The sequence below is a fragment of the Camelus dromedarius genome, chromosome 12 (genome assembly GCF_036321535.1).
Source record: "Camelus dromedarius isolate mCamDro1 chromosome 12, mCamDro1.pat, whole genome shotgun sequence".
Lineage (NCBI taxonomy): Eukaryota > Metazoa > Chordata > Mammalia > Artiodactyla > Camelidae > Camelus > Camelus dromedarius.
The window spans coordinates 32,716,699-33,870,131 of NC_087447.1; the positions used below are offsets into that span (position 1 = coordinate 32,716,699).

At 40.6% G+C, this 1,153,433-nt stretch overlaps 4 protein-coding genes, 1 long non-coding RNA gene, 1 other non-coding gene and 1 pseudogene across 12 annotated transcripts; 2 read left to right on the forward strand and 5 right to left on the reverse strand.

The window, feature by feature from the left end:
- The first annotated feature begins 69,246 nt into the window (after positions 1 to 69,246).
- Positions 69,247 to 166,573, forward strand: LOC116155349 (uncharacterized). The gene is made up of 3 exons (XR_004139233.2): positions 69,247 to 69,307; positions 92,843 to 92,916; positions 166,450 to 166,573. It is a non-coding gene; the product is annotated as an uncharacterized LOC116155349 (long non-coding RNA).
- On the reverse strand, positions 113,402 to 860,258 carry NELL1 (neural EGFL like 1). 2 transcript variants are annotated; one of them, XM_031459872.2, is made up of 20 exons: positions 860,063 to 860,258; positions 852,171 to 852,299; positions 787,390 to 787,540; positions 747,535 to 747,705; positions 709,490 to 709,586; positions 687,528 to 687,600; positions 686,800 to 686,882; positions 678,861 to 678,995; positions 677,893 to 677,995; positions 669,496 to 669,569; positions 662,641 to 662,740; positions 648,840 to 648,968; positions 493,493 to 493,618; positions 428,201 to 428,323; positions 314,171 to 314,266; positions 177,140 to 177,280; positions 151,675 to 151,868; positions 117,518 to 117,694; positions 115,024 to 115,248; positions 113,402 to 113,543 (listed from the first exon to the last, which is right to left on the reverse strand). In XM_031459872.2, exons 1-20 carry the CDS (start codon positions 860,115 to 860,117, stop codon positions 113,493 to 113,495), a joined length of 2,433 nt encoding a protein of 810 aa, XP_031315732.2. In that variant the 5' UTR covers positions 860,118 to 860,258; the 3' UTR covers positions 113,402 to 113,492. The 2 variants fall into 2 exon arrangements, with proteins under 2 accessions (XP_031315732.2, XP_031315733.2); XM_031459873.2 differs by lacking the exon at positions 177,140 to 177,280 and having other exon boundaries at positions 860,063 to 860,257.
- Positions 382,259 to 383,529, reverse strand: LOC116155267 (isocitrate dehydrogenase [NAD] subunit gamma, mitochondrial-like; annotated as a pseudogene).
- A 15,307-nt stretch (positions 860,259 to 875,565) lies between the features above and the next one.
- On the reverse strand, positions 875,566 to 924,210 carry SLC6A5 (solute carrier family 6 member 5). Its single transcript, XM_010987480.3, has 15 exons — positions 923,681 to 924,210; positions 920,889 to 921,027; positions 918,090 to 918,221; positions 917,572 to 917,745; positions 910,822 to 910,963; positions 907,983 to 908,115; positions 900,354 to 900,488; positions 898,423 to 898,526; positions 895,572 to 895,696; positions 890,215 to 890,327; positions 889,336 to 889,467; positions 888,257 to 888,356; positions 884,241 to 884,341; positions 879,122 to 879,289; positions 875,566 to 876,830 (listed from the first exon to the last, which is right to left on the reverse strand). The coding sequence occupies exons 1-15, from the start codon at positions 924,194 to 924,196 to the stop codon at positions 876,675 to 876,677; spliced, it is 2,370 nt and encodes a 789-aa protein (XP_010985782.3). The 5' UTR covers positions 924,197 to 924,210; the 3' UTR covers positions 875,566 to 876,674.
- An 18,945-nt stretch (positions 924,211 to 943,155) lies between these two features.
- Positions 943,156 to 1,089,983, reverse strand: PRMT3 (protein arginine methyltransferase 3). 5 transcript variants are annotated; one of them, XR_010383378.1, is made up of 18 exons: positions 1,089,763 to 1,089,943; positions 1,089,380 to 1,089,521; positions 1,087,696 to 1,087,778; positions 1,086,195 to 1,086,244; positions 1,085,473 to 1,085,575; positions 1,080,865 to 1,081,024; positions 1,078,795 to 1,078,939; positions 1,073,311 to 1,073,376; positions 1,065,451 to 1,065,572; positions 1,047,444 to 1,047,543; positions 1,030,240 to 1,030,318; positions 1,021,211 to 1,021,398; positions 1,019,002 to 1,019,088; positions 991,721 to 991,771; positions 991,437 to 991,524; positions 970,541 to 970,674; positions 952,798 to 953,028; positions 943,156 to 945,622 (listed from the first exon to the last, which is right to left on the reverse strand). XR_010383378.1 is itself a non-coding variant. In XM_031459877.2 (16 exons), the coding sequence occupies exons 1-16, from the start codon at positions 1,089,788 to 1,089,790 to the stop codon at positions 970,667 to 970,669; spliced, it is 1,500 nt and encodes a 499-aa protein (XP_031315737.2). In that variant the 5' UTR covers positions 1,089,791 to 1,089,943; the 3' UTR covers positions 970,011 to 970,666. The 5 variants fall into 5 exon arrangements, 4 of the variants coding, with proteins under 4 accessions (XP_031315737.2, XP_031315738.2, XP_031315735.2 ...); XM_031459877.2 differs by lacking the exons at positions 943,156 to 945,622; positions 952,798 to 953,028 and having other exon boundaries at positions 970,011 to 970,674; XM_031459878.2 differs by lacking the exons at positions 943,156 to 945,622; positions 952,798 to 953,028; positions 970,541 to 970,674 and adding an exon at positions 972,348 to 980,354 and having other exon boundaries at positions 1,089,763 to 1,089,983.
- Positions 1,089,984 to 1,092,602: 2,619 nt separating this feature from the next.
- Positions 1,092,603 to 1,107,115, reverse strand: HTATIP2 (HIV-1 Tat interactive protein 2). Of its 2 annotated transcripts, none has more exons than XM_031459879.2 (6): positions 1,107,072 to 1,107,115; positions 1,106,343 to 1,106,538; positions 1,104,398 to 1,104,505; positions 1,096,230 to 1,096,367; positions 1,094,104 to 1,094,165; positions 1,092,603 to 1,093,399 (listed from the first exon to the last, which is right to left on the reverse strand). In XM_031459879.2, the coding sequence occupies exons 2-6, from the start codon at positions 1,106,535 to 1,106,537 to the stop codon at positions 1,093,174 to 1,093,176; spliced, it is 729 nt and encodes a 242-aa protein (XP_031315739.1). In that variant the 5' UTR covers position 1,106,538; positions 1,107,072 to 1,107,115; the 3' UTR covers positions 1,092,603 to 1,093,173. The 2 variants fall into 2 exon arrangements, with proteins under 2 accessions (XP_031315739.1, XP_010985779.1); XM_010987477.3 differs by lacking the exon at positions 1,107,072 to 1,107,115 and adding an exon at positions 1,106,888 to 1,107,062.
- Positions 1,107,116 to 1,116,748: 9,633 nt separating this feature from the next.
- On the forward strand, positions 1,116,749 to 1,116,874 carry LOC116155516 (U6atac minor spliceosomal RNA). The gene has a single exon (XR_004139405.1). It is a non-coding gene; the product is annotated as a U6atac minor spliceosomal RNA (small nuclear RNA).
- The last annotated feature ends 36,559 nt before the right edge of the window (positions 1,116,875 to 1,153,433 follow it).

A 1,153,433-nucleotide genomic window follows, 5' to 3' on the forward strand; every position in this document is an offset into this window, starting at 1 on the left:
TCATGATAGTTTATTTGTTCTGTGTGCTCCTTCAGCCTTAACTTACTCTGAGTAAAACACTCTTCATCATCGGTTGTAGGGTTAAACAGTTAACTTAGGTAAAGCACTTAGAACACTGGCAAATAGCAAGATTCCCTTAACAATTCAGTTTAACAACCCAATAAATGCCACCTATGGTATTAAGTGTGGGGCATATCAGGTAAAGCGAGTATCTGAAATGATAGGAAGGTTCATATTCCACCTAAAAGGGGAAGCTAGAATTCAGTCAAGCTTGAACTGATTTTTGCCATGCCAGATCTTCTGATCTTTTTCAGAAAAAGATTTTTATCTGAAATCTTTGGATTCATAATATTGACCACTAGAGAAATCATTTTAAAATAATCACATTGAACAGGTCTGATATCGCCAGTTTGCAACTTCTGCTCTAAATTTTGGGGGGACCCTTTAGCTGGAGGAACATGTGGCTGCAGTGCTCAAATCCTCCCCAAGTGGTGTAGTAACACAGTGGTTCTCCAAATGTGGTCCGTGGACCAGCAGCATCAGCATTACCTGAGAATTTGTTCCATATGGAAGATCCTGCAGGCCCACTGAGCCAGAAACTCTGGGAGTGGGGCCCAGCAATCTGTGTTTACCAAGCCCTCCAGGGAATTCTGATGCTTGCTCAGTCACTGAACCTACTGGTGTAGTAGAAAGAGCATGATCTTTGAAACGGATTCAAATCCCAGCTCCCTAACGCAGATGCGATGCAGCCTAGGCGAAGGTCAGTGAGGTCTCGAAGCTGGGATCTAGCACAGAGAGGCTGGGAAGACTAAACACAAATTGGCCCTTTCAATTTGGCCTTTTTTTCCTGTTTCCATGAGAAAAGTCACAATCTTCCTGCTTATTATTCCGTTACTTTTAGGATAATAATCCTGGTATCAAAAATGCTCAACCACTACATTCTAGGAGTCCAATTCAATTTTAGCCTACACATGCATGAAAAGAATGTCTCCCCCTAAAAACATTAATCTCTTATGGCTTCTGGAAAGCTCTCAAAACTCCAGAGCAGTTAAGTCCTGGTGCCTTGGCTTGTGTCATTTCAGACTCTTATTTACAGTGAATTTTCCTTCGAGATTATTAAACTTCTTATCTGTGAACCCATAGTTCTCTTTTCTATTCTTACTTTTAGGACATGTCTGATTTTATTTTCTTGTATTTTGTTGCAAAACACCAAAATAGTGAACTTATTCATCTAGTGATTTAGACCATTCTAGTAAAGAATATAAAGAAAATAAAAAACAACTCTGCTATCCTAGGCCACATGGAAGATACAAAAAAAGTGCAAGCGCCTTAATCTACCTTGGCCTCCTGCCTTTAGGAGAGAAGACACACAGTGAGTAGAGAGAAAGGAGAGGCATAGAATGCACACACTCAGGGCTGCAAAAGATTGCAAAAGGCATCCAGTCCTATCATTCCCAAATGTGAATATTCTATGAGAATTAGCTGGAAAGAGGTCTATTTTTTTTTAAAAAATACAAATTATTGGGCAATACTACAAATTTACTAAGTCGTGGACTGTTAAAGTGGAAGCTCAGAATTTGATTTTTAAGCTCTGGTACAATAGGCTGGTATTTGGAAATCTTAATTTAGCCATTCCTGCTTGTATAATCCTTGAGCCCCAACAAGCAGTCTTCCAGTCTCCAACTGGAAAACAGAGAGAAGGGAACTCAGTACCAGGAGAGTAACACAGTGCTGTGTGCATGAACGTGGGTTCTGGGACAGACTGCCTCCTCCCTAATCATGGCTCTGCCACTGTCGCTGCATAACCGTGAACAAGCCTCTATCTTTCACGCCCCTCGGCGCTTTAGGGGCAAAGTGGGGCTGATGCATGTTTTAGTACCTGCGTCAGTTTCCCACGGCTGCCATAACAAATTACCACAAATTTAGTGGCTTAAAATAATAGACGTGTAACCTCTCACATTTCTAGAGGCCAGAAGTCAGGGCAGCAGCAGGGCTGCCTCCCCTCTGGAAACTCTAAAGGCGGCTCCTATGCCTCTTCCAGCTCTGTCGCTGTCAGTGTTCTAGGCTGCCTTCGCTTATGGTCACATCTCCCCAGTGTTGATCCCCTCTTCATGTAGCCTTCTCTATTCTCTGTCTCTCAAAAGGACACTTGTCGCTGGTTTTAGAGACCAGCCTGATAATCACTATGATCTCTTCATCTCAGTATCCTGAACTAAAAGAAGACTTTTCCACAATAAAGAGCCTCTCATAGGTTTTGAGCACTAGGATAAGGATATGTCTTTTGGGAGCCCATCATTCAATCCATTAAAATACCCAAAAGGATAAAGCTTACAGTAAAAGTGCTTAGTATGTGCTTGGTACATAGTAGGTACTCTAGAAATATTATTCCCAGTTCCCGATGCAGTCTCTTCCACATTTGGGGAGCTTCGCTCTAGAAATCTCTGCTTTATCTTGAATTAAAATGACCCTCTATCACATTCGCTTATTGGCCCTGGTCCTGCTCTCCGGGTCAGTTAGGACAGCCAGACTGAATCTTCCACGTGCCAGTCCTTACATAGTTTGAAAGTACAGTTCACGTTTTCACACGGCAAGCACAGTCCACAGTCTTTTCTCTTTACTCACCGTAAGGAAGTAACTCCAACCTCACCTCTCCTTATTCCTTTCTTCTCCATATCTGCCTCCAACACTGGGAACTAGTTTTGTTTCATATAATTGAGTTTGGAATGGCATTCCAAAGACCTCTGTCATAAGTAAATAGTCTGTTCATCTGTGAAGTTTTCCATCCTAAAGATAAGAAGGCTGCATCCAGGACAAAGTGTGGACAGTTAATAATTGGAGCTATAATAATATGAAATTCTAGGTCTGAAATAGTGAATTTACTTGAAGAAATTAAGATAAGATGAAATGGTCAGAAGAGAGGGTAAAGATCTAATCCAACATTATCTGAAACTTTAAGATTAATATGACTTGTCTTGAGAAATAATATAAAGAGACAACTTTGATAAAAAGTAACTTTTTGGATACTAGACTAGATATGTGAAGACCCAAATAAAAAAAGTAAGATCAAAATATTAATAATAAATAAAAGTTTTTTGTTTTTTTTTTTTCATTCTTGAGTTTCCCATCACACAGCGTAAGTATTGGACCACACAAGGGACCAGACCTGTTGGGTGTGGGAAAAAGTAAGAGTTGAATTTCTAGACTAGTTCCCATGCCTTAATATTCCCACCTCGGGACAATCCTCCTCTACCCTCCAGATGATCACCTTGACCAATGATTTTACCAAAAGTGACACTATCAGACCATAGCCTCTGCTAAGACACACTGTCCTCTCTCAAACCGGTTGATTTTTCTTGCACTCACTCCATGTATCTTTCCATCTATTTAATTCCCCTGGTGATCATTTCCCACCAGTTGTACTTAGCAGCCAATGTGCACAGTGAAATCGAGCAAAAGCTCTAGGCCAACATTCGTGGAGCGAAAGAGACAGGGAAAGAGTCAAGGTGAGAGAGGAGCAGGGTTGGAGAGAGGAGGAAAGGGGAGAGAGAAGAGAAAGAAAGGAGAATGGGAAATCAAGGTAAAGACTGGCTGGGAGGGAAAAGATAAGGGTGAGAGAAGGTGGAAGGAGTGACAGAGACAGAGAGGAGGGAGAGGAATAGAGATGGGGTAGAAAGAGGGAGAAAGGGAGGGTTTTGTGGAGGAAGATTTAGGAAGAGAGACTAGAGAGGAGACATAGGAGAAGGGAAAGGAGAGACAGAGAGAAAGAGAAACTCGAATAGCACCCTAACTCCTGTCACTTTTATTGGGGTTTACACTGGATAAATGATGTTTTAACAGCCCTTTATTCTCCTACCAAGTTTGAAACCAATTGAGAGATAGTCACTGGAGTTAGGCAGACAGAAATCAAAATGTCAACTTGATACTGGCTAAAACCAAGTGACAAATCTGGCTTTTCATCTGCATCCCACCCAGTGTTGGGCTTCCCCCATCCTTCCACAGACTGGGCTGGATACCTGTAGCAACAGCCGCTCCCACTCCTAGGGGCAGACTTTGTCCGACACTCACCACACAAGCTTGCTGAAGGTAGGAAGCTGCACAGGAGAGCCTAAAAGACTCTTCCTTTTCACAGATAAGCCACCCTTCCTCCTCTGGGTGGAATGCCCACTGGGCAGGGTGGCGGGGGAGATAGGAGGGTTACCCTAAAGGAACTTAAGAAAAGTTATCCTTTTAACAACTTTGTATTGAAATATCCTGTTGTTTTATTTGGCTCCAGATCTCAGGGACCCTAAAGTGCTGGGCCTGTACTTTGTTCATCACTTTTCTCCCCAGCATGTAGCATTGGCTCTAGCATATGGGAGAGACTTGGTAAGTAAGTTCTTGTTGAAAAATGACTGATCCCAGTCTGTCCAAGGTTTGAAAGGGAAGAGAGTGAGCAACAAGGTAGTGGACTAACGCAAAAAGCTGAGACTTCAGGACTGGAACAAACTGGGGTAAAGTTTTAGTTCTAACAGTTAGGAGCTGTGTTCCTTAAAAATAACACCCATTGTAATGAAAAAAAATGTGATTGAAAACAACAAGAGAAATTTGGCAGAGAGTGGTCACCTGTAATGGACATTTGGTTCCCTCTCATTCTTTTTTTTCAATTTTGGGGCGTTTAATATTCAGATATCTTTTATTTTCAGGATAAATTCCAAGAGAGGTAGAATCCAGGGCTTCTTCCCACTGTGAAAATTGGTGGAAGGTCAGATGGACCTGCATTCACCTCCATAGCCACCAGGGCAAGGGCATGTAGCCTAAGCCGGGGTGATCAGTTAGATGCCTCTGCCTGAGTCTGTCAATGAAAGCAGGTGGAGGGAAGGTTAGACATTGTTCATGATGGCAGCGGCAAAGTCCACCACCCCATGGCATGACAGTGAGATCAGAGGTGATCTAGCAGTGAGATCTTCTCATGAATTCTAACCACTCTTTCAGTGGCATGACTTTAGCTGTGTTTTTTAGCTGCTGCCCATTTCCTAACTTCATTTCTCTACCTTCCCATGTGGTCTTTGTGTTACTCAATGTCTTTTAATAAAGTCCTTTTCAGCTTAAGTTGTCTAGAGTTATGAAGTAAGTATGTCATTCGAAAATAGTAAATAAAAATTCTTAAGGAGGACAAAAGGATAGCTGGTCTAATTCTTTCTGTTACAATTCAGGAAGCATTAACAGATAGCAGATATTCCATCAGCAACTGTCTTCCCATTGGGAACCTGCACACCTGGAGAGCGTTAGGCAACTTTGTCCAAAATCCTACCAGGAATAAGAGACTCAGTTAACATGACTCTCCATCGATCTCCTTGATCAGTTCCAAGAAGGACAGGAGCCCTGACAGTTCCCACCAAAGTTTCTCTGTGTTGAATTTATAATTCCTTATACTTTGAAACACAGATTTGAGATTGCACTGCTTTGAGCAGTGTAATGAAGTCAAAGCTATCACGTGGAAGCATCTCAGTAAATATTACCGTCGTATCTACCATCCTGTAGCAAGTCAGGGACAGAATAAGTAGGCCTGCAACACAGCAAAGCTTCAACTCACAGATGCACGTGTAGGACGTGATGGTGTAGGTAGAAGAAAGTGGTGACAGAGGAAATATATGTAGTTTTTCTAAAATTAAGCCACCTGTATTCTAGGACAGTAGTGTTTATGTGAAGAAGTTTTTGTATGTACAGTCACAGAATAAATTCATTAAAATGTATTCATGGAGATAAAGGTGAGGAGAGAATATTTGTTCCCTAAAAAGAATAAATAGCACCTTGCAACCATCCTTCATGTGATCTATAATTTGTCTCTGGTGGTCAGTGAAAATGTGGCCAAGTTGACTGAGTTTTAGTTTACTTCCTTAGTAAATTCAAGGTCATTGCTTAGGTTATGGGAAATATTTATCTTTTTACTGACAACAAGGCAAAGAATAAGATCTTCACCGGATGCTGCTTGAACTCCTTAGAAAAAGCTCCACTTTGACATCAGGGCTGGGGTGCTGAGTCTCATTAAGACAGTCAAGAATTGTTCCGGCAGTTCAGGATAACTGAGATTTGAAGCATCATGAGGATGGACCCTGCTGTGCTAACAGCAAGTGGGACCAACTCAGCTCTTCCAATAAAGCCTGTTGTAGAAGTGAAACTGCTAGAGAAGAGCAATCTGGCCTTTTAGAGCAGAAGTTCAAACAAGGTTGGAAGTCAAAGAAAGTCAAAGAAAGAAGCTCATTATAAAAATCTATACCCCTTGGGTGATGCTTTTGTGTACATTCATCAGCTGCATGCAATATTTAATTAAATGTGTTCTCTCACCTCTAGCTATTTTTTATGCTGAATTAAAACTGCAATAGGACAGTAAAAACAGTGGAATTAATTCAGGGCCTCTATTCCAGAAACTGTGTGTTGTATAAAGTCAAGTGCTAATCATAAATGCTGGCTCAGAAAGTCCTTCTTGTCAGGTGGGGGAACTTGTAGGTCGTCCAGCCTTCAGAAAGCTGTAGGGCAGCTTGGGCTAGTAGAGTTGATGGCCTAGAAAATAATAAAGTGATCCATCCCCGGGGTGAGGAGGGGCCTCAGGGACACAGGCAGCTTCACATAATGATGAAAACAGTGTCAATGAATCTAATTCTTGCTGCAGGTAACAAACTAGGGTCATTGCCTCTAGGACACTTCTCCTCCCCATCCTGGGTTAAGTAATGTGCCTTTGCTATATACCACTTTAGCAAGCTATAATTCTACTAAATTCATATTCGTTTTTCTTCTCATAGCTCTCTATTGAAGGCAAGGAATGCATATATTCTGTTCTTGTATTCCTAGTGCTTATAACATCTTGCCCAGAATAGATACTCAGATAATTACTGAAGAAAGGAAAAGCAGAAGGAAGGAAAGATGAAAAGAGGGAAGGGGAGGGTGGGGAGGGGGAAAGGAAGAACCCAAAATGTATCTAGGTCTGGAGTCTGCATCAGAAAGGTCCAGGAATCAGTGAGTTTTCAAGAGGCAAGATGGATAGTTGCATGTAGAGATAAACGGAAAGGTATCATCTGCATGGTTTGCAGATTATCTGATTTGGTTGCAGATACATGGCCACTGACTAAGATTAAGGAAGAATCTTTCCAGGTCCTGTTAAGAATAATGAGAAAGCAATTCAATCCCCCCAAAGGAGGAAAAGGTGGTTGAGACAATGCCCATGTGGTTGACATCAGGAATAAGGTGGAGGTTCAAGTAGTTTAATAAGGATGTTGGAGCAGAATCCAGAATTGGACAAGAATCAAGAATAACTTTTTTTATTTTTGCAGTGTTTTGCTTCTTTATATACTTTATCTTTTTCTTTCTTTTCTTTTTTTGTGGCGGGGGGAGTAATTAGTTTTATATATTTTTAGAGGAGGTACGGGGGATTGAACCCAGGACCTTGTGCATGCTAGGCACGTGCTTTACCACTTGAGCCATACCCTCCCCCTTTTTATATCCTTCAAATCAACTTACTTTCCAACTGCTCTTTTGTTTATTAATGCATTAGTTGTACACAATAAAATCCACTGATTTAGAACTTCTTCTCTTCAAACTCTTAGGAAAAAAAGTCTCAAGCCAAGTCTTGAGGAAGATACTCGAAAATCACCTATGTGATAGAAGTCTGGCGTTCCAAATATATAAAGAACCCCCAAAATGCAGTAATAAAAATAAATGACCCAAGTAAAAACAGTCAAAAATTTGAACAGACACTTCTTCAAAGAAGATATATAGATAGCAAATATGAACCTGAAAAGATATTCATAATTATTTAGAAATTATGGAGATGCCACAAAACAAAGCAAACAAACAACAACCCATTTCAAAGATGGGCAAAGAACTTAAAATAGATGTCTCTACCTATGCCCTGTATCTGCTCCCCTCCCATCTCTAACTCCTGGCAACCACTAGTCATTCTTCATTTCTATCATATTGTCATTTCAAAATATAATACATGTGGAATCATATAGCATGTAGCTTGTAGGGACTGGCCTTTCTCAATGAGCATCATTTTTTGAAGATTCATCCAAGGTGTTGCTTATATAAATAGTGCATACTTTTTTCCCTGCTGTGTACCTTTTTACTGTACTGCTCCATGATACAGATTGACCATAGTTCGTTTAACCATTCACTCGTGAGGGACACCTGGGTTGCTTCCTGTTTAGGGCCACGATGAATGTCTGCTATGAATATCCGTGCACATTTTTGTGTGAACATAAGATTACATGTCCCTGGAATTAATGCCTAGAAGTACAATTACTAGGTTGTGTGGTAGTTTTATATATATATATATATATATATATATATATATTTTTTTTTTTTTTTTTTTTTTTTACAGAAACTGCCAGACGATTTTTCAAAAAGGTTGTTCTATTTTACATTCCCAGCAGAAATGTATGAATCTATGAACCTGTAGAATCCTGGACTTGGAAATTGCTTTTGGGGACTTTAAAAAAATTATGAATACAATTTCTTTAATAGTTATAGGGTATAATTAGATGATTAGAAGTCCAATCACTGTCTGGGAGATTGATCAATACAATTAAAAATTTATAGATGGTGAGAGAAGTAGAAGGCAATAATAGGGAGGAAAAGAGGTTTGCCTTTCATGTAGGAGAAAATAAATGTTTCCGCATCAGAACACTACATATAACTAGGATTATATTGTTTATGTAATACTGTATTATCTTTGTTTGCATACCATTGTAATATATGTATTTTTACATATTTGACAAAAATTATTTACAGCATAGGTTTAATAGGTATAGAATATTTTACTGAGTAAGTATATTAATTTTATGTCTTCCATTATTAATATACTTTGTTATGAGATTTGTGTATTACATATAATTCTATAATAAGCATATTTATATAAACATATATATTTTCCCTGGTTTAAAAACATTTGATGATACTGTTACCGGAGAATGGGTTCTTGTCTCACGCAGGAAAGAATTCAAGAGTGAGACATAGTAAAATGAAAGTAGATTTATTCAGGGAGATACACACTCCATAGACAGAGTGAGGGCTGTCTCAGAAGGCAAGAGGTGGCCCCAGAGCATGGGGTAATCTGGGAAAGTGAGATCAGCCATGATGTGTGGGTATGGTTAGTTTCTATGGGCCAGGTAATTTCATATGCTGACAAGTAGGAGGGTTATTCCAACTGTTTTGAGAAAGGGGTGGGGACTCCCAGGATTTAGGCCACTGCCCACTTTTTGGCCTTTTGTGGCCAGCCTTGGAACTGTCATGGTGCCTGTGGGTCTGTCATTTAGCATTATAATACTTTACAATCAGCATATCTTGAGGCTTGAAGTCTACTGGAAGTCAAATCTTCCACCATCTTGGGCCAAGTTGCTTCTAACCAGTTTATATCCTATCCCTAATTGCTGTGTCATCCTTTTTGATGATTGTGCCCTGTCCCGTTGCTTCCTGTCTTAGTACTGTAATTATTTGAAGTAGAATTACTGGATCAAAGAGTATGAACCTTGTTATGGTTTTTCATGAATTTGCCAAATCACCTTTCATAAACTTCACACCATTCTATCACCTCACAAATAGTATCTGAGAGCATGCTTTGCACTAAACTTTTTATCAAGAGTGAGTGCTGTCTTTGTAAAAATAGCTAATTTGTTAGCAAAAAGCAAATATGTCTTGTCTATATGCATTTATTTGATTATAAGCAAGAGTGTAAAAATGTGATAATACTATGGCGTGTGTGTGTGTAGTCATTATATCTTATTCTACTTCTCTGTCTTGTCCTTATTTTCATACTGTGATATTTTTCCTTTGTTTAATTAATTTATATAAGATCTTTATCTGTTAAATATTAATCTTAACTAAACTTTTGGAGAAGAGTGTACCTTTGTTTTTTAGTGTGACTCTTAAAACCTTTAAAGATAGGTTCTTAGGCACAGGCATTTCACATTTTCATGTTATAAGACTTACTGAATTTTTTCTTTGATAGTTCTCCTGTTGCTTTTCTGCATCAGAATTCTCCGTACAGGGAGAAGATGAATAATTATTGGGGTTTTTTCCAAGTGTTTTATGATTTTATTTTTTTAAATGAATATTTTGAATCAGTCATTCTCAAATATTTTGTTTATAGTACCCCTTTACACTCTTAAAAGTTACGGTTGACTTCAGAAGGCTTTGGTTGTGTGATTTATACTTTGCCATATATACTGTGTTAGAAATTAAAGCTGAGATATTTTACAAATACTTATTATTAATTTATTTTAATTACTGAAAACAATAATAACTCATTACATATTAACATAATTGATATACTTTAGGACTAATAACTATATTTTATAAAATAAAACATTACTGAGAAGAGTGACATTGCTCTAAATTTTTGAAAATCTCTTCAATGTCTGACAGTAGAAAACAATTAGATTTTCATACTCTGCTTATGCATTCGATCTGAATTTAATTAAATTATGATAAGCTGCTTTGATCAAAGTGTGAAAAATAGCTGGTCTCACAAAGATGTGTGGTGGGGAAGGGGTGGAGTTTTTTCATAGACTATTCAGATGATGGTGATTTTTTTTTTCTGATGTTACAGCAAAACTCAGTAAGTCAGTTTCTTAAATGTCAATTGCAAAGTAGAATCTAAAACCATATCAGTTAATTTTTACACTCTGTTATGTCAACATCTATTGGCCTTTCTTGCACTTTGAATGGATCTTTTATTCATACATGATTTTGGAACATAATACATTACTTGTTTAGAAAACATTGGTTCCCTGACTTAGGCAGATTTTTCAAAGTTGGCATATTAATTTTACCATATCAAAACAATCACATGTATTATTATTATAACCGATCTTATCAGACAAGTCTTTTGGTATCTGGACACAGGGATTGTCAAGCTCATGATGATAGACACAACTCTTCCAAAATTCTAGTTTTTGCTTGAAATCTCAGATGTTATCATTGGCAAAATATGTGGCCAATTGTTTTCCTTGATGTGACAGGCTCATTTTGTTTATTAACCAGTTTGTCATTTGTTCTTTAGAAGTAAAGATGGTGTCCCATGAAAAAAGCAGTTAGTTCAGTTCTCAACTCAAACAATCACAGATACAATTTTCTTCAATACCACCATTAATTATGCTTTCACGTGGAGCAGACTGTTTTATGCATATTTTCCATTTGTCACACAAGATATTAAAATGTCTCATTATAAGGTCAGAATTAAATAATATTTTTTAGTGCTTCATCAAGGACATTCTTAGGTGAAACTGGCTTTTTCCCCCCTGCTGGTGTGTGGGTGTGAAGAATGCAATGATTTCTGGTACACTTGGCGCCACTGCCCTGATTTGTGCCGAGCACCAGCATTTTACCTACTATCACTCTTGCAGCTCAGTGCAAATGTCAACACAGTGGGGGGAAAAGTTAATCAACAAACTTTGTCATTATATTTTATTTTTTTTTAGCTTTGTTTGTTTGTTTGTTTTCATCTCACAGATCCCTGAAAAAGTGTCAGAAACCTCCCCGTTTCAAGAAGTGAGAATCTGAGAACTGCTACTTTAAACTATATGGAATTTTTACTGCATTATTTTACAGAAAGGCTGTATTTTTTTTCCAGAATACTTAACAAATTTTCCTAGTTTTCCAAGGTGATTTAAATAAATTATAAGTAACTTATTGTATATATTGTTAGAGAGGGAGGGAGGGAATCTTTTTTGGTGCTATCAACTGATGTGTTTACTGTGTTTACTCCACCAGCATCATAGTTTTAATTATTTACCTTCTAATATAATTTAAAATCCAGTGGGAGCAAGAATCCAATTAATACTCTTTAAAAAAAAAAAAAAAGCCAAAAGTGATTCTGTGTGATTAATCACCCAAGAAAAATAATTTTTATGCCAATAAAACAAAACCAAATAATTCTAATTATAGTTGAGTGAAATTGATCTTTGTGTAAGGAAATATTTAACCCACACAGGAGCATATCAGAGGCATAGTTTTTATTAATTAAGTATAAAAATTTTTTAAATTAACTTAAAAAGAATTTAAAGTTGTGTAGTATTTTGTTCTTTTCTGAGATGACTGCTTCTCTTTTATATGAGTCTATCTTTATATCTCTTAATAAATTTTCATAGTGTCAACTGAAAATATGCAAAACCTAGAAGTTGAGAATTATGTTTTACTTGGCAGATTTTCTGAGGACTTCAAGCCCAGAAGACAGCCTCTCAGAATAGCTCTAAGGGACTTCTCCAAAGAGGTAAGGGGGTTTTGCAACACAGACCTAGTAGCTGGGTACAGCGTTGGTGGTACGGTGGTGAGCATAGCTGCCTTCCAGACCTAGTAGTTGGAGCATCAAAATATTACTGTTAATTAAAGAAAACCAGGTATCTCAAGTTAATGAATTTAGCACTTTTCTATATACGGGAGGTGCAAGAGTCTGAGCCCACTGAAATCATCCCTTTGATATGCACCTTAGCTCTCTAGGGCCAATATCTCAGTCCTTTCCCATCCTGAGTTCCCTTACTCAGGGTGCACCGTTGAGGGTAGCCGCAGTGGCTGACAGCTAATAGTTTCATATAACTAATTATTTACATTCCTCTGCCCTGTTGCTAAGATTATTATTTTTACTATTTCATCTGTCTGTTGCTAGTTCCTAGTGTAAAGTATTTAGTTTTTGTTTTTAGGCATAGATTTTATTTCAGTAATGGTGTTGACCAGTCTAACAATTGTTATCCTGTTGGTTTTAATAAGAAGACAGTTAAAGCTCCTAAAAGTAATGATAATTCTTTATGTTGTTTTAGAAAAGTTAGAAGAAAAGAAAAGATAGTTACATTGCTTGTTACTTGTTTCATATCTGACTTTACTTTTTAAAACCTCTAACAGTGTTAAGTAAAATGGTTATTCTTTGTAATTTTAATAGAAGTACCTGTAGTGTTTCATCGTTAACAAGAGAGAGAGAGTTTGAGAAAAAACAAAAAACCAACTCTGCTTCACCACGGAAGTATCTTCAGTCTAAAAATGGAGATACACATTATGTTTTTTTTTAAAGCATGTTTCTGGATACAACCTTATTAAATCTTTATACCTGGAAGATAAAGTTCCCCTAAATATTAAAAATGATTAGGTTAATGTTACATGGAGCTTAATTTTTTGATGCAAACACAATCAGGAAACAAAGGAGCTCCACTTACAAAGCTGTGAAGGGAAGTGTTTGTGACTCCACAAGTCTCTCTGCCTAGCTAAATGGCTGTTTACGCAGTTATCAGTGCCCTCTCACATGCGTCAGGTATTGTCTCAGTATCTTCTTTTTAATTTTTTCTGAACTTTTTAATTTCATGAAATGCCTATTTCAGTGTACCATTAATTCTTTGAAACTTCAGGGAAGATTCCTTGACCTGCAGTTTCTTTTCATGTCTCTGGAATTTTTCCCTGTTTATTCATCCTTGCAGATCTCTATTTGCCTGTTAGTGGCTTATAGTGAACTAGAAGCTGAATTTACTTCTGACGCAGGAGTCTGCTAAAATTATCCACCTGCTAGATCCAGATCAAAAGCGGGTATTTAGTGAATTACTAACATGGAGAACCAGCAGCTGCAGGAGCAGAGTAGTATCAGCAGTTCCTAAAAAGAGCCCTAATGCTGGTCCCTACTGTCTGCTTAGTGTGGCTGTTTGTACTCAAAGCACAACCCAGGTGTTCTCCCATGCAGCTGGCAGCATCCCAGTGCTGCGGGTCGACCCAAACATGGTGAAGTAAGTTAAATATGGGCTTTGGGTGATAACGAAGTGTCAATGTAGTTTCATCAGTTTAACAAATGTACCACTCTGGTGTAGGGTTTTGAAAGTGGGGGAGGCTGTACCTATGTGTGGGCAGGGGGCATATGGGAAGTCTGTGTGCTTTCCACTCTATATTGTTATGAACCTAAAACTTCTCTAAAAATACTCTATTAATTTTTTTTTTTTAAAAGCAATGCTCCGGCCACAACTGCCATCTTGCCTCCTACTAGACTACCTACTTTTGAGTATACACACTTTTGACTTTGCTCTTTTACTTGTTTGGAGACTACAGGCGAATTATTTTGCTGTTCTACTGTAAGTGGAAAAAAGTGTTTACCACATAGAGCTTTTGAGAGAATTATATGACTCTATGCATCTACAGCATTTGGGTCAATCCTGGTAACTGGTAAACAATCAATAATGCATCAGCAGCAGCAGCATGATCTTTCTGGGTTTCTAGTACATAACAAGTACTTTAGATACACCAGCGCATCAGTATTCAGAGAATTCTGTAAGATTTTAGATTGGGTTAATTGCCTATGATTATAGATCTTATCGGTAAGTGAGAATAAATTGAAATCATATCTTTCTGACATCAAGTTTAAGATTTTCCTTTATACCAGGAATTGGAAAGCTTTTTCTGAAAAAGGCCAGATAGTAAACATTTTAGACTTTGCGGGCCAGAAGATTCATGTTACAATTACTCAACTCAGCTGTTGGAGCGAAAAAAGCAGTGATAGATGATGCATAAATGAACAAGCATGGCAGAGTTCCCCACTAAACTGCATTTACACAAACAGGCAGCAGAGCAGACCAGCTTTAAATCCTGATTCCTTTAGTGGTACCTATTTACCATGCTGGAAATTTGAGAATTTCTGCAGAGTGATGAAACAGTTTATCCATCATAAGAGAGTCTGTGATTTGTTAGAGAAGAAATAATATGGCACAATAAAAAAATACCATAGTGCCCATTAATGGTTGCTGATTCTAAATGTTGTAGAAGTTTTCTAAAATCATTGATCTATTATCAATTATTCATGGAGGGGATGGATTAGCTGAGTCTCTAAAAGAGTTGTGTGAGTTAGGGAGACAATATAATACAGAGCAAGCGTTTGTGTATGAGATTCAGAGAGACACAGATTGAATCCTTACTCTTTTACTTTCCAGTTCTTTGTCATTGGGCAAGTGTTATGGATGAATGTTTGTGTCCCTCCAAAATTTGTATATTGAAATCTAAACCCCCAATATGATGGTATTAGGAAATGGAGACTTTGGGACATGATTAGGTTGTAAGGATGGAACTCTCATGAGTGGGATTAGTGGCCTTATAAAAGAGACCTTAGAGAGTTCTCTGAACCCTTTCACCACGTGAGGACGCTGGGAGATGTCTATGAACCAGGAAGTGATTCAGACACTGAATCTGCTGTTGCCTTGATCTTGGACTTCCCAATCTCCGGAACTGTGAGAAAGTGTTTATTGTCTAAGGCACCATATCTATGGCATTTTTGTCCTAAGAGAGCAAGTCATATAATCTCTTCAATTATCTCATCCTTGAAGTTTAAATATAAACATTTAGTTCATAAGAGAGAGAAAACATATTTAAGTAACTAGTTAATAGCAGTTTCCATGATAAATTCAACATATTCATTGAATGCCTACAACATGTCATACATTGTTTGTACATATTGCTAATATAACAAAGAATAAAATAGAGGAAATTTTGAGGCGATGAATGTGTTGGTTAACCAAGTGAGGAGAATCCTTTCCCAATGTGGGCATATATTAGATCATCACATTGCACACGTTAACTATCTTACCAGAAAAATCTTTATGGAGTTTACATTGTAGGTCCTAACAAACAAAATCACAATGTTTATGGTCACTCCATCATCCCCATCGTCTTTAATCTTTAAAATATGGGTGCAAGAGGAGAAATCCAGGATTAGCAAACAATGTTGAACCAGAAAACAAACATGGAAATGAGTGATTTTATATGGAAAGTATACAAAATGGATTGGCGTTGGCACCTTAGCTAAGGTTACCATATACAGCCATGTGAGCTATACAACTTACAGGGAGCTATTTAGCACAACAGCCCTGAGAATTTGCGGAAGACAGTTGAGAGATAACGTTGCATTTTGTGAGAGATGTTAACATAGAAGACTTGAACATCATTCAGTCTAAGAAGTTTGAGTGAAAATCATCAAGGAAGCTTAGAGATTGTTGAGTAGGAGAATGGAATGCTGACAGTGGGCTTGCAGCTTCGGTATAGATCACACTGTAAATGGGGAGACTTGGAGCAGAGCAATCCAACACTTCATTCCAAGTACTCTCACCCTGCTTTCAGATGTTGCTGGTGTTTAGCATCAAGTTGCAGCTACATTCAACCATGAAGAGCAGTCATTGCCAGGGACAAGCCGATTTCTGCTTTTATCTCACACTCCATATGATGGCCATTATTATTCAAACTAGTGAGCACAACCAGAATTAGAATAGTTTTGTCTGTCCTGAGATGATGCATACAACCAAACCTATTCTTTCACTTGCTTTTAATAAGTGGGAGGAAAAATCAAAGTTTCAATTATTGACAAACAAATTAAAAATTACTCCATAAGGTATTTTCAGCAGTGATTTCATTCCCCATCAATTGTATTCCCATCAATACTTGATACTTCCCAATACTTGATCTTGAAAGCATCAACTATTCATGCCTAATTCATTATTCATTCATTTTCTTATTCATATACTTATTAAGCAACTGCTTATTAAGTAATTACTATATGCCAGGAGAGTTCTAGGGGCTAGGATAAAGCCATGAAAAAAACGGACAAAAATCCCTGCCTTCATGGCAGGCACATGCCATTTCTTCTTTCTACCGCCCTCTCTTTCTTTTTTTCTTCCTCCCTTCCTTTCTTCATTTTTTCCTTTCTTTCTTCTTTCATCACTTTATTGTCTCCTTTATTAAAACACAAAAATTAATGCAATTATTAAAATAAATGCAATTAAAATATATACAATTAAATAGGAATATGAACAGAAATGTCTCTTTCAGTTAGAGTACAGGAGGACACTCATGACCTCCATTCCTGTGGCAACAACAAGAAAAGCACAGCAAAATAAAAACTGTATTTTTCTATAGGGCTAGTTAAGCATGGTAGACACAAAGAAGCTTGTTGAACTAAATACCCATGAGAAATAAGCCTTTCATAGGTGTGCAGAAAGTCATTCAGCATTCACACTGGTGGCAGTGAATGCCTGGGCTGGCTACAGTTTGACAGATGAGTAGACATGCTGTAGAGAGACTGAGCATTAGATTATAGTGTGAGGGGAAGGGTATAGCTCAGTGGTAGAGCACATGCTTAGCATTCACAGGGTCCTGGGTTCAATCCCCAGTACCTCCAAAAAAAAAAAAAAACAAAAAAAAAACTAATGATTGATTATAGCATGGGCTAGTGGAATGAACTAGTCCCTTGAAGAAGCCCAAACAGAAAATTAATCACTCAGCAGAACACCTCTTCCTTCTATTATACCCCCTGCAAAATTTTGTTAAGAAATTGCCAGTGGAAAAGGAACTGGAAACTAGAAAGAAATCAGGTACTTCAGTGTATTCTTCTAGTGCTCAGATTCAGTCTCCCTGCTAGAATTGAATTCAAAAGCAACCAAAATTATCTGAAACCAAAAGGCAAACTTCATCCTCAAGGTTAAAAGATTAACAAGGTCATTGTTGGCAACATAGTAAGGGTTGAACTAATCACAGATGGACTCAAAGTAATTAAAACTCTGGCCGAGCCCGGTTTAACTCATCTCTAGGAGAAATCAGAATGAATAGCCTCTCATCCTAACTGCCGGAGAACAAAGCCTTATGGTCTCTTAGAAACAAAACAAAACAAAATGTTATACTTCTCTTTACACTGTTTTTTCAATAAGTCCAGAATACAATAAAATTATTAAATGTGCAAAGAAACACATTTTCAATATGTCCAGAATAGAATAAAATTATTAAATGTGCAAAGAATCAAATAAGGACAGTAAATAGAAATTGAAAATCCAAATGGCTATCAACAGAACAATAAATAAACAAATTGTGGTATATTCTTAAATAGAAAAATACTAGCACTAAAAGGAAGTAAAAGAAATTATGATATGTATAACAACACTAATATATATCAACAATACTATAATGAACAAAAAATTCAAGCACAGAAGAATATGTTTAATGATTCCATCTACATAAAGTTTTCAAATAGGCAAGTCTATTTTCTGGTGCTGGAAATCAGAACAGTGACTACCTCTTAGGATAGAAGGAGGGTGGATTGACTGGAAAGTGACATGGAAAACTTTTTGAGGGTGATGGAAATGTATCTCATTTAGGATATGGATGATGGGTGTGTATGCATTTGTAAAAGTCACTGAAGTATGTATCTAACAGAAGTCTATTTCACTGGTTTTAAATGTCACTTCAATTTAAAAATTGAAAAATAAATAATGTAGATAAAAATAAAACTTAAAAATCAGTACCAGTAACAATAGCATAGATTTATAAGACCAGAAGGATAACATTGGGAGAAAAAAATAGAATTCAGATAGATAAGCTTTATCCTACAAAATTACTGGAATTAGGTCACAAATTATTATGAAAGTCATGTTTTTTACCTGTCAATTTCTGCTTAGAATACTCTGTTGGGACTTGCAGACAGAGAAGGCAGCACACTCCTGTTTGTCCTTGTTGGTCTTCTCAGGGGTCTGCTCTGATTCTGAGGAATCTCTTTTCCATTCCCATCACACCCTAAGTCTACAGGTGGCCTCCCATCTGTATCTTTGTCCTGTGTCCTAATGAACCCTATCATCATTTTTCCAACGATCTCTCTATTGTCTTATATGTGACTCACTTTCCTTTTCCAAAGCTTTAGTTATTTTCAGGAACCTACAGCAATAAAAATAATTTAACATTTTTTAAAAAACAAGCTAATTATTTGAATACATCAGTAGACTTTCCTCAGTCTAGTTTTTAATAGAGGCTGAAGATGAGCACAGTATGCAGGATCACTGAAAGACAAAAAGAAATAATTTGAATGAATGCAGGTGGAGAGCAGATTTTTGCCAACTCAATTTTCCTCCAATGTGAGACACAAGCAAAGTGACATTGATTGAGCATTTTGGGGTATTCATAACTCTGCTAATTAAAGTTTTAACACTGAAATTGTAATGGTTCTTAGAAGCAAATAATAGAACCCATTCTTACCAGGTTAAAGAGAAATGAATTTATTAAGAGGCATTAGTAGTTCATAAAATTACTGGAAGGGTTGGGGGAAACTCAAGTCTAATCTTTCAAGAACCACATCCCTGGATAGAGACACTTCTGCCTTTTTCAAATCAATTCAGAAACACACTTCCTCTGCTACTTTTCATGTTGACCTGAGCTCAGCTGGTTTCCTCCTGTAGTTCGCCTCTGTATAAAAATCTGGGATGGGAGTCCCTTATTGGCAGAAATTAAGTCACATGTTTACATCCTAGCTCTGAGGTAGCCTGGGAAATAGAGTCTTTCTCTTCTTTCAATTTAAGCTTGGGATGTGAGGATGCATAACATGGCAAAGTACTAAAATGTAGAGAGGGTGTTCAAAAGTCTCTGAGAAGACAGGTGTCTACTTCAAACACATCTTGTTTCATGCTTGCAAGACCCTATTTTCATCTCCATTTTTCTAAAGATAAAGAAATGAAGACTCTGCGAAATGAAGTAATATGCCCAAGAGAACACAGCTGGAAATAGATTGAACAAGATGTGAACTCAGTCACAAAACTTTTTGTCCTTCTTGTGTGGTCTTCCAGTCCATGGGTGATGGAAACACTCCACTAGGACACAATTCTAGGAGAAGAGTCTGAACATCTCATTCTGGTCTTAGTTAAACTATAACATTTCTTCCAGGTTTTCATTTACTGGTTGTTTTTTATTTGTGTTGTTGTTTTTTTAAAGCTGATTTCTTAGTTAAAGGAAGGAACTGGATGATGAATGCTGGAGACATTTCTTATATTCTAAAAGCAAGAGCCCTAACAACACAACAGAGCCTAGGTGTACAGATTTTCAAGTCCAAATTGAGGCTAAATTTGAGCCATTTCATTAATCTTCACTTTTTAGGGTTGAACAGACTTTATTTCTGTAATGGAAGAAGTAGTTTTAATTTTCTAAACACACAACTGAACTGATGTAATTCACCATAGTAGTATATTTTAATCAAAAATCACCTTGCTACATGATTAGTCTTTCTGATTTTTAAACCAGTTTTTACTTCAGTGTTGCAAAAATAACCTTTGGTATTTTTTGTAGTAATTAGTGTGTCTTTGTTCAGACTTAGAACAAGGATCCAATTACTCATGACTCCATTTTCCTTTAATACTAGTGTTTAGTATCTTTTGTTACCTAGGCTACTTCTGTTTTCTGTAAGACAAAAAAGTCTATTCAAAATCTTAAGTCAAAAACTCCTCGCATGGTTGTTGGATAATATTTATGCATTAAAGACTTCATGATTTTCCTTAAAAACAAAACCTCTTACTTTTTGGCAGAGGGTTTGGCATCAGTTAACTCCATATTGACTTTGTATTAGATAAAGTAGAATGTAGAAAAGATCTTAGCCATCACTCAGGATAGAGCAGGCCTTTTAATTTGGAGATAATCTTTGCATTTTCTATATTTTATGCTTTATATGATGTCTAGAAAGAAAAAAGGAACTGGACTTAAGTCAGAAGACTTAACTGAGTTCATAAGTATGCCACTTCTGCGCCTTTGACTAACTTGCTTAAAGTCTCCAGGTGTAGATTTCCTCATTTGATAAATGTACAGGATAAAACTAGTATCACTGTGAAGTTGGACCAAAAAGTGACTGTTTGTGAAAGTACTTACATGTGTTTCTGCAATTTTCTTCTCTGCATCTACTGTTATTTTTGCTCTACTAGATTTGAGAGAGAGAGAGAAGGAAGAGAAGGAAGGGGAGGAGGGGGAGAAGGGGAAGAAGGAGAAGGGAGGAAGGGAGGAAGGGAGGAAGGAGAGACCCATCCCACACTGACTCCGCATTTCTCATTCAGCTACAACTCATCACTGAGGTCCAGCACCCTGACCTATTTGCTGTTTTGAATACATTGAACATGGTCCCATTCTCAATGTGATGTCCTTGATATTCCATCTTCCTGGAAGGCTTTTTCTCTTTATGATCTCCAGCTGACTTTCTTACTTCATTTAGGTCTCAGTTCAAAGAATGTCTCTTCATGGAGATTGTTTCTGAGAATCAACTTCCATTTTATTTTATCCTCACCCATTTATCATCACCAGATATTGTCTTATATATTATTTATCTATTTCCCCCATTCCACACTAATCTCCAGTAGGCATGAGCATTTTAAGTTTTGGTCCTTACCGTATCCCCCTAGGAGTTCAGACAACACTTGGCACTTTGTTGGTGCTTAATAAGCATATATGGAATAAATGACTGTATTTAATTGATCAAATTAACAGATACAAAACACGGTGAGTTTTCAACTGCATATTAGTTAATGCCTTGATAAATTCTGGATCTGGGCCAGTGGTAATTTCTTTACTCATCTCTTTACCAACTTAAGAATGAGTACACTAATTTTACTTAAAATACAAAAATGCCAATCTGACTCCTGGAATGGAGCTTCATCTAAAGCCACATGGTAGGATTTTTTTTTCTATGATTTTCAAAGGTTTATCATAGCCCGTTCACAATTAAAGCTTGACTGTCTAGTGTCCCATTCCTAAACATTTGCTAAACAAATCAATTAACTAATGCGTGCCTAGGTGTTATGGGGTATTAATGTTATTTCGCTGAGGTAACTAGCTTGTTTATTAAAATAGCTGTACTTTAATTTGCTTCTTTAACCAGTGATTCCCAACTTTCCTACAAAGAGGAAGCACCTAGGGAACTTAAATCTCCATGCCTAGCTTGTACTGCACACCAGTTAAATCAGAATGTCTGAGGTGGTAGCCAGGTATCAGCATTTTTAAAAAATTCCCAGGCAATCCTAATGTACAGCAAAGATTGGGAACCAGTTCCTTAACCTAAATAGTAGGAATTTCTAACAGCAGAAAGAAATGAATGATCTGTGTTTCTGTTTTCTCCTGGAAAGGGCCAGACTTCAGTGTGTTCATGGCTCTCAGGTAGGAGCTAGCCTTCCTCTTCTTCCTGGAAAATATAGCAAATACACAGAATATACCTTGTGTATAAGACCTTATGGGCAAACTCAGTGGGGTCCTACTTTTTGACCTCAATTCCCATTGGTCCCTCTGAATGGAATGCCCTTCTTACAGGCTCTACCTGTTGATATGCATCTTTTAAAGCCTTGTACAAATGGTACCTCCCATCTTATATCTTCTTGCCCTGTTGGAATTTTTCTTAGACCATAGACCACCCATTAATTTTTATCTTGTTTCTCATTGATCATAGTTTGGTATCCATCACTAATTTGGGTAAGTCATCTTGCTTGGGCTGTGATTTAATCATTTGTTAAATGAGGGAGTTGGGACTTGAACTTACAAAACTCTCAGCTCTCTTCTGGTTTAAAATTGCTATGAGTTCTTGTATCTTGCATGCTCTCCTAGGAAAAGCACCTTTTGTCATTACCAGATATCTTGAGTGTCACAACACACCAGTTTTTAGCTGATAATTCCCTTTTGGTTGCTAAGCTGTCAGAAGTAGAACAACTTCACATACAGATACGTCTTTTCCCGAAAAATGACAATAGTAATTGTGGTGATATTTTATATACGTGTATATATGTCCCAAATATATGCTATATGTATATACACACATCATGTATATATAGCATACTTATGCAACATATATATACTAAATATGTATTATATGTGTTATATATATATATATATATATATATATATATATATATGCATATTCTGTATACCACTTGGCAATTCACATGATATTTTACATGTTTTTTTTTCATTTTACTTATCTTAACAACATGCAAAATAAGTAGACAGGTAAGTGTTATACTATCTTTGAAATAAACTAAGACTATAAAAGATTAAGTGATTTATCCAAGGCTTCATGTAAGTAACATGACAAGGCTCTGTCTAAAAGGGATGTCTTCTACTTCCTTAGTTCAGGGTTTATTTTATTCCACCAGAGAGATTTCTGTATTTATAATATTACAGGAGAATAAATAAGACCTCCTCATGTTGTAGTCCAGTGTACTCCATATTGTCTGTTGTTTTTCCACAGAATTGGGAACTTAACTCCCCCAACAAATGCTAAGGTTTTGGGGCTCTGCTTATGTGTAACCAGCTAACAGAAACTAAAGTCATCACACCATCTGCGTGACCTCCATTTATTGATAAATATCTAAGCCAGGGGAAAGTGTCCTTCAGTTTTCTACAACAAATCAAGCATATCTGACAATAACTATTCTTCTCTGTCAGGCATTTCACAGCCTAACGCCTCAAAATCCAAATTCCTGTCATTCCTCAACAATCTCCCAGCAGGGCACTTTGTTTTCAAGTTAGCAGTAATGTAGATGTTTCCTAAAAGGATGGTGGGTGGTTACTGCTAGGTGGAGTAGGTAGACGAGAAAGAGATGACCCTTTGTACAACTTCTATTATACTAGTGTTGGATTTTAACTTTTATAAACTGATCTCATATCTATTCTCCACATTCAATAAAGGAGGAAACAGACCTCAGGAGTTAAATGAATAATCATAAGATCAGAAATGGTAGAACCAGGGCACATACACATGTTTTCTGGTAGCTACTCCAACAGAGAAAAGAATGATAAATTGCCCATCCCACTCTATTCCAATGATGAAGAGGAATTTTTTTCTCTGAGTTTGCTCTCTTCAAGACTTAGAATTAAACCTTTCCATGCAAAGACTTGGGTTGCCAAATGCAACCCCCCAAAATGTACCTAAACCAAGAAGCTTCAGGGTCGGTTAGTCCTTTTGCCTAGTCTTAACTGCCATTTATTGTACTTGCCTTATTTTTCTTTTTAAGCCTTTATTTGGGCAACCTAAGTGTAGGTGCATAGGCTTTTTTCCAATGTGATTGTTAAATATAGATGAGGAGGAGGAGAGGGGCAGGTATGAGTATAAAGGGGTAGGTAAGGGAGCCTTGTGGTGATAGAACAGTTCTACATCTTGACTGCAGTGATGGTTATGTGTATATAAGATCCGTGGATTATACCAATGCCCATTTTCTGTACTACATTATACAAAGTGGTACCACTGGGAGAAACTGGGTGAAGCGTACACAGCAACTTCTTACGAATCTGTAATTATTCAAGACTAAAAAAAAAATAAACATGGATGATGAATAAGAGTTTCCAGTGTAAATAATGATGATGATGATGATAATAATAATAACAACAAATTAGATTATTCCATAGAAATAATATTTTGGCAGTGCAAACTTCTAAGAGATCCATGAGGATACTGAGATGTCTTCCTGTTATTAGAAGGATGGAGTTGATTTGTAGGGGATGAAATTCCCTGCTTGAAACCAAATCTGAGTGTTTTTCTGGTTCTACTGAATAGTATAGAGCTGTAGAACTAAATCCAGGCTCTGCTGCTAAAAGATATCCAACTTCAGGGAACTTCCTGTTTCTCTGCACATTGTATACTTTAAACTTACACAATGTTATATGTCAATTATATCTCAAAAAATAAGTTACTGCATATACTTAAAAGAATTATATATGTATGTATGTGTGTATATATATATGCACATAATACATAGATAATATTTCAGTGAAAGATAGCGGCGATTATCATTGTTTTAACTGTTTTCCCATGAGGAAAATGAATGTTGCAGTATTTTTGTGTTGAACAGGAGAGTTAGGGAATTATCCTGTGTGTTCAGGAGTTTTCCTCTAGTTTCACTGAAACAACAGGTCCTTGCTCCTACACAATCCTTCTCAGGCCCTCTGGAGATAAGACACACCTGGAAGTGGAGCATGCATCAGTGTCTGGAGTTCCCCAATGACAGCTCGACCAGCCATTCCTGTGTCTGAGAAGAGTCATTTTGTTTGTTCTTTTTCTACATTAAAGCACCCAAATTGGGGGACATATTAATACTTCATCAGGAAATATTTGGTCCTGTATTAGCTAATGCCACTAATTGATATCTCTTTGGAAAGTGATGATGAGCGATAAATGAAATAATTAGAGTTTGAAAAATATTCTTGGAGGGTAGGCCTGGTAGAGAAGAGAGGTAGTGATACATTGAAGTGCCCTGGGATGTTGCTAGGCATCCAGCTTTGTTAAGGGAAGAATGTTGATGTGAGAATGAATGGGCCTTAAATGGTAGAAGTAGCATTGTTGGTGGAAAGGCTCTTGTCTGGGACTCAAGAAATCTGTTTTCAAATCCTCCCTGTGCTACCTACCTATAAGTACAGCAATCTTTTGACAAGTTACATTACATCTTCATGATTTACTATCATCTGTATAGTGAGGACAGTACGATCTACCTACCACACATGTGGAATTCAAACGTTTCATCTTGTGAAACAATGAATGGGAATATGTTTTGTGGACTATTGAATGTTTCTTTATTCTAGGGTTTCCTTAATCACTTTCGCTCAAACAAATTTTCCTTAATATAACAACACAGATACCCACATTACTCCGTATAGAGGCCCTCTAAACTTGTTTTCATTAGAAGTGACTTTAAAGATCGGCTCCAATGATAAATGTCTTACATTGGTAATTGACCAGCTCAACTTAGGAGCTAGTCAATATTATCCTCTTGTGTCTCCTAATTAATTCTGTAGGAGTACAATTTTATTTTGTAAACCCTTTTAATATTCACTACAAATAAGTCAGATAATGCTTATTTTCATTTTACACATGGGAAAAATGACGTTCAGATAAGGTAAGCTGTTCATAATCACACAGCCGATAAATGGCTGATTTATGTTCTCATCAATCTGGCTGCAAATCCCATCATCTCCCCACTGTTCTATCAAGTAGACGTAGCATAGCTTCCACCAGCGTCACTCAAATTATCTCAAGTCAAACAAAAATACCTGCGACAGAATGGTACCTGCAAAAACTGCAAATATTAAAATTAAGGCACTGATTATAAAATAAATATTTACATGTTTAAAGTATAGAATAAAGGACTAAAATGAAATTACAGCACAGATTCTTAAAAGAACCCTGTAGGCAGGTACTACTATAACCGAATGACAAAATTAACATTACCACTCATAAGATGTCATGTCATGTCTCCCCTGATAAAAACCGAGATCACAGCATCACTTCTGAGTATTCCCGCCAAAAATATGCAACTCTATCTAATGTACAAAAGGATTCAGTTTTATCTAATCATGAGAAAACATCAGCGAAACATCAGAGAAATCCAAATTGAGGACAGTCTCAAAATAACTGGCCAGTATTCTTCAGAAGTATTGGGTCATGAAAGACAAAGAAGAGGGTAAGGCAATAGCTAAGTGCTAGAGAGAGTGCTTACAATGCGCAGGGTCCTGGATTCAATCCCCAGTACCTCTGTTTAAAAGAAAAAGACAAAGAAAAACTGGCAAATAGTGACAGATTGGAAGACACTAAGAATATGTTCAAACTAAATGCTATGTGGAGTCCTGGACTGGATCCTAGAATATAAAAGGGACATTAGCAGAAACACTGTTTAAATAAAATTTGGATAAGGCATGTAGGTCTGTTAAGAGTTGTGTATCAATGTGAATTTCCTAGTTTTAATAATTGTACTGTTGATATGTAAGGTAGTAACGTTAGGGGAATCTGGGTAAAAGGTACCTCTGAGAACTCTGTGTTACCTTTGTAACTTTAACACTAAAATTATTACAATATAAAATTTTAGAAAAAACTTTCTAAATAAGTTAAAAAATTATCAAATAGAATTTTTGGCAATGAAAAACATTACATATGAAATTAAAAACTCATTGACCCCACAATCATTGCTTAGTACACTTATGGTATGTTCATTCATTATTTGTAAATTTTACCTCAGAACAAATATCAAAACTTATAAATAAATATTAAATTGTAATTAGTGATATGCAGGACAAAGTATTTAGGTAGAAGTGTATTTTTGTCTGTAACTTCATAGTAATATACACAGATAATAAGATGATGGTAAAATGAGTAGACTAATAGAAATACAACAATAAAAGTATAGCAAATTTTGACATTTTCTGATTCTGGGTTTGTGGATCTTCACTATAAAATTCTCCCAACATGTGAAAGTTTGAGAATTTTTATAATAAAATGTTGGGGGAAAAAATCACAGGAAAGTTTAAATAAGAAATTAGTTTAAAAGTTTAAATAAGATTTTAATAAGTAAGAAAAAAGTTTAATAAGTAAGAAAGTAGACATATCTGAAGAGATAAGTATATAAAAATTATGAAAGATAGATTAATAGACATGGAAGGAAGACTGAGTCTAATATACATCTAACTAGAATTCTGAAAGAAAAGAGAATTAGGTAAAAGCAATATTTAAGGAGATTATGGACAAGTATTTCCCAGAACTGATGAGGGAAACCAATCCAGATTCCATCCTATGTAGGATGAAAACCAGTAAATCCCCAGTAGGATTAAACAAAGAATGAAAGAAAAAAGACCCAATTGCTCACCTTAATGAAGTTTTGGAAAACCACAGGGAGAGAGTGGATGTTAACAAACTGCCAGAGATTTAAAACAACAAAAATGTGGATGAAACAAAACAGAACAAAAAGCAGATCATCTTCAAAGGACTGACATAGACTGACAGCTGATTTCTCAACAGCAAGAGTAATGCCAAAATAATACTTTCGATGTGTTGAAAGAAAATAAATCCCAACACATTTCTTGGCAAAAATGTATTTCAAGAGTAAGAGCAAAATAAATACTTCCCAGGTAAGGAAAATCTGAAGGCATTTGATCTGGTTAGCTATCGCTGAATGGTAAATTATCCCACAATATGGTGACTTAAAACAAGTCATTTGATTATATCACATAGTTTTTGTGTGTCAGGAATAAGATGGAGCTAGAGGTATTCTTCTGCTATTCATGACATCAAATAGGGCAAGGTAGTGATACATACCTTGTGAGCGGGCAGGTCTGAAGGGTCCAGAAGACTTCTCTTACGTTCCTGGTGCTTTTAGGGTAAGAGTGGTGCTGGAAAACTAAGCTTAGCTAAATTGCTTCTCTCTCCATGTAGTCCTCCAGCCCTCTCCACGTGGTCTCTCTGGCAGGGTAGGCATACCTCCCTCATATCAGCTTAGGGCTCTCAGAGACCATGGCAGAAGGAAGATTCCAGTTCTCGAAAATGCCCAGAACTGGCGTGGTATCACTTCCGTACTTTACTGAGCAAAGCTGTGAGAGGCCAGCTCAGATTCAAGGGAGGAAAATTAACTCTACTTCTCCATAAAAGGAATATGAAAGAATTTGCAGCCATCTTCCCTCCACCAGACTTCATTCTACCACAGACTTCAGGCAGAAACAACTTGATTACAGATGTAAAGTCAGAGCTATAGAAAGGAATAAAAACCCATTAGAGTAGGAATTTTAATCTAATTTGTTTCCTCTGGATCCCTAACCCCTGTAATGGTGCCAGGAACATATTAACCACTCGGTAACTATGAGCCAAACAAATGAATGGTAGAGGTGTCATTGAAGACAAGGACAGTATGGGTTTACAATAAATGATGCTAGAACAAGTGATTGTGTATAACAAACAAAAAATGAAACTGGGCCAAAACCCTATGCCACATACAAAATCAGTTCCAGACAGATAAACAAAATTAAATATGAAAGGCAAAAGTATTCAATTTTAAAAATCTAAAAGAGGCATTTCATGGGCCAGGAAAAAATGTCAATAAATAATAAGCAAAAGAACAGAGCATAAAGAACTTATTTTAAAATTTACCTACCACAAAGTTAAGAACTTCTGTTCAGCAAATATCATAGAACAAAATGATACATGAAAAATAGCAAGAAGTATTTTCATAAAAACTAATAAAAGGCAATCCAGTAGAAAAATAGCGAATGGCAGGCCCTTCACTGAAGAAAAAACACAAATGGTCAATATACATGCAAATATGTCCTCTTCTTCATAAGTAATCAGGCAAATGCAAGTTAAAGCCATAGTATTATTCCATTTTGTATCCTCCTGGGGCACAAAAATGTCAGTGTCTGACAACACCAAGCATTGGTGAAAGTGTGGAAGACCAGACACAGTTGTACAAACACGTTAAAAAACAATTTAACAGCATATGGTAAAGTTGCAGATCTAAATGCCCTATGACCCCGCAACTCCATATGTTCTACATAATATATGAATGTTACACACATCCGTGAGAATATCATGAATTTTATATGCATATAATTCTTCCTCATATACACCAAGTAATGTATGTGGGAATGTTCGTATATGAGAATATTCATAACAGAACTGCAAAATAATAGAACAATCTAAATGTCCATTGACTGTGAATAAATGGTGGCATGTTCATATAATAAAATCACATACAGTAATGAAAATAAATAAATTATAGCTGCAAATATCAACAATAAATATTGCAAATATGCTGTAGAAGAAAATGAGCCACAAAAGTCCACACAGTATAATTCCATTTATTCATGATTCAATAACATTTAAAATTTAAAAAAGCACTGTGTTTAAATCGAAAATTAAATGCAGTGGTTATTGGTTATTTGTGATAAGGGAATCTGGGAAGTGCAGACAAGAAATTTCAAAGAAAAAAATTTTCCTTGAAATGGATGGTTAGAATATAGGTTTTCCGTTGTTTTTATCTCTTTTAATTTATGTATATTTTATAAATATCCTTTCATATCTATTCAACATACAATAAAAAACATTTTAAGTGTCTTTGTACTTAAATGTCCTTGCATTTGAAAAAGAAGCTTTTAGAGAATCCTATATTTATTTGCCATGATAACAAACAGAAAGCCTTTTGATTATCCAATTATTTCATATCTCTTAGGGCAGCTTGAAACTGTGACACTCAGCACTATAAACCACAAGTAAAGGCCTTTGAGAAAGGCAACAAATCAGAAATGCAAAACGCTATCATTGATTAATTTATGACAATGAAGTTTTCAGCCTGCAAGAACCAGGGGCAAAACAAAACAATAACTCACCAGGGGCCCGTGAGCCCTGAAGTGTGGCGCTTGGCCATGTGTAACTATTTATCACTCCAGGTCTCAAATCTGAATGCTATCAATCATGCTGCTTACCAGGGCGCCAACTGAATATAAATTGGCCTTTCTGGGCATCCATAGGCCTCGTTCTGCCAAGTGATTTGATAGTTCTTTTATTTTGAAACACTTAGGATGGATTATAGAATGAAAGCACGCACTTTGGGGCCATTTAGAAAAATCAATTCAAGCCATGCTTAGGGACAAAGAAAAATCCTTCCGTTCTGTCTAGCAACATATCTGACTCCATAGAATAGTCCCAGGGAGATGCAAATACTTGTACAAGGTAAATTTCAACAGCAATGTGATCATTAGCACGTGTATCATGACAACATTGGCACACTATGAACCTCTACATTTACGCCAGTGATGGTAAGAGTGCTCAAAACGTTTTTGGAACACCTACTGGAGAATAGGTCCTTAAAGCCTTGAGTAAATTTTTGCATTTAGGAGTGAATTTCATTGTTTTTTGAAAAATGCCAAAGTCTTTTGGAACCAAAGACAGAGAATAAAGGGAGATTTCAAGGGCAGGGAATTCTTGATTTGGCTCAGACACAAGAAAGGAGTCTTGTTTCTGTCGATAGTTCATAAAGTGTCACTGGTGCCAATTCCCCGTGACGAGGTAGACGTGAACAGGCCTCATTGGGAATCCTGTGTCTGCCACTTTCTGGCTCTGGAACAAATAAGTTACTGAGCTCTTCAAATGTCAGCTAACTCCCGTGAAATGAAGATAATTACAACTATCTTGAAGGGTTGCTACAATTAAAAAAAAAAAAAAACATACACAATACAAGTAACACATAAAGTTATTCAAAAAATGGCAAATAAAAACAAAATAAAAGCATTAGTAATAAATCCAATTCTGAGATCTTGAATTGAGGCAGTATTGAATAGCAACTAAATACATGGGCTTTGGAGTCAGATTCACCTGAATTTAGATCACAGATTCTCTGTTTCCTAGATAGGCAATTTATCTAATTTTCAGAAAATTATTTAGCACCAGAAAGACTTTGAAAAATGGGATTATAGTAGTATTTGTTGATTTATCATAATCATCATCATATAGGTATTTAGCATTAAAATGGAATTGGTGGTAAATTCAATTTCATTTAAGGCTTGTCACATTCATAAATAAGATAAATGACTTACAGAAAAATGAGTTGGAAGGGCTGGGCATGGACATATAGGCTTTCTTTCTCTTTAGCTTTCCCAGACCATGCAGAATCAGAGTAAAACAGAGTGTGTAGTCTAGCTCTGGGCAATCTGAGATTAGATCTGGCTCTGCCATCTTTACTAGCTGTATGAACTTGGGCAAGATGCTTAAACTTTCTGTGCGTCTCCTTAACATCAAGGGTTCATCTAGCACTGGGGGCCAAAGGCTAATACAATTTTGGAAGTATCATTTAAAAAAAGGAATACAAAAATTATAAATATGAAATCACATATCTCATTCTGAAATTTAAGCTTTACTCCGGAGTAAATCTGCCTTTGATATTTCATAGGGTTATTGGGTTGGAGGATCGGATATATATATGTAAAATGTTTGTAACAGTGTCTGGCTCAGTGATCACCAGATAAAGTATTTGCCCTAATTCCTATCTCAGTCCCACAAAGATATCTCTAGACCTTCCATTACCTAAAAATCATTTAAGTAGAAAAGAGGAAACAGGTCAGTTATTCTGTTCCCACATTAGATTGTCCTGAAGTGCTAAAATGCCTAGTTATGCCCAGGACAATACTAGTTATGGGTGGGTGTTGAAGACACAAAAAATACAAAAGCTCACAAGTATAAAAAAAAAAATCAAGAACACCACCACCACCCCTGCCACTGGAGCAAGTGTCATTGCTGAAGGCTCTCCCTTTTCCTACTTGTGGTTATGGTGTTTGGTAAGAAGACCAGGGAGAGTATTGTGTCTCACTCAGACTTGTCTGACCTAAGCTCTTGGGAAATTATTAGTTCATATTTTGGTCTTACGTCAATGTCACCCTTCACTTCCCACCTTACTCCCACCTCACTCCCACCTCCCATAGTTGACCTCCACACCTCAGGAGTAGATTTGACCAAATAAGCTTGTTGAACAAACATTCTGATTGTCATTTATTTCATGTTGTCCTTCTGTTTGATGTATTTTATTTACACAGAGGCAACAAGAGGTGATGGTTACTATATAAACAACCCCTTGTTGCATATTTACCAGAACCAAATAAGAGAGCAAACGTCTGTCTAGGGGCTTGGTAATGTTAGGGTCAGATGTTTGATCCCTTTTTTTTTTTTCTTCTAGAAATGTAATTTTTTTCCCCTCATCTGATTATCTATTTTGAGGCTGAAAAGCAAGAACTATCCAATATGCCTCCACCAGTCTTCAACCACAGAATATATAACTAAATGGATACATATTTTTGAGGTTCTCCAAGTTTATTAAAATTTCTAGTCTAGCAAGAAATGATATTCTTTACTACATCTAACTCCAAAGCATAAAACAGGTACTGGACCAATTTCCTCCGTGAATTTCATACACATCTTTTCCGCATAACAAGTGAAGTTCTTATTTCTGAATAGCAGGCTTGTCCTGTCTAATTAAATATAACTTACTCTCAAATGTGGTGTTTCTGGCATGGTTATTATTATAAATTTGTTTTATGCAATTAGATCTTGGTGGAAATGAAGACAAATTCTTATTGAACCTTTGTAAACAACTACATTATCATGGAAAATAAAAGGATTTAATAAAGGCCCAGATAGTTTTGCAGACAAAGCCAATTAAAATGTAACTTTATTTTCTACAGAATCATCATCCTTAAGTTCTCCTGATGGTTTATGAGGTTATAATATACATTAAGATTTCTAAATGGATATTTTTCCTAAATTCTGAGGATTAGTTGAAATAAGTTTCAGGGAATTTCATTTTAGTTTACACAAATATATCCAGCTATACTGAGGCTTACAGATAAGTCAAGATGAATGTAAATGAGCTTTTCCTAATGCCCACCAAAAAATAGAACCTTCTAAAAATGCCTACAACATGCAAAAAAATTATACAATTAGATTTTTCATTAGTTTAATTCAGTTCTACAAAACTAATGCCTACTTGAGAAGTAATACTAAAATGCTAAATTGAGTACTGAAATACCAATGACAAACAGTGTAAGGATGGAATGAGATAATCAGAGTAAAAGGACTCTTAAATCCTTTTATTGTTTAGAAGTATACAAAAGACACTGATACATTTTAGACTTTGTAAAATTAAGTGTAAGTGATAAAATTTCATAAGATAACTGCTTTAAAAAGAGAGTTGTAAAAGAAATAAAAGTAAAAAAGAAATGAGGGGAGAAATCCAAAAGAAGGCAATAAAGAGGGGGAAAAAATAACCATCGAAAAGACAAGGCAAAAAAATCCAAGCTTATGATGGAAAATTACAGATTAAGACACATAGAAGTGAGAATGAGAAAGCTTAGCATAAATCCATTTGTAGTTCCATAAGAAAAAAAAAATCCATATGTGCAACATTACCATATACTTAGTGTGTGTATGTGTGTGTGTGTGTATATATATATATATATATAGCATATAGTATACTTAATTGCCCTAACTTGTCTTATACATTACAAATGTATAGAATATTTCAATGCATCAGAAAATTGTGTTGAACAGTACCTCTCTGGTCAGACATACTTGACATTGTGTACCAAGAGATTGACACAGGATGTTGGTAGCAAAGCAATCAAGCAAACATACAAGCAAATAACCTAAGTGTCCATTATAGAAGAAGGGAATATACATTGTGGCTGATTCAAACACTGTAATAGTAAACAGTAGTGAAAACAAAGATAATCAGCTATAACTATTAGCAGGAGAGACTCACATGATGATATTAGGCTATAACATACATTGCGAATAGTATATACAATTTATATATAAAACCAGAACATACGCAAAACTAGCCAGTACGTTATATAGTCAAATACCAATGGAATAATAAATACAAAATTCAGGATACCTTCTATCTCTGATGAGAAGAAGATAATCAAAAAGGGAAATTAAATCAGAGTGAAATCATCTTAATACAGCTATCTTCTTTTTCTTTTTGTGGTATTGTATGTACAAGTTACCTTATATTATATTACATTATTAGCTATAAATAGTTTGAAGTGTATTAAATATTTCATTATAAAATAATGGTGCATGAGTTATCCTTGTTTTTTAGTGATTAGTCCTTGAATGTTTCTCCTTTAACTTTGATGTGATTATTTTCAGATAGATAATTAAAATATTTTAGAGTAATGTGTGTATTTCTATGTTTTTATCAGAATAAGAGTTGGAACTTAATCAAATGATTTTTCATAATTAATTGGGGTTTTTATTTTCGACCTATTTATATGATTTAGATTCCAAGTTAATACATCATATTTGCAGTACTGTGGGGGATACATTATTCTCTTGACGCACTGTTGGATTTATCCAGTAGCATTTTATTTTGAATACTCGTAAGTCCCTTTGATCCACAGTTCCCTTTTATGTGTCATCTTTGTAATGTTTTGAAATCAGTTGTGTACTTGCTTCATGAAGTGAATGGAATGACTTTACATCTTTTATAATTCTGGAAAAAATAGATTTGTATAGCATAGGAATTAGAATCACAAGTTGGAAGCATTCTACAATAAAAAATCTGACCTCAAAAGACGTAGAAATAATTCTTAGGTAACCTTTAAAATACTTTTCATGTGTTCATATATTTGGTTTTTCAACTTTATCCTATTTTGCTAATTTGTATTAATAGATTGACAGAACCACCCCCCTCATTTTGTTAAGGTTTCCACATCTGTAAGTGCCCACAGTGTATAATTTTATATCCTTTTTGCATGATTATTACCATTCCAGCAATTTCTCCTTTTATTTCTTTCTCTTTTTCTTTTTTAGACTTGCCCGAAGTATACATGTTTTAATAATTTTTTCCAAAGATCCAGATCTTCCATATGTATTTAAGAGGTGAACTATTATCTTTGTGGTTTGCTTTTTAAGTTGTTTTTTCTGCTTTTGTCTTTATTATTTACTTCCTCATGTCGACAATCTAGATGAAGACTGTGTGGAGGATGGGTCCAAGGACACTTGCACTGAACAGTATTTGTGAAAAAAAATAGCCTGGTTCCTGGGTGCTGTGTCCGCTGTGCCTAACGGCTGTGTCCGCTGTGCCTAATGGCTGTGTCAACCCTGGCCTCTTTGTTTTCTACAACTGATTGCATCTTCCTCATGCTCATCCTCCCCCTCCTCACACACAAGCATGCACACGCTGCTGAGGAGCGATTAAAATACTTTAACCTTAAACTTACCAATGACCTTCTCAAACGGGTTCCTTCTTTTTTCATAAATATTCCACTAAGGAGAAAAATTTCCTTCTCATATGGACTCCTTCCCACCTTTTCTCCTTCCCAGCATCTTCACAGAAGTCCTTAGAAATTCAATCATTTTTTTCTTTTTCCAGCTTTATTGAGGAATACATGGCGAATATAATTGTATATATTTAAGGTGTACAACATGATGATTTACTGCACATATACACTGTAAAATGATTACCAAGATCAAGATAATTAACATATCTTTCACATCACCTCACATAATTAACTCTTTCTTTTCTTTTCTTTTTTTAGTGTGATGAGAATGCTTATATCTTGGGGCTTTTTTCCCCACAAAAATGTTTTAATTTCCTTTAAAATAGAAGAAAAAAATTAACCTTTAATGTCAAAGATTATATTTGTCTGTATACCAGTGTGGTCATAAAATATAATTTGTAATATGTTTTTATGACAGAAGGGGATCATAAAAGCAAACTTGCTTAGGGGCCAAAAACATCATCAAGTGACCCTAAAAGAAGTTACATCTTCTTTGCATAGATTGTATTGTCACCAAGGAGAGAGAGAGAGAAATGTGCATGTCATTCTCACAATTCTCAAATGTAGGGTTTTTTTTTTCTTTTTTTATTACCCCATTTTATAGATCATGTCTTGGAGAAAATTATTCATCCAGTAAGTGGTGAAGCTAAGGCTTGGTTCTGATTCTCACCATCTCTAAAGCCCAAGCACAGGAGTCGAGTGAAAATGGCCCTGTTCCTCATCGCACAAGGCTGTGTCGGGCTGGGGGTAAGGTAACTGGCATTCACTGTGTGCATCACTCTGGATCTGGACATCCACTTGCAGCCGTGCCAGACCCTCGTAAAATGTTCTTAAGGAAGACTTACGTAAGTAGCTTTTGTAGTTCCTTCCACTGAATCTTCAGCCTGAATCTCTGCTATCAGTTCTCTAATGGCTGCATTTTGCATTTTAATGCCTCAAGTTCCGCTACCGGTTTGATATTCCTAATGTGCCATTTATCTCTATATTATCAAGTAGCCTTTGTCCAATCATTATTATTTACTGTACTATAGCAGAGAATTTCTCTCAAAATTTCTTGGGGGAAACAAAATGAAAATTTCAGACATTCAGCTTATTCATTGGAGAAAACCAAAGCTGAGAATGAGAAAGTTGTTATAGTTAACCAAACAGATGCATCTGCTCCAAACTCTCAGGCATTACCACCTCCCCCCAGCCTGCCCACAGCCTTCACCACTGACACATTCACAACAAAATCTTCAAAGGCTCAGGGGTAACACAGATTAAGAGAGGAATCTTGACAGATCTTATTGGCTTCTCTACTTCCTTGCAGAAGTCAGGAAATACAACAGACTAAACCTGTATCAAAGAAGTTTCTCTAAGTATTTTTAGAAGCATTAAAATTACAATAAATTTTGATATCAAATCTCCACAGCCATATAATCAGTCAGCCCAAAACATAAAACCTCAGCCCTTCATTTGGCTTCCAGTTCTGCTAGGCAGTCTGGTATGCCTGGAGTTTTCATCTGGCCTTACTCATGCACCTGTGATCACGGATGGAATGGCTGAGTGTTAGCTGGTTCCAAATGTCCTCACTTACACATCTGACAGCTGACTTGTTCTCAGCTGGGGTGATGAGTGTAACTGGGTCATATGTCACATATCTCTTATCATCTAGCCAGCCAGCCCATGCTTGTTTACGTGGTGACTTGGGGCTCTAAGATCAGCAAGAGAGGACAAGCTTAAATGTTAAAACTTCAAGTCTCTGCTTGCATCATATTTGCTATTGTTCTGTTGTCCAAAGCTAGTCACGTGGCCAAACCAGAGCAAGAGTATTTGTGGATTCCGTAAGGGCACTGGTACCAGCAGGAATAAACAAATTAGAGGCTGCTAAAGCAACAAAGAATCATATTTTCCAAGCAATCTTCCTATTGTTCCTCCTACCAACATAATAACCATCTCTGGGACTTGGAATAATGAGAACATTATCAAAGAAGCTTGCAATTTTAGGCTTTCATATGGTCAGTGATTCTTCTCCTAGGCACCGCATATAAAACCAGAAAAATATAAAAAATCCAGCATCTAAATAGGTGAGACATACGTTCTTCATATTTTCAACTCACTTACTTCTCAGAACCTCTAATCAGGTTTTACGTTTGGACTCATGTTTGTTTAAGAAATTTTAAATCAGTGCTGGATAAGTATGTGTGAGTGATCAAGAAGTGAATGCCCTCTACCTGGAATAGGGGAATTGGTAGAAATTCACTGAGACAGGAGCAATAGTGGATAAAAGGGTTTTCTGCTGTCCATTGCATTGAGGTGGGGCAGCACATATGTCTGTAGCAAACCTTGAAGAAATATCAGTCCCTTCTCTGGCATGAGCAAGGCTGTGGCTCAGTTTTTTCCTATGTACAATGATCACATGTACTGAGCATGCTTGAGAAAGGTTAGTTTTTTCCTATTCCTAAAAATATCATACTATCATACTTGAATGTCCAAGTTTGTTTCTAAAATAAATTCTTGCCTATGAATGAATAAAGGCAAGCACTACCAGAAAAGCAAAAACATGAACTGCATATGTTCAATACACAAATTCTCTTTAGAACTAGAAGGGATTCAGAGAGAAAAAAAAGAAAAAGAAAAAAAAACCTATTTCTCAGCCAAACAAGTTAGGATTTGTTTATAAAACAAAAATTTCTGATGGCTTACCAGAGGACGGAAGATAGATGTTCAGCCTATGTGACAGACAAAAATATTGTGAATTTCCTACAAAGTAGGGGGCCTAAATTCCCATGAGGTCAGAAGAGTCCCATCTGCTCACTCTCCATTTTAACCTATGCTTACAGGTCAAGCATAGTTTACACATTTTTTTTAATACTTGTACATTGCAGATGATCGAAAGAGCTGAAAAAGATTACTGGGAAAAAAAGTAGAAACAGGCAATAGTGAAGAGAACAGAACTAATGTTCTAGAACACCTGCCGTCTACTAGGCACTTGAAAATGAAAGCTATTCAACAAATTTCATTAAGAATTCTACAAGGTAGATTTTATTGTTCTCATTTCACAGATGTGAAGGTGAAACTCAGAGATGCTAAGTAATTTGCCCAAAGCCCATAGTCTGTCTATCTGGATCATATTCCATTTCACCTCCTTGCTTCTGGGCATGATAGATACTTGCAAATCAATAAAGGGTAGTCATGATGAAAAGAGAAATTTGACTGATCTTTTGGCTCTAAGGGATAAAAACTGAAGCATTTAAGTTTCAAATTATTGAGAAAGAGATTTCTGCTAAGTATGAGGACAAACCATTCCACAGAATAGTCAAAAAGACAGTGAGACACCTTGGGAGGTAAGCGTAAACCACTACATTGTCAGTTGGTGTCAGGGATGTAAATTGATATCTTCTGACAATGAGTCAATAGAAAATGGGACCTATGAAATTATTTTTGAAATTCTACCTAGTTGAGTGATTTTATTTCTAAAAAGGGCAACTTTTTCCATGAAAGATTTGTTAACTCCTCCTACATGTAATATCCAGACTTTCTGAGTTCTTTGAGCAAAGACAGGAATTACATTTAAGAAATGGAAATAGAGATCTAGTTCTGAACAAAAAAGAATTGAGGAGGAGAGATCAAAATGGCAGAATAGAAGAACGTAGAGCTCACCTCCTCCCACAAATGCATGAAAAATACATCTACATGTAGAACAATTCTCCAAGAATAACTGTTGAACTCTGATGGAAGATCTCATTCAATCAAAGCTGCAAGAAAGATCACCATATAACCAGGTAGGACAAAAAAGAGAAAATATAGAATCCAGACAGGACCTCTGCCCCTGGGAGGAAGCTGTGAAAGGGGAAACGTTCCTTCACCCTGGGAACCCTCGTCAATAGCTGGGAGATCAGCCTAGACAGAGAGGGAGCTTCAGAGATGCAGAAGTGAGTTCAGCAGCCAGCTTCCAGCAGGCAGAACAGAGAGAGGAGACACACGTGGCCCTGGTCACTGACCTGCACCTCTCAGCCCAAGATCTCTGTCTGCTGTTGTGTGCAAGGCTGGGTGCTGACACACAGGCTTCAGTAGAGAGACTGGGGAAAGGACCGAGGCTGGCTGCACAGAGATAGCCCAAAGGGGAAGGATGGTGGCCCAGGCCAAAGCTAGGAGAGTGTGCAAGACAGAACCAGGGTCTGCCAGAAAGCCCCAGTGTCAACAGTGCACAACAGAGGGGGAGGGCCCCTGGCATAGCAGCCTTATCGTCAGCGTTCGCACAGCGGCATGGCTCCACCTGTGGGGGCTCTCGGAGTGTGCAAGCCCCAGTGCGTGGCCCATAAGCCGCGGCAGGGTTGAAACCTGAGCAGATCCTCAGGGGCCACAGGACACTGGAAACAGGGCTGAAGTCTGAGCCCTCTCTTAGTGGCTTTGGTAGAGTTATACCACCTGTACCTTTGTAAACTCAGTGCCAGCGCCGGTGGGGCATCAACAGAGTGCTTTAGAGGAGGAATACTCAGTAGCTCCTCTCCCAGCGGGAGCACTCCAGTACTGTCTACCTCACACCACAGCTCAGAAACAGAGCTGGGAACAACTACTTCAACAGCTGGGGAGCACACCCTGCCCCAGACAGGGCTACAACTACAGAGCAAAGAGGAGGCCCTGCCTAACATCTGGTCACCACAACACCAATCACACCCTCTGTTGAAGGCTAACAGCCAGCACATACTAAGGAAAGCACATGTAGCAGGCATTTGTACCAACAGCAGCCCTCACACCAAAAATGTTAGACTCACGCAGACAACACAGGGATGCTCCCACTTAGAAACAGCCCTTCAAGACCCCAGTAGATAACTGTTTCTCCTAAACTCACAAAGTCAGAGAAATACAAATAAAATGAAGAAGCAGAGAAATCATTCCCAGTTAAAAGATCAAGAGAAGTCTCTGAAAGAACAAACAAGGTAACAGACTGCTCCACTCGACCAGATCCTGCATTCAAAAAGGACATAATAAAAATACTGAAGAAATTAAGAAAGGCTGTTGTTAGAAATGCAGGTCACTACAATAGGGAACTAGAAAATACAAAAAGGAACCAAGTAAAGTTAGAAAACGCATTGCTAAGACAAAAGCAGCGCTAAAGGCAGTAAACAGCAGACTAAGTGTAGAAGAACAAATAAGTGATCAGAAAGACAGAAAAATGGAAGTCACTCAATCAGCACAGACAGAGCAGACAGAAAGAGAAACAGCAACAGAAAAAGAAAGGAATTTATACGGCCTATGGGATAATATAAAGTGAGCCAATCTATGCACAGTAGGGATCCCAGAAGGAGAAGAGAAAGGGGACCCAAAATGTATTTGAAGAAATTGTGGCTGCATTTCTGTTCCTATAAATAAGTTCCTATAAAGAAGTCATCAGGGATTTCGAAAGGGATGGTACTGCATCTCTAGATCAATTTGGGAAGTACTGCCACCTTGACAACAGCAAGGCTTCTGCTACATGAACATACAGAGGTCTTTTCATTCCTTTAGGTCCTTTTTTTCGTTTCTTCAAACAACATTTTGCAGTTTTCAAACTGAAGCTTTATACTTCCTTTGTTAATCTTATTCCAAAGTATTTTATTCTTTTTGATACTCTAGTGAAAATTTTTTCTGAGATTCATTTTGATTTCATTTTCATTACTAATGTATAGAAACATAATTGATTTTATTGTATGCTTATCTTTTATCTTACGCTTTTGCTCCCGTCTTGCTGCAGTCTTCAAACTCATTTTTTAGTTCTGATCTTTTGCAGTAGATTCCTTAGGATTTTCCATGCAGCAGATCATGTCATCTGAAAATAGAGGTAGTGTTTTAATCTGCTCACTGCTATAACAAAATACCACATACTAGGGAGCTTATAGACAGGATGGTGGGGTGAAGGTCTTCTTCTGGGTGGCAGACTGCTCACTGCATCCTCACATGGGATAAAAAGCAAGGGAAGCTCTCTCAGGCTTCTATTGTAAGTGCATTAACCTTAGTTATGAGGGTGGAGCTGTCATGACCTAATCACTCCCCAAAGGTTCTACCTCCTCACACTGAATGTTAGGATTTCAACATATGAATTTTGGGGGTTCACATACATTTATATCAAGCAGATAATTTTACTAATTCCTTTACAATGTGAATGCATCGTACTCCATTTTGTCATCTAATTGCCCTGGTTAGAACCTCAGTACCATGTTGAATAGAAATAGCAAGAGCAGACAGACATATTTTTCTTGATGTTATGGAAAAATCATTTAATCTTTCACTATTAAGCATGCTGTTAGCCCTGGTTTTATTTTGGATGCCTTTTTGTCAGGTTGAGAAATTCCCTTTCTGTTTCCAATTTGTTGAATAATTATCATGAGCGAGTGTTGAATTTCTCCATGTCTATTGAGATGATCATGTTGTTTTTGTCCTTTATTCTGTTGGTGTGTTGTGTTACAGTAACTTATTTTGAGATAATTTACCTACCTTGAATTATTAAAATAGATTCCATATGTCATTCCACATGTAATCCTTTTCACATATTGCTAGATTCAATTCCCTAGTATTCTGTTCAGGGTTTATGTCTATATTTATTAAGATTAGAGTTACAAATGAACATTTTACCACTGAATAAAATTCTAGGTCAGAAATCACCATATTAATACCTTTGGCATATGGTTTAAGCTGATTCAGACTATACAAATAGAATTCACATAACTATTTAAATCAGTCATCGAAAATGTTTCAGGAGTACCTTTTTCTAAGGAGATCACCTAAATAGCACCGCAGCCCCATTGGCTGTGTCTCAGATCTCATTAGGATGTGTAAGCACCTGGCGGAGATACAGGCTACAGTCATCTCGTGATGACAGAGGTAGAGAAGGATAATAATTAAAAACACAAACTCTTGAACTAAAATATCTAGATTTGAATCCTGGAGTTTACAGTCGTTACTATATGACACTGGGAAATTTATTCAGTATTTGACTGTTCAGTATTCTTACCTGTTATAAGGGAGTAATGATAGAACTCAACTCATATAGTTTTTTTTGGTTTTTTTCCAGCTCATATAGTTTTGTTGAGAGGATTAAATAAAGTATTTAAAGCAATGTCATAGATATAAGTTAATAAATGTTAGTATATATTATGACAAACCAAGCCACTTAGACTACTCACAATTATTTTAACCCCCAGTGATCTGGGAAACATGGCATAGAAGTGCACATAGCAGAATCATAGAATATATATTCATAAAGTGTCCTTAGAGACAAACAAACTCACTTCCATCATAACAAACATGGAGAAACAGAGAACTAGAAAGGGAAAATGACATTCCTTAAACTCACACACTTTTGTCATAGATCTGGGATAAAAATGAGCAGTTTTTTTTTTAACCTTTGAGATGCCCCATGTGTTAACATCTTTATGTTTGTAGACTCTAACCATGTATCTTTAAACCAAAATAACCCACCCAATCTTGGTATACACATTCACAAATTAAGACATATCAAATCACCTAAATAGTGTTCCCAGAAACTATTCAGGACTCTCCCAGATTGCCTTATAGTTTAAAATGCTGAAGGAAAACATGTGTTTTTGTGTGAAATAAATCTGAGGAGGAATCCCATTTTGGGTACTGCAGAGCGGCATGACCTTTAGGCAAGTTATTTAGCATCTCTAATTCCTAACTCCTCAGCTATAACTTGGTCAATCCTAATATGTGTGGCTGATAAATTTCCTCAGAGGATTAACATATGTTAATGCAGTCATCCCATGGTATCCTCCAGGAACTGGTTCCAGGACCCCTGCAGATACCCAGATCCATGGGTGCTCAAGTCCCTTATGTAAAATGGCACAGTGCGCTGGCCCTTGCTATCTCCAGGTTCTGCATCCACAGGTACAGAGAGGTTACTCTAAATGTGAATATTTAACATAATAAGGGGCATTAAAAAATTGCTTTGTGTTTTTGTTGCATTAACTACTTTTAATCTATCCCTACCTATGTGTCTGGGGTTTTTGCTTGTTTGTTTCATAGTCCTTTTTTACAATCCCAATGTGACTTTTAGGCTCAGTGCTTGCTGTTGGTATCCCCTCTCAACTTTCCTTAAAACCTCTGAGGCAGTTTTAATTCTTCTGCTGTCTTCACTCCGGCTCATCTTCCAGCCTCTCTGAGATAATCCAGTCCCTGAGATGACCCACTGACTAGTGCTTCAACTAAGCACTCCCAGCCACTTGCAGAAAAATGACAAGTTCATGGAGAAAATAAGCCACAAATTATATAATCAAGCCCCTTTTGTTTTTCTCCACTAAGTCTATGAAAACACAGAAACTTGTAAAGCTGGGTTGCCTTACTCATGTTATGAATGAGGTGCTTCTTCACAATGTTATTGCTTCCGTGGTCATCTCGTAAAAGTAAATTGAATTTTACTCCTTTTCTCTAATCAGGGATAGTGCAGATGGCCTGTTTAATTCTGATTTTTTTTTCCAGGGAGATGCTCTAGTTATATCTGAGCTATTTCCTATGCAATTAGGAGTACCTTTCCCTTTTTGCATGTCTCTCTTCTGCATAACTGCCTTGATCATGATCAAGAGTCCCTCTGCCTAAATACATCTCTACATGCATTGCATTAAGAGGTGATGTGATGTAATCTTCAGGCACATAACTGGATTTCTCAAGGCTTCCTTTCTTAGCTGTGACTGTTCGAGCTGGAAAAGGTGTGCTGGAAAAGGAGTTTAACTTTTATATCTCATTCAAAAGCAAAACCCAAGTAAAGCAATTTCTAATTCAGAACCAGTGACTTTTCCATTCCTGACCAGGTGAACTGAGACAGAAAACTTCAAAGATCAGTTGGGATTAAAAAATAAATAAAGACCTTCATTTTGCCAGGTCAGTTCTCCCGCAGAGTAACTGCCAGGCACAAACTTGTAGAAAGCAAAGAGAAACATTAATGAGCAAGCTTGCAGCCCACAAGCTGCTGATTGGGGTGTTCCTTGTGGTACCCAGCCTAATTGCACACATCTGGCTTGCTACCGGATCCCACGAGCCTTTGCAAATTAAATAAAGATGATGATTTCATTTAATCATAAATAACTAAATATGCAAATAATTGAGGAAGGATCTTTGATGGTGGTGGAGGTAAAATCACCGGAAAAGCAGGAAAGACTGGGCTGTAAGTGAGTGATTTAAGAGAATTGAACATTTATCTAGTGAAATTTAAATTGGGGCTTAACACACAATCGACTCCCTTCAGTAGAGAGGAAAAAAACCCACAAAGGGGAAGAAATGATCAGTCTAAACATTAAGGCAAAGTGAAGGCTAGTTTATCCTTGGGGACATTTTGTTCAAATCAAGCGTTAGGCTTGCAGTAAGCATCAGGTCACACAGACACCATGTGACAGACTGGATGTTCGAGAGCATTGCCTCTCCAGCTGTGAGACTGTAGACAGGCTACCAGAACCCTCTGGCATGGAGGTGTCTCATCTCTTACCTGGGCATTCACTGCTTTCTATCCCAAGTGGTTATTTTGAAAATGTATGCAGATTAGGTAGCAAGTCTTCAACAAATGTTTGTTTCCTCCCTCTTCTGTCACCCACCTCCTTTGGAACCTGTCTTCAAACAACACGTTTCTGTGTAACAAGTGCTAAAAGTTAACTCAGTGTTCTCTCCTTCATTCATGTCCGAAATATTATTAAGACCTCACAAAGAGCCAAGTTGTGTGCTCTGGGCTAATGATTAAAATAGAATATTTCATGGTTTTAGAAGCTCACATGATAGTAGACAGACATGTGAAAGTAACCAAATTTTATTTAATTCATTGTTCATTTGGTAAGTTTTTTTTTTTACTGAAGTATAGTGAGTTTACAGTGTTGTGTCAATTTCTGATGTACAGCATAATTGTTCAGTCATTCATATACATACATATACTTGTTTTCATATTCTTTTTTTCATTATAGGTTACTACAAGATATTGAATATAGTTCCCTGTGCTGTACATTATAAATTTGTTGTTCATCTATTTTATATATAGTAGTGTGTATCTGCAAATCTTGAACTCCCAATTTATCCCTTCCCACCCCTTTCCCCACTGGTAACCATAATTCTGTTTTCTATGTCTATGAGTCTGTTTCTGTTTTCTAAATAAATTCATTTGCCTTTTTTTTAAGATTCCACATATAAGTGATATCATATGGTATTTTTCTTTCTTTTTCTGGCTTACTTCACTTAGAATGACAATCTCCAGTTCCATCCATGTTGCTGCAAATGGCATTATTTTATTATTTTTTATGGCTGAGTAGTATTCCATTGTATAAATATTCCACAACTTCTTTATCCAGTCATCTGTCAATGGACATTTAAGTTGTTTCTATGTCTTGGCTATTGTAAATAGTGCTGCTATAAACACTGGGGTGCATGTTTCTTTTCAAATTAAAGTTCCCTCTGGATATATGCCCAGGAGTAGGATTTCTGGATCATATGGTAAGTCTGTTTTTAGTTTTTTGAGGAATCTCAATACTGTTTTTTCATAACAGCTGCACCGAACTACATTCCCACCAACAGTGTGGAAGGGTTCCCTTTTCTCCACACCTTTCTAGCATTTATTGTCTGTGGACTTTTGAATGATGGCCATTCTGACTGGTGTGAGGTGATACCTCATTGTATTTTTGAACTGCATTTCTCTGATAATTAACGATTGTGAGCATTTTTTCCAGTGCCTATTGGCCATTTATATGTCTTCATTGGAGAACTGCTTGTTTAGGTCTTCTGTGCATTTTTGGATTGGGTTGTTTATTTTTTTATTAAGTTGTATGAGCTGTTTATATATTCTGGAAAATATACCCTTATCAGTTTCATCTTTTGAAAATATTTTCTCCCATTCCATAGGCTGTCTTTTTGTTTTGCTTATAGTTTCCTTTGCTGTGCAAAAGCTTATAAGTTTAATTAGATTCCATTTATTTATTTTCATTTTTATTTCTATTGCCTGGGTTGATTGCCCTAGGAGAACATTGCTAAGATTTATGTCAGAAAATGTTTTGCCTATTGTTAGAGTGTCTGTGATAGATCAGCTACCTTTGTAAACACTGAGTATAAAGCAGTGGGCAAGCAGCCCCAAAACCCTGCCTTCATGGAGTTTACATTCTGGCAAGGAGGCAGGAAAAAATCATATGTGCCGAAGGTGATAAATGCTTGGGAGGAGAGAAAGCAGGGAAGGAGAATAAAGATACTGGAGTTAAAGGGCTGTAATTTTAAAATCAAGGGAAGTTCTCCTTGACGTGTTGCCATAAACAAACAAAGAAGGCAAAGGGGGGCATGACATGTAAATACCTGGGGAGAAGCACTGCAGGCAGAGGGGTTGGCCTATGGAAGGACCTTGAGCAAAAACACGCCTGAAGTGTCAGGAATGGCCCTGTGTGGTTTGGCACAGAATGAACAGGGGTGAAGGGGAGGGATAATAGGAGAAGGCAGCAAGAAGCAAGCAGGAGCCAGATCACGTCCAGCTAAAGACCATTGCTGGGAGCTGGGCTCTTACTCTAAGTAACAGAGGGAACTATTTAAGAGTTTTCAGCAGAAAAGTGGCTGACATAGATTTTAACAAGCTCACTCTGGTCATTGGGTGACCAACAGACTGTGAATACACCCGACTGAAAGCAGGAAGACCAGTTAGGAGGCTGGTGCAATCATTCTGGTGGCTTAAAAAGTCTCCATGCTGAGACTGGGAGGTGGTATCCGATTCTGGACACCTTTTACGGGTCAAGCCAGGAGGACCTCTGGATGGAATGAATGTGGAGAATGAGAGAGCAGACAGAGGAGAGGAGACAAAGGTTTTGGTCTCAGCAGCTTGAACAGGAGGTGCTATCCGATTCTGGACACCTTTTACGGGTCAAGCCAGGAGGACCTCTGGATGGAATGAATGTGGAGAATGAGAGAGCAGACAGAGGAGAGGAGACAAAGGTTTTGGTCTCAGCAGCTTGAACAGGAGGTGCTATCCGATTCTGGACACCTTTTACGGGTCAAGCCAGGAGGACCTCTGGATGGAATGAATGTGGAGAATGAGAGAGCAGACAGAGGAGAGGAGACAAAGGTTTTGGTCTCAGCAGCTTGAACAGGAGGTGCTATCCGATTCTGGACACCTTTTACGGGTCAAGCCAGGAGGACCTCTGGATGGAATGAATGTAGAGAATGAGACAGCAGACAGAGGAGAGGAGACAAAGGTTTTGGTCTCAGCAGCTTGAACAGAGGGTCCTCACTAACGTAAATGGAGAAAACTGCAGGAAAAACAGGCATAGGAAAAGGGAGCAATCAGAGAGTTCACTTCTGGACATGTTAACTAATTTAAGTTTTAAAAATTACGGTGGTATGTACAGGATGCATGAAGGTGCAAAGGAGAAATGCTTATTTCTGGGTTAGAAAAAGCCACCTTAAAGCTGGGCAGTTGTCTTAATGAAAGGCTTCCCAAACAAAACTCACTCTCGGTTTTGGATTCCATCGAATGTCCTCTTCTTTTACGTACCTCACTTCTTAGCCAGTCTGACTTCCGCATCTCATTCCTGGCCTTTTACACAAAGCACTCCTACGTCTTCTCTTTCTCTGGCTTCCTACAGAACCACCCTTCCCTTTGCACTCTGAGAACACACGATCTAGACCTCGCCTTGAACTTGTTTCACCTGTGTTTGTTTTCTTAGGCTCTTCACTGGTAGTTTCTTGTGCCCCTTGTACCTTCTCACCCAAGACTCCTTGGGAGCAAGAGCATGTGTCTAACACTTTCTACCTTCTTGAGGTCCCTGTGTAGTCTTCTCGTTACTGGCTTTGCTTTACACCAGGCTTCTTGCACGTGTCACAAATGGGGAGAGAGTCCAATAAGACAGCACTTTCCCAGAGTCTCTCACCCGACCTCATGCGTCTCCCACCCAGGCCTCGGCTGTTCCGTGGCTGCCTCTGTGCCTCAGCAGCGGGGGCTGCATGCCAGCCATGCAGTTCACTCCCCCGGGCCTAGAGCTTTAGCTCAGAGTCTCCAGTGGCCCCATCCTGCTGCTGCACAGTGTGTGTGTGGGGGGGGGCTCTGGCTTCCCCTCACCATCTCCTCGGGTGATGCAACCCTGAAATGCCGGGGAAATAACTCCCCAAAAGGAGGATGCTAACCAGAGGGAGACAGGAGATGGCAGGAGTCCAGGCAGAGAAATTCTCTATCCCTTCCGCCCTCTAATGCACTATTGAGGTTTCTCAGCTCACCCTCCAGAAATCATTACAAGTCATCTGGTGGAGGTACTGGCCAAGAGACCAGCTGATTTTCTTAGAATACTCACTACAGGTTCTGAGGAAGTTTGCCATTGCAAAACCTATTTAACTTCGTATAACCTAGAATTTTCCCAAGTTACAAGACCACCGGACTGTGGAAGGCATTCTTTGTCACACAGCATCTAACACCATTGTGGAGCACACCTTTTGGAAAAGCGCACTTTAAGTTTCTCTGAAGAGTCACAGTCTGGACAAGTGAGAGGAGCAGCTGGGAGCCTCCACCACACTCCCTGTTCTTTAACTCTCACTCCCCTTCTGCTCATCTGCCCAACAGCCAGGACAGTGAGGCGGGGGCCACAGAAGGACGGGCCAGGCCTAGCCACTGGTGGTCACTCATGAGCCTTGCAGAGTCTCTGCTGAAGCAAAGTGCTGAGAGGCGGCATTGCCTGGGAGAACAAGGATGGATATTTAGACCTGATTTGCATGCTTCCGACAGGCGGTTGCTATGTTTATGGGCATCATTTGAGGAGTAGTTGTAAAATTTCTGGGAAAGAACAAGATTCTGTGTGTTTATTGGAAGAGTTCTGTACTTTTATTCCAACCCCTGTGAGCAGATGGAAGAGGAAGGATGTGGTGTTCACAGGAGTGCCAAAAGAAGAGTTTTCTGGCACTTTTGACCTTGTTCTGTGCCACGTCCAGTGTGGCTACTTTCTCACTTTGCTGCCGACCCTGGTTGACACTAGAGCTCCCACCTATAATAAAGACGCATGAACACAGGGGAGTCAGCCACAAAGAATACAGGAAACCTGTTTGTACTGGACCTTGGATTAGCCCACTGACCATTAGTGGGTCATGACTTGTAGAAGAACCATTCATCTTTGCAAAAGCATGTCTGAATAATTTTATTGCAACCATTTTTTTCTCACGTTTATGGGATTCCATTTCCAAACGTTTGGTTGCTGATTAGAGGTAGATATTTAATTTTACGTATCTCAGGATTTGAATGAAATATCAAATTTTCTTCCTCAGTTCCCCATCAAGCATGTATGTTAAATCAGGAATGGCTTTTAAGAACATTGTAATTCTTCTGACCACAGCATGATAAAATGTGCATGGTTTGTAGCACAGTACAGAGAATATTATAACAGGTTCAAGCGTAGAATGTTTTCAAGTAATTACATAAATAAAGCATTAATTGAGGAAAACAAACATCCTTAAGGTACTGCTCACCAGAAGCACAGATCTGAGGATGTCATCCTGGATGCCTAACCTGTCTCTTACCATTGTTGGAACAGTCACAGCAGCCGGGCTGATAACTTCCGCTGAGCTCTCTTTCTGTGCGGGGCAGCAGCTTAAAAGCTACACTAGCATGTTCCTACTCATTTTTGTAAAGCAGTAATGATCCACGTTGATTTGGTGCTTGCTTACCACCGCGGCTCTGTGCACTATACATAGGAAACTCATTTAATTTGCACAGCAGTCTTGTGAGATGCCATAGTAATCCCTATTTTGCAAATTAGGAAACTAAGCTATTGAGAGGTTAATGCTATGCTAGGAAGTTGCAAAACTAGGATTCAAACCCACATGATGTGACCTACAGTCTGTGTTGTTACCTGCTATGCCAAAGAGGCGCTTTGGTATCTGTGAGTGGCTTTATACAACATACAAAGCATTTAATGTTCAGCAATCCTGACAATCCATGAAGTTGGGTAAAGGTGCTTTTCTCTTTGTTTTACACAGGAGGGAGGAACCAAGTCTCAGTGTTATTAAATGACTAGCCCCAAACTGCCTAAGCAGCAAATGATTAAAGCCAGACTCGAGTTCTGATCTTGTGTGAAATTCAGTTCACTTCTTGGCATGCCATTCTCCCTAATTTTTCTTCATTCTTTTTTCCCAGTCTTCTGTGTTCTTAAATTCTTGTCAAATAGAGGTTCAGTGTTACCATGGACTTGATACCTCTAGACCTTTTCCAGGATCACGGAAATTCTTTAATGCATGGCCAGGAAAGATGATTGGAAACCTGCCCCAACCTGGGGAAAAATTATGAGGGTAGAGACCACATCTAATACATCCTAGGATGAAATAGGAAAAATTAGTGCCAGTAGCAAAACTAGGACTCCATACTACCAAATGCTGGGATGTGACAGGGCAAATACACCGCAGAAATTTTGAGAAGAGAGGTCTTTGTGAGCAGAGGTAACCAAGGATGTGTTCATATGGGAGACAGAGAATGGTACTTAAAGCTTCCACTAGATGATGAGAAGAGATAGAAAGGAGAAGCCTTCCACCTGGGACTTGCCAGGTTTCCAGCCTGAGCTGGCATGTCCATGCTGTGTCCCGAAATTCTGTTGGGCCATTTACTGTGGTTCAGGTTACCCTCAGACTCCCTGGTACTTAAGACTTGGGGCAGGTCTAAATGTAGCTCTAAATATGACAACTGCCGATGAAACAAACCAACTTCTTTTGACAGGTAAAGGCTGCCGATCTGGGTCACGGACCATCGCCCTCACGGAAGTACATTAGCTCCTCGATGTTTCACTTAAATAGGCCCTTTCCCTTTGTGTGTTAAGCATTATTTCATATTCTATTAGCGGTGTCTGTTTGCATTTGGTGCAGTTGTTTCATTATTAATGTAAAGGAGCAATTCAGAATTTCATGATTCATTTTAATGTAGATCTTCCTTGTGTAAATAATTGATGAGAGCCATGATCAGAGCAGTACCAAAGCAGAAGCTGATATTCTTTCTGTCAAGTCTTATCTTCTCAGTTGCTCTCATTTTCAAATCCCCCCTGAGAACCTTCATTTGGTTGCAGATGTTTTGTATTCCCTGACTCGTTGTCACTTAGTTCTTTGGTTACACAGCTACAAATCCTGTGATAGCTTCATAAAGAAAATAAAACACTGTTTTCCCATTTTTCTCCAACTATTTATAGGAAGAAAACCTGAGGCAGCGGAAATAAAGTTAATTCTATCCTCCTGGGGTGCTGAGACCAGTGGCAAATGAGTTAGGAGAAATCCAAGACAGGAAAGCAACTCACATCTATACAGCACATTACGCAGTGCTTTTAAAATTAAAAACCGAGGTGCCAGGGCTCATCTCTCAGTAGATTGTAAGATGTCTCTTCCACTCTTCCTCTGTTGCTGGGCCACCCTCCCTTCTCTGTTAAATTTGTAATTGCTGGCGTGTGTTATTTGCTGGAATGTCTGGTATGGGCTCCAGGCGTTGCTGTGAGAAGAGAAAGAGATTGCTAGCCTCTCAATGCTACTGGGCACAAGGTTCTTCAAATGCATGTTTTACTTTCTCTGATAGAAGATTGAAGGGGGTTAGAAGTAAGGAACTGTGTTCCTTAGGAGCCAACGATAGGCATGAACTGAGATGTACATGAAAGACAACTTCAGTACCCTCATCTGAGCTTCCCAGTACTCCTGTCTGCCTCACTTGACTTTGGATCTGGTCTTGACCTCCTTGGGGCTTCCTGGTTCTCATTCTTGGATATGAGCTCTACTGAGCTATCCATCTCTCCTTGTCCAACTTACAGCAGAGCGGGAATAGAAAAAGAAAAGAAAATAGATTTATGGGAATGATGCATTGAAATTGGTGTTGAATGGGGGAAATGAGCTCTGGAGCTGGGGCGGGGCTTCATGTGTCTAGCTTTGGATCTGTTTGCAATATTACTTCTCCCTCCCACTTCCACCCCTGTCTCTTTATCCATCTGGACCTACTTAGATTATTTGTCAGGAGCCCAGCGCCATGCAGACATCCTGCCTGACCTCAGGCAATGAGGCTCTGTCTGGCGGGCCTCATGGGGGAAGCTGCCCTCCCCTACACCAGGCCCAGTGCAGAGCCAGGACACTGAAGTTTGCTGGGAAGAGCTGCGGTCAAGGACTCAGCCCCCAGGCCCCCAGGCCCCCAGGCCCCCAGGCCAGCTGTGCTCGCAGGAGTAGACTGTCTGCATTCCTAACCCAGATGCCTCCATTAAGGGGGCTCTTCGCTGGGGGCCTTGGTTGAGGCACCTCCACTAGCACCTCCATGTCAAGGGGCCTTGACTGAGGCACTTTTCTCCCCACTGACTCAGTGCTTTTCCTCTTGTAGCCCTTTCCTGTCTTCCTGCACCCCTGGGCTCTTAAAAATTCAGAGGTGCTCCTTGGCAGCGAGGTAATCTCCCACCTGCACTGCCTGTCAGCTGCCCCGCACTCAGCGCCTTTCTGTGGGGGGAAAAAATGGAATTCTCAGGAGCCAGTGCCTTTTTCTTTGTCTCTGGCCTGGGTTGTCACACCCAGGCAATAAAGGCTGGATTATTACTTTCATTTGGCTCATTGCCCTAAGTGACCACCTCCACACCTTGACAAATTGGCACAGTAAGCAGGGTGGTTAACAGAGCACCATGCTGTTTGGGAAGAGCAAAACCCAGATGGTTCCTCAGAGTGATGCAGGAAAAACGGATGTGGGGCGTGAGGAGGGCCGTGTCCCCAGCTTTGGTTGAGCCCCTGGGATGTGCCTTGCCAAGTGTGGGTCCTCGGCTTCATGCAGGAAAGAATTCAAGAGGGAGCCACAGTTGAGTAAAGGCAGATTTATTCAGAGAGATACGTACTGCATAGAGCATAGGCTGTTTCAAACGATAGGAAGAAAGGCCACGAGATGTGGGGATTGGGTGCTCAGATTAGAGTAAAAGTAGGTACACACTCCGTAGACAGAGTGCGGGCCGTCTCCAAAGAGGGAGAGAAGGGGCAGCTGGGAGGTGCTGTGTTGCCAGTTTTCTTGAGGTCAGTGCCTGCATATGCTAATAAGTGGAAGGACCAGTCTAACTACCTTGGGGAAGGGGCGAGGATTCCCAGGAAGTTGGCCACTTCCCACTCTTTGACCTTTTGTGGCTAGCCTTGGGACTGCCATGGTGCCTGGGGGCATGTTGTTCACCATGTTAACATATAACAATGGGCGTATAATGAAGCTCAAGGTCTGCTGGAGGTCAGATTTCCCAAGGCCTACAGGAGGTTGAATCTCTCGCCATCCTGGTGTTAACGACTGTGTTACTCCTTGAATGGCTGTGCCCTGCCTCCTTCCTCTCTCAAGAGCACTTCCCTAGTGCTAGCAGATTGTTTATAGCCTCTCTACAGTTAATTACTGCTCCTTCTCTTTACCCTCCGACACCCTGGCTGAGCCCCCCAAGTGGGTCAAATAAGAAATCCAACACAGGGGCCCCAAGAAAACTGCCCCAAGCACTGCGCACGGTCCTCTGACAAGCGGGCCAGAGACTTTGGGAGGCCCAGCTGAGCTGTGTCTAGTAACATTAATTTTAAGCAGCTCCCTGACGCTGACCATGCCTGGTAGCCCTGGTAGCAAAGGAAGTTGTTGAGACTCATGCCTCCTGTGAAAGAGAAGGTAGGGTTGCTTCACTCAGTGGCCCCAGGAGACCTTAGAAATTTGGTTCGTCTACATCACATCTTGCCTGTATGACAAAAGAGATAATCTTGTTCATTTTAGTGAGGGAAAGTGGTGCCTTGTGGGCAGTGTCACTCCAGGTTCCCTCCTTCAGAGTGCCCTGGAGAGTGGCCGCCACCACCAAGATCCCAACTCCAGCAGCAGCGGTGACCAGAGCAGCACAGTCTCCACTCTGTCCAGCAGCTGGACGGGCCCCTGCTGGCCTCCCTCGGGCTCCATGATGCCATGCAGGGGAAGCTCACTGCAATCACCTCAAAGACTCATGGACACAGAGAAGGCAATGTAAGGGTGGCAACGGGGCTTTCCCCACCCGAAGCCATGCAGTGCCAGTTTGGGTAGAGAGTATATGCCATCCAGCCATAGGTTTTTCGATGCCAACATCCCCGTCCCCAGTGGAAGCTAGTACTGCACCGAAACTGGCCCACCCTGCACCACCTCCAGGAGTCCCAGCCAGGGAGCCACTGCCCGGCTGTCTGCCCCGAGCCTGGTGAGGCAGGCTTCCCACTGCCAGGTAATTCATGGCCAGAAGCCAGGCCAGCGGGACCCAGGGGCAGCTACTCTAGGGTATTCACAGGAAGGCCTCTGTGACTGACATAAATACTGTTCCCTCTGCCCCACCCGGTGAGCCTGGAGATGAGTCAGACAGCCCTGCCAACCTTTCCCTGGACCTCTCATCCTTCACAAGTAAACAAGACTCGGAGTTAGGCTGAAGACCCCCTGTCTCCTGGTGGGGTCAGAGGCCCCGTGCCAGGGGCAGACTTCAATGCAGTGGTGGAGGAGAACTGAGCTTCTTGGGCCTTGGGGATACTGGTGCACAGGTGACTGTAATCCCCGCGTCTCTGGGCACTGGGGTGACAGAGAGGACGATCACACTCTCCAGTTTTGGGACTGAGGCCATTACCACTGGGACCCTTGGCCAGGGCCAGCTATGGGTAGTGGGTTCCTTCAGGGCCCTACATTCTCCATTGTTACAGCTCCCACTACTGAATACTTCTTTGTTGTAGAATATTATCCATGTGTCATTTCGCTTGCCTTTGTCACTAAAGCCTGATGGAAAAATGCTGTAGCTGGGGGTCCTCTTGGTGGACTACATAGAGACCACGGTCCTGACTCTGCTCTGTGCCTAATGGGCTGGTCATTTGGTTGGGCATACAAACCAAGCCCCACTTGTGGGGATGAGGCATTTGGATAAAAATTGGCTCTGCGTCTTCCAGGCTTTTTGTTACCCATGTGGATGCTTATCCCAAAAATCCCTACGCTGACCCAGCCGATTGTTTAGGTCAGCTAAACCTGGGGACCAAATTATGTTCCACTCCAGAGCCAGCAGATGTGCAGCCGGTTGCTTCCCGGATCCTCGAGAGATCGGCCCAGGGAAATGTAGACATCGTCCTGGGACGGTACTTACGTGCTGGACGACCGCTGTCGTTAGAAGCTGCCCAAACAGCCTGGAAAGCTGTCCCATCTGCCAGGCCCTGGCCTAGGCTAAGAATTCTGGCTCAGGGACAGATCCTTTGAGCCAACTGATCAATACCTTCAATGGTCAACGCATTTGAGTCCGTGATGAGGTAGTCTCTGCATCTCACTTGGGCTGTCCCCAAAGTGTGTGGAGTTGAGCTCTTCAGCAGTAAGACAAACCGCTCCCACCCATCCCCCACCCGGCTGTGCAGCGTGTCGTCAAACCCCCCGTGTGCGGTGCTACGTTGTGGGGGGAATGGAACACTGAGTAGTCCGTGCCTTTTTCCTTTGGCATCTTGCCTGCACTGTTGTTACAATAGTGGCTTGTTACTTTCAGTTTGGCTTACCGTCTTAATTTGCCGTCTTCACACCTGATTGCCCAAGAATTTGTTCTGGTTTACAGCCCCCATCAGTCAAGGTATGATCATAATTTATTTGATGAGATGATGATTTTTAAATCAATATTTGCATTTATTGAGCAACTATTGTTTCAGATGCTGAAAAATACTGAGAATTTGTCAGTGACAAATTAGACATTATGAGACTAGTACAGACAAGGAAAAAGTCAATTGTAAACAGAAACAAATACAATACAAAGGAGCAAGGGAAATACAGGGGCTGTGAGATAGGATACATAAATGGACTTGGGAGAGAAAAATGCTGCCGAGATAAGGGAATATCTGATTGCAGCGCCATAATGAGAAGGTGGGAAAATGTTCTGGGCAGATAGAAAATGAGTGTGAAGATGAGACAAAAAAGAGACTATGACATCTTATAAAATTAAAAAGTGTTTTATGTATTTGTTGATATACATGTTTTATAAAATGCCCTGCTCCCTTTCATATACAGGTATATAGCTGGAACACAGAGTTCAAGGGAGAAAGAGTGAGAGATGACTGTGTAAAGATAGGTGAGTTCATATCAGGAAACATACTGTGATCAAGATTTCGGCGTGACATGTCAATCCACAGTGTTACAGAAAACGCCTCAAAATTGTGGATCTTAAATATTTTAAAAGACGCTACCTCATTCGGTCCTTACGTCCTCCCTTTAAGGATGAGAGTAGAGGGAATGGTATAACACATTTTATAGAAATGAAAATTAGATATTATATATCCAAAAAATGTGTGAAAATGTATGACCTGCGTGGCCCACTCACAGCCACACAGCTAGTAAACGGTAAAACTGGGAATCCAGCCCTGGTCTCCAGATTTCAAAGCCAGTGTTTATCCACTGTCCCACATTATGTTGCTTTCCCTAAGTCTAATACAGGTTTGGGGAGATGGCTGGGACTTCTAGAGCATGAGAATGGGCAGTTTTTCTAGACTCCTTATATGTCACTAAAAAAGCAACTGTATAACTTTGCTTCAAGTTTTCAAATTTCTGATGAGCATAGGGAAAACAGACTTAAATTCAAAGATTCTATTGTCCAATCTCATTCCCATTGCCATTTTTGGTTACATTCTCTGTGGATCTTCTTTTATTCTGATAGTTCCCACTGGACTATTAGAAATGATAACCAATTATTCCTGATTACCCAAGTACCACCTCCACCTCTTCTTCTCCAATAGCTGGATTGCCAGAGTACAAATGTCTAATCTCTCCGTGTTCACAGGAGTAGAGCCAAATTCAGTAATATATTATCAGAGGGTTATTTGAAAATTCCATAGGACCTGCTTAAAAGGGAGACAAAATAGTTGAGGGCAATGGCCTTCAAATTTTTTGGCCATGATCTCTACTAAGAAAAGTACCTTTTACCTCATGATCCAGTGCACACACACATCATAATACTAGTAGCAGTAACTGTAGATTAGATTTTTAAATGGGAGAGAGTACTTACCATGTGCCAGGTGTCATGCTAAGTGCCTTATATACATTAACTTCTTGAATTTTCTCAATAACCGTATGAGGCAGTCACCATTCTTAACTCTAGTTTACAGGTAAGGAACCTGAGGCGTGACACAAAGTCTTGCAGTCGGCAAAGGGCAGATCCAGGATGGAAACTCAAGTTACCTGGCTCCAGAATCTGTGCTCTCAGCCATTGTATGTTGTTGCTACACGCACACACATGCACACACACGCACATACACGCACGCACACACACACACGCACGCACATGCACGCACACACATTTTATAGAACACTACTATGTATGATGCGCTTGTATATTTTCTATCGTGCATTTTCTAATGCAGTTTGAGACTCACTAAATTTCATAACCACTCAGTATGCTGCATGGAAGTGGATAGTGCCCCCTGGAATTGCACAGTGCAGTGCAGTGGCCCTGACACTAATGCGTTGGCATCCAGAATTTATAAAACTGGGGCCAAGAGTTTGAACGTTGGCTTCAGAATCTGACCAATCTCACCTACACTACCAATCTGACTATGTCTTAATTTATGACCTTAAGAAAGTCACTGTTAAGCTGCAACTTTTATGCGTATCTATCACATACTTATTAAGAGAATTAAACAGAGTAATGAAGTTTAAACACCTAGCAGAAGACCCCAGCTGTATTCATTGTGTTTACTATTTTGGGGCATGGTCTTGATTAGATTAAATTCAACAGGAAATTCTGAGATTAGACCAGGCTGAAGATTGTAGGGGCTACCTCAGGACCCACACCAACAGGTTTGAAACAGAGATTGTGGCCACATGGTAAGGCTGTTTTACTAGGAATTCAAGCATTAGGTGAGGTTGGATTTGGACTAGACACTCTGAAAGAAGCCTTAAGTCAGTGATGCACCATGACTAGCCCCCATATCCACCAGCATCCCAGCCATTAGTGAGACTCCATGCAAACCCTGTAGTATCTTGAGCTGTTTGCCCCACTGAACGCTGGACATCTCCAGTGGCAGGTGAATGAACCTGACTCATGAAACAATGCTGAGATGTGAGCTATTCTCACACTCGATCTTGTATTCTGAGTGCAAGCTCAGCCACTATGTAGTTAATGAACTTGGACAAGTCTCTCAGCAAATCTCAGACTCAGTTTTCTCACAGGTAAGATAAGATTTGTTAAACTTCACAGGGCTTTTGTAGGAATCTACAGATAATAATTATTACAGATAAGGAGACTGAGATGGTGAAGGTTAGTTTTCCAAGAACAGAGAACTAGTAAGACTACATAGTTCTTTATTCGGGAAATATTTACTGAATACCTGTTATGTGTCTGGCACTGTGTTTTTAAAGGATTTAACATAACGCTTCCAAATAGTAGTTACTTAAACTTTCTTCCTTATCTCCTCTTGGCCACAGCTCTCTCAATTGCAACAAGGATGTGAGGTCTTGCTAGTCCTTTGGTTCAAAGGACTGCACTGTGGGTGGTAAATCAAGTGGCAGATCTCTCACCTCCATGCTCTGGACCAAATTATATTGCACAGTAGTACCTGGGGTTCCACTTGGAGAAGCCATTTCTTGCGCCATCATTATTTTTAGTGAAGATGCACAGGGAACTGTGGTTCAATGTGAATTTTATATAAACTAATCCTGAAGTATTTTCCTAAAGCAACTGTCAGAATTGTTATTTTGAGGGGATGGCAATATCTCATAATTTATGAACGCACTCAAAATTTTCATTTCCCTTTTTGAAAACTGTGTATCTTTACACATAGAGTGATGGAGCTATTGAAAATTAAACCCTTCCCAACATTTTATGCAAAAGAATGTTCACCACATCAGCATATATAGAGCAAAGCACTGGAATAACTTATATTTTCAACAATAAGGGATTAATTAAATAATGGGATGCATTACGATATTCCTGATGCATTCAAGATGATCAGTAAATATTTATTGAATAAATAGGTAAATATTTAAAGACAGAAAGTTGCTCCTCATGTCTGAAATTTTAAAAGAAAACAATGATCTAAAATCAGAATGTATTATGTGTTTATATATTACACAATGTATAATGTAATGTAATGTTCAGGCATGTACAGGTCTAGATGGTAGGATTACAGGTGGTAGGATTATTATTGTATGTTTCTTTGTACTCCTCAGATTTTCAAATTTTTCTATAATAAAATTTTATAATCAATACAAAGAAAATGGCAGTTTAAAAAAGTATGCACTTAAGAAAACCCCCACATGCTCACCAAAAAGTCTTGCCAGTTTGGTTGGCCTACATTGTATTTTAGAAAGCATTAAAAACAGATTAACTTCACCTTATGTAAATCATACTTACGGACTTTTTTCGAAACAAAGGGTATGGTGTTCTTGGATCCAGTTTTCCATGTTACATATCACTCTTTACTGCCTTAAACCAACCACGTGTCCTCCTTTGTCTTACTCATTTGCCACCTATAGGTCATGACCCCTATTGGCCATGGATAACTACTCATGTCTAAGAAACCTGAATTTATGCTTCTCAGATCTGCAGGATTCACCTACAGGCATGCTAAAGGAACTTACTATTCTAGCTTACGTAAATGTTGTTCAGCTGAGATCATCACTGAGTGAATGTCTACTATGAGGTAGGAAGTGAACTGGAGGATGTTGCTACAGTGGTGATACATGAGGACCTCTGCCTTTGAGAGACTTAAGAAACCATGAAAGAAATATAAAGATATATAGAGAGAATTTCAATTGAATGTGGTAAGTGAATGCAGTCTGGATACATAGGATGCTACGCTATGCAAACACGGCAGAAGCTGAGGGTAGGAATTCAAACTAGGCTTCCTGGAGGAAAACATGCTGGAGTTGAATCCTGAATAATCATGATTAACCAAGTGAAAACAAGTGAGAAAACATTTTGCAACAAAGAGGCATTTGGAATGTATTATTAGCCATGTACAGCCATGCCAAGACAGGAGTGTGGTTCAGGAGAAAACAAACTAAACTTTGTGAGACTCTGACCCATGAATGTTTTATTCCAATTGATTACAAAGTATCAGGATCAGCCACAGAAGCTCAGGAGGAAACGAGGTACAGATGACGACAAGGTGCCCAGATGGGCTATGTGGGAAGGAGGATGGGGTACTGAAACCAAATAGCTTTAAAGAGATTTGTTGATTTACAGTTTCTGAGGTCAGGAATCTGAGAGTGGTTCAGCTTGGTGGTTCTGACTCAGAGTATCTCATGAGGCTGCAGTTTTAATATTGCCTGGGGCTGTCAACATCTGAAGGTTCCCTGAGGAATATCTGATGTCCTGCCCACTCACATGGTCATTGGCTGATTTAGTTCCTTGCCACCTCTTGGCTGGAATCTTTAGTTCTTCACCATGTGGGATGTTTCCATATAGGCTGCCTGAGTGTTCTTACAATGTGACAGCTCACTTCTCCCAGAGTGAGTGATCCAAGAGAGAAAGAGAGAACACACATGCCCAACATGAAAGCCGTAGTCTTGAGGGAGGGGTAGAGCTCAGTGGTAGACTGCATGCCTAGCATACATGAGGTCCTGGGTTCAATCCTCAGTGCCTCCACTAAAAACAATAAATAAGTAAACCTAATTACCCACTCCCCCCCTCTAAAAGAAAGCTGTAGCCTTCATAGCCAGTCTCAGAAGTGATATACCATAACTTCCACTGTGTGTTACCAGTAACACAGACCAACCTGGCACGTCGCAGAAGGGGACACAGAGACTAAGTAGCAGGACTTGGGGATTGAAGGGGGACTGTTGGAGGCTGGCTACTACAGTGAGTTTTCCAAACCTATTCAGTGTAGTGTTGGGGACTAAGGCCTAACTAGGTTACAATGGAATAGAGAATGAGCGATGAAGAATTAAGAGACAGGTAACATGGATAAATCTCTTACGATGTTCTACAGAGGGGAGCAGAATAACGGGACAGAGGCTGAAGGAAGACATAGAATTAAAAGAGATTCATCTCAGTTTCCTCGTTCTTTAGCATCCTCATTGGGACTGTCCCAGCAGATTAAGGTTTGGAGGTTTGAAGCTGGAGGGATGAAATACATGGTTTAAGAGTACTGAATTTGTTGTCAGCAGAGTTGGCTTCTAGTTCTTGGTCTGTCACTAGCAAATCACTTGACTTCTTGGAACTTAGTTTAAATAACTGATAAAATGCAAATGATAATGTGCCTACTTCAAATGCTTTTATATGGCTCAATTGATATTATGTATATGAAAATGCCTTAGAAACAGGAAAGGGCTTCCCCAATGTGAAGGAAAGCAGCAGCTATTCGTCCATTTGTTTTTACCAGCACTCACTTCCCTAAGAGAAACTTAGCTTTGTCCGTAGGTGCTCCCTTCTGCACAGAAAATCTGTGTTTTGATCATCCAGTTTTAGATAAAAACAGTAGTAGCACATGGCTCTTTGCTCATCTTGTAATATAACTAGACATGCTTCTGGTACTTTTCATAGAGTGAAATGTCATACCCACCATGGTGCAATTTCCAAAATGTGGCTAAAAAGTACTACTTATGGGCACTGACCAAAGGCTTTACAGTTCATTCCTTCTTGATCATGTCTGGGAACACACGAGACTCATCTGAGAAACTTTAAAAAAAAATACCTTTGGGTGGGATTCGCCTGCAGAAGTTATGATTTAATTAATCTGGGATGGCCCATGTCCATTAGCATTTGTTTACATCACCTCACATTTTTCATGTGCAGTCAGGGCAAGAACCACTGCTCTAAATTATGTACCATCTGCCTCTTTTCTGAGCTGGATCCTTAGATTCTCATTCTCTTGCTGCATCACATCACTCAACCTCAGATTCTGTCTGGCAAATTATAAATGGTTTCATGTGCTTGTACTTGGACTGATGGCTGCTAGCCTACGTTGAGGGGCATTATGTGAAATGGTTCTTTGAAACTTGTTCTATATTTAGAATAAAGACTTCTCTCACTATGTTACAGGGTATCCTTTCTTTAAAAAAAAAAATATGGGAGAAATGTGTTCTTTTGACACCAAGTAAAAGTTGCTTTCCTGAAGTCACTGGTTCTTTTTCCATCCTCTGACCACTCTGAACCACATAGACAGTAATGTTCCTCTATACCCATTGGTTGCTAGAAAGATTGAAGACAATTTTGCTCTCCACCTGATGAAAGTTAAGAAGCAAACTATTACTGTATTAAACTCAGTTTGGGTCCCCTGTTAATTTTTTAAGTTCTTGAATCTACTAAGATGTATTCATTAACTATCTTAAATCCATTTGAGAACAAAGTGGGCTATGTTCAAACTAAGTGATAAACAAACTAAAAATAACCTAAGTAGAAGGTTTTATTGTTTGGGTTTTCAGGTGAAATATCTGATCAGACACTCTGCTTTTCATATAAATAAGGCGACCTACCCTCCAATTACAGAAGGAAATTTTGATGATTTAAGTGTTTCTAAATTCTCAAGTCTCTATTCACTTTAAAAACACAAGTACACTGGCTTTGCAGAATAAAGAGAAATTATGCAACTGAAGATAGGTTACGAGAAACGATGGACCTCTTCCTTACCCTTCTCTTTCTTCGCCCTTCCTTTTCTCGTGGAATCTCTCTCTTTTGAAAGTGTCTTCCATGTTGAATAGGACAGAATATGTTAAGCAAGATCTAAGCCTTATAGAGATATAAATGTCTCCTATTTTATGACTACTTAATGTATCTGCTGTCTTTTTCTGCTCAGGGGAATTTTTTTTCTCAGAAGTGCATTTTTAAATCTAATCCTAATCCAATTCAGTCAGACTATCTGGAAGGAAGACCTTGGGCTAAATTGTTCCACATTAATTGGAAGAAATAAGTGACTCATCTCCAGGTTATGAAGTAAAGGGGCCAATATGGGTTCTTTTTAGATAATTTAATTATAGTGCATAGCAAGTGTGTATGTGTGTGGTGGTGGAGAGTGGCTGGTGGAGGGTTAAGTGAGCATTTTCAGTATCTTATCAGCATTCTAATACATGGCATTGAAATGACCTACACTCCCAACGTAACAAAATGACATTGTAATCCAGGAAGTTTTAACAGCTGTGTTCATGTAACATCTCTCTGAGGCACCCTGAGTTGAATCTAGGATTTGTGGGATAAGCAAATTGCAGCCTTATGTCCTAGAAATCTTCCAGAATTAAGAAAAAAAAATATCTACCTGAATGCCATTCTGGCTTTTTGGTAGACTAGAAGGCTGAGCAGTTGGGCTTTGTGAATGAACAGGGAATCCCTCACTATGTATCATCTAACTAGTAGCTGTTGAGAAATCCATGCTTTCCTTTGCTAATTGCCAACCTTTCCTTGTTTATCTCGGCTTTTGTTGCTCCCAGCTTTCCCTGGCTGTGTCAGTTGCAGGATTCCAAGTGCTCTCCCTCACTGTGATATCTGGTGTGTGAGGAACATCTAGAAAGGCTGCCAGGGACTTCTGGGGAGTGTTGGGGGCTTCCTGAGGGTGTCAGGAGCTGCAGAACCAAGAGGCAAGGAGATACTCTAAAAATTTCATCCCCTCTTGTGTTAATACTAATCCGGCTGTGGACACATTTCTGTTCATATTCATACTAAATTCACAACTTCATCTATTTTTAGCATCCACAAATTCATCTATTTTTTCATGCATATCTGTCCTGTTATGAAAACGAATAGTTAACCCCAAGTATTTTTTGGGTAACCATTCACCATTTTAAAAGATCTCTTTCAGATTTGCCTATTCAAATACCTAACTTTTCCACACTTTCTTATGTGTTGTTTATTACTTGTGACATTTTAGTTTACTTTTAAAATTGCACAATTCTTATAGAATTCTAACCAACACTAATCCTTCATACTTACATATATATCCACAGGCATTCCCAATGGGCACAATTCTATTTTGGAAGAATGGCCAGAGCAAACATCTGTAGACATGTTACGATAATAAAGGTCTGATAGGCATTGTTGATTTCATGATGCTAATTATTGGTTCTCTACCAACCAAAAAAAAAAAAAAAAAAAGGATAATTCTATTTACAAGAAAAAGGAAACATGTAAAGCAAAAGAACATTTACCTGAAACTGAGTTTAGATTATTTAAATGATATACAATTGTATGTTCTTGTCTGTAATCAGTTTGAAACGTGATGGATATTTTTCTGTTTTTCTCAGTTGAGTGATATTGAGGTACCAAGGTGCTGGCCACCTTTTCCAGATAGACATGGTGGTTGTCTGGTTTGGGAAGGACTTTCCAATAAAGTGACATTAGAGCTACATCCTGAATTATGAAAAGAAGACAGTCATATGAAGATCTGGGTAAAGGGCATCACAGGTGGAGGGAACCACTATGGCACAGGCCCTTAGGTGGGGTGAAGTTTCCTCCCCTTAGGGTAAGAGCGAGAATTATCAGGAAAAGGACCTGATACTGTGAAGAAGTAAAAGCCATGGGAGGGAATTTGGGCTTTATCCTAAGAGCCAAGGAAAGGCATAGACTGGTAAAATTTTCTATCCAAGAGACCTGGAAAATGAACTCCATCATTTAGGGTCCCAGCAGGAGGCAGAAGCAGTCAGCAGGCCTGTCATCACCGCTTAGTGCAGGTGACCATTTGATGAACTGCGGTGCCGCTGCATGCCGTGCATCACTAGCATCCCAGTCCCCGTTGGCAAGGTGCTTGCCTCTGCTTTCAAGCTCAAGGACACTTCCCAACCAACCTACCACCTTGTCTTGGGTGCTGTTTTTTTTGGTACCAATTTCTGTAACTGTGAAAAGAGATAGAAATCATACTAGCGATTTTAATGGAGAGAATTTACTATAAGGGATGGTTAACTATAATTCAGCTAATTAGATGGATAAAAGGTGAAAAAGAGAATTCTAAGGTGATAACAGCAGGAAGCAGTTACTGTGATTGGACTGGGCAACAGAAGCAAGAGGTCGCACTTGTTAAGGCCTGAAGCAGGGGCTACGTGGAGCTGAAACTCAGAGCTATTGCTTGGCGTGTGCTGCTGGCTCTGGACACAGGAGGGACTCTGTGGGGCTGGAATCTGGGCCTTTGAGGATGGAAGCCCAGGTAGCTGCTGTGGATGTCTTTGAGAGGACTCGGTGAGGCTATTTCTGTGAGTGTTAGCAAGACTGAAAACCACATCCAGCTGCTCCTGTGGAAGCAGCTGCTGCCTCGAGGGCGAAGAAGCAGCGATGGGGTGATGATCACAGGAATAGAAATGGAAAGGAAGGAGCACGTCTGTCCTCCTTCCTGCAAACTTGTGGTTTGTACACTTCAAGTCCCACCATCGTAAAGCAGAGCCTGGAAGGATAGAAACTTACTAGCTGCCCAGGCACAGCGGTGCAAGTCAGGCAGCACATGAGTGCTTTTCAGAATAGTCCCCAGCTCTCTAAGCTGAGCAGCTAGACATCTCACCCCAAACTAATTAACTGCTCTCCTTCTGAAGCTTCCCAACGAGATTTCAGAGTCCCAGATTAACTGACCCCTGCAGTTCAGGTGAGTCTCAAAGGCAAATGTGCTTAGCCTTTTTCCAGTGCTACAGAACCCAGACAAAGAAGGCCTGGGTGGCGGCAGGCTTCAGAATGGCTCTCGGATGGAGAAGAAGGACCTTTCCCCCCTCACACCTCTTATTCTCTGTCGTCCGTGTATGAGATTAGAGCTGTTGCACTGACTGCTAATCAGAAAACGCTTGATTTGGCCTCAGGTGGTCTTTTTAGATTATTAGCTCAGGCACCCAACACCTGATTCCTCTTTATCTTTGGAGAAGATTTGATAAAATCCTCTTCTTCCAGGAGGCCTGGGGGCTACTGAGAATTTCAGTTATGACCAGAGCTAACTTTTTTGCTTCTAGGTGCATGTGTTACAACCAGCACAACCTGCTCTGGCTTCGGTCTGCCTTCATTGTCATCACACATGGATGCAGCCACAGGGTCCTTGCTGTTCTGTGCCTAGATCGACTTTGTGTTGAAGCGTCTAGAGACTCAGGTGCAAAAGTGTCCTCAAGGAGAGGTTCCTAAGTGTTACTGAACGCAGGCTACAGAGCTGGTCTCCCGGGTACAGCTTTCTAGAAGGACAGCAGGAAAAGGAGGAGGCAAGGAGATATCCAGCCCTTACTCATTATCAGAATTTTTTTTTTTAAAGAAACTCTGAAGTAGGCAATGTTTTCTAAAAGAAAAGCAAAAGTAAGATTATGCCTAAAATGATCGGGAAAGAAGAGTGGATCCAGGAATTCAAGTCAAACTGGCCAAAAAATTCCATACCCTTTCCAAAACGAACACCTGCTACTACCTTGCAGGGTGTGGTGAGTGTGGAAGCACGGGTTGTTAAGAGGCATCATGCACACTGTGCATACTTGTCCGGGCGCTATTTTTCTACAGAGCTCATCAGCTCCTTAGGGGAGAAACAGCCCAGATAAAGGTACTTGGCTGCATGTGATGAGGCCAAGCATTCCCATGCATTCCCGCCCCCTTCCTTTTTAAAATTTTATTTATTTTTTTATTGAAGTATGGTCAGTTATAGTGTGTCAATTTCTGGCATACAGCATAATGTCCCAGTGATGCATATATATATATATTTTTTTTCATTTTCATATTCTTTTTCATTGAAGTTTATTACAAGATATTGAATATAGTTCCCTCTGCCATACAGAAGAAATTTGTTTTTATCTATTTTTATATATAGTGTTTATCATTCCATCCCCTTTTTTGAACCACAACAAAGATTGCAGTGTACATGACTTTCTTCTGTAAGATCTTAAAGCTGAAATGTTGCTAAATACTTAATTTGGAGGAGACATAATTGCATTCCAAATGCTGGCATGAGCTGTGGTCAGAGAAACACCAGACCAGCAATGAGTGTATCTTGCAAAGATGCACTCGTTTAAGTTGATTTTTGATGCTGCTCACAGGTAAAGTCTGTATTCAATTTGCAAGCCTTCTCTCAGCTCTGCACTTATAAGGGGGCCTGTGATTTAATCTAACAGGGTAAGCAAAAGGTCATCATGCCACAGATTGAAATACAGTTTCCTTAAAGGAACGGGGAACTCAGAGATAACAACCCTGAAATCTCCCTCTGTACAGGTGCTAAGGCACAGCTGGGGACAGCGGCATGCGCTCAGAGGATTTGCAGAGAGAGCCCAGCCCAAGGCTCTCGTCAGGATGGCGGTGGGGGTAGACTGAGTGGTGGTAGGTGAGCATAACAACCAGCTCACCTTGTCAATGTTTTCAAAAGGAAACCACCCAAAATGAGGCGATCGGGTAATAATAAGGCTTCATTTTGGTTTGTAGATTATATTTTGCACATTCCTTGTGTCTTCTTCAAAACCTCCCTGGTTAATAGAGATTATGGGAGTTAAAGGTTTAACTCTAGAAAAGAAGGGCCCAGACTCTTCCCTAAGGCAGTGTGGGGTAGTGGGGTAACTGGAAGAGAGAAGGCCCAGGAGACACAGTTTCAACAACATATATATTTATATGCATATATGTATGTTCTTCACAAAAATCCTGAGATGTGATCAGAGAAGAGAGTATTATCCTCATTTAGAGGTTTAAAAAACTGAAATTTACTGGCTATGACTAGAGCAGAGATGAAATAGCAAAGCTAAACTTTTATCCAGAACCCCTGGCTCATGCTTCTCACTCTATTAAGTGGCCTGAAGGTAAAGACCATTCATCGTCATCAAAGACATCATCACACCAGTAGCCACAGGCAACGTATTATTAAGCACGCTGTCTATGCAGCCTCATTTAATCTTCACTACAGCCATACATAAGGTTGCTTGCTTACAAAGGTACGTAAACCCCTCAGGAAAACAGGCTGAGTGTGACGATGTGGAGCTGGAACCAGAAAGCCGTTGAAGTAAATAACCTTACCCGTGAGGATGGCCAAAGAAAGGTGCTAAGGAAAAGAGTTTGGCATCAGACACACCTGGGTTTGGGTCACAGCTCAGGCACTTGCTAATAACCTGAGCAAACTGTTTCACCAGCTTGAGCTTTCTTTTCCTTATCTGTAAATTGGGACATTACATTGGGTTCCTTTGTTTTATATGCACTTGGCTAAAGCTAAGATCTGTGTTTCCTGGGACCCTCTTCACAATATGGTGCTTGGTTAGAGTTGCCTAACAAAAGGAGAATTTGCTTGAGATTAGGAAGGTGAAGTGTAGCAGAAGTCATTTGTTTCAGGAGATTATCATGATCTGAAGTGGTGATGGATGACTGGAAATGCCTGACAGTTTCAGCTTGCCTTCTCAATCCTCCATTCCACAGCTAATTCATTTTACTAGTTGGGGGACCTGGTGACCAACAACAGCAGCAGGCCTACAGTCAGGGGCTTGGCTATTGACAACAAAAGCAACAGCCACACACAGGCAACAGTTTCCCCGAGAGTGACCTCTTTGCAGCTCCACTTTGTGGCCAGATGTGCTTGACTTCTTGCAGTTATCTGCAAGCTCTGATTTGCCCATCTGTACCAGTGCATGGGTTAGCAATGGTTCCTCTGATCCGCTTCCATCCTCCTAGACTTTCACTTTCCCACCTTCTCCCATATTTGTGTAAGGTCTAATTTATATAACAAATGCCTTACTCCTTAATACTTACAATGATTCTGTTTTCTTTATTCTTGACTAACCGAAATATCTCTAATGTTTGTAATCTTGTAACAATTGAATAAAGTTATGTATAAAAAATTCGATATAAAGTAATGGTACAATAGATGGTACCTGTGATTATTATCATCTAAATGTTGTATGAACTTCAACTTCATGGTGTTTCTCTTCCTCTTTGTGCTTCTGCTCTATATGTTCACTCTGTCAGTGGTTTTCTTTGTAATTTCAGCTTGCACATGGTCTTTAGCGGGTGCCTTGAGCAAATCTACTTCAGGAAAAATTCAGCTGCAGCAAACAAATGGTGCTTTGTTCCCTGAGTGTAGCAGTCCGAATTCCTGAGAGTCATCTGATTGCTCATGTGATTAGATTCTATCAACAAGAATCGTGGATTACCTACTTGTCCTGGTCCTCTGAACTAGCATGAAGGTAGGCATATCCTGGTATTTGGACATAATGCACTTGGATACAAAGTCTATTGTATAATAACTGTTCTATTTTCTTGGAGAGCAGACAAGCAATATAAAGTAACTATGCTCCAGGACATTCTATGCGGAACAATGCAAAAAGAGAAGCTAAATTGAAAGTATGGCTTGTTGAAAAAATTGTGCTTAGCTCAACTATCTTGTAGAGCTGATAAGTTCTTATTTTCTCATATTTAAAATTTTTTATTAAGGTATAATTTGCATGCAGTGAAATGTACAGATCTTCAGGGTGTAGTCTGATGAACTTTGACAATTGCACACAGCAGTATTTAGCAGTATGCTAGAACTAGCTTATAAAAAGGACTAATTATTAAATATCCCAGATTTTTGCAAGTCAGCTATTAAACTATTTGTATTTTAAATGTAGCCATGGTAGGAGTATTAATACCAAAAAAAAAAAAATCTAAAAATGCTACAAACTGGGGCTTTTGGTTCCTGAGATTCAGTTTGTCAGCACACCACTGCAAAATCTAGATCTCATCAAGATATCAAATACTACCTTCATGCCAGAAGGATTCTCTTGTTCCTCCCCTCTCTATTCCAACCCCTAAGATTCAACAAGTGTAATGATATCCTTCCCTTACATTAGTTGTGCCTCTTCTAGAACGTCACATAAAAATAATAATATAGTAAGTACCTTTTTGTGTCTGGCATATTTAGCTCAATATAAGGGTTTTGAGATTCATCCATGCTGTGCCAAGTAACAGTAGTGCATTTCTTTCTATTGCTATGTAGCATTTAATTTTTATAAATACATCAACATTTTAGTCTATGTCTTGTTGCAAGACGCTTGGGCTTCTTCCATCTTCGGGCTATTGCAAGTAAAACCGCTATTAACATTCTTGGACAACTCATTTTGTGGACATAATGTTTTTGTTTCTCTTGGGAATCTATCTAGAAGATGAACTACTGGCTCGTAGGGCAGGAATATGCTTATCTTTATGAAAAATTACCAGGCTGATTACCAAAGACGTTGGATAATTTCACACTCCTGTCATTAACACATAAAAGTTCTGGTTACTCCCAGCCTTGTCGGTGTCTGTTGTTGTCCGTCCTTTTCCTTTGGCCATTCTGCCTGATGTGTAATGGTATTTCATTGCGGTTCTAATTTTCATTCCCCTGATGACTAACAATGCTGAGCACTTTTTCATTTTCTCAATGGCCATTCATATATCTTCCTTTGTAAAGTAACTGTGTAAGTATTCTGCCTACTTTTTACTGGATTGTTTGTCTTCTTACTGTTGAATTACAGGAGTTTATGTATTCTGAATCCATGTAATTTTTCAGACATAATCATTATAAATACTTTCTCCCAGTCCAGGTCTCACTTACCTATTTTCTTAATGTATTTTAGTGAACATACATTTTTGATTTTGATAAAATAAATTTTTATCAATTTTTCTAATAAAAAGTTCTGTCTCTATAACTGGGTCCTGTTTATTAAATCTTTGTCCCCAAAGTTAACAATGATTTTCTCCTGTGTTTTCTTCTTGCAGCTTAATAATTTTAACTTTTACGTCTATGTCTATACTATTTTTCAATTAATTTTTGTATATGGTGTCAGGCATGAGTCAAGTTTCTCTTTTTGAAAACATAGGCAGTTGTTCTAACACCATTTTGGGAAAAAATCCTTCTTGTCCCCATTGATATACTTTGTGGCCTTGATCAAAAATCAGTTGACCGTATAAGTGTGGGTCTACTTGTGGGCTGTCTATACTGTTTCATTGCTCTGTTTGTCAATTTATATGCAACTACCACACTATCTTAATTACCATATATTTATATAAATTCTAGAAATAATATAGTCCTTCAACTTTGATCATTTTATTTAAGATTATTTTGGCTATACCAGGATATTTGCATTTCCATATTAACATTAGAGTAAACTTGCCAACTTTTATAATAAGTAAAATCTGCAGAGATTTTGATTGGGATTATGCTGAATCTATAGGTCATTTGGGAGAATCTGACATCTTAAAAATACTGAGATTCACAATCCATAAAAATTATATATTACTCCATTTGTTTAGGTCCTATTTAATTATGTCTTTCAGTGCCTCACATATATTTTGTAAAGCTTATTCCTAATTCATTTATATGTTTTGAATGTCTTGAATTTTTTTTTAATTTTCTGTTGTTCTCGTTAGCTAGAAATACAACAGATTGGTTTTATTGACCTTGTATCCTATCAGGACTTGCTACATAATTTGCAAGGCTCAGTGCAAAATAAAATTGTGGGACCCTTTGTTCAAATTTCAAGATAATGATAGCAGAGTATTAAACCAAGTACAGGGTATTTCTGAGCATGGGACCCAGTGCAACTGCATAGATTACATGGCTATGAAGCCCACACTGCCTCCTGCAATACTGTTAAATTCATTCATTAACTGAAGTAGAGGTCTTTTTCTTTTTGTAGATAACTGAGATTTTCTACACAAATGATATTTTGCTTGTAAAAAAATTATAGCTTTATTTCTTCCATTCCAATCTACATTATTGTGCTGGCTAGAATCTCCAGTTAACTTCTATTCAGCATAATGTTGAATAGAAATCATGGGAATGGGCAAATTTGCCTTGTTCCAATCTGAGAAGGAATGCATTGTCTCTCACTGTTGAGCATAGTGTTACCTAAGATATTTCATACATGCTCCAAATCAGTTTGAGGATCTTCCTGAGGTTTTTTTTTTTAATTTTATTTTATTCTTGTTTGTTTGTTTTATCACGAGTAAGTGACAAGTTTTGTCAGATTGGGTTATGCTGGCTAAATAAAACAAGTTGAGGGGGCAGGGGGTGGGAAAGGATAGACTGGGATTTCAAAATGTAGAACAGATAAACAAGATTATACTGTATAGCACAGGGAAATATATACAAGATCTTATGGTAGCTCACAGAGAAAAAAATGTCATAATTAATATATATGTTCATGTATAACTGAAAAATTGTGCTCTACACTGGAATTTGACACAACATTGTAAAATGATTATAAATTAATAAAAAATGTTAAAAAAAAAAAAAGAATGGTCCAAAACTAAAAAAAAAAAAGTTGAGAAATGTTCCCTCAACTTTAATTTTCTGAAAAAGTTTGTAAAGGTTGATATTATTTAATCCTTAAATTTACTCCTTAAATGTTCAATGAATTCACAATGAAGACACCTGAGGCTGGAGTTGTAAATGTTATTTTTAAGAAAATTTGAAATTATGAACTCAATTTATTTTTTATTTCTTTTTATTGATTTTAGTAATTTATCTCTCTCAAGAAATTTCATTTTTTGTCAAAATAATTGACATAAATATCTCAAGATATTTTCTTATCTCTTTAATATACAATATCCATTTAATATATAATCTTTTGGATTTGTAATAGTGTCACTTTATTTCTGGCTTGTATTGTTAACTTGTGTTCTCTTTCTTACTATATAAAGATAGGGATTTTGCTATTTGTATTAATCATTTCAAAAAACAAAGTCTTTATTTTAAAAAAAGAAAAACAGTTTTTCTACTTTATAGTTTAGTAATTTCTGCTCCTATCTTTATTATTTCCTGTGTTACTTTGCTTTGGATTTACGTTGCTCTTCCGTTGCTAACTTTTCATTGTGGAATGACTTATTTTCCATCTTTTTTCTTTTCTGTTATAAGCCTTTTTTCGAGCTATGGATTTCCATTTAAACACTGCTTTAGCTTCATCTTACAAAACTTTGTATCATGTTTGCATTAAAATTCAGGTCAAAATATATTCTAATTTCTTTGTTAACTTCTTGGAACTAAGGATTATTTAGAAGTATTACTTAATTTTCTAGTATTTGGATAAATTTCCATGCATCCTTCTGGTACTAGTTTTTCATTTGATTCTCTGTTTCAACCTCTATTTAAATTTGCTGAGGCTCGCTTTATACCCTCGTATCTCTTCTGTGTGGCCAGTATTCTACAGACACATAAAAAGAATGGGTGTTTTGCCATTGGAAGGTAGAGTGTTTCATAAATATAGAGGGAGAATTGGTTGAGATTTTTCAAGTCTTCTTTAATCTTAACAATTTGTTTCTACTTTATCAACTGTTGGAAGAAAAGTTTTGAAATACCAATGATAACTATGCATTTGTCTATTTCTCGCACTAGTTCATTTAGCTTTTGCTTCATATATTTTGAAGTTCTGTTACTTGGTCTTTACACATTTTAGATTTCTGTGTCTTTTTTGATGACTAGGCTCTTTTATCATTATAAAATATCACTTTCTGGGTTTAGGAATACTTTTTTTTCCTGCATTCTAATTTGTCTAGTATTCATGAGACTGCTCCAGTTTTCTTATGCTTTAGTTTCCCATTATTAATTAATTTCCCTGATTCATCTTTTTTTATCCTTTTATTTTTACCCTGTATTTTGAAATTTGAAGTGCATTTCTCATTTTTCTTAAAGCACATGACCATCTCTCTTTTGAATTTTTTTCATTAAACCATATTTTAGTATTCTTTGTTATCTTCTCTATTTGGTTATTAGCCACATTCGCCTTTTTTTAAAGTTGCTCTTAAAATATACATCTTTAATTAACCACAATCTACTTTCAAAAAATATTATACCACTTTGCATGTAATATGGGATACTTATTGCAGCATCCTTCCATTTTCCCCTCTAGTTTTTTGTGCTTTTATTGTCATACCTCTACTTAAGCTATTAACCCTACAACATATTATTACTCTTTTTATTTTAAATAGTCAATTACTTTTAGTGACATGAAAAATTTATATTTACCTGTTCATATATTTTACATATTTATATAAACATACATTATATAAACTTATACATTTATATAAACTTATATAAAACTTATACATATTTATATAAACTTGTACATTATATAATATTTTATATATAACTTTATGTGCATGCCTATGTGTAGATAAGTTCTCATATAGTTTCATTTACCTTTAAAGAAAACACTCACATATGACACACTCATATAATTCCAACCTACAAAATAGTTGCAAAGATTGTGCAAATGCTTTTTTTTTTATTTCTCTGAGCAATTTGGAGTATAAGTTGCTGAATATAAAATTCCAAGTTTACAGTTTTTTGTTTGTTAGCACTTTAAGGTTGTCAGTTCATAGTTTTTTGTTTGTTTGTTTGTTTGTTTGTTTTTTGCTCTTTTGCATTGTTTCCGATGAATAGTTAGCTCTCATTCTTATCATTTTGCCAATGGATATAATATGGTTTTTTTTTCCCCTAATGAGAGTTTAATTCCACTACTATCGACTCCCATAGTAGTAACATCTCATATCTAATTCAGAATTCTGGATTATTCAGATGAAAAATCCACCTCAGTTTCTGTGTATCTCATTACCATGTCCCGGGACTTACCCCTAGTGAGCTGAGAAGCAGACTTGGTTAGTGGCAATGGCAGTGAAGACCATCTCCATTTTCACATGCTTGAGATGTTGCCTGTGTAGTGTTCATACACACAATCCAGAACAGACCTACAAGTGAATATAAATATGTATCTGTCTGTTGGGCAGTGATGTACCAAAGGGAGGCATTGGAGCATTTGCCCCAAGGAAAGGAGTAGTTTTTCACTGACTTTCACTTTTCTTTAAGATGGATGGTACATTGAGATAATAAAAGGTACTTTTAGTCAACTTCACTATCATGTGTAAATGATGTACAAGCAAAGAATCCTCTTACTGCCAGTTTTCCCTCCCTTGGCTTGCCACCACTGTCAGGTGCCCTCTAGTGCCTTCTTCAGACATTTGCTTTTGGAAATGATTCTCATACAATTATCTCAGCTCTGACCATGATCACAGAATACTAATACACATATTTAGAACAGAGAAAGTATTTCTGAGTCTTTAGAAAGAAGTGTAACTAGGACAACAATGGTTAGCATCTCTACAAAACTTTCTGGTGAAGAAAAGGAAATTGGCTCAGATAGGTTAACAGCTATTCCTCATCAGTCAAAGTTTTGAAAATGGATTTAAGCCCAGATATGGATAGTTTCCAAAGTTTGTATTCCTAAAGCAGAGTCTGTGTGACATTTCTCAAACCCCAGTTCCTGTGAAATCCCAACCATGTCTTTAATCTTTAAGGCTCTTGGTTTCCACTCCTGTGAGACAATATTATTATCAAGTGTCTCATAGATCCCACAGAAATCAGATGAAATAAGGTAAAAACCTTAATATAGGGCATGAATTTTTCAGTGGTTCTCAACCAAGATTGGTTTTTCTTTAGTTTGTGCATTCCAGGATCAATGTCTGGATTGATGGGAACAAATGGGACAAGCTTGCTGTCTGATCACTGCCAAGGTCTTTTGCTTTTTCTCCTAAATGCATTTGCAAAGTATTTCTTCAATCTGTCTCTATTTTCTAAGCAGGCACATAGTATCAAGCATCTTTAATTGTTTCAAATAAGGAGGCTTCTTCGGAATTTATTTATGCAGTATTAGAAATCTCAAATAACTTCCCCCCCCCCCAGTTTTAATGAAATTTAATTGACATATAATACTGTGTAAGTATAAAGTGTACAATGTGTTGATTTAATACTCATATATTAAGAAATAATTACCCCATAGGAGGGCTAGTTAACACTTCCATCACCTCATGTGATTATCATTTATTTCTTGTGGTGAAAACATTTACAATCAACTCTCTTAGCAACTTCAAGTATTTAATGCAATATGGTTAACTATAATCACCATACTGAATATTTGAACTTTTCATCTTATACTGTCAAGTTTATACCCTTTGTCCAGTGTCTCCTCATTTCCCCCACCTTCCAGCCCCTGGCAACCACCATTCTACTCACTGCTTTTGTGAAGTTGGACCTTTTCAAATTCCTCATATAGGTGAGATCATACACTATTTGTCTTCCTATGCCTCACTTATTTCACTTAGCATGATAACCTCAAGGTTCATCTGTGTTGTCACAAAATACAGGATTTCCTTCTTTCTCATGACTGAATAATATTCCATTGTGTGTAGATATGTACAGTTGACCCCTCAACAATTCAAAGGTTAGGGATGCCAATCCCCCAGCACTCAAAAAATCTCAGTATAACTTTATAGCCAGCCCTCCTTATCTGTGGTTCTGTTCACGCAGATTCAACCAAGTGTGGATTGTGCAGTACTATAGTACATATTTATTGAGAAAAATCTGCTATAAGTAGATCCATGTAGTTCAAACCCGTGTTATTCAAGGACCAACTCTATACATAGATCTATGGATATATGTCTCACATCTTCTTTATCCACTCATCTGTAAGTAGACACTTGGGTTGTTTCCATATCTTGACTACTGTGAATAAGCTGCAATAAACTTGAGAGTGTGAATACCTCTTGGAGGTCCTGACTTTATTTCCTTTAGATATATAGCCAGAAGTGGGACTGCTGAATCATACGGTAGTATAGTTTGAATTTCTTGAGAAACCTCCATGCTGTTTTCCATAGTGGCTGTACCAGTTTATGCTCCCACCAACAATGTACAGGGTACCCTTTTCTCTACATTCTTGCCACCCTTTTTATCTCTTGTCTTTTTAATGATAGCTATTCTAACTAACAGGCATGAGGTGATATCTCACTGTGGTTTTGATTTGCAGTTCCCTGATGATTAGTAATGTCAAGCATCTTTTCATGTACCTGTTGTCCATGTGTATGTCTTCCTCTTAAAAGTGTCTATTCAGATCCTCTGGCCTTTTATCAGTTAGATTATGATGATGATGATGATGATGATGATGATGATGATGATGATGATGATTTTTGTTACTGAGTTATATGAATTTCTTATACATTTTGGATATTAACCCCTTCTCAAGTATATGATTTGAAAATATTTTTTCTCATTTCATAGATTGCTTTTTCATTCTACTGATTATTTCCTTCACTATGAAGAGCTTTTTAGTTTGGTGTAGTAGTAGTCCCAGTAATTTTTTTTTTTTTTTTTGCTTTTGTTGCTTGTGCTTTGAGTGTCATATCAAAAGCAGTCATTACCAGGATCAATATCAAGGAGATTTGTCCCTGTGCTTTCTTCTAGGAGTTTCAGGCTTTCACTTCTCATTTCAAGTCTTTAATCCATTTCAAATTCATCTTTAACTTGAAACTGGTATAAAATAGGGGTACAATTTATTATTCTGCATGTGACTTAGTTTTGCCAGCACCACTTAATGAAGAGAATATGCTTTCACCATTGAGTAGTCTTTGCTCCCCTGTCAAATATTGGTTGATTGTATACGTGAAGATTTATTTCTGGGCTCTTGTTGTGTTCCATGGGTCTATGTGTCTATTTTCATGCCAGTTCCATACTGTTTTGATTACTACATCTTTGTAACATAGTTTGAAATCAGGAAGTGCGATGCCTCAAGTATTGTTCTTTCACTGGGTTGTGTTGGCCATTCAGAGTCTTTTGTGGTTCCATACAAATTTTAGAATATTTTTTCTGTGAAAAATGCCATTGGAATTTTGATAGGGATTTCTTTGGTTCTATAAATGACTTCCAATAGTATGCAGATTTTAACAATTAATTCTTCTGATTTATGAACATGGACTTTTTTCCATTAACTTGTGTCTTCAGTTTCTTTCATCATTGTCTTCCAGTTTTCAGTGTTTATTATCCTGTTTGACCAATAGCTAAAAAGCATTTGAAAAAAGAGAAGAGAGAAAGACATCATGACTCCAAAAAACAAAGAAACAAAATAACAAGCAAGGTCCCAAGAACTCCAGTACAATGTTGATTAAATGTTATAACAATGAACATTGTTGATTTGTTCCCAAATTCAAGTGGAAAATATACACTATTTTTTTATTGTAAGATATTAGCTGTAGGTTTTTTGATAGATATTCTCTATCAGATTAAAGAACTTCCCATCGAGTCAATTTTACTGAGAATTTTTTTTAATTCATAAGCAGGTATTAAATTTTATTTTCAAAGCATCTTCTGCATATATTGAGATGACCATATTTTTTTTGCCCCTATTTTTTTCCCTTTAAAGTAGTGAATTGCACTGAGTGATTTTTCAAATGTTAAACTAATCTTGCATTCTCAGAATAAATCCCACTTAGTCATAATGTATTTGCCTTTTTATAAATGCTGGAATTTCATATGTAATATTTTAAGGATTTTTGTGTGTATGTTTTAGCTTTTTGAGATAAATGCTTATTGATATTTCATCTGTTCTTTTCTAATAGGCATTTAAAGCTATAAATTTCCCACTGGGAACTGATTTATACCACTATGTCACATTTTCATTATTTTATAATAATTTTATAATATCATATAATTTTCCTTTTGATTTCCTCTTTCATCCATGGGTAATTTAGAAGTATTTTGCTTTAATTTTAAACATTTGAATATTTTCTTTTTATCTTTCTGTTACTGAAGTTCAGTTTAATTTCACTGTGGTCAGAGAATATATTCTATGATTTATCTTTAAAATATTTAAGCCTTCGTTTATATCACAGCATTTAATCTTTTTTGATAAATATTAGTGATAAAGATTATTGATATTTTAAGTTTAGAAAGATAAATTTCAGTAGTGATTTCTGACTGATTTCAGAATATCGTACTCTTCAATTAGGTTAAGTAGAAGACCAGTAAAAATGTTTACAAGTATAACATACAAGTTGAGTGTTTTATACGATGAGCTAGAGCAGGTCTCTCAATCCCACATAATTCTTTGTTTGGATGGCTGTCCTGTACACTTTGCAGTATCTTTGCCTCTACTCATTAGATGAAGTAGCAGTTTTCTGTTCCCCAATGTGACAAGCAAATGTGTCTCTAGACATTGCCCAATGTCCCCTGAGGGGCAAAATCATCTCCAGTTGAAAACCACTGAGCTATACAAAGAAACATGAGCATGCTTTTATAAAATCAGTGTACCTATGTAGATAGATATATTTTTATTATAAAATAATCTGTGTTTTACTGAAAGAGCATGGCTGCATGTCCAACAATAGGTGTTATTTCTGGTTGAAGATGTGTTCAATAATACATGCATGCCAGGGCAGAGAAATAAGCAAATTGAAAATATTTTTAAATAAAAACCATTTTTTTCTGTCATAACAAGATCTAGAATTCAAGATAACATAAAAATTAAGAGGAATGACTGTTGATCTCCAAATAAAAATAAATGCTATAAAAGAAAGAGAGCATGGAAACCAAACATTAGAAAAAAATCTGATCATACAGAGTATTTCTCTATATCAGTTTTGCATGAAAGATTTGGTCCTCTCAAAACAAACCATTCATAGTGAGTTTATGAACAAATTAAAAGCATGATTGTACTAGCATATACTTAATCACAAAGACTGTATAGCAATTTCTTTTTGTTAATTGAAATATAATTGATATACAACATTATATTTGTTTCAGCTGTACAGCAATGATTTGACATATGTATACTTTGTGAAATGATCACCACAATAAATCTAGTTACCATCTGTCACCATACAAAGTTGCAGAATGCTTTTTTTTTCTTGTGACAAAAACTTCCAAGATTTGCTTTCTGAGCAACTTTTAAGTCTGCAATACAATATTATTGATATAGTCATCCTGCTGCACATTACATCCTCATGACTTATTTATTATATAACTGGAAGTTTGCAACTCTTAATTCCTTTCACCCATTTCACCCCCTCCCCAACACCCCTCCGCTCTGGCAACCACCAATCTGTTCTCTGTATCCGTGAGTTTTTGTTTTGTTGTTTTTGTTTGTCTGTTTGGTTTTTTAGATTTCACATATGAGTGAAATCATATGATACTTGTCTTTCTCTGTTTGTCTTATTTCACTTAGCATTTCAAGTTCCATCCTTGTTGCAAATGACAAAATTTAATTCTTTCTATGTCTGAATAGTATTCCATTGTATATATACACCACATCTTTATCCATCTGTCCACTGATGAACACTTAGGTTGTTTCCATATCTTGGCTAGTGTAAATAATGCTGCAAAGAACATAGGTGTACATATTTTTTTAAATTAGTTTTTTTTTCCAATAAATTTCCAGAAGTAGGATTGAGGAACCTTCATACTGTTTTCCAATTTACATTCCTGATTAACATTCCTCTGACAGGTTCAAGCAATTTCTTAATTACTAAACAATATCTGTATAATCTTGGTAATATGTCCTAAGCTCTCCTTCTTGAAGTCCTACATTCGAAAAGAGAGCATTTGATTTCTATTCAATATGCAACATATGAAAATGCTCCAACAGCTGTAAAACGTCAAACATAGGCCAGGGTTCTTATGTGTCATGGGTGGGATCCATGTGATGCACTGTGTTCTACATCCTGTGCCTAGGCAGGTACCACAATTCAATGTGCCTCTGTTTCCCACTGAGCCTAGATGTTTCCTCTGAATCCTTTTCAACAGAAGAATCAAGGAAGCTATCATGAACAGACTGGAATGAAAATACTCTGTCTTCCCTGATTCCTTGCATATGGCCTTTAGATTCTTCTCTTCACATTCCACTTCCACTCATTTATTCAGTGATCTTCAAGAGGAATTAAGGGGAACGGGCATCCACTGACACTTTCCAACAACAGAGTTCGCTGTTTGAGAATACAAGGCGGCCTGCCATGTTGGTGTGTCAGGGCTTGGGAACCCTGTTCTGAACAGTGACTTAGCTACTGCATCTGGGAGACAAACTGATTTCTGAATATGAATCCACTCTTCTGGTCAGAGGCTAAAATATTTGCCCAAATTCAAAAATAACTTTCCTAGGTATGTGAACTATGGATGCCAACTGTGGAAACACCTGTTTGTCTTGGCACAAGTAGATTGTGTAGTCCAGTATCACACAAAATCATCCAGTTTACAAACAGGATCAACAGCAATGTGTATGCAGACTCAGAGCACCTCCAACAGGAAGAAAAGAAATGTTGGAAAAGTGACTCAGAGATGAGTATATCTAGGTAGCTTCCCCTGACAGAAAGCCAGTTGCATGTGAGGAAGCGGTGGGAAGAAAGCTAAGATTAAAGAGAGACAAAGCAAAAAACCCAAGTTTTGCTTCAAATCAGTGCAAAGTCTTTATTTAAGAATCATCGTAAACCTGCATTCCTGTATCTTGATACTCCTTTTTCTCATTTTGCTATGGATGTATCTCCTTCTTCAAGAAATACAAGCTCAGAAAATAGCTTATAGTTTGTCATGGAAATGACAAATTGATAAGAGCCCCAGAGCACTTTCATGTTGTGAGGTAAAAGGCAATTATGCATTATTCCAAAATAACTACAGCTGCTAAGAATTGAGGAAGTAATACCTAAATGACTGTGGAAAATAAACGGGGAGAATTGTGAACTTTTTAATGTGGCGTTTTCAGCGAGCTCAAGTTATAAATATCAGCAAACGTTCTACCCTGCTTGGCTGCATTCCTCTAGTGCAATTTGTTTAGTGCTTTGAGATATGAGACAGCCATATATTTTACTCTCACTGCTAGTAGCCAATTTGCAAGAAAGCAAGTAATATAAAAATGGCTATTTACTCTGTTACACGTGGTACAGTCCATTATCACTCTCCACCGATGTCGTTACAAGGATAGCAAATCAATAATCAGTTTTCATTCCCTGACTCAGTAAACCATCTGCTTCCACGATTGGAAACCTCGTTCAGTTTGGACGCAACCTTTACTGCTGTGCTGGAAGCTGATTCATTTGATAAGACCACAAACATCACCACAGGAAAATTTTTTTTTAATTACCTTTCTCTAAAACCTAAATGGTAAAGTGCTAGGGAGTTCCTTTGCCATAGGGGAAACCAACATTACAAGGCATTGTAAGTGTATCAGCAAAGAGGAGGACCTTGTCTAAACTGTCAAATGACGGAGTCCATCTCACACTTTTCTTCTTTTCAGCTGTTTCTGAAATAAGATTGTCGAAGTAGACATGGGCTCGCTGTGGGAAGCCTCCGGTTAGATATTTTATCACAGCCTCCAGGACTAATTCTGGAGCAGCGACTTAGGTTGAAGCTGAGGGTCATCATCAGTTAGATCCATTACACCTGTCACCTGCCTTCACCGATCACGCCCCCTTTAATTGTTTTTTTTTTTTTTACAAAACCCTGCATGTCCTCTAAGCGTCATGGAACCTAAACAATAAGGTGTTTGCCCATTTTTTTTTCAAAGAAGTTAGAGTCAACTGTATCCAGTTCGAGTTCAAGCTGGTTAAGACCGGTTAAGACCACCAAGCCTCCAAATGAGCAGGCAGGGGTCCAGTTGGTGATAAGTTGATGTCAGAGGGCCAAAACCCCGCCCTCAGAGCAGGTGAACGCTATTTTCCGAGCATGTGTCCCGTGAAGAAACTGTAGCGTGGTTGCATCTGTGCAGAACAAGGATTACCTCACCTTGTTCTTACCGCCAATCACCTTTCCCGACGTCCCCCACGCCTCAGCTTCAGCCCATACATATCTCAAGCCCCGCCTCCCAGGAAGCGGATCTGAGATTTGTTCTCCTGGCTCGGCTGCCTTGCGAATACACCTTTTCTCTGCTGCAAACCTCAGCGTCTCAGCGTTTGGCTTGCTGAACACTGGGCAAGCGTACCTGGTTTGGAAACAAGATTATGCACGCAGTCCCGAAAACTGAGCTGGAAATTGTTGGATACATTGCAGGTAAAAATTTTAATGGCCCCAAGCCCAAGTGTCTAAAATAATTTATTTGTTTTGTGTAACTCAGCTTTGGTGATTCTAAGCTTCCATTCTGCTAGATACAGGAAACGTCAACTCGTAACTTCCAAGGAGGTTTACTAAAATTCTGTGTTTTCTTAGTTCATGTTTTAAATTCTGTCACTCTCACTGCCCACCCCTCCCTCCACACCCAATCTTCCCCTTCCTCTTGCTGGGACTCACTACTAAGTTCTGAAGACGCTAACACCGACATTGGAGGAAGGCATCTGTTTGAAACTTGCTATTCTGTTCTGTGTTAGACTCTTTTGTAGACCACCTGCCCCATCTTGTCTCAAGCGTGTCTCCTCAGGCAGGCAATACACAAACATGGGGATACAGGGGCACAGAGATGGGCTGACCTTTGTGGTTTTCTGTCAAGTTCCCCGCTCCTTTTCAGGCTCTCGTGGTCTGCAGGCCCCCTCTTCCAACTATCTTCTGCGTCCCTCTCCATAGATGGCGAGAAGACTCCATTGCTACTTTGTGTCTTTGGGCCTCTGGCGTAGGTGAAGTGTGAGCCCTGACTGTTGCGTTTGTTTTCATAATGCAAGCGCCTGACCTAAGCTTTGATTGCAGAGGCATTCCCTTCAAAGATGGCCGTCTCCAGTAAACCTATTTCAAGCCACCCAACTAGATAAGGAGCCAGGGCACTTCCCCCACTGAGGATCCTTTTAGAGATCTTGGTTGATTTCAATAACTGACCATTTAGGCTAATTTTTTTTTCTCTTCTTGCATTTTAAATTCCCACTCTTACATTGTGTTTTAACCAGTAAAGAGTGAGCCTACAAAACCCTAATCCCCCACCCTCAACCCTAGTAAAAGAACCCAGTCCTGTGCACACACTCTTTCTACCCACAACCTTGCTGTGTGGCCCCAGGTGTGCAGTGTGATTTCCAGGTCTTATAAGTAATCAACTCCCCCCCCCCCCCCCCAGTTCCCTGATGGCTATTGCTTTATTGCTGAGGGGCATATTGAAATTGTAAGAATCACAGGGGCCGGTCACGCAGCAACGTTGATTATTGATAGTCTGAGACTGGCAGAAAACAGAACTGCAGGTGGATCCAGAGCAAAGCAGACACACTGCCCCTTCCATCCATAGCAGCCGTCTCTGTTCTATTGTTTTCCCATTAGTGTAACACAAAGGGCATTGGTACAGCTTCTGACTCGAGTTCCAGACAGGACCAGGGAGGCACGGGTCCTCTTTACACTGCCTCCTTGCATTGATCATAAGCTGTATTTGGAAGATAAAGACAGACCAGCAACTAGCCAGCACTCATCTCTCACCCAACTGCTTCTCTGCTCCCAGATCATGGAATCTCTCTGGTTAAGTGGTACGGAGCAGAAAAGATGGCAAAAACTAAGTCTTTATGCTCATGTATCTTTTCTAATACTTCCTGATTTATAACTGCTCAAGGATTTTGATTGTGGAAGTCAATAATTTCGAATGCTTATTCTGTTTCCCTCACTAACAATTCTTATGCATTAAGTGCCCTTCTTTTTAGATGCATGAAAGAGTTTCACCTGGAATTTAGGGAGTGTGAGAAAGAATAAGCTATTTAATACTTAGACCCCTGCTTCAGACAGAGTTAAGTTTTAATCTGTCACTTCTCTGTGACATCTCAGAACAAAGGATAGTCTTATCTTACTGTGGGTATTAAACTCAACTAGAACCAAGCAATTGTCCTTTCAACTGTGTCCTTTAGCAGATTATTTCCAGGGAAAGTCTGCATCTTTTCCTTCATTTTCTGGAGGGATCAGAAGCAATCTTTATTTAAAATAAAACATATACTGAAAATATCTTAACATATAAATGTGTAGTTTAAAGAATGATTATAAAATTAACATCTATAAAACCACTATCAGAAGTCCTTATGTTCCCTCATGTCTCCTTCCTGATTACAAACACCTTCCTCACTTACAGAACCATCACCTTGATTTTTAATCGTATTTAATTAAATATATATGTGTATACACACAGTAATTCTAGTTTTGAACTTTATGTAGATGGAATCAAGTTATGTTCTTAAGATGGACTATGTTGCGTCTGGCTATGTTCATTCATGTTGTGTATAGAGTTTTACTTTGTACGAACACACCACATTTTTAAATTCATATCAGTGTTAGAGCCGTGGTACATGCCTGGCTTGGGAGTACTTTGAGCAGTGCTGCTATGAACATTCTTACAGGTACAGGTGTCCTGGTTCACACAAGCACAAGTTTCTCTAGGGTAAATGTCTGAAAATCCTTGGTCATGGAATATACAGATGGTTAACAATAGAAGGTAATGCCAAATTTTTACAAAGTTGTAAATATTTAGCCTTCCAACAGTAGTGGGTGATTATTTCCATATCCCTGCACATCTCTTGCTATTTGTCTAAATGTTTGTCAGTTTTGTAGGGGTATAGTAATCATTCCTTGTGACTTTAATTTGCAATTTACTGCCTGCAGATGAAGCTGAGCTGCCCTTTGCATGCTGCTGACCTTGGCTTTAACCTTTGGTAAAATCCCATTCGAGTTTATTGCTAATTTTGGGTTTGTCTATTTCTTAGTGGATTGTAAAAATGGCTTCACACATTTTGAATTCAGACCCTTTTGATTCCACATGTTGCAAATATTTCCTCTCTTGTCTTTTCAAATTGTTCCAGTGTTCTATGATGAGGAAAACTTTTACTTTTAATATGACTGAGTGTGTCTTCTACTTGAAATTTTCTGCTCTATGCTTAGTGCGTTTTGTAGCTTGTCTCCCACGATTATGAAGATAGTCTCGCACACTCACATTTGAATCTTTGATCTGGAATTTGTTTTTGTGTAAGATGCAGTGAATTGGCATATTTTTTCCATATGAATATCCAATCCCTTCAGCACTACTTACTGAAAACCTCATCTCTTTCCCACTGCTCTGCAGTGTCACCTTGGTGAAAATTTGAATCCATATACATGTGGATCTATTTCTGGACTTACTATTTTTGTCTGTTGGTTTATTTGTCAATATCACACTATTAATTGCTTTTACTTGATAATAAATTATAATATCTGACAAAACAACTCTTTTACCTTGTTATTTTCTTCAGGTATATCTTGAGTATTGTCGCTATTAAATATTCATAAAAATTGTAGAATCACTTTGTGAATATACTAAAATCTTTGGAATTTTGATTGGGATAATATTGACTCCTTATACCAATTTAGGCAAAAATGGTAACTTTAAAATATTGACTCTTCATGTTCCTGAACAGAATATTTCCCTCACTTTGTGTTTATTTTTCAGTAAAATTTATTCTCCTTTAGAGGAATTTTGCAATTTTGTTAGCCTTAGATATTTTATAGGTTTTGATGGTGCCTTCAGTTGTACTGAATATTTTTTAAATCTATTTGTGACTGGAATGTGGTATTAAAATTTCTTTCTATCTTGATTTCATGAACAACTTTGCATACATAACTCATACTAATTTAAACTATGCTAGTAATTTATAATTTGTCACAATGTCTTTAATAATTTGCCTCTTCTAACAGTTCATTTATAGATTCTTAGATTTTCCAGTAATACATTTGTATGAATTAAAATTATAGTCATTTGATATATGTTCTTTTCTAATTCCTACATTTTTAGTATCATTTTCTTCCTTAGTTTAAAGCTAAGACTTCAAATAAAAGCTAAGCAGAAGTGGTAATGGTTGACATCATTGCTGTGATCTTGGTCCCAAAGGAAAAATTTTTAATGTTTTGCTATACAATATTGTTTGCTGTACTTTGTTTGTACATATGCTTTGTCAGAGCAATGAAATTCCCTTTTATTCTTAGCTGAATACTTTCTTTTAATATAAATGGATCTTTAATACTATCCAGCAATTTTTCTACCTCTGATGAGATATTGAGATGATTTTTCTCCTTTAACCTGCAAATAAGATAAATTATACCAATTTATGTCCTCTAGTTAAGTCAGTTTTCATTCTTGAGATATTAATCCTGGATATGATATATTTTCACACTTTTAAATTTAATTTTCTAATATTATGTTTAGGATTTGTTATGAGTGACTGTAAAGGAAAAACTCAATTTTTACTCCTGTGAGTCTTTCCCCTCTGAGTTGCCTTTATTATTTACACAGAACACTTTACTTCTGACACTTCTGGTTACCAAATGTGGGGAAGTTTCCCCACAGCAAGTGATTCTCCATGACACCCAGTTGTAGCTGGGTGTCCTACAATTTAATTCAATTCTGACACTATCTTTTTGGAGAGAGCGTTGGATCACACATGTTAAGGGCTCAGTCCCACAAGACTGCTCCCACCGAATTCAGATGCCAATCACAAGTAGGTTCCCAGGTTACCTACAACATCTGTCGAATTTGGCTGCAAACTGAGTGTCCGCATGACCCCCACCTCAGTTCAATTAGTGGCTCACAGAGCTCAGGGAAACACTTAACTTATATTCACCACTTTATTAAAGGATATCATAAAGGATACAGATGAAGAGCTACATAGGGTGAGGTCTGGAGGGTCCTGAGTGCAGGAACTTCTGTCCCCGTGGAGTTGGGGTGTGTCACTCTCCCAGTATAGATATGTTCACTAGCCCTGAAAAACAATTCAAACCCTGTACTATTGGGTTTGTAATGGATGCTTCCTCAAATACACATGATCATTGACAACATTTCCAGCCCCCCCCCCCCCCCCGGAGAATGGGGGAAGTGGGGCTAAAAATTCTAAGCTTCTAATCACGGCTTGGACTTTCTGGTGACCTGGAGCTATCCTGGAGCCCATCCAGGGTCACTTCATTAGGGGAAAAAAATGCTTCTAGTGCTCTTACCACTTAGGAATTTACAAGGGTTTTAAGAGTCCTATGTCAGTGCAGGTTTGCAAACTTGGGAGTTTCCCAGATGAAAGCTGAAGCTGGCTCCTTACAAGGAAGGCAAGGAGAGACCAAAGGAGGCATAACCCTTCAGATTGGTAGGGGGCAGGTTTAATAAGCAAGAGAATTTATATGGGGAGGTTGCCTCAGACAGTCACAAGACAAATAGCTCTGTGCGCCCACCTGCCAGAATCTTTTTTTTTTTGTATGTATGTTTTTTTATTGTAGTATAGTCAGTTTACAGTGTGTCAATTTCTTGTGTATAGCATAATGCTTCAGTCAGACATGAACATACAGAATCTTTAAACTTTATATAGAGGCCTTAACTGGATTCAGTCACATACACAGTCCAGATGGTCTAGACAACACCTTGTTCTCTCAATGCTGCCTGCTTGAAACAGCTTACTCAGACCTTGGGAATGATGGGCATGGAGTGGGTGGGGAGCCTCTGCCCAGGTCTAGCTTGAAGATCAGTTCCCAGTCACGTCCCACTGTTGATCTCCAACAGTCGGGGACAGAGATGCGATCAAAGACCAAATACTAGAACAAGAGATGGTCCCACTACTCCTGTCTGTTACTTAGTAAATCACAAGGGCTTCAGGAGCTCTGTGCTAGGATTGGAGGTGGAGACCAATACGTTTTCTCTTATCTCACAGTGATCTTGTATTTTTAGGTTTTTTTTTATGGTAATGTTGTTGGTTTTAGTATCAAAGATACACTAGTCTCATACATTTTCTATATTTCTTAAAGAGTTTATGTAAGATTAAATTTATTTCTTCCTTGAATACTTGGGAGAATTCCCAGATGAAACGAAAAAGACCTAGAGTTAATTTTTGAGAAATACTTGAGCATGAATTTACATGTTTAAAGTCATATAAAATATACAGGTTATCTACATTGTCAGTTTTGATGAGCCATATTTATTAGTTTGTAAGTGTTCATAATATATTTTTTTTCTTTTTGGACTGCAGCCTTTCTTGTGATGTAACTTTTTCTCTTCTGATAATTATATATACCTCTCCTTTTCTCCCTCCCACCTTGGTAAATCTCATCAGAGATTTGGCTGTTTCACTAGTCTGCAAAGAACTATTGGCTTTGTTAATCCTTAATCCAAATAATATTCAATTTACTTAAACCTATTAAATATTCAATTTATTTAAATTTTTTTTTAAATTAAAAATCTGGTTAATTTTAGTTACACTGAGTATCAGTCTTAAGAACTAAAAATTATTCTCTCAATTCTCCTTATGTTTCAGATCATCTTGTAAACAATGTTTTATGTTAACCCAAGCTCATATTCCTCTTTGGTAACTTGGTGTCATTCCTTAAGTAACTTAACTTTCCTACTGAAACCTACTGCCTGATGAGGTCTTTAGAGAATCAAGAAGATGGTATTTCCCTTGAGCACCTAACCACTACTTTGCCATAACAAATGACCCTACTTTAAAGTAGATAAATGTAAAAGCATTACCGAGGAAAAAGGACAAAGCTGGAGGCATAATCCTCCCAGGCCTCAGACAATACTACAGAGCTATAGTAATCAAAACAGTATGGTGTTGGCACAAAACCAGACATATGGGTCAATGGAACAGAATAAAGAACCCAGAAATAAAGCCACAGATCTATGTTTAATTACTCTTCAACAAAGGAGGCAAAAATATACAATGGAGAAAAGACAGTCTCTTCAGCAAGTGTTGTTGAGAAAGCTGGACAGCCTCATGTAAATCAATGAAGTTAGAACACTCTCTCACACCATACACAGAAATAAACTCAGAATGGCTTAAAGACTTAAAAATAACATAGGCAAAACAGTATCTAACATAAATTATAGCAATGTTCTCTTAGGTCAGTCTCTGAAGGCAATTAAAAAAAAGCAAAAATAAACAAGTGGGACCTAATCCAACTTAAGCTTTTGCACAGCAAAAGAAACCATAAACAAAATGAAAATACAACCTACTGACAGGAATAAAAGATTTGCAAATGATGAGACTGACAAAGGCTTAGTTTCCAGAATATACAAACACACACACAACTCAATAACAACAAAAACAACCCAAACAAAAAATAGGCAGAAGACCTAAATAGACATTTCTCCAAAGAAGACTGACAGATGCCAATAGGCACATGAAAAGCTGCTCAACATCGCTAATAATCAGAGAAATGCAATCAAAACTATAGTGAGGTATCATCTCACACTAGTCAGAATGGCCATCATTAAAAAGTCCACAAACAATAAATGCTAGAGAGGGTGTGAGGAAAGGGGAACCCTCTTACACTGTTGGTGGGAATGTAATTTGGTGTAGCCACTGTGGAAAACAGTATGAAGACTCCTTAATCTAAAAATAGAATTACCATATGATCCAGCATTCTAACTCCTGGGCATATATCCAGAGAAAACTAATTCAAAAAGATAATATGCACCCTAATATTTATAGGAGCTATTTGCAATAGCCAAGATATGGAAGCAACTTAAATGTCTATCCACAGATGATTGGATAAAGAAGTGGTGTGTGTGTGTGTGTGTGTGTGTGTGTGTGTGTGTGTGTGTGTGTGTGTGTACACAATGGAATACTACTCAGCCATAAAAAATGAAATCATGCTATTTGCACCAACATGGATGGACCTACAGATTATCATACTAGGTGAAGTAAGTCAGAGAAAGACAAATATATGATACCACTTATATGGGGAATCTGAATATGCAAATGAACTTATTTGCAAAACAAAGACTGACAGACATAGAAAACAAACTTATGGTTACCAAAGGGTAAAGGGTGGGAGGAGGGATAAATTAGGAGTTTGGGGTTAGCAGATACAAACTACTATATATGAAACGGATAAACAACAAGGTCTTACTGTATAGCACAGGGAACTATATATTCAATATCTTGTAATAACCTATAGTGAAAAAGAATAGATATAACTGAATTACTAGGCTGTGCACCAGAAACTAACAACATTGTAAATCAACTGTACTTCAGTAAAAAATCCTTTCTATAAAGGGATTTTTGCTTTATTTTTGAGTTTTTAAAAATTTCTTTTAATGTTCACAATCTTAATTTGATATATTTTTTTAACTTCATGAGATGGATTCTTGTTAAATTTAATCTTTCTTCTTTCTAATACATACATATGCGGTTATAATTCTAACTGGTACAGCCCACAAATCTTAACATGCAGTATTTTTATTAAGTTCAAAATATTCATCATAATGGATATCAATGCATATTAGAATAAGATACTCTTATTTTGACCCATGTGCTATTAAGAAACAGTCCTTAACTTATAAACACATGGTAATGTTTCCTAAATTGATTTTTAATCTAATTACCTGGTAATACAACAATATATGAAATATAAATCCAACCTTAACAATGTATCAAAAATAAATCCAGTTTTTGAAAAATTTGAGGCAAGTTATGGACCAGCATATGGTTAATTTTTGTAAATATTGTGTGTATGCTTGAAAAAAATGTGTATGCTGAGGTTAGGGGGTATAATGTTGTAATATACTTCCTTTAGGTCAATTTGTTTATATCCTGTGCCTTTTATATTAGTTTCATTTACTTTGAAGGCTCTTCCCTTAGACGCTTTCATGGCTAATGGCTTCTCTCTTTTCAGGACTATGCTTATGGATTCTCTTCTTAGACCTTCCCTGATGACCCTACCCCAAAACAGGCTTCACTTCTCATCTCCCTTACCCTGTGTTATTTTCCTTAAAGCACTTCTCTCCACTGGACATTACACTATATATCTGTTTGTCATTATCTCTCTAACTGTAATATAAACACCTTGAGGCAAGAACTCTTCCTGGCTTGTTTACTGTGCTGTCTCTGGCCTTTGCAAAGTATCCCACACTAAGTGCTCAGTAAATGTTTTGAATGATTGAGTGAATGAATTTAAAATAGTACTCAACAGAGAACTTGGCAGACATATCTAAAAGCTTTATTTGCCCTGCTGTGTTCCTCCAATAGATTTGGCAGTGCCCAGATAGTCAACAGGTAGGCTGAGAACACAGGTAAGCACGGAGCAAGAAACGGAGAATGAAAAAAACCCTACCATAGAACCAGGCCAAAGTGGTGTTCAGTAAATATTTGCTGCATGAATTAAATTTGAGAATAAAGAAGGATGAAAAGAGAAGGGAAAGTGAGAAGGAGAGATCAAGTTGTAAACTGAACAAAGGATGACACTAATAGGCAATATGTGCCTCTAGATGTTTCTCTTTTGTGGAAGCACCTGCCGCCTTCTGCCCATTTACCTGCTGCCTCCCAAGAGAGGGAATTACTGATATGACTTAGTTAAGGAAAGAAGCTGAGTGCATGTAAAGCTCAGCCCCTTCCTTCCTCCTTGTGTTTTGGCACTAATTTCCCTGTAGGCAGTGCACATTCTACCCTGCTCCTCCACACACTAAATTTCACAGGGGCAAGCTCTGTATGTGTGGGAGCTCTGTTATTGTCCAGTGGTAGGTGGGTAAATGTTTTTAATTCTTAGAATCAATTTTATGAAGCCCACTATTATTATGTACCTGTGTCACAATTTTCCAAACATAATAATTCAGGGTTTTTTTGTTTGTTTGTTTTTAATCTCTATCTGCTTTGTTTCTTTGCTGTTGCTAAATTGCTTCTAAACTTGGGCAGAGAACAGGTATATCCATTTATAATAGTATATTTTCACTATGTTTTATCAATATTAAGTCACCTCTTTCAAGCAAGACTTCCACAGTGATAGAAGCTGGATTTTCATAAAAACAAAACCAGACTGAAAAAGCTGAGGGAAGAAAGAAAGTAGGTTTCTGTTTCAGAAATTCAGCCAGTTGGCTATGTAAGCTTTTCCTTATTCCACTATTCAATCATACTGAATGTCCGTGAGCTGTCTACACTGGCAAAATATAATGTAGAGATGCAGCAATTGTTCAGCAAACTTAGACTAATAGGGAAAAAGATGCCACACTAAGGATATGGCTGGGATTTACTGGAACAAATTACTGTTCATGTTTGCATTCTAGGTTATCCTTAGAAATAGCCTGTATTCATAAGTGTGGGACCCTTATACTGAAGCTTCTGACCAGCCGGATTGGAGGTGAGTAGTGAACTCAGAGCCATTAAAAATATGCTGATCTACAACATTTTGGATGAATACAACTAGAAATGAAATATCCTGAAAGTAAAATTAGAAAGAACAGCATCAGGGTATGGTCCAAGTTAATGCAAAGCTAATAAGGAAGTTCGATAGGAAAGACACTTCGTGTATATATGTATGTATATATATTGATGTATATATTTTGAATCAGGACTTTTAATGACAGCAACACCACCAGTAGCAATCAAAAATGAAAATGTAGCTAAATAATACATTTAGGCGGAGGGGAATAAACAGGTCCTTTTACTGAGTCTCATCTCAGATGTCCTGGGGTAGCTTAAGTACTGTAGGAACTCTTCAAGAAGGTAGATAACTCTGTCGAAATCTTCGGAATGTTGTCGACCCTCCAATAGTACATGCTTCTAACTCTTGCTCATGCATATGTATCTTTTCATTTGAAAGTGCCCGTCTGAAATGTTGCATGAGTTGCCATTTTGTTTCAATATGACAAAATAAATCAATCCCACAATGAATAGTGATGCCCTTCGGGAGTCTACCTTAGAATTTATTGGGGAGGGGTATAGAAAGAAGTTAATGACACAATATGTCAAACTGTGGCATTGAAAGTGAGAGCTAACTTCCATAGGTCATTAAGTTCCAACAAAGGTATCACATCTTTATCTCTTTCTAACTTATATCAATGCCAAGTGTTACTGGCTGCTATTCAAAGGAAAGGTGAACCTGCTTCTTTCAACAGTGTACATATCTGTGTCACCAATCATATTTTCAGAAATATGTTTGATTTTTTTTAACCATTTATGGGCAGGCAGTATCTGTGGTTTAATTGGAAAAAAATGGGCTCCTGGGACAAGCTGGTTAATCAGCCGTTTGGGGAATGAGCCATATGTTGATTTGTTCTTGGTTGCTTTCCAGTCCTCCCCCTGACCTACTACATTTTCCAAGCTTCCTTTTCTCTCTGACTCTTACATAGGTTGGATTAAAGGGAAGGAATTATGGAAGACCAGAAGGCAGGAGGAGGGGAGAAGCCAGCGTATTTGTCTTGTCTCCCTGTCTTGAGCAATGTCCTGAGTAGTGCTTGTGTTTTCTGTGATTCCAGCTCTCACTAGGTGGGCTGGTCCCTACTTCAACAGAGTAGCCCCTGCCATGTGCTTAGCTGTCGCCAGTTGGTCCTGGTTCTGGTTTTTGCACTTTGATAACACCATTCTGCTTGTTACCCCATCACGTTCAGCAGCTGTTCATCTCTGATTTGGTTTTCTCTGTTTAGCTTCAGAGCTCTTCCAACACACATGTAACTAAGTCCCTATATTAAATTCCCTCTGCTTGAAATTTCTAAAATGGTTCTCTTTGTTTCTTACTGGACCCTGACTGAAACAATGATCAAGAGGAGAAAGGACAAAATGAGGTTGGGTAAACATAGTGGAAAAATAAGAGGTGAGCAGAAGAAACATTGAAAAATTATTTTCTAGTGTAGGAGGACGAAAAGGATAACCAGCTTGGTTGGTCAGTTGAAGTTTATCTCCTCTAGTGGATTCAGATCTCAGTTCTGCCTCTTAGGATCTCTGCAATCTTAGGCAAATTACTTCACCTTTCTCTGTGTCAGTTCCCTCTTTAGTAAAATGGTGTTAAAAATAGGACCATTGACATAAGCTTATTGTGAACATTAAGGAAATTATCAGCAATGCCTAGTTCATAGCAAGTCATTAAAATGTTATAATAAACTCTCTACTGTTTTTAATATTGTGGTGATACTTAGGAGTTTCCTGGTTATTTTTGGTGTATTTAAGCTACAAATAGATATTGCAATTTTTAAGTAAGGAAGTAGACTAATTCATGAATAGAAAAATATGTAAAATAATGAACAAGTGAACTCCTAAAACTGATGCATTAAAGAGAGAATAAATGAATCCATTCCTTACCATCAGAGACCATCTTAAAGGTACAGCTGATTCTTATAGTTCACTCTATCCTCAGAGTGAAGATTGGAAGGAGGTATTTGCCAGATTTACTCACACCTGCCTTGGTTATTTACACTGTTGCTCCACTTTTTCTCTAGTTCTTCCATTTACTCGAAGACCTACTTCCTAACCTCACTGACAACATTCTGTTACAGCTTTTTACAGCCTTAGAAACCCAAAGTAGCATAGAAGTAAGGACAGAGGCCAAGGTAAGAGTGCATTGTCAAGGGTTATAACCAGAAAGGTTCTTGATCCGTCTTTTTTTTTTTTTTTTCTTTCTTTTTGAGGGAGGAAGGAATCACATTTTCTGTCACCTAGTAATGTAGCTTTTTCTCCCCATGTGCTTGACTTACTGTTTTTTTAGTCTTCTTGGCTCCTTTGTCCCAAAAGACTGAAAACAAAATTCTAGAGTACTTAACACCTCTGTGGCAAGTGCTAACGGACCAGGAAATTGTCATGGCCACCAGGACCTTACTTGAAAAGTGAACACTGAAATTTTCCCCCCATTTTTAACTTCAGCATTGGATTATCAAAGCAGTCCCCCTGCTTATTATCTAATTGTTCCATACATTGACATACGAAACCATCTAAACATTGGCCTTGTTTCCCTCTTCAAACATCCTTGTAAGCTTTTTACCCGACCTCCTGTTTCACAATTCTATCTCAGCAGTATGGAACGGCCTACAGATGCTACCGTGTCACTCCCCTGTGGGTTTTCTTATGTTGTCCTCATCTCCTGGAACACTGCTTACTGCAGTCCTTTGGATAGCTCCATCCCAGTTCAGGCCTCCTGAGGTCTCCCCTGACAACTCTTCCCCTAATAGGATGGGTTAGATACTCCTCCTTTTTACTCCCTTAGCACCTAATGGCGACTTCTATCACAACCCTTAACAATACTGCTTTTAAATCCATCGTCTACAACACCTTATAACATTTTATGCTTCTCAAGGATAGGACTGGTATCATTTCATTTTTTTTTTTTCTCTCCCTGATCGACACATAGCTGGTGCATAATAAACACTTTTGGCTGAAAACAAGGTCAAAACATGTGTTCCAAAAATTTTGGCCCCAGAGTTTCAATCTAATAATTTAAGCAATTATTTCTTTTTTGTTCTCTTTCCCTTAAATTATCTAGATAATTGTATCTGGACAGGATAATTGTAGCATCTCATACCTGCTGTTTTTAGTACTGTGTGAATTGCACTCTCTCCCTAAAAACAGTATTGTGATATCAACACATTATCTAATTCCATCCCTGGGAAAGAATAGTCATTTTTTTGTTATTTGCCTTAAAACAATGAGGAGTAGAATGCGGGCAGGATAGGAAATGCCTCACCTGTTGCAGTCACTCATTGGGACCTCCTTTAGCAAGACTTCATTCTGAACACCTAGGTTTTGTTTGTTAATGTCCCCATGTAATATAGTCTTTTTTTGGTCACTCAGTAAATACTAGCTGCTCTGGCTTGACTGAATAATTCCAAAACAGACCACTTAACAGATCTCATGGATGTAAACACATGGTGGGAAGTTGGGGTAGGAATGTTGAAGACACCCACATAGGGAAAATTTGAGTCAATCAACCCAGTCTTCTTTCTCTGTAGTGTGAAAAGCTCTTTTGTCCTTGATTATTGGAAAAGTGCCACCAAGATGTATTGTTTCTTAGGAAATTCCGTCCATTTCTTAACTGTGCAGACGAATACAGGATGCTCCATGTAACTTTCAGGATAAAATGTTTCTTCCCTTTCAGGTTCTTCCAAGGGAAACAATACCCAGCCTTTTCAGCAGGCTAATATTTATCACATAAAATGACTTCAAATTACCCAACTGCTCTTTACCATTGAATTTTTGGTCCTTTGGCAAGTAGGTAATCATTTCCAATTATTATCTACCTGCTTGCAACTGCGTATCTGTACTACACCCCTTTATCATCATCCCACTTCTCCACACAGCCTGACAGCAGAATCCAAGTGCTGAGCAGTGATAGGATTTACTCAGTTAATCACCCTCTTAGAATTTTTTTTCCCCAAAGGGTCTTGAGATGCTGAAGTTACTCACTGGTATTCTTGGAGGGGAAAAACAAACTGGATTAGCTATGCATGTTCTTGATGGTTCATCAGTATGGCTAAGATGTTTTGAACTCTGAAGAAAGGCATCTCCCAGTCCCTGGCCAGCTAGCTATGTAGTTGTCCAAGAGGTTGAAGCACGTGGGGGCGGGGCATCAGAAGGGGTCAATATGAGAAAAAGCTTCAAAGAAGATTCTCCTAATAATAACCATCACTCACTGAGCATCTATTACACTTATGGATTTCATAACATATCACGTAATCCTGTAATAACCCCTCAAGGCGTGTTGTATTAAACCTCTCCCCTCTTTTAATAAATAAGGATCCCATTATTTAGGTGAGTTAGTAACTTGTTCACAGTCCACTGAACTAAAAAGTAATGGAACCAGGATTCAAACCCAGGACCGTCTGGCTCCAAGACACGTGCTCTTTCCATTTTATCTTCTGCCAAGTATCAGCATAAGTCAAATCTCAGCTGCTGCCATTTCTCTCTATATTTTCTATCATCACTGATCCCCACCCTCCTACAAACCTGCTGCCTGCCCTGATTATGCAGTCAGATCACCAGGGACGCTGGACTGGTCTGGTTTCCACTGCATTCTGACCCCATAACCAGTCACTGCTCATACCCTCCCTGATTCTTAGAACTCCTTCGAATTAGCTCACAGAGACTTTGTCCTTAATGCTAGGAAAATGAACACCCAGCCATGAGAGTTCCTTTATCCAGCAGTGTTTTATCAACATAATGCTGTCATTATATCCCTTCTCCTCCAGAACTGACATTTCTTTTCTCTGAATATCTGTAACATTTTTTTTCTGTACCTTGCTGTATTCATTTGTTTTCCAAAATGACGTTATCCAAAATAGGTGTTCAATAAATACCTAGCACAAATACAAGTTCATAAATGACTGAAGGAACAAGCATGGACCGTAGGGAGCTGGTCTCTTTACAATGAGGAGAGTGTTTTGAATCAAGACATATGCCTGTGCTTAGGAGGTGATGTTTCAGGCCATCCACCACAATTCCCACTGTCTTTTGTTGGGTTCCAAAGCTTGAGCCAAATACAGACTTACTAGCTTTTAAACCCAAGTCAAACTGTTCCTCACTTTTGCTATTGTGTATTGCCTAAGCTGTTAACAAAGGCCAGTCAAATATTTATCTTGGTCTGAGTTCCTCAGCTTCATTCTCAAATTTTATTTTTTCACAATGTGTCACTTTCTTCACCCTCCAAACAGTGGGGATTTTTAGTGGCTTTGTCCATTGTGGAGTGAGTGATTTTTCCTGTTTGCTAAGATTGCTATGTAAAGTGACTAGAAAGATAAATCTCCCCACTGAAAAGTATTGTGACTGAACCATCTTGATCCAGAGTAGAGAGGCAGATGATGAAGAGGCTTCTGCCAGGGACTGGACAGCTGGATGCATTTCACAGCTCACAATGCAACCCTACTCATGAGAACAAATGAAGAGTCATAGTTCTGCAGGAAAGCAGCAGCAGGATGGTTGCAGACAGCTGAATGTAATTACCCACCTCACCCAGAATTAGTGAAAATTAACAGCTGTTAAATTGTTGCATTTAGCCTTGCATGTGCCAGGTACATGCTACTTTATTAAATGCAGTGTAGTGAAGTTCTGCTGAGAATTACAGTAAAAATGGTGATCCTACAAAGAACCCAGTGGATCTTAGGTCTTGTGCAACCCCGCCCAGACCACTCAGCTGGAAATAAAAGAGCTGCTCTAATCTGTCCTGCTACGTTACTCTCACTGCCCACTCTCCTCTAACCTAAGTTCTTTCATTTCTCTGTCCTTATTCTGGGAAAGCTTTTTGTTCCTAATTCTTTAAGACAACTTCAGGTCTTCCTCTCTCAATATTTCCCAGCTACTGCAGATGGCTTTAGCTTTAGAATCACAGAACCTCTACTTGGAGCTGCATATTATAAGGCAAGGTCATGTCTTCATGTCCTCATCAGTGAAAGTGTGCATCATTATCCCCAACTTTTAGAAGTTTAAGTATGAAACAAGACATTTGTGTAATGCTTAGTACAGTCTTTGACAGATATGTTAATTCTGTATTAGTCTTTTTCTCTCAGCTCCAAAAATAAAGAGCCTGGGTTGAGTTGTCCATGAAATATTGATTTGATAATTAAAGTGAATTCATTAGCTCAGAGTCTACTTCCTGAGCACAAAATGCTCAGAGATAGATTCTTCAAACTATCTTTGAATGAAATGAAAGGAGGAATGTGTGATAAGCTATAATGATTTTAAGTTAGTAAACTCCATTCCATAATCAAGAGATGAAACTGACATGATACAGTGACATTAGGTGTATCAGAGTTTTTTTTTTGTTTGTTTGGTTTTGTTTTGTTTTGTTTATCTTGGTGGGAAAAGGGAGATATCTGCAACACATACCCATGGACAAGGCTTAAAGAGCCATAGTGTCAGGCTTTTATCTGGAACACTGTCAGGTACGAGGGGAAAATCTGAAACTGACTTTCAGAGGAAAATACATTAACATTTTAGGGTCTGCTTGAAATTCAGAATAAATGTATGATTGGCTGTCTTTGTTGTTGTAAAGTCAGAAGTCTTTTTTTGAAAAGGAGAAAGGAGTATTTAACTCAACTTCCTACGTCTGCGTATTTTCAGTGACTGACTGTCAATGGGCGCCAAGTGCTATCCAAGGAATATTGACTAAAATGTCTTGCATGAAAGTGAAGCAGCAATGATGTCACTCCCTTCTCAAGTTTTATAGTAGCCTCATCAAGCCCATCTAGGGTTTTACCTCTTTAAGACCTTAAATCTCAGTTTCTCTAGGAAATTTCTGGAATGGCAAATTCTAGCCTATGGGTCTCTGTATACTGGTAGCAAAACATCTCTGTATGGGAGTGATCATGACACAGGCAGGATCTACCTGGCATAAGAGAGTCATTACAAAGAAAGGAGGAATCACAAATTTCTAAAAGATAAAGGGATTAAATCAATATTTTAAGCCCCCCTAATCAATTAAGTTGTAGTAAACCAAATGGCAGCCCCCAAAACGTAATGTCCACATGCTAATCCCCAGAACCCGTGAATGTTACTTTTATTTGGAGAAAAGGCCTTTGTGAATCTCATTAGGGGTCTCAAGGTGAGATAATCCTATATTATCAAGTGGACCCTGAATTCAAGTGTTCTGATAAGAAACACACAGAACAGAGGCATACAGAGAAGAGGAGGCAATGTGACCACAGTGGCTGAGATTGGAGTGATGCAGCCACCAATGGAGGACCAAGCAGAGTTATCTGAAGCTAGGAAAGGCAAGGAGGAACCCTCCCTTAGAGCATCTGGAGGGAGAATGGCGCGGCTGACGCTTTGGCTTCAGACTTTTGGCCTCCAGAATTGTGAGAAAATAAGCTTCTGTTGTTTTAAGGCATCAGGTTTATGATCATTACAGCAGCCACAGGAGACTCATATACAGGGTTAGTTTTAATCCTGATACTCTTCAGCATAAGATGGGATCCCATTTCAGTGCATTTACAAAAATCTTTCAAATCTGCTTTATATTCTCCATTTTTTCTTATCTGCTCAACAGCAGAAACAAATGACAAATATTCCTTTCTCAAATTTACTGCAGCTGCCAAGATGCTTTGTCATTGTTAATGAGAAGGTATTCTGTGTCTCCATTCCGTCACCTCTGTAGATGAAACTTCAGGAGCCTGCCTGCAAGTTATATGCTTTTGGTTGCCTTGTCTTACCTAGGCTTCCTTGGTCGGCTGCATGTTGTCTGGTTGTGAATGAGTGAGCTTGGAATGGGAAAGACCATGGGTCCAGCTACCTCACTCTTTTACCAAACTTCTACAAATGTTAATCATCAGTACACTGTGCAAATTAATCCATGTCTATTTCCTGGGCAATGAACAGTTTTGATAAAGAATTATCTTAAGCCTTCAGAATGAATACTTTCTGAAAACACATCGTTTTAGAAATGGAAATATTTATGGTGACTGATGCCTTCTAATGAGTATGAGAGTGATATTTCACTAGCTAAAGCAAGTGTTCCATTTACAGTAGAATTGAACCAGTCAATAGAGATCAACATACATTGCAGAAGCAGACGTAGAATATACTGAGGAAATTCTGGAGTTTAAACATTAGTAAAAGCCAGATGATTAAAGTGAATGTTAAATGGGAGGATGAGGTTATGGTACAGAGAAAATCAGTTGATTTACTGACAAAAACGTTGAAGGAGTATTAGATATCTTCTAGGGCACCCTCTGGCTCTAAACTAGAGAGATTTGTGACGAATTGATTTCATGGTGTGACATCAGTCCACAGACATGTTTTGTATGTGTTCTGCGTTTATTCTCTAAACTTGGATGCAGAAGTCAAGACTCATAATTTCATAGGTTAAAATCGAAATTTGTAGATTCTCTTGAAACGTTGAAAAGCATGGGAATGTGGGGCTCAGATTCTCAACTGGCAGCAATTGGCTGACAATCTACCGACACCTTTGAGATACACACCATTATGTCACTGCCCTTCCTGTAACTCCTTTCATCTTACTCTGAGTACTTCTTTGAATTATATTATCCCCTGTAACATTTGCTGTTTTAAAACCTGTTTAAAGCTTCTGCAAATCTGATTTCTAGTTTAATGACCCATTCCTTTAATAAGTTTTTTCAATTCTATCTGTGAAATTATCTAAGAAAAAATTTTCCCTGGGAGTGCCTGGTCCAAAACGAAATCATCTCACCTCCATTCTCAAATATTATTGAAGGCAATACTTTACCATTTGTAAATATCATGGCAGGTAGTACCCCAGATTTTTGTTCTATCGTCATTAAAAAGTTTTTAGTTTCCCAAGTCACTGAAGTTTATGGTTGATGTTTTGATCCAAAGAATAGAATTTTGCATTTGAAAGAAACATTCTCATGTCCCATGCCTATCTTTGTTTAACTCTCCCAAAACAATACTGCTAAAATACTACAAAAATGTGTAAATGTCCCTTTGAAAGTTGAACATTTTTGTCATGTGAGATTGGCCTACCAACTGCCAGTAATTCCAGGTAAATTTGCTTTTCTATGTGTTTGAGAATTTGTTTGGCTTCATGTTTCCTAAAATACTCATTTCCCTTCTTAGTAATAAATTATTTTATTTAAAAAAAAACTTAAGGTATTGAAAGGCTGCTGCAAATTAGGTAAACATTATTTTTCTGGGAACCTGCATCATTTCTCCTCACAAGCTTTTCATTCCATGATGGGCACCATCTTGAAGAGTTAACCACTACAATCTAGTGTGGTGGTGGTGGTGGTGGTGGTGGTGGTGGTGGTGGTGGTGGTGGCAGTTATGCTGTCAGATAATCAGACAGATTCTCTTCCTCAGTGTTATACTACCCGTGTTTGAAGCTGTAACACAAGATGATATCAAGTTTATGAACCACAAAACTTATGATTCCAACTTACAAGAACCAAGAAATTAAATGAGGATAGAGCAGAGGCAGCAACTTGACATAAAGATCCAACTCTTCTAGAATTTAGTTCTGAATATGCCATGTATCTACTCTTTACTGTTTTGTGATAACCCAGACTAGATCTTAACTTACAATGGAAACGATAATGTTGCCATCTTATATCCTTCCTGGATATAGTTGATTTATAATATGAGTTTCAGGTATACAACATAGTAATTCAAAATTTTGTAGACTACGTCCATTTAAATTTGTTATGAAATGTTGACTATATTCCCTGTGTCTTACAATATATATTCCTATAGCTTCTTTATTTTAAACATGGTAGTTTATTCCTCTTAAGCTGTTACTCTTATTTTGCCCCACCCCCCTTTTGGTAACCACTAGCTTGTTTTCTATGTCTGTGAGTCAGTTTCTGTTTTGCTATATGCATTTGTTTTATTTTCTGTATTCCATATCTAAGTGATAAAATATAGTATTTGTCTTTCTCTATTTGACTTATTTTACTAAACATAATTTCCTCCAGGTACATCTGAGTTGTTGCAAATGGAAAAATTTCATTCTTTTTATGGCTAAGTAGTATTCCATTGTATATATGTCACATATCTTCTTTATTTAGTCATCCGTTGATGGAAACGTGTTGCTTCCGTATTTTGGCTATTACAAATAGTGCTGCTGTGAATATGGGGTGCATGTATCTTTTCAAATTAGTATTTTCATTGTCTTCAAATATATATCCATATACTGGGTCATATGATAGTTCTATTTTTAGTTTTTTAGGAACCTCCATGTTTTCCACAGTGGCTACACCAGTGTACATACCCACCAATAGTATGCAAGGATTCCATTTTCTTGGTATCTTCACCAGCATTTGTTATTTGTCATCAATTTGATGTGATCTATTTGAGGTACTAACTCATTGTGGTTTTGATTTGCATTTCTCTGATGATTAGCCATGTTGGACATCTTTTCATGTGCCTGTTAGCCATCTGTATGCCTTCTTTGAAAAACTGTTTATTCAAGTATTTTACCCATTGTTAATATCAGTTTTTTTGATACTGAGTTGTATGAGCTGTTTATATATTTTGGATATTAATACCTTATTGGTTATATCATTTGCAAATATGTTTTCCCATTCAGCAGGTTGCCTTTTCATTTGTCAATGGTTTCCTTTGATGTGCAAAAGCTTTTACAAATAATTAGGTCCCATTTGTGTGTGTGTGTGTGTGTGTGTGTGTGTGTGTGTGTGTGGTTTTTCTTTTTGCTTTTGTTTGCTTTAGGAGACAGATCAAAAAAAAAAAAGCATTGCTATGATTTATGTCAGAGTGTTCTGCCTATGTTTTCCTGTAGGAGTTTTATAGTTTCAGTTTTTATTTAGGTCTTTCATCCATTTTTAGTTTGTATATGTTTGAGGAAATGTTCTAACCTCATTCTTTTACATGTAGCTGTCCAGTTTTCCTGACACCCCTTTTGAAAAGACTGTATTTTCCCTGTGTAAATTCTTGCCTCCTTTGTCATAGATTAATTGATCTTAATTGCATGGATTCATTTCTGGGCTGTCTATTCTGTTCCATTGACTTATGTGTCTGTTTTTGTGCCAGTACCAGACTGCTTTGATTACTGTAGCTTTGTGGTCTAAAGTTAGGGAGTATAATACTTACACCTTTGTTCTTTGTCAAGATTGCTTTGGCTATTAGGGTCTCCTGTGTTTCCTTATAAATTTTAAAATTATTTGTTCTAGTTCTGTGGAAAAAAGCCTTTGGTACTTTGATAGAGATTTCATCGAATCTGTAGGTTACCATGGGTAGTATGGACATTTTAACAATATTAATTCTTCCATTCCATTCCATGCACACAGTATATCATCCCACTTGTTTGTGTCATCCTAAATTTCCATCAGAGTCTGATAGTTCTCTTGGTGTAGATCTTTTACATCCTTAGTTATATTTACATTAGGTTTTGTGGGTTTTTTTTTTTTTGATATGATGGTAAATGAAATTGTTAATTTTTATTTCTGGTAGTTTATTTTATTGTACAGAAATAAAAGAACAGATTTCTTTATATTTGTATCCTGAAACTTTTCCAAATTCATTGATGAGCTCCAGTAGTATTTTGTTGACATCTTTAGGATTTTCTACATATGTTGGCATGACAGTTTCACTTCTCTTCTGTTTGGATTCCTTTTATTTGTTGTCCTATAGTTAGGACTTCCAGTACTATGTTGAATAAAATTTCTGAGAGTGGGCATGTTTGTCTTGTTCTTAACCTCGGAGGAAATGCTTTCAGGTTTTCACCATTGAGTAGAAGTTAGCTGTGGGCTAGACAAAAATGGCCATTATTATGTTGAGGTTTATTTCCTCTATCTACCTTGTGGAGAGTTTTTTAGTCATCAGTAGATGTTGAATCTTTTCAAAACCTTTTTTTTTTATGTTTACTAAGATAATCATATGATTTTCATTCAGTTTGTTTATATATCACATTGATTTGTGGACATTGAAACATCCTTGCATTGCTGGGATGGATCACACTGGATCATCATGTATGATCCTTTTAATGTATTGTTGAATTCAGTTTGCTTACATTTTGTTGATCATTTTTGCATGTTATGTTTATCAGTAATATTGGTCTGTAATTTTATTTTTTTGTGTGATATCTTTGGTTTTGGTGTCAGGATGATGCTGGCCTTGTAGAATGAGTTTGGAAGTTACATTTCTCTGCAATTTTTTGGAATAGTTTAAGAAGGGTAAGTGTTAACTCTCTTCTAAATCTTTAGTAGAATTCACCTGTGAAGCCATCTGGTCTTGGGCTTTTGTTTGTTGGGAGTTTTTTTTTTTTTTCTTTTTTAATTACTGATTCAGTTTCATTGCTGGCTATTGATTTGTTCATGTTTTCCGTTCCTTCCTGGTTCAGTCTTGGGAGATGGTACGTTTCATCCATTACTTCTACATTGTCTGTTATACTGGTGTATACTTGTTTATAATAATTTTATGATCCTTTGCATTTCTGTGGTGTTGGTTGTAACTTCTTTTTCATTTCTGCTTTTATAAATTTGTGCCCTCTTTTTTTTTCCCTTGATGAGTCAGAGTGAGGATTTATCAATTATATTTATCTTTTCAAAGAAACAACTTCTAATTTAATTGATAATTTCTATTGTTTTTATCTCTCTTTTATTTATTTCTGCTCTGATCATTATGATTTCTTGCTTTCTACTAACTTTGGGTTGTATTTTTCTTTTTCTAATTCCATTAGGTGTAGGGTTTTTTTTTTTAAATGAGATTTTGTTTGTTTCCTGACTTAAGCTTGTAGTGGTGTAAACTTCATTCTAGTGCTACTTTTGCTGCATCCAATAGATTTTGAATCATTGTGGTTTTGTTTTCATTTTTCTCCAGGTTATTTTTAAATTTCTTTGATTTCTTCAGTGATCCATTAGTTGTTTAGTAGCATATTATTTAGCTTCCATGTATTTGTGGTTTTTTGCATTTTTTTCTCTTGCAGTTAATTTCCAGTCTCATATTATTGTGTCCAGAAAAGATTTCAATTTTCTTAAATCTCTGAGACTAATTTTCTGGCCTAGCATGTGATCTACACTCAAGAATGTCCCAAGTATACTTGAATGTATATTCTGCTACTTTGGGATTTAAAGTTCTATATATATTTAGTCCATTTGGTCTAAGGTGTCATTTAAGACCAGTATGTCCTTGCTGATTTTCTGTCTGGATGATTTCTGTCTATTGATATAAATGTGGGGTTAAAGCCCCCTACTGTTACTGTGTTGCTGTCAGTTTCTCCCTATATGTCTGTAAATACTTGCTCTACATATTTAGATGTGCCTGTGTTGGGTGCATATATATTTACAATTGTTCCATCTTCTTAGGTTGATCCCTTGATCATTATGTAATGGCCTTTGTCTCTTGTATAGCCTTTGTTTTAAACTCTATTTTGTCTCATATAAGTATTGCTATCCTGGCTTTCTTTCTCTTTTTTTTTTTTAAGGAAATGATTTTTATTCAGGCTATTGCAATAGGAATAACAGTCATTAATGAGGACTATCTCAAAAAAGAAAAGGAAGGGGGCCCTCAGTTTTAAAAAAGCACATTAACAAGGGAGTCAGTCATTGAGGATGGTGAAGAGGGTTTTATTTTGGATATGTTAAGGGCAGAGAGGGCCTTTCTTGGTTAGGTTACCCCTTTCTCACAACATAAAAGGATTGTTCCTCTGTTCTTTTTTTTTTTTAACATTTTTTATTGATTTATAATAATTTTACAATGTTGTGTCAAATTCCACTGTAGAGCTCAGTTTTTCAATTATACATGAACATATATATATTGTCACATTTTTTTCTCTGTGAGCTACCATAAGATCTTTTATATATTTCCCTGTGCTATACAGTATGATCTTGTTTATCTATTCTACATTTTGAAATCCCAGTCTATCCCTTCCCACCCCCCGTCCCCTTGGCAACCACAGGTTTGTATTCTATGTCTGTGAGTCTGTTTCTGTTTTGTATTTATGTTTTGTTTGTTTGTTTTTGTTTTTTTTTTAGATTCCACATATGAGCAATCTCATATGGTATTTTTCTCTTTCTGGCTTACTTCACTTAGAATGCCGTTCTCCAGGAGCATCCATGTTGCTGCAAATGTCGTTATGTTGTCAGTTTTTATGGCTGAACAGTATTCCATTGTATAAATATCCTGGCTTTCTTTTGATTTCCATTTGTATGGAATACTTTTTTCACCCCCTCTCTTTCAGTCTATGTCTTTATATCTGAAGTGAGTCTCTTATAGGCAGCATATAGATGGATCTTATATTTGTATCCATCCAGCCACTCTGTCTTTTGATTGGAATATTTATTCCATTTACATTTAAAGTAATTACTGATCGTTACATATGTATTGCTATTTTGTTAATTGGTGTTCATTTTGTAGTTTTGTTCCTTTCTTCTTCTTTTGCTTACTTCCCTTGTGATTTGATAACTATCTTTAATGTTTTGTTTAGATTCCTCTTTTTTGTGTGCATATCTATTATAGATTTTTGGTTTGTGGTTACCATGAAGTTTGTATACAGCAATCTATATATATATATTTATATCAATAGACAGAAATCATCCAGACAGAAAATCAGTAAGGAAACACTGGTCTTAAATGACACCTTAGACCAAATGGACTTAATATATATAGAACTTTACATCCCAAAGTAGCAGAATACACATTCAAGTACACAAGGGACATTCTTGAGTGTAGATCACATGCTAGGCCAGAAAATTAGTCTCAGAGATTTAAGAATATATATAGGTTTAAGTGTATATACAGACATGATTATTTTAAGTTGCTGATCTCTTAATTTCAAATGCATTTTAAGAACCCTGAATTTTTACTCCACTTCCCTACAATTTATTTATTTAACATTTTTTATTGAGTTATAGTCAGTATACAATGTTGTATCAATTTCCAGTGTAGAGCACAATCTTTCAGTTATACACTTCCCTATAATTACTATTTTTGACATCAAATTTTACAACTGTTTGTTTTGCATATCCCTTGCAGATATAGATTATTTTACTTTTTTTTTTAAACTTCTTACTAGCTTTGTATGTGATTGATTTACTACCTTTACAATAAATATATCTCTTTACCTATGAGCCTTTTCCTTTCATAATTTTCATGTTGCTAGTTGAGGCCTTTTCTTTTTTTCTTAGAGAAGTCCCTGTAACATTTCTTGTAAAGTTGGTTTGGTGGTGCTGAACTCTTTAGCTTTTGCTTGTCTGTTAAAACTTTTTGCTCTCTCCATAAAATATAAATTAAGGCCTTGCCAGGTAGAGTATTCTTGGTTGTAGGTTTTCCTCTTGCATCACGTGACTATATCATGGTGCTCCCTTCAGGCCTACAGAGTTTCTGCTAAAAATTCAGCTGACAGCCTAATGGGAGTTCTGTTTTGTATAACTTGTTGTTTTTACCGTGCTGCTATTAATATTCTTTTTCTTTAATTTTTGCCATTTTAATTACAATGCATCTTTGAGTTGATCCTGTTTGGGGGTCTTTGTGCTTCCTGAACCTGGATGTCTGTTTCCTTTCCCAGGTTAGGAAAGTTTTCAGCTATTAGGTCTTCAAAAATGTTCTCTGTCCCTTTCCTCACTCTTCTCCTTCTGAAACTTCTGGGGCTGATGCAGGCATGATCATGTATTGGCTGGGTCCTTATAAGACAGTCTGTCAGGCTGCAGTATTCTAGGGCTGGTGGGCAGGTTTGGGGCTCGGGGGAATCTGGAGCTGATGCCATCCATTAGTGGGTGGAGCTGGTTCCTGAAGTCTCTGGCTGCAGTGCCCTGGGTATATTAGAGCTGATACTGGCCTACTGATGAGAGGGGCCAGGTGCTAACACAGCTGGCTTTGTGGCTTTGGGGTAGAGAGTGTCCAGAAGCTTGTGTTGGCCCACTGATGGGTGGGATGGGATCCTGTGGCAGTTAGCTGAGTTAGCTAATGTTCACCTACTGGTGGGAAAGGCCAGAGCCCAGGGGTTCCTGAGGCTAGTGCCAGCAGCTGGTAGGTGGGCTGGGTCCTGCTATCACAGGCTGTGGCTGTGGTGGTCCTGGTGCTGATGTCTGCCCTGTTGCGGGTGTAGTTGGGGCCCAGGGAATCCTGGGAGTCCTGGGGCTGGTGTCTGTCCACTGCTGGTTGTAGGACTCTGGAGGTCTCAGAGTTGGTGTGTCAACCTGCTGGTGGGCAGGACTGGGACCCTGGGGGTCCTGGGGCTGGTGCCTACTCACACATGGATAGAGCTGGGTTCTGAGGTCTCTAGATGTAGAGCCCTGGGGGTTTCCAGGCTAGTGCACCTGCTGGTATTTGGGGCTGGATCCTCGGCCCTCTAGTGGACAGGGCCATTTCCTGGGGTGGCTGTGGGCTCAGAAGGTCCTAAGGAAGCCTGCCTGCAGGTGTATAGGCCAGGCCTGGCCTGGCTAGTTACTTGGCCTGAGGCATCCCAGTACTGGTACTCACAGGTTAGTGAGCGGGGCCAGGTCCAGATGCTTATACACTAGAAGGATTCCAAAATGGCACTTGCCAGCACCTATGTCCACATGGTAAAATGAGCTCCCAGAAGTGGCTGACACCAGTGTCTGTCCCCAGGGTGAGCTCCAGGGGCCTCCTAATTCTGTGGGAGATCAGCAGGTGGGTCTGACCCAGGCTCCTCTCAAATCAGTGTCTCTGGCTTGGGTCCTGAAGCGTGTGAGATCTGTGTGCATCCTTTTAAGAATGGAGTCTCTATTTCCCACAGCCCTCTGGGTTTCCTGAAAGTAAGCCCTGCTGGCCTTCAAAGCCACGTGTTCTAGGGGCTTGTCTTTCTGGCGCAGGACTCCCAGGCTGGGAAGCCCAATGTAGGGCTCAGACCCATTTCTCCTTGGGGAGGACATCTGCAGTTGTAGTTATTCTCTCATTTGTGGTCACCCACCTGAGGGTATGGGTCCTGACTATTCTGTGACTCCACACTACTACTCATCTCATTGTGGTTCCTTCTCTATATCGTAAGTTGTAGAAGGTCTTTTCTGCTAGATTATCTTCCTCATCAATAGTTGCTCTATAAGCAGTTATAATTTTGGTGTGCCCATGAAAGGAGGTAAGCTCAGTGTCTTCCTACTCCATTATCTTGGCCTGAACTCATGACTATCTTTAAATGTCATTCGTTTAGAAAGAGTAAGAAAAGCTCACTTGAAATGGAAATGTGAAAAACATTTGAAATCATCAGCAGGATGGCAGAGGGAAAGCCAGGGTGGATTGGGTGGTAGTTCTAGCTCTGTGACTAGTCATGAGCTCTGGGCAGTGCACCTCACCTCTCTGAATGCTGACTTCATTTGTGGAAGTGAAGGAAGAGTGGGAGTTTGGCCAATGGCTTTCAAGCTGTGCTCTGCTGAAGTCTTGAGTTGTGTGATGTGTGAAGGGGTTCCAATTCTCTAACCCTGGTCTAAGCAGAGAAATTCTTCTCTTATTTATTTGATTTTTATAGTAAAGCGCCAAATACATTTTATCTTTAAACAGAGCTTATTGATTAAGAACCTTTGAAAGCCACACGAGTGAGCTGTTTCCACCCTCCCCATGATGAGTTTTTGACATTATAAAAGGTTATGGATTCAACTTTTAAAAGAATTATTGGAAAACCTACTCTGTGCAAGGCACTATGCTGGATGCTAGATAAAGATTGTATATATATTGAACTATAAAGAAAAATGTATAGTAAGTCCATAACAGCAACACAAGTACAGAACTAGAAAGCTCACACAGTATATGAATATATAATATATATTTATATATGCATTATCGATTGCATATATATAGAGAGATTATAGATATGGTACCTATATATAACTTATATATGTATATATATTTGTATATAGATAACATATATATGTATATATATTTCATAAGCAACCTAGAAGGAAAAATGAGGCAAAATTTATGTTTAATTGATGTGTCTAGTTAATATATAGAGCTTTCATTCCCCTCATATTCTACTCTCCTGAATCACAATGCTTTTATACTATTGATAGTTGGAGAATAGCTACATAATTGCTTATCTATTCATCGTTTCTTACCAATTTGTATGTTAGTATCTTTACATGTGTGGTGGTGCAGACAGTGGTTTATGATCTGCAAGTAGATACATTTGTCAGACACTGCTTTGGTTCATTAATGGACAGCCATTTCACACTGCCTATCATAGCATGAGATTTAAACACATTCCATCAGGAGATTTATCACATTTTTTAAAATAACTTTTTTCAATTTCTGGATGAAGAAGGTCCTTTAGGCAGTAATTTATCTCAATAGGACCCCCTAATGGATTAACTGTCAGCACCTTCTAAAGGCCCATGTAATAGTGATCTTTAAAGACAATTTTGTTCATCTTTATATTTCCTTAGCACAGTACCTTATGAATAAATTACTTAATTTTTTAATAAGAGTATATCATCAATAATTTTACAGGAAGTAAACCCCTTATTGATAGGATCTGGAAGTAGTTTAAATTGTGCTACTAAATATCAATAACATTTTGTCATCAATTTAGCACAGATTAAATTTAACCGAAATAGAAAAAAAAAAAAGAAAGAAAGAAAGAAAATACTGAGTTTTATGGTTGTAGTTGTAAAACACCAGTATTTTTGGATGAGTCATCAATGCTAATGGCCCTGCAACAAGGTATGAATATATACAGATTCAATGGAAACTGATCAATTTTGGAAATTCCTTGGACAAACCATGGAAACATGCATTCTAAAATACACACAAATGTTTAGCCGTCATTTACACCAGGCATTGACAAACTTTTTTGTAGAGGGCAAGATGGTGATATTTTTGGTTTTGTGGGTCTTCATTGGAACTATTCAATTCTGCCATTCTTTTCAGCAGTAGAGAGTGTAAATGAAAGGGCATGACTTTGTTCCAATGAAATAAGAAGGCTGAATTTGACAAAAGGGACCACAGTTTGCCAACCCCCTCACCTTACAGTCACTAATGTTTCTTACGAATGTCTTTGTTTTTCCAATAAAAAATTGATAGGTATTTTTTAATGGAGGTGTCATAAATACATTCTAAAGGATCATTTTCAAAATCTCCATCCCAAGATTACATTTAAAATGGAGATTTGTTCTAATTTACCAAAATAGTAGTAGTAGTTGTTAAATGTAGTTTAAACTGCTGTATCATAATATATAGCACATGAGACTGACTTCATGTAGTGAATTTTATCATCACAAAAATATTGACGAATATCAATAGATACCAATGATCTGAACTTGTAATCTTTAATAGTTCTATTAATATTGGGCATTTGAAATATTTTTAGCATGACTGACTTAACATCTTAGGTCTTTTTTGATGTTTTGATTTTGTGAACAAAAATTCATGAGCCAACTTGACTGAGAATAATGATGAATTCAGGAGCCTTAGGTGTTACAAACTATTACGATGTAGTTCACTTGAAACTACAACCTAAGTTTGATTTCTCAGCTCAGATATAATGTCATTTGCACATTTACTCATTCGGTGTAATTCAGTAACTGCCAACTCAAAAATATGGTAGTGACTCAAATGAAGACATCTGGTGTTCTAAAATAACTCCTGAGCATAAAAGTATCTTTTTAAAAAGTGTATTCTCTACCATATGAGGTTGAATGGTTTAGTGGAAAATATCATTGGGCAGGCATTATGAGACTTGGTTACCAATCCCAGTGTGCCATAAATCAACTAAATCTGAAAAAATTGGTGGACTGGGTTACAATAATTTACTTTTCTGTAAAGTAGGAATAATACAGTGCTCCTGTGCTATAACGACAGCTTATATTCATAGACATGGAAGTCCCTTGTAAGTTACCAAATACTGTATAAAACTGATGCAAAGATACTTTCTCTTTCAATGCCAGAAAAAAGGTTGTAAACGTTGTTGCTTCTAAATTGTGGCTTAAGATTTTGTTTGCAAAGGGGAGAAGGTTCTTTTTAAATTATGTTTGTGGTCTTTAACATACCATATTTGCTTTCAGCTGATTTAAGCTAAATGAGTGGGCATCTGGGATGTGTTCAGTAGTTTGAAGTGTAAGTCAGATGCGGTTAGGCTCTACGTACATATATTTATCAATGCATTTCACGGGGATCTAAGTATGCAGTGGATGGGACAAAACCACAACAGGCAACTTTATTTGTAGAATTTGATCCAAAAATCCAGAAAAAAAATAAATAAAAGTAGCTGAGTCTCTCTTATGTTAGTATACAAAATAAACCAAAAAATACATCAACATTTACCATGAGAGCATTTAAACGTGTTTGCAAATGATCTGATAAGGGAAACATGTGACTTACAACACGGGAAACTTTTTTTTTTTTTTAACAACCATAGACTTAAATGCACTGCACTGTAGGTCACCTAGACTAGGTTAGCAAGAATGAGCAACATGGTAGGTCTGAGAGGCAACCCCCAAACCCCTTCCTTCAATGGATACTTTGGTAATCGTCTGTGGTTTTAAAAAAAAAAAAAAAAATCAAGTCCTGTTCTTCATCATGTTGGATGGTTTATTTTGTCCATTTGTCTCTCGCAGTGATGAGTCCATTTAAAATACTTCAGTTATTGTGAAGACACTCCAGATCCACAGAACAGCAGACACTTCCATTCTGTGCGTCAAGACACAAGCATTAGCCAGTGAGACACAGTCTATAAACTGATAGGCAGTGTGCACTTTTACATTCAAAATGACCACCTACATTTTGAGACCATGAATGCTATAAAAAAAAATTACTAGAAAATGCCAGAGAAGGAGTGGAAAGAGAGGAAAGGCTTATGCGACCCTTGAAGGTCCCTCTTGTTGGGTTCTGCTGGCAGTGCAACTTCATACACCCATCTGAGCTCAAACCATGTTTTAGACTCCTCCCCCATATTTCCCATTTGTTCACACAACTTATTCACTGGACCTATTCTAAAGGAGATTCTTTCCAAAAGTAAACCCCCGAAAGATAATTTGCCATTAATAATGCTAATCAAAAGTGCCACAAGAACCTGAAGGCATCTCCAAAATGGCTTCCAGAAAGGTGGGCATATTAGGGATAAAATCTAGAGTCTCTCTTGGTTACTATGAAGGGGATAGTACCTATCAATTACTGGAAATTCATGAAAAAATCAGTTACATGTATTAACATAAATATACCTTTGTAATCCTCCTAACTGAATCTCAAACCTGACCTCAAAGAAATAATGCTAAATAACATAGGTCTCCCTGTCTCCTGCTCATTCGGTTTGCTGGGGCTGAAGGTATAATGGGATGTTTGTGAAGGTATAATGTGAAGTTTGATGTCCTTTCCCTATTGGGGCTGCATCTTAAGATGGTACTTTTCAGGAAAGAGAAAGGAATCCACATTTATTAAAGCATAAAAATACAAGTGGGGGAACCTTCCATTGGTGGCTGAAGCTGAGCCAGGATTTGACACAATCCAAAAGACTGGTATTTTTAACATGCTTAATCATGGGCATCTTAAACAGATGTTTTGCCACAGATTTGACCCTGCCTAGCCCTTGCTTCAAGTCAGCTACCAGCTTTGAAGAAGGAAGGGGTCAGTTTTTAATTTTGAAGACATATGAGGGTGCCTCATGGGTGCTCCTCCAAAAAGATGGGAAAATAATCACAATTAATTAAATCTTGAAGCAGCAAGAGCTTGAAGTCTCCGCATAAGGTGCTGTGATAATTAAGCAAAGCAAACAACTTCATAGATTCATAGAGCACTTTTTTTCTGACATTGACAGTTTCATGTAAGAGCATATAAACATTTCCAGGATGAAAAAAAAATCTTTTTTTCTTTTTTAATATGCAGGTCAAAATGGCTTAAATCAGCCATAATTGGGCCTACTGTCACTTGTCTAAATTCTGTAGTTTAAAGGTGAGAGAGGCTATTCTATTCATGTTCATTTGGAATTTGCCTTTATACATGGCACAGCTACCATCCACTCAGACAGATTAATCTCCAGTGAGAAGAGATCACCTGCCTGTGCTTCCTCCGTGCCCCTGGGAGCCCGTGCCTTCAGAAACATCAGGAGTGGGCCTCCTGCAGCTGTTCTCTGGCATTTGTTCAAGGCCTGCTTACCCTCAGGACACCCAATTACCTTGCATTTGCAGGTTGTGCAGGGAGATCCGGTCATTGTCCACACTGAGCCACTAAGCCTCGAAAGGCCATAGCTGTCCAGGCAAGTTTTTCTGATGTCATAGGCGATGTTATCAGCCAGGCATGGGTCACTGACACAGCGGGGACAACACTCCCCTTCCAAGATGGTTGTGTACTCACAGCCCAAACTGGGGCAAGTGAGTGGCCAGCAATCCACCTCTCCTTCCTGTGGAGAGAAAGCCAAAAACGTCTCATCATTGTCCTTCTGCGCAGTTCTGTTGCTGACGTCCCAGAGGGGGAAATTCTCAGTAATTCCAACCAATGTCCTGACCTCCTGTTGAGCGTTGTCGTTGTGGGTTTGATGTGCTTTCTCCTTGAAGGGCTACTGCAGATATCACCTCCTCCAGGGTGCTTTTGTTGACCTTCTATACTGCAGCCCCAGGGAGATTTAGGTCCCGTCTCTGTGTACCAATGGCAGCCCACAATTATTTTTATCATGATACTTATGATCCTTATCATACTTATCAGCACAATTCCAGATTAAGTCATGAGCATTCAGGCTTTGGGCTTGCTCCTTTATCTCCCTGATGCTTAGCACAGTTTTGGTCAATAAATGCTAATCAAATGAACAAACATGGTAAAGTACTGGGCTGGGGTATAAAGAGAAGTTTCTCTTAAGGTCAAAGGGGAACCTGAACCACTGTATTATTTCAACATCATGTACTTCGTTGTTTATGTTGTATTTAAAATTGAGCTTGGATACTATCAGGAGAACCGTTTCAGAATGGTTTTGAATGTAACGTGTGGCTAGTGACAGATCACAGATGTGTAGTACAGTGTAACAGCTCAGAGGGCGTCTCCACGTATTCCAGAGTCTTGCACCTGTGGCTCCATTGGGCTGCCTGTCGTAGGCAGATCTGTTTCCCAATGCAGCCTCTTCTGTTATCATGACACTCATTATAATTTATGCAAACTCATGTCTAATTATTCAGTCAGCTTCACCTTAGACCATGTCTGTCATGCTCACCATTATATTTTCCAGAGCCTGGCACGTGCAAACTCTTGATAAATATTTATTAAATATAACCTACAGTAACATTCTCAAATCGTTATTAAGCTGTGTGTTCAACAGCTTCAGTTTTCCCAGGAAATATTAACCTTAAGGACTCGGGGTAGGAGAGGATACTCTTTTAAAATTCTATGAAAATTTCCTGTCTAAAACTAATACCAATTCTTCTGAGTGCCTGATGATTGGCTTTGTGAAAGAGAAATGCAATTTACCAGACTGATGGGGAAGCTAATTCTATAGTTGTGTTGGATTTGTCTGTGCTTGGATGGGAAATGTAAAAAATGGCTATGATTTGAACATATCTGAGTTACAGTATTAGGGGTGATTAAGAAGGATTTATTCTATTAAGATTATCTGCACATTCACCAGCTGATTTTTAGAAAATCCAATAGAAGTTTATAGCACAAGTTCTCTGAGTGCCTGTTTTTATACAGTATCCACAGACCGAATCATTCATTTCAGCAACTGTTAAACTATGGAACACAACTACCCGTTTCCATTATAAATTGGCTTAGTTATGACTTAACTCCACTGGCTGTGAGTTCCTCCCATATGGAACATCATATTCACTATGACAATGTGTCTTAACAGTCTGTGTAATATTAGAAATATTTGTGGTATAATTTAAAACAAATTATCTGGTCCAGAAATGAAACTTTTCCTCTGGACTTTCTCAAATATGATTATACTATCAGTACCCCTATATTAAGATCCAAAATAACTTCATTTTTTCTATATAAAGGCTTAGCATAGCACCTGAAAAAATTTTTTCAATCGAGGACACAGTAACAATAGTAACCACTGTGCACTAAGTACCGTCTATGTGTCAAGTACTAGCTGTGCCTTTCACATGTATCTCTAATCTTCATAATAGTGCTACAGAATTGGTGTTCATCCACTTGTGTACACTGAAGGAAAGAATGATCAGTGAAATGCTAGGACCTGCCCAAGTTAATCACACAGAACATGTGGGAGAAACAGGATTGAATTCTGGGTCTGTATGACCCTAGAATCAGTATCAATCCCTGATATTTCCACTCTGTCCTGTTCTCTCTCATACTGAAACCTTCAGTGGTAATGTCCCAAGAAATGAAAGATTTGGCTCTATAAGAACTACAAGTCCCAGTCAAGGCTTTGAAAACTATCATGGAAGGGTTGTATTGCTCTGGATTTGCTAAAAAGTAGCAGTTGTAAATGAACTTGGGCCAAATCTGTGCCATAAATATGTTGTTTCTGTCTTGCATGGTGTTTTAAATAGTAGAATCCAAATGTCTTCTGGAAGAGCATATGCCCTGTTGTTAGTCACAAGACCCACAGATCCCTGCACAGCATCACAAATAGCAGGAAACGAGGGCCCACAGGCAACTGAGTTTGTAACCACCCCCCTCAGATTAGGGATAGCACCCTTTAAAGGAAGCGGACATACCAGACACCGGCACTGCTGACAGCCGTGAGTCCAATTGTCTCCGCTTCGATAAAGCTTGTGTCCATTCTGATCTAAACATTGACTTGTGACCCTGGTGTCACACTCTGGGCAACAGAAAAGGTCAACGCTTGGATTCTGGCAATCACAAGCTGTCCGTCGGCAGAATATCTTCCCATCCTGTTTAGAAATGAGGTTAAAGAAGTTTCATCATTAGGGAAATAATAAGATAGCTGCACTATGAAAACTGAACCTTATAAGCACTTAACAGAGAACATAGGAAAGATTTTTTAGAGGCACTGTACTCCCTTGGCCACCTCTCAAGTAAAAAATGTAGACATGTCTAAGTTTAAAAAAGAAGTTGATGTGTTCTGTGAAACTTTCTAAATGTTTCATTAAAAACCATATTTCTAAGTAAAATTATAACTAAGCAGCCAAAAATGCATAAAAGATCAAGAACTTACTTGAGTGGAAAATCAAGCTATTGCACTTTTCCCAGTTCACAGTGATATCACCTACCACATTGAAATACATTCATCTATTTTATCTCTATCTCAACTCAATGTCTGATTATACTCTTTTTAAAAATTAAAAAAAAAATTTTTATTGAAGTACCATCAGTTACAATGTGTCAATTTCTGGTGTACAGCACAATATCCCAGTCATGCATATGCATACATATATATTGGTTTTCATATTCTTCATTAAAGATTATCACAAGACATTGAACATAGTTCCTTGTGCTGTAAAGCAGAACATTTTTAATCTATTTTTATATATAGTGGCTAACATTTGAAAATTTCAAAATCCCAAATTTATCCCTTCCCATTCCCTTTCCCCAGCAACCAAAAGATTGTTCATTATGTCTGCAAGTCTGTTTCTGTTTTGCAGATGAGTTCATAGTGTTATTATTTTTCTTCTTTTTTGATTTCCATGTATGAGTGATATCATGTGGTATTTGTCTTTCTCTTTCTTCTGGCTTACTTGGAATGATGATCTTTAGGTCCATTCATGTTGCTGCAAATGGCATTATTTTATTATCTTATGGCTGAGTATTATTCTATTATGTAAATATACCACAACTTCTTTATTCAGTCATCTGTCGATGGACATTTAGGTTGCTTCCATGTCTTGGCTATTGTAAATAGTGCTGCTATGGATATTGGGGTGCATGTATCTTTTTGAATAAAGGTTCCCTCTGGATATATGCCCAGGGGTGGGATCACATGGTAAGCCTATTTTTAGTCTTTTGAGGAATCTCCATACTCCATAATGCTGCACCAAACTACATTCCCACCAACAGTGTAGGAGGGTTCCCTTTTCTTCACAGCCACTCCAGCATTTGTTTGTGGACTTTTGAATGATGGCCATTCTTACTAGTGTGAGGTACCTCATGGTAGTTTTAATTTGCATTTCTTTGATAATTAGCAATATTGAGCATTTTTTCATGTGCCTATTGGCCGCTTGTATGTCTTCATTGGAGAATTGCTTGTTTATGTCTTCTGCCCATTTTTGAATTGATTTGTGTGTGTTTTTTTGAAGTTGTACGAGCTGTTTATATATTCTGGAAAATAAGCCCTTGTTACTCTCATCTTTTGCAAATATTTTCTCCTATTAGGCTGTCTTTTTGTTTTGCTTATGGTTTCCTTTGCTCTGCAAAAGCTTATAAGTTTAATTAGGTCCCATTTATTTTTATTTTTATTTCTATTGCCTAGGTAGATTGCCCTAGCAGAACACTGCTGAGATTTATGTTGGATACTGTTTTTCCTACATTTTCTTCTAAGAGGTTTATAGTGCCTTGTCTTATGTTTAAGTCTTTAAGCCATTCTGAGTTTATTTTTGTGTATGATGTGAAGGAGTATTCTAACTTCATTGATTTACAAGCAACTGTCCAGGTTTCCAAAACCATTTGCTGAAGAGACTATCTTTACACTATTGTATGTTCTTGCCTCGTTTGTCAAAGATTAATTGACTAAAAGTTTGTGGGTTCATTTCTGGGCTCTCTATTCTGTTCCATTGATCCATATGTCTGGTTTTTGCCAACACCATGCTGTGTTGATTACTGTAGTTCTGTGGTATTGTCTGAAGTTTGGGAGGGTTATTCCTCCAACTTCATTCTTTTTCTTCAGTAATGCTTTGGCAAATCTCGGTCTTTCCTGATTCCACATAAATTTTATGATTGTTTTCATCTAGGTCTGTGAAAAATGTCCTGGGTAATTTGATAGGGATCACATTAAACCTATAGATTGCTTTGGGTAGTATGGCCATTTTAATAATATTAATTCTTCCAATCCAAGAACATGGGATATCTTTCCATTTCTTTAAGTCATCTTTAATTTCCTTAGTCAATGTTTTATAGTTCTCCACATATAAATCTTTCACTTCCTTGGTCAGATTTATTCCTAGTATTTTATTCTTTGGATGCAATTTTAAAAGGTGTTGTTTCTTTACTTTCCTTTTCTGATATATTCATTAGTGTAAAGAAATGCCACTGACTACTGTATGTTAATCTTATATCCTGCTACCTGGACAAATTTTTATTAGCTCTAGTAGTTTTTATGTGGAGTCTTTAGGGTTTTCTATATTTAGTATCATGTCATCTGCATATAATGACAATTTTACCTCTTCTCTTCCAATTTGGATCCCTTTTATATATTTTTCTTGTCTAATTGCTATGGCTAGGACTTCCAATATTAACATTGAATAAAAGTGATGAGAATGGGCATCCTTGTCTTGTTGCAGGTTTTAGTGGAAAGGCTTTCAGCTTTTCACCACTGTGAGTGTTATGCTGGCTGTAGGTTTGTTATAAATAGCTTTCATTATGTTGAGATATGCTCCCTCTATACCCACTTTGATAAGAGTTTTTTTTTATCATAAATGGGTGTTGAATTTTATCAAATGCTTTTTCTGCATCTATTGAGATGATCATGTGATTTTTGTCCTTTCTCTTATTGATATGGTGTATCACATTGATTGATTTGCATATGTTGAACCATCCTTGTGTCCCTGGGATGAACCCAACTTGATCATGATGTATATAATCTTTTTTATGTGTTGTTGGATTCTGTTTACTAATATTTTGTTGAGAATTTTTGTATCTATATTCATCAATGATATTGGCCCATAGCTTTATTTTTTGGTACTGTGTTTGTCTGGCTTTATCATCAGGGTGACGGTGGTTTCATAGAATGAGTTTGGGAGTACTCCGTCCTCTTCAATCTTTTGGAAGAGTTTGAGAAGGATTGGTATGAGCTCTTCTTTGTATGTTTGGCAGAAGTCCCCAGTGAAGCCATATGGTTTTTTATTGCTGATTCTATTTAACTTCAAGTGATTGGTCTGTTCAAATGATCTATTTCTTCTTGATTCAGTTTTGGTGGATGGTATATTTCTAGAAACTTGTCCATTTCTTCTAAGTTGTCCAATTTATTGCCATATAGTTGCTCATAGCGTTCTCTTATGATTTTTTTTGTATATCTATGGTGTTGGTTGTAATCTTTCCATTTTCATTTCTTGTTTTGTTTATTTGTGTACTCTCTCTTTTCTTCTTGGTGAGCCTGGCCAGAGATTTGTTAATTTTGTTTATCTTTGGAAAAAAAAAAAAAAACCAGCTGTTGGTTTGATTGATTTTTTTTCTGTTTTTTAAAAATCTCTATTTTATTTATTTCCTCCCTGATCTTTATGATTTCTTTCTGCTGATTTTAGGTTTTGTTTGTTCTTCTTTTTCTAATTCTTTTGGGTGGGAGGTTAGATTGTTTATTTGAGATTGTTCTTCTTTTTTGAGGAAGGCCTGTATCACTATGAACTTCCCTCTTAGGATTGCTTTTGCTGCATAGATTTTGTGTGGTTGTGTTTTCACTGTCGTTTGTCTCAAGGTATTTTTGAATTTCTTCTTTGATTTCATCGCTGATCCACTGGTTGTATAGTAGCATGTTGTTTAGTCTCCATGCTGGTTTTTTTTTTTCCTCATTTGTTTTTCTGTGGTTGATTTCTAGTTTAATGACATTGTGGTCAGAGAAGAAAGATACTTGGAATAATTTCTATCCTCTTAAATTTGCTGAGGCTTCTTCTATGCCCAAGTATGTGGTCTAGCCTAGAGAATATTCCATGAGCACTTGAAAAGAATGTATATTCTGTTTTGGGGGGATGTAATGTCCTAAAAATATCAACAAAGTCCAACTATTTGATTGTATCATTTAGTATTTTCATTGCCTTATTGATTTTCTGTCTGGAAGACCTTATCCAATGATGTTAGTGGGGTGTTAAAGTCTCCTACTATTATTGTATTCCCATCAATATCTTCCTTTATGTCTGTTAGTATTTCATATATTTAGGTGCTCCTATACTGAGTGTATATATGCTATCAAGTATAATATCTTCACCCTGTATTGCTCCTTTGATAATTATATACTGTCCTTATCTCTCTTTATAGCCTTTGTTTTAAAGTCTGTTTTGTCTGATGTGAGTATTGCTACTCCTGCTTTCTTGTCATTTGCATGAAATATCTTTTTCCATCCTCTTACTTTCAATCTATGTGTGTCCTTCACTCTAAAGTGGGTCTTTTGTAAGCAGCATACAGTAGGTTTTTGTTTTATTATCCAATCTACCACTGTTTTTTTATATTTAGTTTTTTTTTTTGAGAGGGAGCATAAATAGGTTTATGTGTTTTTAGAGGAGGTACTGGGGATTGAACCCAGGACCTCCTGCATGCTAAGCATGCAGTCCATCACTTGAGCTATACACTCCCCTCAACTCTGTCTTTTGATTGGAGCATTTAGTCCATTGAAATTTATAGTAATTATTGATAGATGTGTGTTTGCTGCCATTTTGAACTTTGTTTTCCAGTTGATGTGGTATTTCTTCTTTGTTCCTTTCTTTTCCTTTTTGTTTTTCGATAATTTTCTTTTGTTATTAGCTTGGTTTCTTTTTGGTTTTTGTGACTCTACTGTATGCTTTTGATTTGTGGTTACCCTGTTTTTCAAGTATGTTAACCCCTTAATATATCTGTTTGCTTTAGACTGATAGTCATATAGGTCAAACACATCCTAAAAAGAAGGGGAGGAAAAAAAAGAGAAATCTATATTTTCTTGCTCCCCTCCCCCACCCTTTAGGAGTTTGATATCCTTTATTTTTATTTATTTATTTAACATCTTCATGTTTGTTCTCTTGCAACTCATTGTAGTTACCACATTTCCAATTATGGTTTTCTTATTTTTATAGCTTCCTGTTTCTTTTTCATTTAGAGTAGACTGTTCAATATTTCTTTTAGTTTAAGTTTAGTATTGCTGAATTCTTTTAGTTTCTTTCTCTCCCACTCTAAAAGGTAGTTTGCTGGATAGAGTATCCTAGGTTGCAGCTTTTTCTCATTCAGGACTTTAAATATATCTTGCCATTCCCTTCTGGCCAGAAGTGTTTGTGTGAGAAATCAGCTGAAAGCCTCATGGGGATTCCCTTGTAACTAATTCTTTTTTTCTTTTTTTTCCTCTTGCTGCCTTTAGAATCATTTCTTTATCTTTAAATTGGCCATCTTAATTATAATATGTCTTGGTGTAGGTCTGTTTGAGTTCTTATTTGGGACCCTCTGTGCCTCCTGTACTTGGATACTGTAGCCTTCTTTAGGTTTGGAAAATGTTCAGTCATGATTTCTTGAAATACCTTTTGAATCCCTTTTTCTCTTTCTTGTCTTTCTGGGACCCCTATTATGTGTAGGTTGGCATGCTTTATATTATCCCCTAGGTCCTTACATTGCCCTCATTGGTTTTTACTTGCTTTTCTGTCTGCTATCCTGATTGGGTGACTTTTGTAACCCTGTCTTCTAAGTCATTTGTTTCTCTGCATTACCTAGTTTGCTTTTGACTGCCTTTAGCTTGGCTCTTATCTCAGCAATTGAGTTTTCTGTTTTTAATTGGCTCTTCTTTAAGTTTCAATTTCCCTTTTAAAATATTCTCTGTCTCTATTCACAGTCTCTTAGTTCCTTCAGTGCTTTGGTCTCTCCCTTTTTGAAGTCATGATCTAGTAGACTATTGAGGTCTGCTTTATTGATCATTCTTTCAGGGTATGTCTCTTTTTCTTTTAATTGGGAGTAGTTCCTCTGTTTCTTCATTTTAGTTGTATTTCTCTGGATCTGTGGATTTAGGAGTATCAGTTATCTACTGTGGTCTTGAGGGGCTATTTTATTTTTTGTTTGTTTTTACTTAAAGTGGGAGCATTTCTGTGTAGACTGTGTGCATCTGGTAATTCTGTTGCAATGGCTGCTCTTAGTATGGATGGTTGCCACATCTTTCTTCCGTGAGTGTTGGCTGTTATCCTTTTCACTGGGGGTGTGGTAGGTGTTGTGTTCAAAGCCTGCCCTGATTGTTGTTGTTGAGCCAGGCCTCCTTTTTTGTTCTGTGGTTGTCACAGCCTTGACAGGTGCCTGGTCCTCTCCCCTGTTGCTGAAATAGAGGCTTCTAGACTCATTTCTGGGCTGTGGTGTGTAGTAGGCAGAGTTGGAGCACTTCAGCTGGGAAGAAGAGTAGGCAGGAGATGTCCACTTGGAAGTGCCTTCTGTGGTGTTGCCTGTCACTTGTTATGTGGGCTTACAAAGTATTCTTTGTGGATGATGCTTTTGTCCCTGCCCTAGCTGCAGGAATATCAGCCACCTGCTTTGGTGTCCCCTGGCTTCTGAGCCCCAGGAACCACCAGTGCAGATCTGCCAATGTCAGGTGCTAAGACCTGCCATAGCAAGTGTGCAATCACACACCTGAATCTGTGGTGTGCCGCAGGGTCAGTGAAGACCTCAGCACCACCTCCACATACCACAGTATGGTATGCCAGCCTGTTGTAAATATCCATACTTGCCCCCACAGTAAGTTAGAACTCCACTCACTGCCTGTTCATCCCAGAGGCACAGGTCCACAAGTGTTCTAGAGAAAACAAATCATCCCTCTCTGCATGGGGCTGTAAAGAAGTCTCAGTCTTGCCTGTGAAGTTGCAGGGCTTCTGGGTATGGATTCCCTTTTCAGCCCTGCCTCTGTGTAGCCGTGATAGCTATAATAAAGCTTCTCTCCAGAACACACCAAAAATGAAGGCAAGCAGAGAAAACAGCTGTGTTGCACCCTGCCCCACCACAGGCAGTGGTGCTTTTTAATGGGGGTCCCAGGTTGTTCTGTCCTGCACACACCTAGCCAGAGATCACACTACCCTCCAGCCCCCTGAGGCTGCCTCTGTGCAGTGGGATCCATCCCTCTGCCTGGGCTCCTCACCCATCTCCACCAGCCAGTCCCAACTTGTCCCTGCTCGCTCGCATCTAGAGCTGGGGATCACAGGGAACCTCCATGTCAGTTTTCCTTAGTTCTGTCTGCCAAGCGGTTATCACTTTCTCCTCCGAGCCTCCGAAGCTCTGCTTTTGTCCCTGCTGACCTCCCAGCTGGAGAGGGGGCGTCCCAGTCTGAGAGTGCCTTTCTTCCTATGCCACTCCATCCCTACAGGGCTGGTCCTGCAGCAATTTTTTATTTTTTTTCTTACCAGATTCTGTGAGAATCCTTATTTCAAAGTGAGAGACACTCTGCCAGAGTTTAGTAGGTGTTCTGCGTGATTCAGTGGGTTTATAAATATAATTCTTGGTGTATTTATGGGAGAAGGTGACCTGTGATTTTTCTCTACTGTGCCATCTTGACCCAGTCTCTGTGCTTAAAGCTCTTCAGTCTTAACTCACCTGCATTGAAGGTATTCAAAGCATGCAACTCGGTACTTTTCTGAGTGTTAGAAACGACTTTTTGTTGCCCATCTCCATGATCATTGTTTATAGCCTTGGTAATCACAGAATTCCCAATCCCTTTGATCACATCTTTACTCTTTATTCTTAAAAGAAAACTTGTGTCTCCACTGAATCATCTCATTTCTGGATTAAACATCTTATTTTTTGACCAGTCATAGTTTTAAATCTTGCTGTTTTGAGTATTTCCATTTCATTGTCATCATCTACCATAAATTTAACATTTGCTTTGTGCCATACATTGTGCCGAGTCTTTTATATGCATTATCACATTTAATTCTAATAATTCAGTTGAATAGAAATTTATATCTCCATTTCTCAAATGAGGTTGCTGAATTACTAAACTAAATGAATTTCCTCAGTAATGGTCTGATCAACAGAGTGAATTGAAACTCATGGTTACCTTGTTTTATGTACTGTATTTTCTTTAATGCAGCCTGATTTCAATGTTTATTTTCTTATTTACTTTGGTTATGTCATAGTGTTGACTTGTATTGAGCTTAATGAAGATTGAAACCTCATTAAGCCCTATTGCGTCTTGTGTAGCTAGTTGTTTGGGGGCAGCAAGTTTAAAACTTGGTGTTTATCCACATTGTATTTCACTTTGTTAGATCCATTTCATCGCTCTTGCCTGTCACAATGTTTTCTAAATGTCATTTCTATCATCATCATGGCTTGTCCTCCTTCAGTTTAGTGACATCTGCAAACTTGATAGACCAGGGGTGCCCTTAGAATCTTCATCTACTTAATTGATAACAATGTTGAATAGGGCATGGCTTGTGAGATATGTTTACTGCCAGCTAAAGTGGAAATCTTTAAATGCTTTACATTCTTTATGGAGAATGGAAAGGAGACATGCTGGCTACCAATATATTAAAGTAACAGGTTTAAAAAATGCTTTCCCTCAAGTTGTGTGCACTGGCTCTATTACTAGGAAAAATGATAAGAAATCATAATGTTCCAAAATTTGGGGATGAAAGATTACACATATATACATATGCATGCACATATTTAGAGTGAGCGAACAGGAGATTCTAATTGAGCGGGTGACTTGAGTCAGATTAAGGCAGCCAGTTTGGACAAAGAAGTGTCTAGAGCCTAGAAATTTTCCAACAATAAGCCTTTGACTTACAGCTCATATTCCATGATTTTAAATCACTGATACAATTTGCTCCCAAATGACTCCCTTATATATTTAGTTTAACCAATAGAAGCTAAGGAAACTAATGGTAGCTATGGCATGAAACCATTTGGTTAGCTTAGCCGACCACGGTATTACTCTCCACAAGAACTGAAGAACCAGGTCTCAGGAACCCGCACGGCTCTTTCATGAGCAACAACAAATACAGAGATAGATTTGTTTGCAAGCATATACAAGAAATGAGACCCAATCAGAGTGTCAGGTTTCTCTGTGTGCTGTATAAAAGAATGAATAAATAAATAGCCTTCAGGTTAGTGGAAAATAAATTTCACATCTCATCAAGTATGTGAAAATGCCAAATAGGCCCCTCTTAGACTTTAACATGCTTCAGAACAATGGCCATGTTCACTGTGGGTTTTGAATTACATGGTAACAGTCAAGAAAAGTATGCTCCAGTTTTATTGGGAAATAATTGGTATACATCAGTGTATAAGTTTAAGGCATTACAGCATGATGGTTTCAGTTACATATATTGTCAAATGATTACCACAGTATGCCTGTCTAATAACCATTTCCTCATGTCAGTAAAAGAGAGTATTTCTCACACAGTTCTGAAAAAAAAAATTCCATTGGAATGTTGCTAGAGAGTGCATTGAATCTACAGATGGTTTTCATTAGTACTGACATTCAAAAAATATTCTTTCAATCCATGAACATGGAATACATTTCCATTTGTTAGTATCTTTAATTTTTTTAAACATTTTTTATTGATTTATAATCATTTTACAATGTGTCAAATTCTAGTGTAGAGCACAATTTTTCAGTTATACATGAACATATATATATTCATTGTCACATTTTTTTCTCTGTGAGCTACCATAAAATCTTGTATATATTTCCCTGTGCTATACAACATACTCTTGTTTATCTATTCTACAATTTTGAAATTCCAGTCTATCCCTTCCCACCCCCTGCGCCCCCTTAGCAACCACAAGTTTGAATTCTATATTTCTGTTCTGTATTTATGCTTTTTTTTAAATTCCACATATGAGTGATATCATATGGTATTTTTCTTTCTCTTTCTGGCTTACTTCACTTAGAATGACATTCTCCAGGAGCATCCATGTTGCTGCAAATGGCATTATGTTGTCGGGTTTTATGGCTGAATAGAATTCCATTGTATAAATATACCACTTCTTCTTTATCCAGTCATCTGCTGATGGACATTTAGGCTGTTTCCATGTCTTGGCTATTGTGAATAGTGCTGCTATGAACATTGGGGTGCAGGTGTCATTTTGAAGTAGGGTTCCTTCTGGATATATGCCCAGGAGCGGGATTCCTGGGTCATAGGGTAAGTCTATTCCTAGTCTTTTGAGGAATTTCCATACTGTTTTCCACAGTGGCTGCACCAAACTAGCAGTGTAGGAGGGTTCCCTTTTCTCCACATCCTCTCCAGCATTCGTCATTTCTGGATTTTTGATTGATGGCCATTCTGACTGGTGTGAGGTGATACCTCATTGTAGTTTTGATTTGCATTTCTTTGATAATTAGTGATATTGACCATTTTTTCATGTGCCTATTGATCATATGTATGTTCTCCTTGGAGAATTGCTTGTTTAGGTCGTCTGCCCATTTTTGGATTAGGTTGTTTGTTTTTTTCTTATTAAGTCGTATGAGCTGCTTATATATACTGGAGATCAAGCCTTTGTTGGTTCTATCGTTTGCAAAAATTTTCTCTCATTCCGTAGGTTGTCTTTTTGTTTTACTTATGATTTCCTTTGCTGTGCAGAAGCTTGTAAGTTTCATTAGGTCCCATTTGTTTATTCTTGCTTTTATTTCTATTGCTTGGGTAGACTGTTCTAGGAGAAAATTTTTGAGATGTATGTCAGATAATGTTTTGCCTATATTTTCCTCTAGGAGGTTTATTGTATCTTGTCTTATGTTTAAGTCTTTGATCCATTTTGAGTTTATTTTTGTATATGGTGTAAGAGAGTGTTCTAGCTTCCATTGCTTTACATGCTGTTGTCCAGTTTTCCCAACACCATTTGCTGAAGAGACTGTCTTTATTCCATTGTATATTCTTGCCTTCTTTGTCGAAGGTTAGTTGACCAAAAGTTTGTGGGTTCATTTCTGGGCTCTGTATTCTATTCCATTGGTCTATATGTCTGTTTTTATACCAATACCATGCTGTCTTGATGACTGTAGCTCTATAGTACTGCCTGAAGTCTGGGAGAGTTATTCCTCCAGTCTCTTTCTTTCTCTTCAGTAATGCTTTGGCAATTCTAGGTCTTTTGTGGTTCCATATAAATTTTTATTATAATTTGTTCTAGTTCTGTGAAATATGTCCTGGGTAATTTGATAGGGATTGCATTAAATCTGTAGATTGCCTTGGGCAGTTTGACCATTTTAACAATATTGATTCTTCCAATCCAAGAGCATGGGATATCCTTTTATTTTTTTAAGTCTTCTTTAATTTCCTTCATCAATGGTTTATAGTTTTCTGTATATAATTCTTTCACCTCCTTGGTTAGATTTATTCCAAGGTATTTTATTACTTTGAGTGCTATTTTAAAGGAGATTGTTTCTTTACTTTCTTTTTCTGTTGATTCATTGTGAGTGTAAAGAAACGCAACTGATTTTTGAACGTTAATCTTGTAACCTGCTACCTTGCTGAATTCTTCAATCAGCTCTAGTAGTTTTTGTGTGGACCTTTTAGGGCTTTCTATATATAGTATCATGTCGTCGGCATATAGTGACACTTTTACCTCTTCTTTTCCAATTTGGATCCCTTTTATTTCTCTCTCTTGCCTGATTGCTGATTGCTGGCTAGGATTTCTATGACTGTGTTGAATAGGAGTGGTGATAGTGGGCATCCTTGTCTTCTCCCAGATTTCAGTGGGAAGCTTTTGAGTTTTTCACCATTGAGTACTATGCTGGCTGTAGGTTTGTCATATATAGCTTTTATTATGTTGAGATATGTTCCCTCTATACACACTTTGGTGAGAGTTTTTATCATAAATGGGTGTTGAATTTTATCAAATGCTTTTTCTGCATCTATTGAGATGATCAGGTGGTTTTTGTCCTTTCTCTTGTTGATGTGATGTAGTACATTGATTGATTTGCATTTGTTGAACCACCCTTGTGTCCCTGGGATGAACCCCACTTGGTCATGATGTATAATCTTTTTTATGTGTTGTTGGATTCTATTTGCTAATATTTTGGTGAGGATTTTGGCATCTATGTTCATCAGTGATATCTGTTGATAATTCTCTTTTTTGGTAGTGTCTTTGCCTGGTTTTGGTATCAGGGTGATGGAGGCTTCATAGAATGAGTTTGGGAGTATTCCTTCCTTTTCAATCTTCTGGAAGAGTTTGAGAAGGATTGGTATGAGTTCTTCTTTGTAATTTCTTTTATCAGTGTCTTGTAGATATCAGAGTAGACCTCTTTCACCTACTTAGGTAAATACATTCCTATTTTGTTGTTTTTGATGCTACTGTAAATGGAATCAATTTATTCCTTTTTCAGAGAATTCATTGTTAGTGTATAGAAATGCTACTCAGTTTTATATGGTAATTTTATATGTTGCCAATGTACTGGATTTATTAGATCTAAGAAGTTTTTGGTAGTCTTTAGGATTTTTCTCTATAATAAAATTATGTTACCTGCAAATAGACAATTTTCTTCTATCTTTCCAATTCTGATAACTTTGGTTGCTTTTTAAAGCTGGATTTCTCTAGCTAGGACTTCTAGTACCATGTTGAATAGGAATGATGAGGATGGGCATCCTTGTCTTGTTGATCTCAGAGGAAATTTTTCAACATTTTAACATTGAATATGCTCTTAGCTATGGGCTTGTGTCATGTATGGCCTTTATTATGTTGAGACATGTTCTTTCCAGGCCTAATTTATTAACAGATTTTATTATGAAGAAATACTGAATCTTGTCAAATGCTTTTCTGCTTCTACTGAGATGTTCATATGGTTCTTTAATTATATTCATGTGATGTATCCCATTGGTTGATTTTGTGTATGTTTAATCAACCTTGCATCCCAGTTGGCCATGGTTGGTCATGGTTGAATGATCTTTTTAATGTGCTGCTGAATCTGGTTTGCTAATATTTTACTGAGCATTTTTGCATCTATATTCACGAGAGATACTGGCCTGTAGTTCTCTTTTCTACAGGGTCCTTTTCTGGTTTTGGTAACAGGATAATGCTGCTCTTGTAAAAAGAGTTTGAGAGTGTTCCCTTCTCTTCAATTTTTTGGGAAGAGTTTGTTAACTTTTCTTTCCTCTATTCTTTCTTTCTTTACTTTAATTGAAGTATATTTGATTTATGACATTAATTTCAGGTGTACTCCTGGGTATATATCTGATGAAAATGGAAACACTGATTTGAGAAGATACATGTGCCCCAATGTCCACAGCAGAATTACAGTAGTGAAGATACAGATACAACCTAAGTTTCCATCAACAGATGAATGGATAAAGATGTGATATGCATGTATGTATGTGTGTGTGTGTATATATATATCTGTGAGATTGAGATATACATATATATACACACACACACACAGATATCACATATATATCTGTGATGTGTGTATATATATTTGTGATATATATATATATATAAACATATCACATAGCTACTATTATTTTCATGTCATAGCTACCATTATTTTTCTTAGTTTCTGTTTAAAATAAACATTTAAGTGAGTCATTTGAGGGAAATGGTTATACAAGCAAAATATATCAGTAAAATGTGTACACTTTATATATATATATACATACACACACACACATACATACATACCCAGGAGTAGAACTGCTGGGTCACATGGTAGTTCTGTTTTTGATTTTTTGAGGAAACTCTATAAAACTTTCCATAGTGGTAGCACCAATTTACATTCCCACCAACAACGAACTAGGTTGCCCTTTTCTCCACATCTTCAGCAACATTTGTTATTTGTGATCTAGTTGATGACAGCCATTCTGAGAGGTGTGAGGTGATATTTCATTGTGGCTTTGCTTTGCATTTCTCTAATGATTAGTGATATTAAAGATCTTTATTATGTGCCGGTTGGGTAGATATCTATATCTGTATCTATATCTATATCTTTGGAAAAAAATCTATTCAGTTTTTGTGCCCATTTTTATATAGGATTATCTGTGGGGTTTTTTTTGATACTAAGTAGTACAAGCAGTTTATGTATTCTAGATACTAACCCCCTTACCAGTTACATAATTTACAATTTTCAAATATTTCTCCTATTCTGTAGATGGTCTTTTGTTGATGGTTTCAATTGCTGTGCAAAAGATTTAAAGGTTAATTAGGTAGCATTTTATTTTAATTTGGATTTTTGTTTTGTTTTGTTTCCTTTGCCTGAGAAGACTGCAAAAATATACTGCTATGATTTACATTAAAGAGTGTTCTGCTTATGTTTTATTCTAGGAGTTTTATGGTTTAAGATCTTACACATGGGTATTTAATCTATCTTGAGTTTATTTTTCTATGTGGTATGAGAAAATATTCTAATTTCATTACTTGGCATGTAGCTGTCAAGTTTTTCCAGCACCACTTCTTGAAGAGACTGTCTTTTCTCCATTGTATATTCTCCCCTCCTTTGTTGTAGATTAATTAATCTTAAGTGTGTGGGTTTATCTCTGTGCTCTACATTCTGTTGCTTTGATCTATGTGTTGGTATTTGTGCCAGTATTATACTGTATTGAATACTATAACTTTGTAGTATAGTGTGAAGTCAGGGAGCATGATACATTCACTTCTGTTCTTTTTTCTCAAGAGTGCCTTGCCTATTGGGGATCTTTTGTGGTTCCAAATCAATTTTAGGATTGTTTGTCCCAGTATTGTGAAATGTCATGGAGTATTTTGCTAGAGATTGTATTAAGTCTGTAGATTGCTTTGGGTAGTATGGACATTTTAACAGTATTAATTCTTCCAATTCATGAACAAGGGATCTCTTTCACCTCCCTAGTTAGGTATATTCCTAGTAGTATATTCTTTATGATGTGATTTTAAACAAGGTGGCTTTCTTATTTTTTAATTAAAGTATACCTGATTTACAATGTCATGTTAGTTTCTGGGGTACAGCATAGTGATTCATATATATATAAATGAATATTTATATTCTTTTCCATTATAGGTATTATAAAGTTCCCTGTGCTATACGGTAGTACCTTGTTTTCCTATTCTGTATATAGTAGTTTGTACCTGCTAATCCCAAACTCTAAATTTATCCATCCTCTACATTTCCCCTTTGGTAACTATAAGTTTGTTTTTTGGTTTTTTTTTTTAACATTTTTTTAATATAAGTTTGTTTTCTATGTCTGTGAGTCTGTTTCTATTTTGTAAGTAAGGTCATTTGTGTCACTTTTTTTAGATTCCATATTAAGTGATACCATGATATTTGTCTTTCTCTGTCTGACTTAGTTTACTTAGTATGATAATCTCTAGGTCCAACCATGTTGCTGCAAATGGAATGATTTCATTTTTTTTATGGCTGAGTAGTATTCCTGTGTGTGTATATATACACAGGTTCTTTATTCAGTCATTTGTTGAGCAACATTTAGGTTCCTCCTGTCTTGGCTATTGTAAATAGTCCTGCTGGGAACACTGGGGTATGTGTATCTTTTTGAATTAGAGTCTTCTCAGGTATGTGCCCAGGAATGGGACTGATGGATCATATGATAACTCTACTTTTAGTTTTTTAAGGAATCTCCATATTGTTTTCCATAGTGGCTTCACCAAATTATATTCCCACCAATGGTGTAAGAGGGTTCCCTTTTCTCCACACTCTCTCCAGCATTTATTGTTTGTGGACTAATTTAGTAATGGCCATTCTGACTGTTGTGAGGTGATCCAAGGTTGCTTTCTTGATTTCTCTTTTCTATTATTTCATTGTTATTCAACAGATTCCTGTATATTAATCTTGTATCTTGCAAATTTACTGAATTCATTTATTAGTTCTAATAATTTTTTGGTTGTGACTTGGTTTCTTTTAATGTAGTATCAATTCACCTGCAAATAGTGAAAGTTTTACTTCTTCCCTTTCAATCTGAATGCCTTTTCTTTCTTTTCCTTGTCTGATTACTGTGACCAAGACTTCCAATACCATGGTAAGTAGAAATGGTGAGAAATGGGCATCTTTATCTTGCTTCCAATTTTAGAGGGAAAGCTTTTAACTTTTCACCACTGAGTATGATGTTTAACTGTGGGTTTGTCATAAATGGTCTTTCTTATGTTGAGATATGTTTCCTGTTTACCAGTGTTGATGAGAATTTTTATCATGAATGTATGCTGAATCATCTCAAATACTTTTGCAACTACTGAGATGATTGTGATTTTTATCCTTTTTTAATGAAGTGTATCACATTGACTTTGCAATTATTATTATTTATTGAACCATCCTTGCATCTTTTGAATAAATCTCACTTGATTATGGCTGGTGATCCTTTTTATATATTGTTAAATTTGGTTTGCTGATATATAGTTGAGAATTTTTACATCTGTATTCATCAAAGATATTGGCCTGTCATTAACTTCTTTTGTAGTGTCTTTGGTTCAGTGTCAGGGTGATTGTGGCCTCATAAAATAAATTTGTGAGTGTTCCCTTTTCTTCTATTTTTTGAAATAATTTGAAAGGGATATGTATTATCTTTTTTTTATATGTTTGGTAGAATTTCCCTGTGAAGCCATCTAGTCCTGAATTTTTGTTCGTTGGGAGGTTTTTTTTTTTTTTAATCTAATTCAGTTTCACTACTAGTAAGCATTCTATTCAGACTGTCTATTTCTTCCTGATCCAGTCTTCACAGGTTGTGTATTTCTAGAAATTTCTCCATTTATTCTGGGTTGTCAAATTAGATGGCATGTAATTCTTCATAGGATTCTCTTATGATTGTTTGAATCTCTGTAATAGTTTTTATTTCTCTTCTTTCATTTATTCTTTATTTGGGTCCTATCTCTTTTTTTCCTTGTGTGTCTATCTAAAGATTTTTCACTTTTGTTTATCTTAAAAAAAAAAAAAAGCTGTTGACTTAATTGGTCTTTATTTTATTTTGGTCTCTATTTCCTCACTGATCTTTATCATTTCCTTCCTTCTGCTGACATTGTTCTAGTTCCTGAGATAGTACATAATGTTGTTTGTGAGTTTTCTTAGTTCCTGGGGCACACCTGTATTGCTATAAACTTCCCTCTTAGAACTACTTTTCCTGCATCTCATATATTTTAGAAAATTTTATTTCTATTTTCATGTATCTTAGGGTATTCTGATTTCCTCCTTGATTATTTTACTCACCAGTTGTTTTTTTAGTAGCATGTTGATTAGTCTTCATGTGTTTGACTGATTTTATACTTTTAGAACATTATGGTCAGAAAAAAAGCTTGATAAAATTTCTATTGTGTTAAAGTTGTTGAGAGTAGTTTTTGACCTAGCATGTGATCTCTCCTATAGGATGTTTCATGTGTACTTGTACAGAATGTTTATTCTGATGATTTTGGATGTAATGTTCTGTAAATATCTATTCAATCCAACTAATCTAATGTGTCATTTAAGACTACAGTTTCCTCACTGATTTTCTGTGTTGGTGATCTGTCTATTGATGTAAGTGGGGTGTTAAAGTACCCTACTGTTATTGCATCATTGTCATTTTCTACCTTTATGTCTTAGTATTTGCTTTATGTATTTAGGTGCTCCTATATTGGGTACATAAAGGTTAATTAGTATAATATCATCTTGTATTGCTCTCTTTATCATTATATAATTCCCTTCTTTGTCTTTTGTTACAGATTTGGTTTAAAGTCTACTTTGGTATGAGTACTGTACCCAAGCTTTCTTATAATTTCTATTTGCATGAAATATATTTTACATCCCCTCAGTTTTAATCTTCATGCATATTTATCTCTAAAGTGAGTCTCTTGTAAGCAGCATGTAAATGGGTCTTGTATTTTTATCCAATCAGCCACCCTATGTCCTTCATTGGAGCATTTAGCCAATTGACATTTAAAGTCATTATTTATAAGTATGTAATTATTGCCATTTTGAACTTGTTTTCTGGTTGTTTATTTCTTTTCTTTTAGTTTGGTAATTGTCTTTAGTGGTATGCTTGTGTTCCTTTCTCTCTCATTTTTGTGTATCGATTATAGGCTTGGGATTAGTGGTTACCATCAGGTTTATGTATGTTGATATATAACTGTATCTACTTGTTTAAATTCATAGTCATTTAAGTTTAAACACTTTGTAAAAGATCTACATGTTATAATCCCCTCCCCATCATTTTGTTTTTGATGTTACACTTTACATCTTCATGTTTATCCCTTAACTGTTTATTGTAGTTATAATTGATTTTCTAATTTTTGTTTTAATCTTTGTCCCAGCTTATTTAAGCAGTTGATTCATAGACTTTACTACATATATTTGCCTTTAGTAGTGGGATTTTTTACTTTCCTCTTCTTCTCATTGTATCCTTTTCTACTTAGAGAAAACCCCTTTAACACTTCTTTTATGATAGGTTTAATGCTGATGAACACCTTTAGTTTTTGCTTGTCTGAGAAGTGCTTTGTCTCTGCTTCAACTTGAAATATTAATCTCGCTGGGTAGAGTATCCTAAGTTTCAGGGTTTTCCCTTTATCTTTTATAATTTAATTCTGCTTTGTCTGGGCACAAGTCTCTTTAGGTTCATCTTGTTTAGGACACTGTACTTCCTGTACCTGGATTTCCTTCTTCAGGATTGAGAGGTTTTTCAGCCATAATTTCATCAAATGCATTTTCAACTCCTTTCTCAGTCTCTTCTCCTTCGTGGATCCCTGTGGTGCAAATGTTAGTTGGCCTGATGGTGCCTCAGAGATCGTTTAAAATGTCCTCATTTAAAAATCTGTTTTTCTTCCTTCATTTAAGTGGATGATTTCCATTATTCTATCTTCCAGATCACTTGTGAATTCTTCTGTATCACCTAATATGCTGTGTTTTCATTTCAGTTATTGTATTCTTCATCTGACTTTTTTTGTATGTTCAAATTCTGTGCTCATCTATTCTTTTCCAAGTTCAGTTAGCATTCTTATTACTGATGCTTTGAAGGCTTTAAATAATTTACCAGTTATTTGTTTTCCCCAACTTGTTCTTTCCATTGAAGCAAATTTCTTGGGCTCCTCATTTTTCTTGACAGAGAAACAGCTACCTATCCCAGTCTTGAAAGGGTGTCCTTGTGTGGAAGCATTTGTATGCAGTCTGCATTGGCTCAGTGGCTTTGGTGGGAGAGCTAGATATGAGGTAAGCACAGGTCACATCTTCCAGGGTGTGTGGGTAGCTATCCCCTTGGTAAGGGTAGGAGCTGAAATGCGTACAGTCAGAGCTAGGTGTGAGTTGGAGATTCTTCAATGCTCAGCAGTTGTCACTCCCTTATTGGGGGTGAGGTCAGAGAAGATTCTATTCCCTCCAAGTGTTCTCTCTCCTCTCTCCCCTAGCACTGGTACCTTTGCCCAGGAGGAGAACAGGGCTGCAGTGTTTGGTTCCAGCTGGGGTACGCATCAGGACGGTCCTGGTGTGCCAGTCAGAGTTTCATACAGCTCCTGATCCACTGTGTACATGAGCACAAACAGTGACTACTCTTGCCCTGTTCAGATGAAATACTGGGTTATAGCCTACCTCATCTGCACACTGTCCTGAGCAACAGCAGCCTTTGCCCTAGTGGGCAACTGATCTACTGCTACAAGGGCCTGAGTGGATGTTTAGTGCACTGGGGTGGTAGTAGGAAGTTTCGATCTCCCTTATTCGTGGAAGTAACCTTGTGTGTTACGTTCTTCATGCGTTGAGTCTTGGGCTCTTACAGCCCTCTGGTAAGTCCCATTGGTATGCAAGTCACCTAAGGGAACTTGTCTTCCTGGTGTCAGACCCCAGGCAGGCCTTCAAACCCCTTAGTCCCCAGGAAGGAGCTCTGAACTTCTGTTATCTCCCTCTCTTTTTCCCCTCCTAGGAGTGCAGGTCCTGATTCATAGCTTCTCTTCCCTTCCTACCTGAATCTGTGTGGGTCTTCCTATACAGCTTTCATTGTAGAACAGTCTTTCTGCCAGTCTCCAGTTTGTTTCAGTGAGATTTCCTCCACAAGTGGATGTGTGAACAGGGGAGGTGAGTCTTATCCTCCCCTACCCTGCCATCTTGATTTCTTCCTCCATTCTTCTTTAAATGTTTGGTAAAATTGACCAGGGAAACTCTCTAGTCCTGGGCTTTTCTTCATTGGGAAATTTTGTAAACTATTGATTCAGTTTTAGCAACTTATTTGTTACAAAAAATTTTTTTTGCATTTCTTCTAGGTTTTTCCATTTGTTGGAGTAAAGTTGTTCATAGCATCTTATGGTCCTTGGAATTTCTGTACTGTCAATCAGTTGCAATGTTTCCTTTTTCATTTACACTTTTGATGATTTGTGTCTTTTCAAAGCAGCAACTCAATTTGGTTAATCTGTCCTATTTTCTGCTCTAATCTTTATTAACTGTCAAGAAAATAGTTTTTAATAATGAAAATATCACAGGTAGCTCTATTAATTCAATAAGAATGTCATTAGAAAACTTCAGCTCACTGAGCACAACCACCATAGAATCCAGATTTGGGAAGACAATTGAGCCCAGTGATGGTGAGTAATCCTACTGGCCATAGGTTTATGGGGGGTCATATCCAGAGCTTGCTCTCAATGGCAGCTGGGGTGGTGAGAACAATTCCTACTTAAATGACAAAGCAGTATTTTCATACACTTTTGCCATAGAAGCTAAAAGCTTTGATGCAGTTTTATAATGCAATTGCAGCTATAAACAATGAGTACTGTAACATGAAATTTGCTGTTTTTATTATTACACATTTTAGACTGGATAAAGAGGTGGAGGCAGTTTTCCTTCTATACTAGCATAAATTTGACTGAAAACCCCAGAAACCATCTATAAACCTTTTAGCCAGACTGATCAACTGAAAAAGGGACACAAGACATGAACAACCAACTACCTGTGATGACATTAAAACTCCCAAACTCCCAAGAAACTAAACTTCAGGACCAGATGGCTTCACATGTGAATTCGACCATTTAGTTAATACCTATCCTTCTGAAACTTTCCAAAAAACTGCAGAAGGAACATTCATACACATTCTATGAGGCCAGCATCACACCAGATGAAGGTATTGAAAAGAACAGGCAAGTATCACTGATGAACATATATGCAAAATACCCAATAAAATATTAGCAAACAAAGGCTCATATGCCATAACCAAATAGAATTTATCCAAGGAATTTGCAATATCTAAAAATCAATCACTGTGAGAAGAGCACGTTAACAAATTGAAGAATATAATAGATTAGATGTAGGAAAAGCTTTTGATAAAGTTCAACATCCAATTATAAAAAAGCTCTCCAGAAAGTGGGCATAAAGGAAACGTATCTCAAAACAATGAAGGCCATATATGACAAACCCACAGCTAACATCATACTCAATGATGAAACGCTGAAAGCATTGCCTCCAAGACCAGGAACAAGACAGGAATGTTCACTCTCATAATACTGGAAGCCCTAGTCACAGCAGTCAGAGGTGCAAAAGAAATAAGTAAAACTGTCACTGTGTGCAGATGACATGATACTTTACACAGAAAATCCTAAAGACCACCAGAAAACTACTAGAGTTCATCAACAAGGTCAGCAAAGTTACAATTTAATATATAGAAATTTGTTGCATTTCTAGACACTAAGAAAACAATAGCATACCTAGGAATTAACTTACCTAGGGAGGTAAAAGGCCTGTACTTGGAAACCTATGACACTGATGAAAGAAACTGAGGCTGACACAAATGAAAATACATACTATATTCTTGGATTTAGAAGAATCAATATTGTTAAAATAACCATACTATTCAAGGCAATATACAGATTTGATACAATCCCTATGAAAACACCAATGGCACTTTTCACAGAACTATTTGTACAGAAACAAAAAATACACCAAAAAGCCAAAGCAATCCTGAGAAAGAAAAGCAGAGCTGGAGGAATCAAGTGAGTCTGGTAGTTGCACAAAAACAGACACACAGATTAATGCAACAGAATGGAGAGCCTGGAAATAAACCTACACATTTATGGCCAATTGATCTACAACAAAGGAGTCAACAGAATACAATAGAGAAGACAGTCTCTTCAATACATATGAGGAAAATTGGACAGATACATGTAAAAGAATGAAATTGACATCCTTTAATACCGTATAGGAAAATAAACTCAAAATGGATTAAAGACCTAATGTAAGACTGGACACTACAAAACTCCTAGAGGAAAATATAGGAAGAACATTCTTTGACATGAATCAAAGCAAAACTTTTTTCTGTCTCCTAATGTAAACAAAAGCCAAAATAAACAAATGGGATCTCATTAAACTTAAAAGCTTCTGCACAGTAAAGGAAACCTTCGACAAGCTGCAAAGACAACCTATTGAATGTGAAAAGATATTTGCAAGGGATATAACTGATAAAGGGTTAATATCCAACATTTATCAACAGCTTATATAACTCTGTATCAAACAACTTGATTTAAAATGGGCAGATGAACTGAATACATTTTTCCAAAAAGTAAATGCAGGTGGCCAACATGCACGTGAGAAGATGCTTTGCTAATCATCAGGGAAATGCAAATAAATCAAAATCACAATGAGATTTTTCACCTCACACCTGTCAGGACAGCTATCATCAAAAAGAACACAAATAAATGTTGGTGAGGATGGGGAGAAAAGGGAACCCTCGTACACTGTTGGGAATGTAAATTGGGACAACCATTGTGGAAAACATGGAGGTTTCTCAAAAAACTAAACCTAGAACTACCATATGACTCACCAATTCCACTACTGGATATATATCCAAAAAAAACACAGAAACATTACTTCGAAAAGATACATGGACTCCAATGTTTACAGTGGGATTGTTTACAACTGCCCAGGTATATAATAAGCAACTTGAGTGTCCCTCAACAGATGACTGGTTAAAGATGTGGCATATAAGGATGGGATGGAATACTGCTTGGCCTTAAAAAAGAGTGGAAATTTTGCCATTTGCAGCAACGTGCACAGACTTGAAAGGCATTACGCTAATTGAAATAAGTCTGACAGAGAAAGACAAATGCTATATGATACCACTTATATGTGGAATCTTGAACATAAAACAAACCAGTAATTGAAACAAAAGGAATCAGACTCACAGATAAAGAGAACAAACTAGTGGTTACCAGTGGGACAGGGAAGGGGTTAGGGGTAATAAAGTTGTATTGGAACACAATTTATTTTGTTCAGCCATAAAGCTGAGCACGTGAGACAGAGATCTTATAGTCTGCAACACCTACCTGGCACTTTACGAAGTCTTTTGATACCTGATAAGGAGTATACACTTAGGACTAGTACGCTAGACCTCTCTGTTCTACCTTCTCACATACAAATTTAATAATATTTACAAAATACAAATTTTGCCTTCAGGTTATAACCTGCAAACTAGTCTTTTTGTCCTCTCTAATTGGCACCTGGGGTAGAAAACCTTTAGCAGTCATTTAATAGAACTGTCTCATTTTAATGAAAAGGAACCCAGGTCTGGAGAGAGGGGAAATGACTTTTCCACATCACAAGTTTATAACAAAACAGAAACTAGACCCTAATCTGCAGCTTCATAATAATATTTCTCCACTATACTGCTTCCTTGTATCATGAGGTGGCTGGAGGGTAGGATACAAGGATTTCAGACAAACTCAAGTCATAAGGATTTGTAGGGTAATGGTTCTCAAAGTGTAGTCCTCTGACCATCAACATTAGAATCTCCAGGGAACTAAAGTCGTACCTTGTTTTCTTGGTTTTTGCCTTACTGCACTTAACAGATTGCATTTTTTAACAAATTGAAGGTTTGGAGCAACTGTGTTTAATGAGTATAATGGATGCTATTTTTCCAACATCACTTGCTCACTTTGTGTCACATTTTGGCAGTTCTTATGTTTTCAAACTTTTTAATTGTTATTATATTTGTTATGATGATCTGTGATCAGTGATGTTGCTATTGTAATTGTTTTGGGGTGTCACAAATTGTGCCTATATAAGATAGTGAACTTAATAAATGTGCATGTTCAGATTGCTCCATCAACCAGCCATTCCCCCATGTCTCTCCTCTGCCTTCTCTGAGACACAAAAATGTTGAAATTAGGCCAATTTAGAACCTTCAATGTCCTCTAAGCACTCAAATTAAAGGAAGAGTTGTACATTTCTTTAAATCTAAAGCTAGAAATGTTTATGGTTAGTAAGGAAGGCATGTCGTGTTGAAAGCCAAGATGGAGAAAAGACAGTCTCTTCAATAAGTGGTGCTAGGAAAACTGGACAACTACCTATGAAAGACTGAAATTAGAACATTCTCTATCACCATATTCAAAAGTAAACTCAAACTGGATTAAAGACCTAAATGTAAGACCGCATACTCTTGAACTCCTAGAGGAAAGCATAGGCAGAACCCTCTTGGACATGCATCACAGCAATGTATCTGAACCAGCTTCTACAGTAATGGAAATAAAAGCAAAAATAAACAAATGGTATCTAATAATTAAAGTTAAAAGCTTTTGCATAGCTAAGGATACCATCAAAAAATGAAAAGGCAACCTACAGAATAGAAGAAAATATTTTCAAACGATGCAACCAAGAAGTGACTAATTTCCAAACTATACAAATAGCTCATACAACTTAAAATCAAAGAAACAGACAACCCAATCAAAGAATGGGCAGGAGACCTAAATTGACATCAAGGAAGATATACAGTTGGTCAACAAGAACATGAAAAGATGCTCAACATCACTAATTGTTAAATGCAAATCAAAATTATAATGAGATATCACCTCACACCAGTCAGAATGGCCATCATTAAAAAGTCTGCAAATGATAAATGCTGGAGAGGGTGTGGAGAAACGGGAACACTGCTACACTGTTGGTGGGAATATAAATTGATGCAGCCACTATGGAGGGCAGTACAGAATTTCCTTAAAAAACTAAAAATAGACTTACCATATGATCCAGCAGTCCCACTCCTGAGCATTCATCTGGAGAAGAATATAATTCAAAAAGATACATGCACCCCAGTGTTCACAGCAGCACTATTTACAATAGCCAAGACATAGAAACAACTGAAATGTCCACTGACAGATGACTGGATAACGAAGTTGTGGGGGGATATATACATTGGAATACTATTCAGCCATAAAAAAGAATGAAGTAATGCCATTTGCAGCAAGGTGGATGGACCTGGAGATTGTTATCCTAAGTGAAATAAGCCAGAAAGAGAAAGAGAAAGAAAAATGCCATATGATATCACTTATATGTGGAATCTAAAAAAAAAAAAACACACACAAATGAACTTATCTACAAAACATTAACAGCCCCACAGACATAGAGAACAAACTTATGGTTACTAGAGGGTAAAGGGAAGGGATAAATTGGGAATTTGACAATTGTACCTCTTGGGGAGTGATGGAAATGTTAGTTATCTTAATTGTGGTTTCAAATTGTACATCTGACATGAACCATAACACAAAGGTGTTAAAAAATAGTACATAAAACATTCATAAATAAAAAATTTAAAAAGCTAGGCCTCATAATATGCCAATTAGTCAAGAACTCAATGCAAAGGAAAAGTTCTTGAAGGAAAGTCAAAGTGCTACTCCAGTGAACAGACAAATGATAAGAAAGTGGAGAAAGCTTTCGTGGTCTGGACATAAGATCAGAGCAGCCACTACATTCCCTTATGTCAAAGCCTAATCCAGACCAAGGCCCTCACTCGCTTCAGTTCTATGGAGGCTGAGAGAGGTGAGGAAGCTGCAGAAGAAAAGTCTGACGCTAGGAGAGGTTGGTTCATGAGATGTAAGGAGAGGAGCCATCTTTATAATATATAAGGACAAGGTGATGTAGGAAGTTCTAATGTGGAAGCTCCACCAAGATAATTCATGAAACAAACAAATACAGTAAGCAACAGATTTTTCAATGTGGACAAAACAGCTTTATGATGAAAGAAGGTGCCTTCTAGGACTTTCATTGCTAGAGAGAAGTCAATTCCTGACTTTCAAACTTCGAAGGGCAGGTTGATTCTCTTGTTAGTAGCTAATGTAGCTGGTGAGTTGAAGTTGAAGCCGGTGCTCATTTACCATTCCCAGAATTCTAGGGCCCTTAAGATTTATGCTAAGTCTACTCTGCTTGTGCTCTGTAAATGGAACAGCAAAGCCTGGATGGCAGCACATCTGTTTACAACGTAGTTTTACTGAATATTTTAAGCCCACTATTGAGACCTGCTGCTCAGAAAAAGAGAATTCATTTCAAAATATCACTGCTCATTGACAATACACATGGTCACTGATGGAGATGTATAATGAGATGAACGTTATTTTTGTGCCTGCTAACACAGTATTCATTCTGCAGCCATGAATCAAGGAGCAATTTTGACTTTCAAGTGTCCTGATTTAAGAAATCCATTTTGTAAGGCTATATAGCTCCATGGCTACTGATTCCTTTGACAGATCCGGGCAAAGGAAACTGAAATCCTTCTGGAAGGGATTAACCATTGCAGATTCCATTAAGAACATTCCATGATTCACGGGAAAAGGTCAACATATGAATATTTTCAGGGGTTTTGGGGGTTTGGAAAAAGTTGATTCTAACCCTCATAACTTTGAGGGGTTCAAGACTTCAGTGGAGGAAGTAACTGTAGATGGGGTGGAAATAGCAAGACAATGAGAATTAGAACGGGAGCCTGAAGTTATGACTGAATTGCTGCAATCTCACAGTAAACCTTTACAAATGAGCAGGTGCTTTGTGTGGATGAGCAAAGAAAGTGGTTTCTTGAGATGGAATCTACTTCTGGTGTGAGGATGATGTGAAGATTGTTGAAATGACAACAAGGGTTGCAAATATTCCATACAGCAAGTCTTGAGAAGGTTGACTACAGTTTTGAAAGAAGTAAAATGCTATTAAGCATCAATGCATGCTACAGAAAAATCATCCCCAAGAGGAACAGTCACTTGATGTGGTAGACTTCATTGTTGTCTTATTTTAAGAAATTGCCACAGCCACCCTAGCCTTCAGCAACCACTACCCTGATCAGTTAGCAGCCATCAATGTCAAGGCAAGACCCTCCACTGAGCAAAAAGATTATAACTAGCCTAAGGGTTAGATTATGGTTAGCAACTTTTAGCAATAAGATATTTAAGATATGTACATTTTTTAGACTTAATGCTATTTATTGCACACTTAATAGACCCCAGTATAGTGTTAAACACGATTTTCATATGCACTGGGAGACCCCAAAATTCCTGTGACTCACGTCATTGCAATGTTTGCTTTATTGTGGTCATCTGGAACTGAACCTTCAGTATCTCTGAGGTATGCCCATAATTATAAATGCAAATTGCTGTGCCCTAATTGAGACCTACTGTACCAGAAAGTATGGGATTAGAGTCAGTGAGCAAAGTTTCACAAGCCTGCCAGTGGATTCTGGTTCAAGGAACAGTTTAAGAATCACTGATGGAGAAACACAGTGACCGAGTCCTTTGGGAAATTAGTATGGCGTGACCCTCAAGCTCCTGCAATGAAAAGGCAAGGTTTGGACCTGCACAGAAACATGAAGTCAGAGGAATGGAGATGGGGCCGCTGCTCTTTCTAAGGACTCCTCAAGTTTTGAAGGCAGAAGTAAACCTACCAATATGTTTATCCTTAAAAACATACACACACACACACAGGAAACACAGGGGTGGAGCTCACAATAGAGTAAGAGGATGCTGAACTCATCGACTCCCCCACGAACACATTAAAAATACATCTAATATGTGGAGCAATTCTCAGTGAAAATTAACTGGAGATTGGCAGAAACAATCTTGTACAACCAAGGCTGTCAGGTTGGAAGGGAAGGGAAGTGATACACCAGTACCTGTGTCAGGACTCAGAATAGGTGGGGGGGGGGGGTCCTCCCTGGGAGTGAAGGTTAGAGTTGTATTAGGCACCCCAGCTCTGGGGTCTGACACCGGGAATACAAGCCCCTTGACTGGTTGAGGGGCTGATGGCACTAACAGGAGGGCTGTGGGAAGCTTAGACTCCATGTATGAGGAACGTGCCTGCTTACTCCTGAAACAGGGTGGAAAGAGTGAATTGAAACTGCACTGGGTTCTGGCTGTTCCCCGCAACCACCCCGGTGCATGCCGCCCACTCTGATTCAGTCACCCACTCTGGCCCCACTGGCTTTACGACACAGCTCCACACTGATGTAAGGGCTCAGTTTTGAGGGACATAACTGGTCCAGACCTGGAACAGCATCTAAACAGGGTTGGTGGAGCATTACTGGTGCTTACAGGGACTGCTTCAGAAGTGGTCCCAGACACTGCTGCTGGGATGGCCACAGCCTGCACCCCAACCAAGGCTGAGCCTATGCACCAGGCCCACCTGCTCTGTGGTGCAGCTCCACACTGCAGTGAGGGCTCCAGCAGTGGAAGGAATATGCTCAGCTGTGAAGGAAAAAGGCAGTTCAGTCCCAGAGCAGGATGTGAGCTGGGTAGGGGCAGCCATTTCTGGCACTTAATGGAGGCAGCACAAGTGGTCCTGGACTATGACTGAGGCCAGAGGTGCCACAGCTCATCCCTAGACCCACAGAGGGAACATGCTTCAGCCCCTCCTGCTCCAGCACTGATCTCCTCTGGGGTGAGGGTGCAGGTGCTGGGAGAGGAGAGAGCACACACAGAGAGGGAATTGAGCTAGCTCATTCTCGACTGTCAGGGCTTTGCTGGGACCTGATCTGAGCCCTGAGAGAGTGGTGTTGGCCACTGAACCAAGGAGAAGCCTCAGATCACACCTGGCTCTGGCTTTAACTTACTTCATCCCCAGCGCCTCCTCCTGCCAAAATGTTAGTTGCCAGCACATCCTGGTGAAAGACATAAGTCATGCTCATGTCAGGTCCAGCTCTCCCACCAAAACCACTGGGCACGTGCAGACTGTGTAGGGATGCTCCCACAGAAGGGCACTCCTTCAAAACCCAACTGAAACAAATGTGAATGGTATACCAGATAAAGAATTCAAAGCACAGTAAGACTGCTAACTGAATTAGGGAAAATCATAGGTGAGCACTGAACATTTTAACAAGGAGCTAGAAAATAAAAAGCCATTCAGAATCAACGAATATAATAACATGGAACCCACACTAGAAGGAATTAACAGCAGACTGTAACAGAAGAACTCACAACTGATCTGGAAGGCAGAATAATGGAAACCACCCAATCAGAAGAGCAAAAAGAAAACAGCGTTCATAAATTAGAAGAGTTTAAGGGACCTTTGGGCAACACCACATGTTCCAACATTCACATTATAGGGCTCTCAGAAGGAGAAAAGAGAAAGTGGTTGAAAATGTATTTAATAAAATTATGGCTAAAAACCTTCCAATCCTGAAGCATGAAACAGATATCCAGTACAGGAAGTGTAAATAGGGCTTCAAACAGATGAACCCAAACAGACCATACCAGGCATATAATTAAAACGGCAAAAGTTAAAAATAAAGCGCTAACTCTAAAGGCAGCAGGAGAAAAATGAAAAGTCATATACAGGGAAACCACCATAAGGCTATCAGCTGATTTTCCCGTAGAAACTTTAAATACATCATGCACTCCCTCTGGCCTGCAGAGTGCTGAAGGGGAAGAAATCCTGCAATCCAGGATACTGTGCCCCGCAAGATTATTATTTAGAATAGAAGGAGGGACAAAGAACTTCTAAGACAGGCAAAAACTAGAAAAATTCATCAACACTAAACCAACCCTAAGTGAAATGTTAATGAGTATTCTCTAAGAGGAAGAGAAAAGGCTTGAACAAGGATTAAGTGTCTACAGGAAGGGAAAAATTCCACTAGTAAAGGAAAATATGTATAAAGTCTGAAGATCAATGACTTAAATAAGCTAGTATAAAGATTAAAATACAAAATAACCCCCACAAAATCAACTATAATAATCAGTAAAGGTATAAACATGAAGATGTAAAAATATATCAAAAATATAAAATGTAGGGATTAAAACATGTAGCTCTTTAAGAATGCATTTAAACTTAAAATGACTATGAGTTTAAAACAAGTATAGTCATCGGTCAGCATATATGCACCCCACAGTAACCACAAATCAAAAACCTATCATCAATACACAAAAACTAGACAGAAAGGAACAAAAACATACCACTGAAAGAAAATCATCAAACCACAAGGGAAGAAACTAAAAGAAGAAAAGAACAGAGAAGAACTACAAAAACAACCAGAAAACAAGTAACAAAATGTGTTACATGCCTATAAATAATGACTTTAAATGTCAATTGACTGTATACGCCAATAAAGGAAACAGGGTGGCTGATTGGATTAAAAAAAAAACAAGACCCATCTATATATGATGCTTATAAGAGACACATTTCAGAGGTAACAACACACAGGGACTTAAAGTGAGGGAATGGAAAAAGATATTTCATGCAGATAGAAATGACAAGAAAACTGGGGTACCAATTATCAGATCAACTAGACTAAAAACAAACCTATAACAAAAGACAAAGAAGGGAATTATATAATGATAAAGGGATCAATACAAGAAAAGTCTGTAACATTCACTTATACATATATGTACCTAATGTAGGAGCAAGTAAGTATACAAAAGACATAAAGTAGAAATTAATAATACAATAATAGCAGGAGACTTTAACACCCAGCTTATATCAGTGGCTAGATCATCCAAAGAAAAAAAAATCAATTAGGAATCAGTGGTCTTAAATGACACATTAACTCAACTGGACTTAATACTTATCTGTATATAGGACATTCCATCCAAAATCAGCAGAATACACATTCTATACAGGTCCCAGAGAATGTTCTCCAGGATGGACTACATACTAAGCCACAAACAAGTCTCAACAAATTTAAGATGATAACTATTATATCAAGCACTTTTCTGACCACATAAAACTAGAAATCAATTACAGAAAGAAAAATGGGAAAAAGCACAAACACACAGAGACCAATCAACGTACTACTAAAAAAACCAATGGGCCAATGAAGAAATCAAAGAGGAAATCAGAAAATACCTTGAGACAAATGAGAACAGAAACATTTCTTCCCAAAAATCTATGAAATAAAACAAGAGTAATTCTAAGGGGGAAGTTTATAGCAATACAGGCCCACCTCAAGGAAAAAGGAAAATCTAATAAACAACCTAACCTGCTATCTAAAGGAAGGAATTAGAAAAAGAAGACACAAAGCCCAAAGTCAGCAGAAGGAAAGAATAAAAAAGATTAGAGAAGAAATAAATCAAATAGAAACCAAAGAAGGTCAATTAAACCAAGAGTTTGTTCTTTGAAAAGGTTTTGAAAAGTAGTAAAATTGTAGTAGGAGAATTCTACCAAACATATAAAGAAGAGCTGATACCTATCCGTTTCAAGCTATTCCAAAAAACTGAAAAGGAGGGAACACTCACAAATTCATTCTATGAGGCCACCATTACCCTGCTGCCAAAACCAAAGACACTGCAGAAGAAAAATCTAAGCCAATATCACTGATAAATAGACATGCCAAAATTCCTAACCATATATTAGCAAACATATTTAACATATATAAAAAGGATCACACACCATAGTCAAGTGAGATTTATTCCAGGGATTTCTCCTTGCCTCATTTTCTCATCCTTTAAGGTTTTACTCGAAGGTCACCTACTTTGTGAAGTCATTTCCTTTTCCTTTCTGTATCCTCCCAGGATCGAGCATACTTCCCCTTTCTATGTTCCCACAACAAATAAATCATTCGTGACTCTACCAGGGCGTGACAGGTGGTTAACTGTGAATCCATTTCCCCATTCATCTCCACGATCGCCAATATAAATGCAACCACTCATCCTAAAATGCTGCATTTCCCAGATACTAATAAACCTGGGACCTCTCTATCTTCCCATGTAGCTGGGTAGAGTATAAAGATGGCTCCCTAAGGCCTTGGACAAATTGATGAAAGGAAAACCCACGGATGGGTATCTATGAGAAGAGGCTGGGCTGTAGCTAAGATTTAGGGATCAAACCCAGAGAGTGAACCATTTTTCACTCTGGGTTTCTGTGACCTGGATAATGCTGGAGGAACATGGGTTCCAAACGGTTCAGCAATCATTCTGTGCCAGATCAACTAACTGGTCCGAAGGTGCACCAAACCACTGTCACTGTCGAGGAAGCACGCGGCTCTAAACAAAGCCCAATTCCATTTGCGCTAACCCAGCTTTATCACTGAACTCCATTCAGCTGTGGGCATGTTTCAAGGACTCTTTTCCAATTGGCATGAAACATTAATAGCTAACCTGGTGTATTGATTTTTAAGGAAGAAAGCTTCAGCTTTGCTTCTTTCAGCAAGTACCCCTTGGCCCTTTGTTGGCTTGTGCGACTCTGCTCTTGTGTTTGTTATTTGTTTTTATTTGAATTTGAAACATCATGGGTATGATTTAAAAGCCAGCATTTTACATCTTAACCTTGATTTTACTTCTTAGCCTTGTAGGATGATGCCATTGTAATAGTCCATTTGGACGCTTAAGTACTGGAAATTTTTCTTATCAAATCGGAATAGAATACCTACAACTGAATAATGGAAACAAACAAAGAGAATCACAAATAACTTCGTTTTTTGCGGATGATTTCCAGAATATGATTCAGAGTTTTTAATTTAGCTCCTATAACCAGATCCTCCTCTCCCTCCACAACCTCTTGGAAGCTATGCTATTAATGAATAATTAATTTTTTTTAAAGACTTATGTAAAGAACTCTGCTAGTGCTTTATTCATAAAGAGGTGCAGTGGTGGCAGAGGTGTGTGACTATTAACCAAATAAGATGATAAGAGTTGTTCCTTTCCTGTAGCAGTGTCAGTCTAATTCCCAGAACTCTTCGGAGAGACTTTAGGAGTTAAAGCAGAATAAACCAATTTAGCCTGCTTGGGTGATTAGCACAGTCAATTAATGAAGCTTTGGAAGATTTTTAACGATTGGTAAGTGCCCTGCTTTACCATGGGCTTAAATAAAACCTGAAAAGTAAATTTCGGTTTCATACTGGTCAAGACTCAAGTCCCTTGTCTATTCCAGAGAGAGCACAGGGATGCTGTTTTTAAATTACAGGGTACTTGGAATACAGGAGGTGCTTAACAACTGGGGGCAGTGGACCTAAGTGTGGATGCATGGAACTAGGCTTATGTATAAGGGAACAAATGGGTGTTATGGGGTGATGATCTAAACACCTGGTAAGACAGCCTTCCTAAATAGGCGCCCCTGGGTCGATTGGAGATGTGGCAGACCTCAAGTCTGGTCAATGAACTGGGTGACTTTTCAAGGTTCATCTCTACTCTGTTTCTAGGGAGCACTCTGAATTTATCAGGAGACTAGCTCTCTACAAGGCTACTAAGCAAGCAATTTCTCATGGTTCCCATACCCACAAAGCCCAAGATTAAACAGCCCCACCTCAGCAGACATAAAAATACAATGCGAGAGTTACAGGGAAGCAGTATCAAAGGGAAATAAATAGTCAGCATCAACAAAAGAAGAAATAAAGCACAAGGAAATCAAACACTCTAATAGACTCATTTTGCAAAGCATAAAGAAAAACCAGCCGATAACAGAATTTTCATAAGCATTAAACTCACTTCTAAACAACTTAACGTAAGGAAGAGCCCAGCACTGACAGCGACAAAGAAGACATCATGTACCCGAGGACCTCGGGCTATCATTACCACGCATTCAGAATGGAAGTCCACCTGCCTCTGACCGCTGCGAGCAAGTCTCCGAGCCTTGCTCTTCTGGATGACGTCACCAGAAAAGTGACCAAGTTCGTGCAGATGATCACTTCGGGGAAAGGGCAGTTTTACTCAGCAAGTCTGTATGAGTGTGGGAGGGGGCTCATTAAAGCGCTCACCCAGCCATCCTTAAAGGCACTGCGGGCTCTGGTGGCAGGACTGCCGTCGGCCTCTCCGCCCTGCCTCGCCCTTCTCCCCAGCTCTGCAGCGTCCTCACCACCCCGCGCCTCACTTTTCATTCCGAGCAGGTCTGCCGGCCACTCAGCACCACCAGTAGCTGCAGTGGGCATCAGAACAGGAGAAGCCTTTTCAGGAACTACAGGGGACCTAGGGGTCAACAGCCTCGGGGAAGGAGGCGGCAAGGGAGAGAAGGAGCAGTGACGATTTCTGCCGCACCGCGCAGCAGCCTCACCTTGCAGGAGCAGACGGAACACCTGTCTTCTTTCAGAGTCCACACCTGCCCGTTGCGCTTCAGTCCTCCTTCATGCGGACAGTCACCAGAGCAGGAGGGTCCCGAGGCACAGAGGCAGTCGAAGCCCCCTGCCAGGTTGATGCAGGCAGAATCATTCCAACAGGTGTGAGTCCTTAAGGCACATTCATCAATGTCTGCAATAAAGAAAGCATAGAGCTTTAGACTCCAGTCAAGATTATTATTAGAAAACAATAATCACGTGTAATAGTGACTGTTAACATTATGGAGTGTTCACCTCGTGCCAAGCTGTTCACAGGCACTATCGCACTTACTTATAATGCAAGGCGGCTCTGTGCAGGAGAATTTGTTACCTCCATTTGCCAAATAATGGAACTTGCCCACTGTCAGATAGCTAGTAAGCGGCTAGTCTGGGACTCAAATCCACAGCTGTCACTCTAGTTACTAAATTATCTAGTAGCAACTCTGATCTAGTTTTAGGATAGTCTCAAGAACTGTACCACTGAGAAGCCATAAACACTGCTAATTCATTAATGGTGGGAATACATCCCCATGGAGATCTGGGTCTTTTTAGATAAGGTTAGCCTGAATAGATTAGTCACTGAGTAGGAACAAGTGGGCAGTTAGGGCAACCCTGAGCCAATTAGACTGACTGCAGATCCTGCGGCCAAAGTTGAAAAAAGGGAATAATGCTTGGGAGGTGCCTTGCTTCATCAAAACTTCACCACCCTAACAGCCAGCAGCATTTTGGTCCACATAAGAAAACATCTCACAGCTACAGTTAGGGTACAGCATGGATGCTGATGGGACACACACATATCGTTTGCTGTTTTTTGTTTTTGTTTTTTTTTTTGAATTGACAGCCCAAGAATGAAAGGAAAACATAAATCCAGGAGCCCTTCCTGACTTTCAGAGCTTGGGTGACCTTAACCACATCTCAAACACATAGCTGTCCAGCCCCTGGTAGGAGTCCCTTCCCAGCAGACAATCTAGTACTTCACAAGACAGCCAGTTCATCTTGGAATAACTCTTTCAGAGATGTTAAATTTAAGTAAAATGTATTATTCAGTAACTTCTGCCTCCGGGTACTAGTTCTGAGACTAGTCAAGGAAAGTCTATTTGGTGGTTCTTATTTATGACCATTTTTAAAGCTATTTGAAGACATTGGGCATTTGTCTATCAGGTCATTTGTCTTCTCCACTTATTGACCTACTGCCAAGTCCTTCAAATATCTTTCAGATGACTACATTGACTCCAACACATTTTTTCCAAAAGCCTTCTATGCACCAGGTGGTCTGCACACTGGCGCTATAAATGTTGGCAATGACGTGTGAGACACCGTCCTCATGCAAGGGACAAGGAGGTACACAGGTAACTGCTGGTAGGCTACCGATGGGTAGGCTTGAATCCTATGGTAGCTAGACTAAGAACAGCATTAATTAACTTACCCTTCGTCCTAAATTTCATGTTAAATATGCATAAGGTTGTACTCATTTGGTTAAGGGTTATGGAACTAAATTACAGAAAAGAATAATTGAAAGTCGCATTTCCCCCTAAAGTACTCAAAGCTATGAAGTGCTCAAAGGCATAGTATCAAATGTACTGTTACCACTTTATATTTTTATAGAAAATCATTTCAAAGTTTTTCACAGTTCTTTCTCATGAGTTATGCCACATAGTTGCAAGATGGAAAGAGTTGCCCTCAATTTACAAAAGAAGAAACTAAGTTACAGAGATGGCTGAGTGGTCACATTAGTGGCCCACCTGTGTCTTGACTTAATGAATGTAAAGGATTAAGACAGAGTTCAAGCCCTAGCTCCTTAGTTAAGCATCTCCTAATATGATGCCAATTTATTGTAACTGTTCACCTTCTCTGAAGACTCACTGCAGTGACAACTGGAGGTATGTTTCTTGCTGTTTATGTATATACTTTCTTGGAACAATACTAAAGTGATATGTTTGCATTATTCTCACTCTCCAGTTTTTGCTGGAAGTAACAAAACATACTTCCCTCGTCACATTTATAATCTAGTTTGTATATCTAAGAAATACACAGAGAGTAATTCAGTGATAGGCAGGTGGCTTATCGCCTATGTAATTATAAAAATAATATTCAGATTTCTTTGAATTCTGTTAGCTTACATTTCAATCCTATCACCAGGATTATTTCATTAGCCTCCTGTATGGTCTCACCTGACTCCAGCCACTTCTCATTCTAATCCAGCAATTTTTGATTGTGGGCACAACAGAAGTATGTGGAGACTGTGGGTAAAATACAAATATTTGGAGAGCCTTTATAAAGTACTGGTGTCCAGGCTTACCACCCCTAGAGACTGATTTAACTGGTGTAAATTGGGAGCCAGACATCTGGGCTTTGTGCAGCCAGAGACGAACCACTGCTTTAAATACCTTTCACGGGGTAGTGGTGTTCTAAAAAGCATATCTGTCCATGTCATTCCTCTGCCCGCCACCTGTCAGGGGTTCTCTGACGCTTATAATAGAAAGTTCAAACTCCCAGCATGTATATAAGCCCTGATCCAGCAACTTCAGTTGTTGCCTTCTGTCTTTCAAAAGCAATGGGCGACCCACAGACAGGCCGTGACGTTTGCTCTGCCTGTGCCTTGGAACATGCCTTTTCTACTTATGGGAGTGCTCTCCTCCACCTTGTCTCTACTGTTTGTTAGCCTGTATGGAATGGGTGGAGTATAAATTAATGAATTGAGAAGGTAAACACCTCCCTTCCTCCCATGCATTCTTCAACATCAAAACCAAGCATCACCATCCCTCATTCTGCAACACAGCCACTGCTGACTTTCTGCTTTCTCTGTACACACAAGGCTATCCTTACATTCCTCTCTCTGGAGTGACATGTTTACCATGTCCATGGCCCCACAGATAGATGGTGAGCTCATTGAGAGCAAGGGTTAGGTCTTTTTCCTTTTTCTCTTCTCAGTACCAAGTACGACAGAATATACTGTGGATGTGCAATATATTTATTTCATTTAACTTACATAAATCTCAGAAATTTATAGACCAATATTATTATAAAGCCTACTTTGCCAAAGTTTGGTCTTTGGGGTGTTTAAGAAGCATAAGGCATAACCACAACCCTCCTCTTTGGGGAACGCATTTTATTGTTGAGTTTTCATCTGGGAAAGCTCTTGGGTCTAGTTCAAAATACAATACAGAAAATAGTAAGCATGCTGAAATAGGAAGGCAACCTTTCCTCCTCCCTCCTCATCCCAGTTTCCTGTCAAATGCTTGAGGCCAAGGTCAGAGGGGAGACCCATCAACATATCACTCAAAGAATTGTCTGGAAGATTAATTTCCACAGACCCACAACCAGTGGCTACAAAAGGACCTTTAATTCACGGTCTCCTCCAAAATACTCTCTAAATTGGCAATTAATGCCCAACTATACTATGCTTCTTTAACATTTGGTTCTTTTGCATTTACAAATTTGCAAACATATTGTCAGTTTTCCTCTCATAAATTAAGAAACCTGAGCATAAAGATAAGCACACCTAGGGCGCACAATAAAAACAAGGGTGCAAAACCTGGATTTGCTTTTGCTGTTGCAGAATGAAAGGATTTCACAGTTGAGCACAGGACCATATTGCCTACCAAGTTCCATGTAATCGCTTTACTTATGACACAGAAATCTAATTGTGCTGCCATGCAATTTAACAGATTTATGGAAAGCCAGATGTTAGCAATTATGGAAACTGACATTATTCATATCCTTGGTAATACAGACCTGTTCGCTCCGCACAAAGCCAACTTAATCTATTATACATATCCCAAGGCATCCAAAGGGAAGCGGCACCCTATTTACATATTGCAACTGTTGTTCTCTGCTGAGCAAACACAAAGACATTCACCCGCGATACTTACCCAGATCATCAGACAGCCCTCCAATGACAAAGAGGCGCTGTACCAAAAATCAGGCAAAATCGCCCATACTCAAATCTATAATCATTAAAGTGTACTTGTTTTTTTCTTATTGTAAGTAATGGCTCTGTGATTTCCTTGTGGTTCTCATTGTAAATTCATTATTTGAACGCTCCATGCTCAGATGAGAACATTTTCCATAAAATGCCACAGCTAGGCTTACGTTAGAACTAATTTTCTTGCATTGGCATTTTCACAATTGCTGAAAGCTGTTATTATTATACTCAGTTTCACTTTAAAAAAGTCTAGTCGTGCCTTGACACTCTACTTTATTATTTAATTTGAAGTTCTTAGGTTACTTGCACATGTGGAAAAAATAAATACAATTCAGAGATGTTCACATCAGTAGCAATCAAACCAATCCCAACGTAGCCCCAGTTTTCCTAGCCTTCAAGAAAAACGGCTCTGCAGAAGTTTTAATAGCATAACAACTATAATAGTATCTGCCTCAGGAGCTGAAATTTCTACAAATTGATTTCAGAGATCAAGAGAGAAATTTTTCTCCCAGTGGTTTGGTAGCAGATGGGTCAAAGGAGTGACCTTCTTCATAACCCCATATTCTTCCTCCTCTAATAACTTCCCCAGCTCAGCTAGTCTTACTTTCAAACTCCAGACAGGTGACGTGTCAGAAAACAAAATTGAACCTGGGGTCTGACTCTCCAGCTGTGTGTGTTCCGACTTGCAACTCATTACCCGACATTAGCAGCTTGGGAATGAGAACAGAGCTTGGGGGTTTATTAATGACAGGAAGACAGAGCACAGACGCCTCTCCCACAGCTGGATCCGTCTTGCCTCTTTTACAGCGGCAGAGAGAAAATTGCAGGGGGAAAAATACACACTGCACATCAGCAAAATAAGGGAAAGAAACGAGTAGAGAAAAATCTGAGGTCTGAGATGGCTTGCGAAATACAAGGCTAACGAAATTTTCAGCTGCACATGAAGTTTCAGGTCCAGAGCAAGGGAGGCGACATGCTCTGTGTGTGCCGGTTATGCCACGTTTGATACTATGTTCCCTTTAGAGCACAGACTACTAAATGGGATTGACGCAGAACACAGAAGAGACCCACCAGCAGAGTGAGGGGCTCAAAACTCATCTTCGTTGAATGAAACATGAGGTGTTCAGCCTGAAAAGTAGACTGAAAGAAGAGATCAGTGAGCTATCGCTTTGTCTATTTGAGATGCTATTATGTGTCTCTCGGGCAGTAGGCCCAAGGTCCCCCCAGTGTTAACTCTTCAGTCTTGAGTCAGGAAGAAATCCCTCCCTGTAGTGTTTCTTACTGCACAGTGTGTAATCTTGTTATTCTCCAAGGAGTCTTCCCCCTTTCCTTTAACTGAGCAGACTCTCTGAGCAAAGGAGTAAGAAAACACCTTGTTTCAGCTCACTCTTTCCTTATCTCCTCCCTAGATCCAGGTCTTATTTCCTAGTGTCTACAATGAGCAGCTCTCCCCATTTATGCATCTTCCCCCTCTTCTAAATGTTTGCAAGCTTCCATGTGACCCTCTATTCAAAGCCTAAGTCCTGAAGGTTCCAATGACCTAGTATTAGTTTGCAAAAGCATCACCCTTTATTTAAATTTTATTATTGATTATTTAAGAGCTCTCTTCTTGACTTTTGTGGGATATAATATTGCCCTATTCATCCTCTTACTTCTTCACCCAATCACTAATAATCAACCATCCATCACTTAACGAATTACACATAGTTGTTGAGCATCTACTCTATCCTAGACATAGTGCTAGAGACCGGGGATAAAATGGCCAAAGAATATAGATATGGTCTTAGAACTCTCCCATTTTTCAAGTTACTAATATTTCCCAAGGTTCCCGCTATGGCCTTTGGTTCTCTTTCTCCTCAGTGGAGCAGTGTAGCATATCAATTTAAAGCTTACACGCAGAAATTCAACAGCGGTGGGTGCAAGGTAACATGACCTGTTGTCCCAGTTTGCCTGGGACTGAGGGGGTCCCTGAGATAGGTGACTTACAGTGTTAACACTGGGAAAGTTCTAGGCAAATGGGGGCAAACAAATCAACTGTATCCCAGTCCTGCCCTGCAACTTATTTACCCATCAACTGGAAAATTTACCTAACATCTCTGAGCCTTGGTCCCGTCACTTGAAAACTGTGGATGAAATATACACCCTGGGATAATCTGGTAATTGAGTGAGCACATAACACAGTGCTTATCATGCAGTAGTTGTTCAAAAGTGATTAGCTGTTGTTATTGTTCTTTTTTATATTATTTTTTTCTCTCATTGAGTTTGTCTCACCTCATGAATTCCACTGTCCCATCATCTTCAGGACATGCCTGAGTTCTTACTATGCAGCCAGCCCACACCTTCTTTCATTTACTGAGTGGCGTCCACCTCAATTCTGAATTCTCACACAGATCCTCACGGATACGATCAGGACTTTGGCCAGTCAAGCCCAGAAATGCTAGCACTCCAAGCTTTCTGAGCCCTGATGGGTAAATCCGTTGTATTAAGTAACTAATATTGAAAGAATATAGTTTTCTGATGTTCTACGAACTTGCCTTGGTCACTGACTGTATTTTTTTATGGATTGTACAAACTTAGGTGTTTTCCTAGAGAGAGAGAAGATAATTCCTTCCAGGTAGGAAAACAAGAGTAGATACCAGCAGAGGCGCCTTCTAAATTAACCAAGACAGCAGACTTGGGTTGCCGTCTGCCATAAACAAGTCATGCTTCTTTAACTTGTGATTACATTGGTTTAAAGTCAATAGAATTCTGACCAGCAGAGAGAATAAATAAAAAAATCTATAAATATTGAAATACTATCCAAAGAGAATTTTACTGCCCAGAGAGGCTACCGTATTGATGCCAACGACTCTAGATTTATATGTTTTCACACATTTCCTTCTAGATAGGAGGGTGGGTTGTGTGAAATTTGCATCTGCATCACAGAGAAGTAGCACAGAAATGTTTTTACAGATTACTAAATGCCTAACGCTGGGCCATACACATTCTATTGTTATAGTCCTTTTATTGCTAAAGCTCTTTAACAAAATTTCACCGTCAACTGAAAAGAATAACCCTCCTGCCCTTAATTTTATGTTACATATGTGTCCTTTATGTTACATATGTGTCCTTTATGTTACCGTAAATGCTTAGCTGGGAACCTACTTTTCTATCTTCCTCACTCATTCAGAAGTAATAGTCTGGCCTTACATATCTTTGTGTTTCCCACAGCACCTTTCCCAGTGTCTTTCATTTACTTAGAAACGCATACATAGGTGCTAAACTGGAATCCTTTGGGGACCTCGGTTTTCTCTCTCACACGATACAGGAGTTGTGTAAAATATTTTCTGTTCTCTTGTCCATGTTCACCTTCATGTGATCACCTTTCGCCTTTGTAGAACCAAGCTTGTAATTCCAGCGTTAGAACACGGCTGGTGACAGATGGAAAACAGGATGGAGGTGAATGGAAGAATCTAGCTTTGGAATAACAAAGAGATTTCTTAGAATTAAACTGTTTTCTTGGACATTTACTACTTATTGAAACATCCCTAGTCTCTCTTAATTAGCACTTGCAAGCAGGTGCTAAAGAGAGAAAGTAATGAAGGAAGCAGCATGGTTTTCTTGTTTCACTGAAGCCTTGGCAGTGTAACCCTTCATGACAAATATGCGTGGGGAATCCAGCCAGGGTGAAAACCAAAACCACCTCTCTATTTTAACGAAGGATCCCCTCAAGCAAGTTGACAGATGAGAAATAATTTCTTCTTTCTTCTATGCCAAGGAAAGGCACAGGGAGGTTACAAAGTAATTTCACATACTACCAGGAGCATCCTGCAACTTACATTGAAATCAAAGGTCCAACACCATTGTCAATGGTACGACTGTAAAACCAAGTCTCAATCTACACAAGAGATTCAGCTCAAAGCCCCTAGCAATTCAAAGACCTTCCGTGTCTAATATTTACTGCCTCCCTTCACCACTCTGTTTATTATGGTCCCTGACTCCTAGGAGGCAGTCAAAGCTTTTCAAAAACTTTGTCCCAGTGGAAGGAGAGTTAGAACACTGATCAAGGACAATGACTTGGGCCACCATGCCAAGAGGGGCGGTATCTGTGGAGAAGACAACACACTATGAATAAATCTTACTCTATCTCACAGTGTCTGTTCCTGGATGATTTCTTCTCTTGCATCCACTTCGTCTCCCCATATTTCTTCTCCTCATCAACTGATTGGATAAACATAGATCTGGGGCTGCCTCCTGTTTTAAAAGGATATTCTCTAGAAGGATCCAGAAGGCTTTTGGTGGAGTCAAGGGAAAATGAGACAAAGAGTAGGAAACATGAACCCACCCTTCTCTGGACTTTTGGGAGACAAGTTCTGTTTATGTGGGATTTGTCTTTCTGGGTTTTTTACCTTAAGAGAGGGAAAACCATAAAGGCCAAAACTAAGTTGGTTTCCAGGGAAAAGCAAAGGGGGCCATAGATAAAGATTCTCTCCTTGAGCACGCTCTAGTCAGGCTCAACCTTGGCCTATAAACACTGCAGATTTTTAGCACAAATAATTTTGTCCACTCCACCCCTTCAGATTAAAAAAATACTAATACACACTACCATAATTTCTAACAGTTCAAGGCAGCCCCCTAAAACAAGGACCCCAGCCCCTCTGGGTCCTGCACAGGGAGCCCAGGGCTGCCGGGAGAGTTCCCTGTTTGTTCCAGCCAACACCTGAATGAAGATAGGCCCTTGTCTCCCAGTCTCTGCGGAAGAATTGAAACCGGACTGAAATAAGGGCTGGTTCACAAACCCAGATGGGAGTCATATGGACCAACACCCTCTTCCTGCTTTTTGTAAATTTCCACTCCCCTGATTCCGCTCAAGCCCCCACTTCCCCCCTTCCTACTCCTCATTCTCCTTTTAGGATGCCTGGTCACCTCTGCACAAATCAAAGCTCGTGCTGGGCCCTCCTCCCCATTACAATAGTTTATTACTGATTAAAACCTGTCCATACCATTTAAACTAGAGTCTGATTTTATTTATCTTTGACCTGACTCAGGCTGCTAGAGTATACACAAAAGGAATTCTTGCAGTTCATCTGTGGTCCAGCTCAGCTCTTCAGAGTAAGCAGCGGTTAGGGGTCAAAGTCCTCATGAATAATAGAAATGATTGCTCAGAGAGTGCTTTTATCAATTCACTTATTCAACAAATATTTACTGAGCACATGTGACATAGCACACACTGTTGTAGGTATTGGGAATATTATTGTAAACAAAACCAGACAAAATTCCTATTCCCAGGAAGGGTAAATTTTAATGGGGCAGGCAAATGATGGATAATTCCTTACACGTGTCTTTTTTAGGAACCTACAAATGCTTTGGTGTCCCAGCCATGACTCACTTTATTGAGTCATGATTAACACATCGGTATGAAACCGAGATTTCTATCATTTTATTATGTAAAATAACAATCATTTACTAGACTCTTACATGCTGTACCCTTCAGAGTTTTAAAAATCCTTTCAAATCCATGGTATACTTTACCCTTCCAAAAAAACTTAGAATGTTTGCAGTACCATCATCTCCCCTTAAAAGATAATCAAGCTGAACGTCAAAAGATCATTGTTTCTCAAACATTTCTACCAAGTTTATCTCCATGGTAGGAACCAGTGAACACTCAACTTCTCTGAATCCTGGCATACATAAAGGGGAAACCATGCATCTGAAATGTATTAGAGGTTTCATATTTTGTATTTGAAAAATCTTTTCTTCCTGCCACTTTTTCCAATCCAGCCATTTAGTCAGGATTGTTACGACAGAAATAGGATTTTCCCCTTGAACCACTGGGTGGGGTAAGATTCCTCTTCTAGCTCTGTGTACCCGTTCAACATTATCTGTGCCCCAGTGTAAGTGGTACAGGAACAGGCAATACAGGGTCAGGGAACATGTCCTGGACCTTACAGCTATTAACTTTCTGAGTCAGGACACAAATAGAGGCATCTTGACTTCAAGCCTGGCTTGTCCCACCTCGTCGCACAATGGCAGGCTCCCAGTTCTGTTGAAGACAATTACAGTGACTTTCTGCAAAGACTGAATGGTGAATCTCCAACACAGCATCCAGTACATAGATTCTCCAAATATTAACTGATGCTGACTATGTGTAAAAGGTAATAACCAAAACAACAAAGGCAAGGGCCCTCTTTAAAATACATTATATAAGATTGTTTACTGTCTGCAAGTCTGTTTCTGTTTTATAGATGAGTTCATTAGTGTCTTCTTTTCTTTTTTTTAGATTTCACATATGAGTGGTATCATATGGTATTTTGCTTTCTCTTTCTGGCTTACTTCACTTAGAATGATCACCGGGACCATCCATGTTGCTGCAAATGGCATTATTTTATTCTTTATTATGGCTGAGTAGTATTCCATTGTATAAATATACCACAACTTCTTTATCCAGTCATTGGGGGAAAGGGGGTGGGAAGTGGTAAATTTGGAAGTTTGAGGTTTGCAGATATTAACTAGTATATATAAAAATAGGTTAAAAAATTATTTTCTTCTGTATAGCACTGGGAACTGTAATCAACATCTTATAATGACTTTTAATGAAAAAGAATATGAAAATGAATATATGTATGTATATGCATGACTGGGACATTATGATGTACACCAGAAATTGACACATTCTAACTGATTATACTTCAATGAAAAAAAAATTACAACTAATTTGAAAAGATAGAATTCTCACCATCCACCTCATAATGTAGCTGACTTACTCCTCTCATGTCTACTGCTTGGACCATTACAATAGCATCTTACAGTTTTCCCTGCCTAGGTGACTTCAAAAAGAAGCTGGATGAATAGTCAGATCATGCCACTCTCTCATTATCTCAAGGACTTTTCAGTAGGAAAATGACCCAGTTTGAGTTGCTTCAAGGACAGAAAATTGAATTTGTATCCATATTTTACTTATATCTGTCCCTAAAGTAACTGCTTTAATAAGTCACATCACAACCTCTTGGCTAAGAAATTGTTACTTGCTGTGTGGCAGAGAACAGCTCTCTCTGTTCTTCATTTTCCCCTTCTATGAAATGAGGAATCATACCAAACCTAAAGTGTTGTGGTAAGAACTCCAGGACAAAATGTTAGCACACGGGGTTGCTTGATAATAATCATGATAAGTAGCTGGCTAATTCTGTTGGCTTCATTTTTTTTCAGATGAAAAGACATACTGAGCAAAAAGAACAGGAAGAGCAAAATTGCACAGGTGCAAAAAATTCACAATGATCATGTATGATGGGGCTTGACATTTTGTGGGAAACATTATTCTATTTATGTAACTAACTTTTATATTTAAAGATAGCTCCTCAAAAAGTATCAGGGTTTTCACAACCAAATAAATGTTTCAACAACATTGAGAGACACTGATATTATGAATTCAAAAACTTTCAGCCTTCGTACACTGCTGGTGGGAATATGGTTTCATGCAGCCATTAGGGAAAACAGCATGGAGAGTCCTCAAAAGACTAAAAACAGACTTATCATATGATCCAGCAATCCCACTCCTGAGTATATACCCAGAGAGAACTCTAATGTAAAAAGATCCATGCCCCTCAATGCTCATTGAAGTACTATTTACAATAGCCAAGACATGGACACAACCTAAATGTCCATCGACAGAGGACTGGATAAAGAAGTTGTGGCATATTTATACAACAGAATACTACTCTGCCATAAAAAAGAATAAAATAATACCATTTGCAGCAACATGGAAGGACCTAGAGATCATCCTTCTAAGTGAAGTAAGCCAGAAAGAAAAAGAAAAATACCATATGATCACTGATATGTGGAATCTAAACTGGAATCAAAAAAAAAAAAAGACACTATGAACTCATCTACAAAACAGAAGCAGACTTGTAGACTTAGTAAACAATCTTACGGTTACTGGGGAAAGAGGGTAGGAAGGGATAAATTTGGGAGTTTGAGATTTACAAATGTTAGCCACTATATATAATAATAGTTTTAAAAAAAGTTTTTTCTGTATAGCACAGGGAACTATGTTCAATATCTTGTAATAACCTTTAATGAGAAAAATATGAAAACAAATCTATGTATGTATATGCATGACCAGGACATTGAGCTGTACACTGGAAATTGATTAACTGTAATTGACTATACTTCAATTAAAAAAAGAATATTTGAACAAAGGAGAGTGATAATGACAACTTTTATCACTAGATATTAAAGCATTCTTAACTTCTGAAGGAAAAAAAAAAACTTTTCAACTCCTTGTCTTAGAACACAAGACCTTTCATAACCTGGTCTCCACCTCTGCTTTCAGGGCTCCTTTCCCATAACACACCCATATATATCATGTACTTCATCCACACTGGGAATCTCACCATCCCTTGAACATAATTAGATCTCTTTTGTGATTCTGTCTCTAACCAGACTAGTATTCCTGCCTGGAATACTTCCCTCAGTATCTACTTTGCCTGGAATAATTCCTTCTCACCCAATAGACCCAGTGAAAATATATTTTCTGTGGAAGGTTTCTACATACATTGCCCTCCCCACCTGCCCTGACCCCAACAGGAGTTAATTGTTTTTTCGTCAGAGTCTCCTATTTTTTATTTATGTATGTAACTACTCCATAACGCAACCTCCCCAGCCCCTGCCCACCTCCTCGCTCCCCATCCCAGACTGTGTGCCTAAGACTTGGCACAGGGATGAGCACAGAGCAGACCCTCCCAATACATGCTCCTTGACCAAGCAGAGGCTGGCGGTGCTTTACTGGGTTTGAGTACAACAGTTTAAAATTCCCTGCTCATAAACCCACAAGTAATAGTTCATAGCAGCATGAGTCACCGCAGACTAAAACAATTCAATATCTATTTTAAAGAAGTTGTAGATGCCGATCTCGGAATTACAGCAGAGACAGGATCTTTGGATCTAAGACATTCAAGCCAGGAGCTTCCGTAATGAGACAATTGCTCAACTCCGTACTTCAAGGGGCAGGAAGCTGACAACTACATGGAATTCAATTCCAGGCAGTGCTCAGAACCTGAGAAAGGCAGGCAGGTGAATCCCCCCGGAGAATGAATTGTAGAACCTCAGGTGGAAAGTCAGAGCGGTGACTGGCAACGTGGAGGCTGGACCCTGATGTTTCACCAGTGGTCCTTACACTGGTGTGGTCAGTGTCAGCCTGAGATCCCCATGAAAACCACGGTTCCACTTCCGCCAAAAGATGCATGTGCACACATATACACAAACTTGCATACAGTCTCAGGGCATTCATGGACCACCCTCCAACCAAAAGCCTTTCAATGAAACAGAAAAAAACTGGTTTTCAAACTTGAATGGGCAACAGAATTATCTAAGGGGGAACATTAAAGAACAGCTCGCTAGGCCCACCCCTAGATTTGCTGAACCGGTAGGTCTGGGGTGCCGCAGAGAATTTACATTTCTAACAGTTTCCTGGGCGAGGCTGACGTTTCTGGTCTGAGGATCCCACACCCAGAACCACTGCCCTAAGCCACACGAAGCTGAGTTCACAGGAAGTAACGTTGAGAAAGCACTGGGGATTAACTCTTCAGGAAGAAAGCAAAAAGAAAACGGAACAAAAAGTCATTTAAAGCTGATGAAGATTGTGCGTGATGCAAGATTCAGGATCCTGTGCAGGAGAAAATCAAAGTGCTTCCACTGCTGCTTGATCTTTCTAAAAATGCCAAGTTCAGGTGGAAGGAGAAGGCCTTAGAGAAAACTACAGCTCCACAGCAAAGTACTTTTTAGGGAAAAATAGTCTTTTTCCTCGTGTGTCTCACAACTATTACTCCTCCTCTACCAGCCACTGTGCAACCCCGTCCCTTCCTCCAACAGAGCCCTCCTCACAACTCCCATCCTGATTTGCTTCCTTTTCTCAGAACTCCCAAGAAGTACAGAATTGTCCTCGAGTGCCCCTGAAGACCCGCATCAACTCTCTGCATCCCCAGAGCCAAAAGAAGCAACTGGCTTCCAATCACAGTTTCTGGCTGTGCCCTGAGTCATCAAATGACCAAGCCTTCATGTACCACAGTGGAAAGGAAAGTGATCTTCTAGACAGCATTTGAAAATTACAGGTTAGGCCTATAACAGGCGAAGGAGACAAGATACCTATTCAAAGGAGAAGCGTATTTGGCAAAAACACAAGGACTGGGACCTTTTAGCTTAGGGACAAACCAGCTAGGCCCCAATAAGCCTTTAAAAGATCACTCAATACAGGGTAGTAGAGTTGAGTGATTTACATTTTTAACCATCACAGGAAAAAATAAAGCAACAGACAAAAAGTTATATATTCAAATGATTTCCTTAGAGCAAAATTAAATAGTATAAAAAAATTGCTGGTACTTAAAGGACAAGTATTGTGCTCAATAACATTTTGTTGCAGAACCAAAAAAAAGCCCTCTTTTGAGTAGCTCATTATTCAATGATACTGAACAAATAAGAAATTGTATTGTATTCATTCTTGAGTTTTCAGTTAGTGCTTTCCACAAAGTGCCAAATCCACAGGGAGCCTAGGAGGAAAAAGGGGTTCAAAGCCAAATAAATTCTGGATACTCTCAATGTAGAGTAAAGGCTCTGATAAACCGCTTTAATTCTCTTTAATTTAGAATATCCAAAATATATTTACTAAGAAACCCTTTGCTGAACACTACCCCAGCATCAGTGTCCTAAGATCCAGACTTTGATAAATACTCTGTTGGAGGCATCGCTCCAATTGGGTTTTAGCCACTGATGCCGACAGTACGGAAAAGAAAAAGCTTCCATGAGTCGAAATCACTTTGTTCTTGCTCTCTTTTGCCAGACAAAAACCAGGCTCCAGTCAAAAAAATATGGGGCCTGCAAAGCAGAGCTGTGCTTCCTCGTTCAGTGCAGCTGGGAAGAGGGGACAGCGCCCAGCCACGCCTCGGCAGCTGAGCAGAGCCCGAGCGCCCCCTCGCACTGCAGGTGTGCCTGTCCTTTTGACTATAAGCTTTGGATCCTCACGTCTGTGACCTGACATCATGTACCATCATCAGAAGTTCCCAGAGCCTCGAGACCAGCTCTCAGCAGAGGAAATCACTGATGACTGACATACTCAGGTGACCTCTTAGCTGCCCATCATCCTAGATCTGTCTCTTTTGTTCAGCTATGTGGTGACCCCCGGAATACACTGATATGGAGTAAATCTTTAATTCTTTCTGCGCACACACATCAGATAAACGAAATTTACAAATTATGGACTTTATACCAAGTACGAACTGACAGGCATACAGCGAAGTAGAAAATGAGGCAATTATCTGAATAATTATCACGACTCACACCTTAATTTAATCCTTTCAGAAATTATCTACAATTAACAAACAACAGACAGAGGGCTTTGGGGGAGGAGAAAGAACATGGGGTTTTTACACACGGCTACTGTCTGTATTTATTTCCCCTCATTTGCTTCCTATCTCACAGGGGGTTTCTGAAAGTTACATGACACAGTTGGCATTCAATAAATAAAAATGTGGCTTTTATAGTACCATTTTTGTAGGAAGGCTTCAGTGGGCAATAAAGAAAGCAAAATTCTTATTGTTTAATATTTCAAAAATATTAAACATGCACACAGTTCTTAAGAAGGATGTTAATTAACACTTTCTGGAAGAAGAAATCTACCAGTTAATAGCTGGATGACTGTGAGCAATTTATTGAACACATTTGCACCTCCGTTTCTTTGTCCATCAAGCAGAGATTATAAAAATTCCCACCTGATGAAATTGTTTTGAGCAGAAAATTAGTTTAAAAATGTGATGTTCTTAGAAGAGTGTCTAGAACATGAAGTAATCCATTCATCTTCACTATTATCAGCACTTATTCTTCTTATTACTCCGATCAGCCACATAAACCCTCCCGTCCTCCAGGTCTGATCATCCCCTTGCAATCTGCTGCGACTGTTCTTTGATCCTCTCTGATCAGTCTCCTCCCTAATTACCGACATATTTTATAAGGTTGACCATATAATTTTATAGCTAATTATAAAATTACAACCTGTATCGGAATGCTATCGGTTGTCTCGTGCATATTAATTTTTGCCCTCAACCTGGCATTTTAGAGTCTGCACGGGGTGAATTTTCCACCTCCTTCACATCACCTAGCTCAGTGCTAAGACCACCACAGGCTGGTTTTCGTGGCTGTAATAATTACAACAGTATCACAGTCCTCGTGAACAACAGTGCTCCAGCTTTCCTCCTCGTCCTCCTCCTCAGCTCCCCAGTGATCTCTGCTTGGCTTAGAACTGAGGTCCCCCAGCTCCCCATCCACAGTGCACTGCTCAAGGCGTGGCTCCACGTTGTTCTATCTGCCCCACGGCTGGTCACAGATCCCACGAGGAAGGTGTTTAAACAATAGGAAAATTGGACCCGAAAAGATACTAACCGGGGCCAGGGTGGCTTAGAGGACAGATCCTGCAGTTAGTTTGAAGTCCTGTTACAACAACTGCCTGGAATGTCCGGTTTTAGCTTGAGTTGAAGTGGATCGCAGCACACAGGCCTGTTGTGTTAGTCCAGACAGGCTGAGGGTGGCCAGTGAGACCTGGGTTCATGCTTGTGTTTAGTGCGATGAACACTCTTCTGACATCATGTTGTGAAATTGGTTTTTGTTGGCCCCAAACTGAAGCCATTTGCCTTCCTTGAGAAGTTCCCAAAATACATGTGATTTATCCTGTAGCTAAACAGCTCCAGGCTTACGTACGTACGGCTGGACTTGAAGGGGAGGTCGCAGAGGCTCTGATGGGACACATTTCTCACCTGATTTAACGTTTGCAACGGTGTACTGACAGCCACTGTCAGGCCCTTTCTGGGGGGCCCAGAACATCACCTCCATTACATGATGGAAAACGCTACCCTCTCCATCCTGTGTCCTGACTCTTCCCATCCTTTCCCATATCCATTCCGTTCCCAGGTGGTATCTGTCCCTGGTCTCTCTGTCCATTTGAACATGGCAATTTTGTGCCATGCACTGAGGTCTTCTGAGTCCCCAAACGACACCCTCATGGACTTCACACTATTGTTAGTTAAATGCATAAAGCTATGTAAACAGATCCACGGTCAAGCCTTTGGAAAGTCTCTTAAATAATAGATAATTTATTACTTGGCTGACAACCAAACCTAAAATTCTTTGACAACAAATACCCATTTTGAAGTTAATGAGACTTCATTAAATATTATCAAGGAAGGCTGGGGGACAAGGGCTGTTTCGCTGAAAATACTTTATGCACGGGCGGCTTTTATTGTTTGGCAAAGAGAGAAAATCCAATGAGTGTTCCAAGATGGGGCTCTTCCAAGATGCCTCTGTCTCTTCAACTTTGTTAGCCTGAAATACTCTGGCCCCCAAGGATGCCTTCACCACCTGACGTAGCTCTGCTCTAGCACAGAGTAAAAGCACACTTGAGCCTTTATTCTTAAAGACATTTTACGCAAGCTCCTTTCAGACTAGAACAATTCATGTAACTCATGCTTCCCTTTTCTCTCTGCCTGCCAGGATATTCCTAAGTGTCTTTGTTAGCTCTCGTGGTTATTATTTCTTGCTTACTTTTCAAATCTATTTTAATAGCTCTATTGAATGTGTGTTCTTTGTATGTACTAATTACTTTTAAGAGGCAAGGAATAAAATAATGGATGAAAGAACAAATATCATGAGTTAAAAACCTACTTACCACCGTTTCTCATCCTCTTTATGTCTCACCTTTTCCTGTCCTTTTCTACTCTGGATTCTCACCATCAAAAATGCAGAGAAGGCAATGAATGAGGTCAGTGGCGAGCCAGGCGACACTACTGTCAAGGCTAAGGTTCCGTCAGATTAACTGCCAAGAACTTGCCACTTGGCATCCTGTCCCTGGTCTCCCAGCAGGCCCCAGACACAGCCCCTGAGTCCCTGGGATAAAACAATTCCCCAGTGCTCCTGACTCAGACAGAACACAGCAACTCTCTCGGTCACACCCATATCCTCTCTTTCTCTCTCTGCCTGTCTCAGCGACTGACCTCCGGCTGTCCTGCTTAACGTCTCCTCTCGCCGTGGGCTCCTCACAGGTCGCCGCCCTTCCAGACAGCTTTCCACTGTCAACACACTGAAAGCAGAAGGTTCAGGATCAAACACACCTGGAGCAGGGCCTCTGTGTGCCATTTATGGACTGGAATTTGGGAAAAGTCATCTTAGCCCGTGGGACCCTTTCCCTCTCATCTTTCAAATGGCGCCAGCAGAAGGCTTCCCTCCTGCGGTAGCTGGGAGAACCAAATTAGGGAAATGCACGGAATCCCCTGGCCCAGTGTCCGGCCCGGGATGCAGCTGTTCCGTTCATGAGAATGACTCACGTCTACTGAGCACTTAAAACGCAAGTGCTGGATGTTTGTTTTCCCTAGATGCGCGTATCGAATCCTCACAATTACTCCACAGAACTTCTGAGGCTGGCCCTTTCGTAAACTGCTTGGTGCCTGGCACAAGGTAAGCGCTTAATAAATGTTGGCTCTTAACTGGTATCACGAATGCTGTCTTTCTTTGAGAGATGAGAGAGTTCGGTGAAGGCAAGTTACATGCTGACTATTATCATCCACTACCTGCTAGGATACTGGCATAGAAGGACACTGACATCACACAGAACTCCAGCAGCAAGTGTTACTCTACTCATCGTATGCTAAGGAAACAAAGGTTTAGAGAGGTTAAAGGGTTTGCCAAATGTGGTTCATTGAAAAGTGCCAGGTTTCATCCAGCAATCCCACTCCCGGGCATATATGCAGAAGGAACTTCAATTTGAAAAGATCCTGCACCCCACTGTCCATAGCAGCACTATTTACAATAGTCAAGACATGGAAACAGCCTAAATGTCCATTGACAGATGACTGGAGAAAGAAGATGTGGTATATTTACATGATGGAATGCTACTCAGCCATAAAAAAGAATAAAATAATGCCATTTGCAGCAACATGGATGGACCTGGAGATCATCATTCTAAATGAAGTAAGCCAGAAAAAGAAATACCATATGATATTGCTCATTTGTGGAAATCTAAAACAAAGAGAAAAAAAGGACACTAATGAACTCTTCTACAAAACAGAAACAGACTCACAGACATAGTAAACAATCCTTAAACGGTTACTAGGGGGAAAGAGGAGGGAAGGGATAAATTTGGGAGTTTGTGGTTTGCATGTGTTAGCCACTATATATAAAAATAAATTTAAAAAATGAGTGTCTTATGTATAGTACAGAAGAATTACATTCAATATCTTGTAATAACCTTTAATGAAAAAATATGAAAATGAATATATGTATTTATATGCATGACTGGGACATTGTGCTGTACACCAGAAACTAACACATTGTAATTGACTGTACTTCAATAAAAGAAAATTAAATAAAAAAGAAAGTGGCCAAGTTGGGAATTGAATCCAAGACTACATGTACTTGGAACCTGCCTCTCCCGTCTCACATTGTTACCTGCTAAGGCTTCATAATCCTCCCCACCTCAGTGAGTCAATCACAGTGGCACCTCCATCTTCTGTCCTGTTTTACCTCCACGCCTAGGGGAATGAGGCACCGGACAATGACAGCAGAACCCAGATCATTCTTAGACCATTTCCATCCGCCCCGGAACATCAATCAACGAACAGTGAAGTCTCCTTCCCAAGGGATTCCAGTGGAACCTTTCCTGGTTGTTTTAAGTTGCTTTGCATGTTAATGCCAGTGGTGGCAGCTGCTCTGACAAGTAAATCCTCACTGAGCTGTGACACTGACCAGAGAGCAGACACCAGAGTCTGGGAACCTGCTTCACACAAACAAGTCCTGGGGTGGAGGCCGTAATGGGGGGCTGAGAGGTGCCACGTCCGTAAGCGTGGCTGCGTGCTGTCCTTCAGTCTGTCTTCATCCACAGAAGGGATTTTACTGGGATTTGAAAAGGTTGTTCGGTAACAGCCACAGCAAACATGCATGACCAATACGACTGGATTTGAGACAAATCTATGAAAGATACCGAAAGACCTCAACTGCCCTGCAGACTATAAAGAGCTGACGAAGACAACGATGAGTCCGGTAAGCCCCCATGAGACAGGTGCGAACCCGTGGCTGTGGGGACGTGTAAGAGGGAGGCACTTACTAGAGGCACATGACAGGGGGTCCCTATGTTAACTGAATATTCTTTCTAATCACTTGTGGATTTTTTAAAAAAGGACCGCCATCTATCCCATAAGAGATCAAGTGGATCAGAATCTCCAGGAGGTGATGCCCCCTCGTAAGTATTGTTTTAAGAGCTACTGGGATGAACTGAAGGTGATGGACATTGGGAATCACTGGTTTAGGGGGTCAAGCTTCACCAGGAATTTGACGAGTGGAAATGGGGACAGAGGGAGGACCCGGGAACAGCATACACTCAGCAGAGCAGAGGGGAGAGAGCAGGGTTCGGAGAGAGTGGAAGGAATATTTGAGTAGGCTTGAGGATTCGTGTGGAGGCTGAGAGGGAGCAGGGGAAAATAAAAATTCAAAGGCAAAAGCAAGATCATGGGGACAGATGGACATCCAAGGGAGTTTGAATTTCATTTTCAAAATATGTAAAATACTGCTCTTGGTACATGCCATTGTCAATTATATGTTAGTTCTTATTTCTAAACGATCCGGATAACTATGCCTAAATTAAAAAAAAAAAAAAGCAGCTGCTCACAACTTGTGTGTTAAAACTGAGTATCACTGACTCCCACCACTGCATCCAAACAGAGTGCACTGGACCCCACAGTGAAAAAGCATCACTGTTACCTTCTTCTACAAATCACAGCTGGCAAATCTGTGTGTGCCCATCTCTCCTGGAATTATAAAGACACACAAGCAAATGAGAGAGAGAGAGAGAGAGAGAAAGGGACTCTGATAAACTCCTCAAGAAGGGTGAGTCTGTCTGTCTGTGCAATACCTTGACGAGCCATTTCTTCAACCGTATGAGCTCCCTGAGGAGAAAGAGGCGGCAGGGAAGGCGGCGCGGGTGCTGCTGTGTATGGTGCTGGTAACACTCCGTGCTTACAGTACCTGATGCTATCAGTAGAGCAGGTGTTACCCTCATCTCACAAAAAATGGCACAGATGACATGTGACTATTCCTCTAAAAGCCTCCAAGTGCTCCATTTTAGATTCCAACATATGCCACTCCTGCTACCGTCTGGGGAAGAGAGCGTAGCTGAGTGCATTCTGCTAGAACACTTAAAACATTTTTTTTAAAAGATTGTTTTAGATACTGTTTCTTTAAGTGTAAGCATTTGTAGCTGATGATATTTCAGGCTTACTTTATGTGCTAATTTTCAGTGCCATTAAGAAATGTTGTTATGATTCAGAATATTTTCAGGTTATAAATCTCTCAAGAACAGAGATCTCATCTTCTTCATACCCATACTCCCAGGAAGCTTAACACAGGATTGGTGTGATGGTTGTTCTTAATAAATACCTTTTTCTGAAACAGAAGACTCACATGATTCTGTGATACTTAACAACCTATGTCACTCGCCACAATCTACACAACTAGTTGTGTCAAACCAAATAGAAAATAAATTTAACCTGATACGGTTTTGATGACCTGTTCCTTCAGTCATTTGACAGATATATTAAATGCCTACTCTAGATCTATATTCTGTATATACAGTGAAAAGTGAGGACTGTGGTGACACACAGACAAGGTCTCTGCCCTCAAAGAATTTGTAAACTTGTGGCAGGAAACAGTTACACACACGTGTGTGCACAATAAACTGGAGAACAAGAAATGCTATAGAAGATATAAAAGTGATATAATGAAGCAACTACTTCAGATAAAATGGTGAGGGAGAGTCTCCAAAAAGTGACATTTGAGCTGAGAATTAAATTTAAAAAAAAAAAAGAAGTCTACAAATTATAATGCCGGAGAGGGTGCAGATAAAAGAGAACCCTCCTACACTGTTGGTGGGAATGTAGTTTGGTGCAGCCACTATGGAAAACAGTATGGAGATTCTTTAGAAAAACTAAAAGCAGACTTACTATATGACGCAGTTATCCCACTCCTGGGCATATATCAAGAGGAAACTCTAATATGAAAAGGTGCATGCACCCCAATGTTCATAGCAGCACTATTTACAATAGCCAAGACATGGGAGCAACCCAAGTGCCAATCAACAGACAACCAGCTTAAGAAGATGGGAGATACATATGTACATATATATACGCGTATGTACACACATAATATATAATAGAATAGAATATTATAATAATAGACTATTACTCAACCATAAAAAAGAATGAAATATTGCCATTTGCTGCAACATGGATGGACTTAAAAAATAGTATGCTTAGTGAAATAAGTCAGAAAGAAAAAGACAAATGCTACGTGATGTCACTTACATGTGGAATCTAAAAAAAGAGAACACAAATGAATCCATATGCAAAACAGAAACAGACTCACAGACACAGAAGATAAACTGATGGTCACCAGAGGGGAGGAGGAGGTGGAGAGGGACAGACTAGGAGGATGCGATTAACAGATACAAACTACTGTATGTAAAACAGATAATAAGGATTTATTGCATAACACAGGGAATTATACCCAATATCATGTAACAACCTAAAATGGAATGTAGTCTGCAAAGATTAAAAAAAAAAACAAAAACGAGTCACTATGCTGTACAAATACAACATCATAAATCAACTTTACTTCAATTAAAAAAGGAGAAGATAACCACGCAAGAAGACAGGTGCTGAGTGTTCCCCACTGAGAGAACAGCAAAGGCCCTGAAACTGGGTGGGTTCACTGTCATGGTCAAAGCATGAAAAAGGTCAGAAAAGCTAATATCCATAGGAGATGAGTCCAGTAAGTGGGCACGGACAATTCCACCCAAAGCACGAAGGCCATGCAAAGAAGTTAGAAGTGTATTCTACATCCAGTGGGAAGGCATTAGAACAAGAAACCAGAAAGTGGTATGATCAGATTTATACATCTGTTTCATCCAGAAATATACTGAACAAAAAATGCTCCCAACTACCAAAGAAAAATTAAATGATGGTCAGATTTCTGTTCCTCGTAAGACCCATTTACAAAGCTATTTTTAAAAGTGTGGAAATAAAAGGAAATTCAGATGAACAATTATCCAAATTTAAAATGTCACTGATAAAAACAACTCTCGCTCCTTGCTGAGGTGTCCAGTACCCCGACATTCTCCCATTCAGAGCAGGGCTCAGGACCTGGATGAAGGAAGTGCATCCCCAGGGGGCGGTGAAGGCTCAGTTCCCCCGGGCACCCCACTCGGCACAGCAGAGAGAGATCAGCAGGTGAGCAGGCCGTGACATCCGTCGTCCTAACAGCGACATGCACGACAGGGACGGGGCACCACTGATAATTACGTCAGAACGACCAGCATAAACGGGGGCGGCCCCTGGCATCTGGAACGCAGAGTCACCCTTGACCTAGGCTTGAGTCTCAACTTGTACCAAACCAGCTGTGTGGCCTGCGGCCAGGTGTGACCCTTTCTGAGACTGCTTTTCTTGATCGGGCACAGGAAGTGGTTGCATCTTCTCATTCATTGACCGATCACCAACTATCAAAGGGTCTCGCTGGAGAGACAGAAGAATGGAGTCCATTTCATCCTCACAGTCTAGTCACAGAATAAACTGAATGGCGGCATAGCAAGTGAAGTCACAGGGACAAACACCAGGGTGAAACCTCTAGAGTTAACCGAGCAGAGGAGTGAGAACCCCCACGAAGACAACAACAAGTGCTTCACGGGGGCCTGGTGAAGCCTGGGCTGAAGTTAGTAAAATAAACAGAAATTCACATTTAAATCAACACGACTGAGGGAAAGAGAGGGTCACCTTGGACTCAGGGCTCTGCTGCGGTCCAGCCAGAGGGGCGGCACGTGCAGAGGCACAGAGCGTGCGGCACGGTGGCGGGTCCAGGCCGTTATCACATATCAACTAGGTGACCTCTAAGGTCTTTAACGCGCACAAAAAAATGCTAAGACTTCCCTATTTATTGATGTCAAATACAGTTATTAAAAACGAATTCTTATTAGCCCCCAAATGTAATAACACACGTCAATATTCTATCTCCAGCAGCGCTAGCAGCCACGTGACCCATTCCTAGTCCCACGTCACCCGTTTACTCCGAGCTGCACACACACAGCAGTTCCTGGCTGTGTTTAAAGGAAGCATATGAAGACCCAGCATAAAGGCTTGCTTCTCCCCAGGGTTGCACATCACTGATTTAAGAATAAAAGAAACAGGGACAGAATACGGGGCAGAGGGCTGAATATGCGGGAACATCTAAGATAACACCAACACTTACTGAACATTCAACAGGTATTAATTCCACTTGCATTTTACAGATTAGATAACCGAGGCACAGCCTAGAGAAGACCTTGCCCAAGGTAACCTACTGAGCAGAGGCAGAGCTGGGATGTGTCTGCAGGGAGGCTGACTCGAGGGTCCCTGCCTTTAACAATTACCCCACCTGCCTCTCAACAGTGATGCCAACATTGCAGTGGCCAGTTCTGCTGTGTCTACTCTGCCCTATTTTATCTTTGTCCCAGAGCAATCTCAGGGGAGAAGTAAAAACACAGACTGACTCTCAGCAGCAACCTTTGGACAAAATAAAAATTAAAAAAGATATGCAGTGAGCAAAGACGATGAATTTTCAAAATCAAATTCCCATTTTTCTACTTCAGCATCTGAACTGTGAGAATCTGCAGTCAGAACGCTTGCCCTCTGGGTCTGTCCAAGTCAGCATTAAGAATTCAGCCAAGTCCACCGGACATGAAGTAACTGGATTGGGCCAAGGTTCTCATGGAAACAGTTACATTTTTGATCACTTGTTTGGATTCCATGAAAGGTATAAGGTCTTAAAGGTGAAGAGCTCCATCTGTTAACTTCCTCTGTTCAGCCGTTAACAAACCACAAGCCGAAACGTGATTAAAGGAGACCTTGCAAAGATAATGGCAGTTTTAATAGCAACAATAATAAGGTTAATTTGACTCTATCCTATTTGTGCATCAATTCAAGTTTATAACCTTTAAATATATGGTATCCAATTTAAACCTAATAATACATGTGTATTATTAGCCACATAAAAATGTATTAACAGATGAAGGCTCGGAGAAGTGCGCTGACTTTTGTAGTTCAAGAGTTGAGATTTAAACTGAACGTCTAAGTCCAGCAATATTTCCTCTTCTCCCACAGCTGCATCTTACACTGTTAGAAATTCCAGTAAGCCATCATGCTTTGCTTCAGAAAGAACTAAACACCACAGCCTACAGATGCAGGCTTTGTCCTCCGACTGCCCCAGCTTCTGTATAATCGTTCTAAAACCCAACACCTCACAATCCCTGGCCTGATCCCTGAGTTGTAGAGGGAGGAAGTTTGTACACTGATGAGTTTAACAAGTGAGGGGGTCACATTTTAACACCAGGAGCTGAATAGACTAGCGAAGCAGGCTGCCCCTCATGCAAAAGTCCAGATGGATGGAGGGCATGGCTGAAAGCTGCTTACCAACACAGGACTCCCCGGACAGTGAGTAGGTCCCATCGTCATGGAAACCGCTTCTGCACTCACAGTGGTACCACCCTGGCAGGTTAACGCAGCGGGAATGGTTGTGGCACTCAACGAGCCCCTCTGTACATTCATCAACATCTGCCTCAGAGAAAAACACAAGCCCACCAGGACATTAATTTCTCTTGACACGAACCTTTCAGTAAACACCTAAAACAGGCTCATGTCAACATATCAATTACAACTGGTCAGTCACCTCGAAGGAGAGTTATAGGAAGAGCCAAATTCCTTTTTTTTTTTTTTTCGCCAGAATCTAAGCAAAATGAAACCTTCATTTGGGGGAATGTTTCTTGTAGATCGAATGATAAGTCAGAGCTGACGGTCGTGGAGGCATTCTGAACTGCAAAGGCTGTTTTCGTTCCTAAATCACCAGAAACTAACTCGAGGATATTTGGCACGGTTTTGTTATTCAGTGTATATGACTCTTCTCTGATTCAATGATTCCAAAATAGTCATTCCAGATACTATTTGGCATTCTTTGAAAATAACCGTGAACCAGTAAGTTATTGAAACTCTAGGTTAAACAGTGTTAAACTAATGTTTCTTTTTCAGATTTTAGTCTGAGACTTACCCTGTTTACATGCCCTGCACAACTTAGACAGGAGAATCAAAATATGCGCTGTTCCCCAAATTGACTTGGCTGAGGGATGCTTTTTCTTTGGATAATACCTTGTGAAACTAATGTTTAGGAATCACTGTTCTAATTCTTTTAAAACTGCTGATTCACTTAAGGACTTGATTTATGATAGGAAATCAGAGCTCGCCATTCATCGCTCATTTGTGATGAAAGGAAGTCTTCTGGGCTTTATTTCCTCTAGAATCTGGCTTCTCGGAATCAGCAAGTGCCTGGCTCATGCACGGATTCTGTCGCCCAGAGGCTGGCCTCTGAGCTGAAGGAAGGTGATGTGACTACAGACAGATGAGCTGTCCATGGTCGTGCCAGGGTCGGTCCACCTCACAGCATCTCTCTGCGGAATTATTTCTTGGACTAGAGCCATGGCTAGCTGGGAATCTTCCCCTAGTCCTCCTGGAAATTAACATTGGCAGCCTGATCTGAATAGAAATTTAACTAATACTCGGATATCACACATAATGGATAAAACGCACTTGGGAGTCACGTTCAGCAGCGCCCTGGAGTAGGTGTTGACCCAGGGGCCATCAGCTCCCAGTGGTTCTGACACCTTGACAAGTCCTGAGTGTGCACAGGGCTGTGGATGTGGTTTGAAACCCGCCACTCTCATCTCATGACATTCCAGCCAAGCAGAGAGGAAAGGGGTAGCTCTTTATTCTGGGCAACTCCCTCTTGGCCTTTTCCTACCAACTGCCATCTTCTTCCTCTCCGACTGTGTCATTCAGTTCACACAGTCCTCAGACATGTAGCATCTCTTGGGTTTCTAAATGCCATCAGCCCCCAGAACCCAGTGCTTCTAGGCCCCCTTCAGCTACTGCAGACAGGTTGTGAGTGCCTTTATTAAACATCTCCAAAAATACATTTGACAAGTTACGTTGTCACTTCTAAAATTTTACAGGTATGTCATTCAGTGGGACACACCTTGGGTCACTAAAACTTTCAAAAATTGAAAGAGAGATGTGACTTGAGGCCGTGTCTCACAGAGGGGAAGGACTGGCCCTAAGTGATGAAGTCAGTTTGGTTATTTCTGGATACAGGTCACCAAGAGGAACAGACATAGAAGACTGAAATTTCAGAGATAACTTCTCTACGTGGGCCTGAAAGATAAGTCTCTGTAATGGAGCAGCCACAAATTCTGCCTCTGAAATTTATTTCCAAAGCTCCCAGAACGGCAGTCATGATCCCCACAGACCCCACAGCTTCTAGATTAGCGACAATACTTAGGTAACAACCACCTAGCCAGAGCGAGTGTTTCAGGAAACCAGGAAACACAACAGCAAAAGCTTCTCAAAGAGCCAGGCCGATTTCCTGGCTGGCCTGGAGCGGAGCAGGCCGCGTTTACACCTGTGGTCCTTTTCACTCTCAAAACCATCTCAGTTTGGAGGATACATTATCTGAACATTTTACAAATAATTCCTCCAGCTCTCAATTCAAAGGGCAGTTTCTAGAAGGAGCAGGAGTGGTGACTGATGTGCAAATATATATTTTTTCAATTCAAAGATTTTTTTTTTATTCCCCAAATGAAATAAGAGACAGTGAAAGCTTCCATGATCCAGCAGGACAGACGTTATCTGTGTAGCACGGGGGCTCTTATAGGAGTGGAGACAACCAGACAATTGTACATCCCCAGTTGCCCCAGAGACACCAGGGAATCCCTGGCTTGTACTGAAAATGAGAGAAGTAGTGGGTCTTTGCCTCAGTGGATCCCTTGCCTGGGAGCCACACCGCCCACAGTAGATTCCAGGGACATCCTGGGAATAACCAGGGCTCACGCTACATTAGCACCTGGAAACAAGGCTGTGTATTTCTGCTTGGTGGGCCAGGTCTATATCTGAAGGCAGAATTTTCATTTTCTATGCAGCAGGCTGCACTTGAGAGGTGCTCATGTTTTCATCATGTTCAGAAAACCAGCCATTTCTTCTGCAGTCACGGTAGTATTAATAGCAACCACCACAAACCCAAATACAGAAAATCCGTGGAGGCTTTTCTGCAATACTATGGGGACTTTAAAAATTATAAATGGGTTGTGGCTGCCTGTGTCCTAAGAGATTTGCTTCTCCCGGTCAGCACTTGCTACAGGCAAACAGACAAGACAGATGCTCTGGGAACAGGGTCTCTGTGAGTTCACTATGGAATCCGGCTCCCTGTCTCAAGGAATTCTGATAAATCACAGTGAGCCCGGCTGCATCACACAGTTGTCAGTCATTCCAAAGGAAAGAGACAAACCAAAAAAAGAAAAAAGAAAAAATTTGTCCTTCCTATAACAAATCCTAGGATTTCTGCTTAAATCTTGGTTTAATCCAGCTCAGACCTGGAAATGCGGCAGAGGAAACAAGAAATGCTGGGGGATTCCTCAGAGTGGATTCTGCAGCATTCCTTCCCGTATCCTCAGTGCCAAATGTCTGCTACACAGTAATTCACACGGTAGCCCAGGCCCCTCAGCTAACAGATGGTGAGACCAGGTTCAGAACTAGTTAGAACCTGCATTTGTCAGTCTTCTATCACATCATGTCATTTACGGATGGGGAAGGGAAGATTTACACAAAGATACCACATTCATTCAATTCTCTAAATATTTGCTGAGCTGAAAATATTCATCAAGGATGATATTTGTGTTGTGGCAGATGCCAAAGTAAAGACAACACAATGTCTAAAATCCAGGACCTCTCAATCCAGGAGAAAAGATACGCAGTACACACCCAGTCCTTCAACCCCCAACTCTCCAGACGTACAGGTCCTCCCTCCCTGGTGACTCAGTCTACACACACAAATCCATTTAATTTTATCTTATCTTTTCTCTCTCAGATTTGCAGTATTTCCTTTTTGTATCCATCACTCAAATGCAGACTTCCCAACAATAGAGACATCATAGGTTCATTTTTTTTGTGATAATGAATGAGTCTCTAGCAATCTGAAGGTGTTCAATAAAAGTTTGTGGGAATGAAAAAAAATAAAATAAAATAATGCCATTTGCAGCAATATGAATGGACCTGGAGATCATCATTCTAAGTGAAATAAGCCAGAAGGAGAAAGAAACATATCATATGATCACTCATATGTGGAACTAAAAAAATAAAATAAAATAAAATAAAAAAGAAAGAAAGAAAAAGAAAGAAAAGAGAGGACACTAATAAACTCATCTACAAAACAGAAACAGACTCACAGAGATAGTAAACAATCTTATGGTTACCGAGAGAAAGGGGGTGAGAAGGGATAAATTTAGGAGTTTGAGATTTGCAAATGTTAGCCACTATATATAAAAAAAGATTAAAAACAAATTTCTTCTGTATCTTGCAATAACCTTTAATGAAAAAGAAAATGAAAATGAACATATGTATGCATATGCATGACTGGGACATTGTCCTGTACACCAGAAATTGACACATTGTAACTGACTATACTTCAGTTAAAAAAAGAAGTTTGTGGGAATGAAAGGATGAACAAATAAATGACGATGGACTGAACATAAGGAACGAAAAAAAAAGTGCTGTACTAGAGAGTCAAAGCACAAGAGACCCTGCTGTTTGCACACCACAGAGAAACAGTGTCAATTCACAAAACTGAACATTCTGGGATTAGTTTCATCCTTATGTGTCGTTTACCTCTAAAAGACACCGTGTCATTTTTGTTTAAGGCTTCGCATCTAAGTCTAATCTTTAGAGATTTTAAGTCTGCACAACAGGCAACAGTAAGACACACAGTTGCCTTCAGTGAAGAACCCTACCTGTACCTTGAGTTTCTTATTCACAGTGAAAACCAGATGAGGGCCCCGGGTATTATTTTATTTTTTTCTCCCTAGGATGTGTCCTAAAGCAACACACCTAATCCCATTTGGAATATACAATGAATTTGCTATCAAAAGCCACTGGCAAACAAATCTTTGGATTCTTCAAGTTTCTTCCATTGAATGAAGTTCTTCCTTTATTGTATCTCTTCTGTCTCATATTTGCTATTTGAAAATCTACCAAATCAATAAAGTTGTGCCCAAAGTTGATTTTCAAGGAGATACTCTTTTATTTCCCATTAACTGGTTAAAGTTCACAGTGCAGTAGTGGCTCTGGTTGCAGCTTGATTACAGCTTTTCCAAGGATTTGAAAAGTGACAAGGCTGAGCCATGAGAAAAATTTTGCATGCTTTCGTTCATTCAACAAAAGTTTCCTGAGCACACTTGTATGAAGCTCTATTTCCCGCCCCCCGATGGTAGAGATGAAAAGATACAGTCCCCCGTATTCCAGACTCTTAAGAGTCTATCAGGGCAAGCGGAATGTAAACATACGACCATAGCTGAGAACATGGGCTTTGGACACAAACATGACTTCAAATTCCTGCTCACTGACACACTAATACAGTGTTTTGATTTTTCCAAATCTTTGTTTTCTTATCTGTAGATTGAGGATAATAAAATCAAATGTCATTGGACTGATGAACAAAAATGACCCTTAAGCAAAATCTATTATGTATCTCCTATTGTATAGCATATTAACTTTGGGCTCTGTATAACTGCTCTAAAAACAGAAGACTGAAAAAAAATTAGTATTAACTGGTAGTCAGGACACTGGTTAGGACTGAGAGATGATTTTCAGATCTTTAAAAATGTTCGTTTGTATTTTGAGACAGTTGTCATATTATGAAACATTCAGGAATAGAATCTATGACTCTGTGGTGTATATCCCATTAAAAACTGGATTCTCTCCTCCCCAAAAATGTGACACGAATTTAAGGAAGTGGAAGCAATACCCCCAAGTGCCAAAAGTAAACTCAACCCCGATTATTATCTAATATTTGCTGAGTGCCGGGATTATACTGAACACAGCAGGCATCGGAGTACTTGAGGGAAGCGAAAAAGACACACGGAAAGGAGAGGCTCCGTGGCAGAAACGGGCCAGCTCTTCCCTGCCTTCTTCCTGGGCTCCCAAGGGGGCGCCCTCCGCACACCGCCTTTGCAGATGGGTGAGGTCACGTGACTGAAGCTAGCAAGAACTCCACGCCAATACGGCCCACAGAAATGTCTCTATGGCCCTGCACGCTACTTCCACCTACCCCCTGGGGGCTCATGTCCAGAGAACCTCGGAAGCCACCAGCTGAAAACGGCAGAGCCCTTGTCTGCCCAGCCGCCTGCAGGACCAGCAGCGCGGCGCCCTCCCGCAGCCCTGAGCCCGCCCCGGGCTCCGTGTGCGCGGGGGCAGGCTTCCCTCTTCCCGAGCCCTTACGCAGTCCGGGCTGCTTTACTGCTCCAGCCAGCATTTCCTAACTAGATAGACACCTTTGCATTTTCAGGGGAAGGACTGTGCTCAGGTCAGACCCCATGCAGACACAATCTCTACAAACAAAAACAAAACCAAAAAAATAGGCAAACAAGAAAAAACTTCAGCATCAATCAAGACTGAGCAGGCAGTGAAAGGGGTAGTTTTATGCTGAAAACCAAGAGTCAAGATAATGCACAAGGAAGACAAAAACACGTGACTTTGTGGTCAGATACAGCTGAGTGTGTATCTTGCTCTGTGACTTCCTAACTCTAAGACTCCAAGCAGGTTATTTATCTTTTTTCAGCTTCAGGCTCCCTGGGTCTTAAAGGAGGCTGACATTACCATGTTCACAGTGCTGCTTTAAGGACCGAGTGAGATCGATATAAAACTACTCCACAGAGCTAGGCAGCCATTCATTAGGTCTGCAGTCATTAACATTCTCTGATGTCTAATCCCCACTTGGTCATGGAGGAGCCACGTGTCCAGGCCAAGACAGTCCGAGCCACGGGCTCCCATCCCTTAGGTGGGAAGTGAAGCCTTGTGCTGTGGCACACTTCAGTCCTCTTTCAGCTCTACCACCCCACAGGAAGGGCGATCTGGGCTTGGGGCTGACGTCTTCATCGGCTACTGATGCGCCGAAGAGTGCTACAAGGCTGAAGGGACCTCTCTGTATCCCTCAGTTTCTTCATTAGCCGAATTGCAGTAACAAAAATTACACACTCTGTCTGCCTCACAAACGAAGCTCCAGTAAGGTAGGAACAAGTTCCAGAAGTCGATTAACTGCTACACAAAATGTATGGAGACATCGTGATTACTGTTTCTTCTTTGCGAGTCCTGATCAGTGACTAGTTTTGGTCCATTAAACTGAAAGGCGCCTGCTGTTAACAACGCTGTCAGTGGCACTGGTGATACGTCTCTTCTCTGTCCCTTGTAGGTCTCTTTCTTTACTGACCTGACAGAGGAGAATCAGCCTCTTTCTGGCTATACCCTTCACATTTTACCTCCGCAGTTTTTCTTTCTATTTGACTATTCTCTAAGCAAACCATTCCCAAATTCTTCTAGAAAGAACCTGTTTATTCCCACTTCAATTCTCTATGATCTGGAGGGTTTCTGACCTACATCTCTACAAATGGACCTGTAACAGAAGTTCATATACACATTTACTAATATCTGTGAATTAGCTAATCTCCGAGGGCTCCTTATTTCCAACTTATTCTACCCAAAACCTTACACACCACATATCTTTCTATATATCAATCTCATTTTCTTCCCCAATAGCTCTCACTCCGGACAATCAATGAATGAAAGGTCAAAGTTCTTCTACTGGCTTACAAAACCTCCCATGCTCTGCCTGCTCCCATCTTTCTCGATTCATCACTGTCCCTTTTGCTTACACCAGCCAGGACACCTACGCTGACTTCCCAGCTGCTCCTCAGACATATCAGTGCTCCATGCATGGCATACGTTGTCTGCATATGCTGTTCCTCTGTCTAGAATGCTCTCTCAGATATCTCCATGACTTAACTTCTCAACCTCCAAGTCTTTACTCGAATAGCCACCTTCTCAGCAAGCCTCTGTCTGGCCACTGCATCCATACCGACTCACCCCAGCTCACATATTCCCTATCCTTTCTCTCACTATGTTTTTCTCCTTTCTACATATTGCCATTGAACAGACTTTATATTTTACATGTGTTTCTTACTTGTTTTCTGTCTTCTTCTCCTCACTAGAATGTGAGCCCCATCAGGTGATATGAGGACAGAACAGGACCTGGACCTTCATGGGCACAAAAGGGCTATTTGCTGGATGAAGGAAAGATAGAGGAAGGGAAGGAAGATGCACTGGAAATTCTTCCTTTGACATGATTTAAAAATCTGCTTTCATCTATTCTCCAGATCTGTTGGCCAACATCATACACCAGTCCCCTATCTTCTCAGAACTGAATGAGAGCAGTATCTCCTGGCTGGTCTGTCCCTCACTGCCCTCTCCAATTCATGGAGATGGGATGCTGACTCTTCCCCAACTAATTACTCAGAACATTTAAATTAGAGTAACACTAGCTGTTCTGGTATTCGATAGCTAATTAAGCTTGGGTAAGTCACTTTCCAACTCAATATATTAATTCTTTAATTTTTATAAAAGGCAAAGATTAAACTTCATCAGTGATTTTCAACCAGGGCTCAACAGAGTACTAGGTGTCCACGGAGGTTCTCATAGGCAGACCAGGTGAATCTCCAGGCAGACCCACCTGGACTGACCACTGAGCAGCTAAGCATTTCTGCAGGAATCTATTAAGGTCTCACTGCTATGCACATTGATAATTTAAAAAACAAAACAAAACACTGAACTAGATCATATTCCCAGTCTGAAATATCTATGATTCTGTGATTTTAATATATCTGGTTTCCCTACCAATTACAAATGATCATTAGTGTAAAAACCTCCCACCAGGCATTCAAAGCATAAATAATCTGGCTTGACTTTGCTTACTGATTTGCTTCTATTTCTCAAAATTCTTCAGCACAAAACGTCGGCACACTCTGGCCTGGGTGCCTTAGCATCCCCATATTCTGTGTGCAATTTCATCTCATGCTTCCCATCCTGCAAGTGATTGTTTTTTCAGTTAAAATCCAAGCACACATTTTAATCCCACACAAAAGGTCCTCTTTCTTCCCGCTGAATTCCTACAGTGTCGAACAGTTCTATTGTCTGAATTCCTACTGTGTTCTCTAACACGGTTCTGCCACCCTTTCTAACTTAGATGCATTCTATTTTAGAATATTCTGTGTTTCTTACTATAGCTTCTCTCTTTACCAAATAGAATTTTTGAACTTCTCCCTATTAATAATTCACTCTGCGTCAGGCCCTCTGACACGTGCTTTATATTCACTACTTCATTTGATCCTCAGAATGCCTCTGATATAATTTGAACTACCTTAAACAGAAACTGGGGGCTTAGATGTTTAAATCATATGCCTCTGGTAAAGCAGCTGGAGAGTGGCACAGGAGGATTTAAGCCAAGGTCTATTTGACTCCAGTGGACATACATTATAACACAACCTCCTGACTGTTTTGAAGGAAGAAGGACCTTCTCTTTTATCATCGCCTGTGGCTAAGCACCCTTTCAGGCCTAAGGCTGATCTGACTCATTGCTTGCAACAGACATCCAGGTTAAAGAGCTGCGTGGAGATTTCAGCCAGGTGCTACCACAGAGGAGGCAGGAAATTGAGTTTAAGTCTAGCCAATTCAACTGCCTGCTAAAACAAAAATAAACACTCTTTAAAGGAAAAGTCTGCCTCTACTAAGTAAGAACATAACATCCAATACACAATACAAAAATTAGCGTAGATCTAAAGAAACAAGAAACTGTGACCATGCTAAAGAGAAAAAGCAGGTAATAGAAACCAACCCCACTCTTACCCAGATGTTGGATCTAGTAGACAGAACTCCAAAGAAACCACAAAAATATGTTCACGGATTGAAATAAAAAGATACTGAGTTGAAACATGAGTAGACTTCTAATCTTAACAAAGACTGAATCATAGGGACTGGAATTACCTTCCCACCTAAAATAACAAGGGAAAAACAAAGAATATGTATGAAAAAATAGTCTTCAAGATACTGGAAATTCGGCAAGTAAGAATGATTCCTGAGAGACAGGAAACACAGGAGGAGAGTCCTGTTCGCTACCTTGAGAGAGGCTGAGGCCACAGCGCAAGGGGAGGAAGACAAGAGGATCCCAGTGGTCTGCCTGGGTTAAGGATATGGAGCCAAGGACACGGAGAGGGCAAGGTAGCCGGAGTTTGCAGAGCACAGTCCTGGAGAGGAGAGAGCCGCACAGAGAGGACTCGGGAGCCCTGCAGGGGGTTACATTCAAGTATTCAGCAGAGTGCTGACCGGAAAATGAGTGTCCTGAAGCTACTCTAAGCTGGCACAAAGGCCACTAGAGTGGAGTAGACGCAACAGTACTCAGTGCTCACCTACGGAGGGGACAAGTGCACCCTCCCACAAGCTGGACTGGAAATTCTCATTAGTGATTAGATAAGACTGGATAGAGTACACTAAAAGGTCTTGCCTCAGTTGTGTAGAGTAATTAGCCCTATTTTAAACACAGCTTTGGCCCCAACTAAAAATCTTAAAAGCAAGACCCAAGGGGATATAACGGTGGACAACTATCTTAATTGCGCCACAGAGAAAAACTCAGGAGTATTTATAGGAATACAAAAATATCTAGCATCCAAAAGGTAAAGTCAGCTTTGACTGGCATCCAAACAAGGATTATTAAGATGATTAAAAACAGCAAAACTGAACTCAAAATGAAGAGGGAAAAAAAGTCATTTGATATCAAAACAAAACTGACACAGATGTTATAATATAGGACATTAAGTTACTATAACTGTATTCGTACTGTATTCACGTTAAAGGAGTTAACTAGACATGAAGAGGGTTTATATATATTAACTATATATTACATAGAAAGCCAGAATATATAACATATATGATATATATAGGTGTCTGTGTGTATCTATATTCAAATCAAGCTAATAGAGATAAAGACTACAATATATGAGATGAGAAATACCCTGGATGGGGCGACTGGCAGATTAGATGTTGCAGCAGAAAAGATCGGTGAACTTCAAGACACAGAAATAGACACCACCCAAAACAACATATAAAGAAAACCAGACTTACAAAAAATTAAAAAAGAATCAAACTACAGTAGAAAATCAAGTTGTCTAATATATATGTAATTGGGGTCCCTGAATAAGGAGCAGGAAGACAGGACAACAAACTTGAATATTAGGCAAAAATATTGAAAGGTGTTGAAAAATTATAAGCAAACAGACCCAAGAAGAAGTGAAGCCCAGGTGCAAGAGATATGAAGAAAATGACATGAAAGTGCATCATAATCAAACTCCCTCCAAACTGTGATAAAGTAAAAAATTAAAGGAGTCAGAGAGAAATGAAAAAAAAGACGTTACACGCAGAGGAACAAAGACAAGAATGTCAGCAGATTTCTTTGGTGAAACAATGCAAATGAAAAAGCCAGTGCAGTAATAGCTTTAAAGCATAGAGAGGGGGAAAAAAACTGTCAACTTAGGATTCTATGTATAGCAAAAATAAATTTCAAAGATGAAGTGAAATGAAGACCTTTCAGATACATAAAAGCTGAAAAAAATCACAACTAGCCTCCCAGCACTACATGAAATTTTAAAGAGTCCTTCGGCAGAAGGAAAATGACAGTAGATGGAAACATGGATGCAGGCAGAAGAAGGAAGAGGACTGGAGATGGTGTCTGTGTCATAAACACAACTCTATTTTCCTATTCATTTATTATTTTTAAATTTATTTATTTAAGTACAAAATTAAAATTTTTAATTATTTTCTTATTAGTTAAAGATCTTTGCATGATTTTGAATGGTTGTACAAAAACAGTGTGTTTGGAGGTTGCAAACATGTGAAATTAAATGCGTAACAACAGCATAAAGACCAACACAGAGGAAATGGAAGTCTATTACTGTGAGGTTCCTGTATGTGAGGTTCTACAACAGCACCTGAAGGTAGCCCACAGCAAGTTAAAGATGTGTACTATAGACACAAAAGGAACCAGTAAAATAACGGAATAAAGATTTATAACTAATAAGGAAACCACAAAGATAAAATGCAATCCTATAAAATACACATCTTGCAAAAATAGACATAAAAAAAGTAGAAAGGAAACCAAGAACAGATGGGACAAGTAGAGAACAAACAGCAAGATGACAGACTTTAGCCCTATCGATAACCACACTAAGTGTAAATGGTTTATATAGCCAACATTCTAGATGCAAGCAAATGATTTTTCAAAAATGATGGTAACATGGAACTATTTTCAGATACCACTAAAATAGAATCCTAGCAAGCTGACTGGCACTACAAGAAATACTGAAGGTAGCTCTTAAGGCTGAAGGAGAAAGAAGCCAGGTAGTATCTCAGATCCAGCGGAAGAAATGAAACACATTAGCAATAATAGATAAATATATGTGAGAACATAAACTATACGGATTTTTTTCTTCTCTTAACTCCTTTAAATTGTGAATGACTTTAAATCATAAATTATAACACTATGGTAGGATCCAGAATGTATGTAGATGTAACAAATGACAATAGCAACAAGGAGAGGTGAGGGATAAAATGGAACCACACTCGAGTATTACAATATGAATTCTAAGTGTTCTGTGAACAATGGAATTGTACTGACCTAGAAGAACGGTAACTCAGAGTAGACTGGTGCGGCAAAGATGCATCTTGTAATGCCTAGAACTCCTGAAATCAATGAAACAAAGCAAAAACCCTAATAGAATAAAAGTATTTAATTAACCCCCAAAAAGGGACAAAGGAAAACAATAAAAAATCTAAAGAAGCAAATCAGATAAGTAGAAAAGAAATTGTAAAATGGCAGACTCAAACCCAACTATATCAGTGTGTGTGTTAAATGTGTGTGTGTGTGTGTGTGTACACACATTAAACAAGCAGCTAAAGGCAAAGTTTATCAGATTAGATAAAAAAGCAAGACCCAATTATATATTTTCTTCCAGGGACATGCTATAAATACTAAAGCACAAGCAATTTAAAATGGAAGTATGGGGAAAGATATAACTTGTACACATGAATTTTAAGAAAGTTGGAATGGCTATACTTACTATTTTTCCACTTAATTAAGGCATAATTGGCAAATAAAATTGTAATATATTTAAAGCATATATTTAAACATGATGAGCTGATAAATGCTTTCATTGGTAAAGATTAGAATAGCTATATTTGTATCAGGAAAAAACAGATTGCAAGATAAGGAAAATTAGCAAAAATAAAAAAGGCATTTCCTAAAAGGGGAGTCAGCTCATCAGGAAGATATAACAATCTTAAATACTGAACATTCTTAGTATCAAAGCTTCAAAACATGTCAAACATAGCTAAAGAACTAAAGTGGAAAGTACACAAATCTAGAGAATTTTTAACACCTGTATTTTACTAATTGATAGAATAACTAGACAGAAAAAAATCAGCAAAAATAAAAAAGATCTAAACAATACTCATGACATTTATTGAAATTACACCTAATAACTGCAGTATACATATTATTTTGCAAGTGCATGTGAGACGTTGACCCCCAAAAAAGCTGATTTATAAAACAATCTCAAAATAAGTTCAAAAGATTGAAATCTTACAGACTATTTTCTCTGACCACTCAGAATTAAATTAGAAATCAAATAACAGTAAGATAACTAGGAAAAGTAAACATACTTGGAAATTACGCCACTTGCAAAGGCCCAAGGATTAAAAAAGAAATCACAAGGAAAATATGACATATTGTGAATTGAATCATAAAAAAATATAACAGGTTAAAATTGGTGAGAATCAGCCACAACAATGCCTGGAAACAAACGTATGGCTGTAATGTTTATATTAGGAAAAAGAAAAGTTTAAAACCAATGATCTACATTTCCACTGTAAGAAATTAGGAAAAGACAGGCAGATAGATTTTTACCCTGTATCTGGTCCTGCCCACAGGGCTGGAGTAGGTGAGGGAGGGTTAGTGACAACCTCAGAGCACCTCAAAGACTCTATTAAAACAGAAGAAATATTTCTTAACATAACCTGAGGCAGAACAGCCAAATGCAAGTTTTTAATACTAAGAACCAGAGGAAATACAAAAACATGATTCTGCACATCAAAAGCAAAGAAAGAGTGAAGGACAAAGGCCGAGGAGTGTTGTGAAATGCAGTTCTAGGAGAATGGGGAGCAGTGGGCGCGAGGAGCAGGCACGTGGGAGAGGCGCAGCACTGAGGATCTGACCGGGAAGTGGGTGCTGAGACACCTTTTGACTTTGGACCATCAGTTTCAGGTTACACTTTAACCGCGCTTAACAAGCCTCACCCCCAAATAAACGTCCTGTCTCACATAATTGAAAAGTCCAGACTATGGAATCCAGGTAATCAAACATCGTCGCCAGGACTCAGACCCCCCTCTCTCTCTCTCTCGCCACTCTGCTCTTCCTCATACCAGCGTCACTCTAAACCGGAGCCTCTCCATGTAGTGTCCCCAGCTGTTCTAACATCATTCTAAATCCACGATAAAGAGGGATCCTTTGACAACAGTATTGTCAAAAATCCAGGATTTGAGCTCCATTGGTCTTACTGTGTTCACTTGCTGGGTCCTGAAGTAATTACTGTGGCCACGTCTGGATGATCAGCCCAGCCCTGGAGCAGGAAGTACACTCCGCTCCTCTTGAAGTGTTCTGAACTGAGAACTGAGTTCAAAATCAGTCGGGGTTTTATGTTACAATGACAGTGTGTTTAAGATGAACGAATGGTCTGGCTCGTGAACCCATGCTTCTTTGGACAGAGCCACCTTCCCTTTGGAATGCTTCTCTGTCTAACGAGGACCTTCAGTTCTCTACACTTCTCTTAGTATCAGATCCAAGTTCTTGATATACACATCAACTGTTAATCAAGAAGGTCAATAAAGACATGAAGGTCACTTTATGAACTAAATATAAAAGCCACTTCTGTGGATTCGGGGAAGACGGCAGAGTACACTCCATACCATTAAGGGTGACGTGATGAGTCCTAGCAATTCTTTGCGAATCACTTCATCCCATCATGATCGTCATTGTCACTGTCGTCGTCAACATCACTATTTATGGAGACCTTGTTTGGTAACACGCATAGTGTTAACTACTATAAATATGTATTTAAATTCTCCTGTCACTCTTGGATCCAGCCAGCATTTGCAGTTGGCTCACTGTCAGCCATTCTCCCCGCCTCCTGGGGCCAGTCATCCATCTGGTTGCTGTCAACTCAGTATCTACCGTTCTGCTGTTGACTCCTGAGAGAAGTGCTCCTTGGACTCTCTCACAATTAACTTCCAGCCAGGTGTGGTTGACTGGAGACACTGGGGGGGGCTGGAGGGGTGTAGAGAGGAGCAGGACGCGTACCCACACGCTCTCTACCTTCGGCACCTTCTCTGACCATGGCTGTGCCTCTCCAGTCCGAGCCGAGGCAGGGGCTCCCTGCCACGCCAATCTCCAGGTTACACCTACCTCCCCCAAATGCTCATTAAGCTCTCTAGCACATCTGTAAATAATTTTCTCTATTAAATTAACTCCACTGAACTCCCTGCTGAGGTTTTTGTTTTCCTGCTAGACTGTGACTGACATACCTCCTCTTCCATTCCCTTCTGGTGGAAGAACTTTGACTTGTCTACGTAAAATGTAGTGGTTCCTTAATCTCAGAAAAAAAGGACGCTCATGTGCCAGCCCAAAGGGTTGAATCACTTGATCTAAGCAAGAGGTTTTCAAAGAGTAATCCTCAAGCCAGCAGCTTTAACCAGCAGGGAACACACTGGAAATGAAAATGAACGGGTCCTTCTCCAGCATACTGAGTCAGAAATTCTCCAGCAATTTGTATGTGAACAAGCTTGCTGGAATCATCCTAAGGTACGTAGTCTGAGAACCACAGGTCCACGATAATAATGCTATCCCTGGCCCCCTTCCCAGTGGTTTGTCCAGATACAGGCGTGTGACCAGGTTCTGGCTACTGAGAGGTAAGAGGAAGTCTGCTGCGGTTGGAAGTGAGAATGGGGTTGCCTTTCCTGGGGAAATGACAGAATTCCTGACATATCCATTCCATTTAGCAAGCTAGATGGAGGGCGTGATGGCTGGAGGTGTAGCCACCTCGATATCCCAGGAGAAAATCCAGTAAAGTCACAGACACACCACAGCAGCCTCTGGACCACCCCCGGAACTGCACATCACCACACTTACGTCATGAGATTTAAATAAGGACTTTATTATTAAGTCACAATCACTTGAGTTTTCTGTAACTTGCAGCCAAAAACAATGCTAACAAATAGAATATTTTTATCCCTATTTTATAGGTAAGAGAACCAAGCCTGAAAAGAACAAATCACTTCTATACAGCAATATAGCTAGTGCATGGGAGAGCAAGATTTGAACTTGCTTTTCTGATTTCAGAGCTTCAGTAGGCCAGCCCACCTTTCAATAGGCCACAGTCACTCTCACCAAACTGCAAGCCTGCCTGATAGGACTATGTTTTACGTTTTGCTCTTATGCCGTTACCTCTAATCCTGAGTATCTTTACAGCCTTAAGAACCCTTGGTTAAAACAGTTCAGTGAAGCCATCCTGAACAACGCTTTATTTTCTTGCTTAAAAGAGGAACACAAGTTGGTTTGTAATTTACTTCTGCAAGATGCTAACCCTGTTCCTTTCAGGACAGGTCCACATGCTTTAATCTGAGTATTCCGAGAGCTGGCATTATTCATAGGGGAAGTATTTATGCAGTCATGATAAATAAGATACTTTACTTTCAAATAAAACAGGGAGGCTTCAGGCTCCAATAAAAAATGAAAAGTTTAAGTCAGTCAGTCCTTTAGAAAACTTCACCATATTTCTGTCACCATCTGATTACACACAAAGAAAAGATTCTTTTATGTTGTATAATGGCAGACAAGCAACCATCATAATGAAAAAGTTATTTTGGGTGAAAAACAGCCTTTATTTGTCAAATTCACTAAGTTTTGTAATTGGTGTTTTTGAAAGTGGGAGAAGAAAAGTCTTTTTTTTTTTTTCTCTTTTGTGAGCTGGAGAAGAAATTCAGAAGAGAAAATTCAAGCACACTCTCAAACAGAAGGACCTGGGGGCAACATTGCCAAGAACGTCTATGCTGCTTGGTCTGGCCATAGTGCCGCACTATCCTGGCTGCATGGATTTAGAAATAGTTAGCTGTTACCAGCTCTGGCCGATCCTTTGTGGGATCGATGCTGTTCACAGAGAACCAGAGCCAGAGCTGGCCCCATGACTCAACCTGAGCATATATGATTCAGAAAGCTCAGAGCCAGGACTGAGCATCTACAAGTGGAAACAAAGAGAATGAGTCATTTCTCTTTGAAGAAAGAATCACTCAACTTTGAGGAACCACGCAGGTATCTAGAGAAGACAGAATCTTAATAGAGTGGATTCCATGGAGTGAAAATCACCCAGAAATGAATTAGTGGATAATGTCACTCCCTCTGGCCATTTGTCATCTGTCCATTTTCTGTGTCTATAGAGAAAGAATGGCTCTTTCCAATGGTGTGGGTTAGCCACTGTAATACTGCTAATAGCTAACTATTTCTAAATTCCATGTGCTTCAAAATCACCGATTCATAGCAGAACAGAGGAATGGAATTTTTATACGCTACCATACGCTACCTTCCAAAGACTGCAGGATCCAGGCAAGCAATCCAAGGAAGCGATGTAGCCCAGGCCTCAGTAAACTGGAGAGAGTGCACGTCCCGCCCGTGAGAAGCAGCTATGACTTGGCTCCAGCCATGGCGGAATCCCCGCGAAGACCATTCCTTCACCCAGCTGAAGGTTCACTGCCTAAGTCTGGCTGTAAGTTAATATTATTTTATTTCTAAATACCAGTTAGGCCAACACTGTGCAGTACACAGGGGCTACGCTTTCCTTGAACTTGAGCTCTCGATTTGCAAAGTCTAAGTCCAATGCCCATCCACTTACATACAAGAAAGCTGAGGTCCAGTGAAAGAAGTGATTTATCTAAGATCTCCTAGCTGGTTGGACAAACACCTAACAGCATGAGTCAGTTCAGCAGCTGTTTAAATAGTAGTGGTGCCAAGTTACTAGACATACTTGAAATTATATATACATAGACACACACATATGTATATATAAAGACATTTATCATCTAACAGGTACCCAGAGACAGTGCTAGATGCTGAAATACAAAGAAGGAAAAGGATGAACATTTCTTCCATGTCCACTAAGTACCCAGAAACTGTGGTTTAGCCTCCAGCCCGAGGAGTATGACTTACTCTTTCCATTTCATAGATAAGAAAACCGAAAGTATTGTCACCTTCACAAGGTCATGTGAAACCACATGATAAGAGCTGGGATTCAAGCATAGGTCTATCTAATGCCAAATATAGCTGCTTCTACTGTGCGATGATGCTGCCTCTTTCTTCCACCTTCTTCTGTGAAACCACAAATACCACCCCTGGCCTCTTCCCTCGAGGGCCTCAGAGGCTGTTGGGGGAGCCAGACATGGAAACAGTCGGCTCTCTGGGGAAACTCTCAACTCCACTGAGAACCTAGAGCATTTCTGGGGACCCATCCAGAGCCAGGTCTGGAGGGAGCTCGTCTCTCTGCTCAGGAGAGCTTCACTGGCTGCTCCCCAGCCTACGGCGAACCACAGTGGAGGTATGAACACACTCTCTGACTGCAGGCTCTGGGGGGGGGGGGGGGAGGGGGCTCTGGCTTCACACCCAAACTCAGATCACCGAGTTCCTAAGACAGCCTTCTGGATGTGAGACGCTGCACCTTACAAGCTTGACAACAACAATGGCCCCCTTAGGGCAGGTGCCCCCTGGAACCCTAGGCGAAGCGCTGTCACACTCAGGGTCTTGTTGGAACCTCACACCCCCAGCGGGAACTGGGCTCGGAGGTTCAGATTTTCCATTCAAACATAATGAAACATGAGAAACTGCTAAGGTGGAGAAAGCCTACTGAGGTTTTCCACCTCCTAGGTCTCTGCTCTTTGCAGCCTGACATGCTAACTATTCAGGCATTTGGGGAAAGAAAGGAAAGGAGGCAACTGGCAGGAAATAAGAGGAAGCCCCCCCAACCCCACCCCTCCGAGAGAATTAGTTACAAATGGATTCTTGTTGGCGACACTTCTATTGGCTCCCCCTTCATCTGTTGAACTTTCACTTGTGTCTTTTCTGTTTCAATAATTTCCATTAAACTACTCTCATTTGTCCCCTCCCATCCTTGTCCCAGGCTTGTATCACAGACTGAGATTTTCAGAAAGAAGTAGAAACACAGCAGCCATGGAAATCCACAGACTGTTCATACCAAAGGCCCCATGAAGGTCAGTACTGTAAAAAGAAAAAAAAAGGTGCAAATGTCTAAAGCAGAATTTAAAGCAAACAGGAAAGAGGAATTTTTAAGTAAGTGAAGTGTCCACACGAGACTGCCAAGGAAGTCCTCCTCCAGAGCACTTCACCATGTTTTGGTTGCTTTACCCTCAGTCCTACCCCGCCTTCCAGCGACAGGAGAGCTGCCCTCTAAGGAGGAGTCTGTCACGCACCGCCTTCACCACCTGACTCCTGGCTTCTCAGTAACGACATCGGCAAAGGAACAAACACGCTGAAAATCAGCTCCCAGCAAAATGGGACAGGACTGGACACCTTCAAAGAAATAGCTTCCCAATGCCCAAGGCAGGGTTTTCCTGTCACAAGGAAAACTGCGCGGGTGCGGGTGGCAGAGCTATCCCAGTGGCTTTAGAACGGACGGCCCAGACAGTCAGGCCAAGGACCAGGAGCAGCCCACACACGTCGTGTGGTTTTGCTTGGCGCACAAACAGTGCTGTGTCCCACCTGAGCCAGACGCCGGCATTAAGAATCCGGGGACTTCACATACAAACTTTGGATTCCTAGCATCTCTAAAAATAACTAACCTGGCAATGCTGAGCCACGTTTCCACGTGACAATACCTGGCAGGCGATGAGCGGCGGCTGCCGCCTTAAACAGTGTGTGAACCCCCCACCCCAGAGCAGCCCGTGCCTGGCTCACGCTGCTCACGCCCCGCAGGCGTAGACACCTGAGCCTGTGACACCTGCCAGGAGAGGCTGTTCTCATGTTCACAAGGACAACAAAATCCCCAAACTTTTTGGATGGTGCACCTCTAATAGTATCAATATTTTTTTAGTATGTGACCCCTAGATAGCACTTTTTATACCAAACACACACAAAAGTTAAAGTACAAAATCCTAAGGTAAATATTGTAATCGATCATGTAAATTAGTCATATTAATTACACTTATTAATTTCACAAAAAAAGTGTGCTCTCTCCAATGTATTGTTTTTAATATTCTGCAAAGTGATGGAAACTGTTTCACTGATTCTGAGAGTCTTGCTTTTAATCCTTGCTTTCTATACTAACCAAATGCTGTTGCCAGGTCAAAGGTTTGCAATGAAATCATCTACAAAAAAAGATTCGTAAAGTTTTATGTCTTTATTTCTTCTAAGATAATAACTGATAGATCCCTGCCAGTCCTGGGGCACCTGCCTGGCGCCATGGGCGGGGATGGGTGTCCCATCCCCATTCTGACACACTCACCAGGGGACCCCAAATCAGGACAGCTCAGACTCAAAGACACACGCTCTAGAGTCAAGCAGAACCGGCTTGCACTCTGGCTCTGCTGCTTCCTGGTTGTGGAACCAGGTATTGCCTGTGTCAGTGTATGGGACTGAAATGGTGACAGTGATGGCTCTAGTGTTGTGCTATTTAAATGAGATAAAGCCTGCAACTTGTTGACCTCAGAAATCAGAGCGCATGCTCAATAGCAGGCAACTTTCATTTTCTTAAATCTATGCTTTCCACTCTCCTTAGCTTATTTAACAACAAGATTATCTCTGATGGACAGAGCCACAAACAACTCTTTGAGAAAACCTGTCACTTCTTACATTTTGGGTTTTTACTTCCTCCTTTCTCTAGCCTCTGCAATCTGTATATAAATATATATTTGTTAAATGTGAAAAAAGATGTCTTTCTATCAATGGAATAGTAGAGAACTGAGTCTTCATAATCTGACAAAGTATTTTCCCCCAATATCTGGTCACCAGTACCCACCCGCCACAAACGCACACACATACATGTTCACCAAGGAATGATTTCTTTGCAAAAGTCAAAGACCATATAATTTTTGGAAAAAAGAGAATACCCTTATTAATCAATAATTGCATGAAGTCTACATGGGGCTTCTCTTCCCATTTCATTCAAGCATTATTTCACAGGCATTCATTTTTCCTGCGGTGTTGACTACAATTCACTGAGTAAAACGGTGATGGAGGAAACAGAATCACAAGTCAGAACCTAACTGAACGGCAAGGACTGACTGATTTGCATCGTTAAGTACCGCTAAGGTGGCAACTTCAGCAGGGCTGCCAGAAGCCCCAGACTGTAGCTGACTCTGGCCTTACTGCTTGAGAATAAACTTGGTGCCCAATCATCGTGAACGCTTACTGGGATTAGGCAGATCTGTGCCCTTAACCCTTTCTTTCTTATTCCAAACTGACCAAATACATTTTTCATTTATAACCCACCAGCTTAACGCTGAGCATCAGCTACATTCCAGCACCCTGCTCGGGAGTTCAGGGCAGTGGACCTGGTGAGGCAGAACGTCAGTGGTCTTTGCTGGTTTATATCTGTTGCAAGTATTTCTCCATGGTCATATTTTCAGATGGTTTCGGGCTGAATTCATAGATCTGCTCCTTCCTTGCTGTGTAGTTTTGGATTCTTCATCCTCATCTTTAAAATAGAGATGTGGAGTAGGTGAATAAAAGTGTTCGTTTCTTTTTATCCCTTTTGTTACCTGGGGTGCAGAAGATCTATTCCTGTCTTTTAGGAGTTTATATTCCTTGAAGAAGCCAAGTATGTATGTATGTGTATGTATGCATGTATATGTGTACATACATATATAAATAATCAGACAATATTATAATACAGTAATAAATCAAGTGCAGTAAGTACAAATATTAAAGCTACAATATCACTTTCTCAAACAGTAGAATTCTGGGATGGTGTACTCCCTGACAGCATGAGTTCACATATAATGTGATTTCTAAGTGGCAATTGCCTCTCATTCTCTGTCTAGCCCTGATTCTCAAATAGAGGTGGGATAAAAGAGATTATCTTTCAGGGAAAGGAAAGAGAAGAGAATGGAAGGCGAGCAGTAAAAGGAGAGAGAATGGGTCCCGTGTGCCCAATATTCTCCTAACTTGATCATCTGGGATCATCAGCTATCATCAGTGGGCACCATCCCACCGAGACATTTCTGAAAAACCTGCCCATTCCTGCCAAGACAAGGAGCTGGAAGCATCCTCAGTGTGGTCCTGAGGCCTGAGGACAATCGCCACCAGGTGGCACCAAACAGCAGCCAGGCCTGGATGGATTTAGAACTTGGAGCTGGCTCACCTGGGGGGCTCACTGAGCCATGTCCTCAGAGTCATTTTCTCAACCTTGTCATGAAGTAACCTTGCATTTCACACCATTTAATATTTTAGGCCCACTTTCTCCAATGCACGAGTTTTATTACAGTATTTAGATTTCTTATGGAAGCTTTCAATTATATTACATTCCCTATTAGATCTAGACCCCACTTACCCTTTTTCTCAGCCCACACAGCCCTCTCCTGAGCCCACTTATTCTGACACTCACTGCGTGGCCTTCTCAAATCCATCGTCAATCTTAGAGACTTTGCACGAGCTGTTTCCTCTTCCTAGAATGTTCACGATATATGCATCCGGCTCCTTCTATTACTCAGGTCTCAGCTCAAATGCTACCATCACAAAGAACCCTTCCTTGACCACCACTGCTGAAGTAGCTTCATGTCTGCAGTCTCTCCCCACTCCATGAAGCCTTCTTTCCTTCATAGCACTGACATGATCTGGTACATACGTTCGTGTTTTGTCTCTTTTTCTCCACCAGAGTATAAGCATGCGAGGGCAGGGCCCTTTCTGCCTTGTCACCACCGTGTCCCCACAGCATTCTAGATGGCTGGTGGTGAGAATGGTAAGTTCGTTTGGAATGCTTCGTGGCATCACTGTCGGAGCCCTGCGGGGCCAAAGACACTAAGCCGAAAAGGAACTCTACAGGGAAAGCACAAATAAGAAAGCTGTTGGAAACCAGGGTGAGTTGGAGAAAGGAAGAGATTATTCCAGTGAATACCACTGCCAGAATTACTAGGGATAACAATAATAACAGTGATGAGTAACAAGCAGGACACACTCAGCGCTGACTCTGCCAAGCAGGCTCCCAAGCTCTCTGCGGGGGGTCAGTGAACGTAATCCTCTCAACAACCTGACCGCACAGATACTATCATTATCCCTATTTAACGGATGAGGCAATAGAGGCTCAGAGAAATTATGTAACTTGCCTGAGATCACACAGCTAGAAAACAAAGGAGGTGAGATATTGACCAGGATAATCTGTTTCCATTCTCTTAACTGGTACTTCAAATCAAATCATGGAAATAGCAGACACTCATAGAAGTCATTCTTAAAAGAAAGAGAAAGAAAAGCCAAGGACACCGTAGCTGGGAGAGACAGGTACAAGCAACTAGTCAAGAGAAGGCAGGTCACACGGTAAAGGGGACGATCACATTCAGGTGGTCAAAAGGGCAACAGATATAAAGCAAGAGGGGTTTGGTGGGGGTGAGTAGGACTCCTGAGAGGGTTCACGAGCTGAGTTTGGGGGAAAAGGTCTCACGCCACAGGTGTCATGTTTTCATGCACCACGAATGAACACCACGACCTCAGCACATCCTGCCAGGCTGGATCGCGACATCTGGGCAGATCTGGGCCAGGGCAAACACCCTGCAATTTGTTCCCACACACTGTGGCTAGGTTTAACCCTCAACCTCTGCTTACACCCCAGCCCAACCAAAGCATGTGTGGGAAGGAGGGTAAGGATGGACACCAACGAAAAAGGCGAGACTGAGCTCTCCTTCCTGCTTCTACACGATTCAAATCAAGGCCAGAAACGGGAATTTGTCCTGTTCTGCTGTAAGATGCTTTACAAATTCCAGAGAGCACGTTTAAATTGCACTTGAAGCCGATGCTCCACTCCAGCATGGTTATTTATGGTGTTTATTGAACACAGCCACTGTTCCCTGCCTCTCTGCACATTTATAAATACAGTTTCTAAAAAACATCCATTATGGCTTATGATCTATAATTAGAAACAAGATGTGACCAGCCGTGCATTCACCAACGTTACAGAATCATGTAAAGTCATCCTGGCCCCTCCTGGAGGGCTGAAGAGGCCGTCACTCAGCACAAGTGCCCAAGGTGTTAATCAGGCCTCAGTCCCTGGGCTTGCCAGCAAGACTCAGTTCAGTGGTTAGCACTGTGAACATGCATTCACTGCCTCTCCTAAGAGAACAAACCCAAGGATTAAGGATAAAATCTGCAGTGCCAGTCCTCAGAAGTTTCAGAATTAACTTAAATCATCACGAAGGCAATGAGAATACTAATAATCTTTATTGCTCACCTATACAGATCTTTATGAAATACTGAAGCAATCCAAAAAAGTGTAAAAGTGAATGCCGGAAAAGCACCAACACCCACCACCCCATGAAAAGGACAGACAATTACGCACACCGTTGAGGAGCGCTCTGTGTGCCCACCTGGTCAAACCTTACTAGGATTAACCAGCACTCTGCCTAGAGCTTGGTCATTCCCAGGACTTTGTTATGTATGAATCCCTCAACAATGAACGGCGTTCTTCCGCATTTTAAAATGATATCAATGGCATAAGGCTACACACACATTTTGTAACTTCCTTTCTTCAACTCAACCTTGTTTTGACATTTACAAATTTGTTCAATTTCTGTACCATCTATTACAGTATCCTCTCCTGGACAGAAATTTGGTTCCCGTTATTTTTGCAATCATAATCAATGAAGTTACGAACATTCGCATCAGTGTATTCTTGTAAGTCAGAGAGTATGCGCACAGGGATCTTTACGAGAGCACAATTCTCCAAAGAGCTTGTAAGTTAATACAAATACATGCTCCAGCTGAAAGTGTGCATTTTTTTTCCCTGCAGTTTCATGTCTTTGTCAATACTCGGTATTGTCAGAAGTTCTGTTACCATGGTGGGTGTGGGAGGGTATCTCATAAGGTTTTATTTACACTTCTCAGATTAGTAATGAAACTCATATTTCCATATGCTTCTTGATTTTTCTTATTTCTGTAAGTTCGGTATATCATTCTGTCCATTTTATTTGTTTTCCTTTTTTCATATAGATTTTTAAGTTACTTACATATTCTATACATTACCTTTGTTGGTTTATACCTGTTGCGAGTATCTTATTTCCAGTTTTATAGCTTATATTTTCATCTTTTTTCGAAGGCTGTTTCTTTGATGAATAGAACTTAATTTATGCTAATGTAGAAAGATCCCCAATCTTTTCTTTGTGTTTTTTAAGGGGTTGTTTCTACTGATTCACCATTAAATGTGAAGCTTGCTCTAGGTTTTTAGTACAAATCCCACAGTTGCTAAGATTTTTTTCTTAAACACAGTGCATGGATTTTATTGAAAGCTTTTTTATGTGGAATTATTCTATATATTTCTTTCCTTGCATCATTTAATGTAATGAATTATATTGAAAAGTCGGTACTGTTAAACCATTCTTGAATCTCTAGGATAAAAGTAACCTATTCATGATATTTAAAAAAATAATAATGATAATTTTAATGTTGCTTTCCTTGTATTTCCTCTGAAAAGAATTTTTTATATAAGTGACATAAGACTGTGATTTGCCTTTATTAAATTGATTCTGACTAGTTTGATAACAAATTTATACTACCTATACTACCGATAGTAAATGAAATTGGGAAGTATTGCCCTGTTCTGATTCTGTGAGATACTTTGTAAAGACCAGTCCTTTGCATCCTGGATGTTCAGCTGACCTTTTGCCCAGTCAAGCCCACGCTTGGGCGTCAAGTGTCCACGTGTACGGTTGCATGAGTATAAAATTCTCACTAAATGAAAAATTTACCTGTTAAGTATCTACTAGATTTTTAAAATTTCCTCTTGGTTCAGTTTTGGTAAATTATGTTTCTTCATCAAAGTTTTCAAATTTTAAGATAAAAAATATCTTTTCATTTTAAGAAGTATTTGTTATGTCTATACTTCAGTCCTCTTTTTATTTCTAATAACGACTGTTTGTGCCTTGACTCTACTCTCCGTGATTAATGCCAGTAGAGCTTTGTTTACAGAACGAATCTTTCAAAGAACTAACTTCAGCTTCTGATGATCCTCAAATTTCTGTTCTCATTTGGTTTATTTTTGTTATCACCTTTAGTTTTTAATCCCTTTGATTCACTCTCTTTGTTTTATTCCGAAGTTCTTTTTGCTAACTTCGTAAGTTGCATGCTTTTATCATTAATTTTAGCCTTTCTTCTATTCTCACAAAAGATTCGAGGTACCCCAGAAAAACAATTTAAGCTGTATTCAGCAAATATAATCCCATATTTTAACTTCTAAAATATCTGTTGGGATCCAACAACTGTATTTTCTGAAACCCTTGCGCATGTTATTCTGTTATCATTTTTCTGATTCCCATTCATATTATTTAGAGATTCTGAATAAAAGATTGAGGTCAATGGAGCTACACCTGGAAACCCACTGAGACCTGAGTCTGGCCACATGGGCCAGGAGGGTTACTTTTTTAAAAAAAACTTCGTTATTTATTTCATAGTCAGGTTCTCCCAGCTCACAAAGTAATATAAATCTAATTTTTCCTGCAATGTTTTTATGTGAAGGGATGACATTTAATGAGGAAACAAAACCCTGTTTAAAAAACTGAAGGTGCATTTTGTTCATAATGTCTCAGGCCTTGAGATGGAAAGAGTTCAGCAGTCTTGAGCTTGAATCCTGACTTTGCTTCTTCCAAGTGTGACCATGAAAAAATTTCTTACTTTTGTTAGAGTGTGAGCCTGATTCTTTGTGTCTAAAAAATACGTGGAATATAACACATGGCTAAAGATTAAATACACACAGAATGAACCCACCTAACAGAGTGCACAGAAAATAATGTAGATTCAATATACGATGTGATCAGCCCTGTCTTTTGTCTTCCATTTCCTTCCCCAAGCAAGACAGAATGAGAGCTCAGCAAATGAAAGGATCCCCTCGTCTACTGTCTGTCTGGCCATGTTTCTAAAACCATGGCATCTATTCACCAAATACTTACCGACTGCCTCCCACATGCTGGCAGTGACAATCAGGGTTACGTGGTGGGAAACTCACGGTGAGTCTAACATCTGTCTCTAGGGGTTGGGAACTTAATGGACGCAGGTTGCTAGATGTTTTGAGATAATAATCATCACTATTCTGTGTGCTTTGCATATGTTATCTTCTTTAAAGCCTCCATCAACTGCGTAAAGTGTCTGCCCCATTCCTGATGCGGGAGCAGAAGTCCCAAAGCACACATCCAAGCTGGATTAAAGCCCAGGTCATTCTACTCCAGATCCTACTTCAAAAGTCTTAAACAGTGGCTCCTACTCAGAGTACAGTCCTTAGACTGTAGTGTTTTCTTAAGTGCCTTGGGATCAGTTAGGCCAGAAAGTCGTAAACATGCTATCCCAAACATGGCTGAGCACCGTGATTTGGGGGGAGGGGGGCCTGTGAGTTGTTGGGCGAATTGGGCACTGCTGTGTTGAAGGCAGCCGTGCCGTGATTCTGCAATTCCAGATCACCACTGTCAGCCTGCTTGAAGTGTTCTGAGAATATCAGAACAAACTCATAAATTTGCAAATGGCCACCATGTTGATAATTCTTTTAAGCATAATCCAACTGACTATGGGTGTTGAACTTTCTTAAAAAATACTATTTTTCAATAGCACACCTCATTTACAGAAATATATTTTAACATATGCACCAGCATATTTTTTTTAAATCATCTTCAGCCTGTTTTGTCATGTTAGGATATTCGTATTGTAAGAGTCTGACATGCTGGTGGCCCTGAACTAACCAGATGGTTTTGGGGATTTCTTTGTCTGCCTCTAAGGGAAAACTCAGAATTCCAACCTTTATTCAGTCATCAATCATTTATAGAAAGGCTACTGTGAGTAAGAACAAGGCATAGAAGATATATTACATAAAGCCACAGTCCCCAAACTCGAGATTTCATAGTGCAGTTGAGGGAAAATAAACAGATAATTGCACATTCTAAGTGCTGAAGTGAGGGGATGAATCAAGGTGTTTCAGAAGAGGAGGAGGAGAGCTACTGTTGGACAGAGATGAGAATGAGAGACGAGATGTCTAAGCTGAGCCTTGAAAGGCAAGCAGAATTTCACCGGATGGAGGTAAGAGGGCATCACAGGTCCAGGAAATACCACAGAAACACTGAGGTGCTCGGAGCGGCTGAAGCACAGGGCTTAGGGAAGAGTGAGCTGAGGAAGAGATGAGTTTATAAGGTAAGCTGGGATTCCTCTACGAAAGTCCTTAATTTAAGTCTTGCTTATGTTTAGTGGGAAATCACCCAAAGGCTTTGCAGCAGAACGTGACATAATTACATTCCTATTTTGAAAAGAAGACTCTGCAGACACGGGTTAGCAAAGATTGGAGGAGGATTGGTTAGAAACAGGAAAATCACTTGGAGGTCCTGGAAGAGGGGCAGTCTTCCCACCAGGTGACATCCCAAGGTCTGTATGACAAGGAAGTTTTATCTCATTTACTGAGACATTTTGATGATTTTTTTAAAAATATTTTTTTATGAAAAATGTTACATCTGAATCCCGTCACACTGAAACGATCAAAGCAAGAGATACCAAGGATAATAGCAGCAGAGTCTGCAGAGAAGAGAGCCTGCAAAGTGGAATCAGCAGGGTGTGGTGACAGCCTGGGGATGAGACAGGACTGAGATGCTGATCATGACTGTGGACTCTCTGCTTCGAGCCAGTGAATGGGTGAGTTTTAAATAAATACACACTCACTGAAATTAAAACTGGCCTCTATCCTCTCTGGAAGCCAGAGGAAAGAGCAGGAAAATGACCAAGCCTACACGACGACCGGGGGAAAAATAGGAATAGAGAGAATTAGCAATTTAAAACCAAGTTTCCCAAAGCTTATTACAGGTACATCGTGATAAGCATTGAGTTAATTAAGGCAAGAATTACAAAGGCACCCTGCAAGTTTATTCCATTATGCACAAAAATTGGAGTCAGATGGTAGAAGATGCTGTGTAAGTACTTGAAAGTAAACAGGCCTGATCAAAAGACATGAGTTCCAGCTCCTGCCCCACTGTTGACTCATCTCTCTGAGCTTCTGCTTCTGTAGCAAGAACATGAAATAATAACCCCTGCGTGGTGCTGATGCGAGGATCAAATGAGATAATGGATGTGAGTGCGCCTGCGAACTACAAAGCCCTTGACAAGCATGAGGTATTATTATGATGGTATTATCACAATAAAAGGTAAATGTGCTTGGAGAAAAGCACCCTAGCTTCCAATTACTTTGTCAAAATATTTATTGAACACCTATGTGCCAGCCTGCTGCTCTGAGCCCTGGAGGACGGACAAGGGCCCTGCTCTCACAAAGCTCTCAAGGAGCCAGCATTCTCACATGAGACTGAGAAAGTCACAAGTTATTCAAGATGCCTTTGGCAAGCAAAAAAAAATCCCCGTTGGGAAGTTCCTGGATCCAGCACTAGGCCAGGCTGACACGTTCAAGCCTCTCAGTGACGTCACAGTGCTCATCAGCTCTAAGCTGGCATCAAGGAAGGATGTGGAGGTGAAGGGAATTCAAGGATCAATTATTAGATGCCAAAAAAATAGAAAAAGAAGCCAGTGTCACAGCCATGAAACAGAATTCAAAATTGAAGGCTAGCCTGGACCAGTCAAGAACCAGCATATGGAGACTCAGGGAAAACGAGGCACAGTCTGAGTTAAATATTATTTGTAGGGTCTAACTTTGTAGATTTGAAGACTAGATTTGCACTCAGCTGCTCAAGTTGAGAAGCAATGCAGTTGTTATCTGTTCCCTCGGAGTCCCTCAGAAAGGATCTGGGCACAGGAAGGGACCAACCTCAGCCTTGTAATCAACACGCCACAGTCTGCCTGGCCAGCCCTTTCCCCTAACTCGCCAGACGGATGTGAAACTGTCGTCTGGGCTGCAAATGTCAGTCTTGGTGTGGATGCATCCTCCTGGGCTGTCCAATAGAAATATCACATGAGTCATGAGTAACATTTCTAATTTCCTGGAAACTACATCGATAAAGTAAAAAGAAAGGACTTAAATTTCAATAATGTATATTTAATTCAATATAGCTAAAATATCATTTCAATGTGCAATCATTTATAAAACATGTATTAATGAGTTATTTAGAAACATTGCAAGAAGCCACGGTCACGTTACAACATTGATGATAATATCTTAGCACGATGCAACGATTAAAGGAACATGTAGTCCTACCAAGACAATAGAGCTGTGCTAAAATATTTCACATTGCTTCAGTTTTAAAACTGTAACCAAATTAAAATTAAAAATTAAGTTGTTCGGTTGCACTAGCCATATTTCAAGTGTTCAGTGATTGCACGTGCCTAGCGGCTACCACTTCGGACAGCACAAGTCCAGAGTTTACAAGAAGTATGAGAACTTCAAGGGAGCTTACAGATCATCAGATTCAATCCCTAATTTACATATGCTTAGGACGAGGGACGAAGGCAGCAGACCAAGTATCATGCTCTACATTGGCCCAAGTTGTATGGTTGTGCTTTAAAATAACTTTAAGGAGGATTATTTTTGCCGCTTCACATCTGAGGAATCTGAGGCTCATACAGATAGGAGGATTTACCCAAGATACATGGCAAAGGAATGATACAACAGGGCTCAAATCCAGAACTCCCAATTATTCCTGTTACTGAGAAACACGCAGTCATCGCTCAGGATCAGCAGCAAACTGGCTCTAGGATAGATGCTCAGGTCCCTCATGTAAGAGTTGCAGCAACACAGCCCTAGAGACCATCATACAAGTGAAGTAAGTCAGACAGAGAAAGATGAATATTATATGATATCACTTATATGTGGAATATAAAAAAGTGAATTTATATATGAAACAAACAAAATCACAGACATAGAAATCAAACTTAGTGGAAAGGGAGGGGGAGAGGGATAAATGAGTATGGGATTAACAGATACAAACTACTCTACATAAAATGGACAACAACCAGGATCTGCATAGCACAAGGGGCTAAAATCAATTATTTGTAATAACCTAAAACGGAAAATAATCTGAAAAAATATACAACTGAATCACTTTGCAGTACACCTGAAATTAATACAATATTGTAAATCAACTATACTCAAAACAAAAAAAATTAATCCCAGCTACCTGAAATTAAGAAAGTCTTCTTTCAACAAACTTTGTATCAAAAGAATGTCAGACCTAAAACAGTCACCTATTCAGAAAACAGTAAAAAGATGAAAGCTTTATTACAAAGCTTGCGGGATATCATCAGAGGAAAAAAATCTGTCTTTAAATGATGAAATTCAGTCTTTTTAAACAAAAATAACTCTTAAGTGAAACAAGAAATTAGGAGAAGAGTATCAATTTAAATGCTAAAATTGGAGAAATAGAAGTATACCTCAAGTTCTGGATCTACTGTGTGAAACTGTCAGAAGCCTAATTAAAGACACAAAGAATGAGCAAAAATCAATACAACCAGGAACGGAAAAAGAAGACAAAATCATAGATATTAAAAGATAAAAATAATTCTCTGGGAAAGCATTGACAACTAACTTATAAATCCTTAGAGAATGAATAGTCTTTCAAAAATATTAATTACTATAATTGTGCCTAAAAGTAAAAATACTGAAAAATGTAGTCAGAAAAGATTGGAAAAGAGAAAAAAAAATAATCTTCAAAGGCATCAAGATCACAAGACTTTATACACAAGTCTAAGTTTTAACAGACAACTAATAGAACTTAGATGTTTCTGTATTACAGTACAATATGGCAACTCAACAAAGCTAGCATCGTCAGACGTAGATAACGGATATAACAAAATCATAGACCAAGTCATGTGTGAGAAGAGATGAAAATCTAAATAAAATATTAATATAGTATGCAACATACCAAGAAAAAAAAAGCAACCCAATTTAAAAATGGAAAGAAGATCTGAACAGGCATTTCTCTAATGAGGAGATACAAATGGCCAACAAGCACATGGAAAAAAACTCAAACATCATCAGACATCAAGGAAATGCAAACCAAAACCATCACATGATACACTGTACCCACTAGGACAACTAGAATCAAAAAGTCAGATAACAAGTGCTGGTGATGATGTGGAGAAATTGCAACATTCAAACATTGCTGGTGGGAATGTAAAATGGGGCAGCCAACTGTACAAAGCAGTTTGGTGGTTATTCAAATAGTTAAACACAGAATTATCATATGACCCATCAGTTCCACTGGTAGGTATCCCCCTAAGAAAGTTAAAGATACACACTCAATCAAAAACTTGTACAGAAATATTCTCAGCAACGTTATTCATCGTTGCCAAAAAGTGGAACAACCCAAATTCTATTAAGTGATGACTTAAAAAACCAGTATGTTATACGTATACAATAGATTATTATTTTGCTATAGAAAAGAATGAGGTACTGATATGTGCTAAACTTTGGATGAATCTTGAAAACATTATGATTACTAAGAGAAGCCAGACAGAAAAACCACATACTGTATGATTTCATTAATAAGAAATATCCAGAACAGGCAAACACGTAGAGACAGAAAGGAGCACAGTGCTTGCCAGAGTTTGAGGGGAAGGAATCATGAGGAGTGACGGCTAAATTGTTATGGTGTTTCTTTTGGGGGTGATGAAAATGTTCTAAAGTTAGCTGTTGGTAATGGTAGCCAAACTCTGTGGCTTCATTAAAAAATCCACTGATTTGTATACTCTATATGGGAAAATTTTATGATATTTAAATTGTATCTCGGTAGAGCTGGTTTTTAGTTATAAAGAAGACAACTCTCAAGAGGATGCTATACTATGCCTGAGGAGAGTTTATTCAAAGAATGAAAAAGATGCTTCAACATCACTAATAAAGAAAACAGTCAACACAATCTTCAATATCAGTGCCTTACAAGAGAAAATCAATAGATGCAGCCTTTTATGACTTGCTTTTTTCCAATGAAATTTATGTTTGTAAGATTAATCCATGCTGTTGGAAATATCTGTTGTTCACTTATTTTTAATAATGCATAATATTCATTGTGTGGATATAATTTATTCATCCATTTGTCTGTTAATGAACATTTAGACTGTCCCCAGATTATTGCCGTTACAAACAGTACTGATGCTACATGCCTTACATGTCTCCTCTGCACATATTCATGAATATCCCTTTAGCCTGTATCTAGGAGTAGGACTACAGGATGGTAGGGTGTGTATATTTTTATTTGCCAAAATACAGAGCATGATAGCATTTTTATAAAGCTAAAAAAACAGTAAAAAAAAAATTTGTTTCAGTATTTATGTATGTGTGTGTATGCGCATGTGTGTGTGTTTAAATTATATATTTCAAAACACAAGAGAATAATGAATATGCAATTCTGGAAAGACTTTGCACCCAAGAGTAAGGGACAAAAAGTATAGAATAGTGAGCAACAGAAAGATAACCTCAAATTATGGGTAACGTTCCTTATTTTTAAGCTGGGTGGTTTATGAGCATTCACTTTCTGTACCTCCCAATGTGTATACACTACAAATGCTATTTTGTAGGAATAATATGCTAAAACAATAGGTGCTTAAAAAATTGTTGATAAAATTTAGCAACTATTCCAAATAAAAAACCCTATATAAACTAAAAATATTTTAAAAAATCATTCACTATGCTAGTCAACCTACAAAAAAACAGTAGCAGCAATCTCAGTCGGTGAACACTGAAGCTGTTGATAAATTAAGTAAAAGGTAGATATGACTCCTTATCATTCTTATTATTCAGCAGGATTTTTGTTGACATTTTAGCCCAATAAAAAGGACAAAAATCAAAGGTTTTGCAAACATCAGAAAAGACTATTAAAAATGTGTTATTGTTAATTATATATGTATATATTTATATAAATGGTTCTGTGCAAAAATCTATTTCATATACAAAATATCCCCCTTAGATATAAAAATACTGATTATTCAGAGTATTTGTACAATTGTGATAACCAATACATTTTTATGCTGAGAACACCAAATAAAGGAAATGCCTATTGATGAGGGAAAGGATGGGTAAACTGCAGTATATCCACACATCGATAATTAAAACCGTAATACCATGAATATCATGGATAATTTAACACCATTAAAATGGATGAGTTTGCTGACTTGAAACTGACATTTTGTAAGTCAAAAAGCAGGTGAATATTGGCAATTTCATATCACTGTTATGACTTCCTATATATTCATACATATATATGTAATATAGACTCACATGCATGTATGTGGATATATATACCAACTGCTACACACATATATGCACCTACATATTAGAAACACATATAAACACAAACCTACGCTTACATATTCTTGAAGTATTTATTTGTAAATTTTTATATTAGGTGGTTATATGGAGAGTGGGTCAAACTACAGGAAAAAGTGGAAGAAAGGGGAAAAGGAGAGATAAGGAGAAAAAACCTAATTGAAAAACAGCTGCCTACCGTAAAGCAGCATTATAAATGTCTTTTTTTAGTGTAAAGCACGTGTGTATGTGCAAAAAAAAAAAAAAAAAAAAAAAAAAAAGGCAATGCACATGAAGATGACCACCAGGATGACAATGGCTTCTCAGGCTGTAGGGGAATGAATTTCATTTTCCTCCTTAGGTGCTTATGTTTAAAGTTGTTGTATCAGCAAATGTTTTGTTGCTGTTGTTCTTGTTCATATTGTTTTAGGTAAAAAAGCAATAGGGCTATTTCCATCATGGAAGAGAAAGAAAAACTATGGAAAGTTCACTAATTTTTATAAAAAATAAAGCAGAGGAAAAATCACTCTTAAATTCCACTAGCCAAGATAACGCCTATTAACATTTGTGTGCGTTCTTTTTTTTTTTTACGAGGGCATATGCTATACATAACATTTCGTATTTTCATTTTTTTACTTAACATTTATCAAAATATGATAAGCATGTAATATTTCATTCTTTGGGCGTCCTAATTTACTTAATCACACCCCATGCTAAATAAACACTTGGTTACTTCCACTTGCATACTCTCTTAATTAACGACTAACAGCACAAGGCACATTCTGTGTGTAAATATTAGTTTACATATTACACTGTTTCCCTAGGAGATCCTCTTAAAGATGCAACACTGACTCCAAAGGTATGAAGATTTTCCAAAATCTTGATACTTTCTGTAGAGACCTTTGCTTTACTAGCAGTTGACACAGTAGCTAAACCAGTGAGCTAATCACTGCCAAGAGCAGCAGCTCTGTCTCAGACATGACAATATTCAATGCATTGTATCTCTGTACACATTACACACTGTACAATCTGCATCACTGTACTGGGGAGACCCAAACCTGCATTTAAGTGGGAAACTGTCAACTCTCACCATTTGTTCAGTTAGCTCGTCAAAGGTGTCCTTCAGGAAGCACATGCTGGCATGTACTTTGAGCAAGAAATTTTTGTTTTCTTTTTTGGGATAATAGGATAGGTGCAGGGAACACTAGCTTTGCTAATTTTCTATCAAGATTACAGCAGCCTAATAGGGACCATAAGAGAGTCAGTCCCCATTTACCAAAAAGGGTTATAAACCCAGGAGGATTCTGAATGAATTTTCTGCTGTTTCAAAGTTTCATGACAATTATGTTTTGTTTTCATTTTAATGGACAACCCTTTAAAAATACTGTGTGCCTTGGGTAAAAAGATACTGTCTTGCAGTGGTAAATTACAATTGAGCATTATTTCTCATGGAAGAAGAATTAGATTCTTAAGTAACTGTTCTTCAAACTAGTAACTTCAGACCTTGTGAGGAGCTTGGCCCTATTCTAAGGGAACTGTGAGAACAAGAGAGAGAGGAAGTAGTATCTTTCCACTTCCCCTCACTGCCAGGGTTTTAATAATTTCTATGAGAGAGTGCTCTGAATGCCACAGCTACATGTATAAACTTTGTTTCCCCTTTTCATGTTATTCTAGCTAATTATTTTGAATATCTAATATGGGATCTTTTATCTGTCCAATGCTCACTCCTCCTTTCATATTCTCCAGGTATGGATCACCCATATCATTATCGCCTTCAACCTGAGATGCTAGTCGTGGCTCTAGAACACATGAGATGTTCACAAATTTTCTGGTGGGGATATTTGGCATAAAAGTTAAGAAGCACATAAAGAACTGCCAAGATGGGCAGCAAAGCCTTCCTTCCTCACACAGATTTGAAAGAAGCAGTTTCTACCATCTGTATAAGAGATGAGTCAAAATATCAGAGTGTAAAACAATTAGAGACCAGCTTGTGTTCTTTTTCCGTGGAGGATCAGCATTAGGGGGATAAGAAAAAATGTCAACGTACTCTAAAGTAAGTCTCCTTTTGTTCTTTTCAAGATGGTCTGGAACTTTCAAGGGTTCATGATTGCTGGGATAAGGATCATAAGCACACTCGCTCTCTGTCCTCTAGTCTCCCAGTTCTGTTTTGCATTCAGCTAGAATAATGAAGAATAATGACTCAACAAACTTGCCTGCAGCTTACAGAATGATAAAGCTCATGCACCATTCTGAAAAAGTTGGATTTAAATCAATTGGTTTAAGTCCTTGACTTCAGTGGGGGTTTTTGTTTGTTTGCTTGTCTGTTTTTTGTTTTTTTGAAGTCCCTAAGGAAATTCAAATATGCAGCCCTGATTGAGAGTCACTGAGCTCAAACACTGGCAAGTAAGCAATCGACACCAAAAAAACTTCACAATCCAGTGAGAGACAAGTTATCCAGTTGCTACTGTGCAACTTCTCCTACTAACAGCATCACTACAGTAATTTTTATAAAGAAAGCGAACATCGTGTCAGTACATGTCATGTGCATCAACCCTAGGGGTAGCATATTAGCTCCATTTTTCCAAAGGTAAGTGTAAAAGCATTTTTAGCAGGCACTTGTCACACATTCACTGTGAGTCAGGCACTGTTCTGAGCATTGGGGACCTAGCCCAGATTAAGAGGCGAGATCACAGTCTGGAGACAGAAGTCACGAAGTTGCCTAAAGTCCAGGAGGCAGAGCATTCTCTAAAACCTCCTGCTGCCAGCATCCGGATCCCGCCTCTGCCAAGTAGACACGCAGGGGGCTGTCTCCTTGACTCTGGCTTCTCTATCTACTGTTGTTAGCAATAGGAATCTACTTCATCTGCTTGTACTCTTAGGAAACATCTACCAGGTTTGGGGAAAATGAGAAGGATGTGTTTCCAGTTTAATGCAACCCTTCCATTACTCTTTCAGTCACTAACATCAATCACGCTTGAAGACCATTATTAAGTCATGCTGCAGTCTTCACCCACCCAGATTAAAGAACTCATCTCCTCTAACCTTCTCCTCAGAGGAATGACCTCACAGACCTTTCATCATTTTCACTGCTCTTTTCTGCGCTTTCTTCAGCAGTCATTACGTTTTGTATGAATAGAAATGATGGCTCTCTTGTAGGAGCCCTTTCTGAAGGTGCCTTTGTGGGCTTGCCCTACAGGCTCTTGGGATCTGGGCAGACTTCACCTGTGAGGCACTCATATTCCAGGAACATGACTGAATATTTCGTAAAGTATGATTCTGATTTAAACATCATTTATTGAGCACTTGCTGTGTGCTAGGCAGTAACCCAGGGGACTTTCACATGTCATCTCACTGAATATTTACAATGGCCTTTGGAGGAAAACACTGTAAATTCTCATCGTACTGAGAAATAAACTGAAGCTCAAAGAGATTGACTGGTGATCTGTCTAAGACCATAGAGCCAGGAGCCAGAAAAGCAGCTGTGAAGAGGTCAAGACAGCAAGCCAAAGCAGTAAAACAAACAAACAAACAAACAAACAAACAAACAATTCAAGGGCTAATTCCCCCACCATTCACACCAACCTACTTAATCTAGGAGGGAACTATTAAGGAAAAAATGAAAACAAAGCCTTTTGAGGGGAACAGAACACGTAACATTATAATTGCCTCCTTCCTCCTTGCAGTGCGATTGGCCAGCTGCCTGCATATGCTAATGAGCAATTTGTGGCGGTGGGAAGGGCACTGGAGAGCAGTCCAGTTAGTGCCCCCGTAGTCAGAGAGGTCTGAAAGCTACTTTAAGTTAAAGAAGGAATTACTGCCCAGGACTTTTTGTCAGAGAAGTGTGCCAATTTAGCACTTCTGCAGCTGACACTGTCAAGCCAAAGGGACAGTCTAATAGCTTCACTTACAAAAGACTCTGCCAGTGTGTGTGACAGTCAGGTTCTTTCCAGACAGCGAAACTGTCCTTTTTCCTACCCTGCTTGGCGAGGTCCTGCTGCTCTGATCTCTCACCGGACTGATTTACATTTCTTCCCAAGTGGGAACAGGAAAGCCATTTGTAGGGACAGCAGCCCCGATCCCTTACCGGTACTGGAATGGTTAAAACAAAAATAGCCACCTGGGTCTTGACACAGCTTAAAGTTTTCCTAATTCCAAAGCTAACAGTCAAAGTTTCAGGAAACCTTACTGTATTTCAGAAAAGGAAGGATTTTTGCAGTAGCACCAGAAAGAGTCAATCATTAGTGATTGGTTGTTTTCCAAAGTTTCCCATTATGTCCTAATTAAATTGGGAGACAGAAAGAAAATGATAGTGAATTTCACACAAGAAGTTTCCAGATGAATTCAATAGTTCCAACATGAGTTCTACTCACTTCTGCACAAGAGTGAGGGAACTTGACAAGGAGAAGGCTCACCAGGGGAGGGAGACCCGGCAGAGCCACACAAAGCAGAGCATATAAGAAAAAGCTGAATGACTTAGAGATGTTTACCCCGAAGAAGGACTTAAGACTGTGGGGAAAGATGACAGCATACAAGAAGGAGAATTGGAATTTTTATCATCTTCTCACTAAAGTCAACAGCTGTGACACCAACACATTTTTATAAAAGATGTTGTTGAAGAGGCTTCACTCTTGACAATGGTCCTTGGGAGAAGTGATGGTCCCTCTGTGCCAACTCTGTTTTCTGGTGTGTCTTCCCAACGGTCCACAGAACAACAGGTACGGATTAAAAAGCTCTAAATTAGACAGTAAGTTATTCTTTATTAATTCCTCTTTCTTTCCTTCTGGTAAGAAGGAGTAGGGCTCAATTTCTACTATTTCCTAATGATATTAACAGAGAAAGTCGTAGGAATCAATAGAACACAACTAGAATCAACACTATTGTTTCATTTCTGCAGTATGTGTTTTACTGAATGGCCTTCTGTTTAAGGCAACTGCTAACGGGTTTCCAGTTCTAGTTGTGATAGCAAGCATCCTTGTTAAGTACATTTATTTAAGTAAAAAGAGTTTAATTAAAGAGGAATTATAAGTAGTTAATTGTACAGGTGCAACTCAGATGATGTCACTGATGCAGAAGCATTATGCTAAGTTAGCACTTGAATAAGATTCAAAAATTCTTCAGTTGTTGACAAAATAGCTTCTTGTCAGTGATTTTCAAGCAGTGAGTGGCTTGATGGCTGGTATGATATTCTGGAGTAACTCCTATACTGAATAGAAGCCAGGACTCAGTGACCTCTGATGTATCTTCAAGCTTGAGATTTTATAATTCTTTGCTTTATTTTCTTTGATTCCCTACTACTCAGCTTTTGATATGCTAACAAACAAACCCAACTTCTCCATGGACAACAACAACAATAAAACATTTATTTCTTGCATATAGTACGTAAAGACTGCAACTCCATTCAAGCTCTGCTCCAGATTTACTAGGAATCTGCCCCACATGTCTTTCCCATTCTGGATGTCAGGACAAAAGAGCAGCCCCTTTGTACAACATGCTTCTTATCATAGCAAAGAGAATCTGTTTGGATGAACCTACATCCTACTGACTCAGATGCTAATGGCCGCAGCAAGTTACATGGCCAGTCTTGCTAATGGTACCTACAGGAGACACTGCAAGTGATGCAGCAAAGGACACAGAGGTATATTCCTCTTGCAGGGATGGGAAGGAAATGGATAGCTATGAACAATATTACAATTTACCACAGAACCATTCAGGCCGGGGACATGTGGATTATAATTAAAATTTTCCCAGCAGGGTGTAACTTCAAACATCAATACCTCCAATTAAAGCAATGCTGAGATATTGGCTCTGTCATGTCTCCACATAATTAAAAGAAGCATAGATAAAATAAATAGAAAAGCTTTCAAGGAACTTGGGTTATGAAAAATGTTAACATGAGGCAAAGAAAAAAATTTAGGGTATTAAGAGGATTTTGCTTTTAGCTTTTTTTTTCCCTTTTGTTTCCTTCACATGCAGGCTGTAAGGCAGATGGGCACATCAGAAAGGGCAAGGAGACCCACTACAGGAATATGTGTAGCATTGAAGGGATCCCTTTCCACACTAGGTCTCTGTCTAAGACGCCTTCCAGCTCTGATATGCCTTGAACTGAGATAAGAAAGGGGGAGAAAAACTGTCAAATAGACAAGGGGATATTCACTACTATTACTTGTATTAGCTCAAGTTAATATACTGTGTGCATTAATTCATGATTACTGTGTTTAGTAAACTCTCCACAATTATTCTACAGATGATAACAACCCAGATTAGGTTATACTGAAATGGAAAGTGAGACAAACAAATACCTAATTATAACAGAGGTATTGTAGAGGAAGATGCTGCTTATGTCAAACTCCGCGCCACAAGGGAGAAATTTACTACAGCATGCTCTTTAAAGTGATTTTCGTGTAGTGAAAAGGGAAGGAGCTTTAAGGTTTAATTCCCAGCTGCTTCCATCACTAGGCTGGCAATTTTGAGTAAATTTCCCATCTCTACTGATGACAATATGCTCCTCTGTAAAACAGGGACAACAATACTTACTTCTAGTTTAACACATTTGGATTGAATGCCTATTATGTACTGGGCATTGTTCTAGTCTCAGGATATTCAGCAAGAAGCAAAATAGGAGTCTGTTCTTCTGAAGTTTATAATCTAGAGAGAAACCCAGACAAAAAAAACTGATACATTAGTATCTACCATAATGGCGGGTGGAATTAAGTGAGATGGGGAAACTATACTGGAGGGAAAGCAGCCAAGATCAGCGGTGGGGTGGGATGGACATCAGGCCGGGCGGTTAGGGCGGGCCTCTCAGAGCAGAGACCAGAAGGAAGTGAGTGTAAGGCTTCCTGGGGGATGGCTACTCGAGGCGAGAAGATACAGGAAGCACAAAAATCTCAAGGAAGGATTGAAGTTATTACAGTCAATGAAGAAAGTCACTGTGACTAAAACAAGTTAAATAGTGGTGACAGTGACAGGAGATGAGAACAAAGAAGCAAACAGGGGCCAAATTCTGCAGGATCTCCAAGTGCAGGTGGATATTCCATTTCAATGTGAGTGCCAATGATAAGTCAGGAGGTAGTTTTGTAAAGGAGAAATATCTTACAAATTGTACATGGTATGTAGGATTATTTAAGTAATTTAAGAAATGTTTAAACAATTAAGAAATATATATCTTCCCTCCTTTAGCTCTGTCATGCTAACATAAAGGATTTTTGGATATCTGACCAGACACGTTGAACCATGAGGCTCTTGGAACACAGAAAAATTTGTGCAACTTTTAGGGGATTTTTTTTTCTTAATACAGTTAGTAGAAAGAGATATTTGACTTCTAGAACTGGTTTGGTTCTAACAAACTACAGGGTGCCCCCAAGCAAACCTCATAACTTTCCCCCGAATCATCTGTTTGCCAAAAAATTGGATTGGTTACATGCAAGTTATTTTGCTCCTCAAAGACAGATCTGGCCCAGGTTTTCCAGTAACTTCTGACAAAGGGAATGCCAAGTTAGCTATGAGGATAGTTGTCTCCCTAATCTAAGGCAGTGTTGAAAGTCTTTCAATCCTCAAATAAAAGCAAGTACTGTGATTACCAATACAATGTGTGGAACTGACACCATGTCTCAGAAATCCTTGGTTAAAATATAAACAAGAAACCTTAAAGGAATGATATCATAGACCAATGATGGTGTTGTGTGGACAAGGCACCTAGAAGGCCCTGACTATCCATCTGACACAGAACGATTGAGCTTGATCCAGGAAAATGGATGGAAAAGCATCTGAGAAGGTTCAGATTCAAGGACTGCTGGCCTAGAGTTCCAGAAGCATGGGGCAGGAATGAGAAAACTGATGGAAATACGACATTTCTCATTTCTCTGTGCCTCTGCAATCCTCCACCTGAAATGTCTCCATTTCCAACATTTTTTTTTTCGTAAAGTATAGTTCACTTACAATATTGCATTAGTTTCATGTGTACAACACAGCGATTTGATATTTCTATAGACAGCACACCATACAAAGTTATTATAAAATATTTACCATTTCCCTGTGCTGTATATTACATCCCTGTGACTTCCTTCTTTTATAACTGGTAGCTTGTACCTCTTACTAGTTTTCACATATTTCATCCCTCCCCTCACCACTGGTTTGTTCTCTGTATCTGTGAGTCTCTTTCTTTCTTTCTTTCTTTCTTCCTTTTCTTTCGTTCCTTTCCTTCCTTCCTTTTCTCCCTCCCTCCCTTCCTTCCTCTCTTTCTTTCTTCCACATATAAGGGAAAACATATAGTATTTGTCTTTTCCAGCTTATTTCTCTAAGTATGATAACCTCCAGATCCATTCATGATGTCATAAATGGCAAGATTTTAGTCTTTTTTATGGCTGAGTAATATTCCATTGTACACATATGACAGATCCTCCTTATCCATTTATCTATCTATGGGCATTTAGGCTGCTTCCATATCTTAGCTATTGTAAATAATTCTTCAATAAACATTGGGGTGCATCTATCTTTTCAATTAGAGTTTTTGTTTTCTTTTAGTAAATACCCAAGAGTGGAGTTGCTGGATCATATGGTAGTTCTATTTTTAATTTTTTTAGGGAACCTCATACTATTTTCCATAGTGGCTGCACCAATTTACATTCCCACCAACAGTATACTAGGGTTTCCTTTTCTCCACATCCTCGCCAACACTTGTTTTTTCTTATCTTCTTGACCATAGCCCTTCTAACAGGTGTAAGGTGATACCTTGTGGTAGTTTTGGTTTGTATTTCTCTGATATATATAGTGATGTTGAGCGCCTTTTCACGTGTTTGTTATGCATCATATGTCTTCTTTGGAAAAATGTCTATTTTGGTCTTTAGCCAATTTTTTAATCAGATGGTTTGTTTGACATTGAGTTGTATGAGTCCTTTGGATATTTACCCTTTATCAGACATATCATTTGCAAATATCTTCTCCCATTCAGTAGGTTGCCATTTCATTTTGTTTCCTTTGCTGTGCAAAAGCTTTTTCATTTGATCTGATTTCATTTGTTTATTTTTGTTTTTGTTTCCTTTGGCTGAAGAGACAGATGCAAAAATATATTGCTAAGACTGATGTCAAAGAGTGCAGTCTACATTTTCATCTAGGAGTTTAATAGTTTCACGTCTTACATTTAAATCTGTAATATATTTTGAGTTTATTTTTGTATAGGGTATAAGAAAATAGTCTAGTTTCATTCTGTTACATGTAGCTGTCTGGTTTCATAACCCCACTTATTGAAGAGACTCTCTTTTCCCCACTGAATATTCTTGTTTCCTTTGTTACAGATTAATTCACCATATGTGTGTGGGTTTATTTTGGGGCACTCTCTTCTGGGTCCATTGATCTATGTGTCTGTGGCAGTAACCATAGGTTTTTTTTTTTTTACTATTTAAAAAAAAATTTTAAGGGGGCAAGGTAATTAGGTTTATTTATTTACTTTTTGATGGAGGTACTGAGGAGTGAACCCAGGACCTCGTGCATGTTAGTAAGCAACATGCTCTACCACTGAGCTACACCCTGCCCTTTAAAAGTTTTTTTAAAATACCATACTGTTTTGATTACTACAGCTTTACAGTATAGTTTTTAGTATAGAATGTGATACCCCCAGCTTTGGTCTTTCTTTCTTATCTTTCGTAAAAGTCCAGTTCAAATGTTGCCACAGTCATGGAACCTCCCCGATTCCCCAGCAGAAAGAATCTCTCATCTGAACTTCCATAGGCTGGCTGTGCCTCTCTATGGCACTTAGCACTTCTGGCCTTGAATTTTAGTTACCTTTTGCCCTGCATGTCTTACATCCCCTAATATTATTAAAAAAAACAAAACAAAACAACTTAAGACTAAGTTTTATCAACCTTCGAGTCTTCATTCTGTAAATCTGGAAGCTTTTCACAGAGTTTCACCCATATTAGGTATCCAATAACTAGAAGGCTTATAACACAGAAGGCTTAGGTAGAAGGAAAGAAGTAAGAAGGAAAGAAAAAGTGAATTGTTGGCAACAGTTCCTATTTGCTTGTTTCCCCTTATATACTCCTGTCATCTTGGCAGACATGAATAATACAGATTCCTCAGATTGCCTGGGAAAGCAAAACTTTTGTCATTTTTTTTTTCTAGGAACTGCTCTGTAATTTTTCATACCAACCCACCTGGTTTTATTCAAATATTACACTGATCTTTCTCCTTCTCTCAGTATAATGAAATAATAAGACATGTTACAAATAGAGAAAGATTTTATTTTCCAAGAGGTTCTCAGAATATGCTCTCAATAGTTAACTGCAAACCTGGCAGTGGGTAAAGGCCAGGCAGTGATTTATGACTCAATAAGAATTGAGAGAGTAATGTGCTTAGTGGCATGAGTTAAAATAATGTTGTAATGCTCCAAATCTTTAAAGTTCAACAATTTAGGTTAAGGGAAAGCAAGTTGTAGTTGATAAACAGATAGTGTCTCAGGTATCTGGAAGGACAATCAAACTAATGATGAACTGAGTCAGAGGCAGAAAGGGGTTTGCTAATCAGGGAAAAGAGTCAATTGAATTTTTTCCAGAGACTGGAAGTATTTGCTGAACAGTGAGTCAAAGCTAGTCAGAGGGGTTTGAAAAAGCAGACAGTAGGCTTTGTGTCTTGCTTCTCGGAGCTTAGACAGCTCAAAGGCCATCAGGGAAAAATATATATATACCTGTCTTGCTCTCCAATGATTCTAATGCTGAAGTCACTCCTGAAATTGAACTCAACTGAACTCCATGGGCTCTAGGGATAGGCTAAAATACATGTTTTAAACTTTGTCTCATTTCTATTGGCTGACAAGAGTCAACATGGACTCTCAATATGAAGTCAAAAATTTAATTTTTTAGACTTCAATTACAGCTTTATATACTCAGTTAGGAGCCTGAATATACTGGCTTTTCACATACTCATGCACGTGTCTGAATGTGTCTGTATGTGTGTGTCTGTTCAGTGAGGTGATGAACTTGGGGATCACACAGAATTGGTTCCGTGTCTCTTTACAGTTATTGACCTTGGATGAGCCCTTAGGCTCTCAGAGGTTCTTTATTTCTATAATGAGAACAATGCTGGTCCCTTCCTCACTGACTTGCTGCAATTACTGAATGTGATAATAAATATACAGTGTAAGTAAACAATAAATGATCGCTATTATATTATTATATCACGTTCACTTAACCTTTGAAATTAGTTTCAGTTATTTAAAGTCTGTATCATTGAAGGGAAATGTCATGCCTTTGCCGTTTATTAACCAACATTTCTAGCTCACCAGCTAGGAAATATGGCTCGATGGATCAGAAAGATCTAAGAATAAATCAAAAAGGGGCACAGACCTAAAGAGTTTTATTAACGTGTATTCTAGTGGGCAAGATTGAAAAAATGGCAAGCCTGATAATTTTACCTCAGGCTCAGTTTTATTCATATTCCCCAGGCTTACTTTCCCCTGACCTTCTGATTTCATTTTCAAGCCTATAATCTTTTTCTCAAATACAGAGAATAAGGCCATTGAATAGAGCCTCAAAATGAGTGGAACACAATATGATCCATGTACAGACCCACTTTTTTTCCTCGAAATTTTCCAGCTGAAAAGACTGACAAACCTTAGCAATTGGTGAGGAAGCAAGTCTGGGTAGAATTTCTCTGAGGATTTTTGCAGCCTTAACCAGATGTGCTCTTATCTTGGATTTGGGTATGATCCTTTTTCTAAATATAATGATGAGGACTGATGGCAATGAACATTTATAAGAGACTATCATGTACAAAACAGCCTGCTATGTATCTTATATTCACCACGGTGTTTAATTTTCACAACAATCATGGTGATGATACTACTATTTTTATCATCTTACAAGTGAGAAAAGTGAGACCCAAAGAGTTTAAATCAACTGTCCAAGAGACACAATAGTAAGTGGCAATGCCAGATCGAAGTTCTAGAGTCAGAGCCCTTAACTGCTGCACAGTACAACCTCTGGATCAAGACCTCTTAGCCAGCATGTTCTGAGCATCCACTCTGCTCTACTATGCCAGATGCTGGCAATATCAAGATGAGTAAGGCATGGCTTTGGTCCTGGAGGAGCTCACAGCCTAGTACAAGAGGGAAACACTTAAATGCACGTCAGCGTGACATGGGAAGCTCTGATCATGAAGATGCATGGACTGCCAGGGAACTATGCAGGACAGGGACCACCACTGACCTGGAGCTGGCAGAGCAATGTCATAGAAGGGGTGACATTAAAGCTGAGTTTACAAAGAGCAAGAAGACTCTGGAGTACATATCAGGTCATTTAAAACATGAAGACAAAAAATATAACAAGAAGGGTACTGGGAGACCTACATGTGTGGCTGAAATACATAATCAAAGGTAAGAAAAAGCAAGAGATGAGATAGAAGTGGCCACGTCACAGAGAACTTAAAGGAGTCACACTGCGAACACTGGACTTTACCCTTCTGAGTGCAGGCGAAGGGCGCCACTGAGGCTTTCGGCCAGGAGAGCGATGTGATTACGTTTAAATCTTAGAGGCGTTCTTCTGGAGACGGTAATCTTAGAAAGATCAGTTTGCACCAGCTTTGTGAACTTGGTCCCTTCCTTACTTCAATTCTCCGTTTGTAAAGTGAGAATAAAGAGTAACTACCTCACTAGGGCGTTAAATGCCTTCATGTAGAAAACCACACGTGCAAGTACCTGGCATAGAGTCCGCCCTCAGTAAGCCTTAGATATTATTTACCTTTTTATTGATGAAGGTAAAAAGGCATTAATCAAGTGCTACCGCTCATTATGCTCTTCAGAAGAAGAACCCAAAGAAGGGGTGGTAAGTGCCATCACTGATAATACACTGCATTCAGAGGCCCACTGTGTGTCCCAATCCAATGTAAATAAGGGGGCAAATAAAGCAACCTAGAAATGCAGAAACAGCACAGAGATACGTACACGTTTAAAACGCCTTTAGATTCAGGATGCTGCAACACAGCATCCTCCCCTTTGATAGCACACCTTACTTACCTGAGAGGCAATGCTTACCCTACTGCACTGTCATCATTGTTTTAAAGCTGTACCAGGAAAGCCTTGGGCTTTGAGAAACTTGAAATCAGGTTCCCTATCTTTGCATCCATAAGCTTAGAAAGGTGGGTGTCGTATCTTTTCCTGTTGGTGGAGTAATTCACATTTTAACTGAAATGCAAGCAAAGGGGAATGGGAAAGGCAGGCTATTCCCCTGGGTTCTGACTCCAAGCTACAAAGAAGTATGGCAAAGAAGATTACAGTGAGCAGAGCAGGGTTTAGGAATCTCATAGATTTTTTTTTCCTGAAATTATGGAATTCTAGGACTGGAAGAAAACCCAAGGGCCACTTTCCAACTGAGGCTGCTGGACTTTCTTTTTGTTTAAGTGAAGGAAGGGTACCAGGTACTTTTGCAAAACCCTTCTTGCAAATGGAGTTCAATCCAGTCATTTCCATTTCTAGGACTCATGCAGAATCTGCTGAAAAAACCAAAATGGTCCTGTAATTGCATGGGATTTGGTCTTCTAGCCATTCTACTTACATGTTATCTTAGTCCAGAAAAATGTGGACATGTTTTCATAGAAAATAAGCAGGTCCTTGAAAATTCCATAGATAGTGTTATCTATAATTTGACTGATATTTACTCTCATTTCTATTAGCTCAGAGATCCTTGGCATTTCTGTGAAGTTCTGAAAATGTCTGTTCTTCTAGCTCATGGATGAATGGAATCTGACTAAAAAAGCTCAGAATTCCCAACAGGAAAATATTTCAAGACTCTGAAAGCAGAGAAAAGTTATTTCACATCTAATTTGTCTGTTCACTGTCTTTCCAGGCAGAGTTCCTCGGGAGAACTTTGGTTCATCTGTTCAAACATGCTTTCTGATTGAAAAAAAAAAAAACAAAATCACCCCCATTGACAGAACCTGTCTCTAGGTGGACATCCACTTTGCCTATCTTCCCCACAGGGCATCATGGCTCCTGGGCCTCCTCTGCCCCACCCTCACCCTAGTACAACTTTCCTATCTAGAGATGGCTCTTAAATATTTTCAACCGTGGCCCTGTAGTGGTGCTTTTAGATAGGGCTTCCACCCAAACCACTTCATCTTTTTTTCACTTTCCAGACAAGTAGTAACTTACTACTCAGTTGACAAACTGAAACTTGCCACTATAGAAGCAAACTGAGGATTGGATATAGACAATTCATATTTTTAACTGAAATTCAATTAGCTAAAAGTTTTCTAACTGACAAATTATTGACCCAAAATAATGCCATTACAATTATCATCACTACTAAAGGTTAGGCAAACAAAAAAATCACAAGAAAATATGACATTAATAAAATAGGTATTAGTAGAGCTAAATTAGTGGTGTTTTATAATTAAGAATCAAAAAGTATAGTGGGGGAAGGTATAGCTCTATGGTAGAATGTGTGCTTAGCATGCACAAGGTCCTAGGTTCAATCCCCAGCACTTCCATTAAAATAAATAAACCTAAATACCCCCCTACAAAACAAACAAAAAAGTGGAAAAAAAAACCTAAAAAACAAAAAATAAACAAAAAAGAATAGTAGTAATTAAAAGCCATAACCAACCTGAAACACTTGTACTATTCAGTTAACAAAGCACCATTCCCGCAAATTCTAAGAATTCCGTCTGTGTGAGTTGTGGCATTTCAACATGACCTGAACTTTGGTGGCAGCCAGAGATTTCAGGGGAATAATGAACTGATTCTTGAATAAACTTGAGAAATGTCCAATTCCACAATAGAAACAGCAAGTATTAGTAAGCCTTAATACATATTTTAGCGTGTTAATTGCTATTAGCCTTTGGCCAATGCAGTTGAGGACAATACCATTGTTGGTTTCATTTTCAGTCTACTAGGAAGCTTACCAATGGGACTTAAGATACATATTTCAGATATATTTTGAGAATCTCTATCCCAGAGCTATTTTCAAACTGTGTTTACTGGAGCCTTACAAGTTGCAAGGGGGCTTATGGAAAGACAGTGGGCTGGAGAAAACTCTCATTTCTTCTCACGTTGAGGCAGACCAACTCTGCTTTCATTACATAGCAACTCAAGAGTTCTAGGTGATTCTCATTCACCTATTTTAGTGTTTCTCCATCTAATAACACCAAGTCTGCCCTGTTACTAACAAGCATCTTATAATGCTTCCTTTACTCATTTCCCGAAATAAAATTTAAAAGTAATATAATATACCCACAATCATCTGACAAAAATAACATAACCTCTAAATTTAAGATACAAAAGAAAGTAGTTTATAATTAAAATCCATAATCAATATATAAAAGGTGAGCCATGGCTACTCTAGAAAATATAATACCGTTAGACACTTACCCTGGATACATTTATATGATGTGTATTGTTTTGTGTATGTGAAATAGGACACCATTCAATTGATTTACTTTCAGTGCTTTTCCTTAGAGTTGATACTTCGAAGGAAGATCTAAATATGCGCCCCTCTGTCTATCAATCAATCATAATCACCAGGAATGTGACAGCTGCAAATGCAAAACAATGCAGGTATAATTTTCCTGAGCCACAAATAACATAAGTAGTGTTGCCATCAGTGACATGATTTTCCAAGAAAAATTAGAGCACTTCTTTTCTGCCAGGTACTGCTCTAAGCACATTACATTATTGACTCATTTAATGCTCGTAATATTTTGAGCTAGGTACTGCTCTTATCTCCAACTTACAGCTAAGGAAACTGACAGACAGAACAGCTCAGTATGCTGGCCATCAGCACACGCAGCTCGTAAGTGTAGGATCTGGGATTCAAAGCCAGGATGCTTGATTTTAACCCTTCCATTGTACCTCAGTGAGCAACTCCTGGTAAAGCTCCTAAGAAAACAAAAATGGACAGTCGTCTCCCAAAATGCAACTGGAGTTACTGCATTTCTGGAAAAAGCAGTGTGTGTTAAAACTGCATAGGGAATACGACCTGTCACATGTGGAATAAACTGGACTCGAGGCTCAGATATTCACACACTGCTCTTTCATCTACGTGAATGTCTGGGGAGATACTTAGATCCATCACTTAGGATACAGGACAAGTCTTCACTGCCTGGAACCACCATCCTCAACGTTGCAGGACATCTGACATCCAGGGCTCCTGCCCAATAAGTAACAAAGTACCCTCTCTAATCACTATGGAAACCAGAACTACCACCACAGATTTCCAGCATTTCTCCTTGTGGCAGGTTCTCCTCCTACTGATCATTAGGATCCAAACTCTGTTGCCCAGAACCTCTGAGGACATCTTATGCTCTCCCCAAATGCAGTCAGAACAGCTCTGCTTTTATCCATATTATGCACTGGAGTTCCAGGCAAGATGTGGCCTGGAAAAATACAATCTTTTTTGGTACTTAAAAGAACTTTTTTTTTCAAATCTGTTGCTCCAGACTGAGACTGAATACTCATCTCTTTTCACTGGGCGTAACAGAAACACCTGCGTGTGGTCCCTACCATCCCTTCCAGTCCTCTTTCCCTCCAGGTAAGCACAGTGCTGATGCCCCAATCACCTGTCACTACAAAGAGCTGAAGGGACAGACTGCAGGCACAGCTGACGAACTCAGCCCTCAAGCTGCTAGTTGTCCCTCTGTCCTGAGTACTGTCCATGGGGCCTGTGTGCCCCTCATGACTTCAGCTGGTTGGATGCATGTCTGGTCTACTGAACCTCAGTGGTCCTTTGTGATGCTGGGATCCCCATCTGCCACCAGGGTTTCAGCTGGAGGGCACTGCACTGGACTAGAAGCAAAAATAAGCCTGCTATTTCTAAGGGAGTCCTCAACTGGGGATCAGGAGACAAAGTTCTCTGCCGCTTATTAGCTGTACGGCCTTGAGCAAATTATGCCCCCCTCTCTGCACTTCAGACTCTTCACGTATAAAGTAAGACTGGATTTCAAGATTCCCAAAGCCTTTTTTATCTCTGACTCTCTCTGCTCCTCTGATCCTCCCAGTCAACTGTGGGTAGAAAGGCAGCGCCCCAAGGCCAGGTCTGTTGCACAGTCAGCTGAAGACGAGCAAGAAGGACGTTTCTGGCTCCATGGCTTGAATTTGTTACATTTGTTAAAGGGTTATTCCAACCTCTTTAAAGCATCAGCAGGAGATGGCAGCTTGAAGGGATGGATGGAATGGTACGAACAATAGCGGTGATAAAAGTGCTTTAAGGAAAATGTGTTTCAGAATGAGCCTTTGCCTGGACTTTATTGTCTACTTGTTCGGTGCATCCTCCTGGTAACAGAAAGTAACTTGCCTGGGAGGCTGTCCAAGGAATTTTAAAAGAAAGCCTCGTGAATAGACAAGGCTTAGGGAGGAAGATGAAAAAAAAATGAAGCAGGGAGAATTTTATAAGATGATGATTAAAATGTCAACTATTCCTTCTCAGAAAGAAAATGAAAACGCTGTAATAAGTTCTGGACAGATGCCAAATGCTACTGTCAGGAGATGGATGGGAAAATGTCACAGCCCATTAGGGGCCGAGTTTCCAGTGAATCATTGGCATGTTGCTTATTATTAACAGGCCAGGGCTTGGAGTGGGAAGCTTCCAATTTGAGTGTCAGCTTAGCCTCTTACTAACTGGGTGACTTTGGGTATATGACATAATTATTTTACGTCCCACTTTACTCCTCAACACATCATTATTCCCAGTATTCTCTATCATTAGCTGTTGATACTTTGTGTCAGTAGAACTCCTTTCAAAGTTTAAATCTTGGTAAGAGTTTTAATACCAGAAATAGATAAAAGAGGAGTTGCTCTCAGACCCCTGCTACTCCCTGCCCTCTGATCCCCAAGGTGGCCCCTAGATCGCCTCTTCAAGAATATTAGGAATGTTCAAAAACCATCAGGTCCCATCCTCCCTAAGATTTCTTCCTTTCTAAAGTATTCTCTTTCCTGCATTCAACAAACATCTATTGTGAGGCATCAGACACCAGACTGTGAAGCCAGTGAATGCAACTATCTCTAGGTAGTGACTGTTCTCTGTATAAATTATTAAACTGATACCTGGTTTATAAATTAGTCTCCTGCAGTTAGCTACATGTGATCTCATCATTAAGAACATAGGATACCCAACAGTGAATTTCAGATTTTTCAAGTTGCAGAGAAGACAGAGCTCAGATCATGGTGAACCTTACTAAGGAAAGCACCCCTTTGCAAGGTCCACAACAGACAGACTCAACACCCATGTTCAATAATCCTCTTTTATAATGTGACCCATTGGTCCCAGCATTTCCTGGTGAACATCATCAGAGGCAGCAAAGCCTCTGACTAATTTGGAAACAGATTAAATGCATCCATAAAGTCCAGTGATCAAGACAGACAATGAAGCCAGAGAATGACTTTTAGCTTCCAAAGAAAAGGATGACTAAACATTAATGAGACTAGTGTTCTCCTGAGCCTCCCAAACTGGCCCTGAGCTGTCACGCTGAGATTTTTTTGAGCCATCGACATGTCCCTAGAAAATGTGCCTAAATCCAAAGTAGACTGCACTAAAGGAGAAATGTCTATTTGGAGATAGATTGGGATCTGTTGAAAATGTAGTCTCATTACTAGTTACTAGTTACTACATGTGGCAGTTTTAAAATATAGCCAGAAATTTTTTTTGATACTTTCTAGCAAGAAGTAGGATGCATAGTATCTACTCTTGATTCACAGGGCTGCCTGTGATAACAAATTTTGTAGTATGACCATAAGTAAATATATGTGATGATGAAATCTAGATCATTGAGGGGATGCAGCTTCCATTTTGTTTAACTATACACAAGCATTTGGACCTCTGCACACTATGGGAAAGATCTAACTACTCTGACACCACCATGCTGCAAAGAAGCCCAAGTCACATGAAGATGTGCAGTTCCTCTGATTGGTAGTCTCAGCTAAGCCTAGCCTTTAAGTTGTCCCAACTCAGGTTGCAGACATGTAAGTAATAAAACCTTCAGATGACTCCAGACTCAGCCATTCATGCCACTTCTTGTCTTTGGAGTCTTTCCAGTTGAGGTCCCAGACATCATGGAACAGAGACAAGCTACCCGTGCTTGACCTTGCCTGGAATTCTTGACACAAGGAGCCATGAGCAAAATTAAAATGTCATTGTTCTATGCCAGGTGGTGGTGGGGTGGTTTGTTATGCAGCACCAGATAACCAGACAACAGATGAGGTCTGAATTAGGCTCCTCTCAGTGTCAGATGTTGTTCTTATCCCTTAGCTTAGGAATACAGAATAGGAACCTTTTCAGGGTAGACTTTATCCAATAAAGAAGAAGATAGATCTGACCTATAAATAAGGGACCTTTGCAATATTGTCCCTAACTTAGATACTCAGTCCCTAAGGACTGGAAAGCCATCACTTTAGGTGTAAACAAGGAGTCCAGAACTGTAAGACACAGAGAAGCTCCCACATTCATCCATACTGTTCAGTGACCCTCACTAATGAGGCACACTCATGTGAAGCTCTAATTCAATACAAATGGACTGTTAACAAAATTGATTGCTACAGATCAATTCATTACAAATCAAACCACCCAATGACTAATTCTCCAAAAGTCATCAAATACATTTTACTAGGTCTTAGTTTACCACTCTCTTTTTCCCACAGAGCAGAAAGCGGGAGGAGACTATCATCCAAATGACAGGTTTTCCTCTTTTAGCATATTGCTAATCCATTTTCACTGCTGGACAGCGATCCGCCACCATGCCCCAGAGGGGCAGGCAGAAGAGAGGTTCCTAGACCCAGACCCTATGATACAGTAAGGTAATTCTGGATAGGTTTCAGAGAATTACTCAGCAAGTTAATTCTTAGTGAATTTTTCAAGGAACCCATCTTTTTCTGCAGTGGTCCCTTTGCCTCATTCAGTCCAGTTTAAAGAGTCTCCGAACTATCATTCCACCCAGAGGCAAGAGCCTCAGTGCAACGGCAAGGAGGTTTTCATCCTTGCCAACTTTGGAGAGTTTTTATCTTTGGCAACTTTGTAGAATTTTTCTATGGTGGTAAGAAAGGAGGAGAGGCATCCAGCTCTCAAAATTGTGCCCAGTTCAAGTCTCAGGGAATATGTGCATTTGCCTATGTTAGTAGATGGGGACAGCTCCTTGGGTACACGTGAGCAAAAGTGGTCCCCTTAACACTAAGAAGTCACTACCTTTGATTGAGGACCCAGCTTCTGACTGTATCATTCTCCCTAAATTCACAAAACCATAAACCCTGCTAAACTATAGCACTGCATTTAACAGCTGGTTGGACTAAGCTAGGGAGCAAGCACGCGTATCAGCATCCTTCACGTGGAAAGAGTGTAAAATTCCAGATGGAGTGCAGCGGTATCTGCTGCCTTCCTCCTTATGTATATCTGACCCAGTGTGCTTCCCCTTATTTAATTCTAATTGTATGAACCAACACATTGAATAAAGTTCCATGGCCCCATTTAATGAAATTCTCTCATTCAAACTGAGATGTCCGTATGATGACTGGCCTTTTAAACTCAGCAAGGTTACCCCCGCCCTCAACACTGTGATTGGCAGATTAAAAACAAGCCACAGACAGCATCTGGTAGCCCTGAAAAACGCCCCACACTTCTCCCAGTTTACTCTCAGCTCACTGCTCTTGCTCTTGGCTTCTCTCACTTTCTCGGGTCCTTAGGAATATGCCACTCCATGGAGATCTCTTTTTAGTTTCTTGGTCTTTGCTGTCTCCTTGGCACCTGCTGAACCACACTTGCTGATTAAGTCCCAGATTAGCACTGTGATTACAGAAGCTATCTGCCTTCAAGTCGTCTTCCACTGCTCCTCAGTCTTGTTACCTCTGGTAAGGTGCTGAAGCTCTCTGTGCCTGTGTCTCCTCAGCTTCAAAATGGGGCTGATAATAGTACCGACCCCCACCCCCAAAGGCTGTTGTAAGAATTAAGAGAGACTTTTTAGCTAAACGTCCGTAAGACAGATCCAAGCGCAGAGTGATTACTTAATATATGTTAAAACCTGCTGCTGCTGCTAACTCCAGCCTACCAACAACGGGAGGGGGACTGAAACCTTCTATCAGTGTTTCCTAAAGTGTTCTGAGGGACTGTGATTCCTTAAGGGTTTAACAGGTTTTATGAGGGAGAAAGATCTGGCTTTAAACGTGTGGGGAAATTATAGGTTAAATTAAAGTTAAACTGATTTGTTAAATGTAGGCCGACCCGAACCACTACTAAAAAGTAGGTTGTTGCCGACTCTCAAAGCAGACATCTAAGAGTTAAAAAAAATTTTTTTTGTCTTGTCCCAAGGAGTGAGCACTGAGTGGATACTGGATACCAATAACATCTAGGGCTGTTTCATATTTCGTATAGTAACCTCAGGTGAATCACTGAGGACTGCTTGGCCAGGCAGTGTGCACTGCTCAGTCAAATACACTTTCTTATTTATTTTTCCTAGCAACTCTGTGAAGATAAGAATTATCCAAACTTTATAGATGAGGAAATAAGGCTTAGAGAAGACAGGTGGCAACCCCATGCTAATCAGTGTCGGGTCTGAATTCAAACCCAGGGACTCTGCCCCCGACCCAGGCTTCACTCACTGGGCGATTCGACTTTCCACGTCACCAAATGCTACTGCTAACAATTCAAAGTGCTTTGTTCTCAGAAATAATCAGTGAACTATGAGTTGTCTCTGTGTTTCGGAAGTGATTGTTATCAATTATGAAATTATTAACAACATTTCCCATCTGCCTCTAGTTTCCAGCTAAGAATGTTAATTAAAGCACAAACCCATCCAAGAATTTGGGAAATTTATGACTGAAGATGTTTACCAATGATTCTGGTAAAAATGCCAAGCATGTGCTCAGTAAATAATGCAGATATTGATTTCACATCTCACTAGATGTCAATAATTCTTCCTTTAGAAAATTCTATTTACCTCCATGACAATGTGAGGGAGCAGCAGGTGTTTCCCTCCCCGAGTGATTCATCTAGTTCCTCTGTTTGCCTCAGGACTGAATCTAAATTATCAGCTTTTTATATGCATCCTGCTGGCATGTAAGCTACAGAAGACAGGTTATATCACCTCAGAGGCGCTCACCAAACGGTCAGAGCAGAAAAACAGAACCCGGGCTAGTGGAAGAACGTGAAGGTCCAGGCTTTTAGCAACCAGGAGTCTACCCGTACACCACTGAGGGCTAAGGCACTGGAGGTCACAGCCAAGTTTATCTCTAGCCATGTACAAAGAGCTCTACTTAAAGGCAGCTTCATCCAAGCTGCTCTGTAATACCTAATTCTTGTGAGAAAGAAAGAGAGAAAGAGAGAGAGAAAGAGAGAAAGAGAGAGAGAGAAAGAGAGAAAGAGAGAGAGAAAGAGAGAGAGAGAGAGAGAAAGAGAGAAAGAGAAAGAGAGAAAGAAAGAAAGACAGACAGACAGACAGACAGACAGACAGACAAACAACCCTGTTCCATAGATACCTCAAGCCAAACAGTCCTCTGGGAAGGGAACAGTTGAAAGGCTAGCGAATCACTTCCAACAGCCAACGCAGAAGTACCTTTTAAAAGCATCATAAAAGCTTCTCCACATCTTGCTTTTAAGTACTGAGCAAGGACTGCAGGCTTCTCTCATTGTTGGCTTCTCCGACAGCTTAGGCTTTAGCTGTTCCCGGCTTAGGAACTTAAGCATGGTCGGCGGGAGCCACTCCTTCATGCCTACCACCCTCATCCACAGCCAGAACACCAGCCCTTTTAATGAACAAACCTCCATAGGACTCGCTTTCATCCCTTATTCAAGTGCCTTTTCCCATCAAGCTCTTTCATCTGTTTCTGGTCTTCTTTACAAATACTTTCCAACATGATGTCTAGGACCTACTTGGAGGGAAACAGCCCCCATCCCGTGCTATCCTCAGCTCTTCTCAGAATCCTTCCACCTCCTGGTATGGACTCATTAATTTTATTTAATTAAAAAATTAATGGAGGTACTGGGGATTGAACCCAGGACCCTCACGCATTCTAAGTATGAACTCTACCACTGAGTTATACCCTCCCCTCAACCAGTCTCATTAATTTTATATTCATTCCTTTGTCTATAAAGTGAGAAAGAGTTGGCATCCGGCATTCGTTATGCATTAGACAATGTTCTAAGTATGACACTGTAACCTGTTTCTTCAACAACCTAAATGTCCATTGATGGATGACTTCATAAAGAAACTATGGTACATTTATACAATGAAATACTACTCAGCCATAAAAGAGAACGAAATAATGCCATTTGCAGCAATGTGGATGGAACTGGAGATTGTCATTCTAAATGAAGCCAGAAAGAGAAAGAAAAATACCATATATCACTTATATGTGGAATCTAAAAAAAAAAAAAAAAAAAAAAAAAGACAAATAAACTTATTTACAAAACAGAAACAGACTCACAGACATAGAAAACAAGCTTATGGTTACTAGGGGGGAAGTGGATGGGAAAGGATAAATTTGGAGTTTGAAATTTGCAGATACTAACTAATATTTACATATATAAGACAGATAAACAACAAGTTTATACTATAGACCACAAGGAACTATATTCAATACCTTGCAGTAACTTATGGTGAAAAGAATATGAAAATAAATATATGTATGTTCATGTATGACTGAAACATTATGCTGTACACTAGAAATTGATACATTGTAAACTGAATATACTTCAATAAATATATTTATATATAAAAGAAAATCCCTTTTCCTTTCCCTAAAAAGGCCAGGGTCATTCGTGCAGTTTTCTTTGCTAATCCTAGATCTTCATCTTGTTGATCCTCATGCATACCCCTTCCATCTTTTGAGGTTCATGTCACCCCACTTCCCCACCTCTGCCCTAGCTCACATTTTTATCATCTAGAGATCTTCTGGTCACTCCACTGAATCTACTAAGCACTTTGGAACATGCCTCACAGTCCATCTCCACGCCTGATTTCTACCGTTACAGAGATGATGTCATCATTCATTTTTTTCACAGAATTTTGGATGGCTATTCTAACTACCTAACCGTATAACTTCAAAGTTCTCATCCTTCTGAATGCCAACAAATTGCATCAGCCCTTTCCCCTCTCCAGTACTGCAGTCCCTCCCTCCACCCTTCTCTCTTATCCTGCTCCTTCAGTCCCTTATTAAATTCTTGTATCCCGTATTAAGCTTAGATCCCATTTGGCTTCTTTCATTGCCAACATCCTCAAACTTTTTTAAAACCCTACTTTTTTCAATGAATCTCCCTAGTAAACCATAACTTTGAATTAATCCAACCTTCTCTCCTTTCCTCTCCTACACCATGGCATGTAACTGCATTTGGAGAAAATAACATATAATTTTGTGAACTGATGGCAGTCAGAGTAAGTGATTCTAAGAAGACCTTTGGTACTTTTTTGCTATTTATTTCTGCTCCCTTCAATTTCCTCACAGAGACTATAATATAAGTCTGAGCCTCCCTTACGAAGGCTCCTCTCTCAGCAGAAGGCTCTGAGTTGGACTGTGGAGACAAACAGAACTGGGCATGGATCTTGGCTTCACTGTTTCCTTGTGTGTAACTTCTTATCTTCTCCATGCCTTGGCTGACATATCTTTCACAGTAGCTACTGTGAGTATTAACAACATGCAACACAAAATGTGACACATAATTAGCCCTCAATGTATGTTACTGATGTTATGGGTTTGTGATGGTGATGAAGGACTTGCCTGCCTCTCATTTAACAACACCACAAAAATACTTTAATTTCCTTCCCCACATCTATAATATCCTATTTCTCCAGTTTAGGTAGAGGCATCTCTCCACTTAATTCTAAGTCACCTTAAGTCACTGTTGTGTTCTAGCCTCCTTAAGTTTATGCTGAAACATTGCACAACATTCTAGTTTTTCCTCCTCATTTCTGTATTTTTCCTTTTAAGATTTATATTTCTATTTTCAGCACTGGATTACATTCTATACTCAGTTTTTGTTTGTTTGTTTGTTTCTCATTTTTCACTCAACAGTGTATTGCAAGGACATTCCCCTCAATTATTTGAAAGTCTTTGAAAGTAAGATTTTCAATGGTTGCATAATACTCTGTGAATATACTATAATTTACATAGCTGTGCCTCCTCTGCTGAGCATGAAGATTGTTTCTATTTTTCATTATTATAAATGATGCAGTGATTACTGTCCTTGCATCTAAATCTTTACCTGCATCTCTGATTCTATCCATGGAGTAGAATTCCAAAAGCAGACTTGCGGGGTCAAAAACTGTATTTTTAAGGCTCTTTATACACATTATTAAATTGCTTTTCAGAAAGATTATACCAATTTATACACCCACCAACTGTGTAGGGAAGAGATGGTCTCACCATACTCGCACTGTCATTAAGATTATTTCCTGCTAAATTTTCAACCTCTCCTTCTCTACTAGTTCTTACAACAAAGGCTAAAAATATATTTAAGTGTTCTACCTCCTAAAAATAATGATTTTCTACCCAGTGTCTCTCTTTTGACAATCTTTGTCTTCTTCCCTTCACAGGTAGGTTTCCTGGGGAGTAATTTGTCTTCAGCCTTAGTCTCTATCACCTAGTCTTCCTTCTGTCATCTTAAATTTCACCTTCCCTTCTTCACTTAGCAAATGTTACCGGTGACCTCCTAACTACTCAGTCTAGCAAACTGTTCTTGTCATTTATCACACATTAAATTTACGTAACACTGTTAACTTTTTTCAAGGAATTCTCATTTCCCTTGGCTTCTGAGACATAATTTTCTTCTGTTTTCCCTCATTCCTCCTTAAGCATCATTTCCAAGGGCTACCTTTGTAGGTCATCTTCTAGCCCTCCTTACATTTGCTCTAGATTATTTAATCTACACTAATAATTCTGGCAATAACCTATAGCTGATAAATCCCAAAACTTTATCTTTAGTTAAGCTTCTTCCATAAACTGTAACACAGACATTATATTAAATGTTTAATTCCTTTAAGTAAACATCCTTGGGAACATAAAACCTAAAACTCTGAAATTAACCACCCCCTCCCCAACCCCAGAAAGCGCCTACTGTTGTACTGACTGTTTTGGTGAAGGGCACCACTATCCATGCCTATGTTTAAAAAAGAAATCTGGAAGTAATGAATTTACCATCCTGTGCAATGCTGACTAACCGACAAGCAATAAAACCTTCCAAAATAATGTTCGACCCTACAAAACTGACTCTTGCTTACCCTTCAGTCTTTTTCCTAATTACATTCACCTCCTTTTCACTCTGGGTTCTCACATTTCAAATTTCTTGCAGATTACAAAGCACCACAATCTGACTCATGCCTCTTAAGACTTTTTAATTTTTTCCCTCATAATGTTCTACCCACACAAAAAAATCACAGCCTACCCAGCAAAAAAACTATTCAAACTACTCAATTTTCTGAATCAGAACCATAGAAAGTTCCTTAATCAAGACTTCCTGCTAGATAGACTTGACCTTCTCTTCCCCTGCAGTTTAAAGTCAACAGTTACCTATTATGTCTTCCGATTCAGCCCTAAAACAGTTTCCTCTATTTACTTACAAACTTTGGCGAAATTGTCAGCTCCTTAAGAGATGTACCATTTCTGTTTGTCTTTGTAACCTTAGTTTGAGGAATTTATCAATAGATTACAGAATTTATCTTGGCACTCTGTATAATCAGGTTAAAGGTAACTGTATTTCTGGTCTCACAACCTCATGGAAAATAGGTGTGTATCTTCTTCTGCACCACACACATTATTTCTGATGAAATCCCCCCATGCTTCTTTCGTGTCCTTAAGAGCAGCTTTTAAACATTTCCTCCACAAGTCCTGTCTTACTTGATAACATTATTTTTGGTTTACATAGCTGTCTTGCTTCTTAAGAACAGATCCAGGTTCTTATTCATCTTTTTATTTCTATAAAGCTTAGCTTAATAGGTTCCCAATAAACAGTTGTTTATAAAGTTGAATGTCAAAAATGGCAACACAAGATCAGTATTAAAAAAAAAAAATCAAAATCTACTGAGGGAATACTTCCACTCTACCTCAAAAATAAATGCACCCCTGCATTAAACAACTAGAAAATTGAAAAAACAAATTATAAAATAACTTTCAATCCATGGAGAACAGACAGTGGTTCCCTAAGACAAGAGCAAAAAGGAAGTAAGTCATGTGATATCACCTAGCATACTGCCAGTATCCAGGCCACAGTGCAGAGACAGAGAGCACTCCAAACAGATTAGACATTGCAGACAATTAATCAGTAAAACTGAAGACACAGCAGTAGAATCTATCCACAATGAAGCAAAGAGAGAGGAAAAAAACAGCTGGAGTGACCTGCAGGACAACATCAAGCAGTCTAACACACAAGTAACTGGAGCCCTAGGACAAAACGAAGTTTAAAGTGTTCAAAAAATAACTTATTTGAAGGGATAATGGCTAAATTATGGCCATGATTTTTTTCAAAGTTGATAAAGACCCTCACATTACTTACTCAAGAAACTCAACAAACCCAAGGAAAAGGGCATAAAGAAAACCCCACCGAGGCATGTAATAATCAAATGGATTAAAAACCAGAGATAAAAATGTTAAAAAGCCACCAGATTAAAAAAAAAATCATTATATAAAAGGGAACAGTGATAAGAATGATCATGTATTTTTCTTCAAAAAGCATTCAAATCAGAAAGACAGTTTTTAAAGTATTGAAAAGAAAAACTGTCAACCTGTAATTCTTCATTCAGTGAAAATACCTTTCAATAATGATGGTGTAAAAAGGCGTTTTCATGCAAACAAAAGCTAAATCAATCACCAACTTACAGTACACTGAATGTTTAAGGAAATTCTTCACGTAGAAGGAATTTGGATCTCAAAAAAAAAAAAAAGATTAAAGAGCTGTGAAAATGATAAACATGTGAATAAACATAAAAGACCCTTTTTTCTCATTTTAGTTTTGAAAAGATAAGTTGGCCTTAAAAATCTAATATTTATATGTTTTGGAGTTTGTAATATACGTAGAAGTAAAATGTGTGACAAAAGTAACACAGAGGCTCGAAAGGGGAAAACAGAAGTTTACTGCTATATAAAAAACCTGTGATAAAGTACTTACACTATATGTGAAGCAGTTCAATAGTATTTGAAGATAGACTGTGATAAGTTAAAGATGTGTATTGTAAACCCTGAAGCAACATCTAAAAAAATAAAGAGTTACAGCTAACAAGCTAATAGTGAAGATAAAATGGAATCATAAAAAACCACCTTAAAGAAAATGGAAAAAGGGGGCTGGGGAGGGACAAGGAATGTAACATATAAATAAAATACAGATAGCAATGTGGTAGATTAAAACCTTGCCATAAAAATAATTGCATTAAATGCAAACAGCCTAACCATTTCAATTAAAAGGCAGAGATTACAAGTTTGGATATAAAAGCAAGACCCAATTATATGCTATCAAAGTAAGTGGTTGAAATATAACAACACCCACATGGAAAGATTTACCATGCCTATAGTAATTAAAAGGAAACTAGAGTAACTATAGAACTATATGACAAAGTGGACTTCAGAACAAGTAATAAGAACTGATATTAGGTAATGATCAAAAAGACAACTGATCAATAGATATAACAATCTTAAATGTGTATGCAGATACTACCAGAGATTCAAAGTACATCAAGTAGTAACTGATAGAAGTAAAGGAGAAACAGACAAATCTTCAATTACAGTCAGCTAGTCTGTCAACAACTGATACAACAAGGAGACAATAAATGAGTAAAGACAGAAGATTTGAACACTATCAACCAACTTCCCCTAATTGACATTTATAAAATCCTCCACCCAAAATTCCTTTGAAGATCACGTAGAACACTGAATAAATTCGACTATATTCTAGACTATTAAATACATCTCAATAAATTAAAAAGACAAATCGTATAGAAAATGTTCTATTACAAAATCAGAATTAAAAAGGAAGTAAATAATAGAAACGTATTTGAAATATTCCCCAAATTTTTAGAAATTAAAAATGCACATACACATATACCCAAAGATAGAAAAGAAAGTCACAAGTGAAATTGTAACATATTTGAATTAAATGAAAATGAAAACACAAAATATGAAAATGTGTGGGACGTCATTGAAGTAGTGATTAAAAGGAAATTTACAGGGTCAAATGCATACACACGAAAATAAGAAAGATTTTGAACCAATGATCTAAACTGCTACCCTAAGAAGCTTTAAAAAAGAACAAATTATACTCAGTAAACCAAAGGAAGGAAACAAAAATAAAAGCAGCAATCATTGATACAAGAGACGGATAACCAGTAGATAAAAAGCAACACATTCAAAATCTGGCTCTTTGAGAAGGTTAATAAAATAAACCTCTGGGCAGAATTATCAAGAGAAAAGAAAGAATGCAAAAATTACAACTAAGAAACAGAACTTTTCAAATCAACAATCAGAAAATATTATAAACAACTCTAAACAACTGACATCAAATGAACAAATTCCTTGAAAGTGCCAACCACCAAGGTCATTCAAGAAACAAACAGATGACTTCCATTTCTAGACAAAATAGAGTAACAGGGGCTTCTCTTACCCACTGATACAACCAGCCCGCCCAGGGAAAGCACATGATACGGCTGTCTTCAACACGTTAAACATCAGGTAATGAGTGACAATGACTATCTCATGCTGTGATCTTCTCATCTTCCAAATAAAGGAACCGCTTACTTCAAATACACTATGAGGCGAAAATAAGGTTTTTCATGCGAAAATTTCTAGCACAACAACAGAAATATTAATAAATGTTTCTTTCCTTCCTTCCCCTCGCCCCTTTTCCCTTCCTGGCAATAATTCACCTCTACATGCCAAAATAATTGAAAAGATATTATGTGTGTTACTGTAAAAGCTTTCTCCAGAATACTTTAGGTCCAAAACTAATTCTGAATGAAATTAAATACCACTTTGAGACAACACTGTCCTACGTCTTACACACACACAGACACAAAAGAGTACACACACACTCACGGACACACACACACATGCACCACAAAGCGTTAATTCAGGAACTTAAAAGCAGTTTATTTCTTATGGGAGAAAAAGCAGCCTCCATACAGTCTTTGTTGGCTACAAACGTTTTAGCACCTGTCAGACTGAATTAAAATACATGTCATTCTCTGTTAGTTCCCCAAATATCACTTATTGTGAATTCTTGATACCGTTTTCCTAGAATCTTTTACATTTCTTTCTGGGACTGAACATAAATGGAATTACCAAGTCGAGAGTCTAAATTCAGCCTCTAAAGAATGACCTCTTTATAATGACCATGGTTATTTTATGATAATCAATATATTTGGATAACTGTCTTCAGAAAAAACATAATTTGGGGGTTATAATATCAACCTTGCTATATCGTTCAAAGAATTAAATCAGACACAAATGAAATATTTAGCATAGCGCATGACACAAAACCTCTATTCAGTCCCCATCATTCATTTCTAAAAATATATACGCAGTGATTTAATAAAATATATGCACTTAAGTGAACAATTTATTCTAAATTAAAAATCAGGTACTATCATTGTAACATGAATGCCAAGAAAAGGACTATTCAAAATATTTTATAAGCAATAACAGATATAGAAGTGACCTGCATTGTGTGCAGTTACACCCTTTCCCCCTGTGTGTACAAATTTGCTTTCTTCCAGGCAAGTTAGTCAGCATATAGCCTTTCTTCCAAACTCATCATGTAGACTTTAAATAAACATGACAGTGTTTCAGGATGGAACTTGTGTCTACAGTGACTCTGTACAACAGTAACAGTTTCTGTTTTTCAATTGTAATTTCAAAGTTGTTAGGATTTCCAACACACGAGTCCATCATATCAACCACGTTGCAACTAGCATTATCGTATGACATACCAATTATACCAGTATATCTCTCGACAGTATAAATCATATTTCTATCTACTGTTATTAATATCAATGTTCAAAGTATGATGCATTTTTTAAATACACTATTGCAGACAGAGCCTGGAAGTCTTTTCCTTTTAAATGAATTATGTTTTTTATTGGTTGCTTCCTTCTTCTTTAGGGCTTTGTAGAAAATTCATTGAACATCCCCCAGATTTATCCCTCAGGGTGATTACATTGAAATTATAATGAAAAAGAGAAGGACACAGATGGTTCACTTCTTTCTGAGCTATACTTATCAGATCAAAAGTGTCTTTTTTTTTGATGAATACTTTATTTTTTATATTAAATGAACAATAATAAAATGACAATGAATTTCTACTTTTTCTGACCTCCCAGAAGTAAGTTACAGAGGCATCACAGCTATGCATTCTCATTAGTGTTAACAGGTCACCAGCAAAGCAAACAGAGATGTATTCTGTAGCTCTTAAAAAGGATGAAAGAATTTTGAAAAAGAAAAAAAAAAAGATGGAGGGTTGACCGTACCTTATTCCAAGGCTTACTGTCAAGTTACAATGATAAGTTCATGGGATATGGGTTTAAAGATAGTCAAACAGATCAGTGGAAAAGGAGAGAGTCCAGAAATGGAATCACTCATACATGATACTCATATACGGACAACTGATTTTTGCCAAAGGTGCAAAAGCAATTCGAGAGAGAAAGGTTAGTCTTTTCAACAAATAATGATGGAACAATGAATATACACAATCAAGAGAAAAAATAAAACTTCAGTCTATATTTTCTCTCACTTAAAAAGTAACTTAAAAATTATTATAGACCTAAATGTAAAGCCTAAAATGTTAAAATTTCTACGGGGAAACACTGAAAAAATCTTTGTGACAATGTGTCACCCAAACATAGCTTAGATGCAACGCCAAAAGCACAATCCATAACAGAACATACTGGACTTCATCAAAACTTAAAACTTCTCCTCTTCAAAAGAACTGTTACAAGAATGAAAAGACAATTCACACACTGGGAGAAAATATTTGCAAAGCACATATCAGATAAAGGAATTTTATCCAAATATACAGACTTCCCAAAACTCAATAAAAAGAAAATAAATAGCCTAATTTTTAAAAATGTTTAGAAAAGTTGAACACAAACTTCACATAGGAGACATATGATGTTGTTGGTGGAGAATAGGTTCTCGCTTTGCACGGGAAAGAATTCAAGAGCGAGGCACAGTAAAGTGAAAACAAGTTTATTTAGAGTGATACACACGCCACACACAGAGTGGGGTCCATCTCACTCAGAAGGCAGCATGGCTTAGGAGGTACGTAAGCCGTAGGCAGAATGCAGGCCATCTCAAAGGCGAGAGGCAGAGAGATCAAAGTGTGGGGGTGTTTAAAGTAAAAGCAGATATGCATATTCCATAGACAGACTGCAGGCAAGATAGAGTGACCACAGGTGAATCAGAAGACAAGAAAGAGAGTGACCATGAGGTACAAGGTTGTTAGTTTTTATGAGCTGGGTAATTTCATATGCTAATGAGTAGGAGGATTATTCCAATTACTTTGTGGAAGGGCAGAGATTTCCAGGACTTGGCCTCACCTACTTTTTGACCTTTTACAGTCAGCCTAGGAATTATCATGGCACCTGTGGATGTGCCAGGAGACTCAAGGTCTATTGGAAGTTGAACCTTTCACCATATTGGTTCAAAACAGCTTGTCCTGCCCTCAATTGCTGTGTCATCCCTTCAGCGGCCGTGCCCTGCCCCCCTCCCTCCCATCTCAGTGTCAAATAAGCACATGGACGGAGGCCAAACTATCAGTCATCAGGGGAATGCAGATGACAGCCGAAAAAATGAGATACCACTAAACACGAAATAATTACTCTGAGTAAAAACATTAGACAAAAAAAGGGGATACACTGTATGATTCCATTGATATAAAATGCTATAAAATGCAAACTAGTATATACAGTGAGAGAGACAGCAGTTTGGTGGTTTTCGGTTGGAAGTGAGGCAGAGAAGAGTGTAAGAGTAAATTACAAAGACAGATGAGGAAACTGTACAATGACTTACATTTTCACCATCATACCTACGTAAAAACTTATCAAACTATACAGCTGAACAAGCTGTTATGATTAGATATCAATTAGACTTCAATAAAGGATTAAAAATAACATATAATAACACATGAGTGTGTATATGTTTGGGTAAACTCTGTACATGTATTTAATATTAAGCAACACCTCATATAATAATTATAAATAAATTATAATGACATGGGGAGGTTCTTAAGATATGATTTTAAGAAAAATTAGCATGTTAAACATTGAGAATAGTATAGAAACTCACAGGGTAGAATGAAATGTGAACAAAATGGAAAGAAAATGGAATTAACAGTAACATTAAATTGTCTAAGGTCAATAAGATGTATTCTTTTATGATCAGGAAAATTATGTTTAATCTAATTTCAACTGTAATATTAGCAAAGACTCAAAATAATGATAACATCCAATGTTGGTAGGGTGTTGAAATGAGCTTCTCTTACCCAGCTGGTGGGAGACGTAATAATTATAAATCTCGAGGACAACTAGAATATGCATAATAAGACCCTAAATGTGTACATATCAGAGAACAATTTCATTTTATCTGAGGATCAAGTCAACTAGCGTGCAAAGATGAAGTACACAGATGATAACTGCAGAACTTCTTAAGAAAGTAAACCATCAAATCTTCCTTCACTGCTCACTAGTTAGAAAATGCTTGGGGTGATAACAGTGTAGGACTGTTGTCTAAAAATATACTCATTATATTTTGCTAAGGGAAAGACAAGTTTAAAAGTCTTTATATCATGATCTCATTTTTAATTTTGAAGTATGGTGTCAATTTATATACACTGGGTGGGTGCTGTAGGGAGGAGTGTGTATGTGTACATACAGAGAGAAAGCACAGATAAGTGTGCATACAAAATATTAACCTGGCTTATCTCTGGTTAGAGGAACAAAGAAAGGATCATTATCTTCCCTTTTACAACATGATGTCATCTGAGTATTTTACAATGGAACTGCAGCACATTTTATAATCAAAAAATGTTTTTTCATTTTAAATGAAATAAAAACAAAAAATAATCAATTCCCATTTTGAAGAAAATAAAAACAAAGACAAAAAGACGCTTCAATTTCATGAATATCATGTTCTGCTTCTCACCAGGAGCTCTTTATCTCAGCAACTGCTCTCGTTCAATGATACAAACATTGAAAATTATTCATTGAGCACCAGCCATCCTTGTAGTTCACCATCAGTACACAAAGAGCAAGTGCAGAATGAAAGCCAACCACAGAAAAGCAAAAGACAACCAACATTTCTACTTACAAGGGATAGTAAAGTGAATTGTGGCCAATTTCCACTTCAGAGTCAGATTATCAGTGGCTTCAGCCGCGTTCTCTGTGTTTACACTGCTGGCCTCACCTCTAACTCAGGTAAACTCTCCAACATGGCCCGGAGGTGTCATGGCCAAGTAGTGTCTCAGCCGGAATGCTCTGCTAGAGACCCACTTCCTTCAATCTTGTGCTGAGTACAGACTTATTATCTATCTTTGAGCAAGAGATGCCTCTACGGAACCTATCCAAGCCCCATGCACATGATACTCAATTAATATCTGTGAGATGATTCAATATCCTTTATATTTGAGGGACTGTATCCAAATGCCCCCAAATTTAATTGGACTACTTGATACAAGTGGGTTATACTGAAGAACTGAATTTCCTGGTTAATTAATATTTACTCCAACTTCCTTCCTACGGACCCATCGTTTACTGCTTTCAACAAGCACTTACTGCCTGCCTCCTCTGAGGGGGCTGAAGTGCTAGGTGGTAAGGAACCATCAATGACTGAGATGAACAGGAGCCTTTCTGTCACGAAGCCTATTCTCTATGGCTGGATACAGACAAATCAGGAAGCACTGCGCTTGTCCAAGGTTAACGCAGAGTTGATACACAGGGCTCCAAATCACAACCGCAGGCAACCGGAAATGGCTACTTCTTAGGGCAGGTGTATCTACACTGACACCTGAAGAATGTTAAGAGGCATTAACCAAGTGGACAGGGTGACTGGGTGAATGCTCTACATCATGTGAAAAATCAGTCTTTCTTTTCTATTTTAGTAAGTGAAACAAAAATAGGTCTTTTCTGACAACAGGATCCGTGGAAAGAACTTGAAGACGAACTTACATTATAGAGGTTATACTCTTATTTTTGTTAGTTATTTTAATTAAACAATTTCTACGCATTTAAAAACATCCAGGGGATGATAAAACTAACATAGCAACATTTCTGGTTAGATATATATTCCGTGAAGTCGGGCTCTTGTTATTCAAGTTTTCACTGTGTATCCAATGAAGAAGCAAGGTCAAAATAAATTTACTGCAGGACTATGTGTTTAGCCAAAGGTAACAGAATACCTTGTTGAAGATGCACCGCCTACTGATGCCAGATCTTATCAAAGCAACTGACAAGGAAAGAGAACTAGCGTTTATGAAGTGCCAAACTCTTAACATACATTATCTTAATTTTCATAGTGAATCTGATAAGCAGGTATCTTTATCCCCATTTTAGAGTTAGAAAACCGTGGCCTGAGAGTGATGATTTACATTCAGATCTGTCCAATGCAAAAGCTACAACATCACCCAGCCTTTAATGACTGTGCATATCAAAGAAGCACAGAACAATGTGGAAATACAAAGCAGCACACGAAGCGGTCCTAACTCCAGGTAACTGTGTAATACAGCAGGGAGGATAAAACACACCGAATGACAATTCAGAATGTGACAACATGTGTTAAGTGACAAATGAGTAGTCAACACACACACAGAGTCCAGGATGAGGGAAGATATGGTGGTTCAGGTTGTCCTAAAAAAAAACATTATAAATAGGAGGGATTTCAAAGATAGGCCAATTTTTGAAAGGGGAACAGGGAGGGCATTTGAGACAGAAGAAACCAGGGGAGCCAAAGCGTGGTATGGGAAAATAAAAGTGTTCTGAGAATAGAACCAAATTCAACATCGGTGTTGAAAATGGTTCTAGTGGGTAACACGTGGTGGATAAGATAAAAGAGATTTAATAATAATGGAGTTTCAAACATCTGCAAAAACAAAGCAGGTTCCGTATGGCTGTGAACTAAGTACAGATAACACCAATAATTCCTGCTTTTCACACATTTTACAGACCGTCAACAACTCACTCAGGTGATGTGACTGTCAGAGGTAAAAGCCTTTAACATAATTCTGATCCGTAAGTGAAAAATGAGGGTTGCGGACTCTTCTCAGGAAGGTGAGCAGTCACGGGACCCCAACACTCTGCGGAAACTACGCTCACCAAGCACGCTAATGTCTTTGTTCTCAGATCCCAGGGCCTTTCTTCCTCCTCATTCTCCCTGACTGCGTCACTGCCTCCTTCCTGACACATAACATTCTTCAGTTGCCAAGACACTTCACTGGTAAATTAATAAAAATTTCTACACCTAATATGTTCTAGATCTGAACAATGTTCTTTCCATGTTTTCTGTTCCTCTTCATTCTAGTCATGCCTTCCCTCGGAAGAATGAAAACGCCTTAAAGGCAAATAATATCTCATTTTTTTTCTTTCCCAAGAATGTCCAGCTTTGTGCTCTAAAGACTGTGTTAGTCACCAGATTGTGAGGCAGCTAACCAAAGTGATATAGTAAGAGCTTGACAAAATGTGTCTGTTGCTGGAAATCGTCATGAATGAGTGGTCTTAGGAACTTCCAGGTGCAAGAGGGGAGAAAGATCCAATAAAGTGCCTACTTCCTTGAAGAATGAAATGGATAGAAACTGTATGGAAGATACACTCAGCACCTAAAACACAGAAGTTAAAACATGGCATGAAGTTCGAATAATCCTATGTAGCAAGACAAGGTCCCAAGGAGGCGCCTATGCTCCGTAGCCATCAATTCACTGATTATGCTTTACCTCAGTTAACACTGATCAAGTGACCACCATAAGAGCAAGGCCTCTCATCCTTTGCCCTGTAAACCAGCTCTGCCTGCCTTTGCTGGTGCCGTTGGATTCCCATCTGTAGACACTGTTCCAATCAGTGATCAGAGACCAAGCTGCACCTCCGTAATCAGAGAATATTAAATACTTTTAAATGTATAAAACCGACTCACCCAGCTCTTGGCCCTGTCTTTCCCTTGTCCTCCAAGAACAGCCTAGACTGAAACCTGTCTTGTTCTTGTGGCGTAGTCACTCTCTCAGACTTGGTAACAAACGGAACTGGGATTCTGCCTTAAGAACTGAAGACCAGAAGCTCAGCTGGTGTCTTCCTACCTCCCTGAATATCCAGTGACTTTCTTCTTCCCTATTATGCTGCTTCATTACCTCCTAGGTCTAGTGGTTTCTTACTAAACTTGTCTATAGCCCAGATTTCTACCTGTGAATTCTTTCCACGCTCTTAACCACCCACCTTCACCATCTGAGCCATATTCCATCACTTCCAACTCAGTCTGCGTCCGCCTCACCCCTGAGCGTTAGCTGACAGGACTGCCTCTGGGTTTCAGGCTCTCCCATGTGCTCTGCCCCCATGAGTCAACCCCACAAGTCTACAATATGGGAAGACAGGACGTGTTTGTTTGATTTTCCTTGGATCCAGCCATTATCATTGATGTTACCAACATAAAATTGAGCAGAAAAAGTAAAAAGGAGCATGAACAATTCATAACTCCCTCACATAACCTACTGAGGCACAGAATAGGACTAGCACTCTCTTTAAAGGAATGCACTGATGTATTTTAAAGGGTACATTCCTCATCGTATTTAATTAGGTGAGAGGCAAGTAAAAGAGACAAGGAAAAGAAATTATGTATTTAAGCAAATAACAGTAATTATATATTCTGAAGTAGTCTCCATTTTTAATGTCAAGCATTTAGTAAATCCAGTGAACTATGAGAAGTTACACATTTTGAGCTCAAATAAAAATAGGGTTTTTTCCCCCAGTAATAAGAGATATTCTTTTTATGTGCAAACAATGCAGAGAATAAAGTCTTTTCTCCTTTCAGAAGGCTTTCATTTAGTTATTTTCCATTTCTTTATTTTGTTAATAAAGGCAAAATACAAAGAATAGGGCAAAATTAACCAGAATACCAATGCTAATAGGTATATTCTTAAAGCTGTGATTGTTGCCCATACGTGCAGTTTTCAAATAAACAGAACACATTTTTATTTAGTATTATTACTTGAGGTTTTTTTTTAAAGGGAAAAATTGAAGATTCTGCCAAACCAAGATCTCAAAAGAGAGTATGATTGGGAAGTGTCCATAGAAGTGGTTAAAACAAACTTTTGGGAATGACTTTTGGAGCCTCCTAACCCCGAAGTAGGATACAATGTTGGCAAAAACATAGACTCTCTGCAATGATTTATGATCAACCAGTAGGAAGTAGAGAAGCTTACAGAAATATAGGGCTATGGGAAATGGAAAATGAGAACAGAAATTTTAAAACAAATCTGAAAAGTCTTGCAATTACCAAAAAAAAAATAACAGAATCAGAATTAAACTGCTTGTTTTCTTTTGTTTTGTTTCATTCTGTTTTTCCCTTTCCACATTTAACCAAAATATACTTCTTATTGTCTATGAAAAAGTACTATGTGGAAGGTGGCTTATTTTCATGGTGATAATAAACTTTCCTATTTTCTGGTATTCAAACCAATCATTCTGTAAAGCCTTTCCTGGCTGTCTGGGCATGCTCATTACTGCACCACAGCTTGTGAGAGATAAAAGCAGACTTGGTTCCTGTCTGTGGGAGACAACATCTAGTCTGGGTGCTGAAATAGATATGCCTCAAATGATCAGAAACACAGGAGAGTATACATGAACTCATGGCTTGGACAGGTGCTCCTACAGGTTTACTAAAGTCTTGGCAGTGCCATCTGGAGGGAAGGAGAGAGAAGCTGACGGCGGACCTAGTGTGGAAGTCTGATGAGCCTGCAGGCTTCCTCTCCACGGGGAAACTCACCAGTCTGGTCCAGATGGCCAAAGAGATGAGACGACACTTACTCTGATGTGAGGCTAACCTAACACTAGAAGGGAAAGGGTGCATGGTGGGTGGGGCACAGAAAACATGAGCAAGTCTAGAGAGCAGGTAGACTAGGTAAGACTACATGTCTATGCTTGTGGACGAGTGAAATATCAGAACAAGACCCGTATGATCCCTGGGAGTTTGACGAATGAAGTAGGAAAGTTGACAAGAGCCATAGGGGGTTGTAGGAAAAAAAGCAGCCCTGACAACTTTTACCTGATATCTGACCTGGCTCTGATATTTAGACCGTGGTGTTCTCCCGATGTACGTAAATAGTTTCACGTGAATTTTTCAGTGATCAGGAGAGAGTGAGACCAAAGTAATGTAACTTTTAAGTCATGGGTGAGCACAGGTGAAAATAACAGCACAGTGCAAAGAGACAAAAAAAAATCCAACATTCCCCACTTTCAGTGGCTGCTGCTTCTTTAGAAATTATGACTTAGCTTTGCTTAATTTCCACTGATTCCTAGATAAAAAATTATTACAATGCCCCAGTCATGCAGTTACCCCTTCCTCATAAAGGTCAACCCAGAAGAGACTCCTGCTTCATCTGAAACCTCCCAAGTCACTTAACACAAGACAAAATCACACCAAAGCCGTCCTCAATAATTTCTTGTTGAGGTAACTACTATTCTCAACCATGTGAAAGGTCCTTTGTTGCAGCAAATAATAAAGCCAACTTAATTTGACTGCATGTATATCCTAGCGTCCTTTAGCTGGGGTGGGAGGCGATGACAAATGTTAGGATTTCAGCTGAGTGATGTCAGGTTTAGACCAAAGAATCAGGAAGTTAATAGCTCTGAGAATCAACAATAACAAGTATTTTCACTCCAGGTTCCTCAAAAAAAATGTTAGTATAGTAAGAACACATATTAACAACACGGGCCTACTATACATCAATACTATACACTATACTCAATATCTTATAATAACCTATAATGGAAAAGAATCTGAAAATGAATATATATACATATATATATACACACACACACAAGTGAATCACTTTGATGTACACCTGAAGCATTGTAAACTACACTTCAATTAAAAAATTAAACATTAAAAAATAAAACAAAAGAGAGCTAGTATCATCAGCGAGTGAAACTCATTTTATTTTATAATTTTGTAGCTGTCTTTAGAGACATCATGAGAGTATTTGCCTTCACAGTAGTTGAAACCAGCCAAACAGGGCGATAAAGGCTAATGAATCATTCAGTAAATAGGTATACTGTTTGCTAGCATGTTCTAGAGGGCGATCAGAATAATATGAAGCCAGGATAGTCCTTAAACTCAATAAATTTATAATCCACTTAAGCCAAAACTAAAACGGCTTTCATTTTATTCTTGAGAGTTTTTGCCATGAGTTTACTATATGCTAGACATTGTTACCAGTGCTTCACTAGACATTGTTACCATGAGTTTACTATATGCTAGACATTGTTACCAGTCGTATTTACCCATAAAACAGCCCTACAAAAATGATGCAAGTATTATCTCAAGTTTTCAGGATGCAAACATTGAGGTACATAACAGTAAAGAAAATGGCCCAGAGTCTCGCACTCAGCTAGTAAAGACGGGTTCAAGGTAACGAGACAAGCAGTTTGAATTCAGAGCCCACATTCACAAACCCTTAACTTTACTCCTTCTGAGAGACAGCTAGCAGTACAAGACATAATACAGTCAAGCACAAAAAAGCGCAGAAGCAGCAGGACGAGCCAAGTGACAAAGGGAGAGGGAAAGGAGGTGGGGAAAGCATGGAGGTCACTCACAGCACAGGATGCCCCATGGTGCTAACACAGAAGGAAACCCCGCTCAACTGTGGCAAAACTTCAGCAGATCCGATTCTGGACACGGGGATAAATTTCTTTTCTGATAATTAGACCTCTTGCTTTTGCAGCCTTGTTATGGCAAATCTATGTACAATGTCTAAATTCTAACTTCTGCTTTAGAGACATGTTGTAGGGATCAAAGCTGAGTCATTCTTTGTTGTTTAAGCATCTTAAATCTTCAACAAATATTTATTGAATTCCTGCTATGTGCTGGACATAATTCAAGGCACTGGGCAAATACCAGCGAACGCATCAGCAATGTGCCCTAATGAAATGTACATGCCTCTCGCAGGAGAGGGCCAGTAAAAGATAACTATAATAAATAATTTGATGATGTAGGATTTTGGAAAGTAAAAGGATTTTGGAAGAAGGAAACAGAGAACAGGTAAAGGGCACTGGGGGTAGCAGGAATGAGGCAGAGGAACACGCAGCAGTATTAAAAATAGGTAGTCAAGACAGGCCTCCTCGAGAAGCTAAGGCATGAGCATAAATTTGAAGGAAGTCAGCCAGGCAGATTATTGGCAGGAAGAAAGCAGATGTCTTAAACACCCTTCAGAATCACTAGTGTCATTAAATTATAATGTAGCTTGCTCCGTAAGCTGAAAAAATCAGACCGGATGTGTTTTGAATTGGGAAGTCACCCAAAGGTTTTCTTTTTAAATATATATATATATATATATATAGCTCCCCCCACTGCAATCATTTGGTGCTTTTTTCAAAATTTGCTGAAGACCTGCTAGACGCCAGATTATAGCTGTAAAGCATAGAGATGAACAAGACTTGGTAACTACCTTCAGTCTGGTGGGGGAGGGACAATCATAAAAGTCCAGTGTGACAAGCAAGAAAATACAAATGTGGTCAAAATGCTGCAGGGGACTCTGTGTGTGTACAGGTGGGACACATACACTTCTCCTAAAATTAGGTAGGATTCCTGTTAGCTTGTTCTGCAGGTTGAGGTGTCTTCTGTTTTACCACTTCTTGTTATCTGAAGTTCATGAAGCCTGTGGTGATCGCATCCCCATCTCACCCTGAAAATCAGGTCATATGATCTAAGCAGCACTGGACCACATCTCAGAAGACCCAGGTTCTTATTAGGCAAATGAATGCATATCTGAGGTGGTAACAGGGCACTTTAAAAAGGTTCCCCTGAAACCACTTTTGTTTAATGCTCAAATTTCCTTTAAAAATTAAAATTAAAGCAAACTAACAAATTCAATTTGAGATTAATTATAAAGATTTTCAGACAAAATGACTGCAAGACCTCAGTTTTCCATAAACGAATGAGATCTAAATAAACTTAAAAGCTTTTGCACATCAAAGGAAACCATGGAAAAAAATGAAAAGAAAACCTACTGAATGCGAGAAGATATTCACAACTGATATGACTAATAGTTAATATCCAAACTATACGGATAGCTCATACAACTTCAGTATCAAAAACCAAATAACCTGATTAAAAATGGACAGAATACCTGAACAGACATTTTTCCAAAGAAGACATACAGAAAGCCAACAGGCAAATGAAAAGATGCTCAACATTGCTACTGAGCAGAGAAATGCAAATCAAAACAGTGAGATAGCACCTCATACCTGTCAGAATGGCTATCATCAAAAAGACCACAAATAACAAATATTAGTGAGGATGTGGAGAAAAGGGAACCCTTGTACACCATTGGTGGGAATGTAAATTAAGGTAGCCACTATGGAAAACAGTATGGAGGTTCCTCAAAAGACTAAAAACAGAACTACCATATAGTCTAGCAATTCTACCCTTGGGTACAGATTCAAAAAAAAAAATTAAAACACTAATTTGAAAAAATATATGCACCTCAGTGTTCAGGGCATAATCTACAATAGCCAAGAAATGGAAGCAACCTAAGTGTCCATCAACAGATGAATGGATAAATAAGATGTTTTTTGTCACTTATACGTGGAATCAAAAATATAAAACAAATGAATGTATATAACAAAACAGAAACAGAGTCACAGACAGGGAACAAACCAGTGGTTACCAGTGGGGAGGGGAGAGGGGCGAGACAGGAGTATAGGATTAGGAGATATAAACGACAATGTATTAAATAGATAAGAAACAAGGACATATTTTACAGCACAGGGAAAATATATCCATTACTTTGTAATAATTTTAAATGGAGTGTAATCTATTAAAATACTGAATCATTGTGTTCTATACCTGAAACTAATATAATACTGTAAATCGACTATACTTCAATAAAAGAATAAAGTCCTCAGTTTTCCAATTTGCGTAAAGTAGAAAAAGATGCCCATAGGACTTCAAAACATTCTCATTACTCATAAAATGCTACAAATCTTATACATATTATAAAAATCACATAGATAGTGTCTTTAGCCAAAATAAATACAACCTTAAAATGCATCCACAATCCCAAAATATAGTGGAATAACCAAAGGGACATAAGAATTATCAAAAAGGTTAGATTTCAAGTAAGAATTAATTGAAAAAGTCAGTCAAGTATAGTTAACAGATTATTTTAAGAGGCAGCATAACCAGGCAGGGGTGACATTTAGTGGTGACACCAATATCGCAATATCTTTTGTCTTCCATGTACTTGCTTCACAGACTCATATTGTCTACCAGTAACCACAGAGGAAGACTGATACCTGTGTAAAGGGACGGAAGAAATCGGCGTGTAACAGGCATCTCAGATGTTCCGAGCACTGCAGAGAAACTTTGTCTATTTCATTTAATCTTCACCCCGACTCTTTAAGATGGATAGATACTATTCTTATCATTTTTACAGATCAACAACTCAAAGGATTAAGATCGAGAAGTGCTAGGACTCTCTCCTGTGGCTAAAGAGATGCTGCTGCTTTAAGATCGTAGGGTTCCTGGCAAGAGTGCTCTCTGAAATTTTGTGAACCCACACTCCATGTCAACCAAGCCAGTCAATTTATCTTACACACAGATGAGAGCAGATCCTGCTCACTGCCTCTTTTAAATGGTAAATACGCAAAGGCTTTACCATCAATCCAGTCCGACAAGGGAAAATGCACCCTAATATATTTCCTCCTCAAAAGTGATTTCCAAATTATCTGGCGTTTGAATTTCAAAGCTGATGCAGCTCAGAATGTGTGGGTTTGGAATAGCAAGTTGTAGTTTTGCTGTGCACTGCATCAAAATCGGAGTGTTTACAGCCCACATAGAAATGAAGCCTCGTTGCCTGACACGGCTTCCGTACCTCTAACAGACTAGCTTCCACTCTACGTGCTGGTTTTAATAGAGTCAATATTTCCCCTTTCTCAGTTTAAACTCTAAAATAGGAAAAAGATTCAAGCTCTTGTTTGAAAATCAGTTAAGACATTTGGATCATCTTCCATTCCTCTCAACTCGGCAATGTTACTTTAATATTTAAGCCCATGAGCTTTATATAATTGTCTTAAAGATGTTTTAAAACATTTTTGACTTTTCAGTTTATTATTGTAAAACCAGCATTTTAGTGAACAAGACAGTCAAATTATTAAACCAATTTCTTTCTCTTTGCATGAGCAAATTAAAAACACTTCCTATGAATGTAAGAGTGGAATTCACATTAGTGCTTTAAAAATTCTAAGTCATTAGGAGTTACAGGACCACAGTTCAAATGAACTGGTCTGGAATCTAACGCCCCAAGTGTTGGCCATGAATCAGACACAGCAGTATGGACGGTTATAATTAAAGTGACCATTATACTATCCATATAGAAAATGCCAATAGCAAAGCTAATTAGGTCTAGACCCCTCAATGTGACCATCCATAGATTTTTCATAGATGATCACAGCCAAGAAAATCACCTGATGTTGTCACCTTTCACACTTTGTAGAACTCTTAGATCACAATGCAGGTACGCTAACCACTTTGGGGCCATATTTTACCATTTGTGAATTAGACACACTTTTATTCTCTTTCTTCCTTTCTTAGCACCAAGTCTCCCTTAAACAGTGGCAGGTCAGCTACAAAGAGTGATCATTATGGCTCTTTCAAGAGAGCAAAAGGTTTCTAAGTCATATATCCTATAAAAACAAATGCCTTGAGTAAAGAAGAAGAATGATTGCTTTTCAACCTGAAACATTCTATCGGAAAAAGTAAGTGGGAAAGTTGGAGGGAAGTGAAAGAAGTGAATGCCCCTGGAATGCATATCCACCAGTAACTGAATCCAAATCCTGTACCCAGATTAAAAAATAATAACTGCTTTATCAGAAGTTCCCCCAAGTTAATTTATAGATTTATAGTATTTTACCCAGCTAAGAATGCCAATAGACAACCCTTTTGATTCACTACTTTACTGGAAAACTATTTGCACCAATGATTCTTCTCCATTAAAAGACCAAAACCATGGCTTTACTAAGGACACTAGGAAAATGGAGGACAAAAGACGTTAGCCCTGCACATTCTCCCCCGATCGCAGGATACAATACTAGCTCTGAATTAACTCTCCCGTCCCTTCCCTTTCAAGTAAGTGTAAACTAGGAAGTTTTCCTGGAGCTAATTATTTAAAATACCCTGTCGGTTCACTGAGAATCCCTATCATTTTATCTTCAAGACAGCAGTTACCACCTTTAATTATAAAATCATGTCTACCGGGCTGTTCCAACCAGTCACTTGAGAACACAAACCAGGTCAGATTCATCTGTGTAACCTCCTCCAACCCTCACCCCAGCTTCTTTGGATTCGCCTGCACCCCTTTACCAGACCTTAACTGACCAGCTCTGGCTAAACTGGTGTAAGGTCAACTTACCACGACAAAGGACTCCCTGCCGTAATACCTGTGATAGCTCCCCGCTCTTCCAGGTGAACCCCGGTGTATCCCCGGTGGATGCTGTGCTTGACCACGTGCTTCAACCAATGAAAGATTAGAGACTGAAACACAAGCCGATGATTTAAATGTTCTTGCATAAGTTGACTTAGCTCTTGGGCTTTAGTCATGACCCTGAGAAGAAAATGTCTGTAGCTGAATGCCCAAAGGGAACAAAGAGGTATCTGGAATGTACCTAAACCCAACCACTCTCTGAAGTTAAGCCCAGCCAATTTTTTTTGCTGAACCCATCAGAACCCTAGCCAATCCACAGATCTGTGAGTCAGAAAAAATAGATATTTGCTGTTGTACGCCACTGTGACTTGGAATCCTTTGTTACACAGAATTACTGCAATAATTTACAAAGACACTCATGGGGTTATTAAGTTTTATAAAGATGGGGTTTTCACCTAGGTTTTCAAATCCCATGGCTTTTACTCTGCCTTGACATCCAGTGATTTAGTAAGCCTAATCACTGGGGTAGGGGAAAATTTTAAAGATTTCAGAAAGTATTATCTAGTCTTTCTAACAGCCTGAAATAATTATAACCATAGACAGTTTCACATTTCTACCAATACTGGGTGATTGTTGTGAGGAGTGTCTCACAATTGGACACAGGGATGTCAGCTCCAGACAGCTGATGGTCTGGTGCATATTGTGCACAGCGAGTGCACTCCCCAGAGTGATTCAGCTGCAGAGGCCATCTATTCAATACAGTACAAAGGGACCTGGCTAAAAGCGTGCATAACTAGATAACAAACGCTGAAGCTTTGAAAGTGAAACAATGTATGTGCCTGTACAGAGATATGCAGTTTGTGCTGGCATATCTCCTCAAGAACGTTTCAAACACCCGCTTCTCATAAAAATCTTTAAAAGTATCTTCTTCCTCATATTAATCTGTGATTTATGATGCTCATAAAATCGTAATAATGGAGTATGCATTAATTCATTTTCAGCCCGAATTTCATTTATTCAACCAATATATATTGTATGCCAGGGATTTTACTGGATTCTGGCACAGAATGATGAATGAGGCACAGAACTCAGCCCAAGCAGATTATACACCAACCGCACGTCACAGCACTGGCACTGCAAATGCAGAGTGCAGGGACTAGCGCAGGAAACGGTCTCATAAACAGACGTTTAACATTGCAGTGCGAGAAGTCCAAGGGAAGATTTAATTTCAAGATAGAGTAGAATTACTGGAAAAGGAGGAATGACTCCACAATGAACACAATGTTTTCCCCTACACACTCTCATTGTATCTCTAGTCCAACGCAATATTTAAACAGAGTTTGAAGGTGTCAAATCCTTCCTATTCCTGACTTCCAGCACCCAAAGACAAGCATATTCATCTCTTTTAGCTATGTCTTCTGGTAGTTATCCCTACATTTATAGATAGCTTGCTTTTTTCCCAATGTTGGTTTGTTTTTTATTTAAGTATAGTCAGGTACAATATGTCAACTTCTGCTGTACAGAACAATGTCCCATTCATGCATATACATACATATATTCATTTTCACATTCTTTTTCATTAAAGGTTATTACAAGATATTAAATATAGTTCCCTGTGCTATACAGAAGAAATTTTTTATTTATTTTTATATATAGTAGTTACCATTTGCAAATCTCAAACTCCCAAATTTATCCCTTCCCACCCCCTTTCCCCTGTAACCATAAGATTGTTTATTATGTCTGCAAGCAAAGCAGCATTATTTACAACAGCCAAGACATGGAAGCAACCGAAATGTCCATCGACAGATGACTGGATAAAGAAGTTGTGGTGTATATACATAATGGAATACTACTCAGCTATAAAAAGAATGAAATAATGCCATTGGTAGCAACATAGATGGAACTGGAGTTCGTCATTCTAAGTTAAGTAAGCCAGAAAGAGAAAGAAAAATACTATATGGTATCACTCATATGTGGAATATTAAAAAAAGAAAAGAAAAAAGAGGATACTAATTAACTCATCTACAAAATAGATGGCTTACTTTTAATGGTCATTTTTCTAATTTTTAACATTTTCAGTTGACCTCCTTGTCTGGAAGATGACACATTTTTGTCCTCTGCTGCTTGCATTTCCCAACATAGTTTATCACAAATTTTGTCAGCCAGTTATTTAGTGCTGACATATTATTATGATGACATATACACTCTTTATGGTTGGCTTAAGTTGATTTTACAATTATATATCCTATTCTTTGAAATTTATCTCCTGTGTTGATGCTCATTTTGCCAAATTCCCTATACTCCATGGTTTACACCATCATTTTGGAGGAATGTATCTCTAGTAGCTTCCTGAGAAAGCATGTGAGCACTTTTGGAAATTAACTTCAATATCTAGCATTGTCTTTTCATCTTCACAATTGATATTTACATATTTGAAAAATTATCAGCTCTAAATGACTTCCTTCAAAAGTGTCCTTATCTTTGTATTAGCTTCCTACTGCTTCTGTAGCTAATTACCACAAGCACAACAACACAAATTTATTAACCTACAGTCCTGGAGATCAGAAATCTAAAATAGGGGAGGGACTGTGCTTCTTCTGTAGACACAAGAGTAGAATCCATTTCCTTCCAGCTTCTAAAGGCTGCCTGAATTCCCTGGCTCACTGCCCCCTTCCAGCAATGACATCATTCAAACCTTTGCTTCTGTGTTCAAATCTCCTTAACTGACTCTGATCACCCTGCTTCTCTCTTATTAAGGATCTTCCGATTACACCTGGACCATTCTGGTAATTCAGTATAATCTTCCCATGTCAAGGTTCTTAATTTACCAACATCTGCAAAACACCTTTTGCTATGAAAAGTAACATATTCACAGATTTAGAAATTAGGAATTAGAACATGGACGTCTCTGGGGGAACATTAGTCGGCCCACAGTTTTCATTACTGATTGGTATTAAGCTGGCTATAGAACTGTAGACTGTAACTTTCCTCAAGACTTTCAACACTCTCTTCTATCGTCTTCAAGTGTCCAGTATTAGTAGTGGGAAGTCAATGATGCTCAGATTCTAAATACAGACTTTAAATATAGAATCTGAATGATTTATTTTCTCTTCTGAAAGCATTTAGAATCTTTCCTTTTTCTGATGTTTAGAAGATTAACAATAATGTGATTTTTTTAACAAACCACCAGTTATTTCTTAATTCTAGTCAGTAAAAGAGAAAAACATGTTATCATCATGCTGAGATGGGTTTCAACATTCAAAACAGACATCCTATTTCAAAACTAACAGTTAACATTTTTTAAATTTTTATACAAGTTTTAAAGGTCGCTTTTCATTTACAGTTGTTACAAACTATTGGCTATGTTACCTTCTGTTGTACAATACATCCTTGAGTCTAATTTATACCCAATAGTTTGTACCTCCCACTCTCCCACCTCTATACTGCCCCTCCCCTCACTAGTTTGTTCTCTATATCTCTAAGTCTGCTTTTTAGTTTTATTCAGTATTTTTTGTATTTTTAGATTCCACATATAAGTGATATACAGTATTTGTCTTTCTTTGTCTGACTTATTTCACTTAGCATAATGCCCTCCAAGTTCATCCATGTCTCTGCCAATGGCAAAATTTCACTATTTTTTATGGCTGAGTAGTATTCCATTATATATGTATAACATATCTTTTTTATCCACTCACCTGTTGATGGACACTTAGTTTGCTTCCATATCTTGGCAATTATAAATAATACTGCTATAAACACTGGGGTGCATATATCTTTTTGAACTAGTGTTTTGGGAGGTTTTTTGATATATATCCAGAAGTGGCATTGCTGGGTCAAATGGTAGTTCTGTTTTTAGTTTTTTGAGAAACCTCCATTCTATTTTCCACAATGACTGCACCAATTTACATCCCCACCAACAGTGTGCAAGAGTTCTGTTTTCTTCACATTGTCACCAACATTTGCTATTTGTGTTCTTTTTGATGATAGCCATTCTGCCAGGTGTGAGGTGACATCTCATTGTGTTCTGATTTGTACTGCTCTGATTTGTGACGTTGAGCATCTTTTCATGTACCTATTTGCCATCTGCATTTCCTCTTTGGAAAAATGTCTATTCATTTCTTCTGCTCATTTTTAATTGGGTTGTTTTCCTGATGTTGACTTGTGTGAACTGTTTATATATGTTGGATATTAATCTCCTATTGGTCACATTATTTGCAAATATTTTCTCCCTATCAGTAGGTTGTCTTTTCCCTTTGTCAATGGTTTCTTTTTCTTTGCAAAACTTTTAAGTTTAATGAGGTCCCATTTGCTTATTTTTGCTTTTATTTCCTTTACTTTAGGAGCTGGACCCCCCAAAATATTGCTGTTCTACCAATGTTTTTCTCTAGGAATTTTATGATATATGGTTTTACATTTAGGTCTTCAAATCATTTTGAGTCTATTTTGTACTTGGTGTCAGAGAATGCTCTAATTTCATTCTTTTACATGTAGCTGTCCAGTTTTCCCATCACCACATAAAAGTTGTACCTAGATATTTAGTAAGTTCTTCATATATAGAAATTCATGTCCTTTCATTCTGGGAAATTTTATTCATTAAGTCTCTGATAATGTTCCTGTAATTTTTTTTTTCTTCTTTCTCTTTCTGGAACTTCTATTACCTAGAATTAACCTTCTGAGCATATCCTTTGATTTTCTTATTTGTCCTCCCTTGTTTCCTTTTTATAGTTTTATTCTCTTTTCTTAAGATTTGTTCAACTTGACCTTCTAACTAGTCAAGTAAACTTTTAGAGTTCTGTCATATTTTTCCAATTTCTAAAACTTCTGTTTATTCTTTGGATGTTTCATTTTATAGCATCATGTTATTGTTTCACAAATGCAGTGTCTTTTCATCTTCTTCCATCTTTTCCCTTGGCATGTTCTTCTGTTCACATTGTCTCTCATTCACTGTAGGTTACTTTTATTCATTCTGATTTTTATCTGTGTGTCTTATCTTTTAGGCTTTCCTAATTACTCTGTTGTATGATTTTCAAATTCTAGTATTCCTAAAGGTCTTTTATTTTGAGGTGATCTGTGTTCTCTGAGAGGAATCCTCCAATCATCCGCTTGAAAAATTAAATGCCAGACTGCCAAGTAGGGGGAGGGAATTTGAGATGCCACAGTTTTGGAGATTTCCTTACGCTTACTTCATTTGATTTATCTTGTACATCCTCGCTCTGCCCTTTGCTGTGCCTGGTACTCCCATGCATGGAGATTTTCTGGTAAAATTTCTAATTAGAGCAAACCTTCAGTCTTCTGATGGGAGGAAAAGGTATAGCTTCTGTTTTCAAAAGGGAGGGAAATGGCCCTGGGAGTCTAACTGCCCTTCAGACAAGGTTTCATCCAATCCTCCTCTGCTCATCTTCACATTTGATCTTCATCTTCAGAGGTAGTTCATGATGACAGTTCCTGAGTCTTCCCAAATTTCTTTACAAGTAACTATGCAGATATGTGAGCTTCCTTTTTCTCTGATCTGCTATTTCCATTTGTCCATATGCTTTGCGTTTCGATTCGCAGCTACTACTATCTCTCTTCTTCTCATACTTGCGTATTTGTATTTTTTTCTTATCCTTTTACTGTGATTTATATAGTTTTTGTTCTTGGAGACAAGCAGAGGGATCAGATATAAATGCATACGTTTAATCTACCACACTTAACTTGGATCCTTTCTCACTTAATTTAATACTAAATGAGTAAGTCAACACTGCTGGCATCCCCTCATTTTACCAAAAAGAATGAGAATTAAAGACTTGTTCAATATTACAAGTTGAGATGAGCCTAACACAATCTCACTTACATGCATTTCATTCATTCTTCATTCATTCATTCAACATGCACTTCAATGTAGCAGTTCTGCACTATGTTATTCTAGGTGCCACAAAGACCACACACACACACACACAGCTAAAGTTCTGCCTCAAATACTGCAATAATATAACCAATCTAATACGGGAACAGGCAGGCAGATATGATTAACTCAGTAAGTGACAGAAAACTAGGAGTATAACAAATTGTCAAGAAGTGGCCAGAAATGACTACTAATAGGAATAGCCTTGTGCAAAGTCATGGCAGTGAGGAAGAGCTTCACATAATCATCAGGAATAAGAGAGATATTTTATTGTTATGTGAACTGCCTGGATGAAAGCTGAATTTCTCACAGACTGAATGAATTAATCTCTATCATCTTCCTAAACTATATATTTGCTATTCCCTATGTGTAATCTAACTTAACATATTTCACCTTTTTGTTCATCAAAGTGACAACCTAGGTGTTTTCCCCCCAAGGGATTAAGTAAAATTATATTCTAGAGTCATATTGTAAATATGCGCATCAAAGTAATAGCTTCCTGCTCTTTCTTGGGATGAGCAATAGACAATAGTCAGAGAAGAGTGTCAGGCTCCTCAGAGAATTCTGGCACATGCCTTTGATGGCAATGGTAGCTGCAAAGATGTATGAGAAAAGCTGAATTCATGACTGGGACTCTTTCTGTGACCCATCAAAGGCTCTTCTATCTGCAACTAGCAGTTTCTCTCTACTAACACCCAGGTTAACATTAAACTGTCTCAGTATTGTACAAAAATGTGATGGTTTCCATGACAACTGATGGGGAAACGCTGCTGATAGAACTTTTTTTTTCAGTTTTATGTGGCAATTTCAGAACTCTCAAAATTGCCTTAGCAGGATTATGAAAGATCATTCTGGGCTTTGTCATCATAGAGACCCCTTTCTCTCACTAGCTTATACCTTTACCAGGATTTTCTGTCTCTACTTTATACTTCAGGGTAGTAATGATCAGCTCTCGAGTGCAAAGAATTTGGTCAAAGGCATTATTCTGCAGTAGTGTAACTGAAGGAATATGGTGTCCATCTGTATGTACCCTACTCTTTTTCACTCATCTGGACTTCCTGAAACAGGCAAATGGAGCAGGGGTCACTAAAGGGAAGAGTGGGTGAGGATATTCCCTCTTTGCTCCTGAAAAATATATTGATCACCTCAGGCTAAGCATGCTGCAGTAATCAACAAACCTAGCAACTTGTTTATTTGCAGCAATAATGGTTTAATTCTAATTCACTTTACATGTTTGTGCAGGCTGGCTGCATCTCCACTCTAAACCTATATTTTGGACAAGCCATTCTCATGGAAGAGAGGAAAAAAAGATAGCTGAACCACATAATGGCTTTTAAAGCTTCTGACGAGAAGTGACACAAATTGGTATCACTTACATACCATTGACCAAAGCAAGTTATATGGTCAAGCTTGATGTCATCAAGGTGGAAAGTATAATTCTTCCATGGGAAAGAACCTAAAAAGGAATGGTTTAGAAGCCCAGAAGGAAAGGACTCAGAAAAAAGAGAAGGCAAATTTTTGGCATAAATACTAAAATCTACTATGGAAGAAGATATTCTTTTTCACTTTGCACACCTGGGTCTTCAAGACTGTCTGGCTTACACTTGCAGCAACATGGATGCTCCTGAAGAATGTCATTCTAAGTGAAGTAAGCCAGAAAGAGAAAGAAAAGTACCATATGAGATCGCTCATATGTGGAATCTAAAAAACAAAAACAAAAACAAAATAAAAAAAAAAAACAAAGCATAAATACAAAACAGAAACAGACTCACAGGTATAGAATACAAACTTGTGGTTGTCAAGGGGATGGAGGGTGGGAAGGGATAGATGGGATTTCAAAATTGTAAAATAGATAAACAAGATTATACTGTGTAGCACAGGGAAATATACACAAGATCTTATGGTAGCTCACAGAGAAAAAATGTGACAATGAATATACATGTGTTCATGTATAACTGAAAAATTGTGGTCTACACTGGAATTTGGCACATTGTAAAATGATTATAAATCAATAAAAAATGTTAAAAAAAAAAAAAAAAAAAGACTGTCTGGCTTAGAAAAGCCCTTAACCTGATGCAAAGATTCTGCCTTTCTTTAAGTAAGGCAAAAGACTTAGGTCTCTAATCTCAACTATAAAACTTAACTAACACAGAGTCTCAGAGATGTCTACCTACAATTTGTGCCCATGCTCCAGATTAAACTCCTTGGAAGAAACCAATAGTTTCCTGTTCAACCTTGTATCTGTGATATGAAACTCAGTACCTGCTGGAAATGAAAATGTATTGGTCTGAAATGAATTGAACTGAACTGAAAGACAATACTGAGAAGACATAAATTCTAGTATATTTTCATTCATTCATTCATTCATTCATTCATTCATTCATTCATTCATGTAACTCTCATTTATTCAAAAGCCACTGACCACCTACAATGCACAAATAAAAGACGTGGCATCTATCTTTATGGAACACATGGGCGAGGAAAGTCAAATGTATTTTATTTCCCCTCAAATGTCTCAGTCTTTATAGGTCTTGTGGAGCAGATACAGTGTGCAAATTTATCACAGAAGGGTGGCCTTAAGATGAGGGCTGGTGGCTCAAAAATAAATGAAATAGAGACTAAAAAGACAGCAGAAAGATTAGTGATACTAAAACCCGGTTCCTTGGAAAGATAAACAAAATTGACAAATCTTTAACTAGACTCTTGAACAAAAAAAGAAGTGAAGACTCAAATAAAATCAGAAATAAAAAAGGAAAAGTTACAACAAATACCAAAGAGGTGCAAAGGATCATAAGAGACTGTGGGAAAGTACACACACAGAAATTGGACAGTGTATAAGGAATGAATAAATTCCTAGAAATATACACTATTCTAAGACCGAATCAGGAAGAAATAGAAAATAGGAGTAGACCAATTATTAGTACGAGATTGAATGAGTAACCCCAACCTCCCAACAAACAAAAATCCAGGACCAGACAGCTTCACTGGTGAATTATACAAAACATTCAGATAAATATTTTAAAATCTTTAACAACGAAAATAAACAAATGAGACTACATCAAACTTAAAAGTTTCTGCATAGTAAAGGAAAGCATCAACGAAATGATAAGGTAACCTTGTGAATGGGAGAAAATACTTGCAAATCATATATCTGATAAGGGTTTAACATCCACAATATATTAAAAATCCATACAACTCAATAGCAAAAAAATCCCACAAAACAAAACAAAAAAATACAAATACAATTAAAAAATGGGAAGAGACATTTTTCTACTGTCTTCCTTACAGGTGGCCAACAGGCTCATGAAAAGATACTTAACATCACTGATTGTCAGGGAAATGCAAATGAAAACCACAATGAGTTATCACCTCACAGGCATTACAATAAATATTATCAAAAAGACAAGAAACAACAAGTATTGGTCAGGATGTGGAGGAAAGGGAACCCTTGTACACTGTTGGTGAGCATGCAAATCGGTGCAGCCACCGTGGAAAACACTATGGAGGTTTCTCAAAAATTAAGAATAAAACTACCATACGATCTAGCAGTTTTATTTCTGGGTATATATCTGCAGAAAATGAAAACATTAATTCTAAAAGATATATCTCTCGACACTCACTGTAGCATTATTTACAAAAATGCTACATAGCCAAGATATGGAAACAATCTAACTGTTCATCAATAGATAAATGGATAAAGAAGATGTGTATACATACACACACATACACACACAATGAAATACTATTCACCCATTAAAAATAATGAAATCTTGCCATTTCTGATGACATGGATGGACCTCGAGGATATTATGCTAAGTGAAATAAGCCAGACAGAGAAAGGCAAATACCATATGATTTCACAGGTATGTGGAAACTGAAAATCAAAACAAAGGAATAAGCAAGCCAGACCAAAACAAAACAAAATCAAACTCATAAATACAGAGAACAAAACAGTGGACGCCTGAGGGGAGGGGTTTTAGGAGGTGGGCAAAAACGGGTGAAGGCAGTCAAGAGGTACAAACTTCCAGTTATAAAACAAGTAAGTCATGGGGAGGTAATGTACAGCATGATGGCTACAGTCAACAATATTGTTTTGCATATTTGAAAGATGCCAAGAGAGTAAATCTTAAAAGTTCTCATCACAAGAAAAAAAATTTGTTTCCAACTTTACATGCTAATAAACAGTATCTAGACTTACTGCAGTGATCATTTCATAATGTGTACAGGAACTGAATCATTATGTCTTAATACAATGTTATATGTCAGCTGTATGTCGATAAAATGTAATAATGTTATTATTTTAAAAAGATGAGTGATCCATCAACAGGTGACTGGATAAAGAAGATGTGGTATATTTATACAATGGAATACTACTCAGCCATAAAAACCGACAACATAATGCTTTTTGCAGCAACATGGATGCTCCTGGAGAATGTCATTCTAAGTGAAGTAAGCTAGAAAGAGAAAGAAAAATACCATATGAGATCGCTCATATGTGGAATCTAAAAAACAAAAACAAAAACAAACAAACAAACAAAAACAAAGCGTAAAAAAAGGACAGAAATAGACTCACAGACAGAGAATACAGACTTGTGGTTACCAGGGGGGTGGACGGTGGGAAGGGATAGACTGGGATTTCAAAATTGTAGAATAGACTACACTGTATACCACAGGGAAATATACACAAAATGTTATGATAACTCACAGAGAAAAAAATGTGACAATGAGTGTGTATATGTCCATGAATAACTGAAAAATTGTGCTGAACACTGGAATTTGACACAACATTGTAAAATGATTATAAATCAATAAAAAATGATAAAAAAAAAAGGTGAGGGCTGGCAGGTAAGCCTCAATCACTAAATCTGAATTAAGCACAAAACACATATCCAAATGCCTTTTTCACAAAGTAATAAAGGACACTGTGTTGTTTTCATATTTATTTTCTCCTACTAGACAATAAGTTGCTTAAGTGTAGAGACTGGGTTTTGTTCATCTGTATGTCACCAGCAATTCGCACCGTGCTCATATGTGCTCAAAACATCTATGCCGTTAAATGCTCTTTTAACACTCTGCCTCTCAAATCCAACTGATATCTACACATTCCACTCCGACGGATTCATTTCCATTAGTTTCTCAATTGTTGTACCGACCACAGAGTAACCCTTGCTCAAAGTAGTGCATCACTGGGCCAAAATCACAGTGAGCCACTAGGATCTGAAACTGGCTACCTGGTTTCAAAGGCCATTCTTCTGTAACTCCCTGCAGTTTCCATCCACTTACCAAAGTGTCAATAACATATTTATTTGCATGCCAGCTTCATGTCCTTCACTACCTTTTCCAAGAGCAGAAACCATGAGTATTCTGTTCACTGTTGTATTTCTAGCATCTCCCCCACCCAACAGAGTCTAACATGAGTAGGTGCTCAGTAAATGTCAAATAAATTGAATAAATGAAAGACCAACCAACTGATGAATGATAAGACCTCCGTGCCTCATCGCTACAAAAATAACGCCCAGCTCATCGACTGTTGTGAGGATTAGTTGAGCCAGTGAATCTAAGGCATCAGCCTAGTGCTAGAGACATGACAGGCCACTAAACTGACGCAACTAAGAACAAACCTCCCTAGAAGCAGGTGTCACTGACCTGGTGGGACTGGGAGAGGATAGACTTTTTTTTTATTGTTTCAAAGAAAATTACATGGGTGTTGGACATGAGGTGGGACAGACAGGGAGTGGAGGGCACATGTAGGAATCAGGCCAGACTCTGCTAAGAAACTGAATAGGAGTGGCAGCATAGGGTCAGATGGGAGGAGGGGAAAGGGAATCGCCCTTGACAAGCATCTAATCCCGGAGATAAACACTCCAGCCTTCGCCATCCATCAACTCCTGTGCTCCACTTTAAATGCTGAACAAATGACCTGCTTGTGGTCAAACTAGTCTGATTCATAACAACTCTACTAGGTACATCATAGATGATTCACTAGCAAAAGAGAAAATAATCTGTGGAGTCAGGTTGGAGAAACAAACAATCCCCTTTTGGCTTTGGAAGCTTCTTAAACAAGGATTCCGAAATTTAAAAAAAAATCATGAACATCTCTGATGCAAGTATCACCAAATACATGAGAAATAGATGAGACTGCATGACGAATGGAAACATCTCAGTAATTTCTGAGTAATGTCACGGAAAAGGTACTAAAGGCAGCAACTCAGGTGACACTAGCCTCTGGTATAACGTACTGTTAAAGTAAATATAATGATTATTATTGTAAAGTGAAGCAGTAGGAGGAGGAGGACGGGAACAAGGAGGAGCAGGGACAGCAAACGCTCATGGACCATACACCAGTCTAGGTTCTGTTCTCAGTCCTTTACACATATAACTCATTTTTTTAAATTGAATTATAGTCGGACTACAATGCTGTGTTAATTTCTGATGTACAGCATAGTAATTCAGTTTACATATATATATATATATATATATATATATATATATATATATATATATATATATATACACACACACACACACACACACACACACATTCCCTTTTTCATATTCTTTTTCATTATAGGCTATTACAAGGTATTGAAGATAGTTGCCTGTGCTCTACAGTAGGACCCTGCTGTTTATCTATTTTGTACATAGTACTCAGTATCTGCAAATCCCTGTTTAGGTGCATGATCTTGGAGCCATGCTGTCTGGGTTTGTGTCCCTACTCTGCCATTTACTAGCTATGAGGCTTGGACAAATTATATAATTTCTTACTGCCTTATTTTCTTCATCAATAAAAAGGAATAAACTCATAATGTTCCTGAGGATAAGATGAGTTAAAGAAATCATCAGCGTGAAATATGAGACAGAATATAAATTAACTAAAATGCACTTTGCACAACTGTGGTCCTGACTCCACTGACTACTGAAGGAAAACAAAGGACCTGGACTTTATTCCACGACTCTATTCTGCCTGTGTCCCAGCAAGTGAAGATGCATCACGCCACCCACGAGTTGCCTCCAGGGTCGTTCCCTATAAGAATCACTTGTCACCGGGTCCCCTCATTCAGACGTCTGATTCTGAAGATCCAGCTGCCATTGTGTGTGTGTGTGTGTGTGTGTGTGTGTGTGTGTGTGTGTGTGTGTGTGTGTGTGTGTTTAAGCAGTGGTGAGAGATCCTGTACGTAAACATCACCACATTAACGTCTTCCAGTTTAAAGGTAAGGAGAAATTGGAGAAGACAGAAAATCCACTTATCTTTCAATTATCTCAACTTTCTTCAGAGAATTTCAGCCTTATTACCTGAAATTTGAATCAAAGGTCAATTTCATCCCCTGTATTTTTCCTCATCTTCCTTTGCAAATGACTAACGCAGGGAGTGCAGGCGCAGAGGCTGAATGACTTTTGAAGGGGAAAGGAATGCCCACAGAGGCCACCATTTATGAAGACAGCCACCTCACTGATTGCTAGGGAGGAGGCCTCACCCCACAGCTAGAGGCAATCATCACACCCGAGGCAATAATCATTTTAGCACATCGCCTTGCTAGCAGCGCCAGTTTTCAAGCTCCATCTTTTCTTAACTTATTCCCAAGTCTAAACATGGTAGATCAACAACAGTGGAGGTACGGGCAGAAAAACAGACAGTCATCTTTGTCCTCCGTGGAGAATCAGTATGCATCCAGGGACACCTTGCATAGAGTTTTATTTTCTCTCTGAAGAAAGATATTTGCTTCCTGGCGAGTTGCAGCAGCAGGGGCTCCAGGAGGCCAAAACACTGCATACCTCATCATTGCAAGAGGCATGATTTCCTTGCAGATACACAGCATCAGAAGTTGGTTTACCAGAAGGCTGCTCTCCATCTTTCCTGTACCTCCCCTACTCCCCAACTGGTGATGGAGAAGAAACTGAATGTTAAGGACCATGAAAACACCAGTTTCTGTGAATGGAACCTAATTAGCGGCAACTAAAATGTCGCTTGGCATAGGTCTCTGAGTACCAGACACATGGCTCCTATTTCTGCTTTCAACCCTTGGTACCAGAGAATGGAGTAACTCCATCACCTCTTGTCCTACCTAACCTTCTTTTTGTAACACAAGTGGAAGGCAGAAGTTAGGCAAAGTAAGTGACTAAAAGCCTGGGTACTGAGTTGTCATCAAAAGGAGGGACATCCCAGTGACACAGTTACTACCCTGGAGCCTTCTGGTAAAAGTAGGGGAAAAAAAGGGAGAAAATGAAAAGGAGAAGCCAAACAATCAAACGTAAGAAACAGATCAATAAACCCAACATCACCCTTACATTTTTAATCTGGACGTGCACAGATTCAACAAGAAGAGAAACTTGTCCATAGGACTGCTAAAAAACGAGATAGCCTGGTGTTATCAAGCCTCATACCAAGAAATCCAATCCTTTTTAAGTCTGGAAAAGAGGCACTTACCCCACTCTGCCTAAATCACTTGTTTCTCTCCAGGGCAACTGGCTTCCAGGAAACCAAACAGTACACCTCTGAACATGACTGGCCAGTCAAGGTTCATCTACCCACGTTTCTGTGGACTTCCCCTCTGTAAAGCTGCTGAGATCAAAGGCAAGGGAAGGTGGAGGAAACGATACTCCATTTGTGCTGTCAAGCACCAGTTCAGTGTCCTCAGTCAGAGCTCCAGCTGACTCTAGTCTCAGTTGTAACAGCCCTGAAGGAGTGAGGAGCATTTACTTGACACAGTTAACGAAGTGATTCAGGAGCTGCTTTGGGATTATCTTGACCCCTCTGGTTTCTCTTCCTTTTTTTTTTTTTTTCCCAGGGGGAGGGGGATCTCTTTCTGAGGTTGAACAGAAGGAAGGAGCTGGAAATTGCCCTTGTCAGCACGTTTTTCATTTAAAAGCTAAGGGTGGGGATTGCGAGAAGCCCTGCACGGGGATGGGTTGGAACTATTCTGGTATTATCTGTGGAATCCTCTATCCAATGTCACCCTTATTAAGATTTGATAATCAAAGACTCATTTTCAAAGAGCCCCATTCTCATTTCATAAAATGTCCTTTAAAATCCAAAGGATACCGTGAAAATAAAAATGCACTGAAGAAAAAGAGTGGTATGTTTATGAAATGTCTGGAGATTTCTTATCAAAGCAAAAAAGAGCTTGGGAGAAGAGAAGGGCTTATAGGGCATCATATAAACCAAATCACACCCGGGTTTCTCTTCTGTGGTCTCAGTGGTTCTTACGCTGTGATCCACGGATGCCCATGAGTCAAATGGATAGACTTTAGTGGGTCACTAAAATCCTTTCCTCATTCTCCGCACAGTCACGGTATATCTGCAAATACTTCTGGGGAGATTATTCAGAGCTTCCATCAACCCCCCAAAGTGGAGTGTGGATATGAAGCAAAAAATGTTAAAAAAAAAAAAAAACAAAAACCAAAAAAACCCTGCATACTCTATTCCCACCAGGTATTTCTTCCTTGACCCACCCTCTTGCCAACCCCTCCTTCATAAAAATATTCACATTAACTTGATTTCCGGAGACCCTTTATCAGACCCAGTGGCACAGAACTCAAGCATCTTCCACCTGCTTCAAGCCTATTAAGCACATAATTAGTCTCTCTGGACGATAATCACATTTGCTCAAGTTCATGAATTTCTTTCTCCCTAATCTCTAATTCCGGGTAGGTTTGAGTCATAAGGCTTCTGAAAGACCAGTCTGTCATTAAATGGAGGACCATAAAGATTTTACTACCACCGTGAGCGACAAAAGCCTTGATTGTACTATTGCTGCCTCTGTAGGAGGAATATAAACAGAAGTGCTGCTCACACGCCCTCACGGAGGCCGCCGTGCCTCCTGACAGCTGATGAAACATGCCGGGAATTTTACCTCTAGAGGGACTGATTCAAATTGTGACAGGTCAGGGGAAGAAATAAATGCTGATATCTAGCCTCGGAAAATATTCTTCTACATCAGAAGGAATGGCTTTGCCACTGCACACAGATGGCAGACAACTAAGATTTGAGGAGGATGGGGGACAAGGCAGCTGACGTGCCTTGGAACAGGAGTGCAGACAAATACGGACCAAAAGAGAGAGAACCAGAAACCAGATGTCGGAAGACCCGGGTTCTGGCTTTAGTCTTGTTACCAACCCAGTGTGAGGATTAGGCAAGACACGTAACCTCTCTGGGACTCAGGATTCATAAAAGCAAGATGGGGAAATAGGATTTGATTGAAAGTTTATTTATGCTCATCCTTCTAAGCAGTCAAACTCCTTCAAATCTAACCTTATATAAAAGAACCTAATACCTAGAAGCTGGAAGGGTCGAAGCGAAGTTTCTATGATTCACACTGGGATAGGTACTGAAAGCCTGTTTGCTGTATCTCAGCTCCACCCTCAGCAATCCTTGACAGTCTTTCTCTCCCCTCCATCATATAGTTTCAAAACCATTATCATCACAGGTGCCTCATCCAGATTTGACATCCGGGGTGATGGTTTATCTCGCATCCCCTTTCTGAGAATTCTGGATGACTCAGCAGTCTTGAACAGCGTCACAAGGTGATGCTGATACTCAAAACAGTGACAGCAAGCCACTGCAAGGGACCGAGGGGGCCTCGAAATTGACAGTCAAGAGTTCTAATAGCTTTAATTAATTTTCTCATGTGTTTCGTTATCGCACACTTTTTTTTTTATCATTGGAAGTACCATGTTACCCAGAATACGCCACTCCAGACCTATCAGTAAGGAAAGAGGTGGACTGTGATCAGGGGCTAGGGTCACTGCCCGGGACGTCTGTGGAACTAGAGGCTTACTTCCAACAGCCTGTGATACCTCCTCGTCGGCTAAGGATTGCAAAGTGATTCAGGGGCAAGAGTCAGGCCTGCGCAGGGGTGGGCAGGTGAGACTCGGGAGAGGTCCCGAAGCAGAACCAGACCTGCACATCCTTCTCTCAGCCCTTTTCCTCTTGACCTGACCTTGCCCTACTCCCACCATGTCACACACAAGCCCCGCTCCCCCGCACCCTCGGCGGGAGTCCTACTGGAAGGGCTCATATTCCATCTGCTGGTGTTTCTAAGTGATTTGGGGGGTTTTCTATCTCTGGGAGCTTTTCAAAGGAGGCAAACATTTCCAAGGTTAACACGGGATTTCTTCCTGATACTTCATTTCCCATGAACTCATTCCCTCCAAACAAAAAGTACAGGTGTTCAAGCCTCAACATTTGCTTCATTGCACTGAACGTGGACATCGAAATCAGAAAGACGGGGGCTCAGATTTTGCCTCAGTCACTGACTGGGTGATTCTGAACTTACTCAACTTCTCTAGACTTCAGTGTCTTTCCTTGTAAATGACCCATCTCATGGAATTAATCGGAGCATTGAAACAGGTAAGGATAAATACACTTGGTTTAGTGCCTCATACACAGTGGGCACTCAGAAATCATAGCTGCTATTATTTAATAACAATAAATAATAATGTCCATTTATCTATAAATTTACTGAATACAATGCAAACAAAATTACTGACTTTCCTGCAGTATGACCCAGCCTATCTCAGTAGCTTCACCTGAATCCCACCTCTGTCAGATCTTGTCTTTATTAAAATTTGATATTTTATTCATAGCATATTTTTTGCATTAATTTTGATTTTCAAAAAAAATATTTCACTAGAATATTATTTATCTTGATTACTGAGTTTATTGGCAACCTCTTAAATCTTGCATGTGAAGTGAGCGTGCCCCTCACCTCACTGTAATTTCACTGCTGCTACGGCCCCAGGTAAATTTTTTTTGATATGGAAATGGTATTTTATTTTTCAACATTCTTTAATACTCTTTTTTAGAGGAACAATAGGAAATGATTTTTATGTCAAGAAAAAAGTGATTTTTAAAATGTATATACAGTTTTATATTCTGCTTTGCCACCTAACATAATGCTGGGAGCATTTCACATGTCTTTATTTTTTTAAAAACACCTTTATCATGGTATGATTCATGTAAAGTACACATATTTCAGATGTACAATTTGATGAATTTTAATAGCTGTATACACCAATGAAACCACTGCCACAATCAAGAACCCAATCCAAAAATGGGCAGAAGACCTAAACAAGTAATTCTCCAATGAGGACATCCACATGGCCAATACGTACATGAAAAAAATGCTCAATATCACTAATTATCAGAGAAAAGCAAAACAAAACTACAAATGAGGTATCACCTCATACCAGTCAGAATGGCCATCATTCAAAAGTCCATGAACGATAAATGCTGGAGAGGATTTGGAGAAAAGGGAACCCTCCTACACTGCTGGTGGGAATGTAGTTTGGTGCAGCCATTATGGAAAACAGTATAGAGATTCCTCAAAAAACTAAAAATAGACTTACCATATGATCCAGCAATCCTACTATCTGGACGGAACTATAATTCAAAAAGATACATGCACCCTAGTGTTCATAGCAGCACTGTATATAATAGCCAAGACACAGAAGCAACCTAAATGTCCACTGATTACAGATGACTGGAAAAAGAAGTTGTGGTATATTTATACAATGGAATACTACTCAGCCATAAAAATAATAAAATAATGCCATTTGCAGCAACATGGATGGACCTGGAGAATATCATTCTAAGTGAAGTAAGCCAGAAAGAGAAAGAAAAATACCATATGATATCACTCATATGTGGAATCTAAACTGGAATAATAAAAAAAATGACACTCTGAACTCATCTGTAAAACAGAAACAGACTCAGACATAGTAAACAATTTAATGGTTACTGAGGTAAGAGGGTGGGAAGGGATAAATTTGGGAATTTGAGATTTACAAATGTTAGCCACTATATATAAAAATAGATTTTTTTCAAAAGTTTCTTCTACATAGCACAGTAAACTATGTTCAATACTTTGTAATAATCTTTAACGAAAAAATATGAAAATGAAGATAGTATGTATATGCATGACTGGGACATTGTGCTGTACACTAGAAATTGACACATTGTAACTGACTGTACTTCAATTAAAAAAAAACATCAAAAATTTGGAAATAAAGCAAAAAAAAAAAAAAAAAAAAAAAAGCTAACATTTCCATCTCTCCCCAAGAGGTGCAAATTTCGAACTCCCAATTTATCCCTTCCCACCCCCCTTACCGTCTAGTAAGTTTTTTCTCTATGTCTGTGAGTCTGTTTATGTTTTGTAGATAAGTTCATTTGTGTCCTTTTTCTTTAGATTCCACATATGAATGATATCATACAGTATTTTTCTTTCTGACTTACTTCACTTAGAATGACAATCTCTACTCAGCCATAAAAAAGAATAAAATAATGCCATTTGCACCAAATAAATTTTTAACACAAACCTCCACTAGGTGTTTTAATTCTATCTCACCCCAACTAGGGTTTACTGTGAGTTATTGCCATTGGTAGGTGTATATTAACGTAGAGGTGTGAACATTGAAGTCAGTGCCTGGAAATAAACACTCCTCAAAGTTGTGGTTTCAACAAAGGAACTCTTGAAACCGGACAGCACAGAAAAGCCCACAAACAGGTTTACAAGACCTCAATGAAACCACAAAGTCTCCTTTGCTTGTTTTCTCTTCCCTCTCTCTCTTCCCCACACCTCATATATGATAGGATACCAACATTTCTTTATCTCATTTTCTTTTTCTTAAATGCCTACTGTATGACAGACATTACACTAGAGCACTTTACAAGTGCAGGCAAACCCTGAAGACACTGCAAGTTCGGTTCCAGAACACTGCAATAAAGTGAATAGCACAATAAAGCGAGTCACACAAATTTTCCAGTTTCCCAGTGCATGTAAAAGTTACATTTACACTACACTGTAGTCTATTAGGTGTGCAATAACATTACAACTGAAAAAAACAATGTATATACCTTAATTAAAAAATATCTTACTGATTAAAAAAAGGCTAACCATCATCTGAACTTTCTGTGTGTCACACTAATAACATCAAAGACTACTGACCACAGATCATCATGGCAAAAATATAATCACAATGAAAACATTTGAAATACTGCGAGAGTTATCAAAAAGTGACACCGAGACACGAAACGACCATATGCTACCGGATGAATGGTGCCTACAGACTTGCTAGGCGCAGGGTTGCCACAAACCTTCAATTTGTGAAAAGAAAAAACAAAACAAACAAAAAAAACAGTATCTGCAAAGGAGCAATGAAGTGAAATAAAAACAAGGCATGCCTGTATCTCATTTAATTCTCTCAACCTTACAGATTAGGTGTTACTTTCTTCATATGCAGATGGGGAGGGTGAGAAGCACACAATCCTATACCCCCCCTGAGGTTATGATACTAATTCAGGAGGGACGCGGGCAGTCTGACTCCCAGACTGGTGCTATTAAGAGAAATAAACTGGCCAGGATATATTCTCTTCAGAAAGTATTACCATATATGCGATCTGTGGAGAATGAGGAAGGGAACTCTGGGTTTATATTCAGCCAATTCCCTCTTAAACTAAATTGCTATTTACCAGCCACCAGCCCTAGTGTCTCTAATCCCACAGAAACGGCTCACACACGCCGTGTGCTCCAGTGCAGGGAGCTGGCCAGACACACTACACCATGGGGACCTCATGGTAGGTAGGCAACCTTGTATCAAATGTTCTCTCCACTGAGACAAGGAAGATGCAAATCATTTTTGTGATCAAACAGCATGATGCTTTTAAATAGGTAGAGATTACATATTGCATCTTACTGCTGAAGGTCTCAATAAAGATATCATAAACAGCAAACCACACGTGTAACAAATCACACTTAACTGTGACTGGTGTCTGATTTATGTTAGGTTATAAATAATTGAATCATGTGATTATGGGGTTGGAATGGAGCCCAGACCAGAAAATGTAAAGAAGAAGCAAAAAATAAAAGTAAAAAAGATGAAGAAATCAATCTCTCTTTTTCTTTTCCTTCTTTTCCCCCTACCCCACTCCATCTCTCAGTTTTAGAGCAAAACCTGATGGAACCTGAAATTTACTCAGGATGTATTCTCTCAGTTGGCAATGCACTTTGCAAAGTAACTAAAGGTTTCTCAGTTTGCTGTAGAATGGAAATGAAATGAAAGACATAAGTTCTGAATACTCGATGCACCATAGACATTAATCATCTTGTTCCCTCAAACAGATTTTTTTCTTGTGTCTGTGGGATGGAACAATGGAAAAGGAAAAGCAACTGACATTTCCATTGTGTCAGAAGGAAAAAAGAAATCCCATATGAAGAAGGGAGAAAGCACTGCAATGCAGAAAGTAGCTAAAAGCAGTGATAAAGCAAGCTCGTTTTTTTGAATAGTCATCTGAAACATGTATTTGCTATAAAAATTATTTTCAACGGAAATGAAATTTTAATGTAATGATTTTATGTCCTAAATTTAAAAATGCAAAACCAATTTAAGTGGTGCTGTCTTTTCCTGCCATTCATTCCTTCCTGTCTTGTTCATTTTTTGTGTGCTCACTGTCATGTGTGGATGTGTGTGTATATAAGAGAGGGACATACAACATGTTCCTCCAAATGTCACGTTATGACCTGTAAGAAGGCGACAGATTTCATCCAGGCCAGCATCTGCTCACCTAAGATAAAATCTGACCAGCTATACTGGGAATAAAGGTCTTACCAAATAACAACCTTACGACCAGCAGATTGGAAATTCATGCTCACATGAAAACACGACTCCTTTAATGTTTCTATTCTTTAACAGGTTAGTTGCTCTTTTAATAATGTAGCTTCCTTACCTCTATAAGTAGAGCTCTTGGGAAGTTGTAGCAAAAGAACTCAAAGCTTTGGAGCATTTGTCCTTCTTTCCTGTTCATCCTAAAAACAGTGTCCTGACCTATGAAAATGGAGAACAGGGGGAGAGGCAGGCCCCAGCAAACGCTCTGGAAATCTCCCTACCGCTGTGCGGAGCTCAGTGCCAAGTACCAGGAATGAAGAGCAGCAGGAGCTGCCACAAGAAGGATGCCAGTCCGGTTTCATTTTGTACGATGACCCCAGTCAGCTGGGAGTGGCCTCCTGGAGGGCGACTTTAGGAAGGATTATGAGGTAGTCCCTGGGATCCCAGGAAAGAAAGCTGGGGTCGAATCAAGCTGACCTTCATGGGCACAATAATTACATAATGTCAACTACTTGCCACCCCTGTATGAGCAAGTAACAATCCGCTGTATCACAAGAAAAGGAAGAAAAGTTTGATTAGAAGCCTATAAAAAAGCATTTTCTAAGATTCTAAGGAGAGCAAGGTCATGTCCAACTAGAAGAATGAGGTAATACTTTACGGAGGAGAAAGCGTTTGAAATGGACCATAGAAAGATGACAGGGTCTCAGTTGGTAAAGAAGAGGAAAGGTCTTTTGGGGCAGAGGAAACTGTAGAAATAAAAGCATAGAAGCAGCATTGTTCAAGGATTACTTGGAGAAATAACGAGTAGCTTTGTTCAGTAAGAGAGCAGGGTAAACATGAGGCAGACGAGGGATGAAGTAGGAAAGTTAATTTAGGGAGGTAGCGGGTAAGACACGTGTGCCAGTGTAAAAGCGTATTATCCGTCTTGGCAGGTAGTGGGGATCTACAGAGGAATTCTGAGTAGAGTAACATAATCATAACTGGGCTTTGGAATGATAAATCTGGCAAATAATTCATACAATAAATTTGATGGCAATCTTCAGAGAAAAGAGAGAAACTTGCCACTGCAACCCTATAAATGAGGGAGATTGGGAGCTGGAGTTAAAGGTAGAATGAATATTTCAAAAGAAATTCAGATAATTTATTGGATGTCAATAATGCAAAATAAGTAATTTTTTAAAAAGATTCAGCTTTTGAGTCTGAATAATAAAAAAGTAGCATTAATAGAAATAAGGAGATACTTTAGTGAGACGGCTAATTGCCTAATTCTGGAGTCAGACACAGTTTGAAATGACCTTGAATAAGATGCTTGATTTCCCTAAGCCTCATTGTTTCATCTGTACAAAGAGTAAAATCCTTACCACATAAGGATGCTTTGAGATTGAGAAGTTAATCGAAGTGAAGCAATAAGTAATACCATAATTAGGAGAGAATAATCACTCAATTATCTACTTCATGTGCTAATTATTTTTTACTAGAAAAATCAGGAAAAGAAATGTCTCAACCGGGAATAATTTGGCTTACAAAGGAGGAAACTCCACTTAAGTAAATTCAAGGGACAGAACGATCAATGAAAAACATACATTGTATGAATGTACCACAACTTCTTTATCCAATCATGTGTCGATGGACATTTAAGGTTGCCATTTGCAGCAATATAGATGGACCTAGAGATCATCATTCTAAGTGAAGTAAGCCAGAAAAAGAAAGAAAAATAACATATATCACTCATATGTGGAATCTAAAAAAAAAAAAAGAAAGAAAGAAAAAAAAAAGGACACTAATGAACTCATCTACAAAACAGAAACAGACTCAGACATAGTGAACAATCTTATGGTTACTGGGGGAAAGGGAGTGGGAAGGGATAAATCTGGGGGTTTGAGATTTGCAAATGTTATCCTATATATATATAAACAGATAAAAAACAAATTTCTTCTGTACAGCACAGGGAACCATTTTCAGTATCTTATAACAACCTTTAATGAAAAATAATATGAGAACGAATGCATGTATGTATATGCCTGACTGGGGCATTGTGCTGTACACCAGAAATGGACATGCTGTAACTGACTGTACTTCAATTAAAAAAAAAAAAAGGAGAATTTTCAATGAACCCCGTGACAACTGGTTTTGCTGGTCTTTCCAGGAACTTGAAAAGCTTTAAGAAATTTACTCTTTCCATACTTTCCCACTGGCTTCTCTCTTCTCCTGCTAAAGATTGACTTTATTCACAAAGCTCTAATTCCTGCTTCTCTGTGAATTTAGTCTTCCTAACATCAACTCTGCTCCTAAAATTCCAGCAGCCAGTATAACATCACTGACTCAGCCTCTGCATCCTGCTTTGAAATGACTAGAAGACAGAATCCTAATGGCTCAACCTGTGTTCAGTGTCCCATTTTCACCCAGTAAGCATCTCTTTCTAGGTGTCAGAACTTAATATAGTAAAGGCCCACCATTCCTGGCTGTGGCCATGGGAAGACTTACCAAAAACCGGAGAACTGATGAAAAAAGAAAATAAAGGCAACTTTTAGCAGAAGGAATTAATTCAGGACAAGGGAAGATGCTGTGTCCATTTTGGACCAGGTCAAACTGAGAAATCAATTTCAGAGCAGCATGTGGATCTAGATTTTGGAAAGGCTTAGGTCCAGGCCTATAGACTGGTGCGTCATCTGCTTAGAGGTGATAATTGATGCTGCAGGGGAGCTAATGAACATCCTAAGGAAGGAAATAGTACCTGAAGAGAATAGTTTGTTTGGCCAACTTTCTTAGAGCCCAGAATCTGATTTCTTGCACTGTCTTCACTGGAAACATTTCCATCGACCTCAGTTACCCCAGACCACAGACCTCTGTGTTCTGTGAGCACAGAACACAATGACATGTCTGAAATAATAAATACAAGACCAGAAAAAATAAAAACCCAGAATCCTGTTTCTTTTTTTGCAATAGTAAAAACGAAACTGCAAAAGACACTAATCAAAGCCAAGATAACCCTTTATTCCTTGCAAAATTAGGTGAAGCCATCCACTTTAGCCATTGCTGGAACGCTAAGCAAGCCATCACTGAAACGTGTGACGGTAACACCGAGAGGAAGCATGAAGACAGAGAGCAGCAGGGACTGGTGCAGCAAGGTGGTGTGTATGACTAAACGAGAGCTTGGTGGGCCCAGGGGTCAATGGGTAGAAGAACCACACGGCCCTCAGAGATCTTGAGGCTCAAGGTCTTCATGGATAATTACCGGTAAACATATCTTCAAATGCAAGAACTCACTTGCCATCCCCCTGATCTAAGAGACGGAAGAGCAGAGCAGCTCTGGTTGCAGCAGGAGTGGAGGACTTAGAGTGGGCTACTGGGCTCCCATCCCATTCCTAGTGAGTAGCAAGGGGACACTGGGAAACCCTAAAGCTCCTCCAAGAAGCAGAATTTGAACATCACTGACAGAGACTGAACTCCTCAGGGCCACTGAGGAAAGTCCCCCAGAGACCCAGGGACAGATCCTAGCAGGAGTGCTGTGCTTCAGATAATACACTTTGGAGTTAAAAAAAAAAATCAAAAATAAAATGTTAATCCCATCTCTAGGCCATACAAGTTACACGGTGAGTGAGGAGGATTGCCAAGCCTCGTCATTATTATTTCTATCTTCCATGAGGCCACTGTGATGATTTAGTAGCAAAAAGCATGACTCTGTGGTGCCTCGCACCACAGCCAGGCCGCAGGGAAGGGTCACCATCTTGGTCCTTGAACAAGTCACGGTGCCTTTTGTCTTAGATTTGACTGTAAGATGAAAAACTGGGAATAAGTGAATCCAAATCAGACTTTCTAGAAGTCTGTAAAGCAGATCTGGAGAAGGTAAATCAGAAAATCCAAACTTGCTACAATTGCTCTTGTATGGACCACATACTCAAAAGTTCCTGATAAAGCCTTTGCACTGTGTTACCCCTGCTCCCTAAATTCTATATAAAAGCAAATGATTGAAGAACAGCAAGAACTAAGTCAATCAACCAGTTCATTCAGAGTGTGTGACCCACTGCGGGTCAAGCAAAAGACAATGTGAGTATACAACAAATGCAGCAGGAAAATGTATTAAGATATTGCTTGCAATTTCTTCCTTGTATCTTCCCCCTTTCTCCTTCCAAGAGTAGCCAGGCTCGTTCTACACTTCAGGTCTGAGAAACAAAGTTGCTTGCAGGTCACATGTCTTCTGTGAAAACTAAAGGTCAACAAGGAAATTGAACTAATACATTTGTGGGAGAAGCAGCCGTCCTTTTGACTGCAGAGGTGGGAACAGGGACAAGAGAGATCCTTCGCAGCACTGAGCAGAGGATGGGTGAGAATGCATTCCATAGGTGGTGGAAGCCTGTGTCCACTCATTCTCAGCACCCTACAAAACAGGCTGAGTGAGAACTGACAGAAGTAGCTGAGTGGTGTGTCTAGCGAGACACGGCTCTCTCACCTTTCAAGAGATCCCCATTTTCTGTACCCAGCTAGACACTGGCTGTTTTTGAACATCCAATATCTATTCCCCATTCTTTTGATAAAATTCTTGACTTTTAATTAGGGACCTCTCCCTCCCTCAGTCTCTGTTGTTCATAAAGATCTACCAGCACCACCTAATTCAAACAGCACCATGAGAGCCAACTAAGGACCCATTTGTTGGAGGAGCTGAAGAGTTCTTCCATATTCACTAGGGGTAACCTACATGTAAAGATAGGTACTTGGGGTGACAGGTGACCAACATTTCACCACGGGGCAAGAGCCTGTTGACAGTGAAACTAACCCACGAAGACAGACCTGAGAGAAAGAGAGATTCGTAATGTTATTTGAGCACCTTTATCTAGCTGTGCCCTGAGACGAGACTCCATCTTCTATTTCAATAATGTGGAAAACATTTCCCATTTTTCATTAAGGTAGGTTGGGTTGGATTTTTGTCACTTGTAAAAGCCTCCAAATTTAAAAGCCCATGCGGGTTTAGACTATGAGCATCCCAGCACTGACAGCGTAGACTGTATGGCATCCTCAAATGCTTTGTGCCCAGTGGGACCCTAAGATCTTCACAAGACTCTGGGAAGGACCCCTCTTCAATATGCTAAAGATTTAATTCCCACCAGTCTATGAAACAGGGGCTCAGAATAGGGTTATAATTTACTGCAATAAAAATAGAGTGTGTGGCTTTTTCTGTTCACCTGAATCTATGGAAAACAAATTAACAGCCATTTCAGCAGTAAAGTGTGTCCTCCACAGGAGGTCAGCTACCTCTTATTTGATCCTGTCCATGGCTTCCCTGCAGATATTGATAATTGAGCCACTGCTCAATTCTTCAGGCATCAGCCAATATCAATAGGGCCAGGTAACTCTTAGCTGCTCTCACCTTTGCAACATTATCCAATTAAAGAAAGAGTTGCAATGCTCAGCTCTATCTCAGGGTGACTTTAGGAGCAAATGAGAAGGGTCCAGAAACTTCAACAAGCTTCCCACGCTGTTGATGGAAGATTAAGAAAGACCTTTCAGACATCCTCTTAAGTTAAAGAATTATACCTCATTTTTCCATAGAAAACATGCAGATGGCCAACAGGCACATGAAAAGGTGCTTGCCATCACTACTTATCAGGGAGATGCACATCGAAACCACAATGAGATACGACCTCACACCCAACTGGAATGGCTATTATCAGAAACACAAGAAACAGGAAGTGTTGGCAAAGATATGAAGAAAAAGGAACCCTTGTGCACTGTTGGTGGGAATGTAAATTGGTGTAATCACCATGGAAACCAGAATGGAGGTTCCTCAAAAAACTAAGAATAGAACTACCATATATGATCCTGCAATTATACTTCTGAGTATTTATCTGAAAACAATGAAATCACTAATTGTAAAGGATGCATGTACTCCCACGTTCACTGCAGCGTTATTTATAGTAACCAAGATACGAAAGCAACTTAAGTGTCCATCAATAAATGAAGATGTTATCTTATATATACACACATATTTATACATACAAAGAACTAGTAGCCATAAAAAATAATGAAATCTTGCTATTTGTGGCAACATGGATGGGCCTGCAGGGTATTATGCTAAGTAAAATAAGTCCAATAAAGACAAATACCATATGATTTCATGTATATGTGGAATCTAAACAATAAAACTAATGAACAAACAAAACAGAAATAGACTCACAGACACAGAGAACAAACTTGTGATTGCCCGAGGGGAAGAACGAAATAGGGGAAGGGGAATAAGAGGTACAAACTCACATCATAAGAGATAAGGCCTGTTTATTCTTTGGTAGAGTGGGAGAGATCAAGGTACCAAAGACATCTTCTAGATTAAAAGGTGAATTTGTTTTCTAAACAAAAAAAGGAATGGCAATTTCCAGCAAGCATTAGTTAAGAGTACTCTGTAGTTCCAATTATCCATGTTAATTCTGACTTTCTCGATCCCTGGTGAGCACACTTGGCAACCTGGTAATGGGGTGTGGCTACATTACAGGAATATCATGGATGCCACAGAAAATAATTTGTGGCATTGTCTGAGATCTCACCATCAGAACACCAGTATTTCATGCCATCATGAAACCATCAGTAACCTCCAGTAAAATGCAAATACTGTGGGAGGACCTCTTGCCTAAAGTCTCCAATACTTTCCTGCTTCAGAAAGTACAGGTTACTTTCTTCCCCCAGAAGGAAGAAGTCAAGGAAAGGAGGTGCAGAAAGTGTGGGTAGAGTCCAAAAAAGAATAGTTCTACGGTGGCGTGGTCAAACTCCACCTGCACACAAATGTTAGTAGGGAGGACACCAGGAAAGTCAGACGGAAACCCAAGCACGGCAACGGTCACTTGTCCACAGCTCGAAGAACTAACTCGAAGGCAAGCTGAATTATCTAAGCCAGCATCGGTTCTTTCAGACTCTGGCCATATATTTAAAGCTGATATCAGATTGGAGTATCTTTTCCAACATTTGAGTGGCAACCTCTTTCTGTTTAAGAAAGGAAATCAAAGGAGAGGGAGGGACACCGTATCTAAAAATACGCTACATGCAAGGCACAGCTCTACACCTACATTACTGCATTTACGCCTCACTTTGAGCAGTGGAGGTTATTATCCCATTTTGTAGGATAAACACAGATGAAGGATCGCACAGTTATTGGCAGGTGGAGGCAGGACGCACACCCAGGATGCCTGAGGTGAACCTCACCCTCCTGCTCCAGCATATGGCCTCCTGTAAGGTCAAAGGAGCTTCACGTCCTATGAACGGCGTTAAGTCAGAAAGGCTGCGTCTGCCTCGCTTTTCCCGACCACGCTCAGCATCCTTTTCCTTAACATTTTTCAGTGATGCCTGTTTCCACCAGCCAGTTAACAGCCTAACAGATTCCTGGCACAGTTCTGAGGTTGTAAACTAAGTCTGCCTCCAGCAGGAACTCAGAATAATTTTTTAGGTCAGTGTGCACTCTATGGGCAGCCTCACCACAGGGAATACTGTATAATTTACCTAAACTGCTGATGTTAGTGGGACGCAGGACAAATACCTAACACCTGAGTGACAGCCCTTTGCGGTCCTCACTTGGACTCCAGTTTGCCAGCTAAGCGTTTTGCATTTAAGAATTTGGGCGAGGGGGAGAGATGCCAATTTACATTTGTCAAAGTAACAAAGGAAGTCTTCCCAACAGTCCCTTTTAATTGTCTGTCTTACACTGTACCCTGGACAGCTTTATGGTTTACACGTAACTTACATTACCTAAAATATATATTTTTCTTCCCCCTAAAAAGCTCTGGCTGAAGATCTTATATCGTCAATCCGATAAAAATCTTTTACGTTTTCACTAAAAAGAGACTTTGTGTGTTCTATTAAGATTGCTTTATAGAAAGCAGTATTTCAGCTTTAACAGCCAACGCTACAGAAGGGGTTGTATAACTTAAAGTAGAAGGAAAGGAACAGAGATTAAACGTGGTGCTTTTCTTTGCCGTATTCTTTCTATAGCTCTGTGACATTCAAAGACACACTGTGAAACTTGTCATCGTTGCCGTCACTGGTGTCTGAAATGTGTAATTTCCTGTTTGACTGACACGGGCCCTTTCAAAGTCAGTGTCTGTCTGTCTGTCTCCCTCCTCTAACATTCTCTGTCATCCTATGAGTGCGATGCCTCGTGTTCTGCCCTGAGATGTGGACAGGATCATTAGCTATGAAGCAAGTGGACGTACAAAGAAGAGCTGAAATCAGAATAATCATGTAAGAAGGTAGATGCTAAAAGGTGATACATTAATGAAACTGAAAGTCTAATTTTTTTCTCTGTTTGTGGCACGGACAAGTCATAAGTACAAGCCAACTTAGCTTTCGAATATGATCTGCTGGCAGAGCAGAAGTGAAAGTTTCCCTCAACTCAGGAACTGAAGAGAGACGCAAAGGGCATCACATGTTTGCTGACTTTAGAGATAACCTGAAACTGGTAGGACTGCGAGTCTACAGGCTGGCAGAATTAGGACCCAAAATGAACTCGGCAGCCGAGAGCTCGGAGTCAAATCCAAAAGGCGAATTTTAATGAGAATAAATTTAAGTTTCACCACTTAGCTACTAGGAAGCTGTTACATGGAAGGGGCCAGTTCCCTAATTGGTTCCAAGATGGCAAAATAGGACCGATAACTGAATTATAAGAAGGTAGGTTCCATCTGAAAATAGGAATGACTTTAAAAATGTGATAAAATGTGCTTCAGTGGGAGTGAGTTCCTTTCACAGGAAACAAACAAACAACAAACAACAACCATGACTAACAGATTAGAATGAGTTCATAAGAAAACAAACTTTGGATGGAGCATGGAGGATGGGGTGGGTATTTAAATAAGAAACAATCTGCAGCTGATCTCCAATCTTGAGAGTTTAGGAAGGATTTTGTGACCCAAACTGGAGTTTATTAAAGGTGACTTTCTTAAAGAAGTATGAAAATTAAGATTAAAAAAAGGAACGCAAAACTGGAATTTATTTCTAAGTAGTAGCCAATCACAGAGTAGTCTACCAGTAATGTATACGGAAATAATCTTTTATATTTGCATAGATATTCTATTTGTGAATTGCTAAACCAGTTGGCAATGCTACATTGAAGTAGCTACTAAAAAGGAATTGACTTGCCCACGGTAAGGGTGTTAGTTAGTAACGTTCTCTCCTTGAGTTACCACCACCATCTCTATCAATTTCCATCATCAGCATCTCCATTATCTTCCATCAGCATCATAACTTGCACAGATGAGAGACATCGCAAAGTCTGAGACAGTACAGCGCAGTGTTATAAAATGCAGGCTCTGTAGCTAGATTTCCTAAATTTAAACCCTGGATCCGTCACATTCTTGGGTTATCTAATTACTCTTTGCCTCAGTTCCCTCACCTGTAAAATGGAGAAATTGGTTGTATGCATTTTGATGCTTAAATTAGTAAATACATGTAAAAACACTTAAATCTGCACCTGGTAAAGTTAGTGCTCAATAAATGTTAGCCACTCTTATTTTTACTTATTCTAAACATTCACTTAGCCATTATTATTCCAATATTGAAGGAGAGGAAACTAAAATCCAAAGAAGTTATGAGACTTGCCCAATGATACACAATGGTAGGTGCTGAAATCAAATTTAAAGGCATGTCTGCATCCCATCCTAAAACCCATGCTTTTCTTAACTATTTACCTTAAGTTCTACCAAATGGTGATACCTGAATACCATCACAATGAGACTGTCAACCACAAACAAAACTTGACAAAATGCCTAGTTACTAGCAATGAAACTAAACATCTGATTCAGTGTCTTAGCCAACCACCAATCATGAAGTGTCGTCCATCTGTAGATATACAACTGACCTGAAGTGGAGAGGTTCCATATTTCTGTGTCACCTCCCCAGTGTTTGATTTTCCTTGGGATGTTATAGCTCATTTCAAGAGAAGTCTTTGGAAATTCAACTGATTATATCTGCTTATACTTACATCTAAGCTTTTTGTTTCTTTTTAATAGATAAGTGTTTTCCTCAGCAACAGACAAATCAGAACATTGTAATGACCATCCTGAGCAATATTTTTCACTGCAACTGAATCCCTGGATCACTGGGGAGTTGTTAGTTCCAATGTGTGCTACAAAAACCACTGACTGTAAGTTTCCTATTTAAAGTGTAAGGAATTGGAAGAAAAGAGAAATGGAGAAATGAGCACACAATGCAAGAATGGAATAGGAATCACCTTTTAAGCAGGAAAATATTAATACAAAGTAAAAACAAAAGTAGATTTTTACACACTATGTAAAATAACATAGAATTCAGTTTAGAGGTCATTAATTGAGCATCTACCATATATACCAGACACTGTAAGGGTCAGGTGATTACTGGACAAAACCGACTCAAGTTTTGTTCTAATGAAATGCAGAGCTCCCTCCACACTTGCAGTATCATGCAATGTTGGCAGAAGTTTGATCTGATGCAGCTATTTTGAAAAAAAAAAATCTGGTAGGACTTCATCAAATAAAGTTTACATATGCATTTTAACCCACCAGTCTCTCTTTTGGTCTGTGTACCTGGAAAATTCTCACAGTGACAATGTGACAATGAAGAGCTATTCATAGTAAACTTGCTTGTAGTTAAGGGGAATCGTGGCTGTCTGGGCTTTATTTTGGAGAGGAGATGTATGAGAAAAACACGATGGAAGCCTGCTGAGAATACTGCACGAGGCAGCATTGCCAGTCAGAGTGGACTTTAAACAGGGCAATCACTCGAAATCTCACATTTAAACAAAGATGCTGAGGTTTTTAAAGAGAGGGATCATGGCAAAATATATAGCATGATACCATCTGAGTAAGTTGGAAATCAAAATGCAAAAGAAGAGAAGTTCATATTTAAAGGAAATACATTTAAGTAAAGAAACATCAGATGCATTAAATAGTTGTCTGTGGGGTAGAGTGAGGCATGAGAGCAGGGAGCAGTGAAAGATAGATGAGGTTGAGTAAACAAACAAGAGAGAGAACTTACAAGAACAGCATGATGGTGTACGGCAAGTGAGAGATAATATTAACTCATCCTTCTGCATCTGAGCTTAATACGAATACGTATAACTCCAACCCACCTTTCAAACTAGATCGTCAGCTTTCCCAAGATGGTCCTGTAATTTCACACTGTAAAATTTTGTTCATGCCATTTTCTCTGTCTGGAATGCCATTTCTCTACTTTGAGCTGGATGTGTATGAATTATTACTTAAAATGTTATCCAAGTGCCTATCATTCATGACAATTTGCTTGATTCTTCCTCCATTCCCCCCAAACAGAAATAATACCCATCTTCTAAAATCCTACCAAAGCTCTTTATGACTCTTACACAGAATTTATCATTTTAAAGTCATGTATTAATAATTATCTAAGTGTCTCTCTCATCTCCCCTAGTAACTTAGAATCTGGATTTATTTTAATCATTTTTGTACATAGCAAGTAGTTAGTGGCAACTTATGGGCTAAGTGAATACACGTAAATTCTGCAACTCACAAGCGATCCTAGCTGCCAGGTCTTTATATCTCTTTGGTCTTTTCTTCAGAAATCCTTTGTTTCTAGGGATGAAGTCAGTTTCTGCTCTTATATCCAGCATTTTGAAACCAACATTCATTTACTAAGTGAATCACATATGATTTTATAATTGTTTATATGTGAATGATTTAAGTAATTCCACATATATGGCGATTTCAGTAGCTGGTACTGGAAAATTCTTTAGAAAACATTTGCATCCAACACCTGCCCTCCCTACCCACCTTCTATAAGCTTAGTTCTCTACAGATAAAATTTTCTCCTTAGGAAAAATGTTACACTGCAGGGGATCAGCAAGTTCACAGGGTATGGCTTATTCAATTACTGATGCTTTGATGACAAGCATTGGGGCAAAAATTCACTAACATGATGAAGGAGGGTTCATCATTAAGTATGTACAAGTGAAAACTGCCTCTGCCAAAATCTGCACCAGCATGCTCCTGGAAGTGAAGAAGGTACCAAAAAAGATATTTAAGATCTGCATGAACTGACCTGGTCTTTCTAGGCTAGATGTCATCTCAGCCAGTGTTGTTTCTCTCCCCTCTGCCCCAATCAATAAATTCTCATAGTTGGTTGCTTTTGAAGATTGATGTTTCATTTTTATTTTTTCAGTCTCCTTCATCTTCGAGACTTCGATTAAGGTGTTATTTTCAGAGAGGCCAGTGTAATGTCTACTGATGTCAAACAGGAGAATTATGCTCTTAGCATTTCATGCTTTTCAAAGTTCTGCATTGTAACATAACCTGCGATATTTCCCAGAGAGTGTTAAATAACGGAGGAATTACTGTTACTGGAATAACAGACGAGATTCCACTCCATCATGAAGAAATTTCTCCAGTCACTGATGCCATTTTACGGGGTGAAGTGAGCTCTAGAAACTGAATGAGTCATTTAAGTAGAAGTTAGAAAGAAGTATTTCTTAAGTCTTTTGCCCCAGGGAACAGAAAAGGACTTTTTTCTTTCCATGTGTTTTATGTGGCCAAATATAGATTGAAAAGTTAGAAAGAATGGTCTTGTTACCAGTTCACTAAAATCATTTCATAATCTGCTTGATCTCTCCCAGAAGGGACACTTGACTTTCCTAAATGTGATTAAGTTTCAATTCAAACCACCCTACTTTTATTACAAACAGAATTCTTCTCACCTCGAAATCTCATTCACCAGAAGCTCAAGGAATTCTGATTAGTTTCAGAGAGGACAGATATGGAGAGGCTAAAGCAATCAGTCACCCCAGACGTCTCTTCTCACTGTTAATCTTCTGGAATTCCCTCCTCATACCCTGCTCACTTTCCAGTAAAGCTCCCTGCATTTTTCCACTTCTTAGTGATTTTCAGCATACTTTTCATGAGGAATTTTACCATTCTAGCCTCTTCCAAATAAAACTGTGAAGTGTATCTTAATTCTCTCCAACCCATCTAATGTCTTTTGTGTATACCTACACAAGGAGCCCTCAACGGCTCCAAACAAACCATCATCTGGGTCCTGTTAAAATCAGTGGCCTGGTAGCCTACATACAAGAAACTGGTCATTCTTGCTCCTTCTGAGTAAGGGAATTTCTAGCTGGAGGAAAGATACAAAAAAATTCAATGCATCTCCTTAACTAAACTGTAGACATCTGAATCTGCCAACATATATAAGCATTATCTCTTAAAGATATTAACACTTAAACATTAAAACACAGTGACTCAGCAGGGGAGGGTATAGCTCAAATGGCAGAGTGCATGCTTAGCATACATGAGATCCTGGGTTCAATCCCCAGTACCTCCTCTAAAAATAAATAAACAAACCTAATTACTCCCCCCCCCAAAAAAAAGAAATAAAAAGAAAAATAAATAAAATTAAATTTAAAAATAAATTAAAAAAAAAAAGTAGACTCTTAGAAGAGTCTGTTCTGGATGACAACAGCAGAGAATGACACTACCACATTACATAATTTTTGCCACATGTTAGTTACTGTGCCTGCCCTCCCAAAACCCAAAATCAATTAACCCAGGTACAAAACACTCCTCCTTTAAGATGATTTTGCACTTAAAATTGCAGAGTGAATTCTGCTCACATCTGTACTGTATGTAAGAACAGCTCTGTCAATGAAAGTCTCAGAAGAATGCTTCTTTGCCTGTAACTCTAAAGAATAGACAAAATCTATACACACACGAGTTCTGCATATTATTTATGCCAATATTCTAAGACAGACTGCAACACAGTTGGGAAAAAATACAGATCTTAGCAACAGGAAACCCTCAGTTTGAATTCCAGTTTCCCTGTGCTTATTAGCATTTAACCTTAGGTGATTTTCTTACATTTCCTAGGCTTGTTTTCTTGATTGCAAATTGGAAATGAGAATCATGTCTAATCCTGTAGGAAAAGTGTGAGCATTAAAGGAGTTGACTATGTAAATTGCTTGGAACAACCTTGACACAGGCAAGGTACTCAAGTAGTTGACATCTTGCCCATGTATGTCTTTGCATATAGATGGTTTCCATTCTAATGGTTATCACTGTAATTTCATTCAGGCTGCTCTACTGTCCCCAGGCTGTGGTTGGATTGCATTCTGTTGACCATGCCACTGAAATCAGACACACTCTTAAACACCCTGACCTGAGAGGGTGCCCTACTGTGAGCGGTACTACGGGGCAGGGTGTAAAATTACCCCGCAATCTTCCCAACTTCCCACCACACGAACACAGTCTACATTGCAAAGTTGAAGTCAACTACTTCGTAGACGCCTCTCTAAGGTTCCCCTCATATTCTATCATTCTTCCCATCATTTCCTGATCATAACCTCACTAATCCATTATAGTATTTCTGTAAGATTCTATTTCATCTGTTCTACTAGAATATCAATTCATCTGAGGGTTAGAGCGAGTCTTACTTGTGTTTGTAATGACAACTATCTCATGGTGACTAAGTGCGTTGTGAATATCAGATGCACAACAAACACATTAGAAACTGCATGTTCTTTTTAAGATGAACTTATTTCTGGAGTTACAAAGCTCTGCTCTTGTCTAAATAACTTGTTCATTAGCCATAGCATTTCTTTCAGCTTTACTATTTTCTATTTGGCATTAATTGTTTGCAGTTTAACTCCTATTTTTTCATGGAACAAAGTGTATTCAATCGTAAGTATCCTTCCCAATTTTAATTGTGCTCTACTGTGCCCAAAGCTATCAAAGTTTTGACCCCCAGGTCGTTCTGTATTATTCCTCAGTTCTCCCTGGTATTTGTAACTCCACTAAGGACCATCTGCAGATTTAATTAACTTGTTGAATCCTCCTTCTTCCAGATCATTAATGAAGTTGTTAAGTAAGTCTGAGCCCAGTGCTTATCTCTGTGGTATCTTGATGGTCCTTCAACCCCAATTATGTACTACATTTCCCTTTACCATTTCCTCTTATTTATATTCCCTTGGTCATTTCCTAAGCCACTGAAAGGCTCACTTCCAAATCATTTGAAATTATATTTCAAATGAAATTTCATGTGAAATAGCTCTTGACGTTTTTTTTTTTTTTTAAACCTGATTTAACTATCCTTAGTGGAATGGCAATTTATAGTCCCAATTTCCCATAACATCCTGCATATTTAAAGAAATAATTCAAACATTTAACGTCTTAAATAATGCTCTATTGGTCTTTGAAATTAGATAGATACTCTGCTTCCAAAGGGGAAATGGCTATCTGTTCAGGAAGCCTCTTCCAGTATTTTTTTTTTAAAAGAGAGTAATTGTCATGGGATACTTATAAATTAAATGGTATACCTTCCCCTAACCTCCTATTTTTCTGAAAGAGAAATGTATTTTATATCATCTAATTCCACATTCATTTGTACTATTATTGTATAGACATTTTCATTTTGGCCAGGGTTCCTTGTGACTTTTCATCTATGAGTCAGAAACAATTTTAGGACTGAGGGGCTAAGTTCCAAAAGATGCTGAATTGACTACTCATACTTGCCTCTACTTTCTCCATGAAATACTAATAAAATAATGTTACAGACAAATTTTGAAGGACATAAACCCTCAAAAGGCAAAGCACATTGGAGACGAGACAAGAGCAACATAATTCTGGAAGCTAGAAAAGAGGTGAATGTTCACTCACTCAGAAGGCATAAGAAAAATGACTCACAGCCTATAGTGGAGAAGCCAGGAAGCAATTTGATCTACATCACAGAACACAAGGATTGGTGGCACCCACTATCTCTGGAACTGTGGGGAATAGCGAGGGTAAAAGAGGAAAGCGAACTGGAAATTAGAAGAAGCAGCAGATTCCTCAGAGAGGCTCTCTCACCCAGCCAGATTCCTTCCTTTCTCCTGCCCCAGCAAAGACTGGAATTTTATTCTCAGCAGAGGGTACCACAAAACCTGGAGGACAGCTGAGAGCAGAGATATCATGCTAACAACAAGGGGATTCAGTGGAAATGGACATACCGAATTCTGAAACCCTTTGCCTTGCCCTCCCCGTCTGGCTCTCAGGATGCGAGCAATCAAGTGTCATTCTTCCAGGAATGTAACTGATTCCTTCCACTGGATGGAAGATTCTTCTCTGTAAAATCTGAGTAACTCAGAAGAATAAACCGAAAAGCATTTACACCAATATCCCACATAGGTAAACTGAGTTTTCAACCAATATTTTTTAACGTCTCACTCATAAAAGTGACCAGATAGCCAAGGCTACTGGATGTTTGAGAAAAGGAAAAGACAAACTAGAAGAAAAAAAAAATCAACTTTCAGAAAACAGACTATATTAAGTAATTTTAAAAACTATTAAAAATCTTGCTATTATCTCCACAAGTGTCAAAGAAGGTACTACCTGTAAGAACCAGAAACAATATTTAAAAAGCAGTCAGAAAACAGTAACAAAACAGAATAGTAGAAATAAATAACAACAGATGTGGAAGATGAAGTTGGTGAAGTATCCTCACCTCCCCAATAAAGAACAAAAATTAAAATTTAAAAAGAGAAAGATAAATGAGGCAAAAGTAATCAAACAATTAGACCAATCTAAAGGTCTGACCCCCAAAAAATAGGAGTTCCAGAAAGAAAGAATAAGGAAAATTCAGGGGAATAAATCATTAAAGAACTTTCTTTTAAATCTGAGAAACAAACCAGTGAATTTCCAAACTGAAAGGATCTTCAAAGTTCCCAGCATTGGTTTAATTACAGACCCTCAGAAAGGTACATCATCAAATTTTTTAACACTGAAGATTTTGTAAAATTTCCAGAATTTTCCAGAAAAATAAAAGTAGATGTCATGCAAATGATCAAGAATAGAATGGCACTGTACTTCTCAAGTGTTACACTGGAAAATGTAACAATAGAGTTATTCCTACAATGTTGTAAAGAAAATTACTTCTTAATCTGGAATTCTACACCCTTCCAAACTATCAACGAAGTACAAAGGTAGAGTAAAAACATTTTTAGGCATGTAACATTTGAACAATCTATCTCCCATGCACTCCTTCCCAGGAAGGTAATTAAATACCTGTCCTTTGAAAGTGAGGATGTAATCCAAAAAAGAGAAATACAGGATTCAGGAACTCCAGCAAAAATGAGATGATGTTGAAAGCCTAGCCAAAAAGCCCAGCTGCATCGAAGACCTAACAAGCTTCCAGTACAGGATGGAGGAAGTCAGAAGGCTTCGGAAAAGCTTTCTTCATCGAGTTAAAGTTGTAAAATGTAAAATACATTTGAATGCATTGGGAGGAGATGATTACTTGGGGAAAATCTGGGACTGAATAGATGTTGAGTGAATAAAAAACTGAGCAAATAAATATTAACAAAATGAGATAATAATGAAATCCCAGTAAAACAAGCATGCATATAAGACAGGAGAAACAATAGCAGCTAACGCTGTACAACATATATAAATACTATTTACACAGACATAATAAGGTAAAAACTGAATACTGAGATCACCAAAATTTAAGAAGAGGGAAATGAGAAGTGTGTGTGTGTGTGTGTACGTGTGTGTGTACACTGTGGGTGAGAGGTTGAAAAGATGTAATTTTTATATTTTAAATTATTTCTTTTATAGAGATATGGTTGATTTACAATGTCGTGTTAGCTTCTGGTGCACAGCAGAGGGATTCAGTTATGTATATATGTCGATAAATATATTTTTCATATTCTTTTTCATTTTAGGTTAATACAAGATACTGAATATAGTTTCCTGTGCTATACAGTAGGACCTTGATCTTCCCTGGTGGCCAACAAATACCTAAAACTGAGAAATCAAGAAATAATAATATGGGGGTGGAGGTATAGCTCAGTGGTAGGGCACATGCTTAGCACGCACAAGTTCCTAGGTTCAATCCCCAGTACCTCCATTAAAAAAAGACTTAAAAAAACACAGTAAAAAAATAAGTAAATAAAACTTAAAAAAAATAGAAATATGAATGTATTATTATCAGAGATATAGGAAAGAAAGTGACTGACTCTGGAGAAGAGGAAAGGAAGTAGGGCAGGAACAAGGAATCACTGTTTTCATAACTCGCCATGTAGAACTACTTGACTTTTTAAACTATGTGCATTAGAAAAGGACAGTGCAATAGAGAAAGGGCAAAAGACTTGGCTTGGCACTTCACAAAATAGTAAAATCAAATGGACAATAAGCGTATACTGTTTGACTATATTAGTCATCAGAGAAGTGCAAATGAGAACCAGAAGATAACACCACAACAGCAGTATGGCTAAGATGAAAAAGACAGTAAACAAGTGCTGATAAAGTTATGGTGCAAACAGGATTCTCATTTATCTCCATTTGGAATATAAATAGGAATGGCCACGTTGGGAAACTATTTGGCAGCACCTATTAAAACTGAACCTAAGCATAGCCAGCAATTCCATTCCTAGATATACAGATACATGGAAATACTTGTGCAGTATCACCCAAAGACGTGTACAAGAATTTTACCACAGGAAAATGGCCAAAAGTAGAAAATAACTCAAATGTTCAACAACAGAATGGAAAAATACCTTTTGGCTTATTCACAGAATAAGTACTATTCCACAACGAGTCTTAAAAAACTATAACCACAAGCAACCGCGTGGATAAATCTCACAAATGTGATGACAAACAAAGACGTCCAGACACAAAAGAGGACTTATAATTTGGTTCCATTTGTATGATGTTCAAAAACAGGTAAAACTCTTCTACAGTGTTAGAAGTCGGGACAGTGGTTCCACTAGGTTGGGTCTTGGAAGAGGACGGGAGGGGGTGCTTCTGGGATGCAGATAACGTTCTACTTTTCAGTTTTGGTTCTGGTTTCAAAGATGTTTTCAGTTTATAAATTCACTGGGTGATACACTTATCTCTTGTGTGCTTCTTTATCTACAGATTATATTTCCATAAACGTTTGTTAGCTTTCTGGGAGTTTTCCACATCTGCTTTTCCCTCTTCCTACCCTCTTAGGATTATTTTAAGACTTGAGGTCACTCTTACACAAAAGGGGACCTAATGTGACATTTATCAATCAAAGGTTCTACTACTAGATAATATCTCTGCTAAATATTGCAGAAATCGAGGGGGAAAGGGAGTGATTTAAATAAATAATTACAGAAGTTATTTTTCAGGAAAACCTTCAACGATATAGACCGCTAGAACAACAGACACTTATCTATATATAGTGCTACAGAAACAAGTTCAGTTCTCTAACCTAACAGCTGTTCAAGTCTCAGTTTCCTTGTCTATAACATAAGGATAATAATTGTATCCAGCTTATATAACCCATTTAAGTACTTGCAGTAGTGGCTGGTACATAGCCACCCCAAAAATATTAACTACAGGTTTATTAATAAACCAAGGAATGGGAAAAGGGCTTCTGCTCAGATGCCCAGCACTTGAGTGTTAAGTACTATTAAATTATAAGCAGGACGGTCCGCTTCCTGAATATGTATTTACTTGACGTTAAGGTACGTTTTCCTTGAGGAAAGAACTGAGGGTGTTAAATCAGGGAATGATCTACAGGTTTATACAAAACACACTTCAGAAATTTCCAAATCGTTGGTACACTGCTTACCTGTAAACATCCGTTTAGAGATATTGTTTCCTTCTGATTTTTAAAATGTTACTGTTCTGTGGATGTGTTAAGTCATGCCCTAACATGTGCAGAGCTTTTTTTAAAAAAAAAAAAACAACTAATTTTTAAGCACTAATCTCTGTCGGAGTGGCATCTTCACTGACAGGCTCACGTTGCCTTTATTCTCCTTCAAGTTCAAAGTTTGAAGTGGTCGGACTCAAAGACCCATAACAGAATCCCAGCTCAACACTTACGAACTCGATGAACTTGGAAAAGTCGTCTTAATCTGTATGAATACGTTTCTTTGTAAGATGGACATGAAGCTTACTTCACAAAGCTTTCTGGAGGTGCTCGGAAAAGAAAATACCTTTGAAAGAGTGTGTGACTAAAAAGAGTGATGTAACTCTCAGCTCCAGTGGATAACACTGCTCTCAAATACGGAAGCTGCAGATGACAGCGTCTACTCCGTGATTCTTTACAATCTGCTAACTTAGCATCATCTTCTATTTACTAATTAGGTTTTCTCCAGTTCTCATGACAGCATCGAGAGATGCTTGCACCACTGAGAAGTCATATAACTTGGTCAGTGCCGCATGGTGAGTGGCTGAGATTGTTCAGCTCGAAAGGTTCCACTGTGCCCAACTGTCCTGATGGAGGAATGTCCTATGAGTAGAAGGTATTACAGCAGCATTCTGCCAGCACTTTCAAAATTAAACCTCCACACTAACGAATTGGAGCCAAGAGAAATGAAGACGCCTGTAGGAGGGAGCTGGGGGTGGCATGATGTAATAATGAACAAAGACTTGAAATGAAATGCATGGAATTTTTAATCTCCAGAGGAGGATTCAAGCCTCAGCTGTCCCCCTTATTAGCTTTACAAACTTGAGCAATTTCTTTCTCTTAGCTTCAGTTTCCTCATCTGTGAAACTAGGATGATGATAATATATCCTCTGTTGCAATTGTTGGGAGGTTAAAGAGAGATGATACAGTGTCTGGAAACACGCACTGGGGACTGCAGAGACCTGCAATCCGTGGAAAAGTGCTATTATGCCAGTCTCATTCCAAGGAAGAGGGTACCACCTGCAGTGTAACAAGAAAGTTAGCCCTCAGAGCATCACCGCAGCGTAGATCGTACACAAAGGAATCACGATGGCACACTCAGAATTCAGAGTTCAACTGAGAAAAACGACACACAAGAGATGAGCCCTGACAACTGCCAAAGCTTTTTAACTCAGTCTTGCCTTTTTGAGAAGGATGTAGCAAAGGACAGAGTTCAAAAGCTTGAGCTTTGAGGCACAAAGAATGGTTCAAATTACAGCTCTGATACTTCCTAGCCCTATGATCCTGGCCATATTAATTTACAGTTCTTAATCCCAATTTACTCAATAAATGAGGTTAGTCATCATCCATTCACAATTTCTTCCATGCACACTAAATGCCAGGCACTCATCTGAGAGCTGGGGCTGGAGCAGCCAACACTGACAAAAATCTCTGCCATCCTGGTGGGCAAACTTCCGGTGGGAGAAGGAAGCGAAAAGAAGAGAGATGAGGGATATATTCAGTGTCTTAAATGGTGACAAGCACAGCAATAAACAAATCGGAGAATGCAGGTCCCATGGACTGAGGCGAGAGCTGGGGTTGCAGTTTTAAGAAAGCAGTAGGAAAAGTCTCACTGAGAGTGACACCTGAGTAGAGACTTGAAGGTAAAGAAATGAGCCATCAAGATGCATGAAGAAAGAACATTTCAGAAAGAAAAAAACCAGCAGATGCAAAGAATCTGAGATCTGCTCATATGCTTGAAAAATGGCAAGTGGAAATGGAAGAGAATTATGTAATGAAGCTAGACACGCAACGTGGATTTGGAGGATGCTAATCAACGCCAGCCTTCTGGGTTATGAGGTTGAAGAATATACTCCAATCTATGTCAAGCACGCAGCCCAAGTTCCAGCCTAAATTAAGGTCTAGCCTAAGCATTAAGTAATAGCAATGTAGCTGAAATAGTTCATCGTTCTGACTATGATCTGAGAGACTGGGGAAGTATTACTGCTGCAAGAGACACTGAGAAAAATAGGGCAAGAAAAAAAGTGTAAACAGCCCCAAAATGCTAATGCATGGAGTTTACGGAGAATGCACAAGTGACCACGGTATTTCCACATACCTGGGGACCAAGCACTGGTAAAAACTAAAACTTGCTATTGGGTGCTCGAGATCATTTCATTGAGAGTGAATCAAAAAGTGCTTAAAAGTGCAGTTCAGTTATTTAGCTGGTCTCATCAAGGCATCCCATCCAAAAGGGACTACATGGCAATTTCAGAAACATGGAAGCGCCAACTGGGGCAGGCTCATCAGAGTCAAGGCCATGCTAAGACAGGCCGGGGCCTGTCCACGGGAGGGAGGAAGGACTTGCTTCTCCTCCCGGATGGAGCCGCCTTGTTTCTATCAGTGTTCTCTTCATTGATGCTAATGCTTCTGTCGCCCAGAGACATGTTATGCAAATTCCACATGATCTAATTGATATTCCTTACTATTAACACCTTGACGTGGGAAGAACAGTACCAGAGAGAGATGGGAGGAAAATGGTTAGGATACATGCCATTTTGCTTTGGAGACACCACGGGTTAATAGTTACTATATCAAGCTAATGTTTTGTGAGGTTTTTGTTGGGGGGAAGCAAGAGAAGTTAAACCCATATGTTGGCTGTGGTATAGGGATGGGTGTGAAGGAGGGGAGAGAAAACAAGTACACAGGCAGTTAAGTGTGATCCATTTTATGAAAGGGAAAACCAGCTGATACGGAGCACACTGGAGGGGACTCAGCCTTGACTAGGAAGTCTAAAAAAAATATGGGAAGATGGGGGCCAGATACAGTGGGACAAAGAAGGCAGGGGGAGAAAGAGAAGCAAAGAGTTCCAGATAGAGCACATACCCTGGGCAGAGGCCTGCAGGAGGAAGATCGGTGCTTTGAGAAAATCTAAAAAAGTTCAGTGCAGCAGAAATTCAAGTTACTGATCATAACTAGAAATGGGGAAAGGACGCAGAGAGAGTGGATACTACAGAAAGGAGGTTGGAGTTTATACCAAGGGCAGCGGAAACCATATAAGGATTTTCAGCAGGGAAATAATGTGATTGTATTTGCATTTTATAGAGAGTACTTCAGCTGCAATGTAGCAAGAATATTTTGTGTGTGTGTGTGCAGGAGGAACAAGACTCAGGACCTGGAGACTTACCTTCTAATATCATTCCAGGCAAAAACCAGAGGACAGAGGTTTAGACTAGGCAATAGAGCGTGGTGGGGGGAATAGATTGTGGTGACTGACTGAGCGGGAAAATGAGGGAGAAGGAAACAGCAAGGACGATTCCGCTTACATATGATCTAAAACCATCAGGGATGAAGGTGTGTGATTGACCACAGTCATTTTCCCATTCTTTCCAATAAATAGCACGATGGCAGTATTGTGGCTTTGGAGACTAAGGCAAAAACTAAAACAAACTCTTATTAAAGTATCTATTTAATTCAGCAAATGTTTTGGACAACTGCTATGTTGCCAGGTCTTGCCCTAGTCCCTGGAAACACTAAGACAAAAAAACTTTTGCCCTTGTGGAGTTCATATTCTGGCTGGGCAGTCGGGCCATACAAAAAAGCATTATCATGTCAGAGAGTGATGAAGGCTCGGATGACAATGACACAAAGAGGAAGAGATGGGGTATCAGAGTTAGGGGCGAGGCTCTTTCTGAAGAGAGAACATCTGAACAGAAACTTAAATGACATCAAGGAGCTGACTATGCAAAGATCTGGGGGAAGGACAACCAAGCAACCAAACAGTAAGGGAAACATGACCTGCACGCTCCAGGGACGTCAAGGAGACCATTGTGTATCAAGGATACACGGAGTAGTGAGGACAGAGAATTAACGGGGTGGGGGGTGGGGTGGGCAGAGCAGGCAAGTCTTGTGAGTCATTGTAACAATTTAGACTTGGTGGAAACGGGGAGCCATGGAGAGTCTGGAGCAGAGGAGTGACTGAATCTGACTTATTTTTTTTAGCAATGCCCCCTTGACAGCTATGTTGAAGAGAGACAACAGCTGTACAACAGTGGAAGAGAGAGAAGTTAAGAGGCTTTTGCCATAATCTAGATGAAAGATGCTGATGTCACGTCAGGAGTGGTAGAGGTGGAGATCATATGACGTCTGGGTTCTAAATACAGTTTGAAGGCAGAGCAAGGATTTGGATGTGCGGTGCCAGAGAAGGAAGTCAAAGACAATTTCAAGGTCTTGACCCAGACAATGTGCAAGGGTAGACTTTATCATCAACTGGAATGAGGAAGACTGTGGGAGGAATACTCTGAGAGGGAGAAGATAAGGAACATTCTAGGTAACAAGATAACCTCAGTAACCAACCTTTTCTATTACAAACACACCTTGTTTTCTTGTGCTTTGCAGACATCTTTTTTTTTTTTTAAACAAATTGAAGGTTTGTGGTAACCTTGTGCCAGGCAAGTCCATCCTCACCATTTTTCCAAGGCAATTTGCTCACTTCCTGCCTCTGTGTCACATTCTGGTAATTCTCACAATATTTCAGGCTGTTTCATTATCATCACACTTGTTACAATGATCTGTGCTCAGTGATTTTTGATGTTACTACTATAGCTCACTGAAGGCTCAGTTGACGGCTAGCATTTCTGAGAAATAAAATATTTTTAAATTAAGGTACATACAGTGGTTTTCAAGACATACTACAACTACACACTGAACAGACATACAGCATACTTTTACAAGCACTGGGAAACCAAAAAAAACTATGTGACTTGCTTTATCGTGATAATCACTTTATTGCAGTGGTCTGGAACCGAGCCTGCAATATAGCCAAAGTACGTCTGTATCTTAATCAATATTATAGATTGGCGATCAATATAGAAGTCTGCATGTGCGTTACAGGCAGAGAGAACATTACAGGCAAAAGCTCAGAGATTTGGAAAAAGAAAGTGTATTTCAGTGACCGGAGCAGTTGAGGATGGGCTGGAATTTAAGATGTATGTGAAGGAGAAGGGGGAGATAAAGCTGGAGAGGTAGGCAGGAGTCCAGTCACGGAGGCTGTTGGATATGCTGCTGTGGAAGATGGACTTTATCTTGTAAGCACCGAGGAGGCACTGAAAGGTTTTCTTAGCAAGATTAATAAAATAATCTTCCAGAATCTCCCCTCATGGACTCAATCTTCTTGGCTAAAATTGCTGCCACCCATAGATAACTTCAAGGTCTCTATTAAACTGGAGAATGCTTTAAAACCACATTAGCCCACCAAGCCAGAAACTGCTTATCTTTCCCACTGCTACCAAAATGAATGCATAGATCTTGCTGTTTGATTCATCCTATTTTGGACCTTCGTGAACATCTTCAGGCAACTACCTTTTCTAATCAGTGAATCCCATTAGGGGAGAGTGATGCAAATCGCAAGAGTTAACATTCTTTTTCGATCACGCTATTGACTTCAATTAGATTTTTTTCCATATGATCTACAGTGCAATACATATTCTTGGGTACGATGAATTCTTGGATACTAGTTACTAGGGAAAATTTGTAATTTCCAGGTTCCAGTTGGCCATATTTTCACAGAAACCTGGATTTCTTTTCTGTTCAGCCACTGTGCTTCGCGTTACAGGGCTGTTTGTATTTCCCAGGGCAGAGGATTAAAAATAAGCCTCTGAACCAAACTCCTGACTTTCACAGTTCAATAGTATGAGCTTGCCCGGGGGGGGAGGGAGAACTGCTTGTCATCTAAATAGTCAGGAATGATTTTCTGCATTACTACCTAGACAAGGTAAGCCCTAATAGCTTTCATTTATTTGATGGGGAATGTCAATCTACTAAAAAGACTGGTGCCCTTCACTCTGCCTTCGGGAAGGCACGCTGACAAAGCTACTGCAAATACACAAAATTTCTATACTACATTGCTCTTCTTAGTGGCATTCATGTTACCTGCATCTCTCTCCTCCAGCCTCAACACAATACACTTAAACTTAGGGATCTTTTAAATCAGATTTCAATTGAAGTCATTACAACCTGTGATCTGTAAAATAAAGAGAAATATAGGGTGAAATTACCATATGTGAAATTCAGGGTCCTTGTGTGGACTCATTCATTTATTCATTCATCAAATACTTGTTGAATTCAAATGGAATAGGGTCTTCAGACTGGATTTTTGCCATGTCAGAGTTCTGGTACATACTAATGTGTTATGTTCCAAAGCAGGGTGCTACATTATCTTTACAACACTTTAAAAAATCAGCTGTGCCTACGTTAACCATTACCTTCCAGCTCTGTAAACAAAGGCCTAGAAATTCATCAAGGGATGGTGATGAGGCCAAAAGTGAGGACTTGGTTAGAGAAAGCTGTTCGGCATGCTGCCAGCTCCAGGTCACCATTCTCCCGACCCTATCCATCCCCCAGCAGTGAGAGCAAAGAACAACCTTTGTAAACTTACCCAAGGGTAACAGTCTTAAAGAAATGTCCCAGGATGGTGAGGGACATAGCAACTGGTATTTGACTCATGTCTTAAAAGCCTAAAGGTTAATGCCTGGGTCTGGGGCTGCCTCCATCATGTAGTAGATGAAAAAGACCACATTAATAGAGGACTGCACTTGGACTGAAGGAGAGGGAAAGTGTCTGCTTCATTGGGATAGTACAAAAGAGCTTCAGAGCATCACCCTAGTCATATGTGAATCTTGCAGGGCAAAGGAGATACAGCAGAGAGGTGGCCTTTCACAAACTTAGAGCTACAGAAGGATCAAAGGACTGTCCATGTCAAGGGAATTTCATTTGGAAGTTTCCCTAGGGATCCCTCACCAAAGCACCTGACAAAGGAAGAACCAGCAACTAACTGTATGTCTCTCACCCAGAGGGCCTCAGTGCTAGAAAACCACTGTACTGGTTACATGAGACCTTAGTTTCTTTCCCATAAAATTATCTCATCCAGGTTAAGATTCCCAACACTTAGGAATCTTAAACTACGATACTGAAAGAAAAAAAAAAAGGAAGACTGTCTGATTCTCCTTCTCACTGCAGACTTCTAAGATTGTGGCAGGCTGATGAGTGGGACGGTGAAAAGCTTTATTTAGTTTTCACACAATATTGAATTGGTTGCATAAGTAAGACATTTTTTGGTCCTAACAGTTCCCACATCACACAAGGACCTGGTAAGTCATCGTGAGGTCAGTGTCCTCCTGGTACTTCCCTCTGTGTACAGTGTATGCACACCAGCATGAAAATCGGAATCATACTGAACAAGCCATTTTTACCTAATAATGCCTAGTGTTCACCAGACACAAGGACATTTAAAAAAATATTCTCCAGTGGGGAAGTTCTGGTTTTTTCTCTCACTTTTTAAAACAAGAAACTGGGGTAAAAGATTTAAGTAGCTGCCCAAGATCATAGAGCTGGGCCTCAAAACTGGAGAGTCCGCTTCCAGAGTTCACGTTCCTTACCATACAGTGTATTTCCCATGTGATTAAGGAGTCTTCCCTCATGGGTTTTAGAAGCTCTATAGAATGGTTTATGAATCATTTATTTCACTAACCCTTAATGTGTTATTATTTTACATGCCGTCCTTTTTTATTTTATTTTTATTGACATATAGTCAGTTCACAATGTTGTGTCAATTTCTGATGTATACTATAATGTTTCAGTCATACATATACACTCATATACTTGTTTTCATATTATTTTTCATTATAGATTACTGTAAGATATTGACTATAGTTCCCTGTGCTATACAGTACAAACTTGTTGTTTATCTATTTTATATATAGTAGTTAGTATCTGTAAATCTCAAACTCCCAATTTATCCCTTCCCACCCTTTCCCTCCCCATAACCATAAGTTTGTTTTCTACGTCTGTGAGTCTGTTTGTTTTGTAAATAAGTTCATTGGTGTCATCTTTTTAGATTCCACATATAAATGATATAATACAGTATTTTTCTTTCTCTTTCTGACTTACTTCACTTAGAATGACATTCTCCAGGTCCATCCATGTTGCTGCAAATGGCATTATTTTATTCTTTTTGATGGCTGAGTAGTATTCCATTGTATAAATATACCACAACTTCTTTATCCAGTCCTCTGTCAATGGGCATTCAGGTTGTTTCCACGTCTTGGCTATTGTATATAGTGCTGCTATGAATATTGAGGTGCATGTATTTTTTTGAATTAGAGTTCCCTTCAGATATATGCCCAGGAGTGGGATTGCTAGATCATACTGTAAGTCTATTTTCAGTTTTTTGAAGATGTTAAGTATATCCTCAAACTTCATTTAAATGCCCATCTCTGATCACTCTCTCAATGTAAATTCCTAGGAATCCTTCATGAAAAAATGTGGCCTGTGGATATGTTTAAGTTTTTCTTGGGTGACTAATTTCATTTTACAGAGAAAAGCTGGTGTTGCCCTACAACACGTAGTGAGTAAATAGTGGAATCTGGGAATGAAATCCAGGCTTCTGGATGCCAAACTGAGAATCAGAATGTTTGCGTTTCTTCAGTGAATCTGGGAACTCAAAGGGCTAAGGAAATAGTTGTTGAAGGACAAGTGGGATAGCCACATGGTCTCAGAGCGTATGTGATTCATAACACATAAGACCTTGGTAAGAAACCTTAAATTCCAACTTCAAGAAATGGAAAATAAATAATAGTTTTTTAAAAAATCCTTCTTAAAGACCATACCTAAATTTCACATGCCACTCTTTCCGGTACTGAATCAACTCACTCTTTTCCCCAGAGCAAAATGCCGTTGCATAAATTAATATGTATTAGCTTGATAAGAAGTTATGCAAAATGTTTATGGGAACAGAGAGCATATGAATTAGCAAAGATGGCATAAATAAAACACGTTATACTTGAATGGCATAGTAAGAGGTCTTAACAACTGGCAGAAGGAATAGAAAGTCTGCAGTAGCAGAAGATGGGTATCAGGCACGGCTTTTCCATTTACCTCCTGAGCGGCCTCGGGGAAGTAGCCTACTGTGTCTGAGTCTTAATATCATCCCCTGGTAAATTGAGGAGGATACGACTAACAATAGATGTCATTTCTAGACACCTACTGTGTGTGCCAGGCTCTCTATCAAACGATTTGAATAGACTATCTCTTTTAACCTCACAATAATATTATGCAGTGAGTAATACTGAAGTATCTGAATATCTCATTTTTAGTGGCAAACTGAAGCTCAGAAACATTACTTTTATCCGATCTCGTCGCATAGATTCTGGTAAATAGTGGAACCCCAACTTAAATGGAGCTAGAAAAGCTTCAGAGATGGTGCTCTCCCTCCTACTTTGTTTATTCTCTTCTTGTCTGAGGCACAACAAAGATGTTGAAAGGAATACATAAATCAGTGCACATAATCAAGTAGGAGAGGAGAACATGACTGATTGAGCCTCGTGTATAATCTGCTAGGTTCAACTGCCCTCGGTCACAGGTAAGGCGATCAAGAAGCAAAAGATTATTGGAAAGTCTGTGAAATTTGGATTCAGTCATACATGGATTAGAACCCCAACTCCACTACTGGCTGAATAACACTTAAACCTGTCCTCATATACGGTCAGCAGGGTGGGACTAGCTGCCTCACAGCAAATAAACACGGAAGTTGGGACTCACAATCGATGGGTAGTAGGCTGATGCAGGTTTCACTTCCCAGGGGCTAAACAGTTTGTGGTGGCAGATCTACTAGCAGAATACACACCTGTATCCTTCCACCTAGGGCTCTTTTCACCATCTCAGGCTGCATCTTTAATTTAGGGTCCAAATCCCCATTTGTGAACAAAAGGCATAGCTCAACAACAAGGACCTACTGTAGAGCACAGGGAACCATATTCAATACCTGTAATGGCCTATAATGAAAAAGAATACAGAAAGGAATATACATATAAAACCAAATCACTATGCTGTACACCTGAAATTAACACAACATTGTAAATCAATTATGCTGCAGTAAAAAAAAAAAAAAGCATAGCACCCTATAATTGTATTGAAATGACTTGAAAACTTGCTCTGTATCAAGGAGATGAGAATGCAAAATGGTTTCACGTATTTTTCCAGATGTCTGAAACCTGGCAAAATGGTGAGCCCTGCAGAATCGTGGACAGGGTTGTGTAAGAGCTCCAAGGAGCTCTGAGAGCTCAGGGACAACCCCATGCTGAAGGCATGGGGCAGCGTGTTAGACCTTCAGCTCAATTTCTCCATCACAGTTGAAAGAAGAAGGTTGAGTGGGTGGAGCTGAGAAGAGGGAGGGAAGAAGATATTCTAAGTTCAGCAGCTGAACACAAGGCTGAGCTGCTTTAAAGACGCAAAATCTCAGTTTAGCCAGTCAGCTTAGGCTCCTCCCATCCTCCGGTGCAATGCCTCTCCTCTGCCATTCTTTATTTCTAGAAATCTCCAGCACAGGGAATAGTTCCTCAAACAAATTTACACTCATCTGGCTTGAATGAAATTTTAAGAGTATCTACATCCATCTTTTTTTGATGGGTTCCACTGGATGGGCAACTGGGAGAAACCTCAAGTCAAGGTATTCCCCTTTTGTATGACGGCACAGAAGCCCTGCTTACTCCTTCCTGGGCACCTGTTAGCTCCCCAACAATAGCAGCAACATTAATGATAGTAGCTGCCACTGACTGAGCCTGTGCCGTATGCCACACAACCTGAGACAGCTCATGCTGAGAAAAGTTACATCTGTCTCCTAACTGCTGTGACTTTGCACACATTCTCCCCGACAAGGCCCTCCCCACAGTCCCGTGGTCGCTGAAAAGGAAATATTCTCTTCTTTCTTTAGACAATGAAGCTATTATCCACCTTTGTAAAGACTTTTAAATTTTTTCTCCAAAATAGGGGTGGGCAGAGAAATAGCAAATAAATGTACACTGGTAGAGTGCTATCAAAATTGGAGTAAGATTTAAACTTGGGAAGAATATAGAAGTTCTTGTTCCTAGCCATCCTTTTTACTGGGTAATAGTTTTCAGGGTAAACTATTACTCTCTGTCTACAAGTCTGCAAGTCCCTGAGGTACAGGAAAAAGGCTAGAATAAAGTATCCTACAAAAAGGCATCTCCCTTTACGAAAGGTTAAAAGACCTCCAGTAACTGAGAAAAATAAAGTCTTCTGCATGACTTTCAAGTTCTCTTTATTTTAAACTTTACAAAAAAGTCATTTCTTATTATAAATATACTTTATATTTACTACAGAAACAATTAGAAAATACAAAAAGCAAAATAGAAAAATAACTACTAGAAATTATATTGTGAACAGATAATGCCGTTCAACTTTTTTCATTGTTGTTATTTATTACTGATTTCCCTGAATACTGTTGATCAGGTACTTACTATACTTTGGAAAGGCTTGAAGGGTGTGAGAGGTCCAATGGTTTCATGAGTTTATTGAGTAACAATACAATAAATGAACCCATCTCTGAAGCAACTCTGGAAAAAAGACAAAGTCTGCTATTTCACAATGTCAGCATTTTTTTTTCAATTTTTTTATGCTGGACTGTGATCTGTCCTACAGCTTGACTAGTCCTGTCCAGTTCTCACTGTCTGATTCACAAGACACTGATTATGGGTACCAGATGTCTATACAACTATATTTATACAATTTATAATTCATATAATACACAAGTAGGGAAATGAAGTAAAATTGGCTATCTTGTCTGAGCCACTGCAAATAGTCTTCTTTTTTTTTTTTTAATATATTACTACATTCACTTTTTTTTACTTACTTTTTGGAGGAGAGGTAATTATGTCTATTTATTTATTTACTTATTTTTAGAGGAGGTACTGGGGATTGAACCCAGGACCTCATGCATGCTAAGCATGTGCTCACCACTGAGCTATGCTCCCTCCCCCACAAATAGCCATCTTGATTTATGTCCCAGTTGGAACTCCCACTAAAAGTGACTGATCAAATAGTCTTATCACAGAGAAAGCATTTGAGAGCAAATTCCCTTAAAGGGTGTGTGTGTCTAAGTTTTATACTATAAGAGAAATCATCTTATTACATACATTGGGAACTTTCTTCTAAAAAAACACACAGAATAGAGGGTTCTCTTCTCTTTCAAGAGAACGTGAGGGTCACATGTTCCTTGGGTGGGGTTGGAGCATCTACAGGTTTACTCCATCATGGCAGAGAATGGACACAGAGTGGGCCCAGCTTCCACCAGTCTGGCTCCTAAGACTTAAAGAAGGTGTGCCCCACATAGCACAAAGTAGTATCAGCCAGGCTCTAGGTGTTGAATGGCCAACAATTTTGTAATTACGTGTTGTCATACCTGGAGGGTATTACGCTTAGAGAAATAAGTCAGACAGAAAAACAAATATTGTATGTGTTCACTTATATGTGGAATCTAAAAAATAAAACAAATGAACACATATAATAAAACAGAAACAGACTCACAAGATATAGAGGGCAAACTGGTAGTTACCAGAAGGGAGCAGGGTGGGAGGAGGGGCAACACAGGTAAAGAGGTTAACAGGTATAAACTACTGATATAAAATAAGTTACTAGAATGCAATGTACACCACAGGGGATACAGTCAATATTTTATAGTAACTTTGTATGGAATATATTCTATACAAACACTGAATTACTATGTTGCACATCTGAAACTAATATATTGTAAGTCAACTAAACTTCAACGACAAAAAAGAATTTTCTAATTACAGTAAACACGAAGCACTTTTAAAACTCCTCAAGAGATGCTTTTAAAATGCTTTTCTGTCTCCTAAAAATGCTTTTAATTTTATACTGTTACCAAATAACACTAAGAGAGAGATGATAGATAGATAGACAGATTGACTGATTTTTTAAAAGACATCTTCAAATGCTACATCAAGACCAAAACTTGTCAACAGGGAATATTTGGCAATGTTAGGAGACATTTTAAATGACTGGAGATAGATCACTAACGGTATTTAGTAGGTAGAGTCCAGTGATGCTACTGAACATTTTACAATGCACAGGACAGCCCACTGCAACAAAGACTTCTCTGGTCCAAAATGTCAAAAGTGTCAATGTTAAGGAATCCTTCACTAGGCCAGCTTGATACCTTATATTTAATCTCTACTTGTTGTTGCTTGCAAATTTGCTTAATGGCAAGTAGAAAACTTAGTCTCATCCTCTTCTTAGAGGATGATACTCTGCTGTTTTGTGGCAGGTAACACACTTCTGAGTTTAGTGGAGCTGTCTGAGTTTACACTGGAAAAGCCTTTAGGAGCACCGTGTAGTGCTCCACTCTGTTCTGTGTTTGGCTGCAAGTGTTCCATGATGCGTGACGCCCTTTCACCCCTCCTGGGTTGTGGAGAGAGCTTTCACAGTGGCCCTTTCTCATTCTAAGATCAGCAGAGCCACTCTTACTGATTCTGCACTCATCTCTCTCTTTACACATCTCCGTGTTAGATGTGAGACCAAATCGAAGCTAAGGGCTCAGAAAAGGGACAAAGGGTAAGAGAAGAACCAACACAACGTGTTCTCCAGAAACCAAGGGAGGTCAAATGTTTGCTTATCTTGAGTGGGGTGCTGAACAATTTAAATTTACTAAAATACCACCAGCATAAAATAAAGGCAGAGTTGTTCACCTCTGTGAACCAAACAGGAGCGGGAGTTTCAACCTCATTATACTCTAGATAAGCATCTTTTTTAACTAATGATTTCAAGGATTTAGTTCCATGTCCCTAAATTCTGAAAGGCTGAATATCACAGGCAATGAATAAAACCCATAGGTGGGGTGCAGAGGGTGGCAAGGGAAACATTTTTTAAGACTAAATATAAGTGGATTCTATACAGCTCACATGGGACCATTTAATTAGCCCTAAAATTAAAACAAACCAAATAAAAGATAGAGTGTAATCATGCCATCAGACATTGACAATGAGTTTGTATTTTTCCTTTGCACCTTGAGTCTCAAGGCATGTAGCATGGCTATTCAATGGCAAGTAGAATTACTCAGTGTTTATTGCTTACAGTCAGCACCATAAAATAATTCTGGCAAGACATGACAGAGGCTTTCAGTGTTTGTCCTGTCATTCACCTAGACCCCTTACATACAACTGATCGGAAAATACGTACTTTATCCTAGCCACAAAAAAAAAATCTCATGGATTTAGAATATTGGCCTGTATAAAATGGAATGGCTTTGCTACAGATGGAATCACATGCATAGAGACCTTGTTTTATTTTACCTATAGTAACTGTATAAGTTTTCAAGAGTAAGTAATTCTCAATTTCAACTTCAATATTTATATGGAACCCATGACCTGCCTATGTCTGTCTTACTTTTACCCCCGGTCTTGATTTTCTCCTTTATCTCTATTTTTCCTGCTCCACATTATGGACCAGCATGTAAGCACGGATTCAATCAACCACTTATTGAGCAGAGAAAAGGACAGAGGTCAAATGGTCAAATCAGCAAGCCATTAAAAACCGTAATTAATTCTTCCTGGGCTGCCACTGACTCAGGCCCTGGTCTTAAGATCAAGCTCTCCTCCAATTCTTTATAATGTAAAAAGAATAAGAACTTTATAGGAGATGCTCTGGTTAAATATCACTATGACAACATAATAATGACTGGTTTATAACAAGCAATGTGAGGTGCTTGATGAAAGTGCAGATTCATGGACTCCTCCCCCAGATATTCTGTACACCGGAAATCCAGATTTTACAGGAAGTCTGTGTGTTATTCTTTCAAACCACCTGCAACGCTTTATAATTCAGTTTGTGGAACACAAGCTGAGTTTTATTCTCAGTTCTAATACTTGCTCTGAAGCATTGCAGAGGTTACTCAACCTAGCAAAGCTTTACTGAGCCATCTATAAAACAGGAGTAATAATATCTGTCTCCTTTGTTTGTTCTTAATGCTAAAATACTCACTTAAAAAGCCTGATGCATAATTAGTACATGATAAATGATATACTGTTAGTAACGGTAGTATCCACCATCATCAACATTATCATCACCATGCCGTCCCCATCAATTCCTGTATGCTGATTTTAGGGAAACATAGCAGTTCTGAAGAAAGTAATGAGAACCCTTCAGAAATGTTTTTCATTTTAGAAAACCTAATTAAAATCAAATATATGAGAATGTGTGCTAAGTCACCATTAAGTTTCTTTGCTTTTGGCAAGAATTCTTAAGCTCCATGTGGTAGTTCTCTCATGCTGCTCAGAGGCTGACTTGGCTCATTTATGTATTTTTTTTTAAAGACAGACCAAGTAATTATTATTTAATAAATGTGATCTGATTTGTTGATAATAGGACAAAATATAGAAACAGTGGTACACATTGCTTATTGATTTCAGTGTTGAATAATTTATGGAGTTATGTTTTAACATGTTTTTTAAAAGATCAGGCTGCCTTATAAATACACAGGCAGTACAATGTCATCTGTCAAACAAGTTGGGGTATAACCACCTTGCTCATTTAAAAAAAGTATAATCAAAATTCAAAAACCTTTAAACACGAAGGAAGAGAAGCAAGAGCTTTGCTTAAATCTTTAGCATTAGAGGAAGATGCACTCCCCTTCATCTAATAAAAGGGATAATGACTATGCCATCCTATGTCCATCTTTCTGTGCTCTACTACAAGAAGTGTCAAGTGTGATACTCCAGACTCAGCAAAACACAACACGGGGATTGTAGCCTAATGAAACTCACGGAAAATTACACTGAAATATTCAATTTTACACGGCGTAAACCCCTTGTTTGCATTGATACATATATTGCACACTGGCATTGAATGTCAAATTTCATTTACACACAGATAGGAGGATTTCTGCAATTTCTAAGAGCTGGATTTCACCAAATAGTGCCGAGTATAAACACTACATTTATTGTGAATAGAAAGCTGCATATAATGGAATCTTACCAATACTAATTGGCTTATATCATCGGGTCCATGAATGATAATGTTCCTAATAAACCAATATTAGAATAAAACCCCAAGCACACCCATAAATCTGCTGCTGGAGTTATTTAATGTGCTTTTTCGCAAGGAGCATGTGGTTCTACTTTAGATTCCGTGGACACAGCAGATTGTTATAACTCCAGTGGTTGCGAGTGACGCCACCCGATAGCTGATAAGTGGGGCAGGTCCGATCGCCAGGCTTTATCTCTAATTAGCACTAAAAACGCACACTGCAAACTGTAGCAGAGACAAGATTCGAACTTGCTAAATTAGACACGTTGCAGGGAGGGCAAGTGAAGCTCCATTTTCAGAGGCAGGATGCCTATTATGCAGTGATCAAAAGGTCCCTGCTTTGGGACATACACCAACGACAGTGTATGAAGTCAACCCACAGTGCTCTATTCCCAGAGAAAGAGCTTCCATTCTCTCTGAAACAGTCTCTCTTTCTCTGTCCCCACCCTCAGCGCACGTGTGTACACACACACACAGACGCACTGGGCTGAGTTACCTTTCTCGCAGTGGCTTCCTGTGAATCCAGAAGGACAGACACATTTGTTAGGAGCCACGCATGTTCCACCGTATCTGCAGCCCTCTTCACAGAATGCTGTCACCAAAAAAAAAAAAAAAAAAAAAAAAAGAGTGACTTCTCTTAGATAAGGAAATTCATAGTAAAGAGCATTGGTATCAAAACAATTCCTTCTGTGTTGCATAGAGAATACATATGTAGGCTGACATATTTAAAGTTGCAGTGTACAAAAGGAAATAAATGTAATAGTAACTCTTCACTGGTTCACATGCAATCAATCGAAATGAAGGATGCAGACGATCTGGTGCTAAACGGCAGCTAGGAGGAGCGGCTATTACTGTTGCTATTAGTAAGACTGCTGACGTATCTGAAATCAAAGAATAAACTGAGTAACTAGAAAGGATGTGGTTGGGATAAAGGCAAAGGCATTTAAAATTCAATTTTGTAGATACCCTTTTATTTTTTTTTACTAAATATCTTTTATTACAATAAGAACATTTTTACATTATTTTTAAAACGGTTTTGAGTAGTCGATATAATTTTTGAGAACATAATAAAGTTAACAAAGTGCTCACTTGGAATATTTAAGACGTTTCCAACATTTCCATAATAAAAACAATGCCTTGTCCTTACAGCGAAAATGCTTCACACACCTCAAATTATTCCTTGACGGAAAATGCCTCGATGTGAAAATCAAGGGGAGTGAACTTTAAGTTTTTTGATAAACACTGCAAAGTCATCCCAACCCCATCTCAGTACTACCCTGGCCAGTCTTCCCAAACCAGGTTAGTTTTCCTTATTTCACACCAGCAGAGCGCAGTCCCGTGCCCCTCTCCCTTGCAGTATCAAACACAGATGCTCAACTATGCATACTTTATTACCATCACCTCTTTGATCCATTGGACTGCAAGACCCAACAGGGCAAGAGCTATGATTAGTTTTGCTCTCCTTGCTACCAAAGCCTCAGAAACTGAGCACAAAGGAGATGCTCAAAAATATTTGCTGAACAAATTAACCTATATTCTGCAGGTTGTTCTGACAGGAAAACCTGTGTTCTAACAATTCTACAACACTTCCATCCAGAATAATTTATTATCAATAGTTTTGTGTTCTAAGTCTGTAAAATTTCTCATTAATGAAAATGACTGCAACTTGTCAACACAGAATTTATTTTATTCACATGAGAGCCAGGTGAGCAAATGTTTTTATTTTTAATTACAGTTAGAAAATGACACCCCAGAAAAATGTTCTGGTTATATTTTCCATCATCTCATAAATAATATGGGTCTAACTTTAAAAAGCCACATTATGTCTTTAGGTAGTTGAATGCTAGTTCAAGTACATAGAATGTCTCACAATATTGTCATTTTCCACATCATTTAATGTCCCTTGGATGATTTAACATTCTGTAGCTTAGCAATTAACTGTGAGTTCCTCTGCTGCTGCCAGAGGACAATGTATACTCTGGTGTTTGAATACATTCCCTATTTCCAGCATCTCAGTACCCGGAGACAGTGGGGGGTAAAAAAAAGGTTTAGGCAGTATCTGTCTTGGTATGTTGATCAGAAACTAAAATATATAAAAATACAGGTATGCAAATGTATACAAAATTTCTTGTCCTCAAAATCACACATCGTGGGCTCTGGTGACAAACATTTCAAGTAAGATACTTAGAGTATAGGCTGCATCAAACTTGATAACAGAACAATAAAGTGTTTCTGCAAGCTAAAAATGACAGACGGAAATCCGGTGAGGAAATGTTTCAAGTGGCACCTAAAGAAGGCGGGGGCTTGGAAGCAGGAAGCTCAGCATGGGTTTCTCTGTGGCACAAACAAAACTTGACCCAGATCTGTGTACGCACACATGCACACACGCGTACACACACACACACATCAGCAGACCTGGGTAGGAGACTTGGTGTTAGTTTATAATTCATGTGTGCTCCTGATTTACTCAACTCTTAAACAGAAACGATAATTGGAGATTTTGTGAAGAAAGCATGAGATGCTTGTGATGCTCCAAAAATGCACAGACATAACAAGTAGGGCGCTATGGGAATGAAATGAGTCAGTATTTGTTAAGGGACTTAAAACAGCGGTTGGCACATAGTGTCTAAGTATTTCGTTCAATTCATTAGTAGTGATATTGTTATGACCACGAAGCATGGATCAGGAACAAGGTATCTAATACCCAGACAGGATAAACCTACCCTGCAAGGTGTTCAGCTTCACCAAGGTGGGTTTAAGGCATGCCATGTTCTTCATGCCTGATTTAGTTTCCAATAAGAGTAGCGGTAGCCCTTATCATGGGAACATCAGATAGGCATTAGTGTTTCCAAATAAAAATGGTGAAATGAGGGCTCAGAAATCAAGTGTACCCTCTGAGGCTATTCACTGCAAATTCAACTGCAATCTGGTATTCACATGGGCAGGTTCACCTCTATTTGGAATAGTTCCATAAGGGCTAAGGAAACTGACTACAAGTTGGAAGAAAAAAAATATGTCCATGTTGCACCTGTTGCACTGAAGGGGTGTAGGGAGCTGAGCAAGTTCATGCTCCTGTTGCCTAAACTCCATTTTCATCCATTTTTAGTCACATTCCACCCAACCTAGGCACACGATATTTTTAAGAGAATTCATCTGGAATAAATAAGAAATTCATTGCCTACTTGAACCTTAGATCATATGACAAAGTAATTTCAAAAAATACAAAAGCAAATAAAAAAGAAACATGCCATCCACAACTCAAGCTACTCTGGGGAGAGCAAAATCAGTGCAAGTTTTCTCTGAATATCTTGTAAAACATCAAAACACACTACTGCATCCTAGTCTAAAGACTGCATAGATTATTCAAATCTGGATAGGCCCTTCTTGATTTACTATGACCCAAGCATTTCTTGTGGTACTCAGAGGACCTCTGATTTGCACAGCACTACTTAACTGATGGCATAACCAAAACAGGAAGCCAAAACACCTGCCATATCTCTTCATAGCTTATGAGAAGATAGGATGACAGAAACCACACAGTCCAAATTTTTGCTTTGTATTTATTAACTGTGCGACCTAAACAAACAATTTCACTCCTCTGAACCTGTTTTCTCAAGAGCAAAGCAATAATGGTAATAATGAAAACTCTCATCCGTGCTTGCTAAGTTGAAGGGCCAACGTAAACCACCCAACCCAGGGGACTGCAAGTGGATGTGCTTAAGAACTGGGTGTGATTGCTACTTATGACCAGGACTCTGCTTCTTCAAATACCAATACCATAATGCACCGGTTTCTCTTCTAGATTCTGGAGATGCAGCAGTGAACAGTTCCCTGTACGTTTATTCTTTAAGGAGGGCTCATTTTCACTCCTTCCTCGACTTGGTGACCTCAGTACTATCACATGGTTTGCAATGGAACTTGGACACACAGCTCCTTTGCAAAGTCAGAAAAACTTAGGCATCATGGCTACGTTGCTCATTTTGTTGACTACTTTCTAGATTCCAAAGTATGGCTTATAGGCTGTGGATGTTCAGTGAGATTACAAACTTGAATCTGTCATTACAAAGCGATTGGTTATTAACCTAGTACCCTGGGGGAGATGTTGGATCAGATCAACTCTAACATGGTATAATTCTACTTTTGAAAGGACTCTTACTATTGTGCAGGAAGGTAAATCATAGAATTCAAAATTGAGGGAGAGTCAATCCACAGAACGACAGCTTTTGTGTTAAAAAAAAATCTCAGCATGTGAAAGGACACTTGGACTTGAAGGGGAACAGAACGAGCAGGTGTGCTTGCAGGTGCCAGTTTGTGGATGCTCAGTATCATCGCCAGGTGCTCAATTTGACAAAAATAGTTTTACACTAAGAAAAAGTAATAGCCCTTCAAGCTCTGAACACTTGGCATGATCCTCTTACAATGTTACTGGCATCTATTTAGCTCCTAGGGACACCCTGTATTCTGAAAAAATCAGGACACAGACAAGTTTCAACACCATCTGTCAAAAGGAGACCACATTCCTCCCTCTCGGTTTCCTGGAGCTCCTCTCTCACCTCTTTGCCAGCTTTGCTCATTCTGTCCCTGGGGCGGTAGAGAGATTTATTCTATGGGTAAATCTGGAAACAATATATTTCAGGACGATGTTTCTTGGGTGCGGAGAATGGTGAGGTGCTAGGTGTGAATTTCATTATTAAAAATAACTATCAAGATATGAAAATAAATTTAAAAAACTAGCCACCACGGACCAACTGTTACAAGGTGTCAAGAAACAAAAGATGATAGTTAATTTGACTATGTGCACCTAAATTGCAAAGAGGGGGAGAAAATACTTAAAATATGGTCCTGCTCAGCAAACCTCCATGCCCACCAAGCTTCTCTCTTGGGAGTGAGCTGCCTTCAAGTGGTATTAATTTTCCTTAATTCCCTCATGACACCTCCTCACCCCTGGGATTCAATGGGTAAATCAGTCTTATTCTGTGTTTATTATTAGCAAACCAGCTTGGCTTACAGACTTACTCCAGCTCTGTCCATAACAAAGGTGAGATCACCTCCTCCATGTTTGCTTTTTGGTTTATTCCTCACCTTGTTTAGGACATAATAGTTATCAAAGGCCCACCCAACATATTGGGTGTCACAGAATGGCAGGTGGGGTCAGTGTGCTACTGGCATCTGGTGGGCGGAGAATAAGGATGCAGCCCAACATCCTACAGTTCACAGGACGACCTTGTACAACAACAACAACAACAACAACAACAACAAAAATAACTGGCCCAAAGCATCAATAGTGTTGAGGTTGAGAAACTCTGCTCCGACTTTACAAAACTAAATCTACAGGGTATTTTAGGAGTAAAATTATGTTGTTTTAATCCCTCCTTGCATCTTCCCCAATATCTCCTACCAAGAAGCATAAAATATAAACAACAAGTTTCTTCTGTAGAGCACAGGGAACTACATTCAATGTCTTATAGTACCCTATAATGAAAAAGAATATGACAATGAACACGTGTATGGACATGTATGACCGAAACATTGTGCTGTATACCAGAAGTTGACACAACATTGTAAACTGATGTTTCAATTTTTTTTAAAAAAGCATAAAATATAGAGAAAAGTAAGAGTGAAAAGCACTCTGGTGGCTATTCTGATATATAAAACCAAACATCCAGGTATCTATAATCCTCGCTTATCACATCATTCTGGTCTCAAGCACACAGTATACTGCGTAGCCTAATATTTAATTATTGGCCCCCAAATCACCTTCAACTCTTTGACTCTCTGTGTTTGTATCGCAGTCCTGATAGTGTTTTCCACTTTCCTTTTCAACGGTACTAATAATAATGGCAATAGTGGTGATAAATTCCATTTCTCAATGACCTATTAAGTGCCTTACAGCCTTCATATCGCATTTCACCTTTACAGCCATGCTGTGCATGAGTCACGCTACCCTCATTTTCGGATAAGAAAGCTGGCTTAGAGAAGCAAAAGTAAGTTATCAAAGGTTGTACCACTACTAAGTGGCAACCTGGGTTTTGAGCCCAGAGTTGTAACCACATCACTAAACTGTCTCTATTTAGGGCTTAGTCACCTACTACATGCAGATCATGTGCTGGGCCCCGAGAAGTCTAAAAGTAGGCATGCAAATTGCTCCCATCCCCAAGAAGCTCACAATCACATAGCAGAGAGCAGCACAGATAAAACCAAGCGGAATAAATGTGATCAGTGCCACTGTAGCAGCATGAACGAGGTGCTGAGAGGGCGTGGAGGAGAACATGATTCACTGTGCCTGGTCCATCAGGCAAAGCTCTGCTACGGAGCTGGCATGTGAGTTGGGAGTGGAGCAATGAATGGGATTTTTGCCAGGCAGAGAAGTGCAGGAAAGGATACAGTTCAGGTCAAGGTTGTGTCCTGCTGAAAAGGTACCAAATAAAAGAAGAAAATGAACAGGTGTTTGTAACTCGCATCAAGGTTAGAGACTGAACATTAGAACAGAATACAGTAAGCCCTGCAGAGAAGCAGGAGCATTTTAGAATCTCTGAGCCGTCCTTTCCATCACTCCATTGTCCCATCCACTTCCCAGATGTGTTACTTATCTTAAGGCACAAGCATATACACTACCTGGATATCTGCGTATAGACTGTTCTGTTGTTCTGCCCACTCTTCTAGTTAGCTAGTGTAGGACAGTGCATTGCTAATCTTCTGTACTACACTAACTAGTAAGAAATAAGTTTTATATCAGAAACCCTTACATTACACATAGGCAACCAGAAATATAAAATGTACTTAGTATGTGTAATACATTCTAATATATTCTACTGTATCGCCTTCTATTACATTGTATCTTCTTCCAGATATTGTATCATGTTGTATTCTTCTGTATGTAATTTATACATGCAGTTTTGACCCAAAGATGTGGTTTTCCACCAATAACCTGTGACTTAAACTGTGTACTCTTTTCATACATTTTTGGTAACTGCCATGTTCTAGTCCATGGTCTTTTGTGATAGGATGGGGGTACAGAGTCACTTTTAGATAAATCTTGAGATCTCCAAGTTGAGATGTTGGTCTTAGCTCCAGAAAGACTGATACAAGAAGAACATGAATACAACTGTTACTTCCAATGGATGTAGTTGAAGCAGAGACCATACGGTTTGCAAAGTTGAAATACTTGCTATCTAGGCCTTTAGAGACAACCTTTACAGAAGATGGACTAGCCAGGAGTGACACAGGTTGAAGGGAGAGATAATGTACCTTTTGCATTGGGGGGGGGGGGCTCTGTACATATGCTTCTTTCGCTGGACTATGAGATAGGATCAGCATCATGTTTTTGCAACTCTGACTTCCTCTCTCTCATCTTGAACTCTGGTGATACTAAATCCATATATGTTGGTAGAATAAACCAATTATACAGAAAAAAATGAAAAGTCTGCGAAGATAGTCATATATAAACTACACCATAAAATCTGAGATAAACATTTGATCAAGTCTGATTAATTCAGCTTTAAAAACTTACCAAGCATCTACTATGTGCTAGACACTGGAGGCTCTAAAAAGATATGATCCCTGTTTTCTAGGATCTGCGATTCTACTACAATAGTTCTTTCTGGGGGCAATTTCCCCCCGGGGGACATGTAGCAATGTCTGGAGACACTTTCAGTTCTTACGACCAGAAGAGTGCAACTGGTGGCTGTGCTGGTGAGTAAAGACCAGGGATACTGCTGAACATCCCACACGCGCAGGACAGCCTCACAACGAAGAATTATCCAGCCCAAAATGTCCACGTGGCTAAAGCTGAGAAAAGACAGCCAGTCCCTTATTGAGAAATTAACACATACTTATTTGGTACCCTCTGTACCAAGGACTATTCCAAGAACCTGCAGGCCTCACACAGAACAGACAAAAGTATTTCAACATATGGGCTTATATTCTAGTGGGAAGATACAGACTAACAAAATACATGTCAGTGACATAGAAGTTAGATGATGGCAAGCATAATGGTGAAAAACAGAGCAGAGCAGGAGGGTGGGAAGTGTGCCAGTGGGGACAGTTGCAATTGAACATGGTGATCGTGGAAGGCCTCACTGAGGTGGCATTTGAGAACAGACCCAAGGAGGAGAAAGAGTGAGCCAGGCAGTTATCAAGGAGAAGAGTGTCCCAGGCTGAAGATACAGCAAGTGCAAAGGCCTTAAGGAGCAGATGGTGCAGATTACCTGACGCCTTACAGATCCTAACATACGCAAAGCCAAAAGGAGGTGGAAAGGGTTGCTTCTGGCTGGAAAAGTCAAGGATGGCTCCACAGAAGAGCTGATGCCTCAGATGAATCAGAAAAATAATAATAATAAATAATCAAGCAGATGAAAACCAAGGATGTTAAAGCCAGGGGGAAGCAACAGCGTGTGCAAAGGTACAGAGGTATGGAACATGACTGGGTAGAACCCAAGGTGGCTCAGCCACCTGGAAAAGGGGCTGTGAGAAGGGGGAGCAGGGCTGAAGCTGGGATTCTCTAAATCCAGGGTTTGGGCTGCTTCACAGAAGGGCCACTTCCATTCTGCCTGTCTCACCAGAAACCCACCAGTCTTATGAACGATTTAGGATGGCCAATATCATCCTATTTTTCCACAATTCAATTTCATTCCAAGTAAGAGTGGTCTTTTTCTTCGGAAAGCAGAATCAAAATGTTGAACAGGGATTCATTTCTATGATTTCAAAGTCTCTGAAATGTAGAATTGGAAGAATTGTATAAAACAATTCAACAGGAAATTACTAAGAACGTGGGAAGGAGGGGTATTCAGCACCAACTGTGTGTACCTGGGCGGCAGGGGTAGGGGTGGGGGGTGGAAATCACTGACACATTACCCAAAAACCCCAGGAGCCTCAATAAGCCTTCAGCACCACCTCTGGCTCCATAAATGGTTAAGAGCACGACTCTGGAGATCTTGGTCCCTGTCATGGCTCCAGCCCTTATTAGCTGATTTTCCCCTAGCTCTACTGAGACATAATTGACATATGACATTGTGTATGTTTCACATGTGCATGTTGCTGTGATACATTTACATATTGCAGAACAATTACCATCGCGACTGATTTTGGAAAGTTGCTTCTTCTCCTTGAGCATCAAACTCCTTATCTGTATAACAAGATCAGTAAGAGAACCTACATCATACTAATACTGAAGGGCTGAAGTAAGACAGAGCACACAAAGTACTCGGCATAATGACCACATATCATAAGTGTTCAAGAAATATTAGTTCTTTTTAAATCTGTCCATCTCTCTCTAGGTGAATTAAATACAGTACAGCATTTTCTTTCAAATACCAAAACTCTGCAGCCCACCTTCCCTAACCAGCAAACAAATCAACACCAGAGTTTAAGAGCTTGTTGAGCACTGGAACCTAACAACAACAAAACAACAAAACAACAACAACAACAACAACAACAAATGATGAGGGGGATCAAGACAAAAACCTAAGAAGAGAAATTGAACAAGAGATGCTGTTTATATTTCAAAAATTTAGGAAATTAGTTCAAGACTCCCTACGACATAAAAAGTAAGGCAACAGTTAAATGATGTCTTGGCAACAAAAACTCTGAAAGCAATTCAAAATGTGGCGTTCAGCATTTAAAGGAGTGTTAAGAAACGGGCGCCTGTAAGGGCTAGCTGTGAAAAGCAGCTGAGCAGCAAGCCTGGGGCGAGGGGGTCAGAGGTTCCCCACCGCACCGCCATATTGGAGCGCGACACATCTATTTTCCCTGGAGGTCATGGTCTAGAGACTTTTAAGAAATAAATTCCAGCAGGCTCTCCCAGGGAAAAGTATTCTGTGATTTTATACAACTGCATGGAATTAGATGTTAAATCTTGAGTGAGATATGGATCTAAGCTGCAAAGTCAGTAGCTGGGTAATTTGGGTGGACCCGAGTTCTCCAGAAAGGGCTCTTCCATTTCCCACCTCCATCTTGAGAAACCTGACCGGTTTTCTGAGATTTGAAAAGCTTTTTTTTTTTTTTTTGGCTTTGTTTTAAAAAGCACTCCATAAGAATCTTTCAGGGTAATTTGTCATGGTATCTTCCTTCTGCAAGTGGGAAAACTAAGAAGAGAGAAATGGATGACGTGCCAAAGAGAAAGTTAATTAGGAAGCAGAGAGGAGGAAATTCAAGCTCTGGGATTCTGAGACTTGATGCCAACTTCACTCAGTGGGAGTAAAATAGTTTGGGGTTTTAGGAAGCAGGGAGGGAAGGAGAGAAGGTAGAAATAAGGGAGGAAGGAAAGATGACAGGAGAAAGAAGAGAAGAAAGAAAAATAATTACCATAGCAATCAGACCCGACAGCAAACACTGCTCTCCCCACCTCCACTCCTGAACACCCAACACAGACAGACACCTAGGATGTCAAATGAAAGGCTTCTGGACATGGGCACCAAGGGTGCCAATCTCACCATCTTCCAGCTGCATCACCTGAGGCTAACCTAGAAATACCCTCATGACAAAATGGAAATAAAAATAGCACCCTCTTTACATGGTAATTATAAGAAACAAGAGTTACCGTAGGTCAAATACTTAGTTCCAGGAGGTCAAAAAATTTTAATTACTGACAGTATTAAGTACATACTCAACCACACAATGGGGAAACCAACGTGGGACAAGTATCCTGCTGTGTGGGATCCAAGGGTAAATAAAACCCTAATTCACAGGGCTATCAGCCTACATTTGTATTTTGTTGAAAATGGACTATTTTTCAATTCCATGCTTGAAGGTCCCAATCAAGGAATCCAGAGTTAGAATTATTCATTATTGTGTTGGAGAATGCCAAGAATTTCAAAGAGCACTGCTTGCTGGAGGAGTCAAAACATCTATCTGACCTTTCCTTGGCTGCCCTCAGAGTCAAAACCCAGGGTCCTCTTAAGCGAGCTTGTCTGATTAATGGCGGCTTCCACGTTCATACACGCCCACGGGGCCCCAGCCTTCGCCGCCGCCCGAGTATCTGTCTTTCTCGATGTTGGGCTATATCTCATCTACAACATAAGCTGTCTTCATTCTTGAGCTCATGTTATTTTTGAAATATTTAGGCTCAAATCCCTCAAAACATATTTCTAATTTATAGGCGGCAGGGTGGAGGTAAAAGAACACAGTCCCTGGAATCAGAGGCACCTGCATTAAATCACCAGCTGTGTGACCTTCAGCTCAGTGACTCAGCTTCTCTGAGCCTGTTTGCCCACTTACGAGATGAAGACATAAATACCTCTTCTGCAAGTTGTGGCAGAAGTTAAAAGACAAGATAAAGATGAAAGAAGGTGGCATAGAGCCGGATGTACTGCCTTCTCTCCAGATCTGCCCCTCGCCACTTTCTCCAGCCACCTCACCCCAGCAGAGGCGGCTCCCTGCACAGGCTGAGCTTGCTTGTCTCTCCATCTGGGCAGCCCACTTGACGGTGGCCATGAAGGGATGAAGCAAGAAGCTGTGGCTGACTGTTTCCTGAGGGCGCCATGAAGGAGTTTTCAGGACGGCCAGCTCTCCGCCCAGCTGGGGAGCTGTTCCCAGCTCAGACTCTCAGCTGAATCCTCTCACACAGAGAAAAATTTGAAATACGTCCCCGTGTCCACAGTGTGCAGAGACTGCTCGATCTGATCAGTGTACTATGGTCCCAGCAAGGAGATGACAGGTACAGAGCAGCCAGGTTAGAGGGACAGAAAAACGAGGTGGGACATCTCACAGCCCAGCCAGCATATGCAGAGTGCACAGGAGAGAAGCTGAGCGCCCGACCCCTACAGCCAGCAGGTAAGACATGGGCTTCCAGGACTATCTTCTTTCCTTGAATAAGAGTCAGAAGTTGGAAGGAAGCTCAGGTCACAAAAACAAAAATCAAAAAACCACTTTGCAAAATAGACCATGAGAGGTAAGGACACCACTGAACAGGATCCAGAATGGATCAAATTTATTATTAAAGCCACACTGATGAAAGGTCACCCCTAGATTTTTGTTTGCTCATTTGTTTTTTCAGTGAGAAGGAATGTGGAAAGAATATCAGAATCCACTGCACACCTCAGTAATCTCTTCTCTAACATTACGCTTAAAATTTATTTGGTTCTTTAAATAAAGCGTGGGTTCCAAAATTCTCATCAAACACTTTCATTTCTTTTATAAAATTTTCTGTTAAAAAAAAAATTTAAGAACTGTTGATCCATGCATTCAAAAGCTTACTATGCACCAAACACCCTGCTAGGCAGTTAATATATCACAATAATCAGAACAGATAATGTCCCTAATTTTATGATGCTTATTTTAGTGGAGGAAAAACAAAATAAGCAAACAAAAGGACAAAAATTCAGGTAACAGAAAGTGCAGTGGGGAAAACTAAATCAGACTACGGGGTAAGTGTCAGGAGAGGGGTGATGGTTTATGTCATGGAGTCAAAGGTCTAATCAATCAACATTTGAACAGACACATAAAGGATGAGAGAGCAGACCAGACAGATATTGGGGTGATGAGTGTTCTGGCCAAAAGGAACAGCTTAGTGTCAAGGCCTGGGCACAGACAGAGCACATCTAGGAAGTGCAAGGAGGACAGTTCGGGGCTGAGTCACAGGAGGTGGTAACAGAAAGCCCGCGAATCTCAGTTCTCCGGGGGTCTTCAGGATACTCGGGGACTTGGGTTTTTCACTCTGAATGAAATGGCCACTGGAATGTTTTGTGCTAAAGAATAACATGAGGTCACTTAGGTTTTAATAGGATCTTTCCAGGGGCTGTGTTGAGGAAAAGAGACCGTGGGGTGGGACAGGTAAGAGTGGAAGCGGACAGACCTGGGAGAAAGCTATCATAGTACTTCAGATGAGAAACTGACGGTCCTCTAAGCTGCTGTGATAAAAGCGGAGGCATGAGAGAAGTCAGCGGCTCCCCCGTCACCTATGGATGAGGCAGACTCTGCATAGTCAAGGCAAGATTTCTGTCCAAAGGAGACACACTGGATTAGCAACATGTCTCTGGTCCTCCTCCTACAGAGCTATGAATTAGGGAGGCTTTTTTTGGCAATAATACGGACTACATTTACTTTTTCTGCCCGGAATTCTCTTCCCCATTGGTAAACTGGGTTAGACTTGGTCTCCAAATTTCAGGATGAACATCTCCTGAACTGGAAAGCACTTTCTGATGGGTGGTCCTCCCCCACTCCAGGACTCCAGTCTCTGTGAAAAGCCTGCATTATATTCCTAGGGCTGCCAGAGCCAATTACCACTGACTAGGCTGGTTAAAACAAACTAAAAATTATCTTCTCTCAGTCTGAAATCAAGGGGTCAGCAGGATGGTTCCTTCTGGAGGCTCAGCGGGAGACTGTCCCATGCTACTCCCCTAGCTTCTGGTGGCTGCCAACAATTGCTGGCATACTGTGGCTCCTGGCTTCCTAAATCCAATCTCTGCCCCCACCTTTCTACGGCCTTCCCCTTGTGACTGTGTCAATCTCCCTTTCATTTCTCTTACAATGACATCATTGGATTCAGGACCCATGCTAAATCCTGGATGGTATCACCTTAAGATCTGTAATTTAACTGGATCTGCAAAGACCGGGTTTCCAAATAATGTCACATTCACAGGTGCTGGGAGTGAGGACTTGGACATATATTTAAAGGGAGGGACACCATTTGACCCACCACAAGGTCGCTCCTGTATTCCTTCAGAGACCCTCTGGTACACTTCATCACTTACCATACTGTCCTCGGTCTTCTTACTCATCTGTCCGGCCTAACAGATGTGCAAGTCTCAAGTAGACGGACCATATCTTTCACCTCTCTGTCTCCTTGGCACATAATACATAATCAATCACTTCTCACCGAATAAATTAATTACAAATCATACAGTAGACTTCCAAAACCAGCAAAAGATTCAGTTGAGTGTCACCAGGCAGTTTAAATGTCCCATTATAATTGGAGAATTTACTTGGATGACTTTTGTTGGCCTTTTACAAATGCTTTGGCTTTGACTTTTCTCCTTGAACAGAACAGAATATACAGTATAAATGAATTTATATACCTATGCATTGGGCAACGGAAAAGAATCCTTAACAAAAAAAAAAGATACTTGTTCAGTATTAGTGGTTTTTGAACTTCTAAACAAAACCAACCTCAATAGGTTAAATCATGTTAAATGTTAAATCTTCTCTTCTTTCACTAGCTATTCATGATACTGACATTTTCCATTTGTATGATCAACTTCAAAAATGGTATCAGAGACCTCCAACATCCAGAATGGTGCTGCATCTAGTAGCTCCACCTAAGGAACTACTGGTGTGGAGAACGGTGTCAAAGCAGTAAGCACGGGAGAAAACATCTAGGAATCCAGAAGAGGTGAATGAGATTATCATCTAAAAGTGTGTTCTGATTCTATCTCAAATTAGGAAAAAAGCAATTGATGATCACTAGATACAAAGTCTGAGAACTTGAGAAGCAGTAGACAGAAAAGACATGGAAGAAAGAGAAGTAGAGATTGGCTACAGCAACAGAAGCCATGTCAAAGATTAAAAGCAGGGGAGTTGAGGACTTACGACATTTCTTGATGTGAAGATGGAGAGAACATGTGGACAGAGGGGATGGAGGTTACAGTTTCTCAGAGCTCAGAGTAGCGACCTCCTGGGCATGACTGCAGAGAGGTCCCACGGTCTATCAGATTTCTAAAATCTGCAGGTTATGTCGAGGCAACTGGTGGAAGAACTGTCTTCCATATTTCAAGAGCAGCAGAGTAAGCGTGATTACAGTCTAGCAGGTTGTTGAAACATTCAGTGAAAGGCCAAACCAATTCATGGTCTTTTTATTGGTTTCATGGGGCATTACTGTGATCAGTAATACTCAGACAGAGCCATGCTCATGAGGACGTGCTGAGCAATCGAGGGCGCAGACTGATGCTTGGTTTTCTTCTATTATGCACTATGGTTGTAGACAAGGAAATTAAAACATATAGAGGTTAAGTAACTTACCCACATAGTAAATGGCTTGTGAGTGGGGTTTAGAAGGATAAATAGGAGTTTTTCAGGTAAATAAGATGGTGCAAGATATTGTAACAGAATGAACATAGGGATAGGCATTTTAGTGTGTGCTGTGAACATTTGTTGTTTTTGCCAGTTCCACATCCACTCTCCATGAATAGTAACCCAATGTATTGTTTTATTTCAGGAATCCCCCTTATCCTTGCTCTCAGTTCATGTGGATGGGGTTGAATTCATTGCATGTCCCAGTTGTAAGAATGGACATATAAAACTAAGCCAATTCAAAAAGGCCATTTTCTTGATGCTACCACGGCATTGGGGTGGCAGTAAGTACCCTCAATCCAGTGAAACTGCTTAGCTAATAAAAGTCTGGAACTGCCAGTGGTCATCTTTCCTCCCACTTGAGAGAACCTGACCAAGAAAGGAATCTAATGCAGAAAAATTCAGACTGAAGAAATGGGAAAAGAGAGAGACGTTTTTCCTCACACTAATTTGGAAACCTTGAGTCCAGCAGCACTTGGTCTATCCCTGTTCTGCTAGTTTCAGGAGTCAGTAAATTCCCTGGTGTGCTTATGCCAGTCACCAGTTTAAGTTGGGTTTGCATCACTTCCAACTAAAACATTTTTTTAACTAATAAGCAAAAAAAAAAAAAAAAAAAAAAAAAAAACCAAAACCAAGCTTCTCAATCTTGGGAACTTCTGTAAGTTCAGCATTGGTGGAACCTCAAGTGCTAAGAAAAGAGGTGTAGGCAGAAGCAGACTGTGAGCCCAGGTGGGTAAAAGTCGACATGACATGAAGGTGCCTGTGGCTGCTGGCTGGCACTAGTGGTACAGACCTCACAGACACGGTTTTAAGTGCTATGAACAACTCAGAGCTCATCAACAGCCGCACTGAAGAAACCGCTTACAAGTTGGAAGGACTCCTTGGGAGAAGACATCCTCCTTTTCAGGGAGATCATTTAGGGCAATCAGTCCAGCCGCACCGCCCCAGACAGCACGCAGCCGTGACACAGGGGGCTCTAGGAGGCGTGAAAGGCCATGGCTTGGAACGAAACTGGGACCTGTGGTCAGAAGACAGTGTTCATGTCCCGAGCATCTCTTCCCAACCATACAGCAACTGGGTGACCTTAGAGAAATCATGTAACACTTTGGAAATAGAGGGAATGACCCTCTACCCTGTCAAGCTGGCAGAGTTTCAGAGCGGTCCAAATAAGACATGGAAGTGCAAATGCTTTGGAATCTGTAAAGTTCTATGCAAATGTCCACTCTCACTGATGTCAGGAGACCAGGGATTAAGCGTAAGTTTGACACTCATTTTCTGTGTGATCATGACCAGGTCCTTAAACCCCTGGGATCTCATTTCACTTGTAAGAAGAGATCGAACTCCATGGTGTTGAACGTTCCTTCCAATTATAAGATGATTTCAGGAATTCTCCAATTCTCTATGTTCCCTTTGTTGAAAAGAGGCAAAGAGTCCAGTTTAACAAAATCATTGGGGTTTTTCCAGAAGGCAAAGGCCACGCTACTTCTGAAGCCAGAGTCCAACCACAAGTAACTTTCAGAGCCGACAGCACCTACAGCTACAACGCTAAATTCCCAACAGAAGCACAATTCCCACTGTTAACACTGTGTAACAAACAGGTTCAATCTGCATCGACTATTTGGTTTAGTAAAGCAGTTAGTTTGCTGTACATTCTTTGAGAAAGACCTCCATAAAATTTGTTACAATTCAACTTCTGGCACTTAACGGATTAAATTACAAGGAAAATTCACTTCGAGCTGATACATCACTCCCTGGAGAAGCAGCACAACTGAGGTATTCATAATACAACAACGATCATTGCATAGCATTTTCACAGCCCAAAACTGCTGTGAAATTCACCGAGGCACCGTGATGAGGCAGACAGGCATTCCATTGTGAAGACAGGAAAAATAACACTTGGGGTGTAACTGGACATACACCCAAAATACATAGTTAGTGGGTGGGACAGCTGGAAGTTGAATCTGGGGGTCTTTTGACTTTCAAGTATCTTTCTAGCAGGCTATATTCCCTCTTGGTACCAACTCTCCCAGGGTTACCATTAGGTGCCACTGCTCTTTCTCTGGTGTTATGTACACAGGGCAGTCTATTGAGTTTTTGAACATGGAAAAAAAATAAAATAACATAGTTGCGAGTGGCCCAGACCAGCTGAGTGTCATCAGCAGAGTTCAGATGAGTTTGTTGTCTGGGTTTACACAACCAAAGACACATCATGCAATCCTCTAGCTTCTATACTGAATTTCAGCCCCAGTGCCCACATGTGTGATTGATGGAACTCAATTAATACTGCTCTCTACTGCCTGATTTCTTAGTGACACCAAGTTATCTCAGCATGTTACCACCGCCCTGGAATCTCCCCACCGGCTTCTGCTACAACTGGGTATTGATTGAAAAATTCTATTACTGTGCTTAGTTACACAGCTTTCAATAAACAGGTCACAGACGGCACGGTGGCTGGTTTCAAGGAGAGCTGAAAGACCCGAGGGCGATGGGATACCTGAGGAAATCAGCAAGAAGCCTTAGCTGCTCGGGCAGGATGCACAGACCTCCTTACTGCGGGGTGCCCTGTTAACTTAGTAAGTACAGAGTCACTTCTGGTCCTCAAATGAGGCACACTTGCTGGATACAAAACTGAAAATGTTTAACAGCAACCTGACTGTACTTTAAATAAAAACCAGAATAAAAACAATAAGCACTTGGCATGTGATGGTTTGGAGGGGCTAACACACTCCTACTTTAGTTAGCATTGACTGAGCAACCCCTTCATTCCAGCCACCAAACTAGGTGCTAGAGATACTAAGAAAGATCAGGCATGATTGTAATCCCCATTATCAAGAATTGACAAGCCACAACCCACAGGCCCAATGTGGCCTCCCATCTATTTTTGTAAATAAAGTTTTATTGGAACAATGTCAAGCTCATTAATTTACATATTGTCTTTGGCTGCTTTTGTGCTACAAAGGCAGAGTTGAGTAGCTGCAATAGAGAGCACGTGCCCCCACGAAGCTAAAATATCTACCACCTGGCTTTTTATAAAAAAAAAGTCTGCCGACCCATGGGCTAAACTACTGTGAGAGCAACAAGGACTAATGGACGATTTGAATGTAACATCCTAAGTTCCTAATCAGACCACACAAGGGCAAGAAACCATTAAGGAGTGGTACCTAAGCTCTCCTTAGGCTGCCAAGAAGAACTGACGCATGTGCTGTCTCTGGAATAACGAGAGGCATCTACCGGCAAAGAAAGGTAAGAAAAGAGAGGGAGGCCACAAAGCAGAAGGGCCTTCACAAGCAAAAGTGCAAAGTTGTGGAACAAAAAGGTGGTGTGTGTGCATGGAAATGCAACCTCCAGGAGCAGCTGAATGATGTGCAAAGCAAAAGTGCAAAGTTGCAGAACAAGAAGGTGGTGTGTGTGCATGGAAATGCAACCTCCAGGAGCAGCTGAACGATGTGGGTCTCAAGAGGAAGGTAGCGGCCTGGTTATGGAGTCTTGGATGTCATGCTGGGGGGGTCTGGGCTTTCTCAGTAGGTGATTCCAGGCTACTGAAAGGATTAAACAAGGGGATGAGTAGTCAAAATTGTATTTTGGCTAGATCTCTCTTGGCGCAAAGAGGAATATGAATTGTAAGAGACAAGATTAAAAGTTGTTAGATGTAGAGGCAACTCAATAGTCCACGTGATAGATACTAGGCTGCAGTGATGGTGAAACTGTCATTCAGTATTATGAAAGGAAGGGGACCAATGAAGAGGAAGGGAAGATGGGTCTCATTGAGGGATTTACTTTAAAATGATGCTACACACAGCCAACATCTCTGACAAGCGTTTTCTACATCTAAATAAAGAGAGTGAAAATCACTATGAGGTGCATTTCAATGGATACTAAATACAATAAAGAGAAGAGAAAGACGGCAGCTGCTGAATAAAAGAAGAGAAAGGTACTAAAAATGTGATCTACGCCAGACGCTGGGCCAAACTCTCATGCACAAAGTGTTATTACTCGATTCTTTCTAATGCCGTAAATAAACAAACCAACACTACTGTAACCATTTTAAAATAAAGGAAAGGGTCTCCCTAGTGATTATGTAAAGTGCTTAGTAGAGAACCTGGGACATGACAGGTATTTAACAAACTTTTGATGTCTTCCCTATGGGAAGGTCCTCAGACATTATCCTTACTGAATCTAACCAGAAGTGAGGACTTTGTCATTCAACAGATGATCTTACATACTGTCTCTTACCCAAGCTTTCTGCAGGTACCAGACCCAGTTCAGACTTGGCCCTGGTATCAGAGGTTACAGTTCTCGGTACTGCTGTACACATCTCCCTCGGGCAGTGAGTGTTGAGGGTGGAAGAAAAAAATCAGAGTTTGAGTCGATTCTGCATTTTGATCATTTTTACACATTAACAATCCCACATGGCTAACTATGGAGATATTTGGAAACTCTGAGCAAGAAGAATGAGGTGTCAATTGGTTTCTTCCCAAATAATGGTGTTAAGTACACAAGTTTCTCTATCTGAAGCTCTAAACTCCATATGAAGTTGGCTTGCTCCTTCCTCCAAACCGGCATAGATTACACATGTCAAGTTCTGAAGTAATTAAACAAGGGAGCCATTAGACTGAGGCAACTCTAATGCATCAGCAGCCTATGTAAGCAAATGGAAACAAGCCAGTGTCAATTCCTATAAATGCCTCAAGGTTAAGAAATCAAAACTTAAGAACGACCAATCACAAACAGTCGACTCTTCTTCCCCAAATAAGGAAAACTCTTAAGCAACAGACAATCAAATAATTTCCTTGCCTTACTTCCGTGTCTGCTCTATAAAAGCCCTTCTCTTAGCTCCTGCTGGCAGAGTGCTGCTGGATTTAAACTGATACTTGCTCAAGTAAACTCTTGTACATTTTAATGTGCCTCAGTTTATCTATTATCACAAGGGAGTGGTTCTAAAAGCTCGTTGGTTCACCAGTTAGCACAGTGTGATGTGCAAACAGGCATTTAATAAATGCTTTCCAATGGGGATAATGGCTTGGTCTGGGAAACAGTTTCAGCTACTGGCCATGTGTACTTAGCTGGAGAATTATCTTTCCTTACTCATCAGTATCAATTCACTCACAATTAATACCGTTCATCACATACACTCCAGACACCCACAATCATAAAGTCTAATTACTTCGTCTGGATTACCAATGAACACAGGACCTTGTTTACAAACACCTGAGTATCCTTTGCAGAATACGTCTCCCCATTGCCTGCCATAAACCCACTTGTGAGAATTCAAAACTATGTACAGAATACACTAAATATGAATTTATACCAAAGCCAAAATAGGAGTAAAAGTCATATTAGCTTAAGTTTATGGAAAAACAGAGCCTGGGACAAGTCTGAATAGTTACGGAGGGTGTGGGTACAATCCCGGGAAAGCAAGAGGAAAAGAGACAATGAGAAGGGAGTTAGAGACGCAGGGATGCCTGTTTGCTAGCACTGCCCCAACAAAGTACCACAGGTTGGTGACTTCAACAACAAAACTTCATTGTCTCACAGATCTGGAGGCCTGAAGTCCAAGACCAAGGTATTGGCAGGGTTCTTTCTTCCCAAGGGCTAAGAAGGAGAATCTGTTCCAAGTTCCTCTCTCCTAGCTTCTGGTGGTTTGCTAACAATCTTTGCCATTTCTGGGCGTGCAGAAATATCACCTTGAACTCCACCTTCATCTTCATACAGTGTTTGTGTATCTGTGTTCAAATTTCCCCCTTTTGTAAGGAAATGAGTCATTTTGGATTAGGGACTCTCCCCACTCCACTATGACCTGATCTTAATTATATCAGCAATCCTATTTCTAAATGAGGTAACATTTGGAGATACTGGAGGTTGAGGCTTCATTGTATAAAATTTGAGGAAACACAGTTCATCTCCTAACAGTAGGTAGGCTATTGTGATATAATTAACATTCATATTTTGGTCTTCATCCACAGTTCCTGGCACATACCTCCTAAAATCCTTGTAATTGCCTGTATAAGAGTTGTAGGGACACCTTTTTAAAAAAAGATTAGTTTTGTTCCAAGCTCCACAGCCTAAAGGTGAAACGGGTATCTTTTGCTATTCATAACAAATCCCTTTCAACTACATCCAAGTTTATGTTAATGAGGTGAGTTTTGGAAAGCCCTAAGGGTGGGACTGGTTGCCAGGGGAGCCAACCACAGGATTAGGTGGTTGGAACTTTCAGCCACATCTCCACCCCCACCTGAAGGTAGGAAAGAGGGGCTGGAGATTGAGTTAAATCATCAACAGCAAATATTTTAATCAACTACGCTCACATAATGTAGCCTCCATTAAAATCTAAAGGGACAGGATCTGGAGAGCTTCCAGTCCAATGAACATGTAAGTTCTGGGACAGGGGAGCATCTGGAGAGATCAGGGAAGCTTCTTTCCACATCCCTTTACCTATGCATCTCTTCCATCTAACTGTTCTTGAATCATATCCCTTTATAAAGAACTAGTAATCTAACAAGTAAACTGTTTTCTTGAGTTCTGTGAGCCACGCTATCAAATTAATCAAACCCGAGAAAGGGGTCCTGGGAACCTATGATTTATAGTCAGTTGGTCACAAGCACAGTTGACAATCTTGGCATCTGAAGTGGGGGTTGGGGGCAGTCTTGTAAGACCAAACCTTTAATTGGTGGGGTCTCACACTACCTGTAGGTAGACAGTATCAGAAATGAAATTTCAGACACCCAACTGGTGATGCGGAACTGTATGGTGTAGGGAACCGCCCCACACACAACATATACACATGCATTAGGTAACCGTAAGTGCCAGGAGTACAGTGTGCCAGTAATGGAGAAACACAGCAATCTTTTCTTTACAGTTAGGGAAAGCAAAATTACACTGAGAATGATGATCCGGCCATGTCTTCCCCGAGAAAACACCAACGGTTTCTTAGTGACATGGGATATCCCAGAAAAGCCAGTATAGAAACTCTGTATCTCAAAACAGTCTGTAAGGTGGAGAGAAGAAAAAACAATTCATATGTTGCCTCCTTATGACTCCTGCCTTTTGCCTTATGACTCCCGTTTTCTCCAAAGAGCATTAACTGTCCTGTAATTTTAGTTGGTGTTTCTTCACCCCTGTGGAAGTGCCAGACGAGTTAGAGCTTCTGAGGTCTAGTCGGGTTGGATTTAAGACAGGGGAGCTGCTGCAGATGCCCCAGAACCAGCATGATGGAGGTGGTCTCAGTATCTGTCCCTAGACCCCAGGACAGGTAACAAAATTAGTAAACTCTGGTTGGTGGCGGGAAGGCTGTAACTGCAGGAAGGACAGGAGCCGCTGCTCAGCCACTCCAGCCAGGAAGAAGCCAAGGTCCAGAGGACAGATGGGCCCAGAGTGCCTGGGGAGGCACATAAACTAGGTCTGGTAAATACATATTTAAAAATAAAGCAACACATAATTACCAGCGTGGCATCAATAGGATAAAAACACATGTGCAGATATGGAGAGTTAGTGATGAGTGGTGGCCTAAAGCAACAGAAATGTATCGTCTCCCAGTTCTGCAGGCAAGAAGTCTGAAACCAAGCTGTTGGCAGGGCCATACTCTCTCCAACGGCTAGAGGGAATAAGGCTTCCTTGCCTCTTGCTAGCATCTGGTGGTGGCCAGGAACCCTTGGCGTCCCACGGCTTCTAGTTGCATCTATTCAAACTCTACCTCCATCTTCACATGACCACCTTGCAGGTGAGTCCCTGTCTTCACATGGAGTTTTTCTCTTCTTATAAGAAACCAGTCATATTGGATTAGGACCACCCAATGACCCCATCTTAATTTGATTACCTCTGCAGAGTATTCCCAAATGAGGTAACATTCACAAGTACTGAGGGTCAGCCCATCGTCCATGCACTTGGAGGAGACACAATTCAACCCGTAATGGCTGAATTGTGTAAGGGTAAGAAGAACAAGGTTCTAGAAGTGGGTTTATTCCTGATTACTTGCTGAGTCTTAAGTGTGTCTTTGAATCTCTTCAGACTGGGGATTCCCTCTCTCTAAGAGTAGTCCTTAATCTTTTATAAGCAAGCCCTTCTGCAAAAAAATGCATATCATCAAATACATACAAACATTTCAGGGAGATTCCAGGCCTCCTAAAGCCCACACCTGGAACGTTGAGACCGGTTAACCAAGATCTCTTCAAACTTCGCCAGTTAGTTTTATTATTTATTACTAGACTTTATTAACATTTTGCTCAAGTTTTACGAGCTATTTCAAGACCTGTGGCAGGGATAACCATCTTCAGACATTGAAAAAGAAAGGAGATCCTTCTTTCCTCCTTGCAATACTTTCTACGCCAGGAGTTTCAAGGGATGGATGATGTTGGATATTTTCTGAAGAGTCAGGGAAATTTGTTGCTGTACATCTGGGGTGAAGTTTCATGAAACAGAAGAGCAATCAGCATCTGCACCCACCCCAGAAGCTCTGGGGTATATAACCTTTTCAGGAGCTTTGAGAGACCTGAACCTTTGGTTTCCCCTGGACCAGATAGTCTCACATATTTTAGGCTACCCCCAGAACCCCATATACAGCCAGCAAAGTCTGAGAACCTCTGATACCATGTTTATACCAATTTAAAGTATGCACGATGGATGACCACATATACTTTGTGTTTTCTCCAGTGTCTTTCAATTGTAGTTGCTCTTTTTAAAGCAGGAGGAGTGCATTTATTTTACTCCCTTACTAAGTGGTCCACAAAGTGCCCTGATTAGCATTTAGCCAACGCTGCTGAGTGTAGAACAACACTGAATCAACTCCCACAGCACATCACCTGCAGAAACTGTATGATTCATGCGTGTTCTTTTAATACTGCCTTATCTACATGCCCCGTCTGTCTTACAAGACAGTAAGAAACCAGAGGCTGGGAATCACGGTGGACTCTTCTACATTTCTCAACTTAGAAACCACCTGGGCCAGGACAGGGAGAGGCAAGAGAAGCATGTAGGACACGCAGCTGAGGAGGCTCACTCACTCGTAAGGGCATGCAAGTTCTCTGCACAATAGATGTATAATTTGATAAACAGTGGCTGAATGAAGAAGAAACAAGGAAAGATGAAGGGAGGCAATCACTGGGATAAAGATAGGATGAGAAGGTATGTGGAATCCAAAAAAAAGAGGAGAAGACACTAATGAACTCATCTACAAAAGAGAAAGAGACCGACAGACATAGTAAACAATCTTGTGATTACCAGAGGGGAAAGAGAGTGGGAAAGGATAGATTTGGGAGTTTGAGATTTGCAAATATGAACTACTATATATAAAAATAGATGTAAAAAAACAAATTTCTTCTATATAGCACAGGGAACTATGTCCAGTATCTAATAATAACCTTTAATGAAAAAGGATATGAAAATGAATATATGTATGTATATGCATGACTGGGACGTTGTGCTGTAACACCAGAGATTGACACACACTAACTGACTATACTTCAATTTAAAAAAATAATTAATTTTTTTTTTAAAAAAAAGAAGGTCCATCCTCACCAAAGTGGGCAATTATCCAATTTGTTGAGGGCCTGAGTTGAATAAAGACAGAGGAATGGGGAAAAAAGATAGGATGGGAAGAATAAAAAGTGGGAAAGGAAAAAGCAGGGTGGCAGAAAGGAAGGGAAGAAATCATAGTTAATGGGCCAGAGACATCGTTTACCAGATAATCACCTGCTCTTCCACATTTCTCAGCCTCCACTGCAGCTGGCCAAGGTCATATGACTAGTTCAGGCCAATGGGCTGTGAGCAGAAGTCAGGTGAGCCATACAAGAGTCAGTGGGTCTTGTCTACCCCTCCTCACTGCTGTCATGGTGATCTTGGAAGCCATGTGGAACACATGGCAAAACCGTAAGATGGAGGAGAGTGATTCAATGCACATCAGACTCTATGTGAATAAGAAACTCTTCTTTTATAAGCTACTGAGATTATATGGCTTACTACTAGAATGGCGTAGTGTTTCTATCCTGAGTAATACAATGACACATCAGAAGTGACGGATGGAGTTACATGGATTTTTTAATGTTATCTTTGATCACAGGAGAAAAACAAAAAGCTTGCAGAGAATAACCTTTACTTTAGTATGATATAAACTATATAGACTGACTCATCCTCCTTGGCCTCCTCCATTTCTGTTTCACTTTTAGGGAAAATTATACACAGTGCTCCAAGCCAAGTACCCTGAAAAGTGTCATTTCATGGAGAAGACCCTAACCACCTCCCTAGTCTCAGCTTGCCTAAAGTACTCTTTGCATTCAAACAACTTACAAGAGAGTCCCTTTTCTCACAATGTGTCTGCTGTAATGATCGCATTACTGTTTAACTGAGCATAATACTAGCTGAGTTTTCACATGCAAAATTGGTCGGAAATTTCAGCCCACTTTTACCTTTATTTAAACCTTTCCCTCTCAGGATCTCAGTAAGATCTTCAAAGGGATTATCTTTTATTTCCTGTGATTTGGGGAATTTAACTCGTTCTTTGCTATAGTCCTTGAATGTAATAACTTCAGCAATGAGAAATTTTAAAGGGCCACCAGAGTACAGCAAGGAAAACAGACAACAAAACTAAAAACAAAAACAAAGTTTAAATACAAAGTATTTTATCTCCATGTCTGTTTAATATATGTGTATACTGCATGCCCATATATGAGATGTGGTTAAGTTTTGTGCCAAAAGCAATAGGTTAGAAGAGAAAAGATCTAATTCCAGTGTGGCCTCTGCCTGTTTTTAACCTTGTGATCTCAAGAAAATCACTTAAACTATCTATTTGGTTCTTTTTTTATAAATAAACTTTGAGAGAACCAGCAAGATTGAGAAGCAAGGTGGAAAGACCTTAAATTCTGAATTGAACAGTCCTGGGAATGAAATCTAGTTTCCGCAGCTGCTGACTCCAGCTTGGTCAAGTCTCTGGCCGCCACAAACCTTGACCGGACCAGGTATACAAATAGGGATAAAATTCCCCCATGCAGTTACTGTGAGAGTCAATAAGATAATAGGTGTTACAGGGCTTGGTACAGAGCCTGGCTGAGCGTAAGTACTAAACACGGGTGTTTCTGTAGGAGCAACACAGATGGGGAGTGTTACTATTACTCATACACACGTACAAAGGTTCTAGTTAATATTCAAGGGCAAATTTATGTCATAACCTGAGGAAGCTTATAAGAAACTGAGGATGTGACATCGCAAGTACAGTTTTGATAACAGAATAAGGTCATCCCTAAAAAATGTTCAAGATTTGTTTTAAAGTACTGAATAACGTGCATGAACTATTGTTACATAAATGTCAGGTGTTGATTTGGCAGAGGCCCAACACTAGAATGGACTTGGGATAAACTGGTAAGAGCCAAAAGTCAAATAGAACTGAGGAAAACTCTGCTCGAGAGCGGAAGGCTTTTGAGTCTATTGCCCCTGCCTTTGGGCTTGACTCTGATTAGTCATGTGAACGATGCTCTGATTAGTTATGCGAACTTGGACATACCGTTTTAATCTTTATGAGTCTTACTTTTCTCCTATGCAAAATGTGGAAATTCATAGTACCTACTTAGCTGATATTGTTTGGGGAGTATCTCAAAGAAAAAACAAAGCACTTGGTGGAAGGCAGACCCAACACAATACGCACTGGCCAGGAGTCACAGAGCTCAGCACGGCAGTAGCAGGGGGTGGAGGGGCCACACTCAGGAACCAGACTAACTGGGGGCTCCATCCTGACATGTTGCTTCCATTTTCTTTGCATCTATGTCTTTATCTAAAAAAATTAGGGCTAATAATAGTATCTGCTTCACAGGTTTCATCTGAGAATGAAATGAGCTAATACATGTAAAGTGCTGAGAACGGTATCTGATTTATAGTCAGTAAGCAACATGCAGACTATTATGATCATGAGAACTGGTTAAAAATCACTTGGGAAAAAAAGAAAGAATCTTTAGATGACATCCCTTCCAAAGATGGAAACAAAAGCTTTTATATGTAGAGTTTAAAAAAAAGATACACATTTTATTTACAAAGCAGAAATTAGACTCACGGATGAAGGAAACAAACTGTGGTTACCAGAGGGGAAGGAGGAGGAAAGCATAGTTTAGGAGTTTGGGATTAATAGATACACATTACTATATATAAAATAGACAACAAAGACTTACTGTACAGCACAGGGAACTACAATTCCTTGTAATGAGGTGTAATAGAAAAGAATTTGAAAAAATGTGTATGTATGTATATGTATAATTGAATCACTTTGCTGTAAACATGAAACTAACATTGTAAACTGACTACACTTTAATAAAAAATAAGAATTTTTTTAAAAAGCTTTTGCTTCTGATTCTCACTGGGAAATGAAGAGTTTAATGGAAACAGGAGGCAATCAGGAGGGGGAGGTAAGAGGCTCATCTGGAAAGCCTCTGTGGATGTCTCACTGCAACAGCTGGGCTGCAGATGGGATAAAGCTGGTACTCATGGTGGCAGCTGGCATCATTAGGTCAATGAAACAGCCCAAAGTTCTGTTGGCCACTGCCCAGAGCTAAAGGGTGCAGTTCTTGGCAACTGTGATAAAAATGCTTTGTCATCTACAAATAGGATACAAATATTATCTCTGCTGCTTCTGCGATACACCACCATGCCTGTAGCATGTTGCTCATTCATTTTTCCTACAGACATTTACTTATTGCTTTTCTGCTGTGTGTCAGACACTATCCTAAGCTCTGGCAACGCAGCAGAGAAAAAAAATGCTGCCATTCTGCGCTCATGGAGCTTACAGTCTAGGGAGGAGATGGACATTATAAAAAGATACTCAAAGAAATATAGAACTGAAAATTATAAAAACTTCTACAAAGGAAGGAGATAGGGCTGGTACAGTGTTTAAGAGCATAGCTTTGGCACCAGGTTCAAATCCTGGCCCTGCCACTTACAAATGGTATGATTCTGGGCTGAAAACTTAACCTCTCTATGCCTTAGAAACTCTTCTGAAAACGGAGATAATGAATTAATTACTTCATAGGGTGACTGAGAAAATCAAGTAACACCTGTTAAGAAAAGGAATTAGAATCAAGAACATAGCAAGTGCTCAGTAAATACTAGTTATTATTTTAATCACAAGATTTTCATAGAAAGGCTCTTTGTTCACTTTGTTAATCAATACACCCAGACGGCAAATAATATGTACACATGGTAGACACATAACATCAAGATCATAAGTCAGCTGCTCTTCTAACCTAAGATGCATTTGGCATCATATACAAAACAAAATGGCTTGACCAAATTTTCACTCTTTAATTGGATGTAGTGTAGAAATGTGATCACATTTTTAGGGAAGAGAAGGACCTAGCAATGTCATTGGTTCTATTTGACTGTCTTCAGGCAGGCAGCCTCCCAGCTTCCCTGACAGTGAGAATCCATTCATTTCTGAGACATCTAGGAAGGCGACGTTTTAATCTCCATTGGCAGATAACACATAAACAGCATTGGAAATTTCACACCCAGATGAAGGGTGATGCTTAATCCGAAGTGATTTATGGCTTGAGTCACATGGTTTATTATTGACAATTCCTTGATTAGATCTTTGGCACTTTTCCCAGCCATAGCTTGTTTCTTAGTTTATATAAAATACGCTCAGAAAAAAAGTAAGATACTGAGATAATTAAGGGGAAAGGGAGAGAAAAAAAAAAGGAGAAAGAGAGCAAGAGGGAGAGAGAGGCATAAAGGAAGTATTTATGAAGTCAAATTGAAGGCATTTGAATTTTTTTGTCCTTTCCTAGTTCTTAGTATAACTACAAAAAATATTTAGAATTATCTATAGGAATGTTTCAACTGAAACCTTAGAGTAGGCTTACAGTAGAATGATTAGAATTCAGAACATTATGAAGTGTTTCAGGCATTTAAGTACCATTTTGAAAAAGCTTGGCTTTTTTACTCTGCAATATCATTAATATTACGAGTTTTAAAAAGTAATAAATGAATCGTATGAGCTGCTTATATATTCTGGAGATCAAGCCTTTGTCGGTTTCACTTGCAAAAATTTTCTCCCATTCCGTAGGTTTTCTTCTTGTTTTATTTCTGGTTTCCTTTGCTGTGCAGAAGCTTGTAAGTTTCATTAGGTCCCATTTGTTTATTCTTGCTTTTATTTCTTCTAGGAGAAAATTTTTTAAATGTATGTCAGATAATGTTTTGCCTATGTTTTCCTCTAGGAGGTTTATTGTATTTTGTCTTATGTTTAAGTCTTTAATCCATTTTGAGTTGATTTTTGTATATGGTGTAAGGGAGTGTTCTAGCTTCATTGTTTTACATGCTGCTGTCCAGTTTTCCCAACACCATTTGCTGAAGAGACTGTCTTTATTCCAATGTATATCCTTGCCTCCTTTGTCAAAGATGAGTTGACCAAAAGTTTGTGGGTTCATTTCTGGGCTCTCTATTCTGTTCCATTGGTCTATATGTCTGTTTTGGTACCAATACCATGCTGTCTTGATGACTGTAGCTCTATAGTATTGTCTGAAGTCTGGGAGAGTTATTCCTCCAGCCTCTTTCTTTCTCCTCAGTAATGCTTTGGCAATTCTAGGTCTTTGATGGTTCCATATGAATTTTATTATGATTTTTTCTAGTTTTGTGAAATATGTCCTGGGTAATTGCATAGGGATTGCATTAAATCTGTAGATTGCCTTGGGCAGTGTGACCATTTTAACAATATTGATTCTTCCAATCCAAGAGCATGGAATATCTTTCCATTTTTTAAAGTCTTCTTTAATTTCCTTCATCAATGGTTTATAGTTTTCTGTGTATAATTCTTTCACCTCCTTGGTTAGATTTATTCCCAGATATTTTATTACTTTGGGTGCTATTTTAAAGGGGATTGTTTCTTTACTTTCTTCTTCTGTTGATTTATCGTTAGTGTAAACAACCCAATCCAAAAATGGGCAGAAGACCTAAACAAGCAATTCTCCAAGGAAGACATACAAATGATCAAAAAGCACATGAAAAAATGCTCAATATCACTAATTATCAGAGAAATGCAAATCAAAACTACAATGAGGTATCACCTCACACCAGTCAGAATGGCCGTCATTCAAAAATCCACAAATGACAAATGCTGGAGAGGCTGTGGAGAAAGGGGAACCCTCCTACACTGCTGGTGGGAATGCAGTTTGGTGCAGCCACTATGGAAAACAGTGTGGAGATTCCTCAAAAGACTAGGAATAGACTTACCAAATGACCCAGGAATCCCACTCCTGGGCTTGTATCCAGAAGGAAATCTACTTCAGGATGACACCTGCACCCCAATGTTCATAGCAGCACTATTTACAATAGCCAAAACATGGAAACAGCCTAAATGTCCATCAACAGGTGACTGGATAAAGAAGAGGTGGTATATTTATACAATGGAATACTACTCAGCCATAAAAATCGACAACATGATGCCATTTGCAGCAACATGGATGCTCCTGGAGAATGTCATTCTAAGTGAAGTAAGCCAGAAAGAGAAAGAAAAATACCATATGAGATCGCTCATATGTGGAATCTAAAAAACAAAAACAAAAACAAACAAACAAACAAAAACAAAGCGTAAATAAAGGACAGAAATAGACTCACAGACAGAGAATACAGAATTGTGGTTACCAGGGGGGTGGAGGGTGGGAAGGGATAGACTGGGATTTCAAAATTGTAGAATAGACTACACTGTATAGCACAGGGAAATATACACAAAATGTTATGATAACTCACAGAGAAAAAAATGTGACAATGCGTGTGTATATGTCCATGAATAACTGAAAAATTGTGCTGAACACTGGAATTTGACACAACATTGTAAAATGATTATAAATCAATAAAAAATTTTAAAAAAAAGTAATAAATGCTCTCTTTTTTTTCTAATTGAATTTGATTCCTCTTTAGGGGCCTCTCCAAATAGCTTAGTGTGTTCATAGAGGATATCATGCCTCTGACTCTATTAAGTACAAATTGTTTGTTTTTTTACACTGTGAAACAAGGAATAGTCAAATCTAACATGCAGGCATATGCAGAACAGATAAGCAAGATTGTACTGTGTAGCACAGGGAAATGTGTGCAAGATCTTGTGGTAGCTCACAGCGAAAAAAAATGTGACAGTGAATGTATGTATGTTCATGTATAACTGAAAAATTGTGCTCTACACTGGAAATTGACACAACATTGTAAAAGGACTATAACTCAATAAAAAATGTTAAAAAAAAAAAAAAAAAAAAAAAAGAACTAACACGTTGGCGAATCCTGCCCTGGGATAGGAGGTATCTGAGCTGCTCTCTTCTCTTCTGTCTGCTCCCACAGTACCGGCTCTCAGTGTCCTCCAGACACCTCAGCAGACACAGTACAATGTATCGGTGGATTAACCCAGCTACTGTCACAGAATCTACACAAGTATAGTAACTTGCCACTACGGTCACCAGAAACGGTTAAATCCTCTGCCAGAGCAGACACGTAGGCAGTTAAATTAAAATACCAAAAACATATTGGGATAAACAACCAAGTTCTACTGCAGAGCACAGGGAACTGTATTCGGTATCTTATAATAACCTATATCGAAAAAGAATATGAAAAGCAATATATACATATAAATATAACTGAATCACTACACTGTACACCAGAAACTAACACAACATTGTAAATCAATTATACTTCAATAAAGAAAAAAAAGGTATTGGTAGGCATGACTGCTTATATTCCATTCATATTATTGAATTCTATGAGGATATGATTTAAAAATAGAAAGAGAGAAATAAAAGTTAGAGATTGGTGGGAGCAGAAAGACAGGGAGACATCTGTCACACAAATCCTTTAAGAATATAGCGACCATTAACATTCCCTGGATAGAGATGTAACACCAGCAGACTATATTATGTGTTATATACTTGGCCCAACCAAGGATCAGCAGACTAAGCCTGCCGCCTGTCTTTGTAAGGCCCATGTGACTTAAAATGCATTTTCATTTTTAAATGTAAAATATAAAAATGACTGATTGGCTGTTTGGTAGGAGCAATTATTCCATTTTGCTTATTGGCTCACAAAGCCTAAAATACTTACTATCTGTCTCTCTACAGGAAAAGTTTGCCAAACACGAGCCCACACTATTTATCACCGTGACACCTGGCTGGTCCCTCTCCTCTGTAGCAGTCACTGTACACGTGCTCCCTTTAATGTCCCTCTAGACAAGTTCCTTGAGGGTAGGGACAGGGATAAGGTCTGTGATTGTTACGCAGCTGTGTCCCCAGCACCAAACACAGCACCTAATACATGGAAGTCATTCCATAAGACCTTGATTAAAAACTTAATACATGAATGAACTCTGACACACATGCAGAAATGTCTCTGGCCCATAGTGACTCTATGTCCCATGAGCAAAGGAGAAACCAAAGAGGAGAAGGAACCTGCCTAAAATCACACAACTCCACAGGAGAGAAAGAAGGGGTTTCAATTCAGGGATCCATATTTCTATTCCAGTGTATTTTCACTGCAAATTTCCTTTAAGCAAAGGAAGAGCGAGCCAATTTTGTCTGATCTGGGTTACACATGCGTCTATGAAGAACAGATAAGCCAAGCAGAGCCCTTACTCGCTGGGACAGGGAAGGTCATGCCAGCGCTGCCAGCTATCCATTTTCTGCCCCCCGCACCTACTTCTCCCACTCAGTGCTTCACTGTTTGGTGACACTGTACAAAGGTCAGGAACTGAACTCTATGGTTACTCAGCACACCGGTAAGTAGAAAGCGATGGAAATAGGGGAAGCATCTAGTGATGCGAAACACAAGCATACGTACTTACACACAGAAGCAAGCTGAGAAACACAGTTCACACTGCTCTGCTTATTTTACTATAAAGAAAGCAAAGGCCAGACCATACCCCATACTCCTTCACCCTCGCCCAATCACACCACAGAAACTGCATCTCCATCTTCTTATCTTTCTGATTTTCGTCACTATAATCACAACAAGGATGGTTATGACCACAGTGGTGATGTGCCAGGAACTGGTTTACCCCTATTACCTAACTTGACCTTAAATATAACCCAGAAAGAATGGAGATAAAGTTCAAGGAGGTAGTGATAGAGCCAGAATGCAAATCTAGGCCTTTCTGACTGCAGGTCTGGTCACTGTAACCACTGCCTCCAAGTAGCACATTCCACCTGCTGCTTTGATCCTTGGTGCCTGCCCTAGTCTTTATGTCCTCAGTTCCACTCATTTCCATTTTTATTGATTTTACGCATATTTTATCTTTTGGCAAGAAGCACACAGTAGGATTTATCTTAATCTCATTTTACCCAAGAATGACCTTAAATTCATGACTCAGGATTGACATGCATGAACTCTAAAATAATTGATAACAATGTTTAACCAGTTTCCAGTGATTCAATTAACTTATTTATGCAACATCCTTTTCTAGAAATGATTTGAAGAAAATTACAACAAAAGACATACAAGACCATCCTATAACAGTACCAAAACTAATCTCAGTTGAATGATAATTAATAGAAAATATGAAGCTCCAAAAACCCATGAAAGAAACTCTGGGTAAATGCCTGGTCTCTAGTTGGAAGAAATTACAAAGGAAACACCAATAGATTAAGTTATGTAAAAATTAAAAGACAAAGATAAGACAGCACAAAATAACTTAAAGGTAAATGACATCAAAGGAAACCATCAACTAGTGTAACAGACAAAGTGAAATATGGGGATTTTTGAGGTGCTTGCTCAAACAGATAAGAAAAACACTAAGTTTAAACAGTGGGTGGGACTTCCACTTCTTGCAATGACTTTAGATGATATTAATATTCCTTCTTCCATAAACAACTACACTTGTATAAAATACATGAAACAACTGTTTTCAGGAATTAAACAATGAGAAGCCCAGGAGATTATGCCTCATAAAAGGAAAACAATAAGGTAATCTCTAAGACTGCCCGGAGGCACTTTCTAGGCAATGGTACAGGATGAGAAAAGTCAGAGCACAGTACCCTTGCTGAGGCACTTCAGGAATGTATCCCAAAGAAATAAATACGTTAATTTGGAAAGATACCTGCGCCCCCACGTTCATAGCAGCATTATTTATGAGAGCCAAGACGTGGAAACAACCTAAGTACCCATCGGTGGATAAATGAATAAAGAAGTTGTGGTGTGCATACACACGCACACATACCGACACACACACATGTACATACATACACATATACACCCACAGCCATAAAAAATCTTACCATTTGCAGTAACATGTATGGACCTTAAAGTCATTATGGCAAGTGCAATAAATCAGACAATGAAATACAAATACTGTATGATCTCATGTCTATGAAGAAACAAACAAACAAACAAAAAAACTCTTAGAAAAAGACATCTGATTGTGGTTACCAGAGAAGGCGGGAGGGGGAATTGGAGGAAGATGGTCAAAAAGTACAAACTTTCAGTTATAAGATAAACAAATACTAGGTGTGTGATGTACAGCAGGACGCCTCTAGTTAACATGTCTGTATGATACATACAGAAACTGTGAAGAGAGTAGATCCTAAGAGGACAAATGACAAGGATAAATTCTTTCTTCTTTTCTTTTTATTGTATCCATATGAGATGATGGATGTTAACTAAATCTACTGCGGTCATCATTTCACAATATATGTAAATCAAACCATCCTGCTGTACACCTTAAACTTATACAGTGATGTCTGGTCAATTACTTCTCAATAAAACTGGAAAAAATTTTAAAATTAGATGAGGAAAAAAACTTTCAGCAATCAGAAAAAACTAGGACATGCCCAGATAAACAAAACACGGAAATTTTGTGCTAGCCAGCTCGTTTACAAGAACTATTAAAGGAAGTTCTTCAGTTTAAAACAAGTGACTCCAAATGGAATTCTTGTGCACGTTTTTTTTTAAATAAAACACCAGTAAAGGTACTTATGCAACTGTAACACATCTTTTTTTCTTTTTTTTTTTTTTTGACTCATTTAAAGTGCAATTGTATGAAACAATGTGCACGCAACTGTAATGCTGGGTCTATAACATATGCAACTCTAATATATTTGACAATAACCCCACGAGGAAGGCAAGTGGAAGCAAAGCTATGTTGGCAAAAGGAATCTGCATTAGATGGTAATCCACATCCACAGAAATAAAGGAAGAGAACCAAAGATAGCAAATGAAAAGGCTACTGCAACAAAATTCATTGGCCATGTCATTATTCTGCCTCCTTCTCTTAGCTACTTTAAAAGATATAAAATTATACAAGGAATTTCAATAATGCACTGCTGGGTTTTTAACATACATATGTAATATATATAATAATAATAGCACAAAAAGGAAGAGAAAATAGAGCTATGTAGAAGTGACATTTTTACGTATCACTGGGATTTCTGACATACATTTATAAAAGTTAAAATGCATATGGTAAGCTTTAGCTCAACAACTAATTAAATAACTGAAAACATCTGGTGGAAAAGTCATTAATTAAAATGCTACAAAAACTCACTTAATTTAAAAAAAGCACTAACAAGAAATAGTTTATAAAAGGGACATAAGACACACAGAAAACAAAAAATAAAATGGCAGACATAAATCCAACCATAAAAATAACATTAAATGTGAATAGATTAAATATCCAGTCATAAGACGAAGATTTTCAGTCTGGAGTTATTTAAAAAAAAAAACAAACTTTTTTTTTAAAGTGAAGAAAAACAAATCAGGTGACAAAGGAATTACATCTCTTAAGTACTAAGGAGAAAAAGTCTACAATTCTATATCCAGTGAAAACATCCTTCAAAAATGTAGGCAAAATATTTTTCAGGCCAACAAAACCTGAGAGACTTCACCAACAAATCTGTCCTCTATTAAAGGAAGTTCTTCATGTGGAAGGAAAATAATACCAGATGGAAAATTGATTCTAAAAAAAAAGAAATAAAGATTGCCAGGGATGGTAAATATGTGGGCAAACACAGAAGATATTTTTATTCATTTTAAATTGTTTAATGTAATTGACAATTTAAAACAGAAACAGTAATTCAGGGTTTATAACATGCATAGATGTAAAATATGTAACAATAAGAACACAGATGTTGGAAATGGACAATTAAAATATACTCTTTGGAAGATTTTAATTTAAACATGAACTAGAATGACAGTATTTGAAGTTTGTCTGTGATAAGTTAAAGATGCATATTGCAAACCGTGGTGTAATCAGTAACAACAAAACTGAACCGAAAAGATACAGCTAATAAGCTAATGGTAGAGATAAAATGAAATCACAGGCATTTCTATTCATTTAAAAAGAAGGCAAAAAATGAGCAAAAGAGGAGCAAAGAACAGGTGAAAGAAATGGAAAACAAATAGCAAGATGGTAGATTTAAACCCCAAAAGAGATTTAGTGCTCACTCCAACTTTACGTGAAACAGCCAAAAAAATTGGAAATGGCCCAAATGTCCATTAATAGGAGACTAAATAAACACATACTGGTATATATCCATGCAGTTAAGTACTACTCAGCAATAAAGTGAGATAAACTACCGATGCACTGAATCATGTAGACGCACCTCAAAAATATCCTGCACTAAAGAAGCTTGTTACGGAAGTTACGTACTGTGTAGATCTAATGATAAGAAGTTGTAGGATGGAAAAGCTGTGGTGAAAGGAATCACAACAGTGGCTGCCTCTGGATGGAGTCAGTGGCTGAAAATAGGCACAAGGGAACTTTCTGGGATGATAGTGATGAGATTAAACAAGTAAAGGCATTTTCCGTAGGCTGTTGAAGAGTACACTTATGACCTGTATATTTAATTATAGGCAAATAATATCTTAATTTAAAAATGTTTTGAAAATAGGTTTTAAAAAAAAAAAACATGAGAAAACATACAAACAACCAATATACAAATGGGGAAAAAATTCAACCTTATTAGTAACCAAAAGGTCTACTTTGAAACAATGGAATATTAATTTTTTACCCCCAAATTGGAAACAAATTTAGGGATAATACTCAAAACCCTGGGAAAGGTGGCACAACAAGCATCCTCATGTGATACTGGTGAGAAACTAAATTGTTTTAGCCTCCATGAAAAGCCTCGGTCTAACTATTCTGCTTCCCAGTATCTATTCAAAGGAAATAAATCAGGGATGTAGACAGAGATTAATGTAAAAAAGTATCTTCTGACAATGGAAACAACCTAAATGCTTGATTCTAAGAACAAGACATTGATTCACTATGACAAAATGTGATATACGGAAAGGAAAAAGTACCCAACACTGGCAAGGAATTAACAATTATATTTTCTCTGAATGATGAAATGAATAGTTGTGGTTTGTACTTTTTTATACTTCTCTAGTTTTCTGGAAACCCATCAAAGATTTTTATTTCTCCGAGAAGGAAAAGAAACTCCTATTTAAAAAGACACGCAGAAACACGAATAAAGAGAAAGTCAGAGTCAACTTATAAAAACAGAATGCAAATATGCTTTAAAAAAAGGAGAAGAACATATGATTTGGAAATTCTTAGCAGACAAGGAAGAAAAGGGAAATATGATGCAATTACTGTCTTAAACTGAAAGGGGAAAGAACATGCATTTTTCTGTGAAGATTTAAGTTTCCTAAGACCTACCCCGATAACATCATCTTCCCTCTTTTTTCTCAGTCTCTCCCATTTTCTTTTCCCTCTCACTTGCCTACTAATATTGCCCTTTTTGCTATTCATGGAATTTAGACAGAATAACCACTGTACTTTGAATGACCTCTCCTCTCTGGCCCCTTGGCAAGGGGATGCCAGTTGGCAGATTGCTTGGATTTCTCAAAACATCCAGTTAACCAAATGTCTCCACTGAACTATATATAAGTTGCTTGAGAGCAGATCCTGTATTTGCTTAATCTCCTGTCATAAGGCCTTCACACCACACTGTCTGGAACCTACTGGCCCTTATACACATCAATTTTGACTGAGAAACTCTAATGTGTTTCAAGGAAGTTGCCACTAGGATTTCTCTGGGAAGCATATGCTTCGAGCAGCACCACGGTAGCTGAAGAATATATAGGAAAAACAGTGGAAGAAAAGGCAAGAACCCACGTAGGAAATCAGTAACACTACCTTAAAGAATCAAGACTGAATCATTCATTTTTGAAACACTTATGATAATTTTCCTTGCAGGGCCCAAAGGGATACAGAAATGAGATAAAACTGAGTCAAATGGTCTCTTGTCTGAATCCCAACTCCGCCATTTACTAGCTAAGTGAATTGAACAAATCTCTTAAGCTTTTAAGCCTGGGATCCCCATCTGCAAAATGGGGTACTGGGGACTGTCTCACAGGGCTGTTGTCAGGATTAAATAAAATAATGCGGGCAGTTTCCACCCCATGAGCAGCCACATAGGTGGGTAATAACTAATTTCCTAAATATGTTGATCTTTCCTCTTAGGAAGTTAGGAAACTTCCTTTAGAAAATCTAGCAGTACATGTGAACATTTTCCACAAGAAATCATGATCCAAGGCAGAAAGCAGTAACAAGAGAACGTTCTTTGATAGGAGAAAGGAGAGATCATTCTTAGTATGGAGTTAGGAGGTGGACAGTAAACATCGGTACAATTCCATATACTTTTACGGAGCCCTGAATCTCTCAGGCAACGTTCTGGTTCCAGGATATAGTGGGGAACAGATACAGTCCCTCCCGTCGGTGGAACCTATATGCTACTAGAAGGTGTCGGATAATAGACATGCAAGAAAATTTTGAGGGATAAAAAAGTATCATAAAATAAAAAAGTGTAATACGGCAGAGAGACTGACAGTCCAGTGAGGTGGTCAGAAAAGGCTGCTTTGAGGTGACAGTTTAGCTGAGCCCTAGACGGGAAGGACCGTCACCTTGGAGTCCTGTCAGAGGTGAAACGAGAGGCACGACTGATGTTAAATTCCCCTGGCTGGGGCAGAAGATCCAACAGAGCTCCATGGCTCCCTCAATTTACAGCTGTTTCTTAGGTCACTAAACACTGGGGTAAAATTAAAGCCGCGCCCATGATGAACAGGAACAGGAGAGAAGACCAGAAATCACGCATTCCAGTAGGTTTGGCTAAATGACCACTCTTGTCTCTCCTGGTCTTGTTATTAGCTTCACAAGCAACAAAATAGAGGCCCCGTGAGAAAGAATGGCAGGGAAGGGACAGCCAATGAGTTGTCGGCACCCCATTCCACCTCGCCCTGTGCTGTGGTCTCTGTCTGGGATCCCCTCCCCCAACTCAGTCTTTAGGTCTCCCAGCCTCAGTTTACAAATCTGTTCAATCACCACAACAATTTCTCCAACAACGAAAGACAGACCAGCCTGGTAGTAACAAAGCCGCTTTGTAAGCTGTGAGTGCTTTACGGCACTGTTGTGTCCTGACAAAACAGGGGTGATTATTTTTTCTCTCCAGTTAAGTTCCAAGCATTAGAGAATTTTAAAGAGCTCTTTGATGACTGAGTGAAGCAGTTTTATCCCAGGCTGAATGGGCTGATCACTTTTTCATACAACAATGGCTTGTGCTTTTATCCTGAGGGGGCACTTGCAATTCACTTAAGGAGAGCAGAGGGTCTAAAGCATCATGGCCAGGAAATTGGGAGAGATTGCCTGCCTTGTCAAAGAGGGAGGGGCGACCATCCCAGAGGGCAATGGGGCATTTGCTCAGCAGTTGGAGGAATAAACACACGTATTTTTTAATCTTCCTAAGCAAGCAGGAGGCAGACATGGCTTGACCTTGAGAAACTCCCTGTGGCAGACTGATTTCATATCAGGCACGGCGAGTGGGTTATGATATCAATGTGAAATCAATTTACTGGATTATAGTCAACACTGCAACAAAAATGGAACAGAACAGAACATTAGTTTATTTAAGAGTATATCACATAAAAAAGAGTGTATCACACAGGTAAGGGTACTTTTATGAAATTTTTTCTGTTATGTATGTATACCTGTGTACTGAGTCACAATGTAAAATGTATTTGTTTATATACAAGATCTAGTGGTAGCTCACAGTGAAAAAAATGTGGCAATGTTTATGTATGTTCATGTATAACTGAAAAACTGTGCTCGACACTGGAATTTGACACAACATTGTAGAATGACTATAACTCAATAAAAAAAGTTTAAAAAAATAAATAAAATGTATTTCTTATTGTTGGAAACAGTGAAAAAAAATTAAACCACTGTTGTAAGGAGCATCCCATCTTGAAGGGGACAAATGTCCTCCGATCGCAGGGCATACATCTACTGCTCTCACAAACTCAGAATCAGATCGTGGGCTAGAAGGAACCAATAATACGTTATTTGACAGACAGGGAAATGCGCTAAGGAAGTAAAATCACTTTCCCAAGCTGAGGGGCTCGAGACACGAACCAGGCTCTCTTCAGCTCACAGGCTAGTGATCTTCACACTGCACCGAAGTCAGAGTCAAGGCTGAACACTATAAAGGAGTTGTCCGGATCATCAGTGTTGTCCGTGCATTTTCCTGTCTCTACAAAAGCAGGGAATTGTCTTAGCCTCTAAGAGCACAGAGTCCATCATTCCATGGGATCTTCCCCACCTCTCAGAAAGTGAGTACAGTCTGACCCCTTGGTACACATCTGATGCTCTCAATCTCTCATGCCTTCCCCAGAGACTACCGCAAGATGGTGCCCCAGGGTTTGGTGGTTAGCAACAACGTGGTATAAAGGCTAAGAGCTCAGGTGCCACAGTCACAAAGACCTGGGTTCCAACCCTGCTGGATTATAAACCCCATCAAGGTGGAGCTGCATCCCTCTAGTGTACTGCCGCTTCCCCAGTATCTTACACCACATGCGGGACGCCGCCGGTGCCCAGTGCAGTTCTCGGAAAAAACAAGGGAAAGAAAGGAGTCCTAGGTCTGCCCTTCACTAGTAATGGGACCTGGAACAAACGACTTCAAGAGCTTCGACTTTCTCCTCCATAAAATGGAAACACTCCTACAGTCATTTGTTAAGATCACATGCAAGAAGGCAGATCCAGAGCTTGGCACAGTCCCCAGCATACAGCAAACATCAATGGGCACTGTTGTGATTACTAACTCCTTCCCAGCCTTGATTAGCTGTGTTTGACTTTTAACTCAGTACAACCCCCTCCCTTTTTGTCTGTTTTTTTTTTTTAGGGGGAGGTAGTTAGGTTTGTTTATTTATTATTTTTAATGGAGGTACTGGGGATGGAACCCCGGACCTCATGCATGCTAAGCATGCACTCTACCTCTGAGCTATACCCTCCCCTAACCCTCTTTTTAAAAAGATAACATATACATAAGAGATAAAAAGCTCACTGGCCTCCCTCTTGCCCCCCAGCAATGGATCCTGAATCACCTCTGAGGCATCCCAGAACTGATGAGAATTTTACATGAAAATCACTCCCCTGGGCCATGACCTTCCCTGCTTCCTGGCAGGATTACTGCTGAAGCTGATAGAATTGCTGTGGCCAAGGAGGAAATGAAGCCCCACCATGAGCACCTTTCAGAGCCACGTAATTAAAACTCTCCCGGGAGACAGCCTCCCATCCCTCGCGAGCAGCACTGATGATGCATTCTCAGAGCCAGGGAATTTGAGTCAACAGAAAACACCACATACTGTAAATGACGACAACGAATGAAGGAAGAGCTCTAAAACAAATCCTAGAACCTGAGAAGCTAATGCCAGAGTCATGAGCCACTCAACTAAATTTCTGGAATTTATTGATCGCACCCCCCATCTAACAGCTTCCTCTAGGCACACATTTGCATATGGAAATGGGCAATGCTTTTTATTCATTCTCGTTTCTCTCTTAATGTTAAATTAACTGGGCCAATAAACCACAGGAAGTATTACTTGAAATCTGACTTCAATCACTATTAACATAAAATATTTAAGTGTGCAGGGAAAGCATATTTCAGGGGGCTTGTCCCCGAGAACAGCATGGAAAGGCAAGTCAGAACTCTCCATCAGGGAATAGAAGGTGTTCAGTGCTGCTCTCTAGCTTGCAATGGGACAACATGGAAGCAAGATGGGAGCTTCTTGCTCTGCTGGGAAGAGTCAGAGACATTTAGAGAGCCAGGAAGAGGCCCCGCCCTGCTGGGATAAACTGCAGATTGAGCCACGTCAGATGGGCATCAGACCATCTACTTCTCAGGGACATGGTGAGGAGAAGAGAATGTGAGGAAGTACACCGAGTTCCTGGTCAGCACCGCGTCATAGTCACACCAAGTATTTTCAGTGTTTATTCTGATCCTTCAACACCATTTCAGTGAAGCTGTTAGTGCCTCTCAGACTATCAGGGTGAGATACGGGCATAGTGCTAGGTTCTCAGTGTTTCAATGAAGGATGCGGGCTTCCAACTCTTCCCTGCTCTCGGAAGCAGTCTGCTGAGCAGCTCAGCATTTGATTTCCAGAGGATAAATAAAAATAATTATTATAATTATTATAAATAAGGCTGATGACAGAGACTCATGTTCAAACAGATTTGCTTTAAACAGGACCCTGAGCCCATGTTGTGAGGAAAAAATACGACTGTTATCAGTAGGGAGGAAGGAGAGAGGGCACCACCCTGCATCCTGAGGCATGGCGGTGGGGCTCTGGCGTGAGCAGAGGCGTCTGCACTGATGCAGGAGACAGGAAGCGCAGTGGCCCCAGGTCAGCATCTTCTGAGGGGCTTTGGAGGCGCGTCCCTGCCCCTGGAGCACATCCCTCCCAGAGGACTTCCCAGTCCTGGAGTCTGTTCTTCCTGTTTCTTGATGAATTTCATAAACTCGCTCAAATGAGAACTAGTCTAAAGGGCCTTGGAGACCAGGACTGGACCTCAGGTATCTGAAGGTCTTTAGCATCGTGTTCAGCATATGCCAATCAGCCAACAAGTATTTATTAAATGGCTAGTACATGCCAGGCATGTGCTAGCTGCTGGGTGTACACAGAAGGGAAAAATAAAAAGACACAATCGCAGCTCTCGTGGGGTTTGCGTCTGAGGCTGTGTACTAGGTTGACTACTTTAACGGTTATCTGTGCTTTGACGAGCCAAACTTTCCAAATTACTATGTCCATTATGTTTAGTAAACACGGCTGAGATCTCACTCTTAATAGAGACGAATCAAATTTGAATGAGACTCTACTTTAAAGAAGTTTCTAATTTAATCTCAGCAACATGCCTACACATCATGTTAGGAAACACAAGAAACACAATAATCTAAACTCACTACAAGTATTATCTCATGCAATCCAAAAGACAGCCTTATAAACTAACCCCACTTTACGGATGAGTAAACTGAGGCACAAAGAAGTTAGCCATTTATCATGGTTAGTCATACTGCTCGTAAGAGCTAGAGCCAGGATGTGAACCCAGTTTGAGTCTAGGACAGGTTCTCTTAACTATTATATTGCACTTCTCCCAGAAACTGAGTATAGTAGAAACACAAGGGGAAGAATAATTCCTACTGGGAAAATTAATCCATCATTTGTTCCTGTATCCACTTGACAAACATTTTTGTAATAGCTACTATGTGTTGGATATCAGGAATGCAAAGATAAACTGAATCCATTCTGCAAACTGATGATATTAAAAAGAGAGATGTCATGAGGATAACTTCTTTTTTGGAAGGGGAAGTACTTCTGTGGGGCCTTGAAGGATGGATAAGGCGTATATGTTGTGAGAGAGCCACAATGGCTTTGTTTCAAATCAATTACTAAGGTAGGAACTTCAGAAAGATGGATAAGCCCTGGAAATTATTTTCTAGGAAGAGGAGAGCTATTCTGTGCCCTTCAAATTCACAGCTTCTGGGGAGACTTTTCTGTGGCTGCCATCCTAAAGCACTGCCTCCCTGACCCCAAAGAGCGGACGGTGCCTACTGGACTAAGAACACGGATTTCACACTGCCCTATCTCTGTGCGCCAACGTCAGTTCAACTTGATTTATGTTCTGCCTAATTTTATAAGAAACTCTCCATAGCACAAGAGAAAGAACACGCTGTGCTATATAGAATCCAGTCAAGGTCAGGGAAACAAATGAATATCCTTATAGGCCACAGAGAGGAACAAGAACTCTGAAGTTTTCAGCTGTTCACAACTGACACACACCCCCATGAATCTGCCAGAATTATTAGTAATTGTCTAGAGATAACAGCTTTCATTTGAAAGCCCCTACCTCCGACCCATTAGGAGTACATACAATTAGAACTTAAGCAACACATAGAATTTCTGTTGTGAGATTTGGGGAATTTTTATTTTATTAAACTTGGATGGTTAGAGATGAATTCATACCAGCATTTTAGGGATGCTTAGAAATCAAATGATCTGATCTCTTGGTTTTACAGCCTATTAAGTACATGACCAGAGAACTAAAGTAAGCTGACCAGGGCGAGGCCCCGTTACAGTCACCCAACCCACAAACATTTAGTCAGAATAAACCCGTGTTCTAAAAACCCAGGGCTTTACTCTTCAACATCTGTTCTGGCTAATGTTTCCTCTGCCTGAAATTCACTTCTCCCTCTGCACCCCTTACTTTCATGGCCATATTTACCTATATTTCAAATGCCCCAAGGAAACATCTAATCCCCTGAGGGAAATATGAAATATCTTCCTTGACAGTCAGCAGACTGCCTTCCACCTAGTCCGTTTAGCAAGGATGCTACAGAGAGAGGAAGAGAGTGAGACAAAATATCTAAAGCAGAAACTCCTACAAATCTTTTATGGCAGTGTGAATTACACCGCTCTGACAAGAAAAAGAAATTTGGTGTATGTATCAAAAGCCACAGACTTGTTTCCAAACTTTGAGGCAATAATCCCACTTTGATGAATATGTCCCGAGGAAAAAAAAAATTAAAGCAATGAAACAACAACAAAGCTTTATGTATCAAGATGATCATGACAGCATTATTTATAAAAAATAAACCCAAGTAACAGTTCTTTACTTCAATAAAAGAATGGTTAAGTAAAATTTGATTCCTACAAGCAGTAGAATACTATATAATCACTACAGTTATGCTTATGAAGAGTTTGGGCAGTCGCACTGCGTGGCTAAGAACACAAACACCGGTTCCGATCTCGGCTTCCCCGCTCGCTAGCTGGGTGACGCTGGGCAAGTTTCCACATAGACTGCATACATGTAAATGATGATTACCATCATCAATGTCATTATTTACACTAACCTAGGAAAACAAAATGTTTATGCTAGATGGACTATGTTAACAGGAGTGAAGTGCCCTATAGGCAACAGGCAAATCATGATACATGTTATGATCACAATCATAATGACAAAGTAAGCCATCATTACATCAAGATAATAACTTGTGTGCCCACCCCAGCCTTGATGCTTATGAAATGTTTATGAAATGTTTTCATTCTCACCTGAGGGCTCACCCCTTTCTTTGCCCTCCCCAGCTCTCTACCTGTCAGACGAAGTGATTCCCATAACCAGAAACTCCAACCAGTAGAGGTAGACATGCAGGCATCTCCAGTGAGGACCAGGTACCAGCACTTTCCCTGAAAAAGATCTAGCAAGAATACCACTCACCAGTATCCTGAGACTTTCCCCAGCTCACACCTAACCCATCTTCCAGGGGAGCGACTCCATTCAGTGATCTAGTAAATGCTCTAGTCCCCAGACCTAGAGAGAGGAGCCCTGGACACCTTAGAGATGCACTAGGAGTGGGCACACGTGACTATGGTGAGACTAGATGAAGTCAGCTTGAGATTTCTCACCAAGACAGGGCAGAAGTAGACCATGCCATCCCTTTGTCTGGACCGCCACCATAATTGTGACACTCAACACAGAAAAAAAGATTGGAAGGAAGCAGTGATCATCCCTAAATAGTGACATTATGAGTGATTTTTCTTATTCCTTTTACTCTTCCATGTTTTCAAAGATTGTTTCACTGGACACCTTTTCATCTCCATAATGGAGAAAAAATCAACTTTTTAAATGTATGAAAGAAATGAATCTTCAAGTGTCTGCAGGAATTTTAGGTGGCATGATGTCAAATAAAAGTCATGACTTGATATTTTTTTCATGTTAGAAATGTTACAGAAGAACTCCCTAGGGTATCAGCAGGATTTAAAAATCAGGGATTTAACTGCGGGAAGAGAGAGGATTAGAACTGCAGATGACACAAAAAGAAGAGAAAGCTGGCATATTGAGGGTACTGCTAAAAGCCAACATATTTTTGACAAACTCATGCTCAGAAAATGTCCCAAATACATACTGAGAAACATTAAACCCTTTAAAACAAGACGCAAACTTAATACATCCATATGGTAAGAGTGTAAGATAATGGTTGAAAAGTCATTGTACTTTTGCAACATAGCATTTCCTTTTAAACCTCTCTGTAGGACCCCCCCCAAAAAAAAGATTAAAAAAGAAAAAAAAGACACGCAGAGTAATTCCTTTAACTGCCTCAATGGCCAAAAGTTTAAAAACTCTGCAATATGTTTAAAGTTAAAAACAAAACAAAACAAACAAAAAGAAACAAACAAACAAACAAACAAAATGCCACCAAATATCCTAGGGGGAAATACTGTTTATTAGGTCCAACTTTGAGAGTGACTAACTGTGGAGAAACAATGCAAAGGTTCTAAATATTTTTCCCAAAAGTGGCAAACATTTAGAGAGGATGTCCCAGACCTTTGCAAATCTCTAAGATTTATAAATTTTTTTAACAACATAATTAAGCTCTCCCAAGGCAATGGCATCTGAGAAAATTCAGGGGCTTCTATCAGACCCCCTGCAAATACCAAATTAAATACTGTCACGTAGAGAGACAGAGCCCGGCTTGTCTGTTACGTCCAGCTCTTCACCAAGTTCTGTCAGTTCTTCGACCTGAACACGTCCTGAGTCTGGAGACTCCTCTCCACCATCATTGCCTCTTGACTAGACTAAGTCACCACTACATGTGGCCTGGGTCACTGAGCAAGATCATGTGGCTCGGAGTGTGGATTCTGCTTCCCATCTCAGCTTCACTGCTTACTAGTCGTGTGACATTTGGTAACTCCCTTTTTGAATAAAGAATAAAACGTGTCTCTTATCCGTTCCTGGCTTTTCCACCTGTCACGTTTGCACTGCACGCAGGCTATCTCAACGCTGGTTAAGAGCACCCTTGATGCATCTACTGCAACCTTCCTCCGAGCCACTCATCCACCAGTCCGGAAGCCTTCCACATCTAAATACAAAACGTCACCTCCCTTTCCTAACCGCTTTGGTGGCTTCCCACAGCGTGAAGGGTGAAGGTTCATTTTTACTCTTCCAAGGTCCTCACCCCCTCCTCTGCTTTCATCTCACGTCACCTCCCCTGCTGCCTGTGCTCCTGTTATGCTGAGCCTTCCTGCATTTCCTCCAACTTTGGCTCCGTGAGGGCAGGGACCACATCTGGCTTTGCTCATCACTTTATTTCAGCACCCTGCCAAGCACCTGGAAAATGCTGCTCTTGACAGTAACAGCTCACCTTTGCGGAGGTCTTACTGTGCCTGGATAGGGTTCCCGAGTGCTTCATTTATATCATCTTATCACAACTCTATGGCATCAATACTATTACTATCCACATTCCACAGATGGAGAGCTAGGGTTGACAAAGCCAAAGAACCTGCTCAAGGCTGCAGAGTTAGTAAGTGACAATGAGGACTGGAACCTGGGAAAGAAGACTCTGGAGTGTGTGCTCTCAGCCACTATCAGAGATGCTCCATCAACATTAGTTAAATGACTAACTGATTAACTGTTTCCAGGGTACCTAATGACTTGATTCCCAAATGTAAAAGATCCAAATAAGTGCATCAGCAAAATTGAGACTTATCACACATTCATGGCCTCTGGAGTTGTCTGGAAAGAGGGTTAAAGTCATGAACACAGAATTCTTATTAGAGAGGACCTGAGGTCATCTCTCTCACAGAAGATTCGATGGGTCACATTTACTGTGTTTTTGGTTTTTTTTTAATCTCTTTCACTGACGTTGATGCTTCTTAGAAGAAGCATCTCATTCACTTTCGTGAATCCTGAATGACAGCTGACACTGGGCTTGTCCCATGGTAAGTGCTCAGAGACAGGTGGTCAGGTTGCCAGCTTCCATTACCAGGGGACATCTTAAGAATCTGAATTTTTAAAAGGAATCTGAAGAACCTAGCAAAGTCTTGAGAACTGGCTGACAGATCATCTAACTGGAAAAAGAATCACATTGGTGCAGGAGCATGAATGGTTTCAGGCTTCCTCTTCATGGAGAAGGGGAGGTGTGGAGGAAGACCCCAAATATAAAGGGTGATTTATAAGGAGGAAGGACGTCCTCTGATCTCCATCCCCTCTGAGATGTAAGAAACAGAAAACGGCTCTCAATTAAATGCGGTGATATTTGGATTTTTAAAAATGGCAGTGCCAGACCTCATATTTTGATGAACTATAAAACATTTCCCTTATCCATCCCTGTCCGTATCAGCACTGCACGTGACAGTGTGGCTCGCTGAGACGATTCCGTGCCCTGGGTGGAGAGCATCGGCTTGCACGTTGCTCAGCCATTATCCGCCTTCTCACCTTTGCCACTCCAAGGAGACTTTACTTCAGTCTTCCTATGCTTCTGTGTCCTATCTTGTGAAAACAGAATTCTCATCGAATTGAAAAGAGAATGAGAGCAAGTCAAGTATGAGCCCAGTGACTGGCCTATAATTAAGGCTTGATTAATGGTAGCTGCTATTATTTTTATCATGACCAGTATTATCATTTAATTATTTTTCTGGGGGAGTTAGTATATTTGAGAGGGTATGCATTGACATCAAGCTGCAGAAAGGCATCATTCCACAAAGAAAAAGAGACCCAAAAAACAAACAAACAAACAAAAAAAAGAACTACCATATAAAAGAAAGCATCCTTTCTATAAAAGCCATTCCACATTGGAATAGTATACTGCCAGGCAGAAGCAAAGAATATGGACTCTCCAGTCAGACTAGAGTCTCCAGCAGAGACTGGCTTAAGCCAAGCTCTAACCCTTATAGCTGTGTGGGCAGAACAAGTCACTTCACCTTCCTGCAGCTTAGTTTATTCATCTATAAAAGAGGGTAATAACGGTTAGCACCTACCAAATATGTAATGTAAATGTTATTATTTCCTTAGGAATCAGAGGAGGTTATTCAACCTCTTTTTATGCAAAAACTTTAGGACAAGCCAATCATGCAGGGTACATTTAGAATGCTTCGGGGATAACGCCAATTCTTGCACTGAAAGTTAATCTAGGTAATTATAGCCATGATCTATTTTAGGGAATCTTAAAACAGAATGCTAGCTACATAGAGACATGTTTTTAATACTGTGCAAAAGAGGATTAAGAATATGTACTTGATTTTATGCTCATATACCACAAAAATAAAATCAGTTCCTAGAATGTGTATGCCCTCAAACCCCCAAATAGACATACACAAACCTAAAGGAGAACTGGGCAAAACAATGTCCATCTTTTCCCAGGCACACTTTTGTAAAAAGGTAATTAAAACCTGCCTATCAATACAGGCTAACAAAATAAACTTAAAGAAACATATTCCCTGTGGATTTGCACTGCCTCTGTGCTCCAATATAATTTTATCACATTTAGTTTACAAAAATTGACTAAAGAGATATTTAGTATATTGCTCTGCAATGCAACATTTAATTTTATAGCATAGATAATGCATTTCTTTCTACAAGTGTATCAGTTTCTTGATAGCACCAATAAGCTGCTTCAGTCATTAAACACCATATGAGGAACGAGTGAAGCTACAGATTTCGTTACTGAAACACACAGATTAATTTTCAGCTTATGAAGCCACTACATGGGTTACTGGTCTGCAGTCCATATACTTAAGTGGGAAAAGAAAGCTCAGCCCACTTGAATGACAGATTGTACACACATTAAAACTTTGGATGGATTCTCAGCACCCATTGGATACAGATGAAGATGCCTAAGATGCACTCAGCACTCTGCGGGATCTAAGCCCATGAACATCGTCAGCATCCTCCCCTTCCACTCCAACAGTCAAAGTCCTCCCTGCCTCTGAACCTGCACACAGGCTGTAACACTACTGCCTGCTTGGTCACCACCCTTCCAAATCTACCCTATGGGATTTAAAAAAAAAAAAGAAAAACAGCGAATTCCTATACATCCTTCCTAGTTCAGCCTATGCTGATCTCCCCACGATCACCTTTGTGGACCCCGAAACTAGGTCAAGTTTATAGTCATGCACCCTAGTGGACCCTCTGATACTTCCCAGCATACATCACAACTGTCACTAACTAATTCCTTAAATTGATCTATGTCTTTCCAGGAGATTACAAAGACTGAGAGGACAGGCACATGTCTGTTTTGGATTTGCTTTGGATCCTTTGCCTATGACAATGTCCGACACACAGTAGCCACTCAGTGACTATTTGCCAAGTGAAGTTTATATTATTCTTGACACAACACAAAACGTGCATTTATTATTGTCATCATCAGCCTGCCTAGACGCCAGCTTACAGGGGGAGGGAACCCTGGTATTACTGATTACAGTGTGTGTAAAAGAAAGTGCACATACTTAAGGCCAGAGAGATCTGGCTTCAACCACCTGCTCGGCTTCTTACTAGTTTTATATACCTCGAACACAAACAGCTCCTCTGAACCTCCCTTTTCTCATGTATTAAATTAGATTTAATACTACTTTTCCCATGCAGTTTTTGTAAAGCTGAAAATTGCATATAATGCATTTATCACAGCCCCGTATCTATGACAAACATTAAATAGAAACGCCTTTACTAAGATTAAATGCAGCTCCTCTCCCTAGCCTGTCTAATATAAACTACATCATTGAGACCAGAAACAACATGAGAACAATGATTGGAATGAAAAGGAGGTGGTTCTTTACCATGAAAGATTAAAAATAACTTCCATTTCCTAAAAGTTCCCATCGACTCACCCAATTAGGAAGAGCACAAAATGAATTTTGTGACAAAGTGTTTGTTTTCAAATCAGTTCCTCTCTTGTCACCGAGGTGGAATTGGAGTAAGGAAGCGCAGGAAGGAAGGTCAAACATTTCAAAGGTCATCGTAAGAAAAGATAAAAAGTGTTACTGACTTTCAGAAAGTATACATTGAAAGTGCTCTTTAGGCTTTAAGGGACAGTATAGGGTGAGAGAGCTTTGGAATTTGACCTATAATCACAAATTGGTTGTACCAAGTGTTTGTTATGTGACCTTGAGAATGTTACCTTAAGTTTCTAGGTCAATAAAATAGGGATAATTGCACTCGCTCCAAAGAACTGACTGAAATCAAAGTGTGTACATGCCAAGCACTTAACAAGGTGTGTGGCTCATGGTCCATGTTCTGAAAAACAGGGCCTCCTTGGGCTCACCTGACAGTTAACCTGACCTAAGAACTTTGCTTTCTTCAAGGCATGTTAGAGCCTGCTTGCTCATACAGCTCTTTTCCTTTTGATGAAATCCCTATAATGTGGTATCTACCCCATGGGAGGATCAAAAGAAACATGTCTGACATACAGCACCTAAGCGGTTGGAGGAGGAAATTAAACCATTTACTGTGTGCATAATTAGGAACAGTGTCAGAGGCTTATGATGTTATCACAAGATTGTGTCATAAGAAAACGGTTTCCCGCTGTGAGACAGACTTCAAAGTAAAGTTGAAGAACTGGTAGTGAGTTGGGGAGGAGGGAGAGAAAAGGAAAAGAGGATTTTAGAGACATGTAATAAAAAATAATCTCTTGGTGTTCTCGTCTTCCTAGAATACACGGTAATCTTGGCAACAGAGTCAGATGCTCTCTGGTAAGAGAATGAGACATCTGTCGACCGTTCCTAACAGAGACAGTTCACGCTGCTCCATCACATTTCCACACCTCTCAACTCTTTCGACATATTCCTTCAAAATCTAATGAAGAAATGCAGGGTCTTCCAGGACACAGGTCCCCTGGAAGACCTACTAGAAGCTTTCTCAGAGGGAGAGTTTAGGGAGGCTTAATTTGCCCTCATTCTCAGCAGTTTTTTTTCTTGGCATCTTAGCTCAGAAGCTCAGTTCTTGAATCTGGTTGGCTTCCTTTAACAGGGTGTTGATGCTACGTTCACCAACAGTGCTATCCTTGATAACACCCTGCCGTGATGCACCATGGTCGCCTTTACGTGCAGAATCTCCTCCAAGCTTTACAGCAATCTCAGAAGTATTTACTGTTTTATCCTCATTTTATGGATGAAAACACTGAGACTGAGCAACTGAGGAACTTGCTCCAGGTCCCTCAGTAGTAAGTGACAAAGCCAAGGTTCCCACGGGAGCCGTGTGATTCTCCACAGCCCAGGCTCTTTCCACCTGTGTTTCGTAATGCTACGCATCTGCTTTCACACAAACTTTGTATGTTTAGTTTGGCTCTTATCCAGGACAAATAGTCCTGAATCCTTCTGAGGTGAAAAGAAGAAGAGAGAATCATACCCACTTAATAATTTAAAAAAATTAATTCTGAATACTAGGTTTACTTGTTTCTGTCACTGACCAAATACAAATTGAGCTTGGGTTCACTTGACCACCTGAGCCAGCGAGGCTGGTGACCTGCGGTTCAATCTGCGTGTTTAAAGCAGTGGTTCAGATGGACCTCTCTTTTGAGAGAACATAAAAGGTTTCTGGCTTTTAGCTGGGAGCTCCATCTCGGGGATTGTATCACCACATTTCATCCTGGTATAGATCACAGAGCCGGTGTTTCTGTCCTGGTCTGCTTTTTGAGGGATGTAGTTATATTTCTGCCCTACTGCTGTAGCTGGACGTTCAGAGCAGACTGCCTAGAAAGGAATCACGGCTGCCTGAGTTCAAAACAACTATATAGTTATCGTGAGCCATTGCTCTTTGTGTGCATGCATGCGTGTGTGCGTGTGTGTTTGTAAATATGTATGTATGTGTGTTTGGGAATGGGTGCAGTTTTTTAAAAGGAGAAAAATAACTCCTTTTTTTCCCCTGTTTTCCTGTTATCTGAATTTATTTTGTCTTATGAAAACACACACAGTATGTATGTATTGGGAGCTAGCCACAAATGGGTTAAATGGAACATCTCCATCCATAGCAGATCAGGTGTGAATCTATTAAAACTACATGGTACTAACATCTTTTACATTCTAATTAGCCAAAGATCTGTCAATGTCAACAGCCACGACACCTGGTGGGAGAAAACGCGGTCTACTGATGCAGGGTCACCAAGGCAAATTCTAGCAGAGCAATAATGCAGTCAGAGGATTCAATTTTAGAGCAAATATTCAAAGAAAAACATAAATAAATTGCATAGTTGAATAGGAAATCATGGGGATAAATACACTGTTAACTCAACACCCTAATTCTTCATAGAACAAACTTACAGTTAAAGAATCTAATTTCCATTCATGGCATAAGAAAAGATTAAAAGAACTCAGACCCCTTTTGTGCCCTTTTGTGACACCCTGGCTTCTACTGTCCTTAAACATTATTATATCTCAGGATCCTGATGGCAAATTTGGGAGGTATCACTGCTGATTTAAAAATTTAAAAAAAACAAAACTTCCACAAAATCAGATGGGGAAAAAAATTATTCCCCTCCTTCACCTCAAGTAAAATAACCTTGCATTCATAATTTCAGATACTTTCCTATAATCTCCTTATCTCTGGATCTGGCATGAATCCAACTGCAGGGTACAACCTATGATAAATGAGGGAACGAGCTTTCTCATTTATTAAATGAAGTCGATGAGAGTTTCATCTTGTGAAGGGTCACTGAAAGGAGAGAATCGAGGCTGTTAATTTCAAGGGGAAGATTGCTTTCAAAACGTCCAACTCGAAAGAAGATAAAAACATTGACATACTGCAATTAGCGCAGAGGCTCCTGGTGCACATGGAGAAACAGATGCTTCCTGAACTTTCTGTCATCATCATTATTATACTTTGGAAAGAATCAGAAAGGAGGTGTGTGTCTAGCCCATGAGTAAGTCATGCACTAGTTGAAGCAGTTTACACTTTGATTTTCAGCTCTGCTTCCAAACATGATTTATTGGCTGCACATTTATTCCACCAGATGTTTCACCAAATTGATCTACTTGTATGGATGAAATGACCCATCGTATCAGAAGATCAGCCAACTGCTCCAATGGGTTGATTAATTGTTTCAAGTTATATTGACAATTTGGCTTGACCCAAAGACTTGGCCTTTGCAGATGCAGAATTGAGTGTCATATCCAAATAAAAACAAATAAAAAAAAATAGGCTCCAGTAGATAAAAGGTACAAGGACATAGGCAGACAATTCAGAGGAATAAAAGCAATTAGCTAGTCAAAATAATTTCAACCTCATTAGTCATTAAAAAAAAAAAACATTAACAAGTACCAGTTTTCACTAGCCCAATTAGCAGACAGAACTGATGCAAAAATAATTCATATCCTTTGACCCAGTAATTCCGCTGTGAGTATGGTCCCATCAGAGAACAATCAATATGGAAAAAAAATGTGCACTAAGATGTTCATTGGAGTGTTAGTTACGATGGTGAAAATTTGGAAACTGAAATGTCTAAAAGCCTGTGAAAGGTTAAGAAGATTACTGCCAATTCTCACAATAGAAAAATATGAAGCTGTTTTCTTAAAATGATGCTCATAAAATGTTCTGGGAAGCATAAAATATATCTAAAATCTATACCATCTAGACCATGCAGTGGATACGGCCTCTGATCACCACGTGGCACTGTAGCATGCGTCTTCCGGCCAGCTGTTTATCATATTCTCTTCATATCTCTTGGAAATGTCCTTTTGATAAACACATTGCTGCATTTTACTTGCTAGAATGGCAATTATGATTAATTTGGATGCACGTATGCTTGTCACCCATCAGGCATCAAATGATGCTCTAAGTACCCCTAGAATCTTCTCCAGTCTTTTACAGGGTAACAATCCTTTAAATAGCAGATTTTTTTTTAATGCTAAGTGAAATTTCAAATTCAATTGCCATCAATAAGGAATAACACACCTGCGTCTGCACATTTTTCACATGGAGCTCAGAGCGTATCATTTCTTATTTCCTTGCTGGCTCCTGTCACTTTCAAGGAAAGAATGACCACACAACTGAGAAGAAAGTGAAATGGTACTTCCAAATGCAATTAAGCTTCAGGGTTTATCTCTACGAGCCAACGACTACACCCTGGGAATTCTGGTGTCCTAGTAAGTCTTGGTGATCAAAGTGGCTTTCTATCCCCTAACAAGTAACATCTGGACTCTCCTGTGTGGCCCTGAAGACCCTCTCCAACGTGCATCCTACACACAGATCCAGCTTCTTCCCACATTGCTTCCTCCCATCAGTGAAATTCCTTAAAAGACTGAGATACCCAATGTCTTACTGTCCCTTCTTACACCATATTCTTCGTCCTGGTGTGCCTCTTCCTATCGTCTACCTTTATATTCTTTAAAAAAAAGGACATCATATACTTATTGGGGGCCATCCTGTGTGCTAGGAAGTTTTGGAGGCATTTGGGATACATCTTTAAGCGAAACAGACCAAGATCCCTGCCCTCACTAGAGTTTGCATCTTGGAGCAGGGAAGACAGACAACAAACGTGTAGAGTACGTAGAGGAGATAGAATATTAGAAGGTGAAAACCCTAAGTACAAAAAGTTAATAAGCAGAGCAGGATAAGGGAGGGCAGAAGTGCAGAAGATACAAGCAAGCTGGGAAGAAGATGCAGGCTCTAAAAAGTATAAAAATTATGGGCTGCAAATGTCTGTGCTTTAGAGGAGAGAGTCCAGTTTTTTCAGGCAAGAGAATTTGATTTGTTCTAGATCACACAGCTAGTTAGTTCAGCCCTAAGGACTAGAACTCAAGTATCCTAAGGGCCATTCCAGTGGTCTTCCCATTAGAAGCTCTTGCCACGTCTGTGTTACGTAGGGGTAAAAGGAATGGGTTTGGGAATAAGAAGGTCCCAGATTCAAGCCTTGGCTCTCTTTTTTTGGGCAAGTTACTTAAGTCCATTACCTAAGCCTTTCTTACCTAGAAAAATGAAGATAATTACAGTACCTACATCACAGACATGTACAAAGTTATAAGGAGTGTCTGAAACCTTGTAAGCACATGTCAAATGGTATTGCAGCTTTTTGTTTGTTTTTAAATCTCATTAGAATTCCAAACACCTATACCATAACAATGAACAGTAGGTGCCAGCTTAGATGTTAACATTAAATGAGCATCTATTATATGTAAAAGTTGATATTGCTCAAAGATGTGTCATACATGTGATGAGTAGATTGTAACTTTTCATGTCAGTGGCTTTTTTTGTGTTGTTGCTTTTTATAGGAAGTAGACTCTTAGAAGGTTTCAATGGAAAAAAGAAAAAAATCAATACTCCTTCTACCTAAACCAGTCAGAGATCAAAGCTGGAGGTCATGGTAGCAGATGAAATTCTCCTCCTTCAAACACTGAATTGAGAAAAACTGACTTCTCACAATGCTGTCTAATTTTCTGGAAGGATAAGAGCTTCAGTTTCTCCTCTGATATAGAAAATCATAGCAATCAGGAGAAAGGTATATTTTTATAAGAAGAGCATCTTTCTGAAATTTATCCAGGCCTCCAATAAGAGCAATTTGAAATGTATCTTAAAGTATAGATTCCATCCACAGTCATCTGTATTTTCTCAGGTGCTCTCTGACAGCACAGTATGTATTTTCTTCTAGACTCTAATCTAATCACCTTGAGGAAAGAACCCATGTCTTATCCAGTGCTTCCTCTACTCTCAGTTCTTAGCACACTGTTTCACTAACAGTAGGAACCCAATAAATGTTTAGCTAACACATGGATTAATACATATCTGGCTTCTTAGCTTATCCTTAGTAACTTAGAAGAGTTCTGATGTGCCACAAAAGAGGAAAGAGTTCACGTACGTTTCTGCATAAAGGCAGAAGCTAGGATAACCGTGTCACAGATATCGGTGGATCTCAGTGAACCCATCTCCCATGTAGAACCTCTTTTCACGTTAATTTTGGGCTTGGCTGCATGACGTGCTCTGAAGTAATGCCATCACCAAGTATCACATGCAAGCAGAGCTCGGTAAGCACTTGCACACGCAGGTGGACTTGTCTTTCTGGAATGCTCCCTATTGGAGCCCATCCACCATACAGTAAGAAAGCCAGTCCAGCCTAACAGTGGCTGAGATGTCACATGAGGGAAAACAGAGGTGCCCCAGCTGACTGGCATCCCCTGCCAGCCACGAGAATGAGATGATCTTGGATGTTCCAGGGCTCTGCTGAGCTTCCATCTGCTTGTAGCCTCGCGTAAAATCCCAGCCAACACCACATGGAGCAGAAGAACCACTCGTTGAGCCCAGCCAACCCCTGATCAGGAGGAATAATCATTGCTATTCTAAACCACCACACTTTGGGTTGTTGGATGTGCAGTAATAGTTCATGGAAACATAAATAAGAAGATCACACACTTTAGAGCTGGACAAGCCTGGGTCCTGGACTCCTTTTCTGCCACTTACCAGTTTTGAGACCTCTCGGCTCATCACAGAACCTATTACTATCTTAGTTTCCTCATCTATAGAGTGGATAAAGACCTCACAGAACTGCTGTGAGGATCAGATGAAGCGATGCCACATCTAGCAAGCACCCCCAGACAGTTAGGTGTCACTGTGATCATTGCTGAGGTAACAGAAATGGCACGGACTTCATTCCTTGGTAGTGTTATAGACGCAAGCCTCATCTGACAGTTCCACCTGAGCTGTGTATCAGCCACTTTGTCTCTCCTTCTCCTTAGCCTCTGCCAGAGTCACACGTTAAGAAATGTATTAGAAGAGTAAATGGAAAAGCCTCCTTTTCAGACTAGTCTCCTGCCCTCCCTCCTGGACTCCACTCTCACTCATCCACTCAGCAGCCAAACTGACCTGTCCAAAGTCCTAAGCCATCTCCCATCACTCTCCAGTTTTAAACCTACCTGTGGTCTAGCACTGAAACTTGAATGGATCCCAAAGCCCTTCCTCTGGCCCAGATCCTAGCTGACCCATCACAGCATCCCTCGCTCATTGCCTGGCCCTCCTCTTTCCCCTCTGCAACGTCCTCTCCAGCAAGACCAGCCATCTTCCATCTTCAAACACCCAGAGCTCATCCTGACTCAGGGCTTTGCTTTTGCTGTTTCTGCTCCTTGGACTAGATAGATGTTCACGTGTCTCCCAGGCATCATTCAGAGATCAACTCAGACACCACCTCAGAGAAACCTTCCCAGACTAATTTAAGCAAGCCATACCTCTCTCAGTCCTCCTATCACCATGTTTTGTTTTGTTTTCTTTCTTCTTCCCTTAGAACTTGATAAAATATTCATCATTCGTGTGTTTGCAAGCTCACTGCCCATTTTCCCTCCTGGAAAATGAAAGTCATATGATACCAGGGTTTCTGCCCTGTTCATTCTTTTAGCCCTTTTACCTAGAGCCAGGGTTCACTGACTATGGCCCACGGGCATATTTTTCTTTGGCACATGACCAAAGGATGGCTTTTGACATTTTTTTAATGGCTGAAAAATGTCAAAAGAAAATCACTATGACATGACATGGGGAAATTATGTGAAGTTTAAATTGCAGTGTCCATAATTAAAGTCTTACTAGAACACAGCCACATTTATTGTCAATGGCTCCCATTGCTTAAAAATGACAGAACTGAATAGCTGCAAAGCAACAGACATCACATGGTCCACAAAGCCTAAAATATTTACTATCTCACACACACACACACACACACACACACACACACACACACACACTGCTGACCCTGGCCTAGATCACACACACATGTGCGCGCACACACACACACACACTACTGACCCTGGCCTACAGCACTGTCTGACTTATTACCAGTAACCAACCTACATGGGTCCGAGGAACGATTTAAAAGGACAAGATGTCCAATAGTCAAATTCCCCAGGACTCAAGCACAAGCAACAGCCAGCCGGGAATACTTTTCCCCATGAAAAGCCAGTTAAGTACACGTTTCTGACTAGGCCCTAAGAAGTCTTCTAGGTTCTTTAATCTTCTCCAAATGCATTCTGTTTTCATAAAAAGCAGAATGCAAAGGCCTCATTCTCATCAAGGGTTTTAACGGTTCACACACACAGAGCAAAACTAAAAGAACAAGATTGGAGATGTTTGGAAAAAATTAAACACAGATCTCTTAATAAAGCTGAAAATAGCTTAATAAAGCTGAGAATAGGCTGCTGGCATCCCGAGGCTTGTTTATTTCTGTTTAAATAGATGACTTCCCATAGACCGTTATCAGCGCAGCGGGGACCCTGGGGGAGAAGTGCTCTCCTTCCCCTGTGCATTTTACGCTCTTTCCCAATGAGACGCAGCCGGAGTCTATAAAAAACCACCTGTCAGTCTTGATAAAAAACAATAACCATGGTCAAGTAATGCTGACACTCTCAGCTGCCCAATTCTGGAGGGCTCTAAACAGATATGGAATCATCTCATGGGAGAAGATCAAGAGTTGGACCATCTTTTTTTTTTGTAGAAAGGTGGATGGAAGTATTAAGTGAAAGAGTGATAGGGTCGTTCTCATGAGAAATGCTGTTGTCGTGGTTGATTTATTTACCTGAAAGAGAGGAGCAGAGTGAATGTCAGGACCGTGGGGAAGTCTGGGTGGCACATGTTCTGCTACCAAGGCTGGGAAGAAGTAACTGGAACTAGGACAGACCCCAGGCAGAAGCTAGCCTCTGGGCAGCTTCCCGGGGCCATCAGGGGAGTAGATCAGACCTCCGGCATACAATGAAAGGTGATTGAGGAGGACAATAGGCACAATTTCAAATGAACTCCAAGGCCATTTCCAGAAGGAGTAAGAAATCAAAATGCTCCTGCAGCAGAGCACCTGGGAAGAAAAGATGACCAGTTTCTAGGTCATCCAGTTCACTGTCAAGGAGGCATCTGGGAAGAGATGAAGGGAACTAGAGGGTGCTGGAAAGAACAAACTGTCGAAGCATGCTCACAGAGACCGATGGAGAGCACCATGAAAAGGAACAGAAAGGCTCAGAAGAGAAGCTGCCTAAGAAAAATAATAAATCTTCCTAATCGCAAGAATTAGAGACAACTACAATGAGGTGTTTAATCAGCTTCATTAATCAACGTAACGAGTTCATTCCTCAAAAAAATCACTTAGAAAAATCAGATGTTCCCCTTAAGTCTTAAAAACCTCGCCTTGTAGATAAACATAATCAGGGACAGTTTTTGTAGGTAAAATGAGTTCAACAATAATTACATGCAAATGAGAAATGAGAGGAAAGAGTAAAAGGTTTGAGCATCAGGTAATGGGGAGAAGGTGGCTTGTGATGGTAGCTCTCCCAGTCAGCGTCCTCCCTTGCTCTCTCCTACTTCTCCTTTCTTTCTCTCTCCCCTCTGAAGGCACAACTTACTCCAGGGGGCTTTCTGATTTCCCCTCCTGTGTGCTGTCTTCACGCCCTGCTTATACCTCTGTTACAATACTCATCACACTCCATTATACAAGCAGACCTCAAAGGTATTGCAAGTTCCGTTCAAGACCACCACAATAAAGCAAATATTGCAATAAATTGAGTCACCCAAATTTTTTGGTTTCCCAGTGCATATAAAAGTTATGCTTAAATCATACTGTATTCAATGAAGTATATGATAGCATTATGTCTAAAAAATCAAAGTACATACTTTAATTAATACTTTATTGCTAAAAAATGCTAATCACCATCTGATCCTTCAGTGATTCATAATCTTTTTGCAATCATAACATCAAAGATCACTGATCACAGATCACCAAGACAAATGTAATACTTAAAAAAAAAAAAACAAAGACAAATGTAATACTGAAGAAAAAATAAAGTTGAAATATTGCAAGAATTTTACCAAAAAATGATACACAGACACAAAGTGAGCAAATGCTGTTGGAAAAATGGTGCTCAAAGACTTGCTCAATGCAGGGTGGCCACAAACCTTTAATTTGTTTAAAAAAAAAAAAAAAAGCAATAAAGCAACGAACGATAAAACAAGAGATGCCTTTAACTGCCATATGAATGTTGATTCCCTCAGCCCCATGGGATCCTAGAGAAAAAGAACATTGATTTGCAAGCTGCATCCTCAGTGGCTCACACAGTGCCCAGCTCAAAGCAAGTACTCAAAGGACGACAAACAGTATTAAGGAGCAAGTGAGTAAGTAAAAGAAGAGATGGACAAAGTTACTGTGCAAACAAGTGTCTTGCTGCTCGCAAGAATAAAATTGGGATCAAAATAACCTAATTCTATCACGACATGAATACCCTAAAAAGAAAGGATCCATCCTGGAGACTTTTCTTACCAGGAGAAAACGTGTTCTTTATAAATCGTCTTCCAACATCCTTTTCTGGTATTTGGTGTATAGTTGATTTTTGATACCATGCTTTTTTACATAAATTGCATCTTTTATCAATTTGAAAAATCAAAGCTAGATGGAGTACCTTAGGTGTGCTCTAACCATAGTCTTACATGGTTAAATAGAATTTCATTTGAAATTCCTTTGCATTTCTTTCCACAATACTACTTAGATATCCAGAAGTCTCGACTTCCTCCTTTGCTATCACAGATTTCTGCACAGTAACTTCAAAATCTGTTTTTTTTCCTTTTTCCCATACCCCATGTTCCATTTAGGAGATGATGCAAATGCCTAAACAAACCCAGCTGTAAGGAGAATGACTCCCTTTTTATCAATGATAAGATCTAAAAAAAAAAAAAAAAAGAAAAAGAAAAAAGGAAGAAAAATATCCTGGACAAAGTAGAGTAACTTTGAGGAACGTATTAAGTAGGTAACTATACATATTTGATTTATGGATTTAGTTACTATGCGTAGTTGTATTAAATGCATTATTTAACAGGTGATAGTAAATAATAGATTAATTTAGCAATACTACTTTCTCCTTTACCATGACATCATGAAATCATTTCATTTAATCTTTTCCCATGAATCTTGACCTCAAGGTCTTCCCCAACCCAGAGCCATTTTTCAAGTCCTTTAAAGTTTTCCAAACCTATCACCAGCCCATCTAAGTTGTTTGAGATAAAGTGTTGTTTGAATCTGTATTTGATGCTTTCATTCGAAATTTCAAGCGAAGTTACAAGAATCCAATTGTATAATATTAGGACTTCTTGTTTCCCCATTTGTCTAACAGGTAAATACATGCGATCATTGCAATGTGACGAAAAACTGAAATGTGTTATTAAGTGATTTTTAAAAGGCAGATATGTAATGACACTCAATACTTGGCATTGTGAGAACATGTTCCCGGGAATAATGACAAATTTTTTGTTGAGGGATCATTTTTTGGTCTCCTTTTAAAATTTATTCTCCAGATAATTTCTATACAAATCCCAAACTGGCATAGCTAATGTCACTGTCACCCTCCTCCAAATACTTTGTCATTCAAAATAAAAGAACTGGGAGAACACCTGGTAATGTAAGAACATTATAAGGATTTCAATTTAGGGCAATTCCTTTTTCATTACGGATAGAAAAGGGAAAAAACACTCCCCTTGCATTTGGACATATCTCTAGTTTCTCTCCCCTTTGTGGCCACATCCATTCATTTACATCTACTTTGCATGAACTAAATTTGGCATGAACTCTAGCAAACCAGATGCTTTAAGCTGATTAGAGCCCAGACCAGAGTCTTTCTTAGTAGATACTATTTTGATTCAGGCTGTGTTGGTTTTTATGCATTTGCAAAATCCAAATAAGATATTCCAATTTTTAAGTTGTTTTGTGAAGGTGAGCCTTTTTTTTCTTCCATTTTTAATACATCTCCTTTGTCTTTTCCTTCTATTTCTTGGAGCAACCACAAATGCAGTCATATGAAGCTTCCCGTGTCAGCACAAGCAAATTCATTTTGCTGTGAAGGCGACTTCACCACACTGAATTCCTAGGTTACACAAGTAGTCGGGGAGATCCCAAGAGCCAAGTGTCCCCTTTCAATAACCATCCAGCTCTGTAGTCAGCTTCCCACAGATGTTCTGCGTATTCCCAGCTGAGCCCTCAGCAATGCTGTCAGGTTTTTTTGGCTTTTTTTTTTTTTTTTTTTTTTGCAGTCTCTGTAATGATCCAGAATGGGATATGTTTCTTTAAAATTCTCCTATTTGCAAAATTCAGCATTTCTTGTCCACTTCCTGTCTTGTTTCAGCAGCATATAATTTCTTTTCTATGTTTTGTCTCTTTTTAATCTGCTGTTATTACAAAGAAGTAGTTCAACTATCTGATTTACCGGAGGCGATGTTTGATACTGGATTCAGGTACTGCTCTCCTCGTTATCTAGATATCCTGCCTTTCCCATCCTGGGTGGTCTGCGTCACCTACAATTTGGGGAAGTGGCCATAGCAGTGGTGGTTAGACACTGGTGCCACTGGCTTGATTTTAATCCTGGCTCTCCTATTTACAATCTGATTGACCTTGAACAAGTTGGTTAACTTTTCTGGGCTTCAATTTCTTTTCAATATAATTGGCATATGTGAGGATTAAATGAGCTAATATATGTAAACCATTTAGAACAGTATTTGACACACATTAAGTGTTCAAAATATATGAGCAGTCACTTTTCCTATGGATTACATCAGGAGATGGCCGTGGTTAATGAAGAGAGATCTATGGCAGAAACCTAATGTACTTTTACACAACAGTATGAGGATTTCACACACAAACCTGGCCATTTAAAACCATTTAAACACCTGGATCCTAGAGCCACAGTGTGGGAATTGGAATTCAGGCTTCACCTCCTGTTAGTTGTGTAATCTCAAGCCAATTTCTTAACCTCTATGCGCCTCAGTCTTCTCATCTATAAAATCAGGATTATAATCATCATAATCTAATATGATTGATATGAGAATTAAATAAATGCAAAGCATGAAGAATAACACATGGCACATACTAAGCACAAAAAAGTTATAGTCACTAAAACCATTAGCTGTCCCTTCAACCCCATTTGGTATGTATTTAATTAGCACCTACTATGTGCAAGGCCCTAAGCTGAATAATACAAGAGACAGAATATGAGCTAAAATATGATCCTTATCCTCAAGGAGCATATAATTTATTAAGGCTCAAGTCAGGTAGATAAAAAATGAATGTAAGACAAAATGTGAAATGAACAAGTTCAAAAGTCCAACAGGAGGTTTATGCGCACTCAGAGAGGATAAAGGGGAGTGCCCCTGGAGGGGGGTGACCAGAGACCTCCCCACAAAGGACAGTGCTATTTGAACTACACCTTGCAGAACGGGTAGACTTGTAATAGGCAGAGACTAAACTGAGAGAAATGCCTCAGTGAGAGGAATTACATCCCATGGGAGGAAAAGAAAAGGTCATATTTAGGTAAATGAAGATACCTATATTGGCTGGAACATGTGGCATATCTAGGAAAACTGGAACCTCTTAGACTGGAAAGAGAGTGTGGACTAAAATTACAGAGAATCTTGAATATATTCCGAATTCAGGGAACAGAGTAATGGCAGTCCAAACACTGCCGTAAGGAGATTTGTCTGATGCCAATGTTGAAAATTAACTGGAATAAGGGAAAAGCAAAGGCCGAGGAACTCATGTTTTTCTGTGTGTTTCTTAACTTGTGGTTTAAGTGGCTTATGGTAAAACAAACTATGAGAAAATGAAATTAACAGAGCAAAATATATTAAAATCAAATAATAGAACTCAAAGAGAAAATTCCCTAGAGGATAAAAGGGCTGAAGGCTTTCTTCTGTGCTTCCTAGCAGCCAACGCACATTATCTAGTAGATGGGAGGACACAAATTCATAGTTAAAGACACAAGTTTCCTGGGTCCTCAGTTCTGAGAGGAGCCTTCCTTGTTGACATTTTAAATAGATTCACCGTTTTCCCCAAAATTCAGAGATGTTCCCTAACAAGATTTTGCACACCACAAAGCTGAAGTGAGGATGTTAAAACATCCTTCGATAAAAGCAAGTCTGTGAAGATGGTGGTGAGGAAAGAGATTTACAGAGTGATACTGTCTAGTTGTCCAATTTTATATTTGATATCAAAATTTGAGATGAGACAAGTTTTTTTTTTTTTTTGCATTTTTTAAACTGAAGCATAGACAACCTTTTTAGACAGTCCTTGAGAAATTATACTGATGAGAAATAGTAGTACCGTCTGGTCACTTTACATACCAAAGACAATCAATTGTTTGAAGTCACTAAGTTTTGAGCTGGTTTCTTAGACAGCTATAGACAATCAAAGCAATTTATTTTAACTTTTACAACAATCTTATGAAGATACGAATTTAATTTTATTTTTTAGGTGAACAAACTGGACATCAGAGATTAAACAACTTATCCAAGGTCACACAGCTCCAACGTGGAAGGGCGGGGATGAATGTCAGCTATGCCACCTGGGTGGCTGAGTGATCTGTAAGGTCACTGACTAAAATATAACCATAAGGAGAGGTTCATTGAGAGAAAAGTCACATAATCCGTAGTTGGAATTTAGACAAAGTAGAATAAACTGTAAATCCTAAGATAAAATTATCCAATAATAATACAGAAATCTTCTCAAGCAACAGAGCCAGCCTGCCAACCACCGGTTTAACCGCCTCGAGGGCTTTCGCATTCTCCACAGGGGAGCCATCTTGTAAAGAAAGGTTCATAGACTGAAGCCAAACAGGAGCATTTTGCAATAGATTACTTCTTCTAATCCTCTACTCCTATATGTGAATTCAGTCCATTCTTTTCTTCCTCTCTTTTAACCTTCCCTCCTACCTTCCTTTCACAAATATTTAGTGTGAGCACAAAGAGCTTGTTGCTATCCTAGGATCTGATGCCATAGTGATGAGTAACCCCATCACTCTGGTTGCCAAGGACCGTACTGTGTAATAAGGTTAATGAGAAGGAAACCATGTGATGACAACCGGAGAGATAAACACTAAGTAGGGGATACAGAGGGCTTTGGGGGACCCGGGAGGGGTACTCCCCTCAGTCTTAGCAGGGAAATGGAAAGAGTTAAGTCAGACTTCCCAGAGGTGGTGAGAATTTAGTCCTTTAGGTAAGAAGGAGATCATCTCCTAGAGGAGGGAAGAACCAAGACCACGTGCAAAGGCCTGAACTAGCAGGAGTATGCGGCTCTTTGACAATGAGCTCTGGGTGCACTCTCTCCTGCCACACTGTGCTGTTACTGGGGTGGAGAGAGCGGACAGAAATGTTACACCTGGGGAAGGAAGCAGAGATCAGAACATGGAGGGTCTTTCGTGCTGTGCTCAGTTGACTTTCTCTCAAGGGTAAAGGAAAGACACTGAATGAAAGGGTTAAGTATGGAAGCAACATGATTCTATGTCCTTTTTAGAAAGATCATGCTGAGTGCACTGTAGAAACTGGGAAGTTACCAAAGATGAGAAAGGCTAACAAGAAAGGGGGCATCAGTGAGAAAGAAGAGAGGTGGTTGGATTTAAGAAATAAGGGAGAGATAAGAGGACTTGACGAACAAGTAGATATGGTTCACTACCCTAGCTGAAAGTCAGTTACAAGCCCATAATAGAATAGTAAGTGAAACAACTTATCCACTAAGTTCCAAGGACAGTAATAAATTAATATAATTTGCCCAGTTCTCCTCAGAATTAGCTTTCGGAATGGTATATAATGGATACGAATGAATATGATAATTTCTAAACGATGCCAAGCTCTTACCATTTGACAGGCACAGTGCTACCAGCTTTATGTGTATTTTCTTGATCAATTTGCCAAACAACCCTATGAGATAGCTACAACTATTTTCTCCCTCTACATAAGAGAAATGTGAGGCCGTATCACCCATTATCATTCATTTTGGTGGATTCAATAAACATACATTCTGATTCTGTAGGTACCAGTCATTATACAGAGGACAAGAAAAAAGAACACATGGCCTTTGCCCTAGAGATGTTCATAGCTAAGTGGGAAAACCCAGTAAGGATAAGTGAAAACTCCATGATGGTGTGCTGCAGGCCATCACAGCACTCTAGTCCAAAACCTGTTGGAAGATTCTGGAAACAACCATCTTTAACAGAGAGGGAAACTTCAGCTCAAATGCACCTGTCGGCATAAACTCCCACTGTCAAATAAAAGCCAATAGCTGGGCTACTGTCTGCATTTGGGCTGGCTGTGCCATGCATAAACTCCCCTAGCCATGAGAGAATGGGGTACAGAGTGGGTAGAGTGGGTTGAAGTAGTTTGGGTTCTTGTGGCACTGGAAGTGGGGGTGTTTTGAGGCAAAAATCCACCCCTTCTCCACTCATCAAACCATGCCTCTGGTTCCAGGTCTACACCAGCCCAGAGGAAGGCACCTTATGGGTCACTGGCAGCCCTGGTTAATGGCGTATCTCATGTCCAATAAAAGGAATAGCATGACTATTTTATAGCTGACTTACGCCTGCTTGTCGTGATCTTCAAGAAAGACTTGTATATAGGGTTGAAGGTAGTCATTCTCTCCTCAAATTAAATCCCCTCAAACGAGTGTCTGGCTTTCCAGACCCTGGGTCCTGACTTTACACTTAATGAGGACAAGTGAGATCAAAACAATAGGATAAATCAGAGCCTTTTGGAAACCATAAGGACTTTTTCAGGTCTCAGTCCAATGTCTCTAACTTGTGGTCCATGAACCATGACAGAATCCAAGGGTTATAGCTGAGATACAGAGGATTCTAAAATATTCTTAAGGATTTACTATTTTTCTCAATCTCACTTCTATCTGCAAGCTATTTCTGCCGGTAAGACTGCAATAAATTTTTATAATCATTGCTTTTATTTTCTACTTGAGTAATAAATATTTCCCAGCACTAGTAAAATTATCATTTTTGTTCGTGTTTCTCCCACCTATGACCTTGGAATTACTGTACATAAAATATAGTGAGCGTAAACATTTAAACTAGCTCAGTGTTTTCTGTTTTTTTAGGTGCACTCTTTCTCCAAAAAAGAGATTAAAAGAAAGTAAATCATGAAGGATTGTGAAACAGTTAGCGTGGAGTTTTCAGTCCACTGTTCTATTTGTGTAGCAAAGATTCATGGGCCCGGTGCCTGTTAATTGGGGATCTGACCTCTAGACTCTTGAGCCCAACTGGAAGAAATCTGAGTCCTCTTTCCAGGAAAGCTGTAGTGCTCAAGGATGTCCATGTGTGAAAAATCACACCAGCAAAAAGTCCTCCCTCACATGCACAAGGCCAGGGGGAAAGATGGGGTATCTAGGATGGAGCAGAAGCAGTCCGAACTAGCTCAGCTTTACGGTACCTTTTTATTATTAAAATTACAATGTATATTTTGTAGGCAAATTTTATCACACCAATTAACTCATTAACAATCTCTAGAGAGAAGCCAGACTCCTCTGGTGGCTCGTTTGCAGAATTTTAATGACCTAGATAAGAGAAAATCAGTGTACCATGTTCTGGAAAAGCCCCAGGACTCTACCAACCATTCTGATTTATTCACTGTAACATCTCATAGAGAAGTGTGAATTGTGGATTAAAACAGAAAAGAACTCTTCAATACAGATACAACACAATAAGTATGGCTAATTTTAAAAGCAGTATTTATAGCATTTATGGCATTTAAATTTATTATTATTTTTTTAAAATCAGACTTGAATCCCTCCCCCGACCTCTTCCAAGTAGGAACAGAAGCTACTTTATTCTGAAGTCCACATCAGCCAAGCTGGCTGGGGCTTCTGAGTGTGTAGAGCGAGGTAAAGTGTGCAACAGGGAAGATTTTGGAGCAGAGCTCAGCCTCCAAGGCACTGACCGTTAAACTGGCAGCACTGATGTGGTTTATGGTATTTTGTATGCATCCAATGTGGTACCTTGGCCTCCAGTGTCTGGAGTTTGGATGTCTTTGTTCTCCATGGATGCCAAGACTGTAGTACAAATGGAGGTGGCATAGGAATGGAGCTTGAGGTAATCCAGCATGATACAACTTGCCAGCAGCATGTCAGTAGGGTTGGCCATATTCTTGTTGGCTAGTGTCTTCTTGCCTGATTGCCTTGAGGCTGTTTCAAACACTGCACATATGTGGCCATAGTTGGCACTAGGTACCAGGCCTTCTCTCCCAACCAACCCTGTGCAGACACTACTGACAGTGTTGCCATAAAGACTGGGCATCACCATGACATCAAACTGCTGGGGCCACGATACCAGCTGCATGGTGGTATAATCCACAATCATGCCCTCAAAGGTGAGCTGAAGATAGCGGGATGTCATCTGCCTACAGCACTGGAGGAAAAGCCCGTCTCCTAGTTTCATGATGTTGGCCTTGTGCACAGCCATCACTTTCTTGCCCCCCATCTCCTGGGCCAGCTGGAAGGCATTCTCAGCAATGTGCAAAGACCTGGCCTCAGTAATGATCTTCAGGCTCCCTATCACTCCTTTCACACTCTCATGCTCCAGGTTGCTGTATTCACCCTCCGTGTTTTCCCAAACAACTAAGATGTCTATGTTCTTGTGCTGGGTCTCCACACCTGGCAGACTCTTAAAATGGGTGACTTTGGTGTAGAGATCCAGAGAACCACGAAACATACTGTTTTGGGACGTGTGGGATGGTGGCAGTTGTAGTCAGTTTCAATGTTGCCCTTCAAGGCTATGTGGTTTCAGCGGACTGCCATGATGGCATTATGAACGTCCTCTTCAGGAGAAGTGGAGTGAATCCGCATCTCCTCGAAGTCCGCAGGCACACACGCATGTCTGAACATATTCTTGATGTGCAGCGTTAAGTTCAGGCTCGATGCCGTCCCCAGGAATCATGGTCACAGTGTGCCGCCCACCATAGTTGGCTGGTGGAGGAATGCTGCATTGAAAACTGAAGCTCCTCAGTGATGTCTCATGGCCAAGGAAAATCTCCCAAGAATGGCCAAGAATAGTTGGTGCGAACATGGCCTTCAAAGAGCACCTGGCAGCTGCCAGCATCTTCAGTGTCATGATCATTAAAAAAAAGATTTAATTCAATTTATGTAAAAATATGTGTTCTTCCTCTTGCTTTGAACTGGCTTCTTCTGGTAGAATTCTAGACCCAAAATTCTTGCCTAGGTCACAGTTGTCTCTCCTTCCTTGTATTCTATTTTTGAGACATTCTACTGCAGTAAGAGAGAGAGAGAGAGCTAGTCACAAGGAGACGTGATGTTATATAGTAGAAAATACACTCTGGAGTTGGGTAATTCATCAGGCATATTCCATGTATCTGTATGATATCCTTAAAAAAACAAACTTTATATTTTAGAGCAGTTTTAGGTTCACAGAAAAACTGAGTAGCAGGTACAGAGATTTCCCATACAAATATTTCCTTGCCCCTACAAAGGCACAGCCTCCCCAACATCAAAATCCTGCACAGAGTGGTACATTTGTTACAGCTGATGAACCTACACTGACACATCCTTATCACCTAAAGTCCACTGTTAAGTTAGGGTTCACTCTTGATGTTGTACATTCTGAGTTTAGATGGCACGCAGCATCACTGCAGATTCATACAGAGTAGCTTCTCAGTCCTAAAAATCTTGTCTGCTTTGTTTAGTCATTCCTCCCTCTCCCCAACCATTGGAAACCACTGGTATTTTTGGAGACTCTAGTCTCCAAAGCTGTGCATTTCCCAGGAAGTCACACAACTGGACTCATACTGTATGTAGCCTTCTCAGATCAGCTTCTTTGACTTAACAGGCATTTGAGTTTCTTCCACATCTTTTCATGGCTCAATAGTGCATTTCTTTTTAGCACTGAATAAAATTTCATTATCCAGGTGTACCAGTGTTTATCTGTTCACCTACTGAAGAACATTGTGGTTGTTCCCAAGTTTTGGTAATGATGAATAAAAGCTATTATAAACATACACGTGCAGATTTTGGGTGGACGTAAGTTTTCAACTTATTTGGGTAAATAACAACGGGCAAAACTACTGAATGTTATGGTAAAAGTTGGCTGGTTTTGTCAGAAATTGCTAAACTGTCTTCCAAAATGGAAGTGCTATTTTGCATTCTCACCAGCAATGAATGAGAGTTCCTGTTGTTCCACATCCTTGCCAGCATTTGGTGTTGACAATGTTCCAGATTTTGGCCATTCTAACAGACGTGTAGTGGTATCCTGTTTTAATTTTCATTTCTCTGATGACCCATGATGTGGAAGCATCTTTTCATGTGCTTATCTGCCATCTGGGTATCTTCTCTGATGAGATATCTGTTAAAGTTTTTGCCACATTTTTAATCAAGTTGTTTTCTTATTGTTGACTTTTAAAAGTTCTCCGTTTAATCCGGATAGCAGTTCTTTATCAGATGTGCCTTTTACAAAAAATTTCTCTCAGTCTGTGGCTTCTCTTCCCATTCTCTTGACATAGCCTTTTTGTGGAGAAGAAGTTTTAGTAAAGTCTAGTTTTTAAATTTTTTTCTTTCATGGATCCTGTCCTTGGTATTTGATGATGACAATGCAAAGTGCTAGTCATTTTAGAACATGATCTGGCAATTTCTTACAAAACTGAACATAGGTTTTACTATACGATCCAGCACCTACACTCCTAGATATTTACCCAGATGAGCTGAAAACTTGTGTTCATACAAAAACCTACATATAAATGTCTATAGCAGCTTTTATTCGTAATTGCCAGAACTTGAAGAAACCCAGATGTACCTCAATAGATTAAAAGATACCAAGGGGGATGGGGTGGGAAGGGTCAGACTGGGAGTTCGAAATTTGTAGATACTGACAGGCATATGTAGAATAGATAAACAAGATTTGTGCTCTACACTGGAAATTGACAAGGCATTGTAAAATGACTATAACTCAATTAAAAATGTAAAAAAATAAATAAAATAAAATAAGTCATCACCATACCCAAGGGCATCTAGATTTTCCCCTAGGAGTTTAATAGTTTTGCATCTTAAATCTATGATCCATTTTGAGTTAATTTTTGTGAAGGGCTTAAGGTCTGTGTCTAGATTAATTTTTTGCAATGTGGATGACCAGCTGTTCCAGCACCACTTGTTGAAAAGGCTATATTTACTCCATTGTGTTGCCTTTGCTCTTTGGCCGAAGATCAGTTAACTATTTACATGGGACTATTTCTGCGCTCTCTTTGTCTTCCATTGACTTATTCACCTGTTCTTCTGCCAGTACCACAGTGTCTTGATTAACGCAGCTTCATCTTGAAGTGGAGGACTGTCAGTCCTCCAGCTTTGTTCCTCTCGTTCAGTATTGTGTCAACTATTCTGGCTATTCTGCTTCTCCATAAGCTTTGAAGTCAGTTTCTCAATATCCACGAAATAACTTTGTTATTCTGATCAAGCTGGCATTGAATCTGTAATTCAGGTTGTAAAGAATTCATATCTTGACAATATTAAATTCTCCCATCCATAAATATGGAATATCTCTCAATTTATTTAGTATTTATTTGATTTTGTTCATTAGAGTTTGGTAGTTTTCCTCGTGTATACGTTGTTAGGTTTCTACCTAAGTATGTCATTTTGGGAAATGCTGATGTAAATGATACTGTGTTTTTAATTGCAAACTCCATTTACTCATTGCTCTCATATAAGAAAGCAATGGACTTTTGTGTATTAACCTGGTAACCTGCAGTATTGATTTAGTCACTCATTAGTTCCAGGAGTTTTTTGGTTGATTTTTTTAGGGTTTCTACATTAATGATCTTGCCATCTGCAAGAGATAGTTTTATTCCTTCCTTTTCAATCTGTATACCTTTTATTTCCTTTACTTGTCCTATTGTATTGTGGAATTTCCAGGGTAATATTGAAAAGGTGGTAAGAGGCGTCATCCTTGCCTTGTACCTGATCTTAGTGGAAAAGCTTTGTGTTTCTCATCATGAAGTATGATGTTAGCTGTAGGTTATTTGTAGGTATTCCTTATCAAGTTGACGCAGTTTCCCTCTACTTCTAGTTTACTGAGAACTTTTTATAATAAATGGGTGTTGACTTCCATCAAATGTTTTCTGCATCCGTTGATGTGGTCATGTGAATTTTCTTTTTCAGCCTATGGAAGTGAGGGATTACATTAACTGATTTTTAAATGTTGAAACAGCCCTATATACCTGGGATAAATACCACTTGATTGTGGTATATAATTATTTTTATACATTGCTGGATTCAATTTGCTCATTTTTGTTGAGAATTTTTACATCAGTGCTCATGAGACCAATATCACGGCTGTGGTTTTCTCATAATGCCTTTGTCTGGTTTTGTTACCAGGGTAATTCTGGTCTCACAGAATGAGTGAAGAGTTATAAAGTATTCCTTTTGCTTCTATATCTTAAAGATATTATAGAAAACTGCTATAATTTCTTCCTTCCTTAAATGTTTGGTAGAATCTACCTGGGCCTCAGAATTTCTGCTTTGGAAGGTTATTAATTATTGATTCAATTACATATATACATAGAGAGAGAGAGAAAGGGGAAGAGGTAGAGAGAGAGACAGAGACAGACAGACAGACAGACAGACAGAGATGTAACCAGATTCTCTGTTTCTTCTGGTGTGACTTTGGCAACATGAGTCTTTCAAGGAATTAGACCATTTCATCCAAGTTATCAAATTTGTGAGCAAAACGTTGTTCATAGTATTCCTTTATCTTTTTAATGTCCATAGGATCTGTAGTGATGTCCCCTTCTTTCTGATATGAATTTGTGTCATTTCTTTTCTTTTTTTTACTTAGTTACCTTGACTAGAGAGTTATCAAATTTATTGATCTTTTCAAAGAACCAGTTTTTGGTTTTGTTGATTTTCTCTATTGATTTTTTTCTTTCTAATATCACTGATTTCTGCTCAGATTTTTAATAGTTCTTTTTTTTCTACTCAGTTTGGATTTAATTTGTTCTTCTTTCCCTAGGTTCCTAAGAAGGAAGCCTAGATTACTGAATGTAAATCGTTCTTCCCTTCCACCATATGTATTCATTACTATGTACTTCCCCCTAAGCACTGCTTTTACCACATCCCACCAATTTTGTTATGTTTTCCTTCTCATTTTGTTCACACACTTAAAAAATTTCTTTAGAGATTTCTTCTTTGACACACATGTTACTTAGAAGTGTGTTATTTAATCTCCACATTTACTTTGGGACTTCCCAGCTATCTTTCTGTTATTTGTTTCTAGTGGAATTCCATTGTGGTCTGAGAGCAGACACGGTATGATTTCAGTTCTTTTAACTTTGTTAAGGTTTGCTCTGTGGCCCAGAATGTGGTCTGTCTTGGGGAACATTTCACGTGAACTTGAGCAGGATGTGTATTCTGCTGTCACTGGGTGAAGCGGTCTATAAATACCAATTATATCCCGGTGATGATAGTGCTGCTGAGTTCAGCTATTGTCTTTACCGATGTTCTGCCTGCTGGAGTTTGCTCCTTTTTATTGTTGTTAACTTTTTAAGAAACTGCCAAATACTGTTCCAAAATAGTTGTACCATTTTACATCCCCACCAGTGTAAGAAAATTACAGCTTCACATCTTTACCAACACTTGGTATTGTGGTACTTCTAATCTTAGCCATTCTAATGGGGTCCAGTGTACTTCACTGTGTTTTTTATTTGTGTTTCCCTTCTCACTGTGATATGCAGGGTTTTTAATGTCTTCTCCCAGATCACAGCTACAAGCATTAACATCTGCTATTTCTAGAAATCAACCACTCAATCCTGAAAGGCAGGCAAACTCTGTGTTTCCCAAAGCCACCCCAGTTACACAATTTAATTGAAAATAAAGCATCTGTTTAATTTAAAACCAGCCATAATCCCGTTCTCATTTCACTTTGAGGCACCAACAACCCTGATGCAGGTTAGTGGTTTTTCAGGGAGGTAGGTGACTTATTTATGAAGACTTCCAAAAGGCTGTTAAAATTCAAGAAGATGAAGATGCAGACTAAATAATGGCTACTTCTATAGAACACTTGCCACATCTCAGGTGCTGCACTGGATATTTTACATACATCACCATAATCCACCAAGGCAGGCATTATAGTTTCCATTTTACAGATGAACAAACTGAGTATCACAGATCCTACAAATTCATACACTGTGAATGGACAGAGAATGCAATATGAGAGGTGAATATTTATAGGGGTCCTAGAGGCCTAGACCAGTGCTTCTAAAACCTGACCACCCTGGATCTCACTGACGTGCAGATTCTAATTCAGTGTTCCATTGAGGGAGGGGAGCAGATTCTGCATTTCCAAGGAGCTCCCTAGTGATCCAGATTCTACTGGCCCCTTATTACGCTTCGAGTAGCGAGGGCCCGTATTACATCCTCACAAGGTCCAGGCAAGTCAGAGCCAGCATCTGGTGTGCTCAGAGGCAGCCTGCTGGGAATAAAGGAAGGATGCAGTACTGCTTCCTCCTAAAAACTGATGTAAAGTGGCTGGAGAGCAGGAGTCAGCTGGGAAACTGTCTGTCACTTAATACGGCGCATAGGACGGAAAGTATCTGTCCATCACCAGTGCCTGAGGCGAGAACAGATGATAACACCAGGAGAGAACACTGGCAGCAAAATGACCCAGACCCAACTACACAATTTTCTTTCTACCAATGGGCCACCCTTACACAAGCATACACCCCCATCCTCTTCCTATCCCTGGGAAGGACATAAATCTTTTACAGGTATGGATAAAGAAGGAAGGAAGCCCTGAGACTGGAAATGTAAACTAGATGGTGGTTGAGATTTTTAATAACCAGATTAATCTATAAGCATCCCATGGAAAAAGCTCTTAGCCTCAACAGAACAATGACATGTGCTGTGCAGGTACATGAATAACAAGAAGCCATGGTGTCATGTATTTGAGTGGTAAGAGTTTGACTAAGTCTATTGTAAGTATCATGTTAAGACAGTAAAAGGGAGAAATAAGTAAGGGAGAGATATAATACAACTTGCATTTTAAAAATAATCTTCTGAGAAGCAATTTGGAGAATAAACAGTAAGGTGACTAGCCTGGTGGCAGGGAGGCCAATTAATAGGCTATCACTGTGGTTCTCAAAAAGTGATCCCCAAACCAGCAGCATCAGGACACCACGAACTGGTTAGAAATGTAACCTCTTGGAACTATCCCTAGACGAACTGAATCTGGAAGCCTGGAACTGGGAACCCAACAAGCTGTGTTTTCATGCTTCTGATGCAGGCTGAAATTTGAGAATCACCGGGCTAAGAAATGGTTCTAACAGGAAATGAAGAGCAGCTGGACTAAGATGAAGGCAGTGAGAAAGGAGAGAAATACTTTCAAAGATATTTAGGAGATAAACAGGAATAGGCTATTGACTGGAGAGACATAGATTATTACTCTCAATGCTCTTAACGAACTGGGTGAATGATAGTACAATTGATGAAAATGTACAGCACTGAAGAAAAGAGCTGTGCGTTGGGAGGCTAGGATGAAAAATGAGTTCAGTTTCAGACGCGACGTGTTTTGGGAGCCTGAAAGACGTCCACATAAAGATGCCCAGTGGGTGGCTTAATAAATGAGTCTGTAGCTCCAGAGAAAGAATTGTGGGCGATGATAGAAACTCAGGAGTCATCAACTTGTGGGAGAGAGTTAACCACACACAGTATACAAAACAGCCTCGAGCAGAGGTTTTCAACTTTGCTTCTGCCTCGACAGATGATGAATGGCACTCATACGAGACACATTCCCAGGAGTGCACTCAGATTGTAATGAAAACCAAGCACACTCACGTATGAGCAAAAGTAGTTGGCCAAGTAAAGCACACAATTCCCAAACTGTTTGGATAGGTCATGTTTACAAAAGCACTTCATCAGCAAATGATTAGTAAAGTCATCTATTTAATGAGCTCAAAACATGGCTTTTTTTGAGGGAAAAACACATATGGCTAATCTAATATAAAACTACAAAAAACTCTAAAGATCAAATTCAGACCTCTACAGTTATAAGAAAAGTAAGCATGTGATAATAAAGAAAAATAATTCATAGTTCATGGTTAAAAAGCACAGCACATTCTCTTTATTCATGATGTTAATATCAGCAGTATTATCGCACACGCCATGTGGATGACCACAACACCTTTGACTGGGAAACTGTAACGAGTCTCATTCTCATTTCTATGTGGATATAGATAGACACACATGCTCTCTTCATCTCTCTTCCTTATTCAAAATGTTTCCATGGGTAAAATCAAGGAAACAAATACAACTATAAATCCACAGTTTACACCTTATATTTCAAAATTGCTATAACCGTCAATGCCATGTCAATAATCACAGTTCGTGGATATTTTCAGCAAACGTAAAATAGGCTGTGAATTATGAGCAATTCACTTCCAGCTAACTCTGACTCCACCTTTCCCACACAAGCACACTGCTGAAATGCAAATGAGTGGGCATGACATCCTTATAATGGTAATTTTGAGGTGAGTCTGATTATTTAAAAAGGAAAATCACTCACAAGTGCTTATAACTTAATGCTTATGAGTAAGTGAGTAGTTTTGATGTATGTCATGACTGATTGTGACACTATAATGTGTCATATATCACCAAGGTCAAGAAGTACTAGGCTAGAAAGTGCAGAAAAAATATGAAGACAACACTGGGAGCCATCAATATTTCAACCAATATTTGAGAGGACTAGAGAAGTGATCTGGGAGGTAGGAGGAGAGAGGAGAGAGAAAAGGATGTCACAGAAGCCAGGAGAAGTGTCACACTCAAGAATGAATGGTCAGCAGCATCAGTATCCTATTGAGATGTTAAGTAAAATTAGAAGTGTCAATGATGGGGTCACTGGCCATCACCATGAGGTTGTCTAGATTGGTGACTGTAAGCATGGGCTCCAGAGTCAGACTGTCTGCTACATATCACCCCTATAACCTCTGCAAGTCTCATGACTTCTTCTGGAACTTATATTCTTGGGGGAGTCGACAGCAAAAAACATACGATTTGATAGATTTGATAGATAGATATATCAATAAGCAAGCAACAAACACATAGGTGGATTTTTAATGTCAGGAAAGAGAAATGCTATGAAACAAACATAAAACCTGTTGCCTTCAAGGAGCCTACATTCTAGGCAGAATTAAACAGAATGCATGTAGGTGGAACGTGTACTGGCCGATGATGCTAAATGACTCCTGAGTCGCCCAGCAGGACGTGGAAGGGCGCAGGATGGGTTAACCACGCGTGTGCACAGGGCTGATGAGGGAAAGTGCCTCAGTCAAATCTTCAGGAAGGGCTGGCAGCAGGTAAGCACAGGGGGAAGGAAAGAATTTCTGAGATGGAGGCAAAATTGAAAAGCCTATAGAGTCCACTCAGCATTCCCATTCCGCTGAAAGGAAAGGTTTATGTAGGAATATAGTGGCAGACAAAATGGGGAAAGTAAATTGGGACCAGAGGGTAGCGAATCTTGAATGGCAAACGTAAGAAATTTATGATACCCTGAAGGCAGTCGAGAAACATTTATGGTTTTTGAAATAAGGATAAAAGGTTTTGAAAGATACCCTTTTAAAAAGGAAAACATGCACTTAAAAAAGAGAGAGACAGTAAATTTTCAATGCCCAAGACCACTTTATATCAAAGTGCTGCCTTAATGAAAGCAGACTCTTAAAGCGTACACATAAACACACACACACACACACAAAGAAAACTCCCAAAATCCACTTCATGTTGTCCTACAGAACCAAATGATTATGAACATTATTTTAAAACATAATTTTATGAAATTACTTATAATTTTCTAAAAAGATCTATGCAGAGATTTAATTTGCTCCATTTTCTCTGTTGCACAATTCATGCGATTTCTCACCTGTCATTCCATCACTAGTCAGTAACCACGGAAGAGCTGACAGAGGCATAGTTCCCACCGAGGACTGCAGACAGCCAGGTTGAAGCAATCCAGAAACGTCTTCCTTGTCTTCCAAAAGGGAATACGTGTTGTACAAGACCAAACCTGCTGTACCAGCCCTTGTCCGAGGAACAGCTACACTTAATTTTACACTAAGAAGAGCTTCTTGGATATAGTTTTCATTGAGTACAGGAAAAAATCCCACCCTGCAGAAAGATTACTGAGGTAGGGGGTGGGGAGTCAGATTATTCATTTTTCTGGGGGGAGGGTGGCTTTTGAATGAAACAGTGACATTTATACACAAGTCATGAAACTGAAACTTAAGCAGCAACTTTATCCATTCATGAAAAGAAGACAGTTGAAGACTCAAGATTATATGTAAGTTGGAAAAAGCTTTTTATCTTCCCTTCTAACTCAACTTTACAGCCACATGAACAACTCTATTAAATACTGTGCTATTACCCAGGGCCTTAGCTACGCCACTCTAAATTCTCTCTGCCCGTCTAGGAGGACTGTTGTCTTCCCAGAACTATTCACAAGCAGGATTACTATATTTTTCTTCAAACTTCTCTGTATTTTAGAGTTTTCCCTTTGAAACAGGATCTGGCAAGAGAATCTCTCTGTGCTAACAATGCCTGGATGCATGAGTCAACGAAGCCCTCTCTGCTATATCTGTCCACACTGTTAGCTCAAAATGCACACACACACACACACACACACACATACATACACACACACACGCACACACACATACATACACACACACACACTCACACATGCACACATACACGCACACACTCACACATGCCACAATTGATACAGCTCAGGTAACCATACCCTGTAGATTTTCTCAAAAAGTCCCAGTTAGCCTGAAATCATAGTCCTTATGCTCTATACTTGTTAAACCAGCATGACCCAATTTTTTGCAATAAAGTTATAACTACAGAATCCAGAAATTAGAGGGGGCTTTCCAAAGCTAGCTATTTTTGCCATCTGGCTTATCCCTTGTCAACATTACAAAGTAGGTGTGATTATACAAATCTAAAAATCTCCTCGAATGGCTTCCCTCCAGCCTCCCCAAACACCGCCTGCAAATGCTCTCCCTTCATGCATGACGGCCAGGGGCCTCTACTGGGCACCATACCCACGGCTGTGTGTCAGGTGGCGCGTTACCTCAATCTGAAAAAAACGCAACTATGAGGTAGGCGTTTTATTTTCATCTTACAAACGTAGTTATATGCTACAAGGATTAGCAACTCCTGTTAAGTTAGCAGAAGATTCAAACTCAGGCCTCTTCCCTCTGAGCGTGTGGTCTTCCCCTACAATGTTTTCTTTCTTTCTTCTGTGCTTCTGTCCATCTCTACGTGCTACCTTCCCACCTCCCACTTCTACCCCTGAGAAGCGAAGAAAGAGTTTTACACAAAAGCCAAATCACCGTGGTAGACTTTCAGGCATCTAACACGTAAACTGGTAACTGTACAAATCTAAAAATACCCACAAATCTCCAAGGAAGGATGATTAAAGGCAGGTACTTGCATCTTTCCTGAAATTCCATTAAGTTTATAATTACATTTTTGTTTTTTGTTTTTAAATTGTGTGTCTACAAGGGCAATGAGGAGACAAGAAAATTCTGGAAACTGGAAAGCAGACGGAGTGATGACTGACTTTTCAGACCTGATAAAGCTTAATCCTAGACACTCAGGGAGAAAAGCCAAGGAACTATTTGTTTTGACCATAGAACCCAAAAGCCTTAGGAACTGGCAACACCAGATTACCCCTCAGAGTGGCAGGTGAAGGTGGGTTGAGTGTCTCTTTAAGAAACAAATAAACACCCAGACCATCTTCCTTATTCTGATCAGTTACACGACTGCCTCCCCGCCCTCAACCTGGGAGAAGAAGGGACATTTATGTTCTACACTAGGAAACACTATGCACAGCTGAATGCAAGTTCCATGCTGAATCGAGGAAAAGTAACTGAGAGCCAACAGAATGCTAAAAGATGGGCTTAGACTCTGGGCAGGAGTTTTGAAGAGTAGTTTCTAAGAAAACCAACAAATTAAAAATAAGGTGTTTAAATATACTGTGAATCAAATGTTTCCAAAAAGAACAGAACAGATCACCTTATACTGAATTCTACTGTCAACCATCATCTCCAATCACAGAGAGCTTTCAATTAGTGTTTTATCATCCAGCTCTTAGGTATGTGTGAAGAGCCTGGTTCAAACGTGGAAAAGCTTCTAATATAAAGACCGAAGCCAAAGCAAATTAGTGGACAGAAGCAGTGAAAAGGACATCGGGACTCTACCAAGAAAAGAACATTTCAAATAAATTATCATAAATGTCCTCAGAGAAAAATGACACTGTGGTCATAAAACAAAAACAACATGCTATTCAAAAAATATACATTGTCTTTTCTCAATTGTATATTCCTGCCTCCTTTGTCAAAGATTAATTGACCGAAAGTGTGTGGGGCTATTTCTGGGTTCTCTGTTCTGTTCCATTGATCCATGTGTCTGTTCTTGTGGCAGTATCAGGCTGTTTTGATTGCTGTAGCTTTGTAGCGTTGTCGGAAACATTAAGCTGTACACTAGGAATTGATACAACAGTGTAAACTGCTTAGACTTTAATAAAAAATATAAAATAAAATTAAAAAAAAAACACAGGAAAAGTGTTTTTAAAGTCCAAAAAGGACAGTAGAAATGAAAAGCTTGGTATATGCGTTGGAAGATAAAGTGGAAAAATTTCCCAGACATTAGATGAAAATGACAAATATGGAAATAAGAAAGAAAATAAGAAAACTGGAGAATCAGGAAATCCAGCATCAAAATAACAGGAGAGCCAGAAAAAGCAAAAGGAGACCAAAAAAAGTGGGGTGTGAGTGTGAAACAAGCCACCAAAGACATAATTCAAGAATAGTTACAGACCTAAAAGCTATGAGTATTGAGATTGAAAATGATCACTGAGTCCCCTGCAGAATGAAGGAAAACTATCCCGTATCATCATGGAATTTAAAACCACCAACTACAAAACAAAGAATAAACAGTCAAAAGGCATTGGACTTCTCAAAATCCATACCAGAACCTAGAAGACAACAGGAGAATGCCTCCAAAAGTCTGAGAAAAAAAAAATCACTTACAACCTAAAATACAATGTCTTGTTATATTATCAGACAAGGATGAAGGTCAACTTTAGCAGACATGTGTCTTTTGCTTACTGTGTGCCAGTTTTCTAGGCAATTTTTTAAGTATTCATGTGCTTAATAAAAGACATTTTTCAGAGAAGTGAGGTGTCAAATTTGTTTTCTCCCACGTACCCTTTCTCATACAACCAATGGAGAATGTGCCCCATCAAGCCAGAGCAGTAAACCAGGAAAGAATACTCATGGTAGACAGGAACAGGGGTTCCCACCCCAGGGAGAGGCAAAGGGGATCCTCAGAATCATGGCGAAGAGAGATGCCCGGGACACGAGATCTGCAGTGAGCCTAGAAGTCAGCCTACCTTTGGGGGAGATTTTTTTTCAAGAACATGAAAGGGTTCATGTCCTTGAGGGTATTTATACAACTGGTGAGAGTTTAGGGATAAATAATGATAAATCTATAGTAAACTAAGCAAGAAGGTGAATGAACTAGATGATTATTAATGACAGGGGAACAAAGAATTGTGCGAGAAGGGAAACCAATATACCTGCTAATAATTCACTTACCAACAGCAGGCACATGGTCGTGGTAACATAAACACAGAATACTCAACTAACGATAAGATGTGCGCTGAGGTGTGTTAAAAATAGCCAAATCCCTGCCTTACGCGGTGAAAAGTCAACTAAAAAAATGCCCAAGGTGGAAATGTGAAGAAGTAGCAAAGATAAATGCTATTTAGAGACATGCACAAAAACACCAAAAAAGAATCTGTTAAAAGCATTGAAAGTGGTTGCCTCTAGGGATAGGAAATGGGAAAAGTTTTCCAGGGGATTAATCTCTGTCATAAAGCCTTCTAGAACCATTTAGCTCTGTAAACAACATGTGTGTATAAATTTGATAGAAATACAAATTAATTTTTTCATGTGCATAAATAGATTCTTCCTCTGAGGCAGCAAAGCATAACGGTTAAGAGTCAACAGACTGCTTGAGTTCTAATCCTGGCTCTTTTACTTATAACTATTTGACCTTGGGAAAAACTGCTTAAAAATCACTCTGCCTCAGTTTCCTCTTGTGTAAAAGAGAATGATAATACCTTCCTCAGAGTTTGGTGAGGATTAAATAACATGCCATTTGAACAGTTACCAGCTCAATGCATATTTATGATCATTATTATTAGTGCAAATCCTATGTTTGAGGGTAATTTGTATGTCTAAATAATAAAAGAATAAAACTAAAACGTCACTTAATTTTATTTTGACTCCAAGTTGCATATACTGGCCCACAATTATAATCTAAAACATTCTGAGAACCAACAAACTAACATTCTTAATAGTAACAACTTATTAAAGAACCCTTTAGTAACTATAGTTGCTTAGTACAATCATTTATTTAATGTCTATTTGAAAAAGTATAGGTTCTTTAATATTATATCTATGTAAAGAATATTTACAGCCCTTAATAGTCTAACATTCCTCCACTTAATAATTTGAGAAATTGATGGAAAGTATTAATATGCCTTGTAGGGGAAAATGAATTAACTTCCATTTATAATTCTCCCTTTACCAAAAAGAAATGGTTTCAAAATCTGTCTTCATATTTTGTGAGCACTGACTAATTTTTTAATATTTTTAGTGCCTATGTGAGTAGAAATCCATTCAGCTAAAGTGTGACAAGAAAAAAGGTGAGGCTCCTCAACAGCCCTCAGGACAGAATATAATTTTCCCTCATGGAGATGAGGACTTTCTCTGCTGCATATGTATGAGTCTGCTGGCTTCACCAGTGAGAAGACAGACAGTTCTGCAGCAACTTAGAACACTTTTCTTTGCTGAGCTAGTCTGGTGTGGGATGTCAAAGGACGAGAATGTACATACATAAGTGGTCAACTGAAGATAAACGTTCATTGTGGTTTGGCCCCAATGTTATGTTAAAAGTGAAATATACCAGGATGCTCTAAGCCACTAATGAGTCATGTCTGAGTATCTATGGTGCCACCCATCATCCTGTGTTCCTCTGGTCATACAAAGAGATGCTTTACCAAGACATTCTCGTGATACTAAAGCAACTTATGGTCAGCAATCTGTTTCCTGAAGGAGCCTGCCAGACAGACAGCTCGTCAAATCTAATTACCAGCAGAAGAACAAGAATCTATCACTTGTCTAGTACCTTGCTCATACGGCCCCAGTGAGCTTTATGAATGCAATAATAGCACAGTGCACTGGAGAAAACCTGGGGGACACTGTCTAAGACTCTCGTTGAGGTCTGGGCACCACAAAGACTATTATGTGATAAAACCAAGTAATTATGTTCAGATAAATATACAATGTGCCAGGTTTGCTGAGCTTAAATTCAATCACAGGAAATAGTGCTTTCTAATACCTGTGGACTACTTGGGTACTGTTTGATAAAAAGAGTTCAGAAGCTCTCAATCTACCTAATGTGTATGTAGATAACTGAAGTGTTGGTTGGTGCATCTGAAAATTAAGAAGAGCGTTTTCTTTCATTCATCTCATCTGGAGAAATTTCAGTTCCTTATTTGCAACATCTAACTCAACTATGGCAGTTAGCAGAGTGTATCAGGAAAAAAGTTCAACTCACAGTGGAGTAACATTTAATGTTCTGTGCACAGCAAGGGGGAAGGAGAAAATAAGGGAGGGTGGGTGGGAGGAAGGAGGAAGCACTGGGAGAAATATTTTAGACTGTGGGTGACTCCTTCCGCCACTCCACTCCACTTCAGCTGTGGCTGCCATAAAATGAAAGAGTTGGAGATGGGAGATGGGAATTGGTTACTGGGTGACTCAGGCTCCTGCATTCCCACATGCCTCTAATACCATCAGTCTTTTACTGAACACAGTTTTAATGTTTAAAGACACCGTATTCATTCTGGTTGTCTTCAATGTGGTTCCAGATCCTGACATTATCTTCCATCTGGTGCTTGACTCAAGACTCTCGTCTATCTCAAGACGAAGCTATTTTGGGGCTCACACCAAAAGTCCAGGAATCATCCTTCTTGATACCTTATTGTCTCATACTCACACCCAATCCATCAACAAGTCCTTTGGGTTCTAAATTCAAACAATTGCTCCAATCCAACAACGCTGAAGACCTCCAGAGCTGCAACTGTAGTCCGTCATCTCTCACATCAACTACTGAAATGTCCTTCTACTTGGTCTTCCTGCTTCCATTTCTGCCTCCTTATGCTTGAAAGTCCTCACAGTAGCCAGAGTACTCCTTTCCAAAGATAAGCCTAATCACACTAGTTACTACCCTTCTCAGAGAGATGCCACTGACTTCTCTTTATGCATAGAATAAAATCTGGTGCTCGCTTTGGCAGAACTTGCAAGTCCCTGGTGATCTGAACTTAGATCCTCTGAATGGAACTGCTACACAGAAAAATTATTTTTTCCTGATCACTTACTCCCACCCCCCAGGTCTACTTGCAGCCCTTCAGCATCTCGAGCCTCAGTAATTTCACGCTGGCTGTTCCCTCTGCCTTGCAACAGTCTTCCTGGATTACTACGTAGCTTGCCTCCTCACTAGCTCAGGCCTCTGCTCAGATATCACCCCATCAGAAAGGCTGCTTATGTCGGAGAAAAGCCTCCCCCTATCCTTTATGCTGTAGCTCCTTACCCTGCTTTATTTTCCTTTATGGTACGTATCACTAACTTGTGTACACATATTTATTTGCTCATTTGTATTCTTTAATTCCCCAGCTGCAGGGACTTAATCTGTTTGGTTCCCTGTAATACCCACCATGTCTAGAACAAATCTTCACACTCAATAAATATCTGTTGACTAAAGGAACTGAGAAACTATGCCAAGCCGTACTTTATAGGAGATTTAAAGGATTTGATGGTAATCTTGATTGTACATAAATTGCATCTCAGAATTTATTGGCCACATATGACACCACTCTAAACCATATGATCAGGACAACTGTATTAAAATTCAACTTAAATACACATCTACTAAGCAGGGTGAACTGCTTTATTGACATCAGCTGGGTTCCCAAGAGTTAGGCAGGCTAAATTCTGGAAGAGCAATCATTTCTGAGAAAACAGAAAAATAATGGTCTTTTATTCACAGTGGTCTAGAGAAACACCTCCCTGGTATTTTATTTCTTCTTCTCCGTAAAACGTCACTTCTGTAAAGCCTTCCCACTGTAAGTCGCCCCCACAACGCCCTGTAATGGTACTTCCTTTAAGGCACAATAGAATTATAAAGTTATCAAAAGTTTACCCATCACAGATTAGAACACCCTTAAGGACAGGGATGGTATCTTATTCATCCCTGAATCTCCAAACTCTAACGCAATATTTGGTATATAGTAGATGCTCAATAAACGTTTAAGGTTTTAAGTCAATCACCTTTTCCCTGTTTCTACAGGCACAATGTCAGGGGTTCTTTGTCCGAGACCAGATTTACGTTAAGTTTACATTTCTCAGGGAGATCTTTTTTCACTTCCCTGACCGCTGGCCTCCATTTGATCCTGTGACTTTACACCTCTGAGTTCTCTATTTCCTAAGCTTGGGTAAAACTCTTGTTTCTCTGAACACTCCCCTTAAGAAAAATTATGACTACCATTTCCTGAGCCTATAACTGCCAATGCTTGTCAAGCTTCTTCATCTCATCTCTGCACAACACTTGTGCGGACCAAATGGATTCACAGAGTGTGAATGTAATAAGTAATCTTATGTGTCAACTTGACTGGACCACAGAGTGCCCAGACATTTGGTCAAACATTATCCTGGTGTTACTGAAAGGAGAAAAATGGTTATCCTCCTTTCAGAAAGAGAGACATGTACGTGAGGAAAGAGAAAGGACCACATACACTTCTCCCACTGGAAGTGCCCAACCACAGCAGACTCCAGCAGTGATTAGATGTTGATGATGAAAGTGTGTTTGGATGAGATTAACCTTTAAATCAATAGATGAGTAAAGCAAATTGCCTTCTATAATGAGGATCGACCCCATCTAATCAGGTAAAGTCCTGAATAGAACAAAAGTTGACCCTCCTTCAAGGACGAGAGAATTCTCCTGCCTGACAAGCCTTCATACTGGAACACTGTCTCTTCCTGACTGATGGCCTTCAAATTGGTACATCGGCTTTTCCTGGTTCTACAACAGCTTCTAGTCTTTGGTCTCCAGTTGGGACACTGGCTTCAGGACATGGTCAGCCTCCACAATCACATGATCCAATTCCTTATAATAAGTCTCTGTGTTTATATGCGTGTGTGTGTTCTCTATTGGGTCTGTTTCTCAGGAGAACTCCAATACAGTGAGTAAGGAACTGTACCAAGACCACATCGTCAAGAAGCTAGAGAGAAAGAAATTCAATCAAGGTCTGTTTCCAAAGTCCACAGTTTAACAAACACCACCCATGGGATGTTACAAAGGAACAACTTTCATTTTAGCTCTGACTCTAAGGAAGGATTTTTCTTTGCTCCTAGATAAAATCATGGACTTAGTCAAGTCCCATAACCTTGAATGCCGGGAAAGGGAGGTGGGATGGCCTTCAGACTGTACCAGCCCAGCTAGCATTGCCAACCAACTGCTGCAGGCTCTGAAATTAAAAACAATCTTGAACCCATAAAAAAAAAAATTATTCGCTCTTAGAAAGTCTTGTGAACAACTGACTAACTCTAGACATTAACCCAAAGCCAAAACTTGCTTCAGCATCTAATCACTGCTGGGGTCTACTGTGGATGGGCACTTCCAGTGGGAGAAAGGGAGGTGGTCCTTTCTCTTTCCCCACCAACATGTTTCCCTCTTACAAAGGAGGCTAGTGATTTAACTCCTTCCAGGATCAGGTTGGAGAGAAGAAATCAGGAGAAAATGACACATCTTAGACAGTAGGGGCAGTTGTCACTTGGGGTAGGGATCTCTGGTGCCAGGTGCAGAGTCATGGACTCTCTCCTGAGTACCCCCCCCCCCCCCGCACACACACACACACACACACTACACTGACCTGGGTAACGACTCTTTCAGGGGGCCCCTATAGCTTCAAATCCTGTTTCTCTTTCAATCCATGGACACTCACTGCCCCACTGTCACTTCCTTGCAACATTCTTGGCAAAACTTGGCTCCAGTCCAGCATGTTGGCCAAGAGGAAGGGCCCTTCAGGGAGCGCTGTTACTTCCCACCAGAGCAGAAGCTCACTTCTGCTTCAGCTCCAGAGCAGTTCACCAGCCTGTCTTCCAACTCGCCAGGCTTCCCCAGATAGGGGCTCAGATTCCAGTTCATTGTGTCACCAAACTTTAGAAGCCACATATGAGGATCCCCAAGTCATCTGATTAAAGGGCTCCTAGGCTTGGTAAGAGAAAAGGTGCGGGTGCATTTGGAGGTGAAGAGACTTGCAGGACAGATTTCTCCAGAAAATTTCTCAAAAATGCTAGCTCTACTCCCTCGAACGTTCCACATCCTTGAAGTGGGTGTGATGCTCAAGAGTCATGAAGCGGGCTCAAAAATATAGAAACAGAAGTGTCCGCCTGGTGGTCTGGCATCTCACTCTGAAATTCTACACTGACTGTATCTTGAAGGACATAAAGCATTCTAGTCTAACATCTTCTTGTAGTGGACACTGTTGTTGGTCCCTTCCCCATATCACCAGGGGTCTTACCATTCCCTCCCATACCTGCCTGATTTCCCACTTCCAGCATCTGCATCTCTGAGCCAGAGGGGAAGCTGGCAATAGACAAGGGCTGGGAAATTAGTTTTCCTCAGGAGCAGCCATCCACCAATGACTCACCCCCGAGGGGAGACACCCCTGGGGCACAGTTCTGCAAAGTCCCCGTAAGGACTGAGCTCCCATTGCCCACAGTTACAACTTACTTCTTTTAAGTCAAGCACCCAGCATTGTCCATCTTCCCCCTCCAGTCTGACTCTCTCATTCCCCTACCAGTGTTTCTTGTGCTTAACTCCCAAATAACATTTATCAGCTCAAATCCTTTCCTTATCGTCTGCTTCTGGGGGAACCCACTCTGAAATATTCTTATATTCTTAATCATTCTGCTACAGTGCCATTGTCTTGACACAGCATATCCTTCCCTCCAAGTTTTCCCCCGCAGCCTAGAGCGAGAGCCCTCAGGAAAGGTAGTCACTGACGAGAGCAGTCAAACAGCTACTGCGATGACCCCCGGCTCCACAGTCTAACGAAGTGAGCACTTTTAGGTCACTGGCAGTTTAAGAGCATTAACATACCCCAGGGAGTCAGGCTGAGACCTGCTACATATTTCAGGCTAACCAAGCAGTCAAAGCATGGTGATGGCTTTAAGCTACTTGTGACCTCCTGAGGCTAAAGTCAAGAGTTATGTTGACTTCGAAAGAAAAATACCAGTATTAGTAGATCCAACCACAGCCGACCTACCTTCTAGACCTCAACTGTCACCCCTAAGGGTGACCCAGTAGGATTCATTTTCCACCTGGCTTCAGATTCAGATCAGTAGCCCTTCACTTCTGACTGTTAACTACCTGGTGAAGACATAAATCCACTCCATGCAGCATCTGTGTGTTCAGGGCAAGTCCCACCATTCTGTGTAATCTATATTTTGGTCTTTGCAAGAATTATATATAATTATACAGAGGCAGTTCAGTAGAGGTAAAAATTACCTATCATATGCATATGAAGTGAAGGAACCTTGAAAAAATAAATGCCACAAATATGAATGGGTAGTATAGAGTGGTTTTTACGTGCCAGACACTGTATAAGCAATGAAGATGAGAAAGACATTAGTTCTGCCTTTGAGGGAACCGCAGGCTGGTAGTGGGGACAGCTACAGATGTGACATGTATGCCAAGTGCTGGGACATCTGTAAGAACTGTTTGCAATGGGAACAGAGAGGGTGTGTGTGTGAATGCTAAGGGAACTGGGAAAGTCTTCAGTGAGGAGGTACCACCTGAGTTGATTCTTTAAAGAGGAGGGAAATTTCCCTCAACAGTTAAAACCTAGAGACAATTCCAAGCAGAAATACCAGCAAGTAACAAGCGGGAGAGTAACAGGAGCTCAGGGTGATTCCCACTAGAAGTGGAGGTGAGAAGGGTCGTCACTGAACCTGGACAAGCAGGCAAGAGCGAGTAAGAGCTTTTCAGAAGGAATTGGGTATGTTTTCAATTTTACTTTGCTAGCCTGTCTCTGTGAACACATTTACAAAGAGAAAGAATATAATCTGCAATCAGGAGACATAATAATCAGATTGTTTCAGGAAATAGGAGGGAAGAGGAGACAGAGATGGATGACTGCACAGCTGTACGAAAAGCAGCTTCTTGATGACACATCTTCATTTCCAGTTTCCTAGCTATACTGAAGCTGTTTCCTCCCCCCAAACCCTGCCCCTGACGTTTGCTTGGATGTAATCTCGTCAAATTGCATTCCAATTCTCCTTCCAAATCTAGTTCAGAAAAATATATTTTGCTAAGAAACCCAGTTTTGCTGTTAGCTTTGTTGTTAGCCAGATGATCTAAGCAGAAAAGCCCATTTACCTTACAATATATCCTGGGGGTTTCCTAAGGAGACCAACTCTGTGTTTTAACTGCTGGAAGAATAAGGCAATTACTTTCCTGGAAAACAGAAAGTCTGAAGGCTAGCGACAAACTTAAGAAAGCTCAGGTGTAAGATTTAGGAGCTGAACTTCTGTGGACAGGGGAGATAAACACAAGCCCCGGCAAGCAGCAATGGAGGGAGGTGTTGGCTCCCCAGATCACTCTCCCAAGATACACTAAAAGCCTCAAGATCGTCTCCAGGGCTCTTATTCTCTCTGCTCTTCATTTGTAGACTGCAGTTCCCCCAGAAATTAGTTCATCCCCGGCCAGCGTGTCTGTCATTTCAGATCATAACCGTTCCCTCCGCTCCCTGCCATGTCAGGGAAGGGTGAAGGAAGGTGCTTCTGGAAAGCATTTCAGTGAGTGTCTGAAGGCCATGAGGCTCGCTCAGCTACTGTCAGACCCCCCTGAGCTGCACACAGTTGCATTGCATCCCCCTCAGTGGCCATCTCAGCACAGCTGGGCTCTTTCAGAAATGGCTGTGAAATGTCCTGTGAAAAGAAGGAACCGTGAAACTCTACTTAATGGCAAAGAGGAAGCGCACCCAGCAGACAGCGCTATTCAGCCCGTCGGTCATTTCATTGATGATCACCAGCGTGTCTGCCACCTTTACAGCCCCAGGAGTTAGTGACAAAGACAAGCCCAGCCCAAGATTGTTGAAAATGGCTGGTGGGCAAAGATGACTACCCAGGCAGTTTGAGAGATTTCAGCTCCCTTGGGCATGTGCACGCCCTCCTGCTGTCCAATTTCAATGCTTCCTTTTCGCCCAACCCCTTCCCTGCACACACAGGCTTTTTTCCATAAACTGAGCAAATGGTACTTTCCAAGTTAACCCTACTCAATATATACTTAACACATGCATTTGTTTGCTGGGCACTGAATTTTTTTTAAGGCAACTATCTGTTAATTCATTCTGATGGTGCAATTTCCATACTGTAATTTCTTGGGTAGCAAGGAAATGGCATTTTTCCAACAGCCCACTTTCTTCAGGTACCGTTATGAGGGTTCCATTTAGTCTTGCAATTCGTCTTATATTTAAATGTACGCTGCCTTCACAGAGACACATTTATTATTTTCATTGCCTAATGTTATGAAAAGAAATTTCCAGCACAGATCAGTGGACTACAATTCTGAGACAGTTTGATAGCTGAATGACCAGGCACATGGAGAGGGGGTGGTTAAATACACACACAAGCTTTTTTGCATCTGGTCCGCACTGCTCCTTGGACATAGGCATCTTTCCTTCTTGCCCTACACCTCCTCCCTCTGCAAACCTCTGACGTTGTTTAGTTCACTGCTGTCTACTCACCCTCACGAGTCAGCTTAAAATTAACTTGTTCAAACCATCAAAGACCTCTATCCCCAAACTAAGACTAAGGTTTTGTTTTGAGCATCACACCCCTGATAGTAAATATCTGACAAATTTTTGGTTCACCAAGAAGTGTAGGGTGAATTAATCCATGAATGCGTGTCCTATCCTGACCACTGGAATCACTAATATCCCTCTCTGTACTCTCAAAAATGCCACATGATGTGTGTTACAGTACCTGGTTGCCTTTATGATCAATACATTAGAAGAAGAGTGTATTCTGCTTTCAAAGAATCTGCATTTGACTCCGAGCTCTAGTGTCTTTGTTGTGTAGCCTTGAAGAACAACTCACTCCCCCTCTTTAAACTCAGTTTCATCATCTGTAAAACAGGGTCGATGACAACATCTCCCTCAACAGTTATCTCAGAAATAACAGAATGAAAATTACTTGGATAACAGGCCAGTTGCTATGTAAGTCACAGTTACCTATCACTCTAATTGCAGCGTGTATAGTAGCAGCTATAGAACAAACAAGTCAAGGAAGGTACTACGGAATAATGAAGAGACTTCCCAGAATTAGAAACTCAGCTTCATTCTGGCATGAAGAGGTTACATAACTGAGCAGGACCCTGTGGGGCCTTCCCAGGACAGACCTGCTATGTACTCTACCTGCCTCTTGTTTGTAGAAAAGCTTTCATCTCCCAGGCCTCCCCCCTGAGTCACAGAAGGCTGGTTCAAGAATTAATGACTAAAAAAAATATGAACATGAAGTAACAAAAAAAATAGTAGTTGGGCCAGAAGAACGGGGAACACGTTAAATAGCAAATCAGCCGTTCAGCAGTCACAGAATCTTTAGTTCCTCCCTGAAGGTCATAAAGAACACTGTCTGATGTACATTCCTGAGTTGTACAGTTATTAAAACCCCCACCAGATGGAAGAAGCTAACGGCATGATGACCATAAACCCAGAGCCCCTACACCGGCTGGAGCCTGAGGATTGAGGATGTTAACCCATGACACAGCCTTGTTACCTCACCATCAGTCAGTCAGAGAATTGTGCAGGAGCTGGTCACACACCCTGTCAGTCTCTCCCTCACCTCGCCTTTAAAACCCCTTCCCTGAAACCCATCGGGGAGTTCCGGTTTTTTGAGCTTCAGCTTCCCGGGCTCATGCTCCTTGTTTTGGCATTTGCAATAAATGCTGCGCTTTCCTTCACCTCTACCCAGTGGCAGCGGATTGGCTGTCAAATGTGTACGAGCAAGCCAACCGAAGCTCCGTTCAGCTCTAGGCATGTCCTTTCCCCAGAGCATCCTGACATACAAACAGGAGACGTGATCCCTATGAGTGCTATCCCTCTGCTATCTGCAGAGACATGTGATTTACTTACAATGATGTCATTTTGGCAAATTTACTCAAATGTAAATACCTCCGTGGACAGACTAGGACACTTCACCTGGTATCATCTGTACACTCCAAGTTCCGGAATTGCTCGTTTGGTGAAATAGATCAAGAGGTAGGTGCTAAGAGGCTTTCAAATGCAAAATCATGTTTCATCGATCAACAGCTGCCCTCAAAGAGATCAGAATCCAATAGTCAAGGCTTTCGTATCATTCTTTCTACCCTTGGACTTATTTGAACAGTTTCCCTTCTTTTGATACCTTTACTAAAAACCTGAAGACATAAAAGTCATAAGCAAAACCTCAAACTGTACATGTTTGAGGCATGAGAAGCTTCTGTTTTAGCTCCATTTCTAACTAATTCTCAACTGTCAACTTATTCTAGAACAAGGAGTTGTCTGCTTCTGACTCATGTTAAGTAAGGGATATCGATGTTGAGGTTCAATCTGCTACCCCCCAAAATATAACTTGCCCTTACGTTCTCAGATGGAAGCAGCTTCCTTTAGTTGCATCAGATTTGAAAGAAATTTGGTGCATGGTCGCAGCATGTGTCAGGGCCAACTTGGTTACAAGAGTCTGACCTGGGCTCCTGGATCCCAAATCTAATTCCACCTTTTCTTCCACAGATCAACCCTCACCTAAGGCAGAAGGCATACAAGTCCTCCAAATCATTATTAGGGTAGTAAAACTGATTGGATTTTACAAAAATTTGTCATGTTTCTTCCTTGGTCTCTATTCCCAAGATTCTGGTTACCTAACCTGTCTTAAATACCAGTGAAAAGAAGACGGGCTTTGAAGTCAGGTAGACCCGAGTTCACAGCCTAGTTCTGTCATTTGCTGACAGTGTGACTACAGATGGTTACCTAAGCCCCTGTTGTCTCATTTCAAAAAGAATAATAATGCATGTCTTTTGGGGATTTGGTAAGGTTTAAACAGAATCGTGTATGTAAATATCTGGGCAGAGCCTGACACTTAAATATACGATACATGCTCACATGGAGACATGTGTTTGTGTGCATTCAATAAACACAGCCCCGGTTGACAAGTCCTACTCCTGCCTTTGCTCCTCTGATAGACTGAAGCTTTACCCTTCAACTTGTTCCTGAACTTCATCCTAGTGTCTGGAACCCTGCTACCTACAGATAGACCACCTTAACACCAAAAATCTGCTTGCTTCACTATTTCCCCGCTTCTGAGTTCTTCTCACTGTGAGCTACTCCATCACCTTGAACCTCCCTGTCTTAGATTGTTCAGGCTGCTATAACAAAACACCACAGACCGGGTGGCTTATAAACAGAGACATATTTCTCATAGCTCTGAAGACCGGGGAGTTCTAGATCAAGGCGCCAGCATTCTTCCTGGTTCACAGCTAGGGTCTCTACACTGTGTCCACTCACGTTCAAAGGGGCTTGGGGTCTCTCTGGACCCTTTCTTATAAGGCACTAATCCCACTCATGAGTTCCACGCTCATGACTTGAGTACTCTTCAAAGGCCCCACCTTCTACTATCTTGGAATTTAAGAATTCAGCATAGAAATTTTAGGGAGACACCACTGCTAAAAGTTTGCCTAGGCTATGATCATTAATTGTTGACTCTCTTGCACTCTGGGTGGCATCAGCAGTCTCTTCATCTTAGTCCTTGATCATTCGCCCCCTGATATCCCCACCTGGTGGATCTAGTGCTGTCCTGTCCCATCAAAGTGGTCAGCTCCTGCTCTTGCTGGATGCTAACAGATTATGGATACTGAAATGTCTCTAAGTCTGTATGCTAACGACTTGGCTCAGGAGGAGTGGGTTGCTTAATAACGTACGGATTACATATTGATGATTTTCTTTTGGTGCTACCAGAGGACGACTAGGCTCTATGCATCCTCAGCCGTGTATCTGTGTGATGCTCTATGTAAATACACTCTGATGATTTGAGGACAGTCTTCTTTTGTACTGGGGGAACAAATTATTTCAACTCTCCCTTTTAGTTCAGAAATTCTATGAATAATCTCTGAGTATTTAACCCAGACCCTGACACTCTCCATTATATACTACTGTCATACAGGTATCTTAAATAATGTAAGAACAACTTTCTTTAAAACAGTATTGTGGTGTAAGCTCTGATAGATTTTCGTCGCTGTTTCTTTTTTTGTAATGCAAATGCCTGACTTGAGCTTTGATTGCAGAAGCAACCATTTCAAAGAGGCATCCCCTTCAAAGACTGCTATCCCAAGTAAACACACTTCCAGCCTCAGACTAGAAAAGAGCTAGGCCATCTCCCGCAATGAGGCTCCTGTGTTTCAGAGACCTTCATTGATTTTAATATCTGACCATCTGGACTACTTTTTTTAAATTTTTTTTCTTTTCCTGCACTTTAAATCCTCACTATTATGTTTTAAATATGTTGCACCAATAGAGTGAGCCCACAGAACCCCAGGCCCCCACCCTCAACCCCAATAAAGGCAGAACCCCAGCCACTGGGCTTCACCCCACTTCCCACCTCCAGGTCCACCCCTGGTGACCTCACTGTGTTGCCTCAGGTATGCTGTGTAATTTCCAGGTCTTGTAAGTAATAAACCTTAATTTTTTGAGTTCCCTACTGGTAATTGCTGAAGGGCATCTTGCAACCATATTAAGAACAAGGGCCAGTCCAACCACAACACGGGATATTGATAGGCTGAGACTAGCACAAGACAGGTGTGCTTAGCAGTAATTAAACAGATCTAAGTGATGAGCTTCCTGTTGATGCTCTCATACTTAATGCCTCAGTGCCTCATAAACTTCCATTTATTCAATCTGATAATGCTCCTGATATAAAGACATTTACATTTGGATTAGACCTCAGATTCCTCATTCAAGGATGCAAAACTGAGGACCAAAAAGGAAAGGAAAACGCTCTAGGAATACAGTTTAGACTAAGCTAGGACCAAAATCCAACCTATACGTATTGCAAATCCAGGAGCTTCCCAGTCAGAGCGCCAGGAATGGACATGATGTGCTGAGCTACTGGCCCCCTCAGCCCAGCCCGGTGACCTTCGGCAGTGAGCAGCCTCACCTGTTTGCCCCCATGTGCCTTTCCAGTATGACCATTTCTATGTGCATCAGGATGTGAAAGAGACTGGGAATTACGTTTTCACGTCTTCTCTCCAATATTTATAATCCACAACGTCAAGGAATCGAGTGTTTTGCTCAAGATAAAACAACTTACGGAATGATCTGAATCAGAGCCGTTGGTTTAATCTCACCCACAGGGTAATTCTTTTGAGCTCATTTGTGTCCTAATTCTTATCAGCCAGAGACAAAATATTACAACATCCCCCTACCAATCTGGGAGAGTAGGCTACAGGCCTTCAGATCGAGCTGGATCTGATAAGGAATCAAGCAGCACCATCCTAAACAAGAGGGAAATGGTATTTCCAATGATATTTTAATTCCAACAGCCAGGAACCAAGGAAGAATCCTGTCGGTCTTGAGAATGGTATGAATGATGAAAAGTGGTACCTGTTTTATTGACATGAACTTAAAAGCTTCCAGAATACAGTAAAGAGGACAATCAAATCCCCACATACGCATCTATACAAAAAGCAACATTTTTCACCCTCATTCGAAATGTGGAGACTGATAATAATTTGGCCATGCCAGAGGGGAAAAAAAAATTCAAGTTTGCAGTCAAATCTGCTAATTATTCTTCTATCTGAAACAATGCTTTCCAGTTGGCTCAAGAGTAAGACCCTGGACTACCCTGATGCATATTTTTATTCCAAATCTATGTTATACTCATCAAAATACAAAGATTTTCCCCATCGGAATGTTAAGAATTCTTACTGTTTTCCTTCACAAAGCAGCTGAGTTATCATACCAACAGATAGCCCCCTTGTTAGAAAATGCCGGAAGAACCCACTACACAGGGCTAGGCCACACTACAGGCGGTCCTGCTTCAGGCAGGACTGGACACAGAAGCTCCAACAATATTATCAGGAGCCTGTTCAACTTCGTTTCCCCACACAGCTCTGTGTGTTGGCTTCATGCTCAGACAGCTTCTCCCCTGTGGTCTCAAAATGGCCATAAATGTCCCGAGTCATATTTTTCCGGACCCTCTACCATAGGAGAAAACTGAGACTCCCTGCCCAGCACACCCAGGGGCAGGGGGACACTAACTGGATCTGCTGAGGTAGCACGTGAAAACTGAACAAATCGTAGCGGCCAGGAAAATACATTTTTAAAATTGTCTTGGAGAAGGGTTATGGGTTCCAACACTAGGGCCACATGGACTGAAAGTGAGGAGGGGCAGCTCCCAGAAGGAAACAGGATTGTTCACCAAGAAGGCCAAAGAACGTTCAGTGGTAAAAACAATAGATGTCCCGTTCTCAGCTCCAGCATCCTCCTTTTCTCTCCTCAACTGTCTAATCCAGGTTCTGCAGCCGCCATTCCCCTCACTCTGCCTCGGGAACCACTGCTGGAGTACGGCCATTACTCTAACCAGGCTCCATTATCCTCTGATCTCTGGCTGTCACCCAAAATGCAACCCTTCCCTCCATCCATCTCGGTTCAAACTCAATGTCAGATCTGTTGTTCCCTTTCTCCCTCCTGCTGCTTCTTTCTTTTGGTCCCAAAGATTTGGGTTATGACTCCAGAACTTCAGCTGACGGGAAACATATTTCCCTAAATCTTCTTCCTCCACGGGGCGAAGCAACAATCGGGTCTCTGCTCATACTCAAAAGTTTCCTTCCCTTACAACTCTCTCAAGAAAAGTATGTTTTTCCCACACAACCTGTGTTCCACGGAAAGTCCTGGCATTCTCCAACCCTGTACCCACGTGCTGACTTGGCATCCACACAGGTGACAACTCCAGTTTTGCAAAAAAAAAAGCACAACCCTTCTCCTTCTCTAATCTCAACCCTGGCCTAGACTACACAGCTAATTGCCCCAATCATCCTGTCTAAGCTTCATCGTCCTCATGTATATAATGGGGATAATTCTGCCTTCTTCACTGAGAATCGGTATGACTTAAATATTTGTTGTACAGCTCTCAGCACAGTGCCTGCTCACAGGTGTTCTATAAACGGGAGCTGTGATTACTGCCAAAGGGGTGGGTTTGTGGGTTGCGCTACGCCTCCTGGCATTTTTCTTTTTTTTTTTTTTAAATGTAAGTACTGGGGATCGAACCACTCTAACCACTTAACTATACTCACCCCCTTGGGCTTGTGGGTAAACAGCCACACTTTTCTTTAAAATACTATATTTCTATGGCTTCAGTATTCCTTGTGTAAAAGGAAAATACACCTTATATTAAAAGGAATAACTCGAATCTGGTGGACCAAACCACCGAACCATTTAAATCACTATTCTGGTGAGAAAGACACATCCAAACAGAGACCAAATGTACAATACTTGTGCTTTGAGCAAGACCCTTATTTATTGACTTTCTTCATTTTCTCAGAAAATGCAAAACCCTACTCCCACATGACATAGCTGGCTAAAAGCAGATTTTAAAGGAAAGGAAATTAGTATTTACCGTGTGTCTACTAGGTGCCAAATAGTCAACCTGGGTTATTTCACTTAATCCTCACAACTATTTTATTGTTTGCTTTCCTCAACAAACATTGTATAATCCTTATGTGTTAAAGCTTTGTGGACACAAAGATGACAAAGGTATGCCGTCTGCCTTCCCAGGCCACTGAGGGAGGCAGATCAGGCAAATTAGCAATTCTGTTACGAGGTGAGAAATGTCAAGGCAGAGGGTGACACACAGGAACACAGAGCAGGGATGAAGGCAGAGTGCTCACAAGGGGTAGAGCCTGAAGGGCACTTGGAAAGCCAAGCAGCAATCAAACACAAATGAAGGCAAAGACACTCGATTCAAAGTGAGGACATAACATACTAGGTACAAGCACTTTATTTCACCCTCAAGTCAAAGAACTTTGTCCTTCTAAGGTCATGGAACTGCTGAGTGCTAGAACCCAGCAGACTGACCCCCCCCAGATCTGTGCACTTAATGGCTGAGCTACCCCACAGCAAGGAGGACTCGCAACACTGTAAGGAGTTTGGCTGAAGTAGTGCAGGTGTTGTTGGAAGCGGAATGGCCGGAAATGAGACTTAAAGATGTAGGTGGGAGCCAGAGCCAGAAAAGCAGGTGTACTATGCGAAGAAGTGTAAATCCCACCCCTAAAGTCACAGAGATGCCGGGAGGATCTCCAGCACAGAGTCACAGATAGACAGACACTCAGTAGCACCCACTACATGCCAGGCAGGACCCTGAGCACTTACACCTCACTTAGTCCTGAAAACAACCCGTGGAGGTAGATATAATCATTATCCCCAATTGTAAAAGTGAGGCACAAACTGGTTGACTAGCCCATGACAGCACAGCTCGCTAAGCGTTAACAGCCAGGCTTCTAAGCAAATGGTCTAGTTCCGAAAGCCATGCCTCTCATCACTCTGTCCTCCTGCCTGCAAGTCAGCCATGGAGAATCACTCGATCTGGGTGTGTGATGTATGGATCAGAAAACAGCAAAAACTGCAAATACCTACTCTGAAGTTAGTTAGATCAAGCAAATAAGCAATTTTAGTATGAGATGAGAAATGTCAAGGCAGAGGGTAACATGCAGGAATACAGAGCAGGGGTCATTTGCTTCAAGTCCCTTAGGCAAGCAAGCAAACTCAGAGAAGCTCAGAGACTTTGTCCTAGATCCCACACTGTGTCAGAGTCGAGATGTGATTTCAAGAGTGTCAGATTCAAAAGCCCTTGTATTTACAATGTTTGGGGCTGCCTCGTGCTAATTCATTTTCAAGAAAATTATTGCAAATCCCAAAGTATCTGGGTCTAAAATAATGAGGTTGTATTCTCTGTAAATTCAGCATTCAGATATGATCCTGCTAAGTGGCATGGGTAAGCATATCAGAAAATTATCCACAAATTGCCGTTTTCCTATCCCGAGAACACGTGGCTCCCCCGGCCAAGGGCTGTAGTGAGAGACGGCAGCGTGTGTCACTATTTAAAGTTGATAAGCACCATCACAGTGCATAGGTCATTACGAAAAGCGTATGTCTGCTCTCTTATGAATTGCTTTTAATATGAAATTGCTCTTGAAATGCAGCAAAAGTAAATGCTCCAGACTTGTTTTCTTTTCCCTTCTACTCTCTCTTAGTATAATTTGAGCTTTGATGAATGCTACTCATTTCTATTCAATATCTGACTTTACGGGGAAATTCCATCCTAGACAGGAAATGTTATACTGTAGAAGGAATTAGATATTCTCAGCTCCTGGTATATGGATTCCAGCCATCTGTCTGCTTAATAAACACTACAGTTTTGCATTCAACTGAAAGCCAGACCCAGGCTGCTCAATATAACAAAGAAAATGACGGAAAGCCCCACTTCTTTCTTCAAGGGCGCCATGCTGCCTCTCCAGATATCTCCTCCGTGTGCTTAGAGATGCAGATTAAAGAGTGCGCCATATTCTTATTCATTGAAATCAATCCTGAAGGTTTTAGAGCTGCTAGGGTAGCCAGTAGCCACAGGTATCCCTTGAGCACTTGTAATGTCTGGACTGAGATGGGTCAAATCCATTTCTTCTTACTCTTCGTGTTAAAATAACATGTGTATTTTACATTATACTTCAAACGGGTGATGTTATTCTACAGCCTTTAGGTCTTCCATTAATTTCAGGCCATACTCTTGTATATGTGCATATGTGTGTGTTGCTATGTTTTGTTAAACAGAAAGCAAGTTCTCTTTCGAGAAATGTACTATGCCTCATTTTCCTTTGACTTAATATAGACTTTAAGAGATACAGTATATGAATATACCCACACTCGATATCTTTATCCATACAAAACAAAGGCTTTGCCATCTAGATCCCAACAATCATCTCCCTTGCTCAAGAGAGTCTAGGAGGCTGAATCCAAACCAATTTTCCAATCTTATCCGGTCACATCTCCAAAAACAGACTGTATTTTAGGCAGATATCTAGAATTCCTCCCTCGTCTATGTAACAGCCACTTAACATAAGCAAAACATCCATATGATGAAATTTTAATATTCTACTTAAAAGAAAATACATCTTACTCATTATTCCTAACACAACTTAAAAGGAAAGTTCACATAGACTTGAGTACATACTTGAATTTTTGCCTTATCCCTGCCCAGTATCTTTCAGAATATGGCGCGTTACAAATGGTATTATTCCCCAAAGGAGTAAGAAAATATGAGAACACAGTGCAAGGGAAGCAACACACGATTTCCCTGTTGTAAGTTTAAAACTGGAATAGTCACTGGTTTTGGAAGGAGGGATCACTGACCATTGGAAGAGAATTCTATTAAGCAGCAGGAATCTGTTATTTAAGTATCAGAATTATGAGAGGTCCAGGGCTCAGTGGAGAATTATTTTACTGTGTCACTGGCAGTTGTACTCAAGAGATGTTTAATGATTCTGAGTTTTTTGCATGACTTTCAAGTGACCCATAAAGCAGTTTTTTCAATTTTTATTATAACTAGCAGGATCACAAGCTGAGATAAAAAGTGAACTACATTTAAATTTGACTGAAGCAAGACAGAAGTGGTGATGACATGGTTGGAAGGATTGAATTCATTCACCTGGAGACATTTTTAAACCCTGGGTACTCCAAGTCTTTCTTACTTGAAGGTCTACAAATGGTCTTCGCAGGGCATCAACCACAATCCATTTTAGAATTGCACATGGAGGTTTATTCTCTTTAAATAATAATGCAGCCACTTTTATTCACTTACACTTTTATTTCCAACAGCAATACAGGAGAGACTGCTAGTGATAACCTAGAGCTGGGTCCTCTCCTTCTCTGCAAGCACACAGACGTGCTGCTCTGTTAGGTGTGGCCATGGACCTAATTTTGTTCAGAGCCATGTGAGCCAAAGTGATGGGTGCCACTTCAGGTCTGGACCATCAAAACCTCCCATATGTGACCTAACTCTCTTTCCCCAGCTGATGGAGTGATGAGGATTCTAAGGACCAAGAAGAGGACACAGTCACAAGATGGAAGCTGAGAGGGTCCCTGAATGACTGTGTGGAACAGCACCCCCGCTCACTACCAACTCTAAGTGAACAATGATATAAGTTAAAAAATAAATCAGAATTGTTTTGGACCTTTTGAAATTTTGGATCTTGCCTGTTACGGAAGCTACTGCTGTTTCTTTATGTTATACAAGAGGGTTCGCATGTGTTAGCCATGTTGCCCTTGGGTTTTCCCTAAAACTTAGGAGCCGAGGGTGAGAAGAAATTTGAAAATGTCATTATGTCTATTAGCAAATTGAGGAAACAAGTAACAAGAGATCACCTGACTGGTTCATTATCACAGAACAAGGCGTAACCCAGATGCCCTGGCAAATAAACATCTAGAAATGACAACGTGAGGCAAAAGCAACAGAAACAGATACTGAACTCAGAGTGACTGAGTTGGAAGAGAGCTATATTTTAAGGACTACGCTTTGAGCCACTGTCAACAGAGCTGAGGCGTTCTGCCAGGAGCGTGTCTAACTTTATTCTAGAAAACAGAGCAGCATGCATGAGGCTGAAATGAAGAGCCACATCCCTGTATTGGGCTGAGGATGAAGCAGGCATGTGAAAGGAGGCAGGTGCAAACCACGGCACATTCTGCTGGTCAGTACTAGTGAAGCATCCCACCAAAACCTTGTCGAGGAAGGACGACAGTTGGCACTAGCCCCAAATTATGCTGACATTTGCACACCATCCATAAATGTTTTTCAACTGATCCTTTTGCCTTAATAAAGATCTGAGTCAAGAGAAGCCTCTAAGTATCTGGGCCAGACAGACGTAGCAACAGAACCTGTTCTAGGCTCCCAGTTGTTGAGCTCTCATATAGTGTAACAGTCATTGAGAACGAGATCTGTTTAAGCTAACTTTGCCTTCAAATATGGCACTCCACTGGGTCCTGTAGGTTTTTAGTTCTACAGAAGGTAAGTACTCTTTGCAGAGCTGAGATGGTCATGCCAAGTAGAGCTAGTGCCATTCTATAAAAATACCAGTTGTTAATTACTCTGAAAATTTTGCAGATGATTGCTCTGCCAAACAGATCATAATCCAGCAGAGAGCCTAGAGATAGACTGTGATGTCTTTCAATAATGTTGCTTAAAGAAAGTCTCCCCGTCCATTAAGAATTGTTACTTAGGAAAGCAAGACAGTCTTATGATTTCTCAACAGAAAGTCAATGTTCTGTAGCCTGTTTTAAAATTAAATTGACTGATACATATTTATATGGCTCTGCTAATCTCATGAGTCATTTCAGATGTGACAATTACAGATAACAAACACCTCTGTAACTCACCAAAGTGCAACCTCAGAAGGCACTCAAAAGGATCACCACTTGTCTAAGTGTCAGATTTCCACTCCTTCTGAGATACAAGCTGGTCTAACGTATTTCCGTTAAGCCCCTAGGGATGTAGTTATGTCTACTGGGCTGCCAACTTTAAAAGGTAAGCACTGACTTTGGTAAGTGATGGAAAGTGCTTTAAGTGCATCCAAGAGATTCTTTTTTTTTGCCCAGCAAAAATGCATTTGAACGGAAAGAATATGAAAAGACTACATCAAGGTCTGCCTTATTCAGCCAAAATAACACAACCAATATATTGTATCTTGCACCACACAAGTTCCCTTCTTTTGCCCGTCTTCTTAATGCACTGTTGCTGGTTTGGAGACCACGATCCAGCTTCTGGGTCTGTCTGCCGTTTTTTATCAAGCAGATGAACATAATGACTTTTGATAACTTAAGACTAGACAATAAGTTTCATTTTTTAGGTTCAGTCACATTTTTCAAAGGAAGCATTAATGAAACTTTAAGCATGACATTAGTCTCTAGGAACCCTCCTACACCATTAGTGGGAATGTAAATTGGTGCAGCCACTATGAACAGTACAGAGGTTCCTTAAAACACTAGAAAACAGTTATCTTATGATAGCAATCCCACTCCTGGGCATATATCCAGAGAAAACTCTAATTTGCAAAGATGCATGTACCCTAATGTTCACAGCAGCACTATTTACAATACCCAAGACATGAAAGCAACCTAAATGTCCATTGACTGATGACTGGATAAAGGTGTGTGTGTGTGTGTGTGTGTGTGTGTGTGTGTGTGTGTGTGTGTGTGTGTGTGTGTGTACATTATATATATATTTTCCATATATATAATGGAATATAACCCAGCAATGAAAAAGAATGGAATAAAGCATGCCATTTGCAGCAACATGGATGTAGACTATCATACTAAGTCAGTCAAAGAATGACGAATATCATGACATCACTTACGCATGACATCACTCATGCGTAACATTTGTCACTGTTACAAATGAACTTATTTACAAACCAAAAATAGACTAACAAACATAGAAAACAAACTATGGTTACCAAAGGGGAAAGGAGGGGGGAACATTAGGAGTTTGGGATTAATATATGCGTATTACTATATGTAAAACAGATAAACAACAAGGTCCTACTGTATAGCACAGGGAACTATATTCAATACCTTATAATAACCTATAATGGAAAAGAATCTGAAAAAGAATGTATATATAACTGAATCACTTTGCTGTACACCTAAAACTGACACAAAATTACAAATCAATTATACGTCAATAAAAAAATTAAAGAGAAAAAAAAGTAATATTCCCTGGGCCCAGAGACTCTCCTTCTTTTAGACTTAAATCAGTACTGTAAAGTGTCCTGCCCATGGCCCTTAGGGAATATGCAAATACACTCCTGTCTAAATTTAGTACCAGTGCTTGTTGGTAAGCATTCGCATGACAGTGAGTTTACGAACAGGATGAAATTATTTTAATGCTGCTTAACACTGCAGTATTGATACTCAAATATTCACGTTAACATGACTACCAATCTGTTTTTATTAACAATATTAGTGCTTCTAAAATAGGAGAGCATTTCTGGGGATGGGGTCACGAGGGTAGAAGGGTCTCTATCATGCTATCTTCTCCAACCCTCAGGAGGGGATGGTGGTGGAAGGATTTCTCTCAGTTTTTGTATTTCCCCATCCAAGTGATAGCTTCCTCCTTTATGAGAAGTGTCAATCTGGCAAGTCTGATGCAGACTGATCATGTGTGCCGGAGACCATGGCCCCAGCATGATACAAGCCATCACTTCTATCAGACCTCCCACACTCAGGCATAGAAGGATCTCCAGAACTGCCCATCTCAGGGCCATCAGGAAAGCAAAGACGTGCCCAGGTCTCTGCACACTCTCTTCTAGCTTTCCCTCTACAACTGAGAGAGTATGACAGGGGAGCACTAGGGTGGGGCCAGATGCCCCCAGAGAGCCCAAGATAAAGGCCACACTCCAATGCCCTCACTGACCCACAGCTATTTTCTACTGACTTGAACTCATAGGAATGGAGAGGAACATGGTGACTCTCCAAACCTCTAACAGATAGTCAGAGTAATATTCCATGTTTACAGAACAAAGCGATCCCAAGTGGCTCTATGGCTAAAAGTTAAGTGACCAACAGAGAAATGATTCCACACTGTTCGGGGCCGCATAGCGGAATACTGATCTGAGTCTCCTGAGTGTGTCCCACTGCTAATGGGGAAGCCAGGACACAACACGAAAAGACAACGTTCCTGCGCAACAGCGCATGCCACCCTGCAATGGGCTGGGGGGTAGTGGAAATGGCAGTTTCTCTGAATGTGAAGGGCAGAGTTGTGTGTTTAGTAACCTGTCATGTTTCCCTTGTTGCCTGGACTGTCCAGCACGTTAAGGACCTTCCAACTCTAAACATAGTGCATGTCAGGATTGCACAGTAAATAAGTAAGTGACTCTAAAAAGGGGCCAAAGGAAAAAATGGTTGTAACAGATGCAAAAAATAGACACAAATTATGCAAAAATAAAAGCCACAAATTTGCTGCTTATTGCCTATCAAAATAGGCTAAAGGATTTAATCATTTCTGGCATAATTATATTTAGTATCCACGGGACATTAGGTATCTATGGGCATTCAATATCTGTAGGAATGAAACAGAAAATAGAATAAATGAGTTTTCTACATACAATAGACAATGTCTCAGAACTTAAATAGCAAGCCCACTGATGATTTTCTAAATTGATGATTTTCTAAAACACTAAAATAGTACACAAGCATTTACTGTACCACTTTAATTTTGCTTTGATTTTCTGGCTGGTGGTCTAGATTCAATCGTAATTAATACATCAAGCTACAAGAGCAGAATTGATTTGTGTCAGATAAACTGGCCGAGTCTCCTTTTGCGTCAGTGTCTATTGACTGAGCACCCAGGAAGCACAAGGTCTTGTGTCGGTGGGAAAGACATACGTAAACAGCTAAGTTTAACAACACATAATATGTGCACGTTGACTACTGCAAGCTGAATTGAGAGGAGGAACAATTTACTGAATGAGAAGTTCAAGGAAAGTTGGGATTTGAGCTGGACTAAGAAGGATGAACAGGATTTCAATTGGAAGAAGAGGAGGATGAAAAGAGTCACTCCAGGATAATAAGAGATCCCAACAAGAGGGAAGAGGGCGTGAGATCACCTGGCCTGGCCTGTTAGGAGTGTGGTTAGTTAACGCTCAAGTGTGACTGGCGAGGAAATAGGGAGAGATGGTATTGTAAGAGATGAGGCTTGAAATATCCAGATGGGGCCAAGCTGTCACAGGGTCTTGAGTATCTTGCTAAAGAGTTTAGACTTATTACAGGATATTGAATGTAGTTCCCTGTGCTATACAGTAGGACCTTGTGGTTTATCAATTTTATATATAGTAGTTTGTTTCTGCTAATGCTAAACCCCTAATTTATCCCTCCCCCACCTCCTTTCCCCTTTGGTAACCATAAGTTTGTTTTCTATGTCTGTGAGTTTTTTTCTGTTTTGTAACTAAGTTCATTTGTATCATATTTTAGATTCCACATGTAAGTGATAGCATGTGAGAACTATATTCAATATCCTGTAATAAACCATAGTAGAAAAGACTACGAAAAAGGATATATATATAAAATATATATGCATTTATAATTGAATCACTTTGCTGTACATCACAAACTAAAACAACATTGTAAGTCAACTATAGTTCAATAAAAAGTTTTTTAGAAAAAGAGTTTAGACTTTATCCTAAAGCACTCTTAGAAATATACTCACAACGCTTATCTCTTTATCAATATGAATATCGTTTTACAAATGCGCCTGGCTCTAAATACGTCAGACCATCCTACAATGTCACTCAATCTTGCCTCCCCTCATTCTCTCCAAAATTGTACCTGTACACTTCAAGGGAGACTTCTAGACTGGGACCCTGCTCAATTCATCCTCATCACATTACCCATATTTGCAAACTATGTCTAGCGTACTGTAGGTACTTTTGCCAAAAGCTTTCCTATTCCCGTTGCTATTTCCTTCAAAATCCCCAAATATCACTTATCTGATTCACAGTCCAGCGATTTATCAATTGTATTATCTTCACTGATATGTTATCAGAACAATTTACCTTTTATTCACCCTCTTGCCTCCCTCCATATTGCCTGTGAGTCTCTGAAAGCATCTTTGCGCAGGGAAGGCATCTATATCACTCATTTGGTTCAGGATTTCATTTACATCTTTAGTATGAGCAGTCATATTAATCTTTGCCTGTATCTTCTCTGGCCCTCTGCTCCTGACTTTGTGTATTTCTTGTACAATTTATCCAGCATCTCATCAAACAGAAATTTCCCAGAAGCAGCACTTCTGCACGTACACCTCAGTGGAAGCACCCTCGTAATGACTGGCTTCTTAAGGATTCTGAAGTGCCTCAAGATTGACCTGTGTTGCAGGAACTTCTACAGTGAAAGGAATTTTATTGAAATGATTTTCTTTGAATATCAGTCATCCGCTAGCCGTGCAGACTCAACGTTAAAGTCAGTTTGCACATCTACCTGTCAGGAGCAGTGGCTTCCTCAGGCTGGGAGGAAGGCTTGAGTGGCTAAGTGCCTCTATGTTTCAGGTGGACTTCTGCTTTCTTGTTAAACCTTCCAGATACATAAGGACAAGTTTTAGTAGAAAGGAATCTCCATGCGTTTATTTCTCAGAAAACTTCGGAGCACTGTAACATGCTCAGCTCTGTGCTGAATGGTGGTTAAACAGAGACGCACAGACACGGCCTGCAGGAAGCAGACAAGGAAACCGTCAGCTGCAGCACAGGTTTACAGGGACTGGAGCCGTGTCTGCAGGGTGTCTTCAGCACACAGAGAAGGGATGCTCAACCAGCCCGAGATCAACTTGGAAGGCAAGGAAAAACAAAACTACATCACCACCAACTATAAAATCATTAAAGAGCCCCCCTTGCATGGTTGAAAATAAACACCAGGGAAGGCTAATTAATCTACTTCTCTGGACAGTAGAAGGACACTGTGGGGACACTAGGAGTGTGACACTAGCAACTGTCTCCTGAACTGCTGGAGGATTTAAAGCAAGGGCATCACACCAGCTTTACAAGGATCTCTAGAACGACAATTCCTACAGCGGCGATGGTTGTGCAGGTGAGCAGATACTGAGAAAATGAGCCGGTAAAACTCCCAGCTAACCTGCTGGCTCTGATTTTCCACTTAAATAATTCTAAATTTTAAGAAATGGCTCCCTGCCTATCTTTCATTTAAGAAAGATAAAACAACAGACACAAACATCAAACATTTTGCCACTTCTTAGTAGAAGCTGCTGGTGGATCTGGGGTTAGGGGAGGGAGGTACTTCTTTTCCATTTACCTGATTCCCCTAAGAGTGACTTCCCCATGGGCCTCTTGCCTGCCTCCCGCCTCGTTCTTCCCTGACTGCTGCGAGTGGAGGGAGGCACTGGACCTACGGAGCCCCGTTCTTTCCTCCCTGCTGCACTAGCAATCAGGAGGTCTGTTGGATAGACCTCTTCTGGGCTGCCTCTCCCGCCCTAAAATGTGCACAGGAAGTCCTATGTGGAGATGCTCCGTGACTCGCCCTGGCCCACCTGTGACTGGCTGCATAAGTCTGTCTAATTTGGGGGTTCAGAATCATGAGGACTGTTGTCACACACATAAGCCATGTTCTCTGGGATGAGCTTGATCAGTATTCATACTGACATTTTTGTCCATTTGCTTGATTTCTTCATGTCTTTCAGTTGGTTCTGAAGGCAGGTGGGGAAAACAAGGGTGTCGTTTTTAGGCTCTCCTCAAACCATGACAGTTATCATAATAAATTAATATATTGGTTCCCATGAGACTAACCATCTCAGGTACCCTGATAAGGCCAAGGTTCTGAACCCAGAAAACAGAGGATCTGACTCTCAGCGACATGGATGAACAAACAGAAAGCTGGTCTGTAACGAGAAAGTAATACGCAGCCAACTCAAACAAAAAGCAGCAGGAAGAAGACATTAAGAGAGACTACTTTCAGCACCCCAGCTCCTAGAGCGACCTGATCCCAAGTCCCAGCCACCTAGCCGCCCTCAGGTGCTGCAACCCTCCTGCAAAGCTCACCAGTGCTAACAGACACATCCAGCTCCACAAGCAGGCAACCAGCTCAGCCGCACAGGACCCCTCACTCAGGAGGGCCCTGCACTTGGGAATTAATGCTCCGTGGTCACCATCTTAAAGCTCTTAATAATTTCATCTTTGAATTTATGCTTGCTAAGTGAGGTCCAGTGGGACAGTGGAGCATGCACTGGGGGTCCCACCTCCCACCACCTCCTTAGCTCTCCAGGATGGGTTCTCAGCTCTCCATTCCCCATCCCCTGCAGCCCTGGGTCCCTCAGAGCCTCTCCTTCTCCATCTAGTGAAAACGGCCACCCTCAGTCCCTAGCAGGGTCCTCCTGTGCACAGACACAGGGAGGGTGAGGGTTGAACATGCAGGCTCTGGGTGTTTCCAGGTGGAGTATGGCTATGTCATCCCTGTCACCAGCTGGTGGCAGTCAGGTGCATACCATGGTGATCCGGGGAACTGGTGGGGAGACTGCAGTCCCCATGGATTGCCCATGTGCCGTGGACTGGGCCAGAGGGTTCAAGCGAAGGGGGATACCTGGCTCAACTCCCCGGTCCCAGCTGGGTCCCAGTACACTGGGCAGGTTAGGGAGGAGACCTGAAGTCAGTGGGAAACACACATGTGCCACACTGGGGGATGGGCTTGAAGCTCTGCTGAGGGTCTGTTCTCACTCAAGGAGCAGCCCCATGGCCAAGGGAGCGGCATTAAATAGTAAATGAAAAACGCCATGACAGGCTGAGAAAGAGGCCACAGAAGAAAGGTAAAAAATCTTTGTATTTTCATACCTTTAAAGAACAGATTTTTCCGACTTTTTAAACAAGCATCCCACACGTTCATTTTACCCTGAGCTCTCCAAATTACAGAGCCAGTCCTGGTTTCTCTTACCTGCAACCAATGGAGTCCTAACGAGCACACTGCATGTCTTTCACGCAGCTCTGTATTTTCAGTAATTCTTCATAAGCCTCTTACGCATGAGATAACACCATTTTGTAAATTGTTCCATTGGGTTGGAAGCATTGGCTCAAATCCCCTTTCCACACTGGACAGTGGGATCTCCAGCGACCCTGCTTCATTGGCCTCTTGCTCCCTTGGTGCCCGGAGCTGTGCTCCAGACACAGAATTCACATCCACTGCATGTTTACGGAACAAGTGTCAGTACCATCAGTCATTAAGGCAAGACGGTTTTCAAGGATCATCACCTCTTCTCCAGTCCTAATGACAGATGAGAGAGAAGGCTTAGGCTGTCGGCAACTTACCGACAGCTGCCTGGTGGAAGCTCCCCTCCAGTTCCAAGTTAACACAGGACCGGAAAGCAGATAAACACTCTTCCACAGACAGTCCCAGCCTTCCTGCCTGGTGGTGTAAATCTGATTTGAAACAGTCCGCAAGTGGTTTTTTTTTTTCCATTTAACCCCAAATACCAAAATATTTATCAACAGATGTTGCATGGTTTCAAAAGTTCTTTAGCCTGTTCATCAAAAATGTGCACAATTTTTTTTAAGTATAGCTCTCAAAGATATGTATGAATGTGCATGACTGAAACACTGCTGCACACCAGACATTGATACAACATTGCAAACTGACTATACTTCACTAAAAAAGAATGCAAAACAATGCATAAATACAATGAAAAGTATGAATTACCAAAAAATAGCAGAAAGGGGAGAGACCGTGCACTGACAGTCTCTAGTTGGAATATATTAAGATAGCACCAGATGGTTTAATGATCAACAACCAGGGAGGAAGAACAACAGTGGGAGAAAAACAAGGAAAAGGAAGAAAAAAGGAAAGAAAAGGAAAGAGGAGGGGAAAGGAGGAGAGGAAAGAAATTAAAAGCCGTCACACTAACTGGGTTAAATCAGATTCAACTATGACTTATTTGAGAATTACCTGTGAAACAGAACAATGCTATCAACCTCCAGGGTGATGGTGGGAATTAAAGGAGATAACATATGTGAACACACCCAGCAAGGTGTCTGGCACATACTTGGTGACTGCTGTTGAAGCGGAAAGAGTATTTTTCATTTATGTGAGAAAAACCAAACAAAGCAAAACTCCTTCCGTGGGCGTCAGCCCCCAGGAAAGCCCACCAGAGTGAATTTGCACCAATTAGGATTGTTCAAGAAACTGCCTCCTTGGGTTTTGCTTGTTAACAGAAGCGTTAATGCCGTTTGTTTCCACCCAGATGTAGTCAACTCCATGAACACCACCAAGTCTAGGAAAAGTTTTTTAAACATTAAAGAAAAAAAAAATTAGTTCAAGCTGATTCTCCTCGCCCGACTCCCTCTGAAAATGATTCTGTTACAGGTGGAATAGTCAACTATAAAACGTACACCCTGAAACAGAGATGTGCGTTTGGGAACTTGGCTTAAACTCCTGAACTGCCTTCTCCTTCATCACTGTACCACCAATAACACTCTCTTAGCTTTCATAGCACTGGATATTTTAAAACACATCGATACATGCCCCTTTAATAATTCTTTGCAAAAACACAGTTGGATAAACACAAGTGATAGTAACCCAAATGCAATACGTAAAAACATGGAAGTGACAACTTACCAGTAACGAAATCAGGCCTAAGCCCCAATTCTCCAACCCCTTTGTCTAATTCTTCAACCACACTACAATGCCTCCCCATGCACTACCGATGAAACACAGGGTTTTCCAGATTTAACCGAGATCAACGCGATTGACCATGAAAATTACTTTAAAAGAATTATTTCCCCTAATTCATAACTTTCAAGGCAAGATGTATTTTCAGAGTCCGCGGACTCCAGGAACATTATTTGAACTCCTATTTTTCATAGTTGGGGTTTCCAAATTCCACAAAGGTGAAGCCACATGATCACAGTGGCATGAGAGGGCTTAGGTGAACACAAACTCACTGACCTAATGCGATCAATACTATTTATGAGGTAACATCATTCTGAAAAAAATGCATTCAAATCAAATCCCTATGTTGCTCCTCAGATTTACAGCATTTACCTGCAGATACGAGCCATGGCTTGATAATCTGTGCAACTGTATTCATGCTTATGATTTTTATTCTGATTTGGAAATATTTTCAAGCCTTCTTTCATAAGCTGAGCACTAGTTTCTCTATTGGTCTCATGGAACTTTAAAACACACACAAATATTATGTGTATAAATCCCCCTTGTAAGACACACAAACTATATTGAATTCATAGGAATAAGTGAATGTGTTCTCTCTCTCTCTCTCACACACACACACACACACACACGCCTCCATGGGTTATAAGGTGAAAAGTCTACATGGTTCCTGTCTCAATGTATTCCCATAAATATCTGGATAGATATTTACAAATGAACAACTAGCCAGGTGATGATACTTTATGTATTGTCCTGTAATTTGATTGTATTTATTTTTCTTTTTTTCTCAAAAATATGTCTTTCAATGTAGGTGCGTATATGCATGTAAATTATGTGTACCTACACACACACACTCAGAATTTCAAACCACTGTATTCTAGTCCATGAAATGATACTCCAAATAAATTAAATCATTCCATTACTGACAGATCATTTGGCTGTTTCTAGTTTTCAGTGAATACAAATAACGCAGCAAAAACATCCCTGTATGTGTATTTCCCCCCTGAGGGGCATGATGTGTAGAGCACATTTCAGAGGTAAAGTCAATGGAATCAAGAGAGCCCCATATTACCCTTCAGATTTACTTTAAATGTAGATGGATTTTGTCAAATTGCCATCAAAAAGTCTCACTGATTTATACTGTCAGTCTGTATGAGGCTGTTTACTCCAATCCCACCAACATAGAATAAAATCATTCTTCTAAAACTCTCAGCTAATTCAGGAATACGGCAACTTAGTCATTATTCATTATTTCTCTCATTACCAGCATATGATGATCTCTGTAGAACGATACTGATAACATGCTGCGCATCCGTGGGCAAGTTACTTACCCTCTCTGTATCTCGGTTTTGTGACCTTTAAAATGGGGGGTAATAATAATAATGCCTAACTCGAAGGGTAGTTTCCTGGCTTTCTGTACACTTTGCCTCTTTTTCAATTGTGCCTCTTTCCTCTTTAGCTGATTCGCTCAGTTAACACGTATTTAATGATTGCCTACAGTGTGCCAGGCGCCATTCTAGTTACTGGAGACAGAGCAAGAAGATGCGACCAAGCAGTCACTCTCACAGGGCTTATGTCCCCACGGGGAGGCAGACAATAAAAAAACAAACACATGAATGTATAATTTTCAGTAAGGCTGTGTTAGTAAAGAAAAAATTAAGGTGGTATGGGGCTGAGAAGAAACAGAGGTCTATTTCAGATAAAGCGGTCAAAGAAAATCTCTGAGTATGGAGGACACGTGACTGCAGACCTAGAGGAAATGAGCATGGGGTCTGAGGGGACCACAAGCGCAAAGCCCTGAGGTCGGCATGTGTGAGGGTGAACAAGGAATCATGTGCTGGTGCACAGGGAGTACAGGGGAGAGAAGAGAGATGCGGCTGAGAGGAACCGGGGACCAGATTCTGAATGTTCTCATTAGCCAGAAGGAGGAATGTGAATGCTACTCTCAACACCACCGGAAGCCAGGTCACTGGCCTACAAATTGCTGAACTGCTCCCAACAGAGAGTGGGGGTTAAAACTTAAAGCCTCCTACCCACAGCAGTGCCCACTTGCCCTCTTCTGAGCAGGGCTCACAGGGAACAGAAGCCCATGTCAGCCATCAGCACATCTACCCCAACCACAGGCCAACAGGCAGAGGTGCACAGAGCCGCCCCGCTGTGGAACCGTGCCCCTGACCCACAATCACATCTTTTCCTTCCACCTAAAACATAGATTCAAAGCATTTTTCTTCTTCTCTGACGCACAGCGCGCTTACCAGCTGTCAGACCAGGGACAAGAATCCTGGCAAGTTCAGTTACCAGAATGGCACAAAGGGTCTACCCCAGGACCACCGAGAGCCTGGGCGGGGCGGCAGCTCAAAGCTCTCCCCCACAGCGGCCAGCCTACCTCTGCAGGTGGTCCCGTTCCCCACGTAGCCCGGTTTGCAGGTGCAGCTGTGTCCCGGGACAGTGTTGGTGCAGATGGCATTCTCATCGCAGTTGTGCTGCCCGCTACCACACTCGTCGTGCTCTGCAGAGTGAGAAAGAAAGACACACCTTTTTGTAAGTTGGCATCACTGGTGTTGGAAAAGTCAGCTGGAGCTCACTAAGTCAAGATGACAGTGACAGCTGTGCATTGGAAACTTACTAAATGCCTGGCAGTTTCAACCCCTGATACGGCTGATAGCTCAACAACTCTCAGAGATGGGTGTTGTCATCCTCACTTTGCAGGTAAACAAACAGCATCAGAGAAGTCAAGAGACTTACACCAGACACAACATAAGGGCTGCTCTAAGCTCATGGCTTCTTCTCTGTCTGAAAAGGTTTCTGCAGCGGCTCCAGGGCAGTGCTTCTCAGTGGAGGTGGGGGAGGGCAATTTTACATCCCCTCCTCCTGGAAACATCTGACAATGTCTCGGGATATTTTTGGTTATCGTGCTTTGGGAAAGGAGACGCTACTGAAATCTCATGGATGGTGGGCAGGGACGCTACTAAGCATCTTACAATGCACAGGACAGCCCACCCCAAAAAGACTTAACCAGCCGCAAAGGTCAACAGTGTCCCGGTCGGGAAACCTTCCTCTAAGTTTAAAAAAAGAGAAAGAAAAACAGATACCATGGCACATGAGAGATGCCATGGTATCTTCAGAACATATTGGTTGGAAACCCTAGGAGCTTTCTGGGTGCAATGAAACTAGCCTTCATACGCGGACGGCGAGGAGAGACCAAAGAAAGAGGCAGCCCACTCCAGATCGGGAGGAGGCAGGTTTAATAAGCAAAGGAACTTACATATGAGGCTGGTCTTGGGAGTCTGCAAGACCAGTTGATCTCAGCACCCACCCACCAGCATCTTAAACATTTCTATAGAGGCTTTATTCGCTTTCAGTCACATGTAATACCCTGATGGTCTCAACGCCACCTTCCTCTCTCAAGGTTGGGTCTTTGAAACAGCTCTGGCTACAGGAACAGTGGGTGGAATGTACATGACAAGGAGTGGGTGTGGAGGCTCCAGCTCCCAGGCCCGTCACCTGTCACGTGACACTGGGTGCCTTTCTCCAACAGAACAAAGAGGGTGATGCTGAAGAGGAAGTCCCAGCTAGGACAGTGGGGCAGATGAGTTTCCTCCAGGAATTTTCAAGGGAGCAGCACTGGTCACAGGGAATGTTGATGGGCACAGGGTGAGTAGGAAAGGGGTTTACTCTCAGGACCCTGTGTGAGGGCGTTGAGCAGTTCAGCTCCCGCTTTTCATACAGCCCATTTTCACAGGGTGCAGCATGTAACCACTGGCTGACGCCTGATGTATAGTAATATGGTTATATGTTCAAATGGCGGCAGCGTCCTTAATCCATAAGTTCTGGGGTGGAGGTGGGGGAATAGATCTCACACTATAAAATGGACTGAAAGATGGCAAGTTAGAAATTCAGATTTCACGGGTAACTAGACTCTCCTCTCATCACCAGTAAGTTTAAATGTTCCACTACATGACTCTTCTGTAAATAAACAGTATGACAAAGTGTATGCCCTTCATTCCCATTAACATCTGCTTCTATAACTTCTTAGAAATTTTAAGAAGAAAAATCAAGTAGGGTTATTTAAGTCGTAAAAGGTTATAAAAACTAGAGCTGAAATCCCAGCTAGAAACCTCAAAGAAAATCACACTAATTGAACAAAACTAAAAGTTAATGTAGTCTGTTAAGTGAACTGTTAGGTCAGTGTGGCAATCAATGGAAATATCTATCCACATTAGTTTTTAATTCTAAATTTCCTAACAGGGGCCAGTAATGAGAGGGGTTCAATTCCACAAAGTGGAGCCATTTCAGTCACCCACATGCAACTTATGCAAAGTACACACATACATATGACTCCTGATGTAATACCTTGGGTTCCTCCCAAGTAAAGTTCTCTTCAGGCCTTAAGACTAACCCCAACTGTCAGCGAGAGATGTGCACAAGTTAGGAAGCAGTGAGAAGGGAGGAGGAGGTTTACGAGGACACAGCTTTAGTCTGCGCACAAGTCATCTCCAGCATACTCCAAAAACAGCATCCCCCTGCGGATGTCCGATGAAATTTACAGACCTAACAAGCACCGAGTATATGCAGGTGCAACATCAGACGATGTTAGGGACACACACACAAAGTCCAAGCCTACAGGCTTAGACACCAAGAGTTTTCAATCGCCTTATTTAAATCCATTTAATAAATAATTATTAGCATCTGCATTGGGAATACAAATGAGCAGATATGGTCTCTGCTCACATGAACATTTTAATAGAAGCCACCAGATGCTTTATCCCTGTCACTCAAAAAAAAAAAAAATTCAGGACCATCAAATGAAATGACTTCTCATCGGAAATTTTCTAGTGTTTGGTAACTTTGTAGAAGTGCAACTCAAAACTATCCAGCACCTCTGGGACACAAAGTTCCTGAAACACTTCTTTTTTAGATTTACTTACAGGAAGACTTGTTTTCCTCTATAAAGATATTTTTTTCTCTTATTTAAATGCTGCTTTATTGCCTCGTGGCTATGCCAAAGATGTTGACTGGCTCTAAAATGCAAACACACTTTCAAGTATTTATTGATTCGATTTTTTCAAGACTTCTATAACAAAATGCCTTTGACTTATGCAGCTTCCTCTGTTGTGTCTGCATTCAGACCCAGTCCTTCTCTAGTTCTTGAAGAATGACCCACCCCTCCCCACCCCCCATTTACCGTGTAACATCAGGAGACACATCCACCCTATTTCTGATTGACTGGAGAATATTAAAACTACATGGCATTTCAAATTATGTTTTCGGTTTCCAACCTCTTTGAAAAGGCAGATCAATGAACTATTTGCAACATGAAAAAATCACTCCATGTATCTATCCAGTTTTAACTTGTGCATTTTCACGTATTAGTAGCCAAAGAATCAGACTTTTCCCCATTATTTCATGTTTAGGAGAGATGACAAAAAATAAACTGTCAAGGGTAGGCATTAGAGTCATATTCATTCTAATTGTTTAAATATTACAAATGACTATCACTCCTCAGTGATAAATGGTTTAAAAACAGAGACTGAAAGTCCTGCAAAACCCTTAACAAATTCCTAGGTGTCCACTTTGCTCTCTCTCTTTGGACTGGAAAATGGGTGAGTACCTTTTGTGATACATTTGCCCAAAGAGGTAACTGTAATAGCTCAAATTCTAGGCCTGATGTAACCCCTGCTGACTAGACATAATTACTGAGCCATCAAAGTGTGACCCTGCCCCCTTCTTTGGCATTCTTTTTAAGTGTCTGAGACAATTCTGGTACAGAATCTAAGGAAACCACTACTTCATAAAACCTCCACAGGAAACATCCATGTTTAAAATCTGTCACTACAAAGTGTGCCCTTCAACTGTGACCATGCATCTACGAAAAATTTAGAACATGGAAATGGCACCTCCAGAACAGTACACGTTGCTATGTCTTGTTGAATACAGCGGCAGTGATAACCAACTACAGTAACTGTCTCATGTTCACTTTTCATTCCATACACACACAGACACACGTTCAATGTACTCCTGACCTCAATAAGAGAAGCCAGTTGACCCTTGAACAACACAGGTTTGAATTGCACGGGTCCAGTTACACGTGGAATTTTTTCACAAAATCTATGCTACAAACTACACGATCTATGGTTGGTTGCATCCGCAGATACAGAGGAACCATGGAGACAAGAGCCAATTATAAATTCTAAGTGGATTTTCGACTATGCAGAGGGCCGGCACCCCTGACTCCCTTGTTGTTCAAAGGTCAACTGTACTTGAAAAAGCAATCAGGACAAATAAGTCTTAATTTTATCTGCCCGAAAATACCTATTCAATTGTGCATTCAATCAAAATGTACCATAAATATTTGTGAACTGTTTAATCATTAGCCAGCAGTGCAACGAGAACTTTGCCATTCCACTTACTGAAAATTAATACCCCTTTAAAAACACTCAAAATGTGTGAGTGGAGGTAGGATAATTACATCCCGGCCAAATAGATGATTCTTCCACTTCATCCTCAGTTGAATTAAATAAGTATCAGTGTGTTTACATTCAGATATTATGAGCAAAGGCTGCAATTAAAAGATAATTTGGAATAAAGAACCATAATAATTGCCACATAAACAGGAAATGCACAATATAGTATATCTAAAAGAAAAAAATATTATTTATTACCAATCAATGGAATTAATATCACCTATTACTCCAACACTATTTCCTGAAATCAAATGGTGTCTCATATTTAAAATTTTGTCTTTTTTCATCTATCTTTGACATACCTCTTAAGACCATATGGAATGTGTAAGTTGAATTCCAACAAGTTATATTTGAATAGTACTTTAGTTTAAAAAATTAAAGTTACGGCAATTTCATTTGCTTCTCACATGGATTCTCTAAGAAAGGCAAGAAATTCCTATTGTCCTCATTTTGCCTGAGACATAACTCAGGTCTCCTGACTTCTAGTCCAAAGACTGAGCATCACCAAGAGTAGGTACCAGCGCCCCGCATCGGCACTTGTATCCTAAACCACGGTAAAAAGGACAGTACTGTTATAACATCATTTTACAAAATGAGGAACTGAAGCACAAAGAAATCAAGGGCGTTTAGTTTCCTACTGCTGCTGTTACAAATTACCAACAACTTAGTGGCTTATAACAATACAAATTTATTGTCTTTCAATTGTGGAGGTTAAATGTCCAAAATGGGTCTCACCGGGGTGAAATCAAGGTATGAATAAGTCTATGTTCCCTTTGTGTTGTGGACGGGGCTGCAGGGTAGGGGGGGAGGTTCTAGAGAAGAATGTTTCCTTGCCTTTTCCAGCTTCTAGAGCTGCATGAATTTCTTGGCCCACAGTCTCATTCATTCAGCTTCAAAACCAGCAACGTCCAGCTAACTCCTTCTCATGATGCCACCTGTCTAGTTCTCTCTCTTTCACTTCCCTCTTCCGTCGACAAAGACCCTTGTGATTACACTGGGCCAACCCAGAAAAGCTAGGATAATGAAGTCATCTCAAAGCCAGTTGACTAGCAACCTTAATTCCATCTGCAACCTTAACTTGCCTTTGTTTTTTAACCTAGCATATTAACATGTTCCAGGGAGTAGGACGTGGATACCTTCACATTCTGCCTACCACAGTGACAGACGCTGGGAAGTGGCACAGCCAGGGCTTAAACATGAGCTTGTTTGACCCCAAAGCCCACCCACGCTCTCAAACCACTCTCTTATATTGCTCCCTGAGAGTACGCCCCATATGACATGCAACGTCTTTCCTGCCGGGGAGGCAGAAAGACCATCACTGTTGTGTTCTCTCTTCCACTGTCCACCTGAAGTGCTGAGGCTTGGGAAACTAAAGCAACATAACAGTAAGAGTTGACAATTTGGTTATCATCTCTTCCTCTAGCCCCTGGGAAGGTTTGAGAAACATTTGACTCCTGGCTGCACTTTCTGCAATATTGAGTGAGGAAACACCATCTTTAGAGATAAATGAGGGTCTCACTAGGTTTGCCACGTACCAACTTCCAACCAGGGTTGTCTGGGACCATGCTGGATTTGGTAGTCAGAATATCTAGGCACACACGTCAGCAGTTGCACTCCAGAGTGGGAAGCACCACTCCCCTCCAGGTAGCAGGTGACTTTCAAGATTTTTAAGCTTAAAGATCATAGACCCTGTAGCTTCTCTATGACCATGTGACCAGACTAGGGTCAGTCCCCATACCTTGAAACCAAAACAAATCCCATGCCAGGACGGGACGTCAGAAGCTGTGTCTGGGTGGCTGATGCCTCTGATGCTACTGGTTGTCCACATGGCTGTATTCCTTGTTCTACATCCTTTCTTAAAGCTAAGTAAACTTGCTGCTGGGGGAAACTATCATGTCCTGTCAATTTGATTGACAACAACACAACGGGAAGCAAGACCTGTTGTCTTGTTTAACCAGTGACGGAGCATCTTCCCACAATCTGCACAAGAGCCTTTCCTGGGACACCAGTTTCAACACTGCTAAATTTTACAAGCACATATCTAGATTAAACTCAAACAACAAGAAGAAGTCGTCTTTCTTTTTCTGGTAATAGTTACAACATTCTGTGCTGCTACACATTACATCCAGAAGATGCTGACCATAACCAAGGCAAACTTATTAAGAATTAAAATATATCTGTATCCCAAATAATGTGTTTCTCTTACAATGCCAGAAGCACTCTAAAAAGTAAAATACAAACAAAATACTGATAGAACACCAAAAAACTGTTGTAAAGCAATTTGTTTCAACTAAACTTAAGAAAGGTGGTACTAGGAAATTAGTATAGTCCAATGGACTGAGTAGACATTCTTGTTATTACACATGATATGGCTTGGCTGCAGTATCAAATTTGCTGCAGCCAGGTTATAATGTCTTTCTGATTTTTGTATTTAATGCAGTAGCATGCCACAGAGAATTTATAATGTGTGTTAAATGAACAAAGATACTAAACGTAAGCTTCTTAATAACTGCTAAGTAGTTATAAAATAAACAAGGTTAGGAATAAACAACTGGAGCAATGATGTTCCAATCTTTATGAGCAATATGACAATATCAAGGCAAGGTAAAGACACACATAGCAGGAGACATATACCAGGGTATTAATTCCAGCATTACTTGTCGTTGTAAAAACTAGTGAACAGGAAAAAGAATAAGTAAATTGTGGATAATTCATCCAATGGATGCAAATAGTAACTGAATATACACAGCATGGTATCATTTTTATGAACTTAAGAACATGCCAAAGAATACTACATATTGTTGATGGAAATACAGGCAGACAATAGTAATATAGAAACATGCATGGACGTTAAGTATCAAATTCAAAAGAAAGAAGATCAATGAGTTCCAAGAGAAGTCTACAAGCAATTTAATGCTACCTATAGCTTCTTAAAGAAAGTATATACAGCAAGATAGCAGCAGGCTAAAATTCAATAGGATTCAAAGTCAGGTGCAAGATTGTTCATTACATTATAGAGTTTTCTGTTTGTTTGTAATAGCTCATGAACATACTAAAAATATATACTTAGGGGTCACAAAAAGATTAGGCTGGAAATAGCCAAGAATCAGAAATAGTCAAGGTCAGAAGGCCAAGATCACACAGCCAGAGGTCTCTGAGCAGGTAAGTGAAAATTGTGAAATTTAAATCTAGTTTTGCTAATTTGCAATCTGTTCTCTGTTCCTGTGCCTTCCAGTATATATTATGCTTTGCTTTCATTTCTGGTTCTAGTTTTAATGAGGGGGAAAAAAATCCCAGTTCAGTAGTAGTTCCTCCCCAGTTCTCAATAGTACCCTTTGTAGCCTTAAGGGCTGTAAATTTCAAGACTACAAGAATAAGTAAAGGTGAAAGAAAAAAGCTTCAGGGCCACCTGAAGTCTTTACATGTCTGAGCTGTAAGGAATCATTTGGCCGAAATTGCCAACACATAAACCTACTATGGAAGCCAAACACATTGCAGACTTGCGGATTAAGGGCTGGGGTGCAGTTTCTCTTAATGGAGATGACAGCCATCTGCCTCACCCCTCAAATGTCAGTCTGAATTTCTACCAGAATCGTGACAAGTGTCCCAGAAGCAGTGTCTGAGGAAGAAACACTGTCCACTTCTTTCCCCAAAATGATACTGCTTAGAAAAGAACAGAATCGAAAAATAATAGTCATTTATTCCTCGATCCCTTGTGTGATTTTTACCGTTACCTTTGGTGTTCCTCCCCTACGGGGTGACACAGCCCTTTCCATAAACTGCAGAATGCGGATCAGCTCCAGAGGAAGGGAAGGGGGACTGCCATTCATTGAGCTCTTCTGCCAGATGTTCGCTTAGCTCAGTCTCACAATCATCCTTTGAGGCAGGTGTTGTCCATCCCCACATACAGAGAAGCAGCTGGGGTTCCCCAGGTTAGATAACACATCCAAGCTCACGCATTTAGGCAGGTGCAAGAAATCAACCCAAAGTCTGGGTCTTCCTGATACACAGGACTTCTGAAAGTCCATAACTGTTGGCCCGTGATGTCCTTTCTCAGGTCCTCAGGTTTTTCATCTGAAAACTGGGTAAATTGGAGTAGACTATCTCGAACATTCTATGACTCTGAATAAAGCATCCCTGGTGCAGACACAGGTACAATTCAGACAGACAACTTGGAGAGATGAGGTTAGACCAGAGCCTGTGACAAGGAAGAGACACGACACTCTGTATCAGAGACACTGCATGAAATTTAAAAGTAAGTAGGAATAAACCTGAAAGGAAAGTACTCACTGCTCAAGAGCCAGTCTGCTCTTTGAGACAGGCCAAGTCATCATGGATGAATTTTCCATCTGACATGTTACTTTGATTGTATGTCTTTCCAGGCACAGAAACCTCCCAAATCAAACCTCACCAGCAGAAAATTCACTATCATCTTCCATCCTTCTTTAACCAGCTACACTGACAACCAGAAGGAAAAACGGTTGGTCTCCCGGACGTGCACCTTTCAGCTTTGCTGACTCTTCCCTGTACATGCTCTCGCTCTCTCTCCATGAAGCCATGTCACCTCTGCCCCCAAAGACCAGTGCCAGGCTCATACCTTCTGTAAAGTCTCCCTTGACAAACTCCAGTAGGATCTAGTGATTTCAATTTTTTTCAGATTTCTCTTGTCTTTTGGATGCAAGAGGAAGAGAAAGTGAGACTCTTATTTTTTTAATTTATTCTTTATTGAAATATAGTTGGTCCACAATGTTGTGTTAATTTCTGGTGTACAGCACAGATTTTGTGTGTGTGTGTATACATACATATATATACACACATACATATGTGTGTGTGTATCTGAATGTATATATTCCTTTTCATATTCTTTTTCATTATAGGCTATTACAAGGTATTGAATATAGATAGTTCCCTGTGTTACATAGTAGGGCATTGCTGTTTATCTATTTTATATATAGTAGTACGTATCTGCAAATCCCAAACTCCCAAATTATCCCTCCACCCTTCCCTTTCCCCTCAGTAACCATTAGTTTGTTTTCTATGCCTGTGAGTCTGTTTCTGTTTTGTAAATAAGCTCATATGTATCTTTTTTTAGATTCCACATATAAGTGCTATGATATGGTATTTTTCTTTCTCTTTCTGACTTACTTCCCTTAGTATAACAATCTCCAGGTCCATCCATGTTGCTGCAAATGGCATTATTTTATTCTTTTTTATGGCTGAGTAGTATTCCAGTGTGTGTGTGTGTGTGTGTGTGTGTGTGTGTGTACACAAGAGAAAGTGAGACTTTTAAATTTGCTTCTATTATGTGACAGACATTCTGATAAACCTCAATTAAGGTAATCACATGAAGTCACACTTAATCCAGTCAATCTATTATTATTCTTAGGTTCACTGATGACAAAACTGAAACCAGGTAAAATTAAAGTGACGTGCCTAAGGTCACACATTTGGAAAACCAGAACTGACAACCAAATCAACCTGGATCTAAACCCCAAACCAAAGCATTTCTGCTCAAAGAATAGATTACAAGTGTGTAGAAATGTGCATCTTTGTTTATTTTTTCCTCTTCTCCTAAGCAGTGTCAAACAATTCCACTGTTTATTCATAATTTTCTGTTTCTAAAATGTTAGGTCTCCCCAGTGCCAGCAAGGCTTGAGTTGCTGGATGCCCAAGTGATATTAAAATGCAACGTATCACCCTCCAGAAAACAACATTAATGTTGACCAAGGCTATCGGACATTAAACACACTGTCCTCTCCTTGAAGCCAATCATACTACATCAGCACACAAGACATTTTGCAGCTCTGGTTGCCACAGTTCAAAAGAGACTCAACAAGACTTGGAAAAAGTCCAAGGATGAGCAATTAAAACATCTAAGAGTTGGAAAAGGCTGTCTTAGAAGAACAAACTAAAATCAATCATGACCCTTAAGTTTACCAAGATAAAGACTGAGAACTGATGGATTCAGAGTCTGTAAAAACATCTTGGGATAAATAGTGTACACATGCACATGCTCACTGTCACTGACATTTGCTATTTTTTGGTCCATCCAGCATCCACTTCCTTTCCCCAAGTGTATCTGGGGTTCCGTATGGGTGGCTTCCTGTCCTTCACTACCTGTGTGTGTACTGTGATGGAAGAGTAATTCCAGAAACATCCCCTGGTACTGCATGATCTGAGGCAATCGGGCCTTCCTTTCAACATGCCCCATAAAGCCAAGGGGAAATCATGTGACTTAATCTCAGCCCATCAGACTCCTCTTCTTCAACTTCAAACTTTGAGAGAGAAATAACAGGGCAGAAGGAGGGGTGGTTAGGTGTGTCCATTCAATCATTCTTACTATGAGACTGTCCCTTTCTTCCTGTATCCTGGCCACCAGGAACCTCCAGGATCCCAGTCTTTTTCTACATGACTTTCTCCCATCCTACCAAGTAAGGCTATGAGTTCCTGATATTCCTGCAAGAAGTCCCTTCTGTTTAAGTTGGAGTCAGTTTCAGATATTTCTAAGAAATAGACACACTTATCAAAGCCCAGATATGATGCTACAAGGCAACTCGTTTTTCGTAAGTGACAGTAAGCGAGAAGCACGTTAAAAGCTAGAAGGGAAGAAACTGATGCATGCCAGACCCGGCACCGAGACCTTCACAGCTGCAACTGCTTCTGAGGATCAGAACAACGCGGGGAGGTGGGAAGCAGGATCCTGATTTCACAGACTGAAACTGAGGTTCAGGAAGGTTGGTAAGAACTCCAAGAGCCTGGAATAAAATACAAGTATATCCTTGTCAAATTACAAAGAGTTGTAAATTGAAACGGGTGATATTTGGGCTGTCCGTTTACAATCTTAGTGGACATCTAGAGAGAAAACATTCTTTTACAACAGCCCTGGGCAATCCTGTCAGATCCAAGCCCTCAGGACGGATGGGCAGATAGATGGATGGACTAAAAGAAGACAGACCACTGGTCTGGCTCAAGAGAAGACAATTCTTATGTGATTAACTCTTAAAGCACAAGCAATGACTGATGCTCATACAAAAACAGGAAAAAAAATGCTATAGGAGGTTTCCATTTGAAGATGTAACATGTACTTACTTTGTATTTGTTAACATTATATTAAAAAGTAAAGAAATTCAGTCACTACACTACTAAATGGCTTCAAACCTTCCATCTCAACAATTAGAACCTAAAGCAAAAAATCTACATGACTTAGAAAACACATAATTTCACATCCATCAAAACTCATCATTAGGACTGGTGGCCTTCATTTTGAAAAATCATGAATTAAGTCACTTTGTAGAGAAACTAATACTCTTTTGGGGCATGGCATGTGGGTTTTTTTGTTTTGTTTTGTTTTGTTTTAGAGGTACTGGCACAGGTCTTGAAAAGTGAGGGTTTCTTCTCAGCTGACTCATTTGAAACAATACACGTTTACCATGCCAAGGAAAATAAGGCAAGGGAAGAGGCTGCAGGAATGAGGGGGAACATGTGGGATGTTGATTAAGACCAACTTCTCTTCATTCTGCAACAGTGAAAACTGAAAGCAAATAAAACAAAGTGACTCAGCCAAGCTCACACAGCAGTTCCTGGCCAACGTGGGGCTCAGGCCCGAGCATCCTGGTCTAGGAAGGTGCTACTGCCCACAGTACCACACGGCCCAAGCTCAGCTTGGAAACCGTACTGTGGGCCAACAGGGAAGAAAGCACAGAAAATTATTCTTTGAGGATTTGTATTCTAAAATAAGAATCACAGTAACAGAAATGCAGGTGTTTTTCTTCTTTTGTTTCAGACTTAACGGAATTATTCCATCACATTTTTGTTGTTGTTCAAAGGCATGACTGATCTCCTACTCCTGCTCAATCTGGCGCCAGGAACCTGGCTCTAATCACATTATTAAAATGAAAGAAGAGCTGTCGGGTCAGTGTTGTTCCCATCAGCGACATCCATTATCCTCTGACAGGCAACATGGGGGATCAGGATGCTGCCACCCAACTGGGAAGCATCCCTGAAATAGGAATGAAAATCTAAAACTGCCTTTTCACAGGCCATGGCCCTGCTGACGGAGAGCCATCAAACAGGTCCGTGCCTCTGTTTCCTTAATTAACGATCATCTCGCCGGGGGGAGAAAGAGTGGATATTGCCTCCATCTTTGTAAAGTCTTCTGCAAACACTGGAGCTCTCCTGAGCATTCACAGGGCTACCACAAGCCATTCCCCTGCATAATAATATGCCTGTGCTTTGCTTGTTCAGCTGACCCCATAACATATGCTCTGAAACCTGTAAGATGGTTTGTAAAAGAGAGATCTAGACTCACATCTTTCTGACATCATGTCACCAATCATCATTTATTAGGCACCTACTACATGCATCGTCCTGGGCTGGCCCTTGCAAAAGGTCTAAGCCAGGCACTGTTAGAGACGATCTGTAATTTAATAGGAGAGGCAGATCATATTCATAAAAGGTATGTTAATATTTCACTGTACTGAGGTAACCAAACAAGATTCCCAAATAGCACGCTTTTTTTTTCCCCCTGAATCTTAAACAGATTTCTCTATTTGAAAATTGTGCTCTGAGTCAAACCCAACTCTGCTTTGTGCTGTTGGGACTGGGACACCATCCCCTTGCCAGCTGCGTCTTGTTAGGCCCTGCCCACAAGGATGCAGGAAGGGAACGGCAAGATTCCAGAATGAAGAAGGGACTTCATCCTTCTTGCCTGTTTTCATTATGATCCCTTCCTGTCTGCATCATCCCAGCAACGACTCTTCAATTCAACAGCAGCAGTATTCTGTTGGCTCCAGTCTGCAATTTTTCCAACACTTGAAGAGCCATTGCCATGGCATCCTCAGGTATCAACACCAGCTGGCCAGCACCTCCGCCCTGGACATCCATGGACCAAACCCGTGATACCACATCTCCCCTGTTAGAGACACTAGCACCAGCTAAGCCATGCCCCCTCCTCAGGTATCTGAGCTTCACCTCTGTGAAGTCCCTTCTCTTAGCTTCTGAAATATTAGTAATTCCAACCCCCTCCTTTGGTCCTCACAGCCCAAGGTGGTAGCTGCTTCCAAAAGATGCTTTATCGGTGGTACCTTAATGTTCTATCTTTGCCATTTTAGTTCTTTAATATACAGATATAATTCACCATATTAAGTCCCTCTTTTAATATAGATGGTACGGTTTCTGTCTCTTCAGTGGACCCTGACTGACTGTAAAGTTGAGTAGAGCCAATTTCCTTAAGAGCCCAGACCCTGGAGTCGGCCAGGGTTTAAGTCTCAGCTCCTCCATTTGGTATTTGTGTGAAGTTAGTTGGGAAGTTAGTTCACGTCTCTGTCTCTACGTTTTCATCCGCTCACGTGGGATAATGGTAGTACCTATGTTGTAAGGTTGTTGTGAGAATTAAATGAGTCAATATACGTCAAGTATTAGAATAATACCTAACCCACAGAAGCACTATTAAAAATTTAAGTACTCTTCTCTCAAGATGAACTACATACATTCAGAAGCCTCTCTCCTTTAGAGTGCACTCGAAGAGAAGAAATAATGATTACAATTTAAGATGTTGCATTTTCTATATTTAAATGAAGATTTGAGGGCTTTTTTTTTTTTTTTTCCAATTTTGCTGTGGTCCAGTCAAGAAAGTGTGAACACTTAACTTACTACAATTGAGAAAAAAACAAAGGATCAAGTGTCAACAAACTTAAGTGGAGACATTCTCTATCTCTAACACTATAAAAACACAAACTTCTTACTGCGTATGTAGTTCAGAGACAGGAAAAGAAGTGGTGTAATTCCCCAGCTGTTTCCTTCAATCAGTACTGCTAACGTGACACTGTGATGTAGGGAAAGAGAACGACTTTGAAGTTGGAATTGGGGTCCAAATCCAGCACTGCCATTTCCTGCCTCTGAAACTGACAAGTTGCTCAGCCTCAGCCTCAGATTCCTCAGAGCCACAGAGACCTGGGACTAAGTAGTCATTCAATAAATAGCTTCTTTTCTCCTTTCAATAAATTCCCTGAATAAAGCGTTGTCTCGTTTCACCTTGCGCTATTTCTTTTGCTTTCCCTTATAAATTCAATATAAAATTACTGCTCATTCACACATACCAAACGAAGGCCGGCAGAATCTAAGTGACGACTAACACTAGTTTTCTTGAGGTGATTTAAGTAGAATCAAATCTAAAGGACTAAAAATGAGATGATGACTAGTATTTCAATTCAACAGCAATTCCTCACTGGTTCAAGACTGCCAGTATGACCCTTGGCAGGAAGCTGTCACACAGTAACAGTGTGCACTCAAAAGCTCAGGTGGGCCAGGTGTGGCTCACAGGCAGCTGCTGAGGGTCCCCCTGTGATTCACAAATGTCACTGTTATCACATTTCCAGCCTCCCACAGGAGGAAAACAATGGGACTCCTGAGACAAGCATCTGCTCGATCACCGCCATCTTATAACCCTGGGAACAATCACAACTTTCCTCGTGGGAGGAACACATTTTACTTCAATGGAACAACTAAGGAAGAATTCGAAACAAAGTGAAGGGATTGGAACTCTGAGCTGGATGGTACAGAAAGTCCATGGAGACAGAAAAAGTTTGTGACACGTCCACATACGTAGCACTTACTATGTGTCGTATTAAGTGGCTTTCTAGGCATTCATTTATTTCATCCTCACAGCAACCCATGAAGATGTATAAGCCTTAATCACTACCATCAATTCCCTCTGAAAGTAAATATGGAGGCCAAGAATCAGCAAGAATGAAAAAGTAGGGTGTTCTAATGAGGGAGGGGGGCTTTAGCCGTGAAGACCTTGAAGGTAGAGTAATATGATGGATAAGGTAAAGATTATGGAAGCGATGGAGAAAAACACAGGCGTTCAGACTAGATCAGCACAAAGGATCAGTTGACTGAAGATCGTGAATGCCGACCTCATAAGCCAGAGTGAGACAGCATAAAGCGTGAATTTTTCATGGCTTATGACAGTGATCCTCCCAAGGACGAAATGAGGTTCCAATATTTAAATGTGTTCAAAGAAAAAGCAGCATCATTTGAAGAAGTGACAGTCTCATTGTCACAATGACCTGAAGCTTCTTCTCCATTGCAGAAGCAGCCAGCAGAGCAGCCACCGGTCATTTCATCATTCTGTTTGTAAAGAAGCTAAAGGGAGAAAGACTGGCATCTACCCAGCAAAACCCATTTTTCACCTTACGGATGAGAAATGCATAAATTTAAAACCAGCACTCTCACACCCTGTTTCAGTGGATTACTTCTGAATTCTAAGTTGGGCCAATTAAGATCATTTTCCACCTGATTAATATTCATCATGAATTCTAATGACAATGGGAAATATTTACAGTGATTAAGTATGCTTTACCAAAAATCCCTACTCGTATCTCTTCGTACCAGGATAGAACATAGGTGCATTCACAATAAAATCGAGCTCTAACACTGACTCTCCAGTCAGAGAAAAAGAGAGAGGGAGGGTGCAAACATGAAATTGAAGAACGGTTGGAAATGAAAATCCAGTCATGCAGAAAGACCCAGAAGCCAAACGAACGAGAAGATGTCACCCACAGGTGCTAATGGGGCTGCTGGCTCACAGACCGACCCAGAATGCAGAATTGATAGGAAAGAGCTAAGTAAATGGGATGTTTCTTTTGGAAATTAAAGAAAAAAAAAAAAAGGCCAAGGTGACACTGCTAGCAATTTCAGACAGTAACTCAGCGAACTTGATTTTTTTTGCCAGAAATTCTATTTGTCACCTGGAGCAGGATTTTCCAACATGGTGCTAGGACACATCTGTGATTTACAAGTGATTTGCAGCCACTCATAATTAAGATACAGAAATTTAGAATGAGTTACTTCTTGAATGTCAGTAAGAATGGTTTTGAGGTGATCCCAAATAACAAGTTCCCTCATTCACTGGGGTTTCAGATCTGGACAGGGAGTGGAAGAAGCAGTCAGATTACAGGGATTAATTACAGGCAACCTGCAAACCTCTCTGGCTGTTCTGCGGCTTACACTGAGAAATCATAAATGATGTGGGTGCTGGCTAACCTGAGTGCACCCAGGGAATTTATTCAGCGTGTGAACTGTAGCATCAAAAAATACATACATACATACATACACAAACAAATAAATAAATAAATAAAAACAAAAGCTAAGAACAATGGGACAATGGGTCTAAAGCCATCTCCCAACTTGAACGCACAGGATGAATTATCACAGCTGCCTCCTCCTTCCCTCCCCTAAACTCCCCCACGCTCCCACACACTCCGCCACAACTGTAGTCATTTTCTCCTTCCTCCCATCCCAGGGTCTGTCCCTCCTTTCTACTGTTTCACATGGAGAATGCATTTAACCAACTATCTTATCATTTGAGATGACAAATAGGGTCTAGACCATCCATCCAATTACTCTCATTTGGCAGCAAGGTCAGCAGCTACTTCTCGGTACATCTACTGTGTCCTCTGCTCACCACTCACAGTGGTGCTAGGTGCGATGGAAGATGGGGGAGAATAACTCCGAATGTTGTCAGACGTAGTTTGTGCAGGATCCCATAAGTATTTTGGGGGGAATGTGAAATTTAATAAGTAGGGACTGTTCAGTGGTGGGGGGGGTGGTGGCCGGGAACTCCAGATTGCCTGGGACACAGTCAGCTTCTGCCTGTCATCCCGGCTTAGGCATCTAATAGCACTCTCTTTCACTGTCAGGAATGACTGAGTTTGGATGAAAAATATACCCTATGCAGTAATGAGGGTGTTGTCTCTTGTGGATTCCAATCTTGGCTTCAGACCCTTTCGGCCAGATGACCCTGGACAAGTTCTTTAGCCACTCACAGTTTCAGTTTTCTCGTGTGTAGAGAGAATGATAGTGCTTGCTCCATGGAAACCACTGTGAGGATTAAATAAATAAATGTAAGCAAAACATTTAGAAGCGCCCCTGGCATGAAGCAATCGCCGCAATTATTATCAATTAAGACACAAATAATGTATTACCTGCTCTAAGAACCTTCCTTGAATCTGCTCAGAACCCAAATACATACCTCTAAGACTAGGTCAGGTTCATTCCACTGCATTCCTATAGCCACACACACACACACACACTTCTAAATGCCAAGGTGATAATCAAGTCAATTAATATTTACTGAACATCACCCACCACACACCAGGCACAGTGCCAAGCACTATACATGGGCTTGCCTCTTCTTGAAGATAGAGCATCTTATTCCTTCTGCCTACTACATAGTTTGCTCTCAAATATCTGTTGAACTGACTTGAAGGCAAGAAGTAAGAGGAATAACACTGCCTTCCCCTAGAGTAATGAGGGCAGATTTCATGAAGAAAGAATCACTTACATCAGGTATTAAAGTGTGGGGGAGTGTGACAGGCAGGGGTGAGAGAGAATCATTCTCCATGTGACAAACGGCATAAGCTGTTAGACTAGAAAAAGAACGTGGAAGTGCTTTATGCATCTGAGAGCCTGTGAGCACCTAGTTATAAACAAAACACAGAACTGGAAGTTAGGGTGGTAGTTCCAGAAAATCTGCCAGAGAGCCTATGAAGTACCTTTTCCCTCACTGGCCTCTACAGCGAAGCCTCAAATTCGCCCCATCAGTTCCTACTGTCAAACAATTCATCGAAACCAGGATGCCTGGAATGGCGTGTCTCTCTCAGCACAGACTTGTACTGAACAAACTTCTTCCTGAGAAGCCCTAGGTAAATCCCATGTTTCCAAGTCCAGTCAAATTTGAAATGCATGGGTGTAGCTAGTTATTCATTGAAACCCCATAGTGAGTTCTACTGTGAAGTGAATGTAATGTATTAATAGAGGAAGTTATATTCTTTCATCTCTATGGTTTCTAAACCTGAACCAGCTTTCAGAGAGAGTGTTCTATAAAATCAAGGCAAAAGAGCATCTCTCTCTCTCACACACACACACACACACACACACATACACACCTGTCAGTGAGTCCAGTCTTATACACCCCATGAACATCCAACAATAAAAAAAATCCCGTTTTCTTTACACTCTTGCCCAGAAATATCTAGGTTAAGCAGCAAGCTGCCTTGAAAAACAATTACGTAAGAGTTACATTTCTGAAAATGTGCAGAAACAGCCTCAGCCTTAAACATACACATAAAGTAATTGGCACAGTGTACGGTATAAACTAAATAGTCCATAAATGATCTCCTTTGTAGTAATATCATTATTAAATAAAGACAACAGAAAAAAGGATTAAGAAATAGACCTTGAGACCAATCCCTCAGGAAAGGTAATGCGTGGTACACTACCAGGATAAAAGGTGGAAACAAAACTATTTCAGAGACAATTTCTAAGAGAGCAACTATTTTTGCAAAGCCAAGAGAAGGGGGAGCAGACTTGAGTTGGGATCAACCATATGATCGGAGAGAAGGAGCATGTTATCAATTGAAAAGGAACACTGCCAAGTCACGCATCTGTCACGGTACCTAGGGCCTAAGTACCTGTCTGGTTGAAAGACGTCCCCATCAGTGTACCTGTGATACAGGAAACCAGAACCACACAGTAAAATGCCATGAGCTAACAAGCTCGGGCTAAAACTTAGTAATCCAATGCTTTGGTCCACTGACCTGATACTGTCCTGGGGACACTGCTACTTGTCATAATGTAACATCAGGGAGCCCAGAATTTTAGATTTGAAAAGCGCTAAGGAGTCACGTGGACTAGCGTAGACATTAATGACCCTATGGTGGTTGAATAGGTAGATCTAAAAAAAACAGTAACTTCTGGGATGTGACTTTTTATTGGGCTTTCACAACTTTCCCAGTCATCACGGTTGAAAACAAACCTGAAATACAATGGTCTGGGCCTGTGAAAACCAGATCGTCATAAAGTGCATTCGTAGTAAAGCACTTCAGCAGGTTCAAAGGAAGTTCAGGAACATGCAAATGTAGTTTCAATTGCCGAAGTCGTAAGAAAAATACTTTGTTTTCGTTGTAATAAAAATATCTTACTAAAAAAAAAAAGATCAGTGCAAATGCAATAATATGGCGTTAAGGGAGACTGATCTAATTTAGAGAAAAATTGGAGAGAAGACTAAGGGAGAAGCATCAGAAATCTGAATACACACCCAACAGCCCCAGAAGAGCACTGCAGTATTGAATTTAATATAGGGAAATTCTGTTTTGGACCTCAAGAAACACCTGACAGTAATAAGACAGGTTTCTTGAGGGAAAAGTTACAGCAGCACATATACCCTGATTCAGAAATTCAACAGAGTCCAGACCTCTGTGGTTTTAGGGGTTAAGGCAAAAGTTAGAATAAGAAAACTATTTGCCTGAGACTTGATGCAGCTTGCATAAATTATCTAAAAATATTTTTAAAAATCCATATGGCATTAAAAATGCTAATAATGCATAGAAATGCTCACATTCTGTCAAGTGAAAGAAGCAATTTATAAAAGGGTCTATCATGGTTTTGTTAAAAAAACACAAAATTTTACACTTTTATGTTTATTTTTGGGCATAGAAAGGAATAAAAGTATACACACAAGAAAGCTAATAGTTATCTCTGGAATAATTACCTGTGCATACATACAAGTACACATACCAAAATGCCACTGTATATGTAAGTACTATATGGGTAAAAGGTACCATGTGCATAAAAGCATATGTACCAAAAAATTAATAGTTATCTCTGGGCAGGATTACAGATGGATTTTGCCTTCTTCTTTAGATATACTTACATTGCACACAAGTTCTATGGTACACGTGTATTTCTTTTATAACAAGAAAAATTTGAAATAGTAGGGCCAAGGAGCGTGCAGGTTGTTATGAGTTCTATTCAGAGTAACATCCAAGTTCAGTAAGATCACTCTACTACTAGAATGAGGAAGTGTTTCAGGACATCAGGAAAGCCTTTTGGAGGACAGCCACAAGATCAAGGAGTCACTGTTTGGATTCACTGATGAGAAATAAGCTTCCCCAAATCCTGATGAACAGACTGAACCTACCAGCAGAGTGGTTTCCAAAAAGCATGTATGTGCCCAAAGCTGCCGTGTTTATCATTTTGGGCAGCAGTTTGCATGGACATCTATGTTATACTCATCAGATACACAGATGACTGATAACATGTTAGCACGGAGAAAAAGTGTTAGGTAATAGAACTTAAATCCAAAAGAAGTGTAGCTGGCCAAGAAGATGGAGACATGTGTCACAAAACGCAGGAATAGACAGATAAAGTAAAACATTTTCACTTCTGTCTTTGAGAAATAATAGCGTGTATAACATACACACATACACTCATTTAAGAAAGTATTTCAGGAACCTTACAAAAATACAAGAAGTAAACTTTAAAAGACAGTATTATATATTAGGTAAATATAAGAGAAACTGGATCCAATTTGTTTGGGGGAAAAATAGGAATTTTATGTTGGTGCTTGAAACTGTGGCACTTAAGGGTGGATCTACCTTCGGTCCTGGCTGGATTTCAGATTATGTCTTTAAGGTGCTCCCCGTCTGTCCGTCTTTGTGTATGTGTCTCTCTTTCTCATCTTTGTCCCTGTTTCTAACTACATATCAGCATAATTCTCCTGTCACAGTGCCAGAGACAAACGAGTGGGAAAGCGCCATGGGGAAGGGAATACAGCCACAAGTGCTTCTAAGTCCACACCCTTGCAGTCAGGAACCAAAAGGACAAGAAACTTTCCCAAAGTCTTCAGCAGAGAAGACATGGGATGATTCTAATCAGCCTGGTTGCATCCAAGGCCCCCCTGTGTGTCCAAGGGTCCGATTGGCCATGTGATTACCTCTGTGCCAAAAGGCGACCAAGGTATTAAGACTGTCTTAACTAGATACGAATGGAGTGAGGGAGGGGCTCCCCAAAGACACCAGAACAAAGGAGATGGAGAATAGTACACGCAGAGTAAAACTTCAACTAGCATGACTCATTATATCATAGACAATTACAAATCAAAGCCTCTATTTTAATGTTAAAAAGAATATGGGCCTCAGAATAGCCAAGTCGCCAGCAATACCAGCCACAGAAATGCCTCCCACAGAGTCCTAAACAGTTACTATGTGTGAGCCGAAAAGGCAGCTCCAAGCTTCCTAACAGTCAAGCGAAGGGAAGAAGACAGATACAAGATATACACCATCATAAAATAACAAGCCATCCTTTTCAAGGGAGCTTGAGCGCGTCTTCATTTTGATACTGAAACATGAGGAAAACGTCTCTCTCGGATATTCATAATAAAAACAGCGAGACCTCCATGAAGCACCCTGAGCAACACCCTCAACAGCATCCCCACAACAGAAATAACAAACTGCCCTCACTTGTTTCCTACTACATCCTGCAATAAGGTAAAGCCCAAGCACCCGTGTCAGCCCTAAAGCCACTTGACGGGAGTGGCTTCATAAGGGGAAAAAATAAGCACCAAGGTCCCAACAGGCATCGCTCCAATGATCTGGCAAGATTAAAAGGTCTAATTGAGAGCATTCGGAATGATGCGTGGACTGAATATCCTTCAGGCAATCCCGAGTTTTTGATAAGAATTATGTAACAGGAGTGTCAAGGTTTTCTCTCGTCAGAATTCAGAGAGTGGACAGACCACATCACCAGGAGAGAACTGAATCACAGGCTCTGACAAGTAAGAGGGGAGAAGGCAGCTATAAAGTCTTCCGGCCAGACTTAGGGAGTTTAACCCAAGCAAATGCCCGAACAGCCATTGGATCTGGCAAAACCTCCCTCAGAAAGCAATCCCCTGCCTGTTTCAACAAAAAAGAAAGATGAGTCATTGAAAAATATGTGTAGTTTCATAAGTCAACGGCTATGAGGCTTGACAGCAGCTCTTGAGCAAAAATACTTAGGAGCTTTAATTGACCATAGGTTCAGTTGGAATCAGTAGCTCGGAGACTTTAGGAAGATTTAAGAGAATTACAGTATGTGAAACAAGGCGGGGAAAGTTTCTTCTCGATGGACAACGAGTCATACTGTGGGTACCACTGAGCACAACTGAAAACAGACAAACTATAGCATGTTAACAGACAAGTCACTAGGATGGTAAGGAAAGTCAAAACCTTGTTCAATAAGAAGTGGATGAAAAAATTAGGGAAATCTAACTTTAAAGTAAGTAAGACATAGGAAGGGAGAAGGAGATGACAGCTGTCTTCAACAATTCGAAAGAATATCATATACAAATTGCACACCAAGGAACAGAACTAATATCAGTATATCTGCGTCAGATAAGATGATATATTTTAACTCAATATAAAAAGAGAGAAAACCTTGAGGTATAGTTAATGTACAATATTATATAAGTTTCAGGTGTACAAGAGATTCACAATTTTTAATGATTATATTCCATTTATAGTTATTGTAAAATGTTGGCCGTATTCCCTGTATTGTACAATATATTCTTGTAGCTTATTTATTTTATACAAAGTAGTTTGTATCTCTTAACCCCCTAATCCTATCTTTCCCCTCCCCCTTCCCACCTCCTACTGGTAACCATGGTTTTTGATATCTGTCAGTTTCTTTTTGGTTATACTCACTAGTTTTTTAGATTCCACATGTAAGTCATTATACAGTATTTATCCTTCTCTGTCTGATTATTTCACTTACCATAATCCAAGTCAATCCACACTGCTGCAAATGGCAAAATTTCATTTTTTATGGCTGAGTAGTATTCCATTCTCTGTGTGTATATGCTACTATGTGTGTATATATACATCTTCTTTATCCAATTATTTGTTGATAGGCACTTAAGTTCTTCAGTATCTTGGCAATTGTAAATCATGCTGCTATGAACATTGAGGTTCATGTACCTTTTCAAATTAGGGAGGGTATTTGGGGGGGGGTATATAAATCCCCAGGAGTGGAACTGCTGAGTCCTATGGTAGTTCTATTTTTAGCACTGGCTCAAAAACAGATGCACAAGTCAATGGAACAGAATAGAGAGCCCAGAAATAAACCTATGCACTTATGGTGATGAGAACTTTGACGGTAAATTATTTGAAATAATCAAGGCTCCATGAGAAGGAATGTCAGTGATAAAATAACTGAGTTGAATGGAACTAAGATGAAAATGAAAAGCTCCCAGTGAGAAAGGTTTGCTAAAAATGAAATCACCCAGAGACACATGAAGTAGTAAGATGCAGGTATGACTCCACATTTACGATTCCATTTGTATCCCATGAAGTGGCTTCAATGGAAACAGTACAAACCTCTTAAAAATGAGGCAGAAACTACGAGATTTTAGTTCCCTTCCAACCTCTTGACAAGAATGCATCACAGAAGATTCTGAACGCTCTGAAGAATTGTATTTTCTTTGGCCGTACTCAATTTTTAAAAGCCAGAATGACTGATGCATTTTTATAGTACCATGATTTCTGTCAGACATGGGACAAGTGGGGCACTCTGAACAAGAGACAAAGTGCGGTACCTAGTGCACGCAGCGTAACAGGCAAAAGCAGGGCTTGGCCAGCGCAGGGGACTCTGGCTAATCAGGTGGATAGAGAAACAAACATCCCCGCAGTTACCCAGGCACCCGAAGGGGCATTCACGGCTCAGATTAGTTTGGGGAGGCTGAGGAAAGATGTGTAGAATTCCGAGACTCCCACAGTGGTCCTCGTATTCAATTAACTTTTCTACTTTAGCCATCTTATCCTCTTAGATTCCACAAGGCATTTAAGCAACCAAGCAACCTTGTTTCTCAGGCCTCTTAGGAAGTAGAGGGCAGAGAAAATAATGGAAAAGCCCACAAAAAGAAACTGTGTACGACTTACATCAGCCACTGCATTAGTCTGCTAAGACCGCCACAATAAAACGCCACACACTGGGTGGCTCAAATAACAGAAATTTGTTTTCTCGCAGCTCTGGAGGCGGGAGGTCCAAGGTCTGGTGCAGTTCCTCCTGGAGCCTCTCTCCTTGGCTTGCAGACTGCCATCTTCCCTTTGTGTCCCTCTGTGTACCTGCACTCTTGGTATCTCTTCCTTTTCTGATAAGAACACCAGTTTCATCAGATTGGGGTAACATCCCAATGACCTCATTTAACCTTAACTGACTCCTTAAAGGCCCTGTCTCCAAATATAGTCACATTGAGGACTGGGACTTCAACCTATGAATTTCGGGGGTACACAATTCATCTCATAACAGCCACCACGCCCTAAATGTCTATGTTTTAAATAGCTAGTTCACAAACCCATCTTCACTACCATTGATTTACTTTTGACCATCACTGTCCTTCATTCAGACTATCCCAAAAGCTTTAAAACAGTCTGTCTCTAGATTGCCTTCCCACCACCCATCCTCAGCAAGATTGCCAAAGCACTGTGTTTTAGACCAAATCCTACAGGATGAGTGTGATGCTTCTAGCACAGTGCATAAGGCCCTTTATGACCTGCATCCTCCTGTCTTCCCATCTTCCTTGACAGCCACTCCTTTTCGACACTGCATACCCCTGAGATACCAGCTTACTTAAAATTTCCCTTACATTCACCACCTGACTCCTCTGCTTGGACTACCTTTTACAAACTCTCAAGCACTCTTCAAAACTAGGAACCAGTAACATTAACTCAGTAAAGTCTCACTGTCCCCAGACAGGTTTAATCTCTCCTTTCTCCGTGCAATCTCTTTAAATTATGTCGATTTCTATTATTGTATGTTTGCAGTGTGACGTGTCTCCGTAGACTATAAACATCTTGGGTACATAGCAGCTGGGATTTATATCTTTCTGCATCTTTATTTCCCAATTAAATTATTGGACTGAATTATTTAAAACATACAATCATACAGACAAGAAGGACATACTGCACCAGTTCCTCAACTGGTGGCTTTTGTCTACAGTACTCAAAAGGTGGCAAACACAGAAGCAGTCTTTGGCTCTGCTCTGTCTCTACATAAGACTCCCACCCCCACCCCCCCAATGATCCTGTTATGTCTAACAGGCTCAAGACCTTGAAGGTCAGACTCTATCAATTTCATTTAAAAGCAAATCCTGAGTAATGCAATCTGGGGGCATGGCTTCATGTTTTTTTTCGCCCCATGACGCAGGAAATATACAGAATCTTAAACTTGGCTATATCTAAATAGATATATACGCAAACATATTGTGCTACTCAAAGACAAACCACCCACCCAGTGAGATCCAGCTGGAATACACCTACATCTTTAAGTATAATAACCTAGTCATCCTGCCTGGATTCCTGCCCCCTCACTTCTCTCACTTATTCTGAGAGGCATCTCACACCCAGTCCCTGCTCCACGCAGCCCCACCTCCTCTCCACCCGGCTCACACCAAAGCAGAAAAATGAGACAAAGCCAAACAAGAGGGGAAAAAAACCTCTGTCCTAAGTGTGAGTGAAATAAAGATTGTCTTCCCGGAGGCCAGCTTGGAGAGAGAACCTTAACATCTCAGAGCTGCACGGTCCAATATGCAGCCAAATGTGACTACTCCAAATTGAGACATCTGCAAGTGTAAACTACATATGGGATTTCAGGCTTAGCTGGAAAAAATAAACGTAAAACACCTTGCTAGTAAGTCTACACTAATTACATATTGAAATTACAGTATTTTGGATACAGTAGATTAAGGAAAACATTATTAAAATGCACTTTTTTTTTACTTTTTTAATTTGTCTAATACAAATTTAAAATTATATATGATTCTCATTATTTGGGGGGGGGGGTGCTGTCCTATTGAACCCAGGGGAGAGGAGGGAGAAGATGGTGGCAATTCTAATGAAGAAAGAGAAGATGATCAAGAGAAATAAACAGTAACTCAGATGGAAGAGAAGTGGTCCTCCCATCACAGAGAGCCAAGGAGCAGAGTGGAAGGGTCTCTGAGATGAGCTGTTCCTACTATTATTCCTTATACTTTTTGGTTCATCTTAAATATTTCTTCTCTATAAATAACAGGGTTTATAGGAAAAATGGGGTTAAAGGCAGACAATTAAAACCCTAGGCAACCTTTAACCAGAGCACTAGCAAAAATAATGATGGCTATTTCAGGATATAACTTAATCAGCCCTGAGGCAGGCAGCTTAGCATGGCTGGGGCTACTCAGGATACAATTTTAAAAATGCATTAAAACAAACAAAAAATATTTATAAATAAAATTTTAAATAAAAAATGCTATTAGTAATTACCAATGTGTGTCTGTGTTTGAGTGTGAAGGATAGTCAGAGGCTAAAATCATAGTCAAAACAGCAAATCCATGAAAATTACACATGTTTAAATTGAGTAAGTTATTTAAAATCAGTATGTTAAGATAAAAGGACCTTATGTCCCAAAGAGACTCTGTTAATACATGCAGGGAAAAGATGGCCTTTCCATTGGTAGCACAGCTCAAACAGAACATGAATCAGGTAACAAACACTACAGAAACAGAAATGTGTAAGTTTCTTTTGTTTCCATGAAAACACACTATTAGTTGAGTTTCTTTTGCCTTGAAACACAACATCCATTGCTCAAAACTTGCTAAAATATGCATAAATAAATTACTTTCCCCGAAAGCTCCATTTGTTTCCTTTAAACAAAAGAATAAGGAGACTTCAAATGTTATGATTACACAGACACAGATATGAGTGCCAATTGTGGAGTATCAGAAAAACACAAATTGCTAATGGGGTCCAGAGTCTAGTGTAGCTAAAAAAAAATCCTGTCTCCTTTTCACTGTTATTCAGGAACAAAAGGGGACATGATAAAATTAAAACATACCACACACTGAAAAGTGATTTAAAATAAAAAAACTCTTCCCATTCCGAATAATTAACCTAGAGAACACCGTGTCAGATGATATTTACAAATAGCAGATATTTCAAACAACTCCCAGGATCTAAAGAAGTATTCGCTGAGAAAAATGTCTTCAAACCAGGAATAGAAATTAGTTCCCAGCTGAGGACACTGAGTGTTTCCCACATGGTACAACACTGCAGTTTTTGATTCTTTAAATCATCCCCTGAAGCTTTTCTCTGTCCTCATTTAAAAAGAGGAGGGCAGACTTCCATAAGCATCCTTTGTATTCTTTGAAGAGATAAATGTGCTTATACGTAATAAAATCCAAATGCAGTTTTCTTCAAAGAAAAAGAAAGAACGTCCTTGTTGTTGGGGGTGACATGCAAATTAACTAGCAGGGTAAGAGGCATCTGGGAAACTGCTAAAACCATAGGGAATAATTGGGTTCTGATTGTTAGGTCTTGGGACCTCATCCAGTCCTGATAGTTGATCACAGAGCAGATAACCTGAGTATGAAAACCAGACACAGCAGGTGGCTCAAGGAGGAGGGATACGGATGCTGCTACTACAAGTAACAGGAGAACGAATGGTGCTGGGCTGAGCTGTTCTGCTTAACTGTCCACCAAACAAGCATGCGTACATTTTGACAATTATCTCAAGATGGGCTGTAGGCAGAGCCCCACCGAGCACTAAAGATGCCAGAGAGGACAGATGTTTCCCCTCTCCACACCTGGATGACTAGAGCATGGAGCTGTGACTTCAGCAGACAATTAGATGCCCTCTCTCAGGGCCCTGGGCTCTTGGTAAGTGAATCAAAGACATCGGCCAATCTGACTTATACACTGTGGTAGGAATGTAGATTTGAGACTCCAGTGGCACGATGCTGAGTGTCCAGGGCTGTCAAAACCAGATACACAGTTCCACGTGTTCAAGTGTAACAGCGGCACCCATGGCATCCTAACAGACCATTCCTAAGGCAAGACCTTGGACGCGCAGGTACTGCCTTGGTTCACATCTCCCGTCTACCTCCTGTTAGATCTTTCTAACACATTTATTTTCTGCTTAAGTTAATCCTAGTCAAGTCTATTAGCACCAGTGGAGAATTAGAGGATCTAGAATGTAGAGCCTAAGTAGGCAGCTTCAGGGAAGATGGTCAACAAGCAAAGGGGTTGAAACCCTAAGGACTTAGGGTGTCTGAAAAGAGTAAGTCAGGGCCTCAGTTCTAGGGGATACAGAGTAATGGTAAGTTATCAAGATGGGGATGGGCAGCAAAACCAAAATCCAGCTTATTAAATGCTGTGAGAGAGCCAGGATTGAACCGAGGCATGAGATCAAAGCCAGGCCAGAAGCATTCTGAATATGAAGCTGAGTACAAAAAAGCATAATAATCACGATGTGACCTTGGGCAAGTCAAGTACCCGTTCAATTCCTCCATTTCTCAGTCTGTCAATAACGTTACTACCAGATGTCCAAACTCGGAAAACAAACACCCTTCGTTTTCTGAACAACATGAAAGTACAAATCTTTCTGGAAGAATAAAAAAAACACCCTGATGAAAACTAAGATTTTATTACCATTTAATGAATAAATATGAATATAATAAAACAGATCTAAACCAAAAATGGCCTGCTCGCTCAGTCCCATGATACTTATTAGAAAGTTTGAATGAAATGTCAAGAGGATATGAGGACTGAAAAGGTATTTTCCAAATACAGACAATAATCATGTCATAGTACAATGTGTTCACTTACTATGGAGATGTGTTAATTTACTAGGGAGAATCTTAAGACACCACATGATGAAACTAAGAACCAAGGTAAAAATATGGAATGTCAAGGTGGCAGAATCGTATCCAGAATTCAGGTGATTAGGCATTTATATAAAGTATAACTGGAAAAGAAAAATAGGTAAAATTCATATAGGATGGCCAGGTACTGTTTTAACCACTAACTTAACCCTCAGCCCTCATTTAATCCTTATTTAACCCTTCTAACTATACTATGTGGTAGGTCTACTACTATACTCCCCTTTTAAAAAATAAAACTGAGGCAGAGAGAGGTTCAAGTAATGGTCCAAGTCCACAAAGCTAGTAAGGGGGTGCAGGTGGCATCTGGAACCCAGCAGCCTAACTCCAGAGCTGATGCTCTAACCTACTACATCATACTGCTTCTCAAAAGAAGAAAAAATATTCCTGCAGAGCAAGGACATCAGAAACTTGAAGTCCAAATTGAACCACACACATATATAACCAATTTAAGGCTGCAGTTTTCATTTGAGGCAGAGACAATTTGGTTCCTCATGTCTCAGCAAAAACTGTTATACCAAGAAGTACAAACATAAGTGCATGTACTGTGTCAGTCTTCAGTGTGTAATTCTCAAGAACGCACAGAAGTTGATGAGAAACATTTTAATTTATTCGGCAAATATCAAATACTTGCTTTCAGACACAATCCTTTCTGTAATAGGCTTGTATAAATTTCCATTATAAATAAATACTGTATGTTCTATTTATGTGAGGAGGAAATGAAATACTGTAGGGAGATTTAGACCAAATGAGTCAGCAAGGACAAACATAATATTGGCCAAAGGCAACTTAAAACTTAAAAGAGGCTGGGATACTTTATTTTTCAATCTGATGTGTATTAAAGGCTGGCCCAGTGGTTTTATCCCAACTCTCAACACATCCTAAATGATTTCAATGTCCCTATGCATGACCCAGGGACCACTGTATTTTCAAAGGTTTTTTTTTAAAATTTTTTTTAAATTGATTTATAATAATTTTACAATGTTGTGTCAAATTCCAGTGTAGAGCACAATTATTCAGTTATACATGAACATATATATATATTCATTGTCACATTTTTTTCTCTGTGAGCTACACCATAAGATCTTGTATGTATTTCCCTGTGCTATACAGTATAATCTTGTTTATCTATTCTATATTTTGAAATCCCAGTCTATCAAAGCTTTGCTTTTTTCAAATCTCATCATTTTAAACTCCTTTCCACTTCACGCTTCCTCTCTTAACCACCTCCTGGGGACTGCCATGACCTTGAAGTGACTCTTACTAGGAATCTTAAACTCCAGTACCCTGATCCCTGACTCCAACTCCCTCTCCTTCCGGATCGCCCACCTCCCTACTCCTACCTCACCTGCCCTTCCCACTATGCGCCCTGGTGCTACCCCTGCTTTCCCTTTCTTCATGACATGTATCCTAGGTAAGCGCCACAGTCCATCACTTAAACTCCTGTCTCTGCCACTAGCAGGCTCCCACATCCCCAGCGAAGTCATACAGTCAGCCTTCTCTCCCACAGCGAAGGCGACTGAGCCCTGCAGGAGAAAGATCGCGCTCTCAGATGGGCTTTGATGACAGTGTATCCTTTCCAACTCCATCTGGATCTTCCACGTTTCAACTTAATTTTTTTTAACTTCCTTCTGGGAGGCTCCCTTTCCCTTATCTTCAGTCATACTCTCACTCTCCTCATATCTTCATCCTCTTTTAAACTCAGCCGATTCCCTCAGTCCAATGTGCCCCGTTAATACGGCTTGGAGCAGTCAACTACCAAGTTCCACGTCTTGGTGACATCTGTAATTCCTCCCTTCCCTAGTGACGTCCAGGGTGAAGACATCCTATTCTATTCAGCACTGCTCTATGTGGGCTCATTCATCTGTGTGCTGTTCAAGTCTGTCCTCTGCCTTCGGCCTCTGGGTTGTTACGGAAACCTGGCTTTCATCTAAAGGCATGCTCACGTCTCTCCCCACTGACCAACCTCAGCCCCTCCTTCCTGTCCCATAGCCCTCTCTTGCTACCATCCAGTCTCTCATTGCCTTCCACCAAAGCTCTTTGAAAAATGGTTTGCAGTCACCATCTTCACTTCCTAATCACTCATTCACCCTTTAATATATAGCCCTCTGGCTTCTGCCTCTGTCCCCAGCAAGGGTCACATTGCACTCCTGTCTACTAATTCAAGGGGTGATTTACAGCAATGTCACTTGACCCCTCAGTTCTCTGCTCTCTCCTCCTTGAAACTCTTGCCTCCTTCATTCCGAGGACAACACTTCCCTGGTATTTTTCCTTCCTCTAAACTACTGCTCAGCTTTCTTGGTTATACTCTTCCCTTCCTTAAGTTCTCAAACTGCTGGTTTTTCCAGAGTTCTGTTCTGTGTTCTCTCCAAAGGTGATTTCATATATTTCCACATTTTAAAATGCCACTCTTGTCTTGACAACATAAAAAAACAAAAAAAAACAAAAACAAAACAAACTCCATGTCCAGTGACTTAGGGTCCTAAAGAATTCACTTACCCAACCTCCAGTCATTTCCGTAAGGGTTACTAAAATTCCTTTCACCCAATCTGTCCTAAGTGAACAGATGGTCTCCACCACTCCCATTATCAAACTCTCCTTTTCCTAGATGACTTTTTTGGAAAGTAGCACCATTAGGCACCAAGTCCTCTGAGTCAGAACCTGAACATCATTCTCTGCTGACTTTTCATTCACACACTCCCAAGTCCCAGCTACTTCCAAAAACTGCAACCTTTACCTTCAGCTAAATCTGCACTCTTGTTCCAAGCTGCCTTAATTCAGACCACTGTCTCTTACCTGGAATAATGCGAGAGACTTTCATATGAGTTTTCTGCCCTTAACTTCCACAAGACACCCCATAGACCACCTGCTTACAACCCAGATCTATAAACACTACAGCTCACAATACAAGGTTCTTTATGACAAGGCTTGTGTTAACTTTCATCATCTACCCTTTCACTTCCCTCTCTCACATTTTATGCCCTGACAGCATAGAAGCTCACACATTTCCCAAAGCCCTCCATTTCAAATGTTGTCTCCACTGCTTAAAATACCTTCTCACCTGTCCCATAATTGCATGGTTTATTTCTTGTCATCCTCCAAAACCCTCCTCTCCAGGAAGGTTACATATTCTCCTCCCTCTAAGAAGCCTTTCTTTAGTTCCTTTCTTCTTCATATATTAATCTCTCCCTCCTCTTGATGACTTCGGAAACATGTACATTTTCTAGTGGAAGTACAGTTGATGTACAGTGTTGATGTTACAGGTGTACAACAGTGAGTCACAATTTTTCTAGGTTATGCTGCATTTATGGTTATTATAAAATGTTGCCTATACTCCCCACAGTGTACAATATATCCTTGTAGCTCATTTTATACCTATTAGTTTGTACTCTTGAATCCTCTGCCCCATACTGCCCCTACCACATTCCATTTCCCCAGTGGGAACCACTAGTTTGTTCTCTGTATATGTGAGTCTGCTTCTTTTTTGTTCTATGCACTAGTTTGTTTTTTTTTTTTTTTTTTTAGATTCCACGTATAAGTGATACCATATATGACTCAGTCATAAAAACAAAGAAATTTTGCCATTTGCAACAACATGAATGGACTTAGACGGCATTATGCTAAGAGAAATAAGTTAGATAGAGAAAGACACATACTGTAAGAAACATGTATATTTTTATATTTTTCCCCTGATCGCCTTGAAAGAGAATCTATATTTTACATGTATGTCTCACCCATTGGACATGTGCCACTTTAGATAAGAAACTATGGTTTATTCATCTCTGTATCCTCAAAATTTACCATAAAGTCTGGTGCATAAAAGTCACTCACTAAATGCTTGACAGATTGAATTGAATTGGATTTCATAGTTCAGTTTTGCTTTTAAGAGATGGCTGCAAAAGACAGACTTCCCTGGCCATGTCAAGTCCTGCACCAATCATCCGTCAACCCAGATTCAATGTTACCATCCCCCAGGGTGAGAAAATACTCTCTCAGATGCATGCATTGTCTTTGGTTATCAGTGATTTCACCAGATTTAGAAATGGGGTCTTAAATAGTCCATTCCTCCTCCTCTGGTTAGGAATTGTAGCAGTTCACTAAACAGTCTTTACAAAAGAGTAATATTTTACCCACAGCAGGTGTCAGGTCAATCAAACCTTTCAGCATAAGCCACAGAGCCATATGGCTTACAACTCAGACAATCTAATCCCATTTTCACAGCTCTGTTCATCCTGTCCACTAAATGGGAAGATAGAAGAGCCATGAGTTTTGTCACACATGAACTCTTTAATGCTGCCCATAGCATGGTTCTCAATCCTGGTAAAAAAGACTTGATAAATCAGGGAACTATATTCAATATCTTATAGTAACTTACGGTGGAAAAGAATATGAAAACGAATATATATATGTTCATGTATGACTGAAGTATTGCGCTGTACACCAGAAGTTGACACAACATTCTAAAGTGACTATACTTCAATTTAAAAATATATATATATACACACACATACACACCCACACACACAAACATAAAAAAAAAAAAATCAACGGTTGCCTCCAGCGATCGGACGTAGGATTTCTATGGGGTAAGAATGTTTTCTCAGTTTCTAAAGAGAAATCGCACAGGGTGGTAGAAGGGGCAGAGATTCTGGAGTCAGACAGTCTGAGGTCCACCTCCTATTAGCGGAGTAACCTTGGGCAACGGACATCAATCTCTGAGCCTCAATTTGCCTCACTGGTAAAACAAGGATAATGTCTACCTCACTGACTTAAAATTATTTATAACTACGATAAATAAGGTGATAAATGTATTACAGTGTCTAGCGGCGTATCGGGCACATTCTAGATATTAAATAAATGACATTTTCTTTCTTTTCCCTTAGTTTCAGTTCCCAAAAGCCCTACTGAAGATGAGCTACAGGAAGGCAGACAGGTTGTGTCTGTCTTGTTCACTGCTGTACCCCCAGTGCCTAGTCAAGTGCCTGGGTCATAACAAGTGCCCAATAACTACTTAATGAAATGAATTTTCTTACAAGTCTGTTCGACCCACTCCCATCAAAACAAATCTTAGGTTGTTCCCAGTCACTACAATGATGCTTACTTGCTTTTTCTCTTCTTTTTCTTTTCTGTTTCTTTTTCTGTCCCTCTCTCCACTCCCCCCCCCCCAACACACACACCATTAACTCATACACAAAACCCCAAACTGAGCATCTATTTTTTGGGAGCTTGCCTGTCAACCTCAGATGGGTTTAATGAATGGTCCATCTGGTTAAATCAAAAATGTCTATTTAACACACTAGCAATTTTATGATTTATAAAAGACTTGATAAAAACACAATTGTATTTTAAATGCCTGGACTAAAATCCATCTTCTCTAAGAAGGTTATGGGGAACATAAAATGTCCCAACTGCCTAAGTGCCATCTGCATCAACAGGAAGGAGGCAGCTCATGAATTTCAGAAAAATAATTTACAAAGGTCATTGTGAGGTTCCGAGAGGTGGCAAATGAAATAAATGAAAATTACAGACAAATCTGAACTGAAATCAGACTTTTCTGTGAGAAAGTCTATGTAAATGCAAGAAATACGGGGAAGCAGTTGAGACCAAATCAGAGAGACCACTCTGGATATAATTAGGTAAGAGCCCATGGGAATAGACAGTTTAAAAAAAGAACACAGAGAAATGAATTACCTTGGGCTGGAAATATTTCATTCTCATGCTTATTCTTGGAAAGAGGAGGGGAGCCGTATAATTTCTTATTTGCACATTTTTATTTAATTAAAAAGAAACTCATTTGAGGGAACTCTCATTTTAAGGACCACCTTCACCTCTGTCAATTGCACAGACAAAAGCTGAGTTTGAGACCTCATGGGATGAAAATGGTAGTAACTTTACATCTGAGAGTCCACAGTATCTTAAAGGCTGATCAAGGTCAGTATTATTACAAGCCTCTCTTTTGTCCTTTCCTTCCTCCAACCCCCAACACACCCAGGACCTTTCTGACAAGAAAACAAATGCAGACTGAGCTTTTCCCAAACATATTTGAAATGACGTCTCTCGGCCAAAATCACAAGCATCTTTGTTGGTTCATCATTTAGCACGTACTTCATTTTGAGCAATGGAGTTGGAACTTTAATCAATGACAAGCGAAAAACATACCACCTGTCAAATGGCTACACTGGGAGCAGTAGGCAGAGGTGAGGGTTGGTAAGGGGAGAATTGGGATCAGGAAATAGATTAAAAATATAAATTCTCTCCATCACACTGATGCTGGACAACAAATGCTTTGTGCAAACAAAAAGCTATCAACAACCCCCACAACCTTCCTTTGCTAGAAAATGTCCAGAACTGGGTGGGAGAGGGCACGACAGGGCGTTAGAAACATATTTGCCCAATCCTTCAGGAGTGGTCTAAACACTGATACCCCAAGCATATTCAAACAAGCACTCCACCTTCAGGGTGCACTGGTGTCCACACCTACTTCTATGATGTCAACCAGTGTCACGCTCAAGATGAGGAAGAGGCAACAGACCGGTATTTATTTGGAACAAAGAAATCGGACAGCCTAACAGATGCAGAAAGATATTTCAATAAAATGAGACTTACAGACATACCTACCTCTGTGTAGCATTTTAACTCGGAACAGATATTGAAAGCTGCTAATTCATTGGATTTTTGCCAAAACACTTTGTTTGTAACGTTTATTCCCATTTAACTGATACAGAAAGTAGGAGTCAGAAAGGTTAAGCCAAGTCATCAAAACTTGATCTCCATCATACAGCCTTTATTGAGGGCTTACTCTGCTCAGCACCATGCTGAAGAAATTATATATGCATTATCTCATTTCATCCTCAAAGCAAGCATATGAGACAGAGATACTATGTACATTCCAAATTTCAGATGTGGAAATTGGGACTGAGAGGGGTAAAGCAACTTAACTGAGGTCATTACATATGAAGACTGACTGAAACAGGCTGCTAGAGCCACTTGAAATTCACACACCACATGCACCGTCAACACTCAGCACACACACGGAAGCACATCACTCACACCACATACACACATGCACCACTCACGCACCATGTAGTCCATCTGCACATACCACACACATCCTCCACATCACACATGTCCCCCACCTGTCCCCCACAGAGCAAATGCAACACACACACTGCATACACTTTTATACCACACACATCCCACATACCATATACACACACCACACACACACCTTATACACGCACTGCACGCACATCCTCACGCTACACATACACACGCCATATCCATGTATGTGCACGTGCTCACACCACACACACCGTTTGCAGGTTGCTACCAGAAGCCCCTGGGACGCCACCTCTACGCTACTCTCCAAGGAACAGGTCTTTGTCACTTGGTAAAGGACCCTGGTTCTCAGGTCAAAGACACGGAGAAATGTCTCAGGAAGAAGAAACAACAAGCAAAGTAACGATGCGTGTCCCCCTAGCCCACTGGTACAGAGCCTAGCTGGGTAGCAGGGCCACATGGTGGCCCACCTGGGGGCTTTAGGGAAAAATATGTAAGTCCAGGTCTCTCTCTAGACCAATTAAATTGGAAGTGTTTGTGGGGGAGGGCAGGGTCCTGGGTCTCAGCATTTGAAAACACATACACTGTAGATGATGCAAAGGTGCAGTCAAGATGGAGAAGAACACCTTCCCTCTTCCTTGTGTCCTTGAATCTGAGCCTCCTACTGCCCAGGCCACAAGTGAGGCCCACCGCCCATCAGTGTAGCAAAGGCAACAGCTGGGGCCGACCCACCCCTGCTGCTTGACCACCGTGAAGCCATGGTGAGATGAGAGCAAGGCAGGCCAGCCCCCGATAGCATGTGAAGCCCTCATTTCCACTGACCCTGACTTCCCTGCGTTTAGTGCCAAGGGGTTCCTACAGCCTGTCTCCAACCTGAGCACCCACCACTGGGCTTTACTATGCTCCAGTGACTTATTCCCCCGGCCACAGGGCCTTTGCAACTGCCCTGCCCTCTGCCTGAAATACTCTCTTCTCGTATCTTTACATGGTTGGTTCTTTCCAGTTCTTCAGCTCAAAGCCACTTCCTCAGAGAGGCCCTCCCTGACCACCCACCCAAACATGGCCCTGCCCCCAACCCTAGTCACTTGCTCGCTTTCCCTGTTTTGTTCTCTTCACTGCACGTAGCACTGGCTGGTATTTTTAACTCATCATTGTCATTGTCACCCCTACCTGAAGTTGTCATATATGCAGGAACCAAATAAACCTGTTCACCTGCCTCCTCTCATCGCCTAGAACAAACTCAAGAAGAGGAACTCTGTGCATCTTGTCCACGTCTGTGTTCTGAGTAACAGCAACTGGCACATAGTAGGTGCTCAATAAATATTTCACTAAATGAAAAAAACAAGTAAATAAAGAGCAGGGTTGTTTTCTTTTTCTTTTAGGTTTTAGAAAAACCAAGACAGGAAATGTAAACCTACTGCTATAGTGGGAAGGGATGTATCTACTATCAAGCTGTGGACTTAAAATTCCTTAACAGCCAGGCTGCCCACAGAGCAAACTCAGGTCCATAAGACCAGTGCTCTTAACCACTACAGCATCAAGTCTGCCTTCCTACGGAGAACCTAAGGCACAGACTGAAACTGGCACAAGAGTCTTGTGCTTTTCCCTGATGCTCTTTTCTGTGTTCCAGGGCCGGGGTTAGAAAGAGAGGGATGGAAGAGAGTGAGCAAAACCAAACAGATATACCGAGCATCAAGGAGTCTTTATCTCTCCCCGCGCACGCAAGATTTATGTTCCCGACGGCAGTGTGGCCCCAAAACTCATGTCCTGTTAACGACTTGTCATCAGAAGGTTCTAACATGCACCAACTTTAAAAAGGAAAACTCTCTGCTCAAATTCAGAGACTCACAAGTCTTCTGTTTTGACAGTTTCTCTGCAGAAAGAAAACACCTCGAGTGAAACTCACCCCAGTCTCCGATCCAATTCGCCGGCTCCTCACAGATGAGCCAGTGTGAGAGGGGCATGGGGGCTGGCTTCCTCTAATCAACTTTCGGGGGGTGAAAAGTGCACTGGGAGCCCACAGGGAGAAGAAGTTGGGCCCACGCTGTTTATCAGCAACTCAAGAAACTGACTGCAGAAAGGCCCAGAAAGCCTTCTTAAGTAAACTCCACCAAGAGCACAGTCACTGTGGCTTCAGGAGTGAGATGCTCAGAGCCTCTCTGTCCGTGAATCCATCACCTGAACGAAGACCTGCTTTACCCGCTGAAGCCCTGCTACTCTCGTTTTTGTAGCTTCTTCTGCTTGAAATCTCTCTCCACCACCAACCCCTCCCAGCTTTCTCTCCTCACCCCCGACCCCTCCCCTATCTATCTATTATCATCCTGCCACCCCCCGAGGCCAGGTGGGGCTGCTCCACCTCTGAGGGGCCTTTTTCATCCATCTGCACAACCACAACCAACTATTGAATCTCCCTTGTTTTCACAGTGGGTTTAGGCATTTGATCAAGGGTGATCTGGAATTCTTTTCTGGTCATTTCATGTGTCTCTATCCCTTTAGGAGAATACTTTGAGTTCCGCGGTGACAGAGATGGTGTCACGCGCACTTAAGATACTTGTCAAATGATCCTGGGAGAGTGAACACAGCCGGCTTCCCCTAGGAGGCCCAACAGGGATAAATCCTCGTCAGTCGAGGCTTCAGCTGGAAGACCACCATTTGTACAGCTTAACTCTCCATTAGGAGACCCCTGCTAATGCCAAACTAATCCAAGGCAACTGCCTTTCTAAGGGATCAGAGAAATGGAAAGGATGCCTCACACAGAGGCAATTTAGCATCACAGGCTGATCCACTTATGGCAACCAGCTACCGAAGGGCCTGACTGAGGAAGTCGGGGCCCCGCCCTGCATCTGAGAAGCAGAGGTCAGTCACCTGGTCATGAATCTCCCCTATGCTGGAACTCTCAGACCAGAATTTCAGTGTATTCCTTCAGTATATTACAGAGAGTATTTATCCATTAAATGGGTCAAGGAAGCAGTTCTGGGGAGTGCTACACATTTCACCTCCCACAGAGAGATTCAAAATGCTCCTTAGTTGGCAAAGGTGTTGAGAAATCTTTCAGAAAGTCAATCTATTTAATTTTGTTCTACTCAGCATCTCCCACACTCATTTATGCATGGAAAACCCTTTTCCAAATCTCAGCCATTAGTGTTTCACAGAATGACTGTTGCTCTAACGAAAGGATATCCTAAGTAACTCCCTTCGGTGCCACATTCAGAATCCCAGTGCGCCGAGATCTCGCAGAGCCACGAAGCAGGATGATGCAGATTAAAAGTGAGTTGTATTTTTTTGGTTACTATCTGTCTTTACTGTTTGGTACGGGTACTGGTGGCTCTCCGTTTCCCATCCCACTCCCCTCCTCCTCTGCTCTGCGCTGAGTCACCCTGGGCACTCTCCCTTGGCTGCTTTCCAGTTGGAGGGCAGGAGCAGAGGAGGTACAGGTAATTCTTTCTAGTTCCTTCACGTCTCCAGAGCGACAGCCCTCACAGGGCAGCCCCAGCTCCACAATTCTGGCTCTCTTGCCTCTGGTACCACTGTACCACTGTTCCCTGCCCTCATCCCTCAGACATAAGGATGCCAAAGGTTTCCCCCGATGCTTCCCTCTGTGCCGTGAACACGGAGTGTTCACCCTGCTTCCACCCATGCCTCTGTAAGTAACCCCTTCAATTGCGAACCACCCCACCCCTAAGCAGGACCCTGCAGGGCAGCAGCTCTTTGCAAGAAACCACCCCAGCAGCAAACTCCTTTTCCTGTCACTTTAGCAAAGCTATACCTACCCCTAAACCAAGCACCTCTATGCCCTACTCATCTCTGACCTAAACATACCTTTTGAATCTTTTGATCACACAAAACCTTGCCTAACCCGCTGGTCTTTTCCCCACAGATAGAAATGGAGAATAAGTAATCAACAAATGACCAGATCTCTTCTCTATCATTTCCCTTCAGTTATCTCACAAACAAACTGCATGAGCAAGACAGCATCTAAAGGAAATTCACAGAGAACTGACACTCCTGCACTCAGTCCAGGGGTGGTACCGACTCTGAGCACCCCCACCACCACCTCAATGATTACTTCCCTTTTCCCCATTAAAACTTCCATGGCTGAGCAAAATCTTCAGAGACAGTCCTGGGGACATAAGCTCACCATCTCGCCAGACTGCCGACATTCTGATTAAAAGCAATTTTCCCCTCTATCAACATTGCCTCTTTTACTTATTGATTTAAAGATTGGCAGGCATTTTTTTCAAGTGCTTTACATGTACTAACTCATTTAATCACCATAAACACTCTATATGCTGAGTATTATTATTCTTTAAGTTCTGTGACTGAAGAGACAAATTAAAATGATTTGCCCACAGGTACATGCCAGGAAGTGATGGAGTGGGCATTCCTATCAGGTCTGTCCAATTCCAGGGCCTGAGATGAAGAGCACTACAGATCAGCATTTTAGGGGTGACTCTGTCAAGCGAAACCCCACCTTGTAAGCAAGCAGGACCCTGTGGGGCCTTCATGGGAGGGGGGACAGACCCCTCCCCCATATCCTCTGCTGGAACTCCTCTCTGAAGTACCCAGTTAACAGGATCTCGTGCATACTGACTGAGTTTTTCATATGCTAAAAACCACCATCAAATGGAAGAAATTAATGATCCTGAGCACTGGCCCCCAGACCTTCCGGCACCTAGGGGTCGACAGTGTCGCCACCCTGTTACTTCAACATCAACCCTTCAGAGAACTGTGCACGCTGATCACATACCCTGTGACCCACCCCCTCCCTAATCTGGCCTTGAAATATGCTTTGCTGAAACCCTTCGAGGAGTTCAGAGTTTTCTTGGGCATGAGCCACCCCATCCTGCTTGCCCTGCAATAACCTTTCTCTGCTCCAAACTCCAGCGTTTCAGTTTGTTTGGCTTCACAGTGCGTCGGGCACACAGACTTGCGTTCAGTACCAACCTCACCCTTGGTTTCAGGGCTTGTCAGCCTTGCATTCCCTTGCTCTCCAATTACAGCATGTTCTGCCACTGAAACCACTGGTCCTAGTTAGCAGTCTACTCAGGCCAGTTCTTCAGTGACTCTCTCTCTGCCTTCAGATCAAGTTTAGTTCTTGAAGTGGACATCCGGGCCTTCCACCTGCTGTGGCTGCTACCTTCACTGCCGTTACGCTCCTGAACCAGACACACTAAGAGCAACAGACGTCTGGGGTGAAAATGTCCACTTCTCCTTGTACCCAGGAGCCTTCCCCTGGGAATAAGACCCTAGTGACAAAGTAGGAAGGAAAACCACAGCATGGGAGAGAGGATGCCATTGCTCAGGGATAAAACCTGTATTCACTCTGTCTTTCTAGATCTCTAGGTAGACAGATAGATAGATAATCTGACCGATTTGGAAACCCACAGCTTCCCACGAGCTGTTTGGGAAGAGCTTATGTTCTCAGTTGCAGTCTCCAACACAAAAAGAGGTGCAGGGATGTGAGCGTGAATGCAGATTTCACATATCTCAAATTCCCTGACTCAGTCATAATCTAAGTCTCCTTAGATTCAATCTGCAACAAAAATAGTGGTTCACTTCTAATTTCCATTTCACAGGAACTTATCCTAGGGTGTTCCCTTCCTCTTCCACAGCATCATTCCCATGGTCCACTACGTGGCCCACTCGAGGTTTCCTGCAAAGCAGTTATATATACCGTTCTGCCCTTGTCAAGCTGCTTCCCTTAGAGATGCCTCCATTCCTTAAGCTCACACATTCTCCCCAAAATGATCCCCAGCTCTCCACTGTCCTTCCCTTTCTCCCTTGTTTTGAGACAGCATTTTGAGATGTGATGTGTGTCCTTCCTTTCAATCCAGATTTGACACTTTCCCTTTTTCTGCTTTTCTGAGTCTATTCCTTATTTATCTCCCTTTTCCCTACTTTTTGCTACTGGTGGCCCCATGGTCCATTTCCTTGCTCTCTGTCCTTCCACTGGTCTTAGGACGCAGACCTCTTTCACCAGGTCAACATGGCATCATCTCTTTTACCTTCCAAGTCTCACCTGCTGCTCTACGCTGAAACCTCGATGGATAGTTCAGTACCCTTGAGACTTTACAATGGAGAGTCTGTCTACAGAGAGCTTCTTGGAAAGAAACATCACCTAACTGTGGCTTGGGATTCTTTGAACTCACAGATTGGTCCACACCCGTAACTGCACAACTGTCCAAGTTCGCCTTATGTTAGCTTTATGTCAGTCTCAACAGGCTGGGACTGAGACATCAGTCTGGATAAATTCATTAAGCCTATGGGTAGTTTTACTGTTTGAGGGGTGCTGTTTACGCTTCCCATGACATCAACTTAGATGTGAAACTCAGCTCCTCCCTTAACTCCTGAAGTAATGAAATAAAGAGGGAAAGAGCTGAAAAAGGAAAAGCACCCTCATAATATGTGTCTGTATAAGAAGATACATTGACATTTAAGAGGAAAGCCTTACCTCCCAGCTATGCCAACATAACACACTGAACATAAGATATCCTTGGTCTTACAAGTGCTCTGTCACTCCACTACTTAGGATTTTCTGCTAGCCATTTCACCCACACAATGTCCCAACATCACATCACATCGCTGGCTGTTCTCTCCCCTCTGCTCTCCTTTCTCCTCCATCAACTTCACAGGCCTGTATCCTGCTACGGTCAACTACTCACTCCTTCCATTCCTCAATTCCAGCCACTGAGCTTAATGAATTCTTTTCCTCAACAAAAAAATCTCTCTCAGAGAGGAATTCTCTGACCAGCTATTAAGATAATAAAAAGTTTGCCCTGCTACACAACGTTTATCCAGAATTGTCCTCAAGCTCCAGTAAGTGAGGGCAAAGTTATCTTCGATTCTGGCGCTTAATGGCCAAATCCAGACTCAAGAAGGCTACTGCTAAGAGCATAAAGAAGGAGTTTGGCCTGGAAACACATGCATACAGTCACTGCATAAATCCTCACCCAGACCGTCCTCTTCTGCCTGCATCCCACTCAAGCTGCCCTTTTGAGAATATTTGTACATTGGTATGTATCTCAACCTCATCCTACTTACATATAACTCAGGCCCAGAAGGAAGCACACTCAGCTCCCAGATGCCTGGGGACAGTTTTATTTATGTCACACTGTGCTCCTTTTCCACGGGGCCCATGTATCAGTTAGGATTAGGCTTCAGCAACAAAAAACAGTGACTTGATTATGAGGGCTTAAATACTGAAGTTTATTTCTCTCCCAGGCAAAGCAATTCAGAGGCAGGTAGTCCAAGAGTGAATGATATGCTGGTTCCATGGTCAGCAGGACCCAAGCTCCTTCACTGTATCCTATTCTAGGTGAGAAAGAGGCAGCAAGAGGAAAAGGCTGAAGAAACCGACTCCAGGCTGAACTTCCAGGAACAGTTCCCCAAACCACACCACAGAACTGCCCCACCAAGGAGGATGCTGCCTAGGCTGCACTCAGGAGGCTACAGAATCAGAAAGCTGCCACCATCCCAGAACCATTCTCACTTTGCCAGGATCAGAAAGGTGTGAAATCAGAAAGGCACCAGAAAAAAACCAGAAAACTGATACCACTGCCTCTGCCATGATTTAAGCCAGCATGATGGAAACCTCTGTCACTTTATTTCCTCCCACAAAACTCATTTCCTGATCAAAGCCTCCAAGAACTCACCCATCTGGCCAACCCTGAGTCATACTTAGCCATGCTTGGGACCTTGATAGTAGGGAATTTGGGAAATGTAGATTCAAGCATTCCAGCCAACATGGAACAGGAAGGCATACTGTTAGGAGTTGAACAGGTGTTGAGTGACACAACCCACTGTTTACCATCTATATTCCAGTATCACTCAATGCATTTTTCTTAAGAGGAATTGAAAGGCTCATCCTAACAGGAGATCTGCTAACCAGCAGTTATCCTCAGCTCGCAACGTTTGAAGGAATGGAGAAAAGAGACAGGGCTAGAATCTGGTTTCAGAGCATCTGCCCACGAGTCACGACTCTATTCAAGACTGACAGGAGAGATACAGAGAGAAAAAGAAGCAAGCAGGGGACATGAAATGGCGTTTGCACCATTGCTTTCTGCGTTGCTAGGTGCTGAGAGTTTGCCCTCTGCTCTAAGCTACTGTTCTGTTTCCTTAATCACCTTCTTTATCATTCCTCCTTGGATTTATAAGGTTCAAATACTATTATCCATTTATCTTCACAGATTTCTTATTCAAAATTCACTGAAGCATAATTTATCTTTACCACATCTCTGTGCTGTCGGGAGGGACTGGCTTTTATTATCTGAGGCACAAAGAGGTTAACTGGCTCATCCAAGGTCACACAATGAGACAGAAGGATAAAACACCACCAGGGAGTGGCAACCCAATGGTATGTGCTTCTTCCCAAAACTCTCCAGCTCTGAATGGTTAGAGAAAATCTAGGGTTTTGCTGGGAGGGGAGGCTTAGAGAGGGCACTAGGTTCAGACCATGTCCTGAAGGGACAATTAACTGAGTGTCAAAAATTTAAAATTTTCTAGTGAGATTTTACTTCTTTTGAGCTTTGAGATCTCCAATTTGATTTTTAAGATCAGTTAGTTTAATCAAGCAAGATTTTTCTCTGCAAAGACATCACGCGTGTGTGCAATGGATGTGCATGTGGCACAAGATGGAATAAAATTGAGTCTCCAATTTCTCAAAATGATCAAATTGACCATTTTTCATCTGTGAAAACTAAATCTTCCAAAGCACTCAGTTTCTTGCTCTCCTAGGACACAGGTAGACCACTTTGCAAAGTCTGTAACAACAATTATTCATGTATTTTCTCCAATGTGAATAGCAGAACATTCTGACGCATAATCTCAAAAAAAACTTAATCAGAATCTGCCGATCTGGCTTCAAAAACCAGTTCTGTCACCTGTACAACCTTGGAGTAAATTAAGTTCTCTGGGTCTCAGTTTTTCATTCCTAAAATGAGGATGATAGCTCTATGACCACTAATCTCCCTTCTAACTTAAAAGTCTCCAATTTAACTCTGGAGAAAAAGTTTCCACTGAAGAGCTGGCAATGTACTAAAGTCTGAGTCTAAACCATTTAAATTCTTCTTTCTCTTCTTTATAATAATGACCTAAACAGGAAATAAATGATTGGATACATTTTACCATTTGAGAGCTTTATGAGCTGAAGCAAATGCCTTAGGGTTAATTAACTGCAGACTTTTAGCACTGTGGCTAAATCCCGGTCCAAAGCTGGTGATGGCCAAGAGAGATGACTGCCATAATAACTTTCCCAAGGCTTCTTCTGTGTATTGAAATAACAATAAAAGCAATTTTAACAGCAGTTATTAACCCCAATGTGTCCAAAAGTTCCAAGAGCTCTGTATATGTGGTCTCATGAAACCCTCCCATCTATGTTCCCATTTCATAGCACGTAGCATGAGTCTAATTCCATACTTAACTCCTGCAGAAGACCTGAGCCTTTGTGAAACAAGCCATCTTGTCTGTTTTAGAAGGCTTTGTAGTTCTCTCTGTTTTACTTTTAATCAGTATTCAGATTTTCATTAGGGTGCCCCCCCAACACACACACACACGTGCACGCACGCACGCACGCACACACACACACACACAGGTGCTTTAGGAGACATCAGTCCAACCCAGGCTCTTGAGATGAGCATGTGACTAAAACCAACACTAATCGCGGTAAACGCCGGCCACCACGTTTGGTGCGAGTGTGGACATACGAGCTGGGGGCTTCTGGGAAACAGGCTCCCTAGCTCTTCTGATAAGAGTTTCTCAGAGAACAGCCCTGTGTCTCCTCAGACATGAAAGAAAATGTGCTACTGGCACCCATTTTGGAATCACGATGAGATACTGAGACCCCAAGAGGCTTAGTACCAGGTTGCAGTCGTGGAAGTCAGAGCAGAGAGAAGAAAAAGAAGTGAAAGGAAAGGAACCAGGTCCTTTGACATCCCTGCACTGCTGTGTCAAACCAGCCCTCAAACTTGCTTGACCTCAGGACTTAAGTGTACATGAGTCAATAAATCTCCCTTACTGCATACGCTACTTTGAAATGCATTTGTTTGTTTGTTTGTTTGTTTACTACTTGCAACTGAATGTATCTTTAGCGTCCACCACAGTACACAGAATATTTATTGGTCAAGTTTTTCATATAAACAAATATTTATTAAGTACCTACTCTGTGCCAGGCACTATTCTAGAAGCTAGTCTATAGCTCTGAGGAAAACTGACAGAAACCCTTGCCCTCTCGGAGTTTAGATTCTAGTGGCAGAACCAGACCATAAATAAGGTGTCTGAGCAAAACACATACAGTGCTGGATACTGATACATTTTAAGGAGGAAAAGTACAAGAGGGAAGGGCAAAAGGAAGTGTCAGCAGGGACTCAGAAATCTCTGAAAGGTGGCCAGGGAAGCCTCAGTGAGATAAAGACTTTGGTTAGAGGCCTGAAGGAAGTGAGATGTCAGAGGGAAGGCATTCCAGGCAGAGGGAACAGCAAATACAGTGACCCTGAGTCCAGATGAGGACTGAACTGATGGTACCAGTCCCAGCCTCACTGGTCATGAGGGCACATTTAGAAAAATTGCAGCTGAGAGAAAGTATGAAAAAGGGCCAATCTGTTACTTGATGAAGAAGGCTCGCTCCCCTATTTTGAGACAGTATTTTAGGGGGTGGAGGTGAGATGGGCTTGTCTGTTCTGACTCTACCCATGCCATCCCCGTGTTACCTAGAGGACACAATTCACTACGCCTCTGTTAGAAGAAGCACCACCCTCAGTATTTCCCACTTCTATTGTTCTCACAAAAGTACTCCAATGAAAACATCACGTGATAAACTGCATTATCATTCATTCATTGACTTAACTGAAACAGAGCCAAGTATTTCCTAGAATATGATGAACTTTATGCTGGGATCCCTAATAATCCAAGAAACTTGACCCAAGACCACACACAGAGACCCCCTTGCACTGATACATTGCAAAGAGGAAGGACCCCTCCCTCAGCCACACTTTCAAACAGGAACTATCACACCTTCCTAATTACAAATCATCACATTCTTGGCTTTATTGTCGTTTGAATGGGCTTTTAAATGTTGCTAAGCACTCCTTGAGACAAACCACGCCTACTCACAGTTGAATTTCAAATTTCTTATGTTGACACCCCGAACTCCACAAGTCCCAAGAAGCATTCATGTCTCCTTTTGTTTTAAATGTTTTTCCAACAAGGTGGGAAAGAAGGAGAGAGAAGAAAAAGAAATGAAAGGAAAGAACCAGGGGGCAGATTTCTGTTTCCAAGAGAAAATTTCGCAACAGGCTGCGCACCCAAAACAACATTTTAGGTCAAAACAAACCGCACATCCACTTCTCGCCTTCTTGTCGCTGTGTCTCCAGGTGATAGATGGTCTGCCTCTGTTGGTGCCCTGGCAGAGGAAGCATAATCTCTTTACAAATGCACAGGCTATTGCCGTGGAAATGAACATGAGGTAATAAATATATCATTATGAGCGCCATCGTATCTGGTAGGTGGGTAATGATAGCACTTTGCATTTAGAATCCTTTGGTGATTTATAAAACATTAACTTAGTAATCCTCCCACTGCCCTAGGGAGGAGAAGGGTGGTTTTACACCAGTTTTGCAGATGGGGAGACCGAGAGAGCAATTACGAGATTTCCCCAAGAGCACTGAGGGAATGAGAATTAAACGCCATTCATGCAGAGCTCTCAACCCCAGATTTAGTTGCTTAATAATGCCATCGGGCTCTCCCCACTCTCAGATAGCAAAACACCTTCGCAAAACAAAGTGCAGAGAAAGTGACAGAGCAATAAAGCATATACTATATTTCAAAGGCCCCTCCGGGGGGAAAACCTTACTTTTCTATTTACATAAGGTAGAACTGGTTTGCGAAAGATAGAGGAAGGAAAACTTGCTGCAGAAAACGTTCTGAAAGAAAAGCTGGATCTAGTGCCTTGCCAGGCGTGGATCTCTACAAGTATACACGGCTTTCACACTAGACCCCTCCCCCCGGATCCACCCTCTGAGCCTTCCTTCCAGTTTTACAATGAAAGGCTTCTGTCTACTTCCACAAAGCCAGCTCCTCCATCCGCACCAGCCTGCCCACAAGGATGCCGTCCTCTTACGCAGCTTCAACTCACTTCTCCCATATAACCTTCAAATATTATTCATCTTAAAAACCAAGTTGCGATTGGACAAAGTATCTTTCACTTGACCTTGCTGTCCCTTTTAGGTTTCTTGACAATTCTTTCTCCCACTTGACTGCCAAAACCCTCCAAATTCTAACCATTGCTCAACTTTCTATCAAAATACCTCTTTTTGTACCTTGTTCTTGGACACAGCAATGATTCTGCTCTGTGGAAGATTGCCAGTGACTCTCTTCTAATCAAATACAACGGAATCTTTTCCACCTTCACATTTCGAAGTCTCTATATGCTCCCCCAGCAATGCTGCCAACCACCAGCTCTTTCATCCTTTTGCTTCCATTTTATGATCTCTTGACTTCACTGCCACACTGACTGCCGTGCTTCCCCACCAACTCAAGGTCTTTATGTGGGGGTCTCCTCTAGGACGCTGGCCTGATGCACTTTTCTCCGTGTATTTTAGGCAAAATGTTTTACATCAGTACTTTATTTCATCCTCAAACTCACTCTACGACATAATATTATGCACATTATATAGATGAGAGATCAAACTTCAGGGAAGTTAGGAAATGTGCACAAGTTCATTTAGTTAGCAACCAGTTTCACTAGCTCCAAGCACTACACAGTCATACCCCCATACCCATGTATTTGGATTTGGCGTTCAAAAAGCAAGCTCCACTCAGTAGGCTGTTGTAGCCTGTACACAGCTGTCTCTCAAGGGATACTTCAAGCTGTGCCAGAATTCTTCCTCTGCCCGCGCCAATTCCATGGGCGGCGGGAGGGACACAAATGCCACTGAAGTCTCTAAAACTGCTTAAGAACAAGGACTGTGTCAGCCACTACTATATCCCCAGCACACAAAGAGGGTCTGGAACGAAGCTGACATTCCAGAAATAGCTGCTGTTGAATGAAGGATTATGAGAATTGCCAAAATCAGGGATTTAAAAGTCAAGAAGCCAAAGCAGCATGGAAGCCTTTGTGGCTGAGGGTGTCCCACCCTCTCAAGAGCTCTCTCTGCCGGGCAGGTAAAACACCCCCCCGCCCCCCAGATCTACAGGCCTCGGCCTGCCTCTACCCTAGTCCCTCCACCCGGAAAGTCTCTCCTCGAGGTCCCAGCAGTAACTAAATGCCATTTCACAGCTCCGAAACTGCTACCTCAAGGTTTTCTCTGATCATCCCAGCCTGAAGGGCTGCCTTTCCACTGACCTCCTCAGTCCCTCAAAGCACTTAGAATCATAAGCTTCAAGAGGCCTTAAAACAGAGGCCTCCATCCTCAATTTACGGAAGAAGAAAGTGGACAGTTGTGTAAAGCATCCCCCACACAGTGTTTTTGTTCTCTTTTCATTCTTATTTATTTGTATTGAAGTATAGTCAGTTTACAATGTTATGCTAACTTCTGGTATACAGCATAGTGACTCATTTATATATATATGTATATATAGATATATTTATGTATATTCCTTTTCATATTTTTTATTATAGGCCATTACAACATATTGAATATAATTTCCCATGCTCTACAGCAGGAGCTTGTTGTTTATCTATTTTATATACAGTAGTGTGTATCTGCAAATCCTGAACTCCCAAATGTAAAGCATTTTGTCCAAAGTCATAAAACTAGTCATAGTCCAAGACGAGACTTGAATATAGGTCTTCTGATTTAATTTCTACTCTTTTTGTGATCCTCCATCGCCTCTTGTCCCCTCCACTCACCCCCCTTACAGGCCAGCCCTTGAGGAAAGGCACCACGGGCAGCCATTACCATCACCCTGTAAGCAGCCATGTTGCTGCTTTGGATCTGTGGGCATCAGTTTAAACAAAGAAGCAGGGTGAGTGCCAGAGGTGTGACATTTGTCAACAAGTGTTCAAAAGCATCTACAAAACTCAGCATGAAAAGGACTTCAAAGGGGAGACCAGCTGTCCATCCCAAACCTGTATCTCCCCCATTCTCCTTCACAGAAATCTCCCGACATGCAAAGGAAGGGTCTTTGATCACTGGTACGATAATTCCAAGTCACAAGTTAATAGTGGTTAATAAAACATCATTATGGCCTGAGTCAATATGCAGAAGTCACATGAAATATTCAGTGAAAGAAACACTGCCAAAGAAAGAGTATTTCAGTAGGATGTTCACACATTCTTTTAAAACATCAATTAAAAAGTTGTAAATATAAAACTAAAAGGCACCTTTAAAAAAAAAAGTTCTACAAATCAAACAAAATTGCAAAAATGCTCCAAATCGTTGTAGATGTGCATTTAAGGAAAAAAAGAAAAGGGAACAAAAAGTGCCTATTATTATGTCGGGCTCTGTGGACAAAGAGACAAAAAGCCATGATTCTTGGCTTCAAAGAGGTAAGCGCTTACTGGGCCCTCTGGACATCAGTTTATAATCTAACATTCCCCTGTGATAGATGAGAAAACTGAGGCCCAAAGAGATAAAATGACTTGCCTGGGGGTATGTACTGTGTTATCCTGGATTAAAGTAAGTCTCCGTAGTAACCAGTACAGAATTCTTTCCTCTCTACTCCATTCCTTTCGGCAAACTAATCCTTGGCATTTTTGTTGTGAGTGGTGATCCATCCACATTATTTGCTTACTATACATCACCCAAACAATTATACCCACAGAAGCTGTCTACTGACTTTATTATTATCATATGATGTATATAATATTATCATCTCTATATTAGAAATTATTTTCAGAAGTAAATAAATGGGTACCATATTTGAGTGAACATTGATGCCAGGCTGCAGGAGGAAAAAGTTCAGCATGAGGCACCGTGACACCCCAGGAGTGATGCTCAGTGTGGTACCACAGCCCACATTCAATCGGGCTTCAAGACAATTACCTTATGTCATCAGATGTTCTCAGACAATCGTTCCTTTGGAGGCAAGCTGCACTGCTCATTGGTGCCCACAGTCTATCTATGACCTGTCACTGTGCTGCCCACTTATGGACCGTGACCACAAGGTTAGTTCTGTGCATTTCATACACACAGTCCTCACTTTTCTTCCAGCTACAAGAACAAAGCCAATTGACTGCACAGCCCCAAAGAACTTACTGCCAACCAACATACACAAAATACTGACCCTCTTGCAAAAGCCTGTGTGTCTTGGGACCGATCGCATAATGTGCTTGTCCTCGGCATTAAAAAGTCAGGGCTGTAACATTCTTTTCTTTTCTGAATTGTTTAGCAACAGCAGGGAAAATGGAACACCACAGATACAAAAATAAAGAAAAAAGCAAAGCTCTTTCAGCTTCCCGGCTGCTTAAAGATATCTTCTGGTCCTAACTCTAGAGTAGCCACATTTACCCTGTGGAATTAAATGTGGAGACCTTGTTAACAGTAATGGGACATAAGAACTGAATTCCCTGCATGCTGCGTTCAAATGCCGCTTCCTGAACTCTGTTCTTCTCAAAAGGGTATTGTCCTAGTAATGGCTCGGGCCATTCAAGCTACACTTTCTATTTAAAGAAAAAAATACAGTAACTTCCTGTTTATCCAATGGCCTGACTTCTGTCATCTTTAACTCTTAAGAAGATGGCCTTCCCAGAGTCTGTGTAAAGCAGTCTGTCTTTGCCACACATAACAGCCAATGAAGCCCATGCAATCTGTTCCCCTGGAGAGTACCAGACACTCGTGGGATGTCGAAGGGCTGATTGGAGTTTACTGATTCTACAAGCCTCCCTAGTGAATCCTGTCACTGAGCAGCTGACTGCTCCCCAGCCGGGAACACTGTGATCCCACCGATCAGCAGGGCTCGTGCTTGCCTCACCCTTCTCTCTTGAGTCTTGGCTAAGTTGCCCCTCCTCCATGAGACCTTTCAGGACTACCCCACGTACAAGCGCATCACTGCCCGCCCTAGTGCCCCCGGCACCTTCCCTCACTTCCTTTCTCCCCACGGTTTTTATCACCTGGCATACTAGGTATTTACTGTGTATTGTTTGACTCCACCCAACTAGAGCCTGTGCTCCGCTGGTATCAGAATTTTTCGCTGCTTTATTCACTGGTCTATTCATAGCACCTAGGATAATACCTGACGCTCAGTAGATTTCTCAAATGATAATTGCTTAATAAATTAATTAATTCAATGATGAATGAAAATCACTATCTGACGTCCAATATGGATGAAGGATGCAAGAACCATGGTAAATGTGATTTCTAGTTTGGCTTAGTAACAGGAAGAGATCTGTTCCCAATGGCATTTTTCTGCAACTTTTTTTATTATGGTAATGTACCCATAACATAAAATTGGCCATCATAACCTATTTTAAGTGTACAGTTTAGAGGTATGAAGTACTACATTCATAATGCACAATCCTCACTACCATCCACCTCCAAAACTCTCTTCATCTTACAGAACGGAACCTCTACACCCACCAAACAAGAACTCCCCAGCCTGTAGCCACCACCCTCCTGCTTCCTGTCTCTGTGAATCTCACCACGCTAGGTTCCACATCTAGTAGAAGCATACTGTATTTGTCTTTTAGTGCCTGGCTTGTTTCACTTAGTTTAATGTTCCCTACAATTTTTGCATGGCGTGGCACATATCAGAATGTCCCTGCTAAAAAGGCTGAGTAATACTCCACTGCATGTATAGACTACATTTTGCTTAGCCACTTATCTGCCGAGGGACACACAGGTGGCTTCCACCTTTTAGCTCGTGTTCAATGCCGCTAGTACCACGTACATACAAATCTCTCTTAAAGACCCTGCTTCCAATTCTTTTTAAAATACCCAGTTGTGGAACTGTTGGATCATATGACTTGTAATCTATTTCTAATTTTCTGAGGGACTACCAAACTGATTTCCACAGCAGCTGCGTGGTTTGACATCCCCACCAATGAGACACAAGAGTTCCAGATTTCTCCATATTCTCGCCAACGCTTGTTCCTTTCTGTCTTAAGTCACTTTGGACCCTCAATCTCTCATTTAAACCATCATTTGTTGGGCTCTGCCATAAATAATAACAAACACATTAATGAAGCAAATATGAAAAGGGGAAAGGAATGAAAGGAGACTCAAGGGGAAAAGCTACAGTAACATAGCCAAGAGTACAGAGTCAAGAGAAAAAAAAAAAAAGATCAGAGAAGAGATGAAATAAAATAAAACGGGTCCAGGCAGTAGTGGAGCACACTCAGAACGCCAGCAGCCTTGAGAGGTACGCACAATAACATGCCAGTGCTATTTTGTGACTTGTCATTTTTCTAAATCCTAAAAATAGAGAGAGGGCACCGCTCTCTGGCTTCCCTGGTGGGCTTGGCTCCGAAGCTGTGAGCTGCTCCAACCTGTCCTAAAAAAAATGGTTTGCTTGAGGCCAAGAGAAGCATGACAGGCTGTATCTTCACTCGATTCCCTCCCCCGCACTGTAAGCCGCTCAGCGTGGGTTGCTGCCCTAACAGTCGTTTGGACCACACACCCTCTGGCTGAGACAGGGATGGTCCCCAATGCCCCTCTCACACCGACAGGCAGGGATGATACCTGCCGCCTCAGAACAACACTGCATTTTTCATATAACCAAGTCAAAGGGACCACCTGCTTGAAGAAAAAAAAAAGCCTCTTAATGAGAAGATACCCTAAGGTTTTGGAGAATTCACAAGCAAGAACTCTCCAGACACAGTTCTTCAAGAGTTCATCAAAATTCAGAATCAGATGACTACAATTTGAAGGTATTTTCTGATGCTTTCTATGTCTCGAACATCCCAGCTATTTGAGTCTCCCAATACTTTAAAGGTTTCCCTACACTCAACTTATCAACCAGAATGGGAAAATTAATGCCAAAAGGGGGAAAACAAATGCTAGCTGATCTAGGGAAGACTCTGCATTTTAAAGGACAAAGAACTCACTACAAATATATAAATATGGAAAACACATCTCATAAACAAGGCAGGCGATGGCTGGAACACCTCTGCCTAGTTACAAAGTATTTATACGTAAAATAATTATACTGATACTGCCAAGATACGTGTTAACCTTAGTGTTAACACTTCTTTGGGCGCTTGCTTTTCCCAGAAATGTCCTTTAATGAGTCACACTTGAGAAACCCTGATCTTCCCCTGAGTGAATCCCTACACAAGTGTATTTCCTGCTTGGGGCTGGTCTGAGCTTTGCTCTGTGACTGACTCACTCTTCATCGAAACTAAGGCAAAAACCACCATCACCTTCCACCATAATAAAGGAAGAGTAAACACATGCATATGATAGACCCAAATGAAGACAAGAGAGGCAGCTGGATCTTAATACTTCTCCAATGTGGCAAAGGCTATAATAATTCATCCAGAAGAGAGGGTATTTCGCAGCTGTGAACAGTTAGATATTTTTAAGTAACTCTGCTAATTTGGGCAATGCTTATGAAATAAGTAGAAACAATTAAAGGATTACCTGAGAGCTGCAGTGTGATTTCCACAAAGTAGTATACAGATGTAGGCACAGAAAACTTCCAGCAGGTTTAAATTATGGATGGTTTTTAATTTTTTCTTATTCTTCTGAATTTGTCTATGTTACTACAATATGCATATATTACTTTCATAAATACAAAGAATCTCTTTTATAATTTTATTAAACTTGCTGTTGTCTTTACATATCTTGCTGTGGGCTGTGAACCCTCTCTAAGGACATTTCCCAGCTGCCAAAAACCCTATCCTGGAGTTCAACCTAGACCAAACTTCTGACCTCTCACTCCTTTTCACAAAAGCACTTTGTCCTGTGGCTGCCACTAAGGACTAACCAGATGCCAGACACCAGAGCTGAAAAATGCCAAAGGTGTTCTCAGTTTAGGGGGCTTCCTTTCTCAGAGGAAAATCTTCAGAGCCTTCAGGGAGCTTACAGAACATTTTCCAAAGCTCTGGTCTCCAGCAACTTACAAGCAACTTCAACTAATGACTCCCGAGGCGGTATTTTTTTTTTAAATAAAGGAATGAATTAATGCTAGTTACAAACCCTTGTGAATCTACTTTTTGTCAGTCTTCTGAACCCATAAGCCCAAAGCGTTTGACTGTGGGCTTGTGTTCCCAGAGGATCTGGATGCTGTCTACAGAGACTGAGTTTCTAAAGGGAAGCAACTCTCCAAATGTGTTTCAAGGAGAATTGGTGTCCCTGAAAATGCTTCAAGAGCCACTTGGTGAGGAAAAATGGGGAAAAGGAAATTTGTAAACAGGCCTTCGGGCTTCAATATTGAGCACCTCCTCAGAGTCAGTCATTTGGTTGGGCTCTTTCATGCGTTTAGACCTTAAAACCCAGCCTTCTCTTTTGGTGTTACAAGCAGAGACATGGAGCACTTCCGGAATTGCCCCAAGATCCCAAAGCGCAGAAGGACAGAGCTGCCGGTTAAATGGGATTCTCTCGGCCCCAAGGCCCAGGCTCTGTCTGTCCTTCTAATAATGGCTGATGTCTACTAAGTCTGCAGTCCATATTGCATTAGGATTTTAAAGGCATCTTCAGAAGGGCTCCGAAGAGGCTGCATCTGAGCCTCTGAAGTTAGAAGGCCTGCATTCCTAACCCGACTCCAACACTTCCGAGGCCTGTGGCTGGGGACAATTCTGTAACCGCCCTGTATCTCAAGTCAGATTCCTCGTCTGTAAAACAGAGGCAGTAATAGCTAACATTTGTTGACTAACTGCTCTGTGCTGACCTCTCTTCACTTCATAATTATTATCTCATTTATTCCTCCCAAGAATCTGGGAGGAAGGTGTGTCCATTTTCAAGAAGTTGATTCAAGTTGAAGCTCCTAATAAACGCCTGGGGTTGGAGCAGGAACCCAGGTCTGTCTAACTCAGAGTCTTTGGATTTTCTCCCTTCTACCAGCGTCACCTCCAGGTCATATCGTAGGTCAATCAACACGGAGATGGATCTATTTCCAAAGCACCAGGCACCCTATTACTTCCTCATTCTCTTATCCCATCTCCTACCCAACATGGAAGTCAAACTCCTTCAGACACCCTCCTGTGGAAACACACTCTCTCTACTACAAAGGAATTAATACCCTCCTTTCTCCCAGCACTAGTGCTCTTTCCACAGCATTTATTACCCACACCTCACAGTTTAGCTCTCAGCTGTTATGCCCTATAAAATTATTCTCCTAAAATGTAAATTGTATGTCCCCTAAAGAGACCGTAATTTCTGAGAGGTCAGGAATCATGTCTTACAGAATCACAGAATTAGAAAAGCAGTATTTTGCAAGATTATGTTTTGTTTTTATCAGCTGAACTCTCTTCGTAAGAAATCTTACTTGGACTCCCAGCTCCTCTGACTGAGAACGACTAAGGTCATTAAAACTTAATCTTTCAAGGGTCAAAGGAAAATGTTGAGACAGTGGCATTCATTCTGCAAGCTGGTGTCAAGGGAAGAGCTACAATCTGCTGCTTGATTCTCACCCAGTGGTGGCTTTGCTATGGAAATCCGGGGACTTTTCTGATCCCCTGAGCATCTTTCTTTGACTTTGGCCACAGTCCAGGAGGAAAAAAAAAAAAAAAGTTGGACTAACTGCCTTGGATCTGGAAACCCTGCCAGAAGGGCTTAAGTAAAATAGGGCAGACAGGACCTGCCTATCAGGGCACCTTCTAGGACCCTCAAAGGATAAAAACAGCATCCTAATTGCACATGTCCTTCAACTGCCATATTGGTCAATCAAATTACCCGGGAACACAATGAAGCAAAGTCCTTGTTTTTAATCTCTTTAGCTCAGACTCATAATCTATGTCACCAAGGATGAAAGGCATTAGTACAACCAAGCCATAAACATTTTTTAAAATTTAATTTAGTAGGATGACACTTAGGAGATTTTGGAGGAATAAACTCAATGTCACCTTTATCTCGCATTTTCTGTTTTCTAATATTTTAGTAACACTTTTCTGATACTAACACATAATGCAGATTCACTGCCTTTTTTCCATTTCATAGAAAATTTGGAAAATACATAAAGTGTAAAGAAAAGGTATCATGTACAATCTTATTCACAGACACTCTGTTACCTAATGATTTGGAGGAATATTCTCTGCCCATGTTTCTATGTGTTTGTGTGGACCCATACATCATTTTTATGTATTTATTATTTTAATTGGAAAACAGCATAACATCCTAGTTTAAATCGCCATTATACTAGGTAGATAGATACACTATATGGTGAGAATTTTCCATTGACACTAAATAATCTTCTAAACATCATTTTAAAATTCACTGTATTTTAATTCATGAATATATTATATTTATTTAATCAAACTTCCATTAGTTCATATTTAGGCTGCTTCTAGTTTCCTTTCATATAAATAGTAAGTGGAATAAATGACCACAGTGAAAATCCTCTCACACAAGTCATTGTGATTAATTGTTTCCTTAGAATAAGTTGCTATAAAAATAAATATTTCTAGGCCTTTTGACATATACTGTCAAAGTATCCTCAACAAAGTTTGGATCAATTTACATTTCCTATCAGCAAGGTAAGAAAAGGGGCCTATTTCCCAAACCACTTACAGAGAGACAGGCACATACACAAATTGAGTATAATTAGCATCTAACTGCATTTCTTTTAATTACTCTTATACTTGAAATAGTTTTCAAAGCTTTGAATATATTTTAATAGATGCTGTCAGCCACCTATACAATTGTTGATCTATACACACACACACCCCTTCTCCTTCCTCAACAGTGGAACCCACATTTTGTTTAGATGTAAGATAGCCAAATCCTTTAAAAGAAACTGGGACCTCCCTACCTCAGGGATAACTCTTGATTCAAGGTTATTCTATTTGCTTTTCTAAGACATCATTTAGTAATAGGTATACTAAATAACTTTGACCAATGAAACATGAAAACAGATCTGCTGGGGATGGACTTCGGACAGTTATTCTTGGTCTTAAAGGAAATTCTCTCTTCCCTTCTGACTTGGGGGATGTGGTTAAGTTGAGATCTGATGCATGGAGTGACTTCAACCGTTTTGAGACCTTGAAAGGAGTTAGACCAAGTTCCAAACTATCACGATGAAAATAACAAAGTAAAAAGTTGGAAACAGTCTATGTCACTGATGATGTCATGGAGCAGCTAAATTAACTAATTCTGAAAACACCATCTCCTAGACTTTTTGCAACGAGAGGATAAACTTATTATTTAAGCCAGGAGAGTTGGGTTCTTCTTAAATTATTCTTTGAACTAAAATCAGCTGAACTGATATACCTACACTGTCTCACTCTGTCCCTCCACAGCTCTACAGAGATATCTAGAGGACACTGACGAAGAAACAGAGAACTTACATGGTTGTCCAATTCATGAAGTTAAAAAGCAGCACAGCCAAAGCTTGCAACCAGTAGAATTTATACACTAATGTTTACACTAGATTTTAATCATGAGAATTTAGAGCTTTCATTTTGGCCTGAGAATAATCAATGTATATTCTCAACCATCTCACATAAAGGAAACATAATCCAAAGATGTTTTACTACACCTTAGAAACGCATGGAAACAGTTACACATATGCATCAACCAAGTCTTTGAGAAAGAAATAAAGAATATATGATAGCTTGCTGGGTTAGTAAAGAGAAAAGGTCCGTTCATTGCGTCAACTCAAATGTGGCTGTAAGCCAGGCTGCAAAAGGCTGGCCTCAACACTGCTGTAAGTGCTGAAGCATCCTTCATCAAAACCCTTTATGTGAAAGCTCAGCTGTGCTCTGAATGCACAGCCCCAGCAATGGAGTGTACAGAAGTAGTAACAAGCCTTCCATGATGAATTTGCGTCAAGGGCAACACAGTACTTAATAGGTCTGTGCACAAACACCCCGGGGGCAAGATTCATCATTTATTCTAGCTGGTCTGCAGCAGCCAATGTGGCTCAGATCCTTCAATACGTGATGGTATTAAAAACAACAACAACAACAACAACAAAAAGAAAAACAAAACCTCTCAGTTAAACTCAACAAAGCCAAACACCAGACAAATCCTCCAAGCTGAAATCTCTAGGTAAACGCCCTTTGATATCCTAAGACTTATTTCCTGGCTTTAACAAACCTTAGCATTATTTTAAAACAACTTTGCTAAATGCAGTAGATATCTGGTCTTTGGTTTTCCCAGGATTATGTATGGGAAACTAAAATGGGCCTGGAAAACCAAACATACCATTAATTTTTACCCCATGGTCTCTGTTCAGAGGAGCCTCTTAATTTTTTTCTGTTTTTACCTTTATGTATCAAAAAAAAATTTCTTTAGGTGAAGTCACAGAAATCACAGATGATGTTTGCTATCTTACTTGTTCCCTTTATTTCTTACCTTTGCAGAAAGTTTTTGGCATAAAAATGAGTGCTTACCCGTTACCATCAAGCACCTGTCTCGGTGCTGCGTACTTTTATCATAAATCACAAGCAGCCTCCTTTAAAGCTGCCTGCAAATCCAACGGTAATGTCTTATCAAACAACCTAAACACAGGGAGTTTAAGTGGGGATAAACGGAAGTCAGAGACCAATAAATCAAGCAAGTTGACTACTTCAAAACTCAGAGGGTCCAGGGAGTAGAACAGCCCTCCCCAACCCTCAATTTCAGACACTCCTCCAGCTTCAAAATCCATAATAGAGCAAGAGCAACTCAGGGATCTCTCACAGGACAAAGACTCACACACAAATTCCAAGATCAAAATCTCCCCCGGTGTCAAAGGTCGAAGTTGTAGATTTCACCAACAGAAACTTTCCTAGAAAAATGTACAGAGCCTCATAAATAATCAATACACGGTTATGTCAGGGAACCCCAGCTCCCGGTCTAATGATTAAGTTGTAGCACACTTTTGAGTTCTAGGTAATTATTCCCAGTGTTGAATCCTCAGAACTCTTATCCCTTGAGCTGTAATCTGTTTTCACTTTTCAACCAGAAAAAAGTAGGAGAGAGGTAATATTTCTTTTCTGTTTGATCAATTATCTGTCCCCTCCAGCAGCAGGTGTGGCACCTGCTGTCTCCAGTGCAGCCTTCCTAAAAGGACTGTTGTCACAGCACAGAACTGGGAAAGCAATTTTGGGGCTCCTTCTCTGGAACTTATCAAAGGCCAACACTCTAGGATGTGAAATACCCAATACCTACCTAGGCCCTACTGAGACTTTGAAGAGGGATTGATCTGGCAAACTTGGAACATCTCTGATGTCGAATGAACCTTTGAATTTTCTCATTTGAAGATGTTGCCTCACGAACCATGAACAACCCTGGGCAAAGAGGTCACTGTCACCAATCTCTTTGGCCAGATTTCCTAACACTCATGAAAGACATTAACTGTATACTGGATACATGAATAAAATAATAAATGAGTAAATGAATGAATGAATAATTCAATAGATCAATATATCACCAAAGCTGATATACCTTCTTTAATTCTAGGCTTACTCGTTTTTGATTGAATGGAAATTTTCAATATGACTACTAACTTCTAAAATGTTAGCATCAGAGTAAATGACAAACTAACATTAAAAAAAGGAGAAATAAACTAAGGCATATCAAACACACTTCAGTGAAAAATAAAATTGGAAAAAAAGGAGAAAAAAAATGACCTCTACATACTTGAAAAACAGCTGAACAGAGGCAGGAGGTACTCACTGATCTGGGAGAGAGACTAGAATGATCTTTGGAAATAAGAATGTCAATGCTGAGAAATGCTGAGTCAGGAACTTGGGGCAAACAAAAAGATGCCTTCAGGCCTGTCAATTTCTCCTGGCAAACTGTATTCTGGAGATGAAGCACCTGAAAAGACACCGTCACACTGATGGAAGACATCCATTACACACCTCATTTATTACCCTGGCTAATAACCACTTGGGGGAAGAAGTCTTCTTTGACAGTAAAGAAATGACAGAGATTAGAGGTGCGGGATCTGCTCTGTCTTGGAGAGTAAAGAGCACATTTGACCTCAGAGGCTAGTTTTCAGGACACCAAGGTGAATGTCAGCGTTGCAGCTTACTACGAAAGTGCCTGATGGAGGCCCCTGAACCTGGTCCAGAGGAGAAAGGACCTTCAAGGAGAATGCTTGTCTCTTAGCTCTGCTCATCCCCATCCATATTCCCGACTGCAAATTCCTACTTTACATGCAGGCTAACATGCCTCGGTCAACTCCAAAAGCTCCTCCTGGTCTGCAAAAGCATTCCAGTTGCGCCACCCTGACAACCACGCGCCCTTTTCTTGCTGCATTTTGCCTGAACATCCGTCCTAGCACTTGGTACAATGTGATCAATATTGTACTTATTATTTTGAAACTACTTTCTCAATTACATTGTGAACTGCTACTAAAAAAAAAAAAAAAAAAAAAAAGATACTGTAATCCGTAGCTCCTCAGGTCAAAGGAAACATTTCTTAAGAATCAGTCCCTTTGGTGTTTCTTAGCACCATTCACTAAGTGTTTCTAGCTCTCAACCCATCCAGGCACACAATAGGACGGCATCTCTTCATCTTCTGGTGGTTGGTCGAGGGCTGGTGACTACAGTCAGTCAATGATTTGGAGGTCAAAGGGATAAGTGTGACTCCCTGGTCAGAACCTTTAACAGCTGATGTAAGACCCTCCAGGCTCTCTTTTCCCTGTGTTGGTGGTGAGCAATGTTCACAATAGTGACAATTCCACCAGCTTATCTCCCTGAATAAATCTGAGAGGCAGCACAGCACCCCTGTTGACCAGTGAAAGACATATTGCACGAGCAAGAAATAAAACCTGATTATTTTAAGTCACTCGTATTTGGGGTTGTTACTGCAGAACATCCTAACCTAACTCTACAAGGGCCCTGATAAACATTTTCACATGTATTATTTGATGTTCACAATAACCTGCAGGTATAGCAGACATGAGCAGCATTTTATAAATGAGGTTTTAAACAACGAGCCCAAGGCCAAGCAGGGTCCTCATCCCCTCTTTCAGTAGTTACTGAGCTGCTCTGTGCTTGGATAGGTTCTCAGGAGCCGAGATAGAGGAGTGAACAAAAAGGAAAAGGTCTCTGCTCTGAGAGCTTACAGCCTAATAGAAAGAGATACATTTTCAAATTCACATAGAAGCAATAGAAACTCCAGATGGTCATAAGTGATAGTCAGAGAATTAAAATCAGGTGATATGACAGAAAAATGGGCAGCTAATTATATGAAGCAGAGAAAGCCTCTCTGAGCTGATCCTTTTTAGGCTGAGAGCTGAATGACAAGGAAGCCAGTTCGGCAGATTTCAAGAAGAAAACACTTCCAAGATGGGGCAACAGCCCAGGCAAAGGTCCTAAGGCAGAACAAGCTTGTTGAATTAAAAAAAAAGTCAAAAGTCATAGTGGACAAGGATGGAAACAGGACAAGATAAAGTCAGAGAGGCAGAAAGGAGAGAAGTCATACAAGGTTTTTTTGTTTGTTTTAATGGGGTACTGGGGATTGCACCCAGGACCTCATGCTCGCTCAGCATGCGCTCTCCCGCTGAGCTATTTCTCTCCCCTCCTTGGTTTTCAATCAAAATAAGGAAAATGGATTTGATTTTCTTTGTAATGAAAACTACACGAGAGCTTTAGGCAGGTTTGTGTGATTCCTCGTTTTAAAACTTTGGTCTTGCTGCCCTGCGAAGAGCGTGTTATAGTGGGGCAAGCCCGGGGCAGAAGGTCCACAGTAAGTACTTTAACCTTTAAAGCATCAGCAGGGGAAGAACAGCTTGGGACACTGCGCACGAGCAGTCAGTGAGACAGAAGGAAAAGCAGGAAATACATCATCTCAAACGTCAAGAAAATTATGTGTTTAAAAGAGGAAGAAGCAGTCAGCTCTACTAAATGCTGCTGAGAGGTCCCGGAAGATGATAAGATTGAGCAAAATGGAGCCTGTGGTTGACCTTGCTAAATGGAGTCTCTGTGGAAAGGTGAGACCTAGTGGAAGGGGTGGGAGAGGGTATGCGAGGTAAGCGCGTGAAAATGAAAACACTAACCACAGACAATTCAGTGAAGAGATTTGTTGTGGGGGGTGATGTGAGTATCACTTAGTAGCAGAGCATGTGCTTAGCATGCACAAGAGCCTGGGTTCAATCCCTAGTATCTCCATTAAAATAAATAAATACATACATAAACAAACTTGTCCGCCTCAAAAAAAAAAAAAAAAAAAACTTTAAAAAAACAGGTGTGCAGTGAACAGGGCAGTAGATAAGAAGCAATTCAGGATTCATAGAAGATTTTGGGGGAGAGGGGAATACATCTTCTACCCAATTCTGTGACCTATGAAGGACGTCCAAAGCCCTCGTCAAGACTTCTGACATCCCTGAGAGGAGGCCGCGGTGACCATGATGCATGTATGTCTGTACAAGTGTGAGAAGGGATAGGAATGGTTACTTAATAATGGTTCCCTCTGCCTCTGAGGTCATGATGTCCTACACACACGTGGACCATTTCTGTTGTCCCCCGTGTTAACTTGCATTCCATTGGGGTAGGAAGAGGTAAGGTCTCACCCAGCATTCAAGGTGGTAGATTTTGCTGAAGGTTGGAGGGTCATGAGGAAGACTTGCATTGCATACTACACAGCAAACGACCGCCACCACCAAGACCCTCACATTACACAGTCCTACCATTACAGTCCTCCCAGCTATCCTGTCCCCGAGCGCTTTTCGCTGCCCCATCCTCCACAGCACCCAGCCTTCCGCCCTGTGACTGGTGCCTCTCTCCTCCCTTTTTCCCCTCTCTTTCATTCTAACTTTTCTGTTCTCTCTTAGACAAAGTACACACACACATAAACAAAATAAAACAGGTGTCTGTGTGTAGATTTTTTTCTTGCTGAACTATTTTTTTTCTTGTTTTCTTTAATTGCAGTATAGTTGATTTACAATGTTGTATTAGCTTCTAGTGTACAGCACAGGGATTCAGTCATATACACACACACACATATTCTTTTTCATTACAGGTTACTACAAGCCATTGAATATAGTTCCCTGTGCTGTACCATAGGACCTTGTCATTTATCTATTCTGTACATAGCAGTTTACATCTGCCAATCCACTGATACCCACACCCTTGCCTTTTGCTCCAAACAACACAGTTCTCTTCCTAAAAGTAACTCTGGAGCTGGTTCTTAAAGTAATACATTTTCCATCATGTTCATATGTATAAACCACCAGGCAGAGCACCTGCCCTTAACAGGCTTTCAGCAAGCACCAGCCCCTGCCTTCCTCCCTCTGTGAAAGAGGAACAGAGGCATTAGGTGTTCTGATAATAATTTCAACCAGCTCTTTTCACCCAGCAGAGCCTTCATCAGGGTTGCGTTGAACGATACTGCACAGCTGTGTTGGGAGGATATTCATGGCCTTCATCTCATGTCAGAGGTAACAGAAGTCAAGACTTAGACCACTGAGAACAGAGCAATAGTCATCTATAACATCACAGAGTTTTAGATTGTGTTTGTTTACAGGTCCAAATGAGTTTTGCCCCCTGAAAATGTTTAGATCTCAGCATGCTATGTTGATGAAATCTGTCTTTTTTTCTTTAGGAATTTTGTTATTGTATGTAAGAGACAGATAAATGAGATGTGACCTACTGCAGGAGTCAGCAACTTGCATCAGTCTGAGATCACCAGCCCCTTAGTCGAAGAATAATAACTTATAAATATATAACAACCAACAGCAAAGGGATCTGGACAAACATGCTTACCCAACTTCTACAATTTTTTGCACTTCTGAAAAAAACCATTCAAAATAAAATATATTAGGAAAAGATGCCACTCCATTCTGAGTGAAGAATTCATTTTTGCTATGCCAGTGTCATTAGGACAAAGAGAAAGATGTAAGAGTCAGAGAACCATACAGCGTGACTGAAAACCTGGGTTCCAGGAGCCCTTTTCTTACAGGTTACAGATTGAGAATGTAGAGACATTTAATCCAAGAGAAGACAGACTCAGAATCTTACTACTTTAACTATTTTGCATTCAAGTCTCCAAATTCATAACTAGAATGATAACAGAACCCCAAATCAAATGCCCCACAAAGCCAGCACTGCTCACACAGAGGCACGACCACAGCCTCTGGAGTTCCAGTTGAGTGCTGACAGCCCAGTGAGAGGGGAAGTGGGGGGGAGGGAAACTGACAATAAGCGGATGTCAAGGAAAAGTCTTGGCTGGCGCCCGTACACCCAATCCCTGCCCACCAGGCACTCTTGCTACCGCTTTAAATTAAACCTCTTGTCTTTCCCAATGAGAACAAAGTACATTTTCTCATACACAAAAGCATTTCAATATGATGGAAAGAAAACAATTAGATACTTTTCTCTTTGGGGAACTGATGTCTCTAAGTCCTTCAGTGTTACCATAGGCAACTAGGACTTCAGTTTCACATCATACACCCAAGCATGCATGCACACACACAGAGGCAGAAACACTGGGAATGGGAATAAATTATGCAGACAAAATTTCTCTTATTAACACTTTTTCTCTAAAAAGTGTGATGGTAAAACAACGCAGGAGAAGAACTGGTTAGTTAAAAATAGGACTTTGTGTACGTGGAGTGAAATGTAACACACAGATACGGTGCAGAGAAGGACTGAATCAGAAAAACAACCTTGTTTCTTAACGCTCACCTGTACAAGAGAAGTCATCCACGCGAATGTATCCTGGGACACAGTCACAGCGATATAACCCGGGCAGGTTGACACACACAGTATTGGCGTGACAGTAATGCATCTTAGCCGCACACTCATCTATATCTGAAGGAGAAAAAAAGCAGCAGTGTCACGGTTAGTCGAATGACTGAACCAGAATGTAACCATCTTACACTGAAATTAAAAAGGCGAATGCCTGGTGAAGCCAAGAGGAAAAAGCCAGATGCATTCAACACCAAAGCTTAAGTGCCAATTCAGCTGGTGCTGAATTTAGATCTCATCTTGAGCTGCAAGTATTTCTATAAAGATGCAGAGTGGGACACACCAGTTATGAACCCAAGAAGTAGGAAGACTGACCCTATATTATTAATCTTTTACCAAGGAGGACACTTGATTATAATGTCCAAAATCAAGGAGTTCTGTGTCCAGGAATTGATACCAGTGAATATTTATGTGGTGTCCACTGTATATGGTGTTGCTTTTAACAGAGTGATCAAGGCAATCCAGTCCCTCCCTGCTTGTTTTTCATGCTAAGACACGCTTTAATCCATCTGTTAGAAATTGATGGCATAGCCACTTTCTCCCACGGTGCACTGTGAATACAGACAGCAGCTCTTGTCTAATGCAAATCAATGCCTTTCATCCCTTGACCTGGAGATGCATCCCTTGTGTTAGCATAATCAGCTGATTCAACAAAGAGATCTTTTTCTCTTTGGAATGGGAGTCAGAGTATCACCCATTTTCTCATAAAAAGTTCATGTAAGAATGAAAATAACCTACAACCTGAAGCACAGAGTTGAGTCTTCTATGGAGTTTTTCAAAGATGGTTTTATGTTCATTTTACTCAGACTGCTAATGTGTGGTGGCCGGGGAGAGGGAAGGATATAAACACAGCATGGGAGTCCAAAATACAACACATGAGTTCTCTAATTTGAAAAGACCCATGCGCCTCCATGTTCATAGCAGCACTATGCACGACAGCCAAGACATGGAAACGGCCCAAATGTCCACCAACAGATGACGGGATAAAAAAGCTGTGGTATATTTATACAATGGAATACTACTCAGCCATAAAAATAGAATAAAATAATGTCACTTGCAGCAACATGAGTGGACCTGGAGATCATCATTCTAAGTGAAGTAAGCCAGAAAGAGAAAAATACCATATGACATCACATGTAAGTAAAATCTAAATTAAAACAAAAAAAGACACAAATGAACTTAGTTACAAAACAAAAACAGACTCACAGACATAGAAAATAAACTTACGGTTACCAGGGGAATGGTGGGGAGGGCGAAGTTGGGTGTTTGGGATTTGCAAATACTATTGTACATAAATAAACAACAAGGTTCTACTGTAGAGCACAGGGAGCTATGCTCAATATCTTATAATAGCCTATAATGAAAGAGTATGGAAAGGAATACATATAGATAGAGATACAGATACCGATATGTAGATATGTAACTGAAACACTATGCTATAAACCAGAAACTAACACAACATTTTACACTGACTATACTTCAATTTAAAAAAAAAAGGAAAAGAAAAAGGAGATGGATCCAATAAACCAAAAATTCTTCAGGGAGAAAAAAAAGAACATACGAGTTTTAGTTCCAGCTCTGCTATTAGCAGATGACTTGCAGTTAACCACCCTGCATCCCAGAATCCTCATCAGTTTGTCGTAAGAGTGAGTTCCAGACCTACTGCTTTCCAACTTCAGACGCACCATCTAATTTAACCCACATACAATTTCATGCGTGAAGCATAGCACTCCCCTCAATTTTCTAGACGCTTAAAGAAGTTAAATGTCTAGCAGTAAGTCACCCTGTTAGAACACACTACACCCCAGGATTTGAACTCAGAAGTCCATCTCTTATTTACCATAAGTTACTTCATGAAAGCGTTTTGAAAATAACTAGTCAAATACAGTGTTACTATGAAGTAATCACTGACACTAGCACTCTTCATGTACGGAAACTAAAGATAAAAACAGCTATACTGAATCACTAGAATGCATTTATTTTAAAAGTAAAAGTAGATGGATTTATTTCCTAATAAAACCCCCTGAAATAACATCAGATTCTGTTCAGTGCTAAGGATCTGTTCGCCTATAAATGAAAGTGAATATGGGATAATTGGGACCCTGAAAGAAGACTCACCATTAGCAAGACTTCCATAACTATAATGTAAGAAACAAGCGCCAGGAATCAGTGAAATAATGCAGGCAATCAACAAAGCGTTCTACCTGCACAGTACCGTGTGCTCCCGCAACAAATGGACAACAGGAATGTGAAAACTGTGCAAGACGATTACATCAAGCCAGGGTATGGAAGGGACACCCCAGGAATCTGAGCTAGGACAGCACCTGCACATAAGCAGGAGACGTATTTCAGATCCTTCCGGCAGTTAAGGCATTAGAATTCTTTAACAAGTTGGGTCCTTACATCATTTAAGCATTTTGCTTTACAGAAGAGTGGATATCATAAAAGTCAAGAGGAAAGGTGTGTCAGTAAAGGAGTAATGGTCAGCTTTGTCACCTGATGCTGAGAAAGTTGACTAAGATAAGGACAGACAAACATAAACAAGTTCATACTGTACAGCACAGGGAACTATATTCAATATCTTGTAATAACTTAAGATGAAAATGAATACACATATATGTTCATGTATGACTGAAGCATTATGCTGTACACCAGAAACTGACACAACATTGTAAATGGACTATACTTCAATAAAAAATATATACGTACCAAAAAAAAAAAAACAACCCTGCCAGAATTAAACATTCAATTTGGCAAGAAGTTCACTGCTGACCTTGACCAGGTAAGAGTAGTTTTGGGGAAGTAGGGTGGCAATGGGGGGCAAAGCCTGACTGTAGTCAATTAAAGAGAGAAGGCAAGACGAAGGAGACATGAAACAAGGCAAACTTTTTGAGATGTTTGGCCATAAAGAGAATAAAATTGAAGTAGTAGCCCTAGAGAGTCTTGACATATTGAAAGAGAGTCTTGTTTAAAGACTCTCTTGTGATGGAAAAATCACAGCAGTTTATACGTTGCTGAGGATGATTCAACACGCATGAAAACATGATCTAGGCGAGAGAACAGATCTTTGCAGGAGCAAAGTCCTGAAGAGGCAAGAGGAGTAGAGTTCCAGTCCAGAAATGGAGCAAGTTATCTTTACAACAAAAACGGAAGCCAGTGATCAAGGAAGAGGTGGAGATAAGTCGGCATATTGGGTGGTGGGGAGATGAAGTGGTTCACATTCGCTTGTTTTTAATTTCTCAGTGAAATGAGAAGAGAGGGTAACATCTGAGAACTGGGTGAGGAAGGAAGTATCGGATGTCTAAAAAGAAGGTAGAATATCAAAGAGTCATTTTGGGAAGAAGGAAGGAGAATTCACTAGGGAGCACAGAAGGGAGCTGAAGAGGTTCATGTGATTTGGGCCATAAATGTTAAGTGAGAGCAGTCAGCCTGGCCATGTGTTTTTCTCCAGGCTTATCCAGATATTTGGGGTAGGGACAGGGTATTTGGAAAGTTAGGTGTAATCAGAGATGAGTCGTTAGACAAACAAAGATGAATAAAAAGAGAAACAAGGGAACTGGGGTTGTAAGGAAAGAACTGATGGTAATGAGATGCCGCGGAACCTCAGCCACTGAGGTCAGAAGGGAGGCTCTGACGACAGAGGTAGACCGCTGAACTGGACTGGACATGATGGTGGATCTGCAGGGCCCAGATCGTTCTTCAGAACTAAAGAATATCACCCCCCCACCCCACCACTATCTCAAGTACTGCCTGCTAATGACCTTCAGCTGTTAGCCTTTCAGAAAAACTGCCCTTGCCTGGAGCAAGCTGCCTTACCCTCAGTCGCACTCCCACCCTGAGGGCAACCTTCAGTGAAGACTGGTTCTCCTTTATCTCATCTCAGCATCATCAGGATAAAGGACTATCCCAGACTCAGAGCACTCAGTGAGATGGAGCTAACTCCTCCCTCTGCCCGATCTCCTGTCCTTCCCTTCCCCCACAGGCGTTCATCCCTGATAAACTTCCTGCACACCAGCAAACATCAGTTTGCTTCCTAGGGAACCCTAACTGCAGCAGGAACCCTGATGGAGGCAAATAATTATTACAGTGAGGGTACTAGAGTATGTGAGCTGGAAAGCCAGGAGATGGAGTTAGAGAAAGCTAGAGCCACAGAGGGCTAGAGTCAGAGAGTGCTAGTCATAGAGTACTAGAATTAGAGTACTAGAGCCACAGAGTACTGGAGCCACAGAGTACTAGAGTCACAGAATGCTAGAGTCACAAAGTGCTAGGGTCACAGAGCACCGTGCTGACACTAAGATTTGGGAGGGGACTTAGTTTTTGTTAATTACAAGGTCTTTCACAGGAGTACGTGAAGGCAGAAGAAAAGGCCACTGTAAGTAAGAGGTCGGGAACACCAAGAAGAGCCAGGTACTGGAGGGGGCTGGTCAGCGTTAGTATTGTTCACGCAACACCACAGCCCTCCTCCATACAACCATACAACTCTACTTCTCCATCCTCTTCCAAGTGAAGCATGGCTGCAGGATTGAGCCTGAAATCCGAGCAGAGGCGAGCCACCTCCAGGAGGAAACACTAAGAGCCAGCACCCAGCATAACACATCCTCTTCTTCCTGTCTTGGGAAGTACGGGAGCACAGAGGCAGAGGCTCCTTCAGCCTGCGTCCCTGAGTGAGGAGCGCGTCACCAGGTGAGAGTGATGAACGTGTTGCACGACCTCGAAACAAGCTTCGGTTAGTTTAAGCCACTGAGCCCACCCGGCCTAGTACAGAGGACGACCGTGAGAGGCACCTCAAAGAAGGCGATCGTTAAGCTTGATCTTGAAAGATGACCAGGAATTCTGCAGGCAGAGAAGACAGGTGGGGGGACAGAAGGTGAACGTTTTGTCTCTGCAGAGTTCCGGAGAGAGGGGATCATTTAGTCGTGCAACTCCAGGAGCATCAATTAGCCCTCTACTGGACCCTGAGGCAGAGGAGTGAGCAAACACCGTCCTGGACCTCACACCCTGACAAGACGCTGAGCGAAACTTGTAAGTTCTACCAAGAAGGTCAGATCTTTTAACGGGGATGTGACCTAGTCTGAGAAGGTCAGAGGAGGATTTGCTGTGGAAATGATGCCTCACTCAAGACCTGGACTAGAGATGGAATAGATAAAGGGGAGAGGAGAGACGTACCAGATAAAGGAGAATGCTGGAGAAGAATTTGTCAGAAGATGGAGCCTTGTCTATTTGAAGGAAAACTGGAAAGATAAGCTTGGGCCAGATCCCATCAGGCCTGGAAGGACACGTGAAGGAGCCTGGGCCTGAGTCATGGTGATGACACAGTCCGATTTCTGTTTTCAAAGTATCACTTAGCTGTAGTGAAGCGAAGGGATGGGAGTAGGGGCACTGAAGGCTACATCACACTGGCATTTCACTCACGGAGATACAGCCACACCCAGCTCACCGCATCCTGCTGGGAGGCCCAGCCATTCTTTAAGATGAGAAACTAGTCAGGACTTGCCTTAGAGGCACTTCCATCTCCAGCCCATGGGCCACAGCTGCCAACCAGGCTGCCATCGGCAGCGACTGCTTCTCTGTCAGGGACTCTGTCAGCTCTTCCCAGAGACAAACTCCGGGCTCATCTCCCTCCAGCCCCTGGATGACCGCTGAGAGGCATCCGCCTCCCCTAGATTTATGCAACCCCTGCTCTCCGTGAGTCACCTGGACCCGTGGCTGCACGCCCCAGCGGCTCTGCTGATGTGTCTCTGGGTCAGTTTTGTTTTCATTTCACACCACTGGTAATCGCAGCCTCTGCGTATGTAATAATTGCCTGGTACCAGTCCAGGAAAAGACCGAACCAAAGTAAAGCAGGGAAGTTGACAACTGTACCAGAAAATTAAACTGTCACAATCTTATCTTTCTTGTTTATCTATCACGCAAGCACTAGATAAACAAAAAACACGTTGTGGTATAAATAATAGGGGGAGAGAAAGAAAGTAAAGTGTTTAGAGTTGTCCAGTGGGGTCCCTTGAGACAAGAGGATGGAAAAAAGGATTTGACAAACTCCCTGCTTTCAGGATGGGGATGGAGGATGGAGTGGTAACACATCTGCCTAAGAAAGACTGCCTTTCCATCCTCAGGGAAAGGCACAACTCTGTAGACAGTTTCAATAGGACTCAAGAGTACTTCAAAAGCAAATCTGATTATACAGACAATCAAAACAGAATTAACATCTTCAGCAAGCTAGGATATCCTGAGAAAATCTTAAGAAATAGCAAACAACTGAGATTTTTCAAACGAGCCTAAGACAAATGCATTTTGTTCACAGTAATAAGATTCTAAACGGTTATGAATAATCACAAAAAAACCCAAGAAACAAACAACTCCCTAATTACAGAATGGGGGCAGCAGGGGTATAGTTTAGTTGGTGGAGCGCACGCTGAGCATGCACAAGGTACTTGGTTCATTCCCAGTACCTCCATTAAAAAAAAAAAAAAAAAGAATGAACTGATGCTCAGAGAGATAAAGTGAGTGAGCCCAAAGCAAGGAGGGTTTTAACCATAAGCCTGAAAAGCCATCTGCCCACGTGACGAGGTGCTTTGCCTGAAGCAGGGCTCTCTCTCAAGCAATGGTCTCTCCCAGTGAGATATTCACCCAAATCTAGGAGACAGAAGGCCTAGGTTTGAAGCTGAACCTCAAAGTAGAAGTTGAATACACTCAAGTTCAGCCTCAACCTAAAGGTCTGAATCAGTCTAGGATGCTTTTCTAAGAGGAACTACAGATAAGCTGACTACTTGAAGGATGAATGGATTAAAAAAAACCAAAAAACAAAAACCCACCTTCATTAGGCACAGGGTGATACTAAAATGAATAAGAGGCGAATAGTTGTCAAGCTCACAGAGTAAAGTCAGGAACAACCCCGGGCACCTGGTTAACACACAATAAATATCTGTCATTTCTACCTGTTAGACACTATGCTAAGCACCCCACAGGAAGAGCTCATCACCCCACTCGTCCCACCTGACTGCTTACTACAGGAGGTAGATGTCCCCAAGTCGCGATGAGAAAACTGAGGCTCAGAGATCACCAGGTCACTTGCCCAAGGCACCATCTAGTAAGCATCAGAGCCTGGTCTGAACCTGCAGAGTCTCACTTCAAAGTCAGCGCTGTTTTCACTGCACCAGTCCTAGCCCTCCATAACTTTTCCATCCTATGACCACGTTGGACACAGTCTAACTGATGCTGCCACGAAGAGCACGGAAACAAGGAGATCTCCAAATTCTGCGTCCGTGCACAACGCTGTTCATGACATGCCCTGGTGTTACACCCTCTGTTAAAGGAGCCCGGCTGTACTGTGCATCCTGGCTCCTGTGGCCCCGGAAGAGGTGGAAGTGTTCTGCCCCACGCTGCAACCCACCACCTGATACAACCTTAACTCAGGATGCTTAATAAGACCATTGAGTGCCTCCTATTGGATTCGAAAGTGGTGACCAAAAGGCCTGGGTTTTTAATCAAATATTGTTATAAAAAAAAATCTATAAACCCTACTGCATTTTCTATCAGCTCAAGTATAATGCGGATCCATCTGAGATTCATCCATACAGACTGCTGTCATCTTTGAAATATTACAGCTCATCTTCTGGTGGTCTTTTGAGGTAATAAAAATACATGATTTATAGCCCTCCCCAGGATAGTCAAGTAGTTTGTTTTCATTTTCAAAAGGTATAGTCATGGACTTTAAAATGAAACCTGATGAGGCGTAACGATTCTTTACGTATCACCAGCTTTCATCCGCACTCGAGAGTGCAGAACAAAGTTGAATTTGGTCTCACCGTCAGCAGAGTGTAGCGTTCGGGTAAGCAGCAAAGACGGAAGCAAACGCGAAGAGTTCTCTAAATAAGATAGTTTTCTCTATTCAAATTTGCTATGTAAGAATTTCCTCAAAAAGGGGAACCCAGGGAGTGTTGGCCCCTGGGGGTGGGGTGAGGAGAGGTGGGGGAAAGTTATGCCTGACTCTCTGTGCACATCAAAAAAACAAAAAAACAGAGTGAAGTAAGAAAACCAGCATTTCTTGAGACTGTGCTCCGTGCCCAGCACCATGTGCGTCCCATTTCATTATCCCCAACCATCCAATGGACTGACGTCAGTAACTACATGTAGAGCACCTACTATTGCAACTGGGGTCTCTGGGACTCCAGGAGCACATTTCTTCCACTCTGACGATTGGGCCATGGGCACAAGATGGATAATCAAGACTCAAGCTCTATTCTTGCTCTTTCCATTAGTTAACTCTAGCACTGGGCACTGCTCTTCTCTAGATCTCATTTTTCCCATCTATAAAATGGCAAGTTGGACCAGAGAGCATCGAAAGACCTCCCTGGTTCTAAAGTTCTTGACACATTCAAGTGTCCCTGTCCTCACAACTCATCATAAAACCTGCCTCTGAAGCAGTTTCTTCTGGGCCACCCGCCTTTCCTCCTATTTCAATGAGCATGAAGATGTTCCAGGTGCCTTTTCCAAGACACAAGTCCTGGGAAATATCGTTAAGATGATCTGAACTTTCACACTGTTCCTTGGTACTTGCATCAACTCAGCTGGCTTCTCCCTGAAAATGAAGAAAAGCTAGGGCTAGCAATAGACATTCACACAAAAGCACAGCTCTGGACACATCCTCCAGGGACTAGTAAGATAACTTGCAGGGACTTTAGTCTCCTGACTGTTCAGAAAGCTGGAGTTATAAAAACATGGCCACATGGCCAGTCAGCAGCCATATCAGAACTATCAATACCCTCCCATCTGCATCAAACTAGACATTTTTTTTTAAAGTGAGGGGCGTATATGATCTCTGATTTGAACTTTTAAAAATCCAGTGAGGCAGACAAGATGTGAATTATTATGACCTTTTTCAGATGAGAAAATAAAGACCTAGAGAAGAATTCCGACTTGCCCAAAGGTACACAGATAATCACTAAGCTGGTAACAGAATCAAGGTCTTCTAACTCTGGAATCGAGTGCTTTTATCCAATGTCCTGTGCTTCTCTATAATCACTGTTTTCTTCCTAAAGCAAGGGGTGAAAAATTAAATGCCTATGGAATCTAGGAATATAAATCAAATGCCAACAGAAGGCAGTAGAAGATATACATGCAAAATATGTCCCTTCCCAAAAATAAGCAAACTAGGTATCTCTTATTTTTCTTAAATATAAATCAGTCCTTCCTTCTCCTGCTCTCTCTCTCCCCCTAACTCTTTCATTTTCCTGCTTCTAAGAGCAAAGAAATGGTTCTCTCTTACAAGGTAAAAAACACAGCGCAAGGCCAGTGACACATGGAGAATGACACTAAACCTCAGTGGCAGAAGGACAACAGGAAGAATCTGTACTCTTACCTTCCCTTTACAGATGAGAAGTTAGGGGCACAGGAATGGACAGTGAATTGTGTAAGGTCGCAGAGCCAGGAGGTCTGCCCGCACTGCCAGGGTACGAATTCCAGCAGCAAGGCTCCGGAGTGGGTACTCATCGCTCCATAGTACCACCTCCCAGGGACTGTGAGCTACATCTCCGATCTTCCCAGAGAAGTTACAGACCCTAGTACTAATTTAACTCCTTAACATAATGGCTCCCTTTTTAAAAAACATTTTGAACCAAGCAACTTCTGCCTATCAGATTCAACCCATGGATACCTGTGCCTTAAAGCATGTTATCACAAGGAGCTTAACTGGGTGCAGGAAGCGGCGAGAGAGTGGATGGAGGAGGAAGGGAGGATGGAAGAGGGCAAAGAAGGAAGGAGGGGAAGAAGGAAGGGAGGGAGGGAAAGGGGAAGGAAAAGGACATGACAGGAAGTGAAAAGAGTGGAGGAAAGCAAAGAAAAAGGAAGACAAGAAAGAAAAGGGAAAAACAAGGCAATCTAGGGAGGCACCTAGTTAACTTCTATGGATTGAGTTCTGCACCCCACCCCAAATATACATGTCTGTGCACTAACCTCCAATGTGATGGCGTTTGGAGATGGGACCTTTGGGGGGTAATCATGTTTAGATAAGGTCAGGAGAGTGGTGCCTTCGTGATGAGGTTAGTGCCCTTTTAAGAGACATGAAAGAGCATGCTCACTCTCTCTGCCACACAAAGACACAGGGAGACGGCAGCCGTCTGCAAGCCAAGGAGACAGCCCTCACCTGAACCAACCACTCTGGCGCCCTGCTCTCAGACCTCCATCCTCCAGAACTGTGAATAAATTTCCATGGTTTAAGCCATCCAGTGTACAGTGTTTTGTTGTAACAACCCCAACTGACTGCTACAATAACCCTTTAAATTTCTCAGTTGCCTGGTGAGATGAATTTTTACATCATCTTGTAAGATAAGTGTCAAACAAACATGTTGCCTGCCAGACCAAATATTTGCAGATTAAAAATTCAAAGAAGCTTTTGGTCATCCCATGCATAGTAAAGAAGTCTTCTCAGACAGGGTTAAATACATCACAAGATAAAGTTAGATTGCTAGATTTCTGACATTTTAAAAGGATTTTCCACATATAGCTATGTCAGAGATTTGCAAATCCATGCTAAGATTTTTTTTTCCCCCTGCTGGGCTCAATTTCAGAACTAAATACTGTCATAAAGTAACACGTCTCTTTCTGCCAGTAGGAATCACAGTATATACATTTTTAGCTGACATCAGAAAAGCATTGCAAGATACCACCCCATGACTTTTTTACCCAGCCTGGTACTTGTGACCTTCAAAAATGTTTATAAACTGATGCTGAGCGCCTGCATGGAAAGCAGCACACTGAGTGAAAGATGACTAGTTTAGTTTTAGCAGGCTGTGCCCCAACCCACCTAAACCTATCAATACCTAAACTCTACTTCAGCCAATGGTACCAACAAAACCGGTGAGCGCTTCCAAAAAGGTCCAAGGCTTCTTCACGAGTTGTGAGTCAGCTGGACTAACCAAAGAACACACGGTGTAACACAAATATGGAAGTTATATGATAGTCTCTTGCCTTCCCTACCAATAGGAGAGGAAATTCAGGGGCTATTAAGAGACTGCTGGATTCCAGGGGCAGTAAAGATTCCAAAGGTCAGGGGGATGTGGTCCTTATATTCTGTCTTTTATGCTAAGTAAAAAAAAAAAAAAAAAGCCAGACCATACAGAACTATCCCAACCCAGTCAAGAGGCAATTACCTGACCATGAACCAAATTCTCCTAGAGAAAGAAGGGACTGATGCCAACAAAAACGACTGAGGAACGTTTCACCCAAAAGACATTGGTTGTCAGTCTCAAGAAGGCAAGAAGATGCCTTCTTATAACGTCGGTGGCCTTCCCCCATCACTTGGATTGAACTGGGCAGCAATTTTCCCCCTAGCTTTATTGAGATATAGTTGACATGCAACACTATGTAAGTTTAAGGTGTGCACTGTGTGCACGTATCATTGCGAAATAATTACCACCACAGCCTTAGCTAACACCTCCATCATGTCATGTAATTACCATTTCATTCTGTGATTTTAAAATCTACTCTCTTAGCAACTTTCAAATGTACAACACGGTAATGGTTAACTGTAACCACCATGCTGTCTGTACATTCGATCCTGAGAACTTATTCACCTTATAACTAAGGAGTTTGTACTCTCTGAGCATCAAAAGATGAATGAATAAGGGAGATGTGAGACACACACAGTGGTATATTATTTAGCCATAAGAAGGAAGTCCTACCATTTGCAACAACATAGATGAGCCCTGGGAGTATTATGCTAAGGGAAATAAGCACTTTTGATACCACTTCTAAGAAAGCCAAACTCATAGAAATCACTAAAATGTTGATTACCAGGGGCTGGGAGACGGAAACGTGGAGAGATGTTGGGCAGCTATTTTGCTTTACAAAGATAAAGGAAAATCAGCCAAGAGCGTGCGAGGCAGGAGAGCACACCACCACCAGTGATGCACTACATCCTCCTTACTGCCGGCTGCCACTCTTCTTTATAATAATAGGTAGCATTTATTGATCACTACTTGGTGTCAAACATAGTTATAAAGCACTCTGAGTGTATTAATCCATTTCATCTCTACAAGCACCATATAGATAGGTATATGTCAGTATTTTGATTTTACAGAGGCACAAGAGGTTAACCGGCTGCAAGGTGACCTCAGAGAATTTGAACCCCTGGCATCTACTGTATTCTGCCTCTGTGGAAGGCCACCTTAGCCTCCCCCTTCTCAGTAAGAATATTATCTTTTCTTGGTTAATTAAATGGCAATTTCCTGCAGTCACAATTCGTCAAATTATTCATTCACCACTTTTCCCATGCAGTCAAAATAAAGTGCACAGACTTCAGTCTTTTAAAAATAAATGACTTGGTGCCGGAGGTTTAGACCTGATTCACTACTGCATCAAATTAACCAGTGATTAAATACCAGCTTCTGAGTTACACCAACAGGGGCCTGTGGGCCTGGGAGCAGGTAGTTAATGAACACAACCTGGTGGATAAAACCAGTCCCTGTCTTCCAGCAGCTGGATGATGAATGACAATCAGCCAAGGGCCCTCAGGAAGGAGAGCTACTTCCCTCCGTATTTCCCCATGCAAAGGGATTCCTTAGATCAAACAATCTTTCTGAACCAAAATCAGCAGTACTCCCAAGTCCAAATTCTTCCACATCTGACCGACTCCATTTCATCTAATACGAAAACCAAAACCATAAACTATTTAAACTGGTCCTTAAAAGTCATCCAGTCCAGACTCCTATGAAATGTGATCATTGAGAAAATACCAAAATAAACAGATGAGAAGAAAAGATCAAATAAACAAATAAACAAACAAACAAATAAATAAAGACAGAAGAATAATGACTCGTAACCCACTCTCCTCTGAAAGCACCATCCAAGGGTAGGATGGAAAACACCATTCAAAAGGAGGAAGATGGAAGAGAATCTCATTTCCATGCCGTCCAACTGGCCTTCAACTCTTTTTAAGTGGAAGAACCTTTCTAGAAAAGAACAGCTAATGTGTGGACAGCGTTTACTAACTGTCAGGTACTCGCCTACATTTACTAACTCCTTCAATCCTCATAGCAACCCTATGAAATAGGTTTGGGGCAATTTACCAAAGGTCACACAAGGGGCAGGGCTGGAACTCAAGCCCAGGCAGACCTGGCTCCCAAGGTAGGGCTTTAACCTCCATACCATCACTCTCAACCAGAGTACTGTCACTTGCGAGGGGGGGAAACCTGGCTCTTGGAGGAGTTAAAAAAAAAATTAGATATTTTACAAGTTTGTGCTCCTCCAAAGAGCCACAGTTTATGAGCAGATATACAGTATATCTGTGGTATTAAACTTTCATGAGGGAATGATAAGAAAAAAAATGGCTCAAAGACACCTTCGGGAGCTGATAATGAAAAAGAAAAGTTAAGACACATTGCCCTGTGCTGAACTGACTCCATGTGGAATAACATCTAACTTGGAAACTCAATATGTAAAACAGAATTAAACCCTACATCAAACTAAAAAGGTTTTGTATGGCAAAGGAAACCATCATCAAAATGAAAAGGCAACCTACTGAACAGGAGAAAAGATTTGCAAATCATGTATCTGATAAGGGGTTAATATGCAAAATATATAAGAATTAATTCAATTCAACTGAGAAAAGCTGAACAATCTGATTTTTAAAAAGCCAGATGGTTTGAATAGACATTTTTCCAAAGAAGACATACAAATGACCAACAGACACATAACAGGTGCTTAACATCCCTAATCATCAGGGAAATGCAAAGTAAAACCACACTGAGATATGACCTCACACCTGTAAGAAGGGCTATCACCCAAAACACAAGAAACAACAAGCGTTGGTGAGGAAGTGGAGAAAAAGAAACCGTCATGTACTGTTTCGGCAGAATGTAAATTGGTGCAGTGACCATGGAAAACAGTGTGGAGGTTCCTCAAAAAATTAAAAATAGAACTACCATATGATTCAGCAACTCCACTTTCGGGTATTTATCCAAAGGAAATAAAATCACCATCTCAAAAAGGCATATGCACCCCTAGGTTTATTGCAACAGCATTATTTACAACAGCCAAGATACAAAAACAAGTGTCCATCAATGGATAAATGGATAATGAAATGTGGCATGCAGATACACGATGGAATATTATTCAGCCCTTAAAAAGCAGGAAATTTTGCCATTTGTGATGTGGATGGACCTTGAGGGCATTATGCTAAGTGAAATAAGTCCAAGGAAGACACATACCATATGCTCTCACTTGTACGTGGAAGCTGAAAAAAAATTCCGACTCATAGAACAGATTGATGGTCACCAGAGGTGGAGGGGCAGGGGGTGGACAAAATGGATGAAGGGGATCCAAAGGCACAAACTTCTGGACGAGTATGTCGTGAAGACGGAAGGCACAACATGGTTAGTATGGGGGTGAATAACGCTGCAATGAACATCAGTACCCAAGTGTCTGTTCAAGCCCCTGGTTTCCATTCCTTTAGGCATATACCTAGGCATGGAACTGTGGGGCCAGCTGGGAATTCTAGGCTCAGGTGTTTGAGGAACCAATGAACTGCTTTCCTACACCAAACCATTGAGGCTGCACCAAAGATGAGAGGTATCCCAAGGCTGAGAGGAGGGAAGAAAGGGCAGTTACTGCTTACTGGTTACAGGGTTCCTGTGGGGTGATGAAAAGGTTTTGCAAACAGATGGTGGTGATGGTTGCACAACGTCATGAATGGAACTTGCCAAGGAAAAGTACACCTGAAAATGGCTAAGATGTCAGGTTTTATGTCAAGTAAAATGTTAAATTTATACATACATACACATCGTAATTTGTAAAATAATGTAGCATATCAAACACCAATGATTTGCACACTCTACATCAGTGAATTGTATGGTGTGTGAATTATTATCTCAATAAAGCTGTTTAAAAAGGAGGAGGGAGAACTATGTTCAATATCTGGTAGTAACTTATAATGAAAAAGAATATGAAGATGAACATATGTATGTACACGTATGACTGAAACATTATGCTGCATACCAGAAATTGAGACATTATAAACTGACTATACTTCAATAAAAAAAAAAAAAAAAAAAGGGAGGAAGGAGAGGAAGACAATTCCAAACCTCTAATTCTCCTTCCTCAGGGGAGACAAAAACAGGCGAGCCCCTGAGCAGCTGAACGTCGCAGAGCCAGAAAGAAAAAAACGCAGCAGATCTCAGTTCACAGCCCAGTTTTGCCACCGGTTAGCGTTCCTCCGGGGAAGTTCCCGGGTGCTTCTGAACGTGGGTTTCCACATCTGAGGAACACGATGCGATGGCGTGCACTGCACACGTGCGCACCTGGCGCGGTGTCCCGGGCCCCAGTCATGTCTTTGGGTGCCTCTTCTCACTTCTGGGTTTAAAGGCAGCCGTTCTTGACAGGCTGTGAGGACTTGCTCTCCGGGCTTGGGGACCTAGCAAGAGGGAGACGGCTTCTCAGGTTAGTGTCGTCTGCCTGTCAGTGATGCTGCCGCCCCTGACTGGTCCCTTCACAAGATGAGGAGGGGCAGTCACCCTCTTCCATCTGGCTCTGCAGCTCCCAGTGGGCGACAGCTCAGGCAGCCTCGCTCTCCTCTTCCCCAGGATGAGAGCAGCTGCTGCTTGTGGGACTGTGTGACGGCAGGACAGCTCATCTGTTAGGGTGGAGGGTGTGTGCACGTTCTGTAATGTCTGTCGAAACTTAAAACGCCTAAGTTTAAAAACTTAGAATTTATACCTGAGGAGTTGAAACCTCCTTTAAGAGTGACAAGATCGTGGATTCTTAACTAAATAAAAGGCTGATAACAGAGCAGAATTGGTCTTTCCATCTTAGGAAAATCAACTTAATCTTGGGAAAATAAATTTTAAATACCCATCATCATCATCATCATCACAATAGGAATAGTAATAATAATGACACTTCCTTGAGATTAAAAAAATACCAAGATCCCTCCTTTTAGATACACATTGAGGTCTAATTCAAACACCTGCCTTAATAAAAAAAAAATGTGAAAAAAACAAACAAAAAAAACAAAGACATGCCTGAGAGTTGCAAACAAATTTTAGAATTAAAAAAAAAAAAAAAACCCCTCCACAGAATAATAAGGGAAGGAGAGGCAGAGAAGGGGGGGTTGCTGGAGATGGAATTGGGAGATACTGATGATCAAATGCTTCCCTAAAAATACTTACTGGGGAGAAAAGCTAGAGGAAGAAAACAGGACCAGAGCTCAACCAATGACAGCCCCATCCTCCTCTGGGCCTCACACACCGAAGCCCATGGGGCACGTAATTCAAGCTGAAGATTCTTTTACCAAGTGGTACCACCACGGCTCTCTAAAAAGCCCCATAAGAAGTTACGGCTGGTCTTTCCAAGGAGTGCACACTGTTTGGGTGGTGCAGGGACAAGGGTGGGCAGGGGTTTTCTCTGTGAGTTCCTAGGGATGAAGGTGCTTACCTGGGCCTGGCCCTGGGACCCTCACTCTGCCTTCAGGAGCTCAGGGGGGGGCAGGAACTCTGACGGAGGGTAGTGGTTACAGAGATGAGCCAGCTTGGCCAGGGCGTCCACAGGGAATAAGGGGAGGCCAGGGCATAAACCAAGAAGGACATTAAAGCTGAAGGCCCCTTGGAGGAAATATGCCTGGAAGAGCCCCAAGGAGGTAATGAGTACTCCAACCAGCAAAGGGCATGACACCAGCGGCCCTAACAGGTGAGGAAGGGTGTACACGACTGTTAAGGGAGGAGGTGAGAAACGGGAAGAATAACCAGAGGAAAGGCCCAGCGCGGGAAGGAGGCACAGTGAATGCGACTTCGCAGAACTGAAAGTGAGTGAAGGAACCAAACAGAACTGGGGAGAGCGGGAGGACGGCGAGCACCAGCAGGCTTGAAGGCGTATAAAGAGTCTGCACCTCATCTCCGAGGTTACCGGGCATACAGGCACGATGTGAAAATGCGAGCTGCTGGAGGGTAGCAGTTCTTGGACAAGGGAAGTTTGAAAATACTTTTATTTCATTCTTCAAGAAAATATTCACAAGGTGTGTACACCTGTTAACAGGAGCAATTTTTGACTACTGCTCTGCTCACTGTTGTAGATCTGTTAAGGAAAGAATAAATTAGTAGAATCACTAAAGTGGTTTAAACTGGAGAATGACTTGATCATGGATGTCTTTTTAAAAGATCATTCTGGAACCGTGTGGGTGGTAGACGGAGAAGATCGTGAGCTTGAGGCTGAAAGAGTCTACCCAGGGATGGAAGCTGATTGGTTTTTCATTGATTTTACATGTTGTGTTAGTTTCTGGTTCACAGCATAGTGATTCAGTTATACACATACATATTCCTTTTCACATTCTTTTTCATTATAGGTTATTATGAGACATCAAATACAGTTCCCGGTACCATCCAGTAGGACCTTGTGGTTTATCTATTTTATACAGTAGTTAGTATCTGCAGGGGATAGGAGTTCATGATTTTAGGGACAGAGCAGCTAAGTGACAAGGTCAAGAGCATCCTGAAGTGGTACAGGAGCAAAGGTGACTGCAGTCCTACAGATAAAAACCTCCCAGGCTGGCCATTCACCTACAATGATGGCAGAGCTTAGCATAGAGCTGAAGCCCGAGTGGCCAGGTACCAAAGACCTCCATGAGTGAGGGGGGGCAGCCAGGAGATTTGTCACTGACAGCAACGAGAAAGGACAGCAGGTGTCATGAGCAGATGGCTGGGACTCCAACACAGAAAAGGTTTTGTAGGAGGAAGAAAGAAACCACTCTAGATGCAGCAAAGCTGTCTTTAGAGAAGCTCATGTCATCTCTGGGCTCCAAGGTACATTAGGTGTTGCAGAAAATGCAGCCTCCTTTCAGAGAGCTGGAGGAGAGCTGCACCGCCAGAAGAACTCAAAGAGGCTGAACAATGGAGGGACATCATTCCGCAAAGAGTCTGAGGATGTGGGGGCATTTGTTTAGGAGACAAGGGTTCCAGAGAACGCAGTGTGGTGGGAGGAAAAAGAGCAGGCAGAAGGAACAATCAGCTCAAAGGACAAACAAAATACAACTGGAAGCCCAGTCTAGGAGATAACTGATCAGAAGACCTGGCAGTTCATGCAGGGAGTGAAGACGATGGGCCTGGGAGGCAGTGTGGCTCCAACAAGCCCGGGGGATGGTCGCAGGCAAGGGCAAAGGCCAGAGAGAGCTGTTCACCAACAGGTAGAGCCCGTGCTGGGGACAACACTAACGCCAGAGAGGATTTTTGGCCAATGAAGAGGAAGTTCTTTTTGGTCAAGGAAGAGACAGAGCTAATGGTGGCCACACCATGTGGCTTGTGACCAGGTGGTAAAAGATGGACTTTGCATCTTTTACAAGGGTAACCACTACAGTGTGTCACCTGCAGTCCTGAGCTGGGGTCCTGCTTTCAGTAGTGTTGCTGCCACTTGAATGGGCTCAGGAGGGTGAACTACATGCACATCTTCCCCAATCCAATCAGTGGCTGCGCAGTGGGAGTATTAAAAACACAGAAATCAACAAACTCTACAAATCACGTCCCCTGCTCCCCAAATCCCTGGACAAACGTTCAGCATTTATCAGCACCCCACTGCCTGCCTTGTCCTTGTTCCCGTAACTCTTGGGAAATGACACTCATGCCTCACACTCCAAGCTGCCTCTTCTCTACCCTGATCTCAGCAGACCACCCTCACGAGAACTGCCTGCCTGCGTAGACTTCCACAATGACTCTGTTCCAAGTGCTGCCTTCCCTTTCAGGTGCTCTCACCCTAGACCTACTCCTGGGCCTCCTGGGTCCCACACCCTCCCGCTGAGTGCCCACCTCCACCTCCTTGCTCTCCAGCTACCAGGTCTTTGTGTGATAAATACTAACAGCAGACAGGTAGATTTGAATGTAGATTCCCCTTCTCTACCTTGCTATGTGATCCTGTCTACAAAATGGTGATTTTGTAGAAATATCCACATTGGATTATTTTTAAGAATTAATTGATCAAGAATATAAATCACCTAGAATTGTGCCTGAAAGGCAGAAAGGCCTCAATTTTTTTTTCCTCACTCACTCCAGAAAGCAGATATTATTTTTGGGGGAAGTATGCAGTACTTCTGTGTGCCAGACACTGTTCTAAGCTCTTTACATACATTAACTCATTTAATTCTCACTAAAACCTTATGTAGTAGTCCCATTATTCATCCCACTTTACAGACTGGGAAAACTAAGGCCTCGAAGAGTTCAGTCATTTGCCTACAGTCATACAGCTAATACCTACTAGAGCCAGGATCCAAAGCCAGGCAGTTAGCTTCACAGTGCTCACCCTTCCCTGCTGAGCTACCTTCCCAGTAGCCCCCTTTCCCTATTCTCTCTGCCCCTAGTCCCCATGGATATTTCTAGTCTGCCTAACTTCCCAATCAACCCTAAGTCACTACTGACCAAAATCCTGACCTCCTGAGTCCTAGGAATGGGCTTGAACCATAAAGAGAATGATCAAGCTATTCAGTAAATGTGATAGTTATACAAACAGAAACAGAGACAAACCACACCACTTTGGAATAGGCAGTGCCACTTCTCACGCTGTTCCCTTGATTTGGGATGCTCCACTCACTTGTCTTTCAAGAAAATATATGTGCATCATTCAGAGCCCATCTCAAGTTTCCCTCCACAAAGGTCCCTGCATTGCCATTCCCTGTCTTTCCACTGAATCCCCGGTGGTGCCTGGACATACTCCTGATTCAGGACCTACCCTGACAGAAGAACCACTATATCGCCTCAACGTCTATAAAGTCGATTTCTGTAAAGCTGTGTTATCCTGCCATCACTTATATATCTATCTATTTCCCCACCGGACTCATTTTTTTCCCCCCAAACAGAGCGGCTATCTTAGGGACATCTCTGTTTGCTTAACACCATAACACACAGCACTTACTATCAATTATGGGCTAAGTAACATTTGAAAACAAGTGATTGAGGATGAATAATTGGATGGATGGATAAATAACAAAAAGCAATGGGTAAGACCTATGATGAGTATCTTATATATTAAAATAAAGAATCAGAGGCATGTCAGATAACAGTTGGCCCTGTAATGATCACTTTTTCTAATGCCTAGTTCCTTAGCTGAACACTCATAAAAATTTATTTTAAAAATGTTCGCCCTCTAGGGACTGAAGCAGTTCAAGACAGTGGTGTAAGAAGATCCTAACCTCTCCTCCTCTCACGGACACACGAACTCTACAGCTACATGTCAAACAACTCCCTCCAAAGAACACCTGAAAGCTGGCCGAACAGCCCCTCCACAACGAAGGAGAAAAGGGCCACATCAAGATGGGCAGAAGAGGCAGCGATGGGGTCCCGCCACAACCCTACCCAGGCCCACTAATCCCCCATCAGGAGAAATCTCACAAATTTGGACCTTGTCCTGGGGGAGCAAGGGGCTCATGTCCCACATCAGGCATACCAGCACTGGAATCTGTACCAGAGAGACAGACTCCCAAAATGATGGGTTTTGAAAGCCAATAGACCTTCTGTCCTAAACCCAAGGGCTGTAGGAACTGAGATTCCACTCTTCAAACACAGAAAGCCGAGGAAAGTGAGGAAACAGAGGAGTATATTCCAAATAAAAGAAAAAGATAAAACCCTAGTAAAAAAAAAAAAAAAGTTTAATGAAATAAAGATCCAAAATTTACCTGATAAAATATTCGAAGTAATGGTCATTAAGATGCTCACCAAATTTAGGAGAAGAGATGAACACAGTGAGAACGTGAACAAAGAGAAGGAGAAAAAGAAAGGAAGGAAGGAAGGGAGGAAGGAAGGAACAGAGGAAGGGAAAAAAAAGGAAAGGAAAGGGAAAGGAAAGGAAAACCAAACAGAAGTCACAGAGCTAAGGAAAGCAATACCTGAACTGAAAAACACACTAGAGGGGTTGACCAGCAGACTAGATGAAGCAGGAGGAAAGCAGCTGATCCGTGAACAGGGCAGTGGAACTCACCCAAACAGAGCAGCAAAATGAATAAAGAATTTTAAAAAGTGAAGATAGCTTAAGGGACCTATAGAACAAGATCAAGCGGCACAAGGCACACTATAGGGGTCTCAGAAAGAGGAGAGAGAAAGGGGCAGAAAACTTATGTGAAGAAATGGTGTCTGTAAACCTCCCTAACCTGGGGAAGGAAACAAACATCTAGACCTAGGAATCCCCAACAAGAGGAACTCAAAGAGATCCACACCAAGACACGTTAAAATGTCGAAAGTTAAAGACAAAAATCTTAAGCGCAGTAAGAAAAAAACAACTTGTTACGTACATGGCAACACCCATAAGGCTCTGAGCAGGTTTTTCAGCAGAAACTTTGCAGGCCAGCCAGAAGACAGTAGCATGATGTATTCAAACTGCTGAAAGGAAAAAACTTCCAACCAAGAATGCTCCACGCAGCAAAGTTATAATTCAGAATTTAAGAGATTAGAGTTTTCCAGACAAGCACAAATTAAAGGAATCCATCATCACTAAACTAGCCTTAGAAGAAGTGTTAGAGAGATTTCTTTCAGCTGAAAAGAGCAGTAATCAGTAATAAGAAAACATGTGAAAGCAAAGCTCTCACAGGTAAAGGTAAATATATAGTAAGAACAGTGGATTAACCACTTTAAAAGGTAGCATGAAGGTTAAAAGGTAAAAATAGTAAGATTAACTTGTGTACAACAATTAATTAAGGGATACACAAAATAGGAAGATAAAGTAAGGCATAAAAGGCATGAAATGTTGGGAGAGGGAGTAAAAACGTAGTGTTTACAATGCATTCAAACTTAACCTTGCTAGCAACATAAAATAGACTTTTGCATCTACAGGCTCTTATGCATATGAGCCTCATGAGAACCACAAAGCAAAAACCTACAGTAAACTCAAAGAAGATAATGAGAAAGAAATCTAAACATAACATTAAAGCAAGTCATCAAATCAAAAAGGAAGGCAGATAAGAGAAGAAAGGAACAGACAAGGACTACAAGACAGCCAGAAAACAATCAATAAAATGGCAATAAATACACACTTATCAATGATTACTTTAAATATAAATAGACTAAAATTTCCAATCAAAAGACCTAGAGTGGCTGAATGGAAAAAAACAAAACAAACAAGACCCATCATTATGCTGCCTGTAAGATACTTCAGGTGTAAGGACACACACAGAGAGTGAAGGGATGGAAAAGTTGTTTCATGCAAATACAAACCTGAGGAAAGCTGAGGTAGCTGTACTATGTAAGACAAACTAGACTTTAAAACAAATACTGTAATGAAAGAAAAAGATGGTCATTACATAAGGATATCATGGCAAATGCTAGATCAACAAAAAGATAAAACATTTGTAAATAGTTATGCATTCGACATAGGAGCACCTGTATATATAAAGTAAGGATTACGAGAACAAAAAGGAAGAAACTGACAGCAGTGCAGTAACAGCAGGGGAATTTAACAGCCAACTTACATCAATGGCTAGATCATTCTAACAAAAAAAAGTGTAAGGAAATATAAACATTAAATGACACATTAGACCAACAGACTTTACAGACATATAAAGAACATGCATCAAAAAGCAGCAAACTCCAGTGTCCTCAAGCGCACACAGAACACTCTCCAGGACAGGTCACATTAGGCCAAAAAACAAGTCTCAGTAAATTTAAGACGACTGAATTCATACCAAGCATTTTCCCCAAATACAATGCTATGAAACCAGAAATCAATTCCAAGAAGAAAAGTGGAAAAATCATAACTATGTGGGGACTAAAAACATGCTACTGAGCAACGAGTCAATAAAAAATCAAAGAAAAAAAAATACCTTGAGACAAATGAAAATGGAAATACAACATGTCAAAATCCAAGAGATGCAGCAAAAGCTACGAATTAAATGAGCTAATACATGCAAAGAGCTTAGAACAGCATCTGGCACACAGAAGTACTATGCATTTCCAATAATAATAGTAATAATAATAATTTCTGCTTCCTCAAGTGAATGAGAAAAGAACGGAGGCCCTTCTGCCTTTCAGGCACAATTCTAGGTGATTTATATACTTGATTAACTAATTCTTAAAAATAATCCAGAATGGGTATTTCTACAAAATCGCCATTTTGTAGACAAGAGTCACATAGCAAGGTAGAGAAGGAGAATCTACATTCAAATCTACCTGTCTGCTGTTAGTATTTATCACACAGAGACCTGGTAGCTGGAGAGCAAGGAGGTGGAGGTGGGCACTCAGCGGGAGGGTGTGGGACCCAGGAGGCCCAGGGGTAGGTCTAGGGTGAGAGCACCTGAAAGGGAAGGCAGCACTTGGAACAGAGTCATTGTGGAAGTCTACGCAGGCAGGCAGTTCTCGTGAGGGTGGTCTGCTGAGATCAGGGTAGAGCAGGTGAGATCAGGGTAGAGAAGAGGCAGCTTGGAGTCTGAGTGTCATTTCCCAAGTTACGGGAACAAGGACAAGGTAGGCAGTGGGGTGCTGGTAAATGTTGAACGTTTGTCAAGGGATTTGGGGAGCAGGGGACCTGATTTGTAGTTTACTGATTTCCAAGAATAAAATCTTGCCATTTACAACAACATGGATGGACCTTTGGGGTACAGCTGGCCTTGGCCTTGAACAACACAAGGGTTAATTCATGTATAACTTACACTTGGCCCTCCATTTCCATGGTTCCTCTCCATCTGTGGGCTCAACCAACCATGGGCTATGAAGTTCTGTAGTATTTGCTATTGAAAAATATCCGGTATAAGTGGACCTATGCAGTTTACATCTATGTTTTTCAAAGGTCAATTTTGTGATATGGTGAGTAAAATAAGTCAGACAAGGACAATTACCATATTATTTCACTTGTACATGGAATCTAAAAAAACAAATGAACAATCAAAACTCATAGATATGGAGAACAGACTGGTGACTGCCAGAAAGGAAGAGGGTGGTGGTGGGCAAAACGGGTGAAGAGTGTGTCAAGAGGAACCAACTTCCAGTTATAAAATAAACCAGTCTTGGGGATACAACGCAGAGCATGATGACTATAGTTAATAATACTGTATCGCATATTTGAAAGTTGATGAAAGAGTAAATCTTAGTACTCACGGGAAGGAAAAAAATCTTGTCACTTTGTATGGTGACAGATGGTAACTAGGTTTACTGTGGGCATCATTCTACAGTGTATACAAACGTCGAACCATTATGTTGTACACTTGAAACTAACATAATGTTATATGTCACTTATACCTTGATTAAAAAAATGGCCTCTGAAATAGAACATGAACCTCCATAGGTCACCACCCACTCCTATCCATGTCCTGTGCATTTGCTATCAGCTTCAGAAATAACCTCATTTATTCACTAGGTCCCATTTCTCACATAACTGGGTTATTTAAACCACAGTTAAATGAAGGTCAGTTTTCAACTAGCTGGAAATTCCTCTAGGTATATTTTATAATGCAAAAAATATTCTGAGGTTTTTATCTAAGCTTTTTAAACAGTGGAGTAAAATCTATTGAATAACATGATATATTTCCCAGCTCTAGAAGAGGTCTTGAGAGAATGGGGGTATCTGTTGGTGAGAGGGTATTTAGCCACAAATGAACTGCCTGACATTGTCTTAGGTAAAATATATGTCGTATAAAAACAGCTACAGTTTGTTGAACACCTATTTTGTGCCAGGAAATGTGCAAATGTGCATTCATTCGCTTTAATCTACGTAATTCTGCAAGGCATAAATTTTTTGTTTGTTTCACAGAAAAGGAATCAAGCTTTGGAAAAGGTAATTAAGTTTCCTAAGGTCATACGAGTTCCAAGGGGCAAAGCTGGGGTTGAAATCTACTTAATTTTAGTTATTTAATGTTCTTTCCTGAAGTATAGTTGATTTACAATGTTGTGTTAGCCTCTGGTGTATAGCACAGTGATTCAGTGGTGTGTATATATATATATATATATATATATATATATATATATATATATATATTCTTTTTTGTATTTTTTTTATTATTACAAGCTATTGAATATAGTTCCCTGTGCTATAAAATAGATCTTTGTTGTTTATCTATTTTGTATATTGAATTTGAATCTTTTATTATTAAGCTCCAGCTCTTTCAATATATGCTGTTCTTAAAGATACTATACCTAATAATAGGACAGTAGGTTGGGAGAGAGAATATTGTAACAGTGTTCTTCCTCCTAGAGCCAACACATCCTGTATCTGAGTGAATCTCTGTCATTAGTCTCCCAGTGAGCTGGAGGTTTTGTCTTAAATCCAAGTACCATCTAACAAAGGCTCCTCCATCGGATATTCTCAAAAAGATGTTTGTTGAGGTCCATATAAAAATAAATCCATTTATTCTGCAATTAGGTCAAGAAAGCCAACACTGAAGCAGACCTCTCTGCACTTACAGCACTGATCTCATCCCTAAGTCGTCCCACTCAAGATACCTGGGCTTCTCGCTGAGCTCAAGGTCACACAGCTGAACGTGCCAGAGCCACGCCCAAATCTCAGACACCCTACCCCCAAGGTTCACTGCTGCTTGTCAGAAATACGCTACCACATCATCAAACAAAATACCTCTGCTAGACCTGGAGGGACAAACAGTGAACAAGCAAACAGGGGGAACCCCAAAGCCTTTCTCCATTATTTATGATCTCCATCATGGCTGTATTTTGCTTACCCACCTAGAGACGGGTGTTAACCATAACACTCGCACCATCACCCATGATGAATGATGCTGCTGAATCTGGGAACATGAACTCACCTTTATGCACCCCACTGAGAGCAAATGTTTCTGGGCCATTTAACACTCATTCTTGGGCCATTTCTCTTCTTTGCGGGCTCTTTACTCTATCATTAAACACTGCAAACCACAAGAAGTAGCAGAATGGAAGTTGAACTCAAATAAGAGATGAAAACAGTTGGCTCACAAATACGCCATGGTCCGTAAGAAGCCCGTGCCCCACCCGCCACCAGGGCAGAGGGAAGTGAGCATGGAGGAACTAACGGCCTTGGCAGCATCCCCTCCCTCAAAATAAGAACCACTATGACAACCTGCCTGCAAAAGGCACCTCTCTGGTCCACATTTGTTTCCAGCAACGGCCAGCCAGAGCGCCTTCCATCCTTAACACTGAACACTCCTTCCTCATTTGCGGCACCCCTCAGCTGCTCGTTCCTCCCTCGCCATCAACCAAGGACTCTTCCTGAACAGCAATCAGCAAGTTTCTCTCACTTCCAAAAATCATACCTTAGTAGAATGCTTGCCAACCAGAGACTATCTTGGCCTTTCCTCTTTTTACTCTATGAGTCAGTTTTATTTTGTACCTTTGTAATACCTTTCAACCCTGCAGAACTACAAGTAATGGTAGATGAATTCCCTCGCCATAAGCTTATGAATAAACGCTTGGTTAATTCTTTCTTGGACTTGGTTTTGTTTCCGACAGAATTTATAGAGTTAGTCATATCAATGTGTATCTTAAATGAGGGGTCTGTGCATTATTTATACCCCACTCCTTCTGTCCATGAGAAGCCATTAAAAGAGAGACGACTTTGTCCACAGGTGGGAAGAGATTTATCCACATTTTTTTTACTCTAATTCTCAGTGATCATTTTATTTAATGCTACTCAAATGTTTAGATGAATTTCAACAGATTACCACACACTGGTTATTTTTATATATGCCTTTCACCCACCTTGAAGATGAGAATGAAAACTGAGAGGTATTAATATAATTAAACCAATTTCCATATGTTTAATACATATTTCACTTCTGCAGTCCATTAAACCTGATTCTGCTGCTGGTCCAGGATGAGCGCTAGATTACTGTACTCAAAAATGAATAATTCTTGCCTTAACACTGCTTTATTCTGAACAATTATGTTAAAATAGCTGCCACTCTTCCTATTTTTAATCTACTTCCCATTCCCCAGGGGTGGGGGCGGGGTTCCATTTTTCTCTTTTTATAAATCTCTAATACTCGTACACTGGCTGTGTCCTACCTCTGTGCTGCGATATTGACTAGCTTCTCTTTAAATTCACATAGATGCAATCTTCAAGTGATAAATCGTAGCAGGCTGCCCATATAATTGATCTCAAATTCCCCATGCCCCCAGCAACCTTTAGCTGTGGCATTTTGAAGGACTTTGCACCTTTTCTAAAAAATTAAATGCTGATGAGAATGCCGAAGGGAAAATGTCTCTCTCTCTCTACCTAAAAAAATGTTGCAAATCTCCCAAGTGTGAACACTGACCTCTACAACCATTTTGAAGATATACTTTTTAAAAATTAGACATGAGCTATGAATAGCGGTCTGTGGTAAGAAACTAATACTCTCTCACTTTGCGGCTGGAAAAAAAATTGTATTTTCTTGACCTGTATGTGCACCATGAGAAGGTGTGCAGTTAAGGAAAAATGACTTGTTGCTGTCAGTACAAATCTGTTGAATCAGTCTGACTTACGTATACAGCTTACCCAGGAAAAAGAGATGAGTGGTAGACAAGACATATATGGGCTTTGGGCTCAATTCTGGTTTGAGTCTGGGCTTACTCACAAGATTTGTTTCTTTAAGCATATAACTTCTCTGAGTCCCAGTTTCTTTATGTGAAACCCTAACTGTAGCACCTTGAAGGGTAACTGTGATAAATAATGAAAAAAAATGTACAGCACAGATTCAGACATACAGAAGCACTGTGTTAAATATTACTTTGTTTCCATCAAGATTATCATTTTGCCTAGACTGCTGTGTCTCTTTTGAACCACATACTCACGATCCTCGGGGTATGCCATGGGCATCTATAAAATCCTATAGCCAGGTGCATAAAACCCAGAACTTTATTGGAGCTACAAAACTTACTCAACAATACATACACACAAAATCACTCACTCCCTAGGAATCACAGAAAACAATCTGTCAGCCTAGAAGACTGACAGTTTGCTTTTTACTTTTAATTAAGACTACGTTTTAGAGCTAAGTTTTAGGTTCAGAGCAAAGTTGAAGAGAAAGTAGAGACTTTCCATATTCCCCGTTCTATCACACATGCATACCTTTCCCCATTATCAACAGAGTGGCTCTTGTCTGACCACTCACGAACCTACCTTGACACATTATCATCACCCAAAATTCATGGTTTATATTACAGCTCACTCTTGGTGTTACACCTTCTATGGGTTTGGACACATGTATAATGACACGTATCCATCAGGATGGTATCGAACAGTATTTTCACTGTCCTAAAAATCCACTGTGCTCCACCTATTCAGCCCCTTCCAACCTCTGGCAACCACTGACCTGCTTCCTTCCTATCTCCATAGTCTTGCCTTTTCCAAAATGTCACATAGCTGGAATCACACAGCATGTAGGCTTTCTCAGATTGGCTTTCACTTAGTAATAGGCATTCAAGGAACCTTTCCATGGCTTGATAGTTCATTTCTTTTTAGTGCTAAATAATGTTACATCATCTAGACGTGCCACAACTTGTTTATCCATTCACCTACTGAAGGGCATCTTGGTTGCTCTGAAATGTTAGCAGTTAAGAATAAAGCTGTTATGAGCATCCACGTGCAGGTTTCTGCATGCATATAGATTTTCAATTCCTTTGGGTAAATACCAAGGAGTACCAATTTGGTTTTGGAACTAAATACGGCAAATTGTAAAACCTGCATCTAAAGTGGGGGTTGACAAACGTTTCCTATAAAGGGACAGATAGTAAATAGACTCTGTTGGTTACATCTCTATCACAACTGCCCAGCCCTGTCACTGTAGCATGTAAACAGCTATACACAAGGCATAAACAAATAACTATGGCTGTGTTTCAAAAAAAAAAAAAAACTTTATCTAAAAAACCAAGCAGTGGGCCAGATTTGGTCCAAGGACCATAATTTGCTGACTCCAGTTCTAAAGTAGAGCAGGGTTTGAATTCCTGGAGTCAGCATCCTTTGTATTCCTTCCCACCTGCCGTGTCCTAGCAAACCTCAGTATTTAAAGCACTTTCATGCCCACACAGTTTCACTGGACATCAAGTTTGCAGCACATAAATAATATTAGGGCAAGACAGAGGGCTCTTAATAGTCTTAAAAGAATCATTTCTCACCCATACACAAGGTAACATTTGGCACTACGACAATGAAAAAACAGAGAATAGATTATCTCTTTCAATGAATTTTGGCAATCTGCTATAATTTATAACACTAGTAACTAAAGAATTGTTTGCATTCTTTTTTTTTTTTTCTTTCCAGATCATACAGGCGCTAAATTCCTTAGGTATCACCTAAGGTAACTCGAACAGCAAGGGTTTTTGGGGGGCTTTTTTTTTTGTTTTTAATTCCAGGATAGGAACTTAAAATGTTTTCACCCTTCCTTGTTCCATACTTGAAGCTTAGTGAAAATTTTGATCCAAACTGTTTTGCTCCTGGCTGTGAAACACAACTAGCATTTTCATTCTGCTGCCTCCAGTGTCAAAGCCAAGCTTTATATTTAGTTAAAAACCATTCCATTAAGGCTCAGTAGTTTACTGGTTACTTATTCCTTTTTCTCTCCTGTTCAGTACTTTTTCTATCTTTAAAATTGGTGCTTTTTATCTGAAAGTCATACTGAGCTTTATCTGGATTTAGAACGTATTTTAGGGTAAAAGCGGATAAAGGATCAATGGGTTATTATGAAAGTGAGTGAAAGCATCCAGGACTGACCGTGATGCAGTAGGAATTTCCCAGATGCCATTGGCAACATCACGCTCTCAGTTTAAGTTTATCCAAAAGACAGTAGATGAGTGGTAGGTGTCCACTGAGGGTGAAGACGCAGCCCCAGGCCCAGCTCAAATCCGTCTATTAGCTGCAGCCATGACCACTCAAGAAGTCTTTCAATGCCACCTTCTCCGTACTTAAAACAGTTAAATGAAAACACTAGCACGTTCAGTGGACTGCAAAAACCAAATCTACTTACTGTTAAATAGACCACAAGAAAGTCCAAAGAGAAAGCAAAATTTTAACATCACCAAGTTCATTGCTTTAAAACCTAGAGGCTGAAAAAGAGCACTTTTCCCTTCTTTTTCAATCTTTTGCCATTTCTGTTACATTGGGAATAGTCATTCAACTTACACTACTGAGAACAAAGCACCTGCGTTTGGTCAGGCGCTGGGGTATGACAGGGCCCCCACCTACGAGCCCGTGGGGAATACACTTCCCAGACAGGGAACTTACACAAGTCCCTGGTTCTCTCCACTTAGCCCTTCCTCCAACAAGCATTTACTAAGCGACTACTGCACTTCACAGAGAGGACAGGAAGATGAAACGGCTGCCCTTCAGGAGTTCGTGGGTATGAAAACACAAATACAACAGCTTCCTGACGTCCCCACTTCAAGTGTTGTCCTTCCAAGTTCACTTTTCCCAAAGCAGCCTGAGCTATTTTTAAAAAACATAAATCAGATCACATCCCTCTCTTGCTTAAAACTTTCCTCCACTTTCCCCTCAGATTTAGAATAAAATCCATGTGCTTCCCTCTGGCCCATACAGGACCTGACTCCTACCTGTCTCTCCTCCACCCTCCCCACCCCCAGTTCTCCACCACCACCAAATTCCTCTCTCTTCTTTGAACATAGCATGCTCATTCTTGCCTTGGCACATTTCTTTCCTCTCTGAATAAAACAATGTATCTAGAATAAACCGTGCCCAAAGTTTGTCCCTTCTCATCCTTCCTCAAGGTCACCTCCTCAGACTTGGCCTCTCCCAAGACCTGAATAAACGAGCACCTCCCCCAGTCACCTGCCATCCTTTCTATCCTGCTGAAATACCGGGTTCATTTCTTTGTTCTCTTGTTTGTTGTCTGTCTCCTCCAACAGCACGTAGGTTCTGTGAGCACAGAGATCTTCTCTGTCTTGTTCACACTGCACCCCAATACTTGGAATAATATCTAAAGTACAATAGGCACTCAATACTTTTAATGAATAACTGAATGTACATTCATGTGTAAGAATAACATTTAATTATGTGTGCTCAACACTGTTCTAACATCATATATACAAATGATCTCTTTTAATCTCCACACCATCAGACATAAGTACTTTTTATACCCATTGTATAGATGAGGAAACTGAAGTATCACATCATCAAGTCCTAATCCAAGGTCACACGGCTTCTGACCTCAGGCCACATGCTGCCTCACACAGTAACACTCTCCACACGATCTGCTGTGGGAGTTCCCCACACTCCTGTTCCCTCACCTCTAATATTTTTAACCTTGGCAATGGCCCATAAAAAAGTACTAACCTCATTCTCAGCTACGACCTTCCTCTCTTCTCTCTACTTCACCTGGGAGCTGGCTGGATGCTCACCTTGTTGATCAGTCTGGTGATTCCGTGACCTCCACCTGAATATCCGTTCTCCAACCCTGAGGCTCAAGCTGGCCAAAAAAACCCAGCCCCTGGTCTGCAGTCCCACTGGTATCCACACTGTACCAAGGACCCCTACACTCTCCATCCATTTAGAAAGCCTTGTTCCCCACTTTGCTGAGCCCCTCTTCTACTAAAAGTCATGCTGGAAGAGAAAGAATAGCAGATAGAAACAATAATCTAATATCTACCTAACACGCCGCCACATGCTTTCACACCTTGAATAACGACTTTTAAAAGCAGACACTGGGGAGTGCCAAGCCTTTTAGGTTGAAGAGCCTAAGAGAACAAGGAAATGGAGTGAGAAAATAGGAGTTTGTACAGGGAAAAGCAATGAGTTTTCATTGTTGAGAGCATAATATACATTAAGGAAATAGGCAGCAATAAGTCTGGGGGGGAAAAACAGCCCTGGAACCACATCCTAGAGTCTTGAAAGCCGAAATAAGAGTCTGGCCTTTGTTCCGTTGGCACGAGGAAGGAGCAGAAGCTCCTACTTATTGAGCTTTCTGAATCTTGGCTGTATTTTAGGAAGATGAATTAAGCAGCACCAGGAGGATGGACTGGAGGGAAAGAACCAAAGGTGCTTGTTTCTATGCAAACCTTCCTGGGGAAATTGTCATATAATGATAACAGTCTGTTTCTGCCTCTTTGATTACTATAATTAACTGATAAGAGACCAGTGGATACTCCGCAAGTCGCAGAGAAAGAGTATGGCAATGTGTTATTTCTAGAATCACCTTGGTGCTTTTCTAAATTGATCTGTACTTTCAGAGAAAGAAAGTTTTCTTGCCATACTGAGTCCACAATAGCCTCATGAGATGGTAGGTCTAAACCAGTTCAGAATGAAGCCCCAATGAGCTTGTTCTAATCCAGCTGCCTAAAACAAGACTGCTTCTGATGCTGAGTGCCAGAAAAACAAATGATCGCCATTGTAAAGAATTCAGCTGTAATTTTCACGGTCCCCAGAGGCAATATAGATGAAGTATTAAGCTACAAGAGTTCAAGCTGCTGTTAGGAGGGAAATGGTACATTTCCATGAAATAGCATTGCCTGGTGGTTCTAACTGCAAGCTCTGGAATCAAGCAGCCTGGGTTTAAATCTCACTTTGCTCACCTGCTACCCCTGTGCCCTTGATCAAATTACTTGACCTCTCAAGGGACAGAGTAGTACCCAGCTCGCAAGATCACTTAAAGAATAAATGACATAATCCATATAAATCACCTACCACATAGCTGGTGGTCATATGATTTAATTTCTATTTTTGACAAAAATCACTCTGACCACTGGGTGTAGAGTAGATGGGACGGGGAGAAGGAGGAGATGCAGAGAGCAGAAAAGAGGGTATTTCACTGGCCCACAAAAGAGATGATGGCATCTTGAACGTGGGGAGAAGTAGATGGATTTGGGATTCCTTTCCAGGGTAAAGGGCATAGAACTTGCTGGATGGAGATTTGCTTGATGAAGTCAAGAATGATTCCCAGGCTTCCGGCAGCAGGATAGGATGGGTACTAGTCTGATATAGTAAGATACTAAATACTGCCAGGAACATGTTTCGAGTAAAAAGTCAAGAGTTCCTAAACTGAACAGTCAAAACAGGAATCAGACAGATGAATACAAACTCACAGCTCAGAAAGATCTGAGCTGAAGACATTACACTGACATCACCTTATGTAAATTTATGGGGGGAGGAATTTATAAAGAGAGAGATCAGGTCTGAAGGTGGAAAACATCAACATGGTGAGTTTGGTGGGAAGAGGAGCCTGCAAGGATGATTAAGAAAGACTGAGCAGAGGGGTAAGGAGGGAAACAGAAGTGTCTGTAATCAAAAGGAGAACAGAGAAGAAATTGTCCCAAGAACAGGGGTGGTGATTAGCCAAGGTCAAATGCTGCTGAGAGATCAATCAAGTGGTAACAGGGAGCTGAACCCAGGATCCGGGAACACATAAATCAGAGCAGAGTGGTAGGCTGGAAATGGCACCAGAACAGGTTACAGAGTGAATGTAAGAACTGGAAACTACCTATAGAGACAATTCTGAGAAATGAATTAGAAAAGACAGAGGGATAGGACCAAGGGCTGTTAGAGGATGTGGACGAGGAAGGAATTGCCGTAGGTTGAAAAGCTGTGACAGTATACTGAAGGAAGCAGTCCTGGAGAAAGAGTGAAACTGATGGTGCCGAATAGGGAGGTCCCGGGAACACGGAGAGGGTGTGGGGTGCAGGGCACAGAGAGGGACTGCCTTTGATCAGCTAAGAGGCACTTGCAGCAACAGGAAAGAGGCGCATCTGATCTGGGTGCTGATGTGGGTGGATCTGGGGGTTGGATGATGGGGTAGTGTTCTTCCGGAGATTTCCACTCTTCTTAGTGACACATGAAGTATGGCCACAACTTAAGGGTGGGAGTGACAGCCTAAAGAGGGCACGCTGAAAGTTTGAAGAGTAAGAGAAAGCATGTAAGCTTACTAGTAAAACGTGAGATGATTGCTGAGTAATGTTGAATTCGTAAGTGAAATTTTGTGATTGTAACTGTAAAATGCCATCGGTTTACCTGGTTTCGCTCTCTGGGAATATTCTGCTACTTGTGAACGATAAGGAGAAGCTAGAGAATTGGGTCTGTGCGAGTTTAAGGTAGTACAATATGGAAGAAAAGGGCACAGACATTGGGAAATATTTCCAAGAAAGTGACCATAATGATGGGCCACGGAATTTAACCTGTACCAACGAAAGACATGAGAGGACCTAGGAATCGTGAAAAAGAGGTAGAAGCAATGGACTAAATATTTCAAAGAGGTAAAATAATCTTCAGCAATGGGAGCAGCTGAGCAAGGAAGGCGGAGGGACAGAACTTTCTGCGTCAAGAATGGAATGAGTCAAGATGCCAGAAATGTTGCCATTTCTGATGAAGGATTTTGATGACAAATCCCTAGGCACGACCACGGAAGCCATCCACATAAAAATATGGTTTAAGCCATGATAAGGAGTTGATGTATGTCTATGGCCAAGGGGAGATAAGAAGTTTGTGAAACTGAGATATCACCATGCCGGACGGGTTGATCCCAGCAGACGTTGACGTAACCCAGACTAATGACAAGAATGGGCATGTGGAGAAAGGCAATTATCAGAAGCTGCATGGATAAGAGAAAATGTTATCAGATGACCGTGGCAAGGGCAGGAAGAAGTCGGGACAGTCTGACGGCATAGATCCCAAGGATGAGGTTTCTGATACAAGCTTTTTGGAAGGCAAGTTGGCAGTATCTGCAAAAACGCAAAATGCACATACCTTTGATATTTTACAGATATATAAAAATAGCATACATATATATATGATTTTCCCACAGATGAACATAAGCACGCACCCTGTATACAAACAGTTAAGTTCAAGGACATTCATGGAAACACTTTTTGAAGACGCACACCCACACATAACTGAAATATTCACCAGTAGTAGTCTAGTTAAACAAACCACGGCAGAACTGCACAAAGAAATACCACGTAGACATATAAAAGAATAAAATGAGTTCCATGGCCAGCATGGAACTCTATCCAACAGAATAAAGTAGAAAAAGACGCTTAACAACATGTATAGTACACTTCCATTTGCATAAATAAAAAAGGATTATATGCACATATATATATAAACGTACCTATTTTCCTCAATATGCACACCATGCACACCGTATCACTAAAAGGACACTCAAGAGACAAGAACAGTGGTTCTTTCTGAAAAGGGCTGTTGAGTGTATTTCACTGAGTAATTTCTTATAAAGGCTGAATATTTAATGACGTACTGTAATGCTTTCTTAAAAAACAAAACCATTACATTTAAAAGGCAAAAACAGAATAATGTCCCACTTTTTAGTGATAGGAACATTATGAGGATTACCTTAGGTAGTATTTCTAAGTCTTTTGCACAGTGCCTAGCAGGTTCCGAACTCATATGGAAACATTTACTGTTACTGTTGCTGTTGTTAGTATGACCATGTTACACTGCATTAACGAATCAGAAGCCGGTATGTCCAAAACTAAGATTATCAGTTTCTCTACAAATTCTCTTTTTCCTCCTCATGCAGAAATCGCTTTCCCTCCCCTGCTCTTTAAAAACCTCTAATCTCTCTCTTGTTCTAACCACCATTCATAGCTCTTCCCAATTGACAGCTGCCCCCTCCAATTTTTCTCATCTTTACTCCCTATTGGGTATCTTCTGATCCAATCAGTCCCATAAGCTACCTTTCCAAAGTGTAGTGTGTATGGAAAAGTATGAATTGACATCAAAATATAGGTTTGGCCACGTGGCATAACCTTGGCGTGCAGTGCTGTGTTTATTTTACATATTCTAGCAATTCTAGCTAATGCTAAATAATTTGGTCATTATGTTTTAATCCTTCTTTGAACCAAGGAGATTATTTTTAGAATACATTTCTGAGCAGTTGAGGTTTTTGAAACTATTATCATACTTTTAGAGTTTTACTGTACCAGCCGTCAAAAAGCACAGCCTAATTTCTGGTTTGGGGAATTCACCAGTGTTTTTTTCTATTATCATCACTGGTCACATTCTATAAACATTTGAAAAATACGTGTATTCTCTATGGAGTACAAATTTTGAGATATATCTATTGATTCACTTTTATTAACCACTGAATCCTTATGCTCGTGTACTTTCTATTTTGTCACACCGAGTAGTACATTAAAATCTGCCACAGAAATTATGTTTCCGTCAATTTTTCCTTCCTTGTCTAACAGATTTTGCTTTGTGACTTGATGTTTTATTACTAAACCCAGACCCAGAGCTACAACAACTTTATTAAGGATTTTACCTTCCATCAGTATTAAGTGACCATTCTCATTTCTCTTAATGCGTTTTGCCTTGAATTTTATTTTGACAGATATTAATATTGCCTCTCTTGCATCCTTTCTGTTCAGAATTGTTTGCTATACGTGGCCCAATTCTGGAATTTAATTCTTTTTGTGTTTTGGGTTTTTTTAGATACAGCACTTATCACATGAATATAATTGATTTTTTAAATACAAGTACAGAGTTTCACCTTAATCATTTATGTTTAATTTACACCCTGTACTTAATCTCTTGTTATCTTATGTTCACCTTTCTATATTTTAGGCTCCCTTGCCATTTATTTGTCTATTTGTTCATTTACATTAAAAGGAGTGTGGTTAGTTTGCTTGTAACTTCTGTGGTGATTTAGAAGACTGGCCCCCTATCTTTAATTTTACTAGCATTTACCTTTAAGATGTTCAAAACCACAAGTGCAAACCTCTCCCCTCTCTCATATCTATGTGCGGGCATATGAGTGTATATGTTTTTCCTGAGCAACTAATTTACATAAAAAGTGATTTACATTTCCTTCTAAGAGCAATCAGCTTTGATATTCATTTCAATGTGTTTTTTTTAAATAAAATAATTACTCCTTTCCTGAGCTCTTTAAATTACTTTCTGGTTATGTGGCATGCATGCCTCTTTCAGTGCATAAATTTTGAGCCCTTAGACTTTCTGTTATCATACATAAACAATCTGACTAGAGAGGTATGTATATCTTAGACCGCATAATTTTCTCCATCAGAATGCAACATAATTTCTCCTTTATCTTTTTTATTGGGGGGGGGCAGTGATTAGGTTTATTCAATTTATTTTTAATGGCGGTGCTGGGGATTGAACCCAGGACCTCTGGGTTCTACCACTGAGCGATACCCTCCCCTCCCCCTTTTATCTTTAGATATCTTGTTTTGCAAAGGAAAAGTCTGAGACCCACCTGGTTTTTGTTTCTTTAAGGGTAAATTTTTATTTTCATTTTTATTCATCCTCTATGGGATTTTATGCAATTTTTAAATTCTTTACCTTTGAAAATAATCATCAGAATGTATTTAGGTGTAGTGTTCTTCCTGTAATTGTTACATGGAGTCTCCTGCTCCATGGATGAATATGCATTTCACTTTCATCATTTTTTATTATATAACTTAGCAGTCTATAGTATCTTTAATGTTTCATTTGAAAAGCACTCTTATGGTTACATCCTGTCTGCTACCTTCTGACCATCTTTCTTTTTTTTTTTTTATCATTTCCCTCTACTAAGAATCTTCTTAGTTTGATTCTATTGATTCTATTCTCTACCATGTTATTTATTTATGGTTACAGAATGGGAATTTAATTCTGATATTAAATTTTTAATATTCCTGAAACAGTTGCCTTCTCAGTCAATATGTCTGTCATCTTGGATTGAACTTCAGCTTACTGACTTTTTATAGCATTCTGATATCTCCTTGTGATTATGTACCTTTATTTCCTACTTAATGAGATATCATCTAACATTGCCTTTTGTTTCTTGTGGACCATCATGTACAAGGATGTGTAAATTATCCCATGTCTTATGTTATTCTGGTCAATTTTTAAATAAGCTTGTATACATTCCTTTTTATACACGTTTAAATGAACAGAGAGCAAGTTAGAACTAGTGATTACAGGGTGTGAATGATCCTTTCAATCACCACTCTAAGTCTCTTGATTACTTGCTATTTGTCCTTCCATATTTAAAATTGGAAGGTGTGCTAAAGCGGACAAATCCTCGTCCAGCTCTGTTAACACTCACAAGTATAGTTCTGCTGGCCGGAGACAGTGTCTTTTCTCACTTTCCGAGCCTGACTCTGAAGGTCTGAAAAGATTTCTGTCCTAGGAAACTCAGATGGTTTGTAGTCCGTCTTTAATGAAATCCAGCCTGTGAAAACCCGTAATTGCTTGCACGTATACCATTTCCAGGTCATTTTCTGCATCAGCCCCTGCCCACAGCAGCGTATATGAAATAACCGCAGATGCCAGCAATGTCCCGTACCTTGCTTACAGTTACAGTCACCGTCTTTAGTGGAGGAAACTGAAGAGCCAACAACGGGTAGCTAAGGGGAAAACCCGATTCTGCCCAGCTCAGAACGCGATATCCATGTCAGAATCCCCAGTCCTGGCTGCTGCAGACTCTACATCTGTGCTGGACACTGGTGAGGGGATGAGCTGAGGCTGCTTCCGACCTTTGTCCTGTCAGCTGAACTGAGCCACATAAAGAGAGTAAAAGACTGTTTCCAAAGCTGTGCTTCTCAGCCCAACCCATAAGCATTAGAATCAATAAAATTTCCCCCAGACTCTGGAGAACCGTTTAGTCATCTTTAATGAAGAATTTAAGAGTTCAGCTGTTTATGTCTTTATAAAAATTCACCCAGAATCAATAAGAACCCAAGAGAGACACAACCAGAGACTCTGACAGATTCTGCATTGTCCCAGGACCGAGCTTTTCTCTTCACCCTTCTCAATAACCATGTCTCTTCTGAACTCTGTGCCCCATGACCCAAGATAGAAAAATGGAAAGATAAGAACACAGCAGGAAATTTACATTCTTATGAGTTTCAGAGTGAAGTGAGCCCAAAACATTGTAGAGCTGACACCTTGGCAAAGACAGATCTGAGCACTTATCACCCACGGTGACTTCAAGCAAGAATCTCCCTCCTTTTGCTCATAACATGGTGAGTGTAAAGGAAGAGTATCTGAAGTAGAGCAATACATGTACTATTGATCTTAACTCACTTTTAAGGAAGGTACAGGAAGATACCTGGAAGGTTCTGTGGATCAGACAATGGGTAGATCAAAAAAGAGATAGACTTCATTGCAGACTTAAGAGGCACTAAGTTCATGCATTCAGGAATGTCTTTGGTATGGTATATAACCTGTTGCTCCTGCAGAATTTGGTCATACTATAGAAAACCTAAAGGTCTAAATATTCCATACATCATAGTACCTCCTTAATTTCTGTATGAAAAGGAACCCCATAGAGGAAAGAGATAGGGAAATCCACAGGAATCGCTACCCATCAAGTCCATCAAATGAAATTTATATAATCCTAGACTCCTAAATGACCTCTCTGCCCCATGAAAATTAATCAAGGAATCCTGTTAATTCAACCTCAGAGAATTCTCTGAATTCCTCCCTGTATCACTGCCTCATACAATCACGCACACCCTCAGCCTCTGACCCCACCCAAATTCAAATCCTCTTGTATCTTCCATCTGAGAAGTGTAATAACCTCCTGTAAGTTTTCTTCCAGGGGTTCTCAAGCTTGGCTGCACTTTCCAATTACCGGGGAAGCTTCTTCAAACTACTCATGTATGGAAGAACTTTGTGGTATATAAATTGTATCTCAATAAGGCTGTTACAAAAATGCTCGTGTATAAACTCCACCCCAGGATAATTAAATCAGTATCTCTGGGATTCTGGTCACTGCATTGGCACTCTTTGGAACACTGCAAGCGATTCTAGTGCGCAGTCAGGGTGACGATCAATGCTAAGGTCTCATCCATCAGTAGCTTCCAAACTTGGATTATTAGAATGTATGAGAGACCTTTTCAAAATGCAGAAACTGGTACACAGTCTCTACAACCTCCCCATGTCCCAACTCCCAACTTCTCATTCATTAGATCTGAGTTACTGCTTTCAAGAAAAATGCTACCCAAGTGATTCTGATGACGGTGAGTTAGGTAGGGCTCCATTACCAGGCTGCCCACACAAGAGTGCTGTGCTTCCTACAGCAGGGCTTCTCAAATGCTCAAGTGCCTACAAGTGACTTGGGAGTCTCGTTAATACGCAGAATTGATTCAGTACGTCTGGGAGGGTCCTAGATTCTGCGTTTCTGATAAACTCCCAGATGATGTTGATGGTGCTGGTCCTGGGCCACATTATGGGCAGCAGAGTCCTTGATCTCCTAGAAATGCCGTGTACCACCGAAACTCATCCTCAACGAATAAGGCTTCAAGACCAGTTTTCCCAGCCTTGCTCTAGTTCCCAATTATATGATACTGAAGGTTTGTCTTTTTTTAATCCTGGACTACTTTATATCCAACAGCTAGAGGAAGCAGGGAGTTCCCCATTTCTCTCCGGCTTACGCTTACTGCCTAAAAGAAGCCCCTTTCTCAACAGATAATGGAAAAGGTTTACTTGTCTCCTGTTTTCAGCCCCTAAATTAATTGGTTGAACCTAGCTACAAAAACAATTTAAATATATTACTAAAATGTGAAGTAATAAAATGAAACTGTTTTTCTTGTTTTCACTTTACTGCCTTTAAATCTCAGATTAAATGCTACTTCTTCCAGGAAGCCTTCCCTGACTCTGCTTACTCGTAACCTTGGCTTCCATGAGCTGATGTATTCCCTTCAGATGCCACCACGTAGCCCTTGATAGCACACAGTTGTGATGCCATGCATCAGTTTCATGCATCAAAGTCTTATCCCATCCACTAGGCCTTGCATCTGAGGGGCTGGCTTCTCCTTTGGCTCAACACTCAAAAGTTATGCAGGAACTCAACTTGAAAATCATCAACTCATTCATCAGACAAACTGTACTTACTGACACCCATTTATATCCAACTGCAGTTCCCAAATTCTAAGACTGTGACAGACCAAAAACTTACTTTATATCTGTACTTTTCTCTCTTCCATTCAGGAAACACACCCAGGCCATCTTGGAAAATTGCACCCTCTGATTCCTTCTCTGGAATCTCCAGGCATTGAGAACTCAGATGAATCCTAAGTAATCTACTCAAATGCGGCCCATGATGATTACCCAAGATTATCAGCAAAACGCTAGAGCTAATTAGGGCCTGTTACCTGCCTCCCAGGTGATGAGGCCAGACAGACATTCAACACAACTTCCAGGTGTGGAGAGTCGGCTCCAAGTCATGTGTTACAAAACTGGCAAAGAGCAGCTAACGACGTCAGCGGCAGCGAGAAAAAGGGAGGGAGACTGCCCACAAAGGAACGGCTCAGGGAGCTTTGAGGGTATTAACGATGAGGAAATGCAGGAACACAGAGCAAGTGAGATTAAAAGGTCAGGGCATTTAGAGAAGTGTTACTGTGCTCTAGGCCTCATAGAAAATGCCAAGAACCTGCAGGGAGAAGAGCACTCTTCCGCAATGAACTATCGAGGTTTAAAATAAAAATAGAATCAAAGTCAGAGCTCTGCTGCTGAGGGGCGGTGGGAAACAACTTAGCTGAGAACTGTAAGTAAAATCCTGAGATCACCCTGTCCAGGACAATCCTGGCAAGAGAACTGTGACAGATGAAGTTTCAGTATTTCAACTTGTATTGTTCTTTCCTTCAAATAACAATGGAGTGATTTACAAGCACTGAGAGTTTCCATTCCAAGCCATCAGACTTGTGTTTAATAATCCCCACATTTATTGACTTGATTATTGTATGCCATTCGGGCTATTAGCCACATCTGCTACCCAGAAGTTCACCTACTATATTAGCAACTCTAATGGCTTCCAGCTCCAAGCTAAACAAGTTCACAGAACAAGACTTCATAAAGAGACCTTAGTTGCTAGTTTAAATTCATTCCCTTCTGCATATGTTAATAATGAGATAATCCTAGTTCCCCTGATAATGAGAAGATCGTGGCTCCCAATTTTCTTGGCTTCTGGCAAACTTCCACTATCCACTGGGGCAGCACGATGAAGACCTGATCACTGTGAGACAAACTGAACCATCAGACAGCAAAGAAACCATACCCGGACAGCTACGATGTCAGGCCTCAAAGACGGCTAAGTACTTTCATTCAAAGACACTCACTCCTTAAGGAAGGAAATGGAAATGCTTTCCAGAGTGATCATCTCACGAGGTCACCTATGGGACCGAAGGACTGGAAGAATTTTCCATTTCCTCCCCTTTTAGAGTCAAGCTTTGAGTCCAGATGTCCAAGTCCATGAGCCACCTGCTGCTTCCAAGTGCCACCCTCAACAGTCTAGACACACAGGGTCAACAGAGAGAGATTAGAAGTCACAGGATGAAATAACCATTGGCCTGAGACCAGTCCAAAGCCACACTGATGACACGGAAAGGGCTCTGGATGATAGGAGACTGTTTCGTGAGATGCCAGTTTATAAATATCTAGTCCTCCTTCCAACTACAAAATGTTGTTTGTTTGGGGTTTTTTTTTGGCAGATGGAGTAACTTAATAATAATAACTATTATTATTACTACTATCCTTACCGCTTACTGAGAGAAGAATGCATGCCTGATTTATTGCTAAATGCTTAATACGCATTATCCATTAATTCCCTTAAGTAGTATGCATTAAGTATCTGCTATGGGGACTGGGGTTATGGCAATGTTCAAATTAGACTCAATCCCTTCCCCAGAGAAAACATATCTTTTGATCAATTTATTTACTTTATCTTCACAATAAACTTACTTAGATAGGTACAATTACTTTTATTTTGCAAATGTTGAAACTGAGACTGAAAATTTGCCTGAGAGTACACTGTGAATAAGGGAAGTGCAGGATTTAAAACCAAGGTGCCCTGATTCCAAAGCCATGTTCTTAACCTCTTAGCTAGGCTGATGTTCGGAGACTCTAAGGCAAACCTGGCTATATAACGCAGGAGGACTGAAAACAAGTTTCGCTCTTAAGAGTACGTGGGGTATTTACAGTGGGGGCATGCTTGTCAGTTTCTAGGCAAGCAAGATAAGCAGGGTTTCCAGTTGCCAAAATGATGGAGGGAAAAAAAAAAACTGCCTGGTTATTACCCATCTGGCAAGTGGCATAGTTGACTTGGCTAAAAATCTTTCCTACATGGAGATGCTGTTTAAGGCCTCTTCAGGCTCAGATCTTGGACAATGATTCTCAAATTTCTTTAGATGCAAATCGTAGATGTCATGGGGCTCCTTGCAACTCATCGTGAATGACTGAGATATTATACTTCAATCACACTGTACCGAAAAGTGTATGTTCAGCACATCCCAGGCTCCACATGAGATAAGAAACAGCAGGTGCCAATGTCAAGAAAAAGCATGGAGGCATGTCTTTGAAATAAACACATTCTGCGTATTAATGTATTTTTATGCAAAGTAGGAAAACATCAATATTGTTCAATTTTAGTAGCAGGACCCTCATGGAGCCCCTGAAACAGTAGGAATAGGCACACTTGGATCAGCCCCATTGTCTGGTTTTTCAATTCTTTTGCCTTTAACTGCAGTTTCTGAGAATCCAAGCTCCCAACACCATGAGAGAAAAAAGAGCTCTGGTTCGAAGCCCATCCAGGATCTTCAATCACCGAGTCTACCAATTCCAAAACACCCCTCACGTGTACAAGGGCTCCTTAACTCCTGAAATCTCTCTCTCTCTTAAACAAGAAAGCCCCAGAGGAGAAAGGCTCTGTACAGATATCAGTGTGCAGCCAGCTTCCTTCACGTTTTCCTCTCGTTTAATTTAGCACAAGGCTCCACACTGCTCCAAATCACCATCAGTGTACCTTTGGCGTCAGGCTACTTCAATACAACAGCCTTGGGGTGACCAGGTAAGTAAGCTGCTTAGGGTGTGAGATGAACCAACACGCCATTTGGGGCAGGAAGATAACTTTGTCCCTTCACTTTCACTGACCAGGTGGTCCCCGGGCAGCACCATACTTGTCTGCGAGCACCCATACACCCGAGAGAGGGAAGAAATGTCGTAAGGGACTATGCAGGAAGCACCTGCTGTGTGTCCGGCATTGTGCCCACACACTTCATCTTTTTTAAAGCTTACAAGGTCCTGAAAAAAGCTCAGAGACATTCAATAACTTTCCCAAACAGGGTCACATGGTAAGACCATAAGGAGTGAAGTTAAGAAGAAAGCCTGGCTTTCTGCCTCCAAAGTCCCCATTTTTCCAATATGTTCTTCTGGCCTTTAACGGATGATTCCCAGCCTACAGTATAACAGTCATTTCAAGTAAGATTCAAAAATTCTCTGAATAAAACTGCAAAACACAACTAAAAAAAAAAATGCAATTTTAAAACCTTCAATAATTAATGTCCACCTCACAACACTCGGTGTGCAAGAACAGGCCTGATGAAGTCACATCAGGTTACACGACTTGACGAAAGGTGGGCGCTTGCTGGACTAAGTGGGCAGTTCCCGCTCTCCACACTGCCTCCCACCTGGCCTCCTTCCCCCACAGCAACATTACTAAGCCAAGTGCCAGCGGTAACGCTCCAAAGGTCCCCTTCCTGAGATCTCTAAGGGGTGTTGACAACTTCTAGAAGCCCACACCGCAAATGGAAGGTACGGCGAGTAATAATTTTCCACCCAGCAAACCACCCAAAGGGCTTGAAAAACAAACTCGTCTGTTTCCACCTTCTAAGAGCCTCTGTTCTTGCCAAGTGGACAGAGACGTTCACTGCTGTTATCAACTCCAGCCTGAAAGAGCCAAACGGCGTGTTTTCACGAGAAAGACAATGCCAAAAGAAAGGCAGAGTCTGGCTCTGCTGTGTGGACGTTAGGTCCCCAAGGACAACTAAGGTGTATCTGTGCACACACGTGGTGACAGCTAATCCAGTCCCTCTGTCACTCCCTCAGCTCAGGGGCTCACCCAGCCTCCAAAGCCTTGTTTATTAAATAAACATTAAGCACTTTATGAGGCCCTGGGGAATTCTCCTTCAAGCAAACCTAAGGCATCCTTAGGTAGTCTCGCACCACTAATCCAGCCCCAAGGCTGATCTGTTCAGTTTACCTCCAGCCAAACTGCACAGCCGTGGCAGGCACCTGGGCTCCTGAGACAGGAGGCAAGAGGGCAGGGCACAGCCGTTAAATGAATGGCACAGCCACTAGCACCAAGATGGTGGAAGACTCAACTCCCAATGGAACCTGAGGCCTAAGATGGTGGGAGATTTGACTTCCAGTAGACTTGAACTTCATTATAAGCTCACTGTAACCTATTAGCATGGTAAATGACGCTCCCACAGGCGCCATGACTATTCCAAGGCTAACCGTAAAAGGTCTAAGAGTGAGCAGTGGCCCAGTTCCTGGAACTCCCAGCCCCTTCCCCAAAGTAATTGGAACAACCCTCCTACTTATCAGCATATGAAATAACCGAGTCCATAAAAACTAACAACCCCCACGGCTCGTGGCTGCTCTCCGTTCTCAGGGGGCGGGACCGCCCTGTCTGTGGAGTATGTGACTACTTTTACCTTAAACCAAGCACCCAACCCCACAACTCATGGCCCTTCTGGCCTTCTGAGATGTCCCACACTCTGTCTATGGAGTGTCCATCTCTCTGAATAAATCTGTTTTTACTCCACTTACGGCTCACTCTTGAATTCTTTCCTGCGTGAAGCCAAGGACCCTCACTTGGCAGGGTGTGTGCCAGGCACTCGACCGAGACCTGCGACATGGCCATCCTCTTGTCCACCATTTTTTTTCCTGGGTCAAATCTGTCAATAGCAGACTGACCTGAACACTGGCCTTTTCTTCCTTCTTTTGGCTCTTCCAAGTTCAGATACTGACCAGACTCTCAGCAGGGCCCACCCACAGGCTATATCCATTTATCTTGAGCAGACATGTCATCAAAAGAAAACGTGTCTGTTTGAACATATGTGTGTTCTGTGTTTACATGTGTATGTTGAAAAGCAGAGAGGAATTAAGAAGAGATCGAGAGTGAGCCCCAGACAGAGAAAATGGTTCGGTTTCTGTATTGAACCAGTCAGTGGATTAGAATCCACATAGAGTCATGCTCTGCTTCTGTAACTAAGTGGAAGAGGGTAGGCTCTGGACTCAGATGGTCCTGCTTTAAATCCTAACTCTACTCATTAACTCAGTGGCCTTGGGCAAATCAATTAAGCTCTCAAAGTCTACGTCTAAGCCAGGGAGAATATTTACTGTGAGGATTAAACGAGGCAACACACGTAAAAGGTATAAAACAGGACACGCCACAAGGTAGGCACTGCGGAGATAGCCCCTGTTCACATTGTCTCTCTGTTCTGTGAAGCAGGGCCCCTCCTGCAAACGGACTCGCGTTCACCGTGTTGAAAGGTCTGGTGCACAACCCAAGTCCGCCCCACACCAGAATGAACACGTCATCCTTTTTGAGGAGGACTTACTTAAAACTAGGAAAGTGTCAAACCTAGGAGGAAAAAGAATATAAATTACAGAGTTTTAGGAATGTAGGTTGTTTACGGTATACGCCGAGCCAATGCTCCTCCCAAGCACTTGGCATGTGCCTCCCGTTCATTTCTAGACTTTTCTGTGAATGCATTTTTCCTCAGTGAGGAGAGAACTCGTCACTTCTTCCCTTGGCCAAAGACCGTCCTGAAAATATTCCTCTGAACATTATGGTCTTGCTCCCAGGACGTGCACGGTCTCAGCAGAGCAAGCCTTACTCCAATTAGAGACAGAGTGTTTTAGCTGCGGCTGGACTAGGAAGACTGAACATTACTTTAGAATGCAAGACTTTCAGAAAATGCCGTGCCTGTAAATTTAGAAGGTTTCACGTCCTGCAAGCAGTCAGAATCTAGGACACCTGACTTCATGTGCTGTCCAGAAATCTCCCTTGATCATTTGCTTTCCTTGTACTTGTCAGGGACTGTCATGTTTAAAAAGTATGACTTTGCCATGAATTTCTCTTTCATATTCAAAAACCAACCAACAGAAATGAAACAATAAAAAATTTAAATATACTCTAGTTAAGCTTATCTTTTACTGTGAAGGGAGGTAAAGTCAAAGAAGCAGCACTATTTAGGAACTAGTACGTGTCAGATAGCCTCACGCCCCACCTTATTCAAGCCTTAACAAGAGGTAAGATCCAAGAGGGCAGAAACTACTTTATTCAGCATTAATACCCAGGGCCTAGAACACTGCCTGGCACCTAGGAGCTCTCAATAAATATCCACTGAACGACTGAATCCCAGCACCTGTTATTTCACAGATCAGTAAGCTGAGGAACACAAAGAGAAATAAATAACTCGCCCAAAGTATTCAGACGAGGGAAAAAACCACAGATTGAAAATTGTAAATCCACAGCCCATGGTATTCCCACCGTTCCACGATGTACTTTGTCACGGCATATTAAAAACAAAAGTAAAAGCCAAAAACATTCCTTTGCCAACTCCACCGATACACCGTCAGAGCAGAAAGTAAAACACTTGCTCTGGACAACGGCCAAGGCCAAATCTGAGCGCATCAGAGGATGAACGCAATGCCAGGGCTGCGTGCTAAGGCTTCCCTATCAGAGCGATGAACGTGGGATCCTGAGGGGGCCGGGGGACATCCTGTCTTCACGGAGAGATTCGCAGCTCTAAGTAAGGGGAAGGGGGTGTCATCACCTGTCATTCAGATTTTTAGCCTGAAAAGCCTTTTGTTTCATTACCAGCAAGGACTCCAGAGCAAATGAGCACAAGAGAACAATCAAATTTGATGAACTGTATTCACTGAAAAGTGCAACTAGGAATCCCACTCAGAAAAAAGCTACAAATCAGACAGACTGCAATACGCAAAATTATAAATGAGTTAAGGACACCTAGAGCAGACATGGGTGAGTTCCCCTGCAAAGGCATAAGATGTTTATAAAAGGCCCCGGCCAGAGCATTTTGACAATAAGAGAGAAATACTTGATCCTTGAAGATTGCTAGTTTGATTTTTCCAACTGGCATTTTCTCTTTCTTCTGTAGCACACAGGATATCAGAACGTTTAATCACACAAACACTTAATCACTTGAATGGGGAAGAGACGTTTCTTCCCAGATTCACTGCAAAACCTTTTGCCTGGTTTTATAACTGAAAGTGAATTCTGAGTTAAAACGAGCAGTGTCCCCTTAGAATTATTTACTCCACAGTGAACATCCAGCCCTATCTAATACAGCTAGGACTAGACAATCGCTTTGAATTCAATACATGCAATCCAGTGCCAGGCTACCAGGAAAATAAAAAGGGAATCTATTATCTAGGGTGGTAAAAACAAAATCAATGGTTTGTACTCTTTTTTGAAGACGCTTAATAATTCTCTAGGCATCCTCACTGAATCAGGGTGGAAAATACATTCATGGTGACATGAACAAACTATATTATAGCAAATTGAGTCAAGGAGCAAAATCATCAACTCATTCTAGTAAATCTAAAAGCAGTGTGTCCAAGACACCCAAGGTGACTTCTGAGAAACACAGAACTTATGTAACAAAAGCTAGGGCACCGTCTACACTTGGACTCCTCTAACATCCTGCCATCACGAAGCAAGAGGGAGCCAGATCCTTTTAAAAGGTCCCTCTCAGATGAAACAGCTTCTAACCGTTCTGGTATCCAGGGTCATTTAATCCATTAGGCTTATAACCTTGTAAGTTTTTTTAGGTGCCTATAAGCTTTAAGACTTGGGGGTTGGCGGGGGGAGTATGTGCTCAAAAATGCAAAAAGAAAACTACACAATCAATATCAACATGTGTTGATTTGTCTACAAAACATACCATTATATCAATTTCACAAATAGTCAAAATACACATTTGCAAAAATACCTTTACATCTGAAAACAATTTGTAGATTATATTTTTCTCACTTAACCCTGGGTATGCATAATGATGGTTCAGAAATCCAAGTCATTAGTGGATTAAATCTGTAACTTGGGTCAAAAGTTCAAAAGCATAATTAATAAAAGCCTTTAAAATGATTATAGTAAAAACGGGAAAATAATCTGAAAGTATTTACATGTAGGTATATGTATAACTGAATCATTTTTCTGTACACTTGAAACTAACATTGTAAATCAACTATATTTCAATAAAAAAAATTTTAAAGAAATACAAAAAATTATAGTAAAAATTGCTATTTAATAGAGCGTGTGAGTATGTTTTAATTTGTTTAATATGAAGGGTTAGGTCCTCAGAGGTATAAGCACTCAACACTTAGGAGTTTAAATGCCTCCCCTGCCCCCAGCATCCTCTACTCTTCCCCATCCTTCCTCCACAGCCCCTGCAGTGTGACATTTATAAAATACTAATGTAATCAGAAAACAACTCTGTTTACACTTTTTAGGGGGGTGGTGATAATTAGATTTATTTATTTTTTTTAATGGAGATACTGGGGATTGAACCCAGGACTTGGTGTATGCTAAGCACGTGCTCCACCACTGAGCTAGACCGTCTCCTCCCTGCTTAATATTGAGTGGCTTCTCATTGCACTTAAGATAAAACCCAAACTTCTTACCATGGCCTAAAAGACATCCAGTGCCCAGTCTCCCCTTGGACCACTCAGTTCCTCACTCTCCAATTTTTGAGGAAATCCTGTTAACTCTACCTTCAAAACATATCCAGAATCTGACCATTCTCACTGCTCCTCTGCTATCACCCTATTCTGAGCAATCATCATCTCTTGCCTGGATCATGACAAGTGTCTCATAGCAAGTCTCTCTTCTTCAATCCTTGCTTGTTATAGTCAATTTTTAGGTAGCCTGAGTGAATCTGTTTAAAAAGGAGTCAGGTCATGTTACTGCTCTGCTCAAAATTCTCCAGTGGAAGAGCTCCATCAGAATAAAATCCAAAGTCCCCCGCAATGGTCTAAGAGGCCGGGCACACTCTGGCCGCCTCCTCCCTCTACTTTTCTCCTCTCCCTTCATCTTCACTTGCTCTTGCTGTCCTATTCACACTGGCCTTCAATGTGTTCCATAAACCCACCAGGAAAATCTCTGCCTTCAGGCCTTTGGACGGGCTATCTCCTTGGCTGAGAACATTCTTCCTCAAGATGTCTGCAGGGCTGACTCCCTTGCCTCCTTCAAGTCTCTGCTTTACTGTCACTCTCTAAGAAGACTTACTGTGACCACCACAGAATCAATCACAACCCATCACTGCCCCACCAACCACATCGGCGCTGGGAGTCCCCCTTCTACTTTTGCTTCTACCCGGTGCACCTCCTTGTAATATCTTCTATAACTGATTTATACAGTAGGGGTTTTGTTTGTTTGTTTATTGTCTGTCTGCCCCTGCTAAAACGTAAGTTCTGAGAGAGCAGGGACGTTGGATGTTAATGATACATTTTGAGTTTCTAGGACTATCCCCAGCAGCTCAAAAAACATAGGTTCAATGATGAATTGGTCTCTTTGCTCTTCCCACACTGGACTTCTCAGTCTGTTGTGTAATAAAAATTTGTCTGGTCTTTGTCTTGAGTTCTGGGCACAGAGCTTTTAAAACTCATGGAATTTCCCAAGTAACAGAACTGTCTTTGTTACTCATGAGCCCCCTGAATCACACTTTGAGTTTATACTAATGCGGAACTCTTGGTGGCCACTAGATAACTTCAGGATGGGGGCTAGTCACCAGAAAGACCAACCATGGGATCAGAGGGTTGGCACTTGGAGCCAACCTGACCTCCAGGGAAATGAACGGGGCTGGAGATTGAATTCAATCGTATTGCCGATGATTCAATCAATCACCTCTATGTAATAAAATCCCAGTTAAAAATTCAGTACACCAAAGTTCAGTGGACTTCCCCAGTTGGTAAACACAATGATATGTCAGGAGGGTGACACGCCCTGACTCCACAGGGAGAGGACGTGGAAGCTCTGTGTTTGGGACCCTCCCAGACCTCACCCTATGTGTTTCTTTATTTGGCTACTCCTGATTGGTATGCTTTATAAGCTATAATGGTAATTACAGAACTTATCTGAGTTCTGTGTCTTGTTCTAGTGAATTACTGAACCCAAGGAAGGCTGTGAGAACCACCCCAGATCTGCAGCCAACCGGTCTGCAGTGAGGCAGTCTTGTGCGCTGTGGCCTGTGCCTTATAGGGTCTGTGCTCATTGCTGTGCTTAGGGCCAGACTGAATGCAGTACACCTGCCAATGTAGGGATACAGTCCCTCAAACCTATTCAGGACAAGTGGCTGGAAGTTCCCTATTTCCACTTTTTTGACTTTTGGTTTATAAAATAGAAAAGAAACACTAACCAAAAGGGTCAAATTAATAGATCTATGAATTGCACTGCATAAATTGCATTAATTGCCTTGAAGACTATGGCTTAGATCTGAAGGTAAATGCAATCTCCTAGACTCCTCATGCTTCTAGACCAGCACCATCAAAGGGAATACAGTGGGAGCCCAGATCTGAGCCACCTACATCTTCTTAATCTTCTTCATAATCACTTTTTAAAAAGCAAAATGGGTAAAATTAAGTAACATCCTATAAGATTCATTATGTCCAAAATAGCATCCTCAAACATCATTAATACAAAACGTTACTACTGAGATTTCTTTTCACATTAATTCATCAGCATCTGCTGTGTATTTATAGCACATTTCAAAGTGAAAAGAATAGACCAACTGGTTACAAGTAGCAAACCTGGAGAGCGGCGGGCCTGAGGCGGGTCCTGCCCAACCGACTTCCTTCAGGGAGGAGCCTCCAGCTAGGAGTTGGGGCGGGGGACTGGTCAGCTCAAGAGTGGAGCCCCCCACTCCCCCGCAGAAAGGAAAACAGATTCACCCTCTTCTAGGGAAACATGGCCCAGTGAATGTCTCAGGCTCTGACCAGTCAAATTGGAGGGGCAGCAGAAACAAGAAAGCAGCAGCAATCCCACCGCCTCCAGTTTTCCACAGAGGAGGGAGAAGGAAGCACTGCTTCTCTGTTATCCAGAGTAAAAATGGCAGAGAAAACGGCTTCCCCTTCTCTCACTGTAAAACCTTTGCACGTGACGGTGACAGCTAATGCTTCCTGAGCAAGGCACCACATCAAGCAACTTAAGAAACAGATTTCATGTAACCTTTACAGCAAACTCCCTTTTCAGGTAAGGAGACTGAGGCATAGTGAGGCTAGATACTTTATCTGAGGCCAGTTAGTAAGAAGTGGGTTTGAATTTGGAAACCAGGTCTTTGACCCCTGAAGCCTCACTTCCTGAAATTCTACAGGGTAACAATTTTCCCCCGTCTTTTCACCTGGCCAACTCCTGTGTACCCTTCCAAGGTCTGTTGAAATACCCGTTCCTCTGTGAAATCTTCCCTGATCTCTTTTCAGTAAAGCAGACCCCACTCCAGCTCCGCCCAGCCGTCCCTCTCACATGACCCTGGTTGAGTTTGTTTCCTATCAGGACTTGAAATTGTTACAAACACATTTCACACATTTGTTTGCTCCCTGCCTGTCTCCGCAGGAACATAAGTTCTATGAGAGCAAAGACCTCGTCTGTCCTGTTTACTGTCATAACCCTGGGGTTTAAATCAGTGATTTGTGCATAGAGGAGGAAGAACTGACGAATCTATGAGATCTGTCAGGCTGATTATGAGGCCTTCTGATGCCAAAAATCCTTTAGGCATAAAAAGGAAAGGACAGTCCGCAAATACCCCGCCGTTAGTAGGGGTAATGGAGGCGATCTTAGGTAATTCAAGAATTTTCCTCTGCTGTATTTTACTCTTGCCTACACTCGTGTTCATAATTTGGTACATAATGGGATTCTGAAATCAATAACATAACATTTTACCAGATGTCAACAGGCATAAGAGAACTAGGTTGAAATGTTATGTAAAAGCACAGATCGCGCAGAGACCACCCTCGTCATAACGATGGCACAGCTAATCCCACGTGTTCGCCGGAAGCTGAAGGACAGAACTTAGTTGTTAACAGTACTAACAGCTAACATTTTCAAGTGCTTGTAATTCCCGAGGTTTTAGCAAGTATTACATAATTTAACCTTGGTAACCTTCCTATGAAGTAAATCATAGTATCATTTCTGTAATTTGGAGGTGTATTAGGGTTTCTCCAGAGAAACGGAACCAATGGGATAAACGCACACACACATATATACACACACATGAAGAGATTTATTAAAGGAATTAGTTCACACCATTACAGAGGCCAGGAAGTCCTACAATTTACCACCTGCAAGTGAGAGAACTAGGGAAACACAGAATCCTGAAGGCCTAAGAATCCGGGGGCCTCTGGTGTAACTCCCAGCTCAAATCTAAGAGCCTGAGAACATGAGGCGCCACTGGTGTTAAGTCCCAAAGGCTGAAGACCCGAGAACCAGGAGCTCCAAGGCCCGGCAGCAGGAAAAGGTGGCCATTCCAGCTCAAGAAGAGCCAGAATTCACCCTTCCTCCGCCTCTCTGCTCTATTCCGGCCCTCAACAGTTTGCATGATGCCCACCCACACTGGGGAGGGCAGTCCTCTTTCCTGAGTCTACTGATTCAGGCGCCCTCGCAGACACGCAAAAGTAATGTTTTCCCAGCTAGTCCCTTAGTCCAGTCAAGTGTACATATAAATTAGCCACTACAGAAAAGAAAACCAAGAAATCAGAGGAGTTAAGGAATTTGTTCAAGGCCCCAGAGCAAACAAGAAGCCGAGCCAAGGTTCACAGCCAGGACTGCAGGAGTCCAAAGCCACAGCCGCGCTAAGTGAGGCTGGAGCGACAGACATGGCTTAAGGAAATGGATACTGACAGCATGGCCTTCCCAGGAGACTCAGAAGCAGAGTGACACTAAGGTCCTGTTTGCCTTGTTAACGTGTCTACCTCCGTGTGGTTCAGGAGCACAAAGCATTTTTCACTACGGCTGGACTGCTGGGCCCATGCAGACAGATTCTTGAAGACGCCCTAAGACAGATTAATTTTTTTTTAATTTAAGAACATAGATCCAACCTCTGATCCAGCAACAGCCTACTCCACTTAATTCCCGTGGCAGTAATGATAGAAGCGTGAGTGGAAAGCAGATCTAGTTATTCATCCTCACGCCGTGTCACTCCTGGGTCTCGCAGGGCAGAGAACAGGTGACAGGTGTCCTTGAATATATGGGAAGCCAGCCATTTCACGTCTATCACTTTCAGACCCCAGGGTTTATCAGAAAGCAAGAAGCTCTTAATTTCTTTGAGTTGGGAAAATACACATTTTTCTTTTACTTGGTGAAATAAAAATCTGTCAAAGTAGTTAAGAATTTCTCATTGCCATGCCTTTGGTATTATCAGGAGTAAAAGCCAGGAGACCAGGCCAGATTCCCCTTGGGGAGTGAAGGTGAGGAGAGCATTTGAGAAGGATTCTCTTGGAGAGATTCAGAAAGCAGTACACTAAGTAGACAGAGAAATTTCCGAAGTTCCAGACACGGGTGGTAAATACTTATTGAGGATGACCATGGGGTAGGCACTAGAGGTAAAAATCTCCATCAAACTTGGTCTTTGCCCTCAGGAAGCTGAGAAACTCACTGTACAGAGACAGAGAATTAAGATGAACTGCCCCACAAGGGGAAAAGTATGTGAAAAGAGGTACGTTTCAAATTTTACCAGAACTGGATGACAAAACTCTTTATTCTCCCATGGAGAAGGGTAACATTTGCACTGAGCCTTAAAAGAAAAGCAGGATTTCACAACTCATCACGTGTCTAACATTGCATTCGGTGCTAGGGCTGCAGAAAATGATAAATCTTGTTCTAGAATGACACAAAACCAAAAAGATGACCCAACAACAGAAGGTGGGAGGAAAAAAGGTGGGGCCTATAAGTCTGTTGGAAGTCCCATCGCTCAGAGACCCCCTGGATGTCTCAATGCAAAACCAAGCACTCGCATCCAAACTAGAGCTGTACGTTCTAGAGCTGTAAAGCCCTGTTTATACAAATAATCCATTGCTACATCTGAGTTAATTACCTCTCGCCCAAAACCAACAGAAAGTACACTTGGCACTGTGGATAAAGAAATGTAAAGTTCATATTCGATCTGGGAGACCGCCTTGTTTTATCAGAGCGGATAAACACAAATATCGCCATTAGGGTTTCGGCAATTAAGGCTTAAGCGTCACCATGAGAGCAGGGTAAAATGCTGAGAAGTCTCCCATCGCGCTTCCTAAGCAAATCTCAACGCACAGCCCAGTGAAATAAGAAATGACATGGAACGTGCTTACTAATAAAAGCAAAAGAAAAACAACAATTTAATTTAAACCAGCTAATCCAAATGTTTGATTCACTTAAAGCTTGGAAAATGCCATTTCATTAAATCATGTTTTCATTTCCAAAGATGATGGTGAGACCCAAACTATTTTATTATAATAGAAGATAAGAACATATGAAGATCATACACTTTTAGACTAAGTAATTTAAAAGGTATTTGAGTTTTTAGAAAAAAATTTTATAGTGAACTTATGAATTGCTAACCCTAAACCAAGAGAACCTTGGACAAATTTGCCTCGACAGCCACCCATGGATCTGTGCCCATGTAACTGCCCCTTTACTGGTGGGTCCATCAGTACACAGTATGGGAGCTGTGCCCACTAATGAGTATTAAAATCTGAGAGAGGACTTGGCCTTGTACATAATGACATTGCTTATATATTCTGGGATCTTCCATCGCCTAGATTTTGAGCTAAAACCTAATCTCCTTTGGCTGGAAAATGTCGAACAATTGACATAACAGGTTTTAATCAAAAAAACTCTCAGCAGATAAGAGAAATGTAAGAAAAAAAGTAAGAATAGTTTCTTTAAACTATTTAAATGACTTTGGCAATAATTCAACTACTTACTTTTTTCATGATTATGAAAATAACTCATGGTCATCATAGAAAAATAAATACAGATAAGTAAAAACTTTTAAATCGTTCACAATCTAGAGCCAGTTTTCAATGTGGGATTCAATTTCCAAATATTGATACAAGCTTCTAAAAGAACAAATTCATTTAACACCCCATTTGCAGCTTGCTTTTTGTACACAGAATAATATAGCAAGTATTTACTTTCTCTTTTATTGCAGACTCCATGTTCCTCAATTCCTTGGATGAACACTAATGACGTTTGACCAGTTTCTTGTTATTGGACACTGTTTGTTTCAGTCATTCTCTAGTTTAAAAACAACAGGTGGATAAACATCTACATATTGAAATATTTGTGCACAACCACAACATGTCCTCAAGATAAATTCTTAGGAGTGAATTGCTGGTTCAGAGGATGTGCAAAATTTTAAGTCTTTTGATGAGTACTGCCGAATTGCGGTGCTAAAAAAAAAAAAAAAAATAGTTTCCATCTGCCTTCCAAAAAGAAAGTACGAGGGTGTCGATTTCCCTGTTTGTGTTATCTTTACCTTAATCTTGACTTGTTTAATAGTTTGGAAAGTAGCATCTAATTGCTTTAATTTGTCTGTATTTGATTAACAGAGAAGATGAACTTTTTTTCATTAGATCACCTTTTTTTTTTTCTTTTTAATTGATGTAGAGTTCACTTATACTGTTATCGTAGTTTCAGATGTACAACATACTGATACGGTATTTTTATAGTTAGGCACCATACAAAGTTATTACAATATTATTGATTATTGATTATTATTGATTCCCTGGACTATACACTATATCCCTGTGAGTTATTTACTTTTTAACTGGCAGTTTGTATCTCTCAGTCTCTTTTACCTGTTTCATCCATCCTAGCTTTTTTAAATTGAAATATAGTTGATTTACAACATTTCAGCTATACAACAAAGTGATTCAGTTACACACATAAACATACACACAAACATATATATACACATTCTTTTTCAGATTCTTTTCTCGTATAGGTTATTACAAGATACTGAGTATGTATTGTGATATACAGCAGGTCCTTACTGTTTACCTATTTTACATATAGTAAGTAGTATGTAGCTATTAATCCCAAATTCCTAATTTATCCCTGCTCACCCCCAACTGCTTTCCTGTTTAGTAACCACTAGTTTGTTTTCTATGTCTATGAGTCTACTTCTGTTTTGTAACTAAGTTCATTTCTATCACATTTAGAGAAGAGTTAACACTTACACTTCTGAACTGGTCCAGAAAATTGCAGAGTAAGAAACAGTTCCAAACTCATTCTATGCGGCCACTATCACCCTGATACCAAAACCAGAAAAAGATATCTCAAAAAAAGAAAATCACAGACCAATATCATACATGCAAAATTCTTCAACAAAATACTAGCAAACTGAATCCAACGATACATTAAAAAGGATCATATATACCATATGATCCAGCAATCCTACTCCTGGGCATATATCCAGAGGGAACCTTTATTCAAAAAGATACATGCACCCCAATGTTCATAGCAGCATTATTTACAGTAGCCAAGACATGGAAACAACCTGAATGTCCATCGACAGATAACTGGATAAGGAAGCTGTGGTATATTTATACAATGGAATACTACACTGCCATAAAAAGAACAAAATAATGCCATTTGCAGCAACATGGATAGACCTGCAGATCATCATTCTAGGTGAAGTAAGCCAGAAAGAGAAAGAAAAATACCATATGGTATCACTTATATGTGGAATCCCCAAAAAATGACACTTATTTATAAAACAGAAATAGACTTGCAGACATAGAAAACAAACTTAGGGCTACAGAGGGGAAGGGGATGGGAAGGGATAAATTGGGAATTTGAGATTTGCAGATATTAATATATATAAAATAGATAAAAAAAACAAGTGTATACTGTACAGCACAGGGAACTATATACAATATCTTGTAGTAATTTTGGTGAAAAAGAATGTGAAAATGAATATATGTTAATATATGACTGAAGCATTATGCTGTACACCAGAAACTGACACAACATTGTAAATGGACTATGCTTCAATAAATATATATATACAAAAAAAGAAATGTCACCATGAAATTATAAAAAAAATCATAGATCCTAGCTTTTTAATGGGTTGTTTATACTTCTTTTATGAAATGCCTTCTTAAACGTCTTGTTTTGTTCCATATTGAAAATGTACATGTTTATCTTTTTACCAATTTGATGAAGTTCTTAACATATTAAGAATACACTCAGCGGTATTATATAGCAAATGTGTTATTTGTTCTTTACTTTTTTTTAACGTTTTTTATTGATTTATAATCATTTTACAATGTTGTGTCAAATTCCAGTGTTCAGCACAATTTTTCAGTCATACATGGACATACACACACTCACTGTCACATTTTTTTCTCTGTGAGCTACCATAACATTTTGTATATATTTCCCTGTGCTATACAGTGTAATCTTGTTTATCTATTCTACAATTTTGAAATCCCAGTCTATCCCTTCCCACCCTCCACCCCCCTGGCAACCACAAGTCTGTATTCTCTGTCTATGAGTCTATTTCTGTCCTGTATTTACGCTTTGTTTTTGTTTGTTTTTGTTTTTGCTTTTTAGATTCCACATATGAGTGATCTCATATGGTATTTTTCTTTCTCTTTCTGGCTTACTTCACTTAGAATGACATTTGTTCTTTACTTTTAAAGCCTTCAAATTTAGAAACCCACGAATCTCTTTTCTTATCCTTTTCCCTAGAAACATCTTCAATTTTTCAGACCTCTGACAGCCAGGTATTTTTTACCATGGAAATCATGGACATAAAAGAGGCTGTATCTAGAAGCCAAGCATGGTTTTGTATCACATTTCTGCCACCTAATCACTGTGTGATCTCAGGAAGTAATTCAGCATCTCTGAGCTTCAGTTCAGTTTCCTTATCTGGGCTAGACAATTTTCAACATCCTTTCTGGTTTTCAAATTTGGTGATTCTATGAACTAGCAAATATTAAAGTTTATATTTGATATACATTTACTTTTTAGAGGAGCACTTACTTTCAACATTAATAAAAATGAAAAGGAATTTAATGGTGAGAAGATCTTGCTAAAGCAAATGGCTTGTTAAAAGAATGAGCTTTGTGCTCACATAAATATACATTCAGTCTCAAATGAATGCCCATGTGAAAGCTAGTCTGGGAGCTTTCCTTCTGGGAGCAGGTTATAGTATAATCCCAAGTTGTCAGAGTTCCTGAAAAGTTTCCTCAAGTTTACATAATCACCCTAATTTTTCAGATGATGACACTAAAGCCAGAAAGGGACAGTGACTAGTAAGCCATGCAGAGAATTAGATGAAGACTTGAGCAGGGATGTGAACCTCCTCATTTTGGCTACAGTCTGCCTTTAGCCTTGGATCCCAACTACAAGAGTTCAATTTTTTGTTTTGGAAATTAACAAATAAGGTCATATTACTTTGCCAATATCATGTCATCTCACCATGGCCAATATGATGTCATATAATTCACTAAAAGGGACTTTACCCAGGAATCAATATAACTCAGCTCAGCGTTTGGAAACCTGGGCAAACTGCAGAAGCTCTCTTACTTCAGTTCTTCTATTCTGGAAATGGACAGGATGAAGTACCAACCTCACAGGCACGCTGTGAAGGTGAAATTCATTCACACGTGCTCAATGCTTGGCCCAGGGCCTGGACAGATGACAATGCTCAGTAAACGTTAGGGGTCAGTGATATACTGAATTAGATATTACGTTCCAAAGTGTACAGCGTGGAAATCTCATTTCCCACCATCCCTCCTTTCACAATCTCGCTATGAGCAGAAGTCAAAAAGTTATTTGAATAACCAGCAAGTACTTTCTACAAAAGTTTTCACTGAATTTCAATGGTGTGTTCAGAATGATCTCAAACTGTATGAGGGGTAAAAGATGAAAGAGAAAAGAACCACATCCAGGCAGTTCCTCCGACAGGAGGCATCCCCAACCCCCGGCTCCCGTCTGGGCTACGTTTAGACAAGCCCTCCTCAGGATTTCTTCAGTATGAAACCATTAAAAAATAAAACTAGAGATCAATACCCTTCTGAAATCGGACCGACCATCAGCTAGAAAAGACAACAGAAGTTTCCATTCATAATAGTGAACCATATGCTTAAATACACAGTTTAATTCATTTATAAAGAAATGTGCAAGAACTATAATAAGAAAATATACTTAATTTTATTAAGGGGTGTGGAAGTTGACTTGTAAAAGAGAGAGATGCTACGTTCCTATAAAGATGTCAATGCTTTCAAAATTACTTACTTATAAATGTAATGTAATTCCAATGTAAATATGTCTTTGAAATTTGATAAATTATTGGAAACGCCTTCCAAAAACTCAATAAGAAAAAAGAGTTAAAGAATTTTTAAAGGAAAAAAGAAAAGAAAGAAAAAGAATGTTTTGAGGTAAAAACTTACAGAGCCTGATGTTAAAAACATAGTATAAAACTACAAAAAACTGAAATACTGAATTAAGTTATTTTTATCTGATAAAAGATATTTTAAATCAGTAGTAAAATGAGGATTATTAAGTAAATCATTCTGATACATTCGATTAAACTATTTGAAGAAAAAAATAATACTGCTAGACCCCTACTCATACCACAAGGTGAAGTAAAGCCCAAATAATTGTTTTAAATGAAACTAAAATAATGCACAAGTCACAACAGCCCATCAGTATCTTTCTAATCATCAAAGCAAGAAAGTAATGATGATGAAGATTTTAAAGATCTGATGTAACCCAAAAACTTCTCACAATCCAGGAACACCATAAATAAAATCAAAAGGCAAATGACATACTTGGAAAAAACAACATATTTTTAAGCCATAAAAGTTAAAAAAAATAAATACAATAATAAAAAATGGGCAAAAGACATGAATTTGCAATTCACAAAAGACATGCACATGGACAATATGTACATAAAAATATTTAACACATTAGTCATCAGAAGAAAGTAAATTAAAACAACAGCCTGCGCATGCCTCAGGACCTTTGCATCTGCTACGTCCATAGCAATGGAATGCTCTCCATTGGTAGCTTTTCCTCTCTCAGATCTCAGCTGCCTCTTCAGTGACCAACTAAACCAACTCACCAGTACTTTCAATGAATCTCTAGAGTCTAAGATATACCCATTTTTGTTTTCTTCCCAGAGCTATCAGAGATGCCCTTGCTCACTGTATCTCCATGTCTGGAACTGGCATATGGAAGACCACTGAATAAATATCTGTGGATTGATTTGCTAAATTAATCAATAGTTGACTATACTCCCGAAATATATGCAGAATGTTACCACTCAGCATCTCCACTGCTACCACTGTGGCCCAAGGTACCACCATCTCTTCCTGGATTTTTCCAATAGCCTCCTGAGTGATCTACCTGCCACCAACCTTGCCACCTTCATCCTCCCAAAATCTATTCTAGAACATGAGTTAGCCTTAGTGATTCTTAGAAATAAGTCAGATAGCATGACTCTTCAGCTCAGATTTCCCTGTGGGGAATTTCACCCAGCACAAAAGCGCAAGTTCTTAACAACAACACACAAGGCCTTGGACACCTCACTTTGCTCTGACCTCTCTGCCTCACCTCCCACCTTCCTCCCCTCCTGCACTCCAGCCACACTGGCCGGCCAGGCCTCAGCTGCTCCTGGCTCCTGCCCAGAACTTTCCTGCCTTGGGACATTCGCACTGGCTGTTTCCTCAGCCTGGAATTCTTATCTCCAGATGCCCGCAGGGCTCACTCATTCTCTTCAAGTCTCACCAATTGCTGTCTTCTCAGTGAGGACCACCCTGACCACCCAACTGAAAACTGTACCCTTACCATGACCAGCATTACCCATCTGCCTGACTCTGGTGTATTTTTCTCCCTAACACCATCTTCTAAACCATTATATTTATGTTCTACTTCTGGTGGCTGCAAAGGATGGAAACCCTACAGAAGCAGGATTTTCGTCAGTTTGGTTCATCGCTGTATCCCCTCACCACCACCAGCCCCTAGAACAATGCCTGATGCACTGCAAGCTCTCAGTAAACAACTGCTGGACGAATGAACAAGCCAGGAGGAGAAGGAAGAGAATAGATACTTACTTTGGCACTATCTGTGTCAAACATGTGGTGAAGATCTCTTCCTTATCTCTCTGCCACTGCTGCCCCAGAATTTATAAATGAAACAAGTCATGTCCCATTGAAGGAAGCCCAGAGTTAAACAGATACAAATAAAATGCAACCACTGGATTTTACGGGGTGCAGAGTCCAGAAAGTGAGAGGTGCTGCTCTAGGGGCCCCTGTCCCGGGGACCCCCCTCCCCCAGCTGACAGGACTCAGACCCCAGCTGCCGTGATGACCTAGGGGAACCAGCAGGGCCGTGAGGAGTTACTGAGAGTAGCCCCTTGAGCCCTAAACCCACACAGGCACAGCCTCTTGGCTGTCAAGATTGGATCCTAGAACCACAGGATTCCAGAATCAGGTGGATTCTTTGTGGTCCTTGAGTGCAACCTCCTCACTTGACAGATGAGAAAACTAAGCCCCAGAGAGGTTAAGTGAGGTCATTGTGGTACTTCTTCATCCTCGTTAAGGGAAGAGGAAAGAGGACAAACATTAAAGCACAAAACTTTATAAAGAAAAAAAATTTATCTCAGAAAGAGGCTCTTGCTGACCTCACCCTGAGTTCTGCGGCTGATCCAGGATGTGGGTCTGCATATTCGAGTGTCACAGCAGATTTAGAAATAACTCCTCTCGTCTCAGTCAGACAACACTGCATATTTTAATTCTGTCAGTCTTTTCGGAGCTTGTGCTATCTCCACCTTATTAAATCAACCTACCAAAAAAAAAATGCCAATTTAAAATAGACTGTCTCAAAAAATACATTTATATAATTTATGAGTTTTGAGTGTTCTCTATTCAGACTGGCATGTCCAAGAATCTGATTAAAACTATTAGTTTACAGAAGAAAGACTGAAGCCAGTCTTCAAAGTGAAGAGACAACCTTGCAGGTTTTTCTTTTGGTTTCCCGCATCTCTCCCTGGTATTGCAACACTAAATAAAACCATACAGATATGTCCTGTGATGGGAGATGGGGCGGGGCCAGCCCAGTTAATAACCTTGCCGACAAAGGCAGACAATTATATCTTATTTTTATTCATGGGCTCTGAAAGCATTTAAAATGCAGCACAGCCATCACCAATGACTGACATCTACATCTGTGTGTGCTTGTGGCGTCGGCTGTCAAACTAACATATATATATATATATATATATTTTTTTTTTTTCAATTTCACTTTTAAACCGGCCTGCAATGGGGAGCTACCATGAGTTACTAAGCTGTGTGGGTCTTCAAAAGATTTAGCTTACGTGCAGCAGCATAAAGTGAGGACTTTGTTGGGAGTGGACCTGTATGTTCTGAGACCCATTTAACTCTGGAGGACCTTAAAGTGATGTCCCTGAATGGGCAGCCAGCCTTAAATAGCTTTTCCTGTTCCCTCATGGCTCGGCAGGAAAATACTTAGGAAATAGTGTATGCATAGTACATCCTAAAAATGCAGCTCAGAAATCTTAAACACAGTTCACTTTAGAGTACAAGGAAGGAATGCAAAGAACTAGGAGACAAGCATCGACAGATGACTGGATAAAGATGTGGTAAACCTATACAATGGAATACTACTCAGCCATAAAAAGGATGAAATCTTACCATTTGCAGCCACAAGGATGGACCTAGAGATTATCAGTCTAAGTGAAGTAAATCAGATAGAGAAAGACAATTATGGTATGATATCACTTATATGTGGAATCTTTAAAAAGGACACAAATGAACTTATTTACAGAATAGAAACAGACTCACAGACATAAAAAACAAACTTACAGTTACCAATAGGGAAAAGAGGGGTGGAAAGATAAATTGGGAGTTGAGGATTTGCAGATACTAACTATTATATATAAAATAAACAAACAACAAGGTCCTACTGTATAGCACAGGGAACTATATACTTTGTAATAACCTGTAGTGGAAAAGAATATGATACATGCTAAAAACGGAATTTATAAGTCTCACTTTCTCTTGTGTACACAAATGATACTACTCAGCCATAAAAAAGAATAAAATAATGCCTATGCAGCAACATGGATGGGCCTGGAGATTGTCACACTAAGTGAAGTAAACAAGAAAGAGAAAGTAAAATATCATATATCACTTAGATGTGGAATCTAAAAAAAAAAAAAAATGACACAAACAAACTTATTTACAAAATAGAAACAGACTCACACACATAGAAAACAAACTTATGGTTACCAGGAAGTAAAGGGGGTAGGGAGGGAAAATTGGGAGTTTGGGATTTGCAGATACTGACTACCATATATAAAACTGACAAACAAGGTCCTACTGTAGAGCACAGGGAACTATTCAATACTTTGTAATAGCTTATAATGAAAAAGAACATGAAAAGGAATATATATATGTATAACTGAATCACTATGCTGTGCACCAGAAATGAATGCAACATTGTAAATCGACTATACTTCAACTAAAAAAAAAAAAAAAAAAAAAAAAAAAAAAAAGATAGGTGCAAAACTCCACTCCCGGAAGAGAGAGGACAAAAAGCAGGAGGATGTGGCCACATTATCTAAGAGAGGATTCCAAGAGGCAGGAGGAGGTCAATAGATTAAATGAGGCAAAGACATGGTTAGGAATACAAATGAGAATTTATCTAACAAAAGACCAGAAGGAAACTGAAAATTATAGCAAAACTGATTTTTTTGTGAATGAATTTGAAAATTTTGAAGAAATAAACCATGTTCTAGAAAACACATGACCACAGACTGATTCAAAAGAAGTATAAAACATGACTAGACCAACATGTGTGTAAGAAATGAGAAGACATCCAATAACTACTTTCAAGAAAACTTCCAGGACTACTTTCACCAGAAAGTTGCTTCTAACATCAAAGTTACCAATAATCCATATGCTATAAGGTGTCATGGATGAAAGGAGAAAAGTGGATGTTCCCTGATGAGCCCAGGCCTGCTCTAGGGCCAATGACACAGTGAGAAACAGAACACAGAGGCACCCAAGTGTGGTAGAGCCAGCCTTATACAGTAAGAGACAGACCCCCCCCCCCCCATGCAGATGAGAGCCCTCCCTTAGCTCAAGTGTGCAAAGGCATCTCTCAGCTCTGAGCCTCTCTGACTTGAAGGATTGACCCTCTACATGGGTCGTGCCATCACTCAACTTTTGGCGTGCTTCCCTGGAGAACTGGGGAGCTGTACCCGTTCACCTGCATCCTCAGATGTTATATAACCTCTAGTCGACATGTTGCTGGTTCAGCAGACAAGCCAAGAAAAAGCAACTCTGAACTGAGCGTGAGTTACCATTCTTGAACCTAAACCAACCCTCAGCATTCGGGCTAAGCCCTCTTCCTAATCCATTTTGTTATGTTCACAAACCTTGATACCAAAACCTAATGCAACAACAGAGAACAACCAGAAAGTCAGTTCCAAGGTAAAAGCCAATTTTACTTAAGAACACAGAGTTGTAAACTACTAGGGGATAGTATCTTAGAAATTTAGAAATTTGAAACAGAAATATTAAATTGTATACCACTACCAAATGGATGTCTGCTCAGTAATGCAAGAATGGCTTACTATTAGAAAATCTATTAGCATACTAAATGATGACATGAATGCATCTATTAATAACCAATAGGATCAACTAATAAATACCTAAAGTGAATGTGATAAAACTTGACACAGATTATAGTGAAACACTAGGGGAATTCTCATTAAGTCATAAATAAAGCCAGGATGCCTGCTATCATTTTTTTTTAATTATCAGTTACCCTCAGACAGATCTGCCAGTAAGCTAACACAGAGGGCAACTGAAAATGAAAAGATACAATTGGTCACTCTTTCATAAAACACATGGGCTGTACTGTTCTACCTCAATTTCCCAAGAGCAACATTTCTCACACTTGAGTTCATGGACCCCTAAAGGTTCGTAGGTGAGTTCACTCTCTGGGATTCTCCAGTTCATAAATTACAGGTGTACAATAGAGTGATTCACAATTTTTAAAGGTTATATTCCATTTATAGTACTTATAAAATACTGGCTATATTCCCCATGTTGTACAATATATCCTTGTAGCTTATTTTATACCTAATAGTTTGTGCCTCTTAATCCCCTACCTCAGTGTTGCCCCTCCCCTCCTCTCTCTACACTGGCAACCACTAGCTTATACTCTGTGTCTGTGAGTCTGCTTTTTTGTTATATTCACTAGTTTGCTGTATGTCTTAGAGTCCATATATAAGTGATATCACATAGTGTTTGTCTTTCTCTGTTTGACTTATTTCACTTAGCACAATGCTCCCCAAGTCCATCCATGTTGCTGCAAAAATGGCAAAAGTTCATTCTTTTTATGGCTGCATAGTATTCCATTGTATATATACATACCACATCTTTTTTATGCATCAGTCTGTTGGTGGACACTTAAGTTGTTTCCATATCTTGGCTATTGTAAATAATGCTTCTATAAACATTAGTGTGCATGTATCTTTTCAAGTTAGTGTTTTGGTTTTCTCTATATATGCCCAGGATTGGAATTATTGTACCATATGGTAGTTCTTTTTTTAGTTTTTTTGAGAAACTTCCATACTGTTTTCCACAGAGGCTGCTCCAATTTACATTTCCACCAACAGTGTACTGTTTTAATTGTTGAGCACTGATAAAGAAAGATCAAAGTGGGACATAACATAAATTGTACATTTTCATCAACTGATGACATGAATGAAGGTTCTGCAGTGAAAGCCAGAGAGAGAACTGAGCCTTCACAGAGCACATGATACCTGAGGTGTGCTGAACCAAATGACCCTGGGCTGAAGCCATCAGTCCATGGTCACATTCAAGACAGTCTTGAATTCAGCAAAATGTTGTTAACTACATGTAATGAATGTTAATCTATTTTGTATTAGTTTTGTGCCTTGTAATTAAGAGTTAATCAGAATAAAAATCGTATTCCTGGTTATAGATTTTTTATATTTTAGGAATGGTATTCTAATCATCTTCTAAAATAATTTAAGTCATTACACGTTGTTCAAAATATTGTTTTCCTTTGAAAATTGTCCACACCTTACTGAGACTTAAGGAACACTGCTTTAGAGAATCAATTAAAATGCCATTAACACTAATAAGAGAGTTCAAGAATAAAGAGAGATACAAAGTAAATACACAAAAATCAATAGCTCCCTTAAACACCAGCAATAAAAAGATATAAAATATAATGGGAAAAGAGAATCCCATATTAGCAGCGTAACAAAAGGTAACTAGAAATAACATTAACAAGAAATACTCAGGAAGAACATACGTTCGGGGGGAAAAAAACTATAAAACTTAACCTAAAGACCCAGGAGTATTTGAATCCGTGGGAAGAAAAGCATTTGTGTTAAAAACTAAGTAATGTTTTTAAGAGGCAGTTATTCTGAAATTTAATTGCATGTTTAATTCAATTTCCATTAAAGTCCACACAAGATTATTACTGAAATATGACCATGTTGATCTGGGAGAATAAAATGGTGAGAACAGTCAAGAAAGTTGAGCAACAGGTAAGAAATGAGGCTGTGGTCAGGAGAAAGAAAAAGTTATAGAAGTTAACGAATTAACTTAAACAGGTATCTTTCTACCAGAGTCCTTGGTGCCTTCCCAATGCAAATATCATCTGTGTCTGCACAAGAGGAGCGACAGAAAAGTGTGCAGGGCTTACCACTTATAAAGAAGGAAGCTCTTCTTTATAAAACAGTCCCCACACATATTTCCCCTACATCATAGGGGACAGTTTGAGAAACACTCAGAATACTACAAATGAGTCTCCCGGGCTGTTTCCTGACCGCCTCACCATCGACACTCCTCCCGCAGTGCACTTCAGCCATTCACACCGTCACTCACACCCGACAGCTTCCCATCATCAGAAAGTTTACTTCCTACAATCTCTTACCTTCAAGCCAATCTCTCTCTTTTAATTGAATTAAAGATTCTTTAAATGCTATAGTGCTTGACAATTTTCAAAACTTTCACATATAGTATCATATAATCCCTTAATAACCCTTTTCTGAGATTCTTTACCCCCATATTGATCCTCCCCACTTTCCTTTTCCTACGGGTAACCACCAGTTTGTTCTCTATATCCGTGAATCTGCTCCTTCATTTTACTCACTAGTTTGTTGTGTTTTTTAGGTTCCACATATAAGTGATATTATACAGCATTTGTCTTTTTCTGTCTGACTTATTTCACTTAGCATAATACACTCCAAGTCCATCCATGTTGATGCAAATGGCAAAATTCCATTCTTTCATTGCTGCACGGTATTTAATTGTATATGTGTAGCGGTACCAACCCATTTTCCCGTTATCTTTCAAAACTTGTCAAAAAAAAGTTGCCTAAGCATTTCTCCACATTCTTACTTTTAAGTCACTCCTCAGTCTACTCCTATCTGGCAGCCTTCTGCCCCAACTCTTCCCATGGGAACTGCTCTTTGTTAAAATCACCAAACAACCTCTTGCTGAGTCAAACAGGTACCTTTCTGATCGAATGTTTCTAAGCAGCATTTGACAGAGAACTAATTCCTCCCTTTGACAACCCTATCCTAGGCTTCTGCCTTCTTATTGAAGCTACCTTCTATCTCATTGGGCATGATTTATCAGTCCTCTTTGCTGGCTCCTCCATCTCCATTAAACTCGAAACTTAAAATCCTTGGGATTTGGTCTGAGCCCACATCATTCTCTCTTGATGATCTCAGCCATTTTTATGGTTTCCAATACCACTTATATTCTGATAGCTCTCACATTAATATCTCCAGGTAGACTTCTCCTTTGAACCGAGGACACATAGGTCCAACCACCTACTACTCATCTGCATTGGAATACTTCACAGACATCTCAAATAGAACATGTCCCAAATAGAATTCCTGAATTTCCCTCTTACAAAGTAGAGCCACCAGCCACACAGCAACTAAAGTCAGACAATTCATGGCCATCCTTGACTCGTCCTTTTTCCTTTACTCCACAATATTCAATCTGTCCTTGAGTATTGTCTATTTAAATATATTTCAATAAATGCAGGTCAAATACATCCACTTTTCTCTGTCATCACTGCTACCATCCAGTCACTATCCTTTCTCCCTGGAGTCCTTGTCTGCATGTGACCTCCTCCATGACATTCTTTATACATCACTCAGTGGGTCATATAAAAATCTAAATCACATGTTCTGTCTCTGCTTAGAATCTTTTCATCATGAACCCTTACACTTAGAAAAAGTTAAAAATTCCTTAGCACAGCCCCCAGACTCTTCAACACATGAACTCTGCCAGCCTCCTAAACTTCGTGATGTGCCCCTTTCCCCCAATTTCTCTAAGCAAAAGCCACCCTTCCTAGAACACACCAGGCTCTTTCCAAACTAAGGCATTGACACCTGAACTTTACTAAAATCTACCACCATTTTACTTCTGTATTTTCTCATTTCACATCCATCTTCCACACCAGAATGTAACTTTCACAAGACCTTTCAGAGTCACACCTTGTCGATCTCTTTACTGTTGCAACCCCTGCAGTGAGCATAGGTGTTTGGCCACTGCAGGGGCACAAAGATTTTTTTAAGTTAGTGAATAAAAGTTCTTTCCTTCCCCACATGCCCCTTTCACCCCAAACAGGACTACCAAATGTCCAGCATTCACCTTTAGCTGCTTTGAAGAGGTAATTTTTTCATAGTCATGCGCCATTTCCATCTGAGTGCATTATTAATAGCACCGTAAGCAACTCTCGGCGTGCTTATGACAATTTTGAAAGCTACTTCAGTACCTTGATCCACAATTACTATTCATCCTGGGTCCTCAATTTACTGAAAGACATGTTTATTCACCAAAAATGAAAAAAGAAAAAAAATAGGCACTTCGAAGAAGTAAAATCTCAAAAAGCCTATTCTGAATAGGCAGCTACTGCCACAGCGATGAGACAAATATTATAAAATTCAGTTTCCAACAGAGCTACAACACAAGGCTTGGAATTTGTGTCAGGAACAGTTTCCTCACCTCCCCTTCACCTCTCATCACACGTTTTCAAGCCTCATCACCTGCAAGTCCCCCGGCCAGCATGGCAAAGGACTGGCTCTCACCAACCAGATGAAAAGACAGGCAGCTGCAGCGAGGAAGCCACTGTCCCCAGAGCGGGTTTCCATCTCAGCACCTGGTGCTGAGACTTTGGAGCCTGTGTGCCCAGGCTAAGCTTTGGGCATTCAGACTATCTGGACTGGCACCACTGATGAGTCTCTCAACGAGTATTTCTCCATGCCATTTCTAGGCTCAGGAACACCTGTGAATGTTTCATTTCCTAGCCCCTGTCCCATTGCCTCCCAGACCCTGTCTTCCCTGTGGGTCCATGAGCAGAGCAATATGGCCCAGAGTCCTGAAAAAGGGTCCGAGGGACATTAGGACTTCATTGATGTTTTCAGGGGTCTATCAGTCCCTGTGTAGTACAATACAGCTGGAAAATAATCTTAACTCTTTCCTGTAAGTGAATTTGGGATTATCTGGATGAACTCTTTCCAACAGAGCCACCATGCAGTTTTTGTGCACACTTCGTTTTTATTTGCAAAGCATTGCGCCAAGAGGTGGGTGATATTTTAAGTACTGTCAGCACATGAGAAAGAGATGGACTTAACTGATAAAGGGTGTGCTCAAGCCAAAGGAAGGCCCAATGGAAACTTCTCCAAAAAGATTCAACAATGGTTCAAATACAGGAAGTGGGGGCGAACGAGTGGTCACACCACAGCTGGTGGACCACTGCCAAATTCAAAGAACCTGTACCTTAGAATCCACGCTGTTTTCAAGTTGCCACTGCAGAGTTAGTTTCAGCAAAACACGACCCCTGGTCCCATGGAATTGATGTAATTCAAATGTGGGTTTTATTGGCCTGTGGTTTTTGTTCACATTTAACTAGCAGATCAGTTTGCCTTTGTAGTCATACGAGAGCTATCATTACTGGGACTATACGCTTGATTTTACGTTTGTCCATATTGAAGAACTATTAGAATACGCATTTAAACCAAGGTGAATTTTTTGTGTTTTTTTCCCTTTTAAAAGTTTCTGCATACTGATCTAGTATAAAAGGCATGATGTTTAGAATCAGACCAGTCTAAGCTGAAAACCCCAGCTCTGCCGGCAACTAGCGCTGTGGTCTCACGGGACAATGTACACATGCATCCCCTCTGAGCCACGGGTTTCCCCGGGGTGACTGTAAGCATCATGAAAAGTGATACGTGCAAACCACCCGGCCCACAGCTGGTGAGAAATAAAGCTTGGTTTCCCTTGACTTGCTGCTCTGTAAAACCAGCTTAAAAACTGAACTCAGTCCACAGTGTTCACACATTAATGCCATGACATTATATTAGTATTAACCCTTTATATTTTTATCACATAGTTAAGTGTGAACTCATAACAAGGATGGGGGGGTCAAGTAATTAGGCATTAATAGTCCAAACTTCTTGAGCTGGAAAGTGAATTTTAAAGCAGCTAAGAGACTCAGCCTTAGCGATTCACCATCAATGGTATAGTTTGCACTCAGCTCTTTTAAGTCTGTTGACTCAAGCGCCACCGTTCTCTTCACCAGACTGTGTCCAGATCACGGTCAAAGGAGTCCTTTAAATTCTTCCAGTGTAATATTACACTGCTGTTTGCTCATAGGTACACCAAGGGGTCCGGCTCTTTCATAAATAATGTACATAAGACACGTATAAAATAGCAGAAAGTTGAAAAGGAAAAGCTGGACAGTCATGGCAGGGAACACTGGTTTTAAAGCAAGGGCGTTGATGACTGACCTTGACAACTCCATTTTTCCCCTCTCCTTTAATCATTCTGCTCACAATCGCAACCTTTTAGATTTTAAAATCTATTACCAATTCATGCTGCAAAGAGGTTGTATAATGGCTTTAGAAATTATATTAGGTCAGAGAAGAGTTCTTTTTTTTTTTTTTCTAATGACCCAAGATAATATGAGGGATAAGTGGTTTAAGCTCTCACCAGGAAAATATAGCTACAGCTGAATTTCCACTGAAATTGGCCGCACAGCTCACCCTTGTCTTTTTGTCCAAGATCACTTATGAGGGCCAGAGAAGTCAAAGACGGGCAAAAGCTACTGACAGAAAAATTCCAGGGTCCAAGCAGACATAAAGATTCCCTACTAAGAGTACGTCAGATCCTGTATGTGCAATCGGGGAAAAAAGGATACAAATGAACTTATTTACAAAACAGACACAAACTCAGACACAGAAAACACACCTATGATTATCAGCAGGGAGAGGGGCTGGGGAGGGATAAATTGGGAGTTCAGGATTCGTAGATACTAAGTACTATATATAAAATAGGCAAACAACAAGGTCCTACTGGATAGCACAGGGAACAACTATATCTAATTTCTTGTAATAACGTATAATGGAAAAGAATCTAAATATATATATGTATACATACATATATATGTACATACATATATATACATATGTATATATATATATATTCATATATATATAAATCACTTTGTTGTATACCTGAAACTAACACTGTAAATCAACTGTACTTCAATAAAAAATTTAAAAATAAAACATTCAATAGTCTCTATCATAAATTCTGTGCAGCCAGTTGATTCTCACAGAATTCTTTAATTGATTTTTGCTTAGTTCTTGAATCCACAGACAACCTGTGGCTGCAGCTGATGAACAAGTGAAGTTCCAACATGAATGCTGGTTGATAATCTTGTTTAAACTAATGATTAAGATGAAAGTGGAACAACAGAGACATATTTCAAAACGTTGTTCATCCTACGCTGAGAGATTTTGTTGCTCAATTGGAAAATAGTTTTGAATCCCTGAAGACTCTTTCCTCCATCCTTATACCATTCACAGTGTAATGACGACAGATGTGGAAAGCTTTTACGTTTACTCCGTGTTAGTAACACCTTCTGCATCACTTCGTTTACTCTAGGTCAGGAGTCAATAAACATTTTCTGAAAGGAGCCAGATATCAGGTATTTCAGGCTTTGAAGGCTATGTATGTCTCTGTCATATATTCTTCTTCGTGTGTTTTTTAATTTATTTGTTGTTATAACCTTTTAAAAAGGTTAAATAAAAAAAAAAAAAAGCATGCCCAGCTCTCTAGCTATACAGAACTTGTCCTGGGCTGGATTTGTTCCATGAACCCTAATTTGTCACACCCTGGTCTAGACGATCAACAAAACAATAAATCAAAGAAACTGGTTTGTAGCAGGTGGCAATTTGTGGGATGTAAATACTTCCACCGTGGCCAATTTGAAGCTACTGGCATAGTGTCACTGCACGAGGACTTGGGAAGACACGCAGAGTAGCACACCATTCGTCTCAGTCTGCTCAGGCTACTGGAACAAAGTGCCAGGGCTTGGGTAACTTAAACAACAGGAATGTATTTTCTCACAGTTCCAGAGGCGGGGAAGTCTAAGGCCAAGGGGCCGGCTGACATGCTTTGCGGTGAGGGCTCTCTTGCTGGCTTGCAGGCAGCCCCCTTCCCTCTGAGACCTCACATGGCAGCAACAGAGAGAAAGCCAGGTCTTTGGTGTCTCTTCTTATAAGGACACAAATCCTATCATATCGGGACCTCACCCTCACGATCACATTTAACCTGAATTACCTTCTTACCCACCTCCAAATGTAGCCACGCTGGGGGTTCAGGCGACAACACAGGAATTTTAGGAGGACACAGTTTGGTCCATAGAACCATTACATCGCATTTCTACTACACAGATGTAAGATCATAAGTAACAATAGTGAAAAGGAGAAAAAGAATTAGAAAATGAATGAGTTTTCAGTATGTACTGCCTTTGTTTTTAACTTAATCAATCATATATTTACATAATTTAACTTTAATACGGGTTATGTTAAATCGGCTCTCAAGATGCCTAGAAACCTCATAATCGACTCTCACAAGCCAGTTCCAGCCAGGTCCAGCACACCACAGCCAAAACCAGTTACTGCCAGAGATGTTACTAGAACCCCTATTTTTTAAATCTAATGTTCTTTTCTCTTTCAGTAAACTGCCAAGACAACACTGTTAGTACACATGTTGCCTAGTATCAAAAGGAAATGCAATCAAACCATTGTGCCTAAGAGTTTTATTTTCCTAGGTTTTAAAGGGTATGAAGACAACCAGATTTTTATCCCACAGCCTGTAAATCCCTGGCTTGCTCATTAAATATGATTCCTGCACTAATTTACTATTTGCTTTCTTGCTGGTCCAGAATTTTCTTGGCAAGATTTTGATAAAGTGTCATCAAAGAAATATAAACCAGCAAGTTTCCTGAATATCTATGCATTAGAATCGAAAGAGGAACTTTATAAACAATACACTCCATAAATTCAGTTGTGTATCAGAATTTGTCTGGGATGGACCCCAGGAATCTCTATTTTTAACAGGCGCTGATGGTGATTCCAAAGTAACTAGGCCAGCATCTGTTATCAAATAAACACTTGAGAACTATTAGCATAAATGATAAAATTACTCTAAAGAAAATACCATTCAGCAAGCTCAATATTTTTTATTCCTTCATATATATGAAGGGGGGGGGGTCTGGGGGTCCTTTTCAATCTTATTTGTAGCCACATTTATAGTGATGCTTTGTTTCAATCCTGCAGACAAAATGAACAAAATAGAATTTGACTCGTTTTCTCATAAAAGTTAATAAGGCAAAACTGTGAGCCTATGATGTTTCTCCAGAATGTTCCCAAACTTTGCTTTCTCTTTCCTTTCTCTCTCCCTGAATTTTCTGTCTGCTTCATCAAATTTGCTCTTAAGAAGGGATTAGATAAGCTAACTCACACGAACATATAAATGACAAACAGGGAACCAACCTCATTTTCACTCTTCCTCAATACTATATCCCATCTCATCAACAAATCCTGCAACTTCATGACGTAACTATCCCGGAAGCCAACCACTTCTCACCATTTTTTCCACCGGGACTCTTAAGTCAGTGGCCACCAACCTCGTGCACTGAACCATTATAAGAGCATCAAAATGGATTTTGCTGGTTCTACCTTTGCCTCTCCATCAGTCTGTGCTCAACACAGTCAGAATGGCACTTTTAAGTAGAAGATGTGTCATTCCTTTGCTAGAAACTCTCAACTGGCTTCCTGTTCCACTCAGTGAAATCCGAAGTCCTTACTCACCATGGCCTACAGGACCCGCACGATCCTCTCTGTGCTCACCTCCTGTCCCATCCCCTCTGATACAAGCCCCATCTGCACAGCCACAACCTGGGTAAGAGGGCACACACACCCTGCAGTTCCCTATCATTTCTTCCCGCCCCACTGCTTTTCTTTTCCGGAGGACTTGTCACTTGACATGCGATTTATTCTTGTCTGTTTCCTCCTCTAGAAAGCGGACACCACAAGAGCAGGGGTTTGTTACTGTTGGCCGGTTTTGTTCACTGTAGTTTCCCAGTACCTGGCCCAGCACCTGCCATGTGTGGCAGTCATTTACTATCTGTTGAATATAAATGATGGAACAAAAGGTAATTTTGGTCACCTTCCCACACAGGTATGTCTCTCCACAAACTGCCTGCTTCCTCTCCATCTACCCCTGAGGGCCACCCTTCAGTACACTGGATTCCTCTCAGTCAGGACCGGCTTCATAATTTGTGGGGACCAGTGCAAAATGATAACATGGAGCCTTGTGTTCAAAAATTATTATTAAGTATTTCAAGATGGCAACAGCTGAGCATTAAATCAAGGGGGAGGTCCTTCTAAGGGCAGGACCCTGTTCCACTACGCAGGCTGCTCACCCATGAAGCCAGCCCCGCTTTTGGTCCCCTGCACCTACCACACTTGCCCTTGAGCTGGTCCTGCATGTTGCGTGGCCCACCTTCCCCTCCTCCCTAACCTACTGGTCCCAACCTGTCCTTCAGGGAGGCATTTCCAAACCCCCTGGGTTAGATGAAACCCTCTTGCATTCCCACTGTGCATTACCTCTTTCCTAAAACCTTCACCCCTGTTGTAACTATACTGACTTTGATCTTCTCTGCTAGTCTGTAATGTAAATAGTCAAGTATTATCTAACCGTATTCCCACCACAGGGCTTGGAACCTAGTAGGTGCCAACAACTCCTTGTTACATTGACTAAAATGAGGAACAACTTGCTAGCCGTGGAATTTTAGATATTAGAAAGCAGAATGCAAAGGTATTTGGATCATCAGGGAATGCTCAGGCCATGTCAAAACTGGCTATCCCTGGAAGAGACTAGGATCCAGGCAGTCTTTTGGGCGTCTCTGCCTCAGGCCCAGGAAGGTGTGGACATGGGACAGCATGGGTCATAAAAATTAATACAGCTTGGGGGAGCCTTGGCAATGAAGCATATAACAGGAGTAAGATTGAGATGTGCAAGCCAGGAAAATGCAAGCCTGAGAAGAGAGCAAATAAGACAGGCAGGGCCCCAGGTCACGTTGAACCTGGGAATGCCCTGCTGCCATCTTGATTTCACACACAGGTGGGCGCCGTGAGAGGCAGCCAGGCAGCAGGTGCTTCTTGGCAGTGATGGGGTCATGATTCAATAAACAGCATCAAGGGGAAGGGCCTGCACAGAACTACTCCAGGTGCCCTAACCTCACCCCGACAGGCTGGGGTGCCAAGGCCAGTCAGAAGCATGGTCCAGAAACCAGGGCTGACCACCATCACAGGAACCGGAGAAAAACCTCAGCACTTAAAGCGTAGCTAGAACACTGAGCGAACAGGCGGATGCTAGGGTCCCAGCCAGGCATTCCAGAAGGCTGCGCTAGAACAGGATAAATTCCCGAGCCCAGCCATCTGCTGGTGCACACATTTGGTACTGGAATTGAACCAGGCTGGGGCTGCAGGCGAAAGTCCTCAGGGTCCACACCAATATAAGAAAGCAGAAGGCAGAGCTGAAACAGGTGGGCCTTCCTGGCTCCCACTACGTGACCTTCTCATCCAGGTGTGTCCCAGAGAATTCATCTCACCAAGTAGATTCCAACCATTCAGAGTTTCCAGCACTGTGCTGTAACAGGCACTATTATTTAACTATCTCAATATCCATTCCCAACTCCTTCCTTGCCTACTTTCTACCAGAGTCTAAAAAAAGTGCAACACTCAATTTTCCAGCATCCTTTGCAGCCAGGGGTGGCCGTGTGATACAATACTCTCCAGTGAGACCAAAGAGCTTGTCTCTGGGAGGGCTTTAGGGAAAGTCTTTTCCCTCGCAATTAAAGGGACAGACATAGCTGCCAGTTTGTTTCCTTTCTTCCTACTCTGAACAAGAATGTGATGTCTGGAGTACAGAAGCCATCTTGCAACCATGAGGCAAGCCTGAGGATGAAAACAAACATGCTAAGGATGGAAGGAAAAAAAAAAAGGTCCAGGATCCTTGACAGCATCATTAAAGCAGCATCCAGACAACTGGCTATGTGAAAAGGAGTGGAAAAAAGACCCTTATTAAAGCAGAAAGCACACCTAAAACCACTAACACCACCGAGTCTGTAGTTACGGAAATCAATATGTGCAATATTAGACACTATTTCTAAAATGATGTGCGGTGGCTCAGAGCCAGGCACTGGAGTCTGGGTTCAAACCTGAGCCTTAAGGCTCATCATAGGTGTGAATCTGAGCAGGTTTCTCAATCTTTCTGTGCTTACATCCCCAATTGAAAATGGGGATTATATGGGAACCTACAGCATATAGTAAGTTGAAGGGTCAAAAAAGAAAGGCTAATAAAGCTTTTAGAACAGCATCTAGAATATGGTGCTCAGGGAATACCGGCAATTACAATGACAGTGCTGAGAGAATGAAATTAAAAGATTCAGGAAAGGAGCCATCACTGCCCGCCCTTCCCTGCTTTTATTAGCCCAAGTGTAGTCCTACTTCGTCTAGTACAAATTACCCACGGCCTCCTCTTCTTGTATTATACAGTTGTTTTTCCGTGTTTGCATCTAATTCACATACGCATTTTAAAATGGAGAGGAATGGAAAATATATTGACTGCTTAACACCAAGAGACTCATCAAACCAAGATCATCTTCCTAGAAACAAATAAAGCAACAAAAGCACCTACAAACTATTGCCTTGCTGATTGAACCTTATTATTATCTTCCAGGTTTCTCGTACAGTTGCTGTAAGATACTGTGACCCTCACACCGTGGATTCATAACTCACGAATCAATAATCCCAGGTGCCTTGATGCAGCTGGGAGAGCAGGATGCTTGCAGCTTGCTCATCAAACAGGTAGGCTGAACCCTAACGGTAAATAAGTAAACAGCATTCCGTTGCCAATACAAAGTATCATGTTTCATCTTTGTTATTCATGAACTTAACGTTCCATGAAAAAGACCTATTTAAATTTTTGTTCTGTTATTTAACTACAAGGCAACACTGCTCCCCCACACCTGGCAAGAAAGGCTTCCGGTATCTCTCCACTACAGAGAAATGAGTCAGAAGAATTGAAGATACTTTCCAGCAAAAAGAAACAATAAATGTCTTGATAACTGCCTGTTCCCGAACAGTGAGTGATGATAGACAAAATACAACAAGTCCTTTTTTCCAAATGAATATCTGAACCTGCAAGGATGGAGCAGAAATTTGCAGTGGCAAAAGAAGAGGGAGCTAAAAACCAAAGATATGAGTGATGGCTGACCGAAGGACCATCAGGTTTCGATGTTCAGGAAAGAAGAGTTTAGACTGTCCCAAGTTTGGAAACAAAAATCCTTAAATAAAGATGGGGCTACTGAAGAATTATGCACGCATTGGGGGAAACGTGGGCTTAAAATGTACCTGCCCACTAGAAAAGGGAAATGGAGAAGGAATGTGCTTCTCTTCCATGTATAAAAATATTCCCTTGAATTTGTGTAACCACAGGCCTACACTGACAGTTTTAGGAACAAACTATTCATCTGTGTAGTATGGGACAGATACTGTGGGCCAAAAAATTAACATAAAGTGGCTTCATATTAGTAGTTCCCAAGTGTACCTGGAAGAAGCAAAACGCAAATACTCTCTATCCTTGTAATAGCCAGTAAGTTGGCCACTAGCCGTATGTGACTCAATTAAATTATAATTTAAGAAGTAAACAAAGTTTTTCAAATTTAATTAATTTAAAATTCAGTTCCTTACATTAGCCACATATCAAGTGCTCAATAGTCACATGTGACTAGTGGCTACCACACTAGACAACAGAAATAGAAAACATTTCCATCATTGCAAAAATTTCTGTTGAACAGTACTGGTCTCTATAGATACACCCTTAATCCAGGTTTCTTAAGATTCCCATAGCTAATTGATGATGAAATTGAGTTCACAACTCACGATTACTAAAAAAAACAACCAACCAACCAACAAACAAAACAAGGAAACAAGTCACCATGAGTGAGAGTAATCCGAAAAAGAACTGTCATAAAACTAATAACTTTAGACAATAAAGTTTTCCAACATACATCATAAAAATGTTTCTAATTTTTTTTTAAATTGAAGATAGACTAAAAAATATAACAAAGGAAAAAGATACTACCAAAAACAATCTGGGAGATTTGAAAAAGAACAGAATTTCTAGAAACATATATGTGAGTATATACTTACATGTGATGTATGTGTGCATAATCATTGAAATTCCAAACTCGGCGACTCAAGGAAAAACCCACTCACTGATGGATTTATCTACATAAATTACCAAGAATGCAACACAAAACTTCTCACTGAAAGTATAGAAATACAGGTAAAGAGACGTGGAACACAGAGAAAATCTAACTGGAGTTTTAAGGGAGAGAGAATAAAAAGAATGATGAAGAGCCAATCTTTGAAGAGAAAAGGACATTTTTCCAGATTTTATGATAGTCAGCAACCCACAAATTGAGGAAATCAATATCAAACAGGATAAATATACAGAAATCCAAACCTGGATATATCTTAATAAAACTGCAGATAACCAAAGAAAACTAGACTGTTAGACTGAAAAGCATCACTTACAAAAGAACACTGATGATAACCTCCTAGAAGAAAACATGAAGAAATGAAAGAAAGAAGTGAAAGAAAGAAATGAAAGAAACAAAGGAAAGGAAAGGAAAGGAAAGGAAAGAAAAGAAAAGAAAAGAAAAGAAAGAAAGAAAAGGAAAAGAAAGAAAAAAGAAAAAAGAAAAAGAAAAAAAGAAAAGGAAAGAAAAAGAAAGAAAAAAAGAAAAGGAAAGAAAACAAAAGGAGGAAAAGAAAGGAAGAAGGATTACAGACGAGCAGAGCCGATTTCTCCGTACTAACAAAGGGAAGCCAGGAGACTGTGGGATAACGGCTTTGAAAAGCTGAGAGAAAATAACTGACAATCCAGAAGCAGATATAGAGATAATTATTTAAAAGTAAGATTGAAATTGTCATTTTCAAACAAACAAAAAGGAATACATTTACCACTAACAGTTCTCACTGAAAAAGCTTCTCAGGGTTACAATGTGGCAACGGAATAGGGATTCCGAAAAGACTGACAGGCAGCAAGGAACGCAGGCAAGACCGTGTGGATAAATCACACCAGCAACAACTGTGCGATGAAATTAACGTGGGTAGTAACGGAGCGAAACAGAACTGAAATTCTGAAAGCGGTAACATAAAGGACAGAGATGGCTGGACTGAAAGCATTCTAAGTCAAGTCTGTTCTCAAGCAGGACAGAAATAACTCCAGATTTTGTTAAGCTATGTCTGGATGTGAAACCTTGAAGCGTAACAACCAAAAATAGAGAAATAAAGTGTCTAAACTTCAAAGCCAGTCAAGTTATAAAGACATCCTGGGAAAACCTCAATCTGCAGAGCAACTTTTTCAGGGAAGGGGGAGGCAGTATAATTGGACGGGGGTACAATGCCTCAGTTAGATTAGCAATCAGTACAGATATAAATGTTCTCTTTCCTAAAACAGATGGTGACCACATGGATTTTTTTTCCTTTTACTTCTTTTTGTATCTTTTCATTTGTCTAAAATACTTAATAGTAAATTAAAACCAAAAAATGGTATGCCCCACTTGCAAAATACCTGCTGTACAAAGAAATATTAACAAAAACATCACAAGAGTAAAGTGCTTTAAACTTGACCAAGTGCTATTCTTTTCACTGCTGCATTTGATCATCACCACAAAGGGAAAAGGCAAGTAAGATGAGATTCATAGTCTCCGTTTTGAAAACCAGGAAGCAAAAATGACCAAGGCAGCGAACCCCCTAGTCATACAACCAAAAAGTAGTAGAACTTGTCCTCAGTCTCAGTCTACTAAACACTAGTTCAGTGTCTCCCCAGTACACAAGGCTACCTTCTGTCTATCAAAAAAATTTAAACAATACATTACAGAATTAGCAAGCCCCACAGAAACGGCATTTTACCTGAAAAAAAATGCTGAGTATTAATATAAGAATATACTTACTCAGAGGGAATTGCCAGGGATTTAAACAAGATTTATGCATAAGGATGTTCAATGAAGCATTAGTTATAAAAGTGCAAATAAAAAATGACCTAAATATCCCACAATAGGGAAGTGCGTCGGTGTAATGCAATGTTACACAGTCGTTACAAATCATTTTCTAAGAGTATTTGTATCTTAGGAAAATGATAATGATATAACATTGCAGGGAAATTTGGTATTAAAATTTTGATACCCATTTCATTCAACTATAGACGTTGATGTAAAAACTGACAATGATGATGGATATATGCCTATTCAAAACTAAGAAATAAATGTACCGAAGCATTAACAGTCATTCTATCTGGGGTGGAGGGGTTGAAATCATTGTTCATTTTATCTTAATTCTCTGAAATAAACATATATTGTGGCCCTCATCTGAACAAAGTAAAACTTTAGTAAATTTTAGAACTCCCTTTTTACGAAAGCACCAGCCACTGTAGATCTCTTACTCTCTCATTGAGTTCAAGAGCTAAAAGCCAACATGCTAAAAGGAAATAAAACCAAAAGAAAATGAAGAAAATAAATCAAAGATGAGGGTAAAACATCTCTGAAATTGGATCATATGAGATCAGAGCCTGCTTCTCATTATCACTGGCTCCTCATCAAGTAAGTTAACCGGCCTCAGATATATGACTGAAAACCAGACACAGAAGGACCCTAATGCCCCAAGTTTCTGGGTTAACAACAGCAATAGCTGAGTATCAAAAAGGCTGCCCCAAAAAGGCACTCCAGCCAAGTCATTTCCCCTAGGACAGTTGTCTGAGGAAATTAATACCAAACAGGACAAACATCAAGAAATTCCCACCTGGATATATCTTAATAAAACTGCAGAAAACCAAAGAAAACAAGAAGATTATACAAGCAGACTGAAAAGCATCACCTACAGAAGAACATGGATGAAAACCTCCTAGAGGAAAACGTATGCTAACCATCTCCAGCGCCTAAACCCAGGCATGCGGGGCAGTAACAGTTTCCTTGTAGAAGACTCCCATTCTGCTGAGTGTCTTCTGCTGACTCCTCAAGAAATATCTCATTTAATTTTAAAGTTCAATTCACAAGCCCACATCCAATACTACAGGCTGTCACTTCCCCAGACTTGAGCGTACCCATCATCTAATAACTCATGATGAGCCTCTGATCACTTCATTTAGTCCTACACCAGCCATCTCTCAAGTACCCATTCGGCTGGTCACAAGAGGTCTTGCTGAGGCTGGAGAAATTTTAGGCTCTTCAATCTTGTTTTCAGCTATAATGTACCTGCCATCGAAATAAAAGCGGTTATTGGTTTTTCCATTTCTTCTCGGCTGGAGAAATGAGGACTGGAGAGGGGACTGAAAGCCGGAAGCTAACGCATGCGGTGTCTCTTCCCTTTCTTTAAATCAAATGTCCTTCTGTGCCCTTTACTCCGCCCTCTCTTGCTCCCTTCTTCCTCCCGTGTCTCCCCGGGGCACTGTGAGCCTGAATCCAAGATTCGTGGCAGTGAGCAGCTCAGGGAAAAGTAAACCCGGCATTCAGGAAAGCTGGTGAATCTAGTCAAAGTGATTAAAGTGGAGTTTTCAGAGACAACCCTGGAAGGCCAGGTTCTTGCACGGGGACCTCAGATCTCAACTAGGTTTTCCTGGTGCCTTTGTGTGGCCACAGTGATGGTGGTGGTGGTGCCTGTGGTGTGATGATGGTGAGAGAGAGGACAAAGATGTCAAGAAAGAGGTGATAGGAGCTGGGAAACTCAAACATAAGCCTAGGAAACAAAATAAAACACGTTTGTTATACAGACACCGAACTGACAAAAAAAAAAGCAAGTCAAAAGAAGACAGCACAGATATAATTATGATGTGAATTTTAAATTCAGCTTAATTTTGCCATTTATTGAAGATAAAACCCTCGTCTCTTCCACCATCAATGAATGTCAGTCAGGTATAACAGAACAAGCACATCCCCGTACTTCTGTGTTTGGTTTCTGAAACGTTAAAGTTAACTTATTAACCTGACATACAGTGCAGAGGACAGCAAGGACCATTAGGTGGCTCAGTGATTCTAATTTAACCTGTGCTGTGCTAACCCAAGGAGGGGATCTCCTACTAGGTTCCAAGAACTCACAAAAGGCAGAGAGCGGAGTAGGCAGTCGGGTGGGGGCCAACTTTTCAGGGCAACAAATAAAGATGATAACTTGAGGGCTTTTTAATTTAAAAAAGATGAACTGTCCAACTAATTTGCTTCTAAAACAAATCACTGGGAACATACAATTCCTCACTAAACACTGCAGACAACACAAAATAGACCTCGTCTTGTGCTCTGGCCAAAGAGAGAAATAAAAGCAGAGGGGAAAGGGGGAGAAAAATCTAAATCAAAGAAGAAAGACACAAGAAAAGAGAAAGAGTGAGTGTGTATGAATACAAAAGAGAGGGAAGAAGAGGAGAGAATTACAGAGAGGGAAAAAGAAGACCAGAATAAAATCAGATCCGGAGACAGGCTCTGTAGATTGTCAGGTAAATACACTAATGAATGAAGCTGGTTTTGTGAATCCCAGCTTTCCATTCCGCCAGTGGCCACTCCATGTAATCACTGCCCTTTGAAATGCTGATTAGGTCTTCAGCATGGCAACTTCATTGAAAGCCCCCGTGTTCCCGAAATGTCGTGGGTTTGGGGGGTTTTGTTTGTTTGTTTGTTTGTTTTAGCTCTAAATGGGTCATATTTTCTCTGGCCAAAGCACTACATTAAGTCCGCAGGAGGAAATGATTCTCTTACCATCAAGACCAGACAGTGCTGAAAGCAGCAGTTTTCAATCCTGGCTGCGAGTTAGAATCACTGGGAGAGAGCTTTAAAGCAAGATACAATATTGACACTCCCAAATAAAATACTGATGCCCAGTCTGTCTGAATAATTAAACCAGAATCTCCCAGTAACAGACCCAAACAAGGAAATCTTATGCGTTGAGTGAAAGACATTCTTACCTCCCCTCAAAAACGTAGGGCTTCCAGGGGGCAGGTATATTCACTCCAGACTTTTGTATAATTACATTTTGCTTTTTCTCTATTTTCAGCTGGGTTCTGCAAGGAACAAGTGAGTTTCTAAGAACCAAGTTCAGAGGCATGTTGAGTCTACCTGACTTTTTGTAACACATGTCCAAAAGGAGATAGACGAGGGAGGGTACAGCTCAGTGGTAGAGTGCAGTGCTTAGCATGCACGAGGTCCTGGGTTCAAGCCCCAGGACCTCTGCTAAATAAATAAATAAACCTTATTACCACCACCACCCACCCACCTCCCAAAAAAATGAATGCAAAAGGAGCGAGACTGCTGAAAAAGACAAGCTGCAGCAGGGACCATGCCTTCAATGACACCTGACCACAGCTCAGCCTGGCTCCCTCTTCCCCACGGCCAGGCCCACCCTCGCAGCACAGCAACTCCTAACGCCTTTTACCTGCTCAGTTTGGTCCAACAAATGAACTACCCCAGACAGCGCGCTAAGGTTCCAAGGAAACTAAACTGCATCTTGCTAAAAAGCAAAACCAAATGAAGAAGGTCTTTTAGGAACTGTACACCCTAAGAAAATTTTCCTTACGACTGACCCTCTGCCCTCTGGTCCCACTGGAAGAATTTCAGAACCTGAGAGGCGGTTATCACTGAGACAGCCCAGTTCTGAGAGAACCACACCATTATCTGCACCTAATCCATCCATTTCTGAGCGTTAACAGCACAGTGGACGAACAAACAGGCATGAAGATAAGTATCAACTCCGGGCCTGGAGCGAAGATTCTCTAAAAAGGATGTTTGGGAACGGGCTTCATGCCGTTCTGCAGTCCTTTATTGTGCCTGTTTGGAATTGAGTTTTGTTTACTTTGGTTAACAGTCACTTGTGCTTCATGCGCTGCCAGTAGAAGACATGGTCCCTGCCCTGCAGGAGCTGGAAAACGAAGCAGAAAAAACAGAAATAAAGAGGAGAAGGCTAAGTCTGTCTCTCCCCAATGTAACCACGGGAACTGCTTTTTGAGCTCCAATCGGAGGTGCCCTGGGAGCCTGGCCGGTGCTCTCAGACATGGTGGATTATTGCTTTGCAAAAACTAAACCATTGGATTTAATATTTTTCCTACAAATGTCATTTAAAATAAATTTTGACCCTAAACCTTCCCTGCACCCACACCTTTATGCTCCTGGATGAAAGAAAAATAATCACTAGCATTGATTTTCCTCCCTTCCCCCAAAGAACATTTGTTAATCCTTCACAGGACACCAAGAAAGGACATGGTACAGCCCACCAGAAAGAGATGTCCCCAGAGGGCTAACATTCCATGTGTTTCTAAGAAAGTGAGGGACAGGGATCTGGGCTGGCACACAAAAACCAGCAGAAGAAGGTAATTATGTGGAGCAGGGGGGGTCTTGAGGTGAGGCAGACCCATGTCCACACTCAGCTGTGTGACCTTGAGAAAGATACTTAATCTCCCCAAGCTCCAAGTTTTCTCATTTGTAAAGTACGTCCAATAAGATGATTTAATTCAAAGGATCTTGGTGGATATTTCACAATTTCATCAAGAATACAAATGCCGAGCACAGTGCCTGGCACAAAATCAATGCACAGTTTTTTTCATTCATTCAAGAAATATTTAATGAGTGGAAAGAAATTGCCAGGCAATGCTCTAGGGGCTGGGGCAATAAACACAACAGACACAAATTCCTGCTTTCATGCTGCTTACCGTCTACTGTTAAGTAAGTTGTACGCTGTTTTAGACGGTGATGATTGCTGTGGAGAAGGTGAAAGCAGAGAAGGGAGTGGGGATGATGTGCAATTTTTTTTCTTGTTTACCTTGAATTTTTTTTTTAATAATCAACATCAATCAAAGTGCCATATGGCTTTTGGTTTTTTACAATTTGATGTATTTTGATAGATGTATACACCAATAAAACCACCACCACAATCAAGATAGCTAACACTTCCATCACTCCCCAAGAGGGAAGTGCAATTTTAAGTAGACCTGACTGATTTGACAACATATGAGAAAAAAAAAAATTGAAGAGGTGAGTGAGTGAGTCATAGAGAGGAAAAAGCCATCGCAAAGGCCCAAGGGAGAGCCTTGTCTGGTATGTTGGCAGATCAGCAAGGAGGTCGGGTTGGCAGGAAGAGGCTAAGGATGGGGAAGATTAGGAGCAGATGAGATGTGGAGGTAAGGATGTCGTCCACTAGGTAGGGCTTTGAGGCTTGGCTCTTACACAGAGTGAATGACGAAGCCGCTGAAGAGGTCTGGGAACCTAAGTGACATGGTCTGATCCATCCTCTAACTGGATCCCATAAGCAGTTGTGTGCAGAAGAGACCACGAGGCGTGCAGGAGCAGAAACAGAGAGAGGACGGATGAGACCGCTGCCATCACAGAGGTAACAGCTGATGGTGGCTTAAACCAGATAATGACAATAAAGATGGTACAATGTGGTCCGATAGATTCTGGATATATTTTGAAGGTTGCCTTGACAGGATGTGCGAATGATCCACTGTGCAATGGGAGAGCTAGGAATCAAGGATGACTCTGGTGGTTTTAGCCTGCACAGCTGGAATGGTTGCCTTTCACTGATGGAAAAGACTGAAAGAGAAGCAGGTTGGGGAAGACAGGACACGGGGAATCAAGGAAGCTCGGTTTGAGATCTAAGTTTTACACGCCTTCTGCACACCAGGTGGTGATATATAAAGTAAGCTGTAGAATACATGACTCTAGGATGGAGGGGTCGGGAGCCCAGATTCCGAGGTAAACGTGGGTGGCGTTAGTACAGAGATGCTACTTAATACCCTGAGACAAGGTGATATCACCAGGAAGTGAGTCAGAAGACGAATAGAAGTCCTTAAAGAGAGCCCTGGACACATCAATGTTGAGATCTCAGGAGGGAGACGAAGAACCAGCCAAAGAGACTGAGAAGAGTTTGTCAGTGAGGAAAACTGGGGGAGACATATACACCCTCAGCTCCTTTTAGATTGAAATCACTCGAGTTATGTACACCCCCACGCATCTATCCACCTAGGATGTCAACACAGTTGAGAACATGAACTTCAGAATGAGCTAATCTGGATTCAAATCCAGATTCTTCCACTAACCAGGCCTTTGATGCTGGGAAGTTATTTAAGCTTCCTGAGTTTCTGCTTCCTTGGCTATAAAATGAAGAGAATAATGCCCACTTCCCAGGATTGCAAGGAATAAATGAGACTTTGCATACAAAGTCTAGGGCTGGGTACCCAAGATGCTTAACAAAGAATGGCTACAGTTTCTGTAATTATTACTCACTAAGTACTTTTCCAGAATCCACAGTGGATGCAAATAGCCCCATGTATGAAGCACTCGGAACAGAGTAAAATCTAGTAGAGAATAAAAGATGATACATGGGAATTTCAAAAACCTTCTATAGACCATGGTCCCCAAGACAAGCTCTTTGAAAGAAGTGACCTTTTCCGGCTGATTTACACAGTCTCCTTTGCAAGTGGGACAAGCATGATGGCACTCAAGAATGAATGAATGAATGAATGAATGAATGAATGAATGAATGAAGAGAATGACGTGAAGAAACACTGAGTATGTGCAAAAAGGGAGCACTGGGAGTTGAAACAGACAGAGAACGCTTCATTAATAGCATGGGGGAAAAGGTTTAGGTCATTTTTTCCTGGTGAATGAACCAAAATGTACATAAAAAGGAAAGATGAAAGAGGGGGGTTTAAAAGAGTCTGGATTATTAAGAACTACAGCATTGGGAGTACTGAATAAGCCTTAGCACCTACACACAGCATCCTGTTGCCTTTCTAAGTCCTGTTTTAGGAACTTTTGTTTGTTTCACATTTGTCACTCACAGAATGCAATCTCCTTCACTTGTGAATAATAAAAATAAAAGCAAACAGTCACTGAGTTCTAACTTGTGCCAGGCACTCTTGGAGGCAATCTACACACAGCTACTCCTGCAAGACAGACACTACTGTTAGTACTGACAGATGAAGACGCTGGGAACCACACAATTGTGACTAACACGACTAAGTGGCAGAGCCGGGACTGAGCCCTTACTGTTAGAGTGGGTTCTGCAGGGACTGAGTCCATAGGTATACTGACAAGTTTCCAAGAATCCGTTAGGTAAAACAAACAAACAAACAAAAAGCACAAAACAGCATTTAGTCAGTTAATGATAAAGATGATAATTAATATTATTCCCCTGACTTACTTGATTTTAAGTAAAGCCATTTTTCTAAGTTGGTTTCATAGTCCAGATCTTTGTGAATGAATGAATGAACAAAATACACCAACACATTCCTAAAGTACCTGAATCTCTGAGTGAAAGTGAACGTGTCTGTTCTTGGTCTGGAACATCAAAACATCTCTAGGTCTTTTTTCTTCTCTCTGAAGGATGAGAATTGTTATTCCTTTTGAGAACTAAATAGCCATCTTTATTTGTAAGAAGGATTTTGAAAAATATTTGCACCTGTTTGGAGAGAGCAGCTACTATGCAATGCCGCCTCGCCTTAGAGCAATGCTTAGTGATTAGTAATATGTGTACAAAATGAAAAAAAGAAAAGAAAATGTGGTGCACTAAAATCCAGCAAAGCAACTGAGTAGAATGCCACGCATGGCTCTTTTCCCTAGCATGATGAGCCGGAACAAAGATGCCGTGCCCATCACCTGTGTGCATGCAGCCAGGAGGTGGGGCTTCATGGGACAAGTGTCATGCACTGTCCTTATCAGCATGTCCCATGGTACAGTATCTCTCAGACGATGGCACACAGGGCCAGCAGGGTTGTACACTACCAAATTTCTAAGTCTTCAGACTCAGAGGAAGTTTATTTTTCTAGGTAGGGACTATTTTTTCCCCACTGGCCTTTAAATTTGCAGTTTCATAGCCTTAAAAAATAAATCAGCAGCATTAGATATTCTCTGATTTGCAAAGTGATAGATGTGCATGGTAGGACACTTGGAAAATACAAACACACAAAGATAAAATAAGAGTTATTCGTATTGCCACTCCCCAGCAGTAACCGCTCAGAGTCACAGAATTTAAAAATTAGACTACAGTGAAACCAACACAAGTGATTCGGAGGAATGACAGGGTTGTGGCTGACCATATAGTTTCTTCCAGTGTTCTTTTACCATGACTATAAAGTCATTTTGTGAGTCTATCTGTTTTTTATGGGCAGGGAGGTATTAGGGCTTAGTTCCAATTCTCTACAGTGAGACAATTAAGGCTTAAAGGAGGAGAATGACTTGCTCAAGACCACACAACTGCTTATTTGAACAGAACCGGACTGCAGGCTGTCTAGCACCAGGTTCAGCCCTCTCTATACTAAACTCTCCAAGGGGAAATCCCACCATTACATATATTCATGACTTTGGCTCTTTATGACTTTTCCTTTGCAACGGAGCCCTATAAATCTGAAATATCCTAGGAAGGGAGGAAGAGCTTAAGCTTTGGGTTACAAAATTTCAGTGAGTTATCTTTCCAGATGCAGCCCCTCAAGGGAGCCAGAGGACCCTGACAAGTAACCCTTCATGGCACCCCTCAGCCCAGGACTCTTCTTGCCTATCACAGCCCCAAGGATTCTGCCTGCTTTCTTTTACATCTTAAACTCTACCACCCTCCTCTCTTCTCCTGGGTTTAATACTAATCATATCAACAATTTATTGAGTGTTTAATATATGCCAGGCACCATATTATACATTAGCCCGTATGACTGCCTTGTGTTCAGTTTACTGTCTCTATTCCATAGACACAGAAAGAGAGAAGGCATATCTCCAAGGTCACAGACAAGTGTGAAACCCAGATTTGAGTCTGGGACTGCCCAATTCTAAACTCCGTCTTCTCCCTTCTGCATACTGAGAAGGATGAAGTCTTCCAGTGTCTTCCACCATGAGTGCTCTTAAAACCTTTTTCATATTAAGAGTTACCATATGATCCAGCAGTCCTACTCCTGGGCATATAGCTAGAGGAAACTCTAATCTGAAAAAGATACATGCAACCCCAATGTTCGTAGCAGCACTATTTACAATAGCCAACACATGGAAGCAAACTAAATGCTTGTCAACAGATGACTGGATCAATAAGTTGTAGCATACATGTACAATGGAATACTACTCAGCCATAAAAAAAAAGAATGAAATAACACCATTGGAAGCAACATGGATAGACCTGGAGCTCGTCATTCTAAGTGAAGTAAGCCAAAAAGAGAAAGAAAAGTATCATGTCACTTATTTGTAGAGTCTAAAAAAAGGACACAAGTGAATTTATTTACAAAACAAAAACAGATTTATAGACACAGAAAACAAATATGTTACCAGAAGGAAATGGGGTGGAGAGGAATAAATTGGGAGTTCTGGATTTGCAGATACTACTATATATAAAATGGATAAACAGCAAGGTCTTACTGTACAGCACAGGGAACTATATTCAATACCTTGTAATAGCTACAATGAAAAAAATGTGAAAAGGAATGTGTGTGTGTGTGTGTATATACATATATAAAAAACTGCATCACAATGCTGTACATCAGAAACTAACACACTGAAAATCGACTATACTTCAATAAAATGTTATTTGGATCACTATGGAAAAATCAGATAGAAAAATCAAAACAATCAATAGAACTTCAGACTTAAATAGTCTTGATTTCAAGGATTAGCAACCCAATTTAGTGGCTGTGCATCCTGCCCTTCGGCAAATCACTTGAATTGTGGAACATAATTTCCTTTTCTCCAGTTAGGAGGACTTGAGTATCTTCCTCGAACCCATGATGACCATCAAATTAGTCATTCAAACCTGTAATCTTTTGAAAGTGAGAGGGGGTACTGTTAATAACTTTGGTGAGACAAACGGGTGGGGCAATAAAGGCAGACTTGCCAAGGCAGATCAGTACATCTGTTCCTCTGTAGATAAGGATGTCACCTTATCAGAACCTCCTAATCCGCTCGGCATACAGTTGAGGGGTGCAGTGTAATCGATTCCCTTTTGTTCTGTGTAAATGAAGCATCGAGCAGCACAGGGGTTTTTCAATCAGGGGCGATGTCACCTCTCAGAGAACACCTGGTAACATCTGGAGACATTCTGCTTGTCACAACTAGCGGAGGAATGCTATTGGTGTCAGGCAGGCAGAAGTTGGATATGCAACCACCCTACAACGCACAGGACAAGCCCTTACCAAAAAAATAAGGCAATTATGCTAAGGTGGAGAAACCCCAAAATGCACTATCATTAAGGCAATAGAAGGGAAGATAGAAAGAGTCTAACGTCAAGGACTGAAGTGCACCCAGCTTCTTATAGTTTCATCCTGGGTCAGCCCAGACATGGTGCTAATGAAATCAGTCCCCCTGGAATTCAAGAGAAATGGTACATTCTTTTGATAGACTATAAACAAATTTGCAAACGGGCCTATCACCACTCTGATAGTACCTTCTCCCATCTCAGAGGCAGCTTGCTCTGCAAGGAAACAAGAGGGAAAGTACCGCGCAAGAATGCAATCTGCAGACATTCAAAGAACAGCAGCGCGCGAGCAGTCAACACAGGTGCTTCTCTAAAGGCGTAAAATTGTAATTAGCAGTAATAAAGCCTTCATCTGACTTGCTGTCTCTAGGATGTGCTCTGATGATGAAATAAGTTTAATTTTTCAGCCCCGTGCCTAAAAAGAAGCAACTATTTGGGGGAACCAAAGTTCTCTGAGGGAGAATGAGCAATTATCCACAAAGGTAGGGGCCATAATTAATTGATCATTCACTCGCATTTTCATACTCTCAGATAAACATGAAAGAGAGATTAAAGCTTCAAAGGCTCTGTTCAGATCGATACCCACCCCCACCCCCAGCCCCACCAGGCAAGGCTTCCACATTCAGTTGTTTCCTTCAGCATGTGCAGCGTGGCTCCAGAGACGGGCTGTAAGGCTGGATATGTAAACACATTTATCTCAACTCTTAAGGCAAATGTAGCTCATTAAAATATAGTTACAGGCAAAAGACATAATCCCTCTTTCTCTGTAGAAAGGGCACTTTGTAGTTTGGGTTCCCTTCTGAAGGTCTAAAAACTCCAGGAAAGAGAGGTTTTTTTTATCCCTAAGTTTCTCTCTGCCCTCTCAGCCAGCCAATCTCTACGAGGAGAGGTTTGTTTTTCCCCGATCATCCTGAGAGTGAACAAGTTCAAACAGCTCCACAGATCACTGCTGTTCGGTACCATGTCCAGCTGGTCTACTGCACCAGCTCCCAAAATTAGTGGCTGTTTTGGGGCCTCCTACAGTGGTATTTCTTCCAAGCAGGAAAGGGATAAAAGGAGTGTGTTCAGAGCCCCCCCATACACACACAACACACAATGATGTCTCTTCTGATACAAGTCTATTTATCAAGGCAGGAAAAGTGGAGACAGATAAGCAGGAGGGATGTCTTCCTGTTCCTGCAGCTCAGGGAGATAAATTCAAAGTGACACCAAGCAGGAGACCGAACAGCTCAGATGTGGAGAAGATTCAAGAGATAAACCATCCTGAGTTGAGACAATAAGAAGTTTCTGCTTTCTACCTGGAAAGCCCTTCTCCCCAGCTGCTTTGTCTTCTGTTAAAAACTAACCTTTCAAAAAGAAAAACACACAAACTTTCTTCCCAGATGGACTCAGACAGAATTAACCACTCCTGCAGGAGAATGTATATAGCACTATTATATTCATTGGGCAACACGAATAATGTACTTAAATGCCTATGAGTATGTTTAGAGCATCCTTAAAAAATTTCCTACTGTCCAGCACTGTGTCTGTCACAAAATAAAGCACAAAGTTTCGACCAACTGAGTTGAAATGATATGGGAACCATACAGTGATGCTATGAACGCATGTGCTGGCTCTGGGGTAGAGTCGAATACATAATGGTTAAGTTCTCTTAAGCACTTACTAAGTGCCAAACACCATTCTAGGTGCTTTGGTAGTTGGCATGATAGTATTACTTCCACTTATTAATTGGACTACAACCAAGAACGATGGGTCCTCATATCTCCATTTTAAAGTCAAGCAAGTGAAGGCACAGAGAGTTGTCTAGGGTCACATGACTAACACACAACAGGTCAGGATGCAAAGCAGGCACTCTGTCTCTAAAGTCCATATTCTTAACCAGTAGTCTGTATCGACGGAAGAGACTATTTCAGGGTGAACAATGGGCAGAGTTTAGTCTAATGCAAGCTCATGTCATAAGCAGGTACTGAGCCCATTGAGTTAAAAACCTGGAGAAGACTTCAGGAGTTGGGTCTGGGGCTAAACAAAGAAACGGCCCTCAGGCAGGCCACTCAGAGCAGGCACCTGCTCTGGGCTGTCTGCAGCCTAATGGCTGCTGCCATCCTGAATAGTCCTGGAGCTCTGCAACAGCGCTAAAGAGGATACATAAGTATTTCTCAACTACAGAACTACCGGTACCTAGGAACAGGTAATTCTTCATTGTAGAGGGCTTGTCCTGTGCACTGTGGGCTGTTTAGCAGCATCCCTGGACTCTGTCCACTAAATGCCGGTAGCATCTCCCAATTGTAACAAACAAAAATGTCTCCAGACAGTATCAAATGTCCCCTGGAGGCAAAATCACCCCCAGTCAAAAACCACTAAAACACATGTACGCCCTAACCAAAGAAAAACGACTCACAGAATATAAAATGACCCTACCTCCCCTGCTGTCATCAGAGTAAACCATACTCTGCCTGGAATGACAAGAAATTCTTAAACCGCTCTCCCACTACTGGATATTGACAGGATAGGCTGTGGTGTTAAAGTTCAGCAGTGTCTTACTGCTGGGGAGTCTACGTTTCCTGCGTAATAGGTCACTCGTTTAGAGGAGAGGAAATACAGTTGACCTTTGAACACCATTATGGTTAGGGTCACCAACTGTGCACAGCTGGAAATCTGCATGTAAATTATATGCAGCTCCTCCATATCAGTGGTTCCTCTCTATCCACAGTTCTGCATTCATGGATTCAATAACCAGGAATGTGCAGTACTGTAGTATCTACCACCGAAAAAATTCCGCGTGTAAGTGGACTTGAAGTGTTCAATCTTGTGTTGTTCCAAAGTCAACTGTACTGGTAGTCTTGCCCTGGAACTAGAATGCCCTTAATCACACTAATATTCCCCAGGCAGTAAGAAGAGCAATTATAATCATTCCTATTTACAAGAGCACGCACATGAGACTCAGAAAGGTCAAGTGATTTATCCAAAGTCACAAAGCTAGCAAGTGTCAGAGCGAAGACTCAAGCCCAGACCTTTTACGTCAAACCTTATTGTAACTCCCTGACACCCCCAGAGGAATAAAGCTTTCAAAAGATCAATTAAAGCAGAAAGAAAAGTGAAAACTTCCCAACTGCATTCTGATGACTAAATCACCCTGAGTAAAGAGGGGGAGATGGCCAAACATCAGGAATACTTAACACAAAGCAGTATGCAAGAGCTGAAAGGGAGCAGCCTGTGCCAATGGGAAATGCGTAAGGATGCTGCTACATCATATCCACCTCTAACTTGCACCATTTGGTAAATAATAGATCTGAGCACTCCTGCAGGAAACCTACTTGCTAAAAATTTCTAAGCACAGCTGAAGAGGTGCTGAAAATATTCATCTTCTCTTGCACCAGCTCATGGGGAAAAAGCAGCACATCAGACACTGGCTTCATCTTCACATCTGCAGCCAAGAAGCTCTTTCCCTACCAGACAGTCAGGACCCAATGCACCTGCCACCATGAAACTGCCATTGACAATAACTGGCAGACAGAAAGGAAAACAGCAGCCCCCAAAGAATTAGATATTCTCATAATCAGGAAGATCAAACCCAAACATCTGACACCACGGGACCCACAACAGTGATAGCAACTTGTTCCCAGTCGCTATCAGTTTAACAGATCAGTCTTTGTGCCCACTGGCCAAAATATGTTGTTCCATGTACTCACACATCGATCTACAGGATGACAGAATCAGTAACGCCACGGCCTCTAACCCTCATGGCTGAGTGTACTCCTTTGGAAGCTGTGAGGCTCAGGTAGATATGAAAGTGTTCCATCAACCATTTGTTAAACACGTATTATTGAAACGTATCAATCTTACTTCCTGGGCTAAGGATACCAGCAGGAAAAAGAAAAGGTTTTTGACCCAAATATCTTACAGAATAAGAGGAAAGACAAACATGCAAATAGTTAATTTGGATATTTTGTGGTAAGCCTGACAGGTAAGTTCAAAATGTAACACGTCTAAGGAGAAATACGTGACCAACTGTGTCTAGGATCTCAGAAACCAGAAGGGATGATGTAAGTGAAGCATTAAAGACAGAGAAGTTAACCAGACAGAGCAGTGGGGAGGCTCTCCCCAGCAGATGGAACGGAACGTGCAAGGGCACAGACGTGTGACATACTTGAGTAAGTTACAGAATCCTCAAAAGTTCAGTAGGACAACAGCACAGGCTGTGAGTGGGTTTAAGTGGCCAGCCATGGCCACCTTTATCTCCCACTCCATGGAACTACTTTCTGCTTTACCCCGTAGACAACAAGGAGCTGCTGACGGTCAGGAGAAGACAAACACGATCAAATGTGCATTGAGAAATATGTGCTGGAAATGTAAGGAATGGATATATGATGCAAATAAGACAGAAAGCAGAGAACGCTTGCAACAAGGGTGTCTAAGAGCAAGTGGAGCACATACTCCAGTGGGGGATGGGGACATCACATAAAAAATTAATAAACAATGATAAAATATGTTCCAAGAGCTTCAGGCATATACATGTATTTTTCTTTTAATCCTACAAATTAGTCCTTTTATGATCTGCATTTAACTCATGAGAATACTGTATCAGCCAGAGTTTGATCAGGAAAACAAGCCACTCGATGGATTCCAGGTATGGGAAAGAGGATTAACTGAAGGTGTTCACGATTGGAAGGACTAGCAGAGTAAAAGCTGGGAAGCTACCATCAATGACGTCAGACTAGCAATGAAGTCTGTTATTTCAAGAGCTCACCGGGAAGATACTACAAGTCTAAAGAATCTCCGGGAAGCTTCTACCACTGCTGGGAGCTGCAGCAGCAAACAGATCACTCTCAAGAACTCACTGGAGAACTGCTGTGGCTCCCACATCCGCCCACGTGTCTGCCTACCACTGCCCCCAGAGGACGGGGCTTCTCCTCTCCTGCCCCCCTGGCACTCATACAAGTGCCTGTCACTGGCTACCACTAACGGGAAGTCACATGGGACAGGAAAGTCTGGGGAAATGTCTCCTACGTCTCTGTGACACGATGTAAACGGCGCCTTTAGAAGGGGCCGGCGGTGGTGGTAACAGATCAGTAACACAGAGTCCAGCTGAGACACCGAGGCACAGATAGCTTAGGTGACTTTCCCAAGAACACCTAAGAGTTGAGACCAGAGAGGTTAAGTAATTTGCCCAGGGTCACAGAACTCCTAACAAGTAAAGCCAGGATCTGGGACCTAGGCAGTCAGATTGCAAGGCCGACCCATTTAGCCACCACACTGATATGAGACATGAAGGACATTAAGAACCACTGGCGGGTTTCAGATTGGATAACAAATTGAGATGCTGCTAAATTAAAGCTCTTCAAACTTGATCTTTGGCCCAAATAAGCCAAATGAAACAGGAAAGGAAAAAAAAAAAAAAAAGCTTAAAGGCTAAACTCTTCACTTTAATGGGATTCCAGAAAGCTCTTAGTTAGTGGAATCTGGCATTGAAATTTGCAGCACACCTGTGACTTCAGTGGGCTGGAGGAAGTGCTAGGTCAAACCAACGTGAAAGCTTCCCAAATTTTTGCCCTGGTTAAAAAAAAATCAGTGTACAGAGGAGATACAGAGGTCAGGTCCTGAAGCTGCTCCTCCCCATCTGGAGAGAATGTTGCCCTAACAGTTCCAGGATAAAATGGCTTTCCAATGAGATTTCTGTAAAACATTACTACCACTACTGCTAATAAATTCAACAGGCAGTATTCCTAACCATTCAGAACAATGTGGCTTTTCCATTTCATAGTCCTTTCCTCAAAGCTTTCACCTTGATCAAATTGCTAAGGGACATGAATTTTAAATGTCTCAAGGGTCAGGTAAAAATGGCTGAAAAGATTGTTTCAAATCTTGTAAAAAGCCTACAACGATCTATCATAAATAAAGCCAATATTTATACCCAACTGGGATCCTTTATAATGCTTCACTCATTCATTCATTCAGTGGCTACTCCCCACCTCACGCTTTTGCAGGGTCCAAAGCTCTGAAGACAACGAAGTTACATTCACAGAGACATTTTTTCAGTAAAGGGCCAGACAGCAGACACTTCTGGCTTTACAAGTCATGTGATCGACTGTTGCAATTACTCAATCCTGCCGTTGTCTGTGAAGCCTTCACACCACAAGGTCATGAAGGGGCAGGCTGTTTCCAGTTAAACATATTCATAGACGGTAGTTGATTAAATTTGGCCTGAAGGTTGTACTTTCCCAGTGCTGCTCTAGACCATTAGTTTTCAAAGTCTGAATCCCCCAGAAACACCAGCATCACCTGAGGACCTGTTAGCAATGCAAACTCTCAGGCCCCACACAAACCTGCTGAATCAGAACCTCTGGGAGCGGGCCTTGGAAGTCTGGGTTTTAGTACCTCCTCCATGTGATTCTGATGCACACTAAAGCCTGGAAACCACAAGTCTAGACCTGCACTGTCCAACACGGCAGCAACAATCAACTGCAGAACTAAGTGTCATTGCTCACAGGCACTAGCCACACTTCACGTGTTCAGTAGCCATACTTCACGTGATCAGTAGCCACACGTGGCCGCCGGCTACATATTAAACATACTCCCTTCACTGCAGGAAGTTCTGGTGGACAGCTCTGGTCTAGACAGACACACTGACCAAAAACTGTCATGTATCATGAGAGGCCCAACAACATACCAAGTGCAAGAGTGGCATGAAGTTAGGAATGGCCAGTTCTACAGGTGGGCAAGGAGGTCACTGAAGGTTTAACAGTGGTGGGTCTTGAGTGGGAAACAACAGCAGGGAAAGGAGACTTAAGGTAGGAACACAGTATGTGCAAAGGCACCAAGAGGTGAAGGGCACAGTTTGTTCCAAGGACCGTCATTCCTTCCCTATGGCTAGGGAAGAGAGCGCCTGCGAGTGAGAATAGAGAACGAAAACCAGATTGATGATGGAACTAAATTATGGCACACCTCCGTGCTTTTCTTAGGGGGTTGGGGACCGCCTGGCTGTTCAAAGTATGTTTGGTTTGTGTTTACAAAGATCACCCAACCAAATGCTTCCAAGACCTAAGAAAAAGTAAGCAATGCATTTATTTACCTGATTTATCCCACGGCTTATCTAGGTAATGTGTTTACTTTTAGCCATTGGAAGGGAGAAAGTGAGGGAATTAACCCAAAACTGCTTTGTCATGCAAAAAGAAGGCATGTAATTACACTCACCTTGCCCTGCATGGTCCCGCCTGTTGGAACACACGATGGAAGGAGAAAGGTTAGTTAACGATAGATTCATTATCTGGAGTCCATCCATTTTTGTCCAGTAATGCCAATAAGCACCACAATGGAAGAGCCTCTTTACTTCCTGCCAGTGCTGGAGGCACAGAAGGCCAATGCGACGGGAGCCTGCAGCTCAGTGATCAGACACAAAAGCTCTATCCATCGTATCCGCGTGAGCTAGGCTGAAATGGCCATTTATGTAGCAACACAGGTGTCCAGAAACAGTGACCGTGAAAGGTTCGCGAAATGAAAAACATACTGTGTTTCCAACAGGATGTGCCCACTTAAAAGAGGGCCATGTCATGTTTTACTTACATGCAATATGAACACTGTAAAGAAGAACCATTCGGAGGAAAAGCCCAGCCGGGGCTCTGGAATCAATTCCCGGTGGGAGGGGAAGGACTTGGAAACGGGCCTCACATTCCATTAAGAACCAAAGGTGTTTCAGAAGCTGCCAACCCTTTCACAACTGCACTGATTCAGCCACAGGACTTGAAAAAATAAAGTCACCTGAGGCTAACAGGTGAAAGCCAATTGTAAGGGGGAACGAAGCCTGACCTTCACAGGCTAAAATATTGTCAGGCCAGCACAACCTGGACAGGCGTTTATCACCAAGGTCACTCCCAAGTTGGAGCCACTGTCACCACAAGGAAGTGGGGACTGATCCGCAGGGCCAGTCCTGAGCCCAAGCTGTGCTCTGATCTCGAGCCCACAGCAGCAAGTTCAACAGCAGGAAGGACTCTCTTCCCTTCCCGTTCTTCTGGGCCCTTTGTTGACAACCTTGCGTCATTCACACTTGGGTCTCAGGAGGCTTGCTCATTCGTTATACAGACATCAGCAATAACCAGAACTAGTACGTCCATCAAACTCCTGGATGTTAAAGCTTGAAGGAAACTGAGCATCAGACTCCCAGAATGAGGAAAAAAAGGAAAAGGAAATAAAACTGGGAAACAGAAAAACAATTTGTCAAAAGATGGTCACCTTAAGAAAAAGAGTCGACATAACAAGAAAAGGTACAGAAACCTGAAAAAAATGGACAAAGTTCAGGTTGCTGAACAAGCATGTTCGGTGGTAAGCAAAAGCCAAGAGGCAAAACGCCTGACAAATGCAACGGGAAAGGTCAGCGAAGGAAAACAAGAGCCAGAATCAAGGCTACTTTTCCCAAAATGCTTAAGAGATTGATTTAAAACACCCACAACGGGGATTGGGAGGATGGGGTGGGGGTGTGTCACCATCCATGACTTTCTTTAAATAATAATTTTATAAACAAGTTCACCAAGTTAGGTAAACAAATTAATTACTTCTCCAGTCCTGTGTTCTGCATTTATTTAATCAATGTTTTTAAGCCTCTAATATAGCACTGTGCTAGACCATGGATTCACAACTATGTATAAAATATACTGTCTTCCCAGAATTCATGGCGTCCTAAGATTAGAGCAATCTGCAAGCAAATAATTACAGAAATATAAGTGCTCAAACCAGGAGATATGCATACACTGAATTAGGGCTTCATCAGCCCCATGAATGTAAAACTTACTTGGGAAATAAGTCAGTCCACTGCTTGGTGAGAAAAGTTCTGACCATGAGGATTGCCAGCATTGCAGGCTGAGAAAATGACAGTATATCAGACTATGTTGCTTCATGAATCCGTCTTAAGGAGAGTTTATCTCCGTTGTTCAGACAGAATTTACAGTGTGAACAGGGAGAGAGGATTAGGAAATGAAATGAATAAATTTGATTCCACTCCAAGAATCTCCATCTGAGAGGCGAGGGAGAGGCACCCGGACCGGGTCTGACACATTCTGGCAACTGGAACCATCTACCCACACGATGAAAGCACAGGTGACTCCCGCTTAGAGCCCCAGCTTCCTGTTGTATCAAATCCACTAATGATGAGAGGGAAAAATCAGACAAATCCCAACTGAGGGACGTTCTACATAACACCTGAGCTGTAACCCTCAAAATGGTCAAGGTCATCAAAAACCAGGAAACTGTCACATCAAGGGGAGCCTACGTGGGGGGTGGTAAGTGGTGCTCAGGGCGGGGCGCTGCCACAGGTGAACATGAGGTGACAGAAACTAACACAGTGCTGTAAATCAATAAAAATTTTTTCAATTAAAAAATAAGGTAAAAGTTAAACTCTGAATAAAAGTATAGACTTTAACTGATCACACTGTATCAGTTCTGGTTCATTAACTGTAACCAATGCACCACGCTAATATAAGATGCTAACAATAAGGGGAACTGAGAATTCCATGCACCCACTTGGCAATCCGTCTATAAATCTACAACTGTTCTATAATCAAGAGTTCACTGAAAGAACAAAAGAGAGGAAAACTATCTTTGGCAAGTGATGTAGGACCCCTTTAATCTTCACAGCAACCCAACGTAGTGTTGGCCGTAATTATCTCCATTTTACAAAGGAGAAAACTAAGATAGAGAACAGTTAAGTAACTGGCTCCAGGATGCAAAGGGTCTGGCTTCAGAGACGCGCTTTCAGTCATCCCACTGTGCTGACCTCACGTCCTACGAAGCGCTCTCTCATCTACATGGACTTCATTCCCACTCACCTCTTTTTCTCCAGCCTAGACCACTGGCTTCTGGGCTCTCCTGGCAGGAGCTCTGAGTTCTTCCCCTGACTGGCTGCCTCCTCTGATGCCACTTCTGCCACCCAGTCCTCCAGCCAGCTACGGTCACCCCTCGTCTCAGGATGAGGAACCAAACTGGCTTCTTCCCAGGCGCTTCCCCACCAACTCCAGGTTTCTCTAACCTTTCCAGAGCTCACATCTTCAGCACTGCTTTCCATTCCCTGGGGCCAGAGGGAGGGTCTAGGCCAAGCAAGTATCCACTTCAACACAGTGCCCAAGTCCCCCGGGGAGGGCCAGGGATCTGCTGTGCGGGGACACAGAGAGGCTCACGGGAGAGAGCAGGGGTGATGGGCTGGCCGTAACAGATGCCCGGCAAGACTCTCATGCAGGAAGAGACCCGCAACTCCAGGACAATGCCTGGATGAAGGGGATAAAGAGAGAACCGCAGGGGAGAACTCTGTGCTCTTCAATGCAAGGCTGGGCAGGGAGAACAGCTCTGAACACAGCACACAGACAACATGTGGGAGACGCTCGCTGGGTTGGAACAGACACAAAGAGCAAAGCACCTGAAGATCTGCACTCCCAGGACGCCCACTGTACAAACCCGAGCATCCGATTACAGGGGCATGCTCATCCCACCTCAGTGTGGCAACAACTGGAAAGCCACAGTGGTGCTCAGCTTGGGGTGGTCTCTGTCCTCTGGGCTCGAGTGTCATTACAGAAGCCACAGAGGAGACAGGTCCTGACCCAGGGGTGTCCTCATCACGGTGCCGGGAAGCCCAGCCTCCCCAGCAGAGGCGGTGGTGCAGCACCTGGAAGACCGTCCGGCCCTGGAGTCTGAGAGCTGCTCACCTCCTCTGAGCAGCAGCTCCTCAACCGTAAAACGGGAGCAAGGACTATTCTGCCACAGAGCGGTCGTGCAGACCAAGCCAGCTTGCAGGCACCGTGACGGGCCTCCAGGAGGGGCTCAGGAAATAGCAGCTTTTGGCCCTTCCACCCACAGTGGTGACTACAGAGGTAGAAATAACTCTCAAAGTTGAACCTGAAGACAGACGCTGGTTTTATGGACTCTATTCCATGCCCACCATGCGCTGGGTGATGGAGAGGGTGAGCCCAAAAGGGCACTCCTGAGCTTCAAAGAGCTCTCCGTCCCAGGGAGAAGGTGGACAGTCATCAGTGAACAACAACTGCGAGGGCGTTCGCTGAGAAACTGACATAAGTACTCTGCGTAAGTGACAGACACGAAGACGGACACCTAAGACCCACTGCAGGAAGGACCTGCCGCCCAGCTGCAGAGCGCGGTCAGCAGGCAGCCCCCAGCCGTCAGCTCCTTCCGGGTCCACCTCAGCTGCAGAGGGGTGCCTGGTCTTCCCAGGGCAGCCTGCACTGGGGATGGAGCCAAGCGCAGGTAGAAAGGCACGGGCATTTTGGTCTAATGACGTCCATGACAACTCTGACACATGATACTTACTCCAGACCTTCACTGTGTCAGCATTATAACCTCTCCCTCCGCCCAGTCCTGCTTCCTCCCACTTCAATCTCACAGGTGTTGATCCCTAATAACATCTTGCCCCTTCACCCCATGCTCCATCTCAGCAGCCTCTGCTCCCAGAGAACCCAACCTGTAACAGGAGGCGAGGGGACAGGTTCATCCCATGGGGAGCCAAGGAACCCTGCCTCAACTGGGAAATGAAACAGCTCTCCTAAAAAGAAAATTCTTAAGCTGGTTTCTGAGGATGATGAGATCTTAAGGAAGCAAAGAGAAGGGAAATCAGGTCGCCACCTGGAGAATTAAACTCGTAAAACTCACACACAATGGGGCAAGATTAGCCGTCTGGGGAAATAAACCTACAGAACGTCTGTAAATGTGTGATGGAGGAATTCAGGAGCCCTGAAAACCCCAATCAAGGTGATTTGGGAGCAATTTCAAGCAATGAGAACTGAGTGTACTTGTCATTTACTGAGCAGAAAGAAGCCCCATCAATGGCATTGTACCTCGTTTAGAGAAACTCAAAAGGAAGGGGGCTAGGCAGCCGAAGGTGGACAAGTACTCCAGAGGGGCATGGCTCAGTGCTGCGCAAGCTAAGGACACTTGTCTCAGCTCACTTTTGTTTTTGTTTTTTTAATGATCTGAGGCAGAGGAGAAAGGCGGATTCCTACCTGCTTTAAATTCTCCAGTGAAAAAGGTTTCTTGTCATGCTCTGGGGCACCTCCTTGCTCAAAAGGGCCCCTCAGGTCTACCGTCAGCTCAGCCTACTTGTAAGGTATGCAGTTGCAGGTATCTTACGTATATTAGTATATTATTTACCTTCACTTTCTAAGTGAAGGCGGCAAGTATTTCCACTTTGAGGAGGTTGAAACCCCAGGGTCCTAAATTTTAAATGACCTGCCTGCAGTCTGAACTGTTAGGTCAGAGCACAGGATTTGAACCCTGGATGGCTGCGCCCCGGGCTTTGGGGGTTACAACTGCACCCTCAGCATAGTTCAGCCCTTTCAAACCTCACCCAGAAGCTTCTCGTTAATCCTAGCTCTACGGGAAGGGCGAGAAGAGGAGGAGGCGCAGGCAAGGTGGAGAGGGGAGAGGTTCGCAAGCCGAATCCTCATTGACTGCAAGAGAAACGCCGCGGATAATGAATAAAATTGTATACATTAGGGCAGGCACACACATCAGTAAGAACAGATGGAAATAAACAACGGAAGAAGCGTCCTTAGGGAAGGGGTGAGCGGTAGACCGTTCCTTTTTTTCATCATAAGCCGTGTAACACTATGTCACTTTAAAAAACACAAATGCTTTATTTTGATAAAAATAAAGTGATATGAAATGCAATGCTCCACATAGAGGAAACATATTTGCATGGCAGAGTCTGAAAGACAGGCTGTCAATCTGTTCCTCTAAATACACCTGGATTAGGCCGGAACAGCAAACAGCTGCACCCCCAGAGCACGAGGAGAGAGCTGGGAGGACAGCAGGGTCCACCCCGGGGAGAGCAGCCCCTGCTGACGGCACGTGCGGACTGACCAGCCTGCCGGAGCCGGCTACGGTGAAAACCTTCCTCTGAGCACTCTAGTTAAGCAACCCTCTGATCATTTTTCCTTCCCTTCAAGGTGAGCATATCTTGGTCTGTCTGAGATGAATGTCTGACCTGCCTGACAGTTTCTGTGAATTACTGAATTGGCATTCTGAGAGAGTCCATGTAATCAAGTCCTACGAGCACGTCAAACACATGCCTGTCCCTGAGAGATGGAGCTCTTCTAGGCAAACTGGCAAGATCAGACGTCTCGGGGAACAAGATGCAGACCCTGGGAGGCAGTGATTACCATCAGAGGAGCAACCGTCACGCATCTTTCTGCTGGTGGAAGCTTCTGCTCCACTCTGAGCCACAGGCTTGTCCTACGACACAGGATGAAGTCAAACTAAGGCTTGAGGTCTTATTTCACTCTTCTCACCTCACACCCTGAGCACTGGGGACACAGACCACGGTCCTTCCATCTTCATCGCCTCTGGACTCTGCGTACCATCTGATGATAGGTAAAAGATCTTCAGTAAGTGCTAGTTGAATGAATGGAGGAAGGAGGGACGCTGAATGCCACAAGGCTCTAACTGGAAGCTGATGTGAGACAACTATGGGGCCCGATCCCAAGGAGAAGGCTGGATCAGGTGTGCTGGAGCTCCAGGAACTCTGCCGGTGGCAGCTGGGAGCCAGAGGTGATCACTGTGGGGACCCGCCGTCAGCGCTGTCATGACAACGACACTACAGTGAAGTACGAAGGTTTGGGAACCCACCAAACAGAGGCCCAAGGACACAGACGTGCTCATTAATGTCCACCCCTCAGCAATCCAGTCATCTCACTTCCGCTCTGTCTGATGAACCCGAGAGCCTGCTGAGGCGAACCTCCTCGGTGTTTTGAATTGCCTCCACTGATGGGACCTCGAGAGCAATCATATTTTGGGAACTTCATCTTCCCTTCCGCTTTAGACACCGCTTCCCCTCACAGGTGCCCAAGGTCAGCGAGTGAGTGGAAGAGCTGGCACCACAAGACGGTGGAGGGTTATCCTGGGCCCAGGCCCCCGCGGGCAGCCCTCTCCAGTCGGCCGGTCTCACATTCCAGCCTAGGACACCTGGGAGGGCCAGCGTGGGCCTCCCGAGAAGCGAGTGTTCCCTTACAAACCTGCTCCTTTAACCACTTCTGTCCACAGCTTTTGTCCTAATTAGTTCTTCCCCCCGTTTTTCACTCATTTACTCAACCATTTACTCCTCAGTTTCCCACACCCGCTATGTACCAGGCCCTGCGGATCTAAAGATCATGATGCAGCCTTTGCCCCAAGACCCTCACAGTCCAGACGCCATGTAGCAGAAGGCCATCTACAATGTGCGGCTCTACTGTTAACTTCCTAGTATTCTTTCACAGAGTCACGGAGACAAAATACGTGGATATTTCAATCAATGAATATGTACTGAATCTTTCCTCTTGATGATAAGCACCCACCCTGCCTTCATGGTAGAAAAGCTTTAAGATGCAGCTCTCAGCCTCAACATATTTTCAGCCAAGCAGGTTAGACGAGTCTGAACGTGTGAAACAATAAGAAAGCAACATAAGAAGTTTCAAAATGCATGACCCAGTTTCTAATTACTTGGGGATTCAGAGGTATAATTACTGTAGGAGCTGAAAAAAGGCGCGTAGGAACAGTTTAGTGAGCGGTGGTGAATTCAGCCTCCGCCACAAAGAGCCTGAAGCATGTCACCTCACTCTTGTGGGCATCTTTTACCCTCCCCGTAAAGGAAGAGGGCTGTCTTTGGTGATTTAATCAAGTCACTTCCAGCTCCAAACTCCTTGGTGTTTACGTCTCTTGTACAAGTCATAGAAGGCTTCATGTTGGGGTGTGAGCTTCATCTGAGCTTTCGCAAATAAACAACTGTGATATTTCTATTCATAGTTACTTCTTTAACTGCTCCTATGAAGTTTTAACTACATATCTGAAGTGACAGAAATCTTAGCAGGCCACACATTAATTTTTTTCACCTTTTAATTTTTTTTTAATTGAGGCATGATTGATTTAGTGTTAGTTTCACACACCTTTATTCTCTTTAAATCGCCTGCTTTTAACTGAGCATCTAGATCCTGTAATCATTGTTCTTTAATTTGAGAACTGAAGGATGTGATGAAATCACTCGCTGTTAAATCCTTACTTGCAGAGGGCCCACAACTGCAAATGCGTGTGAATGAGGGTCCATCCCTCCCACACAAACCCAGCACTGAGACACTGAGGATGGAAGCTGGCCGCCTTGTTTCTAGCAAAACAGAAACCTCCAAGATAAAGAGAAAGCCTGCAAGGAGGCTGGCAAGGGTGTGAAATACTCATGCCACAAGCTCCCAAAGAGAGCTGCAGCAGTCACAGCAGACAGCGGCCCCGGGCGAGCAGTTACTTTCATCCCAATCATTTCTTCCCTGTCTCTCCCATGCCTGATATATACACACTGGTGGTGAATGCCCCGGTCCTATCAATATGTCACATGTTGTTATGTCTTCTGGGGAGAATATGTCACAAAGCACTGACATCTGTAACAAGTCTGAAGGTTCTAGTAATTTCAAAAATGCCTGTCTCCACCCCAACTTTGGAAAACAAAATGTACCCAGACAATAGGATAAGGGAGAGACAATACGATAAGGGTGAGTTGACTGCTTTCTCTCATTTTCCCAGTTATGGGACAGGATGGAGGATGAAGTCTGGAATAGAATGCTGCCTGGTTCAAGAGAGGAGGTCCCTGACCTTCTGTACCAGTTCCAAGAATAAAGCAAGGTCCACCCACCTTCACCTAGCCCTGTCATATGTAAATATGTCATCTGTTGCCGCACTGATAGGCAGACATCCATTAACTCCAGGCTTCATTTGGTCTTTCGCTTTCCCCATGACTCATAAAGTTAGAGACTGCTAGAGATGTTCACTTCCCTTGAAGACCAAGGAACTGACTTTGCCCCCATCCTGCCCCTCTTTCCTGGAAAGTTGTCAGAGAGAAACAGTTGTGCCAGGGGCAAGGACAAGGTAGGAATAATGAACCACAGAGGCCAAAACTCCAGGGCAAAGCTTTCAATCAATGGGATGGAGCTGGTGGCTTCAATCCCAAGAGAAGTCTTGGGGTCTTACCTTGCTGTAGCTGACTAAGAGACCATGTCACTGAGAACCTCTCCATGGTGATGAGAGGGAGGCAAGAGAGGAGGACCGAGGACTACAGGGGGTCTGTTCAGAAGGCAAGAGATTTGGAGAGAAGGGTCCTCCATATCCTGCACCCCCACAAGGGGTGGAGATTCTGCCATTTGGAGACCTCACTGCTGGAGCAGGAAGGCTTCTGACTGTCTACACTCGCTGTCACTCCGGGTCTTAGTGACCGCAGGCAAAGAGTTTGATTATTAAAAGTTCTTTGTGTGTCATCAGGAAGATAACACAGGACAGACTTTATCCCTGTACTTGGCTAGATACCAAGTATATATATTTTTTCTTATTTAATCTTCCCCTGAAGTCTAGGAAATTAATACAATGACATCTATTTTATAGATAAAGAAACTGTGACTTGGGTTAAATGGAGCTGCCTCAGGCTTACTGGCAACTGACACAGGCGGGATTCAAGCCCAGGTCCGTCTAAGTTCAAAGCCTGCTTTCCTGCCACTTTGTTAGCCTAGTGTCACGTGGTACGTCCCAACATTATGAAAACTGTTAGCCTAGAAAGAGCCCACCAAGTGGCACCCACCATGTTGGTCTGTATCTCTAAAGCCATCCATCACCGCTAAGTTTGCCCCTGCAAATTAAAGTCATTTGATCTGTGACGATTCAGGCAAGGTTGCACAGACAATACTAAAAATGAAATGCCACTGTGAGTTAATGAGACATCGGAAAGCTTTTAACCTCAGGGCTGCAAAACTGTGCCATTAATGCCGACGCTCATAAACACCGTCTTTATCGAAAAGAGAAGAGATTGGAAATACGTGCCACTCATTCAAAAAGACAAGGACCAAGAGGCAGCAAAATGCCAGTGACCAGGCAGCGGCACCCCTGCTCTGTGACATGGGCTCCAAATGCCACCAGTCCGATGACACACCCATGTTCCTTCCCCAGCAGAGGCTCTGCCAAGAGTCTAGCTCAATAGCCACTGGGTGGGAACGCAGCCTGAGAAAACACCACACTCACCTTGTTGGGAGCAGACCTTCCACTCCCAATGCTCCCAGTATCAGCTTGGTTAATAAGCGGGGAAATCTATGGTGTTATCTAATTTATAAACACTAGGAAAGAAAGGTAATTGTCCAGGATGCTCTGGAAATAATAGAATAATCATTTAAGATGAGGCTTAAATGAGCAGCAGCAATGAACCTCGTTTTAAATCTCACCATGGAAAATCATCACACAGATGTTTTTAACCACCCCTAAGCATCAGTAAATACAATCATAATGAAATATAAGCTCATAAGAACAACATGACTACAGTTATTATTCTGAATATGAGTTCTCACTTTCCAGGGACGTATGCAGCTAAAGCAAATATAAGAAATGAGACTGGGTATATTCTAATTCCAGGACACACCCTAGATGGATTTGGGGTGGATATTGCCTTAATTAAATTTCTGATATGAGCTTGTTTTCTCATCATTTGCTTCCAAAAGACAGGTATGGAAAAAAATAACTAGTTGAAGCATTTTCCCAAGGTAGCTGTGGTTCCCAGGCTTTGGGGTTTAGCAAACAGGCAATACTTCAAAATAAAAATGTTTGTAATAATGTTTATCCTACAAACTGTAGCCTATATTCTTCTTGAACAGTATAGATTTTTTTAATACACCAGATGCTGCCACTCTCATTTTATTTTACAAAGACGATTTTAAAACAAAACATAAGGGATGATCCTTTAACTCTAGATCATAAAAGAAACTCATTTATTACTCTTTGTTTTTCACTTAATCATAAATATGTGAAAACTATCAAAGCAGCACTAGTCCATGCCTGGTATTTGAAAATCTTCATGGAGAGGTTAGGGCATGTGGCTTAAAGCCAGGACTCCAGCACTTGCATCTCAATTTTTTTTATTAAATAAACACTAAACAACAATGGCTCCTCTGGATCTGTGTCCTCCTACATCAATGGGGAGAGTAATACCTCCTTCCTGGGGGTGATATTAGAATCAAGGAAGGCAATAAAGAAAAAACACTTTGTAATCAAAAAAGATCCGCACTGATGTCCTAAACAAGCAATTCTCCAGTGAAGACATACAAATGGCCAACAGGCACATGAAAAAATGCTCAGTGTCACTAATTATCAGAGAAAGGCAAATCAAAACTACAATGAGGTATCACCTCACACCAGTCAGAATGGCCATCATTGAAAAGTCCACAAATGACAAATGCTGGAGAAGGTGTGGAGAAGAGAAAACCTTCCTACATTACTGGTGGGAATGTAGTTTTATGCAGCCAGTATGGAAAACAGTATGGAGATTCTTTAAAAAACTAAAAGTAGACTTACCATATGATCCAGCAATCCCACTCCTGGGCATATATCTAGAGGAAACTCTAATTTGAAAAGATACATGTACCCCAATGTTCATAGCAACACTACATACAATAGCAAAGACATGGAAGCCACCTAAATGTCCATCGACAGATGACTAGATAAAGAAGGTGTGGTATATTTATACAATGGAATACTACTCAGTCATAAAAAAGAACAAAATAATGCCATTTGCAGCAACCTGGTGGACCTGGAGATCATCATTCTAAGCGAAGTAAGCCAAAAAGAGAAAGAAAAATACCATATGAGATCACTCATGTGAAATTAAAAAAAAAAAAAAAAGACACAAATGAACTTATTTACAAAACAGAAAGACTCACAGACAGAAAAAAACTTATGGTCACCAGTGGGGAAAGGGAGTGGGAAGGGATAAATGGGGAGTTTGAGATTTGCAGATACTAGCTACTGAATATAAAATACATAACAACTTTCTTCTGTAGAGCACAGGGAACTATACTCAATATCTTGTAGTAACCTACAATGGAAAAGAATATGGAAAGGAGTATATATGTACATGTATGACTGAAACATTACACTGTACACCAGAAATTTACACAACATTGTAAACTATACTTCAATTTAAAAAACAATAATAAGAAAAAGAAAAGAAAAAAATTACGTTTGTGTGTATGTGTGCATATACATGAAAAAAGCGAGAATGGAAAATAAGATTGGCGTTAATGTTTATTATTACACATAGTATTATGTAAACTTAGCCTAAGTCATTCTAATTAATTAGATAGATTATCTATTATTTCAATTAATATAAACTGAACACCTATTATGTACTAGTATCTGTGATAAGCTTCAGAGATGCGGGTGAATATGGCGACTGCCTGCCACTCAAATTCACAGCACAGCCAGGGAGACAGAGACGGATGCTGAAATTCCAGTGTCACATGTGCTATAACAAGCATCATCAAGGGTAGTGGGAACACAGACAGGATCACCAGGCAGGATCAGAGAGCACTCGTGACAGATGGATGGATAAACGCTGTCCAGGTAGTAGAGCCAAGGGAGGGATTTCATGGCCAAGGAGATGCAAAAAGAATCTGCATGAGCCCTTCTATTTTTCTCACGTCCATCACTCCGCAAATATCCAGGAGAAATTTTTGTCTATGTTTTGTATTTAAACACTCCTCTACCTTAAAATTGGAGCCTACAAAATTTAGAAACACCTACTTTAATCATTTACAGACAACGCAAGAGGTAATTTGGCATTAATTCTCACAGTTTGTCTCTTGGCATAAGAGACCCTTAGAGCTGAGGATCCGGGATCCCACCCATCCTGTAGCTTACACAGTGGCAAAACCTCTTCCAGCTTCTGTGGCACAAGGGCCATTGGTCTTTGCCCCAGCACAAGTCAGAACAAAACCAGGAGTGTGGAGAGAGCCAGGGCCCAGATCTCTCATTTATGGGATCCATGACCTGGGGCAAGTCACTTCCCTTCTCCAAGCTTTGGTCTCGGAGCCAACAAAACAGAGTTGGAGCTAGACGATCTCTAGAGTCCCTGCCTGTCTCAACCTTCCAGGCCGTCCAGTACACAAGATTAAGGCTAACAGAAAAATGGCGTCTTAGTGACCATGCACCAGGGCTGCACTTTAGTGTATCTTGCCGCAGTGGTAGCTGACCCAGCAGACCCGCCCCCACTCTGTCAAAGAACCAAAGAACTGTCAGTAAAGCTAAAAGAGAGAAAAAAAGAGTTGTATGTTCTTAAGTATGATTTATAGAAAAACGTAAAGCCCTTGAGTTGCCTGAAGTCAGGGACCAAGTCTCAATTAATTTCAAAATTTACTGTAGCGCAAAGCCTAGATACATAGGAGATGCTCTGCAAACGCCTGTTCAACTAATTATCAGTTAACTAACGAGAACAGACAACACACTGAAGAATACACAAATTATCAATTCTGCTTGTAAATGAAATATGAATTTAATACTCATTCTATTAGTGGCTAAAAATTCCAATTGTGCTTTTAAGGACTCAGTGCAACAACTCAGGGGCAGAGGAATTGGGAGGGCATCAGGAGAAATTCTTAGCATTCAAGATTACTCTTAGTACAGATTCCTTAAGAAACTAAAAACAGAGTTACTATATGATCCAGCTATCCCACTCCTGAGCAAATATCCAGAGAAAACTCTAATGAGAAAAAATCTATGCACCCCAATGTGCACAGCAGCACTACTTACAACAGCCAAGACACGGAAGCAACTAAATCTCCATCGACAGGTGACTGGATAAAGAAAATGTGATACATACATACACAATGGAATACGACAGTCATAAAAAAAAGAATAAAATAATGTCTTTTGCAGCAACGTGGATGGACCTAGAGACTATCATACTAAATGAAGTAAGTTAAAGACAAATATATTATCTGTATGTGAAATCTAAAAAAAAATATGGCACAAATGAACTTATTTACAAAGCAGAAGCAGACTCACATAGAAAACAAACCTATGGTTTCCAGGGGGAAAAGGAAGGGGAGAAGGATAACTTAGTAGTTCGGGATCGGCAGGTATAAACTACTGTAGATAAAGCAGATAAACAAGGCCCTGATGCACAGCACAGGGAACTATATTCAAAAGTTTGTAATAACCTATAATGAAAAAGAACATACACGTGTGCGTGTGTATAAATGAATCACTATGCTGTATGCCAGAAACTAACACAACAGTGTAAATCAAATATATGTCAATAAATTTTTTTTTTAAAATAAAGGTTACTCCTAGTACAGCCAAAGGTTGTAGAAGAGAACCCACTGCAAATGGAAGCAGCAGGAGACGGCATGTGACAGCCACCAAAGGAGACAGGATCAGCAGAAGAGTGTAAGTGTAAGTGTGCCTCACACCAAGGTGACTTAGAGAGGAGGGAAGTCTTCCGCTGGCTGGGAGCCACATCGGGTGGTTCCCTGTCACCCAGCCCCTGAGCAGCAGCACTTTCTTTCTGCCACACTGAAGGCCACTTTTTGGATGGAGCAGGAGACAGGGCTGTTGGGGGAATGTGGGAGGTAGATTTGGTAAAAATCCACCAAGCCTTTTCTAGCTGTGAACGTTCCAGACAAAGCACCTGCCACTTGCTCCGCAGCATCCTGTTACTCTGTACTTACTAAGATGAAAGCTTCTAATAAAATAGGATGGAACGGACTGTCCAGACAAGCAGGAAGACTTTCCAGTCCCCCATCCCCCGACCCTCAGCAGCTCCCACTCACTGCTAGAGACGTAACATTTATCAAGAGCAGAATGGTCCGAGTGCCCACGAAGCTGCAGAGTCTTGCCTTCTACTCGTTAATCAACGGAGATAACTGTTACAGAATATTCTTGCCCAGCCTCCTTCTAGTCTAAAGCCCTTTATGGCCCTAATGGGCGCCCGGATCCTCCTCAGAAATGTTAGCTTCAGAGACGCGGGAATGGTTGGGAACGCACGGAGAAGCAGCTCGCCATTCCTGGTAGCCGTGGAGATGTTGCTCGGATCTCTCTTCAAGAAAGATCTTGCTGTTTCACTGTGAAAAGCATGGTTAGCTGACAGCATCACCCGGCCACAGCACCAGAGCAGGCACCACATACTCCCCGGGCTGCACCCAGTGAGTGAGTGAGCGCTGCAGAAGAACTAAGGCCAGAGCATCCGTGCCCCACATGGGATTCCTCCAACAGACACTCTTTTGGGGGGAGCTCTTCACTGAGGGCTCAAGATTCTGTCAGGTCTGCATGTGGTCTGGGGCTTTCCCTGCCCAAAGCTACCTCTTTCCACTTCATTTCTAATGGGCCTTCCCATTAAATTAATCGTCCCCAATAAATTATTTGCCCTTCTAACTCTATTTCAGGATCTGATTCCCTGAGAACCCCAGCGACACACTGGGGATACTGGAAATGTAACTCCAGTGCACGCACGGGTCCTTTAATGCCTCCAACACCCTGCTGCTCAGGGCTGCTTCGACCAGCTCTCACTCTTCAGACTGGCAAGGTGTGAGTCAGACACCAGCCCGCCTCTGCCCTGAGCTCCCGAAATACACAAATTCTCCAGGAGTATCCATGAGGCTCTTACCAGGATGAAGGGGAAGAGGGAATTCTCTCCCCTCCCCAGTGGTGGGAAGAGCTTATTTCTGTCCAAAGAAACACTCTCTCCAATCTTCCATTTCCTTCCTTCCTCTCCCCACTTCTCAGTAGGATGAGGTGGATAGTCAAGAGTTCTCAAGCACTTCTTTGTAAGTCCTACTTAAGTGGTCCAGCACATCACTTCGGAATGAGGAAACTGTTGCCACCTGTTGCTCTGTTCTATGGCTGTGAGCTGCTCTCCACAGGACAGGTGGAGGCCCACTGTAACACCCTGCTACATAAAGAACACTGACGTCCAGATACAGTGGCTATCAAAAGCCTCACCTGCTGCTGTAGCTTATGAAAAAGCAACACACCTGGTCTCTATAAACCCCAGTCAAACGCGCTCCGTCAGGACGAATGGAGGCATTGCAGTGCTTTCTCCCATGGAGTCTCTGACTTCAAAAAGGAACAAGATTTTGAAAGTTATAGCTGGCTTTGTCTTTCCCAGGTTTTCTGTGGCTTTTTTTTTTTTTTAAAGTATACCTGTCCATAATTGCCAGGAGAAAGGCTATTTAAAAGATTCCATCTTCAGAGGATTCTGGCTCAAGATCAACAGCCAATGACAACCCTGAGTTTCTAACTCTGGGCCCCAAAAGGCGTGATTTGGATGACTGGACAACTCAAGAAGGTGCTCTTAGTAGTAACACTTAAGCAGTTTACAATGATCTTCAGTCTCACCCAGCCCTCAGTGACACAGGAACTGGATTAAGGTTCTTATTCGAGGTCAAACAACAACTTCGAACACCAGCTGACTGGGAGAGAAAAATTTCCCATGGCCAGAGCCACGTCTTTCATCATGATTCAGTCAATCACTGCCAACACCTTTAGTCCAACCCCATTTATGGGCCCTTTCGGGACCTCAAGGACATCATCCATCAACACTCTAATTTAAACCCCCAACCCAAACACATTCTCAAAGCCTTCATATGACTTTTCAAGTTAGCAAATATAATCAGTAAACACACTCTGGAGTATCCATGTCCTTTACAGAGCAGGTGGCCGATTAAAAGCTAAAACTTTGATACCATAATGAATAAAAGAACAACAGAATCCACCTCATATGAAGCTGAGATGCATTTCCAGTTAAACCAGCTTAAAACTCAAAATTAAGAAAAGCCCATGCCCTTTAAAATGGACAGGAAAATTCAAGTAAGGGAAGGTGGGATTTTCTGCAGGGGGTTCAAAGGTTTTACCCATGAGGTTTTTTTTTTTTTATATATACAAAACAAGGTCCAGAGGAAGACCATTAGCAAACGCACGATGCTTTTAAAAATCACTTGTTTTCCAGAAACAGACTCACAGACATAGAAAACAAACTTATAGTTACCAAGGGGGTCAGAAGGGATAAACTGGGAACTCGAGATTTGCCGATACTAATTACTATATATAAAATAGATATAACAGCAAGGTCCTACTGTATAGCACAGGAAATTTTATTCAATATCTTATAGTAACCTATAATGAAAAAGAATATGAAAAGGAATGTATATATGTACATGTATAATTGAAACATTATGTTGTACACGAGAAACGGACACAACACTGTAAACTGACTATATTTCAATTAAAAAATACATCTTAAAATGAAAAAAAAATCACCTGTTTTCTATGCCATCCTATTGACAGACTTATATTGGTATCCATTTAGCCACCAGGATAGGGGGGTACTAATTTTGGAGGGTGAATTCAATGATTCCTCCTCCATGTCCTTTAAAGGCTTGCACTCTTGCCTTGGAAATACAAATAGCATGAAACCAAAGGAAATTTAAGCTCGTGCATCGATTTTTAGGATGGAAAGTCTAAGGAACCAGTTGACTATCTGGGGTCACGTGTGTTATCACTATGAAGAATGTCATACACCAGACAGAGTGCCGCCGGGAACCCTAGGACTAGCACACAGCTCAGCTGTAGGTAGACCAGGATCAGGGCGAGGCGGTAGCATCAGGTTAAAGCCTGATGGCGTCCCAACTGCTAGAAAAGAGCCAACTGTGATGGGTAAGGAAGCAAAGCATAGAAACAAAGAACTAGGCAGCAAGTTGCCAAACATTTTTATGTACCGTATTCTGCCATGACAGGGGTCTGCAGTCTGGCAGGCATGGCACCCTCACCCTGGCATCTGACATCCACCATTGACTGAGAGTAGGGGCACAACATACAGTATAAAATATTACAGGCCACCACATATTCCAAAAGTGGATGCCGTTGAGTCTTTTTACCAACCTGAGTTGAGCCTGGTGTAGAACAGGAATCTCATTTAATTTAGTCCATCAAATGACATTTGTTGCTTGTCAAGTGATCGGCGTCATCTTACTCTATTCCTATTGAAAATAGGCTCCTATTAAAAATGTATATTTCATTTTAAGAAAAGATGAGTTTATAGACAGAAGGAAAAGTTCCATAAAAGCAGCCTCTGTAAGTAGGTAAGACATGTCATTTTCATCATCCTTGGCATCATATAGATTGAATTTAATCCAATCTCCCCTCATACAGAGGCAATATATACAGATGGCGGCTTTCAAGCACATTCATTAGACTGCCGAGTTAATAATGCTGACTAGCGGGAGGATGAAAGACAGTCGAAGTCTTCCTACTGGTCAACATTATTGATCAGGCCAAAGCTGGTAAATTAGCTGCTGCTTTGGCTCAGTGGCTTCCAAAATGCATTTTGTGTCAAGGTGCTTACACACCTAGGAAAGAAGATTAATTCTGGTGATCACAGGACTGAAGGTACATAGACGGTAGAAGGTGTGAGGTACATAATGAAAATTGTCAGCATCATTATGGAGAAGAAAAGATTGTAAACTAAGAGTGCAAAGCATATCCTTACAAAGGAAACTTCAGTAGCAGTAGCAACAACAAAAAAATCAGCTGCAGCTAGAAGAAAGAAGAAAAAACTTACATTATCTAAATTAAATCACTTAAATGTAGGGTGTCTTGCGTTCTTATAGAGGATCAATCTCTCAAAAGTGTTGGAAGAAAGGTATCTTTCTCTTTTTTCCACATACCTAAATGGCTCTTTATTGAAAACAGCCTACATAAATTTAAAAAAATATACATACACACACATATAGAGAGAGAGAGGGACAGAGAGAGAGAGACAATGAGAAAGAGAGAGAGATGGCTCCAAAGAAACTGCTTAATACTTAGTTTCTAGAAACGTTCTAAAACACTAAAGGACACAAAGTATTAAAAAGAATAAAGAAACAAGATTACAATAATTCATATAACAGTTTGCATTTTGCTTTCTGGCTTTGTCCACAGATATTAAGTAACTCATTTTAAATAAACTTTCTCATGTGGAATAATGTTAAATTCACAAAAAAAGTTGCTGAAGCAGTACAGTGAGGTCCTAAATACCCTGATCCAGTTTCCCCTCATGTTACCATCTTATCTAACCATGGTGCCTTTGTCAGAACTAAGAAATCAACATTGGTATATTCCTATTAACTAAACCCCAGACTTCATTCATATCTCACTGGTTTTTACACTAATGCCTTTTTTCTGTTCCAGGTTCCATCAAGGGTAACGTGTTGCATTTAGCATTACTTGCCTTTTCAGGCTGGTTTGGGGAATGGACACCAAATCTGATCCTAGTTCTCTAGGTTGTAAAGTACAAAGGAACCCTTGTGTCCACATGTCTCATCCTTTAGCTTTCAATGGTGCCCAGCATCTAGTTTCATCATGTCCCTTCTGTATGACTGACATGGTGTCAGGGAACTTGGAATTTTCGATCCAAAGTAGTCACCAACTTTCACCATTTTACTGAATCGTAAATCAGAAAGATATTGTTGGGTCCATTTGGTCATACACTGTATTTACTGGTGGATAAATTCTGTGAAATATTTCGTGATTATTTTTTCCTATTGATAATCTAGTAGTTGTGGTGGTAATGCCCCCCCGACACACACAGTTTTTCTAATGATTAAGGATAAGAGTTTTTTGCTAAAGCAAAATGAAAGGTATGCCCACTAGGTAAGGGAGAAGGAGAGTATGATGTAGGAAGAAAGAGAAAGCTGAAGACTTCCCAGTGAGGGCAGCATGGAGGTGGGGAAGATTCAGAGATGATATATGAAGAATGAAGGTGGTAAGGACTTAACATCCCCAGCTCTTTAGTTCTATGGGGGCAGAGCAGGATGTAAGAAAAGGAATATGCCACTCAACTTGCCATTTGCAAGTCTGAAGGGAAACCCTGTAATCGTGTGCTCCCACCCCAACAAGGGGAAGCTGCAACTGAACAGAAACAGATGTGTGGCATATTTATGCAGAGAGGACCACTGGTTCCCCAGATCCTGTGTTCTCAAAGGAAGGAATCCAGTGTGTCCTGGATCTACACCTTGCGAAGGCTCCTGAGCATGCCAGCTGGTGAGGACACTAGGGAGGGACCACAGGAGTGAGCTGCAGAATGACCCCAAGGGGGAACTGCCCAGGCAGGTGAGCAAGGGGGAGCTGCAATTAGGTCTCAGAGAACCAGCAGCCCCAGAGACAGCAGAGGTGGGAGCAACAGTCGTCAAGACGGAAGGGCCCTCCGGGATCACGCATCATGCATAGGACCCTCCGGTTGGATACAGAAGAATAGAGAGCATCCAAAGACTGGGTTAGATGAACTACATCTCACCCAAGGGCAGGCAGAGCAAAGCAGCTTGGAAAAATAATGCTCAGGCCAGCACTCCAACCCCCTGCTGAAGGACACGTAAGCACCATCTTGAGAAGATGAAGGGAAAAGAGAAGCTTCTGAAAGCTGTGAAATTTGAATAGGCTGGACACTTAGGCTTACCTAAATGAGACTGAGTTCTTCCAAATAACAGTTTTAAACAGAGAGCCAAGGACTGCTAACTGGACCCTTCTCTACTTCTTTTATCAAGAATAGGGCATGGCACTCAGAACAAGAAGCTGTCCTGCCCCTGGGGCCCTTTGGTCAGGCATCTAGAGGTTTTTACCCCCTGCCTGGCAGGGTTGCCCCCACGCAGCCCTAAAGCAGCTACAGAGGATGGACCACTGCCCCTCAGCTCTTGGTAAGACTATAGGAGTAAAGTATCTGAGCGAGGAATGAGACAGACAGGAAGGGGGCATGGCACAACCATTAAAAGAATGACACAGCCATGGAGGGAAAAACAGGGTAAGACAGAAACTGGTTAAAACCAAGCAGGCCCAAGATAGCAGAAGCTTTGCCCCCTAATAGACCGCGAGCCTCATTACGCGCTCACCGTAATACACTAGCATGCTGGATAACACAGCCACGGGCGCCAGGACGGTCTGCCGGCTGCCCACAGCAGGCCAAAACGTGGGCAGTGCCCCAATTCCTGGAAATCCCTACCTCGTCCCCAAAATAGTTGGAATAATCCTCCCACTCGCTCACGTGACATTAGCCAGCCCATAATAACTAAACCCATACCCCAGGTTCCACCTTCTCAGGCATCAGCATTCACCTATGGAATAAATAAACTTGCTAAACAAACTTGCTAAATAAACTTGCTTTCACCTAAAAAAAAAAAAAGTAGAATAAGGCATGGGACTTAGATCAGGCTGAGGAAAATAAATTCTTTTACACTGAATTGTAAGGTAGTGATTTCAATCCTGATACCTGAGTATTAATATCTTAAGTAAAAACAAATCTTTGTAGAATGAGCATAAAATGTTTCCCTTCTTCTGTCCTTCCATCCAAATCACGTTCATTCCTCCTCTCTCACCTTCTTCATGAAACCTCCATCTGGTTCAGCCCCCAGTGACCTAACATTTCTCCGAATTCCTCCTCCCCTTAAACTCTGTAGCATTCCAGGGAGCCTGTTAGCTCTAAGGAGGTGATTTACAGGAGACAGAAGCCCTGTCTTCCTCTTCTTCTGATGCCCCCGCACTGTCCATAATGAGACGGGGCAGCACACAGATATGTGCTAATTGACTTATAGACTGACACACAGTAAAGTAAGGCAAAGAAAGCTGGGTGTAAGGATAACAAAGGGAAGAGAGGAGATAAGAAACGGAGCCACTCAGCACTTTTGGGGACGTGGAAAATGAAACTATTTAAGGAAGCCAATTTTTTTTTGTTCCCTCTCTTAGTTATTCACAGTTGCTGAAATTAATAACTATTAATCACAGGAAAAGGATAAGCTAAATTAATTTCCCTGGACAAACCACACACACCATTCCTAATGCAATCAATTTTCTTTGCAGCAATTACGAGTTAAAAAAAAAACATAACATAAAGTCTGTGGGGGACCTGCTCCTTTGTGGCACTTGCAATTCTAAACTAAAATAACATTGTGTAAGTGAGGAGAAGGAAGCGAGGAAGAAGTTTCCAGTGCGCGCTCTCTCCTGTTGTTATTTCAAGCTGGGGAGAGCATGGTGGAAATACAGAAATGGGCTGAAATCCATGTCTAACATAATTGTTAAAATAAGATCTGACTGTCGCAAGGTTGACTTTGTGAGAAACAATAATTACTTGTGACACCTTATTGTGACACCCTCCAAAGCATATGGTTACCTTACTAGAAATTAAAATTCATATTCATATAAATCTCAGCAGGGTCTCACACCAAAATAACTAGAGTAACTCCAGGGGACAAGAAATAATTCTAGTTCAGCTCTTCTAAGGCCTGGCGCTTGTAATACAAAATTTAAACCGAGTCACTTGTAAGCATAATGGCAGATTCGGAAAAGGCAGACAATCTACCCACAGCAAGCAAGAGCCACTTTGGGGACGTGTCAAACTTACCTTTTCCCCACAAATGTCCACTGCTTGGTTTCACACTTTTCAATGCAAAAAATCTCTGTGTGTCACCAACGCTGCTGCCGTCCTTCCTCACTTTTAACCGTGGACGTTCAGAAAGTGTAGCTCTTAGCTGCCTGGCTTCTTGCTCTTTCAGCCGCAGTGACCAACACACCAGATCGTAACAACAGCCAGGCTGTCTGAGCTCGTGCAGCTCTGACGCACTACAGACACTTCTCACCTGTTGGACTTCACGTGGGTTTCACCTAATTTCCTTCACTGCAGCATCCGCTGCTCAGGGAATCTTCCCGCTTTTTCATGACAAAGCTCAGTGCTTATTTTCAAAACCGGCCTGCTGAGTTCTTATCATGGTTGTTCTTGACAGTGCGCTGCTGTCCGTGGGGACAAATGGGTACGTGCGTGTCCAGACCCAACCTCCAAACCCTAAACAGCAGTGACCTGATAGCTATGAAATATGCAGCACAGTAATACGAAGTACATTAGACTCCTGGGAAGTTGTTTTAATTTAACCAGGAAATTACTTGTAAGCTAGATAAGGATTATATGATGATCACAGTTTATTGTTTTTGAAGATATGACAGAATATAGGAGTCACACTTATTTTCTCATCACGTTTCATTGAGGACGCAGGACGTGGGGGGTATGTGACTAAAAGAAAAACTCTCACTAAAGGAAAAACTCCTTGTTCCCTCTACTCACAAAACACGTCTGACACCAGACGCGTGGGCTTTTCCCCACACGAACTGATTTTCTAGACACCACCTGGGTGCCCTACAATTCAATTCAATTCTGACTCTGTGTACCTGGAGTTAGCGTCAGGTGCCACGGGTTAAGGGCTCAGTCCCCCAAGACGGCCCCGACTTCAGATGCCAGCTGCCATTCTGGCTCCCCAGACTTCCGACTGGCTCCCCAGGACCTCCTCCTCCGTTTCCGTTATTTGCTAGAGCAGCTCACAGAACCCAGGAAGCTCAGAGCGCTTTACTTACTATTACCAACTTATGACAAAGGCAATTTGAAAGAATACAAACAGATGAAGAGACATGTCGTGTGAGGTCCAGGCCCCGTGGAGTTTGGAGTGTGCCACCCTCCTGGCACATGGGCATACTGCAGGAGAAGCTCCTGAAACCACTTCAGTTTGGGTTTTTATATTTAACCTCCAGCCCCCTCTCCCCTCCATAGACTCAGGGGTAGGGTTAAATCTCTCATCACAGGGTTGGTTCCCCCGGCAACCAGCCCCTGCTTCCAGCTACTGGTCATCTCATTAGCCTACAAAAAGACACCTATCACACTTCAAAAGACTCCAAGCGTTTTTGGAGCTTTGTACCAACTGTGCCAGGAAAGGGGATACGGCAGAGACCAAATTTAGTCATTCATTCTCTCTTTCTTTTACAACAACAACAAACCACATTTAAATACATTCATTAAGATTCTGATTGCTAGCCAAGCTAATGGACTAGCCAAAAGCTTCCCACCGCTGCCATGTCTGTGTGAGAAATGATGACAACCTCCCTGCTTGCTGCAGCAGAAGTCTCACCAACAGACCTTCCACCGCCCAGCACTGCTGTGTACTCAGTCATCAAGCAGATAGGGCACACCACCCTTAAGCTAGCATCTGCCCTGGTCTCCTGCAAGAAGTAACAACATGTCACTCATCAGTCCTGCGATCATGACTACAGTAAGTGGAACTGTAATGCACAGAACGTATAAAATGGAAACAGAATATCAACGTCTGCCTGGGGGAGTTAAGGAAGGCTTAGCGGAAGTGGCATCTCAATGCAGCCAAGAATATTATGTAAGAGTTTGCCAGGCACACAAGCAAGAGGGCATTCTAGGCAGAGAGAAACCTGCTTCACTAAAAGCAGTAAGCACAGCAAGGCAGCGATGAGCACCATGCCTGGAATTCGAAGTTTCTAGGAAGTGATACAAAATGACGCTTCAGGGCAGGGGATTAGTGGTCACTCTGATCCAGCGGCAAGAACCCAGCACGTGGGTCAGAAGACACAGGCTCTGCTCCAGGCTGTTACCAATCACTATTCATCTGACCTGGAACCACACCGAGCAGAGGCGCCACTGACTTCTAAGTGACACAAACTACAACTAGAACTGAGGTTCTCAACTCCTTTGGATCTCTTTTCCTCACCTATAAGATGTGCAGATTGAGCTAGATAGTTCCCAAAGATTGGAATTTCCGGAAAGCATTGCAGATGGCAAGCCCTAGCCTCCAGCATCCTGGACAGCAGTGAAGTATGTAAAGAATTCAATTTAAAAGAAAGGCCAGAAATTCAAATCACGGACTGAGCAAGAAATCTGGACACCCCGTCTTATTTATCAGACAGGCGTGCAGTAACTGAGATCACACTTAAATAGAAACCATTTCCTGCCCAGCCTCCTCGTCTGCCAAGCCCTGTTTACCGAGTTGCCCTGAAACTGTTCTTACTTACATATTCAGCAGCTTGTAACTTTGAATTAATGACTTTGCATGTAAACGTCTTTGTCTTCATAAAAATGTTATTGGGTTAAATAAAACTATTTTCAGCATTTTTTTTTTCCTGCACTCTACACAGTACTGCAGGAACCAAGGAAGGAGAGGGGTTGCAGTGCCCTTCCTGCACAATACCTGCCCCCTGGGGAGTGAGATTCTCCTCCAGTGCAACCCTTCTAGGGAACAGAGTATATGAGACGAGTTTAATTTCCTTCTGGCAAATTACCTTCCTCTGCTGGCGCGAGCAACGTGCAGAACGACCAGCCTGGAGAATGGGGCGCTGGTGGGGACAACAGGCATCATTCCCAGAGCAGGCTCTGGTTCAGGGGCAGCCGCTCCTCAGGCTGGGAACTGGCCTTCATGTCCAGGCAGCTCCAGCGCCAGGAGGCGTTTCCTGAAAGCCACGCTAGTTTATGCAAACCACCAACCCCAGGGAGGTGCCAGTGCACTGGCCTGACAGGAGCACCTCCTCCACTATCTTTTTCATTGTTATGTAGGGGAAAGAACTAGGGGTTTTGGAATCAGGGCTTTTGAGATAGTTAACTCTAGCCCAGGCTCTAGACAGATTGGGCATGTGATTTACATTTCTCAGGGTCTCAATTTATTCCTTCATAAAATGGGAGTAAGTGGTTGGAAAAATTGAATGAGAGCATGCATATGAAGTTTAGAAGGCACTCAATAAAGGTTAATGAATTTGCCTTCCCCTTATTGAAAATACACCTCACACTGGCCAGAATGGCCATCACTGAAAAGTCCACAAATGATAAATGTTGGAGAAGGTGTGGAGAAAAGGAAACCCTCCTACACTGTTGGTGGGAATGTAGTTTGGTGCAGCCACTATGGAAAATGGTAGGGAGGCTCCTTAAAAAACTAAAAATAGACTTACCCTATGATCCAGCAATCCCCCTCCTGGGCATATATCCAGAGGAAACTCTTACTTGAAAAGATACCCAATGTTCACAGCAGCACTATTTACAATAGCCAAGGCATGAAAACAACCTAAATGGCCATCAACAGACAAGAAGTTGTGATATGTATATGCAAAGGAATACTACTCAGCCATAAAAAAGAACAAAATAATGTCATTTGCAGCAACATCCATGGAACTGGAGATCATCATACTAAGTGAAGTAAGCCAGAAAGAGAAAGAAAATACCATATGATATCATTTATATGTGTCTTAAAAAAGGACACAAAAGAATTATTTACAAAACAGAGACACACAGACATAGAAAACAAACTTACAGTTACTGGGGGGTAAATGGATGGGAAAGGATCAATTGGGAGTTCAGGATTTGCAGATACTATCATATATTAAATAGGTAAACAAGGTCCTTCTGTACAGCACAGGGAACTATATTCAATATCTTGTAATAGGCTATAATGAAACAGAATATGAAAAGGCATATATGTATAACTGAATCACTAGGCTGTACACCAGAAGCTAACACAACACTGTAAGTCAACCATATGTCAATAAAAATAAACAATTTTAAAACATAAAAGAAAATACACATTTGAAATCTCAGTAGCAGTTAAACAGTGGATTTCTACAGTCAGTCCAGCTCACTGATCTGCAGGAACAAAGACAATGTATTACAACAAAACTATCTGTTGCCAGAAATGTTGGTATCAGAGCCAGAAATGAGACAGGTGAAGCCATGGCTGGGCACATGTGCCCTCAGGAGACAAGACTTCCCCTCCCTGGTGATGGCTTATGGCTCCAGGCCTTCTCACCAGACCATGGCGGCCACTCTGACCCTCCCTGGAAACTTCCTTAGGATAATCCTCTCATCCAGGAGGTGGAACACAGCTGAAAAAGCTGGACCTTCTGAACAAATACCAGGGCTGGCTTTCAGGATGATGCTGGTCAGGAGAACCGGGAGCTGAGAAACCCAGGAGCAGAGAACACCAGATGAACAGAACAGGGCATGGCTAAGGCAGCAGCGGGGGTCAAGACACAGAGAAGCAAGCGTCGTAGGAGCTGACCAGGACTTCTCCTCACAGCCAGAACTGGTCTCAAAACTGAGGACAGAAAGGAGTCACGTACCAAATTCTAGAGCAAATTAAAAATAATTGAATCTAAAAACAAAAAGACAAATGAACTTATTTACAAAACAGAAACAGACTCACAGACATAGAAAACTCATGGTTACCAGGGGGGAAAGGGAGTGGGAAGGGATAAAATTGGGAGTTCAAAATTCTGAGTGAGTGGGATGGGTTTGATTTTCCAGCACAGAGTTGGGAAGATGCCCTTACCCAGGGGGAGGGGCTCAACTAAGCTGACTGGCTGCAACCCACCTGCTGGAATGGGAGCTCCTGGTCAAAGTCCCAGGCCTTCTTCAATCCCCGGCTCAGGACCAGAGACCACAAACCATATTCCTCTTCATAAATTAAATACACACACACACACACACACACACACACACACACACTCAGAAATTAAATATATATATATATATATATATTCAGAAATTAAGTATCTATATGAGATATATAAGAGCACTGTGTCACACAGACCTGGATCTTACCCAGCTCTGAGACTGGTTGGCTGATAGAGCGTAGGTAGGCAAAGGACTCAAACCCTGATGTCCTTCAACACCATGAAGGCAGGGAAACTGAGCCTCAGGGAGGTTAAGTACTTTGCCCGAGGTTAAACAGTTAGCCCGTGGTAGAGGTAGCTGAAGATCTCAGGTCTCTCTGACTCCCAAGCCCTGTGCGGTAGATAGCACGTTGAGAAAATAACAACCTTCCCTGAGGTGTGCTGACAACCCAGTAAGAAAAAGCTTCGGAAAGAGTATTATGAGCATAAGATGTTGCTGCTATTATCTACAAGCAGATGATAATGGGTCTTGTGGGATTAAATTCACAGCTATTATTTACCATGATGGCTCATTCAATTCTGAGTCGGATGACGAATGTCTGCTCAGAAGAAGGGATCTTAAGTCTAAAGCGTGGTCCGTCCCCATGCAATAAAATGGCACAAAAAGCAGGGGAATTTATTAAATTAAGGAAACATTAATTCTGTAAACAACAGGGGATTCCAACCACCAAATGGCAGCGTGAAGACACTGTATCATGTTTACGTTCTCTGATAGAAGCTGTAGTAAGTGCAGCTCAAGCAGGAGGCTGAGCTGGGGTCGGTAACTAGTCTCCGTAAGCACAGACAAACCTCATCTTTTTTGTGCCTTAGTTTTCTTTTATTAAGTGGGAAACGATGAAATCAGAATCAAGACATTATTTTCACAAAATACACTGTGCCTGGAGAAGGCAAGAATACCACTGTAATACTAAAATACATTTGTGTTAAGCATTGTTCCAAAGCCTTTACATAAATCAACTCATTTTATCCTTAGAGCAACGAACGGTATGACATTAGAGCTATTATGACCCCCATTATTCAGATGAGTTAAAATGAGGCGCAAGGAAGTAACTTGCCCAACATCCACAACCAGGAACTGGCAGAGAAGGGATTTACACCTGGGCAGTCCAGCTCCAGAGCCCATGCTGTAGAGATTTTTACAGGATAGGAATAACTGAGGTCAAATTAGTTGAGGAAGGCTACAAGGGGAGAATGATTAAGTAGAATGTATCTAGAGCAAAATCTACCCTAGTTAGAATAGCTTCAGCATTTTTCAAGAGAATTAAGTGGCATTTCAGCTCTGTGGCATTTCTTTCCTATCTATTAAAAAAGCCATTTTGATTATCACCCACCATATGACAGAGAGCGTACTCAGCAAACATCACATTACACATTCAGTGGTTTTCTTCTGGATTCATTCTTTAAAATATTTAACTCCTCAGTCCAGTTAAATAGTAGTAAATATTATTTGTAATTTTTGAATTATATTTACAGAGAAAAATGATTTCTTACATAATGTTATGTAAGTGAAGGTTGTAAAATTGAGGGGGGCTGATCAAAAGAGCCACCTGGCTATGCCTGCATTCTATGATTCTCTTAGAGAGGGCCACACTTCCCCATCACTGTACCGTAAGGCATCCACAATGCCAGCAGTCGGTTTTACTGATGCAGGCTTAGGAAAAGTAAAATGGTATCCACGTGAAGAGAGAACAAGTGGTTTTCAAAACATGTTCATGCCATCAGGAATGAAGAAGGATGCTGCACCATCTGGGAATATGTGAAAATGTCAAATTACCAAGACCCACCCCAGTCCTAAGGAATCAAACTCTGGATGGGGCCCAGTCATCTGGTTCCAAGTAATTTTGATACAGGAGGAAGTCCATGAGCCACTAGCTCCTGGTAAAAGCTGAGCCTTCAGGGTCCCTGAGAAGGTCCTAAAGATTACAGTTGCCAAGACCTCATAGGAAGAAGACTAACAGGATAAGCACCTTCAAATCAGAGGTGAAGGTAAGAGTGGCCAGCTAACAAGAGTCATCTTTCCCAATAATCTCCCCTTCATCCCCATCTGGGATATGGGCAATGTCTAGGAAGAGAAGCAGACCTGGGACAGAACTGTAAAACGGGAGGATGGGAAAAGAGGGTACTGTGACCCTGAAAAATCCTGCTCAAATATCTACTCCTTCGAGACTAGCTCGAGGCATCACCTGGTCTGCTTTCCAGGGGTGCTCCCCGGCTTCCAGAGAAGAGAGTCAGGTGTACCACAAGAGGGAGAGGAGGGGAATGTGGCAAACTGGAGGCCTGCAAACCTCATCAAGAGGCACCAAATGAAGTCTCCCAAGTGCCCTGGAAGCCAGAGGAAAACGTTTGCAGGCCAAGTATGGTGCAAAGGATGCCACGTGACTTCTCAAACTGATTCCAACTTCCTCACGACAAAGAAGGAAACAGGTCAAAGAGGTGCAGCTTCTTAAGTAAAGACTCACAAACCAGTGGCAGCAGTAGCCTGACCCTGAATCCAAAAGGCTCCTTCTCCAAGGAAATGCCCTAAATTTTGTACATGGACAACATGAATTTTGTTAACAAATCAGGGTTCGTCTTTTGCTCAGCAAAATATGTGCAGCCCAATGTTACTAATTATATAAGCCCTATGGCCAACAAATTCAGGTCTAAATTTCCTTCTATCTTATCTTTCTAGTCTAGCTATGATTTCATTGTCTAGTAGGATTTTAGTTTAAAATTTAATTCTACTATTTTATTGTTCCTTTATATTCTTGTAAGCTACCTCAAACTCTTCATGGAACAAGTAGGATGCACCTAATGAAAAGGAACTCTGTTTGACCTCATCATCCTCCTAATGCCACACCACCTTCTCATTCACGGTACCCAAGACAACTAGTTGGACTACTCTGGTGCATTGACCAGGTAAATCACATCAAAAAGTTATTTTGCTAATATTTTTCAGCAAACAGAGCTGACCAAATCAACACAGAACCTTGAGGGAGTCAGCGTAACTGCGAGGGAACCACTAACATGGTCAGTACAACATGGGTTTTTAAAAAATTTATTGAAACTTGCTTTGAAATCAAAGAGAGTCCAAGCAGAGATGCCATTTGTGGACTCGGAGAAGAAATTTAATCACCAAGTCTTAGTGACCAAAGCGAATTAATGTACCTTCAAAACTAAGCAAATTACTCCCATCTCCCTGCAAATGACCCATTATCATAAATAATGGCCATTAAGGTGCCATGTGATTCTGCACGGACCACTGAGAGGACGCAAGATGGTGATGACTCATCACTGATGAACTGAACAGCATCCAGCAGGTGTCATACGGATGCGCAGCCCAGGTGATAAAAGACTGCTGTCAAGATCAGAAAAATGTAAAGAGAAGACCACCTCAGCGTTTGTAAAAACGTAACATCATATTCTAAGGAGAACTGGAGGAGAGAAGAAAGGGAATGAACATTTTCTTAGTCTCTACCATGCACCAGGCTCCATACCAAGTGGTTTGCTACATTATTTCATCTGATTCCAACCTATGCAGCAGAATCACTAACACATATTGCAGATGAAGGAACCGAGAATCCAGAGAAGTCAAGTCATTCACTCAATTCTGCTAACAAGTAAGAAGCAGAGCCGGGATATAGATTCAAATCTGTCTGGCTTCAGAGGTCATGCATTTTCACAAAAGTAAGAGATTCAAGTATTTGTTACTCACCTAACATGTCCAACACTTTATTAGGTGACAGAGGTGTAATACAATGTTCAAGGGGGAAATGACTGGCTAATCAAGAAATTATGCAAACCAGCGCAAAATCTGCATTATGAGAGTACAAAAATAGGAGACATATCTGGTCCTAAGACGGCATATATTGAAAATTTGACCCAGGTGGTGAAATCGACTGAGAATGTGGTAACCGATCTGGGATCTGAAGGAAGGGCAGAAGGTAAGTAAGGAGAAGTTGTAAGGGATGGGGAAAGGACGCTGCAGTAAGAGGGACAAACAGATTGTTAGTGAGAGACAACTCACGTGAAAGGAGAGAAAGAGGGAACGTGGTACAAAGTCAGACCAGAAGAGAGACCCTAAAGGTCCTGGTAGCCTGTGATGTGAATGCATAATTTTCCTCAAAGCAGTGGGAATCCACGCACTAGGGCCAGAGGGAACAGCATAATAAGTTTTGCATTTTGAAAAGATTACTGTGTGCAGCATGCAAAACCAGAGAGAACATGAAGGAAGGAAGTTAAGAGGCCACTGCCGCAGTTGAGATGAGAGATAAGGAAAGCTGAGTCTAAAGGCAGGCAGGGGATGCAGATGGAAGTGGATGGACTGAAAAGATACTCAGGAGATAAAATCAAACAAACTTGGTGATGGATTGGACGCTGGGGTGAAGGAGAGGAAAGCATTAAGGATGGCTCATAAATCTGTGGCTTGTGTAACAGGATGGTCAGCGCTATCACTCACAGATAAGGGAAATACTGGAAGAAGAGCAGGTGTTCCAGAGGGAGGTAGTGTATCTGCTCTGACCACACTGCATATGAGGTGCCTTTAGAGACATTTAAGTACAGCTGTCAAATATGCAATTAGACATGCAGGCGTGGAGTTTAGAGGAGAGGTCTCAGAGAGGGGTCCAGTATAAAGGTGTGAGTCATTCATCCATCAAAGCTAAACAAAGCACTGATGTTGAGGGGGTGGGGGTGGGGGAGTAGCAGGGAACCAGGGAGTGAGCAGAGACAACATCTAGGATCAAGCCTTGTTTAACAGCTGTGGAATGGAAATGAGCCAAGAGGGACCAAGAATTCCAGAATGTCATATCATGGTGTGTGTATTTTAAGAAGGCACAGGTGGGGTGGGAACCAAATAACTTACAACACTACTCCAGGAAGTAATATACACCACAAAGCACGAAGACCAGCAGGCTCCCAGCAGCTCAACAACTTGCCACAGTCACAGAGCTTAACAGGGGCCAAATCAGAATAGGAGCCCAAGTCTTTCTGATCCCCAAGTTTGTTCTCTCCCCACTACTTTATGCTAAAAATAATGAAAATCAAGATTTTATCTTAAAATAACAGAATTAGCAGATCTGACCTTACTCTAAGTAAAGGTGGTATCTGAAAAATATTTACCAAAGCAAAGGTAAATTGGTTGGAGTGTTTTCACTTAAAGAGAGTTAACCACAGAAATCCTTTAAAGTAGCATCTCTGCCTTTTACAATGACTTCGAAAACAAAAATGCCACATAAAACAACTTGTTAAACAGAGCAAACTACACTGGCATGATTCTTAATATCTTCCAGAGCACTTTCATGACTGCTATTAAACTCCTGGCCTTCATGCTGGGAGACAGACTTCCTTCTGATTCTGCCCTTAGTGACTACAGGACCTCGGTCAAGTCATTGTCCCTCTTCACCCACAGAATGAAGGGGCTGTACAATCTCTAAAGATACCACCTGGGCAACATCGCATCTCACTGCCTGCACGGCAGCATCTCGCAGGGAGATTTGCCATTCCGTCCACTCAACAGGTAAGGCAACTAAGACACCCAGGGACTGATCACATAGCCAGGGAGTCGCAAATGGGGGCTTAAATCCAGCTCTCCTAAATCTCAACTCAGAGCTGTCTCCACATAATCATTACCCATCATATCATCATTTCTACAGTTCCCTCATCTGCAAATTTGAAAGACATCACATAGAGGATAACTACTGTCTCTTCCTACCCAGAATCTATCCTCTCACTTCTTCTGAAACATCTTGAGTGCAAGAAATCATCTCCCTACTACTCTCAGTCCACATGGATTGAGTGGAGGTGACCCCTGCTGTCACTTTCCAAGCATGAGACTCTGCCCCAGGACTGGCCAATCAGTACGTTATAGTGTGAGTGGATACCGTGAGTACCTGAGGGCCAATTATTGAACCTAAACCAGACTCATGAGACTAAATTCTATGACTCTTGCTAAAATGATTGGGACTACTTAATTAAGAAGCAAGCCTGAAGCTGCTAAAAGCAGTGGAATAGATCTGCCTATGAAAAAAACCAGCAAAAACCAGAGATAAAAAGAGAGGCAAAGAGTCCTGGTGAGATTGTCTGAGCCCTGGATCAGACCTTGCCTGAAGGCTATCCCTGAATTTTCATTCATTTGAATTTTCTGCTTAGCCATTTTGGGTTTGGACTTTTGCCATCTGCGTATCAAAGAAATCTAATCATACGGCCAGCATACTTATACACCATCACTGGTTTCTTATTTCATTCGTTTTTTAGGGGGAAATTTTCTATGTGGAAACTCTGAATCTACCATGTATCTACACTTGCTTGGCTCATTAAGGGAAATCAGAGATAAGGAATAGGAATAGGGCCCAAGGCAAATGTTTTAAGTTTAACTGAGTTTGTCAAAGGTTGGATGATTTTTGCAAACCATTGACAAAATTACTAGGACTAAGGTGGCACTTCTCAGTTCAGAAGAGGGGGTAACTCCTGGGCACTGTTTTTTGTTTTCTTTAGTTTCTTTCACAGTTTTTAAATTGAGGTCTAATTGAAATACAACATTATTTTAGTTTCAGGTGTACAACGTAATGATTCTATATTTGCATATGTTACAAAGTGATCACTGGAATAAGTCCAGTTAACATCTGTCACCATACATAAAGAAATTGTGTGTGTGTGGTGGAAGTGATAAGAAAGAACTCTCTCAGCAACTTTCAAGTATGCAATACAATGTGAAGTGCGGCTGCCATTTTGTACACTACATCTCCGTGACTTCCTTATAGCTGGAAGTTTGTACTTTTGACTCCCTTCACCCATTCTGCCCATTCTCCACCTCCAGCAACCAGCAATCTGTTCTCTTTATGAGTTTTTTTTTTTAATATTCCACATATAGGTAAGATCCTATGGTATTCGTCTTTCTCTGACTTATTTCACTTAGCATAATGCCTTCAAGGCCCATCTGTGTTGTTGCAAATTGCATGACTTCATTCTTTTCAAATGGCTGAATAACATTCCATTGTGTGTGTGTGTGTGTGTACACATGCACACATTGTCCTTATCCATTCATCCACTGATGGACGCTGAGGCTGCTTCCATATCTCTGCTACTGTAAATAATGCTGCCCTGAGCACAGGGACACATGTATCTTTTCAAATTAGCATTTCCATTTTCTTTGGATAAATACCCAGAAGTGGAATTGGTGGAACATAAGGTAATTCTATTTTTTATCTTTGTGAGGAATCTCCCTACTGTTTGCCATAGTGGCTGCAGGCCAGGCACTATTAAGGACCATAGTTAAGAATTTAAATAGCTTCAACTTCTACCACCCCCTCCCCCACACAGAATTCACACTCTAGGTGTAATAAACCACCCGGCTGCAGGCCCCCGCCCCGCCCCCCAGCCTATTTCCTGTCATACCCACGTGCCTCTGATGGGCCCTGGGGTACCCACAGGTCAGTCAGTCACGGTGCCCATTAGAAGTATTTTCTCAACTTCTACACACACCTCTAAAACCACTTCTAAAATGAAAAAAGAAAAAGAATTTGATAAATAAAGGTGTCAAAATACATGTTTTCCTTTCAGTCTGATGCCCTTTTTCCTCCCTATCTGCCTGACAAAATATGACTCAGCCTTTAAAACTCAGTTTCAAGTGTCTTATGTAACACAGAATTGCATTTTCCATCTAAGGCTACCACAGGTTTTGCTGCTGTAACAAACGATCTCGAATCTCAATAGCTTAGAAACAACAAAGTCAATTTAATTCCCCTGACATGTCCATCGCAGGTCGGGGGTGGTAGTGGGGTACAGAGCACTGCAATCCTCAGGAACCTAGGCTGACAATACAGCCCTTATCTGGGGGTGCTGTTGCCCAGGGGAAGGAGTCTTGGAGGTTCTTACCCAAAAATTCAATACTCTGGCTTGGAAGCAACACACATGACTTCCACTTAGAATATCTTGGCCAGAACCATGACCCATGGCAAATGTTTAGTGTCTAGAAGTGGGCAGAACCCCAAATATTTTGTGAACTGCTCCATAGCTGTGCATCAGAATCCCATGGTCTGGGAATTGCTGAGTTATCCAAGAGTCAGACTGTGAGGCAAGGCATCAGGAAAGCCAAAGGAGTGAGAAAACAAGGTAGACAGGGCAAGCACACATAAGAGCATGAAATTTAAAGATAATTGATGGGCAATATTTTTTAAGTTATAAAATAGTTATCCTCAGAAAAGGTAAGAACTTTATAGGACCTCTTTATGTCTATTTTATAATTTTCAAAACTACTGAATTCTCTATGGAAGGGGTTCATCAGAAACTTCTCAGTGGTTAGGGTCTCCAAAGATTCTGCTCTATAGAAAAACTAGATTTGGTGGTTATTTTCAGAGCATTACACCCCCCAAAAATAGGATATACATTCTTTTCAAGTGCACATGGAACATTTTCCAGGATCGATCATGTACTTGGGCACAAAAGAAACCTCAACAATTTTAAGAAGATAGAAATTATCTCAAGCATCTTTACTGACCACAATGCCATGAAACTGGAAATCAACAACAGAGAAACAAAGGAGAAAAAAAGGAAAGCATGGAGATTAAACAATATGTTATTGAAAAAACAATGGGTCAATGAGGAAATCAAAGCTGAAATTAAAAAATACCTTGAGACAAATGATAATGAAAGCACAACCACTCAAAACCTATGGGACACAGCAAAAGCAGTGCTAAGAGGGAAGTTTATAGCGATACAGGCCTTCCTCAAAAAAGAAGAATAATCTCAAATAAACAATTTAACCCACCACCTGAATGAATTAGAAAAAGAAGAACAAAAAGCCCCAAAAAGCAGCAGAAGGAAGGAAATAATAAAGATCAGAGAAGAATTAAATACAATAGAGATTAACAAGACCATAGAAAAAAATCAACCAAACCAAAAGCTGGTTTTTTGAAAAAGTAAATGAAATCGACAAACCTCTGGCCAAACTCACAAAGAAGAAAAAAGAGAGAGCACAAATTAGCAAAATAAGAAAGGAAAATGGAGAAATTACAACAAACAAAATAGAAATACAGAATATCATATGTGAATATTATGAAAAACTATATGGAACCAAACTGGATAACCTAGAGGAGATGGACAAGTTTCTGGAAACATACTGTCCACCAAAACTGAATGAAGAAGAATCTGAACACTTGAACAATCCGATCACTAGAAAGGAAATAGAAATAGCAATTAAAAACCTCCCTACAAATAAAAGTCCAGGACCAGACGGCTTCACCGGGGAATTCTACCAAACATACAAAGAAGAACTCATACCAGTCCTTCTCAAACTCTTCCAGACGATTGAAAAGGAGGGAATACTCCCAAACTCTTTCTATGAAGCCACCATCACCCTGATACCAAAACCAGGCAAAGACACTACAAAAAAAGAGAATTATAGGCCAATATCACTGATGAACATAGATGCCAAAATCCTCACCAAAATTTTAGCAAATAGAATCCAACAACACATAAAAAAGATTATACATCATGACCAAGTGGGGTTCATCCCAGGGACACAAGGCTGGTTCAACATACGCAAATCAATCAATGTAATACATCACATCAACAAGAGAAAGGACAAAAACCACATGATCATCTCAATCGATGCAGAAAAAGCATTTGATAAAATTCAACACCCATTTATGATAAAAACTCTCACCAAAGTGGGTATAGAGGGAACATATCTCAACATAATAAAAGCTATATATGACAAACCTACAGCCAGCATAGTACTCAATGGTGAAAAACTCAAAAGCTTCCCACTAAAATCTGGGACAAGACAAGGATGCCCACTATCACCACTCCTATTCATCATAGTCCTGGAAGTCCTAGCCACAGCAGTCAGGCAAGAGAAAGAAATAAAAGGGATCCAAATTGGAAAAGAAGAGGTAAAAGTGTCATTCTATGCTGATGACATGTTACTATATATAGAAAACCCTAAAAGGTCCCCACAAAAGCTACTAGAGCTGATTGAAGAATTCAGCAAGGTAGCAGGTTACAAAATTAACGTTCAAAAATCAGTTGCATTTCTTTACACTAACGATAAATCAACAGAAAAAGAAAGTAAAGAAACAATCCCCTTTAAAATAGCACCCAAAGTAATAAAATATCTGGGAATAAATCTAACCAAGGAGGTGAAAGAATTATACACAGAAAACTATAAACCATTGATGAAGGAAATTAAAGAAGACTTTAAAAAATGGAAAGATATCCCATGCTCTTGGATTGGAAGAATCAATATTGTTAAAATGGTCACACTGCCCAATCTACAGATTTAATGCAAACCCTATCAAATTACCCAGGACATATTTCACAGAACTAGAACAAATCGTAATAAAATTTATATGGAACCATCAAAGACCTAGAATTGCCAAAGCATTACTGAAGAGAAAGAAAGAGGCTGGAGGAATAACTCTCCCAGACTTCAGACAATACTATAGAGCTACAGTCATCAAGACAGCATGGTATTGGTACCAAAACAGACATATAGACCAATGGAACAGAATAGAGAGCCCAGAAATGAACCCCCAAACTTTTGGTCAACTCATCTTCGACAAAGGAGGCAAGAATATACAATGGAATAAAGACAATCTCTTCAGCAAATGGTGTTGGGAAAACTGGACAGCAGCATGTAAAACAATGAAGCTAGAAAACTCCCTTACACCATATACAAAAATCAACTCAAAATGGATTAAAGACTTAAACATAAGACAAGATACAATAAACCTCCTAGAGGAAAACATAGGCAAAACATTATCTGACATACATTTAAAAAATTTTCTCCTAGAAGAAATAAAAGCAAGAATAAACAAATGGGACCTAATGAAACTTACAAGCTTCTGCACAGCAAAGGAAACCAGAAGTAAAACAAGAAGAAAACCTACGGAATGGGAGAAAATTTTTGCAAGTGAAACCGACAAAGGCTTGATCTCCAGAATATATAAGCAGCTCATACGACTCAATAAGAAAAAAATAAACAACCCAATCCAAAAATGGGCAGAAGACCTAAACAAGCAATTCTCCAAGGAAGACATACAAATGATCAAAAAGCACATGAAAAAATGCTCAATATCACTAATTATCAGAGAAATGCAAATCAAAACTACAATGAGGTATCACCTCACACCAGTCAGAATGGCCGTCATTCAAAAATCCACAAATGGCAAATGCTGGAGAGGCTGTGGAGAGAGGGGAACCCTCCTACACTGCTGGTGGGAATGCAGTTTGGTGCAGCCACTATGGAAAACAGTGTGGAGATTCCTCAAAAGACTAGGAATAGACTTACCATATGACCCAGGAATCCCACTCCTGGGCTTGTATCCAGGAGGAACCCTACTTCAGGATGACACCTGCACCCCAATGTTCATAGCAGCACTATTTACAATAGCCAAAACATGGAAACAGCCTAAATGTCCATCAATAGGTGACTGGATAAAGAAGATGTGGTATATTTATACAATGGAATACTACTCAGCCATAAAAACCAACAACATGATGCCATTTGCAGCAACATGGATGCTCCTGGAAAATGTCATTCTAAGTGAAGTAAGCCAGAAAGAGAAAGAAAAATACCATATGAGATCACTCATATGTGGAACCTAAAAAACAAAAACAAGCAAACAAACAAACAAAAACAAAGCATAAATACACGAAAGAAATAGACTCACAGACAGAGAATACAGACTTGTGGGGGTGGAGGGTGGGAAGGGATAGACTGGGATTTCAAAATTGTAGAATAGATAAACAAGATTACACTGTATAGCACAGGGAAATATACACAAAATGTTATGATAACTCACAGAGAAAAAAATGTGACAATGAGTGTGTATATGTCCATGAATGACTGAAAAATTGTGCTGAACACTGGAATTTGACACAACATTGTAAAATGATTATAAATCAATAAAAAATGTTTAAAAAAAAAAAAAAGATTCTGCTCTGACTCTGGGAAGGGTCCCGGGAAACTGCATCTTCACAAAACTCCCCAGGAGATTCTGCTGCTCAGCAATGCACTGGAAGCCCCTGGGTAAATCAACAGGTATATATGGGCTGACCTAGATGTTGATCCCAGCTACAAGCCTTCTGGAATTTATACCTTCATCTTTAACAATAAGGAATATAAAATTTACTGTATAGAGCATTGTGACCGTGAGGTAAGATGATACGTGTAAAAGCGCCCAACATCTAATGTCGGGGGAGCCAGGAAGTGCTCATCCCCTCCTTTCTTGGCAGTCCCAGCATCTGCTGAGTTCCTGAGACACCTCCTATTCTTCCTTTGCTGGGTGCCGTTTGGGGGAGAAAAAACCCAAATGATAAAAATTGGTCACAAAAGCCACCTCCAGAGTTGGGTCCCCACGTATGGTCAACTAGAGGCAACAAGCCTCAGCCTGGTGGTACACACCCCCACAAGACGACAAAGAGGCTGAGAATCAGCGCCCAAGGTCAGTCCAGTAGCCTCGCAAGTGACCTCATTCACCAAGCATAAAATTGACGAGGAATGTGGCCATATGCACTCTAAGGCCAGAAAAGGGATTCAGGAATTGAAAGAAGATTTTCTAACAAAGGGGCACACAAGGGTTCCCAAACTCTGCCATCAGATAATGAAAAATTCCAATACACATCATTAATGAGTTTGACCCTGTTTTCTATTATTTCCAACTTTAAGTCGCGTGGTTTAAACAGATATTATTTCAATAAGAAGATTACTGCATTCCTTTGGAAAATATGATAAAATATGCTTTTCACATAGAAGGCAATGCCAGCAGGCCCAGTCATATTATTTTTGAAATATATATGTATATGTATATACATGTGTGTGCATACACACTCATACATCGCCCAGTCAGGAAGAGCTGACACACAGTTTCTTATAGTTTCAGTAGCCCAGGTTTCCTTTTGTGGTAACACGGTTTGTTTTGCCTTTTCTAAAAGAAAGCCATGGATTTATGATATTCGGCCCCATACTAAATGAGCTGAAGGGAGATTTATAAAGCAAATAAACAGAAAGATTTACAGTTCCTTCCTCAGAGCAGCTAAAAATTATGGAAAAACTCATTGACCTTTCAAGAGAAGAACTTGGTTCATTTGACTGGAAACTAAGTGCACCTAAGAGGCTTCCAATTAATCCGTTAATTTAAAATCCTTTGTCTTTCTCCAGTAACTGTGCTGGGGGGCCCGCTGAACCCCATTCATCCCTTTTGAAGTGTAACCACCTGTGGCCATTATAAACAGCATGTCCTATCGCACTAAGCACTAAGCATCAATAACGCTGGTAATAATTAGAAAATAAGGGAACTGGCAGGGTTAGAAAGAGATGGGAAATAGAGCAGACAGCTGAGTGGGAGCAGCTGATTATGCTGGGTAACCGAGGCAGAAGGGAAGGAAGCCCAGGTGGAGACTTCTGGGTCTTGGGGGCGGAGGGAGGGGATGAGTGGGAAGATGAAGGTCTAAGACTGGTATCAATCTAGGTTCTTCTGTGAAGATCTCCACAGGGCAAGGGCTGGGAAAGGATCTAGGAAACATGCCTGACTCTAGGAGGGCGGTCCGTAGCTGTTAAATAAGAATCGCCCAAACCATTTCCTAAGGCATCCAAATTATGCTCCCTGGACCCAGGACAAGGAGAGAAAGTAAAAACACACAAAACACCTCCTTCCGCTTCTCTGATATCTGCTCACCTGCTCTTTTTGTTTTCTTCTGGGGGTTTTGTGTTTTTCTTTTCTTTCACGCAGACAAATCTGAGATTAGGGTTGCAGGCATACCCAAGGTTACACTGTAACAAGTGGTAAGCCATTTATTCTCTCCGAGTAGTGGTTTTATGGAAATAAAAGTAGGACATATACTACTCAGCCATAACATAGAATAAAATAGTGCCATTTGCAGCAACATGGATGATTGCAGCAACTAGAGATTGTCATACTAAGTGAAGTAAGTCAGACAGAGAAAGACAAATACCATATAATATCATTTATATGTGGAATCTGGGGGAAAAAAAAAAGGGACACAAATAAACTTAATTACAAAACAGAAACAGACTCACAGACAGAAAACCAACACGGTTACCGTGGGAGGGGAGAAAAGGAGTAGGGAGGGATAAACTGGGAGTTCGGGATTTGCAGATACTAACTACTGTGTATAAAATAGATAAACAACAAGGTCCTACTGTTTAGCACAGGGAACCATATTCAATATCTTGTAGTAACCTATAATGAAAAAGAATGTGAAAAGGACTATACATGTGTATGTATAACCAAATCACTGTGCTACACAGCAGAAATTAACACAGCATTGTAAATTGACTATGCTTCAATAAAGAAAAATAAAGGAAAAGCAGTACTTAGCTTGTAGAGTTGTGAGAACTAAATGAAATAATGCACAGAAGACACCTAGCACACTGTCACTGAACAGATGCTGAGGACAGGGTAATTGGCGGCAGGGGCGCAGCAGCCTCACTTGTTTACCATGGGGCTGAATCAGATCTTATAGTGCAGTTTCCTATAGGAACAGCTGGATTAGGTACAAAAAGACACGGGTTTAATTAGAATACCTGAGCCTCAACTCCCTCTCGCAGAGCTAAGAACCAGGACCGCAGACACTATGTGGTCTAACCCCACTCCTTAATTAACTGGGTCACCTCAGGCAGGCCACATGGCTTTTCCTTGCCTTAGTTCCTCCCGTGCAAAATGAGAGCATGTTTTTATTAGGGTATAATGTGGAAAAGATGAAAAAAGTCACATCAGGTATTTAATATATAATTATGTCAAATATAGTAATAAATACTAGCAGCAACAATTACAACTCATCCCTTCATTTGTACACTCAACCCTGACCACAGATCAGCTTCCACTGTCCAGGCGAGGCCTGACGTTAGGGACTCCATAGTGATGGAAGCAGACAAAAACCCCTGACTCTCCAAGCTAACAAGAGTGCCTTGTGTAAGTGTTCACTGAATAATTTGAGTATGTCTTATGTTTTTTTTTTAACATTTTTTATTGAGTTATAGTCATTTTACAATGTTTTGTCAAATTCCAGTGTAGAGGACAATTTTTTACTTATATATGAACATATATTCATTGTCACATTTTTTTTCTCTGTGAGCTACCACAAGATCTTGTATATATTTCCCTGTGCTATACAGTATAATCTTGTTTATCTATTCTACATTTTGAAATCCCAGTCTGTCCCTTCCCACCCACCTTTGACAACCACAAGTTTGTATTCTATGTCTATGAGTCTGTTTCTGGTTTGTATTTATGTTCTTTTTTTTTTTTTTTTTTTTTTTTTTTTTTTTTTTTAAGATTCCACATGTGAGCAATCTCATACAGTATTTTTCTTTCTCTTTCTGTCTTAAGAGAGGAAAACACGACAACAGCCTGAAACCTGGATTCAGATTTGTTTACCTGGGCGCCAGACCTGGCTCCAGGTCTTGGGTACACCACTCCACCTCTCTGGACCCTGGCTTCCTCATCTGTGAAACAGTCTAAGAAGGAGAATCTGTATTTTACGGAGTTTGATAGAAGATTAAGGAAATAAAGTGCAGTAGAGCACTTGATAAAACTATAATGCACTATGCAAATAGTCGTTCTTATCCTGTCTATTCCATTCATACATGTGCTTCATGGGCACATATTCAGCAACAGCAAACCCAACCTTCACCAAATGGGGGAAAATAACAGGAGGAAACACTTTCTTTTTTTAACTGAAGTATAGCTGATTTACAAGGTTTTGTTAGTTTCAGGTGTACAGCAAAGTGATTCAGTTATACGTGTACATATATATTCTTTTTCCTATTCTTTTCCATTATAGGTTATTACAAGGTATTGAATATAGTTCCCTGTGCTCTGCAGTAGGTCTCTGTTGTTCATCTATTTTAGATACAGTAGTGTGCAAGGTTAACCCCAAACTCCTAATTTATCCCCCCCCTTTCCCCTTCGGTAACCATAGTTTGTTTTCTATGTCTGTGAGCCTATTTCTGGTTTGTAAGTAAGTTCATTTGTATCATAATTTTTACATTCCACAAGTAAGTGATACCATATGATATTTGTCTTCCTCTGTCTGACTTATTTCATTTAATATGAAAATCTCTAGGTCCAACATGATGAACCATTTTCTTAGTTATTTAGAAAAATTAGATTTGTAATGCATAGGTCGGGCAAATTATGAAAAAAAAAACAGATTTTGTAAGAGCTCCCATTAAAGAATTTTTCTTAAACTTTTACAACTTACTACAGTCATGATAGGAAATCCAGAAATCCATACTATAAATATCCAAAGGTTTCTGAGAATTCCCAGATTTGTAAACATTACCAGAGCCTGTAATTACGTCATAAAACACATTAAGGACCATTTCCCAAAATCTGTTCCAGAGAACACGAGTTTCATGGAATGATAAAAGGTATCCTTTGTCAAGTAAGATGGTTTCATGCACAAATAAGTTTAACAGATGCTCAGTTAAACAGTTTTCTAAGGGCTTTTTGAAACTAATGAATGCAATCTTGATCTCTGGTGTGCAACACATTCTAAACACATATTTCAACAAAGAATCATTTCCCCCCTGCCTTTAGGATAAGTGGAATAAACTTTATAAATGCTACAGTAAACACAACCTACACCACTGAGGTGATCTCTCTAGATTCTCAACAAGAGGGGTTCAATACTCAGTGACCAGTGGGAAACTACAAAGCTGGGTGGGGATGTAGCTACACAATGGTCTGCTAGTCACTCAGTGGCCAGTTAAATTCCAGTGCACTTTGACCAATTAGTAAATGTCTTGGACATTTACTGTCTATACTAAAATATATTACGAATTCTGTTCCAAAATGAAAAAAAAAAAAAAAACCTGAGCACTGTGTGTGTGTGTGCGTGCGTGCGTGCGTGCGTGTGTGTGTATAGTATTCAGGTTAGGTTTTTCACTTTCAAACATAATATTTATATCTATTAACAAGCAACGTCTATTTTTGGAGCGATACCAAAAAAGCACACAGTATGTGGTAGATTGCAATTGTGTCCTCAGGGGAGGCCCAGCTCTTACCATTGGTTTACAGAAGGAAGGTAATGCACTTAGATAACCATAAAAACACTCATATGAAGCCCCAGATTTTGATCACCTGCGGGAACAGCACTAGTGAATCCATAGTGAACAGTCATTCACTACAAATGAGTTGCAATTCATCAAAATGGATTTGGAAAGATAAAACCAATTTTTCGAAGTATATTGAGATACCAGGACTGTAGAAAGTACGAAAACCATTCACCTTTTTTAAACATAAGCATTTCAAACTTCACATTAAACAGATTCCCCTGGAGTGCCTACACCCCAGCCCAGTATGAAGTTTTGAAGCCTTGACTTGAGAGCTATCGCCCAGTCTCCTATGTATTTGCAGAAGAGTAAGTAGCCCAGGGAGGGGTTGCTAACTAAAGACACCCGAGGCTCCTGAGAATTGCTATTTATCACAGCTTGTCTGAAGCTGAGGAAGGATGCTCTGTTTCCCCTGCCCACCGCAAAACGCTGTGCTGATGTGTCAGAAAGATAAATGTTACTTCTGTGTAAGAAATTTGGCGCAGTCTAGAACTGAATAAAATGGACAGCTAGTCAGACACATCCCGGCAAATAAAAAAATTATAAAGGAATCAGCTGGAGCTATTTTCTCTGGATCACTCCATCAGGTTAGGCATTCCTTTTTGTGTCAGGAGGCTCCGAGATTAAATCCTGGCTCTGTCACTGACTACCTGTGTCATGTTCAGTTTATTAACTAAGTCGAGACAGCTCAGATTAAGTAAGATGACAAATATAAAGACCTGCTAGCACACTGCCTGGCACAAATGCTAGTTTTCCTTTGTTCAGAAAAACTTACCAAATAATCAGGAGTGTCCCGTTTCCTACCACCAGTCATTCATCTATTCAATAAATACAGAAACTAACACCACATTGCAAATCAACTATACTTCAATAAAAAATCAAAGTCAATAAATAAATACTCACCTGAGGAGCCACTCTGCTCCAGGTACTGTACCAGATGCTAGCGATACGGAAGGGAACAAAACAAGCATCAGTCCCAGCCCTTATGAACTTCCATTCTGGTGCTTATTAAGAGGAGGCTCATTTCCATTCTTTCTTCCCAACCCAAAACAAATAAATATATTACTTTGTCAGTCACATGCAAAACCTGTTTTCACAATGCTGGAAGTATCAACAGGTATGCTGTAATCTGATACACCAAATTCCTTTAGTTTGGCTCAGAAAAGTTCCCCTGACAGTTCTGAGGAGCCAGGTGTCAACATCCAAAGGCAAAATTCAGCATTCAGCAGCAGCAGGAAAAGTGAATCAACAGCCACAAATGAACAGCAAGAAGTCCCTGAATCTCTACGGCAGCTCCATCGAAGCTGCGCGCTGGCACTGGGCTTCCCGCAAATCTTTTCAGTACTAAAAGGAGGGGAAGGCTCCTGTAAAGATGTGCAAACTGCGACTGGAACATGTGTTAAGGTCACTTTTTCCCGCTTTCAAATTGAAAAAGAAATTAACAAGATCTCTCCATGAGATGTCAAATGCCTTGGTGGAAAGAAGCCATAAAGCACTAAAGTTTATTCATGGGGAAACACGCCTTCGTTTTTTCATCGGTCCATTCAGAAAGCATTCCCTCTATATTTGCTGTGTCCCAGCCCTCAGCTGGTCTTGGGAAACAAAGATGAAACAGACACAGTCCTGGCCTTGGAATAGCTCTTTACCCGGAAAACATGTTAAAAAGTAATTAAGATCCTATGGGATGGGTACCCTAATAAAAGTCAGAACAATATACTATCAGAGCCCAGAGGAGGACGTCGCAAAGCTTGCCATTAGTGTTGGCTGTGGTCAAGATGAAGCAGCCAGAAAATTGATTCTAATTTCACTTGTCATATAAGATCCAATCTACCCCACATATCCAATCAACCAATCCTGCCACCTTCGCCCTACCCTTTTTCCCGCCTCCAGGTCCACCACTGTAACTTGCCTAGATTACTGCAACAGATGGACAATCGGAGTTCCTGCTTTGCTGTTATATTCCATCCTCTACTGCAGCCAGAATGATTTTTTTCAAATACAAATCAGATCTTACCACATCTTTTTTAAACCCTTCAGCAACTTCCCATGGCATTTAGAGCAGAATCCAAGCTTAGCAGAGCCTACAGCCCTCCTAAAGCTGCCTCCCTCTGCACTCACCACGTTTACCTCCCATCCTGGGTTCTGAACAAGGTGTGCCTTCGCTCTCTTGTAGCTCCAGGTCTTCAGAGATGTCGTTCCCAACTCTTACATCGGCCTTCTACTCACCTTCCTTCTGGTTTCACTAACTCCATCTCATCCCATGGTCTCAGCCTGAGTGTCCTTTAGCACCCCACATTTCCCTATCAAACATTCGTCATTGCTCAGAGTCAATCCCAACCTTTTAAAACCCCTTCTCTTACGGCATTGTTTCTGCTAATTCCAGGAATTAGCCCTCCTTACTACTCACTGACACACATCCTGAACCATATATTCTAAGACTGAACTGTATCTGAGCATTTTTCACATTCAAACTTAACATTGATTCAAATCCTATTTTGTCCTTAGACCTCTTTGCTCACTTCAGTTCCTACAGCAATTCTCAAAAGAGACTAATATGTAAGGACTGGCACACCAATTTACACGAGGATGAAGAAGTTCCCTGCTTAAGGTCACAAAATAATGGTAAAACCAGGATTTCTAACTCAGGTGCCCCAAATCTAAGTTGAATCCTTCTACCATAACCCTGCAATCCCTCCCTAGTTATTTTGAGGGTACAATTCTTGTTTTCCTAGGCAAGTTTCACCAAGCAGCAGAAGCCACAGCAGGCACTAGACCAGCCATGATACCAGGGGCCAATAAAAACCCACTGGCTTGAATTCTTCTCAGTCCTGCTAGGTATCAGGCATCCTGGAGACAGCCGGGAGGCGTTTATTGTTTAAATAACCAAAAATGTTTAAATCTACTAAATTTCCATTTCCATTTAAAGCTCTAAAACTTGGATTTGTCCCTAGAAAGTGAGCAGGGCTTTTCCCCCTCTTTTTCTCTTCCTTCTTTTTGCTACATAAAAATGCTAAATACTGTACATAACATAACACGTGCAGAATGTCTTTCAAGAAGGTACTCCGAAGTCCTAAACTACTGTACAGTGAAACAACGGTCGTTTTAGTGGGATTTCTTAAAGTGAAAGTACATCATTGGAAAAGAATGTGAGGCCATCCTTACAGGCTTGGCATCTGGGTACCATCTGGCTCCTCTGACAGATTCATCCAAGAGCAGAGCAAGGAAGATTAACGGGGGAAATGCCAGGCACTGGAGTGCACTTCGCTCTCAGAAGGAGGTCATGGTAAAGAATCAAATGTAACACATCTGCCAGCATTCATGGAAAGACAGCAAGCAAGGCCATCCAAGCTTGTCTTGCTGATTTCAACAATGCCTTATCTCCTTGGCACCCACCATGGAAAAGCCTCAGAACCCGTGAAGACACCAACAATGCAAGCAGTGTTGCTTGCCCTGACGCTCTGCCTCCAGCATCTCCCCAGCCACAGTTGCCTCCACGTGGCCGTGAGCACGACATTTCTAACACACCAGTCCAATGAGGTCCTCCCTCCACACCTCAGATCCTCCATGAAACTCTGTAACCTACAGCACTGGTCTGTTTCTGATCATGCATCCTTATTGACTGGGGGGCATGTACCTCCTATACGAAAATATTTATTTAATAAAATATGCACATGTACTATTGTATCAACATATCATGTGCATTCTAAAACTCACAGCCAAAAAGAAATTTAAAGGATAAGATGAAAGTCAACATAAATGAAAGTTCTAATTTCTTTTCCAGATGCCAGTGGATCCAATTTATCACCTGCCGTTATGCCGCGTCCTCCATGGGTGTACATTGGCCCACAGGATAAAACTCAGCAGGCTTTCAGCGCTTTTCACTGTCTGACCACCAGCCATACCTCCATTCTCATATCACTGAATATGTAAGAGAGGATTTATTATTTAATGAGCCAACATCTCTAATACGTTGTTACAGACGCTTCGGAGTCCCTCAAATCTGTCATCTACAAGCTGGACAGGCAGGAGGTATAACTCAGTCCAAGTCCAAAGGCATGTTCACCAGGAGGCTCCTATAATGAGTCCTGGAGTCTGAAGGCCCGAGAACCAGGAGCTCCAATGTCCCAGTACAGAAAAAGATGGACGTCCTAGCTCAGGAAAGCAAGGAAGGAGTTTGTCGTTCTTTTGTTCTTTCTAGACCTTCAACAAATTGGAGGACTCCTGCCCACATTCATAAGGCATCTACGGCATCAAATGCTAATCTCCTCCAGAAACACCCTCATAGACACACTTAGAAATGTTTTAGAAGCTATCTGATCTTCCCTTAGCCTATACACATGGACACACAAAATTAACCATCACACTTCGATCTGTATCCTGTGTGTGTAAGTGTATCTCAGGCCTAACTAGCTGAAGGCCAAGTTCCAGTCCAAGCACTGCCGAAGACGAAAATATTTCCTGTTACTAGAATGATGAGTAATTACATAATGGATCATTATGTGATGATCATCAGAAATCCTGTTACGGTACAGCGCTACAGTGCTTCAGCCTTTACAAAATACTTTCACATTCAGCACCTTGTTTAACTTTCACAAGCAACTGGTGTTATTGAGGCCTTGTGTAAAAGTCCTACTTGGACCATGAGAAAATCAAAATGCAGAAGCACTGGATGGCTTTCCCAGGTCACCCAGTGTGTAGCAAGCAGAGCCACGGTCATGCCAGGTCTCCTTACCCTTAGTTCACATTTTTTCTCTACATCACTGCTGTGGGAGTTGTTAAGGGAAAAAAAAATGGAGGCAGGGAAAATGCTAGAAAGCAGGGATACTGGAGGAGGGCGGACTACCAAGGCAAACTCCCAGGCACGGACGATGTGCTTAGCTCTCCTGCCCAAGGGCTCCACTTTCACATTACTTTAATTTTTCACTTACTCTGGCTTTCTGCTTGAAACTTAACCGTTTGGGGATTTTTCTTAATTAACAAGCATCCTCTTTTAAGACTACATTTACCTCTGGGAACATTATGTGGGTCTCAATCATTTGCAAATGTGTGTTAGCTTGTTGCATGAATTGCCTTCCTCCCAGCATCAACTCAGAACTGCAGCACATGGCAAGCTGTGCATTTTGTTTGGAAGGAAGAAAAGATGGGTCACTTTGGGACATGAGGTACACTCGGGATAGAACCAACCCAGATGAGGTGATACAGTGAGGACCACAGGGAGGTCTGGAGATGATGCCAACAAGCAACTGGAAGCCAGATAGTTAAATCCCGTCTAGTTTCTGTGAGAACAAGTTTTAATACAATCAACCAAAGCCAGAGGTCCATCTGGTGGGATTCAAGAAATAAACTAGGTAAAAGGCATAAAATTAATGGGGGAGATTTTTTTTTCATTAAGTAACTGTGAAAAAACTGGAAAACTATTCACTAAGACAGATTCTTTTTTTTCCTGGGCACACAGTTGGACAACATTTACCAGCCTCTATTACAGTTAGTTAAGGCCAGTGACTAAGTTCGAGACGAGTAGAATGTGGCCAGCCCTGGCTTATCATAACCTTCCAGTCATCACTCTCTATTCCCTTCCCCTGCCACAGATCGCACGTAGCGGAGCCAAAGAGGGAAGGAGCCTGGGTCTCTGCATCACAGCTTTGAGAAGAGCCACCTCCCAACCAAGAGCATCCATTATGGATGGAAAGGAAAGCTTCTATTGTGTTGACTCCCAGAGAATTTATTCTTTCCTATCAGCAGCTGATCAAAACAATTTTTAAAAGTGATTCTCTTCTTGTCAAAATTAAGGGAGAGGGAGAGCTACCATTTCTCTCTTGCCACGTGGAGAAGAAAGTCAACCTGGAGCCAGTAACGGTGGTGCGGCTGACATGGAATAAAGTGAGCAGGCGGCACTGAGGCAGTACATGGATGGGGTATTCGCCAAAGTGAGCAGAAGCAGCTCCTGAAATACAGATCCTTCACTCTAAAAAGCAGCCCGTGATTGACACTAGCGAGACAGATCTGACACAGGAAAGCAGCGTCAGATACGCAAAGGCAGGAATCAGCTAGAGCCTTCCGTTCATCCACCTACTCTTTACACAGACACTCTGGTGTGTCTGCCACGTACTACGTGCACTTTTCTAGCTGCTGGAGACACAGTGAATAAACTTGCTGCCTTCGTGCAGCTTATGTTCTCAAGGGACAAGTCAGATGGTAAACCCTTCAACAAGAAAACAAGGCAATTTTAGATAAGAAGTGCTATGAAGAAAATAATTAAATGCCATTAAAATGGTGTAGAGAGTAGCAGAGGGAAGTGGCAGAGCTGATTTAGGGAGGGTCGTTGCGAGAGATGTCTGTAAAGGGTGACATCTGAGCTACAACCTAAATGATGACTGGCAAGGGGAATTGCAGAGATGTAGGGGGAGGGCATCCCCAGGTGAAGAAAGCACCATTGCACAGGCCTATTGGAGGAGCACAAGGAATTAAAGCGTGGTGGGGGAAGAGAACACAGGAAGGAGTGGTGCGAGACAGACACAGACAAGCAGGCAGGTTCAATACACAGGACCAAGCTTGGACATGATGCTAAGACGCATGGAAGCCACTAAACGACTTTAAACAGAAGCCTGGCAGTAACATGACTCACGTTTTTAAGAGCACACACTGATCACCATTTAGAGAATGGGTCGTAGGGGTGAGAGTGGACACCACTGCCATCACCAGCCACGAGATGAGGGAGGCTTGGACTAGAGCCGTGTAGCAAGACATGGGCGAATTTGTGGCTCATTTTAAGAGTAAAGCCAACAAGACTTCCTGATGCAGCAGACGTGTGGGATGAGGGAAGCATGCAATTGATGATGTCTTCCACATGCAGTGACCTCAGCAACAAGGTGGACGTGTCACTGAGACTGGGATTCACGTACAAGGTCCTCTGGTCTCAGGACAGCTCTGTGGTGCAATAATTCAGCTACGTGATGAGTTAACTCAGCTTCAATGTGCTAACCTAGAAATCTAGTCAACGCTTAGGCCATTTTTATTCTGGAGAAATAACTAAAAATTTCAAGTATCTTACAGATGATCTTTTAAAACATAATTGAAGAAAAAAAAACAAACAAAGCAAGTGCTACTGCACCCCCAGCCCCGACCACTGCCCCAGGTGGTTTGACCGGCGCTCCTTCCTGAGCAATGAGCTTAAACATGAAGCCCTTAGTTCAACTGAAGTGCAATAACCAAGGTTGGGATTTGGGTTATATTTTTTGCTGTTTTAATTCCAAAATGGGAACTGGGCAGTGGGGGGAGGATTGTTAAGAAGAGACAAGAGTTTTACCGGGTTGGGGAGCAGGAGGAGATGCTGTCCCAAAGTAGCCTTGGGAATAAAGAAGCGAGGGAAAGAAAAGCCATGCCCAGGAGGAAAGCGCACCTGTGTCTGCTGCTGGGAGGGAAGTGACACGTGGGTTATCACGAGCAAAGCAACGCCTTGAGACCTCTGTCTTGGGAAGGCTGGAGCGGGTGGGGGCCTGGAAGTCGGTGGGGGGTCTTGACAGATACCTGGGCACCAGAATATCTCTCCATTAGTCATGCAGGCTAAACAGGGGGGAAAAAAGACACCCTGAGGTGCTCTTATCTCAAGCATTCTGAACCCCTGGAAATAAACACAAGCAGGAGCTTAAAGTTTTACTAACATGAATAATCAAAAACAATGCTGTGCTGTCCAAACCAGGACTCTAGGAGACTGAAGCCCAGATATGAGCATAAACTGGGTTTCGAGGATTACGAGGCTCCTGCATTTTGTAAAATTTCAAAACAAGAGATACCTGGCTAATCCTTGGATGATTAGAAGGGTAACTAAGCAGCCTCACCATGTTCCCGCGCACTCCCTTCACCAGGAATTCACCGGGCCCTGCTTCCACAGAAGGGCACTCATGCTAGCCTCCGCAACCAGTAAGTACCCACCCCCTCGGCTATTCTGAATCTTCCTTCTGCCTCAGCTCTGACCTTGCTGCCGCTTTTTCTTGGCCTCTTAACGCTCTGAGGGTCAGACCCTTTGTCCCTCACTCCCAGTCATGTGAAAGAAGTTACAAATCACCTTGCTAATCAGCTGCTGTGTTTCAGACATTTCTGTAGCTTTGTTACATGGAATTATAATTAAATTCATACAATATAGCATATTCCCTTGAATATGACTCCACTTGTGTTTTTCCAAGGAAGGAATGACTTCATTAATGTAAATTATTATGTTTGGTACCTCACTGCTAACCATGTGTTGCTGGCAGGACTGATAAAACTGTGTCTTCCATCTGAACACTCTCTCCTGCTATCTTCTAATGGTCCTGAAAGATGTAGATGTGAGAAGCTCACTCTTTCAAAGTATTGGCTTCAATGAGTACACACTCTTCCAATTCCAAGAAAGAGCCTCACAAACGTTAGTGGTATAAGCTGATGATGATGTTAACTGTTGTGACCCATTAAATGTTAAGTAAATATCAATTTGCTCCATTTCTGACCTTCATTGCCCCATTATCATCTTAATTGGGAAATCCAATTTCCCGCATTGGAACTGGCCACAACAAAGCACTGATTTACAACTTGCGGTCTGAAAAAAAATCTATCCCCCGGCAGAAGGGCCACAGCAAACTATTAACGATCCACACAATTTGTACTTTTTCTAGTAACTCTGAATACTTGCTCTGTCAAAAATTCCTTTCACTCATGCTTCCTGAGTTGAAGGTATCTTTCTGCAACCATAAGACTTGGGTCAACTAAATCAGGCAGGTGTACCAGCAGGCTTAGGTTAAGTCATGCCAAGGTAACAGATCACCGCATCCTCCAAAATTTCTGTGATTTTTACACAATTATTTCTTACTCCTGCCACATGGCCATCACCTGTCAGTTGTCACATAGCTCCATGTCATCTTCATTCAGGGACCCCCAATAAAGGACCCCTGCTCTGTAACACTGCTAGTTGAAGAGAAAGAGGTGGAACCCTGTAATAGTGCTCAGAGCCTCTACTCTGAAATGGTACATGTCACATCCATTCATGTATCTGTGGATCAAGGAGGCAGCAGATATTCTGAACAACACCTTATTACAGTAGGATGGGGGGTGGGGAGGAAGGGGGCAGCATGAGCCAGGGCACAAAGTCCTAGAGAAGTGAGCTGAGTACTATCTTTACTTCATTTCTCTGAGTCCTAGTGTCTGCCTTTATAAAATGCAGTCGTGTGGCCAATGCTACCGTTTTCCTCACTGGTTTACTGGAAGGCTCCAAGTACAACATACACAAAAGGATTTGGAAAACTTCAGAACACTGTAAGTAGGAGGTATTATTTAAGGCTAATTGTAGTACTTTCTATGCCTGGCAGATTGCATGAAGTATATGGCATCACATTGTTCTCTATTCTTCTACATAACTTTTTTTTTTTTTTTTTTTTTTTACTACAGGAAGAAAAGGTTTCTTTGAAGTCTCTACGGAGACTCCAAATTCAAGAAGATCATGGCTAGACCCCAAATGCCATACTTTCCTCAGACACTACCTCTAATTGAAGCTCATGTATTCAGAAACTGCTGAAGACCAACCCATTGAAAATGTCATCACACAGGTAAAAAAGCCTTAGTAGACCAAATTCGTAAAACACCCAAATCCAGCGAAAGCAGTTTTCAAAATGGGGACCGTTCCTGCTTGAGTCGGATGAGGCAAAATGCAAGGACCTCCCGTGAATTGTGTCACAACTGACAAAGGGTCTTATTATCTTCTGTTGATTGGCTCGGAGTTCTGATATCCTCTCTCTGGCAGTTTCTACGGCAATTTCTGCAGAGCAGGAGTCCTTAATACGCTATCTCTGCTACTACCCTAGGAAGTTCAGAAAATTGAAAGTCTTTGGTGCTTCTTTTTCCACTAAGAGCCTGAATAGGCTGTTCAAGATAGCCTGGACAATGTGTGTAATATTTTGTTTTAATTTGCAAGCCAGTCTTGTTCACTGCGGCTTGTACAATATGGGTCATTTTCACTCCATTTACTCAAGAGTGAAAAATAACTTGCCTGAAGCAGTTCATAAGTATCTACTCTCTAGGCTACAGTGAGACAATGAACTCAGCCTCTGAGAGTCTCTGGTACCCAGACAGGCATTCGGTGAGCATCCCAGAGGATAATTCAGAGAATATAGATGGGGAAATGGCCATGAACAAAATTTTGTCATGAAAGAATGTAATACACATAGATTTTTGCCCACCCCAAAATCACCCATACCCTCTTCCTGTTGCTACAACAGGAATTAGTTTAGGCAAAGATCATTTGGTCTCAGGGACGGCAAAACCCTACTCCAGACCCAGGGGTTGAATGCAATTAGCCCAAACCAGTGACAGTCATCTCATTCTCCTTTCCCAAACACTGGTCTAGAGATGGACAGGACGTAACCCAGGTCTGAAAAACAGGACAGCAGAAGTCTTTTGCACGGGGAGAGAGGCAAGGGAGGTTATAAGGGCTCTTCTAGGAAGAAATTTCTTTAAACATAAAAAGACAAAACCTCACCCAGAGGTTTCTGACCCCTGCCCCTTCCTTCTTTCCTTGCTTTGGGTGCTGGTACAAGGGCGCCATGTCTGGGGCCAAGGCCAAAGTATGCCAAAGATGGTAGAATGAAAAGAGAGAAGGGTGTTTGCTCTAAATGTTGATATTCACTCTACTTGGTTCACAGTGTCTCCCATCCAGGTGCCCAGTATTTGTTCCCTGTCTTATTTCCTGAGTTCCATTCTTATTCTATAAAGGGCTCCAACGTTTAGTCATTTCTTCTTAGGTGCTATCCTTCTCTTTATGAATATGCCCTATGGAACTTGTGGAATGTTTCCATGGTAATAGAAAAAGAACTAAAGTCCGAGCACATCACCATGAGCTAAAGCGGTACCACAGGACACACTGGTCCAAGGCCCCACACACACAATGAGCTGCGAAGTATGTTCAAGAAAACAGTGATTAAGATCTAAAAATCAACATTATCAATAATAAGGCCTTGCATACAAAAGGTAGGTACAGTATCACAAATCATTTCTTATAAAATTGATTCTATGTAACAAAAAATGAAGAGAGACTCAAAGAGTCCCAAACAGCATTCGTACCAGCAATTTCCTCCCAGATTCTTTCAGGTCTCAATAGCTAAAGGGAGCAAGGAATGATGAGCACACTGGTTCCAATGGACAACTGAAAGGTCTGCCAGTGGTAGAATCAGGATTCAAAATTACTTTGAGGTTCCTTCTATCATTTTTATAATTGTTCACAGTCTGTCCCCACATATAGCAGAAGATAAGAAAGTAAATTTTTTAGACCATCACCTGGCTGGTGGGATTTCTCCATGGTGAATGGAGAGAAAAACATTTCACATCTTTAAAATTAATTTTTTGATTAAAAAATAGAAAATAGTATAAAGTAAGACATAAACAAATGTTAATGTGAAGTACTGAAATTAAGTCATCTTCCTCAAAACTGACAAATAAATAACATGATATTAACCAATAGAGGCAAAGGTTTATAACAAAGGAGGCAACTTCATCCCCCCAAGTGGCATGTCTCCCAAATCAACTTCAAATCTACAGAGGGAAGTAAGAGAAAAAAATCATGTAGAAAAAGTGGGGGGGGGGGGACAATATCGTTAGACTATATTGCTAATGAGAACTAAATCAATAATGAAGAAAGTCTTTCAGAAAAAATGAAACAGAGGCTACCTGCCAGGTTCTGAGCACTACTGGTGGTTAGACACATTTCCTTAACAATTGAAGAGGTCTTTAGTCAAAGCCAAAAAGTTAAGCAGGGCTCAGCAATGTAAAACAGCAGAAGGGAAAGGAATTCACCATTACTGTCATCAGCTGTCTTTACTTTGAGACACTTTACTTGACCCCCTAGAGAACAAACCCGTTGGAGGAAAGTGACCAAGATTCTGCAGCATTTATTCCATTCAAGACGTCCACCTTCCTGATTAACAGATCACCAAGGTTCAGTATGCTGTTAGGGAAGGTAACAGGAATGATTGGGTCCAGCCAGGACGGAGAAACAGCCCAGCCATCAATCTGCCTATTAGAATTTCTCTAAACTGGTGGGAGGGAGCCAGTGACCACGGGAGAAATGAATGGGCTCAGACATTAGTGCACTGTATGTGTAAGTCCAGGGTCAGAACCAATCCCTGATCATCTGGTATATTAAAGGAGTAGGTATATGCAGTGCTTGCCACCAGAGTGCCGAGCTTGGAAAGAGGTGTTCACATTAGACAGAGTGTTCTTCTCTGTAAAATGGAAACAGGGGTCATTGATGCTTGAGGCCACCAACCCACTCTAATGTCATCAGTCCATGTGCCAAAGTTACGAGTCCATCTGTCACTGGGAATTTTAGTAAAGTTTGGGAATTAGCAACACATGAATCAGTCACTAGGAAAACAACAGAAAAAAAAATTCTGACCTTGGCAGGTGAAGATATTGGTAACTGGGCATAAGCTCGTATCAAAGCACATACTCAAAAAGAGGACCCACTGTGTAACAGTTAGTTGAAATTGGATATGACAATCTACTCAAGCAAGACAACGTAAAATGAGGTGTTTCTGGATTTGTTAGGGATCGTCAAATACAGCGGCAGCAGAACGTGGCATGTGATATGGCCTTCCTGCTTTGGTCGCTTTGTTGTGCTCCACACTCACCTTCAGAGGTCTTGCTTTCACACGCTACTGAGCAACTTAAATCACTCAGGAGAACAGAGCACCCTAGGTAGTTGGTATCATTTCCGGTAGGACTTCACAGGACCAGAACCAAACGAGGGCTTTCGATCTTCCACCATTTTTGATCGTCTGCCAGGAATACGTTTCTCACAAGCTGACTCTGTCAGCTGACTTACCCTCACAGTAGGCAGAGTCTCCCTGGACAGAGATGTAACCATTCTTGCACTCGCAGGTAGCTTTTGTATTCCAGTTTTTGCACTCTGAGTTTTCACCACATTTAGGTCCTTCAGCACAAAAGTTATGACCTAGGAGAAGCCAATAAAATTTACATCAGGAAAGAAGAGAATAAAAGACCTCCAAATACTAAAGCATGGAACGTTTTTATTGTATGTCACCATACATGGAAACACACCTCGGTAATATACAAGGGTAAGCTGGCAAGGGGGTGGAAGAATAGGAAAAGGAAATTTTGGACCATGCTCAAGATTTTTTTCCCCCTAAAACTCAAACTTGCTAAAACTATTACTTCTTGAAGGCTTTTATCCATGTTAATCCTGGATCTTCTTCCTACTACTTTCTTATGTGATTAGTCTCTCTACAACTGTTTTATTGAAAAATTTATGATACATAGGAAATAATATATAGAATGAATATATATGAATATATAAAATGAGCACAACCAGAATATTTTCAGTATCCCTTTATTGTATCTCCCCAACGAATCCCCCTCTCAGCCTTCAGAGACAACTATCCAAACATTTGTGTTAATCACTCCTTTAACATATTTGTATAGTTTTACCATACACAAGTGTGTATTTCTAAGTAAAAGATCATTTAGTTTTGTCCATTTTGAATTTCACATGAGTGAAATAATACTGTACATATCCTCTGTGGTGTATTTTTTTCTATTCATCCATGTTAATGTCTGCAGCATTCACTTGTCAGTGATATATAATATTCTATAGTATGAATATTCCACTATTTATCCATTATACTACACATGGACATTTGAGTTACTTGCAGGTTTTGAATTACCAACAATGATACAAGAAACATTCCTGAACATGTTCCTGAGGCATAGTTCTTACCCACAGGTTTAACACTTCTTTGCCCAACATTCCTTCTTGAATCTCAGATACTCAATCTAGAACAGTTACTTTTCTTAAGGTATCTTTTAGAAGTTCCTTTAGTGAGGATATTTTAATAGTGACTGTGCTCAACTTCAATTTGTCTAAGTATGTCCTTTGACCACCCTTCTATTTGAAAAATAGCTTTATTAGGAACAGAGTTATTTTGTCTCAACATTTTGAAGATATTCCATTGTTTTCTGGCTTCTATTATTGCTGTTCAGAAGTCAACTGTTAACCTAATAGTCATTACTTAGTAGGTGACAAACCTTTTCTCTGTAGCTTTTAAGATCTAATCTGGTTGGTTGGTTGGTTGGTTGGTTAGTTGGTTGATGGGTTTTGTGTTGTTTTGTATTCATTAGTTTTACTCTAAGGTATTTAGGTATGGATTTATTTTTACTTATTTTTCCTAGGATTCCTCAGGATTCCTGAATCTAAAGATTAATCATATCTTTTATCAGTTTGGAAAATTCTCAGATATTGTCTCTTCAAACATTCTCTCCTCACTATTTTTTCTCTTTCTGGAATTCTAATTAGATAAATATTATTCCTTCTCAAGCTCTCTTCCATGTTACTTAGACTTGCTTTCATATTCCCATTTTTTTCTATGCTGATTTCTGTTTAACTTCCAGATCTATCTTTCAGTTTATTAATCCTCTCAAGTACTGTCTGTTCTGTTTCAGTCATCGTCATCCATAACGGTTTTACTTTACTTATATTTTTCTTTTCTAGAATTCAATTACATTCTTTTCCAAAGTCCTTTGTCAAATTTGATAGTCTTATCCTTCTGTCTTCTAATTTTCTATTTTTAAAACTTATTGGACATACATCTTACACATATAATTCCAGTATCTTCAGTGCTTGTGCGTATGATTTTATAGTTTGCTGTTTCACTAAGTATCATGCAAGAGGACTTATTTTTTTAGTGATTATTTTATTTAAGAGCTCATATTTTGGGGGATTTAATCTGTGGGAATTATTTGAGGTTTGGATTTTAAAATTTGTTTCTTCAGAGAGGATCTGTGTTTGCTTTTGTCAGGTGCCTGGGGGAACTATCAACCCACAATCACTTTAAACTAAATTTTGCCTTGGGGCATAAGGATTGAGCCACACAGGTAGAATAAATTAAGGCCCTCAACTCTCATGAATGCAGACTTTTCTGCTCCATACTCCCTATCTACAGTCAAGACTGACATGCTAGTCTCCTTTTGCAGAGTGGATTTTTCTTAGTCACCCACTGAGGATTCACCCTTCAAGGGTCTTGATTTATGCATCTCACACCAGCCCAGGGCTCTGTCTCCCATCTTCTTTCACAGTGTCCATTAGAAGCCAGATTCTACCACCAGGCATTAGAAACTGCCCTCAGAGCAAATGCCAAATCTAGTGTGCTTACTTATCTCAACAGAATCACCCTTTTCAATATTTCTGGTCTCTGATACTTTTTTCTTCTAACTCTGTTATCAGCTCACCAAATTTCCCCCAAAAGAACAATTTGTATGTTATGCAGCATTTTCAGGTGAACAAGGAGAAACAGGTTATACTCACCCCAGAAGCTGTGAAGGTCAAATATAATAAAGTATATCAAGATGCTTTATTATCTTGAAATCAGTACATTTTAGCAAATAATAATTATACTGCTACATCACACACTGTGGTCTCATAAAAAAGTAACTGATCTTGAAGAGGAGGCCTAATTTATAATTCAGGGTTTATACTAATAAACACAATAAATCACTTTGCCTGTCTAGGTATATATCCTGGGAAAAGACAACATCAGTGATTTTCAGACTGTTTGTTAGAGTCTTGGGCACAAAGTGTCAGGTAGGGCTCAAGTCCCCCATCCCTGATTCAAACAGGGCAGTTCTGCTTTTATATTTCTGACATAGTGACCATGTGAACCATGGTTTCTGGCTTTAAAAAAACATAGAAAACACTGAACTATACAAATTCCAAGTTTAATTCCTTTTTGTGATAATATTCTAGAATATTTTTTCTTTGAAACAGAATTTTAAATCAACACTGTTTATACCATACCTAGTAAAAGATAATAACTCTTATTCAGTAATAATAATACGTGTACCCATAATATATCTGGCATTATACTGAATGTTTTAAACAGGAATAATATACCTTATTAATAGGTGTGGAAAGAGTTAAAAGGGCTAATCCATGTAAAGCACTTAAGAGCAACTCTTGATACTAACTAGGTGGTCAATAAATGTTAGCCCCTATGATGAGAATGGTAATGATAACGATCATGTTGACAACAACAGCTCAAGTTCAAAATAACACTGCTATCCTCAACCTTAAGATAAGAAAAGAAAAGCTCAAATTCAATAACATCTAGCTAATACATGGAGATGCCAAGGTTCTAAATTAGGTCTGATGAACTCCAAGGCCCACTAGTTTTCATATATCCTCTCACAGAGCAAACCTGGCAAAAATTTAAAAAGTGAAAGATGTAGCCACTGCTTGTGACACTAGAGAGTGGGTCCACAGGCTTCAGAGAGCATGGCATCACGTTCAGCTTCACTTCCTGATCTCAGAGGAAGAACTTATCTTGTTGGAAATCTGAAACCTCTGTTGGTCAAGAACACTTCTAGGAAGGCTTCAAAGCCTTACAATGACCGTTAAAAGCAGTTGATGCTTCTGCTAGCCACGGGACAATTTTTAGGCATCACAGCTCCCTTTGCCAGAGGAAGTGCCTGGACTTCCCTCCCCATGTCAGGACTGATCAATAACTGTCACATTTTCTTTCATTATAAAGCTTGACTCAACGTTGAATGCGCATCCTTTGTTACATGTCTACGTTTCTTTTTCTTTCCAGGAGACTGCAACTGTCCTTTCCCTTCCACGTGCATTTGACAGGCTGGAACAAAGCCCCTCAAACACTGTTGATTTTCCAATGCCTATCTCTCTCTCAAGCATGCGCCATGTCTATTCACAATGCAGAGTTAGGTCATCTGTACTTCAGGGGCAATGAAAAGCCCATGGGACAAACCAACCTTAAGGACAAATCCACTTTGGTTGGGTCTGACCACTGTGCCAAAAATATGTTGTTGTTGTTGCTTTTAATTAATGCAGGACTTCATTCAAGCAATATTTATTTAGTGCCCACTTGCCTTTCTGTATGAGTGAATAATCATCCACTCAGTATTTATGGGGTGCCTACTCTGTGGATCACAGCACCATGCAATATCCTGAGGACAATGTCAAGGTGTTTAAGAAATTCCGTGACCACAAAGAAACTAGAAACTCTACATGGAGATAAGTCAAGTACAGAGGTAGTTAAGTAAGATGTGAGCAGTACAAATTATCATAGTTTCAGGGAAGGCGCAATCCCTTCTAGATGATGCAGAACTTGACCTTTGATTCGTCACAGGTAGGAATTTGAGAAGGGGAAAGACACAAATCCTAGTAGGAGGAATGGGACTCCCAACTCTTGAGGAAGAAGGGTAACTTTGGAGAACCTCAAATAACCTGGCACAGAGGTAACAATAATGATTAAGAGTTACTGAGCACGTATCACATGCAAGACACTCAGCGAAGTGTTTCACGTGCATATCCCATTTAATTCTATTAAGAACCCTATGAAACTGGAATTATTATTCCTATTTCACAGGTGTGGCCACTGAAGCTCAGAGAAGTTAGTGCACTCACAGAAGAACAGAGCCAGGACCCAGGTCAGACTGAGGCCAGGGTTCTTAAAAAGCGGTAATTTTGTAAGCATTCTACATCCAAAGGATAAAAAGAGATACCCTCTTTTTGGATGTGTAGATTCAAAAGACTACATTTTGTATGTCTTCTCTTCCCCAACATACACATATATATATATATAGAAGAAATATGTACATATATACACATATATATGTACACATATATACATTCTGCTGGGAAATTCCAAGTACTCTCTAAAAATCCTAACTTTAATCACTCCAACTTCTTTAAGTCGGGGTCTATGTCTGATTCATTTCTTTCGACCAAGAGCTTCCCACACAAGGATAACTGGATAAATGGACGGCTTATAGATGGATGGACAAACGGACAGGCAGAAATATGGGCAGGTAAATTAATGACTGGATAAACAGGTGAATGAATCTACAGTGACATTTAATGCCCCATCTTAACCAACTAGAAGGCAAATGTGACTAGCCTACTAGTCACGATTTTTCTTTAAACGTTTTTACTGAGAGATCATAAAATTCGACTTTGTAAAGACAGAGTTTGATGATTTAAATTTATGCAGTTGTGCAACCATCACCACAATTCAGTTTTAGAACACTTTCATCACCCCAGCTGGTACCGCCATTCTTCAAACTCCATCCCAGCATCGTTGGCTGCCAAGTCATAAATCCTCAATTAATTCTCCACGTTTCAAAATCCTTCTAAAGGTTTTGTCTCTCTTATCTGATGTGTCTGAATAGCATGACATTTAAGATACAGATCCTTTCCCTTCCTGGATATTTGTCTTTAGTTGCTACCTACAGTCTTGTTCTCAAATCTAGCTAGCTAGCTCCTGGTACAATTTTTTCTTCAGCAGCTGGTTATCAACACAGTCTGATGCATGAAACTCCTCAATGTCACCCTCTTTCTTAAATCAATGTCTTTTTTTTCCAGCATTATAAGCCAGGACCAGACTGTAGAATGCATGCGCGTGCACACACACCTGCCCCAACATTCATGTTCTTTTACTTGAATATTTTTAATAAGTGATGCTAGAGTCTCCAGAATTATTCTCATATAATTAGAAGCACAGAGTGGTATCTTTTAACTAGCACTGGCCCAAACACAGAGAACATTTTTATTATAAAAGCTGATGTTTACTGACTTCTTTCAACTAGCCAGGCGCAGGGCTAAGTATGTTACACACCTTATCTAGGTAAGTAAGTGAAACCCTCACAACAACCCTATATATTACTATTATCCTCACTTTACAGGTTAGAAAAATGTAGCTGCAACTAACTTACCCAAGGCGACACAGCCAGGAAGAGGCAGAGTTATGATCCGACTCAAGTTCTTGTTAAGATCACTAAGAAAATTATTATTCTGTGACTTAAATACTTTGGGGCATAGACAACTCCTAATAATTATTCTCTGATGGTGTCTGTGGATCTCAACCCTTGCTATGTCCTATGACAATTCTGAAATAGTCCCATTTAGGACTCAACTGCAGGTTCTGTCAACCTGTTGTTAATAAACATTGAGTCTAGACCAACGCTTGTGCCCAATCATTTCTGGCTTCTGGTTGCAGTCAGAAAAACCCACTCCACTCCACACTGTTATCAACTCTCAAATGAACATCAACTCATTTGCCTTCTTGCCCACCTCTACTCCATTTTTCCCCATAGAAAGATCCTTTTAAAACATAGATTGGATCATGTCACTCTTCCCCTTAAAAATCTTTTAAGAGCTTCCCATTTCACTCACGAAAAATACAAGATCCTTAACTTTCACCTGAGACAACAAGCAGGGCACCCCTCTGCCTCCATCTCTCCCCTCCAACCACATCAGCCCTTCTTTTGATTCCTCTAGCATTCTAATCTTTCCTGACTCAGGGTCTCTGCAAACTGGTTCCACTAATTGGGAACATTTTGACACTTTCCTGCCAGAAAAATTTCTACTCAGTCTTTAAGTTCCAGCTTAAAAACAATCTACTTCGAGAAGGGTTTCTTGTCCCTCAAGTCCGTACCTCCCTATTCATCTTGTTCATAGCAGTTACCACTGTTGCTAATTACGTGTTCATTTCTGTGCTTATTTGTTCCATGTCAATCTCCACATTAGAAGCTCACCTCTTCCAGGGAAAGGCCCCTGAGAGTCTGTTTCCCTTGTTCCAATGGTAATATCCAACACATTATAAACACTCAGTAAATACTTGTTGAGTTAATGACTAAATCCTCACAGTCTTCCAAAACTAGAATTTAAAGGGTGCTTTAAAGATGAATAAACCAAGGCTCAAAGATGTTAACTACCTTCCTTGTGGTTACACAGCTAGTAGGTGATGGGTGAGAGAGAGAGAGAGAGAGAACTCAAATATGATTCTAATAGTCAGTCTCCCTGCATCATTCTACATGACTTACCAGCCATGATTTTAATCATCAAGGGACATTCAAGGAACACCGACCCTGGCTGGAAGAGACCAGTACTCCATCAGTCATTGGCATTTGCTAGTCCATGACATGCCTTCAATCCTTCCAAAGCAACAAATCTTGTTTCTTTCTCCAGGGAACAGTCTATTATTATTTGCTGCTTGGGGACTCAAAGTCAAAAGAGAAATAACTTATCACCCAACAGAACACCATGCATGGATCAGACACCAAGATGAGCGAGACCCACTTGGAGCTTATCTACACTCAAGTGGTGGAAATGAGCAGGTGCTCAAAAGGAGACACATAATCTGCTGAAATGGGATTCCAGCTTGTTCTCCAACCACCGCTTTAATTTTAGCTCGTAGCAGAGATACCATTCCTTCATCTGACAAATATTTAATAAGCCCCTGCCATGTGCCCAGACACTGTGCTAGACAACAGAGATATAACAAAAATGCCACGAACAGCAATAAATATGCCCTCATTCATATAATACTCGAGCAGGGATGGGTATCGTTGAGTATTGGGTTACAAAGAGATACTGTGATGAAGAGGAGCAAGGTGCTTCCCAGAATGCATCACAGACAAGGGTCCTAACACAAGCTATCAAAGAGGAGATTTGAGGGACGAGGGAGGTTGGCTGGATAAAGCACAGGAGTTTCAAACACAGGGAGCAGCCTGTGTTCGTGATGTAATCAAGGAAATTAAAGGAGAAACATAAATGTTGGAATCATACTTTTTCTCCTCTCATTGGGAGCAGTCTAAAATTTGGACTCCACCTAGTGGCCCTGAATCTAGAGTTCTACCGCCAGTGAAAGACCAGTAACACTTGGAAAACTATTTGCTTTCCTTAAATCCATTGTTCTAATCTGCATATAACACTGCCCATCATAATGAAGCCCCCACAGTCGCTCTCCAGATCCCACTCCGTATCCTTTATAATTACAGCAAAGCCATCCACACATTCTGCTTCATCTCTGGCTTCTATAGCCAACGATGGACAAGTATCTTTAAGATTTCCCACTGTGATTTCTGCATAGCAAGGAGTGAACAGGCCACCACCCCTGGGCAGGACTTACTTTCTCTAAGACAAAGTCTGATTCTACGAGGAGTACCATTGCCTGCCCACTATTTCCTGCCCCTCACGTATCCCCCAGTAGGTCAAGAAGGCTATCTTTGAAGTGATGGACAATCTGAAAATGCACTCCAGATTCCTCTACCCTAACTGAAACCCTAGAAAGCCAACACCTCTCATACCACTGCTGTTTGCCCAACCTTGAGTCATAAGTAGCAAAAGTAAACTTCGTACAATATATTCCATGTGCCTCGTTGGTATGAAGACACCTCCACTCATGGGCTGGCTCCATAGGAGGAATATGGCCCAAAGATCCTTGATTGCAACAAGGTACCCTAATGCACTCCACAACCAACACACATACCACAGAAGCCTGGGCCCTGGAGGGGTGAGAACATGCCTTTAGCTCCTGTGGACAGAGGGTTGTGACACCAGGATGGGCCTGTTAAAGACAAAGCTCTGGATTCTCACAGGTTCTGTCCTAGAAAGCAATTGGTTTTCTTCTACAGTAGTCAACATGTAAGAGTCTTCCAGTCCCAGGCGGCCTGGCCTTAGTTTCAGGTCTTCTCTCTGGGGCACCGTGCCTCCTTCCCAAGGCTCACTGGGCCCCAGGGACCCACTGATCCTCTTAGGGACACAGACATCACAGGCTCTCTGAGACTGCTCTCTCCTCCAAATGCCCTCTGTTTCCAACCTCAACAGTTGAGCATAACCCTGTCATTCCAGTGCCCACTGTGGCCCAATGCTGTGGGGGTTTTGATCAGATTCTGTCTATCAATATGCAGAGGACCTGACCCACCTGCAAACCGCCACTTCCTCTACGCAGGCCCTAGCTTACATTCTCGTCAAGTGCCTCTTCTCTAGATCTCTTTCCACCTCATGGAAATCCCCTCCCTCAAATTGTTTCAATTACAAATTCAGCTAAAATGAGGAGGAAGACTAGAAAAGAAGTCATGTGACACCAAGACTCTTCAGGAGGATTTAACTGAAGGGCATAAAATCTTTAACAGTACAAATAACCTCAACGAATTTCACACCAGGCCAGATGAAAAGGCAAGTGAGCATGAATTAAAATTACAGATAAATATATTGGGAACAGATGTTGGAAAGAACTTTTTCCCAACACCGAAAATCTGGAACATGCAGCGAAACCCTCCAAAGTCACTGGCAACACTGGAGATAACAATTAGAGCCAATTCTGAAGGGAATGAAACCCTGAGGGGTGTGTCAAGAATTCAGAAATGGGCCAAATGATTGGTGTGTTGTCCTGGAGGGATCCTGAGAATACAGTCAAGTTGTTTCCCCCCCTTTAACTGCGAGCACCAGCAATTCACAAGCAATCATTTTCTGCTAGGGCTACATTCACGCTTTTATTATTCCTTCCCAGACAGAAGCATCGATGTCACTCTGGTACCCACTCGCCTCTTCTCCACCCTCATGACCTCATACTTAAGCAGACAAGCTCCTGGCTAAAGCCATTACCTCGAGGTAATGATGAGGGTAAACAAATTTCATGCTGCAGGCACAAACTGTCCAGAGGCATCAGCGAATGACTGCAGCAGTGATCAGGATTGTTCTGGCTGGTGCTGCTGGTGACTGAGACCTTGGACCCCAGCAATTGCACAGCGGCCGCTCCCTGCCAGCGCACATCACCTTGATTCTCCCTGCGTGTGTTCCCCCGAACTCCCGCAGATCCATCCCTAGGACATCCTGGCTGCCCCTGAAGCCCTGAAGATTTAGCCACTTATTTTCATTTTTCTCTGAAGTGTAGAGAAATTAGTTACAGCATTTGTCACGATCCAGGATCTGAAGAGGCAAGGTGTCCAAGCACCTTGTCTGGGTATCAGTTCTGTTGATACTACCAACACCGGAAGTCAGTCAGAGACTGTTATTCTTAACTCAAAGGTCTTAGGTTTAATTCCCACAAAGAGAGAAACTCAGTGTAAAGCTATAGTCTGCACCTCCCTCCTTGACCAGAAGTGTTGCAGGGCGGGGGAGGGGAAGTGTGACAATATCACCTTATAAAACAAAGGGCATGACTCAGAAAAAAATCAGTTTCATAACCAAGCCAACACGTTATGTCTTGAGAAAACAAGTTGTAACTCCGTAAAATGGGTCTCAACACTATTTCATCTATGAAACAGATAGAGCCTATCAGCTGGTAAAGGAAATAATTTCATTCAGTCATTGACGGGAAAGCGACAGGACTCCTCGATGTGGTGGGAACATATCCCCATCCCTCCCTCATCCCCTGTATTTAGAAGGTCGAGTCATAAAATGTGATCATTAAAAACAAACGTTATTTTTTTTTTAAAAGTTGGAGAGCTTGATGGATATGATACAATCAACTGATGGGGTCAGAAAGCTTTTAAAAGCACCCTCTGTTCCTTCTCAAATTCCAGTCTAAACCTGATGAAAATAAACCTTGAAAAACTGCAGTTCCCCTGGCAGGCATGAGAATGGCCCTGACATAGATTTCTAAGGAATCAAACTTTCATGGGGTGGTTTCCCTCAGTCTAATGACCTGACATTCCCAGTGAGACAGAGAGAGACGACAGGTATGCTAATTGAAGCGCCTTCGGTGCAGGAACTCAAAGAGGTTACAGCCACTTCCGTTTCTGTAATCAGTAATATCAGGGTGGCAGAAACCATACAGCTGCAATCACACTGCTGTGCTCACCCCTGAAATACGCATTTCAGGTCATCGGAGTCCCACCTCTCTGCCTGCCGATCAGGAGACAATCTCAATCCACAAAGCAAATGGTACAAGCCTTTTCCTATGCAGGATAAAAATTACCACACATAGAAATGGAGGGTTTCTCACCTTTCCATTACTTTCTGTTTTTGAGAGGGGAAAAGGGGAGGAGGGAGGAGCGCTGAATAATATGCCTTGTAAGAGGCTCACCAGGTTTTCCTAGTCTTTTCAGAATAGAAATCGTTCAAACCCCTTCCTCCTCTGGCAAGACTCCACTCAAAACATGAACACAGAGGAAAAGGTAAAAGACAAATAGAAGTCAAAGGGGAAAAACACTTCCCACAATATTGCGAGAGACTCTGAGGCTACTTCCAAGGATGCTCTTGGGAAATAAATTAGAATTAAGAGGTAGAACAAAATTCATGGAGAACATAGGTCGAGACAATGGACCTTTGAGCTCATCTAGATGGATCTTTTTTGTTAATTTTCATATACATTTTACATTTGCAGGAAAAATAGAATACCCCACTTCCCAGATAAATATATTTTTCATTTTCTGATTGCCCGACGTGCAGAGCAAGCCCCAGTATGTGGCCAAGTGGACTGAATGTTCTGGGCTCCTCTCCGCTATGGGTCAACAGAAAAGGAGTAAATGATGCTGAAAAGGGCTTTAGTCCAAAATAATGCTTTCTTCATTCCAGGGTCTGAATTCTGAGAATAGGAGTAAATAGGAGAAACCTAAGCGAATCCATATACCCAAATGCTTTCACTCAACCCACTCCTGGGAAAAGGGGCTCCCACTCTGTCTTTTCTGAAGACATGCTCTGATTCCTGTCAAAATGTAGACTTGTCAAGGGACGTTAAAAACTCCCTGATTTGCAAATATTAACTACTATATATAAAATAGATAAAAATAAATTTCTTCTGTATAGGGAACTATATTCAATATCTTACAGTAACTTATAATAAAAAAGAATATGAAAATGAATATATGTATGTATATGCATGACTGAAACATTATGCTATACACCAGAAATTGACACATTGTAACTAACTATACCTCAATTTAAAAAAAAGGATTAAAATAAAAAACAAAAAACTTGCCTTACTCAAGTGCAGGCACAGACACACACCCTTGGGGAAAAACAAAACCATCAGCTGCCAAATAAAAGAGCTGGTAGTTTCCTGGCTGAGAAGGGAGGCAGGTAAGAGGAAGAAGAAAGTCTTCAATTGGACAGACTGGGCCTAGCTATGATCTCATCTGTGAAGTCTTACTCCCACCTCCTACTTTTCCCTCAAAGCTGACTCAGCTTTGGTAAAAAGCCACCAGGTTGCTAGCAATGGCAGCCCTGAATGAGTCAACTTTTCAATGAGACGTCGCATTGCTCAGCATCTTCCTTGGTATAAAGAAAAAAAAGTGCCTGTATTCTGGAGAAATGCTAGCAGCAGCAGTGGCACCTGGTCTGTTGTAAATTGGGTCAAAGCAATGAAAATCCTCCTGAATTTGTGGGATAATCAATGATCCTGCCCTAATGAAACCATAAATCAGAAAAGATTTACATAAACTGAGTCCCACTTGGCACCTCAACAAATAGCCAGTGATGAATTTTGCATTAAATCGTAAGACCTACCTAACAACCCCATCAGTTACCAATAAAAGGCATCCCTCTGAAATTTCCGTCAATCTCCAGTCTTTCTAAAGCATCCCAGCTGCAAATATACTTGTAGCCATGAGAGCAGATATATCAGGGAAGATACTCAGATGGCATGTCACAAATTATAACAGTGATTCGTGGCAGGCAACATAGTAGTTCTCCCAGGAAATTTACCAAAACATAGCTCTCTTATGACTAAACACAAAGAGAAATCCCAGCCTAAGCTGAAAACACCCCATGATCAAATGTATGCTTTCATGTATCAGAAGGTACTCAAGGAGGGGTTAGCAAATTACGAGCTGCCACCTGTTTCTCTAAATGAAATTTTACTGAAACACAGCCACTAATTTATCAATTTACCTATTGCCAATGCTGCTCGTGCAATACAACAGCAAAGGTGTGTAGTTGCAACAGAAACCTTCTGGCCCCCAAAAGTCTAGCACGTTTACTTTATGGCCCTTTGTATCTGCCAACCCTGCTGCTAGACAAAAGATAGAAAAAAGTAAAACATGACATTACCTGAGCTCAACCTCCATACTTCTGGGATTTTAACTCTAGAAGCTTCCAGGGTAAACCAAAAAGGATCTAACTCATGGGGTATTTTGAGAACATGGAGAAGACTGTGACGGGCAGAGGTTCAAAATAATAGCTATGAGTTTAACTGGATTTATCGTGTAAGATTTTGAATAAATTTTAGGTTCTCCTAATCTGTTTAATTCTGCCTGGGTGAGAAGTTACAGAGTGGACGTGATGTGTGATCTGGAGGATTTGAAGAAATAATAAACTTAGAAGAGAGGGGAATTCCGGGAAGAGGAAGCAAAATAATTTCTGCCCAAGAATGAATTACCAGTCAGGTGTTACTTACTTGAAACTTTTTCCTTGCAGGAAGTTTAAAAAAAAAAATTGTATCTAAAGGATTCACTATGTGTCATCCTCTGTCAGATTTGGGAACTGACCCATGGAATGGCTGAAAAAATGTTTCCCAATCCCACTCATTAGAAAAATATAGTAATAATGATAACGCTTACTGTAATAACCATTACTGCAGAAACCATCATTACCATTAGTATAGGAACCATTGTCTACTGAGTATTTATCATATGCTAAACAAGCATGATGCTCGATATTTACGCATTATCCCATTTAATCCTCACAGCAGTCCAACGGGACAGACAGGATTTTTATCCCCTTTTTACAACTGATAAGCCCATTACTGAGACAGGTACATAGGATACACATTTCTAAGTAGCAGAGTTTTGGACCCATGTTATTATCATCACACTATTCATTAAATCTTCATGCCCCCAGCCCCCAAAGCCCCATTGCCAAGCCCCCTTACCTCTGCAGACACTACAGCACTGATTCTCTGGGAGAATGTGATCCTTTTCCGAGCAGTTCAAAGGAGGGCACGCTTCTGTAATTTTTACTAAAACTCCACCCTGCAAGCCAAATAATCAGGAAACAAACAAACAAACAGAAGTTCATATTTTTAGTTGATGATCCAAATGTATAATCCAAATGCTCATTGTTAACAGCCTGCAATGATAACAACCTACAATAATTAATAGCACTCCCAGGAATGCCACACTAATGACAAAGCTGCAAATTAAATTGACGAGACTCCGGGAAGAGAAGGCCAATTTCCCTTTCTACATCAAAAGAGCCTCAATTCAACAAATGGTTTTGAGTATCTTCTGTGTAGCAGAATGTCACTGACAGTGTGGAGCCGGTAAATTTTTTAACAACTGACTGCTGGATGGGGGAAACCCTAGTTTCAGCATTTTCTGATTTCTTTGCCTAAATACCCTGACATTTCGAATTACCAACATGATATCACTGACCACAGAGTTGGGAAGTTATGTTCAATGATCTCTCATGAGCTTTGATGAGACAGTTTCAGCACTGCCCTGCATTACAAGCACCGTGAAACCAAAGATAAATAAGACACCTTTCTTGCCCTTGACGAACACACAGTTCGGGGAGGGGGGGCCTCAAGCTAGAAACTGTAATACAATACAGTAAGTCCTTAAAAAGTGCTCTAATAACAGTACGATAATGTGCTATGGGAGAAAAATTATCAAGATGCTATATTTGAAGGAACTAAATAATGGAATACTTTAAGGACAGAATTTCCTGGCAGAGGAAACAGACAAGAATCAAAGTGTACAGGTACTGACGAACGGAAAGAGGGTTAGTTAGATGAGCACTAGATTTTCCGTAGAAATAAATAAAATCACTTACAATAAAAATGTAAATAAATCTTCAGCAGTTGATCTTTCTGACCTCACTTTGCCAAGGTCCTCTTTGCTGACATTACTAGCATCTATATTTAGTTTCACTCTGCATTTTTGAAATCAGTTCGTTAATTATTATAAAAAGAGTTTGAGAGTCTACTTTTATCTAAAGTATTAAGTTTTTCTCTCTGATTCTTAAGAGGATGGTTAAGTCAACTGAGAAGCAAGCATCCCCTGTAACACCCAAAGGTAATTCTCCACACAGATGGGAGAAGAGGATGGTGCAGGGCAGCCAGGAGGGATTGGGGAGATTCTGAGTTTCGCCATCTCCAAGAGATGCTGTCATCCCAGTGGCCCCAGAGTGTCCTGGCTTGGCAGGAACTCTCATATCAGACACGTCCATTCTTAAATATGAGCATAAGCCTAACTTTAAATGTCAAATATAAATGTAATTTCCAGCTACTCATCATTTGGGTTATTTGCCCCCTGGCTTCCTCCCTTTTCTCATGAATTTCAGCCCAGTCAGCCTAGCCTCTAGAATTCCTTGTGGTTGTCTTTTGTTGTCCTTTGCTTTTCATTTCTCCATCTGTCCCCAGGCCTCGATATCTCTTGCTTTTCTCCTGTCTTAAAACTGGCCTTAAGAGTCTGAGAAGTGATCCTGCTATTATTCATCCTCTGTCCCCTTTTTGGCTACATCCCCTTCTCACCCTTCAGGCCAGGCCCCTCAGATGGCACTGAGCCTCTAGAGCCAGCACCAGGCTAAGGTCAGTATGCTCATCAGTGGTACCTAACCAACTGTCACAGACCAACTGTTAATAACCTTACTGTCAGTAACATAAGCTAAGTGCAAAGGAAAACACAATGCTTAACATTCACCATTGTTGCTTCTGCTTCTGTCCTTCAATATTAGTATGTTTATTCATTATCTATGGCCCCCTTGCATAAACAAGAGTGCCAGACACCACTGGACCCCTTTTATCAGTTCGATGTGCCCGTCCTCCAGCTTCGAATGCCTTTCTGCTAACGGCTCACCCCTTCACCCTCAGAGGGTCCCTTGGGACACTGCAGCCACTTCATCCATGCACAGTCAGAAGTAACATACAAGTTCCACATCCCTGACCCCCACTGCCTGACGCCAGTGACTGACAAGCACAGAAAGTTCTTTACCTCAAGAGGAGACTCCAGAACCTGGAGGATCACTGGGGGATCAGGGCACCTCTGGCCTTTCCCCTAGAAGTGCACTTTCGCTGAGCTTCCTGTACCCACTGCAGCCCGCGTCCCCCCCTCCCCCGACTCTTACTGCTTTCTCCCGGGAGCACTACCTTAATAAACCTCTTGTACTAAAATCCTTAGCTTAGGGTCTGCTTCTGGGAGAATCTAAACTAAGATGATAAGATAAACTCCACTCTTGCTGTCAAAAACATTAAACTCTTCAAGGAGATTATCTCTAGGTGAGATTCTGGGGTGATTTCCTTTTTCCTCCTTATAATTCCTTCCTTTCTCTATATTCCAAATTTTATATCTTGAATATATATTTGCTTTTGTAGGAAAGAGGACAATATTAAAAATGCTACAGAATTTTTTTAAAATAATTACTCATGAAAAGTTCTCTTTTTTATATAAAAAGACTGCTTTGACTGCTGATTAAATCGGTCAACAATTCCAATCAACCTTTAACGTATTTAATGAGCACGATCGTAATTCCAAATGTTCAAATAGAGACAAACCCTTCTGCATGAATTTGGAAATAATATGAACTGTGATTACAGTAACGTAAGTACCACCAAATCAATTCAGTCCAGCTACATAATTTGGCACAAAGCTTTTTTAACTTTATTTTGAAAACTCTCTCTAATAAGAAGTATCTGATGATTAACATTTTAAAATCCTTCTGATTATGGTCTGTTATTCTATGATCTCTGGATCTCTGCACTGGTGGAAACATGCAATTCTTCTGTTCTTTCTCATTTAGAGTGGCTGTCACCATGTCAGCGATCAAATAGAAACACTCTGAAGTTCTGTACTAATCACTGTGCTTCAACCTGAATTTCTAACAACATGTAAAACTCACATCTGTAAGTTTAAAAAAAATGTTGCTAGCCTAAAAAAAATGTTACAGGGCAGCAAAACTGTACAAAACAGACCACGACTGCTAGAGAGTTTATTCTTCTTGATTTTTTAAAAAACAGTCTGTTAACTTCTGGAAACACTTGGTAAAAATATTTAAAGCAAGAGTTTGTTTCTTTTCTAACTGGTGTTGCTGAAGCTTGAAAATGATTCCAGGAAAGTGACACACATGGACTGCCAGGCAGCCTTTCATCAACTAGGGATCTGCATTTGAACCACAGAACACAAGAAATTACCTGAGTAACCATTTGCTCAGTTCTCCCAAGGACAGCACTTACGCAGCCCCGTTTTAGATCTCAGAGAGAAGTTAACCCACCACACACAACAGGTGCCTCAGGGCATCAGGGCTTAAACCTTGAGAAAGGACACCCAAGAGAGACCAAGGCCCTCCCATCCTACACCCGGCACCCTCTCTCCCTGCTGACAACATCCATTCAGCGTGTCCCAAAGCTCTTCTATGGCTTTTTATAAATGCTACCCTTTATCAAGGAAATCAAAGAGCCACAGCCTGACCAAACTGGTGTTCTCAGATAGACGAAAAGTGATCATTCAGTCCTTCTGAATCTACCCTTATGAGAACTATTTCTAAGTAAGTCTAACCATCAGGAGTGGCAGTAGAGAGACTGAGAGAGGCACCTGTAGATCAGACCTCACAGATTCAGATCCCAATTAGCCCCCTTATTAGCTATGTGACTTTGATCTTCTGTGCCTCAATTTCCTCATCTATAAAATGGGGATGATGGTAATAGTACCTCCTTCATAGGGTTATTATGAGGTTTATATTAAATAATGTTTAAAATGTTTTAAATAGCATCAAGAAAATACCACATGCTCAAGAAATGTTAAATACTATTGCCAGTGACCCTTCTCTCTGTACACAAAGTAATAATTTAGTAAGTAACTGTGGAAAGACAATAAATGAATTTAATGACTTTTTAAGAGAGGCTGAAATCACTCACATACCTTATATACACACACACACACATATATATAGGTATATATATACCTATATACACACACATGCACATACCACATATGCAAAGAGAGTTCCCCGTCTGCCCCAATTTCTTCCTAAATTGTAAAAATACAGCAAAACAAAAACAGTTCAAGATGAACCAAAGCAGGCAGAGCACCTAAAATGCACCAGTAACCATGTTAAGTGCATTTCCAATACACTGGCATGTAAATCCACACCCATACCTTCTGGGAGTCTCACACAGTGTCTGCCCTGACCCTTTCTGATGGTAAGAGAGATCGAGTCACAATCGTGAGCCTTGCCAGAGTCACCCACTACTTTCACTCAACATGTTAAGAGGGTTGCGAATTGTGAGTGAAAGATACAGGGTGGAAACTGGGATCATCAGCAGAGTGGGTAAAACTGCCTTTAGTCATCCCAACTTCCTTTGAGGGGGAAGAAAAAAGCAAGAGTTTTAGAATCCAAATCGTATTCCCTCCCTTAGAAGTGAAAGGGCTGACAGAACGGGACATCTGTCTTACGTTCACGGAGGGCACGTATGGTCATGTGGGGCAATTCTGAGCTGCTTACATCTGTTGAGGGCTTACTTTGTGCCAGCCAAGTCCTTCACATGCTTCATCTCACTCAACTCACCCAACATCTGCATGTGGAAATGTGCCAGGGGCCACCCCAGCAGCTCCCCCACTCCCAGGTCTGGAAGCTTCCTTTGTTGATCGAGAGATCTTGGAACCCTCGCTGTCACACCATCCCTGTCTCTGCCACAGAGTAAGGAGCCCCTATCCACAGCACCCACTGACACAGAAGGACCACCACACCTGCATACCCATCAAGCTGTCTGGACCCATGGAATCTCTGACATTCCCAGTGGCAGCCAAGAAAGAGGGACTGGGAAATACAAGATGGAAGTTCAAGGGACTTTAACCCCTGGGGTAGATTCTCACCAATGAGCGGGAACAGGAAAGAGCCTTCCCTCTACCGAAGCTGTTCATAAAGAACTGAATTCAAGCCCCTTGAGAGCTTCTGCAGGTCTCTAAATGCCTCATTCTCTTCAACCTTTAAAATGCATTTCCTTTTTTTTTCCCAAGGATGTGATGAGAAGAAAATGAAATGTTGTAGGTACAAGCATTTGGAAATATGGTCTATTCTGAGACACAGTGGGTCCAGCCAGACTCCCTAGAGATGCCCCACAGAACCAGCTGTGTTTTCTATTTACAGTAGCCAAGACACGGAAGCAACCTAAATGTCCATCAACAGGTGACTGGATAAAGATGTAATACATACACACATGTGCGCGCGCGCGTGCAGTGGAATACTACTCAGCCACAAAAAAAGAATGAAATAATGCCATTTGCAGCAACATGGATGGGCCTAGAGATTATCATACTATGTAAATTCAGTCAAACAGAGAAAGACAAAAATATCATATGATATCACTTATTTGTAGAATCTAAAAATATGACACAAATGAACTAATTTACAAAACAGTGACAGAATCATAGACATAGAAAACAAATTTATGGTTACCAAAGGGAAAAGAGTAGGGAAGAGGGATAAATCAGCAGTTTGAGATTAGCAGATACAAACTACTATATATAAAATAGCTAAATAACAAGGTCTTACTGTATAGCACAGGGAACCATATTCAATAGATTATAATAACTTATAATAAAAAAGAATATGAAAAAGTGTATAACTGAACCACTATGATGCACACCAGAAACTAACAACACTGTAAATCAAATATACTTCAATCAAGAAAAAAAAAAAAAAGTTGTGCTTTGCTGTGGGGCTGTGGCTGCTCTGGAAGGTACCACCTGCTCTGAAAGGTATTTGCACTCCCTCCTTTCCTCCCTTCCCTGTCTCTCACTCTGGCATTCCTAAGACACACCTCACCCAAATAACTGCTCGTCTAGTTCCCACACTTCATCTGGCACTTTGTTCAAATAGTACCTCCCCAGAGAGGCCTTCCCAGACCACCCACCCCCACTGCCAACCTGCTCTGCATTTTGGATAGTATTTGGCATCATCGTTGACCCTTGAACAAATAATGCAGGGGTTAGGGCACCAACCCTCCACACAGTCTAAAATCCACACGTAATTTATAGTCAACCCCTTGTATCTGTGATTCCTCTGTATCCACGGTTCTCCACCCAAGCACCCAACCGACTGCAGACAGGGTAGCACTGCAGTCCTTACTACCAAAAAATTTCATGTATAAGGTGACCTGCACAGTTCAAACCTGCACTGTTCAAGGGTCAGCTGTATCTTGTGAATTTATTTACATCTTGCTGTCTGTCTCCCCACCATACTGCAAGTTCTATAAAGACAGGGACCTTGTTTTGTCCACTGTTTTGTACCCAGAGTCTAGTACAATGCTGGTAAGTAGCAGTTGCCCAATGGATGTTTTTTGAATCGTTACTGAATGAGCTCTATGGTTCTATACATCTTATTTCAAGAAATACATGGGAGGGGGCAGGCAGGAGATAGAGGCATTTTCTAACATTATACCAGACACTTGGGAGTAGAGATGGCACTACCCATAACTAACAGCACAGACTAATTGTCCCAACACCCAGTCAAAACCTTCTCTGAAGGACATGTGACAACCTCCCTGGCTCATGGTAGCTGCCAGCTCCCTTGCCTTATTAGCCTTCCCAAAGGCTACCTGTCCAAAGTTGACCACTAGATAACCACACAATGACAGTGGCCACGGACTCCCCCCATCCTGAACTCCAGCCCACCAGAGAGTCCTTCGCCTCAGGGACCCACTCAGGCCAGCAGGCTCCATTCCGGAACCCCACCTAAAGCCCACATATCCTTCCCCACAAGTAACAGGGAGCACAAGATTGACACTTACTCGGCATTCCCGACAGCTCCTGGTTAAAATCCGCTGGCCTTCTGCAAGGACTTTCCCTCCATAGATACATTTTGCTGTAATAAAACAGAAAAACTGGTCAGACAGCCATGCTATGCAACATAATGACCTCAGAGGTGCCATCCAACTCCAACAGATTTCACAAAACATAGATTCTCTGACTAAACAATACAGATCTCTTTGTATGTCTAGAGTAAGCTATGAGAACAGTTTGGGGATAACTGTTCAACCCGCCATCAGACCATCACCTTGGTTATGTTTGCCACAGGCCCATCACACCAGGGATGTACAACTATCTCAACGTTGCAGTTGCTCAAGGAACTAGAGAATGAATTGATGTGGTCAGACGTTAAAACAAGGAAGAAGTGGTTGTCATCACCACCACAGCAGTAGCTTTGATTCAGACCCTTCAGCCATAAAATGAGTATCTGGGTGAGAGGGGACTCCATTCATCAGGACCTCAGCCACAACGCAGAAGGATGACATATTTGTTCTCTTGTGATCATAGCAAGTGCAAGTCTTTAGCTTATCTGTTCCCGGGAAGCCAAGAGACAACTGAGAAAAACAAGCCAGTGAAGATGCTTTATTAATGCAGTATAGAGATTGCCTTTGGAAAGGTTAGCTTAAAAGGCTAACAGGGAGGCACAGAGTAGAGACAGGCCCTGTAGAAAAGTTAACAGAAGCATAAACGAAGCTCCCACCACTCACCTTGATTCCACTGGAACTCAATCCTTGATTCAACTTGCTGACCCACTTTTTTAGCAAGTACAGAGTATGTTCATTTGTTACCCACACCTGCCACCCATACCCCACCACCTGGAGGCCTTCTAACTTCGCCCTCTTACTCAACCCTGTGTCCAGTCAAATCCCAGCAATGCTCTCTCAAGTTTCTCAAGGCAACCCACTTTTCTCCATCCCCACCAACTTCCTCAGACGCTCTCTTCACTCAGGCCATCAACATCCCCCCCTCCGTTTAATAGACCACAGGTTCCTCACTTGTCTCCCACGTTCTGGTCTCAGTCTTATCCAGTCCTTCCCCAGACAATAGTCAGACACATTTTCCTAAGTGCAGATATGAGGCACTGCTTTAAAATCACTATGGGTAGCTACTGCCCTCAGAATATAGTCCAAATTCCTTAATTACACACACAAAGCCACCCCTGCGGCTCCACCTTCTCTCTCAAGCTTCACAGCTCACCTGTTCCTAAGCGTTCACTCTCCCTCCCAAACGTCCACACCTTCTCTTAGACACCAGCCATGCTCTCTTCTGCTTCCGGGGTTTGCATACCCTGTTCTCTTCCCCAGGAACACTCGGGCTCATCCACCTTCTCCCGTAAGCCTCCATCCTATTGACCACCCAGCAGTTTCAACTCAGGCCTGACCTCCCAGGAAGTTGTTCTAGACCTCTAACACTGGTGGACTCTTGGAGCTTCTGTTGTACTCTGGACCTGGCCCTGACAGAGCACACATCACATATCGCGTATCACACATCTCAGTAGCTCACCTCACTGCACACCTCCCCTGCTCACCGTAACCTCCATGAGGTTGGGGACTGTATCTACTCGTAATTTTATCTCCAGCCCCAAGCTCAGTGCCTCTCTGGGCATATTATTAGTAATAAATAATTTTAAAATTAATGAGCCTCTTTGGTAGCAAGAACCCATCAAATTTCCTGATTCTCAGATGAGTTCTTTCTTCTCTGCAGTGCAATTTCAAACGTTAGAAGCAGATACCAAGGTTTTTAGAACAAAACCATCAACAAAGTAGAGAATCAATACAGTTTTCTAGAGAGCCCCCTTCCTCCCTTCATTTTAAATAAAATTACCCCGATCATCTTTCATGACTCAACGTTCTAGATATACCAGTTGACTCTGACTCCTTGGCCCTAATGATGATGTGGATTCCCCAGTTTGCTTGCAATGGGGAGACCACACCTCCAAGGTCCCAAAATTCACGTCTGATAAACTCCCACGTTCCCAAACACAGCTGCTGCCAACTTGGCAAGATGGCTGCCTCCAGAGTGGCAGGCCTGCTAAATACACTGCTGTCAGATCTGCCATCTGCTCCTTGGCCCAGGCTGGGAAGCAAAGACATCAACTTTCCTTCTGCCTTTTGCACCTTGCTACCCCGACAATGGCATGATCACACTTGCTGCCCTGTCTGAAGACATTCACCTGCCTCCTCCCTCCCTCCGACAGACACCCATCCCAGCACTCCTGTCCAGAGACAGGAATGTCTCACTGTTTGCATTCACGTCACACAGGGGGACACATCCACCCCTCAAGTCCACCGATTTCGTCTGAAAATTAAATGTCCCCTGAACTTCACAACCTCCCATAGCAGGGTGCTTTAGGGGCTGCAAATGACGTCAACATTGTGCCCCATGCCTCAGTCATTTGCAGCTTTGGCGCCGACGCAGGAGTGTATGACGATGGTATCAAGTATCACCGCTGGGGGCCTCAGGAGTTTCCCCTGCTGTCTCACCCTCAGCCGACTTCTCTGACGGTGCCCCTCCTTCCCTGCCACTGCCCTCCGTATGTCCAACATCAGTCCTCATTATGCAACCTCTTGATCTACAGCCAGAAGGCTTATTTTTGACGTCGGAGGAAATTCAAGCATAAGGTGAGTCAGGCTGCGGTGCCTGGGGCTGGGGCATGTGGGACTCCATTCCAGCAAGCTTTCAGCATGAGTAGAAATGTAAATGGATACCTGAAGCCCTGCGTGCCACACTGGGGACATGCAAACTAGACTGTTTCACAGTGTCCGACCATGAAATTGAAACCCGGCACCAACAGACATTTCTCCGCGATGTCAGAAACACATGTAGGGGGGATTTACAGCAACAGTTATGCAGTTGTATCTTTTTGCACCCCCAGACACCTAGCCCTTCAAATCCAAACCTGAGTACTCTAGCACAACAAATGGACACTTTTGCCATCTGGGGACACACTATATAAACAACTGTCAGGCACAACTTGGCACCCCCGTCAGATGCGGACATGAGGTTGCTCTGACTTTATTTAGGTATTTGTACCCTGCACACACTCCAGCCGTTCCTTGATACTCAGCGGCTTAGAATATCAAAATTGACTCTATTACACTTTAAAGGAGAGGGGCAGATCAGAAAGGCTGAACACTCAAGGATCCATCCCCCTTCAGTGAGCTCATTCACAGACCTGGCTTCAGATACCACCCCGCTGAGCAAGACATCCATATCAAACTGGTTCTCCCTCTGGTGTCTCCAACTCTCTGATGCCAAACAGAATGCATCACTCCTCAAACCACTTCTTGCACTTGCCCTATTTCTGTTAATCGCGCTACGTGTCTCCCACGAGCTCTTGTTCAAAATATGCCAACTACTCCCTTACACACGTTCTATTCCTGATTCATCTGTCTCACGCACAAAAAAAAAAAAAAACCAACTGCTTATGGAGTACCTCCCACGCACCAGGTCTTTTGGCCACCACTCACTTCCATCCCTTCCTTTCCATCTCCCCAGGCAGTGTCTGCTTGTGAACCTCATCACCTCCACCTGCAGTACACGTGAATCCCATATCCAGTCCCCTGCCTCCAGCTATTCCAATGCAATGGCTTTTGTCAAAGCATTTCTTTGATTACACCACAACCCTACTTTAAAATCTTGCTTTTGACTCCCCAAACCAACACTGTGTTTACTTCCATGATTTTGCAATGTGCAATTCCCTTTGGCAGGTGTGTTCTTACCTACCTTGTTCACACAGCAAACTCCTATTCACTTGTCAACATCCTACTTGGCTGTTCCTTCCCCTGTGAAGTTTTCCTAACACATTCACACCCAACTTTCTCCCTTCTCTACGCTACTTTTGCATCTTACACAGCATGCATGTTGCACACTATTTTGTTGTAACGAGACAGTGCATACACCTCCCTGGACAGCAGAGGGTAGAGAAGACAGCTTAAGAGCATTAGCTCTGGAGCCAGACCACTTGGGTTTTATTTTGGCTCCACCAAGGCTGAGAGACCTTGGACGTGTCAGTTCTCCTGTCTGAGCTTCACCTCCTCATTATAAAATGGTGATAATACTGGGGCCTATAGCTCTGGGTTGTTGGAAGAATTACATGAATAAATACACATAAACGGGCTTAATACAGTGTCTGACATAGAATGAATGATCCACATGTACCCACTGTTGTACTCAGAGGTCAGAACATTGTTGAGAGAGGAACTTCAGTAAGGATACTGAATGAATTCAGTGGAATATTGTCCACCCCCAACCCATCTTTGCAGCTTATTCCTACTTCTCACTTACAGAAACTATCCGTTAGCATCAAACAGACCATCTTCCTCTCCCTCTGCCACCTCTTTTCCTTCACAAATGCTGTTCGGCTTCGCTGAAGAGTCCCTCTCCACCCCCTTCCTCTCACATCTCTGACAGCTCCCAAATCTATCACCCAAAAGAACACAGATCCCAGGATGCCACTCTCTGGAGACTCTGATTTAATAGGTCAAAGAAGGGCCCTGGGACTCTCTAGTTCCAGAAGTTTACCAGGTGATTCTAATGTGTAGCTAGGTGTGTTCAATGCCTTGAACAAAGCAAACACCCAAGAAATGTTTGAGAAATGAAACTCCTACACTACCTCCTGGACGGCCATGCCCACAGCTAAGGAATCTAGAAGGCTCTCGCATTTTCTCTGATGCCTCCCAGACAGAGGAACAGCCTGTCTCAGGACCTGCTATCTCCACTATAAAAATGGCCTTGCTCTTGGAGATGGCTTGAGTATTTGGGCCTTTTGATCGAAACAGAAGGACAAAGTCCTCCTGTCAGGCAATGAATTGAGACATGAACACTCAAGCCAAGTTCCTTCCTACTTCCAAACGGATGCCGCCATCTGTAAGTGCTGCGGTTCCTGAGGCCGCGGCCAGTGCGCGAATACTTGGTAAGCGAGCAAAGCTTTTATGCCAGATCAATACCTTTTCTCAGAGTCCCTAGAACACTGCCCCATCCAAACCCAGACAGCGGCTGAGGAAATTTTATTGAATAGGAACAACCAAAGGAAATACTTTTCATCCTTTATCTGATGTGAAGATACCGAAAAACTTCTAGAAATTCTACCAACTAGTGTTAGAACTCTGCTTTAACAATCCTCATCCTCCCCCTCTCCTCCAACCCACTGCTCAACCTGCCACAGTCAGCACGAAGTATTTAGCTGGGATCCACTTCCTCCAGGGAGTTCCCCAGGCTTACGGGAATGTCCTTCCCCCATGCTCTCCCAAGTCATTCACCTGCACCCTAACAGCGCCTGCCCCAGCCACACACCTAATGTGGAGGCACTTAAATCCTGGACACTGTAAATTACATCTCTAACTTGAAACGGAGCCCTCTGAAGCAGAGATGGCTCTTTTATAACGATTCTAGGCACCAGCACTCAGTAACTGATTAATGCACATTTCTATTAAAAACTAGTCGGAAATGAAAACTCTCTAGGTCAGAGGTTTTCAGCCTTTCAATCACCAGAGATGTCCTGTATCATTTCTTTTTAAGTTTCTACTTTATGTAGCATTTTTTAATTAATTTACTTTTTTATTCAACTACTTGATTTACAATATTGTGTTAGTTTCAGGCACACAGATTCAGATTCTTTTCCATCACAGGTTACTATATGATATTGAACATAGTTCCATGTGCTATACGGTAAATCCATTCTATCTATTTCACATACAGTGGTTGCGTCTGTTAATCCCATTCTCCTGATTTCTCTCTGCCACCCCTTTCCCCTTCGGTAACAGTAAGTTCATTTCCTTTGTCTGTGAGTCTGTTTCTGTTTGATAAATAAGTTGATTTGTATTAGTTTTTTAGATTCCATATATAAGTGATATAATACAACATTTGTCTTTTTCCACTTGACTTACTTCACTTTAGTATGACAGACTCTAGGTCCATCCACGTTGTTGCAAACAGCAATATTCAATTCTTTTAATAACTAAATAATATTCCACTGTATATCTATATATACCACATCTTCTTTATCCATTCACCTGCTGATGGACATTTAGGTTCCTTCCATGTCTTGGCTATTGTGAATACTGTTCTATGAACATTGGGGTACACTAGGTATCTTTTGGGCAAAGAACATTGTGTATCTCTTTGAATTAGCATTTTCATCTTTTCCAGATATATGCCCAGGACTGGAATTGCTGAATCACATGTAAGTAAGTAGTATTCTCAATCACTTATTTCCATTTTATTAAATTATAAACATCTCCAACAACCAATTGGAGCTGCTGAGAAAATTTGTACTACCTAGCTAAATTGCTATGAATTTGATTTCAAACAAAGGCAAAAAACACACTGATGGTTTAGTTAGCTTGTAGAGCAGCATCTTGGTAAAACTGGGTAACTTTATGAAATGTTTTTGAAAACTTAACTCTCCAGTAAATTGGAATAAAATAAAATGACTGCCCACACACTTCTAATGAGAGGATAATTGGATGATATGTATCAAGGACCTTGAAAGTGTCAGTCTCTTGGCCCACTAATTCTACTCTGGAGAATTCTATCTTAAAAAAATATAAAATGCAAAAATGTGTTTTCATAAAACACCTTATTGAAGAGTAATTTATAATAGTGAAAAATGGTAAACAACCTAAATATCCAACAACTGGGGAACAATTTAAAAAGTTACACAACAGCCAAACAGTGGAACACTACTAAGCTCATTAAATGAGGTTTATACAGAATTTTTAAAAGCATAGTAATACGCTTAAGTGATCATGAAAGTCAACAAAATAGGTTAAAATTAGCTGCACAATAAGATCTCAACTGTCCACAAAATTTAATTTTTTTAAAAATGAAATCTACTAAAATTTCAAGAGTGTTTGTTTTCAAGTGGTGGCATTATAGGTGATTTTTCCATCTTTATCTTTATCTGTGTTTTCAAATGTTACACAATAAGTACACTGTTTTTACAATTAGAAAATCAAAAGATTTAAACACAAAACAGCTGAAGGACTCACCTAACACCCTCTTCAAACAACTTCCACAAAACAGCATTCATGGATCTGTCCATGGAGCTCAAAACAATGAATTAAAACTGTCTCATTTTAAAATTCCTAATAGTTTTTCAACTTCTTCACCTGCTGACTGCTACACAGAATATCAAGATAGAAAAAATAATCTGTACCTACTGAAAACTGTCTTCCCATCATATAATCAGACTATAATCTTAACATCTGGGCATCTGATCTATCTGTATTGCCAGGCATGACTTCCAAGAGCTCTTGGAACAAAGTAAGAAAGTTTCTTTTTTTTAGATCAACTCCAAGTAGGCCCTCCAGCATAACAGGTATACTGGTGCAACCATAAAAAGAAATTTTCCAAAGCTCCTTTTGAACGAGTGTTTTAAAAAGTTTGGGCTGGTATGACCAGACCAGCCATCCCCACTTCCACTGTCTGATTAGGCTGACATGCTGTTCTTGACCAAAAGCAAGACCACTGTGTTTTGAAGACCTAGGGATGATGTTTTCTGGCAGAGAAATGATCTTGAAAATTGTCCACAGGATACCACACTTCTAACCTAAACTCTCCTTTTCTATAGAGGAGCATATGGTTTGATAAAAAAAGACTATGGGCTTTGTGGTCAAACAGAACTCATTTTGTATCTCACCTCTGTTGCTCACTAGCCTTGCAAACATGGTAAGTTGTCTTTCTGAAGCTTCCCTATAAAACAGGGATCATAATCCCCACCTAAAGGCTTACAGTGAGGATTCAATTAGCTAATAGAATGAAACCACCTGGCATAGTGAAGTGGCACATGCCACGCATTCTACGAGACAGCTTTTACTTTTACTGCTTGTCTCAGTGTTCATTTCAGTGTTTCATCTGAAATAGTGTCCTCTGTAATACAGAGGGAAAAGGATTTTTATATCATTATATAATTTGGACATGCCAACCTTGAAAGAAACTGTTTCAGTATTTTAACTGAAGTGAATCCTGAAATTCCTAACAAAGGTCCTTTAATAACAGGAAACCTGGCCAAGACTCATACAGCCCAGACACAGAATGTGGCCCTTAACTTGATCTTTCAGAATGACTTTACAGATCAATTCCACCCGCTACCAGTTCTCTGACCCCCAAACAAGTGACTTCCTCCTTACGAATACCAGTTCCCTCTACAGAAGAATAGGAAGAACAGTAATTACAAACATCAATTAGTAATTGATGTGAGCAATTGAAAAAAAAAAACAGCCTATATAAAGTGTCTGCACATCTCAGGTGATTAAAATATAGCAGTTCATATCAAGTGCTGGTACCTCATATCTTCAATGTTAATCAAATGAGGCCTGAGAAATAAATCAATCCTTAAGCACAGAGGGCCACTCTGACCCTCAGAGAATACTTACGTCGGCAGACCTTACAGCACTGGCCAGCAATGTGCACAGGGAGGGAGTCTGGGGAGCAGCTGAGAGGAGGACAAGACATCCTTCGGCATTCCACGGCACCACTCTGGGGAAGGAAGGACAAGGAAAGGAATCTCAGCGGAAGCATCCTTTGAAAGTTCCCTTGTGGGAAAAAGCTCTTCCCATCCCTAGAACCTCATTAGGGAAACAGAAGCAGTGCAAGGAATTCCCAGGCCACTGCAGGACCACAAATAAAGTATTTTCTCCAGCCTGCGTGAACCCGTGCCACCTCAATTACTTTTCTGATACACATCACTGACTTCATTCCACCTGCCCACACGGGCTAAGTAGATTAAACAGAACACAAAAAGCCTATTTTTATAAGAACATAAATAACACCTTCTGCAGACGCTGTCAATCATTGTCGAATCGCTAACAATTGTTCGGTATTTTTTCAGATAAACAATGGCATTCTTCAGATATTTATCAAATAATTTCAACTGGACAGGGTTTACATACTAATTTGGGAGGGAGCTCTTGCTATTCTCTGAAACAGATGATGCACACTTTATAAAATACAATGAAAACACCTAGCAACTAATTAAATCCCTTTTTAAAACGTATTCGAGCAGAGAAAACTTGTGAACAAGTGAACCATTAGGTTGTTTGAAAATCAAAGGAGTCCCTTCCTCGCTCTGATATCCTAAGCTCCCAACTCCAAACAGTAAGCTTCCCAATAATATTAAATCACGTTGGAGTGCATGGTCAAGGGAAAGCAGATTTTCATTTCCAAGTATTTGTACATGAAATGACACTTTCAGCTTCCCTTCACAATTGCTCGGATCACTAAATAGGCACTTAGTAAAAAGGTAACACTTCTTAGAGTTCGCATTATAAAGAACCAGATTCCACAATACTTAGTAAAACTGTCCCCCTTAAAACTGTTCGCCTGCTGATGTCCAGAGGCTTACTTTGCACGTGCAGTTCCTGCACTGATCACCATCCACCCAGGAGTCTTGGTCTCTATAGAGCAGTCCACTCACTTGACACGTCTTCTCACAGTGACAGTTTTCCAACTGACTAAGTCTTGTCTCTGCATAGTTTAGCTGCAAATGAGAGTTACTAGATGTAATTTCTGTAATCCAATTGCATTGTCCTAACAAAGCTAATCGCAACAAGTAAAAATAAATCCAAGCAAGAAGAGAAAATATGCTCAAAGCAGCTGACTTATTCTTAGCCAGATCTGTTTTTGTTTTTTTGCTGCTGCTGTTGTTGTTTTTTAATTTCACACAAGGTGGAATCATTCTAAATTGAAGACATATTGGCTCCCATGGTCTAATGAGCACCAAATGAGACATTAAACTGTATCTCAGGGACTTCACGGGTGTTCATCAATGTATGTGCTTTCAGCTTAAGCCCGCAAGGAAACACTTGTAATGAATGTGTTCTCCAGGACTCGTTACAATGTTTACAGGAGATCTAATCAGGAACTCCAAAGCATTTATATTTATCTCCCACCATCCTCTCTGTGAACTTCACACACAAGCCAAAGCGTCATGGTTCACAAACTGGGAAGTCACTGTCTCCTCTTTAAGGAAAAAAGTCTGGCGATCTGGGGCTGGTTTACAAGCAAGGAAAGTCACAGGTGCATTGTGTTTCTCCCCAGCTCAGGATCCCCCAAACAGAACGCCCCAGGAATCTACTTTGGTGTTCGGACGAAGGACAGGAAAGGCAACTGAATCCCCAAGGGAGATCAGGATTTTGTAAAAGAACCTCTTTCCAGGTCACCCAATTTCTACAATTAATCATGGAATCTTAGAATCTCTGATCTGAAAGTGTATAAAGTTTGAATGATGTCACAAGTGATTATCCATGCTCTGTCTGCATATCTGACTGTGACAGCACACTCATTACCTTCCAAGGAAAACTGCTTTTCTTGGTTACCTCTGGATGTTTAAAACATTTTTCTTGGCTTGAGCCGTGAAATTTCTCTCCCTTTTTCCCACTAGACCTAGTTTTGCCTTGTAACCCTGCACAAGTCTAACCTCTCTACAAACAAGCGAGGTTTTCCTGCCCTCATGCTGGCTCCGGACCACATTCAGCACCACCAGGTTCCCATAACAGTTCCTTGTGATATGGTTCCAACCTTCCCCCTTGATCACTTTTCACGTGGAGTACTCCAGTTTGCCTTCAAAAATATGGTACCAAAACCCCCAAAATGTGGTATGAGCTCTCTGTTGTCACATCTATACTAAGGACTAACTTAACCCCTTAGCGCATCACCCTTCTTCCCTTCTTACATTGAGACCACCATAATTAAAAAGCAAATATCACTTCCTAAAAAGTGATGAAGTAGTTTCTCTGCCTTCTCAATCATACTTATACATCCCTATCTTGAGTATTTTTCCCATACAGGAGATCATATCAATTTTTGATCCAAACTAAGACTATTTCAAGCCAATATTTTAGCTATCGTGGTTGAACCTGGCTAATGATGGACTCTAAACATCTTTCTACACTTTCTCTGGTTCTAGTCCATCCCCGCTCCTCTCAACTACTCACAACAGGGCTACTTTCTGGAAGTGGAATCCTTGTGTAATTCCAACCTTGGTTTTTGTCACTTATTCCATCCTCTTCCTCTAAACTTTTTGTATTTCTCAAGAAAATTTGTTCCTCGTCAGCCTATCATGGGTGTTACCAACAGGCAGGGAAAACAGTAGGAGCCTAAACAAATCACATGCACTATAATCAGCTCAAAACAAACAAACAAAAAACAAACAACAAACTGAGACTTGACTATGCCTGCAATGTTATCTTCCCCTGACTCCACTACTATACTTGATCTTCCAAAACTTCAGGTTACATTTAACTCTCCAGGCTAATCACAGAGTTTCTAGAAGTGATGGTAATTAAGTTCTTTGGGAATTCTTTAGGAAACACAGATAAAATATACTTCGAAGAGCTTAGTGACATCAAGTGACCAAAACCATACGTAGGTAAGAGAGAATAAAAAGGAAGTGATAACTTATATTATCTTTACTTCATTTCTGTAACTTCAGTAGTTCCCACATAAGGTAGTGATAGATGTATGACTTTGGAGCAAACAAGAAAGAGTTGCACTAGAACTGAATCCTTCCTCAAAGTGGCTCAGAATGGAGTAACAGGAGAGGAAAGTGCCCGTCTTACTCCCAAAGTCTGGAGTAACTCTAGTGTCTGTAACATCCCAAGAAGGGAACTTCTTAAAGACTAAGACTCAAAAGGCAATTATGTGTCTATCCAAGTTGCCTGAAAATCTAGGCGCTTGCCTCAAGGCAATATTGTCAATTTCCAGTACTGTCCAACAAAGCTGAGCTCTGCTCACCTACAAAACTCAATTCTAAGGAAAAGCCTCCGTTTTAATACAATGGAAGCTATTCTCAGGGCTGATTTTGTTTCCCTTCTGAGTTTGTTTTTTCTTTTTTAATATATTTAGCCTTTCCTGACAATAGTGAAAAGCCGTAACGTCTATAATAATAAGAGCACATCAGACAGAAAGAGACAAAGGAATATTAAGGCAAAAAGCTAATTTTTCAAAAGCACTTAGTACATAATCTTGCCTTCCTTTTCCCCCTGCTAAATCCTGAAGCAACAATAAAGAGAAACAACTTCAAATCCAAAAATGAATTACATTTTCTGTCACTGGCACCAGCATGCTGAATTTATACAAATTCGTTTTCAAAAGCTGTTTCTACACTACCTGCCATTTTCTCCGAGAATGCCTGCAGATCCAAAATAGATACAGTATCAAATCTCCATCTCTTTTCTGTCTTACCTTTGTTCGCCCACTTATCTAAGGAACTAGGGACCGAATCGTTTATTCTTCACTCTACACATTCAAAGATAGACAGCAGAGGTCTTTTTCACAGTAAAAGGCCAATGAATGAATCTAAGTACATTAGCGATGCAGTAGATTGCTTTTTTTCCTTTGAAATATTATTTATTCAGCATTTGCCATATGAAAGGGAAAAAAAGAAATCCATTGTGTTAAACCTTTAAGCTTAATTGAAAAATCACTACTGAGCTCCTTGAAACAAGGTCTCAAAATTAAATCTGTTACAAGCTGAAATGCCACTCCATTTGCTTGATTTACATAAATAGATTTGTCAAAGATTTAAACAGAAGTAATCAAGAAATTGCCCATCTCCTTCATCTCCTCCTCCTGAGCTTGGAGGCAGAATGTGGGTACAGCCCAGGTGGGCTGCTAGAGCAGGACAGAGCCTGACCCTATCACTAGGTACCTGGCGCTGCGTGACCGCAGCGTCAAGGCCACGTGGGAGAACTTCCAGAGTAAGCCAGGGGACTGGCGGTCTCTTGCAGATCACTTAGGGAGGCGGCAAGGGGACAGCTTCCCTGTACCTCCTCCACCTTGACGAAGTGTGGGTTTGCCAGAATGTCGGGCTTCTTTAAGAGGGCTCATCTGTACCCTGACCTTCTGTCATCAGAAGCTGCTGCATGCAAGCTGCTCTCCTGATTCGTCCTGAATCAAACAAAGGCAGTTATTCTCAAGCACCCCCTACCTTGAAAGGAGAAAAGGAAGAGCACGCCCTTGCGGGCACACCCCTGAGCTGATCTGGTGTCTGCATCTGTTTGGTTTGATGTGATGTCGGCTACGACCTCCTGTCCAGCTCATGCCCTGGGTTTCCTCTCCAGGGGGGTTCCATGGCTTCCACCACGACCCAAGTGTGAAGACTTTCTGCGGCTTTCCAAGGCCTCCTGGCATCCAGCTCTAGACCAGGGCCCTGACAGCAACTCTCACGGAAACTCTATAAGAGTAAAGTTCATCATTTTACATATGGGGAGTCCCTGGACTCATTCCAGGCTGCAAACATTCAAGGAAGTGATAAAAATGAGATTCAACATGAGATCAGTCCGACTCCAAAGCCCATTTTCTATCTACACCATGATCTATACGACAAATGCCTACTTTAATCATAGCTGCTGGGCAACTCAAACCAAACCGCCAAACCCATCAGCTAAATCTTGCCATGATAGGCTTATTTAACTAAAGGCAAAGCCTGAATCCACACGGATTCAGTGCCACAGAATTCTCTTTGCACACAGGAACCACGTTTGTCTTCTGGTTTGGCTTCTCTCTCCAGACTCCAACTCCTGCCCTCTGCCAAGGGATGAATTACACTCAGCTTCCACCAAGGTGGAAGACTAGGTACGCTAAGAGACTTCATTCATCAAACGAACTAAAATGCTGGATAAAATACACAAATAAAAGCTTTCAAAGATCATCACAGAGCTGACACAAAAGGAAGAAAGCCACAGGGGCCAGAACCAACTGACAGCCAGGGATCCAGGGAGGCGAGTGAGCACCACAGCCAACGTCCACGCCGAAGATGTCTGCCGAACAGGGAGCCTCGTGCTCCCCACCTTGAGGGGCTGCACAGTAGGGCTGGGGAGAGCAGATCGAGTACAGGGTCCACCCAAGATGGGACGTCTTAAAGGAAACACCTACATAAAGGTGGGGCCCCAAAGGTCGGTACCCTCAGCTTAAAAGTGGGAAACGAGGCTTGTACCAGGCACAGAAGGAAGACCTTCCTGTTCAGATCGTGGCAGTGGCTGGAGGGAAATATTTGCCTTGGGAATTCTTAAAGAATTCTCTGCTGTGAATTCACCTGACTATCCTAGGCTTGCTGTCTGATTCTGAGTAGTCTCTGTGATCCGCAAACCCTTCAGGAGATATTGCAATAGGAGTGGCCCCCGCGTGATCCTGGCAGAAGCACACACGATGTGAACCCAGGACTCAGAAAATGCCCACATCTGTGTAAGGAAAGCAAACAGTTGTAACCAGAAGGGTGAGTTATGAGGCCTTGTTCCTGCCCTGACTTTCTTCCTTCAAAAGGAAGAGCTATGTTGACGTTTCATTCCCAACAGGAACCATCTGAACACACACTCCTCTTTTCCTCTAGTCTTATGTGCTCCTCCTTCTCACTGAAATCGCCATCCTCCTTCTGGTAGCACGCACCTCCCTCTCTCCATCAGTCATTCCTTCTTCACAGCTTTCGGTTCTCTTTCTAGTCCTCTCTCCTCCAACCATGAGCTTTCCCAGTCGTGAGCCTACTTTCAGAATCTAAGCCTGAGTCCCAGCTTTGCCAGGTCCTTTTCTTGGGAAAAGTTACATCACTGTCTTGGAACTCAGTCTTCTCACCTGGACAGTGGGCTCCTAAACCCAGCTCAGAGGACTGTTATAAGAATTAAAGTGACAGCTAATATAAAAAGTTTAAGCATTGTAACTAACACATAGCGATGACTCAATATAGATCACCTAGTCTGAGTATCTTTCCAGCTTATTCAAGAGCAGGGGTTGACAAACTAAGGCCCGTGGACCAAATCTGGCCCACCACTTATTTTTGTATGGCCTGTGGGCTAAGAACAATTTTTACATTTTTCAATGGCTATGTGTTATTTTATTTTTTGTTGAAGTATAGCTGATGTACAATAGTACATAAGTTACAAGTGTACAAAATAGTGATGCACAATTTTTAAAGCTTACACTCCACTTACAGTTTTTATAAAATATTGACTATATTCCCTGTGTTGTACAATATATCCTTGTCGCTTATTTTACACGTAAGTTTGTACCTCTTAATCTCCTATCTTGCCCCTCCCACTTCCCTCTCCCTACTAATAACCACTAATTTGGGGCTGAGAAGTATTTCACTGTGTGTGTATTTTCTTTGTCAACTTATCTGTTGATGGACACTTGGGTTGCTTTCATATTTTGGCAATTATGATGCTGCTACGAACATTGGGATACATGTATCCTTTTGAATTAGTGGTTTTGGGGTTTTTTTTTGGATAAATACCCAGGAGTGGAATTGCTGGGTCATAAGGCAGTTCTATTTTTAGTTTTTTAGGTCACCTCCATACTGTTTTCCACAGTGGCTGCACACATTTACATTCCCACCAACAGTGTTCACGGATCCCCTTTTATCCTCATCCTCACCAACATTTGTTACTTGTGGTCTTTTTGATGATAGCCATTCTGATAGGTGTGAGGTGACATCTCATTGTGGTTTTGATTTGCATTGCCCTGCTGATCAGCGATGTTGAGCATCTTTTTGTGTACTTTAAATAATCACACTGAATTGAAATAAGTAAATACACCATAATCTCAATTTTGCTTCTTGAGCTACAAAGACTAAAATTTACTAGCTGACCCTTTATAAGGAAAAGTGTGCCAACTCACTTTCTAGATTATCACAGAGTCCAAATGCTGCAGTGAAAATGGAAGTGCTCAGTTTTTTAATTATAATTCTTTTCATGATTTGGAAGAAACAGACTTATAAATCTTCCGAAGTGCCGGCGGAGGGGAGGTGGTGGTTAGAAGGTGGATTAAACCATTTTCGGCTTGCAACTCCCCCCAATTAAGTATCTTCTGCCTCCCAGATGCCCATTTTACATAATAGTGTTTTGAGGACAGAGCTCAGTGTAGCTCCTGGATAATGCACGGCTAAAAAGAGGAAATGACTTTCTTGCAACAGGGAAGAATGAGAAAGGGCACCCTCTGAGCCGGGAGATGGAGAACCGCAATCCCCTAAGGCTGAGTGGCATGTTTCTTGTTCCAAAAATTGAGTAGCGAGCTAAAATATAATTAACAGCATTGAGATCAAGCTGCTCCAGACCATATGAAATAAAAGCCTGTATGCGCCACAAGCTGGGAAGGCAGATCACTGCCTGCGTTTCACATTTCCACTGCACTCTGCAGTCAAAAGCTCTCAAGTCTCACTTTTAGTTTCTCTCTTTACCAAAGGGTGCTGTCTCTCCTTTCCAGACAAAAGGGGACTTGATCAAAAACCTAGTCTGAAACAGAAATATTATCTTCAACAGCACAATCTCTGGAACCAGAGGACCGCCCTACCTCCCCATCAATTTTTTTCCACGTGTTGTGGCTGATAACAGAGTGGTCAGAGCCGCAGGTGGAAAAGGATTAATGGATCATTTTCACTGTTATTAAAATTCTTCCTTTTGCAGAGTGCAATGTCTCTGAGGCCCCACGGAATTCTTTCTTCGCCCTAGGCCAGAACTCACGTCCACGACTGACTGGTATCGTAACAACGGCTTTGGCCACATTTTCTATTTATTCAGTACCTTTCTCCACAAGGCTCACGGCTTTCCACTTTCAATCTAAACTCTGTGAATCTATATTAAAGCCTCTAGTTGCTTACATTTTTGGCTCTGCAACTCAGTATGCCTGTCTCTGGGGTAGAAATCATGTCCTCTTCATCATCGCTGCCTCCTATGTGCCTAACACAGTGCCTGGCAAAGAGCAGGGCCTTAGAAGATGCTTATTAAGAGGATGATGGAGAGGAGGGGAAGATGCAGGACTGGACAACTGAAGGTGCTGAAAGGCAAACTTTGCCTCCTTCACTATTTAACTCAGGACCAGTCCTGAAGTGAATCATACGTTAGAAATGCGATATAATGCCTTCCTGTGACACTAATCTGTTCCTAACAATAGCTATTTTGCCCCTTCTGATTACTGGCAATTATTCTTGTATCCAAAATACTTTAGCCTATAAGCAGCAGTGGCTCTGACCATCTATCATCTTTCAAGTGTTACTAGTTTAATAGCCAATGGGCAAATTCCTTTTCCACTCCCAGGACATCTATAGTGATATATATTGCCTTTTTCTTCCAGACATTTTTCCAGGAAACACTTTGATATAGCCTAATAGTATCAAAGACAGAAATGGTTACGTTTGCTATAGGTTGTCCTATTTCAAGTAAGAATAAACCATTTTTATAGTAACACACTGCAGATGCCAAACCTAAAAGTGTTTCCATTATAGCACATCACTCTAGATTCCAGATAAGATGGAGAAAGAAATGAAACATCACAAGTGAAATTTAGATACCTACTTTTGCAGTCATCTTGGCCAAAAGCTCTTGTAAATCCATTATTCCTTGCACCAGGCTTAAGAAATCACTGCAAGTTGGGCAAGCTCAATAAAGAAAACATAAAACAAATGTTGATACTGTGCTAACACAAGAAAAAAAATTAAGCAAGGTTGTTTGGCTATGGAGAAGGGGTTTTCTGCTTTTCTGGTTAGGTACTGCTTCAAAAGTGGAGCAAATTCACAAGAGGATTTTAGATCTAGATCTTTTCCTTTTATTAAAAAGCAAAAAGAAAGGAACAAGAAAAAAGTACTTTAACTGAAAAGAAGGGCAGTATGTTTTTAATTTCAAAACATTATTAAATTTAAATTAAACCCTGATTTTTATTGGGACTGAAGAATTGTGAATTATCACAGAAGAGGAAAAAGTAAACCCATATCCAAGTCAAGAAGTTCAAAAAATACTTTATATTCATATACAGCTATAATTATGTCAGACTTTGTGTCAGTCTACAGACCCCAAAACTGCTCATGTAAACTTTCTCTTACCTTCAAATTCTACAAATATGTAAGTTTTTTCAAAATCCAAAGACACAGAAGCATACAGCTTACATAAGATCTCTCACTATCCCCACCACCTCGTAAGCCAACAGTGTGAACAGTCTGTGTATATCCTTCCCAACATGCTTATTTGATATTACCAAGCAGTTTTAAAATATTACTAATTCACAAACGCTTTAAGTTGCTACTTACTGCGGTTCAGGTTCGGACACTGTGTTATGTATCCATTTGGCATAAAGATGATTTTCCCATCTTGGATAGTCCCCTTGATAACAGAAGAGAGGGTTGGCAATCAGTATTACAGTTACCAGTTCAAATGGCTCCCATCACATGCTCTCGGCAGGGAAGTTGGGGTTTTTTCGTTTGTTTGTTTGTTTGTTTGTTTTTTAAACAAGTCTGATGTCTTCATTCAGAAAGTGAGTTGGCCTTTGTCCACACTGACCTACTCCGAACCATCCTTCTCTGGAAATCTTTAAAGGTCCATTCATCTTGAGAAAGCTATGATTAGTTACCACTGGTTTATGCTAATAATATCATAGCTCTAAGGATCCATCAGCCAGCGTTCTAAAACTTTCCAACTAAAAAGGCATTGATGCAATAAAAATTCTCCCCAATGGCCTAGTCATCCTGGAACATTAAATTCTGCTGATTTACAGGATATTTTTTAAGCGGGAAAAAGACAATAGAAACATATTAGACTAAAATGTTTTATTGATTCATTTAGTCAAGGAAATAAAATTAGACCAGGGGAAAATTCCATAACAACCCTGCTCTCAACTGAGTGACTCTGCTCTCTTTGCTGCTGAGTCTTAAGACTTGCTCAGCATCTCACTGAATAAAAGACGGTCTTTTAATTCTCCAACTTAGTCTGGAAGAACAGCTCTCATTTTAAAAAGTCACTGGGGCTGCCATCTCACAATGAAAATATTGACTTGGCTCTTCAATTGTTCCAGCTGAATTTCAAGATTCTGTTTTTAGGGAATTTTTTTTTTCCTGGTTTGATGGAAGAGATATTACAGAACAGATGGACGATGTAGACGCTGGTTTAGAATACTGAGCTTCAACTATAAATAAAATATGATGGTGCTGCAAGTCTTTCAGAGGGAGTAACATTTAACATTGATGTCTTCTAAACAGAAGGTAACCAGCAAATGCTACTGCTGCTTATTATTTCAAGATAAAATATTAATTGGAAATATTAATAGAAACAACAGGATCACAAGGCCACTTCCTCGGAATGAGATACCTTTATTATTAACCTTTTCCTCTTTAAAGATGACACAGGGTTTGTGATTATTGGAGGAGACAGTCTCACTATAGGGAGGAAGTCCCTGCCAGGGCTCCTTCGAAATGAATCTGTCATCTCTTGAAGGGGAATTCCAGGGAGCTATTGATAGAGCACAATCTAAATCAATCAGCTTCTTCCTGGTACAAAGTTACTTGGCTTCTCAAAGAAAATTAACTCCCCTGAGAGGCCAGGGCACCTTTCAAGCATATTTGAGGAAAGCATGGGGTTGGGAGTCAGGGGACTGGGGTGCAGGTTCTGGATCTATTTCTAGCTAACTGGGTGGACATAAACAGTCAGTCAGTTACCAATTCCAAGCCTCAGTTGCTTCATCCAGAAAAAGAGTTACGCAGAAGCTGAAGTGCTGTGTGCAAAAGCTAAAGAACCCTCCAGCACTCAAGTGCTGGGTCAACTGAACAGGTGTCTAAACTCAAATGGTCACAACTTAGACCTCTGAGCTTTTGCTACCACTCAAGATAAAGGAAACAAAGCAATCAAGAGCAAAGCTGTAGGTTTCCATCAAAGAACAGAGCATCAGAGCTGACTAAATATCCCATTAGAAAGTATCTGTCTAATGAGGCTGGATATGGAAAAACTTCAGAGTGACCAACTACTGTTGGCCCAGGATTTAAAAATCTCAGTGCTAAAACTGAGAGACTTCCAGGCAAACCAGGAGAGTCGGTCACCACAGGTGATGTGAAAGTGGCAAAAGCACACCAACCAGGAAAGGATCGGCTCCATCTGTCCCCTGTTGGTCAGAAGACCCTAAATCACTCTTACCAGCCATGGAAAGGGCCCTCAAGAAACCTGGAGTACATTTGTCATGGTATTAACTGCCTTTGCAAAAACAAATGGAAAGTGCATTTGAAAAGGATATCCCATCCACTCATCCTGTAGCAACATATATAATACACAGCAGTATTCCTTTTGCTTTTTATTTAAAATGACTGATTTTGTCACATTATAAATGACTAACTGCCTCTCCCACACCTTTCTTCGACCTGCCTCCCTCCTCACTTATCTCTTTCCACTTTAATCTCCAGCACACACGTATGTGTTACACAGATCACAATTGAAGGTCAATGATGCTGACCTGAACCAAAAGGGAAGTGAGCGCTGACAGCTTCTCAATCCCCATTAACACAAAAACTCAAGGCACTTGATATTTTTTTCTGAAAAATAGGGCATGAGGGTCAGCCCACATACTGGCATAAAAACTTGCTCTCTTCCACTGAATCAAGATGGGAATGCTAATTGATTTAAATGGTTGTAATTCCATACTGGATCCAAAGAAGGCTGGCAGTATATTACACAAAGACTAACTGCAACCCGAAGCAGTCTGAGTATGTGCTTGTAGCTGTAAATACATACCCGTGTATGTATCTCAGCACCTTCCCACAAGAACCAGAAGATCTTGCATTGAATCGCCACATGAACTAGAGTCATCCCTCAGTATCTGGAGGGTAGTGGTTCCAGGGCCCCCCATCCCCCACTCCCCCCGTAGGCACAAAAATCCATGGATGCTCAAGTCCTTTACAGAAAGCGGCACAGGACAGTCAGCCCTTGGCATACGCAGGCTTGGCATTTGTAGAGTCAACCAACTGTGCATCGAAATTGGTTGACTCCTTGGATGTGGGACCTGCATACAGAGGGCCAACTATACTTAGCGTCCGGACATTTGTCAATGAGAGAAGCATTTACTAAGCATGTGGTTTTCTTTAGAAAACTTCAAAATGGAATTTTATAAAGTATAAAACTGCAAACAACAAAGAAACTCGGTCGGCCTGATTTTTCCCAGAAGAATCATCTCTGAGGACTTCTATAGATGAAAATGTACCTTAGAGCATGGCAACTTCTCCCCAGAGAAAAGGTGAAATAGGGGATAAAAAAGACACAATTTCTATTATTTCTCCTCCTTTAACTTTAAATGAATCTACATTTAACTGAAGAAAAAAAAAAAAAAGAAACTCTGGCTGGTCCTAATACTAGCAGACCTCATTCAATCTCATTTTTTCAGGCCTATGCTTTATTTCACATCATTCACCATGGTGGTGTTTCTCCAACTTCCAGTTTCTTAAAGAATCACTGATAGGGACCCCACAGTCAGGCAAGGCAGGCAGGGGAAGGAGGAATTCAAAACAAAGAACTGGAGAAGAACTTGAAGGCCTAGAAACCAGATGTTCTGGGGCCCTGGGTTACATCCCCTTTCTCTTTTCCTTCCCATGTACAAACAAGGCATTTCTAGATATGACAGAGCATGCGCACTTGAGAGCTGGCAAAACTCCAAGGGGTGGGGTGGGGGGCATGAAAAAAAGCCCTCACAGCCACCTGCAGATGCAGCTCCATCATTGTCCACAGAGGTCCCGTCACTCCGAGCTGTTAAAAACCTGCCGGGTGCTGTGACTGCAGCGTCCCCTGTAAGCTCTTGCACTGAGGACGGTGGGTCGTTGACCCCGTACCCACAATAATCACCTCGAATATTTGTTTACCATTCAGATTACTGGATCAGCACCCAGATTCTGTTTCAGTAGGGCTGGAGTAGGCCCAGGAGTCTTCATTTTTAAAAGCTGTCCCAGATGGTTCTCAAGAAAGATCAAAGGGCCCCACCTTAAAAACCCCTGCCCTGTTGTTCATCATTTGGTTTTTCTGGAGCAAGAGGGTTTACTCATTAAAAGTCCACAGAGGTGAAAACAACATCAACATCCAACACACAAACAGAGTCAAATCTCACTGATTTGGAACTGAAAGGTGACCAAATGAATGGCTGAGTTAGAAATACCATGAAGGCCAAAAATCACAGGTTTTCACCTCAGTATCCCCTGTAGTTCCTACTAAAGCATAGTTCACAGCATAGGCACAATCAATACCTTACACGCATCAAATTCCTAAAAACTGAATTATACAATCATAAGAGAGCAAAATTTACTGCTTGAAATGCCTCCCTGGCATATAGATTATTTACACCTGAAAATAACCAAGGTCCAAAAGACTCAGGAAGAAACTTTGATCTTTCTTCAACTGCCTAAAAGAATTTAGACCAAGGGCAGGTTCCCAGAGCAGAGGTATCATCAGAGCTACCTGCAAAGAATATCTGCTAGGTGTGCTGAGGGAAACTTAGAGATCAGAGTCCACTCTGCACCCCACTGTCTCTGCAGGACTCAGCAAACATTTATCTACCAAACATTTACTTTTCCATCTCCATGTGAATTCCCTTCCTCCCCTTTGAAGTCCCAAACAGCAACCCCTACACACTCTTTTGTCTTTAGCTGAAAATGGTATTTAAGGTGAAGGTTTTGGCCGTTTTGGTGAGCTACGCAGTTTTCCTGGGTCTCTGTCACGTATACACGATGTTAAACTTTTGTTTGAGTTTCTATTAATTGTTCTTATGTCAATTTAATCCTAAGAAGAAGAACCTAGAAGGGGAGAAGAAACTTTCTTCCTCCCTGATACAATACTGAGTTATAATTTTCAAAGCTATTAAGAGTCTGAGAAAATCAGGCAACAAATTGAACAACCTGGAAGAAATGGACAAGTTTCTAGAAACATACAGTCCACCAAAACTGTACCAAGAAGAAATAGATCATCGAACAGACCAATCACTAGAAGTGAAATAGAATCAGCAACAAAAAAACCTCTCTGCAAACAAAAGGCCAGAACCAGATGGCTTTACTGGGGAATTCTATGGAACATACAAAGAAGAACTCAAACCAATCCTTCTCAAACTCTTTCAAAAGACTGAAGAGAAGGGAATATTCCCAAACTCATTTTATGAAGCCACTATCACCCTGATACCAAAACCAAAAAAGAAAATTACAGGCCAATATCACTGATGAACATAGATGCAAAAATCTTCAACAAAATATTAGCAAACAGAGTCCAACAACACATTAGAAAAATCATACACCATGATCAAGATGGATTCATCCAGGAGACACAGGGATGGTTGAACATACACAAAATCAATCAATGTGATACATATCAACAAAAGGACAAAAATCAATAGATGCAGAAAAAGCATTTGATAAAATTCAACACCCATTTATGATAAAAACTCACCAAACTGGGTATAGAGGGAACATATCTCAACACAATAAAAGCTATTTATGACAAACCTACAGCCAGCATAATACTCAACAGTGAGAAGCTAAAAGCCTTTCCACTAAAATCTGGAGCAGGACAAGGATGCCCACTCTCATCATTTCTATTCAATATAGTATTGGAAGTCCTAGCCATAGCAATAGGACAAGAAAAAGAAATAAAAGGAATCCAAATTGGAAAAGAGGTAAAACTGTCACCATATACGGATGACATGATACTATACACAGAAAACCTGATACTATACACAGAAAACCCTAAAGGCTTCACACAAAAACTACTATAGCTAATAAAAGAATTCAGCAAGGAGCAGGATACAAGATTAACATGCAGAAATCAGTTGCATTTCTTTACATTAACAATGAAATATCAGAAAAGAAAAGTAAAGAAACAATCCCTTTTAAAGTTGCATCCAAAAAAATAAAATACTTGGGAATAAATCTGACCAAGGAAGTGAAAGATTTATACACGGAGAACTACAAAACATTGATTAAGGAAATTAGAGATGACTTAAAGAAATGGAAAGATATCCCATGTTCTTGGACTGGAAGAATTAATATTGTTAAAATGGCCATACTACCAAAGCAATCTATAGATTTAATGCCATCCCTATCACATAACCAGGACATTTTTCACAGAACTAGAACACAGAAGCCTAAACTTTACATGGAATCACAAAAGGCCCTGAATTGCCAAAACAATACTGAAGAAAAAGAATGAAGCTGGAGGAATAACCCTCCTAGACTTCAGACAATACTACAGCACTACAGTAATCAAAAAAGAAGCATGGTATTGGTACAAAAAAACCCAGACATATGGATCAGTGGAACAGAATAGAGAGCCCAGAAATAACCCCATAGACTTATGGTCAATTAATCTTTAACAAAGGAGGCAAGAATACACAATGAAAAAACAAGAGTCTCTTCAGCAAACGGTTTTGGGAAAACTGGACAGCTGCATGTGAATCGATGAAGCTAGAACACTCCCTCACACGATACACAAAAATAAAATGGCTAAAAGATAAACATAAGACAAGAAATGACAAACTTCTTAGAAGAAAACTTAGGCAAACATATCTGACATAAATCTTAGCAACATTCTCCTAGGGCAGGGAAATAGAAATATTCTCACAGGCAATAAAAATAAAGCAAAAATAAACTAATGGGACCTAATTAAACATAAGCTTTCACACAGCAAAGGAAACCATAAGCAAAACAAAAAGACAAGAAACAGAATGGGAGGAAATATTTGCAAGTGATGTGACTGACAAGGGCTTAATTTCCAGAATATATAAACAGCTCATACAACTTAACAACAACAACAACAACAACAACAGTAAAAATCCAAAAATGGGCAGAAGACCTAAACAAACAATTCTGCAATAAAGACATACAAATGGCCAACAGGCACATGAAAAAATGCTCTATATTGCTAATTATCAGAGAAATGCAAATCAAAACTACAATGAAGTATCACTTCACATCAGTCAGAATGGCCACCATTCAAAAGTCCATGAACAACATATGCTGGAAAGGGTGTGGGAAAAAGGGAATGCTCCTATACTGCTGGTGGGAATGTAGTTTGGTGCAGCCAATAGGGAAAATACACTATAGAGATTCCTCAAAATACTAAAAATAGACTTACCATATGATCCAGCAATCCCAGTCCTAGGCATATATCAAGGGAACTTTAATTCAAAAACGTGCACCCCAATGTTCATAGCAGCTCTGTATACAATATCCAAGACATGGAAACAACCTCACTGTCCATCGACAGATGACTGGACAAAGAAGTTGCAGTGTATTTGTACAATGGAATACTACACAGCCATAAAAAAGAATAAAATAACGCCATTTACAGCAACATGGATGGACCTGGAAACTGTCATTCTAAGTGAAGTAAGCCAGAAAGAGAAAGAAAAATACTAGATGATACCACTCATATGTGAAATCTTAAAAAAAAAAAAAATACAAATGAACATATTTACAAAACAGAAACAGACTTACATAGAAAACAAACTTATGGTTACCGGGGGAAAAGGGGTGAGAAGGGATAAATTAGGAGTTTGAAATTTACAAATACTAACTACTATATATAAAATAGACAACAAATTTGTTCTCTTTAGCCCAGGGAACTATATTCAGTATCTTGTAATAACCTATTAATGAAAAAGAATATGAAAAGGAATATATGTATATGTATGACTGAAACGTTATGCTGTATACCAGAAATTGACACAAGATTCTAAATTATACTTCAATTAAAAAAGAAATGAAAAATAAATAAATAAATTGGAGTCTGAGAAAATCATGCAGAATATTAGTTACTACACTAGGGGTACGTAACAGAATTTTAGAAGAGGCTGAGGGAGCACAGTCCTGTATAAAATTTTGAAAATGGTTTTTTAGTGATTTTGACATGCTGGATGAAAACTACGATCTAGAGCCAGATCACCTGGTCACTTGACCTCTGAAAAACCGAAGGCTTTAATATTTTACATAGCTTTCCTAATTTCATAATGCCACAATCTTCGGCTGTAAACTACAGGTATACTAACTCCAAACCAGTGTGGGCCACTACAACATAGTGTAAGTAAAAATTTTCATCTGAGTTTCACAGTTACAAGGGCTAATAGGATGTTGCTACAATAAAGTCCTGTAATCAAAATGAAGTTCTATCTTAATTGCCTTAATGGAGCGATACAATTCAACCATCCATAAAGGATTATTTGCATTAGATGCTAACAGTTTGCTAAAACAGTTCATCAGCACCAGGAAACAGAGATCCTTTTAGGTAACCTAATATTCTCTCCTGCAATCTTATTTACACTATTAATTCGCTAAACAATCCATTTTCCCATCATTAGTGCAACGCTAAATCTCAGCCACTCTGAGGATCTAAACAAATCCCTGAGGGGCAGCACCCAAATTAATGAGTTTTTACTATTACCAAGATGAAAAGGAGAAAATGGCCAATTTTTTTCCCTTTGTTAAAGCCACCTGTTGCCACCTTCTATCTCCTCCTACAACTCAGCTCACCAGGCACTTGAGGAATAAATTTGCACCAGGCAGGTTGTACATTATGGGTTTTTTGTTTGGGGCACTAATGTTCATTACTTCTGTTGTTCCGAGAACATTTCTCATTTCACAGTAAGAAATATAGGAAGATGCAATAAAAAAAGATTAGAAAAATTATGCCATTATTACCCTCTTATGTATGGAATAATTTAGATTAGGCAAACCCTTGTAACACTGAGAGCTTCCTGATACAAAGGAAATCAGCTCTGCCGCCCAGCAAATGCTAATTCTTTTTTAACGCCCTTATTTCCCTGCAGATCTCTGTTTACACTGAAGAAAATGGTTCCATTTTTTTTCTGTATGCTAAAACACTGAAACAAATTGCTTTGAAAGGGAAAGGAAAGGGAGTGGGGAGAGTTCCTGCCAGGCATGTAAATATATGGATGAAGATGTGTTCTGTTTATAAAAACTGGCAAGGACCCAAGCTTGGGCAACAGGCTAACAAAAAGTGAGACTTAGGAAAACTGACAAGGAGGGTTTTCAAAATGCAACCAATTACGTATTTCTGCCCTGAAGACAGTTAATAAAATATTCCAGCCTGCACAAAAGCCAAGAAAGACACTTGTCGACTTCCATTACGATCAATAAAAACTGTCAGCTCATTAGCATATCATTAGCCATCCTGCTGCTTCCAAAGTCTTAATGCACAGAAATATTAATCTACAAATGTATAAGATCCCCCAGTTCTGTGACTTTGACTTTCTGCATGAAAGGAAAAATAAGAATTAGCGATGGGAGGAATCCAAGATAGCTTCTTTCTCTATGTGCCTATAAACATATGTTTACCATCTGTGGGATTATGGGAACCAGCTGAGGTAAAAACAACAGCTGTAGCATTAAAAAAAGTAATCATTTTCACTTCCCAGTGACAGCTCAGCTGTTAAGGAGACAGTGATGTCCAGGTAAGGGCAAGGTTTCAGACCCAAATTCGCTAGACAGAGAGAGAGAGATCCACCAAAAGAAAAGCTTTGGGATGAGAATCCTCGCTGAGATCAACCATCTAGAAACTGTCAGAACACCCAGACCACTGAAGCGCTGCGATTCACTGAGGCTTGTTACTTCACCCTCTGGAACACTGACAGCATAATCAGCTTAGATTGCATCAAAGAGAAAGTGAGTGGTAGGCAGCCACCTTGATAACGAAAATCTATGACAATTGGGAGATTCAGATAAGCCTATCACCCCTGGCCAACTATTTTCTCAAAGGGGTGCTGTTTTGATGTGAAGAAATCTCCGGCTTCGGTTCTGTGTCTCTGATAGGGAGTAACTAACGCCAGAGGCATATGTGCCAAGCACCAAGCAAGGGATTCCATCCTCTGCTCTTTAATCAGCAGCACTTCTATTGCCCTCTCCATAAGGGTGCACCAGGACCCAGAAATCAGGTTTGACAAGTGAGGAACTTCTGCTTTTACTTCGCCTATGAAATGACCCACTAATATTTAAAATAGACAACGATGCTATTTTAACCTGAAAACACATCATAAGCATTTTTAGTTCTGGAACTGTAAAGTAGGTATGGTTCTCAGACCCAGGAGGAAGATTCTAAAAGGTATGTATTAAAAGCCTGAAGATGTGCTGACTCTCTCCTGAGAAGTCCTTGCCCCTTTTACAGGGAGATTTTTGCAGCACTGAATTAATCAAGATGATTTCTGTAACGAGACAATGACAAATCTCCCCTACCCCAGGCATTACACCTCACCAAAGGAGGACAGAAGCACTGGCTGACATACAGAATTCTAAGGGGGAGATGAGTTTTGAAAGGTGCCCTTCTAGAGGGCTATTGGATGGAGCTAATCCCACTGGGGAACAAGGAGAATCACAACCCTCCCTGGGGAGACGGACTGTGTGGCACTGCCATCCCTTTTTGGTTCTTCTCACTAGGACCACCTGTTCCTTTGGGCTGGAGCCCTGGAAAAAGCCGAGTCTGTCTCCTCCATGGGACACGGTATCCTTAAGTGAAATACTCCACCATCTAATACGGTGACTAGTAGTACATGGTAAGCAAGCCCCTAAAAACATTCATTGAATGAATAAGCAAAAACTCTGAAAAGAAAAAAGTTCTAAGCTTAAATCCCATTTCCATTCGTTACAAATTATTGTGAGACTGGCAAGCGGCTTCATCTTTCTGAGCTCCATTGCCTGATCTATAGAGATAACACAGGCCTTTACACCTACAAATGCACAATCCACAGGATACATGGAGGGTCAACCGTACTACATCATTTTATGTAAGGAACTTGAGCATCCATGGATTTTGGTATCCACAGGGGATCCTGGAAACAGGATACCAAGGGATGACTGTAATAATGACCTCGTGAGGATTCTCTGAAGGTCAAATGTAATTAACTGAGATAACATATGTATGGCCAGCTAAGGTCTAGAACACAGAAAACATTCAGTAATTATTGGTACTATTTCTCATCCCCACAGCCCACCTCTGTAGCAAAATGATTGCCCAAGTCTATGAACACCCTCTGTGTATTTTGTCTCTATCAGGTAATTGGGCTCTTAAGCAAGGATTCCGTACATCTACAGAGAATCGCACACTCGTCTAGATGAAATAACAGAACTGTTCTCTCCCTCTTACTCACAAACTCCCAACTCAGAGGTCCCAAAAAGGTGGAAAAAATGCCTATCATTTCTACAGTAGAGTTAAGCATACAGGGAGCAGTAAAGCAAAAAAAGGGGGAGGGGATGCATGTCGTAAACCTACTATGTGTCAAGGTCATTTAACATATATTCTTATATAATCTGCACTACCTTGACGAGAGATACCTTTGCCACTTTACAAATAAGGCGGCAGACCCATAGCTTGTGCATTTTTTACTCATTCACGTTAAGAGGATACCTGTCTGCAACTACTTACTCTTCTAAGCATTTGCTGAATAAAACAGACACAGTTCCGAGCCTGGTAAAACTTCCAGTCTGGAGAAAGTAACCAGAAGTAAACAAGTAACACTCATGTAAATTATACAGAATCAGCTACCTAATTTGCAGTCCTTTGCTCAAAAATTATTGAAAACAAAAATAGCAACAGTAGAGCATTAAACCAATCATGAGGCCTCTGAGCGCAGCACGCTTGGAAGTGCACAGATCAACTGTCCATGAAACCAGTCCTGCCTACACTTTCAAACTGTAGTAAGAGTGTTGAGGAAACAAAGAAGTTTCAGTGAGAAAGTATGTGGTAGAATGACTGCCAGTGGATTCCCCTGCCTGTATCCACTTCCTTCAAACTGTGGCTTCATTCATTTTTCCCTCTGCTCCTCAGGCTGGTTAATTTCAATTATCTTCAAATTCAGTGATTGTTTCTTCATCCTGTTCAGATCTGCTGGTGAATTCTTCTAGTGAAATTTTCATTTCAGTTGTACTTCTCAGCTGCAAAATATCTCATTGGTTCCTTTTTATTATTTCTTTTTACTGATACTCTCACTTGTTTATATATAATTTCCCTCACTTTCTTAAACTTTGTCTATCCTTTGCTTTAGCTCTCTGAACACATTTAAGACAGTTGTTTTAAAGTCTTCATCTATAGAGTCTGTTAGAGCAGGCAGATAGCTAGATATGAGCAGAGAAAGGGGGACACAGACCAAATGGCAGGAATTGGGCAGAAAGGAGGGGCACAGGTCAAATGCAGGAAACAACACATCATATAAGCACCAGGGATCCTTGGGCAGAGAAAGAAAAGCAGGAACCTTGGGGCTGATAAGGGATCATGCTTTTTAGGGTGACGAATGGCCTGGAGAAAACAAAGAAAGGTGAGAAAAGGCAGGAATTTCTAGTGTCCAAGTGTAACCTTTTGCTCATTATGCCCTCATTTCAATAAAATTAGCCTTGCAGATCAGAAATACCCATCACGCACCAATGCCATGACACTTCCGATCCAGACTAAATAAGGACAAAAATCCCTCCTCCCTTTGGGAAGGTGGAGTTGGGACGATAATCAGGAAATATGACTCCAAACCCTTCCCTCCCCAATGAATATTCCACCCATTCATTTTTACACCCTATGTAGCTAACTTGCCAAAGAAACTCGGCAGCCGCTCACCTGAGCCTGCCCGCTCTCCCCTGAGAGTGTACTGTCCATCCTTTAATAAATCCTCACTTTACCTTTTTTAACCGCTACGTCATGTCTCTGAATTCTTCCTGGGACGGGACAAGAACCTGGAACACCGGTTGCATCTATCAGCAACAAGTCCAGTGTCTGGGCTTCCACCAGAATCGTTTCTGTCCATTTATTTTGTTTCTTTGAAAGGTAATACCTTTCTTTTTGTTTGTCTGTTTGCCTTGTGACTTTATTAGGACACTGGACAATGAAATATTGTAGTGACTCTGAAGGTCAGGAGTCTCTCCCTTGGCAAGGGTTTCCTGTGCTTGTTTTTTGTTTTATTGTTAAATGCTGTAGGAATGCATTTGTTTAGTAACTTACTTAACTATTTTTGCAAAGACTGTATTCTTTGTTATGTCTGGTTACTAAAATCTCTGTTCCGGAGCTTGTGTTAAAAAAATTTTTTAAGATCGAGATTTTTTTGAATGCCAGGAGCTAGGAGAGGGGAAGAGGTGGTGGGAAGCGGGGAGAGCATGCTATATGCCGGAGTCCTCTTTAACACTGAGCCATGCTTGCACTGACCCTAGGGGTCTGTCCGAAGTCAAAGCTTAGGATAGTCTCACATCTTTTGTGAACACACATCTTGCTCTGGGCATGCATATCACTTTCTAAATTCCCCAAATACATGAGTGCTTTTGAATGCCTTAAGCTGCCCAAAAAATCTCTCTCCTCAGCTTTTCCTCCTTGCTCTGGGGTGTCTATTGTGTGTATGTTAACTGTCATCTTTTGCCCCAGGTTGTTTGGGAGCTTTACAATATTTTCAAGCAATGTCCATTGTTTTCCTGGCCTGGGAGAATTTCAAATTGGGTGAAACAGAGATAAGCACTTTGCATCAGTCTTTCAGGTGGTCCCAGACAGAACAAACAGATAAAATAATCTGTAGATAGGGTTTGCTCTGCTCCTTCCAAAACCAGGGACCATTGTCCCGCACTGGGAACATGGGCTGACATCTTCAAGACTGTCACTGAGCTGCAGGTGGTGGGAGGGGTGAGGACAAGTAAAAATACCACAAAGCTTACCTGCTATTCTGGTATTGCCTTTTTCTTGGTTCAGAATTAACGTGGTCACTATAAACCTTGAATGTTTTCCAAAATTCTAAAAAAAGTTGGTTCTGAGAGTTTGTGCCTATTTTTTGTTGTTTTTGTGGAGGGACAGAAGCTCACAGCTGCCTACTTCACCGCTTGCTGACCTCCAGCTACCTGCGTTCTAACCAGTCCTCCTGGACACTCAGAGGCACTCTAAAGTTGGAGAGGAACTCATCTAAGAAGAGACTAAAGCGGCAGCTAATTATTAACCGTATCTTGTGTTTTGTGAGACCTTTGTAGCGCCCAAGGTGAAGCTCTAGCCTAGCCCATCAACACACGTCACCCACATCAGTGCACTCACACTTGAGCCTTCAGGCCTACAGATCAAACTCCGAGAGAAAACCATGCAGTTCAGATTCTCAGTAAGGAGGTCTAGGCAGGCCCAGGAATTTGAATTTTGTAGCCTTCCCGCATGATTTTGATGTCTTTCCAGGGCTAGGAACCAGGTGCTGCCCTTCATTACTGACCCAAGGCCCCCAGGAAAAGCGTAGCTTTACTGGCAGGAAACTACAAAGCGAGAAAAAGCAGCAAATCAGTCAGTTTGGAACTGAGACACTTGGGCAAGCTTCTAGTGATTTTTGGAAACATGGAAAATCATAGAACAGGAAAAAATCCTATGTATGTATATGAATATGGATACGTGCACAGACTCGTATACATACATATACAGGAATTATCACCCAGAAAAATTATGTCATGCTCCTTTATTTTGAGTATTTATGATGTATGAAAGGTTTGAGAGCAAACTATAGCAAACACCTGTGAATGCAACACCCAGCTTAAGAAATAAAATATTATCACTGAAGCTGAAGTCTTCTGGGTACCCATACCTAATAAAATCTCCATTTCTTCCTCTTAAAAGTTAAACTAGTCTGAATTTAGTGCTTATCATTCCCGTGCATTTATCTTTTTACATATGTGAATGTATAAATAAGCAATGCGCTAGATTGTTCCGCATTTTTAAACATATAAATGATTCAATATCACAATTTTCTCCTGTTATTTGCTTTTTCAGTCAACATTATGTTTGCAATTCATCCATTTTTATTCAATTTATATGATTTTAATGTTTACCACAATTTAAACATCCTCCTATTGATAGTTTTTTCCAAAGGTTTTGAAATTACAAAAAAAAAAAAAGCTCCTGTGACAGTGCATGTGAATGTCTTCAATAGAGAAACATGGAAAGCAGAGTTTCTTCAACATCTACACCTAGAAGCGGGTTCCTGTATCACAGGGTAGCACATCTTCAACGTCACACAAGATCTCCCTAACTGCTCTCTGTAGTGGTTCTACCATCCCAAGTTTCCACCACAATGAGAACGTGTCCAGTACCCAGGTCTCCCTCACACTGAATGTTGTCAGTTTCTTTCTTTCTTTTTTTTTTTTTTCTTTTCATTTTTACCAGGCTGTGGGTAAGAAGCACTATCCCATAATGGTTTGAATCTGCATTTCCAAGATAATTACCGAAATGGAATTCCTTTTAATACATTCATTGGCTATTCATGTTTTCACTTTGGGGAACTGCCTTTTTGTATCTTTTGCTGAAATTTTTATTGAGTTATGAGAATCTTTTTTTACTGATTTATAGCATTTCTATAATAGATACTATTCCTCTGCTAACTGATCTTGTTGCCAATATCATCTTTGATGTATAGGTCTTTTTATTCTACATGTTAAATTCACCAATATTTCCCTTAATGGTTCTGTATTTTTTAATCTTAAGACAATTTCCTCTCCTTTGAGAACATGAAGACATGCTCCTATATTGTCTTCTAAAACTTATGAAGTTTGGTTTTCACATTTAGGTATTTAAGTGAATTGTTATTGTACTGGTTTTTGCATATGATATGTAAATATATGTGGAAAACTTTTCCTGGCACTAGACACAAAAATTATATCAATTTATATATTAAATATTTAAATAACTGATTTTCCTAACCTTTTGTTGATGAATACATCCTTTCCCCACTGATCGGGAATGCCACTTCAATTCTGTACCAGGTTTACAAGTTGCCATCAGAATGGAATTGTATCTTTCTGGCTTCTCCATTCTGTTCTATTGATACTTGGGACAATTTTTGCACCCATATGACACTATTAGATTTCTCTAACTTTACAACAAGCCTTTACATTTGAAAGGGCAAGTCCCTCCCTTTTTCTTCTTCAGAATTGTCTTCCTTATTCTTGGCCTTTGGTCTTTCTTAAGAATTTTAGTATCAGCTTGTTGATTCCATCCAAAAAAATACTCCTGCTGGGAATTTATCCTAAGTTCATTGAATCTGGAGATTAAATCTGGGAAGAATGGATTTTACTACTTTAAATGGATTTTACTACTTATGACTTTACTACTTTAAGCCTTCTTTTCCAAGAACACGGTATATCTCTTTCCATTTATGTGTTTTTAACATAGTTTTAAATAGAATTTTATAATTTGCTTCATAACTGTCATGCACATATTTGATTTTATTTGTTCTTAATTACTTATACTCTTTTGCTATTATATACAAGTTATAATATTTAAGTGCATTTTTGTTGTTACCATTGCTGCTACTTTTGTTCAGCAAAGCAAATGATTTTATTTTTTGATTTTGTGTTTACCCAAATGAAATGAAAACTTTGTTCATACAAAAAGAGTGTCCAACAATCTTTCTGAACTCTGGGTAATTCTAATAACTAGTGGACCCAATTTTTGGCAGACAATTATATAATTTGTGAATAATTAGCTTTCTTTTTCATAATCCTTAAGGATTTAATTTACTTTGCTGGTAAGAACCTACAGCATAATGTTGAAAACAAACAATGGTAATAAGGATTCCTGTATGATTTTCTGATTTTAACAGGAATTCTCTTAATACTTAAACCATAAGTGTGAAGTTTATTCATGTTTTCTTTATGTACTTTTTACTCAGCTTAATGATACTTCATTCTATTCCTCTTTTGCTAAGAATTTTGTATCACATTTTGTATCACAAGTCAGTATTGAATCTTCTATGGCTCTTTTTTCTGCCTCTTGAGATGAACATAGTATTTTTTCTCCTTTGCTTAATGTGTTGAATTATATTAATAAGTTTTTTGATGATAAAAACACACTTACATTGTTGAAACAACCAACTGGGTGTTCTCTCTCTCACACACACACTCACATTCTGTTAGATTCAGTTCTCTAATATTTTTTTTCACTCTAATCTGTGTTCGAAAGTAAATCAGCTTGTACAATTCCTCTCTTATACAGTTCTTGGCTAGTTTAGGAATCAAGGCAGTGCTATCCTCATAAATGAGATGGGTAGTGTTCTCATTTATTCTCTTCTCTAGAAGACTTTATACAGGATTGGAATTGTCTCCTTGTATGTAATAGAACTCCCTTGTGTAACTGTCTGAACCCAGTGGTTATTTGGTGGAAAGACATCATAAACTTCAAAAGTGATCACAGCTCCTTTACAGTTTACTGGGTCCATATCCTGTGCAATGGGAATTTGTAGCATATCCCATCAAAAGGTGGAGTCTATTTCCCACACCCTTGAATCTGGCCTTGCATTGTAACTTGCTTTGACTAAGGTAATGCAGCAAAAACAACGTGCAAGTTTCAAGCAGAGGCCTCAAAAGGCCATTCCCACTTTTGCTCCAGCTCCAGAAACCCTGATCAGCTACCATGTAAACAAGCTTGGGCTTGGGCTAGAATGTTAGAAAATGATAGATCACAGCAAGCAGAGATGAGCCATCTTAGCACAGCCAGCCCCCAGAAACCTAGCAGTTGCCCAAAGACGCATGAGTGAACCCACTGAGAACACAAGAACCATTCGGCTAAGCCCCAGCCCAAATGGCCAACTCACAAAATTCTGAGCTACAATAAACGGTTGCTGTTTCAAGCCATTAAGCTTTGACTTGATTTGCTGTGCGTCAAAAGCTAACTGATATAACAGATAGTGAATCATGAATTCTTTATGATACATTAATTATTTTAAGACTACCTGGGTTTTTCATTTTCTAAGTCCAGTTTGGTAATTTATATAGAAACTGTTCATTTTTCTCTAGTTTTCTATATTTATTGGCACAAAATTCTTAATAAATTATTAACTACTACTGTTTTAATTTTGGCAGTATCTTTTGTTATGTCCTTTTATTATTCATACTGGTTCTTATACCTTCTCTCATTTTTTCTTGCTCAAACTTCCAGATGTTCAGTCTAAGTTATTCTTTTCTGCAAAAGTTGCCTTTTTTCACTGGCTACTTTTAAGATCTTCTGTGTCTTTGAGGTTCTGCTCTTCTGCAAATATTCTACTAATATGTTCTACTCATCTTCATTTTGTGTAACAGATTATTAAAATGGTCAGAAACTCCTCCCTCCCTTGCATCCACATCCTTGCAATGCCATACTGCAGAATGACAGTCCTTCAAGAGATAAAGTCTATTTCTGTACACCCTTGCTCCTAGATTTGACCGTATGATTTGCTTTGGGCAATAAATTATTAGCAAATGCGATCAAGAAACCAAGCCTTGAAATGCATGAGTACTCTGAGGTTTCCTCTTTTCTTACACTTGGGATCTCAAAACTGCCATGTGAGTAAGCCTGAGTAGACTCCACGCAGGGGAGAACTGAGGTCTGTCAGTCAACAACCAGTCTATGACTAGAGCTGTGAAGAAGCCACCTCCTGACCAACCAACTGACCACAGATGTATGACGGAGCCCAGCAGATACCAGCACACCCAGGCCAAACCAGAAAAATCATCCCATCAACCCAAAGTATGGTGAGCTAAATAAAATGGCTCTAGTTTAAGCGTCTAAGTTTTCTAAGTGACCTTTCAGACAGCAATAGTTTATATTGATTGTACTGTGTTTCCTGGAATGAGAATTGATGTCTTACCAATTTTCTAAAATTCTTAGCCATCATACTGCTAACAGCGCCCATAACTACCTTCTCCTATTGTCTTCTGGAATTTTCAGATATGTATGTATACATATACACACATTAAACACAAATAAGCAAAACACATACATAAAATATTTTTTCATATATATCCATCTTATCTACATTTCAACCTTTCCTAGTTTCCTCTATCTCTGCACCACAATTAAGGTAATTATTAGACAATATTTTCCATTTCACAAATACTCTCCCCACCTGTATCTAACTTACTGCTTAGCAGATTCACTGAGGCTTTTTTTTTTTTTTTTAACTTCAATTGACATTTTTCATTTCTGGAATTACTTTTTGGTTCAGATCTCCCTGATCATATTTATTGTCTCTAGTCATCATGCCTTTTTTCTGATTTGTTATTTTGCTTTTTAAACATTTCAAATAGAGAGGTTTAAAAACTCTTTATCTTGTAATTCCAGTTTCTGCAGCCCTTTGAGGGATAATTGGGAAGTCTGTTATTTCTTCTGTTCTCACCCACGATGGCTGGAAAACTCTTATTTGCATGAACTTCATCTGTAGGAATCTTGTGGAGTCTACATTAAAAGTGATTTTCCCAAAGATAACCTATATTTTCTTCATCAAGAAGCCTAAGGTGCCCAACCCAGAATCACATTAAGGTAGTTTTTGAGCTTCATGAGTAATATAAATCCAAATTTCACAACTGCATGATGTTAGAGCTGGGGTTTAACAGTCTTATTGAGGGGCTATATCTTGAGAGTCTGAAGATGAAGTAAGAGAAAGGCTAGTTACTGAAGTGCCTTCCTTTGCTAAAAAGGAGACTGTATCTGCCTACACTTTTCACTGGAAGGGTAGTCCTCTGAGCCGTGGCTTTATTTCAGAAACTTCTATCCCAACTCCCAGTCTTGTATGGGATCTAAGCCATTCCCCTCATCCCACAAAGACTGTTGAAATTTGAGGCTCTACCTGGAACTTTCATACACTGCTAGTGAGACTGTAAAATAGTACAGCCACTTTGAAAAATACACGGGCATTTTTTTTAATGATGTTCAACATATGCTTAATACACAGCCCAGAAATCCCACTCTGACATACCTGCCCAAACAAAAATGAAAATTTTGTTCATAGAAAAACCTGTATGCAAATGTTTTTAACATTCACCTTTGCTCTTCACCTAAGGTCAGGAAAAAAGACAGGAGCCCATTCTTACCACACTATTTAACATAGTACTCAAGGTCCTAGATAGAGGAAACAGGCAAGGAAAAGAAAAAGGTATCTCAATCATGAAAGAAGTAAAAATGTCCTTTCATGCAGATGATATGATCTCATACACAGAAAATCCTAAAGACTTCACCAAAAACTTGTATAATAAATCAGTGAAGTCAGTACATAATCAAAATAAAATATCAGCTGCATTTCCATACACTAATAACAAACCACCTGAGAAAGAAACCAATCCCATTAACAACAGCATCAAAAATAATGAAGTATTTAGGAATCAATTCAACCAAGGAGAAGAAATAGCTGTACACTGAAAACTAAGACTTTGATTAAAAAATTGAAGACACAAACAAATGGAAAGATATCCCATGTTCATGGATCAGAAGAACACTGTTAAAATGTCAACAATACCCAAAGCCATCTGTAGATTCAACGTAATCCCTGTCAAAATTAAAGTGGCATTTTTCAAAACTATAGAAAACAAATCCTAAAATCTACATAGAATCACAAAAGACCCCAAATAGCCAAAGTAATCCTGAGAAAGAAAAACAAAGCTGGAGGCATCACATTTCCTGGTTTCAAACTATACTACAAAGCTACAGTGACCAAAATAGTATGATAGTGGCAGAAAAACAGACACATAGACCAATGGAACAGAATCAAAAGCCCCCAAATAAACCCTTGCATATATGGTCAACTAACATTTGCAAATCACTTATCTGACAAGGGGTTAATATCCAAAATATACAAAGAATTCACACAATGTTAATAGCAAGAAAAAGTCCAATTTAAAAATGGGCAAGGGAACTGAATAGACATTTTCCCAAAGACATGCAAATGACCAATAGGTATATGAAAATGTGCTCAACGTCACTAAGCATCAGGAAATGTAAGTTAAAACCATTATGAGATAACACATCACACCTGTTAAAATGCCAACTACCAAAAAGACAAGAGATAACAAGTGTTGGAGATAATGCAGAGAAAAAGGAATCCTTGTGCACTGTTGGTGGAAATATAAATTTCCACAGCCACGATGGAAAGCAACACAGAGGTTCCCCAACAAGTTCCAAAGGAAATGAAATCACTACCTCAAAGAGACATCTGTACCCCTGTATTCACTGTAACATTACTCCTAATGACCAACATATGGAAATAACCTAAATACTTGTCAAGAGATGACTGAATTAAAAAAGATATGTGTGCACACGCACACAGTGGAAATTACTCAACCTTGAGAGAGAAGGAAATTCTGCCATTTGCAATAGCATGGATGGATCCTGAGGGCATTACGCAAAGTGAAATAAGTCAGATAGAGAAAGACAAATCAGGTATAATATCACTTACATGTGGAGTCTAAAAACCTGACACCTAGAAACAGAGTAGAATGATGGTTGTCAGGGTTTAGAGGGGATAGGGGAAATCGGAAGATGTTAATCAAAGGGTTCCAAGTTCCAGTTATAATACAAATAAGCTCTGGGAATCTAACGTACAGCATGGTAATAGCTAATAATACTGTATTGTATACTTGAAAGTTGCTAAGAGAGTAGATCTTAACTGTTCTCACCACAAAAAAGAAATGATAATTGTGTGATGTGATGGAAGTGTTAGCTAACACTATGGTGGAAATATTTTGCAATATATTAAGTGTATCAAATCAAACTGTTGTACACTTTAAACATAATGTTACATGTCAATGATATCAATAAAGTTGGAATAGATAAGTGTATTCCTTTTCTTTCTTTTAATCTATCTACTTGAATCTCTAACTTCCTGGTACTGGGAGACATCCCTCTGGTTTTTGCTTTCCTCCATATATATGGCCTCTAAACCTCTCCCTTCTTCTAAGTGCAATGATGAATCTTAGAAGATTTTTGTTCTATTTTATCCCACATGTAGAGGCATTTGAAGCAGTAGGATTTTTTTAAGTATCTAGTCTACCACACTGCCAGAAGCAAGTCTGCCCTCCTACTGAAGAGCAAGACTATCTTACAATTTCATGTGTTTAACTTCCTCAATTCACTTTATCACTGAATCCCATTTCTATGAAGTCAATAATGCAGTTCTTGTATTACCCTCTTTATAGACAGCAAAACCAAAGCTCATAGAAGTTGAGATTCATTTCTTATCGTACATCCAAAATTGAATTAACATAGGTTCTGAGAATGAAAACCAAACTGTATCTTAAATCCCCCAGAATTAGGGCAATAAGAAACCCTCTGAGGATTATTCACATCCTGCATCATCTATACGTGGCAGTAAAGTGAACCATGAGACCTTGGGCATGTCACTTACCTCTCCGCTGAGTCTCTAAACACCTACTTCATAGAACTGCTGTGACAATTACATGATTAAATTCACATCAGGCACATAGAAAAGCATGTGATGAAAGTAGAAAGTAGTGCTTACTTTGAATAAACCATGCTTTTGGTTGCGCTGACCAAGCCATAAACTGCTTCCTGGGGGAAGGTTAGTCTCAGGAGGGTCTATCACACGTTCATAAATCCTGTAGGGACAAAGAACACAGTTATTAATAAAGAGGCTCAGAGCAGAACCAAAAGGTACAAACACATTATCTGAAGTCCTCATGGCGTTAGCTGCTGGTACGGAGAGATAAAGGCACGTGGCACCTTTCAGATGACAGGTAACATGAATGTGGAGATCTGTTTCCTGACAGCACTTAGACACATTATCTGGGCCCCTCCCAGCTCTCTCTCTTTGCCCTTTTGGCAGAGGAAGGAGGAAGAGTAACATTTCTGAGTGTCTACTGTGAGCAGTCAACTTCATACAGAGTCTAAGTATTTTGTCCACATTACAGGTGAAAAACCTGTAGAAGTTCCAAGACTCTAAACGAGTCAACCAAGTCAAGACAGGGAGCAGTCAAGCTGGGGTGAGAATCCCCATCCGTCTGGCTGCAAAGCCCATGCACCCTCCTTTGTGCTCTACTGTGCCCTGACTGGTTTTTATTCAGTTGCCACTCCTCATTCTTACAATAACCTGCTATACCTCTCTCAACAAGGGAGCAGCAGCTACCGACATGATAGTTTGCTTAGTCTACAAAGTCAAGTAACTGAAATCATCATTCAATCAACAAATATTTATTGCACATTTTTTATGCTCCAAGCTCCATACGAAGCAACAGTAGACAGACCAATAAACCAGATGTATGAAGTTGCACCTTCATAGATTAAAAGAAAAAATTCTGCATGTGAAGAAAATCATCATATGACATACAACTAATACAGAGGAGGCCACAGTCCCAGGATCTCTGAAAGCACTTACAGAACCTGATGAACAACTGAATTACCTCTGTTTTTCTGCCCTCCCAAGCCCCATGCTAGCCAATCACAAATCTTGAAATTTGTGCTCTCTTTAGAAAAAGTCCCTGCAACCACCAGCTGATCAGAGGCCTCCACATCACCCCTGGCAAGTACCTTCCAGCACCTTAGTACTGGGAAGGCAAAGGAAGAGCTTGCCTAAGAATTGAACTTGTCTCCTCAAGATGCTCAGGACATTGTGAGTGGGGTGTGACACAGGGACCACTGGTGAACTTCCATTCCTCATACTGGCGCTGTCCATTCCTTTCATCCCTGTCCTTACTCAGAGCAACTTCGGGAAGAATCATTGCCAGGTAGGTCCAGAGGTCTAACAGCTAATCAGTTCCCCCGGCTGGGATGCAGCTAATTGCCTCCTGCCAGAGGGTGATGTATTCTCCAGTGGCTCTCTATAGGAAAGTGCAGAAGAACTGAAGGACTGTCCAGTTGTGTCAAGGCGAGTGAATGATTGCAAGGCTGTTGCAGCTGGGAGCTGTCACGCTGCAGCCTTACATCTTAGCTGCCTTCGTCCATTACTCTCCTATCCCCTACCAGACATATGCTGTCTCCTAACAATACATGCAAGGTCTGCAACTGACAAAGCACTAAATGTATCGGGTCCTTCTCTACTAATTATCTTTCCCTTATAAATGGATGCTCAAAACATACACAAGGAAAAAAAAGTTTCCCTGAAAAAGACAGGCTGTGTTTTCTGCACAAGAATGAACTTTTATTATTATGTTAGAAGGAACAATTTTAGATCAAACACCAGAAGACACTGTATACTTCCTAAAAAAAAAAAAAAAAAAAAAAAGTTTTTTTTCCCCTAATATTAATGAAAAACTAGAAACCAGCCAACTTTACAACAGAAGAGAAATGCATACATTATAGCAGATCAGCCTGATGGAATTTACGGCTGTCGTTAAGAGTGATAAATATGCAGGTTATGAAATGTGGGAAAGTGTATACAAAATAATTCTCACCAGAGGAAAGTGGAATGCAAAATTATTTATGCATTATGGAGATAACGATGCAAAAATTATGTTCGACGTTGGTGAATTTCAGAGGAGGCCAGGGAGAAACGGAAACCGCTGTATTTAGATGAAGAGGCAGAAGTGTAATTTTCTGCGAGGTTGTTTCACGAAGAAATTGTAAATATTTTCAAACTTTTTATCTTAACCTTCATTTTAAAACATTTGCATCTGTCACAGTGAGAAGCTTTCCATTTAAATACTTTCTTTGTGGTTTTCAATGTGCTAGGAGGTGAGCTCCAGTGAGCAAAGGTGGCCTTTATCCAATGTTGATTAAGTGCATGAAGGGAGGAACCATCAGAAAGATCAAATTCCAAACCTGCTTTCTATTCCAAAATCATAGTGGCTCCCTGGGCCTTAGAAACAGCTGAGGAAGCAAACAGCTGAGGCCACTATCAGCTAAAGGAGGGCAGCGACCCAGGACGCCTGCGTCAAAGGGACGTGCTGACTTCCGCAGTCCTGCAGTCTAGGTCAGGAGCCGCTCCCGATGCTGAGGAAAGCCTGCGGCTGCTGCCTTCCTAGCGCCCCACACAGCAGGTACGATCAACAAACTGGATACAAGCCTAGCAAAATGGAAGCTTAAAAACAGAGTATTACAAAATAGACACAAAACCCCACACCTTGGAAGTCTAATCATGGAGTTATCAGGCAAACCCAGTTTGAGGCACATGCCTCAAAGTAACTGCCGGTGCTCTTGCAAATGTCAATGTCATGAAAAATAAAGGCAGGCTAAGGAGAGGTGGCAGACTAAAAGTGACCAAAGGGACATAAAAACTAAATGTGAGACGGGATCCTGGACTGGATCTTGGGGCAGGAAAAAGAAAATCCCACAAAGGACATGAGTGGAAAACCTGGTCAAATTTGAACAGGAACCACAGATTACATAATAGTACTGTACTGATGTTCAATTTCCTGATTTTGAGACTTGGGAGGTATAAGTTTAAGGAAGTGTACATCTTGTTCTTCAGAAATACGTACTGAAGTATTCAGGGGGTAGAAGGTCATGATGTCTGCAGCCTACTCTCAAAGGGTGCAGAATAACAATATGTATATACACAGTGTAAGCACACGCAGATGTAAATACACACATTATCATTTTGAGAGAGAAAGAGAAAGCAGAATCTGAACAAGGGGTTTATAGTTGTTTTTGGACCATTCTTGAAATCTTTCTGTAAGATTAAAATTATTTTAAACTAAAGTTTTAAAAATAGAATAAAAAAGCTATATAAGTCTATAATGTTTATAAATTAAAAATACATACATGCAAAACAATTTACCTATTAGCCAAGGATACACAAAAATTTAAAGATTCATAATGAGGTATATGATAGTGTTTTCCTAAGGATACAAGGATGGTGAAGGGGGAAAAGTGAAAGGAAGGGAGGGAGGGAGGGAGAGAGCGAGGGAAGGGCAGAGGAAAAGGGGGAGAGAGAGAGAAGGAAAAAGAAAGGGAGAAAAAGACAAAGAGAAAGGAAGGAAGGATGGATGGAAGGACTGCACAGATTAATGTTGATAACATATCATAGAATAATAAATGGGGTGATCACATCCCTACGTGTGCCCCTGTAAAGGGGGAGTTATGCCATCTGTATGTCAGACAAACATAATCTTGGCTAAAGGACAGCTGACCCCTGGGGTACAGTTTGGTGGAATGCCTCGTGCAATAGGCCAGTAGGGCACAGTGGTGTGTCACTTAAATTTAGTACCACCCAAGTCTACTGAAATGCAAAGCCAAAGCTAATACAGTGAACTCCTTGGTTTCCAGTGTGGTCAGGAAATCGAATTCTATATTCTGACATTCTGGTATTCTGGCTAATGAGGTTTCCATCCCCTCAACAGGTATCTGATTGTCTCCAACGTGTGTGACACTGTGCTGGCCATGGGGATACAGACAAAATTAACATGACCAAGTTCTTGCCCTCAGGTCAAATGCCTGAGCCAGACAGATATCAGGCACGAACACACCTTTTAATTCAGTGCAGTAAGTGTACCATCTGTGGAGGCAGAGAAATGAGGAAACAGAGTCAGAGAAGATTTCCCAAAGAAGGGGACGCTACAGCTGCATTGGGAATGAAGCGCCAAGTGGAGTTGACACGCAGCCACAACAGCCAGCACTTACACAGCGCTGGTTGTGTGCCAAGCATTTGTCCTCAGGGCTTTCCACACACTAACTCACTTAATCCCCCCAACACCACCATCAGACAGGTGTTCTAGGCTCAGCAAAGTTAAACAACCTGTCCAAGGCGAGGCAGCTGGTGAATGGCAGAGCTTGGATTTGAACCCAGACCCCCCCGCCAAACTCTGTGCTCCTCACTCAAAACTAAAATCCCTAACTTGACTTACTCATCGGGAAGAAATGAAGAACACAAGTTCATGTGCAAAAGCACATGATCAAGACTGGTTAAGCCCTCCTAGGACCCATTTTCTCTTCCTCCTGCTGCACTGCTTCGTAGCTACACTATTTCCAGCATCCCTCACAGCTGGGTGTGGTCATGGGATGTGCACCACTACTAAGCCTGACCTACCCCCCCACCAATCTCCCTCAAGCATCTTTCACATTCTGTCCTTCACTTTCTCTTTTTCAGCTGTCTAGAGAAGGCTCTGAGGGCTAAGAGGTGGGCAGGGCCACAAGAGGGAGGATTCCCCGATCCCTAAATGATGATGTGGGAGGCCACCTGCCAGTAGACACATCCAACCAGATGCTACAGAAGACGAAATAAAGTTCTGTGTCAACCCAGCTGAGATGGGTGAGATTTTCTGCAGCTGCGGCTGGTATTATTTACTCTAACAAATACACCCTACTGAAAAACAGAAAGGCCACTGTTGCATTTTCATTCCCACAAAGCTCAGAGGTATCAGAGATCATGTGTTGTAGCAGAGACATGTGAACTGGGGATAAAATAGACTTGGGTTCCTGTTCCAGCTCTGTATTCTACTAGCTGTGGGACCTCAATCAAGTCATTTCTCAGTACCTCAGCTCTCACATTAAAAAAAAAAAAAAAAAAAAAAAAAGGTTATTACTGCCAACAGTATGGGTTGCAGTGAGGCTTAAATGAAATGCCTTTAATGCCATTGGCACATAGTAGGTGCTGCCATTCTGTAAAATTCACAGGTGCCTGAGAGTGCTGTGCTACGCGGGTCACATGACCCATTCCAGCCCACTGGCTGTGCCTCCCATCAAATGACTCCATTGAGATGAGATTTTTAGTATTCTAGGTGCCTGGCTTGTGCTCTGGGATACAGTTTAAGGGAATGACATCACTGTCACATGGAGTCTATTGAAGAGTGGGTGATTTCAATGCTACAATGTAAGAACTTGGTGTCTATTTTACCACAAGTTCTCACCACTCTGAAAATGTTTAAATTCTAAGATTCTTTTCGCCTTCTACAAATTTAAAAGCTAGAACAAGTGAATATGGAACAGGAAACAAAGAAACCAACAGCATTAACTTCTGTTGCTGTTTATCCTGATTAGCCATAGTACAAACTGACAACCTATTTAGATACTAAACTTTGGATTCAAAACACAACTTTTGGACAAAGTACATTTCCTATGACACCCTAAGGACCCAGTATTTTTATTATGTTAACTTTAAATGTCATTCATTAGCTTCTTTCAGTTCTTTTCAGACACAAATCACAAACTTTTCTATGTAAATTACTCAAAATTCTAAGCAAACATCTTATTTAGTATCTTTTATATCTTTTCAAAACATGTAGTTCTTTGACATTTAGAAAAGTTTGACTTTTGTTGACAGTTCATAAAATCATAGACGATAAGGGAAGGCCTCAGGAAAAAGGAAACATTAGAAGAAATATTTTATAATTTCTTAGACTGTATTTGGACACAATCGCCAAACCAAGAATAACAAAACATTTTATGTGAGTAAAATGCAAGACACTACTCCTGACACTTTCACCCAGGCTGGCACTAGGTACTTTCCTAGTCCATTTGGGACCCTAAGTGGATGTAGCCAATCCACAGAAAAGGTTTCTGGGAGAATTGAAATGTCAGCAGTCAGCCAAGGCCCTCTAAGTTCTTATTTCAGACTTCCCTCATTTATCCTTTATCTGTATTATTTTCTATATATTCTGACTGCCCTGTATGTCAGTTCTTCACTGATCTCTGAGACCTTCCCCACTTGGAGGACCCATTTGGACATACATACTTCCACTCACGACCCTTCACCCTGTACTACCCACTGGAGTCTAGGATTCTGGTCCTGGCTGAACCTGCTTTCCCAGACCTCCCTGCCCAGGAAGGAGAAATTGGCCTTACCTTGGCCCCGTGGGTCCAATACCTTCACCCTCAAGTTGTGCCTGCACTTCCTGACTGCCACACAACCACCGATGGCCTGCTGAGTGTGGAGGAAACAAGGCCCGCACCACAGCGTCGCTGCGCCTCCTCAGCTGCCTCCTGCACTAAGACCTGCCCCGGTCTTCCGTATAAGGCAGCTCCTGACCTCTCACCACTCAGCTTGCTTAGCCCTCATCAAAGCAAATAACTCTCCAAAATTATCTTGTCTCTTTGCTGATTGACTATCTCCTCCTACCAGAAGTAAGCATCTTTAAATCAGGGGCCTTGTCTATCTTTTTCATGTCAGTGTCCTTAGCGTCTGGAAGACAGCCTAGTCAGAGTCGGTGCCCACTCTGTATAGTCAATGAATGAAGGAAGGAATGCAAGTTCCTTGATACCATCTTCAGAATGCAAGAGCTACAGACAGACAGTTATACAAGCCCTCAAGTACCATGGCAAAGACTTTCCGATGAGCAAGTCCCAAAACTGAGTAATACAGACTGAGAAACCAGGCAGCTGAACTCGAGACTCCATGCAGATAATCCTGAGAAAAATGTAGCCAGTGAAAAGCAAGTGAAATTGCTAGTCTTCTTCCAGTGCCTTCCTTCACCATCCCCAGCTCAGGAGATTTGTACAAGGGCCCCCCCCCCAAAAAAGAGCAAGAAGAACCCCTCTCACTGTTCCTAGATAGGAATAGCAAGTCTGAGTCTGCCAGGCATACAGCTCACTCACAGGAAAGCCAGATAGATGGATGTCAGAAAGAGCAAGAGAAACAGCAACATGAACATTAATTAGATCGTGCATAATCCTTTTGGTAAGTGCACAATTTACTGCTTAAGTCGACTGCATTATTATCAGCCCGAATGTATCACATTCCCATAGGCTATCTGACAGAAATAATGCACTTACTCTACAACCATCTAAACATCTACCCTTTCTTTTGGCAAAAAAAAAAAAAAAACAAAAAAAGCCCCATTCCCACTTAGTCATGTTTCTAGGCCTCACATTCAAACAAGGTGCTGCCTATTAAGATGTATTAGGAGAAATATGGGAATTTTGCATTCTGTTAGTACCTATTGGTATTTTCAAGTGTAAGTAACTCACTTCTAATACAACAGCGTGCAAAATTAAACGTTTAGTCAAACAAAAACTGCTTGAGAGGAATGAAGAATGCAAAGAGTAGATGTCTCGCTCCTTGTGAAAGTCAGTCACCGCGTCAAGGGCTCACATTAGGAATTTCCTTCACAAGGTCCAAATTCTCTTTATTCATGACTTTGGTTAAGAACGCCCTCCCTAGCAAGCATCCCATCTGCTTAAGAGGCCAGTCAATATTCTATGATGAACTCGATTTTCTGTTAACAGATAAAGCCCTCAGAGCTCAACACAAAGCAATGCAGTGGTTCAACAACACTACTTATGAGAGAATATTGGATTTTTATTTACCCGGATGAAGAAAGGCCTCTGAAGGGACTCCGCGGTACCTTTCCCAATTATATAGAAGAATGAATTTCCATTGTAAACCTTGTGAATCGACATGTATTATGCTGCTGTTCAATGAGACAATATGAAGCCCAAATGAGATGCTAAATGAAGAGGTTTATCTTGGGCTTTGCCTAGAATTGAAGAAAAGTATTCATGTTCTCCCTGGAGAGGAAAGTTACCGTGACCTTCCTTGGCTAGAGAGCGCCTCACCCAACTGCCTTCTAGCTGGCGCCAGTGGGTATCAAGGTGTTCCTTGGAGAAAGTTCCCAGTCACAGAACACAAGGCAATCCCTACCCTATCTCCCCTCACTAACACAGTGGTGGGTGGCCATGCACAGGATGCAAGTCCCTCTCTTGGTCTTATGCTAAAAGAGACATAATATGATCTCTCCCTCTCAGCCTCGAAGGGCAAATAACCAAAGTTCTTGATCTCCTCTAGAAAAACAGATGACATCTATGGTGTCACTGGCATTATTCTTGGCCCTGATAATTGTTCAGTATTCATTCCATACGTCATGGAAATAAAATCTACAAAATAGTTCCTCAAAGCACTGTGACAGGAGTGTTTGCCAACCGTGTACACTGATGTGAGCAAGTTGTTGAATTTCCATGTCAGGCTTCCTGGCTGTTGTTAATTATTTGCTAACATAGAAGACACATCACATAGGGCTTGTGCCAGAAAGGCATGAAAGGAACACCCCAAAGGGGAGCTCTGCAGCTCCTCCTACCAGTCTGCTTAACAAAACCAATGACACTCAAAAAATGACAAGACAAAAATGACACCCCTGGCATTGTACCAGAGGAAACAGACTGTAATCAGGCAGATGGATTATAGGGGTGAATATGGTATGGCCCCAACATGTAAGAACTGACTTCTAAGCTAAATCCATTCAGAGCTCAGGAAAGATGGTGTTAGCAGGGCTCAGGTTTCCAAACCATTCCTTAGCCACTGTCTGCAGAATAAACATAAAAGTGAACTAAAAAGAGAAGGCGAAGTTGAAATCTGGAGGGAGGTGCCTTTATTGTGGTAAATGAGAAAGCAGCAGTGTTCAAATGAGATTAGCAAAGATGCTGGAGAAACTCTGCCAGAGAAGGGTGTGAGCACCATCCAGAGAAAGGGGAGGTCTTCCAGAGACGATCAAGTCCTCATGTGACCTTAGAAAACACTTGCCAACTGCATCTTTTTCTTGCCTAGCAATTAAATTTTAAAGTCTCATTCTCTCTCCTCATCTGGATCTCTATGTCAAGGGTACTTTCCTTGCTTAGCCGTGTTTTATGCCCTAAATCTCTCTCTCCCACTACTTGTTACCAACCCTTACTCTGTCTATTCCAAGATCATGCTGATGGTGGATCAGATCCAACAATTAGCTCATATAAGTCTGTCCTATTTAGCGTTGTTACTTATGATTTGGCAGTGTAGTGGCAGATGTGCTTATGGAATCTGCAGGAAAATAGGAAGTTTTAAGATAACACCATCAGGATTAAGAGAGACATTAACAGGCCAAAATTAGGGCCAAATTAAGTAAGATGAAATTTATCAACAACAACAAAAAAATGAAAGATCTCATGCTCAGGGACTGTGCTTCTCAAAGACAGAATGTGAGATCTAAGGTTTAACAGAAATGCATATTGAAAAAGACCACTTTGCTGTTCTGGTCAATAGTGAGCTAAGATAAGGCTGTCAGAAAGGATGCTGTAATCTTAAACTGTACCAGGAGAAGGTAATTATCTCGTTCTAATCTGAGTCAGTCTGCTTAGAGATAATCACATTGAGTTGTAGAACTTCTCAGATGATAAACAGACACACTTTTGAAAGAACCAAGCAAGACTGTGAGGGCCCCATGAGCCAAATCAAGTGATGAATGGTTGAAAGAACAGAAGATATTAAATTTGAAGACGATTAAAGGGTGGTATGATAAAGTCTTCAAATATCTGGAGGACTGGCATGTAGAAGAGGGATTTGACTTGTTCAACGTAGCTAAGAGGTAAAAGGTATACCAAGTGTAAGCTACACGGAGGTATTTTCAGCTCAAGATAAGAACTTTCTAGTAGTCAGACAACAACAGGAGGCAGTGAATGAACTGCAGTCTCTGAAGGATACCCCAGCAGGTGATAGAAGACCACTTGGCAAGGACAGTTATCCTCAAACTCAGACAGACACGGCCTCAAAAGTTGTAAGAGCTGCCCCTGATTATCTACTACAGGCCAGAATTTTAAAGACTTCATAATCCTTGAAATAACCCTAAAAGGCGGACATTGCTATACTCAATTGACAGACGTTCACAGAAGTTAAATGACTTGCCTAATACCATTCAATAAATGCAAAGCCTAAATTCAAATCCAGACGTAAATTTGTGCTATGCCACGTTGCCTTATAATCCTCTATTGATTCTGCCCTTAAAAAGTCAGATATTCCACCAGTTGGTTACATAAACAGTGTGAGGTACAGAAAGATCACTGGACTAAAGTCAGACAACATCCATTTACATCAAGCTTTGTGACTTTGGGCAAGTTACTAAATCTCTCTAGGCCCTTACAGTTTCTTCACTCATAAACTTAACATTACCTATTAGACAGGTTTTTGACGAATATAAAACAGGTAATCTCAATAAAAGCACATTGTAAATTCTAATAAATGCTTTTCTAATGTACATTATTAATGTTATCAGGTTATTGGGTAATGTTTCTACCCTCACAGAACAATCTAAAAGATATTTTAACTTGCAGTATTTTCAGAAAAAAAAAAAGAAAGAAAGAAAGAAACCTGATCTAAGCCACTTGACTCAATTGGTTAGAAGAGTACCCACTGTCAGCTTTACAATTTCTATGAAAGAGGAGCTTAGGGGCAGCAATCTGATAGGAAAGAGAGGAGAGTTAAGAGCCTCCTAAATCACTCCCTTGGTGTTGCCACTGATGGCACATGAATCCATAGTCATTAGTCCCATTTTTTCCGAGAATTCAGACAAAATGTGCTGCACAGAATGTTCAATTATACCCCAGACTAGCTGCCTTCAAAATATTTGCTGGTATTCATGAGTGAGTGATAATTTAGTGTAACCTCATTTTGTTATTCATCTAGATGAATGTCCCAATTTTGTGATAAATCAAAAGCCTGCCGCTCATTTAAGTACATAGTAGTAACCAGGACTGTCAGGGTCAGAAAGGACATTGAAGGTCTCTGATTCAACCTCCATCTGCTACTTGCTATGTTAATATATAAACAACCAAAAGCCATCTGTCATGCAGAGACCATATGTGAAATCCTCACGAAATGTTCTGAAGCTTCCCAGGGCAAATGGATGTCTCACCAAAGGCCTGAGATTGACCATTTTTAAACAATCCACGTGAAATCTATCAGGGGCCAGCAGCTATGATAAGGGATAAGGCAAATATTTCTCCCTCTCCATCAAGTCCTGATACAACCACAGACCACTTACTACCACCCACAACATAGGTTCTCCCAAGATTCAAGCAGAGATCTATATTCATTGACTTTTTTACTTTTTCAGGACCTTGGAAAGCACCAATAACCTGGCTAGATGTTATGGGAGCCTCGTAAGCTTTTCAAAAACACAGAGTTCTAGGCCCCTCATAAACTCTGATGTAACAGATGCCAGTCTGGCCCCACTGCAAAAAAGAATCTCTGACGAAGGCTTTATTTGGCAAAGTCTGTCCTCAAGCAGCCAAGTCAGGCTTGACTAGGAGCTCCTGCACCAGCTACTCTTCTACGGCCACACTAGCCTATGATGGAGCAGCTGGGACTCTGCTTAGAGCATCTCCAAGGCAAAGCAAGCGGCACAGGGGGACAGTACCCCCTGTGGGGCCGTTTCTAGGTGTTTTTCTATTTAAATAAAAGGCAAACAGGAGAGCAGTACGAAGAAAAAGTCCTTTAGCATGCCACCTTTTTGTGGTGCATATGAAAAAGTCAAAGTTCTCCCAATCATGGCTCAATAATAGTTGTGTGGATGATGAATGGAGGGGTACTTGAACAGACAGACAATATACAGGCAGCCACTTTTAAATTTATTTGACAAAAATACTATTATATCCCTGGCCTCCTGGAGCCATTATAGTGCAAATAAATTATAGTTATTTGTTAATTATTCAATTTCAAATAGTGGCAAATGCTAAAGTATGCTGAATGTCTCCATTTACCTTCTCCAGATACACTCTTTGCCTTGCTCTGTGCCAAAGTGGACTCACAGGTTCCCTCTCCCTTTTGGTCCTGCTGGGAGATCCCAGCAGGAGGGCAGGGAGTGTTGAAGTTGGGGTACTAGTTAATTCATACGTGAAGGACTCAGCACAGCGCTTGGCACACAGCACTAGCTAAATAATGGTAGCTGCTCCCTTTAAGAAGAAAACCAGCGAGCAAGGCCCTTGACTAGTGAGTGGAACGTTCATGCCTTTTCTCTCTAGGCTGCTGTCTATAGCCGTCCCAATATAAACGTGTCAATACGAACTTGATTGTTTTTTAATAATGTTTACTGAAAGGACAACTTGTATGCCTCAACTTCTGCTTTGAGCAAGTACACTGAATTATTCATTTAGTTTGGGGCTCTTTCTTTCACAGAGTAATCACCCCTTTCTTGAAAGAAATTTTTCTTTTTTCCTGCTATCAGTCCTGTCAGATTTTAGAAGTTCACAATCAGGGAAGAAGAGCAAAGCAATTTAGATAAAATTTCCTCTTCTGAAGGAGGGTTTTTGTTATTAAATGTGAGGCATTCAATAGTCACTGCCAGCTGTTTAATCAAAAAGTTATTGTTCATTGTGGAGGAAAAAATGGAGTTTGGAAAACAATGAGGTTACAACTCCAAGTTCAGAAAGTGTCTGATGAAGTTTCAAACTCCTTTTTAAACTCCAACGGATCATTTAAACTATCATGGCCCATTTCTGATAAGGCATTTCATGGATGATAATAAGAAAATCACTGAGATGTCTGAGATCGCCTACTTATCTCTTTAATTATCCCCTTTCCTAATGGCCCCTTTATGTTCAGAGTAGAGGATGTAAGTTAGACGGTTTTAGGAGATGTCTGAGATAAGCCTATTATTAAGGACACAAGGGTGACTCCTTTAATTCCAAAACCACAATGAATGAGAAAAGAAAAATTAAGAAGGTGAGGGAATTATAAGGAAGGGGAAATTTTTGCATGCTCGTGAGAAAAAGGTTTTGAAGACGACTAATGGGGACAAAACAGATTCAAGAATCACAAGGACTGTTCTAAATTCTAGACTTAACCACTAAACTTGGGATGTGATCTTGGACAAATCACTTCATCTTCCTGAGATTATTTCCTCACCTTTTACATAAACAAAATGGTGTCTGTTTCTTTCTTTACCTTTTTTTAAGGCTCAATGAGATACTGGATAGTAATTGCTTTGAAAACAGTTGCCCAAAGCTGATGTGAAAAGGCTCAAGTAACGTGGTACTGAGCCACCTGAGTGCTTGTTGGTTTTCCAGAGCCTCCCAGTGAGTGACCCAGCTACATCCCTTTCCTTATATTTGGTCCATGAGATAATCTGGTAACTTTTTTAGTAATCTTGCCTTTTTTTATCAAGTTATTAAAGTTCATTTCTGTTACTTACAACTAAAGGATCTTAACATGAAGAAGAACAAGAAAATACACTTAATTCAAACAATTCTAGACTCAAATGAAGAACTGCAGTAAGTCTTGGGATGCCCACTCAGCAGTGCCTAAGAATTCAGATCTTCTCACCACACCTTGCTGCCTACCTCATTTACATTCTGTGATGTAATCAGCAGTTTATGAATTTGTGGGCAACTTAAAGGCAGAAGACAGTTCTTATCTGCAATGGCATCCCCAGTGTCTAGACCAGTTCGAGGCACAACATACACACTTAATAACAGTGATTTTCATTTCTCGTGTGTTCGCACTTGTGTCCATCTGATCAGTTCCTGGTCTCAGCCATCCCTCTATGCTTATGTGATGATTATCCAATGGGTACACTGGCTAGGCTCCTCTGCCTCTTAAATGCATTAACTGTCCACCTGTACTTTTTCAATACTACGTTGAATGAAAATCTGTATATCAACCTTTCCATCACAAGAGGATATTTAGAGTAATTGAAGAATTACTCAAGTAAACCCCATGCTACTTTTCCACAAATACATAAAAAACTGTGTACACCTTCTGCTAGTCTCCTTCACCTCTCCCTCACCGCCTTAAGAGTCTCTCTGCTTCACAGGGACTCCAGACATACTGAACTATTTGCAAGTCCTGGAAGTTTCATGGACTCTTCTGCTTCCAACCTTTGTGCATTCTGGTCCCCTGGTCCAAGATAACTTCCTAGCACTTATCTGGCCGTATCATACACCAAGACCCAACTCTGTTGTCAAACTGGGGAGCTTTTCTCACACTATCTTGAGTTTTCTTGAAAATGCCGCTTTTGTCTTGCTTTGTATGTTGCTGTCAAAATGTCTGATGCCAACCCGAATTTCTTTCCTTTGTAAATGACGTGGTCTTTTTCCCTTGAAGTCATGAGAATATTTCTTTCATTTTAAAATTAAGTAGTTTTACTAGGATATCTCAGAGTAGACATCTCAGGTCAATTTTCCCAAATTCATGATGGGTCCACTCAATATGTAGATTTGGATTTTTTTCTTCTTGCATTGTACTTTTTTTACAGCTTTGAGATATCATTCACATAAATATAATTTATTAATTTAAAGCATATACTTAACAGTTTGGAATATATTATTAATTTTCTAAATTTATATAACATAAAATTCACCATCTTAACCATTTTTAATGTACAATTCAGTGGCATTAATTACATTCACAATGATGCACAACCACCACAACTATCTTTTTCCAAAACTTTTCATGATCCCAAACAGAGACTCTGTAACCATAAACAACAACTTCTTATCCTCCCCCCTCAGCCATGTATTTGTGGAAAAGTAGCATGGGGTTAACCTCTACTTTCTCTGTGATTTAACTGTTTTAGGTATCTCATATAAGGAGAATCATAATATCTGTCCTTCTGTGTCTGGCTTATACTTGGCATATGTGTACAAGGCTCACTCACGCTGTAGGATATATCAAAACTACTTTCCTTTTTATAGCTGAATAATACTTCATTGAATGTATATACCACATTTTGTTTACCCATTCATCTGCTGATAAGACACTTGTTTGCTATTGTGAAAAATACTGAAATAAACATTGGCATGCAAATATCTATTCAAAGCTCTACTTTCAGTTCCTTTGGGCATGCACCTGGGAGTGGAATTGCTGGGTCATATATGGTAACTTAATGTTTAACTTTTGGAGGAACCAAACTATTTTCCCTAGCAGCTGTACCATTTACCTTCCCACCAGCAATGTACAAGGGTCCTATTTTCTCCATATCTTCACCATTTATTCTGTTTTTAATGATAGCCTTCTTAATGGGTACTAAATGGCATCTTATTGTGCTTTTTATTTCTATTTTCCTAATGCCTAAGGAAGTTGAGCATCTTTTCATGTTGATTGACCAACTGTGTATCTTCTTTGGAGAAATATTTATTAAAATAATTTGCCCATTTTTGAAGTAGGTTGTTTGTTGTTGAGTCATGGGAGTTCTTTATTCTGTATAATTTGCAAATATTTTCTCCTATTCTGTGGGCTTTTTCTTCTCTTGAATAGTGTCCTTTGGGTGTACAGAAGTCTTTGATATTGATAAGATCAAATTTATCCTTTATTTTCTTTTATTGTCCAGACTTTTGAGGTCTTATGCAGGAAGTTACTGCCAGATTCAATGTCATGAAGATTTTGCCCTATGTCTTCTTCTAACTGTTTTATAGTTTTAGCTCTTACATTTAGGTCTTTGATTCATTTTGAGTTCCTTTTTGTATGTGGTGAAAGGTAAAGGTACATCTTCACTCTTTTTCAAATGGGTATTCAGTTTTTATAGCACCATTTGTTGAAAAACTGTCCTTTTCCCATTGAACAGCATTGGTACCCATTTTTTGAAATCATCTTACCAAATACGTGAGGGTCGTTTCTGGATTCTCCATTCTGTTCCATTGGTCCATATGTCTATCCTATGCCAATAGCACAATGCTTTGATTATTCTAAGTTTTGTAGTAAGATTTGAACACAAAGTGAGTCTTCCAATTAGTTCTTTTTCAAGAGTATTTTGCCTATCTTGCATTATGATTTTAAATATTAGTTTCATTCAATTATTTCATTTTTCTTCAGTGACTTCAATTACATATATATAATTACGTACTATATATATAGTATCATCTTTACCTATTTTCTTTATTAACAATCTTCTTTACAGATATTTTTATTTATTTAATATTCATTTTCTTGGTTATTTTAATGCTTTTCTTCAATGTTCCCTAGAATTCTTTTTCAATTTATTCTCTTTTGAGGTTTTTACAATTTATTTTTTATTTCTAAAATGGTAATTCTTTCATTTCTTTCCTGCATTCAGTCACTCATATTTTACATATTCCTAGTTTTTGTATTCTCCTACTTTGATTTAGAGTGAGTTTCCTACCTCTAGACGTTTATTAAAGGATATTTGATTCAGGCTGAAGTATTACATTACAGTTTTTCCTACTTTGAAGTCGATTTTTTAAAAGAATTTACATCACCTGATGTATTTTCTCATTACTAGTAGTTTGTATACAAGTTTCTGCTCTTTTATGTTCATTTTGTAAAGTTTTATCTTCAAGTACATTGATGTTTACAGTACTTTCTGCCTCCATTTATGGTGACATTGTGAGTATGTATACTTTTATTTGTTCTCCATGTTTCTGGAAAGAATGTGGAGAGATTCAGATATAGGCAACCGCCATTTTTCTAGAACAATCCGCATATGAGGGAAACTTTTCTGTATCCTCCCTGTGACCATGCCCCCTGCAAGGTGGATTAATAGCACCATCTATCTCTGTACTCTTACAAGCACCCATTTCTACAATGTGGTAGAACCTACCACACACAGGAATCAGTTCATCTTCCCAACTACAGCCTGGGATCCTTAGAACTTGTACCTTGTCTTCAATATAAGTGGCTACAATTACTGGATTTATAACATGACTCTGCCACTTACTGGTAATAGAACACTGAGCATATAAATTACTTCACCAGTATTTTCTAGTTTTCTCATCTGAAAAATGTAGATTATAACAGTACCTACCTTACACGGTTCTTGTAAGAGTTAACAGACACATTTAAAGTACTTAGGATGGTGCTCAGCATAAAGTATTTAATATTCTTATCATCTCTATAATAATATTCTTATCATCTCTTTCTCCCCAGAAACTAGTATAGGATCTAACATATAAAGCACACTCAATGAATGCTGAGCTGACTGCGGGCACAGACTATGAATTGTGATGGCACTCGAGGTTCAGCTGATACAGTTCAGCACTGCATCAGATATTATTGTGTATTACAATCAACTAGTCTATCTGTGGTTTTATGTGTCAAACAAGACCATAAGCTCCTTAAAGCATAAAATATATATTTAATTCTACATTCCCTGTAGCATTATGCTGGCTCAAATAAAAAGGAGCCCCACAAATGCTTTTTTGAAAAACTTAGTAAACACAGATCTCACTCTGCCTATAATGGGGTTATGTTCTGATACACTTATCGTTAAGTTGAAAATATCCTAAGTCAAAATGTACTGAATACACTTAACCTACCAAATATCACAGCTTAAGACTCACCTCCCTTAAACGTGCCCGGAATATTTACATTAGCCTACCATTGGGCAAAATTATCTAACCCAAAGCCTATTTTATAATAAAGTGTTGGATCCCATGTAATCTACTGAACACTGTGCTTAAGGTGAGGAACAGAATGGTTGCCTGGGTACCAGCTGTTTGCTCTCATGATCACATGGCTGACTGGAAGTTGTTGTTCACTGCCGAGCATCACAACAGAGTATCATGCCGTATATCGATAGTCTGGGGAAAGTAAATCAAAGTCCAAAATTCAAAGTGTGGTTTCTACTAAATGTATCACTTCTACACCATTGTAAAGCTAAACAGTTGTTAAGTCAAACCATCCTAAGTCTGGGACCAACTTCATTTAAGAAACTAAACGCTCTGGACATATTTTGAATCTAAATATCCTGTGTGTGAGAATGTGAGATCTGAAGAGAACGCCAGAGCTACTTTCTTGTACCTCCCCTTCCCCCCGCCACCAATGAGCTTTCAGTGCTGTAATGTCCAGCTCCAACTCTTCTGAGATAGAAGAGTTCGACACAGTCATTCAATCTCTCTGTAAAATGAAGCAGTAATAGAAGCCCCCAATGTCTTATGTGATATTGAAATAAAAAGTCTGTAAATCAGAGCCTGGCTTGTAGTAGCTGCTCAAAGGATGGTAGCCCTTAGTCCCCTTCCTCGACTATGCCCTCCACTCCACCCCACCTGCTTTACCTAACAGACTCCACAGCCTAGTCAGATCCCAAACAGGGAAAAGACCCAGCAGAAGTTCCAGCCAGCCCAGCAGATATCCCTGTTATGCACCTACTGCAAAACATCATCACGCATATCCTTGCGGTCCTGCAAGCCTGTCTGCACAAGTGACTCCAGTGCTTACCCATTTGGTGGCTCAGAGAATCACTGCCGTCCACTTCATTTTTTGTCTTATTTTGGTTCAGTCTGGGTTTTTACCAATTGCATATATAACTTAAAGGGCTCAACAGTGAGTACCCTAAGATACAAAGCAAGCAACGTATGACATAAGCACTGTACTAAGTGAAGATACAGATGTGAGAAAAACCTCTGACCTTTGGGAGAAGACAGGCGAGGGGGAGGTATGAACACATAATAAGCAAATAAATACAGGAAGTGGTCAATGCCAAGAAGAAAGTAAAGCTGAATAAAGGGGTGGGAACAACGTGGTGGGAGAGTTTCCACATTCAATAGTTCCACTGATGAAAAAGCGTTTGAATACTTCAAGGAAGCAAATTAAGAGAATATGGAAGGAAAAAGTATTCCAGACCGAGCCAACAGCAAAGGCCCTAAGCCAGGAGTGTGTGTGAAATGTTCAAGTAACATCAAGGACGCAGGTGTGGCTGGAGCAAAAAAAGCAGGAAAAAGTTGGAAGGGATGAGGATGGAGAAGCAGAAAGGAGCTAGATCACCTTGGAATTTGAGGCCATGCTATGGATTAATCTTTCACTTTTAGGATAGACAGGAAGTGATTTAGAAAATTTGAGTAGAGGACTGACATGATCTAATTAAAAGGATTACTCTGGTTGATGAGTTGAGAATCGAGTAGAATAGGGGCATAGTAAAGATGGAATCAGGGAAAACTCTTGCAAACTATTACAACAATACAGATGAGAGATGGTAATGATCTGGACCAGCCTGGTAATTGCAGACATGGTGAAAAGTGGTCAGAGTCTAGATACAGTATGAAGATAATATTAACATGTTTACATTTAGAGGAAGAGGGAAAAACTGAGGAATGAAAGATTATTCCAAGTTTCTGGAGGCCCAATAACCCAGTGAAGAATAACTTTCAAGGAGAGTGTGACCAATTAGGTCAAGTACAGCTGATTGGTCAAATCAGATAAAAACAGAGTATTAACCATGGAACTGGCAATGTGGAGGTCTTTGGTGACTTTAATAGAGTATCTTTGGTACAATTATAGGGGCCAAAACCTGACTAAGATGGATTCAAAAGAAAAGGCAAGAGGAAGAAGTGAAGACAGGATTTACTAGCTCTTCTGGAGATTTTTACTGTCAAAGGAAACAGAGAAATGGGGGCATTGGCTAGAGAGGGATATGGGATGGAAGAAAGATTTTAATTTACATATGATAGGTTTATAGAATGTACTTATGCCACTTGAAATAGCCCTGTTGAGAGGAAATACTGATGATAGAGGACAGAGGGAAATGGGTAAAGTGATGTCCTGCACAAGGGAAGGGAATGGCCCTGAACGGAAGCATGGAGAGTCTTCCTGGCATGGGAAAACGCAACGTCCATGGTCCAGGAGCAGGTAGGCTAGCGAAGGTAGTATCAGGAACTGGTAGGGTTCTATTCTGACTGTTTCTATTTTCTGGGTGAGGCAGGTAGCAAGTTTATCCACCAAGTGTGAGGGAGAAGAGTCATCGTTGGCAGCGTGAGGAGAGAGGCGATGTGGAATAATCACCTCACAAGAGGAGAGTAGGATGGCTTTGAAGTCTAACAAGCCTGGATTTCAACCCCACTCTTACCTGCTTCTGGGCCCTCCATGATCCTACCTCCTCATAGTCAAAATGGGAATAAAGATGCGTTAAAACTCCTGCCCCCACATCTCACAGGGTGGTTCTGAAAGTTCAATGAGCTGCTACATGAAAACTCTCACCATAGACATCTGATAAAATGTCTTCATTCCTTTCCTAGTTTCTCCTTCTTATCTTCTGCCCTCCCTCTATTTCCCTCTTTTTACTTCAAGTATACATGGATGAGGACTAAATAAAATGTCTCACTGACAATCTCGGTATTAAGGAAGGGAATAATCCTTCACTTTCTCCCTTCTCTCTTCTGGACCCCTTGGGACTCTTTCTAATCCTAATACCCAATCAAATCAGTCAGCCAGGAAACCAATGGGTATTTGAAAATCTTCTCTGTGTCCAAAGCTGTGTGTCCTGGGGTATAAGGGGAACAAAAGACAAGATGTTCTTAAAAACCTTATGTTATGAGCAGAAAAACAAAAATCAGAAGGAAAGCTACCCCCTGCATACACACTACACTCTAATACAAGATTACTGTGCATCTTTCAGGCCCAGCCCTAAGGACAAAACCATAATTTGAGGGCACCCATTCAGTTCAAACTCCTCATTTTGCATGATGCCCAGAGAAGAGTTCTTCCTTTGGGTCACATAACTGAGCAGCAGAGCTAGAGTTGGAATCCAAGTCTTCTCACCTACTGGCTTAGGAGTCACTGAATTGAATTTCGTAACATTTTCCTCCTCTTCTTCCTTCTATTACTAATATTACTATTGGTAATAATAGTTAACATTTACTGAGTGTTTACCATGTACCAGACATAACTCTATACACTTCCTGTTTATTACTTCAATTGAATCCATGACATAGGGTCATTTACCATTTTTTCCCCACCAATGAGAAAACTGTGGTCCAATTAACTTAGGCAAAGGGAAAACGCTGGGAAATGAGGGCTTTGGACATGAACGCAGCAGCCTGGCTCTAATCTAAAGCCTTATTCACACACCACCATTCATTTTACCTTCCCCATTTCCACTGGAAGTCAACCCCACACCTTTGCTTCTGTTAGAGCCCTGAGCATTTCATATCTGGAATTGTGGGTTTATGCCCATCTCTTCAGTGTTACCAGAAAAATACTAGGTATCAGCTCCTTAAAGGCCCAGAATTTTCTCCTGCATGCCTAGTACAGCCATTGCTGCATAGTATTTCTTTCCTCAATTCTTCATTCATTCCCTAATTCAACAAATGCTCAAAGCATCCTCTCTGAGCCAGGCATCTGACCAGGCACTGGGGACACAGCTTTGACACAAGTTCAAGTTACTGACACTTTTTACAGGAAGTAAGGAGTATGAATCAGGGAGAAGACACAGTAAAATCGTAAACAGGTAAATGATCAAGATAATTTCAAAAAGTGAGAGTCCTTAGAGGCAATAAAAGAGGATGAGATGATTGACATGATCAAGGGTGATCGGGTAGAGTCGGCGCCACCTCCCTCTCCAAGCTCAGGCACGAGGCCTCCCAAAGCCATTTCCAATATAAATACCACTGCTGTTTCTTTTTAGCAACCAACGTCAGATTATCCCAGACACAAACAGGATTTATCCTTGCGATACTGCACACTCTGAATAGCGCAAAACCGAAGCCAAGAGATCAGCATTGTCATCTGTGTCTCTCAGCACCACCTGACAATTTCCACTTTTCTGACCACGTAATTATATTTTCCAAAGGCCTTATCAAAGAATCCATTTTAGCATTAATGCCATCGCTAAATAATTTGCCCGTAATTGAGGGGGGGTCTCATCTGTATTCCACGGGAGTCGGACCTGTGAGCCGAGGTGAATGGAAGAGGAGGTCCTGTGGGCTCGGCTTTGAAGGGTAATCCGTTGGGTCCCATCCTCCCGTCAGCTCTGCTTCTCATTAACTGTGTGGAAGAAGCGGGGGAAGAGGCAGGGTCCTCTCTGGAGGCCTGCGCGCTCCATCCTCAAAGCCTCCTGCTTTCCCCCACCCCCACTTCAAGCTCCCGGACTATCACAGTAATAATCACCCCTCCCTGCTCACCGCACATCACAGTTTGCATGATATTTTCACACCCCTTGTTTCTTCCCGGTGAGGTACACAAAAGCAATTATTAGGGCCACTCTGCTTTTAACCGATGAGAAACTCAAGACTCCAAAAAGTTAAGAAGCTTGCCCAGGGATGCACAGCTAGGAAGCGGCAGAGCCCAAGAGTGATCTGGGGTGTTCGACTTTGAACCTGTAACAGTAAGGATCCTGGTGGGAAAGAGTCACTATGCTACTGAAATCTGGTAATTTGAAGAGAATAATAAATTAAAGAGATTACTTACAGAAGTGTGAGCAGGGAGTAAGTAGGCCACAAGAGATGATACACTGTCACAGAGACTGTAAAACGGGGTCTGGAGCACTCTTTCCTTCTCGGGCATAAAAGGGCCAGGAATTCAGAAAGAGCCACCTGATAGGGCCTGTGGCTTTCAGTCAAAAGGCACAGTCAGTCCCACGTGACCCCACAGAGAAGGAGCCAGGGGAGAAGAAACACTGCCTCCCTCTGACCTTCCACCTGTTCTTGCTGATTCAATTCAGAAGAAAGCTAGATGGCAAAGGAGCCCCCAGATGTAGTCCATGCAGGTCGGCCAACTAGGACACAGAGCAGAGGGATGCAGAGAAGTGGGGGATGTTTTTAGAGGAGACGGAAGATACCCAGCCCAGACCCCAAGGCTTTTTCCAACATCCCACCCTGCTTCTCCCTTGAGGGAAGACTGGAGCCAACACCTAAATGCACTCCCTCTTGAAAGAAGTGACATTTGGGCTAATACCAATGACTGCCCACCTTGCAAATATCAAGTCCCCTTTCCCATGTGGCACTTAGCAAGGACGAGCTTTAGGGCAAGGCATGGTCACCTAATGTGTGTGCTCAACAGCTTCATGGACACTGTAATGGTTGTCATCATCTTCTTCTCCACTGAAATCTGGAATCCAGGGTGACCCCAAGTGAACCCTTGAACCCACCCACAGACGGCAATTCCATTGCTACATGGCTCTAACTCCAGTGGGGTAAGCAGCACCCCCACCCAGCTGTTCAGGATCCAACATGCAGTTAGAGCATAGCCAGAAAAGAGGATGTTCAAGGCATGGCAAGGAGTCAGCGTGGGGAAGGGCAGAAAAGCCCAGGTCTGGACCTCCTGAGTGCAGTGTGCGGGGAAGGGCTGTCCTGCCAGCGGGGATGCTGGGGATTGGGCTGGCAGGGGAGCCGCGGTGACGCTCTGTGGTCAGCGAACAGAGAAGACATGCAAACAAGTTGCCAAACTAATCAGGTAAAGAAACAGACAGTAAAAGCCAGGGATCTGTGGCCAGGACGACGAGAGAGTAGAGAATGAGGAGGTGAGAGTAAGGAGGAAGGCAGGCCCGGGTATAAAGCTGTCACCAGGCACTGTCTTAGATGGGCCTGCCATGGTACTTCGTGTGGAAGGGGCAGCTGTGTTTACAGGGCCTGTTTAAAGGGCAGCGGCAACAGGCAGAGGCCAGGTTTCCCAATGTAAAGGCCTAGAGGGAGGTACTCGGCCAACAGGGTGAATGGACTCTGCAGGCAGAAGCCAGGCTGGCATCTCAGACCCAGTCATATTCTTTCCTCTGTTTGATCATGGCCTTAAAGATTCCTTGGTGGCAGGAACACCCATGTACATAAATGATTCCTGATCAACTAGATCCTGGTTTTATCTCCTTGGCTCTGTTCACTTCTGTTCTGCTCAAACGTGGCGCACTCAACGTCGTTATCAAGTTCAGCCTCAGCAGCATCCTGGAGGCCTGTCTCGATCAATTACTCAGCACGGTGCTCCACTCTTGATATGCTGGGGCAACACTATGGACAGCCGACCCAAGGCCACTTCCCCGTCTGTGTCCCAAGTACCTCAATTCTGCTGAGAGAGCAATGTGCCAGCACCGCGGAAGGAAGGATGGTTGGTCTAAGACAATCATGGTGACCCCCGCCCCTTTGTCATCATCTCCAGATGCTTTCCCCTAGCAAGGATGACAGAGGGGATGGATAAAAAGGACTGCATCAGTCCCAGATGACATGTCTGAGCACCAACGCATCCCAGGCACTGCCTCATCTACGCTTCTTGTTTAAATAAACATTACGTCTCCTTACAGTTTAAGCCATTGTTACTTGCAACCAGGTGTCCTATCTGACCCATATGCACCGTCACACTTAATTCTAGTAATCCCATGAGGGAGGCATCATCATTATCCTCATGATTGAGGCTTAGAAGAGTTAACTTGCCAAGAGTCACAGCTAGTAGCGGAGACAGAGTGGACACCCAGAGCTATCCAAACCCAAGCACTCATGCTGTTAACCATCAAACTACACTTTCTCTGTTTGCCTTCACCCGATGCTTGACCCTGGACAGCACCCACTCTACTTTGGTCACACAAACAAGATTTAGCATCATTCCCATGCTCAGAGCATCTGACCCTCATCACATATCCACTTCAATCTTGTAACTCCCATCTCAGCATAGGCTAATTGCCACAGTCTCGCCGAGCTCCACAGCTGAGACAGGACGTGCTGACCCAAGGGCAGGGGCTCTTGGCTCCCTGCCCCACTGCTATGGTCACTGCTGTGTGTGACAGGCCAGAAGCACAGATTACAGCCCAAAGCAGGAGGGCAGAGACCTGCAGGTAGTGTCCCACACACTGCCCAGACTATCCTACAAGCAACAAAGCAGCCCTTGCCCCTCCTAAGCATGTGCCTGCTGCATACCAGCGGTGCATCAGGCTTTATTCTGCTAAACGGAAAAGCAAGTTAACAACACATACAGTGCTGTCTTATTATGGGAAAAAAATGTGTTTGCGTATGCAAAGAAAAAAATCTAGAGAACAGAAATAAAACTTAATACTGATGACTTCTGAGCAATGGAATTAGGGGCAGGGTGATGGGTATCACAGGGCTTTGAAAAGTTTGTACCTTTTGTGTTTTTTTTTAATAAGAGATCCAGTACTTTTGTTACATATTGTCTAATTTACATGAAGAATGCTTTACAATTTATTAGTTATTCCAACAAAAATAACGTATACTGCAAAATCTTTCACCCTAAACTTTCCGTTGCTGCTTAAAATTTGTGCCCTCCTATCTTCTTTTCTTTTTCATTTTTCATTTTGAGTGGATCAGGTGAGCACCTTTCATAATTTAAGAAAATTAAACAAAAATCACATCCACTGAGCTTCACAATAAAGCTATATACCAAAATAGCCCAGGACAATCACGAAATCCTGCCCAAAGGGTTTAACTCAGTGGGTTTGATGGGAGGCCCTTACTGTGGGCCTTAACTGCAGTTTGAAGAAACAAACTCACAGAATTTTACGATGGTGGCACGCCCACCATACAGGCAAATGTACCCAATTGTGTTTGCTCTCCAGCAAAGAGGGCACACACCCCTTAATCCCACCTGCAATCAGTTTATGTTTGCAGCCTATCTGTAAATTATTGCCACTCTCCCATGCCTGCCAGAGCTCCCGCAGAGAACAGGACACATGAAAATTCAACCTGAGAATGAGGCACCGCTCACCCTGTGCTTTGAATCAGACCAGGAAATCATCCAATGTCTTTTACAGATTAACTGCTTTCCTCAAGAAAAGACTAATCCTCGGAAGTTCAAAGCAGAAATGCTAAGGTTACTTCATCTTCACCTTTCCCCAGCCTGATATTTACAAAGCACACTGAAATTTACAGCACATATTCCCCTGCAGGTTCTCAGTTCACCCCCATGACAGCCCTGTACAAGCAGACAAGGTAGAGATGACGTCCATTCTGTGCAGGTAAGACTGAGGCAAAGAACAAGGAGACATAAGTGACAGGACCTACAAAGCTAGGATCACAGGTCAGAAGCCGCAACCACAGACCTTACATCACTCTTCCATCCATTCATTCATTCAGGTATTCACAAATGCTTGCTGACTGCCTGTTATATGACAGCTCTGTGACATGCACTGGTGATACCATGGTGAGCACTCAGGGTGCCCTGTGGGAGAGACAGACCATCAAATCAAATGCTCAAAAAGTGCTCTGTAGAAAAACGAACACTGGTTTATGGTGAAAGTGTAAAACACATGAAACTTCCTTCTTTTGTCCCGAAAATTAAGGTTAAGTGGAAGTGAACTTGATATTCAAGAAATGGCACGTACAGAGATCCTGTGGCTGAAATGAATACAGTACACTTAAGGACCTGAAAGAACTTGAGGTCAGAGGAATGGGAAAACTAGTGCGAGAAAACTGAAGAAAAACACAGGCCAGACTACGCAAAAATTTTGCAAGCTGTGTTAAGCATTGTGACCTTTAGCCTAAAATTTAGAGGAGGCCACTAAAGGTGTGTACGTGTGTGTTACGGCGGGAAGGGAATGCGATGATCAGGTTTACAGCGTGAAGTCTTGACGTATCACCCTAATGTCCATGAAAAATTGCCGTCCAGGAAAATGACTCAGAATTCCATGTGCTCGCCTAACTTCCTAGGCCTTGCCCTCTTACTGGCTCCTGTAGGCTCTACTGCCTACCTAATTAGATACCAATAAAAGAAGCAATAATGACAAATGCCCTCCTAAATGGGGGTCCCCACTGCCCAGCCCTTTATTTCACCACCAGTGGTTTTTAATGGCAAAGTCACCTTAAAGAACACAGAGTTTATCACTTTGAAACAGTGACTATCAAAATTTATCCTGGACAGTGTAAAACCAACCATGTAATGCTGATGACTAGTGTCACACATCTATTTCACATTTGAAGAAATGGCCACATGGCTCATTTGCTGTCAGTCATGATTTAGGATGAGGTCCTTGGCCATTACACAACAGCACGGAGGCACATGCAAGGCATGCAAATCATATGGGGCTGATGGGCCATGGGAAGGCCTGACCCGATATTATTTCTGTGGGACTGAAGTCACGAACTTGTCTATCAACACTCTAGATTCCAGGAAGGAAGAAGAGTCTTTAAAGCTAAAAATAACTCCACCTAAGCCTCCTGGAGTCCAAAGTGGGAATTTATAACAAGGTAGATTTGGGCTCAATGAGCAAGTGGCCTTTTGAGGTGAGCAGCATCCTCAGTCTCAGAAAGTAACACAAGGAACGTGGCCTATATTTCAGTTTATAAACGGGACACCTTAGACTTCTTCCGTGAGAAGTTAGAAGTGTAATCTTGTCACATGAGGGTGTTAGAAAGATGGAAGAGGAGGAGGGAAGAAGGTGGAAGGATGGGTAGAGAATAACCTCCCCAAAAAAGGATTAAGGACGGACCTCCCCACTCTGGCTCCAGTCTGCCACTGACTGTGAACCCCTGGATGAGGTATTTCTGTTCTCAACACCTCAAAACACCCTATCTGTAAGATGCAAGAACATCCACCTCAGAGTGCTATTAAAAAGAAAAAAGATCAAGTGACTAGCTAAGTCATCTCTTAAAAATAAAAAAATCCCAAACAATAATCTCAAGTCAGCAATGACTCAGCAAAAAGTTGGAGTTTTTCCCAGCATGACGCTGGGTCTCTGAGGCCAAAATGTCAAAGAATTTTTAGTTCAAGAAATTGGAATCATAGCTTCCCCAGCTCCTTCCTTTCTTGTGCTTCACAGACAGCACTAACCGGGAGAGCCAAAGAGCAGTGAGTAACTGAGTGAGTCAAGCATTGTGCCAGGGACACATCAGGATGAATCACAGCCCGGGGCTGTTTATCTCCAGTGGAAATGGAATTCCATTCTGGGGAATACAGGCACTCTGAGGATTCCAAAGAAGTCAGCTGACAGCCCCAGTTCCAAGCCTGTAAGTTCCTATGTGTGAAATTTGCTGTCAGGAAAGTGATACCCTCAGACTAATAGACTAACAAGTAGAGATGCAGCAGGACATTCCTGAGAAGGGTCAGAGATAGTATCACACAGGTCCTTTAAGGAGAAGGGAAATGATTTCCACTCTAATTGCCCAGGAAAACCCTCAGGTGAGGTCCCAGGCACAGTAACCAGCCGGCTTCGTGGCTCTGCAGCTCCTGCTGGGAGAAATACTCACAAGAAGTTAAGAGGGATGAGCTGAGGGGCAAAAGCCAACCGAATTGGGAGTTAGAGCAGGGGAAAGCAGGCACAGAAAACTTTTCCTTCCAGGCCTCCTCATCCTCACGCCCCACCCCCACCACGCCCCCTAGAAGAAAAGCAGCCGAACAGGTTCAGCTATAAATCTGTTTCCTTGCATCCAGCCACTCTGGCTGCTATTATTTATAACATTAATTTAATTAAAGTTCCCAGAGAGATAGATGGGGTTTTTTTTTTCTCCCACAGTCGTGTAGAAAATCAGTTCTTTTCAATGACAACATCAGCACCACCGGTCTAACTAGGAAATGGATGTAGTATTTGCAATTCTTTTTCTTTTCCAATTAAAAAGTCTGGATGGTTCATGCATTTTTTATTCCCCTATGCTCTTTCCCAACAAGCAAAGCATAAAAGGAACAGAGATGAATATATAAACTTACATTCTTAAAAAAAAAAATAGGGTTCCACCATACGCAGCGTTATTTGACTTTTTATTTTCTCCCCTCGCTCTCCTTTTTACAGAATAGCCATACATATCCATCAAAAAGGACTGAGTTGAATTGTAACAATAGAGATGCAAGCTTCGATATTTTGTCCTCTGAGAAAACATTTATTTCCCCTGCAACCTATTTCCCCTTCCATTCATCCTGTAGAGACCCATGTCCACACAATACAATCACAGCTCAAGATGTGTCTGAAGACATGTAGATGAAATCACTATGAGCTGGAAATGAAGTCTTATTTTTCCTTTCTATTCTAATACATTGTGGGCCCCATGTATCCAATAACGTGCCTTCTCCTTAATCTACTCATGGCCTCAGGTAGCCAACCAACCACCAGATAAAGAGAAGACCCTATTGTATTTCTTTTTCGTCCTTTTCATCTGCAATTTTGAAAGCCCAGGAGTGCAGATGGATGTGAGGAAATGCAGGCCACACTCTCATCATCCACTTCAATTAATTCTTTCACCTTCTACCTCTCTGCCGTTGAGGCCATGGTTAACCAAAAGCGTATTTAAACCCTTCAGAAGACAAGAGGAAAAGACAATGGTTTCTGAAAAGATAAAATTAGAAATAGGTTTGCTACTGATGTCATTAGAAGATAGGGCAAAGTTAAACTTGGAACCCACTTAAGGAGGTTGGAATGAATAAGCTCCAGGGTACAGAGCATGAGTAGAAGTGTCAGGGGCTCAGCTAGAATGAGACGTCCAACACAGCGATGTCTAAACTGCCTTCACAACTAAGCAGCCACTCTACACTGCCGAAGAACCTACAAGTTTGAATGTATTATGCTAGCCATCTAGAACTTTAGATTCATTCTCTCCCATTATTTAAGTCTCTACAGCTTGGCAGCAGCAAAAGCTTTTTTTCATTCAGTATCCAGAGGTCATGTTATGTTTTTTTTCATTATTATTGTTGTTGTTGTTTTAACCAGCACAGCTATTCATCATCTGCTGGGTACTGTGTACTGCTCTACCTTAGAGGTTATCAAGCTACCAGGGTCTCCCTGGCCAAGGCAGCCTGCACCCCCTAAAGGCTGTCCACTGTCACATGTCTGGAGTAGAGGACACTAAAGGAAAGAAACAATACATGGTGAAGAGAACAAGATGCCAACGTCCCTTAGATCCAAAAATGCACATTCAGCATCTACTCCAGCAAGGAGGGAGATAAGTGAGAGAAAAAAAATTGCTGGACATATAGGGTAAGTAGTCTTTACTCACCAGCACCACACTACACTGTCAACCTATCTATCCACTGAGATAATTGCAAGCCCCTCGTGGTCTACTTACAGAAGCAACCTTGTGACTATAGCAAGCTGGGTTGCTCTCCAGGGTCCTTAAGGCAAAAAAAAAGAAAGACAACACGTGCCCTAACTAAGCACTGTGATGAAATAGAATCAGAGAGGGGGGCCCAGCAGGGCAGAGGTGGAAGAAGACTTAAAAAGCATCTAGTCCCAGCCCTTCACTGCACACCTAGGGAGCTAAGGCCCAGGGGCAGTAGACGAATTTCCCAGGGTCATACAAATTTCACAATTTCTTTCAGCTCAAGTTTTCAGTCCAGACCATTTTTGTGCTAAAAAGCCAGATATTCAAAGCAGAGAAGCAAGTAGTATGTATCTTGTTTAGAAGATCTAGGAATTTTTAACACATTCGTTTCCTCATCCTTCACCTGGATTGGCATCTCCTCCTGAAAGCTGTGATAATTTTGGCTCATCAGTTGAGGAGGGGGAAGTAAATCTTTGACCCTCCTCTCTCACAGAAACAAAAAAGGAAAGAAGCCATGCCACATTTTCGAAGCCCTATCAGGATCAACAAAAGATCTTATTATATTGCAGGGGATGTTTCCTTCCCCATTCAGCCTCAGATACATATTTTGAAAGAGACTCTGCAATTGCATATTTTTACAGGGACTCAATGTACAAACCATGCACCATCGTGTTGCACCACCAACCATGGAACTAAAAAACTATTGGACAACCATGCCTGGGACTGGACAGTCAGAATAACTTCAGGGACCTGACTGACCTCAAATCCTACACTGCACCATGGATCCACATTACACACTAGGTTCTGACCCATGGGATTAAAGGTGAAAGTCTGACTCAATGGTATTCACTTCCAATGTTGATACTTCAACATCTCTTCTACATGATGGTCTATGTTTATAGTATTTCATGATGCTGTATGTTCATATAGTTGCTTGAAACTTTCTGAGCATTTTGCACACACTCTTACTCTATTCCTACACCAACCGTACTCCCATTTTACAGATGCAAGCACAATTTCTGGCAAAGGGAGAGAAGAAGGATGGGAGTACAAAAGGAAACGTCAAAGAATCTAAGACATAGATTTCCTGATATTACACTGCTGCATCATTGCATGTAAGTCACATTTTGTAAATGGCAAGACCAAGACAAAGGTCCAGCATTCATCTTAAGTGTAGGTGAAACCACAGAGCCCACATGCCTGGTCAGGTGCAGAACAGCTCTTCTCGCCCTGTCCTCCCCTCTCTCACATGCCCTTCTCTGTCTTTTCCTGCAGGCTCCCTCAGTGCCAACTTGACAACACACTCACCCATACACATTATTCACTCACTGGCACTGTGATTGGCTTTGTAATGCTTACAAGATAAACCTCATTCCAAGCCGATCCTCACGTGACTGGTATGGAACCAGATCTCACAGTGGCAAAACTGTAAAGCTGCAGATATTGTCATGTATTTTCACCTGGGATGGTAAGAAACTGAGACGCTACCCCTCGTCCCCAGGAGCTCTCTCTTCTGTGATCTCCCAGACCTGATTTCCTCTACCAAGAATACAAGTATGTACTGCCTTACATACCAAGCAACCCAGTATGTACTGCCTTACAACATCCCTTGTAATATTACCTAATTTATTACCTAAATTTACACATAGGTGTGTCCTATCTTCCCAGCTTGCTTGTCATCTCTTCCTGAACAGAGGATCTGGTGCTGCTGGGGTAGCTCTAGGACATGAAACACATGCTGGCTTCTCAATTTTAATTTTTTTTAGTTGAAGTTAGTCGATTTACAATGTTGTGTTAATGTCTGGTGTACAGCACAGTGATCCAGTTATATATATATATATTATAATAATTATATATATATACATATATTTTATATATATATTCCTTCCTTATTCTTTTTCACCATAGACTATTACAAGGTATTGAATATAGTTCCTGTGCTATACAACAGAACGTTGTTGATTTTATACACATAGTAGGTAATATCTACAAATCCTGAACTCTCAATTTATCCTTCCATGCCCTCTTTCCCCCTGGTAACCATACCTCGGTTTTCTGTCTATGAGACTGTTTTGTAAATAAGTTCATTTATGTCCTATTTTTAGATTCCACATAAGTGACATCACCAGTATTTTTCTTTCTCTTTCTGGCACACTACACTTAATGTGACAATCTTCAGGTCTATCATGTTGCTGCAAATGGCATTATTTTATTCTTTTATATGACTGAGTAGTATTCCATTGTATTATATACCACATCTTTATCCATTCATCTGTCAGCGGACATTTAGGTTGCTTCCATGTCTTGGCTCCTGTAAATAGTGCTGCTATGGACACTGGGGTGCATGGATCTTTTCAAATTAGAGTCTCCTCCAGATACATGCCCAGGAGTGGGATTGCTGGATCATATGATAAGTCCATTTTTAGTTTTCTGAGGAATTTCCATACTGTTTTCCAAAATGGCTGCACCAAACTTCATTCTCACCAACAGCATAGGGTTCCCTTTTCTCCACAGCCTCTGCAGCATGTATCATTTGTGGACTTTTTAATGCTGGTCATTCTGATTGATGTGAGAGGATACCTCATTGTAGTTTTGATTTGCATTTCTGAGATCAATTTTAATTTTGATGACAAGTTGTATGCATGTGTTTCTGTTTGTAAAGTGCATAATATGTCAATAGGGGAACCAGGAGGTTGAGAACCTTGGCCTGGCTCCTTTGGAAGCTGTGGCCTTTGATAGTCATCTATTCATTTCCCCCTCCTTACTCTAGTGCAAATGATTGTATAAAAATCAATATAGTACATTACACATGTGGCTTAACTACCTTAAAGAATATGAAGTTTAATAAGATGATGCTTGTAATTACTTCAGGAGCTCTCTAGAAGGATGCCCTATCACCATATTTCATTTTGAAGAATCTAAGAGATATAAACAGATGCTCATATCCTGAAGTTACTCTGAAATATTTCAACAGAAACCTTGAATTACTGACTTGTTCAGTGATTTATAGTAAGTTTATTTTTCTGGTTCTGCATGCTCTCCAAAATCAGTTGTATGGAAAAATTGAATGGGCTATGCAGTGAATAAAGAGCATGTATTAAAAGTAAGATCTAAACGTGTTTACTATCTAGACCATAATCGAGTCGACTCTGCCAGAGTGACAACTGGGCTGCAGACGTGTGTGCATTCACACTGCATACCTGTGTAAGTGTGAGCAGATGAGGCAAGAGTTCAGAGCTCTGTTGCAATGTGACTGTGTAAGAGAAATTTTTCCAGCAGTGAGGCAAGAGGGGGTTGGATGAGAGTGTGGAGACCTATATGTTGCAGAAACTGGATGCATGTCCCATTTGAATGGAAAACATTCTTGAGTCCATTCCTCCACTGTCAATTCAAGACCAAGATACTGGGAGTTGACTACTTTCAGTTCTCTCCACTGCACAGCTGCTACTATGAGTTGTCAAAGCCTCCTGCTCACAGGGCTTCCATCCAAGCCCTCGACTTTTCTGATATCAAAGGACTGGGGCTCATCACTGTGGGGGACCCTGGTGGCTTCAGAATATAAAATGACTGAATGAGTAAGCCCTGAACGTCCTGATGGCAAGAACTCCTATTTCTTTGCATCCCCACAGCCTGGCAGAGATCATCTGTCCAATACTTTCATTGGATGGATTGACTGAAAACTAAAAGTCACTAAATAAGGAGAAGAAAATTCCTTTTGTGGGGAAAGAACACTATGCACTGAATTCCAGACGTCAGCAGATTGTGGGCTTTAGTAAACAGGGACAGGCCACAGGGTGAGCAGAGAATGGAGCTGGAGAATTCAAGGAAGGTTAGTTCAGGCCTCGTTCTCGGCTTTGTTGGCAACTATTAATACAAAGACAGCTAAAGGAAAACCTAAGGCAGTAGAGGTAATCAGGCTGGCCACCCAGCTGAGTGGTTCCTTTAATGTTTCTGGCTTGAGGTAATCTGCTACCTGCACTTTGGGGTTTCTCACTAGGCCCAGCTGAACAGCTGAAGCAGGGAGAAAAGTGTGTCCCAGGAGCAAGCAGACAGTGTTCAACAACCCACTAAAGTAGCAGTCGCTTTTCCTGTGATCATTTGTGTAACTGGGTCTGAAAGGGCTCTGTTTCTCAGTTCTGAAAAAGGTAGAAAATCCTTCCACATTACAGTTCCTCGGAGCAATGGTATTGCCTGAGAAATCCCCGCTTCCTGATTTGAAGTATTTTTATGGTTCCTGAACCTTCTGCAGCAACTCTCTCCTGGGAAGCCTCCCTGGCATGGCTGTGACCTCACCTTGGGAAGGACATGAATTTCAGAGGTGCTGAGGAGGCAGGGGAAGACAAAGGTTTGGGAGTTGGATTCTGGGTCAAAGTCTGGGCTCTATGTTTTTTACGTTACATGACTGAGCTTGAGTGACTTACCTTCTCAGAGCCTTTCTAATTCCAGATCTGTAAAATGAGTCTAATGAAACCGCCCCACACGCCTGTCCTAGGAACTATCAAGCCTAGCACGTTACCCGGCCTGTGGTGGACGCTCAGTAATGTTAAGCCCCTTCCTTTACACCAATGCAATACATTCCGCTAGTAAGATTGCCAAGTCTCACCGAATGACTCCAAAGATCAGCAATCTAAGACGTGTGGGAGGAAAACACTAAAGAACAAACTGCTCACACTGAGTCGGGCTGTTGCCTCCCCTCCTGTTCCAACAGTCCCCACTGTTGGGCTGAATAGCCTAGTGGTTAGAGCAGGCAGTCAGGAGTCAGTCTTGGGTCCAAATCCTGGCACTGCCACTTATCAACAGCAGGATTGCAGAGACCGAAGGTAACTTCAGTTCCATCATTTTAAAATGAGAAAAACAACAGCATGCGTGATGAATTAATCTACGTAAAGCACTGAGTGCTGGCACTAGCACAGCCAACAACCAATAAATGTTATCTACCTCATCACCATTTATCATCCACCCAGCAGAACTCTAGTGGGTGACGGGCTGAGAAAAAGATAAGATAGTATAACTTTAAGGGTAAAAGGGGTCAAAAAGAACCTTGGTGGTATGAAATGCACAGCTTAGAGAATAAAAATCAGCCTTTCTGAAATCCGCTGCCTGTGAGGGTCGCCTAGCTAGAGAAGTAGTAGACCGGCATCTTGATAAATGGACCGGGGTTTGGCCATTCTAAAATCAGCCGGTGCCGGCTGGGAAGAAACTTGTGAAGGAGCTAAGGCTGCTTTGTGCACTAGACACTAACCTCGCCTTCAACTTTTCCTCCTCCTCCCTGGGGCTCTGCTTCAGGTACTTGGTTTCCCAGGGTCCCTCATTTATTCACTGTAGCCCAGCTGGTCCTCCAGCCTCCCCACCACCACCACTATCTAAATCAGTGATTTTGAAACACCAGTCCATGCACCAAAGCTGGACTGCCTATGTAAGAACTACACCAAATATTTACACAATGGAATACTACTCAGCCATAAAAAATAGTAAAATAATGTCATTTGTTGCAACATGGATGGACATGGAGATGGTCATTCTAAGTGAAGTAAGCCAGAAAGAGAATGAAAAATACCATATGATATCACTTATATGTGGAATCTAAAAACAAAGGAAAAAAAGACACACATGAACTTACTTACAAAACAGAAACAGACTCCCAGACAAACTTATGGTTACTGGAGGGGAAAGGAGATGGGAAGGGATAAATTGAGAATTTGAGATTTGCAAATACTAACTACTATATATAAAACGGATAAATAAGTTTCTACTGTACAGCACAGGGAACTATATTCAATATCTTGTAGTAACCTATAATGAAAAAGAATATGAAAACAAATATGTATGTATACATATGACTGAACTATTGTGCTGTACATCAGAAACTGACAAAACATTGTAAAATGACTGTATTTCAATAAAAAAGAAAGAACAACAACAAAAGAACTACACCGAGAGCTTATGAAGAATATAGCTGCTCGGGTTCACCCACCAGGTCAGAGATGGCCTTTGGTTACCATTCTGTTTTGTTTTTTAAATAGATTCCTCAATAATTCTTCAATGTAGTCAGGTTTGGGAGCTCTGTTTCTAGACTTTTCCTACATCAAAATCCAAATTTACCTCTCGTATGGCCCAGTGGTTGTGGACCTCTCTTTCCCTGATCTATCTAAAAAACTCCCTTGCGTTGGGTCCATGAATCATTAACTGGTGACAACTTTGTTTTCCCTTCAAGAGCTTACATAAAGGATAACATTATGCCATGAACTAAAGTATGAACAATGCCAAGAGAAAGGAAGGAAACCTTAGAATCCCTCCACTCCATTCTTTATAAATGAGGCTGACCCTCAAGTATACATACTTTGAGTTCCAGCTCTCCCATTCTCTCCCTACTTGGTAAAGAAGCTGGAAGTACATACAGATAAAGTTTGGAGACAACGAAGCACCACAGATGTGCAGAATCAATAGTAATAACAGTAACCACCACCACCCACCCTGCACTGAGTCCCCAAGGCCAAGCACCACCCCAAAGCACTTTACGTAAATGATCTTATGTAACATTCTCATCTATGGGTATGTATTAGTATCACTATGCCCAGTCCACAAATTTAAAAACTGAGGTGCAAAGAAATTAACTTGCCCAAATTTACACAGCTAACAACTATTTCATGGGGACCAGAGAATTTGTGATGGCAGGGGATGTTCAGTTAGCAGAGACACACCCTCTTCTCTTTTCCCTTGTCTCTAGAGAGAAGAATATTGGAAAATAGGCTTTTGAAAAGAGGAAGCAAAAAAAACATACAGCAATAAACAGCAGTGTCTCCAAGACTTTTCAGTTGGGAATTACTAAACTAAGGCTTTGAGGCTTCTTTCTGACCTGTGCATAGGAGGACACGCAGGACCCTTCTGCTCTCCCATTTGGGCAGCATATGGGTTGTGGGCGGTGGGGAACAAAAGTGCTACCTGACAGGCCACTTTAGTTGTAGACAATTGAGAGCGCCAATGAACTCTTGAAGGCAGAAGCGGAGATGGTGGCTGAGGGCTGGCTTTGTCCCGGATGCTCAGCCCAGGACTGCAAGGTAAAAAGGAGCCTGTAGTTCCTATGGAAACTTTGCCCAGGCACACACATTAAACCTGGTTGAAGCCACAACTTTTCAGAAAATCCAGAAAGCATCTTAAATAGATGACATCAAAATAGACCAAGACTCACTTCAAGATGGCAGAATTTTCCTTAAGCCTGACACCAATTTCTTTTCTTTGCCCTTCCAGGTCCTCTTCTCAAAGAGACTGCAGAACTGGAGTGGCCAGCACATTGAAGTATCTCTTCATCAGAAATGTAGTCTGGAGCTGACTGACCTTAGATTATGCTTTGCCCTATTGGGTGTTGGAAGGGAGGCTGTCCCCAACATGCCTGTTCTTTATCCTGGGCCCCAGAGAACAAGTCCTGTGGCTGATCATTTCAACTTTGACAGTATCATTAATGAGAACCAACAATTCATGGGTATCTTTCTATGCAAAAAATTCTCTATAATAGGTCTCAGATCGTTAACCATAAGGACTTTCAGTGGGTTCTGGAGAAAACAAAACATTCCCCTTGACCACCATTATCAAGCTGTCCAACCACAAGTAACCCAGTAGAGACCAACAGTGTCTTTTCTTCAGGTTGGCAGTAAACCTTCCCCCAGTGACAGACATGGGAGACAGTATCTCTTTCCTACCCCAACCCACAAACTCTGTGAAACCCCCCCAACTTCACAAGTAGTCCTGCCATCTTCTGACAGGCAGGAAGGCTCATTCCTCTGCAGAGAATAAATGGCATCAATTCCATAGATCCAAAGAACAGCCTCTTTAAGAGGTTTCCCTTTGGAAAAAAATATTTAAGCAAAGCTGTGCTTGATGAAGTGAAATAGAATTAGCCGCTCTGGTAGCACAGGCTTCTCAGATTCATTCTAAGGTAGACTGGCTCATTCGCTTCCAAGTGGAACGAACCCAACAACAATATATCACAGTTAACTGTGATCACAGCTCCATGGAATTCCAGCCGGTGCCGGGAGTACACTGAGGTGCACTTAATATTCCCCAATCTGTAATCAACCTTTTGCAAATTTTTTCCTAATCACTGGTTATGGTTTCATTTTAATGAACTGTTTTCTTAGCATATCACAGCTGGTCATTTCAGCACGCCTAATGGCCCATTCGGTAGGTTAAATTACAATTAGGGTCCCTTGGTTTTTTGTTTCCCAGCAAGGCTTGAAGGGGGTTGGTTTTTTTCTCTTCCCCACGGCTCGATTTCAAGGACAGAATCACAAAAGATCAAAGGCAAACACATACCTGTTGCAGTCGACATGGAGCAGGAGGTGAGAAGCACTGACCGACAGTGCGACCTTGTGCCACTGCCCGTCAGCCATCCGGTAGGGAAGTGCCTCGGTCCTGGGCTTCCCGCTGTGTATGTAGTGATAGCGAATCTCATCCCTCAGACCACTGCTCTCCAGTTCGAAATAGCTGTAGGTGAAGTAACAGAAGTTTGTTTTGTTTCACTCTTGGATCTCACGCTCATCATCAATCCTCATTACTTACTACCAGGTCTCTCAGAATCTAAACTTAGCTAAACATGACACAAAGAACCACAACCCCAAATCAATCGTACGGTATGGAACCCAATTCCCCTATTGTCAGAGCCCTCATGGTAGAGCCTGAGCCCCCGAAATGGCAATGGATTCACTGCTGGGAGGTGACAGGCCACAGGCCAATTAGCAAAGCTTGGTGCTGGGTCCCGTAAGTACTTAAAAGTATAGCTCAGAGCCTTCTTTTCTATTGTCTAAAAAAAGGCCATTCATGTGGAATGGATTTATTGGTATTTTTTATTATTGCCATTTTTACCTTTTCAAAAATTAAAGGGTAGGGGATATAGAGCTCAGTGGTAGAACACGTGCTTGGCATACACGAAGTCCTGGGTTTAATCCTCAGTGCCTCCGTAAAGGGGAAAAAGAAATGAAAGGAAAATGGAAGTCATGGTAAACGCTGGGGATTGAAATAAACTGTCAGGGAAGAGATTAGTAAGATTTTCGGTTTGTTTTTTTCCTTTGATTTTTTACTTCCTCCTGGACAAAAAGGTTTAAGTGGACAAGTCCTAGGTAATGAGGAGGGGAGGAAAGTTTGAAGCTACTCACATACGTAACCGTATTTCAAATTTTCATGGAATGAAACATGCAACTGGGTTTTTCTTTCCCCAGATGGTTATTGTATTTTCCAGATCAATGAGGAACTCTTAGCACAACCACTGCAGTCTACACTTTAGTCATAAAAGGCAGCAGGCAGCTTTGGGGCTCCCCTCAGTCACACCAGGGCTAACACTCTCACAGGTGGCAGACCTACGTAGACGCCTATGCTTCCCTTCTGAAATGTGTCACCATGGTCGCCATCAGCACGGCCCAATCTCACTGCCAGGCATTTGACATATGCTATCTAATTTATCCCCCACAAAAACCTCTAAGACTCATATTATCCCTTTTAAAACATGAAAAAAACCTCAGTCTGGAATTAAATAACACACCCAAGACAGGATTTAAACTCGGGTCTAGATTGAACAGCCTATGTGGCCTTTCTGCCAGTTTGGTGCCTCAACTAGCGCCATCTCCCAGCAAGTCATTCACACAGTCAGCTCAAGAACTACCCGCCCATACAGGTAACCAAGTTCAATCCCAAGATTTGTATGAATCTACTCCTCCTCTTTTTATCCACTGAGTTGGCCTAACCCCACCAGCCCAAGCGTCCTTAATCTAGGACATAAAATGCCTCTTTCATGAGGACTGAGATAAATATATCAGACTCAGCCTCTGCTATGCATGACTTCCAAATCTCACACCACACGTGAGAACAAATGCATGTTTCTTGCTCATCTTTCACAGGGATCTTCCCAAGAGAGCACTGCAGGGGAAGCAAAGTCAAGACCAGCCTCTGACCCATCTTATTTGCGCTAGACAAAGAATCACGCCCAAAATTATAAATTCAAAAGGTTACTTATACTGATGCATCTGGCTCCTGGGCCCAGCTACCTACTTATTAGTAATAGTAAATGTAATACATATTTTCTAAGACTGCAAAGGAGAAAAATCCCTTAAATAAGAAGGCATTCATTTTAAGAGAATTCTCCCATTTTTTCCTAACAGCTAGAACATTGGAAGAATCAAACAATCAGAACTTAAAAGCTCAGAAAGACCTTGGAGATCATCTAATCATTCATTAATTTATTCAATGTGTCATTACTGAACACACAGTAAAAGACTAAAATGGGATTTCAAATATAGACCCTGTTCTCAAGATGCTTTCAGAGTAGCAGAAAAGGAAAATATCTGCCCCTCCCCTACAAAAAGCTTGAAACTGGTCTAAGAGAAACAACTGGGAGGCAAGGGGATCTCTCATGAGTGACTGCCATGTGATAGAAATGGTCCAAGTGCTTTCATAAACATCTCATTTCATTTCTTCAAGGTAAATACTATCACTGTTTTACAGTTGCGTTCACATGTGTTCAGACATAGAAAGCACCTTGCCTAAGACCACACAGCTCCTGTATGGAAAAGCATGATTTGATATTTGAGAATTTACTAAGATTAACACATCTGAGAACCCTCTCAATCACTATACTTTGACTAATATAAGCTACTGCTGGAGAAGGGACATGAACTTGAAAGGACCTCAATCAATGACAATCAAAAATATTCAGAGATAACTTGAATCATAAAAAGAGGGGGGGAGGCATATACACTTAACCAAATTTACTGATTATTCCAGGGTTATGACCTCACTGAGCAAGTGTACAACATACCATAAACAGAACTTTTACAGATCACTTTACAGTGCATTGGAGTAAGTGGTCACCTTGAAGCAACCACAAATACACAACTGTAAGAAAAGAAATCTGCCCTAATGTTAGGTAAAGGGATACTTGTGTCATGGAGTAAAGTTTCTGACAGTATCAGGCACATATACCAGAAGTTCTGTATCTCAAACAAGTTGGATGAAAGTCAAGGTATTATTTTTTTAAGTTAGGTAACTGCAGAAGTGACCCTAGAGAGAGAAAAATAAGGGAGAAAAAAGAATAGGGAGAAAAATAAGACAGTACCTCCAGGCAGACAGATGGGAGGCTTAATCCTGAGGACAGCTCGGAGGAGGTTGTCCCTTGGCCTGAAGGCGTTTGACTGTAGCCTGGAGGGGAGACTCACGATTTGCAGTAGCATCTCATTACTCAAAGTATGGTCCACCAACCCGCAGCATCTGTACACGTGCAGAATCTGGGGCCCAACCAAGGCCTCCTTGAACCGGAATCTGCATTTTAGTAAGACCCACAGATGATTCATGTGCACAAAGAAGCTGAGGAAGTGCTGGAGGAGAATACACCACGTGTGGCTCTACTTCCTGGCCAAGGTCATGGTGAGGAAGCGGAGGTCTGACACTAGCGGTAAGTGAGTAACAGCCACGTGGGGCCTGCAGGGAAAAGCAGCACACCGGAAGTGGCGGTAAGCCCGTGTGTGAGCGCTCTGCCCTGACCAGTCCTCTCCCTTCAGGCCTCAAGTGCTTTAGGGTCTTCCTGGGACTTTGTGGGAGGGGGCATGTGTGGGTAATAAAGTCACCAGCCAGACTGTGTGAGCAGCATTTCTGGCCTCAGCCTGGGACCTCAGCCAAATGTGCTGTTCCGATGAACAGTCTGGCTCCCAGAAAAGCCTGTTCCTACTGCCAATATTTGAAAACAATAATGATATTCACTACAAAGTTTTCTCTTTCAGACCAAGCATCCCCAGTTCTTTCCTTTACATATGTGTCCCCCCCACCTAGACTATGACACCTTCCTGGTCAAGGACTATGCCTTTCCAGATCCTTTCCCAAGTTGGTCACCGTGCTCTAGGTATGGTAAAATGAATCCGTTTCCCCCTGAAATACAGTATCCAGGAATAAAGATGACTCCCCTGGGCTGAGCACAACTATGAGTGCATCCTAATGCCTGCACCACTTCCAAACATCTAACTCTGCAAATCCTTTGACACAAAACACCGCAAGGGTAAATCTCTCCCACCCTGTACTTACATAGCTCAATTTTTTTTAAACCTACACTCATACTTAAGTGCTAGACAGATGCTATTCATAATTAACGTAATTCTCCAAAGCCCACACTTGGGTATTAGAAACAATCAGTTACCACAAACTGAAGTCAGATTTCACAAGACTACCTGAATCCTATGCTACACTGGGAAATAAAACCCAGGAACAATTCCAAATAGCATAGGTAGACCAAGATCAACCAAATTATTTTTATTAAAATGTTTGTCGTTTTCCTAATAACTTATAACAAGGAATCCATTTTTTGAGAATGCACACAGACAGGTAGGATGGTTATGCACTCAAAGTGTTAACATGGTTACTACCAGGTGAATGTGCTTCTTCCATATTCTAGGTTGAGAAAAGCAAAAGTTAATTTTAAATGGTATCCAGGACTAATTCATTGGTCAAAGACAGAAGTTTTCAAGGAAAACTCTCTTTTCCAGCAATTCCAACAGGACATATACTGAGTATCTGGAGAAACCTCTCATACCCTGAGGAGCTCCAGCGCTAGGGTAGCACCTGCTTATGTTCCAGCAGTGGCCTCTCTGGGCCCCTGAAGAAACAGTCGCCTCACAGAAGTCTGGGTGGGGAGGTCAAGGCCAAATGGATTTGGGAAACAAGGCCACTCCTACCCGGGCAGGATTATCAGGACAGGGAAAAAGCCAGGCAGGCCCCTAGCTCCTTTCTGTAAGGGGAAACAGACCACCATGGGCAGAGGAAGCACGTGGGTAAATCAGTCCTCCAAATCCTGAAAAAATACCAAAGATGATTTAAAAAAAAAAAAAATCAGTTTCTTAGCATAGTGCCTAGAATTCTGCAGGACCTCGGGAAGGATTAACTCTACTTTTAACAACATAGTTAATGCTTGTTCAGTAATAGCCTGTACTTATGGTGCTTATTGCCAGGGGATGACTGCAGGCCTTTCCATTTCATATCAAAATAACCCCTGCCACACCCCATGAGATACCTACTGGTGGTTCGCTTTCACAGACACTTCCACAGCGCTACGTGCCAGGCACTAGTCTGTAAACATTCACTCGTGGAATTGTCACTGCAGCCTTCAATATTCCCAGCAATCACCATCCCCGTTTTTCAGGAGATGGAACCAAGACACAGAGAGATTAAGTAACTTTCCCAAGGCTACACAGCTAGGTCAGAGCAGAACTAGGATTCCAACAAGAATAGTCTGGCTCCAGATTCCCGCTTTATGCAGCATACTGAGTCCATACTACCACTGCCTTATTTTACAAAAAAGAAATTTAAGGTTTGGTGCTCAAACAGCTATTGGTGATAGAACTATGACTTCAACTTAGAATCTGGCAGACACCATGGGGATGTTCCCACTGGCAACATCCCACTACCTTCTCCCATGGAAGATAGTTCAAATATATTACCTCAAATGCTGCCAGTCATCTTAAATGATAGTTATTAAATTCATATTGTGAGCATGAAAACTGGGGCTCTGATTGATAAAATGCCTTGCCCAAAGTCACATAACTCCTAAGACTGAAATCTAGATCTGCTGAAATCCAGAATCCATGTTCTTTCCACCACACTGTATTACTCCCCTCCAGATACAGTGGCATGGCCACACCAGGGTCAGAGGGCAAGAGAGTTCAGGTGAATTCAGGGAGCCCCCATCCCTGGTCCCCACCATGCCCCATGCTACCATGGCATCCCCCTGCCGACTCAAGTACAATCCCCAATTCCTCATGCTGTGATAAAACCGCCACCACGGAGAGGAATGCTATAGCCATTCATGTAGGGGCTCTTTCCCCTCTCCCAACCCTTTGCTCCCACTGCTGGGGTAAATGAAGAGAAGCCAAAACCACCAGGAAGGTATATTGTGTCCTACCTCAGGCCCTGGGTCACAAGGACTATGTGGACTGAAACGAAGCAAGGGCACCATTTTTAACTTAATAGCAGCACAAAGAACACTGGCCCAAGGATACGGAGACCTGATTTCAACCTTAAATCTGCTAGAGACAAACCATGTCATCTTTGGCAAATGTGTCCCTGCCTCTCTGTGCCTCAGTTTCTTCTGTCTGTTAAATAATGTCATTAACTCTGATCCACGGGCCCTAGGAGCCCTTGCAAGGGACTCAGGGTCTACGGCAGAGGAAAAGGATGAGGATGCAACCTCTTAACCAGAGCAGCTTCACTCTTATCTGTTACATAAATTGGAACTTCCCCTAAGATTTCATCTGGATGAAAGCAATGCATGCCCAAAAAGAGTCTTAAATCAATAAACCAGATAATCTTTAATACTCTCAGGTCTCAATTCCTGCCATTCATAAACTACTCTGCAAACTGATAAACTATTCGGAAACTGAAGAGCTGGTCAGTTTGTTTCATTCTACCCTTGACATTTCTGGCAATGTTGAGGCTCCTGGATCCTTAACAGCCTGGAGGAGAGAGGAGGAGATGACAGATGTAGCGGACGTAACTAATATTCACACCACACCCTTCTCCCTGGGCTGTGTTTCCCAGTGCCCTTGCCTCGGGGGTGGGGGGTGGGGGGGTCATAAAATCCACCGTCACCAACGAAACCTGAGCCAAGGTGATGTGCATGACCAAGGTGAGGCGGTTCAGAGAGGGATGTCTCATCCACGCCAGCTGCAGAGGCGCTGACAGAGCGCTTAATGGGTGATGGTGTCTTTAGATGGAATAAGCCTGGGTCCTCAAATAACTGCACTGAACAGGGACACCACTCCTCACACAGACTAACACTACGCTTGGACTGAACAAACATAAAACTTTACTGATAACATCCTGAGATTCAGAGGTTATTTGACTACCTTGACTCATTAATAAGAAGTACAGGAGCACGAAATGAGGAAAGACAAAAAAACAAAAAGTAACCATGGACACGAAGCCATTGCTAGACTGTAAACAGTGATGGCAGGAGGCATGAAGACAGTCATCTTCAGTCCTGTCTGTGACAGATCACCTGCACTGTATGGCCTAATATTCTGCTTGGCAAACTGTATTTTCCAAAAGTACCCACGATGACATCGCCCATCTCATGTGCTCTTCTACAGTGTGACTTTGACATGCTTCCAACTGGACACAGGGATCTATATCCCCTCCCCTTGAGTATAGATGGGCTTGTCAGTGCTCTAAGGGCAAAAGTGATGCTTGGTGACTTCCACGATGGATTATAAAACATGATGCACTTTCTTTCTTGCCAGAACTCTTGAGCTTGAAGACCTGAGTCGCTGTGAAAGAAGTGTGACCACCCTGAGGCCATCATGCTTTAAGGAAGCTCAGACCACACTGGGGAGATTACAGAGAGGTACTTTGGTTAACACCCCCAACTACCAGATCCCACCCAACCACCAGGATAAACACCAGATGTATCAGGTGGAAACACCTCCAGATGGCTTCCCCAGCTGTCCCTTCCTCCTAGCTGAAGGCACAAACTTTGTGGAATAGAGACAAAGCCATCCTTCTCTGGACACTGTACAAATTCCTGACCCACAAAACCTGTAAGTTTAGGGGTAATTTGTTACCAAAACTGCCAACTGGAACACTCTAACTTCAGGTACACAGGTTTTATGTTTTAAAATTGAAACTATCATTTAGGTATGTCCCTGCTAAATAAATGCCTGGGGCCACTGGCCAGATGATCAAATCTCAAAGGGCCAATTTTCTGCTTACAGCCCCACAGACTTGTAACTATGCATCTTCTTCTAACACCAAAAATGGAATTCTGCCCAGAAAATGCAACTGAAATATCAATAAATCCTGTCTTTTAAAATGCATGGTTTTCACTAGCTATTTTAAGAAATAAATACTGAAAGACTGCATTAGTATCTTTCTCACGAACCCCTTATTTTTCTTGCATCAAGTCCCAACATTTTGGCCTCAAATTTCACGTTCAGTGAAACACAAGTAGCCACCTCAGTGGTCCTTTTATAAATCAGGATCTGCTGTGGGTTCTAGTCCCAGAGTTCTCTTCCGGTCTACAGAGCTATCTGACACATTGCAGGGAAGTCCTGATTTACCTGGACAAGCTGCCATTACTCCCAACTTCTGTCTCCTTTATTCAGAGCAATGTGTGTAGCAGAGAGAATAGAAACACCAACAAAAGAAGTGCCTAGCATTTGACAGGCGTCACAGTCCAGCCAATTTGTGCTCAATCCCTGCCTCCACCATGTAAACCCTGTGTGACTGAGGACAAGACGCATTTGTCTGAGCCTTCTTTTCTTCATCTAGTAAAAAACATCTACCCTGCCACACATTTTTTAAGGAAAAAATGAACATGTGGAGTCATCTTTCCAAGTGCCTCGTGTCCACCAGATTATGACTCCCCTTCCTTATTCCTTTCGGCACACGTGGAAACGAAGAGCCCCAGAGAAGCGTAATGCTGACAAAAGAGTCCGCACCCTGCCTTCCGTAAGAACGTTTCTCAGACTTCCCCTTCCCCTTCCCCTTGTTTAGACTTGACCTTGTGATTTTATTTGCTGTTTTAAACGTACATATTAGTTCTGTACTCGATCCTCTTAGCCAACATCTAGCAGGAGATTCGTGGTGACAACTATTACAAACTGCTGGCACCATTAAAAATAGAACATTCACTGCTGAGTGAAATGTAAAAATAAGGTTCTTTCACATCTATTCACAACAGTCTTAAAAGCACAGGAGTAAGCATACAATTCCTGCTGAAGTAAAAGCTGGCTTCTAACTTTCCCAGATACTGAGAACCAGGAAAGACGACATGGAACTTTAAAAAGATAAAAATCTGTTAATTTTTTTTAATTTTTAATTGAGAGAAGAAACTTAAAAGCAACTAACTAGTCTGCTAGAACAAAAGGGAGAATGATTACTCGCAGTTGACTGTCAAGACCTCCACACACAGTCAAATATAAGTATTTATTAAGCAATCATGCCCAAGGCATGGAGCTTAGAATCACACAACTGTATCTTATCTAAGACTAAGCTTCTAGTTCCAGATCTCCAGGAACTCAAAATTAAGATGTTTCTAAATATCAAGATTTAAGAAAGAGAAACTAAAATAGTTGTCTCAACAGCCAACACATAGATAGTACTTTCTATACTTCTAAGATTTTTCTAAAGACTTTAAGAGAAGGAGTACTATTATTTCCAAGCAAGAAATACAGTCTTCAGTTTTCTTTATTAATTTTTTCAATTTTCATGGTTGAAAAATTAACCTCTTTCAAGATACTCAATGAAGAATTTCCCTCCCATCCTATACTTCATCTTACCAGCACCAAATATCCCTCATAGGCAGCTGCTGCTAACAGATTCCTGTGCACCCTTCCAACGTTTATAAATAATTTTTAAATAGATTTTCAGAAAAACTGCAAAGATATCAGAGTTCGTATACACCTCATAGTCAGTTTCTCCTATTAATTTCTTATGTCCGTACAGTAGGTACAGTTATCAGAATTAATGAACCATATTGATACATGAGTATTAACTAAAGTCAATACTTTAGTCAGATCGCCTTAGTTTTTACCTAATACCCTTTTTTCTGCTCCATGATCCCATCCAGGATGCTACATTAGATGTCTTTTAGCTCTGACGATTCAGACTTGCCTTATGACTTTGAGGATTTTGAGAAGTACTGATGAGATATTTTGTAGAATTTCCTCCAGTTGGGATGTGCCTAATGTTTTTCTCATGCTTCGCCTTGGGTTTGGTTTTTAGAAGGCAAGCCACAAAGGTAAAGTGTAATTCTCATAACATGTCAAAGATACATACTATCAACAAGCCTCACTCCTACTGACGTTAATATTGCTGTTAACCTACCTGGCTGAGGTAGTGTCTGTGGGGTTTCTCAACTGTAAAGTTAGTCCTCCCCCCCTCCCTTTCCATACTGCGTTCTTTGAAATGAATTCCCTATGTGCAGTCCACGTATGAGTTGGGAGTTACGCCCCACCTTCTTGAGGCTGAAGTAGCTACATGCATTATTTGGAATTCTACTGCAAGGGAGGTCTATTCTCTCCATCTATTTATTCAATCATTTATTTCCAATAGTATGTACTCAAGAGTATCATTTTATACTTTGGATTATTATCCAATATTAATTTATTTTGTCCTTAATTTTTTCCAGCTTTGGAAATTTTCCATTCCCAAATTTGGAAACTTCCATTGGAAGTTTTTTTCAGTTACCTCCTATGTCCCTTTAACATATTCCCGTTATTTGTGGTTTCTTGATTTTATTTGTTTTGAGCTCTTCCTTAGTTTCTGCTACTACAAGATGCTCAAGGTTTATCTTATGTATTTTCTGGCCCAGTCCTAAAAATCAGCCATTTCTCCAAGGAGACCTGGTTGTTTTTTACTGGACAATGGTTTTAGAACCCAAGATCTGAGCTCTCAGTGTGCTCATTGCTACTGGGGTATTGTTGCTTTTAGGCCCTCTGTGCTTATAGAAGAAATTTATGTGGTAAAATACAGATATATTTATATAATATAAATATATAAAATGTTTCTAGATCTGTACCCAAATTAACCTAAAAATCTTATACTGATGTCTTAAACTCTAATCCATCACCATGTGGGATCATTCTAGTCTCTTCCCCATACTTACCTGGAACCTCCCACAATCCACCATCCATTTAGTTGTTCACTTCTAATATACATGTGTAGTGATTTTAGAATTGTTAACTCACACCCTCATGTAAACAACTTAAACTAGAGTGAAATACCTGCATACAGCTCCTCTTGCCTCTACTTTTGCAGACTCCACTTGTTTCCAAAGTTACTAAGGTCAGTAACTTTTCCTCCAACTTCCTTTTTACTGAGGTTGTTCCACACATTTGTAACACAGTAAGAATGTTATGTCACATTCTGCATTCCATTCTGGGACCCCCTGATCTCTTACACAGTATTTTTAAATATGCATACATCAAGGTTCACTCTTTGTACTTACAAATTTCTGTGAGTTTTGACAAATGCATAGTGTCATGTGTCTACCATTAGAGTATCATACACAATACTTCCATTGCCTGAAAAAATACTGATCTTTACCTATTCAACCTTCAAATCCCTGGAAGTCACTAATCTGTTTATCACTTCTATATTTTTGCGTTTTCCAGGATGTCATGTAAATCAAATCATACAGTATGTTGACTTTTCAGACTAGATTCCTTTACTGGGAATATTATATATGCATTTAAGATTAATTCGTATCTTTGCATGACTTCATTCCTATTTTAGCACTGCAGAGTATCCCATAGTATAGGTGTACCACAGTTAAGTTATTCATTCACCTATTGAAGGATATTCTGGTTACTTCTTCTTTTAGGTGATAATGAATAAAGCAGCTTAATAACATTTGTGTGCAGGTTTCTTTGTGCAAAAATAGGTTTTCAAATCAACTGGGTTAAGTACCTAGGAGTGTGACTGCTGGACTGCTGAATTGTATAGCAAGACTATGTTTACAACCTTTGTAAGATATTATCAAACTGTCTTCCAAAGTGGCTGTACTACGTTGCATTCCTATCAGCAATGAGAGTTCCTGTTGCTATACATCCTCATCAGCAATTGGTGTTGTCAGGTTTTTTTTCTTTTAAACATTCTAATCAGTGTGTAATGGCATCTCGTTCAACTTGGATTTCCCTAGTGACAAATTATGTTGAGCATTTTTTATATACTTACTTGTCATTTATATATCTTCTGTAATGAGGTATCTGTTCAGATATTTGGCCCATTTTTTAACTGGGTTGTTTACTTATGGTTCAGTTTTAAGAATTCTTCATATATTTTGGACACAAATCCTTTAACAAATGTTTTGCAACTATTTCTCCTATTCTTTGACTTGTTTTTTCATTCTCTTAGTATGATATTTTGCAGAGCACAAGGGTTTTGTTTTAGTAAAGTTCAATTTACCAATTTTTTTCTTTCATAGATCATACACTTGATGCAGTATATAAAGACTCATCACCAAAACCAAGGTCATGTAAACTTTTTCTTCTATGTTTTCTTCTGTAAATTTTACAGTTTTGCATTTCACATTAAGGTCCATGATCCATTTTGAGTTAATTTTTGTGAAAGGGGTGGGTAAGGTCTTTGTCTTTTTTTTTTTTTTTTTTGGCATAAGGACGTCCACTTGTGTTAGCTTCATCTGATAAAGACTGTTCTGTCCACCTGTCTGAGGAAGAAATGTGTGGCACTCCCAGGCAACAGACAAAGAACAGGTGTGAGATGGGATTGAGGACGTGTGCAAAGCGGACAGCAACCAAAAGGGTAAACTGGGGATAGATTCATAGACCCAACCTCTGACATCTAGCCCTTGTCCTATGCCCTAGTGGTTCTCAAACCACTTCCTGTATGACAGACGGACAGGTGATGTTCACGGGCATGAAACACTCCCACAGGTGTCCATTTCTGGTACATACCTGTAACTCTAGTCCTTTCTCTCTCCTCTCAGAAAGCACATCAAATCAGTGGCTCTCATGTACCCCTACCCCATTCTATTATGTCAGGGTACTTTTTAACATAAATGAATTACAAATTTTTTATCTCCAATCTAGACCTGTCTTCTAAGCTATGCACTTATATAACCAGTTGTCTACTCAACAACTTCACCTGGATCCTTCAAATTCAGTAAGCTCAAGACATAACTCCTGCTCCAGCAGAAGAGACAGACCTTAAAATAAGGAGAAAAAGTGAAGAGTCTGTAAGTTTAAAAAAAAAAAAAATGGGCAGGGACCCTAGCACATGGGTTCTTGAAGACTATGTTTAAGGTGAGAAGTCATTGATGTATTTTAAGCTTCAGAGTGGGGAATGGTTGACAGGATTAATGAGTTCTCATTGATCTTGTGCATGCCCAGTTCCTTCTCTGCACAGCAACCTTCTTTCAAGTCTTTGATCATACCATGTTCCCTCCCTCCACAAGGTATTTGCACATTCTGCCCTTGTTATCTGAACACTCTTACTCCCATTCTTTACCTAGTTAACTTCTACGCAACTTCTCCTCTCACCTTAAATGCCATCACCCAAGAAGACCTCACTGATATGCACTCTCTACCAGGATTTTTCATGAGACTATTTTCCTTTCCTTCACAGTATTCACTTGTTTCTACTTATATCTTTTTCTCATTATTTCATTAAGATCTGTCTCTCCCATTGGACTTCAAGCTCTATAAACACACAGACTATGTATGTATTCATTCTTTATTGCATCTTCAGAGCCTGGCATAGAGTCTAGCATAGTATAAAGACTTAATATTTTTGAAATAAATTAATGAATATATTAGTAAGTCTCTGGTTTTTATTAACAGTAATAAATTACATATGGCACATCTCAGAGCTGACTGTGATATATCAAACTGCTTTGACATTGAAATTGAGAATCACTGTTGTAGAAAATAAAAGTTCCTTGTCAAGGAGGTACTATACTAAAAGTACCATTTAAATGATACTACTGTTCATAATAATTGCTAACATTAATCAAGTTCTTACCACATACCAGCTTGATAAGTACTTTCTAGACACTATTTCAGTGAATTCTTAGAATAAACCTATAAATGAGGAAATATCATTATCTTCATTTAACAGGTGAAGAAATCAACCTACAGGACTGACTTGACCAAAGACACAAATCTAGGACAATGATGCCTAAAGGCAGACCCTCTCAGAACAAAGAACCATGAGAATCAACATGGACTCACTCACCTTTTCCATAAATGAAACCACCACCTACCCATAGGAGTCACTGTGAAAGCAGACATCAGGGCAAAGAGTAGTACTGTGGGAGGCTAGCTGCTCTGGGCTGGAAACATACTGACACTTTGAACAGACCCTAGGTAGAACTCTCCTCTGTCCATGGTGCTGATGGCTCCACAGTATTGGAGGCTGAGTGACTGTCTTAAGAAATATGGTCCAGTGATCTCTGACTGCTTCTATTCAGAAGACCTCAGCTCTCAATTAAATATAGTGAGGTATATTGTATGTAAAGTACTTATCATTAGGCTTCTATAAAACCTCAATGAATGTCTATTATTATTATTCAATGTTGCTTTTACTGAATCACCTTTACAAGGACATTTTCTACAACAGTGATTCTCAACTTCAATGTCAAAGCAATTTGATGTATCACAATAAACTGTGAAGTGTACCACATGTTAATACTGTTAGTAAAAATGAGATGTTCGTTAACGTATTCATTCATTCCCAAGATAATTATTCAACCTCTACACTAGGCCCTATGCTCGGCTTGGACATTATGATAAGCAAAAATAGACATGGCCTATGTGTTCATAGAGTTTACAATCCAGTGGGAGAGACAAGCATTATAGAAATAATTATACTAAAAAAATGTACAATTAGAAACAGAGATAAAGACTGGAGTTGGGGTGGGGGAGGTGGTTTTATGACAAAGCCGGATCAACTTAAGTCCCACTGGGATAAGGCTACTCAGACTGGTAAGCATAAGCTACATGAGTGTTATGAAGGATCTCTCTTGAACATGCAGGGTTACTAAGAAGAGCTATGCTTGGGAAGGAGCCTAGAAGATGAGGCCCAGCTGGACCATAGTAAGGTAAGACACCCAGCAAGTGATGGTCTAGCTGGTCAATCTCTCAGGGGCCCTTTAAAAAAGACAAGTGTAACAAGTTCCCACCAGCCCACCTGCCATCACAAAGCCTCCTCCATAGCCAGTATCCCTGCTAGTGGACACAATGACTAAACATTTCCATGGGTGAGGTTATTGCCACCACCTATTCTGAATTCCCCGTCCCCCTCCTCAGAAGAGGATACCTGGATCTGGTGACTTCATCCACAATCAATTTACCTAGGGCTAATATACATAAAGGGAAAATGTGCCTAAAGCAGCTTTATCTAAAACCAAGTTTGACTAAAGCCAATTTACCTTCCTAGCACACATGAATCGTTATGAATTTCACCAACAGGAATTTTATGTCAGTAGTACCATTAGGGGAAATTATCATTAAGTAAACTGTTAGATAAATTGATTTTAGAATAATTCACTTGGGCAAACTTGGCGCACCTAAGCGCAATCTCCGGCAGTTCAGAAGGCAGATGAGGTGGCTCCCAGCTGCCGGGCTGCCAGTGTAACCGGAGCCCCTCCCACCTCCCAAAAGGACGAGTGGGCTTCCAAAACTAATCAGTTTGCACTACACTGCCAGAATTCCTGTTACAGTCCCCATCTCCATCATGCCTCCTAAGGGCAGAAGATGTTCCTGGTCACCATCATCCTGAAGCTGACTTTGCCCTAACCCCTCATCAGCTCAGACCACCCAGGCATCTGGGAGGTAGAGCCACTGTGCAAACAGCGTTTTTTAAAAAGTGCTTCACAGACTAAGGTGCATGTGAATCATCTCGTTAAAATGCAGGTTCTGATTCAGTAGGTCTGGGCTGAAGTGCAGGATGCTGCATTTCTGGTCAGCCCCTGGTGATGCCACTTCTGCTGGTCTATAGGCTACAATGTCTGTAGCAAAGTCTTACAGCATGAATGTGGCTGCTAAGATGTGCAGGCTGGACCGGAGGTGAAAACCCCTGGATATCAGGAGGCATTTAGGAGGGCTTCTTCCCTGGCCTTGGACATAAGGATGCAAGAGAAGGCAGATCAGCGGCAAACTCCTAAGTTCTTGGAGTCAGAAACCATGACTAAAACTTTCCCTGCCATCAGAGAGTTCACCGGGCAACTGCTTTCAAATACCAAGAAAGCTGCAAAAGTCCTATCTCCTCGAAAGAAGATGGAGTAATTGCTTTCCAGACCAGGAATTTCACAATCATACAAAATACATCCCTGCCTATCTTGGAAATGCATTTGTAAAAATGCCTCCTTTTCCATCACACCAGGAGGCCTAGACAAACTATTTTTTTGTGTGCTAAGAATGTCCTTTCATAGAAGACCTTACAATGAAATATAAAAAGAAATTCTGCTGGCCTACTTAAACTACAAAGACGTTAGATGAGCAAGTTAGCTGAAGAAAGAAGCTGGAGAGAGCAGGGGGGTCAAGGTAAGATGAGGTGTCACTGAGGGGTGGTCCCCGGTCCTCTTCCTCCTTCCACAAGCACATCTCAGTGACTCAAAACCTGTTATCATTTGAGGCCTGGCAAAGACCTTTATAAATTACTCCTTCCTTTAATTACAAAAGGAAATGTAAGAACTTTACAGGAAACTATCAAGCTCCACTTTAACCAACTGAGATTAACATGACCAGTAATAGAGAGGTCAACATTAGGAACCCCTTGACAGGAAGCCTGAAGAAAGCAAAATATCATTTCTACAGTAGTCTTACCAAAACAGGAAAAAAAAAAAAACCTGAATTTAACCATGAGAAAATGTCAGAAACTCAAATTGAGGGGTACTCTACAAAAGAACTGGCCGGTATTCTTCAAAAATGTCCAAGTCATGAATGACAAGCAGTCTGGGGAACTGCCACCTTTTAGACATTAAGGAGAAACAGTAACAAAATAAGACTTGGTATCCTAGACAGGATCCTAGAACAGGACGGGGAAAGAGACATTAGTGGAAAACTGATAAAATTCAAAAAAGGCATCATGCAGTTTGGCTCACAGTCCTGCAGCAATGTCAGTTTCCTGCTTGTGATCATTTTTCCATGGTTATGTATGATGTTGACATTAGAGGAAGGTGGGTAGGGATATAACAAGAACTCTGTACCATTTCACAACTTCCCTCTAAGTCTAAAATTAGTTCAAAAGAAAACATTAAATGACTGTTTGCTACCCCAAAAGGCAGAGCCAAGGAGGCCATACCAGTGGTTGACATCTCAGTGGGAAAAGTCTATGACATTTTTTGAACTTGGGAAAAAGGAAAGACTGGATCCACTAGACATTCTCTCTTGACTCTGCCTTTCCTCAACAAGACTTTGGTTCATAGCTTCACCTTATCTCCCCTAGTCACTGGATCATCCTTACAGTAAGTCAAGAGAAGCCATCAAATCACTCTGGTTCCAATTGCAAAATCTACCTTCTACCTGTTAGAGTTGCAGAAAAGTGAAATCTTAGGAATGGCTAGGAAATGAGGTACTAAAATTGACTGGAAGAGACTTTCTGGGGAAAAGAATGCTACAAAACAAAGACAACAAGAGAAAAAAAAATTAAGAGTTCTGGTGGCTGAGACTGGGTGGATATCTGAGAACAGGGAAGGCCCAAGGATACACAGGGGTCAGAAGTCTACAGATCACCAATTACTGGGGCAGAGGAACCCCAAAATAGATCCAAAAAGCCCTCATCTCCAGCCACCCAGAGCAAGATTTGAGTAGGAACAAGGCCTCTCTTCTATACCTTGGAAAAGAGTAGTCAATGGCTCCTCATCAGTCACTAAAATAATGACAAAGTTGTTTTATTATTATTATTATTTCTTCTGTGGGTCTCTAATGTTTGCAAGTTAGATGTGAAAATCAGGTTTCAAACCTGACTTATTTTAATAGATATCCCAAGAGTAGAGCACACAAGATAAAGACATTAAGAAAAATTAACTCATACCCTTTGGGCTGAGAACAGTAAACATAGCTGTATAATCACCACCACCACCACCACCACCGACTGGCTTATTTTGAGAATAAAGCCCATGGGGAAGGTATGATAGTAATGTTGTTATAGCTATTATTACACATGAAGAAGCTAAAGTTCCAAGATATAACGTGACCTGACCAAGATAGCACAGCCAGTAAGTGGTGGATCAAAGATTTGAACCCTAGATTTATGTAACTAATGATATTCTTTATACTCCGCAACACCATGTCTAGGACGTTGCAGAGGATATGAAGTTGCTGGCACCAGCAAAGAGATACTGAGACTGTTAGCACTGTGTCAATGAAGGCAAGAGCGGGTAAAAAGCTTCCTTGGGGAGCTACCTGTTCTTAACGTACTGTGCCGTAACAATAGATGAAAGTCACCTACGCAAAGTTTCCTCTTTGCAACCTCACCACTCTCTCCACAGAGAAGACTGTTTTCAGGAAGAGGAAAGATGTACAAATCAACTCAGCACAGAAGAGACTGCTAGCCTATCACCAAACCCATGTCCTTTTCCTCTTGGCATAGAGGGAGACTCATTCCTTGCCTCTCTTGCTGTTGAGTATGGCCATGTGATGGAAATTCAGCCAATGGAATGTCAACAAAGTAATTGATATAAGCTGCTTCCAGGATTGGCCCCAAACCTCCCAGATACAATCCTTCTCTTTCTGGATGCTGGAATGAAGGTCACGCCCAGGGAAACATGGAGCTCCACACGCTGAAGAGGGCAGAATGACAAAGTAGATGGAGCTTGGATCTCTCAGCTTCCACTAGAATTTCCCAGGGGAGATGCCTTAGCAGAAATACTTGCATTAGTCTAGTACGTGAGCAAACAGACATGGGACATCCCTAGTCAAAAATCTCAGTTAGAAAAGAGTCCCAGAAGTAAGTCCCAAAAATCCCTCTAAACCACAGAGAAAGCTTCCTGCCACTTCATTTGGTAGCAATGAGCACTGGCAGTGTTGGTAGTTTTACAGTCGTCTCATTTGAATTTAATTCTTGAAATTACAAGAATGGAAACGTAATTTTATTTCGACATTGGTCACCCAGACTCTTCAGATCATAGGACAATGTAAGGGGGTCCATGGAATTAGGCATTATACATTAATGCCACTGACAGTGACATTTAGAGTCTCTCTTACAGACGACGGCACTGAGACTCAGATAACCTAAGCCATGGCTCCTCTCTATGCTCCCACCCCAAAACCAAGGCTACTTCTGGTCAATTCCAACGTAAATCTCTCAGAGGTATAATAGCTAAACCAACTCTCAGTGGGCAACAGAACCCGGTCTGATATTCCCCTCTCCTAGATGGATAACATACTATCCCGTCTGGAGAGCATTTAATGCAAAGAAGCACAGCCTCAGCAAAGGCTGGTTCCCTCTGCCTCCACTCAGCCACAAATATTCTCTAGAGATCCCTACTCTGTCCCTCTCTTCTTGGCAAAGGTCATGTTCACAAAGCAAAGGCCAAGTTAAAGTGTCCCATTCAGATACCTACATGGGATCCAGCCACAGCACTGTCTTGCTTGGAGGGGTTTAAGGTGAGAACTTCCAGGGAAGCCAGCTTCCATAGCCAGCCTTTGGATGATTTTCCTGGAGTTGTATCAATCCCCGAACCAGCTCCTCACTCAGAGTTGTGCAATGAACGTGAATTCTCCATCTCTAGGAATTCACACTCATATGCCCAGGGAAGAGACCAGGACTCTCTTTGCAAAGATCTGAAAAACTAGTGGAGGCAGAGAATGCTGGCTGTCCCCCAGTGTGCACTCTCCTCTCCTTCCTTTAATAATAGTCTTATTGGGGTACGTGGCCACCCAGAATGGAAGCACATTCCCCACCTCACCTACAGGAAAGTGTGGCCATGTGATCAATTTCTGGCCACGCGGATGCAAGTGAAAGTCACATTAGAACATGAGGAGCAAACGCCTTGCTTCAATCCTCCCTCATGGTGACATAGCATGGGGGGTGGGGGAGAAAACCATCATGAACCACGGGGCAGAGGGCAACATCCCAGAGGCTGCAGGGACACAATATTGAAGCACCTAGTCTCCTGATCCAGTGATGTCACATCAGCTCTGGACGAACTGCCCTCACCCTGCCGCATGGAAGACAATTAAATTTTCACTTTGTTTAAACCACTGTTGGTCTTTGTTTCAGCAGCCAAGGCTGGATCTTCATTAGATTCCTCCCAGGAGGTGCAGGGAGGTGTCTGGGGGATCTCCAGGGGCATCGGCTTGCCTTCCAGCCCTGGTTGGATGGCAGGTCCCTCTCTCTGTGAAGGCCAGAGAGGGCATAGGGCGTAGCTGGAAAGGCCTTGCAGTGATTCCCACAGACCTGTCCATGGAAGGCTTGCGTTAGAACTGACAGGCAACATATGTAACACTGACGTTCCTGGAGCAAATTCCTAGGGATTCAGATTCAGGATATTTGTAACAACTCCTAAAATCTGTATTTCAAAAGTTCACCACATCATTAAAATATTCAACCATGTCTTCTGTGGCCTGAAGCCCACGGGGATATGAGTGTGGTGCAGAAAAACCCTCAGTGTCTCCCCGGGACCCCTCCCACAGTGCCTGCTGCTTCTCCTCCCAGACTTTGAGTTTTCCTCCCTTTAGCGCAGTATGTTTGATTATGATTTGCGTCCCCAGGGCAAAGCCGTTCTCTCCAGCTTTCTGGGTCAAGCACCTCAGATGCACCCACAGGGCTGACCTTCCACACTGCTATCTGGACCTGCGTTAAGCCTCCTTACCCTTCAGTGCCGACATGAGGACCTCCGTCATTCGTCAGCAGAAATCGCAAGTCCGAGCTCTTTCAGCCAAGTCGGGCACACAGACTCCCAGCTTTGTGACCACCACCAATCTCCCGGTTTCACCTGCCACCCTTACCCTCCCTCCCTGCCTTTCTAACTGCCTCTCCCTCTATCTAGAGAACTCTTTCACCCCTGGGCACCTACAGCCAACACCTACCCTTCAAGACTCAGCTCCAGCATCCACATCAAAGGCTATGAAGATGGTTACTACTCTCAACAGTGATTAACTGTCCAAGTCTCCTGGACAATCCAGCTTTCCAATTCTTTTGTATTATTATTTAAGTATAGTTGATTTACAATGTTGTATTAGTTTCTGATGTACAGCAGAGTATAACATATACATACATATATTCTTTTTCAGATTATTTTTCATTATAGGCTATTACAAGATATTGAGTATAGCTCCCGGTGCTCTACAATAGGACCTTGTTGTTTATTTTAAATATAGTGGCTTGTATCTGCTAATCTCTAACTCCTAATTAATGCTCCCTGCCCCCTCCACCCAGTTCTCATTTGAAACAGATGAATACCTGAGGTATCTCACTGTCCACATCTACAGACCCTGGGCAGACCTGCCCTAAGGGTGATTCTTGACCGAGCAAAAATGCTTCCTATCCAAGAAAAAGGTTTTCATCAATTCAGTCAGCATATTAGGGGTTTATGCCATGTCACCCCTGCTAGGGTATGAGGAAAGAAGACAAAACTACCTTGTCGCTAATGGTCTGCATCTACCTGTACTGTCTTATTTCCTTCTGTGAGGGCTTAGGGTCCATTACTCAAGTGCTCTGAGCCCTGACCAAGCCAGTTAACTGAGCCATTCTCTTGACCTTCACCTCTTTGACTTCTGCATGTCCCCCTGGAGTCTGTCTTCCAACCCACTACTTTGCCTAGTAATCCGACCTGTATCTGTTCCCAGACCCCCTGCCCACAGTCCACTGTCAACTCATGGTGTGCTCCAGCCCCTCCCCAGCTTGACCTGGTTCTCTCAGTTCTGACTTGGGGGTCACCTATGGAGCCAGTCCAAACCTAACGAAACACAGTTGCTGACTCAGCGCTTTGACCCCGTTGGAATAAGACTCTTAAAAGAAAAAAACTGGTGCCTGTTGTCAATACTGTATCACATACTTTGAAACTTGCTAAGGGGGTAGATTCTTATGTTAAGTGTTCTTATCACACAAAATAAAATATTAATATTAATCAAGAGGGCAGGAGGGAACTCTTGAAGGTGACAGGTATGTTTATATATAGGCGATGGTGATGGTTTCACGAGTGTATACTTATGTCCAAACACATCAAGTTGTTTACATCAAATATGTACAGCTTTTTGGATGTCCGTCATATTTTAATACAGTGATTTTTTTTCTGAAAAAGATGGAAAGAAAATAGAAAAGAAATGGACCTATTATTACTGCCTACCCGGGGGGAGGATATATAGAGGGGCCTTCAGCTCATCTTTTGAGGGTATTTAAGAGCTCTCTGATGGCACATCCCCATTTGCTAAGCAAGTGTTCCCCAGTAACACACAAATGAACGAAAGCAGATTAAGCAGTGTGTGAATCGCTGTAGCATCCAGGCTGAGCCTGTTGGTATGTAAGTTACTGCTGCCCTTTTTAAAAATTTAATTACAGTGTTTGAACATTATCTCACTTTAAAGATCTAGCTACTGAGGCGCAATTAAAATTCTAAGTGTCAGAGTGAGAAAGAGCCCCAAGTGGAGACCTAACTTCATCCTGAGTTTTTCAACATATGAAAACAACTGGATACTTTACAATCATAGCAAGTCCTTTTGGAGATGGACATTACTGCCCTACAATCAATTCAAGATGCTTCACAGTCCCTTTGCCAGCATGGAAAACCCCTGTGTACTTCATGGAAGGAGCTAGTTGTAAGCTGACAACACTCACTGCAGAAGAAGGAATACATCCACCCCTTCCCCAACCTCATCATAATCGTATTTAAGCTCAGTCAGGCACTTGACACATCTTACTACAGTGTGGGAGCCTGAGAACAAGACGTTCAGTGGTAAACTCTCCCAGAAATGATGCTGGCTGGTAATTAGTATGACAGAGGCAGCCAGAGAAGGAAGGAGGAGGGAGGGAGTCATGCATCATGCCTTTGCTTTTGTTGTCATGCCCAGAAACACCCTTCATCCTTCCCTCCCTCCAGCTACCTCCCCAAACCCACACTCTCCACTGGCAAACTCTTACTCATACTTCAAAATCCCAGGTGAAATGCCACCTACTCACTAAAAGCCTCCCTTGACTTTTCCTGGGAGTCAATCATTTCCTTCTGTGTTTCAACAGAATTTTTCCCTCATTTATTCATTCAATAAATATTGGTTGGGCACTGACAAGGTGTCAGCCACTGTTCAAGGCACTTGGGATACGGCAAAGAAGAAGACAACCAAGATTTCTGCATTTGAGTTGCTTACCTAACAGAAGAGAAGGGGAAACAAGTAAATCTATGCTGTGTAAGATGATGATCAAGTGTATAAAACATAAAGCAGGGTCACAGGGACAGAGCACAGCAAGGGCAAGGAGGGAGGAGTGAAGCCCGTGGGACGACATTCCAGGACAAGGGAAACACATACAAAAGCCTGAGGCCAGGGGGAGCTGGACATGTTCATGAAACAGCAGGGGGACCACTGTGGCTGAGCTGGGTGATCACGTAGAAGGGCAGGAGATGAGACCAGAGGGGCAGGCAGGGCCCAGACCCTACAGAGACTTGGAGCCATGGTAAACCCTTCGGATTTTATCCTGAATCAGTGCAGAAGCACCTGAAAGATGCTGAGCAAAGGAGCAATGTGACGGGACTCACCCTTTCAGAAACTTTACCCAGAGTGCTATAATTGTTGACGGGTCTGTCTCCCCAAAGGCGCACCTCAACCTCCCCATCACCTAACACAGCACTCGGTTCCCGAAAGGTAGTTAGTAACTCTTCAGAGAGGGAAGAGGAGCGCAGAACAAGCAGAAGGCTCTGAACTGGCTGTGGGCACACATGGGTGCCCAGCACTGGCCCTCCTCCACCATCTTTCTCAGGAAGGGATCAGCCTCCTCAACTCTGTATGTACCCACAGTTACCTTACGTGGTCCTTCTTCAGAAACAACCCTGTTCTCCAAACACAGAAATAAGCAATTATTCCATTCTTCTCAAAACAACAGATCATCAAATTCACTACTGAAAAAGGGTGCTCAAAATCCCTGTAGCCAGAATTCCTGGGCCATCAAAACGGCATTCAATTCTGTCATAGGGTTCAAGTTCCACTGCTGTTACCATCTGCATTGAGAACCACATCTCACCCTCCAAGAACACCCAGCCACTATACATCTTCCTCAACAGCACACTTGGAAAGAGCTCAAGGGATGAGGCAGATTATCTCTCCATCCCGGAGGTGCCATGCAGCCATAGTAAATAACTCTCAGAGTCCCCAAGGCACTCTGAAAGATGAAAAATGAAGTTATTTTGAGCCCCTGAAGTTGCTGTATTTCTATTTCAGAGCTTTTGCAAAGAAGTGGGGAAAATAGTCCTATAAATTCTCACGGCTTTCCTCAAGTTTAAAGCATCTGAATTTTACCCACAAATCTGCCCATTTCTGGGATCCACACTGGCTTACAGGAGGGAAATTTAACAACAGACACACATTACTATATGTAAAATAGATAAACAACAAGGACCGACTGTATAGCACAGGGAACTATATTCAATTTCTTATAACATATAATGGAAAAGAATCTGAAAATATCCATGTGTATGTGTATGTATAACTGAATCACTCTGCTGTACACCTGAAACTAACACTGTAAATCAACTACACGTCAATAAAAATTTTTTTTAAAAAAGCGGGAAATTCGACATCGATCATGTCCATGAGTTGTACTTTCCCTTGACTAGACAAGTTCAGGAGTAACTGATGTTACCCTGTTCTGAAACGTAATTTAAAAAGTCTCATCTGACAATTTTTGAGCAGACACTGTAGTTGGCGGGCCCCTCTTCCAGCCTCTGAACCTTGACAGGTGGACACAGCCCCAGGCATGGTCCTCAGTATACCACCAGAGCCTGGCCAGGCACCCGACACCTTCAAAGCATTTGAATAACAGCCTTTCTCAGCAGACACCTCGTGGCCAGCCACGGGAAGATGAAGTGTAGGCACCGATGACTAATGAGGCATTGCAGCTGGGTTCAGCCCCATCAAGCCTCCAGTGGCCTCTTACTGCCAATTCCCTGACACCCTCGCCTATTTCACTGTGTTCAGAGTTCTAAGGCTTTCCGAGACTGCCAGGCTGCTTCTTTCTGGACAGACAGCCTAGAGTGGCCCTGAATCAATGCTGTACATGCAGCAATTCCCAGTGTTTGTTACCATGCTAGTTCAACTGAATGATATTGAATGATACTCCCCAAATCACTGCATGATACAAGTTTGGAAAAAGCAACAATAAGCAAGTTGAAGGAGCCAAGACAACACACTGGTTAAGAAAACATGGCAAAGAGCCAGGTACCATAGATTTGACTCCCAACTCCATCATTTTACTGGCTGGGTGACCCTCAACAAGGCAACCAGCAATCTACGCTTGTTTCCTCGTCCATGAAATGGGGGTGATAATAGAACCTACTTCATCGTTCTGTAAGGATTCAATGCAGTGATGCATTTGAAGTGTTTAATATAGAGCCTCGGACTTTACTGCATGATTTCAAAGAGCCTTTGATATGCTAATATTTATCATGATTCTCCAAGAATGACAGTTATGTGTCATCTTTCTCAAGTTTGTTTCACCACATAACTCTTGTTTCATGAGACGATCTTAAAGATCCAGTGGTCCCTGGACACTCTGTGGGAGAACTACCATGTGCCAGTCAATGACGTGTGTACTGAGTCAGGCTGGAATTCTATCCATCTCAACACATCCAACTCAACAAAACTGTATTTACATTTTTTTAGATTCTGCATATGAGCAATCTCATATGCAACTCAACAAAACTAATTAGCCACATGAATGAATGCTGCAGAGAAAAGACAAAAAATAGTATTTAAAGCTAATACATTGGTCAAAATCCTAAAGCATCCTTCTGGGTGTTATTTCCAATTTTTCAGACTTGGCTTTGTAGTCTAGCTCTGCCATTTCCTATCTGCATAACCTTGGGCACATTACTCACCCTCTCTGAGCAGCAGTTCCTGACCTCAGGGATGGAAAAATAACACCTATATTGGTTGTGATGAGGACAAAATGAGATAATGATGGTCAAATATCTAGCACATTCTAGATAATCAGTTTGCCCCCCGCCCTGTTCATTATGTCTCAGAAGTGCAAATTCACTCTGAAAGCTGTCACCATTGAAAGGAGGTCAGACGAACAGCCCTGGTTTCGAGCCCAAGTGCTTCTGAGAATGATGCTAAAGTCAACACAATCAAATGAATTCATTTGCTCTTTTAAAGAAATACATCATCATGTTTTGAACGCTGGGAACAACTACGAAGTATTCCCACCTCTGGCTGGTTTGAGCAAGATAAAACACAAGACACGGAGTAGACAATCCCCAGAAGGAGATCAATTATTCCATACTCCCAAAGCTGAGAGCCAAGCACCCAGAATCAACTCGGGGCCAAACGTCAGGAGACAAACGGTCCAGCAATGGTTGTTTCCCCTGTTGCCTTTAAACTCATCGTGCAATCTCCTGTTTCTACAGAGCCAGTTCTCCTAAACCAGTGATGATCGTGCAGTCCAGATCTTCAAGGACAGTTATCCTAGGATAATTTTTTGTCCTATTGCCCAACATAATCATTAGCACATCTCAAGGATTCCACCATTTCAACAAATAACCATATCTTCCCAACTAAGAATTACCCCTGAAGTCAGCCTAAAATGCTGTATGTTCTCAAACTGACTTTAGAGAATGTGGTCACCATGGCCATAGGAAAATGGAATGCCCTTGAGGTGATCTGTGGACAATAACCTAATGCAGCTTCAGAAATAAATCCTGTTTGGAAGGCCTCCTGTGTGGAACCCATGTGCCTTTTAACTAGCTCCAACTCCTTGCCCTCGAATTCCTTTCTCCCTTTCAATTTGAAGAGCACCTATGACTCCCTGAACTGGCCCACTCTTTTAATGAGCAACCAAAGTGCCACCAGCATGGTAACCCACCCCATTCACAGCCAGCTAAGAACCATCTCGAAAGCCACCATCCCAGTGCCCCACTTTCCTGGTTATAAACACCCCACCAGAACTCCAACCCCAACAGAAAGTGGCCACCAAGTCCCCTGGCTACAGGGCCCAGAGGCATCAATCTCACAGGACTGCAATAAAGGCTATCAACCTGAAATGCCTCTCGTGAAACAGCAGCCCTTTAAGTCTCTAAGTTTTCTATTTTTAATAAAAGCATGGGTACAAGAAGTTCACTTTTCTCCTAACTGTACATTAAGTTACAAAAAAAAAAAAAAACCAGCAACCAACCCAGGGTCTCACAGGGACAGGGAGACCATCAGGAGAGCTGGGGACTGTAGCCATCTGAAAAACGCACGTCCTCCTTTTCATGAGAGGCTGGATTTGTAGGCCAAATCTCCCAATTTTTTTAGGTTGCCAATGATCTCATGATTTTGAATAAATTTTAATGGAAAAATAATACTGTGGGGGCCACTATGATGTGAGTCAAATAAAGCACTCTCGAAAGGCAACTCTAAGCCTTCACTTTCAGCCGTCATCTGACAAGATCAAGTCCAGTTCATCAACAGGCCCTGCGTCTCACGGGGAGCCCACCTGCATCGCTGTGCCAGCTCTTTGTTGTCCTGCCCTGCATGCTACACTCCAGCCCCAGGATCTCTTCACTGTCCCTCCTCCCATATACCACACATTCCACTCCTGTGCCACACTCACCTTCTTGGGGAGGAGACCCTCCACCTCTCAGGAAAGGCTACTATTGTCTGGAAGAACCTTGTTCCTGGTTGCTTCCAGATGAAATGATCATGTTTCAGATGGTAAACTACCAATTCACGCCTATCAGACCATGATCATCAGCAACGAACTCAGTTTAAGGAGTCGGGGGAATCTCAAAAAAAAAAAATTCTTTAAAAAAACAAACCCAGTTCATTTCTTCATTTTTCTCTACAAAAAGAAAAAAATGTAATAGTTGTAGTTCACAAATTACAAAATTATTTTAACTGTCCAAGAAACAGTTTTCATGGACGGATAGACTTTCTCTGTATACAGCTGGTGCTCCATGAGTGATTTTTGGCCAGAAATGATATGGCCTGTGTAAACTTTACACTGTCATATTTTAAGCACTTCCTCTCATGCTGCAAAAATTTCATAGCAGCTGTTACTGCTAGCTTTCCCTCAATTAGAGCCACACCCTCTCCTCACCCTGTTTATAAAGCTCCAAACGTACCAGCTCTCCTGAGCATGCCAAGCTGGATTCAGCCACAGGACCTTTGTACTTACTGCCTCCTACGCATAGGACACTCATCTTTCCAAACTTCTCATAGCTGGCTTGCTCTTAAGATTCAGTTCCAGTTTCCCATCTTCATAGAGCCTTCTCCAGCCTCACCTTCTCTAGCCTCTCCTCCACTGGCCTGTCACTCCTCCCTCTGCTTTAATTTCTTCCATGACATTAATAATTTTGTTTAATTTTGTCAGTATTTACCATCTGACTTGCCCCCCCCCAGAATGCAAGCTCCCCGAGGTCAGGTCCCTCGCATGTCCTTCTCACCACTGCAGATTCCACCAGTGCCCTTGCCCAGAGTAGTGTCTGACACAGATTAGTATCGAAGGAATAATGAATACATTTCAATTTGACAGATAAGTAAACAGGTACAGGGAGGGGCCCACCGAGGGTCTCCTGGACATCCCCTGAAAGAGCAGAGGCTTGAGCCCATGCCTTCTAACTGAGCCCAGCATCCCCACCAACATACCACCCTCATCAGTGCTTTGACAGTCTGGAGTGCCTCCCACCCAGAACTCAGCCAGCTGGGGGGTTAAATCTTTCAGCAGCGACAAGGCTCATCCCACATTTCTCTCCACCGAACCAAAGGAGTGAATACATATTACCCCAGCAGGCAAGTCTTTCACAACTACTAACTCCAAAGGAAGTCAAAGATGACAGTTAAAATTCTCTAGGCGAATCCCATTGAACTTAAAACGATTTTATGCATAAATATTAATGAAATTGCAACTTCTTTACTAAGAAAGTAAAGGTTAATGGCTACATTCGCTGGTTTTCCATTTCTCAAACACTAAGCAATCCAAAAATCTAATATGCATATATACAAGCATGAACTATTTGCCCAAAACATTATCCTCTCTTGCTATGATACTTCTTATCCTCAATTAAGGTTAAAAGTCACCCAAGCCATTTCATTTCTTCCAAAGACTCAAATTTTATTTAATTAACGTGTTCCTGGGGGAAAGAAAAAAAAAGCTCTTTTTCTGAACACGAGATCCTTCCACTCATTTATTTCTGTCTGAAAATTACTAGTTTCCCATACTCACCACGGCCTTTAAACTTTCCCTTGAATCTGTGTCGACACTCTGCAAGGCATGAAAATAAAAATGATGGAAACCCAGACTCCAGGTGTCTTGCCTCCTAGCATTTAGAAGCCTGTCTGGATGATGTACATTTAGAAGCCTGTCCAGATGATGTACATTTAACTTCCAGCTACTGTTTCCTTCTTCAAGAAGCCTCCTTCCATATCTGGGTGATCCCATTTCCCAGAGACGAATATCTATCCATTATGACCCTTTTCAGTTTTTTCTGTTTTTGTTACTCAACTAAAAACGAGCAAAGGAAAACTTAAGGAACTAAGCTGTGTGACATGGACAACACAAGGATTAAAAAAAAGTCACACACCATCTCATCCTGCCTGCTCAGGGCACAGTGCCTCCCAGTAGCCAGAGCCATCACCCTTGACCCCTGCCTCTCTGCCTACCCCCCAGTATCCCACATACAACTACCACCAGTTCACTACCTTCTGATTATCTTTTTAAATTATTACTGAAGTATAGGTGATTTACAGTGTTGTGTTTCTGGTGTACAGCATGGTGATTCAGTTATACGAATATTTTTTCATTATAGGTTATTATAAGATAATAAACGTAGTTCCCTGTGCTATACATTAGGACCTTGCTGCTTATCTATTTCACATATACTAGTTTATATATCCTAATCCCCAAATCCTAATTTATTCCCCCCTCCCCTTATTATCTCTTAAATCAATTGATTTCTCTCCACCTGCACCACCATTATCCGACCTAGTCTGAGGCTCCATCCTCTCAAGAGTCTAGATTCCAGACAAAGGCAGCAAGCTCCAAAGTGGACCTCTGTCCCCAGTTTTACCTCCTCCATATCATCCTCCACTAAGCAGCCGGTGTGGTCTTTCTAAAACAGACACCTAATCATGCCACACCCATACTTTAAATCCCTCTCATGGCACCTCATTTCCCTTGAGTAAAGGCTAAGCCCCTAGGCAGCGTTTAGAAAGCCGTTCACCATCCAGCCTCTGGTCTGACTCTCTGGTTCACCTCTGGCCACACCTCGCCCCTTCTTCCCCACCTATGCTCTGCCCACTCTCCAAAAGCACAGTCTCACTTCAGTTCTTCTAATGCACCTGATCACTCTCATCCCTTGCCCCTTCACTCACGTTGACCCACAACCCTCTTCCCTTCATCTCTCCTGAGTTTTACTTCTTTTGCTTCTTAAGCATAACCCTCAGGCGGAAGACTTTCCAGTTCCTTTTGGACAAAATGAGGTACTCTGCTCTCTGCTCCCTGTATCACTCCTATCAGAGCACTAACCATACTTTGCAGTGTTCCTTGAACCATCCATCTCCATCCTGTGTCTCCATCCTTATGTGCATCACAATTGGGGCCCAGTATCTAGCACCACACATGCTGATAGACTGTCATCAATATTTCCTGAATGTTGTTGACAAGGGAGCTTACAGCCTATTAGGAGCACAGTTCTCAATCTAGAGCCTCTCCAGGTTTGCTGGGAATGGGGAGGCCTGCTTGTATACTTTTTTAAAATTAAAAAAAAAAATTTTAATGGAGGTACTGGGGATTGAACCCATGACCTTGCACATGCTATAAGCACACACTCTTCCACTGATCTATACCCCCACCTTATCCCATTTGTATACTCTGAAAGCAGCACGATGAGATGTGCAGCAGGGCAAGACTCCAACTTGAACTTTGCTCCCTTCCTTCCAAAATGTAAGCAATTTAACAACTGAAATCACCTACTTTAAATTAATAAGATGTTTCATTGCTAGAAACATGCTGTTCCATCACCCATGGAAAAAGTTTTCTTGGGCAGGAGTCACCAAACCATGAAACACTTAGAATTGGCTCCCCCATCTCCTACACTCCATTCTGATCATCTTCAATAAATTACCTGAAAGTGCAAAATAACTTGAGTATTCACTTAAACCATCCATAATCAAGAAGGTGAAACTGCTGCTTATAAATTACAGAATGCATTCCACTAGGTCAACCATTATTTTGGATGATCTGTAACAGTCTCTTGATGTCAGAACCCAAATACCATTTTAAACGGTGACAAGTTCCCAAGATCTACCTTTATCCCTTCTGAAGAATTTGGGAAGGTATTAAAAAATATCTAAAGAAGCCATGAAGCGAGGATGGGAAATGGCACTGGTTGAGTGCCTGGAAACGTGAGGTGTTAGGAACCATTCATCTAAGCGTTCCTGTTGAATCCTCCCAATAACTCCATGACACAGTCATCAATGACTTCACTGTCCATGAAATGACACTGAGGCGGAGGTAAATTTAAGCAACTGCAAAAGCTCATGCATCTGGTAATTGATAGAGCCAGGAATTGAACCCAGGTCTACCTGGCATCAAAGTAGAAAGTTCTTTCCACCACAAGAACTCAAAAACTGAAGAGTATCTTTCAAAACACAAATTCTTTGTAAAGAGGAGATGCCCACTTAGGAGAGGAAGAGGACATTTTTGGCTCCCTAACAGAAGTGTCCCACAGGAAGCTTTTCCTTAGACCTCTCACTTTCAGCTTCCTAGTTAATTATGCTTGGATGTAATTTTATCTACAATTTAGGAATAAAATTGAAAAACAGAAGATTTACCACTGTTATCTTATATAGACTTGCGTATACTGGCAGAATGTTCAATTAGATGTAATCTACGTTAATTAAGCTTTCCATTTCAACAAAGCTCTGTATTAACATACTTGAGTCAGAAAAATAAACATTAAATCTGCAGTGCTATTAAGATAGCTCGGCAAGACAGATTCATCTTTGTGGCTCTTCCAAAGTGTTCTATTGGCACTGTAAAAAAATCAAATAAAAATCCATCAAATTAGAAATACAGATCAGAATTAATAACAGAGTGTCCATTCGATTACATAAAAGAATCTATTTCAATTGCTACCTCCAGGTACATTTTCAATTGCCTTTAGATTTAAGTGTTCCATTTCATTTACTCACTTAGGATATTCATGGTAACTCAACTGGCTCAGTGACCTAGGGAGTTTCCAGGTATTGCTGTGCCAAGAAGTTCACTCCTGGTTTGGGGGAATCACCTCCCAAATGTTCCACCTCTGGCTGCTGGAACCCCACAAGGTGAGAGAGATGCCAGCCTTTGGCTAGAAGGAAACTCAGCCACTGAATGAACTTTTTCACCTTTAATTCACTAATGGCCTTGCCTGAGAGTAGCTGGAAGCCTAGGAGAAGTTGGCAACAGTGATTTCCAGAACAGTAAATGCAGTTTTTCTGGATGACAGCTTTGCAACAGGCAGTTGGCTGATTACTCCCCGTGGTGCACAGGATGGCAGGGAGAGGTTCAGATCCAGAATGTGGTTCCCCCACTGCGTTTCATCAGCAAAAGTGACTTTTGACTGGAAACTGAACATCACTGGAAGGTTTGGGTGATAGATACTGTTTTCCTTTAACCAATGAACTAGAGTCAACTGTCTGCTGATCTGGCTACTCCTCAGCATCCAATTTCCACCTTAACATCACCATCATGGCTTTTTTCTTTTTTTTTTTATCATATGCCAAGAACTATGGCAAATGTTTTACAAATACATCTAGTCCTATGCAAGAACCCCAAGGAGTTATTAGTTTCCGTCTCCAGATACCTACACCTTTGCCCTTTTCACTGTCCTGGGTGGCCTCCCACAGGCAGTACATTCAGGGCAGTATTTGTTCCTGGGACAATACATCCCATGTGAACCTTTGAAACTAGCCATGAAATTTCTACGCAGCCCTAATCAGAGATGGACAAGAGGAGTCATCTATTCATTTAATATTTATTTAGTACGTACGGCGGACCTCTGAGTACTGCCTGGGAAAACCGCCTACGTGATGCAGGCTCTTATCTGTGCTACTTTCACGTATTTGGGCACAGACCACATTGGAAACATCCCGAACAATCAGACAGAGGACAGCCTAGTTATTCCAGTCTCCAGGTTCTCCCATCCCTGGCACACTGCTGGAGCGAATTTCCCAGTACTTGTCAACGAAACATGGTACAGGTAACACATGACTTTTCCAGGCCTGGCCCTTAAACCTATCCAAGGAGACTATGACTTAATGCTCATCACAGTGGAAGCTACTAATCTAGCTCTCTCAGAATGTCATAGTTCAAGTAGGAAACAAGAACACGTAAAAGTTATGTAACATCTTTTAGTTGTGTTATTCAAGTTTTATCTATACACACAAACTACCCATCTTCTTGAAACATGCCCCCCAATATTGAGCAAGTACAGGAAGGAGAAAAAAATGTTGCGATCGCAAATCTCAGAGCACATATTTTGTCATTTAACAATAAAACCAGAAGTCACCCATGAAGTCTTTAATTTAACCACTTTGCAATTTTTAAACGCTCCTTTAACCTGGATCAAAGAGGCAGTTAAACTGAAATTAAGAACTACAGAAAAGTACAGGAAATGAAAACGCTATAGAGCCAGTATCAATGGGCTATATTCAAAGTGATAATCATTAGGAAAATATAAAGACTTCAGTGACTTCACCAGTCAACAGCAAATACGGAAAACAAATGAACTAAACGGCCAAGAAGCTAGTAAAAATACCAAAATGATCAAGAAGAGGTAAGAAGCAGAAATCAATGAAGTTAAAATGAAATAGAATAGACTTGATCAATAAAACTAAGAACTGTTTCATTAAAAAAGGCAATAAACTATACAATCCATGATGAGCTTGGCCAAGAAGGAAATACATATATTTACACTACAAGTTAATAAACCACAAATATAAAAAGTTTATTAAGAATATAATGTCCAACTATTTGCACCCTCCAAATTAGAGAACTCAGTGAAATTCATGATTTCAACAAAATGTAAATTGATCCAAAGAAAAGTTTAAAATTAAATAGAATACCCTAAGAGATGGAAAATGAACATTTTCAGTAATAAAAGATTTCAGCCTTCCTAAACACAAATTATCAGCCTACATTATTTTCAGGCTAATCCTAGTAGAAATACTTATAAAAGACGTATTTCCTATATATTTAAACCAGTCTACAGCAGAAAATTCAAAGAGCCTCAAATTAAATCACGTACACAGAAAAACCTACTGTATCTCAGTTATGAGTTAACATTTAAGTGTTTAATGAGTTTAGTGTAAAGTCTTTAGAACAAAGTCTGGCATTTATCAGTACTTAAAACAGTTAACTATTACTATCATTTTTGTTTTTATTGATTTAGGAATCCTAAACATAAGTAGATGTAAATTTAGTAGTTTAACATTATCAACCCTACTAATGTTATTAATGTTAACAGATGAAAGGGGGAAAAAAACACATTCATCTCAAAAGGTACCCTGAAGAGGGTATTTAATAAAATATAACAGCTGTTCACAATTTTTTGGCCTTTCAGTAAATCAGGAATAGAATTAAATTTTCTTTAGATGATGACTATAAATACATTTATACATATACATACTATACATATACACATATATATTTATATATACAAGCCAGAAATAAAATATAACAGCTGTTCATGATTTTTTGGCCCTTCAGTAAATCAGAGATAGAACTAAATTTCCTTTATACATACATATACACACACTATATATACAAATATAAAATGGATTGATAAATTAGAAACTACCAGACATTATATTAAACACATAAGGAACACGTTAAAGATTTAAAGACAAAGACACAACTGTCTTCTGTCTTCTTCCTGACTTTAATGAGGACCTTTAATCTGATTATTATTCATCACTGTTATGGAGATTGTAGCATCATTAAAAAAAAAAAAAAGGATAGCTAGTATAAATATTGGAATGTGAGAGACAAAACTTCCAATATTTTCAAGTTACAACATTGCATACTTAACAAATCAAGGGGGCGAAGGTCATCTAAAGCAGTAAAAAAAAAAAAATTAAATGCCTGTCACATGGTACACAACCAGAAAATGTTAGCTTAAAAAAAAGCATTCCACATAGCTAATACCTTGAAAGTCTAATACAAAAATCAGATCAAAGGCATCAAAAGAAAACTACAAACCAATACATGAACTTAGATACAAAAATTTTTAACATACTATCAAATTTCTGAATATATAAAAAGGATCACACCACATAACTAAGTGAGATTTGTAATTCCAGGAATGCAAGCTTGATATAACAACAAAAATTAGTATGAAACACCACATCAACAGAAAGGATAAAAACTCCATGATCATCTTGATAGATGCAGAAAACAGCACTTGAAAAAATTCAACACCCTTTCATGACTCAGCAAACTAGGAATGGAAAGGAATTTCCTCAACCTGGTCAGAGCACGTCGGAATGGAAGGGAACTTCTTCAACGTGGTTAAAAACATCTAAGAAGACCCATAGCTAACATCATACCTCATGGTGAAAACTGAAAGCTTTCCTCCTTAACATCAGGAACAAGACAACTTGTTCCCAACACTTCTGTTCAACCGTGTACTGGAAGTTCTCATCAGGGCAATCCAGCAAGAAGATAAAACAAAAGGCATTCAGATAAGACAGAAATAAAAGTATCTCTGTTTACAGATGACCAAATCTTGTGAATAAAAACTTGAGAAATCCACTAAGAAAATTATTAAAACAAAAGAAGTCAGCAAGGCTGCAGAAGACAAGGTCAACAAGCAAAACATGAGCTGCATTTCTGAAGTATATCTTTTCTGGATCTATGCCACAGAGCAGGACTGCTGGAGCATACGGTAGCCCTATTTTTACTTTAGGGAACCTCCATACTGTTTCCCATGGTGGCTGGACCAATTTGCATTCCCACAATGTAGGAGGGCTTCCTTTTCTCCACACCCTCTCCAGCATTTGTTTTGTAGATTTTTTAATGATGGTCATTCTGACCAGTATGAGGTGATACCTCATTGTGGTTTTGACTTGCATTTCTCAAATAATTAGCAATGTTGAGCATCTTTTCATGTGCAGGTTAGCCATGTGCATGTCTTGTTTCACACTTACAAATTTTTAAGACTTACCACAAAGTTCAATAATCAAAACAGTACTGGCTGAAGAATAGACATATCTCAATGGAATAGAACAAAGGGTCCAGAAATAAATCTTCATTTATGGTCAATTGATCTTCAATAAGAGTACCTAGACAATTCATTGGTCTGCAACAAATGGAGCTGAGACAACTGGTTACTCACTTGCAAAAAAAAAAAAAAAATTAAATTGGACTCTTACCTCACACCACATAGAAAAAACTGACTCAATTTATCAAAGACCTGAACAAAAGAGCTAAACCTATAAAACGTTTTAAAGAAATCACAGTAGTGAATCTTCTTAGCCTCAGATTAGGCAACGATTTCTTAGACAAAAGTACAAGCAACAAAAGAACTGGACATCAAATTTCTAAACTTTTGTGCTTCCAAGAAAACCCTGAAGAAAATGAAAAGACAATCTACCAAATGCTGGGGGGGGGGGGGCTGTAAATCAAATCCAATAACGGACATAGAATTACTATTATGAAATCATAAAGACAAAAACCCATTTAAGATGGGCAGATGATCTGAAAAGCCATTTTTCCAAAGAAGATACAGAGCAGCCAGGATTGAAAAGATACTCAACTTAAGTTGTCATCAGGAAAATGTAACTCAAAACCACAGTGTGATATCTCTTTAGATCTATCAGGATGGCTATAATCAAAAAGAAAGATAATAACTCATGTTAACAAGAACATGGAGAAAACTGGAACCCTCCTACGCTGCTGGTGGGAATGTAACATGGTGCAGGCACTTTGGAAAACAATATGGGAGGTCCACGAACAGTTCAACAGAGTTACCACCCAATCCAGCAAATACATACCCAAGAGAATAAAAGTATATGTCCACACAAATTTGTACATGAAAGTTCACAGCAGCATTGTAATAGCAAAAAAAAAAAAAAAAAACAGAAATAACTCGTGTCCATCAATGGATGAATGAATAAAAGGTGGTATATGCAAACAATGGATTATTCTGCAATAAAAAGTAATGAACAACTGACACACACTGTCAACGAAGAACCTTGAAAACATTATTCTAAATGAAAGAAGCCAGTGACAAAGGAGCACATACTCCATTTATCCATATGATTCCATTTATATAAACTGTCCTAATAGACAAATAGAGACAGAAAGCAGAGCAGTGAGTGCCTAAGTCTAGGGGACTGATGGGGAGATCGGGGAGTGGTAGCTAAGGCATTTCTTCTGGAGGTCATGAAAATTTGCTAAATTGATTTTGTTAACACGCAACTTTGAATAGACTAAAAAAACTAAAGTAACAAAAAAATGAGCTAGGAATCTAATAGTGTCTGTTATATCACAACTGTGGGATATGCTTATTTAATTCACCTTGATCATGAGTGATACACCGAGGATCACACAGGAGAGAACCAAGAAAAGGAGCTGGGAATCCAGTCAACATCTATGGGATCCTTGATGGATTCCAGTTTACCAATCCAGTCTACCAGATCCCTGGATCCTCTGCTGTGGAATAAACCAGAGCCCCATCATCTCTACCTGGTCAAACGTCCAGGCCCCATGTCTACAAGGCAATTTGCTTCTCTAGACTCTGTTACCCTGGTAAACAGTAAGAGAAATCTGAAAATGATTAAAGATTCTCCCATATTACAAATGGGAACATCTTTTGTATTATAAAAAGCCTCGTTCCTAAATATACAGCATCATATATTCCTCTCTTGTTTCCTGAATGCCATACTCTCTCTAGATGTTAATCTCCTTAAGCATGGAAACCAGATCATCTTTAGTTCCAGCATCCAGGGCATTACAGATCCAGAGTTAATTCCTACACCTGGCTTCAAATGGACCAAACATGGAGGAAGGCACCATGGAATGCAGAAAAATAGGTTCCCCTCCAATTCTATTTCTTCATATTTATTTTGTCTGAGTCAAGATCTGAGGTTTTCCTATTACAATGAAAAATGGTCAGATGCTTCTCCATTCAGTAATCCTCAAGTTCTATTAGAAACCTGCCAGGAAAGTAAGAGAAGGTGGCCTCAGATGACTATGTGGCAACACAAAATTTTTCAAAACCTTTCTTAAAGTAAGATCTGGATTTTTTTTAGATTCCAAAAGAGCAACCCAGAAAATGGAGTTTCAAGTCTTAAGCTGAGACAAGGAGAAGAAATACCTTATTTGTTAAGAGCTGTACACTTAACACACGCTATCTTTCTTCAGCCTTTCAGCAGCCCTGCAAAGTAGATTAACCCAATTTACAGACCAGGAAATTGAGGTCCCAAGACTTAAAACAGCAGGTATCACAAAGTTCGACCTCAACTCCAGCCTTCATCAGGTCTGACTCTGAAGCCTGTGCTCTTTCTATTACATCAGCTGCCCTTCCACTTACTTCTCACCAACTTTGGAAAGTTCTCTGCTTTTTTCAATGGATTAATATAAAGTTGGTATTAGATCAAAATTGGCTGGGAGGTTCTGATGGCAACGTAGGAAGGTCCTAAACTCACCTCCTCCACTGGACACAGAGTCCACAGCTCCCTATGGAACAGTTTCCTTGGGGAGAAACCTAGAGGCTGATTGAACACATGGGGCAAACAAGGAAAGAGCTACATCAAAGCAGACAGAGGCTGGGACACAGTCTCACCATAAACCCCACCCCCAGCTCAGAGATGCACCATCAGAAGGGAACTCAAAACCCAGAGTTTCACCTTGAAGAGCCAGGAGTTTGAACCCCACTTCAGGCACCCCAGTTCTTAAGACGTGCACCTCAGAAACAAGTCCCCAAATGCCTAGCCTTGAAAACCAGCAGGGCGCCTGTCCACAAGACCCACAAGGCTGTCATGAGCTGAAAAACAGCTCACATGCTGGGACTAACCCACCTCGGTGCCCAGATCAAAGGCAGCCTATGGTGCCCAGATGTCAAATGAAAGAAGCTCATTTGCTTATAATAAACGGTTGGCCTGAGGGCCAGGCACCCAATTTAACACACTTCCAGGAGCCTGCTGGAACCACCCAGGAGGAAGACCGGCAGGTGCCGTCTTCACATTCTCTCTCTTCCCGCTCCAGAGGACCATGCTCTCCCAGAAGGAAGCTTCTACACCACCTGCTGCCCTGGTTTTTACAGCTGCCACCCAGGGGACACCCTCCATCACCCAGCTCTGGAGCCCAGGTGGGCTCATGTCCCTGGATCCTATGGGACCGTTAACAGTCAGAGACAGTCCTGGGCAGGCCACCACCCCCAGGGCATTGCACAGACAGACAGCAGACTGAAATGCACCCCCAGTCTTCTCATGAAAGAGTCCAGGGGCTTTGGCCTGGGGAGCAGGCTTCTGGTTTGGCCCACTTCGAGGGGCCTACAAAAGGTGTTCTCAGGGAACGGAGGCTGGTGAACACAATCTTTCTGCTTCCCTCTGCTTTGCTACAGCTCACCAGCTTCCCCCAGAAAGGAGCTTACAACCTTGTCTTAGATTATCCAATCATCACTCCCTAACAGAGTGATCTTTCTCAACCTTAAACCCTTACACGGTTTCCCATTATATTTATCTGGGGACTGGGGTCCAAGGTTTTCAACATGACATCAAAGCTTCGAAATCATCTGGCTTCCAGACACCTCTGTAGGACCACCCATCACAGCCTCCCCAAGCTCCACAGCCCCTTCCCCATACACGCTCTGTGTGCCAGCCACTTACCTACACACACTGCTCCTTCCCTGAAATCATGACCACCTCTTTGTGGAATGCTTTTCTTCCCACCCCTCACTCCTTATGCAGCCTGTCAAACATCTACCCACTTGACTTCCTTATACAACGATCGCCCTTTCTGAAGCCTTTCTTGGCTCACCCCAAAGGTTAGGAGAATCGACAACTACTACCTTTGTTCCCTAAACCCAAGTTTCTAGCATTGTCATCTACAACCCTTCCTGTTACTCATCTGTCCATCTTCCCTACTAGCTTACTCACGTGATCCTTAGTATAAAAATTCTGTATTATTCACCATAACAGTCCCAGTGCCAAGCAGAGTTTTTGCATACAACGCACAATAAATGCTTACTGAAGGTTATTATTAAATATAACTAACTTGCAATGATGACCTAAATATGGACAGAATGTGGTTTCATATGAGCAAAGTCTATCAGAAGATGGAAAAATAGATGAGAAAGACACCGAGTGGTCCTTGGAGAGCCAACAAGAAAACCACTTTGCTCAACGTGTATTTCTCAATGCAGAGTAAATCCATTCACGTGTTCAACAGCCACCAGGCCTCCGTCAGTGGGACATTTTCTTGGAGTTACACCCTTCTGAATCCCAAGGCACTTTGTATCACCTATTAATCCAGGTCGATTCTGAGGAGAAAGCACATTCCTACCTGTGTTCCAGCTCTCGGATGGACAGTATCACTCCAGAAGTTGACGCCTTCTGCAGCACGGTGGCCACAAAGGTGAACTCACTTTTATTCCGGAAGAGCTGAATTAATTTCTCGCTCACATGAGGGGCTGCGTGGATCTCTCTTTCTGTATCTAGGAGTCAAGAAGGAAGAGCAGGAGAAACAGGAGGGGAGACAGAAGGTGGGGGGAAGGAAGGAAGAAATACAGAAGGGAAAAGAGGAAGAACACAAGAAGGAGGAGGAACACAAGAAGGAAGAGGAGAAAAGACGTACAGTTAAAAACGCCTTGTCTAGGGGATCCAGGGTGCGTTTTCCCTTCTCCCCTCTCGTCAACAGTTTCCATTTTCAAGTGCCACCCACCACTCCACACAGCCGCCTGCTTTCAATGCAAAGACTGGAAATGCCAACTCGGCCACTGTTCCCACTTGTCACTTTGACAAGTTCACAATGGGCCAGCCAGTGATCCTGTGGCAGGAATTTTGACGGGACACTGAGCAATTTGGCCTGCTGCAAAGAGATTAAGTTGCTGTAAGAAAAGGAAGAGGCAGGCAGATAAATGGGGTCCAAAATTCAGAGAATCCTGCACATAACAGGATCCAGTGCCACTCAGCAGGCTCCAATTTCACTTCTCCCGTGACCTCAGTTTCTCTCTCCCCACAAGGTATCTAGGGAAACCTGTCCTCACCTGGTCCCCAGGACAGATTTACTAGAGCTAATAACGCTGGACAACTCCGCTTTTACTTAAAGAATAAATACAAGGCAGGCCCGTGGTTGTGAAGTGTGCCTGGAATTTCTCCATAAACATGCAGTGGGTGACGGTCCTTATGAAAAATTTATTAAAGTTGAGGCCAGTGCAGCAGGCCTAGAGGTGTGTGAGTCCAGCTGGTCCCACTGCTGGACAGGAATCTTTCTGCAACATCCGCACCATGAGAGAGATCCCGATTCCATACTCAGCCTCACCCTTGTCATGATAAACTGGGTGTCAATCTCATTCTTCTACACTAAACTTCCTGGCATCAGAAAGTGGGCACCAAGGAAGCAGAGCTAGAGAAAACGATTCAGGGGATGCCAATCGAACACCAAGGATGTGCATCCTCTGACTGTAGGGTGATAACTGCTTGGGTTTTCTCCCAGGACTGCACAATTCAACACAGAACTGCAAAGGCTGCGTTTCCCGAGCAACATCACAGACTCGTATGTGACCCTGAAGAACCTCATCCTCAAGAGTGGCTTTTAACAGAAAGAAATCCTTGAATTCTTGACCTCAGGCTTCAGTCTTCTCATCTACAAAACGAGGGGGTGGACTGGGCGATTTCTCAGGGCCTCCCCAGCCTCCGCTCCTGTAATTCTACACATTGCTGTTTCAAGTTTGCAGCGGAGATCATCACAGTCTTGCAGCCACAAACATCTAGGCTACAAACGGAGGGGAGCAAGGTTGGGCCTCTACCATGGAGACACCCAACCAAGAACACTCCACCCACATGAAACCTACCTGAACGACTTTTGCTTTTCTGCCCAAAGGCCTTCACTACTTTACTACTAAGCAGCATGCTGTCAGCTTTTGTCAAGGGCTGGGATAAGAGACAGTACTTAGGGAACGTTTGAAAAAATACCTGGTTCTAGAGATTAACATCTGTGCTTGCTTTTTTTCCTTTTTTGCTCATCCATTAGGAATCAACTGATGCGTAATGGCTGCCTAGGGAGCTCACAGAGGATCCTGAAGCTTGGGCCCAGTGAAGAGGGCCATGATTGACCAGCAATGTCTGCTGGTGGAAAGGGGTATGACTGTCCTATCAGACATGCGTGGCCTCATCTTTCACTCAATTCTCCCTGGATGCTATCACCAAGCCCCATGGCCAATGATCCCCAAATTTATATCTGCAGCCCCAACCTCTCCCTCAAGCAGCAAACTCACATGCAATATCCTTCTTAATATCTCCATGTGGAATGTCTGAGATCATTTCAAGTTGTATCCACCCACAGAGCTCTTGTTCTCTCCCCCAACCCTCTTATCAACTCCTGGGAACTCCTGTCTTAGTAAATGGAACTACCCACTTCCTCAGGCCAAAACACTAGGAATTGTCCTTGATTTATTCTTTTCCTCCACCCTCTGTATTCAATCAAAGAGCACGTCATGAGGGCATCCATGTCTGGTATCTGTTCATTTCTTCCCAACTCCACTCTTAGAACTCCTGTCCAAGCTGCCATCATCGCTCCAACAGCTCCCCAACCGGTCTCCCTGCTGCCATACTGCCTTCCCTTTTCCATTCTCCATCACAGCAGCCAAAGTGCTCTTCTTAAAGCAGAAGTCAGAATCACTTCTGTCTCCTGCTTAAAAGCTTCCACTGGCTTCCCATTGCTTCCAGGATAAAATCAGGCTCTTTAGCATGACCTGCGTGGTCACACATCAGCTGACTCTTGCCTTCCTCTCCTGCAGCTCTCACTGCAAATGCAACCTCCTGCTCACTCCCTCCAACGCAGGCCACCTGGGTTAGTTTCTCCATACCACTCATCACAGTCTATACATTGTGATCAATTACTTCCTTACATCACATATCACAATGCTGGTTTGTGTTTCTTACCGTATTTTCTTTCTTTCCCCACCATACTATAAACTCCACGAGAGTAGGCATACTTACTTATTCATTGTTGTATCCCCAGTTCTTACTGGCTGGCAGGAAGCAGACATCCAAAAAAGATTTATTGGATCAATTAACTAACGTATTTTCCACTTATGTCATTTATATTGTTACTTCAAGTAGCCACAAATATTATAGTCAGAAAGTAGTATGTTACCTTTTGAAAAAGTAGGAGGTACATAGGTATTTCTTAAGTGCCAGTGCTGATCAACTGAAAATGATTTTCAGTGCCAGTTCAGCCTACTTCTCCTTGTAAGCCACCCCAGCTAACAGTCATTAATCCAATCCAGCCAGAATTCTGTTCACTCAACCCTCCTAGAAAGCTGAACATTTCTTTTGCTGGCTTTTCTTATTGCTCATTATAAGTGATTGGCACATTGAAGTAAAGAGACCCCATTAGCACTCAGAGTGAAATGTAAAAAAAATCTATTTTGATAAATTGAGACTTTATATACATTCTCTTTCAAAAAAGCTCTTTCGAAATAACTGTTTACCATAATTCAGCCACTAAAAGAACCTAAGTAATCCTACGACTTCTTACAATATAGAGGCAGTAACTGGGACCAGCGTTCAAGGAACTGAAGACTACTCATTTCTGCTGATAACTAAGCTGTGTGACCTGGGATAAGATTGACCTCTCTGAGCCTCACACACCGCATCAGGAAATTGAGAGGATGGAACTCTATGATCTCCAAGTTCTTTTCTAGTTTCATCATTTCATTTCTGTGAATCACTTTACTCTGCTCCTAGCCACACAGCAAGAGGGTAAAGAGGGTATTTTCCATCTATATCAGGTTCTGTAATTTTTCTGATTTTCCCAATCAACATAAACATCAAGTTGTCTATTACTGAAAATAGTGAATGTCACATACTTTACAGTAGCGTTTTTTTTCCCCTGAAGTTAATAGAGCAACCAATGAAAACCAGTTAATGAGAACCTACAGTGAACACTGCACTTCTATATGTAACACTTATAACATGTGTTTGCTGTATTGAGAATACTCAATTCTGCTAGAAAAGAACGAGAAAGACAAGTGGGATGGAGAAAACTCATAGGAAGTGTTAAATATAGATCGCAAGTTAGAAACCTGTGAAAGGTATTAAATGTAGATCCAATAAATGAAACATAAGTATGTTGAACATAGATTAAAAAACTGAATAGAGTGTCACTTAGAATGAGATGGGAGGACCAAGTCATAGTGTACAAATGTCACCTTCAGAATAGAGCTATATGGGAAATATACACAAAATCTTATGGTAGCTCACAGAGAAAAAAATGTGACAATTAGTGTGTATATGTCCATGTATGACTGAAAAATTATACTGAACACTGGAATTTGACAGATTGTAAAATGATTATAAATCAATTAAAAAATGTTAAAAAAAAATAGAGCTATGTCATCCTTATCCTACAGCCATCTTTGACACCCATTCCATTCCCATTCTGGCCCCAGATGTACTCTGTCTGAGAAATGCTAATAAAACCCATTGCTGCTCATGGAATTAACTGGTGGACTACAGCTGTGGCCAGAAGCACTTGCCTGAGTCTCTCCAACAGAGAACGTGCATTGGCACTAGGTAACCTCCCCATCCGCTGAACCACCCCCCTTTTTTTTTAAAACTCCCTTTTTTTTTTTTTAATAACCTCAGCTCCCGTCCACGTAGCCACAGCATCAGAGAGGAAGCTGATGGGGCAGAGAGAGAAAGACTGAAAACTAGCAACAAGGCATAACTCAGTAACCCAATGGGGTCACCCATCCTTCTCCCCTCCCCCGACCTGTCCCCTGGCCCACTCCCCTTCCCCTGCTTCCTTCTGGGTATTTTTCATTGATTTGATAAGCCACACATTTCAAGCTTCTGAAAAATCTGGTCTACCTGTGAGGCTTTGTTTAGTGACCTCTGAGAGTACACTTAGAGACTACCGCTGCATCAAGGTAATTTTCCACACAACCACCCCTTACAGCGAACATTTTACACTAAAAGAGGGAAAAAAAAAAAAAAGAAGAAGAACGCTGTTCCAAATACTCAAAGAAGTTTTACATGATCTAGTTAAAAGTGCTAACTCAGCAGCAAGGGTTAAGTGCTTTTTCCTTCCTGGGATGAAATGGCTCTACCTGGCCAATTTTAAAGAAAGACTAAAAATGCTAATGTGATGATTAAGCATCAGATTAAAAAAAAAGTGTTGGGTGAAGGGAGGAGGTTGAGGAGTCGAGGAGAGAAATTAAAATGACGGTGTTCACATGCTCTTCTCTGCCTAATATAGAAGCAACTTCATTTCCCTTCTCCCTGACTTAATAGGATGAGGAGGGTGGTGATTTTCGTTGCCAACAGGTACCTGTGTTAACTCTGTGCCAGGCACCAGAGAAAAAGTAAAAATACAGTTTCTGCCATCAAAGACAGTTATGTAAGCAAGACAGTTACCTGGTGACAACAGGTAGAGTAGGACAAGGCACACAGGAAGGAAGGGACTCGGGGAGGCTGGGAATGACATCGCACAGGATGTGACTTTGAGCCTGAGTCAGTAAAGATGAGTAAGCATTTACCAGGCGGGAGAAAGGAGAGAAGAGGGCACTCCCTGCAGGAACACTATGCGGCTGTGAACACCCATGTGTTTTCCACTGTCCTGGCACTTGTCTTTCTCCGCAAGCCTCTCTCACTAGAAGTCCAGCAGGAAACCATCTCTTCAACCTCATACTGGAGAGAACTCTCCACTGATCAGTGGGTCAGGGAAGCAACGGCAGCAGCAGCCAGAAATAGGACAAAACCAACACCCCAGGGCAGCCCGCCTCAGCATTGACTGACGGCGAGTTCAGGCCACGTCTTCGTAATCACAGCGTGTTTACACCAAGAACCTCAACACAGGAGAATCTTGACAGAGACAAGGCGCGCATCCTTCCAGCCTGCGTCCCACCTAAGCTTCTGGTTAAAGATTGGCCCCAAGGGATAAAGCAACATTTGCTAATATGAGATGACAATCGGCTTTTCATTTCTAAGAACAGAGGAAATTTGCCATTTCAGAGCTGCCAACGGTCCGCAGGGCGATTCCCACTGTGGGGAGGGAGGCTCACCTCCCGCTGTCAGGTCCTGCGGCCCTTCTCTGAGCACTTCAGATGTTATTGATCCAAGCACCTTCAAAGCAGCAGGAATCACAAGCACAAAGTAGTAGCGACACCAGGAGACTCCCACTTGATGTGTAAGGGATTTCTAGCTCCACCAAGTTCACAATGACAACTCAAGAAGCCTCCATTAGCTCCAGAAGCCAGAGTGATAAAAAGTATACAGGTGTACAGCTCATTATGGGGCCAAATGCAAGGTTAACTGCTCTGCATGTATCATCTTACAATCATCTTGGAAGTAACTACTATCACTTTTTCCTACTTTACAGATGAGAAAACTAAGGCTTACAGAATTTAAGTGACTTTCTAGTAGACACCAGACTAGGAATCCATGGCTCTAAGCTTCCAACCTGGCAGGCTGGATCCACATGCTACACTCACTGCGCTGCATCTGTTGTCAGCCCATACGTATGACCTCAGTGCTCGGTGCATGCGGAAAAGGGACAAGTCACCATCATATACCCAGTGCCTGACACCGTATTCACTCAGGAAACATATACAATCTATTTGTATAACCCCTATGAGCTAAATAACATCCTCCCATTTTACAGGTAAAGAAACTGAGGCACAGAGAAGTTTTATGGCTTGTCTAGGGTCCCACGGCACATGACTGGAGACCAAGTTGAGTCTTGCCCCAGCAGAGTTGATCATGACATCCATGGTATTTACCTGGCAACCCTGCTTCCGTTTTCATCTTCCTGTTTTTCCTCTCTCCCACCCCCTTATCCTGCACTCCAGCCACACAAGCCTCCCATCCCTTCTTCCCAGTGCAGTGTTCCTCCCTCCCCACCTTGGTACATTCCCACCTGCAGCGACCTCTCATTTTTCCCTCTTCTGTGGGGACCAGCCCAGGCCAACTCAGATTCCCTCCATTGTTTTCATTATACTTCTTGTAAATATCAAGGCTTTATGTGTCTAGTCATTACACGTCATCATTTCATTAATAGCGATCATGCCCCAAAAGACTAAATTCCATGACGAACAGTTTATCAACGGATACTCACACTCAGCATTAGTGCCTGGCACGAGGTAGAACCTCAACAAGTGTTTTCTGCATTAGTAATTAATATATCTTGACTCCAGTCTTGAACACAATACAACAAAGGAGGTTTACCAGAGACTCTCAACTATAACCCCAACCTGCTGAGAATAAAGTACATTAAAATAATGAGCTGCCTAAGAAAAAAAATCAGCTGAGCACCCCTAATTCCTCCATTCGGGGACAAAACCCAAAGAACCCTGTGACACATGGTATCAATCAATTTTTTGTAATTACTATGTGACTCCATCAGAAGCAATTCAGGTGCCTCCATAATTTTCCTAATTAGATCGGCATAGTGGGGGAGCTGAGCTCTTATAAACATTTTAAAATATCAGTTAAGGAAAATCAATGTATCCCCTTTTCACTAAGAAGTTAGCAAAATGATCACTCCTCTTTAGGATGCCCCCCTACATTGGCACCATAACCTACCCTTCCTCAAGTCTCCCCCCTCATCCTCATCCTTCCACCCCCATCTCAGTTGGATGCCTCAAAACAGAGATAGAAGTAAAGCATGGACGCCAGCTCTATCTGAATCACAGGACAGGAGAACAACAGGGAAAGGTCTGATGAAAAGACTTTAATTGAAGATTGCACTGTATAAGCTACAAACCTGCACTTATAAGTTCCAGGGATGTAATGAACAGCCTGGTGATTGTAGTTTAATACTGTATTGCATATTTGCAAGTTGAGAAGAGAGCAGATCTTAAAAGTCCTCATCACAAGAAAAAAAATTATTTAACTATGAAAGTTGATGGATGTTAACGTAATGACCTAATCATTTTGCAGTATACATATATCAAATCATTGTTTTATATATACACACAATGTTATATGCTAGTTATATCTCATTAAAACTGAGGAAGACTGCATCATATAGCAAAGCTATCCAGGGAATGGTTATAAATTAAACTGTATACACCCAATGGAAAATTACATAGGACAACACAGTAATATCAAAGGTATTAGAATAACATAGGAAATTCCTAGGCAATAATGTCAGACATAACTTTATGTACAACATTATATCAGGTATATAAAAATTTTATTTACTGATGGAGAGCAGAAAGATAGAAACAGCCTTCAAAGTGTTCGCACTGGGAGCTAACCTGGGTGATGTTTTTCTTCTTTTCACATACCTGAATTTTCCAGATCTTCTCTGATAATTATTTTAAGGAAAAATCAATTTTATGCTAAAATATAAGAGCACATTCTAGAAATGAGGGAGAAGCAAAAAGGGCACCCTACAAGAGAAGAAAATAAGCCCCAGTCACCTTGTTTTCAATCATGCAACTGTGTCTCTTTGAATCAGTGAAAGCGCCCGTCTCCCTCCAGCCAGCCTCAACCAAGATGTGGCTTCCCACAGACTACCACTCCACTGCTTAGGGCAGGGGACCAGTCAGCTCCCAGAATCACCTGCTAGACCATTTCAACAGGGACCCCCAGCCCATGACAGCTCAGGCTGATGGGACTGAGGTGTATTCTGGCAATAACTGACAGTCAAGCCATCTCAGGTGTCACTTTAATCCACACCGACAGTCAAGAGTCCAAGGACACAGAGGTATGCCCACCACGTGGGATATGAAGACACACAGAAGGCTGTCAAGTACAGGCATGTTCCCAGCATGGGATACTCTGGGTTGTTATAAAAGACACGAGGACAGTCCTTGTCCCTGCCCTCTGCAAACTACTCCCCCAGCCATCTCATCATTCACTCATTAACTCTTCACCTTCAAGACCTTTACTAAGCCCTCTTCTGAACCAGGCACTATGAACGTAAAACTGAGAGACATCTTTTAGGGGCTAAGAATCTAGTAATAAAGACACAAACAGAAATGAACGGAGACTATTCCATTGTTCAGTCCACAGGCATAAAAGAAAAGTGGGCACGCCCAGGAGGCAACACTGGGCTAGAATAACCTGGAGCAGGACCAGAGAGCTGCCCCTCAGAGACCTGATCCCCCTTATAAGGGGCAGGGTAGGGCAGCGGTTCAGCACTCAGGCTGAAGGCTCAGAAATCTGCATGCTTTAACACTGCCAAAGTATTCACACACACCATCACACTTCATATTCATAATAACCCATTGGGGGAGGTATTAACCACCTCACTTTATGGATAAGAAATCTCTGGCTTGTGGAGTTAAGTGCCTTGCCCAAGATCCCACTGCCAGCAAGTAGCAGAGACATGACTTCTAACGACAATTTTTCAGCTTCTTCTGTATACTTCTGCAAGACTTCCCAAATCCTCAGACAAGAATCACTAAACTTCTCCACTCCAATGCCAGGTCTCCCCTATCTAAGGGACACTCCTTCTCCAAAACCCTAAGCTCCCCCATATATGGAGGGTGCATTCTCTACTCTGCTTAAAAAGTTTGGAGCAGCAGCCTGACCCAATCATAATGCGCTCTCTTTTGCGCACAGTCCTGATGCTTAGACTTAAGAGGAGTATTTTCAGTGCTGCTCTGGCCTTGACCTTGCCACATCTACTCAAACTCAACAGTAAACAGTAGGGCATCATGTTCAACCGCCAAGCTCTCTAATTTATGATTATTCATGATAAATCATTTTTACACGTTGCTTCCAACGCTGTTCAGGAATAAAATCTGCCCGCATTGAAATGCAGTGATTTTAATATGCAAACCTCCTACAGAGATGATGTCTCATTTTAATTATTGTTTCGGTTTAATGGGTTTTCATTAAATTAGAGGATGGAGCAATTATGAGGGTGAACAGCTCATGTTTCAAAGGTAAGCTCCCGTGGCTTTGTGGGCAGAGACAGTTGCAGCATAGAGAAGCAGAAAGCAACTCTCTTCCAGTTAAGCCTGTGTTTCTGCCTGCTAGAAAACGCTGCTGGCTATTTCTTTTCCCAGCTGCAAGGGACACTGCGCATCTCCTCACAGTGATAGGCAAACAGCTCCAAGCATGTGTTTGACTTAAGGTATCTTAATCACCTAACTTTTCTATCAGAAATCCGAGCTTCCCTGCTCATCAGGCTAGAAAGCGCCCTTTACAAGCTCACAGCCTGCAAAGCTAAGTGTCAGACCACAGGAAAGTATTCCCAATGAAATTGTCTTTCCTCTCACATGCAAGTAATTTAATTGGTTTTGCGGATTAATGTCTGGGAAATCAGTCCAACTGGGAAATCGGTCCAACTTCAGCACAAGCCGCGCTGACCAAAATCCTATGAATTAGCAAACTGTCAGAGACCCAGTGAGAAACGACTTTGGTGGCCTCACAGATGTTTCAGCCCAGAAACTATACAAATTCAGCACTCAGGGATCCACAAGGCAGCAGTGCCTCAGACAGAGGTGAAGGAATGAATGAGAAGTAGGGAATGAGGGGAGGGTGAGAGGTAAAATCTGCTTTCTTGGGGTTCCGGTGGTCAGAAGTGAGGGGTAGGACTCCACACTAGGGGGTAGTGGGGGCTCTCCATTGCAGGAGTCTGCCCCTGGGGAGGGAGAGAGCTAGGCAAGCTTCAAGTGTGCAATTTCTTTCTCTCCAAGTAAGCCAAAGGAAAAAGACAGGGAAGCTACAGGGGGTCCTTCCAGAAGTAATTGGCCAATTAGGTTAGGGCAGGCCTGGTCACTACGTATGCCAAGAAAGTAATACGGGAGGGCCTCTCTATGCTATGGGAAAGAGCAAAAAATATGTATCTATTCCACAACAGAGAGAAATCATAAAGCAGCATCAGCCTCAGGTAAGCCAGCAGGAACTAAGTGATGGATAAGGTACCCTCCCTGCTCAGCACCGCCCTCCTCCAAGCCTGATACTGACCACCGGCCGTGGCCCATGCTTGCCAGCGTGGCTGCTGGAGAAGGTTCTGTGCTGTTATTTCAAGTGTCTTGAGTATTTTCCAAGGATAAAAATTTAGAATTCCTCAGTGGAATGGTTTCTTTTCAGAGTCTTTATGTCTGCTGCCCCGAACAGCACATCATTGGCTCTTAGATCACGTGCGTTAATCTAATTACAAGCCTTGTTAGCTAATTAGTTCCAAAGTCAATGCTGGGGAGGTCTCCCACACTATTTTTGTATCTTCATTGGCCACAGGGTGTCTGCTTTCTGAGGAAAATGTGCAGTTACTGGACTCTCAATCCTGTGAGGCAGGGCAGTATGGCTTTCTGGACACCTGAAACTCCAGGCTTTGAGCAGAAGCTCCAAGAAATGTGGGCACATGTGCAGAAAGGGGCTCTGGGTGTGGTTTCTGGCAGACCTGCTATACTCCTTTGAAAACTGACCTCCTCTTGAGAGGCTTTTATTCCAATCTTATCAAACATTAATGTCACCCTTAAAACGAATCGTTGGAAATGCAGCTTGCCCAAACTCAAAACCAACTGCTATCTGGCTCCTGGATCCTTCTCCACCAATTTCCCATGACAACCCTCCCAAATGAGATCTACAACCAAGGGCTCAAATTACAATCCCCATTTACTGAGGCTTTTTTAAAGAAAGGAAAATGTTGATTTGGGGGGAAACTGGTCTTTGATCATTGTTGCAAATAATTCGGCTCTGTTGTGTCCTAGGGTAAGAACACAGGGTCAGTTTTCAGTAAATTACTCCTTCAGTGTATGAAATAGCATCTTTGCGATAGTTCATCTCAAAGGGGGCCTGGTAGGTTTCCAGACAATCTTTTCCACCTGGGTATGATCTGACTTAGCCAACAGATAACCATTTCGGCTCCCTGAACTACCCCCACCACGAGATCCTTGGGCAAGCGCCTTGGGGCCGCAGGTGAGCCCTGGAAGTGCAGAGCATGTGCCATGCCTGGGGCCGTGCTGGGCTTGGTGAAAAGTTCCCAGGGCAGGCATGCAATCTCAACTCCTCCCACCTGGAGCCCCAGTCGCCTTCTCCATGCCTATGCAAAGCCCGCCCATCTCTGGAGGCCCAACCCAACTCCTCCAACTCCATGAAGCCCTGGAGCCCCAGTTCAGGGTGGTTTTCCCCCTACACTTCCACTCACCCATTCAAACGCCTGTTTGTGGAGTGTGTTGTCTGTGGCTGGCTCTGTGTCACCATGCATAAGACAAACTCGGTCTGGGGAGAGACATCCAGCCAGCATATGCAGCTCCACTGACCAGTACCACCCATTGTGACACATCTTAACATTCTGCATCTTACCAAGTTCAATGGCCAGGCCTCTATCCTCAGCCTACTGACCTCTCAGCCACCTCCCAACAGTCGTCCTCTCCCTCCTTTTCAAAGCATTCTGTCTTTCTGGCACTGCATCCTGCTGGTTCTCCCCCTACCTCCCCGGCCATCTTAAGACTCCTTCAAGTCCTCCTCTGCCTGCTCTCTAACTAGCAGGGGAACTCAAAACACATCCACCCGCAAGCCCTGAGCTTCACCTCCATCCCCACGGAGACCCTCCTTCCTCGACTATAACACTGCAGCAGCCGCCAAATGCCAGCTTGTTTCCACTTGTGCCTTCCCCTACTCTCCCCTCCTCCCCTCTTTTCCTGACTTTCTCTCATGAAGCAACTGGGAATCAAGAAAATCCTTTTCAAACTTAAATCACATCCTATCAATCATCTCAACCCCTTACTTTAAATCCTCAAAAAGCTGCCTGTATTAATTTTCTATGGCTGCTTCAACAAATTACTGCAAGCTTTGTAGCTTTAAACAACACAAGCTTACTATCTTACGGTTCTGGAAGTCAAAAGTCTGAAATGAGTTTCACCAAACCAAAACTAAGGTGTTGGCAGGGCTGCTCCCCCTCCAAAAGCTCTAGGGGAGAATCCATGTACCTTGCTTCTTCCAGCATTCCTTGGTTCACATCCCCATGTTAACCTTCAAAGTCAGCTTTGTAGCGTCTTACCACCTCTCCCCGCTTCCATCTTCACATCTTCTCTCTCTGACGGACCTTCCTGTTTCCGTCTTATGCAGACGCTTGTGATTATATTGAGCCCACCTGGGTAAGCCGGGCTCATCTCCCCACCTGAAGATCCTTTACTTAATTACATCTGCAAAGACCTTTTTGTCAAGTAAAGTAACATATTCACAGGTTTCTGCGGATTAGGACATGGATATCTCTGGTGGGGCGGGAGGCAGTCATTTCTCAGCCTACCACACTGGGCAATGAAATTTAAATAAGACTCTAAGTCCTTACAAGGGGCTGAAAGACCCTGCATGACTTGCTTCTGCTGCTGGGGCTGAAACAAAGGCCAAGCTTTTACTTCGGCCCTTGGCCACGCCCTCTGACCGCCTCTGGCCCTTCCACCCACACTGGCCATCCTCGTGCCCCTTAAATTTGTTTGAGCCCAGGGTATTTATATCAGCTGTTCCCAATATGTCAGCTCCGGAGCAAAACAGCCCCGGCTCAATTCTCAGCTTTGCTACTTACTGGACCTAACCTTGGCCAAGTGATTTACACCTCCAAGTGCCCCTTTTTTCCTTTCTGTAAAGTGGGGCTCATAATACCCATCTCCTTTGTAGGATTATTATGGATTACTTCAGGATTAAATGAGTTAGCAAAGATAAAGAATTTACAGCAGCGCCTAGCACGTAAAAAGTGTTCATTGTTAAGAATGTAAGTGATCGGGAATAACGTTATTACCTTTGCATGGTTGACTTCTTCATTCAGGCATCGGCTCAAATACCACCTGCGCAAGGAAGCAATAATCCCCAAAACTCCTACCTCAAGTCAATTCTTTCCTTCTCTGTCTCTCTTCAGTATTGCTGTCGGCAGCCTTAAGCCAGTAGGCCGTGGGGCCCAGCCTCAAGCTCAGAATAGCCTGCACCTGGTAAGGAGTAAATATACGCATGCGCCAGTAGCGTGAGTCAGCATTATAAACAATGCGCATGCGCGGGCAGAATATACGTAAAAAGGACAAGTGCGCCACACCCGCACAGCGCCATCTTGTTGAGCTCGGGGAACGTGCCGCCGCCGCCCGCCGCGCGCGCCACCTGCTTGTACTGCAATAAAGTGCTGTTTTGCTCCATGTCGGCTCCTCCGGCCTTCTTCCAGTTGGGGCAGCTCACCGCCTCGAATCCCTCTGACAATTGCTGTTTCACTTCCTTTGTAGTATACATGACTATGGTTACTGACTGATGAGTACGCTTGTCCACTGGGATTGCTCACCTCCGCTGGAACTGAAGCTTCATGATCTCAGATTTTGTCTTTTCTCTGCTACACCTCCAACACCCAGAACAGCACCTATCACATGGGTGCACAATAAAAATTTGTTGAATGAATGAATATGATGTATTTCTGGTTCTCTCCCCCCTGCGCCTGGACCAAGGCCCCCCAAGGGCAGAGCGTCTTCTTTCTATTCCTCCTGCACGATCAGGACCCAGCACCCTGGCTAGCACAGCGCAGCATCACAGACTCACAGTTAACGCTTGCTGATTAACCATGATGTAAGCGAGCTTTAGAGAGAAAGGTTCAAAACAAAAGATTTTTCTCTAGCCAGTTACTCAAAGACTGAGAGAGAAAGGATTTTCCAAAGTTACACATTGGAAAACAGCAAGATTCAAAGCAGAAGTCCAAGAAGCTACACTCTCAAGCTTGCCCTGTCCCCAGCACACACCAATAGGTCAGACAGTGTTCTAATGATTGTGAGATCTTCCATTTAAAGGAAATATTAAAAAGGATACTTTGGCTAGCTTGTGCACGAAATATGCAACTAAAAGCCAATTGCTGGGGAGACCTCTGCCAAGCCCTGAGGACTGATCACAGTGTGTCTCTCCTTTGCCATGACACCTGTGGTTCATAAACACCTAAGCAGGTGGGGCCTTCTCCTTTAATATATCTCACCCCAGGGGATTCAGGAAAGCAGTCTGGGTGGAGCTAGCATTGCAGTTTATTTGTTTAAGTATCTCCAATGATTGTGAGGAGCAGCCACAGCTGAGAACTGGCTCCTGCGTTGTGTCCTGGCTCCAGGTCCAAAGTGGTAAACTGACCAGCCTCAGGCCAGATGCAGCACTAGCATGTTGGTTTAGCCCCCAGTGCCCTCCACTGCTCTCCCAATCCACAAACCACATTGCCTCAAGTCCAAGGTGCCACAGATTACAAGATACACCATTATTTTACACACCATAAAAAGAAAACAAAAAGCTCTCAGTTATGACTTTGAGACACCATTGATCATAAGCCCATGTCTCACATAACTATGAAATCATGAATGTGTGGGTGTCTTAGGATCAGTGGAATACAGTATAAGAATTCCCAGATTTCATATCAAGATCCAGACCTCCAGTGAAAAATAAAAAAAACCTAGCAACAGGGCCCACATTCCGACAGGTAACAATGCAGTGAATGCCAGCACTGAGGAGATGCGGGGCACTGCGCCATGTCAAGCAGCTGGCTGAGTTCCCTTGCTCGTGCACCCATTCAGCAGTGACCTGGCTGACCCCCCATGCATCTGGGATTGCAGCCTCCCCCCAGCATGGCGCTAGTGTGTACTGGGACCACACAATCCATATACATCCAAGCCTCACACAAACCTTCCATTCCCTGCTCTCCTTGCTCCTTTCTGGCACCACAGATGCAGGTGCTGGGACCTGGGTAACAGGTATCACTGAGGTTTGCACCCTCTCAGCCCTTGGTGTGGCCAGAAAGAGCACTTTTGGTAAAAAACAAAACAAAACAAAAAAAAAAACAGCCTCTTGTCTTTTCCCCGGAGTGATGTACAAATATAGCCATTTTCCTCAGCTGCCGTGACGTGAAAAAGGCTGGGAAACACTGCCTTGTGTTGAAGCTGAATTTGGGATCAGAAGATCTGGGATCCACGATCAGTCCTGGCACATAACACCTGAGTATCAGGTCATTCAATGCCCTGAAACTCAAGCGCTCCTCCATTAAATGGTGACTCATATGACGATAATACTTATATCACAGGATCTGCATGATGAATACATGTAATCATCTACGTGAACAGTGTTTGAAAATGTCTGTCACCGTCACTTTCTTCCCCATCTGCGTGCCAGGGACAGGCGACACCATACAAGTTGGGCACGCATGGAGTCGATGTCAGGAAGGCTTTCTCTCACCAGTTTCCTTAAGTCACTTACAATCCAGGAGTGTGAACAGGTGGCGAGGATCCAGGACGACGAAAATAAATCCTGAGGGAGGAAAGATCTCACACTGAATCCATAAATACTTTGGACCAGTGCGGGGGAGGCCACACGCATAAGGATGGCGTGGGTTGAGAGGTGTCTCCGAATAAACGAGGAGCACCCAAGCCCTGGGGCAGTAAAGGGAAGCCCGTGGAAAAGCAGCATTTTTTTCTCATAAAGTTGACTTATCTCTTTTCCAAAGTGCCTCGGCTCACTTTGTCAAATTCATGATGGAAACCGAGAGCTCCTTCCCTAAACTCCTTGTTGCTGTCCCACAACATCAAGAGGGAGTAAGGTGTACTTTTAAGTGGGCTTTCCCTGCCACCGTACCCCCACGTCTCCCCACGTCCGGCAGACCACACAATCCAGCCCCCACCATCTATAAAAACAAAAAAATGAAAACCAAGGAGGCAATATTTTGATCAACCACAGAGTAATAATGTGAGCGTGATACACGCAAAGACGCCTGTCAGCGTTTCTATTTATGTGTAACCACCCGGTAGCCCTCTCCTTAATTATGCTCTTATTCACTGGATGCCTAGAGTCCGTCGGTGTGGGTCGGGCTGTAATTGAGCCCAGGAGCCCCAGCCAGCACAGGGACGTGCCACACACCCCATCGTGCCGTGCAACTTTTTCAAATGAGCTATTGGAGAGATTTAAGAATTCTTCAGAAATGTCACAGTAATAACTGTTTTATCTTTTTCTATGCCACAATTATGATTTGGAGCTTTGCTTTTCTTATTTCACCCAGGCACACCACAACTCATGAATAAAATATGACAAGTTTGATAGCAGCCATCAGAGGGGGTTCATCCGTAACAGCAGACGTGCTCTGTGTACAAAGAGCTTTTGTATTCCAACAGCCTTTGTTTCTGGGACGGGCTTTTATCTCAAAGAAGGACCACATGACTTCTCCCCTCTTCCCCGTCTCCCTCCCACCACCCCACAATTCCTGCCTTCAGCACAGCACCTGAAACCGTGTTTACTTTGTCTCTTAACAAGGATATTTCTAAACAATTATGGAACAAATCAAAAACCAAAGGGTACTCTGCTTGCTGTGAAACTGACTTGAAATAACACATCAAACAAAAGAGACACAATCAGAACCGCAGACTAGTGGAAAAAGTATGTGACTTTACATCTTAAAAATCATTCAGGTGATTGCACCCACCTGGCAAGATACTGAAAGCACCCGCAAGGTTCTCTTTCGAGAAGTTTCCTCTTCCCAGCAAAGACTGCCAGGATGCTCCAAAATTCAGGCTCTGGTCAGCCTTTCAAAGAAACAAATGCGAAAAAGAAAGGAAAGGAATTTGCACAACCATCAGCATTTATCACAAAGCCCCGGAGATGTCAGACTTCAAGTTTCGAGGGTTCATTTTTTAAAGCGTATCTCTGAGCATCTTGTTCTACCACACATATAAAACCAGCTGGCTTCCAAGTTTCCTTCCAAATACATTTTCCCCCCAGAGTTTGTTTCAAAATATGTAAGAGCAAAAAGACAGTTTAAAGTCACTGCTTGCCTAGAACTTGAAAAACCGAGATTTCGACCTCCTGGTGGAGCAGTTTGCCAAACTTCCAAACTTGTGGGTTTGTCTGTGGAGCTTGACAAACAAGTCTAAGATGAAACTGAGGCTAGAAAACATTTCTAACGCTCCTCAAGAAAACGAAACCTGGCATCATCAGGAAAACCAGAATGCCAAAGCTTCCGCATACGTTGTTTTCCTGTGTATACTGTGCAGATCAGAATTATTCTGCAAAATTGCAAAGTCTTATTTTTTTTGCATCTTCGCCCAGATACTCCAAGACACGAGGTGGTTTTGAATTGTGATTTCTGATACCCACCAGAACCAGTCGGAAGCCCAGTGAATGGCTATTACATTGAGACTGTGGTTTCTGAGGAGATGAGTTTAGTCACAGTTTTTCACCTTATGCCATGTTGCATTAAACGCACTTCGCCATCAAGTGACACTTCATGACCTCAGGGAACACAAAGGTGGTTAGGTGCAATTGACAAATACAGTTCTTCCAACACGGCTCCACCACATACACACATACACATAAGCCAGACACGCTTGCAGTGTGGACAGCAAGGTGAGTCTGAATCTTGGGTAGATAAATAAGGCAGCAGCTTGAACACTCATGAGAAAGAGCTCCTTTTTATCCCCTCAGGACAGCACTCAGTAGCAGTGTTTGGCACTCCAAGGAGATGCCCATTTGGAGGTTGGCCTGAACCTTCCTTCCTTCGGATCTGGTATTTCAAAGAGGCTAAATAAGGCCTGGGAATCTGGCAGCAGCATTTAAATCTTTAAGACACTGTCAAGTGAGATGAGACACCAAAGTTCAGGTTTAGGGGCAAAAAGAAACTAAGAAGAAAGATAAAAGATGACCAAACCAGCCACATGTATACCAACAGCAACAGTGCCTAAAAACAAGATCTCTCGGGATTTCAAGTCCAAGGAGCCCAAGGGGCAAATCTCAAGGTCTTGTCTGGTGGCTCTGGGAGCTGACTTCCATCCCCATGGGCCCCCATCGATCCCTCTCTCCTCCATTGGCTGGCTGTTCCCTCCCACTCTCCACCTCCCTTCTTCTCCCACCCCAGCCTGTGAGGGCACATAAAGGCCAACACGCACTAGATCTACTTAACACTCATTGGGTCAAGTCTAGGGACTTGTGAGCTAGGACATGAGACTAATCTGCATGTGTGCCAACACCAGCGTGTACCCACGTGTTTCCAGAGTTCTCCAAACACAACCCTAAATGCAGCTGATCAGGGGCATCCTAGGAACATCCTGAGAAGCAGAGATTTAAACTGGCCACACTAGTCAAGTCAACCAAAAGGCTGAGTCAAACACACTTAAGAACATTACAGCTACGTGTACACCAGGCTAAACCTTTCATGATGGTACAGGAGATACTGGAATTTCTCAACTCTCGCATTAAACCCCCTCTTTCATCTGTGTAAGAAGACATGATGGCTGACCGAATGGAGGCCCAGGTGCTGTAAGTACAGGCAAGCTCCCTCCCCGTCCCAAACCACAGAACCGCTGTGCATCCTGTCTCTTTGCTACACACATGAAAACCCTTTTTACCATGCATACACATCAGTAACACTTAGATGCTGGTGTTGGCAAATGGTAATTAGATTTGCCCCAGAAAAGGGAAAGCTTGGGAAAATGAGTTAGATTGTTTGTTGTTTTGTTTTGTTTTGTTTTTTCCCTTAACAAATGAAGTCATTTAAAAAAAAAAAAAAGAAGTATTGAATACTTTAAGGTCTGCTGTTGCGTTTCATTACTGTTGAACAGGATGAAAATGTCACGTCAATTTACAAGATTTGAACTTAAAACTTGGCCTGAGACCCTGTCCTATGAAGGTTGTCAGTGGCTAGGAGGTGGGAGAAATGGAGAGATGTTGATCAAAGGATATAAACTTCCAGACATGCGATGATACTAAGTTCTAGACGTCTAATGTACAGCATGGTGACTATAGTTAACAACACTGTATTATATACCTGAAAGGGGCTGAGATATAATTGGCATGTTTCAGGTGTATCACATAATGATTTGATATTTATATATATTGTGAAATGATCACTGCAAAAAAAATCCATCACCATACATAGTTATACATTTTTTCTCGTGATGAGAACTTTTAAGATCTGTTTGCTAAGAGGTATCTTAAATGTTCTCACCACGTACACACGCACCCACACACACACACACACAAATGGTAATTATGTGAGGTAATGAGTACTAACTAACCTTGTTAGTTATGGCACTTGTGATAATCATTTCAGAATATACGCATATATCAAATGATCACAATGTACACCTTAAACTTACACAATGTTACATATTAATTGTATCTCAATAAAGTTGGAGAAGGAGAACAAGCCATTAGCAGCATTAAGTAAGAGCATCAGTGCCAAGGCATCTCAGTGTGGGCTTCCTGCATGAGGACCAGGGATCCTGCAAACCTGAGGCTATAGGCCAGCCCTGTAGGGGAGCACTGAGCTGAAGCTCTATGGAAAATTACAAGCAGCAAATACAGTTGTCCCTTGGTCATAAGGGGTTGGTCAGATACCAAAACCAGTGGATGCTTCAGTCCCTCATATAAAGTAGCATGGTATTTGCAGATAACCTACACACATCTTCCTATATACTTTAAATCATCTCTAGATTACTCATAAGACCTAACACAATGTAAATGCTGTGTCGATAGTTGTAAATACAATGTAAACACTATGTAAATAGTTGCCAGAGCACAAAATTCAAGTTTTGCTTTTTGGAACTCTCTGGAACTTTTTTCCTTCCTGAATGTTTTCGATATGTGGTTGGTTCAATCTACAGATACAAAACCTGTGAAACAGAGGGCCAACTGTACTGAAACACTCTTAAATTCTGAATATGAGGCTCATGAAGGGAGGCAGGTTAAAGAGCTGAGCTGAAAGGCAACGTGAGACACAAGTAGGTAAAGCAAGGGGGACGGAGGTGGAAGAAGACAGCGTTTGTCAGGCAGATCCACGTCTGAGCCCCAGCTATGCTGCTTACCAGCCCAAGACGTTTCTGAGTCTCAAGTTCCCCACTTGTAACATAAGGGCAAAACTCCCCACCTTCAAGATTACATAGAAAATAGGAAAGCAAAAGAGTGTACTCACAGATTCTCACTGAGAGAAGGGTCCCTAAAACAGTGGTCCTTAACCGGGGTGATTTTGCCCCCAGGAAACATTTGGTAACGTCTGCAGACGCTGTTGGTTGTCACAACTAGGAGGTACTATGGCAAATTTTGTTGTATCTATTTTATCACAGCAAAAAAAAAAAAAAAAAAGGATAAAAAAGTGGATGGAAAGAAAATGAAGCCAGGGAAGAGAGAAAGGGGCAGGAGGGGAGGGGGATAGGAAAGAATTACAGAGAAAAAAAAAGTTGGAAGAGAAAGGATGGATTGAAAGCTGGGCTGTCCTTCCCCAACACACAGCTCTACCACCACCACCGTTGCTAAAGTCCCTTCTCTTCCAGTCTAAAGAGTCTAGTCTAAATATTCTCCCACATCTTAATCACTTGGCTTTTATATATCTCATCCTGGTCCATCCCAGTCCTTGGAACTTAACCCAGTTTGTGAATTTTCCTCATAAAATGGTGAGCACCCAGAACAGAACTTAAGTGCCACACACATGCAGCGCAGAGTCCAGCGCCGTGTTCTTAACTGGGGCACTTTTGTCCCCCTCCTCCAGGGATATTTGCCAACACCTGGAGATATTTTGAGTTGTCACGTTGGGGGAGGGTAGGGGGGCTGCTACTGGCACTGAGGCATTGAGTGGGTGGAGGACAGGCATGCTGCTAATGCACAAACACAAGAAGCCCACCTCCCCCCAAAAATTAGCTGGTCCAAAATCACCCTGCTCAGTGGAACTGTTACCACCCATGATCTGAACGTTACATTCCTATTAACGTGGCTTCAGATTGATGACGTAAGTTCATCTGTCTCAACTGAACTTGAACCAGTTAGAAACCCCAGGTCTTTTTCACATGAACTGCTCTCAGGACAGGCTTGTTCATATGCAGCTGAACCCTAATCCCTATGAAATTCCATCCTGTCAGTTTTGGTTCCTGGTTCTCACCCACAGGGATCCTGAGAGCCTTGATCCTGACATTTAGTGGAGGAGTTATTTCTCCCAGCTCTTCAGCACCCCCAGCAAGAGCTCCAGAACAGGGGACTTAAACAGGTTTGGGATTCGTTGGGGGTGGGTGAAGGAGGGTTTGATTTTCTTGCTGGTTTGCAGCATCCTTCTCCACTGCTTTCCCGCCTGCTTCCCTGAAGATGCTCAGGGCCTTTGCCTGAGCATCCCAGGTGAGAGCAGCCCCCTGGGTGACAGCGCCCAACTCCCCCATGATCACTCCTGAGTCCCCCATTTTCCTTCCTGCACATCTGACTGCCAGGTACCACAAAGTTTCCTCCCTGCCGTGTGGGGAAAAGAAGGCAGCAGAATCAGCTGAAGCGTGTCAGGCCAGAGATGTGCGTGTAGGTGACCTGTGGGTTGGGGATTTGCTTCCCAGTCCCTCTTGGTATAATGCAAAGCATCTGAATTGAGTGAAATAGCATTGCGAGTGACAGTCCTTCATTTTTGTCAGCAGAGCTATGTGAATCTGAATTTGCCACCACCTAAAAAAAAAAATCAAGCCCACAGGCTAACATTAAAGCTCTATGTGTGAGGCACTGCCAAATATACATCTCCAAAATGACAGATCTATAGAGAGAAAATCTAAACAGAAATTAGATTTGTTGTCATTTTGAAAACTGAATTTTCATGTGGCAATTGTTTGTGTTATACCCATTATAGTATTTTCTTTTAATGTCTGTATAAGGCAGACAATTGTCCTTTTGGGGGGAAAGCTATCTTTTTGATGAGATCATGTCCTTCCTCCTTTTTTTTGATATTAAAAATACCTTTTCTTAGTAAAATATTGGTGAAATGAACAGATGATAGTTAATATATTCGCATCCTTATCTGGCAAAAATAAAAAGTTGAAGGTCCTGCATCATTTCCTAAATTTTTTCTGCTTGTGAAACCCAAACATCCAGAAGCCATTGACCTAAACGTTTGGTCAGTACAACTATGATGTCTTGATCCAAGTTACCGATGAAAATGTCAACCCAGAAAGGATTAGGTACAAAATCAGACAGCATGGCCCTGAAGACCACCCCTCAGACCAACGTCAATTCATGAATCAACACTTCTAGGATATGTTTGTTCAGCTGAATATAAATCCACCTAACTGTATTATCAGCGAGCTCACATTTAACCATGGCGCCCAGAGAGCATCCTGAGAGATCGTGCTAACGGCCCCGCTGGAATCAAAGTGCACTGGTCTGCGGGATAAAAATGGATGAACTGGCTGAGAACCCAGTTCCTGCTCATTATGCACTTCCCCACCTTTTGGTAACTATACCATGGTTTTTGTTCCGAGAACCATCACTCACCTACTTTCAGTCTCCTGGGTTCAGGTGTTGACTCCACAACCTGGACTCCATGGGGAGATACGTGATCCAAGTCTGGCCAATCAGCATCATCTAATCTTCTGAGCACAGCATTTGGCTCAGGGTTGGGTATATAACCAAATGACAGTCCAATAAGACATCGTTCCAAAGTTTATGTTTCACTTATTGACAAAAAAAGAGGCATCTTTCCATTGACACTCCAGAGAGAATATGATAGAAGCCTGGATGCTAGGGGTCATCTTGCTCCCCAGGGAAGCAGCCTGCCTAAATACAACCAGCCCAAAACAGCAGGGCTAACAAATGGAGAGAAAGTAGGATGAAGTCATGGTGACATCATTAGAGAACCTTAAGGTACTCAAGCCACTTCTAGCCCTAACTTTGGTTATATGAGTCGATTAAATTTCTCCTTTTTACTTAAGCCATTCTAGTTGCCTATTGATCTAGTGCAAGTAAAAGAATTTCGTTAGTTTATATGATTATTTTTAAAATATGAGTTTGACAAGTCCTATCGTTAATCACACAAACATTCAGTGTGTGCCTTCATAGTTCAGGGCACCGTGCTAAACACAGGGATAAAACAGAATAAACTGGGTTCTCACTCTTAAAGAGGTAGTTTAGTTAAGAAGACAGAAAGCTAAAGACACAAATTACAAGAAAATACGTGGTCAGGGACAGAACCAAGTATAATTAATGCAGAAGCACACAGACCAAACTGAACCGACTCTGCCTTTCAGGGTCCAAGAAGCCATCAGAGAAAAATGACATTTGAATGGATTCTTAAACCAGCTCCAAGGGAGTCAACAGTTTCTCTTCTAATGTTCCCATCTGTTTAATTAAGAAAGAAATCTAGAAATGTGCCAGGAAGAGATATTAAGATCACTAGGCTATGCCTTCTGGAACTCATAATTTCCCCTTTAAAAACAATTTAGTGAGAAGGATATTTATCCAGCCCTTCATCACCTCTCTCATTTTCCATGATTTCCCTAAGATTTCAGGGCACAAGTTGGAAGATCAAAACTCAGTCCGTCCTATTTCTCTGGATGAGATCCATCTGAGCCTCAGGGCCAGAACTTGTTTAAAGCATTTTGAAGCCCTCTTACCATTTTATAAGTAAACTGGGCTTAAATTTCCTGTTTGCTCCACGCCATCCCATATTAAGATTATTCTTCTAGAAGGAAAGATTGTGCCAAATGAAAGTATTTCTGCATCATCTGTTATAATTTCATACCTAATGTTCCAAGTATGGTGCCCATTCCTACGTCTTTCTTCTACTTCTTCCAAAGTTAATGGTAAGATTTTAAAACCATGGTAATTTCTGATAGATGAGACATATCTGAAATTTTCTGTAAAGGACAATAGTTTGGGCAAAGAATAATTTTGTGGTCTCACCAGTTATAAACTTATTAATAAAATTCTCAAAGAAGAGGTGGTTTTTCTTCACCATTTGCACAAGAGATGTTTATAAATTTCTGCCCTCCCACAGCTCCTGCTGTTGCAATGGGTACTCCCAAAGCCAACTAAAGCTAGAGTTGGCACCAGGTCATCTCAGCAGATGCAGGAAAAGCACCTGATGAAAATTCAACAACTTTCAGGATGACAGGGTGAGAAAAAACTCTTAATAAGTAGATCCTAAAAGTTCTAATCATAAGGGTAAAAAAAGGCAACTGTGCATGGTGGCAGATGTTAACTAGACTTGCTGTGATGATCATTTCTCAAAACACACAAATACTGAATCATTATGTTATACAAAAGAAACTAATATGTCGTATGTCAAATATACTTCAATCAAAAAAACAACTCTTAGCAACTAGGAATAGATGACAACCTCCTCATTTTGATATAGAGCATGTACCCCAAAAAAGCCAACAGGTAACATCACATTTAATGGTAAAACTCTGAATGCTTTCCCTCTAAGATAAGGACAAAAATGCTCTGCGTCACTTCTGTTCAGCATTGTACTAGAAGTTCTAATCAGTAGTGTAATAAGGCAAGGAAAGAAATCAAAGACAAAAGATTGGAAAGAAATAAGTAAAACTGCCGTCATTAACAGATGACATCACTCTACATGGAGAAAACCTCATGGAACACGTGAAAGAAAAAAAAAAAAACTACCACAACAAGTAAGTGGATCTAGCAAGGTCTCAAGATAAATCATCAATATATAAAAGTTAATTGCTATTCTAAAGAATAGCAAAAATTAAAAATAAAAGTTAAATGGTATTACATTTAAAACAACTTTTAAAAATCTAACATCAAATATTATATCCAACGAAAAATGTGCAACACCTATACAATGAAAACTACAAAACAATGCTGAGAGATATTTTTAAAAATCTAAATTGATGGAGCTATATATAATGTTCATAGGTTGACTCGTGGTAAACTCAGTATTTTTAAGATGTACATTATCACAAAATGATATGTAGATTTAATACAATCCACATCAAAATCCCAGTAGAATTTTTTTCAAGACATTGAAAAGCTAATGCTAAAATGTCAATTAAAATTTAAAGGATCTAGGGTTATCAAGCAATCATGAGGAAAAAAAGACCAAATCTGCAATTACTATACTATTTGATTTCAAGACTTACTATAAAGCTGCATCAATCAAAAGAGTATGGTATTAGTGTTAAGAATAAAACTATAGATTAGTGGAACAAATGGAAAGTGCAGTCACATGATTTTTTACAGTCACCAAATCAATGAAATAGGAAAAGAAAGGTCTTTTTAACAAGTAGTGCCAGAACATCTGGGTATCTGTATTTAAAAAAAATGAATTTCAACTTTTATCTCACACCACACACACACAAAAATTAATTCAAGATGCATTACAGACCTAAACATAAAAGACAGAACCATAAAGTTTCTAGAAGATAAAATTTCTTCACAACCTTATAGAGTAGGCAAAGATTTCTTAGAAAAGATACAAAAAGGTGAACCACAGAAGAAAAAATGTATGTATGACTTCATCAAAATTTTAAATTTCTGCTCATGAAAACACCAGTAGAATATGAATAGACATACCAGAGATTGGGAGAAAATATTTGCAATGCATATATCTGACAAAAAGCTTGTAGCCAGCATATGTAAAGAGGTCCTACAAGTCAATAATTTTAAAAAACAGTAATGAGTAAAAGATTATAAGAGACCCTTCACAAAGAATATATAGGAATGGGAAAATACACACGCACACATAAAAAGATTCTCAACATCATTAGTCATCAGAGAAATGCAAATTAAAACCACAATGAGATACTACTAAATACACATTAGAATGACTAAAATTAAAGGGAATAACAATATCAAATATTCGCAAGGACATAGAGCACCTGAACTTCATTGATGGGATGGTAAAATGAACAACCACTTTGGCGAACTCTTTGGTAGTTTCCTATAAAGTTATACTGACTCTCTGACCCAGAAAGTCCACCCCGAGATATTTACCTTAAAGAAATTAAAATATACTAATACAGTGGAAGACTAATTGGCAACAAAAAAAATGAACCACTGATACATACAACGACATGGCTGAATCTCAAAAATACTATGTTGAGCAAAACGAAACCAGATAGAAAAAGTGTATACAGTGTGATTCTATGTGTCTAAAGTCCAAAGACAGGCAAAGCTAAGCAGCTGATGGGGGCAGGAGAAGGGGTTGCAGTGACGGAAATGTTCTCTATCTTGTTTCGGGGGTGATGATTTTATGGGTATATACAATTGCAAAAACTCATCAAACTAAATTAAAATCTGCTCATTTATTATATGTTAATTACATCTTAATTTACAAAAGGGAGAAAAAACTAACACAGGAAGCCTGGATTTTTTCGCTCTATTCCAAAGATGCTAATAATTTCCTGCCAACCATAGTCCCTGATGTTCACTGTAGCATGTGACATCCAGTTTCTCCCATTCCTGCTCCCAGAGCTAACTAATCCAAGAACTGTCTCTCAACCAAGGTCAGACATCCATGGAGCAGCTGAATCACATAGCTGTTTTAGATTATTTGTAATTATTTAATGTCTGTCTCTATACAACATTGCCTGGAATATAACAGGCCCTCAGTAAATAAATGTCAAATAAAAGATGGATGGATGGATGATAGAATACACTCAAGGATTATCTGGTCCAATCCTTTCCATGAGTACAAAAAAAAGAGAGACACCTAGGGAAGTTAAGCAATTCACACAGCCAATGGCAGAGCTCACACTGAGACACGGATCTCCCCACTGATAACAAGGGACACACCAAAGGAGATATGTTCTCGCCTGCTGCTGTATATTGTGGTACTTACATATAATGCCTGGAAACATGGCCACCATCTTACAAGCATGAGGAAAGCAAAACCAACATGATGGGAATGGGAGAAGAAAAAGATGGGGGAAAAAAACTTTGGTTTTTGCTGATGTCACAGAACTATTGAATCCAGAGCTTCCCTTCTTGAGGACTTCTTGTTACATGACGTAATAAGTAAGGCTTCATTATTACTTAAGCCAGATGAGTATAAGCTATCATTTACTTGCAGGCAAAATATCCAAAACTTACACAAAAGCATGAGGAAATAGGAGGCATTCAAGAAGCTGGAACGGCAATGTGGCTGGAGTGCAGAGAGCAAAGAGGAGGTTGGGCATGTAGACGAGGTCATACCACACGTCCCAAGGGCAACGGGAAGTCATGGAAGGAATACTGGTGTTCTAACTCCACTGTGGGTAGGCAGGAGGAAGGAAACTTTGGCCGTGGAATGAAGGCTTTGCATGGAGATTATGTTATAGTCTTAACCTTGGTACAAGCTCAACCCTCTTTGGCTATGACAAGGGTAAGGAGAACCGCTGGTGCTTAGCAGCCTGACCGGTCAGGAAAGTCACTAAGAGCATAAACCTCACCACCTCCCAGACCCGCCTTTCCTTCACACAGCGAGGCCAACAGACGGGCCAGGCGAGGGCATGTGGGTTACTGACGTGCAGGTCCCAACTACACAAGCAAGAGAAACCACACATAGCTTCCAGGATCAAGAAGGTCTGAAGCTCAAAATCTTGGCTTCTTCTCTAATTTCCAGATCACTCTCTTTTTTTACTGAAGTAGAGTTGATTTACAGTGTTGTGTTAATTTCTGGTGTACAGCATAATAATTCGGTTTATATATATATATATTCCTATTCCATATTCTTTTCCATTCCTTTATAGGTTATACAAGGTATTGAATATAGTTCCTTGTGCTATACAGTAGGACCTTGTTGTTTATCTATTTTATATATAATAGTACCTGCAAATCCCAAACTCTTATCTGTGTATGATCATAGGATCTCAGGCATTGTCCTCTGCATACACGCCTTCCAAATTCCATCTCAAATCCTTCCTCTCTTTTAAATGAGAAGATGCCAAACCAAAGAGCTCTTCCTTTCTGTCACACATGAACTTCCTAGTATCTCACTGACTGAGACAAGTTCTTCTTGCTGAATCAATCAATCAATGTCTATATCGCTTATTTCAAAAGATTCAAAACATTCTATTTCTACTAATAAAACATATCATACAAAATATTCCCAAACATGCATGACCACATAAGTATAGCATTTCATACACAGAATCTCAGAGCTGGTACATTTCCCACATAGACTGCTTAACATTTTTCCACTATTTAAATGTATTCAATTGCACTCCTGGTCAGCACTATCCATCACTCTGAGACAGTATTCAGTTGTCCCACAAAATTATGATTATGTGTGCCAGGTGTTTCATAAGAAAGAAGTCAAGCGTTATCATTGTAAACAAGACACGTCTCTGTGCCCAAGGAGAGCAGACCAACAGTCAGCTAACTCCAGAGTCCTCACTGGAGGCTTCCTCAGGAGGCAAAGAAACTGAGAGGTTTTTATCAGCCTCCAATGGTGTGAGCATGGTGTTGAACTGCAGTCATGGGTCAAAGTCTTTTCAAGGTCTTTCCAGCTTTCAGAGCACGTCATGCGCAGCACCGTGGAAGCTGCGTGGCTTACATGTCTTGGATTTCCATTTACAAACCACCACAGAGAAGTAATTAATTGCTTAAAAAAAAAAATGGTGAGTGGATCAAGAAAACAGGTCTAAAAATGATCTAGGATACATCAGGTAAATAAAATTTCACCTTCTTTGAAAGTCCCACTCTGCAAACATGTAGAATCAGAAAAGGGTAACGCCTCATACAACTCTAAATAATCCTCATCACTATTGAGGGCCTACTATGCGCACAGGCTTTGATTCCTTACTACACATCTAAAGGGGGAAGGCTATTAATGTCCCCCCGCACGGCAGATGAGGAGTTTGATGTCAGAGTGGTTAAGTTACTTGCCCAAGACCACTGACCTAGTAAGTGGGCAGCAGGATTTGAACCCAAATCTGTCTGACTTCAAATCACATCTTTCACTAGTCTCTGCCACCTGAAAGTTTCTGAAGCTTGGAGACCTCTGTCTGATGTATCTTGTCCCAGAGAACTTCAGTCTATGGACTGCTGTAAGGAATAAAGACAAAGGTCCTTTCCCCTCCATCCAGTGCCACTGTCAAATGATACCCTCTACCTGTAGTCACAGTCCACATGACTGGAGAAGTCTTCCCTAACCCAGGAGACAGGGATTCTAGTGGAACTCTGCCAGTGACTGGCCCCTCATATCTCAGTTTCCTTACTTATTAAACAGGATAATATCTGCCCTGGCCTGCCTTACTGACTCATTAAGAGTTAAATAATTAAGAGTGAACAGGTTCCAGACAGGTAAGAAAATCTTACTCCTTGTGAAGGCATTTTCACTTTGCATAGAGGTCCAGAATGGAGCAGAAGAAGCCTGAGATCAGGGTCAGATGACCAGAATACTAGTTCTTGATTCAGCCATTACTACACCTTTGTGTTCTTGGACAAGTCATTTCCCTACTTTGAGCTCAGTGTCTTCACTCAGAAGATGATGTCATTGCACCAGACCAGTAATTCTTCAAATATGGCCCACTGCCAAATAGTAGACCACATGCATTCTTTTGATGGGTCTAAAATTTGACTGAGAATAAAGATGCTTTTATTAATTTTATGAGTAAATGGCACCCTATTTCAAAGAGTTATTTTTATGAACAACTAAAGATTACTTACCAGTAAACTACTAAGTAGGTTACTGTAATTTGTTACCAGTCAACTAAAATTAATGTGTTTCTAGTTTACTAAGGACTTAAATATTTAGCAACAATCAACACTCCCACTGTGTATGAACATGTGTGGATGGCTGAAGGCCCACAGTTTTCAGGAAGAAGACACTGGTATCAAACTTATTAGTGCTATCCTGTTGATGGTGGCTCTCAGTTGCTGTTATGGCTGCTTATAAATTAATGTTAATTAGGCTCCATAATTGACAATTTAGATTATGGTAGGTCATTTGTTTAACCCTACCACGTATGGTGATTCATACTTTAATCCACAGTGTTTGAGGCATATAATTTCAGTAGTTGGAGTATAAGGCATATAAGAATTGGATGGCAAACCAAATATTTATTGTGCACTGTTACTTAACAAGTTCTGATCGAGGTACTAGAATACTTCTGTGAACAAAACAAGGTCCTGTCCTCCAAAACTGTACATGCCGTTGGAGGATTACAGACAATAAATACACAAAACAAGTAAGTAAGGTAATGGTGGGCATCCAAAAATTATGATGAAAAAGACAAAGTAGGGTAATATGGTAGAGAGGGAATGAGAAAGTTACTTTAGTCCAGACCAAGGGCCTTCAAAAGTTTCTCTGAGGGGTAACATGCAAGTTAAGAACTGAATAATGACAATGGAATAAAGACAGTGTCTTCAGCAAATGGTGTTGGGAAAACTGCACAGCAGCATGTAAAACAATGAAGCTAGAACACTCCCTTACATCATACACAAAAATAAACTCAAAATGGATCAAAGACTTAAACATAAGACAAGATACAATAAACCTCCTAGAGGAAAATAAAGGCAAAACATTATCTGACATACATCTCAAAAATTTTCTCCTAGAAGAAATAAAAGCAAGAATAAACAAATTGGACCTAATGAAACTTACAAGCTTCTGCACAGCAAAGGAAACCATAAGTAAAACAAAAAGACAACCTACGAAATGGGAAAAAATTTTTCCAAATGAAACCAACAAAGTCTTGATCTCCAGAATATATAAGCAGCTCATACGACTCAATAAGAAAAAAATAAAAAACCCAATCCAAAAATGGGCAGAAGGCTTAAACAAGCGATTCTCCAAGGAAGACATACAAATGATCAATAGACACATGAAAAAATGCTCAATATCACTAATTATCAGAGAAATGCAAATCAAAACTACCATGAGGTATCACCTCACACAAGTCAGAATGCTCATCATTCAAAAATCCACAAATGACAAATGCTGGAGAGGCTGTGGAGAAAAGGGAACCCTCCTTTACTGCTGGTGGGAATGCAGTTTGGTGCAGCCACTGTGGAAAACAGTATGGAGATTCCTCAAAAGACTAGGAATAGACTTACCATGTGACCCAGGAATCCCGCTCCTGGGTATATATCCAGAAGGGACCCTACTTCAGGATGACACCTGCACCCCAATGTTCACAGCAGCACTATTTACAATAGCCGAGACATGGAAAAAGCCTAAATGTCCATCAACAGATGACTGGATAAAGAAGATGTGGTATATTTATACAATGGAATACTACTCAGCCATAAAAACCGACAACATAAAACCATTTGCAGCAACATGGATGCTCCTGGAGAATGTCATTCTAAGTGAAGTAAGCCAGAAAGAGAAAGAAAAATACCATATGAGATCGCTCATATGTGGAATCTAAAAAAAAAAAAAAAAACCAAAGCATAAATACAAAACAGAAATAGACTCACAGACATAGAATACAAACTTGTGGTTGCCAAGGGGGCAGAGAGTGGGAAGAGATAGACTGGGATTTCAAAATTGTAGAATAGATAAACAAGATTATACTGTATAGCACAGGGAAATACATACAAGATCTTATGGTAGCTCACAGAGAAAAAATGTGACAATGAATATATATATGTTCATGTATAACTGAAAAATTGTGCTCTACACTGGAATTTGACACAACATTGTAAAATGATTATAAATCAATAAAAGATGTTTAAAAAAAAAAGAACTGAATAATGAAAAGCAGGTGCATGAAGATCTAGGTGAACTGCACCCCAGGCAGAGGGAACAGCAAGTAAAAAGACTCTGAGGCAGGAACAAGCTTGGAGAGTATCATGGTTTGGACTGTCAGTCAGCAAATGTATTCCTGTCCTCCTCCCACTGTGGGCAGAAGACACTACCCTGTCCCGTAATGGTGACACTGGCCATATGACCTGGCTTTGGCCAATGGAATATAAGCAGTTGTGACATGAGTGAAGGCTTAAAATGTGCCTGTGCGATATGCCTGCCCCCTGGGGCTTCTGCTTTGCCATGAGAAGAGCATGACTTGAGTAGTTGATGGTCCTTCATCCTGGGCTCCATGATGAACTGAGCTCAAACTACTCTGAGGAGCCAAATCCAGCTGGATTTACAGCTTCAAGCAGAATCTCCTACCCAAGCTCAGACAAGATCAGATGATTCAATCAACTTACAGTCCTATAAAAGTGAGGATAAATGCTTGTCATTTTATGCTCCTGGGTTGGGGAGTAGTTTATTACACAGCAATAGCTGACTGGTACAGCATGTTCAGACAGAGAGAAGACTGGTTTGATTATAGTGAGCAAGGAAGTCAGCTTCCATACTCATGTACTGATGTGGGTGCGAGAGGAAGGAAACAGATATGGCAGAGCTTTACAAGAAAGGTTTTTAGTTTGGATTTTATTTTAAGTGTATTGGTAAGTCATTGGGGAGTTTTAAGCATAAGAGTAACACTAGGCTGCCATATGTAGGATGGACAGCAGAGGTGCAAAAGTGGAAGATGGGATACCAGTTAGGTGGATATCATGATATTCCAAGCAAGAAACAATAGTAGCTTAGAGTAAAAATGAGGCTATGAAAATGCTGAGACGTGATATAAGTCAAGATATATTTTGGAGGTAGAGGAGATGGTACTAATGGACTGGATTTAGTGATGTGAAGATAACAAGGTTCAGGCATACTCCCTATGTTTAAGGTCTGAGAAGCTGAGTAGATGATGGAGCTGTTGACTGAGATGGAGAAGGATTGGAATAAGATGTCCAGAGTTGAGGAGTGGGAAGGGTGGGTGGTTTTGGCATCCTACATTTGAGATGTTAACTAGGCAGTTAGATGTTCAATTCTACCTTTCAGGAGAGTGGTACAGACTTGAAATATAAATTTGAGTGTCCACAGTACATCGATGGTATTTGAAGCCATTAGACCAGAGGAGGTCACCTAAAGAGGTAGATAAGATAAGATACCTGAAGACAGAGCTTAGTCCAACATCTGGAGGTGTAGGAGCTGAGGACAAGTCAGCAAAGGACACAGGGAACTATGGGGCTTGTATAGTTTCCTACATCAGTTCAGTGTGGATCACCTGGAGTGTACACCTACTGGAGAGGTGTACATGAAGCCATTCTAGGTGGAAAGAACAGACTACAAAGTAGGAGTGAGTTCTTTTACCCCCACACCTCTCCCATCTCCAAAAAGCAGCACTGCTGTGGATTGGTGACATTAAGGGGCAGCGAGTAGAGTCATCATTGTGCCAGGGGGAGAGGTAAAGGCTAGGCCTACAGAGACTAGGATCCTTGAGTCTTCAGGAAAGGTGAAGTGTTTGCTCCTGCTTGGAAGGATTTCCAGTCACTTCCCTCTTGGTGTCCCTTGCCTCTTTGAACTCCTTCCTTGCCTGGAGCCATTATAAGACATGGCCCAAAACTTCCTCCAGCCTGGGAAGATGTGCCCTCCACAGCCCTTCACCCCAAAGAGAGCCAAATAAGAACCAGACTGATGTCCAGGTAGAAACAACAGTCTCCTTTTAGAAAAAGAAGTCCTTCCTATGGCAAAGCTCATCTCATTAGAGGAAGGCACCAGAGTTTGGAGCCAAAGCCCTGGCTAATAATAAAAATATTCCTTTCTGACTCTTTGTCCTCTAGCCTTTTGCATCTCAAAGTATGTCCAGGGACCAACAGCATCATGCCAGGCAATGCAATGTGACACGTTCTTGAGTTGAGATAGAAAAATCCCACTGGTAGGACCACAAGGTTGGGTTCCAGCAGGGAAAAGTAAAAGGTCCACATCTAAAATGTTGACTCTGAGAACCAGATCCGCATCAAGGCAGAGGAAAAAGCACCACTGGGGCCACGAAGGCTTCAGGGATTGGTTTGTGTACAGAAAGCTACTGGTTGGACTTTACAACAAGAACATCAGAAATCCAGGAAGGATTAGAATAGCTTAAAAATTGATTTTGATCTTAAAATCAAAACAGGAAGACTGAGAAAGATAAAGAAGAAAAGGAAAGAGAAAACTCAGGACCAGTAAATAGTATTGGGCCTAAAAGTGGCAGAGAAGGAAATGAAGACGGTCAGAGTCATTTCAAAAAAAGTTAAACCTGCAGAAAGAAGGAAGGAAACACCAGAGGATCAAACTGAAAAGAAAACGCTAGGGGAAAAAAAGATTCAAATTCCTTTTCTGCAGGCAAAGAGGTGCTGGAAAAATATTATTCCTGACATCACTGAAACAGGAAGGTCACTTAAGCCTGCAGAAATCAAATGCAGAGGGAAGGCAAAGTAGGTTTATGCTGCGACATGGGGCACTGGCAGCGGCAGGAATCTGTTAAGGGGCTTCTCCATGAGAACCAAGGAAGGAAGGAGTCCTAAATCTAAGGAACCCCAGGGCCACAGGGCAGTCACGGAAGCTGCGTGACCTAAATGGCATCACAAGGCTAAGAAAGCTTCCAGATCCTGAAGTTTTAGAAAATGACACAAAGGAGAGGAGTAGCTCCACCACTTCCCAGGTGAGTGACCTTGGACAAAGTCCCTAACTTCTGAAGAACAGGGGTAACAACAGCGTGCATTCCATAGGGTTGTTGCAATGACTGAGTGGATTAGAAAAGTGTCTGGCCATACAGATGGCCAATAGGCACATGAAAAGATGCTCAGTATTGCTAATTATCAGAGAAAGGCAAATCAAAACTACAATGACATATCACCTCATACCATACCAGAAGGGCCATCATTAAAAAGTTTACAAATAATAAATGCTGGAGAGGGTGTGGGAAAAGGGGACCCCTCCTATACTGTTGGTGGGAATGTAGTTCGGTGCAGCCATTAAAGAGATTCCTTAAAAAGCTAAAAATAGAGTTACCATATGATCCAGCAATCCCACTCCTGGGTGTATACCAAGAGGGAACTCTAATTCGAAAAGATACATGCACCCCAATGTTCACAGCAGCACTATTTACAATAGCCAAGACATGGAAGCAACCTAAATTTCCATTGACAGATGACTGAATTAAAAAAGTTGTGGTATACATATATACCACATTATTTATATATATATATATAAATATATATGTATATGTGTGTATATATATACATATATATATTATTTATATACATACACATATATATGTATATGTGTCACACATATACATATATATGTATATATATAAACATAATATATATTATATGCATAGAATTTATATATAATGGAATACTACTCAGCCATAAAAAAGAATTAAATAATGCCATTTGCAGCAACATGCATGGACCTAGAGATCATTTTACCAAGTGAAGTCAGACAGAGAATGACAAATATCACATAATGTCACATGTGGAATCTAAAAAAATACAAGCAGACTTATTTACAAAGAAGAAACAGACTCACAGACATAAAAAACAAACTCATGATTACCAAAGGGGGAAAGGAGGAGAGGAGGGATAAATTAGGAGTTTGGGATTGGCAAATATTAGCTACTATATATAAAATAGATAAACAACCAGGTCCTACTCTACAGCACAGGGACCTATATTCAGTATCATATAATAACCTATGATGAAGAATTTATATATAACTGAATCACTATGCTGTACACCAGAAACTAACACAACATTGTAAATCAACTATACTTCAATAAAAGAAAAATAAATAGATTAAATAAATAATTTTGTTTCACTGAGCTGCAAAAAAAAAAAAAAAGTGCCTGGCATGTAGTCAGTACTCAGTAAGTGCTAGCTTAAACTCCATGATGACAGAGATTACTGTATGTGACTACTGCAAGTCTAGGCACTAGAACAGGATGCGGCAGATAGTGGTTGCTCAATAAACACTTGTTGAGTGAATGAACAGTTCTCTCTCTGAATCTCCGTCCTAGTATAAGAATAAGCTTGAGGGTGAAGTGGATCAGAGTTACTGTTTATCTCGTCTATCTCTGGGTGAGTCCTTTAAAAACTGCCTCTCCAGGCCACTTGAGTTTTCTGGACCCAACGTCCTTTCTCACTCCATCCCCCACTGTACCTCAAGCATTCCCTCCAAGAAGCCCTGCAGACAGTGAAGAGAGGTCACTTCCTCTCTGTTGTGTGCCCAGGGAAATGGTTGGAAAAGATGTCCATTAACAGGTCTGGCAATCACCTGGCTGAAACCCACCCAAATCCCACTGCACATCAGTTCAGCAAGGGGCTCCCTATCACTGTCACTTCCCAGGGTTTCCAGGAAGACACTGTTAAAAGAATGACAGAAATGAGAAAGGGCCTTCACCATGCTGCAGCTCCCACCCTCTCTGCCTCGACAGAAAATGTAAATACTGGCAGACAAGGGGCTGGGTTATTTATTGTCTGCTGGGAACGTCTGAAGAGCTCCGAGGCACAGCAGGAAGCTCAGAGACAGCATTCATTCATGGCAAGCACCTGGCTCCCAAGAAGCAACCTGACAAGGGTGGTGTGTGTCCAGCCCACCCCCAAGTACAGCCTGGGGGACATGGAGACACTGACCCTGCAGGAGCTCACTCCTACCCAAGGGCTCTCTCTTACGCAGGCTTCACTGGGCAAGGTCAGCAGGCCCTGGAAGGCTCTCCAAGCCGCCACCATCTCAGCGATCTCTGGTCTGTGGCTGCCCTCCCGACCTGCCTAGAGCTTTTGAAAATGACAGCTGTGCTGTTCCATACGGTAGCCAGTGCAGTGTGACTACTGAGCACCTGAAATGCGGCTATTACAGCTGGGGAGCTAAATTTTTTAATTTTATTTAATTCTCATTCATTTACATTTAAATAACTGCAATGGTGTGTGACGACTGTAGCAGACAGTACTGTGCTACGGTGACAAAAGAGCCCTCTTGCACCTCTGCCCCCAGTTCTGATGCTTCAGTGAGTAGCTGCTCCAATCGAAACCACGCTTGCAAGGAACACACTAATTTAAGCCAAGTCTGACCCCGCTTCCTGGAGTTAAAGACCAGTGCACTGCCACCTCTGGAAATACATACATAAGCCCCATCCCTCACACCTCCACAGCTCTTAACTAGTCTACAAAGATCTTCCCCAGATGGTACCTCACTGGTGATTCACAGACCCCTGCAAAATAGGTATTATTTCCCCCACTTTACAAGAAAGGATGGTCCAATGTCATGAAGTTAGTCTTGGCCAAGTTGGGACTTGAATCCAGAGCCCAGGCTATTACTGAATTTTACCAGAGAAGAATGAAGGAAAAAGAGAAACAACTTTTTTGAAAACACCCAATTTTCTTCAAAGTATAAAAGCAGCAAAGTGATCCAGATTTTGATTCCACAGCAGCTCACATCACTGTCTCCCAGGACCTTGTCTGCAAGCTGAAGCGCTCCTGCTTAAAACCATCAGTGATCCCTTATTATCTGCAAACTCTGGTCCAGCAAACCCAGCACCCCTAATGGCACCTCAGCACCTTTCTTTCCCATTCATTCATTCGGTCTGTTTGCGCTGAGCACGTCTGTGCGCCAGCGTTCTGCCAGGCACAGCACCTCTGCCCAGACGGTCTCCTGTCTGCTCCACAACCTGTCCCCACCCACCAAGGCTCAGAGCATCCTCTTCTGGGACGTTTACCCAGAAAACACACCCACCTCCAACCTGCAGCAGAAATATCTGCTATGGTCTTATAATCCTTTACCTTACGTTTTCTCACGCTGCTTAGAGTTGGTACAAATCCTTCCCTGTGCTCCTCAACTGAGTATTATACTAGGATGCAGTAGTTGAACACCACAAAGAACCTAACTCAGGGAGCTGATACCTGGTGTGGAAAAACAACATCAAATTCACATATAAATACAAAACCAGTTATGCCTTTCCTCACACTCTAGTACCATTTTTAAGACAGTGCCATTTCTCCTGTGACATATTCTGAGTCTATTAACCGACTGCCCTCTCTTGCCCACCTCTGATCTATCCTGTATGCAATAGTCAGTGATCTTTCTTTCTTTTTAAATGTTTGTTTTATTCTTTTTTAAGCTTTCTTTAAGCTTTTTTTAAAAGCGGTAATTAGGTTTATTTATGTATGTATTTATTTATTCATTTGATGGATGTACTGGGGTTTGAACCCAGGACCTCATGTATACTAAGCACATGCTCTACCACTGAGCTATATACCCTCTTCCCACGTATAAATACAAACAATTCCTGACAGTTCCATCTCAGAGCATTGCACAGTGCCTGTATAATAGTCACTATTAGCAAATATTTGATTTCTTGCTCACTCTGAATTTTTGCAAATGGAAAACTTATCATAGAATCTTGTAGAGCATTCCATGGAAATATTATCAATGATAACATGAACTGTGGCTGACACACACTGAACATTAGGTGCCAACTGCTTGCTAATCTCTCTGCAGGAGTGATGCTCCTTAATCTTTACAACAGTCTTAAATTCCTTAATCTTATCCTTATCCTCAATATGAGGTGGATACTACCATTGTCTGCCTGTTTTACAGGTGGGTAAACTGAGGCACAAAGAAGTTAAAGAACTTGGTCAGAGTCATATTCCCTTTGACCATTATCATATATTCATGGATGTCTAGTAACAACTTACTGCAATTGATGGCAATAACTATTGCTTTTTATAAGTAAATTGCCCCCACTTGGCCAATGGAAGCCTTTTCAGTTCACCTCTCAGCCATTTTTTACACTAACTCAGATAGATCTGAAAGTAGATAACTCCATATCATCATGTTGTTCCCTAGCCCTAAATTTTGTAATTAGCTGTATCCAGAGAGCTTTGGTCCTTTTCAATGGAGAACAATATTAGAGCCAAAAGAGCATGCTGGAGGGCCACGACTCAAATCAGGCTATCAGACTCAGGAGCCTGAACAGCTCTGGAGTAGGGGGGGAAATAATAAAAACAATAAAGGAAATAAAAATGAATAGTAGGGAGAATGCTATGCACAACTAGGAGATGGAGGTGTGGGGAAGGAATGAAAGGCCTGGAAATTACTGAGTTTTGCTTTATAAATTTTAAGATTATTTTCTTTGCTACAGTGAGAAAGGACTTAGTAATTTAAAAGATAAATACAGAACATTCCATAGAGTAAATAAACTAAAGCCACACTTTGAACAGTGGTCAGTGGAGTGCAGGCCTGACCTGAACCCCCATGGACCGAGTAGACCTCTGTCCCTTCTGGACGGAGAGAAGAGCCAAGATGGTTCTAGAACTTCTAGAACTTCTAGACTGTTGCCAAGGATCAGCTCCTACTCCTGTGGGATGCCAGCCCCTCTCACCTGTGCAAGGACCTCCCTCCTGCTATTAACCCCATCTCTGCTGCATCATCCTTTTTTATTTATTGAAGTACAGTTGATTTACAATATTGTGTTAGTTCCAGATGTACAGCATAGTGATTCAGGGAGGGTTTGCAGATTATATTCCATTATAGGTTATTACAAGATATTGAGTATAATTCTGTGCTATACAATGTATTTTGTCTATGTTCTCTTCTAGGAGTTTTATGGTGTCTTGTCTTGTATCTAGGTCTTTAAACAATTTTGAGTTTATTTTTGTGTAAGGTATAAGGGAGTGTTCTAATTTCATTGATTTACACGTAGCTGTCAAGCTTTCCCAACTTGTTGAAGAGACTGTCTTTTCTCCATCGTATATTCTTAGCTACTTTGTCGTAAATTAATTGACTGCAGGTGCATGGATTTATTTCCAGGCTCTCTGTTCTGTTCCATTTATCTATTGATCTGTTTTTGTGCCCATACCACACTGTTATGATTACTGTAGTTTTGTACTAGAGTCTGAAATCTCCTGGAAGAGTTATACCTCCAGCTTTGTTCTTTTTTCCTCAGGATTACTTTAGCAATCCTGGGTCTTCTGTGGTTCCATATAAATTTTGGGATTATTTGTTCTAGTTCTGTGAAAATGTCGTCGATATTTTGATAGAGATTGCATTAAATCTATAGATAGCCTTGAGTAGTATAGCCATTTTAACAATATTAATTTTTCCATTCCAAGAGCATGGGATATCTTTCCATTTCTTTGAATTATCTTCAATTTACCTTATAAATGTTTCATAGTTTTCAGCATATAGTTTTTTCACTTCCTTGGTTAAGTTTATTCATAGGTATTTTTGACATGATTTTAAATGGTATTGTTTTTCACTTTCTGATATTTCATTATCAGCATTAAGAAACACAACAGATTTCTGTATATTAATCTTGTATCCTGCTAGCTTGCTGAATTCACTGATTAGTTCTAGTAGGTTTTTTGTGGAGGCTTTAGGGTCTCTGTATAGAGTATCATGTCATCTGCAAATAGTGACAGTTTTAGCTCCTCCCTTCCAATTCAAATCATTTTTATTTCTTTTTCTTGACTGATTGTTGTGGCTAAGACTTCCAATACTATGTTGAAAAGAAGCCATGTAAGTGGGCATCCTTGTCTTCTTACTGAATTTAGTGGGAACTAAACATTGAGTATGATGTTGACTGTGGTTTTGTTGTAAATGGCTTTTATTCTTTGACATTTGCTCCCTCTATACCCAGTTTGATAAGAGTTTGTATCATGAATGGATGTTGAATTTTGTCAAATATTTTTTCTGCATCTATTGAGATGATCATGCATTTTTTGTCCTTTCTTTTGTTCCTGTGGTGTATCACACTGATTTTTATATGTTGAAACACCCTTTTTTGTATTTATGTAGTATTAGGTTTTTTTCTCCTTTTTCATTTTGTATTTGTTTATGTGGGTCCTATTTCTTTTCTTCTTAATGAGCCTGGCTAAACATGTTTGTAGATTTTGTTTATCTCCTGCATCATTCTTAATTGTCTTTACTACATTATTCCCACCCACTTTCAAATATCTATCAACTTCTCTTAAAACAAAACAAAACAAAAGCCTCCCTAGACCCCAAGTCACCTTCCAGCAGCTGCTGCTTTTCATTGTTTCTCTTTACAACAAAACCTCTCAAAACACTTGCCTATACTTGCTGTCTCTGACTTCCTTACCTTCCTTTCTGTCTTAAACTTAACTCCTAACAAGCTTTTATCACAGCCACTTAGCAATGAGACTCCTCTAGTCAAGGCTAAGAAAAGATGTTTATCTTACCAAATCAACTGGACAATTTTGGGTCCTCATCTCCTTCAATCCTCAGAAGCATGTGACCCAACCATTCACCACATTCTTCTTAAACATTTGGCATCCATTGCAAAACCCTCTGAGTCTTCCCTTTAAATTCCAAGTTGGTTCTTCTTGGTCCCTTTGCTGGTTCCTTCTCCTCCCAATTTTAATTGTTGACCCATGGATCAGTCTTTGTGTCTGCTGTCTAGACTCCCCTCCAAACACTCAATTTGAGTTTGTACTGGAATTATATGGAGGGCTTGTTAAAATAAATCACTGGACTCCACATCCAGAGTTTCTGATTCAGTTAGTCTAGGGAGGAGCTTGAAAATCTGGATTCTAACAGCTCACCAGATGCTACTGCTGCTGCTGCTAGTCCAAAGATGACACTTTGAAAGCTGCTTCCCTAAATGATTTCATCACTTCTTTGGCCTAAAATACCACATTCATGCTGATGACACCCAGAAATATGACTCCAGCCCCACTTTTCCCCTTAACTCTGGACTTGTAGGACCCAGTGCCTCCTTACATCTCCTTGTGGACATCAAATAGGATCCTCAAACACAACATGACCTAATATGACTGAACGAAAGCAGTACCCCTGCTAGTCTTCCTAGAGGTAATACTGAGGAGGCAGCCTTGACTTCACCTGATCCCTCAAGCACCACATTCAATTCATCACAAATTTACAAATCCCTTTGTTTCTACCTGCAGAATACATTCCAAACTTGAATGCTTCTGACCACCTCCTCCAAGACATCCCTAGTGAAAGCCATCATCTCCTCTGGACCCCTGCCGATAGCCTCCTATCTGACCTCTCTAGTACACCCTTGGCCCTCTGCATTCTATCCTCCACAGAGTAGCCAGTTATATTGCAAAAATGCACATCCTACGTCACTGCCCCACTCAAAATCCTCCAGCTGCTTCTCAGCCATGGAAAACAAAAGTCCAAACTCCTTTCCATACCCTCCAAGGCCAAATATGATCTGTCTTTTGCTTACCTCTCTGACCTTAACTCCTACTTACTCTCGTTCTCGCCTTCTCCGCTTTAGTTACCTTGACCTTCTAGATTTTCCTCAAACTCACCCAGCTTGGAGCCTCTGTACTTGCAGTTGCACCTACCCAGTATGCTTTCCCCGCAGGTGATGATACGGCTTCTTGCATCACTTCAGGCAAGTCTCTGCTCTAATATCACCTCTTTCTTAAGGTTTTTCTAAGCACTTACTCTAAAAAGCACCTCCTTGTCACCTGTACTCTGCTATGTTCCTCTTTTTTCATAGCACTTATCACTAACTGAGCCTTATTATATTGTTGTCTACTCATTAATTGATGGTGTCTCCACTAGAATGTAGAGTCAATGAGAGTAAAGGCTGTCCCCTTCTTTGCTGTATTCCCAGCACCTAGGACAATAACTAGCAAATGGCAGCACAAAATTTTGTTGAATGAATAAACGAATGAATGGTCCTCATCTCTGTTCAAAATTTCTTTGTTCGTGTGTTAATTACCTGTCTCTTCTGATTCTACACAAGCTCCATGCTCCAAGAGGGCAGGAAATTTGTTCTCTTGTTCCCTACCAAGATTGAGCAGCTGGACAGTGGCAGGCAAGTGTAGGCATTCAACAAATACTGACAGGAGTCAAACCTCGGCATGGGGTCCACCCATCCCCACTAGAGTCTCCCCCTAGACCTAGGGTCCTTTAACTCTTCTCATCTCCCATTAGCCCCTCCTCTGACTCTGCTTCTTATCTCCATCTGTTCTGGCCCACTGGCTGTCAGGAGAACACAGTGGATTTAGAATCAGAGAGAAAGACGGTGATCACAGGAAACCTTCAAAGATCTTCTTATCCTCCTGATTTTAGACAAAACGATTTAAGACAGAGCCAACTCTGACTTCTCAGGGGATTCAATCCCTCCTTCAATCACCCACTTGGAAACCAGTTTCTCCTTAGGTATAAATTACATTCATGCAGCCAGGTACTGACCCTTGCCTCTGTGGGGACAGGGACAGCTGGCTGCCACTACTCTCACCATGTACAGTCAAGAACCCACCAGGAAGCAGGACGTAGGCATAGTTCAGTGGTAGAGTGTATGGTTAGCATGCACAAGGTCCTAGGTTCAATCCCCAGTACCTCCATTAAAAACAATTTTTTTAATTAAAAAAAAAAAAAAATAGAGGTGAGCTGCCCACGGACCACTGCTCTCAGGCTGAATGTTCCCTAGCCCCAGGTTTTCACTTAGAAGCACACACTTTCTATTCAAAGCAGCAGTCACCCACCATTCCCAGGCACAAATCAGAGCTGCCTGCCTCAGTGTCCCCTTACTAATACTGTGGGCACATGCCACGGGCATATGCAGTGAGTCAGGCACAGAGTCTGAGGTCAAAGAGGGCCCAAGAACTGATTCTGCCACATAACCTCTCCAGGCTTGGTTTTCTCATCTGAAAAGTAGGGCTGCTATGAGGCTGAACGCAATAGCACGCTTAAAATTCTGGAGATTGCGCACATTTTTGGGAATATGATGTAAGCAGCAGAACCCTTCCCCAGAAAGATACATAAATGCACAAGATTTGCATGCAATTCAGGGTGTCCACAGACTCCTGCAAGCTTGTCCATGGGCTCCAAGTTGAGATCACTGAGATACAATAGGTCCCTCCCAGCCAAGCACAATAATGGCTAGTTATTAATATTAATAATAAAGTATTATTAAGAATATTTTACATATTTACTTATCTTCTGACTACACCTTCATTTGCTAAAAAAAAAGAACAGGAATCCCAACATGGACCTGCCTGTGATTCACAGGGCCTTGTGGATGATGAGCCACAAGCCTTTTGATGATTTGGTCCCGTGGGGAGGCTGTGTCTAAGGTCCTGTGGGATTCAGAGAAGCCAGGTGTCCTCCTTGGAAACCCGTCTGCTCCCTACAGTTCAGGGTTGCTGCCAGGACACTGGAGCTCAAGCCAGAGATGGAACAGCTGCCTTCCTTTTCCCTTGGCCCAGACGACCTCTGTCATTCCACAGAGCAAGCATCCGGAGTACATCCAAATTCCTTCCTGTTGGCTCAGCTCCACAGACAGCTTGCCTCCCCCACAACCATGGCAGAAGAGGACATAAAGTTAGGAGAAAGGTGGCAGTTCTTCTCCTGTCTGAGTGCCCCATTCTTTTCTGAGGAATGCCCAGCACAGCACAGCATCAGATATAAGGGAGGCCTTCAGTAAATGCCAAGCACAGCGATGATGGATGGATGGATGCAAGGATGGAAGGATGGATGGTTGGAGATGAGCTAGGACTGAGCCAGAGATCTAGAGATTAGGAAACCTCAGAGCTAACTCCTCATACTCTTCATAATACCTGGATTCAAATTTTTATTCTTCAACTAATAAGCAGTATCACCTTAAATAAATCATTTCCCACTCTGGATATCCATTTCCTCAACTGTGAAGTGAGAAAATGGGGCTTAAAAGGTGATTACGTTATAGGATATCCAGATCCATGCACTTGCTTTGCTGTCAGGCCAGAGAGGGCCCTGGCAGCCACGCGCAGCAGCTCCACAGTGATGCAGCCAGATGGCCGCCGCCACCAACACCGCCTGTCCTGGAGCTGCTCCCAGTGACTCTTGTTGCTCACCCGTGTGCTCTAACAATTCCTCACCTCCGCATCATGCCACCCACCTTCATCCCAGGTTCTGGGGCCTCCCTGATGCCACTGAGGCAGGAGACATCTCAGGACTTACATGGCATCGATGCACATGCAGCCCGGATGTCTCTAGGGAGGCAGATGCCTCATGGAGGAAATCTGGATCCATAGGATAAATTCTTCTCCCTGCCGCCATGCTGCATGGACTGTTTGGAGAGGCGGTGGTAACACATGACCTCTGTGAACACATCCTGAGAGACAGAGCCGTCAGCTTGCCAGGAACTGGTGGCCTGCTGGGTAATAATCACTTATATTTCTTTTCCCTCCTCCTCTGTTTCAGCTCCTTAGACTCACATTCCTCAATAAAGTGTTACTGCAGAAAGTGATTATCTCATATGCACTGCGTGCCAACTGTGTGTCCTGCACTGTGTATTACCTTGGCTGACTGCAGCTACACCAACAATAATCAGCATTTACTGAGCACCGACTGTAAGCCGGGTACCAGCTTAAATGTTTTAAATGATTAAATCCTTTTAACAGCCCTACGGAACACATACTGTTATTACCTCTATTTTACAGATGAAGAAACTAAGGTGTATACATAAGTCAAGGACCTTGTCCAAGGTCACACAGTCACTACATAGAGGAAATGAAACACTCAAAACATGCCTGTGGGATGGATGATACTGATACCTTCCTTGACGAATGAGAAGCAGAGACTCAGACAGGTCAAGCAACTTGCAGAAGTCATGCAGCTACTAAGTGGCAGAGCTGCAACTGGCAATTCTGGAGCACGAAGCGTACAGAGCCCTCTCCAAGGATTCCTTCAACCCTGACATGTTAACCTGTTAAGTCTCTGATGAAAGATAGATTCTTCTGGTGCTAGCTCCAGTTAGAGCTCAGGCCCACGGCCACAAAGTCCGTCTCTTCACCTGCTGCTCTCATCTTCCCACCAGCTTAGTCCCAAGGTGTCCAACTCTGTCCACCATCTCTCTGAACTTTTCTAAAAATATTCAGTCTGTTGTTCTAGATCGTAAATATGCCCATACGCAGATGTTTCCTGCCCCACGCTGGAAGGGACCTGTACTGCCACCTCCTTCCACTTAAAGCTTGGCTCTACAGACACACACTACTAAGTATGAAATAAACAGCAAGGACCTGCTGTACAGCACAGGGAACTGTATTCAATTTCTTGTAATAACATATAACGGAAAAGAATCTGAAAAGAAAATACATATATGTATGTATATGTATCACTGAATCACTTTGCTGTACACCTGAAACTAAAATTGTACATCAACCACACTTCAATAAAAAAAATTTTGTTTAAAAACAGCAAAATCAATCAATCAGTCAATCAATCAATCTTGGCTCTACAACTTGCTTTAGCCAATGAAACTTGAGCAGGAGGGACACAAATCACTTCAAACCAGTAGCTTTAAGAGCCAGCTGATGCTTCACCTTTATTTTTCCGTTTGGCACGCAAGGACTAGGCTCTTAGAGGCTGCACTAGATCTCAGAGAGAGAAGAAGGTTAGGGAGCAAGGCCAATCCATGATGGTCACGTGGCATGAGCGAGAAATAAACTCACAATGCTGAAAATCACCAAGATGTGAAGGTTGTTCATCGCAACACCTACTCTTCCTGTCAATACATGAATTGGTACAAGAAATGGGGTGTTACTGTAACGATACAACAACAAATAAACTAAAAATATGTGGCACTGGCTGTGGCAGTGAGCAGAAAGGAACTGTATTATTGGAGGCAGGAAAGATGTTTATTCCTATCATACAGCGATGAAATATTTGATAAAGCTGTCATCTGAAATAAACGGGAAGAGAAAAACGTACTGGGCGAGACTGAAAAACAGAAAGTTAGTATGTGTCTTGAATGCTATTGGCTGCATTCGACAAGAACTAGGAGAAAGAAATGTGTTATGTGTTGCAGCTTGCCCCTCACCCCAAAACTCACATGTTGAAGTCTTAACACCCAGTAGCTCAAAATCTCACCGTATTTGGAGATAGGGTCTTTACAAAGGTAACAAGTAATGTGAGGTCTTTAGGGTGGGCCCTAATCCAGTATGATTGATGCCCTTATAAAAAGGGGGCACAGAAATGGGGAGAGAGAGAAAATAGTGTGATGAGGCACAGAAAGGAGACATCAACGACAAGCCGAAAAGAGGAGCTGGGGACAGACGCTTCTTCACAGCCCCCAGAAGGAACTCACCCTGCCAACACCTTGACTTTGAACTTCTACCCTCCAGAACTGTGAGACAATACTTTTCCGACATTGAAGCCAGCCAGCCTGCAGAACTTTGTTACAGCCACCTTGACAAAGAAAAGAACTGGCCGCCTTGTGGATGGAAACGCAAGAGAACAGAGTTTAGAGATTCCAGGACCGGTACAGTTGAAAGCGAACTTCTCTCCTCCAAACAACAAAGAGGACAGAACTGAGAAATGCTCTGAACAGGCCAATCAAACCTCGGCCTTGAGGCAAGGATCAAGTCAAGGGTTTGGACACCCAACATATTGTTAAAACATCTGAACGAATTAAAGTGGTGCCAGCTCAGTCCTTTCAGTTGGACAAAATGGCTAAGGGTCTGGCTCTTCCAGGAAATTCTGATAGGCTCAAAGTAATGGAAATTAATTGGAAGTGTGGCTCTTGGTACACAAAGCTGACTGGAATCAAATCGGTAAGAAAAATGACTACGTTTCATTCCTGTTTTACAGCCAAAGAGTCATACTATCTTAAACTAAAGGAGACTGTGACTGTTAATGAAATAAAACAACACTTGGGCACCCAATCTTCTATGGGGAGGAAGCGGATTGAAAGTTTTTCAGCTGCCGAAGAGGGTAATGAAATTCAAAGGACTCCCAAGAAAGTGAAACCAAGGGCCACAGAAAACACTGGGTAGGAGATCTACTTCCAAGAAGCCAAAGAACACACCGAATCCCTACGGTAAGGGGCCCTTGTAGCATCTCTCCCGTTAAATCTCCAAATTGCTATAACTTGTGTATCTTCCACGCTTCCCCTTTCTAAAAAAAAAAAAAAAAGGATGTAAGTTATTCTAGCCATTCTAACACTGTATATTGGGTATATGGGAAGTAGGTCATTTTTTATCAGATGATTGAGTATTTGGGGCAGAATTTTTAGTTCATGGGGATCTGAAGAAAGAGACCACTGGATGAGTGATGTAAAGCCCTATCACAGGGCCCTGGGCTTTGAGTGGACAGCCATGGCTGGAGAGCATTTCTGCACAGTCTCCCTCAAGAGAGGGGCTGGGGGAGGGTGTGTTTTGTGAGTTGAAAGGAGATCGAACCAAATATTTGTGGTGAGAAGAGAAGACTATAATAAACTGTATTATCGTTCACAAATATTTGCTGCCTTTCTCTGGGGAAGGCCACTTCCTTGCTTTCTCAGGAAACCTGCTTCGAGTGAAAGCGATGTACTTCCAGGCAGACACTTTAAAGGTCAGCTCAAGCTCTGCCATATTCTCTTTACCTCTGTCACAACAACCAGCAATGTTCTCCGTAAAGGAGGCCCTGCCAGCTTGGTCCAGAGGTCTCAGATGTCCCATGATGAACATGCAGAAACCAAACCTTATTAAGAGACACAGGGAAACCCAGCCTATACTGAGTGACACAACCATAAATTTCCTTCTGCTTAAACAGTCCAAGCCAACAGACCTTCTACCTCATGAACATTTGGCTCCTCATTCCATGTATCCCACTGGGGCCGAGTTCTAGAGTATCAAGTTCTGGAATCTGGAGACTCCGGGCCAAGACGATAGATGAAAAAAAAAGAGCATTGGGCAGAAAAACCCAGCTGGAAGACTAACTATCATTTTGCCAGGAGATAAGAGTTCATAGCTTATCTTGAGAATACGTTTGCCAAGTTTGACATCGCTATGCAACAAGTAAGACTGTGTAATTGATTCCACGGCCCACCACGTTTCAGGCAGTCATTCTTACTTGGGGAGGGAAGATCAGGGCACATCAGGGTGTCAAGCAGAGGACTTTAGGATATGCAGGAAACCTCTCCACTAAAGTGGAACTTTAAACAAGACTCTCTCCAGCTGTTTATCAAGAAGGGTAGTTACCTTTCCCCTAGACCAGAGACTCTTAACGCTGACTGCCAATTAGAGTCACCCGTAGAGATTTTACAAGACTATCAAAGTCTAACATGAGCTTGACACTAGATGAAATAAATCATACTCTCTTAAAGGTAGGTCCTCAGCATCTGAATTTCTTAAAGTTTCTCAAGTGATTCTAATATGAAACCAGAGCCAGGAACACTGCACCAGAAAGGAAGTTCCTTGAGAGCCGGGGTCATGACTATCTTCTTCAAAGCTGCATCTCCAGCACCTAGTACTGTACCTGGCATATCACTGATACTCAGTGAAAAAAGAAAAAAAAATCTATTAAATAAAATAAAAGAACACTAAGAAAATGAACCCTAACCCTGAACAGACCATTCTATCCCACGTTGGTCTCTCCCTAAATGTAAAACATCATATTTCATCCTCTCAAATCTTGAAACTTTTTCTCTAGGACTGCACTATCCAATACAGTAACCACTAGCCACATGCGGCGACTTAAATTTAAATTTAAAATGCTTAAAATTAAATGCAATTTAAAATTTCTCAGTTACACTAGCCACAATTTAAGCGCTAGTGCTCAGGAGCCGTGTGGTTTGTGCCAACAACATTGGCCAGCATCATGGATAGAGCATTGCCATCACCACAGGAAGTTCTATTGGACAATGCTGTTCTGCAACAACCAATTCCATTTTTAACAGCTGCAAGTGACCTTGGTGATTTAATCCAACCCTCTCCCTTTATAGATAGTAATGAAATTTAATGGTAATGAACATAAGGACATAAACACAGGTCCAAAAAACCAACTGCATCAAGATCAAGAAGGTAGAAGTCAGAGCTTAGCAATAGTAAGTGAAACAACAAGCAAACCCCTCCAGGATCTTGGTCCACAGCGAGTTGATTATGAATTAGTTCTGTGATGGGGCTCCAGTAACAGAAACCTGCCATGACCTTGAATATGAACTTGAACAAGGAGAGGATGCTCCGCTGTGTCCTGGTCAGACCAGACTGGAAGCACCATGTTCAGCTCAAGACACCAAACACCATTAGGGGCAGAGACAGTTGGCCAGGTGGTTGAATGAAAGAAAATGAGGGAGAAATTCAAAATGGTGTCCCAGAATTAACATTCCCAGAACCGGAAATGTTAATTCTGCAGAAAGGAAGAGCCCTTCAAAGCTGTCTGCAAATATCCGAGCAGATGTCTCATGGGAAAGGGATTTAGACTTTTTCTCTGTGGTCTTAGTGCCTCATTACCTGTACGAATCTTTCCTGAGTGCCACCTCTAAGTGCTACGCATCGTGCTAGGTACTGATTTATGATGGAAAACAGAACAAGTGGAGTCATGGAGTTATCTGTGACCTACTGGGGAACAAAAACATATACAGGAAACAAAAAAATGTATATGTACTTCCAACTTATGAAAAGAACTCTGAAGGACTACACACCAGGAAATGGTAGTTGATAATGAGACCTTACCTCATAGGCAAGATGGTCAGGGAAGGCATCCTTGAGAAAGTGGTATATAGAAGTAAGAGCCAGATAGAGGAAGTGCAAATGTAAATAGGTTTTCCAGGCAAGCAAAAGGCAAGCAGGAATGATGGTGTGGGTCTTGGGAAAATCTTGGGGTAGTCAAGGAACAAAAAGGTGGCTAATGTGACTAGAGTCATTTAAGTGGGATCAATGGAAGGACACTGCATTAAACCAAAATGTGTCTTCCTTTAAATTATTTCTAACAGAGTAGTCCAAGACTAATAGGAGTTGCCTCATGATACAGTCTTATCTCTACCACTGGGGGTGACCAAGCATTGGATCAGACTATTGGGTTATAGGACAATTAAGGTTTCCCTTAAAGAATCCTCTCTATAATGAGGGATCTATTTTAAGAATTTAAGAACCATGGGCAAAGGCATATACAAAGATGGACCTTGAAGTTTGTCAGAAATCTGAATTGGGAGATTGGGATTTGCAGATACAAATTACTACATATAAAACAGATAAACAGCAAGGTCCAACTGTACAGCACAGGGAACTATGTTCAATACCTGTTCAATATAGGTAATAGCCTATAGTGAAAAAGAATATGAAAAGGGGTATATCTGTATATGTATAACAATCACTATGCCAACACCAGAAACTAACAAAGCACTGTAAACTGACAATACTTCAACAAAAAAGAAGCAAATCAAACATTAAAAGAATATTTTTCAATTAAAAAAAGAAATCTGAATCAAGCCAAGTTCCCATCAATAGGCAAACAGATGAATACTTCATGGTGTTACACAGCAGTTCAAACTAACGAACCAGATCCATATGTCCTCAAAAGAATAATGGCGAGTGAAATTATAAGCTTCAGAAAGATCCATGCTGTATGATGAGGCCATTTATATAATGTCTTAGACAACACAAAGCAAAGCTAACAGTTACGGATTGTTTACTATATGCCCGATAATATTCTGACACATTACATGAATCTAGTCAATCCGCAGAACAATCTTGAGATAGATGCTTCATTATCCCCACGTTCCGCATGGGAAAAATGAGGCAAAGAAAGGTCAAAGACCTTCCCCAAGGTTACAGAGCTAGTAAGAGTCAGATCTGGGATTTGAATCTAGGCCATCTGGCTCCAAAGGCTGTACATTTAGCCCTGAGACATGTGCCCTTGCTGTTACATATCTTGTATATGGACACACGTATGTATACAAATGTGATCACATATAAGCCCACAGGTGTGCACGTGTGTACACACATACACACACACACACACACATACACCTATATAAATGCAAATGAACTAAATACTTATCAAGCATGTTAGTGGTGGCCTTTAAGGCGGGTAAGAGAGGAAAGGAACAGGGAGAGGACTATATGGACGTCAACTTAATCTGCAGTGTTTTTAAGTCTCAATACTATGACCAAATATTAACCTTTGTTGATTCTACAGCATTGTTGTTTTGTGCTTGTCCATATTTTTCTTTCCTTTTGTGAAATAATTCTTTGTCGAGCTGAAACCCCTATGACTTTAAAGATCTGAGGCCCAGAGAAGTAAAGGGATCTACCCAGGAGTCAATAGTAAAAGAGCCAAGCTGGAACCTGGGTCCCCAGGCTTGCAGTCCACGCATGCTCTGAGACCCCATGCTGCCAGACGGTCTGTTTGCCTTATTTTTTTTTTCACAGACTGTAAGCACTAGGACTGAGCCAGCCTAGCATATCAGTACATCTTGGCTCCACTTCATACACTGGCTGCATCCATGAAAAGTTGTATTTAAATAAAATATTTGCATATCAAATCATATTTTTTCCACTGATTAACATTCTAATTTTGGAGATGTGTTCCCACAGAAAAGAATTTAGTCCCAATATGCTAAAATAAACCCCAATTAAGAATCACAGCATTCATCAAATAGCGCAGCAGTCATGGCAGATCTAATTCTCCCACAGCACTCTCTCTGGTCAAACGGCCACAGAGACTACCTTTTAAGTGGACACATATTAAAGTGTAGCTCCCTGGTTAATGCTGATCTTCTTGCATGTTCTCTTTAAGCAGCCAAACAGATTAGCAGGTGCTCATCTCCAGGTGATTGCTGAATAGCAAGACCCTTCAAGTGAAGGAATTATTAAAAAAAAAAAATGCTAGGATATGGAATTCACCAACTTACAAAACCACCATCTGCCTGGTTGATTTAAAATACCTGCCAAAAGATATTTTCACAGATTGTCCTTTGGTTTCCCTCAGAAGAAGCCATATCTCTATCATCTTGCACTTATTTTGTCTTTCCCATCCTCATGAAGTAGGGAAAACCACCAGGAGGTGGGCTGGGGGTAAGACACAAACTATGCAAGGACAGACTCCCGAATTTAAACCCCATGGCTCTCATTACAACTAACATGAATATTGGAATTCTCTCAGCTCAGTTTTTTCATCTGCATAATGGACATGAAAATATTACATATATAGGAATGTTGGTGGAAGGATTAAAAGGCAAATAAATTTTAGGAGTTGAGGTAAGCTCCCTTAAAAAAAAAATCCAGGTCAGACAACAGTCATCCATCCTTATTAGGAATTAAGTAAGTAGGTAATTGCAAATATATAATCCTTGAGAGAAAGTGAAACGGTAATATTTTCCTGAATTTAAATACATGAATTGTTTGAAGTTATCTGAATTTCCTTTATACTTATTTATTTGCTTATTGTCTGTTTCCCCTTAAGAACCAGCCTTTTTATGATCTGCTCACTACTGTGGACCTCGTGCTTGAAAGAGTGCTTAGCACAAAGTAGATCCCTAAATATGTATTTAATTTAAAAAGTATACTTTCTGAATAAATACTCTTAATAACAGTGTTGACTAACACTTAAATTTTTGTGGCTTATAATAAATTTATATTATCTAAATTAACCCTTAAAAAAATCTTGTATCATAGACATTATCATCATTACTCGATGTCCGAAGAGGAAACAAATTCCAAGAGGTAAAGTAATTTGCCCAGAGTCAATTTGTTAGTGTAGAATTGGCTCTTAATTGTTTCTAAAAAGAATTCTTATCTTTTTACATTCTCCGCTGTCTCTCTCCATCTTTGCTTTCTTTAACGTACAATTTGATAGGAAAAGGAGCATGACTGAGAAAATAGATTTTAGTGCAGATGTTAGAAGTGTGCAGATTTGGGAAATAAATACAGAATTTACCTGCTCTATGACATCCACTTAGTCACACAGCCATTGAATGATATTTCAGAATATGCCAGTGCAGGTGTTAATTTGCCGCAGAGAGGAACTTGAAAATCCATTCTACTCCCACAGCTTGTTTGAGGGTTTTTTTGGGGGTTTTTTTTGTTTTTTGTTTTTGGGGGGGGGGGTTTGTTTGTTTTGGCAAGAGCAAAAATACCTATATTTGGGAGATGCTGGTATGTGAATTAAATTACTCCACTAATTGATTAAATGCAAAGTTATACTAAATCACTCTACTCAAAGTGAGGTTGACTCGTAAATGCTCCCAGCGGTAATTAGCAACTAGGCGCATCCAATCAACAGAAAAAACAATTTAGACTTGGGCAATAGTGAGTGGCAGGAAATCTGGAAGATCAGCATTAAACAAACCCTTTGGGTAACTCCATCTTACTCAGATTTTCTAAGCATTAAGAACTATAGCTCAAACTTCAAGCACTCCTATGAAATAGGAGCCACATATTTAATTCCTATCCATCTTTCAAGGTCTGGTTCAGGTGCCACCTCCCCCAAGGAGCCTTCCCCAGGTGATCCAGTCAGAAAAAATTTCTCTCTTCAACATACTCAGGACTTTATCCACACACACCCGCTCCAATGCAAACCAGTTCTCTTCCTCTCTCCGTTAGAATGTCAGGGGCATGCCATGTTTGCCTTCTAGACCGTACCCTCCTTGCAGCCAGGATCTTTGCCTTCCTCACCTGTGTTTCCCACCACATCTAGCTCAAAACCTAGAATGCAAACAGGTGCCAAAAGCCTCAATCTTCTCAAAGGCCCCCACAGTAGCCTTTGTTCTATCTCAAACAAGCTACTTGAAAGATACTATTTTTTTTCTTTAGGAAACTCTCCTAACGTAGAACTGCTAAAAGGTAGCACGTTCCAGACAGAAAAAGAAAGAAAAAAAAAATAAGCAACCCATTAAAGAATTTGCGCTCAGGCACATTCTAATTCACTTTTATAAATGAAACACCAATGGGCAGACACACCTTCCCAACTACTCAACACTAAGACACTGGCAGTCAGGGAGAAGTCCAGTCCCAAACCATCAGGACTCCTCTGAGTCCCCCTCAAACCAAGGCGCAGGTATTGCAAAATGATTTTTGAAACTCTGACGCTGGTACTTAGGCTGTTTTTCGGCTTAGAGAAGACCTCCGCCAGTCTTACACACAGCCATTCATTCTCTCTGCCCCATTCCCAACCCCCATTAAAATATAATTTGTTTCAGGAAAGAAGATAATAAAAATGTTACTCATTCAATTCTTCGCACTCTACAAGGACAGCTGTGACAAAGATAACCTTAAAAAGCTGAGTAGCCACAAAATAAATCCTATCAGGCTTTGGAGCTGGTATGATAGGAGTGTTTCCAGGTTACTGAGCTTTCTATTTAAATGTATCAGTATTATTAATAGGCTAGCATTGAAATGAAGGTTTTCACTTGCTTAATACACATCAACTCAGAGCTAGACTTAGGAAGAAAGGAAGGAAAGAATAATGGATTTGTGTTCAACCCTTCATACTTTTCAAAGAACTTTCTCATACATTGTCATTTAATTCTTATAATCAATCCCATTTCCAGTTGAGGAAACTGAAGCTTGAAGACATTAAGAGACATATCCACCGGCCCCCCTAAGTACTGCCTCAAGGTACTTCCATTTACTCATCAATGAATGGGGCAATAATAGTACTTACGTTTCATGGCTGTAGTGAGGATAAAATAAATTAATACAAAGAAAGTGCTAAACCCTGATCTTCTGCCCTCTCCTCAATCCTCTGCTTTTCCCACTATCCCAGCATACCTCTGAAGGTTAAAATCTGACATTAATAACATACAAGATAGATAAGACACACAGGAGGAGACCAAAGTTATACCTTATTACTTCAAAATGCATGGACTCACATTTAACCCAGCGAGTGCTAAGTATAGTTCTAACACCTTATGTGTATTAATGTATTTCATCCTCACTACAACCATGTATAATAAGTACCATCATTACCCCCATTTTATCAATGAATAAATAGAGGTACTTTGAGGTAGAGAGCTTAAGGGGTTTGCTACTTACTACCATGCATTAAACTTGAAAGATAGGATTTTGTAGCTTACCCATATTAACTGAACTATGGTGAAACAATAAAATCTCTAAGCCTCTCTAGACCTGCACTGTCCAATATAGTAACCACAAGCCACATTGGGCAATTAAGCACTTGAAATATGGCTAGTCTGGTGGAAGAAATGAATTTTTAATTGTATTTAATTTGAATTACTTTTAAATTTTAAATGAATATTCAATGAAATAGCAGTTTTCAAGACACAGGACATCAGTCAATGAAGGGCAGTGACCCTTGAGAGATGGAAAACAAAAGAAAAGAGCCCCACAATTACCCAAACGTATTGCTCTGAGAGAATTTCCAGGCTGTGTCATAGGAGGAGAAATGCGGGCAAAGCAGTCTCCCTGAATTGAGGTGAAGAAGCTGGAAGTCTGGGGAGACCGAGGCACCTAGATTTCACAGGACAGCATACATGAGAGACAACAGCAGAGAGAAAAATATGAAACTTCCTCAGCTGACTACTGATCAGTGCATACAAGTCGGAAAACTACCCGAGACAGAGAAGAGACACCCAAAAGGCAACACTGACCAGCGTATACCCAGGGCCAAGAATAGTACCTGTTTCTACCAGTCAAACTGGAAAACCTCACGCTTCATGGGGCACTGGGTAGAGAGTACGGAAGGTCTTACCTCAGTAATGGGAAATAATTAGTTCTACTCTACACACCAGCACTAGCACTGCTCTGGGCCATCTAACAAATCTTAAAAGTAGGAGCCATAAACTCTGAAAATTGTGAAGCACTACGCGGTATTCCTGGAACATGTAATAATGTACATCAACTATACCTCAATGTTTAAAAAGTGGGATCTGGCCAGTAGGCACAGGAAAAAATGCTCAATATTGCTAATTATCAGAGAAATACAAATCAAAACTACAATGAGGTATCACCTCACACCAGTCAGAATGGCCATTATTAAAAAGTTCACAAATGACAAATGCTGGAGAGGGTGTGGAGAAAAGGGAACACTCCAATACTGTTGGTGAGAAGGTAGTTTGATGCAGCCATTAAGCAGGGAGCCAAATAGCAGGGAGATTCCTCAAAAAACTAAAAATAAACTTACCATATGATCCAGCAATCGTACTCCTGGGCATATATCCAGAGGAAACCCTAATTCAAAAAGATATATGCACCCCAATGTTCATAGCAGCACTGTATACAATAGCCAAGACATGGAAACAACCTAAATGTCCATCAACAGATGACTGGATAAAGAAGTTTTGGTATATTTATACAATGGAATACTACTCAGCCATAAAAAAGAATGAAATAATGCCATTTGCAGCAACATGGATGGACCTGGAGATTGTCATTCTAAGTAAAGTAAGCCAGGAAGAGAAAGGAAAATACCATATGAGATCACTTACAGAAATGAAATTATAATATATGACATAAAAAAAAACAATGATACTAACAGCAGACAATATAAAAGAAAATTTCTTGAAGGCATAGAGATAGAAACTATTCTAAAGACAGGGAGAAAAGAGAAGAACAACTTTTGAAATGAACAGAGTAACAGTGACCTATGAAATTACTTTAAGCAGCCTAATATAGACATAATTGGAGTACCTAAAAAAGAGAAAGAGAAAGGAACAGAAAAAAAATATTTGAAGATGTAATGGCTAAAATTTTTCTAACAAGAAACATGAAGAAAATCAGACCAAGGTATATCATAATTAAACTGCTTAAAGTCAGTGACAAGAGAAAGTCTTAAAAGCAGGGGGGAAAGTTACACTACCTACAAAGGAACAAAGATAGGATCCTAACAGATTTCTTGTTGGAAACAATGTAAGTGAGAAGGCAGCAGATCAACATCTTTAAAGTACTGAAAGAAATAAAACTGTCAACCCAGTATTCTATATCCAGCAAAAATATTTTTCAAAAGTGAATACTTTTTCAGACACACCAAATCTGAAAGAATTCATCACCAGCAGGCCTGTTCTATAAGAAATGTTAAAGTCCTTCAGGCAGGATAAAAAATGATACCAGATGGAAATGTAAATCCACAAAAGAGACTGCAGAACACAGGAAACAGTAACTAGTGGTTACCAGTGGGGAAAGGGAAGAGGGGAGAGGTTACACAGGGACAGGGGAGAAGAACAATCTACTGGGTATAAATAAGCTACAAGGACACACCATACAAAACAGGGAATATAGTCAATATTTTATACTAACTATAAATGGAGCATAATCTTTAAAAGTTGTGAATCACTATATTTTACACCTACAACTTACATATTATTGTACAGCAACTATACGTCAAAAAAAAAAAACTCCAGAGGAGACCCCCACTAAAGGCATTGATGGATGAAGGGAGGAAGAAGAGCAGAGGGAGACTAGGGCTGGGAGCGGCTGAGCACTGGCAGGCCTAGTGGCTGAAGCAAAGCAAAACAGTGGATCACCGGCCCCCAGAGAAGAGGGGACAGGGAGCTGTAGAATAAAACTCTCCTTCTACACCCCCACCCCAGCTCTCTACATCAGAGATTTCCAGAGGGAATTCTTTAAGAAATCCTGAGGAAAACTGGATTTCCTCTCATCCAAAAGATAAAAGACTCAGACCCATTTACATTTGAAACAGATGTTCATTTATAAGAAAGTCCTAGGATATATCTATCATATTGATTTTCTAAATTGTCCTTAAAAAGCACAAATCACTTTCATTATTTTTTAACTGAACCAAAAAAAGACATTAAAAGGAAATGATGAGTTTGAGATTTGCAGGTACTAACTACTACATATAAAACAGATAAATAACAAGTTTATACTGTATAACACCAAGAACTATGTTCAATATCTTATAGTAACCTATAATGAAAAAGAATATGAAAATGAATATATGTATGCATATGCATGACTGTACACCAGAAATTGGCACAACATTGTAAACTGACTATACTTCAATTTTAAAAAAGCACACAAAAAATTGGAAAAAAAAAGGAAATAACCATGGTTTGAAAAAACAAGTAAAGTGTATGACAATAGTACAATGTCAAAGGGAGCGAAGTATACTAATAAAATATTCTTATAATATACATAAAGTTGTAGCACCCGAAGGTACACTGTCATCATTTATAGATGTATATTATAAGCCCTAAGACAACTGCTGAAATAATGAAACAAACAAGCCAACGAAGGAGATAAAAAAGAATCAATAAAAAACTTCAATTAATCTAAAAAACGTTAGAAAGAGGAAAAAAATGAAACAAAGAACAGAGAACAAATAGCAAAAAAAAAATAGATTTAAATATGACCATGTCAATAACCATATTAATATAAGTGGTCTAAATACCTTGATGAACAGAGATTGTCATATTGTTTTAAAAAAAAAAACCCAACTATATACCGCCAATAACTAAAGCACTTTACATGTTATTATATGATAAATCTCAAAATAACTATGATAGGTGAAAGAATCCAGATCCCCAAAAAAACAGTAGATACTATATGATTCAATTTATGTAAAATTTCTAGAAAATGCAAATTACTGTATAGTGACAGAAAGCAGGTCAGTAGTTGCCTGGGGATGGGGGCTGGGAAATAGAGGAAGGAGGGATTATTAAAAAAAAAAAAAAAAAAGAGGAATGCCCAGGAGTAGATTGCTGGATCATATGGTAAGTTTATTTTTAGTTTTTTGAGGAATCTCCCTGCTATTTTCCATAATGGCTGCATCAAACTACATTCCCACCAAGAGTATTGGAGTGTTCCCTTTTCTCCACACCCTCTCCAGCATCTGTCGTTTGTGAACTTTTTAATGATGGCCATTCTGACTGATGTGAAGTGATACCTCATTGTAGTTTTGATCTGTATTTCTGATAATTAGCAATATTGAGCATTTTTTCATGCGCCTATTGGCCAGATCCCACTTTTTAAACATTGAGGTATAGTTGATGTACATTATTACATGTTCCAGGAATACAGCATAGTGCTTCACAATTTTCAGAGTTTATGGATCCTACTTTTAAGATTTGTTAGATGGCCCAGAGCAGTGCTAGTGCTGGTGTGTAGAGTAGAATGGTCTCACCAGTGTATGCATATATCAAAATTATCAAACTGCACATTTTGACTATGCAGTTTATTATAAGCCAATTATACCTTAATAAAGCTATTAAGTTTTTTTAATGATATTTAAAACTATGTATGGAATAACCTGGTGATTGTACTGTATACTGTAACTATAACTGTAACTATAAAACAGACTAGATTTTGAAGACTTTGAAAAAATGTAAAACAGCTCATTAATAATTTTCTGTATTGACCATATGTTGAAATGGTATTTTTCACATGTTGAGTTAAATAAAATTTATAATTAAAATTAATTTCACCGGCTTCTTTTTCCTTGTTTAATATGACTACTACAAAAATTAAAATTACAGTATTGGCTCATTTATATTTCTACTGGAGAAGGGAGGACTTACCTGGAGAACACTGGAAATATCATACTGTTTATATTTCTTCACAACAGTGGGTAGCCATTCTATGGTACACAGAATTATACCCCCTACCCCTCTAAAGATGTCTGCATCTTAATTCTCAAAATCTATAAATATGTTACTTCACATGGCAGAAGAGACTCTGCAGATGTAACTAAATTACGGATCTTGAGATGAGAAAATTACCCTAGATTATCCAAGTGGGCCCAGTATAATCAAAGGGTCCTTATCCAAGGGGAAAAGGGGACAAAAGAGTCAGGATCAGAAGGAAATGTGACAACAGAGGCAGAGGTTGAAGTGATGCACTCACAAGCCAAGGAACGTAGCAGCCTCGGGAAGCTGGGATAAGCAATAAACTCGTTATCCTCTAGAATACAGCTCTGTTCACACCTCGGTTTAGCCCTTTAAAGCCCATTTTCAGCTTCTGGCCTCCAGAACTGTGAGGTAAATATTAAACAAAAGAAAAATAATTTTGTGTTAAGCTACTAAATTTGTAGTAATCTATCTTAGCAGCAATAGGAAGCTCATAGATTTTGGCACCTGGAATTGGGCTGCTGCGGTAACAAATAACTTAAAATGGGAAAGTGACTTTGGCATTGGGTAATGAGCAAAAGCTGAAAAAATTTTGAGGCTCATGATAGAAAAAGCCTAGACTACCTTGTTACCAGACTGTGAGTAGAAATACAAAGGTAAAGGATTCCACGAGTGAGGACTCAGAATGAAGTAAAAAGATGGTCGAGAAAACCTGCATTGTCTTAGAGAATATTAAAATCACCATGAAAGGACTGTTAGCAGAAATACGGACATGAAAAATACTGCCAGAGAGGGTAAGAAGGAATAAGGAACCTATTATTGGAAACTGGAGGACAGGAGCCCTGTCATATAGTGGCAGAAAGCTTAGCTGAATTGTGCCCTGTAATTATGTGGAAAGTAAAACTTGTAAAAGATGAACTTGGACATTTAGCTGAGAAGATTTACAAGCAAAGTGTTGAAGGTGCAGCCTGGTTTCTCTTTGCTGCTTATAGTGAAAGGTGAGAGGAAAAAGAGGGATGGAGGGAGGAGCTATGAAACAAAAAGGAACCAGGACTGGCTAGATGGAGAATCCCCAGCCTATCCAGACTGCAAAAGACAGTAAGATTAGGAGATTCACTATGAGGAAAGTCTACTTTGGAAGAAATCCAAGGGTGTGGCTAAACCACTCTTTGCTAGTGCCTCTGAAGGATCAAAAATCAGAATAGTCAATCACACAGAGGACTCTTTGAAGAGATCAGAGTTGTAATTGGTGGATCCCCTCAGCCATCCCAGCAGAAGTCAGAAACAGAGATGGGGTTACCTAGGAAAGATCTGTAAAGGAGCCTTTTGTCTAATGGATGGGAGACCCGCCGGGTTCTTGAGAATGTTATACCAGCAGCAACACTGCCAACTTGGACTGAAGGGGACAGAAAGAAGATGAAATGAAAGACGGCTGACTGACTCCCCAAATTCTCAAGGCAAGAAACAGGTTGATAAAATTACACAACTACAAACATATGCTACTTTCCATGAAAAAAGTGATTCAGAAGAACGAGGCAGAGCCAGAGGCCTATCCCCAGGCCTTGAAGCCCAACGGAGTTTGCCCTGCTGGATTTGCAAATTTTCTTGGGACTGGTGACCCCTTTCTTCTATCCACTTCTCCCTTTTGAACAGGACTTGCCATACCTGGCATTTTATGCCTGTCCCACTGTCATATTTCGGAAGTAGATTACTTGTTTCACAGATCCACAGAAAAAGGGTACTTTTGCTCCAAAATGGATAATACTCAGAATCCCACTCACACTTGATTTAGATTATTTAGAGAGTAAGAATTGGAACTTTTCTACTAATGAGATTAGGTAAGCTTTTGGACTTTGAGCTGATGTCATAATGGGTTGAGACCTTTAGAGAAACTGGAATGGGGTGAATGTACTTTGCCTGTGGGGCAGACATGACTCATTGGGGGCCAGAGGGCAGACTTGGTGATGAGCAGAATAATGGCTCCCCAAAACTGTCCACGTCCTAATTGCCCAAACCTATGAAATATGTTACCTTTCATGGCAAAGGGACTTTGCAGATATGATTACATTACAGATCCCAAGATGGAACAATTAATCTGGATTATCTGGGTGAGGTAATCACAAGGTAATCACAATTAAAAGGAAAAGCCCTCCTCAGTCAAACTCCAGTAATAAAGTTACTCTTCCCACCAAAGTTGAAAATCTCTCCCTCTTATTGGAGCCAGGCAGACACCCCAAAGGCAGCTGCTAAAGCAGAGAACACGTCAATCATTGAGAGAGCAGAGTCCAAGCCTAGGAAGCCCACCCCTGTGGAATAAATAAACGAGTGAACAATTAGCACATAAAGCAGGCAACAAGCCTTTCATAGAGCGCACTGGACAGAGGACATTTTAATTCATCTCAGAATGTTTATCCATCACCTACTATGTGCCATGCACAACACCTGGCCCTAGGGATGTAAGGGTGTCTAGAGAGGCAAGCCTTCCACTTGCATGAAGCTTACAGGCGAGCCAGGCTTCCATGGCAACTCTGTTGACAAAGTGTCAGCGGCACTTCTGAAATAGAGAATGAGGTGGCCTCTCAACAGGAGCTGAACAGACCTTGCACAATGCAAAGAAAAAAACGAATCCGGTCTGTATTCTCTTAACCAGGCCTCGTACTTCACCACTCCCTTAATAAGAATAAGTAGAAATTAACATATCTGTAGTCTCGTTATGTATCGTTAGATAGTATCTATAGATTTGCTGTATATCATTGACAAGGCTTAAGTTCTCTGCACAGGAAATACACAAATCTCATCCATAATGTTGGTTCAGTCATTCAAAAATAATCCTGTGTTGTCGTCATAAAAGGCTAAGTTAAAAGAACGCTCTCAGCCATTTTCACAGAGGAATATCCAGGATGCCAGACTACCGTAGCTGACCAGGTCACTGCCCTGCTTCAACCTCATCAAAGGCCCCCACTGCTCCGAGAGTAAAGTACAAAACTAATGTGGCCTATGGGCAGGGGTAATATTTGCAGCAGTTAAGAAGCACATGACCTCCCACCTCTCATAATGGCCACTGGCCATAAATCATCAGCACACTCAAACTCACGGATGTCAGCTCAACATCAGCTCTGCCTACAGACGGAAAAGGCCTCCTCAGTCAAACTCCAATAATAAAGTTACTCTTCCCACCAAAGAAGCTGAAAATCTCTCCCTATGTGACCTACGCCCTGCCAACCTCCCAAGCCACTCACCACCTTCAGCCAATGCTAAATGTCTTTCTGTTCGTTCCTGCCTTAAGTTCTTCATACACACTATTTTCTCTGTCCAGAATTCTCTGAGCCCCTACCCCTTTTATACCAGCCTTTCTATTCATTCAAGTTTCTGCTGACATATCACTTTTTCAGGATAGCCTTTCCCTGACCACAGCCATCTCCACACCTCTGTTAAATCACTTCTCCCTGCATACTCTCATTTGGCAAACTATACACCCCCTTCACGGTAAGTATAGCGATTGTAAGTCAATAATTACTTGTGTTATGACTGTTTCCCTCACTAGATTTATTTACTTTACTAATCTTACTATTAGCATATTGCCTGGTACTGTGTACCAGGCATGCTGGCAGATTGCAGGGTTGAGGTTTGTTTTATCTTTGTTTTATATTTAAAAAAAAAAAAAGATTCTGTTGGAAAATAAAACCAGCCCATGTTCTGAAAAAAAAAAAAAGTTCTGCAATAATAGCTCGCACTTGCTGGGGATTTACTGTGTTATCAGTCATTGCTTGACCCACTTTATGGACTGGCTCCTCTAATCCTTCTAACAGCCCCAAAGGTAGGTACTATTATTTTAGATGAGGACAGGCAGAGTCAGGCTAAGTAATTGCACAAAGTCAGTAAGAGGTAGGGTTGGAATTTGACCCCAGACAGTCCGGCCCCAGAGCCCATGCTCTTAAGAAGCACACCATACTGCCCTTATGAATGCTTGTTGAGTGATTTAATGAATTGTAGTCAAGTTTATAGTGGGCAGAACTATGTAAGCTATACCCCTAAGAAAACGCAGCCATAAAACATCCTCTGTGAGCATGGTCTGCTCATTAAGTGAGAGATGAAGATACCGGAGTAGGTGTGAATATAGGTAAAGGTACAGATAATAGTGTAAAAATAATATGGCTGGCCAATGGCTTCCAAGAACTTTGCAAATTCAGTCCACTTTAGATCCCCACCCAAATCCTCCAGGGAAAATGTGCCACTGCCAAGCCAAATATTTCATCGCCATGCCCTTTACTGCCCCCTCTGACACCCTCCAACACCCCCCCAAGTATCTAAACACCCGCAGTATTTCTGAACATTCTTCATGACAGAAACCCAAGAGAAGTAGAGATGATCCTCTGACAAACACACGCCAGATCAACACTCCCCAGACACCCTCCTCCCAAGTTCCGCCCCCACACAAAGGAGAAAGTGCCTTTACCTTGAAATAAGAATGCTTTGCTGGTGTTGTGCAGTCCGGACACCTGAGTGACTCCAAGGGTGGTGTTCACGAGGTCGAGCTCAGTGATAAGATCCATCTGAAGGTCAGGGTCCAGCCCAAAGCCCGTGACTGAGAAGGAACAAGAGACATCTTGGCTTAAAATGCCAACTCGCTCACAGCAACAGAACAGAAATTACAGAAGCCACTACTGGCAGGGAATACAAGGATGCCAGTGACGAGTGCTTGGAGATGTGCTTTCCCTGGATGGAAAAGGAAAGCAACTCTTTGCTCCATCACCCCACTGATATTGTGGTTTCTTTGTCCCTTCCCCATTCCCACTCCCCATTATTGATAATTCTTTATGCAAAATCCTTGGGGCCAAATATATTTCAGAACTCAGAATGTATCATATGTTGGAAAGCTAATATGGCCTATGTACCACATTTTAGATACACCTGCAGCAAAATCTGCATCCGCATCCCATAATCAAACACAATATTTCTAGAGCAAAAAGTATGATGTTTTCCTCTAATTGGTACAAATAAAGACTATAAATAACTTCACATCCGTTCAAGTCAAGTTTTGCCACCTAAGGAGTTCAGCTCAGGATAGGTTGCGCTGTCAGGTGAGTTATGAACAAAGTCTAGGTTTCTGAGCTGTTTTAGATTTGGGGACTGTGGATACAGGTTTGTGGCCTGAATCTACCTGCTTCAGAGAATGATGAAATGATGAAATCTGACACCACCGTCACCAGGAAAGGAGCACTATTGATCAGGCACAAACACCTATGATAAAGAGGAAGGAAATGAGAAGAATCCTGTCCCTGCTGGATGAGCGTGGCAGAGGGACCGGCCAGGAAAGAGAATCCTCAGAACGATGGCTGTACTTTTCAAGGGGAGTCCTGAAAAGTTAGACACCATGACAACTGTTGTTGGAGAAGCTTAGCGCAGAGAAACATGGCCCTGAGCACCCACTGCCTTGTCTGAAAAAGGCAAACCCTTAAGCCTGTCTCTCAGCTAGGGGGTGTTCTGCAGAATGATTCACTCAAGACTGCAAAGTGGCTTCCAGTGATATATATTAATAAGGCTAGCGATCGCCCTAAAAGACTGCGTTTAAGCCATTCATAAAGGCTGTGCCTATCTACACTCAGCATCTCAATAGTGCAATTCAGATTGCACAGTTGGAAATGTTTTAATCAGCAACAGCTGTCAACTCTGTCTGATGGTAATGCAGTCACGAAGCAAGATTTGGAAAGCTTGCACCGAATTTGTCCCAGACAGACCAAGTGCGTGTTCATCGGGACATCGCGGGCTAGGACAACCTCATCTGTCCTCCCGCCTTCAGCCCTTTCCCCAATGATCTGGAAAAGGAAATCTAGCCTCTCCTCACTCTTTTCCTGTTAGGAAACAGGGACTACTGTAGGGTTCAGTCAACAGAAGGTTGCACTGGGAAGGGTCTTTGGAACTGAAGCCTGTCAGCCCCAAGGTGGACAAAGGGTTAAATTAAAGGCACAGTGCATACAGTGGCCTACCCTGTTTTTATCCGGCTTCCCCTTGTCCTCTGAACTGAAAGTTTAAGTTTTTCCCTTCCAAAGGTAGCCAGTTATGAGACAGGTTAACTAAATGACAACTCATTCATTCATTCATTCATCCATGGGTTCACTCAGTAGTTTTTTAACAGACATTACTGAGGGCTCACTGTGTAACACACCCATTGCATTGCTAGGTACTGGAGATGGTCTCATTGAGCATGCATTCCTAGGGCAGCAGGGGAGGAGAGGACAAAAAAAAAGTAAATTAGATCAATTTGAGATGGAAATAAATGCCATGAAGAAAACAAAACAGAGGGATGAAACAGAAAGCGGGTTGAGCAAGAGCTTTAGAAAGGGAAGTTTCCTCCGAGCAGAAAAGTGAATGACTAGAAGAGGGGGGCGATGGTGGAGTCATTCCAGAAGGGAAGATGTGGGGGGAAAGCTTTCCAGGTTTAGGTTTCGAGAAGAGCCAATGCCAACCAGGAACAAATTCAAGGTGTTCAGGAAACAGAGACAAAGCGAGTATGGCTGGAGCAGAGTGGGTCGGGGGAGAGCAGCAGAGAATGAGGCCCAAGAGTGGGCCCTGCCTTGTGAGCCACAAAAGGAGAGGGACACTATTCTAACTGCAATGAGGCATCATTGGAGGGCGTTAAGGTATGTGTTCCAGGGGAGGAAGAGTGAGGTATGCTCTGGTTTACACCACAATCTCACTGAAGGTTCCATCCTACCTGCCTGATACAGATTCAATTCACAAGGACTGAAGACTAATCAAGTACCTATTTGGGGCCAAGAAGCCCTGAGCTAATGGGCATCCATCAGCCCAAGCCACAGTACCATGGGCCTCTTGTGGAGACTGGCAATGTTTTTCTCCAAGTGAGCTCAGATCCCAGCAGTTCTGTGATCACCTTGAAAAGGCAGGAAAGGAACTAATATTTCAGTTTGATCTACCGTGCTCTCCACCAGTATGGCAGAAATTAAATTAAGAGTGATCTCAGAGGACCTCCACGCTGGTGTCTCTCTGGCCAGGAGTTTGGAAGGTGGTTTAGAGAACGTGCCCTTAGCTGGACGCAAGAGGAAGGAAGCATCCCTGTAGCTCCAGGGCCTTGCCCAGGGCCTAATAAATGTCAGGCCCTGAATTTAGGACCCAATTAATTAACTGATGAGTGGATGCATGATCCCTTCTTTGAGTACAGTGACCTCAGAGCAATATGCATCTCTGGGGGTACCACGAGAGGATTGGATGGCATTAAAGCCAAGGAAACGTTCTAAAAGGGATACAGCTGACTGCATTATTGGCTTCAAACTTTGACCCCTCCCACATCCACACCCTTCCGCTAGAGTGGGAGTAAACCTCCCCATCCCCTGACTTTGAGCCCAGCCATGTAACTTCTCTGGGTCACTGGGATGTTAGCAACGTTATACAGGCAGAGGCCTGGATGTGCCTATGAGGTGGGGCCTGTCCTCTTGTGCCTCTGCATCGCAGTGAAACAAACATGGCCCTGCTAGGGCACTGCCCCAAGGAGACTGAGACACATGGAGCAGACACCCGACCCGAGTCTGGATCCACACCCAGCCAAACCTGGCCCAGGTGAGCCAAGACCAAACCAACCGACAGATGGGTGAAACAAAATAAATGTTATTTTGAGTTTGCGGTGGCTTGTTATGCAATGTTATTGTGGCAGTAACTGCCCAATGCAGGGATTAAAGACCCACTATGATGGTCATCCTTAAGATGCCTGAATCTTCCAAACTTGGGACCCTGCCACTGCACGAGCCTAAAATTCACCCAAGCAGATTCTACAGAACTGGCAGAACACCCCAATGGTGTCCTGGGATCCCCATGTCCATGTGAGAACACAGCACCCACAATCCAGAACGTGTTGCAGAAACAACACTAAACTAAGAGCCAGTGTCAGTCCTGCCTCTTCCCCCTACTTACTCTGCGCCCGTGGAAAAATCACTGTGCTTCTCCAACCCTCATTTCCCTCATCCAGAAAATGGGGATGATAATACCCAACTCCCAGCCTTGTGAGGTTTCAGTGATAACTATATGAAGCTTCCTAGCACAAATTTTGGTGCCCAGCTGGGGTTGTCTTTTGTAAGACGAGCTCTCCAGACCATCCCAGGTCCCTGGTCCTCAACTACACTGGGATCATACAAAATGCACAGGTGGTCCCCATTTTCCCAGCCCCTCCAGATTCCCAGATGACCTAGAAGGGCTGGTCACTCTGGCTGTGCTTTGTGAAATCTACATTAAATCTATATTGACTCCTCCCCCCACCCCTACATCCATGAGTCAAGGGGCTTCTCTGGCTTTAAGATAATTGCATTGTTCTTGTGATGAGAATATCCCATAAAAACAACAAGAGCAATCAATTAGGCTTCCAGATACAGTATTCTTTTCTCTAAGTGGTCCCCTTCAAGATGAAAATGCCTCGTGCCAATAGCAGGATATATAAAAGATAGCACTTTGCCCACTGCCTAAGGAATCAGAAAATCTGTTACTAAGGCAGCATTTACATGGCTTTGCCTGAAACTTATGTAGTAAGAGAGTGTTTGTTCCATAAAAATAATTTCTTTTATTTTAATGTTTCTGCTTCTTATCCAAGCATGGAGCTCCTGCCCTTTTCAAGGAAACTGTATTAAAGATTTCTACTTTGGCCATAACCGCTCTACAAATGACTGGAGCTGGGTATTGGAATTAAGCAGGATAAGCTTCTGGGGAGGAAATATTTTTTTAAAACCTGGAAGGCAGTGTGTCAATGTCACAGAGGCACTTGAGGCCTGGCTCTGAGATTCAGAATCTCCGTCCTAATCTCCCAGGACACCTGCTGCTGCTCCTGCTACTGGCTACTCCTCAGCCCAGCCCAGGGAATGCTTGGGTCCAAAGCCCACTCAATCCACCTGCAGGGTCCCCGGCTTAAACTCCCAAGCAAATCCTCCTGGATCTGACTCACTTCAAATCTAATCCAGCTCAATGTCCATGAGAGCAGCTGTTTTCCCCTGGTCCATGCAGGGGAAGAGGACACTGGAGAGATGTCCCAAGACCTCATTCACCAGCAGGATTTCACAACCATCTGACCGGATTTGGGTCTCTAGACTTCTACAAAGGTTCTTAATACCCCAAAAGCAGTATCCTTGAAGAATATGCTCTATGACTATTCCGTCAGCCAATATTTCACCCGATCACTGGAGGCCGGGGGCTCTGTTCGCGGCTCTATTATTCAATTCATAGTTAATGAACAAGCCTGGGAGGTGCTTCAAAAAGAAAATCTCTCCTGTCCAGTAGGTGGCAGCAAAGGGCACTCACTTGGCCCCAGGGGCTCCCTCCACCCCCTGCCCTGGTGACCAAAACAAACTGGAAAGCCAGGGGGAAGGAGTCACTGAGTTTTATATAATTCACACTTCCAAGCCACTGGAGAAAACTCATGGACATAATGCGTTATTACTGCTATTATTGCTGCCTTCTAAATATTCATTATTCGTGATGTGCCTGGAAATCTCAGAATTATTTTTTGCCCAGAAATAACGACTGGAGAAGAGCGCCTCCTGTCTTGACTCCACTTTATTCTTTAAAACAAGTTCTCTGAACAATGAGTAATTTAAGCAGCTTCCTGTGACACCTATCATTAGATCTTTTCATATGTAACTGCTACTGCACTGCAGCGCTGCTTTCATTAAAATGTGCCTGATACCATCTATTCATTTCCATTAAACGGCAGTGATATCTGAGCAGCTCACTCAGTGGACCACATGTTTATTTCATCTTGGACTGTTAACAGCCCAGACAACAACTGTCCCACTTGACAAATAAACTTTCTGAGCGGCTGTTTGGATCCTGATAAACTAATCAAGAGCCTGCCTTAGCAACCTAAGAGGATGGATGTGTGATGTGGGGATGATGGTTTCTGGGCAAAAACTAAAGAGAAAATTGCTGATCAGAACCTCCAGCTGTAAGAAATTATAAGTGAAAGAATTGAGATATAATTCCCGCCTGTCTCTCTGATGCTTCTGATTTTTGTAGCCTCTGGTTGTTCAAGGAGTGCCAAGTGGCACAGAAAACCCAAACTCCCTAAGCAACTGCCACAGCCAATGGGCAAATCCTTCTATGGTTCCCTGCCCTTGGACAAGCCATGCCCTGCACCTGGAATGCTTTCCCCACTCCGTCCACCTGGAAAACACCTGCAAAGCCTTCAAGACACCACTTTCAACTGTCACCTCCTGATTAAAGCCTTCCCCGACCACCGACCACCCCTCCCCAGAATTCATTCCTACTATTCCTCCTCTATGTTTCCTTAATACAAACTCCTATACTCCCACCTCTCCTCCCCCCAACCCCATCGAGCTGTACAATAAAAATGCTTTTCAGTTTCTGTCCAGATTCTCAGCTAAGCTGTGAGTTCCCAGAAGTCAAGGACCAAGTCCATTCCTCTGCATAAGCAATCCTGGCACCCAGCAAGACACTCAACTGTTCATTGAATGAATGAATGAATGAATACATGAGTGAATCTTCCCCATAACAGAATTTTTACAAGATTTAAAGGCATCCGATGTGGGTAAGGGGCAAAGACCATGTTCTTAAAGATCTTCGCAAGCAACACACCCTGGAGACACAGTCCACCTCCGGATGTAGGCACTTTTTGCCGCCTCTTCAAAGGAGTAATGAGAACAAAGGATGTAGGTGTGTTTGGTAGTGATGTGCGTTTGAGGATGTGAAATGCCCCATGGGCTGCCCCTCCCCCACCTAGTTTTTCTCTCTAAGGTTCCTCTGTAAGACTCTCACCAACACCAGGTTCTTGGAGCAGAGCTGGTAGCCCATGCTCTGCACTAGCCTCACCTGTCCTGATATTCCGAGGGGCGCGTTTCTTCTACTGTGCTCTTGGTTTTAAAAGACTAACCCACCACGATGGGTCTAAACTCAGGAAGCATCTATTCTAGGCTAGGCTGAGTCTTGGTAGCCTGGAGGTCTCGGATGGAGATAAGAAGGGGATGGGGATTCCTTTTGTCCCTGAAGAAATCCACACCCGAGGTTCTTTCATTAAGCAAAGGGAAAGCTGCTGCCTGCTTAGTCCTGGGGAAAATGGAAAGGGCCAGCAGGAAGCTCCTAGACGTCCAACTCTTGTGTTCTCAGCCGGGCTAACTACCGAAGAGTGGCGCCTAGGGCGCAAACGGAGGGAACTTTTGAGCCAACCAAAGCCGGGCACCCCTCCCCAGCCCTCTACGGATAAACCTGCTGCCTAGCATGGGAAGGAGGTTATGCCTCTAGAGAAGGGAAATGAGAGTGGTAAAAGAGAAAACGATAAAAAGCAGAGGGAATGACTATACACCGATTCTAGGGTGCCAAGTCGGCCGCGCGTACCGACGACCGCTATCTTAGGAATAAAAACTCGCGACCCCTACCCTCCACCCCCGCACCGGAGAGTCCTGTTTTTGTCAATTTCCTACTCCACCCCACCCCACCCACACCTTCCAAATCTACTTCTAGCCCCCAGGAGAAAGCGGCTGAGAACGGGTCTCCAAGCCCCGGGTGAAAAGGGGTCTGGGGGCGAGTAGAAGCTGAAAGAAGTGCGCTTAGAGTCCTCACAACTGCGTCTCTGGAGGCAGGACGAAGCGGGGACTTCAGAATATTACGCCAATTATCCTTGCCTCCCCTCCACAACCCAACATGCAATTATAGCGAGAGAAAACTGGTTTGGAGCTTGAGAACATCTCCCCGGGATTGCCCCCACACTTCCAATTGCCTCTAATAATTGTTTGTCCTGCCCTGGGGGTGGGGGGTGGAGGGCCAAGAAAGAATACTCCTGGAGTTCCCCTGAGGAGAGTCAAGGGGGGACAAGAAGAGATCGCGAAATCCCAGGTTGGTCCGCAGCACCTCACCCCGCGCCGCGCCCTCTCCGGCCCGGGCATCTCCCGCCGGCCGGAATCGCTCTCTCTGCGGATGCGACTCCTGCCGCTGCCCCTTCCCCGCCCGGCCGGCCGTAGGGAAAGCGGTTTCCACGGCACCTGTCAAGTTCGCGGGTGTGGGGCTCGCGGGCCCGCCTTGCTGTGGGTTTCGACCCGGAAGCCGGTTGCTAGCAGAAGGAGGGTGCGCCGGACCGGCCGCGCCCCTCACTCCCGCGTCCGCCAGGCCGTGTCCTCTGGGAAGGGGACACTCCTTGGGGGCCTCCCCCAGCCTGAGTCTCACTTTTCACCCTTTCACCTGGAGTAGGGCAAAGAGGTCCAAGAGACCCATCCACGCCCTTCCGCGGACCAGCACGGAGCTCGGCTCCACGTCTTCCCATGCCTAGGTGGGCGCTGGGCACAGCGGCGGGTCTCCAACCCTCCTTCCCCGGATCCCTCCGACAGCCCCAGCCGTACTTACCTGTCCTGGCGGTGCACACGCAGAACCACACAACAAAAATCACATCCCTCAGCATCGCTCCCGAGGGTCCCCGCCAAGGCGGGCGCGCGGAAGCCAGGAGGAAACAAATGCGCCTCGATTCCGAGGCGCGCCGGGCTCGGAGCCGCCAAACTTGCTAGCGGGCGGCGGGGGAGGTGGCTCGGCAACGCCGGGTGCTGCGCTCGGGGATCGCACCGGGAAGGCGGCCCCGGCCGCCCCGCCCCCAGCCCGCCCCCCAACGCAGGCGGTGGCGCCCGACTCGGACCCCGGCGCCCGCTGCGGCTGCGCTCGCCTCGGAGCTGGGGCGGGAACGCAGGGCTCCGCCACTCCGGCACGTTTCGCTCCGCGCCGGGGTCGGCTTCTCCTCCGCCCACGGAGACGCTAGGACCCGGGCGGCAGGCTCGGCAGCTGCTACCACCGGGAGCCCCGGAGCTGGAGTCCCGGGACCCGCTGCCAAAAGGGAGGAGCTGGAGGTGCAAGGCACCCCTTCGGCTTCACGCGCTCCAGCCCAGGCGAACCGACCTCGCCACTGCCGCCGTCTCTGCCTCGGGGCCGCGGTGGGGGCTGCCGAAGTTGCCACACTTCATCTTGGTTGAGACCAAGAACCGCGGAGCCCTCGCGGGGGGATCTTTTTCCCGGGGAAACCCTGACCCAGGCGGCGCCACCGAGCGCGCCCAGCGCCTCCTCGTAAAACAATTACTCGGGATTTGCTCGGGCAACTGGGTGGGGAGGGGCGAGCAAGGACCTGAGGGGGATAATGGCTGAGTCCCGGCTCACCACCTGTACTTGTCTCGTCTCTCCGGGGGGGGTCCCTCTTAATTGGGTACACGCATTGGGGGTTCAGGGAGAGGGCACTGAGGCGCGGGGTGTCCAGAAAAAAGATCCCCGAGCCTGAGTGAGCCACGGTGGGGGACTGGGGAGTCTATTTGCAGACCTTCCGATTCTGCAGGGCAAATGCTGCCACTTAGGGGAAATTCCTAAACCTTTTTTTTTTTTCTTGAGTGACTTTCTGGTTTTTTTTCCCAAAAGCCCTTTTCTCCTTTCATAGTCACGCTTTGGCCTCTCCCGCAGTTCCTCTGGGTCCCTCCCCAACACCATTCCCGGGAAAGAAAAATCTGGGCTTTGTTTTATAAGTGTGGGCACGAAGACGAGTCCTCCTTCTGGTATGTGACCCCCTTCTGGAACCGAGCCTTCCCTAGAAACATCTCCCAGGTTTGTCGCATTTCCCATCCAGGAATATTATTTATAACTAGCATGCAGAGTCGTGAAAACAGAAGTGACAGACCCTCTGATTTATACTGAGTGAGCCCCACATGATTTAAGGCTTCCCAGGTTGCTCACTCTGGTCCCCTCTGAGTCCACCCCACCCTTCTGATACTGGCAATGGCGAACCCAGAGAAGGGAAAGGAAACTTCTCTGCACACAGCCCTTCCTCATTTCCCAGGAAATAATACCAAAATTCCAGAATCCTCTTCACTAATACGGATCTGCCTTTCTCACCCTTGTATCCCCTCACTTCACATATTCCTAACCCCTGCATAAGTATGACCCCAGGAGATCCCACTGAAGGTCGCCCAACCAGCAGCATAATTTATTAAGAGAGGAGCTTTTATCTCCATGTTCTTCAGATCCGTGCCCTATTTTCTGGATATTTCTGTATGCAAGCCACTGTCCCACTTGGCCCTTTATATTGTGGTCCCTTAGCAGGTGAAAAAGAAAGTGAACAAGCAGATAAATTCCAACTCCTAACAGCTGAGGTAGATGACGGGAGGCCAACAAAGAAATCTATTGTCACTCCAGAAGCTGAGCTGAAAGATTAAGAGAAAAACTGATGTCTAAGGCTGAACTGATTCTCCATCCCTTCTGGGATTCAACTGGAGCCCAGAGGGGATCTGCCTGCCTTGACTCTGGGTTTTCATTACAGAGGCAGGACTTTTTGCTTCCACCTGGAGCATGTTACATTTAAAACTAACATTAAAATCCCACTTCTTGTGGAAAATAAGGATTCCCCAAGTTTAGCTGAGCCTTGTGAATGAGGACTCCCCAACATCATGTTCTGTTGTGACAGCCACGCCCCGTCTCTCCTCTGCAGATTCTCAATACACCGCAGCAGGATCAGCCCTTGGTAACCTGAACTGTTGTTTCAAAAGCCCTTTTATTGATCTCAGAAATGCTAGAAGTCACGGTGACCCCAACAAAGGGAAAAGGTGGTCTGAGTTAGACCTTTAGAACTCTCTCTCTTAAAGCCTCTGTGTAATTAGTTGGTCCTGTGGGGTAGAGCTTTTAACGCGTTCCATTAAAAAATAAAGCAAGGCATCTGTTCTGTCAAAGCTTTGCAGCATCACGTCCATTAGCAGTAACAAGTGTTAATCTCAACAAGATCATAAATCTTCCTAGATAACTGTGGATTTCAATCTTCTGTAAGTGCATTTCTTGAGCGGGAGTTTGGAGTATAGACCTGTTAGGCTAAGGGAACCTTTAGAGAATAGGTCTGGCAAATTTCTATAATGGCAATGATGGGACCACGTGGCTGTGATGTTGAGATACTACAGTAGGACCTGTGTTCAGTGAAAGCAGTGATGAGACTTGGTTTACCCAATACCATATCCCATGTCCACTCTGCCCTTCTGCATGGCCTCCCTCCATGGTCTCTCCACGAACCAGGAGCTTCCTTTGATCATCCCTCTGCCTCTTCTTCCTGACCCCTGACTATTGGAGAGCCTCAGGGCTCAGTCCCTAGCCTCTTTTCTTTCAGCCACACTTACTCCTATGTGTTCTCATCCAGCCTCAGGGTTTTAACTACTATCTATACATGAATGATTCTCAAATGTGTATCTCCAGTCCCTCCTGTCTTTCCTTTGAACCCCAGGCTTACAGACCCAACTACCTATTAGGTGTCTTAAATGTAATATGGCCACGTCATCAAAATTAAAAACATTAGTGCCTCAAAGGCCATCATGGGAAATGAATAGACAACCCACAGAACAGGAAACAAATTTGCAAGTCATATAAGTGATTGAAATTTGTATTCATTATATTATTAAATTATTACAACTCAGTAGTAAAAGACAAACAACCCGATTTTAAAATGGGCAAAGGATCTGAATAGACATTTCTCCAAAGAAGATATTCAAGCAGCCAATAAATACATGAAAAGATGCTCAGCACCATTAGCCATCTGGGAAACACAGATCAAAACCACAATGAAATATCACATCACAGCCACTGGGATGGCGAAAATCAAAAAGACAGATAATAAATGTTGACAAGGAAGTGGAGGAGTTAGAACTTTCATATACTGCTGGTGGGAATGTAAAATGGTTCTTCAAACAGTTAAACATAAAGTTACCATACAACTCAGCAATTCTCCTCCTAGGTACTGACATGAGAACTGAAAACATATGTCTACACGCTAAGTTGTACACAGATGTTCATAGCAGCATTATTCATAATAGCCCCAAAATAGAAACAGCCCAGATGCCCATCAGCTGATGAATGGATAAGTCGAATGTGGTATATTTCTATAATGGAATATTATTCAGCAATAAAGAGACCTGAAGGACTGATACAGGCTACAACATGGATGAACCTTGAAAACGTTATGCTAAGTGAGAGAAATCAGACACAAAGAACCGCATGTCATATGATTCCATTTATATGAAATTCCAGAATAGGCAAATCTATAGAGACAGAAAGTAGATCAGTGGTTGCCTAAGGCTGGGGGAAGGGGAAGAAAGGATTAGCAGTGTTTCTTTGGGATTAATGGAAATGTCCTAAAATTGATTGTAGTGACAGATGCAAAATCTCACAGATATTCACAAGAGACTAAAAGCCATTGAATTGTACACTTTAAATTGGTGAATTGTATTATGTGTGAATTACATCTCAATAAAACTGTTTTTTTAAAAGCCTCTTTAATGCTCATTTTAAAAATCTGCTGCCTTTTAAAGGGGTAGCACCAGCCTTCATCAGGTGTTCCAACCAAGTAGCCCGGGGTCATCCATGACTTGCTTTATCCAGGCCCCCACGTCCAAGCCATCAAGCCCTCTCGGTAGACCTTAAAGAAAAAATCTCAAATCAACCATTTCTCACTACCCTTCACTACTCCCACCTTCCTCCAATCCCTCATTGTTCCTGCCTCAGGCTACTGCCCTAGATTCCCAATTGTTCCCTCTGCCTCCACTCTTGCCCCTTACAATTCAGTCATCCCCCAGCAGGTGTAATCTGCTTTTTAAAACGTATCAGATCACATTCCCTTGCTCAAAACACACCCCCCTGCACTTTTCTATCGTATTTTGAAGAAATCCAGACATCTTACAAGGCCTCTGCCCACCTTCCCAGCTCTGCCCCTCAGACTCACTCCAGACTCTTGCTATTCCTCAAACATTCCAAGTTCACACTCTCCTCATGGTCTTTGCACTGGGTCCTCCCTCTGCCTGGAACAGTCTTCCCCTAAATCTTTCTGTGGTTCATGACTTACATTGCTGCTCAAGTGTCAGCTCCTCGGGGAGACCTAGCCTAAAGAAGCTTCTCACTTCACCCCCATCACTGTCTCCTAACCCTGCTTGATTTTATTATAGGGCTTATTACTGTCTGAAATATTGATTTACGTGTTGACATTTATTCTCTTCCCCCCCATAGAATGCAAACACCACAAGAGTAGAATTTTTGTCTTTCTTCTTCACTACTGTCTCTCTCCACCTAGAACAGTGCCTGGCACATTTTAGGAGCTCAATATATGTTTGTTGAATGAATCAATGAGTGTTCTCCCAGGAAGCAGCATGGAAAATGGACACTTCTCATTGACCATCACCAAGGCAACAGTCAGAATGCCTCGTCCCACCAGCCCCCAGAGCTGCCCCACTGCTGACTCTCTGGAGGGCACTGGACCCCAGCGAGGAAGGTCGAGGAGGACTTCTTTTTAGTATCCAAGGCTGAGAAACTCTCCATCTCATTTACTGCCCTCCAGCCCTCCTCCCTAAATCACTCTCCTTTGTCCAAACAGCCTTCCAACTGCCTTCATATTTATGGATTCACAACACGTTTCCTTGTAAAACTGAACAATATAGAGGGTAAAGCTGTTATGGATTGGATTGTGTTCCCCTAAAAAGACATATTGAAGTCCTTACTCCCAGTATCTATGAATGTGACTTCATTTGGAAACTGAGTTTTTGCAGATGTAATCAAGTTAAGATGAGGTCATTAGTGGACCCGAATTCAACGTGACTGGTGTCCCTATAAGAAGGGGAAAACACCGTGTGAAGACAGAGACATAACGGATGTAAGTGTGTGACAAGAAAGGCAGACACTAAAGAGCTGTAGCTGCAAGCCAGGGGATGCCTGGGGTCACCAGAAGCTGGAAGAGGCAGGGAAGGATCCTCCCAGAGGCTTTGGCGAGAGTATGGCCCTGCCAAGACCTTGATTTCAGACTCCTAATGTCCAGAGCTGTGAGAGACTAAATGTCTCTTGTTTCAAGCCTTCTGGTTTACAGTGCTTTGCTAGCTGTCCTAGGAAACTAGCACAAGTGCCAACTGGCTGGCAGAGCCCAGGAAAGTGTAAAAACTCCCAAGTTGCCTTCACAAACCCATCAACCCCCATACTTTCTGGAACCATGCAACCCTGGACCTGGGTGGGCATTTTCATTTCCTGAAATGCACGTGCAATCATAAAGAGGGGATGAAGGCATACATTCATGCACATGCCTCTGTATTTATCTGAATATAAGAATTCTTTATGAAAAATGTATTCTCTACTCCAATTACTACAATCAATTTCAATGATATCCAGATTAGAGGGGCCCATATTTTGCTCCGTTAACTATCGTCCTTCTGACTTGTAACTTCAAGTGCTTTTTAGAACAAAGCTACATGTAAATCTGTAGGAAGACAGCTAGAAAAACCTATATATAGACATATAGATAAAGGCATCTCATAATTCTTAGGATGAAACCCTCCTAATCCATAAGATCAATAATCTTGGATGAGTTTTGTGTTTCTGATAATAAGAATCAAGGTGTGCACGCATCCAGGTTTTGTTAAGTGTGAGGTAGGCACACGTTGTCCATTCTTATAGACCAGGGGGAAGCAGAGACCCTATCCTCCAACAGGCTGTAGAAGCCAGCCTTGCCCAGCCCCAACCAGGACGATCACGGCTCCACTTAGTAAGCGTAACTAGGTGTGGTTATTGTGCTAAGTGCTTTCCACGAATTTATTCCTCAAAGCAACTCATTTAGGCAGGTGGGGTTATTATACCTATTTTACAGATATGAAAACTGAGCCATTTGCCAAACGAGTGCCTGAGCCAAGCTTCAAACCCAGGCAGCAGGACTGCAGAATCTGTGCACGTAACTGTTGAGCTATACCGCTTTTCCTGCGAGACAGCCTATGGGTTCCGTCTCCTTGCTGAGGTCTTATGGGAGACCAACACATAGCAACCCTATTTCCTGCATGACTTCTGACCAACTGAGAAATAAAAGAATTAGCAGGAGGCCAAACCTCACCTTTATGAATACAGAGACAGTGTTGGGAGCTCCCAGCCTAATATGAAAGCCAAAATGGATTGGCCATCTACCCTCCCTCCAGGCTGGACCTCGGCACAGCCATCTGCTCCCACTCACGCTGGGTGAAGAGAGAGAGTGAAAGAGAACTCACTGAGAAACGAGGACCGATGGCAGTCTGCGTCCTCTATAAAACCAGAGAGAGTAGAGTGCAGGAGAGGGCCAGGAGTGCTTAAGGAATATCCCTTACCATGGAAACGAAAATGTAGGGAAGAGATGAACCCCTTGATCACCTCTCAGACTTTCCTCCATAAAGGCTCTTTCTGTTGTCCAGTGGCCCTGGGCTGCCCACAAAGTACTCATCCAGCCTTCTTTTCCAGGCCTGAAAATGATCCTTTATCCCTAGTAGAAGTCCCATGAGCGCAACACTGTCACCATCACAATGCAGGAAAGCAAGGAGGAAGGTATCTTTTATGCTCACACTGACTCAGGGAACATGGAGCACCCCTCACTGATGTGCAGCATCCATGAGCAGCCTGTGGGCCCAAAGCAATGAGTATCTGCTGGAGGAATCTCAGGCCGCGGGATGGCATAGTGGGAGAGGTATTTTTGAACAGGGCTAGCCTACTCTAGTTACTTTAGGCAACAACCTGTCACATCAGTTCATGAGACTGGCTCTGCCCATCTACATAAAGCAGAAACAGTCATTTCAAATGCTTTTAGACTACTTTCCAGAGTCACAGGCCGCAAAAATTCTCCTTGCTCACAAAGTAACACTGAAGCCTCCCACATCTCCCAGTGGTCCCCTGGGTCTCCTTCTAGTCATCCCAGTTCATTTTATTACCTGTGTTGGTAAGGATTCTATCTGGCTTCATATAACAGGAAAACTCCCAAATAATAACTTACATAAGAGATGCTTAATCCTCGCTCGGGTGAAAAAAAAAAGTCTTCAGTTGAATGGGCCAGATTTAATTTAGTGATACTACAAAGTCCACAGGAAGCCTGGCTTTTTCCAGATCTCTACTCCATCATCCCTAGAATACAGTTCTTGTCCTCATGGGTTCAATATGGCTACTTGTACTCCAGCCATTATATCCACATTCCAGACAGCAAACATGGAACAGAATGAAGAAAATGAGAAGGGCATGCCATGTGCCACTTCCACTTAAACTTGGGCAGAACCTAGTCACATAGTCACCCCTTATGTATCTGTTAGCTATTGCTGCATGACAAACAACCACAAAATTTCAGTGGTATGCAACGCTAAGCACCTATTATCACATATCTGCAGGTGGGCTAGGATTCAGCTCATCCAGCCTCATCCAGGCAATTCTGCTTCAGGCTACAGTGGCTGGGCTGATTTCACTTCTCACAGCAGGTCTGTGTGTCAGTTGAATGACCTTGTCCCACGTGTCTTTCATCTTCCTTACACCATTGGGCTAGCGAGGACATGTTCTTCTCATGACACAAAGAGGCACAAATGAGGACATGGAAACAGGCCAGGTCTCCTAAGGTCTAGACTTAAAGCTGAAGCACTGTCACTTCTGCTTACATGCTATTATAGTCAAGGGACAAGTAAATCTGCCTACAATAAGGAGAGAGTCTGGATGTGATTAGGGCTGGGGTGAAAAAGTGGAGCCAGTAGTCAGCTCACCATACCTGGCTGCAAGGAAACTGGGGGATACCATGCTTTGGCTGGGTGACAACAAACCTAGCTAAAGTCAGAAGTGTTACTGAAGGAGGCAAGAACAGCAGTTTGGAGAATTTCAGCCTCTACCACACTCCCTTAATTTGTACCAACTGCGCAAAATGCCAACCATGGTCTAGTGCAAGTTCAACACAATTCTTCCCCTCACCCCAAGACACAGCGTGTATAGAAGCACTCACAAGAAGGCAAGAAAAGAGACTGCACACCAAGACTGTCACAGGCCTATGCTTAGCAGTCCTCTCCACGTAGGAGCTGGTGGGGTAGAGGGAGTTTTTAAAGTATGGTCTTTCTCAAAGCCGTCAGCCAAGAAAGATTAAATTCATTAGAAGGCAACCTTAGAAGGTAGGGCCCAAAGCTCTCTCTGTACACCTCTCCGCAACGCCAGCATGGGATGGAGAAGGTATAAGGTCTGGAGGTGAAGGGTACAAATGAGTATCCCTCATTATAACCACCGAGCCCCTCAGCCTCCACCTCCTAAGGGAGAGAAGGCAGGAGGGAACAAGAAATGTGACAGAAATATGCAGGCTATCCTGAGACCCTCTGAGTCCTACCTCAAGGCCCCACCTGTCCCAGCACCTCCCCTGGACTCTGGGACTTCGCCGAAGTCCAGAAACTAACATGGCAGCACCTGGCAGGACAAGCGTCTCCAGGACCATGCTCCAGCCTCACTGCCGTGTCTGCCGCGATTGGCTGAGGTCATCTCCTGGCTGATTTCTCAAATTCTTAAATATACTGTGCTGGCCCCAGTCACATGAGTCAGAAAAGAATTGATCTGCTAAAGGACCCCTCTATTACTAGACTTGTGACTTGGTGTCTGGGTGTTCACGTCTCACATTTTGAAGAGGCTGGTTTCTCGCACAATCAAACCAAAATTCTTGCCTCACCTCTCTCCCCACTTCGACCCATCCTTGACACTGCAACCAGGTCAATATTCTGAACGCGCAGATCTGGTTCTAACAGTACATATCCAGCCCTTATCTGGGTTGGTAAATTTTCACATACAAATTTTCATTTAACTCTCACAGCAACAGTGCATAATGGGTATAACTGTTTCAATTGTACAAACGAAGGAACTGAGGCTGCGCTGGTAAAACAAAGAGCTGGTGCTCGAACCCAGGACAGTGCTTTGCCTCTGGCATCAGAGCTGCCTCCTCTTGGAAGTCCTCTCCACTATTCAGTTACCTCCCACGGTGCCCTGCGGCCAGTCAGAGAGCCTCTGAACGCTTCATGTTGGCACTGAAGGCAATGACTGTCAAGTCCTAAACTACACTTTCAGCCGTAGTTCTCACTTCCCACAAGCATGGACGATCCTTTCCAATTTCACTTACCACTCTTTCTTGAGAGGGTCTGTCTGTCCTGCTCCTACACCATCACTTGCTTGCTCTCATCCATCTGGGAAGCTCACCTTAATACCTTCCTCATGGTCAAAATCCTCCCCAAGTCCCTGTCTCAGGAAGTCCTGCCTAATCCTTTCAGCCAGAAGGAATGTCTTCCTGTGCATCCCCACAGTGGTTTCTTGTCCTAAATCCTGTGGTGTCACGTGGTACTTTCCATTGTGTATTACAGCAACATGTGTACCTGTCTGAAAGCCCCCCTCACTCTGAGTAACCTGAAGGGAGAGACCAAGTCTTACTCAGGTTTTTCCTGCATGTTGTAACACAGAGCTCTGTTCCTTGTACAGAGCCAATACTCAGTATTTGCTCATTCGATTAAAAAATGCATTTACTGAGTATCTGCTATATGTCACAAACTGTTAGGTACTGGAAATATATTGATGTCTTAACATAATTAAGACATTGAGTAGAGTTTGAAAATAAATACGAGTGACTGGATCAGTAAATGATGAAAATGTGATTCTGTTTCAATGTGAATCCACACAGTACTCCAGGCATTCATTTCTCCTCCTCCTACAGGTGTCTGGAGAAGTTTCCTGAAAAGGAGGATGGGGCTGGGTTAAATGACTTACAGTATTAAAATCGGCATAAAATTCAGATTACACTAAATGAGATGAAAGCAGTGGCCCCAACCACACACTGTCTGTTTTATGAGTCGAATGTGTAAGTCAGAGAAATAAATCCAGTTTTTATAAAGTTGAGCTATTTTAAAGGCACTGGAGGAGTTTTCTATTGCCAAAGGCCCCTACAGTGAATCTTCAGACAGTGACTACGCAACACACTTGCATCTCTTTGTAAATCTAGTCCCTACAAAACAGACTGTCGTGGAGGAACCTGTGTATCAGAGATGCTGGAAGCAATGACCTTGGACTTCTGTGCAACCGTGAGATTCTGAATCTCTGGTTCCAGGAGAGGTGTCTGGGGAGATGGAGGAAGGAAATATGAACAAAAGCAGAAAATAATCAAAAGCAGCAAGAGTGAGCTCAGTAGGGTAGGAAAACAGCCACAAAGTCCAGGGGAGGGATGGTTGCCAAACAACTGAAAACAGGATGGAAGACTGGACTCCGGAAGCCAAGGGAGGCGTAAGAGCAAACACCGTTACCTCCTTCGGGACGGACGGTTGTAGTCCCCTTCAACAGCCAGAGTAGACTGGTCCCGCCACGCATGTGTGAGCCCTAAGCTTCCCACAATTCATCCTCCACCCCACTTAGGAAAAGACTATTTAAAGGAGTGTAAAAACACAGTGGACCATTTCCAAGTGAAATCCCACATCTACTTTGAAAGACTCCAAAGAAACAAAGTTTCAGTTCAGAGTTGGGAGAGGGATACATGAAATAAACAGGGACACCAGTTAATAACTGTTGATAACAGTTGATAATTGTTGAAACTGAGTGATGTGGGCATGGGAGTTCATTATTCCCTCCTTTCCGCTTTTAGGTGTGCTTGAGAATTTTCCAAAAAAATAGTTGGAACACGACTGAGCAAAGGGATCTCAGAAACGAAATTAAAGATAAGGAGCCAGCACCAAATTCTGATCCCACGGAACGTACTTCTTCCAAGATGCAGCCTCACACTGAGTTTGGTATTTGCAGCTTGGCCCGCTGGCTGAACTGCCGTGTTGTGGACAAGCCCGAGTGAGTGTGTAGTAGTCTCATTACCGCAGGACAGACACCTGTGCTCTTGGCCTGTGGTTTCAGCATCCTCTTGTGAGGTCATTTCTTTTCCCACTAAGGGTGGTCCAGCTGGTCCCTGTAGCCTGCCCACATGGCAGCTGAAGTTGGAGGTGGCACATGAGCATTTGTGTCCCTTGGAGGAGGACAGAGTCAAGCTTCTGGGTTAACGTGATCAGACAGGACTGCCCAGCTGCCAGGCTGTACACATGACACCAGTGCTCTGGGCCCATCTCTGAGCAGGGAACAGGGGGGCTCCATGCACTTCAAAGGAGAAGAATGATATTTATTGATTTGCTGGGGTGCTGGCTGAATACGGGTAGTCTTTCCGCTAAGCTCCAAGGTCCGTGAGCTCTGGGACTGTTTTATTTTTTATTCAGTGCTCCCTGGGGTCTAACTCAATGGATGAGCGACGTAAATGTTTGCAGAATTGAAATAAAGTGGAACTGAAGGCTGACAAAATGGTCATTAAAACACACCCAAGGATTTGACTTGCCCAGTCCCTCTGTTCAGATTCACTCAGATTCTTTCCCTCCCTCTCTCTCCTTCCCCAGGAGGGGTGATTAATAATTCAGCAAACAATAGTGTATTCTGATGGCTAAGAATATAACAATTTAATTGATATTTGTTTCTGCAGCAGCGCAATATCTCACGCTCCCAGGAGGGCAGTTCTGTTTCTGTTACAGGTTTCTCCCAACAAAACAGATCAATCCTGGGGGTACCTAAAGGCCATTTGTTAATAAAGGATGTGGGTAATGGGTTTGTTAATAGACACAATTCTGTAGTCATCATGTTTTAAACATTGACATTTATTTAGGGTTCTGTGAACTCATACATCATTAGGATAAATTCTAATTTATGTCAGTATATAATAGGCAAATATATAATACCATAAATTGCATTTGTACACATAAATACAAAATTTGAGGTAGGGCCTCAAGAATAATGACTCCTTAAATGAATAATACACAGCATATAATATGCACTCTGTAAGATATATCTATGATGCATCATTTATAATGTAATATATTTTCTTCATGTACAGTTAATGAAAAAATATAAGGACCTGATTAGGGAGCATATCTTTATTCATAGGCGACAGTACCACATAAGATGCCTGCATTTAGGACATAAGCCAGGTACACAATTTAAGAACAAACCTATTCCATGATAGGTCCATATAAAGTGCAAAAAAAGACCCAAAAATGAGAGACAAAACAGTTCCTAGTCAGTTACTAAGTATCATCCTAACAATAAAATACACCTATAAGGCAAATGGTTACCTGAAGATGTATTTAATCCATGGCGGGCAAATCAAACCACTGCTGGCTCTTCAGAAGGGATGAACACCCAATCTGAGAACTTCCTCTTTGGCTGCAGGCTGTTCAGAGATGGCCCGAGCGGAGACCGCAATTCAATGTGACTTGGCCTTTCTGTCCAGTTGAAGCAAAATCCCAGAAAGAGAGGAAGCTTCACTTTTGCAAATCCTTGAGCCACTTTGAAGAGAAATGAGTATCCAGATTCGATCACCCAAACCTCTGCTCCCAGCCTGGAGGTTTTCTGCAGGGTACCCAGTGTGAAACAGAGGTAATGCTCATTCGCTGGCCTTGGCTTTTTTTCTCTGCAAGATAACCTACCACCCAGCATGCCCTCACGCAAGTCATCTGCCTCAAAGAAGCGTGTCACAGACCCAAATCTAAGTGCAGCAGCAGTGTGACTTCTCCTTCATGCTTACATTAAGCAACAGTTATTGTGCAAGTCTCTGGGAAGAGGACGATGACCAATGGCCAAAAGAACAACAAGGAAGGAAAAACAGCTTAATTTTAGGCATGGGAAAACCATGCTGACACGTGAAGGTTATCAGGAAGCATGGAGGCACATGTAGATAACAGAGTTAGAACTTTAAACTAAAGGAAAACTCAACTCCAATGCAACATTAGCAAAGACAACCCAAGTCTTTTCCATTTCAAGGCCATTGTGTTAAAGGTCCTTTTAAAGTGCCACCACGGAAATACACGCTGATTCCGTTTCTGACAGATTAAATACACTTTGGAAATTTCAAAGACATTGAGGTCATTGAGATTTTGCACTGACCACAGATTGCATGCAATAAATAAACATGAAACAAAAAGAGGAAAGAGACCAGACTGGACACATTTGTACATGACAAATACACAGCCTTAAAGAGATTAAAAGTTACTAATATGCAAGACAAATATTTGCATAAGAAGCCACAACACAACACCAATAGTTAAGACGATACACTTTTTTTCCTCCTTGAAGGATATTACAGGGTTATTATTTTTAACATATGGCTTTTTTTCTCTGAATGGGTTTCTGGCATTTGTTGGTATTAGGAAATAATCTCACAAGTGGAAAATACCCCACCGTTCTGCACAGTGAACCAATGAAAGTCTTTCCTCAATAATTGGTTTTCTGCCTCAGTTTGAAGGGGAACTCTCAAATGGCAGTTTATAACAATGCTGTTCATTTTATTTGTATTCGTTCATTTTTTTTTCCCTTCCAGTTGACTGTGCATTTTGATAGCATGGAAACATCCATCTGGTCATATGCATCTCAGCGTCCAGGCCGAGCCTACGGGAGGGGCGGCAGCATCAATTCGCGATGCCTGGAAACAGCATGGATACTGAACGCACCTCTGGCAGGGAAAGCCTCAAATGTTAAACAGGGCCATAGAAACAGGCAAAACTGCATTTCCACAGTCACCGTGTCAGGTAAGTTCAGAACCTTCCACATTTAAACTGTACATAAAACTTAAAAATTGTAGGAAAAGGCGAGGGGGGGGTGGCGGGAACCCAGCTGCTCAGGAAACAGCTACTAGGTCTTAACTAAACAAATCATAATGAACACAAATGTTGCTGCCCCCAAATGCAAAATACACCAGCTAGTGAGGATCTCCCCATTCTCACAATTAACTTGCAGCCCGTACAAAAAAGATCTGGCAGCAAACGTGAGTTCCCCACCACCACCACTTCTCTTAATTACAACAGCAATAATTAACAGAAATTGGGTTGGCGTCCAGCATCAGAGTCGAGTTTTAGCCAAGAGGCGGGAGAGGAAAGCCAAAAACCACCGGTCCTGACACAAACATCCCAGTCCTGTGGGAGATGGCTAATTGATTTCAGCTTTTTCTCCAACCTTCAGATTGGAAAGGCTGCAGATTGTTTCCAAGTCTAAGTGAGTCCTCCCTCCCTCTCCCACCCCACCAGGATATCAACTGGAGAGGCTAATTCTGGGTACCACTCTGCCAAGTCTGCGATAGCAATGGGGGCTTCTCTTCCATATGACTTTCTTGGGGAGACCAGTGCTAATGGCCAGCAGGTCACTATGGGAAACATGGGGCAGGGGAGGCCACAGCTCAGCTGCCTGAAGCTAAGTCCAGGGGAGGCTCAGGGTTTAGTCCCTGTGACAGATTCTAGAAAGTTCTAGCTGTGGGAGGGAAGCAGAAAAAGGGAATGAGGCGGAGGGAAGAACAGACATGCTCTACAGACAACAAAGATGAAAACCTCAAGTTCAAAACCAATTTTTAGTTTCTCTTCTAAAAGTTTCCCCAGGCTACTCTTGAAAACCGGAAGTTCACACCGGTGTCGGCAAATGGTAATGAGATTTGCCCCAAAAAAGGGAGAACTTGGGAAAACGAGTTAGGGTTTGTTTGTTTTTTTTTTTCCCTTAACAAATGAAGTCATTTTTTTTTTAAGTGTTACTTTAAGTCTGCTGTTGGGTTTCATTACTGTTGCACAGGATGAAAATGTCACGACAATATACAAGATTTGAACTGAAAACTTGGCCTGAGACCCTGTCATACGAAGACAAACAAACAAGAAAATGATTGAAATGGTCTCCCCTAAGGAAACAATTTTAGGTTTAGATATTATTACTGTAAGGGGGAAAAAAAACCCGACTACACTATTCTACTCATCATTTCTACAGTGATTCATAAGATATTTATAAGGACAGAAAACACCACTACCAGGACACATGACATGAACACATTGTATCACATTGTAAACATCTCACATATGCATGTTCAGGGTACAAGAAGATAATAAAGGTTACGGCTTCGCCAGTCTCTGCAGACATACGATTCGCTCTCATTCGCGTGCAGTTATGAGTATTGTGAATTGGGAACTCTTAAAATTGAATTAGCTAAATGTAGTCTTAAAAGCTATAGCTTTAATTAGCTCACTTGCCTACTTACCTAACCTGTGTTTATCAGAAACATCTGTACATACAGTGACCTAAAATGTACTACCAGCACAGTATCAGTGGGAATATTATGGTTGCTTTCTCTGAAACTCTTCATTTCTTTGATTCTATGGCCACAATTGGCATTTACCGCGAATGAAAAAGTTGCGAGTAAAAACTGAGAAGTTATCTGTCTTTTAAGAGTTTGTGTCTTGTATGTATATAATATATAGACAGAACCAGGGGAAGTGTTGTTTCCCCAGAGGTTGAAAGACAAGGTATCCACAGCTCACAGAAAGACACTTAGAAGAAACAGGGGGTAATGACATCATTGAACCACGGCGCTAGATGTCACGGAGAAACGAGGATGGCGCTCCGCGATGAACGTACGACATCAGGCACAAGTAATATGATGGCTTCTTGTGCAGAGCTGGAGGAAATGGCCAAAAGAATTCACAAACAGGTTGTCCAAAAAAAAAAAAAAAAAAAAGACAACTGAGGGAAGAGAACTGATTCTTGATTGACTGAGATTTGCAGTTCGCAGAGCAAACAACGAGACCGCCGGTCCAAATGGAGGAAACAGAGCTCCAACCATGAGTGGAATTGTGAACTTCACCACCCCGGGGGGGGTCTAAATCCACCAGCCTCCTCGTCTTACTCTAAACATTTTCTGACCACTGCTGACCCTCCTGTCCTGAACTTTGTGTCTGAATGAAACCACCACATTGCTTAGATGAGTCCAAACGACCACTCCTCTTCTCCTGCCATTGTGTGTAAGCCTGACAGGCACTGCCAGTGACAACCAGCGTGGCTGCTTCTCCACTGGCCAACTCACACACGCAGACCTACTTGTGACTTCACTGGAACACACACACCTAGTCAGCCCACGCCTGCGGGGTGAACCCCACCAGGAACTGACAGCATGGACGCAGGCAAACCGCACTTCAACTGCTCCATCTAGCCCTTCACTACAGCGTGCGACTTATGTCCTACTTTTCTGCGAAACCACTCATGCATGGGTAAGAGCCAAGATGTGGGCAGAAAGAAGAAGAAAAAGGGGAAGAAAGCTGGGGAAAACATAGGGGAAGGCAGAGAGGAGAAACAGGACCATGCCCTCGGACTAGCACTGGGTGCCCAGTTCCAAATCCTTCACTGGCAGTTTGAGTCCCAGGGAAGAGGTCCCCAGGGGGTCGATCATGTTCTTGTAGCGCTCCCCGCGGTGCTGAGCTAAGAAGGGGCCCCAGTCCGGCTGCGGCGAGCACACCAACTTCAGCCTCTGCAAAGAAGCCAAAGACACACAGGGTCACGGAAATAACGAACCCCCTTCCCTGAGACACCACCCACCCATCCCCAAACTGTGTGCAACCACGTGTGCCAGAACACCCCCTTGAATCAAGAGGTTCCCCCACCACGAGAAGCAGGAAGATCAGCTCCATTAATTAACTGGGGTTAATTAACCAAGAATGCATTAAAAAGGAGACTTAGTTTGGTTCACTTGAAATCATTTACGTCACCCTGCAAGCAATATTACAATTGCTCAGGGTTAGCCTTGCACAAGATTAATAGAGGATAAAGGACTCGGATTCTAATTATACATTTTCCCCCTCTGAATGAAGAGGAACCCCTAGCAGCTCTCTCCATGGCCACATACCGTGTCTGCAAAGGACATGTACTCAAATACTTTTGTTCTGTCCTCTCCTCAGTGGGTTGTTACATCAAACTAATTGGATTTTGTTTAGCATATTTCCCAAAAGTATATAAACAGCCGAAAAAAGAAAAAAAAAACCTCAACCCCAAAGGTACACTGCCAAGGGAGAGCAAAGAATTTAATTATCTGTTGACAAAAATACATGCTTCTGATTTGGTTCAGAAGCGTGGGTTCTTGCAGGCGACCGAAAAAGCATGGGAATGTCCCTAATCCTTCAACTGAACTTTTCACAGAAAAACATAATTTGACTGGAGCCTTTTCTAGAAAGAGGAAAGAAAACAGATTTCTGACTACATAAGAGGGAACAATTATGTGTTTATTACCTATTAAAGTGAAGCTGCTTCTTATAGCTGTTAGTTTAATCTCCCCTTAATCATCAGTTTGCAACCTTTGTGTCCCAAATCAACCATAATAAATTCATACAGCCAACTCATCAGTTTAGAGAATTTCAGCCTCAGACAAAAGCAGCAGAGGCTTCTGTTCAGAGGGAAAGAGATTTCTGGGTCAGCGGCGGTGGGGGAAGGTTCACCTGGCGATCCAGCAAGCCATCCCTGGGGGTGAGGGGGCCGCGTTAATTTACCTTAAGGTGATAAAGGACGGAACTTCCTGAGGATAAAAACTGGAACACTGCAGTGGTAAGAAGCCTCCTGCATCTCCCTTTGCTGACTCTGTCTCCATCTTTAGTCCAACGAAAACAAAGGCTACCTCCCCCCGCAGCACGTGGACATTCATTTTACGCATTTATTCACGTGTCTCATTCCCACCTCGCTTCTCCCCTCGCGAGCTTGCACGGGACCTCTCTTTCTCAATCTGGCTGACCACGCGAAAAAACCCATCCAGCCGTTCTTCACTACCCTCGACCAGCAGGTGTCTCTTCATCTTGGTCTAGCCCCGTGCCTCTCGGGCTTGAGTGTGTATCAGAACCACCTGGGGAGCTTGTTCAACCACAGACACCTGAGTCCCACTTCCCCAAGATTCTGATTCCGTGGAGCTGAGCTGGAGCCTGATTGCCTGCATTTCCAACGAGCTCCCAGGTGGTGCTGATGCTGCTGATCTCGGGGCCAGACCCTGAGTAGCACGGGTCTGGTCCAAAACACCAGACCGCTGGACCTCCAGGACAAGGCACTGACCTCCTCCTGGTACGACTGAGCCCGTGATTCTCACGAACACCAAAAGCCTGACTACACTTCACTGGTGGCTCGACAAATGGCAGTCCCCTTCCCATCCACTCTGGAGTTGGGGGGGGGTGTTGTTGTTGTTGTTGTTGTTGTTGTTGTTGTTGTTGTTGCATTAAAAATGGGAAATGGGTCCAGCCAGGGACTAACTGACAAAGACAAGTGTCACCTTATACCAGCCATACTCTGGACCTTTCATGACATTCTACAGGGATGGTGACATTTTAATCAGCTTGGACCACTGTTCAGCTGTCCCTAACACACATTACAGGAAGGGGTAGTGATTTTAACTTTAATGGTAACAGATGTTTGGGGGAAGGAGGCTTAAAGGAGGAACCTGATGCGTGGTTAAAAACCAAACACTGGGATTTCAACTCTGGATGAGGGGAGAGGAGGAGGAAGTGCCAGGAGACAGGAGACACGCGGATCATTTATTCCCCAGAGCCATCAGTGTGCTGAGGAATAGCATAATAACAGCGCAGCCTGTGGATTGGCTGAGCTCCTCCATTAGAGAAATAATACATAATAAAAATGAGTTTAATAGAAACGGTAGCAACTGGAACCCCTTAATCACCAAGTCTCCCTCTAGAATAAGTTCACCAAATCTTTCATTTTTTAACGCCCAGAGCACTCAGAGGTTCTCCCTTGGGAGGGGATGGCAGGAGTAAGAGCTGATACAATTACCTCAATAAATCTGCCAGGAGCCAGATGCATTTTGATCACAAACATAATTGGGATCCAGATAACGGAACAGGCGAGCATCAGCCACCCCAGCACCATGGACCAGTTGGGATAGCGGTAAGAGCCGTAGGTCATGGGCTCCCACTGGTAAAAGCTGAAGCAAAGGATAAACTGGTAAGAAAAGAGAAACACACTGTTAGGGCGGGGACGTGGACTCTTCGTTCGAAACCCCTGCAAGGAGTTGCACGCTTTCGTATCTACTGTCTCATTTCACACCCATAACGACTGTGAAAGGGAGCTATCATCAGTACGTTTTCCAAATGAGGAAACTGACACTTTGCTGCTGATGCTGCACTTGCCGTCCCATAAAAGCTGAGTGATGCAGGTGTGTGCCTACACACACGGACAGGCAGAGAGGACGAAGTCAAAGGATACACAACTAGGTGGCTGGCGGGTGGCAGGGGGAGAGGGGATGGTGGGTGTTTTCAAGGGGTGGTCGCTACTTTCTATGACGGAGAATCAAGCTTTTGTTACAAGGGGGAAAAATCCACTTGGTTAATGTCAAAAAATCACTTGAATCTCCTGTGCTTTCACCTTGAATGGGGAATGGCCCATCCCCAGGAGCTCCTCTAGAGCTGGCTGAGTGAGACCGCCGAGGTCCCCAAACAGGGGCTGAGCAGGAAGCTTGGTCCTATAATAAGCCATGGGACAAAGACAGTAGAGACACAGCCCCCTCTGTCTCTGCTGTAAAACAGATATTTTTCACCCCAGGTGTGCAACACAGGGGTTTTCTGGGAACCACAGTCTGCTATTTACTCAGGAGCCTCCCCCTTCACTTTTAAGAGAGGTCATGTTTATTCCTGCCCGTTACCTCCCATCAGCACACACTGAGGGCAAGAGTGATGAGAACCCTCTGAAGGCTTGCTTAGTGCAGCTGAAGGGAACGCTCAACAAGGGAACAGATACGTCGAAAAGAGAGGCACCAAAAAAAGACAGAAGGGGGGTTCTGAGTGCTCTCACCAACCCTCTGTGGGGGGAGGGCACTGCCCTCGGAAGATTGAGCTCCTCCCGGTTTTCACATGGCCTCAGCCTAGACAACGAGCCATGTAAGCATAAGTCCTCTCCTCCTCACCTCTCTTCACTTCACTTAGAATGATGATCTCCAGGTCCATCCATGTTGCTGCAAATGGCATTATTTTATTCTGTTTTCTGACTGAGTAGTATGCCATTTTATTTTTTGGGGGCAGGCAAAAAAAATTCTCTTTAATGTAAAGATTCACTATTAGTAAGAATGAGCATCTTTTCCTGTTTACTGCCCATTATATCTTTCTAAAAAATTTTTATTGAAGTATAGTTGATTTACAGTGTTGTGGTAGTTTCAGGTGTACAGCAAAGTGATTCAGTGATACATATGCATATATATATATTCTTTTTCAGATTCTTTTCATTATAGGTTATTACAAGATATTGAATATAATACTTCCCTGTGCTGTACAGCAGGTCCCTGTCGTTTATTTTATATATAGTGGTGTGGATCTGTTAATCCCAAACTCCTAAATTATCCCTCCCCCTCCCCAGCTCATTCTATCTTAAGCAGTAAAAGAACATCTTAAAAATTACTGGAGGGGATTATGTCAGGAGAGATGATATATGGAGGTATTTTAGGGAAGAGTGAAGCACTAGACCAATGGAAGGCATCTAGATTATTGCTGCAAAGCCAGGCCACGGGGGCAAGTGATTATTTCAGTGCAACAATAATTCAATCCATCGATTCGAAGCAACATGGGCCTGAAGACAACTGTTGAAGAAACTGCTCCGATAAGAGATATCTACTCTAGGCCTCCTTTTAAACATTTGCCCCTGGAGTTGTAAGCTTTATTAACCAGTCAATCGGAAGTATGGCCTAATGTAATTATGGTAAGCGGCTCCATTTCGTTGACTATATAAATAGCAATACATCTGCTTATGTGTGCACATAATTCAGTAACGTGATCTGACTATGTAGATGATAATTGCATGGAGAGTATTTATAGCTCTGTAAATCTAGGAAGGCACATATAAAAATGATCAACTTTATCTCAGGGGTTTTGAAGTAATTTCAACTCCTAATCTCGACTCATTCCAGCGCATGACAGATAGCCATGCCACAGAAGGGCAAATGGCAAAACCTAAGTGTTAGCCTTGCTCCTTTGACGCCCAGTTCCAGTCACACAAGTATCACATCAGATTTATCCATGCAAACTGGTTCTTGCCACCAGTTTCCCTCTGCCAAGTCAGCTTTGATAAAACCCCGCCCTCAGTTGGGCATGGCCACGAGGGAGGTTATTTCAGCCACCCGGCCAGGGCCACCTGATCTTTTGCTAACGGCAGCAGAAGAAGGTCCTGGCTTGATGACGATGATGGAATTGACCACTTCTTCTTGTCCCTAACTGCCAAACACAGAAGCAGAATTCGGTGGAAGAGATTGTCTGGGTCTTCTCTGCAGGTTTCTGATGTGAGTTTTATAATGGAAATCAAGTAAAGCCCAGCACAGTTGAGGAACTTTCTCCAAAAAATACAGCAAGTCCCTTTTCCCTGACATTTTGGTCCTAAAGAAGATTAGGATTATTTTAATCCAAAATTGGCCAAACTCCACTTGGAGATGAAAGCACTAGATTTTAAGAAATTTATTAGAAGCCTAGATAGCCTTGGATTCCCTTCTTATTCTGCCCCCTGCACATTCCGTGGCCTTGGCCAGGCTCCTGAGCCTCTCCAGGCCTCAGTGCATGCACCTGTGAAATGGGGAAAGACTCACCCACCAGGCTGGGTGGTCAGGGGCTTGAGAGACAGTGTTCATAAAGTGCCTGCCTGATACTCGATCTCCACGAGTCGTCATGCTGATTATTACTACGGGATATGTTTCCAAAGAATACAATTCCCTGAAGCTTAATGTCTCCCAAGACAGGAGGAAAAGTTAGGATCTGGGGCAGATTCTAACTTCGAATTCACCCAAGAAGCTGAGCGGGTGTAGAGAAAGGAGAACCTTTCTCTGTTGGTGGGAATATATTTTGGTGCAGCCATTATGGAAAACACACTATGGAGATTCTTCAAAAATCTAAAAACAGACTTATCATATGATCCAGCAATCCCAGTCCTGGGCATATATCTGGAGAAAACTTATTCAAAAAGACACATGCACCCAATGTTCATAGCAGCACTATTTACAATAGCCAAGACATGGAAACAGCCTAAATGTCCATCGACAGATGACTGGATAAAGAAGTTGTGGCATATTTATACAATGGAATACTACTCGGCCATAAAAAATAATAAAATAATGCCATTTGCAGCAACATGGATGAACCTGGGGATCACTTAGTCTTTCTAAGTGAAGTAAGCCAGGAAGAGAAAGAAAAATACCATATGACATCACTTATTTGTGGAATCTAAGAAAAAAAAGCACACAAATGAACTTATTTACAAAACAGAAACAGACTCACAGACATAGGAAACAAACTTATAGTTACCAGTGGGGAAAGGGGGTAGGAAGGGATAAATTAGGAGTTTGAGATTTGCAGATACTAACTGCTATATATAATACATACATACATACATATATATATAAACAAGTTTTTTCTGTATAGCACAGGGAGCTATTGAATATCTGTAGTAACCTATAATAAAAAAGAATATGGAAACAAATATATGTACATACATGCATGACTAAAACGTAATGCTGTACACCAGAAATTGATATAACATTGTAAACTGACTATACTTCAGTTTTAAAAAAGAATAAATCATGTGTAGAACTGGGGGGCAAGGTGATACTCGGCAGAGGTAGGGAACAGCAGAGGCAGAGGAGTCTCCCAACAGTTAGGTAAATCCCCATTCTTCACATATTTCAGTCCTGAAATCAAGAGACTACAAGATCTGCCTTAATCCTTTACAACTCTCATGGCTCAAACCTGGTAGGACTTTTCAGACCAATTACAGCCACCAACATGTGAGCACAGCTGTGGGCCTCTCCATGATGGCTTGTGTCTGCACAGAGGGAGGCAAACGCTGAATGCTTTTTCTGTCTAAACGTCTGTCTTTTCAGAAAGAAATTGAGGTGTTTTGATTAAAACTCACTCTGGGGCAGTTTTGTTTTGTTTTTTTAAAAAAGGGAAAATATATGTTTTCTTTGCAGTTTTACTATCTTATTTTCCTTTAAAGAGGCTGGTACAATGTTGTAAAATAAGGGTCTTAATCTGGTTTCTACTGCCACTTGCTGGGCAAAGCAGGAACTACAGCCAGCTTCCTGCAGCCTTACCCAGAGGATGCTTGCAAGCCAGGGGAGGAGGAGAGGGAAAGGCAAGATCTCTGTCAACTACCGTGCTTGGGAAGGGGATGTAGGCAAAGCCAGCAGCTAAGGCATAATAAAGGAGGTGACAGGATATGCATACAAGTCCCTACACAGATTTACTGACACAGAAAGGGCTCTGATCTTTAAGAAGATGAATGTCAAATGATCTCAAAATGTCATCATCATACTTGAGGATGATAAGATAGTCCTCAAAAGCAATAAAAGATGAACAATAAAAGTCTAATTTCTGCTGTACACATTCATCGTAGAGCAGCTGTACTGAGTAGCATTTAAGAGCCAGAGTTCTGGAGCCAGCCTGCCTGGGTTCAAACCCAAACTGTATTAGTGGTACAGTCCCAGGCAAGCCACATAACCTGGGCATCAGGTTTCCCATGGGTGACGTGGAGATGACCATAATGCCAACCCCACAGAGCCGCTGTTGGGGACAGATGAGGGGATACATAAAAAGCACTTTGGACAGAGCCTGGGCCTTGTTGGCACGCAGGGATGTGACGGCTATCGGCGGTCAGGACATGAGGCAGATGGATATCATGGGAAATGTCCCACAGGGGTGCTTCAAACTGTGCCTGAGTCCTAGCTCTGCACCCGATTGGGAAGCACCTTTAGGGAAGTCGCTGCACCCCTTTGAACCAGCTCCCTCAGCTGAGGGACAAGAATAATAACCATCCTACCAGCTCCCTGGGCTCATCTATATGTGGGTACACGCCTTGTTCAACACGAAGCATCACCTACGCGTGCAAGGTGCTACCCGCCGATACAGCATGCTGTCCTTACAGTTAGAATGGTTGGAGTTACAAACGCCCAGCAGACTTTCCAGAAAATGTTTGGCTGGAATCCAATCATCATCTCTATGTCTTCACAGAATCTTTGCAAGCCTGCCAAGAGACAAACGGAGAGTGAGCATGAGGTACGGAGGCAGGGGGGTGGGGGGGGCGGCACAAGAGCCCCTCAATCGAGTGCCACCGGATAGGGATGGCCCCCACCTGCTGTCAACACGACCCCTATCATGCAAGAACCCATCAGACAAATGACTCACTGCCGGGAAGATGAAGGCAAACAGAATATTTAAGTAGATATTAAATACTCTCTGCAGTGAGGGCCAATGTGAGATGACACCCCACAGTGACATCTAAAACGCTCAGTTCCAGGCTAGCCGGGGTGACTCAACACTGCCCCCGGCGTGGCGTATTCACCCGTGCAGCTGTTTTTGAAGGTGGGCTCATGGGTTTAGCATAGGGCAACACTAATGAAGATCATGACCAATAAACACAGTGTATCGAGAAAAAGCCTTGGGATTCAGAGGGAGACGCACTGCACGTTGTGTTTTGTCCCCTTGCCCTCCCAAGGCTACTCTTCCATGAGTCAGTTCATCTCTGCTCCATGTAAGTGACAAGGGCAGGGAAAAACCAAGGAGAATTCCAAGTGGTCACCATCATACCTACTGTTCCAGACTCAGAAAACAGATTTCAGTGCCCAGAAACTGACCCAGCGTCTCCTCACTTTCCTAGGAGCACACAGGGCATATTGTAAATACTTAATAAACACCTGTTGATATGCTCACAGGGAGTTACCTGTGTGAGTTATTAATGGACTGAAGCCTCTTGTTCCTAATGTTTGCTGAACCCCAGCAAATGGAGCTGGGGGACTTACACCCTGAATGAGAGGTGGACAGTGACAATTCAGCCAAGAACGTATGTGAAAATGGAGCTCAGGGATGGAGATCAGAGAGGAACAAAACTAAGCTTATTTGTGGGGCAGTGGGGGGACTATTGGTGCATTTTGTTTTGTTTTCTTTTGTACAAAAAAAAAAAACACACACACACACCCTTTGAGAGTTCAGCACACAGGATGGGCAACAAGAACTGAAGAATGACATATTCCATCCCATAAAATCATCGCCTGGTGTGACTCTAACTTCCCTCTCAAGGATGTGGAGAAAGACACTATGGGATGTGAAACAAGTAAGTGATCAAAGTGGAAGAAAACAGATCAAGACAATTTAGCACACTGTGATTTGGGGGAAATGCACAGTGCAGAACCAAGCAGAGAACGGGCAGGAGGTCTCCGTGGTAGCAATTCAACTGCATCGTCCCCCCAGCCAGAAAGTCCCAGGAAAATGCACTGGCTCCCAGCGAAATGCACATCACTTTTTCTAAGTGACTCTATCAGGTAAAAGTCTGCAAGGGATTGCTCCTACACCAAACAGGAGGAGTTCCACTTTTCTAGCTACCTCAAACCAGGATACTGGCCTTTGAGGAGTGCTGACTTGAGAACTTGAACCAGCTCTTTCAATCTAAAGATAAAACTTGAAAACTGTACCCACCGTATTTTAAATGTTTGAGTGGCAACCTCGAGAATCTAGACTCTAGAGATGATCAGCGCCGAGGAGAAAACACGCGTCTCTGCAGTTCACCTGCTTATTTTCCAAATTCAGCAGCCAGGACAGGAGGGTATCTGCCAGGTTCATTTCATTCTTCACAGGTTCATGTTCAACTGCCTTAAACTGATCTTGCATTTGTTTGGGGCCTCTTCATCACTATAAAGAATTCACCGTCCTCTGGTGGGGGGAGGGTCTAGCTCAGTGGTAGAGTGTGTGTCTAGCATGCATGAGGTCCTGGGTTCAATCCCTAGTACCTCCATTAAAAATAAATAAATACATATAAATATATCTAACTACCTCCCCCTCAAAAGAATTTGAAAAAATAAAATTAAAAAAAAAAAAAAAGAATGCACTGTCCTCTAGGGCATAAATTCTATTTGTCCAGGCATTTCCTTTCCCCTGTGACAATTCTGCTAGCTTATATCAAATATTTTTTCTAAGATCCACTTCTTAGAGTTCCATCCAGGTCCAAATCAGAGGTTCACACCCACATCCAACTCTACCGAAGTCCAGTTCAGCCTGAGCTCAGCAGAGAGTGAACCCGGTTCTGGAAGCACCTGGCCCAGCAGAGTCCTCTAAACTGCCTCTAGAGTCCAGGCAGTTTTCCGGGTGGTCCCCCAAGGGAGAACAGCAGAGCCCAGGGACTAAAGCATGCAGGGTTTACTTTTCCCTTCAGAACCAAAAAAATCTACCACTAGATTTATACAGGGGCTGGGGGGAGCTATTTCACTTCTGGAATCAGAAATGTTAAAAGGTTTCTGTTTTAATGATGCTTGTAAACCATACTGAACAGCCCTGTTTTATTGGAAAGAACTGTGCAAATGTGCCTTTGATGGCAACTAGCAGCGAGGATACCGACAGCGGAGGAGGTCAACGAGACGGCCACCTGTACTTGGGCCAGTGCTGCAGTGAAGTGCTTTCCTGACTTTGCCAACAGACCATCTGGCGACTTCAGCTTATATGTGGACCCACAAGGGCTTGCGTTTCCAAAGGAGGGCTCCCGAGGCCTCTCCACGGCCAAGCCTTTGGTATCTGGGCAGAAAGTGATGATTCACTGTGGCAGATTGGCCGGGTTTCTGCCTCTCTCTGCTCAGGTCAGAAAGCCCTTTGAAGCCTCACCCTAAATGCGACAGCAGACCTTCAATCACAGCATCACTGCAGGCTCTGGGCTGTCACATCAGCCCGAAGTGTGGCAGTTTGGCCTCTCATCCCAGCAGGACAGCTGGCATGCCTGCCCACTCCTCTGGCCAGAACCTAAACTCCCCTGCATTGGGGATGTAAGCTCCAGCTGAGACAAGTTCCCCTTCCACCAACACCCAGCAATGACTCCACTATCTTCCTGTTTCTGGGGGACCCAATTTTCACATGAGAGGTTCCTTTTTTTGGATTATTTTGATTCCCTATCACCCTCCATTTTAATGCATTTTTCAGGAAAGCAAGAAGCTATGGAACCCCTGATGGGCAGGAGGCTAATAGTTACATTAAAAGCAAGATGTTCATATCAAGAATATCCTGCATCCAGGTGACGTCCTGCCTCTCCCTTTACCATCCCGTTCTGGTTTTCAGGTACAGAGGAACAGTCTGAGTTGGCAGTTTTCACCTCCCCGGTATTTGCTATGGAGGCCTTATCTATATTAAGCGTGGTTCTGAGACTTCCAGGCACAGAGGAGTCAGCGGTGCCTTGAATCCAACCGGGCTGCTTGTGCACAAGAGGCCCAGGGCATCACCCTGTGAGACCCCACCCCAAGCACAAACACCTCCACACGAAGGACAAAGACGGCATCTGCTGACTGGCCACTCCTGCGCTTCTTGGTAATGGCCCCACTGATTATGGGATGCAGGTTGCTACGGTGATGGTAGGACGGGCTAAATTGTAAAGGAACCGGAAGTTTCTTCCTGGGAAAATCTGGGGTTGAGATTTTGCATCACAGGCTCCCATGATGCTAGCAAAGTCTCCTAAGGATGTGTGAGGCCGGTGTGCTCTTTTCTCGCTGTAGTATCCGTGGACCAGCCATGAAACTACTCCTCACCTCAAGCTACACAAAAGCTGCAGTTACCAAGACAGGGAAATACTTTCACACCTGCACTCCCTGCCTTCCACTCCCTGATCTGACCATCATCCACAGGCATTCGCTGTTCGCTTGCCAGACCACACTCAAAGGCACGTCCTGGTCCTAGCAGTTTCTGATGCAAAGACTCGCGAGTTTCACCATCAGCCACCTTTTGTTTCTCTGTTAAATCTAGATCCCAGTGGTCCTGAGGCAAGCTTGGAAATGACGGTGTCACTCTCTTGTGATTCCTAAACAGCTGCAGTGAAGAGCTTGCCTCGTCTTATTAAATATGGAAAACCTGCATGCTGTGGACGCTTTACTAAGTTCTGCTTCAGCGTCCAGCATGGTGGTCCCCTTACCGTACACGTAGGAGATCCCCACGAGCTCAAAAATGGCAATGATGACCAGGGCGTAGGAGGCTGCGTACGTGTCCACGAGCTGAAACATGTAAATTCCACCCTGGCAGGAAAGAGGGAAAGCGGCATCAGCAGGCCTGGATCCAGGCTCTGCCCCACTTCTAAGGGCCCATCCTCCCACCCTAAGGCGGGTCCGGTGCAGACAGGAGTCCAAGGACCTCCCCGCCCCTCAACAGCAGTAATCTATAGCTGGCCAAGTATGTGAGCTGGAGGCCCAGTCGTGTCAGCAAAGCGGACCCTCAAGAGACTCTAAGCTAATTAACAGAACAAGCACAGAAAAGTGATCTAACATCTCACTCTTAAAAGGCAAAGGTCACCGTCTGAGATGTGTATTTGAAAGTAGCCAGAGTGCTCCATTTTTGCTTCAAGCAATAGACAACCATTTCTACCCACCTACCTGCATGTCACATGACCTTTAGGTGTCGCTGGGCATCCCTTACGCACCCCTGCATCTTCACCTCACTCTTTAAGTCTCTCGACAATAGATGAGGCTTACAGACCATCTCCTTGCAATCCATCATTTTACAGATGAAGAAACTATGGCCCACAGTAGTGACTTGCTCAAGGTCACAGAGACAGCCAAAGCAAAAAATAAATATATATATATATATATATATATATCTCTCAAGTGAGCTAACACACAACTTACCAGACACTCAGGACTAGCAGGAACTCAAGTAGCTATAGATCTTGTATGTTACAGGTAGTTAAGTAGGAATCTCTTAATTTGGTCAGCAAATTTGGATTTTCATGAATCCCATTTCCTTAAAGTAGGACACACCTGCCTTGTTGGCTCAAGAAGGCTACATCTCAATTATGAAGATGCTGGAAGCATCATTAGTAGCCAAGGTGACATATTTCCCTCTGTGGTCAGAATCCCTAAGGAACTGGCACCTTCTACGTGGAAATGGCAGTGATTTGGCTGTTGTGATGAGATCTGAGTGAAGGGTAAAAGGATGGGAGGCCATCAGCCCCCCGCCCACCTGCGCCCCTCCCAAGCCTGTGCCCAGCAGGCAGCTTACCTGAGTGATCATCGGGAAGCCCATGATGAAGAAACAGACGCAGCAGCCCAGAGTAAAGACAGGCTTGTGTGTGCGCAGGTACTTGGGGAACTCGTCCGAGATGGAGGTCACTATGGTCTCGATGGTGGCAAACTGGAACGGTTCCAGGAAAGGGACAGCTCAGACACACCACTCAGCCCCCAAGGCTCCAAAGAGCCCTCTGTGTTCCCCACCAGGCAAAGCAGTATTTGTATGAGGACTGGTTTTAGGGATGCATTCCCTCAACGAGTCTCAAAGACCTTGCTGGAGTTCAACCCACAAAGCCTGTGGGGGGAATCCAAGCAGAATGTGAGCCTCAGAACTGTGTTTCCAGCCCTCTGAGACTGCACACCTACCCCCCCATCAGGACACTTCAGGATTCACTTTGTATTCATGAGATGTAAATTCCTCTCCTCTCGTTTACATTGCATTTGATCTTTTACTTGAGGAAGAACCCTCTTTGCACCCAACTACCAGACTCTGAGTGCCTGTCGGCATGATTTGTAGTAGCCTCAGCCCCACAGCAGTTTCCCTAAAACAGACTTCATATTATTCTCCCTTATCCAGCCCCATAGAATGTACTTTGGCAAAATGACACCAAAGCAGGAAGGGCACAGGCTAAAACTTGCACAGAGAACAGAGGGAGGGAGAGAGGATGGCTTTTTTGCACCTTCTCCTGAGTCGTCCACAAATGCAAGGTTATCCTGCACCCTGGACAGGTACGTCACCATCCCTACATTGCTTGGGGAAACACTCAAGTTCCACTAAGTCCACCTCCTGCTATAGGCTACATGCAGGACCCAGGAGAGGGGTCTTCAGAAAGAGCCTGGGGCAGGGAATGAAGAGAGAGAAGGAACTCACCATAGTGTCAAGTCCAAGAGTAAGGAGCATCAGGAAAAAGATGATGGCCCAGAATGGAGAGAGGGGCAGCCTGGTTAAGGCTTCCGGGTAAACCACAAATGCAATGCCTGGCCCTGGAAGGAACAAGACAGACGACTGCAGACAGGCTCAGCTCCAGGCCCCCTCTTCCTGGAAGCCCACAGGGCCCTCTCTCCACGGAAGTCCTGAGTTGTTAACTATCACATGCTGCTCCTGCTGTTTGTTATGTTTTTATTCCTGTCCATCCATTTCCCCAATTAGACCTCAATCTCCTTGTAAAGAAGGACCAGGGAATTAGGTCCACACCTCAGGGAACTCATAGGAGAGGCTCAAAAACAGTGCCAGATCAGAGACGTGGGGTCACCTTGACTAGACTCCAAGGCCAGGCTATGTCCCATGCAAATAACACAAAAACCTTCATCTTTGTAATGATGAGTTGGTGGAGAATGTAATAATTACCCTCTAGAACAGTGGGTGATTTTGCCCCTCCCTGGGCACACATGGCAATGTCTGGAGACATTTTTGATTCTCATAGCTGGGATGTCATGGGGATGATGACTGGTGTCCAGTGTGTAGAGGCCAGGGATGCTGCTAAACATCTCTCAATGCACGGGACAGTCCCCATGACAAAGAATTATTTGACTCAAATGTTGACAGTGCTGAGGTTGAGAAACCCTCTTATAAAGGGTAAACGTGCCCAGAACTGACATCATTTCCCCTTTGCTACCTGTCTTCCTTCTTCCAGAAGAAACCATTTACATAAAATATGAATTGACTGGACTAATGCTTTTTAAAATCTTTACCTAAGACTTGGTAAAGATGGGGCAACATCAGTCCACAGGTAATTAGGTGGGGGAGATGGAAGCATTAATGTAAGGGTTAAGAGCTTTGGGCTCCAATGGTCAGACAGATCTGGGTCCAAATTCACATTCCATGACTTAACAGCTGCGCAACCCTAGACAAGTTGTTTAATTCCTATAAACCTCAATCTTGTCCATCTGTAAAATGGGAAAGACAACAGTTCCTTCCAAGGGGGGCTACAAGGAACAAAGGAGGAAATGCAGGTAAAGCACTGAGACCAGTGCTTCACACTCATCAGCACTTACAGAATATTAGCTTTTCTTAGGAGAGGACAATGCATTTGGAAATGGGCAGCTCTGACTCCGATTTCCCCAAGAAGACCGAGTGTGGTCTTGGTGAAGGACGTCTGAGCTTCAGTTTTCCCTGCTAACCTAAAGCCGTGCCAGCCCTTCCTATCTGCCTCGCAGCCTCACTGAGAAGACGGCTAAAGAAAAACCGAGCAGTTGTGAATTTCCTTGTAAATAGAAAACTAGATGTTAAGGGGCAGAGATCAGGGAACGCCAGGGTAATCCACAGCCAGGGCACGTCCGGAAGCCGGAAACTGCAGCACCTGGAGGTTTTATAACTCAAGCATAAAAACGCTTTTTTAAACTGGAATTTATCAGGTTGTTAGTTCCTAATGTTGCCGAGGGCCTTGGGTATTTAAAACACAAAGCCTGGAATGCCTAAGATCTCCCACCCGCCACCCCAACTCATGCATTTACTGAGCAGACGGTAGAACCAGCCTCTGAAGGTTCCCTTTGTGAAATCATAAAAGTCTGTGTTAAACTGCAGTTCGAAACAGGTGCACCAAGGAGGCCAGCCCAGTGCCCCAAACACCGAGGAAGCTGGTTCAGTTCAGGCCCATAAAGCGGACAAGAAGGTCTTGAAACGGCCCCTGCTCGAGGACCTCGGCCGATTGCTTTAACAGGATTCAGCCGTTTGGGCTTTACTGCTTTTTCAGGGCGGGGAACGATTTCAAAACACTTGGCTTCCCTCCATTTCAGCCGCCACACTACATTACGCGGGTAAAGGCATCGCTGACAGCAAACTCCGTTTATCAGAAATGGCTGGGGAGTGGAGTTTTAGAATACATTTTTGCCAACCTTTTGCAGAGTTTGGATTTGTCTTTCTTTCTCAAAAGGAGTGTCTGAGCCGCAGCGGAGTTTTCCCCAGGCGAGGCCCGCGCGTGTGCGACGGAGGCCCATTCCCGCCCCTTCCCTCTCCTGCCCGGAGGCGGTACAGCCCCGCGGCTGGCGCGCATGCTCCACGCACCGTGGCTCGGAGAGCGGGCTCTGCCTCTTACTAGCTGTGGGGCCTTAGCTAAGACCTACCTCTCCGGCCAGACCTCAGTTTCCTTATCTGGAGAATGGAGATGACAGTAGTACCTGCTACCCTCCTGGAGTTTGTGAGCATTAAGTGTGTGGATACACGTAAAGGGCTCAGAACGGTGCCTGGGCCTGGCGAGAACTCAGTAAGCATGGAGCGTTACTACTCTTCCCGTGAGCGGGTCCCGAAGGGCTCAGCATGCCAGTAACTTGGACAGAGCCCCCAGAACCCTATGGTGACAGCCTCCTTGGTCGTAGAGAGCCACCAAAAAAACAACCAGGGGCTCCGGTCCGTGGATGGATCCATCACGACCCACAGTGCATGGGGAGTGGCCACTGTGCTGGGAAACCTACCGCATACAGAGGCGTTCTCAGAGGACACAACGCCGGAACCCCTGCGCCTTTGGCAGGATTGGCGTCCAGGTGACAGAGATGGCGGGATGGTCAGTCCGGTGTGAGAGCGTTCATCTCGATCAGCCAGGTCTCTGAACTATGAGAGGCCGAGGCAGTGCTTCCTAGTGGCCTGGCTACCTGGGAGCCAGCTACCACCCAGACCCGGAGCTCTGAACACAATATGCACGTTGGTGACCCTCTACTGTTTTTCTGTTGGGGGATGAGCATCTTGGTAGAGCTCTGGGTTGGATTCTGACCGTCAGTCACTGCTCCACAGGTAGCGATGAAGGTGGCTGGGAAATGATTCTAAAAGGCTGACAACCTGGAAAGCTGCTTTTCTGAGTAGACGCCTGAGAAGGCCACGCCCCCTTCCCTGTGCCCCTTGTAAAAGCAGAGCTTGGTCTCATCACCAATCTCCCTCTCACCCCAAAAGCTCTGATATGACCGAGATTTAGGGTAATAACTTTGACAGTAATGCCTCCCTTACAAAGGATCATGTTAGGTCATTAAAGAGAACCTGCTTTTGACTAAAGACCAAAAAGCATAGTTACTAATGTTGGGTCAGCAAAAACGGACTGAATGTCTACGTGCCAATGTCACCCAGCGAGGAGGGACTGGGGCTGCCACCTAATGCAGACCTGCCCTGTATTCTGCAGAGACTCCTTTTTACCAGGGGAAATCCAACAAGCCTGCAAATCCTGTAAGATCGTAGGCGAATTCAGATGAGCAGGGTTAGAAGGGAGAAGACCTCATGGGCCACTGCCCCTCCCCTGTGGGGCATGAGGCTCACTGTCCCTGTGCTGGTGACGATGAGACACTACCAAGTACAGGTGACCCTTGAACAGCATGGGTTTGAACTGTGCAGCTCCACTCACACGTGGATTTGTTTCAACAGTAAACACAACAGCACTACAGGATCCGGGATCCGAGGAGCCCATGAACGCAGAGGGACCGCGGGGTGGCAGGAACTGTGTCTACAAAGGGCTGACTATAAATTACAACGTGGATTAGTGATGGCGTGGAGGGTCGGCGACCCAGCCCCCCCCCCCTTTCCAAGGGTCAACAGCATTAACACAACACATTAGAACCCGCGGGAAGCCCTCTTCTCCCTATTAAAATCCAAGCAAGTGAAAAAAATCTGAAAAGGGGAAGTTTCCGAGGGAAACACGGGCCGTTCGTCTGATGCTTTTTATGTAAAGAGAAAACAAAATTCGCTTTGGGTTTTGGCCCAGGGGCCCCCAAATCCCCTTCCTGGAGCAGGAAAGCACTCAGAAGAGTTAACTAATGTGGCCACGTCTCTGGCAACTCGGCCACCGGTTGACAAAAATAGCAACACACCTCACATCTTCCAGAAAGTGGGGCAGAACCTACCTGCTCCGGCTGCTCTGCTGGGAGAAAATGAAGACAGCTCAGCAGGCAGGGCCAGGGGGCAGCTGTGGGGGTGGGGGAGGGGTGCCCTGAAGACAAGCCTGTGCTTCTCTCTCTCTTGCCCCCTTACCTGCTCCCCAGGAGTTTTAAATTTTTCAACCAGGGAAGAGCATTTGCTCAGCTTTAGGACCTGGAATTCAGTGTATGGCTGCAGAACTAAAATCCCTGGGGGTTCCACACCCTCTCCAGGAAGAGATAGTTACGCCCCGCCCCGGAACAGGCTGGCTGTTTAACTCTTTGAGCCCAGCAGTGGACCATCAGCGTCGATGAGGCAGTAATTAATTATCCCTAGGGAGCCAGAGGAGAGCCAGCAGCCCACCAAGAAGGTGACATTTCTAAGGCTTAGTTCTCCCTCATGCTGGCATCTGAGCCATTATCTGAGATTTGCAGTGAGCTCTTTGAAGAAAGTTAAGTGCATGAAGAAGCCACTCACGGGTCCACACTCTGGATGGTCTAGAGCCCACAGTCCTGTCCCCACAACCCCAGCACAGTCCCAACACCGAGGCATCCCATAAATGCCTGAGTAGAGAATGACCCTACTGACTGTCAATAGCCACAGTGAAACCCCTTAATCACCAAAACCCGCTAAACACCCAAATCCTTTGTAGAATAAGGCTGGGTGGAAATTAAAAGTTTAAAGCAAGTATTAAATCCACTCTATGAAATACTGTGCTAGAAATATAGATTAAGTAGGATTAAAAAAAATGAAAGCTCTCTGTACACACCAAAGGGAACATACAAATGTTAGCCAGGAATATGGGGACCACGTGGGCAGACAGTACACATTTACTGTACATCCGTCCCACCACCACCATCCAAACTTTCCACCCGCTGGGAAAAAATATTGCAGGTCTGCATCACTAACTAAGCAGAAAGCCCTGAGAGCACATCTGACCTAACAATCAGGACAGTGCTTCTTCAGGAAAAGGCTGCTGTTATTAAGCGCTGTTGCTCGGTCCCTATGGAGCCCTCTGCAAGGAATGCTGCCCCGCGGCGAGCTGTGCCCACGTCCTCTGCAGGAGCGCTGCTTTGCCTAGAGAATCCTCTACCGTGCCTCACAGGTGGAGACTTAGGCTGGAGCTGAGTTGAGAGAGGACAGGAGAAGGAACGAGAGGAGAGGGAAGGAGGAAAGGGGTCTTTATAGCCACTCCTCTGGGTAAGGACCGGCCAGCTCTCACCCTGCATGAGCATCAGACTCAAGCTGTTCTGAGTCCCTCCACTAAGGGGAACCTAGGCTGTCACACCCTCCGGCCTGTTCCAGGAGGCCGACTTCCTAGCAGAGCACAAATGAGGAGCTCAGGAGGTGAGCGGAAGCTGTCCCGCCAGGGCGGAGTGATAACCGCACTGTACCTTGGTCCGCCACGTTCTCGATGTTAACCTTGCGTTCATTGGCCATGAAGCCGATCACTGAGAAGATGACGAAGCCGGCAAAGATGCTCGTGGCACTGTTGGTGCAGGTTACGATTAGAGTGTCCCTGGGAGGAAGAGACAGATTTGTCACTAGGTGTGCTTTGTGAGTGGGAGGGACGGAGAGGGGCACATGGATGTGTGCCCATGTGTCTGCGTGCACGTGTGTGTGCCATGCCAATTGCTAAACATGTATCCACTGTAGGCTGGTCTTGTTTGCTCTTATTCACAAGGAAAGGAACAACCAGTCCTGACCACAGGCTCCCTTGAGCTGATTGTATAAACACCGGAAGACTCAAAAAGCTCTCCCTCCCCTAACTGCGCTGTTCCCGGGCCTCTGACAAGGCACTGGCTTCCCCTGCTGTAGAACCAGGTCTTCCCTCATGGCAGTGGAAGAGCTCTGCCCATCAGAGCAGAAATGGAGGGAATGGGGCCTTTTGGTAAGTCCAGGAGAGGAACCATGTATGACAGAAGAGAAGGCAGGGGACCATGAAATGCCGCCAAGCATGAGGACAGCCTGGGGTTGGGGCAAGGGTGGAGGGTTGGGGAGAGAGCCCAGCGCCTCCATCCCAGCGCCCTCTACTGGCGACACGGCTGCAGTTCTCAGCCTGCCCTGTCCATCCTAGACCCCGCAGAGGCACAGCCAGATGGAGCCGGGGGGCCCACTTCTAATCCTGGCTCTCCTACATGCTAGAGGCATGACCTTGACTGAGTCACTTTCTTTCCACTCCGATTTTAAATGGTGGCAGTGGCCCCACCTCCCTCACTGGTTGTAAGGACCAGGTGAGGCATGCACTGTGCAGAACAAGTGCTCAGGACACGACCCACTTTGTCTGGCCCCTTAGTTTCCTGGTGGGGAAACAGAGGCCCAGGGGAAGGTAATGGGCTGATTAATGGTGGGTCCTGATTTGAATCTAGACTTCCCACCCCGCAGCCTCATATTCTGTCTGCCGCACCACACAGCCTCACTTCTGAGAAAGCTCAGAGCAGTGCTTTCCCTTTGACGGTGCTCAGACTGGTTCTCACGGGTCATAAATTAACAAGCAGCTCTAACCAAAGACGTTCAGACACCTCAGTCTGGCATTCCAGCTGCTACAGGCCGAAATGTGTGCCCCCAAAATGTACAGGATGTAGCCCTAACCCCCAGTTTCTCAAAATGTGGCTGTATTTGGAAACAGGGTCTTTAAGCAAGTAATTAAGTTGAGAGGAAGTCGTTAGAGTGGGCGCTAATCCAATATAATCGATGCCCTTGTAAGAAGAGGAGATTAGGATGCACGGTGGAAGACCATGTGCGGACACAGGGGGAGACGGACAGCTACAAGCCGAGGAGAGAGGCCTCAGAAGAAATCAACCCTGTCGACACCTTGACCTTGGGCTTCCAGCCTCCAGAACTGTGAGGAAGTTAAATTCCGTGGTTCAGGTCGCTCACTCGGCGGCACGTGTTACGGCAGCCCTCGCAAACTAACACGAAGGCTCCCCAGGCCGGCCTCAGCCGGTCCTCAGGCCCCAGCTCCTTCCAGCCCCGTGAGCGCACCCCTGCTCTGGCCCCATCGGCCTGCCCCCCACCCCTCCTTCCCTCTCACCTCTACTCAGTCCCACCTCTAGCTGTTTCATCAACCTGAACACAGTCCCTCCTCCCCTGCCCCATTGAAATTTGGCCCAGTAGAGAGGCCACTTCTGTGAGGCCCTCCCAGCCATCCCAGGCCACAGCTTAACTATATTCTCTACCTCTTGGTTCACAGAGTATCTCACACATAATTAAAAAGAAGAATGGCAACTGCTGTTTGTCAAGCACCTACTATGTGCAAAATATTGCCATGAGAGTTTTGCATATATCATCTCTTACCCTTCAACAAAATATTATAATCTGCAGTTTATAGATGAGAAAACAGAGGTTCAGAGAAGTGAAATACCTTGGAAAATGGTGAAATCATAATTCAAATTCATGTCTGTCTGTCTCCAAGTTTCTGTCTTTCTTTCTTTTTTTAATCAGCTCCTCAGGAGAACGAACCTCATTTTCTTATTGCTTGCAGCAGATGTATTGAACTTCCAGATGCCCCCTCCTCCAGGAGCTGTCCAGGCTGTCTCTGGTCTATGGGGTTCCAGAGCCTCCTACCATCACACTATCCAAATGTCACCCCAAGGATCAGAATGACCTGAGGGTCCTGTCTGGATGTGTAGATTCCTGGGCCCACCCCACCTCCTGATGTTCTGTTTCATAGATCTGTAGAGGGGGACTTAACGTTTGCAAAACTTTGGGTATAACTGACAAAACTGTAATATATTTTAACATATTTAAAGTCTACAACATGATAATGTGACACACATATGCATTGGAACAGGAGTCCCACCATCAAATCAATTAACACAGCCATCATCAAGGTGCTCTTTCCACTGTACCATACTGCCTTTCTTATAGAAGTCATTAGAAAAGTGTTTGTTGAGTGACCAAATGACCAAACTTCATCAGTGACCACCCTACAACTGAATCCATGGACTAGATACCTCACAAATGACTATCCCAGGACACAGCCAGCTGCACAGCACCTCCAGAGAGACTCAGTTCCACCGCATGTGTCAGAGTCAGGATGCAAGTTGGGGTCCAGACCACCTGAAGCCAGCAGCTAGGCCTTGGCAGGGGATTTCCCCTGTGCCAGAGGCCGCTCTCTGGTTCTGCATCAAGTGAAATGTGAGGATGTGGCCTCAGGCATCTGATAACCCAGTCCATTATTCTGTCCCTGGGCCCTGATCCCACTCCCCAGCCACCTCCAGGACTTGACATGCCTCCACGTACCTGTAGCAGTTGTTGTGGAATTTGTTGTAAGAAGAGAGAGTGATCAGGCCTCCCCAGGCAGCAGATAAAGAGAAGAAAATCTGAGTGGCAGCATCTTTCCATACCTGGGATGCAAAAGAAGGGAAGATTCAAGGTCACTGAAGGAGGCTGGCCCGGAGGAGGGGAAGTCTCCCGTGCCCAAAGCCACACCATTTCCCGGGGGGGTGGGGGGAGGCACTCAGGACAAGATGACTTTGGCGCCAACATAAATGAGAAACATACATCATTTATCTAGAAGCCATAAAGGCAGCAGACACCTGGGAGGCTCTAACTCCATTCTGATCAAAGGGGACGAGCTCAACAAGCAACACATTTCTGGCTCGCATGTCCGACCATGTAGAACTACACAGAAGAGGAGAGCCCTTTCTTTAGCTGGGAACACTCTCAAAAAACCAATTTGCAACAGCAAAAATATTCACAGGTACACAATAAAAACCTTTTGAAATGAACACTCCTACTGATTACAACAATTTACTGGAAATCTGAAATTCTGTAGCCCCTCATTTAAGTAAAGCAAGCTCTGTGCCACAGCACTGTGGATTTTATAGTGCCACCTCCTTCTTGAACATGGCTGACAACACCTCTTGGTGCTCTTTGGTGATTTCTCTTAATTATCCTCATAAAACTCCAGAAGGCTACTAAAGACTTTGAGCTAGAGATTTACAGGATTTGATGATGGACCTCCTATAAGTTTTATAAATTAAATCTAGTTTTTAAATTATGCTTTAAATATGCAAAGAGAAAGTTTAAGTGTGTGCTGGCAAAGTCTGTGTCCACCCCAACCTCCATTCTCCTACACTTCTTAAAAACAGAGCTGTGGTTTTATTTAAAGGCAACCTTATGTCCAGACAAATGACCACCTCCCAGCATCAAGGGGAGGGGCAGATGAGAGGGGATGGTCACATGACTTAGTTTCTGGCCAATGATGGGAAAATCAAGTTTTATGTGGAACTTCTGGGTTTTCTCCTCTTTCAAAGAGGGAGGATGCCTATCTCTGTCTCTTCCCCTCACTCTTTGATGCTACGTGGAATGGTGATATGATGGCTGGAGCTCTGGCAGCCTTATGGTAGCTGTTCACTGAGGAAGGTGGGGTAGAAAGACAGGAGTCTGGGACACTATGGAGCCATTCAACCAGTGCTTGACAATCTGCCATTGGGCTGCTTTAGTGCCTACAAGTGAAATGAGCTTTTATCTTGTTTATGCTGCCATTATCTGAAGGTTTTCCATTCTGTGCCGTCAAACTCAATCCTAGCTATGTGTTCTTAACATACTCTGGTAAAGCAGATTTTTTTTTTAAGGTGAGAAAATTCATTTCTTTATATATATGGAAGTATAATTGATTTATAAGAAAACTCACTTCTTATTAAATAATCATCCCCTCATTTGGAGTTTTTTTGGGTTGGGAATTTTAGAGTCAAATAGGCCTGTGCGGAATATGCAAAGAGAAAAGATAAGTGCGTGCTGGCTCTGCATGGGTGTATCAGAAGTGTTCAAATGTTGGGGCCCCTTAAATTACAATGGCTTGTGCTTTGCCTGTGTGCTGCTATTTTCTAACCAGCAAAACTCCATTTCCAATGCACTATAATTAGCAACAAGCAGCTCGAGGTGGCCAAAGCTATTAAGGGAATGTCATTCTTCATTTTCAGCCTCCACTGCAACCCCAGATGTAGGACAACTATTCCAGGAATCTAAAACCCCCCAGCTGCCCACTTTTCATTAAAGACTTCCTGAGAGCCTAACATTCCAAGATGATCAGGACCTGGTAAAGGCAAATAGTGAGATACCCCGTGGGAGGGGGTCTGACCCCTTCTGCTAAACAGCGCCCCAGAGCAGGACCCATCCCTGTGTGCCGGTCCCCCACGGGTGTATCAGAAGTGAAATCAGAAGCCCACCGTGGCATCCGTGAGCTTCTCCCACTCAGGTGTGATGAAGTACCAGATCCCAGCGCCGGCTCCGGGCAGGGTGACTCCCCGGACGAGGAGGATCACGAGCACTACGTACGGGAACGTGGCCGTGAAGTACACCACCTGGAAAACCACCGACAGGGGGCAGGAATGAGCAGACCCACACGATGGACACAAGTGCCTCATGGTGAGGACATCAAGGTAGTTTCCTCCAATCTCTGTCAGGACCGGGGATACAGGGAGGGCACTGGGATCAAAGGTGAGTTAGGGAGAGCCAGAAATAAAGTCCCGAGGGGGACACGCAAGGCTGTGGGGTGAGTCAGCCTGCAGAGTGTAAGTGGACAACTCCCCAAGGACCGAAGGAGAAAGGCTCCGTGCCTCCTTCCTCCTTGATTCCTGGCCCGTTCTCTGTCTGAGGCCCCAGATTCCACCATTAGAGTTTCATTCTTTTAGCTTAAGATTTCCAACCTTGTTTATACACACATCCTAAGTCAGGCAGCCTAGTGACATGAAAGAACCATGGCCTTAGAATTACATACATTTACGTTTAAATGAAATCGTACCTTTGGCACTGAGTAGCTGTAAGACCTTGGAGAAACTCTCTGAATCTCAGTTTCTGCAGCTGGAAACTGGGGATAATAGCACCTTTCTTAAAGAAAAATAATTGTGAGGATTAAAAGGGCCCCAAGCACAGTACCTGATTTGTAATAGATGGTCATTAAGTGCAGTTAAATTCAACAAGCATGTATCGAGGACCTTCTATGGACTGGGCACTCTGCCAGGCATTAGATACAAAGAGATGAAGGTTCTCATGACCTCGGAGACCCAGAGACAATGTCTGAATAATGGGCTAAGCAGTTCTTTCCACACAGGACACTGTGAAGTCCAGGGGAGGGCATTGGATTCATCCCAGGAGTTTCCGAAAAGATGCACAGAGATGATGCATAAGCTGGATCTTACAGGCCAAGTGCAACTTAAAGGAGATGAGCAGAGTCAGGAAGGTGAGGGAAGAAGGGGGACAAGGCAGGGGCAGGGGGCCCCCAAACTCACTAGGAGCACAGCGTACAGTTGAGGCTAACAGGGAGGGGGCACTGGAGACAAGGGAGGGGCCCACGTTGTGGAGGCCCTGAGTCCCAGCCAAAGGATGCTCCTGGGTTCTGGACAGGAGGAAAGGACCACAGCCAAGAAACATTTGGGAAACAACATCAGCAGAACTCGGGGGCTGTGGTTAGATGGAGATGAGTGGGAGGCACTTTCCTTCCTGACCTGTCAAATCAAACCTCAAGATGAAGGAAGGGCTTGGGACCAGGATTCAGCAGACAAGAGAAGAGCAAACCATGAGAGCTCGGGCTCTGCAGTCCAAGGGGCCCAAGTTCAAATCCCGGGTCCATCGCTTACAAGCTGGGCCACCTTGAAAAGTGACTTAACCTCACTGCGTCTCAGTGTCCACACCCGCCAAGTGGCAGTAACAATGGCATATACCCCTCAGGGGGCTACTGGAGGAGCACAGTGGGACAATCTATACCAAGTGGGACTGGGAAGTCCCCCTTCAGTCTTGCCCACAACTCATCAGTCCTAAATTTAAAAACCCAGATAACCCTCAGCTCACAGGCCACTCCCATTCCAGCCCAGGAACCGCTCTCTGGTCCACGGAGCAGGCAGGGGCAGGCAGAGACAGCCGGTGAGTGCTGTCGGTTCAGAGCCCCTCCACTCCTGCCCGCAGTCTTCCATCCTGGGGCACTGGGAACACCGGCCCCCAGGAGGGAGACACAGCCCCTGCCACATACTTAGCTGCACAGACTCCAGGACCTGGAAGGGGGTCCAGTCTGGCAGCAGCTGGCAGGCACTGGGATTTTCAGGGGATGAGAACTGATCCCAGGATGTACACAGCTGGGGGAAACTTAGGGGTGAGATTAAGATATAACTCTAAGGGTCAAATAAATACACATACATGCATACATATGTACACAGATTTTTAGAGCATCTCATATGTGCCAGGCACAGTTCGAAGCATTTGAAGTTTATAGGTAAAGAAGATAAAGACCTCTGCCCTTGAATACCTGACATTCTAGTTAGGGACACAGACAACCAGTAGCCACCCAAATATTATTTGTAGCATTCTGGAAAGTGATGAGTGCACTGGGAAAAGGAGAACACAGGGAGGGTTAAAGGGGGGTGAGACATGATGGGGAGGATGCGAGGAACATGGCCGTATTCAAATGGGTGGACAGGAAAGACCTCGTGGAGAAGTTGGCCAGGACTTGAAGGAAGTGAGAGTGAGCCAACTGGATACCTGGGAGAATATTCCAGAAAGAGGAGACCATAGGACTAAAGGCCCTAAGAAGGGAGTGTGCCTAGATTCTAGGAAAGCAAGGTGGCCAGGGTGGCTGGGCAGGCAGCACCCATGGGAGAGGAAGTCAGAGGGGTGGGGGCGGGGTGCAGATATGGGAGCCTCGTGGAGCCTTGGGTGGGGAGGGGATGGGAGCTCCCACAGGGATCTGGGCAGAGGAGTGACCCCATCTAACACTTTAACCACCAAGAGGTTGCTAGGTTGAGAGGATACCGCAGGGGCAGGAGTCCGGAGGTCACGGCCGCAACCCAGGCAAGGGACAGTGATGGCTCCGTCTGGGGTGTTTCGGGGAGCTGGGAGAAATGGTCAGACACTGGATCTACTGTACAGGAAGAGCCAACAGAACTCCCTGACCGATTTAATGTGGGAGAAAGAGAGAGAGAACAGAGTCAAGGGTGTCCCTAAAGCTTCCGGCCTCAGCAGCTGATGGGTGGAGTTGCCATCAGCAGAAATGGGACAGGCTGCAGGTCAGGAAAAGATGAGTTCTTTCTTCCTCCAAACACAATTACTTGTCAAGGTCAAACTCTTCCTTCTACTGACCAGGGATGGACTGGTCTCCTTTCTCTGCACTGCTACCTACCACCACTGACCAGGGGACCTCCTCCTTGCCCCACAGGATAGCGATCTCCCCCCTCCTCCACCCCTGACCCTTGCCCTGAATTACAGGGGGCCTGCTCCCTCCTACCCCCCCAAACCTGCTTCTCTCCTTCCCCTTAAGTGAGACCCGTCCCTGCACAGACATTACGAGACCCAAAGGCATTGGACATCTCAGGAGAAAATCACCCACCGCGGGATGACCCGGGCTGTCCTCCCAGCTGGCGGACAGGGCCGGGGAGAGGAACGCTACATGGGCCAGGCAGGGCCCTGACCGGTCTGACCTCCCCACCCCACCAAGACAGTAGGGGCAGGGAGACAATGAAGAAATATCCTTTTCACCTCCTGACACGTGGGGCTGGCGGGAGGTGAGGCTGGAAGCAAGGGAGAGAAGATGATCTCGATCACAGGGCTGGCAGGAAGAAGACCCCAAGACTGGCCCCTGTCTAACTGGCTTAGACGCTGTCCCCATCTGACTGTGGGAGACCGTTCAGACCTGACCATTTCTGGAGCCCCCTCTATGGACCAGCTCTTTGTAATCCCATTTTGCAGAGGAGGAAACTGAGATTCAGGTTACGCATCTCATTTAAGGTCTCCCGGCTGGAGCCAAGATCTCACCTTGAAGCTTTCTAACTCCAAAGCTTCTTTCCTTACCTGTAATGCCACTCTTTGGGCCATTGTGATCAGAAATGTGTGAGATGGCCCAGGAGGAGGGTGAGACAAGTGAACACCCATGATGCACGATTTAAGGAGGCGCTCGCTCTCAGGGGTCAACCCTGCACTTGCAGGAACTGAGAGTGAGCACCACCTTAAATTGCACACCCCAGGCACTTGCTTGCCCCACCAGGTCCAACCCCTGGTGTGTGGAATGATGCATTCACTCTGTCATGGTGACTGCTGTGAAATGAAAGGGCACACAGTTTCCTTTCTAAATCCTGGGGATGCCTCCAATGTGAGTCAGGTGTACACGGAGGTTTTATCACAGATCTGATATGTCTTGGGGCTTCGGAATGCACCTGTTTTGGGATGTACTGTCAGAGGAATTAAACTTGAACAGTAATGAATTACACTTGGCAGAACTGACAAAGACTAGTTGATCTGAGCCTGCTGGCCTGACACCTGGCAGCATCGTCCTCACAACGGGAGCCCGAAACAGGTGGTAAGGCCGGTCCGCCCACCTCCCCCAGCCTGCACTAGCTAATTAGGCTAGCTCTGTGCTGTTGCCAGAACTCTCAGGCAGAGCAGCCCCCGAGGTCAGAGGGGCTGCATTTGACCTTCGGGCTGCCCGCTGGCCACCCCAGCCTCTGGAATTCTAGCTGCTCAAAGGGAGACAGATCTCACAGGAAGCAGCTGGCCACTCCCGTCTCCCAGGGCCCTGAGCAAGAGGAACTGAGCTGATCTTGCTGCCAGAGAAGGACCTCTCTGTTGCTTTGAAATGACAGTCTCCGTGGAACTTCAATCACAAAGGCACCTGTTGTGAGGAGCTTCAGCCGTACCTCCAAACAAAGCTCCCTGATTAGTGTCTGCACAACCCGGGACAGGACAATAAACTGGGGTGCATTATTTCTGGTGGCCTTCCTCATTTAAAAAAAATTAATCATTGATTCCTCGTTGGAAACCTTTCTCAATGAAGCAGAAAGATAAGTTAGCAGACCTCAAAGAAAAGCTTAACTTGCTCAGGGCTACACAAAGAAGCTCCATTCCAGAGAGCCCATAAAATCTAGCACCAAGGGTTAAATTCTAAAGCAGTGCCAAGAACCAATTCTAATGCCATCCCCCCAAATTCACAGACTAAGAAAGCGAAGAGGGATCTTAGAAAATATTTATTTTAACCTTTGAATTCATAGGTGCGGAATATGAGGCCCAGGTGCATCCTGGGACTTGCCCAGCCGGCAATGACAGCTGAGGACAGTAGGTGGGGTAGGAGGTCCTGATTCACAGAAGGGGGAGTTTTTACTCCCCACAAGATGCAAATGAGGACTCCAGAATTCTGCATTTCCATCTATTCCTAACAGCCCCTCCTCGTGAGAGGATGTCACGCAGTAGAGAGAGTCTAGGCTTTAAAGGGAGACAGACCTGGATTCAATCCCACAGCTGCCACTTAAAATCTGTGTAACTTCAGGCAGTTGACTCTACCTTGATGTGCCTCAGTTTCTCTAGCTATAAAACAGGATGAAATGCACTTTCCCAGCAGGCTGTTGGGCAAATTGAAGGCACTAATGCAGGCAAAGCAGTCAGCCCAGTGCCTGGCCCACGGGAGGTTCCACAAAGTTCCCTTTCTCTTCCCATTTCCCCACCAGAACCACCGCTTTCACTGAGATGTCAGCCTGGCACCACCCCCACTTAATACATCAGTCAGTCATTATCACAAAAAGGAAATGAGCTAATGTTAATTCAGAACTGACAAGATGCGAGGGATCGCATATGCATTCTGCCATTTCGTCTTATGACAGACCTGCAGGGTAGCTACCGTTATCCTTTTTTTCACAGATGAGGACACCGAGGTTCCAATGGTTAAACAACTTGTCAGAGTAACACCATGGGAAAGTGATGAAGATGGCATTTGAACTCAGATGGGTCTGACTCAAGCCACCAGGCCATGCTTCCTCATGGCACCAATGGGGCTGCTGTTCTCCCCTCCTCACCTCTCACCTCTTCTCCTGCCAGTCATACATTCTAGCCTATCCCACTTTGATTATGGCTGACCTTGTCCTGTCTCCATCTCAAGCTATAAGTGATGGTCCTGCCAGTTCGAGTTTGGCTGAGCAAATACTTGGTCACTCTTGCTAAGTAATTGCCTGGCTGGTCCTTTACTCCCACTCCAAGCTGAGTTCTAAGTCATGGAAGATGAAGAAGGTCCAGGAAATCTCAAGACTCATGGGTGTTACTGTAAGGGTCACATTAACATTTCCCTAGAAAAACAACCCATCCAGTCTCATAACACTCATTCAGAGCCAGTGGGGTCCGCAGGGGTCACGCAACCCTGGCTCCCATTTTACAGAGGGGGAGACTGATGTCAGAGAGGAAAAGGGCCCCCAGCTCCCCCAGCAAGTGTTTGGCAGAACAATGTTAGAGCTGGAGGGTCCTAGACATCACCCAGTCCAACTGCCTTCACTTTTAGAAACAAGAAAACCGAGGGCTCTTGAAATAGTTAAGATAAAAAAAGTCTGCTTTCCATTTACAGGCAAAAAATAAATAAAATAAAATAAAAGAAAAGAAAAGAAAAGAAAAGAAAAGAAAAGAAAAGAAAAGAAAAGAAAAGAAAAGAAATAAATAAAATAAAATAAAATAAAATAAAATAAAATAAAATAAAATAAAACTAAGAGCAAATTGGAAGCTCAGCCAAGTTTCACGGCCCACGTGGAGATTTCCCTACTTAGAAAACATCACTGGCAGGCCTGGGGGCTAGAACCCAGTCTCCTCACCCCCTGTCTGGCTCTCTCTCCGCACCTGCTGTGATTTAAGTGTGTCACCTGGCTCAGGTGACCCTGACCAACCTGCTAGAATCCACCATGCAAGTCCCTGTGGGTCCAGACTACTTGGAGGGCCCCTGAAAGAGTCGTTATCAAAAGCCCTTGCGAGCACGTTACGTGCTCGGGGAGGAGAAAGACTGCTCTCCGGGGCTGATGGCTGCCGGGTCTGGGTGCCTGGTGGGGGCGGGAGGCAGGCCGGGGAGGTGAGACAGACCCTCGCCCCCTTAAGGCCTGATCCTTCCGGTTGTTTGTACCTGTGACCACAGGTAAGTCCTGGCCTGGGCAACTGACCCGAGTCAAACTCCACAACCTGTGGTCTCAGAGTCCACCATCCCATTCTCATTCCTTGAGCCTTCAAGACATTTTACTTTTTATTCTGAAACGTGCAAATGACTCTTAGGATGATTAAATACTATTGGTTACCATCCAAGTGATTGGTCCACTGTTTAATGGGGGTTTTCTAAAGCAGCAGGAAGTCGAGGGAACACACCGTGACCCTCACCACAAGGTGCAGTGTGTCCTGAGGCCTCCTTGCCTTCCACGCCTCGGAACTGAGCTCGGGGCGGGAGTTTCACCATCTCCGAAGGGCCAGCCAAGCCACTGCCCAGCAAGAGGGGCCGAGCATCTGCTCGACCCAAAGCCCACTGGAGGACTATCACCCTTTAGTGCTGGAGGGCATGGAGGGTGGAGAGGGTTGGGCTCGGAGTTCGAAAAAGGGCTGGAAAGGCAGAAAACAGGGTAGCTGGGAGTAAGAAGAAGGAATCCACATCCGAATTTTGATCTGTTCCCAGCTTCTTGGGAGGAGCGATGACTGAGCTGGCAGCCAGACCAAGAAGCAAAAAGCCAGCAGCACCAGTTCTAGAGCTAGGAGAGAGACTGAATCGTATCAGGGAGCCCCGCCTGCTGAACGAAGGGGCCCCAACTGGAAAGGAAGGAAACTCACCTCAGGGCCCCCACCATCCGTCAGAAGCCCTGAGAACATCTCCCATTTAATCCTTAAAACCACCTGGGAAAAGTGTTATTATCCCATTTTACAGACAGGAGTGCAGTCCCTTGCCCAAGGCTCCACAGCTCCTCAGGGCCCGAATCAGAATCACACCCACATCTCCGGACTCTCTCTCCAGTGCTCTTTGGCTGCCCCACGATACAACCAGCCCTGGCTGTCCCAGAGCTTTCTCTCAGGTAAAAACAAGTTCTTACTTTTCCTGAAGTCTTGATTCCTTTCGCCAGGGATGCGTACACAATCACCCAAGCCAGGAAGAGGCAGAAGGCTAGTGGCCACCTGATCTCTCCAGGATATTCAATCCCTGCAGAAATCTTCAGCACGAAGTACCTAAGAGTTGAAAGAGGGCAGGGTGGTCAGGAGGAGGAGGAGGAGCTAACAGCCTGCAGGCTTTATCTTCCAGCAGAGCCAGGAACCTTGAACAAAACCCCAGCATCCTCCACCCTCCCCATCAGGGAGCTGATCAGATCAGGTTGTGAGGGATTTGCTGATCTGGGCTCCTGCCCACCCCTGTTTGCAGTGAGACCAACTGAATTTCCCTTGCTTTTAATTATGTGCTGGGAGACCACTTGTGGCCTTGGGCAGGCTCTGACCCAGACTGCCAGCTCCACAGCCACCTGGAGCTGCCCCAGGAGCCAGGCAAGAAACCCAACAGTGTCGGGGGTCCTGGTGCAGCCCCCACAATGGGCATCACGAGATTGATGTCTTTATACACCACTAACAGAAACTCTCAACTGTCCAGGGCGATTTGTGTGTGTTTTCTGTATTGTTCTACTCTTTTATGAGAATGTATTCCAATCGTATTTGTACAGCTTTAAATTTAAAACAGCAGTACAATTGGTAAATGGCTAAAAACGCTGCTGTGCATTCTAGTTCAAGTTGTGATGCGCGTGTTCCAGGGCTGAGGTTGGTTAAAATGTAAAAGAGGGGCTGGCTGAGCCTTACTCAAGGGGTTATATTCTAAAGCAGACCACCCGCTGCAGACAGGGGCTGGCATTCATCTGGAGTTGGCCCCGGTGTGTGTGCTGCAGTCCCGGCCTGCCTGGCGACCCCCACATCCCTGGCCAGGGAGGGGCGGGCAGGCAGCCTCATTCCTGGGGACAGGAGGCAGCTGCAGGGACTGTGAGTCAGGACAACAGACTGGACAATCTGTCAACTGTGCAACAATCAAGTCACGCAGCCTGGATGAAAGGATGTCTTTGTGTGACTGGAACCAAGGGCCAGCCAGAATCCAGACTCTGCAGGACTGCAGAAGTGATGGCCAAGTGTCCTGACCTGCTGAGGGAGGCGAAGGAGGCAGCACCCCTCCTGGTCTAGCTGGCAACGTGCCCTCCGGCCAGCTAGCGAGCAGCTGTGAGAGGCCATTTTGCAGCGCACAAGAACAGAGGTGGCCCCACTCTGTAGGAACAGAGCCCCTTTCAGTCTGAACCTCAGGGGCACCCTGGGCTCAAGAGGTGAGCAGAAGTGACCAGGGGTGGAACTGGCCTGGGATCCCAAATCTTAGGGACCATCATTCCCAAGCAATGAAGAGCCTCCACCCATGTCCCCACCCCACCACGGGCAAACCGTCTGGTCCCCAATTCCACGGCACCTCGGCCACGTCAACTACTCGGTGATCCAGTGAGAGACCTCAGACGGGCCCCAAGACGCTCCTGATAACACCCCCTCTTGGAAACTGAGATTGGTCCCAGAGGGTTAGTAAAGCCACCAAAGGCAGATTTGCCAGTCGCTTTACAGTCCACCTGACACGTGGATTCCATGCTCAGATTTCCTCCACCAGCAGGTCAGACTCCTTTCTCAGTGCTCAGGGTGAATCGAGGCCCACCCTCACTGTTCCTATGTCTTCTTCAAAGGGGATCATCTCGTCATTCAGCCTAACTCCCCCTTTTGTTCTACAGCAAACAACCGTATACCCTCTGAGTCCATGGAGGGGAGAAAATTTGGAAGAGGAACTAACGGCACTTGGGAGAACTAGTGGGGAGAGTAGTAACACTGCCTGTTATCTCAGTGAAGGCCACAAATGAAGGGTGTATGGATAAATGCATTTTATTTGACCCCAGTGTTTCATCTGAATTAGTTTGCTAACATTTAAAGTGGGAGAGACACCCCAAAATTCATACCTTATTTCCAACTTTTCTTATAAAATGGAAGCTCTGGTAGCACCGGCCCACGCTCCCACAAAACAGGGACTGGTTGGAGCTGAGCACTGGCACCTCCCCTACATGGGTCAGACATCCCCTCCAGTTTGCCACAGTCCCCACCATTCTCTATCGTTTACCTCCCTGCCAAGCCCCTGAGCCCATTTGAGTTTACAGCCCCCAACCTAAGGCTTAACTAGAGAACGTTCTTTCTTTACCCTCTGTTGAAGTCTGTCTACATTTACTTCCCTTACTAAATAATACCATGAATATTTTTTCTTTTTTTGTTTGTTTGTTTCTTTTTTTCTTCCTTTTGTTTTTTTTTTCTTTTTTTGCTCCATGAATGTTATTGATCTTCCCATGGTTGCTGAGGATTTCCTAGTATCCCTGAACCTCACTCCTCAATGCCTAGCAAAATGGATGTAGAAAATACAAAACTAAGACACAACTGTTTTAAAAGAGAAAGAGAGAAAGAAAGAATTATTTCTTTAAACTACATCATTGACTATGACTTGTTTTCTTACTTTTTGCCTCTCTTCCCTTCACAAATGCAGACCAAAAAAAAAAAAACCTAGTTAACGAAGGTCTACTTAGATCAGAGTGGATGAAGGTTTTGCAATGCTTTTGTCGTCAACATCATGAATTAGAGCAGCAAGCACCAATTCTGTCCCCACCAGCAATCAGCCACCTCTCCTCTCTGGGACCAAAGGACACAGCAGTCTGCTCTCAGAAGCCAAACCAGAGGAAAAAAAAATCTTTCTCCCTGATCACTTGAGCAGGTAGGGAGTGTGCAGAGGGAGGCCACCCATCCCTCGGGCCACCCATACCTCTAGTCTACAAACTGGATAGACACTAATTCACTGGGTTTCTCTTAGAAAGTTAAAAAAAAAAATCTTACTTGAAATACTCTTCACTCCCACTGACAAATGTCTTATTGGCCTGGCTGGTGACGTTAACCATCGTCAGGTTGGGATAGGCAGTCATGCAGAAAGTTGAGTTCTTGATCTGTATTTTGGGATGGTCATTGATCACACAGGAATCTGTTTAGAAGAGGACGGAATGAAAACACAGCGAAATCTGTACAGAAAACAGACACCTGTATCTTTCTAGCAACTGAAAAACAAAAGCCAAAAACATTTGCCAAATATTGAAGAGTAACTTTGGAAAGGCATTAATGGCGCAAACCTTGATGCAAATGAACTTCAGAATTGTATGTTATTCATCCCAGAGCCCCCAGTATCCCCAGCAATGCCCAGTAATGAGGGAGCATCTCTACATGGCAAGCACTTGTTTTTCTTTTTTTCACTTTTTTTTTTTTTTTTTTTGTCCATAGTGTCCATAGTGCTGAGGGTGAGAAACCTGACCCAGGCTGGGATGGGGACAGGGAACCGACCAGGTGAGTCTTCGTGTGTCAGGCACCATGCTGGACACTTTATCCATTATTAAGTCTGATAAAACCTGCGAGGTGCCTCATTTTAAATGAGGCAGAAACTGAAGTCCTTCTGACCATATTACAATGTCTCTCTGACAGCCTGACAGACACTTTCGATAAAGAGCCCACCAGGATTAATGCCAAAGGATATTATCTTATAAAGGAATGAGAAGTAACAATAACAACAATAACTAACACTCACTAGTCACTTACCCTGTGCTGTTTTAAGTGCTTTAATGCATGAACCAATTTGAGCCTCACATCACCTCCGTGAGGCAGGCATTGTTATTATCTCTGTATTACAGATAAAGAAACCAGGCACAGAGAAGTGTGGTTTGCTTGCCAAGGTCACACAGCAGAACCAGGAAGCGAACAGTCCCTCTCTCTTTGATGACCATGCTTTGAACCACTCTACTGGGAAGCAGAGAGCAGGGAACATAAACTCAGATACCTTCAGAAGCCAGGCTAGTGACACAAATAAGAAAGGTATAAAGTGGAAGGTAAAAAGGAGTGGTGAGGACTGTGGCAAAACAGAGCATACAGTACGCCCTCTGTATCCACGTGTTTTATATTTGAGGATTCACCAACTGCAGATTGAAATTTCAGTGGTGCTTGGCTGAATACTGTTTTCATTGAACTATGCCATTTTATATAAGGGACTTCAGCATCCAAAGATTTTGGTATCCACAGGGGCCCCTGGAACCAATCCTGTGCATACTGAGGGACAACTGTACCAGCCAATCAGTGTCATGCTTTTCCAGGTGTTTTGATAAAAAGATGCAGAAGATCCGGATATTTGGATGAAATGTCTCCATTTTAAAATCTTGGAAGTAAGGCCAAATTGTCTTTAAATACAGTGGACCAAAAAAAAAAAAATTAAAAAGTAGATGCAGCCTAGATCTGGTGCATGGACTCCCAATTTATGCCCTCTGGAACAGTAAAGCGGGTAAGACTATGTATGGGTTCAGGAATTCTAGCCCTGAGAGCTTAGACAAACTCCTTTATCTGTCCAAGCCTCATAATAGTGTATCTAGTTTGAAGGCTGTTGCAAGAATCAAATTAAGTGAGATTGTGAATGAAAAAATTTCATGCAATACCTAGCACACAGTTGGACTCAATAAAATTTAGCCATAACACAACCATCATTATTATACCTTTTCATGGGGTGAGCATCTCTAGTCCCCAACATCGTCTCTCATCCCACCTGCCAGCCATAAATTATCTCCTGCCTCCCACACATCCCCCCCCCAGGATATCTCAGGATACTGGATAAAATTTAAAACTGTGCTTATAAGAATTCCTTCCCTCTGACTAGTTCTTCAGACCTGAGTTTTTCTGAGCGGCAGTACTACTGACATTTGGGACCAGAAAATTCTCTGTGGTAGGGGTCGGGGGGCTGTCCTGTGCATTGCAGGGTATTAGCAGCATCTCTGGTCTCTGTGTACTAGATGCCAGGAGCATCTACCCCCCCCCCCACTGTGACAACCCAAACATTGCCAAATGTCTCCAGGTTTCAAGAACCACCGTTTTTAGAGTCCTCAAAATACCTTGTTACTCAGCATTATATTCTTTAATCAAATAACAAAGAGTTTCAGGGGGATTCTGACCCAATAACTATCAGCTGTTTACTGAGGAAGCATTTGCTTCCCCCAGCAGCGACCTGAATGAAGACAAAGCACCATCCATCTCCCTCTTCTGTATGTAAAGCACAGAAGTTATTTCTCGCCCTCCTGCCAAAAAGTACGTCCACCCCCTAAGATGGACGAGATCGCAAACAATGCGGGCAAACGATAAATCGCTTGCTTCCAAAACTGCCACTGAGAAGCACGCGAGCAGCATCCCTAGAAAGCCTCTCTGGATCACTGCTCGCTCGCTGCTGCAGTGCAAGGTTACAGCGTTCCTGCATTCCTGCGGCACTGCAGCTCGGCTCCCTGCAGCCTCGAGCCTCCCGCAATATCCCTTCCTGCCACTGGGCGGCAGAAGCGTGCTTCCCAGCGCACTGCGCCTCCAGGTCTGCCAGCAAAGGAAATAATGGGCCAAGACCATCAGTGAGCTCCGGCCCAGCAACCCTGAACAAAGAACGGAGATAAGGATCGTGCTGAATTGGAAGCTGTTCGAATGGGATTCTCTTTACGAGGGCAATGATTAATAAATGAAAGCCCAGGAAAGGCTAGGGAGAAAAGGAACCATTTAATTAAAGTTCTAATGAAAATTAAGCCATTCCAGAAATAGAAATGGTATTTATATTGTTCCCATTTGAAATGACCCAACTAGCTCCTAATTTCACAGAACAGTCCCTGGTCTCACTCGGCAGGGCATGGATTAGCCCTTAGACATTATAGATACCTGGGCGGCTGAGTGCCCCCAAGACAGACCACCTCTCTTACAACCTACACCTTAGAAATGTGTGGCAAACTCAGCCTCTACCGATGGACTGTGCCAGGGCTGTTGCCCGGGGCTGGGGCAGGTACAGGGTCCTGGCATCCCCGGCAGTAGGTGAGGCAGGGCTCCCTGGCAGTATGTCCCCAGCAGAGCCGCGGGGTGACGGGATAAACCCCTCTATGAGTGAAGGTCATCATGGTAGGCAATCTACCCCACTCTCCTGGGACCCGCTGTCCTCTGTAATAGCGTAGGGTGGTTATCGGGTTGTGAGGACAAAGGTGAGCCTGGAAGGTCATTTGTGGAACACTGCACCAGGGAGGGAGTTTTCCGTCTTAAATAATCCTGTCTCAGAATGGCCACGTGGGAGTCAGCCTGAGACCCTGCTGTCCGGACACCTGTCTTGTCCGGTAGAGCAGTGGGCCACAAAGTTGCCTGTGTCTCTGAGCCAGGCCAGCGCCCCCTTTTCTAAGTCATCCCAGGGCCCCAAGGATCAACACTTCCGCAAGGGGTCGCCTGGCCCCAGGAACGGGACACCGTCATGCGTGGATGACCCCGTGAGGAACAGGTGCAGGGGTGAACCAAGAAAGGGGGGGTCGACACTCCCAATTTTAACAAACAGACCAAAAAAATTAAAGCACTACCTAAGAATGAGAGAAGGTCTGCACGGCCTGTCCGTATGATTCCAGGGACTAATCAGAGTGAACAATGTCCATTGTCTCTCTCTGCTCAGAGCTTGCATTGTTTTTATGGCTTGTACCAGTGGACAACAATGTGCTTAGCTATATAATGTCTTCACTCTGCCTTTTGTGTTCCCTGGGATAGTGTGAACCAGACTAAAAATTCCACAAAACCAGGGACACCCCGACCCACATGCCTGGCCCAGCCACTGTGCTCAACTTGCTGTAAAATAAATAAATAAATAAAATGCATACCATAGATACATATGTATACACGTACACGTATACATACATATACAAACATAGTCTCCAACTATAAAATAAACACACATCCCTGATAGAAAATGTAGGGAAAAAAATGGCCCAAATCTACCAGTTAACTTTCAGGGTATCACCTTTCTGTATGTTTTCTAGCCAGCATATATTGTTAGTAAAAATGAAATTATACTACAAATCTGCATCCTGCTTTTACATTTAACACAACATGCTGACAATTTCCCTACATCTTAAGAATATTGATTTTTAATGACCATACAATACCTCATCCTATGGACGCACCATAATTTATTTGAACCATGGAATTACTGAATTTTTGTTACATGTCTTAGTTTGTCTAGCGTTTTCCTAGATTGCAAATGTGGCTGCCATGAACAATCTCATATAGTCCTTACCTCTGTCTTGAATTTTCCTCTTAAGATGGATCCCCAGAAGTGGAATTACTAAGTCAAACTACTGTTCAAATAAGCTTTCCTTTCACCCCCTAGAATCATGGCTACAAACAGCAGTAGGGGACACCTGGACAGATGTCATTCTGCCAGAACTGATAGGGTAGAACCTTCGAGAACGCTGGATGAGCAGAGAATTTGGTTATGAGACCCGAATCCCTGTGCTGGCTCTACCCTGAGAGTCACGTCCTGATACCTCCACCCTCTAAGCCTTCGAGTGTAGGCCTTAGACCTGCGAAATAATGATCATGTCCCCTGCCCTTCAGCACACATAGGGCTCTTAATAGGAACAGTGGAGACATCATTCAGGTAGCTGCTTTGTAGACTGGGAAGCATTTATCATGGTGGTTCGGACCATGGCCTTGGGAGGCAGGCAACCTAGGATCAAATCCCAGGTCTACCACAGAGCTCAGGACCCACATGGTCCCTGAGGGAAGTGCCCCGGGAAACTTCCTGGGAGGCTGAATCAAGGCAACAGCCCTCCTCCAGCAGGCACGCCCTTGGAAAGTGACTCCCCTCCCAGACATGGTCTGGAAAAGAGAGGCAGGGCACGGGGGTGACCTTGAGGTTTTTCTCCATTCCAGACCCCACATCCTGGAAAATGCACTTTGCCAACATGGCCACCATTTGGGGGAATCCATTCTGGTAGCAGGCGGTTGGTTGTCTGTGAACAGCTGACTTTCCGAGGGGGATTCTCTCGGACAGCAGCTTTGCAGAGGCGACCCTGAGCTGCTAGGGACTGCAGGGCAAAGAAGGTGGGCACTCCACTCCAAAAATCGGTAAGGGCAGCCTAATTAAGGGATGTGGGCAAACTCCTACCTTGTCGTCCTTACCCCCGGGCGCACCTGGGAAATTGTAAAATGACAGATTCCCGGGTTCCAATCCCAGATAGTCCAATTTAATTGGTCTGGGGTGGACCTTAAGTGAGGTCTTGATTTGCTAGTTCTGCCAGTTCTAATGGGTAGCAGCTTGCGCCGGGAGCCACTGCTCTACGTCAAGACTCCATCAGCATGGAGAGCATAAAGAGTGACCATCTTTATGAGGGCACTGAGGCCCAGAGTCTAGGAACACTTACACTTGGTCATTCTACTAGTGGGCCACACACCTGGGAACCCCTCAAATCTCCATCCCCCCATTCCTGAGCACTTCAGGGGCACTGTGTTTGAATTTGATGGGCACAGAGCTCTAGCTTTAGCTCCCCTGCAGTCTCATTCAAAGCCTCGCCAGGTGGAAGCTGGATGTGGTGTGTACGTACATGCACATGTGTGTAAAAATACACCAGTGTGAATTACTGCCTTCCAGAATGTGCATCTCTCTGGGGGGGGGGGCGGTGGCAGGAAAGGATCATCTTTCTCTCCTACACAGTCAAAGCCTTATGTACTAGTTCTGTAGTGTGCAGGCTGTCAGGGCAAAAGAGCTGGTTTGGGAGAACAACACACTAAGAATCAATCAGAGAGAGATCACAGGATTCTGACTTCAGCCAGATACGGCTTAAGGGGAATAAAGATCTGCCAGGGGAAGAAGAAACTACATGCTTACTGGTGCCCATGAAAGGCAACTGACGCTAGCACCTTCTCTCTGTATACTTTCCCAACTACTATCACATCTTCCAGTTCTTTTCTCCTTCCAGCAACCCTGTGAGGTAAGTAGGATGAAGAAGATTGTTATTATTTCTGCTTTTCAAATGAGGAAAACTGAGATCCAGAGAAGAGAAGTCACCTGACCCAAACAAACACACCTCCTATCAGGGGCAAAAACCTCTTACAGATCAGAAGCCTTGCCAGCCACACCCCCGTGCTCCTCCTCCCCATCACTTTCCTGCCTTTGACCCAGCAAACTGACAGGTCCCCCAAGTCCTCAAGTCCCAGTGGATTTCAGGTCAGAACGATCATCCTCCAGGAAGACCCTCTGCCTCCCCAGGCAGCCTTGCTCTCTCCAAGGTACTGCATTATGGACATTTTGGGTCCTCAGCCTAAGTGTCTGTTCTTGTATTTATCCCATGCACTGGACAGCATTTTGTCAAATGTGGACCCGGGAACTGATGTATCCCTCTCCTAGACTCTATACCTCATTGCTTTACAAACTATACCATGCAAATGAGTCACCTGAGGACCTCACTACAATGCAGATTTCCCAACCGCACCCAAATCAAGTAAATCAGACTATCTGGTGGGCTTGTAATTTTACATTTTAACAAATATCCAGCTATTCATGAGCAAACAAAAATTTGATTACCCCTCCTTTAGGTCATGAGCTCCTTAAATATTGGAAAGAACTATATTTGATGTTGGTTTTAATCTCTGTGCCCCCAGCACCTAGCACAGGACCTGACGAACATAATATGTGCTCAGTTAATCTCTACTGAATGAATGAATGAATGAATGAATGAATGAAATGAATAGTTCACCTAGAGTAGGTATACCCAAACTTACCTAATAAAAGTTTGGTTTTATCTTTGCATTCTGGCGTGTTCCAAGGGTTGTTGCAGGAACCCCAGGGCAGCACAGACACAAAGGAGGCAAACAGGTAGAAAAGTGTGTAGCAAATAATCACATTGTAGTATATGGCTATTAGGACGGAGATGATCAGCATTGCGATGCCACAGCCTGCGGAAGCAAAAGTTCCAGGGGTTCACTCCACCCAAATCGCATTCTGTGGTATTCTTACAGTTGGGTACAGGGTGGGGACCTAGGTCTTGGCGCTTTCTTACAGATGGATATGCTAATCGTGGAGTGGACTCTGTGTCTACACTGAGGCATTCTGTCAGGAACAGAATCATGCCAGAGGCGAGCTTGGGCCATTCTTCAGGGGGCCCCAGAGGTGGAATGGATCAAATAAAGAAGGAGGGAGTGGGTTCTCCAGATCACAAAACAGATCTCCCTCTCTGGGACCACGTGGTGCCAGAGAGGGCAGGGGAGGGCTGAGGAAACAGGGAGGAAGGGGGACTCACCTTGTAGGGCTGGGATGGCCTTCCACACGGACACCGGCCCCTGGCTGGCAAACTGGCCCAGGGACACCTCGAGGAAGAAGATGGGCAGCCCCGCCAGAGCCAGCATCATCAGGTAGGGGATGAGGAAAGCACCTTGGAAAGAGAGAGCAGGAGGTGAGAGCCCCAGGAGGTCCAGGCCAGCGGGTTCCACCTGCCCTCTCCAGGGAGGCAGCTGGCTCCCTCTCCTTCTCCAAGAAGCTTTTGGTATTCTAGCTCAAGCACAGGCACCCCGGGACATTTAAGAGATTTACTGGTTGAGTTTTATTCTTGTCTCTGTCTCTTTTTTTCTTTTTCTTATTCTAGTACTTCAACATCCCCAAATGAAGCCCTTCCAGCGTTCAACAAATCTACACCTTTGACTGGTGAAATCTCATTGGCACCTCAGCCCTCCAAGAACCTAAAATCTGCTAAGGTAGATTCCAGGAGCCTTCAACTTACATTACCTGCATACCTGCCACCCAGGGTTGGACCTGCTCGGCCAGACAGGTGGCCGGGATATCCCCTTCCTCACCACCACAGCCATCACACACACTCAACTTCCTTCTCTGCCTTAGAAGTCCCTTCCATCCCTCAAGGGCAACTCAAATGCCTCCTCCTCCAGGAAGTCTCCCTTCTCTGTCCTGCTACAGTACCTCTCCCCAGGGGCTGAACACTTGGCAATATTTATGTGGGTGTCTCATCTAGACTGTGGGCCCCTGGTGTTGATCCTTCATCTCTCTCTTCCCCAAAATGCCCAGTCTAGGCAACAGTAGCTGGCAGGCCTCCAGAGACTTGCTGAGGCTTCTCTGGGTTCTTTATCTTCAAGGATTCTTTGAGTTTGTGGGGGGGGATTTGGGGGCACGGCTTGGGGAAGAGCCCTGATCTTTGAAAAGGTTTGGACCAGAAAATGCTTTGCAGAGTCAGAACCAATTCAAGGACTCGAGATGCCAGCGGGCTGGACAGAAGGAAAGCTGCACTTTCTCTTGTCCACTCTTTCTGCAGGAAGGGCTGTTCCTGCCAGGGCCTCTCCCCACAAGGAAGGCTATGGAGCGCTGGGGAGTAAAATCAGTGGTCTTGCTTAATCCTCCCCTGAAAGTGTTTTTGAAGGATGTGGATTGTGTAATCCTTCTCTTTTGCTCCTGGGAGGGAGGAAGGGCGACCTCTGCCAGCGCGGAGGGCCGGAGCCAGACCCCGCGTGGCGCAGCTCCTGGTCAGCACTTAGTAGATCCCTCGAGCCAAGCGCGGGCCCCTTCCAACTTGTCCAGCTGAGCAGTGGGGCTGCAGAGCTGCCACGCTCCCTTGACTGGGACTCCCTTCCCACCCCCATCCTCGGTGTCCTGCCCCCTTCCTGGCACTGCAAGCCTTATTACAGCACCTCCGGCCCACTGCCTGCACCCTGGTCTGGGGACTCCCTGCAGAAAATCAGGTGGAAACACAGTTGGGGCGCCCATTTGCCAGTGGCCAGCCTGCGTTCTTCTGTTTCCAGGGTACCTCTGATTGCAAACACTCTGTACTCCTCATAAATACTTGTCAGCGTGTCCTAATTTGGAATTAGGGGGAGGGGTGATAAGATATTTTTCCGTTTTCATCGTCACGTGGTGCAGCACCTGTCCCTCATCCCTGTGCTTCGAGCCTACCCAGGAGACCAAAAACAAAAATTGAAGCTGCCTAACCCGATGGGGAGAGGGACGCATTTCTGGTCTCTTTATTCCAATTGAGAGGCTGTGAAAGGGAATCCTAGGTGCAAATTCCTATTCCTACAGGGGACTTGACTTGTCAGTTAACCCCGCCAGGTGGCACCTCAACGTTTGGAAGGCAAGCATAGGGGACCTTGACTGTGCCAAGTCCCTCTTCGGTGGGGACAGGAGAGGTACACTGGATCCTAGAGGCCTGGCAGCTGGTGCCTGGCTAACTGGCATCCTCTCCAATTTAGAAATGGTTTTTCTTCCACCCAGTTAGGACAACTGATACGGAAACCACTTTTGCTAAACGATTTTGCTAAAGTCAAATATGCTCTGCTCTTGCCCAAGAGGATGCATATGTGTGTACTTTCAATAGACCTTTTTTTTTACAGTGTTGAGCATTTATTACTTGTTTGTTTGTTTATTTAGGTGGGGGGGATTAGGTTTATTTATATATTTGTTTTTAATGGAGGTATTGGGGATTGAACCCAGGACCTCGTGCACGCTAAGCATGTGCTCTACCACTGAGCTATACCCTCCCCCAGCAATAGACTCTTGAGAGCACAACCCCAGCCCCACCATGCTCCCACCTCCTGCTTCGCCTGCATCCTGCGTTCCGCACGACCCAAGCATCCATTCCCAGTGTCTCCTATGCAGGCTCAGACTTCCAGGTTATCGTTAACACATCCTTCATTCAGTGTCCAGGACTGCACATTTCCTGGTTCTAAAGTCGTTTAGGTGCTCTGAGTGTGGTGGCTATGGAAATACTTGTAGGCTAAATTAGGGTTTGAATTTCCTCGTGTCAATGATCAAGTGAATCAGGCTAGACCAGTGTGGGGGGTGGGAGGGTGGTCCTTTGGACCCACTTCTTCCCTGAGCTCCAACTCCAGATAAAAGCTTCATGGATCTAGTCTGTGTAGCTCCTGCCTTCTGACTTTGCACAGATGCCTACAGGGGATGGAGCTGGAGCATGAGGAGGCTGCCCTGAGCCTCCTCTCGGCTCTTCCAGTCCTGGGGCTCTGGGTCTCCCGCCAACCCGCAAGTGCCCGCCCCACCACGCCGCAAAGTGTTAAAGGCCGAAAGAGTGTTAAAGCCATACCTCCCCCGTTCTGGAAGGCCAGGTAGGGAAACCTCCAGACATTGCCCAGCCCCACTGCATACCCCACCATGGACAGGATGAAGTCCAGTTTGCTGGACCAGTTCCCTCGGGCCTTATTCTCATCCCCTTGCTCGTCCTCCTGGGGGCGGAAAAGCACATGGTCGGATAAGAGCCCCGGGTAGGTACGCAAGCAGGCCCCATTCCACCCCTTCCCCTCTGCTGAGGGTCCTTCCCAGCAAGCAGGCCCCCACTATTCAACCGAGGATGCATCGGCAAGCAAGACCCCAATTCTGAAGAGAGGATGCATCTACAGGCAGGGCCCTGACCCCTCAACCTTGCACTGAGAGTTTCTCAGCAAGCAGGCTCCCAACTCTGATCTGAAGATCCATAGACTCCTGAAGCCCTCTTTCCCCAGTTCTGCAGTCAGGTCACACCAGCAAGCAGCCTTCCCCAACCTTGAACCTGTGGGTTGATTGCAAGCAGGTCCCTCCATTCCCGTCCCCATCCCCAATCCCTGACCCAGAGTTCTCTGGCAAGCAGGCCCCCAATATCATGCCTAGATCATCCCCAGCAAGCACGTCCCTAACAAACCCCTCCCCCCAAAATTCCTCAACGTACCCCTTCCTCAGCTCTTTCTTTTTTTGGAGCCTATGCTAAGGCCAGAAAAAGAGCTGCAATGTCTGAAGCCAGCCAGAGCCCCTGACTCACTTTCTCTAAAGTCTAGGGGCAGAATCTGCATGGTCAGCTAATTGAAGGGGGGCACCTTTCAGCACTAGGGCAAGGGAGATAGAAGGAGGGAGATGTGGGGGTGAAAGGAGAGGGAGAACAAAGAAAGCAGATATGGAAAGAGACAGGACATCAAAAACCTTGTGTTCTGGTCTAAACTTTACTACTACACAGCTGGATAAACCCAGGCAATCCACTAGCTCTCTGTGAGCCTCTGTGTACCCATCTGTAAAATGAGGGGCTCAGAATCACTATCCCTTGAGGCACCATTCAGCTCCAGCAGTCTATAGGTCTTTGAGGTTCACGTCTCCAAGCTCACACTAAGATGCTTTCTTGGGGCAGTCCCTGGTTCTGGAATGCCTCCACTGCTAAGCAGAAAAAGCTATGGTTGAAGCCATCTTGAATAAACCCAGAAAACATTTGGGACACCCAGACATCACACAAAGCTTCCAGGGACCCAAGCCACTGCCTGGCTTCCACCTACTCAGTCACCTTCCACCTCCTAGTCCAGCAACTTGGCATATCCACACTGGCCTGTTCCACGGGCCATGGAGGATAAAGAAGCAGCTGCCAAGATGGGAAGGAAGTCTTGGGGAGAGAGAAGCAGGGCCAAGGTGGGTGTCAGAAAGGCAAGAATCAGAAAGATGGGCAGAGCTAAAAACAGGCGAAGGAAGGGCTTGATCTCTCTACTGAACAGCTTCAACATCCCGCTGCACTCCTCCCTACACATACCACCTCCAGCCTTCCCCCATCCCCAGTTCTTCCAGAGATAGAAAGGGTGGGAGTTCCGGCTCCTTTGTCGCAGTGCGGAGGTTAAGCAAGGCATGTGAAACACATTTTCTGCCTCCACCTGGGGTCACACAGTTGGGCATAGGCTGTCACAGGCAGTTAATGCACACAGCTGGCCGCTCCAGACGTGGACTTGAAAAGCAAGGGTGACTGGGAAATCCTAGGTTTATGTTCTTTTCTAGTCCTGCTGTGTGGGTGTGTGGATAAGCGTGGGCGTGTGGGCGTGTGTGTGTGTGTGTGTGTGTGTGTGTGTGTGTGTGTGTGTGTGTGTGTGTGTTTACAAACACTAGAGAAACTGAGAAGGGCTATATGATCCCTAGATTTCACACAGGCGGATGCTCTGGTTCAAGAGCCCATTGCTAGATTCACAAGCTTAGCCCTTGAGCCCAGGGGAGGAGAGGAGACAGTGGAAAAGGCGGCAGTGGGGAAGGAAGAGCTGAAGTAAGTGACACAAGACAGGAAAGAAGAGATCAGGGAAGGAGGGAGCGAGACTGGAGGGAAATGGAAGAAGGCAAAAGTCCCTAAGGGAGAGGGACCACCAGTAATAGATGTCTCATCCATAACCCAGGAATGGGATTTGCTCTATGGGATTTTTTGTGCCTCTGGTTGAGAGTAAAGGCTCAAATGCAGGGGGTGAATCCAGGTTTATGGGGCCTGAAGCTTATACAGTTGAGAGAGGTACTTTAAGGGAAATATACATATATATATATAAAGTTAGGTACTGGGTTTTGGAAGGGGCCCTGAGCAAAAGATCTGCCCTGAGGCTTAAACTCAATAATGGCCTCATGTAAACCACCTCTCATCACGTGAGTTCTCGTATGATAAATGTAACTCGCAGTGCAAAGGCTACAGGACTTACAGTATTATGCCCCCCAGGTTTTTCTCTATATTTTCTTCTCCTTTTTTTTTTTTAACTAAGAAATTAGTCGTTAGCAAGAGGGGGAGTCCTGTCTGCATAAAGGGGTAAGAATCCAAATGCCTCAACTGCTTAATGAATCTGCACCTGGCTTTCCGCTACCACTGAGGCTGGGAAGGGGAGAGCAGCGGCAGCTCCTAAGGTCGAGATCCCTCTGGCAAGCTCGCTGCAGCCCTCGCACACTGAACTGGCGACCCTAGCGCAGCGCGAGTTACCGAAGCCCCAAAGCTGCCTCCCGCATCCATCACCTGGCACTGCCAACCGGTCTCCCCATCAGCACACGTGCACCCGCCTCGGCCTGGCTTGCCTCTCCCGCGGCTGGGGAGCGGGAGGCGGCGCGGCTCGAGCGCGACCTGCTTACCTGGGCGGCAGCGGCGGCCACGCTGCCCGGGAGCACAGACGTGATTCCATCCGTCCCCAGCACCACGGTGCTCTGGCTCATATTCACCCAGCCTACGGCCGGGGTATTGTTCCGCTCCAGGGTGCCCTTGCCCACACTCACGTTCGCATCCCCCTCTGGGCCACGCAGGGCCGGAATCTTACAATGCAGCGCGTTGCCGGGCCCGGCGCCCCCTGAAGGAGGGGCGGCCTGCGCACCATGCGCCTCGCTCAAGTCCCGCAGAGCCGCCGAGGCCGCCTGCGCCCGCGGGCTACTGAATTTGCAATCCCCCACTCCCGACAGCTCGGCCTCGCAGGCTCCCGCGTCGGGGGAATGGAAAGTTTGGGCGCCGGTGGAAGCGGACCTGGGCACACGCGGCGGCGGCGCGGCAGTAGCCGCGGGAAGCTCCTGCTCCGGGCTCGTCCTGGGCGCGCACGGGCCATCGTGGTGACCCGGCGCCACTGCCGCCTCCAGGCTGTTGGCTGGTTGTTTATTCATTTCCTTGGAAGCACTGCAATCCTGCAAACACAATGTGAAGTTCGAGCGAAAAAGAAAAAAAAGTCACAGCAGCTTAAAAAATACCTATATCTACATACAGAGACGTTCACAACTGAAGTCCAGACACAATATGGAGGGAACAAATTGGAATCTGGATTTTTTTTTCTTCTCCAAGAAAACCTGTAATCAGTACTTCTCAATCCGTCTGTCTCGTCGATAACTAGATGACATAAAGAAGCTAATATTCTCCTCCCTAACAGAGGATGAACTCAGATGCAGAGATGTTTTTGGGAAGGGAAGAAGTGGAGGGTGGAAATAGCCCTACAGCTATGAGCTCCCGTCCTCTTTGGATTTCAGATCACGGCTGTAGGGTGCCCACGTCCCCATCACCATTGTAGAAAGATTCTTTAATTTTCCGCCCCATTTCCTTTGTCATTCAACAATGCACATTGCTTTTTTTCCCCCTTTATAAGCGATAGACAAGCTGCGGCCACAAAAGCTGATGCCCTGGCACCTGCGAGTGTTTGAGGCCAAATCGGTTGTACAAATTTTAGCGTTCCAAAACCTACCCCCACCCACCAGGTAGCAAAGGCTGGGACCAAAATAACAGTAACGACAACCTCACAAGAACAGTAATAAACCAGACTTAAAATATAAGGTAGTAACCGGGTTTATCTTACACAACCTACATTCATTTCCAGATTTCCAGATATGTAAAAGAACGGGCAAAGTTTTTCGGCCCTCCCCATCCCCCAGGAATTCATGACAGTCTCACATACTTCATGCCCCTACACTTGCTTGGGAACCAAAACTCTCGACTAATTTTAACTTGATTTCTCCCAATTGAGATTCAAATGAAAATAACTGCCAGCGGTGGTTTTTCCACCCGCTTTCTCCCTTCGCGCTCTTTCAGGGCTTCCCTTCGCGCTGTCTTTCAGGGCTTCCTAAATATTAGTATCAATAATTACTATTATAGTGCAAGAATAATCATATTACCTTCACACACCTCTCTCTCGTCTAATCTTTTCACAAATGCACATATTAGAACTCCTTAATTTAGAACACCAAATCCAAGTACCTCTGCTCCAGCCAGCATTCTTATCTCAATAGCCTCTAGGACCCACAGAGACGCTCTTCAGTACTGGCACCTGGCTTTTCAGCACCAAGGACAGTTCCCGGAATAGTGAGGTTGGAAGGCTCCTTCAACCTCTCAGGTCCACAGCCTCAGAAACCTATCTCCGACCCGACCCCAGGTGATGCTCACAAGTACAATGTACCTACGGCTGTGAGAACTGTCCTCCCTTCACCTTCCAGAATGCATAGAACACTTCAGAAAGAAATATCCAAAACGAATCGGCCCTTCCTACCCCTCGCAGCCCCCTCTCCTCTTACATGAACAAAAGCAAACACTCACCATGTCTGAAACGGGCAACAGATTGAACGGGTAGAGTGAAACCAGCTATTGACAAGACTGGGTTTGGCTCCAGCAAGAGCGGCGCTTCCTATATCTCCTTGGGAAAGGCCGAGTTTGCGTCAGTGCAAAGCAAGGTGCCCTTCGTTTGACATTTTCTTGATAATACAAGTTTGATAAATCATTACCCCCTTGGATTCGAGTTTTAAAGGGACAACAGCCCAAAGTACGCTGGCCAGTTGTTTCTCGGGCAGGAGGGGGCTGCGTGTTCAGCGTGACTCATGTGGGTCTGATTACTAAACCGAAGCCGGCGGGAGGGATGACAGAAGTTTGCCTCCTCCTAATTAAGGGAAACATGGGAGAGACACGTCCCACTGCACCCAAGCTGAGGCGCAGCCGCCAACAGAGCGGACTGGGCTGCCGAGGTGGGCGCAGGGGAAGGACTTAAATCATTGTCGTGTTTCAGTCTTTCTCTTCGACTAGATCCCGTTGCCGCCTCTCCAAATCTGCAGGCAGCGGATTCTGCAACATTATCCCGAAAGCGATCAAGGGTCTGGACGAAACGACACAGATCTGCAATGGCTGTACGGGTCCTGTGTTTATAAGGCTGAACCCACCTTGAGTGTATGCGGACTTCAGAGTCCCACTGTCCATCTTCCCAGTTAACCAGTGTTGGGGGAATCTTGGGTTTTCGCCTTAAAATTGAGGTCTAGTACCTGCATTTCTATTTTATCTTCATTAACACGAGAAATTCCTGAGTAAAATCAGGACTATTCTCATTATATTTTTAATCTCCTCTGAAAATATTATGGAGAAAAAAAAGGAAATTATTTTCAACACTAACATGGTTCTTAGGTCATTTTCAAAGTCAGATGAAATCCATTCTTTCTTCCGGTCGCTCTCAATGAAAATTCACCACAGCCAGGAAAGATTTGGACTTGGAAGGTCTTAGAGACCCTCCAAATCACGATCTCGGCAACCGGGCGTCAGGGACGGCCCTCTGGGATGCCACAAGAGGACATTCTACGGTATTGTAGCTGGGGTGAGGGAAGCCGTGGCGATACAAAGATGGACTTTCCAGTAGGTACAAAGCAATGGATATAATTATAAGAAAGGGGAAACACCTTTACAAAGAAGGAATGGCTTGGAGACTAGCAGGGGATCCGTGGCACAATGCTTCCCTCCTCTCCTTTCTGGCGGGTCTGCTTCGGGGAACTCCATGTTTCGGGGAAGGGGAGCTACGGAAAGCACTTTGCTCCTTCCCTAATGCCGGGCCCACTGCCTTAGGGGTCGGCGCCGTCGCACTTGACTGCGCCGTCCCCATGCGGCAGGAGGATAATGCCACGAAGGCTACCGGCGAGGCTGCGGCGGCAGATTGCAGTGGGCGCCCAAGGCACTACTGCCCCTCCCGCCTCTTTCCGAGCCGCCCGAGTGCACTCGGATGCCTCTGCTTACTGGCTCTGCCGCCTGGCCCCTCCGAGGGGGTCCACAGTCTGCATGGAGAGACCTTTCTTGAGAGCTTCAGGACGCTTTTAATCGTAGTTTTGATTTAACATTTACTAAGCTCTCAATATTGAACCATCATGCAAGGACTTTCCATGAATTATCCCATTTAGCCTTTATAAAAGCCTCTGAGAAACTCCCAGTTTGTAAGCTGGAGAAACTGAGGCTCAGAAAGTCACTTTCGAACCCTCGAGAATCTCCCAACCCTTCCCACCAGGCCCTCTCGGGCTGGTCGTGCTCTCCCAGGAGGCCCGCTCAGAGGGAAGCCCGGCGAGGTCGGGGAGTGGGGAGTAAGGAACATGGGGTGGGACTGTGGTGGGCTCTCACTGAAGGAGTCTCAGGAGAGCAGGTGGGGCCAGGAATCCCGGCCCTGCTGGGCGCTCGGAAACACCCTGGACTCTGGGAGCCACGGGGAAAGCCGAGGGGGCCTGCCGAACGCTGCTTCCGAAGCAGCTCCCAATTTCCAAGGAGCCAAATCAGGATGCGAGAACTGTAAAGGGCAAGCCTGAAGCACCTGACTTCCGCGCCCTGTGCTGTACCCCTAGGTCAGGCTAGGCCTCCCTTTTCGGGCCTTGGGCCGAATTCCAAGAGAGAGTCACGACTTCGATAGTCTCTGGCCACTTTTCAGAATTTGCATTTGAACCGCCCCCGCAAAGTGCCGCATGCCAACCGAGCGTGCAGCCCTCGCACCGACGAGTCGGGACGCACTGACGTCCGGGCTCTGGAGGGAGCGAGGAAAAGTGCGCAGAGGTGGCGGAGTACTGCTGTGCTCGCCGCCCCGCGCCCTGGCTCAGCTCCCGGGCCTGACTTTCCGCCGGCATGCCCTCCCCGGCCAAGTGCGCGCTCGGATTCCCGCGTGGGGCCCGACGAGCGTCAGGCCCTTCGGAGGCGGTTGACGAGCAGGCTCCGCGGGGTTGGCGGAGGCGCTGCTTTGGCTACCCCGCCCCCGCCACTTTCAGCCGCAAGATGCTACAGAGGGGGTGCCGCGTGGAGAGCCGAGGGACGGTGGGGAGCGGGGAGGCCTAGAGGGGTCGCCCTGAAGCCAAGGCGAGTGCGGAGTGGCGGGGACCAGCCTGGCAGCGGGGTACGGGTGCGAGGGCGGCGGTGAGCGTGCCGGGCGGGAGGGGGGGGAGGGGAGGAGCCAGGGGCGGCTGGTCGCGCTCTCGGGTGCGTGTCAGCGCTGGAGACGCGCGGAGAACGAAGCCGCAGTATTAAAAAAGAAGAAAAGGCTCAAGTCCTGCCGACGCGGGCCTCCACCCCGCCCTCCGCGGCCGCCTGTTCCGAGTGATAATCGGGCTCTGGGCACCGCCGCCGATCGGGCTGTAAATCCGCATCCATCACCGCGCAGCCATTCGGTCGGAATTAGCCAGTCACTATGGCCTTAATTACTTTGTCAAGGATGAAAAATAGTAATTGATTTTGCCCTCCATCACTCTGCCCCCCCCAGCCCTCAGTTAAGCAAATAAATAGCAATTTTTGAAAACCTGTGTCCACCGGACGTAATGGGGGGCGGGGCGGGGAGTCTGCTGAAAAGGAGGCCATCCTATGGCAGCCCTAACGCCAGTGTTTGTGCCAGGACACGGTGGGGTGGGGGTAAATTAGAACCCAGGCAGGAGAGGGCCTGGAGGGCAGCCTTTTGAACGCAAAAGGCCGCCCTCCTCCGCACTAGAGGGGGAGAGGAAACGGAGTTTTACAAGCCCTGGCTCTGGTGTTAGCCTGGCGCTTGCGGTGCCAGCTTCCTCTAGTCCTCAGGGCAGCAGGTGAGAAACAGCTGCCCAGCTAAGTTGACAGAAAGGCGAAGAAACTTGCCTGAAGTCAGCGGGCAGAGCCAGGATCTGAGCCCACGTCTGTGTTGACTCTGGTCCAGAGTATGTCTGTGTCCTGGTGATTTTGATGTGGGAGGCATGAACACCTAAAACTCCTCTAGATGATGGATGCGAGGGCTCAGTGTGGGCTTCAGGTGACATTGCCAAGGTAGTCAAGAAGCCATGAGGTATTTTTGTCTCACTTGTCTACTCCCGCCCAATTCCACCGCAGTGTTGTTCAGTGTTAAGAACGTGGGCTCTGCAGACAGACTACACCATTTCCTCACTCTGTGACCTTGGGGGGAAATTCTCAATGTATAAAATGAGGATAAGAATATGTATTAACCAACCTCAAGGGCTGTTTGACAATTAAATGAGAGTACACGTGTGAAGTACCTAAACTGAGGCCAGCTGCCTGGCGTGCTTTCAATAAGTGATTGTTATGATGCAGACTGCAAGAATTATCTGTCTGAAGCCCCTCAGATTTTAGCAGATAAAACAGTTCTTTCTCCCTGGTCCAGAAGATTTTCTGTGGGGAGACATGCACAAAATAGAAAGCCTTACAAAGTAGACAATCATTGTACAACATTTTCCCTCCTCATTCAGTGGTTTGGTCACACAATAATCAAGTATTTATCTTCACTAAAGGAAAATGGAGGGGGGAGAGTATAGTTCAAGCGGTAGAGTGCATGCTTAGCTTGCAGGAGGTCCTGGGTTCAATCCCCAGTATCTCCTCTAAAAATAAATAAACCAACCTAATTACTTCCTCCCACCCTCCAAGAAAAAAAACAAAAAGAAAGAAAATGGAGAGCATTTTGAAAAAGTGCTCAAACACAGAGGCCGCTGTGAGTGTGTCCTGTTTAGATCAAGGTAGATCTCAACATACACAGCAGGACCTTAGCGCTTCGTAATCAGCTTCATTGCCCAGGTCTCCTTTGGACCTCGGGTGTCAAGGAGGAACGAACTAATCAGGGCAAGCTTCCCTCACCGTAGCGTTTCAGAAGAGTCTACTTGGAAATCAGTGGTTCAGCTAAGCACCTAGTCTGTGTGCACAATGTAGATCCAAAATCCTGAGACTCAGACATGCAGGACGCTTGTTCCTGAGTCAGCAGTAGTGATGATTTTCACTTCACTGCAGCAAAACACAGGGCAGTGGGCGCAGGCGCAGAAGCAGAGAAATTTAAAACAAGCTGCAAAGGACATTCAAGGTCACCTCTAGTTCCACATGCATGCATTATCAGTGAGAAAACAGAGGTCCAGGGAGGAGAAATGAGTACTCAAGGTCACTTGCAAAATAAAGAAACGTCTCTTTTTTAAAAAGGAAAGAGATCCAGCAATCCCACTCTTAGAAATCCACCCCCAAGGAACAACAGCACACGGCAAGGACGTTTATTACAGCATATTTGATAAATGGATCCTGGGGAAAAAGTGTCCACATTAGAGCAATAGGATGTCCTAGCATGAACTGATTTTGTAGCCTTAAAAAGAATGGTTTAGAGCCATACACTTGGCTTGGACAGATTCTCATGAGGTAATAAATGAGAAAAGCAGATGCACTACAGTATGTATATTATCATCCCGTGTGTGTGTGTGTGTGTGTGTGTGTGTGTGTGTGTGTTCCAGTAAAACGTGGCAACACACACTGGGTAGCACCTAGGATTACTGGCGGGCAGCGTGAGCATTGATGTGAGTGGAGAGAAGAGGCAAGAGGGAAGCAAAAAATGGGAGAGGGAAAAGACTGTACTTAAAAAAATGGTTATAATTATCACACGTATAAATTTATGTAAAATGTGTATAAACAATTTTTAAAAGAATAAAAATCAGCACTAGGACCTACTCCTTTAATTAATGAGGATATTCACCAAATAGGCTACTTTCATTAGGAAGTATTAAAGCTACATCTATTTTACTGTCTTTCTCTAAAGAGTAGAACTCAGAAAAATGAATTCAGTTCATTAAGGATCCAAGCGACTGATATCTGGCTAGTCTTCCCTGCTAAAGTCCTGGTGTTCCTGTCTCCTAGCTCTGCTGGGCTGGAACCAGAGCCTAATCAAGGCCTTTAGAGGACATAGTTTTGGCAAATATAATGATGTTCTGCTCCCCCCATGCCCATCCTTGCAATGCTCAATAAACTATAAAATAATTCAAATGAAAACAGTACTAAAACTGAAATTTTCTGATTTCTACTTTTTTCATAATGACCACCTTGATGCTTTTCTGGTAAACAACACAGTCACTTCTTTCCTCTGCTCTCTTCTCTTCTCATTCTTTCAACAGCCCTGCTTTACATTGCCTGTGTTGGGTGTAACTATTTAGTGATTCCTTGCCAAGTTTAAGTCTTCTGGGTTTATCCATCTGTCCAAAGTTGAGGTAGACCAGCTTTGTCAGAGAGGTCAGGTTCCAAACATATTCATTATTGGAAACAGAAGATTTCTAATACATGGGGTACCAGAGAATTGATATTTTATGTCTACAGAGTTAGTTAGAAAGAGTCTCTCTCTCTTTTTTGTTCTTGAATGTCCCTGTTTCTCCTGGCCTTCTGTTGCTGTCCTAGTTAGTGGGGGAGAAATCTGAGTTCAATGTCATGAAAACCTAGCAGGAATTCCCACAAGTAGAGCAGAACAGATGTTGCGAAGCTTTACTGTATAGGCAGTTGACGGAGTTATCTCAGGGCTATTGAGTTGAATCTGAGTAAAATCCAGAAAGTGGGACCTTGAAAATTCAAGACCTGTTTACACCAGTGGGAGCTGCCAGGCAGCATAGATAGGTTTCTGGACCTCAAGATTTTGTCATTTGGTGGTGCCCTTGTACATTGGGTCTGGGGAGGCATGGATATTGGCACCAAATTTGGTACTGTTGGTTCTAGTAATCTGCAGCATTCCATATGGCATGAGACCACCTCAAATAGTGACCTGGGAGAGTCTAGCTCAGTCTACTGTCTTTGACAGACAACCCAGAGTTCATTTATCATGATGGCAGTTGTCTCCTGCGATGTCACCATTAGAGTTTAGAAATGATCCATGTTATCTTTTAAAATAATCTCTTAGGGTCTGCATTGTTTCCCAGTGCTTCTATGTTCTGTCTAAACATATTCCTGGGTGGGGGTAACATGATAGAGTGAAAATAGGGCTTTAGAATTAGACAAGTCAAGAGTTTGAATCCAAGTTCAGTCACTTACTAGCTGTGTGTTCTTGGGCAGTTACTTACCCTCTGAGCCTTCCTTTTCAGTAAAATCGGGTTTCTGTAGTGACTTAATGAGGTAAAGCGTATGAAAGCTTCCAGTACAGTGCTTGGCACAGAGTGAGAGCTCTTCCTACCTTGAGACAGGTTTTTGCAGGTTTGATTGACACTATGCTCCCAGAGATGAAACAAAATGACTCCTTCCTCTAGATCTTAATATTACTGGATTTGTTGCCCAAATTTTATCCTCCCTATCTTTCTCAGTGGGACACGAGCTTTTTCTGGTGTCCTTTTGTGTTTTGCTTTTTGTTTTCTGTCTTTCTTAAAAGTGCCAGGCACAGTCATGACTCTTATGTCTTTGCACTTGTAATATCCTTTGCCTGAAATTCTCTTCCCTCCAGCGTGAATTCCTAACTACACCCTTAGACTCATCGCCCAGAACGTATCTCCTCTCAGAGGCTTTTTATGAAGAGCTAGTATCTCCGTTTTCTCTGCTTCTCTAGCACGTGGTGTACTATATAGCTCCTTCCATGTGTCTTTTCTCCTATGAAGCCACTTGCCACATGTGGCTATGTACCTTTAAATTAATTAAAATTAAATGTAAAATTATATTCCTCAGTCATACTAACTACATTCTTAGTGCCCAAGAACTACTTGCATTGAATATTACCATCATTCTAGAACATTCTAGTAGACAGTGCAGTCCTAAATTGTGAAGCCTTCAGAACCTAGTTTCTTTCTTTCTTTTTTTTTCTTTCTTTCTTTCTACAATGTAAACTTCTTTTTTAGGGGGAGGTAATTAGGTTTATATGTTTATTTATCTACTTAATGGAGGTCGTGGGGATGAACCCAGCACCTCATGCATGCTAAGCATGTGCTCTACCACTGAGCTATACCCTCACCCCAAACTGTGAAGCCTTCAAAAGCAGGACAGCTTGATTTTTTAAAGCCTCTGTATTTTCACTTGTACTGACATACAGTAGGCCCTTAGTATTTTTGCATGAGTGAGTTAAAAATCACAAAATAGCCCCTTGATTTCTTATGTCACCTTACTACCCTCTGTAAATCATATTATTTTGTCTTTTTGTTTGTTTTCATTTTGGGGTTTTTTTTTGTGATTATAAAGATAATACATGCTCATTACAGAAAATTTGGAAAAGCCCAAAGAACATAAAAATATATATAGTCCCCATACCCCAAAATATATTCTATTAATATTTTGGTGTCAGGTCTTCCAGACTTCCATATGTATATAGTTTTTGTTTTTACAAAACTGAGATCATGCTGTTCATAGTCTTCTGTAATCTGCCTTTTTTCATTTATAACATATTGTTGATATAGCTCAGCCCCACTGCCACAAAATCTACTTTGTCATTTTTAATTGCTGCACAGATTTTCATGGGATGAATACATCACAATTTAACTAATAATTATTGTACACTTGAATTGTTTCCAATATCCATTATAAATACAACTGCATTATCTACCTCTGTATCTTTGCTCACATCTTTAATTTGGATTCTTCATGTAGATTCTTAAACATGGAATTACAGTTTAAAAGAATTGCACATTTTTGAGAATTGGAGCCATCTTATTTGGACTAGCTTTGTTTTTGTTTTTCTCATGTTTGCCTCAATACATAGACCTGGAGCTGTGCATCCAGATGTAACCCAGCTCTGAGCAGAGGGTGACAGTGCTCTGAGGTTTGTTTCCATCCCTCTCCCCAGTGATACCCAGTAATCTGTGAATACCTCTGGTTATTAAAAGAAAAAAAGCCAAGGGAACAAAAAGCCATAGTATGTTTCCATAAACATAAACCAGCTTTCTCTTTAGTATAAAGGAGATTTTTTAATGGAGAGAATACTACTTGGCAAATACAAATATTTGCAATTGTCAGTATGCACAAAATCCAAATTTTATAACTATTAGGACCAAACAAATAAGCCCATCTGTTTACACAGGGTATAATTAAACAGTTGTGAGAAATAATGCAAACATTGTTAAAATGTGCAGGATTTGTGACTGCTTCCTCTGCAGGGGAAATGCCTCATTCAGGGCTCGCTCTGGTTTCTGCAGATTACATGGATGATGACATGTTTTTCCAAGTCATTAACTTGGGCACAGCTTTGGGGCCAAATGAGAAGCAACATCCAAACCATTCTAAGAGTCTGGGTGATTGGTGGAGCTGACAAAGGAAACACCCTCTGTCATTCACCACTGTGGGAGCATTTGGGGAGTGTGAATGCCTGTGACGACTCATGGTTCAGTGATTCCATTGTTTCACGAAGGCCTGGTTTCACTGATACTAAGAGAAAAAGGTGAACTGTGCCCCGACATGGGTTATTCAGGTGACACTGTCACTGACATTTCCAATGTATTTTTTTTCCCTTTAGAAATTTATTCTGTTTTTTTGTATTAAAAAAAATTTTTTTGTATATTACATTATAGAAAAATACAAGCAAAAAGAACATATACATCGTCTCACCAGGACACTTGCTTACAAGGGAAAGAAACCCAACTCAAAAGTAGCTGGAGCTCCAGGTACCAAGTCATGGTACCTTGGTCAAGGTCAAAACGGAGCTGACCTCAAGGTGGGCTGGATCCTCTCTCTGAGTCTTGGACTCTGTTGGCCCATCTGTCACATGTTTTCACTCTCGTGTTGTAAAAGTCGTGCCACCAGAATTCCGGACCCCTGTACTCATGGATTACCATCCAAGGGGAAAGAGAGCTACATCTCTACCGTAGTTTGGGGAGTTTGGGGAAAGGACTCAAACAGGCCACACCCTGAGACAAGGTAGATTATTTGGGAGGGGGCCCAGGAAGCACAGGGGAAGAAGCCAGGAAAGTTAGACAGATGGAGGATGAGTCAGTAGAGGGTGAGTCGCCACTGTGGGCGACTGGAGTTCAGGCCCACTGGGTCCCTCTGAGAAACCATGTGGAACACAAGTCAGAATTCTCCCACCAGGGGACAGGGAAGCTAGGAGGTGATTTGTCCACAGACTCCCACTCCTGACTGGCTGAGGATTGTGCCTGAGGATGTTAGCCCCCAGCTCTTGCAAGGGCTCTGCCCTTGGGCTGAGCAGGTTTCTGAAGTATTGGAAAAAAGTCTCAGATAGAGGAACAGAGAGATGTGGGTGTCTGAGGGGGAAACTGTCAGTAGGCCAGGAATTGCCCAGCCCTTCTGCAGGTCAGCTCAGAGACAGCACAGGGTGGTGCGGACAGGGCATCAACAGCACTTCAGTTTGGTCCCACTCAGACCAGTCCCACAGGACGCTGACTAGTCCAGACGGGGTCCCTTTCTTAGGCAGCGTGCTGTGGGTGGAAGCCCGATCCAAACCAGGTGGAGGAGGGCAGAAATTTCCCAAAGGAAAGGTGGGATAGTCAATTAGACTTACCAGAGTAAGTGCAGGAGAGATGATGGACACCATCATCATCATCATCATCAAAGATAGTCACTTCTAAACTTCAACTCATTTACAGGGTTGTAACTATGTTTTGATAACTATCCTTCCAGATTACATCTATTGATGCATTTTTCCTTCCAAACTGGGAACTCACCATCTATGTATTTTATACTTTCATTTTTTCTTAACAGTATGCAATCACTTCAATATATAGTGAACACTTTACCTTACATGAATGTTACAGAAATACATAAAATATGTCAGTAAATATATTTTGAAACTTTTGTACTCAACAACTTGATTAAAAGTAGACTGGGGGAATGAATATTTGAAATCCCCGGTAGCCTCTCTGTCCAGAGAAAGAAGTTTTAGTGGTAGAACCGTGGGCATCAGAGGAAGCCATGTAATAAAGAATGCCAAGTTTTGAGTCATAGGGCTTGGGGTTTGAATTCTTTCTTTATTTTTTTAATATATTTCTTTTTTTTGAATATCCATTGTAAGCCAGGCGCTTTATTTGTATTTTGTCCAACTATTTTAATTTTTTAATTTTTATTATTTTGTATTTTTTATATTTGGGGGGGTAATTAAGTTTATTTACTTATTTATTTTTTAACGGTGGTACTGGGAATCGAACCCAGGACCTTGTGCATGCTAAGCATACACTCCAACACTAAGCTATACCCTCCCCTGCCTTGAATTCTAATTCTTATTACTAGGCATGTGACTTTGGTCTATTTATTTAATCTTACAAAACCTCATATCTTAACTTACACATAATAAATGCTAAACAAAATGGGAGCTAAACAGCTCCCATTACTGTCATCTGTAAAATGAGGACCATCACCCTTTTTACCAACAGCATGGTTTTAAGACCTGAATTAGGTCATGCAGGTAATATGCCCAGAAGAGAGCAGAAGACAGAGTAGGTGTTTAATTCACAATAGCTCTTGTTACTGTGGTCCCTTAACTTTATTTTAAGGTGGACTTCCCTGCCAGGCAAAGATGCTGGGCACCATGGTGATCAAAGGAGTGCCTTATGCCAAAGCTCAATGATTTTTACTTGGCCAACCACTCCTCTGAAATTCCACCAATTCAAAATTCATTTAGTATCACAGCCAAGTTTTTCTTTAATTTAACATACTCCTAGAATAACTAATTACACTTCTGCATCCTGGTGTAAACTTTATCACATGGCTTTCCTCCTTACAGCTAGCTGACACGGGCAGGATCCTTACACAGAAACCCGAGGCAGAGAGAGAAGGGATGGAGAGGCAGTGCTGTACCATAGCCTGTCTTGGTTGAGGTCCCCAACAGTGGAGAGATGTGTGTTGCCAGAAGAGAACATGATGTTTCTGGACCTCAGAGCTGTCAGAAGAGAGGAACCAGGAGGTATGAAGATGCCTGAGAAAGGTAAACTTTCTCCAGGGTTTTTCAACTACTTTCAACCACCACTTCCCTAGAATCACTACTAAGAAAGAATGAATTTGTTCCAGTTAGTTCGAACTGAGTTCCAGTTTCCCATCTTTTCCCATGGCTGTGGAAGGAAATGCTCTAAATTAGGTATCAGACACCTTGAGTCTAGCACCAGTGAATTGTGCAGCCTTGGATAAATTACTAGCTTGTCGGAGACTCACTTTCTGCAGTTTTTAAGGAGGTAATAAATCTTGCTGGGGCCTGATTCTCAAAGCTGAGGTGAAGGTCAAATAAGATAATGGAATGGAGAGAGGTAAGTAAATGGTAAAATACCATGCAATCAGAGGAATGTGACTATCTCCCATTCCACTGTTCACGGGCCCGAGGCCCACCGATCTGTGCTGAATCACACAGGTGTCCGTGTGTGTGTATGTGTGTGTGTGTGAGCGCGCATGCATGTGTCATGCAGGTAATATGCCCAGGAGAGAGCAGAGTAGGGTGTTTCTTAAAGAAAAGCTTAATTAAGGTCACTTATCTAAGGAATGGGCCATTGACAGGCCCAGAATGAGAAAAAGATGAGGCAATCTGTTGGCTGTATTCCCATGATTTGTTATCTTCTTTTTCCATAATAATTAAGTTTAGCTAGTCATGTGGCAACTCAATTAAAGATGACATATCCAAGCCTTCCTTACAGCTCCGTGAGCCCCTGTCACTAAATTCTGGCCAAATGGGACATAAGCAAATGATGTGTGACCTCCTCCTGCTAGTTAAGAGATGAGGAGATGTGGCCACCACTTTGGACCTATAAGGAAGAGCACAAGTTGCCTACTAACCTATTACCTCTAATCTCTCAACTAGGACATAAAGACAAACAAGTCTTATGTACATTAATTTGCTGACAATTGGGGCCTGTTTGTTACAGCAGCTCAGACTTTACCCTAACTAATGTACCAGGCATCCCATACAACATCTACATGCCCCGGCTGGGAGCAAGAGTCCTGTGTCAAATTGAGGCAGTGCCCATGCCACCGACTCAAGGATTCCTTGCCTCCTTGATTTACTGGAAGACCAATGAGCCATTTTTCTTGAAAGCTGTATCTGTCAGCCTGGCCTGCCAAGGTCATGCACAGGAGGCAAGCAGCGTCTGTCTCAGATTGAGGGCAGAGCATGAGTCCCACCACTACATTATTCTGTGCTGCTGTTGAGCTAGGTTCCCAGAGGCAGAGTGGAGTATATGCTCATTAGTCGCACCCCACCCATAGTGATAATAGGTCTTCGCATGACTGCTAGGATCTAGACACTGAGTTTGATACTTTATATCCTCAGCCTTAAGGTACGTGGTATTTTTCAGACCAAGAAGTAGTCTCAGAGAGGCTGAGGGAGTGCCCTGAGGCAACACAGAGCCTAGATGGTATCAAGGCAGATCTGACTCATTCTACAGCCTGTGCTTCCTCTACTATATGCACTGCTTCAATGAAGCAGCCCACCTCCAAATGGTTTCACGTTGCTGAGCAAAGCTGGCACCTGCCTACTGAGATGAGAACCCAAGGGCCTGGAAGCCCCTTTCCATGACCATTCACTATCTGCTGCTCACCTTCTGGGCTTCCACCCTTTAAGAGGGTTTTAATCTTTGTGAGCACGTGTACCTGTGCATGCACGAGTGTGTGTGCTGGATACTTGCGACAGCTGATTAAAGCTCTGGAAACACCCACACTGTTATGGGTTGAATTGTGTCCCCCACTCCCACCCCCCCCCAAATAAAAACATGTTGGGAAACTAATACACAACTAAATATATGCATTTACTCACAGAATTTTACACACAAATTCTGGGAATTCATAATTCACCCCAGAACCTCCATAGGTCCCAATTAAATGACGTTTGCAAAGTTCTATTTCCTGAAAGCCTTCCAATGCTGGGAATAACGAAAATACTAATAATAAAAAAAAGCATTTAGGCCCCACCTGGATAATTCAAGATAATCTCACTATCTCAAAATTCTTCATCATATCCGCAAAGTCTCTCTCTCTCATCATATGATAATGTTAATAGTGTCCAGGGATGGGGATATGGATATATTTGGCAGGGGGCATATTTCAGCCTACTGTTATCTGTCCTCTGGGCCCCTAAGAGTCACATCTGTCCCACAGGCTAAATACATTCACCGCATCCCTACATTCCCCCAAATTTCAACCCATTTGAGCATCAATTCATCCAAAACTCTCATCGAAATATAAGCAGTTCGAAAGTCCCAAATCTCATCATTTTAATCCTCTAAATCAAGTAAGGGTGAGACTCTGTAGGACACATCCTAGGCCAAAATTCCTCTCCATCTGTGTACTTATGAAATTAGAAAACAAGTTATCTGTTTCCAAAATACAGTGGTGGGCAGTTACAGACATTCCCATTCCAAATGGAAGAAAATGGAAGGAATAAGAAGTCACCTTGCAAAACTGCAAAACCCAACAGAGCAAATTCCACTAGGTTTCAAGGCCTGGGAGTGATTCTCTGTGGCTGGGGGCTCTGCTCTGACTTGAGGAGGTGCTATCAGTATGTTCACTTTACAGATAAGAAATAGGAGGTAAAGCAACGTGCAGAAGATCATACAGCCAGTGAGAGGCGGACGAGGGTGGTGTTCCCAGCAGTCTGACTGCAGGGCCTACCTCCACAGAGGTTCTCTGGGCTTCCAGAGAGTCCCAGAAAGGTATGAGACTATGGTTACCATAAGGGAAAGGACAGGGGAGGGATAAATTAAGAGTTTGGGATTAATATATACACATTACTATATATAAAAGAGATAAACAAGGATCTACTGTATAGCTGAACTATATTCCATTTCTTATAATAACCTATAATGAAAAAGAATCTGAAAAGAAAAAATATATATGTATGTATATGTGTAACTGAATCGCTTTGCTGTACACCTGAAACTAACATTGTAAATCAACTATACTTCAATAAAAAGTAAAATAAAAAAGAAACATACGGGGGATTTGGTTGTTGTTGCCAATTTAAAATACCTGCCTAATTACATAGTCTTTAAAAATACTTCTAGGGCAAGTGACACACATGTGCCAGGTGTCCTTTATACCCCCTGCCTACACTTTTTTTTTTATATTTTTTTATTGAGTTATAGTCATTTTACAATGTTGTGTCAAATTCCAGTGTAGAGCACAATTTTTCAGCTATACAAGAACATATATATATTCATTGTTAACATTTTTTTTCTCGCTGTGAGCCCCCTGCCTACACTCTTTTTTTGTGGTTATCTTTTGGATCAAAACCAGGAAATCATGAGCACTTGGATGGAAGACCCCTGAAAAAACGGAAGAATTTTGGCAATGAGTCCAGAAAACCTTCCCATGCTGGTCATGCACATTCTGTGAGTTTCCAGGCCGGTTGAGGGGCTGGGCTTTGGAGTCAGACCTAGTTTGAGGTCCTAGCTCAGCCACTTATCAGCCCCGTGGCCGCAGGTAAGTTATTTTTAACCTCTCTAAGCTTTAGTTTCCTTTTTTGCAAATGATGCAATAATAGAACCTACTGAGTTTGCTGGGAGTGAATGAGGTAATGGTGTATGTAAAGGGCTTAGCATGATCCTTGCCAGATGTGAGCTGTTGCTGTTATTATGGTGGTGGTGGTTGTTACCTCTCTGTTGTGGAGTGGTTTCTGGAGCTGACATCCTCCCACCAAGGTAGTTTAAAGTCTGATTGATCCAGAGGCTACAAATCTTTTTAAAATACATTTTGTAAAAAATGCCTCATGTGGCTTTAGCTCTGTGTTACCCAAAGTATCAAATTCCTGTGCCCTTCTTCACATTCTTCTGAAAAAGAATAAGTGGGAATATTAAATAAATTCCATTTTCATCCTTAGAGATCTCACTACAATGCATACTTTCCCCCTTTTCTCTCCTCTTTCCCTTAGATCTTTGTGTGATGAGAAAAAAAAAAAACCTTTAGGGAAGAAAAAGTTAGCAGATTCATGAACTAATTTTCCAATTACTGAGCTTCTGCAAAGAAAGAAGCCATAATTGCTCAAAGTGAATGGAAAAGAAAGAGATAAGAAAGTAAATTATCACCCAGATCGATGACAGCAGCTTTCTGAAGACCCAAGGAGTATTTTCTCCGGTCTTACTTGTCAGCAGACATGAAGGAATAAAACTGCACACTCACCAGAAAATACTTGTAGGCAATCATTCATGTGCTAGACTTTCCTTGCCTACTTTTACACAAATACACACACACACTAAAAAAAATAACTTTGTCATGAGGTTCCAGCCCAAGTGAAGCATAAGAATGAGTTGAAAGTCCAGAGAGTGGGGAGCTGCCCTGTTAACAGTGTGAGTGGGAAGAAAAAGCACAGTGAATCAAATTGAAACAAGAAAGATCCTGGGGGAACGATTATCTGGAATCAGTGTGCTTTGATTCATCGTTATTTCCCACATTCTTTGATTACAGACTCCATCTTTAGAAGGCCAGATTTGGACAAGGCCAAGGCAAAATGAACGCTACGGACAACTGGCCCAACACAGACTGCTGAATATCTCTTGGCTGATCTAGTGATTTTTTTCTTGATTGAGTGAAGTGGGATGGAGGCGCTTTATGAGCACCAGTGATGGGAATTTTTCCTGCCTTCTAGAACTAAGCTGCTGATTTGTAACTGCTTCCCTGGCTTCATGTGAAAAAAAAAAAAGCCATCCCAACTGGGTTAATATTCGACTTGGTTTACTTTTTGTACACTGTTCATACTGTGTGATGTATGTTTATTTATTCAGTGTACACGTAGTGGGCAGTATCTCTAGCCCAGTTATCCCTGAGAATGCAGTAAACCTGGCAGATGCACCTCTGCATTCATTAACCTCGTTCATACAATGAATGAAATTCATTCATTAATCTATCAGGGAAGAAGGCTATTAAGCTAGTGTGAGAGTCTGATGAAGCTTGTGTTAGTAACAGCAAACATGAACTGAATGATTATCAGGAGCCAGATACAAAGTACATTACATACATTAACTCATTTAATCCCTATGACAATTAGATAAGGTTAGTAATATTCTCACCCCCACTTAAACAGATGAGGAAACTGAGGCACAGAGAGGATAAATAAGCTGTCTAAGGTTACCAACTTGTAGGCAGTAGACCTGGGCTATGAATCTAGACAGTCTGGCTTCAGAGCTGGTGCTTTTAGTCATTATGCTACTAAGTAAAGCAGCGCTAGGTGTGCAGAGTCAGGGAAGGGAGTTCTTTTGTCTGGTGCTGATAGTACAGGTGGTGCCCTGCTGGGTCCTGAAGGATGAGCAGGATTCAGCCCAGGAAGGTAGGTACATCCAGCATAAACACTTCCAGCCTCAAGTAATGCCCAGTGATCAGTGGAATAAATGAAAAGGGGGTTATTTTTCTACATAACAAAATGTCTGGGGCTAAGTGGTTTCTAGCATTGGTGCAGAGGCTCTATGAAGTCTGGGTTCCCGCCAGCATCCCTTTCTTTTCTCTTACTGGTCTACAGCAGGTCCAATTTCTGGGGCAGAAAGCTAGGGGAGCACAGGGTTGAGAGTTTTGGCTGGCATACCTTCCTCTTACCAGGAAGGGAAAACCTTTCCACATGTTCCATAGAGACTTCCTCTTACAAATAATTAGCCAGAACCAGGTCAGATGCCCACCTCTACACCAGGGTGAATGCTCACTTTCCCTGAGACCAAGGGATTTCCAGAATTCTGTTGGCAAAAATAAAAGAGTTTTGAGTAAGCAGCCAACAGGGTTTGGCAGAGGGAATCCAATGTGCAAAAACTTCACAGAAAACCAGAGCATGACAAAAACAAGGGGTGGGAAGAGGCTCAGTATGGCTGGAGACAAGCCTGACAGTTGGCAAGAGGTGGGTCTGGGAAGACGAGACACCAGAGCATGAAGGGCCATGCATGCCATCCTAAGGAGTTTATACTTTGTCATGTAGACAAAGGGAACTCAAAGGATTTGAGATGGCCAAGACCTGAGACAATCTGTTTAGAAAGATCATTCTGGCAGCTCAGTGATGAATATTTGGGGGGAATAAGAAAGATGAGAGGCAGGGAACTAGTTGGGAAGATGCTGCAGTGGTCCAGGTGAGAGATGGTGTCCTGAGCTCCTGCAGAGGTATGGCAATGGAGAGAGGTGGACCGCCATATTTAGGAGGCAGAATCAAAGACAATGATTGGATTTGAGAGTGAGGGCCCAAACAGCATGAGGAGTACTGCTGATGAACATTGTCTGCATTTTCACCAATGAAAACAGCGATCATGAAAAGACAAGATTGCTGAAACCAACCCTTGGGATTCAGGTTCACAATCATGACTTGGCAATTACTACAGAAGGAAATCCATTAGGTCCATTCATTTTTGGAAATTCCAATTTTTATTTCTATCTGTTATACATATACAGAGGTCACATCAAATATTTCCACAATAAGAAGCTGTGTGCCTTTGCCCCAACTCACCCCACTGCCCTCAAAAGAACACATTAGCTTCTCTAATGATACCATATTTTTTTTGTCTTGTATACATCCGTCTGTGAGCCTTCAATCCTCCTGCTTCAATGTGGACTGGTTACTCTCTAAGGCTGTGCATCACTTAGCTGTTTCTGCATAATAAATCATCTAAAGTTTAGTGGTTAAAAACAACAATCATTTATTTAGCTCACAATTCTGCAGGTTGGCATCTGGGGCTGAATTCAGCTGGATGGTCCTCCTGGTCTTGGCTGGAGTCCCTCAGGCATCTGCAGTTCATGTACCTCTGCCCAGGGAGGTGGTGGAGAGCTGGCATGCCTCATGATCTCTTATTCTCCAGAATGAAAGCCAAGACTTCATGGTGGAAATAAGAATCCAAAAGAGAGAAAAGGAAACATGCAAGGTGTCTTGAGGCTAGGACTGGAGCTGGCTCACCGTGACTCCTATCACATTTTATTGGCCAAACAAGTCACAAGGCCAACCCAGAATCAAGGAGAACAGAAATAGACTCCACATATTGATGGAAGAATCTGAAAAGTCACTCTGCAAAGATCATGGATACAGGAAGGTCACGAATTGGGGCTATCAACTCAATCAAGCATCCCACCAGTCTGGTGCATAGCTATGGTCCTGGGATCTCCTGTCACTTTGTTGTCTTTGGAGTTCTTGGTTTTTCATCCTGTATTGGATCCCCTGTACATCAGTCAGGCTTCAGAAACCACGCCAGTTATTTTAGACGCATGTGTGTGTCAGGGGTGGGGTGTGTGTGAAGGATGTGGCTTAGCTGGTGCTGGTATCTCTAAGGGGGCACAGTAAAGTTGCTTCTGTAAGTGATGGGAAACCGCACACTGGATTCAACTTTGCTCTGTCAGGGTGAAGGGTTGCCCATACGATACTCTCAGGAACGGCAAGTAGACAGGAAGCAAACCGGAAGGAGCAAGTCCCTTCTTCCTCCTCCAGTAACCCCTTCCCATTTGCAGACTTAACAGGGGGCCAGCTGGCCAAGGTGAAAGGGATTGTTAGAGTCTTGTCCTCAGCATCATAGAGCAGAGTATAGAAGTGTCAGTTTGCAGCTGAGGGACAGTAAGCTAATAACTGGGACACCTGTTTCCTGATTTCTACGTCTTCCTTATTTCCTGGAACTTCCTAAGGAAGACTGCATGTAAGGTAAACTTCTTCAGATCGTTCATGTCTGAAGTGCCCTTAGCCCACCACCACAGTTACAGTTTGGCTGAGGATGGCACTCCAGTATGAACATCATTTCCCCTCATTACTTTGAGGACATTGCTCCATTATCTTCTAGCATCTCCTGTGGCCACTATGTCTGATGCCATGTGCATTTCTGGACCTTTGTGTGTCACCTGTTTGCACTGTTGTAGTTTGATTATTTTCTCTGTGGAAGCTTTTAGGACTTTCTCTTCATGGCTGGTATGTTGAATTTCATAATGATTTCCCTTAGTTCTGTCTGTTCTTTTTAAAACTCATTCTGCAAAGTATTCAGTGGGTCTTTTCCATCTAGAAACTCATTTCAATTTTATTGAAATTTATTCAAGCCTTTGATAACTTCTTCACCTCCTTTTTTCTGTCTTCTCTTTCTCTGGAATTCCCACTAATCAATTGCAGAATCATCTAATTTTCTCATTATTGTTCTTTTACTGTCAATTGGGTAATCCCCCTGTGTTCAGGATGGTGCCCCCACCTTCAGCAGTGCCAAGTATTCCAAGATAAGAATACTGGTTATCTCCACAGAGTGTACCTCAACCATGGGACATGGAAGGGTATTCAGTTGATTGTGCCAGGCAGGAGCAAAGACACAAGAGTCTGTGTAATGCCTCTTAGACTTTCAGCCCATTCTTCTGTTCTCAGCTGCACCAGCACTCTGAATTTCAGATGTATTTGGTGCTTTCAATTTCTGAATCTCTACGGATTGAGAGAATGAACCAGCTTCCTTCAGTCCCCACTTCAGGCTTTGGTTTCCATTTTCTCTGGTCTGTTAAGCTGGTCTTTCTTGCCCACCTGCTTTTTATCTCTTGTGATCTAGCTTTGACTCTGTCAGCATCACTGAACAGGATCTTTATTAATAAGAGGCAACAGAGACATGATCACCTTAATTGGAAAAGATGGTAAACATGCTTCAGAGGTTGTGGTAGACTGTTGCAGTAACGAACCAAGATATCCATGACCTTGTGTAGTTCGCTCCCACACTGAAGCTGGGCTTGGCCACTGAATCTATGACCTGCCGATGGGATATTAGCAAATGTGAGTTCAAGCAGAGGCTAGGGCACTGGGTCTTATTCTCTGGCTGCTGGGAACCCTGAGCCCACCAGGTGGAGAAACAAAGCCAAGCCTCCTGGATGGTGAGACCACATGGAAGGAGAAGCCAAACCATCCAGCAGAGCCCAACCTTCAATCATACCAGCTCCCAGCTGATTGCAGATATGTGAGCTAGTTACTTTCAGCAGCAGATCCACCTGCAGGAGCCTAGCCCTAATCACTGACTCACACAGTTGTGAGCACATAAAATACTTGTTTTAGGACATTAATCTTGGGGTGATTTGTTATGCATGTGATAACTGATACAGTGGTGTGACACTGAAGCTTTCTCTTTTGTTCCCTTGGCATGTATAGCTCTTACACATCCAGGCTAGGCTGTTTTGTTCTAAGTGTCCTTGCAGGTTTAGACTTGTCTTTAGCCCTGTATTACCATTTTAGTGTGGTTTGGGGAATGAGTAAAATTACACGTATATGTCAGTTCCACCACATTTAACTGGAAGTTTCCATTCACTTCTACTTCATCAGCCCAACAGTATTTAGTGAGCACCTAGTAGGTTTGAGCAGCATTGGGCACTTGTAATGCAACTCTCACTTAATCTTTACAATAACACTGCATCAGGCGTTCGTTTCTTCCTTTAACAGTTGTGACCAAGACTTAGCAAGGTTAAGTGGCTTGCTAGAGGTTACATAAGTAGTAAGGAGCATTGTTAGGGTGTGTGCCCTCAGCTGAGCGTCGACAAAGCCCCAGTAGTTTTGACACACTAACAAAAAGGAACAACAGAGGCATGGACATCTTAACTGGGGAAGGGGGACCATCTGTCTCCAAGGGACTATCTTGGGTCTTTCTCTTTCTCTCCTCTGTATCTTCGGATCAAGGCTCTGCTAAGCACTGTTGTCAGCACTGCTTGCGGTCTCTTCTTATTGGGGGAAGATTGGTTGGTGTTACTTATAGGACATTTTCCCAGGGTAAATGGTAGTTTCTGATCGTGCTCCTCAGTGGTGAGTGGGGAGCTGAGCCCTGTGAGGCTCAATGTGGTTAACGGCTGTTGAATGGTTAAAACTCCAGGCATTGCTTGGGAAGTATTCCCAGAAGGCCACCAAATGACTTTTGTGCTCTGTGTACAGGAAATTAAGTGCCGAGAAAAGTGCATTTAATTTAGATCCATCTGGTTTGTGTTGCTTCTTTCCCTTCTTTTTTCTGCAGCAAAGAGACCTACTCAAAGATACTTGTGATTACTTTAACCTTCTAGGAAGACAGGGTTTTGTCAGCCCAGCATGCTGAAGAGCAGAGGGAAAAACTGCTCTAGTTTTAATTGTTAGTCATCTCAGAACAGAGCTCATCGTCCAGGGTGCCGGCTACCCGGGACACAGAATCTGGGAGGAAGGAAAGGGTGTCTGGTTGAGAACACTGGGTCTAAAAGAATGAGTGGTCCCTGCTGGAAAATGGTCTCTTCCAGTAACTTCGAGCCAGCATGTGAACCCCTGGAAGCTTTGATGAACACTGTCACTGGGTTCCAAGCACAGAAACCAAACCCATACATTCTGGATGTTCCATGTGGCCCCAACTTCTAGGTATTGGGTCATGAGTTTGGAATAACTAGTCGTAAATCTATAAACCATGTGGATTTATAATAAAAGACGTCTGCATCAAGGAATCCTATATGGCTGTTATTTAAAAATAAAAAGGTAGGTAATAATTTTCTTTTATTAAGCATTTAACCACACGCCAATTGCTATTCTAGGTGTTTTCCTAATTTTAAAAAATTTTTTCCTCCCAGTATAACCGTAGGAATATGTCCTGTTATCATTCTAGTGTTACAGATAAGTATACCAAGGCACAGGGAGGTTAGCTGGATAGCTGAACGTCTGTGGTTAACGGGTGATGGAGCTGGGTTTGAATCCAGGTGACCTGCCCTTGGAGCCCAGGGACCACCTTGGGTCTGGTCACATAGCCAGCTGGTATCACGGCTGCCTCTGGGGTGAAGGACTGAGGGCGAGTGGATGGAAGGCTTTCCCCTTCCACTTGACCAAAAGCTATACTGTTTGAGTTTTTCCCCTAAGCGTGTGCTACTTGTTTGCTTTAAATATATATTATGAGATGACTAACAGCATGCACATAAAGGAAAAGCAGGCACATTCCCCATTTTTACAACATAGCTTTGAGTTAGGACAAGGCACTAGCTATATTATGTCAATTGTAGGACTGTACTGAGGTACCAGGCAAGTGTAGGTCGGGAGCCAGGAACTAGAACAGAAGTCAGGAATCTGTGCACAGGAAGTGAATTATCTTCGGATAAACTACCCATAAACACCTGTGGGCAAGTGGGCAGGCTTAAAGCAAGCCCATGGGACAGAGCAGTGGGTTGGAAATCATGGCGGTAAATGCAAACTAAGAGTTCAGAGCCTGGGGGGCAAGGCAAGGGGACGATCAGCTAGAAGTGCGGGCACCTGGCAGCCAGAAGACCCAGAGGGACAAAAAGGGCAGATCAGGGTGAGATGTAAAGAGAAACAGATGTGAGGTCCTGGGAGGAAGAAAGCAAGCATCTACCTTGGCCAGGAAGCCACTTAAAGTTTCTGATACAGGGCCTTGAAGGCAGCTGAAGGTGAAGAGAGGGAGGAAGGGGAGGAGGGTGTACCTGGCTGAAGAGGGGGGCGTGGAGGCAGAGAGAGACAAGAGTAAGTCCTGCCATCTCCACACTGAAAACCGCTTTGAGTTCGGCGTAGCGCTTCTACATGTGTGATAATTTTGCAAGGTTTTCCTCTGAAATATGCACACGTTTGTGAGCATGCAGGCTTCGCTTTCATCTTAGCAAGAAGAGACATCTCTGAGGCATGGGGATGGGGTCTGAGCATTTGCAGTACGACGTCTGCCTTGCTCACCACTCTAACCCTGCACCTAGTACCAGGCAGTTCACACAGTAACAAATCACTCATTATTCACTTAATTAATGTTTGATGAATCTGTGAAATTTATGAATACCACTGGGAAAGTTCTGCTGTATCTTGTAATGATGTCAAACCCTTTTTGGGGGCTTCACTTAGCAATCTTCTTGATAACAACAGTTTTGACTGCCACCATTTGTTGAGCACTTAAATGTGCTAACCTTTTGTTTTAAGTAACAGGTGGCCCAACCCAAATTTTGCCTTAAAAGTCCAAGAACTGATCAGACTGAGTCAGGTAAGGTTTGATCAGGGGTCTGCCTTGGTTTCTCTGTGATTTGGCTCTGCCCTATTCCATGTGTTGGCTTTCATCAGGCCAGATTTTACCCTTGGATGCAATGCCTTCTGGCAGAAGCTGAGGACACACAATCCCTCATTCATATCCAGGAGGAGAGAGAAAGAGGAGAGAGAAGGAGAGAGAGAGACCACCTCCTACCATCAAACAGCATTTCTGGACTGACTCTGACAGAACCAAACTGAAGTAACGAGGAGAAAACCACATGTTGATGGGCATAGCCTAGGTAACGCATCCCTGAACCAATCCCTGAACCAGCAACAGGGCTGGGAATATCCTGAGTGAGTAGGTCCAGGATGGCCTATGCCTGGAGCTTGGGATGCAGGCCATCCTAACTAAATTGCATGGCTGCTTTCAAAAGGGGAGAGAGATGAGGCAAGTGGGAAGGGATAAATTTGGGAGTTTGAGATTTGCAACTGTTAGCCACTATATACAAAAAACAGACTTTAAAAACCAAGTGTCTTCTGTATAGCACATGGAACTATATTCAATATCTTGCAATAACCTTTAATGAAAAAGAATATGAAAATGAATATACATATGTATATGCATACTGGGACACTGTGCTGTACACCAGACATTGACACGTTGTAACTGACTGTACTTCAATTAAAAGAAAAAAGTGAGGGAAAGTGAAAAATGGATATTAAAGAGCCAAACGAAAGTCTATTCACTTAATCCTCACAACATCCTGTGAATTAGATCCCACAGAGAGAAGGGAAGAATGACCTCCAAGAAGTCAAGCAACTTACTCAAGATTCCAAGGCTAGTAGGTAGCAGTGTTGGGATCCAGACCCAGATCTGTCTCACTCCAAAGCCCACGCACCTGACCACTAGACTATCCTCCCCAAATCCTGAGACAGTGCATGACTCTCTCTGGTTGCCTCTAAGAGAAACCTGTTCTTGTGATCACCTCCGGCTGTGCTGGGGAGCTCCTCGGGCCCAGGATGAATTCTATCTAATAAGATGCAAGGACTCTCCAGAAAGCCTAGCTCATGAGATCAACTTCAGAGGCTGCCAGATTCCAGCCTCACTTTGGGGAGCAGCACACATCTACTTGGGCTCTGACCGAGAGGTTGCTGTAAACCCAGGGCACAGTCTCCGTCCTCCTCTCAGCGGTCATTTGTCAAGCAGTTACTGAGCATCTGCTCTCTGAGGACCCATCTGTCTGAACCAAAGTCTTTCATTTCGGTCTGTTCTTTTGTTTGTCACGCCTAGAAGCACTCTCCTCCTCCCTTGCATTGAACCTCCTGGATTAACGCTGGCAATTTTTTTCAGATCTGCACCCCACCTGTTTCTTTTCTTTAGCCAGAGCGTCCCTAGGATAGTAACTTGATTTATCTCTTCTGCAAATTTCAGTTAATTGACAATGGCGGCCTTAAGAAGGAGTCAGAGTCTAATTCTAGTCTCTGAGAGCAAGCACGTCATTATCAATTATGAATGTCTGCCATGGGAGGGGAGGTCGGAACTGCAGCCTGTCTAGTGGGTGTTTGATATTCCTGGACCCAGACACTCCCCAAGGCTTCATGTCTGGCAGTCACAGAACCAGTTGCCCCTATTGCTCGAGTTCTCTGTGGGTGAATTTTGTGAGCTAGCGTAATAGTGACAAGCTCTGGTCCTCTGCCTGCCTTCTCCATAGCTCTGAATGAGATTGAGCTGTTTACATGTTAGGTACCAGCATGAAGGAGAAGTCTGGAGAAAAAGACAAGCAAGAGTGAAAAGGCTGAGTATAGGCCCAAGAACTCTGATGTAGGATGTCTGGGCTGACTTCAGCTAAGTCTTAGCTCATTCTGTGCCCTCGAGCAAGTCTCTGCCCTTCCAAAGGCCTCAGTTTCCCCATGTAACGTTACACAACATTAGGGATTCTCAGTAGGAATAAAGCCACCTCCTGGAGGGGGGGGGGATCTGGACTTCTATAGGGGCATTTTTCAGTGTCATAATAATTAGAGGCTGCTTCCAGAATTTACCGGGCAGGGGACAAGAACGTTAGATACCCTATAGTATCCAGGACAGTTCCTCATGAAGAACTGTCCCACACCCAACACAAATGTCACACGTCCTACTGGGTAGACGAAGAACTTGTTCATTGTTATCTGACTCTGGAATCTACCTCTGCTTTAAATATGAACACTGTTTTTTTGTACATCCAGTATACATTGAATTTTTGAAAAATGGAAATTACCATGGAAATCAAGGGTCAAGTACATCTTTTAAAAATAGTTGTGATTTCTGAAACTAATACAGTACGATAAGTCAACTATATTTCAATAAAAGAAAAAATAGCTGTGACTTACATACTATAAAATTTACTAATTTTTAAAGTGTTATCAGTTCGGGTAGGGTTCTAATCAATTCAGTGATGCGGCAAAATTGGTAAGTTGGGCAACCATCACCACAATGCAGTTTCAAAACAATTCCATTCTCCTAAAGTGTTCCCTTGGGTCTGTTTGCGGTCAGTTCTCATGCCCACCCCCAGCCCTAGGCAACCACTGATCTGTTTACTGTCTCTATAGATTTGTCTTTTCTAGAATTTCACATCAATAGACTCATACAATATATAGTCTTCTGACTTAGCATCGTATTTCTTGAGGTTCACCCACACTATGCCATAAATTATTAGTTTATTTCTTTTTATTGCTGGACAGTATTCCATCACATTACCACACTTAAAATCCATCACCGGTTGATGGACATTTGGATTGTTTCCATGTTTCCGTTACTACAAATAATGCTACTGTGAATATTCCTTACATCTCTTTGCATGGACATATGTTTTGCATTTTTCCTGGGCATAAACTTAGGAGAGGACTTTGCTAGGTTATTTTATTCTTATTAATTTTTAATTAAGAGTTGTTGAAATTCTTTTGGAACTCATTTTGGAAAATCGACACTGCTCATGGTATCTGAGTCACAGGTACAATACTCCCGTATCTATGAGCATTTGGCGATTTGACAGTCATATACATCAAGTCCTATATATGATTTTGTGTATAGGTACAGGCTTCTGACTTCTTCATTATGTCTCCAGCTGGGCTCTACCCAGACATTTCTATATTCAATTAGAATATAGAATATATTCCATATTCAACTCAATATAGATAACTTTATATATTACCTTTAATGAAATTAATTTCTTCACTATAATAAGGATATAATAATTTCTAGAAATCGCATATACAGGTGACATATTATTTATAAGTTTCATTTCAGGAGAGTAAAGAGGGTATCAAAATTTTTTTTTTTTATAGAAAGAGGGTCTCAGGACAGATTGGGAAGGACTGGTGATTTTAAGGGCGCTGATACCTGTGAGTTTTAAATTCTGTGCTCAGAGAGGCTTAATTAGAAGGGCAACTGGTAATCCAGATTTGAACCAAAGAGCAAATCTAAGCAGTTGTCTTGCACCAGTTGCTCTGATCATCAGATTGTGGCCTAGATTCAGATTCAGGCCAGAATCTGAGAGACTGAGAGGGATGAACAAACCCCAGAGAACCATCATGAAAATTACCAGAAGACCTTCAGATTCTATCACTCAGCCGGAGTTTCAGAGTGAATCACAGACTCAGGCTGACCCCGCCGGCCCCGCCCTGAGAAACCCACAACCACATCTAGCCCCACTCTACAAATGCACAAAGGGAGGTCTGGATAAGGGGTTGGGGAGTGGGGAGACAGACCACCCATATGGCCAGCTCAGGTCGGGAGCCTGGGAGCCAGATAATGAGAGGCCCCTTCAATTAGACATTATTCAGTCATTTAGAGCAGGGTCCGAGCCATGCAGGGAAAGGCTGAGATGGAGAACACAGAGGAGAGTAAGACCAGAGAACATGTCCAAGCCGCTCTGGCCCAGACTTGCCTCCCGTCCAATTAACCTGACCAACCTTCCCAGCTCAGAAGGCAGCACTTACCTGTTGTTACTCCAGCAATGGCGTTTGGAAGGTCTCACCACCTGGGCCCACTTAAGTGGTTTATCGAAGTACACCTGTGTTACTTTACCTCCATGGAGTTCTGGAACACAAAACGATCTCTATCCCTGTACGTTTATCGCTGCGTTTTGGCCCTCCTTGCAGGGACTGGAGACAGTAGATTTGTCCTTTGACCTGGCTCTGCGGTCGGTCAGGCTCTTCCCACTGTCCTGGCTACCTCGCCAGTTAAAGAAGAGAGGGACATCCGTGAGAGCAGTAAATCCGACCCTGGGGAATAAAGGCCATGCAGGAAGGTAGCCCAAGCGTGACCCTGGGACCCTGTCTCCACCGCTCGTAAGTCTGGTAGACAAAAAAATCCCAAGGTTGGGCTCAGCAACCCCACTCCCAACCCCGCCCGGGGGCCCTCACGGAGGGGTGGGGACCCTGTGTGCTGGGCTGAGATTTTGACACCCCTGGTAAGGTTATCATTCATCTCTGGTTTTGGGGTTTTGGAAATTAAACACAGACCTTGTCAGTTCGCTCACACAAGTGCTAGCTGTCTGCGAAGGAAGCACGGATCTGAAGGAGACCTGACGGCTGGCGGGCGCTCCCAGCACGCGGTTGCGGCTGCGCAGAAACGCAACAGGAAGCTGGGCTGGACTGCAGCCTCCCCTCACCTGTAGGGCCGCCCACGTGCTGGAAGTCCAGGTGCCCGTATGGAGCCTGGCAGTTTCTGCACATGTCTGGGTACCAACCTCCCATTTATCCATGGCAGGGTCCAAAGCTGCACTGAGAGGTTTCTCAGTTATAAGCTGACATTTAGATCTTTCTCTGCAGCCTCTGTTGGGTCTGGGGGTTGGCCTGGGCCCCGCCTGACAGTAGCATAAAAGCTGGGCCTCCAGCGTGGGCTGAAGAGGAGGCTGCGGAGAGGCCAGCACCTGCAGCCCAGGCTGTGACGTCAGGGCTGCCCGTGGCAAAGGCGGGGCAACACAATTCACATCTCCTACCGCTCCAGCATTCCCAGAATCATTTTCCTGTGTTTCTGATGGAGGAATCACTGGCTGTGGAACAATTACTATGTTGCAAACAAAGCATTATGGCTGGAGGCGAGAGGAAAAAATAGCAGACACTTTTAAATCTGCTTTCCTTAGGGCTTCTGTAGCAAACTTCCCAGGTGCAGAGCAACTTGAAGCTCTTAGAGCCCTCCGGGCAGCTGCTGGATTACAGATAACTTGCAAAGGAAAAGGAAGAAAGAACAGTCAGCCTACTTTAGATAAGAGGCACACAACTAGCCCCAGGAAGTGGGGAACGGGTGCACTTGCAAGCCAACAGCGGCGGTGTCTGCCTGAGCATCAAGAAAGCTGAATTCAAGGCTTTAAAAAAAAATGAAACTATCATACCCCCTGCTTTTAAGAACTAGAGCAAGAAGGGATAAGGTTATTTTTAACTCAGTTACTTGCTCACTGCTGATGACGCAGGCACTTTTGTTGCACCCAGGTGGTTGTATAGAGAAAGCTGTGCAGGCTGGAAAGAGTTTAGGACACAGGTGAAGTGGTCTGCATTTTCATCTGACCCTCTCAATTTCCTATCTTTGTGACCTTCCTGTCCTCAGTTTCTCATCTCAAGCTTAATAGGGCTGTTGCGAGGATTAAATGAGATCCATGGGAAATGCTTATAACAGGACCAGGCATATGACAAGCATCCCATTAAGCATTAGCAGTTATTAAGCATTTAACCACCAGTTTGAATATGCAGCAGCTAATTTGTGAATGAGCTAATGTTTATGATCGAGCAGTGGGATTGTGTCACAGTGCACGGGCTAAGTCGCCCATCCCTTCAGTGGGCACTCATGTGGACAGGGTCATCCTTTTCCTGTAGGGCCTAGCTCCATTCCAAGATGGACTTCTCTTCCATAAAATGTTAAACTGGGCAAGATCCAAACAAATCCTTTTGTCCAGACCATTTAGTTTTTCAAGTATACAACTCAGTGGTTTTTAGTATATTTTCAGAGTTGATCAATCATCACCGTAATCTAATTTTGAATCATATTCATCACCCCAACCCACAAAAATGGTACCCAAGAGTGGTCATTTCCCATTTCCTCCCTGCCGTCCCCCAGCCTTAGGCAACTACTACTCTCTATAGATTTGCCCATTCATCATTAGTCAATGGGCATTTGATTGTTTCCACTTTTTTGGCTATTATGAATAATGCTGCTGTGAATATTCATGTTGCCAAACATAGCCTCCATATCCTGCTTATCTAATTGAGACCCGAGGACAGAGTTTTGAATGGAGTAGAAAAGACAGCTGTATTTCTTTGCCAGGCAAAGGAGGTCACAGTGGGATAATGCCTCCAAGACTGTGAGCCTGCTAGGGAGAGAAGGAAGGGGGTTTTATAGCAAAAGTTCAAGCAGTCAAGGGGCAGAGCTCGTTTCCAGAGAGATCGAATACAGGATAACAAATTGTTGCAAAGTTGTTCTTATTTTTGCAGACCCAGTGGTTGCCTTGCCTTTGCTGGGTATGACGTTCACCTCTGGCTTTGGGACTCTTAATGTTCTTGTACATAGAACAAAGGATGCATAGGAAGGAGCTCCATGGAAAAGCTCTAGAGAAAAACGTATGCAGTTTAAAGTCAGGTTGATAAATGCTTTTACTCTTTTAAGCAGGCTGAGGCCTGCAGCTCAAACAACAGATCTAAGAAAACCACAAGAGGTCAAAAACAACTGCAGATATGCACGGTTGGGGGGAGTTATGAACAACAAGATGTATAAAACACCCAACTGCTGTTCCTGGGGTGTTGGGGTCAAGAGCAGGGCACTGGGGTCATGAGGAGGGCACTGAGCATCATATGATCCCTGCACACAGCACTACGAGGGCGCTGGGCGGACGACCCAAGCCTTTCTCCTCTCCAGCCCAACCCTCAGCAAGAGCATGAGAAAAACCCGTTAAACCACTATACAGTTAAGCAGTTACAAACACCATTGCAGATATCAGGTGGTCACCAATGATGACAGTAGGGTCCTGCTTGGTTACAATTATGTACAAGTTTCTGTGTAAACGTTTTCATTTCTGAAGGTTTCATTCATGAAGGTTTTCGCTTCAACTATTTCATTGAAACCAACAAGGAAACTAAGACCCAGTGAAGGTAGGATTTGCTCCAAATTACACTGCTAATAAGTGTCAGAAAAATTTTTTTCTTTTAAAACAGTTTAATTTTGTACAACCTGAAATCAATATAACTTGAAGACCAAAGAGGGTCTCTAGTCATGTTAAAAAATCAGAGTCTGAAACCCAATTTATATTTGTCCTGAAATGGAATCAAACTTTAATTTGAGGTGAATAAAGATAAGAACAAATCCCATTTCTTGAGCAATTAGTCTGGGTCAGGCACTGCATAACATGCTTTCTCTAATTCTCAAAGCCACATCGTAAATAGGTGCTATTATTATCCTTCTTTTAAAGATGAGGAAATTGATGCTCAGCAAGTTTTTTAAGTAACATGTCCAAAATCACACAGTTAATAAGAGGCAGATCTGGGTTTTAAACCCAGGGCTCTCACTCTTCTTGTAGAATGTCCTATTAAAAAAACTAACAATTATGGCTAAAACCCTAATAAGGGGCTTCTAAGAACCCACTGATGACTTGAACTGGACCCCAACTGTCATGCCCACTCCTTGTCACATGTGTTGGTAATTTCTCTTGGTGGGGTTGTGTTGATTTGTGGTGGTAAGAACCCAGACACCACAAGCATCTGGGATGCAATGAAGTCCTGATTCTCTTCCCTTAAATCCAATTTTCCACTTGGTTTGGCTAGGGCAGGAGGATGTCAAATTCCGTGGCAGAGGTCAGTCCTATAAAGAGTTTGTCTCTATCTACATAATTCATTAGAATGTTTCGCGAGGGGAAAATCCATCTTCACTGACATTAGCCTTGGGATGCAGAGAAGAGATCCCATGCTTAGATTTCAGTGTTAGCCACACACACAGGTTTAGATCTGCAGTTTCAATCAGGCATATTTATTTACATGTGGAAATTCCCGGTGGGGAAGCTGAAGAACACAACTTAGGAGTGGTCCCCAAGTGGGAAATTGAACAGTACACTGAGCTCCTTTTATTTCCATTTAATTTACCATCGGTATCATTACCATGATTTTGTTAATCATTTCACTAGCAATGATGTAACTTGGGACGGAGGTAATTGCAGCCAAATGGGGAGGATGCGTATCTGCAGTATTGAGTTAGCAAAGGCGTTCATTCACCTTTTTAGGGGTGGGTATTAGTTCTTTCCTTTATTCATGGAGCAGAGAGCTGCCTTGAAATGCTGAAGATACTAAGAGCTCCCTGCAGCTTATTGAACTCTATACTTGGTTGAAGAGAGGTTCCTGTAATTTTCAGCTCAGTGCTGCCTAAAAGTGTATCACGCTGCACAGGGAAGTGGCTACCTGAGACTCTCAGAAGTCCTTATGAAACAGGCCATGCCTGCCCCATGCTGAGAGCAATATGGAGTAAATCATCATGATTTTGCAATCAGAGACCTGATTCTACTATTTGATAGCTGTGTGGCTTTGGGCAAGTTACTTATGCTCTCTGAGTCTCTATTTTCTTATTTATTCAAAAGAAGGTAATACTATTTATCTCATAGATTGTTAGGTAGGAAATGAGGGAAGATGGATATAAGACTCAGGGCATTCCTTGGCCCATAATAAGGGTTGATTAAATGCTCCTTCTGTCCTGAAAACCTGCTGGTGCAGAGGACTTTTCTGCTGAGTCTCAGGATTTTTTGGGAGCCAAGGGCAAGAAAAGTTTTGAGGAATGACTAAAGGGAATTATCTTTGGGCCAGTAAGGATAAAGAGGGAGGGGCTATACACGTGTTTGTGAGGGGACTCGGTCTCCAGACTCCAGGGATCGTCTATGTTTGAGAGCTGGAGTCCTCGTGTGAGCCAGCCCTGGCTCCCTCTGCCCTTCACCCTGGGCCTCTCCCCTCACCGCTGCCTCATTACCCTCACTGCTTCCTCTATTTCCTCTGATGTGCTAGACATCCCTCCTCAAGTTCTTTCTACAGCTGCTCCTTCTGGCTGGTCTTCTCCCCTCCCCTCCCCTCCTTCACTTGGCTGAAGCCTCCTCATCCCCTTGGTCTTGACTTCTGTCATTTTCTTTGTCACATCCTCACTGGACAAGCCCCTGACAGGCTCTCACAGATCACCCTGTGCTTCTCTTCCCAGCAGAGATTGGTTTACAGCTAAAAGGGCTTCTGTTTGTGTGGAATATTTCAATTTAAAGTATCACCAAACAGTTCCTTGAAACCTGGGTCTGGGAGTATTTGGCTTATACCATCTCCCTTAGAGGTGTCACTTATTGAATGACTAAGTTCAACACTGGGGACGATGAAGAGGGGTCTTTGATGTTGATTGCTGAACTCTCACAGTCTTGGCTTAAGACTTTCAAGTTAAGGCAGGAAGACAAAAGTATTAACAGTAATGGACACGGTGTGCTTTCTCTCTGCCAGGAGGTTTTCTAAGTACTTCTGTGCACTACCGTATTCAGTCTTCACAACCACCTCATTATTACTGTCATTCCCATTGTAAAGATGAGGAAACTGAGGCATAAAGATCTTTCTCAGGTAATTAGTGGCAGAGCCATGACTTGGACCTCCACAGTCTGGCTCCAGAATGCGTGATCTTCACCACTACATTATACTGCTCCACACACATTTCTTCTGCCTTAGAATACTCTCTCCATCTCCAGTTCTCCCCTTCTGACCACAGTCACACATGTTTTGGGCCTCAGATTCTGGGTGAAATAGTACTTGCTCAGGGGGACCTTCTCAAGCCCTGGTTGTCAACACTCATAGCATCCTGAATTGTATATCCACAAGTCCTGACTGGTTATTTCTTTCCCAGTGGCAGGGCACATCTGATTTCTCTCTGGACTTTCTGTAGCAACTATCACGAGTCTCAGCACATAGTAGATGCTCAAATACTGGTGGTCAAAATGGAATGCTCCAGTGTCCTCAGAAGCCAGCTGTTAATAATACCCGTGTTTGGTGATACATCATTGCACATAAAATAGGTATAAATTTGACCCAGCTATTGCACACTAGGGGATTTACCCCAAGGAGCTAATCAGGCAAGTACAAAATAACGTGGGTGTCAGGATTGCTGACAATGGCAAAAAATGAAGGACATGCTCAGAAGGTGATCAATGAGGGACAAGTTAAATAAACTTTATGTTTATCCCGTCCAGCCACTGAAAAGGATAATATACAGATTTACAAGTGATGATGTAGAACCTTCTCCTTACTATATTGGTGAATGTTAAAAAAAAAAAGAGCAGAAGATTAATAACTCACTATGCTGAGAGCTTACTGTCAGGCATGATGCTAAAAACCCTTTTACAAACATCAGCTCATTCAATCCTCACAACAGTCCTATGGAATAGGTTTGTTCTGTTATGATCCCTGATTTATAAAGAAGTAAACTGAAGAGTAAGTGGTGAAGCCAGATTTCAGCCCATGGTTATCTTCAGAGCCTGCAATCTATATTTTACCGTCTCTGTGATCCTATGATGTAATACTGCATAAACATTATGACAGAGGCTGCCTGATACCCCTGGACATCCATCCATTTCTCCCTTCTTTCCTGGCTATAGGATTTCTTGCTGGGCACATGACTGCCAGAATAAGGACTACATTTCCCAGCGTCCCCTGCAGCTGGGTATTGCCATGTAACTTAGTTCTGGCCAATGGGATATAAGCAGAAATATTATGTACTCCTTTGGCATTTCTCTCAAGCTCTCTTTCTCTCTTTTGTTCCTTCCTTCTTCTGCTTTCTGGGTTGCAAATGCTGTCCTTTGGACCATGAGGTGGAGGCCACAGACAATACAGTGATGAGATAGAACAAGCCTGGATAACTGACACCATGGAGAACCTTGCCAGTCCTGAACCCCCACCCAGACTTCCACGGGAGAAAGAAATGAGCTGCTGTCACCTTTACATCCTCGTCATTCTGGTTGTCTGTTATTTGTAGCCAAACATAAGCTAACACATGCACGTGGGTGTGCACATGCATAGAACAGTTCTTGCAAGCATGTTCATCATCATGTTCACAGCGGTTGCCTTAGGATGGTGGAATTTGTAATGATTCTTACATTATCTTCATAATTCTCTGGGTACATGGGCCACTTCTTACAAAAGCAATACCTCAAGATAAAAATATAGCATTAATACCCTCTACCTCCTACCCTCCAGTTTCAGTTCAGTGACTGAATTCTCACCTGCCCTCAGCCCATCCGCAGTGCTATGACCCAGGATGACAGCTCACTGTGACTCTGGATGACAGCTCTCCGGGGTGTACTTCTTATTTATTTATTTATATTTTCATTTATTTTTAAACAATTTTTTATTGAGTTATAGTCATTTTACAATGTTGTGTCAAATTCCAGTGTAGAGCACAATTTTTCAGTTATACATGCACATATATTCATTGTCATTTTTTTTTTTTTTTGCTGTGAGCTACCACAAGATCTTGTATATATTTCCTTGTGCTATGCAGTATAATCTTGTTTATCTATTCTACATTTTGAAATCCCAGTCTGTCCCTTCCCACTCCCCTTCCCCTTGGCAACCACAAGTTTGTATTCTATGTCTATGAGTCTGTTTCTGTTTTGTATTTATTTATTTATTTATTTTTAGATTCCACATATGAGCAATCTCATATGGTATTTTTCTTTCTCTTTTTGGGCTTACTTCACTTAGAATGACATTCTCCAGGAACATTCATGTTGCTGCAAATGGTGTTACATTGTCATTTTTTATGACTGAATAGTATTCTGTTGTATAAATACACCACATCTTCTTTATCCAGTCATCTGTTGATGGACATTTAGGCTGCTTCCATGTCTTGGCTATTGTAAACAGTGCTGCTATGAACACTGGGCAGGGGTGCACTTCTGACTTGCCTGCGTTGAGGCTCAATCTTTCATCTACTGTACACCACCATGTTAGGTGTGGGTTAGAAGGATTAGCTCCATGCTCTCCTCCTCTCCAGGAGGGAAATAAAACCAGAAAATCAAACTACTTAATGCCTCCAGAGAGAAAACAGGTGGAAATACACCTGCAGTTCATATATTTATTCAATAAATATCGATGGTGGGCCTATCTATTCCTAGCTCTGCTCTAGGTATGAGGCTACAGTAGTAAACAAGGAGTCTTTGCTCTCATGAAACACAGCCTAGAGAAAGGGACAAACACCACCAGCAGGATTTAAAGGCCTCTGGGTTACCCTACCTTGCCGAGCTGGTCAGTTCCACTTCCCAGAAGATCTAAATGTCTCACTGCCTCATTCATTCACTTGACAAACATTTTCTGCGTGCCCAGAAGCACCAGGCTGTAAACCGGGAATTTAAAGGCCAGCGGGATAATCTGTTCTCAAGATTCAGCCAGTCTGATGGGAGTGGCAGCACTGTAAACGGCTGCAGAGTCAGGACTCAGACCTCCCACAAGCCTCTGTCCTAAGATCAAACAGAGCGCCCAACCCTGCCTGCATGAGGGGTGCTCAGGAGGCTTTGGGGCCACAAGCGCTGAGCTAAGTCCCGAGGACGAATGGAAACTGCCCGGCTATGTCTCAGGCCCAGTGGAAATGATTCTTTCTGAAGTGCAGGCATCAGCAGCAGTGAAATCCCTGGGGGCCCATAATCTCTCAGGTACACCAGAGGTCTCAGCTAAAGTTGAAAAATGGGATTCAGTTGTCCACAGGATAAACGGATGAGTTGGGTTTCCTAATCCTGAAACGCGGCTGGACCTGAGGGGGATGGAGGGGGCTGGGGAAAAGAGGGGGTGTCTGATCAGCTCTTGGTCCCCAGCCTGGTCCCACAGCTGGAAGAGTTGTCTTCATGAGGGGCTGTGTGAGTCCTGGGTACACGAGCATCCTGCTGAAGGGACAAGCAGTGACCCTGTTGGTGGGAGGAGGAGGGCAGTTTGGCACTATCTGTTAAAATGTAAAACCTCCAATACCAGGACTCAGTGGTTCTCTTTCTCAATACGTTCCTTAGAGATGCACCCACACCTGCCTATGAGAAGACATGTAAAGAATGTCGACTCTTTGTCATCTGTTGATTATTTGTCATCACTAAAAAAAACAAGCCAAACAACAAAATGGAAGGAGAGGAAGCCACTTAAATGCCAGTCTACAAATAAACCTCATCTGTTCTCTGTGATGCAGGAATATGCAAAAATTAAGAAGAGTGTGGTGGAGATATGTACTGACATGGAAAAATCCGTAACACATACCCACGAGTGAAAAAGGGGCAAGCTGTGGACCTGTACAGAGCATGATACCATCAGAGGAAAGAGTAATCAATCGTTCCCATAGAAACTGTATAGCAGAGAGCCTGGAAACATAAACGCCAAAGTGACAACATACATTAGTTCCAGGAAAGGGAGAGAAGAATTGATGTTGGGGAGCCTTATCTTCACTGCTTTGATTTGTTTAGAAGGGCGACCTAGTCAACACGGTCACAAAGTCACACATTAACTCGTGTAATCTTAAAGATAGTTTCTTTTTCAAGTATTAAAATATAGTAGAAGTTGGTGGCGGGTAGACTCCCCTTTTCCAAACCTCCAAGGAGCAGAATTCCTATGCCACAGATCACAGCACCATCCCAAACCAGTCCACTCCCCCAGCACGTCCCACGCCTGGCTCTGCACTGAAACAGCCCTCTGCCTCCCCGACGGTCTCAGAGGCCAGGCACCTAGCTTCTCCCTTCAAAGATTCCATGAGAGCTGTTTAATGGCACTTTGACATTTGTTCACCCCGAGCTAGCTGCAAGGCGATTCTATGATTACAGTGGTGGTTTTTCTTGGTTTTGTTTAAAAAAATTTTTTTTCGATAAAGAGAAAAGTTGAACATGTAATGTAAACATTCAACCTGGTGTCAAAACATTTCCACCCAAAGACTTTGGAAATTGATTTTTGCAGTGAGCAGCTGGGAAACAAGAGTTAGAAGTTCCTCGTGTTTCATTCTATTCGTTGGCAAGAGGTGGTGCGGGTGTCCATTTAGAGCAGCAGTTCTCCAAGTATGGTCCTCAGACCAGCAGCTTCTCCATCACCTGGGAACCAGTTAGATCTGCTCGTGCTCAGGCCCCACTCAGACCCACAAAATCAGAAACTGTGAGGGCAAGGCCTAACCATTGGAAGGTTAACAAGCCCACCATGTGACTCATGTGCACACTCAAGTGTGAGTACCTGATTTTCTTGGAGAAATAGGAATTGCCTCTGGGAAAGCTGTACATCTACAAAGTGCCAGCCTGCACAAAATTCTGTTGACGTTTCTACCCTCCTTCAGATCTCAGCTGAATCATCACTTTCTCAGGAAACATGTGCTAGTTCTATGCTTCCATAAACCTCGGAACACAGGCATATTTTACATTTATTTATGTGCTCATTTGATTAATACTTGTCAGGGGACAAGATATAGCTCAGTGGTAGAGAGCATGCCTAGCATGCAAGAGGTCCTGGGTTCAATCCCCACTACCTCCATGAAAGTAAATAAAGTGCTTAATATTTGTCCCCCCTCCCTTACCACCACACACCGTAATCTGCTTGAACAGACTACGGGGCTAGCACTCAAGACATATTTGTGAATGAATGAATGAATGAACAAACAGATCCTTCATAGAGAGTTTTTTCCTGACTTTTCAACACATTTCCCACAAGTCCACAATGAAGCTTTCTTTATCAAGATCATCCCTATTTTCCCAGACTTGAGATCCTGGTACCTTTTAAACTTGTCACATTCATTCATCTCCAGGTACCAGCCAGCTGCCATTTCCTGTGGATTCTTCCACCGGAAGGTTTCCTGGGCCTGAGTGGCAACCCCACTGCCCCTGGCCGAGCTCATCAGCAGTCACAGGTAAGGCGAGCAGTCTCTCAGTTAGCTCCAACTCCCTCAGATCACTCTATTAATTTCATTTAACGACTGTGTTCATTACAATGATAGACCACAATTATTAGTATCTGATTAGCATTTTAGAGTTTCCAAAGTGGAAACTAGAGTTTCCAAAGTAAAAATCAAATCTATTTACTTTGGTTAAAATATTAGCCACCATGTATTGGTAACTAATGTGCCAGGCACTGTAGTGATTCCTTTGAGTTTGAAGGAGATATTTATTATTTATTCTATGTTTTCATGGAGGATAAAGCTAGGGTTGGAAGGGCCTAAGTAATTGGTGCACAATTACTCGGCTCCTTAGTGGAGGGGCAGGATTTGGCCACTGGTTCTGGCTGATTCTGTGACCTACTCTCTGTGCGCTAATGCTCTCCACTTGTCCTTTATCCACAGTCCCTCAAACTGCAAGAACTCAGGTATCTGGACTCCACCCCTGGCACTTCCTTGTTACTCCTCCATGTCACTCCTGCTCAAAGCCATGCAAACGACGGTAAGTGGGTATACTGGAGAAGATGAGCTCTGGGCACAGACTTGGGTTCAAATCCAAGATGTATGATCCACGGCAAATAGTTTATCCTCTCTGAACCTCAGTTTCTTTTTCTGTAAAGTAAGGAAAGTTAAAACTATGACCTCACAGGGTTGCTTTAAGAACCAAATGAGACAGTGCAATTACCAGCGTACTCAGCATAAGCTAACCATTACCATGTCTACTTCTACATCTTTTTACATCAAATCTGAACTCAATCCACCTGTTAAGGCTGCATGTAATCGGGCTCCTCTTTTCCTCTCTAACTGCATTTCTCTTTATTCTGAAAAGACTTACCTTTTTGTTCTCTGAGTACATATCAATCATTGCCATTGCTCTATTTCCAATTATAAAAAAAGATGGATGCTCTTTGAAAAATAAAATCAAACAACACACAAAACTACAGAGAAAAGAAAAAACATTTTCCTGATTCCCACCCCCACCAAAAACTAACCACTGTAAAACAGCATTTCTTCTGTGTGTGTATGTTTGTGTGTCACTGTACCTAGATTATATTCTGAAATATGATTTCTTTCACTTAACAATATTGAAATACATATTTTCATGTCAGTAAATATAGATCATATCATCATTTATAACAGCTACATAGTATAGTTTAACATATAGTATGGTCTACTGATGGACTGTATTGGTTAACTACTGCTGCATAACAAAGCACCCCTAAACTCAATGGCTTAAAACAACTTTAAGAAATATGCATAGTCTATATAAATTATAGATATTCTATACAAATTCCATATATACATATCACATGTCTACAGGTTGGCTAGAGTTTGGCTGACCTAGCCTGGCCTCTGCTGGGCAGTTCTGCTTCGGTTTATAGCTGCTCAATCTATAGACTGGCAAGGATGGCTTTTCTCCATGTGTCTCTCATGCTTTCTGGGGCCAAAGAGACAACTGAGGCATGTTATGGAGAATACAAAAACACAAGAGGGAAAGCATAAACACCTGAAGTCTGTTAAAGTTTAGGCTTGCTGTCGCTTCTGTCCACATACCATTGACCAATGCACACCACATGACCAAGTCCAAAGTCAAGGGATGGGGAAATGGACTTTACTTATGAAGAAGACATGCGCAGACTGAGGTGAAGAATTAAGACCAACTATTCAATTTATTTCATAGACAATCAGTTTTGATTCCAATTTGTTATTATTATGGGCCATTTTTAACCTCTTTGAACATACTCTTTTGTTTACTTGTCCAATTTTATCTTCTTTTGATAAATTTCTAAAGTCAAATTGCTATGTGATACAGATGGCCAACAGGAAAATAAAAAGATGCTCAGTATCACTAATTATCAGAGAAAAGCAAATCAAAATTACAATGTGGTATCACCTCACACTGGTCAGGATGGCCATCATTAAAAATTTCACTAATGATAAATGTTGGGAAGGTGTGGAAAAAAAGGAACCTTCCTACACTATTGGTGGAAATGCAATTTGGTGCAGCCACTATGGAAAACAGAATGGAGATTCATTAAAAATCTAAAAAAAGTCTTACCATTTGATACAGCAATCTCATTCCTGGGCATACATCCAGAGAAAACTCTGATTTGAAGAGATACATGCACCCCAATGTTCATAGCAGCACTATTTACAATAGCCAAGACATGGAAGAAAACTAAATGTCCATTGACAGATGACTGAATAAAGATGTGGTGTGTGTGTGTGTGTGTGTGTGTGTGTGTGTGTATGTGTGTGTATGTGTGTGTGTGTATAAAATGGAATACTACTCAGCCATAAAAAGAATGAAATAATGCCATTTATAGCAATACGGATGGACCAAGAGATTATCATACTAAGTGAAATAAGTCAGATAAAGACAAATATCATATGATATCACTTATATGTGAAATCTAAAAAAATGATACAAATGAACTTATTTACAAAACAGAAAGAGACTCACAGACACAGAAAATAAACTTATGGTTACCAGAGGGGAAAGTTAGGGGAGGGATAAATTGGGAATTTGGGATTAGCAGATACAAACTACTATATACAGAATAGATAAATAAGGTCCTACTGTATAGCACAGGGAATTATATTCAATAACTTGTAATAGCCTATAATGAAAAAAAAATGAAGAATATATAAGTATAATTGAATCACTATGATTTACACCAGAAACTAACACATTGTAAATCAACTATAATTTACAAAAATCGCTATGTCAAAGAGCATATGCATTTCAAATATTGATGCATACTGTCTAATAGTATTCCAAAAAGATTGTATACTCCTAGTAACAGTGTAAGAGAGTGCTGGTTTCCTCATACTTTTGCCACTACTAGATTTTTGTCAATTAAATTAAAAAAAAATCTGTGCCTTGATAAAGTATGATATCTTAATTTTATTGCATCTATTAATGAGGTTAGAAATATTTTTGTTTGTTGGCCTTTTAGATATATACTTTTTGAATGACCCCTTCATGGCCTTTACCTCAACTCATTCTTTTTGAAATAAAATTAGATTTTCACAAAACTAGGATGAAGTCCCTGCTAGCTTCTCTTAACCGCACTCTTGTGGAATTTTGTGTGCCATCACCTCACCACCATCCCTCTTACTGAGCAAATGTAATCAGCTAAGTCAGCAAGAAGGCAAAGCACTGGAAAGGTTCATGCCCTTCACCTGACTGGGAAAAAGCCATGGATATGAGATAGCTACGGAAGGTCAGAACCTGGAGCCAGTCTTCCAGGAAGGGTGACGATTCTTGCTTCTGATGGTGCTGACTCAGAAGGAAGAGGCATACTACAAAATTACTTTTTTTTTTTCTCAATGGCAAGGAAAAATTTCTCTATAGTCAATGTCATGGGATATCTGAATGGTTTCTAGTTAAGGGCATTTTAATTTAAATGTTCGCGCATCTAAAATCACAGTCCCAGTTGGCAGGTTCTGGGAAGAAAACGGCAAATCCTAAATCCTTCTGGTGTGGCTAGAAATGCTTTAAATTCAGAAAAGAATGTCAAGAGAGTATTCCTTCCCACCCCTTTGCCTTCTTCCAGATCACTCGATAGGGAACCTGAGAGTTGGGGAGACTGGAATGATCGAGCTGGAAGCTGAATGATATGAGAATAACAACAAAGACAATAACAGCTTACACTCATATAGCACTTTTTAGATGTCTGGCATTGCTCTACCCACTTTACATGTATGTTAACTCATTTAATCCTTAAAACAACCATATATTTTTTGAGGTATTAAAGCATACCTCATTGTATTGCACTTCACCTTAGTTCTTTGTAGATACTGCTTTTATTTTATTTTATTTTATTTTATTTTATTTTATTTTATTTTATTTTATTTTTTTTTTTACAAACTGAAGGTTTGGGGCAACCCTGTGTTGAGTAAGTCTATGGGTGCCATTTTTCCAACAGCATTTGCTTACTTTGTGTTTCTGTGCCACATTTTGGTAATTCTCACACTATTTCAAGCTTTTCATTATTATTATATTTGCTATGGTGATCTGTGATCAATGATCTTTGATATTACCACTACAACTCACTGAGGGCTCAGATGCTAGTTAGCATTTTTAGCAATAAGGCATTTTTAAATTAAGATATGAACATTGTTTTAGACGTAATACTGTTGCACACTCAATAGATTATAGTATGGTATAAACATAACTTTTTGTACACTGGGAAACCAAAAGATTCACTTGATTCACTTTATTGCAATATTTGCTTTGCTGTGGTGGTATGGAACTAAACCCACAATATCTCCGAGATATGCCTGCATTATTATTTCTATTTTACGGCTGAGTAAACTCAGACAGATAGGTTATATCTGCCCCAGGACCCATAACTAGTCAATGGTGGAACCAGGATTCAAACTTTACTGGTCTGGCTCCAGAGTCTGTGCTTTAATTACTTTGCTAGAATTTCTCCAAATGTATAGCATGTCCCCAAGTGGATTCTAAGGAACATTGATCCTTCAGGATGCTGAAATGCTATTACATGAAAAAAGAAACCTTGGGTAGAGGTTAAAGGTCTCTTTCCCTCGGCACTTCTTAGGGTCTGTACGATGTCAATCTCAATGGTATATTTTAAAGAAGCAAATTAACTTTGCAGCATTCCCAAACACATTTGACCCTTTAAAATCCATAGACCACATGTTGTTAAACACTAGTAGAGAGGGCTTTGGGGTCAGCTACACGAGCCCACTGGAGCTGGCTGGCATCAGCTCGGGAGAGCCAACTGTTAAACTTCCAGGGACTGTGAAAGCCAGTTGTTCAACTCGGTTCTTACTAAAAATTAAATTATATAAATTACAATTAAATTATATTACAAAGGTAATGGATACTCAAAACTTACCACTTCCTAATTACTTTACTACACTTTACTATAACCTATGCTCTTAAGGTTATTTCTGTCTATATGTCTATTTATGTTGTTGTGTCTACATGGTGGAAATATCTGTGATCGCTTAAGCATCTGTTCCCACCTCCAAGTTCAGTGATGTCATGTTGGTAGCTTGAAGTCAGCCATGGTAAGAGTATATACCACCAAAATTGTCAAAGGCTCCAAATAAGAGCTCTTTTGAGGGGAACAGGTCTGTTTTTGTAGAAATAGATGTTAAATACTTACCAGCACACCACTGCAGACACATATGCTTAAAATACTGACTTCACTGTAAGTGCGATTTTGAGAAAATGATTCACTGCTTTTGAACTTTGATCTCCTATTTCTTAAGATTGTTGTGAGGGTGACATAACTAGACTGAATTAAAGCAATGGTTCCTACACAGGGGTGCAAAGCAGAATCACTATGGATTCCTGAGAGCTACTCAAGACCTATAGTATAAGAATCTCCAGGATGGTGCCCAGGGAGCTGCATTTTAAATAAGGCTCCTAGGACATGCAGAAATGCATTTGGGAACAAGTAGTTAAAGCCACTAGTAGAAACAAATAAATTTCTAGACTAACAAGCTATGATGAGTTATGTTTCTCTTCCCCTCCAGCATTAGTAGCAAGCACAAAATCAAGATTTCTCTCTCCCAAGTGTGACTCTGATATAGAGCTGAGGCAGAGAAAGGGTCCCCCCGTTTTGCCTCCGCCTTAGAGCTACTTCGCGTCTAAAATTCTCTATAGGTAACCAAACTAGGATAGGACCATTTCTCTAGGACATCCAAAGGATATGCAAATAACCCAGTTATGAACATGAGCTTTTTCACTTGTCTTGCACCCAAATTGTGACAGCAAGGCCAAGACACCAGGACCAGTGCAGGCCACGCTAACCCTCTGCACATCACTCACACCTGAACAAGGCCAACAGCCAAGGCTGATATACCCAGTCAGACCCCCGAGGTGGACATCCCAGACACCACTCCGCCTCTATCCAGCCCCAGCTCGACTACCAGAGGGTTCACTAGTTTTGGCTCAATTTAAAAGGTTTTATTTTTATTATCTAGGAGATATAATACACACACACACATGGTTATAAAATCCAAACAAAGACTACAAGAGATCATCATAATAATAAAACAAGATTCCCTTGCCCCAGTCCTCTTCAATCCCATTCCTCCTTCCCACACCCAACTTCTTTTAATTTGTTGAACAATTTCTGTTCAAAATTTTTCTAGCCATCACTTTTACATTCCTAACTAATATATTAATATATATTTATATCTCTACTTTTTGATGTGTCCATTTGAGGCAGTATCTATCATTACCTTTCTCTATAATAGAAGAGGGTTTCACTTGCTTAACTAGCCTAAACTTCCCACTATCAATTTCTCTTCCTATTATAATTGTTACTGTAAAATCCCATCGACAAGAGATTCTGATGAAGTTCTTACTTCATCAGACAAATTTTCATGTTCGTACTTTCTCCTCCCCTGCTTTTCTGCACCCACCGCTTTCTGCTCCCAGCTAATGTCTCCGTCCTGTCCTTCCACATGAGGAAGGCTAAACAGACTTCTGTGAGCTGTAGCCTGCCCGGCCATGGATGAGATTTTGAGATTAAGTGACTACCGTGATCTTCCTGGCTCAGCATATTCAGAACTGTCATCAAATGCTGGTCACATATCATGGCAGGAAACAGAGAACGTAATTTGGAATTCCCTCAGCTATCCCTGTGTCTATTTAGGAAAAGATGGGCTCTTTTTTTCCCCCCTGGATTATAGGCGTCGTCTCATTTAACCAAACACCATGGAAGAGCATGAGAAGCCAGGGCAGATGAAGGTGTGAGGGGAAGAAATCCTATTAGGGTTCCCAGCAGGAGGGTCACTGGAGACATACACACACTAATGAAAACAGACCTGGGGCTCCATTCACACTCATGTGGTCTCCGCTCCAGTCAACGAGGCGAGGGGAGAAAATGTGCTATTTGCTTTCAGAAAACAGTCCAATGGCACTTCTTAAACCACACAAAAGGTTTTGCTCTTTCAACACCCTTTAGGATAGAGATGGGGATAAAAACATGACTTAAAAACATCCTTGTTACAGGGAAATATATACAAGATCTTGTGGTAGCTCACAGTGAAAAAAACGTGACAATGAATATATATATGTTCACGTAGAACTGAAAAATTGTGCTCTACACTGGAATTTGACACAACATTGTAAAATGACTATAACTCAATAAAAAAAGTTAAAAAAAAACCCTTGCTGTCACTATTGTGATAAAACTCTAGAAGTTACCTGGTAAAGATTTCTCATTAGCCAAAATATTCCTAATTATTACTGATTTATTAGTTAATGTAGCCATGTGTTGAAGAGATTTTTGGAGTCACTCATAATTTTGTCCTAGTTTCCTTACCTATTAATTCATAAATAGGGAAAACAGTATTAAAATGTTTTAGAAATAATTTGATTTTTTTAAAGGAAGCTTAAACTGTATCTCTGCACGCAGTTTCCACACACTTACCAAAACAGCAGAATTAGCCTTTGCCAATTCTAAAATATACCAAATTGTGTACTTTTTGAAAAGGATCAACGTGCAAGTCAATTAAAAATATGTAAACGTGTATATGTTGACTAAACGACTCATCCATATGCAAACCCAGGGTTCTTCCATGGGCTCAGACCATATAATGGTGTTAGGCTCCGAAATTTTAAAACATGCGGGGTTGAGAAATAAGAAACATTTACATATGTACAAATGATACCAAGAGGTTTTCTGATTTCAGGAAGGCAAAATAAAGTTATTCATAGGTGATAAAAGAGGAGAAACTGCTACAGTATCACTGGTTAATTACAGCACACCACTCGTCTAGATTATTGGTCAGTAGATGTTGAATTCATTTTTTTAACTCAACAGATATTTATTGAGATCTTACTATGGGCCAGGGCACAACACAGCAGTTAATAAAACAGACAAAAACCCCACTCCTCCAGGAGCTTACATTCTAGTAGAGGGAGAAAGGAAATAGAAAAGATAAACTGGTAAACCAGATAGCATGTCAGATGGCTCTGAGAGAAATAAAGAGGGGAAGGGGACTGGGAGTGTGAGGGGTGGGGTCTGCCACCTTTAATTGGCTGGTCAGAAAAATCTTGTTGAAAAACTGACTTTTGAGTCTAGTCCTGAAGGAGATGAGGGAATGAGTTAGGTGACCATCTTGGGGAAGAGCTTTTTAGGCAGAAGGATTAGCCTCAGAAGGAGCCAGAGGGAGGCCAGGGTGCTGGAGGTGAGTCAGCGGGAGTAGCAGAAAGCTTCAAGAGGTAAGTCATAGGGCGTGAGGTTGTGTGGGGCTTTGTAGGCCAGTGGAGGGACTTATGCTTTTATTCCGAGTCACATGTAAACCTTCTGTGAGTGGTTTGAGTACAGGAATCGCAATCTGATGTACATCATAAGAGAATTACTTTAGCTGATATATTGAGAATAGATGGGGGCAGGGTTCAGGGGTCAAAAGCAGAAAAACCCATTAGGAGGGTCTTACAATAACATAGGTCAGTGGTTCTTGGAACTTTTTTGGTTCCAGGACCCACTTACATTCTTAAAAATGATTAAGAGAGTGTTTGTTTATATGGGTTATATTTATTGATATTGATCATAATAGAAATTAAAGCTGAGAAACATTTATAACATTTAGGTATTAGTTCACTGAATAATAATCAACCCACACATGTTTACAGAAGTAACATTTTTTTAATGAAAAGAACTATATTTTTAAAAACAAAATTTTTAGTGAGAGGAGTGGTGATGTTTAGCATTTTTACAAATATCTATTATTTGGTTTGGATGAACACAGCTGGATTATCATAGCGGCTTCTGCATTCAGTCTGTTATGATACGCTGTTTGAGTTGAGGTGTCTGAAGAAAAAATATGGCTTCATAAAGATAGTCTTCTTCAGACTAAATTCAAATATGATGAATGGCTTATCTTGCCCTTTGAATGGGTATTTGTTAACATGATGCATCTGGTGGTGGAGGAGGAGGGACAGAAATATTCACTGAATTACACAGATCTTCCAAATGTTGACACATTTTCTATACAGTATCACAGATCAGGTATACCACTGACCAGGTTCAGGACATGCTACCCGAAAATATGGCACCTTGGCATAGTGAATATTCCAAGCTCAAAGTCTGAGAAATGACATGTGAAGGAAAATTTTTTTCTTTCCTTTTTTTCTATTTTGCCCCCTGTATCCTGTCACATCGTCCCACATCTTTTCCACTCTTCATCAAAACATAAAACGTTCAAGTTCAACTGTTTCTTCAGGTCTTCGTTTATTTCCTTTTGAAGGCTCATGTGTCATGTGAAACATAGCAAACAAATTTGGATGCTTTTCTCTTGTTAATCTGTTTTGTTACAGAGGTCTCCGTCTAGAAGTTAAGAGGGTAGTGGAAAAAGTTTTTTTTCCTCCCCTACACCACTAACCTCAGTCTTTAAGAACTGGGAAGCCCTCAAGCTCATGGTGGTGGGTACATGTTTTCCAAAACTCTAATTTCAGCTTGAAAACTTGAAATTTATCGTGACCAACAAAATCTATCAGTTTGAACTGATAAGTTCATTTTTTTTTTCCTTTTGCAGGACAATGTCTGCCATAGTCTCTTAGTCATTACTTCAGGTACAAATGATGATCCATGAAAAAAGTGGCCAATTCAGCTCACAATCACTCAAGTGCTTTTCCTGGAGACAAATACTGTTACTGCAGCATGCAACAACAGTGCTTTATCAGTATCATACATAGTATCAAAAAAGACATGTACTCAAGGGTCAAGATTTAATGAAATTAGTATTTCTTTACAGCTTCATCAAGGACATTTTAAAGAAATTACCAGGCAATGAAGAACACAAGGACTAGTAGTGTAGTTTGGTGCCTTGATCTGTGCTATTTTACCCACAATTGCTTTTGCACTATCAGTATAAATGTCATTACAGTGAAAAAGGCAAACAATGGCTTAGTACTATTACAAAAAGGTTTGATCTTCTGGACTTTCTGGAAATGGTTTTTTTTTTTTTTTGCATCCACATTTTAAGAACTAGTGATCTTAGTGAAAGATGGTGGTTTGGACCAGCGTGGCAGTAATGAAAGGAGTGAGAACTCTTTTGGTTCTGTATTTATTTTGAAGGTAGATTCTATAAGATTTGCTGGCCAGCTTGGATGTGGCATGAAAGAAAGAGGTCAAGGATTATGACTAAGTTTTCTGGCCTGAGCTACAGAAAGATGAAGTTCCATTAGTGAATGGAGGAAGATAGCAGGAACCAGGTTATGGGACGATCAGAAATTGTTTTGAATGTTAATTTTGAGATGCCCAGGAGACATCTAAGTAGAGATGTCACGTAAGCCAGTTGGATATAGGCTGCCGTGGAAGAAAGATGGCTGGAGGTAAACATTTAGGATTCATCAGAGTCTTCATATTTAAAATCATAAAACAGGATGAAATCGCCATGGGATGGAAGATGGACAGAAACAAGGTCCCAGGACTAAGGTGCCAACATGTAGGTGAACGGTTGAGAAAAAACCAACAAAGGAAACAGCAGAGTTGCCGCAGAGAAAGGAGGAAAGTGAGGAAAGTGTTTCTAGAAGAGTGATCATCAACACTGAACACCACTGGCAGAGCAAGAAAACTGAGAGCTGACAATTCGTCATTGGAATTAGCAACATGCAGTTCACTGGTGACCTTAAAAAGCATAGTTTCAATGGAGTGTTGGAGGCAAAAGTCCTGCTGAGAGGGGGCTTAAGAAAGACTTGTACACAAATGTACACAGCAACTTTATTCCTAACAGCCACAACCTGGAAATAATCCAAATGTTCGCCAACAGGTGAGTGGATAAACAAATGAGTAGAATCCCATTTATAATGTGGAATAATATCTAGCAATAAAAAGAAATGGACTAAAATGGACTACTGACACACATCAGTACGGATGAATCTCAAAAAACATTGTGCTGAAAGAAGCTGGAAATGAAGGACTATATACTACACGATTCCATTTATATGATGTTCTAAAATAGGCAAAACAAATTTATATTGCTAGAAATCAGATTAGTGTTTACCTGGGGAGGGGAGTGGGGACCAGTTTTAACTGCAAGAGGAGCAAGAAAACTTTTTGCTATGAAGAAAACGTTCTAAATATTAATATGGGTGCTAATTATATGCATACATTTGTCAAAGCTCATTATACTGTGCACTTAAAATGTGTGCATTTTGTTGTTTATAAATTAGACCTCAATACAGTTGTTTAAAAAATAAGGGGAAGAGAGAAAATAGCGACAAAGACAACTCTTCTTGAGTGGTCTCAACGCAAAGGGAAAGCTTAAAATGTGACAACAGCAGGAAGGAGTTGAAAGGGTTTTTTTTTTTTTTTTAACATAGGAGAAGCAATAGCCTATCTGTATGTTGATCACAGAGCAGTAGAGAGAAGACCTGAGGACACAGGGGAGACAAAAAGCAGTGTCTAAACAACTGAGTAAGTGGGGTGGGGGACACAGGGAGAGGGGCCGCCCTGGGCCAGAAGTTGCAGAAGTTCTCTGAGGGGAAGGCAGTACATGGGAAGAGATCAAGGTTGGTTGGGGAGTGCGGTGTGGAAACCGGTGGAACTTCTCCTCAGATAGGCTCTATTTTCTTGGTAAAATAGGAAACAAGGACTTCTGCTGAAAGAATGAGGGAGGAGGTTCTGGAGGTTGGAAGAGAGAAGGTAGAAAGTAGCCACTGAGAAGAGTAGGAGATAAGTGGACCAGGGAAATAAGGAATGACTTCTGGACACTTGAGATTAGTGGTCACAGACTTAAGCCTAAAGCAATCAGCACTGGTGAGTGTTTTCCTCCAGCCACACTGAGCTGCACAGGTGCAGTCATGGATTTGGATTTGAAACTGGATTGTGATTTAGCCATGAGTACAGAAAAGTGAAAGAGAGTCAAGGAAGCTGCAGCTACGTGAAAGGGAGTGTTTATAACGATGGACTGTGGGTTTTAAGCTGGGCAAGTCAGGCGGTGTAAACATGAAGAGGTGAGAGACAGTGAATATGTGGTATGTGTCAGTGGACTTTGGCCATGATGGAGCTGAAGGATTGCTGATTGAATGGGGATACTAAAAAGTGAGCTGAAAAGGTAGGTAGTCAAAATGATACTTAATATTGAGATGTAAGCAGGAACTTGAGTTCAGGGTTCTGGTGAGTTCTAGAGGATGACCAGAGGAGTGAGGGGCTGAGATAAGGGGGAGAGCAAGATCACTGGATGAGGTCACTGAGCCGGAAGGTCAGGGTATGAAGGATGATCCACATGAGACACTCGACTCACTGGTTAAGCAGGAGCACTGTGGGGCAGTGAGTTCGGAGTCAAAATCTTCAAGGAATGAGAGGGTGGGGAGATGAGGAGGTAGGATGAGAGGGAAGGTGGTTTTTAAAAGCTCACTGAAGTTACATAACATTACAGAAAGTACACCTATTAGAGGAAGAAGTCACTCAATCCAATCACCCCAACAAATTAATTTTTGTCTCTTCTTTCAAAATCCTAGCAAATGTGGGCTTTATCTTATAAATAGTGTACCTCCAGTTATCTTGCTTCTTTTAGCTAACATTTTCATAAGAGCTTTTCTATGTTGCCATGAGAACTTCATAATAATTTTTACTGAATGTATTATATTCCATAGAGTGAATAGAATTTAAATTTCAGCCTCTTTTACTATTTGTTAGACTATCTTCTGTCTTTGTTAGACTGTCAATTACCTTCATTTTAAATAACCCAGTGACAGACAATTTATATATATATATTTAGCTATAGTCTAGGTGTAAATGAATGCTTACTGTACCACATCAGCCAAGATGTTGAGGCAATATACAAAAACTGCTTCTTTTGAAAGCTTTTCTTTTCTCCCAAAACTTTATTAGAAAAGACAAGTGGATTACTAAGACTTTTAAAAAGTACTTTACTGACTCATCATTCTGCTTGGAAAACTTTGCCCTAACTTTGTGGCAAGAAGATAGACACAAAATCATTAAAAATACGTAGCCTCCAAAGCAGTACGGCTTTGCCATCTGGGCAGGGACTTCACATGCCTTCCACAGTGTCTAGTGCTTGAGTACAACAGGAACACTGCATTCTAAGCTAAAACCAAGCAAAGAAGGCATCGAGGAGCCTCAAGCACACTGACAAGTGTTGATATAAATCGATTTCTTCAAATGTCTCCTAACGTGGGCAGTTCGTTTTGGGCCGAGTCTTCTTAAAAACCCGTAAGTTAGGTGAATTTCACATAAATCCTTTTTTTAAGACTCATTCATTTTTTAGAAGTCATTAGCTGAGTTGGCTTGTAGCTTGTGGGTGGAGTTCAACCATCTCTAACTTTGAAGAGTTGTTTGCCCATTTCTCTGGTCTTATTAAAACTTCCTAAATGAAGCTGATAATCAGCTGTAAAGTTTCAGTCACACTGGAATCAGCTTCATGAATGTTAATACCAAAATTTTAAAAGAAATTTAGGGTAAGTCTCGCTCAACCTCTAGGTCTGCGTAAGTGGAGTACCTCCAGCTGCTTAGCTGCACGTTTTAAGAAACCATCCTTATAACCTAGCGTTCTGTTGTGTATCTTCTCCACCATGGCCATTTAGTGAGTCATATGAAAAAGTATTAACCTATAGTATCACCCATCTCTGCTTCAATACGATTTTATTTACAAAATGAGCAATGAGGTGGATTTGGCCCCAGGCTGCAGTTCACTAACTCTGTAATAGGCAATATTTGGCTTCAGCTATCAAACATACCTTGCCTTTCATAAGGGATCGAAACTCCATGGCAGTACTGCATACTGGATAAATATTTGTGAGATACTTGCTACACAGAAAAATCTGAATACCTGGAAGTTTGGGGCCTATTACGGCCCAGCAGCTCATTAAATGGCCAGCACACGCTAAGTGGTGTCTCAGCCTGTTTTAATTTTTCCTGTTGAAAGCTCTCAGCAGTACCGCCACCCTATTTCCTCCACCTGATAGCCTGACTGATGAGATTAGCAGACGGATCTCAAATGGGTGACTATGCACAACATATTTTAAATCTTCCATTTTAAGAAGCGAGAGAGAGAGAGAATGCTGAAAGACACAGGTGGACCAGATGGGTTAATCTAGAGTAAGTGATAAGAAAGCAAGTAACTCTGTAGGACAAAATTACCTGCCTTCCTCCCCAAACAGGAGTTGTTTCAAAGTTACACGACTGCTCCCTGATTCATTTCAAAGTGGGTTCCTAGCAGCTGGGGCTACTTATTGGACCACCTTGTCTGTGCAATACTGTACACTCTCAGTTCTGTGTTCTTAGAACACTCCTTCCAAAATGCTCTGTTTAGAAAATACTGCTCGACCAAACAGGGATGACCATCATACTTGGATGAACTTCACAAAGTACAGCATTAAAATGTTAGTTTTCACAAAGGAAAATAGGAGAGAAATATATTTTCTTATAGAAATAAAATCCTTGGGACAGAGCAAATTGCTATCCATAAACACCCATCTGCCACAGCACAAAAGAACATTGCATTTATCACTGTCAAGGGCTTTGAAGGACTTATTTTCCGCAGCAGTTTAACGGCCGAAATTCCAATCAAAGAGCTAACATTTGGATTCTCACATTCCATAAAATGTTTAGGTGCACAAACTAGAATGTTCCAGCCTGGGAGGCTAACTGAAAAGAACAGAGAGCCACTAACAATGGTTGGGCTAGTTACAACCAGGAGAAGAAAATCCAAAGAGCCACTGGGTGAAAATATCCTGAAAATCAAACAAGAATTTTAAAGAAAAATCATTTTTGAAAAGCACTTAGCTGGTTTTTGTTTACTTTGAAAATTCATTAAATCTTCTTAAGGGCTTATTTTTATCACCACACCCTACTCAAATGTATACATGAAACCATTCCAGACAAAAGTTTAAAGCACTCGGAGCTATATTATCAGCACTACACATTTCCAGCAATGGTCTGAATTCAAATCATGGTGAAAACAAGCCGGCTAGTTTAGCCCAACAGAAACAGGAAGACTTAGACTGAGGTCTGAGGTACCACCTTTGAAGGGGTTATTCTTCCTATTGCTAGAAGTCCAGTTGTCTAATAAAGACCTGAAGACTTTCTTTTTGATAGTTTTTGCTGTATTAAATGTTAATTTCTGCTGTAATTTTCCCACTCACTCATGTATGAGGGTAGCACCTGATGAGGTTGACAATCTCAAACTGATCTAATGCAGATGCATCCTTAGGAGGCGTCCCTCACTGTATGATGATGATGATGATAATATCACCTAACATGTACTGTTGTCTCTGAGCCAGACACTGATCTACGTAGTTGAAATGTATTAGTGCGTGAAATGGCATATTCACGAGAGAGAGAGAAAGAAGTTAAGGGACCTGACTGAGACAAACGCAGGTAAGAACTGCAGCCAAGACTCGAACTGATCCCATAGCTCACGCTTCTCAACGCTTTGCTATGCTGCCTGTGTATGTCTTGTTTTGAAAAAGAATCAGCTGTTGAACTGAAAAGAAGCATGTGACCCACTTCTTAAAATCCCTGTTATCTTTTTTTTTTTTTATGGAGGTCCTGGGGATTGAGTCCAGGACCTCGCACATGCTCAGCATGCACTCTACCACTGAGCTATATTCATCCCCCTCCAAATCCCTGTGATCTTAAAAATGATTCCTTTGTTAAGACTTTAAAAAAAAATGCTTCTGACTTTATTAAAAGGCTTTAATATGTTGAAATCATTTTATAATGCTAATAGCTGCTGTACACATTTTATTGGATGTTTTCTGTTCTGTGTTTCAAACTGAGTCAATCACTGTAAGTGACAATTGTATACAGTGATATAAGTATATTAACAGTTGCATGTTTTAACTCTGCATACAAATCTAGTTTGAAAAAGGTATTATTAAATAAGTACACATTTATCCCAAACTTTAAAAACTGGTATGAAACCTAGGGTAAATGTATTGAAACTACATTTCCTGGGCGACACTAGAAAATTAGATGCTAAAGAATATCTGCAAAGAGAGAAGCAGCTATAAAGTGAGAGCAGAACTACAGGACAATCAGCCAAGCTGTCTGCAGATGTGACCTGTGTGGTCCCTCTTCCACATTCGAATCCCTTACGCTTGCTCTTTTAATGTATCATATCCTGATATTCTAGCAGATACAATTAAAACTACTCTTCAGAAGGGAAATCTGTAATAAAATATGTTAATACCTTGTGTACAGGTACTAGTTTAGTAAAACTATCCAAATAACTAATTACTTGTATTTAAAATTTATAGTAAGAAACTTATTAAAAACAATAAAAGACTGTCTCTATTCCAAACTTAGGCCAATTTAAATGATTTTCAAGGTAAACTTAACAGAGGGGTTACATTTGGTTGAATCTCACTGACCAGACTTCCAGGAATGTGATTATGCAGGTGGAGCTGAATTCTATCAGATTCCTACCTACCACGCTTCTCTGGCTTCAAAGGATCCGTCATCCAGGTGCTCCCATAAAACCCCTCCACCCACCCCATACTCATCCCTCCTCCACAATAAAAACTGCAAATTAGTTGTGCTTTTGTGGCCATTTTACTGGAGACCATAAGTCTGAGTTGAGTTATTCAGTGTGAGTGTCACAATGAGAGAGCGTGGATCTTTCTTATTCTTGTACACTGTGATCTTTCCTTTCAAGGCTTCACCTACAAAGAAAGGCAAAAGATGTGTTTCAGAATTCAAGGAATACAGCATAGCAGAAAAGTGGCAAGGTAGACCTAGTACTTCTCTTTCTTTGTTGTGAGATGTTTCACTAATTTTTTTAACTCTAAATTTTTCAGGGCAATTTTACGTTTAATTTTTGAACAAAGCAGATCTAACTTGTCCAGCACAGGTGTCAGATGCTTGTAAAAGAGTAAGCAAAACTACAGTGGTCATGCAGCATGGAGGACTATTTTATTGGACTCCTGAATATGAGGCTTAATGGTGTGTCCTGGGCAAACAGAAAAAAATAAGACATGGCCCTTGCCCTCAAACAGTTCATGGTCAGGGGTATATGAAGTCAGAGGTTAAAAGTAAAAGGAAGGAGAAAGATATTCTATATAAACATTAATCATAAAGAGGCTGGAGAGGCTGTACTAATTTCAGACAAAGTTGACTAAAGGAAAAAATAGAGATAGAGACATTTCAAATTGTTAAGTTGTTCAATTCATAAACAAAACAATAAACTTTTGTGTGCATATAATCAGAGCTTCAAAATGCATGACACAAACCTGATGGAACCATAGTAAGAAACAGACAAATCCACAATCATCACTGGAAATTTCACCTCTCCTCTGTTGATAATAACAACTAGACAGAAAATCAGAAAGGATATGGACGACTTGAACGTTGTTAACCAACCTGATCTGGCTGAAATCTACATAGAACCAAGACAGTTCACCGCTGGGTTATGAAACAAATCTTAATACATTTAAACATATAAACCTCATACGAAATACATTCTCTGACCAAAACTGAATAAAAATAAAAATCAGTAAAAGAAAGATACTGGAAAAATCCCCAAATATTGAGGAATTAAACAACAGACTTCTAAATATTCCATAAATCAAAATAAAAATCACAAGGAGAATCAGACAGCATTTTGACTTGAATGATAATGAAACATAAAAATAGGTGGCCTATAACTAGAACAGTGTTTAGAGGAAAAATTGATAATTTTAAATGCTACAGTAGAAAACAAAGCAGACAGACCCAAAGGTCTTCACTGGAGAATTCTGTAAAATATTTACGAAAAAAATAATATCAAATGTACAAAAAACAAAGGAGGGAATGCTCCCCAACTCATCTTTGGAGGGCAGCACTATCCTGATACCAAAATAAGATAAATTTATTAGAAAAAAAGAAAGCTACAGATAAATATCCCTCATGAATATAGATTCAAAAATCCTTTGAACAAAAGAGAAAAATCATGATTGTCTCACAAAATACAGAAAATGCATCTGACAAAATTAATTTATAACAACTTTCAGCAAGCTAGGAATAGAAGATATCTTCCTCAACCTGATAAAGAAAATCTATGAGAAACTATAGATAATATCATTATTACTGGTAAAGACTGAGTGCTTTCTTCCTAGTATTAGGACTGGGGTTAAGGATGTCCATTCTAACCACCTCTAATTAGTATTCTATTGGATGTCCAAGTCAAGGCATTAACATGTGGGGGAAGAAAAAAATACAGATTGGGGGGGGGAAGTAAAACAGTCTTTATTTGCAGACCATATGGTCTTACACATAGAAACTCCTAAAGCAATATGCAAAAAAAAAAAAAAAAAAAAAAAGCTACTAGAACTGTAAAAAGGTTCAGCAATCTTAGGATGTAAAGTCAGTAATAAAAAATTAATTGCATTTCTATATGTGAGCAATTAAGAAGTAGAAATTGAAATAAAAAATCACAATGGTATTTACGCATTTATGCATTGAAAGAGCATATAATATCTGAGATAAATGTAACAACATATATGCAAGATTCAGTCTCATCAAACTATGAAACAGTGCTAAAGACGATCTAAGTAAATGGGGAGATATGTATGTTGCTTGTGGATGAAAGACTCAATAGTGTTATCATGTCCATTTATCCCTAAGTAATCTATAAATTCAACACAATCCCAATCAAAATCCTAGCAGGATTTTTTTTTTTTGCAGAAATTAACAAGTTGATTTTGAAATTTATATAGAAATTTAAGGGATCTAGAATAGTGAAAACAATTTTGAAAAAGAACAAAATAGGAGGACTTATAAAGACAGTGTCTTACTGGCGTAAGGACTGACATACAAATCAATGGAAGAAAATAAAGCTCAAACAGAACTATACTTATATGGTCAATTAATTTTTGACAAAGGAGGCAAGGTAATTAAATGAGAAAAGAACAGTCTTTTCAAGAAATGTTGATGACCAATAATACACATGTGGGAAAAGATGATTACTCTTAAAATTAACATGAAATAGATTATAGGCTTAGATGTACAGGCAAAACAACATTTTTAGAAGAATCATATAAGAAAAACTCTGACATTATGGTAAGCAAAGATTTCTTAATTAGAACACAAAAGCACAAACTTTAAAAGTAGTTAAGAAAATAAAAAGACAAACCAGGAAGTGGAATAAAAATACCAGCAACACACATATCTGACAATGAACTTGTATCCATATACATAAAGATTTTTACAACTCAATAATAAGATGACAAACCAATCAAAAATTGAGCAAAATATTTTAAAAGAAACCTCACCGAGAAGATATACAAATGACCAATAAACATATGAAAAGATGCTCAACGTCATTAGTCATCAGACAAACACAAATTAAAAACACAGCTGTTAATACATATACATATAATAGAGTGGCTTAAATTAAAACGACTGCCCCCTTTTTGTAAGTATTGACAAGGATGTGGAGCAAATGAACCCACAATGGTGGTAGAAATGCTGAATAGTACAGTCATTTTCAAAAAGTTTGCCAGTTTCTTATAAAGTTAAATATATATTTACCATAAGACATAATAATTTCACTTCTAGGTATCTATCCGAGAGAAAAGAAAACATTATGTCCACAGAGAAATTTTTACATGAATGTACATAGCAATTTTATCCATAATGACCCCCAACTGAAGACAATCCAAAAGTCTACCAGCAAGTGAATGGATATATAAATTATAAGTCCTTACACAAAGGAATACTACTTGGCAATAAAAAGGAACAAACTACCGATACACAGATGAATTTTAAAAATATGCAAAAAGCAATGAAGCTGGAGTATACTCTGTATAACAACTCTGGTAGAAAATTCTAAAAGAATACTAATGCATTAGGATTATAATACCTATACAGAGTGACAGAAAGCAGATCATTGGTCCTGGCTCGGGAAGTGAATTTGGGGATGACCAACTCCAGAGGGGATGACTGACTGCAGAGGAGACCAACGAGGAATCTTCTTAGAGTAATGTAAATATTCTGTATCTCGATGCATACATTTGTCAAAACTCATTAAAGTGTACAATTAAAGTGTGTGAAATTTTACTGTATGTAAATTTTTACTGTATGTAAATATAGGATAAAGCTGCTTAAAAGATGTGGTGGCTTATGAATAAATTCATAGATAAATGGAACGAAGCAAAGGAACCAAAAGAACCAAAAGACCCATTATGGAGATTCAGTACATGATAAGCAGGGTCTTTTAAAATACTGAGGAAAGGAGTCAACAGAAATGTGTAAATACAGCAATACAGTATTTTTTAGTGGCCAAAGTCAGAAACCAAAAGGAAAAGGCTGATGATGTGATTATACAAAAATGAAAAAATTTTATAAAGCAAGATACTTTAAAGAACCACAAACTACAACAATGTTACTTTCAGTTCTTAGAATAACAAAGATTAAAAAAGTTAATTTTGATTGATTCCTTAGGATGGATTATCAGAAGTGGAATACCTTAAAAAAAAAATGGGTGTTATTAGAAACCAAGCAACAACAGAAAAAGAATGCAAGAAAATGATAAAAACATCTTTGTTATTTAGATAAACAACAACCAGAATCTGATTGCTTTGATTTACATTTCAGTGACTAGCAGTGGTGCTGGGTATCATTTCAAATGTTTAACCACCATCTGTAAAGAAATCCTTTGTGCATTTACCTTAGTGATTTTCTTGCTGATGTATATGAAATATTGTTGCAAATATTTCTTTTTGGTGCCTGTGCCCTAATGGTTGCTCCTCTTTAAGCTGCTTTAGACGTGTTAAAAAAAAAACAAAAACAAACACCAAACGTTAAATTGGTCTGTTTGTAAATGTTCTCCTATTCAATCCTTAGTGTAGGGTCACAAAGGAAATGTTCCATGGTGTTTATAAAGCAGGTTGTCAAATTCTGCATTTCAAGTTTAAAGACTACATTAAAGTGTTCTCTGTATCCCTTGATTTAGAAATACAGCCCAACTGAAGATGAACCAGTAGTGAATAATTCTGTTAAATTTTCACAAAAGAAAAAAATTTAAGCATCAATATTAAATAAAATATCTTTATTAATTAATTAAAAAGTCATCATTGTCTTATAAGCTGATATTATAATTTTGCTGTCTTAAAATGAAATACAAGTAAAACAACTATTTCTGTAATAACCTTAATTTCAAAATGGAGATGCAAATAGCACTTATTTAAGTTAATTAAATAGCATGAAAGGTCACAGTAATAAATACATAGTTCACACTGCTGCACTCACTTGGATTGTTCAAGCCTGACTGAAGCGCCAAGGCAGCAGCTCCAATACCAGAATAGATCGGAGTAATTAATCAGTGTCAAATAGATAAAATGACTGATGTAGTTAAGTGTGTATACTGTGGTGAGAGCTGCAAAGGACACTCTGGAGCTGAGCAGTTATCGCCTTGTTTTTATCACCAGCAGACAGCTATTAGTATACCACAAAGCGGTTTGCAGTTCAGTCAAGAACAAAACTGATTTCATTTCAATTCTGTTCTAGCGGTTTTTTAAAATTAATTTCTTCCAAAGCAATAAAATTTCATTTTCCCAGAAGGGGGAAAGATAAAAAAAAATCATTATTATCACTATTAAAGCTTAGAGTTAAAAAAAAGAAAGAAAAAAAAAAAAGAAATAGATTCCCCATCACATAAAAGCTTACTAGGAACATATAGAGAAAGATAAATAGCCTAATTGTCATCATATTTTTCAAAGCCAAATCAGAGGAAAAAGAGCTGGATTTTTAAAACAAATATGGCCACATACATTTGTACAATAAACTTGTCCACTGTTTTTAGCAGAAAAGGAAAAACAAACACTTTGAATTTAAAATTTAAAGTAAGTGTTTTCTAAATCCTTTAAAAATATTCTATTCTGGGAGGCTGGTCTCTTACTCCTACAATGCTGGAAGTGTTTGAAAGTTTAGTGCACTTCTTCTGGAACTGTTACTAAAAACGAACTGGGCTCATCATTTTATAGTTCTCTTGTGCTTTTGGCCATTTGTGAAATTCTTACTCTGTGTATTCTTGGTCTGCCTACTCACACTGTCTTTCTTGCCTTCTAAGTATCATCTACCCCCAATGGTAGACTTACTACCATTACCAAAAAAAGATTACTAATTCTGAAGATACTCTCAAACACAATCTAGGCAGAATAACTGTATAGGTATGTTTACAGTATTTTACTTGTTAAAAAAAATCTTGTCATATTACTTTCTGGACACTAAAAAAGCTTTACATACACAGCAAATTGTCCTGATTAGACTCTTGGCTTTACTTAATTTTATGCCTCATTGAGTCAAAAACTACTTTTAGTTAACTGAAGTCAACAACAGAGAACAGCTATGCCAAGATAAGTTTGGACACCAACTTGCTCAAGTGCAATGTGAAATTTCTGAGAACACCAGGGTTGATAAAATGGGCCAACCAAACACAGCAGCTAGATAAACGTCCTTGGCCTGTGTCACTGATAGTGATGAGAGGAGATCAGACTTCAGTGACAATGCATATTACTGTACTTATTCATTTGTTCAGCAGACTGTTCACAATATGCCAAATACTACATCAGATCAAGAAGAAGTGAGAGAGGCAAATGACTCATCTTCTATTAGTACCCTTTATCACAGCACACTGGTATGTTTTGACACAGACGGATGCATGATTGATCCGGAAGGACAAAGAACGGAGCAATTAACTTTCTCAGGAAAATAAGGAAAGATTAACAGAATTAAGCTGGGTCATAAAGGGAAAAGTAGAATTTATCAAGTGAAAGAGGTTAAACAGTTTTCTAGGGAGAAGAACACCTTAGACAAAGGCAAGGAAGAAGACAGGAAAGTTAGCTAAAAAAAGAGCAGTACAGCTGTTACATATGACGGGCTTCTGCGGGGTTGTGACAAGGTGGGATCAGAAATGATAAAAAATGGTCAGATTGTAAAGAACCCTGGTAAGGAATCTGGATTTTATACTGGAGATACTGCCAGTCCAGGGAGGATTTTTTTAAAATTAACTTTATTAAGACATAATTTATATCCAGTAGAACTACATTCTACAACGGAAATTCAATGAGTTTTACCAATATCCCACTTTCCATAAACTTTTGCCTACCCCAAGTCTCAAGATTGTCTCCTATGCTGTTTTCTAGAAGTTTCACAGTTTGAAACTTTCAAATTTAGCTCGATGAGCTATTTAAAATTGGTTTTCATACATGGTGACAGATGATAAGAATTGAGATTATTTTCTTATTCGAACATTCAGCTGTTCTAACATCACTATTTGAAAGGAGTATCTTTTTCCCATTTAATTACATTGGCCTTTTGGAAAATTTAATTGACTGTACAACAATGAGACTACCTCTGGATTCTGGATTGTTCTATTAATCTATATATCTATTTTTTATATGTCAATACTATCCTGCCTGAGTTATGTGATTTTTAAATAAGTTTAGAAATTACATAGTATAAGGATTTCAATATTGTTCTTTCTCAAAATTGTTTGGTTACTCTAAATCTTCTGCATTTGCATATAAATTTTAGAATCTACCTGTCAATTTCTACATTGCTAAATTCACTTACCAGTTCTATAGTTTTGGGGGCAGATTTCTTAGAATTTTCTATGTTTCCAACCATGTTATATACATAATCATTATTACCTATAAATAATAAGTTTTATTTCTTCCTTTTCAATGGCTTTTATTTCTTTTTCATTCCTTATTGCACTGGCTAAGACTTCCATTATCAACATCACTCATCAGAATGGTACATTTTTTTACCAGGAATGGACCTACATTGATTACACTTCATAATCACTGAAATTCTGTAGTTTACCTTGAGGTTCACTTTTGGTGTTCCACATTCTGTGGGTCTGGACACAGATCCATCATCATACTATCATATAGAGTATTTTCACTGGCCTAAAATCCTGTGTTCTGCTTATTTGTATCCCCTTTACCTGGCAACCACTGATCTTTTTATTGTCTCCATAGTTTTGACTTTTCCAGAATGTCATAAATCTGGAACCATATAGTGTGTAGCCTTTTTAGATAGGTTTATTTCACTTAGTAACATGCATTTAAGATCCCTCTATGTCTTTTCATAAATTGATAGCTCATACCTTTTTAGCACTGAATAATATTCCACTGTCTGGATGTAGAGACCATTCATATTTAATACAACTATCAGTATGTTTGAATTTAAGTCTACCATCGTATCTTTTGTTTTCTATTTATCCATCTGTTTAATATTCGTAGCTTCTTTGGAATTGAATTTTCTTTTCAGGATTCTATTTCACCTCCAATATTAGCTTATTATATTTAATTTAAAAATTTTTAGCTGTTGCTCTGGGGTTTACAACATACATACTTAATTTATCAGTTTACCATTAAACTGCTTCATGTACAGTGTAGAAACTTCACAGATCTCTCCATTTTCTCATTAATTTCTTTTTTTAATCATTGCCATACATTTTACCGCTTTTATAAAATGTTTTTAAATACACAATGCCCTATTATTTTTGCTTTAGTCAATTATCTTTTAAGAAATTAAAAAATGAGAGGATAAAGACTTTTCTACATATTCACACATTTACCATTTCAGGCATTTTCCATTTCTTTGTTTAGATCAAAGTTTCCACTTAGTGATATTTTCGTTCCACTTGAAGAATTTACTTTAATATATCTTGTATTGTTGGTTTGTGGAGATGGATTCTTTCAGCATTTTTCTTCTGGAAAAGTTTTTATTTAGCCTTCATCTTTGAAATATATTTATTCTAGGAACAGAATCTAAGTTGACAGTTCCCTTTAGCCCTTTGAAAATGTCATTTGACCATCATCTGACTTACACAGTTTCTAATGAGTATTCTAAAGTTCTTTCTCTGTTCCTTTCTGTTTCCTTTTTCTCTGGTTAATGTTAAGATTTTATTTTTTTAAAAAATTATCACTGTTTCTCAGCAATTTGTTTATGATGTGTCTTGGTATTGTTTTCTCTGTGTTGATCCTTCTTGGAATTCACTCAGTTTTTTCAATCTGTGGTTATAGTTTTCATCAAATGTAAGATAATCTTATCCATTATCATTTCCTTAAATATATTTTCTGTCCCTGCTCCTTCCAAGGTCTTTATTATCACATTTAATACTCAATGTTCTGCATTTTCCCACAGGTTACTGTAGATACATTCATTTTAAAAAAATCATTTTTCACCCTCTCTGTGATTCATTTTGGTTATCTTTACTGCTGTGTCTTCACGTTCTCTGATCTTTTCTGCCATTAATTCCATCAAATGACATTTTCACTTCAGATATTATCATTTCCATCTCTAGAAGTTCTATCTGGATTTTAAACATCTTCTCATACTCTCCTATGTTCATACAAAAGTAGTTACAATGTTTCATGTTTGTGTGCTAATCCCATCATTTCTGGATTTGTCCACTGACTGGTATTTTCCAGCTTTCAGTGTTTGAGTGAATGCTGGCTATCATGAATTTTATGTTTTTGAGGATCTGAGTTTTGTTGTTTTCCTTTGTGGCCATTAAAGTCACATGCAGTTCAGTTTTTCAAGATTTGCTTTTAAGCTTTGTTAAGGAGCATCCAGAGTTGCTTTTACTCTAGGGATAGTTTATTCCCACTATGGAGTTATGGTCCTTCTGGAATCTCTACTGAATAGAGTCTATAAAGATTCCCCACTTTAGCTCACTGAGATAGGAGTACCCCACCGCCAGCCTGGTGTGAGCTCTGGATACAGTCTGGTTCACAACTGCCCCAGCCGCTTTGCCTGGCCTCAGCCATTTCACCTACATAAACACAGGTCAGCACTCATCTAAAACTCGAAGGGACATCTTATGCAGATCTCTAGCGCTCTGTTTCTGATTATCTTGTCCTCTTCAGGGCTGCCCCACAACTTCTGGCTTCTATTCTTCAGTACTACCACCAGAGGTTTTAACATTAGCAGGGCTAAAAAAAATTCTCGTACCAGAGAATGACCACATTTTCCTTACTTTCAAATTTCCCTTTCAAATCTTTACTCAGGTTGTGCTATTTTAGGGGAGCCTGATATTTTGTGACGTATTCGCTGATTTTATTTTAATACAAGTACAAACACAATGGCAGTGAAAGAAATACAGAATGTAGACAGTACCAGAGGGCAACACTGGAGTCATATAACTTCTTCACAGTATTCTGAAAAACTCAAATCAAATACTCTAAAGATTACTGGGTAAAGAACAGTTAGGACTTCAAAATTTCACTAGGCATCAAATACTATTTTGTTGTAATCAGGTAGGAGAAAATCCAAATGCTATCTTAAATCTCCCTCAAGATTAAAACATGAAAGAATAAGTACCGCCATTAAAATTCTAGCATTAAGACAACAAAATGGTTACAGTGAAGAAAAAAACAGTATTTTCAAATTTCCAAACATCAATCCAAATACCCGAGCTGCACAAAAGCAAAACAAACAAAAAAATGAGGATGTGTTTGCCTTATTTCAATTTTGCTGTGCTCAAGCTTTCTAAGCTTTCTAGAAAAAGAAAATGGCACCATCAAGGTTTTATTTCATAGCATTACAATCTCAAAGTGAAAAGAAAAAAAAAAAAAAACAACAAGGTGCTGTTCTATTCTAAGTGTTTATCTGCATCTACTCAATTCCTTTATGCCTCAACAGTGAAATCAAAACTGTATCAGAATTTTATGAAATATTTTAAACATACAGAGAATGATATGACCACCACTCAGCTTTGTCAAATCTTAACATTCTGCCACAATTCCTTCAGTTCTTAAAAGAAATAGTTCAGATACATGGGACTGAATCCCCTTTGCAGCCTTCCCTGATCCTATTTCAATCCTCCCCTAGAGGTCACTACCACAGTGAATTCCGTGGTTATCAGACTTAAGTGTTGCCTCTTACTTTTACTCTGTGTGCCTGTGTATAGATGGCTGTTTTCCATGTTCTAAACTTCCTATAGATGGTATAGTGCAGGAATCATTCTGTAACTCTTTTTGCTCAATGTTACTTTTGAGAGACACACACACATCATATGATGCTGAGTTATCTTTGCACTGAAGTTTGCTGTACATTCAGTTTTCCTACAGTTGGGGGCTTTCAGTGAAGGTGAGACAAGATGACTTACATGTAATTAGCAGTTTAAATATCCCTCCACCAAAAAAAAGAGTCCATATCCAGATTCTAACCTTTAAAGCTAAATGTGTAGGTATGTAAGAACTATAGGTGCTCATATAAGTGAACAATCAATGAGATATAAAACAAAGGAGTGTAGAGTTGGATCAGTCTTCAAACACTATGTAAGATCTGAAGAGATGAACACAGTGGAGGGCATTCTGACAAATATATTTTGAATATGATAACTATTTAGTGACATTCTCTTTAATTTACATTTTACCTTGATCGGTACTATTTCTCTTTAGTCACTTGGGAAATAAAAGTATTTTCCTTTAGCTATATTTGCAACTTAGTAAATATTAGTTATTGCTTAAAGAAAAATTTTCTGAATTATTTTGCAGTACTCCAAATAACAGCTACATGTCACACACACTTTAACTAGCAGAAATTAGATTTAAATACAAGTTTTGACTTACTTCTTTAATGAAATGGTATGCCATCTAAATTTTATGTATATGGTAAACCCTAAGAGCACCTTATCTTATCATCTGTTATACTGCCTCAAATACAGCAGGCATATAAAAAGTGGCTGCAGAATGAATGAATGTTGTTTACTTCAGAATGAGTAAGACATATTCCCCACTTTTCTTTCTTACCTGCTTTAACTGAAAATGGTTTTTCCAAAAGAAATATTGTTTGTTTCCAGTGTGTTTTGGTACTCTGGGGGCCCGTAGAGAATACGACCTGTATTGGTAGAGTTCAAAAGTATCTGATGAAGTACAAGATTTTTAATATCATGGTACATTAATCTACTACATCAAACACAAGCTCCCACTGCTTACAACAGCAAAATGCTTATGATCAAACACCTTGGGGGCACAAAATAAAATACAATGCATTTCATATAATTAACTCTTCTGAGACAACTCATGATACTTACCCTTTTGTGGCAATTCTTCTCAAAATATATATCAAAGTAGCCAGCAATTGCCTGTTTAAAAAAAAAATAAAAAAGAGAACATAACATTAATTATTCAGTCTTGTAAGACATGGCAAATAACAAACCACTTCAAAAACCAGACACCTTTTAAACTTATGACAGGTCACTATTTTTTCCTGGAAAAAAATGTTACAAGTAGAAATAAAGTAATATAATTTGGCTTTCACCCACAGAAACAATATAATATTAAGGGTAACAAGGCTTATCAAATAACCAATCATGGTGGACCACTGAGAGGTGAGAGGCACATGGAGAGAGGCTCCTCCAGCCCCGAGCTCATCCCAACTCTCCCACTGAGATGCTACCATGCGAGTTAAGCCATCGTGGACTCTCCAGCTCTAGTCAAACCTAGTAGCATGAGAGACCCCAGAAGAATCCAGCAGAAGAACTGAGCTGAGTCCAGATTGCAGAATCATACAAATAAATCTACATGATTGTGACTTCAAGGCACTAAGTTTTGGGGTGGTTTGTTACACAACAATAAATAACTAAAACATACTCTTTTACACAAAGCCAGCTCATTTAATTTCTTCTGATCGTGTTCATCCAATTTTAAAGCTAAGTACTATGATTATTTTTGGAGAGATAAACAGAATTTTAAAACAATACAATGTTCTCTGAAAATAAAAGTAAACATTCAAATAAAACTTATGTGTAGGCAAATACCCAGAGGAGAAACTTCAACATAACCATAAGGTTTACTGTAATAGTACAGAAAGTCTCTAGAAGAAATTAACATGTTCAAACAAACAGATAATTTTCATTTCCTTTTGTTTAAAATTTAAGTCATACCATTCCTTTTTCTTTCGCTATTGGGACTAACTTTACTTAATCTATTTTAAAACTGACATTAAATAAAGCTTATAAAGTGCTAAAAAAACCTGGAAACTGATTATTGAAAAATCACTATAAAGCTAATTTGTGTATTTTACTGCTTTTGTTAAGAATATGGAGTTTCATTGATCCACAGGGTTTATATGGATCGAGTCCAAATCAAATTCAATATTTAACCTTGAGGTTTATTATACTTTAGATACCAAGAGAATCAAAATACTATTTATAATTCTGTCAAATAGAAAAGCCTGCATAAGTCTCAGACTAATCCCTACACTGCGTATGCGCAGGAGAGACCCAAAGCAGTACAGCAAACTCTCAGAGAATGCAGCTGAGATCTGAACCACTGTCTGCCAAGGCACTGCTGACAGAACTTACGTTTTGACTTTAACTGGGTTGACTGCCTGTTAATACCAAACATCAACATTGTCCAGATTATTATAACTCAACTAAGAGTCTGCACAATAGCCAAGATACAATCTAGTATTACCTAACATACAAAGACCAGGAAAAGGAACCAACTCTCAAGAGAAAAGACAATCAACAGATGTCAGTGCTGAGACGACCCAGATGCTGGTCCTATCAGACAAAGGCTTAGAGCAAAAACTAACTATGCTGCTATGAGGTAATGGTAATGAGGTCACAGAACACTTTAAAAAGAATCAAAAGACAGAATTTCTCAGTAGAGAAATAAATACAAAGTATAAAAAGAGAAACAAGTGGAAATTTTAAAGCTGAAAAATACAGTAACTGAAACAAAAAAACTTCCTGGGCTGAAATGCAGAATGGAGATGATAGAGGGAAAAAAAAAAATCAGTGAATCTGAAGTTAAGTCAGGCAAAATAAAAATATTTCCAATTGAAGGAAAATTAAAAGAACTCATTACCAACAGGCTTTTTAGAACACATGTTAAAGAAAGTTCTTTAAGCTGGGGGGAGGGGGTAGGTATAGCTCTGTGGTTGAGCACATGCTGAGTGCATGAGGTCCTAGGTTCAATCCCCAGTATGTCCACTGGAAAAAAAAAAGAAAGAAAGAAAGAAAAGAAAACAATGAAAGTAAAAAGAAAAAAGAAGTTCTTCAAGCTGACAGACAATAATATGGGAAGGAAATCTGAAACATCAAAAATCACAGAAGAATAACAGAAATGATAAATAGTTGGGTAAATATAAAACACTACCTTTTCTGCTGAATTCCTTTAAAATATTTATGATTATTTATGGCAAAAACTATATCATCATCTGGTGGATTTTCAATGTATGTACATGTAAGCACAAATATCAGTGTAAGGGGTGAAGAGGCAGGAGGGAGGAAGAATGAAATTCCATCAATACATACAAGTGTTTATATAAAATTTGGAAGTGAAGAAGGCTTTTAAAGCATCATACACACGGCAGAAGCTTAATATAAGAAAAATTTAAATTTTAGTATAAAAACTAGAAGATGAACAAGGGATCTGAGAATATTTCCAACATATGTAACAAAATAACATTGTCCTTTGTACATTAAGCTACCACAAAGTAATAAGAAAGCAATACATCAAAAGAAATTAACAGAAAACAAAACAGGAAATTTACAAAAGAAAAATCAAATGATTAACAAACATGTTTAAAAAAACTGTTTTAGCTACTTAGAAAATTCAGAAATAGCAAAACTAACTTACAGTGTTATAAGTAAGAATAGTAGTTAACCTTGCAATAAGAGGTTACATGGTTGGCTCCTTGGTTGCTGGTAATACTCTGTTTCATAAGCTGAGTGCTGGGTATATTTGTGCAATTTTATCATACTATACTTACGATGTTTGCACTCTTCTGTTTTTATGCACTCAATCAAGATGTTCAGGTAATGTACATACTCATTGACCCAGTAACTCAAAACTTTCAAAAATTATTCTATGGAAATTATAAGTGTGCTTTCAAAGATTTAAACATAGGTCAATAGGTGATCAGTTAATGAACAATAAAATCTACAAATAATAGAATACCATTTAGCCAACAAAAGTAATCCTGTAGGTAAATATTTATTGATTTGGAAAAACAGCTGCAATACACTATCTGGTGAAAAGAATAAGATATATATTATGGGCACTTACTCTTTGTTATGCAAATGTGAATGGATATACACACACACACACATATATATATATGGAAAGATTTCACAAGCTACTGAAAGTGGATGATAGATTTGGAATAGTCATATTCTTTGTTTATCTATAATTTATATTTCCCATAAAAATGAACAATTGTGATAATAATTTATATTTAATAATACTTCAGTTAAATAATCTATAGTATTACATGGAGAAGCATACAATTCAGCAATCATCGTTGTATTATTTCCCTTGTGATCACTCATCTCTGTCCCCCAAGGGCTAGGGCAGTGTCTAGTATGTAGAAGGAACTAAATGAATTTGAAGAAAAAGAATTACAGGTTTTCCTCAACTAGTAATTCTACAAAAATAACATTTTCCAATGAAGAGATTAGCAAAAGCAAACTGAGAGAAAGTAGCAAGTAGAGGAGAAAAGATGTAACAGAAAAGTAATAGTAACAAAAACTATGAAAACATTAAGAAGACTTTTAAAGATTTTAGTAAGTGGGTTTCATGGGGAGAGGGTCACTTTATAATTATTCTTTAAGTTATACGTATGTTTTATGTACTCCGTATACTTATGTTACCAAAAAAGAAAGGGGGGTGGGAACCCTAGTAAGCTAATAAAACCTTTCATGAAAACAACAAATTCTAGTTTAAAAGAAGCTCCTATAATATTATCAGAAAATGTGACCTGAGTCTGAAATATATAAAGTTCACAAAGTGAAATGTCATGTATTTAACTCTGGTGAAAAACAGCCCAGTAATATTAATATAGTAGAGCATTACAGAATTATAATTGTATTTATAACTCCACAGTATTTGTATAAAATATAATAATAAATATAGAATGAATATATAATATATAAAAAATAGATATAAATACAATATTTATTTATAATTATAATTACAGAATATAGGTCTTAACGAAGAGGAGAGGCTGATACATGAGTTCACAACAAAATTAAAAAAGAAAAAGAAAAAGATCTGAGAATACAAAGATATTTTACAATTGCCTTCCAGTTTCAAAATCCAACAATCTATGAAATTTAGTTAAAAATCAAAAAAGAAACTAACTCTTTCCCAGACACCCAAAAATGCAGTGAAAGAAATACTGGGCAGTTTGGGGTAACTAATAAATGAACAGTTTATAAGCATGAAGACAAATAAAATAAGAAAGAAAAATAAAAATGAAAAACACATCTATATTATAGTTCCCTTTGAAGTACATTATAGCATCTCCAACTCCTCATGCAGATTAACCTTCCTGATGTTTGGTTGAGGGTAGTATTAAAATTAGTTCCACAGCAAACATTAGGCAGAAGCATGAGGAAAAGTCAGAAAGAAATTCACCTGAGATTTAAAATTATATGCAGATAATGTACTCATCAGACAGCTTTGACTTAACTGAGTAAGGGAAGATTCTTGCTCTTCCACTGGGAAAGGAATATCTGGTTTTAAAATGGGTATTTACCCTCAAACACAAGCAAGGCCTAGCACTTTTTTTTTCCTTCTGTATAATTGTTTCTTGATAATTAAAACAGAGATCAGAAGAAAAGAGAAAAAAACTTTAAACTTGAAACACAGTCATATAAACTAGTTAAATTACGATTGGTATTTTTCTTTCTGCATAGCCATTATAAATAATCCAAATATGGCAGCTGATTTGGGGACAAAACTATTTTGCTGCAGATCATCAACATGCAACTATTTTTCAATTACAGTTTCACCACCTTGTTTACCATCACTTTGACAGGCTGTCTCGAGGTCTTTTAAATGTTAATTTCAATGAACTTACACTCACTCTGTGCAAGCCATTCAAATACAAGAATAAACAACAACCATAAGGAAATTGAAAATGATGACTACTAAGCACTGGTAATAAATAACTGGAGCACAGCTTGACATGTGCTTGAAAGAGATCAGATAGGTTTGAAGGCCTGACCACAGAATAAATTTCTCTTTTGTTCCACATATATCTCTTGTCAGGGGCAAAGGGAATGCTAAGGGAAAAAATATGCATTGAAATCAAATATCTACAGGAGTTGGGTTAATCTGCAAAGGCAAGGTCATAAGCAAATAAAATTTCACTGACTTATACCACAATCAGGAAAATTTTAAGAGTCACTTAGACTGAGAGAAAGAATGAGTGGTAATTCAGAATAACCGTGATGATGACAAAAGGGAAGAGAGTGGAAGGAAAATATATGTGTACAGTAAATTTCTGGGATAGTTCGATTACGCTTGTAATTTGGTGAGAATCTCCCATAATCACTTTGAAGTACACAGGGAAATAAAATAGACATGTAGTTTTATTGTGCATCTGAAATAGTCCTAAGTATTGGAATATAGTTTCAGAAAGAGCTGTTTGTTTCTGCTTTGTGGATTTCACAAAAAGGAAGAAAATAACTCAAAGCATTTGTAAACTGAATCATTTGAAAACCTGTTTTAAGCCATTTTGCATTTTTTATCCCATACATACAAAGGTAGATGCAGTTCGTTTTACACATGTGCATCTGAAGAACAATGACAGGGAATAAAAATGAATTACTTCCCCATGTATTTTGATGCGATACTCACATCACATTTCTTTAAAGAGGACATATCATGTGTGTATGTAACAGGATGGCAGCCAATGAAATAAGATCAGACTAGACCTTATGAGGAAGAAGGAAATTAAAAATTATCATTATCACTATCACCTGCAGGGAGTAATTTATCATTTCTGTTCTTCATTGGTATCATGCTCCAACAGCATGTGGTTACAGCAGATACAATTAGGCAGCTGGCCACAGAAGTAGGAGGATAATGTGCTTTTGATGGAGCTTATCCAAGCATGGAGATAGAGTGCTTGTAATCCATGCAGCAGAATCACTATAACAAAAATATAATTCATTCTTTGTTGGAGTATTTCTTTCAAAATCTTAATAGGGAATTCAAAAGCTAACTGATGATGAGTCTGAAGCAAGTAAAGAAAGAGTAAGAAGAGAATGCATAAAAATGATTATTATAACTTACAGCACTGTATATAAACCAACCAGATGAAAACACAAATACAGGCCACACAAAGCTGCTGCATAAAGACCATGAACTCTGCTAGTGATAATCGGTATTTAAACTAAGAAGATATAATCAACAAGAACGAAAATCACCTACTATGATTTTTTCCCAATGTTAACTATAGCTTAAATTATAGACTAGTCCTTCTTCAATTTTCTGTTTTCATCCCAAGAGGAAATTTGCATCTTTTCTTTCTTTCATGATTCCTCTAGGGAACAATACACATTAAGTGCCATATACTTCTCAAAGGATATCGCCAAATTGAGTAATGTTTAGAAATAGATCAAGTAGTACGGAAAGTAGCAAAATAGACAATAGGTCTAAGAATATTTTTAAAAGGTATTTTCACTGAAAAACTCAAAATAATATCTAATCTACTTAAAATATTCTCAAATTATAACTGAAGTTCCTTTAAAATTTACTTAGACTACTCCCTTGTAATTTCAAAACTGCTTACTAAAGGGGTTTTACAGAGCAGGAGGGATCACCTCTCTGTAGCCTACAATTTAAGTACGTTAATTCTAACATTTCATAAATTGACACTTTACGTGGCCTAACTCATCTACACTTCTTCCCAGCTATAAACACAAAATATTACTGTTTTATAGATTCAATATTCACTGAGATTTACCAATATTTTCACTTAAAAAGACTTTTTAATGTACAATGTTTGTGCAGAAAAGTGCACAGAAATGTACATCATGGTGAATTTTCAAACAGAATATAGCTGTGAAACCCATGCTCAGATCTAGAAAGAGAACATCCCAGCATCCCAGTAACTCCCGTATGCACCTAGGCAACCCTAGGCGCCCCTACAGGGTAACTACCATCCTGATTTTTACCCCAGCTTTACTGAGATATAACTGACACAGAACAATGTGTAATGTAAGGTGAGCCACGTGTTGTTTGATGTACTCATAAATTCCAAAATGATTACCACCATACTGGTATGTTAGCTAAACCTCTACCATGTCACATAGTTATTTCTTTTTGTGTGGTGAGAATATTTGAAGTCTACTCTCTTACCAACTTCAAGTATATAAATAACATAGTATTATTAATTACAATCACCATGATGTACACTGGCTCCCAGAAGGTAACTAGAGGTTTTTAACACTGACCAACATTTCCCCACTTCTCCCATCCCCCACCCCCTGGTAATCCCCATTCTGCTGTTTCTGAGTTTGGCCTTTTTATTTAGGTTCTATGTACAAGTGATGTCATCCAGTATTTGTTTTTCTGAATTATTTCACTTAGCGTAACACCCTCAAGCTCCATCCATGTTGTGGTAAATGGCAAGATTTCCTTGTTTTCACAGCGGCATAATATTCTATTGTATACACATACCATGTCTTCTTTATCTACTCATCTGCTGCTGGACACAAGTTATTTCTGTATCTTGACTATTGAGAATGCTGCTGCAATGAACATGGGAGTGCAGAGATCTCTTCAAGATCCTGTTTTCATTTCCTTTGGATATATAGCCAGAAGTAGGATTGCTGGATCACATGGAGTTCTATTTTTTATTTTTTTCAGGAACCTCCAAACTATTTTCTATAGTGGTTGTACCAATTTACATTCCCACCAAAAGTGCACAAGGGTTCCTTTTTCTCCACATCCTCAGCAACACTTATCTCAATAACTATCTTGATTTCTAAGAGCACAGATTAATTTCCCCTATTACATACTTCAACATATATCATGTAGTCTTTCGTGCCTGGCTAATTTTCTTTCCTATTGTTTTTGAGATTCACTTACACTACTGTATATTACCTAACCATTACATGGCTGTGAGACATCTATGACTACATTATTTATCCAGTCTACTGTTGACAGGAATCAAGCAGTTTTAAATTGATGCTTTTATAAACATTCTTTTATGAATGTCTTTTGGTGCACACATGCTGTGGTTTGGTGCTCAGTGCTGTTGGGTATATACTTAGGAGTGAAACTACTGCTGTGTGCATATATACCACTTTTAGTAATTTTTATTTTTTCCTGTATTTCTGGCCTTCCGTTAGGGATCATTTTCTGTTTGCCTATATACTCTTCAGCATCTCCTTCAGGAGAGGTTTCCTGGGACAAATTCTCTCTTTTTATTTGTTCACCTTAAATAGCTTTATTTCAGCTTCATTCTTAAAAGTTATTTCGGTTGGGTAGAATTCAGGGTTGGCAGTTATTTTCTTTCAGCACATGGAGGATGTCATCACTGCATGATCTTCTGTCTTTCCAACGCCATTGTTCCTGCTGAGAAATCCTCTACCAGTCTATTTACTGCTCCTTTGAAGGTAATTTCAACGCTCTACTTACAGCCCCACTGAGGCTTTAAAGATTTTCTCCTTAAGTTTCTATAGTTTTAGTTGGATGTATCTAGGTGTGAATCTCTTCTCTTTTCAATTGAAATATAATTCTACCATAAAAAGTTCCCCCATTTAAAGAAACTGTATCATTCAATTAAAAAAAAGTATATTCAGAGTTGTACAGCCATCATCACAACCTAATTTTAGAACATTTTTATCACCCCAGAAAGAAACCCTGTATCCATACCCCTTCTCACAACCCCTGTCTACAGATTTGCCTATTCTGAACATTTCATATAAATGGAATATATAAATGGAATAATCCTTCTGTGGTTAGCCTTTCTCACTCAGCATGTTTTCAAGGTTTACCATTTCAAAGTTTATACGTTCTGTAGCATGTATCGGTACTCCACTTCATTTTATACCCAGACAATATTTCATTGTATGGCTATACCACATTCTGTTTGTTCAGTCTTCAGGTGATGGACATCTGGATTACTTCCACTTTTTAGCTATTATAAATAATGCTGCTATGAACATTTATGAACAAGTCTTTGTGTGGATATATTTCATTTTTCCTGGGTATGTACCTAGAAATGGATGAATTTTTAAAATTCTTCCTTGTCAGATTATGTTGTGCTTCTCAAATTGTAGCTCACTGTCTTTCATCTATTTTGGAAAATTCTCAGTCATTATCTCTTCAAATACTGTTTGAAATACTCTCACCTTGTTTCCCCTTAGGACTTCCATGTAAACATATATTAGATGTTTCCTTGTATCTTCTATGTCTCCTGCCCTTCCCAGTGCCTCCTTCTGGTATGCCTCCATGCTTCCTTCTGGATATTTACCTCTAACATAAATCCAGTTCAATAATCCCTTCTATACCAGGGATTTAATTTTACTGCTAAACTCATCTTTAGTTCAGTTTTAGAATATCTATTCGACTCTTTTTCAAATCTGCTATAATTTAAATGTTTCCAATTCTTTGTTTGAAATTTGAAATGTCTTTTGTCCTTGAACTTAGTAAGCACAGTTATTTTAAAGTTCATATCTGATATATCTAATACCTGGGACATTTGGAGCTCTGTTTTTATTGCCTGTTTTAGCTGGTTCTTGTTTATGCTGTCTTGGGCCCTTGTGTGACTGATTACCTTTGATTATGTTCTGAACATTATATATGAAATACTGTAGAAATAAGTTCAGATCTATAATAACAACCTTCTAGAAAGAATCTCAGTTCTGCAAGAACCTGGAGGTGCTAGCAAAAACCAAGGTCATCTTAATCTAATTGTGGGGCTTGAGAATTTCCTGGGCTACCCAGATGATTTGAAGCTGGGCTGCAATCTATGCAAGGGCTCATTTATGTAAGTTTTGCCCTATTCTTGAGTGCAGTCCTTCAGGGTCCCAAGGCAAAGCACGGGGGAATTCTTTAAGGGCTCCATTTTTAATTCCTAACTATTTGAGGCTATCAAAAGGGCTACACAAGTTTTTCAGCTGCTTCCTGTGAATCGGTAAACACCTACAGGGCAAAAGCTGTCTCAAATGTCGGTCTCATTTCTTTAGATTCCCTTCTTTTCTGAGTCTTGGCTTGGTAACGCTTTATTAATTTCTCTGATACTTTCAAACATATAGTATTCTGTATTTTTTTTTCAGCTTTGGTAGTTGGTCTCAGCTTAAGGGCACTCCATTTTACACAGCCCACTATTATAGAAGGCAGACATACCACTAAACTTTTTTCCCACCTAAGGCCCCTTGCCTGTAACACTCTCCCCATTCTCTACACCACCTCCCTCTCACTTGTTAAGTCTCAGCTTAAATGTTACTTTCTTTGGGCAGCCAATCCCATAGAGTAGCTTACAATACACCCATTAAATGCTTCTGCATTCCCTGTAATAACATTCTCCATATTCATAATGCTTCTTGTTTAATGTCTTTTGTTCAACTGTAAACCCCAGTAGGCCCTTAAGGGCAATCTCTCTGCATCTGTGTTCATTCACCTCCCTATCTTCACTGCCTAAGCACAATGACTGGGCATTCAATCTAAACATTTAGTGAAAACAACTGTGCAGTTACAAAGGCATGAGATAGGCTGGGATGTTCAGGGACTACAGGACATTAATAAAGATTTGTTAACTGAGTGAACAAATAAAAGAATGATGAAGTGATACAATATGCTCAATTCCTACTAACCTGTAGGAAAAGAAAACCATGAAGCTTAAACTTCTCTTATAAATTCCTGTTTTTCTTAAATTCAAAACTGGTATTTGATGTCAACTACTCTAGAGTAATATTCTTAGATGTCTGTACCAACAACAATTAAGCTCTCCCCAGTAATTTATTGCATATGGCATTAGGAAAGCTTTCTGGAAGAAGCCATGCTTAAGGTAAAACTTTAAATATGAGCAGGATTGTCAAGGAAAAATGAGTAAGTGTGCCAGGTCAAAGATATCTTTTATATATGCTTGTATTATTTAAATTCTTTTGTGTAGTTATATATATTGTATACCATAGTATAATTACCTACTTATATGTTGGTCTCTCCCACTAAATGAAGGTCTTTGGGGTCAGAGACTACATTCTTTGTTGTTTTCACAGCGTCTTAAACAGCACTAGTATTCAACACATGTTGCTTAAATGAAAAGTCATCTTAAAAACTCAGTGTGTGCTTGCCACTTAAAAACTCTTGCAGCCCACTGCTCCTCTAGATTTCTACCTCCTGCCACCTCACATCATCAGTTTCTCACCGCTCGACATCAATGGCTGCTGTTTCCTTATATTCTTATATTTTTCAAGCTGCTTTCCAATGTTCTCTAAAAGCTTTAAAGGCTCTGTGGCCCATTCCTAGTTACTCAAATGGCAGAAAATACTATCAATGGTAAATAAACATTGTATCTTTAATTTTAAGAACAAAATAGTAGATATGAATTAAAAGGTCAAGGTAGAACAAAAAAGAAATCAGTTTTGTGACTGCTGTGGAGGTTTAAAACCGAAAACTATTAAAACTCATTTTTGTGGCAAGGAGGAGATCAAGCTCTATCAAATGCTATTTGTTTCTATGAATCTTTTAGAAGTATAAACTAAGAGATGGAGTACTGAAAGAAACCCGAAAGACAGGAAAAAGCGGGCAGGTAGAAGATGTGATATACTTTACTTTCCAGAATGAGTAAGTATTTTTTTCTCTTTTGAAAAGTGAAGTAAAAAGACGGCTACACCACCTCCCTACCTGAGCCCTTCTAAACAGCATCCAACATCTGGGGTGAAGACTAAAACTCTGTAATATTCATTTACATTTGCCATTTAGGGCTGCAACTTTTCAAAGGTAATTCTACTAGTTAGTGGAAGTTCAGGTGTTCTTTTTGATTATGGTCTCTGGCCCACCTCATATCCATGAGGTTGGATGCTGAATAAAAGGATGAGGAGGAGAAGAGAAAAAAGAAATCAGATTGAATACTATGGTGTAACCTTTAGGGACAGTCAGGACATATCACTTGTTAAAGGAAAGGGCATGCTGTAATAGTTACGTCCTGTCTTAGTGATCTAGAAATTAAAAATGTGACTCTTTGCAAAACTGTAGGTAGAAAGGAAGTGATTTTGCTTTGAGAAGCACCTGATTTGCGTAAATACAGCATTTTGAAAGGTCTCATTTCTCCAATATTAGCTATTCAGGGATATGAATAGGTCAGAGTTCACTGATTTAAATTATTTTTAGAAAACACCCTTCCATTCCAAGATTGGTCCTTTTCTCATTTGGTCTTCTAGAAAAGATGACTGATTTATTAGGTAAATATTAAGTTCTGAGCCATCTGGTACATATAACAAAAATTTATTTTTCAAATTTTTGACTCTTTTTTTCATGAGGACTGATCCTTCCTGTGACTACATGCATATACATCAGATGTCTGGAAACATTAGGTGCTTTAAGATTTTTAGAAGATCTGAATGCCAATATTCACAATGGTTTCTGCCAGACCATAAGACAAAGGGAATCTGAACCAAGGAAATTACTTCCTTACAGGTCATTACTCTAGAGATCACTGCCTGAATCAAAGAGGAAAATACCTGGTCAAACCCATTTATTATCACAACCTAATAATGCTAATTGGCAGCCGCTGAGATAAGTCCAGGGACGACTCCCCTGACATCTCTAATCAAGAGTCCACTATTATTATTTGGTTTTCATGTTTATTGCTGTGCTTACGATAAAAAGTTTAGTCCTGCCTGAGTGTGATTATTTCTCTCATAAATTTATCCTGACCCTGTGTATTGCTGATTTCAGACAGGCATGACCTTATACCTATCTAGAATTAAATTATGATTGTAATGTAGCTTAAGAATGTCAACATTTCACTCAAATTGTATTTTAGAACTTATGTTCAAATCCTTTCACAGTATTACTAAATTGGAGACTTTAGAACCAATTTTAATGAATTTTAAAAAATGTAGATTCAGAGGTGTTACTTACAGCATAGTTTTTAAACAAGGATCAAGCACAGGAATCTCTGTTGACTCTAAGAACAAGTTATTTTACTCAACTTCAGAGTTCCTCATTTTGTGGACTTTTGCATTCTCTCTGAGTAGGTTAAATAATGATTTAATATTGCAGGTGATTCCTCCCACTTTTCTACTTAATCAACATATAAAGTTAATATAAAGTGAGAAGGTATCTTTTTAAAAATTAAGATTTTCTTAGTGGTATGTTTCCAAGGACAGAGAACAAAAGTAGACAGGAAGGCAACTAAACATGGAGAATGGGTTGAAGAAATTCAGATTTTAAAAGGCTAAAATCCTCAGGGGTCCAGTTTAGAAGGCTAGACTCTCTGTGATTGGGAAAAATGAAAAATAAGAGGACTAAGTAGAAATGTCCAAAATTTTGTAGATGAAGCACAGGGTACACCTGGACTTTAATCAAATCTTAAAAATATCAGAATATATTACATAGAATATATTATACAGAATCCCTTTAAATATAAGACAACAAATCCTTTTACAGTAGAGTCATATATTATGTAGAGGGTAAGTCACATGACTGAAAAATCTCAGATAATTAAAATCACTCAGGAAAATCCCTTAACATTTGGCACTGGAGAGTGAAATACAAACCATTCCTCAGTATGTTCAAGACAAACAGTTCTTGTGGCAATGGTACAAATCACCATTCCTTTGGTTGGACTCAGGATGAAGAAGATGGCTTGTAACAGAATGTCCTGCTGTATTAAAAATGTAGTAGTCCCCGCTTAGCAGCAGCTTTGCTTTTCTTGGCTTCAGTCACCCAAGAAAATATTAAATGGAAAATTCCAGAAATAAACAATAAATAAGTTTTAAATTCCATGATGTTCTGAGTAGTGTCTAGATAAAAAAATCTCATGCCTTCCTGCTCTGTCCGCCCAGGCTGAATCATCTTTGTCCAGCATATCCTCGCTGCTTATGGTGTCCACCTGTTAATCACGTTAGCATCTAACTTGGTTATCAGATCGACTAGAGAAGTGTTGCAGTGTTTCTGTTCGAGTAACCCTTACTGCACTTCAAAAAATGGCCCCAAAGTGCAAGAGTAGTGATGCTGGCAATTTTAATATTCTCTTATTGTGCTTAATTATAAATCAGACTTTAATCATAGGTACGTACATACAGGAAAAAACATACAGAGTTTGGTACTGTCCTTGATTTCAGGCATGCACTGGGAGTCTTGGAAGGTATCCTCTCTGCATAAAGATGACTACTGAATATACCTTTAGAGACAAGAAATCACATGCAGTTCAGACTGATTCTCATACTACAGAATTATTTGGAAGCTGATGGTAAGTGTAGAAACAGCCAACATATTTCCCACCTGAGGCTCATTTTGGGGCACATATTCATTTAATAAAATGGAGGGTAGACTTATCTGCACTAATTAGATCATCATTTCGCTCTTTTTTTCTACCTGAACAGTTAATTTGGATTAAGTTCTAGTTGCACATGCTACTTCATTGGATTTGCTTAAGAAAAAAAAGAAAGCTTTTAGAGCCTATTAATCTCAAGAAGTAGCACAGGTTAGAAAACATATCCTAGTTCAAGAGTGTTTTATGTGATTTTATGATTGCCTTTGATTCTGATATATCATATCTGGAAGGAAAATGTTACAAGTCTGACTTGGCAAGACAGATCACAAAAGAGTGTTCTAATCCCCACAGGATATCACTTCTTGTATATCTCAAAGGTGTTTCAAAATCAGCATATCAATAAATGAGCTTCTGATCCTCACCTCTAAACCTGTTCATCTACCAGGTTTCTTTGTCTTACAAAATAGTACCGCCATTCTTCAAACTGTAAAAGCAAGAAACCGTGGGGGTCACCACTGTTAACTCTTTCTCTCCTACCTCATTAGCTAATCCATCCTTGAGTCCTGGCAATTTTACCTTCTAGACAGCTCTCAAATATGTCCACTTTTCTCCATCTCCACTAAAACTACCTTTGTGTAAGTCCCTGCCTGTAACAACTGACCCATAGGCCTCCCATACCCACTCTGGTCCCCTAACTGTTCTCCATATTCCATCCATGATCTTTGCAAAGTGCCCTTCTGATTGCACCACTCTCTGCTTAAAAACTTCAATTCTTTCCCACTGGTCTAAGGAAAAGAGAGCAAACAGCACAGGTGCTAAACGGTTGGACAGCTCACCACCGTCCTTAAACACTGGTCTCCATGTCTCAGGACTGCTGGGTTCACCCCAGAGCCTTCACTGCTCCCCTTCCAATGATTAAGTCCTCCCCAAATGTAACCACTATTCTGATGTTTATCACCATTATATTAGCTTAGTTTGTCATGTAAATGTAAATACTGACACTTCTCTGTATCTGGCCTTCTTTTTTCTTTTTTCATGAACATTCTGTTCTTGAAATTCATCCATGTAATAGTGTATAGTTAAGATCACTTTTTTCCATTGATGTATATTATTCCATAAACATACTGCACATATTTATCCATTCTACTATTGATGAATGTTTGGCTTAATTCCAGTTTAAGACTCTAATGAACAATGCTGCAACAGACATTCTTGTACATGTCTTTTTGGTGAACATATGAAACCATTTCTAAGAGTGAAAAGGTAAAGCCACAGGGTAAGCATGCGTTGAGCCTCGGTAGCTACAGCAGGTAGCGGAGTTTTATGGAAACAACTTAGCACAGTACCTCTGCCCCATCACCGTTATGCATTTCCTAGAGTACTGTCATTAGTATGATTCTTTTAAAAGATCCAACTATAAAAAATTTCAGACAGATACACAATTACAGAACCTCTGAGTTCCTATCACCTATATTCAACAGTTACCAGTATTTGGCACATTGACTTCATCTCTTCTCCCTCTGCCCCACATTTCTGATGAACTATTTTGAAGCACACCTTGGCATCATGTCATTTCTCCCTTACCTGTTTACATCTCTGAAAACTACGAACATTTCTTTATACAACTACAATGCCTTTACCACACAAAACCAAATTCTCAGTAATTCTTTGGTATTATCTAATACTCATAAAGTGAGTTTTAATATCTATCTCCCCCATCAATGCCTCAGGAATAGAAGAGCTGTTTGTTTTGGTTTATTACTATATTCCCAATGGCTTGCAGCTCTTAACATATAATACCACTCAAAAAACAGTTCCTGGGAATAAATAAAGGGATTTAAGTATTCACAACACCATCAAAGCCTAACTTCAAAGCTTCAGGTTTCAGAGAAGAGTAGGAAGTTCAGGACCATGCTCTAGATTTGTACAGTCGTTCATTTAAGGAGAAACCTAAAACTGACTGTAGACGTGGAATCACATCATTACAAATGCTCTTCCTCTTAGACATAAAATTTACTTAATGAAGCCTATTAAAATATATACCAGATGTCCCACTAAAATCTATGATGCAAGTTCAAGACAAATCTTACTATTTCTAAGCAGCACAGATGTGTTTAAATAGTTAGTTTCTTTAGTTGATTAGCTTCGCAAGGTCAAAATTAGGTCAATTTACACTCAAAAGTACTAAGAACTGATTTAATACCAAGGAATGAGTTTAGAATTAGTAGGCTTCTACTGTTAGAGATTTTTCAAAAGCTTTTAAAAGAAAACTTAAAGAACACAACCACAAAGAAATGGGCTCATCTTGATGCTTCTTCTTGAGCCATCAGAAAAATTTAAAGCTTAATTAAAACATAAAATGAAAATAAGGAGCACCATGAGTACAGAATCAGTAAAGTTTGAATGGTAAACATTTTAACATTTCTTTTAATAACATGTGCATTAGCCTTGGAAAACTGTAACTCAAGACTTGTTCTGACTCCATCCAAAGCTTAACTATCAGTGACTCTTAAGCATATGTGTCTACCATTTATCAAATATGTCACTTTTTTTTTAAATGGAAAAACCAAAATGAGAATTGAGAGGTAACATACAATTTATTTTCAGTTCATTCACTAACTTTTGTTTATTTTCATTTACTTTTCCTAATATTAAAAAATCCTAAATATGTAGGATTTTCCAGATTGGGCTTTTAAAACAATGTACTCAGGGACTTTTGTTTCTAGTAGATATAGATGATTGCAAAAGGCTCTCCCCTCACTCTGAGATAACAACAGCAACAACAAAACTGGGTAAACTAAACAATTATTATATTTTTCATTAGAATCATTGAAAAGCGTCAGAGGTAAAGAGGTCTAAATAAACTATTTCCAGAGAAGAATGAGCCATTCCTAGTTGACCAAACAGAAACAGTGGCTTTCATAACTGATAGCACTTATCCAATGCTGAGGCAAAGCAGCAAAGCCACAGGTCAGACATATGGGGGAACACGTAGCTGCGTGAACACTGCTGCTGTGGTGGCTGACATGTTGGATTACTGGCTCCCAGACCTGGCCCCACCGAACAGCCTGCAGACACAGCCCCACTCATCAACAGACTGGCTGCCTAAAGAGTAAGGAGCCCACAGCCGCCTCTGGGCTTGCACCTAGACATGGCCCAGCTCACCAGAGGGCCAAGACCAGCTCCACCCACCAGTGGACAGGCACTGGCCCCTGCCATCAAGAAGTCAGATCAAGCCTCTAGACACCAGAAGCAAGAAAACTATGATCCTGCAATGCAGGCCAGACCCTATCCTGGGACTCGCTGGGCCCTGGCCTGGCCCAAAAGCAGAGCAACACACCCTTCTGGACACCCCTGGACCCCTTATCCAACTGTGTCATGGACCACCCCACCTGGCCCCAACCCAACAATCTGAAACAAGCTCTGGGATCCCTGGGCCTTGCAGCCAGACTTCAGGAACTAGTTCTGCCTACCAGGAGACCGGCACAAATTCCAAGGTCTGGCTACACCAGCCACTGCATAGACAACAGCTCCAGAGGCTTTAGGACCCTGACTCCGCCTACCAGTCAGCCAGCTCTAGGGAGCCCCTAGGATTCTTCAACCAGTCACCCCATGACCAGGCCCCACTAAACAGCAGCCAGCAGCATCCGCACAAGGCAGGGCCAGGCACCAACCAGACCAGGGGCCTACCAGTCTGCCATATAGTCAGCCTGCCACAACAGAAGGACCCACAGAGTCCTCTTAGGGTAAAACCCTAAGCATACAGCTTGGGTGACGAGAGGGGAGTACACTGCTGAAACGCACAGAACACTTTCTAAAGAGGGCCACTGTTTCAAGGCTGAGAAACCTAACTAACCTACCCCATTCAGAGAAATACAAATAGCACCTTAGACAGAATGAAGCAGCAAAGGAGTATGCTTCAGACGAAGGTACAAAATAAAACCCTAGAAGAACTAAGTGACGTGCAGACAGGCAATCTACCCAAGAAACAGTTCCAAGTAATGATGAAAAGATCAAAGAACTCAGAAAGAGAATGGATACACAGAACAAGAAGTTAGAAGTTTTACTGAAAAGTTAGAAGATATAAAGAATAGCTAGAGATGAAGAATAGAATAACTGAAATGAAAACCTGCTGTTGACAGCACAGGTTATGGGCGAAGATATTATCCCAGAAAAAAAATAAGAGACGAGGTTCACACAGAGGTAAAGTGTGTTGGCCTTGCGGTCCAGATTGCCTTGGTGATCACATCCTCAAAGGAATTTGAAGACAAGTGGTTCAGAAAGATCAAAGACCACTTCTGTCCCTTTGAAAATCAGCTCCATACAGAGATAAAAATTTTGGTTTTGTGGTCCCTTTAAAAATAAAACATCTTGTATTGTATTAATTGTCCTGGTTTACTTCAGACAGAATCCACTGCTAATTATGGAATAAACTAAACTAACAACAATTATTTTATATTTTTATGAATATATAAAAGGAAGGAATCAATAGCAGACTGGAAGGAATAAACACTAGACTAAATGATTCAGAAGAACAGATCAGTGAGCTGGAAGACAGAGTAGTGGAAATCACTGCTGCTGAACAGAGAAAAGAAAAGAATGAAAAAAATGATGACAGTTTAATAAACCTCTGGGAAAACATCGACAGCATTAATATTTGCATGATAGGGGTCCCAGAATGTGAAGAAAGAGAGAAAGGGCCTGAGAATATATTTGAAGAGATAGCTGAAAACCTCTCTAAACTGGGAAAGGAAATAGTTACCCAAGTCCAGGAAGTATAGAGAGTCCCATAAAGGATTAACCCAAAGAAGAACATCAAGACATACTATAATCAAATGACAAAACTAAAGATAAAGAGAGAACACTAAAAGCAGCAAGGGAAAAGCAACAAATAACACAGAAGGAAACTCCCATAAGACTATCTGGTTTTTCTGCTGGTTTTTTTTCTGCTGGTTTTTCAGCAGAAACTCTGCAGGCCAAAAGGGAGTGGCACGATATATTTAGTGATGAAAGGAAAAACCTACAACCAAGAATAATCTACCCAGCAAGGCTCCCGTGCAGATTTGATGTAGGAAACAAAAGCTTAACAGATAAGCAAAAGCTAAAAGAATTTCAGCATCACCAAACCAGCTTTATAACAAACATTAAAGGAACTTCTCTAGGCAAAAAAGAAAAGGCCACAACTAGAAACAAGAAAATTTCCGATCGAAAAAGCTCACTGTTGAAGGCAAACATAAAGGTAGGAAGTCATCCACAAACAAAGCTAGTAGGGAGGTTAAAAGACAAAAGTAGTAAAATCATCTGTATCCACAAAACAATTAGATGTAAAATATGATTTCAAAAATAGTAATCATGAGGGAAGGAGAGTATAAATGCAGGCTATTTAAAGTGTGTTTCATCTTAGGAGATCAGCAACTTTAAACAATCATATATATATACACACACACAAACACATACACACACACACACACACACACGACATATATATGTATCAGCTTATACAAAAACCTCACGGAAACTGCAAACCAAAAATCTATAAAAAAGAAAAAAGAATCCAAACATAACAGTAAAGATAGTTATCAAATCGTAAGAGAAGAGAAGAGAACAAAAGAAGAAAGGGGGAAATAAAGATCTATAAAAACAGGTCCAAAACAATTAACAAAACGGCAATAAGAATGTACATATTGGTAATTACCTTAAACGGAAATGGACTAAATGCTCCAACCAAAAGACAGACTGGCTAAACAGATACAAAAACAAGACCCAAATATATGCTGTCTACAAGAAACTCCCTTTAGATCTAGAGGCACATAGAGATTGCAAGTGAGGGGATGGAAAATGATATTCTATGCAAAGAAAAAATTGAAAGAAAGCTGGAATAGCAATACAGACAAAATAAACCGTAAAATAAAGACTGTTACAAGGACACTACACAATGATCAAGGGATTAATCCAAGAAGATAAAACAATTGTAAATATATATGCACCCAACACAGGAGCACCTCAATATATAAGGCAAATATTAACAGACATAAAAGGAGAAATTGACAGTAACACAATAATGGGAGGGGACTTTAACACCCTACTTACATCAATGGGTCATCCAGACAGAAAATCAATAAGGAAACAAAAACACGTTAGACCAAATAGACTTAATTGATATTTATAGAGCATTCTACCTGAAAGCAGAATACACATTCTTTTCAAGCGCACATGGGACACTCAGGATAGATCACATGCTGGGTCACAAAACAAATCTCGGTAAATTCAAGAAAACTGAAATCGTATCAAGCATCCTGTCCAATTGCAATGTGATGAGATTAGAAATCAACTACAAGAAAAATACTGCAAAAACCACAAACACATGGAGGCTAAACAATATGATACTAAATATCCAATGGATCACTGAAGAAATCAAAGAGGAAATCAAAAAATACTCAGAGACAAATGAAAACGAAAACATGATGCTACAAAACCTCTGGGATGCAGCAAAAGCAGTTCTAAGAGAGTTTATAGTGATACAAGCTTACTTCAGGAAACAAGAAAAATCTCAAATAAACAACCTATCCTTACACCCAAAGCAATTAGAGAAAGAATAACAAACAAAACCCAGAATTAGCAGAAGGGAAGAAATCATAAAGATCAGAGCAGAAACATAATGGAATAGAGACTAAGGAAACAACAGAAAAGATCAATGAAAGTAAAAGCTGGTTCACTGAAAAGATAAACAAAATTGATAAAACTTTAGCCAAACTCATCAAGAAAAAAGGGGAGAGGGCCCAATTAAAAACATCAGAAATGAAAAATGAGAAGTTACAACCTATGTCACAGAAATACAAAAGATCATGAGAGACTACTAGAGCAACTATACGTCAATAAAATCGACAACCAAGAAGAAATGGACAAATTCTTTGAAAGGTACACAGTCCCAAGAGTGAACCGGAAAGAAGCAGAAAATATGAACAGACCAACTACCATTACTGAAACTGAATTAGTAATTTAAAAACTCCCAACAAATAAAAGTCCAGGACCAGATGGCTTCACAAGGTGAATTCTACCAAACATTTAGAGAAGAGTGAACACCTGTTCTTCCCAAACTATTCCAAACAATTGCACAGGAAGGAACACTTCTGAACTCATTTCATGAGGTCACCAATACCGTGATACTGAAACCAGACAAAAATGTAAAAAAAAAAAAATTACAGATCAGTATCGCTGATAAACCTAGATGCAAAAATCCTCAACAAAATACTAGAAAACCAACTCTAATGATACACTCAAAGGATCATACCTCATGATCAACAGGATTCATTTCAGGAATGCAAGGCTTTTTCAACATCCACAAATCAATCAACGTGACACACTAATCCTGGGAGTAAATACCCTTTTCTCAAAAACAAAAGGCTCAACTAGAATGTTTACTCTTCAAGATACACTTTGAAACACCCCTATTCACTGTATGTACCAATTCCCAACTAGGTCATAACCCAGGCCAAATCCCAAAAAGGACCTTTCCTCTCCCCTCTAATCCTTTGTTCTTCATTTGAGAGACTCACTGAAAATCAGATCTCCCAAACCTCATAAATATCCTGACTTTGTCTTCCTCCCTAAACTCAGCTTAATTTTGATGGTCTTTTCAGGAAGTAAGCAAGAAAGAGCACCCTAATCTTATGCTTAAAAGACATTGTAAATTAACTGCTGTGGTACCCAGCCCTGATTCAGCTCAACTCTGGATTAGATAAAAGGGATCAGCCCCTCATCTTAGCTACCAGAGGTAAGTGGAGGCCCTGCTAGGAGAAAATATTACCTACATAAGTCTGTACTTTCTTTCATACAATGTCTAGCATAATATATAGTTATAAAAATATGAGAATAGGAAAATGTGACTCATAATCAAAAGAAAAAAAAGCAACAGAAGTAGAATTACAGATGGATCATATAATTAGCAAATAGATCTTAAAAGAATTATTATAAATATGTTAAGAAATTTAGATTAAAAGATTGACCAAAGTGGTTACAAAGATGAAAAATGATAACTCAAAAAAATCAAAATAGAAATTTTAGGCCTAAAAAACATGGTATTTAAAATGAAAATATTTATTGGTGATCTTAACAGCAGAAAAAATACAGAAAAGATCAGTGAGTTAAAAAAAAAGGTGAACAGAAATCATCCAAAAATGAATTTATTAAATGGCTACCATGTGTTAGATTTCCCTTCAATCTTTCTTTTTTTCTTTCTCATAGAAACTTGGCTGTAAAATTTGATTACCAACTATAATTTTTTGACCAGAAAATACCTCACTTCTGTGCTCCAAATCCCAGACCACTGTTTATATTTCTATATTTCTTCTTTATATTCATACTACAATGTTATCAGTACCTGCCTCCTCTCACTTAAATGCCTTTTCAGGACAGAGGATAGGTTTTACTTGTTTTGTTTTGTGCCCACAGATTTTAGACAAGTACCTAGTGGCACACAGTCAGCATGTAATATTTGTTTAACAAACTATCTGTTAATATAAGTTTCTATATTACTATAAAGATTTTTAAAGTTATGATGAGATTAAATAGCTCTCAAATGCCACTAAATTCATATTTATGCCCTTTGATGAAATCCAAAATAAAAGACTTAATTGTAAGAGGTCTTTAAATACAAATATGTAAAAAGTCTGATGTTTTTTATTTCATCCATTGGTTCATCCTTAACAGTAGTGAAAGAAAAATGGTTAGGAAAAATAACATTCTTTGTTAAACACAATAAAAACATATTAACGAAAGTTTATGCAAACTAAACATTGCTGTACCACTCATTATTCCAGTGCATGATAACAGAGAGGTAGAATAAAAAATATATGTATAATGCTGAAATTAAGATATAAAAATGACTGCTTTAAGAGATGATGTATCAAAACAAACTTTACACGTCAAAGATATTATTTATGTATGTGAGCATGTAATCTGAAAAAACGTCTTAAACAGTTTCATTCTTAAGGTAGACAACTCACTGTTATATAAAAGGTAGTATGAGAAGCCATTTAATGTATACCTAGGATTACGAAAAAGGATCCTTGTCTGTATCATTAAGGAGCTTATACAGACAGACGCCAGTATAAATAATGCTGGAACACAGAGTAAGAGAGCATTACACAATTACATCAATGATATTAAAAAATAAACTAGAACTCACAAGATCAAATATATTAGTTCTAAATTGTATAGCCTTATACCAATTGCTTTTGAACACATAAAAACTTTCCACAAAAATAAAGGACTTTATTGTTCATTTACTGATGTGTTAGGTAGGCTGATATGATAGAAAGTCAGTTGCTAACTAAACATTCATACCCTATCATAAAAGCAAAGGCAGTGACCTAAACTGTCAATAATATATGAAACAGTAAAAAATGCTCAGAAAATTGCTATGTATGTGGTACTAGTATTCATTGGAAAATTATACTTTAACCACTATAGACATCCAAGACTCAAACTTTACATATAAATATTGCATCATGTTAAATTCTCTAAAACATGAAGTTTGTTAATGAAAAACATTAACTTAAAAATGCTGCCAAATTTCTTCTGGGGTGGACTGTGTGTCTGTGTGTATGGTTTTGGGGGAGACTGCAAAAAAAAGGTATTTTTCCATTAAAGGCACTAACAAACTGGAGAAAGCCATCTGAAAAAAACCACTATCAGTCTATAGCACACATGCTATTGAAATTAAATGCAAAGGGGGTGTTCTTAGCATCTTGTTACTTTGAAAAATCCAATTTCCTCTAATATTTTAATTAGGCCACAAATTTAGAATCTCAATTAAGAAATAAATGGTTTATGCATATATTTAAAATGGGCTTAACTACTCAGAGAAATTGTCCCTCTTGTTCTCAGCTATGCATTCAAGTTTCAAGTATTAAAAAAGCATTTAAGTATTTGAAGTTGTGTACTTAGCAGTTTAAAACTAGATACCTTTTTCTTCGCTCTTCCTCCCCAAAGTAACTTTCTCCATTTCTTTAGTAGGCATTGTTTTTTATTTTCCTTATTTCCACTAATTCTTCTGATTATGTAACGGAGAAACAAAGTTCCAATTAGGCACTCATCCTTTTTAATACCTTTGTTAATGGATTATTCCCAAATAATCAGGCAAATAATCTATCTATTCAAAAGTAGCCTTAGAGACTAGACTTGCGTAACAGCTCCAGACGGTAGGTAGGGGAAGAGAGCAAGGAATTGGCATGACCTCAAAGAGCAAAAGATAGCTGGAATAGATATGGGTGGATAGCTGGGATTCACAAACAATGAAAATGTTATGAAAGCATTAGGCCACAAAATCTTACTCACGTCAGGCTCACGTTAGAGTAAGCATACTAGAAAGGAAAGGAAGTTTCTAAGAAATGTAGATGCTTCATCAAACAACTATAAGCTTACTCTGAAAAGGTAAAGAAATAAATTTTCAAAGATCTACTTTGTCTCTGTGGCAAATAGGATGGCATGTAGGACTTATTTTATCACATTGATCTGTCAGTCCTAACCTGGAGGAAGAGCACATTTTGATGATACACATTCTATTTCCCTCTGCCTCCCAACAACTGCTAGACTACTGGCCAAAAGTAAGACTTTTCAAATCTGTTTCAAATGCAACATGCAACCTCCTTTCTTCCACACCTGGAATAACGCATTCTTAAGGGTTCTCTATGTTCCTTTACCAGTTTGTACTATCCCACCAAGAAGGTTTTTTGGGGTCAGGAAAGAGTAAGGATATTCCATAAAACATGATACTGATTTATTTTTTTCTTCACCCATAAAATGGGGTGTTAGTATCCTCTTCAACTAGTTATTAGAACTAAATGAAATAATGCTTTTAAGGTGAATAGCATGTTGCCTGACATACAAGTGTTCAATGACTGTTAGTTATTATCACCATCAGAAGATATTTATATTAACTAATTATTGAACAGAATAATCTCAGAAGAGTTAATATAAATGGTTAAGTACTAAAATTTATATCTTCAATATCTGGCATTCAGCCAATAAACATGGTTTGAAACTATAGATTCCTCTCAAGGTGAGTTACAGAACTGTGTTATTCAGCCACTGATTAGACACATACAAGTCCCTTCCAATCTTCTGCTACCTTTCCCTCAAAGAGAGGACTTTTATATTAAACCTTTTTCTATTAAATCAGACTTTTATATTAAAACCATTCAGGCAATCTGGGAATAAAAATGCAATCTAAAAGGCTCTTCACATGCATGTAACTCTGCAAAGGGACAAATGCAGCCGCACTTACCTGATACATTATTTTGCAATACAAACATTCTGATTACAATCTTTAGATTAAACAGACTTTATCAGTTTTTTCCTCTTGTTTTGTTTCTTTTTATTTTATTCTTTTAAATATACAGAATGAACCCAAGATCATCAAGGGATAAATATAATTTCTTTTAACATAAAGCTTCTTGTAGTCTATCCCAAACTCTTATCAATAGAAGTAATTCTATATAGGTACCCTAGCTTTTCAAAAGTTTGCTTTACACTACGTCACTTTTGCAAAAGACTTCATTTAACAAAAAATGTTATTTTTCCTAACCATTTTCTTTTACCTACTGTTGTGGTTAACAGCTTTTGAGGTCTTTACCACAGTTTTACATTTGCTCTACTTTGATTTACATGTAGGTCACTGAAATAGACTTTAAATAATATTATTTAATAATACTGGTGATATGACAAGTAATTGCTAAGAATTCCCTTACAGATCAATCAATTGTCATTAATCAAGAGGAATTTTTTAACTCTCAAGGATTACTAATATCAAAATACAGAGTAAGTCTAGGAGTTAAAGAGTTTAGCCTGTAATTTGAATTGACCAAAACATTTCAGTTACTAAAAAGGAGAATTAGACAATCTGGGAGAAACAAATGGGAAGAAAAAAATTTTGCTTTTCACCAGTTAAATGACTATAATGGGTGCTTAAATCATAGATGGGATCTAGATATTTAACTTTTGTGAAGTCAACTTCAATGGAAAAAAAAAGAACTCCTCAAAACATCAAAGAACACTGTTAAACTCATTTGGATATAAAATAATTACTGGATCAAAATGAACTGAAACAATTTCAAACAAACCATACAGTCTTTTGTATGTCAATCTGAACAAAATATTTAAAAGAATCAGGTTAAGAGTCAAAGTTAACATGACTAAAATCTGTTTCACAGTTTCTGACAATACAATTTTCAATAAAAATTTTAATTTTGAAGATATAATTAGTATTTTTAAAACTATATAATTAATTTTAAAAATAATATAAATAATATCTATGTAAAGTCATACTTTCTTAAGCAAAGGCCCACATTTTATTAACATTCTGAGTCTCTTGGTAAATGTGATTATTGTTATCTTAGTATTAATAAACATTCAGAAATTATTTAAGAAAAAGTGAATATATTTTAATACCTTAAAATTACAGCTACATTGTAGGTGTTTTCACATATATTACCTCATTAATCTATGTAACTTAGTCTTCAAAATAAAGAATTACTACCATTTTTCTTAAAGCAGCTGATTAGTCTACGGAACAGATTACCTAGGTAACTTGAACAAAGTAACAAACTAGTGAGTGGCAGAAGCAAATATGAATCCAGATTTGCCTAACTTTCTAAAGCTCATACTTTTTCTATTATACTAGGTTGATTCTTTAAAGAAAGGTAAACCATTAGTTTCTTCATGATTTTTCACAGAGGAATATAAAACATTATACCAAATAAACATCTTACTTCCATCTAAATTGAGGATTAAGAGTTACTGGGAGGAGCAGGACATGAACTGCCTATGAAGATAAAGTTGAGTCCTCTCAACTAACTATGATAGGTAATGATAAAGAAGCTATAAAAAGAAATCACAGTGTAAACATGGTTTCCTAATGCTTTCTCTTCTGAACTAACTGAACTTTTAAGAAGTCTACTTGACCTATTAAAACAGATCTGTTCAATAGCCTAACAAAAGCAAAGATAGACTGTCAAAGGCAATAGTCTTTTTCATTTATCACAAGCCTGGTAATTAATTCATTAGCCTGCCAATCAACCACGCTGCTAGTGAGATTTGTGAAAGCAGAATGAAACAGCTTACCGTGCATAGTGATGTCTTTGTGATTTTTAGGGTAAAATCTGAAGAAAACTCCAAATCCGAGACAGAAGTTGTATGGCAATCTATACGCTACCCATTAAAAAAGAATGGAGGGAAGAACTTAGTAAAAATAGTAAAAACAATACCAGACACAAACAGATAAACACTACTTTTTTATGCAAAAAGGATCACTGTAAACCAATGCTTTGCAAACTTCAATCATTCACACCCACCTTTGAGATTATTTCCAAATTTAAGGGCTGATACCACTAGTATTCAGGTTAATTTTTCTTTAAATCCAATTAGTATTTTTTAAGTTAGACTTCTTATAGGAATAGTACATAGCAAATCATGACTCTGATGTGCTAATAAAGCTTTTCTAAGATATGCTAAAAACTGTTCAAATAAATGTGTTTTCTGTGTTCCAACTAAAAATCATTTTCTATACCACCAGTGGTATACATTTGCAATAAATTATGTGTGATGTTATGTGTCAGTATTTTTATGGAAAATGTCAACTTGAAAACATATGCTAACTAAAAGGAAAAGGTGTTTTAGAGTTCATTTTTGTAACTGCATTCCAAGATAAGTCTGTTAAATATTAGGAAAAACTACAACAATTCTGACCAACAAGCAAAACCAACTATGAAGATTCACCACAGGGAAAAAAATGGCCAAATATCCTTATTTTCCTATTCTCCCCTAACTCAAATGCTTCTCCATTTCACTGTGGAGAGTAGAGGGAATCGGCTATAGAGTGTGACCTGAGGTATGCTGTTAAAGGCTACTGATAGCTAACCTACCATGAGTAGGTTGTAACACAGTGAACACAATTCATATGACTACCTGGGGCATTACTCTACTTTAAATAGTTTGAGAAAAAAAAATTTATATATATTTTTATTGAAGTATAGTCAGTTTACAATGCATCAATTTCTGGTGTTCAGCACAATGGTTCAGTCATACATGAACATACATGTATTCGTTTCCATATACTTTTTAGTTTGAGAAAATTTTAAAGTTACAATGTGGCTGCCTCTTATTTGGAGGACTGAGAAACATAGAACAAACTATATTTACCAAAACAAATAAGAAAGAGAAAGGGTATACATACTTTTTAAACATCTTTATCAGTCCTAAATTTTTGATGTCATCCATTTTATTTACTCATAGCATTTTTTGGCATTAAGCAAAGAGATAACTATAGAAATTACCACCCCCACACAATCCTCCTCTTTCTGCTCAAGGTAGCTCTAACTGTATACTCCTACCCTGAGTCAAAGAATACAAATAAATCCCTTACACTCAGCATACCAGGGCACTAAACAGTCCTATAGTCACTAACCAGGCTGTATATTTTTTTTTCTTAAAAGCTGAATGCAATTTTAATCAGCTTGTTCTTTTTGAGAAACTTTACATATTAATTTTAAATATCCATTTAAGAAAATTAATGAACATTTACTGAATGTCTACTTTGTGCAGAGAACAATTACTGATGTTATGAAAGTAACAGTGTGACTAAAAAGAGACAATGTTCTGAACCTAACAATGAACAAGCTATATTTATTTGATTATCTAACTGAAACAGACAAATTAAGGAGTCTTTTAAGAAGAAAGTAATAGGACTTTCACTTACTGCAAAGTTATTACTCAACCCATGTAAATTCAACATAGCAAAACTGACAATAAAACTAGAGATTAACATAGTGAAGAATAAGATATTAAAAGACAAAAGGAATTAACTGAGAAATCTGAACATAGTAGGGTTCTAGTTTCATGGGCATAGTCACTATAATTAATCTGAAAAGGCTGGAAGGAATTTGAATGAGAGAAGTTAAACTGTGTGAAACACTTAGTATGAATGAATCATCTGGCTGTAAATGAGTAGCTGGACTAAGGCCAGGTTCTGGTGATGAAGCAGGAATGACAATACGGCAGGACTTATAGCATCACTAAGCCAAAGTAAATGATTCACCCCTTCAGTAAAAGGAACTTCAATATATAAAGAGAAGTGATACCAAAGGGAAGACAAAGCCAACTGGTAAACAATATGACATCAGGCTGCTTTAGATTGAGTACAATATAAAGAATAATTACTGTTTTGAAGACCCATATATAAAATCAATTATTAATTAGAAATACTGAACTCATGAATGAAAACTGAGAAACACAGCCATAGGGTTAAAGTAAATAAAATTAGTAAAACACCTACCTTAATACTGCAGGGGTCTGAGATAAGAGTCTTTGGATCTAACACTTCCACAATAGCTTCTGGAATAACTGCCTTCTTCATGCAGGACATGTTGAAGCCATAGACATCATCCCAAAAGGCAATTCTATCAGCATGTTTATTCACATCACTTACTGCCACAAGGCTGATAGTGCAAATGTCAGGGTAGACTGCAACAAATAAAATACTCAACAATTTAGCATTATCTCCCTTTATAACAAAATGTAATTTTTAAAGGCTAAATATAAATACCAAATCCAACAATACAGATTATTAGCAATTGATTACTAGCAGTGGGGGATTAACAAAGGTGTAGATCAGAGAAAAAGACCAAGTTCTATCTTCTCATAGCATCTTTAAAATAAAAGAAAAAGATTTCCATTATTGTGATGGCAAGATTAAAATAAGGATGTCAATGATGGATGCCTACTAAAATTATTAAAAATCCTGAAATGAACATATTTATTGACATTAAACTTACACAATATGCTGACTAGATCTTTACATATTCCTCTGAAACATGCAGAGACAAATCATTTAAATAAGTGTGACATGTAAAAAAATCATGTGATAAAATTTCACAGTTGTGTAGAAGACCAGTTCTCATTAACCTATCTTATTTAATATAAATGGTAAATATTTATAAGCACCAAGTGTGTGCCAGACAAGTTATTCTAATTTATAGACTGTGGATACATGACCCTACTCAAACTTATATTTACACAATTTTGACAAATAAATTGGCAATTATTTGTGATATAATAAATACTAAGAAAGGGATAAGGTATTATGAGAGTTTGCAAAAAAAAAAAAAAAGCTAATTCAGATTTGGCTATAGCAGGGGAAAAGGTATTATGTAAGATAAGAACTTAAAACCAAGTTGTTAGGAGTGGGAGGGAAAGAGTGTTCCAGGCAGAGTGTTGTTAGGAGTGGGAGGGAAAGAGTGTTCCAGGCAGAGTGAGTAGTGGGCATTGAAGGTCACAGTAGACTCCAATTTGAGAGAACAGTGAGATACAAGGCTACAAAGGTAAGTAGGGACCAAAGAAAACACTGCTGAGTAAACCACATTAAAAAATTGGACTTTAAGAATAATGATACACCAGTGAAAAATTTTTACAAAGGGTAGCCACTTGATCAGACTTTGGTTTTGGAAAAGACACCCGAGTGTAATGCGGAATAAATGGTAGAGTGCAAGACTAAGAGACAAAACAACAGACAGCTGTAGTAATACAGGTGCTCTGAAGCAGAGTGACGGCTGTGGGAATGGAAAGAAGGAGACACAGTCAAGGGATATTTAGGAGCTAGAACTCACAGGACTACAAGATTGGCTGGCTCCAGAGGTGAGAAAGAGGGAAGGGTCAAGGATGACATTTTTAGACTTAGCAACTGGGCAGACTGTGGTACTAACCATTATAATAGAGAATAAAATAAGGGCAGATTCAAGACGAATATGAGAGTTTAATGCTTATGAGACAAATGGGTAAATATATCCAACAAGCAGCTGGCTCTATAGGCCTGACATTCAAAAGAGGTAATATGAGTTCAATACATAAATTTGGGACCATGAGCATATAAATGGAAATGTATGTGAAGGGAGCTTATAAGGTCCCCTGGGGAGAATACATGCTGAGTACCAGAACTTAAGGGATGAACAGAAGAAAAGGAGGCTGAAAAGAAATAGGTGAGAAGCTGGGACCACAGAAATAAGAAGGAAACCAAGAGAGTAGGTGTTAAGAGAGATAAGGGAAGAGAGTGTTCAGGAAGAAACTCTTTTCTAGTAACAAGTGTTTACAACACAAAATTTAAAAAATAATATTGATGTTCCTTTTTTGACTAGTCAGTAGCAAAATTAACTTTGTCCTTCAAATGTCAACATTTAGGGGATTTATGAATTAAAATACAGATGACATATGCTTACATCCACAAACTGAAAGTACATTAAGCGCCAAAGAAATGCACAAAAGAAATGATTTCACTACTAATAACTAGCCTTCAGATTTAAACAGCAGAGAAATAACCCCTTCCTTCCCCAAAACTTTGTTTCTATCCACAACCTTAGGAATTTTATTATTCAATGACAGCAGCACTAAATTATCTTCTAAATAAAGCCCATGATAAGATCTGCTGGCATCAAAGCAACTGCTTATTCCAAACGTGACATTTGAGATACCCAGAAAAATACTTGGTGCTATGTCACTGATAAGAAGTTTCTCAAGTCTTCTCTAAGGGGGCATGTGAGGCAGATGTGAGAGCTTCACTGACTGCCATGTAAACTGCATTACCTCCACTCTCCTCTTCCTCCACAGACATGGTAACCCTCTTGACTGTGTTTAAATTTCTGATGGAAACAAATTCTTCAAAGCAACGAATATGCTACTATAAACGCTGACCTAGCAAGAGCATCTGCTACAGGAGAGTACGCATACTTAGTTTCTTTTGCTGGGGTGGGGTGGGGTGGTTAATTAGGTTCATTTATTTATGTTTATTTATTTTAATGGAGGTACTGGGGATTGAACCCAGGACCTTGTGCATGCTAAGTGCACACACTACCACTGAGCTATACCCACTCCCCTGTGTTTAGTGTCTTGAATCAGATCCTTACTATTAGAAACACTGAACAGAATTCTGAAGCAACTTTAGTTAGCAATTTCTTTCTGATACTTTGTCAGACTTAATATGACAATCACAGAAGCTTTCCAACATTATGCCCTGTAATTTCACTCTTAAAGAGGAACATAATAAGGGTATAGATCAGGGGTCAGCAAACATTTTCTGTACAGTGACTGCTTTAAGGTCTCTAGGCTGTATGATCTTTACTGAAACTACTCATCTCTGTTGCTATGGTGTGAAAGCCCCACAGACAATATACAAATAAATGAGCATGGCTATGTTTTAATAAAACGTTATCTACAAAAGCAGACAGCACACCAGGTACAGACATCCCTGACAGGGATGAGGGAGAAATGGCTGAGGGAGGTCACTACTTCTGGGAGTGTCATCTATGGGAATCGAACAGCCTCTGGAGTTGTGCAGTGTACATTCAAGCTACTTAACATAGTTCAGAGTTCTTCTATTTTACAATATTATTTAAAATCTCAGTGTATTTTTAAAGTATCACCAGTTTCTATATCAGGGGTTGGCAAACTGTGGCCAAAGGGTCAAACTCAGCCCACTGCTTGATTCTGTAAGTGAAGTTTAATTGGAACACTGCCACACAGTGATCTGCCTATGATCCATGGCTGAGCTGTGTGACGGTGGCAAAGTTGAGTAGTCGGGACAGACTGTATGGCCTACAAAGCACAAATACTTCCTATCCAGCCTCTTGTAGAAAGTTTGCTGAATTCTGGCTCTGTATCAAGCAATATGATGCACTAGCAATACTGCTAAGAAACAGGGATAGCTTTTCATCTTTTTCAGAAGGAAAAACTTATATTACTAAAACCAATTTTAAAAGGTTTGAAAATATATTGGTGATAAGAAAAAACAGACCAAAGAACATACGATTTAACTTTTTCTAGTGTTTAGGTTTATTTTTCAAGCTAACTATATTTTACAAAGATACAGAAAATCATGGTTCCTGTATTTGTTGGAACTTAGAATTATTTTTTATCTTTCAGTTAGTAAGATCTATGAATATTCATAAAAGACTTGTTAACAATGTTATAGGTCGATCTGGTTCTTTATCCACCTCCTCACAGCTGGCTAAAATTTTGGGCCTGGCTAACCCTTTACACCTTCACATTCTGACACATTTGTCACCTGATTTTTGTCAGACAGAGGCACAAATGAATAATTATTCCTTCTTGTAGGTGAAATTAACAAAGCACTGATTGGACAAAAGCATCCTCTTACCAGACCATTTATAAATTCATGGCTTTGACATCTGTGTTCTTCTCGATTCACTGCCCAGAATTCATTTGTCACTAGAACAGCTCACATGGTGAATAGATAAAGATGGGAAAGAAATCCTTTATCCCTGAGAAATGCCTCACAAACTTTTGGACACTAAAGGATAAGATTGAGACACATAAAGAAACAATTCCTAGTAAACACTAGCATCACTGCTTATATATAAATAATCAGAGAGGAAAAAGGCTTAGAACAATAGGAGATAATAAATAAGACAAAATAGATTGTTCTTTGCAGAATACACGTGAATATGGAGAAAGATTTTAGTGAAAAAATAATGATAAAATGAATGACATGCATAAAGAGAAATATACTACTGAGTCACTAAATCATCAAATAATTTGAGAGTTGAATAAGCTTAAAAATTAATTTCAATTTATATAATAAGGTTATCTTAAAAATTAACTAATATTTATTTGGAATTTGGAACATTTTCTCATCATTAACTTATAAATAGTGACTAGGCCCACTAACGCTTAGCTAGGCTAAAATGTTGCTACAGTATGCATTGAAAAATTAGAACATTAAAGAAAAAGTAGAAAATGATACTGCTGCAATATCACTGAACCAAAGTCATAAATGTGAGAAAAATAAGTCTGAATATGAGGAAGTACACAGTGAATTACAGAAATACTAAAGGAAGTCTCTGAGTACTATGAGAAAATGTCAGTGGCTGATTACACTGAGATAAGCTATGTAAAAGTCACGCTATACAAAAGGCAGGTGATAACACCATGATGTCTAAGTTTATTTCAAAACTTTTATAAGGTACAAACCTCACACTAATCTCTTGTTTACCAGCTATAACTCAGGAGGGGAATTAACAGTTATTGAGCAACTACTTTATGTCAAGCATCTCATTTAGACTTTTGACTGATTCTATAAAGGTAGATTATAATCCTTATTCTTCAGATAAGGAAACTGAAGTTCAGAAAGAGAAATTGCCCAAATTACTTGCCCAAATTACTGGTTTTAATCAGCTAACTAGATAACTAGTCATATGATGAAGCCAGGATTCAACTCAAGGTCTAACTGCAAAACCTGTGTGCTCTCCATTGTTCATATCCCACATTTTATGCTTTTATAATGGAAAAAAAGGAAGAAGAAACCCCACTTTCCTAAGGTAAATAACCACTTGTTGGATGAGAAAGAGGATGGAGAAAAGGGTTGAGAAAGATTAGAGATTAATAAAATTTCAGGGCAAAGCAAGGAAAATGGAAATGGTCAGCCTTACCTAATCCACCTGAGTACAGGAATGAGGTGATAAGGCAAAAAGAAACACTAAAAGTGAGAGCAACCAAGGAGAAACGGGGGAGGAGTCAGTAAACTTGACCGCTGTGCTTTCTGCAGAGAGGGAGGTAGTAAGGAAAGCATATTTGCAAACCTGGACTTTATAACAGAGGCGATTTCTTATTAGCATAGATTGGGTTTCCAATGTAAATTTGAATGCAAAGCCCGAGAGACACAGGCCTATCAGTGAATTATTTATCTGACACTCTATTTTGCTGCCTCCTTCTGAGCTGTTTTTGAGATTCCCTATGTTATTATGAGGTAAGGCCTACTTCCCTCTTTAGAAGCTGAAAATGACAAAAACTTGCTTTCCCTCCCTCCCTTGCAAGTTGGGCATGAGCACATGACCTCGGCTCCGCTAATGATACACCCCGAAAGCTCCATCACCTTTCAGAGGCAGCAATACCTACTGTTGTGCGCATTTTAAATAAATTCTTAAAACAGGGCTCTTCCTCTGGTTTTTGGTTCAAAAGGATCTAATGTGGGGTCTGAACATTCATATTTTTAACAAAAGGTCCCAGCAACTGTGATGGTCTGTCAAGATTAGGAAACAATGAGTTAGGAAATGGCTGTCTCAGTAATTTTGCTTTGCTTAATTTTGCTTTGTACTGAACAATAGTGCTCAACTTCATAATCTTGACAATTACAAATCGAAGAAGATGTATACTCTCAAGGACCTCATAAGAAGTTTCCGTTTTATTCTAACCACACGAAGAGGGAAAAAACCTTCATTTTGCTTGAAATGAGAGGCAATTAAAACATTCTTTTCCAGTCCCACGACAGAAGATGTCTTTAGTGGGCTCCTCCATTTTCTTTGCAACTATTATGATTTTACAAAACTATTATCAGTCCTGAGGAAATTTCAAAGAAATGAACTATTTCCCCTGTGCTCTTACAATTTCAACTGGTCCCATTCCTGAGGATATCAACCTCCATTACTTGACTGAAGTGGAGCCTGCTAGGCTTCTACACTGAAATTTACTCTTTTCTTTTTTGTAATTAATATTTTGTGGGGAGGTTCTTTGAAATTAACTAGGTAAATATTCCATTCTTAATCAAACTTTCATATTATTCATTTATTTATTTATAAAAACCTTTTCAATAGCTATGATAATGGGTATAATTTTGCTTCTTAGCTCTAAGCCCTATTCATATGATTAATTATATAATATTCTGCCCAAATTCCCTTTTGTTTGGTATGGATACTGTGACTTGAGTTGTCAGCTTTAAATGATATTCCATAAATTCCTGTTAAAGATAAAGCCATCTAAGTATACACACTTCCTCCACCTGCCTCCTGCATTCCCTTTCCAACTTTTTTAAGATGTGGTAATTGCCACTGTTAAGAGCATAAAAGATTTACATCACATGCTGTCATCTTAAAATAGCTTAATTCTTGGTTGTAAAAATACGCATTGGTCATGACCAAACATTTTCTTAGTTTTCCTCCTTGTATCCTGACTGGCTGAATGTAAAACACTATGATTTCTGATATACAATTAGTAAATCCTAGCTAATAATAGTAGAAGGTAGTAAACCTGCTTTCATTAACTTTAAAACTTTGTTTTTATTAGTGATAATAATAGTAAATGACTACCTCTAAAGTACTATGGAATTGCTTGCTGATTAGAATGAACACTCAAGTTATTGGCTGACTGTTTTATAAAGGCTTTACTCCATACCATTATATGTATGGTGAGACACAAATTGAACCTAGGTTCATGCAAAACTAAACTGTGGTCCCTTCATGCTTTTATGGTCTTCAATGGTCTCCCCCTCCCATAATACAATCATTCTTTCTAAAATCTTTACATTACTAATTGCTTAACAAAATTTTCTTTCAGAAAAACATAAAAGAAAACTTGGCAATAAAAGGAAGAGGATCTAGATGACTGGTAATATTCATCAAATCATACGCAAAATAGGATAAACCACTTCATGTCACTCATTTCTGGCTTTTCCTACTTTTCTTCATCCTGTTAACAAGTAACATTCAGCAGCATTGCTTAGGCAGTTACATGCTGACCTCTCCTATATATCTCCAGATTATCTCAGTGCTAATATCAGCTATATAAAAATAGGGAAAGACCTATACTATGAGCCTCCACTTTATCCCTCTGATGATGGGAAATAGCTCTGCCACTGTTTCAACCTCATTATTCACATGGCTGTAAGTTCTTAATGAATTTCATCGAGAATTCAATTTAAATGTATTAAGTTGCTGTCAGTTCTTCAGTAAGATCAATGAACACCACCCAGAGAGGTATGGAAACAGTTTTCAGAATCTTCCCTAGAACAACTTCAAGGCAAGAATTAGGTTCAACAAAATGTACTTTAGTAAAGGAACAACGAGGGATAGTAGAAAGAACATGAAACCTGAGTCCAGCAGATCTGAGTTTAGGGAAAAAAAAAAATTCAAGGTTTGGACAACTAATATGTACCATCCAGGACAGCTATGTTTCTAAAATCTCAAAGGGCAGCTGGGAGGATTACATGTAATAATATAAATAAAGGTAGAATATATTATCTGGCAACTAGCAAAGAATCAACAAGTGGTAGATGATATTAGTTTTTAGTCAGTAAGTGTAACTGTCATTAAAAAAAACCCCCGTGATTACAGAAAGATACAGCTAATTGTTGCAGGGTAAAATAAATCTAAAAATTCTAGCCAGGTTCATGTCAGAGCTCAGAAACACATCTTAAACTGGGTGCAGAAAATGTAGTGATAAAATGAGGGCATTTTGAAAAGGAAAGGTAACTTATAAAAAGAACTCAACTGTACTGGAAAATTTTCTGTGCTTTATGTTTTGGCCTTACTGATTTTTACTGCCAAGGGAATTTCATAGGACACGGACGGGCAAGAGGCATAAGTGTGGTCAGGTGCTTTATGTCACTAGCTCAAAATGTATCCTCCTTTTCATTCACTTTCATGTCACTATTTTATCAACTTTCTCTGACCATGGAAATGATGTGTTGATCCTGAAGCTCTGAGAACAGGTAGGTGCAGGGAAAGGTGAGTAAAGGGAGACTGATGCAATTCAATTTAGTTTTAAGGGTTCAATGCAATAAACATATGATGCTCTATGTTCCAGGAGCTGAAGAGCTTGCTGAAGAGCCAAAGATAAGCAAAACATAATCCCTGAGAACATTCTGTTTGTATACAACCATTCACAGCAGAAAAGAAAGCCTGTAAAAACACAATCACACTCTGAGTATGCACCTCACTCTGAGTATACAGAGCTAATATGATTAAAAGTTTACCACGGACCTGAAAAGAAAGCCTTCCAAATTTATCGGAATCTACTTAAAAATACTGATGGGGTATGCTGTGCTTTAAAAACCTAGCAGAAACCAGTCACTATTTAAATATTCTTGACAAAGCACAGAAAAGCCAGGTTTATATACCTGGTAAAGTCATAGAAAATTTGCCACCAAAGAGAATGATCTTCAATCTAGTATGAAATATTCTTTTGGGGGGAAAAAAAACCCAAAGAACTAAATGTCATAAAGATTAAATATCAAAAAGAGCTTCTGCGAGATTTTTATTTGAATACCAAAAAGCTTCCAAATCTACCTTAGTATTTTTATTAAAAGTGTTCATGAGAATACCATTAACTTGGAGTCTGAATATCTTACATAATGTTCTACATCAAAAGTATACTAAACGAATGTCTTAAAGCTTCCTCTAATGGAAACATCCTTCATCTCTATTGGGAACTTTCTCAGTCATGCATAGTTTATTTGAAATCCAAAGGTTCATCTGGTCCTGGCAGACTAAAATTAGATTATTAAAACCAGAATTTTATACTCACCCGATCCTCCTTTTGCCAAGTATTTGTTCTTTGCATAAAGGACAGAATCTAACATAGACTCAAAAAGAAGAAAATAGCCCTGTACAAAAAAAGAAAGAAGAAATGGATTTTAGAAATGTGCAATATCATCATATGTAGATCAATTTAAATATCTGGGCTACTCTTTTAATAGAAGATATATTTTTTGTCTCTACCATACAATATTCTGCAAAGTTTAAGATTTCTTTTTTTTCAGTAAATGCTCCATATAATAATTGTCAGAAAATCAGGCCACGGTATAAAATGGATCCAGAAAGTTCATTATGGTAGAATGTACTAAATCTTCCGTTTCCATGCTTCCACCTTCCAGGCCATTGTTTCATTTTCACTAAAAGGAAAATTTCAGACAGAAACTGTTCATGTATCCTGTAACTCCCTGGAATACTGCAGTATGAATCTAGATCAGTAGTTCTCATCTAGATTTTGTCCTGGGGGGAGGACATTTTTGATTGTCACAACTCAGCAGAGGGAGGGGAATGCTGATAAACATCCTTCAATGCCAGGATGGCCCCTGCAACAAAGAAGTGTCTGGCCCCCAGTATCTATGGGGCTAAGGTTGAGAAACCCTGGTCTAGAACACCTTTTCCAAAAGCATCTCCTGCCCAATGACATTCTCTTTGAAGAGTTTTAAAAAAACAGGAGGGATGGGGATCTTTAATTAAAGAGGTGAGAAAGACCAGACACTACATCCTCCTCTTAGAGATTCGTAATGCAAATCAGCACATTAATAGTTATGACAAGTGCTTTGGGAAAAAGGACCGTGCTGAACATATTTTAACCAAGTATTGCCCACTTTTTGACTAGAGACCTTTTTTTCTAGTTAACACCGTACACAACTACTGTTGTTTGAAATATAATTCATGAAACTTGGCCCCAGTTTACTCCAGATTTTGGAGAACAGTAATGACTCCTCTACCAAGAGGATAACCACAGCAACAATGAAAAGACAACTTGCCACTACTGGTGCTACAAACACAGTACACTCTAATAGTATGCTACACATGTAGTTTATCATAGAAATGTCAAAATAATCATGAGTGAGAGATCAATGCCAGTTTCCATCAGTCCTCTGGGGCCCAACCCCCAACAGCCCTGAGCAGCAGGGAAAGTCAAGTGTTCAGCACAGTGCTTAGCACATAATACACCTTATTACTGCTTAGGGTGAACCAACATGAATGTTGCCGTAATGTCGGCATTCTAAATCAAAACTGTCCTCACTCATTTGTTCTGAGCACAAATAACTGTCTGACAGCATCAATACAATAGTCTTTAACAAAATGAACAAAAATGTTTTAAAGGTTTCTCCGGAACAGTAAAAACCTGCAACCCCAGAATGGATATTCTTCCCAAGAAATTAACAGTAAATTTTAATTTATTGAAAAGACAGCTCTCATGCTTGAATCACTTATAAAGGAGCCTAATTAAATTGCTGCCAGCAACTCTACGTTAGTATTTACCTTTTCCCTCCAACACATTAATTCATTGATGAGAAAATAATTGCCTATAAAAAAAAGACTTAGCAACAAAGCTCTTTGATTAATGTGTTTACATTAGGAAAATTAAGGATTTGATGGAAACTGCTTTCCTGGATAGAGTACTTCAGTAATATGTCTAAATCTTTTAAGTTAGTTCCCCATTAATATCATCTGTGTATTCAAAGCACAAATGACTTTTGGAATTCAACTAAGAACTCTTTATCAATCTGACATCATTCATGCAGATGTATGCACACAAATGCTTATAAATAAGCATTCATCAGTTGATTAAACTGAATTGTAATTTATGCCAAAAAGTTATTTAAAAAAGAAGCACCTATTTACCTTACAGGAAAAAGATCTGCTGGTAAAACATGTTAATAGACTGGGGAAAAATGATCTCTATTTGCAAGATTGCCGCATGTTAAAAATATTAACATAAAATAAATTCACATTTTAGTAAAAACTGTATTCATTATAGTCCAATCTTTTTTTTAGAAGAGAGCAAAAAAAATAGTCTGTGATTGATCTGACACTGTGTCAAACTGTTTCTAATACTATTCTTTCAAAGCAGTTAGTTAAACCTAAGTATCATTCTTCCATATGCTCAAACTCCATCTTCCTTCCACATACTACAAACAAATCGAGTTGTTTCAATCAATAACTGAAAGTAGCTCCTTCTAGCAACATGCTCATTTACTGCATTTAAGATAAAGTTATTAGCCATTCATCAGAGATTAAATTACACCGCATTTTAAATTGGTAGTAGAGTCAATATCAATAGTACCAATTGAAAGGGTAGACTCCTGGATTTAAATCCTGGAGCTCCTTTCTCTATGTGACCATGGACATGTTAGTATCACTGAGCCTCAGTTTCTTCATCTGTAAAGTGACAATAACAACGGTATTTTACATCACAGGGTTGTTGTGAGAAATATGTTAATAATGTAAAAGGGTCTGGAGCAGTAAATCTAAGTTTAAAAAAAATTAAGAGCTACTTAAAAAAGTATATTTGTAAAGGCTAATAAGAATTTTTAAATTATGTTGAATAAATTAGAGAATAAAGGTTACCACTTTGTCCAGAATCATATAACACTTAATTAGTAATTGGTTCAATATTAAAATCCATGAGTCAAAACTGAAATTCCCATTTTTTTTTCTTCAGGTGTTACTTCTTTTTTCAGACCAGCCAAGACTATCATGTATGTGTGTGCACACAACAAAATTTTAAAAAATAAACAAAAAACTTTTCTTAAAAATGCTTCAAATTTCTTTAAAATTAAGAAACAAAATTTACAAACTCAATCAAAATAATCTGATCAGGTTGGCCTAATTAGTACCAATTCCAACTTTAAGATTCTTCTTGCAAAGATGATCAGATTTTTTGCCCTGGGCCAAAAAAGTCAATTTTACTTAATACTTTGAACTTTGCTATTTATACTTAAGACTTTCCCATATGTCTGCTTCCATTTAAAAGAATAAACACCAATAAGCACTTTTTCACCTACGCCATAATGATTACCTTAGCTAAGATTAGAATCCTGATCCAACAGTATTAGAGTTTCTAAGGTCCTAACTGTTTAAACAACCTAATTTTCACATTAGAGAAATCAGTACTCGTGGGACTTATTTTAGGTCATGTAGCTGGAAAAATAATACTAGATAATTTTCAGATCCTCTTATAAAAACTGGCCTTAAGATTCAATTCTCACTGCTGCTAAACTCAACATGAGACAGAATGCAAACAAACGTGAGAAAAGATAATCCTCCCTGGCAGCTAACCCCCACTTCATAAATGCCATGCCTTTGCTTCCCATGTTCTAGTCAGCCAACATTATTAGGTCATAGAGTTTCTGAAAGCAAATGATCAAACGTTTCTGTTGATACAGGTAAAGGATTTAGCACAGAGTTAATACATAAAATCTGTAAAAGACCGTATCACATGACTCTGATTTGGCAGAAGTCATCATATGGCATTAACTATACCCGGTAGAGCTGAGAGAAATGGACAGAAGCAGAAGACTGAAGCAAGTCTTCCTTCCTTCACCTTTTCCCATTCTGTTTTTTAATCTCCTTTTCACTCTTCACTGGTGTATAATTAAAAACAATACTTTCCTGTATTTCTGATAATATCCATCAGTCTTCTGGGACCATTCCCCAATAGCCCTGAGCAGCAGGGAAAGTCAGTGTTCTTGGTTTAGATTCTTGGTTTACAGACTTAGATTTATATCTATTTCTGATAATATCTTTTCATTTCTGTAGTCAGATATTACTTCTAGAAGTATGTGGTAAGGCTTCTATTCTGTCAAAGCAGTTTCTAAACTTTAGGGTAAATAACTGAACAAGTAAATCAATAGAAAAGCATTCCTTCAAAAAAAAAACAGATTAGACATATTCATATTTAGTCTATCTCCTAAATATGCTACATCATTTAAGACTCAATGAAGACTAACAATTTTATTTGTCATTTGTTTCACTTAGTATCCAGATATCTGTTCAACTATCACCTCCTCAGAAAGGATTTTCCTGATGTCTCCATATATCTTCTGCTTCCTCCACCAAACTCTATCTCTTTACCCTGCTTTATACTCCATCATGGCACATAACTTAAGAGCAGTTATTTTAAAATGCTGTTTTGCTTTCTAAAGTTAAAATTCTAGTGGTGAAAAGTGTTAAAATAGTGAAAATTGTTAAATAATAGTGGTGAAAACTGTTAAAGTTTATTGTATTATCTTTATATGAAATATTTAATTCTTCCCTAAAGTACATTTTCCTGTTATTTCCATTTAACTGATGAGGAAATTAAGGTTTAGTGATATTAAATAATCTAAAATCTTAGCACTTAAAAAAGTTTATAGTCACAGAAACTGTTGAAACAAGTCAGAATTTGAATCTAGGTCTGTACAGAGGTCAAGTTCTGAATCACTATTCTATGTTGTTTCTTAAATTGATTTACCTGGTTGAAAATAAGACACTGTATTTGTATTATATTATACTACATTTGTAACTAACGGCTCAAGTGTTCTGAAATAAAAAATTTGCCACAGAGAATACTAAACAAGATTAGAATTTAGAGTAGGTATCTGATTCATAATATTTCAGAGAGATAGCTTAGTTGGCAAGAGGCTCTTAGCTACCATTTACTGTGAAAAATATTACTTTAGAAAATCAACCAGTATACTAGAACATATATAGAAACAATACATAACATCTGTGAGATCGATGAAAATGTCCAGTTAAAATATTAGCAGATGAAAAGATTCATACATGTATTGGTCACTGTTATTGTCCTTTCTCTCAACTTTCCACTTTGCTAAACTTCATTTTACTATAGGCTCCCTACGTGAGAGAAGAGTCTTTAATTTCCTGGGAATTGTCCTTGGTTCTGAACCAAGTCATTTATTACTGATATCAGAAGGCTTTGCTCCAAATGCCCTGCTCATCTGCAGTGTAATTCAGACTGTAATTTCACAGGCTGCTGCCTCACCTGTAGGGGTGCCATCTGGAAGAGAATTACACCCGATATTTTCTCCCATGATGCTTATGGGGCACTCTTCTTCCCAAAATGACATTCAGTTTTTAAAATTAAAATTTGCATTTACACTTCAAAAATTAATTACTACAAAAGGGACACACTGGATCAAATCTGGAACTAGAAGAACCATTAACATTATAAATTGAAATAGGAACCTTATTTTAAAACACCTTTTAAATATATATTTACGATAATTTCTTGGAATAGATAAATTAATGATAAAAGAAACTTGTAATCCCTTCAGAATAAGGTGCTTCTCTTGTCTAATTTTTTTTCCAGTTCAAATAAATGAATTACTGATACACCCTTAGGAAGAATTAATTATTTTAAAAGGGAGGCAATAGGAAGGCAAAAATAAAATGAAGAGTTAATCTGTAGAAAGTCTAGTGACAAACAATCAATAATCAGGATTTATTTAAAGGTAAAAATACAAGATTACCCCCAACAAATAAGCAAGCCTATGAAATCTAATCCTGAATTCTCAGCATATTTCTGAAGCATAATAAATATGTGATGACATTTTTTCCTAACACTATACTCAGTTCTAGAAGATTTACTGTAGAAAGAATTTTATTCAATGTGATTGAGACTAACAGTCATTTGTTAATTGAAAACACATTTTAAGTAAAAACATATCAACGTAGATTTGTTTGCCAATATTACCAATATCTACTTGCCAAGTGGACAATCTTTGAATTCTACAATTCCCACCCTCACTTCTAGTCTTTCACAATTGTTGCGCTGCTTTATTTAACAGTAATTTTTTTTTTACAATCTTGTTCAACAGTTTATGTTAGTATTAACTGATTTTTCATAAATAAGTAGGCAAACAAATACAATAAGCTCTTGGTAAACACATAACCCAGCTGACAGAAGCAGAACAGGAGCAGGATCTCTCAGTATTATTTTTTAAAATTTTAAAATTTTATTTATTGACTTATTTTTAATGGAGATACCAGGGAATGAACCCAGGACCCTGTGCATACTAAGCATTCACTGTACCACTGAGCTATTTTCCTCACTCTCTCAGTGTTATTTTTTTATAACTATATGTCATAAACTGTAATTATCTCAAAACAAAAAGCTTAATTAAAAATATATGAAAAATTAATCAAATACAGTATGTGGACACCAGGCCCTGACTCAAACAAATCAAATGTAAGAAAAAGTAAAATAAAATTCATGAAGCAATAAGGAAAATGTGAACACAGACTAGATAGTAAAAAATTTTTAAATATAATATGGAATTATGACATCAGTAATTTTGTTTGACTCAATAATGGCAAAGTGAATATACATTTTAAAGAGTTTTTATCTGAAAAATTGTGCTGAACACTGGAATTTGACACAACATTGTAAAATGATTATAAATCAATAAAAAATGTTAAAAAAATTTTTAATGACTTAAAAAAAAAGAGTTTTTATCAGTAAGAGATAGCAAAACAATAGTATGGAGACAGATTAGATCAAAACGGCAAAGTGTTGATAATTGTTCAGTTGGGTGATGGGTACATGAGGTTAACTAAAACATTCATTCTGTTTTTTTTCACATTGAAAAATTTTCCTAGTAAATTGTTTACTCAGGAAACAAAATATTTTCAACAGATAAAGTTCCCTGAAAAATATATAGCACAACATCAATCAATAACAAACAAGAACCAAACACCACGAGTGAGGGCCAACAGAAACAATGGTTGCAAAGCAGATCTGCAAAAATATCCGATGTTACAATTAAAAACACAAAACATAAAATATGAATGTTTACAATTCATGAAATTGAAAGAGGCTTGAAGAAAATAATAACAAGGAAAGTTTCAGAAGAACCAAAGAATAAAAACAAAAAACAAAATCCAATTAAAAAATGGGCAGAAGACTTGAATAGACATTTTCCAAAGAAGATGGACAGATGGCTAACAGGCATGAAAAGATGGACAACATCACTTATTATTAGAGAAATGCAATCAAAACCAAATAAGGTATCACCCACACTTGTCAGAATAGCTATCATCAAAGTCTACAAATAACAAATGTTGAAGAGGATGTAAGGAAAAAGGAGCCCTCATACACTGTTGGTGGGGATGTAAACTGGTGCAGCCAATATGGAAATACTACGGAGGTTCCCTAAAAAACTAATAATCGAACTACCATATAATCCAGCAATTCCACTCCTGGGTATATATCCAGAAAAAAGAAAACACATTTTTTTTTAAAAAAGGTACAATGCCCCTAGTGTTCACAGCAGCACTATATAAAATAGCCAAGACACAGAAGCGACCCAAGTGCCCAGCAAGAGACAACTGGCCTAAGAAGATATCATACACACACACACACACACACACACACACACACACACAAACTTTACTCAGCGATAAAAAAATGAATGAAATATTGCCATCTGCAGCAACATGGATGGACCTAGAGAATTTTATGCTTAGTGAAATAAGTCAAAGACAAATACTATATGACATCACTTATATGTGGAATCTAAAAAATAATACAAATGAGTGAATATGCAAAACAGAACCAGACTCAGACATAGAAAACAAACTTGTGGTTACCAAGGGGAGAGGAAAAGTGGGAGGGACAAATTAAGGATATGAGATTAACAAACTACTATAACATAAATAAAATAGATTAACAACAAGAATATACTGCACAGCACAGGAAATTATACCCATTATCTTGTACTAACCTATAATGGCATATAAGCTGCAAAAGCACTGAATCAGTATGCTATACACCTGCAACTAACACAAAACTGTAAATCAATCATACTTCAATTAAAAAAAAAATCCTATAAGTGTAAAAAGAAGAAATAAAACACTCAATGGAGTTTAACAGATTATTCAAATTAACTTCAGAAAGAACTGGTGGACTAAACTGAAAAAATTATCCAGAGTGCAGCCCAGAAAGCCAAAACATTAGAAAATGAAAGAGGTAAAAGAAGCAAGGAAGATAAATCTAATAAATATACAATGGTAATTCTAGAAAGATTTATTTAAAAAGATACAAAAAACTCGACCATAAAGAATTTTGATAAATTTGATACACAAAAATTAAGAATATCTATTCATCAGATCACGCCAAAAGAGTGAAATGACACGCCACACACTGCCAACAAACATAACTGATAGAGAATAATGTATCTGTCAAAAACATAACTGATAGAGAATAATTTATCTGTCAAGACAAGCTAGGTTACCCTGCATTAACAAACACCCAAATCATCACCTAAAACAAAAAAAAAGATGTATTTCTAGTATTACAGGTTGACAAGAGGCACTGCTTATTATAATTACTCAGGGAGTCAGGCAAGCCATAGGGCCACATCTAACTTCAAAGGAGACAGGAAGTTAAATTCTATGATGTGCCCAGAAACAAGGAGAAGCAAAAGATATGAGCCCTGGTAACAGACTGGTAACTAGAATATGTAAGAAACTCTTTCAGAAAAAAATAGATAAACAACAAGGTCCTACTATCTAGCACAGGGGACTATATTCAATATCTTATAATAACCTATAATGAAAAAGAATATGAAAAACAGCATATATATTTATAACTGAATCACTAAGGTGTGCACCAGAAACACACACAGGATTGTAAATCAAATAAACTTCAATAAAAAAGATAAAAATCCCAAACAGAATGATAAGCAAAAGAAAGGCAGAAATTTCATAGAAGAAAACGCCGAAATGAGCTAGAAGCTCATTTAAAACTTAATTCTTAAACATTTCTATTTGGATATGTACTGCCTTTCAAATTTTTATATAATTGCATTCCAGAATCTCCCTCCTTTATTACATAAAGAAATTCCCTAAGTTAGCAGTTAAAAACAGTTTCACTACTGTTGTTTATCTTGAGAACATGTAGGTAACGGGTTGTATCTGCTTGGCTATATAAAAGAGTGAAATTTCTTTCCGTCTTTGTAATCTCACAGCAGACTGCCGGAGAGGATAATAGCAAAACTGATTTCCATAATAATAATAAAAAACTTCATTAAATGTACATTCTTTAGGGTTTTTGTAGTTCTCTAGTAAGAGTCCATTAGAGCACCTTGTCAGCCTTACCACAAAGAGCAGAAGTGCCAGTGCCTTTGTTTTTGTAATGGTAGATTAACTCTAAAATATGATAGTAGTTGGGTTTTTCTTTTAAATAAAAGGATTTCAGAAAAAGTAATACTTTGAACTATTTTTAAAAATCACTTAAATCAGTACCTAGAAATATTAGCCTCAAATGCAAAATATTAGGAAAAAACCTGAAAATCAATGATCTAAGCTTCAAGAAGCTAGAATAAAAGCAGCAAATCAAAGTAGAGGGAAATAATAAAGATAAAATCAGAAATCAATACAATAAAAAATAAACATATGATTGAAAAAACTCAACAAAGCCAAAATTTGCGGTCTTTCAAAAGAGTAATAAATGATAAACTCTTAGCAAAACTGATCAAGACAAACCACATATAATTTCCTAATTAAACAGGAATTTCATTGAGGGACTAGATTAAGCCTCAGGTTTATTTTTACTTTTATTGGAAAGAAGCACAAATTAATAAAAATAAGGGTGAAGACTGAATTCCTGGAAAGGTCCGTTAACCTCACATTCATTCAACTTCAAAGCTATAGTCATAACTTTAAATTGGGTGTCCCAAATAAATATTCTAGTATTAAAAAGGGATAGAGCCAGGGGAAGGGTATAGCTCAAGTGGTAGAGTGCACGCTTAGCATGCACAAGGTCCTAGGTTCAATCCTCAGTACCTCCATTAAAATAAAGAAAGAAAGAAACCTAATTACACCCCCCACAAAAGGGATAGAGAAAAGACAGTGAAAACATAGCAAACCAAATCAATGTATCCCAACTACTGAAAAATTTACACAAAACAAGTAACCTATTGACAGCAGGCCAAGAAAGTCATTCATAAGAACAGATAAACATTTACTGTAACTAACTGCAGCTAAAATTTTCATTTCACCTAAATAAATAATGATGTCAGAGTCCTGCCATCTAAATTTGATCAATTTGGAGAATCTATTATAATGATAGTATGAAAGATCTATGTCCAAAGGGAGGAAAAACTAAGAGGACAATTATCTTCATCAAGGCCTTTAAATCAGTTTCAAAATAACTGTAAGTCATGGCTTCTTTAACTTATCCCTTGAAATACTTCTAATAGCTAAAGAGAATGAATTGGAATTCCCAAGGAATTAGGGAGCACCCTACTAAAATCAGGTCTGCAAGGGCTCAAAAAGGTATTAAGGCAGATATTTTACCTTAAAAATCTGTGAGAATTATGTATTCCACTCAATTAAAATATTAATAATGTTCCCCTTAAATCTTCACACTTATTTAACTTGTTATTTCTCAAACAATACGATTGGAGGTTCTCTAAATCCAGGCTATGGAGCACTGGAGCAGGTATTACTTATTACAAATTGGTGGCATTTATGTGATTATTCAGGGCTTATGAATCAAATATCTGTCTAAGGAGAATTCTAAAGTAGAACCACTTCACACTGATTATACAATAATTATGACTGAGCCAACTCAGTTATGAGAAACAGTCTGAGTTTGTAATAAATGTCCATTTGTCTGCAAATGCAAACTGTTAAATTTTAGAAGCTTACTTTCATTTCCAGGTAGAAGTAAACAGTATTACTGGAAAAAAAAACCTTTTTTAACTCCTATACAATTTTAGAGTTTGAAATAAAAATTAACAATATTTCATGTTCTCCAACTAGCATACTGAAATATTTTTGTAAGGATAGTTGATTCATACCCCAGAATAACTTATGCCCTTTATTTTCATAATTAGTATAATTTACAACTTACTAAACAAAATAATTTTTTTAAAAAAGTGATTCATATAGGACTTAAGCACAACCAGAATGCAATATGGCAAAGGGAATTATGGACAGCCAAAAAGCAAATAAACCCAAAGTATCAATCACATATGATGCACTGAGTCTCTTGGCAAATGAAACTTCCAGAAATTTGATAAAAAAGATTTAAAACATCTAAAATATATTTCAAAAGCAAAAAATTACCCATAACACATAACTGTTTCAATATAAACAACTTTCCTTAAAGGACTAAATATTTTCACTTGGATTTGGTTTCAAGCACAGGAAAATAAATAGCATATATTGAACTACATATTACTACATTAAAAAAAATATACTTACACTATAAAACAGCCTGAGACCCACTTAAGATTTTGTCAAAGGGTTATTAAATTTTTCTTATAGATACCAAGATCTCACTATTACGAAAGTCTCCCCTCTAGAGTAAGAAATAAAATGGCTGCGGAGTGTGATCTGAATTTTAATTTAAACAAATACTAAGATTAAATAAAGGAGAGGTTGGGGAGTGGTTCAGAGTGCAGGTAAGAACAAATGTAAAGGGATTTTAAAGCTGAAATAATTATACATAAGAGGCCTATTATTAATTACATTTAAATTTTCTTTATTTTCATTTTATTCTTAATTCAGACGTCAGCACATTTATAAAAAAATTCTTATAAACCACAATTTACCTTTCATTGTTCAAGTCCTGTACCTATCTCCCTGTTCATATTTATAGTACTCAATTTCCTATTAAATGTGTATTTTATACTTTGTTTAAAATGCTTGGGTATTACCAGTATTGCCTAAATGTTCACAGCACAGCAAACAGAATTTTTCTTGAAACATACACATAATCCGCATGAGTCAGCTGATTTTCATACTTCCTTGCACTCATTTTAGGCAGAGTCAATTAGTAAATGCTAACCATGGAAACAGAGGGTTTTCAACTTTTAAAAGGGCTCGTAAGCCAAGGGAGAAGCCCTAAGAATATTCTTCCCCCAAGTATTAATATTCTTTACTTCAAGTATATTATCATTTTCAGCTTTCATTTATTAAATAATCTAGTCAAGCAGCTCATTCACTGGTTAGTGCTTAAAAGTTTGCACAACTTTCAAAACTTCATGGTTAGTTACTGAGATCTCATTATGTGCCAGAAAGTTCTAAGACATTTACATGTATTAATTTATTTAATCCTCACAAAAACCCTATGAAGTAGGTTCTATAGTTATCTTCATTTTATAGATAAGGAAACTGAGGCACAGAGAGGTTCAGTAACATGTCCACGGTAACAAACCTAGGCACGGCAAAACATGGCCAAGAACTCAGATGGTCTGATTCCAGGGCAATGTTCTTAACCCCGTTACATGCTATGTTCCTACCTTCCTGTAAGATCACGTCTGTGGCCAGTGAATTTCTACCTGGGAAAGTTCTATTATGATGCACATTCCCTCATCATTTACTAATGCTGATCCCTGTGATAGAATCTGACCATATACAGGTAAATCCTGGTTCCCAGTTTTAGAGATGAAAAAAGGGTACATTTAATTCTAATACACTGTAAAAATCTGTAATAGAAGCTTTAGACTAAAGTGCAAAAGAGAGGGAAGAGAGACACTGTATATGTGATCAAGGGGAGAAAGGGAAAGCTTCACAGAGGAGGTAACGTCTGAGAGGAGTCTTACAGAACTACCAGCAGTTCCCAGACAGGGAAGGTAAATCACATTAAGAGAAACAAGGCAATTCGCTAACACCCATTTTGCTGTCACTGATTTTCAGTATCTTCCATTAAAGGGCCAACTATTTCTGCCAAAAATAATGTTAACGATAACATGACTTTAGAAACAGAAATAAAAGATACTAAAAGAACAGTAACTTTGTCATCAACAGAACATTTTTTACAGTTAATTTTATGTAACACTGTACTTCATTTTTGATTTTTAAACTTTTGCTATTTTTCATTATTATTTTCATTGATTGATTTAAAAAATAACAGAAATCCTGCAGTGAAAAGATTTCTCTTTCTCTTGTGTAACAACAAAGAAATAAGAAATGCAAGAAAAAAAATAGCAATGGGTGGTACAGAGTTGAGTGAAAGTCATGTCTTACATTTCCTTACCTTGAACCACTGGACATATGAGATTATCTTAGAAAATATTTTAAGTAGACAAAACAATACATACTAAACATGTACAATTTTACTTAGCTTAAAATTTCAGAGTAATATATATATAACTCTTGAAAAGTTTTTTAAAAAATTCATAAATTCGAATCATAAGCATATTTTTTGTCAAAGACAGGAAAGGCAAAAATGTACCTGCACAATAGGAAATTTGTGTTGTTCATTAATCTCCTATACCTTCCTTAACTCGATGATTAATTCAGCTTATCTAACTTATTAAACTACTTATATAATTATTATTATAGTATCATTTAAGGCAAGAAAATAGATCAGGAAAAGCCACTTAGGATTCACTGCCAGACCAAACTAAAAACAACAAAAACATCCACCAGCTGAAAACGTGACCTACAACAGGCTTCATGGCCCAGTTTCTGGACTGTTGGCAAATCAAATCACAAGCTGTATTTCTAAGTGATAAAGGCTATAAAATCCTGAAAAGCATTTACCAAAAATAAAGAGTATTCACTGTAAACAAAGGATAATTCATCATTGTGGGTGTGGGCATGGGAATGCACATGTATTACGCAGACACATTTGTGCTGGTGAAGATGGGAGGAGATTGTTAATTCTTAAATTTTAGGGACAAATTCAAGATTATTTACATAAAGAGAAAAATTTAGATCACTTCCATGAAAAGCAATTCTAGATAGAAAAATTACAACAGTAGACTCCAGACAATTTGAATGTATATTATAAGTGATCATGTCAATGAAACTTAAACTTCACCTAATGTGTCATTTTGCTGATGGTCCTGTTGACAGAAAACAACATGTCCAAATGAGAATCATCTCTGGCAATTTTACATACAGTGCCGAGATCCTATCTATGTTTTGTAAGGGGGTCATGCTGAAAACATAGATGGAAAACAGCAACACCACATAAGTCAATCTGGCTTGACTGGCTTGTAGGACAAGAATTAGGAATGCTTACTTTGAACAGTTCATTAGTCAATCAGAAATGAGAAGTCATAAAGAATTGCTCTATTTGGCAAAACATAAAAAATGGGAACAGATCCTCATAAGCTTAAATATTAATATCCCATAGAGATCAAACTGTTTCTATTTAACTGATAACAATTTTATCAAACAAATAGAAGTTTCATTCAATAAAAATGTAAAATTAAAGGCAAGCCTAAATTGTGAAATTCATAAATCTAAGAGGCAAGTGATAGTTTATTAAATGACATGCCAACAGCAATGATGTGGCTTTTAAAATTACATTCTTTAAACAACATTTGATTCCATTTATATAAAGTTCAAAAATAGGCAAAATTAATCTACAGTGTTATTAAGCCAAGATTAGTAGTTTCCTTTGGGTAGCTGACAGTAGAGATGTACAAGAGAGCTTCTGGGGGGATGTTAATTTTCAGGTTCATGATCTGGGTGCTAAGTAAGTGGGAAATTCATTTTGTGAAATTCAATTTAGCTGTACATGTATTATTTGCACATTTTTCTCTTATATATGTTATACTTCAATAAAAATTTATAAAAATAAAAATTAAAAAAATTAGAATAAAAAATAAAATTACATTCTTATCTAAGAGCATCTTCTAAAATAAAGGCAAAGTTCATAAATAGCTGTAAACAAAAAACTTACAATATATTTTAAAAACTTTAAATGTTGGTTCATGAAAATGTGGCTTTCAAAAAAATTTAGAATAGTCAGTTATTTGCCACCTGCCATTGTGTAAGCCAAAGTAGGAATGTCTGAAAAAATGCTGGATATATTTTAGGAAGCATACCTGCTTCTTGTTAATCATGTAGATAGAATTTTCCAGTTTCTCAGTTCAGAAATTCTAGTAGAAGTATCACAGTTAGGAGGAGACTTACAGGATTCAGAAGAGACTATAAATGATACTGCCAAGGCACAAAGATGACTCAAAATTTCTCACCACAAACCTACTCAAAAAGGCTTAAGTGCAAATTTCATTAGAGAAATAAGGCCATCCAGAGTTGACAGCTTTAGAGTAACTGCCATAAATTACAGTGTCTAATGCTCCACCTAACACATTTAACACAATCTGCTAGACTCCAACTCCACTGTTTACAAGGAAATGCAGACAGTAAGATAAGAAAACTCTAAGTTATACCCTTGTGAAGAGGAAGAAATAGAGTTCTTAGTTACCACTTTCTGGACATTTCCCATACTAACGGGTTTCTGAAAGCATCTTGGTTCCAAACAACTGGCTCCTTTCATCTTAGGTTCCAGGGACTCAGTATTGTCTGTGTGACACTGTTTTCCTGATAAAGGCAGAGATCATGCCTGACCAATCCTCCAAAACGAAAGGTACCCTTCACATCAATTAGAGTCTAACTAGAAGAGCTAGAGAAACAAAAGGAAGAAGCACTCTAAAAGAGCCCAGGGCCAGGGCTGCATAGTGGATGCTGGAATTACAACAGGTTTGTTAAGTGGGAATTGGAACCACAAAAGAAACACCTTCTGCCAGCAATATCGCTGGAGGCAAAAGAGAGTAAAGAAACGTCCTGGCCTCTCCCTTCCCTGAGTCTCCCATCAGTGTTTCCCATTAGATTCCCAAAAGCCAATAGAAGCCGGCAGTCACTGGAGCCTAGGAAAAGCCCCCGCAGAGTTAGCCCTCTTCCATCAGAACAGAAGAAAGCAGGAGAAGGGTGTAAAGAGGATCTGAGGGCAAACAAACCCAAGGCCGTAACACCCTTCACTAAAGTTCACATCATAATTGTGACAATCTCACAAATTCGTCAATCCAGCTAAGTTTTTACTTGTTATTACATTAACTGCTTCTAATTTCAATTGTATATGAATACTCCTAGATTGTCTTTCAAATTTTGAATGAAAATTACTACAACATCAATATCTAGAAGGTTAATTCTGCTAGGCAGGGCAAGAACTATCCAGCTAGTTATAATCAGATGTGTAAAAATGTTCAACTGAGGCGGCAAGAAGTCTGTCTTTCAGTCTGCTTTATAGTGTAATTTGGGGTAGTTTAAAAGATGCATTTTCCAAGAAAAATGAAATGGTCCTTAGAGAGATGAGGATTATGTCAGTCAATATTTGATATAAACTACTTATTTGTTACCAAGCAGATGCCTCAAATGTGCTTTCTCCAAAGCATCTTTTTGTAGTCTTTAAAGAGATGCTGAATTTTTAATTATGCATAACAACTCATTCCTTCTCATTCACTTTATAAGGGAAATCAGAATGTTGATACAAATTATTTGGTATTAAGAAGAATGATGATATTGTGATCAAGAATTGTTAAAAGCAAACCCTATCATGAAAAAAATGAACACACTGTTTCACATGCAAAACAGTAAATTCCAACAACAGTGACTGCCACTGGCTCTAAATTAAACCCACTACATTAATTCTGAACATTTCAAAAACTCCCTAAAATCAGGCTATTTTGCTGGAATTATTACTTACTATGTTTGTTCAAAATTTATAGATAACTGTAAAGCAAAACTCATTCTTTTCAAGAAGTTTTGATAAATTCATTTAATAAAAATGAATAATAATAATTCATCTTTAACAATTAAAAAAAAAACCTACCACTTTCCAGATGATTAAAAAAACTTTGCATGTCTAGAAATACTATATACTTGCCTTAATTGAAGTGGCATATCAGTAAGTCAAATCAGTTGTCAAATACCATTAATTTTACTTTATAGACATTTTAAAATAAATACTCTGGCCTTGATTTGTGGTTTCAAAAGCAAAATATAAAGCTATATAATGTAAATTAATTTTATTATTTTAATAATGCCAATAAATTCTACTTTATGTGATAAGGGACACTGATTACATTGGCTAATAGATCAGAAAGATAGGTAAACAGTCCTAGTAAGTCCTTAACTAGTCCCTAGAGGCTTTTAGGCAAACATATTTAGGTACCTACAAATCTAGGAAGTAGAAAAACAGTAATTCTTTATTATGACTTTAAAAGTAAAAAAGCTAATTTATTCTCTTCTTTAAAAGATTATAAATGGCCAGTAAATAAGTGCCATTTCAAAATTAACTACCATAAAAAGATGGTAGCTGTTTTTAAAGTAAAGCCATCATTCTGCCATTTATCAAATATAATTAAAAGCAGAAAACCCACCACTTTATTCATTGCTTTTTTTAAATTAATAAAATTAGTTTCTTCTGCAAATACTTACCATCCACTCAGATATAATAACATCCACTTTTTCTACAGGAAGACGAACTTCTTCAATTTTTCCTTTAATTAGTATAATACTATCTTCAAGTTTATTTAGTCTGAAAATTGTCATAATGAATTAAATTAGTATGTTAAATAGATTCTGAAAACTAGTCAAATTATGTAATTTCTTGGCAACTGTTCATATTATTTTATGGAACCCAAAAGTACATTTATTCAAAGCTTGTTTATCCCCTGGACACTATACTTGCTTTCTGGTCACTTTATGAACCCCCAAGAATGTTTCCGGTTATTATGACAATACAACTGAACCAGTATCTAAACTTTAGCATGAAAAGAAACCCAATTCTATTAAGAATGCACGTCAATAAAGTTAATGGGTCTTTTTTCTTTTTTTTTAAGGGAGAGGTGGAGACAGATCAGACAAAGAAAGTGTATTTTAAAGGGAAGTGGTGCATCATAGTGCAAAGAGAATTAGAGCCAGGAGCTCTTACTCTGAATTCCAGGTCCTCTAACACTTGTCTCCTAAATGATCATCATGAAATAAAATAATCTCACTGAGCTTGTGTGCACATGTGTGCGCATGTGTAAAAAAAGAAAGATACCTTTCCTGACTACTTCACAGTCTATTATGAGGATAAAATATTTGTAAAACCTATGTACACATCCTCAAGAACTATATAATGGCATTATCATGAATAACAAAATACTGTATGCTGTATAAAACTTCAAATTCTACTCCAATCATAAGTTATTTAACCTTGTTCAATGGCATTCATTAGGTATTTTTACATCCTTGCATCACAAGATTAGCACCTATTTTTCACCACCTCCTTTTGCAATTTCAAATAAGTAATAGAGTGAAAGAGATAATCTGAAAAAGCTAAAAGCAAGTTAGTAAGGTTATTTAGTTAAATAAATAAATTCTTAATCTTCAAAGGATATACATCTGAATTATAAAGGATTTTTTTCTGCCAACAAAGGACTCCCCTCCTCCCAAACTTCACGAGGTATATACGTAATACTAAGCGCATTTTAAGGGTAAATTTTGTTGGACTTTAAAAAATACATACTTGGGTGACTACTATCATCATCTGTTTATAGAACATTTCCAACTTCTCAAAAAGATTCATTAATGCTCCTTCCCAGAAAAATTTCCTATCCACAGGCAACCACAGGCAACCACTGAATTTCTTTCTTTTACTACATATTCAGATTTGTATTTTGCAGTTCTATATAAATGAAACCATACTGAATGTACCCTTCTGTGTCTGGTTCCTTTCGATGAGCATACTTTAAAAATTCATGCATTTTTTTCTGTATATCAGTAATTCCATTCCTAGTTATTGTTGAGTAGAATTCCACTGCATGCATAAAAACACTTCTGTTTATCCACACACTTGTGGATGGAATTCTGGATTGTTTCCAGGTTTGGACTATAATGAATAAAGCTGCTGTAAACATTTGTGTACAAGAACTGCTCTATCAAATGGAAGTGACAGAACTTTTTAAGAGACTGCCCATTTGTTTTGCAAAATGCATACACAATTTTTACACTCCCACCAGAAATTTATGAGCATTGCTATTGCTTTGCATCCTTGTCAACTTAGTATTGTTGATCTTTTAAATTTTAACTACATAAGATGTCATTATGGTTAAAAATTGCATTTTCTTAATGACCATTTTTTCCATACACTTATTGGTCATATTCCCCAATTATCTTTTGTTCAAATTTTTTGCCCAATTGAAAAATTGGGTCAGCTGTATTCTTACTACTGAATTTTAAGAGTTCACTATATATTCTGAATAAAAACCCTGTCAGATTTACATAGAGTGACTATTTTCTACAATCCTGTGGCTTTTTTCAATTTTTTAAATGGTATGTTTTGAAGAGCCAAAGTTTTTAATTTTGATAAAGATCAACTTATCATTTTTTTCTTTTGTGGTTCATGTTTTTGGTAACATATCTAAGAAATCTTTCACTACATCAAATATTTCCACCAGTGTTTTCCTCTAAATATTTTTAATTTCCATATTGAGTTAATTTTCCCATATAGCATGATAATCATTTTTTCCCACATATAATGCCTATTGCTATGATGTTGAAAAGACTTTGTTTAAAAAAAAAAACCTATCACTAATCTGTGGAATTACTTCAGAATCTTTGTCAAAGATCAATTAAGCATGTATGTGTGGGCTTATATGTGGAATTTCCTTTCTGCCCAAGATTTAAATGCCTATCCATATGCCAATACAACACTTTCTTGATTTTTATAGCTTTAAATTAAGTCATGAAGTCTGACAATGTATGCCCTTCAATTTTACTCTTCTATTTTGGACATTCTAGGTCACTTGTGTTTCCACGTGAATTTTAGGATCAGCTCTTGGTGATGTTCTGCATTGTTCAATGTGTATGTCTTAAACATATTTTGTGAAATTTATCCCTAAATGCTTGATGATTTTGGTTGTATTCTAATGATATATATATCATATATATATTTAATCAATTTATTTTTTATTAGAGTATAGTTGATTTACAATATTGTGTTAATTTTTGGTGTACATCACAGTGGTTCAGTTATGCATATATACATATTCCTTTCCATCACAGGTTATTATAAGACACTGAATATAGTTCCCTGTGCTATATATAGTAGGTCCTTACTGTTTACCTATTTTACATAATAGTAGTCTGTATCTGCTAATTCCAAACTCCAAATTTATGCCCCCCGCCTCCTTTCCCCTTTGGTAACCATAGTTTGTTTTCTATGTCTGTGAGTCTTTTTCTGGCTTGTAAACAAGTTCATTTGTTTACCTTTTTCTCTTTTTAGATTCCACATATAAGTGATAACATGATATTTGTCTTCCTCTGTTTGACTTACTTCACTTAGCATGATAATCTCTAGGTCCATCCATGTTGTGGCAAATGGCATTTTATTCTTTTTATGGCTGACTAGTATTCCTGTGTGTGTGTGTGTGTGTGTGTGTGTGTGTGTGTGTGTGTGTGTGTGTGTGTGTGTGTGTGTACAAATACACACACCATATCTTCTTTGTCCAGTCATCTGTTGATGGACATTTAGGTTGCTTCCATTTCTTGGCTATTGTAATTAGTGCTATGAACACTGGGATGCATATCTTTTTGAATTAGTTTTCCCTGGATATATGCTGTAATGGCATATATTTTTTAAGTTTCAATTTCTAGTTGTTTGTGGCTACTAATAGAAGCATAAATGATTTTCATATTTTGACCCTGAATCCCATTGACTGTGATAAAGGTTTTAGTTTTAGCACAGTTTTAGTGGCTATTTTATAGATTTCTGAGGATTTTACATAAACAGGATCATGTAATCTGGGAGTAATGACAGTTTTACTTCTTCCTTCAAATCTGTCTTCTATTTCCTTTTCTTGGTTTATTGTACTTGTTAGATTCCCACAAGACAATGCTGAAGAGAACTGGTGAGAGTGGACATCCCTTGTTTTGTTCCCAGTTATTGGGGGAAAGCATTAATTAATTATTATTGAAGATGATACCACCTATAGGATTTTTATAAATACACTTTACCAAGTAAGAAAGTTCCCTTCTTTGCTAGTTTGATGAGAGCTTTCCTTATGAATGAGTTTTAAATTTTAAATAAATAAATTTTTCTGCATCTATTAAGTTTATATATAATTCATGTATTTTTTTCTTTTTTATTCTGCTGACACAGTGAATTATATTGACTTTCAAATCTTAAACCTATCTTGCCTTCCCAAGATAAAGCTCACTTGGTCATAGTTTATTATCCTTTTTATACATACTGCTAGATTCAATTTGCTGATGTTTTGGAAGGCAGCTATGCTCACCACTGTACCACTAACGCTTTCCTCAATTCGGTGATGTTTTGTTAAACATGCTTCCATCTCTGCTCACAGTGGACACTGGTCCGTAGTTTACTTTTCTTTGAATATATTCATTTGGCCTTAGTACCACTATAATGCTATATAGCCTTTTATAAAATGTGTTATGAAGGATTCTGTCCATTTTATTTTCTTAAAAAGTACAGTATTACTTCTTCATTAAATGTTGGGAGAAATTCATTATTTGAGCCTGGAGTTTAATTTGTGGGAAAGATTATAATTACCAACTCATTTTCTTCACTAGACCTAGGGATATTCAGATTTTCTTGTTCTTCTTGAAGCAATTTTGGCAACTTTTATTTCTCAAGGTATTTACCCACTTTACCTAAACTGTCATATTTATGGTACTATCCTTTCATAATATTCCTGCATTATTCTTTTTGTCTATAGGATCTATAGTGATGCTCCCCTTCAATCCTGATATCAGTAGTTTGCATTTTCTCTTTTCTTCTTGACAAGTCTAGAGGTTAATGAATTCTATTTTTTTTTAAATCTATTTTGTTTTCCTTAATTTTCTCTGCGTTTTTTTTTTTTTTTTGGTATTTCATCAATATCTGCTCTTATCTTTATTTCCTTCGTTCTATTTATTTGTGTATATTTCACTTTTCTTTCTCTACCATCTTAATATGGAAGCTTACAACATGAATTTTAAGCATTTCTTTTTTTTTTTCCAATATAAGCATTTAAAACTTTAAATATCTTTCTAAGCATGGCTTTAGTGGCACACCACAAATTCTGATACACTGTGCTTTTAAGTTCAAAATATCTTCAAATTCCTTCCCTTGTGATTTCTTCTTCAACCCATGGATTAATGTGCTGTTTATCAAATATTTTGGGATATCTTTCTGTTGTTGATTTAACTTTGGTGTGCCCAGAAGCTTAGTCTGTAAGATGTAAATCCTTTTCAAACTATAGAGGCTTATTACTGCCCTACAATGTAACCCATCTTGATGAATGTTGCACGTGCACTTAAAAAGAATATGATTCTGCTCTTTTGGGATAGAGTGTTACATAAACATCAACTAGGTCAAGCCGTTAGTGTGTTTAGGTCTTCTATACTCCTATTCATTTGAAATCTACTCATTCTACCAATTATTTATTGATCTCTCCTAACATGATTATTATTATATATTCTTTATCGTTATTAAAAGCCCTCCTTTATTCCTGATAAAGTTTTAAAAACGTTTCCTCATGTAATATCTATACAGGCATGCCTCACAGATATTGCAGTTAAGTTTCAAGGCCACTCCAATAAAATGAATCACATGAAATTGTTGGTTTCCCAGGGCATACAAAAGTTGTGTTGTTTACACTATACTGCAGTATATTAAACAGCATGCACAGCATTATGTCTAAAATAATGTATATATCTTAATTAAAAAATACTTTATGAGAAAATGTTAACCATCACCTGACCCTTCAGCAAATCTTAGAACTAACATAAAGGATCACTGATTACAAATCACAACAAATATAATCATGAAAAAGTTTACAATATTGTGAGAATTATCATAAGAACACACAAGTACGAAGTGAACAAGTGCTGTTGGAAAATGGCACCAACAGACTTGCTTAACACAGGGTTGCCACAAACACACAATTTATTAAAAATTATCTTATTTTATTAAAAATTACGTTATCTATAAAGAGCAATAAAATGAGATATGCCTGTATAGCCACTCCAACTTCTTAAATTATCTGTGTTATGTAACATATCTTTATTCTTTTATAGTTGGGGTCTTACTTTTTATTCAGTCTGACAATCTCCTTTAGTTGGGTCTTCAGACCAAGGATTGAAAAATTATGGCCTGCTAGCCTGTGGCACATATTTGTACAACCCACAGGCTTCAGGGTTGTTAAGAAAGAAAAAGAAAAGCATCAGCAGCAGAAGTGATGGATATTATAGGTGTCCCACAAAGCTTACAATATTTATTATCTGACCATTTACAGAAAAGGTTTGCCAATCTTTGCTTTAGAACAGTATAGAACCATAGCTAGCAAAGGAGTACAGTGAGAAAATCAAATATAGAATTAAATGTGCTCCCAGAGGGAGAAGAAATAAAAGGGATAGAAAAAACATCTGAAGAGTAAAGGATGAGAATTTTCTGGAACTGATAGAAAGCATTAAGCCACAAACAAAATCCAATGAATCAGAAGCCTATTTTCTAAAGAGAAATCCATACATGTACAGTAACACTTTTAGAAAATCAAAAACAAAAAGACAATCTTCAACAAAGACAGAGTACCTTCAATGAAATAGCAATTATCCTGACAGGTAACTTCTTAACAGTAATAATGGAAGCCAGAAGATAGCGGAACGGTATTTTCAAAGAACTAGAGTAGGGGTAGGCAAACTTTATTAAGTTGCCAAATAAGAAATATTTTGAATTTGCAGGCCATACGATTCCTGTTGTAACTATTCAAGTGCTATTGTTGTTTGAATGCAGCAATAGACAGTGTATAAATAAAGGAGTGTGACTATTCCCAACTTTATTTACAAAAGCAGGTCTTTTATTACAAAAAACAGCTTCACAGCTGAGGTTTATTATTGACTCATATCCTAGAGCAGTATCACTGTCAACCTGGAGTTCTATATGCAGAAAAAAAATGCCTCCAAGAGTAAAGGCAAAATTTATTTTCGAACCAACAAACACCATGCTGTTTGGCTAGAGCCACAAATGTACAATGAAGGAAATGTAGAATAGTTCAGGTGGAAGGAAAATGCTTCCAGCTTGTCAAGGAAATAGGAAGGAATGAGAAAAGAGAGTGGACATACGTGGGTGAGTGAATACAATCAGACTGTCGAACCTCACTCACATGAGCCAAAGATTTTACCCAGTGTTAGGCTTTATAAATAATTTCAAAACTACAGGCAATTAAGAGGCTCAGACTAATCAGGGAGAAGTCTGGGACACGAAAGGCAACTTCTTTAATCTTTCCTTTCCTATATTAGGCATGCATTCTGACCCAGAGTAGACAGGTATCCAAGTAAGGTGCATGGTTTATTAACTCACACAGTAAGGAGCTCTTCTCTACATACCAAACTGCTCCTACTTTTTCTGAGTCTCCTGATTACCTGTATCACTGAAATTATTAACGAAGCTTAATACTGAGTAATCTGGGTAATCAGGGTAATGAGATTTGTGAGTCTGATTTGAAAATACTTTAGCTAGAGTAGTGCTATGAGGAGGACTCTCATGCAGATCCATGAATCACAAAGGCTAAGGCACTTCTCAGCCAGAAAAAGGAGGGGATTAAAAACACATGAGGAGGAGCTAATCCTGGCATGGCTGCCTATACATCCTGGGTATGAAGTGGCAAAACTGAGATTCAGAGAAAGTGGCAACTAGCCTGATAGGGAGTAGCAGGCAGGTGGAAAGATAGTAAAAAAAAAAAAACCCAAAAAACTCCACTATCGGGCTGCTACTAGCATTTCTGAACAATGCCAGTCCTTTCAGAGAGGAGATGATGGCAAGAGAACAGACTGTAAGAACAGTTTTTCCTCTCATTGGAAGGCCTTCTTATGCTTATATGGCTACCTGGGGAGATGAAGTATCCACTAGGAAAGTAGTCAAATTAAGGCTTTGGGTTACCCCCAAGATGATACAGATGGAGGAGGACAAGGTCAGAGGACTCCTGAGTGCTGATAGTATTCTGTGAAAGAGGACACTTCACAGAGACATAGCAGAAAATCACTACTGGCATGGATAAACAAGCAAGAGGACATTATCACTTATTTTGCATATGACTGAGAAGAAAGCATTACTTGGGTTGATGACAGATCCCTAAGAGGCTGTGGATAGAGGCTTCCAGGTGGTATGACAACTGAACTGCTACAGCCAGTAAAAACCGGGCAGGTAACTGCCCTGCTTTCTCCACAACCCATAAGTAGAACAGTCCTCTAAAAAAGTAGGCATGGTATGAGTGCAAGTGTACTTACACTGGCTCTAGGATAACAGTATAATTTAATGCTACGGACGGACAGAGTTATGACAGGTATGGAAATCAGCAACTCCTCACTCTTGATCACTTTATGTAATCTTGTTATTGGGAAGCCAAGAGAACATTCAGGAGGCAGAATATGATTATGTGTTCAATTACCAAGAACGGGATTGCATGACATTTTTGACATACCAAAAAAGGGGGCATCAATAGGAGAAAAGATGGGGGGTGTGGGTGGGGAACAAAACCCAGCTCACTGAGAGGGGAGTATAGATTGCTTTTGAAAAGTGGTCTGAAAAGAGGAATTAGGTAACATTTTTCCTGAGTTATTAACAAGCTTTGTAGAGAATGGTTCAAATCCTGGCAGTCATTAGGGTCTTCACAGGCTTATTATTCTTTGCAGAAATTATGGCAGAAATTGTTGTAGAATTAAAGATACCTGAGAAATATATGGCAAAGAGATACTGACAAAGGTCAGAAGGTAGACTAAGGAAGAAGCTGTTAAAACAGCTGACCTGTGGATCCCCTGGATGAATTATCCACTAAAAATGCCTTAATGACCTTGCACTGTCTGGGAGGAGGTTAGATGTATTAACAATACACTTTGATATATTTTAATTTTCAATGTCTAAGTATTTCATGTTCTTTACAGAAATACAACTGATTTTTATACATTAATTACGTATTCAGCTCCTTGATACTTTTATTTTGGTAATAACTTATTTATAGTTTATTTCTGATGTCTGTGTTCATAATATATTATTAGGGAATTATTATTTTTCCTTCATTTCCAATTCTTACACCTTTCTTTTCATTGCCCTGCTCTACTGTCCAGGATTCACAGTGCTGAATAGAAAAGGGATAGCAAGTATCCCTGCCCTGTTCCTAAACTTAAAGTGAATGCTTTCAACGTTTCATCATGCTGTGGGCTTTAGTTTTTGTTTTTGTAGATACTCTATATCATGTTAAGATATTCTAGCTCTTATCTACTAAGAATTTTAATATATAGATACATTGAATACATATGGAATTTCATCAGACTTTTTTCTTGCATCTATTGAGATATCTCAGATTTTTCTGGTTGATTTTTCTCATATTTAACCAACCTTGTATTCCTGGGGTAAACCTTATCTTCCAATATATTGCTCAATTAGTTTTCTAATATTTTGAATAGGATGTCTGCATATATGTTCATGAAAGACTGACCTGTAATTTTCTGTTCTAATGCCTTAGTAGAGTTTTGGTATAAACGTTATATTGGTCGCATATATGGATGCTAGATTCCTCACAAAGATGATAGTGTGAAGAGAGGAAAGAATAGTCTTAAACTGGGACAACTAGGTCATTTAAACAGATTACCAAAAAAAAAAAAACCTTAAATAAATAAATGAATGAATAAATAAATAAATAAAACCAGATCACTACTTTATACCCATACATAAAAAACAACACTTAGTAGATTACACATCTAAATGTAAAACATAAAAGTATAAAGTTTTACAAGACAACGTAGGATCACATCTCCATAAGGTTTGTCACCCAAGTCACAAATAGTGGCAACCATAAACAAGAATGATGCTACTTGAAAATTGAGAATTTCATCAAAAGACACTATGAAGAGAGTGAAAAGGCAAGAAAGAACAAGACTTTCGCATTACATAAAACCTATAAAGAACTCAAGACTTAAAAACGTAAAGATTGCCTACAAATAAATAAAAGAAGGCCCAACTCAGTGGAAACCCGAGCAGACGATGTAAACAGGTATTTCATAGAAAAGGAAATCCAAATGTCCAATAATCACACAAAAATGTGCTTAGCCTCATTAACAATCACAGAAATGCAAATTAAAAGTGCAATGAGATACTGCTACATAATCAACTGGAAAAAAATTTTAAAGGCAGGCAATACCAATCAGAACTGTTATATACTATTGGTAGAAATATAAATTGGTATAATCACTTCGGAAAACAGCCTGGCAATGTCGAGAAAATGTGAAGTTATGTATACCCCAAAGCCTGCAATTCTGTTTGTAAGTATATACCAGGCATATGTATAAAATAATGTTGAGCCAAACAAGCTAGACAAAAAGAATGCATAATACATGATTTTTATTTATTTAAAGATCAAAACTGAATAAACTGAACTACTTTAAATAGATTCCTGTTTAAGTCGTTAAAATATAAAGCAAAGCAAGGAAGTGATTACCATCAAAGCCAGGATGGTAGTCACCTCAATCAGGCAGGGACAGCATCTGACTAAGAAAGGGCGAATGGAGGTGAGAGGAATTCTGAACTGCTGGTAATGCTCTATTTCCTATTATTTATCCATACTTACACATATCATAACAGGTAATTTACGTGTTATGCAATTTTTAATATGTATATTTCACACAAAGGTAAAAAAGATAAGTATGTTTATCTCAGATCTGAGTTTCTTCAAAGAGGCATTTAATAAAATTCTGATGAAATTGCTGCAGTTGCTTACTGTTCACTAAAATATTTATTCAGGCTTTAACAACTACAAACACTTCAAAGGAACAAAAAGCAATCTTCTTAAAAGAGCAAAATGTACTCACTGCCTAGAAATATCTTCAGAATGCTTATGCTGAAACAAGATGTGTCCTGTAAAAGGCCATCTGCTCGGGCTGTTTATTGTCTGCTGCAAGTCATAATCCTATCTGCATCAGTAATTACTTGTCCAAATATAAATGTAACTGGAAAGATTAAGATTTCAGGGAATACACACGAAAAAAGATAAAGGCCGTAACTCCCGTAATTCTGTATTAAAACATAGCAACACAGATACCACTCACACAGATAACCCCCTTTATGAGACTGCTCATCTTAATCACCACCTGATTTAGCATTCATGAAAAAAACTATAGATTTTACTTTTCTCAAGTGGACAATGACTAAACCTTACTTTAGCATAAAAGCATTCCAAACAATTCTATCTCCGGAAACACCTGCTCAAAAACTAGCATAGCCTTAACCTACAGGAATACGACATTGTAATAAAAAGGGTATGTCACATAAGTCTCCTAACTAATGCAATGAACACTGAAATTATCAATTTTTCTGAGTGGAAACTTTGTTAGAACAACAAACACTATCCTATGTTATTCCCTTAAAGTAATTTCTTGAATTTCATGCTACAGGGACATCATCATGATTAACTGTCTAATACTAGGCATATAGAAATAAAAGATACAGTCTATGCATGTAAGAACGTGGTGTAAAGGAGACAGAACAGTAAGAACGTAGGGTACATATTACAGGAGCTCATATAATAAGCCTTTAATTAAGTGGGTGACATCTGAGCTTCATCAGGAAAAGACAGAGCATCTACAAAAGGCAGAGGAGTAAAGGAGGGTGCCCCATCTCCATGTGCGCAAACTGCCTGTGTGTGTGTGTGTGTGTGTGTGTGTGTATGAGAGAAATCACAAATTTGAAGAACTATAAATAGGTTAGTATGATTAGAGCAGTAAGACGCAGTATGTGGTGACAAAGCTGGGAGACAGAGGTGATGTTAAGGAGTCTGGATTTTATTTAAAGACAGTGAGGAGCCAATTCAGGATTTTTAGAATGGGAAACAGAATTAAATTTGTAATGTACCTCTGTCTAGTACGATTTTGATTAAAAAAACACAGTCTAGGCTCTAAGGAAGCACATGGGCTAGGAGGGAGACAGATGTGCAAACAGCATAAAGGACCGTACAATGAACACCTTCTCAAGTAAGTGGAATTTAAAGTTGGTGATAAAATGATTATAAAGTTCATCTAGAAGAATACAGGGGTGATAACTATTTTTCGAAAAGCATATTTGGGGGGTGGGGAGGGCAGAGAAGGAATGCCCTGATATAAAAACAGACAAGGAACAATATTACTTTGCTTTCAGTTCACTATGGCATCCAAGCATACATATTTCTCTCTTGTTCCCCAAGCACAATGCAATAACAATAAAGTAATACAAAATGTAATAAATTGATAAATGCGTGGAAATTTTAGAAGGTAGTCTCAGAGAACTGAAGATTCTAATAACTTAGTGGGGAGAAAAGGGGAATTAAATCATTTGGTAAACTTGGGAAGACGTCCAGTGCTCAGGACACACATCAGAGAAGACTACAGTGGAGGTAGGAGCCTTTCTTCACAACATAAATTCCTGGAGTCAAGAGGTATATAAAGTGAAGTGACAAAGGGACTGAAAAATCAAAGGAAAAATGGTCCAGAACAGATCTCTCTCCCTACTCTGGAGGGAGATGAGACAAAACCCATACCAGTTACCTTTGTGACATAACCTAGCCCTCCATTCATACATGTAAACAAAACAAGAACCCTTAACTACCTGAGACAGAGGGTACGATGTAAGAACACTCCATAAACGATAAATACTACCAGGCATATAATTTCAATGCAGGAGCCAGACTTGGAATCAGAACAAGCTATTCCAGGCTGCCTCCCTCCCAAAGGCATCATTGGTCTTTATAGGTATGCAGCTGTGGAATTACTAACACTGAGGACATTTATTGTTTAAAATTAGCAACAGCACAGCTTCTAATACAATGAAAAAAATGAGGAAAGGGTAATCTGGATTTCAGTCTTTGGTGTTGAAGATTTATTTACCTGACTGGATGTTTGACGAACCGAGTATTGAAAATTCATTCATTCATTCATTAGGTATTTCTTTCTTCCTTTTTTTATTTGAAGGGGAGGAGAATTGGCAGGGAAATCAATCTGGCTGCACTAACAGTGGTAAGAGAGAGCCTTTGGAAGCAAAGACAAAGTACAAATAACTAAACCACTTATGTGCAGATGCATTGATTCAGGTGGGAAATGTAAGATTGTGAATTAAGGTATGCATTTAAGAACATCAATGTAGAAAAAGGACAGACTTGAGAAACATTAATGATTCTCAATTAAGAGGATTCTATCTCCAACAAGTATGCTGCTATAAAGGAGATGGGACGGTCAAGCACGAATCTCAGGTTTCCAATTCTGAACTGTGAGAAGAGTTAATGCAGGTCTGTTCTCTTAGTTCTTACTCTCTCTAACCATGGCAGTAATTCTTGATCAAACCCTAAGAACAAAACTCTTGAACATTCACACTGTTACTGGCTAATGATGCTACTCCACAGCATCTGAAGTTGTGGACCAAGACAAACCCAGAGGACAGCATGTCTGAAGTCAGCATAAAGATTCCTGATATGCACCTGGTGCCTGACATGAGTTTGCACAATTCTCTCTTTGAGAACCACAGGCTCGAAGACTCAAGCAAACTTCCTTGGGTAGACACATCTCACATGTAGTTCCAGCTAGAGGGAAAAGTACATCTTGTGTGATTCCTGCAGAGAAGAAAGGATTTTGTGGGAGCCTTGTACATGACTTCTTTACTGACAGGTATCCTATTCTTGCTGTCCCCGGACTGTATCCTTTGTTGTAATAAATCTTAGCTGTGAACACAACTTCACACTGAGTCATGTGAGTTCTTCCAGTGAACCACTGAACTAGTGCATAGTCATGGGAACCCCAAGACAGGACCACTGAATGGATGGGAAATTAAGGGGGTGGTAGGGTGGGAGAAAAAAATGCATTTAGCTTCCATGTAAGGTGTCTTGATTACCTTCATTACCTTCACTAGAAGGCTTCTGGAGTAGCAATTTTTTTCTAACCATTTTAGCTTCATCGGTGGTTCAAAGTTGTATTTAGCTTTTAACTTACTCTTCTATGATATTCCTATTAAATTTAGAAACAAAATATGAAGAACACCCCTTACTTCAAGAATTTAACCTGGTGTATTTTGTGATCTTGTTAGAAATCTTACATATACCACCATCTTTAAAATCATTATGTTAAGTTACTTTATTCTTCTCAAAAACCTTTTACTAAGTATCTACACCATGTATAAGACATTTTGTTAGGTGTTAGGGATAAAAATATTAAGAAAATAAAGCTCCTGTCCTAGAATCTAGAGGACACTTACACAAACATGACAGCAGATCAAAATATTCTTTAGGCTTTTCTGAATGTTTCATTTCTAACAGTATTCTTCTGGCAATATAAAAGATGGCATCTTTAATGTCATCCTGAGAGTGAAAGTACTGCATTATAGTCATATGATGGATCAACCTTCTCATAAAAACTCCTCTGCAATGACATCCGGAAGTCTGAATAATGAGCTGTTCCATGGCTGAGTCAATGAGAAACCAAAGGCAGCCAGAGTAATGGTGAAAATATTACCAGAAGCTACCTCTGCTTCCTGAGGGGGAACCCTGGATACAATTGTCTGGCAACTGAATAGCTTTGCTATCCTTAGGTAAGTTTATGTTTCTGAGATGATCATTCACTGCAGAGTTCGAATATGACAGCGAAAATAAGAAACAACTTCTCATTCTTTCCATATATCACTTTAAGTTCTATTTGCCCCTGTGAATATAATATCTTTGAAAGTCCACAGTCTACTTTATTCATGTCTGCAGCCTCAGAACCACAAGCCTGACCACCTTCTTAAGCCCTAATTTATATATATATAATTTATTTATATTCATAAGATTTATAAATAAGCCCTAATATAAATGTCAGTTTACATTAGAATCAAAACTTACTCCATTCTAAACTCAATTTTTTAGAAAAGTTAGATCTTTTAAATAAAGAAAAGATAAAAATTATTTCATCATTATTTTGGACACAATTCAAGGACTGTAAGTTGAACATATTTAAAAGAAGAGTGAAACATGTATTTGAAAAGCATTCACGTTTTACAATTTAAAGTGCTTTTTTATAGATGTAAGCTTATGGAGTTTTATAGGAATCCTGCTGTGTATAGATTTCTCACAGACAAAGAAGCCTCAGAATTGCTAAAGACAATTCATACATAGCCTGCTAATCAGAAGAGCTGTTTTCAGCAACGGTGATAGTTCCAGAAAGCCCCAATATGCATTTATACACAAGTACAAGAGAAGCTGAGAGCAGACTTCAAGGGAGGAGAGTAAATACAGAATAAAACTGGCTAATGCTTGATGTTTCATGGTATAAAATAGAAACTATGAAACAGAAAGAATACAGAAAAGAGAATCGTTATATGTTGATGAGATAACTGTAAGAAATGATCACTTTAGAAACATCACCAACCAAACACAGTATTATTTGAGGTCCTGGTTCTAAACCAAACATACCACTATAACTATCAATCAATATTTTTATAATTACTGCTAACATTTAGTAAGCAGTGACATGTCAGCCACTTTGCAAAGCACCATAAATGGATTCAATCCATGTAATACTCTTGTGAGATGGATACTACCATCAACCCCATTTTATAAATGAAAAAACTAGGGTTAAAGAATTTAAGCAATTTGCCCATTCTCATAAAGCTAGTTAGTCAAAAAGCCAAAATCAGAAATCAAGCCGTGTGGTTCCAGATGCTGAGAAAAGTATGCATTTCTGCCTCCTCAACTGGTAGAATAATGAGCCAGTAAATGCTGGGGATGCTAACAATAAACCGTTTCCTGCGTATTTTTTCACAGATACATTCATAAACAGGAGAACAGAGGTTGTTTCACTCCACAGCGTAAATTTCAAAGTTCTGAACAGGAGACAAAGGAGAGATGGAAAGAGCTAACTTCTCACAATATAAAAAAGGCAAATGAAAACACTGTTGGCTTATCCAAAACAAAAAGCCCTGATTTTTAAACTCTATAGGTTCTAAGTAAAGCAAACTATTGAATGCAACCAATACATGCCCTAGAAGCGGTTAAATGGAGACACAGCATGGTAAATTGGCTGTGAGGACAGACTACGGAGTCAGGCTGCCTAGGATCTAGTCCTGGCCCCACTACAAACAGGGAGAGTTACTTAAACTCTGTGCCTCAATTTCTTAATTTCTATGATAAAAATAATAATATACTGTTTTTGTGCCTACCTCAAAAGAAATTCAATAGAAAGTACTAAGTCAGTGTTAGCAACTTTTATTATTAAACTGAAGTACCTAAAATTGAGTGCTAAGCCATTTTCAATAAATGCTTTCATGCAAAAGTTCCATATGCTCACTATATATAAAAATAGATTTAAAAAAAGCTTCTTCTATATAGCACAGGGAACTATGTTCAATATCTTGTAATAACCTTTAATGAAAAAGAATATGAAAACAAATATATGCATATATATGAATGACTGGGACATTGTGCTGTATACCAGAAATTGACACATTGTAACTGATGGTACTTCAATTAAAAAAAAAGTTCCACACACTCCAGCACTAAATTTTATACACAATGTATCTGAATATAATCATCGTATAAACACATTTCTAAAAAAGTCACTAAGATTCAGGGTTTCTGTGAAATACAATGAAAACAAAACAAAATAAGATGAGTGTTACCACTATCCTTTTCCTTTCTTTCCATAAAGGAATTAAAATGAGAGCATATCTAGTCTCACCTTGTAGAAATCAAAAAATGACAAATACATAAATGGATATGGTCTTTCATAAGGTTAGAACTTCTAACAGAAATATCTTACCATAATCTTACAATCAACCAATAAATTTTTGATAATCTGGAACAACTGCTTCTTTGGGATAGTGGTTGTCACATCTGTTTGGATGGCAATGCACAAGCACAAGCAAGTGAGGGTGCTCTTTACAGAACCTCCAAAATGATGATGTTGTACTTAATGGCAAAATAAGAAATAAAAAACTCCACTAGATTGTGGAACTGCATATATGCATGCATATTCTCCAATATGAAAACCATAACCACAAACCTCCAACTATGAAAAATCTAAGCAAGATCAATGTAACTTTTCCATTAACACTAATTTGGTCCTTGTTAATAATAACAGTAGCTAACTTCTGAATACCCAGTACGTGCCAGGGCAAGCAACACGGCAAAGAGATGTATGTGCATATCTTATTCACAGCTTGTTTATCTTACTCATAACCACATGAGGTAGTCATTATTATTTTCATTTTGACAGTGAAACAACTGAGGTTTCAAAGAGGTTAGATATAATTTAACTGAAATTCAAATAACAGGTAAGGGGCAGAGCAAGGACTCAAACCCAAGTATGACTCGAACCTTGTGCTCGCAACCAGAACACTATACTTCTACATTATGTGATAAAATCTAAAAATTTAAACATTTTACCTAATTATATTTAAATTTTATATGACTCAGAAACAATCAATGTTAATCAATTTTAAGAACAGAACGTATCAGTGAGAGGACCATCCAAGAATCACTGCTGAGATTCTAATGTAAGCATGTTGAGTTAAGAGAGTAGATCTTAAATGTTTTCACCACGAAAAAAGAAATAGTAATTATTTCATGTTACACAATTGAGGGATTAGCAAATGCTCTGGTGGTAATCATTCTGCAGTATATTAACGTATCAAAGCAATACATCCTATACCTTAAATTCATACAATGCTGTATGTCAATTATATCTCAGTATAGCTGGCGGGGGGGAAGAATCACTGAGAAGCCTGCTATTAAAATTATTCTGGAAATTACTCCAAAGTTCCAAATGTAAGGTGCTGTGGTTAAGCACATGGCTGACAAAATCTAGTTCTGTAAATTATAGTTCAAATAAAGGCCCTCTTACTAGGATCTTAAAGTCAATTACTGATCAATTAACCTTAATCTAACTTAATTCCTCAAAGAAAGGAAATATTTTTAGACAATAAAATTAACTTTTAGAGGATAAACTAAATCCACTCCAACTTATTTGTAGCCATTTTGGAATTTACTGATCTTAATTTGAAAAGGTACAAGGGCTAGTGTTGTCAAAAAGAAAAAGGTAACTCTTAAGTCTTTTTAGCCGAATTGCTATTTGCTAAAGGAAATGTTACTGATATGTTGAGTTTTGTAGAGTCCTCAAGCAATATTATCCTACATGTCAATGATTTCTAATTTTATATTATTAGCATATTTATAGCCATAATTGGAAGGACTGAAAACTATATAAAAATAATTATCATTGATTAAGAGTAAAAAGATCATTCATAGCTCAAACATGTCTAGCTCAACCCAACTTAAAATCTTATTACTCTGGAATGAATTTTTACTAAAAGACAAGTATCTTGGGTCTGCATTAGAGAGCTATTAAAGACAAAACCTGTTAACCACCAAATTTAAAAATAATCTTCAATCAAGCCTTAAAATGCATCTACCTTATGATATCCATTGCCTGGTAAAGTATTTCAGACTGATCAACTCCAAGAACCTTCTTTGCCCCGGCTTTAGCAGCAAACATAGAGAGAATTCCAGTTCCGCAACCAACGTCCAACACCACCTGGTGTAATAAACAGATGTTACTGAAAAGGTCTAATACTTTAAATCCTATTCACATATATTATGATGTTTCTGGCTAGGAACAGACCACAAAAACTTTAACTTTACCAATCAAATATGGTAATTTCGATTTGGGGAAACTGAAGATACCATTATAATGAGTAATTTTAAATTCGTAACAGTGTATTTGGCCATAGTCTGCTGTAATCAGATGCAACAATGTAAATTTAAAGAATGTTTTATATGAAGTAAGCAATTTCCATAGACTTCTTAATAGAAAAGTAGCCTATTTTTTATTTCCTTATTGTATGTATGCTCGAATTAAGGCTTAATAATTCTAAATTTTAACAGAAATAAGCTTTCTCAAGTTTGAGTGGCAGGAATTAACTTAAACAGAAGAGCCTGATCCAATACAATTAAAAAATGGTTATAAAGGAATCATGGATGGAGAATATTGTCACATCCCTTCCACTTCCAAACTTAAATATTAAACTCATTTTATTAATATATGTACAATAAAAACAAATTGGCTTCTATAATTCAGTAACTTGAGAATTTAAGTTTTAAAAATGATATTCATCATCTCTGGTGAAAGTAACAAGAAGAACCAAAGTTTGAGATGTTATTGGGGATAGGTAGGGAGCAATTATTTCTAAATCAAGAACTTCATATGGTTCTTCCCAGAATAGTATATAGTGAAACCTACTTGGCTCACAGTAAAAAACAAAAACAATTACCAAGGAAACATCTTAAGCAAAATACTCAGAGATACACTAGAAATTACTGAAAACACTAGTGCCTCAAGTCTTTCATTATCAATGGCCTAAAATCCTATACACTTGTCCCAAAATATGAAACTAGTTCTGTATTTGACTATAAGTATTCACTGAGCATTAGTAAGTGCAGGCACTGAGCATTACCAAGTGCAGGCACTGATCATGGTGACGGAGTACAGCAACAAACAAGACCAAGTGCCTATCTTACTGGTGCTTCAAATCTTGTGGGAGAGATAGATAATGAGAGACAAAGAATATAGAATAATGTCAGATAGTGGTGTTATAAAAAAAACTCAGCCACCAGAGCAGAGGTCAGAGCAAGGCAGAGAGGATACACTCTTTCAGAATTTTAGGTAGGTCTGCAAATACTTCTCCAATATGTATGAGCAGAGAACTGAATGAAATAAAGGAAGTCTGCCATGCAAAGATCTGGGGTAAGTGCCTTCTAGCCATGGAGGATATTAAATGCAAGGCACAAGATTCCAGGCAAAGCAAGAAGGCCAGCATAGTTGAGCTGGGTGAAAAGGGTTGCTTGGAGGTGAGATCAAGGTTAAGCAGGGGTCAGAGCACATAAAGCCCTTGGGTTATATTCTGAATAACAGGAAGCTACTGTAAGAAAAACAGAACTAGAATTAATAATCTATTATGTTGTTCAACAATTATTTTTTCACTAGGTAATATATTCACATAGTTTAAACATCAAAAAGTATATTTCTTATTTAACCTTCAAGAGAATTTTCAAGCTTATACAATGCAATACTATATGTGTTTTTCCTTCCCCTTTTTACACGAATGGAAGCGTATTATACCTACCATGCTACGTATCGCTTTTTTTATATTTAACAATATAACTTGGAGATCTTTCCATATTAGTTTAGAGAACTTCTTTCTCTTACGTAGCTGTATAGGATTCCATATTATGGCTGTACCATAATCCACTAATCCATTTCTCTACTGTGGACATTTAGGTAGTTTCTGAAATTTTACTATGACAGTCAGTGCTGTAAATAACCTCACATCTAACCCCACTCACACATGAATAACTCTATAGAAGTGTAAGAATAAATCTATTCCTAGAATTGAAAACACTGAAAATACTGGGTCAGAGAGAATGTACGTTATTTATAATTCTGCTTGACATAACCAAATTACCTGCCATAGGGCAATTCTACTCATGAAGACTCCAACCAGCAATGTGTAAGTGCCAATTTCCTCACAGGTGAGACTAGCCCATGGAGCATATAATCAGACTTTTGGGTTTCTGCCAATCTGGCAAGTAGAAAATAATGAAATACTGGTCCTGTTTTAATTTCCATTTTGCATTCCATTCTTTGCATTTTTATTATCATGAGGTTGAGCATCATTCCACATGTTGAAAGAACATCTGCTGTACTTTCTATGTGAACCATCTACTTATATCCTTTCTCCATTTTTCCAATAACTTGTCAGTCCTTTGCTTATCAAATTTTTCTTATCAACTCTTATCAAATAGGAGTTCTTAGTAAGTTTAGACTTCTGTGATATGACTTGCAATATTTTCTCTCAGCATGTATTTTTGTTTTTTGAGTCTGCTTACATTGATTTTTGTTATATAGAAATTCTTTACTAACAATCAAACTCTTTAATCTTTTATTTTACAGATTCTGGATTTTGGTCATAATTAGATAGAACTAGCCCATATCCTCCCCTATTTCATTCACATATCCTTCTAGTGCATTTATAATTTCATTTATACAGTTTTTTTTAAAATCATGGTATACACTATGGTATAAGAGGTATAGTTCCAACTTCTGTTCAGATAGCTAACCAATTATCCCAACATGTTATTAAATAGTCTGTTTCCTCCACCGATTTGATATGTGACTGCTACGGTCCAGATGTGGCCTCCTGGAATTCTGTGCTGAAACCCTAACACCCAAGGTGATGGTATTAGAAACTGGGCTCTCTGGGAGGTGATTAGGTCATGAGGGCAGACCAAAATATACACAGAAATTTTAGTGAATGCTAAAGTTCCCTGTCTTAATCCATTCAGGTTGCTATAACAAAAATAACATAAACTGAGTGGTTTATATATACAACAAATTTCTCACAGTTCTGGAAGCCAGAAAGTCTAAGATCAAGGCACAGGCTGACTCTGGTGAGGGGCTGCTTTGTGGTTCACAGACATGCCTTCTTGCTGTGTCCTCAAATGACAGAGGAGAGGAAGGGATCTCTCTGGAGATGTATACATACATTGGTCTATTTCTAGATTTTTATTCTGCTCCATTAATCTATATAATCACATGCCAGTAATTATTCTAATTACAGAAGCTGTATAGAATTTTTTCTATCTAGTAAAGCTGGTCTACCTTCACAGCAAAATTGTTTTTAGTGTTTCTGGACAATTTTGTATGTTTATTTTCCCATAAGAACAAGAGAATCAGCTTGGCTATGTTTTATTTTTTAAAGTCTTAGCATTTTTACAGGGATTGAATTAAAACATAAATTATTTTATGGAACAGACAAAATTTTATTTTGAGTTTTCTTTGCAAGAACATGGTATTACTTTCAATTTGTTTAAATCATCTGTTATGTTCTTCAGGATTTTTTTTTTTTTAATATTTTTCACATTACTTAAGTTTGTTCCAATGCCTTTTATCTTCTCTACTGTGGAGTCTGTTCCATTACATCTTGAAAATACAATTTACCCGAAATGACTCCAGAAGAGAGAAAAATCTAAACAGCCTAATTAGTTGTCAAAAAGCTACTACTCAGTGTCTCTTCTCCTCTGTTGCTCTGAGAAGGATGAGGCCCAGATGGTTTTATAGGAGAATCTGACTGGTCCTATACATGCAGCCTGTCTGGGTGACTCAGCACATTTTAACATGACCACTTCACACACAAAAAGTCAAAAATTATAAGATGCAACCTATACGACATCATTGCAAACAAAAATGAAATATTTTTTAAAGTCACAAATAAAACATATTAACCGCAACATCTAGAAAATACTGTAATACATAGCATATATATTTATAGTACGGTTATAGTATATCCAATTGGAATATTATATAGTATAAAATGATAATAAGATATTCCATTAAAATGTTTACGGAAAGTCAAGCTGGCAGCACTAATACCGTCCAGGGTAGAATCTTTCTGACCCCCAGAGTCCATTGCTAGGAATTTATTTTATTATTTATTCTCACATAAATAAAAATTTGATTTTTAATATTTTAAACTTTTATACACAGCATTATTTTATCACAAAAAATTAAAACATATGAATTAATCTGACATTGGCTTTATGAGCCATTAAAACAATGTTAATAAGAAATTACCTTAGAAAAATTGCTGAGTGATGAAAGCTAAGTACAGAAATACATGTATCATTTACTCCAATTAGAGTATGTGCTCTTTTATAAGACTCTCTCTATATATACATATATATTATTCTTATTTAATCCTTTCTGAAGGGACATGAGTTTCAGAGAAAGGAAGTAACAGATCTAGGTTTAAACAGCTGGTAATTTGTAAAGCTAGCACTCAAACACAGGTCAATCTGCTTTCAAAGCCTACCTTTAAATTATAGTTTGAATTGTATACTATTTATTACAACTAGCTCAGATTTAGGTAGTTGAGTAAATAAACTAAAACTTGATAGAATCAAAGAAAGTTAGAAATGATAACAGAATACACTAACATTTTATAAAATGATGAAGGTATGTGATTCATTTTCTAAAGAGAAAAAAAAGAGAGAAGAAAGTAAATCAATTTTAACTGTAGATAATAATCAAAAGCATAAAGAAGGCACTAACTGTGAATTTCTTCAATGAACTACAAATAGAAATTAATTATGAATGAGTGATAACACGATTGTGCCACCCTAGTTAAATTAACTCTGAGAAACCATATGGCCTCCACAGGAGCTTTGTGAATTAAAAAAATATTAAGGAAGGAATGAAGGAAAGGAAGCAGGAAGGGAGGGATGGAGGGAGAAGGGAAGAAAAGGAGGAAGGAACACATTTTTAGTTACAAGCACCTTTTCAAAAATAAAACTGCCATGCACTATATAATACGATATAGAAGCTACTGCTGGGATGTGGAATTTATTTGTCTAATGGAGATAAAAGAAAACATAAACAATGGTAATAAAACTTAGAAAAACATGTAACTTCATACATTTAAAAAAAGAATTATATTTAAATAATTTCATGAACATGTTCTGTCATGGCACACAAAAATCATATGACCTATATATGAAAAACAGTGCGGGGGGTAGGGTATGGGGTATGGCTTAAGCAGTAGAGTGCATGCTTAGCAAGCACAAGGTCCTGGGTTCAATCCCCAGCACCTCCTCTAAAAATAAACAAAACCTAATTACCTCCACCCATTCTACCAAAAAAATAAAATAAAATAAAATAAGAAAAACAGTGTGAATTAAAATGTCACTAATGAATCTCATTCTAATTACTTAGTCATTCTATTTCAACATAATGGTGTTCAAAGTGTAGTAGCACAGGGTTAAGGGCACTAGACTAGAACTAAAACTCTCAGGTATGTTTGTTTATTTGTTTGTTTAATTTTGGTTTTGTTTGGTTTTTTAGTTGTCTCTTTCAGAGCGAGTCAGTTGGTAATTGGTCTCAAGTTTCCTCATGTGTAAAATGGAGATAAATACCAGCCATGCCCACTTATAGGTATATTGTATAGGGACAATCAGACAACATGCCTGAAAGTATTCTATAAATTATCAAATGCTATTTAAATATATGGTAATTATTTCCTAAATCTGCAGCCATAGTATAATAAAGTATCCTGAATCATTTAAAAATGTGGAAGTTCCTGATTATTTAATATTGTTAATTACAGGAAATTATATCCTGAATATGCTTTAAAGGGTTAGAAATTGATACATATGGTATTTTACATTACACTCTACTTTTGAAAAACCACAGTTGCCAAGCAAAACTAATTACACATTGATAAATTAAATGAAAGTATCTTAGGCAAAGCACTAAGGAAAAATAACCCAACTTATTAATAAGCCCTTTTCTGGCTTGGCAGGTTTAATCTCTTCAGTAAAACCGGTAAATGGAATACAAAATAATTAAACATAACAAGTTTTCCATGGTCATGTATTTTGCTCAAAAATGTATAATACATACAATATTTATATAATATTGCTACAAATAAAAAATTACAGGCAGAAAGTGACTATATATAGATCTATGAACTCAGTAAAATGTGCATTATATCCATAGAAATATTCATATTTATTTAATTTCTCAATAATTAATCTTATGATTACTAATACCTATGCCTTTTCAGTATTTTCTTATGTAATATAAAACAAAAGTCTATTCAGGAGCATACTGAAAAAGAAACTTCCAACTTCTTTTTACTTAACAAATTCTTATGGCATTCACATCAAAAAGTATCAAAAAAAAGATGGCTCAAAGAAAGGAAATGATAATACATAACAAAGTGATAACAACAAAAATAATAGAATTTTAGAAGCAGAAAGGTTTAAAAAATTATTTCACAGATGAGGCCCACAGAGACTCACCACTTGCCCAAAATTATTACCTGGCTGGTTCCTGAGAATCCAGGCAGGACAAGTGATTCCCCAACTAGTACATGCTTAATTTCTATACAACACATTAAGGAAAGAATTAAATAAAAATCTGGGCATGTTCTAACTATAAACATAAAGCAAAATCTTTAATAGTAACAATATCTGCTTCCCTGAAAACAAAGTGATTTTTCAGATGGATATTAAACTGTTTCAGCACTTGAGTGCAAATATAAAAATGATAAAAAAAAATTCTTAGTTTCTGCTGAAATAACATAAAAAAGCATACAAAAAAGCCAAGTTAAAGAACTGATAAAAACCAATGTTTTAAAAATGAAATAATCTATTCACCTAGAGTGCGAATTAGCAGAAGCAGAGAAACACAAATCATCATAAACCTCTCATGATAGGTAATACTTCGGCCAACTCAGCTAAATCACAAGCAAAATACTGCTCTTAGGAAACAGATGTAGAAAATGAAAAGCCAATCTTTATGATATTCCAAACAATATAAAAATCAGGAAAAGAGATTTTTCTGCATATAATAGTTGTCAGTCACTGCTACAATATCATGTGAAGCCCATGAAATAACTGCAGAGAAGTATTTTTTAAAATGGAGGTGGAAGGGAAACTATAAAATCCTGAGTTACCAAGAGACACGTTCTTGAAGTAGAAAGAGTGGGAAAAAATTCAAGCAACAATATATAAGTGGATAATACTCCTGACTGAACTAATGAACTAATTTCCAATAAGGAGGAACAAACTGAAAATCTGAACGTTTAGGTAAGCATGCCAATGTAGACAGGGAAGGAAGGAGAAAGTGAAGAAGGAAAAAATGGAAAAATTCACAAGGGAGGGAAAACAAATGACACAAATTTCAAAATACACACACAGTGAAAGATCACCTTTGAAATAGAGTGAGGCACTATTAAGACTAATTATAAAATATAAACAATATCATAAAGGGGTAAATAAATGAGGTTTTAAAAGAAAGCACATGAAAAAAATTCTACCTTACAATATTTGACCCTACTTACCAATAACTTCTCAGAATTATTGATTTTTAACTAACTAACATGAACTAAAATAATAATTAAAAGTGCTTTGGTACGAGGTTTATCTTATACATGTGAGATTAACAGGAATCACAATAAATCAAAAATGTGGTTTATGCAAAAATATATGGATAAGCCCAGTTTAACTAAGCTATGCCACTGTAATTAATGAATTGCAATTTAAAAAAGAGTCAGTGTTTCTGTTACCAGTATCTTGTACCACAGAGCAGCATCCTAAAAGCCTTCCATGAAATAAAGGCGGTGTACAGGAAATCAACTGCTGTCACAACGATGACTTAGAATTTCTGCCGCCCAAGATGCACGTGAAATGTACAGTTCTGTAGCCTATGTACTCACCTTGTCTTTGAAGATATGTGGATTCTGGTATATAAAATCGCGGTAACTTTCTGTTCGTACTTTGTCCTAGGGTAGAGAGAGGAGAACATCGTGTTTACAGGATAGTCTGAACAAACAAAAATTTTTAAGGACGAGATTTGTTCATTTATCACACACGGCTAGCTTCCATAGCCGCTTTTTGCCTAGAAAACCAAGCTTAATCTTCTTCTCCTAAAAGAAAATAATAAATAATAGAAATAGCAACAACACACAAAGAAAACATTCAAGAACATCGCAAAGTCAAAGAAGATCTAAAATCTTAAAAATGGACATATTTTCATCTTGACATGAATTATCATGATAAAACTTCACATGATAATTAAAGCTAACAGAAGATGAATGTTATGTTTTGCTCCTTTAAACGAGGCCTGGAATCTAGAGTCTATTCCCTGTAGTAAAACTATGCTAAAATATGGGAGAAAAACACCAAGAGTTAGATGCAAAACTTTTAGTTCCATACGAAAAATGAAGCTAAACTAAGTATAGTTTTCTAAGAAAGTCACTGGTCAGCATCTATCTGATTTATAATCCTGTTTTGTTTCTAGAAAAGTCTGTAGTAGGAAATGATGCTTTAAGGCCTTTAAGTCTTAAAAGTGAATCACCTGAGCCCTGCGGCCCTCACTATGAGACTTCTCTACTCGGGAGTCCTACATGACCTGTGACCAACGCAGACCCTGAATGCTAACATTTATGTTGGTTTATGAACAGAGCTGATTTCCTTTTAAACTACCTCCGCTGAGACACATACTGACAGCAGATTAAGCCGCAAGCGGCCTTGCTGCCAAGTGAGTAAAACAAGTATGATAAAAATATCTCAGACTGGGAATTCCAGTTTTGGGTTTCACACTAGGTGAAAACAAAGCAGTTACACCAAATACTACAATATAAAACTATTTTACTCCCAACCGTTGTCTTTGATCATGTGAGCAAGCTCAATGATAAATTTTCCTTCCTTATAAAAACAAAACAAAACAAACAACCAAACTTTATACAACACATATCCTCCGCCCAAAACATTTTCATGCCAATATTGGGATTAAAAAAAAAATACGAAGGAGGTCTTAAATTAAAAGGCAAGTTGTTTTACTTAATTACTGGATCCAAAGAAGGGGGATTCCATAATTAAGCCCACATTTTCTAATGGAATTATTTCTAACTGTTCTACAAACAAAATTTTAACTCAGGTTTATTAAATCTTCCCCTGAATTCTTAAAGAATTACTTTGAGAATCTAATGTTTAAATGAATTTATACATATTATTATCTTATTTTACAACTTTTTTTTTAAACATACCGTTTCATACATTTTTACTATTTTTATAGTCTTCTTATACTATAACCAGTGACTTTTGCTGACACAATAAAACCTACAAAGAGTGTAAGTCAGTCAAGAAGGCAGCCACTTGGAAAGTTCTCACCAATCACATTGCCTCCCCACTGCTCTAACTTAATCACTAGTGTTCCAACTCCTGTCCTAAGTCCATGCACTGCTGCTCAGATCAACTACAATCCTTCATCTGGGCTATTTCTACACATCCATCTGTTTTTACTCATCCACTCACCTGGTGCAATGAAACCTAAAATATATTAAACACAGTGCCTTGGACATAGCAGAGCTTCGATTTAATAAATGAATCTTTGAAAGGAAAATTCACTAAACATGAAAATCCAAACAAATCAAAGACTGGCTCAAAAATCATTTCTAAAAATTTATTCCAACAGAAGATTAATCTTCCATATAAAATAAGGTAATAAACAGAAATAAAATTATCCTTTGCACCAACCTATTAAAACTAAGAAACTCAGAAGAGTAAAATTAGAGGTCCAATATTAAGAAGCAAGATAATCTTTTAAGGCTAGTCCAGTATAACAGGATTACTCCTACAAATATAAAAAAATTTTAAGTATGAAACTAAAGACAACAGAAAAGTTACATACTACAAATTTTACCTATTTAAGTAACAGTATGTTTTAAATGTATAGGCTCATGGAGGCAAACAGAATACATGAGTGGCTGCAATGAGGAAAATGTAGCAAAGAAAAATTATTTAATGGTGTTTTAATCTGTGATAATTGTTCACCAAAATGAATAATGTTTTTCTTGGGGAAAAAAAAATGATGATCTCAGATTTATAACATTAGCAACAATGACTCTTCTTCAGAAATATATACTGGATTTTCAATACAGCCAAAATATTATCTCACATACATCTCAAAAATGTTCTCCTAGGGCAGCCTACCCAAGCAATAGAAATAAAAGCAAGAATAAACAAATGGGACCTAATTAAACTTACAAGTTTCTGCACAGCAAAGGAAACCATAAGTAGAACAAAACGACAACCTATGGAATGGGAGAAAATTTTTGCAAATGAAACCAACAAAGGCTTGATCTCCAGAATATATAAGCAGCTCATATGACTTAATAAGAAAAAAACAAACAACCCAATCCAAAAATGGGCAGAAGACCTAAACAAGTAATTCTCCAAGGAAGACATACAAATGATCAATAGGCACGTGAAAAAATGCTCAATATCACTAATTATCAGAGAAATGCAAATCAAAACTACAATGAGGTGTCACCTCACACCAGTCAGAATGGCCATCATTCAAAAGTCCACAAATGACAAATGCTGGAGAGACTGTGGAGAAAAGGGAACCCTCCTATGCTGCTGGTGGGAATGAAGTTTGGTGCAGCTACTGTGGAAAACAGTAGGGAGATTCCTCAAAAGACTAGGAATAGACTTACCATATGACCCAGTAATCCAACTCCTGGGCATATATCCAGAAGGGACCCTACTTCAAAATGACACCTGCACCCCAATGTTCATAGCAGCACTATTTACAATAGCCAAGATATGGAAACAGCCTAAATGTCCATCGACAGATGAATGGATAAAGAAGATGTGGTATATTTATACAATGGAATACTATTCAGCCATAAAAATGACAACATAATGCCATTTGCATAACGCCATTTGGATGTCCCTGGAGAATGTCATTCTAAGTGAAGAAAGACAGAAAGAGAAAGAAAAATACCATATGAGATCACTCATATGTGGAATCTGAAAAAAAAAAAAAAAAAAAAGAACATAAATATAAAACAGACTCATAGACACAGAATACAAACTTGTGGTTGCCAAGGGGGTAGGGAGTGGGAAGGGACAGACTGGGAGTTCAAAATTTGTAGATACTGACAGGTATATGCAGAATAGATAAACAAGATTACACTGTATAGCACAGGGAAGTGTGTACAAGATCTTGTGGTAGCTCACAGTGAAAAAAATGTGACAATGAATGTAAGTATGTTCATGTATAACTGAAAAATTGTGCTCTACATTGGAATTTACACAACATTGTAAAATGACTATAACTCAATAAAAAAATGTTAAAAAAAAAAAAAAAGAAAGAAAGATATACTGGATTTTCAAAGGATTCTGAAAGTTCAAGTACTCTATCCCCCTACCAACTGTATCTCTGGAATTCAAAACAGTTATCTTCACTGTGACTCCAGAAAATAAGACCACAAACTACCTTTATTTATAATTATAACCACAACATATGCCAAAATAGTGTCTGTCATTAAAATAATAAAAAAAATTCAAACAGTATTTCTATAAAAGCAAGGTCAATTATAGGCATAAAAAAAAGTCCTGTATATAGGACTTCTCAATTTTAAATCATTTATAAGGATCAGACGAGACTGGCAGTAGCACAACCTTGAACAAATTATATGTGCTAAGAATTGTTATAATAAACAAAAAAATATTGCTTGATATAAGGCACATTTCATATTCATCCACAGTATGTAACCTAGTAAAATACAAAATGGACAAGTAGTTCCTTTTGAATGAAATACATCCATATCTCCTATAAACACTTAATCAAGTCATCTCCAAGGAGAAGTGACGCCATTGCATAGGCATGGAAAATTATATTAATAAAGGTTGAGTTAACTCTCTAAGTGAAAAGACAGCACTGGAAACTTCAAGCTGGAACTTCTTAAACATGTAAGTACATCAAAAGAACTTAAAGATATGTGAGCAGATGTGAAGATCCCTTAGTTACTAATATAAACCTATAAGGGAGCAGGACAGAGATTTGGAAATAAGCCCAAACTGGATTTCTCTGGATGATTGTACTGAGAACACTCGCATGTACTGTCTACCAGGAGTCTCAGTAACCCCATCTGCCTGAAAAACCCAACACAACGTCCATATCAAAAGCATTACAGGTTCGTGGCATTTAAATTGATAGGGTGCTTAAAATGGCAAACATGGACTTAGATTAACTCCTTTGAAGAAAATATTCCAGACACAATAAAATTAATTTTAAAAAAGAAAATGGAATATATTAATTTCTTTTAAACAAATTCACTCTGAACTTAAAATAATTTATTACTTATAACTGTTATTTGTAATGCTACGCCATTCCCCAAGTGACAACTAGCACAACCAACTGTGACACGTCATTAGTAAAGAAATGACATGACATTGTGAAAGACCCCAAATAATTACAACTATTATGAGTCAGCAAACCTCCACTCTGTGGTGCTGCAAAGCTGACTCGACAAAATATACACGTTATTAAATAGCCTTGGTTATTTTAAATGCATCTGTTTCAGGGAACATAGTCCCCAGGCTTCCATAAAATAAAACAATCTTTTGAGGAGGGATTTAGAAAGGAATTTTTTGTTTCTTGGTTTTAAGAAAAAAAAAGAAAGGTAAAATTTCTAAAATTTTCAATAATTTTTACACTTCAACATTTGTTTTACTCTAGCTAGCTATTTTAAATTTTACTGAATTAAAGTCACATTTTGCTATTGTATAATCTGTAATACAATGTGATAAAATGTATATATTATACCAGGTACAGCTAGAAATCTACTTATAGTTTATATGAACAGCACCATTATAAAAATTTAAACTAACCAAATTCAAATATCTGATTTGACTGATTTAGGAAATTCTTCTATATGTCAAGCATTTCAAATGCAAAACAGTTATGCCATAACAATGAGATTTATAATTAATTTTGTACCAAAGAATTATTATTCATCCAAACTATAGTATCTCTAATTAAAACACTAAAATGAATCATTCTCTTCATACATTAACAAACATATAATTTATTTGTTCCTACTTAAAAGTTGCTTTCAGAAGACTAAAACTGTCAGTTTTTTTCCAGTGTCCTATTTCAAGCGAAAATAAATCTCAAAATAAAGATTAATAATAATCATAGATAGAATTTACATTGACTTTGATGCGTCTATCATCTTTTGAACACAAGATGAGCTATCAAACACCAAAGAGATTTAAAAAGCAGTTCTCAAAAAAACCAAAAACAAACCCCCTCCCCAAAAAGCAGTTCTCCCACAGCGCATATATGAAGAGCTTGTTTTACTTCATTTTTCCTTTATATGGACTGTGCATTTGTGCTCTTTTCTAACCTTCAGCATCTCTTCGTGTATCCCATAATGCCCGTAAGAGCTGAAGTAAACACCATCCTCATCCTCCTGGAGGTCTGCAATGGTAGCCGTCGATGACGAGCAGGTTCTGACATCCGCGTTCATCACAAAATCCTGAGCAAATTGTCTGTAATCAATTTGAAATACACCCTTGAGACAAGTTTATTGGACCATGAAAAAAGGAAAGGCTAGAGGCAGAGGATGAGGCAGGGGGAGGGAGTGGAGTGTGGAGTGTTATGGGCCTTCAGTCACATTCTACCTTAAGCTCCCTCTGCTGGAGCTTAAGCAATGGCATGTTCAAATCCAGTGGTAAGCATTCATTCTGCACACCACAAAAGCACTGCCACCTGCCACCTGCAGATTATGGGTGTTTACATCCCCCAACGGAACAAAAGAAGTACACTATCTTTATTCAACTTTATCATTCCTACTGTTCCAAAATCATTTTTTAGCAGCTGAATCAATGTAGTATATTCCAATGCTATTAAATATTCTTCAAAACCATATTATCCCATGGAAGGGTTCTATAGGCAGAAAGTATATCCAAATTGGTAATTATTTGCACACACCAACACCATCCACTTACGCTCTAAATATCAGTTCCCTCTTGATCACACACATCAAGCAACTATAGGGTATCCATGGGGGAGAAGTGTAAAGAAGCAGGCAGTAGTAGAGTTGTTGGTTACTAGGATAAAATCTCAGAAAAGGGGAATGGAAACTACCATCAGCTATACTGTTTTTCCCTGCGGGACATTCTGGCAAACTATCACATGGGTACTCAGGCAACAGCAACCAACTTACAAATCTAACAGGTTCAGCTATGTACTTGGCAGTGATGCAGAACCTCAGACCCTACCTATTCCACACCTCCTGAATCAGAACCCATAGTTTAACAAGATACCCAGGTGATTTGTATGCACATTAAATTCTGACAGGTACTAAGCCAGTAGAATACTGGAGAAAACCATCCTATGGATCTGGTTTTCTGATTACACACTACATCATAATTATACCTCAAATCTTTAAAAACAAAAATTTTAACCCTGTATTTTTCCCAGGCCTAAAAAATATTAATTCCTATGCTTTAAAAGCCTAGGAGAGGAAAAGTAAAATGGAGAAATCCATTAGAAATAAGGTAATTCAAAAGAAGATGTGGTATATTTATACAATGGAATACTACTCAGCCATAAAAACCGACAACATAATGCCATTTGCAGCAACATGGATGCTCCTGGAGAATGTCATTCTAAGTGAAGTAAGCCAGAAAGAGAAAGAAAAATACCATATGAGATCGCTCATATGTGGAATCTAAAAAACAAAAACAAAAACAAACAAACAAAAACAAAGCATAAATAAAGGACAGAAATAGACTCACAGACAGAGAATACAGACTTGTGGTTACCAGGGGGTGGAGGGTGGGAATGGATAGACTGGGATTTCAAAATTGTAGAATAGACTACACTGTATAGCACAGGGAAATATACACAAAATGTTATGATAACTCACAGAGAAAAAAATGTGACAATGAGTGTGTATATGTCCATGAATAACTGAAAAATTGTGCTGAACACTGGAATTTGACACAACATTGTAAAATGATTATAAATCAATAAAAAATGTAAAAAAAAAAGAAATAAGGTAATTCACACCAGATAGACACATTATAATTGACTGTACTTCAATAAAATAAAAAATTTTAATAAAAAAAAGAAATAAGGTAATTCAAAGGAAGGCAATATCAAGGAACAAAAAACATTCAGGAGGAAAAGACTCCCCAGAAAAATTACCATCACTATGAAAGTAATTATAAAGAAATATATAAGATTAGGTAAAACTACAGACATTTATGTTAATCAACTACACCCACAATATATAAAAATACCGCATATCTTAATATTACTAAACTTAAACATCCACACTGTGCTCTCCAGTAAATGAAATGTATCACCTTTTTATGAAATATCTAGTATATGAAACATTCTACCTTTTTATGAATTGTATTATTTGGGGGACCTAAAAAATTAATTTCCTGTAAGGTTGATAAATTACTTCATTCTCTGCAGATCTTCACGTGCTCCAGCTAATGCAGCTTCAGCAGACAGTGCCCTGGCTTCCATATGTTTCAATTTTTCTACGACGGATGTATTTTCACTGAGCCCATTGGGGTATGAGAATGGGACTGACACCGGTTCATAAAGATCTTCTACATCTAGATAAATAAATGGACATTCTTATAAGGCCATCTTATAACAGTGAAGTACATACAAATGTGTTAGGAATAAATATATACTAAGTGCCTATGATACAGCCAACTGAGAAAAATTAATACGGTTACTTAAATATTTAACATACAAACTGTTTCCATTTGAATTTAAAGAGCAGGCTGTTAGTCTAAGTTTTTCATTAGTTGGCTAAATTGAGCATATAAATGAGCATTAATTGTACTGAACCAAACTCAGGAAGAAACAAAGAAGTAGAAGGAAAAAAACCCTAATATTTATTGATCATCAGGCAACTTTCAAGTTCATGCCTTGTATCTCATTCTGTCTCCAAAACAAACCTAAAATATAAACATTAATCCCTATTTTAAGACATCGGAAAAATAAATTTCAGAGAAATTGACCTGCCCAAAGTCATAGAGCTGTTTAATGAAGGAACTAAGATTCAAACCAACGCCTGCCTTCTGAGCCCATGTTCTTGCCACTACACAGGGCCACCTCCAGGCTCTGGGTCCTTATCTGCAGAACAGCAGGTATCACATTTAGATATTCCTTAAGGACAGTGTACAGGTAAAGAATTCTGTATATTCAATAACTTTTTCATCCTGGGTAAGGTGGTGTGCATTCTATACATGGTCTTACTGCTGATATTATTAAATACTCTAATTTCTAGCATTATTAAAAATTCTTGATGTAAAATTAATTTCATTATATGTAAATTACTAACTTCTGCTGTAGAACTAATAACTGTAAACAGAAGTTGACATATAGAACTAGTGAGTTTTACAAAATCCCAGTGTCCACTGACTAGTCTAATTAACTTTCAGATCAACTTAAAGCAATAAAAACAATGCAGATATAACACTGTCTTCTCAACACAGCACTGAGGGAAATTGGACTTTTTTTTCCTATTCAGTTTTTAGTTGCAACACTTCTTCAGAGTAGGGACAAAATAACTAAGCTTAACAAATACATAATAATATTATAACTTAGAGATTAGCTAAATTGAACTTGTTATAAAATGCAGCTGTGTCACTAATCTCTAGCCAGTCTGGCAGAATACTGATTCATTGTTTTCAGAAACCATAGATTTATCCACTATTTAATTCACCAAAAACTAGTGAGAGCAACAAAATATTGCCAGACTATTATAGAGGATGGTGTACCATATTTTCTGCTTCCTACTAATACACTCTCAAAGTGTATCTTATCTTCAAATCTCTTCAAACTGTTGCAAACCACCTTGCTTAGGTTATAGAGAAACTGGTTCCATTGTTTTAGCTGGTTTCTCTATTTTGCTTTCTGCTGCAACAGAAGTTAGTCAGAATAAAAGTTTTCAGCATTAATCACAGAGTTGTCTCTTGGTTTCTGTGGGGGATTAGTTTCCAGAACCCCTCCTTGGATACCAAAACTTGTGGATGCTCAAATTCCTATATAAAATGGTCTAGTATTTACATATGACATTTTAAATCCTCTCTAGACTCCTTATAATATCTAATACAATGTAAATGCTGTATAAATAGTTGTAAATACTATGTAAATATTTGCCAGCAGGCAGCAAATTCAAGTTTTATTTTTTGGAATTTTCCAGAATTTTTTTTCCTGAATATTTTTCATTGGAGGTCGGTTGAACCCAAAGTCACAGACTCACAGAAGGCCACTTGTATACAGATAATCATTGACGAAAGGTTAAATGTACAGTTTTGAAAAGGAGAAAGGGCTGAGTAAACATTAAGATTCATAACTATATCTAAACTGTCTAATTCAAACTCCCAAAGCATATTCAGGAAGATGAATTTCTACATCTAAATTCTGTCTCAGGAGGTTCAAATACCTGGAGCCTTCATTTTCGCAGCTGAGAACTACCACAAAAGATGGTCAATTTGTCAGGAAGATGTAACAATTATAAATGAGAATAAACCTCACAAAAGAGTGTCAAAATACATGAAGCAAAAGCTGACAGAATTACAGGCAACGACAGGCAAAAACAAACAATCCTCTAATCAGTCAGAGATTTAAATACATCCCTATCAGCAACTGATGGAGCTAGACAGAGCTAGCTAAAAATCCACAAAGGCACAAAAGATCTGAACAAAAATATTCAGCACTGTGAACTATTTATGGAATACTGCACCCAGTAACTTTATCTTGACACCTTTGAAGAATACTGATCAGTAATTCTGTAGAATGCCTCTCAACCTGCATTTCTCTGATGTTTTTCATTACTGGAATGAAATCATACACTTCTGGCAAGAACATTTCTCTGGCAGAGAAATGATGTCCTCAGAGTACTACACCAAGGGGTTCATGGTGTCCACTGTGCCTTATTACTGGTGATGTGAACCTTGATCACTTGGTTGTGGTGGTGTCTTCTTGATTTTTTCCACTCAAAAGTTACCATTCCCTTTGCAGCTAACAAACTTCTTGGGAGATACTCTGAACTATGCAAATCCTGTTTCGCTTTAACTTTGTGCCCACTAACCTTAGCATACATTGGTGGCTCTTTCATGCAAGTTATTACTGTGGTGTTCGTCTAATGCTGATTCTGTTTCTCTCTTTCCTCTACCTTTATTAATAGGAATTCTATGCTAAAGTGGAGCTGTTCCTTCCCTGTTTATTTGGTGGATTATTCAGGTCAGTATGAACTCATGGATGTTTATTTTATCCTAGGGATTAAAACCGAACAGTACTATTTTCTGTGTTGCTCAAATTCTTCAGCTTTGGCCATTAGGAGCTCCTTCAGTCTGGTTCCTGTGTTTCTTTAGCTAAGTCCTCAATCCCCCCACTTTTTCTTTGTATGTATTTCCTTATTTTCTGGAACAAGATGTCACAGACTTATGTTGTGTTTTCCTTGCCCCATTATGGACTCAATCACTTCTTCAAGGAGCCTTGCTTCCTTTTATCAATAGAGAATTAATAAAGGATTATAAATCAAGATCTGGGCACTAGGTATGCTCTTTGCTACTGGGGTTCTTCAAGGCCCTCTCAACCAAAAGAGCTAGAAAATATATGTTATATATACTGACACACATATGAACACACTTCCATATTTCTGTATCTATCTACCTATTAAAAACTGAATTTATCCTGATATTTCTGATCCCGATCTATCACCAAAGGACTCAATCTATCCTTCACTTCCTTTTTTGAAATCTCCTTCTCCAGCGGTGAGAAACCTGGCTCTTACTATCCATAACGTACTTACTTGTTCCATTCTAGCATTCATGAAAAGTAGTGTCAGAACGGCTAATCCACATCCTAGGCTCTAGTTCCTCATTTTATACATGAACACTTAAAAACAGAAAGCTTCAGTGCTTTGTCCAGGGTCACATAGTTCTCGAGTCCTACATTAAGGTTCTCACTACTACATCACACTGCCACACAAGTTCTCTTGATGGTACCTGTCAAGGAAATGAGTGGTTTTCCAGTTTTCGCTTATCAAAGAACTGCTCAAATACACACTGTCCAGCTACTATCTGTGAAGGTACATGTCTGCCTAGAACGGTCTTGCTGTTGTGAAGAGAGCAAACCCTCTACCTCACTTGACTGGCACAAAAAAAATGAAAGTATAAATTAAAACAAATAATAATAAATCATGAACTCCAATAAATTAGACCTATAAAGCAACCATAAGAATGCAACAGAATTTTCACAAGATCCCTGTTCAAGAAGGAATAAACCAAAACACAGAGTAAGTAACTAAGGAAGAAAGCTACAATCCAGAAATGAGAAGGGGGAGAGTATAGCTCAAGCGGTAGAGGGCACACTTAGCATGCAGAGGTCCTGGGTTCAATCCCCAGTATCTCTTCTAAAAATAAATAAACCTAATTACCTCCCCCCACCATCAAAATAAGATGATTAAATACAATAATAAATAAAATAAAACATTAAAAAAAAAAAGAAAGAAATGAGAGTGACCCTGCCATAGGGCAGCTTCAGAGTTAGTGTAAGTGAGGAAACCCATGGAAATTTGCATGGAATCTGTTTTAATCAAAACAAAATCTCAGTCAATTAGATGTCTTAAGAAAAGTCAATTATCAGATCTGATTATGCTAGATAAAAGCAGCAAATATTATTAAATTTACTTAAATCTATTAAATATCAAAGTTACCAATTTAAAAGCTGTAATTTATATTAAATAAAAACCTTAATTTTAGTTACACTAAAAATCAGTCTAACAACTCAAAATTATTCTCTCAAGTCTTCCTATGTTTCAGGACACCTTGTACACAATGTTTAACCCCAGATGATATTCCTCCCTGGTAACTGCTAGTGTGACTCTCACTTTTTAAGTGACTTCACCTTCCTATCGAAACCAACTACCTAATGAGGTCTTTAGAGAATCAAGGAGATGAATGTATTTTCCTAGGACACCTAACCTCTATTCTGCCATAACAGACGACCCTACTCTAAAGCAGATACAGTATGTTCATCTTACCAAATTGAAGTAAAAGGTCATCTTCTAGTACTGGCTTCAAATACTCATCTTTCTCCCAAGGCACTGGGTTGTATATGGAATTCATATACTCAACTGTAGGATTCTGGAGGCAAAATTAATTGCATATTTTTTCATCTCATATAATCACAGGATTCCCCTACCAAAAACTAGGAAAATTAAACACAAAAGGAAATCGTGTCCATGTTACACAAAACTTCTGTTTAAAGAGTCTATGTTTACCTGCCATTTCATTAACTTGACTGGATGATTGCTTAGTTAACAGTTTTAATGCACAGTTTTGTATTGTTTGGATTTGGGCGAAGTAGCAATATAAACATCAACTGAACAGAAAAAAAGGATTTGAAAAAACAGAAAAAGAGCAATCAAAGTACTTAAAATCACACTAGAAGTGATTTCCGGTTTTACAGAAAAGACTACCCATATTTCCCTTTATCTGACACTGAATTACTCTCAAGTAACACTGATTCATCTCTTAGATACAATTAAAAACGACCTTGCTAAGTATGGGATGTATCCACTCACATGGTGCTACAGCTGTGCTAGTTCCTGATGGCCATGACTCCCTCAAAACAATTGAGTGTCAAATTTAAAACAGTTCCTTATATGGTAGTTCCCCGTAGTCTTACAAGTTGGTGCATTCAGAGTCGCTGCAGTATTTCTTTAGTTTTTAAACAAAACTGTAAATTAAGCTACCAACTTACCTTAAGTCTAATAAAATTTATTAGTTTAATGTATCCATAAAATTCAAGTCCTAAAGAGGGGGAAAAAAAAAGTCACCTTTTTTAACATCACATGAGTTTCGTTTCATTGACCTGCTCTATACATGCTTCTCTGGTTAGACAATAACCTATTTCTTTCCTCTATACTACTTACAATACTTTAAATTTCTTATTAAGAACTAGAAACATTAACTTTGACACTTCAGAATATTTTAATGGAGAAACAGCCACAGATGACAAATTTTTAAATGCTTTTTTTGCATTTCTGAAAAACAAGAAAATTAATTTTTAGAATTCTACTCCTCACTTATCAGAATACGAAAGAGGAAAATTCAGCCCTAGATTTTACCAAGTATTTGGTGGTTGATATTAAAGCCAAAAGTTTCTAAATCTCTAACATCTGTGGTGCCTACTAAACTATAATTTTGCCAGGACACAGAGTACACAAAGTATACTAGCTTTTTACATTAAGTTAAATGATGCAAGTGAAAAAACGAGGCTTGTCATCATCTGGTTCTCATATTTCCAAAAATGAAGCAGCATTTTAAACAGGGAAAGCATATCCAACTAATTATTTGTCATGAGAAATATTGCTATGAGGAACATAACAGCATACAAAAATGTTTCACAAGCATAACAGCATACAAAAACCTATGTGGTAGGTAAAAAAATACAAAATTATATAAAGTATGATTCCAATTCAGTTTTAAAATACACACTAAAAACATGAAAAAAAAAACCAATGCAACTAAGTCATTTATGTCTTACAAAAATAGCTGCAGCTGAATTTATGAATTATAAACATAATGCACCCACCATAAGTTTATCTGAGACCTAAAGTCTGCCTAATGTTTGCTATTCTTCAATAATGTCCTTTCTAGTTAGTAATAAACACAGGGACCAAAAAGCCAATTCTGTATTCAGTTAATTTTAGCAGGCTACTGTAGCTCTTCTGCATTTCTTTAGAGTGGTAAGCTCTCATTACTTATTTTTAAATGCAAGTTTCAATAGAATCATCATCTGAATCTTGGGCTTACCACTTTATCACTCCCTTTTCCCATACTCTCTTATCAAACTCCTTATGAAACTCAATTTTGTATGCCTTTAAGTCCATGTTATGCTTTGACCTCACCGCCTTTTCCAAAGTCCACCTCTATACTTGCTCTCCCTAATTCTCCCTAATTCTAATACTCCCCTCTTCTCTTCCTAATTCGAATGATAAAAATGCAATTGCATTACAAGAGTTTTTTATTCCTTTATAGTTGTGAACCAATGTAAGCTTAAATGCAGTGAATGTTCTCTAGAAGAATGACTTACTCATTTTTTCCTCAAAAGCCACTTGTCAAAAAAACTGTATTTCCGTAAGTTGTTGCTATACGTTTCACTATATTAGACTTGGACAGAAAAGGAAAGGTCTGGAAAAATATAAAGTCTAAACTTAAATTTCACAACTAAAAATTTCTTTATTCTAAAAAATACTCACCATGTTTATGAACCATGTTATCAATATTAAATTGATGCTCAGACTTACAGTGTGAAAACGTTTCTTCAGCAGAGGTAAATAACCTGAAAAATCAAGCAACAGCTTCATGGAATAGTCCCCTAAGAAGTTTAAACATTGATTTCACGTTAGATATAAAAGTTTTCGCCCTACTCTGCAGGTTTCCAGTTTTACTTCCAATTAACAGGAAAACAAACATACCTGTAGATGAAAGAAACTCAGCACTTCTAAAGGGAAACATTACTTCTGAGTCCCATTTTCCACCTAAAACAAACCGCCCTTAAAAACTGAACTTAATTTATTTGCTAAATAATAACACTGAATTTATCAAGAGGCTTTTAAGAAAGAGAACTCCCTTTGATAGATTGTTGTCTCTCAAGACATGAAAATTTCGTTTATAAGATTCTTTTCTCCTCTAAGTGTCAACTCTGCTTTCAGAGGCTTTGAAATGGCACAGCTGAGATAGCTTTAAGAAATAATGCACAAAATATAATTTCATAGCTGGCACATTCCCCAAGTGCGATACTTCAAAAGTGGTCTTGCAGTGATCCCCAAGGACTTGCATTACACACACTGTGAGGACCAAGCTTCTTTATTATGTGACTTGCAAAACTGATGGGCACGTAATAACATAGGAATGCACCACAGAGAAGCTGCATACCTCTTGTGTGCCTAGCACACATGCAGATTTCAACAAACGTTTATTCAGATGGGTTATTTTTGCAGTATTAAGCAGCCTATCACAAAGAAGCACCTCCCTGATACTCAATAAAGGTTACTTTGCGAGGACGTAGGCAGCCTGTACTCTGTAACTGCCCAAATGAGGGTACAAGTGAGAACGACGACGACTCAACAGGAGCTAGTGTACCACCATCAGCACCAGGCCCAGATTCAGGAGAAACCAGTAAAATGTTTAAAGTAACACTGGCTAACGTATGCCAGGCCTCTTTCATACACACTTGCCCAGAACAGCAGCCAAAGTCAAAGTTTGTTGAGACGAAGAGGCAGAATTTTAAGTAGAAAGAATATTGATTTGGATATAAGACAAAGCACAGCTTTGTGACCTTGAACAAGTTTTTGGTGTTGCTGCCTCTTTTCTCCTAAGTGAAAAGGCATCAATTCCTTCCCTTTCAATAGGCGGGAAGCCCTAAGAAAGGTGGCTCTTTAAATGGCTCAACTGGAAATACTACACCTCAGAAACTTTATATTTGTTAAGAATTATAGAATGGGAAAGCTGGAAGGGTCCTGAGGGGTTACCTAGTGACTCTCAAACTTGTTACTCCTTAGAATCACCTGGGATAGTGTCTTTACAAAAAGATTCCTAGACCCCATTCCTGATTTAGAAGGACTGAGGTACAGAGTTTAGTACCTGTATTTTTTTTAAGTGATTCAGGTGACAAAGGTGCACAACCAGATTTGGGAGCCACAGATCCAGACCAGAACCCTTTCATTTTACACAAGGGGAAACAGGCCCGCCGAAGAGAAGCGTAACCTGGCTTCCAGGTCATGGCTCCTCCCTCTAAACCACAGTGGGTCTTGCTTCCCGACAAACCACGGGTTCCACATTTGGAGAGGAGCCACTCTGGTTGGACTCCAGACGAGCGGACCACACAGACCCATGCGGCCCGGACATCGAGGGCGGAGCCTGGAGCTGAGGTGGACGAACCTGTCACAGAACAGGCAGGGGGTCTGCTGCTTGTCGTGGGGGAGATCGGCATCGTCCTCATCCTCCCAGGCGGCCTCGTCACCGCTGTCTGACAGTTCTGGCAGGTCCTCCTCCTCCTCCTCCTCCACAGCGCCCCGGCCGCCTAGCACACGCAAACCATCAGATCTGCCTCGGACACCAGTGCGAAACGGGCGCACGAGGGGCAGGGAGGGGAGAACGCTCTGGGCCCCGCGAGCGCTCTCCCGCCCCGCTCCTCGCCCCTCCCCCACCCTCCCTGAAGAGCCCCACCTCCCCAGCTTCCGCAGGGCGCAGGGGGAGGGGAGGGTCTTGGACCGGCCCCGCGGCGGCGGCGCAGCCTTGGCGCTGAGGGGCCGGGTACCCACCGGTAGCGCCGGACGCTAACGAGCACATGGCTCCGGTGCCTGGGAGCCCGCTGCGCCTGGGGGCGGGGACCCGGCTGTGCAGTGCGCGCGCAGCCGCCCCCGAGCTCTCCGGGCTCGGGAACCCGGGAACGAGCGTGAGCACGAGCGCGCGGCAAGGCCGAGACCTGGCGAATCCCGCGGACGCCCAGGAACGCCAGAGCGCGCGCGCCTGCTCGGGAGTGCTTCCGCCCTCTGGGGCCGCTGCGTTGGTCACGTGATCCGGGTGGGCGGGAGGAGAGCCAGGCTCCGCCTCCTGCCGCAGGGTTGACGCAGGGCGCGCTGAGTAAGCGCTGAAACCTGGGCTGGACTTTGCGCGCTAGGACCTGGCTTTTGTCTCCTCCTCGGGTTGCGGCAGGCCTTAGCGGGTGGTCGTCGCCCGCTGCCCAGAGTCCCGGGGCAGAGAGACGCCGCAGCATTTATGCAGTCGGCATCGCGCTTCCTGTGCATTCGAGCGGAGGGGGCGACCTGCCCGCAGCGCCCTCTTGTGGCAGAGGCGGTCGAACGCAGGCGAGAGCCTGGGACTCCACTCTGGTTCCTGGGCTCCCAGATCCCTCAGGGGGGTGTGGCAGAGAAGGGGAAACAGCAGGGGCCATTGGTTGTACCAGGGACCACAGCAGGGCCAAAGCCTTGTGGGCTGTCTTAAGGATTTTAGTCTTTAAAGTATATGTCCCAAGCTCTAATCCCAGATGCTAGCACTGGGCTTGGCACAGGGTTATCCAATTAAATTGACTACCTGGCGTACTAGGTTCTACAGAATCCTGCCTAACATCTCAACTCAGCCCTTCACTCTGGGCCTCACCCTCTAGCCTTTTATTTGCTGCTAATCATTTTCCCACCTCAAGGCCTTTGCTAAGAATGTTCTACAAATGGGTGGGTACTTTCTGTCTCAGCCAAGAAGTCTTTCCTCAGACCATCTTTTCTAAAGTAGTTTCTTCTATCTTTCCAACTGCTTCCTGTTAGTTTCTTAGCACCTACCACTTGCTTTTTCTGTTTTTCTTTTTTTTTGGTCGTACCCGCAGCACTGAGCCATCCAGTAAGGGCCATATCTCTTTACCTTCATATCTCTGGCACATAATATATGGCCTAACTCATAGTAGGTGCTCAATAAACTTGCTGAATGAAAATGATGTATTATTGCTAAGCTTCTCCAATCTGCTCCTTTCCATCAACTGTAAACTCCTAGAGGACAGAACCCATCAAATACTAGGTTTGAAGCCCTCTTACATTGTAGGACATTGCCAGAATACCTGCTGGCTCTGTTGAGGTAGACTTACTGTTCACTGATGTAGATGCGCTGCCTATGTGCCCAGTGGCACATAGCAGGCATTCAAAAAGCTCAATGCACTAATTAACTCAAGGTCTTTTTGTTACCTAGGCTCACCCAGCTTTTTCCTTCATCCTCCTAACATATTCTCCAGCAGGGCCCATCTTCTCCGTGTCTGCATAACATCCGGAGGGAAACCTGCTAAATCCCATTAACACCTAATCATTCTATGTTAACAGTAAACACTGAGTCTAGAGGGGTGATTGGGCCAGAATCTTGTTCCTTGAAGTTTGTGTCACCACAATGCTGGGCTTAAGAGGGAATAGCATTTTTCTTTACTCCAAAGATGAACACAGACACTCACCGATCATCCCACTTCACTACTGAGATCAGAAAAGAATGTTGAACAAGACCTGACAGAGGGTTTGTGGGTAAGGAAATAATATACAGAGAGTAACTTAAAACTGGCCTCTGGGTTTAGCTCCTTTTAAAGCCCACCAGCCTCAGGATATCTTCATGGGCTCCCCTGACTTCGTGCCTCACTTCTTGGAGCCCAGGCTTATTATCACCCAAACACATAGGCTCTTCAGAGGCCAGCCTCAAAGGATCCCCACCTGGTAGGAGAAAGATGTTCCATCTCCTTCCTAAAGCCCACATTCCAAGACCTCATCCCATCCTAAAATATGCCTCTCTCCTAAATGACTGACATTCAGAATGTCCAATCTTTTCTTAAGATACAACATGCCTTTCCATTAGAGGGGATGATGGCCTTTATCTTCCAGTGTCCCCTGAAGCTTGACATTGACTTGACAGAGTATAGACCCTGTAAAAACTAACATCACTCAGATCACTTTGCTTCCCCCAGCACAGAAGTGAGACAAATTTCACCACAAACCTTTGTTCCATGATAGAAACAGGAAACAGTGTGCTCCTGGTGACTTTGATCCTTCCTTCTACATCTTCCTTTCCTTTTTCATAGTTTTTAAAGGGAAGCACTTTGAGGTGCACTTTTACTGGCTATGCGAATGATTTGCAGTTAATCATTATAAGGATTCTAGACCAGTGGAAAAATTACACAGCATATACTGATCCATTAACAATTAACTGGAACTTCGTGGAAATACGCAGATACTGGATGCTCTTGCAGAGTCGTTTAAAATACAAGCTGTGGGATCAGGCTGACGTGGGTTAGAATCCTGCTCTGCCATGTCCCAGCCTCAGGCTTCAGCTTTGGGCCCTTAGGCGAGGCACTTAAACACAGCAAGCCTCAGTTTCCCCATCTAAGGGGAACAGGATGATAGCACCACCTCTAAGAATTATCAGGACTGTTTGGAGGATTAAAGGATAGACAGCATGTGTAAAAGCTTGCCCTTAGCAAGTACTTGATAAATATTAGCTGCTATTATCATCCCATTGGCCCAAATACTGCATATTACCACTGATACTTGGGCATTTTCTAACAATCTAAGGGCACTCAAGACTTGTTCATTTATTTTTATTCCTCTATTTAATTATCCTATGAATTGTATAAGCTCAGTTACATAATAACTTTTTTATTATATTTTCTACAGGAGTAGTAAGGCACAATGTTCATTTACACAATCACAAGCAGTCGGCACTGGGTCACTCAGACATAAATGTTAGCAATTTTAGGACAGAACTCATTTGCATGATACACAAGGTTTGCATTGCTGCTGTGACTCTGCAGACAAGTGTCTCAAAGCTGGCTTCCCCACCAATGGCATCAGAACCATAAAAAAAAGCTTAAACAAAACAACAGACTTCTGTGGCTGTACCTCCCAAAATTCTGATTCAAAAGAGTTTGAGTTAAGGCCTGTGAATCTCAATTTTTGCAGCAAATCCTACACACTGGACCACCAGGGAGCTGCTGAATCTCTGTTTTTGAAATAGAGTGGGTGATGTTTACAAATGCACAACCAGGCTCTAAAATGCTGATGTAGAACAGAGCACAATCATTTTTGACTGGATTTGGGCAGCTGAGAATAGTGAAACCACAGTTAAAGCATGCTGACTTTTCTTAGACCCCAAAATTACCGATTAGGTGGTAGGTGTTGAGTTTTACAATAAAAAGCATTGCTTCAGGGTGGTCATGGCCTGAGAGAGCCATCAGCTTTCCCCAGCTCATGAATGGCCTTGTTATCCAGCAGCTCCTTCTTCTGGTCGCTGGGTCTCACTGCGTTGTTCAGCATCGCTCTAACCACAGTCGTCACCGGCACAGAGAGCCCACTGGCCCAAGAGTCTGGTAAGGAGCCAAAGAACTTCCTAACCAACCATTCACCTGGGCGAGATTCTTGCCTATCACATAACAGAACTCTAAAGAGAAAAAAGGAAAGTGGAAGAAGAGACAATAAATTGCATTCAGACCACATGGGATGTTGTGGATTGAACTGTGTCCCTCCAAATTCATGTTAAAGCTGTAACCCCCAGTGTGACTGTATTTGAAGACAATGCCTTTAGGGAGGTAATTAAGGTTAAATTAGGTCATAAGGATGGGACCTAATCTGATAGGACTGGTGTCCTTACAGAAGAGGAAGAGGTATCAGAGAGCTCTCTCCCTCTCTCCACGCACAGAGAAGAACGACCACGTGAGGACACAGAGAGAAGGCAGTCTTTGACATGCCAGGACGGGAGGCCTCACCAGACACTAACCCCGCTGGCACCCCGATCTTAGACTTCTACCCTCCCACTCTGTGGTGTTATTCTGTGATGGCAGCCCAAACACATTTATACAGTGGATTTTATTTGGGCACACAGTTTTATCTGGACACAAAGAATGTTTCAAAAAGAAGGCAGCAAAAGCTTCCCAGGAAATTCCAGACTGTTCTGAACCTGCCCCCCACCCCCAGCCATCTACCCCTTCCTTCAAAAACAAAAGGTGGGTTCTTCAGAGAAGCGATCTACCTCCAGCCAACCTCTTTCATATCTTAGATAGCTTATCTGTCAGCCTCTTCAAATAAAAAACTAGCTTCTAGGGAATAACCCGCAGTGGGGTATTCCTAGGCAGTGTGAATACTTACCCAGGCCTAAATATGGAGTAACGATCAAATTTTAATTCTTCAACTCTAGCTTCCACTTCTCCCTGGGAACAAAAAACACATTTTTAGTATTTAATCAAGACCAACTTGCTGAAATGCTTAAGAGAGAATACCAGGAAGGACCTGAGGTTCTGAAGACAATCTTTCTGCAGGTCTCAATACTTGTAAATATCCTCATCTAGAATTTTAGATTCTAAAGAGTCTGGCGAGTTAAGGAAGAGATCAATTAATCCTGACATTTAGCAGAGAGTAAAAAAGATGTGCTGCATAAGTAAATGGCTGCGTCGTCAGTCCAGCCTCTCATGGGACCTACTGAAGCAGGTCCAGAGGGTGACATGCTAGGAGTCCAGCCATAAAAGAAGAGACTCCTGTTAGTCCAGAATCAATGCTGCAGGCCAGTCCACATTAACCTTTTTTGGTTTCCAGGTAGCTCCAGTGGGTCAGGAGACCCACAGACTCCCTATGTTACTCAGGTCCTAACAAACCCCACCACGTTTCAAGGGATAGTGAGATTACATTTAGATGACGCTTCAAACTAAATTTGTTGAACAATCCATGCATTTTCACACCAGGCATTTCTATAAATAGGAATGCCAGAGGAGCTCAGGCCACGGATACATCTAAAGGTCTGCGAACCACCCAGCCTGCCGTCCTCCTCCTCCTTGGCTTGTTCGTACTACCCATCTGGGCTTAACATGTTGCATCATATAATTTGTGGTAGCTTTTATTAAAACATTTTTAAAATTAATATTTTTTAGTATATTCACAGAGTTGTCCCACCTTCATCACAATCTAAATTTAGAATATTTCATTACCCAGAAAGAAACCCTGTACCAATTAGCACTCACTCCTATACCCCACCCCCAAGCCCTAGCCAAGTACTCATCTTTCCATCTCTATAGATATGCCTATTCTGAATACTTCCTATAAATGAAATCATGTAAGTTGTGGCCTTTTGTGACTGGCCTCTCTCATTCAACATAGCGTTTTCAAGGTTCATCCATGCTGTAACACGTGCCGTTCCTCTTCATAGTTGAATCAATACTCTTCTTTTGTAGCTACATGCCACATTTTTTTCAGCCATGCATCAGGTGATGGATATCTGGGTTGTTTCCACAATTTGGCTATTATGAATAATGCTTCTGTGAACCTTCATATATACCTTTTTATGTGAGTACATTTCTTAGAGAGCTTTTAACAAAGATGTGTTTTGTCTCCATTAGGAGCATGCATACAAGAGTTATCAGGCTGAAACTGCTGTTCTTAGAAAGGTCTGCTTGCAAGGTTGTCCTTTGGCCTGTGCCTGGGAACTCAGATTTCAGGACGATTTCATTAGCTAACTGATAAGGGTACTCTCCTGTGCCTAAACTACTTGTACAAACAAGGTGATTTACGCTGAACACTTGCTTTCCTTCTGGAACTCTCTAATTTTTTTCTAGACTGAGGGTGCCTATGTAACTGACTCCCATTAAAACCCTGGACTCCTGAGCTCAGGTGAATTTCTCTGGTAGGTGATGCTCATTGCTGGAGAAATTCAATACGTGCAGCTCAATTGGCAGAAGAAGGTACCCATGGAAGCTTGTACCTAGCTTCCTCCAGACCTCTCTCCATGCACTTCTTCTTCCCTTTCTTAACTTTGCTTTATATCCTTTCATTGTAATAAATCATACCTGTGAAGATGACTATATGGCTAGTCCTGAGAGACCTTCTAGCATATTACTAAACTTGGGGCTGGCTTCAGGGAACCCTCCAAAACAGGTTATAATTCCTTGAGCCACATCCAATAAAAACATATCATCTGCTCTGGAAAAGCTGAAGAATCACTCCCAAAGTCTCTTCTGATGCTTAGATTCCATGCTTATCTTCAAGACCAGAGACACCTCATTTCATGATTACTAGATAAATAACTAAGGGAAAGGCACTAGAAATTATCTTTCAAATCACTCCTGTTTACTAAATATATCCCTGCAAAAGAGTAGTCCCTGCAGCTATAAAAATGCATAATATAATGCATTTAATGCATTTTTGTATTATGTAGCATTTTATATTATTTAGTATTGCCAATTAGCCAGGGTTCTCCAAGGTCTATGAAAGAAAGATGCACAAACCTTGACTTGAGTGTATAAAAAACTGCTTGACTTATCAGCTCCCTTAGAGGACAGCAAGTTGAAATGTTTGCACCCTCCAGCTTTTGCCAGCTCTGCAGACTTCAGGACGTAATCTCGATCGACACGAACAAATCCTTCCTGATGGGGGGAAAGGATGTGAGTTATTTCCAAAAAGCTGTGAGTTCATCTTAAACATTACTCCTCAGCTTGGGTGGCAGGTTAAGAGTCCTGGGGAGGTGGAGGGATGGCAGTTGAAAGAAAATGCATCCAAGCAAAACATGAAAGTCAGGCTTAGACCCTGGGAAAGACTCTGAGCCTGATCCTCAGGACAGACGCACCAGCTTTAGCAGCAAGGCCAGGATGCAATGGAAAAATAAGGGCAATGACACTGAAACACAGACACCAAGCAAATCCACAAGGAGCAAAAGGCATGATAAGATTGGGCTGAGAAACTATTTTTAGTCACACATTTCTTTGTCTTTAATGCTTCACCACCTTACCACCCTCTCTCTGTGTTCTCTGTTTTTTTCAGTGTCAACTCTCACATGGTAGGGTCTTAAAGGGTGGCCGAGAACACTATCCGGACACTTTAAGAACAAAGCCTATTTAATTTCCAGTTTTTGTGTATGTTTTACAATATACTTTACATGTTAGTAAAGAGTGTACCCTCAGATTTTCTTTTTTACTGATAGGTGTATAATCAAGAATGTTTGGAGACTTCTGGTCTAGATTCAATCCAGTGAAGGCAGCAGATGGGTCTTTCTTTTTGGTTCAAATTTTTTTTTTTTTGCATTCTTTTTTGTTGAAGTATAGTCAGTTTACAACCTTGTGTCAACTTCTGGTGTACAGCACAATGTTTCAGTCATACATATACATACATATATTTGCTTTCATATTCTTTTTCATTATCGGTTACTATAAGATATTGAATATAGTTCCCTGTGCTATACAGTAGGACCTTATTATTTATTTATCTTATATATAGTAGTTAGTATCTGCAAATCTCGAACTCCCAATTTATCCTTTCCGGTCCCCAGATGGGTCTTTCTTAATAAACATCTCAGCATTAGTACATACCCAGCGCATGGTAGGTGCTCCAAAAATATTAAAGGAACGAATAAATGTCCAGTGACAGCAGCAGAGAAAAGACACATCCAATTAGAAAAAAAAAAAAAAAACTAAGTGGTAGTCAAAAGAGGAGGGGAGAGGACAGGGCAAACAAGAGAAGACAGACTCATTTCTGGGGCTAATTGAAGGACCCGTGCCTGTACCCAGAGAAGAGAATTCCAGGTAGTCACAGATTCCTGGGTCCTCAGACTCTGGTGTCCTCACACGCGGGACAGCTGAAGAGAAGTCTAAAGCCTACTGATGCTGAGCTTCACTGGGACCCACACTTACATCATGAGGTTTCATAAAATGCAGATTCCAAATCTGAAGACTAGAATACTGCCCCACTGATTTTTTTTAATTAAAAATCTGCCCTATGGTAGTTATTGACCCTAAATGTTTTATTTTGTATGGACATCCGTATCTTTCACAAATGTCAGAAGGCATCTAGGAAATAACACATCCAACCCTCTCATTGTGGAGATGTGAACACAAGGTTCAGCGATCTGAGAACTAGTGGGTAAATAAGTGAGAGAGTTGAGAACAGAGAGCAAATTTCTGGCTCTCTGAGCACTGCTCCCCACTGTCCCCACGTTCCTTTTTACCTCACACCATCTCCAGCTAATGATATGACTAATTCATAACTGTGGGAGGCAGATTCATGGCCCCTCAAAGATGTCCATGTCCTAAGCCCCGGACCTGAGAATGTGTTGGAGGCTACGTGGCCAAGGGGAACTAAAGTTGCGGGTGGAACAAAGGCTGCTAATCAGCTGACCTTGAAAAAAGTTATTCTGTATTATCCAAATAAGCCCACGGTAATCAGAGGAGTCATTAAAAATGTGGAAAAGGGAAGCAGAAGTGGAGGTCAGAGTTTTGCACTGTGGGGAGCACTTGATCCCCCATTGCTGGCCTTAAAGATGGAAGAAGAACCAAGGAATGCAAGTGGTCTCTAGAAGCCAGAACTGGATTCTCCCCTAGAGCCTGCAGAAGGGAGCTCAGCCCTGTCAACACCTTGATTTTATCTCAGCGAAATCCACATTGGACTGCTAACCTGTAGAACTGTAAGATAATAAATGTATGTTGTTTTACACACTAAATTTGAGGCAATTTGTTACAGCAGCAAGAGGAAACGAATACAGAATTCAATTCCAAAATAAGGGGCCCAAGCAAACTTTTCAAACTTTGTACTGAAGTAGATCATAAAAGAAGCATAAACATAGTGTAAGTCTAGAGCTGGATGGATATTCATAAACTGGACATCCTTGGCCACCAGTCCCCCGATCCAGAAACAGAACATCACCGTTACCTCAAAAGCCTCTCCCATCCTCCCTTCTCATCACTTGCAGTGCATTTTTAACTATGCCCACGACCTGCAGGGCGGTGCGGTTTTTCTGCCTTTTTTAGGTACGGTTAACTTAACTCTTACCCATGGACTATCCCCATCCCCTTTTGCCTTGTATACTTTGACACTCAGTCCTAAAAACTGACTGGCCCACCTGTCCTACACACTGATTCAAACTCACATCATTGCTTTTTGAAATCAGTGTGAAGCAAACCAATTTAAATACCCAGCACATCCTGAGTGAGGGATGTGATTCTCCTGAGAGCCGTTCTCCGAATTGAGAGTTTACATGTGCTGAAAGCGTGCCAAGAAAAACAACCAAAAACGACATCGAAAAATTCTAAAACATTCAATTTCTCTTCCACATCTATTTGCTTCCCCTCACTCCAATTCACCAGAACTCTGATTTTGATACCAGGTTTGTTATTCCCAATAAAATGACATCGTTGACTAGGGGAAATAAACTTTTTGTTGCTGCTGCCGTTTGAGCACTATTTCTTGGAAGGATTATTAGCGTCGTCTCTGTTAAAATGCTGCTGCTTTCATCCACGTCTTTAAAAATAAGGGAAAGATTCCGCCAATCACAAGGCTTGAGACCGACGCCATCCCTCTCACTTAATCCAGGGCCAGTCAAGGGATAATTTGATTAAACTGAGACCCCAATTTATTTGGCTTTAGTTTTGGATCAACCTCTCCTTAATAGAGTGCTGTCGTCTCCAATTGTTGGATGAAAATTAAAGTGACATAAATACCATGGGACTTTTTCAATCTGGTTAGTCAGCGAAGGCACATCAATACCACCCCAGCCATCAGAGCCTGGCGTCCTTCCTTTCACCAGCCTCGAGAAGGGCTGACAACGGCTCCTTGCAGGACGAGCACCCACGCCGCCGCAGAGCCCCCCACACTTAGCCCATCAGCCCTGCTCAATGGGCCCTGGTGACAAGGTGCCCGTACCTTTCCCCACTGCTGTTCTCTGGACAAAGCTAAATATTGTTTTATGAGCAATCAATGGCTGTTAATCCGAAACGATTTCACAAATCCTCTGAGCCCTCAAGCTGATTATAAATACACAGTTTTCCAAGCCGACAAATTTTGAATTTCACTTCCCCCACCCTGATGGCATGGCCTTTCAGCTGATGAATGAAACTCAAAAGCAAAGGGGTCAACGGCTTTCAAGGACTTAGAAGCCAAACTTAAACGGGGATCCTGGTGACTGGCTCAGAGATAGGGATACACACCAATTTTCTCTCGAGTGAGGAAGATTTCATTTATAGGTAGAAGGGAACTAACTTGCTAAGCATCTTTAAAACCTTATTATCAACACCCTTGCTTGTTCTCTAACAGCTCAAATTTTTTTTAAAAAATGGGAAAACAAACAAGAAGCTACCCCATATCCTAGACATACTATTTTCAGAAAAACTGTATTTAGTTTCCTCAACCATATGGCAGGAGAAAAGCCACTCTCCTGGGAGCATTAAGTCCCTTATGTTACTGTGTCTTTCTGAATCCACAGTCGGTGTGTTCTACTCTAAGACAGGAATCAGAGTTCCTTCCAGAAAAAGGAATTGATTAAGTAAATTCCCACTGTAAATTTCCATTCCCAGCACCTGCTCAAAAGAGTGAACACGATACACTAACACGACTCAGCAGAGATACTTCATGGGCTCCACAAACACCTATGGAGACAAATTCTCCAATTACTCTATATTTTAAGTCTCATGAAAATCCAAAGCTACTAAGCATTCCTTCTAACCTTCTTTACCATTGCCTGAAAAGTGGGAACACGGTGGCCGAAGAACAACTCATCCTGATGAGGTAGCTCAGCACTGACTGACATGACAAGCAATCACGCAGGAATGACTCAAGGTCAAGAGGGCCCTTTTCCAGGAAGGGAGAATCTGTCATTCCACAAAGGGTCCCACTTGGCAATATTTCTGCTTCCATTTCTTCCTCCTTCAATCCCTTTTCAATCCAACCCCATAAATTAGACTAGAAAACAGAGGGGCTGACGAATAACAAACGGTCTGACCTGAGACCTCCTTTGTTTGTGTCCTGGAGGGCATGTCTATATTTGAGGTACAGAGCTGGAACCAAGATCTTGGTTAGAGCAAGAGCTCTGGATAGCAAAACAAAGTCATACAGATACAGAAGACTCCTGAGTCCATCTCTGTGTTCTCACACAATTTTTCCATTTGGGGTATTCTTTTCTCTGTGCTTTGAAAGTCAAAGAATTCTGCAGGCCAGGGATTCAGTGGTCACCTCCCTCTCAGTACAGACAAGGAGACAGCGGCCCATAGGAGGGAACCGGCATACCCAACGTCCCACAGTCACTTGGTATCCAAACAAAGCTTACGATCTGGGTTCCTTGAACCATCCAGGACCTCACCACTTTACAAAACCCCCTCCTAGACATCATGTAAAAACAGCAGAGCGGACAACAGGGAACAGCAAACTTTCCCTATAAAAGATGAGACAGTAAATATTTGCAGCTTTGCAGGTCTCCACTGCAATTACACAGCTCTGCCATCACAGCACAAATGCAGCCATTAATAATACATAAAATAATGAGACTGTTCCAGTAAAACTTTATTTATGGCTACCGAAATTTGATGTTCTTATAGTCTCACATGTCATGGCGTATTATTCCACTTTCAAATTTTTTTACCTTTTGTTTGTTTGTTTGGGGGGGGGGGTTAGGTTTTTTAATTTTTTAATTTTTAACGGAGGTACCTGGGATTGAACCCAGAACTTCGTGCATGCTAAGCACACACTCTACCACTGAGCTATACCTTCCCCCCTCCACTTTTGAACTTTTTTAACCATTTAAAAACATAAAAACATTCTTAGCTCAAGGGCTGTACAAAAATAGGTGGGCTATAGTTTGTGAACATCTGGATTCAAAGAGTATATCAGAACCAGAAGCCATGAGACTCTATGCAGGCCTGATAAATGTCACCATGGCTGCACGAATCACATTATCAGCATCGTCCATTCAACAGAATCTGAGAGCCTGGATTTCTGGAGCCTGTGCCTACTGGGTGAGGAGACAAAGAAAAAGGTGAAACCACATCATACCCCCTTAAACTCACTAACCAAACCCTTCTCTTAATAAGGGGAAAGCACCCTTCTTGGGGGTCTCTGTGAGTTTTTGCTTTTCCCTCAAGGCCAATGTAGATCTGGTTTTCAGAGGGTATTTCAACCTTCACTAGCACATACGTTACCAAAGCAAGGTGAAGGCCACCTGGGACAACCTGAAGGACCTGAAAACCAGCAGGTGAGGAGGACTAATACAGCCCAGCGCCTCCTGAAGGCAGGTCCAGCAAGAAGAGGAGGATGGGCTGCATCAGACTCTCTCAAGGAGCCTGATCCAGCACATCTGGATTAAGACCAAGTCACGAAGCCACTGCCTTGATTAGACAGCGATGGCTCGTGAATGTGAAAACAGGAGCAGCACTAACCAGCTACTGCTGAAGGAAATGGGTTTCCAAACGGCTGAAGAAAGCTAACAGACCTACTCCTAGCACCAGTGTCAACAGAAATCTGGGCAGAGTGAATACCGTGGGCTGCAGTGTCCTCCCTCTCCCCCTGCCAGATTCACATGCTGAAGTCCTAACCTCTAGTACCTCAGACTGTGACCTTATTTGTAGACGTACTTAGTTAAGATGAGGTCATGACAAGTAGGGTGGTTCTGAATCCAATTTGTCTACTGTTGTTATAATAAGGAGAAATTTGGACCTAGCCACAGGCACATAGGAAAAAACACCATGTGAAGAGAGACACAGGCAGAAGGCAGCCATCTACAAGTCAAGGAGAGAAGCCTGGGAAAGAGCCTTCCCTCACGGCCCTCAGAGGGAACCAACGCTGTCGACACCTCGATCTCAGATTTCCAGACTTCGGGACTATGAGACAGCAAATTTCTGTTGTGTGAGCCACCTTGATTATGTTTTTTTGTTATAGTAGCACTAACAAGCTAATACACTGAAGATCATAGAGAAATCAGTGCGCTACTCAGAGGATGTTAACACTGAGATAGAAATCCTGAATTCCTTGAAGTTTCTCTCTTGGAAACTCAGATTGCTAAAGCAAAATGTAGGCTGACAGCTACAGAATGACACTCGAGGCTTGCCACTAGTTTTGCAATATCTGTCTGACGCTCTCTATTTTTTTTTTTTTTTTTTTTTTACAGAGAAGGCCGCTGACCTGAACACCAGGTGGACTGAATTTGGAAATCCACAACTTCTCGTCAAACAACTATTATTACCTAGCCATTTGTGAATTGTCACCTCTTTTAAACTGCCTAAAGTTATTACAACCTCCAAACTACATACTACATCCAATCTAAATGAATTTAAATTAAAAAAAAAAAAAGACTTTCTGGAGGCAATGTCAGCTTATTTTCTGTCACCATCCCCTTAAACCATTTAAGCCTTAACTCATTTCTGAGGTTCTACTTGGTCTACCAGTCTTTTCTCCTGCTTACTCATTAATTACTTTTATCTTTTCAAATTGATTTTGGAGAACAAAAGGTATGGGGTAGCCTAAGGGGGAAGGGAAGCAACTCCAGCTAAAAAAGAATTCTGGACAGGAAAAACACTCAATTTCTCCTATTAAAATTGCATGACACAATTTGAATGCAACAAAGCCATTTAGACTTTCCCCTGGAGCGCCCTATAATGAGATTTGCCTTCTGTCATGAAAATCAACAGCTCTATGCCTAATGCAGTGTTTTTCATTCTGCTGAGTCACCATCAAAGTCAGGTTGGCACTTGAGACAGTGCGACCCGCAGTGTACTAGGACAAACATTTTCCAGTGCTTTTGGAGGGCACACTGCTTGTGACTGTCCCTGGGACAGAAAAGACTGTACTGGCTGCTCAGTGGGAACATGACCCTTGCTCTCTAGGAGAGAGAATGTGCCGATTTCTGGGAGAGTTAAGCTTCTCCCAGGATAATCCACACTTCCCAGCACAGAGCTCAAAACCCAGATGTGTTTCCAAGGGCATATGGTAGAACTACAGAGGATTCGGAAATGCATCCCTACTGAAAGCATACATAGAATTATTCTTTGGAGCACCAGGGGGCCCAGAGAAATACATCTGAGCCTAACTCCTTGGTTGGTATAAACCAATAGTTCTTAACCATGCCCTCTCCTAAGGATTCTGATGCATGGGCCTGTTTAGAAACCTATGGTAAGCCCCCACGGCAGCATCGTGGTCCTAGGTGTTCAACAGACATCATTAACTCCAACAAGGAAATTCTGCCAGAGGGATAAACTATCATCAAGGTATAAATTAAATTAAGATGTACATAGTAAGAATTTCCCAGGATCTACGTAGTAAGCTCTGATTTCTAACTATAGAGTAAAGTTTGACTTCTGGACAGAGGCCGACACACCATTTAGAACACCATTAAAAAGAAACTAAGATGTGTGTTAGAACAGCTCTGCGTCAGTTAAAGCTGAATCACTGCTGGGGTTGCATCATTGCTAGAGGCTGAGTCATCACTGGAGATGAGCTGAATCATGCCTCTGTTCTGATGTTCTATCCCAGAAGTTTAAAGCTTGGCATGAAAATAGGTTAAAGCAAATCACTCAAGTGAGATAGAATGCGATAAGAACAATTTACATTTAAGCACAGCAAGTGTAAAGCAAAGAGTGAGCAGAAAAGGAATCTTTGACATTACTGATCAGAAAAAAGGGAAGAGGGTCTATTTCTTCCTTACCACCCCAGCTTTTTTTCTGGTGGTACCCAGGCAACAGAATCCAACATCATGACCTTGAAAGGCAGAAGAGTAGTCATCCAACTTTTCAAAGTCCACCACTTCTTGATTCTAGACAAAAAGGAAAACAGCCGTATATGACTTGATGTTATTAAAATTAAACAAAACAAAAAACAGACAAAAATGCCCCTCCAGAGTTAAAGAGTAAATTTATGGTACATCACTAAAGAGTCTGCTCACTTAACATCAAATTTTTCAAGCTCATTTTCTCCCACGAAAAAGCAATGAATCTGAATTCAACATCAACAATGTACTTATCCATCCACAATACACAACAATTGGACTAAGGGTGATGATCGCTAAAGTCAAGTTCAATTATAATTTTCTCTCTGGAAAAATAAAAGACCTGTGTCTCTATGACCAGGAGAAATACCAATGAGGTATAATGTGGGGGAAGGAAATGGTGTTTGGAAGCTCAAAAGCCTACGTTTGTGTCGTGGGCCTTGTACTTACTTGGCATGTTGATTTTGGCCAAGTTATTTAACATACACCTCAGTTTCTTCCATCATTTGTGAGTGATAATCTTTCCTTCAGACTAAACCATGAACCACCCAATTAGAATCAGCCAGCAGGTGCTTAATAAAAAGGCTTCTGAATAAAAATAAAATAACATTTTATTATTTACTATTGTATAATGTAAAAAATAAAAAATAAAAATAAAAATAAGAAATAAAAATAAAGACTCTGAATCAGAAACTGCACTTAATAAACAGCCTCAGTAATTCTCATGCGCACAGAAATTTAAGAACCTCCCTCTAACCTCTTGTTTGTTGTGAAACTTCAAAAAAGAAAAGTGTGAGAAGTTCTTATCATCCAGGAGCTCAAATAAAATGCTGCCATCTCTCCCTACCATCAACTCTTTCAAAAGCATTTTCCTGGCACCATCCATCATGCTGAAGAAAAGTATGTTTGCAAAAAGTGCTGGACCAAAAGAGGTGCCACCAAAATTCAACTATCAAAGGCAAAACTCGATTTCAGTCTCTAATTACCAGAAGTACCTGGCACGTCCCATGAAGCCAGACGATGAAGACCACAGATAACCTGCCTACGCCTGACCAAAGACATCAGGTTTGAACAGAAAAGTCCTGAGGGACCAAAGACATATGCAAAATGACCTGAACATGTTCCTGCAGAAGTCAAGAACATTTATTTGTGAGATCATTTGTTATCTGAAATGTTTCACCTGTGAAACCTGTAGGACCAAGCTCCGGAGTTGTGGGGTCTCAGGATTACACTATAGTTTAATTGACTGCAGTTCAGAAATAACTCAGTTTACAGGGAGAAAGGAATCTCCAGGAAGCTCAGGCTTCAAATATACAGGGGATTAGCACCAGACTGAAGTCTGGTCTATCAGTGGGTTAACCACCAACGTGCAAGTGACAGTAAAGGGACCATTCCGCTCGCAGACATAGCCTGCAGCCCTGAGAAGTCAGGCAGGGGAAATTTTTGCAGGTGAGTAACCCCACCTTTTAGGGCATAGACCTTTCCTGCTCCGCAAAGCATTTTCTGATTCACTGACATTAGTGTGGCATGCCCAGTAGAGGAAATAAATAATGTCATGGGGGAAGTTGCCCAAGGTCACAGGGCTATCTCTAGAATCTAGCTTGAATGACCCTGAAGCAATGCTCTTCTCCGACTTCCGGTAGGCCCCACCTTATAGGGATCTAGATTAGAGAAAGGCTTTGTCCAATGCCTGGCAGTGAGGGGGAGGTCGAGCTGGACCAACAATCCAGGACTCAAAGCTCTCAGTAATCAGTCATGGCCACATTCTGAACACCTCTGGCCGCCTCCACCACTGGCAGGGCAATGTTCATCCCTGTAGCATAAAATATGCTCACCCTGCAGAATCACTGCGGGTGTATTTTTGAGTTCCAGCTCAAATACCCACCACGTTTTTATAAGCTTCCTCGTCAAAGGCGAGCTTCCTGCGGCTAATGAGCGTGACTTTGGAAAACAGGTTCTGTTCCAGGATCTCTTTCAAGAGCACTCTGCCGGTTTCTCCGCTGGCGCCCAGAATAAAGACAGATTTATTCTGCTTCCTGAAGTTTTCCCGAAGATTCGGCAGCGCCTCTGACTCGGCCATGCTGCAGAAATAACATTGACAGGTGCTGGTCTCAGGATGTTTAAAGGATGGCCATGCTTACCCCGAGAACAAGGGTTGTTTATTTGTTCTGGAGGAAGATACTGGTATTCTTAGCAGTATGGGTCCACGGGAAAGTGCAGAGTCACCGGCAGGGCGGGGCACCCTGGCGGTTCCCCGCACCTGAGCAAACCCACAGCTTGGAAGGGGCTGGAACAGGGAATGCGCCAGGTGCCACAAACTGCTGGTACCTAGAGACCTCGTTCACCCCACTGTATCCCCGATTCCGACCCCTCTCTCCTCTGCCCACAGGGGTGCGGGGCCCAGCTGGGTTCCCTGCGCGGAGGGGCTACCTGGAGCCGGCCCCCGGCCCCGCGTCCTCAGACCGCAGCAGGAGCAAGACGGCCACCAGCGCCGCCGCAGCCGCCGCCGCCGCCGCGCTCAGGGCTGCAGGCCGGGACATCCGGCCATCCCTCCTGCCCTCGCCCCCTGGTCCCCACGCCCGACTCCGCGGGGCCGCTCCAGGTCCGTGCCTACCCGACTTCTTCCGGGTGACTTCGCCGCCACGCTGCGCGCCCCGCCCAAAGGGGCGGGGCCTGGGGGAGGGCGCGCCCGGAGCAGAGGGTGCCTGGGCGCCGGGGAGGTGGGCCGCAGAGCACGTGCGCGGCGCCAGGCTCGGTGAGAAGCTTGGAGACCCCTTCCTAGATGCCGGGAACCTCCAGGACCCTCTCCCCGGCCTTCTCCCTCACCACCTGGGCTGAGTTCGCCCATATCCAAGGTCAATAGACTTGACCCTCGTTGGTCCCTTTCTAAAACCTATAATGTGAATTGTGTGTTGCACATCTTCATCTTGAATTCACCACATCACAGCTTCCTATCCGACCACCCCAAACTGGAGTAAAACCAATCTACTCCTTGGCTCTCTTGTGCATCATTGTCCCCATTCATTGGCACACTCCTCACCCTCCCCTCTCAAGTCAGAAATTCAGACGGTCCCCATTGACTACTTTCTCCTGGCCTTTCCACAGTCTAGATTAGTCACCAAGATCTGTCATCCTGTTTGTCTTTCAATCATTTCTCTCATATAATTCGGCCTCTCACCTTATCTCACCAGTACAACTGGTTTCCCTGCTCAGTCTTAAGATGGTCGAGCCAGGGTGCTCTTCCATACCCGATCCCCTGCCTGCCTGCCAAGTCCAGATTAGACATTACCTCTCACTTAGATGAGGTTTCTTCATTTATCTTGGCCTCCATTTTCTTATCTGTGAATGAGAACTATTTTATTATGTTCACTTTACTCCAAGGAACAGAGACTCACTCATGCTAACTTGAGTAAAGGCAGTGAATAGTGTAAGGATACACGCACTATGTAAGGGAAACAGAATCTCAGAGAAATCTAAAAATCAGATCTGCTGTAGGATACAGCCTCATGGAGACGAACTGGAAGATAGTTCTGTATTTAGGTCAAATGTAGGTCTTTAGGATCAGAGATCCACACGTCTTCTCTTTGGAGCCAAATGTTTAGTTACACCTTAATTAAGACTTTCTGTTTCAAACAATTGAAACACCAACTCAGAATGTTTTAGGTGAAAGAAAAAAAGAGAGAGAAAGAGAGAGAGAGAAAGAAAGGAAGAAAGGGAGGGAGGGAAAGGAAAGATACTGGCTCATCTAACTGGAAAAAATCAGTGCGTTTAACAGCTTAAGGTGGCTGGAGTCAGGCAGTCAGCCACTGGGGCCAGGACTCAATCCTTCTACCTCCTTTGGCTCTGCTCTCCTTCATATCGGTCTTACTCTCAGACCCAAAAAAGATGATTCAAAAGCTGTGAGCAGCTCCAGCCTGTTACCCTGTTTTAGTCAGGGTCAAAGATAAGAAACATTTGGCACTCAAAGTGGGTAATCTAAGGAAAGGGTACTAAATGGGTGATATTTCAAAGAGCAAACTGGGAGAAGAGATAGGTTATCAAAACTTAGAGAGGGCTTGTCTTACAGGACCTGTGACCTTCAGTAAAGGAACACAGCCAGTCTGCAGAAACCCCAGAGAGGAGGAGTTGGGGGAATAATAGCCCAGCCTCCCTTTTCTGCCTTTCTTAATCTCCTGATGGTCCTCCTAATTAGCTGATGTCAACTAGACGTCAGAAAGAGGTTATATTCTTTGCTATGTCTGCGTGTCTATTTCTGTTTTGTAGATGATTTCATGTTGTCTTTTTTCTTTTTTTAAGATTCCACGTATGAGTGATATCATATGGTATTTTTCTCTCTCTTTCTGACTTACTTCACTTAGAATGGCTATCTCTAGGTCCACCCATGTTGCTGCAAATGGCATTATTTTATTCTTTTTATGGCTGAGTAGTATTCCATTGTATATTGTAACTGACTGTACTTCAATTAAAAAAGAAGAATGAAAGAGGTTAGATTGTACAGATTGTGCAGACCTGTTTTCTTCAGGACATAGAACAGGAGATTACTCAAGATATCGGTGCATCCTCCCAGTTTAAGTCCAGTAAGAAAGGGCACAATTGTAAGCAGGAGTCCCCAGCTGTGTCTCCTCAGTTCTGACCTTCCTGACCATCACTGTAGCCAGAGGAATGACACTTACATGGGGCCAACTCCTCCCACGTGTCTGAGAGTAGAGGAGGAGGTTGTACACCTCCAAAAAAGTAGAAGTCACTATTGAAAAAAGAAAGAATAATGGATTTAAACAGTGTCTAAAGTGATCATACTTCCTCCTCATTTATTATCCTATTTATTCATAAATCTGTATGCTGGATTTTTTTTGGGTTTTTTGGGGGGGCAAAGAAGAACTATAAATAAATGTAGCATGACTAAGATATTTGGTGGGGGACAAAGCATTTGGCTTTGGTAGAGGTGGGTGTTTGGAAGAAAATTTTGCAATATTCCCTTGTCATAGAACAAATACAACCATGAACTGTATTCAGCAATTTCAGTAGCTGATTTAGTACAGCTATCATATTCTTGACAGTAATTTTTTTCCCTTTTGAGAGTTTTGGGAGTGGAGAGATGCTGGCATATGTGCCTACATGTTTGCTGCTTCTGTGCTAATTTTTTTTTCTTTTACAGATGGAGAAACTAAGTCATATATCTGTTAAATATGTGATCTAAGATCATAGAATTAAACTTTGATGCCAGTCCAGGAACCTGGATATCCAGACCAATGACAAAATATTTAGTGATATCAGTGCAAGTCTAGACTCATTTTCAGGAAAACCTAGCTCCTCTAGTTTTTACCTGATGGGCCTGTCATTGTTGTATTATTCAGGTTCCTTAGCATTTTTGAGTGTGTCCTCTCACTGATCTATGCTGAAGGAATAACCTATGCAAAGGCACTGTGGTGGGTGGGAGTATGGCTGGTTTTAAGAGGCCAAAACACCAGTATGGCTGAACTAGAGGGATAAATGCATTGGGCAAGGGTTGGGGAGAGCACACTGGACAGGCAGGTTGGGGCCAATATGTACCTGACCTCATAAAATAATGATTTTATAATATTATTTAATTTTAATTTTTTAAATTTCAGTAAACTTGATTTCTTTTCATTGTATTTTTAATGGTTTTCTTCTAGTTAAGGTAGCTGCATATTACCTTAATTACTATTAATACATTTATCAGTCCTTATTACTATTAATTCGTTTAGTAAGGTGTGTAAGAGTGAGGGCATTTAAAAAAAATAGTAAGCACAGGGGAGTGTAGAGTACACATAGGATATGATGAATTCATGAAGGTAACATTTGAGTGAGGAAAGTCTGCGAAACTCTAGGGTACTGGGCATTTTTCTTTTGCCCCTTCAGATCCACTTTCAATCCTCTGCACCCTTCTCTGTGACCCCAAAGCAGACCTCTAAGGGAGACTGTATCACCCAGTCTCCCTTATCCTCTAGTTTCTAGTTGGATTTGGCCAACAGAAAGCACTGATTGGATCTAAAAAGGAAAAGAATGTGAGATTAGGGTCTTTATTCTACATCCCTCTCTGTGGGGTGGCTGCGGGTTGGTCCTCTACCAAAGGGCACAACTCCTGTTCGACAGTCCCCTCAGAGATACAGGTACTCTCTACCAGCCACACCCTTTCAGATGTAGGTGTGGTAATGCCACCGGGCTGTTGCCAGAATTGGGACCCAGCAGCATTCCTTGCTGGGTTTTCTTTAACACTCCATGCCTGGGTAAATCTCTTGTTAAATCGTCTTCCATTCTCCACTTGAACACTCTACGTTTTCCTGCCAGAACCCTGATGTGATGGAAAGCATGAACTTTGAAATCAAAAAGAAGTAGATCTGAACCTTGACCAGCCACTTGACAGCTGTGTGACCTTGGGCAAGTCTGAGTAGGTAAGTACAGTATACCTCAGCCCAGGAAGACTGGACACTGGGAGGTCAGGCAGCCCCCCTCTCTCACGACGACAGCCCCAGCTCTTGGGGCAGTTTTAACACTTAGTTGGTACTCAAGAAAAACTTTCGTGTGGATGGATTTCATCTTTTACGTGACCTAGAAGGAGAGTGAGAAGTCAACTTGTCAACCATTCCTATTTTACAGATGACAGTAATATTATTTTATGATGGGAAAGCACTTTGTTGACTTGTAAGTCCTCTGGCAGTGACCGGCAGTTCTGGCTACATATTAACATCTTCTGAAGCTTTAGAAAGATAAAGATGCCTGGTCTTTGCCCTAGACCTGCTGAATCAGGATCAGTAGTTTTAAAAGCTCCTTAGATGATTCTGCCGCGCAAAGGAGAAATTCACCCCAGTGGAATGTGTTATTAGGATCTATTTCCTAACAGTATCCATTAGGAGACCATATAGCAGCCTGAAGCAACCCCGGCTTCACTTCTTTTTGTAAAAGTACTTACATAGCACTTAATACATGCCAAGGACCATTAACACAGTCAACACTCACAATATCCTGCTGAAGCAGGAATTATTATCCCTATAGATTAGGAAACTGAGGCACAGAGAGGTTAAGCAGCTCACCAAAAGTCACCCAATATGAAAGTGGTAGCGCCAGCATTGGAACTGCCGTCTTCTGGCTCAAACCACTGCAGCAAACAGATTCTCTCAAAGCTACAGTGTCTCTCGAAGCATGTAACTGCTCTACCCCTCAGTGTTCTTATCTGTAAAGGGAAGATGATCACATTACGTCCTTCCTAGGGGACTTGTGAAAATTAAGATTCTGCCTGTAATGCACTCAGCAATGTATTTAGTACCTACTAAGCATTAAATGAAAGTCAGCCATTATTATTAATACTTTTATCACTGATTCTTCAATGTCATGGAAATATAATGCAGGTTCCAGCTCAAGCCGGAACTATCTGAGCCTGTTTATCTAGCTGATAGAGCAGGACACCTGGTTCAGGGCAAGGTGGAATCTGGCACTTGCATTTACCTTCTGAGCTTGTTTCTTTCCAGCGGTCGCACGTCAGAGTCCCACGGTGTAGGGGGAAAAGCTAAAAGACCCTTGTCACTCGAGAGCAAACGAAACCTCTGCAAGACGTTGAAGAAGCAGAACTGCTTTACGGGGCCTTTTAAGTAAAGGCAAAGTGAAAGAAGAGTGGATATACTTCCCTCTCCCAAAGAGAACTTCCTGCAGCTGGAACTTCTTAAGGAAATCAGAACCTTGATCCTGAGGATAGGAGAGGGTGTGGGGATGAAGAGAGAGAGAGAGAGAGACAGGGAGAGCAGTCTTGCCAGATAACACACGTGACACATATTTCCCCAAAACACGCAAAGGCATTTTCAGAGGTTTTTGTTAAGTCTCTAGGAATAAGAGGGGGAGGAAATTCAAACTGATGAGGTAAATCACAGCCCAGAGGAACTTAGGGAAACCCAGCTTACATAATATTTTACAACTTCTGACGCAGGCACTGATTAGAGTAACATGCAGAGGAGAGGGGAAAGTATAATCTGTAAGTATGTGTGTGTTTGTGTGTGTGTTCCGTTGGTGTACAACATAGAAAGTACATTCAGAGCGTTTCGCCTCTCTTAACTCCCTGAAGCATCGGCACTCTCGATTAGTTTCTGCCACAAGATGGCGCCAGAGAAAGTGTAAATGATTGCTTTCCTGGGAACCGTTCAGGGACAGAAAATCCTCTGCGACCTTTTATATTAGGATGCTTACTATGAGTTCTCTTGATTTTTCAAAAATGAAATGACTATGTGCATAAGTTTACTGGCTGATACTTTGGGAAGAGCTGGGTAATTCACAAATGAAAATGCTAAAATAAGTAAGCACTCCTGGAGAATGCAGAGGGTTAAGGAGAAAACTAATGATGAATTAATTCACTTGTCAAACATTAGTTGCTGTCTGTGTGCCTGCTAGTTAGATGCTGTTGGTACAAAGCTAAATGAACCCACAATTTTCATTGACTTCATCAGTAACATCAGAAACCAAAAATTTCATAACACTTTTTTTTTTCTTATTTGAAACTCTTCTTATCTTCACCTATTCATGTCTTCAGAGGAAGTCTGCGCAATTGTTCAGCACAAAGGCTTTGGAGTAAGAGAGTGGGTTCAATCTCCATTTCTGCCATTTTCTAGCTGTTACCCACCCTAGTGCCCTAGTTTCCTCGTTTGTAAAATGGGATGATTATACTACCTACCTTGTTGGGTGTTGTGACGATTAAATGAGATAATCCACACAGAGTGCTTGGAACCATGTCATATTTAAGAGTTTGGTGTTTATTAATTCTTATTCAGACACTACCCATCCTTTGGAGTCCAGGTAAAATTGTAGATAGAGAGATTGAGTGCTAAGGCACTGTTTGATTATAATTATGTTGGCCAATAAATTCTGTTTTGTTTCAGTCATTTGCAACTTAAAGCATCCTGACTGATACAGCAGTTATATTGATTAATATCTTTGTGTGTGTGTGTGTGTGTGTGTGTGTGTGTGTGTGTGTGTGTTAAACTTTTGTGTGTGGAGGGGGGTAATTAGGTTTATTCATTTAAAAATTTTTATTTAAAAAAATTTTTAACAGAAGTACTGGGGATTGAACCCAAGACCTCGTGCATGCTAAGCATGTGCTCTACCACTGAGCTATACCCTCCTTTCTTTAATTTCTTAATCTGTGACAGCTACTGGGCTAAATGCTTTCTGTATCTTAGTTGTCTTTTAATCTTCATGATAGTTCTATGAAGTAGGGATGAGATAGATACTAATATTCCCATTTACCAGATGAGGAAACTGAGAGTAAAAACCAATAGGTAATACATTTAAGATCACACAGCTAATAAATGGAAGAATCAAGTTCTAAATCCATTTATAGTCTTACTCATTATAAAACTGATATCTCCCCAAATGACATGCATATCCCTGGTATAACACACATTTAAAAAGTATGACCTCAGTCATTTGTGGCTCCCTGTGACAGGGATACATTTCCACACCACTTGGACCCTCACTGACTTCTCCTTTCCCTGAGTATTGGTCAAGGTCACTATAATCAGAACCATCAGACTCATCCTGCAATTACCTACCATGCTATGCTACTTACTATCTTACTAGAATGACCATTCTATGAAGGCAGGACTTTGTTTTCCTCACTGTTATATCTTCAACACCTAGGGTGGTTCCTGACACAGTATAGGCACTAAATAACCATTTGCTAAATGAATGAATGAACAAATGTGGGTTGGCTTTCCTTGAACACATTGGACAACTGGAGAGCAGACTACTTGAGAACACTACACACTTGATCACATTGGTCAAAAATCCTTGTTTCTTCCACATAGTCAAATTGTAGGGGGTAAACACCCTCCCCCCACACCCACATCCACACATTAACTGATAGATATATCAACTCTACCCTTAAAATGAGCTCGTTTCCCTCGGGTTCCACAGCAGGATTCTGTGAGTGCCTGGTTAGTACACCGAAACTGAGTGTGAATGTTCCGAAACTCTGTTCTAGGCTCCATCCCTGGCGGCAAGGCAGGATGTACATTCTTGGCACTGTGGTGATGGAATTGGCCCCAGCATAGAGCCAAAAAATCTGGGGTCTCTTTGTAGCTTTGCCAAATTGTGAGCCATGTGACCTTGGACAAATCCTTTAGCATCACTGAAACTTCATCTCCTTAAGTGTAAAATAGAAATAATCTCCCAGCTTTTTGTGAGGATCAAATTACATTATAATGAAAACAGTAAAAAAGTCAAGCAAGATATATAAGGGAAGACAAAACTGAATTCATATATTTCTAGGTAAAGGAGGTTTTAAAAAATCTCATTTTGATGACTGAATTCCTTACACTGATTGGCTTGTGTGGATAACGTAGGGTTTGGCCGAATGTAAATTGAAATAATTTGTCCAAACATGATTTGGAAGAAAGTAGTTTGGTTGAAATTAAATTGGCTCAGTGGACAATTTGGTCAAAATAATAGTTTGAGGAAAACAATTTTCCCGATTACTGGTTTTACAAAAGGTTATTTTAGTTAAGTCTGGGGAGTCTGTTTCCATCGGTTGGCATTTTTGTCACTTTAAGGAATTTCTCAGAGTTTCTTCTTTCTGTTTAAAGTCATTTTAAGGAAGCCTAGAGTTGGGTTTTTCATCAATTTGGCCATTTGTCAATTGTGTTTCCTCTTAGGAGCTCTGGTTTACATTGATTAATTATTTATAACTGGGAATTCATAATTGACTAATTATAAAAATGACTTACCAGAACACAGTCAACTTCTCAGCTCAGTAAATATTGCAGTTTCCCTTTCAAACATTTGGGCTCTTGGAAACTGGCGGCTTTGCGGTCTTTTTACCACTTTTATGCAATTTACTGTTAAGAGAGAGCAATGAAGGGGAGAAAATCTTGAGTGCAGAGCAGGAAGCATTCAGGATTCCAGTGTGGACAAAGACACCATTATCTGCTAAGAGCCTTCTAAAACCTCAATTTAAATTTAAAACTAGCGGGCAAACTCAACTGTGGATGTGAAAGAGGGAAGAAAGGGTGGGAGGAAGGCGGTGAGGTGTTCATCAACTTGATGCTGTAAACTTGGTCGAAAGCACCAGAGGGCAGTGCAGTGCTAAATATCTCTGCACCGACGGCTTGAAATATCTCTTACACCGACTTGCATCTAAACATGACATTAAGGAAAGAAAAAAGTCAAACTCATAGAAACAGAAAGTGAAATGGTGTCTGTCAGGGGCTGGAAGGAGGGAAAAATGGGAAAAGTTAGTAAAAGGGTACAAGCTTTCCGTAAAAAAAAAAAATGATGGCTCAGGACACAGGATTGTGGGGAGGGTTATTTATGTAGATGTCCGGGAGTGCCGGGGACGTAATAGTTGCAGTGTAACAAATGATTATTATGGCCAAATTTTATTTCATAGTACTTACTATTTCTGACCCAGATAAGAAATGCACAATCTGATTACAACAGCAGACAGGTCACTTTCATCCTCATCCTGGGTGAAAAGTGTAATTAGCTTAGCCCTGCCACACTCATTCTCATGCTGAAAAGCTACTTAATGGCTCTGAAGATCAGTATAAAATAACTCATTCAAACATAGATATTAGAGTTCTTGCAGAGCCCCAGCAGATGAAAATGTCCTATTCTGTGTTAAGATGGTATTAAAGAAAGGTTTCTGAGTACAGCTCAGCAAGCCAAGAATTTCTAATCCAGTTTTTCTTGTCAATCCCAATACCTGTGCATGTATAACTGAGAAATTGTGCTCTTCACTGAAATTTGACACAACATTGTAAAATGATTATAAATCAATAAAAAATGTTTAAAAAAATCCCAATACCTGATTCAATAACAAGAGTCATGATGATGGTGGCAGTCCTTAATTTTCCAGTCAACAAGACTGCCACGCCTTAAGTGATGAGAAGAATTCACCTGGGCATTCAACAGTCATCCTGCTATAATGTCAATCATTGTAAATCACTGTGCTGTGGATAAATCCCTCAGCAAATACGTACTGGGTGGTGAGAGTTTAAAGAAAAAGGCACCGAAGACTAGAAGGAGTCCCGGAGGCTCCCCGGTCCACTAGAGATTACTGAGTGAGAATCTAATATTAACTAGCAGATCAGATAGATTCCTACCACCTACTTGCCTGGACAAATTCAGAATGAATCAAGAATTTGTTTGGGAACTGAAAAGTGGAAAGACTTAAGTTTACTCCCAAATTGTATGGACACAAAAAGAAGAGAGTAAAGTTAGCTGACAATATTTTAAGTTTCTTTTGTTGATCTGAAATACTCTATGTATACACATTTAAAAATTTTTTTAGTATTGTATAAAAGGAGAGAAGGTTAGCACTCCCCTTGACAAGGATGGAAGAGGCCCTCGGGCCTGACAACATGCATACGGTTAAGGCATTGCCACCTACTTCATGGCATCTAACCATCGTTTTTATATGTACAAGATCTTACGGTAGCTCACAGAGGAAAAAAAAATGCAACAATGAATATATATATGTTCATGTATAACTGAAAAATTGTGCTCTACACTGGAATTTGACACAACATTGTAAAATGACTATAACTCAATAAAAAATGTTAAAAAAAATAAAAAATAAAGTCCATTTTAAAAATTAAAAAAAATTTTTTTAAATTAAGAGATAGCATTCTGCTTCATATTCTTTTTGGTACAAATCCAGCTATGTGCAAATGAATGAAATTCAATGAAAACATAGTAATTACATTTTAAAATAAGCATGTGCTTGCTGTGTTAAAATAATTACATATGCTTATTAAGAAAGAACATCCAAAATGCAAGTATTTATTCAAAGATACTGTAATTTGGGCAATAATTTTGTTATGCTAATACAACAAAAAATAACCCCCATACAATAACTTCACCTTAAGCCCCCCAAAATAGCTCCAAATTACATTGACTCCACATTACAAGATTGATCATCTTGTACAGTAACTTCAAAACCATTTACTTTAATTAGCTCTGCTTATTACAAAATCATCATTTAGTCTTCTAAGATGCTACAAAAATGGATATCAAAATTACTATCTTAAATTAATTATGCTTTGGTAATGAAATACATGGTGTAATTTGAATTGCAAGGACTACATATATAGGACTATACAACAAAAAACAAAAATATGTTCTTTGTAGGAAAACTAGCGATTAAAATCAAATCTACTCTTACTCAGAGAGGCATGGTTAAAAAAAAAAGAGGCATGGTTAACAATGGAGTAACTATGGTTAGTGGTCACAAGAATGACTTCATCTGCAAACCAAATTTCTCACTTTAAAACTGGATGGCCTTTTCTGTTAAAATTGCAGGGAGGGGATCACACACTTCCTACAGAGCCAACAGGAATTCATTTGTTTGGTATTAGCCTCTTTTTCCTGGATAAGATGGACTGCCTGAGAACATTAGTTCCTTCCATAGTCATGGTTCAAAAGTAGACTTAATTGTTAGTAAAGCATGCCAGTTGTCAGAAACAGATGGTTTAATATGGGTAAGTTATTCCTGACAGTGTAATCAAAGCTCTTGGAACGATGATCTGCCTTTGAAATATGGATTCCAGAATTCCAGAACATAAGAGTTGGAGGAGACTTTAAGTCACTAAGCTCTTCCTGTAGCCTCTGTTTGGATTAAGCTGGAGATTCTTCTGACTTGTAAAACTCCCCAAGGATGAAGATTCTATTCCTATCTTACTAATTGATTCTAAGTGCTTACTTTCCTAGCGTCCAAAAGGAATCTGATATTTTTGTTGTCATCTCCATAAATTTCCAAATGTATACTCCATGCTGTTGCAGAAAGAGCATTGAATTTGGAATCAAAAGATGTGGACTTGACACTTCCTATTTGACCTCTGGCAAGTCCTTTGTCCTTTCTGGGCTTCAGTTTCCTCATCTCTAAAGTAAAGCTAATAATCCTTACCGATCTCAAAAGAGGTTGTGAGAATCAAATAAGCTCAGGTATGTAAAATCATGCGATGATTATAAAGCTGCAGGCTTTTGTCTTAAGCCTTATGATATTTAGGAATTTTAGAAAGAAATAAAGATTTAGGGAAGATCTAGATCTTAAATAAATACGCTACTAGGAACTTTGCTTATGATGGTTTTCAGTCTAAACTAGACACGCCACTCACTCAGGGGTCTGACCCTTAGGCCCCAAATCTACAAAATTCCAACATCCATCCACTGCTCTTAGACTTTTTTCAAGAAGTCTGTGAACTGTAAATCGTCATACAAATTAAACTGTGACAAAAATGACTAGTACAATTATACTAAGAGCCAGTGAGCCACCTGTTTCAGAAAAGCCTGAGGCTAGATTGTCTAATAAGAGCTGGGCTGAGGATTTTTCTCCCCCAGGAACTATAAAGCTTATATTTAAAGAATAAATCTAGTTTCCAAGGAACTTGATTATCCAGAGAATCACACGAGCCTAACATGCTAGCCAGCATCCCCAAAGTCAAAGGACCATTTTGAAAAGCAAAGTAGCAAGGAGAAGTATCTGCCGTCTGCACAGTGCTTTGCAGTTTCCTAAGCTCTTCCATATATTACACATTAAATGTGTAATATGACTCATCATGGGAGTAAACTCAGTAATTTGAGAGATGGTAACAAAAAGGAAGGACGGAAATATTATGACTTAAAAACACTTAAGTATCTTAAAAGCAAAACTGTAGAAGAGATTAAATGCACAGATGTATACCAAACTGAGCTATGCTACTAACATCTATCAGAATATAAAGTTGTGCCAGTCATACAATGGAGAGACTTGTGCCCACTCAGCATTTATTTCCTTTTTTTCCCAATTCTTAATTTTTCTTTGGAAATACATCACTCAATGGCCAGCATCTATGTACTCTGGGTAGTACTGACCTCATCTTTTGGTTTTAGGCATGGCCCTGATACCTCTAGGCCAATTTGGATAATCTTGATCTGCCCTTATTCAGGAGCCGTCTAATCACAGTAAAAGTTAGAACTTTTGTTTGAAGGATATGGGAAGCATCATTTTTTCCCCCTAGAATGTGAAAAAGAAAGCCTGTATGTAGCCCAGTGTATACAGCTATCTTGAGGCTGTAGAGAAAAGACTGTTGGAGTCTTATCCATCTCAGGGCTTTTCAGTTATGAAAGCCAACACCTTCTTTCCAGATTTAAGCTTTAAAATTGATTTTCTGTTCTTGCCACACAGATCAGCCAACGTGATATTCTTAATACGTAAAGTACTTCTGCATCGCATATTGCATAATTGGACACTCACAATGACTCCGTGGAGTGGGTTTTAGTGTCATCTCCAGTTTACAGAAGAGGAAACAAGTCTCCAGTAGGTTCGTGACCTGCCTATTGTACATACCAGGTAAGTGTTAGAGCCAGAAATGGAATTAGGCATTCTGGTCTAGAACAATTACTTTCTACTCTACCATGTCATGTCAAAAGGCCAAATTGAGGGCAGATTTTTAAACGTTCATGACTTAGGCAACATAGAAGATTTTATACTGATTAATGTTATTAAAACATGGTACATATTATAAAATTAAGAATCTCAATCTTGGTTTTCAGCAGTGGCCAGATTCCTTAATTTTTAAATCTTTCTGCCATATGGGCCCTAGCCTGCGGTCTGACTGTGCTGTAACTTCCACTGGGTGTGTTGTAGCTCTTGCTCTGTTTTGTACAACCAGGCAGAAACATTGATGTTAAGTTATGTGAAAGTTGGGTTATAAACATCTCATGTTTAGTGACACTGATGTCAAGGGCGTCCAGTGGAACTGTTCAGATTGCTGTCAGTTTCAAAGAATTATTATTTGAAAACAAGACAAGACCTTATTTTAACCTGTTGTTGTTTTTCAGTGTTTTACTACAAAGCTCATTCTCCACTGTCACGGGTGTGGAGTCGCATTGTGATAGAAAGATGCAACTGATATTCATTCATTCATTCATTCATGCAGCAAAAATTTATTGAGGACAAACTGTCTCAGAAACTACTAGAACTCAGCTACATAGATGAAGAAGCCACAGTTTATTCTACTTTTAGATTACCCATCTTTTTGATTTAATTCAGTGAGAGAGTGATTAGTAATTACTGTTTGAATATCTTTTAGGGGAATGTGAGTCAAAGTGTGGTCTCTGTCTTTGAGGAGCTCACAACAGAGTTGGAAAAAAGAAGAAAAATACTGAAACATTAATCTATTTAAGAATAATTCAGTTAAATGTCTGTAGCACTGTATCTGGTAGCCATATAATGAATATCAGTGTGGGCCCAATCTTCAGAAAAGACTTCAGGAAGGCAGCGAGACATGAATCCAGTAAGGATAGGGTTGAAAGGACATAATCTATTCCAGATTTCCCAATCACAGCCTTTAATGATTATAGGGCTTTGGCTAAGTACGTGGTAAAGCACAAGTCCATTTATTCTTATTCCAAAGGCACTCAGAGAGAAACTGAGGTCTGAGAATCCACAAAAGTGATGTTTAGCTCAGGTCTCTTTTGCTTGCATCCTTTCCTTCAGACATTTGACACATACACCATTGTCTTCACAGGGCAATCTAAAGCAGGAGAGGCAGATGGAAAGTGAACTTGCAAGGAGTATCACTAGGGTTTTTTTTATTGCAGCAACAAAACAGACTCTGGCTATATTAGAAAGAAAATGGAGTTTGTTAGATAGATATTAGATGCCCACAGAAGATGAGGTGTCTCATTGATCAAAGGGAAGTCATACGTCTATTCTTTTGCATATGAGATGGAGGGTGAAATCTGGCATTTTGGGCTTCTGGGGTAAGAGCTAGCTACTACCTTCTACCAAGACTACATACAAAAGGGAAGTGTCTGGAGAGGAAATAATACATGGGACTATCTACAATTCAATAGCAAGAAAATAAATGACCTGATTAAAACACGGGCAAAGGAAATAGACATTTCTCCAAAGAAGACATACGAATGACCACCAGGTACATGGAAAAGTCCTCAGCATCACTGATCAAGAAAGAAATGCAAATCAAAACCACAATAAGATATCCCCTCACACCCCAGTTTGGATGTCTATTATCAAAAAAATAAAAGATAATAAGTACTGGCAAGGATGCAGAGAAATTGGAAGCCTTGTACACTGTTGGTGGGAATGTAAAATGGTGCAGCTTCTATGGAAGGCAGGATGGAGTTTCCTCTAAAAAATTAAAATAGAACTACCATATCATCCTGCAATTTCACTTCTGGGTATTTGTTCAAAAAAACTGAAACAGGATCTTAGAGAAGTATCTGGTTTCCCATGTACAAGGGAGCATTATTTTCAAAAACCAAGATACACAAACAACCCAAATGTCCATCAACAGACGCACTGATAAAGAAAATGTGGCATATACATACAATAGAATATTATTCACCCTTACAAAGAAAGGGAACCCTATCATTTGTGACAACATGGATAAACTTGGAGGGCATTATGCTAAGTGAAATAAGCCAGTCTCAGAAAGACAAATACCAGTGGATTCCACTTATATGACTGGTTAACCAAAAAACAGAGAGTAGAATGGTGGTTGCCAGGAACTGGAAATGGGAGTTGTTGTTCAATGGGTATAAAGTTTCAATTATGACAGATGAATAAGTTCTAGAGACCTTCTGCGTAGCACAGTGCCTACAGTTAACAACATGGTATTGTGCACTTAAAAAATTATTAAGAGGACACATCTCCCATTAAGCATTCTTACCACCAAAAATGGGGACACAAGAAGACTTCTGAAGATGAAGGATGTGCTAATTACCTTGCCCGTGCTGATAGTATCATGAGTGTATATATATGTCCAAACTCGACACATTGTATTTATTAAACATGTGCAGGTTTTTTCCTATATCAATTATGTCTTAATAAATTTTTTTTGAAGTAATGGGACTAAATGCTGGGTAGCCAAATAATGATAAATGTCTACGCCAGGGAGCTCGACCCTAAAGCATTTTCCAAGAATAATTGAGCCTGCCATCTGGAAAAGACCTCCCTGGGTCTCAAAGGGAGCATAGCATGGGCAGTCAGACATCACCAGTGAGTTCCAAGAAGGAGCCAAAAGAAGTTCCAAATTCTCATTCATCCCATTCATATGACATGCAGGTTTTGAGCAGGCAAAACCTCTGCAGTTGAGGAAAGGTCTAGTAGGTAGGGATGTTTGGACTTCCCTATGATATTTATTTCTGGGATTCACATTTATTTCCAGTGAGCCCTAAAACCAAAACTCGGGCATTTTCAGAGAATCCTTGAAACTCCGATTTGGAAAACTCATTAGAAGTCAAACAGCACACTGGTGTGAAAATGTTCTTGCTGCCAATGCCCTTCTTCAGAGCCTGATATGCAAAGTGGATAAAAGTGAGGTGCGGTCCTGAGCCACCTGCTCAGCCTCCCCCACTTCATCCACCCTCCCTACCCCTCGCAGACAAGCCCCGAGCCACCTGTGTGATGCTTTGTTAGTCATCTATTACTGCCATAAAGCTGCATGATAAACCACTCCCCAAACGCAACAGTTTGTAACAAAGAGCACTTATTTTATCTTATACAGTTCTGCAGAAAGCATGGGGTCTTGCCTGGATTAGGTGAGGGAAGGGTAGCTGTTTAGAGTTTAAGGGGAACAAAGCAGACCCTGCTGTCTTAATATCCACTGCAAATCCTTCCACTGACGATACTCTTCTTTGGGTCCTCTGCCTCCACTCCTACTTCAATCATATTCTACACATTAATAGACTAACTACTCAGTGCTTGACACTGCCCTGGGCACTTGAGAAGCAGAATTCAACCTGTGGTGAGAGCTTGTGGTGCTAATTTACACTAAAGTAGAAATGACTTATTGGATCTCTTCTCTGCATGACTGGTAGGACTTGTAACCACAGAAAGCATGGATGTCCAGGTGGATGGAGGCAGTAGGGACCTACTGGGCAGAAGGGCAGGACACAAACAGGGTGGCTGAGAGCTGCGTGAGCCTATTTTGTAAAGATTTATATCTTATACTTTTTAAAAACATATTTTCCAGGACCCCTAACTCAGAGCTGTATATTCAGATCATGAGGTAAATACTTCATTAATTTGTTCATTCAATAAATATTTATGCACCTGCTCTTAGGCAGCCAGTACTTGTCAACTAATTGATCTGTCTAACCAAACAGCATCATTTTTCTTCACCACTGCTTCTAAAAGGCATTGAAAACATAGATCCAACAGGACAGGTTACAGGGCCAGGTTCTGTGAACCACAGATTGCAGTGCAAATATAGAGATTTCCATTTATTATCAATATCACTACAGGGCAGAGATGAGGGACTTAAAATATGATCCTTGCCTTTACATTCCAGGAGGAAAGAGTCTTGTGGGATGAAGAAGGAAGTCCAAAGCGATTTGATCTATCATTTGATCATTTACCATATCCCCAGGCACTCTGGCGGGTGTGAGGATACAGCAGTGAACAAGATGGACGTGTGAACTGAGGGCCAAGGGCCATGCGTTGAGTATAATTTCTCTGAGTCAATCTTTACTGTATGTTGTTTCTGTGCCAGGCCTGTGCTAAGGATACAGGATTAAAAAACAAAAGAAACAACAACAACCATCCGTCTCACCCGCAGGGCACTCACAGACATATAGACGGGCAGCTAGAATGACATGTTCAAATCGCCATCATCCAGGATGTACTTTGGAGCTACAGGGCACAGAGGAAGCTGCTATCACTTCTATTCGGGGAGAAAGAGTCCGAGAAAGCCACAAGGCAACACTGACATGGGCAGAGCTTGGAAGGTCCTAGTAGAGTTTAGCAGATGGGTCTGCGAATATTAGGTTAAGACTTCATCCTATGGTTAACAATGGACCATTCAAAATATAGAGCTTCATTTTAGGTTATTACAAGATAGTGAATGTAGTTCCTTGTGCTATACATTAAGACCTTGTTTATTTTATACATAGTAGTTTGTATCTGCTAATCTAAACTTCACACAAACATAACATAACATAGAGTTTCAGAAAACACACAAACAGAAACAGAAGCAACTGCAACAAAGCAGATTTAGGCTTCATTGGACTCATTTACAAGCACAACTACTTAAAAATTAGCTTTCCGGCTGATTTTGTTAAAAACGTCCCCAGTGAGACCTTGTCACCTGTACCACCCTGGACATCAGGTGTATGTTGACACGGGTGGTTGAGGCACAGAGTTTTCCACTTATTTCCCTATTTTAGCTTTATTGCTCTAGATGTTTACCAACCTGAAAGAAGAAAGAGTTAAGAATGGAGGGAGGGAGAGAGAGACAGACACAGAGATAGAGAGAAAAGAAGCAGCAAGAAAGGAAGGAAAGGATAGAGATTGATTCTGGGGGGCACATTCATTTGGAGATTGGAATCCAGTGCAAAAGAGACTCTAGTTCTCAAAAGGAACAGTACAGACCGGCACCAAATAAAATGAGACAAGCACAGGGAAGGGATCAAAGACTAACAATCCAATAAGCAACTGAAAAGCCCTGAGAGGAATGAGTCAGAGAAGCCAGGTGATGAGCAGCACCTGCAGAGATGACCTAATTCCCCAAACAGGCAGACTATAGACTGTTGCTCTGCTTACCAACAAAAAGGGTGAAATGCGTGTAAAATTTTATCCCAGTGCACACAATCACCTAAAAATAAAAATTGCTTCAGCAGAGGAAAAGTTGTTAAAAATTGGCAGATTGCAGAGAGAGAAAATGCAAATTTCATCTCCTCTGTGAAATGAGCAGTCTGAAAACTGTCTCCCCAAAGCCCGCTGAGATTGGGCTCTGAGGGTTGTTGCATTTAGAGGCCTCCCAGGCAGGGTAGTTCCCTGACCTTCCATGGAGCCTTGGGCCCAGAGCTATTTCCCACTTCGATGGTGATTCCTAGTTGTCACTCACTCTGGTTCCATTAAAAATTCTTTTTCAGCTTTTCTTTTGCAAGGGAACAGTTGAAATAGACTCCTGGGGAGGATGACAACGCCACCCTATTCCTGATGGCTAGGGCTGAGTCCTAGAAAGTTCCATTCCTTGAAAGGTCTGGATTCTAGGCAGCTGCACATGACTTGATTTTCAAATAGAGTCTCCGACCATCACTTCGCCGGGGGATTTGCCCTTTAAGCTGCAGTGCGACAGGCATCAAATGCTACCCATCCCAACGGAGCCCGGGGAGAATCTTTCCGTTTCACAGCTGAACCAAACTTCACAATGCACCAGGGAAGAATTGGTAAAAGGTTGAACTGGAGCAACTGTCTTCAAATTGGAATACTAATGATGACCTTTAATGAAGCCTGACAGTACAATCTGTTTCTCATTGTTGCTTAAGTGCCGGCTCCCGAGCATGCCCTGGTTTTCGAGGAAGGCACAGACTGGGATAAATGGGCCCTGCTGGTGAGTAGGCCTGAGCACAGCTGATCTTTCAGCCGGGATTAAATTAATTAAAGTGATTCTCTCAGCCACAGAATTAGTCTTTTTATCTGTCATTATTGTATTGTTTATTAATCTCTAATGGAGGCTAATTGGTATCTGAGCTTTTGGGGGCAAGGGATCTTGGAGTGATAGGGATGAAATTGTCCTCATTTGGAGTGGGGAGAACAGGAAGGGTTGTCTTAGTTCTAGATGTGAAATGAGCTTGTTAATTTAAAACCTTCTTCAAAAGACTACAACAGCCCAAGGCAAGAACAGTGAGGCAAAATCATCCTATACAGGGAAAGGTTTAGCTACGTTGGCTTTACCCCAGATTAGTGATCAATGGAATAGTCACCAAGAAACCTACTACAAGCATGGCTTTGTGCCAGAGAATTAGAGGGACCCATTCATATGCCATGGCTCCTTAAATAGGGTGCACTTTCATTAATGAGATGCCTGAGTCCCATGCCCCAGAGGAATCTGGAAAAATCTTGGATACTCATCTGGTTCAAATACTCATTTTAACACATAACACGGAAAGTACGATCAATGGTGATGAACTTTATTAAAGCTGGGGTATATCTAGGGGTGGGAAAAAGGCACCAGCCTTGGAACAGCAAGATGTCAGCTGGATCCAAAAAGAATATGGTTTCCCCTGCCACTCCACTCTGCTTTCAGTTCTACCCTCGGGGCTGGGATAAACTTGGAAGGATGACCCACGGAGGAGATCTCGGGGCTGGGAATATATGGGAGAAATATATACATAAGTCATCTTGAGACGGCCTGGCCAGGAAAAGAGAACCAAATTTCAGCTGGAACTAGTAAAGGCTTTTTAAGTTGCAAGCGACAGAAACCCGACTGTTCTTTGCCTTCCTGGCCACTCCAGGGAGGTATATTCTAGAGGAATTCTTATTCTGAAGGCTAAACCACTTTAATAGTTCTCTCCTATTAGTTTGAGCTCTGGCATCTAGGGATTGAAGGAAGAAAAGCTGATCAGTTTCAAGACACTATTTTGCAAGCTTGGGACCTCTCTGGCAATAACAACCCTTAAACCAGCCGTTGGCTGCTGGTCTGTTAGTATGTTAGCAGTGACAGTGGACTAAGGGCCAAAGCCAGAAATCTTGTTCATGATCCTTGAATGCAGACACCACTCTTGTGGTTTCTGTCTCTTAGCAACAGTCTTGCCACTGTAACTAATTCCCACTCCAATCATTATATGCCACTTTGGCCTCTGCTGAGCAAAATAAAAGCCTGAGGTGGGAAACAGTTGATGCTTTCTTGCCTCCAGGCTGCATCTCAGTTAGCAGCTGTCTACAACAGAGCCAGATGGGGAGTACACTGTATTAGGGTAGAGTAGAGAGGGGCAGGCTTCCTTGTTCCATGGTTGTACCCAGATACCAATATTATTTTCTATTCTGTGTTCTGTCTTCTTCCCTACTCTCTACGGGGCTGATAAAGGATTGAACCTTTTCAACTCAGGCAGTTATAACCTTCTTGACTTGCTGGCTACAGCAGGAGTATTTCAGCATGCCCCTTTGTTGCTGGTGCTCATCTGGTATATGTCAGAAACTCACAAGGGCTCAGCCCCATAGTAGCCACCTTCGCCATACTGAAGTTGGGGGAGAGATGCCCCTTCATTGCCGGAGCTCACCTGGTACAGGGTGGGGAGAAATCCCAAGAGCTTCATCCTAGAAGGGCCACTTCCACTGCTGCTGCCACTGATAGGGAGGGGAGGTCTGCTCTTTCCTTGCTGGCTCTCATCTGGAGGAAGCCGGTGAAAATCAAAAGACCTCTGTTCACAGGATTCCCTCCTCCAAGTCCTCAGGCTAGAAAGCATGGGCTTTTCTCAAAGCCTTTTCTGTTGGTACCTAGGTTTAGTTTTAGATTTCACGCTGTCCGAGAGCCCAAGACAGGCTGTCTAGGAGGAAAAAAGAGAAGCAACCCAGGAGATACACTGCTAGGCAGTCCCTCAAAGTCTGGGCTCCCTACCTAGTCATCCTGCTCCAATCCCCCTCCCAGAGTCTTCTGATAGTTGTTTTACACATTCTATCCAGGATTTTTAGCTGTAGTCAGAGAAAGCAATAGAGTTTAGAATACTTATTCCTTCTGGACCAAAACCAGAACTCTTCTGTCTCCTTTCATCATGTCTCCATTACTCTTTTTTTCTTTTAATGGAGGTGCTGGGGATTGAATCCAGGACCTCGTGCCTGCTAAGCACACACTCTACCACTGAGCTCTACTCCCCCAAATACCTGTACACCTCAACCTCCATTATTCTTTGAACATCTTTGCTTTCTGATTCAACAAGATATTCCAGTTTCATCTTATATTTTCCTTGCCCAGCCCTTGAATCAGTCATTTCTCAAAGGAGCTCTGGTTCCTTTTCATAGAGGATGGTATTTAAGAGCCAATATCTGGGCACTAGATCGCTATTGCTGTCACCCCCACTTTTGGGTTTCACTTCCTCCGGGCCCTTTCATGGCTCTCAGGTCCTCTTAGTGGCCAGTCCTTTAAAGAAGCAGCCATGGTGCCACAGAGAGTAGTGCTACCTGCTATTTAAATTTAAGTTTAAAATAAATAAAATGTAAAATTTAATACTTCAGTTGCACTAGCCACATTTCACGTGCTCAGCAGCCACATGTGGCTGGTGACGACTATACAAGACATTGTAGACATGGAACATTTCTGTCACTGCAGATAATTTCTGCCCAAAAATGTCTGCATCATCTATAGATAATTTCTGCCAAAAAAAAAAAGTCTGCATCATCTATATCACTTTGCTTGTGAAAATGAAGCATAAAGCTTACATCAAGTTTTTCATAATATCTACTTACTAAATTAAACACATAAAAACTTATGGTTACCAAAGGGGAAAGGGAAGGGGAGGGATAAATTAGGAGTATAGGGATTAACAGATACAAACCACTACACATAAAATAGGTAAGCAACAAGGATTCACTGTCTAACACAGGGAACTATATTAAATATCTTGTGCTAACCTATAATGGAAAATAATCCGAAAAAATATATATGTATAACTCAATCACTTTGCTGTAGACCTGAAACTAACACAATATTGTAAATCAACTATACTTCATTAAATATATAACAAGCATGCAAACAACCCACAATGTGCTTTAGAGCAAAAGCATGATCAAGTTGCTTTCCAGGCTAGCAGTTTATCTACTTAAGTCAGTTTTAGCTCTCAAAGGACACCAGAGATTATAACTCAGAAACTTCTCAAGGATTCAGTCCAATATATATTACCAACTACATTTGAGAACTTTTTCTTTTAATTCGCCATCTGTATTTTTTTCCCACTGAACCAGTGAGAGAGGGAAAGATACTAAATAGACACACTGTTGATAATGGAAGGCATATCTTAGCAGTACGCCCCATGATGCCCTTCCTTGCCAGAGGACCGTGGGATGGAGCCTTTGATGTCTTGATGAGAACTGCTGAAGGAGCTGACACAGTTCTAACAATTTTATTATTTTTATTTTATTATTATTTTTATTTTAGCGTTCTAACAAAAGTGTCACAAGTCCAGGCTTGCTGACAATGATTGGCCACAGGGGAAAAAAAAAATCTCAAAATTGTGTCTCAGAATGAAAGAAGTATATATACAATATACACCAGTAATATATTATTCTATTTGATATATAGAATATTATTTTAATGATATAATTAAATGAGATAATGCACATACAGATCTTAGACTGAGACTCAGCACAAACAGGAAGCCCCTGTTGTATGTTAGCTATTCTTTTGATTCCCTTTTTTTAAAAAATGGAAGATGAGTTTCTGAGTGCAAGTCTACTTCTCTTCCTCCTTCCCCTCCTATGCTGACTAGTAGTAATTCTATAACTATTTGGCAGCTGCTTTGGGAAACACTTTGAATATATTTTCTCATTTAACTCCCCAAAAAATCTTATGAGAGAGGTACCATCATTATACTCCACTTCAAAAAGATAAACATCACTTGCCCAAGATCGCATAGTTTGAAAGCAGTCGAGGAGAAATTCCGTGCATGTAGTCTGGCTCCAAAGCCAGGACTCTTAATCCCTGTGTAAGAAATTCCAAACCAAGTTGCAGAATGCTTTTATACCAATTTATTGTGTGAAAAAGTTCAGAAAATATTGATCCCAAACTATGAAGCCTTGTACATCGTAGTTCACATACCCAGCACACTAATACCTAGTGAAAAGAGAGGCCAGGGACATAGATTCAGAAACAATAAAGATGATAGCAAACACGTACAGTCCTCCCCCGGATGCTCAAATCCCCTCTATAAAGTGGCATAGTATTTGCTTGTAACCTATGAACATCCTCTCATATACCTTAAATCATTTCTAGACTACTTATAATATTCAGTACAATGTAAATGCTCTGTAAATAGTTGCCCGTACCCAGCAAATTCTAGTTTTGCTTTTTGGAACTTTATTAAAAAAAATTTTTTTTGACTCTTTCTGATCTGTGGTTGGTTAAACCTGCAGACATGGAACCCGCGGATGCAGAGGGCTGACTGTACAGTACTCACTTTGTATCAGACATTGTCCTAAGCACTTTATGAACTCATTCAATTTTGCAATAACTCTGAGGTAGGTACTATTATTATGCCCATTTTTCAGAAGAGGAAATGAGGCAGGGAGGTTTAGCAGCTCATGCAACATTGCACACTACTAAGTTTTGGATGTGGGATTGGAACTCAGGGAGTCTGACACCAGAGGCCGTGCTCCAACTCACCATGGTAGATTGTCCCAAATGTTGCTATCACATAGCTGGTGATGTCAGTTACCAAAGAAATGATCCAACCACAATTACGCAGCCATAACAAACTTAAAAATTCCCTAAAATTGAAGCTACAAAGTCTTTCACCTTATCTTAAGAGAAGCAGATAAATAGAAATTTTAAAACAGTAAGTCCAGTTGCTGTGGGTATTCTAGCCAAATTTTTATTCACCAACTCACTCTCACATTTTCTTGTTATTATTTCTTTATCATTCCCATAAATATGCACACACACACACACACACACGGCTCCTTCAGAAAAACTCAGCCATTATGCCTGTCTTTCAGAATTATTCTGACTCTTCACACTTGAGACTTGTAGCTCCCTGAGTCGCAATATGCCTGAAACAAAAGAGGAGATCAGTTGAAAAACACGAGTGGATTTTCTTAGAAAATTGCAGGCTTCCATCACAGGGCTGTTGTGAGGATCAAAGTGAGAATGTGTGTAATCTCTCTTTGAAAATTCTGAAGCTCTTCAGAAATGTAAGGGATCATTATTGCCACCGTAGTAAAAACAAAACCCCAAGCTCTCTTCCCAATACAATTCCTCCAAACACAAAATCAATGGGAAGGCAAGGACTGTGGTTAAGTCTTTCTTTTTATTGTGTCAGACTTTAGAGTTTTAATGTTTTTTTTTTTAGTTGTTATCAATATTTGTTTCACTGGGGTTGCCCGAGACATGCGCTAGCTCATGAAGACCGTGCAGTGTGATTCATTTATAAATTCGCTAACAGATAACACATTTATTTCAGGAAAATTTGCATTTGTCATTGCGATAATTGAATTCACTGCTCAACACATGAGTAAATTCCTTAAAGAAGTCTTTGTGTTGTACTGGGGATTAGGCAAGTTCTGCCTGAAATGAATTTCTTTCTGCAGCATGAAAAAAGTAAATTGGAAAAAGATGCTAAGATGATCCTTGGATATGATGACCTCAGTTGAACCAACTTGCCCTGTGGTCTAAGTAAAGCCATAAAATTTATCTGGACCTTGCTTTTCTTGGCTCCAGAATGGGGAGGGTGGACTCGAATTTCGTGATCCCTTCAGGTGTCTAATATTTTAAGATTCTATAATTCTTCCCTTCTGAGGTGCCCAAAAGATTAAATGTGGTGCACCGAGGCCCTAACAATGGATAAACCTTAGTGCTCCAGGAGGAAATGTCAGACTTCACCCTACCTTCACTATAATAAAAAATACCTATGAACCCCTTACTTTATAGTTAACAGAGAGTTTTCACATCTGTCATTTCATCTGACCCTGACCATAAATTTTGCTGTGGCAATTTTTGTTCCATTTTACAGACAATGATGGAATTGAACTCAGAGTGAGTGGTTCAACGTCTCTTCGAAAATTCCACACGTAGTGAATGGTGAGTCCGGACTCAAACTGTAGGTTTGGGGTAGTATCATTTTAGTATTCCATGATGCCTGATCATTTATTATAGGGCAAGACTTTTACTTCCTCCTTATGGATTGTGAATGTTAGTATTGAAAATGATGCTGGTGACCCAAATACCTTCTCATGAAATGATGGTGAAAAACTGGTTGACCAAGAAAGTTTTAAGCCGTATGGGAACTATTTCATAAACACTGTAAAGGGAAAAAGTCCCACAAAAATACTAAATGCGCTATCTCAGCGTTCACTTACACTCTCATTCATTCTTTCACAGATTCAGCACGTATTTGTCAAGTGTCTACTCTTGCTAGGCATGGGGTTAGGAGGCACAGCATTGACTAGGGCCAAGTTCCTGCTCTCATGAATGTAAAATCTGAATGGAAACCAGACAAACAGGAATTGTTAGGAGTGCTCTGCTAGGAAATGGTTAGTTGCTACCGGAGCGGAGAGAACAAACTTGTGACTGGAGCAGTGAGAAAAGGCTTCCCAAAGGACACAGCAGTAAGCGGAGGAGATCGCTGGTAACATGAAAGGAGAGGGAGACAGGCCACGTGGAAAGAAGAGCACGCGCAGAGGCCATCTCGCCTTTGCTTCTGTGAAGTGATCACCTCTTTTTAAAATATGTTTCTAAGATTTTTAAAGTACACAGATAATGAGTGTGTTGTGTCATATGAAATAATATAAAGGTCTACAGAGAATAAGTTATCATTCTCTTTATCTCTGTTCGCTTTCCGTTTCTACGCGACCAAGAGGAATTGCTTTCGTGTGGAATCTTCCTCTTCTCGCTCTCAAATAGTTATGATGGAGCTAATTTGTTTTGAAATATTGGGACCCAGACAGTGAGATATTATGTGTGTGTTAGTTGGTTTAAGTCACAAGCCAGGAACAGTCAGATGCCCTAATCCACACATGGCTACTATAAACTGCTTCAGCAGTCTTCATCTTTGATGGACACTAGGACACTTTGCTGACTGTCTAGCGAATGTCAGAAGTGGGTTTTTCACAATATAACAGAAAAGAAACAATCTCCCAGTTGTAGAGAAGGAACTAGTGGTTACCAGTGGGGAGAGGGAAGAGGAAGGGGCAAGATGGAGTTGGAGGATTAAGAGATACAAACTATTAGGTATAAAATAAACTATGAGGACGTATTGTACAGCATGGAGAATACAGCCAATATTTTATAGTAACTATAAATGGAGTATAACCTTTAAAACTTTGTGAATCACCATATTGTATACCTGTAACATAAAATTGTACATCAACTAAACAATTTAAAAATATGATATTGTAAAATAAATACATAAATAAATTTAAAAATGGTTAAAGAACTGGGTTCTTCACAGGTGAAATTAGTAACTTGTTTGTATGATAGATGTTAAAATAGGCTTTCATTGGTGGAATTGGTGGTACTCAATTATATATGGCTTATCTAAATTCTTTTAGAGACACTCCACTTCCTTGCAATGGATAGGGTTTAAGACTCTAGTAAGGTCTATAGTCTGCTGCCTTAGGGATGGTGTCTGCGGTCTGATCCTGAAGTGTCCTGTCGGTTTGTTTCGGGAGGTTTCTGATGGCCTGATACAGACCGTAAGGGAAATAGAATCCCGCCTCTGCAGTGCTGTCACACCTGGCAAAAGGGAACCTGCTGTGCAAGGTTGTGAGGAAAGCAACCAGAGCACAGAGCTGGACTTAACTGTGCTTCCAGAGCTGGTGATGTGACCTGTTTGTGCTTGTTTGCTAATCAGTGTTCTTTTATGCAGCAGAACTGAGTTGGACACTTGTTTTTATTACAGCCCTGTAGTGAGATTTTGGGGGAAAAGCTAACTCTACCTATCTAAGACTATTAAGAATTTCATATTATTTACCAAAGTGACCCTAAGAGTGGTACATGTCTAAATTGGCTTAGAGAAGTTCACAGTACATGCAGATACACACACACATGCATATACTCAAAGTTTTAAAAAGTAAAAATGTATTATACTAGATTCATTTCCCTGGTTTTTTTTTTTTTTCATTTACTAAATATATCATGGTCCATCTGGGTTAAGAGATAAAGATAAAACTTTGTTTAGAGGCTGAAAAAATTCTATAGAGCAGATACACTCATTTATTTTACCATTTGCCACATACTATTATTAATGAATACTTCCAGTTTTATTTTACTTTTGTTTTTATGACTGTAAGCATTGCTATAATAAGCACTCTTGAATCTATACCCTTATTTTTATGTTTTATTTCTGTGGAATGTAGTTTTTAAAGTAGGATTGTTAGATCACATGGAATTAATACATTCAAATAAAGAATATTTTAATACATAGTGCCAGATGACTTTCTAAAAAGGTCGTAGTAATTGACAAATTTCCACATCCCAATAATTTATGGAAATGTTAATTCTCTAGCATCCTCTCCGGTTCACAACATTATTGCTCTTTTTATACTTTGACAATTTGATGAGTCAAAATGGTACATCATTGTTACTGTACTTGGCATCTTCCTGACTACTGAACTTAAGCCTTTTTTTGTATTTTGGATCACCTCTTATGTAAATTTCCTGTTTATATTATTTGGCCAATTCTAAGGTCTGCCTTTTAAGATTTGTAGGAGCATTTGATAGAAATATTAAGTTTTTGTTTGCCATATATTTCATATTTTTTTCTAGATTATGACTTGCTTTTTGATTTTGTCATGGCATACTTTGCAATATGAAAAACATCTCCTTTCCTTTATGGCTTCTGGGTTTCCTGTAATTAGGATGGTCTCCCACATAGTAACTTTTCCTTCAAATATTTTTCAATTTTATTTTAAAACACTCAAATATTTAATCCATCTGTAAGTCTTACATAAGATGTGAGTTAAGGGGCTTTTTCCTTCCAGGAGGAGAGCCAATACCATTTATAAAATGAACCATCCATTTTTACTGAACTAGAATGCCACATCTCATATTTTAAGTTCTCAAATGCACTAAATCTTGTTTTAGATGTGTTTATTTGGCTCTGATGCTTTCATTTTCTTTTCTTTTTCTATGCTTTTGCCAATTCTTTACTGAGAGAACAGGAGACTTACGGCAAGTCTTACTTTCCGTGGCTAGTTGTTGTTTATTAATAAAAATTAATTAATTAAAGGAAAAAGCAAATTATTTAAACTTTAAAAGCTTATTATTCAGAAAAAAACCAAATGGAAACAAACAATAAAACCAGCATAATAATAAAACTAGCAACTTTGGGAATGTCCTTTACTTCCCTCAACCTCGGTTTGCCCATCTGTAAAATGGACATTTATTTATTTTGGGGAGGAGAGTAATTTGGTTTATTTATTATTATTATTTTTAAATGGAGGTACTGGGGATTGAACCCAGGACCTCAAGCATGCTAAGCATTGCACTCTACCACTGAGCTATATACACACCCCTCAAAATGGGCATTTACAATGACCACTTACTCCACAGGTTTATTGCAAGAAGCTAAAGAAATGAGACATAGAAAATAGTTTGTAAATTCTAATGCATGTTGCAAACATTATATATTTTGTAATGTGTGGGGCACCTGTTTCCATACGGACTATGAATAAGTACATAAGCATAATGACATCTTATAAATCATGAGTGTAGTCTTGTTTCTCCCACTCACAACAGAGGAATGGTCTACAAGGCATTAAAATCAAATGTGTTTTCAAAGTCCTGGCCAGCTAATTGGGAGGAACTATAGAAGACAAGTGGAGATGATGAACAATGCAGTGTGGAAAAGCTGCCTCCCCAAATCCCCAGGTTAAATAGACTTAAGCATCCCGTGAGGAAGCCTTGTCTGGGGAGGAGTCTAAGGGGATCATTGCCCCATGGCAGGCTGGGTGAAGGGTGAAAGGTTAACAGGCCAATCCCAGGACAAGGTGTCAGCCCAAATTAGGTGTTTAAAACGTTTGCTGAAGGACTTAGACTGCTGAGTTCTTTATTTCCAATAGCAAAAGTATTCAAGGAACCAAAAAAAGACTTTTGTATGGAAGAATTCAGGAAACGTAGTTGGGTTCTCTCTTCTCCAAGGGAACCAGAAAGGTTAAAAATGTTCCCCCTATTTCGAGGAGACAATTACAGATAAAAAACACTGAAGCTCGTTTTGTGTTCTGAGAACCAGCATCATATTAGCATGACTCCTTGTTCAATAACTTTCATTTGGAATTACTCTTCCACTGAAAGCAAACAGAACCACCAAGAAGTACGTGTGTTTGCCTGGTACTCTGATGTCCAAATACTTTGAATAGCTCTTACACTTTTTAGAGCTATTTAGAGAATTTTCTGGTAAAAACTAGGCTTGAGGCAACGGCAGTAAGGAGACAGTTCCAGCATACGAGGAGAGAAACTCATCAGACACCTGCCCCCACCCCCGAACCCCACACACTCCAAGGCCAGAAAACTTTTTCTTCAGTCATCTTGCAAAGTACTTAAGCCTTGGCTTTGGCTATGTTGTTATTTAATAGTAATTCTATCACAATGAGATTATGAACCTGGAAAAATGGAGTTTTAAAGAGAGAGAAAAATATTTCTTTACACGTTTCACAACGTACTCTGAACAGGCCCCTGGTCAACTTTATCCAGACCCAGAATTCATTTCACCTTTCTGGACTCTGAAGATGTTGGCAGAGGTCAGATGCAAAGAATCACATTAGCATATGAACCTGGCACCAATTAAGAGTTTCCCTTGATTTTACAATGACAGGCCAGAAAATGTTTAAAACCAAAGTCACTGTACATGAAATGAACTCCAAACTCTATACATTACAAAATTTAAAAAGTTAAGTGTATGGATCCAGATGAAAGGTAAATTTGTGGGGAGTGGGGTGCTGGTAGTGGGAGTGGCCATTACTCAATGCCCAGCAGGAATTGCAAATAGAATTCTTTCAGATAGCAAGGTGACTTTGTGGGTTTAAATGATATGGTACAGAATCACTAATTCAAGTTGTATGATACAGAAAAGAAAAAGAGGAGTAGTACACCTTCTGCTTAAGATTAAAAACAAAAAATCAAAAAAGCAACAACAAGCCTGAAACCCCCAATGAAAGCCTTCTCATCTCAGGCCTCTTGTGATCAAGGGCACGGATTCCAAAGATAGCAACCAGAGGGGTAGGTACTCTCTGTACAAGATGGAACAAAGCCACCCGCCTTGGGAAGCTGGCCCAGATGATCCCAAGTTTCTAGAGGGGTTAGCTTCTCCTCCCCGCCGTTCCCTTGTTCTCTGAACAAGTACTTCCATGGAGCACTTTCTTCCCAGTATCCTGCCCACCTCCACGCAATGGGCTTTGTGTCTGTTTCCATATACCCAGCAGAGTCCCCAGCACATGGTAGAAGTTTGATCACATTTTATCAAATAGAGTAAACAAGGAGGAGGAGGGAGGAAACCTAGGAGAAGTTCTTGCGAGCCCTGAGCTCTTCAGGAGTTTTGGGGAAAGTGTGGGTGCAGGGACTGCATTTATTCAACAAATATTTATTCAATACTTATGACCTGCCAGATACTAACTACTATATATAAAGCAGATGAACAACAAGTTTCTACTGCACAGCACAGGGAACTATATTCAATGTCTTATAGTAACCTATAATGAAAAAGAATATGAAAAGGAATATATGTATGTATATGTATGGCTGAAACATTGTGCTGTACACCAGAAATTGACACAACAGTGTAAACTGATTATACTTCAATTTAAAAAAAAAAAAGGAAAGGAAAAAAAAAAAGATTAGCAAGGTTATAGTGTAGACCAGAGACTGGCAAACTTTTTCTGTAAAGGGCCAGGTAGTCAATATTGGTCATGAGGGCCTCTAGTTCTCTGTCATGTGACTCAGAAGAAACTCTAGACAGTATACAGATGGGCGTGGTTGTGATCCAATAAAACTTTATTTATATGCATTGGAAAAAAAAAAATCTATGACCTGCCAGACACTGTGCTAAATGCTGCAGATAAAGATAAGTAAGACCCAGTTGCCACCTTCAGGAAGTTTATAATCTACTAGATTATAATGAAGCCAACACAAGTTATAGCAATGGAGGCAAGGAAACAACATGGGGAAAACACAGTGAAAAGTGGAAGGGCATTTGCAGCCAGAGGGAGCTGGTTTGGATGCTGCTTCTGTCATTCACAAGCTGGGTTAACCTGCTAACGAAGTAGTATTAATCTAACCTCTTATTACATCACTTAACTTCCATGAAAAATTCTGAATAATACTCACTTTATTGGGTCATTTTAAGATTATATTTTTTTAAAATGACAACATTTAGCAATCTCTGGCACTTAGCAGGAACTCGGTTATACACTTAATGAAAAGTAAGGGTAGACTATACAATTATTTTTATGCTATGATAGTAGGTACATTATAATTGTATATGCTTGTCGGCCAACTTTGAGAGACACCACGAAAAATAATAAAAACTGTGTGGAGGGGGGATTCGAGGTGATTTTTTTTTTCTTTTCTCTTTCTCTTTCTCAAGGTTTTTTATTATGTCACAATGTTCCCTGGAAAATAAATGAGAGTTATAACTTTTGAGTCCAAGTCATTTTAAGATTGTTCCCAGGAGGATAAGAGAAACCCATTTCAATAATGGGCATATGAACTTGCTATTTTCCAGAAGAGATCGTTTGTAGAAAATCAAGGCATGACATGTAATAGCCCCCTTTTTTTTTCCCACTAAAAGAAAATTAGAGAAATCTAAAAATCAGATGTAAAATTTTCCAAGCCTGATTTTGTTCATTACACAAACCCTTCTTTTCTTTCTGTTTGTGCCAAAGATCATTTGCATTTCAAAGGCCTGCAGACCAAAGAGGACCCTCACAAAGCACTAAGAACTCAGTTTTGCCAGGGCAAGAGAGTGCACCCCCTTTGGCCGTGTCCTCCAGTTCACACCACCTCGAGGACCAGGAACACGGCAGAAATGTGGGAAGTGGGGGAGTGAGTGGTGGGGCCTGGAACCATCTGGATATCAAATTCCGAACTTTTAAAAACACAATGCCAGCTAAGCAAAAATCCTCTGGCTGGGCTCTCACTCCTCAGCCTTTGGCCCCTGGATAAATATGCTACAGACCCCAGGGGCCAGCGTGATCTTTCTAAATTGCAGATCAGATTAGATCACGACCCTGCTTAAAGACTTCCTGCGGCTCCCTGTGCCCCCTCAAATAAAGACAAACTCCTCTGCAGGCAGACAAGGCTCCTGCCTGCTTCTGCAGCTTCACAAGCTGTCCGTTGCCCTTGCTCACCCGACTCTTACCCCATACATCTCAAATCCAGGCAGACTGACCCTCCTATGGTGCCCCAAGCACATGCCCTCTTGGCCTCGCACAGCCTGTTGGACCTCCCCTTCCCATCAACTTCATCAAGCAAGCTCTTACACATTCTTCAAGAAAAATAGGAATGTGCTATTGTAATAGAAGAGAACAAATCTGACTCCATATTAGATCTGTTCCTTTGACTGTAACCCTGTGCTCTGTTTCCTGGGCTTACTTAGTCTTGCTGGTTCTGTACCTTTCGTAAAAGAACGTTGCCTCTAGTCTGAAATATACAGGGCAGCCCATTCTCAAGGCTCTGACCTTTAAGGATATTAACACTTCTCCGTTCATATAAAGATAACAAGTCTCAGGATAGAAAATAACGTTTGTTTTGTTGGAGGTTTACAGGGACACCATGATCTGACCCACATGGACAGCTGCAAGAACAAAGAATTCCTATACCAGGAAGTTTGCAACAACCAAGCATACCCCCTCCGTTTTTCAGTATAAAAGGGAGGCCTGAGTTCTGACTTGGGGAAGATGGTTCTCCAGGACATTAGTCTGCCATCTTCTCAGTCTGCTGGCTTTCCGAGTAAAGTCACTATTCCTTGCCCCAACACCTCGTCTCCCAATTTATTGGCCTATTGTGCGGTGAGCAGAGCAAGTTTGGACTTGGTAACATTATTAGACCAGTAGTTCTCAAACTTTTTGGCCTCAGGACCTCTGTATACTCTTAAAAACGACTGAGAACTCCAAAGATTTTTGTTTATGAAAGTTCTATTTCTCGATATTTACAGTATTTTTTTAAACTTGAAAGTTTTAAAAACATTTATTAACTCATTAAAAACAACATAAATAACATATTTTGTGAAAAATAACTTTTTTCCAAAGCAAAACATATTTGTTATGTTTTTGCAAATCCCTTTAGTGTCTAGCTTAGTAGAAGACAGCTGACTTCTCATAGCTGCCTCTACGTTGACTCTGTTTGGATTATGTTGTTTTGGTTAAAGTGTATAAAGCAGATCTGGCCTCACAGGTTGGTAGATGGTGGAAAAAATGAGTATTTTAATAACCTTGTCGGATAACTGTGGATTTTTATTCGTTGACATTTGTGCCCAAACTAGACAAACGGTAATTTCTGAAAGGTTAGTTGCAATGTGGAATTTGAAACCATTTCAATGGAATTTTCAATACTCTGTTAAATTAAAATCCATTGGTCTACCTGACACTCTGAATGGCTTTTATTCATGCCTGAGTTTGTAGCACCAGCACTAATCACTTGGAAAGTATTGATTCATGAAGTTAAGCAGTTCTTCCAAATGTTGACACATTTTACTACACAATATTGAAACATCATTTTCACTAACATCACTGAAAGTCTTATTGGCATATATCAAATTCACGATGGGGGAATACAGTTTGCTGAAATTGTCAGTTTTGCCTGAAATCTCAAATTTTACCATGAGCAACAAATACCATCAATTGTTTCCCTTAAAGTGACAGGCCCACCTCATTCATTAGCAAGAAAATGTCAGAGTCTGATAGACATTCAAGTTTAAGTAAGCATAGTTTGTCAGTTGCTCTTTCAAGTAAAAATGCTGTTTCACAAAAAAGCAGCTAGTTCAGCTGTCAGCTGGAACAACCCCACGATGCTTTGCCTTGAGATAATTGTCATGCTTGTGTATGAAGAAGGGCTTTACACATTACGTTCCAGGTCATCACACAGAATGGGGAAAAGACATGTATTCAAGGGTCAAGATTTAATAATACCAATAATTTTAACTGTTTCATCAAGAATCTCCTTAAAAGAACCTGGAATTTTTTTTATTTTCCTTCACGTGTGCAGTGGTGAAGAAAGACTGTATTAGCAGCGTCGGGCCTCAATTCATGCTAAACCTCCAGTTTTATCATCATTGTTTTTGCACCATCAGTGCAAATGTCAACAAGTGAAAAAAAAAACCAAATAATATCTTACTATAAAGTGAAAATAGACCCTCTTTGAGAACTTCTACACTGGAATGTAGGTAACATGAGGGCAAGGCCTGTATCCAGGGGAGGGCTGGAGCTAGCTCGTACTGGTTTACAAGAGCTGATGGTTAACTGTTCAGGAATTTTTGCAAGGGGGTTGATACCACTTTGGCTGTGTGATATCAGCCAGGGTAGAAATGTTGGCTCCACAGAAATCATCAGACATTATGAATCAGGGTCTTTTCCTCAAACTGAAGTATAGTTGATTTACAATGTGTTAATTTCTGGTGTACAGCATAGTGATGCAGTTATGTATATATCCCTTTTCATATTCTTTTTTATTATAGGCTATTACAAGGTATTGAATATAGTTCCCTGTGCTGTACAGTAGGACCTTGTTGTTTATCTCTTTTATATATAGTAGTGAGTATCTACAAATCCCAAACCCCCAATTTATCCCTCCCCATCCCCTCTCCACCCTGGCAACCGTAAGTTTGTTTTCTATGTCCAGGGTCTTTTTTTTTCCTTCCTCTGGAGAACTGATTGTTAACTGTCTACCAATACACCACTCTCTGTCCCTCCTTCTTTGTGAATCAGTGTCTTGCACTGAGCCTGCCACAGATAGGTATTTAATGAAATCTGTTAAGTAAATACGAGTAAATGAGTCAGCCAACCTATTGATGCCACCTCCTCCAGGTGGTTTTCCCAGCTTCCCCAGGCAGAGTCCGTCTCTCCTTTGTGTTCTCACTATTTAACACTCTTACAATGGTTGTATTGAATTGCAAATATTTTACAGGTTAGTTTTCCCCACCAGACTGAGAGCATCTTAAGAGACTATTTCTTGTGGAATAGCAAGGCAGCAAAAGAGTTTAGCGCAGGGACAGAGATAAGTGAAGAGTGTTCTGGGTACAAGAGTCGGGAATTCTACAGTGAGGTACTGAGACTTTTTTACATTATACCAGAGCCTGGAGGAAATCTCTCTCAAGATACTTGCAGGGTAGTGGAAGATTACCTCTTTGAGTCTTAGTCTCTCCATTTGTAACATGGGAATCGTACTAGCACCTGGCTTTGAAGGTTCCTGTGTGTGTGACACATCACAGAGTGTTTGCGAAGACTGGTGCAGAATGAATACTCTGTGGATATTAGCCATTGTTCTTATTGTGGTTTGTTTGAATTATTCTATGCTTCCTTCCTAACTTCTCATTGCTGTTTTGCTTTTGCAGGTACTTAACAACTAGAAAGAGGTTAACCTGTCCTGATTACCGATATCCTAGTCACTGGAAAATGCTTCCCCTTTTTGGTAGAGGTTTATAAAGTGGTTTTTGTTGTTGTTGTTGCTGTTTATGTTTGTTTGTTGTGACTTAGCTCTCTAATGCTTAATTGTCTCTGCATTAACTGGTTATTCAGTTCCATAACTCCTTTCCTGAAACGTTTGGGCCAGGTATGCTTCAGCATTCAGATTTTTTTTTTAATTTGAGAATGATAATGTCTAACATATACTGCACATTCCATAAAACCCTCAGCAGCACCTCATAATCAGACGTATTAATATTTTGGCAATAAATACATAGATACTGACATTTGATGGGATATAAAGATTGTAAGGAGCCTCACATCAGTTCATGCCAGGCTTTGCTGCCAAATGAGTTATATATATTTTAAAAATCCTTTGACTTTCTGAGCTTTAGGGATTTCAGAACTGCAGAGAAGGAGGGTGGACCGTATTAGGCTTTGGGCTGGCAGAGCTGGGAATCTGGCCCTGTCTAGTGGTGACTTCTCCAAGGAAACTGCCCAGGTGAAGCCAGTCGGCCTCTGACACCTGTCCTTAGCTGCACAGTCTGCAGAGAGGCTGCACAGGGTCCATCCCTCTGTAGATGAGAAACCAAGTAATGGCCTCAGGTCACAAGAGAAAAAAAATGGTGGGCTAGGAGCAACTCCCAGAGAGCGTTTGCCTGATGACGTCTGGAAAGGCAGTAGTAAGCGGTGAATCAGGCTGAGTAAAATTCCCTCTCTCTGCTTCCCACCCGTTTCTCAGGCCCTTCCCCTGTGCAGAAGCAAGAAAAGCCTGGAGCAGAGAGAGGCCACTCTCGTGTTGCCATGTATGCTGAAACACCCGATGGCCGGATTTATTAACTTCACATCTTTAGTGAGAATTCACGTCAGACCTACCACAGGCCTAAAGATGGGTCCTGCTCGGCCCCCAGCGTGAGGACAAACGGTTAGGCTCAGAGTGCAAGCCAGCATGAATAGGCCTGAATTAGGCCAGGCCTAATAACCCGTTTACTGACACCTGTATTAGTCCTCCAGCACTAGGGGCGAACCGCTGTCGGACAAGCCGTAATCCCATAAGCTTGTCATTTGCATAGCCCTCATTAGCTGATGAAAACTTGAAGAAGGCAGGTTTCTGCAGCTGGTGAGCCCATTCCTTCACACGGCCTGCCTGGGTGGTTTTGGTAATGAAGTCATGTGGGTGGATGTGAGGTTTATATGTATGGAAGGGATTAAGAGCATTAGAATTTGTGTGAGCTGATGTTGCCATATTCTCTATATGGGAGCCCTGTAATTGGATGGGAGGAGAAATGGCAGACCCATTAGTTTTGTCTGTTTACTCAGGAGCAGGGTGCTAGAGATTCAATTTTGCTTTCTTTGGCTCCTTTGCCTTTGTGAGGCGGGCCTGCTTTGTCTCCTCAGGCCCTGAGCACCTCCAAACACCAGCCCTGCTAAGGCGATTCAGCCACAAAGGAGCGACGTTGGGGACTAGGGGCCCAGGGAAGAGAAAATGCAGCTCCCACTCAAGAACTACTTGAAGGCAGCCCCGTCCCGCCTAGTCCAATCCTGGGATAGAGAGCAAGAGATAATTGAAATTTATCAACACTTCTGGGACTTTTTTTTTTTTTGATTATTTTATTAGTTCCTCACATTTGGGATTAACAATCCTCAGCATCAAACGCACCGCAGGCTTCTTGTTTGGGAAATGAATGGTTAGACATCTCGGAGACTTAACAAAGCAATTGTTGTACTGGAGGGTTTGCATAATTTTAATGGACAAAAAATAACACGAAGGAAAAAAATCCATTTCCTGTGCTGTTTGTACAGCTGGAGACAGAGCTCCTTGTGCTTGGTGATGTAAGAGATGCGCCATTGTCTGCCCCTCACCCCGACAATGCGGTCCCACTAATGTCATTAACAAAACCGGACCGGGCAATTCTGAAAACTTGGAAGCTGGAACATTGTCTCCAAAATGTATGAGGCGCCACGGACAGAACGATGTTTATTCATCAGCAGTGCTGGGCTTTGCAAAGTCCGGAGATGAGGACTCCCACCAGCAAAGAGTGAAGAATGGGAGGTGTCTGAGCACGAGGCCAGAGCCTGAAGCCAGAGAAGATAGCGGGGGGGAGTAGGGGTGGGGGAATTTTATTTTTCTTCCTTAAAAATATTGAAGAGGCACAGGAGAGTATTTCAACTCAGATCCTGTGAAGGTTTATTTTATATTTTTAGTTTTCTTTATTCAAAGCCACAGTGTCTACTGGCCTCCCAAAATTCTGACGGAATGCTTACTGTGCAAATAGTTTTATCACTTGCTGAAATATTCCATTTCTATTGAATTTATATTTTCAAATGTCTTTAATGAAGCAAAAAAAAAAAAAATCCAACAAATGCAAGTCTGAGTGTCTGAGTTAGGTCATTTGCAGGGGGTTTAGTGAAATCATTTAGCAAGATCAAAGGATTCAAATGAGACCTCTTTAGGCAACAGAAGAGAAACTGCAGTACCAGTTATTATAAAAGGTTTCCCACAGTAAAATCAAGTCTTCAGACACAAAACACCAAGCAAACAAGCCAGGAAAACAAGCAAATAAAAACACCACATAATAATCATTCAACAGGCACATCTATGTGTGTTTTACCAAGCAATAAAACCAAATTTTGCCATTCCTGCCTCCCTCTGCCTTTATGATTTTGATTATTTTTTCCATCCCTGTTAAAGCAGTTGGAGCCCCCATGCCTGCTGCTCAGATCAGCTAACTTTTTTGAGTCCCTATTCTTTGCTGTGTTTAAGTGAGCATTAGGAAGAGGCTCACCAAACAAAGCCTGCAAGATTTCAACCGCTACCCAGCACTGCCAAGTGGGCATTATAGGAACTCAGGTTAGAAAGATAGGAAAAGAGAAGAGGAGAAAGTTTTATCCTGGTTCCCATAATGATTCTTGAAGACAGAGATTCATCAACTTTCAAGAGTAGGATGCACCTTAAGGGCCCTCAAATCCAGTCATGCAACCAACACTCTAAAGCCCCTAGAGCAAAAATTCAGTCTACCTCCTTATCTGTTCCAAGCATTGGGGACCTATTATGTTCTTCAAGTTTTGTAATTCTGATCTACAAGTTGATCTTCTAGCCACTAGGCTTTCCTCTTAAGCTTATCTTTGCACAATACATTCTTCACGGGGACGGAATTTAACATTTTCTGAGCACCTACTTACACCATACAGCAGGCGTCCGACACGGACTCTCCTGTGAAGTGGGAATAATTATTCTCACTTATAGATAATGAGACTGAGGTTCTGGGAGGCTAAGCAGTGTGCCCAAGGACACACAGCCTCTGAGCAGATCAGCCTAATTACTGCTCCAAACTAGTGGTTTAAAACAGCAGCCATCTCACTATTTCTCACGACTCTGTGGTTTGGCCGCGAGGTTATGCTGGCCTGGGCTGGTGTGGCTGGGGCCGGATGGTCCAAGGCGGTCTCACTCACAGGTCTGGGCCTCAGCTGGGGTGGCTGGACAGCGGGCCCTCCCTCCACGTCACCCCGAAGGGGGCTCACCCAGACTTGGCCGCAGGGTGGCAGCCTTTGAAGAGAGCGAGGTCTGAAGCGGAAGACCCGCTGGGGTCTAGGCTCAGAACTGATGGCTTCGTCCCTGCATTCTGTTGACCAGGGCAAGTCCCAAGGCCAGCCCAGGCTTAATGGATGGGAAGACAGACTCTGCCTCTTGACGGGAGGAGCTGTAGAGACTGTGGGGCCGTTTGCCATTGAACATGTGGTCTGTGGTTTATGCTCTTTACTCTGAAGCCAGACAGCCTATGTTCAAATCTTGGCTCTGCTGGGTGTTCGCTGTGATGCCTTGGGAAAGTTAGCTAACCGCTTCCTGCCTACTTCCTCATCTGTAAAACAAGGATAATAACAGGGCCCTCTTAGAAGGGTATTTATGAAGAGTGGGTGGGTATATAGAAAGCACTTGGAATACTGCCTGGTACAGACTCTACACAGTATAAGTGTCAGTGACTTTTATTATCATTGTTGTTTTGTTAATCACCCATATGTTGTACTGCCTGTCTCAGTATGTACTCATGTCTAGCATGCGCTAAGGCCTAGGGATGTTATAAAAAGGAATTGGTGGAAAAGATCTAATATATATTTACCACCTTTTATATAGGCTCCATGCTGGGTACTTTGCAGAGAGTGTTTCATGTAATTCTTCTGAGAATCCAGGAGAGTCAGTGTCATTCTCCCTGGTTACAGGTAGCTAAAGTGAAGAAGACATGGTCCCTTTTCTCAAAAAGTTCACCTCTATTGTGGAAGACATTACCCCCCAAAATGCACTTATCTGGTTATTTCACAAAACACTCATGTACTTTACTAACTCGATAGCATTTTCGGCATCCCTATTAAGCAGCTGAAGACACTGATATGCAGAGAAGTTAAGCATCAGCAGTCCACAGCTAGGATGGAGAAGAGCCTGGACCAGGGCTGATGTCTCTGGCCACTCTGGAGGCTTCTCCAGATGCGCTGATGCCTCATTTATTTACATCAGCAAGTGTCATGTGAGGAAAAAATTTTCTAAGAAAACTTGACCAGAAATTGCTAAGAAAGATGTGACTAGATGAGGGCAGAACAGCCAAATGAGACATAAGATGGCCGCCCTGGTGCATTCCACACCCTGTCAGAACACTTACAGTCGTTGGCTGAAATCATTTTCGGATTCAGTGTTCCTATTAAGCAGATAAGGCAACACAAACGTGCCACAGCCTTCTCAGGACTAGGGTTGTAGAGCTGAGGTCCTGAAAGGAAATAGTTTCATAGCTGGCTCAGTTTGTGATCAGCTCACAGATACAAAGCATTCATCAAAGTCTAGGATGGTCACTATCGGAACAACTTTGGAAAACTCAGGATCTGCCACTTAATTTAGGAAGGCCACAGCTCCCAGTCAAGACTAGACTGGCACACAGGGCTCCTTTTGCACATTGGAGGGGTCAACAGAAACCTTCAGAAAAAGCAGGGAGGGGTTGCAGTCCAATGGAGCTGGATGTTGTTCCTAGTGGCACTGCCACACACTGGGCAAGTCCCTCACTCTGAGGGTCTTGGATTCCTTGTCAGTAACAAGAGCAACTTTATTAGTAAGTGACTCTGGATGATGTTGGGTCCTGCGCATAAAGCGCTGAGCACAGTTCCTGGCATGGGGTCAATTCTTATTGGTGAAGGATGAATTGATGGATAGTATTGGAGTGAGGAACCCAAGCATACCCAAATCCTGCCCTGCAGTCATCCCTTGCCTTTCAGGGAGACAAACACATGAGCAACAAGAGCTTAATGGAAATCAAAGTTCATTTTGGCATTAGCTGCTTGCACGCCCTTGTCCTGAGTTCTGGAAAAGCCAGGTGAAGCACATGGTTTGAGTTCAAGGACTAGGCAGAGCCTTCACACTCTCCTCCCAAACTGAAATCTCAGAATCGTCCCCCTCTGGTGGATTCATGGGGGAAAGAGGTCAAAGGAAAGAGGAAGAAAAGGTTGGCTAGGTGTGGAAAGAGAGAAAGAAAAAGGGGGAGAGAGAGAAGAGGTTCCCCTTGCTGTGCCAGGTCCTACCTGGATCCACTCAGCACACAGAGGTAGGAGGAAAAAAGGAGGTGCTTTTCAACACAGTGATGCTGTTTTTTGATAACCATGCCCCATTCAATGTTTTAGATTCTTGTTATTCATATCAGGAACTCTTCTCCCCTTGACAGGGGCCATAGAAGGTGCGTGGAGGTAAGGCTGGCATTGGGAGACAAGGCTGAAGACTCACCTACCCTACGGCACTCAATATACCATAACTATCATTATTGTCACTGTCATCGTGCTGTCATTACCTTTCTGTGCCCATATCCCCACTATTAGTAAAAAGCAAATTGACTAGTGAGGACTCAGATTTCTTTCAGCTCTGAATTAATGATAGGAATCCTTCAAAAAACTACTGATGAATAAAAAAACTTACAAATCAAAATTCACTCTTTTCTAACGATACATGGAGAGAGAGAGTGGCATAAAAATAAAGCCCGAAGGGAGAGTCACGCTTGGGCATGTATTTGACCCCTCTGAGTCTTAGTTCCCTCCTTTGTCAATAAGAACTAATGATAACTATTTCCCAAATTTGGGAGAATTCATGAGCTATTGTAAAATAAAGCCTTGCATGTGATCAAGATTCAAGAAATGGTGGTTTATTACTGAGAATAGGGTGTAAGGGACTTTATTTTTTCATCAGTTCTGATCTGCAGTATGCCATTCAATGTACTGCTACGTTTTCAGCTTTAACATTATCACTCCTTCTCCATACCTCCCACCAGCACTCCATATCCCCACGGGCCATGTCTAGGAGGAGATTGTAAGAGAAGTATTATCAGATGCAAATTCCGAAAGAACTAGAAATGAATCTAGGCTCTGTAGTTTTACAGTTTTGTGACCTGGGACAGATAATTTACTTCCCTGAATTGCTTCCTTGCCTAGGTAATAATTCTGGGGCAAAACGTCTAGTCATTGACTCCAGTATCCATTCCCTTCCTCATTACCTGGGCACATTGCTGCCTATGTAGAAGACTACATTTCCCAGCTTCCTTTGCAGCTAGTCATGGTCACATGACTAAATTTTGGCCAGTGAGATATAATTAGGAGTATTACATGGCATTTCATTATTCTTTCTTATTTTTTGGAACAAAGGCATACTGGCTAGAATTCAAAAGTCTTTGTGGCCTCTGGGGATCCTTAAACAGAGAACTGAGATAGTGGGATTCCTCTACCAGCTCTGTACTGATAACCTCTGAACATCTCTTAGGAATGATTAAAAAAAACCAACCTTGTTTAAATTAATTTTATTCTGAGTTTTCTGTCACCTGCAGCCAAGCCTATATAAGATGATGGATGATATAGTACTTGGCACTTTGTAGCACTCAATAATTTTAGTTTCTTTCTCTTGTCTTCCCAATCAAGTCCATTCTTGTTACCGTAGTCAGAGAGCCTTTCTCAAATTCAAATATTAAACAACAAACTCCACAGATGTGCTCGTTTATCCCCATTTCAAAGTCTTTGATGGGGTTATAATGAAAAGTCAAGTGAAATAATTCCATGAAAGTACTTTGTATGTTGTCAAACTCTATCTGGAGGGAGGCATCAAGACCCTTCCCACTGTGGCCACACCTCTCTGACCAGCCTTGTTCTTGTCCTTACTCTCTTCTCCTGCCCAAACCAACCCAACCCAACCCATCCTTCCACAGACCTCATTTTCCAGCTACATGAAACCGAACACCTTATACACTAGTCTCAAACTTTTTTTTTTTTTGACTGATGGGAGAGAAGAGTAAGTCCAGACCCCAGGCATATCTGGGGCCAAGGCCTGAAACAGCTTTATGGAGCAGCCCAAAATTTCTTGGGAGTATTAGATTTTATTTCAAAAACCTGATTTAACTTTTCATTCTGTTCCATGATACCCATTTACATGAGTAAGACTACACGGTTTAAATCACTTAACCTTGAGTAGCCTGTGACTTTGAGAACTCCCCAGATCCAGATCAGAGAAGGAGGCCCAGTTTGTCTTATCTCTATGATTTTGTGTGATTTCTTCTGCCAGAAATGCTCTTCCTTGAACTTGTCCCTTCTAGCCTGCTCTGTAAAAGTGTTCTTGATTCCTTCAAGCCGACTCAGTCACTCTCTAGCATGCCGTACATCTCTCCATTACAGAACTTAAGAGACTCTATCTAAACTTATTTCAGGGGTGGAGTGTTTAAAGTAGAATGGGCTGTCTCTTTCATTGGTCCACAATATTCTCCAGGAAAATGACTACCGTCTTGTACTATCATCACTATGACAACTAGCATCCCTCCATCATCCTTAGGGCCTAGCACTGTGCTTAGCCCATAATAGATGCTCAATAAAGGCTAGATAGAATGAATAAATAAATGTTCGACAAGTAAGTCAAGAGAAAGAGGCAGCCATGTAGACCTTAACCTCAGATTTCACCTCCCACACACTCTCTAGTTTGGCCTGGGTCAAGGCCAGTAGCGACCCCTTCCATTCTGTGGCTTACAGCACTTCTAAACTGGGCCCTGAACCCTTCTACACGCACAATGGAAAGAGAAAGGCAACCACCTCCAACTCAAGTCAGCCCAGCCAGGAAAAACCCACTGCCCGTGTCCCAGCGGTCTCCGAAATGTCAACACCGCGAAGGTTGACGCTAAGCCCCGCACACCCCCACGTCATCAGATGCCCATTTGCTTCATGTTTCGTCTGGTCTGTCAGCACCATTTACTGCTGAGCAGGTCCCTTATCTTTATTGATCACTTAATTTATCTTTTCTTAACTTCCCTTGCACCGTCTGGTGCCGTGTGTCCGTCTGTTGAGGCTGTCATGACTGGTTTGCTCTTGAAATAATAGAGGCAGCAGGTGGTGTGACTAAGTCGGCCCTCCGCAGAATGAAGGCTCATTCCCAGTCCCTGTCTCAACCTGCCAGTGTGTCTACACCCTCCCAGCTGCTCCACATTAAAGCGGTCAACTGTGACTGTACAGTCCGGGTTTTACACAACTGTTTTACAAACCAGGAAGAAGGTCTTTTGTCGCAAATCCTTTGTCAGGCAGTAGAAGGAGGGGGAGGGGAAGCCAGTTCTGAGACTTGGTGCATTTTAATGACTATGCAGATAGATGCATACCCCTTTGCTTTGGGAAAGGGGGTGTGGGTTGGGGTGGGAGGCGGGCTGGGAGGAGAGAGAGAGAGCGCGGACTCCTTGCTCTCCGATGGTTTACTAAGAGAAGCCACTGCTCTTTCAACACAAGTTTCAGCTTCAAACAGATCCTCTACTCTGAGAAAGCCTTCATTCCTCTTGTAAAGTGAAAATGCGGGCCATTAGAGCCCTGTGTCCTAGGGTCAGTACTCTGGTGACAAGTGTTATACACAACTGAGAGAACAGCAAGGAAATTGTGCCTCTGGGACTCAAAAGCCAAGTGGCTTTATGATTTGGGGCTTGTAATCACATGTAAGGAGAAATGAGACAAAGTGAAAAAGCACTGAGTTTTAAAGTCAGACAGATCCAGGCTCTAAAGTTGTGACTTTTGACATAACTCACTAGTAAAAATATGGTATATTAAAATTCCTCTTTCTGTTTGTAAACGATGCTACCAACAAGGAGTTAATTTCCAAAATATTCTAACAGCTCACATAACTCAATATAAAAAAAAACAACCCAATCAAAAATGGGCAGAAGACCTAAATAGACATACGGATGGCCAATGGGCACGTGAAAAGATATTCAACACTGCTATTACGTGAGACATGCAAATCAAGACCACAATGAGGTATCACCTCGCACCAGTCAGAATGGCTATCATCAAAACGTCTACAAATAATAAATGCTGAAGAAGGTGTCGAGAAAAGGGAGCCTTCCTACACTGTTGGTGGAAATGTAAATTGGTGCAGCCATCATGGAGTACAGTATGGAGCTTCCTTTAAAAACTAATAATAGAGTTACCATATGATCCAGCAATCCCACTCCTGGGCATATACCCAGAGGGAACCTTAATTCAAAAAGATACATGCACCCCAATGTTCATAGAAGCACTATTTACAATAGCTAAGACATGGAAGCAACCTAAGTATCCATTGACAGATGACTGGATAAAGAAGATGTAGTGTGTGTATACCCACACACACACACACGTGTATATATACATATACACATATACATATATATATCCAATGGAATATTACTTAGCCATAAAAAGAATGAAATATTGTCATTTGCAGCAACGTGGATGGACCTAGAGAATACCATACTAAGTGAAGTAAGTCAGACAGAGAAAGACAAATATTATATGATATCACCTACATGTGGAATCTAGAAAATAATACACAAGAATTTATTTACAAAACAGAAACATACTCACAGACATAGAAAACAAACTTACGGTTACAAAAGGGGAAAGGGAGTGGGGAAGAATAAATTAGAAGTATGGGATTAACAGATACACACTACTATATATAAAATAGATAAGCAACAAGGATTTACTGTATAGCACAGAGAACTATGGTCAATAGCTTATAGTAATCTATAATGGAAAAGAATCTAAAAAACTGAATCACTTTGCTGTACACCAAAACTAACAAAACATTGTAAATCAACTGTATGTCAATAAAAAATTAATATTTAAGATAGAAATCTTTGATATGATATTGGTATCTATTAACTAGAAGTTCATTAATCAAAGCCTTTAAATAATTAAGATCCACATTTCTCTCTCTCTCTCTCTCTCTCTCCAAACACACACACGCACACACACATACACACACCACCCCCTACATTTTAGTTACAAGCTAAAGGCAAGGAAAGGATGATAAACTTAACACTGTGCAAAGAGTACATTAAAATCAAGAAACCTTTCATTCTCTCTTGTAAATACTAACCAGCTGGTTGATTTTAGGCGTATCACTTAAGCACTGTGGAGTTGAGTCAGGAAACTATTAAATGTAGTTTATCTCTAAGGTGTGTGGATTGGGGAAGTGGATGGTAATGGGGGAGTGACAAGGTTTGGGAGCCATTATCTCCCTTTCTCCGTATTTATATAGGTCTGTACAATGGGAATTTCTACTTTTTTTAGGTATCAGAACGGCACTCTCAGCCTTTCCTCTTACTGACCGCTCCCTAAGGTGGGAGAGGGCTACTGTCTGATCCTGCAGCCACTTCTCCCTCCTGGGTGGTGCGGGGTGTTAGAGATTGCTGTTTCCACAAGGCCTTTCTCTTTCCGGTTGGCTGGCCAAAAGTTCCCACACAGGTGCAGTATTCCCCTCCCAGCCCTCCTCTCTTTATCCATGTGGTAAGAAAAATTTCTCTTCTTTAAAAGCCACTATTAAGAAAATGAAAAATCAAACCATAGACTGGGAGAAAATATTTACAAAAATTTTTTTTTTGATAAAGGACCTGTATACAGAATATC

Coding starts and splice junctions, on each gene's coding strand:
- NELL1 (XM_031459872.2), bottom strand. CDS start 860,117: ATGCTGAGGGATGTGATTTTTGTTGTGTGGTTCTGCGTGTGCACCGCC. Junction 747,706..787,389: donor ATCCGAGAGCTGGAACACAG/GTAGGAATGTGC, acceptor CTTCACCTACAG/CTATTTCGAACTGGAGAGCA. Junction 428,324..493,492: donor GGATGACTTCTCTTGTACAG/GTGAGCGTTAAG, acceptor CTCACTCTGCAG/AGCACGACGAGTGTGGTAGC.
- SLC6A5 (XM_010987480.3), bottom strand. CDS start 924,196: ATGAATAAACAACCAGCCAACAGCCTGGAGGCGGCAGTGGCGCCGGGT. Junction 917,746..918,089: donor GGCCATCCCAGCCCTACAAG/GTGAGTCCCCCT, acceptor TTGCTTCCGCAG/GCTGTGGCATCGCAATGCTG. Junction 889,468..890,214: donor CTCTTGGACTTGACACTATG/GTGAGTTCCTTC, acceptor GAACCGTTCCAG/TTTGCCACCATCGAGACCAT.
- PRMT3 (XM_031459878.2), bottom strand. CDS start 1,089,790: ATGTGCTCGTTAGCGTCCGGCGCTACCG. Junction 1,078,940..1,080,864: donor GAAGATCTGCAGAGAATGAA/GTAATTTATCAA, acceptor AATTGATTACAG/ACAATTTGCTCAGGATTTTG. Junction 1,065,573..1,073,310: donor CACATATCTTCAAAGACAAG/GTGAGTACATAG, acceptor TTATTACACCAG/GTGGTGTTGGACGTTGGTTG.
- HTATIP2 (XM_010987477.3), bottom strand. CDS start 1,106,997: ATGTCCCGGCCTGCAGCCCTGAGCGCGGCGGCGGCGGCGGCTGCGGCG. Junction 1,106,539..1,106,887: donor GGGCCGGGGGCCGGCTCCAG/GTAGCCCCTCCG, acceptor TTATTTCTGCAG/CATGGCCGAGTCAGAGGCGC. Junction 1,096,368..1,104,397: donor CCAGAAAAAAAGCTGGGGTG/GTAAGGAAGAAA, acceptor TCCCCCCATCAG/GAAGGATTTGTTCGTGTCGA.